The sequence below is a fragment of the Armigeres subalbatus genome, chromosome 2, assembly GCF_024139115.2.
Source record: "Armigeres subalbatus isolate Guangzhou_Male chromosome 2, GZ_Asu_2, whole genome shotgun sequence".
Lineage (NCBI taxonomy): Eukaryota > Metazoa > Arthropoda > Insecta > Diptera > Culicidae > Armigeres > Armigeres subalbatus.
Window position 1 is genome coordinate 241,816,176 of NC_085140.1, and position 1,153,433 is coordinate 242,969,608.

At 40.3% G+C, this 1,153,433-nt stretch overlaps 18 protein-coding genes and 5 long non-coding RNA genes across 53 annotated transcripts; 11 read left to right on the forward strand and 12 right to left on the reverse strand.

Annotated features, from left to right (window-relative positions):
- Window positions 1-22,639: 22,639 nt before the first annotated feature.
- On the reverse strand, window positions 22,640-50,587 carry LOC134211993 (uncharacterized). Its single transcript, XM_062689443.1, has 5 exons — window positions 50,380-50,587; window positions 50,005-50,319; window positions 23,715-24,073; window positions 23,369-23,654; window positions 22,640-23,296 (listed from the first exon to the last, which is right to left on the reverse strand). The coding sequence occupies exons 1-5, from the start codon at window positions 50,426-50,428 to the stop codon at window positions 22,962-22,964; spliced, it is 1,344 nt and encodes a 447-aa protein (XP_062545427.1). The 5' UTR covers window positions 50,429-50,587; the 3' UTR covers window positions 22,640-22,961.
- A 935-nt stretch (window positions 50,588-51,522) lies between these two features.
- Window positions 51,523-63,511, forward strand: LOC134216099 (uncharacterized). Its single transcript, XR_009980483.1, has 4 exons — window positions 51,523-51,604; window positions 51,705-52,037; window positions 62,901-63,368; window positions 63,428-63,511. It is a non-coding gene; the product is annotated as an uncharacterized LOC134216099 (long non-coding RNA).
- A 9,381-nt stretch (window positions 63,512-72,892) lies between these two features.
- LOC134211996 (WD repeat-containing protein 7) lies at window positions 72,893-109,984 on the reverse strand. Of its 5 annotated transcripts, XM_062689448.1 has the most exons (16): window positions 109,445-109,984; window positions 107,444-108,420; window positions 107,136-107,381; window positions 106,840-107,060; window positions 106,551-106,770; window positions 106,366-106,480; window positions 106,128-106,288; window positions 105,841-105,935; window positions 105,717-105,783; window positions 105,408-105,476; window positions 94,812-94,910; window positions 86,683-86,837; window positions 85,229-86,620; window positions 83,560-83,686; window positions 83,154-83,497; window positions 72,893-73,216 (listed from the first exon to the last, which is right to left on the reverse strand). In XM_062689448.1, exons 1-15 carry the CDS (start codon window positions 109,579-109,581, stop codon window positions 83,154-83,156), a joined length of 4,425 nt encoding a protein of 1,474 aa, XP_062545432.1. In that variant the 5' UTR covers window positions 109,582-109,984; the 3' UTR covers window positions 72,893-73,216. The 5 variants fall into 5 exon arrangements, with proteins under 5 accessions (XP_062545432.1, XP_062545431.1, XP_062545433.1 ...); XM_062689447.1 differs by lacking the exon at window positions 72,893-73,216 and having other exon boundaries at window positions 80,080-83,497; XM_062689449.1 differs by lacking the exons at window positions 72,893-73,216; window positions 105,408-105,476 and having other exon boundaries at window positions 80,080-83,497.
- Window positions 87,547-95,202, forward strand: LOC134211998 (uncharacterized). The gene is made up of 7 exons (XM_062689454.1): window positions 87,547-87,703; window positions 87,772-87,816; window positions 87,880-87,933; window positions 88,015-88,062; window positions 93,044-93,100; window positions 94,087-94,433; window positions 94,493-95,202. The coding sequence occupies exons 1-7, from the start codon at window positions 87,583-87,585 to the stop codon at window positions 94,679-94,681; spliced, it is 861 nt and encodes a 286-aa protein (XP_062545438.1). The 5' UTR covers window positions 87,547-87,582; the 3' UTR covers window positions 94,682-95,202.
- An 8,233-nt stretch (window positions 109,985-118,217) lies between the features above and the next one.
- LOC134212001 (ubiquitin-ribosomal protein eS31 fusion protein) lies at window positions 118,218-137,981 on the reverse strand. 2 transcript variants are annotated; one of them, XM_062689459.1, is made up of 3 exons: window positions 137,853-137,981; window positions 118,596-118,925; window positions 118,218-118,527 (listed from the first exon to the last, which is right to left on the reverse strand). In XM_062689459.1, the coding sequence occupies exons 2-3, from the start codon at window positions 118,914-118,916 to the stop codon at window positions 118,378-118,380; spliced, it is 471 nt and encodes a 156-aa protein (XP_062545443.1). In that variant the 5' UTR covers window positions 118,917-118,925; window positions 137,853-137,981; the 3' UTR covers window positions 118,218-118,377. The 2 variants fall into 2 exon arrangements, with proteins under 2 accessions (XP_062545443.1, XP_062545444.1); XM_062689460.1 differs by having other exon boundaries at window positions 137,740-137,866.
- On the reverse strand, window positions 124,092-137,963 carry LOC134211999 (ribosome biogenesis protein NSA2 homolog). Of its 4 annotated transcripts, none has more exons than XM_062689455.1 (2): window positions 137,853-137,963; window positions 124,092-125,041 (listed from the first exon to the last, which is right to left on the reverse strand). In XM_062689455.1, exon 2 carries the CDS (start codon window positions 125,003-125,005, stop codon window positions 124,226-124,228), a length of 780 nt encoding a protein of 259 aa, XP_062545439.1. In that variant the 5' UTR covers window positions 125,006-125,041; window positions 137,853-137,963; the 3' UTR covers window positions 124,092-124,225. The 4 variants fall into 4 exon arrangements, with proteins under 4 accessions (XP_062545439.1, XP_062545442.1, XP_062545441.1 ...); XM_062689458.1 differs by having other exon boundaries at window positions 137,740-137,857; XM_062689457.1 differs by lacking the exon at window positions 137,853-137,963 and adding an exon at window positions 137,440-137,702.
- Window positions 137,982-141,917: 3,936 nt separating the features above from the next.
- Window positions 141,918-144,829, reverse strand: LOC134216100 (uncharacterized). Its single transcript, XR_009980484.1, has 3 exons — window positions 144,700-144,829; window positions 142,160-142,348; window positions 141,918-142,097 (listed from the first exon to the last, which is right to left on the reverse strand). It is a non-coding gene; the product is annotated as an uncharacterized LOC134216100 (long non-coding RNA).
- A 207-nt stretch (window positions 144,830-145,036) lies between these two features.
- LOC134216101 (cyclin-K) lies at window positions 145,037-146,529 on the forward strand. The gene is made up of 2 exons (XM_062695102.1): window positions 145,037-145,988; window positions 146,122-146,529. Exons 1-2 carry the CDS (start codon window positions 145,134-145,136, stop codon window positions 146,410-146,412), a joined length of 1,146 nt encoding a protein of 381 aa, XP_062551086.1. The 5' UTR covers window positions 145,037-145,133; the 3' UTR covers window positions 146,413-146,529.
- Window positions 146,530-165,457: 18,928 nt separating this feature from the next.
- LOC134211994 (SH2/SH3 adapter protein NCK1) lies at window positions 165,458-233,217 on the forward strand. Its single transcript, XM_062689444.1, has 6 exons — window positions 165,458-165,965; window positions 220,035-220,574; window positions 220,646-220,969; window positions 221,306-221,642; window positions 221,703-222,027; window positions 226,056-233,217. The coding sequence occupies exons 2-6, from the start codon at window positions 220,553-220,555 to the stop codon at window positions 226,263-226,265; spliced, it is 1,218 nt and encodes a 405-aa protein (XP_062545428.1). The 5' UTR covers window positions 165,458-165,965; window positions 220,035-220,552; the 3' UTR covers window positions 226,266-233,217.
- LOC134216102 (uncharacterized) lies at window positions 195,100-198,734 on the forward strand. 2 transcript variants are annotated; one of them, XR_009980486.1, is made up of 3 exons: window positions 195,100-195,401; window positions 197,926-198,145; window positions 198,224-198,734. It is a non-coding gene; the product is annotated as an uncharacterized LOC134216102 (long non-coding RNA). The 2 variants fall into 2 exon arrangements; XR_009980485.1 differs by lacking the exon at window positions 195,100-195,401 and having other exon boundaries at window positions 197,865-198,145.
- Window positions 233,218-239,384: 6,167 nt separating the features above from the next.
- LOC134211995 (arrestin homolog) lies at window positions 239,385-242,961 on the reverse strand. The gene is made up of 4 exons (XM_062689445.1): window positions 242,681-242,961; window positions 240,301-241,111; window positions 240,109-240,238; window positions 239,385-240,030 (listed from the first exon to the last, which is right to left on the reverse strand). Exons 1-4 carry the CDS (start codon window positions 242,787-242,789, stop codon window positions 239,929-239,931), a joined length of 1,152 nt encoding a protein of 383 aa, XP_062545429.1. The 5' UTR covers window positions 242,790-242,961; the 3' UTR covers window positions 239,385-239,928.
- A 20,252-nt stretch (window positions 242,962-263,213) lies between these two features.
- LOC134209638 (uncharacterized) lies at window positions 263,214-356,993 on the reverse strand. Its single transcript, XM_062685631.1, has 13 exons — window positions 356,956-356,993; window positions 340,770-341,317; window positions 323,144-323,973; window positions 313,048-313,138; window positions 312,916-312,978; window positions 297,152-297,457; window positions 296,242-297,092; window positions 296,085-296,175; window positions 265,603-265,776; window positions 265,227-265,532; window positions 263,986-264,785; window positions 263,834-263,924; window positions 263,214-263,768 (listed from the first exon to the last, which is right to left on the reverse strand). The coding sequence occupies exons 2-13, from the start codon at window positions 341,202-341,204 to the stop codon at window positions 263,628-263,630; spliced, it is 4,179 nt and encodes a 1,392-aa protein (XP_062541615.1). The 5' UTR covers window positions 341,205-341,317; window positions 356,956-356,993; the 3' UTR covers window positions 263,214-263,627.
- Window positions 286,175-299,620, reverse strand: LOC134212002 (protein croquemort-like). 2 transcript variants are annotated; one of them, XM_062689462.1, is made up of 6 exons: window positions 299,534-299,620; window positions 297,519-297,658; window positions 297,152-297,457; window positions 296,242-297,092; window positions 296,085-296,175; window positions 286,175-286,418 (listed from the first exon to the last, which is right to left on the reverse strand). In XM_062689462.1, the coding sequence occupies exons 2-6, from the start codon at window positions 297,645-297,647 to the stop codon at window positions 286,305-286,307; spliced, it is 1,491 nt and encodes a 496-aa protein (XP_062545446.1). In that variant the 5' UTR covers window positions 297,648-297,658; window positions 299,534-299,620; the 3' UTR covers window positions 286,175-286,304. The 2 variants fall into 2 exon arrangements, with proteins under 2 accessions (XP_062545446.1, XP_062545445.1); XM_062689461.1 differs by lacking the exon at window positions 299,534-299,620 and having other exon boundaries at window positions 297,519-297,665.
- A 20,972-nt stretch (window positions 356,994-377,965) lies between the features above and the next one.
- LOC134212003 (ralBP1-associated Eps domain-containing protein 1) lies at window positions 377,966-422,115 on the reverse strand. 6 transcript variants are annotated; one of them, XM_062689467.1, is made up of 7 exons: window positions 421,872-422,115; window positions 420,251-420,564; window positions 395,358-396,160; window positions 394,658-395,303; window positions 379,980-380,148; window positions 379,257-379,912; window positions 377,966-379,148 (listed from the first exon to the last, which is right to left on the reverse strand). In XM_062689467.1, exons 2-7 carry the CDS (start codon window positions 420,398-420,400, stop codon window positions 378,609-378,611), a joined length of 2,964 nt encoding a protein of 987 aa, XP_062545451.1. In that variant the 5' UTR covers window positions 420,401-420,564; window positions 421,872-422,115; the 3' UTR covers window positions 377,966-378,608. The 6 variants fall into 6 exon arrangements, with proteins under 6 accessions (XP_062545451.1, XP_062545447.1, XP_062545448.1 ...); XM_062689463.1 differs by having other exon boundaries at window positions 421,801-422,115; XM_062689464.1 differs by having other exon boundaries at window positions 420,251-420,579; window positions 421,801-422,115.
- Window positions 422,116-428,522: 6,407 nt separating this feature from the next.
- LOC134212007 (serine/threonine-protein kinase RIO3) lies at window positions 428,523-542,944 on the forward strand. 4 transcript variants are annotated; one of them, XM_062689477.1, is made up of 4 exons: window positions 428,523-428,642; window positions 428,733-429,078; window positions 429,320-430,538; window positions 430,594-431,046. In XM_062689477.1, the coding sequence occupies exons 2-4, from the start codon at window positions 428,852-428,854 to the stop codon at window positions 430,927-430,929; spliced, it is 1,782 nt and encodes a 593-aa protein (XP_062545461.1). In that variant the 5' UTR covers window positions 428,523-428,642; window positions 428,733-428,851; the 3' UTR covers window positions 430,930-431,046. The 4 variants fall into 4 exon arrangements, with proteins under 4 accessions (XP_062545461.1, XP_062545464.1, XP_062545463.1 ...); XM_062689480.1 differs by lacking the exon at window positions 428,523-428,642 and adding an exon at window positions 542,930-542,944 and having other exon boundaries at window positions 428,649-429,078; window positions 430,594-430,956; XM_062689479.1 differs by lacking the exon at window positions 428,523-428,642 and adding an exon at window positions 436,947-437,080 and having other exon boundaries at window positions 428,649-429,078; window positions 430,594-430,956.
- LOC134212009 (nuclear pore complex protein Nup98-Nup96-like) lies at window positions 431,542-433,151 on the reverse strand. The gene is made up of 2 exons (XM_062689481.1): window positions 432,990-433,151; window positions 431,542-432,923 (listed from the first exon to the last, which is right to left on the reverse strand). The coding sequence occupies exons 1-2, from the start codon at window positions 433,064-433,066 to the stop codon at window positions 431,645-431,647; spliced, it is 1,356 nt and encodes a 451-aa protein (XP_062545465.1). The 5' UTR covers window positions 433,067-433,151; the 3' UTR covers window positions 431,542-431,644.
- On the forward strand, window positions 451,742-868,868 carry LOC134212005 (protein split ends). 7 transcript variants are annotated; one of them, XM_062689471.1, is made up of 13 exons: window positions 451,825-452,985; window positions 818,681-819,775; window positions 830,023-832,226; window positions 832,563-840,553; window positions 840,617-842,765; window positions 842,835-844,826; window positions 844,920-845,065; window positions 849,134-849,223; window positions 849,356-849,435; window positions 849,497-849,666; window positions 849,734-850,033; window positions 850,118-850,545; window positions 865,020-868,868. In XM_062689471.1, exons 1-13 carry the CDS (start codon window positions 452,903-452,905, stop codon window positions 865,305-865,307), a joined length of 17,016 nt encoding a protein of 5,671 aa, XP_062545455.1. In that variant the 5' UTR covers window positions 451,825-452,902; the 3' UTR covers window positions 865,308-868,868. The 7 variants fall into 7 exon arrangements, with proteins under 7 accessions (XP_062545453.1, XP_062545455.1, XP_062545457.1 ...); XM_062689473.1 differs by having other exon boundaries at window positions 832,563-838,280; window positions 838,350-842,765; XM_062689472.1 differs by having other exon boundaries at window positions 451,826-452,985; window positions 832,563-836,504; window positions 836,574-842,765.
- Window positions 868,869-876,448: 7,580 nt separating this feature from the next.
- On the forward strand, window positions 876,449-884,144 carry LOC134216103 (peptidyl-prolyl cis-trans isomerase, rhodopsin-specific isozyme). Of its 2 annotated transcripts, none has more exons than XM_062695103.1 (4): window positions 876,449-876,608; window positions 876,671-876,887; window positions 883,556-883,901; window positions 883,966-884,144. In XM_062695103.1, exons 1-4 carry the CDS (start codon window positions 876,564-876,566, stop codon window positions 884,066-884,068), a joined length of 711 nt encoding a protein of 236 aa, XP_062551087.1. In that variant the 5' UTR covers window positions 876,449-876,563; the 3' UTR covers window positions 884,069-884,144. The 2 variants fall into 2 exon arrangements, with proteins under 2 accessions (XP_062551087.1, XP_062551088.1); XM_062695104.1 differs by having other exon boundaries at window positions 876,671-876,879; window positions 883,554-883,901.
- A 9,201-nt stretch (window positions 884,145-893,345) lies between these two features.
- On the forward strand, window positions 893,346-894,315 carry LOC134216104 (large ribosomal subunit protein uL10m). The gene is made up of 2 exons (XM_062695105.1): window positions 893,346-893,458; window positions 893,517-894,315. The coding sequence occupies exons 1-2, from the start codon at window positions 893,437-893,439 to the stop codon at window positions 894,263-894,265; spliced, it is 771 nt and encodes a 256-aa protein (XP_062551089.1). The 5' UTR covers window positions 893,346-893,436; the 3' UTR covers window positions 894,266-894,315.
- An 866-nt stretch (window positions 894,316-895,181) lies between these two features.
- On the reverse strand, window positions 895,182-922,703 carry LOC134212010 (uncharacterized). Of its 6 annotated transcripts, none has more exons than XM_062689484.1 (5): window positions 922,339-922,703; window positions 913,043-913,102; window positions 911,947-912,544; window positions 895,681-896,102; window positions 895,182-895,621 (listed from the first exon to the last, which is right to left on the reverse strand). In XM_062689484.1, exons 2-5 carry the CDS (start codon window positions 913,084-913,086, stop codon window positions 895,420-895,422), a joined length of 1,266 nt encoding a protein of 421 aa, XP_062545468.1. In that variant the 5' UTR covers window positions 913,087-913,102; window positions 922,339-922,703; the 3' UTR covers window positions 895,182-895,419. The 6 variants fall into 6 exon arrangements, with proteins under 6 accessions (XP_062545468.1, XP_062545469.1, XP_062545470.1 ...); XM_062689485.1 differs by having other exon boundaries at window positions 895,182-895,618; window positions 922,339-922,700; XM_062689486.1 differs by lacking the exon at window positions 913,043-913,102 and having other exon boundaries at window positions 922,339-922,700.
- Window positions 922,704-973,704: 51,001 nt separating this feature from the next.
- Window positions 973,705-974,458, reverse strand: LOC134216105 (uncharacterized). Its single transcript, XR_009980487.1, has 3 exons — window positions 974,343-974,458; window positions 974,091-974,256; window positions 973,705-974,016 (listed from the first exon to the last, which is right to left on the reverse strand). It is a non-coding gene; the product is annotated as an uncharacterized LOC134216105 (long non-coding RNA).
- An 83,621-nt stretch (window positions 974,459-1,058,079) lies between these two features.
- Window positions 1,058,080-1,058,585, forward strand: LOC134216106 (uncharacterized). The gene is made up of 3 exons (XR_009980488.1): window positions 1,058,080-1,058,293; window positions 1,058,350-1,058,396; window positions 1,058,459-1,058,585. It is a non-coding gene; the product is annotated as an uncharacterized LOC134216106 (long non-coding RNA).
- Window positions 1,058,586-1,129,566: 70,981 nt separating this feature from the next.
- Window positions 1,129,567-1,131,172, forward strand: LOC134209639 (uncharacterized). Its single transcript, XM_062685632.1, has 2 exons — window positions 1,129,567-1,129,831; window positions 1,130,451-1,131,172. The coding sequence occupies exons 1-2, from the start codon at window positions 1,129,567-1,129,569 to the stop codon at window positions 1,131,170-1,131,172; spliced, it is 987 nt and encodes a 328-aa protein (XP_062541616.1).
- The last annotated feature ends 22,261 nt before the right edge of the window (window positions 1,131,173-1,153,433 follow it).

Consider the following 1,153,433-nt stretch of genomic DNA (forward strand, 5'->3'; position numbering starts at 1 on the left):
ACAAAAAGTAAAACAGGCAGAATTGATGATAGGACCCATCGGAATGTTCAGCGCGAAATTACCAAACAAACGGGCTCCCACTAATTGTCAAAGTAGATAAACGCGAGAAAATCAGCTGTTTCGATCTGTCTCATAAAATGCCTTATTGAGATTCTCAAGAGCTCCGCACATAACATACGTTTGCGTTGCGTTTGACAGTTTTCCCATTGGAAATGTGTCAAACGCAACGCAAACGTATGCTATGTGCGGGGCTCTTCACGTCCGAATGTGTGAGTGGCGATAAAAGGAAAACAAACACGCCTAGATGGTGCTACTCAGCAAAGTTTGGGTAAAATTGAGTATATTTCCATATATTTTTTGACTCCTTCGCAACCATCGTGATGACTCGATCAATTTTGAGGGTATGAGCAGAAGGAAAACAAACATGTATTTACACATGCCGATTTGCACATCAGTGTGCGAGCGTTAAACGTCACTCATCTCTATTGAGCAAGTCGCTTGAATTGAACGAGCCGGTGACAAGCGCGATGTCAACATCATCAATAGACATAGCCCGCTGTCATCATTGAAACGCAGTATGAAAAAAAATATAGCCCGGGACATCCTGGCTACGATCTGGCGATGGACTAAACAAGGATGTCAATAACCTGGAATTGAACGTCTAAACACCTTTATGCTACGTTTAGACAAGGCAAGTGAATTGAGCAAGTCGCTTGAATCGAATGCGAATGGAACGTGTAAATATAGATTTTAGGGCGACTTGCAGACAACCATGAAAAGACACGTCTGATCAGTTGAAGAGCTTATTTATTATTAATCAATATTTGATGAAGACGTTACCAAGTGAAAAGTGATAGCACAGTCAACAGCTCCTTCGATTGCTTTTAACACCCCCTCTTGTTGACTTGCTTGAAATATTACAATAAACCGATCCTTTTTCGTATTTCTTGAAATTTAGCTGAAGGCAAAGATTTGGTCAGCATATCTGCCTTCTGATCGTGTGTTGGCTCGTAATGGATCTTGATTTTTTCTTGTTTCACAGCATCACGGATAAAATGATATTTTACATCAATGTGCTTAACTCGTTTCGTTTCTTCGGTTTTGGACATAGCAATTGCACCTTGATTATCCTTCGAAATTGGTATTGAAAAGATTGTTTTAGTTGGCAGTAAATCGTTCAACAGCCCTCCCAACCAAATAGCTTCACTGGAACAGGCACTCATGGCCACATATTCTGCTTCTGTTGACGACATCGCAACGGACTGCTGCTTCTTCGATGACCAAATTACTGTATTTCCATAAACCTTTAGTAAATATCCTGAAACGCATTTTCTGTCTACTTCATCACTTGCATAATCAGCATCAGCAAAGGCATGAACAATAGGCTGATAGTTTCTTTTGTAGTATGTTAGTTTCATAGTTTTAGTTCCTTGCAAGTACCTCAAAACACGTTTTGCTTGTTGCCAATGTGGTTCGCCAGCTGCATCTTGAAATCGAGCCAAATATCCAACAATATAACATAAATCAGGTCTGGTTCCCATCATTATGTACATCAAACCACCAATTAACTCGCGGTATGGATTTTTGCTGTTACCTTCATATTTGTTTAACTGCAGGTTTGGTTCCGCTGGGGTTTTGACTGGGTTACACTGCTCCATTCCAAAACGTTGTAGAAGTTTATCAACTTGACCCGTTTGAGAAAGTGACAATGAACCTGCTGCTACATTACGCTCAACCTTGATGCCCAAGAAATGATGTACTTCGCCCATGTCAGCCATTTCGAATTCTTGTTTCAAATGAACGTTTCAAAAGACACACCTCTCCTGGAACTGCAGCTACCCCCTCTGGAACGGCCATGTAAACCTTCTCACGTAATTGGCCGTTTAAGAATGCTGTCCTGACATCCATTTGGAAAATTGATAAATCGAATTCATTAGCTAATGCCAGTAAAGTCCTAATCGTTGCAAGCTTTGCCACCGGAGCAAAAGTTTCTTCGTAGTCCAAGTGCTTTCGCTGCATGAATCCTTTCGCCACTAGCCTCGCTTTGTACCTCACAGGATTTCCATCTGCATCTGTTTTGATCTGTCCCATTTACATGGAACCAGTGAAACAGCATCAGGACATCTAACGAACTCCCTCGTGTTATTTTTCACAATAGACATCAATTCCTCCTCAACGGCACGTTTCCAATGAATTTGGTTTAAGTGACCTTCAATTTCCGAATATTTTGACGGAATCTGTGAATCGTTAACAGCAGCAGAAAAAACCTCGATAGGAAGAATCAAAATCATGCAACCAACCTGGTCTCCGGCACTCCCGACCACTAGACCTCGGAACATTCTCCTCTTGAGAGTTCCCATTTAATTGTGGTGGGAGTGCATCTTGTTCTTCCTCGGGTGCCGAGATATTTGCATCTACATATTCTTCGTCTGTAGGGACATCATTTTGCTGACCGTCTATCTCGTTCGTTACAATATTTACTACAGGAACACTTATTGGTTTTTGTTTCAATGTTGGAAATTCATCAGACACAGTTATTATAGATGGCCGCACATCATCTTCTTTGTATGGAAATGCTGATTCGTTGAACTTCACATCGCGGGCAACAAACATTTTTTGATTTTCACGATCCCATAGTCGATAACCGTTTGGAGCGTACCCTAACATTACACACCGTTGTCCTGTTGGATCGAGTTTTCCGCGTTTCTGCTTTGGAATCCAGGAGAATCCGAGGCAACCAAACACTCTTAGTTTACTAACATCAGGTTTCTGTCCATTCCAGTACTCCACAGGCGTGGCCAGATCTTTCAAAGCTTCACAAGGACTTCTGTTGGTTACGTATACTGAATTCAAAATAACTTCTCCCCAAAACGTCTTTGGAGCACCAGATGGTACTAACATAGCTCTTATCTTTTCTACTATAGTACGATTGAATCTTTCTGCTACCTCATTTAACTGAGGTGTGTATGCGACTGTGGACTCCACCTGTACTCCTTGTTTTTCATAAAAAAATAACTGATCATTTGAGAAATATTCGCTACCCAAATCACACCTCAGAGTTTCGATTTTCTTTCCAAATTTGGCAGTAACCATAGCTTCATACACTTTGAAATAATGGAAAACTTGATTCTTGTTACTCATCAGAAATACAACAGCGTAATGAGAAAAATCATCCATGAAACTAACAAAATATTTTTTATCGTCGTATGTAGGAGGTGTTATCTTTCCGCAAACATCCGTGTGAATTCTTTCTAAAGGTCGACTCGTCGCCGGTCTCGATCCATTAAACGGCAATCGCACCAACTTACTCTCCATACAGGGCTCGCAGAAAAATTCTTCACATTTTCTTAACGAATCTAGACCAACGACCATTGCAGATTTCTTCAGCTTTTCTAAGTTCTTGAATCCTAGATGTCCACACCTTTGGTGCCATAACGCAGTTTGACTTTCGTAATTCAATTTTGACATCAGAGCAGCATCTTTCTTTATTCTCTCCATGAATTACTGATCTTCCTGACACAGTGCCACCTTTTGTAGCCCACATGCGTTCACCATCCTTTGCGCAATCGATCTTCACAGGTTCTGGTAAGTCTTCAAGTACATCAAATAAATCTTTTTCATTGACCATATTCCGACTGGCACCGCTGTCTATAATCCACTCCAACTCGTTTTCAGTTCCCGCTTTCCCGCTTTCTGTCATCATCAGTGCAACTTCCCTATTAGTATCTCAGTTACATGTGCTCTGCCAGTTTTCTCAATCATTTTTGAACATTCGAATCGCCTATGTCCAAATTCTCCACATCCAAAACACTTTCCCGGAAACGCTCTATTTTTACCTCTGTACAATCCAGACCTTGCTTCACCATGACCGGTTCCATAGTCTTCGTCTCTTCCAATTCGCCGTGACTTGGCGGCCAAAACAGCTTCACTATGCCGCTCATGAACTTCTTCTTTTCCAGCTCTCTTTTGCTCCTCCGCCAATAATCTAGCTTTCACAACATCTATTTTAAGTTCTTCGTCTTTCAGATTTTCCAAAGCAGTTGTAACTGTATCATACACGGCAGGTAGTGTCATAAACAGCTGACTGATAACATCCTTTTCACACATCTCCGATCCTGCGTTCTTGAGTTGGCGAATAAGTTCAAAAATGCTCCTTCAACGATCCTCCTTCTGGCATCTTGAGATTATGTAGGCAACGTCGGATGAAATTCAAGGCAGCAAATCCGGTTTTCCCGAAGGTCCTCTTCAAACTTTCCCACATCTTTTTGGCCGAGTTCATATCCCGAACATGTTCTAGATGACTGTCAGCAATATAGGATACAATCAAGGCTTTGGCTTTTTCATCCCGCTCCTGGTAGCTTGCCTTTTCTTCCGCCGTAGCTTCATTTGATGGTGGTTCGTCAACGATCGCCTTTTTTACTCCATGCGCTGCCAATTGGGTTTCAACCCGGAATAGCCAGGTATCAAAACCCTCTCCAGAAAACTGCGTAATTCCTGCTTTCTGAGCTGTAGACGCCATTTCCACTTCTTTAATCGGAACAATATGCTGGGCCCACAACCTATAGATTTTAGGGCGACTTGCAGACAACCATGAAAAGACACGTCTGATCAGTTGAAGAGCTTGTTTATTAATAATCAATATTTGATGAAGACGTTACCAAGTGAAAAGTGATAGCACAGTCAACAGCTCCTTCGATTGCTTTTAACAGTAAACACCTTAATTAAATTCACTTGAACGAAAAGAAAGTTGAACATGTTCAACTTTGGGCAAGACAATTGAATTCAACTGAGTTGTTCAATTCGCTGGCCCTGCATAATGTTACGTTTTATCAGGGCAAGTGAATTAAAGTCAGTCAATCTAACTGCTTCATAAAGTTGTGCTGGGAAGCTGATGCTAATCCTTGGGGCAACGCTTATCGGGTCGTAACAGCAAGGATCAGGGGTCCAGTGATGCCAGCGTAAATGTGTCCGTACAAACTGAAGATCATCGTTGACGGTCTCTTCCCGCAGCATGATTCCACAGAGAACAGACATTGAGGCTCGAACAAAATTTCGAGCAAAACATGTGTAAAAAATCAAACCGAACCTCAACGCCATCGACGTCGACATTGCAACTCACAAATTCTGTTTCACATCACGATGGCGCTGGTGTACTCTTGTATGTAAAACGACACTAGCGCACAGCGGCATTTTTTGCTGATACTAGCGCTGATTTTGCACGGGATAACGGCGACATTCCAAAGTTATTTCAAAAGGAACAGTAAAAAGTTATCACAACATAGCGAGTGCAGCTTCAACGTCTGTTCTCTGTGATGATTCTACGATGTGGCCACCTACACCGTACGCAGATGAAGACGGAGTAACTATTGCAGGTATGCAAGTCTCTAACGACGAGGTATCATCAGTGGCGGAAGGCCTGAATATGAAGAAAGCTCCGGGTCCGAATGGAATTCCAAACGTGGCTCTTAAAGCTGCGATACTGGTGTTTCCAGATTTGTTCAGGAAGGTGAGGCAGAAATGCCTAGCGGATGGTAACTTTATAGGTGGAAGATCCAGAAACTAGTGCTGCTACCGAAACCAGGGAAACCTCCGCGGAATCCAGCCTCGTATAGGCCCATATGCCTGCTGGATACACTGGGTAAGCTTCTGGAAAGGATTATCCTTAATCGGGTGACGCAGTTCACGGAGGGCGAGGGTTTATCGGGAAAGCAGTTCCGAAAAGACAGATCGACGGTGGATGCAATGAGGACGGTCATTGGAGTTTCAGAGGGAGCGGTCAAGAAGAAGAGGCGCGGCAATCGATTCTGCCCTGTAGTGGCGATTGACGCCAAAAACGCTTTTAACAGTGCCATCTGGGAGGCCATTGCCACAGCGCTGCACGGTATGCGGGTCCCTGACTACTTGTGTAGAATCCTTAAGAGTTACTTCCAGAACCGAATTCTGGTTTACGAAACGAATTCGGGGCAGAAGTCGATTAGGGTTACGGCGGGAGTTCCTGCAAGGTTCCATACTAGGCCCAACGCTGTGGAACATTATGTACAACGGAGTTCTAAAACTGAAGTTGCCCAAAGGCGTGAAGATCTTCGGATTCGTGGACGATGTCGTCCTTACGATGACCGGAGAGTCTTTGGGAGAAGTAGAAATGCTGGTGGCGGAAACAACCAATGCAGTTGAAAACTGGATGAATGGAGTCAAGCTGCAGCTTGCTCACCACAAAACAGAAGAAATGCTGGTTAGCAACTGCCGAAGGATCTAGCGGATGCAGATTACCGGAGAGTCGTTGGGAGTAGTAGAAATGCTGTTGGCGGAAACAACCGATGAAGTTGAGAACTGGATGAATAGAGTCAAGCTGCAGCTTGCCCACCACAAAACAGAAAAAATGCTGATTAGTAACTCGATTAGCAACTGCCGAAGGATCCACCGGATGCAGATTACCGTAGGAGGGCACAACATACCGTCCGTGCGAGCTTTGACGCATCTACACACTAAGTTTTTATTTTTCCAGCTCGGCAAAATCGGACAACGCTGTATCTCAGTAATATTTTAAACCTGAACTTCAGCAAAAAAAAACGTTTATTCCTGATTATCAGCAAAATATTTTCCGAACCTCAGCAACAAAAACGTCACTTTTACTGAAATCTCGACAAAAATCATACTTGCTGAAACTCGGCGGTGCCCACCTCGGAAAAATAAACAAAAAATGCTGAGATCTCGGCGAAAAAAAAAATAAGTGTGTAGGAGTAATGATCGACGACCGGTCGAATTTCAACACCCATATCGACTATTCCTGGGAAAAGGCGGCTAAACTGGTTAGTACTTTGCAAGAATCATGCCGAACGTGGTGGTCCGAAAAGCAGCAGTAGACGTCTTCTGGATGCAGTATTATCCTCGATAGACTAACGCAAAATGAACTCCCCCAAGAAATTATGACGTTTGAGCGGGTCGCATAATGAACGCAAAATGAACTTTTGTTCGAGAAGACGACCCGCTCAAATGTCAAAATCCATCGGGTGAGTGAATTTGATGAACTCCTGCACAGGTCTATAGTGAGGTACGGAGTTCCAGCCTGGGAAGCTGCGCTCAAGACTAAACGTAATCGCAGAAAGTTGAACAGCGTGTTTTGCCTAATGGCCGTTCGAGTCGTGAGTGCGTACCGAACCATTTCGTCGGAGGCAGTTTGCGCACAGAGAACAGACGTTCATCTTCATTCGCGTGCTTGTGTAAAAATTTTACTGGTCATTTTAAAGTATGTCGTTATGTCCCCGTTGCGCGGTGCTAGTGTGCTGATAAATATGGTTAAAATTTGCCGTGTTTTACTTTTTAGCGCTAGTGTTCATTCTGAATTGCTCCTAGGTGGCAGCACTACATTGTTTATGAAGTGTATGCCAGCGCCATCACTTAGTTGAATTGAGTTTTTATGTCGGGCAGCCTGCGTTGGCGGCGCTGAGGTGCGATTTGAATCTTTACACACGTTTTTAACGAAATTTTGTTCGAGCATCCATGTCTGTTCTCTGTGGTTTGCGTTATCGCAGGGATGATTCCAATCTGCATAATCCTAGCAGAGGATATCGATTGTTACCAACAACGGAGAGATACCAGAAATGTTAGGAAGACTGGTGAGGTGAGACTGGACTCTATGGTGAAGCAGGAGTAGGATAATGCGGATAATGGAAGGTGGACCCACCAGCTCATCCCCAATGTGTCGACGTGGGTGAATAGGGAGGATGGAGAGGTGAACTTTCGCCTCACACAGTTCCGTCCGGACATGGCTGTTTCCGCTACTATCTGCATCGGTGTGGCCATGCGTCATCGCTATTTTGCCCGGCATGTATCAACATAGGCCTCCTTAGCCGTGCGGTAAGACGCGCGGCTACAAAGCAAGACCATGCTGAGGGTGGCCGGGTTCGATTCCCGGTGTCGGTCTAGGCAATTTTCGGATTGCAAATTGTCTCGACTTCCCTGGGCATAAAAGTATCATCGTGCTAGCCTCCATGATATACGAATGCAAAAATGGTAACCTGGCTTAGAAACCTCGCGGTAAATAACTGTGGAAGTGCTTAATGAACACTAAGCTGCGAGGCGGCTCTGTTCCAGTGAGGGGATGTAATGCCAATAAGAAGAAGAAGAAGTATCAACATAGAGGAGACTCCGGAACACGTGGTATTCAATTGCCCAAGGTTTGCGGAAGTATGTAGAGGAATGCCTGCCCTACGGGCGGACATCACAAAGCGAATGTGTAACGAAGAAGACACGTGGAATGCGGTAAACCAAGTCGTGACACAAATACTGTAGATGGAGAAGGGACCAGCAAATAAGCGTCAGTTCGGAGGAAAATCTAGCGCAGTGAGCAGTGTTTGGCCTCGGGTCGCCGGGGCGCCGGTGAACCGGAAGTCTTCTGCCAACCGGAACCGTCGGACCGATTTCGGCACTCGATCAGCTGAAGAAAGAAGAAGGAAGTGCCTCGGGTATGTAGGGCACCACCAGTGCGAACGTCATCCATTACCGGAACTGTAGAAAGTAGAAACACCTCTGCAAAGTTGGCGCAATGCGCGAAAGCGTCCCCTACGATAGCCGCCTGTAATCGGGGCACCATCAGTGCGGAAATTTCCTTCACCGGAACTGGTGAATCACCCTCGACGCCGGGGGAGTCAGGAGGATTCGAGTTAGTAAGTTTGTGGCACGACCACCGAGGGATCGAGTCAACGTAGCAGTGGATCTCGGCAAGCCAGTCGGAGAACTAGCCGAAGTGCGTGAGCACAGCACTCCCCAAAACTCCATTTTTTATAACAATCTTCAGCTACTGATCCGTCTGAAAACGTGAGGCAAGCACGATATTGGAGAAATCTCGCTGAAATTAAACAACCAGAAATACCAACTTTGAGATTAATGTCTCAAAGTTGGATCCCAGCTCGAAACTTGTTTTCGAAATTTACCCGAATTCTCAGAAGCATATTTCTGGGCCAATAAAAATGTTACAGTCTCTATTTGAACAACATAATATTTTGGCAAAAAAATCGATTTTCATAAATTCTTCAACACTGAAGTCTGTTTTTAAACAAAAATCGGGTAAATCTCAAAATCCATGCGAACCACGTCAATTTTTTTGTTTTAAAAAAATCGGAGTTCACTCTGCCCAAAAAAGGGGGTCTGTATTTTTATTGACCCTATACAATGTGAGCCACCCACCACGAGTTTCTATCGGTGGTGACGAAATCGAGGTGGTTGAAGAATTCGTGTACTTGGGCTCACTGGTGACCGCCGATAACGATACCAGCAGAGAAATTCGGAGACGCATAGTGGCTGGAAATCGTACGTACTTTGGACTCCGCAAGACGCTCCGATCGAATAGAGTTCGTCGCCGTACCAAACTGACTATCTACAAAACGCTTATAAGACCGGTAGTTCTCTACGGACACGAGACCTGGACGATGCTCGTGGAGGACCAACGCGCACTGGGAGTTTTCGAAAGGAAAGTGTTGCGTACCATCTATGGTGGGGTGCAGATGGCGGACGGTACGTGGAGGAGGCGAATGAACCACGAGTTGCATCAGCTGTTGGGAGAACCATCCATCGTTCACACCGCGGACTGCGGTGGGCCGGGCACGTATCCAGAATGTCGGACAGTAATCCGGTGAAAATGGTTCTCGACAACGATCCGACGGGAACAAGAAGGCGAGGTGCACAGCGGGCAAGGTGGATCGATCAGGTGGAGGACGACTTGCGGACCCTCCGCAGACTGCGTGGTTGGCAAAGTGCAGCCATGGACCGAGCTGAATGGAGAAGTCTTTTATGTGCAGCACAGGCCACCGCGTGAACTAACAAACCATTGCATTGTGCTCAATAAAATTACAACTTCAATTTAGTTACTAACCCGTAGAAAGTGACCCGCCAATAGATGCTTTGGCAACGTTTAAAGCAAAAAAAAAATCGTAAAATAGGTAATTGCACTCTCAGATATAAACATTGAGCTAACATATATAATTACTAACAGCTTTTAAGTTGCACCGGAGATGTTCTCATTTTGATGTGTTTCAAATATAGTTTAGGATGCAATCTTTTCACTCCTTCCCGCATAGCTGGAACAATTTTTACTGAACTTGGTATTTTGAAATATAACTTATAACAAAATCAGACCAATACAGTGTTTCTACTTCTTTTACTTTTTAAAAACATATTATTGTTATACACTTTTTGCGCTTCTACAGTTCTACACACTTTTTTATTTAAATTACTTTATTGGCCTTTCCTCGACATCCTAAAAATTGTACAGAGATGATGAATTTGAGATAATTTATAAACGGAAGTCATTCCACACATAAAAAGTGAAAGGAAAAGACATTAGCTGGTATTCAAATTTACAAGTAAACAATTTATGTACGCGAAATGTGACCCAACAACGATTGCACCCAACAATCATGAGAAAAGAAAGTAAGTATACACAAAACCGCGATGTCTTTGACTGGATCAATGGACCTGAACCTGATCCTCGTGTACTTACCTAGAATACTGGCGGAGAGGGCAATCGAACAAAAGTAGGTCAGTAAAACAGCCAACACTAGTTTCTTCATGTTTGATGTATGAAGATAATCACAGTTCGGAAATCTTATTGATTATTATTTTAAGCAACCGCACTAAAATTTGACCTTTTATCCGATTAACGTCGTGTTACGTTCGATCACAGAAGATGTTCTATTAACTAGGAAAGATAAACTTATTCGCGCACCGTCTGAAGCAGGACTGATTTCGGTCGATCGAATGGGAATGACTCAACGGTGCCAGGTGAAATTTTAATCACCCGAAAGAGAAAAGAGAGTCACTGGAACGAACTCCTTTATCTTGCGTTTGAATCACCGAAGAGAAAGAGCTGCACAGCGCAGCGCGGAACTATCATCAATAGCTTCGGACACACATAGGGCGCTGCGCGCGCGATTCACCCACCGCCTTCTATGATGATCAACTTCCACCATCGTCTATCTCCGTACGAGATTCAAGCGTGAACAATCGACAGATCGACATGCTGCAGGCAGTTACACGCGCGATCCTATATCCATCTGCATGAATTTGGCTCGTGGCTTCTGTTGGGTTTAATTTTACAATTGCGATATGTGCTTCAGTATAATAGACATGAGCAGCTTGGGTCATAAAAGCAACTAGTTTAGTTTTTTTTGCTAATTTCCACAAGAACTTATACCTATTGGAGTGGAGTTTGCAAGCTCGTGTCCTACCGATACAATATTCAGTTTGTTCAAATGAAAATATGTGTGCATAATGCTCAATTAAGTGATTTCATTACTTGATCAATTATTCGGTCGCATAACCGAAAAAAAATATTTCAAGAAATTATATCTCGATCTTGAGATATTTAAATTAATGAAGCAGACAACGAAAAAATGTCTTGCAACTATGGTCTAAACCAGCTAACATGGTATGATACTCTAAATAAAACATGAAGAAAGCGAAACTAATTTGAAAAATGTTTAAGTGTTATGACGAATTGAATGAACCTTTAATTATGATGAGCTTCTTCGCCTAGCCGGAGAGTTATAGAATTCCTTCAGAATTTGGGCCTCGATCTGAGCCATTATCAAGGTCGAGGTGTATTATTTTCTCTATGTTTGGTTTCGTTATTTTTATGGTTTAGCCAGTCAGTCCACACGCTCGCAGCACGTTGATGCAAACCAACAAGCAGTTAGCGTGTGATGTTGCATGGATACAAACATAATCAGGCAAAGCATGAATTAAAAGAGATTGACTAATTGAAGAACGAGGATGATTTAAACGTTGCAACATACTTTTGAAACAGGTTATCAGCAAATTAGTTTCATGACACCGAAATGATTTTTTCATCTCTGTCAAGTGCTGGGTCTCGTTCTTCAATTAGTCAAACTCCTTTAATTCATGCTTTGCCTGATTATATTTGTATCTGAACAGGACATTGCTCTAAATTTGAAATCGGCGACGTAAGAGCTAAATTTTGTTATTTTGCTATTTTGTTCCACACTTATGTCATAGATGTGAGGGCCTTATGAGGCCCAAATATCAACGCTGACCACTATCTTATGGTATATGGAAGATTCGCGCAAGGATGTTCAGCATCACCGTTTCAAGGCATGATAAAACCATGCGGATGAACATTTCGTTAATTTCGGACGACGACGCTGCAGAGCAATTCGCTCATAAGTTCGACGAACGAATCGAAGGACACTCAACTGGGATAAATAAAAATAAATAAATAAATAAAAAATATGTAGACAATCGGACAGAGAGGGCGCAAACAGAATCAGGATTGAGGATGATGTACAAACAGAGGAGCCACCAACGCTAGACGAAGTGCGAAAGGCTGTTCGAAAGCTAAAGGATGGTAAGGCCGCTTGGAGGGATGGAATCCCGGCAGAGCCTCGCCCGGAATTAAGCGCCATCCACAGAACACAAAAAGGCGTCGGGAGAGCGCAAACCAGGAAAGCGGGCCCACGAAAATAGCAAGCAAGGGAGTCCAAGTTTAGTCGATGATTTGCAGTGGAGGGTCGATGACGGTTACACCCACAGTGACCATTTGGCTATCCGGTAGTAATGAGGCAAGGAGAGAAAGTCGGGGACAACTCCTACAACCCGGGCTAGGAAGGTCGCCCACTTCGACGGTGGTACCTTCAGAGAGGCTATGCGACTGGAAGAAACCACGGAAAGTTTGAGCGGCGACGAACTGGTTGCGGTCTTGTCTCGAGCTGTGACGGGACTATGCCGAGGAAGGCACGACCACGGAACTGCAGGCCTCAGGTATACTGGTGGAGCGATCAAATTGCACCCTTTTGAGCAACCTGCCCTGGAGCGATTTCGCGGCTCTTTCGAAGAACGGTACGCGTTACAGCTCACATTGTAGCGCGCGTACAGCCCAGACCATGTAACAGCATCACGGACCTGTTAACACTCAATCTTATTTTGCTGAACACCCGGAGGCGGTATCACTTATGATTTAATTTGATTAAGTCACGTTCATTCTTGGAACTAACCAGTACCAGACAAATCGTTTCACGAACTAAGAACGGCCATGTACTACTACCCTTAATTTTGAGAAAAAGCTATTAATCTGTCTTACATCAATACATTCGGACCTGGTAAGTAATTAGGCCGCATTAATCCGTCAATTCCTTTAAGTTTCAACTTTACAATCATGCTTCCCCCGGAACCTAATTTTGGTTTCCCGGAAACTACTGAGAGCATCATATTGTAGCGTCTCGCAATTACTAATTGGCATAGTTTACGGTTAGAACTAGGGCAGTATCTAATCGCCTTCGATCCTCTAACTTTCGTTCTTGGTTGATGAAAGCATTCATGGCAAAGGCTTTCGCTTTTGTTAGTCTTACGATGGTCTACGAATTCCACTCCTCGCGTCGTAATATTCATGTCCCCTAATACTTCTGTTAATCATTACCTCTTGATCTGAATTACAAACCAATGATTATTAAGACCGAGGTCATATTTCATTATTCCATGCAAGATTATTCTCGGCCGTGGGATAGCCTGCTTAGAGCTCTCTAATTTGCTCAAGGTAATAGCAGCTTGGCTTGCGGAAAACACTGCACCCGATGAAAGGCATCAGAGCCATATTACACCGCTTTGTCGTCGCGCCAACAATCCAGTGACCTACTGCCGTAATTAGGAATAGCACTCGTGTTGGACAAGAATAAACTTTGAACCTTTTAACCGCAACAATTTTAATACACGTTAGTAAAGCTGGAATTACCGCGGCTGCCGGCACCAGACTTGCCGTCCACTTAATCCATGTTGAAGTATTTATGCTCAATTCATTGGTCTCATATTTTTATTTCTCATCACTACTTCCCCGTGCCGAGATTGGGTAATATACGCACATGCTGCCTTCCTTGGATGTGGTAGCCATTTCTCAGGCTCCCTTTCCGGAATCGAACCCTGATTCCCCGTTACCCGTAGCAAAATGGTAGTCCTCTGTACTACCATCAATAGTTGATAGGGCAGATGTTTGAAATATCCGTCGTCGGTGCGAGACCATACGATCAACAAAATTCTCCAGATTTCAACTCCAGCGTCACGGAGGACGGAGGTTCCGCGAGGAGTCCCTGCATTTGGTATGTATTACCTAGCTCTAGATTTTCCACAGCTATCCAAATTACTAGGTAAATTATCTTGTAAACTATAGCTGTTATACTGAGCCTTATGCGGTTTCACATTAAGGTCACTCCTGACGGAATCCAAGTTTCAAAGTGCTCGCGTTTTCGGAGGCACACCACTCGATACGGAAGCAAAGCACAACTGTCATTTTTATTATTTCACGCATGCTGCGACGCAGCAAAGCTAAATCAACAAAACCCTGATTAATCCACCTAGCGGTGATGGTGCCTTTCTCGTGCTACTAATACTTAAAAATCACATAGGAAAGGTCAAAAAAGCACTTTAGGGGGATAGATCGCATATTTTCTATCATTTTGCATGTTTTTGCATTAATTACTATGCATTCCCACCATTCTTGAAAAAAAAATTTTTTTTCGGTTTTGAAATTTTTTTTCCAAGGGGGGACCCTTGGGAAAAAACAATGATTTTTCAATAATTCCGAAACGCAATGTCCGATCAGGCTAATTTTCAATAGCAAACAATGGGACCGCATTCCCCGTCGAATGCAACTTGTTGCGAGTAAATCGGGTAATGCTAAGTTCCAAAAAGTGTGTCTACAAAATTTGTACACATACACACATACACACACACATACATACATACACACAAACAGACATCACCTCAATTCGTCGAGCTGAGTCGATTGGTATATAACACTATGGGTCTCCGAGCCTTCTATCAAAAGTTTGGTTTTGGAGTGAAATTATAGCCTTTACGTATACTTAGTATACGAGAAAGGCAAAAATGACAGTTGTGCGCCGCCTCCGTACCGAGTGGTGTGCCCCCGAAAACGCGAGCACTTTGAAACTTGGATTCCGTCAGGAGTGACCTTAAATCTGTTTGTACTTAGACAGTAGGGTGCCAATGAAAATCGACTTTTCGAATTTCAAAAACGGGTAGTGGCTCAATCGGACTTTCGTTAAGTGTTTGACCAAAGCGGTCGATATTCTTTATGTTTAATGTCTTATGTCGAATTCGTTTTTAAAAAGTTCCAACCTAGGTTGGAACCAGTTCCAACCTAAGTGCTGTCAAAGTGTTTTTTTATTCGCTTAGGTTGGAACTAGGTTCGCACTAGTTCCAACCCCGAAGCTGTCGGGTTCGCACTGTGTTGTTTCACGGTTTCGCACCGGGTTCACCAATACAACTGTACTACAACTGTCAAAACCACGTGGGTGGGTGGGACTGGGCGGAATAAACAAGCAGAAGGGAGAAACGAAACTATCTGTTAATTAAAATAAAATGCGCGTTGAAAATCTTTTTTCGAGGAATTTTGTGATATTTGTTATTGTAGTTTAAAATGAAATTAATCCGGTAATGTTGTCTAGATTCAGTTTTAAAAATAATTGTTAGGGAAGTTATGTATTCATAAGTTCATTCAGTTTTCCTCACAGATGATGTCCTAAATTAGGTCGGTGGATGGAATTATGTAGTTTGGGAATTCCCCTTGAAACCCGTTCACAAAATCCGCTAAAAATTGTCAGAAAAATATATTTGAGGAATACCAAATAGAATTATTTCTTATGCCTATTTCAGAATTTCTCTTGGTGCGTTTCAGAATTTTCTTCGGGAATTCTGCCAGAAATTACTTCAGAAATTCTTTCAATAATTCTTTCTTGAATTTTTGGCGATATCTTTCAAGAATTCCTCCATATTTTTTCCAAGGGAGGTGAATTCCTTTGAAAATTCCTCTAGGAATATCTTTGAATACTGTTCCAGGATTTTCTCTGGAAGTTGCTCCAGGAACTAATTTGGAAATTCCTACAATATAATTCCTTCAGGAAATCCTTCTAGAATACAGGAACTTACTCGAAGTATCCTTCAGGAATTGCTCCGCAAGTTTCGTACATAAATTCCCCCGGAAGTACCTTGAGCCATTCCTCCGGGAGATTCTTGAAAATTAAAAATGCACGGGGCCCAAAATCCGGCGGAAAATTTTCCCGAGGTGTGAGGCTACCTTTACCAGAAGAGGTAGCGAGGAGAAAAAATTAGCGAATCCTGGAGAATTTTTATTACATGCTTCTGAGTGTTCTCCGAAAAAAAAAACTTTTGCAGAAATAGATGAATTTACGGAAATACGGAAAATACGGAATTCTTGGTATAAAAATGTGCACGGGATTTTTGAATATAATTAAATAGGGGAACTGTTCCGATCTACATCTCACTGAACATATATTCATCTCAACGGGAAACAAAAAAATGCAGCACCAATTTCGTCGCCTCTTTTTGTCAACATTTGTGCTCACTGCTGAGAAAAATCCCAAAAATAATAAACAATCCAAATTCCTTTCCATTGCTTTGTTTTTGATGGGATGAATATCGGAGCCATGAAATGAATTCCAGGAGCAGTTTCCCTGTTTATATCCACTCAAAAGTAAATTCCACTATCCGCAAAAATCAGTTCACGCACTTAGGGTCGATTTCTTCACCTCCGCTTAACTTTTAAGCGGTGCTTACCCATACGCTTAAACCTGGTTTAAGCACTAAGCGGAGGTGAAGAAATCGGCCCTTAAACACATTTATTTATCATGATCTGATTAGTCAACGCCAACGCACTGCGACTGCCAGTGCACTGGATGTCCTGGATCATATGTTTCGAATCAAAACAAACACGATGCTACGCACACCAACATATCCAATGACAGATGGAACTGAAAATGTTTTTTTATTCAGGGTTCGGGTTGGCACTGACCCAGGTTTTAAATCGAATTCGACATTAGAAATGCATGAAACGTCGAGATCTTCCCGAAAAAAAGACTTTTTGGGACTTTTTGAAACTTTAAAAATTTCCGAAATCGTTTTTTTTTAAATGCCAGAGATCGAAAACACCTTTGCCTTTCCATATGATTGTTTGGAATATGGTAGTGTTAGTTTTATATGTGAATTTAATCAAATACGAATTAAAAAATCAGAAGGGTTATATACAAGATACGACTGCCCGACGTAAACTACGTAAAACAGATAATTAATTTGATTACCTATGTCACTGGTTTGAGCATGAGTAATTCAACAAGAGTAATTCAACGTCCTTTTGAATAAGTGCCCAAGTGTGTTCTGCACCGATCGCGCACCAATTACAGTTGACTCTCTACCAGAGTGTAAAATAATCGAAAGTTTTTGGTGAAGTCCACCTTTGTTCAATTGTCAGTTCACTTCCAGACACATTCATAGTCTGCTCTGGACAGTCAATATTCAGTTGAATATTAGTCATTGAATATTTATGCACATTTTACAAATTGATAAATTAACTGAAATCTAAACACGTTTCAAATGAGTAAAGTGATTTATCACACAGGACTGAATCCGATTTTCATCCGCAAGGCACTTTGAACGGTAAACATCAACATAAACAATGCTAATAATGTTTTTTTCTGTGCATAGTAAACGCATTCAGTGACAGTCGAATGAATGAGTTGGTGGAGTAGTCGTCTGACTATGTCATTCTATGTTTTGAATATTCATGCGATGTTTGTCAAAATTCGGACTGAAGTTGCTTCATGAAGATGAATATTTTAGGCTCTGCTCTCTACATCTCGATGTTCTATATCTTGATATCTCTCCCTATGTCGTAGTTTTCTCGGTCCCTACGAACTACATACATTTTTGCTTTCTACATCTCGTTACTGTTACGACACCTGGCAACACGGCGCTTTACAGTTACCGTTTGATAGCAACGAGCTTTTTTCCATCTACTACCCATTTAAATTTTCCTTCCAATCCTCGATCTTTCCTTATCTCGATGGTCCCTTCAATATCGCGACTGTACTTAACTTTTCGTACTACTATTTAGGTACTAACAAGTACGAGGCACTGAAGACGACCTTACTATTGAGGACAAAATACGTATCTGTTAAAGTTATCAAGTAGTGGAATTAAATGGGATAAACGATCGCGCGATTAACTTTTCGATCGCACACAGCAGAACAAAATAAAGCGAGTCTTGACTCTTGAGACTGTTCTTCACATCCAAATCATGTTCGATCGCGTACCAATATTCTTTTATTACCTATGTTACTGGTTTCGAACAAAATTGACGTAACTCAAAATATGAAAATAATTGGATGCGACAATTCGAATTCCCCAGTGGTGATGATGCCTTTCTTCGACTATTGTTCGATTTAGGGCCGATTTCTTCACCTCCGCTTAGCTTGAGCTTGAGCTTGAGCTTGATTGACTGCTCGTAGTTGCTACTCCATTATGACCAGATCAGCTGTTCTTGCACAGGGAACCAACAGATGTTTGCTTGGGACTAGCACACATCTTCAATGTACAAGTACTGGTGATCTCATTTGTTAGGTCATACTGGCGCCTGCCACGTCAGAATGCAAGTCAATGTAGGGAAGGGAGGAAATGATGATGCAATCACTCGCCCACTGCAAGCCGAATATACCTCCGCACTTGCCACGAGTTCGTGCGGAATTTGTTGGAATTTCTGGGTTAGGTTGGAGAGGCAGAGGTCCGTCTTGGTTAACGAGCTGCCAATGTGATAGATAGGAGAAGGTAACTAATGGAATTTCTAATTGGATGTAGAAAACGAGCTCTATAGTTCATTTCCAATTCTAGCAGATTACTGTTAGAATACTCAAGTTGATGAAGGTATAGGAATAGTAATGGAAACGGTATGGAAGTCCATTTCCAGTTCTAGCGATTGCTAGAACAGGCGAAATGAAGAGAAAGATACAAAGCAGGAGAATGGAACGGACCTGGGATTGAACCCACGACCTCCTGCGTATGAGGCAGAAGCAGTAGCCATATGACTACCTAGCCCGCTTTTGGGGCCGATTTCTTCACCTCCGCTTAGTGCATAAACCAGGTTTAAGCGTATGGGTAAGCACCGCTTAAGAGTTAAGCGGAGATGAAGATATTGGCCCTTAGGACCAATTTCTTCACCTCCGTTTGAGCGCTAAACCAGGTTAAGACGTATGGGCAAGTACCACTTAAGAGTTAAGCGGATGTAAAGAAATTGGCCCTTAGGGCCGTTTTCTTCACCTCCGCTTAACTCTTAAGCGGTGCTTACCCATACGTTTAAACCGGGTTTAAGCACTAAGCGGAGGTGAAGAAATCGGCCCTTAGAGTGGTTAATGCATCTCAAAGTTAATTGCCTAATAAATGGCGATTAAATGCTTTGAAGTGCTATTTTAAGGGGTGCTGCCCAAATGGTAAGATAACCTTGTTTACAGTTGATAATCAATTTTAATAAAACTTGTGAACTAGTGACGAGTTTCCGAGTCTATTGATATATAAATCTTAAAAACTCATTGAAAAATATATACGCTATTTACGTTTAAAATATCACATGATTTCATGACGGTCCACAATTTTGAAATATTGTACAATTTGTATCTCAGCCTTCCCCTTAGATGCAGTTCACGTCAAAATTGGCTTAACCGTCCTTTTCAAATGTTGGTCTATAATTGTCCTTAAACATAAAGCTGTTTATGCATTTAGAGGGATTACAATGAAAATTTGACGAATAATTATGTCCACCAGTTTAGGCTTTACAGAATTATTAGCAAGAATATTGCCCGTGTTAATAATCAATCACTAGTTGCTTACACGAACATCCCTAGCAACACAATCCAGACCAATTTGGTTGCAGCAACTCAAATGTAACTAAATTCGGTTGTATATGGTTTACTGTGACTTCTGTGGAACATGTGTGCTGCTCGGGATGTCCAGCAACTAAAGCACTTTTTCATAAACACTACTCTTTTGCTTCGACCACGGTCATTGCTTTGGTTCTTTTGTTCTACTTTTGATGCGAATCACCGCACAAATAGAGATGTCGTAAAATCTCGATAAATCGATTAGTAACCAATCGATTACTTTCAATTCTTGACGATTATTGAATCGATTCATCGTTGAGTAGTAATCGATTCAAAATTAATCGATTATCACAACAATGAATCGATTAATCGAAGTAATCGGCCGATTAATCGATTACTCTCAATTCTTGTCGACTATTGAATCGATTAATCGTTGGGAAGTAATCTATTCAAAATTGATCGTTTATCACAACGATTTATCGATTAATCGAAGTAATCGATTAATTTGCGACATCTCTACACAAAAGTCACAACAAACTGCACCAGACGGCGCTCGTAGCGAAACTCTGAAATTTTACTGGGTTTGTTTTTAAAGAATTGGAATTTTCAATGTTTTTACGTTGATAATCAATAATTCCAATGGGCCTAAAAAATTGCTGAAGGGTTTCCGATTCGATTGATAATAAAATCTCAAAAAGCCATCGAAAGATAAAGTTTGAAATCTCCCTTAATTTCGTGACGGTCTCGAATTTGGAAATTTTCATTTGTCACCCTGTATTCGAGTCTTCCCTTTAGACGTAGCACAGATAAACAGACGTCTCACTCAACACATGTTCCATCGTTCACCTTTTTAACGGTTGATTTAATTTTTTGTAGGTGGTCAATCGGCCACCGATGGCGCTTCCATCGATTTTGCTTGTGTTTGACGTTTACGCACTACCGCCATCTGCTTGCCGCTTGGCCACTCATCTTGATTTTAGCATTGGGCGACAATGTTTTCGTGACGATGGTTTTGATTACATTTTGTTCTGAGTGAGACGTCTGTTTCTCTGTGGACGTAGTTTACGTCAAAAAAATGCTGGCAAATTAATTCCACTGACCACATCACAGGCGTTATCGCTGGAACCGCCCTGATTGTCCGTTCTCCGTGACATCCAGAATGAAAATGACGCGCGCACACGAAACACGGGGCAAATATACACAGGAAATGGTCAGTGGATCAAAAGGCCCGTACCTTACTGCAATCTGATGTCCGTGTTGGAGATTTATGAACGGGATTGATTATTTCTGAATTTTTCACCCGATTTGGAAAGAAATAACATTTTCAATAATTTAACGTTGATAATCAATAGTATCAATAGAATTGGCAAATTGCTGAAGAGTTTCCGAATCGATTAATAAGCAAATGTCGAAAATTCATCGAAAGATAAAGACGCTATTAGCGTTTGAAATCTATCCTAATTTCGTGACGGTCTCGAATTTGGAAATTTCCGTTTCACACCCTGTATCTGAGTCTTCCCCTTAGACGTACTTACTTGATACTTGATGGGTTACAGCTCTTCGATGAACCTACGCCGAATGGAGTATCCTTCTCCACTGGACTCGATCCTGGGCCAATCGTTTCCAGTCGCCCTGAACATTGAGCGCCCTCAGGTCCTCTTCAACTGCAAAAAGACATCTTGTACGCGGCCTTCCACGAAGCCTGCAGCGTCTTCCTGGTTCACTACTAAATATTATCTTCGCTTGACGTTCTTCCGGCATACGAACATCGTGACCAGCCCACTGTAGTCTGCCGTGTTGAATAAGATTAATAATATCCAGTCCTTTATACACCTGGTACAACTCGTGATTCATGCGACACCGCCAGATACCGTTCTCCTGTTTACCGCCGAGTATTGTCCGCAGCACCTTGCGCTCAAACACTCCGAAAGCTCTTCGATCAGCCTCCTTTAACGTCCATGTTTCATGGCCGTATAAAGCCACCGGAAGAATCAGAGTAGTATACAGCGCGAGTTTTTTTTCATTTACTACGGGACTTAAGCTGGTTACGAAGTCCGTAATAAGCCCTATTTGCAGCTGCAATACGCCTTTTCACCTCGCGGGTAGCATCATTATCGCACGTCACTAATGTTCCAAAGTACACAAATTCTTCTACCACTTCAAATTTTTCACCATCCAGCATCCTTAGACGTAGTTTACGTCAAAACACCAATTGATTTACAAAAGCAGAACAATATAACTCGGATTGCGCAACCACTCTGTTTGCTAACACGATTAATCGCGTACTCAACACAGAACTTATTTCTCGGATTCCAGCTAAAGTTCTGCGTCCTATACGGAGCATGATCAATCAGGCACTAATTATTTTAGTTTCCAAACACCTCGAGCTCACAAAAGTTCTGTGTTCGATACTATACGATCCAACGAGCACTCCAATCAGTATTATTTCAAAGTATTATTTTGAAGAAGCCGAAACTGATTGAGAGGCGCATCTTTAAGCTTTGAATCTGTGTACGCCATTTGTCGAAGTCACATAAATCGTTCCCAATAGCAATAGAGTTGGAAGACATGCACTAAAAAGGAAACGGGTATACATACTACAAAAAGACACAATAGTTCACCCTGAACAAACAAACAGCCTAAAACTTGGAGATTTAACCAACCAGGGATTTGAGATATATCACTTTCGCTATAATGCTACCTGCAATCTAAATATCATTTGAAATTGCCAAAAATACATCGATAAAAGGTACCCATAAAGTATGTCACGTTATCAATGGAAATTAGTAGACCTTAAAGGCCTAATACGAAAAACGTGTTCATTAACGTAAAAATCGGAATTACCGGAAAAACGTAAAATCATTAACTATTGCGTGACGTACTTAACGAATCTTCCCAATGTCGAATGTAAAACGATTATTATTAACAGTGACTTAATCTTATATATAAAAATGAAATGGTCTGTGTTCGTATCCGCATAACTCGAAAACGGCTGGATAGATTTTCTTCATTCCTTCAGCGGAAACGTTCATTACCGTTTCCGATGGGTTTATATGATATTTCCTCATGCCAAAATTACGAGTAAGGTCGAGCAATACGTGAAAAACTAAAATCAAGATTCATATGGAAACTTTGCATGGGCAGTTCGGAACGCGCATTTTCGCCTACTATGCAGGACAACGTCTGCCGGGTCGACTAGTACTAAATAATATTCATTCCTTCAGTTACACCATCCGTACAAATACATTGATACAGGAAATAACGTTAAATAACTTATCCTTTCCGGAAACGTAGATCCAAAACTTCACCCCCTTCTAAATCCAAATCGATTGGAGTGGACTCCATCGTAATCGGATCACCATCAAAAGAGAGCTTTATGTCTCCCGGCTGGCATTTCAGTTCTTCGGCACATTTGATAATCAGAATCATCATTTTGTTATCCTTTCGAATTTGTACCTCCAGGGGCTTCTTCCAGCGGTCGGATTGCACTTTCAGTGTGATCTCGTTATCATTCTTTGGCTTCTTCGGGTAGACTGCTCCTCCGGCGGCAATGGGCCTTTTCTTCTTGGCAAAAACTTCAGCAAGTTGACCTTCGATGACGCGTCCAGCTGTAAATTTGAAAAGCTATAAACTGTCGAAAAAATTTCGTTGGGAAAACCCCAACCTTCACAACTATTTACTTATGAACTGCGATATTCGATACCCGATGGAATCTGGCGTGTCCTGCGGCTCTATTATGCGTTCATCTAAATCTAAAACCACGTGATTAGGATCAGCGCCAGCCTTTTCGGCCAGAGCGATTATCAAGTCCCCCATCTTTTGGAATTTTCTGTGGCTAATGCGCTCGATTTTACCTTCCCACTTGACCTTCAGTGAGACTTCATAATTTTCAGAATCAAACGACAGGTTGGCACTTCTGTTGGCAGATGAAGGTGCATCATTTTCCTCATCAGAATCCAGATTGACCTTAAAGGATAGAACAGGTCACATCGATTTTGTACTTGCTTAGCCAATAAATAGCCTTACAATTCCCGGAAGAATCAAAGCTGGGCTGTCCACTAAATTAATCAGTTCCGGTTGCTGTTGTCTCCGCGTACGTTGTATAGATTGACTTGAAGTAACATAATTAGGCACCATTTGCGAAGCCGAGGTTGAAGGAAGCGGAGCCATCAAATTTGAATTGACACATAAATTATAAAAAATTTCTTTCAGTGACTCAAAATCTCGTATAAATGCAGCTTGTTTGCCTCGGCTTAATTGTGATTTCCGTTTCAATATTGACTGAAAGCGTCTCTTCAAAGTGGAGAAATATCGCTTGTCCTGTTCAATAAAGGCAGGGTTGCTGAAGATCAAATTATACTGCTTTGTGACCTCCTTCAGTTGCTCTGAAATAAAACGAATTCGCATTAACTGATTTTGAGTAAGACTCCACGTAACACATTAAATTTTGTGTTAAAGGAATTTAATTGTCTGTCCAATATACAAAACCCGACTTAATCCATCTACAGTGAACGCAACCCTTCTTACACTTTTGAATGGTTGTGTGTGCCCAGTGCATATTACAATTTCTATGCATATGACCTTCAATTGAATGTAAAATAACTGATATTATCATGCTTTTAACGATTTCAAAATAAAATAATCCACCTACAGTGAACGCAACCCTTCTTACACTTTTGAATGGTTGTGTGTGCCCAGTGCATATTACAATTTCTATGCATATGACCTTCAATTGAATGTAAAATAACTGATATTATCATGCTTTTAACGATTTCAAAATAAAAACCTGACTTAATCCACCTACAGTGAACGCAACCCTTCTTACACTTTTGAATGGTTGTGTGTGCCCAGTGCATATTACAATTTCTATGCATATGACCTTCAATTGAATGTAAAATAACTGATATTATCATGCTTTTAACGATTTCAAAATAAAATAATCCACCTACAGTGAACGCAACCCTTCTTACACTTTTGAATGGTTGTGTGTGCCCAGTGCATATTACAATTTCTATGCATATGACCTTCAATTGAATGTAAAATAACTGATATTATCATGCTTTTAACGATTTCAAAATAAAAACCCGACTTAATCCACCTACAGTGAACGCAACCCTTCTTACACTTTTGAATGGTTGTGTGTGCCCAGTGCATATTACAATTTCTATGCATATGACCTTCAATTGAATGTAAAATAACTGATATTATCATGCTTTTAACGATTTCAAAATAAAATAATCCACCTACAGTGAACGCAACCCTTCTTACACTTTTGAATGGTTGTGTGTGCCCAGTGCATATTACAATTTCTATGCATATGACCTTCAATTGAATGTAAAATAACTGATATTATCATGCTTTTAACGATTTCAAAATAAAAAAAGGGATATTTCTGGAAATTTAACAATTTTTAAAAAATACAAAAAGACTGCATATTTGATTTGCCGCCTTAAATGGCAATATTACAGCTTCTGTTTAAGCCCAAAAGAGTTCAAATCGGGTCATAGACGGCTGAGATATTGGTGTGACAATTCTTCATTAGTAGTCTGAAAATATGTCTCATATTCGTATTTCACAGATATCTCTGAAACCAAATTTCCAATTGCAGAAAAAAATGAATGGGTCCAATGACAAAAACATAGCTTTCGTTTAAAGATAAAATCGCACAAATCGGTCCAAGGACGACTGAGATCTTGATGGGACATATTTTACCAATGTGTGAAGTTGATACGTCTAATGCTTTATGTTCGTATTTCAGAGATATCTCCGGAACCCAATGTCTAATTGCAAAAACAAAATACAATGGGTTCAATGGCAAAGTCATAGCTTTCTTTTAAAGATAAAATCATGCAAATTGGTTTACAGACGGCTGAGATATTCATGTGACATTATTTTGTTAGTTTTCTGAAAATGCACTTCATGTTCGTATTTCTCACATATCTCTGGAACCAAATGTCCGATTGCAAAAAAAATTGAACTCGTACAATGACAAAGTCATAGCTTTCGTTTAGTGTTAAAATCGTGCAAATCGGTACACGGACGGCTGAGATCTTGATGTGAGATTTTTGTAACGCACACACATACGCACACACGCACACACACACACACACACACATACATACATGTGCTCAGTTCGTCGAGCTGAGTTGATTGGTATATACGACTTGGGTCTCCGAGCCTCGGATAAAAAGTCGGTTTTTCAAGCGATCTTTATACCCTTCTTAGGGTGTAAGAAGGGTAAAAAGGGATATTTCTGGAAATTTAACAATTTTACAAAATACAAAAGACTGCAGATTTGATTTGCCGCCTTAAATGGCAATATTACAGCTTCTGTTTAAGCCCAAAAGAGTTCAAATCGGGTCATAGACGGCTGAGATATTGGTGTGACAATTCTTCATTAGTAGTCTGAAAATATGTCTCATATTCGTATTTCACAGATATCTCTGAAACCGAATTTCCAATTGCAGAAAAAAATGAATGGGTCCAATGACAAAAACATAGCTTTCGTTTAAAGATAAAATCGCACAAATCGGTCCAAGGACGACTGAGATCTTGATGGGACATATTTTACCAATGTGTGAAGTTGATACGTCTAATGCTTTATGTTCGTATTTCAGAGATATCTCCGGAACCCAATGTCTAATTGCAAAAACAAAATACAATGGGTTCAATGGCAAAGTCATAGCTTTCGTTTAAAGATAAAATCATGCAAATTGGTTTACAGACGGCTGAGATATTCATGTGACATTATTTTGTTAGTTTTCTGAAAATGCACTTCATGTTCGTATTTCTCACATATCTCTGGAACCAAATGTCCGATTGCAAAAAATTGAACTCGTACAATGACAAAGTCATAGCTTTCGTTTAGTGTTAAAATCGTGCAAATCGGTCCACGGACGGCTGAGATCTTGATGTGAGATTTTGTAACGCACACACATACGCACACACGCACACACGCACACACACACACACATACATACATGTGCTCAGTTCGTCGAGCTGAGTTGATTGGTATATACGACTTGGGTCTCCGAGCCTCGGATGAAAAGTCAGTTTTTCAAGCGATCTTTATACCCTTCTTAGGGTGTAAGAAGGGTAAAGGGATATTGCTGGAAATTTAACAATTTTTAAAAAATACAAAAAGACTGCAGATTTGATTTGCCGCCTTAAATGGCAATATTACAGCTTCTGTTTAAGCCCAAAAGAGTTCAAATCGGGTCATAGACGGCTGAGATATTGGTGTGACAATTCTTCATTAGTAGTCTGAAAATATGTCTCATATTCGTATTTCACAGATATCTCTGAAACCGAATTTCCAATTGCAGAAAATGACAAAAACATAGCTTTCGTTTAAAGATAAAATCGCACAAATCGGTCCAAGGACGACTGAGATCTTGATGGGACATATTTTACCAATGTGTGAAGTTGATACGTCTAATGCTTTATGTTCGTATTTCAGAGATATCTCCGGAACCCAATGTCTAATTGCAAAAACAAAATACAATGGGTTCAATGGCAAAGTCATAGCTTTCGTTTAAAGATAAAATCATGCAAATTGGTTTACAGACGGCTGAGATATTCATGTGACATTATTTTGTTAGTTTTCTGAAAATGCACTTCATGTTCGTATTTCTCACATATCTCTGGAACCAAATGTCCGATTGCAAAAAATTGAACTCGTACAATGACAAAGTCATAGCTTTCGTTTAGTGTTAAAATCGTGCAAATCGGTCCACGGACGGCTGAGATCTTGATGTGAGATTTTTGTAACGCACACACATACGCACACACGCACACACGCACACACACACACACATACATACATGTGCTCAGTTCGTCGAGCTGAGTTGATTGGTATATACGACTTGGGTCTCCGAGCCTCGGATAAAGTCGGTTTTTCAAGCGATCTTTATACCCTTCTTAGGGTGTAAGAAGGGTAAAAGGATATTTCTGGAAATTTAACAATTTTTACAAAATACAAAAGACTGCAGATTTGATTTGCCGCCTTAAATGGCAATATTACAGCTTCTGTTTAAGCCGAAAAGAGTTCAAATCGGGTCATAGACGGCTGAGATATTGGTGTGACAATTCTTCATTAGTAGTCTGAAAATATGTCTCATATTCGTATTTCACAGATATCTCTGAAACCGAATTTCCAATTGCAGAAAAAAATGAATGGGTCCAATGACAAAACATAGCTTTCGTTTAAAGATAAAATCGCACAAATCGGTCCAAGGACGACTGAGATCTTGATGGGACATATTTTACCAATGTGTGAAGTTGATACGTCTAATGCTTTATGTTCGTATTTCAGAGATATCTCCGGAACCCAATGTCTAATTGCAAAAACAAAATACAATGGGTTCAATGGCAAAGTCATAGCTTTCGTTTAAAGATAAAATCATGCAAATTGGTTTACAGACGGCTGAGATATTCATGTGACATTATTTTGTTAGTTTTCTGAAAATGCACTTCATGTTCGTATTTCTCACATATCTCTGGAACCAAATGTCCGATTGCAAAAAAAAATTGAACTCGTACAATGACAAAGTCATAGCTTTCGTTTAGTGTTAAAATCGTGCAAATCGGTACGCGGACGGCTGAGATCTTGATGTGAGATTTTTGTAACGCACACACATACGCACACACGCACACACGCACACACACACACATACATACATGTGCTCAGTTCGTCGAGCTGAGTTGATTGGTATATACGACTTGGGTCTCCGAGCCTCGGATAAAAAGTCGGTTTTCAAGCGATCTTTATACCCTTCTTAGGGTGTAAGAAGGGTAAAAAGGGATATTTCTGGAAATTTAACAATTTTTAAAAAATACAAAAAGACTGCAGATTTGATTTGCCGCCTTAAATGGCAATATTACAGCTTCTGTTTAAGCCCAAAAGAGTTCAAATCGGGTCATAGACGGCTGAGATATTGGTGTGACAATTCTTCATTAGTAGTCTGAAAATATGTCTCATATTCGTATTTCACAGATATCTCTGAAACCGAATTTCCAATTGCAGAAATGAATGGGTCCAATGACAAAAACATAGCTTTCGTTTAAAGATAAAATCGCACAAATCGGTCCAAGGACGACTGAGATCTTGATGGGACATATTTTACCAATGTGTGAAGTTGATACGTCTAATGCTTTATGTTCGTATTTCAGAGATATCTCCGGAACCCAATGTCTAATTGCAAAAACAAAATACAATGGGTTCAATGGCAAAGTCATAGCTTTCGTTTAAAGATAAAATCATGCAAATTGGTTTACAGACGGCTGAGATATTCATGTGACATTATTTTGTTAGTTTTCTGAAAATGCACTTCATGTTCGTATTTCTCACATATCTCTGGAACCAAATGTCCGATTGCAAAAAAATTGAACTCGTACAATGACAAAGTCATAGCTTTCGTTTAGTGTTAAAATCGTGCAAATCGGTCCACGGACGGCTGAGATCTTGATGTGAGATTTTTGTAACGCACACACATACGCACACACGCACACACGCACACACACACACACACATACATACATGTGCTCAGTTCGTCGAGCTGAGTTGATTGGTATATACGACTTGGGTCTCCGAGCCTCGGATGAAAAGTCGGTTTTTCAAGCGATCTTTATACCCTTCTTAGGGTGTAAGAAGGGTAAAAAGGGATATTTCTGGAAATTTAACAATTTTTACAAAATACAAAAAGACTGCAGATTTGATTTGCCGCCTTAAATGGCAATATTACAGCTTCTGTTTAAGCCCAAAAGAGTTCAAATCGGGTCATAGACGGCTGAGATATTGGTGTGACAATTCTTCATTAGTAGTCTGAAAATATGTCTCATATTCGTATTTCACAGATATCTCTGAAACCGAATTTCCAATTGCAGAAAAAATGAATGGGTCCAATGACAAAAACATAGCTTTCGTTTAAAGATAAAATCGCACAAATCGGTCCAAGGACGACTGAGATCTTGATGGGACATATTTTACCAATGTGTGAAGTTGATACGTCTAATGCTTTATGTTCGTATTTCAGAGATATCTCCGGAACCCAATGTCTAATTGCAAAAACAAAATACAATGGGTTCAATGGCAAAGTCATAGCTTTCGTTTAAAGATAAAATCATGCAAATTGGTTTACAGACGGCTGAGATATTCATGTGACATTATTTTGTTAGTTTTCTGAAAATGCACTTCATGTTCGTATTTCTCACATATCTCTGGAACCAAATGTCCGATTGCAAAAAAATTGAACTCGTACAATGACAAAGTCATAGCTTTCGTTTAGTGTTAAAATCGTGCAAATCGGTCCACGGACGGCTGAGATCTTGATGTGAGATTTTTGTAACGCACACACATACGCACACACGCACACACGCACACACACACACATACATACATGTGCTCAGTTCGTCGAGCTGAGTTGATTGGTATATACGACTTGGGTCTCCGAGCCTCGGATAAAAGTCGGTTTTCAAGCGATCTTTATACCCTTCTTAGGGTGTAAGAAGGGTAAAAGGGATATTTCTGGAAATTTAACAATTTTTACAAAATACAAAAGACTGCAGATTTGATTTGCCGCCTTAAATGGCAATATTACAGCTTCTGTTTAAGCCCAAAAGAGTTCAAATCGGGTCATTGACGGCTGAGATATTGGTGTGACAATTCTTCATTAGTAGTCTGAAAATATGTCTCATATTCGTATTTCACAGATATCTCTGAAACCGAATTTCCAATTGCAGAAAAAATGAATGGGTCCAATGACAAAAACATAGCTTTCGTTTAAAGATAAAATCGCACAAATCGGTCCAAGGACGACTGAGATCTTGATGGGACATATTTTACCAATGTGTGAAGTTGATACGTCTAATGCTTTATGTTCGTATTTCAGAGATATCTCCGGAACCCAATGTCTAATTGCAAAAACAAAATACAATGGGTTCAATGGCAAAGTCATAGCTTTCGTTTAAAGATAAAATCATGCAAATTGGTTTACAGACGGCTGAGATATTCATGTGACATTATTTTGTTAGTTTTCTGAAAATGCACTTCATGTTCGTATTTCTCACATATCTCTGGAACCAAATGTCCGATTGCAAAAAAATTGAACTCGTACAATGACAAAGTCATAGCTTTCGTTTAGTGCAAATCGGTCCACGGACGGCTGAGATCTTGATGTGAGATTTTTGTAACGCACACACATACGCACACACACACACACACACACACATACATACATGTGCTCAGTTCGTCGAGCTGAGTTGATTGGTATATACGACTTGGGTCTCGAGCCTCGGATAAAAGTCGGTTTTTCAAGCGATCTTTATACCCTTCTTAGGGTGTAAGAAGGGTAAAAGGATATTTCTGGAAATTTAACAATTTTTACAAAATACAAAAGACTGCAGATTTGATTTGCCGCCTTAAATGGCAATATTACAGCTTCTGTTTAAGCCCAAAAGAGTTCAAATCGGGTCATAGACGGCTGAGATATTGGTGTGACAATTCTTCATTAGTAGTCTGAAAATATGTCTCATATTCGTATTTCACAGATATCTCTGAAACCGAATTTCCAATTGCAGAAAAAATGAATGGGTCCAATGACAAAACATAGCTTTCGTTTAAAGATAAAATCGCACAAATCGGTCCAAGGACGACTGAGATCTTGATGGGACATATTTTACCAATGTGTGAAGTTGATACGTCTAATGCTTTATGTTCGTATTTCAGAGATATCTCCGGAACCCAATGTCTAATTGCAAAAACAAAATACAATGGGTTCAATGGCAAAGTCATAGCTTTCGTTTAAAGATAAAATCATGCAAATTGGTTTACAGACGGCTGAGATATTCATGTGACATTATTTTGTTAGTTTTCTGAAAATGCACTTCATGTTCGTATTTCTCACATATCTCTGGAACCAAATGTCCGATTGCAAAAAAATTGAACTCGTACAATGACAAAGTCATAGCTTTCGTTTAGTGTTAAAATCGTGCAAATCGGTCCACGGACGGCTGAGATCTTGATGTGAGATTTTTGTAACGCACACATACGCACACACGCACACACGCACACACACACACACATACATACATGTGCTCAGTTCGTCGAGCTGAGTTGATTGGTATATACGACTTGGGTCTCCGAGCCTCGGATGAAAAGTCGGTTTTCAAGCGATCTTTATACCCTTCTTAGGGTGTAAGAAGGGTAAAAGGATATTTCTGGAAATTTAACAATTTTAAAAAATACAAAAAGACTGCATATTTGATTTGCCGCCTTAAATGGCAATATTACAGCTTCTGTTTAAGCCCAAAGAGTTCAAATCGGGTCATAGACGGCTGAGATATTGGTGTGACAATTCTTCATTAGTAGTCTGAAAATATGTCTCATATTCGTATTTCACAGATATCTCTGAAACCAAATTTCCAATTGCAGAAAAAAATGAATGGGTCCAATGACAAAAACATAGCTTTCGTTTAAAGATAAAATCGCACAAATCGGTCCAAGGACGACTGAGATCTTGATGGGACATATTTTACCAATGTGTGAAGTTGATACGTCTAATGCTTTATGTTCGTATTTCAGAGATATCTCCGGAACCCAATGTCTAATTGCAAAAACAAAATACAATGGGTTCAATGGCAAAGTCATAGCTTTCTTTTAAAGATAAAATCATGCAAATTGGTTTACAGACGGCTGAGATATTCATGTGACATTATTTTGTTAGTTTTCTGAAAATGCACTTCATGTTCGTATTTCTCACATATCTCTGGAACCAAATGTCCGATTGCAAAAAAATTGAACTCGTACAATGACAAAGTCATAGCTTTCGTTTAGTGTTAAAATCGTGCAAATCGGTACGCGGACGGCTGAGATCTTGATGTGAGATTTTGTAACGCACACACATACGCACACACGCACACACACACACACACACATACATACATGTGCTCAGTTCGTCGAGCTGAGTTGATTGGTATATACGACTTGGGTCTCCGAGCCTCGGATAAAAGTCGGTTTTCAAGCGATCTTTATACCCTTCTTAGGGTGTAAGAAGGGTAAAAGGATATTTCTGGAAATTTAACAATTTTACAAAATACAAAAAGACTGCAGATTTGATTTGCCGCCTTAAATGGCAATATTACAGCTTCTGGTTAAGCCCAAAAGAGCTCAAATCGGGTCATAGACGGCTGAGATATTGGTGTGACAATTCTTCATTAGTAGTCTGAAAATAAGTCTCATATTCGTATTTCACAGATATCTCTGAAACCGAATATCCAGTTGCAGAAAAAATGAATGGGTCCAATGACAAAACATAGCTTTCGTTTAAAGATAAAATCGCACAAATCGGTCCAAGGACGACTGAGATCTTGATGGGACATATTTTACCAATGTGTGAAGTTGATACGTCTAATGCTTTATGTTCGTATTTCAGAGATATCTCCGGAACCCAATGTCTAATTGCAAAAACAAAATACAATGGGTTCAATGGCAAAGTCATAGCTTTCGTTTAAAGATAAAATCATGCAAATTGGTTTACAGACGGCTGAGATATTCATGTGACATTATTTTGTTAGTTTTCTGAAAATGCACTTCATGTTCGTATTTCTCACATATCTCTGGAACCAAATGTCCGATTGCAAAAAAATTGAACTCGTACAATGACAAAGTCATAGCTTTCGTTTAGTGTTAAAATAGAGCAAATCGGTCCACGGACGGCTGAGATCTTGATGTGAGATTTTGTAACGCACACACATACGCACACACGCACACACACACACACACACACACACACACATACATACATGTGCTCAGTTCGTCGAGCTGAGTTGATTGGTATATACGACTTGGGTCTCCGAGCCTCGGATAAAAAGTCGGGTTTTCAAGCGATCTTTATACCCTTCTTAGGGTGTAAGAAGGGTAAAAAGGGATATTTCTGGAAATTTAACAATTTTAAAAAATACAAAAAGACTGCAGATTTGATTTGCCGCCTTAAATGGCAATATTACAGCTTCTGTTTAAGCCCAAAAGAGTTCAAATCGGGTCATAGACGGCTGAGATATTGGTGTGACAATTCTTCATTAGTAGTCTGAAAATATGTCTCATATTCGTATTTCACAGATATCTCTGAAACCGAATTTCCAATTGCAGAAAAAAATGAATGGGTCCAATGACAAAAACATAGCTTTCGTTTAAAGATAAAATCGCACAAATCGGTCCAAGGACGACTGAGATCTTGATGGGACATATTTTACCAATGTGTGAAGTTGATACGTCTAATGCTTTATGTTCGTATTTCAGAGATATCTCCGGAACCCAATGTCTAATTGCAAAAACAAAATACAATGGGTTCAATGGCAAAGTCATAGCTTTCGTTTAAAGATAAAATCATGCAAATTGGTTTACAGACGGCTGAGATATTCATGTGACATTATTTTGTTAGTTTTCTGAAAATGCACTTCATGTTCGTATTTCTCACATATCTCTGGAACCAAATGTCCGATTGCAAAAAATTGAACTCGTACAATGACAAAGTCATAGCTTTCGTTTAGTGTTAAAATCGTGCAAATCGGTCCACGGACGGCTGAGATCTTGATGTGAGATTTTTGTAGCGCACACACATACGCACACACGCACACACACACACACACACACACACATACATGTGCTCAGTTCTTCGAGCTGAGTTGATTGGTATATACGACTTGGGTCTCCGAGCCTCGGATAAAAAGTCGGTCTTTCAAGCGATCTTTATACCCTTCTTAGGGTGTAAGAAGGATGAAAAGGGATATTTCTGGAAATTTAACAATTTTTAAAAAATACAAAAAAAAATGCAGATTTGATTTGCCGCCTTAAATGGCAATATTACAGCTTCTGTTTAAGCCCAAAAGAGTTCAAATCGGGTCATAGACGGCTGAGATATTGGTGTGACAATTCTTCATTAGTAGTCTGAAAATATGTCTCATATTCGTATTTCACAGATATCTCTGAAACCGAATTTCCAATTGCAGAAAAAAATGAATGGGTCCAATGACAAAAACATAGCTTTCGTTTAAAGATAAAATCGCACAAATCGGTCCAAGGACGACTGAGATCTTGATGGGACATATTTTACCAATGTGTGAAGTTGATACGTCTAATGCTTTATGTTCGTATTTCAGAGATATCTCCGGAACCCAATGTCTAATTGCAAAAACAAAATACAATGGGTTCAATGGCAAAGTCATAGCTTTCGTTTAAAGATAAAATCATGCAAATTGGTTTACAGACGGCTGAGATATTCATGTGACATTATTTTGTTAGTTTTCTGAAAATGCACTTCATGTTCGTATTTCTCACATATCTCTGGAACCAAATGTCCGATTGCAAAAAAATTGAACTCGTACAATGACAAAGTCATAGCTTTCGTTTAGTGTTAAAATCGTGCAAATCGGTCCACGGACGGCTGAGATCTTGATGTGAGATTTTGTAACGCACACACATACGCACACACGCACACACGCACACACACACACACATACATACATGTGCTCAGTTCGTCGAGCTGAGTTGATTGGTATATACGACTTGGGTCTCCGAGCCTCGGATAAAAAGTCGGTTTTTCAAGCGATCTTTATACCCTTCTTAGGGTGTAAGAAGGGTAAAAGGATATTTCTGGAAATTTAACAATTTTACAAAATACAAAAAGACTGCAGATTTGATTTGCCGCCTTAAATGGCAATATTACAGCTTCTGTTTAAGCCCAAAAGAGTTCAAATCAGGTCATAGACGGCTGAGATATTGGTGTGACAATTCTTCATTAGTAGTCTGAAAATATGTCTCATATTCGTATTTCACAGATATCTCTGAAACCGAATTTCCAATTGCAGAAAAAAATGAATGGGTCCAATGACAAAAACATAGCTTTCGTTTAAAGATAAAATCGCACAAATCGGTCCAAGGACGACTGAGATCTTGATGGGACATATTTTACCAATGTGTGAAGTTGATACGTCTAATGCTTTATGTTCGTATTTCAGAGATATCTCCGGAACCCAATGTCTAATTGCAAAAACAAAATACAATGGGTTCAATGGCAAAGTCATAGCTTTCGTTTAAAGATAAAATCATGCAAATTGGTTTACAGACGGCTGAGATATTCATGTGACATTATTTTGTTAGTTTTCTGAAAATGCACTTCATGTTCGTATTTCTCACATATCTCTGGAACCAAATGTCCGATTGCAAAAAAATTGAACTCGTACAATGACAAAGTCATAGCTTTCGTTTAGTGTTAAAATCGTGCAAATCGGTACGCGGACGGCTGAGATCTTGATGTGAGATTTTGTAACGCACACATACGCACACACGCACACACGCACACACACACACACATACATACATGTGCTCAGTTCGTCGAGCTGAGTTGATTGGTATATACGACTTGGGTCTCCGAGCCTCGGATAAAAGTCGGTTTTTCAAGCGATCTTTATACCCTTCTTAGGGTGTAAGAAGGGTAAAAGGATATTTCTGGAAATTTAACAATTTTACAAAATACAAAAGACTGCAGATTTGATTTGCCGCCTTAAATGGCAATATTACAGCTTCTGTTTAAGCCCAAAAGAGTTCAAATCAGGTCATAGACGGCTGAGATATTGGTGTGACAATTCTTCATTAGTAGTCTGAAAATATGTCTCATATTCGTATTTCACAGATATCTCTGAAACCGAATTTCCAATTGCAGAAAAAATGAATGGGTCCAATGACAAAAACATAGCTTTCGTTTAAAGATAAAATCGCACAAATCGGTCCAAGGACGACTGAGATCTTGATGGGACATATTTTACCAATGTGTGAAGTTGATACGTCTAATGCTTTATGTTCGTATTTCAGAGATATCTCCGGAACCCAATGTCTAATTGCAAAAACAAAATACAATGGGTTCAATGGCAAAGTCATAGCTTTCGTTTAAAGATAAAATCATGCAAATTGGTTTACAGACGGCTGAGATATTCATGTGACATTATTTTGTTAGTTTTCTGAAAATGCACTTCATGTTCGTATTTCTCACATATCTCTGGAACCAAATGTCCGATTGCAAAAAAAATTGAACTCGTACAATGACAAAGTCATAGCTTTCGTTTAGTGTTAAAATCGTGCAAATCGGTCCACGGACGGCTGAGATCTTGATGTGAGATTTTGTAACGCACACACATACGCACACACGCACACACGCACACACACACACACATACATACATGTGCTCAGTTCGTCGAGCTGAGTTGATTGGTATATACGACTTGGGTCTCCGAGCCTCGGATGAAAAGTCGGTTTTCAAGCGATCTTTATACCCTTCTTAGGGTGTAAGAAGGGTAAAAGGATATTTCTGGAAATTTAACATTTTTTAAAAAATACAAAAAGACTGCAGATTTGATTTGCCGCCTTAAATGGCAATATTACAGCTGCTGTTTAAGCCCAAAAGAGTTCAAATCGGGTCATAGACGGCTGAGATATTGGTGTGACATTTCTTCATTAGTAGTCTGAAAATATGTCTCATATTCGTATTTCACAGATATCTCTGAAACCGAATTTCCCATTGCAGAAAAAATGAATGGGTCCAATGACAAAAACATAGCTTTCGTTTAAAGATAAAATCGCACAAATCGGTCCAAGGACGACTGAGATCTTGATGGGACATATTTTACCAATGTGTGAAGTTGATACGTCTAATGCTTTATGTTCGTATTTCAGAGATATCTCCGGAACCCAATGTCTAATTGCAAAACAAAATACAATGGGTTCAATGGCAAAATCATAGCTTTCGTTTAAAGATAAAATCATGCAAATTGGTTTACAGACGGCTGAGATATTCATGTGACATTATTTTGTTAGTTTTCTGAAAATGCACTTCATGTTCGTATTTCTCACATATCTCTGGAACCAAATGTCCGATTGCAAAAAAAATGAACTCGTACAATGACAAAGTCATAGCTTTCGTTTAGTGTTAAAATCGTGCAAATCGGTCCACGGACGGCTGAGATCTTGATGTGAGATTTTTGTAACGCACACACATACGCACACACGCACACACGCACACACACACACACATACATACATGTGCTCAGTTCGTCGAGCTGAGTTGATTGGTATATACGACTTGGGTCTCCGAGCCTCGGATAAAAAGTCAGTTTTTCAAGCGATCTTTATACCCTTCTTAGGGTGTAAGAAGGGTAAAAGGATATTTCTGGAAATTTAACAATTTTACAAAATACAAAAAGACTGCAGATTTGATTTGCCGCCTTAAATGGCAATATTACAGCTTCTGTTTAAGCCCAAAAGAGTTCAAATCGGGTCATAGACGGCTGAGATATTGGTGTGACAATTCTTCATTAGTAGTCTGAAAATATGTCTCATATTCGTATTTCACAGATATCTCTGAAACCGAATTTCCAATTGCAGAAAAAATGAATGGGTCCAATGACAAAAACATAGCTTTCGTTTAAAGATAAAATCGCACAAATCGGTCCAAGGACGACTGAGATCTTGATGGGACATATTTTACCAATGTGTGAAGTTGATACGTCTAATGCTTTATGTTCGTATTTCAGAGATATCTCCGGAACCCAATGTCTAATTGCAAAAACAAAATACAATGGGTTCAATGGCAAAGTCATAGCTTTCGTTTAAAGATAAAATCATGCAAATTGGTTTACAGACGGCTGAGATATTCATGTGACATTATTTTGTTAGTTTTCTGAAAATGCACTTCATGTTCGTATTTCTCACATATCTCTGGAACCAAATGTCCGATTGCAAAAAAATTGAACTCGTACAATGACAAAGTCATAGCTTTCGTTTAGTGTTAAAATCGTGCAAATCGGTCCACGGACGGCTGAGATCTTGATGTGAGATTTTTGTAACGCACACACATACGCACACACGCACACACGCACACACACACACACATACATGTGCTCAGTTCGTCGAGCTGAGTTGATTGGTATATACGACTTGGGTCTCCGAGCCTCGGATAAAAAGTCGGTTTTTCAAGCGATCTTTATACCCTTCTTAGGGTGTAAGAAGGGTAAAAAAAGGATATTTCTGGAAATTTAACAATTTTTAAAAAATACAAAGAGACTGCAGATTTGATTTGCCGCCTTAAATGGCAATATTACAGCTTCTGTTTAAGCCCAAAAGAGTTCAAATCGGGTCATAGACGGCTGAGATATTGGTGTGACAATTCTTCATTAGTAGTCTGAAAATATGTCTCATATTCGTATTTCACAGATATCTCTGAAACCGAATTTCCAATTGCAGAAAAAAATGAATGGGTCCAATGACAAAAACATAGCTTTCGTTTAAAGATAAAATCGCACAAATCGGTCCAAGGACGACTGAGATCTTGATGGGACATATTTTACCAATGTGTGAAGTTGATACGTCTAATGCTTTATGTTCGTATTTCAGAGATATCTCCGGAACCCAATGTCTAATTGCAAAAACAAAATACAATGGGTTCAATGGCAAAGTCATAGCTTTCGTTTAAAGATAAAATCATGCAAATTGGTTTACAGACGGCTGAGATATTCATGTGACATTATTTTGTTAGTTTTCTGAAAATGCACTTCATGTTCGTATTTCTCACATATCTCTGGAACCAAATGTCCGATTGCAAAAAATTGAACTCGTACAATGACAAAGTCATAGCTTTCGTTTAGTGTTAAAATCGTGCAAATCGGTCCACGGACGGCTGAGATCTTGATGTGAGATTTTGTAACGCACACACATACGCACACACGCACACACGCACACACACACACATATATACATGTGCTCAGTTCGTCGAGCTGAGTTGATTGGTATATACGACTTGGGTCTCTGAGCCTCGGATAAAAAGTCGGTTTTTCAAGCGATCTTTATACCCTTCTTAGGATGTAAGAAGGGTAAAAATGATATTTCTGGAAATTTAACAATTTTTACAAAATACAAAAGACTGCAGATTTGATTTGCCGCCTTAAATGGCAGTATTACAGCTGCTGTGTGAGCCCAAAAGAGTGCAAATATGGTCATAGACGGCTAAGATAGTGGTGTAACAATTATTGATTAGTAGTCTGAAAATAGGTCTCATATTCGTAATTGACAGATATCGCTGAAGCCGAATTTCCAATTGCAGAAAAAATGAATGGGTCCAATGACAAAACATAGCTTTCGTTTAAAGATAAAATCGCACAAATCGGTCCAAGGACGACTGAGATCTTGATGGGACATATTTTACCAATGTGTGAAGTTGATACGTCTAATGCTTTATGTTCGTATTTCAGAGATATCTCCGGAACCCAATGTCTAATTGCAAAAACAAAATACAATGGGTTCAATGGCAAAGTCATAGCTTTCGTTTAAAGATAAAATCATGCAAATTGGTTTACAGACGGCTGAGATATTTATGTGACATTATTTTGTTAGTTTTCTGAAAATGCACTTCATGTTCGTATTTCTCACATATCTCTGGAACCAAATGTCCGATTGCAAAAAAAAAATTGAACTCGTACAATGACAAAGTCATAGCTTTCGTTTAGTGTTAAAATCGTGCAAATCGGTCCACGGACGGCTGAGATCTTGATGTGAGATTTTTGTAACGCACACACATACGCACACACGCACACACACACACATACATACATGTGCTCAGTTCGTCGAGCTGAGTTGATTGGTATATACGACTTGGGTCTCCGAGCCTCGGATAAAAAGTCGGTTTTTCAAGCGATCTTTATACCCTTCTTAGGGTGTAAGAAGGGTAAAAGGATATTTCTGGAAATTTAACAATTTTAAAAATACAAAAAGACTGCAGATTTGATTTGCCGCCTTAAATGGCAATATTACAGCTTCTGTTTAAGCCCAAAAGAGTTCAAATCGGGTCATAGACGGCTGAGATATTGGTGTGACAATTCTTCATTAGTAGTCTGAAAATATGTCTCATATTCGTATTTCACAGATATCTCTGAAACCAAATTTCCAATTGCAGAAAAAAATGAATGGGTCCAATGACAAAAACATAGCTTTCGTTTAAAGATAAAATCGCACAAATCGGTCCAAGGACGACTGAGATCTTGATGGGACATATTTTACCAATGTGTGAAGTTGATACGTCTAATGCTTTATGTTCGTATTTCAGAGATATCTCCGGAACCCAATGTCTAATTGCAAAAACAAAATACAATGGGTTCATTGGCGAAGTCATAGCTTTCTTTTAAAGATAAAATCATGCAAATTGGTTTACAGACGGCTGAGATATTCATGTGACATTATTTAGTTAGTTTTCTGAAAATGCACTTCATGTTCGTATTTCTCACATATCTCTGGAACCAAATGTCCGATTGCAAAAAAATTGAACTTGTACAATGACAAAGTCATAGCTTTCGTTTAGTGTTAAAATCGTGCAAATCGGTCCACGGACGGCTGAGATCTTGATGTGAGATTTTGTAACGCACACACATACGCACACACGCACACACGCACACACACACACACATACATACATGTGCTCAGTTCGTCGAGCTGAGTTGATTGGTATATACGACTTGGGTCTCCGAGCCTCGGATAAAAAGTCGGTTTTCAAGCGATCTTTATACCCTTCTTAGGGTGTAAGAAGGGTAAAAGGGATATTTCTGGAAATTTAACAATTTTTACAAAATACAAAAGACTGCAGATTTGATTTGCCGCCTTAAATGGCAATATTACAGCTTCTGTTTAAGCCCAAAGAGTTCAAATCGGGTCATAGACGGCTGAGATATTGGTGTGACAATTCTTCATTAGTAGTCTGAAAATATGTCTCATATTCGTATTTCACAGATATCTCTGAAACCGAATTTCCAATTGCAGAAAAAAATGAATGGGTCCAATGACAAAAACATAGCTTTCGTTTAAAGATAAAATCGCACAAATCGGTCCAAGGACGACTGAGATCTTGATGGGACATATTTTACCAATGTGTGAAGTTGATACGTCTAATGCTTTATGTTCGTATTTCAGAGATATCTCCGGAACCCAATGTCTAATTGCAAAAACAAAATACAATGGGTTCAATGGCAAAGTCATAGCTTTCGTTTAAAGATAAAATCATGCAAATTGGTTTACAGACGGCTGAGATATTCATGTGACATTATTTTGTTAGTTTTCTGAAAATGCACTTCATGTTCGTATTTCTCACATATCTCTGGAACCAAATGTCCGATTGCAAAAAATTGAACTCGTACAATGACAAAGTCATAGCTTTCGTTTAGTGTTAAAATCGTGCAAATCGGTCCACGGACGGCTGAGATCTTGATGTGAGATTTTTGTAACGCACACACATACGCACACACGCACACACACACACACACACATACATACATGTGCTCAGTTCGTCGAGCTGAGTTGATTGGTATATACGACTTGGTCTCCGAGCCTCGGATGAAAAGTCGGGTTTTCAAGCGATCTTTATACCCTTTTATGGTGTAAGAAGGGTAAAAAGGGATATTTCTGGAAATTTAACAATATTTAAAAAATACAAAAAGACTGCAGATTTGATTTGCCGCCTTAAATGGCAATATTACAGCTTCTGTTCAAGCCCAAAAGAGTTCAAATCGGGTCATAGACGGCTGAGATATTGGTGTGACAATTCTTCATTAGTAGTCTGAAAATATGTCTCATATTCGTATTTCACAGATATCTCTGAAACCGAATTTCCAATTGCAGAAAAAAAATGAATGGGTCCAATGACAAAAACATAGCTTTCGTTTGAAGATAAAATCGCACAAATCGGTCCAAGGACGACTGAGATCTTGATGGGACATATTTTACCAATGTGTGAAGTTGATACGTCTAATGCTTTATGTTCGTATTTCAGAGATATCTCCGGAACCCAATGTCTAATTGCAAAAACAAAATACAATGGGTTCAATGGCAAAGTCATAGCTTTCGTTTAAAGATAAAATCATGCAAATTGGTTTACAGACGGCTGAGATATTCATGTGACATTATTTTGTTAGTTTTCTGAAAATGCACTTCATGTTCGTATTTCTCACATATCTCTGGAACCAAATGTCCGATTGCAAAAAAATTGAACTCGTACAATGACAAAGTCATAGCTTTCGTTTAGTGTTAAAATCGTGCAAATCGGTCCACGGACGGCTGAGATCTTGATGTGAGATTTTTGTAACGCACACACATACGCACACACGCACACACGCACACACACACACACATACATACATGTGCTCAGTTCGTCGAGCTGAGTTGATTGGTATATACGACTTGGGTCTCCGAGCCTCAGATAAAAGTCAGTTTTTCAAGCGATCTTTATACCCTTCTTAGGGTGTAAGAAGGGTAAAAGGATATTTCTGGAAATTTAACAATTTTTAAAAAATACAAAAAGACTGCAGATTTGATTTGCCGCCTTAAATGGCAATATTACAGCTTCTGTTTAAGCCCAAAAGAGTTCAAATCGGGTCATAGACGGCTGAGATATTGGTGTGACAATTCTTCATTAGTAGTCTGAAAATATGTCTCATATTCGTATTTCACAGATATCTCTGAAACCGAATTTCCAATTGCAGAAAAAATGAATGGGTCCAATGACAAAAACATAGCTTTCGTTTAAAGATAAAATCGCACAAATCGGTCCAAGGACGACTGAGATCTTGATGGGACATATTTTACCAATGTGTGAAGTTGATACGTCTAATGCTTTATGTTCGTATTTCAGAGATATCTCCGGAACCCAATGTCTAATTGCAAAAACAAAATACAATGGGTTCAATGGCAAAAGTCATAGCTTTCGTTTAAAGATAAAATCATGCAAATTGGTTTACAGACGGCTGAGATATTCATGTGACATTATTTTGTTAGTTTTCTGAAAATGCACTTCATGTTCGTATTTCTCACATATCTCTGGAACCAAATGTCCGATTGCAAAAAAATTGAACTCGTACAATGACCAAGTCATAGCTTTCGTTTAGTGTTAAAATCGTGCAAACCGGTCCCCGGACGGCTGAGATCTTCAAGTGAGACTTTTGTCGAGCGCACACATACGCACACGCGCACACACACACACACTCTTACATAAATGTGCTCAGTCCGTCGAGCTGAGTTGATTGGTATATACGACTTGGGTCTCCGAGCCTCGGATAAAAGTCGGTTTTCAAGCGATCTTTATACCCTTCTTAGGGTGTAAGAAGGGTAAAAGGATATTTCTGGAAATTTAACAATTTTACAAAATACAAAAGACTGCAGATTTGATTTGCCGCCTTAAATGGCAATATTACAGCTTCTGTTTAAGCCCAAAAGAGTTCAAATCGGGTCATAGACGGCTGAGATATTGGTGTGACAATTCTTCATTAGTAGTCTGAAAATATGTCTCATATTCGTATTTCACAGATATCTCTGAAACCGAATTTCCAATTGCAGAAAAAAATGAATGGGTCCAATGACAAAACATAGCTTTCGTTTAAAGATAAAATCGCACAAATCGGTCCAAGGACGACTGAGATCTTGATGGGACATATTTTACCAATGTGTGAAGTTGATACGTCTAATGCTTTATGTTCGTATTTCAGAGATATCTCCGGAACCCAATGTCTAATTGCAAAAACAAAATACAATGGGTTCAATGGCAAAGTCATAGCTTTCGTTTAAAGATAAAATCATGCAAATTGGTTTACAGACGGCTGAGATATTCATGTGACATTATTTTGTTAGTTTTCTGAAAATGCACTTCATGTTCGTATTTCTCACATATCTCTGGAACCAAATGTCCGATTGCAAAAAAATTGAACTCGTACAATGACAAAGTCATAGCTTTCGTTTAGTGTTAAAATCGTGCAAATCGGTCCACGGACGGCTGAGATCTTTATGTGAGATTTTTGTAATGCACACACATGCGCACACACGCACACGCACACACACACACACATACATACATGTGCTCAGTTCGTCGAGCTGAGTTGATTGGTATATACGACTTGGGTCTCCGAGCCTCGGATGAAAAGTCGGTTTTCAAGCGATCTTTATACCCTTCTTAGGGTGTAAGAAGGGTAAAAGGATATTTCTGGAAATTTAACAATTTTTACAAAATACAAAAGACTGCAGATTTGATTTGCCGCCTTAAATGGCAATATTACAGCTTCTGTTTAAGCCCAAAGAGTTCAAATCGGGTCATAGACGGCTGAGATATTGGTGTGACAATTCTTCATTAGTAGTCTGAAAATATGTTTTATATTCGTATTTCACAGATATCTCTGAAACCGAATTTCCAATTGCAGAAAAAATGAATGGGTCCAATGACAAAAACATAGCTTTCGTTTAAAGATAAAATCGCACAAATCGGTCCAAGGACGACTGAGATCTTGATGGGACATATTTTACCAATGTGTGAAGTTGATACGTCTAATGCTTTATGTTCGTATTTCAGAGATATCTCCGGAACCCAATGTCTAATTGCAAAAACAAAATACAATGGGTTCAATGGCAAAGTCATAGCTTTCGTTTAAAGATAAAATCATGCAAATTGGTTTACAGACGGCTGAGATATTTATGTGACATTATTTTGTTAGTTTTCTGAAAATGCACTTCATGTTCGTATTTCTCACATATCTCTGGAACCAAATGTCCGATTGCAAAAAATTGAACTCGTACAATGACAAAGTCATAGCTTTCGTTTAGTGTTAAAATCGTGCAAATCGGTCCACGGACGGCTGAGATCTTGATGTGAGATTTTGTAACGCACACACATACGCACACACGCACACACGCACACACACACACACATACATACATGTGCTCAGTTCGTCGAGCTGAGTTGATTGGTATATACGACTTGGGTCTCCGAGCCTCGGATAAAAGTCGGTTTTTCAAGCGATCTTTATACCCTTCTTAGGGTGTAAGAAGGGTAAAAGGGATATTTCTGGAAATTTAACAATTTTTACAAAATACAAAAGACTGCAGATTTGATTTGCCGCCTTAAATGGCAATATTACAGCTTCTGTTTAAGCCCAAAAGAGTTCAAATCAGGTCATAGACGGCTGAGATATTGGTGTGACAATTCTTCATTAGTAGTCTGAAAATATGTCTCATATTCGTATTTCACAGATATCTCTGAAACCGAATTTCCAATTGCAGAAAAAAATGAATGGGTCCAATGACAAAAACATAGCTTTCGTTTAAAGATAAAATCGCACAAATCGGTCCAAGGACGACTGAGATCTTGATGGGACATATTTTACCAATGTGTGAAGTTGATACGTCTAATGCTTTATGTTCGTATTTCAGAGATATCTCCGGAACCCAATGTCTAATTGCAAAAACAAAATACAATGGGTTCAATGGCAAAGTCATAGCTTTCGTTTAAAGATAAAATCATGCAAATTGGTTTACAGACGGCTGAGATATTCATGTGACATTATTTTGTTAGTTTTCTGAAAATGCACTTCATGTTCGTATTTCTCACATATCTCTGGAACCAAATGTCCGATTGCAAAAAAAATTGAACTCGTACAATGACAAAGTCATAGCTTTCGTTTAGTGTTAAAATCGTGCAAATCGGTCCACGGACGGCTGAGATCTTGATGTGAGATTTTTGTAACGCACACACATACGCACACACGCACACACGCACACACACACACACATACATACATGTGCTCAGTTCGTCGAGCTGAGTTGATTGGTATATACGACTTGGGTCTCCGAGCCTCGGATGAAAAGTCGGTTTTTCAAGCGATCTTTATACCCTTCTTAGGGTGTAAGAAGGGTAAAAGGGATATTTCTGGAAATTTAACAATTTTTATAAAATACAAAAAGACTGCAGATTTGATTTGCCGCCTTAAATGGCAATATTACAGCTTCTGTTTAAGCCCAAAAGAGTTCAAATCGGGTCATAGACGGCTGAGATATTGGTGTGACAATTCTTTATTAGTAGTCTGAAAATATGTCTCATATTCGTATTTCACAGATATCTCTGAAACCGAATTTCCAATTGCAGAAAAAAATGAATGGGTCCAATGACAAAACATAGCTTTCGTTTAAAGATAAAATCGCACAAATCGGTCCAAGGACGACTGAGATCTTGATGGGACATATTTTACCAATGTGTGAAGTTGATACGTCTAATGCTTTATGTTCGTATTTCAGAGATATCTCCGGAACCCAATGTCTAATTGCAAAAACAAAATACAATGGGTTCAATGGCAAAGTCATAGCTTTCGTTTAAAGATAAAATCATGCAAATTGGTTTACAGACGGCTGAGATATTTATGTGACATTATTTTGTTAGTTTTCTGAAAATGCACTTCATGTTCGTATTTCTCACATATCTCTGGAACCAAATGTCCGATTGTAAATTGAACTCGTACAATGACAAAGTCATAGCTTTCGTTTAGTGTTAAAATCGTGCAAATCGGTCCACGGACGGCTGAGATCTTGATGTGAGATTTTGTAACGCACACACATACGCACACACGCACACACGCACACACACATACATACATGTGCTCAGTTCGTCGAGCTGAGTTGATTGGTATATACGACTTGGGTCTCGAGGTCGGTTTTTCAAGCGATCTTTATACCCTTCTTAGGGTGTAAGAAGGGTAAAAAGGGATATTTCTGGAAATTTAACAATTTTAAAAATACAAAAGACTGCATATTTGATTTGCCGCCTTGAATGGCAATAAGCTTCTGTTTAAGCCCAAAAGAGTTCAAATCGGGTCATAGACGGCTGAGATATTGGTGTGACAATTCTTCATTAGTAGTCTGAAAATATGTCTCATATGCGTATTTCACAGGTATCTCTGAAACCAAATTTCCGATTGCAGAAAAAAATTAATGGGTCCAATGACAAAAACATAGCTTTCGTTTAAAGATAAAATCGCACAAATCGGTCCAAGGACGACTGAGATCTTGATGGGACATATTTTACCAATGTGTGAAGTTGATACGTCTAATGCTTTATGTTCGTATTTCAGAGATATCTCCGGAACCCAATGTCTAATTGCAAAAACAAAATACAATGGGTTCAATGGCAAAGTCATAGCTTTCTTTTAAAGATAAAATCATGCAAATTGGTTTACAGACGGCTGAGATATTCATGTGACATTATTTTGTTAGTTTTCTGAAAATGCACTTCATGTTCGTATTTCTCACATATCTCTGGAACCAAATGTCCGATTGCAAAAAAAAATTGAACTCGTACAATGACAAAGTCATAGCTTTCGTTTAGTGTTAAAATCGTGCAAATCGGTACGCGGACGGCTGAGATCTTGATGTGAGATTTTTGTAACGCACACACATACGCACACACGCACACACGCACACACACACACACATACATACATGTGCTCAGTTCGTCGAGCTGAGTTGATTGGTATATACGACTTGGGTCTCCGAGCCTCGGATAAAAAGTCGGTTTTTCAAGCGATCTTTATACCCTTCTTAGGGTGTAAGAAGGGTAAAGGGATATTTCTGGAAATTTAACAATTTTTACAAAATACAAAAGACTGCAGATTTGATTTGCCGCCTTAAATGGCAATATTACAGCTTCTGTTTAAGCCCAAAAGAGTTCAAATCGGGTCATAGACGGCTGTGATATTGGTGTGACAATTCTTCATTAGTAGTCTGAAAATATGTCTCATATTCGTATTTCACAGATATCTCTGAAACCGAATTTCCAATTGCAGAAAAAATGAATGGGTCCAATGACAAAAACATAGCTTTCGTTTAAAGATAAAATCGCACAAATCGGTCCAAGGACGACTGAGATCTTGATGGGACATATTTTACCAATGTGTGAAGTTGATACGTCTAATGCTTTATGTTCGTATTTCAGAGATATCTCCGGAACCCAATGTCTAATTGCAAAAACAAAATACAATGGGTTCAATGGCAAAGTCATAGCTTTCGTTTAAAGATAAAATCATGCAAATTGGTTTACAGACGGCTGAGATATTCATGTGACATTATTTTGTTAGTTTTCTGAAAATGCACTTCATGTTCGTATTTCTCACATATCTCTGGAACCAAATGTCCGATTGCAAAAAAATTGAACTCGTACAATGACAAAGTCATAGCTTTCGTTTAGTGTTAAAATCGTGCAAATCGGTCCACGGACGGCTGAGATCTTGATGTGAGATTTTGTAACGCACACACATACACACGCACACACGCACACACACACACACATACATACATGTGCTCAGTTCGTCGAGCTGAGTTGATTGGTATATACGACTTGGGTCTCCGAGCCTCGGATAAAAAGTCGGTTTTCAAGCGATCTTTATACCCTTCTTAGGGTGTAAGAAGGGTAAAAGGATATTTCTGGAAATTTAACAATTTTACAAAATACAAAAGACTGCAGATTTGATTTGCCGCCTTAAATGGCAATATTACAGCTTCTGTTTAAGCCCAAAAGAGTTCAAATCAGGTCATAGACGGCTGAGATATTGGTGTGACAATTCTTCATTAGTAGTCTGAAAATATGTCTCATATTCGTATTTCACAGATATCTCTGAAACCGAATTTCCAATTGCAGAAAAAAATGAATGGGTCCAATGACAAAACATAGCTTTCGTTTAAAGATAAAATCGCACAAATCGGTCCAAGGACGACTGAGATCTTGATGGGACATATTTTACCAATGTGTGAAGTTGATACGTCTAATGCTTTATGTTCGTATTTCAGAGATATCTCCGGAACCCAATGTCTAATTGCAAAAACAAAATACAATGGGTTCAATGGCAAAGTCATAGCTTTCGTTTAAAGATAAAATCATGCAAATTGGTTTACAGACGGCTGAGATATTCATGTGACATTATTTTGTTAGTTTTCTGAAAATGCACTTCATGTTCGTATTTCTCACATATCTCTGGAACCAAATGTCCGATTGCAAAAAAAATTGAACTCGTACAATGACAAAGTCATAGCTTTCGTTTAGTGTTAAAATCGTGCAAATCGGTCCACGGACGGCTGAGATCTTGATGTGAGATTTTTGTAACGCACACACATACGCACACACGCACACACGCACACACACACATACATACATGTGCTCAGTTCGTCGAGCTGAGTTGATTGGTATATACGACTTGGGTCTCCGAGCCTCGGATAAAAGTCGGTTTTTCAAGCGATCTTTATACCCTTCTTAGGGTGTAAGAAGGGTAAAAAGGGCGATAACCCTGAATTGCTGGAACTATTTGGAAATATTATAAAACTTTCATCAAGGATGTTTTTGATCATTTAGTATTTTGGATTTGATAATATAGTAGTTTGTCAATAACTTTCCGGCGTACAATGCAGTAGCCAGTAGAAATCTCTTACCTTCCAGATCACCACCAGACATTTGAGAAGATCTATTACTCAACGACGAGTGTGAGCCACTGGAACTGGCTAGGCTTGATGAGGACGAGCTACTTGGTAGAACGTCTTCGTCGGCTGGTTCCACTGCGGCGTGAATGGACAGCCGTTTACTTCTACGGCGTACGACCGGCACCGTGGCTTTTATTTTTTCCGTTGCTCCTGTACCCCGCTTCTGCTTAATGGGTGGTGGAATCTCGTCTGGATCCGGTTGCTGATCCAGTAGATTTTGACCCTCAGCTTCCAGTTCCTCCTCGGCGAAATCAACGTCATCGGTCGCTGCGACGACACTCATCAGTGTTAAATAAAATATCATAGGCGAGGAACCTAGTAACTTACCATTCAAGTAGCTGTTCAAATTATCAAAAATATCATACGGAGCTGACATTTTTGATTTCTTTTATTATTATAGGAGTTAAATTTTAATATTTTTTTCCTATAGTTTACGGTTGGGAAAATCGCAGCGGTAAACTTCTTCACTTCACAAGCAAACATAAAACAGCGGCAAACAACAAAAAATTGACGTTCTCATCATCCGCGCACTGCAAACGCAAACAAACAAAGAGGGATTTGATATTTGGTCGAAAAAGAGAAACTCTTGTTGCATACACAGTTAAATTCGTCAACCCAAAATTAAATTCAATATTCACTATAGATAGTAGAATCTATAGATGAGCGAAAGCATGGCTGAGTCGTCTTTTTTGCCCGTGCACACGCGCATATGACGTCACAGCCCTTAACGTATCCATTGAAATCGTGACGTCATGCTCGTTTGGAGACACGTTTGACAGTTCGTTTGGAGACAGAGGATTTATCTTCGCTCATCTATATATTCCACTATCTATAATATTCACCTAACCCTTTCAGACCCAAGAAATATCGTTCAACGTCGATTACGTCCATCGTTTAACGGCATTTTCACCCCCCCCCCCTCTGTCACCGAGCCTGTCACAATCTGCCTGATTTTCATATACAATTTTATTTTGAAAAAAAGTTGATTTTTTTCATTTATTCGATAGAACGCCTGCTTCTGAGCCAGGACTTATTTTTTTCACACTCAAAGACCCTTAATTTGATGCACAGCAAAAAAAAATGTAAAGTGCATCGACGTAATTTGAACGATGTACCGATTTTCCGATGTGATAGCAAAATTTAGATACAAATTGACATCCATTTGAATGTGATATTACATCTCCTGGAAATTACAGTGGAACGGATTCACTTTTTGTCATTCTGTTACAGTTGTGTGATATTATAGTGTTGTTACATTTAATATGACACAGTAAAACATGCTACCAAGCGTGTCAGATATTGGTTTATGTTATTACGCAAATCGAGTGTAATATCACATTATAAATTATGTGCTTTTCTCACAACACTGCGTAATTTGTTATGACTGGCATGACTGGCAGCCTGGCAGGCTGGTGGCGTTTAGCAGCTGCCATCTTGGCAATTCGTTTTGTACTGTTTGGGGGGAAATCATTTTTAAAATCAAAATTACCTTGAAATTTGTCCTTCATCGCATCTAAATCGAATCCCATGCCATAGAGCAGAAAGAGAACTAGTAAGTATTAAGTATTTATTGCTAAAAAACGCCTAATTGAGAGATTTTCATACATTTTATCTAACAATATTTTTATCCCTTTTATTTTTTCTTTTTCTAGTGATTTTCGGTTCCATTCCAACATCGTTGAAGATTCCTCATTGCGGATGCTCGCTCCATGAAATTTACGCGACGTAGTAATAGTTGATAGGCGATAAGGCACTCCGCGGCCACTCTTCAGATTCAGGATTCGTTATCAAAATCATTACGTAACGAATCTAATGGTACCCTGCAGAGTCGACGTAGCTACTGTTCTGCCGAGGAATAAAGATATTGTGAACGGATCTCACAGGAGCTTCCTTGCAAATATGAGGGAAGCGATCTCGCAGCACATTCGTCGAATGTTCCTGTCAAGAGTAGGAACTGCAAATTAAGAAATCTGAATTGGAATGAGGTAAGTGAAAAATTAACTATCAGGGATATTATTGACCGAAGTGTTATCCGAGAGATGGAATGTATAATCAATTATTTTCAAAGAAATGCCGAAGGGAATCCTTCAGGACTGCCAATGAGAATTTTTGCCAATAATCCTTTTGCAAAGGCGATGGAAATCTTGGGACGATTTCAACGTGAATCTTTTTAGGATTCCAAAGAGATAATAAGTCCTTTAGGGATTGCAACGGGAAGGTATTAAAAATTTCGACGGAAATCCTTTAGGGATTCCGACGGGAATTCTTAAAGGATTGCGATGGGAATCCTATATCGATACCGACGGGAATCCTGCAGGGATGACGATGAGAATCATAAAGGATACCGAAGGGATTTGTCGAGCAGTTATATGGGACTCTTGGAAATTTCGACGGATTTACTTAAGGGATTTTGACGGGAATACTCTAGAAACTCCGATGCGACGGTAACACAAGTAACCAAATGTTCCTTTAAGAGTACATTTTCTGCTTAATCAGCTTGACTGAGCTGATTAGGCGAAAAACGTACTCTTAAAGGAACTTTTGGTTACTTGGGAAACGTTTAGATATTTTGACGGGAATTCTTCAGGGATGCAATTAAGAACTAGGGATTTTAAGGATTGGATTTAAGGATTCCTATGCAGAAATCTTTTGAAGTTTCTAAGAGAAGCCTTCAAAGGTTCCGACCAAAGCATTTTAGGGATTTCGACGAGAATTCTTTTGAGATTCCGGTGAGAATCCTTTAGGGATTCCGGCTAGAATACTTTGGGGACTCCGGCGAGAATCCTCTAGGTATTCCTACGGAAATCATTTCGGGATTCCGACGGGAATGCTTTAGAAATTCCGACGGGAATCCTTTAGGGGTTCCGAAGGGGAATCCTTTAGAGATTCCGAGGGGAATCCTTTAGGGATTCGAGGGGAATCCTTTAGGGATCCCGACAGGGAATCCTTTAGGGATTCCAACGGAATTCTTTAGATATTCCGACGGGAATCCTTTAGAGATTTCGACGAGAATTCTTTAGAGATTCCGACGGAAATCCTTGAAGATTCAAAGAGATTTTTATGATTTCTGACGGGTATCTTTCAGGGATTCCGATGTGAATCATTTAGGGATTCCGACGGAAATTCTTCACAGAATCCGACGGGAATCCTTTAGAGATTCCGACGGAAATCCTTCGACGATTCCAATGAGAATTCTTTAGGGTCTCCGACGGGTATCTTTCAGGGATTCCGACGGGTATCCTTCAGGGATTCTTACTAGAGTTCTTTAGAGATTCTGACGTCAATTTCATAGGAATTCCGACGTCATTCCTTCAAGGATTCCGGCGGAAATCCTTGAGGGAATTCAAAGGGAATGCTTCTGTGATTCCGACGGGTATCTTTCAGGGATCCCGACGGGAATCCTTCAGAGATTCCGACGGGAATCCTTTAGGGATACCGACAGGAATCCTTTAGGGATACCGACGGGAATCCTTCAGGGATTTCGACGGGAATCATTCAGGGATTTTGACGGGAATCCTTTAGGGATTCCGACAGGAATCCTTTAGGGACTCCGACGGGAATCCTTTAGAGATTCCGACGGGAATCCTTTAGGGATTCCGACGGGCATCCTTTAGGGATTCCGACGGGAATTCTTTAGAGATTCCGACGGGAATTCTTTAGAGATTCCGACGGAAATCCCTTGAAGATTCCGATGTGAATTATTTAGGGATTCCTACGGGAATTCTTTAGAGATTCCGACGAGAATTCTTCAGAGATTCCGACGGGAATCCTTTAGAGATTCCGACGGAAATCCTTCGACGATTCCAACGAGAATTATTTAGGGTCTCCGACGGGTATCTTTCAGGGATTCCGACGGGTATCCTTCAGGGATTCTTACTAGAGTTCTTTAGAGATTCTGACGTCAATTTCATAGGAATTCCGACGTCTTTCCTTCAAGGATTCCGGCGGAAATCCTTGAGGGAATTCAAAGGGAATCCTTCTGTGATTCCGACGGGTATCTTTCAGGGATCCCGACGGGAATCCTTCAGAGATTCCGACGGGAATCCTTTAGGGATACCGACAGGAATCCTTTAGGGATACCGACAGGAATCCTTTAGGGATACCGACGGGAATCCTTTAGGGATTTCGACGGGAATCATTCAGGGATTTTGACGGGAATCCTTTAGGGATTCCGACGGGAATCCTTTAGGGATTCCGACGGGAATCCTTTAGGGATTCCGACGGGAATCCTTTAGGGATTCCGAAGGCAATCCTTTAGGGACTCCGACGGGAATCCTTTAGGGATTCCGACGGGAATCCTTTAGGGATTCCGACGGGAATCCTTTAGGGATTCCGACGGGAATCCTTTAGGGATTCCGACGGGAATCCTTTAGGGATTCCGACGGGAATCCTTTAGGGATTCCGACAGAAATCCTTTAGGGATTCCGACGGAAATCCTTCGACGATTCTAACGAGTATTCTTTAGGGTTTCCGACGGGAATCCTTCAGGGATTCTTACGGGAATTCTTTAGAGATTCTGACGTCAATTTCATAGGAATTCCGACGGCATTCCTTCAAGGATTCCGGCGGAAATCCTTCTGGGATTCCGACGGGTATCTTTCAGGGATCCCGACGGGAATCCTTCAGGGATTCCGAGGGGAATCCTTAAGGGATACCAACGGGAATCCCTTAGGGATACCGACGGAAATCCTTCAGGGATTCCGAAGGGAATCCTTTAGGGATTCCGAAGGGAATCCTTTAGGGATTCCGAAGGGAATCCTTTAGGGATTCCGAAGGGAATCCTTTAGGGATTCGAAGGGAATCCTTTAGGGATTCGAAGGGAATCCTTTAGTGATTCGAAGGGAATCCTTTAAGGGATTCGAAGGAACTTTAGGGAGTTCGAAGGGAATCCTTTAGGATTCGAAGGGAATCCTTTAGGATTCGAAGGGAATCCTTTAGGGATTCGAAGGGAATCCTTTAGGATTCGAAGGAATCCTTTAGGGATTCGAAGGAATCCTTTAGGGATTCCGACGGGAATCCTTTAGGGATTCCGAAGGGAATCCTTTAGGGATTCCGAAGGGAATCCTTTAGGGATTCCGAAGGGAATCCTTTAGGGATTCCGAAGGGAATCCTTTAGGGATTCCGAAGGGAATCCTTTAGGGATTCCGAAGGGAATCCTTTAGGGATTCCGAAGGGAATCCTTTAGGGATTCCGACGGGAATCCTTTAGGGATTCCGACGGGAATCCTTTAGGGATTCCGACGGGAATCCTTTAGGGATTCCGACGGGAATCCTTTAGGGATTCCGACGGGAATCCTTTAGGGGAATCCTTTGGGTATTCCGACGGGAATCCTTTAGGGATTCGACAGGAATCCTTTAGGATTCCGACGGGAATCCTTTAGGGATTCCGACAGGAATCCTTTGAGGATTCCGACGGAATCCTTTAGGGATTCCTGACGGGAATCGCTTTAGGGATTCGACGGAATCCTTTAGGATTCCGACAGGAATCCTTTAGGATTCCGACAGGGAATCCTTTAGGGATTCCGACGGGAATCCTTTAGGAGTTCGACAGGGAATCCTTTAAGGGATTCCGACGGGAATCCTTTAGGGATTCGACGGGAATCCTTTAGGGATTCCGACGAGGAATCGCTTTGAGGATTCCGACGGGAATCCTTTAGGGATTCCGACGGGAATCCTTTAGGGATTCCGACGGGAATCCTTTAAAGGGATTCGAAGGGAATCGTTTAGGGATTCGACGGGAATCCTTTGAGGGATTCGACAAGGGAATCCTTTAGGGATTCCGACAGGAATCCTTTAGGATTCCGACGGGAATCCTTTAGGGATTCCTGACGGAATCCTTTAGGGATTCCGACAGGAATCCTTTAGGGATTCGACAGGAATCTTTGGGGATTCCGACGGGAATCCTTTAGGGATTCCGACGGGAATCCTTTAGGGATTCCGACGGGAATCCTTTAGGGATTCCGACGGGCATCCTGTAGGGATTCCGACGGGCATCCTTTAGGGATTCCGACGGGAATGCTTCAGGGATCCCGACGGGAATCCTTTAGGCATTCCGAGGGGAATCCTTTAGGGATTCCGAGGGGAATCCTTTAGGGATTCCGAGGGGAATCCTTTAGGGATTCCGAGGGGAATCCTTTAGGGATTCCGAGGGGAATCCTTTAGGAATTCCGAGGGGAATCCTTTAGGGATTCCGACGGGAAGGGAATCCTTTAGGAATTCCGAGGGGAATCCTTTAGGGATTCCGACGGGACGGGAATCCTTCAGGGATTCCGACGGGACGGGAATCCTTCAGGGATTCCGAGAGGAATCTTTTAGGGATTTCGAGGGGAATCCTTTAGGGATTCCGAGGGTAATCCTTTAGGGATTCCAAGGGGAATCCTTTAGGGATTCCGAGGGGAATCCCTTAGGGATTCCGAGGGGAATCCTTTCGGGATTCCGAGGAGAATCTCTTAGGGATTCGAGGGAATCCTTTCAGGATTCCGACGGTAATCCTTTAGAATTCCAACGGGAATCCTTTAGGGATTCAGACGAGAATGCTTTAGGGACTCGAACTGTAATCCTTTTGGGATCTCGACAGGAATCTTTCAGTAACCCTGATGGAAATCCATAAGAGATTTCGATGGAAGTTCTATAGGAATTTCGATGGAAATACTTTAGGAATTACAATCCCTAAATCCTTTAGCCATTCCAAATGGGAATCCTTTAGGGATTCCAATAGGAGTTTAGAGTTTTTCTCCTTTGGAGACTACAACATGAATACTCCTGGCGAGAATCCAATGGAAAAAGATAAGGATTTTCGAATAAAATCCTTTGGAGATTCCGACGGTTATTTTTCGGGAAAACGATTAAGACATTTCGGCGGAAATCCTCCATGGTTTCCGACGGGAATAATTGAAGATTCGACGAAATCACTTTAGGGAATCCAACAAGAATTCTCTAGGAATTGCAATGGAAATCTTTCAGGGATTCCGTCGAAAATTTTTAGGCGTTCCAACGGAAATGCTTTTATGGCTCCAACTGGAATCTTTTTTAGATTTCGACGGGAATCTTTCAGGGACTCCGATCGGAATCCTGTAGGGGCCTCAATAGGAATCTTTCAGAGATTCCAACTGGACAGCTTTAAGAATCCCGGCAGTAAAGGCTATAGCCTCACACCTCGAGAATTAGACAGCGGTTTTCCCCCATATATCCCTAAAGAATTTCCGTAAGAATCCCAAAAGGAAAACCCGTTGAAATAACTAAAGAATTCCCGTTGAATCATGGGGCCCTCCTTTGCCGTGCGATAAAACGCGTGGCTGCAAAGCAAGAACATGCTGAAGGTGGCTGGGTTCGATTCCCGGTGCCGGTCTAGGCAATTTTCGGATTGGAAATTGTCTCCACTTTCCTGTGCATAAAAGTATCATCGTGTTAGCCTCATGATATACGAATGCAAAAATGGTAACCTGGCTTAGAAACCTCGCAGTTAATAACTGTGGAAGTGCTTAATGAACACTAAGCTGCGAGGCGGCTCTATCCCAGTGTGGGGATGTAATCCCAACAAACAACGACAAGCTACAAATAAGCATCTAGGTTGAATTATTGTTTATTTGTGATCTTTGTAGCTGAATAAAATGGATGCTGAATAATTTGCTAGACAGATTTCATTTCAGTATTTAATCTAACTAATATTCGACATGGCCTATTTATTTGTTTACTACCTTTATTTGAAGTCGAACTTACGTTTTCGTTTTATCACATTTCAGCACATTGGGGAAGTTTAACAATGTACTGAACTAATGATTTTTAAAGTTCTCTGTTCGACTATGGTGTGATGCTCTGAAAGGGTGGTCGAATTGAGTTTGAATAGTAAGTTAATAAGGAGGCATTAGGCATCCTTCTTTACCTTTGTCCTTCTTAACCATTGGATTTCACATTTATCTGATCTATCGCACAGTGGGAAAATCATGCTTTTTCAGTTTGAGAGAAAATCTGGATTCTAGATCTTTTAATTTATAGAAAAATAATGATTTATTTTCAAGACATGCTTTTTTATTTTCGTGATTTATTAAACTGTCGGAGATTATAACGAACGAAACTGCTGGAGCAATAAAAAAAATCATGCATTCATGCGAAACTAAATTTACTAAAAGCCGGACATAACGCCGTTGAATAACATCGGAAAATTATTGAATCTTTGATGTGTTGAATCCCAATATTATCGCATGGATGTTGATCTTTATTGCTGCGAAATTGGAATAATCTTAGCATTTGACAATCAATTCGCAAACGATTATCAAGAGAATCTGAGGAAGGCCGAATATACAGTGAACGTTCGCTAATTGGGGTTTTTCTAGTTGGGGCGCTTTTAGTTGGGGTTCGCTAATTGGGGCGAAACCCAATTAAAATCAGCTAAACGTCAGAATGTGATGTCAAAAAACGCGTTGACGTTTTGTTTCCGTGTTTAGCAGGATCGATATTTTCTGGCGCGTTAAATTTTCTTTTGTTCAATGCCAAAAGTAAACAACATTGACGCTTGTCAAACCGCCTCAATTAGCGAACGGCATTCGCTAGTTGGGGTGAGGTCGTGCCCCAATTAGCGAACGATCACTGTACATTGATTTTATTTTCATAAATCCATAAATAGCATTAGGGACGGATTTTATTTTATCGTTTATCGACATTATTTTACGTATTTTTCCTAGTGTTGCGATGGTTATGACTGGCTGAACAATGGTTGAAATAAAAATCTTGTACAGTTATTAACAAACTGTAGTTTGACAGATCGACTTATTATTATGATTCATATTCAGCAATAAGATTATTTATGTTATGCACTGAGTGAGCCATATCTAACAAATCAAGGATGGCGCGGATGACAACGTTACCGGCGGATGATCAAATGACAGCAGTTCGAGACCCGATTTAGGAAAATTTTAAAATGGGATACATATATGAAAATAGCAATTGCTTCAAAATACGTTCATTGGAGATCTTACTGATGTTACCTTCTATGCGTTATTATTTTCGAAGAATTCACATGCAGCTGAATTGAGGCTTAGTAAAATGCTTATTAAAGGTTTAACGAATCAGTTAATAAAGTTGTTTTTCAAAATGAGATGTTGTAGTTGTATAACTTCGCCAAAATTGTGTGAACAAAGCTTGAACAGAAGTTGTGATAAGAAATAGTACAGACATTATTCAACACAGCGCTGAATTAAATCATCACACTGATGTTAGTTCAACTAGTGAATGTTTGTTGGGATGCCAGTAAGAAGATTCCCGTTAAAATCCCTGAACGATTCCCATCGGCATCCCTAAAGGATTCCCTTCGGAATCCCTGAAGGATTCCCTTCGGAATCCCTGAAGGATTCCCTTCGGAATCCCTGAAGGATTCCCTTCGGAATCCCTGAAGGGTTCTTTACGGAATCCCTGAAGGTTTCCCTTCGGAATCCCTGGAGGATTCCCTTCGGAATCCCTGGAGGATTCCCTTCGGAATCCCTGGAGGATTCCCTTCGGAATCCCTGGAGGATTCCCTTCGGAATCCTGAAAGTTCCTTCGGAATCCCTGAAGGATTCCTTCGGAATCTCTGAAGGATTCCCTTGGAATCTCTGAAGGATTCCTTCGAAATCTCTGAAGGATTCCTTCGGAATCCCTGAAGGATTCCCTTGGAATCCCTGAAGTTCCCTTCGGAATCCCTGAAGGATTCCTTCGGAATCCCTGAAGGATTCCTTCGAATCCCTGAAGGATTCTCTTCGGAATCCCTGAAGGATTCCCTTCGGAATCCCTGAAGGATTCCCTTCGGAATCCTGAAGGATTCCTTGGAATCCCTGAAGGATTCCTTCGGAATCCCTGAAGGATTCCCTTTGGAATCCCTGAAGGATTCCTTGGAATCCCTGAAGGATTCCTTCGGAATCCTGAAGGATTCCTTCGAATCCCTGAAGATTCCTTCAGATCTGAAGATTCCTCGAATCCGAAGGATTCCTTCGAATCCTGAAGGATTCCTTCGGAATCCTGAAGGTTCCTTCAGGAATCCTGAAGGATTCCTTCGGAATCCTGAAGGATTCCTTTGGAATCCTGAAGGATTCCTTGAATCCTGAAGGATTCCCTTCGGAATCCTGAAGGATTCCCTTCGGAATCCCTGAAGGATTCCTTCGGAATCCCTGAAGGATTCCTTCGGAATCCCTGAAGGATTCCTTGGAATCCTGAAGGATTCCTTGGAATCCTGAAGGATTCCCTTCGGAATCCCTGAAGGATTCCTTCGGAATCCCTGAAGGATTCCCTTCGGAATCCTGAAGGATTCCTTCGGAATCCCTGAAGGATTCCTTGGAATCCTGAAGGATTTCCTTCGGAATCCTGAAGGATTTCCTTCGGAATCCTGAAGGATTTCCTTGGAATCCCTGAAGGATTCCCTTCGGAATCCCTGAAGGATTCCTTCGAATCCTGAAGGATTCCCTTCGGAATCCCTGAAGGATTCCCTCTTCGGAATCCCTGAAGGATTCCTTGGAATCCTGAAGGATTCCTTCGGAATCCTGAAGGATTCCTTCGGAATCCCTGAAGGATTCCTTCGGAATCCTGAAAGGATTCCTTCGGAATCCCTGAAGGATTCCTTGGAATCCCTGAAGGATTCCTTCGGAATCCTGAAGGATTCCCTTCGGAATCCCTGAAGGATTCCTTCGGAATCCTGAAGGATTCCTTCGGAATCCCTGAAGGATTCCTTCGAACTCCCTGAAGGATTCCCTTCGAATCCTGAAGGATTCCTTCGGAATCCCTGAATGGATTCCTTGGAATCCTGAAGGATTCCTTCGGAATCCCTGAAGGATTCCTTCGGAATCCCTGAAGGATTCCCTTCGGAATCCCTGAAGGATTCCTTCGGAATCCCTGAAGGATTCCTTCGAATCCCTGAAGGATTCCTTCGGAATCCTGAAGGATTCCTTCGGAATCCCTGAAGGATTCCCTTGGAATCCTGAAAGTTCCTTCGGAATCCTGAAGGATTCCCTTCGGAATCCCTGAAGGATTCCTTCGGAATCCCTGAAGGATTCCTTCGGAATCCTGAAGGATTCCCTTCGGAATCCTGAAGGATTCCTTCGGAATCCCTGAAGGATTCCTTCGGAATCCCTGAAGGATTCCTTCGGAATCCCTGAAGGATTCCTTCGAATCTAAAGAATTCCCGTCGGAATCCCTAAAGGATTCCCGTCGAAATCCCTGAAGGATTCCCGTCGGAATCCCTAAAGGATTCCCGTCGGAATCCCTAAAGGATTCCCTTCGGAATCCCTAAAGGATTCCCTTCGGAATCCCTAAAGGATTCCCCTCGGAATACCTAAAGGATTCCCCTCGGAATACCTAAAGGATTCCCCTCGGAATACCTAAAGGATTCCCCTCGGAATACCTAAAGGATTCCCCTCGGAATACCTAAAGGATTCCCCTCGGAATACCTAAAGGATTCCCCTCGGAATCCTTTACTGCCAGGATTCTTAAAGCTGTCCAGTTGGAATCTCTGAAAGATTCCCATTGAGGCCCCTACAGGATTCCGATCGGAGTCCCTGAAAGATTCCCGTCGGAATCTAAAAGAGATTCCAGTTGGAGCCATAAAAGCATTTCCGTTGGAACGCCTAAAAATTTTCGACGAAATCCCTGAAAGATTTCCATTGCAATTCCAAGAGAATTCTTGTTGGATTCCCTAAAATGATTTCGTCGAAATTCTTCAATTATTCCCGTCGGAAACCATAGAGGATTTCCGCCGAAATGTCCTAATCGTTTTCGTCGTTTTCCCGAAAAATTCTCGTCGGAATCTCCAAAGGATTTTATTCGATAATCCTTATCTTTTCCCATTGGATTCTCACCAGGAGTATTCATGTTGAAATCTCCAAAGGATTTTCATCAGAATTTCTTAAAGGCTCTCGTCGAAAACTCTAAACTCCTATTAGAATCCCTAAAGGATTCTCATTTGAAATGCCTGAAGGATTTAGGGATTGTAATTTCTAAAGTATTTCCAACGAAATCTCTTAAGGATTTCCATCAGGGTTACTGAAAGATTCCTGTCGGGATCCCAGAAGGATTACAGTTCGAGTCCCTAAAGCATTCTCGTCGGAATCCCTAAAGGATTCCCGTCGGAATCCCTAAAGGATTTCCGTCGAAATCCCTAAAGGATTCCCGTCGGAATCCCTAAAGGATTCCCGTCGGAATCCCTACAGGGATCCCGCTGGAATCCCTCAAGGTTCCCCGTCGAAATACCTAAAATATTAGCGTTGAAATCCCCAAAAGATTACCGTCAGAATTTGAATTACCGTCTTTTGAATCCCTAAAGGACATCTGTTTGAATTCCTTAAGGTTCCCCGTCGGAATCCCTAGAAGATTACCGTCGGAATCACTGAAGTCTTACCGTGGAAATCCCTAAAGGATTCTCATTTGGTATGCTTAAATGATTTCCATCGGAATGCTCGTCGGATTCCCCAAATAACTATCGTCAGAAACCCTAAAGGGTTCCCGTGGAAGCATTCTTGGCAGAATCCCCCAAGGATTTTCGTCAAAATCCCTGAAGAACTCTCGTCGAACACCATAAAGGATCCCCGTTGGAATTCCATATGATTTTCTTCGGAACCTTTTAAGGACTCTCGTCGAAATCCCTTAAATACTCCCGTCGGAGTCCCTAAAGTATTTCCATTGGAATTCTTAGAGAACGGAACTCTTAAATAACAAGAGGATTTCGTTGGGAATGCAGGGAAGATTCCGATGAAAACCTCGGGAGGATTTCCTTTGGAATCCCTATAGGATTTCCTCACTGCGGAATCTCAGAATATCAGAAGGATGCCATTTGAAAAACAATAATCTTTTGAATTTTTGATAGTGAAGAGTATTCCCTATTTTTTTTAGGTAACTGACGGCTGAACGGTAACCTGCGAATTGCAAATTCGTTTGTTTTTGGCGGTCGAATCCAGAACGCCATTATTTCTTCGTAATCTATATAGTGTAGCTACGGTGTACCTATCTCTCACTATATTCCACGACTGGCCATCACTCCAAGTTCATCCATAGTACGCCAAGATGGAAGGTGTAAAATACATCGAGATTGTAACGAAAGAGGATGCATCTCCGTGAGATCCTGGATGTCTGCAAGAAATTAAGATGCAGGAAATCATTGAATCAGGCGGAACGGAGTGTCAATGATTCGCACTACGCCGGCCTCGACATCGGCTTTCTGGTTAGCCAAGGAAGTGGTTAGAAGTAGGCTTTTCAACTTTCGCCGTGCTGTCCTGGATCGGAACTGCGTGCCCTCGGAGATGTGACAGTATGCCACTAGTTCTTCTCATTAGCTTCTTTTCTACTTCGAATTGATCTCAGGTATAGTAAATATCTCATAGCAGAAATAGTTTACCTTCAATTAAACCACTTTTATTCAGGGTGCTAACAACAACTTCTGGCTGAGACCGGCCACTACGCTGGGCAATGATCCACTTGTTCAACACGGGCGACGTTCAACAAGGACACCTACTTTTGCGTGCGACGACGATGGTTAGAATCTGCCAAGAAGCCTCATCTGAAGCATGAGCACTGGGCACCGCTTTTGGTAGAATGCATAATTATTGTTTTTTCATGTTCCGTATTAGACTTGTTCCAATGAATAGGAATTAAAAGGAAAATAAAACAATATTATATTTTGGATTGAAAAATACTTGAGTTCATACAAGAAATGAAGAAAATTCAATTTAGCTTTACACCATGTACATCGCACTGTTTTACATCAAATTATTTTACATCCCTTCGATTACGTCATTTATTTTGTACGTCTGAATCAAAATTACATCGTACCTCTTCATTACACCAAAGGTACTCGAGTACATCAGGCAGTGTAATATTAAACAACCGATGGATTCAGTTAGTTGCAGTGGATTCGATGTAATATTCAAAAACTTTGTTTGCTGTGTGTTTAAAATCCATTTAAAACGTTTTTGGAAATTTGACTGCTTGGCAGTTAGCTCACAGGTTGACAGCTCGACCCATATTAAAATCAAGTTAGCGGTGTTCAATCCCCGAAATTATTAGGTTTTTCGAAATTGATTTGAATCTACACGTAAAAAAATTTTATGTTATATATTATTAAGATTTCTAATACTTTTTTGCCGAAACAGGCGCCTAATGATATGTATAAGAAAAAACTTATACATCGCATTAGCCACATACATTCCGAAACTTATACTTTTCATTAACTTATGAATGTTATTAGCTTTTTGATATGGGATCATTCATTAGGTGGCATAATAAAGAGTATAAGTATTTTCGAATGGTTTTTTGCCATAACATATAAGGTTATTTTTTTACGTGTAGGATAATAATAATTCTAATAATAATCTAGGATAATTCAAACACAATGTTTCGATACGTGGTAAACCATTTCAATTACATCCTTAAGTTCGGGATTTCAAATCTACTGCTACTAAATCGCTTTTTTCGTCACATTTATTAATGAGAATTACATCTCCTGTAAGGTCATCGACATTGGAAGACAATTTTGGAATATTCTAGGTCATCCAAACTGTTTTTTTCTGTCACATCGTAAGCTATCAAATTAATATTCAACGCAAGCAAAATTGCTTGTAATATAAACAGCAACTCATCTTTATCTTTCGTATGTTCAAAATCAACAATCACTCGTTCCAAGTGGGCTGAAAAAACATCCCATCTGAGAGCCATGTTTGGGGACAATGGGTCAACATTTTATCCATTTCGCTCGAGACTTTCAATGGTTTAAATGAAATATTGTCAAAACCAAAAGCTAGCCAGCTATGCTAAACCGCAGCATATTAGACCAAGGTTTGAGCCATATACCCTATCATTGCTATTCAGTATCAGTATTGAAAACTTCCCGAGACAGCTGTTCTTGTCCATGATTTCCCAGCTCTATACGTGTTCATATGCCACCTATATCTTCTTCTTCTTCTTCATTGGTGTTCACGCCCTCAGGGAGTGAATGAAAAACGATTTCAAAGTATGTTGCTCCGAACGATACTCAAAACTAAAATACACTCACATTATTACAATTGGGTTGTTGAGCAGAGAAAAATATGAGGTTTTTTATAGTTTAACATAAATAGCATGCTTTTTTGATCTCCAACATATTTTTATTTTGCTTGTAAACCTTTTATTTTCATTTTTGTAAAGCAAACAATAAGCCATTTTAATCGATAGAATGACACTAACATTCATAGAATGACAGTTGGCCCATGCAGCATAAGAACAAATTTTTAGTCCCATATAAATTTAAAATCCAAATTAAAAATTGTTCCGGGGCTCGAAAAATTCTGAAAAATTGAGGTTAGGCTCAGTTTTTTATGCAGATTCAGAATATGTAAAAACATATATACCCCTAAACAACCCAATTAGCATTACGTTACATTACAAACTACAGGCAAACGAACTTACAATCTAGTTTTCCTTCCGGCTACAAACAGACAAACATCTACCTCCGGGCTCGCGGCTACCTAATTAGCTAATTACATTGAACAAACTATCACAAACGTTCATACTGATACGATTCAAACTTAAACTCACAGTTGGCAACAGTAGTGGAACAAACACACCTACAATGACAACAATGAATATAATTCTACAAATCAATTATTTATTATTTATTCAGACTAAGGCCGAAGTGGCCTGTGCAGTATATAAGAGTCTTCTCCATTCGGCTCGGTCCATGGCTACACGTCGCCAACCACGCAGTCTACGGAGGGTCCGCAAGTCATCTTCCACCTGATCGATCCAACTTGCCCGCTGCGCACCTCGACTTCTTGTGCCCGTCGGATCATTGTCGAGAACCATTTTCACCGGGTTACTGTCCGACATTCTGGCTACGTGCCCGGCCCACCGCAGTCGTCCTATTTTTGCAGTGTAAACGATGGATGGTTCTCCCAGCAGCTCCCAATCATGATTCATTCGCCTCCTCCACGTACCGTTCGCCATCTGCACCCCACCATAGATGATACGCAGCACTTTCCTTTCGAAAACTCCAAGCGCGCGTTGGTCCTCCACGAGCATCGTCCAGGTCTCGTGTCCGTAGAGGACTATCGGTCTAATGAGCGTTTTGTGGATTAGATTGTTAATTTGGTACGGCGGCGAACTCTATTCAATCGGAGCGTCTTGCGGAGTCCAAAGTACGTACGATTTCCAGCCACTATGCGTCTCCGAATTTCTCTGCTGGTGTCATTTTCGGCAGTCACCAGTGAGCCCAAGTACAGTAGCCGTTCGATAACTGCAAAATGTTTACTTTTCAGTTAACGAATGCCGTTCGATAAATGCAACGCATTCTAGACGTCAAACGGTTGTCAATCGACGTCAGATGCAATAAAAATGCATCTAAATGTGCAGCGCAATGAGCTGTCATTAAGTTTGACATCAGTTTGAAGTTTAGCGGTCCGATAACTGCAAAACTGTTGCAACTATCGAATTGCAGTTAAAAAGCATTGGAGTTAAATGACTTGCAGTTATCGAACGTCTACTGTACACAAATTCTTCCAACACCTCGATTTCGTCACCACCGATGCCAACTCGCGGTGGGTGGCTCACATTGTCTTCTCTTGAACCTCTTCCTATCATGTACTTCGTCTTCGACGTGTTGATGACTAGTCCGATCCGCTTGGCTTCCTCTCTTCAGTCTGATGTAGGCTTCCTCCATCTTCTCAAAGTTACGTGCCATAATATCTATGTCGTCGGCGAAGCTAAATAGCTGGACGGACTTATTGAAAATTGTACCACTCGTGTTAATCCCTGCTCTTCGTATTACCCCTTCCAAAGCGATGTTGAATCGCAGACACGAAAGACCATCACCTTGCCGTAACCCTCTGCGGGTTTCGAAGGGTCTCGAGAATGCCCCTGAAACTCGAACTACGCACATCACCCGATCCATCGTCGCTTTGATCAACCGTGTCAGTTTATCCGGAAATCCGTGTTCGTGCATTAGCTGCCATAGCTGGTCCCGATCGTTTGTATCATATGCGGCTTTGAAGTCGATGAATAGATGATGTGTGGGCACGTTGTATTCGCGGCATTTCTGCAGTACTTGGCGAATGGCGAACACCTGATCCGTGGTGGAGCGTTCGCCCATAAAACCCGCCTGGTACTGCCCCACGAACTTCCTTGCAATTGGTGCTAGTCGACGGCATAAAATTTGGGAGAGTACCTTGTAGGCGGCGTTCAGCAATGTAATTGCGCGGTAGTTGCTACAATCCAGCTTATCGCCCTTTTTGTAGATGGGACACACGACACCTTCCATCCACTCCTGCGGCAAAACTTCCTCCTCCCAAATTTTGGTAATGACCCAGTGCAGCGCTCTAGCCAGTGCCTCACCACCGTGTTTAAATAGCTCTCCTGGTAGTTGGTCAACCCCAGGGGCAGTGTTGGTAAAATCACTCATAAATCTCAATCAACGAGTGCTCCCGTACGAACGAAATCGTTTGCGATTTTAAAGGAATGCATCACGCTTGAATTGTTCATGCTAAAACGCATCATTTCACTCATTTACCAAAAAATCATTTTGGTTTAAAAACGCATTTGAAATCAATTTGGGGGCAATTTATTGCTTATACATAAAAGAGTGTCTAATATTTTATGCGACAAACGTCAATTCTGTGTTTTTAACGAAGGAGAACAAAAGAAAACCTACGATGATTCAAATGGATGATTCAACTCATCCATGAGTTTTTAGGTGCTGAGTTGGGTGCGTTTCAACTCACGCTTGATTTGAATCATCCATGAGTTTTGAGATTTTGAGTTTTTACCAACACTGCCCAGGGGTTTTGTTGTTCTTCAGCCGGCCAATCTCCTCCTGGATTTTCTGGAGATCCGGAGCCGGTAAAATTATGTCCTGCGCGCGTACCCCCAGGTCCATCACCATACCGTCATCTTCGTCTGCCACATCGCCATTCAGGTGTTCTTCGTAGTGCTGTCGCCACCTTTGGATCACCTCACGCTCGTTTGTAAGAAGGTTCCCGTTTATGTCCTTAAGAGGTCCACACATAGGATACGTTTGCGTTGCGTTTGACACATTTCCCATGGGAAAACTGTCAAACGCAACGCAAACGTATCCTATGTGCGGGGCTCTTTACACATATCAGGCTGTGGCACGTGACCCTTACGTGAACGGTTTAACTTCTCATAGAACTTTCGTGTGTTATTAGCGCGGTACAGTTGCTCCGTCTCTTCACGGTCTCGATCTTCCTGCTGGCGCTTTTTCCTCCGGAAAATCGAGTTTTGTCTGTTCCGCGCCTGTTTATATCGTGCCTCGTTCGCCCTCGTGCGGTGTTGCAGCAATCTCGCCCATGCTACATTCTTCTCTTCTACTAACTGCTCACATTCGCCGTCATACCAGTCGTTCCTCTGATCCGGGGGCACCGTGCCAAGTGCAGCGGTTGCGGTGCTACCAATGGCGGATCGAATATCTCTCCAACCATCTTCAAGAGACGCTGCACCTAGCTGCTCTTCCGTTGGGAAGCCCTGCTGCTGCGCGTATTCTTAAGCTGGTCTACCGTCTTGTAGCCGCCCAATGTCCGACTTCGACGCGTGTTGACACCGTCGAGTTTTGAGCGCAGGCATACTGCAACGAGAACGAGGTAGTGGTCGGATTCAATATTCGCACTGCGGTAAGTGCGGACGTTCGTGATGTCGGAGAAGAATTTACCGTCGATTAGAACGTGGTCGATTTGGTTTTCCGTTTCTTGGTAAGGTGATCTCCATGTGCACAAATCAAACAATTATCATATTACAATATTACAACTTTCGATCACGAACAAATAACGATGGACGAAACACCATCTTCTGCCTCGGCAGTGCATAATAAACATTTAATTTGCTCGTCTCTCCCGCATACATCGTATCGCTTGCTGCTATGTGTTACTGTTATACTGCCGCTAACCGCAAGTCGACCACATCTGTTCTGTATATGGCGTCCATATCCAGATGTGCTCGACTTGCGGTTAGCGGCAGTATACTAAAGCAACAACACAACAAAGTGGAGCGCGTTCGCTGCTCCTACCTAATGCGTTCGCCTAGGTAACCCTTTGCGGCCCGCGGCAACAATTGACATTACATCTCCCCTGAGACATTGTCGCCTCGCAGCTTAGGGTCTGTCTCAATTGGATAATTAAACTGAAATTAAACTTAGAAGTGACATTTCCATAATTATCGAATAACCCTGCTCCCAGAGCAAGATTACTTTTGGCAGATATCGAATCATTTTCCATCGATGTCCTATTGGAATTGCTGGGTAGCACCAGCCACTCTTATAACGGGGTGATTTTTTAATTTTCGAACTGTCACTTTTAAGTTTAATTCTCCAAATGAGACAGACCCTTAGTATTAATTAAGTTTTCCATAGTTATTAACTGAAAGATTTCTAAGCCATGTTACCGGTTTTGAATTCGTATATCATGAGGCTAACATGATGATACTTTCATGGCTTCCCGAGAAAATTTCACGGCATTTGCCCCCCCCCCCTATCTTACACTTTTTGTATGAATCCTCTACAAATTCTATGAATCGTCATACATCTCGCAACCCCTCCCAGCTCAGCGTTGCGTAATTTATGGATGTTTCTTTTGATTAAAGGATTATCATTCAGAAATAGAAATTGATGAGTTAGTTCTGAAAATGCATTGCGAGAGTTCGTCTGGTGGCCGGTGCTGGGAATTTGGTTTCATCAGTACCCGCTAAGCTGCGGAGGACGACGGAGGTCCATCGTAGCTTAGTAGGGAAAGCACCTGTCTAGCGTACTGGGGTCGTGGGATCAAACCCCACCGAAGAGGCAGTTACCCTCCAATACCTTTTCCGAACTAAATCTATCACATGTTGTGCATAAGGTACCCCGGGGCAAGTGAAAATTCGGGGTAAGTGGGTACTATGGCTGCCGATCAATCGATAAAGGTTTTTAATGGTAACAATCTTCTAGAAAGATGAAGCAGGACTATCAACGAATACAGCCGACACCAAAATATTTGGAATTAAAACCATTTGAGGCACCACGCTAATGCTATTGCTTGGTCATGACTTTAAACTACCGGGAAAAGCTATTACTTTTATTTTAATTCAATGGATTTCCAACAGAATAGCCGTTTCTATATTTATCATTGATGTGGAAGGTAAATAGTTTGAGCAATGAAATAATTGTGTGACATCGAAAAAGATTTATAAGTTTTAATTAAAGCCAAAATTTACAATTTTCACTTGCCCTTTAGTTTTAACATACATGGGGCAAGTGGGACATATTTGAACAACAATTTTGATAGAGCAATTTTAACTGTTTTTAAATCGTTGTATAGTGTAAAAAAACTTCGACACTCATATATTATATGGATCTGAATAAGGTGCAGTTTGATATCGTTGGTTTCATTGTTAAATAGTATTGAACAGTTAGTTAACGGTTGGTTTTTTTTTTCATTCTGAAATTTTTTCATTCTAAATTTTTTTCTCCCGCATTAAAAAGAGCAATAGTTATAACTATGCGATATTTTCCGTTTACAGTGCAAATAATCTATTTGTTCTACGATAGGTCAACAGATTTTGTCTTGTGGGTTGTAATTTTCAAATTTCGCATCAAATTTACAGATTTTCAGATAAATAAAGTGCTCAACACATAAATTGACAATTTCGTTATATTACAAATTTGCAACACTGTGCATCGCCTGAACGAAAACGTTTCTTTTGAAGTACTGATTCATGTATTAATCTGTGTTCTAAACACAGAAACATTCACTCGAATGGTGAATAAAGATTTGCTTATCCTTTCCACCTAAAACTTTTGGTACAAAAGTAACCTAATGAAAAACAAGACAAGAGCCAATTAAACAGTAAATCGGCTGTTGTCTTGTGATCATATCTACTAAAATTATAATCGCTTCCTTGTAGCAAAAACAAAAATCCGAGAAGCAACAATCCTCCATTCATGTTCCAAAAATACTACGACTCAGATATATTATGAATATTATATATTCCTTTAATTAGTTTAGTTCGACAGTATAAAACAGAATAGGTCCCACTTGCCCCATTTGAAGGGGTTAGTGGGTCCTACAGGTATTTTTTTTTTCTTTTACTACCAATACTTTTTGTAAATGAATAAATGGCTTACAACACGTCTACACTTCAACAACGGAAGCATATAATGATGTATCCGTGGTTAATGTTGTGAAATATCTTGTTTTCTAAGTATGCGTTAACAATTTTGCTGAACTAGCGTTTTTTTAGGTCCCACTTGCCCCGGGGTACCTTATGCATAATCGAGTTTCATACATAGTAATTAATTTCCACTCTGGGTGGCTTAATACCCGGCATATAGGCAATTAACTTTGAATGTACTAAACTCGAGTGGCGATCTCTCTTCGCTTGTGTTGTTGGGTCGGGGTCTGACGACCAACTGGCACAACCTCACACAATCCTACTTCATTGAGCGCCGTTACTGATGAAGCAAGTGTGTAGGAGCCGGACAATACTAAATACTCATCCTACTTGGTTGGTATGTGTACAAAAATACATATGAAAGAGTTAGTTCTGAAAATGCATTGCGAGAGTTCGGCTGGTGGCCCGGTGCTGAGAATTTGGTTTCATTAGCGGAGGACGACGGAGGTCCTTCGTAGCTTAGTAGGGAAAGCACCTGTCTAGCGTACTGGGGTCGTGGGATCAAACCCCACCGGCGGTTACCCTCCAATACCTCTTCCGAACTAAATCTATCACATGCTGTGCATATGCATAATCGAGTTTCAGACATAGTAATTAGATGAAATTGTTTTTTCGGACTATGTTGAGGTGTAAAACAATACCAAATACAATTTTATTGTTTCACCTAAGTGCTTTGTTCGCTAAGTCCTTTATAATCGAGTTTATAATACCAAATTACTTATCTTTAAAAGGAAAAGTTGTGATAATTTTCGAATCTGTCCCTTTTTTCTTTGTTGTGGAAGAAGTCTTCTTTCGGCCGGATACGGATTTGACAACAGAACTTAAAGGTTCACATTCGTACTTTTGCCCCACCCGTTCCTGCGTACTTTTACCCCACAGCCCCAAAAAGTTATGTAGTTTATGGTTTTGACCTCTTGAAAACCAACCGAATTAATATTCTGCACCATAAAGTAGGTTATCGAAATGGTATAATGTTCACCTGATTAAACGTATATATGGTAATGGAATACTAGTTGCGAAAACACAATTATTTTTAGCAAAATGACCAGAAAATTAACTATCTCCATATATCAGTTCTTGTTTATTCAAATCGTTTACAATTACACACGAAAATAGTTGGTCAGAATACCTATCAAACTGATGCAATGCTGCTAGTTTATCGTTTTGTATAACTTCAAAATATCGAAAACGTACTCTTACCCCATGCGCACTCTTGCCCCACTCTACTCTGCAATAAAATCCGTTGTTGAACGGCCATAAACGAAGCCCGCTTCCCCCCAAACTCATTTAAATACTGCGGATGACAGACAATGCAAGTTGACTTGGGATATGATCGTTTTTCTTGTAGATGGGGCATACGACGCTTTCCTCCTACTCCTCCGATAGCTGTTCTGTTTCCAAGATTCTAGCTGTGCAGACAAGTGGTGAGATTATCCGGACCCATCTTTATTTATGTATGTAGTTCCAATACGCTAGACAGATATCGGGATTAATATATCAAAATACCAGTTGAAATACAAAAAAAAACTTTGACATAAATACCATAATAATGAACTGTTTAGTTACTTAACTTGGAACGTTAAAAAGTTCTGACATCAAAACTGTTCGTAGGCTCGGCATTGACGGCAGACACGCAGCTTTTTTCTCTTTTTCTCTTTCAAAGGTATTAATAACATGATTGTGATAAAGAAATATGTAATCTACAATTAGTTTGGTGAAGCATTGCTTTTTACTTCAACAGGTTTCTTTATTGGGTTTCCATATCAATATAACGTTTTTTTATTCATAACACATATATATTATTATTTTCAACTTTGGAACCACGGAACTGTTCAATTTTTAACCTCCTGTTCTCATATTAGAATTATTTCATAACAAGACAACAAAGCAACATTTGCCGTTGTTTTTACATTCTTCAGAAACAGAAAAACGTTATTAAAGTTAAATAACTTGCCATTACACTACTTAGAACTATTCCGTTCAACTCCACCTCTGGGTTGTAGGGTTGTAGCTTTACAGATACGTAATACCTAAAGGGTAAGAACGTCTTCAGTACTGCTATCTACTGCACTTAATTGCCTACCCATATGGATAAAGATCTGTCGTGACATTTGAACACAATGATCTGGTACTTATTCAAAACGACGTACTCAGGGGTCGCTTTTTACGCGTTTGTTAATTTTCTTGCTCTATCTCAATTGAATCGTCTATTTCAATACCTGATTTTCTTCGATTTTTCGTAGACTTTTGTAGAGAAATTGTAGATTTTTTGATAAATCCAAAAGCCAGAAATACTCAAATACTAACAGCGTAAGAAGCGACCCCAGTGTATGCAATTTTCTACATGATATTCAAACGTCTATTTACCGAATATACCCTGCACACCCACGCAAATCAACACAACAGACAGGGCAAGGCTTCGGCTAGTGACTTTTTTGGAAATTCGATGGGAAAAGAACCATATCATGCACTATGCTCCGGTAGGACTCAAACCTATGTTCCCCAGTATGCTAGACGGAGGTCCTTTGTGGCTTAGTTGGTATGAAGCACCCATCAACTGGACATGTACTGAGCATCGAATATTGTGCTTCCTCCAGAATTTAGGTATGACGCAGCTAGTTCAAACTGGGGTGGTCGCTGTGCACCTCGACTCGAAACGAGCAAACCATGCAAACTCTCATACGAAAGAGCTATCGAAAGGAGATGCACAATGAGGCCCCTGAACTCAATGAAAAAAGCCGAATTAGAGGAGTGTACCGAAACGTCTATCCAGAACATTTATTGTGTGCCTATGCTATTTTTTATCTCACGTTTGCAATCAAATATTAAGCATTTGCTAATCTACGGATTTCACCATATATAATTAAAACTAATCCAGGTCGACACACCTGCCATTCAAGTCAACAAAAATAAAACAATCACATGTTATTAGTCGTCCATCCGCAAGAATCGGCAAAGAAATGGGTCAAACCATAAATCGTTTCCTCTATAGTTCATTATTAGGAAGATCGAACGCGAATGTCGGTCGTTGCCTTTCTATGCGGCGACCTTCTCATTTATATTGTGAAAGCATCTTTTTTTTGTGGGATGTGAAATGAGAAAAACGTAGGAAATCAGCGATGTCAGATTTCCGCGAAGAAACGTGCGAAAGCCACAGAGTAGATGTACCAGCAGTTGCAATAAAATTTTAAAAATAACATATTTTCGCCGTCGTCAAAACATTTTATTTGCTAAATCGATTCCTTTATTTATTTAGTATCAGACTTTTCCAAAGAACCCATGTTTTATGACGTCACTAACTGTTTTTTAAAAAATTAAAAACAAAAAATCAAGTGCTGTATTTGTAATCACAAAATATCATACCTACATAATAAAACATATGAACGCTACTGATACAACTACCCTAACAGTATCGAATGTACATAATTACAAAAAAAAGATACTTGGTGCTCAACAAATCTAGCATGTTAAACATTTGTTTACGGACAACCTGCTTTTGCCGCCTCATCATTCAGGCAAGACTGTTTCGCACCGTCATTGATTTATTGGATACGGAGAAGGTTAATGAAGGAACGAGCTTAAAACTGGCAAGGCAATACTTAATGCAAGGGCCATCATTAAAACAATCCATAAATAAGAAAAGTACCGAATCGAACACCATTATTCAACTCATTTGAATGAAAGAAATTTAAACACATTTATTCCTGGAAAGGCAATTTCATTCAGCTGAGTTGCTCAATTATAAATCTCAACGTAGTACCTTTTTGCCTTTCTCGTACTACAAAGATGTACCGAAAGGCTATCATTTCACTCCGAAATCGAACTTTTTATAGAAGTCTCGGAGACCCATGATGTTATACACCAATCGACTCAGCTTGTCAAACTGAACAAATGTCTGTCAGTCCGTGTGAATGTGTGTGTATGTATCCTTGCCTAGTCGATCACTATTGAATATAATCATGATCGGTCATTGCGTTTCAAAGTTATAAAGAAAATGGTGTGTTGAAGCATATAAGCTTGGTTGGTTGATTTTTAACCAGCATTTGCAAGAGCCGTAATGTAGACAATTATTTATAATGTGTATCACACTATAGCGAAACCAAACGATTGAATCGTGAAGGACAAAAAACGATTGAAACGATTGAATCGTCACCGCTAGGTGGATTAATCTGTTTTTTTTCTCTATAAAACTAAATTCAATACTCTTATCCACTTTTCAACATGTGCTTCACAATTCAGAATTAGCACTCAATTGATATTGACGACGATTAATGAGATGCATAAACCTGTGCCAATCATAACAAGCCACGAAGACAAGTTTATCATAACATAATACAAGGAAAAAAACAGAATCTGAGAAGCAGACCTCACCGACAAGCCGTGATAAAACCACAAAATAAAACTCTTCGGTATCGCTCAATTGACATTTTGATTTTTTTATAGCACGGCTATGTAATACATATCATATAAAATACATCATCAGCACTGGTGCCTCACGCAATTGGAGCTTTCTTGATGGAATTTATCATGGAGTTAATAGTGCTGTCCAATGAGCAGCTCGAAGTAGCTCGTTTCACCACCGAACTCTGCGAACAGCTCTCCGTTTTCGCTCACTTCACCGATACCATGGCGTCCCATGATGCGCTCGTAGTTCGAGTTGTCGGATGCGATCGTCGCATTGGTCTTCTTCTTCATTGGCATTACATTCCCCACTGGGACATTGCCGCCTCGCATTGTTCATTAAGCACTTCCACAGTTATTAACTGCGAGGTTTCTAAGCCAAGTTACCTTATGGCTTATTGACAAATGACTTTTGGCCAAAACAACGGGAAAAGCCGATAGTTGTTTGGCCAAACAAACCATAAGGCCAAAAATGTCATTTTTTCCGAAACAGATGACTGGTTATTTTGGTCAAAAACATTGTTTGGCCGAATAGGTTATTTGGTCGAAATGGACAACGGATCATTTGGCTAAAAATGTTGTTTGTTCGAATGGTCGTTTGGCAAAAATGGCCATTTGGTCCAAGAGTCGACATTTTGTTCAGAAATTACCAATACAATACAAAGAATTTCTCGTCCGAAGAATTTCTTTTTTAAGTCCACATTTCGAACACGGAAACAAAAAACAGACTTAAGTACTCTCCATTTAATTCCACCAGTTAATTTTCGATATCTTTGCAGATACGTATTTCGACCACAACTGTGTGGTCGTCTTCAGTGTCTCGTACTTGACTCGACGAAGTCGAAGTCGAGTCAAGTACGAGACACTGAAGACGACCACACAGTTGTGGTCGAAATACGTATCTGCAAAGATATCGAAAATTAACTGGTGGAATTAAATGGAGAGTACTTAGACCAGTGGTGCTCAGCATTTTGTACGTTTTTTGCCTTAATTTGCTTGTCACACAATAAAAATGAGCTTTTACCTTACAAGTTAGTACTTGGACTAAAGCTTTCAAATATATCTATCTGCTGAAGGTAATAAAACGGATATTGGTGTCAAATTCACTCCGTACGAAACGATCAAAGCAAAACAAAAGTGCGGCCCGCGGGCCGCAGGGTAATTTTACTTTGATCAAGTCGTACGGAGTGACTTTAACACCAATATCCGTTTTATTACCCTCAGCTGATAGATATATTTGAAAGCTTTCGTCCAAGTACTAACTAGTAAGGTGAAAGCTCATTTTTATTGTGTGACAAGCAAATTAAGGCAAAAAACGCACAAAATGCTGAGCACCGCTGTCTTAGACGGTTGAATACATTCCACTAAAAGCTTTATATATTTTTCTGAACAAAAAACAATTTCCTGTGGTATTCAAAAAAAAAACTTGGAAATTCCAAAGAACTTTCCATAGCAATTCTGAATAATTTCCCGTCAAATTTTGGAACAATTTCCCCTGGAAATTCTGAAGAATCTCCTTTCGGAATTCCGAATTTCGAATAATTTCCCCTAGCATTTACAAGCAGTTTCATTTGGAAACTCCAAACAATTTCCATTGACAATTCCATAGATTTTTCTTTGAAAATTTCAAACAATTTTTCTTGGGAATTCCAAACTAATTTTAAAAATATTTCTGAAAAAAATCAAATGAATAATTTGGTAACTTAAGAACTTCCCTAGGAAGCTAATTTTTCCAGTAAAATTTAAAATATTCTCCCAGTTATATCTAAAAAATATCCCGAAAAAATGAAGAAAATGCCGATGACGATTTTTGGACCGGTGCACACCTCTAACTATGGTCCAGGATACTATAAAGTGCTTGTAGTTATTATTATTAATCCAGCCTCGTTACAGGATACAGATTTACGCGAAAAGATGCATTTTACACCAAAACTATATATTAAAAAAAAAGTTCTATTCGCCTTGATAGAGCTATGTGCATGAAAACACTGTATTTCGACATGGTGGAGATAGAAAGTATATTTTAAAATGCTTTTAAGACGTTTATATTAGTAATATACTGAAAACTTTTAAATACGTAGGGTTAGAAATTTGGAAAACTATATGTGTAGAGGCCTGAATAAGAGAAATGCGGATAGAAAATATGACTCTGCCAACCCCGCCAACACTTCTTAAACTTTAATAATATATTTATTATTCCTTTAGAATTGCAGTCTAATATCATTATTGAATATAAAGTTTGATTAAAAAGATTAATCTTTCAATCTTCTTCATCAAAGAACAACACATGGAAAGGAAGAATTGGTTTATGTGGATAAAATATCACAATCCGCTATTTTATGTGTCCACATCACATAACAATAGAATCCAATAAACAATGGAATTTCATTTCATAATCTATAAATGACTTGCATATATTATTGCAAACTAATGAAAAATACATTCAATTTTGTTTATTTAAAAATGGCATAAAATCGAATTTGGCCGTTTTCACTATTTGAGCCAACATTTTGACTGCTTGACAGGTCTCCTGCTCGACTGGCTGCTGTTTTTTGACGCTTCGATTGACGATTAAAGGTTGCATGAAGAAGAAGTCGAAGGATGATATTTGAAAAATATTTTAGTCAGCAAAATATTAATTTTTAGATTTAATTTTGTGTCAAATTTTGTACACTTTGACACACTGTGTATTGCCATCGGAAACAATGCAAACGCTGATTCAAGCCTTCTCACATACTGCAAAGCGGATAATTCGTACCTAGCGCGGGTATAAAAGAAGCCTCCATGCATCGAATCGGGGCTCAGTTCACTACAGTCGATGGGCGAAAGTCGACTATAAATCCAGATTGCTTTGAGAATAAGTCGTATGTGAAAAAAAGAGACTCTCTTTGTTCACTCTCTCTTTCGCTAAGAGATCGGCAAGTTTAGCATTTTCTGCTACATTTTCACTTTAGCAAGCTAGACAAAGTTATTGTCTTTAGATATCTGCCAAAAAATCCAACATAAATTTGTGTATAGCTTTGTAATAATCGAAAGAGAATGTAACCGAAGAGAGGCTCTCTTTTGCACATACGACCTATTCTCAAAGCACTCTAGAAATAAGCATCCCGGGACAAGCAGCAATAACCTTGGCTTTGGAGGAAGCCGTCGCCGGGATAGCAGCCAGCATCGTGCAGTTGCTGATGCGGCAAGCAGTCATCGTGGCTGCTGTAGGTAGAAGCCTACCCATCGCTGGTGCCTTGTGGATGGATAGTCAACGAGTGAACTATGCAGACCAGACGGACAGTGGTTCGCCAGCCCTTCCCCACCCCCCACCATCGATCAACGGTTAGGATTTGCAGTTGTTACTACAACCAACAATATAAGAGTTATTAAATAGTTTTTGCAACATGTGGTGACGATGTGGGCGAGTGATATCATACGCACCATGCAACCGAAAATCGACGTAAGTTAAGTGCGAATTAGGATCTGTCTCAATTGGATAATTAAACTGAAATTAAACTTAAAAGTGACATTTCAATAATTATCAAATAACCCTGGTCGCAGAGCAAGATTACTTTTGACAGATATCGAATCATTTTCCATCGATGTCCTATTGGAATTGCTGGGTAGCACCAGCCATTCTTATAACGGGATTATTTTTTAATTTTCGAACTGTCACTTTTAAGTTTAATTCTCCAAATGAGACAGAGCCTTAGAAGATGACGCTGTGTAATATTTGTGAATTTTACTCCGCAGCGCGAAGCGGTCGGTTTTTTTAGTTCGGAATTTGGATCCGAAGTGAAAGTGTAGGCTAGCTTTGTAAAATGTTGTGAGGAAGTTTGATTCGGTTAATAAATTTCGTAATTAGTTTGAAGTTTTGTTGACGAATCGTTTAGTGTTGAAAGTGAATATGATTGAGCAGATTCCGCAATAACGGTTTTCGGACCACGACGTGGCCGACTAGCAAGCTGGGCAAATTAAAATGAAACTTGGCAATTCCTTTCGAGGAATTGGCGCAAAAGCCAAGTTTTTAAGCGGAATTTGTTCGTCTTCACTATTTTGATAATTTTATGATGACTCCACCGGAATAAACCGTTACAGGGGAAGTATACGGGAAGTTTTCTAAAACTCTTCTCAAAAATTCTAGGAATAATTTAATTAAAAACGGTTAGCAGTACGGGGTTGGACTTTCCTTCTACTGCATAATAAACGCAATTTTTTGATTTCAAATTTTATTTTATGATTTCATACTTGATACACAGTATAAGAAAAGTCCAAACCCGTACTGCTTTCCGTTTTTAATTAAATTGCTTCTGGAATTTTTGAGAAAAGTTTTAAATAAATTTCCGTATGCTTCCCCGTGCAATATTTTTCAAATATCATCCTTCGACTTCCTCTTCTTCATGCAACCTTTAATCGCACATACCTATCCGCGCCCCATAAAACATCCTACCGGCGTTTCTCTTATTCAGGCCTCGTGTTGTCTCTCACGGAACTGTCACCGTGGAACACATCTATCTCTTTCCTTCCCGTTATTATGCTACGTTCAGACAAGGCAAGTGAATTGAGCAAGTCGCTTGAATCGAACGCGAACTGAACGTGTAAACACCTTAATTCAATTCACTTGAACGAAAAGAAAGTTGAACATGTTCAACTTTTGGCAAGTCAATTGAATTCAACTGAGTTGTTCAATTTACTTGCTCTGTCAAAACGTAGCATTACTCTTAGGAACCTTCAATGCACGCTACGAAACGAGCTATGTAGGTGGAATACAATTGTCATTCCCGTGGGAAGTCCTTCTTTTTTCTTTCTTCTTCTTCCTTTCTGCCTCTTTCTACCCTCCTCCTCTTTCTCCTTTTTTCTTTCTTCTGCCTTCTTCTTTTGTCTTCCATCCTTCTTTTTTCCTTATTGTTTACTTCTATTTATATTAGGAACGACCAGGGTAGATAACGAAAAATCCCTCTGTTTTGGCTTTTCTGGTCATAGAATTTATAAAGCGGAGTGATTCTACAACATCCGACGTTTCGACCCTTGGTTTGGGCCTTCTTTATATATTTATAAATTCTATGACCAGAAAAGCCAAAACAGAGGGATTGTTTACTTCCTTATTCTTTCTTCCTTCCTTCTTACTCGTTCTTCTTTCTTAATTCCTCCTCCTTCTTCCTCTTTTGTTCTTCTTTTTTAATTCTCCTTTCCTCCTCTTCCGTCTTTGTTCCTTCGTCTTTCATCCTTATTTCTTCATCTTTCATCTTTCTTCCTTCATTCTTCTCATTCTTCTTGCTTCATCCTTTTCTTCCTTCTTCTTCATCCGTCTTTCTTCTTACTTCTATCTTCTTGTACCTTTTGTTCCTTCGACCTTTTGTCCTTCCGACCTTCTGTTTCTTTCGAAGCTTTGCCCTTTCGACGTTTTGTGTTATCAAAATGGCCCATTTACTCGCAACAGGTTTTATTCGACGAGGAATACTGTCCCATTGTTCATTATTGAAAATTGGCAAAATTGGAATATGCGCTCAGAAGTTATGTCCAAAATACTATTTTTTATACACAAAACACGCGTAAAAATCTCACTAACTTACTCTTTTTGGTATATTTAATGCATGAAAAAGGCACCAGCACCGGTAGAAGGACGATCCAGGTTTTTTTAAAATAATAAATTGATGTTGGTAAGGAAAATTAAGACTGATACACCTAGCGGTGATTATGCCTTTCTCGATTGAATCGTTTGGTTTCGCCTATAGTGTGATATATAATTTTCTTTACAACTTCCGAACGCGATGACCGATGGGGATTATTTTCAATAGCTATTAACTAGATGTATGTATTTATCACTGCTTCTTTAAAAAAGTGTATCAATCATATTTTATTTACATTACACTGGATTCATGCACTTTTTCAAATGATAAACCCAATAAACTCGCGTTAAAATTCACTTTTAGGCTCGATGCCCACGTAGCGTCTTTTCAACTCTGCGTGCACACGGAGTTAAAAAGACGCAGGTGTGTATCGGAAAAAAGCGTTAACGCAGCGTCACCGCGCCGATGCACACCTGCGTTATTTTAACGCTGTGTGCACGCTGCGTTGAAAAGACGCTACGTGGGCATCGGGCCTTACTCATCGGTTTTCTAGCAGCCACTTGCGGCTCGATGCCCACGTAGCGTCTTTTGAACGCTGTGTGCACACTGCGTTAAAAGGACGCAGGTGTGCATCAGGGGCAGCAGGAACTATGACCAAAGGCTTGACGATCCCTCCTCAGACCATCTGCGAGTTGTGGTGTCTGCCTAGGATGTGGTGGGGTTAGACAGTGGGCTCTGTTAAACATATATAAAAAGTATCCGCAAGCAGGCTCCGCCAAAGCGACCGTGTGCCGCTCAAAGCGTAGAAGCCCAAGTCCTGGTGTTGGGCGGGACGCTAAAACAGACCTGATACGACGGCTCTCCGATGGGAAAAGCGGATGCCTGCAGCATTGAAAAAAAAAAAAACGCGACGTGGGCATCGGCCCTAAGTAGGCAGTCTGTGCAAGATATTTTTTCTTTTGCTCAAAGAAATAGTTTTCTGAATGGACTTACCTATTTTCGCACATTAGATGAACGGATAACAATCACACTATTTCAGCATTCATAATTAGATTCACAACTTTCATTAGTACCTATAATGGCGACTTGATTAACCAAAACTTTTTTGGACAATATTTGAAGCACCCGTTGCCAAAATACAGCTAACGATTTTTGTTTGGATCAGCACATTATAACTGTCTACCTTACGACTTTTTTATTTTATAATGAATTATAATGAACTAGTCGACCCGGCAGACGTTGTCCTGCATAGTAGGCGAAAATGCGCGTTGTGAACTGCCCATTCGAAATTTCCATACGAACCATAATTTTAGTTTTTTACGATTTACTCGATTTTACTGGTAATTTTTGCATGAGAAAATATCGTATAAACCCGTCGGAAACTATAACGAATATTTCTGCTGAAGGAATGATGAAAATCCATCCAGCCGTTATCGTGTTATGCGGATACGAACACAGACCATTTCATTTTTATTATATAGATAATGCACAAACCTTTCATGGGCTAAAAAGCATCCACCACTAGAGCTCAGGTTAGGAAAATTTGCCGAACATTAAGTCAATTTCGCTCGAAACTTTTGATGGCTTAAATAAGAGATTGTGCACAATTGTTGTTGTTTATGACAACTTGGCGTAATGACCAAAAGTAAGCCGTCTGGTGGCATAATTTTAGTTGAAGCTTCATTTTCAATATATGTACGAAGATTTACAACGATAAATGTGCTCAACCGCAGAATATTAGGGTTAAGGTTCGAGCAATATACTCTATTTCAAATAACATATCTGGTTCATTCCGTAGTCCATTCATTAGGAGTTTTGAACGGAAAGATCTGTGTGTGGAGAGAAGTGAAACTAAAAGAAATGTCACGCCTGATTACTTCTTTTGAGCCTTAATTCTTATGATTAACAACTAATATGGACTTATATGGACATATTACACAGAAGAGTGATTTCACATGACAGTAGACTATCTTTATATGCACAATACTGTTCAATAATCGAATTTGCTTACTTAAACGTTAAACCTAGTTTCGGACCCATCGGCCAACATCAGGGTAACAGTACGGTTGTTTATCCAGATCAGCTTGGCCAACCGCATCGGATTGAGCCTCGCTACGTCCGGAATCGGCGCAGTGGAGTACCCTTTGATGCACCGCGTCTGCGATTGTCCAAGCCCGAACATTCCGGTGCTTGTTTGCCAAAACGAGAGCCGGTTCTCTGCGCACGAATAGCTAACCAAGAACTTACCGTCGGGACTGAAGGCAAGGGCTGTTACCGGTTTCGTATGTGCCGGTATCATCTGACACTTGTTCTGCCGCAGCTCGTAGATGGCCAGGTGACCGTTGCTGGCGCCAACTGGAAAGCGATTGAACATTAATCATGATGCATGATGTTAATTATATTCAATGCAATCTTACCAGAAATTCTTCTCGACGCACTACAATGAGATACTTGATTGAACTTGCACATCGAAGGCGAGACTTCAGCGAGCCCTTTGTTCTTTAGATCACCCGAATCAACACAGTGAAGTGTTATGTCCATTACCTGTGTTTTGAGAATAAGACAAGACAATATAAAAATCAATAGAAGTTCATAAACGTAAAACAAAATCTATTGCGGTATTCGCGAAGTCGAAGCTAATTCTGCTCTTCCCTCTTATGGGAAATCCTATTGCTATCTGTCAGAGTTTGAGTGAAACATGGCCGCCATCTCCTCCTCTCTGTTGCTCTACTGTAAAAACCCATAAAAAATTGTCATTGGTTGTGTGAAGAATTTTGCTTCGACTTCGCGAATTCAGTGTCACCTTAAATTTTGCAAGGTAAATATGCCAAATATGCTCCATCGACCACGTGAGCAAAGTTAAGAATCCGCTGATAAATATCCGAATTATTTGCACTAGGCAACCGTGTGCTGCTCAAAACGGGGGTGGAAATTTGCTGGAAAGGACAGAAAGTGTGGAAAAGCGGGCATCGAGTAGCTACCTTCTAGTAAAGCTGTGGCACCACCATGGGAGCTAGAAACCGGAGTATTCGATAAACCATTCATCGGTCACAACTCGACAATCGAATGACAGGAAGAAGGAAGACAGAAAGAAGGAAGACAACAAGAAGGAAGAAAGAAGCAGGAAGAAAGAAAAAGAAAGACAGGAAGAAAAAAGAAGGAAGAAGGAAGACGCAAGAAAAAAAAAAGAAAGAAGGAAGTAGTAAGAAGGAAGAAGAAATAAGAGAGAAGAACGTAGGAAAAAAGAAGAAAAACAAAGAAAGAAGGAAGAAAGAAGAAGAAAAAAAAGGGAGAATTAAGAGAGAAGTATGAAGAAGGAAGAAGAAAGAAGGATGAATGAAGAAAGAGAAATGAAGAAGAAAGAGAAATTAATAAGAAAGAGAAATGAAGAAGAAAGAAGGCAGAAGGAAGAGCGAAGAAGGAAGCAGTAAGAAGGAAGAAGGAAGGAGAAATAAGAAAGAAGAAAAAAGGAAGAAAAGAAGAAGGAAGAAGGAAGAAAGAAAGAAGAAGGAAAAAGGGAAGAGAGAAGTATGAAGATGCAAGAAAGAAGAAGGTAGAAGGAAGAACGAAGAACGAAAAAGGAAGCGAAATAAGGATGGAGGAAGGAATTCTTAAGAAGGATGAACGAAGAAGGTAGATATAAGAAGGGCGAAAGAAGACGTATGAAGAATAGAATAATGAAAAAGGAGGAGGGAAGAATGCAGAAGTGATAAGGAAGAAGGAAAAAGGAATTATGAAAACGAAAGAAGGAAAAGGAAGAAGAAAGAAGGACCACTCGTAAACTGAGGTGAAATTTTTCAAATATTCGGGCAAAGGACCCGTTTGGCCAAATGGTGTTCGGCCAAACGGCATTCGGTCAAATTTCCTGACATCATCCGGTGAGTTCTAGACGGTAAGGTGCGCAACAAACAAGGTCGATCGATCAGGTGGAAGACGATTTGCGGACCCATCGTAGACTGTGTGTCTGGCGACGTGTACCCATAGGTCGAGCGGATAAGAGAACTCATTGTATACTGCACATGCCACTCCGGCTTTAGTTTGAATTGATAATATTCAACACAGAAACAAAATGTTGATTGTACTTACCTCTACCAGTAAATTGGCTATCTCCGTTTGCATCTTGTCGATCAGCATTTCAACGCACTGCAATATTTCCCGCTTGGCACGGTGTAACACGGACTGCGTGATCGGTACACTAATGGCCTGCGCATTCTGCTGCATGGTATTGTAACGGGCCACCTCGCGAGCCATTGTCGTGATGAACGCCGCCGGCCGTGCGGTAGCTATCAATCGCAAAGCATGCCGAGCCGTTCGACAAGCATCGGCTTGGGGTGTCAACGGGAGCTTGTAGTTCAAGCTGGGTATCAAACGATTGGAATCGCAGCACATCTCCAGCAAACCGAGAAGAACCTTACTAACGTCTATGTAAGGTTCCCACACAGTAAAGCCACGCCCAATCAAATCTATGGCAGCTCGGCGCAACGGTGTATAGGCTGGAAGCTTTTGCGAAGACGGAGCTAGCAAGAGATGTGTCAAAGCCATCGACGTCGACCGAGCAAGGTTGTTATTACCAATCCCGAATCCTTCTACAACAGAGCTCTTCCTGCGATTCTCGTTGTTTCGTTTGCCGTCTGACGAAGAAATATCTTGACCGAATTCCGCTCCTATTACACCTAGCAGAACGACTGCCGTCGTTTGCTTGCGTTTTAATTCAGCCAAGCTAGATGGTTTGCGTACTACTTCTTCCTCTTCTTCAGATTCCTCTTCTTGTGTCTCTAAAGGTGGACCCCCAGGAGTTGATACCGGTGAACCAGGATTCGATTGAGTTGATGCCTGTGTCTGCTGAACAATCGGCTCAGTGTGTGTATACATGGGGAGATACTGTGCCCAACTCTCAACTAGTTGCTTCCTACCTTTCTTGCCCATGCGTCCGAGTTCACCAAGCAGCAGCTGTTGAGCTGCTTCACGAATTTCTAAGCAGTGGTGTTGCCAACGACGGGCCATCATTTCCACTTGGGGCCGTTTGAAAGTGTTTGCATCGAGGGCGTCTATCTTCTCGGGCAACAGGAAACAGTGGTGAGTCGAGAGAAGGCTCCAACCTTGCTTGATTTGTGCTTGCTGTTGTGTGTACAGTTCCTCCTGCTCCTCGTCATTTGTCCAGGACGCCTTGGTGGACTGGCGGTGCAGCTTTCGATTTCGTTCTTGCTCAGGGATAAACGTTGCCATGTTCATGGACATTAGTGTGTTGGACATGGATATTAGCGCCAGCAGATGATTGGAGGTCAGAGTGGTGCTGAGTTCCCAGTGCAGCCTGGCCGTGAAAACATCTGTCAGATGCTGTTGACGCATTAGTTCTGCCGTTGAAGAAATCGCTTTTATCTGCTCGGCAGATATCTTAATATCGATATTATTCTGCCATGTTGGAAGCAACAGCGACATGTAGCCACCTTTAGACAACACACCAAACGACACCGGAATCTATTTTCAGTAACGATAAAAAAGGTCACAAGGGTAACACGAGGAACACATATACAACCTACCTTAGGCTTCAGAAGTCCAAGTTGCGTTTCGCAGACTTTGTCCAGATGGGGATCCAGCCCCCATGAATGCAACAGTGACAGTAATAGCTGAGCTACTTCCATAACGTGAGTGGCTTCCATCCTAGGAGCTATCTTCTTCGTAATATCGGATGCATCTACGAATACGTTTCAAAATTGCGGTTAGAAGCTTGATCAATCTTATGGAATTGTGTTCATTATTTCTACAAGGCTTATCGGATGCATCGTTAGAATGTAAGTAGTTCACGTCCAAACAGTTATCCTAGAACCTCAATTACCCGAAGCATTTGTTTAGAAGCGGTTTAATACAAAAGCACTCCAGAATAAAATTAGTTTAAATAAATTACAGCCTGAAAAATATCGACAATTACGACCAGTGATATCTTGTCGTACGGTGTAAGATATTTGGGCTTATTCTACGAGTCGAGTGACGTGAGGTGAGTCGATTTTAGCAATTCTCACGTGAGGTGACCATGTTATTCAAATGGGGCTATACGACTCTTCTCACGTCATTCGAGCAATCTCACGTCACTCCACTCGTAGAATAAGCCCAATTCCCATTTTAAAGCCGTTGAATATTTAGTAACAATGACCTAACTTAAATCTAATTTGTTATTAATTAAGTGGTGAATAATAAGAAGTCTTATTAACTCGACCTGCTACAACATATGTTGCATCATTTATTAACACTAAAGGTTTAATGATTGAACGATCAACCACCTGTTTAAGACATTGTTATTTGTTTAACGACAGTAAGACAAATTGCTTCAATAACTTAAGCAAACGATAATATTGATTATGTATGCAAGACTAGCTTCAAATCTTTGCCTCTTGTCTATATAATTCTCTGTTTCGGACTCCATCTGAGAATCATGTTTCAAAATGTGCAAATATAAGTACATAATCAATCTCTTTCTCCTCACTGTGTTAGGTGCTGACTCAAAAGGTGAAAACCTGTCAAAAATTCAGCGCGGTTTTGATCAGAAGCGGTCTGGAATCTCCTGTAAGTTAGCCGTATATTATATTTCGTTTCCATTGAACAAACCATTATATTCAAATCAATATTACCAGATGTGTTGATCGGCAGTTATTCATACCGAAATCAGGATAACAAGGGTAATAATTATGGTGTTATTTGACGTTAAACAATAAACTGTTTCAAATAAACTGTTTCTGCAGGAAATAATACGGGCAGGATTTTTGTACCTCCTCCTACTACATTTGGTGGAAAACGTGAGATATGAATTTTTAGAAATTTGAACTTATGTTCAATATTTATTAGGTATGTTGTAATACTCTATATATCGTTGATAGGTGTAACTGCATTATCCGGATCAGAGGGAAGTTCCGAAAACAGTTCATGTGAGTTTATCTATAATTAAGGTAATCATTATGTGAATTGGACTTTACCAGATTTTTATCTGGGTAATCCGGGACACTTTTTGTTCTTTATAATTTGTGATTTTATTTGCGATCCTGTGGGTTCATACAAACCTTGTTTTCAGGACAAAACATTACCTTCGATCTCCGAAAATTTTAACGGTTCTTCTTCTTCTTCTCATTGGCATTACATCCCCACACTGGGACAGAGCCGCCTCGCAGCTTAGTGTTCATTAAGCACTTCCACAGTTATTAACTGCGAGGTTTCTGAGCCAGGTTACCATTTTTGCATTCGTATATCATGAGGCTAGCACGATGATACTTTTATGCCCATGGAAGTCGAGACAATTTCCAATCCGAAAATTGTCTAGACCGGCACCGGGAATCGAACCCAGCCACCCTCAGCATGGTCTTGCTTTGTAGCCGCGTCTTACCGCACGGCTAAGGAGATAGTATGGGGACGAATAGTAGGCATCGTTAAAAACGGAAGCATTTTTTCTCGCGTGTGACATTTTGTCTTGTTTAAATTTTGAAAAATTGTTGGTGTACAAATATTAACTTCCGCGGGTAAGAATGGCCGAACCCCAATTTAACCTACACCCCCGAGGGAGACCATACGGTCATGACGGCGTCCGTTAGCCGATCGTGCTTTCTTCGGGTCAATGACGTACATCGTAATCGCTGACAATAGTGCTAAAGTCAAACATGATACCAGCTCACTGGTCGGTGGGAAACTGGTAACCAGTGTCGCCGGCATTGCTGGAGATCTTTCTGAATTATCACCTCTCGGAAGCGAAGCGCTGCCAAGCCTTTAAATTGTGGGTAAAGTAGTCAGCTGAGCAAAGGTAAGATACCTTAAGTTTGTTTGCCTTTGCCCTTACGTTTCCCAGACAATTACATTGTCCGCATTAAGGAAGAACATACGTTGCAGGGGCCCTCCTTAGCCGTGCGGTAAGATGCGCGGCTACAAAGCAAGACCATGCTGAGGGTGGCTGGGTTCGATTCCCAGTGCCGGTCTAGGCAATTTTCGGATTGGAAATTGTCTCGACTACCCTGGGCATAAAAGTATCATCGTGTTAGCCTCATGATATACGAATGCAGAAATGGTATCCTGGCTTAGAAACCTCGCAGTTAATAACTGTGGAAGTGCTTAATGAACACTAAGCTGCGAGGCGGCAATGTCCCAGTGTGGGGATGTAATGCCAATGAAGAAGAAGAAGAATGAAGAAGAAGAAGAATGAAGAAGAAGAACATTCGTTGCAGTGATATTCTTATATCTAATTGCCTAGGCCAAGAAATCTTCAAGATATTTTGAAAAGTTTTTATTGTTGAGAAAATTATTTTGAGCTTTTTAGTAGAATGTTTTCACTTGTCATAAGACGGGTTTGTACGGTCCCATTTAGTTCCGCCACTTGCTTGTGCCTTGACAGATGCGTGTTTCGGCCTCAACGGTGGGGTCGTCTTCGGTGTCTCGTACTTGACTCGACTCGACTCGAGTGCGAGCAGTGCGAGACACTGGGGACGGCCTTGCTGTTGGGGTCGGGGTACGTGTCTGTCGGGGTACGGTTGAGTGGTGGAATTGAGTGGGGTTGTGCAGACCCGTCTTATGACAGGTGAAGTTTTTATTGTTAAATTCAATAACTTATTATAATCAATATTTTCAGAATATGTATCGATTTTATTATACTTATCATATTCTTTACATTTGTTTCATTCCCATTCCCATGTCGAAAAACGAGTTCAAATGATCAAATATAGTTTGTTTAAATCATCAATGATCATAGTTTGTGTATAAGGTATAATAGTAAACATAATTTGGACAATTAGAGTGAAATCAGTAGTGATTCAGTTTCATTTGTTGATCAAAATCATTATCATATCAGGGGGGAAGGGGAATTTAATTTCTTTTTGCTCTTTTTTCGTTTCAGAGAGCGAGCAAAGGCGCTTAAACCTAGGCTATTAGCCAGGGCAAGGCTAATACCTTCGCCCCATCCGAGGAAAATCATTGGCAAGGATAATGGAGTGACATAAATTTCTCCCAACGTATTTCCACAAATTTTCTATCATTTGCTTATAATGATCCAATTCCTTGACATCTATGAGGGCGTCGGTGAGTCGCTGGCCTCTCGTTAAGTAGATGTCATATCATCATTTCCTTCCCTTTCCTAGTAACGGAGAAGATGGGCGTGGCCGGCAATGATAGCTTTCATGTTTTATCATTTTGGACCCCCAATTGGATTTCCATTGAATCCCAAATGGAAATCCATAAGCAATTGGGGTAAGAAAGGTAAAGAATATACATGACAACTATCAGTATGCAATCTACGAAATACTCCGTTACAACAACGCAACGCGTCTTACCGCACGGCTAAGGAGGGCCGTGCGATAAGACGGTACCCCATTCATATTAACGGAGTTCATTTTTTAATTTATAACTATTATAACTTCTGGTTACTCTATGAGCATCAGATGAACCGGTTTCTGGCTGCGCTGTTTGCTGTTTTGATTCTGCGTTCCATTTCAAGATATTCCATTTTTCTTTTCGCCAATCCACATGCTAAATGATGTTTGCAAGGAGTAATTCTCGCTGGACTTTTGATAGAAAAAACATACACCTGAGATTTATTGAAACAATGCACAATATAAGATAAGCTTTCCATCGATGTATTAATATTCAAAATCGGTGGTTGCGAACCTGGCAGAAAAATAGTTTTTAAAAAGAAATTCAAGATGGCGGCCAAATTCAATATGGCTGCTTCTATTTTTATTATTGCAAATTGAGGATACACTCTTCCTCTTTCCAACGATATGCTGATCTCTACAATCGGTTGAGAAATGTTGGAGTTATGATAATTTTGGTGAGTCAAGAATTGACAAAAATCGAGGGGTTCATTAAAACGACTTCGTGTATAACTAACGAGGGGTTCATCTTTCTGAAGAATTTAACTCGGATCATTAATATACTCGCCGAAAGCTTTCGAAAGAATATAAATTTAGACATTTTTAAGAACCTCGTGTAAATAGTGGCCCGGTTTCAGCGAGAATTACTCAAGGCGACTCCAGTAGGATTGGACGGCAGAATAGAGCTAAGAAACTATAGAGGAAGCTTGTCGCTGTCGTCAGTGGCGAAACATCTTTTGCTGGCAGGGATAAAGCACTAAATGCCAACGAAGGAAAAATCAGTACGTTTTGACAGATAGGTACCCAACATGTTTGAGGACGATAACAAAGGGAACCGCAGCGACAATCGTATCCTATAGTTTATTACCTCTATTGACGGCAGCCACAAAGGGGACCCAATTACAATGAGTGAAGCAAAAAACAATTCTTTTGACGATGCGTTAGGCATGGAGGTGGTAAACCCCTTTGCCAAGGGGGTTTTGGCGAGGTCTCTTCCCTGGAAGGGGGAGACCGGAGTGCCGGAGGCTGCAACTAGCAGCAACGGAGTCTCCCACAGTAATGTGATATAGCCCTATCAGCACGCCCGGGCCGGGCCGGGATGCGAGTGGTCGCCGAGCAACTCGATGATATTATCGTGTTCGCGAACGCAGGGCAGAACATCAGAAAGGAACTGAAACAGAACCTTCGGATGCTCCGCCAGGCTATTCGAGTCGCAAGACAATAACAGGATACGTTTATCAGACGGGTGGTGGGAAAAAAGGCTGGCAAAGGTGCCCAAACCGAAGCCTTCTCCTTCCTTGGGGTAGCGACTATGCCCCAAGAGGCGATTGATTTCGCCCTGACTGCCAATGAAGAAAAGACTGCGCCTAACCCGAAACGGCCCATGCAGCAATCCGGCGAAGGCGCTCAGAGCAAAGCCAAACGACGTATGACCATAAAGGCCAAACGTCGTCTGGACGGAGCAGATCGGGGTGCAGAGGAGCCCGAAGGGTGTCGACTCGAGAAGGTGAAGTCGCCGGGCCGCTAGAGGGTATTAGCCGGCCTGTGCCGGAACGCAGGCTAGTGGGACTGACAACAGGAAGCTGGCCCAAGAGGTCGTCACCCAAGGACGACGCCGAGGTGAGGTCGTTGGGGGCGGAAGTGACCCTCCAGTGCAAGCAACTGGACTAGATCACAAACGCGGACAACGTCGTCTCTGCCGTCAGAGACCAGTGCGGTACAGAGGTCGAGAGGACCTCTGTACGCCTAAGAGGCGGTCCATTTGGCAACCTACCTTAGGTTACCGGTTGCGACGGTAGTAGTCTTTCTCTGTTATTATTACAAAAATATATCAAGCTTACTTCTGATGTCTTGGCAGATATCTTAAGACAAAAGCTTTGTCTAGCGTGCTGAACGACAAATGTAGCAAAAATGCAAAACTAGCTAATATATTAGCGAAAGAGAGCGCGAACAAAGAGAGCCTCTCTTTTGCACATACGACCTATTCTCAAAGCAATCAAAAATTAACATTTTCATCGACGGATGCACACTCCACAAGCTTTACTCCGGTTGACTGACGAAGTAATCCAAATTCACGGATTTAGCCACTGTCTTGAAAATGCGCCTCCAATCTATTCCATGCTTCCTTCGCGGTCCTCGCTTGCTGCATCAGGCTGTAGTTAACAAGGCCTGGACTCATAATCTAACAGCTCTGTTTGCAACGAGTGTACAAACAACAACGATTTATTAAGCGAATAATAATTCATTATAGGTTTCTAACAATTTCAAAATTACATGTACATGGGACTAATAAAAACTTTTCTTCTTCACGGACTAACTGTCATACTATAAATACTAGCGTCTTGAAAAATATTATTAAATTTGTTTTCAAAAATGTAGATAGAAGGTTTACAAATGAAATAAAAATATATTAATATTGAGATTAGAAAAACGTGGTCTAGCTAGAACGTGGCTATGTGTTAAACTGTAAACAACTCAATATCAACAATTTGTGAGCTAAACAGCCTAATTGTCCGATTATAAACCATTAAAAATAATAAATATTTATTATTATTCATTGTAGCAAACACAATAATCAATTATATTCGAAATAAACCCTGGACACCGCCTATTGGCACAGGTAAGTTTGAATAGTTTTGAAAAACGAAAAGATACACGAACAGTAGAATGATTCAAATTTTGACTATTTTATTCTCTTATGCCTAAACAATGATATTTGCGGTTTTAATAATCTTCCTGAATTTAAAGCTAATTTGGTTGTTATTTTACTGAACACGCGCAGTTTGAAGTTTGTATGGTAATTGCTATAGAAATCGCCACTTGTAAAAACCCATTTCGTGAGGTGACCTATAAACTATTTTAATACAATCAACTCTTTGACTTCATAGAAAACTTCCTAAGCTGGAAGACAGTTGTTGTGGCGAAGCGATCTGACTTTTGTAAGCAAAGTTATGATTATGAAGAAACAAAAATGCCCATTATTGATATAATAATTGATGTTATTCTTATGCGTGTTAAATTGAATTTTACACGTTTCAGTATTTTCTAAATAACTTTTTTTTTGCAAGCATCAAATCGTTTCGCATCGCAACAAAGACGATATGTTCCCTTGCAGATTTTCCTATGCTGCCAACGCACTCACATATTTTTAGAACTTCATGAGCAACCTTGCGGAACGGGTTTCCACAAAATTACTGTTTTCAAAGCAATTTTCATACGCACTTCAAGCTGCACGTGATCAGTCAAATTACTTTCAAATTAGCTAAAATCTTAGGAGGATTATTAAAAGAGAAAATATTATCGCGAAAATGGTCATGAGATTACTGAAATATGATGGTATCGTGAAGCTGAAATCATACTACAGAAACAAAACTTGTCTTTCAGAATTAACATGTGAGTTTGAATAAGGCCGATAAGCGATAAGTAACAAAACATACAAGAATACATTCCTGAAATTTTATCATATTTAGCGATATTTCAATTGTCCACTAAACTGAAATATCATAATGTTAAAATATAGGTCTATTATGTTTATTATCTTGGATGGCTAAAATAATTTAAGCAAAATAATTGTTTTATATAAGAAATGTAAAATTTTCATTTCAGAAGCTCAATGTTCGAAATTTTTGGATGAAATCGCCCAGCTGAAGAAAACACTGCAAGAGCAGTCAGATTTAATAAAAAATCTAACACAGAAAAGCGATAAATCCGTAAAACAAACAACTGAGAAAGCTGTAATCAAAAAAGGTTCCAAGAAAACAACGCCAGACAAATTAGCCCATAAGGATGTGTACTTCAGTTCGCGAAAAACGTACGACGAGATGATCAAGCTGTTCGACAAAACCACATTAAACGGTCTCCACCCTAAGCTTCGAACAAATGCCGATTATTACCTTCATCATTTGAAAATGAATCTACTTGTGCTAACAAGCAATATTCAAGGCTTTTCTAAGGTGAAAAATTTGCTAGTTTACAAATAACGTAATCCAGATTTGTTTATTATTCCATACAGATAGAAGACTGCTTCAGCACGTTCCTGAGTAGAACCCAACAACTGCGCGAGTACATGGCATATTATTATGGTAGCTGCAAGGGCCACTATGAGCAAACGTGTAATAGGAATGCGCTGGTAACCTACCAGGATGGTTTACGTGAACTGGAATACATGATCGCCGAATGCATCCGTCAGCGAATCAACTAAAGTTCTATCATAATATGATGTATTGAACCAAAAAATGTCCACAAGACACGATAACAAATGAGGAATAACGAAAGATTGCGATGGTGGGTGCAGTAAATACGATGAGTTTAGGTGCAGTAACGAAACTTACCCTTACCCGTATCACCAACATTTTTTACCACACTGTCTAACTTGGCTTGCACCTTTGTTTGAACGTTCTCTGCACCTTCCTTCATTTTGGCAAGTATACCTGTATAGAAATTTTGGATAGTTATTTCACCTAGTGGAATTAGACACGTCTTCTTTCCATCGAAGCAAGCAAGCAATTACAATATATTTATTCTTAAAAACAGCTACATTGACAAACGTATCATCATGAGCTCATGCTGAAAAATAATACTATTTCATTCACAGTGAAAAAAAATTAAAACTAAAAGACAAATATTATCGATTTTTTTCATTGTTTTGGCGAAATGCTTGTGACAGTGATATATCCATAAATATTAAATATACAATAAATATACAACGAATAATGAAAATAACTGTTTCATCTTACAATGCTACCCTTAATTCTAAATCAATCGTTTCATATTATACATATTTTAATCTCTGGTGTTGTAGGAAGTGGCTTGACAATAACTTTTTTTTTAACTTAAACAAATCTTCTTCTCAATATTCGGAACGAAATTTTCTATTGAAATTTTCGTTGGAAACAAATTAAATTCAAAATACATCAAATAATGTAAAGAATTTTATGCGTTGCGTCATTTCACCCCTCAAGTGCATTTTAAACCATAATTCCCTACCCGAGCAGGAGCGACGACCTTGATAACAGAATTTGGTATGAAGTAGGTAAAATACCAAAAAATAATACCAAAAACTTATATGCAGAATACTTGAGGCATACCATGCTTAGGTATTTCAATACCAAACGAATAATAATTGGTTATGCATTTGGTATTTAATAACTAAGTTTGTTATGGCTTAAGTATTGTGCATATTAGTTTTTGGTATTATTCCTTTGGTATTTTACCTCTTATGCAGGGCTAGTTCATAACAGAGTATGGTATCAATAACAGAATTAGGTATTATTGAGCCAATTTCTCCTGCTCCGGCACCCATTCACCATTCGCCTTTCAATCAGTTCAACAATCGACTGTGCCAAACACAAATCAAATGGACCACGCATGCATGCTGTTCCTCGCCCGTTGATGGACTATACTGCCTGTAATCGCATAACTGTCCCATATGACTAGGAAATCCAGCAAAGATGGGACAAATATGCGATTATAGGCAGTATAAACTGTTTGAGGGCTGTGAAACTTTGCGGTGCTTGATTGAAAAACATGTGTTAACGTGCCATGCATGTGTTAACTCGAGATGCAACAGGGAAATGGAAGAAAACGAGATTTTCATGAATGCAGTAGCAAAATCGGTAGTGCGCAGAAGTCCCTTTACAGAACTTCATATTTCCATTTGACTTTTCATCACTTTTGAGTTTACTCAATGAATAGTACTCTCATAAATCATAATAAAAATTGCGACATTTTATGTTCATGAGTGCAAAATATACCAAGTCATGTGAGTCCCATATTTAATGTACCCGCATAATAGCCTTATTAAGAGTTAACATCTCCTGAATCACGAAACTAAACAATGTTTCGATCAAACTAAATCGTTTCACGATAATCTAAAGAATGCTGAACAACTCAGCAAAAATTCAACAAGATATGATGATGATTAAATTTTTTCGAAGATTTTTATGGATTGGAATGCGGTTTTGAACTTCATTGTCTTTTATCTCAGTATGCGAAAAGAATGGTATGAGACTGATATGCTAGTGAGGACAGTATACACAAAGCCATTCCTTGTCAAGCTACCATGCGTAAATGGTCAAGCAGTTTGACCAACATTGACTCCACCTCTCGTTTGTTCAAACATTCATCATCCATCGGGGGTCCCGTTGCGTAGTTGGCTAGACGTTCGCCTTATAAGCGAATGGTCTTGGGTTCGATTCCCAGCCCCTCGTTACCCTCGTTACCACGTTACCCGGATTAAATGGCAACCGAACAATGCAACGATTATTGGATACCCGACATGGACAAACGGACACAATGGACTCACGACAACAATAACGAATAATGGATATCTATAAATATATTCTGGGTGCGTCCTGTACAGGAGAATACCATAATAGATCTCGGCACAGTAGCGGTTAAGTAACACAGAGTGCCTACCAAATAAATAAAGGAATAAAAAAACTCAAAGGTTCAGCCCAATCGGGTTGTACGCAAAGGTGACGTTGAACTACGTAGCTGTATGTAATCTACAGGTTTTCGACTACCGGATTCCCCCGCTTATCCGGACCTCGCTAGTCCGACGACTCGTTAGTCCGGATCTCGATAATTCGGAACTTTTCGGATTAAAAAGTATCAACACCCATTTAAACACATTATGCTGTCAGTTTTCTAATTTGTGCTGTGATTTTGTTTTGGTTCATTTGTATGGATTTGACAGTCGGATTAACGAGAGAAACCTCGATAGTCCGGCCATACATTTGTCGGATCAGCGGGGGGATACTGTATTCTGTGCGATGAGATCAAAGCAAGCGTTTTTCAAGCCCAGTCTGAATCTACTTTCGATGTGATGTATATAATTTTTGGTCCAACATTTGAAAATGATTGTTGATTCATTGTTGACATTAAGTTGGTACTAATTAGGTTTATATTATTTTAAATGATAATCGATTACACAATTAGAAAAGCACAAGCCTGGCTGATAGTGTACAGCTGCAACCATCACCGACGCAAACTGCTACAGAGACTTAAGCCCCAAACGCAATAGGGGAAACTGGGGTAATATGCACCCCCGGGGCAAAACGACCCTTTGACGTTTTTGAGTACATTTTCGGCAGATTTTCATGAGTGTGCACAACAGGGCATGTAGTTCTTATCTCGAACTATGAGTCTAGCAGTAAACATTCTTGAAAAATTTTCTGGAACACCGCCAAAAAAAGCCAAAAGGTCGTTTTGCCCCGGGGGTGCATTTTACCCCAGTTTACCCTACAACGGAACGGCAACGGAAACGGAAAATTTGACAGTTAGCCCATATATTTTCTGTCAAATTTTCCGTTTCCGTCGCCGTTCCGTTGTATTGCGTTTGGGGCTTTACCACCCATCGCTAAGTCAGTCTAAGCCCCTGGTTGCTTATTACAGAAAAACCCATTGCTAAAGCTGGGCAGTCAACGGCGTTATTGATAATAATAATTATTCCTTCACGTGAATTGCGTCGGACTTAGCGTTTACTCCGACAGACACCTACGAATCATCAAAAACGAGCCAAACAAAGTTTACCAGAACCACCAGAACGCATTCACTGCAGCAGCGAAGAAGATTCCTAGCCCCTCTACTGCATCAACAGACGTAAGCAAGAAGCTATCGTCAAATGCCCCCAAGCTTTCCAAGGAAAACGCACGTTTAAGTTAGCATAAACAAACTGCACCAGCTAAAAGCCCTGTAATGGCGACATAAAAAAAAACTTTCAATGAATAACTAAAGAAATGCTGATAAATTACTAAGTTGAAAAGTAGGCCAAGTTCTAGTTGGAATGTAGTGCTATGGTAGAAGAAGCTTGCGATGCACTTACGAGATTGACTGATTTACCGAAACCAAATGCTAAACTGTTAGCAAGTTTTTAATAGTAAATATTATCATACATAGATATTGTAACACACTAGAGTCGGTTTTTACGCGGAAGATATGGGCCGCGTAAATTAAAACAACGTAAAAAACCGCGTAAATCCCAAAGTATGTCTGAAGGAACCGCGGAAATCCAGAAACTCGCGTGAATAAAAAATCGCATAAAAAACGATTCCTGTAAAAATAACCGCGTAACAAACGACTTCAGTGTACATCGGGTATGAAGCGTTGACTCTTCCTTGATCGAATGGTTTAAGAAAATTGAAAATCCATCGTATCGAGCAAAGTAAACAAATGCTTGTTGGTAAGGTGGAAGTATTGTTATCGCCTGATGATTATTATGGCGAACTAAAACTCATGAATTGAAATGTATTAGATTTGTTCTAGAAACAGCTTCAAAAAACTTCAATACACCCCCCAATAAAGTTGCAACAAGAAACTCACGTGTTTTCACTCTGTAGGTGACTTTGGTTATCGAATTAAAAAGCTTTTGAAGTGATCACTCCCGTGAAGTCACTTGAAGGGTTGAACAAAAATGAAAGTTTTCAACATAATAACAAGAGCATCGTTTAGAATAAGAGTAAGAAGATCCTCTTTGCGCAACTCTATATAATCGACTCTGGCTCAAACATGTTCGCCGAACCTTGACTCCAACCCCCCGAATACTTAAACCAAAATCAAATCGTTTTAATTTTTTCCAACCGAACCGCCAACTGCCAAATGGTTGTTCGAACAACTTCACACACGTTCAAACAAAGCAGCAATCGAAGCGTTTTCTTGGGGGTGGAGTCAATGTTCATCAAACTGCTTGACTGGTGTGTACTCTGCATAATAGTTGTTAATAATGTCGCCGGATCCTATAGTTAACAGCTGAGCAGAATAGATACGTTTGCGTATTAGTTTTCTCTAATATTTAAAATGTTTGTAATAGCATCTGCATCAATTGAATGCATCGAATTGTTCGAACTCGCTGGCTACCCACTTAGCTAGGATTTTCACACTATCGCTCCAGGTGAGAGAGCTTCCTGATGAATGGAAGATGTTGCACATGTTTCCCATTTACAAAAAAGGCGATAAAAGAAATGTACAACCGAGGCATCACATCCCTACACACTTAACCCATTTCACCGTATTCGGTAAATTTTACCGAAATCTCAACAACAGAACTGTTCGGTAATTTTTTTTACAGATTTTTTGTATTTTTTCCATTGCTCAACTGTCAAAATAACCGAAAATCAGTTAAATTTTTACCGAACAGTTCTGCTGTTGAGATTTCGGTAAAATTTTACCGAATTCGGCGATTTATTTTAAGTGTGTATGTTCTTGCTCCAAAGTATTCGAGATAATCATGAATGAGGTTTTATTCAGTACCAGTAAGGCTCTGTCTCATTTGGAGAATTAAACTTAAAAGTGACAGTTCAAAAATTAGCAAATAACCCAGTCATAAGAATGGCTGGTGCTACCCAGCAATTCCAATAAGACGTCGATGCAAAATGATTCGATATCTGTCAAATGTAATCTTGCTCTGCGAGCAGGGTTATTTGATAATTATTGAAATGTCACTTTTAAGTTTAATTTCAGTTTAATTCTCCAAATGAGACAGACCCTAAAGCGTACATCTCTACTGCACAGAACGACTTCTATCCAAAGCGATCTGTAGAAACGAATTTAATAGTTTGTTTCACTGTGTGTTCACCATGGACTCCGGTGGTCAAGTTGATGCAGTTTATACGGATTTGAAAGCAGCGTTCGACCGCGGAATATTGCTTGCAAAGTTAGAACAACTTGGAGTTAGTCGCTATCTAGTGTGCTGGTTCAAATCATATCTGTCAAACCGTTTGCTTTCTGTGAAAATCGGTTCTTCACAGTCTGAATACTTCTCCAATACTTCTGGTGTACCACAAGGAAGTAATCTGGGGCCTCTCTTGTATTTGGATTGTATGTTTATTTGCATGCTCCAATTATGTGCATAAAAATAAATTAAAAATCACAACATATCAGAGTTGCCCGCACAAACGCGTGTCTTGTAAATACACTAACAGTTTCTTTGCGCTACCTTTAGCTGGCACTCCTCAACAGCCACTATAAACAGCTCCATAGCTTGCAACTTCCGCAGGGGTGACAATTCCATGGCTATTAGAAGATCGGTGGCCGAGCTCCTTAACAGAGATTTCCCCAACCACGAACACAGGTTTACGGATTGGTCGGTCTCGGGCCGCGGAGTCGGCATTGGGGTAACCGGGACTGGTTTCACTGTGTCGGACAGCCTCCCGGATATGTGTGTGCAGCATATTTTCTTTGTGCAGCATCTCGTCCTTTCTGACTCTGCCAGTGACCTTTGCCTGGATTCCGGGGCACTGCGGAGTGCCTGGAAACATCACGGCAAATCTCCTTGCCGGAGTCGGATATATATCAGGGCCAGCGGTTTAGGACATCCGTGCCATTGGAAGACGTAAAAACCTGGATAAAGAAAGCCGTACGAGAAAACTGGGAAAGTTCCTGGTTTGCCACAACATCTGGATACCTTCGGAAAATTGAGGGGACCACATCCGCATTGACAGACCTATCCAACCTGAAAGAACAGCAAAACATTTCCCGGCTCTGAACCGGACACACTTCGATGGGAGCCCTTTTCATACAACCTGCGACGTCTGTGATGTTCGCAACACCGTTGAACATTATGTCTTTCGATGCCCCAAATATCAGGCTCTCAGGGATACCTACGGGATACCTGTTAGCATCAGGGATGCACTATCCGACGACGCTGCCAGCACCGCCGCCCTCATCTCATTCTTAAAAGATGGGGGCCTGTGCAATTAACAGTTTCAAGGGGCTTTTCGAGGTCAATCTTGGAAGTAAGCTCCCACAACACGAGGCTTTCGGGCATTCCTTGGTTACCCCAAGGCTATAAGTCCCCACCCCTCCAGTGACCGGGGTGCCCGGAAACCCCATCCCGGGTGCTAAGTCCCTCGCAACATAAACCACCAATTTCAACAAGGTCAGCTGGGGGGGCCTCGCACTTCCCCAATTCCATTACGGTCGCCTCATCAGCATAGCCAGTCTTTTACCGCAGCAATGCAAGAACGAATATGCTGCTGTCAAACCATTTCAGAGCTCTGAAGCTGATATCCAGCATTCTGATCTTATTTATTTCATTTTCCTGCGTTCTGCATACCTTAAATTACGTTCGGATACATTTGGATGACCAGAAGGAATAAAAGGCTCGCTACAATTGGGGTAAGTCTTCCGCCTCAAGCCGTTTCAATTATCTCCGGAGAGCAGCGCACTCAACGTCACTTGGACCTATATTATTACTACCAAGGATTATCTGGATCTTCCCGTAGTTGGATGTTTTAAACTTTATCGTTTGTTATGTTATGCCATAGTTTTCTTTTCATCGACCATTTTAAGTCATTAACCATTTCTATTCAAGTTTTAAAGCGTTAGTAAGAGGTTTTAAAATGTTCATATATTATGTTTATTTGTATTGAAATTCGTCAATGGAAGGTCCCACGATTGGACCTGCCCGCTCCCCCTGCTAAGTGCCCCTGGCCTTGGCATTCACGACGAGTGAAGAACCTAAAAATTTTAAAAATTCACATAAATCAAGAAAAAAAAAATGGTGGTGCTGATGTTGTTCTCAGGTTGCTCTTTTTCATGGGGATCTTTTTTAGTAGAAAAGTTGGGTCAGCCACGCGTGGCCAATCCACAACCGTGTTAGGACACGCTAGTCTGTATGGCCTAAGCGTATCGTGTTTCACGTTCGCAGTGCATCAATTCAGTCGTCGTGCTGCTCGATATTTTTTTCCTGTTCGGGTGTGCCCCTGCGACCAGTTATTAGATCTATTGTAGCAATACTCGTATCCTTGGGTCCGCGACGTTAGGCATAAGTACGCTAGCCATAAGGACGTTAGGCATAATTAAGGGGCTACAGCTCTTCGATGAACCTACGCCAAATGGAGTATCCTTCTCCACTGGACTCGATCCTGGGCCAATCGCTTCCAGTCGCCCTCAAGTCCTCTTCAACTGCAAAAAGCCATCTAGTACGTGGCCTTCCACGAAGCCTGCGGCCTTTTCCGGGTTATCTACTAAATATTATCTTCGCTTGCCGTTCTTCCGGCATACGAAAAACGTGACCAAACCACCGTAGTCTGCCGTGATGCATAAGCTTAACAATATCCAGCCCTTTATACACCTGGTACAATTCGTGATTCATGCGACGCCGCTAGATACCGTTTTTACCGCCGAGTATTGTCCGCAGCACCTTACGCTCAAACACTCCGAAAGCTCTCCGATCAGCCTCCTTTAACGTCCATGTTTCATGGCCGTATAAAGCCACCGGAAGAATCAGAGTAGTATACAGCGTGAGTTTTGTTTTCGTTTGCAGACTACGGGACTTAAGCTGGTTAAGAAGTCCGTAATAAGGGTAACATCATTATCGCAGGCATAAGTACGTTAGGCATAATGGACGTTTGGCATAATTCTGCCTTTTTTATGTCATAGTTTGTACTTATGCCTAACGGGGTATACCCCGTATCCTTAGTGTATAAGCGCATGTCGAATTACTCCATTCCTATTGAGAAGCCGTATCGGTTTCGATAAAGTTCATGTTTGGTTTTTGTCAAAAGCATAATGACACCTTTTTTCTTTCAGGCTAAGGTTGGAGTATTTGTTGTTTTAATTGGCTTTTTTCGGTGACAATTAAATCAAACAGCAATTTAGCGTTACGCGTTTCGGCTTACTACGCTTCAGCCATCATCAGACGCTACTAGCTGGCAACCTCCTAGCTGTTCAGTCAGACAAACATAACTTATGTTATAACTTATGATTTAATTGTCACCGAAAAAAGCCAATTAAAACAACAAATAAGTTTCCACGGTGATTAAACCCCAGTCAGTAAGGTTGGAGTAGTCTGTGCAGCGCATAAAAGTCTTCTCCCTTCACCTCAGTTCATGGCTACACGTTGCCAACCACGCAGCCTGCGGTGGGTCCGCAAATCGCCTTCTACCTGATCGATCCACCTTGCTCGCTGTGTATCTCGCCTGCTCGGTCCCGTCGGATCGTTGTCGAGAACCATTTCAACCGGTTTACTGTCCGAGATTCTGGCTACGTGCCCGGCCCACCGCTGTCTTCCGATTTTCGCGGTATGAACGATGGATGGTTCTCCCAACAGATGATGCAACTCGTGATTCATTCGCCTCCTCCACGTACCGTCCGCCATCTTCACCACACCATAGATGGCACGCAGCACTTTTCTTTCGAAATCTCCCAGTGCGCGTTGGTCCTCCACGAGTATCGTCCAGGTCTCGTGTCCGTAGAGAACTACCGGTCTGATAAGCGTTTTACGGCGAACTCCATTCAATCGTAGCGTTTTGCGGAGTGTAAAGTACGTACGATTTCCTGCCATGATACTTATCCGAATTTTTCTGCTCATTATCGGAGGTCACCAGTGAGCCCAAGTACACGAAATCGGCGAAACCAAATAACTGGATGAAATTCGTGAAAATCGTTCCACTCGTGTCGATCCCTGACCCCTACCCCCTTCAAAGCGATGTTGAATAACAGACACGAAAGACTATCACATTGCCGCAAAAGTTCGCATTTCACGACCTCTGGTCCTGTCTTTATATAAAAAAAGAACTTTTTATAGTAGTTCGGAGACTCATGATGTTATATACCAATCGACTCAACTCGTCGAACTGAACAAATGTCTGTCAGTCCGTGTTTATGTGTGCGTGTGCACACGAAAACCGCAAAACATTAGCCACTTTTTCATATAGTAATTCTCAACCGATTTTCTCGCAACAAGTTGCATTCGACTTGGGACAAGTTGGGACCCAGTTGATCACTATTGAATTTAATCACGATCGATCATTGCGTTCAAAAGTTATGTAGAAAATGGCATCGTCACCGTGAGGTGGATTAATCTGTTATGAAAACTCATATGTGAATATGTACGTTATGTGGAAGATATTGATTTGAAAAATGTATTGGAGGTAACCACTTTCCCTTCGATGGGACTCGAACCCATGACCCTACAATACGCTAGACTGGTGCTTTAATCAACTAAGCTACGAAGGACCTCCGTCGGCCTTCGCAACCTAGTGGCTACTGAATGAGCTCGAGATTCCCAAATCTTCCACATAACGTACATATTCACATATGAGTTTTCATAACATTGTAAATTAACGTCCAATTCGGGTGGTGCAATCCCCAGAAATAGGCAATTATCTTTGATTGAACTGATTAATCTGTTTTTTTTCCTTAGTTCAATCAACATAAATCCTAATCAAATTAATATCCATTGTTCAAATAAGAATTCGTAAAATTTTCATCATAAGACAGTAAAAAAAAACACTCATCATTCCAAGCCGATCGCAAGATTAGACGTTCAATTGTATGCTTTACTTTGTACATCTATTCTGATTCGATTCGATTTGTGATTCGATTTCATATATCATGCAAATTGAAGCTAAGAACTAAAGGATTTTGTTTGTAATGCATGTGAGTCAGGGATTGAACTTATCATTTCATTATCATTTAGTATTTAGCAAATAACTCATTCCAGAGGCGGAATTCCGAAAAGTGTTGTATGGCGGACTTCTAGCGCTGATTCCCCACTACAACTTTGTCTAAGGGCACATTGCTCTATGTCAAATATTAACAGCGTGAAACGCTAGGAACACTCAAAATACTAAATGATAATAAGTGTTATCATCATTTAGTATATAAAGTGATACTAGCGTTTCCCGCGGTGAATATTAGACATAGACCAATGCACCCTTAGACAAAGTTGTAGAGGGGAATCAGCGCAAGAAGTCCGCCATTCAACACTTTTCGGAATTCCGCCTCTGAAATGAGTTATTGGCTGAATACTAAATGATAATGAAATGATAAGTTCAATCCCTGATGTGAGTATAATAGTTAAATAAGATAAAGTACTAAGCAAAAGTAATCGATCGTAAGTTCATTAAATAGAAGCTATACTATGCTACAGCAAGGCTACAACTACATCATCAACACAATAAAATATGTCTTTTTCAACGAACCGTGTTTATCTTTCTCTTTCAGTATTTTTTCCATGTCACCAGCTTTATTCTTCACGCGACCGAGGAAATCTGAATCCAATTTTTGGCAATGATACACATCAATGTTTCGTCGAAATGTTTTGGTTTTTTATGTTTTTGGTTTGTGACATCATAGAAAAAGAAAAGAAAAAGTTTTCGAAAAAGTCATGATTAACACCAGTTCAACTTTCTCAGCGCGGAGATCCAAATAAATGTAATTTCCCTAGCTGGTTGATTAGTAAGGGGTTATTTACCAACAAAATTGCCCAAGCATTTGCAATTCAGACTCACCTGAAATTTTCTTGCCGGCTTCCGATGAATGTGAGTCGGTTCCAGCGGGAACGAGAAGTCCTTCCGCCTGTAAATTAAAGAATTGAGTTTGCCAAATCATCGTGAAGAAATTGAAATAAGTTACCTCCAGTGTGCTCGGGCTCATGGCAGCATATTCCTCGGCATGCAGCTCGAATATCAATCCTTCGATATCAAAGAATAAAATATGACTTTCAGCATCTGCAACATTGAATTAGTTTATTAGTTGATCAGTCATTAGAATGCGCTTAACGAATAATATTCTTTTAATAATATTCAGAGCCTCAGCCTAGTGTTTTTTTTTTTACAATTCCATGATTATAAACTATGAGGTTTTATGCCAAAGGCCATAATCAAGTAGTCCGTTTGTGCTGAACCATGAACTGTTCTTACCTTTAGGGTTAGTACGCAATCCTTGGATTATCAACGGACTGCTTCGGTTCTTCATCAGGAAATCCCCATGCTGATTATTATGCGCGTGCAGTTGCTGCAACTGATGAATACCACGCTGTGTGGCGTGGCGAATGGCGTTGAAGTTGCGATGACGAAGACCTCTTTGGTAATCGGGAAGGAAACAAGAGGCATCGGATCAGACAACTTTTACGAAATGTGTTTCCACAATGGTACATACCTGAAGAAGTGCACGGCAGGATTTGAAAGACCCATTTCCGATGTTGATCCACTGCTACTGCCCGTATCGCCTGTATTTTCGTCACAGGCATTCATCACTTCCTCCGCAATTATTCCTGTGTATATGCACAACACAGCATTATTTACAAAATTCCAACAAAAATATCCAATATCAGTTAGACATACCATGAAGAACTCTATCCAGATGTCCCGTTTCCATCTGCCACACGTACACGGTGCCATCCGAGCAACCCACAATCAGGAAGTCATCCAACGGACGCCACTTGATAGACACGACAGGAAACAGGTGTCGACTTGCGAGTGTCACGCACTTTCTTTCCTGAAGACTCAACAGTGTTACTGAATGGTCGGAGGCGACCGAGCAAATGCACTTCAGAATCCGTGGCTGAAAAGAAATTATTGTTCCACTGTTAGCAGTACAGACACAATGATGGCTGTGTGGCTTAAAACTTACGCTGCAAGTAGGTGGCGGTACCAGTAACTGAGTAATTTCGCCAGCATGGACACAGAATCGATGGAGCAGTTGTCCACTGTAGAGATCCCACAAACACACGGCAAAATCAACACCACCGGACACTAAATGAGACTTTTCGTAACGAGGATGTGCCAGTGAAGGACACAGCAAGCAGTTCACACGACCGCTGTGACCGTTCAGGATTTGATGACGAGGCCAGTCTATAAGAAGAGTTTGAGGAAAAAAAAAGTTATTATACTTTTTCATAGCAATAGCATAAACCTAACTGAACTTACCACTCAGTTCCTGGTGCTGCCCATATAACAAATGCAGCATCACGGTCTGTGTGGCCGGCACGATAATAATGCTGCCATCTTCGCGACCAACGACCAACCGGCTTTGCATGGGAAGATAGATGCTGGCCGTCAGCTTAATCATCGGTTCACTGCTGTTGCGGTACAACTGATCCAGAATGCCTACCGGTAGCGGATTCATCTTGTTCCATGCCTCTTCCAAGCTCGTGCAAAATGTCGATTCAAGTGCTGTAATAATACAAATTATTGTCATGCGAATCAATCCTAAACAGATGCAAGAAAAACCATACTCGAAGGAAGTCTCTTTTCATTCTGGATCACTTTGATTTGCTCCATCGATATATCCGGGACGGCCCAGATATTGATGTAGCCCTCGGAATCACCTCGCAGAAGATACTTTTGGATCTTTCCACCACGGTTCGATGTAACTAACTTTATAGTTGGTGGACAGGACAGGGGTTTCTCGCCCGTTTGTGAGAGTACGCAATACAAGAACGGAGAATCCTTGCCAATCGACGGACCATGAAAATCTTTATTGTCCGGAATGCTGTTTGCCGGTAGGCGATACATGTAGCCCTTCCCTTCATCAGACCACAGAATAACGCGATCGTTTGCCAGGAAATCACCTCCCATCCAGCGTTCACCAGATGGAGAGATTACGCTGCACAAAACGGTGAAATCGCCAGCATCGTAAATCTGCCAATACTTTGCGCACACAATCAAAACCGTACGTTGATTTTGCGAACAGCAGTTCATTGTAATGGCGTTCAGACATCGGATTTGCTTGGACTCATTCTCGTAGATCGGTTCAGAGTACTTGTTCTCATTTCCAATCAACGTCCAGACTTTGACGGTTCCCGTTGTGGTGATGGCCAGCACAACATCGTCCTTGCGCTTGGAGGGTCTCAAGACGTGCAGAGCCGATATCCAGTCTGGATTCACCTTAGAGCTTAGAGAGAACAACACTTCCAGGCTGAAAGGATCCATCACCATGATTTCCGCGTAGTATCCGTTGCAGAACAGTCGAATATCGTCGCAGTTAGCCATATGGTAAGCCTGGATGTTGGTATGCACCTGGGCCATCTTGATACTCTCGGTGCACTTGCCATCGACCAGGTCCCAGGTGCACATTTCGCCGTTCTCCGAAGAGCTCACCAGGAAGTTGTTGTCCTGTATGATGGATGCACGCGTCAGGCAAAGAACCGGTGCAGTATGGCCGACCAGCAGACATCGAGGTGTCATTTGCAGCGTTTCCGGATCGACTTGCCTGCAATGAGGAGCAGTTTGGATATGATCAATTTAAGATGCTGAATCCGATTGAATTCATTATAATTAAAGAGGTAATGATTACGTTTAGGATGAAGTATAGATAAAGTCTTTTCCAAAGTCCATATAACCTTTTTTCTTCGAGTTGAGTTTTTGATTTCGTCTTATGACTAGATGCATCATATTTATTAAGACATCTATTACCAAACTTATCAAAATCCCCAGAATAGCATAATTCCAGAACTAAAAGTGATCAAAAGACAGAATTTTGTCACATGGCAGAATTTTGTTTCTTTATTAAGTCTGCTATTGTCTAAGGACTAGATCGACGTCTTCCGGAAAATAATACGAAACGTTTCCGCAACTTCATTTCACAAATTGTAAAATTAATTTGTCTCCAAACGAATCATAATACACTGCTAAACAATCCAAAATGTATAATAAACTACTTTAGTCATTAGTCATTAGTGTTGTCCAGATTTAAGATAAGCTTTACTGATATATAACAGGCTTTTGGAAGATCAAGGGGAGAGAATGAGTCAAGCTCATGTGGAAAGTATAAAGGTCGAAAGTCAACTGCTGAATTAAATATCTTAATTATGTTTTTATTTAAGAACACTGAATTCGGCTGGTTCGAATTGGCTGATTCCGATGTTTCCTTTAACTCTTCTGACATAATGTGATGATATTTTGTTCATCATCTCGAGTACAACGCAAATAAAACTCTCATAAATAATTTTAAAGCTATATTGTCAAACCCTTTATCATTCCTCAATCAACTAATTTAAATTCTGATATTATTTTTTTTTTATCTTGACATACACAATTTAGTTCAATTATGGCCTCTTATCAATAATTCGCAATATATTCCTAATTCTACTGCAATCAACCTTATTTTACCCTTGACCTTATTACAATTAATAAATGAGATGTGTTGTAGTTACAAAATAATAAAACCTTAAATTTAATTTCCTTCCCCCATATTTATGGCGCAGTTTCTTAATAATCCTTTAAAAATAACTTACCACAAACAAATCTGGCCATCGTAACATCCAGTTGCAAGGATTTTCTGGTCTCGTGACAAAAACACACTCGAGACACAATGGGTGGGGGTGTTTGGCCCCCACAACACCACGGGAACTACCAAATTCGTACTGAGCATCGTAAAGGGTCACTTATTTTTTCTCTCAATCACTAATGCGCAACTATCATTGATATATATTTTAGATAAAAAGTGTCTGCGATAATGTTTCGAATTAACCGACCATTGTTTCTGTTCCAATTTTTTTTTGTCAGGCAATTCTCTCGGGAATGACGACTTTTCACTGTTATCGATCGGTTATTTACTTTCCAAATTTCCGCTCGGAATCAGCTATCTTTTTGGAGTTAATCACCTCTTTTCACTTCTGCGGAAATTCAACTTTACGGTGCACCATATTTCACAGCTGGAAAACCGCTAAGATTACTTATTTTCGCAAAAATGTTCAAGCTATAAGGATTTTCAATCAAAAATTTGCATCGCGACGAGCACTGATAAGATTTTTCATCTTTGACAGCTGATGATGATCCACTTCCAGGGTTGTATTCGCTGCGGCCGCTGCGGACGACGAATGCGAATAAGGGACTAGAAAGAACATGAAGAGAATGTAAACAAATACCAAGAGAACCCATGAAGCATAATATGATAGAGACTATTATATATCCATAGATAAGCGATTCGGTCATTTTATTTCAAATGCAGTGTGCACACGGTGCACATCATGGTCACAGAGATGGAGGCTCGAACAAAATTTCAAGCAAAACATGTGTTAACCGAGGTGTTAACAATCAAACCGAACCTCAACTCCACGATGTCGACATCACTCAGGAAAATCGACACATACTTTATGGCAAAAATCCATGTATTTTGAAATATGAATATCATTTGTCGGCACATTGGGTTGTTTAGCAAAGAAAAATATGAGGTTTTTTATAGTTTAACATAAAGAGCATGCTTTCCTGATCTCCAACATATTTTTATTTTGTTTGTAAATCTTTTATTTACATTTTTGTGCAGCAAACAATAAGCTATTTCAATCGATAGAATGACACTAACATTCATAGAATGACATTTGGCCCATGCAGCATATGAACAAATTTTTAGTCCCATACAAATTGGGTTGTTTAGGGGTATATATGTTTTTACATATTCTGAATCTGCATAAAAAACTGAGCCTAACCTCAATTTTTCAGAATTTTTGGAGCCCCGGAACTATTTTTAATTTGGATTTTAAATTTGTATGGGATGTTCTTATGCTGCATGGGCCAACTGTCAATGTATGAATGTTAGTGTCATTCTATCGATTGAAATGGCTTATTGTTTGCTGTATAAAAATGGTAATAAAAGGTTTACAAACAAAATAAAAATATGTTGGATATCAGAAAAGCATGCTCTTTATGTTAAACTATAAAAAACCTCATATTTTTCGCTGCTCAACAACCCAATTCTTGCTACTCTAATGACACGTCTTTACGATTCAAATTTGGGAGCCGGCACCGCCTTCGTTAGTAAATCTGCTACCTGGTGCTGACTGCCAACGTGCACCAAATCGATCATGTCCTCCTCGATCTTCTCACGCACGAAATGATGACGAATGTCAATGTGCTTACTGCGTGGTGAGTAACCGACTTCTCGCTCAGCAAGGTGGATCGCGCTCTTGTTGTCGCAAAAGATGGTGATCTTCTCGGCCACTCCAGATAACTCCTGTCGTAGTCCGCGCCACCAGATTGCTTCTTGTGCTGCTGCCGATACCGCCATGTATTCGGCTTCCGTCGTTGACAAGGCCACTGTAGACTGTCGTCGACAATTCCACGAAATCGGTCCGCCGGACTTCATGAAAACATATCCAGTGATAGACCGTCGCGTCTCGACGTCGTTACCCCAGTCCGCATCACTGAAGCCAGCAAAACGCTCATCTGCCTGCTTGCTATAGATAATCTTCATATCCTTCGTCCCTTTCAGATACCGCAAAATGCGCTTTGCAGCTGTCCAGTGGGGTTTGCCCGGATCGCTACAGAACTGGCTGACTGCATTCACGGCAAAGCTAATGTCCGGACGCGTGCCTTGCGCCAGGAACTGGAGACCTCCTACAAGCTCACGGAACGGAACTTTCTGCATCTGCTTACGTTCTTCCTCGCTGCCAGGACTCATCTGCTTTGTCAGCTTTTGGTTGTGGTCCGCCGGGGTTGCTACTGGATCACAGCCGTCCATGCCGAACCTCTCTAGTAACTGCTGAATGTAATGCTCCTGATCCAAACAAACAGTACCTTGCTGCCACGTCACCTGGATTCCAAGGACTTTGTTGGCCAATCCGAGATCCTTCATCAAAAACTTCGCCGTAAGCTGCTTCTTGAGATCGTCCACCCAGCGCTGGTTGTTGGAAAATATCAGGAGGTCGTCAACATACACCGCCACAATCAGGATCTGTCCATTCTCAATACGGTAGTAGACGCACGTGTCGAATTTAGATCGTGCCAGTCCGAACCGCTTCAGTTCGCCATCCAGTTTCTGGTTCCAAACCCTGCTGGCTTGCTTCAGTCCGTACAGCGCTTTCTTCAACTTAGACACTTCTCGGACTAGCGGGGTTGACAAAACCTTCTGGCTGCTCCATATAAATATCCTCCTCTCCCAGCTCACCTTGCAGAAACGCGGTCACTGCGTCCAACTGGTGAATCCTCAGGTTCAAACCGGCGGCTAACGACATCAAATAACGGATGGTAGCATACCGAACCACGGGCGAGTACGTCTCGTCCTCGTCATAGTCGACGCCCTTCACTTGGGAGTAGCCCTTGATCACCAGACGAGCCTTATACCTTTCAATGGATCCGTCGGGATTTGTCTTCACCTTATACACCCACTTGCAGCGGAGTGCTTTCCTTCCACCAGGCAGATCGGTGAGCTCCCATGTCTGATTCTTCAGCAACGCTCGGTACTCCTCCACCATTGCATCTTTCCAACGGCCGCTGTCCTCGCACGTTATCGCTTCCTGAAACGTCTCGGGCTCGACGCTCGCATCATCTGACGTACCGCAAAGCTGTGAAGTTTGGGAAGTACCGTGAGGAAGAATACTGAAGCCCATATGGAAATCTCGATACTTGCCTGGGGTTACGCGCTCCCTCACACTGCGCCTTACCAACTGTCGTGGGTCCTCTGTTTGTGGAGGGAGCGCAGCAGGTTGTAGGTCGGCATCGACCAGCATATCGTCGGCGTCTCTGAAGTCCTCGGATTCGGATTCACTAAGTTCTTCATCTCGCGCCTGCAATTCGTCCTCTTCACTGTTTACGACCTGTTCCTCTGCAACTTCCATTTCGTTCTGCACAACCATTTCGAAAGGTACTTCTTCCGTCGAGGGGCTCGCTTCGTTTCGAATAATCTGTTCTTCATCCAGAAATATTACGTCACGACTAACTGCTACATCTTGAGTCTTGAAATTGTACACCCTGTACGCTTTCGAATTTTCACTGTAGCCCATGAAGATGCCCCGCTCTGACTTGGCGTCCCATTTCCGTCTCTTCTCCTTGGGAACATGCATCATGACCTCGCTTCCAAAAATGCGCAGATGGGATAAGTCAGGACGCTTACCTGTGAACTTTTCCTCGGGAGTGACTGGTAGACCTTTTGTCGGTGAACGGTTGACGACGTAAGAAGCAGTGGCTACTGCTTCCGCCCAGAATCGCTTTTCCAGCCCGGCATCGAACATCATGCTTTTGGCGCGCTCCACCAACGTCCGGTTCATCCGCTCTGCCAGCCCATTCTGCTCCGGATTATACGGAACCGTAGTTTCGTGGTGAATTCCTGCTTAACGCAAGCACCGCCGCATCGCACGATTAACATACTCCTTGCCGTTATCCGTTCTGATCTGCTTAATCCTTTCTCCCGTCTGGTTCTCAGCATACGACTTGAAATCTTCAAACGCTTCTAACACATCCGTCTTCGATTTCAGAAAATAGACGAACGCCTTCCTGCTTGCATCGTCGATGAACGTCAGGATGTATCGGCTTCCTCCCAACGACGCTGTCTCCATTGGCCCACAGAGATCAGAATGAATCAGCTCGAGCAACTGACCAGCCCGGTGACCCTTCGCCTTAAACGGTTGCCGTTGGTGCTTGCCTTGGATACACGGAACGCATTTCAGGAATTTCCTTCTTCAAACTTCATTCCAGTCGCTATGGCTTCAAGTCGCTTCATGCCACCTGCCGAAAGATGTCCTAATCTTCGATGCCACAGTTGAAAACTGCTTCTCTCTCGTGCCACGTGCACTGACGGATTCTTGACCAGCTTCAGCTTATACAGGCCATCCGATTGCTTTCCCACTGCTACTACTTCCTTCGTGGGACTGACAACCTTGCAGGATTCTTTGTCGAACATGACCTGGTAACCGCTCTCACACATCTTGCTCACGGATAGTAGGTTCAATGCCAAATCTGGAACGCACAGGACATTCTTCATAGAGATTTCACACGACGTACCTCCTATGTCTGCTTCCAGATCGACGACACCCTTGGCGACGACGACCGCTACAGTACTATTTGCAACGTTGATGCTAGCCGACACGTTCTCCGCTTCTCTCAAGAGCTCCCTGTTCCGGCACAGATGCGTCGTTGCACCGGAATCGAAAATCCAATCGACATCGTCCTTCGCCGACTGGACTGCATTAAACGCCGCGAAAAATGCGGCATGACCGCTTGGCTTCCCACGAACTTCACGGTTGTCCTTCTTCTCGCTGGGTTTCCTCTGGCACTGTGATGCATAATGTCCCGATTTCTTGCACCGGAAACACTTCACCGCTGACTTATCCATCAATTTCGGCTCCGGTCTTGAATGACTATAGAACGCACCATCACCTGACTTGCAATCCTTACCGACTTTCACATCCTGCAGGATTTTCGCCTTGACAACGTCCGCCGTAAGCTTCATACCCGACGACTCTAATCCTAGAATCATCGGTTCGTACTGCTTCGGTAGACCCTTCATCAGCAAACTCGCTAGCCAAGTGTCGTCCACTTTGAATCCTACCTCCGAAAGATCACTGAAAACATTATACACGATCATGCAATTGGTTTTACATATGAATTTTCACTAGTTGAGTTGCATACTAAAATAACGTGTAATTCCAGTTCCTAATGTCAAAAATCAAAACGTTCGATACATTAGAACTACATGGAGAATAAGAAGGAAAAACACGTTAAATCTTTATGTATTGCTTTTGTGAAAAATGTCAAAATGGGTACCGTAGATTTTTCTACCAGCTCCAATATTTATACCAATTACAGTCATAATTAAAACACATTTTTTTTTAATCTTACTAGTGAAAACAACTTCTTATATTTATTAACATAAATTTGTTCAGAAGAGATACCACCGAACATTCAAATAATTTACCAGGCATATCATTTTTGCTGTTTAATCGACTATATGAAATGGTATCGGGTAGCGCGATCCAAATAGCTGCGAGCCGGCGAATGAATGACGAATCATAATCCTGTAATTTTATTTATGCTTCAAAAATAATTTCAGGAAAAAAAAGATTTTAAACTCACCTTCCTCCTCACTTCATTAGTAAACATGTTTTGTGTCCATATATAGGCAATTTTTTAGTCGGTTCAAACATTTCACAATGATTTTCAAACTCATTATTAAAAGTGTGTGAGAGTAAAACAAAATATTCCTCAAACTGCTTTGCAAAGGGTTTTAGTATACTAGACATGGAAAACGATGTTCCTTACACGTTGAATTGAACAGTATTGGCAAGTGGTGCCGATTAAAATTTGTTTCTGATGAGTTTAACGTGGATTGTTAGTAGAACTGACGAACGGCGAAACACGTTAGATACACGGGAAAATGCACATTGAGATCAACGTGGATAATTAGTGAAAATGGGGAGTGATAAAACACGTTAGATCCGCGTGAAAGGGAACATTAAGCAAACGTGTAGATTATTTTCAGTGTGGTGACTCGTCGTAAACAGCTCGTTCACGTACTCCTGAGTCGTCTGGCAAATGATGTCTTCATCGCGTTCAGCGCCGACCAGCCGAATTCCAGTCAGTCTCCTCAACAGGCCAATCTTCCGAGTTGAACCGCTATGTTCATAGGTATCACGCAGGTTATCCCAAGCTTCCTTTGCGGTTTTGGCGTTCCGCACTAACCCGTAGATCTTGGGATCGATGCTCAGACATATCGTGGCCAGGGCTTGCTCGGAAACTTCGTCGCTTACTGCCGGATCGTCCGCCGGCTGGTCCTTCACTGCGCACCACGTCCGTTCCTTAATCAGGATCATCTTGGTCGCGAAAGACCAGGAGCTGTAGTTCTCCGAACCACGTAGAGTTTCCCTTACCGGCAACGAAACTGAACTGCCCGGAACACGACCGCCAACGCTGCCTTGTCCTCTGGAACCGCCTTGAGATCCGTTTCCTTGATTCCTGGAGTTATCTTGAGGTCCGTTTGCATCTTCAGGATTCACCATTTTTCTTGATCTTGATGAAGACAACTTTTCTTCTTGAACCTTCCTCGCGTTGAAATTTTTTCCATACAAAGTCGTTTCCTTAGCAACTGCTAGGGCCCGTAACCTATTGGGACAATTGAATGAACACGTCTGCTTGGTTTGATATGATAGTAGAGACTGATTTATTAGCTAGACAATTAACGATGACATACTATGATCTATACGAAATTCGATGGTTACTGCGCCAATAAAACGAGAAATTCATCTTGATTTCCACAACTCCCACAATAAGTCCCTTTTAATTTCCACAAGAAAATTTTCTCAATTAATTTTCATAGAAAATTCTTTCGATAAGAAATTGAAATTGTGCTAGTGTTAAATGGATATTTCTCATAATTTTCAAGGTAAATTTTTGCAGGAAAATCTCCCTAAAAGAAATTCAGACCAAACTTGCTACACACTTTGGTTAAATTCTTGAATTCCTTTGATTATTCTTCCAGAAATATCTTTGGACATTCTTCCAGTGTTTTCTCTGCGAATTCCTCTATGAATTTCTTCAAAAAATCGTCCTGGTATTCTTTCTGTAATCCCTCCAGGATGTTGTCCGGAATTTCAGTAATTTTTCCGAAAAATCCTCCAGGAATTCATTTGGAAGATCCTCCAGAACTCCTTTGGTAGTTCCTTCACGAATTCCTTCAATAATTCTTCCAGGATTTTTTTTTCGAAAGTTTTCTCCGGGATTGCGGTGGAAGCTCCACCAGGGATTCCTCCGTAAGTTCCTCCTCTGGAAGATCCTTTAAAAAAGCTGCCGAATGACTCTTCAAGAATGCCTCAGGAAGTATACTATGAAATTTATCTGGTAACTCCAGGATTTCTTTCTGAAATTTCTGCAGCAATACCCCAAGAAGCTCCTCCAAGAATTCATCCAGAACTACCTCCAAGAATTTCTCCAGAAGTTTATTCAGGAATTCTACCGGAAATTGCTTCAGTAATTCCTCAGGAATATCCTTCAAAAATTAATCAGGAAAATCCTTCAGGTATTCCTCCAGAAAAAAACTTCGGAATTTATCCTGAAGTTTCTACAGGAATTCCTTCTTAAGTTCCTCCAAGAATTCCTCCGGAAGTTCCTTCTGAACTTTTTTCCGGAAGTTTCTTCAGTAAACCCTTTGGATGTTCCAACAGGAATTCCTCGGGAAATTTCTTAAGGAGACTTCAACAAGTAATTAAAAGCTCCATTCAGAAGAAATTAGTATAAGTTATAAGAAGCTCCATCAGGAATTTATCCGGAAGTTGATCTAGAAATTTTACCGGAAGTTCCTTCAGAAAATTCTCTGGATGTTTCTTCAAGTATTTCACAGTATATTTTGAATCCCAATAGGGTATTCTTTAAAAAGAAATTTGGAAGAATTCCACGTGAAAATTCAGTTTAAAAATCCGACTCAATACAAAATCCAGGGGAAACTCGTTATAAAAAAAAAATAATTTTAAATAATATTCTCTTGAATTCTAACCATTTGTATGTGAAAAAATTAACATTATTCCTCATCAGTAAAACAAGGAGATTATTGAATTTACAAACCTATTGGATTTTGAAATTTCTCGCTGATAATCATAATTTTAATATTGAAGACATTTTTAAACGACTATGAAGACCAGGCTTGTAAAATGTCATCTGCATGTCATTTGACTAATTTGTTCATAACTTTCTTCGGAAGCCAAATTTACTTCATAATTTTAGATGCACGCATAACGCTTGAGTAGTGCTATATTTTTGTCCAAAGGTACATTACTCTATAACATCTGAGGCTAGAGAGTGAAATCTATCCAAAATGACATGTGTCATTTGAATGACATTTTGCCTCCTAGGACTCAAATTAATTATCTACAGAAATCTCTTATTAGACAAAGTTGTAGACACATTTAAGCGCTATAAGTTCGTCATACTTGATAGTTGATAACTAACTACTGAACAAAGTTCTGGGAAAATTATGAAAAAGAATGCAAATGACATTTTACAACACTGATGAAGACATAAGGAAATATCATCTGGCATCCCTGGTAGTACTTTCCACTGACTCCGACAAGGTTCGAGTTCGTGATTGGTTGGCTGCCCCCGAGTCCAACGCGAAGTACTACTAATCTGTCATCAGTTTGAGGTTAGATACAGATGCTGCAGAACCTAATACTCACCACCGACAATCTTGCTATAATACCTCCTCCTGAAACATGCAATTTTAGAACAAAATGAAGATTTTCGACGAAAAATCTAGCTTTTATGGAGAGGTCATCAGATAAAAAATTTGAATTCAGCAACATGTTAGGTATCAATACGGAATGTGGAACCGTATCAATGTTTTATTGATGGATTTATTTGCCCCATTTTTTTAGATCCTTAGAAATTAGAAGATCCCTCCGAGCGAATCCACTGAATAACGCAAACACGCTCGGAAGGAGCAGGGTTGCCAGTTAGCTTTTTTTTACTTTTCCTCCTGCTTGGAATATACCAGAGTCAGATGGCATTTACCGCAGTAGTGACGATCTTCGTGGGCGGCCATGAAGACTCCGGCACCGCAGGTCTCGCTGGTGCACTCGCGACGCAGACGGTGGATCTTACCGTTTTCGTCGACCTACGGAAAAGGATAAAAGTAAATCACGTTAACTCACCGGAACTATCTGGATCAGAGAAGAACGTTACCTTGTAGTACTTGAGGACGGCGAGTTTGACCTTCTTCCTCTTGTGCTTGATCTTCTTGGGGGTGGAGTAATTCTTCTTCTTGCGCTTCTTGGCACCACCACGGAGACGCAGCACCAGATGAAGCGTCGACTCCTTCTGGATGTTGTAGTCAGACAGGGTGCGGCCATCTTCCAGCTGCTTGCCAGCGAAGATCAAACGCTGCTGATCTGGGGGGATTCCTTCCTTGTCCTGGATTTTGGCCTTGACATTCTCGATCGTATCGGACGGTTCGACCTCAAGGGTGATGGTCTTGCCCGTCAGGGTCTTGACGAAGATCTGCATCCTGGATGCCTGCGTATCGAAAAGAGGGATTTGTAGCAAACGTGCAAAGTTTTTGATTGCTTGTTTGTGCAGTTCTGTCAGACCTATACAATAAGTTATTTAGTCTACGAAGCGTCCACAAACGACGTAGCTTATTTGAGCTGGGAGGCCTTGCGATTTAGAGATGAAGCGTGTCGATAGGGGATTAAATGCTTATGCTTTTATCTACTTTTATCTTCTATTTGAACAATATGGCTCCGTTGAGCAAACATTTTGGATCATGAATGCATCGAATCTCATTTGGACAACCAACCAGGGATTGAACTTATCATTTCATTATCATTTAGTATTCAGCCAATAACTCATTCCAGAGGCGGAACTCCGAAAAGTGTTGTATGGCGGACTTCTAGCGCTATTTTTTCTTTACAACTTTGTATTGCTTTTCTCACCGAAGAATGGACTACCGTGCAAATTTATCGAAGTAACAAAACAAATGCTCACACGTCGAATTGTATAGAATTTAGCGAAAGCACAATCCAAAACATCATTCTTGCACCTTTTTTCAAACCCAAAAAAGCTCTTTCTTGCAGTAGAGACGTCATCCATATATGGAGAAACTGGTGGGAACATATTTTGGTGGGACAATATTTTCTGCATGGGAGTCGAACACGGGGCAAAATTTGCAATATCAGGGTACATTGTTCTATGTCTAATATTTACAGCGAAACGCTAGTATCATTTAATATAATAAATGATAATAACACTTATTATCATTTAGTATATGAGGTGATACTAGAGTTTCACGCTGTAAATATTAAACATAGAGCAATGTACCCTTAGACAAAGTTGTAAAGGGAAAATAGCGCAAGAAGTCCGCAATCAGGGAATCAATATTCGAGCAACGCCTCGAACAACAATATACTCTTTGTCATCAACAGAGTTTGTTACTGATAAACGCACTTCGCAACAAGCCTTTACCGGAACCCGAACCCAATATGACTAGGGTGACCATATGCAATTTTTCCAATGGAGGACAATTCTCCCGAATCGTAGCGAAAAAGGAGGACATTTTCGTTAAAAAGGAGGACATAAAAAATATCGATCGATTAAGAATATTATATTTGTTTGAAGTTTGCACACTAAAGTTTATTGGATGAAGATTTTGTAGGTCGAGGCAACCCAACAAACAATATCAATGCAAATAAGTGTACAAAATGGCATGTACATGCCTATATCGCCTCCCACTGGAACACTTATTTGCGAGCATATGCAACTTTGTTTTAGCTGGAAAACACGATATTTTCTTTTACTTTATTAACATTACATCTCCAGATGGAATATTATCATTAAATTGCATGTACCTTAGCTTCAACTTAGATTTTAGTTTCAACAATGAACAAATGCTGCATATTATTATGCTGGCATTTTCAGCATATTTGATTATTACATTGTCTTCGGCATTTACGTACAGACTGAAGCTTTGCATATCCACAGAATTTAACAAGTAAGGCTCATCATATACAATTCTGAGCATTAGATAGATCAATAGATCACTGAAAATATTTCATATTAGAAAGCATTAAACGCAAATGTGTGCAGCGTTCAATTTGCTAATGTTGTAGTATTGTTTATTAAAGAATAATTTCTACAGAAAATCCTATTAATTCAACTGTTTTCTCAAAATATCCAAAAAGGAGGACATTTCATTGCAAAAGGAGGACATCTGATTTTTATTGAAAAAGGAGGACATGTTCTCCTTTAGGATACCATATGGTCACCCTAAATATGACAAGAATAATTTCCATTGCATGCTCTGATATTTCCGAAAATACGATGCTATTTTCGTAGTCAGAGTTAGATTCTCGAATATTTTCATAAAAGCAAAAACTACGATAGCATAAAACCGAAATTTGCTGTAAAGATAATGCAAAATAATGGTATGAAAAATTAGCAACAAAATTGTTTTCTTTTTTGTTTCTGACAGAGATTTCCGGATCTTTGTCATTATTATCCCCGACAAAAACAAAGCTTTGTCGTTGATTCTCTTTTGTCGCTTGTTTCGCAAGCGCATCCAAGAAAAAAATATTCCCTGTCCGCAATACAACACTTTACGGAATTCCGCCTCTGGAATAAGTTATTGGCTAAATATATGATAATTAAATGATAATTTTCAATCCCTGTCACCAACTGTTGATCCTAAGCTCGAGAATAAGAACTTTGGTCATGCAGGATAAACTCTGGCTGCATTGTTTGTTCAATTGATTTAAAAAATACCTTCTATCGGGACCCCCTGATAATCACATTAACACATTTTAATTTAAATGATATTCATACCAACGGGGTTCAAATTAAAAACGGTCATATTACCGGGGGTCCACGGTACTTTGATTGAAAAGGATCCCTAATTGTCAGCCACGTTCGTGGCTGTACTAGGGAGTGAGTGCTAGTAATGGCCCCGTGCGTATAATGGACCCCCTGAACAAGAACCAAAGGTTAACGCTGGAATCAACGATTTCCTGCAAATTTCCATTGGATAAAGTTGCTTCACATATCAGGGTTGTTGATCCATGCAATTGTTTTGGCTTTGGATACTAAAATTAAGTTATATTAACTAATTTGTAAAAGTAAACACGTTAGAGGGTCCATTACTAGCACACAAAATGGAAATGGAACATGTAAATCAAATGAGGGGGGCCATAATACGTATGTAAACAAACTATATGTTGCGTATTATTATCAATTAACTATCAAATAACTTCTTCTTCTTCTATGGCTCTACATTCCAACTGGAACTTGGCCAAGCTTTTAAAATTAGTATTCTATTAGCATTTCCTCAGTTATTAATTGAAAGCTTTTCTATGCCCGCCATTGCATGAGTATGTATTTTGTGTGGCAAGTACAATGGATACACTATGCCCAGGGAATCGAGAATGTTTCCAACCCGAAAACACCCTAGACCGGACTGATAATCGAACTCGCCACCTCCGGATTGGCAATCCTACGCCTTTGTTCACAAGGCTACTGGAGACCCCATTGACATTGCATTCAATACTTATTGCTCATCTGTATTCAATAGAATCAAAGAGCGTCTGCTCTGAATGCGAAAAGTGAGATTTTTCCTTCTTTTAAATCACGCGATTACTCGGGATAATGCAAAATAGTTGATGATCCCTTCTTCAACAGTATGCCTTCTTCATTGTAAATATCAAGAAGTTCAGGTTGAAGTCCAGGTTTGACTTGCACAAAGAATATGAATATTGAAAATAAGATCATGTTTAGTGCGAAACAACCATTTTGCCAAATGAATTTATGCCATACAAAGTAGCCCCGTGTCCAACAATAGAAGGATTGTTTGCTGAAGAGCTGAAGAAGTGCTTGCTACCGTGTCGGAGGGTGAAAGGGAATAATTGAGATCGAAGACTTGGGAGACTTGACTATTCCGGAATTCACCCTGGACGCACTAAATAGAGATGGTTTTTGAAGTAAATGCTGGAAAGAGCTCCTAGTAAAGAACCATATATTTATTCTCATTGTTTTGCCTTTCTCGTACAATAAAGTTGTACCGAAAGGCTATCATTTCACTCCGAAAACGAACTTTTGATAGAAGCCTCTGAGACCCATATTGTTATAGGGGGAATGACGGCTTTGGCAGGTTTTGTTCTATTATTGGCAGGGGGGTTTTTTATGACTGATTATGCTCAAATTTGGCCTAAACATTCTTTGCATATCAAAGAATGTTGTGGCCACATTTCATAAAATTCGGTCGACAAAAACCCCCCTGCCAATAATAGAACAAAACCTGCCAAAGCCGTCTTTTCCCCTATACCAATCGACTCAGCTCGACAAACTGAGCACATGTCTGTCTGTCCGTGTGTATGTGTGTGCACAAAAGCTATAAAAACATTAGACAACTTTTCGTATAGTAATCCTTCACCGATTTTCTCGCAACAAGTTTTATTCGACAAAGCCTTGTTGATCACTATTGAATTTGATAACGATCGGTCATTGCGTTTAAAAGTTATGAAGAAAATGGTAAATTGGACCATATAAAGCCCATATAAGGTTGGTGTCTTGCGGTAAGACGCGCGGCTACAAAGCAAGACCATGCTGAGGGTGGCTGGGTTCGATTCCCGGTGCCGGTCTAGGCAATTTTCGGATTGGAAATTGTCTCGACTTCCCTGGGCATAAAAGTATCATCGTGTTAGCCTCATGATATACGGATGCAAAAATGGTAACCTGGCTTAGAAACCTCGGAGTTAATAACTGTGGAAGTGCTTAATGAACACTAAGCTAAGTGTGGGGATGTAATGCCAATAAGAAGAAGAAGAAGGTTGGTGTCTTAACTAAATGCGAGGAAGGCACCACCAACGGTAGGTGGATTAATCTGTTTTTTTTTAAATTTTCACCAAAAAACTTAATTGAACTTAATCAATTTCGAGTTGAGTTTCATATACAAATTAGTGTGAAGGGGGTTGCATCAAAATGCTATGATTAATAGGGAGGGAGTATCTGAATTTGTATTACGCTACGAAGGGGAAAGGGGATTAAAAATAGGCAAAAATATGCTACGTCATTTAAAGACGCTCCCCTATATGGGAATTGCTTCTGTTGGTGCAGGAGTTATAAGACCAATCTCTTTTTCATAGGAATTTATTTACCAAATGACTTAAACCTAACAAATTGAAGTTTTGTCCAATTGGACACATATCAAAACAACATTTTGTTTATGCTTTCAAGAAGCGTCGTAAACATGTATAAGTAATGTAAAATTACGATCAACTGCCATTATGATTTTCCATTAAAAAGTTAATCAATCTGACAGTTTGCAGTAAATATTCCTCACATAATTTTTCTAAAGCAATAAAATTTACGCGCCAGGATAAAAAAAAACTTTACTTGAGGAAATGTCGTGATTAAACTTCCAGATAAAATGTGAGTGTAATTATGCAAAGTTTATTGTGCACGTCTAAACGGAGAAAAGCATTTACCAATTTACATTTTATTTTCTATCTCTTTCTCTCTGATGTAGAATCTACACATTTATTAAAGTTCATCGAGATAGCTTAATCAATTGGACCACCATATTGAGACAATTTCGTTTCATTAAGACAAAACATATGAAACACTTACCTTCCGAGCAAAAAGCTATCCCATTATTGAATCACTTACATCCATCCCAATGAAAAGACGAAAAGCTATGTTATATAATGCAGTCCTTATATTTTTTAACACATCCATACACACTAATACGACGCAGCCTTACACACTAGAGCATACACTTAAGATGAGAACGAAAAAAATCAGGTCGATGGGCGCGAAATTCCTCGCAACTAAACTAACAGCACAGCGTTAATACATCCGTCGTTTTCCGGATTGTTCGTCACTTGGGCGTATTTACCCCAGACGACCTTACCGGACTGGGTCACCAGACCCAGCTCGGAGATGTTCACCTCGATCACAGTACCCTTCGTTATGACCCCCAGGCTGGTGTACATGGGCGAGGAAGGATTTTTCTTGACACCGATAATCGGCAGATGGAACGTCGCCTTCAGCTCTGGGTGGGTGACGTGAGCCTTGTTAAAACGCAGGGCCATCGGCCGGATAAACCTTTCGTACTTTGGCGGTTTCCGGGTGAAATTTTCCCCCACGTAGGTGACTTTCGTGACCATTCGCTTCCACGCTTTCCGCTTCGTTTTCCCGCTGCGAATGACCTTAAACACCTCGGAATCTGCCTGGGCGCGAACCTTCGGGATGGGCACGTCCCATTTGCCAGCTTTTTCCTTCCGTTTCTGCTTGATCATATTGGATAGCACCTTGGCGCTGGACTGCACACCACGATCCAACAGATACGCCGGAATGGCTCCATCTTCGACCTTTTCGGTGGTCTTCTTGACCTTTTTCTCTTCGTGTGCTTGGATTTTCTTCTTCATCTGGATCTTCTCGTTGCGTCGTTCTTTCTGGAACAGCTTGGCCTTGATGCCGCGCAGCTTTCTGGCCATGGCGGCCCGCTTCTTGGGCTCGCGAGCCTCCCGTTTCCGCTTGCGTTCCTCATAATCGAGCCGCCGGCCGTGCAGCTTGATATGGCGCTCAATGTACTCGTTCTGCGGCATTTTGGGGGCTGTGCAATGGTCCGGTCAGAGGCAGATCTACAATGGAATAATTGATGTTAGACATGGGGGTCGAAGTTAACGTGATTAGGTTTCACACAATGCGCACGAAGCAATCGGAATTACGGACGGATGGGAGCGAACGTTGAGCATTGTCTGATTTTTATTTGTAACTTGTCAAATATGTTATTGATACTCCATAGAAGTGGGACGCTCAATGACCGTCGACAAGTCGTTTTTTATCTGGGCCATGTATTTGACTAGGGTCGAGGAAAGTTTCGCAAGACCCCAGCTTCGATCAGGCCTATTTATTACACAATTGCATTCTTACATTTTGAGCATGATGAGATGATCATAGAAGCTAAATAATAATCTACAGACTACCGGTAACGTTTAGTAGATATCTTAGATATCGCGTGGACGTGTTTGGCCATAGCATGATATTTTTTTATTTAACAAATGTATTTAGTAGAACCGTAGGGGGATTGGTATATGTGTAACACTACACTGAGGATACTGGGTGTAAGATTTTCATACGACCAAACTTATGAGAATAATTCAAACGATTCATTGAAGCGTGTAGTGTAGTGTGATCACACGCCTTCTAATTACGACGTCCATGGTTCGAAACCAGGTTACATTTTTTTTCATAAGATTGTCGTATGAAACGCATTCCATGCAAATCGTATGAAAATCAATACATTTTCCTGTGGCGACATTTCAAAAGAGAATCGTATTGCAATTGGAATTTCTGAAAGAATTTTAGAAGGATTTTCTAAAAGAATATCCGATAAAATTCTAAAAGGAAAATCCGAAAAAGCTAAAAGAATTCCGTAAGAGAATTGGGTTGTTTAGCAAAGAAAAATATGAGTTTTTTATAGTTTAACATAAAGAGCATGCTTTGCTGATCTCCAACATCTTTTTATTTTGTTTGTAAACCTTTTATTTACATTTTTATACACACGCTCGTCCGGCTGAACTCAAAATTGGGTCGGTTTAACTCATATTCATAACTTCTTTTGAGACGTCAAACACTGAGTAAGCGAGATTTATTAATTTGAGTAACTGTCACTCAAATCAGAATAAAAAGGATAGAATACAAATTTGAGTTTACCAAGAAAATTTTAGAAAAATGGCGAAGTCCGAACATTTCACAAGTGAAAATCCATATTGGAGAAAATAAAGTTATTGAAAATACGTAAGTTGTGCCAACATTTATCAACATATTGCATGTTTTGCATAATTCTTGTATTATTCATTGCAGCCAGCTTCAGTTTAGGCCTCAGGTTATTTACTTATGTGCTTAAAATGAAGAGAAAGATTGGTCAAGTGAGGTGAGTTTCTCCATGTTTCATATTATAATGATTATAAGAATTTCTTCTTCTGAATTCTTATTTTTACAGTTAGTCTAGCGGCTTGAAGAATCTGGACGACTTCATCGGGAAAATCCGATGTCACTGGAGGACGCGGTCCAAGACCGATGAAGACTTGCCAGATCCTCAGCGCAAAACCCTGGTAATGCAGGATTGGAACCCGAAACATCCTCCTTATCTTCCCCGTAGCCTTCGAGAGTAAGAAGTACGAGTGAAGTATGGCCAGTTGGATAGCTCCGCAGACGCCGTGCTGAATTTCATTCGACATAATTATAATTGTTATTGCAACCGAGATTGTAACTATGTATGACCACTGTTGAGCATGTAAATAAAATGTTTTCAATTTCTATTTTTATTTTTTCGGTTTTTAAGAAAAAAAAAAATACTGGTTTGACAAACTCAATTTCATAAATATACGTTTTTATGAAAATGAGTAGATGTAACTCAAAATAAAATATCTGACAACGTGACTCAAAATTGAGTTCATGGCCTTGAACTCAATTTTGTCTTGAGCCAGTTTTTACGATTTTGAGTTAAACTGACCCAAATTTGAGTCGAGTCAGACGAGCGTGCAGCAAACAATAAGCCATTTTAATCGATAGAATAACACTAACATTCATACAATTACAGTTGGCCCATCACGCTCGTCCGGCTGAACTCAAATTTGGGTCGATTTAACTCAAATTCATAACTTCTTCTGAGACGTCAAACGCTGAGTAAACGAGATTTATGAATTTGGGTAACTGCCACTCAAAATAATATAAAAAAGCTAAATTGCAAAACTGAGTTCACTGAGAAAAAATGGCGAAATCCAAACCACATTCTAAACGCTTTATATGGGTGACAATCTTTAGTGGAAAAATAGTAATCAAAAGTACGTAAGTTTAGCCAACATTTGTCAGTATCTTTTATGTTTCTCATATTTTTCGTCATTATTTTCTGCAGGTTCAATTAATTATATATGCTTCTTCTTCAATGGCTCTACATTCCAACTGGAAATTGGCCTGCATTTCAACTTTGTGTTCTATTAGCATGTCCAGTTATTAATTTGCAAATATGGCTAGAAGCAGTCATCTCTGCTTATGCGGTAAGTTACTGACATGTTTCATATTCATTAAATAAATTAAAATAATTATTTCTTTTGATTTTGATCTGCAGAGTTATTTTGGAAATTTCCGTTTGGCGACTTAGAGAAATTTAAAGGAAATTTCTAGACTGAAAGACTTAATCGGGAAAACCCAGTGTTACTGGAGGACGTTGACTAAGACTGGTGCAGGCTTGCAAGATGTTCGGCGTGAATCCGTGACAATGCAGGACTGGAGCCTGAAATATCATCCTCAAAATTCTGCTAAATCGTTGCCGAGTTTCACTCGAAATCATTATAATATTCAATTTATGTATATGCATTAACTGTTAAACATGTAAATAAAACGTTTTTCATTTTTATTTTGTTTTATTCTGTTGTTTGATAAAAAATTAATAATGAAAAATTTTTTTTTTGGTTTGACGAACTCAATTTCATAAATATTCGATTTTATGAAATTGAGTAGATATAACTCAAAATAAAATATCTGACACCATGACTCAAAATTGAGTTCAAGGCCATGAACTCAATTTTGTCTTGAGCCAGTTTTTCCGATTTTGAGTTAAACTGACCCAAATTTGAGTTCAGCTGGGTGAGCGTGATGCAGCATAAGAACAAATTTTTAGTCCCATATGAATTTAAAATGCAAATTTAAAATAGTTCTGGGGCTCCAAAAATTCTGAAAAATTAGGGTTAGGCTCAGTTTTTTATGCAGTTTTAGAATATGTCAAAACATATATAGGGGTGATCGGGGCAATATGGGCCACCTAAGGAAATCGTTCTGAAAAGCGCTGAAAAGCTCAAAACAACATCGTTCAAATGTAGTTGACTTATACTAGGGAATGTTACATTTCATATTACGTCGATGAATGACGAAAAAAGCGTTTAGAAATTCTTGGAATGCACATTTGAAAATGTATTGATTTCAATGTGTGTTCCCGACTATACGGGGCAATATGAGCCACCATTTGGGGCAGTATGGGCCACCCATCCAAAACGTTTATTTAGGCGAAAAAAGTATCGTAATATGGGAGAATATTATATTCCTACAACAGTTGTGAGTATTTCATATCAAATAAAGTTAAAAAGCCACACAACATCGGACTGAACCGATTTTGCACTCTTTACAGTTTGCACAGCCACATTTCAAATGGTCAATAATCATTTTTTCTGTTTCGATCGCAGTAATGCGCTGTTGTAATTTTTCCGTAATGAACATTACATATGATAATATTCTTGTATTTGACTACTGAAATTTGAACTTTTTCGCATTTTAAGGCCTGATATCTTGCTCTGTGCAGGTATGCCCATATTGCCCCATAGAGACTGGTTTTGGGAAAAAAAGTTTTTTGATAAATTCAGATTTGTATCAATACAAACATGTGTGCACAATATTCAATTTTAATATATCTTTTGATTGTGGTGTATTTTTGACCTGTATTTTAATCTGTTTTGTGTCAAAACCTTATTTATAAACTTCAAATCTTATAATAATTTTGCCTATGCAGCGAAAATGTACATTTTCATTATTTTCATGTTTGAATTGAATTTTAATGCGGTTTTCACGTTGATGCGTATGTGGAGCATCCTCTTAAAGATCATAAAACTTTTACATGATAAAACTTGTCAATAAGCTTAAAATCAGGGTGGCTCATATTGCCCCGTATGTTCATATTGCCCCTACTGCCCCTACCCCTAAACAACCCAATTCTAGAAATGCACAGGGAAAAAAATCAAAATAAATAACTGAAGAAGTTTATGAAGGATTTCACTATTTTTTACAATTCCTGTTTTTCTTTAGAATTTATTTCAGAAATTCTTTTAAAATTATTTCAGTTGAAATTTCTTAAGGAAATTCTAAATGAATTTTCGTAGGAATTTTAAAAAGTGTTTTGGAATGAATTTGCAATTGGAATTTCTGAAAGAATTTTAGAAGGATTTTCTAAAGGAATATCCGATAAAATTCTAAAAGGAAAATCCAAAAAAAGTTAAAAGAATTCCGTAAGAGAATTCTAGAAATGTACAGGGAAGAAAATTCCAAATAAATAACTGAAGAAATTTATGAAGGATTTCATAAAGGAATTTTTCAATTTATCTCTAAATAATCTTGCCATCTTGCCTCAGTTCAATTCCGCCAGTGTTTAAGCCCACAATAAACAAATTCTTCTTCTATGCTTGGAAAAGAAAGTGAATTAAACGACAGAAAACCTTATGGGCTGGTTCTATTTCAGTTCACCCTTTAAGCATTACTTTACACATGTTAATCAAAAAATCCTAATTGTAAATAGTTTTGAAAAAAATTAATAGCAAATTTAGTAACCCAAGTAACCATTAGCACTATATTACGCCAAACCACCATATAGGGCTATTATACGGCTATTTAAAAACTTATAAGCATTAAAATAGCACTATATGGCCGATTTGGCGGAATCTAGTGCTTATTGGTTACTTGGGAATAGCAATCCCATGATGTTTTTTGACATTTCCCATCACTGCTCCGGAGTGGAAAAAATCCTGAATCGAACCAGGTCCATAATCATATATGCGACTCTGCGGGTATGTCTAGAAGTTGTGTACAACCAAGGATGTTTTCGTTCATTGAGTAGGGCCGGAGCTGATGTATATCCTTTTTTTATAGCTTGAGCTTGAGCTGACTGCTCGTAGTTGCTACTCCAATATGACCAGATCAGCTGTTCTAGCACAGGGAACCAACAGATGTTTGCTTGGGACTAGCACACATCTTCAATGTACAAGTACTGGTGATCTCATTTGTTAGGTCATACTGGCGCCTGCCACGTCAGAATGCAAGTCAATGTAGGGAAGGGGGAGGAAATGATTATGCAACCACTCACCACCCACTGCAAGCCGAATATACCTCTGCACTTGCCACGAGTTCATTCGGAATTTGTTGGAATTTTTGGGTTAGGTTCGAGAGGCAGAGGTACGTCTTGGTTAACGAGCTGCCAATGTGATAGATAGGAGAAGCCAACTGATGGCATTTCTAATTGAATGTAGGAAACGAGCTCTATCTATAGTTCATTTCCAATTCTAGCAGATTACTGTTAGAAAACTCATGTTAAAGGTATAGGAATAATAATGGAAATGGTATGGAAGTCCATTTCCAGTTCTAGCGATTGCTAGAACATGAGAAATATAGAGAAAGATACAAAGTAGGAGAATGGAACGGACCTGGGATTGAACCCACGACCTCCTGCTTATGAGGCAGAAGCAGTAGCCATATGACTACCAAGCCCGCTTTCACTGATGTATATCCTTTTTTTATACTGTAAAAATTCGTATACAGGAGTTTTTGGGTTGGGGTAGATAGATTCTTATGATGGTTTGAGACCCCTCCTCCCACTGGAAGGCTCCCATGCAAATGAAACACAAATTTCTCCCTAACTCTAAAACTAATTAAGCAAAAGAAACCACATTTGGCATTTGGAGGTTTTTGAAAACCTAGCAGCCAAGGTACCGGTACCAGAGCATAAAATATTCACTTTCATGAAGCACATTCACTTCGACTTTTGACATTCGTGTTTTGATTATTCAAAACATAGAATGACTTACTCAGTTTACTTCTTCATAAATTCATTCAATTGAGCCGAATATGAATATGTTTAGAAGTGAAGTGACAAAGAGGCCGATGGGCTTCATAAAAAAATAATCGATTATTTAAATCTCTCACCGGTACTATAAGTGTCAAACGGCCAAGTTATAGCCTATTGTGATTACGTCATTTATGATTATAAATATCATGATAAACAACAACCTGATGCCATCCCCATACATTCAATTTTCTTTCTCAGGTTTTTACACGATATTTATTACGATAAATAATCTAATCGTAATCTGAATAGGCTATTAAGCTTATACTAATGACACACTGATGGTATTCGTACCATGGTACAAGTTGTACCACAGGTGTGTCGCCTTGTACCATGCTGGTACAACGTGGAAAACCATGGTACAATATGTACTAGGGTATATAACCGTGGTATACCACGGTCCTTGTACCACCAGTGTGTCTTTAGTATTATTGAAGCATATTTTGGCAGAATAATTTCAATGGTTGCAGCGCCACTAGCGTTCTATTACTGCTTTACTGTAAAAACCTTCGGAAAATGCTTCGAATTTTCTTTTGAGATTCCTTGGGATTTTTTGGGAACTCATTCAGAAGAATCTTGAGGAAAACTTTAGAAAACAGCTGGAGGAGTTTTTCCGGATTGTTTACTTTTAAGAATTATTTGAAAAATCTTCGAGAATACCTTTAGAAACTCCTTTGAAAAAATCTATTCGGGATTCCTTCGGCTGTTCTTTCAAGAATTTCTTCAGCAAAAACTCTTCACAAATCACTATTTATTGAAGAAACCATACGTAAAATCGTCCGGAAATTCGTTTTGAAATTCTTCCGGGAATTCTTTTTGGTTTTTATTCTGGAAATTCCTCCAGAAATAATTTATAAAATTGCTAATCATTCTTATAGACACTCTCCTAGTGATTTTTTTGAAAAATTCCTTGGAAAACTGATCTCGAAATTCCTTCGGAAGTTCCTCCAGGAATTGCTTTGAAAAATCCTGACTAATTTAGTATTTTTTAATATATTCATAAAGAATTTCCGAGGGAATACTCAAAAGAATTTACAAAGTAATCCCTAATTGATTTCCCGAATAAATTCCTAGATATTACCAAGAATAGCTTCGGAAATTCTCCAGGAATTCTTTTGAAGAAGGCAAAAAGTTTTTTGCGGAATAACGATCCATTAACGTTTACTACATTTTCAATGAATTTGATTGGTATATTTTGAATTTCACTCATGATCACCGGGTATTGAAATTTCCCTGATTATGTCAGGAATTCCCTGATAATTCCAGGTATTTTCCAGGTGGGGAGAAATTCTCTGATAATTCCAGGTTTTCCAGGTAGTAGAAACCCTGAGTAAATAATGGTAGTAAACTGTAGTAAATGCTCAAGTTCGAATGTAGCATATCGGGACCGATTTGCGATTTAGGCGTAACTTATTTTGTAAACAAACATTGTTTGTTTGTTTTTTATCGAGCACCCTTCGCTGATCTTTAATCAGTGTGTTCGTCTCAACTACTTCCAATCGTCCTGGAAGTCAGCAAAAATTATTCTCATCTGGAAGCCAGGGAAGTATCCTCCTCTCCCAACGGTTATCTAAGTTGTTTGAAAAATCAATAACCGACACTTGACACTTGAGTCAGCCGAACAAAACAACATCTTGCACGAGAAACAGTTCGGTTTCCGTGCACCAGTTGACCCCCAGTTTACCAACTTCCTTAGATAGAACAAGTTTGGTCTTTAAAACCTCCGCCATGATCTAACTAGATGTATATATTATGTATATTAACTACAGTGTTGACCCGATTTGGTCTACCCCCGATTTTATCACGTTTTCGACCCGATTTTGTCACCCAAAAAAAAAATTGTCATTCTTTTTAATTTCGTAAATAATTCCACAAACAACATTGATTTTCATGAAATATCTTTCACCGCCTGCAGATCATTACGAACGACTTCTGAATACCTGGGAAATATTATGTAAGCAATTTTGACAAGAAATAAAGGGTACCGTTCACGAATTGGCAAGGCATAAAATGATTCATATTTGTGAAATGAATTTAAAAAATTGGAAATATTTTTTTCCGATTTTGTCACATATCCTGATTTATCACTCCAAAATTCAACAGGGGAGTGATAAAATCAGGATGTTACTGTATAACGTTATAATATACCCAGCTATCTGGTGAAAATCATCTTATTGACAATTAAAAAGTCTAGTCAAGTACGAGTCACTTACGACGACATTACTGTTGAGGTTGAAATACGTATCTGTAAAATAACAATCTAGCGGTGGACTTGGAATAATACTAATTCGTTTTATGCCAAGTGAACAATTGTTATCTTTCGCCCAGGACATTCCGGGTCTCAATCAGTGGAGTTAGTGCCAATGTGCACCATCGCCGCTGGCACTTCCAGAGGGCGGCATTCTGTCTTTGTTCGCAGATGACATATCTCTCGACTACAAAGTGATCAGAGCGCCAGTGGCAAAACTTCAAGCCTGTCGTATGTCCAGCTGTAAGATCTGTATCAAGGCGGTGAGGACTCAGTCATCATCCCCTCCATTCGAGATCCCTCAAACATGTTCCGCCTGAGAACTGTACAATCTCAATGGAACGATAGTCATTATAAGAGTCCTTGAAAAATAAGCTTGCAATCCACAATCAAATCATCCTCCCCGTTTTCTAATGCGGCATGACAATCTGGAAGATCTGCGCAAAAACTCATCATCTGAAACTAAATCGAGTTTAAAACAAGTTCCTGATGATGATCCTTAACATTCCTCCTGGGATACGCTGCGCCGGTTTACGTCGGTACTTTTTATGCAGACCTGACGAAAGATGGTGCAAGCAGTGATTATGACGATTAGCTCTGTGCAGGGTTTGCAGCAATCGCTCTCAATGGATAACGAATAACAGTAAAAGATATGCTCATGATGTACTTCATCTATAGGCACGTTCCAAAGAGAGTTCCTAATAACATTTCGCGACCTCCCTGGCAAGGATGTTATCGATCATTTAGTAATTTGTGTTCAATCATTTAGTAGTGTCAAAGAATCTGGTCTGCCATCTTCAATGCAGTTCAACGGTGAAACTGCGTCTACCCCATCGGAGCTCTGTGGACTATTCGCTGAAAAATTTGCCAGTGTCTTCAGCGATAAGCGTATTAGTGCTGACCAAGTCAGACTCGCAGCTAGCAACGTTCCATTAAGCAGCCAAACATTAGGCGTGTTAGATGTCGACGTTGACGCTATATCTAGGGCCGTCATATAAGCAGTTAACCCTTTATAAGGCAGACGAATCTAAACAATAAATTAACAAAAACAACAATAGGACACAATTTTGACATGGTATTAAACTCAAATGTATGTTTGTTATACATTAAACAGTTCAGAAACATTGAAAAATTGGTGGCAATATAGTTGCCACTGCCCGCCAAGCGGTAAAACATTGGTGGCAATATAGTTGCCACTGCCCACGAAGCGGGACAACATTGGTGGCAATATAGTTGCCACTGCCCGGCAAGCGGGAAAACAGGCAACAACAAAAATATAAAAAGATTTTTAAAAATTTGGTTTTACGTAGAACCAGTCAAATCAAAGTACGTTACATTTTTTGGTGAAGAGTGCTAGTCAGAAAACGCATTATAAGTGAAAAAATTTCGCGTTTTTCTCCCAAGGGCCCTTGGGAAAAACACAATTTCGTCAAAATCCAAAAACCAAATATACAGAAAGGCAAAGCTTTTTTCACGCTAATCACGTAGTAATCTAACACAGGAGATTCAAAATAATTGATATCAACGGGAAAAAATTTATCTTTGTCGTTTTTTTGACGAATTATAACTGAAAATCCTTCTTCCACTCGAAACTTACGATCTGTTCGTAAAAAAACTGTTCTCAAATTGACATTTCAATTTTTTTATGGCTCAAATTCATCTGGGGTGTTACTAGGAAGCAAATAAAGTCACTACATGTAAAATAATAAGTAGAGCTCTTGTTAATAAATAGAAAAACATATTATTTGTTGGTGGCAATATAGTTGCCACTGCCTTATAAAGGGTTAATAATGAAGTGAATTCAAGCCTTCTTATGTACCACATTGATCAAAATGCTCGAAACGGTGGGTGCAGTTGACCTCCACAAATGTCAAATCAGAGACTAACCCGCAGTCGAGCTGGCGGCCATTACCGCTTGCGGAAAACTGGATATTACGGCTCTTGCAAACGCAATATAGCGAATAAACCAACCAAACTTATATGGTTCAACACACCATTTGCTTCATAACTTTTCAACGCATTGAGCGATCGTGATTAAATTCAATAGTGATCAACTAGGGTTTGTCCAAGTCGAATGCAACTTGTTGCTAGAAAATCGGTGAGCAATTACTATATGAAAAAGTGGCTAATGTTTTTCGTATTTCGTGTGTACACACATACACACACGGACTAACAGACATTTGTTTAGTTCGACGAGCTGAGTCCATTGGTATGTAACATCATGGGTCTCCGCGACTTCTATAAAAAGTTCTATTTTGGAGTCAAACGATAGCCTTTCGTACTGTTGTACAAGGCAAAAAAGTACCTAAAATTAGGTACTTTTTTCCGTGTAATAAGCACATCTCTTCCATCTACTGACGAAATGATTGAAACTTGATGTAAGAATCTTGGCTTCAATACACTGAGGATACTGGTCGTAGGATTTTCATACGACCAAACTTATGCGAATGTTTCATTATAATTCAACTATGAAAAAATTAAGATCATATTTCAGTCAAATCTATCTTTTTAGTGGATATATCCAACAAGTGGATTCTTCGAAGCGTCGATAGGCGTGTAGTGTAAACACACACCTCTTAATCACGACGTCCATGGTTCGAAACCATAAGTTATTTTTTTTTAAACGAACTCAAAAATTTTCATGAGACTGTCGTATGACATGCATCCCATTAGTGAATCGTATGAAAATCGATACATTTTCTTGTGGCGAAATTTCAAAAGAGAATCATATGATGGTCTTACGTTCAGTATCCCTAGTGAAGGCATCTTTGTTAGGGACTATTTAGCAGAGTTCGTAAAAAACTCCTTTCAAGATAATATTTCAAGTTAGAAAATCAAGAAATGAAGAAATTCTGAAGAAATTGTTTTTTCTTAAAAAAAAACTACCTCCTACTTTTACGACCTTATTGTTGTATTTATGAATATTGAATCCTATAGAATTATTTTTCTTTGAATTTTCTTCTCGAAGAAATTGTGGTAAATTAGTCTTTTAATTTGTGATTTGATTAATAGAATAACTCTCATCAAATGCAATGATTTGATGAGTTTTTTTGTCTTTATTATCGACACTTTGATGAGAGTTAATTCGATTAATCATACCACAAAAAAGACTAACTTACTACAATTTCTTTGAAAAGAGAATTTAACAACAATTAATTCTAAAGGATTCAACATTCAGAATATACGTTTGCAAATTGCAAAAAAAAAACATAATTTCCATACCACGAACTGTATTAATTCCTAATAAAACTACTCTGCCCATAAATTCATAACAGTCCCAGGGACTGGGACCAGAAATAGGTAATGGGTATGGGCAGTACTTATCAGATACAAAAATATTGTTTTTTTGCCTTACTTGAACTGACAATTATTTTTATCTATAAGCTATAACGTGTAAAATACATTTTCTGAAGCTTTTGATTTCAAAATTATTAATTTCCTTTTTTACAAAGGAACCGATCCATCTTTGAACGGTAAATTGTCATCCCAATCATGCTCATAAGAATGCAATACGTAATTTTTGTGTGTACTTACGGTCAACCTTCGTCTGAAAGAATGATCTTTTAGGTTAGGATCGCTACAATGCTTTCGATTCGCTCCGCTCCAATCTATAACATACTCCTTTTTAAAGTTATTTATTGCTTTGTGTCTCAACGAATTGACGAAACCTAAAATGAAATCAATGTTACTCAAACAAGAAAACATTCCCACAGACTTTACACTGGATTTTGAGAGGGTTTATAATAGGAACACAGAATACAGAACAGTGAAGCAGTCGCTGAATCTTCAGAGGCACGATCGCCGCAAAGAAAACTAAAACCTGTTTCGTGTGGCCATGGCAGTTGCCTTCTTTGAACCGTCCATCAAACATTCGGTCGGGGTCTTGCCTGGCGCTTCCACCCATCAGTGAGAACCAACTCTGCACTAATAACAACACTCGTCGACTGTCTCATCGGTTCGCTTCAAAAAAGTCCAACACACCCGACACATTCGTTTTACAAAATTTTAGTTCTTTGGGGATCTGCTTCTGAATATTCGACGTGTTTCACTTAGCATAAAAAAGATACCCAATCAAATGAGAAAGTTTGGAATGTTTTCTTAGTTTTGATGATTGCAATACTCACCGCTTATGTGCCAAGAAAGTAAAGGGACAAAGAACAGAACTTCTAGAAACCGAATTTGACTGGGATTTTCGCGGAACACAATCAATTTTAATCGCTCTTTTTTATAAAAGATCCCCAACACATCATCGTATTCTTCACAGAACCCCAAGAAGCTTCACTTTTCTTATGAATTTCACCACCGTTCGAAACGTTTTCCCACTATCAGGCAGCCCCGATCCGTTTACATGTGCCTTGTTTACACCGCAAATTTTCAATCACCAAAATTCGGCTGAATTGCCCTGGATCCGTCTCGAGATTTACCTTTCCCGCAACGGAGCACCGTTTTCTTAAAACTTATCAACTTATATCCAGGTAAAAACTGCACAAACTCACAAAAATTCCGGAAAATTGCCGACAGCAACACCGAAACTCACCTTACTCTGACACCATTCACAAAGTAAAAGAAATAGGAAATGGTTGTGCAGCGCCTCCAGTGGCAAGACCCATCAAATGACGTCTACGAGCGGAAGTGACGGCAACTTCACGTTCGTCGATGCCCATGCAGTCATCAAGCGCAACGATGCCAGATTTCGATTTTCATAAATAGGTATCATTCGAGCAGTTGGCCAAAAGATATTTTAGTTATTGCCGATTTCACCAATTTTTGTCGGTTTCCTTGGTAACAAAACGCGCCGACCATTTTTTAGGCACTATCAAAATCGTCGCCAACATCTTTATTCTAAAATTATGTTAGTTTTATTAGAAAATAATGTCAAAATAATGTCAATTTTTCATTAAAAACAGGGCTCAATTTTGGGAAATAATGTGATTATTGAGTATATAAAATTTTGTTCACAGTTGATTTTACAGATCTTATGGCCATTTCTGCTGGCGACGATTTTGGCGATTTTTCAAATCGTCGCGGCCGATAAGGTGGGAAATTGATAATATTTATGTGTAGATTGTGATTTGCCCGCTTCTTTTCCTCACACCCACTCTCATTTCGAGTTGATCGATTTTTGTTACTGAAATTTACCCAATTATAACCCATTACTCGTTAGTCATATGTAAGCGTGTACACTAAATCGATTCCCGCCATGATTTGACGTCTATTTGTTTTCAGATTGAGCACTCACACACAAATATTATACACGGAAAATCAAACTTTTTTGAGTGTATTGAGTGTGAGAAAAAGATGACTGTGAGAAAAAAAATCTCGCAGAACTCTTATAAAGTGCAAAAAGCGCAATATTTACTAGATAAAGATTGTCGCTTCGGTTCCCTTTGTTCTGCTGTCCGAAACATGTGTGGTACATACCTGTCAAATCGTATGGATTTTCCTTCTTTGACATTTAGCTCCCCTATCCTCGCCAGCAAAAGATGTTCCGGACAGCGACGACAGCGACAATCTATATCTAGTAACTAAAATATCTTTTAGTTGGCCGGTCGCAATGCACGGTTAGATGACTTTACCCATTAATGGGTACTATGTTATTGTTGATATTATTCCCACCGAGAAAAATTCACCCATTTTCTTGAAAAAGCGCCACTACCCATTAAAATGGTTGTTAAGCAGAGAAAAATATGAGGTTTTTTATAGTTTAACATAAAGAGCATGCTTTTCTGATCTCCAACATATTTTTATTTTGCTTGTAAACCTTTTATTTTCATTTTTGTATAGCAAACAATACACGGTCGTTTACGAAAACCCATTAATGGGTGAAAAAACCCCCATTTTCGCTAGAAGTGTCTCTCCCCATTTAATGGGTAAATCCGATAGAGCGTCTTGACATCAGTGTTTGTACATCTAGTTTTCACTGGAAATAATGCATATGGCGTCTCATATCAAGATTTGCTATATCAAGTGATATAGCTCATAATCTGAACGTACTATTATTGTCGCGCTTATCTTTTTCTAGACTTTCGCGGCGGTCTTACTCTCGCAGGCTCGACTGCGAAGGTAGACGTCAAGATAGCCGCCGGGTTAAAAGATAGGGAAAATTTTCCCTCTCAAAACAAAACCACGTGCTTTTCGCCAAATGACAGCAGTACTCGATTGTATTAGTGAGAGGCAACCGGAGTCACTGAGTACATGGAGAGTGTTTATCATGACAAGTGCATACGGTGGGTAAGATTTTTATTGACTCTGTCGTGTTTAGTGACTGTTGCGATTACCTGAGAAGCAGCCAGCAGGACGCCGCAGTATTCTACACTGAGCTTATTTTCCATCTAAATTCTATGTGCAACGCACATAGGGTAAAGTGACCAATAGTGGACCCCCAACCAATAGTGGACCCTTTAGCCATTTTTGCATTATTACTGCACAATGTCAACATTTTGCTATGAAATTCTATCGGGAGAACCTACCTTACAGTCCTATGATTTGATTACATGCGTTGGAAATGCTATGGAAAGTCAAATTAGATGATTTTTTTTCAATTCTATAAAAAATAAACGCGAGAGTGTCCATTATAGGAATATTTTGGGGGGTCCATAATAGGGAAGAAGAACGTCCCGAAACGGGACATGAAAATCAAATGAAGTGTCGACTATAGGGAAGCAATTTCCTATTATGGACCCCCAGGGGGTCTACTATAGGGCGAATTCAGTTAGACATTAAAATGTAAATATCAACGAATAACGTCGTGTATTTGGGTGTTTTATGTATGTATCGTGAAGAGGGGATACAGAGCTTGTTGTTAGATATCAAGCAGAATTAAGATGTTAAAATTTTTTACTTCTTATGACAGGAAGAGCAAAATTCCGCTACTAGGGGGTCCACTATTGGGCATTTTACCCTATATTTTTGCAATCAAGCTTTGCAAATAATTTTTATTGGTCTTGCACCTAAAACTTGAAATTTTGGAACTGATTAATTTTATGTGCAGCGCACCCGTAAAATAAATGCACATACAATAGGATTTCATTGGCTTTCCCATTATATTTTAAATGCAGCTGCAAATGTTATTCGTGTGGCCTGCTTCATAAACCAAATGGAATATTTCTATTTTTGTTTGAATCATAAAATCAAATTTGAATAAAACCAACATAATATATTTATATTTGATATTGTTTATTGTCTCATAGGAAACGCATTATGATTGCGATGCTCAAAGTTCCCAGGTAACCATTAAGTACTTTAATAAGCCTTATATACACCATATAACAACATTTCAGTGCCTATAAGCTGTATATATGATTTCCAAGTGCTAATTAGCAATATAAACTTCAAGCAGTAAAAGAAGCCGTATATCGGTATATAACGCTTCGATATAATGCTCACCAGCCCTGTGGATACAAGCCGAATAAGGAAATTATTATTACCAATTTAGAGCTACTTTCTATGACGTTTTGGTAGAATCAATATCAACAACACCTAGAGATTCAATAATAAGAACAACCTGTCTCTTTTACTCGCACTAGAAATCTAGAAATCTTGTGTGAATCTGTCGTGTATGCTTTTCAATGGTATCTACATAACATGGAGAATGCCGGATAAATGTTTAATGGGCTGTGAATTTATTCTACGGCAATATTTATTAATCTTCACCTGGAAGATTCTTCTTGAATACAAAAAAGTTCCGTCTACTTATTTACAGATTGTTCCTTAGATTGTTATTGTTTCATTTTCAATGCTTTCTCGCCTATGTTATAGAGGCAGATGAAATCCTTCTGCTTTTTATCCCTTCCCAGCAATACATCTATTCAAATCCGTGATGGATCATATGGTAAACTGAGCGGCCAATCTAAACCAAAACCATCAAACACAGTTCGAGCGTTCAAGCCCGGAGTTAAATATAATTATCAAAAAAATCATCGATTCCCCAACGGGAAGAAAAAAGAAAGAACGCATTAAAATATAAACAAATATTTTCCATTTCATTTTTTTTCGTTCCCTTCCAACTCGTCTAAAAATTTTGACATTTTGGCATAGGCGTGGAAAAATAGGTAGGGGCAAGCACTATATCAGCCAAATAATTCGCCAAAAGCGGCTTTTGAGCAGCACTAAAGAATCTTTTAAGTCTTATAAGCACTGTTGACAGGGTTTTAATGCGACTATAGAGCCGAAATAAAGTCGATTTTAACGGCTTAATGGTTACTTGGGTTATTTGCTATGCAAACCGTTTTCATATATTGGCAATAGCAACAGTTCCAAACAGTATTGCTTTTTGCATTGAAACTTTTCGTTTCGTTACTGAAACCATTGACACTTGTCTTCAGCGACTGCTTCCGCGATAGAGCATTAGCACATTTTTTTCACTCATACATCTATATTGCTGTCAAAATGTGCATTTGACAATTAAATTTTCAGCTAAAAGCTCTATTTTTTGACACCGGTGCACTCACACAACCAATCGACATCAGTTGTCAAAAAATCAGGAGTACCAACTTGACCACTATCTTCTTGTCGCCGAGTTTGGCGCTGAGTGCTCGGCGCGGAAACCCAAAAGTGGGAATAAAATTTTGGGGCTTATGCGCAATAACAAAAGTTGCTTGCCTTCGTCGACAGGTTTAATTTGCAAATATCATCAAAAATAGACATTTTCTATCCGCACTCGCGCCTCGCAACGCGTTTTGTATTTGCCACCTTGAGAAGTTTGATGGTCCGTAAGCTTGGGTTGAACTCCTGCTTACGTAATTTGTGTATACGCCACTCATGGCTCACCTGTTCACAACACCTGCAAAACAATATAATTTAGAAACAAAATGAACGCCATCAACTATTATTGCTATAAAATACATAATCAATCGCCGCCTGCAAAGTTGCTACGGAAGTTATGGCGAAAAACGGTAATGAGTAATTCCCCGCTATTGATGACGGAACAACTCTTTTCCGCAGCCAGTGACTGTTGTCGATCTGCTGGTGGAAAATTCTGGCACACTCGCTGGCACAGCGGAAATTTTTCCGCGTTCGCGATGCGTCCCGGCTCTTCGTTCGTGAACACATCAATGGCAGGAAATCGTACGGATCTGGAAAAGAAAACTTATGAGAAGGAATTCTGTTTATAACAAATTGATTTTACTTACATTATTTAAGGCTGCCTCACACCTCGGGAAAATTTTCCAGCGGATTTTGAGCCCCGTGTATTTTAAATGGGGCCGGGATTTTGATTTTCCGTGTCCAAATTCCGAAAACATCGCATATGCAAAAATGCATGGGGAAAAAATCCGCGAATCAAATTCCCGAGGTGTGAGGCTACCTTTAGTAGCGAGAAGAATATTCCAGCGTACAGCCAACAGTCCACCATGTTGTAAAGAAAGAAAGTATTGTATTTATTGTTCGCTCTTGAATTTTATATGCTAGTTCTCAACTATGGATCATTGCACATAAAATTCATTGTTAGGTCAAGTAGAATACCTAGGTAACCATTAAGCACTTTAATAAGCCTTATATACACCATATAACAACATTTCAGTGCCTATAAGCTGTATATATGATTTCCAAGTGCTAATTGGGTTGTTGAGCAGAGAAAAATATGAGGTTTTTTATAGTTTAACATAAAGAGCAAGCTTTTCTGATCTCCAACATATTTTTATTTTGCTTGTAAACCTTTTATTTTAATTTTTGTATAGCAAACAATAAGCCATTTTAATCGATAGAATGACACTAACTTTCATAGAATGACAGTTGGCCCATGCAGCATAAGAACAAATTTTTAGTCCCATATAAATTTAAAATCCAAATTAAAAATTGTTCCGGGGCTCCAAAAATTCTGGAAAATTGAGGTTAGGCTCAGTTTTTTATGCAGATTCAGAATATGTAAAAACATATATACCCCTAAACAACCCAATTAGCAATATAAACTTCAAGCAGTAAAAGAAGCCGTATATCGGTATATAACGCTTCGATATAATGCTCACCAGCCCTGTGGATACAAGCCGAATAAGGAAATTATTATTACCAATTTAGAGCTATACTTTCTATGACGTTTTGGTAGAATCAATATCAACAACACCTAGAGATTCAATAATAAGAACAACCTGTCTCTTTTACTCGCACTAGAAATCTAGAAATCTTGTGTGAATCTGTCGGTATGCTTTTCAATGGTATCTACATAACATGGAGAATGCCGGATAAATGTTTAATGGGCTGTGAATTTATTCTACGGCAATATTTATTAATCTTCACCTGGAAGATTCTTCTTGAATACAAAAAAGTTCCGTCTACTTATTTACAGATTGTTCCTTAGATTGTTATTGTTTCATTTTCAATGCTTTCTCGCCTATGTTATAGAGGCAGATGAAATCCTTCTGCTTTTTGTCCCTTCCCAGCAATACATCTATTCACATCCGTGATGGATCATATGGTAAACTGAGCGGCCAATCTAAACCAAAACCATCAAACACAGTTCGAGCGTTCAAGCATGGAGTTAAATATAATTATCAAAAAAATCATCGATTCCCCAACGGGAAGAAAAAAGAAAGAACGCATTAAAATATAAACAAATATTTTCCATTTCATTTTTTTTCGTTCCCTTCCAACTCGTCTAAAAATTTTGACATTTTGGCATAGGCGTGGAAAAATAGGTACACTGACAAAAATCCAATCATATCCATTATGTGTGGCACACATAAATTTTGACTATAGCATTTCGCACATAACGGCTATGTGAATTCGCATAGCATATATGTGGAAACACACATAACCGTTATTAACTAATAACCTTTATGTGGATTCTCCCATAGCGAGTGGTTATTAACGCACACATAAAATTTATTTGTAAATTTCTTTAGATTTTTGCCAATAAAAATGTGTGGATTTTTATTAGTGTAGGGGCAAGCACTATATCAGCCAAATAATTGGGTTGTTTAGCTCAGAAAAATATCGAGTTTTTTGCAGTTTAATATAAAGAGCATGCTTTTCTGATCTCCGACATATTTTTATTTTGTTTGTAAACCTTTTATTTACACTTTTATACAGCAAACAATAAGCCATTTTAATCGATAGAATGACACTAACATTCATAGAATGACAGTTGGCCCATGCAGCATAAGAACAAATTTTCAGTTCCATATAAATTTAAAATGCAAATTAAAAATAGTTCCGGGGCTCCAAAAAATCTGAAAAATTGGGGTTAGGCTCAGTTTTTTATGCAGATTCAGAATATGTTAAAACATATATACCCCTAAACAACCCAATTCGCCAAAAGCGGCTTTTGAGCAGCACTAAAGAATCTTTTAAGTCTTATAAGCACTGTTGACAGGGTTTTAATGCGACTATAGAGCCGAAATAAAGTCGATTTTAACGGCTTAATGGTAACTTGGGTATAAATAAATTACCTTTATATTGTATATGATTAAGTATTAAATATCGTTGATGATTAATAAATTATGAATGCTGCACATAAATTCGCAATGAAGTCAGTCGAATCTATTTTATGTGATTCGCGCATATAAAATATAATGGTAGTTTGATCTCAGTGTATATTTTCTCGAGATGCATAATAAACTACCCATTAAACGCAAAGCTGTTTTCAGTGTAACGTCGAGCAGTTTGCGCTAATGCCCAAAAATGGATTTGCTAAACGTGCACAGCGTTTCGTAATTTGCGGATGACATCTTTTTACATCGTCGACTGCTGCAAGGGCCCGAACATGTTAAAAAAGAAACGTCAAAAAATGCAAATGTTTTGAATCAAATCAAGTGCTCGAGCTCGTATTTACAGTGCCGCTTATCGCGTTTAGTTTCCTTATTTTTCCGGTGGAACAGATAGCATGCCAAACTGGTATTACGAGAAAAAGGACCTCCGGAATACGCCTTCTATCCGAGATGGGATTGACTTCGAGACGGAGCGACGCTATCGGAAGGAGGGTGCCCGTTTCATTATGCAAACCGGGACATCAATGGGCTTGGGCCACAACACGGTGGCAACCGGCGTTGTCTATTTTCATCGATTTTATATGTTCCATTCCTTCAAGACCTTCCCTCGGTATGTGACCGCTTGTTGCTGCCTATTTCTGGCCGGTAAGGTGGAGGAGACTCCGAAGAAGTGCAAGGATATCATCAAAACTGCACGATCTATGCTGACCGATCAGAAGTTTGCATCCTTTGGAGATGATCCCAAGGAGGAAGTTATGACCCTGGAGCGGATACTGTTGCAAACGATCAAGTTTGACCTGCAGGTAGAGCATCCGTATTCCTTCCTGGTCAAGTACGCCAAATGCTTGAGAGGCGACAGCGCGAAGCTTCAGAAGATGGTTCAGATGGCTTGGAATTTTGTGAATGATTCTCTTAGTACAACCGTTTCGCTGCAGTGGGAACCGGAAATTATCGCCGTGGCGTTAATCTACCTCGCCAGCAAATTGAGCAAATTTACTGTAGCCGATTGGACCGGGAAGCAGCCTGAACATCTGAAGTGGTGGGACATGTTCGTGCAGGACGTAACAATGGAAATACTGGAGGACATTTGTCATCAGGTGCTGGATCTATACCAGCAGCCAAATCCCGAATCACCTCCAGATAGTCCGCCGCAGTTGCCTCCGAGCAAATCATCACCACCGATGAAACGCGCCAACATTTCGCCGGTATCGGGAAAAAGCTCGCCAAATATCAGTAATCCCCCACCGAAGGTAAGTTTTCCTACAAGATTTAAAAAGCCTTTTACCGCGGATTTCTTTTGTAATACTAAACGTAATAAAATGAAAAATTTAACTCAACTGTTTTTAATTATAAAATAAAACCATTCTCCTTCATTTTTTTCAGACATCGGTTCCTCCACCAACTGTTGAAATAGAAGCGAATCCCATACCAAAACACATCACCACGGATAATTCTTCTCACGGTGGGAGTTACGGCACCTTTCCCATCTATCCTTTGCATCAAGGGCCGCCACCAACGCAACCACCGCCCTACAACTCTACGGTACCTCCTCCTTCGGGGCCGATTCCCCCTCAACCCTGGCAGCATTACCAACATCCGCACTCAAACAGTGGATACTATCCACCGTCCGGTCCAACCGGGGGCGGTCGAAACAACTACTATCCGCCACAGTAAATTGAACGCATTGAGGTTGCTTGGGAAAGGGCAGCGTCGGGTTCTTAAAATTAATCGATTCTATTATGTAAGTATCTTTCATTATCGAATTCAAATTACACAAAAAGTTTGCAAAAACATACTGGTAGCTGCTTTGGAAAGAAAAATTCTTGCCTCAAGTCCAGCATGCAGAGAAAAGAGTGGAACAATTTAGTTTCATTGACTGGGCTAACATTAGCGACATGCGTTGCATAATGCAACGTACACACCAGTCAAGCAGTTCGACGAACATTGACTCCACCCCCAAGAAAACGCTTCGGTTGCTGCTTTGTTCGAACGTGTGTGAAGTTGTTCGAACAACCATTTGACAGTTGGCGGCTCTGTTGGAAAAAATTAAAACGGTTTGATTTTGGTTTGAGTTGGCGGGGGTGGAGTCAAGGTTCGCCGAACATGTTTGAGCATTTGTAGTGAAGTTGCACAAACCCCCATATATTTTTTGATGGTTGGTGCTCAAGTTGGCGCTTCGGTCGTTCGTGTGTGATATTGTTGGTCGAATAAATTGATTGTTCGTGTCGCTGTTGATAAAACTTGATGGATGTTTGAATAAACGAGAGGTGGAGTCAATGTTGGTCAAACTGTTTGACCGTGTGTACGTTCCATTATGCAACGTACACACCAGTCAAGCAGTTTGACGAACATTGACTCCACCCCCAAGAATCTAGCGTTTCGTGGGGTACCGAATTATAAGGAACAATCGGTGTTATTTGCAGGTTAAGTCATGTGTGAGCCTTTGCGGGACCGCAATTCTGGTAATTTTGTATATCATCTCGTCGTTACCAGTTAGCGGTGGTGGCTGGCCCAATTATTACTTCCGGTCTTTTACTATACTTAGTATAGTAATAGTCAAGCATTCGTTCTACATATTACTAATATGGGGGTAAGCGTGGTGAATTGTTATAGAATTTAAAAAGAAAACGAATGCTAAGACCAAGTGCCACTGGATGACTCCAAACGGGCCAGTATAATGTGGGGTAGTCAGGGTTTAACTAAATTAGCTAATAGTATAACTTATTTTCCCACGCACCAATTTCAGTATAATTTGTTTCTACGAATCACATTCCTAGAAGTTAGGTTTTCAGCATTACTTAGCGCAAGAGAGGGTTTAAACTCTGCGTTAAACTGAATTTTATTCGCCGATTCGGGGCGTTATCATGAGTGATCAGCACTCATGGAACACATTGTTTAACGCGAATGTCAGCCGGGTTCGATCAAAAGTGTAAGATTTAGTGTAATTAGTTTAATTATTTTTATTTTTAGGCATCAAACCTTAGGAGCATGTTTTCAGCGTCGCACAGCCCAGGAGAGGGTGTAAGCTCACAACGGTATAGTGTAGGCCGTCCTCGATTGGCTTCCTGTGGGTCGCATATAGTGGCTGTGCTCGCAGTTATGTGTTGAAAGCGGTTTCGGGGCAGTTAGGATTGAGTTTTAATATAAACAGATGTAGGATTGAACAAAGTTATAACCTTTAAGGTTCATATTGTGGAGACTATTGACAGCCAAAGCGTTGAGGATATGCTTTTAGTTAGCAACTGAATTAATTTATCCGATTTGGAATCCTAGATTGAATAGTAGGTATGTATATATGGACAATAATAGAAACTATATACAGTTATCAATTTATTAAGTATTGAGGATATGTTTTTGGTTAAGTTGAGTATCAGATGGGCATGTGTGATATCCATTAATAAGACAGAATTATTAGAACTGTATTTTTGTCTTTGTAGTATAATTAATTACTTACTAATGTTTTGCGGGCCGGCGAGTGAAAGCGGCCCAATTCTTTTATCTACCTCTTTCCAGACGACCAGTGATGAAGAAAATCTTATTGTTCCGGTATCATCAGTGGTATTCATATTCATAACAACCACCGTTAATACAGGAAGTCTGTGTTCACAACGTGATTACTTCAAGGACAATCCCAACATCTTCTGTGAATTTCAGATAAGTATTGCGTTTATATTTTAATTGCACTGAGCTCGTTCTAATCTGATCGATGAATGAATTTACTTGTCACTAACCTATTTCATTAGTAAATTTAAATATTCCGTAGATTAGAAAAGCAAGTGCATATATTTCTATTTTATGGCAACATATCACAGCGAAACGGACCCTTGGGAGCCTTAAGTAAGATCTCGGTCCGGTTGCATCTAAGGAGATCTTAGTGCAGTGCACACCGGACGTGTTGCCCAGTAGACGTATCGCTCAGCGGTATTTAAATACAACGCAGATAGGCTATGGTCAGAGGGTGCGTTGATATTATTAATTAATTGTTTATTCGTCTTCGATTGGATCGTACAGACTACTCTTATTCTATGTTCCTTATTCTAGATTTGAAACAATACTTGGACACATTAAAATCAAACAAATTACAAACATTATTAAAAGCTCTAAGGCAGGAGCTAAAGGGATTATTGTATCCGTACGTTGTTCGGTGGGTTGAGACAGCGAGTAAATCAGCGTGACGCAGGCTATGACTAGGTATGCTCAACTGTACATCCACGAGCAAGTCCGGACAGTCTATGTTACTACTGATGATGTCATACACTACAAGTCTTCTGAAGGTGAGTCGTCTTGTTGAGAGTAGTTCCAGGTTAATTAGCTGACATCGGGCTCTATAGTCAGGTAAGTGCATTGGATCGTTCCACGGTAGGTGCCGAAGTGCAAAACGGATGAACTGCTTTTGAACTCGTTCAATGCGAATCACTTGGGTCGTATGGTACGGCGTCCAAACAGGGGCAGCATATTCTAAAAATACTCCTCACAAGTGCACAGTACAGAGCTTTCAAGGTGTAAACATCGGTGAAATGAGCTGCATTCCTACGAATAAATCCAAAACTGCGAATGCCTTCGCCGTTATTGCAGAAATATGTTCGTTGAACCGCAATTTCGAGTCCATTGTAACGCCCAAGTCACGAATCGACGAAACACGCTCTAGTGCAGCATCGGCAAAAGTATAGCTGTACATTATTGGGGATATGATTCGGCAGAAGGTGATGACTTTACATTTCGCCACATTCACGCTCATTCCGTTTTCATCGCACCAACGGCGGAGTACGTCAATATCAGATTGAAGAGCAACACAATCCAGCAAAGAGTGTATTACTCTGAAAATTTTGAGGTCGTCAGCGTACAGAAGCTTTGCAGAGGTAAGGCAGTTGGTCAAGTCATTGATATACAGGATAAACAGTAAAGGTCCCAGCACGCTGCCCTGGGGCACACCGAGGTAATGCTGAAAGTCCTAGACCGTGAGGCATCAACACGAACGAAAGCCTTTCTGCCAGTCAGGTATGACATTATCCAATCTGCTATCCATTCAGGGAAACCCAAGTGCCGTAACTTTGCAACGGCATGTTGGTGAGGCACGGTGTCGAAAGCTTTCGAAAAATCTACGTATACGGAGTCCACCTGATTGCGCTTCTCGACTTCACGGAAGAGCGCATTAGAATAGCATAGCAGATTCGTTGTACTAGAGCGTTGAGGAAGAAAACCGTGCTGATGAATTGAAATGAGTGGTTTAACAGCAGATAACAAAACTTTATGAACTAATGATTCAAGAAGTTTTCCAACACAACAAAGAATGGAAACTCCACGGTAGTTATTAACTTTGCGCAAACTTCCAGATTTGTGAATTGGAATCATCGTTGCTGTTTTCCATAGTCCAGGAAACGTTTTTTCACTCAACGATCTGTTGAAAAGTAGTGTTAGTGGAGCCGCTAGTGATTCAGCACAGGCTTTCAGCAGGAAAGGTGTTAGGCCATCCACTCCGGCACCTTTTGAAGCATCTAAATCGCGAAGAGCTTTCAACACTTCTAGGTCGGAGAACAGGAAGGGCGCGAGGTCAATATCGTGCGGTAGAACATTCGAAAAACTACCTGGGTGAGTTTGCGGAGGATTCACATTGAACACACTCTGAAAAAGTTGGCGAAGAGGTTCGCTGCTTCATCAGATGTGGTAGCTGTAGTGTCGCCATAAACAACATTGTTCGGAACTTGATTAGCCGTCTTTTGCGATTTGATAAAGCTCCAAAACCTGGACGGATTATTTTTTAGATTTGATTGGAGGTCGTCCATATATCTTCGGTAACTGGCATCGAGGAGGTCGTTGTAAGAAGTTTCAACCTGATGGAGGGAAACTCTGTTCCCGTCAGTTTTGTTAGCGATGTACTGTTTGCGTAGCTTCCTCAATCTGTTTCGCAGGTTTCTGAGTTGAGCATTCCACCAAGGCTTGTTATTAACACCTCGATTAATGCGACGACGGCGAGGAGCTATAAGGTGCAATATTTCGTACAGCTTGTCGTAAAACAGCAGTACGTTAGCATCTACTGAGTGCCCATGGAAATGATGACTCCAATCAACCGCAGAAAGCTCTGTATTAAGTGAAGTAAAATCGCACCGCCGAAAGTCGTAATCCATGGGATCCGGTTCCTGGTCAGAATAACGTGGTATTAGGCAGCAGGTGTCGATATGTAACACTACCGGTGGATGGTGCTCGTCGATTGGTATGAGCGGCAGAACGGGCTGAGAGATGTCCATGTTGTCAGAAGCATTTGTGAAAACCAAGTCGAGCAGCCTATTGTTACGGTTAACGAAGGGGTTGATTTGCACCAAACCACATGTCGAAATGGCTTCGCTAAGGGAAATTTCTTGCTCGCTAGATGCGTTTCTTGTCAGATAGCCGTTGATGTCGTCATCGAAGATCCATTGAAGATGAGGGAGATTATAATCCCCAAGCAGCAGGAAAACGTCATTAACGGATGATTTATCAATTAAGCTTTGCACTGCCGTACAGTGGGTAGCATAAAGCTCGCAATCGGAATTCGGGCGAAGATAGATACCGAAAATATGTAGAGAGTTATGAGGAGTTTCAATGTGACTGCGACTTGTTCAAGCGCACAGCAGTCAGATAGGGACACTTCAGTACATTGCAATTCACGTTTGACTGCAACCAATACGCCACCGCCTCTAGAAAGACCACTGGTAAACTCGTTACGGTCGCAACGAAAAATGGAGTAGTCCGATGAAAGCTCCGAATTACAAATATCGGATTTGAGCCAAGTTTCTGATAGCACAACAACATCGTAATCGCAGGATGAGAGTCGTAACTTCAAAACGGTTGTCTTAGTACGCAGACCCCTGACGTTTTGATAGTAGACGCTCAGGTAGCGGGAATCACTTGCAGCGGCGTCCTCTGCTGTGACGATCCTGTTCACGCAGACCGATTACAAGATTACAAGATTACAAGATCTCGTCGTTACCAGTTAGCAAGAGAAGCACATAGACCAAATTACTTAATTCATTGCGGTCGGGGTCGCGATTAAGGATACTTAGTAGCATTTGTCAGCTAACAAGCATCATGGCATGTTCTAAATTTTGAATCGCAGCCATGCAAGTATTACATGCTCATTCATTTTATTATTAACATCAACAGACGACTTAGATCCTAATGATGGTTATCTTAATTATTACTAATGCAAGCCTCTTAATAAAAAAAACATAAATTATTGAACATGGCAGTGATAGATTAAAATTAAAACCTGGGGCAACCATGTTGAATGCCCGTTGTGCGTAATTCGTTTTTCGAAAAGATATCCTCAGCATTCCGTTATTTCGCAGTACCCTAACTAGGGCCTGGGTTAACGTTCAAGTTTACTGATTCCAGAAGTTCAGGGCAGTGAATTCTCCTTTGGAGCGTATCAGCAACGACCATTGCCCGTGCAATGTGCCTCCGTAGTTGTAGACTTTCAAGATTATTTAATTGACGACGACTGCAACGGCAACTGGATAACCGGAATGGATCTCGCCATGGAAGCAACCAAAGAGCGAAACGGATGAATCGGCAGATTCAATTCTAGCTTATCCGTTCTAGGATGCCAGACAGTATTCCAGCGTAGATCGAACCAGCATACAGTACAGTGACAAGCTACAAACATCGGCGAAGCCATTGGCTTGGCGATGCAAAAGATGAATCCCAATGTTCTACAGGCCTTCTCGATCACCGACCGTCAGAGCCGTAGCGTGGACTCCCAGCGCCCTTGGCAAAACCTTTATTGGGCGCCCCTCACTCTTGCAAATGTTCAAAACAAAGAGCGTGTTAAGAGCAGGGAGATTAAAAATTAACTTTTTTTGCGGATCTAATGAATTTTTGCTTTATGAACACCTAAAGCCTCTATAATCTGCATGTGTTCCAATTGGTAGAAAGTAAGGGTTATTAAAAGACCAGAACATTTCTAGAAATCCCCTGAAGTTCAACGCTTTTCTGAAAGATTCAATAAACCAATGCAAGTAAAAAAAACTAGATCCAGTAGAGTGTGGATTCTCGACAAAAAAGGATTTAATTAGGTCAATAAAATAGCTCTCAATTGAGCCAGTCCGTGGTTTGATTGCTATCGAACCTAGTCAAATCAAGAAGAACCCTTTTATGGAATGGATTGGATGACCTTTGAATGTATATTCTCATATTTAGCATACCATCATTTCAAATACTTATCCCCGTTAAAAGCTTTACCAGTTTATAAAGATTACACTGGATCAAATGCGATCGCATAATTTGTCTGCATAAAATGAGCTAATTTATCTAAAGTTCACACAAATTTCTTATCAGTACTTCCGAATATCTATTAGTCGCGAGCAAAAACTATACGTATTTGACTAACGCTTTTTTAGTCCACTCTGTGTTTCGCCTTTGCTTTATTTAAGTCCTTATCTAGGGCTCCTTCCCCAGAAGCTTGTTTCATGCTACTTTCCATTTGCATTTTCTGTTCCTTTCCTTTCCTTCCATTTCCTTTCCATCAAGTAAATTATGAGAAAGACATCCCCAAATTAGGGGAGCATGCTGACGATACCTGATACCTTGAAACGCTATGACCCCGGGAGTTCTTGCTGTCCCATAAACGGACTAGCCCAGACTCCAAGCTGCTGGTCTGGGGTGGGCCCAAAAGTCCTCTTTTTTGGGGGGATTTCGAATGGTGAGTAATCCGAGGATTACTGGCGAGGATAGGGGAGCTAAATGTCAAAGAAGGAAAATCCATACGACACATGTTTCGGACATCAGAACAAAGGGAACCGAAGCGACAATCTTTATCTAGTAACTAAAATATCTTTTGAGGTAACTGTCGTGACCCGGACGAGATTTCTAGTCTCGACCGTTCGTCGCAACAATTGGCCCTGACGAAAGCGAGAAAACAAAATGGGGGCCGGCTGATGCTTTTTTATTTCACCCAGCAAGGGATATATATCATATCATATCATATATATGACGTCAATTTTAAAATGCTTATTAAAGCGTTGAAACATATTTTAGCCTAAAATAGTTCACTTTTTTGGGTTAGAAATTTAATTTACTTTTATGTAGGTAACACGAAAGTTGAATTATTTTGATTAAAAAAACATGTGTAGATAAGGAGCCTAACATGTAGTTTTTCAAAATTCTAACCCTACGTATTTAAAAGCTTTCAACATATCACTGTTAATAACATTTTAAAAGCATTTTAAAATATACTTCCTATACTTCACCATGTCGAAAAACAGTGATTTCACGCACACGTCCGTCGCCGCTAGATGGCAACAGCGCGGCTGCGTCAAAGCGAATACTCAGCAAACTGATCCGCTCATACGCCTGTCACTGGCGAACAAAGCTCGTGTACTCTGCATCGAAGCTTAGAACCGGTGTTAGGGCGCAATCGTTAATGTGAACATTTTTATATTCGGTTAGTTACTGCAAATAAATTCATTTCGAGTCCCTATAATCAAGCAGGTATCTCAAGCATACCACATCGTTATATTGCTGCATGATTGAGTGTTTAATTTTGATAAAATATCGAAAACAAAAGTGTGCATAAAAATTGCCTCGCCATAACAAAAAGGTGGTAGAGAATTAACACTGTTGTTTACAGTTTAGAACCAAATCCAGATGTCGCACATGTTGGGGTAGGGATTCCGTGCTCCACCTTCTCCCCCTGGCTCTTCGCTTTTGACACGACCATTCGACATGTTTCAAAATAAGGTAGCTTGCTACCCATTCGAAAGAAGTACATACCAAAAGAGCGTATTCAAATTACAAAAATCAATATCACTATATCAATATCAAATCACTTTTTTTCGATACTTTATAGACCCGATCTTATCTACTACATTCTTCTCCACCTCTACTCTCCAGAAGTGTAATAAATGTATAATGACTTTAAAATTTCATATTGTTGATCCTTAAACAAATATTATCCACATCAAACTATCTTCTGACTACTTTTTATAGTCCAATAAATTGAAATTCAAAACTCCCTTCTCAATTCTTTAATAAGATTTAAAATGTAATACAATCAATCTACGGCCGTAGCCAAATCCAATTCAAGTCCAAGCTTACATATCTATCCAATTCGAAAGGAATGAAATATGCAAATCCAATTTAAATCCAATTTAATTCAATTCAGATCCAATCTAAATCCAATTCAAATCAAAACAAAATCCAATCGAAAATCGAATCCAAATTCAAATCCAAACGAATCTAATCCAAATTCATTCCATACCAAATCCAGTCCAAATACAATTCAAATCCGATACAAATCAAATCCAATCAAAAACCAATCCACATTAAATTCAAATTCAATCCAAATCCAATCCATTTCTAATCCCAAGCATAAACAAATCCAAATCAAATTCAATCCGAATTAAATCGACATCCAATCCAAAAACAATCCAAATAAAGTCCGATCGAAATCCAAATCCATACGAATCTAATCCAAATCCAATCCAAATTCAATCAAAATCCAATTCAAATCCATACGAATCTAATCTTAATCCAATCCTAATTCATTCCAAACCAAATCCAGTCCAAATACAATCCAAATCCGATACAAATCAGACCCAATCCACATTCAATTCAAATTCAGTCTAAATCCAATACCATTCCAATCGCAATCATATCCAAATCCAATCCAAATGCAATTCAAATTCAAACCGAATCAAATCCAAATCCAATTCAAACCCAATACCAATCCAATTCAAATCCAATCCAAATCCAATCCAAATCAAAACAAAATCCAATCCAATGCAAATCCAATCCAAATTCAAATCCATACGAATCTAATCCAAATTCATTCCACACCAAATCTAGTCCAAATACAATTCAAATCCGATACAAATCAAATCCAATCAAAAACCAATCCACATTAAATTCAAATTCAATCCAAATCCAATCCAATTCTAATCCCTAATCCCAAGGATTTGTTTATATCCAAATCAAATTCAATCCGAATTAAATTGAAATCCAATCCAAAATACAATCCAAATCCAATCCAAAATCCAATCCAAATCCAATCAAAGTTCGATCGAAATCCAAATCCATACGAATCTAATCCAAATTCAATCAAAATCTAATTCAAATCCATACGAATCTAATCTTAATCCAATCCTAATTCATTCCAAACCAAATCCAGTCCAAGACAATCCAAATCTGATACAAATCAAACCCAATCCACATTCAATTCAAATTCAGTCCAAATCCAATACCATTCTAATCCCAATCATATCCAAATCCAATCCAAATGCAATTCAAATTCAAACCGAATCAAATCTAAATCCAATTCAAACCCAATACCAATCCAATTCTAATCCGAATCAGATCAAATCCAATCGAAATCCGATCCAAATCCAATCTAATCCAGATCTAATGCAAATCCAATCCAATCCCAATCCAATCCAAATCCAATCTAGATCCAATCCAAATTCAATCCAATCCAAATCCAATCATAATTCAATACAAATCCAATTCAAATCTAATCCAAATCCAATTTAAATCCAATCCAAATTCAATCCAATCCAAATCCAATCCAAATCCAATCCAAATCCAATCCAAATCCAATCCAAATGCAATCTAAATCGAATCCAAATCCAATTCAAGTCAAATCTAAATCCAATAAAAACTCAATCCAAATCGAATTCAAATTAAGTTCAATATTCAAATGTAATCCAAATCTAGGAACTTTTTCCAAATAAGAGCTCTGCTCTGCAAACATAATACTTGAAACCAATTTCCAAAACCAATTCTTCCATGCAATCTTGAAATTTTATTTTAATGTTTTAGATTTGTATCAAACAAACAATCCAACTCGTCATCTTATTTTTATAAACATTTGTCTGTTTTTTTTGCTTATTTGCCATATTTTGCCTTTCTTTTACGCTTTGTTTTGTCGCCCGGCCTACTCCTCTGACCTTCCGTTAGGGAGCCTACCGGAAACGCTTGCCTTTTCCGTTATTTTGTTCTTTTTTATTGTGCCGTCTTTTTTGCACTTTTTTTCAACCGGCCTACTCCTCTGCTCTTCCGTCAGAGAGCCTACCGGAGACGCTAGCAATCTTCGATTTTTCTACTTATTGTGCCCACTTTTTTGCACATTTCAGTCTGCCGGCCTACTCCTCTGCCCTTCCGTCAGGGAGCCTACCGGAGACGCTAGCAATCTTTGATTTTTTTTTCTTCTTATTGTGCCTACTTTTTTTGCACCTCTTTGTCTCCCGGCCTACTCCTCTGCCCTTCCGTCAGGGAGCCTACCGGAGACGCTAGCATATTTACATTATGTTTTTCTCTATATTTACCTTGAATTTACTATAATTATTTGCTATTTCACTTTAAACTCATATTTCGGGAGCACCTACACAAACTTCAGAAAATACGGGACTACCGGCTGCGTTATTGTCGTGACCCGGACGAGATTTCTAGTCTCGACCGTTCGTCGCAACAATACTCAGCAAACTGATCCGCTCTTCGCTTTTGACACGACCATTCGACATGTTTCAAAATAAGGTAGCTTGCTACCCATTCGAAAGAAGTACATACCAAAAGAGCGTATTCAAATTACAAAAATCAATATCACTATATCAATATCAAATCACTTTTTTTCGATACTTTATAGACCTGATCTTATCTACTACAGTAACCACTTTCCCTTCTCTGGGACTCGAACACATGACCCTCAGTACGCTAGACTGGTGCTTTAACCAGCTAAGCTACAAAGGACCTCTGTCGACCTTCGCAACCTAGCGGCTACTGAACCCGAGCAGGAGCGACGACCTCGATAACAGAAATTGGTATGAGCTAGCCTTGCATAACAGGTAAAATACCAAAAAATAATACCAAAAACTTATATGCAGAATACTTGAGGCATAACATGCTTAGGTATTTCAATACCAAACGAATTATAATTGGTTATGCATTTGGTATTGAAATTCAATTTAATGACTGAGTATGTTATGGCTCAAGTATTGTGCATATTAGTTTTTGGTATTATTGCTTTGGTATTTTACCTCTTATGCAGGGCTACTTCATAACAGAGTATGGTATCTATAACAGAATTCGGTATTATTGAGCCAATTTCTCCTGCTCGGGAATTGGGTTATCAAGATAAAAAATTAAAACAAATCAAATGTAGACTTTTCACATACAATCAACGAAAAATTCAGAAAATCTACGACGAAGAACATTCCGCTTCAAGTTGAAGTCGAACATGCACGCCCGTTTCAAATCACTCAGAGACTGAGTGAAATTGTATTGCCGTCTCTTTTTTTCTCACGGAAATCTTACTCAATTTTCGTAAAAAGTGGAACTACTCAAATTTTGAGTAGTTCCACTTTTTACGATGGATAGATGGAATAATTTTCCTGTCCTCTTGTACCATGGTACAAGTACCACAGGTGTTTTTTTTTTTTTTTTTTTTCTTGAGCAAGGGTAAACGGAAATCTGCAACCAGACACCTGAGGAGGTATTCAGGTAGTGTGGGGATGGGTATGTCATGTAACTCTTACCCGACCCACTAAAACCAAAACCCTTTCGCCAGTCCGTACCCCCGGCCCGCAATTAAGCAATACATCAGGGGACTATTGAGAACGCTCACGCCTATGCTAACGCACTTGACGTCAATACACACAACATCGACTTCAAGGGTGGCTACCTCACCACCTGTCGATCGCAAGCTATGATAGTAACCTAGCGGTCCGTATCATAATCTCACGTTGGAAACGAGCACCCCGACAACAACCACCGCGCGCGAACCGCAATGACCTCTATATCTACATACTGAGGTCCCCGCAGCCCACCCGCGACATGTTGGTTGTCGGGGTGAGCAAAGTGTTCACTGCATCACAGGTGCCCTTACTGCACTCGTTGGTTTTGTTCAAGACGCCACCACCGCTGCAGTTTCGACATAATCTGTTGAGATGCTGTGTTCACCGCATTCCATATAGCTTCTTCCCGGCACATCCTCTCGACGAGGTTGTCCGGGGTTGTATCCATACCACTAATAAGCAGCATGGTATTGCGTTCTACCTCGAATCGCGGGCATGCGAACATCACATGCTCTGCCGATTCTACCTCACCTACACATTCAGGACACTCCGCAGAATCTGCGAAGCCAAACCTGTGTAGGAATTTCTTAAAGCAGCCATGTTCAGACAATACCTGTGTTAGGTGGAAGTTGACTTGACCATGCTTCCTATCAACCCAGTTGGACACATCTGGAATCAGTCTGTGGGTCCAACGACCTTTGACTGCGGTGTCCCATGCTCTTTGCCATTTGAGCAACGAAGCTGCTCTCTTGACACGTCGCACTTGCACCGAGTCCCTTTCGTTGTAGCACTCCACATCCTCCTCTAGGAGTGTGTCTATCGGCATCATTCCAGCTATAACGCACACCGCCTCATATGATATGGTGCGATATGCGCTCGCGACACGTAAGCACATCAGCCGGTGTACTCTGATCAATTTCTTTACATTGTACACGGCTTTTTAGTGCTACGGCCCATGCCGGCACGCCATAACGGATGATAGACAATGCTACGCCAGCTATCAGCCTACGCACTTGACTATGCACCGCCGATCTGTTGGACATCATTCGTGATAAAGATTTTATCGCCAATGAAGCCCGCTGACATGCATAATCGACGTGGCTCGTAAAATTGAGCTTATCATCGATCATCACGCCCAGATGCTTGAGAGACCTCACGGAGTTAACTGTGCAGGTCCCTACTCTTATCCTCGCCTGTTGCAACCCATGACGGTTATGCACTACCACGACTTCTGTCTTGTGATGTGCAAGGGACAACCGCCTCGAGTTGAGCCATTCCTCCACTCTGCCAATCGCGTATGAAGCCTTCAGTTCGACTTCGTCGAGAGTGTCACCTGCTACTTCTAGCATTACGTCATCCGCGAAGCCTTCTATCTTCACTCCGGCCGGAAGACTTAGGCGTAATACTCCATCGTACATAATATTCCACAGAACCGGTCCGAGGATCGATCCCTGTGGAACACCCGCGGACACTACGATCGACTTTTGACCGGCATCAGTGTCGTATAACAGCACCCTATTCTGAAAATAGCTTTTCAGTATCCTGCACAGGTAATCCGGAACTCTCAATCGGTGCAGGAGTCAGCAATTGCTGCCCAGCTAGCATTGTTGAACGCGTTTTTACATCGAGTGTAATCAACGCGCAGTACCTAATACCTCTTCTGTTTAGACCTCTCGCTATCTTGGCCGTATCCGTTACCGCTCGAATTGCTTCGATGGTAGAACGGCCCTTACGGAAGCCATACTGGTTGCTAGATAAGCCACCAGCACACTCTGTATAGGCCGACAATCTATTCAGCTTTCCAGCTGTGTCGAGTAGGCAAATTGGTCTGTATGCCGAAGGATCCCCGGCTGTTTGCCAGGCTTCGGTAATAGCACCAATTTCTGCCGTTTCCATCGATCTGGGAAGTTTCCTTCGTCCATGCATCTCTGGAGGCAGCTCCTGAACATATCTGGATTGGCAAGAATGGCGTGTTTAAGGGCCAGGTTTGGAATACCATCCGGCCTGGCGCCTTATTGAGCTTAAGTTTTCTTGCTGCTACGATAAGCTCTTCGTTAGTCACTAACGGTACCACGTCAACTGACTCGTACGGTGTAGCGGGCCAGTCCGATGGTTCATGTGTCGGAAACAGTCCCTCTACTATACTGGCTAACAGCTCTGGGGATCTTTCAGGAGGTGTGCTATTGGTCCTAGACATCACTATCCTGTATGCATCGCCCCACGGGGTGTCATTCGCCATCCTGCACAGCTGTTCGAAGCAGGCTCGCTTGCTACATTTAATCTCGTAGTTCAGGGCTCTGCTCGCTGTCCGGAATACCCTCGTCTATCGAGTCGCTCAGCGTCTGTTCTAGCACGTCGCAACCTTCTTTAGCTTTAAGACAGGTTCTACGAAGATCTGCAATCGTGTCAGACCACCAGTACACTGGTTGTCGATTTCCTGGGGGCTGGGTCTTCCTTGGCATCGCCACGTCGCAAGCACGTGTAAGTACTTCCGTCAGGTCGTTACCGCTTAGTCCTGTAGTCCTACTCTCCCAGCGCAGCGCCTCCACCAACAGCTCTTGATTGAACTGTGACGTGCGCCATCCGGGATCCGTTGCACCACCTCTTGTCGTCGTAGTTCTCCGGGTATACTCGACCATAAAACGTACTTCCTGATGGTCGCTAGAAGTATGACCCTCGTGGACCATCCATCTCGGTTCTTCAGTCCATCCTGCGCTGCAGAAGGTGACATCGATACATGAATCACCGCTCGGTCCTCTGAACGTTGGCACTTGACCTTCGTTCAGCAGAACTACGTTCAATACCGCTAGTGACTCTAACAGGATATGACCTCTAGCGTTAGTAAACCGGGAACCCCAGTCCACTGCCCACGCATTGAAGTCACCTGCTACAACTACTGGTTTAAGGCCAGTTAGCTTCGCCGCAAGAATATCAACTACCCTAGTGTACTGCTCTATACTCCATCTAGGAGGACAGTAGCAGCTACAAAAGTAAACACCGTTTACCTTTGCTATGACGAAACCCTCATCGTTAGGCGAAGATATTATCTTCTGGATGGGGTAGCGCCCACAAGTCCAGATTCCCACCATACCGGACTTGTCCGCAATCCAGCTGCCGTTTCCAGCAGGGATGCGGTATGGGTCAGACAGCAAGGCAACATCAGCTTTACACTCGATAACCGACTGTTGTAGCAGCAGCTGGGCCGCCTCGCAGTGGTTCAAGTTTAGCTGTGTTACTTGCATGTCTGGACCCTTCTAGAGGCCGGACAGGCTCTGCGCACCGGTGAGATGCCTGTTGTTTGCCCCCGTAGGACAGATCAGGCATCTCGGTGCAGCCTGGCAGGTGCGAGCCTGGTGGTTTTCGGCTCCGCACCTACGGCACAGCTTACTACGGTCAGGTCCCTTACAGTCATAGGACTTATGACAGTGGCCAAGGCACCTGTAGCAGGCCTGATTGGGTTGGCTTGTGCTCAGCGAGCACACCGACCAACCCACCTTCAGTTTTACCTTTTCCAGCACCTTCTTGGCCTCAGCCATAGGTACTTGGAATGAGGCAACCTGCATTCCCGCAAAGCCTTTGCGTAACCGAATCGCAGATTCCTGGATCTCTACATTACACTGATCCTTCAGTGCGTCTACCAGGTCTCCGGCTTCGGTTATTTCATCCATGCCCTTGCACTGGATGTTCAGGACTGGGCACAGGGCTCTAACCCTGTCACCCAGGACCTCTTCCGTCAACTTTTATACTCGGAACTCTTCCGAGTAGCATCCCGCTTCAGGACGAGAATCATCTCGCCTTTGCGCGTTCTTCGGATGCAGTTGACATCCCCTCCTAGACTAGAGAGCTTCTCGGTGCCTCTCATAGTCTTTAGGACTTCGGCGTAGCTTTTATCGTCAGCCTTGACAATGATCGCTTCACCTCTATCCTTCCGCTTGCCACTCCCACTAGAAGGCGCACCCTTTTCCTCACGGGCTCTACCCTTCTTGGCGGTGGCTGGATCCTTTCCCTTGGTCGCACTCCCTGCGACCTGCTGGCGGCTTCTTTTCGCCTTTTTAGGATTCACTACCTTTGTCCATGGTAGATCTTCCTCCCGGCGGTCCTCTGGTATCTTCCTAGGTGGAGGTACCATTTTCCTCTCGGTCTCCACTCGGACCTTTTCTGCGGTCCGTGCCGAGGCTTTATTAGCTACTTTCAGGTCCGCCTCCTGCGTGACCCTACTAAGCTTAGGAGTTGCTCCGCTGTTAGCCATACGCCGTTTAAGTTCTGCAGTCTGGCTCTCCGCCAGCTGCTTCCCTTCTGCAAGGAGCCGAATCTTCGATTCGGCCTCCTTCGAGGCCTTCTTGGCTTGGCTAACTGCCAATTCCTTTTCTTCAGTAAGAAGACGGATCTTGTGCTCCGCCTCCTTACTGGCTTCCAGCAAGGACTTCCACTCCGACTTCGCCTCCACGACTAGAGCGCAGAGGGTTAGTACGGCCTGTTTTAAGTCCTTACTATAATTCACTCGGTTGTCCAGGAAGGACATAATTACGTCCGAAACGTCCGTAATCACCTCCATCGTCTGACTCCATCCTCACCGTGGTTAGTCATCACCGAGTTAATGACTTTGGTCAGAGTGGGGCCGTCTATCTTAACATCCACCGGCACCTCTTCCGACCCACCACGTGCTCCGCCATCGCCTCCCCCCGGCGATCTTTGGGGTGACCGATCAAGGCCACTGCGCCTGGCGAAAGGGTTCTCCTTGTCGCCATTCGCCTCACCTCCTTCCTTCGTCGTTTTTGTAATTTTTAATGGGAAACTCATGTCTGTTGGGTCCCTCTTGCGGCTGCTGTCGAATCCTGTTGGTGTAGTCGCCTTCGCGATCCCATGGTTATCTATACATACCTTGCGGCATGCAGGGAGGCCATGCGAGGGTTGACACTTTCGTGTTCAGAGCCAGATCAGCGCTAGTCAGGAAGGAGCATCTGAGCCTACTCCCACTCAGCTACCAGCTGAGCCACAGGATTGTACCGCGTGCCACAAGGCCTGCCACGGTTTTAGGGGACGGAAGACAGCCTGGCCATTAGCCCATTCGCCGTTTCAGGTCGGTGTCACCCGGCCTTACTAAGAGAATAGAATAACCAGACTACCAGCCCTTGCGTTCACAATATCTCAATATCCAAAAACAAGACCAATAACATGCAACCAGTATACCATAATCAGGATCTTACTGGGATCAATCCTGATGTGCCAATGGCACTCCCTGGGCTTGTGCTTTTGAAGCGGCACACAGTCGCTTTGATAGAGTCTGCTTACGGGCACTTGTGGTTTTTTGGGAGGGATTTTAGCAGAGCCCACTGCTAAATCCCACCACGCCCTAGGCAGTTCTCCCTGACTCGCAGACAGCTGGGGAGGGGCCGTCAAGCCCTTGGACATGGTCCATGCTGTCCCTACTGTCCCTGCTGCCCCCAAGTACCACAGGTGTGTCCTTAGTATAAATGTACAGCGCAATGCAGCTGTCATTGAGTTTGACACCAGTTTGAAGTTTAGCGGTCCGATAACTGCAAAACTGTTGCAACTATCGAATTGCAGTTAAAAAGCATTGCAGTTAAATGACTTGCAGTTATCGAACGTCTACTGTATCTGTCTTTTCCTATTTTTATTTTTTTTCATTTTTTCTCATTTTGACTCACTGTGCAGAGATTCATATTAATATATATTAACATATATTGAAGTATGGTTGACTCATTCTTTATATAAATATGACTAAAATTGCAGTTTCAGTTTGGTACTGCTTGATGTTATAAAATTTATAGCTGTCAAAATAAAACTACAACTTGTGCCCGCAACGCACAGTTGTAAATTTGGTTTTATTTTTCCAAAACAAAACGAACTAACATTTTTCGCGGTAGTTTTCACCTCGCATACGAACAACAAGGAGTTTGTCTATCATCTAACACACGCAAACAGTATTAAATGAATTTGAAACTCAGTTTCATTCCAGTTTCAAATCAGCTCATATTTACAACAAACCAGTCGAGCAGTTGTAAATCAGTTTCAAAAAGTGCTCGAAAAATAAAATTACAACTCTGCGTTGCGAACTGGTAGTTTCAGTTTCAGTTTTATTTCCAAACACACCATACAAAACCCAACAGCATTGCGACCGGCCTAGTGTGTGTTTCAAAAAACAAAATATTTAGTTTGTACAAAGTAATTTTTATCACATATAATGTTACCATGAAAATGACCAACCACTGCTACAATACTTACATTTTAATCAATGTATTTCGACGTAAAAGCAGTAAATTTTGATTCTATGTTAAATATATTCAAAAAAGACTGAAAATAAGAAAAATGTTGTTTTTTTTTTATCTTCAAACCGTTGCAATTCAGAAACGGCTGCTTTTAGAAAAGAATTTGACGTATGCCTTTTCCATTGGAAATTTAACGTACTTTCATAAAATCGAGTTAATAAAAACGTAAAAATAATATTTCAACCAAGATATTGATTTGGAAAATGTATTGGAGGTAACTACTTTCCCTTCGATGGGACTCGAATCCATGACCCTATAGTACGCTAGACTGGTGCTTTAACCAACTAAGCTACGAAGGACCTCCGTCGGCCTTCGCAACCTAGCGGCTACTGAACGAGCTCGAGATTCCCAAACTTGACGCATAGTCGAATCGCTCGCAATCCATTTCTCAAGCCAATACTTCCACATGGGTATAGTATACGTTCACATTAGAGGAATGTCTGACTGGATCTGTTGAAAATCGTACCCCGGCTGTTACACCCGGCTCTCCGCATGACACCTTCTAGCGCAATGTTGAACAACAGGCTCGAAAGTCCATCACCTTGTCCATCCTTGTCTTTTGTTCTAGAAGCGGTACGTTTGGGACGAGGTTCCGGTGTCCGCAATTCTTTCGAGTATCCGGTATTAAAGACGGTCATATTACCGGGGGTCTACGGTATGCAGTGCACCCACAACCTGTATAGAGTGTAAGGGTTCCATTCATTGTAGGTGGATAAGTCGGTTTTTTTTTGTATTTATATGGAGTTTTTGGCACGTGCAATCGTCTGTGATGCACGAAACTTATGTTGGGAGTCACTGGTTTCTGTCATCAACGCTGTCAACGCACACCACCAAGCCGCCACCATCATCGCCGTCAGAATCATCATTTTATGGGTGAGTGAGGCGAAAAAGGAACCCAACCAAAAGTGAAGTTTTTCCTCGCTCGCCGTCAGTGTTTTTCGGGCTGCTGATATTTCGCGAGTTTGTGGCTGATTTTGATCGAAACGGGTCGCGAAAAGTGTGTGAATCGCGAAAGGGTGCATGCAATTACCGTAATCAAATACCGGCGTTTGCTGGTTTGTGGTTTTGGGCCAGAAAAAAGTGAATTTAAAATCCCCCAGTAGTGGCAATCCCCGCAGCGAAGTGAGAGAAAGGAAGAAAAAAAGGTTCGCAGAGCAGCTTTCGCATTGATTATAGCAGGCGGGGCGGTTCACAGTTGTGTGCGTGAGTGAGCAAATTTCCTGCGCATGAATACATCAGTGTTGGTGTGATTGGCTGAACACAATCGCAGCAGACATCGAAAGACACGCGAGCAGTGATATTAACCCTTGCGTGACAGTGGTGGTGATAGTGCTTCGGTAAATAAAACTTCATTTGGTGCAGCTGTGGTGTTGTTGCTGGAAGTTAATGGAAGAACGTAAGTTTTGTTGTTTTGATTTGAGTAAAACCCATAAAAATATTTTTTGTTTTTGAACTGACTAAATAGGCTCAGATTGTGCGATTCCAGTACTATTGTGATACAAGAGCAGAGATAAAAATCTGCTCTGGCGAAAACGAAAATCGATCGACAGTTTAGCGAATCAGTTTTGTTTAAATTTTTTTTTTTCATATGACATGGCAAGTTTTTTTTTATATGACATGATAATCACAGCGATCCTGATGTATAATGCACATCGTTTTTTTTTTAATTTTATGATTGATGTTCTTTCAAATTTTGATATTAGATGTTTCGTCACTTTTAAATACGTCGAAATCAGATCGAACTATCAAAAAATATGTGTACCTAACAAAACAATTGCGGTGTGTATCGTCAAACACGCACTGTTAAAGCCACCAATCTGCAGTGACTTATCTGCAGCCTACCGGTGAATGTATAATTTTATCATTTTTTACAGCGATGATAACTCTATTCAATTTTTTTGTAAAGAATGTTAAAATTACGTGCTATGATGTGAGGCGTGCTTTTCATATTACGTGTATTGATGCATTTCAGTTAAAAAAAACTACATATTAAATAATTTTAGTTTTATGTAAAATCGTTTAAAGAAAACGTTTACAAAACTTTCTCAGAAAGGTTTCTTGAATATTAATAATTTAAGGATAATTTTTCATAACGATCTATGTAACGAAAGTGAACGAAACAAAGTTTTTAATACAACTTGACAATCACATATTATAACCTATTCATAATAATTGATCATAATAAATATCGTGTTAGGTGGAGGAATGAAATTGAATGTTTGGGAATTGATTCAATCTTTTAACGAATCGACGTAGGGGAAGATTATCTATATTTTTTTTGTTTCATACAATTTGTATAGAAGTTCAAAAACATAATAATTTTCTGTGAATTTTCACATTTATTACAAACAACGTAACAATGATGATGATGATGATGATGATGATGATGGTCCCGCCACATACCCCTACAAAGGTTTGAGCTGGACGAGTTATCTTTAAGATAATTAAATAAGATCAATGTAATCGGTTTTGCAAACAAACGATCCGATTGTATATACAGATATAAAATCCAAAATAAAATTCCATACTGTACAGCAAAAATAAATTGGTAAAATGAACTAAAGAACTACACCTAGAATTTTTGTAATCAACAGTAGTGATACATGGAGCTCATCAAAAGCTAAACTTGTGAAACCTCTCGCACAGATTTCAAAAGCTCCGCCAAACATCGCGTTCTTTTCACAAACCAATATCGCTATCTAAAACTCACATGTATCTGAACATGGACATTAGGTTCGACAACCAAACATCAAAACTTGTGTAACCGCTCCGTCGATAACAAAAGTTTCGGAAGAACCGCGAGTACAAAATAATCTACTACTAATTCAAGAGCATGATTCAACAGTTCGAAATATGCAAGTTTTTAAATAAATTCAAAATCATTCATATTTGTAATCCGCGCGCGATGCTCAAACTTTTGTAGACTACACAAAGAAAGGTTCAAAAATAAACTACGTCAATAAATTAAAATCCATCATCATCATCGAGGCGAACGTTATAGCTTATTAATGCCTCAATAAATAATAAAAATAAAAAATGGTCCATAAAAATCATCCGTTGTTAAAAACTTCGTCAAGATACATGTGTTAACGGGTAAAAAATTGCCGGGTAGCTGTTCAAAAGGCAGCTTTGACGTGTGAAATACATTGTCTCTTAAACTGTGTTAGCGTGACTGCACGTTTGATGTGTGAAGGCATCGAATTGAAAACATTTATACCTTTAAAAACCCTGATTAATCCACCTAGCGGTGATGATGCCTTTCTCGCTCGTTCAAATGGGTTGACAAACATATTAGAAAAGTCTAATATAACACTAAATAGATCTTATTTTTCAAATTTGTTTATGGCAGCCCTTACTTTGTACCGTTAAATGCACAAAAACGATCCATAAATAACATCAGAATGTTCCATAAAACGCTACCTCAAATCCAAAAAATAGCTCAGGCTTATCCATAAAGAATAATTTTAAGATCCATAACTAAGCATAACTAAGCTAAAAAAAAAAATATATCAAATAATTGTAAAATAAGTATGTACCTTTAAACATGATCAAGAAAAACAATATCATTCCTGCTATTTTCCCATGAACGTATGACAAATGATCCATAAATGTTTGGAAAATTATTCATAGAAAACTCCTTTTGATACAAAAGTGTACAGTTTTGCGCAATTGTTATCGTGATTATGATCCATAACTTCGGTGATATGATCCGTAATTTTGGTCAATTGACAAACTTTTTCTGTTTTGAAGTCAGAATCCAGCTTAGGCTTCTGGCACCTTTTGAAATAGTATGATTCTTCATCATATAGATAAGAATTCATTTTTTGCTGATGAGCAGTTCCGTTTTTGTCAATGCCATTTAACCACTTTTCAATTAAGATTTACGATTTTGATCCGACTTAATAAAGTCTTAGAAGAATTCTACTAGGGTTGCTTTTCTTCATATAGAGAGCATTTCGGCATTTCTCAGCTTCTCCCACATAATCCGAGTGCTATTTGAAATCTTCAAACAGATATGTTGTCGCTATGAATGGGTTTCCAATTAATTGGTCTCGTGAAGTCCAAGATTTAGGATTCATGTATAGCATGAATTAATTAACTATCAAAAACACAGAAGGTATGCAAACGAAAAGGTACGATTATAGTTAGTTAAAATTTATAGAACATCAAAACCATTTACTAAAATAAATTGTTTTATTTTCAAACTAATTGTTAGCCCAGCCATGTTTTTATATACTGTGCCAATATGAATTATTTGCTGCAACGCCAGGAAGAATGCATTACAGTGAATTCAAATCAAATGTTGAAATTGATTCTGAAGTTGCTTCCATGCACACCAAAACATTATGAATATTAGGTGACATATCTGACATCTGACATTATGACACAAAAGCACATGACGTAAACTCAATCGTATATGTTTTTCAACGTCAGATGATTTAAATATGCCACGGAACCTAAACACAGCACAGGTGCGTTGCCGCACGAATGTACAAGCAACCGATGATCAGTGCAAATTGAGTATAACCTGTTATACTTCGATCATCACATATCCAAGAAGCGGAGAGAGCCTAGGGGTAACGCTTTAGGCTGTCACTCAGTGGGTCTATGTTCGATGCTCATTCTGACTCTCTTTTGTTTAATGTTAAATTTAAACATTTTTTAGTTAATACCAATAAATTTTATTCATTTTTTTTCCATAGCTCAATACCAAATTTTTAAAACGACTTATCTGCATTTTTTAAACAAAGATTAAAACATAGATTTGTCAAGTCTGAGAGACGAGAGCACTCCCATGCAATCCAACACCACCAACAGCTAGCCGAAGTATTTACCTATATGTTAGACACACAAGGATGTTATCGATCATTTAGTAATCTGCGTTCGATCATTTAGTAGTTTGTCTATAACTCATTCCAGAGGCTGAATTCCAAAATGTGTTATACGGTGGACTTCTGATGCGAAGGTTTTTCTATATATCTGCTTAATATATCGCTGCTTCAATTCCACCATTGAAGGAGTTACAGTGTTAGTTGCAGTGACTTATACCAAATGATAACAAAATTCCAATCATTCAGTATAAGCTACTGCTACTAGCTCTATAGCTCTATTACCAGTATAATTGAAACATCGAACTGTTAGGCAGAGTTGTAGATAAACCTTTGAATTAGCAGTCCACCATACTACACATTGGAAATCTAGCCTCTGGAATGTGTTATTGACAAACTACTAAATGATTGAACGCAGATTACTAAATGATCGAAAACATCCTTGTAGTGTAGATATGTAGCCTACATGGCTTTTAATCGAAATAATGAAACTTTCATGTTACCAATCTAAGAGAAAATTAAATTTCGAACCCGAAAAATCAAACTATTTTCGGCTAAAATGTGTTTTAACGTTTTAATTATCATTTTAAAATTGACGCCCTATATCCCTTGCCAAGTGAAATAAAAAAGCATCATCCGGCCCCCATTTTGTTTACTTATACTGACTAATAATAACTAATAAAAAAATAATGTTATTAACAGTATAAGTTGTTACAAGCTAGTGTTTCATCTCTGTTATTAATTAAATTAATACAATAAACTGTAGGACAGAGCTGTCGAAAAATATTCGCACCAGAAGTCCACCATAAAACACGTTTTGAAATTTAACCTCTGGAATGAGTCATCGAGAAACTAAATGATCGAATTTAGATTACTACATGATCCAAAACATGTTTGGATTGTAGAAAAGTTTGGATACATTTTCATTGACTTGCAAGAATGAAAAATTTTCTCCGAATCCTTCCGAAACTCATATTCTCCCACATAATCCCAGTGCTATTTGAAATCTTCAAACAGATATGTTGTCACTATATGAATGTTACAATTAATTGGTCTAGCGAAGTCCAAGATTTAGGACTCATGTATAGCATGAATTAATTAACTTTCAAAACCACACAGAAGGTATGCAAGCGAAAAGGTAGGAATAATACTAAATTAATATTTATAGAAAATCAAAACCATTTACTAAAATAATTTGTTTTATTTACAAACTAATTGTTTGACCATCCATGTTTTATATATACTGTGCCAATATGGATTGGATTGGTGGATTCAAATTAAATATTGAAATTGATGTTGCTTCCCTGCACACCAAAAACACTATGAATATTAGGTGACTTATCTGAATGAATTGACACAAAAGCACATGACGTAAACTCAATCGTATACGTTTTTCAACGTCAGATGATTCAGTGCAAAATTGCGTATAACCTGTTATACTTCGATCACCAATCTTTCAAGAAGTAAAGATAGCTGAGGGTAACGTTCTAGGCTCTCACTCCAGAGAGTCCTGTGATCAACGCTCGTTCGGCTCTATTCTTTTTTTTCAAAACATATTTTCTTGTATAATACCAATGAACTTTAAACAATTTTTATTTTCTATAACTCAATACCAAATTTTTAAAACGAATTCTCTGCGTTTGTAAACAAAGATTAGAACATCGATTCGTCAAATCTAAGAGGCGAGAGCACTCCCACGCAATCCAACACCACCAACAGATAGCCGAAGTCTACACCTTTATATCAGGCTACATATCTACACATGTTGTTTAATCGAAATAATTAGACTTTCGTGTTGCCAATCTAAAAGTGGCAGTGCGAGTTGGCTCTTGTTTCGGACGGCGGGACGATCGCGCGATTTGCCGAAATTTTGTGTTTTGCATTGCGCGGCCGGTAATAAAGTTAATTAGTGCAGTGCGTGTTGGCTCTTGTTTCGGACGGCGGAACGATCGCGCGGTTTGCCGAAATTTTGTGTTTTGCATTGCGCGGCCGGTAATAAAGTTAATTAGTGCAGTGCGAGTTGGCTCTTGTTTCGGACGGCGGAACGATCGCGCGATTTGCCGAAATTTTGAGTTTTGCATTGCGCGGCCGGTAATAAAGTTAATTAGTGCAGTGCGAGTTGGCTCTTGTTTCGGACGGCGGAACGATCGCGCGGTTTGCCGAAATTTTGTGTTTTGCATTGCGCGGCCGGTAATAAAGTTAATTAGTTCAGTGCGAGTTGGCTCTTGTTTCGGACGGCAGAACGATCACGCGATTTGCCGAAATTTTGTGTTTTGCATTGCGCGGTCGGTAATAAAGTTAATTAGTGCAGTGCGAGTTGGCTCTTGTTTCGGACGGCGGAACGATCGCGCGATTTGCCGAAATTTTGTGTTTTGTTTTGTTTTTCCTTAGGACGGTTCGTAAGTAAATTGATGAATATATTTTATTATTTTTACAGCATATACTGTTATTGACAAACGCTCTATATTGTCGAATAGAGCTCCCTATTATTCACCTTTCCCACTAACACAAATTTTCCTTCCTGAGACATCTATGAAGGTAGTATGGGTTCCTGGATCTTCACTAGTAGATGTTGAACTAACATTCCTTCCTTCCTTCCGTGATTGTAAGGACGTGGCCAGGTATACAACTGCTACTGTATAGGAAAAGGTACTAATCCCAAGTACCAATTTGCGACAATATACAGTAGATTGCTCAATTGAGCATTGTATAGCCACCCACGATTTGTACAATCACATATGCTATGCTATGCTATGCTTTCGTGTTGCCAATCTAAAAGTAAATTAAATTTCGAACCTGAAAAATCCAACTATTTTCGGTTAAAATGTGTTTTAACGTTTTAACAACCATTTTAAAATTGACGTCCTATATCCCTTGCCGGGTGAAATAAAAAGGCATCATCCGGCCCCCATTTTGTTTACTCGCTTTCGTCAGGGCCATGCGGTGTGTTGGTGATGCTTCCTTCTGCGATATTCATCCGACGGCAAGCGAATGAAGCGAATGCAGTGCCGTTCGCTCCCGCCGAAATGTGCTTGCATAGCGTCCTCACGCACATCAGCTGCGCTCCCATACGCTGATTGAACGCCGCTGATCGAACTCGTATGTAGGGTATGCGAGCGCATGATAGCAAAATAATAGAAAACATGGGCCTGATTACGTTTAGTAAAGAGAAACGTTATTAATTATTGAACACATTTCTTTTCGTTAAAGGTTACCCAAATAAACACTTATAAGGCGATCATGGCCTCAGTGGAGACAATGGGGTCTTAATAATATTGTTCATCATTGCATTACTTAACGTTTGCTTTACTTGAAGCGACACGTTGTAATTGTGCCATTATGAATATTAATTGAAAACAATAATTTCTCCAACAAATTGGCTTTCCTACCTATATACTGCCGCCGCAAGCGTAACTGTTCCATATTTTCTTCCATGCAAAATCAATATTGGACGATTATGCTTGCGACGGCAGTATAACTCATTTTACCTCCAAGAAATTTAGATTAATTATTAAGACGAAATGAATCCAATTTCATTTCTAGCAAATTCAAAGTTTGACTATTTGTTAATGCATTAAAACTATCAATTTCGAATTATCAAATATATATTTTCTTTCATTGATTCAATAATACTTCCAATATGGGCACTGTTACCCTAGCAGAGTGAACTCTGTGGCTTTGAAAAGAAATGCACACATACTAATTTGATAAATACTGTACGACTTCGGTTAACTCATACCATGTGTGTTCCGATAGTTTTGTGGTATGGCAAGCGCCTTCCACCCCAGAGGTCAGAAGTTCGAATCTAGGTGTATTCAGTTGAGAACATTTTGCTATTTTTTTTATTCGCAAAAACAGTTTTTTGGCCATAACTCCAGATTGCGATGAGCTATTGATCTAATTTTCAATAGCAAACAATGGGACTGAATTCCGCGTCGTCTGCAACTTGCGAGCAAATCGGACAATGGGAAGTTAAAAAAAGTGTGTCTACAAAATTTGTACACATACACACATACACACACACACACACATACATACATGGGGGCAGCAGGGACAGCAGGGACAGCATGATGTCCAAGGGCTTGACGACCCCTCCCCAGCTGTCTGCGAGTCAGGGAGAACTGCCTAGGGCGTGGTGGGATTTAGCCGTGGGCTCTGCTAAAATCCCTCCCAAAAAACCACAAGTGCCCGTAAGCGGACTCTATCAAAGCGACTGTGTGCCGCTTCAAAAGCACAAGCCCAGGGAGGAGTGCCAACTGGCATGTGGAGTGTCCCTACTTCGGTAGGGTAGTGCGTGAGCTGCTTCGGCAGGGAGTGAGTGATCTGTTTGTGCTGAGGCAGGAGTGTCATAGCGAGTCGCCGCCGCTATGGCCGCCTCGAAGCGCGGCCGGAGGCGCGGCGTGGAGGGCACGTGCGAAGGTATGAGTGGCGGGGGGTTGCTACCGCTATCGACACCTCGAGGCATGGCAGTGGAGTGTTAGAATAAGTTGTGGAGTGTACCTACTTCGGTAGGGTAGCGCGTGAGCTGCTTCGGCAGGGAGTGAGTGATCTGGTTGTGCTGAGGCAGGAGTGTCATAGCGTGTCTCCGCCGCTATTGTCACCTCAAAGCGCAGCAGAAGTCTGAGTATGGACTGCACATGCTGAGGCAGGAGTCGAGGTATCCCATCGACACCTCGAGGCATTGCAGTGGAGTGTTAGAGTGAGCACCTGAAAAGGGTCACATGGAGCGAATGGTCTTTGGAGAAGCTGCTTCGGCGGCAGGGTAGCAGTGGGTTGTACCCACACACCTACAGTTGTGCACATGTGGTGCATGGGGAGTGTCCCTGCTTCGGCAGGGTAGCGTATGGTCTGCTTCGGCAGTGGTGTGATTGATCTGCTCGTGCTGAGGCAGAGTGTCGTAGCGCAATATCTGTAGGCCCAGGCAGTTACCGCTATTGACACCTCGAGGCATGGCAGCGGAGCGTCCGGGAGAGCATCCAAGTAAGACTCAAATGGAGTGAATGGGGTGCGAGTCAGTCTCGCGTGGGACGAGTGCCTGTGTGAGCGATAATGAGTGAGTACGCTTAGTACTGCCGTCCCCCCAGAAGTAGTACTGCGAGGTAGTTCCTGGGGGAAACGATGGTGGAGCCCAAGGGAGTTTAGTCGGTATTACCGGTATGGTCGAGTCCGACACTCCAGTACACTTCCGTGTGGTAGTTTGGCAACTACAATGCACGTGTACTGGGTTAGTGTGTAAATGCATTCTTCCTTGTAAAAAAAAAAAAAAAAAAACATACAACATACATACACACATACAGACATCACCTCAATTCGTCGAGCTGAGTCGATCGGTATATAAAAATCGGCCCTCCGGGCCTCCTATCAAAATTTTGTTTTTGAAGCAATATTATAGCCTTTACGTACACTTAGTGTACGAGAAAGGCAAAACAAAGAGTTTTGTGAAGCGCCATACAGAAAATAGGGTGTTCTCACATTATCCGCGTGTCTAGTATTATAACTATGAATATCACTTCCTCTTTCAATTCGATCACTCAAATATCGAGGCAGTAAACCGTTTATTACTTTAAAAATGAACACCATAGTCAAGTACACTATTCTTTGCTTCACTGACAGCCATTGTAAGGCGTCCAACAGGAAAGTTGAGGAAGTGAATCTATCACATTTTAAAATCAAACGCATTATTTTATTTTGTAAGCGCTGCAATCTCGATATTTGTGTTTCGTTAGCCAAGAAAAGGATGGAAGGGCAAAAATCCAGATGAGGAGAGATGATTGATTTATACAAGAGTATTTTGCTACCAATAGTCAAATCGTGTTTTAATCGACAGAGCATTCCATACTTCTTGGCTATTTTCTTGATAACATTGTCAATATGTATGTCAAATTTTAGCTTGTCATCAATAATCACGCCAAGATATTTAATATCGCGAACGCGATCAATTGTCTCATCATCAATTTTAACAGAGACATCCTCATTTACTCGGGTTCGCGAAATTACCATGTATTTTGTTTTATTAATATTCAATTTCAATTGCTTGTATTTAAACCATCTACTTAGAGAGTGTAAATCCTCGTTCAAGCGTGAAACGGCATCTACTAAATTTTTAGCTGCAATGAATATCACGGTGTCATCAGCAAAAAGATTTATATCACAAAATTGTAAGACTCGTCGCATGTCATTTATATACATAATGAATAAAATAGGCCCTAATACACTTCCCTGTGGCACTCCTAGCGTGTTCTCCACGGGACTAGAAACAGAATCATTAAAAGCAGTCCTTTGAGATCTGTCAGACAAATAGCTTTCAAACCAATTGTATGCAGATCCCGAAATTCCAAAGCGCTTGATTGTGCTCAACAATAAGGGCCGAGAAATTGTCTCAAAAGCGCGTTTTAGATCCAAGAACACAGCAACAATCGTATCTTTACGCTCTACATTTTCCTTCCATTTAGCTATAACCAAGTTCAATGCGGTTTCACAAGAATGACCTTCTCGATATCCCGATTGTTCCGGTATCAGCAAGTTATTTCTATTCAAATACTCAAGCAGCTGGCCTTTTACTACAAGTTCCAAAATTTTCTCTAATGTGTGCAACATATTGATAGGACGAAACTCTTCGGCTTTAATCGTCCCAGCAACTTTTTGAATCGGAATCACTAGAGATTCCTTCCAAACTTGTGGCACGTGCCCAGTTCGTAAAGATTCATTTATAAGGTCCAGCAAGTTGTGTCCGATGACATTAAAGCAGTCTTGTATTACCTTGGCATTAACATTATCGACTCCAGCCGTTTTTCCAATTGAAAAGCAAATATTTTCAAGTTCTTCTAATGTTATTGGGTGAAATCCATCAAATCTACAATTAAAATTAATCGGCTGTTTTATTTCGTCAGGCTCATCAACTAACTCAATTGACTGGTTAATCAGTGAGACACTGTTGACGAAATATTGATTGAATTTATCTGCAATAACTTGTTCTGACTGTTCTAATGTGCCATCGAAGGTTATGGATCGCGGTTTGCTACTATTAGGTTTTAACAAGGATTTCAAAATTTTCCATAACTCTTTGCTGTTGTTTTGATGCTGATCAATTTTCCTCTGAATATATTCGCATCTCGTTTTTTTCAACATATGCGAATATTTATTACGCGCGACCTGATACCTTTTCCAATGAATAGCATTATTACTTCTACAAAGTTTCCTGTACAATTTGTCCCTTTTACGTTTGAATCGTAAAAGATCCAGATTGTACCAGCTGTTCGAGTTTTTCAGAGATACATATTTATGTTCTATTAGATTATTGGTACAGGTTTTCAAAACGTCAGTAAGAACAGCTGATTTTTGATCTAATGAACCGACGTTTGATTGAAAATCCACGTTTCTTGCGACAAGACCCGAGATAGCTTGTTTTGAATATTTTCTCCAGCACTTTAATTTGATAAGATCACTATTATTATCACTATTATCATCTACGTTAATTACTAGAGTTTCATGATCGGTTATTTTCAAATCTACATACAACTATATCTACATACTGCCGCAAAGCTCTCAAAACAAAGCAGTTTTTGCTGTAGTCAATTCAAAATTTACCAAAATGTCACTTACACCTCTTTGCTTCTAACCCCCTCACTTGCAGAGGTTTCTCCATCATCTTATTTATTACAAAAGGAAGCTTTTGAAAAGTATTTTACCGGCATGGAATATTAGATCTGCATAATGTAAATTTTGTACAAAATTTTGATGTTTCGCCTTACTTTAGGAGGTTTGAATCAACAATATTAAAATCAATCTAATGCATTCTAATTATGTGGAGATAGTCAAAATCAGCCATAATGTATATCTAACAAATATCAAATAATTGGGGTGTAAAATCAATTTCTGCATCCGGTAGATGTCGACCTTGTCCGGACAGTGAGATTTTTCATGTGACCTAATAGCCATTCTTTACACCTGTTTTGTTACACTATTGTGGCGTATCGTTTGCTGTGGTCTTCCATTCGATACAGGTGACAAGCGTTCTCGAATCACACTGACAACGAATCAGTGATCAGAGTAAATGTTTGGACATCTAAACGTTTGGACCTCGATAACATCTATTTGGTCGCATATTTCACCATTTAGGCGTCTCCATGTGCGCTTTCGGATATCATTTCGTGCAAATCAGGCCTTTGTCATTGGTATAGGAATAAAGGATCTCCAGGAAAAGTCCTCTTAGTCCTGGACCTTAGCTCCATAGGCTTCATCGAGGCAACATAGACATCGGTTGATAAAACCGTGATCTCTATTGATACACAATCTCACTGTCTTATAACAACACAGTATTCACTATTTACGTAAGAGTTGAATAATTATTGAATTTTATTGCGTTGAATAATCTGATTGGGTCTCCATATTTTTCGTAGATTGCGATTCCGCCGTCCGGCTACCAAGATATTTAAGGTTTTCTCACACTTAACTCATTTTACAGTATTCGGTATATTTTACCGAAATCTCAACAGCAGAACTGTTCGGTAATTATTTTACAGATGTTTTGTAATTTTTTCCATTGTTCAACTGTCAAAATCACCGAAAATCAGTAAAATTATTTACTGAACAGTTCTGCTGTTGAGATTTCGGTAAAATATTACCGAATTCGGCGATTTATTTTAAGTGTGATACCTTCTCTACTGCAGGGTGGCCACCGAAAACCGAGAAAAACCGGGAATTCAGGACATGTACCGGGAAAAAAGAAATTTTCGTCAAGTGTAGCTCAAAATTCTTGAAAGTTTTTAATGAAGCTAATAAAAAAAAATTACTCTTCAATATATTTACTCAGTCGCATTTAAAATAAATTATTTGATTTTAGTACATGGTATGTGTGAGGTAAAAAATAAATAAATCTTTCTTTCTCCACATTCCAATTTTTGTGTTGTTACTAGATCATTTTGATATTCATTTTGAGTGACATATCGGGACCGATTTGTGATTTGGGCGTAACTTATTTAGTAAACAAACATTGATTTAAAGATTCCGAACAATGCAAGTGCATTTTTTAAAAACTAATTCTCTTAGCTTATAGAGGAAAGCTCATTTTGTCGGATACATATCGTGGTTCTTCGGGAAATGCCTGCGTTAGCAGGAATTTACCTTCCAATGTTGGACATATCATTAATATTGTGTTATGAGACAAGCATAGAATTCTTTTGCTAGAACGTATTCAATTTTAAGTTATTCTTCTGATGTCAAAGCTCACCTTTAGACTTGATAATTCTTTTTTACAATTGCAGCAAAAAATTAATAAGGCGAATAAACTTTCAAACTTTTTAATAATAACGTTAAGATTTTATATTAATAGATAAAAAAAAGTTCTAGAAATTTGAAATGTAAAATCATCGTCACGGAAACATTACCGCCCAATGCTAAATGCACTGTAGGTGGACAAGCGGCAGCCCCGTGGCAAGAGATGCTACTCAGCGTAGCGAACATCTTCATGAATATGTCCAGCATACATTTTGAAAAGTACTTCTCCCGAATCGTTCCTTTATAAGCAACTGGATTTTATCCAAAATATTGTTGGTTACACTTTTTCAATTTGTTCAAAAATAATACCAGCTATTATGGGCATGAAAATATAATCCTTAAACATCTTTCAGCACACCATTTATTTCATTTCAATTTCACTAATGAATGTTGTTCGATTTGCATCCCCGGACCATTTCAACTGTGATGCTAAACACAGTATAAACAATAATAATATCTTTTGTTTGATTCGGAGCGGGAGAACAAGTTACGAAAAATGATTTCGGTAGCGCTTGATTTCACCAGTAGATTCCCTCCAATTCGTAAGTTTATTATATTTTATCATCAAATAACATAATTCCCAAGGTCAAAGATGTAAATTTTGCAAATTATTTTGAAAACAATTTTTAGATTTAACCAAAACAAATAGTAAACAAAACACATGATGTTTATTTTCGTACAATAACAACGGACGGTAATGAGCTACCGTCCGTGGACATGGTGGCTATTGTCAAACCCCTTGTGATAGTATAGGACGCCAGGGGGGTGACAAGCGGCAATCAGGTGGCGGTAGTGAACAAACGTCAAACACAAGCAAAACCGATGGAAGCGCCATCGGTGGCCGATCGACTACCTATAAAAGAGTGAATCCACCGTTAAAAAGATGAACAAACTTTGCAAAAAAGTTTTGCAGCTGAGAAAAGAATCAAATCAGTTGCTTCGATATAAAACTGACCTTCGATATAAAACACCTATTAAAAGTTTAAGTTTTTTAAGTTGAATAAAAAACAGGAAAGTTTGACAAAATTTATCGTAAAATGCCTGGTCACTACATGCGCAGTCCACACTCCGACATACTTCGAGGTGACAATATCGGTTACCAGGGTTTGAATCCAAAGGAGAATGAGAAAATCTCTCACTTATCATGCCTGTATAAACTCTCGATAGGTACCATACCGTGAGAGACGTTTTTCGGTAGCTGTTACGATAATGAACTTATTCGGGGGGCTATAACCTATGATAAATTTCTTTTAATAAGCCCTAATTGTGAGGGGAACCAGTTCTGATGATGCATTTCAACTTGTTTTACACAGCTGTGCGAAAAAATATGGTCCCCAATATGAAATGAGCTCTAACAACGCGTTTTATCAAACCCCATATGTGAGGGCCAGCTATCCGAATCAGTTTTTTTCCAACTTGTATACAAGTGCGATAGTTTTGTCACAGACAAACAGACGTAACAGCTTGAACATTTTTCTGAAAAATCCATCGCTCAATTCCTCTACCACCATCTTGTGAGCATGTTATATGAAACAATGTTTCGTATGACATTGTCACCAGAATGCGCTAGAGTCAAATGTCTAACTCGAAGGATTCCGACGCTAGCGCCTCTAGTTGTGAAACGCTCAATCAATCAAATTCAAATTGGTCGTTTAAGTAATGACTGATGGTATTTTCTATACTGCCGCTATCCGCGAGTCAGACTTATCTGGATATGGCGCCCATATACAGATAAGTCTGACTTGCGGTTAGCGGCAGTATAGTGTTACGTCTGTTTGTCTGTGGTTTTGTTTTCATTATGATTCGAAGCAAGGATGTTATCGATCATTTAGTAATCTACCTTCGATCATTTAGTAGTTTGTCAATAACTCATTCCAGAGGCTAAATTTCATAATGTGTTGTATGGTGGACTTCTAGCGCAAAGGTTTATCTACAACTCTCCCTAACAGTTCGTTGTTTGAATTTCACTAATAACGGAGCTATATCGCTAGTAGCAGTAACTTAGACTAAATGATTGCATATTTTGTTATCATTTAGTATGAATATAGCAACCAGCACCGTAACTCCTTTAATAGTGGACTTCGAACATCGGCCTGTTAAGAAGAGTTGTAGAAAAACCTTCGCACTAAAAGTCCACCATACAATACATTTTGAAATTAGGCCTCTGGAATGAGTTGAGCATGAGCATGATGACCGTGCATTTCGTAGTTGCTACTCCGTGATCGACCAGAACAATCGCAATTGCACAGGGAACCAATGGATGGAAGCATGGGATTTGCTCTCCAACCTCAATGTGCACAGTCCGAGAGCTCTGGTATTTTGGATAGTCGATAACGGCGATGACCACGTCCTCACGGTCATCGGGGATGGGAAGGAATTGATGATGCAGTCACTCGCCCACTGCAAGCCGAGAACACCTCTACACTCGCCACGAGTTCTTGGGGTTAAGGTTTCATGGCAGAGGTTCGTCTTGGTTAACGGGTTGCCAATGTGATAGTTATGAAAGGGTGGTGTAGTATTCTAATTGGATGCCAAAACGAACTTTTTCGCACATTTCAAATTCTAACAGTAACCTGCTAGAACTAATCAAGTTGTAGGTATAGGGATAGAAGTTGGAAACGGTATGAAGGCCCATTTCCAGTTCTAGCGATTGCTAGAACATGAGAAATATATGAAAAGATACAAAGTAGGAGGAATGAAACGGGCCTGGGATTGAACCCACGACCTCCTGCGTATGAGGCAGAAACAGTAGCCATATGACCACCAAGCCCGTTACATTTTGAAATTAGGCCTCTGGAATGAGTTATTGACAAACTACTAAATGATCGAACGCAGATTACTTAATGATCGATAACATCCTTGATTCGAAGAGGTTTTTGCCTCTCTTTTATCATTGTTCGTTATCTATTAGGAGCGATTTCTGCAATCCTCGTCGGTTACCTGCAGTACTACATTTCTACCTCGGCACAAGTAGATCACTCGCTTTACTGCCGAAACAACACACGTTGTATTCGATTAAGCAACTAAGAATTGTGTTTCTGTCCGACTTTGTCGTTCAAATAAAATGATCCAGAATCCTTTTTTTGGTTCATAAGCTTCTTTGGAGCAAGTAAAATAATAAGTGCAGAGGATTGTTTCCCAATTTTTACGAATAATTAGAAAAAACTCGTTTCTATTGATATAGAAAAATACGCATTCCAGTTCATACAAGAATTGCCTGGAGTATTGGTCTTGAGCTCCTTGAGAGCCGATAGCTTTTTTAAAATTGTTTATGCCGATTGTGGTCCACAGAATTGAATTGGATGAGCGTTCAAAAATGTTTCCTTTTCAGTTCAACCAAAAATTCCCTCGAGTTTAGGCCTGCACGCGTATCCAAACGGCTGTTATCCCTTTTTTGAATGGATAAGGCGCTTTGTAATCCGTAGAACTAAATTGGATATTCCCTCAAAAATTATTATTCCAAGTCTTTCGAGAATTTCCTTGAGTATATGCCCAATTGGCTGTTAGGTCTTTCCTAAAATGGTTCATTCTCTATGTGATCCATAAACCTAATCGATTTGGATAAGCCTTAAACAAGAAGTAAAATGATATTTGGGATCAAATGATCAACAACAGCATGTGGCATTGCGCGGCCGGTAATAAAGTTAATTAGTTCAGTGCGTGTTGGCTCTTGTTTCGGACGGTAGAACGATCGCGCGATTTGCCGAAATTTTGTGTTTCGCATTGTGCGACCGGTAATAAAGTTAATTGTTTCAGAACGATCGCGCGATTTGCCGAAATTTTGTGTTTTGCATTGCGCGGCCGGTAATAAAGTTAATTAGTTCAGTGCGTGTTGGCTCTTGTTTCGGACGTCAGAACGATCGGGCGATTTGCCGAAATTTTGTGTTTTGCATTGCGCGGCCGGTAATAAAGTTAATTAGTTCAGTGCGTGTTGGCTCTTGTTTCGGACGGCAGAACGATCGCGCGATTTGCCGAAATTTTGTGTTTTGTTTTGTTTTTCCCTTAGGACGGTTCGTAAGTAAATTGATGAATATATTTTATTATTTTTACAGCATATACTGTCATTGACAAACGCTCTATATTGTCGAATAGAGCTCCCTATTATTCACCTTTCCCACTAACACAAACTTTCCTTCCCGAGACATCTATGAAGGTAGTATGGGTTCCCTGCATCTTCACTAGTAGATGTTGAACTAACATTCCTTCCCTTCCTTCCGTGATTGTAAGGACGTGGCCAGGTGTACAACTGCTACTGTATAGGAAAAGGTACTAATCCCAAGTACCAATTTGCGACAATATACAGTAGATTGCTCAATTCAAGCTCTGTCTGGTGGGGGGGCGGGTGTCGCGGGGGAGGGTTCTCTTCGTCGACTTCCCCTCATTTGAATGGAGGTGACAGGCAGGGAATTTCTTTGCAGTTTGTTACCTCAGAATGCAAGTTCGCATTGTTTTCTTTCGTTCTGAAGTGATAAACCACAGAGAGATCTGCTGCTTGTCACTTTTGTTTAGGGGAGGGGGGGTCGACGGGGAGAGTCTTCTCTTGCGACATTCGCCCTTATTCCAGATGGAGCTTGAATTGAGCATTGTATAGCCACCCACGATTTGTACAATCACATATGCTATGCTATGCTATGCTATGCTATGCTAAATGATCAACAACAGCATGTTCATTTCCTGAAGGAGCAAAAAAACGTCGTTCATACTTGAAAGATAAACCGGCGAGATTATCACGCTTCCCGTAATAAAAACGCGCACTTTAGTTTAAGACATTCATCCGTTTCATTTATTTAGTTTACATCTAAACAGAAAACACTGAATCAACAATTTGACTCCACGATACACGGTTCGAGGCCGCGTCTGTCCATCCTCAAATGCGCCCCACGCTGGCCAAGTCGTTTTGTACCTGGTCAGCTGCGCTCCACGCTGTCTCGTACCTGCCGGATAGGAAGCAAACACCATCTTTGCAGTTCGCCGCCACACACTATCTTCTTGCACACTGCTAAAGTTGGTCATGTCCAAAGAGGACTACCGGTCTTATCAGCGTTTTGTACATGACACATTTGGTGCGGTGGTGAAACTTTTTTGACCCCAGTTTCTTCTGGAGCCCGTAGTAGGTTCGACTTCCACAGATGATGCGCCTTAGTATTTCACGACTAACGTTGTTGTCAGCCGTTAGCAAAGATCCGAGGTAGACGAATTCCTCGACCACCTCGAAGGTATCCCCGTCTATCGTAACACTGTCGTAAGCCGCCTTGGAATCGATAAACAGATGGTCCGTTGGGACCTGGTATTCACGGCATTTTTGAAGGATTTGCCGTACAGTAAAGATCTGGTCCGTTGTTGAGCGGCTGTCAACGAAGCCGGCTTGATAACTTCCCACGAACTCATTAACTATTGGTGATAGACGACGGAAGATGATCTGGGATATCAATTTGTAGGCGGCATTAAGGATGGTGATCGCTCGAAAATTCTCACACTCCAGCTTGTCGCCTTTCTTGTAGATGGGGCATATAACCCCTTCTTTGCACTCCTCTGGTAGCTGTTCAGTTTCCAGATTCTGGCAATCAGTTTGTGCAGGCAAGTGGCCAACTGTTCCGGGTCCATCTTGATGAGCTCAGCTCCGATACAATCCTTACACAGCTGTTTCATTGGTCTTTAGCTGTTGGATGGCATCCTTAACTTCCCTCAAGGTGGAGGCTGGTTGACTTCCATCGTCCGCTAAACTGACGTAGTCATATCATCTGTTGCCTTGACTTTCACTGGCGCTGAGAGTGCCATTTAAATGTTCCTCGTTGTGCTGCTTCCATCCTTATCCCTGCACATTTCGGCTCGCGGCACAAAGCCTTTGCAGGATGCGTTGAGCTTCTGATAGAACTTGTGTCTCCTCGCGTTCCGCTTATTCCAGGCGGCGTTTCTTCTCCTGAAAAAGGCGAGTCTGCTTTCTTTTAAGGCATATTGCACCGATTTTCGTTGTCGTGGATCGTGATCGTATTAGCAACATTGATTTCTGTAACACGATAATTCTTCGTTCTCTTTTTTCACGTTCGCACGCTTTAGTAACCGGTTACTCTGGTGAACAACAATGTCCCGAACTGTGTTGACGCCTTTGTTAGATTATGTAGTACTTTGCATGTTTTCGGAGTCTTGACGAAATCCCTTAGGTTTAAAAAAGTAATTTTTTATGGTATGGGTTCCAGCAAGGTCACTACCTCAGGGTCAGGCGAATCTCACGCGTCAATAGCGAGGCTTCGTTCTTGCTACAGATAAAACGGCCATCCAGAGCATGAAATTGAACAAAGTCCTTGGGGTCGATAGCATGACCCCATGACATCTACATTGGTTGTATCGTTTCTTTCGCAATATCTTGGGCATCGCAACTTTCTCGTTTGACCGCATGCATGATATCTCAGTGAAGGTGCCTGGAAAGCATGACTTCACTTTACACGATAACTTGCAAAGCATTATGTTGCTGTGTTTCCCTCTCAAAGTTCTTTGCAAAGTGATCCTAGCTCGGATTCATGCCGGAAGATCCTGCATGGCGCCTATTAGCACTTACAATTCTGGAACAGGTCAATTCCAAACGTATTAGGCTATCAATGGCTACGTAGAGGCTTTCGGCCGACTTAATTATGATAATATGTGGGGCGTCCTCAGACGCAAGGGTATTCCTGAGAAAATCATCAGTCTCATAGAAGAGGCACAGTATGGCTCCTATGGTCACGCATAGATGTATTCTATCATCGCTATTATTTTTCGAGGAGATTCTGGCAGTTTTAGTCGTAAACATCAATAAAACAAAAACGCTGGATGTAAACATGACGACCCTTTACAGCTTTACAGTAACCGGGCTTCTTCTTCTTCTTCAATGGCTCTACATTCCAAACTGGAAGTATTCCATAAACATTTTCTCAGTTATTAATTGAAAGTCTTCCTATGCTTACCATTGCATGAGTAGCAGCCGGCTAATTCGAGCCTGGTGGCTTCCCAACTAGCTCTCAAGCACCGAGTTTCATCCGCCGTGCCACCAAAGGCCGATGACAACTGGAATTCGGGAACGAAAGCGAGGCTGGGTCAGTCACACCTTACGTAGGAGTGCAAATGAAATCTGCAAACAAGCATCAGATTGGAATTCTGCAGAACTTCATTAATGTCTATTGTATAGCTTATGAAAACCGCCATACCCATATCGAGAAGTTTTGATTAATTGTTGTTTTCAATTTTAAAAAGCATTCTCATATGTTCTGTGTAAAGTATAAATCATCACTTATACAGTAAACTTCTCAATGAGTCGTTTTGAGCAACATTGCAAAATTACGGTAATGATTCTTCCCATAAACACCGTCTGTCACCATCTATCCTATCCCGACGATGCGGTATCCCATAGATTAGATACCGTGTTGCGTGTCCGTGTTCATGGCAGTGTTAGTGTTCACGGTGTTGTTGTCATGCTTTTTTTATTCCCATCAAGGGCTGGGGCGTATAACTTTCGTCCTTTCCATATGCATATTGTTGTGTTACCTATCTCCTAAGGCCAGTGCTGGTGTGAATTGCCTTTTCTGTGTGTTGTAAATATGTTGGACCTCCTCGTCGCATATGGGAAAAGACCGACTTACTTGTCTGTTTGGTGTTGCGGTACGTGTTTTCATTCTTTATTCCATATCGGAGGCTTTTGTTTTATTTCCGACAATCATCAGTCGAGCCCTCTCTACCAACGACAAGTGGATGGGGTGGAACATTTTCTCGTCAAGAAAACTTCCTGTTGTTGTACCTTGCTCTTATCCCAATTGTTACCAGGTACAGTAACAACAACAGTCAGCCAGTGAATGGAATAAGTTTGTTTTGCGCTTTTTGAAAAATGAAATTGGTTGATTCAGACCAGACACGATGTCAGTGACATATATCATGTGGCGTTTGCTAAAACTATTAACCAACCGAGCCGAAGCGGAAATTGAAGTATATCTTCCTACGCGTATGTTGCGGGGGAGTATTTTTTTTAAGACATCACTTTTGGTTTATTGCTCGAATCGTTTTGGTTGCCGCAAAGAGTTCACTCCACGTGCTTGCTTTATTTCGTTCGTTCATAGGTCTGGTCTTGCAAGCCATGGCTATTAATTCAATTGTATAGTTTCCCACGAGCTGACCCCGACCAAATTGCATTATGAATAAGAAATGCCTTGCTTTGGTTTTTTTCGTCTATAGTTCTGCGTTTTTGATTTTTAAGATATACTTTCGAACATTAGTGTTCCACTGTTTTAAAAACTTGTTTGATTGCGCTTTTGTTTTATTTCATATGCAAAGTAAATTGATAAAAGCGTACCACCTCAACGATAAGCCAGTACCATTGAGATCCGAGCGCGATATCGTTACAAGCGCTTGTAATTCCGCCATTCGTTCATTCATTGCATTTGTTTACCATTTGATAATTTATAATAAAACTCTTATCTCTACATAAATAATATTCTTGACTATCTATACATATTTTTAATCCATATTGAGCAGTTTCTTTTAAATTCGGTGATAGTTCTAACATCTTTAATAGTTCTAGGCAGCTGATTATATATTCTTATGCCACTATAATAAACTGATTTCTGCGTCGTTGTCATAGTAAACGGCACAACACGTAAATCATCTATTTGTCGGGTTCTATGTGTATGTATGTTATGTCCTTGAATTATTATGTTGGTCAAGTACTCAGGCAAAAGATTATTACTAAGTTTGTAACTCATTGTCAGTACAATAAATATGATTCGTTGTTTCACAGAGATTCATTGTAAGGTTTCTAACATGCATAGAATGGAGGTATATCTACTGCAATTAAGAATGTATCGTTACGAGGCGAACCGGTCCAGGGCCGAAAACCTCATTAATAAAGATATTAATAATATTAAGAATGTATCGCATGAACTTGTTCTGTAATCTTTGTAATCTAATTAAATTGATATCACTGGCTAAAAATAGCAGAGAAGAACAATAATCAATATGTGGAGCTACTAAGGGAAGATCCATTAATTACGTAACACATTTTCAACCCCCTCCCCCCTATTTCACACTTTTTGTATGAAACATCAAAAAATGTATTAGAAATAGTCACACTTTGCTCCACCCCCCTTCTAAGCGTTACGTAATTTATGGACGCCCCTAAGGTCTTGTACACAGAAAAATTTTACTCCAAAAAGTCAATTGACTCTTCAAACGAACTAACATGCCATATTTTATAGCTATTTTAACCACTTCGTCAATGTGTTCCTTAAATGTTTATCATCGATATGGACTCCAAGATATTTCAAAACTCTTACCCTTTCTATTTCAACTCCCTCAATATTGATTTTGAACTTTTATATAATTTAATTGCTTTCTATTACTTATTAACATCCATTTGGTATTTTGCACTTTCAGTTTAAGCTTTTTAATTTTCAACCACTTATTCAACCCTTGTATATCTTCATTCATTTTAGCCATTGCTATTTTAACATCCTTCTCTCCAATAAACATAACTGTATCATCGGCAAACAGATTGATATCACAGTGACGAATAGCTCCTTCCATATCATTAATCATATCCCTTACCGCGTTATACTGGGCTCTGGCGTGGTGGACCTCTTTTCCCGAGCAACTCGTGGGACCAAAATGGAAAACCAAGTCAATTCTTCAATTAGTGGTAGTAGTGTAGGCGACAACCCCTTCGCAAGAGGTGGGTTGTTCAGGTCTCCGCCTAGGAGGCCAGAGGCAATAGTCGGCAGCTCAGTGCGCAGCGCCAGCGTGGGGCACTCAACCTTCCTCTCGGCCATAAAAACGCCGGAAGGGGTTATTGACGGCCCATGGCTTGTGAAGGCGATGAACCGCAAACGCGATGGGCTTTCGGCCTTCGAGGTGGCGACGGAACAGCTGGACGCCATCATCGACTTTGCGTCATCGAAGCATAATATCAGCAAGGACCTCAAGAGGAGCTTGCAGAAACTTCGAAAGTCGATGCTGGACGCCAGGCTGGAGAGGGCGGTCAGGACGGCCAAGTGTAAACCCGTGAAATCGGTGGAGTCGAGGTCTACCCAGACTGAGGCCCAATGATTCGCGGACTCAGGCAAGGTCGAGTCAACCTAAGGCGTGCCCGCTAAGACGGCGGTGCCAAAGTCTACCCAGACTGAGGCTCAAGTATTTGCGGGTACGTCGGGGGTGACTACTCCAACGGAGCAGACACATAAACGGGGGAGACAGTCTCCAGGGATGAGCTCCCTGGGGCCGCTCCAAAACGCGGAGGTTACTACCCCGAGCAAGAGTAGTGGGGCTGGGAAGCTGAACCCCGGCCAGGTACCTCCAAAACCGGGGAGGAAGGACCTGGAAAGGTCCGTCCACTCCGGCAAGACGGGGGGAAGGGGGTACGGCCGGCTGAAAGTTCTCAGCCGCCCCAGACCAGGGAAATAGAGGAGGATGACGCCTCCTGGACCCTGGTCAAGAACAAGAGGAAACCGAAGACGTCAAGGGCCGAAAAGAAGGCCCAGGCGAATGAGGGTAGCATAAAGTCTAGGGTAGGCGCCAATCGCTCCAGGGGCGATGCCCTAGTCATCACGGCGGACGAGGCTAAGTACTCGGATGTTTTGAAGGCGATGAGGAGTGACGTCAAGCTCGGTGAACTCGGCGCCGACGTACGTCGAATAAGACGTACCCGGATGGGCGAGATGATACTCGAGCTGAAGCGGGGCGTCTCGCAAAAGGGCGCCGCCTACAAGAAGTTGGCGGAGGAGGTCCTAGGCGAGACGGTCAAGGTGAGGGCACTCACGACGGAGGTGAATCTAAGGGTTAAAGACCTGGACGAGATCACTGAAGTCGAAGAGCTCGTCACGGCACTGCGGCGACAGTGTGAAGTGGAGACGCCCACCGCAGCCGTTCGGCAACGGAAAAGTCCGGCAGGGACGCAGGTAGCATTGGTTCGGCTATCTGCAGCGGACGCCTCCAAGGTAGTCAAGTTAGGGAGCGTCAAGGTGGGATGGTCGGTATGCCCTGTGCGCATATACGAGCAACCTGAAGTTTGCTTCAAGTGCCTGGAACCGGGGCACAAGCAATGGGACTGCAAAGGCCCTGACAGAAGCAATCTCTGCCGACGCTGCGGATTGGAGGGACATAAGGCACAATGCTGCACGAACCCTCCCAATTGTTTGATTTGTTCCAGCAAAGCTGTGAACAGCAAGCACCCATGGGGGCTCGATGTGCCCGGCGTTTAAGCGTGCTGCAAAATCAAAGTGCAGGTAAAGCAGCTGGCTTGCTCGGCTTCGCCTGAGTGTTTGGTGTGCGCAGGTTTAGAGGAAACGGCGGAACACGTGTTTTCGTGTGCTCACGTTTTCGCGCAATGCGTGACCACATGCTTGCCACATGTGGTCTGGACACTACCCGGACAACCTAGTTCGGAGGATGTGTAAAGACGAAGTTGGCTGGAATGCCGTTGTATCGGCTATGGGCGAAATCGGCTCGGAGCTACACAGAAGGTGGCGCGTGGACTCAAGGATGGCTAGTTCAGGCGCAAATAAGAGGTGGTCAAGGGATCGGAGTCGGCTTCATGGGTCATACCAGTGGTCATGCTCTGTGGTCGAACTCGATCCTTTTATCGAACAAGTGGCCGCGCGAAGAACAACATGGTATCGTCGCTTTCGCGGCGTCGGTCAACCGGGCGGGTTCCGAGCCCGAGGACGGAAAGGGGTCCTCGTCAAGGCTGGGGCAGGCGTAGGCCTCGCGTCGGCAAGTCCCTCTGTGTGCTGGCGAATAGTCCCTATCGCAGAAAGGTCAATTTGGGGTGCACGCGGCATCATCATTCTTGATACCAGTCGTGCAGAGGGAAGCAGGCGCGAAGTCGACCCTGCCCACCTTCCGAGGACATAGGGCGTGGTAAGGCCACCTGGAAAGCCGGCAATGCGCTGGCACGATACCATGGTGTTCTTCTAAAAAGCGAGTCACGATGTTCGATGCTGCAAGGACACGCAGCTAACCTCGAGGGTGCGTCATGCACTGGCCCCCTTTGAAGCATTACTTTCTGGTTGTACCGAAGGGACGATGGGCAGCGGCAATGGAAACGGTTTAGCTGGTCGGGGATGCAGCCCTGTTTCCTCATTGGAGGTGGCCCCTAACCCAGCACTTCCTGATCAACCCAGGATGTCTGTTGAGCAGATTCCCCCTCCATTGTTTAGGAAGAAAAAAAAAAAAAAATATCATTAATGTATAAAATAAATAAAATTGGTCCCAGAACACTACCCTGGGGAACACCAAAGGGCACTGTTATGGATGACGATGTAGAATTCCCATACTGACATACTTGGCTCCTATCAGATAAATAAGATTCAAACCATTTAAGAACATTTCCTCCTATTCCATATTTCTTCATTGTTTTTAACATTACCGGCCGTGATATAGTTTCAAACGCTCTTTTTAGATCTAAATATAGTATTATTATAGTTTTTTTTTTTTAACTAATTTTATTTGCTAATTATCTAATACATGCATTCATCTCTTAGACTAGGTGTTCCGTGTTTTCTTAACACTATCATCCTTATTTGCTATGTTATATTTTTAGTTATTATTAATACATTTCAATTGCCTCTGGCAGTTAGAATGTTTCCTCTGGTTGAATTGAACCATGTAGGAATTACAATGTTTTCAACTTAAACTAATCTTAACCTATTTTATACTAAGGGTACAAGGAGTTAATCGTTGCAATAGAAGATTGCAACGATTTTTGTCTAAAATTGGAAATTATTTTGTTGGACATTTGTTGCAATGTCTCAATATTAGAAATTCTATGAAGTTCATTGGTACTATACCACGGAGGCAACTTCAGAATCTTTTTAGAATTTTATTTTGAATCCTCTGAAGTGCCTTCTTTCTGGTATTGCAGCAACTAGTCCATATTGGCACAGCATACAACATGGCAGGTCTAAAAATTTGTTTGTAAATCAAAAGTTTGTTCTTAAGACAAAGTTTTGATTTTCTGTTTATAAGTGGATATAGGCACTTAATATATTTGTTACATTTGGCTTGAAGGCCTTCAATGTGATTTTTAATCTAGCAGTTAGTTTTTGATCTAGCAGAAGTCCTAAATATTTAGCTTCGCTAGTCCAATTAATTGGAACCCCATTCATAGTGACAATATGTCTGCTAGAAGGTTTCAAATAAGAAGCTCTCGGCTTATGTGGGAAAATTATAAGCTGAGTTTTGGAAGCATTCGGGGAAATTTTCCATTTTTGCAAGTAAGTGGAGAAAATATCCAAACTTTTTGCAATCTACTACAAATGACACGAAGGCTTCGCCCTTTGGCTGAGAGACCTGTGTCATCTGCAAACAAAGATTTTGACACCCTGGTGGTAAATCAGGTAAGTCAGAAGTAAAAATGTTATACAAAATGGGCCCCAGTATGCTGCCTTGGGGAACACCAGCTCTTACAGGTAATCTATCAGATTTAGAATTCTGATAGTTTACCTGCAGTGAGCGATCTGATAAATAATTTTGGATCAGTTTAATAATGTACAGAGGAAAATTAAAATTCATCAATTTTACAATCAAACCTTCATGCCAAACACTGTCAAATGCTTTCTCTATATCAAGAAGAGCAACTCCAGTCGAATATCCTTCAGATTTGTTGAGCCGAATTAAGTTCGTAACTCTTATGGTGGTAAGCACCAACGAGGATAATACTCGATTTAATACGGATTTTCGAAAATCCGGTATTAAAGTTAGTACCTCGAACGGTAAGCTTCAAACTCGCATTAAGTGCGCAACCACTTTTCCCCTTGCAATGTAGTGAGAATGTGTGTGTATGAGAATGATGAAATCATAAATAATGAACGATGACTCTTGCTGTTGGTTTTGTTTTCTACTTCGTGAAAAATTGTTTTCAATTTGTTCAGAAAATCAAAAATCAATCAGCTTTTTCAGCAACTAAATATAATAGAAAATAATGTTTTCTATAAAGAAATCAGTTTTCCAGGATACCTCAACAATGATGGAAATGCATTTTTTGGAGACATTCACATTACGATTATGGCAAGGCTAGAGCAACTTGGACTTTCGAAAGAAACGGATCGGAAAATCGCGAAATTAGAGTGCTTTGTGAAATGGAAGGTTTTATTTAGGCAGAAATCAAAAACCGGAAATTGTGGAAATAGCTATAGGTGTAAAGAAATGCCAACGATATTTCTAGAAAAAGGCATGATGGGATTCTATCGACCTAACCAATTTCTGTGGATATCAGCGAAAACAGTCTCATGTTTCTTAGTAGAGCATCTTGGAGAAAAAGGAATTCCCCGAAAATTCTTTCCGAAACCCGAATAAAGGCTCCAACGATTCCGGTAGATGTTCTCTCTCGGAACCCTGGAAAGAGTTTTGAGACATCTTGAAGGTTTTTTCGGAATTCACTTGAAAACTACTGGAGGATTTATATTGGAATACCTGCTATTTGTTAAAATTCTGTTGGAAGCAATTCGCCCACAACTGTTGGACAAACAACCTTGGAATTTCTAAAGCACTTATCTCGTATTCTTACTTTTTTTAAAATGAATTCTCCTGGAATCCCAGAAGAGACTATCTTGGAGTTACAGAAAGGGATCCTGAAAAGATTTTTTTTTTGTAATTGCACTTGGAATAATCTAGAAATTTCATGAGGAATAATCTTGAAAGGAATTCTCTTGAAATTATAAGAGATCTTCATCTTCTATGGCTCTACATTCCTCAGTTATTAATTTAAAGCATTTCTATGCCCGCCATTGTATGAGTATGTAAATATCTTGTGTGGCAAGTACAATGGATGGCAGTTGAGAATGTTTCCCATCCGAAAACATCCTAAAATTTCTCCTGGATTTCCTGCTTGCATTTCTTCTATAATACACCCAAAGTTCTTACAGGAGTTCCTAGAACATCCCTCCCGCAGTTTCCTCAGGAATTCTTCAAAAAGTTTGGAGTTATGAAGTTACTATTAAAGTTCTTCTAAGAACTGAAGTTCCTATAAAAATCCGTCTCAAGTTTCTTCTGGAACTTTTCCAGGAATGGCTACTAGAGTTTCTCCAGGAGTTTCTTTTGGAGTTCCTCCATGAATTCCTGCATGAATTTTTCTTGGAGCTCCTCAAGGAATTCCTTCTGTATTTTCTTTCAATAAGCTACTCCGTGTAATCCTCCTGGAATTCCTTCTGCATTACCACCGGAAATACCTTTTTAGTAATTTCGTCCGGATTTCCTGAAGGAATTCAAGGAGGGATTCACGAAGGGATTCCAGTAGGAGTTCCTGGAAAAACTCCAGAAAGAACACCTGGAGGAACTTCAGACAAAATGATTGGAGTAGCCCCAGGAGGAATTTCTGGATGAACTTCAGAACGAATTTCTCATGAATTTCCAGGAGGAACTCCGGGATGGAACTACAGAAGTACTGAGGGAGCTACAGGTGGAGTACTGAAGGGAGCTACAGAAAGAGGATGGGAGTAATTCCTGAAGGACCTTATGGAGGATTAACTAGAGAAACTCGGAAAGATTTTTCTGGAGCAATTCCTGAAAGAACTACAGTAGACATTCCTGGAAAAACTATTTGGAACACCAGAGGAACTCCAGGAGGAATTCCTGGATGAACTCCAGAAAGAATTTCTAAAGGAACACCTGGATAAATTCCTTGAAGAACTCCAGGAGGAATTTCTTGAGAAACTCCAGAAGGAGTCCCTTGAGGAACTCCAGGAAGAATTCTTGGATAATCTTCAGGATGAATTCCTGAAGGAATTCCAAAAGAAATACATGGAGTAAGTCCAGAAGTAACTTCCGAAGGAGGAACTTCGAAGGAATTTCTGGTGGATCTTCAAGATATATAGTTTGAGGAACTCCAGAAATTTTTTTGGAGGAGCTCCAGCAAAACCACCTGAGAAACTCTGGAAGGAACTCCAAGTGGAATTTCAGGAGGAATTCCTTGATGGAGCTACAGGATGCATCCTGAAGTAAATCCAGTAGGAATTCCTGTCGGAACTTTAGGAGGAACCTAGAGGAACTTCAGAACAATCTTCCCGAGGAATTCCAGGAGGGTTTCTGAAAGAACTACAGAAGGAGTTCCTGGGAGAGCTCCAGATAGAACTACTGGAAAAAAATCACAAGAAATTCTTGAAAGAACTGCAGAAAAAAAACCTTGAAAGAGAAGGAGTTCCTTGAGGTACTCCAGGAGGAATTTTTTTAGCACTCCAAGAGGAACTTCAGGAGGAATTCCTGGAAGAATTCCATAATGGAGCTACAGAAAGAGCTACTGAATACATCCTGGAGAAAATCCAACAAAAAATCCTGTCGAAACTTGTAACCGTTCGGTTCCAATATATACTTGCTGGCTCCACCACAAGTCCTTTTTACCCATATTCCCCTCTAAATATGACCAATAAAAATAAACAATAATTCATCTCACTCTCATTGTGAACAAATGTCAACATGAAAGTGTATTGTGTAGATTTTGTTCACTCATACCACAAGATTGACATTTGATCGGATTCGAGCAGTTTGAGTTTTTTCTAAGAACGAGCACAACCTTATGTTGTCGTCATGCTCGCCCACAGATGGTGCCACAATACAACAGTGTGCGCAAACAGAAAAGCATTAACATAAATGCAAATGGCCAATTTTATGCGAAATGGCATTATAAAAGAAGGCCGATTTCAAAGGAACTCCTCTTTTCTGATTGTGATCCTCCAAAGTAATTGTAGTGCGCGCGTGTGTAGATTTTAATTTGTGAGGTATAATTGTTATAAATGCATATGCACACGATGCATAAACTTTGCAGCCTCCCGCGGAATGGTAGTCCGAAGCACTTTCTTCCCCCGTAAGAATATCCACAAGGCCACATGGAAATCACCTAATCAAGTAACGGAAAACCAAATCGACCACGTTCTAATCGACGGTAAATTCTTCTCCGACATCACGAACGTACGCACTTACTGCAGTGCGAATATTGAATCCGACCACTACCTCGTCGCAGTATGTCTGCGCTCAAAACTCTCGACGGTGATCAACACGCGTCGGAGTCGTCCGCCGCGGCTTAACATTGGGCGGCTACAAGACGGTAGACTAGCCCAAGACTACGCGCAGCAGCTGGAAGTGGCACTCCCAACGGAAGAGCAGCTAGGCGCAGCATCTCTTGAAGATGGCTGGAGAGATATTCGATCCGCCATTGGAAGCACCGCAACCGCTGCACTAGGCACGGTGGCTCCGGATCAGAAGAAACGACTGGTATGACGGCGAATGTGAGCAGTTAGTTGAGGAGAAGAATGCAGCATGGGCGAGATTGCTGCAACACCGCACGAGGGCGAACGAGGCACGATACAAACGGGCGCGGAACAGACAAAACTCGATTTTCCGGAGGAAAAAGCGCCAGCAGGAAGATCGAGACCGTGAAGAGACGGAGGAACTGTACCGCGCTAATAACGCACGAAAGTTCTATGAGAAGTTGAACCGTTCACGTAAGGGCCACGTGCCACAGCCCGATATGTGTAAGGACATAAACGGGAACCTTCTTACGAACGAGCGTGAGGTGATCCAAAGGTGGCGGCAGCACTACGAAGAGCACCTGAATGGCGATATGGCAGACAACGGTGGCGGTATGGTAATGAACCTAGGAGCACGCGCGCAGGACATGCGACTTCCGGCTCCGAATCTCCAGGAAATCCAGGAGGAGATCGGCCGGCTGAAAACAACAAAGCCCCTGGAGTTGACCAACTACCAGGAGAGCTGTTTAAACACGGTGGTGAAGCACTGGCTCGAGCGCTGCACTGGGTGATTACCAAGGTTTGGGAGGATGAGGTTCTGCCGCAGGAGTGGATGGAAGGTGTCGTGTGTCCCATCTACAAAAAGGGCGATAAGCTGGATTGTAGCAACTACCGCGCAATCACATTGCTGAACGCCGCCTACAAGGTACTCTCCCAAATCTTATGCCGTCGACTAACACCAATTGCAAGAGAGTTCGTGGGGCAGTACCAGGCGGGATTTATGGGTGAACGCTCTACCACAGACCAGGTGTTCGCCATACGTCAGGTATTGCAGAAATGCCGCGAATACAACGTGCCCACACATCATCTATTTATCGACTTCAAAGCCGCATATGATACAATCGATCGGGACCAGCTATGGCAGCTAATGCACGAAAACGGATTTCCGGATAAACTGATACGGTTGATCAAGGCGACGATGGATCGGGTGATGTGCGTAGTTCGAGTTTCAGGGCCACTCTCGAGTCCCTTCGAAACCCGTAGAGGGTTACGGCAAGGCGATGGTCTTTCGTGTCTGCTATTCAACATCGCTTTGGAGGGAGTAATACGAAGGGCAGGGATTGACACGAGTGGTACGATTTTCACGAAGTCCGTCCAGTTATTTGGTTTCGCCGACGACATTGATATCATGGCACGTAACTTTGAGAGGATGGAGGAAGCCTACATCAGACTGAAAAGCGAAGCTAAACGGATTGGACTAGTCATCAACACGTCGAAGACGAAGTACATGATAGGAAGAGGCTCAAGAGAGGTCAATGAGCCACCCACCACGAGTTTCTATCGGTGGTGACGAAATCGAGGTGGTTGAAGAATTCGTGTACTTGGGCTCACTGGTGACCGCCGATAACGATACCAGCAGAGAAATTCGGAGACGCATAGTGGCTGGAAATCGTACGTACTTTGGACTTCGCAAGACGCTTCGATCGAATAGAGTTCGCCGCCGTACCAAACTGACTATCTACAAAACGCTTATAAGACCGGTAGTTCTCTACGGACACGAGACCTGGACGATGCTCGTGGAGGACCAACGCGCACTGGGAGTCTTCGAAAGGAAAGTGTTGCGTACCATCTATGGTGGGTTGCAGATGGCGGACGGTACGTGGAGGAGGCGAATGAACCACGAGTTGCATCAGCTGTTGGGAGAACCATCCATCGTTCACACCGCGAAAATCGGAAGACTGCGGTGGGCCGGGCACGTAGCCAGAATGTCGGACAGTAATCCGGTAAAAATGGTTCTCGACAACGATCCGACGGGAACAAGAAGGCGAGGTGCACAGCGGGCAAGGTGGATCGATCAGGTGGAGGACGACTTGCGGACCCTCCGCAGACTGCGTGGTTGGCGAAGTGCAGCCATGAACCGAGCTGAATGGAGAAGTCTTTTATGTGCAGCACAGGCCACTCCGGCCTTAGTCTGATGATAAATAAAAATTGTTATAAATCCTCAAATATGGTGAAGTTTCTAATTCTTTGTGGTGTCTTTTCTCTAATAAATTAGGATCAGCTAGTGCAACAAAAAGCTGCAAAAATGCGTCTGATATTTGTTAGTTTTGTTAGTCCATTAAAAATATAATTGTTAAGTGTTAGTATGGTTAGTATTTGTTAATTTCTAAATCCAAAACCTAAGACTAATACACATTAAAATCTAGTAATATGATACGCAATAACGGACGAAACAAAAGAAGGCGTTAAAAGAGTGTTAAAAATCCAAGAAAAAGGTAATTATATACAAGAAAAGGAAAAAAGAGTGAGGTTAGGTGAAGTGACGTTACGGGGGACTAATTCTTGATGGCCAGGTCCATGACAAGGGGCCTTTTTCTTTATGTTCATTTCGAATTTCCTGTAGTGCAGTGGAGGTGATTTCCGGAAGATAGTGCGATTCACGGGCAAAGTATATTCCGACGCTACAGCCGCCGTTCAGTTCTGTGGGCACAGCCGTGGTCGCATTCTCACGTGGTCACGTGGATCGGCCCTGTTCATCGTCCGCTTGCATCAGGCCGCCATCTTCCAATGCCCGCCGAAATCCACATAGCCAAACCAGGATCGCTCGACGTTTCCGTCTTTCAACCATCGCCGCAGTCGATCGGCTGTTCCAATCGGGCCTCGATCCCTGATCGGCCAAGACAAGTCGTCATCGCCGCGTGCCGTCTATGACGATCAGCGATTTCCTCGATGCTATCCGCCATCACGATTTCCTCGAAGCCACCAAACTGTCAGCTACCACCACCAGGATCCGGATCCCAACGAAACAAACCAAGCAAGTACCCCTAATATGTGACGTCACTCAATAAATATGTAAAATGTAAACTCTTCAGGTAGCTGTTTATTAGAAAGAGCACCCCAGAGTAATAGGTCTTTCACCATAGTTGCTTTGCCTCGTTCTCCGGGTTCATAAAGGGACCATCAAGCCTCGACTTTCGTGGATCTTAAGTTAATTTAGTTTACTCCCCCCTTTTGTATAGTGTTCTGTTTGCCTGCCCTCCGTACAAGTGACCTCCGTGGGTAGAGGTTCATTATAAATTGACTCCTGCTCGAAAAGAACATTTGCCACTTGTATATGGTGTACGAAATGTGTCCAACGACCCTAAGATCCAATCCCCATGAGTTAGCGAGTTTCAAACTTCAGCAGAAATTCCTAGAGGAACTTCAGAACAATTTTCTTGAGAAACTCCAGGAGGATTCCTGGACGAACTTCAGAAGGAATTCCAGAGAAAACTCTAGGAAGAATTTCAGAAGGAATTCTTGGAAGATCTTCAGAAAGAATTGCTGGAAGAACTCCAGAATTAAATTGTGGAAGTTCGTCTAGGAAGAATTTTTTGGGGAAGCTTCAGAGGGAATTCTTTGAGAAACTTCAGAAGGAATTCCAGGCAGATTTTCTGAAGGAATTCCAGGAGGAGCTCGAAGGAATTCCTGGAGGAACTCCTGAAATAATTCCTGTAGGAACTCCAGGAGGAATTTCTTACAGGACTCCAAGAGGAATTCCTGGATGAACTTTCGAAAGAATTTTTGAAGAAACTCCAGGAGCAAATTCTTGAGGGACTGTAGGAGGAATTCCTGAATGCGTCTCAAAAGAAATTCCTGAAGGAACTTTAGGAAGAATTTCTTGAGGAAATCTAGAGAAATTTCTAAAGCAACTCCATTTGGAATTCCTCGATGAATTAGAGAAGAAATTGCTGAAGGAACTCTTGGAAGGTTTCTTGTGAATTTCCAGAAGGAATTGCTTGAGGAACTCCAGAAGTAATTTCTTGAAAATCTCTATTAGGAACTCGAGGGGGAATTCTTTGAGGAACTTCAGAAGATATTCTTAAAGGGACTACAGGAGGATTCCTTGCGGAACTTCAGAAGGAATTCTTCATGGAACTTCAGAAGGAATTTCTGGACGAACTGCAAAAGAAATTCCTGGTGAAGGAATTATTTAAGAAACTTGAGGAGGAATTTTAGAGAATCTCCTGGAGTAATTCCTGAAGGAACTTCAACAGGAATTCTTGGAAGAAATCCCAGAAGGAATTCCTGAAGGAACTCCAGGAAAAATTCTTGAAGCACTACTGGAGGAATTCCTGGAATTTTCCTGAGGAACTCGTTGATGAACTCAAGGGGGATTTTTTGAGGTACTCCAGAATGAGTTTCTTGTTGAACTCCAGGAAGAAATTCCTTGAGGAACCTCAGAATTTTCTTTTGAGGAACTCCTGTAGGAATTTCTCGAGGAACTCCAGGAAGAATTCTTTGAAGAACTTTATAAGGGATTCCTGGAATAACTTCAGAAGGAATGGAGTCAAGCTCCTGGAGGAACTTCAGAATGAAATCTTTGAAGAACTCCAGATTCAATTGTTTGGATGAACTCCAGAAGGAACTCCAGGAGGAATTTCTCGAAGAACTACTGGAGAAATTCCTGGAAAAGAAGAAATTCCTGAAGGAACTCCAGAAGGATTTTTTTGAAGAACTGCTGGAGAAATTACTGGATGACCTAGAAAAGAAATTTCTCGAGGATCTTCAAGAGAAATTCTTGAAGGAATTTCAAGAGGAATTTCTCGTGGAGCTCCAGAAGGTATTTCTTGAGGAACTCCACGAGGAATTTCTTGTAAAACTCCAGGAGAAATTTCATCAGGAACTCAAGGAGGAGTTCTTTGAGGAACTTCGAAAGGATTTCCTTGAATAACTTCAGAAGGAATTCCTGGTGGAGGTCGCAAAGGAATTTATGGAAGAACTCCTGGATAAATTCATTGTGGAACTTCAGGAAGAATTTATTTACTCCCGAAGGAATTACTGAACGAACTTCAGAAGAAACTCTTTGAGAAACTCCAGGAGGGATTTCTGAACGAACTTCAAGAGAAATTCCTTGAGGAACTCGAGAAGGAATTTCTTGAGGAACTTCAGATGGAATTCCTGGAAGAACTTCAGAAGGAATTCCTGGTGGAGCTCTCGAAGGAATTCTTGGAGATACTCCTTCATGAATTAATGGAGAAAGTTTAGGAGGAATTCCTTGAATAGCTTCAGAAGGATTTTTTGGAAAAACTCCAGGAGGAATTCCTTGAGGAACTTCTGGAAGAACTTTAGAAGGAATTCCTAGAAGAACTTCAGAAAAAAATACTAAAATAACTTCAGAAGGAATGGAGTGGAGCTCCCGAAGGAATTCCTGGAGGAACTTCAGTAGAAACTCCAGGAGGGATTTCTGAACGAACTTCAAGAGAAATTCTTTGAGGGACTCAAGGAGGAATTTCTTAAAGAACTTCATATGGAATTCCTGGTGGAGCTTTCGAAAGAATTCTTATAGATACTCCAGGTGGAATTTATTGTGGAACTCCAAGAAGGAATTCTAGGAGGAATTCCTTGAAGAGCTTCAAAAGGAATTTTTAGGGAACTTCAGGAGGAATTCCTTGAGGAACTTCCAAATGAATTACTGGAAGAACTTGAGAAGGAATTTCTAGTAGAACTTCAGAAGCAATTACTGGAAAAACTTCAGAAGGAATGGAGTGGAGCTCCCGAATGAATTCCTGCAGGAACTTCAGAAGAAACTCTTTGAGAAACGCCAGGAGGGAATCCTGAACGAACTTCAAGAGAAATTCCTTGAGGAACTCAAGGAGAAATTTCTTGAGGAACTTCAGATGGAATTACTGGAAGAACTTCAGACGGAATGGAGTGGAGCTCCCGAAGGAATTCCTGGAGGAACTTTAGAAGAAACTCTTTGAGGAACTGCAGGAGGAATCTCTTAACGAACTTCAGAAGAAATTCCTTGAGGAACTCATGGAGGAATTTCTTGAGGTATTTCAGAAGGAGGATCTTCAGAAGGAATGGAGTGGAGCTCCCGAATGAATTCCTAAATGAACTTCACAAGGAACTCTTTGGAGGAATTCCTGGAAGAACTCCAGAATTGATTTGTGGAAGTTCCATTAGGAAGGATTTTTTGGAGGAGCTCCAGGAGGAATTCATTGAGGAACTTCAAAAGGAATTTCAGGCGGAATTTCAGAAGGAGTATTTGGAGTAACCTGGAACCTGAATGAACTAAAGAAGGAATTCCTGAAGGAACTCCAGGAGAAAATTCTTGAGGGACTGTACGAGGAATGCCTGAATGCGTCCCAGAAGGAATTCCCAAAGGAACTCTAGTAGGAGTTTCTTCAGAAACTCCAGGATGAATTCTTGGAGAAACTCCTGGAGGAACTTCAGAAGGAATTCTTTGTGGAACTTCGGAAGGAATTCCTGGAAGAGCTTCAGAAGAAATTCCTGCTGAAGAAATTATTTGAGGAATTCTATGACGAATTCCTGAAGGAACTCTTTTAGAAACTCCTTGAGAAACTCTGGGAGAAAATCCAGAAGAAATTCCTGAAGAAACCCCAGGAGGAGCTTCTAGAGGAACTCCCGGAGAATTCTTGAGGGAATTTCAGAAGGAATTCTTAGAGGAATTCTTTGTTGAACTCCAGGAGGAATCCCTTGTGGAACTCCAGGAGGAATTCTAGGAAGAACTTCGGAAGGAATTCTCGAAGGAACTCCAGGAGAAATTTCTTGAAGGAATGCTGGACGAATTCCTGGATGAACTAAAGAAGAGATTTCTTGAGAAACTACAAGAGGAATTTCTGGAGGAACTTCAAGCAGAATTCATTGTGGAACTCCAGGAAGAATTCCTTGAGGACCTTCAGAATTTTTTAAGGAACTCCTGTAGGACTTTCTTGAAGAATTCCAGGAGGAATTCTTTGAGGAACTTCATAAGGAATTCCAGGAAGAACTTCAGAAGGAATCCTGAAAGAAGGAATGGAGTCAAGCTCCTGAAGGAATTCCTGGAGGAACTTCAGAAGAAATTCTTTGAAGAACTCCAGGTTCAATTCCTGGATGAACTCCAGAAAGAATTCCTAAAGGAACTCCAGGAGGAATTCCTGAAGGAACTCCAGGAGGAATTTCTCGAAGAACTGCTGGAGAAATTCCTGGATGAACTAAAGAAGAAATTCCTGAAGGAACTCCAGGAGGATTTTTTTGAAGAACTGGTGGAGTCATGGATTGTGGATTAAAGTCATGCTACTCTCATACAATAGTCCTGGCCTGTACCACTTATGAATTTTTGCGAAATGGTCAATGCTAATGCTAATATTCCTAAAGAAGTTTATACCAGAACTTCTGAAAGCATTTCTTTGAAAAATTTGGAAAATCCCTTATATAACTTTTTTGAGGGTTCCTAAAATAATATCTTGAGGATCCCCTCTTCGATTTTTTTGGAAATTCTGCTCACAAAATTGCTGGAATATCTACAAGAGAAATATCTGGAGATCATCCGGATGAATTAACGGAGAAGCTTCCAGGTTATTTTTTTTTCGTCCAGGTAATTCCAAAAATACTTCTTGGAATGCTTTATATTTCATCTGAATTTTTAAAATATCCCTCATGAGTTTGTCGACAATTTCTTAAAACTTTCAGGTAAATTTCAATTTTATAACAGCAATTCGCTAGCTTCAAATAATCCAAGAGTACCTATTTTGAAGAATCACTCGCAAACTACCTACCTACCTTACCTACCTAAACAATCTTTATTAAATTTTATATGTTCCATAGAAACTATCGGATCTGCTGTATCAATTCATGTGTTCAGTGCTGTTAGAAGATTTGAAGGAAATTGCGGAACGATGTCCAGCTGTGTCATCATTAAAATAGATTGGGGGAAAATATTTGTATCACATTATAAACCTTTGTTTTATTGTGTATAATTGTTGTTACATTTGTTCACCTGATTTTTTTTCCTCACCATACCTGTTCTGGTTCCGCTTCGAATATTGTATATGGTCCGAACACCTCCTACATTATCTTTATCCACTCGCATTAGCACTATGGCAGCTACCTGGGTCTGGCCGGAGTTCAATTTTGAACTGCATCAAGTATAATTTCATACTGGAATGATCTCCCGTAGGAACGGTATATTATCATATAGCCAGGACCGGGATCCAAACAGCTGACAGCGAGCTGTCTTCTCTCTCTCAGGTCATGACCGTCCTAATCAGGGGATCTGCGCATCGGTCATGACTGGCTTTCCATCGGATCTTTTGGATGGTCATTCGATCACTCATTCCTTCTCAGTGATGCAGTTGCCGTTGGCCAGGACCGGGATCCAAACAGCGGTCGTGACCGTCCTTTAATCAGGGGATCTGTGCACCGGTCATGACTGTCTTTCCGTCGGGTGATCACTCATTACCGTCACTCGTTTCTTCTCAGCGATACAGTTACCGTTGGCCAACGGGATCTTTTCCAAGTTTCCTTGTTGCTTGACGATACAAACCTGGGGGTAACTAGAACCAGGTCTCGACGAGGATTTGCCGGATTTTCACTTCCAAAAGTAGCTCGCAGATTTATTAAAAACTTTTGTTTTGATTTTACTGTCTGACGTTTCTAAGATGTGGAAAGAAGTGTGAAGAAGTGTGCGTGATATAAATTATACAGTACGCAGCCAATAAACTGAAATCTAGGATTATCTTTAATACTCCGAAATCGGCGTATTAAAGTTAATACCGGTATCAAAATCGAGGATAATACTGCTTGATGCTTATCAAAATCGAGGATAATACTCGATTGGCGTATTATCCTCGTTGGTGCTTACCGCCATTAATAACTGATGAGTGGTTGAATGCCCATGGCGGAAACCAAATTGCTCATCAGCAAAAATAGAATTGTCATTAATATGAACCATCATTCTATTTATTATAATCTTTTCAAACAGTTTGCTTATTGAAGAAAGCAAACTGATTGGGGGATAACTAGAAGCCCCGGCTTCTAAATTGGAACAACTTTGGCGTTTTTCCATTTATCTGGAAAGTATGCCAATTGAAAACATTTGTTAAATAAATTAACCAAAAAGGATAAAGAGCTCTCAGGAAGTTTTTTGATAAGTATGTAGAAAATACCATCATCACCCGGTGCTTTCATATTTTTAAATTTTCTAGTAATAGATCTCACTTCATCCAAATTAGTTCCCAACGAAGGGTCAAAAACATTATCTTGGTTGAGAATGTCTTCGAAGCTTCGTGTAACCTGATCCTCAATTGGACTAGTGAGACCTAGACTAAAATTATGGGCACTCTCGAACTGCTGAGCAAGTTTTGAGCCTTTTCGCCATTTGTTAATAGAATTTTATTTCCCTCTTTAAGCGCTGGAATTGGCTTTTGAGGTTTTTAAGAATTTTCGTTAATTTCCAAAATGGTTTCGAACTGGGATCCAACATCGAGACATTATTCTCAAAGTTGGTATTTCTCAGAATAGCGAAACGTTTTATAATTTCAATTTGCAAATCTCGCCAAATAACTTTCAACGCGGGATCGCGAGTTCTTTGGTATTGCCTTCGCCTCACATTTTAAGACGGATCAGTAGCTGAAGATCGTCGTCAATAATAATGGAGTTGAATTTAACTTCACATTTCGGAATTGCAATGCCTCTGGCTTCGACAATTAAATTTGTCAAAGATACGAGAGCATTATCAATATCACTTTTGGTATCGAGAGGAATATCAACATCAAAATTCCTATCGATATACGTTTTGAGAGAAATCCCAATCAGCTCTATGATAATTAAAAGTAGAGCTGATTGGATTATAAATGGCTTCTTGTGAGATTTCAAACGTCACAGGAAGGTGTTCAGAGTCAAAGTCAGCATGAGTTACCAATTGGCCACAAAGCTGACTAGAATCCGTTAAAACTAAATCAATTGTAGAAGGATTTCGACTGGAAGAAAAACAAGTAGGGCCTTTGGGATATTGAATAGTATAATATCCCGCAGAACAATCTTCAAATAAAATTTTGCCGTTGGAATTGCTTTGAGCATTATTCCATGAACGGTGTTTGGCATTGAAGTCACCAATTACGAAGAATTTTGATTTGTTGCGAGTCAGAATGAAGAAGATCAGCTTTCAACAAATTCTTTTGCTGCCCATTGCATTGAAAAGGCAAATAGGCTGCAATAATGGAAAATTGACCAAAATTTGTTTCAACAGAAACTCCCAAAGTTTCAAAAACTTTGGTTTCAAACGAAGAAAATAATTTATGTTTGATACGTCTATTAATGACAATGGCGACCCCACCACAGGCGCTGTCAAGACGATCATTTCTGTAGATAAAATAATTTGGATCTCTTTTAATGGAGAGTCCGGGCTTTAAATAAGTTTCTGTTATAATGGCAATATGCACATTATGAACTGTTAGGAAGTTGAATAATTCATCTTCCTTACCCTTTAGAGAGCGGGCATTCCAATTTAGAACTTTCACACAATTATTTAGATCCATTAAAACGGAGTCCGATAACAATTTTTTGTGTGTACTTTATACCAACCTGAACAGCTTCTGGTATGGTATTTGCTTTGAACATTGCATCAATCATGTGATGCAATTGTTCAGTTAAAAAATCAAAATCGAAGCAGTCATGCTACCTGAATCGGCAACATGACCATTATTTTCCGTTGGGACATGAGTATAAACCTCATTTTGAGAAGAGAAATTTTGTCTACCAGCAGCGATGTTTGCAAACGTAGGTACATTCGAAAAATTGGAATTTACTGAAGTGCTCGCTACCCGTTGACGAGCGGCAAAATTTGTTTGTGAATTGTAGTGGGTATGAATTGCTCGACCGGTAACTGGTTTCGAAATTTGAGCGTTTGTTCTACCCGTCGAATCTGGGATCCTATTGGAATTTTTCGTCATCAATTTTGCTCCGGAATTCAAAACTTTTTTGCGTGAAGGGCATTCCCAGAAATTGGATTTATGAATTGCCCCCACAATTGACACATTTTAATTTATTGGAATCTTCTCTCACAGGATATGCGTCCTTGGCGTGAGAGGTTCCACCACAAATCATGCATTTAGCATCCATGTGACAATGTTGACCCCTTCTGGCACTTACGGCACTGGGTGGGGTTTTGGAAATTTCCCCCAGGCCTGCGGAAATGTTCCCATGTAACACGGACATGAGACATAATACAGGCCTTTTCCAAACTTTTCATATTATTTAGTTCACTTTTGTTAAAATGAACTAAATAAAATTCTTGAGAAATGCCCTCTGGGAAGTACCAGAGTGGGATTTCTTTTCATCTTAATTACTTGGAGTGGTGAAAATCCAAGTAATTGAGAAATTTCAATTTAATCTCATCCAGTGATTTGTCATCACTGGGGAGACCTTTCAAGACGACTTTGAACAATCGCTCAGTTTTGTCGTCGTATGTGAAGAATTTATGGCGCTTCTCAGTTAAATACTGAAGAAGACGTTTGCGATCGTCAAAGGATCCCGGCAAAACGCGGCAGTCACCTACCCTGAAATGAAACCTTGATCCCCTGAAGGTTACTCAAAATTTCATTCCGGAAGCCAGAAAACTCGGCAACAGATACCACAATTGGCGGAATCCTTTTTTTTGCATGAATCGAATCACCTGGGCTAGAGGTATATTCGATTTGCTCAATTTCATCATTAATCAAATCGAACTGATTGCTCAGTTCGATTGGAGAAGAATTATTTCCGATATTAGAGTTAGAAGGAATATCTGAATTCTCCAGCTTCCTTCTATTTTTCCGCGCTTTGGCAGGACGGTCTTGAAACCTTGTTTCTTTTGAAGGAAGTGGAGAATTCAGAGACCCCCTCTTACTCTTGTTTTTATTAATGCTCATGGCTGAGCGTGGAGACGTGACCTTCTAAGAGGTTTTTTCCAGAACGGTGTCCCTGCAGGATTACCACCGCTTGTCGGAATTTTACTTCCGCAAACGGGTCCAACGTAAAACGAAGGCACGGGTCCTTGCAAAGATCGTAACGGGATCAGTGGGTACAAATAGCGCTAAGAAGCACCGTTGAAATTAAAATAGCTTCGGGTAGTATTAAAAACTTCCTTCCGCAAAGAGAGAAAGAACCGCACAGCACGAAAGCACGATGCGGTCTAGTATTATTATAGTCTTCTTTTCATCTAGTAGTCTATCACTGTCGTTTGGCATTCCACTTCTCAGTAGACATCTAGGATATGATGTGACAATTCAATTGAGACTGCCTTGTTGTTTTTTAAGTCGGTTGCTCTGACGAGGTGGTCGCCAGTGCAGCCAAAGTAATTTGGTACAAAATCTTCCAAATATCATGTATCAAAAGTTGATGTTTTTCTTTCCGTTCCATCCATATAGTATTTTGCTTAATATCAACTTTACAAACCTGCAACACGGCCAATCTAACAACAAGTAATCGATTGTCATTTTCAACCAATCAGCAACCGGTACGATTGTGACAGCAAATCGGTACGATTTTGACTGACTACTTGGCACATCTTATCTTAGGTAGACATGAAAGCGCATTTTTTGAGTAATTCTTGAGTCATTTTCAGTAAATTTAGAAGAATACTTAAAATTAATCTGAAGGGTTTCATGGTCGGAAATTTTATTGTTCTTATCACTAGACACGTGTAATTCATTATCATTGCAGAATATTAAATCGATTATAGTTTGTGCTCTAATGGTACGCTTTGTGATTTCCTTAACCCTCTGATCTAAACCAAAACTCAAATAAACCAAATCAAAACCTTGCATAACATTGCGAAGATTTCTACTGTCTTTGGTATTCTTTCAATTTAAATTGAAATCACCTGCTATGAAGTTCATTCCTCTGTCGTCCAAAATTTTCTCAAGCCAGCTTCGTTTTAAGTATTGCAACAGTTCTAGTTCATTTACGCTTGGTGAATGGTAGATCAACCCATACACTCCTGTTTTAAGTCCTTTGACTACATGAACCAATTAAGTCCACACGTTGAATTATCAATAACTCTATATTTCACTGAATCGTGAATATTCATGATTAACCCTCCCGTATGTCTTGAAGACGATAAGCAACACAGCATGTTATAATTTCACCCCCGGCAGCGGGGGTGCTTAGACATCGGCACTCAGCTAACAGGATTGCGTTGGTTGTTTCTAAATTTTCGCGACAGATATTCTTCAAGCGTGGAGTGTCTCGACTAGTCTGCTGAGATTGTTTTAAAATGTTTTTACCATGTTTCTAATAGCTAAAACTAAAAACGCGATGGATTGTAAAACTAAACAAATTGCTTATGGACTAAAAAATACCAGGCAGTCTGGAAGTTACAGTAAGGCTTTTTTCCTTCCTGATGGTCCCGTAGGAGTTTCTGAACTCCACCACCACCCCATACGCTTCATTTGACGATGAGAGGCTTACAAGACAGTTTATGATATTTGATATTTTTTTTCTGGTTATGTTTATTATCACTTTATTCGTCATTTCTTCTATCTCTGCTTAGCTCCCGCGTATGTCCATCAATCGTTATCTTTATATCAAAGTATTGCTTTTCATATAGTCTGTGCATTTTTGTCTGAATCTCATCTCATTTGTTTCCATTTTCATTTCGTCTGGTAGCATGTTAAATAGTCTAAATCTCGAGCAACATATGATTAGGGCCGAAAAACCAACAAAGCTGAACCGAGAAAAATGAGGTTCAAATTTTCTATGACTAATTCAATTCATTTATTGAAGTAGAAACTCATTTCATTGCCAAAACCATGTCAATACTATACGTAAATGGTTATATTATAACAGCTGATCAAGATTAATTGAAAAACCATTCGAAATCTACAAAATTTCAGCTAAAACAAAAATCGCGCCGTTTACTCGCATCACCGGCAACACGTCTGGTTTTTAAGCCGTTTGCTCAAAGCTACTAACACCATCGGATTTGTTTAGATTTGTTAGCCAGAGCAGTTCTGCTATGCGATATATCGAAAACCTAGTAAGAATATACATTTTAAAATAACTTGAAGCCGAAATTTCTAAATAAACAATATAAAGTGAACGGCCTAAAAACCAAAGCAAACATTCCGCATGGTAGTTAAGGGCGCCAACAAAGGACTTAAAAACCACAACGGTGCAAATGGTTCATGAGACGTTCACTCAAAATAGCAATTAATGTGTTTCTTAAGAGATATCAAGTACGGAGTTTTAACTAGCATGAAGAATAATTTACAAAGCAATCGTTCATGCCAGAAAATCAAAAATCATGGTTTTGGTTTATAAGCCGTAATCATATGTTACGCGAGAAATCCTTTAAAAAATAGCGAATTTTGAGTTCCTGCCATTGTTAATTTCGGTAAGCGAAAGTCATTTACTTCAACAAATCAACCTATTTTTAATCCTGAAGACAAAGATCAGTGTTCGTAGAGTGATTCTTTCTTCTACTGATATCAATTGCAAAATGTTTCTCATTAGCCTACTTGGAGTTGTCCTATTGCACCCTAAAATCAGACGTATCGTTCTATTTTGCACAGTCTGCATTCTATTTTGTTGTTGTTTAGAGGCTAACAATAGTATCGAGGGGCAATATTCAAAGTGCGGAACAATCAATGTTTTATATAACATAACTTTGTTTTCAAACAAATGACTAGCACCTTCTATCTAACTCCTGGATAATATCTGACTGTAAAAATATGGAAACAGACAGCTTTCTTCTATAATATCACAACGAAAAATTTGGCCAAGCATTTTGGTATCCCACTCCGCGATTGTGAAATCCATATCCAACAAGCTTGGGGCGCCCTATACGTTTGTTGACCTGCCGGGAAGGAAGAGGAAGAAAATCAGAACCAAGTGACATGAATTTGGATCAGTAGGTTGTTCAGGGGCGTCTCGTGAACTTTTGGTACACCTGTTCTACCAGCCTACTAAAAAATATGCATCAAGCTGAGTGGTTTAGAATGAAAGTTGTGTATTTAAACTAATATTGCAAACTTTTCTTGTACAACGTAACCAAACATTAGAAAAAAAAACAATTTAAATAGAAATTATTTACAAAACAATAAACAGCTTATTAATCTCTTTCGTTCCAAAAATGTTTTAAATTAAGATGCACTTAAAATTTAAAACTCTCCTAAGTCGTCCGGAATCTAACTTGGTAACAGTTGACGATAACTGGATATTGCTCAAAATAGAGATCTTTCATGAGATCACCATTCGGGTGCACAGGACCCATCGCCTCTAGCATTTAAAAACTCTCACATATTTTGTTGTTATGAAAGAAATGTTATTAACCATTATTAGTATCATCATTTGATGCAACCCCAGATTGAGTCCACTGAAATGTTTTCGTTTAGTTTTTCAAATTTAGTGAAAACTATGCCTTTTTCTCTATGTAGATTGATGTTGATAAAAAAATTAATAATTCAATTTTATAATATTTTATAATAATCAAATTTTGATGTCTCTTTTGAAAACTCAAACATTAATTTAATATTATTCTTGATGCTGAATTGTTTATGATGCATAATCATCAGGAGAAAAAAGAAAAACAAACCGTTCCCAATCATCAAAGTATGAACGAAAGCGTGCGCGGTGCGCCTTTCGGCAAAGCACAGCCCGACACTCCGACCGAGTCTAACCGAAGGTACGTCGCGTCGTTGATTGTTCTCGCAGCGCGTCGAACGGGTTGGACTCCTGCGCAACACAGCAGAACTTGCATCTAAACGTGGCAGCTTCGCATTCGAAAGAGCATAATGTGAGGAAACGAAGCATAAGCTGGCAACGGTCTCGCTGGTTCTCCGCGCGCGGAGAACGAGTGAGCATACCGTCAGGTCGCCATTCATCGTGGGTGCACCAATCACCGTGGGATTCAAAGTAATTTTCATTATGTTTACAACATAGAGTAGAGTGGGGCAAGAGTACGCACTTAGTTTTCAATCGATCATGTGGCCCTTATGAAGCAAGCTTCTGCATATCAAATCAGTGTCGATGATTCATATACTCTTCCTTTATGTTGCCCAGTGGAAAACATATTGAAATTATTAAGATTCGTTTTAGTAGAACCCTTATTGCAAGACAAGTGAAAACGCACTCTTACCCCACCGGTGGGGTAAAAGTGCGCATCGGGTGGGGTAAGAGTACGCATTTATCCAATCATGTGCTTTAAGTATATATTAACACAAATAAGAGTTAATAACATTTAATTGATGTTTGGTGAGCATACATTAGGGAATGTTTAAAGATAACGTAACTCTTAAAGGGGGAGGGGGTCCTAAAAATGTGCACTTGCATACGAAAAACCATTGTTTTTTTTTTTTTATATAAGGTACACTGGGGGAAGTGGAAAAGGAAAAATCGATAGTGCATGTTTGAATTAGTGTAAAACCAGTTTAAATGATCTAAATGCATTCCATCAAAATGGGCTATCAAAAACAGTCAATTTTGCACCAACTGTGCGGTAATTCACACCATTTTGGTCGCTTGAAATTTATGGAAATAGATTTTAAAATTAGGAGTTATTTTTCCACTTACCTTTGTGGGATGGGGTAAGTGGAAAACCCATGTTACCTTGACCTTCCATAGTGATGAGTAGCTACATATAACTAAAATCAATACGATAATTGCTCTGAGTATCTATTGTGGAATAATTTCATCATCTTAACGGAATAGATCCTCAAGGAATTTCCGTAATAGCTAGGGGAGGGCTGGTTTTTCCTTCTCGAACACTAAGTGTAGGTAAAATCTATATGTTCGCCCCAAAGATGAACTTTTTAAAGGGAAAATGGGACTTACAGGGTTATAAACTAATCAACTTATTTTAACGAATTGAGATGATGTCTGTATGTGTGTATTTGTATGTATGTGTGTGCGCAAAGCACGTACAACATTATCAGCTATTCTTAAGCTCTTGTCCTTAACCAATTTGTTCGCAAAAAAAATGCATTCAACGGCAAAACTTGTTATGAATAAAAATTAATGTGAATTATACAATATATTTACCTATCAGTGCTATTTTTAACTTCCTTATACATTTTTTTCATATGTAAAACATGTGAAAGGCATCAATACCGATAGGTGGATTAATCAGGCATTTTCTCATTTATATTAGTCCAATCACCACTGGAGTCACAATGATAACAAAGAAGGAACATATTAAGATTCACAGCTATCGAAATAAACCCTAGAGGGAAGAAAAAATTGCGTGAGAAGAACATTATCCACTTTCCCCACAGTGTTTGATACCTGGGGTAAGTGTAAAATCTTTGAATTATTTGCTTTCTTGGTACAAACCACTACCAATTGAATGGGATTAGTTTAAGTGTGTTGTAACGGTCACCTGAGATATAAATTCACTTGAAAAAAGGACAATTGGTTCAAATAAGAATTGATTTTATGAATGCAAAAATCAACTTTTCGCGAAACCTAAAATTACAGTTCAAGCGTTAACCGTGTTAGTGTATGTATTATACAAATTTCAACATAGTGTTAGTGTGAGCATCAAAGTATACTCTTGCATAATGTTATGATGTGGTAAAAACAGTAAAGTATGTACAATTCCAATTTTTCGAGTCGCTTTTTACACTTACCCCCTTTTTCCACTTCCCCCAGCGTACCTTCTACAAAAAACTACAGAGGTAAAACTATATATCAGGTTTCGTGTGGCGTATACAAAGGCATTTTCCTTAAAGAAAGTCCACCAATCACGTAACGTAAAATTTGGCTATTTCATAACCCCTCCCCTCTGTCTTACACTGTTTGTATGAATCCTCTAAAAATTATATGGATCTCCACACATCTCTCAACCCCTCCCAGCCAAACGTTGCGTAGTTTATGAATGTTTCTTTTGATTAAATGAAATTATCATTTAGATGAAATTGTGTTTTCGTACTACACACTTAACTCATTTCACCGTATTCGGTAAATTTTACCGAAATCTCAACAGCAGAACTGTTCGGTAATTTATTTTACAGATTTTTTGTAATTTTTTCCATTGCTCAACTGTCAAAATCACCGAAAATCGGTTAAATTATTTACCGAACAGTTCTGCTGTTGAGATTTCGCTAAAATTTTACCGAATTCGGCGATTTATTTCAAGTGTGTATGTTTGTAGGTGTACAACAAGTCCTAATACAATGTCATTATTTCGCTTCAGTGCTTTGTTCGCTAAATCCTTTCTAACATCGCATTACTTCAACTTATCCTAAAAACTTGTGATAATTTCGAATTATGTCCCTTTTTTCTTAGTTGTGGATCTTTACGCTTTGGAAGAACTCTTATTTCGGCCGGAGATACGGGTTTGACATCATAACTTGAAGATTCATATGCGTACTCTTACCCCAGCCGTTCCTGCGTACTTTTACCCCACAGTCCCAAAAATTATTCAAGTAATGGTTTTGACTTCTTGGAAAACCAACCGGATTGGTGTTCTGTACCATAAAGTACTCTATACAATAGGTTATCGAAATGGTATAATGTTCACCTGATTGAACGTATATATGGTAATGAAATACTAGTTGCGGAAACCCAATTATTTTTAGCAAAATTACCAAAAAGTTATCTAACTCCATATCTCCCTTGTTGTTTATTCAAATCGTTTACAATTACACATGATAATAGTTGGCCAGAATACCTGTCAAACTGATGCAGTGCTGCTAGTTTATCTTTTTTAATTACTTCAAAAAATCGAAAACGTACTCTTACCCCACGCGCACTCTTGCCCCACTCTACTCTATTGAAAAATACTTTATTTCCTCATCAGCACCATTAAAGTTCGAAAGAATCTTCTCCGAGTAATTACTGTGAAATATTACTGTTCCAACAGCTGTTTTGACGTTAGAGTTTGTTAACATCCTGCGGCTGTTTGATTCCACCTTTGTTTTCAACCATCAAGTATAATCTAAGCTCGCTCAATATCAGTGGAAAAAGTGAATGTTTTATTGTTCTTTAACTCTTAATATCCTTGCAATTGAAGTGTCAGATTTGTATTTTGATTTTAAATTAAGCCGAAAATGTTGGTAACACTACATTCTCCACCAAATAAAAATGCACGGCGAATTGATCCCCCAGAAAATAACTGTGTCCATTCACCGGCCATCGAAATCGTGAGTACTATGAATGATACCGCCATAATTTTGTACAGGTTGAGCAGAAGCAATGGTTTTCCGGGGATGACTTGTTGGTCATAAGAGTTATGTAACGCTAATGAACATTGATTTCTGCATCTGCAATATAATTGTTTTGATTGATTATGTCCTTTCTGTGTTACACTAAAACACATAAACTTCACATGGTTAAACTTAACTAAATGAAAAACACGAATAACATTTCAAAATCAATGTTTTAATTCATATTTTAATAGATTTAAAGGAAAAATTCTTATGCACGGTGAATAGGATACCCATATATATCACTGAAAAATTATCTACATCCATCTATCTTGTCAAAAAGCAATAGTTTCTGATTTCTATTCGAATGAAAACAATTATTTGAAGTTCGTGAAGGTGTTCAAGAGTATAATTTTCAATTGAAATTATTTAGAGAGCTCTAAGATTTGCTAAATTGCCTAAAATGCACGGTGAATGGCGACTTGACGGTACCAAGGAGGAAATTATTTTAAAACTTTTGTCATGGCACAAGTCTTTAAATTTGACTTCTGGCAGCGCTGCTGTTGGTTCTTTATTATGAATCGTACGACTGGCAAAAGCTTTCTATGTGATGTGGTGTGGTGTTATCCGTCGGAGAAACACATATTTTGCTGCAATATTTTGACTGTACGCCAAGCATGTGGCGTTCAGTTGATCTGTCTACGCAATATTTAGTTTCGTTAGATATTAAACCATCATTGGAAATAACACGTGAAACTTTGTTTAAAAATGTCACTGGGTAATAATTTGCCCTAATAATTAATTGCTAAGAAATGAATTGTAAGGACATTAAGTTTTCTACTTCTGAGATAAAAATGGTTACCTGTTCCATGAACAGGTAGAACATATGGACGAGGCGCCTCTGAGGTGGTTAATTTTATAAATCGCAGCAAACCCCAAAAGCCGCGTCGGCGTGAATTCCAAAATCCGCGTAAAATTATTCCCCAGTGTATACGGTTTCCGACCTCAACTATAAGGTAGGAACAGGTAAATCTCTCTGTGGCCTAATAATATTAAACCATACCATGCCATGCCGGACATCTCCCAATAACGGAAACTTCTCAAAACTACCCTTGCAGAGTAGTGTACAAATTGTTGTGTACATGTAGTGTACTGTCTGATGATAAATAAATAATGTAGTGTACTGTACATGTTGTACAAAAGAAAGCTATCGAGATGTTTTTTCCCTGTATGGAATATCAGATCTTATGTTGTAAACTTTGTTCAAAATCTAAAACTGAACAAAAATGCCAAAAATTTTCATGTTTGGCCTTACTTTAGAAGGTTTAAATCAACAATATTATAATCAAACGAATGCATTCTGAAAATGTGGAGATGTTCAATATTAAGCATATTTTAACTAACCATCAGAAAGATATACAATGCAACTGTGGTTCAAAATCAAGTTCTGTATCCGGCAGCTATCCCCCGGGTCAAATCAAATCAAATAAGCTAATATAACACATTTTAATATCTACAGCCTACCAAAGGAGAATGGGCAAAAATGTATGGACTGTGGGCCATCGGTGTACACAGATGACCCATACCTTAGTTGAAAGATCTCGAAAAAACAAGAAAAAGTGTCTATGGGGTCAAAGTTGTACATGCTGGGAGAAAAAAGTTATGAAGCGAGTAAAATGTCGTTATTCGAAGCTTTCCAGTTCCTTCACATAAACCTAGATGGCTTTAAACGGTCTAGTCTTGGTGACCTGCCTCTAGTGGAGTAATGAGGGAATTCCATAGAAAAGGTTAGACTACTGAATGGAGAAATGTACATGTTGCAAAGGGCATCACCACTTTCTGAAGAGGAGAGAGGCGAAGCTGTTCAGCGAACAGTTTCAACTTGCTTTGAAGAAGCTTGCCCTTTGCGTTCTGTAAAAACCTCAAGAGGAACCCCTTGGTGGAATTCCGATTTGGCTAAGCTAAGGAAGCAGTGTAGAAGGAGTTGGAACAGACGCCATTCAGCAGGGACGGATTCTTTCAAGTTGGCTCGCGAAGCGTACAAGAAGGCTCTACGATCTGCTGAACGATTCGGCTGGAAAAACCTTTGCGCAAATCCAAAAAGCAAAAAGATCCAAGGATTTCCAAGTTGGCGAAAGTCGCAAGCCAAATGGCGACTACACTTCTGATGAAGAATCGTTAGAGCACTTATTTGATACGCACTTCTCTGGATGTGTCGATATAACATCTTCGGATGATCCTGATGTCTTTTCATGTAGCTATGGATCTTGGTCTCAAGCACGTAGAATCATAACTACTGAATCGATTTAATGGGCACAGTTTTGCTCCCTACAAATCTCCAGGGGAGGATGGGATTTATTTCGTTCTACTTCGGAGAGGTTTTGAGCATATCAAACATGTTTTGAAAAAGCTTTTAGTATGCAGTTTTTCTGCTGGGTATATTCCCATATCCTGGCGGGATGTCACTGTAAAGTTTATCCCAAAAGGAGGACGTGCTTCGTATGAAGAAGCAAAGAGTAGACCCATCAGTCTGACCTCATTTCGACATTACGTCAAGCAGCGATTAGGAAATTAAGTGTCTACGGATGCCCTCAAGGGGGAGTTTTTATTTATTTTTAATTCTTTATTTAGGTGTTTTTCTCAAGGGGGAGTATTATCTTCACTTTTGTGGAATCTCGTTGCAGATACGCTATTGAGGTTACTCAATAATGGTGGTTTTCCTACCTATGGATTTACCGACGACTATCTAACATTGATAGTGGGTTTGTGCATTACTACCTTATTCGACCTGATGCAAAATGCTAATTAGGTAGTTGAAAGTGGGTGTCGCCAATATGGCCTTTCGGTCAATCCGAATAAAACATTTATTGTACTTTTCACGGAAAAACGCAACCGTAATGGTGTTCGTCCATTACATCTTTTTGGTTTTGAAATCAATGTAACACTGATCAAGTAAAGTATGTGGGTCTAATTTTGGATTCAAAGCTTTCCTGGACTCCTAACATTGAGTTCAGAATCAAAAAGGCGTGTATGGCTTTCGGCCAATGCCGACGAACCTTTGGTAAATCTTGGGGTCTTAAAACCAAATATATCAAATGGCTTTACATAACAGTTGTAGGACCCATTTTGGCTTATGGATGTCTTGTGTGGTGGCAAAAGGGAGAAGTGAGGACAATTCAGTCTAAATTAGGCCATCTTCAAAGGATGTGCCTAATGGCAATAACTGGTGCGTTCTCTTCAACTCCCATGGCTACTCTCGAAGTTCTCTTCGACGTGGCCCCACTACACATACATCTCAAACAAGAATCATTTTCTGTACTTATCGACTATGGGTACTCGGTTTTATGGAAGAGAATCCTGTAAACCGCACTTCTACACACACTTCGTTGTTACCGCTTATGGTTAACTGGGACAAAATTTTCCTTGCGCCAAGTGATCTCACACACGTTAGTAGTTTTCCTTATACTGCCGTGAAACGCATATTTGTCCCATATAAATAGGAAACCCAGCAAAGATGGGACAGATATGCGATTCACGGCAGTATAGGACATTTTCAATACAATTCCCCTCGCGGGATGAGTGGACATCTGGCTATTTGAAGAGAAGTATGTCGGACAGCATTGTTCGTTACATCTCCTCGAAGGTAGAGCAGGTGCAGGCGTCTATTCGCGTGAGCTGAGATTAGAACAGTCACACTCACTGGGTACATACTGCACTGTCTTTCAAGCGGAAATATTTGCCATCATGTGTGGAGTGCAATATGCACTGCAGCAACGCATTATGGGTAAAGTAATATCTTCTGTTCAGATAGCGAAGCAGCTATTAAAGCTCTCGCCTCGGCCAACTCAAGGTCGAAGTTAGTAATCGCACGTCGAATTCAAATTAAGGAACTAAATTTAGTTAATACTTTACACCTTATATGGTTACCTGGCCATTCTACCATAGCTGGGAACGAATTGGCTGATGAGTTAGCTCGTAATGGAGCATCACATGACTTTATTGGTCCTGAGCCAGCTATTCCAGTAGTCTCCGGTAGTAGCAAGCTATTTAGCTAATCTGTCTAAACATAATTGCAGTGTCTTTGTCAAGGCCTTGACAAATCACTGCCGACTGAACTATCACATGGCAAATATTCAACGTGTTGAATCATCTGTTTGTGATAGTTGAGAATCCGATTATGGAACTTCTTATTATCTAATATGTAACTGTCCAGTCTATGCACAATTCGGCTTCCAAATATTTGGCAAATACTTACTTAGTGAAATTGACTTCAGAAACCTGAACCTTCAGAGTATTTTGTTGTTCATAACCCGTTGTGGTAAGGAGCTATAAGCTCTTGTACGCTTATGCGTTGTATGCCCTCTTCAAGGGCCCTTTTCCAAACTTTCCCTTTGTTCTCCCATCCACATTCCTTTCCTTTTTATTCACTTCCTTTTCCGTCAGGTGTGTGATGAAAAAGGCTGTAAAGGCGATGGCACAAATCTCCAAAATTGAGGCGGACGTGCCCCTGGAGCCGACGTTCTGATACGAGGGCCTGTTAATCTAGCCCCTACACTTTTATTCAATTTTGATCCATCTGTAAAAAATATGACTGAGCCTAGTTGAATACTAGGTCCCCCTGATTCCCACTCAGTGTGATTGTCACATTGAATAGTCATTAAAAGTTGTATTTAGTGTTCATCCAGTCTTTATGATTAAATAATGCATTACAAGGCTAACTGGAGACCCCCATTTATTTAGACTATAACTTGGTAGTATGCAATTCCACCCTGTCGTCCATGGATAATGTTTTTTTTTTAGTAGATTTTTTTTAAATAGTCACGAAAAGAAAGCTGAATAGCTATATTTTCACCTAGTGAAAGTTTTAGCGATGCTTATTTTTTTGTCATAAAGGTCCCCTAACACACGTCTATTTTGCTCTTTTTTTTTAAATAAAAATCATTGTTCATAAGGCAATCCTTTGAAATTCAAACCGATTCCTTGTGGCAAATTTCCATAAGGCGTTGGAGTTCTCATGTTCATTCATTTACCTTAGTGTATGCCTTTGCCCATAGACTTATTCGCTATATCACATATTTTTGTGAAAGAGAAAAAGCGAGTTCTGGAGTACTCTGGAGTACTATATAGAAATTATGCCTTATATCGTGATTTTTTCACAACCTAATTTTGTTAGAAAGTAATTTTATTACCAGAAAGTAGATGTGTTCAAAAGTAATAAATAGGTATTAAATTGATTTTATATCATTAAAGTATTACCTTTCACTACCTTTTCCAGACCCTCCTTTTGAGCTGCCGTCCATGCCAAGGACATATTAAACAGAAACAATGGTATCACGAAGAAAATCGCATCGCGGTTCTGAAAGCGTCGTTCGTCATCAGCAGATATAAATCTTCAGCAACCATACTCATCCCGCGACCTTACCGTGAGGTTGGCTCTCTGTACCGACCTTCTTTCTGTCTACGTCTTCTCAGTCCGATTACGAACTGTTTTTCTTCCACTGGCGGCTATAGGTCGGTGAAGGAAGAAGATAAAAAGAAACAAATATCACGTGGCGGTAAGGATTCAGCTTGATACCGTGAGCACAACAGCTGAGACGATACCGCAGAGGAATAGGCGTGATAAGGCTTGTATTATCATCAACTATAGATATACAGCTTTGGCATTGGTTGTCGAATAGGAGCCAATATAGTCATTAGTTTGTAAGCGATTTAGCCCAATAAGGTGTCAGATCCGGTGGAGTGAGTTCTTACGCGAAGCCAAACACGTAGGTGCTGTAACATTTGTAATCTCCGATGGCAGGAAGCATCAAACAAGGTAATGGGATAAACTTATTATTGTATCATATGGTGTTGGCAATGCAGATGACTGTGCTTTTGTCATTTCAGAGGATGTTTGCTACGTCGTAGCTAAGTATGATTATGCTGCCCAGGGTGCTCAAGAGCTAGATCTAAGGAAAAACGAACGGTATCTGCTGCTGGACGATAGTAAGCACTGGTGGCGCGTCCAAAATTCCCACAATCAGTCAGGCTATGTGCCGAGCAATTATGTTAAGAAGGAAAAGAAATCGGTTTCACTCTTCGATAGTTTTAAAAAGAAGGTGAAAAAGGGCTCCTCGGGCAGCAAAACATTACCAAACTGTTCACCCTCACGGCAAGTTGATAGTCCCACGATGAGCCGGAGGTTACCGCCTGATCCCTCGGATGCTGTTGGTGAGTTGATCGAATTTCTTATTTTTTCATGAAGCTCCACTAATGAAATGGATAGCAATTATAGCTAAATTGATTACAAATACCTTTTTAATTCCTTGCATAAAATATATCTAAGCTATTATCGAAGCGGTTTCCCATTTCTGAGTAGTTTTCTAGTTTGGACATTTTCCGTCCTAGTTAATAAAGTCAAAGATACGCCATGGATAGTTGAATAGATTATTGAAATTGATAACACAATTTATGTTGAATTTTTCCTCATTTCAACTACCTACTTGTTATTTCAATTTTATTTTTCTTCCCTGTCTGGTTTCAAAATTCATTTGGTGGACCCAACAGCTTCCACCCCAATAGGAACTGCCATAGTAAAGTATAACTACCAAGCACAGCAGCAGGATGAACTATCGCTCATCAAAGGTACACGGATATTAATCCTAGAAAAGTCCAACGATGGTTGGTGGCGTGGCCAAAGCGGCTCCGCTACCGGCTGGTTTCCCAGCAACTATACGACAGAGGAAACCGAAGACGACACCGTACATACGTATGCGATGGCGGAGAATGTGCTAGATATTGTAGTCGCGTTATACTCATTCAACTCCAATAACGACACAGAGCTGTCTTTCGAAAAGGGAGATCGCCTGGAAATCCTAGAGCGGCCAGCAGCAGATCCTGAGTGGTAAGCAGTCAAAAGATAATGGATGGAATGTCTGTAAATACTTACTTCTCTATATTCCAGGTATAAAGCCCGCAACAACAACGGTCAGATCGGGCTGGTACCCCGGAATTATCTGCAAGAACTGTCCGAGTACTTGGCGCAACCCTATCGGGGTAACAACGGCAGCGGGCCGGACTCGCTAGATCGACGGCCGAACGACCAACAGTCAAACAACAACAATTCCAACTCCGCCAATAGTAATAATAACAATTCTCAGCAGCTGGATCGGCCCCCGCTGACGGGCAAAAGCTGGTACTACGGTGCTATAACTCGAAGTCAATGTGATACCGTACTGAACACGCACGGCCACGATGGTGATTATCTAATTCGAGATAGTGAAACGAATGTAAGTATAATTTTGTTGACTTTCACAGTGTTAATAACTCCCAGATTTGTAAAGCATTGTATCATGATATATTATGCATAAGGCTGACACGATGATATCCAATATTCCCAGGAAAGTCAAGACAATTTCCAACCCTAAACACCCTAGATCTGATTGGGAATCGCACCCAGCCACTCCCAGCATGGTCTTGTTTATCAGTCGCAATTCTTTCCGCCATGCTATCAAAAATATTAAACTTCAACAGTTTTCAAAAACTTCAACAGTTTCAAGCATATCCATTGGGCATCTCAGCGCCATCCAAATGTTCCTCGAAGTTCTGCTTCCACCTTTCGATCACAACACGCTTGTCCGTCAAGATGGTCCCATCTTTATCCCTGCACATTCTGACTCTTGGACGAAGTCTTTGCGGGATGCGTTGAGCTTCTGATAGAACTTGCGTGTTTCTTGAGAACGGCACAGCTGTTCCATCTCATCGCACTTCGTTTCTTCCAGGCGGCGTTTCTTCTCCAAGAAAAGGCGGCTTTGCTGTCTCCGCTTCCGTCTATAACGTTCCACGTTCTGCGGGGTACCTTGCTGCAGCGCGACCGCCCGCGCTGCGTCCGTCTCCTCCAGAATCTGTGTGCACTCTTCGTCGAGCCAATCGTTCCGTCGACTTCGTCTCACATACCCGACGTTGTTCTTCGCTGCGTCGTTAATGGCTGTATTCCAGCAGCCCTCAAGAGGGCCCAATCGAGCTTACCCTTCCGACCCTTCCGACAACGCTGGCTCGAGATGCAAGGCATATACAGTGAAGACATCAGGTTGTTTCAGTTGCTCTAGGTCGTACCGCGACGGTCGTTGGTACCGATTCTTGCTGATGACGGATAGTTTTCGGCGCAGTTCAACCATCACTAGATAGTGGTCACGATATGTTCTGACGTCGATAATGTCGGAGAAGTGCTGTCCATCAATCAGAACGTGGCTGATTTGTCACTCTGTCTGCAGTGGTGATCTCCAGGTGTACCGATACGGAAGGTTGTGTTGGAAGTAGGTGCTGCGAATGGCCACATTCTTAAAGGCGGTAAAATCAATTAGGCAGTGAGCGCCGAACTTCCCAATAGTCGGTCTAAACTTTTCCTCTTGGCCAACCTGAGCGTTCAAATCTCCTATGATGATTTTGACGTCGTGGCTTGGGCAGCTGTCGTACTCACGTTCCAGCTGCGCGTAGAATGCGTCCTTATCACCATCAGTGTTTCTGGAGTGTGGGCTATGGATGTTGATTATGCTGAAGTTGAAGAACCGGCCTTTGATCCTCAACCTCCACATTCTTTCATTGATCGGTCACCACCCGATCAAGCGCCTTTGCATATCGCTCATCACTATGAAAGCTGTTCCCAGCTCGTGTGTGTTGCCGCAGCTCTGGTAGATGGTATGATTAACTCTAAACGTTCGCACCATTGAACCCTTCCAACAAACCTCCTGCAGCGCAATGATGCCGAATCCACGGTCCTTGAGCACATCGTAGAGTATTCGTGTGCTCCCGATGAAGTTGAGAGATTTGCTGCAGTTCCACGAACCGAGTTTCCAATCGCTAGTCCCTTTTCGTCGCAGTGGTCTTCACTGATGGTTCCGGTCCGTACTCTCTTGTTGATTGTTCGTTGCGTGAGTTTTTTTAAAGGCTGGCTTGCAGGGCCTGACAGCAAACTCTCGCTGGTACTCGGCCGATGATCAGCCGCCCCTAACATGGAGAACAGACGCTGTTGTGAGTCGCTCCTAACATGGAGAATAGACGCTCAGTAAGATTTGCACCTCCGGAGTGGAGCAAACCCCCCCCTTTCCTGTCAGCATACGACCATAGTTCCCACCGGGGTTGGTTACCCGATCTTCCCTAAGGTTGCTCATATCCTGGCCAGCGCCATAGGAGTAGCTGGGTAAGAGGCTAAGGACCGCGAGATGGGGTCTATTTTATTCCTTCAAGTACGCGAAGTACCAATGGTACGCTTATCCCAGCATTTGCCAATCATCGTAAGAATATATGATTTCCATTTTCAGAAGTATGTATTTACCTGAAATAAGGCAAAAGAGTAGATGATTCGTTATTTAAAAGCACGCATTTGCCCGGAATAAGTCAAAAAAGGTAGATGACCGTTCCTTTAAAAGTACCCATCTGCCCGGAATAAGGCAAAAGAGTAGATGACTCCTACTTTAAAAGTACGCATTTACCCGGGATGAAGCAAAAGAGTAGATGATTCCTGCTTTAAAAGTATTTATTTCCCGGAAAAGGGCAAAAGAGTAGATGACTCCTTCTTTAAAAGTACACATTTTCCCGGAATAAGGGAAAAGAAGAGATGACTCCTTCTTTAAAAGTATGCATTTGCCCAGAATTAGGAAAACTGGGAGATGACTTTCTTCAAAAATATGCATTAGCCCGGAAAAAGGCAAAAGAGTAGAGGATCCCTTCTTCAAAAGTACCGTCGTCGGGGTGACAATGGGTCAAATGGGGGTGAGAATGGGTCACTGTTTTAAGTACTTAGAATGCTTGTAGGATAGATTGAATGTATCTGAGGGCAAGAAGACTAAAATATAAGAGACCTTTCTGAACGATTTTGCTATCCGACCTCCAGCTACCGGTGACGACCCATTCTCACCCCCCAGACCCATTGTCACCCCCGATGAAGGTACGCATTTGCCCAGAAATAGGTAAAACAGTAAATGACCCCTTCTTCAAAAGTACGCCTTTTTCCGGAAAGAGGCAGAAGGCTAGACGACCCATTTTTCAGAAGAACGCAAAGGCGAAGCGTATATGATTTCTTTTCTACGCATACGATCGGAATAAGACAAATAAGCTGATGATTTCATCTTTTAAAGCACACGATTTCTCCTTATAACGAGAAAGCATGCATAATAATTAATTATTTTAATTTGTATGCGAAATGGCCCTAAAATCATTATGACTATTTCTCTTTATTACGTAAAACGTTCGTTATGCCAAATGGTCTTTATACCAAATGGCCTCTGGCTATTCAACTTGTTATGCCAAATGGCATTATGCCAAACGGCATTATGCTTGAAAAAATAGGTTATGGTTCATTTTTACATGGCGATAAAACTCCGCCGGATGTTACTCATTTCACCCCGATGTAGAAGCATTTTTTTATTTGTGTAATTATTGTTGAAAAAAAATATTGGAAAATAATTAACCACTCGACTATATGATCAAAATACTATGCTATATGAATGCTATAAACTAACTACAAGTACAGTAAATGACGCCTAAAATGTTGTTTATGATGCACTACCTTTTTGCCTTTCTCGTACAACAAAGTTGTACCGAAAGGCTATCTTTTCACTCCGAATACGAACTTTTTATAGAAGCATCAGAGACCCATAGTGTTATATATCAATCGACTCAGCTCGACGAGCTGAGCACATGTCTGTCTGTCCGTGTGTATGTGTGTGTATGTGTGTGCACAAAAGCTAAGAAAAACATTAGAGAACTTTTTATATAGTAATCATCAACCGATTTTCTCGCAACAAGTTTCATTCGACAGGGGGCAAAGCCTAGTTGATCACTATTGAATTTGATAACGATCGGCCGTTGCGTTTAAAAGTTATAAAGAAAATGGTACATCGAACCATATTAGCACCATATAAGGTTGGTGTCTTGGCTAAATGCGAGAAAGGCAGTATCACTACTCAGTGAATTAAATTGGGTTTTTATAATAAATTGACCGTTCTTTGGAACGAAGCTTCGAAAGTCACTTTATTAGTTAAAAAAGGCAAAAAGAAAAAAAATGAGATAACTTTCTGAAATTGAGTAACAGGTAACAGGGTGAAAGTAATATAGTGTAAAATTTCACTTACAATAACTTGCACATTATCAATAACAATAAGCAGTTGGCCAAATTACCCAACTGGCGAAATTACTCCGACGTCCCCTACACAATATTTGGTTTCTGTTACAAGTTAAATGGTAGGAAAAAGTGTACTTTTAAACCATGCTAAAATTGTGTCTTTATTATAACTCTATTGGTTTTTCTTGTTTTCAGCTCGGCGATTACTCTGTGTCGCTGAAAGCACCGGGACGCAACAAGCACTTCCGCGTGCACGTGGAAGGCAACATGTACTGCATCGGACAGCGAAAATTCCACACACTAGATCAACTAGTGGACCACTACCAAAGAGCACCTATCTATACCAACAAGCAGGGTGAGAAACTGTACTTGGTACGACCCTTACCGAAAGCAAACGGTACCTAAAGGACCCTGCGCAGTTTGTTGGTAGTCAGGTAAGTGTGCGTTTTTTATGATTAGTTTATGAGAGACAAAAGGCGAAAATCCATACACAAATAACGCTAAGTTGAACAGAAAGGGACGTAAATTAAGACACGACAGTAATTGTAACATCCTTTGAAATGATATTTCATAAACAATCTTATATTGATAATTATTGTAATTATTTATTTATCAAAATCCTTTAAAAAGATAACACATAAAAAAGCAGAAAAAGTCACGGTTAGAGGATAATCTGATTACTAATTAGTGTAAAGTAGAAAGAAGACAGAAATTAATATACTCGAGGAGCATAATCAGAATCTAGTGACATGAAAAACGAAATCGAATGGATGTGAGAATTCTCGGCGAACGGTGTGAAACCACTATCCTTATAGTATATGCATTTACGCATCATGCTACTCCCAATTAATCTCCAAACCGAAGAAAGCTAGTGTTATCGCAGAAAAGAAAGGAAAATCCAGTCACAAATCAAGAAGAAGCCAGGGAACATCGTAACTACAGAGAGTTTATTTTATTGTCACACGATTCGAGTTAAAGTGTCTAGAAACGTCTCGGACTATTGAACACCCATAATTTTCTTAGGCATCAATCATCTTGCCTAAACGCAGTCGCAGTTCACTCGTTGGGTTATCTTTTAATAGAGCGCAGATTATACGAAGGTAAACGTGACATCAGTATACGGGGAATAGTTTCTTACTATGGGCAGCTCTAATCCAATTGCTTCAGAGTTTAAATTATCTACTGGAAATTTTTCACTAGATGTGTGTCCATATTTAATACCATCCAAACGGATTTTTGTTTATGAAATTTCCAATTTTTTACATAATCGATATATTCTTTTGTGACAACAACGTTAAGAGATTCTTTTTTTGTTTCGTGTGAATGTATAAATACACTTTCCGAAGTTATTCTGCTACTGGAAATAATTAAAAACAAGCATAACGGTGCAGCTTCCATATATAAATAACTACTTACATTAACTAGTACACATGAATGGAATATATAGAAGCATACACACGCAGAGTAACCCGAAAATATATATACCTATGGATATAAAACACAGAGTAAAGTCATTATCCGGCCAGAGCATTTGATAAGCTTAAATCCCATCGTCAATCTTTCAGCTGCATTTTTGAGCTACTGTATTTGTGCTGTATCGTTCGAATCCAATAGTAGGCAAATAATATTAGTCGAAATTTGTTATTTTTTATTTAAATTTTACTCTATTTTTTCGCTTTCTTTACAAATTTAAGTTTTACTTGATTGCTCTATGATACCTATATGAACTCAGGCGTGTCTACCACCGATTCAAAACATCACAGTTGTTTTTAGATTGAATCCGTTTTTATCGATTCGTTTTCTAAAATTTTCGATCACTTTGTGTGTTTTAGTTTCCATGTAAAAGTTGCGCTTGATGGATTATTTTTAGTCCTGCATACAAGATATTGCAATCGTTGTCATCGATTGTAATGAGGGTCATATTTTAACCACAAAAGATTCCAAAGTATGGTGCCATCGAAATAGAAAGCGTGATTTTGAGCGATTCAGTAATTGTATATGCTTAGATCTTAGTGTGTCTGTTCACTAAATCATGAACTAAAAAATTGTCAATGATTGTTATTTGCATTCGTTATTTAAGTAAGTTCTGTCAAGCAAAAGCGAAACACAAATGAACAATAATGGCGAACTGGCGAAGAGTGAATGACGATCAAAACATAACCAATTCTAATGTTCACTATATCTCAAATCAAACCACGGTGTGTACAGCATCATGATTCGGGGGATATGGATATGGCTTCATGATATTTTTTTAACTCTGATTGCGGAAGGCGCCGGTGCTGATGATGCAATTCAACTTGTTTTATACAGCTGTGTTTTATAACTTAGTCCCCAACGGCAAATAAAGCGCGAAAGAAGCGTAGCTTGTCGCAAGGGACTGCTTCTCTGATTCAGTTTGCTGCTCACTTGTATTAGGTTGCAGTAAACTTATTTCCTTATTTCGTGATTTATGCCTCTCTTTCATTGTCTATAACTATCAATTGAAAGCAAATTTTGCATAACTTTGTGGCTTTGGAGGACTTTTGTTTAATCTTTACTGGTTTCCAGTCACATAGTTTACCTTATAAGGAAAACATATGAAAAATGAATCTGTGTCAATATATTTTTTGAGACCAATGGACCATCAAATACATTTTTATACAAATACAAACTTTCGGTTCAAGTGCGATTGCGGTGCGGTGAAGAATAGTAGCCCCGAGAACCCGAGTAGAAGTTTATCAGAGCCCATTGTCAAACCCAACCACATTCACAGTTCACTCGCCCTAACTATACTGCCACTGACCGCATGTTTGTAACATTTGTATTTTGGTTGATTTTGTAAATCGTTTGTCAATCCTCCCCACAAACTCAATCATTTCCAGCTTACAACAGATACGCAAGATAGTAAAGCCTATTTTACTATTGTGGGTTTAGATGCAGTAAATTAAGCTAGCCTACTGAACGATTCACAGGCTTTTTACAAAATGAACAAAAATGCGAGTGTTACAAATATGCAATCATGGGCAGTATAGCTGATCGCGGAAGTACAACAGTGCCCAGTCTACACTATCAGCTAAGTATGCAACCTTTAACTGGCAGTTGATTGTCATCGGCAGACGCGTGAAAGCGTGTGTATTGGAACTTGTGAGGACCAGAACTATGTTGGGTGCCCCTTTTCGGAACTCGCCATTTCGTAGCCCAGATATTCGCAATTTCATTGTATTATCATTTTTGACTTTGTTTTTTTTTTATTGTTTCATTTATAGGTAATATTGTGAATGTATATGTTGTATATGTTTTCCAAAAGTCTAGAATAGAATACTTATCCGAAGTATGTTTCATTTGTTTTTCTCTGCAATTTGTTTTTGGCGTATCACGGAGCAGCCACTCGGATTGTAAATATTCGGCAATACTGATTAACCTTCCAAAACTCGCATCGTTGTAAAAAGTACAACATCTTTCAAAAAGCACGCTTCTTGTTCACAGGAGCGACGGGACTGCGTGAGTGATCCAGGACCATGCGAGTCCCGGAAGGTTTAAAATGGGGTTTATTAATTTATGGATTTTATTTAACAGCATCATTTTTAGACTATGAGCTTTATCACTTGATAAAGAGTATTTCGATATCAAAATTCACAAATCTTAATTTCATTATAACGATATTAAATGATGAAGCTTGTAATCTTAACAGGCTAGAAGTCGAATCACTCTCGGTGGCACGAATATGAAGTACGATGATGAGTACATTTTATGTATTAATACAACAAGTGATAAAAAATTTCCACGAGTTTCAAAACGAGGCGTTTGCCATAGTTTGAAATTTTTTTTTCTGATTCTGTTTCTAAAGCAGTTGGGGTTATCAGGTGGCAGGAAGTTCGTGTTCTTAAACCGCAGCGAAAGCGCATTTTGCCAACTCTGCTCCAGATATATGGTCGTCTTGAGTAGCCACTTAATACTAAAATTTTTGACATTAAACAGATTTATAATCTTACATAAAATTGTGTTTATGATTTAGGAGAACAGAGCATGAAAAACAATAATGATGAAATTATCGGCACTAACACATTAATCTATCTATTGAAACTGTGGAACGAAATTATTAGTATAATAAACCATACTAACAACTAAACAACGTAAATGGTAGTGGTAGTCGGAGAGAAGTGACTCGCTCGTATGGATGAGTAGAACAGAGCCGTAGCAACATCATATAGCGTAGAAACTAAAATGTGTGAAGTGAATGTAACGTATTGTACTACATAGTAAATCCACATAAGATTACAGGAAAACGAGCAAGAAAGTTTGTAAAATTTTTCGTGGTCGATTGCCTTCTTTTGTACACAGTGAATCTAATTCAATTGGAACAATTCAGAAGCATTTGTAATAGCAGAAGTAGAAGAGACTGTGAATGCAGACGAGGACAAAAACGAGTCACAATAAGGCTGATTCCGGAAAACAAATGTCATCCTTACAATAAATATTGAATACATTCTGCTCATGACATCATCAAACCATACAATAGGTTCAGAAAAATTGGAACGCCTTTGGGCTTCACTGGTCCTGGGCTTAGGGTTAGTCCATTTTACTCATAGTCCATAACAAGGAAAAAAGGCAAGCGCTATATTGCGATTTTTTAGCAGTGAGTACACTAAACTAAAATTTGGTTGGTATTTAATGTTTCAAATTATCAAAGCCTTTTTCTTGTTCAAACTAATAACCCTATCAAATCCAATGGCTGGCTACATCAGTGATCATTTTACTATAACATGTATTATGCAAAGAATACTTTTGATTATTTACTTCTAGTATGCTTCATACAGTTTTCAATACAATAAGTAAACTGATCTTATGGTCAACTATTACATAAGATGCCCTTTTAATATTTTGACAAGAAATTATATTGATTCTCCTATGATGGATATATTTATTTTGGGTTTTTGAAAATAAAATAAAACTTGGATGGATGTTAAGAATAGGATAGGAAACGCACAATTGGTGTGAAACGACAACGCTTTAGAAAATTATCTTGTTGGATGGCCAATACCTAATTATTTTTAGTGGAAACTAGATCTTCAGATTTTCTTAATTTTCCTTCGGTGTTATGAAAATCACACGATTTTTTTGTCTAGCATTAAACAAAAACTGCTTGATTGATTATTTCGAGTTAAATCATGTGATACAATGGCGTTGTACCTTCGGCGTTCCAATTATCTCTATTATATTAAAACTGATCATTGTACATGTAAAACCTACATTGTAAAGGCAACTAATTTACAACTGTTCATTGTATGTGTAGGAGTACTATTTTTTCTTAACAACGTCAAATTTTCATTCTATAATAGGTTATATTCGAGTTTCACCTTTTGAAGTTATCTGAAACGCTTTACTTAAAAAAAAACAATTAGTACGCTTACCTAAATCACATACGTTATGCCATCTTCGAGCTCGTTATTTCAACGTAACAAACTAATGAGATTGTACGAGCAGAATTATACCTATTCGATTTAATTTGTTCTTCTAAACACAAATCTTGTCGCATAATTTCTATCTCAATCAGACTACTACTGCACTGTTTAATGAAAAAACAAATTTCCATTCATGACTATTCTGCCCATGATCGCATATTTCTAACATTTGCATTTTGGTTGATTTTGTGAATCGTTTGTCAATCCTCCCCACATACTCAATCATTTCCATCGTACCACAGATAATCAAGATAGTAAAGCCTATTTTACTGTTGTGGGATTAGTTGCAGTAAATTGGGCTTTCTGAACGATTCACAGGCTTTCTACACAATGAATAGAATGCGAGTATTACAAATATGCGATCATGGGTATTATATGTTCTCATTCTTACTGTAATTATTTTATGTTTGTATGAGTTGCATTATATTGTGCATATGTGCTGTGCATATAAAAAAACAAAGAACCTTTATAGGGGAACGGTTCGGCACTTCATCTCATAGCTTCCATTTCCATCCCATCAAAAACAAAGCAATAAAAAGGAATTTGATTTGTTTTTTTATTTTTGTGATTTTTTCAGCAGTGAGCACGCATGTTAGCAAAAAGAAGCGACAAGATTGGTGCTGTATTTCTTTGTTTTTCGATGAGATGAATATATGTTCAGTGATATGGAAAACGGAACAGTTCCCTTATTTATAAAAAAAACATTTAGGGGATAGTGCACCAGTAGTTACGATGTAAATGTAATTGCATTATTCGATTTTTAGGTTTTCTGTACGCAACCTCGTCTCGAACATAGTTTTCACATATTAGTAAACGATATGGTATAACAAAACGTGATTTTGCTCAGCAGTACAATTCCCTCTAGAGGAATTGTCTGTCCTTGGATTGACTATCGTGCATCAGTATTTCGTTATGTTGCTAGTGCATGAAAGTATCGGACTTTGAACAATATTTTTTTTACTACACTGTAACTACTGGAACATTTTAATTCAACATCTATGAAATCCATTAATTATTTTTATCTTCTTTTGTTATCATTTTGCCCAATATTACATCGTTCAAACTTTAATAACTTTGTAAATCCATTTTATCATGTGAATATCATATTTAAAGTAAATTTTAAATCATACAAGAATTCGGCAAATCAATTGAATAGCCGTAAAAACAAACAGTATATTCAAATGAAACAAAAATTAGGAAAATACATCAAACTATACCAAATCGTAATTAGCATGTAAAAGTCGAATAATAAAAGCAGCATCAGTAATTAAATGGAATCAACAGTTCATGAAAGGAAACCCAGCGTACATGAATGAATATAAACATAAAATACATTTACATACAAAAAAAAATACAAATCACCGACAAAAGCATAGCGAGCAAACGAGAAAACAAAAAAAAAGAAGTTTTCATCAGTGTGAGCCAATAACCGAAATATGATATGCGTGGGGCTCCAAGAGGCAACAAAACGAATCTAACTAATAATCACACATTCGTTAAAGTGATACTACGCATCAGGATTAGGTCTGAGCGGTACCGGGCCGTTTGTATAGGGAAATCGTTTGTGACTGGACCGGACAGGAAAGCGAAACCGAAGGTCGCAGAAGGTGATTGTTTTGTAGGGAGGAAATCGGATCGATTCGAAGAAAGTGAAACTTTTCCGTTTCGTTTTTTGTAGGCGGATTTTTCTTTTGTGGCATATTTAACGAAGGAATTAGTAGATGCGAAAATAGGAGCGTATTGAATGAATTAATGTGTTGAGATACGCAGGAGGGGACGAACACAAGCGAGATAGGGGGAGTGGTTGAGCTTCTAATCAAGTAATAAGACAAACAAAATCATAGACCTTTGACGGATAAAGCGATTTGTGAATTAAACAAATATTAAAAGAATAGCTTTTATGCGTTTTTATTGGATTTTAAGTAGTATTGTTGCTATATTTCTGAGATGTACCGAAAGCCAAAAATCGTCCGATGTGCGGATTTCCATTCATTTCTTGTCTAAGTGCACGTAGTGCTTGCGTTCATGATCCATGATCCTTTTAGTTGACACAACCGGTCGATTACTACGAAATCCGTTCAGCTATTTGGTTTTGCAGGCGATATTGATATTATGGCACGTAACTTTGAAAAGATGACAGAACCCTACTAAATCAGATTGAAGAGTGAAACTAGGGATGATATCGTAAGCCTCCTACCACGAAGTTGAAGAGTTCATGTACTTGGGCTCAATGATGACCGCCGAAAACGATACCAGCAGAGAAATTCGGAGACGCATCATGGCAGGAATTCGTACGTACTTTGGACTCCGTTCGAATAGAGCTAGCCGCCATGACAAACTAACTATCTACAAACCGCTAATTTGACCGGTAGTCTTCTACGGACACGAGACCTGGACGATGCTCGTGGAGGATCAACGCGCACTTGGAGTTTTTGAAAAAAAGCGATGTATACCATTTATGGTGGGGCGCAGATGGCGGACGCGACGGTACGTGGTGGAGGTGAGTAAACCACGAGTTGCATCAGTAGTTGGGATAACCATCCATCGTTCAAATCGGACGACTGTGGTGGGCCGGGCACGTAGCCAGCATGTCGGATTTTAACCCAGTGGAAATAGTCGACAGCGATCCAACGGGCATGAGAAGGCGATGTGCGTAGCAAGCAAGATGGATTGATCAGATGGAAGACGATTTGCCGTCCGTTCGAAAACTTCGTGTTCATGAATGGCGATGTGCAGCCATGGACCGAGCTGTATGTAGACAACTTTTATGTACCGCCAGGCCACTCCGGTCTAAGTCTAAATCAATAAATGATTGGAAACGTTTGTCCAGCAGTTGATCAGTTGGGTCGGTATACATATATATGTGGCTGACCAGTGGAATCTTTCCGTTGTCTGCGAAAGAGTTTGTCCTCGTTCGCTTGGCCGTTCGCTGGTTCCTTCTCTAGAACCGCTGGATAAAAAATACAATAGAGTTGCAATAAAATATCATAAAAATATAATACATTTTATTGATGAACATTAAATTCTATTGTTTTTATATCATACCAATTAATGTGCCATATTGTTATTCAAATAGACGTACAATAAATTCTATTGCCATTAAAATTTCGGCAATAGAATTACAATAAATTCAATTGTAATGGCGAAAATTTGTTCGAGAAAAAATCGATTTATTTATTGTAAAGATACATAACAACCCCTATTTCCTATTGTAAAACTGCCATTTACAATAGGCTTTATGGTGGAAAACAATAGGCTTGAATGTAATTCTATTGTGAGCCACAATAGAGTTTAATGTAATTACTATTAATTTCAGCGTACTGTCACAATAATTTCTATTGTAATTCTTTTGGGATTTTTTATTAGGGCGATAATCGGCCACCGGCTGAAACGCTGGTTCTATTGGTTGGAACGCTCTATCGCGGTTCTTGCTTCTTCAGTCAAACGCATCCAGTCAAGTGCACAGTCAAATTACATCCAAAATTGCTAAAAATTTAGGAGGATTATTAAAATGGCAAATGCAATCGTTTAAGCATCGGGGGGCGAAAAAGTCAAAATTTGAATCACTTTAAGGACATAGTTGGAAGAGTACCACGATGGCAGCCAATATGGCACCGGACCTTCCACGGGCCAACCCCACACCTCCCGCACTCCTCTCCCACCAACAATCGAATGCATCGAACAGCATCGAACAAAAGTTTAATATTCAAATTACTAACCTGTTCACAGCATATTTCCTTACTTCCCGTGATAATGAACATGTTTCTTCAATGAATCCTATGTATTCCGGCTCGAATTGTAGCATAAATTAGCAGTTTCGTGCCAATTTAATAGCCGTTCGCGATTTGTTTGGTTCATCACTGCACTTCACTTCTTCTCAAAGGGCATTGGAAAAATCAAGTTTTTACTCACTTCTCCGCACATGAGCAGCCCGAAATGTTGATAGAATGCAAATTAAACACCACTTTTGAAATCAGTCACTTATTTGAACCGAAAACTTAGTATAAACTGCTAGATTTGCCCGAAAAAACGATTAAAATTGATCGCGGAGCGAATATAAACACCGCGGTGCACCGGCACCGGCAGCAGCAAACTAATAAGTAGGGCGGCTCAAAAATAATTTTGCTTCGCCACGCTCAGTTGATTATGATTTATAAATTGGGTGTCACCCAATGGTTTGGGCTGGTTTGAATAGGCTTACCGTGCGCAGGTCGTTTCAGGTTTGTATGACAGTTGATATGGCGAGGTTGAATTTAACATTATTCTGATTCTGGCACTCCGTCATTGGGCGATGGCGAGGGGGAAGACCATATGACGGGATGAAATATTTAAGAGCTTCAACTCCATAGACAATCCATATTGAATGGTCGTTCCAATAGTTGGGAGTCGATTTTAATCGAGGTTGCGATTCTTTCGCATGATCATTAGGCTTCTCAGAAGGCATCAGTGAAACGGGCAATTCAACAAAATACCCAGAATTTGTCTGTGATATCTATCGCACCAGGGGCAGATACTTCTAGTCTAGTCTAGTCTACACTATCGTACCAGGGGCAGATACTTCATACAAAAAGTGTGACATAAGGGTGTATAGTATAAAATACTATATTTGCGTTACGTAATCAATGGATCTTTCCTGCGGTGCGGTTTTCGTTCAGTGAAGTCTCTGGAATGTTGCTTTCAGCTATGTGGGTTCTCTTTTCGCCAGCGTTTGGAGGGAAAGCGCCGTAGTCAGTGTAATAAAAGGTTTAGTTTCCCATTCTAGTTTTCATACAAACTTGAACCGGCTTGCGCTCAACCAGTTTTTGTTCAAATCGGGACACTCGGAGCATGGGACGGAATCGAGCGAGCGTGATGGTGCTGGGTCATTTTTTGAACCACCCTACTAATATTCTTTGTTTTTATAAATGCGACACCAATACTACTACAGTATATGAAAGCTTTTACTGTACCAATACTATCAAAGCTTTGTTTTGGTCCTCAACCCACCTTCACCTTAATGTACATATATCACAAGCTACTGTTTTGACTCAAATTCCGAACATGACTTAGGGTAACAGTTCCGATAGTCGTAGGTGTTCCTATAGTTGCGGTAGTACGGTTCAGGGTTGTAAATATTCGGCAGCACTGGATGAAGGTGATGTTTTTTTATATCATTTTTTTATTTTCTTCCTGCTTTGAAATCGACCTCACATTCCCGGAGAGGCAGAAAAGTATACAACAGAACTCACATCACCCACAGCGCCGCGAAGATGAAATTTACCACAGCAAAATGTACACATTCACCCAGCAAATTGAAAAAAATCACCACGCGTTTAAATGGGCCACTCACAGTCATACGGCTAGGCGCGAACTGAGCAACATGTCAGAGCGACTTGTGAGTGGCTGAATGCGAAATTGAATGGTCGGAGTTGGAAATGATTTGGAAATGATCGGCTGCACCCAGTCGCACTCACCACGGCGGCGATGAAGGCGACAGCAGATTATACTGAGATCCATGTTTTTCACTGCATTGACTGTGAAATATTTCTACCCTGGTACGGTTTGCAGTGAATTTACAAATTAAACGCAGTAACCCACATCACTCATTTAAACTGGTAAAGTATCTTTAAAATACTTTATTTTTTCTTTCCCTTGCACCAATAGTTGCGGTAGTGTTCCAATAGTTGCGAATCCCGTATAAAACTTATGGGATTCGCAACTATAGGAACGCGAATAACAAAATACCGCAACTATTGGAACACTGTACCAATAATTGGAGGATTGATTTTAGGTAACAATAAAGGATTCTGATGAAATTATGACACGCTTTGAATAAAATAGAGATAATGAGCTTTCGGATGCACTCTTAAGGTAAGGGAAATGAAGTATGGATTAGGTGTTATGGAGAAATTAAAGTTGGAACGTGCTAAGTTCCTCCACTATTGGGTCTTTTGCCCTATATTCCGAACACATGCTTTTAAATGGCCATTTGGGCTCGTGTAATTCTCTCCGTGTAATTCTCTCCATAGAAGCATGCATTCGTTTGTCATCTTAATCCTCCGTATGGAAAACCGATGAAAGTTTAGGTTTTAGGACGCTAAAACGTCAGTGTTTAGAATATGAATCATGTTCGGGATTTGAGTCAAAACGGTATATGCCGAAAACATTTTAAAGAGAATTAATTTAGGTCTGGAGAAAGAGCAAGCCCTTGAATTTTTCCCGTCGCTAATCACATATTTGTGGATTACCTCACGTGTTTCGTAAAACCGTTAGGGTGAAGGTTGGTAGAGTACCTAAACCAAAATTTTAGTAGAATTGGTATAATAAAAACATGAATTTACTGCAGTAGTATTGGTGTCGTAATCATTAGGGGTAGCGGGGTAAAGTGGGTAACGGCTTGTTTTTCTCCTGTTTATGGATTTTACGTAATATTTTCCATGATACACACACCATAAATTAAGCATTTCATGCTCTCCGAGCTATTTCAAATAATGAAATATCTATTTAACAGCTAGATTTTAGCAAAATTCTGTGCACTTTCGCAAAATGCTAGTTTGATGTAATTTCAGCACTGTTGCACTTAAGCCATGAAAACTCTGAGTTAGTAGTTCTAAACCAAAATATCGTTCACATCGTTCATTTTGCTTGTTATGAAGCAGAACTGGTTGATGGAAGACAGTTCTTTAATTGTTTTTTCTTCGGTAAGGTATTATTTGAAAAACATGTAGCTATGGGGTAAATTGGTCATGTCACCTGTGCGTAAAGTGAGCATGTGTGACGATTCATACAAAATTTCCAGATGTTTTATACAAAAAGTGTTACATATGGGGGAGGGGGGTTAAAATTGTTCAATTTTTGCGTTATGTAATTAATGGATCTTCCCTTAGCCGATTTGGAAACAATCCAGAAAGCAACACCCCAGAGCATCAACTCAACGAAAACCACATCTTAATTAATCGTTCCAACCAATAACCATCAGTTTCCAGTCGATTCCAATCTATATCGTAGTTTTCGTGTATTTGGAGTATTTGGAGCAAAATGAGGTGAAGATCATCCATATCTCGCACAATGAGCTTGTTTTACAGCCAACATTGCGCAAATGGTCCCCACTCACATGTACGGATCCCAATGAGAACCAAATCAGATGTTTGTCTTCTTCTTCTTATTATTGGCATTACATCCCCACACTGGGACAGAGCCGCCTCGCAGCTTAGTGTTCATTAAGCACTTCCACAGTTATTAACTGTGAGGTTTCTAAGCCAAGTTACCTTTTTTGCATTCGTATATCATGAGGCTAACACGATGATACTTTTATACCCAAGGAAGTCGGGACAATTTCCAATCCGAAAATTGCCTAGACTGGCAGCGGGAATCGAACCCAGCCATTCTCAGCATGGTCTTGCTTTGTAGCCGCGCGTCTTTCATTTTCGGCGATTTTTCCTTTGTTCAACTGTCAAAACCACCGAAATTCTGTAAAATTATTCGTTCTGCTTCTGCTGTAAAATTATTCGAAAGCTTTCATGTTGTTCTGTTGATTGCGCTATTCAAATTAATTCATGAAAAAAATGTTACTTAGGTCCTTTTGAATATATCTTAGGGTCTTGTCTCATTTGGAGAATTAAACTTAAAAGTGACAGTTCGAAAATTAATAAATAAAAAATCACCCCGTTATAAGAATGCCTGGTGCTACCCAGCAATTCCAATAGGACATCGATGGAAAATGATTCGATATATGTCAAAAGTATTCTTGCTCTGCGAGCAGGGTTATTCGATAATTATTGAAATGTCACTTTTAAGTTTAATTTCATTTTAATTATCCAATTGAGACAGACCCTTAACAGCATGCGGGAACATCAGTGCGTGAAGTGTCGAAAATCATAATATTCGTTAACCTAACGAATAAAAATGGTGCACAAATCCGAACTGAGAAATGCTCTGTTGAATAATTTAGTATTTTGTGCTAATATAAGTTCGAAGAACTTCAATAAACCAAAATTTCATGATAAAAACTAACTTTTGCTCAAGTGTACCTATTGATATTTATTTTTAAATAAATGATCAAATGGAATAAACTGACAACATTTTGCAACATATTGTTAATTGAACTCCTGAATCCGGTGCTTATTATACAGTTTTTCTAAGTAAATTCTTTTTCGCAATTTTGTATTTGTCGAGATTTCGGAGAGATTTTTAAGGTACTTTCACAGACTTGTAAGATAATCTTGTAGGTATCCGTTCATTATGTGCATGAGTTTCCTCAAATGCTGAAGAAATGTGAGATTAAATAAATCAGTTTTTTTCCGATGGCCATCGTCGAATCATATTTTATTGTGTTTTACAATTTCTGAATCTGTTTAAAACTCTGTTTACTGCAAAAAATATTACATTATTGAAATAATTTAACAAATATTGTAGTGTTTTTGTGGTTGGAACTATTAAATCAAGCAAAAAATAAATAGCACTGGTGTGTTTGGCTGAATTATAAAACAAATGATGAAGGTTATAGTGGTTGGTGTTCAGGTATCGTTCGTTCGTTTTAGCGTTCTGGTTGTTTACTGCGTTCTAGCAGAGGTTGTAGTGTCCATATAGGATGTGATCGGCTTGGGCTAGGTTCCCTTTTCCTGTTTATTCAAACCAGCATGCTGAATTTAGTCAAAATCAACCGACGCTTGTTGGTCGATGGTATCCTGCCGGAAGGTTTCAACTTCGGCTTGGCTATCGGCATGGATGATTTTGGCCTTGCTACCAGGCTGCACAGAAAATAAGCAATATAAATTTATTAATTTGAAGCAATATTAAAAAAATATGACATATGGAATACATCTTACTTTAGGGTGCATAAGAACGAAAGGTAGCTCAGCAGAGACCTCTCCGCCAAGGGCACCAAGGAATAGTTTCACCTTCACAGCGTAGGACACGATGATACCGAAGGCGTCACGTTGATCCGGTTGAGCCAGCCTGTTTTAAAATTATTATTAGCCGATCTATTGATTTGGTTTTCGAGAATTCTAAATACTCACAGAGTAGTTGAAGCTAAGCATTGTTCATGGCGCTTAACTTGTCCATCTAGAGCAACGCCACGCCTTTGCCTGTTGGAAGCCAACAATGGAGTTAAGTACATAACCTTTTGAAGGCTAGATCCCGGCTGAATTGGGCAACCTTCACTAGTTTCCATTGAGGCCACTGTATTGCGATAGCTTCCGTTTTGGAACAGCACTACATCAACGCCTTGTTGGATCATGGCCTTAACCTTCTTAACCACCTTGTTCGAATTGTTACGGATGCAAATGTTAACGCCAATTCGTTCTCCATGCAGGTAGAGTTGCTTGTCTAACGTGACCTCCAACTCAAGTTCTCCAGGGCTCAGCATAAAGTCCTTGCGCACTACGGTGCACGGCTGCTGACCTTGCTTCGTCGGGGCAAATTGAATCTTGCGAATTCCCAAGGAGACCGTGCTGCGACGATGAGTTCGGTCAGTTTCGGACTCACCGGCAAAGATCTTCACGTAGTACGACACTCCGCACGGTTCTCCCTGGTCTTTTTCACCCTGCTGCAAAGTAATTGAAGATGGAGCATTCGGAGAAATGTTGAAGGTGAATGGGAACGCGTTTGGTCCCAGTTTCTTCAACAGACGGTCCTGTAGCTTAGTTTGTTCCTTTCCAGATTTCTCCGGCTGTGGGTAGATTTGCTCGGAAGCCAAATACAGTTCCTTCTGGAAATTCAATCCCATGACTTCATCTTCTTCGCGACCGTAACGGAAGCTACAGATGATTTGACCGAAGACCTTACGCTGATCACGAATATATTCATCATCCAAGACAACGATACCATCTGAAATATTGGGAAAGTTACATTGTTTCTTCGTCTTCGATTGGATCCTAAAGATACAACTTTTCGAAACCAGGATCAAAACAAACAAGCAAACTCTTCTCTCAAGTTGAATCAATAGGGGAACAAGGTCAGATTAATTTTCACCTAACACAGGTGTTGCATAACATTTTTGTTTCAGAAAGTTTTTGCAAAGGTTCGGATTTGCACAGTATGCTGCCTGCCCAGAGTGCCGGCTTGGTGGTCATATGGCTACTACTTCTGGCTCATACGCATTCCGTTCCAATCCTCTTACTTTGTATCTTTCCATATATTTCTCATGTTCTAGCAATCGCTAGAATGGGCTTTAATATCGTTTCCAACTTGTATCCTATACGATACCTCAAACTTGACTAGTTCTAGCAGTTTACTGTTAGAATTCGAAATGAATGAAAAAGCTCGTTTCTGCCTCCAATTAGAATATACCACCTTTTCATTAACTACCACGAGCCTCTGCAGTAAAACCCTAACCACCCGATTTCAAAGAAATTCCGCATAAATTCGTTCCGAGTGCAGAGGTAGTCTCGGCTTGCAGTGGGCGAGAGATTCCATCATCAACTCCTACCCAACTCCAAATTTTAAAATTACTGTAAAACTGAACATATTTTTGATTATTTAAATAAATATACACATAGATGTAATCTCGATGACGACAACGTGGTAGCTGTTTAGTAAGATAAAACGACCTATTATGGAGGGATTAAGCATCGTGTCAAACAAAAATTAATCTCAAAAATTCTTTAAAAATTACATGTTGGTTTTTTTTACATTCCGGTAGTCGAATAGGTTGCTCGTTAACTATAGATTCGTAAATATTACGTCAATTGTGCTAAACATATGTTTTATTTTTATCACAATAAAAACAAACTACCCCAATAATAGGACGCAGGTGCCTATCGTTGCGATATTTTTTCAAGGTCAGTCCTATTGTTGCGGTATTGTATGCAATTCTTATGGAAATCGATACCACAACAATAGGATCTTAGCACTACCGCAATGATAGTCTCAAAGGATTCAAATTTTTAATGAAACATGTTGATGTTTTATAATTTTGAACGGAATTTTGTCAAACAAAAGGTGTCCTAGTCGTTAATTCGATGAGTTTTAGCGTATCCACAATTGTTTTTAATGCTATTACATCCAGAATGGACTATTTGAACACTACCGCAACATAAGAACATACAACAACGATAGGACGTTTTACCCTATCGATATTTATATATTTTGAATGCTGATAGCCTCATAGCTTATAATATCAACTTTATAATTAAATGCTCTCAGCCAAAACAATGCTGAAATTGTGGAATTGTTTATCCTACTTTCGGTTTTTATAAAGTCACACAAAAAAGTCACAATTTCAATTGATTTCACTTTGTTGGCTTCATCCATAATCACTACAAGTCACATGTTACATATTTTCTCAGGTTTCCCAATCGTAATCGAGTGCCTGTGGGGTGCAATCCCGTTAATTCAATTATGTATCGTTTTCCCACTTCTTTATCCGTTTAGATAGGTGACGTTCGATATACACACCAATCGGTTCCACTCCTGCCACGTGATCGACGAAGTCACGTTTTCCCATATAGATTGTGACCTTGCCATTTGGGGAGCACTTCTTGAAGACTTTGAAGTTAAACACCATTTTCAAGTGGGTAGTTTTTAGCAGGTAAAAATTTATGTTACGTTTCAATATCACTTTTATTGGCACTGGCTTTAGTTTTCAAAAATGTAGTTATTTGCTTAGTTTGAATTATTGCTTTTCACTTCCTTCAGATTATCGATAAGACTGACAACCGTTGTTGAACGCAAACTGAAGCCTTCAGTCTAATTACGCCTACCTTTATACTATTTCCTGCTTTGCAATTTTCTCCGACGTAAACCATTTTTCTCACGTTGAGGAATGCTTCATCCAATTATTGTGACCGCGGTTCGGGTTGTCGTGCGTTGTCCTTTTGATTGTATTCGTTTTACATGTAAACAAGGCAAAAGGTGCATTTTGGTGAAAATATAAAGATAGCTGGTGGAATGTAATTAAATGACGTGATATTTTGTTGAAGCGTTTACACACTAAGAAATTATTCATAATAATATTATGTTGTTTTATGTGAAGCCAGGATGAACATGATACCAAATATGTACTTGGCTTAGTGATCTTCGGGCCGCTAATGTCGTATAAGAAATTTCGTGGGCTCAGACATCTGCCATGCAGTTTAAGATATCTCCCTATTTCACTTCATCACCCGTATCGTACTTATCACCCGTATCACCCGTTCGTATTTGTCTTTTGAATGAAAGTTAAGCGCTAAGAGACAGAACCTGGCTTTTGTGAAGGATTTACATACTATGATTATTATTGAACAATGACTGATCAAAAACATTACAAAGTTATAATTAACCATAAAACGGATCTAACACTGACGAAATCGAAATCTAAGGGTCTGTTAAAATATTACGTATCCCGAAAAATGTTTTTGAGAACCCTTCCGTAGTACCCCCGAAGCGTAACGTAGCATAGAAGATTTTTATATAAAAAATCCATTTTCGTGTAAAGACGCTGCAACGGAGTCAATGGTGTAGTCCAGCGTGACCCGGTACTAGTAGTCGATGCATTGGGTGACGACTTTCTAGTTCAGTCATCCTACGGAGAGTATCCAGCCTTCTTCCACAATGAATATCTTTACCCTGCCTTCGTGATTTCTGCTTAGCAGGTTCCTCATACTACCGGCCAGGACTTTAACCAGTGTTTTCTCTAGATGAACTAGACTTCGCCTTGCGCAAAGTCAAGGGCTAATCCACGGGACCAGATGAAATAGGATACCCAATGCTAAAAAGCGCTTGCCAACCGGTGAAAGATTCGCCTTCCTCGACGGCATCAACAGCGAGTGGCTTTCGGGTTCTCTCTAATAAATCGAAGTTCCCACAGAGTCCCAGGGAGAGGCTGGTCAACAGATTGCTTATGAATTTCTAGCAGAGAACCGACCATTCTGATAGCAGGAGACATGCCTTCCGCTCTGGGAGCGGTACCAACAGACTTCGTGTCCATAGACCAGATCCTTGGAGAACCATGAGGAGCTGGTTTCCCTTGATATATCTATGGCCTGTAACTCTTATCCTTGGCGGGCTGTCACACTCAACGGGACAACGTATGACAAACGGTTAGTTCACGAATTACTCGGCGTACTCGGGAAAGCACACTATCTCTAAAATCTACAAATTTGCACAAAGTGGACCGAAACAGGATGACCAAGAACTTCTTCCAAGACTAATTCAGAAAAACGCACCATTACTTTTAACATACATATATTCTAGTTAGCGATACATCAATCAAAAGGGAGCGTGTTATCGTTGCGGATTACCACAAAAGTTCAACTCAATGGACGCAGTGGTTCTACGCCCCAACAAAAAAAATCGTTGCGGCTTGTTGGAGCTCATGACATAAATGCAGGAGAAGAAAGATGGCATTTAGATGGTTATATTGGCTACTGTGAGTAATAAAGGTATGACGGGAAACGGGGTCCAAATTTCGACGTTCCGCGTACACACTGCCGGCAATGACGCGTCGGATATGAGGGTTTGACAAGCGGGAATCAACCCATCAGTCTTTGCCCAAACCCCTCACCTCCTCAGCTTTGGTCATTGCGGTCCGAAGCGTGTGGAGTGGCAACTGCGGTAAGCTTACCATCCACAAGTCTCGGCAATAGATCTTCCGGTAGCATTCCAGAGCTGCGACTTCTCTCGGTCGTTTGCCCTGGATTCCAATCCAGAATTCTTCAATACAAGATCTTTTTTTCCCACCCCCATTACTCCTCGATCATCGGTCTTTTTTACCTTTCTTTCTTTCCCATCATTCTCCTTTTAATGTCATTGACACAATATATTTGTCAGTTTATGAGTGAAGTGAGTTGTGAGATGTGAGTCGCCTTAAACAATTAGCCTGATATTTGAAATGCTAGTTTACAATGTGCGTAAATATCATTAATTAATGAATTCAACCAATTTTCGTTAAATTATATTTAAATAGGAAAATCCTATACCTCTAAAAATAGGTTCAACATCTAATTTAGTTCGACGCTCCGATCGAATAGAGTTCGCCGCATTTTTTTTTTTTTGTGCTTTATTAATGTGTATAGAGTTCGCCGCCGTACCAAACTGACTATCTACAAAACGCTTATAAGACCAGTAGTTCTCTACGGACACGAGACCTGGACGATGCTCGTGGAGGACCAACGCGCACTAGGAGTTTTTGAAAGGAAAGTGTTGCGTACCATCTATGGTGGGGTGCAGATGGCGGACGGTACGTGGAGGAGGCGAATGAACCACGAGTTGCATCAGCTGTTGGGAGAACCATCCATCGTTCACACCGCAAAAATCGGAAGACTGCGGTGGGCCGGGCACGTAGCCAGAATGTCGGACAGTAATCCGGTGAAAATAATTCTCGACAACGATCCGACGGGAACAAGAAGGCGAGGTGCACAGCGGGCAAGGTGGATCGATCAGGTAGAGGACGATTTGCGGACCCTCCGCAGACTGCGTGGTTGGCGAAGTGCAGCTATGGACCGAGCTGAATGGAGAAGACTTTTATGTGCAGCACAGGCCACTCCGGCCTTAGTCTGATAATAAATAAATAAATCTAATTTAGTTCTTGCGAGGAAAGGCGTAGGATTGCCTGGGTAGACACCTTTACGTGGTGTGTTACGGGGTAAGATCTACCACGGTTACATTGCCAGCTACAGGCAAATCCTGACCCAACGATTACCTTCCTCCTTATCCAACTCCGTGGTACTTATGAGGGTGTCGCTAAGTCGGTGGCCTCTCGTTAAGTAAGTACTACATCAACACTTCCTTCCTCTCCCTAGTTACGGTGAAGATGGGCGTGGCCAGGAGTAGTAGCCCTCATGCTTTTGTTATTTTTGTTAGACTGGAATCAAGGACCACTCCCCTTCTTGATTTTTGATAGCATTCTAGATAAGGATCTCAAAAGTAAAACATGAGTATCACTAGTGTCCAATCTACGAATTACACCGTAACAATGCTAATGCTAATGCTAATGGAAAGGCGTAGGATTGCAAATCCGGAGATGGTGAGTTTGATTCTTGGTCCGGTCAAGGATGTTTTCGGGTGGGAAACATGACTGCCTGAACATAGTGTACACAAGATACATACTCATGCAATGGCGGAAAAAGAAAAACAATTAATCACTTATCCGTTCGTCAAGCTTTTGGTGGCACTCAGTCGATACTACTTCCGCCGACAATCGTTGAATATTGTAACGCATCGTTCGCCGAGATCTTTCGTTCCATACAGTTGAGTGATCAGTCAATGTTCGGGCCTCTGAATGTCCGCACATCGATAACACTGATATGCCTGAAGTATTGTGCATATTATTTTTTGGTATTTCACCTCTTATGCAAGCCTAGTTCATAACAGAGTATGGTATCAATTACAAAATGAGGTATTATTGAGGTAATTTCTCCTGCTCGGGTTATTTCGTTTCCGGGTCGGTTGCCAAGAATAACGTTCTCTTCTTCTATCTCCATTTTTCGTGGTATTTGGGAGGCTTCAGTAAGCTACCTTACCGGGGTCGCGTTACCTACATCGTGCTGCTGGAGCTAGCATATTAGGTATAGCTGACACAATACAGCGTTTCGTTAATGAGTCGCTAGGTACCAGGCAGACGCTGTTTGAGCCCCACCTCCTGGTGAACATACCATCGAGGCGTATCTTTTCACTCTAGCTGATGTACGCAACCCTTAGCTGGCAGTCTTTTGACATCGGTCGACCCATGGAAGCATGAAATAAGAACGAGTGGGGACGAGAGCTACATATGTTGGGCGCTCCTTCCTTGATGTCAACCCACCAATTTGTAGCCCGATACTATCTCATATTCATTGGTAAATAAATAAATTCATAGAAATAAACGTAAAATTCAAACAAATTTTCAACTGTGTAAAACTACTACATAGTTCTACGTAGCGCATTGATGTATAACATTTTAAAATTCCTTCCACGTTGGCAGTGTCAAGAATTACATAGCAGATTATGACGCACTTGAAAAAACTGTTTTCTATAAACTGTAAGCTGCTTTGCGTTGGGCAATTACACAATTTGTACCTAAAGTTTGTTTGCCTACAATTGTCGTCATCTGAGGAAGCTACGGCTTTGTTCACCAGTTTTGTTTTAAATCTAATTCATTGAGTTTAACATGTCTATTACGACAGAGCTTACTTGCAGTAACTTTCAGTAATTTCCCTAGATGAGTCACCGTAGTTGTACCATTAGTTGTGGTTGGTGGAAAGATCTACAGTGGAATATATATGCTGCAGAGTTAAATTTATTTTTAAAGTTTGCTTGAAAAGCTATACATATTGAAAACAATATTTTTTCCTAATAAAATTGATTATTTCGCACCTATACACAATAGAACAGTCCCATATAAAGAAGTGGCCAAAACTACCAAAAGGCTCGATTTGGGCGTGTAAAATGTGATGAATACACAGTAGGGTGGTTCAAAAAATCGATTTTGCTCCACAGTGCTCATCCAATTCTTTACCATGTTCTGAGTGTCCTCTGAAAATTTGAGCTCATTTGGATTAAAACTGATTTAGCACAAGCCGTTTCAAGTTTGCATGCAAATTAGTATGGGGAAATTTATTTTTTCATTATACTGTTAATGACGTTCCCCCATTAGGCGCAGGTTAAAAGAAAACCTACATAGCAAAAGGGAATACTCAACAGCTTCCACCTAACGAAAATCGCATGTTGATTAATCACCCCAATAATTAGTAATCGATTTTAAGACAGGTTGCGAATCTTTAGTCATGATCGTTAAACTTCTTTGAGGGCATCACTGAAATGTGCAGTGCAACATAGTAGCCTGAATTTGTGTGTGCTATCTTTCGCGCCACGAGCAGCAATGTTGCCTGTTGATGGGTTATGCAATTAGCTCCAGAAAACTACGGTATAGATTAAATTCGATTACTAATTATTGGGGCGATTAATCAACTTGCGATTTTCGTTGGGTTAAAGGTGTTGAGTATTCCTTTAAGCTGTGTAGGTTTTCTTTTAACCTGCGCTTAATGGGGGAACGTCATTAACAGTATAATGAAAAAATAAATTTCTCCATACTAATTTGCATGCAAACTTGAAACGGTTTGTGCTAAATCAGTTTTTATCCAAATGAGCTCAAATTTTCAGAGGACACTCAGAACATGGCATAGAATCAGACGAGCACTGTGGAGCAAAATCGATTTTTTGAACCACCCTAATACACAGGTTATAACCTATATTTTTACAGTCAGAACGGTTTTTATTTTATAGATTTTTTAGGGAGGGGGCGGGGTGGTGTGCAAACTGGCCCTTCCTACGTTTTTTTTGGGAAAACAGGCAGCTTTGCCATATTTTAGTCTCAAAAGTAACATATTCATATATCGTTACAAAGCTCTTAAACAGATCTATGCAATAGGCTTGATAATGTAATAATAGCTCCGTTCAGAGTTTAGTTTTTATTGGTTTTGTAAAAGCATAGTTTACGCAATATTGAACGGACAAAACAGTTTGGTACCCCGCAATACCCCGCAGTAAAGCATTATGCACTACACTGTTGAACTCTTAAGCTTTGAGGACCATGAATAAAATTCTGCCCAAATTTTCCATTTTGTAAGATACATGAATTTGAAAAATTCTGAACTATGTGCTCAAAAGTTATGACCAAAATACATTTTTTATAATGCACGAGAAAGACAACATCACCGTTAGGAGGATTAATCAGGTTTTTTGGTAAACTTTTTTTTCAATTTTCATCTGAGTTACTCAATAATGCCACTTTAATTGAATTTGGCGACGAACACAATTTACATAACATTTTGAGGGTGAGGGTTATGTCTTAACGTTGCTCCTGAATAAAGAAAAAAAAATCACCTATCATATAAAAAGCGTTACGTAGTGAGAAGGAAAGGGGTGAAAATTTACAATTTTGACATTACGAATTATAGATTCAACCATAACATGTTAGATGAATAGTGTGAATAACTCCTTGCCACAATACCTTTTTATAATTATTTTAATGTAATATCAAATAAATAAAATTATATTTCGTTGATGCCACACTATGACGCTTCTACCTTCCTTTGTTATTTTAATTAGTTCTACTTAGTGAATTTCCAACACCAGAAGGTAATAGTGCTTTTTTATCATTTTAGGATATCTCTGTTGCAATTGTCTGTGACACGTATATACCGTTAAACCGGTACCGGTTGTAGAATATGATAAAAATTGATACTATGCCGATAACACTAGTCAACAGTATTTCACTACCTTCAACCATTTTCAATGTACTTACAAGATTTTTCTTCGCTGAATTCAGTCATTGTAACACGCCCAGTTTTTGAGAAAAACGTGTTTTAATTCACAAAACTACGTATTTTGTTTATAGAAATTAGGTTTCTTTGCTGTGCAAAGTTAAATTTTTGCTCCTCACTTATAAAAAAAAAAAGTTTGAATATCGTAGAATAGGCCTTGTAGAACGCATATGGTTTGTCGGATTTTATTTGGCACGTACATTTGTTTCACAAAAGTACGTATTTTCAAAGAAATTTGGTTTCTCTGCTCTGCAATATTAAATTTTTGGCTTCTCACTGACAATAAAGTTTGAATATCGTAGAATAGGTCTTGCAGAATACATATGGTTTGGATTTTCCTAGCTCGGTTTTTCGATTTGAGAATAATATTTGAATTTCATAGAATAGACCTTCTAGAATGCATGTGGATTGTTGGATTTTATTTGGCACGTACACTGCCCCTATTCGCATAAGCGTCCCATGGCAGTTTTCATCAACTTGAGAAATATGCCGTTGAATTTTTCAAACTTGTTTAACATGAAGAAATTCAAAAAAATCTAATAAATTGATAAAACCAGCAATCTATCTGAAAATTTGGCATAATATTCTTTATCCACAGACAAACAGACATAACACATTGAACATTTACTCATCAAATTCATCGTCGTTCAAACACTAACGACATCTGTTGATTTCAGTTAGTTGGGCAAATCACGAACCAGATGGCGGTAGTGAGCAAACGTCAAGCTCGAGCAAAAACGATGCGCGCGCCACGAGTGATCGATTGGCCAACAAATAATTATTTGAATTCACCAGTTAATCAGTGAACGATGGAAATTCGACGAGTGTTATGTCTGTTTGTCTGTGCTTTATCTGTATGCATTGCTATGGAACTATTAAATGGACCATAATTATATTTATTTTTTTCTGCAAAAGTGTATCAAAATCTGGAATGTGACTATTATGCAAATAAATAGCAAGATGGGACAACACAAATGGGTTTTGTTTTTCAAATTTATAGAACAAAGCCTATTATTTCATAAGTTTTTCTAAAAGATAAGTTCATTTTAAGCTTATTTCTGAAATGAAATCAAAATCTTCGAAAATCGACATGGGACTCTTATGCGAATCGCGGCAGTACATTGATTGTAAAAAACGGAATTAAATTCACAAAAGAAAGTATTTTCATAGAAACTTGGTTTCTCTGTTCGTCAAAGCTGAATTTCGGCTTTTCATTTTTGGATTAAAATTTGCATTTCATAGAATGGGCCTTGCAAAATGCATATGGGTTATTGAAATTTATTTTGCACATATCTTGTGCATTCATCAAAGCCCATCCTATAATATTCAAACTTTGTTCACACAGTGAGATGCTGATATTCAGCTTTTCAGAGAAGAGAAACCAAATTTCTTTTTAAATACGTACTTTTGTGAATTAAATTCCGTTTTCACAACAAATTTACGTGCCAAATAAAATCCAACAACCCATGTCTTTTCTAAGGCCCATTCTATGAAACGCAAATTATATTCTCCAAGTGAGAAGCCGAAATTCAGCTTTTCAGAGGAGCGAAATCAAATTTCTTTGAAAATACGTACTTTTGTGAATTAAATTTCGTTTTTCACAACAAATGTACGTGCCAAATAAAATCCAACAACCAATATGCGTTCTAAAAGGTTTTTTTCTATGAATTGCAAATTATATTCTCAAAGTGAGAAATTCAGCTTTGCAGAGGAGAAAAATCATTTTTCTATGGAAATAGGGGGAATGACGGCTTTGGCAGGTTTTGTTCTATGTTTTTTTTTATGACTGATTATGTTCAAATTTGGCCTAAACATTCTTTGCATGTCAAAGAATATTGTGGCAAAATTTCATAAAATTCGGCCGACAAAAACCCCCCTGCCAATAATAGAACAAAACCTGCCAAAGCCGTCTTTTCCCCTACGTACTTTTGTGAATTAAAATCTGTTTATCTCAAAAACTTAACGTGTTACAGAAAATCTGAATATGCATCTGAATTCAGCGTAAAAAAATGTATTGAGTACCGTCAACTGGGGGGAAGATGATCATTTTTAAGACAAAACATGCAATAACAATGTGTGTTTACATTTTAAATCGAAACAAATATTTTCAAAACAAGTACTGCTATATGTTGCAATAATCAACAACTTTAGTTTTCTGAAATGCATTCGCATTTATTAAAATAAATTAAATTATCACACATTTTTTGAGTAATCTGGTTTGGGGTGAAGTTGATCAAGACAGCTCTACTAAAATCATTATGACCTAGTAGTCAAAATACACTAGGTTATTTGTATGAATGTTGAATTTACTACGTAAAGAAGTCTACGAAGTCAATATTTGAAACGAAAATAGCGTCATTTATGACTATCTCTCTCTTTCTTCCACAAAATACATTTTCATGATTATAATCGAAAAACTCGGATTTCTACCTAGCGGTAACATTACTTGAACGGAGAATATTGTTGACTACCGTTTCATAAAAAAATTTGGCACTTTTGACTGACACATCAAATGATCATCTTCACCTCAATGATCATCTTCCCCCCAGTTGACGGTACATTGAAAATTGTTGAAGGGACAAAAAAAAGTTCAATTTTGTTTGATAGTGAATTGGTCATACCCCATTGAAGTCACAGTAATAATATTTTTCTTTTCTATCTACGTTTTTATGATGAATTCCACCATTTATTGCAGGATTCATAATTTTGGCCAAAAATACCTCCTTTTTTCTATTGTGCTATACTGCCGCTAACCGCAAGTCGAGCTCCATATACCGATGTGCTCGACTTGCGATTAGCGGCAGTATACTGGAGCTTTTGTGCCACTATCAACCGTACTGTCATAGCACCGCTATGAGATCCAAAGTTACCTTTGTCTACACTAACCAACCCCCCCACAACTTGACATTTGGCGTTAGTTTCGCGTACCCACTTGCAAATCGCAGATGGCGCTTCGAAACCTAAACAATGGGTCATCCTACACTGCCGCCACACTTTTCCTCCGTAGAAACCATGTTTTTTTGTTTCGTCATTTGTTGTCAACAAACAACGGACAGGAGCGTCATATGGATGGGGTGAATTGGTATTTGCAATTAATTAAAAGTTTCTGAACAAAACTTCCAATGCTTAAAATGTTGAAATTTGTTGCTTTGGAAAAAGAAATTTGTTTTATATATCGCACATTTAATTTTAGACTACAAGTTCCCACTGATCTATGCAGTTTTAATAGTTGAATCTAAGAAGTTAAATTTATTAGCTGTATAAATGATTATGTATTCTTTATCATACAGCTTCATAACTTGATTATCATAAAATGATAAGATGCGAGAATAAAGGAACTTGCGGTTGATTTAATACTACTATCATGACTAGGTAGTTTCTTTTTAAAACACACGTAATAATTCACATTTGGATCAGAACAAAATGTGATTTTTTCCGTAACGAAGGATAGTTTTGTAGAGTACATATTTGAATCGATGTGCCATTTTAATTAAACAAATAACTCCTACAGTTTATTTTCACTGCGCGTAATGATTTACGGTTTTAACGGGTTTGTTGACTGCAGAAAATCGTCGGTTCATATTCTTAAATTAACCCTCGGTACAATAATTTCAACTGCACCATCTTTTTGCGTGAGGGAAGTCGGGAAACTTTCCAACCCAAAATTTCATATTACGATAGCCTCACACCTCGCGAATTTGGTTTGCGATTTTTTTTTCGTGTATTTTACATATTATACGATGTTGGGCATGAATTATTTGAAATTGAGCGCGGTTAATCACTATCCCGGCTCCATTCAAAATACACGGGACAAGGGGACCAACATCTGGCGGAAAGTTTTCCCAAGGTGTAAGGCTACTTTAACCTCAAAGAAAGCCTCTCGTTAGCTTGAGCTTGAGCTTGATTGACTGCTCGTAGTTGCTACTCCATTATGACCAGATCAGCTGTTCTTGCACAGGGAACCAACAGATGTTTGCTTGGGACTAGCACACATCTTCAATGTACAAGTACTGGTGATCTCATTTGTTAGGTCATACTGGCGCCTGCCACGTCAGAATGCAAGTCAATGTAGGGAAAGGGGAGGAAATGATGATGCAATCACTCGCCCACTGCAAGCCGAATATACCTCTGCACTTGCCACGAGTTCATGCGGAATTTGTTGGAATTTATGGGTTAGGTTGGAGAGGCAGGGGTCCGTCTTGGTTAACGAGCTGCCAATGTGATAGATAGGAGAAGGTAACTGATGGAATTTCTAATTGGATGTAGGAAACGAGCTCTATAGTTCATTTCCAATTCTAGCAGATTACTGTTAGAATACTCAAGTTGGAGGTATAGCGTATAGGAATAGTAATGGAAACGGTATGGAAGTCCATTTCCAGTTCTAGCGATTGCTAGAACATGAGGAATAAAGAGAAAGATACAAAGTAGGAGAATGGAACGGACCTGGGATTTCACCCACGACCTCCTGCGTATGAGGCAGAAGCAGTAGCCATATGACTACCAAGCCCGCCCTCAAAGAAAGCCTCTCGTTAGTCCGACTAATTCAGATTTTTCCAGAATAAAAAGTACAAACACTCATTTAAATATATTATCTTGTCTGTTTTCAAATGGCTGTGGGTTTATTTTGGTTCATTTGTATGGATTTGACAATCGGATTAACTAGAGAAATATTTCGCGGGGGTTTACTATAAATTAAAAATAATAAGGATGAATGACCCATTTTGCGTTAGATTTTTATAAGCTACTAGCGAAAGAAACCCAGCTTTGCCCGGGTGTTGCAAATGTCACAATGTACTATTTGCAGCACCGCACTCTAGATCAATTTCCGTGCGTTTGTTTTGTTTTCCTCAACAGCTGACCCAAAATTGTATTCTAATGTTTTTTGTCCCATTTCCCCGTCAAATTTACCAACTTTTTATCTATACAAACCTTGCGGATCCCAAAACGAATCGATCAGGGTGAAAATCTTGCAAATCGGTCAACCCGTTCGCGAGTTAAATCGTCAGGAAGGAAGTCTCAACTTATTTTTATTATATAGACTAGTCGACCCGGCAGACGTTGTCCTGCATAGTAGGCGAAAATGCGCGTTCTGAACTACCCATGCAAAATGCCCATACGAATCTCAAATTTAGTTTTTCACGATTTACTCAACCTAACCGTGATTTTCGCATAAGGAAATATCATATAAACCCGTCGGAAAAGATAACAAAGGAATGAAGAAAATCCGTCCAGCCGTTTTCGAGTTATGCGGATAAGAACACAGACCATTTCATTTGTATATAGATAGATTTTGAAAAGCAACATCTCCCGTGCCCATTTATCCAATAACGTTGCTTTCCTCCTCTGTATTTCCAGCCCAGTTTACCCATTATTACTTCACATAACATATTCTATCTGCGAAATCCTTATAAATTTCCAAGTTATACGACATTTAAGCGCTACCGATGAAACCGCCATTTGATTTGTTTTGGCAATCGCTCCTTCAACCTTCAGTCGGTCATCTTAGAGTCATCAACTACCGCCACTTTCTTAATATTATTTTTAGTTCGGATTGATTTTTGGCACGGTATTTAGTACTGGACATTACCTTCCTTTTCGCTTTTTTCATAAAATGATTCAGATAATCACTAGTTTGACAGAACCAATTAAACTTATTAAACCAAAATCTCGGGGTACAGTTGGTATCGTACTACAGATGCCATGTTGTTCTCTGGTTGGTACCCCTATAAATACTTGTTTCGAATAATCCAGCAACAATCCACGTTGTAGTTTTATCTATATTTTAAGCACCCAGCCCCGTAATGCTTGAATATATACGAGCCAATACCAAAATAACTAATGAGTAATGCAATTGTGTTATAATAAATATTATAATAAATAATAAAAACAAAATTAGGTTTTTCTTTAACCTTTTACGCCATAATCGAGAAATGCTCGCGATATAAGTAAGTTTGACAGAACCACCTGAACCAATTTTTCGGGGTACACTGACAATGTACTGGAGACGTCAAGTTGCTCACGGGTTGACACTAACAGTGTATCCATAAATGCTGCAAGTATTTTTAATTGATAAGGATTATTATTAGCGAATTTACTCACAATGTACTTATCGTTTTTTATCATCTTTATAGTTCTCAAAGTCTAGTGGATTCATTAATACATCTAATATTGGTGTTACTTGCTTTTCACAAAAACAGCTAAAAGGGATTTTAATTTCTTCCGGCATTCGATTTTTTCAGTTTCTTGTAAATACAGCTAAAAAAAGAATTGAACTTGAACAAGAAAATAGAAGAATGATAAGCGAAAGAGTCCATGTCCTTGGAGAGGCATTAGCATTTCCTTCTGAAAACAGTCACGTGTTTTCGCCGTACTACGAATGTGAGACCGATTCATTTGTTTTACTTTCGGATCAATGTTGTTGTTTTTGGAACTGCATGTACTAAATGTATTATTTATGTTTCCTGTTGCAGGGAGTTCATAACACCACCTAAAACTATTTCAATTTCAATGGCACTTTCAGTACTTTTTCTTCTTCTTCTTATTGGCTTTACATCCCCCACTGGGACATTGCTGCCTTGCAGCTTAGTGTTCTCTAAGCACTTCCACAGTTGAGGTTTCTAAGCCGAGTTACCATTTTTGCATTCGTATATCATGAAGATGATATATTTGAATACAGGATGATACATTTGAATCATTTGTTTGAGAAACTTCTTAGGGGAAATGTTCCGATCTCCATCTCACTGTACATATATCCATCTCATCGCTAAACAAAGAAATACGGCACCAAATTCATCGCTTCTTCTTGTCAACATGCGTGCTCACTGTTGAAAAAAATCACAAAAATAATAAACAAACTAAATTCCTTACCATTGCTTTGTTTTTGATTATATGGAAATAGGAGCTATGAGATGAAGTGGCGAACCGCTCCCCTATATCCATTTAACACTATTTCGAGAAAACAATAAAAAACTGTTTTTGAACAAATTGGCATCGAATCTTTCGATTTCTTCGATACAGATCAATAGTTTTTGGCAAAACTCAACCCCGTACTGCTTTCCGTTTTTAATTAAATTGCTTCCAGAAATTTTGAGAAGAGTTTTAAAAAATTTCCCGTATGCTTACCCATGCAATTTTTTTCAATTATCATCCTTCGACTTCTTCTTCTTCATGCAACCTTTAATCGCCAATACAGGTGCGAGAAAACAGAATCGGATAGGCAGCCCCCACAGAAAAATGGCGATTCTCGCTTTGTTTTCGCTAATTTCGTGTTGGTTACTGCACATCTGTATAAAACAAGTTGAAATGCATCATCAGAGCCAGTGCTCCCCGCATTTGGAGCTTTCTAAAAGAAATTTATCATGGGGTAGGTTTAACATCCCGAATCAGTTCTCTATCATGACAGCTTGCGAAAAAGTTTCTCGCGGTATGCTACATATCGTATATGTACACAGAGATGATAAGTGAGAGACTTGCTCTTTCTTTTTAGGACTCAATCCCTGGACAAGGCGAATACATAGGTATATCGGGACAGATTTGCGATTTGAGCGTATCTTATTTTGTAAACAAACATTGTTTTATGGGTTCCGTAGAATGCAAGCGCTTTTCGTCAAAACTAATTTTCTTAACTGATAGAGAAAAGTAGAGGCCTGAATAAGAGAAACGCGAATAGGTATGTTCAAAAGATATTTTAGTTACTAGATAAAGATTGTCGTTTCGGTTCCCTTTGTTCTGCTGTCCGGAACATGTTGGGTACCAAGCTGTCAAATCGTATGGATTTTCCTTCTTTGACATTTAGCTCCCCTATCCTCGCCAGCAAAAGATGTTCCGGACAGCAACGACAGCGACAATCTTTATCTAGTAACTAAAATATCTTTTGTATGTTCCGCCAATCGAACCGTCAAAAAACAGCAGCCAATCGAGCAGGAGACCTGTCAAGCAGCCAAAATGTTGGCTCAAATACTGAAAACGGCCAAATTCGATTTTATGCCATTTTTCAATAAACAAGATTGAATGTATTTTACATTAGTTTGCAATAATATATGTTAGTCATTAATAGATTATGAAATGAAATTTCATTGTTTATTGTATTCTATTGTTATATGATGTGGACACATAAAATATCGGATTATGAGATTTTATCTACATAAAACATTTCTTCCTTTTCATGTGTCTTTCCTTGATGAAGAAGATTGAATGCAGTGTTGGCAGAGTCATATTTTCTATTCGCGTTTCTCTTATTCAGGCCTCTAGAGAAAAGCTTATCCTGTCGAATGCATCCCGTGGTTTTCCCAGGAAATACCTGCTTTAGCAGGAATCCATTGTCAGCATGGTCTTGCTTTATAAGCCGCGCATCTTACCGCTAGACTAAGGAGGGCCCCTTTCCTATATACGAACGAAGTGATTTAACGTCTTCATATAAAGATCGGGGGCTGCAGGGACTATGTCCAAGGGCTTGATGATCCCTTCCCAGGCCAGGGTTTGACAGTGGGCCCTGTTAAACTCCTATAAAAAGCTGCATGTATCCGCAAGTAGGCCCCACCAAAGCGATCGAGTGCCGCTCAAAGCGCACAAGCCCAAGTCCTGACACGACAAGACCTGACACGACGGCCCTCCGACGAGACAGGAGGTTTGTGCAGGCCCAATAAGCCACCTGTAAAACCAATAATTACGAGCAATATAAGAGATAATGCGACTCGATATAATCGGCAAAATTGTAGGAGACGAATAAAGGTTGTGCTACGCACCAATTTCAGGATAATTAGTTTCCACGAATCAAATTCTTTGAAAGTTAGGTTTTCAGCATTACTTAGAGAGGGTTTAAACTCTGCGTTACACTGCTTTTATTCCCCGATTCGGTGCGTTATCATGAATGATCAGCACTCATGAAACACATTGTTTAACATGGATGTCAGCCGGGATCGACCAAAAGTGTAAATAGTTAAATTATTTTTATATTTTAGGTATCAAATGTTCGGAGCATGTTTTCAGCGTCACACAACGCAGGAGAGGGTGTAGGCCGTCCCGATTCGGTGCGTTGCTGCACTGTTGGGTATGGTTGTCCCGCATCGTTCTTTGTGGTGCCGTTCCCGCAGCTATGGCGCTTTTACTTAGTGGCTCAGTGCGTGTTCGCTGGTTTTATTAATCGGTGCTGGTGCGGGGTTGGTGTGGTGTAGACGCGTGTTAGCTGATAACGATTTCTGTTTGCATTATGCTGGTGACGCGCTGGTGTTTTCGGATAGTTCTAGGGGTCGATGCGGCGTCCGGCGATGCTGGCGAGGCATTGGCGTGGTGTTGTATGTCGTCTGCTGATGGATATTTGCATTATGCTAGAGTCGTGCTAGTATTGTCGGTTGACGCATTGTTCGATAGAATTGTTTTATCGGTGGATACTTCTGGAGATCGTCAGGGCGGTGGAATGGACATCGCATGTGGTGGCTGCACTCGGGGCAGAGGTGTGGTCAAAGCGATTTCGGGGCAGTTAGGATTGAGTTTTAATATGAACAGATGTATGATTGAACAAGGATTCATATTGTGGAGACTAAAAAAAGCCAAGACGTCGAGGATAAGCTTTTAATTAGGAACTGAATTAATTTATCCGATTTGGAATAGATTGAATAGTAGGTATATATGGCCTCATATTTACCAATAATAGAAAACTAAATACAGATATCTTTTTATTAAGTATTGAAGATATGTTTATAGTTAAGTTAACAGCAGATGTGCATGTTTTATAACCATTAATAAGGCAGAATTATAACAATTTCGTATTTCGTACGTATTTCGTTTATATTTTAATTGCACTGAGATCGTTCTAATCTGATCGGTGAATGAATTGACTTGCCACATATTTAGACACATCGTGAATAATCAATATCATTAGTAAATTTAAATGTTCCTGTGGATTAGAAAAGCAAGACAATAAATAACTATTTTATGGCAACATATCACTGCGAAACGGGACCTTTCGGAGCCTTAAATAAGATCTCGGTCCGGTTGCATCTAAGGAGATCTTAGTGCAGTAGCCATCGAACGTGTTGCCCGGTAGACGTATTGCTCAGCGGTATTTACATCAACGCAGATAGGCTGTGGTCAGAGGGTGCGTTGATATTACAAGATTACGAAGACCTAGGCGACGAATAAAGGATCACGATCGGAAAATTGGAACATGGAACTGCAAGTCGCTAGGTTTCGCCGGTTGCGACAGGATAATCTACGATAAATTATATCCCCGCAACTTTGACGTCGTGGCGCTGCAAGCGATTTGCTGGACAGGGCAGAAATTGTGGAAAAGCGGGCATCGAGCGGCCACCTTCTATAAAAGCTGTGGCACCACCAGCGAGCTAGGAACATGCTTCATAGTGCTAAGCAAGATGCGCCAACGTGTGATTGGGTGGCAGTCAATCAACGCAAGGATGTGCCATCTAAGGATTAACCCTTAAATGCGCAATGTTGTTTTAAAACAACAAACCGAAAATACGTTTAATGTTAATAATTCCAATGGTTATTTACGTTAAAAATATTTCCGACGAATTCTAAAAAAATCGCCTTGCGCCTTTAAGGGTTAAAGGCCGTTTTTTAAACTAGTATAATCAACGTGCACTGTTCACACGAAGGGAGACACGATGACGAGAAAGAAGCGTTCTCCGATATCACGAAAGTCCGCACGTATCGCATATTCAATCAGACCACTACCGCGTTGCAGTATGCCTACGCTCAAAACTCTTGACGGTGTACAACACGCGTCGAAGTCGAACGCCGCGGCTTAATATTGTGCGGCTACAAGACGGTAGACTAGCCCAAGGATACGTGCAGCGTTTGAAAGTGGCAGTCCCAACGGAAGAGCAGCTAGGCGCAGCGTCTCTTGAAGATGGCTTGAGAGATATTGGATCCGCCATTGGAAACACCGCAACCGCTGCACTAGGCACGGTGCTTCCGGATCAGAAAAACGACTGGTATGACGACAATTGTAAGCAGTTAGTTGAGGAGAAGAATGGAGCATGGGCGAGATTGCTGCAACACTGTACGAGGCCGAACAAAGAACGATACAAACGGGCGCGGAACAGACAAAACTCGATTTTTAGGAGGAAAAAGTGTCAGCAGGAAGATCGAGACCGTGAAGAGACGAAGCAACTGTACCGCGCTAATAACGCACGAATGTTCTATGAGAAGTTAAACCGTTCACGTAAGGGCCACGTGCCACAGCCCGATATATGTGATGACATAAACGGGAACCTTTTTACAACGAGCGTGAGGTGATCCACAGGTGGCAGCAGCACTACGAACAGGACTTGAATGGCGATGTGGCAGACAACGGTGGCGTAATGAACCTGGGAGCAAGCGCGCAGCACATACGACATCCGGCTCCGAATCTTCAGGAAATCCAGGAGGACATCGGCCGGCTGAAAAACAACAAAGCCCCTGGAGTTGACCAACTACCAGGAGAGCTGTTTAAATACGCTTATGAGGCACTGGTTAGAGCGCTGCACTGGGTAATTATCAAGTTTTGGGAGCATGTGGTTCTGCCGCAGGAGTGGATGGAAGACGAAGTGTGTCCCATCTACGAAAAGTTCGATTGTAGCAACTACCGCGCAATCAGATTGTTGAACTCAGCCTGCAAGGTACTCTCCCAATTTTTTTCCGCCGACTAACACCAATTTATTTGTGGGTGAGAGCTCTACCATAGATCAAGTGTTCGCCGTACGTCAGGTATTGTAGAAATGCCGCGAATGCAACGTGCTCACACATAATCTATTTATCGACTTCAAAGCCGCATATAATACAATCGATCGGGACCAGCTATGGCAGCTAATGCACGAAAACGGATTTTTGGATAAACTGATGCGGTTAATCAAGGTGATGTGCGTAGTTCGAGTTTCAGGGGGATTCTCAAGTCCCTTCGAAACGCGCAGAGAGTTACGGCAAGGTGATGGTCTTTCGTGTCTGCTATTCAACATCGCTTTGGAAGCAGTAATACGAAGGGCACGGAATTGACACGAGTGGTACGATTTTCATGAAGTCCGTCCAGTTATTTGATTTCGCCGACGACGACATTGATATTATGGTACGTAACTTTGAGAGGATAGAGGAAGCCTACATCAGACTGAAAAGCGAAGCTAAAAAAATTGGCCTAGTTATCAACACGTCGAAGGCGAAGCACATGATAGGAAGAGCCTCAAGAGAGGACAACGTAAGCCACCCAACACGAGTTTGTATTGGTGGTGACGAAATCGAGGTGGTTGAAGAATTCGTGTACTTGGGCTCACTGGTGACCTCGATAACGATAGCAGCACAGAAATTCGGAGACGCATCATGGCAGGAAATCGTACGTACTTAGGACTCCGCAAAACGCTCCGATCGAATAGAGTTCGCCGCCGTACCAAACTGACTATCTACAAAACGCTTATTAGACCGGTAGTTCTCTACGGACACGAGACCTGAACGATGCTCGTGGAGGAGCAACGTGTACTGGGAGTTTTCGAAAGGAAAGGTACGTAGAGGAGGCGAATGAACCACGAATTGCATTAGCTGTTGGGAGAACCATCCATCATTCACCCCGTTAAAATTGGAAGACTGCGGAGGCCATGCAGCCATGGACCATTCTTAATGCAGAAGACTTCTATGCACTGTACAGGCCATTCCAGCCTTAGTCTGGTAATGAATAAATAATTGCATGCACAAACTGATTGTCAGAATCTAAGACAGCTTCGTTGACTGCCGCTCGACAACGGACTAGACCTTTACTGTACCTGTGGTTCAACATTGCGCTAGAAGGTGTCATGCAAATAGCCGGGCGTAACAGCCGGGAATTTTCAACAGATCCAGTATTTTTTTCTGTTTCGCGGATGACATAGTCGGCCGAACATTTGCAAAGGTGGCAGAACTGTACACTCGCCTAAAACGTGAAGCAATAAAAGTTGGACTGATGGTGGTGCATCGAAGACAAAGTATATGCTAGTGAGGGAACCGAGCGCGATAGCAGCGCTCGCCTGGGAAGCAGTGTTACGATAGACCGGGATAATTTCGAGGTAACTATTTTTGCATTCGTATATCATGAGGGTACTTTAACACGATGATACTTTTATGTGCAGGGATGTCGAGAAAATTTCCAACCTAAAAATTTCCTAGTAAGAGATGAATAATTCACCACGCCTATTGAATGAAAATGAATAACTAGTAGGGGGAGAAAAACTCTCTAATTATCCAGATTATCACCCTTATTCTTGTTTACGTACGAACGCGCTTTCGAACGAAAGCTGATGCGCATTCTCGTTTACGCCAGTAAAATCAAATGGGGAAACGGTTCGAACGAACTGCATTCGTTCTAAAGTTTCGTTCGTCCGTAAACAAGAATAGGGGTGTATGTTTACTTGTATATACACAAAATATGATCATTGATGATTCATACAATCTATATTTGATCATTCGAACACGGTTTTCGACAATGTCTCTGCAAGTGTCGTTTTGGGAAATATCCGTTATTGGCAGGTGTTTTCCGCTAGGAGATCTCCCCTATTATGCGAATTGGAGAGTAAAACTGTCGAAGACTCCAAAACGATTGGGTGAACCGTTTTTGAATTATTATTTTTTAATTGCTGAAGAATTTTTGTTTTCAGGGCAAAGTTAAACCAATTATGCAAATTGTCGTTTTAGTGGTGAAGATTGGTTATGCAAAACAAAAATTGCTCTGTACAGTTCATCAGTAAAAAATGTTTTTAGTTTAATCCATTATATATATTTTTTAAAACAGACCTAAAGTATTCGGTATCTAATTGTTTTACAATTTTCAAGCCTCTAATCGTAATTAATAATTGGCACTGTTGCTATCTACCTATCTCATTTGGTTCAGACTTAAAATCATTGTCAACTGGTCGTATTATATTAAATCTCTACATGTGTTATGTACAGTTACCAGTTCTCGCCAACCCCGAAATAATTAATGTAGTGAGCAAAATATGAGGCTGTAATTACGAGTTATGATTATCACTTTAAGGCACTTCACATCCCAGCAGGTGGATTAGTTGCTATTACGAATGCCCGCACATTTTCTATTAAATGTGAGATCACGTTACTGCTATGCCATTGCTGTGTCCACTGTCGAGCGTGATGGCTTCAACAGCGACTTCTCATCGCTGCAGTTCTTCGTACGGTACCTCGGCGCTCCACTTCCGGATGCACATGAATGCGAATATGCCTACCAGGATTGTTCCCGTCGTGCCAAGGAATATGGCGATGTAGATACCCAACGCTGGCAACACAAGAGCCATCTGAATAGAGAAAAAAAATGACAGAAATCCTTGCGATATTTGCAACATAGTGTAAAATTACAAACCTTAGCTTGACCCGCCAATTCAGGTGTGAGTGTTGCCCGTTGTGTAAACCACATCATTGGAACCATCATATTTGGCACTTTTTCATACATCCTACGGAAATAATATGATATTCGTATTGAGTTCTGAAAATCAAAATTCCCGATATTCTTACTTGATGCCCTTAATCGGCTGTAGATGCATGTTTATTTGCAACTGAGCACGAACATCCAACGGAATCCCAGTATGTGGTTCCATCGCAATGTAAAATTGGTGCTTAGATTTATTCGGACTCAACCCGCTAACGGCATCCAGATATGACTGATCTGCCAGATAAAAGTGAGGGTAGGAAACAAACGTTGGTGATCCGTATTTACAAGCTGATGCATTAAAAACTCCAGATTTAACATCTGGACAGTTATCGGAGTTGCACCAGCAGGCTGCTTCTGGAAACTTGGTTCCATTGTCGAACACTTGTTCATCGCCGACATATTTGCTGCCTTCCACTTCATGAATTGTAATCTGCTCTCCGTATTGCAACGTCAGCGTACGACAAACATCCGATGCAAAAATGGTGACGTTGGTCTTCAAGCTATGGCTAACAGGCCATAGCTCACCGGTGGTTCCTCTGACTTCACCACATTTCCCTCGATACATGCCCGTATTGCTTTCGCCGTTCCACAAGGTTAACATTCCGGTGTCCTCCAGCGAATCGGCTCCCGTTTTCATTGTGAATATTCCATCATAAGTGTCGCTCAGATTTCTATCTACAAACCAACCAAATTTGTCGAACGGTACTTGAACAGAAGACTGGTTGAGGGTTTTCAATAGGTCTAGCAATGGGTCGTCCAGCCCTTCGAATAGTAGACTGCGAACAGGTTTGCTTTTCCAAAACAAGGAACCGTCCATAGAGAGCATCACTTCCACCATTGCTTTGTAAAAGGATGATACATCTCGCATAAAATACGCTGCATTCTGAAATTAGAGGAAAGTGGTTGTTGCACAAGATTATATAATGTATGGCGTTGTTCTATATTTAGGTTTCGATAGGCTAAATACTGTGACTATACATATTTGGCCAAAGAATGTCATATACAGACTCATTCGATTTTGGCAACAAAACCATTCAGGTAGGCAATTTTTTTTCAATTATTTACCCATAAATTGCAAGAAAAAAACGTCTAGATTCTTGAATTTTTAAAGAATCGATTGGATTACAAAATCTACCATTCGATTTTTACAACATAAACCAGCCAGAATCGAATGGGGTCTGTATGCACTTTCTCAAACAAACGTTTCAAATGAATAATGAACGACAGATTGACCATTATCAGTAGCTAATTATAGCCTAGCGACCTCTCATGAAAAACATTACTCATCCTGTACAGTGTATACAGATAGATTGACTCAACTTACCAGCGAAACAACATTCAGATTAGTCACGGTATCATCGAGAGATCCTTTCGATAATGCAGGGTTAAAGTTCCACGTTCGCCGTTGGTTGAATGTCACCGTGCTGTTCCCGTTCCAAATCAGATTGACGCGATCGTGAACCTCGTGGAACACATACGGACCCATTTCTTGGAAGTGAGGCTTCACCGCCGGATACTTGAACAGATCCTGCGGGTTTGTCCAGTTGAACAGATAGATTTCCAAATACATCGGGATCGGTGTCCGGATCCAGTTCTGATAGTTAACAGATCCATTTTTGATCACTAGTTTCTGTCGGTAGGATAGAAGTTCATTAATTTCAACGATAGTTGCTGACGACTATTATGACTGCTTGACCTACCTCGCGTAACAGCTTAGAAGACATCGACGGCCATAATGTGCCCAAAACGATAGCAAAAAGAATCAGGAAAGCCGAACAACTAAAAGAAACCAGTTTCTTCTGCATGACTGAAAAACAAGAACACATTTTGGAGCTGGTTTGCGCTGTTTTACGCAGCAGATATGATTGTGATAACTAAGTGCTGCAACCCACTGCAACTACGACTGCGATGGTGTGCAGTTGATTAATTTCCTATCGTACGAATAAAGAAGACTGTCGATGTGCGCGCGTTTGTTCAAACGTTAAACTGCCAACGATACCACAGCATGGTGAAGAATTTCAGAATCAGGTTAGACGGAGCTAGTTGTACGTACTTTGGAGTGTTCTGCAATGAAATAAAATAGCAAGAGCGATTTCAGCAGATGCTTGAATGAATAATCACGATGAAATTGATGCGTTTTGGATGGCCTTCGTCACAGATTGTAAATGTTATATAGAAATAAATAATGTTTATGCCTTTGCGTTGATAAGGTTCAACCTTAGTGTAATTTGTTTAATGAAACTTCTGTATCGCAGGTCAGTTTGATTTATGATAATCTGGTTCATGAATAGCTTTCGATTCATGGATCATTGCAATGTACAGTTCTGTTGAATGCGGGAAAATATTTATTTTTAATTATATTGTCAGTGTGCATGACAAAATTGTAACAAAGTTTTCAAAAATGTATTGAGCTTTTGATTACAAAGTATTATGATAAGCAGTAAATGGTTTCAAAGAGATTTAAATAAAATCGGCATGGTATCCAAACGTAGACCATATTTTCACATTTTCAAAAAACCCCGCCCGTTAGTAGACTTTTATAGACTTATCCGAACCCCCCAAGAATCTCTCTTAATTATCCCAATGAATTTTCTTTCCATAGATTTTTCCTTGGAAATTTCAGAAAGCTTTCTTTAGAAATGCCAAAGAGTTTTCCGTTGAAATTGCAAATGATTGCCAGTGAAAATTTTGAAGAATTTCTTGTGATCAATATTTCCATAGAAGTTGCTGTGGAAATTTTCCCATAGATGCTCCAAAGAATTTTAAGTGGAAACACCGAAAAAAAATTCCAATAGGTTTTTTTTAGAAAACTTAGAAGAGTTTTCCTGCAGAATTTCCTGGGGAAATCCAGGATAGTTCTACGCCGAAATTCAGGCTATTACTTTAGTGAAATTTATCAGATAAATTTTTAGATTTTTGTAGAGTTGGATAATGAGGAAGGTAATCGTTGGGTCAGGATTTGCCTGTAGCTGGCTATGTAACCGTGGTAGATCTTACCCCGTAACACACCACGTAAAGGTGTCAACCCAGCATTACGGGTCATGGTTCTCTCAGCTCATGCTCTTGAAATATTACTATAAAAAGCACGTGGTTTCCAAGATGGCCGATTTGTGGCTTTGTTGTATAACCACCTCAAGAGAGCTTCAGCTTGTAGAAATTCAAAAGATTCTTCCGATTAGAGCATTAGTGATTAATCAACAGTTTTATCATTATTCAATAATCATAATAACCCAAAAATTATAATTTAAGGTGATTCAACAATCAGTCCTGTGGTGAATTTTAAATTCATCTCATGCTTTTCCCCTCCCATCTTCAATAGGTAAAATAAGACATAATACTTTTCATACAGTGCTGAAGTCGGAAACTCTCTATCCGGCCTAAACGTATACAACAGTGGGCATTACTGATAACAGATCTACTACAAGGACGACTCGACTGTCCTTCTCTTCTGGAACAAATTAACTACCACGTGCAACCCCGATCCCTTAGGAATAGTTCGATGTTCAGGGCTCCTATGCATCGAACGAACTACGGTATGTTCGTTGCTATCGGCGGTCTTCAAAGACTATTCAACAGAGTTGCATCTCTTTTTGATTTTAACTTGTCCCGTCAACTAATTCGCGAAAGGTCTTTTTTTAGGAATAGTTGATAATGATACTTGACCATATAATGTAATTTCGCATTTTGTAATTAATTATAAGTAAGCATCATTGGGGCCAATACAGCCTGTTGATGTATCATAATGTATCATAAAACAAATAAAAACAGTGGGGACAGTACAAAGAATCCCTCACTTCCTACAATAGAGAAAATCGTAGCTCTAAAAGCATAAGTTGGAGGCACACTTGTGAAAATATTGAAAGTACTCCAGTAGAAAGTCCTTGCTAAAGATCACACAATTGGTACTATTAAAAAAGATGACGGGTCTTTACCAAGACAACTTATGAAACATTAGAAGTAATGATGCAAACATCAATTCACATGAGGGCCAGAATGTATCTGTTACGCAAACTAGTTTAAATTGACCCAGGCGAAATATTCAACAAACGAATAAAGTCATTGGGATGAATGCACCAGGAGCAATGCTAGCATTCTAGCCAATGAAATATTTACTGAACAGAAAGTTGAATGGCCGATTGATTCATTTGAACCCTCCAGGTAGGGATGGAATTTTTTCTGTACTATTACAGAAAGAAAAAGTAATCTTAACATCCGGTCTAACTAATATTTTCTAATCGAGCTTAATATTAGGCTATATTCCGACTGCATGGTGGGGAGTGCGTGTCATATTTATTCCAAAAGCTAATAAGAAGGACAAATCATCCCCAACATCCTTCAGACCAATTAGCTTATCGCCCATTATACTAAACATAATAGAAAAACTATTGCGCAGATTCCGCCTTATTAGACTCCTGCGCGAAATTTATTTGCGTGAGTATTTTCCCCGTGTCATTCACACAAATGAAATTACACTGTTTGCTGTCTTTCGAGTAAACAAAAACACGCGTGTTCGATAAATAACAACAACAAAAAAACAATTACAAAGATAGTTTGAATGTATTGGCGTGCACGCTAAAAATTCGAAGCAAAACGAAGTTGCGCCAGAGTCTAAAAATTGCTGCAACGGGCAATAATAGATGAGCATATAAAATCATCTTATTTAACGCATACTCCTCTGAGCAAAAATCAGTTTGCATATCAGGAGGGTAAATCTTCAGTAACAGCGCTTCACAAGTTACTTACAAAGTTGGAAAGATCTTTTGAAGCAAAAGAAATTTCACTTGCAGCGTTCCTTGACATTGAAGAAGCATTCGATTACACATCTCACAGTTCAATGAAGAATGCTATGTTGAAACGAGGATTCGATGTATGCAATTTTGGCTAGATTGGCGAGATGTTATCAGTGTTATTAGTGTAAGAGCAGTAAAAGGGTGTCTTCAAGGAGGCGTACTATCACCTCTTTTGGTGTCTTATATCGTTGACGATCTTCTCAAACAACTGGAAGCTCGAGGCTTCGAAATAATCGGCTTCGCGGATAATATAGTTATATTGGTGAGAGAAAAATATGACTGTGTTTTTTCTAATCGAATGCAAATTGCTCTAAACTTCATTACTTTATGGTGTGAAAAAGAAGGATTAAACATAAATCCTTCAAAGGCCACATTAGTGGCGTTTACAAGGAGAAGAATTAATTCTTTTCCTACTTTGAAATTGAAAGGAGCAGATTTGAAACTTTCAAACTCACTCAAGCATCTTGGCGTTCGATTTGACAGTAAGCTGAATTGGAACTTACATCTTGAAGAAGCATTAAGCAAAGCTACAAATGCTTTATGGATAAGTAAGGCGACGTTCGGTGAAAAGTGGGGACTAAAGCCAAAAATGATTCAATGAATTTATACGGCGATTGTGAAACACAGAATATCATACGCCGCGTTAGTATGATGGCCAAAAACAAAAGAAAGGGTGGTACAGAAAAAGTTGGAAAAAGTTGTAGCTACTCTTTCAATAACTGGTGCGATGAGAAGCACGCCGAACACAGCACTAGACGCTTTGCTCCACGTGCTACCATTGGATCAATTTATTCAATTAGAAGCAGAGAAGAGTGCTTTGAAGATCAAAAGAGATTCAAACCTCTTCTAAGGTGACTTAACCATCTTAGTATTCTAAGCAAAATAAGTATCAACTCACTGATCACAAACAACGATGATTGGATGAGGAGAAGATACAACTTTTATCGATATTTTGATGTAATTAATCTTGAGTGAAGCATATGGACATTTGGTGGATCAAATCTTCGTTCAGAATCTATTGTGTTTTACACCGATGGTTCAAAGCTAAACAATCAAGTTAAAGCAGGCGTGACTGGCCCAGGGACGAATATTTCGATTCCCATGGGAAAGTGGCCAACTGTTTTTCAAGCTGAAGTTCAGGCTATTCTTAAATGCTCTAATTTATGCTTACGCTGAAGTTACAGGCATTCAAATATTTGCATAATGTCTGATAGTCAAGCAGCATTGAATGCTCTGAAATCAGCAAGATGCACATCTAAACTCGTTTGGGAATGCGTTCAGTCACTGCAAACCTTGGGTAGTCGTGACAAAGCGAACCTGTTTTGGGTTCCTGGTCATTGTGGCATTGAAGGCAATGAACGAGCTGATATGCTGGCAATACTTGGTTCATCTCGACAATTCATAGTTCCCGAACCATGTCGATTCTCGACGATTTTCATTTTCTTCCAGCAATAAGCTAAAAATGATCTCATATTTAAGAAAAACTGGTAAAATAATAGGCTTTGTTCTAGAAATTTGAAAATCAAAACTCACTTGTGTTACCCCATCTTGTTATTTATTCGCATAACAGTCACATTCCAGATTTTGGTAAACTTTTTCACAAAAAAAATAAATATAATTATGGTCCATTTTATAGTTCCATACCCAAGTAACAATTTTCATGCTTGTTAGATTTATTTAATTCTTATAGCGGATTTATGACGGCAGTCACCATGGCTAGTTGCTCAGATTTATTGACGATCTTACTGCTGTCAATAAACCTCTAATAAATCTGCTCGAAAAGCTTCAAACGTCAAATGCCGACTGGTCTTGTTAGCAGCTCTACAGTTGCAACGAAGAGCATGATGAGCCCAATTTTCAAAGCTTGATCAAAGCCATAATTTTGGGCCGTAATGTGGTCAAATGAATAACCCCAATAAGAATATTTACATTGCAAAGGGTTTATAACGGTGTTTAATAAGAGCAACATTTTTCTGATCGAAATCTATGATGGCCATATTGGAAATGGAGAACCATCTTCAAGTCAGTGAAATTTATTACTGGAATTTATGATTAGACGGTGTTTTCGCCGCAAAAGGCACGTTTTTGGTAAAAGATATAAAAAACAAACATATTTGGTTGTAATATCAATTAATTTAGTGAAGATTTACGTTATTGATGTAATAATAATTTTAAATTCATTGCCCAAAACTATACTATTTTGCGGGCGCGTAGTGCTTAATCTCATTTTTGCTCTAACTTTCACCATGAAATCGAGCGCGCACCTCATTTCCATGAAAGTACATTGGGAAAAAACTTGTATTATTTTGTAGTCATCCTCATCATGATTTTCATCAACACTTTTGTTTGTTATTATTTGTTTGCAAGATTTTGTTTCTCTTTTTAAAGCAACATTTTTAACAGCTGCCGCAGCCAAATTCCCTTTTTTGCGGGCGGTTTGAAACGGATTTTTATATACTCTTATAAGAGGTTTATAGTGGTAATCTAGAGAGGGCCATTTGGACATATCTTACTCTTATAGTGGTCATCAGAAGGTAATCCTGTAGTAATGGGTTTTATTGTCAGTTCTTGTAAGTCGATCTTGAAAACCATTCCTAGAGCGGAATAAAACTTGAAATGTTACTTGGGATAGCATACATTGCAGATACAGAATATTGTGCCAAATTTTCAGAAAGTTTGCTGGTTTTATTAATTTATTAGAATTTTTTGTATTTGTCCATGTAAAACGAATTTGAAAAATTCAACGGCGTATTACTCAAGTTGAAGAAAACTGACATGGGACGCTTATGCTTATGTACCAGTTGTGGCACTATTCTTAGTTTTGGTTCCAATTATGGAAAATCCAATTGTTTTCTTATGGGATTGGCCATAATGGGACCACTAGTGCCACAACTGGTGCAAAGGATGACCAAAAATAAGAAAAATCGTTTTTTACAATTATGGTTTGTTTGATTTGGAGAAAATTAAAGTTGTTATCGTGTCATATAAATATGGTTCACTGATCAGAAGCGTTTTGTGGTGATGTCCTGTACCACTGTGCCGTGTATAATGCACTAGTGCGACAACTGCTGCTATAGCCACGACTGGTACATCTACCTTATATTGTGTATCCGGAATAAATTTATACCGCTTTTTATACCGAAGTTGGATTTTTCTCCAGATACAGGCAACTTTCCCAACTTCGGAAGTAGTGCGCTGGATTCGCCTAAAGATGCGCTAAACAACGCATCAATTAGTTTGACAAATAAAACTTCGGAAGAAAGTTCGGTTCGGAAGTCCCGACTTCCGAATTCTAACTTGGTGCTACGCCGACAATATTATTTTACACAAACGGAAAAAATAATCTTTTTATATGATGTGTTGCTTTGCGGCTAAAAAAATTGTACCCTGTTGTGGGCTACTATTTAGAAATGGAAAAAAAATAAAATATAAATAAATAAAATACTCATGAATTGATGAAAAAAAAAACGTTTATATATTGAGCGATTCCAAGCAACTGCATCAAAATTTAACAAAATTTTTAATTCATGATTTTCTATTGAGTTAAAACTTTGCACAGTTTTTCAATTTCATCTAAATAGTCATTTTTCGATATCAAATCTTTTTATTGAGTCACGACTAACTTTTCAAAAGGGTGTATGTGAAAATGGTTCAAAAATATTCAAAGAGCTGCACAGCAAAAACGGAATGTTCGATTGTTATGATTTTTTCAGCAAAGTTAGACAACTAAATGGTGATTCTTAAAAAAATGTAAACCGTAAATTTTTTTTTTTTTTGCTTTAGGAAATATCATTTTTGTCACAAAAACTCAAATATCTCAAAACCCTATCGTTTTACGAACGTAATTTTTTTAGGGAAAACTGTCCATTATGTATATTAGCTATCTACCATAAAAATTTGATGATGGTAAACTAATTTGACATTTTGACATTTCAAACATTTCACAATTTTCACACATAGTAAACAAAAAAAAATTCCGTATATTTTTTTTCAAGAATCGCAGTTTGATGCTGATTTTATTGTTAAGGGCCTTGCGTGAGTTAAACAAGTTGTTTTTATGATATTCCTTATTTATGTATTCATCGATATTATGTATATTATATGTATAAATAAATCAAAATGAATTAACAGATCACAAAATAATCTTAGATTTGACATTTAATATCAGCACCAGAATATTTTTTTGCAGGGAATGATCGATGAGTCTCTCTACTCGATCTATCATATTATCCTAATTATTAAATTAAATGTGGCATTTACACAATGTTGTTATAGAAACTCTAAGAGTTTTGGGTTTGAATTTCGGTATGGGTTATGATATCATGAAAACAGTTTATTAATACTTATTTTTTATTTATTTTTCATTCAATTTTTTTTACAATATCGAACACTTTTGAATTATTATCAGCACAGTTTGAGTATAGTTTTGCTTTAATTTTATTTTCCGACAATGGAATGAAACAGTTAAATTTTTGGGTTCCTTGGATCGTTTTTGCATTATTATATTGCTCGCTGAGCTCTGAAGCCTTTATTTCGTACTCTTCAGTAGTAATAAAACAAAATGATAATTTGGTTAAATCTTTTTTTTCTACGATTCGCCCAATCAAAAAGTTCTTTCGCAGTTTTAATTGGATGCTCACGTTCTTTGGCTAAACTTGTTCGTGTGGCCATGCGCTATGATGGTACGGTGGCAAGGCTCTCAGCACTTGATACTTCTGGTAATTCCTCAGTTGTTGTCGGTACATCTGGCAATTCCTCAGTTGTTGTCGTTTTCGAACTTCCTGCGCTATGCTCAACCGATGATCAGATTGCTATTTTGTCAACCTTTAGACGACAGGACGTGCAAATGCGTAAATTTGTATTCAATGTGGACATTGGAGCATAACCAGTCGCTTTCAGTTTATCTATGGTGCTTTCGGTGAGATTTCGTAACGCTTTTGAACACTTTTTTCCATCAAACGGCCTACAACAGTTGAGAAAGCGGCTACTCATGTTGTTCGTTATATTCTTTATATTCTTTGCTCTTTTGTCAACGTTTAGACGACAGGACGTGCAAATGCGTAAATTTGTATTCAATGTGGACATTGGAGCATAACCAGTCGCTTTCAGTTTAGCTATGGTGCTTTCGGTGAGATTTCGTAACTCTTTTGAACACTTTTTTCCATCAAACGGCCTACAACAGTTGAGAAAGCGGCTACTCATGTTGTTCGCTATATTCCAATAAACAAAATCACTTTTAAGTTTTTACTGACTAGTTTGGTGTCATTTGCTTGACTGAACAAAAAAATTACCATAAGATGTTTAACAACCTTAGTGGTAGTAATTTTTTTGCTTTTTCGTGAGCATTGTCATGGTATGTACCTATCATGCATCTGTTGTTGTTGAAGATACCCGTTTCCTCCCGATCATAAAGTATATTCTCTAAGAGGTATATTTTTTGCAGGTAAACTATAGACGTATACGTGTATATAAATCTTTGATTTTGCAGCTTTTGTCCTAAAAATAACATTTCTGATATGTTTCTTATTATCAACAGGTTTCAAAACTATTAAAAGAATTTTTCGCCAGTCACGTACAATGACAATTATGACATTATCAATACTTTTGATCACAACACTGGATCGTGTCTAAGTTTCTTATAGATCAAGTTATAGATGCTATAAATAATTAAATCAAAATATCATGAAAACAACTTGTTTAAATCACGCAAAGCCCTTAACAATAAAATCTGCATCAAACTGCAATTCTCGAAATAACTTACACGAAAAAAAAAATTTTTTTTTGCTGCATGTGAAAATTGTGAAATGTTTGAAATGTCATAACTTTTTTGTTTATTAGTTTACCATCACCAAATTTTTATGGTAGATAGCCAATATAATGGACCGTTTTCCCTAAAAAAATACGTTCGTAAAAAGATAGGGTTTTGAGATAATTGAGTTTTTGTGACAAAAGGTTAAAGGTAAAAAAACTTTTTTTTACTGTGCACATTTTCTTATCATTTAGTTGTCTAACTTTGCTGAAAAAATCATAACAATCGAACATTCCGTTTTTGTTGTGCAGCTTTTTAAACATTTTTGAACCATTTTCACATACACCCTTTTGAAAAGTTAGCCGTGACTCAATATGAAGATTTGATATCGAAAAATGACGATTTAGATGAAATTGAAAAACTGTGCAAAGTTTAAGATATTTTCGAAATGGTCGCTCAGGATCGACTGGCATGCCTCCGTGGAATGCCATTGTAGAAGTCTTCAGTGGCAAACATTTTTGTTTTGTTCAGCAAATTTGCGCGACACCAGCATTTCACTGGAATTTGATAACACATAACAAAATACACTTAATGTTATATAGCTCATCATCCGAATGCGACATTGAATCAGCATTTTTATCCAATTTTAATATAGGCCGAATAATTGTATAAATGCTTAAAAGCCAATATCATAAAAAGAGTTACGAGAACTGGCTAAATCAGCAACATGAATCCATACTCCTGTGTTAACAAATAAATGGCAAAACCCATATTTTCATGCATTCAACCATGTACAATTTCGTTTGTTTCTTAGTGATGAACTTATTATAATAATAAAAAATCACTCAAATAAAGGAAAAAAATCGTTAGTTTTGCCAAGGATATTAATACTAAAGACACACTGGTGGTACAAGTACCACGGTTATATACCCTAGTACATATTGTACCATGGTTTTCCACGTTGTACCAGCATGGTACAAGGTGACTATAGATAGTAGAATCTATAGATGAGCGAAAGCATGGCTGAGTCAATTTTTTTGCCCGTGCACACGCGCATATGACGTCACAGCCCTTAACGTTTCCATTGAAATCGTGACGTCATGCTCGTTTGGAGACACGTTTGACAGTTCGTTTGGAGACAGAGGATTTATCTTCGCTCATCTATATATTCCACTATCTATAAAGGTGACACACTAGTGGTACAACTTGTACCATGGTACGAATACCACCAGTGTGCCATTGGCGCATTGATGTTGCATGAAGAAAAAGAAGTAGAAAGATGATAATCGAAAAAATCTCCATGGGAAACCATACGGAGAAGTTTTTAAAACTCTTCTCAAAAATTCTAAAGGCAATTTAATTAAAAACGGGGTTGGACTTTTCTTATACTATGTTTTAAGTATAATATTAGAAAATAAAATTTCGAATAGAAATATTGTGTTTATTATACAGTAGAAGAAAAGTCCAACCCCGTACTGCTTACCGTTTTTGATTAAATTGCTTCTAGAATTTTTGAGAAGAGTTTTAAAACCTTCTCCGTATGGTTCCCCGTGGAGATTTTTTCGATTATCATCTTTTTGCTTCTTCTTCTTCATGCAACATCAAAGCGCCAATTAGTATAAGACAGTCTGCGCCTTGACTTCACAACTTTGTATTCTTTGTCAGAATATAGGGTTTCTCACCCCATTCCCGGCCTAACATGCGCACGACTGCATTATTTAATGGATATTTATGACTAGGGGCAACTTTTCTGAATTTTGTGGGTCGTGTAATATTGCGATGGGGTTCACCTCTGCTTCAAAAATAGTTATTCTTGCTAAATACCGCTTGAAAAAGCTTTTATTTGATTTAAATTAACATGGTGCAGCACTCATTTCAGTCATAGGCGATTGCTTATCCGGCATACCCAAAATCTCCTCGGCATACGCAATATTTTACTCAATCTCTCAACATCTTACTCTCATTCTCTCTCTCGGGACGGTAGAAAATGCGACGTAAACAAAATATGCACGTTCCACGACAACAAGATGCCAGATGGTATTATTCATAATCATTTTTATTTGGTTGAGAAGATATATTTACTCATCCAAATTTCTTCCAAACACTTAAAAACAATAACTTTTCCACCTTTTGAAATCGAGAGAATTATAAATAACATGATAGCGTCAACGTATTAGACAGTTTTCCTATTAACGATGAAGGATTATCTTCATACTAAAATAAGACTTATGGCCTTTTGGCAGCACTGTACAGCTAGAAGTTCTTGGGCCGAGGTGATTTTTTGTTCGGTTTGTGGATACATTTTTAAATGTATTCCAATATGTTTATATAAAATCTAGTGATACGAACAATTACAAAAGATTGAAGTGCGTGAGTTTAGCATTATTGTGTGGTGATAAACTGCCTGAAGCAATGGTTGTATCGAGCACTGTGACGATTTTCAGGTAGGTGTTTATTTGATGATACCGTTTTGTAAAAGTGGAAAGAATCACTCCGGCTCAGTGGTGTTGCAACGAAGAGCAAAAGTTTGAAATCTACATTTTTATTTTCTATAATTGGATCGATTAGGAGTGAAATAAATGGTTGAAAAATATTGAGTATTGTGCGAAATAAATAGGAGACTTTTTTAAAATGATCAATCATAAACCTACGGCTACTAAACAGTATAAATCATTAGCTTTCTGTGCAGTGAGCCGGGAATGGGGTCCATAGGCCCAAGTAGTGATTTACCCTACCTGGAACATCGCCATCTGCTCGAGAACAATGTTTCTTAGTTTGTGGTGAAAAACATCTCTGACTCACTCCTCTTTTCTCTAGAATGAACATGGAAATAGAGATGTCGCAAATTAATCGATTACTTCGATTAATCGATTCATCGTTGTGATAATCGATTAATTTTGAATCGATTATTACCCAACGATTAATCGATTCAATAATCGAGAGGAATCGTGAGTAATCGATTAGTTACTAATCGATTAATCAGAATTTTACGACATCATAAGGATGTCGAAAATTAATTGATTATTTCGATTAATCGATTCATCGTTGTGATAATCGATTAATTTTGAATCGATTACTATACAATGATTAATCGATTCAATAATCGACAAGAATCAAGAGTAATCGATTAGTAACTAATCGATTAATCGGGATTTTACGACATCTCTACATGGAAAATAAACGAAAATCTGCTTTCTTGATTTTTTTTCGTTTCTTCATTTTTACCTCTTACTCAAATTCGCGATAATTTGTGGTGAGCAATTTCAATAAATTGTGTTTTGACGGGAGTAATAAGGCAAAGACAAAGGTGCTGTTTGAACGAGATGGCGCCACAACATTTAAAGTAAAATGAATTTCCTTGTATGGACAATTCATCCGTTCTCATTAACCACGCATCGCATCAATATGAAACCTAGGTCAAAAAGCAACAAATAATTTTTAGATTTTTTGTTCCCACGACTTGTTTTACAGTTCTAAACAATAAAAGAGATTTCATTGTACCTCCATACTAAATTCTAGCTGTATACTTTCAATTTCTTCAAGACTGTTCTCCACCTCGTGTGTGTGGAAGGAACATTGAAAGCTTACGATATCGAACAGCAGATGTCACTAGTGTATATGCAATATTACATTGATACAAACACGCAGCAACGCCTGATAATGGAAATATTGCAATTATACCATCAGGTGTAGTGGCTGTTGTTAAAATGTTTTGAAAGGGCTTCAAGCGGAATTTTTGCTAGAATGCAACTGACGACCTCCTATTAAAAAAGAACGATTCCAAGCATGGAAAATATGGAGATTGTAAGTAAAAATATGGTATAAATTTATCGTCTTATGAGTTTTTGCTTGTTTTTCATCGCTTTTGTTTCTTTTTCTTTTTCTCGTTCCAGAGAGCGAGTAATGGCGCTTAAACCTAGGCCTATTGTACACTGATGTACATAAGTATTCGTCATGTTTTCATATTAATCAATCTGAATTTATGCGAATACTTTTGCCCATCAGTGTATAAACTAGGGCACTAGACTAAAAACTGTGTCCCATCCCAAGACGTCGAGGACCCAAGGAGTGTACATTAATCTTCTTAGCAAAGTCACTCCCAACGATTCGTCAATCATCTTTCCCCCTGAATGTGAAACGGTTGTTACGGCTGTCCTCGTTTCATCCTTTCGTAGATTCAAAACTCTTCGTTGATCATGTTATTTCTTCTTCTTCTTACTAGCATTACATCCCTACACTGGGACAGAGCCGCCTCGCAGCTTAGTGTTCATTAAGCACTTCCACAGTTATTAACTGCGAGGTTTCTAAGCCAGGTTACCATTTTTGCATTCGTATATCATGAGGCTAGCACAATGATACTTTTATGCCCAGACCGGCACCGGGAATCGAACCCAGCCACCGCGCGTCTGGCATTTGTAGCCGCGCGTCTTACCGCACGGCTAAGGAGGGCCCACGATCATATTATCCAGCTTTTCGCGTACGGTAATGGCGGCTCTGTGGTTTTAGAAGTGTATCCGTCCCTGTACCTCTTTGACATCTGACTTGGGTTTGACATTTCGATTACCCTCTTCCCTCATCCTGGAACAGGAGGAAAACGGAATGTCAAACCCAAGCCAGATGTCAAAGAAGTACAGGGACGGATACACTTTTAAACCCATAGAGCCGCCATTATCGTGCGCGAAAAGCTGGATTCATTACTAAATAATCTGATTACCGGGGAGTTATGGATTGTCTCCCAAATTCAAGCCTGATGGGCCTGGCCGTTTTAATACTTGTGTCATATTTATGATCTGCTGCAAATATTTATGCAGACAAGAAAATGCTCGGAAATACAACCGACATTTCCAGGATGCTTTTCAATACTGGCTGTGCATGTGCTAAGACAAGACATAACAAAATACACTTAAATAATGTACTAGGGGAACTGTTCCGTTTTCCATCTCACTGTACATATATTCATCTCATCGCGAAACAAAGAAATTCCGCACCAATTTCGTTGCTTCTTTTTGCTAACATGCATGCTCACTGCTGAAAAAAATCCCAAAAATAATAAACAAACAAAATGCCTTTTCATTGCTTTGTTTTTCGTGAGACCAATATCGGAGCTATGAGATGAAGTCCAGGAGCAGTAACCCTAAATAATAAAGTATGACACTCGCCTCTTTCCAATGTTTTGCTTCAATTCATCGCACTTGAAAAATGACACAAAATGAAAACCATCAATCATAATTATAAGACCACCTTTTAGGTAGTTCGATCGATTGAGTCTTGAAATATTAGAATGATTACGCCGCGAAAATTCGAGGAATTTTCCGAGGGTTTCCGGAGAATTTCCAGATATAATTTCACTATGAAATTCCGAAGAATTTACTGAGGAAAATTCAAATAATTCGCCAAGGGAATTTTGATGAATCTTCCTAGGAAATTATGAATAATTTGAAGACCAAATTTCGAAGAATCGTGTAAAACCTAGTGTTAAGCCACCTAGCAGTGATGATGCTTTTCTCATGCATTATGGAAGAAACAATCGATCTAATTAATATACTTTCGCTATAAACCCATGTCGCACACAACGATCACATAGGGCTTGAGAAACGCTGCTATGGAACAACAAAACCTATTAAATAGCCAGTCGTCACAACTGGTGTATCTCCTTTACTCATATAGCAAACGTCTTACGCCACAGGTAATAATGCCATTCGACCTTGACGGGCGAGCAACAGAACCAAGGGTAGTTCGATGCATCGTTTCACTTTTTTTTGCACACATTTGAGTTTCAGCAGGTATATGGAATTCAACACTCAGATGCATCTATTTATCCATCGTATTTTAAAATGACGGCATTCTTAGAAGTTTTTGTTCAAGAAAATTGATCACTTCTGCTTGAAAAATTGTTTGCTTTGTCATTAACATTACAAACAAGGATGTTATCGATCATTTAGTAATCTTCAAATGTTCTATGAGTTTCACTTGCAGTTTTCGATACAATAACAAGCCTTTACACCCGGTGGATTATCATATTTCTTATCTTATCATTTTCACTGTCTGTTGATAACAAAGTTTTCAGTCCAACAAATCTATATTTTCTATCCCACAAATCAATATTTATCATAACGAAATCTTCAAATGTTCTATGAGTTTCACTTGCAGTTTTCGATACAATAACAAGCCTTTACACCCGGTGGATTATCATATTTCTTATCTTATCATTTTCACTGTCTGTTGATAACAAAGTTTTCAGTCCAACAAATCTATATTTTCTATCCCACAAACCGGTAGAGTTGCGCTACAGGGGTAACAGGGTAATCACCGTGGAATTCATTAATTTATTTTGATTGGCTTTTTTCGGTGACGTTAAAATAAAAAAAAAAACATTTTTACGTTACACGTTTTGGCTCACTTTTCTTCAGCCATCTACGATTCAGACTTGTCCAAAATATTTAATTTACCCTACGGTTCCTTTTCGGCACTAAAATGTTTTTTCCTTAACATGGGCATCTGATCCCCAGTTCTCACGAATGCTTTGCACTTGTTTCACCTTCTTATACCTATTGGATTCAAAAAACTTCTGAGTTCAATGTATGTATTGGCCAGGGCTACACAATGATTTGCATGATTGATGGCATTGCGTTTAATTTTCGTTGTCACAAATTGCATTATACACTTAAAGAACATGACTAAGAATGTTGAATGAGAATTTGTTAATGTACCAAGTTATTTCAAACCCCCAAAGAATGAAGCATGAGTTCTCAAGGGACTAGAAATGTAATAAATGTGCAATCAGTTCCTTATTACTCACATTCTAATCAAACCAACCCCTATTTTATATTGATTTAAATTTTTCGTTTATCACTAAACTCACACACGACTACGACCGTCTTTGAAGATGTTTACAGTTCGTTTGCTGTGAACGAAGTAGAAGGGCCTCGTCCGATCGTTTGCATCCGCTGCAGTGCGATATGCGCTGGCAATCTAGTACTGCACATTTAGCAACGACAGGACAGCTGTCATTTTGAATATTGAGTTTCTTTCTCTGTCCATGGTAGGGCGCTGCTGCGGAGCGATAGCATTTGAAGCATAAATGACGTAAAAGCACAAAGCACAGACATTGAAGCTATTCTTGCTATGTGTAAAACATGCCTATTTGTTTTGAAATAACTCGGCATATGTCGCAATTGTTCTTCTTCTTCTTATTGGCATTACATCCTCACACTGGGACAGAGGCGCCTCGCTGCTTAGTGTTCATTAAGCACTTCCACAGTTATTAACTGCGAGGTTTCTAAGACAGGTTACCATTTTTGCATTCGTATATCACGATGATACTTGTATGCCCAGGGAAGTCGAGACAATTTCTAATCCAAAAATTCCCTAGACAGACACCGGGAATCGAACCCAGCCACCCTCAGCATGGTCTTGCTTTGTAGTCACGCGTCTTACCGCACGGCTAAGGAGCAATTGGGTCATAAAGCCCTACCTCGTTTATGGTTGCAAACGATAGTGCATCGGTCAAGAATCTGGTAAAAGTCTAAATCAGTAAAAATAATATTTTTATTAAATTAATGACTTCTACGTAACTACACGATTTACAATGATATGGAAATGCTAATATCATCTTCCAAACTCAGACGTACATGTTTATGATAGAATTAGAGGCGAAAGTATAGAATTGATAGTTCAGTTAGGATACGGCAGGCATGAAGAATGTTTTTATAGAAGTCGATTTGAAAGCGAGCGGAGGGCAATATTTGTGATGGCACATATCACACGACCTTCCTTCTGCCAAAGGAACACTACAAAGTTTTTTTCAGTGTAGTTAACGATCGATTTAGTTAATAACCATTATGGCGACTGCTGAAGTATTGTGTATTCGTTTATCTGGTTTATAGAAATCGTTAATTAAAATGTTGAATTTTAATAAAGGAATAAAGCTTATTTTAAGATAAGTTTGTAGACTTAAGCTTCCGTTCGTGTTTGTAGAAATTGTGTTTAAGAATCATCTTCTTTACAGGTCAGCATCTGCTCAAAAAATATATCAGACCTATTTGGATCCCCTGTGACATTTGAAATATCCGGTAATTCTCCATCGTAGTGGAGCAAGACGGCTACGGAAACAATATGTTTGATGAACTAGCCCACATTTTCCAACAAATTTCTGCCACTCCCGCCATTCCACTGCATTGCATTGCATAATCGAGGCTATTGAGTTAAGTTAAAACTATGAATAGTGTGTATAAAAATAAGTGTTTTTTTATTGCTGATTATTATATGTGTCCAATATAAACAAGAATACCGAACCATTTAGCGTATAGATGCAAAATTTACAAAACCAGCTGCGTTTCACAATGATCTCCTATTCAAAACAACAAGGTGCTTATGACTTTCTAACGCATTTCAAAAAATGTTTTTAATATGGGCCTGGGGCAAAAAGCGAGAATGTTTGTGTAAAATGACTCAATTGTATGTAAAATAATGGTGAACGCGTTGTTGTTTGTTGTTACCCTTCTTACACCCTAAGAAGGGTATTAAGATCACTTGAAAAATCGACTTTTTATCCGAGGCCCGGAGACCCAAGTCACATATACCAATCAATTCAGCTCGACGAGCTGAGCACATGTATGTATCTGTGTGTGCACGTGTGCGTGTGTGTGCGTTACAAAAAAATCATATCAAGTTCTCAGCCATCTGTGAACCGATTTTGTCAATCGGGCATTTAGTTTCAGAGAGTGCATTTTCAGAAAACTAATAAAATAATGTCACATAATGATGTGTATGTGATCCGATTTGCACGCTTACATTTTTATACGAAAGCTATTTCTTCGCGATAAAACCCATTAATTTTTTTGGCAATCAGATGTTGAGTTCCAGAGATATCTGTGAAATACGAACATAAAGCATTAGACGTATTTTGTTCACAACACTGGCAAAATAATGTGACGTAATGATCTCAGCTGTCTGTTGTCGTTTTGCATAATTTTCTCTTTAAACGAAAGCAGTGGCTTTGTCATTGAACCACCAAATATTTTTTTTTTTGCAATCGGATTTTCGGTTTCAGAGATATCTGTGAATTACGAACATGAGGCATATTTTTAGAAAACTAATAAAATATTGCCACATCAATATCTCAGCCACAGGCCTGGTAGCGGGTCACTTTTTTCGGGCTAGTCACTAAAAAGTCTCTTTTTTTGACCTCAAGTCACTAAAGTCAACTATTTTGAAACTATTGACTAAGATTTTTTTTTATAAAGTGTTACATAAATCCATCGGAAGATGCTTTGTGCATGGTGGAAATGACATTACGGATCTTGGAAAAATGACTCTGAAACATCACCAGCCATTTAACTCGCTGCTCTTATTGGCATTTCACCAGTAGCTAATTGAAGGTGTTTTACTTCACAATTTATAAATTGGTATACAGTTATGCAAGCAAGAGACCTGTCGGTTTCGAATTTTTTTAGACTCAAACTTTATGCAGTATGGGAAGGTGGGGAGACTTGATTCCTTGGGAGACTTGATTCTCCTCTGTTTTACCAAGAACTAAACTGCCCATGATCGCATGTTTGTAACACTCGCATTTTGTTCCTGTCTCACTAAAAATTCCAAAAACATCCGTGAAACCTATGATAAATCGTAGAGTTCTCTGCATCTTTCTTAAGTAGGTGTTCAGCTAATCCAATGATCGTAATTTTCACTCATTCTCACGAGAAGAGAATGCTCATTCATGCAGATTTTCGCCGACAAATAATTCTCAGGAAAAAAAACAGGTTTGCCCTTATCACGGAATCCAAATTTCAAAGTACTGCCATTACGCCTGCTGCGACGCAGCCAATCTGAAATTATAAAAATGACAGTTGTGCATTGCTTCCATATCGAGTGGTGTGCCCTTGAAAACGCGAGTACTTTCAAATTTTGATTTCGTGAGGAGTGTCCTTAAGAGTGATAACCATATTTCGCTCACTTCCACTGGCGTAAAATTTGATTTGCTTGACGACTACTCATAGTTTTGAGTTGTCTTGCTTTTTATTGATTTTGATTAAATTTTCCGTGGGGTTAAAAGAGAGGGCAATAATTTTACTTAGTTTCTAAGTAGATAAAAGTTAGCAAGTACGATTTTCGTTTCTCTTCTGAGTTCGTTCTAAGAGAAAAGAGTGGTGAGCGAAAGATGTTTTCCGCCAAATTACGAAAAATATTCTCCTTCGACCCAAAAATATTTCGTCGAACTTGCAATTGAAATTGGAAGTCACTATTTGGTCACTTTTTCTGCAACTGAAAGTCACTATTTGCTCCCTTTTTTCATCAGCTTTGGTCACTAAAGTCACTATTTTGAGTGGCTTCGGTCGCTACCAGCCCTGTCCTATGGTTCGATTTGAACTCTTTCGGGCTCCAACGGTTGCAAACCATCGGGCTTGGTCAAGCATAGAAACCTTTTTTCTTATCCAAATAAAGGTCATATTTATGCATAGAAATTGTAATATGCACTGTACCCACAACGTTTCAAAAGTGTAAGAGTCTTAAGGGTCTTATTCACTGTAGGTGGATTAAGTCAGGTTTTCTTAATGGATTGAACGACAATTTTACGGATGAGATGAGGTGAAAGAATCGTAAATCACTAAATTTTGGTGAATATGAAGGATGAACGACATACTGTGGCTGGTTTGCTACGCGCCGCTGCCATCTTCAGGCGCTGATAATAGCCAGCATGAGTTAAACTCCTGAAGTTTGTGTGGCGAAAGACATCTAACGCGGGTTTTCTCAACAGTAGGAACTTTTCATGAAAAACTGTTTGGTACCGTAATCCGGGGGAACATTGACGATCAGCGGGGTAACATTGACCATAACAATCACCATTTTCAAGAAATGAATAAAATATTATTTCTTGTTATCACAATTACTTATTGTGAGTTAGGTATCTTAATCTTGACAAAATTTGCTGCTGAATGATATGACCTTCGGATAAATTTGCATTTTTTTTTCGCCAAAAATTTTAACAATTAAATCAACATTAATTTTTGAACTCACAGCCACATTAATTTTTGAACAATCGATGCAAATCACTTCAGCGTAAGAAATTTCAACTATAATTGCCTACCTTAAGGCGTTTGCATACGCTTTCTCTATAGATAAATGATTGATCAAAGTTACCCCAAATTGAAAAATAAAAAAACTCGACAAAAAACATTTTTAAAACAAGTTTAAAATTATCAAATAATAAAGAACAAAAGACTTAAACGTTCTACAAGAAGCAGTACTTATTTTAAAAATATGAAAAAAGCTATGATTTCACTTACAGGGGAAATATTTACAAAACAATTAAAAAAATGATCAATATTCCCCCGGATTACGGTAAATCGAACCTTGTTATTTAGCTCCATATATATTTATATATATGCGGGAAAGGCGGTATCACTGCTCGGTTGGGTTTTTCTTATATTTTTAAATCTTTTATCGCGTCGCGTCTACAGAAATTTACTACCCGTAAACAAACATGCTTCAATTTATAATCCTGAAGGTAATAAAGCTTTCAATGCGTTCGCGTGGATCAGTTATCTGAAATCAATTACAAATCCCCATATAAATAACATGGTGCAAGTAGAACACAAACATATAGATATAGCATCGACGGAAACAATTCCTTTATCTAAGCTTTTCACAATACTAATCTCATGCCGCTGTTGTTTACCATGCTGTGTATATGGAATTTAAAAATAGGGAAAGGTCATCTTATCTTTAACGCCATTTAGAGTGTAATATCGGTTTGTATTATTTAACAATGGCCTAGTTTTAAACCTAATAGTAATAGAGTGAGTTTTGGTGTCAATCGTAGAGACGTACGTAATATACTCGAAGCTAGTCCAGCTAGCTGCTTTTACTTATTCCACACGAACAGAGAGAAGTAGAGTGCCACTCCAAAAGCGATTACTCCAACACCAACTAGTACGAATGCAGTAATGTGACCAGCTGACCGCAGCGTTTCGATGTACTATCGGGATGATAAGGAAAAATAAAAGCAATTACAACCTATGCAATTTTAATTTTTTACATTGTTCTCTTCGATAAAACGTGGTTTGTAAGATTTTGTCCTTTGATTCGTTTTATGTGAACTCATTTTTGTATTTACAATTCTTGTCTCAGCCAAAAAAAATCAGAACTAATCAAACCCCATTCGTGCATTCCGGAAACAGACATCAGAATTATGTTAGTTACGGGCCCACCGCTCGCTTTTCCCTGTAGATAAAAAGACCTGTGTTTCGCGCTCGCGATGGCATCGGTCGCAGTCCCAGTCCCGATGACGGTGGTTGCTGCATCTATAGCGTTTCACCCGCAAGCTATAGAGTGGCTGTCATCGGCATCAGAAGCACTCCAGTAAAATTGTGTTGTAGTTAGTCATTGGAAAAGCACATTATAGAAAATAAATCGATTATTTTCAGGACCTCCATTTTACACAAGAGAAAATTGAGCTGAGGCGCATTTTATTCAAAGTTCAAGTCACAATCGCATGACGACAGCAGAAAGTTTCCTTCGCCAGCCGAATCAGAAGCGCGTCGGAGGGAGATGCTGCATAAATATCTTGAGAGAAAATTTCACTTGACTGCTACTGATGTCATCCATACAAATAAACTATTGCAGGGTTTCCTTCAGACGCGCGCTAGTGATTTTGCTATCGATGGAAACTTCCTGCCGTCACCAAACGATTATGATTGGCACTTTGAAAAAACATTTGTCTCGACTCAACCTTCGCTCGTTTCTATAAAGTTGTGGTTCTGAAGAGAACTGAATTCTCGCGCTTAGTTTCATAGGGGCGTAACTGTATTGATCGATTTCTCTTAATCGATTTTATATTTAGTTAATAACTCAATCGTTCCAAAAGCTACAACCATGATTATTGATTCTGATGCATGATACAATCATCCTTTATCACACCAAACCATTAAATCATCGATAAACTAGCGCAATTCGGTACAATAATAAAAAGAAAACATCGACGAAGAGAAATCGATCAATACAGTTAAGCCCCTATGAAACTAAGCGCGAGAATTATTTTTTATAATGCGCTTTTCCAATCACTAACAACAACAAAACCAAATTAGAATCTTGAGAGAAAATTTCACTTGACTTGACATTTTTGCAACATCTCCCTCCGACGCGCGCTCGTGGTTCTAATATGAACGGCAACTTTCTGCTGTCGCCAAGCGATTAATTCGCGCTTTGAAAAAAATAGTCTCGGATCAACCTTCCCTCTCATAGAATGGTGGTTCTGAAAAGAACCGAATAATTTCCAATAATGCGCCCATCGAATCACTATCAACAATCATTCAATAGTTTGGATTTGCAAGAAAATTATTGCTTGAGTACTATGGTACTTTGGACACCACCGTTGCAGAAATCTAGACAAACATTTGAAAAGGGCGTAACAGCCAAAATTTATTCCTTCTGATTCTTTGTCCACATATATAGCTTTATATGTAGACGAAGAATCAGAAGGAATAAATTTTGGCTGTTACGCCCTTTTCAAATGTTGGTCTAGAAATGTACTCCACCGCTGCTACGTCCACCACAGACGCCATCGTAGCGAAACATGCAACCGATAGCCCGACTGTTACGAGAAAATTTACTTGACTGCTGCTCATGCTGACAACGACGACCCACGCGTCGGTAGGAATAAAATTTCCTTTAGGCAACTCTCCTGCTGCTGATGCTGGGACAGTAGAGTGGCCCAGCCTAGTATGGGGAGAAAAAAGTCGTCGGATTCTACGGGGCACCCTCCAAGATTTTGCCTTAAGGTAAGATAATCATTCTCTGAAAATTTCAGCCTGATTGGTCATTGCATAAGCTGGCGCAATTGATTTGAAGTTAATATGGGGGTTTCAGTCGAAATATATGGGAAATCACACCTCTGTTACTATTTCGTACAGGAAATTGGATGGAAGAGGTCAATTGAGCCCAGATTTGCAGGAAATGAAGTTAACATGCCCATGAACAATTCGACATAAACTTCTTCTATTACTAAATAAACTTTAAATCAGTTTTTGGCTGATTTATTTGGAGTTGGGTTGAGCACTTTGAAATTCATTAATTGCCATGACAACATACGCATGCAATCAAAGGTGACTGCGATGCGTGGTTTCGCGCGCACTGAAACATAAGTAACTGTACGCGCGCCACAACCTTCGATTACATCCGCTTGTTTTCAAGGCAATTAATGAATTTCAAAGTGCTCAACCAAACTCCAAATAAATCAGCTAAAAACCATTGGTGTAACTACAGGGGGGCTAGGGGGGGCTATAGCCCCACCTAGGATCTGGCTAGTCCCCCTAGAAAATTGGTAACTTTGTATAAGTATTGCACATATCTAGTCCACTAATTATATACAGGGATAAATGCAGAGAAAGGATTATCTTCATTATCCAATCCCTCTCTTCGAAACACTACAGCAAGTTGAATCAATTCGCTCAAGTTTTTGAACTTCGAGCAATTGTTATAAGGCTTGCTCATGACAAAATCTGGACCCCTCAAAACACGTTATAACTCATGAAATACCAAAGGAAATACCTCATCAACAAATGAATTAAAAAATATATTATTTATTAGTATTACAAGTACTTAATGGATAATGGACAATTTCTTGAGATTTTCAAGTTTTTCCATGGTTTTGTGAGTAATTGTTATCTAAATCGAGTGTATGATCTTAACCTTCCTAACTAATACCAATCCTTAAAGCTGCAGCGCATTATTATCACTGTAGGATTCTTGAGAAATGTTCGGTAAAACTCTTAGATTTCAAGTAGAGGTAACTAAAAGTTGAATAAGAAAGAACTTTGTATTCTTTCGGATGGATTTTAGAAACTCTGCATACTAGGGTAAAATGCCCAATAGTGGACCCCCTAGTACCAAAATTTTGCTCTTCCTGGCATAAGGAGTGGAAATTTTCAAAATATTAATTTTGCGTGATATCTAATATCAAGCTCTGCATCTCCTCTTCACGATACATACATAAAACGCTCAAATACTCGACGTTATTCTTTAAAACTAACATTGTAAAGTCGGACTAAATTTGCCCTATAGTAGACCCCTTGGGGGTCCATAATAGGAAATTGTTTCCCTATAGTCGACACTTCATTTGATTTTCATGTTTCGTTTCGGGACGTTCTTCTTCCCTATTATGGACCCTCCAAAATATTCCTATAATGGACACTCTCGTGTTTATTTTTTATAGAATTGTAAAAAAATAACTATTTTTACTTTCCATAGCATTTCCAATGCATGTAATCAAATCATAGAACTGTAACGTAGGTTCTCCCGATGGAATTTCATAGCAAAATGTTTCCATTGTGCTGTAATAATGAAAAAATGTCTGGAGGGTCCACTATTGGTTGGGGGTCCACTATTGGGCACTTTACCCTATTTAATTCTCTAAACTCTTATTGTCGCTGCAGCAATGAAACCATTGAAAATGTCTCAGTAGGCGTGAAACAGACCTACTGAGAGAAAAGATGTGTTAAATGTTCCTATGTGTTAACAAATGCTCCTATAAGTTAATTTGTTGCAATTTTTTAACTAAATTGAAAATTAACGAACAATAAGTTGTATTGGGATGTAAAACTGGTTTTTTTAAAACCATCCTAGAAGTTATTCTAACAGAAAATAAAGGTCAGTTTGTTGTAGTCAGATCGCCGTTTGAAAGCTCGTAGGAATTGTCAAGCCACTGAAGTGAAAGCTGGCGAAAAGAGTTTGAATTACTAATATTTAATTTATAATCTGCTCTGGGGTCGAAGCAAATAAAAAAATCCTTTGAAAATCAGGATCGTGCTTCACATTCTATTTACGGCGATTCTATTTACACCTATGGTTTTTTGAACCTATCAAGAATTTTGGGAATCCTACGAGATTTCTAGATTGTTGAAACAGGGCTGAGCGTCGATGAACATCATTCGAAATATTTAAGTCGTCCATTGTTATCTGGTAGACCAACAATATACATCAGTTGAATCGAGCAACTTAACTTTAATTTTCTGTCTTATTTGTTGTAAATTAGAAAAGTTAAAAAAAAGTTAGCCCCCCCTAGAATTTTTCATTAGTTACGCCAATGAAAAACTAATTTAAAGTTTATTTAATCATAGTAGAATTTTATGTCGAGTTATTCATTGGCATGTTCCTGCAAATCTGGGCTCATTCGGGCTTTTCCATCCAATTTCCTGTACGAAATAGTAACAGAGGTGTTTTTCCCATATATTTCGACTGAACCCCCATATTAACTTCAAATCAATTGCGCCAGCTTATGCAATGACCGATCTGACTGAAATTTTCAGAGAATGATTTTCTTACCCAAAGGCAAAATCCTGGGGGTGCCCCGTAGAATCGGACGACTTTTTGTATCCTGGGCCAGTCTACTGGGACAGTTAGTAGCATTGACAGCTGAAATTTTCTTTTAAGATTTTGATTTGGTTTTGTTGCTGTTTTTGATTGGGAAGAAAATAGGGGAACGGTTCGGCACTTCATCCCATAGCTCATATTTCCATCCCATCAAAAACAAAGCGATGAAAAGAAATTTGGGTTGTTTCTTGTGATTTTTTCACTAGTTGCACGCTTGTTAGCAAAAGGAAGCGAAGAGATTGGTACTGTATTTATGTATTTATGTATGAGATGAATATATGTTCAGTGAGATGGAAAACGGAACAGTTCCCCTATATCGGTTCTTTTCAAGACCATCTTCCTATACAAAAGAAAGCTGATTCGATGGCAGAAAAGTTGATCGTAACGATGGTCTTACGTTGTCCAACGTTTAACTTGCGGTAGTGTCTTGTGCCAAGGGCCCCATACGCCTGTCACTGGCAAACAAAGCTCGTGTACTCTGCATCGAAGCTTAGAACCAGTGTTAGGGCGCAATCGTTAATGCGAACATTTTTATATTCGGTTAGTTACTGCAAATATTTAAATTCTTTTCCAAGTCTCTTTAATCAAGCAGGTATCTCAAGCAGGTCAATCAAGCTGGTATACCACTCCGTATATTACTGCATGATTGAGTGTTTAATTTTGATAAAATATCGAAAACAAAAGTGTGCATAAAAATTGCCTCGCCATAACAAAAATGGGGTAGAGAATTAACACTGTTGTTTACATTTTAGAACCAGCACATGTCGGGGTAGGGATTCAATGCTCCGTCTTCTCCCCCTGTCTTGTACTCTGGCTCTTACGGCAGCACGTAAACAAAGCTATGAACAGAATAACAAAACATGATATGGACTTGATTGATATAAGAGATAAAAGAACAGGCCACAATATAAAAAATTTGCACCGAAATATCATTTAAATATCATAAATATCAAGATATGCTATGGATAAGAACAAACTAATGGCACTTGATATCGATCACTTATTACAAATAACATATCTTGATATCCTCATGATATTTTAGTGCAAAATATTGATATTGTCCCCTGATCTTTTATCTCTTATATCAATCATGTCCATATCTCATTTTGCTATCTTATCAACATTTGATATTATTGAGCTATTTTCGTCTACTCGGGTGGGTGATGCTTTTTATGTCACCCAGCAAGGCATATAGGACGTCAATTTTAATATGCTTTTTAACTCGTTAAAACGCATTTTAGCCGAAAATGTTTGATTTTTCGAGTTAGAAGTTTAATTTACTGTTTAGATTACCAACACTAAAGTTGAATTATTTTGATAAAAAAGACATGTGTTGGTAGGTATAGCCTAACATGTAGTTTTCTAAAATACTATTAAATGTATGGTCCAATGCACCGAGTTCATCATTGACGTTTGAGCGGTGCGCTGTTTACAAAGAATGAAAACTTTTTCATTCATCGAGTTCATGCAAGTGTTCATTTTTAGTAAACAGCGCACCGCCCAAACGTCATTGTGTTCATTCGGCGCATTGCACCGTGTAGTATATCACCTTTTAAAAACGTGAAAATCCGTGTAGAAAAAGTTTTATGATTTCTCGACGAATCATGCAAAATGGAAAAACTGCTCACATTTTGTATGGGATTTTTTTTTACACGACCGTGTAAAAAAACATGTAAAAACAGAATCGGGTGTACAGTGATTTCATGCACACGTCCGTCTCCGCCAGATGGCAGCAGCGCGGCTTTGTCTAAAAAATTTAACTCAGTGGTAGGTAGTTTTCTCTCTCTCTCTCTCTCTCTCTCTCTCTCTCTCTCTCAATATTTTTCAACAATTTCAACTCCTAATTTATCCTAATTTATCTAATGTAGTCTCCGAACATTCCCTCTTCGTTGCTACACCACTGAGCCGAAATGAGTCTTTCCACTTTTACAAAATGGTATCATCATATAAACACCTACCTGGAAATCATCACAGTTCTAGATACAATCATTGCATGAACCTGTTAATCACCACACAATAATTCTAAACGTACGTACTTCAATTTGTTCTACTTGTTCGTAGCACTAGAACTTATATAAACATATTAGAATACATTAAAAAATGTATCCTCAAATTGAACAAAAATTCACCTCGGCCTATAAAACTTCTAGCCGCACCGTGCTACCTAAACGTCAGGAGTCTTTTTTGATATGAAAATAATTATTCATCGTTAAAAGGAAAACTGTCTAATACGTTGACGCCATCATGTTATTTATAATTCTCTCGATTTCAAAAAGTGAAATAAAATATAGTTTTTAAGTGTTTGGAAGGAATTTGGATAAGTGAAAATATCCTTTACATCAAACAAACATTGTTATGAATAATACCATCTAGCATCATGTTGTCGTAGAACGTGCATAGTTTTGTTTACGTCGCATTTTCTACCGTCCCGAGAGAGAATTAGAGTAAAACGTTGAGAGATTTAGTGAAATTTTGCTTAAGCCGGGAACTAGTTTGAAGTGCGCCGGAAATGCAATCGCTATGACTGAAAGGAGTGCTGCACCTCGTTAATTTAAATCGAATAAAAGCTTTTTCAAAGATTTTTAGCAAGAATAGCTATTTTTTAAGCAGAAGTGAACCCCATTGCAGTATCAAACGGCCCACAAAATTCAGGAAAAGTTGCTTCTTATCATAAATATTAATTAAATTATGCAGTAGTATGCATGTTAGGCCGGGAATGGAGTAAGAAACCCTACTAATAGAATACAGTTGAAAAGCAAGCCAAGTTCCAGTTGGAATGTAGAGGCAAGAAGAAGAACCATAAAGTGAGTTGTTTGGCGGTTCCGTGTGATCAATCGAACACCCGCGTCCTTTGAATGCATCTTCACTAATTTATTTATTCAGCGTCTTTTATTGCTTTATCTTCTAACCCAAGAGCAGTCACGTACCCTGAAATCACGTGAAGATCATGTTTTCATTACACGCGCGTAGCTGCTCTTGGGTTTAGCTATAATAAGTCATTGGCTACCCTTCTCCTCGGAATTCGTTTGTCTGTTCCGATGGTGGTATCGCCATCTGTTATTGTTTGATGGATGTCAAGATAAGGTCTTGACGTTTCAACAAGATACTGAAAGCTTTTGAGCTACCGTAAAGCTGACGAAGTTTAAGATATTCAAATTTATCTTGTAGGTGTTGATGACTGTAATTCTCGCTGAAAAGCGTGCGGCTGCATACAAACAGACGTAACATTTTTGCCTTTCTCGTACAACAAAGTTGTACTGAAAGGCTATATGATCAGTCCAAAAACGAATTTTTAATATGAGGCCGGGAGACCCATAGTGTTATATACCAATCGAATCAACTCGACGAACTGAGGTGATGTCTGTATGTGTGTGTATGTGTACAAAATTTGTAGACACACGTTTAGGAGCTAAGCATTGTCCGAATTACTCGCAAAAAGTTTCATTCGACGGGGAATCCTGTCCCATTTTTGCCAGATCGGACTATGGGATCAGAAGTTATTGCCAAAACAATATTTTTATGCGTAAAACACGCTAAAATTTTTTCATATTTCATTCATATTTATAGTCCTTTTTTTGCACGAGAATGGCATTAACATCGCTAGGTGGATTAATCAGGGTTATTTAACAATCGATTTCCCACGAAGATGCCGAAAACGGTGTAAGTAACCAGTGTACAGCCGATATGACATTTGTTGTTTTATGCAGATTGCTGAGAATAGATGACAGAAGTTTGTTTTTGGGGTTTACGCGCCTGTTGAAAGGTTTAAAGTCAAATAGTTTTGCTCTAGTGTATTTTTAGTGAAGATCCTCCTCATTATGTAGTGACTCATTTTTTTGGTTTACATACTAATTCAACGGTTTGTGTGTTTAGATATTCATAGAGATTTTTTTTGTAGCCATCTTAATAACTTTTCCTAACATTGACTATGATGCGTTGAAGGTGCTTAATGTCACTCCTGACGGAATCCAAGTTTCAAAGTGCTCGCGTTTTCGTGATACGGAGGCGTCGCACTTCTGTCATTTTTGTTGATTTAGCTTTGCTGCGTTGCAGCATGCGTGAAATATTAAAAATGACAGTTGTGCGTTGCTTCCGTATCGAGTGGTGTGCCCCCGAAAACGCGAGCACTTTGAAACTTGGATTCCGTCAGGAGTGACCTTAACTTGTTTCACACACAGCTATGCGAAGAAATGATCCCCAATGGCATTTGAGCCGAGAGCTAAGCGTTCTATCATAGCTTGGCGATGGGGCTACTGCTCCGCTTCTGTTTTTCGTACTTGTATTTAGGCGTGCAATAAACACATTTTCATGATAAGAAAATTATTTTGAGCTTTTTAGTGGAATGTCTTCACTTGTCATAAGACGAGTTAAAACAATCCCATTGAATTCCACCACTTAATTGTATCTTGACAGATACGTATTTCGACCTCAACAGTAAGGCCGTCTTCAGTGTCTCGTACTTGACTCGACTTGAGTCGAGTCAAGTACGAGAAACTGAAGACGGCCTTACTGTTGAGGTCGAAATACGTATCTGTCAAGATACAATTAAGTGGTGGAATTCAATGGGGTTGTATTAACTCGTCTTATGACATTTTCATGGCTTGCTGATTGCTGATTGAAGAAGGTTTATGCCTCTGGTTTATCGTCGTTCATTATCAGTTGAGAGCGAATTCTGGAATCCTTTGGTAAAGCACTATGAATACTGAGTGCTCTTGAAGTTGCTATGTTATCACAAACCTGTGTATCACCGTTGAAGACTTGATATTGACGCGAGTAATGCGTTGGAATGCTCCTAAGGGGTTTATAATAGCAGTACGGCAATTTCAATAGAGTAAAGTTAAGCTATGTTATTGAGAAAAATATATAATGTTTACACAAGTTTTAAAAACCCAAATTAATCCACCTAGCGTTTGGTTTAGCCGTAGTGTGATGCACATAATGAATAATTGCTTACATTACACCTCTTGCAAACGCTGTATAGAGAATCAACCAACCAAGCTTATATGGATTAACACACCATTTCCTTCATAACTTTTGAACGGATAGTGATTATATTCAATAGTCATCAACGAGAGTTCGTCCCCCGTAAAATGGCTAATGTTTTTCGGTTTTCGCGTGCACACATACACATACACACACATACACACGGACTGACAGACATTTGTTCAGTTTGACGAGCTGAGTCGATTGGATTTTAAAATTCTCGTTTTACATCCTGTATCTGAGTCTTTCCCTTAGACGTAGTTTACGCCAAATTATTAAAAATGAGCCTTACCTGTAAATCATCTATCACGTCTTGAGTGAGAACTACCCGTTGCTCCACCCAAAATGCAGGAATCACTATATCTGGAAGCCCCTGAGTTATACTGTAGAGATGTTATAAAAAACTTCATAAGAACAATCCAGAATATAGATGAATAAAAATAACTTACTCCAGTCCATAATCCTTTACATGGACGTTGTATTGAAGCCTTCCGCTGACAGTCATTGGAATGCCGGAGAAGGGATGCAGAGCATACCGGAACTGGTGCGCTTGAGGCATAGGGGTCAAACCTGTTACAGCATTCAAATAGCTCGGATCCGCCAGATAGAAGTGTGGAAAGCTAACTAACAGAGGGGCTCCGTATTTGCATTCTGACACATCCAATAATCCTGGTTTCAACACAGGGCATTCATCTTCGGCTGCTGTGCATTGGCACGCGGTTTCCGGGAAAGTATGACCGTTATCAAACACTCGTTCGTCACCAACCCAAACCTTTCCCTCTAGGTCATTAAGTACAAAATCTCCATCGTATCGCAGCGTTAACGCTTTGCACAAGTCCGTAATGAATAAGAAGAAGTCGCCGGGATTTCTTGTCTGTTCACTAGTCATCGGCGCGTTTACTGAACCAGTCGAACCCCGTACTTTCCCGCAGACGTCCCGGTAGTATGGCACCGTAGCTTCGCCGTTCCACGTTCGCATCTCCCCGGTATTGGTCCACGCATCAGTGCCTGTGCTCATACGAAATACTCCGTCATACTCTGCGCTTTTGTTGCGATCAATGAAGTATCCAAATCCATCCCAGGCTGGTAATTCCACAGTGTCTGGAAGAAGGCCTGGTGCATCAATAGTAATGTTTTGCAGTCCTTCCAGCAGTCTGTCCTCTACTCCATCAAAAAGGATTTCTTTTACCAGTACGTTTTTATACGTGACTCCATCAACAAGATCGTTATTATTGATCAAAGCATTTGCAAAAAATAGTAATACTGGATCATTAAGCTCAGCAACCGCTTTTCCAAAACTCTATCAGTATAAAACTACGTATTAGTTTGAAGCTTTGCTACAAATATATGGTCACTTACCATCAGAAATGTGTGTGGCGTTGTTACTCGGTCTGTGTAGAAATCGCCATTGGACTGCTCAGGAACATACTGCCAGGTTCGCTTCTGCATGAACGTGATTGTGTGATCGTTGTTGAAAGTGTGATTCACGCGTTCATGCACCTCACTGAACACATATGGCCCTCTTTGAACAAAGTTGGGGCGAACATTCGGATTGGTAACCTCCTCCGAGTTTGTCCAATCCCAATAGTAGATATCCATGAACATGGGTACGGATGAGTCTAACCAGTTTTCATACACCTCACTGCCTGGTTGCATCACAAATTCCTACGCCATTCGGTGGTCAACGTTTATTAAGATCAAGAACTTCAATAGAAGTCATACTAACCTGTCTCGCCACTGAATCGACGATCGCTGGCAGTCCGAAGCCAAAGAATGCTGCAAGACCAAAGATCAACACTACTCCCATAAAGGACCAGACCTTCTTGGCAGTATTGGAACAATTACAGCAACACATTTTTGCAATTTCTATGGTGGGTGGTGCGTACTAAATTAGAACAACGTTGCTCCGTCCAGTGCCAAAATGGATATGGCGTCTTATCCTCAGTGTAGCCAGAGGTAGCTAAGCACCATTACCCCCCGGCGGCACCACAGCAGTGCTGATAACGCAACAATCGAGGTATAATCCGATTTTAAATCTTGATATCTCTGTTTAGTCAAAGTGTTTATTTATTTATTCGCCTATCTACGTCACCAATAGGTACAAAAAATCTGTTATTCTGCAGTTCCATAATAAATAGCTCTGATTACATATATTGATGCGTGGGGTCAAAATCAATTCCATTGACGTGGGAAAGTTTGTGATATAAATCATCATTTTTATTGTATTCTTTCGATACAGTTTTATTGAATAATAGCAGCTTATCTTGCCATGTGCTAGCAGAGATTAGTGAAATTCTTCTTCACAAATATGGAGCATTCAACTGCATGGAAGAACAGAGCCTGCTCACAATTGATATAATACTTCGATTTAGTATGAGCATATGATGCAAACAGTAAATATTAAATTAATATTGATAATAATTATAATTTGTTTGCAAAGTAAGATTTACACAGCTAGATAAAATCAACCGACTCGAAGGTACTGTTTGCATCATATGCTCATACTAAATCGAAGGGAGCCACTATGGTGTAGTAAGATAACATTATGAAATTTCATCTTGCTTCATAGCTACTTTTTTCTCAATTTGCACTTTGAATGCTAATCGATTAGCTAATTCTTCCACGTGTCATTGGTACAGGAGAATAATGGTTCATCAAACACAACACAACTCAGGTTGTGATCAGTTGAGGTCGAAATACGAAGGTAGTAACTACAAGTGAGGAAAATTCCTGTAAAAAGTTCTTATGTCTAGATTGGTTACGGCAAAACTATATGCATACAAAGATGTTAATTTTAGGAAAGTCTTCACAGTCACATTGAAATCTGACTAAATATTTAAGTGCTATTATTTGATAATATTTTCGCTTCTAAAATTAAATTAAAATTTTGAATTTAATGGTGATAATTTGATAAAAGAATTCGTTCTTTATGAATCAAATAGTTTACTAAAAAAAACATATTTTCAGTGTATTTAATTTTTAAGGAGCGCTTCTACTTTGTCATGCCGAATTTTATGTCGTTTGTTCAAATTAGGACCAGATTTTCGAAAATCTATTCTCAACTCTCATTGTTCACCTGTGGTCGCGGTAATCAAAAAAAAAAATCATAGGTTTAGAATATTTTTTTTTAATTTAATGTTTCAGATCATTTTTAAAAAGTGGAAATTCCACAAGCAGAACACGTCGCCTTTAACGGCCGCCCTCATCTTTGGTTGTATTTGACCCTTAAACAAATTGTACATCATTCCTCTTCTTCTTCTTCGTTGGCATTACATCCCCAACTGGGACATTGCAGCCTCGCATCTTAGTGTTCATTAAGCACTTCCACAGTTATTAACTGCTAGGTTTCTAAGCCAAGTTACCATTCCTGCATTTGTATATCATGAGGCTAACACGATGATACTTTTATGCCCAGAGAAGTCGAGACAATTTCCAAACCAAAAATTGCCTAGACCGGAACTGGGAATCGAAAACAGCCACCCTCAGCATGGTTTTGCTTTGTAGCCGCGCATCTTACCGCACAGCTAAGGAGGGCCCTATAGTACATTATTATATTTTATTTTTAAATAACTGTGCAAAATATCAACGCATACCTTTCATTACAACGACAAAAAATCCACGGAAAAATAGATAAAAGTATTAAATATTGTATAATGTGTAACCCGAGCAACAAGTGTATCGAGAACTATAACATCCCCAACGATAACCTTATTATAATTTCCTAATTATACAATGCAATACCTGCCCTCGGAAAAAGTAAATTTTCGCACTAGTTGGATGAATGTCGATTCTGTAGAGACTGCCCCTGTTGCACCTCGCGATTGTCTTCCAAATACTGAACATCTGTACTTTGCCGTCCACTTTGACTGTCCTATCACGCAAAGCAGGCAACAACAATGAAGATTCTCTATCTTATCAGTCGAGATCAGATCATATAGGGCACTGCGATAAACCATTATATCATGTACATGCGATACGTTATCTCTTATTCTTCTAATTGTATTGTAATTCAATACCTCCGCCCATCGTTATCCTAATGGGTATGAAAGTAAATAGGATACACGTGTTATTGTTGCCTTTCTCTATAAGCTATAGGATTACTCCAAAACTGAACCTTTGGGGACACATAATGTTATATACCAACCGACTCAGCTCCACGAAATAAGGTGATTTCTGAATGTGTGTGTAAGTCGGTGGGTGTATAGAACCAAAGAAAAAACATTTAGCTACTTAGCATTCGACAGAAGATGAAGCCTAGTTGATCCCTATTAAACTTGTTAACAAGTGGCTATTATGTCCAAAAGTTAAAGATCGTCATTCAATCCCCTCCCCATCTAAACGTTACGTAATTTATGAATAGTGCATTTAATGTTTTAGATGGGCACGCTTGATGCTGCCCCGCACTGTGTTGGTCTACTTCATGTTTTCAACTTATGACTCAGACTGACCAGATAATTTTTACGAAAAAACCGAACAAATACACTTGTAACACGGGACATGTAAAATTTTGAAAAGTTCATTGCAGAATTGACAAATCGGGATATTAGGTATCAATATTTGACTAAATGTCAATCTATCAATTGAGTAACCGGCGTAATGATTCAGGGGATCAAGGTTTCATTTCAGATTGCTAGGAAGGGCGACATGGAAGCATGTCTGCTTCCGACTTTGATTTTCTAAATGAACAATTGCATCACATGATTGATGCAATGTTCAAAGCAAATACCAAAACTGAAGCAGTTCAGGTTGGTATCAAATTAACTCATATAATTGTAAAGGGTAAGCTTTAAAGGGTAAGGAAGGTGAATTATTCAACTTCCTATCAGTTCATGATGTGCACATTGCCATTATAACTGAAACCTGGTCTTTTCGTCAAAAGAGATCCAAATTATTTAATTAACGGAATGATCGTCTTGACAGGGCCTGTGGTGGGGTCGCCATTGTCATTAATAGACGTATCAAACATACATTATATTCTTCGTTTGAAACCAAAGTTTTCGAAACCTTGGGAGTTTCTGTTTAAACAAATTTTGGACAATTCTCTTTTATTGCTACCTACTTGCCTTTCCAGTGCAATGGGCAGCAAAGGAATTTGTTGAGAGCTGATCTTCAAATTCTAACTCGCAACAAATCCAAATTTTTCATAATTGGCGACTTCAATGCCAAACACCGTTCATGGAATAATGCTCAAAGCAATTCCAATGGTAAAATTTTATTTGAAGATTGTTCTGCGGGATATTATACTGTTCAATATCCCAATGGACCAACATGTTTTTCATCCACTCGAAATCCTTCTACAATTGATTTAGTTTTAACGGATTCAAGTCAGCTGTGTGGCCTTTGGTAACTCATGCTGACTTTGACTCTGATCACCTTCCTGTGACATTTGAAATCTCACAAGAAGCCATTTATAATCCAATCAGCTCTACTTTTAATTATCATAGAGCTGATTGGGATTTATATAAAACGTATATCGATAGGAATTTTGATGTTGATATTCCTCTCGATACCAAAAGTGATATTGATAATGCTCTCGTATCTTTGACAACTCTAATTGTCGAAGCCAGAGGCATTGCAATTCCTAAATGTGAAATTAAATTCAACTCCATTATTATTGACGATGATCTTCAGCTACTGATCCGTCTTAAAAATGTGAGGCGAAGGCAATACCAAAGAACCCGCGATCCCGCGTTGAAAGTTATTTGGCGTGATTTGCAAAATGAAATTAAAAAAACGTTTCGCTATTCTGAGAAATACCAACTTTGAGAATAATGTCTCGAAATTGGATCCCAGTCCGAAACCCTTTTGGGAATTTAAAAAAATTCTTAAAAAACATCAAAAGCCAATTCCAGCGTTTAAAGAGGGAAATAAAATTTTATTAACAAATAGCGAAAAGACTCAATGGCTTCTTCAATAAGCAAACTGTTTGAAAAGATTATTTTTAATAGGATGATGGTTCATATTAATGCTAATTCTATTTTTGCTGATGAGCAATTTGGTTTTCGCCATGGGCATTTAACCACCCATCAGTTATTAAGAGTTACGAATTTAATTCGGCTCAACAAATCTGAAGGATATTCGACTGGAGTTGCTCTTCTTGATATAGAGAAAGCATTTGACAGTGTTTGGCATGAAGGTTTGATTGTAAAACTGATGAATTTTAATTTTCCTCTGTCAGAATTCTAATTCTGATAGATTACCTGTAAGAGCTGGTGTCCGCCACAGCAGCATACTGGGGCCCATATTGTATAACATTTTTACTTCTGACTTACCTGATTCACCACCAGGGTGTCAAAAATCTTTGTTTGCAGATGACACGGGTCTTTCAGCCAAAGGGCGAAGCCTTCGTGTCATTTGTAGTAGATTGCAAAAAAGTTTGGATATTTTCTCGCAAGTAAAACTTGCGAAAATGGAAAATTTCCCCGAATGCTTCCAAAACTCAGTCTATAATTTTCCCACATAAGCCTTCTTATTTGAAACCTTCTAGGAGACATATTGTCACTATGAATGGGGTTCCAATTAACTGGTCTAGCGAAGCCAAATATTTAGGACTTCTGCTAGACCATAAATTAACTTTTAAAAATCACATTGAAGGCCTTCAAGCCAAATGTAACAAATATATTAAGATACCATATACCACTTATAAACAGAAAATCAAAACTTTGACTCAAGAACAAACTTTTGATTTACAAACAATTTTTTAGACCTGCCATGTTGTATGCTGTGCCAATATGGACTATTTGCTGCAATACCAGAAAGAAGGCACCTCAGAGAATTCAAAATAAAATTTTGAAAATGATTCTGAAGTGGCCTCCGTGGTATAGTACCAATGAACTTCATAGAATTTCTAATATTGATGATATTGAGACATTGCAACAAATGTCCAACAAAATAATTTCCAATTTTAGACAAAAATCGTTGCAATCTTCTATTGCAACAATCAACTCCTTGTCAGGGATTGAACTTATCATTTCATTATCATTCAGCCAATAATTCATTCCAGAGGCGGAATTCCAAAAAATGTTATATGGCGGACTTCTAGCGCTGATTCCCCTCTACCACTTTGTCTAAGGGTACATTGCTCTATGCATACCCGAACATAACGCATACCATAGAAAATCAGACTGTTTGGGCAGACATTTGGGGATCGAGTTTTTACCGAAAAAAACTCAGTTGGTTGTGTTTACTAGGAAGCGGTACCCTGCTCAACTGAAACTAAAGCTGTTGAATGATGACATCAACCAATCTTTATCTTCTAAATACCTTGGGGTCGTGTTTGATTCTAAATGTACCTGGAAACTCCATTCTGAATATTTGATAGAGAAATGCCGCAAAAGGATTCATTTTCTACGTTCTATCTCCGGAGCATGGTGATATGCCCGGAAGACCTCATCAAACTCTATAGAACAACTATTCTCTCTGTTTTAGAGTACCGTCAACTGGGGGGAAGATGATCATTTTTAAGACAAAATATGCAATAACAATGTGTGTTTACATTTTAAATCGAAACAAATATTTTCAAAACATGTACTGCTATACGTTGCAATAATCAACAACTTTAGTTTTCTGAAATGCGTTCGCATTTATTAAAATAAATTAAATTATCACACATTTTTTTTAGTAACCTTGTTTGGGATGAAGTTGATCAAAACAGCTCTACTAAAATCATTATGACCTAGTAGTCAAAATACACTAGGTTATTTGTATGAATGTTGAATTTAACTTCGATAAAATGCTTGAACTGTCTTGTCGTTCAAGATTCCTTAGAGTTTATCTCAACTACATATCAACAGATCTTTGTCTGCCGTGTTATAATCCACCTCGAATTCACTTCACCAACGACAATTCCTCCATTGAATACGACCTGTCCATGAATCATGCTATTCAAGGTATACCGGATCATCTTCGACAAATATCTATTCCCTCTCTTTATTCTGAAAAATGTGAGCATGTAAATTGCAATAACAGATTTTTCGACATTGTTGTTTCAAAAGAGCGAAAGTCGCAAACTTAAACATTGACTTCTTCTGCTGATTTCAAGAATATTAGAGACTTCTGGCGGTATTTTCTACATCCGTTCGATAGAAGGCGCGGAGCGCCATCAGTTCCAAGTGGTTGTTAGCTGGGAGCGATTCTAGTTGTTGAGGAATTAGCAGCAAAAGGCATTGTTTACGTTTGCGACATTGACCCTTATGAAACAACAGTGTAGATTTCACTGATGGTTCTCGCATTAACGGATCCACTGGCTTCGGTGTTTTCAATGTAAATGTAGTCTCAACCACCTTCCGAAAACTTCAGGAACCGTGTTCGGTTTATGTTGCTGAGCTGGCAGCAATTAACTTCGCTTTGGGGACAATTTCGAAACAGCCCGTAGACCATTATTTCATCTTCTCGGATAGTCTTAGTTCTATCGAGGCACTCCGGTCGATGAAACCTGTTAAGCACGCATCTTACTTTCTTACAAACATAAGAGAGCAGATGCGTGTTTTGGTCGAAAGACCATTCAAGATTACCTTTGTTTGGGTCCCATCTCACTACTAAATCTACGGCAATGAGAAGGCAGACTCGCTGGCAAAGGTGGGCGCACAGGAAGGTGAGGTTTATGATAGACAATTCTCGAGCAACGAGTTTTTCCCATTAGTCCGTCAGAGTACTCTTCAAAGTTGGCAAAGGAATTGGACACACAATGAACTCGGACGGTGGCTATTTTCCATAGTTCCAAAAGTTTCTGGGCGAGCGTGGTTCAGAGGTGAGGACTTAAGTCGAGGCTTCATTCGCGTGATGTACAGAATAAACCTTGTCGATAGCAACTTATGTAGGTGCGGAGCCGGTTACGATGACATCGATCATGTAGTTTGGTTCTGCTCGGAAAATTACGCCTCTAGAGAGCGACTATTGGATACCCTAGTGGCCCGAGGTAAACAACCCTTCAGGGAAATTCGAGGTGTTTTGGGGGATCGTGATGCGGTCTATATGGTTTTCTTTGTTCTTCTGATATTTAAATCTAATACCTTTTTTTTCTCTTTCTCCTATATTTTTTTTAAAGTCTCTGCTTTTCTGTTGCGTAGAGCTCCATAGTTCTGGCCACCCAGAAGATGCTGCCAGTCGAACCATCCCTCGAGCAATACGACACCCCACATCGTCCCTGACGCCAAATGACCGGATGAGCAGCTGCCATTCTTTGATTATGATGATTCTCTGATTTCCGAATCCCAATCCCCTTCCATCCTTGAACATTGTAAACCTAATCTCGAGTCACCACGAGTACGTTTGCTTCTACCCCTCTCTTACTAACTTCATAATAAAATTATATTGATTGTACATATCACAAAGAACCATGGCTCCGTAAAGTGTTATATACGCCTAAGCCTACCAAATAAACGAAATTGAAAAAAAAACTTATTGTCTATGTTCTTTAATTACGATCGTTTGCGTCGAGGTTTTTGTATCATTCAATCTGAATACACAAAATATATAAGTTACATATCCTCAAATCTGGGCTCTCCAGTAGCCTTGCGAGTAAAGGTGTAGGATTGCCAACCCGGAGATGGCGAGTTCGATTCTCGGTCCGGTCTAGGATGTTTTCGGGTTGAAAACTTTCTCGACACCCTGGGCATAGTGTATCCATTGTACTTGCCACACAAGATACATACGCATGCAATGACGGGCATAGAAAAGCTTTCAATTATTAACTGAGAAAATGCTAATAGAATACTGAAAAGCAGGCCAAGTTCCAGCTGGATTGTAGAGCCTTTGAAGTAGAAGAAGAAGAACCTCAAATCAACCAAAATAAAAAAAAATGTTTTTTTTTGTTATCCATTTTGCTAATAAAATTCAAAAGCAAAAATTACCTATTATTTGAAGTTCAGTGGGAATACTCATTAATGAGTAAATTGAGTTTACTCATTCAATGAGTTATGCCGCTTTTCTTCAAAATGGATACGAAAATACCCATTAATGGGAGCCCTCCTTAGCCGTGCGGTAAGATGCGCGGCTACAAAGCAAGACCATGCTGAGGGTGGCTGGGTTCTATTCCCGGTGACGGTTTCGGATTGGAAATTGCCTTGACTTCCCTGAGCTTAAAAGTATCATCGTGTTAGCCTTATGATATACACACTTAATTTTTTTTACCGGGATCTCAGCAAAATGTTGAACTTTTACCGAGATGCACACAGCCGTGCCCCAGTAAACATGTTTTTTTGCCGAGATCTCTGTCAAAATTGCTGAAAATCAGCAAATATTTTGCCGAAAATCAGCTAACAAATCGTAATTTTTGCTGAAATATCAGTTTTTATTTTGCTGGCGCACGGCTGTGCGGATTTTTGCCGAGCTGCAGAAATAAAAACTAAGTGTGTACGAATGCAGAAATGGTAGCTTGGCTTAGAACACTCGCAGTTAATAACTGTGGAAGTGCTTAATGAACACTAAGCTGCGAGGCGGCAATGTCCCTATGGGGGATGTAATACCAATGAAGAAGAGGAAGAAAAAGGGAACTTGAGAACTTCCGTGTGGACAGGTCCCCCCTTTTCCGATGTGAGACGATATGCATCGGACCCGGACCTTGCCCCGAATCTCTGCTCTGGCTACGGACAAGCGGATGCCTTTGTCCGCTGGTAATCACGGGTGGAGGAATACTAGCCCTGGGCCGTTGGCAGAATCTCCGCTCCAACAACGATCACGCACTGCGCTTTGTTAGTAGGAGAGTCAAGGCATCGCTGGCGGAGAAGGGATAGTCCGATTGTCGAGTACAACAAAGAAGCAAGGGTCGAAAAACCCGGTCGCGACAACTAGAAATCAACAAATGCTAGCCATGCACCAGAAACCAAGACATTCGGTTGTGATGCGCCCAAGTAGTAAACGTTGCGGACGGTAATAGGAGGTGTGTGTGTTATTTTCTTACAATCTAACTCACACCATACTGTGTGGAAGTGGCATTATGGATAAATTATTAATATAATCGAAAGAATCTTAGATCTTAGACACTTCCTGAATTCTTTTGTTTCTGTTGCGTATTTGATTATAATAATATGTAGATTCTCAAACAGGTAAGTCAATTATTTCGATATTATAAATTTTCGATCAAAAAATACTTTGTTCCAGATTGGCAGTTATAAGTTTCTCCGTTCCCTTGAGCTTTGGCGGCAGCTGAACAGTAAAATAAACTAAAAATAAACTGTATATATACATATTTGAAATGAGTATTTTTAATAAAAATATCTATCAACAAAAACATATATATTAAAAAGCCATGAAACTCTGAATGAAATATTTCAAAAAGAAAAACCTCAACCGTCTAAGACGAATTAAGTACTCTCCATTTAATTCCACCAGTTAACTTAAGACGGTTGAATACATTCCACTAAAAGCTAAGCTAATATATTTTTCTCAAGAAAAACCTTTTAATTTAAAAATATTGATGTTTGGATTAAACATAGATCTCTTGTAGAATCAATAATACTATTGTTATTGATTGAAACTTTCAAGAAAAGCTTTTAAAGCTTAAGCTTTCCAAGCTCCAATAAAAACAACAATACTGGATTGTTGAAACAACAATAATTCTTGTTACCGCCAAAACAATGTGAAATTCTTTTTGGATTCATGTAAGAAATTATTGTTTTTAAAATAGTTTTTTCAGCGTGTATTAACGTTCAAAATCTTACATGATTTCGTGACGGTCCTCAATTTTGAAGTTTTCCAAGCCATTTTCAAAACATTTGTTCTTAAGACAAAGTTCTAATTTTCTAATTAATAAGTGTCTAGAACACTTAAAATATTTGTTACATTGCCTTCAATGTGATTTTTGAAAGTAAATTTTTATTCTAGCCCAAGTACTAAACATTCAACTTCGCTAAACCAATTAATTGGAACACCGTTCATAGTGACACACTAGACTAGAAGACTCCACATAAGAAGCTCTCGGCCTATGTGGGAAAATTATAAACTGAGTTTTGGAAGCATTCGAATAAATCTTCCATTTTGGTAAGAGAGTGGGTAAAGTGTCCAAACTTTTCTACAATCTACCACAAATTGAACTAAAGCTCGTCCTTTGGCAAAAAGGCCCGTGTCATCTGCAAATATCTGTCTTGGAGACCAGCAGCTCTTACAGATAGATGAAATCTGTATAAATTGCGCCGATTTGGTAAAATGTGCCACCATACGAAAGCGGCTAAAGCCAATATGTAAACATAAAAGGGCCTGTTCAAATATTACGTTACGCGAAAAACGTTGTTTTTAAGAACCCCCCACCCCCTCGTAACAATCCGTAACAATTTTTAGAACCTCCCCCACCCCTATGCGTAACGCGTAACAAATACATTTTTTTAAAGGATCTTAATTTGAGTAGAATTTAAAGGACGGTGCAATAAATTATTATCTATTGTATATTTCATGCTTTTCCAAAGATAATGAATACTTTTTAATTTAAAAAAAAAATGTTTCTCTATGCAAATAACTTGTTACGCGTAACTAAAATCAAACAACCCCCCACCCCCTATTGCGTTACGTAATATTTGAACAGACCCAAAAAGTTTAAGATTGTATCAGAGACACGACCGCGAAATCAACGTAGAATTACGTATGAGAGTGCAGTGACTCAGAACAGTAATTATAGGTTTCTGGCCTTTAATCATTTTTCGAATTTGATTTTTAACATTTATCAATTTACACGCCAGATGACTAATAGCCGAAATGTAGGCAATAAACTGTATATAGCAAGTTTTCAACAGTGCCTGGCAAAAGTCAATTTTTCAGTAGTTTAACACCTTTATTCAATTGATTTTAATAGTTGTGCAAAATCTTAAAGAGTTTGTCGATCGATTGATGCAAAAATCATCAAAATTGGTTGGAAGATGGCTGAGTTATTAGCCCATACTTCCTGACCACTTTTCGTGACGGTCTCAAATTTGATTCTGAAGAATAACCCCCCTATATTTTCCCGAACGACGTATTCTACGTCAAAACCCAAATTTATCCTCAAGTGGTGATTATGCCTTTCTCGATTCAATATGTTAAATTCGAATTAATGTTGTAAATGCAATGCTAATTGGCTACATCTTGGCGGTTCAAAGATTTGATGCAACTCTACCACGCTGTTTAAAAATTACTCAATAATTGAGTATTTTTAAGCAATTATTATGAGAGTAATGGGTAGCGCCACGGCCAAAATGATTAATGATTCAATGTGTGAATGTAGCACGATAATACTTTTATGCCCAGGGAAGTCGATACAATTACCAATCCAAAAATTGCCTGGATCGGCGCCAGGAATCGAACCCTCAGCATGGTCTTGCTTTGTAGCCGCGCGTCTTACCGTCAATTACTTGCTTATTATTTTGCATAACCAGCTGGAACTCTGCCTCCTATCTGATATTAATTACAATGATTAGATGCTTATTTTCGACGCAGCGTACTTTGATGTTTTTAGTTTAGTAAGTGCGTCCGATACCACTCCTCTCTATATCGATCTGTGTTGTGAATCCTCTCAAAACTTTCACGTGTTGCAACTCCCAAAAAGCACACTTTTCCCATACCATATTTCAGATGAAATCTCGCTTAATTTTTCAAAAACACCTAAGTAACATTTCTTCATGAATTAATTTGAATAGCGCAATCAACAGAATAACATGAAAGCTTTTGATTGTACTAGTACTCAAAAGTTTTGAGTACTCAAACTAACTCATGAAAAAATGTTACTTCCTTTGTTAAATGTTAGGTCCTTTGGAAAGTTAGGCGAAAAATACTTTTTGCGAGCGGATTGTCTGAACTATAATAAGTGAATTAGACTAAAAACTACCCGCATAAAATTTAATAAATCTAAAATTTTACTTCCTCTGCCATATTTGCAAATAACTCATCAATTGTTGGTAAGGTACAGTGGGGCAAGTGGGTAAAGGAAATCGTATATTTCATGTTCATCAGGTCATAAAAGTTGAATATAATATTGAAAATAAACATATTTATGACATAACGAATCATCTATCCAATCTTTATATGCCTGTGAACAAGATCTTTGAAAAATACTTATAGGATACAAAATATTTGGGAAACAAAAAAAAATCAGTTCAATTTTCACTTGCCCATAAGTGGGGGTAGAGTAAAAAAATAAATTTTAAAGAGGATTTTCAATATAAGAACACATTTTCTGTTCATATATTTCAAACCAAATGATGATTATACTAGTGATAGAACATAACTGTGATATGTTGTGATGCTTTTGACACTTCTTGAAAGTCAAAGGGCACTAAACGTTACTCCATTAAATGATTTTTATGTTTTTATATTTTCTTTACTTGATTTTTTTGAGATCTAATATCTCATCTCCATTTGTGTCTAATACTACTTTCTATTTCAGGTTTATAGTAAGATAATGGACCTTGGCGATAATGCAGAGAAATTATCTTTGAAATATTCATCAAACCTGGAATCATATTGTGTTTCATTAACAATCCACTTATGATTTCAGTAGAAGAGTCTACATTAACAAATAAATAAATTTTATAAATTTCAACTAAATAAATCATAATTGTTGATATATTTGCAATAGTAGTGATTCTTGTATTTAAGCTATATAAATAACATTTTTTCACGAATTATTTATCAAACATGGATTATTTAAAACCAAGGATGTTAACGATCATTCAGTAATTTGCGTTCGATCATTTAGTAGTTTGTCAATAACACATTCCAGAAGCTGAATTTCAAAATATGTTGTATGGTGGACTTCTAGTGCGAAGGTTTTTATACAACTCTGTCTAATGGTTCATTGTTTGAATTCCACTAGTAACGGAGTTATAGCTAAAGTTTCAGTAACTTAGACTAAATGATAACAAATTCCAATCATTTAGTTTAAGTTACTGCAACTAGCGCTCAAACTCCGTTATTAGTTGAATTCTCATAATGAACCATTAGGCAAAGTTGTAGAAAAACCTTCGCACTAGAAGTCCACCATACAACATATTTTGAAATTTAGCTTCTGGAATGTGTTATTGACAAACTACTAAATGATCGAACGCAAATTACTGAATGGTCGTTATTTCCGATTTCACCAATTTGAAGAGTTATGTGTAGATTGTGATTTGCCCGCTTCTTTTTCTCACACTCACTCTCATCTCGGGTTGATCGATTTTTGTTACTGAAATTTACCCAATTATACCCATTACTCGTTAGTCACATGTAAGCGTGTACACTAAATCGATTCCCGCCATGATTTGACGTCTATTTGTTTTCTGATTGAGCACTCACACACAAATATTATACACGGAAAATCAAACTTTTTTGAGTGTATTGAGTGTGAGAAAAAGATGACTGTGAGAAAAAAAATCTCGCAGAACTCTTATAAAGTGCAAAAAGCGCAATAACATCCTTGTTTAAAACATTGACACGCTTGGCACTTTGGGTTCCTGATTTAGTATTACCACGAATCACTGTAATAACCAAAAGCCTTAGAATGAGTTCGAATTGGTATCATTTGTTTATATACGCTTAATAGAAATTATTTGTGTTTGGAAAAATAGAGAAATGCATTCAGTGTCGGAAAATTTTCACTTGCCCCACCCATGGTAAAAAACAGGCAAAGCAATAAAATATTTTTTTCAAAATTTTTGATGTTCATATCAATATTTTTCTGGCTGGAATTCAAAACTACAAAGAAAATCAACTTTTCAGTGCACTAATTGAATGTGTTATGGAAATCAACATAAAAAAATATTTGTATTTATTGACACGCAAAACAACTTGTGCAAAAGATAAACTTGAAAGGTTAATAAACTTTCACTCTCGCATGTTGAAATGGTTCATTATTCCATGTTTTACTTATTCAACGCATTGATTTGAATGGCCTTGTATGATTGTGAAGTGAAATTGAATAATTCTGTGCTTCATCAGTGAAATACTTGCGTTTTTTTCACTTACCCCATTTACCCACTTACCCCACTGTACCTTACCAATAAAAATACATTTTCGTATTTCAAAATAAACGAGATCGCTTACAAGGTTTATTAGTTCAAAATATGATAATACGCACAATTTGAGCGCAATGCCTCATGACTTAGAGGTATCGGTACCTTTCTTTTGCAAAAAATACTATTTAATATGAGTGAGCGTTTTAAGGCGTGCTTTAAACATAAAAAATAGCTGTCTAAAGTCATTTCACTAAAAGAGCTAAATATATTTTTCTAATAAAAAATAGTTCAATCAAAGTTAATTGCCTATATTTCGGGGGATTAAACCACCCGATTTGGACGTTAATTTACAATGTTATGAAAACTCATATGTGCGTTATGTGGAAGATATTGATTTGGAAAATGTATTGGAGGTAACCACTTTTCCCTCGATGGGACTCGAACCCATGACCCTACAGTACGCTAGACTGGTGCTTTAACCAACTAAGCTACGAAGGACCTCCGTCGGTCTTCGCAACCTAGCGGCTACTGAACGAGCTCGAGATTCCCAAATTGGACTTATAGTCAAATCACTCGCAATCCATTTCTCAAGCCATCACTTCCACATGTGTATAGTACACGTCCACATTAGAGGAGCGTGAGTATTTAGAATGTCTGGCGGCTGTACACATTCTTCATCAGCAACTGTACTGATCAAGTGAGGTTGTGTAAGCTATTAGCAAAAAATAGTATTTTTACCATAACTTTTAATCCCATTGTCCAATCTGACCAATTTTCAATAGCAAACAATGCAATGGAACAGGATTCCCCGTCGATTGGAACTTGTTGCGAGTGATTCGGCCAATGCAAAGGTCCAACAAGTGTGTCTACAAAATTGTGTACTATTCGTTGAGCTGAGTCGATTGGTATATAACACTCTGAGTCACCGACCCTTCTTCAAAAGTTAGGCTTTGGTGTGATCATATATCTTATACGTATACTTAGTATACGATAAAGGCAAAACAGATTCTGCGCGCACATTTAAATAAAATTTAGCTTACTATTATGTGTATGGAAGAGACAAATTTTTTTCGGAATTCGGAAGTTAATCAAGCTGAACAGCGACCTTTATATTTAGGTATTGAAAGCGTCTTGCCAGCAAGATAGTTTTTCTTCATAAAATAAAGCTTGGAGGCCCTATTTCCACACTTTCAGAGAGTAGTACAGAGATATTGCCAAACATACAACTCCGACAACGCCGATCCCTATGGCCACGTAGATTCCAATATATGGTAGATCAAGTACCAACTGAAATACAAGAAAGGAAATAAGATAACTATGTTTGTCAGTGCACAGCATATAAAAGTTCTGACTCACCCTCAAATCGCTGGCAAGATCCTCGTTGAGCTCAGCTGTTTGTCGGAACCATAGCACAGGAAGCATCACGTTCGGTATACCTTTCAGCAGGCTGCAAAGACAAATTATTTAAGGTTAAACTGATCTTTTCTTAAATTATTTACGTATTTCCAAAGATTAGAACTTCATCTGCCAATGTGAAGTCCATATGGCTGGTTCACCGTTAATTTTGATATGTTGTAGAGTAAGGGTACGGGTAAGGTAACACCAATAGTGGAGATAGTGGGGTTATAATGAGGTTTTTCATAATTATACACTCTACGATGGGTTTAGTTGATGCGTCGTGCTATTAATATGATGTTAATTGCAACTTATCCTTTTCGCTTAAAAACTATTGAAAACAATGATTTGCCTTCATAAAATCGATTCCTTGTACCAATAGTGGAGCGACTGTTCCAATAGTGGCGAGTCTCATAAGAAATCAATAAATAGTACCACTATGGAAACCAACATTAATTTTTACCACCACTAAAGGAACAGTAGGGGGTCCCGTTGCGTAGTTGACGTTCGCCTTACACGCGGATGATCATGGGCTCGATTCCCAGCCCCTCCACCAAACCCTCGTCAGTCACCAGATCCGCAGCCCATACTGTAAATACGCTACAAATATAATTCGCTATTTGCGCACCGAATTGCTATAACTGCTAGGAACGCGTCACTTGCGCTCACCGACTGCTGATGCCGGGTCGGACGAAGCCGGCCGGCGACATGGTTATCCTCGGCTTGCTCGCGATCGACTTGCGACAGATACCTCAAAAAATATTCCGAATGATTTTGTTTTACGAGTACTTTTTCACTTTGAAAAGTATTCTAGAATAGCCGGACAGTTATAAATACATGTTTTATTCCCGATAAGAAAATCTTTATAAAAATAAGTTTACAATTCCGTGAATTGCAAACACTTTTATTGTGCTCAGAAGATTCTACCCGGGATTTAGGTGAAACACTCAAGGAAACAGTTGAGAATCGATGATCAGCTGTGATGAAAATAAGAACAAGTGTCAAAACAAGCAAAAAGAAGCCGTCTTTGCAGGTCTCGTCTCAGCTCGGAGGCATTCCTCCAACGTTACCCGGAATAATGGAAAACTAAAAATAGATTCCGTGTGGATTCTGTACTTGTACAGCAGAATACCACAGTAGATATTGACACAGTAGCGGTTAAGTAACACAGAGTGCCTAATAAAAAAAGGAATAAAAAAGGAACAGTGTAGTGAGTGGTGCAAGCAATATTTTGCAAAGACAGCTGCAAATTTCGCACAATAATCGATTTTTTTAAATGTTCTACCGAATGTGGATTTTTGGCGTAGGACTTACGTCTTTCTTTACTATACTGGGTGTCATTGAGATTTTTGGAAATCGAGAGCGTTACGCTGGAAGGGAAGATTTCAAACGATACTAGCGCCTTTATCTTTCGATGGATTTTTAACATTTATATATCAATCGACTCGGACACTCTCCAGCAATATACCTATTTCATTGAAGCTTAATATTCTTAACGATAGACTATTGAAAAATTCAATTCTGGTCAAAGCCAGCAAAAATTGTATATGTAATCAATCCCGGGCATTCCTAACACGGACATCAGAATGCGGTATGTCACGGGCCTTCGTGTCTAGCGGAAGATTTTCTTCGTGTATAAAAGAAGCAGTGCCTGCCATGTGTGAGCCATTACAATTTGTGAAAGCAACGCGTTCTGACGTGCTTTTTGCTCGCGCATTGTTCGTTTCGTTCGTTCGTTCGCTGTGTTTGTTTACCTACACAGCATGCAGTCACCAGTAGTAGAACTGCCGGTGGGTCTGCGAATATGCATGAAAGAAGTGGGCGTATTTTTATGTTATTCTGTGCTTGATGATGGTCGGATGCAGTGATGTCGGTTGCGATGGATGCAACACTCTAACTTTCACTTACTCAGAGACTGAGTAAAATTGTACTGCTATCTCTTTTTTTTTCTCATGGAAATTTTACTCAGTTTCCGTCAAAAGCGGGACTACTCATAGCTATGAGTTGTCCTGCTTTTGGCGGAAACTGAGTAAAATTTCCGTGAGAAGAAAAGAGAGGGCAATACAATTTTACTCAAACACTGAGTAAGTGAAAGTTAGCGTGAATCGCCCATCGCATCACTCGGAGTTCATGGCTAGTGGCCGATGATGACTGAGGCAGCGAGGGCAGCGGTGGTGGATGAAGAAGAATAAAATTAGAGGGATTTGGTCTGCTCGTCCACGAAAAGTGATTTTCATAATCCACATGATCCCGGGATGGGTACGAGTCATGGCATATGACGGACCATATGTTAAGTTGTGCTTCGTATTAAACGACACGTACATTAAAACATGCTTATACTATAACAGTTCTGATTCCCAGCAAAAAAAAAATATTAAAATAATTACTTTTAATTATTTGCAGAAGGCATTAGCAATTAAAGATGCACAATCAGCAATAGTGTTAATATCCATTTTAGATTAGAAAGTTTCGCTGTATTATATGTAAATCTTTTAAAAAAGTCCGCAAAAAATAATTTCCAGAAGAATATTTAAATAAACTTCCGAGACGAGCCAGCCCAGGGCTGAAAGTCTTGCTAATAAAGACAAAAAAAAACTTTATCTTATTCTTTGTTTTTCATTTTCTGAGAAATTGTATTATTAAACTTGACGTAGACTCGGAGTTTGGAATCAAAACATGAAATAATTTTTTGTTGATGTATTAACAGTACCTCCTCTATTTTAGTAGGGTTACTGTTCCTTGACTTTCAACAGTAAGCACGCATGTTAGCAAAAAGAAACAACGAAATTGGTGCTGTATTTCTTTGTTTGGAAAACGGGACAGTTCCCCTAAAATAGCACATTTTTCCCAAGTTTGAAAATTTTATAAATAGAATTTTTAAACTTAAAAACCTTTAATCAATAAGAAATCTATAAATGCCCTACATTTGCTTGAGTAAACAAGGGCTTAATAGTTAGAAACAAAGCAATTCTAATTATGTATTTAATTATTAGTTTTATTTCCAGAAGTTTTGAATAAACGAATTGCTAATAATTCTACACAACATGGAAGTTGTCGTTTCCAATATCAATACTATAATCAAACTCCATAGATCCAAAAGTTAGAAGTTAAATGTAAATACGTTACGTTTATTCAAGTCCTACGTCTACTCGCGGTTATGTTGAAAACATTACCCATTGCTCGTTTTTTCAGCTCCCTGCAACCCTGGGAGAGTCGCAGAAGGTACATTCCAGGTTATGGAAATGCTCTTTATCATCAGATTTTTTGCTGTAATTACGGCTTATTAGCCAAAGGGAGGGTTTCATGGGCGAACGCTCCCCCACGGACCGTGTATTCACCATTTGCCAAGTATTGCAGAAATTACGAAATACAACGAATACAACGTGCCCACACGTCATCTATTCATCGACTTCAAAACCGCATATGATATAATTGATCGAGACCGGCTATGGCAGCTAATGCACGAACACGGATTTCCGGATAAACTGACACGGTTGATCAAGGCTACGATGGATCGGGTGATGTGCGTTATTCGAGTTTCAGGGGCATTCTCTTTGAAATGCGCGGAGGGTTATGGCAAGGTGATGGTCTTTCGTGTCTGCTATTCAACATCGCTTTGGAAGGGGTAATACCAATGAGAATAAATAGAAGGTGAGGAAGAAGAACAAATGAAAGTGTATTAGTGGACGATGAAAAATGCGATGGGCAGAGATTGACACAAGTGGTAAGATTTTAACGAGGTCCATTCAGCTATTTGGCTTCGCCGACGACACTGATATTATGCCACGTAACTTTGAGAAAAGAGGAAGCCTACATCAGACTAAAGATGGAAGCTAAGCGGATCGGATTATTCATCAACACGTCGAAGACGAAGTACATGATAGGAAGAGGTTCAAGAGAAGATAATGTGAGCCACCGCGAATTTGCATCGGTGATGACGAAATCGAGGTGGTAGAACGATCCGACGGACACAAGAAGGCGAGGTGCGCAGCTGGCAAGGTGGATCGATCAGGTGGAAGATGACTTGCGGACCCTCGGTAGACTGCTTGGTTGGCGACGTGTAGCTATGAACCGAGCCGAATTCAGAAGACTCTTACGTACTGTACAGGCCAGTTCGGCCTTGGTCTGAATAAATAAATAAATAGCCAAAGGTCTATGAGTCCATTTTTCTTTAATTAAGGTTAAAAGACTATTATTCTTCCATTTACTTCCACTATTAACTTTTTTATGTATCAACAAGCAGATACGTATTTCGTTTCCTACTTGGAAACTTCTTCAGTGTTTGTTATCGACTGAAGAAAAACATTGCTCATTAACTTTAAATATGGTGTGTAGGTAGAACTGCAGGTAAAAATTAGGGCATGTCGCTTGGACCGATTCGTCGTCGTCCCGTGGGTAGTAATCTAAACAGCCAGGTATATCCGTTTCCTTGATCTTTGTTAAGTAAGTTTATTTGTTTTTGTTTGTAAATTTCTAAGCTTTCCGCTACGTCAAGTTTCCAAGGATTTTGTATTTGTCTGAGAAGTGATATGTTGTCTTTAGTTAATTGATGATCTTCGTTAAATATATGTTCGGCTACTTTAGATTTGAAATGATAATGTATACCTTTTTCAGTGTCTTTGTTTGCTTTAGTTACTTCTGCCAAATGTTCTTTGAACCTCGTGTCTAGTGTTCGTTTTGTCTGTCCTATGTAGATTTTGTCACAGTGTGGGCATGATATTTTATAAACTCCAGATTTTCCTAATGTGTCAACGGGGTCTTTTGTGCTTCCAAGTAGTGTCTTCAGTTGGTTGTTCCTGCTACTGAAAACTAATTCGATACCAATTTTTCTAAATTTAGAGCGTAATGGTCTGGTTATATTATGGTCAAAATTAACGGATACTCGTCGCAATTCATTTGTTATTGGTGATAATGTATTTTTTTTTTTGTTAAATATCTTGGCTGTGCATATGCACACCATATGTTTCGAAATGGAAAAATTGATATGAAATTTGCGAAAAAGAATCCACGTGTTTTGGAGGAACTCGAACCCTCAACCTCCTACTCTCTTTATAGGCGTGATAACCCCTACACAACAAGACCACTTAAAGGTCACGTTTGCGGAAAAGCCATCAGAATCCGAGTACCAACCTCCACCGCGGTTAGCTCTCTTTTTTGCAAATTGAATATCTTTCGGATGCTTGATTTGCCCAATCTCCACATTTGCTTTACTGTTGTATATCCACAGCCAAGCGAGTGCACATTGTTTATTAAACGAGAGGATCGCACTCCATGCCCCCCAGCAACGGACTGGGCGGGACGGTATAGAATGCGAATTCAATCGCACTCTGCTGTGCCAAAGGCTTGCTTGGCTAAAGCATTTGATGAGTTTGATTGCCTTTACGTAAACGGTCGCGTGTACTCAGACGACTAATGACGGTGAAAGATCGACACTTGATTACAATTAATTGCATATTATTCGGCAACTCGGCCGTACGAAAACCATTTTTTTTTTGTTTTTGTTAAATATCTTGGCTGTGCATATGCACAGCATATGTTTCGAAATAGAAAATTGATATGAAATTTGCGAAAAAGAATCCACGTGTTTTGGACTCTCGGACTCGAACCCTCAACCCTACTCTCTAGATAGGCGTGATAACCCCTACAACACAACAAGACCACTTAAAGGTCACGTTTGCGGAAAAGCCATCAGAATCCGAGTACCAACCTCCACCGCGGTTAGCTCTCTTTTTGCAAATTGAATATCTTTCGGATGCTTGATTTGCCCAATCTCCACATTTGCTTTACTGTTGTATATCCACAGCCAAGCGAGTGCACATTGTTTATTAAACGAGAGGATCGCACTCCATGCCCCCCAGCAACGGACTGGGCGGGACGGTATAGAATGCGAATTCAATCGCACTCTGCTGTGCCAAAGGCTTGCTTGGCTAAAGCATTTGATGAGTTTGATTGCCTTTACGTAAACGGTCGCGTGTACTCAGACGACTAATGACGGTGAAAGACCGACACTTGATTACAATTAATTGCATATTATTCGGCAACTCGGCCGTACGAAAACCATTTTTTTGTTAAGGCTGGTACTCGGATTCTGATGGCTTTTCCGCAAACGTGACCTTTAAGTGGTCTTGTTGTGTAGGGGTTATCACGCCTATCTAGAGAGTAGGAGGTTGAGGGTTCGAGTCCCTCCAAAACACGTGGATTCTTTTTCGCAAATTTCATATCAATTTTTCCATTTCGAAACATATGCTGTGCATATGCACAGCCAAGATATTTAACAAAAAAATGGTTTTCGTACGGCCGAGTTGCCGAATAATATGCAATTAATGGTGATAATGTAGTTAATGATTTTCTGTACTGGGTTTTTCTATGTTTGTCTATAATAGCTTGAATAGTTCTAGTTGAGTATCCGTTTAGTCTAGCTGTTTCAAAAATGTAATTTAATTCTTTCTGTTTCCCTGTGACGCTAAGTGGAAAAGTCTCGAGTCTATGTATCATGTGTTGGAATGCGGCTGCTTTGTGTTGGTGTGAATGGTTTGAAGTGTTGGGTATAACTCTTTGTGTGTGTGGGTTTTCTGTAAATTTCAAAATTCATTTGGTTTGATTCTCTAACTATTAAAACATCCAAAAAGGGCAATTTTCCGTCTTTCTCTTGTTCACAAGTGAACTTGATATCCCTATGTGCACTGTTAATGGCTTCTAGGATTGATGGAAGTGCGTCTTTCCTAATGATGCTGAAGATATCATCTACATATCTCCACCATCGCTCAGGAATGGCCCCTTTTTCCTTCAAATCCTTTTCGAGATTAGCCATGAACAGTTCACATAAGAAAGGGGACAGAGGATTACCCATTGGTGTTCCTTTTGTCTGCTTGTAGTATTCTCCTCTGAAAGTAAAATAGTTCTCTTCTATGCAAAGTCTTGTTAATTTTAAATATGTGCGTACTTTTGTCTTCCAAGTTGCGTCTGATTTTTGTCTAAGTAACCAATCTTCCAACAAGACAATAGCTTCTTTTACGGGTACACTTGGGAACAGTGCAGCCACATCAAATGAAACCATTATCTCGTCTTCTTCAATATTTCCTGAGTTTTGCAATTTTTCAATAAACTGTTTTGTGTTTTGTACTTGTCTAGTGTCTGTTTGTGTATGTGTGTAGAGTGTTTGGAATTCTTTGACTAACCATTTTGCTATTTTGTGAGTTGGAGATCCTTCCGCAGATATTATTTCTCTGATTTCGTTTCCGGGTTTGTGAATTTTTGGTTGTCCTCTAATTCTAGGCAAAGTTGGGTTGGAAATTTTAAGTCGAGGCAAATTTTCAAATATGGGTTTACATTCTTTGATGGTTTTATCTACTTTTTTCACAATATCTGTCAAGGGATCTTTTCTTTGTTTTCTGTATGGACCATTGTTAAGTTTTTCTATCATAAGGTTATCGTAATTAATTATATAATAACCTTATGATAGAAAAACTTAACAATGGATTTGAAGGAAAAAGGGGCCATTCCTGAGCGATGGTGGAGATATGTAGATGATATCTTCAGCATCATTAGGAAAGACGCACTTCCATCAATCCTAGAAGCCATTAACAGTGCACATAGGGATATCAAGTTCACTTGTGAACAAGAGAAAGACCGAAAATTGCCCTTTTTGGATGTTTTAATAGTTAGAGAATCAAACCAAATGAATTTTGAAATTTACAGAAAACCCACACACACACACACAAAGAGTTATACCCAACACTTCAAACCATTCACACCAACACAAAGCAGCCGCATTCCAACACATGATACATAGACTGAGACTTTTCCACTTAGCGTCACAGGGAAACAGAAAGAATTAAATTACATTTTGAAACAGCTAGACTAAACGGATACTCAACTAGAACTATTCAAGCTATTATAGACAAACATAGAAAACCCAGTACAGAAAATCATTAACTACATTATCACCAATAACAAATGAATTGCGACGAGTATCCATTAATTTTGACCATAATATAACCAGACCATTACGCTCTAAATTTAGAAAATTGGTATCGAATTAGTTTTCAGTAGCAGGAACAACCAACTGAAGACACTACTTGGAAGCACAAAAGACCCTGTTGACACATTAGGAAAATCTGGAGTTTATAAAATATCATGCCCACACTGTGACAAAATCTACATAGGACAGACAAAACGAACACTAGACACGAGGTTCAAAAGAACATTTGGCAGAAGTAACTAAAGCAAACAAAGACACTGAAAAAGGTATACATTATCATTTCAAATCTAAAGTAGCCGAACATATATTTAACGAAGATCATCAATTAACTAAAGACAACATATCACTTCTCAGACAAATACAAAATCCTTGGAAACTTGACGTAGCGGAAAGCTTAGAAATTTACAAACAAAAACAAATAAACTTACTTAACAAAGATCAAGGAAACGGATATACCTGGCTGTTTAGATTACTACCCACGGGACGACGACGAATCGGTCCAAGCGACATGCCCTAATTTTTACCTGCAGTTCTACCTACACACCATATTTAAAGTTAATGAGCAATGTTTTTCTTCAGTCGATAACAAACACTGAAGAAGTTTCCAAGTAGGAAACGAAATACGTATCTGCTTGTTGATACATAAAAAAGTTAATAGTGGAAGTAAATGGAAGAATAATAGTCTTTTAACCTTGTAGCATTTCCCCTAAGACGCTCTAAAATAATTAATCATTTCTTTAATTAGGCAAACTACCATGAGATTATGTAGCGGAAGTCTTCATAGTCTGTTAGTGATTTTGGTTTGCGTGAACGAGCTGTCGTGGGCTAAGAATCGTCGAAACAGGGCTTTGTTTACGTTTGTTATATGTAAATTCGAGACGAAGACAAGAATAAATAAGTAGCTTTACTATACTTTATGTTGATAGAATACAAAGTAAGAAAGCAGCCAAGTTCTAATTGACACGTAGAGCCACGTAGCTATTAAAGAAAAAGAAACTCCGACGATTTTTCTCATATAAATAAAAATCATGAGCAAACTGTGATAGTAGCAAATTGTATAAAAATTAAAATTGATGTTTGCGGAAAAAAAACATGTATTATTCGAATCCAAATGAAACTGTTGATCAAAGCAATCCGCTTCTGTATGCATATACGCCCAACTAAATGTGGGCTCGATTGACAGAACAGGACAGAACTAATCGAACAAAAAGGAAGCGGTTTTGATACAAATTATTGATACATTGCCTAAGCATTACTAGAGCCACATATTCTTGCTGGACATACTAGTGAGTACACAGCTCATGGAATTTCAGATATTCGACGGATGTCTAAGGCATTCGCTCGGCAACGACATAAACTTGCGAAAATCTTGGAACGGTAGTACGACAATTCCCCGAAAACCAAACCCCGAGTCCAATTCCTTCGTAACAATTGTAAGTCTTAGTCAACAAAAAAAAAGTATTCACTGCACTGGTTGCAGGAAAGATTCTCACTCGAAGCATAATTCAAATCGTTCGCGTAATGTGCATATGCACATCGAGTTCATAACATTGTAAAAAATACAGTCGCCTCTCCACATCTCGATATTGAAGGGACCATCGAGATAGGGAGAGATCGAGGAAAGGAAGGAAAATTGAAATGGGTACTAGATTCAAAAAAGATCGTTGCTATGAAAAACGACAACAAAACAAATGTCGTTTCCTGTTGTTGATGTGTTTGTTATTGTCCAAAGATGGTCTAGTAGCCTAAAAATTTGACCATATCGACATAAGGAGAGTAATTCCTGAACAAAATATGATCGAACCCATCGAGATAGAGAGATATCGAGATAGGGAGATTATCGAGATGTAGAAAGCCCAAATGTGTGTAGATTGAAGGGTCTGAGGAAACCATCGACATAGGGAGAGATATCGAGATATAGAAAATCGAGATGTAGAGAGTCGACTGTAGCATACATCCATAGTCCATATGTCTTCTTGCAGATAGCCGGAAATATGTAATTAACGTTGATTGATTTTACGTATTTGTTCATTTAGAAAAGCAGTCGTTTCATTCGTTGTTTCGATATATACTTACGTTAAACCGTAATCTTCCACTTGAAGGTTGACCTGCAGTTGTGCCTTCACCATTAGTGGGACTCCTGTATAAGGTTCCAATGCCATAATAAACTCGTGCTCCGCCTTGCTCGGTGCCATACCTTCTACTGCATTTGCGTATGAATCATCCGCCAGGTAGAAATGAGGATATGAAATAGTTGCAGGAGCTCCAAATTTACATTGCGACACATCCATAGCACCTGTTTTCAATACCGGACACTCCTCTTGCTGAGCCGTACACTGGCAAATGGTTTCATTGTATCTATTGCCATTATCGAAGACGCGGTCATTGCCTCTCCATTTGAAACCGTCCACACCGAGCAGACTAAAATCTCCGTCATACTCCAGAGTCATTGCACTGCAGATATCGGATGAAAACACCGAAATGTTTGTATTCCTTCGTTCTTGAAACGGTGGCCATAGCTCCCCAGTACTACCAAATACCGCACCACATTCATCTCGATAGAATTCGGTCTGGTTGACTGCGTTCCAGAGCTGCATCATACCCATGTGCTGAAAGTCGTCCGTTCCTCTGCGGATAGTGAAATTTCCATCGTACGTTTCACTTTCGTTTCGTCCGTAGAACCAACCGAATTTGTCAAATGGTGGTAGATCGACCATGTCGCTCAATCCTGGATTCTTCTCAACAATATCAATTAAATTTGAAAGAAAGTAATCATCGTATCCATCGAATAGAATGTCCTTCACATGCACATTGTAGAATGGATTGTCGATAATGTTCGGGCTCAAGTTAATCATGCCATCGATGAAATCGAAATAAGGATTGTCCTGTAGCGTATATGCAACGGTCTAGAAAGAAAGAACAGAAAAATAATGTAACGCATGATATTCTGCGAAAATATGTGAAACATTCATATGGAGTTGGTTGGTCGATGCTTGGAATCGCTGTAGGACTGTCCAATTTTCCACGAGCGACAAAGGCCGCCAGCTTGCCTGCGGGTTAGTCTCTGATTTGACATTAGTGGAGGTCAAGTGCACCCACCGTTCCGAACATTTCGATAAATGTGGTATATAAGAAGGCTTGAATTCACTTCATCAGCACCTTCTTATATGCCACATTGGTCAGAATGCTCGGAGCGGTGGGTGCAGTTGACCTCCACGTGTGAGATGTGCCATTGCTAAGTATCATTATCCAATCGACAGCCTAGTTCGACTGACGTCTGAAGCGATAAAGTTCCAAAGTCATTTTGGAAAAAAAATAAGAATAGTTTGAGATTTTGTAAAACAGGGGAAGCGGTGAAGTTTGACCAGAACTCTAAGCCCTCCTAAACAAAACGCTTCCTACTTTCCCCGATGTCAGAAGTCAGGACCCTTTTTGCTTTGTGGTAATTTTTAACTTGAGCAATACTTGTATTTTCTTCGCATCGTGTCACGGAAAGAATAGTCACCAGGGGCCTCATTGCGCATCACCTTTCGACAGCTCTTTCGTATGACAGTTTGCATGGTGTGCTCATTTCGAGTCAAAATGCGCAATGCCACCCAGGTTCCGGCCACGAGTGCTAGACTTTAGTAGCGGCGCTTATACTATCACCCCTGTTCGAAAAGTTTCGTAGAAAGCCTGTTTCCGGTGGTTAGCGTTATGTTGCCAACAGTTTGTAACGAGCATGTCCGTTCTATTAAATGTTGTGTGTGTCATCCTCTATCCCTCACCCAGCTGGGAGTGTTGGCTAAGTAGTACTGCAAATAATTTGATCAAATCTCATGCTCCGTAATGGTGCCCTTTTTGTCATGAAGACTAGTACTGTTAAAAGGATTCACTCCTGAAGCAAGAAAGGTGTCTTCAGAACGTGCAGAGGATTGGGATGTACTACCTCTCCACAACAGGTGCAGCAAAACATCGCAAGGACGCCCTTATTCGCAATAACTACTCAGGGAGTAGAAGGTCGAGAAGAGCCACCGCTGCCATCTAAAGCGTGAACCGGATATCTGGGACTCCCACAATATCCGCGTCAATAGCAGCAAACGATGCCCTGTGCGTATTTAGTTTGGAATTTTGTACATATAAAGACATAAATATAAAATAACTGGAACATGCTCACCAAATCAATTCTTCCGGTTGCGTTTCTTACATTCCTACCGTCTACCTTTTCTCTACCATCGCATTGTTTTGAGGCAGCATTGCTCGGTGGTAGCTTCAGTGTGGTCCCGGCGGAGTTGAAAATTGAAAGATACTCCGGTTCAAGCGCAGCATCGCGACGATGAAGCACAAGTAGTGTTCGGCATCTTTCCTGAACGAGAAGGTTGGTTTCTGGTAGATGGATGCCACGACTGCTGCCGCCAAGGCAACCAAGGTTATCGAGGTGCAAACTTCGGTAGCACTTCCCTGAGCCATGTCTTCGATGGTCCAATTTGCTTAAGCGTTCTTTTCTTTCGTTTTATTTTATTGGAACAATTATGCTTTTTCACTATTGAAGCTTTGACTGACCACTGTTTGATGCAGGAATTACATTTGAGAGTTCACTCGAAAACGCGTTTGTATAAAAATCAGTAGGATGTTTTCCATATGCAAAAAAAAATCAGCCTAAAAAACGTCAACTTGCAAGGTGATGGTGATGGAATGTGTCATGCGGAGAGCCGGGTGTAATATCCGGGGTACGATTTTCAACAGATCCAATCAATTTATTTGTTTCGCGGATGACATGGTAATTTTCGGCCGAACATTTGCAAAGGTGGCAGAACCTGAAACGTGAAGCAACAAAATAGGACTGGAGATGAATGCATCGAAGACCTCCGCACTAAATGTGTCATGTACAAGACACTGGTAAGACCGGTAGTCCTCTACGGACATGAAACATGGACAATGCTCCAGGATAACTTGCAAGCACTCGGAGTATTCGAGAGACGGGTGCTTAGGACCATCTTTGCGGTGTACCAGAAGACGGTGTGTGGCGGCGAAGAATGAACCATGAGCTCGCCCAGCTCTACGGCGAACCCAGTATCCAAAAGGTTGCTAAAGACGGAAGGGTACGATGGGCAGGGCCTTCGGATTTCCGCTCAGGATTTCCCGAAGGTTATGATTACGAAGCTAATCAATAATGCACACCTTAATCCGAGGGAAGATTGACTTGGATCGATCACTTCGTTCTGGCTAGTGGAAGAGGCAGGAGTGATCGATTTTAAGTATCACGCTGTGTTGTGTATATGAAGGTTAATTCTTAACATACTTTTCATTTGAGCAGTTTTAACCAAGTCATTCCTTATTTAGTCAATTTAGTGCACCAAAAACCCAGTACAGCGTTGTTAAAGCTAGTTCATGCGTGTTTGATAATTGTGCAGGCAATTCGTTATTTAAAAGTTGTGTGCTTTTTCGTTTGTATGTTGTGAACATGTCGTCGAACGACACCATGTGCTTAATTAGGTTTGTGGCATTCTGGCAGTCCCTTCAGGGCAGCAGGGACTAAGCTCAAGGGCTTTACGACCCCTCCCCACGGCTTCTGCGAGTTAGGGGGCCTGCCTAGGACGTGGCGGGGTTTGGCAGTGGGCTCTGTTAGACCTCTACAAAATGCTACATGTGTCCGCAAGCAGGCCCCATCAAAGCGGCCGTGCGTCGCTCAAAGCGCACAAGAGCCCAGTGGGTGCCAATTGGCATGGGGAGTGTCCCTACTTCGGTAGGATAGTGCGTGTGCTGCTTCAGCAGAGAGCAAGTGATCTACTTTTGTTGAGGCAGGAGTGTCATAGTGCGTCACCACTATTGCCACCTCGAAGCACGACAGAAGTTTGAGTGTGGACTGCGCATGCTCAGGCAGGAGTAGCGTAGTATCGTTGATTGGTCCCTACATACCGCTATTGACACCTCGAGGCATGCCAGTGGAGTGTAGGGTGAGCACCCAAATAAGACTCACATGGGGCGAGTGACATTTGGAGCAGCTGTTTCGGCGGCAGGGTGGTAGTGGGTTGAATCCACACACCCACAGTGAGGCACATGTGGTGCACGGGGAGTGCACCTAAATACTTCGGTAACGTAGCGCGTGGTCTGCTTCGGCAGAAGAGTGAGTGATCGGCCTGTACTAAAGAAGGAGTGTCGTAGCGGGTAATTGCCACTCCGGGTCACTCCGTGACATGGCTGCAATTTGTGTATTGACTTCTCCAAAGCCAGAATCACCAACACTAATGTTACTGTGTAGGATGAATAGAATAAAAGTGGGTGGTAATCCAGTTGCAGCAAAACTATCACAAACACTTTGAGAGGAATACAGCGGAATCACGCACATTTTTATTTATTTGGAGAAGTCAATAGACAATAGACTACACATGCTGAGGTAGGAATGTCTTAGCGTAGTATCTGTTGGTCCAGTCAGTTACCGCTATTGATTCCTCGAGGCTACTACCATGGAGTGTTAGAATGAGCATCCAAGTAAGTCTCAAATGGTGTGAGTGCATGTGTGAATGAGTAAATTAAGTACAGCCTATCCTCCAGAAGTAATGCTGGAAAGCTGTCCCGGGGGGAAATTAGGGTTGGAGCCCAAGGAGGGTTTAGTGGGTGAGAGTCTCACACTCCAGTACACTACCATGTGGTAGTGTGGCAGCTACCTCGCGACTTGCTGGGTCAGTGCATAATGCATTACACCTTATATAAAAAATACTCCAAGCTACGATCGCTTCTGACCCCACCGCCACCGAAACATTCAAAGACGCGGTCGCGTGAAGAGCACAGACCGGAGGAGGAAAGATCATCAGCGTTACGCACATCAACGCAAGTCTCGGCCCACGGTGCGTTTCTTTGTGAAAGAACGGCCGTGGTGATTTCCGTAAAATCCCCTCCAAGCGTAAGCGATCAAATTTCGATTGGCTCCAAAACCCATCTTGCGACATATCAAACTTCATTATTTTGCTTGACTTTCAAAATCATGAAGTTTGTTACGTCACAAGATGAAATTCGGTACTAATCTAAATTTGTTTACTTCCTTGAGGGAACCAGGTTCCCAAGAACACTTCCGGTCGTGGTCAATGTGTCTAAAATCTCAAAAAATAATTCATGTATTCAATTTGTCTTTCAAAATCATGGAGGAATGGGTCGCAAGATGGGTTTCGGTGCTAATCGAAATTTGTCCGCTTCCCTGAGGGAACCAGGTTCCCGGGAACACTTCCGGATGTGGCCAATGTGTCCAAAACCTCTCAGAAACTCATCTATTGAGCTTGTCTTTTAAAATCATGGAGTTTGGCATACCGCAAGATAGGCTCCGGCGCTAATCGAAATTTGTTCGCTTCCCTGAGGGAACCAGGCTCCCGAGAACACTTCCGGACGTGGCCAATGTGTCCAAAATTTCTCAAAAATTCATCTATTGAGCTCGTCTTCCAAAATCATGGAGTTTGACATGTCGCAAGATGAGTTTTGGTGCTAGGCGGGATTTGTCCACTTTCTTGAGGGAACCAGGCTCCCGAGAAAATTTTCGGATGTGGCCAATGTGTCCAAAACCTCTCAAAAACCCATCTTTTGAGGTTGTCTTTAAAAATCATGGAGTTTGATGTGTCGCAAGATGAGTTTCGGTGCTAATCGAAATTTTGTCCACTTCCCTGAGGGAACCAGGCTCCCGGAAACACTTCCGAACGTGGCCAATGTGTCCAAAATCTCTCAAAAACTCATCTATTGAGCTTGTCTTTCAAAATCATGGAGTTTGATATGTCGCAAAATGGGTTTTGGTGCTAGGCAAGATTTGTCTACTCTCTTGAGCAAGGAATGTAATTGTCGCTGAAAAATGCAAAAAACAAGCGACAAAAGAGAATAGCGATAACTCTTTGTCCCAATCTACAGAGGATAAAGACATTGTTGCGTTCCATTTTATTTGCAACAAACATGGAGAGGTAATTGTTGTGAACTTTTCAAACTGCGATAACTAGTTTATTTTAGAAGTAAAACGCAAATCATGTCAACAGATGGTTAAGTTTATGTCTAATCTATGATAACTGATACTAATTTAACCAAAAACATCATCGGAAACCGACTACTTCTCAAAATGCGTGGCAGGCGGTAATTGTCCTATTCTGTTGCAGTTTGGGACAAACGCTTATTGCGAGTTGAGTTTGTCCCAACATTTACAAGAGAGGATAATGTCGTTGTCATTGGCAATGTTGCTATTTTACATTCCTTGCTCTTGAGGGAACCAGGTTCCCGGGAACACTTCCGGATGTGACCAATGTGTCCAAAACCTCTCAAAAACTCATCTATTGAGCTTGTTTTACAAAATCGTGGAGTTTGATATGTCGTAAGGTGGGTTTCGGTGCTAATCGAAAATTTTCCACTTCCTTGAGGGAATCAGGTTTCCGGGAACATTTCCGGATGTGGCCAATGTGTCCAAAATCCCTAAAAAAACATCTATTGAGCTTGTCTTTTAGAATCATGGAGTTTGGTGTGTTGCAAGATGGGTTTCGGTGCTAATCGAAATTTGTCCACTTCCTTGAGGGAACCAGGTTCGCGGGAACACTTCCGGATGTGGCCAATGTGTCCAAAACCTCTCAAGAACTTATCTATTGAGCTTGTCTTCCAAAATCATGGAGTTTGATATGTCGCAAGATGGGTTTCGGTGCTAATCGAAATTTGTCCGCTTCCCTGAGGGAACCAGGCTCCCGGGAGCACTTACGGACGAGGCCAATGTGTCCAAAACCTCTCAAAAAAACATGTGATGTGCGTGTCTTTCAAAATCATGGAGTTTGATATGTCGCAAGATAGGTTTCGGTGCTAATCAAAATTTGTCCACTTCCCTAAGGGAACCAGGCTCCCGAGAACACTTCCGAACGTGGCCACTGTGTCCAAAACCTCCCAAAAACCCATCTATTAGCATTGTCTTCCAAAACCATGAAGTTTGATATGTCGCAAGACTGGGTTGAGTCCACTTGAAAACTGTCCACCACCCCAGGGAACCAGGTTCCCGGAACATCCGGAACCATGTCCTGGTGATTCAAATGTATCAAAACTAACTTCTGATGCTGGTCAATGATGATTGACCACGTTTGCATCAGCATTCTGGTCACTTTCATTCATTTATCAATGGTTTTAAAAAAATGACTGCATCTGACCCAGGACCCCCCCTTAATAAATCCGGCCGGATTGGCACCATGTCAAATCAAGTCATGTACCAAAAATAGACATGATGACGCTTCTTCACTGAAAATTTCATGGCAATCGGACGAAAAATGAGCCTACACGGGTTATTTTGATTTTGATTTCTAGGTCAGACCGAAAGTGGTTAATAAAATTACGTCGCTCCATGTATTAAAATTGTATATGATTTCCAATCAATAACATAACACTCATGTTATTATGTTGTAATGTTTGATACTGCCTCCCTACTTTTGAACAAATATTTTCAGAATTCAAGAATTCTATTTCAAATTCAATTTTCAATACCATGGACGCAGTTGATCCTATTTGAAGGAAGCAGCATGACAGTATCAGCTACCAAAACTTTCACAGCTGCTAACCCAGCGTGAACAAACGCAGCCTCCAAATCGGCCATAGTTGGGCATTGTGATCACGTTTTCAATGGAAGCAAAGGAGGATAGAAAATGCAAAACTCTGGACAAACTAAGTTGGTGAGCATGTTCCAGTTCTGAAGCACTAAGAGAAACTACTATGTTTATGATGATTTACACTAAATACGCACAGGGCATCGTTTGCTGCTATTGCCGCGGATATTGTGGGAGTCCCAGATATCCGGTTCACGCTTTGGTTTGCAACGGTGGCTCTTCTTGACCTTCTTTTCCCTGAGCAGTTAGTACGAATAAGGGCCCCCTCTGAAGTTTTGCTGTACCTGTTATAAATAACTAGTACAGTCAACTTTCGCTCGTTGGCTAAACTCGTAGCCCATCTAGTGAAAAGACTTTCGTTAGTTGGGCTGAGATTTCATCTGTCAAATCAGCGAATGCAATAGAAGTTCAGAGCTGCCAACTGCGAAAAAGAAAAAAAAAACTGCCGTTGATGCCATAATTTGACGTCCACCTTCGTTTTAAGTGGGCTACAGCCCAACTAACGGCGCCCAACTAAATCGTAGCCCATCTAAAGATAGCCCAACGAGTGAAATTTGACTGTACATCCCATTCCCCACACTCCCTGAAGAAACATTTCTTGCTTCAGAAGTGAATCCTTTTTGTGGTACTAGTATTCGTAACAAAAAGGGCACCATTACGGAGCATGAGATTTGATCAAATTATTCGTAGTACTACTTGAACACCACCCCCAGCTGGGTGAGGGATAGAGGATGACGCACACACACACACGTATACATAAACAATTTAACAAAAATTCCGCGGAAAAAAATTTCGTTTCGTTTCGAAAAATTTCGAATTAAAAGACCTTCATTTCGTATCGTTTCGCGGTCTCGAAAATAAATCAATATTTCGTTTCGTTTAGAATCAACATAGACATTTTAAATTTCGTTTCGCCAAAAAAAAGTCTATTATCGCATACCCTTACTAGGCAGTAGAGTAGAGTAAAAGTATAGAGATAAAATACATGTATGCAATGAATGTAACTGAACATTTGTAGTGATATGTTATGTTTGTCAATGCAGGTGGCATATATGCAGGCGAGACGCCTTACGTAGAATATCTACCTCGAATAAATGCGATAATAAAGTTGATTAAATACTAGCAACCACGATTTCTCCCTATTCTCGCTATTCTCTTCTAGTTAGTTAGCTCTATTGTTTGTGGCCCGCGGCGTGTGAGAAAATAAATACCTCATAACCGGCCCGAAAGCTTCTCTATCTGGCTCGAGAAGCTCCTTCTTTTTATTTACCAATAAATGCTAGGTTATTACTAATTAAAGGAATTATTCTGGGCAAGCCCGGAGTCGAATAATGTAGCACGGGCCAGTTTTGCTGTTAATGAGATTTTTGCAATTCGAATGCTACATTACGTGAAAAAGCATCCTGGTTCTGAATCTAGCTGCTCACAATCGATGAAACTACTGAATGTTAAAAACAAAACACAGGTAGCTGTCTTAGTAAGGGAAGTTGTTGATCATCTTTAAATTACAGAGGAAATAGGAATTAGCGACTACCTCAGGTATAGACCTGAGGAAAGCTGTTCAGACCTGTATGAAAGAGCTTAAACTCTTCTTTGAAAACTTAAGGCCTTAAACTAAAGGAGCTCCGGCAATGACGGGAAAAAATGGGCGTTGTGATACTTGAAGATCAAAGCAATTTGCTTATTTTTTAATCGATTGGTAATCAGACACAAAAGCTAATTTGTGATATTTCTCAGTAAAAAAATATTTTTTTACCAAAAAAAAAGGTAATTTTTGCAAAAATGATTAATATTCGTGATGTAGCTACGCTCGTTATTGAGAAAATCTACTTCACCTACGCGAGTAAACTTAACGGTAATTACACTAGTCAACAGTGCACTATGGTCCAGGATACAGATTTACGCGGAAAGATGCATTTTACGCCAAAACTATATTTTTTAGAAAAAAACTGTTGTTCTACAAAATTGTTCGAAATAGTGAGGCCATCATTATGGTTCTACCGAAAAATAGGGTGGCCCATCATATAAAAAAAATTAGAAAATATTTTTTTCATTTCTCGAAATATTGACATGTTATGTTCTACAAAGTTGTAGCGTAGCTTATTCCAATCAATTTCGCTAAAAAAATTTTTTCTGTAGTTCTTAAGTTGGCTGATTTAGAGCAATTTTACCTAATTGGATTAGGGTGTACCTCACAAAAACAGTATTTTTGATCTACTTTTTTTGTTTTAGATTTCTCGAAAAAGTCGTGTTCAGGTGACTTTTAGAGCTCAAAAAAATGCAACTTTTGATGGGTAAATATGTTCAATATCTTTTTTCGATCAAAAGTTATAATCGTTTTTCTGTCAAAATTACATTTTTTTCATAAGTTGGTATCTCCGGTTAGGGCAGACCAAAAAAATATATTTACACGGCAATTGAAAGAAAAATTAATGCTCTTTATTATGTCAAAAAATTGGGGATATGTTATTTTTTTATCTCAAGTTTTATCAATTTTACTAAAATCATGTTTTTTCAAATAAATCAATATAACTCGCCAACGGAAGAAGATACAGACGATATTCTTATAGCAAAACACGCATTTTGAAAAGCCCCAAAAGTCTTCAGAAGGTGACATGCGTGAGAAATGAAAAATAAAAAATCTACAGCTTCAACACTTTTTATAAATTTTATCATTATCGTCGTATTGCAAGATTTACGAGAAAAGATGCATTTTCGGTCTGAAACATACTTTTAAGAAACAACATTTGTTCTACAAAGTTGTTCTGGATACTTGGGCCCTTATTATAGAGTTACTGAAAAATAGGGTGGGCCATTTTATAAAAATGTGAAATTTGATTTTCTTTTATTTTGCGGAAAATTGACATAAAATATTCCACAAAGTTGTAGCGCAGCTTTTTCCCATCAACTTTGCCATATAAACTTTTTATGTAGCTCTTAAGCTCACTTGTTTATAGTAATTTTACTAACCAAGATTAGGGTGTCCCTCAAAAAAGAATATTTATGATCTGCTCATTTCATTTTTTTATTTTTCACGGGTGTCACCTTCTGAAAACTTTTGAGGCTTTCCAAAACGCGTGTTTTGCTATAAGAATATCGTCCGTATCTTCTTCCGTTGTCGAGTTATATCAATTTATTTGAAAAAACATGATTTTAGTAAAATTGGTGAAACTTGAGAAAAAAAATAACATATCCCCAATTTTTTGACATATAAAGAATATTAATTTCTCTTTCAGATGCCGTGTGAATATATTTTTTGGTCTGCCCTAATCGGAGATATCAACTTATGAAAAAATGAAATTTTGACAGAAAACGATTATAACTTTGATCGGAAAAAGATATTGAGCGTATTTACCCATCAAAAGTTGCATTTTTGAGCTTCAAAAGTTACCTGAAGACGATTTTTTCGAGAAATGTAAAACAAAAAGGAGATAAAAATACTGTTTTTTTTCAGGTACACCCTAATCCAATTAGGTAAAATTGCTCTAAATCAACCGACAAGAAAAGCTGTTTTAGCAAAATTTATTGTAATGAGCTGTGCTACAACTTTGTAGAACATAACATGTCAGTATTCCGAGAAATAAAAAAAGAATTTTCTTATTTTTTTATATGGCCCATCAATTTTTGGTAAAACCTTAATAATGGCCTCACTATTTCGAACAATTTTGTTGAACAACAGTTTTTTCTAAAAAATATAGTTTTGGCGTAAAATTCATCTTTCCGCGTAAATCTGTATCCTGGACCATAGTGCAGTGTATTACTCCCTTCAACCATTCTCAGTGTACTTGAAAGATTTTTCTTCGCTGAATTCAGTCATGTATTCAGATTTTTTGTAACACGTCCAGTTTTTGAGAAAAACGAATTTAAATTCACAAAACTACGTATTCTTATGGGAATTTGGTTTCTCTGTTCTGTGAAGCTGGTTTTCGGCTTATAACTTTGAGAAAGAGGTTTGAATTATATAGAAGAAATTGTACAAGATCCAAGTAAGTTGTTGAATCTTATTTGACACGTTCATTTGTTGTGAAAACGGAATTTATTTCACAAAAGTACTTATTTTCAAAGAAATTTGGTTTCTCTCCTCTGCAAAGCTGAATTTCGGCTCCTTACTTTTAGAATAAAGATTGAATTTGGTGAAATGGGTCTTGTAGAATGCATGTGGGTTGTTGGATTTCATTCGGCACGTTCAATTGTTGTGAAAAACGGAATTAAATTCACAAAAGTACGTCTTTTCATAGAAATTGGATTATCTCCTCTGCAAAACTGAATTTCGGCTCCTCACTTTTAAAATAAAGTTTGAATTTTGTAGAATGGGCCTTGTAGAATGCATGTGGGTTGTTGGATTTCATTTGGCACCCACATTTGTTGTGAAAAACGAAATTTAATTCACAAAAGTACGTATTTTCAAAGGGATTTGCCTCCTCTCCTCTGCAAAACGGAATTTCGGCTCCTCACTTTAAGAATAAAGTCTGAATTTTGTAGAATGGGCCTTGTAGAATGTATGTAGGTAGTTGGATTTCATTTGGCACGTTCATTTGTTGTGAAAAACGGAATTTAATTCACAAAAGTACGTATTTCCAATGAAATTTGGTTTCTCTCCTCTGCAAAACGGAATTTCGGCTCCTCACTTTCAGAATAAAGTATGAATTTTGTACAATGGGCCTTGTAGAATACATGTGGGTTGTTGGATTTTATTTGGCACGATCATTTGTTGTGCAAAACGGAATTTAATTCACAAAAGTACGTTTTTTTATAGAAATTTGTTTTCTCTCCTCTACAAAGCTCCTCACTTTTAGAATAAAGTTTGAATTTTGTAGAATGGGCCTTGTAGAATGCATGTGGGTTGTTGGATTCCATTTGGCACCCACATTTGTTGTGAAAAATGAAATTTAATTCACAAAAGTACGTATTTTCAAAAGAATTTGCCTCCTCTCCTCTGCAAAACGGAATTTCGGCTCCTCACTTTCAGAATAAAGCTTGAATTTTGTAGAATGGGCCTTGTAGAATACATGTGTGTTGTTGGATTTCATTTGGCACGTTCATTTGTTGTGAAAAACGGAATTTCATTCACAGAAGTACGTATTTTCATAGAAAATTGGTTTCTCTCCTCTGCAAAACGGAATTCCGGCTCCTCAATTTCAGAATAAAGCTTGAATTTTGTAGAATGGGCCTTGCAGAATACATGTGGGTTGTTGGATTTCATTTGGCACGTTCAATTATTGTGAAAAACGGAATTGAATTCACAAAAGTACGTCTTTTCATAGAAATTTGTTTTCTCTCTACAAAGCCGAAATTCAGCTTTGCAAAGCACAGAATCCAAATTTCATTGGAAATACGTACTTTTGTGAATGAAATTCCGTTTTTAACAACAAATGTACGTGTCAAATAAAATCCAACAACCCACATGCATTCTACAAAATTCAGACTTTATTCTAAAAGTGAGGAGCCGAAATTCAGCTTTGCAGAGAAGAGAAACATAATTTCTGTGAAAAGACGTACTTTTGTGAATGAAATTCCGTTTTTCACAAAATATGTACGTGCCAAATAAAATCCAGCAAACCACATGCATTCTACAAGGCACATTCTACAAAATTTTAACTTTATTTTTAAAATGAGGAGCCGAAATTCAGCTTTGCAAAGCACAGAATCCAAATTTCATTGGAAATACGTACTTTTGTGAATGAAATTCCGTTTTTCATAACAAATGTACGTGCCAAATGAAATCCAACAACCCACATGCATTCTACAAGGCCCATTCTACAAAATTCAAACTTTATTTTAAAAGTGAGGAGCCGAAATTCAGCTTTGCAGAGGAGAGGAAGCAAATTCCTTTGAAAAGACGTACTTTTGTGAATGAAATTCCGTTTTTAACAAAAAATGTACGTGTCAAATAAAATCCAACAACCCACATGTATTCTACAAGGCCCATTCTACAAAATTCAAGCTTTATTCTGAAAGTGAGGAGCCAAAAATCCGTTTTGCAGAGGAGAGGAAGAAAATTCCTCTGAAAATACGTATTTTTGTGAATTAAATTCCGTTTTTCACAACAATTGAACGTGCCAAATGTTTACCCGTAATGCTGGGTAGACACATTTACGTGGTGTGTTACGGGATAAGATCTACCACGGTTACATTGCCAGCTACAGGCAAATCCTGACCCAACGATTACCTTCCTCATTATCCAACTCCGTGGTACTTATGAGGGTGTCGCTAAGTCGGTGGCCTCTCGTTAAGTAAGTACTACATCAACACTTCCTTCCTGGCCAGGAGTAGTAATCCTCATGCTTTTGTTATTTTTGTTTAAGACTGGAATCAAGGACCACTCCCCTTCTTGATTTCTGATAGCATTCTAGATAAGGATCTCAAAAGTAAAACATGAGTATCACTAGTGTCCAATCTACGAATTACACCGTAACAATGCTAATGCTAATGCTAATGCTACAATTGAACGTGCCAAATGAAATTCAGCAACCCACATGCATTCTACAAGGCCCATTCTACAAAATTCAAACTTTATTCTAAAAGTGAGGAGCCGAAATTCAGCTTTGCAGAGGAGAGGAAGCAAATTCCTTTGAAAAGACGTACTTTTGTGAATGAAATTCCGTTTTTCACAAAATATGTACGTGCCAAATGAAATCCAGCAACCCACATGCATTCTACAAGGCCCATTCTACAAAATTCAAACTTTATTTTAAAAGTGAGGAGCCGAAATTCAGCTTTGCAAAGCACAGAATCCAAATTTCATTGGAAATACGTACTTTTGTGAATGAAATTCCGTTTTTCACAACAAATGTACGTGCCAAATGAAATCCAACAACCCACATGCATTCTACAACACCCATTCTACAAAATTCAAACTTTATTCTAAAAGTGAGGAGCCAAAATTCAGCTTTGCAGGGGAGAGAAACCAAATTTCTATGAAAATACGTACTTTCTTGAATTAAAATGCGTTTTTCTCAAAAACTGGACGTGTTACAGAAAATCTGAATACGTACTTGAATTCAGCGTAAAAAAATCTATTGAGTACATTGAAAATGGTTGAAGGGAGCGAAAAAAAGTTCAATTTTGTTGGAAAGTGTTATAAATTATGTTGGGGGAAATGAAAGCAGAATATAGAGGTTTGCTGTGTGACAATGCGAGGTTCGTAGGCTAACCCGTGCGCGGTTAGATTCTATTCTCTTCGAAAGGAAATCATTATTTTTACAAAATAAAGCAAAACCAATGCCCAAGCTGCATGATCCTGAATGGATGAGCCTTTACAGTGAATGTCACCAAACATATCAATGGGTTTCACATAAGGCTGCAGGGATCAAGAAGTAAAACTTTTATTACCTAAAATGCAAAATTGAAACAATTTGGCATATTTGCTGGTACATACAGGGGTTAGACAAAAAGGTTAAGATAGGCAAAATTTTATCGAAGTTCAAAGCAGCATAACTTTGCGTAGAATGATCCGATTTTGATGAAACCGAGACGTTCGGACGCGGAAACTCTTCTAGTATACTGTCCCCATGCAAAACCTCAGATTGGCCATTGGGCACTGGAGATGTTCCGGGTTTTCCGAGGATATGTTAAAAATGCATTTTTTTTCTGCTTGTCGTCTTATCTGGCGTTTACTGCCATCATGTTTTATACTCTCCCTGGAAACTAGAACTAATAAGCTGACCAATGCTGGCTGCAGATCGAAAATTCGTTTGGTATACGCAAAGATATGGCCATTTTCGTAAAATCGGTACGGGATTGGCCATACACCCTGAACAAATGTCACTTCCGCGGAACACCCTGAACCTGTTATAAACTGTCCAGAGAGTCTTACAGTCACCATAATGTATCTTTAATAAAGATCCTATATTCATCGTCTTGGGAAAACATGAATTTTGAAACCCATATATGCATAGTTCCAGACGGTGCCAAAACCGGCCCCTCCTGGAAGGCCATTGGAACTTGCTATAAGGGTGGCAGTGGACACTATCATTCTGGAAATGTTTCTGTAATCATCGTCTCGCAAAGTCATGAACATAGATACCCATATTTGCATTATTCCGATCTGTTATCATTTCATCATGTTCCCGGAACCGTTTTTACGGAAATGGTCATATCTCTGCGTAGTTTTGATGGATTCTAGATCTACAGCCACCATTGGCCGGCATATTAGTTCTATTTTTTGGAGAAAGCATAAAACATGATGAAAGTAAACGTCACATAAAATGACAAGCAGCGAAAAAAATGCATTTTGAACATACCTTCGGAAAACCCGGAACATCTACGGTGGCCAAGGACCTATCTTAGGTTTTGCAAGGGGGCAGTATACTAGAAAAGCGTCCGGTTCTTATGGTCCTGATTTTATCAAAATCGGATTATTGTACGCAAAGTTATGATGATTTGAATTTCGACATAATTTTACCTATCTCAACCTTTTTGTCTAACCCCTGTATATGTGTAAACAACAGTTTATAGAAAATGAAAGTAATAAAAAGTAATTGTTTGTTTTCAAAACTCGATCATCGATTGTGAAATCAATATGCGTTGAGTATTAGGAAGAAGCGAACAATTCCATGTCCTGTTACGTAAAAAGAAAAGAAAAATAGGCACATAAAAAGGTTGCTCAAACGCAACCAAATCGTGTTTAGTTTTTTCATAAACAATTTTAGCCATTGTGTAAAACTAAATGCCATTCTGAAAAAAATAAATGTATTTTACTTTACTTTTATGATTTTTTTTGAAAATGTAAAAAAATATGTACCGAATATTTTCTGGCCCACCAGCAAGCGCGTATGCCAAACCTTAGGTTATGAGGAGTCTCATGTGTGCTGAAGTGAGGGCTGCCACCCCTGTTCAATATAGCGCTCCAGGGAGCGATTAGGAGAGCTGGTGTGTAAAGAAGCGGTACCGTTATCACAAGATCGCCTAGGGTAAGGTACCCTAAAATCACCCTCATCTCAGTTTTCGCCCACCTATTTTAAAATCTTCATTTCTCGTTGTTCTTCTTCTTCTTCTTATTGGCATTACATCCCAACACTGGGACAAAGCCGCCTCGCAGCCTCTCGTTGTTGAAAACAGTTAATGTTCAGGTTTTTCCATTCAATTGTTGAACAGTGAAAACTTGAACTTTCCCTGTTTTTAACAACTAGTTGATAGTTCACTAGAAAAGAAGATTTTAAAATAGGTGGGCGATTTCCAGGTGCTTTACGCCGTGCTCCTGGGGTTTTGTTAACAATATCGATATTATCGGGATTGATCGCCGTGCCATTGAAGGGGCTTTTGTGCCTTTTAAGAAGGAGACAACGAGGATTGGCGTCTTGATCAATACCAGCAAAACGAAGTACATGGTCGCTGGCAATCAATGTGAATTCATTAGTGGTGTATGGTAGCGAAGTAGTGCTGGATAGTGAAAAATTTGAAGTTGTCTAAGCATTTGTGTATCTTGGAACTCTAGTGACGTGCGATAATGATGTTACCCGCGAGGTGAAAAGGCGTGTTGCAGCTGCATAATAAAGCTTATCATGGACATCGTAACCAGCTTAAGTTTCGTAGTCTGCGAACGAGACGGTGGAATTATACTGTGCACGTTGTGTACGTTGTGTACGCCCCGTAGGAGCGCAATACTCGCAATAAAATACAGAGCGCAATACAAAACACACTCCATTGCGGCAGGTTCGTCGTTCGTATGAAGTAAAGGTTTACTTATAATATATAACATGAGACAATTATACGTTCTACGCATAATTGTCTCATGTTATCTTTGCTGAAAAAAAAACTCAAACTCGAGTCAATTTGTCCTACTGAAAACTCGATTTTTTTTAAAATCTTTATTAATGTGTTTTTAATCTACAGATTAAGTTCAACACCGAAAACTTGAAGTTGTCATTTGATGATATTGGATACTGAAAAACGTTTACATAAGTAGTAATCAATGCCCTGGAAAAGTGTTTGCTACGCTAATAACATTTCAATAATATTGGTCAAATTTTCAGATCCAATCTATTCTGAAATTAGTGAGACAAATTGTCTCGATTTTTCTTTTTTATTTCTTTTAGGGTAACATGGGACAATTATGCGTAGACCAGCAGTATAATAATAATAAACCATAGATCTCTATAGTTCAAATGGAATATGCTTACCAACAATATGGGATTGATGGTCACTACAGTATCTTTATCCAAATCTCCATTAGACAATTGCGGTTCATAATGCCAAAATCGCTTCTGGTAGAAAGTAAGCGTATCATCGCCATCATTCCAGTCAAGACCAACGCGTTCCTTTTTCTCCCGGAACGTGTACGGACCCAACTGCTCCAGATGAGGTTTGTACCCTTCGCTGAGATAATCTTCTGTGTTTGTCCAATTCCATAAGTACAATTCGAGGAAACTGTCAATCGGTGGATTCAGCCATGTGTCGTATATTTCCGTTCCCGGTGCAAACGTAAACTGCTTTCTAATTTCGTTGTCGACTACCGGTGACCACGCCACTCCAAGTGCAATCGCTATCGCACATATTAGAATCGATACACATAGAGACCACCACCGTTTGGCTTTGTTTGAACATCTGCTGCACATTCTGCAAATGTACTTTGTTATCTCAACGTTGCATCCACTCGAAATCCTATTTGCAGTTGCGTTTCAGAAGGCGATGTTACGCTACCGTTAAACTTCCTTTGTTCAAACGTAATCTGTAAATGATAAGTGGAAGTAATAAATTTCAAATTAGGCGATAAGATTTTGCTTTTTTTTTCTCTGGGAAACTTGTTGAACACAATAGCCGGTGATACGGGTGGTCTAGCCTAACTTGCTTGGCAATCATTCGGCAATACAAATGGTAATAACCCGTGATTGAGCTGCGTCGATGTCGATAATTCGATGTTTTAAAAGACGAATTGTGAGCATTTCTGTATAACAACCCATAATGCTGAACAACAATTTAGCCTGAGCAAACATCGATATTATCTGACCAAAGTTAAGTATAAGGTCTTTGATTGTACAATTTGACTTCATTCGTTGCTTCTATTTTTTTGCAATCGAACATTGAGCACGATGTCTCTATGGGAAAATATTATTTTTCAAAAATCAGTATCTCTTAAACACCCACCATGCGAAAGTATATGATCTCCTCTTTCATTTCGCAGCATGCATGAGCATGAGCATGAGCATGATTGACCGCCCACGGTTGCTACTCCGTTATTGCCAGGTCAGCTGTAATTACACAGAGAACCAACAGATGAAGTTTGGGACTAACATCATCTTCAATGTGTAAGAACTGGTGACCCAAAAATAAGCAATACCAGCGCCGGCCGTGTCCGAATGCAGGTCAATTGAGGAATGGGTAGGATAATGTTGACATGATTCTCGCTTTGATAGAAGCCGACGAGTCATCTGCACTTCCACGAGAAATCACTGGGATGTTGGATATATGGGGTAGGGAGTGTGGCAGGGTTCGTTTTGGTAAACGGTAAGCCGTGTATAGCGTGTAGTTTGATCGATAAAAACAAAACTAGTAATTTTAATTTAAGGCCGCACAAAGCAGAACAAAATTTCGGTGACCGGCTGATCGTTCTGCTTACCGCACAAAGCAGAACAAAGTTTCGATGACCGGCCGATCGTTCTGCTTCCTGAAGAAAACATGTCTGGACGCGATCTAAACTTTAACTTTCTAATTAATTTACTCACCCGCACTACGCAGAACAAAATTTCGGTGACCGGCCGATCTTTCTGCTTACCGCACAAAGCAGAACACAATTTTGATGACCGGCTGATCGTTCTGCTTAATGAAGAAAACAAGGACGCGATCTACGATCGTTCTACCATATTATTATATCTATGGTTCTACGTCCTACAAAACACGTACAAACCTGCACTGATTGTTTCACTTTCTTATTAATTTATCCACTCGCACAAAAAAAACCGGACATTTAGAAAACCGCGCGATCATTTTATGTCCAATACAAAGCACAAAAAACTGATTTTTTCATTTTCTTATAATTTTTCTCACCAGCACTGCAGAATCGGACATTTCGCTAACCGCGCGGTTGTTCTGCGTCCAACACGAAAAAGCTTGCACTTGTATAGAATGAAAAAAAAGCACGATGTCTTCTTTCATAAAATAGAAAATAACAGAAAAGAAAAGCTCTACTCACCTGGATTTCCAGAGCACAAATTGCTCTCCTACCAGTAACTCACCGTGATATATTTCTCCGGACAATAAAAAATAAATATTTAAATGGAAAAAAACAATAAAACTCCTCGGATTTGTTAAACAATGTTTTGAAAATCTTCAAAATTGCCCGAATCTTTTTTTTTTTGTGTTGCCCCCTAAAAATATTTTTTTTTGGCCAAAAAAAACCGAGGGGGGCGAATATTTGTATCGGCCTAAATTTAGTTTATCACAAACTTTTGATTAAAGTTAAAAGCGCTCAAATCGTTTCACAGACGGTTGAGATCTTGATAAGACCAATTTATTTGCTTTTGATAATTGATTCAACTAGTTTGCCTTAAATCACTATAATCTCCACAAGACTTTCAAAAATAGAAAAGAATGCTTAATTGCACATTATTCGTTGATTCGGTTCACAGAAACAATCATGCTTAAAAATTTGTAAAAAAAAATCACAGAAGAATTACGGTAAACCGAGTGCAATTTAAGGTTATTCAAAAAAAAAATAGATATAACGATCTCAACTTATGTACTGTACAATGTCTATGGAATAGTAACCGGAAGCAGAGACTTCTAGCGGCCTGTTCGTTGTGCTAAGTTTTCTGTGACGTAGCAGAGTGACGTAAGAGCAAGGATACCAGGGCATTGACTAAATGACTTTAGCGTGTTAAGATGGATCATGAATTGCATGGTCTCTACCTTACATAGTATCGTAATTCGACGCAATACTACTCGTTTTGTTCCAGTTCGAAACAGAAGTTGGATCAAATAGCCAACTCCTGCCTTCAACCCAGCGGAAAGAATTGTTTAGACTATCAAATTTTGAAATATGAGATCCATTGATTTTTCATAAGGTGGTTAATATGTGACTTACCTTATGGCGTTTAGGTGGAGAGGGAAAGATTTTGAGCACCTATTTTTACACCGTTACCTACTTCATCCATATCGATTATGTAGAGCTGAGTAATCACGGTACAGTCTTAAGAATTTCCAGGTCTTCAGGCTATTTGATCTGTTGAACAATCCTAAGCGTATATGATCTCCTCTTTCATATCGTGGACAAACTAAAATCTAGAACAATTTTTTTTCACTATGTTTGGTGCAAAACTCCATAGAAATATCTAATGATAGCCGATTTAACCCAAAAAATGTATGGAAAAATGACCCTCGATAGAACATTTTAAAAATGCGTTCCTAGGTTTTGGAAATTGTCTCGACCTCCCTGGGCATAAAAGTATCATCGTGTTAGCCTCATGATATAGGAATGCAAAAATGGTAACCTGGCTTAGAAACCTCGCAGTTAATAACTGTGGAAGTGCTTAATGAATACTAAGCTGCGAGGCAGCGCTGTCCCAGTGTGGGGATGTAATGCCAATAAGAAGAATTGATTTATTTTATGGAAATTTTGTATTTTTTCCGTGAAAATTTTTTGATTTGTTTATGGAAAATTCTTCTTTTCTAATTGCAATTTTTGCTTTAATTGCAATTAGAAATAAAGAATTTTCCATAAAGAAATTTAAAAACCCTGATTAATCCACCTAGAGGTGTTGGTGTCTTTCTCGTGTAAAAAAAATACTAAAAATATGAGTGAGTGTTTTTTAGCGTGTTTTGAGCATAGAAAATATTATTTTGGCCATAACTTCTGATCCCATAGTCCAATCTGACCAATTTTCAATAGCAAACAATGGGACAGGTCGAATGGAACTTGTTGCGAGTAATTCGACCAATGCTATAATATAAATACTTACTAGTTCCAATACTTATAAGTTCCAAAAGTAGGGGCCCTCCTTAGCCGTGCGGTAAGACGCGCGGCTACAAAGTAAGACCATGCTGAGGGTGGCTGGGTTCGATTCCCGGTGCCGGTCTAGACAATTTTCGGATTGGAAATTGTCTCGACTTCCCTGGGCATAAAAAGTATCATCGTGCTAGCCTCATGATATACGAATGCAAAAATGGTAACTTGGCTTAGAAACCTCGCAGTTAATAACTGTGGAAGTGCTTAATGAACACTAAGCTGTAAGGCGGGTCTGTCCCAGTGTGGGGATGTAATGGCAAAAAGAAGAAGAAGAAGAAGTTCCAAAACGTGTGCCTACAAAATTTTGTACACATACACACATACATGCACACACATACATGCACACACATACATGCACACACATACATACATACACAGCAGGGGCAGGCCTTAGGGGCAGCAGGGACTTTGTCCAAGGGCTCGACGACCCCTCCCCATGGCCACTGCGAGTTAGACCGGGACCATCGTCCCTAACCCCTAATCCCAAGGCGTCAAGCGACCCGTGCCGAGGGGATGCATGGCCAGGGTGGTGAAATAATAAGCTAGGCCTTTAACGGAGCCTGTGGGGTACCTGGGCACCCTCCACAGTAATTGTCCCTTGCCGCGTCATGCTGGGCTCTGGCGTGGTGGACCTCTTTTCCCGAGCAACTCGTGGGACCAAAATGGAAAACCAAGTCAATTCTTCAATTAGTGGTAGTAGTGTACCCTAGTAGCACACATGTATCACATAAGTTACATCAACTCATATGTGACCAGATTTGGTCACAATCAAGTTGCTGCAACCATTTTTGTCTGACTTGTGTTACTCGGGTAGGCGACAACCCCTTCGCAAGAGGTGGGTTGTTCAGGTCTCCGCCTAGGAGGCCAGAGGCAATAGTCGGCAGCTCAGTGCGCAGCGCCAGCGTGGGTCACTTAACCTTCCTCTCGGCTAATAAAACGCCAGTAGAGGTTATTGACGGCCCATGGCTTGTGGAGGCGATGAACCGCAAACGCGATGGGCTTTCAGCATTCGAGGTGGCGACGGAACAGCTGGACGCCATCATCGACTTTGCGTCATCGAAGCATAATATCAGTAAGGATCTCAAGAGGAGCTTGCAGAAACTTCGAAAGTCGATGTTGGACGCCAAGCTGGAAAGGGCGGTTGGGACGGCCAAGTGTAAACCCGTGAAATCGGTGGAGTCGAGGTCTACCCAGACTGAGGCCCAAGGATTCGAGGACTCGGGCAAGGTCGAATCGACCGAAGGCGTGCCAGCGAAGACGGTGGTACCAAAGTCTACCCAGACTGAGGCTCAAGTATTTGCGGGTACGTCGGGGGTGACTGCTCCAACGGAGCAGACACAAAAACGGGGGAGCCAGTCTCCAGGGGATGAGCTCCCTGGGGGCCGCTCAAAAACGCGGTGGGTTACCAACCCTGAACAAGGGTATCAGGTATCAGAACGTCGGCTCCAGGGGCACGTTCACCTCAATTCGGGAGATTTGTGCCATCGCCTTCACAGCCTTTCTCATCACGCACCTCACGGAAAAGGAAGTGAACAGAAAGGAAAGGAATATGGATGGGAGAAAAATGGGAAGTTTGGGAAAGGTACCCTTGAAGAGGGCATACAACGTATACAACACGTACAAAAGCTCATAGCTCCTTACCACAACGGGTTATGAACAACAGAATACTTTGAAGGTTCAGGTTTCTGTAGTCAATTTCACTTAGTAAGTGTTCACCAAATATTTGGAAACGCAGTTGCGCATAAACTGGGCAGTTACATATCAGATGATAAGAAGTTCCATAATCGGATTCACAACCATCACAGACAAAGGATTCAACACGTTGAATATTTGCCATGTGATAGTTGAGTCGGCAAAGACCTGTCAAGGCCTTGACTAAGACACTGCAATTCTGTTTAGACAGATTAGCTAAATAGTTAGCTACTAGCGAGATGGCTCTCGGATATACAATTTTGTTTGTCGACATGAATCCAAACTACTCCAATACCGTTTGTGCTGAGTGGAAGCCCAAGAGCTAGTCAAACGCTTCACCCAACACTTAGATATTGGAATAGCTGGCGCAGGACCAAAAAAGTCTTGTGATGCTCCAGTGCGAGCTGCGATTACTAACTTCGACCTTGAGTTGGCCGAAGCGAGGGCTTTGATAGCTGCTTGACTATCTGAACAGAAGTATATTACTTTGCCCATTATGTGTTTCTTCAGTGCGGATTGCACTTCACACATAATGGCAAATATTTCCGCTTGAAAGACAGTGTAGTGTCTACCCAGTGAGTGGGACTGTTCCAATCTTAGCTCACGCGAGTAGACACCTGTATCCGCTCTACCTTCGAAGAGGGAGCCGTCAGTATAACAAACAATGCTGTCCGACATACTTCTCTCCAAATAGCCAGATGTCCACTCATCCCGCGAGGGGAATTGTGTTGAAAATGTCCTATAAGGAAAACTACTAGCAAGTGTGAGATCACTTGGAGCAAGGACTGTTCTGTCCCAATCAACCATGAGTTGTAACAACGAAGTGTGTGTAGAACTGCGGTTTACAGGATTCTCTTCCATGAAACCGAGAACCCATAATCGGTAAGTACAAGCTTCTTGTTTGAGATGCATATGTAGTGGGACAACGTCGAGAAGAACCTCGAGAGCAGCCGTGGAGTCGAAGAGAACGCACCAGTCATTTCCATTAGTCACATCCTTTGAAGATGGTCTAATTTAGAATGAAATGTCCTCACTTCACCCTTTTGCCACCACACAAGACATCCATAAGCCAAAATTGGTCGTACAACTGTTGTGTAAATCCATTTGATATATTTAGGTTTAAGACTCCAAGTTTTACCAAAAGTTCGTCGGCATTGGCCGAAACCCATACACGCCTTTTTGACTCTGAGCTCAATGTTAGGAGTCCAGGAGAGCTGGGAATCAAGAATTAGTCCCACATACTTTACCTGATCCGTTACATTGATTTCAGAGTCAAAAAGATGTAATGGGCGAATACCATTACGGTTACGTTTTTCCGTGAAAAGTACAATAGATGTTTTATTCGGATTAACCGAAAGGCCATATTGGCGACACCAACTTTCGACTACCTGAAGAGCGTTTTGCATCAGGTCGAATAACGAATACACAAACCGACTATCAATATTAGATAGTCGTCGGCAAATCCATAGGTAGGAAAACCGCCATTATTGAGTAATCTCAATAGCGTATTTGCAACGCGGTTCCATAAAAGTGGAGATAATACTCCCCTTGGGGCAGCCACAGACACTTAATTTCCTAATCGCTGCTTGACGTAATGTCGAGTAGAAATGTCGGTTTTAAGCCAGCTGGTGAATCCATTTGGTAATTATATTAGGTAGCCCATGACAACGTGCGGCTTCCAATATTGCATCGAAAGATACGTTGTCAAAAGCAATATCTAAGAACGCACCCAAGCATGATTGTTTTTGAGCAAATGCTTTTTCGTAGACAACCTTGTGTAGGAGAGTCACGGTGGACTTTCCAGATTGGTAAGCATGTTGATTAGCATGACGAGGCATGTTTGTCAAACAGTAATCACGAATGTGATGATCGACAATGCGTTCTAAGCATTTCAGAAGCAATGAGGTCAGACTGATGGGTCTAAAACTCTTTGCTTCTTCATACGAAGCACGTCCTCCTTTTGGGATAAACTTTACAGTGACATCCCGCCAGGATATGGGAATATACCCAGTAGCAAAACTGCATACTAAAAGTTTTTTCAAAACATGTTTGATATGCTCAAAACCCTTCTGAAGAAGAACGGGATAGATCCCATCTTCCCCTGGAGATTTGTAAGGAGCAAAACTATTAAGAGCCCATTGAATCGATTCAGTAGTTATGATTCTACGAGCCTGAGCCCAAGACCCATAACTACATGAAAAGACATCAGGAACATCCGAAGATGCTATATCTACACATCCAGGGAAGTGTGTATCAAATAAGTGCTCTAACGCTTTTTCATCAGAAGAAGTGTAGTCGCCATTTGGCTTGCGAATTTCGCCAACTTGGAAATCCTTGGATCTCACAAGAATTTTATTCAATCGAGTGGCTTCACTCAAATTGAAAACATTTGAAAGGGCGGTCGGGACGGCCAAGTGTAAACCCGTGAAATCGGTGGAGTCGAGGTCTACCCAGACTGAGGCCCAAGGATTCGTGGACTCGGGCAAGGTCGAATCGACCGAAGGCGTGCCAGCGAAGACGGTGGTACCAAAGTCTACCCGGACTGAGGCTCAAGTATTTGCGGGTACGTCGGGGGTGACTGCTGCAACGGAGCAGACACAAAAACGGGGGAGCCAGTCTCCAGGGGATGAGCTCCCTGGGGGGCGCTCAAAAACGCGGAGGGTTACCAACCCTGAACGAGGGTAGTGGGGCTGGGAAGCTGAACCCCGGCCAGGTACCTCTAAAACCGGGGGAGGAAGGACCTGGAAAGGTATGTCCACCCAGGAAAGACGGTGGTAAGGGGTTAAGGCAGGCTGAGAGTTCTCAGCCGCACCAGACCAGGGAAATAGAGGGGGATGACGCCTCCTGGACCCTGGTCAAGAACAAGAGGAAACCGAAGACGCCAAGGGCCGAAAAGAAGGCCCAGGTGAATGAGGGTAGCAAGAAGTCTAGGGTAGGCGCCAATCGCTCCAGGGGCGATGCCCTAGTCATCACGGCGGACGAGGCTAAGTACTCGGACGTCTTGAAGGCGATGAGGAGTGACGTCAAGCTCGGTGAACTCGGCGCCGACGTACGTCGAATAAGACGTACCCGGATGGGCGAGATGATCCTCGAGCTGAAGCGAGGCGTCTCGCAAAAGGGCGCCGCCTACAAGAAGTTGGCGGAGGAAGTCCTAGGCGAGACGGTCAAGGTGAGATCACTCACGACGGAGGTGAATCTAAGGGTAAAAGACCTGGACGAGATCACCGAAGTCGAAGAGCTCGTCACGGCACTGCGGCGACAGTGTGAAGTGGAGACGCCCACCGCAGCCGTTCGGCTACGGAAAGGTCCGGTAGGGACGCAGGTAGCATTGGTTCGGCTATCTGCAGCAGACGCCTCCAAGGTAGTCAAGTTAGGGAGCGTCAAGGTGGGATGGTCGGTATGCCCTGTGGGCATATACGAGCAACCCGAAGTTTGCTTCAAGTGCCTGGAACCGGGGCACAAGCAATGGGACTGCAAAGGCCCTGACAGAAGCAACGCTGACGCCGACGCTGCGGATTGGAGGGACATTAGGCACAACGCTGCACGAACGCTCCCAATTGTTTGATTTGTTCCAGCAAAGCTGTGAATAGCAAGCACCCCATGGGGGGTTCGATGTGCCCGGCGTTTAAGCGTGCTGCAAAATCACAGTGCAGGTAACGCAGCTGGCTTGCTCGGCCTCGCCCGAGTGTTTGGTGTGCGCAGGTTTAGAGGAAACGGCGGAACATGTGTTGTTAGTGTGCTTACGTTTTCGCGCAATGCGTGACCACATGCTTGCCACATGTGGTCTGGACACTACTCCGGGCAACCTAGTTCGGAGGATGTGTAAAGATGAAGTTGGCTGGAACGCCGTTTTATCGGTTATCACCCAAATCGTCTCGGAGCTACACAGAAGGTGGCGCGTGGACTCAAGGATGGCTAGTTCAGGCGCAAATAAGAGGTGGTCCAAGGGATCGGAGTCGGCTTCATGGGTCATACCGGTGGTCATGCTCTGTGGTCGAACTCGATCCTTTTATCGAACAAGTGGCCGCGCGAAGAACAACATGGTATCGTCGCTTTCGCGGCGTCGGTCAACCGGGCGGGTTCCGAGCCCGAGGACGGAAAGGGGTCCTCGTCAACTATGGGATTGGCGGCAATGGAAACGGTTTAGCGGGTCGGGGATGTAGTCCTGCCTCCCTCGTTTGCTGTTGGAGGTGATCCCTAACCCCGCACTTCCTGGACAACCCAGGATGTCTGTTGAGCAGATTCGCCCTCCATTGCTTAGGAAGAAAAAAAAACATACATACATACAAACAGACATCACCTCAATTCGTCGAGCTGAGTAGATTGGTATATAACACTATGGGTCTCCGAACCTTCTATCAAAAGTTTGGTTTTGGAGTGATCATATAGCCTTTACGTATACTTAATATACGAGAAAGGCAAAAAGCTAATTTATTTTTGTTTTATGGAAAATTCTTGATTGTTTATGGAAATTTTGCTTTATTTGTGGAAATTTTATGTTCATTTATTGCTCATATCCTGATTTCTTGGCAATTTTCCTTTTTTTTCATGGAAAATTCCTATTTATAAAGGGTGAGTTTTTATTTTAGTCCTGTGTTTGTTTGTGATATTTTATTCCTTAATCGTAGAATGAAAACGGAAATTAATTCATATCAATTCATTCATTCAGTTATTTTGTATACCTTCTGATATAGGGTTGAAGAATATCAGATACGATTTGTGATCAACTGGATCCAGTACACCAAAACTATGGGTATTCTTTTTTTAGCGCTAGGCACAATTTAATAGAACTTCAACCATGTATTGAAAATAAAACTTAAAAATTGATTTAGATAAAAAATTACATTTTGTTTTAATGATGTCGACTGCTTTCGATGTACTTTTCGGTGATTTTTTTTGGCGTTTCAATCTGGTTTTTGAATGAAAAACAACTATAAATGTTTTCTTTCTCCAACGCTTCGATCCTTATTGGATCTTGGATTCGAAATTATTGTCGTTTTTTCGTCAAGTATAATTTTGTAACTTTTAACCGTCATTCCCTGTTTGGTGTTTCCCTTTTTTTTCGAAAAACTTTATAAAAATAAATTTGAAAATTCGGAATTCGGACCGCTAATTACTGTTGTTGCGCAATTTTTCAAAATCCTTGAGAACAGGGTTAATAAGGATTGAAACGTTGAAGAAAGTATGTTTTCATTCAAAAACCAGACTGAAACGCCAAACAAATCACCGAAAAGTAAAAAAAATCATTGGAATACAGCATTTTGATTCAGTCGTTAATGTGTAGAAACTTGAAAGCACAACTTCACAGAGAGATCGAAGTAGGTCGTAATAGAAGTTGGAAGCAAAAATTTCTTCATGCGCCATTTTTCCGTCTTTTCAAAGAAAATTAAAAAATCCAGTTTGATGATTCCACTTAGAGTACCTTTAGAAATGCTGCGAGAACATCAACAACAGCATCAACAGTCAGAAAGATTAAAAGTTCTGGTGGCAAGAATTCCACGGTGACGACGACGACGAAGATGGCGGTGGCATTACCTAATTCCGGGACAATGGAATGGTGTCTCCAAAGCAAAAAGCGGTGCCAAGGATGAAAGCAACCACAGTACAATGTGTATCAACCAACGTGTAGGAAACGTCATCATCGACGAGGTCAACCGAAGAACCGGGTAGTTGTTTATATCCTCAATTCATGCTAACATGCAGTCAATCTTACCTTCGCTGCGGACGGCAATCACCGTAGAGATACTAGTGGCAGTGCAAGTTGTCCTGCAAGCAATGATTTCGCTTAGGATTGTTCAACAGATCAAATAGCCTGAAGACCTGGAAATTCTTAAGACTGTACCGTGATTACTCAGCTCTACATAATCGATATGGATGAAGTAGGTAACGGTGTAAAAATAGGTGCTCAAAATCTTTCCCGCTCCACCTAAACGCCATAAGGTAAGTCACATATTAACCACCTTATGAAAAATCAATGGATCTCATATTTCAAAATTTGATAGTCTAAACAATTCTTTCCGCTGGGTTGAAGGCAGGAGTTGGCTATTTGATCCAACTTCTGTTTCGAACTGGAACAAAACGAGTAGTATTGCGTCGAATTACGATACTATTGTCGAATTCGTTTTTAAACCTGGGTCAGTGCCAACCCGAACCCTGAATAAAAAAACATTTTCAGTTCCATCTGTCATTGGATATGTTGGTGTGCGTAGCATCGTGTTTGTTTTTATTCGAAACATATGATCCAGATGATCGCGGACATCCAGTGCACTGGCCGTTGGCCTTGACTAATCAGATCATGATAAATAAATAAATATGTTCAAGTGCGTGAACTGATTTTTGCGGATAGTGGAATTTACTTTTGGGCGGATATAAATAGGGGAACTGCTCCTGGAATTCATCTCATGGCTCCGATATTTATCCCATCAATAGCAAAGCAATGGAAAGGAATTTGGATTGTTGTGATTTTTTTTTCAGCAGTGAGCACGCATGTTGACAAAAAGAGGCGACGAAATTGGTGCTGTATTTCTTTGTTTCCCGATGAGATGAGTATATTTATGTTCAGTGAGATGGAGATCGGAAAAGTTCCCCTATTTAATTATATTCAATAATCCCGTGCACATTTTTATACCAAGAATTCCGTATGGAATTCATGTAAAAGAGATTTTCTATTTTACAAAAAATCATCTATTTCCACAAAATTTTTTTTTGGAGAACACTCAGAAGCATGAAATGAAAATTCTCCAGGATTCGCTATTTTTTTCCTCGCTACCTCTCCTGATAAAGGTAGCCTCACACCTCAGGAAAATTTTCCGCCGGATTTCGGGCCCCGTGCATTTTCAATTTTCAAGAATCTCCCGGAATTTAAGTACGAAACTTGCGGAGCAATTCCTGAAGCAAACTTCGAGTAAGTTCCTGTACTCCAGAAGGATTCCCTGAAGGATTCCCTGAGGGATTTATTATTTATTTCAAAATTAATTCCTGAAGCAACTTCCAGAGAAAATCCTGGAACAGTATTCAAAGATATGCCTAGAAGAATTTCCAAAGGAATTCATCTCGAAAGGATCCCTTGGAAAACATATGGAGGAATGCCTGAAAATTCAAGAAAAAATAGCTGAAAGAATGTCTGAAGTAATTTCTACACTGACAAAAATCCAATCATATCCATTATGTGTGGCACACATAAATTTTGACTATAGCATTTCCCACATAACGGCTATTTGAATTCGCATAGCATATATGTGGAAACACACATAACCGTTATTAACTAATAACCTTTATGCGGATTTTCCTATAGCGGGTGGTTATTAACGCACACATAATTGTGAATTGTGAATTTCTTTAGATTTTTGCCAATAAAAATGTGTGGATTTTTATTAGTGTAGCAGAATTTCTGAAGTAAATTCTGAAACGCACGAAAGAGTTTTTGGGAGAATTTCAAAAGAAATTCTGCATAAGAAAGAATTCTATTCGGTATTCCTCAATTATATTTTTCTGACAATTCCTAGCGGATTTTGTGAACGGGTTTCAAGGGGAATTCCCAAACTACATAATTCCATCCACCGACCTAATTTAGGACACAAAATGTGTGGAAAACCTGAATGAACTTATGAATACATAACTTCCCTAACAATTATTTTTAAAACTGAATCTAGACAACAGTACTGGATTAATTTAATTTAAAACTACAATTACAAATATCACAAAATTCCCAAAAAAAAATTTTTTCAATGCGCATTTTATTTTAATAAACAGACAGTTTCGTTTCTCCCTTCTGCTTGTTTATTCCGCCCAGTCCCACCCACCCACGTGGTTTTGACAGTTGAAGTACATTTGTATTGGTGAACCCGGTGCGAAACCGTGAAACAACACAGTGCGAACCCGACAGCTTTGGGGTTGGAACTAGTGCGAACCTAGTTCCAACCTGAGCGAATAAAAAAACACTTTGACAGCACTTAGGTTGGAACTGGTTCCAACCTAGGTTGGAACTTTTTAAAAACGAATTCGACATATGTAAGGTAGAGACCATGCAATTCATGATCCATCTTAACACGCTAAAGTCATTTAGTCAATGCCCTGGTATCCTTGCTCTTACGTCACTCTGCTACGTCACAGAAAACTTAGCACAACGAACAGGCCGCTAGAAGTCTCTGCTTCCGGTTACTATTCCATAGACATTGTACAGTACACAAGTTGAGATCGTTATATCTTTTTTTTTAATAACCTTAAATTGCACTCGGTTTACCGTAATTCTTCTGTGACTTTTTTTTTACAAATTATTAAACATGATTGTTTCTGTGAACCGAATCAATGAATAATGTGCAATTAAGCATTCTTTTTTATTTTTGAAAGTCTTGTGGAGTTTATAGTGATTTAAGGCAAATTAGTTGAATCAATTATCAAAAGCAAATAAATTGGTCTTATCAAGATCTCAACCGTCTGTGAAACGATTTGAGCGCTTTTAACTTTAAACAAAAGTTTGTGATAAACTCAATTTAGGCCGATACAAATATTCGCCCCCCTCGGTTTTTTTTGGCCAAAAAAACATATTTTGAGGGGGCAACACAAAAAAAAAAGATTCGGGCAATTTTGAAGATTTTCAAAACATTGTTTAACAAATCCGACGAGTTTTATTGTTTTTTTTTTCATTTAAATATTTATTTTTTATTGTCCGGAGAAATATATCACGGTGAGTTACTGGTAGGAGAGCAATTTGTGCTCTGGAAATCCAGGTGAGTAGAGCTTTTCTTTTCTGTTATTTTCTATTTTATGAAAGAAGACATCGTGCTTTTTTTTCATTCTATACAAGTGCAAGCTTTTTCGTGTTGGACGCAGAACAACCGCGCGGTTAGCGAAATGTCCGATTCTGCAGTGCTGGTGAGAAAAATTATAAGAAAATGAAACAATCAGTTTTTTGTGCTTTGTATTGGACATAAAATGATCGCGCGATTTTCTAAATGTCCGGTTTTTTTGTGCGAGTGGATAAATTAATAAGAAAGTGAAACAATCAGTGCAGGTTTGTACGTGTTTTGTAGGACGTAGAACCATAGATATAATAATATGGTAGAACGATCGTAGATCGCGTCCTTGTTTTCTTCATTAAGCAGAACGATCAGCCGGTCATCAAAATTGTGTTCTGCTTTGTGCGGTAAGCAGAAAGATCGGCCGGTCACCGAAATTTTGTTCTGCGTAGTGCGGGTGAGTAAATTAATTAGAAAGTTAAAGTTTAGATCGCGTCCAGACATGTTTTCTTCAGGAAGCAGAACGATCGGCCGGTCATCGAAACTTTGTTCTGCTTTGTGCGGTAAGCAGAACGATCAGCCGGTCACCGAAATTTTGTTCTGCTTTGTGCGGCCTTAAATTAAAATTACTAGTTTTGTTTTTATCGATCAAACTACACGCTATACACGGCATACCGTTTACCAAAACGAACCCTGCCACACCCCCTATCCCATATATCCAACATCCCAGTGATTTCTCGTGGAAGTGCAGATGACTCGTCGGCTTCTATCAAAGCGAGAATCATGTCAACATTATCCTACCCATTCCTCAATTGACCTGCATTCGGACACGGCCGGCGCTGGTATTGCTTATTTTTGGGTCACCAGTTCTTACACATTGAAGATGATGTTAGTCCCAAACTTCATCTGTTGGTTCTCTGTGTAATTACAGCTGACCTGGCAATAACGGAGTAGCAACCGTGGGCGGTCAATCATGCTCATGCTCATGCTCATGCAAACTTGAAAGCACAACTTCACATGAACATAATTGGATTTCGAATCTGTAGCTCAATCATCCGGTGCTAACGCAGGTCATCTTCTTCTTCTTCTATATAATAAAAATGAAATGGTCTGTGTTCGTATCCGCATAACTCGAAAACGGCTGGATGGATTTTCTTCATTTCTGCAGCAGATTTATTCGTTATAGTTTCCGACGGGTTTATATGATATGTCTTTGTGCAAAAATCAGTAGCAAGGTTGAGTAAGATGCGAAATAAGATAAATATGGGAATGTCGCATGGGCAATCCACAACGCACATTTTCGCCTACTATGCAGGACAACGTCTGCTGGGTCGACTAGTTGGTAATAGATATCTATGAGCAAAAGTAGATATGGATCGGGACATACTCGGCATTGAAGTTGGTAAGAAATCTACGCGTCCAGCACTTTTAACACACTTGGACATCGCAACAAAAGATGACCCCAAGGTACACCTTTGGCAACCATTCGCCACGCATTACATGATGCTCGTTCATCCCCCATTTTACTACAATTTATTAAATATTTACAAACATCTTAAAACAAATCACATTCTTCTTTGAAGACATTTGAATTACACAACTAGCTTAACAAACACGATTCAATTCAATACAAATCAAACCATTTTAAATCCGAAAGGTTATACAGTCAAACCTCCATGAGTCGATATTGAAGGGACCATCGACTCATGGAAATATCGAGATGTGGAATAGGAAATCTTTGGAAAGCTCTTTGGAGGGACCATCACAGTAACCCAGAAAATATTTTTTGATATGGAATAATTTGCTTCCTTGAGTCGATATCGAGTCATAGAACATCGACTCATGGAGGTTTGACTGTAGTTCTTTCATTATTTCACTCAATACACTTAATATTATTTGTGAACCAAAATGATCCAATTCAATGCAATTTCCTACCTGTTGGATTACAATTCAGCAAGTGCACTTTCGTCTGGTTCTCACTCATCAATGTTTGTAGTGCTGAAAAAAAAACAGCTTCCTACTTCAGGACAAGTTGCCAAGAGACTAATTATCAAACCTTATTCGATTTTTGCCAAAAAGTTCACGTCTGCTACTCCACTACAATCTGTACGATAAGAAACGAATGGGTTAATCAAACTTATCAAACACCTTTGGTATAATACCCTGTAATCCATATCGCTTAATACACCACTCAAGAATTTCATGGGTTTCGTCGGTTTGAAGTGGTTTTATTTTGTGCTATACAGGGTAACGACAGCTGCTCTGAGCAGAGATCCTACTTCAGCCTCAGAACTTCTGATGTGTACAATCACCGAATTATCTTCACTATTGGGGATCAGGCGATTCCACAACATTTGCCACTTCGAACCACTGGCGGAGCCAGAGGTCTGGTAATGGTGACGTGTACCATCAATTTTAGCGTAATCGGTTCACTGATAATTTGGCGTCAGTAGTAGGAACTATAATTGGAGGGATTAATCAGTTTAGGCGATTTATCAGATAAAAAGTTGTTAGGCGATAACGTTGTTGTCAATATTACGAAATTCCAATTGTATTTGATACACACTTATTCTTTTTTTACGGACTACCTAAACTTTCGATCGAATGCGATTCATTCGAATTATTTCCCCATTTGATTTTGCTGGCGTAAACGAGAATGCGCATAAACTTCTGATCGAAACCATGTTCGTACGTAAACAAGAATACGGGTGATAGTATTGTAATTATTTAGCAAGCTGCGTTATGGGAACATCGTGCCACTCAGGTGCACCAATTGCAGTCAGACAACGTGGACGACCCAAATTGAAGGGTGAAGAGTTTGTCCATTATAAATAACCCGCGAACGCGTGGCGCGCTATCTTTTCTTTAGCAGCTTTGGACAATTACTGGTGGTGCTGTATTGCGTTAGTATTATCAATAAAAGTTTTTTAGAATGTTATGAAAACTCATATGTGAATATGTACGTTATGTGGAAGATATTGATTTGGAAAATGTATTGGAGGTAACCACTTTCCCTTCGATGGGACTCGAACCCATGACCCTACAGTACGCTAGACTGGTGCTTTTAACCAACTAAGCTACGAAGGACCTCCGTCGGGACCCATCGAAGGGAAAGTGGTTACCTCCAATACCACATAACGTACATATTCACATATGAGTTTTCATAACATTGTACATTAACGTCCAAGTCGGGTGATTTAATCCCCGGAAATAGGCAATTAACTTTGATTGAATTGTGTTTTTAGAGTTACTAAGTTTTTTTTAAAAAGTGAATTCATATCACGATTCCCATAAGTGGTGTCAGAAGTGGGATCGTGAGGTGTTTAAAAAGTGGTAAAAATCTGCAACAACGTGAACATCAAACACCTCGGATGTGGATATAATTTACGTGAGTAACTCATTTTTATTATCTTTTATAAAATAATTCGGTAAACAATGCCAGAGACCAGACAGTCAGAGATTGAGGCGCTGAAGGCTGAAATTGATCAGCTCAAGGCATTGATGACATCGGGAAATAGTAGTAAATTTACTATCCCCGATCCCATCAAGAACCTATCGGAGTTCTCCGGTAGTAAAAAGAAACTTTCAAGCTAGCTACGGCAAATTGACGGGCTCTATGAAATGTTCAAGATAAAGGGGGCCAACGACCAGCCCGATTCACTAAGCTCTATGTATATTAGAGGGATTAAAAATTAAATCAGAGGGGACACCCGCGCGATTGTATGCGCAAATGGCGATCCTGATACCAGACTAAAATCTAACTTGAATTCCAATCCCATCACAGGAAAAGAAATCATAGATATTTTAACCGTTACTCGATACCTCGACAATATCGGGGAACCTTTATCCGCTATCATTGGATTATCTAAGCCTGAAACATTAGAAGATGCATACGAGTCAGTGTGTATCAATCAGAACGCAGAAATTAGATCCAGACCCACGAAATCTCGATTCAACAAATTTCCCAACAAAAACAACGTTAGTAGCTCCCCTAAAGAGCATACAAATTCAAAACCACCATATAGGAAAAAATTCGAGACGCATTTTAATTAAAAACGATAAGCAGTACGGGGTTGGACTTTTCGATTATCATCTTTCTGCTTCTTCTTCTTTATGCAACATCAAAGCGCCAATAAGGAAAAAATCGCAATTTTCTGCACTGTTTATTTAAAAGAAAGTTCGCCCAAATTTCAACCCTACTGATGTTGATGTTTTCCGAACTGGTGAAAACTGTCCATGTTTTTTTTTTGTCTAAGTATTAATTTAAAATCAGGATTTTTCATTAGGGGAGAATAGGGTAAAATAGTCATTTAAAAATTAACGTAAAAAAACATCATTTTTTTGTGAGTTCTAGCAAAAAATACATAAGTTTAAAAACATTATTTCTTCTTCCTTTCAATTCAACTATATGTTTGGTCTCAATAGATACGTATATCCTTCGCTGATCGATATTAGATAGCAACTATTTGCAGGACAATTTTCAACAGAAGTAAAATAGGCCCGAAATAAGTGCCTTAAGCGTCAGCACGTCGCAAACTAAAACAAAAATGAACGGATTCGAGGAAAATGCTTGTTGATATTTTTTTAATAAGCTACAATAGTGCTGTCCAATGAGCAGCTCGAAGTTGTTCCCGTCCTGCTTGTTCTTTTTTGTCAACAAATGGGCATGAGCAGGACAGAAACTTCGAGCTACTTCAAGCTCTCATTGGACAGCACTAATTACTGTGGGTACTGGTACTGATGTTGCTTTTGCAGCTATGCAAAAAAAACAATTATTCCTAACGGCAAGTGAGCAATTTCGTAGCGTTTAAATATAGCTTGTTGAAATCAAATTCAACTCCATTACTACTGACGACGATGTTCAGCTACCGATCCGTTTTAAAAATGTGAGGCGAAGGCGATGCCAAAGAACTTACTAATCCCAAGTACCAATTTGCGACAAAATACAGTAGATTGCTCAATGGAGCATTGTATAGCCACCCACGATTTGTACAATCACATATGCTATGCTATGCTATGCGAAGGCGATACCAAAGAACTCGCGATCCCGCGTTGAAAGTTATTTGGTGAGATTTGCAAAGTTAAAAACCCAACTTAATTCATCGAGTAATGCTACTGCCTTTCTCATATTTAGTCAAGACACCAACCTTATATGGCGCTTGTATGGCTCGATATACCATTTTCTTTATAATTTTGAACTGCAATGGTCGATCGTTATCAAATTCAATAGTGATCAACTAGGCTTTGCCCTCTGTCGAATAAAACTAGTTGTGAGAAAATCGGTTAAGGATTACTATATGAAAAGTTGTCTAATATTTTTCTTAGCTTTTGTGCACACACTATAGCACGCCTTAGCGGCTATGGGGTCTCTCGACCTTGAATCCGTAAACGAGCGGCTTAAGCGCCACCTCAATCAACATTGAGGGCCGCCCGTCTGTTTTTGTGCCCGGCAAGAATCCAAACCTCAGGGCAGGTTTCTTGAAAGAATTCAGTGGATGAGAAACGCACTAGCAAACCCGAACGGTTATGAAGTACTTCCGTTCTTTTTCGGCGAGATGACCGTCCCACGCGTAAATTTACGATGGCTAGAGATCGTCGTTCGGTTAGTCACTGTAGCTCAAATTATCATCATTGGCAGAACCAACCTTCACAATTCTCCCTTCTCGCTTTAAGAACGGAAGAGGAGGGACTGATTATCCCTACCAGTCCAACTAGGAGTAAAAATCACAAAATACGACGAAAAAACACTAACCGAACGACATCAAAAACCTTTAGTACCTAGACATTACAAACTCGTTGCATTTGAATGGAGAACATTTATTTTTGTAGGGCAAAACGGCAACGATTAACAAGCATGCTTTTATTTAAATTTACAAACTTATCCTAGGATCATTTCACTTCCTCTTTTCCTTTCCTTTCTCTCTACTTTATCTTGTCTGTCTACTTCATGTGTGCGGTATTTATAATTTTAGCTAGCTTTTATGTGTGTGTGTCAATTCATTTACGCATGCGCATTTCTACTCACGGTACCGTGGATGTTTTCTGGTGCTCTGCTTTACCGACCTTTCTTGATGTGGCTCGCTGTCGAAATGGTATTGCGGCAACTCCACCAAGTGACCGCGAGGTTCGCGACCCGGCGAACGGACTGTTCGATGATGGTTGGTCTTGCGGAGGAACGGTTACCAACGCGTGTCGTTGGACGCTGCGGATCGCAATGGCGATCGATGGCTGCTACACAATAGCGGACGGATAGCGGGGTTCGGACAATAACGATGGTCGAACAATACAGTGTCTCGTGGAACGCGCCACCGAAGATGGCAACAAAATGGATTCCGTGGGCAGCCGGAATGACTGCTCGGCTACGGACGAAATGATTCGTTTTGAAGGTGGCCGGCGTGGCCAAGACGGACGCAATGGTGACGGTGCGGTCCCTTTCCGGTTCACGGACCAAAAGCCGCAACTCGGAGAGTTTTCAACGAGAGCGCGTGGATCGACGAAAACGGTGGCCGAGAGAGTTGGGCGATGCGGTCGATATCCAGAGGTCGGTAGAGGCGTCGGTTCGAATCTCGTTTTCAAAACTGGCAATAAGAAGCCGTCAAACGGCTGTTTGATGCGTATAAGCACACATTTTGGAACACACATATTTAACAAATTACCTTCTATTTCTAGGATACTCGCACAAAATACTAACGAACCGCACAACACTCTTTAACTGGACTTTAGCCTAACGGAAAGGAATAAACGTAAAATCTAAAACACCAAAGACTTCTAATGTCGTTTTAACATACCACAACAGATTCACGATACTAGAGACTAAAAAACTCGCACTCCCGGATCTTTCCACGGTCTCGGTTGAAATGATCCAGTGTGGTCCCAAATTGCCTCAGATAGGTCGTGAGGTTGTTCGAATCGTGTCCGGGGTTGTTGAACCTTCCCAAAGGCCATCAACCTTCCCGATCTAAATCTTTAGCCATCATAAACCTACGAATGAAACTGCCATCTCATTCCCTCATAACGTATCGGATCTGAAAGGGTTCTCATCCTTCTGAACCCTCTTAAGTCCCGCACCTTGGTTTAGACGGTCGTGGAAGTTCACGAAGCGACCTGTGAAGCTTTGGCGGTGTTCATCTTAGATGAACTTGAACATCCACTCTTTGAATAAACGTTTACGTGGAACATTTAACACTTGTGAACTTGTCAGGTGTCGAATTGGTATCTATATTGAATAATTTATACACAAAAAGATCTAATGAACATTGAACCATAACATGAATACAAGATTAACATAACAAGAACCAAAACAATTTAAATTAATTCATATCTATTTCATTCATTTACCGTAATCATCTATTATAGTTCTATTTACATATTAACAAAAGCCATCATGCTACATCATCCCTTACTAAAGGTACGAAAATGGAATTCTTCTGAAACTAGAAAAGATTCCAAACAAATTTTTGTAGGGGTAATTCCCTAAACGACAATGATCAATACGGAACCCAGTACTGGTTAGCAATCACTCATATTCTTACTCACATTCATACACAAATAAACAAGACTAAAGAGCTACTGCCGTGTGAAATGAAGAACATTCTAACGGAGTAAAAGGGACAAAGAAAATTTCCTCTACTCCAATTATCAATTTGAATTACGACAAAATTTTCATAAACAATTTAAACTTTAATTAGTGGATCCTGAACCGTAATCTACTCCAAAAATTAATCCCGAAAAACTTGATCATATTGATTCTCCACAAACATAAACTATGGATCAGTTATTGTTGACTCAGAAATGTATCCAAGAACTTGTACGCTACACCTTTCTATTCATAACACAATTTTGAGCACGGAACCAGCCAGAAGTGATTTTCCGACCATGCGTTCCATGCTTCATAATCGATATTCCATCATAAAAATTTTTTTCGAAACATTATGAGGCACACACAATACGCAAACGCCTCAATCATCCACCACTATCACACCCAGGGTAAGCCGCGGTACTCACACCCGTTACTCATGCACTCAATGTAATCAAAATGTAAACAACGGTTGAGGTGATACATTTCGTGATCGAAATTTGTTTGCCAAATTGTGGATGTCGGTAGCTATATTTCACGGAAAGTAGTGAATTACTGTGTCGTCGATGTTTGTTTCTAAATAGAACAATCTTCGGGGATCGTGGGAGGGTTTTCTTGTATATTTTAGATAACCTTGCTGCATTCTAAAACCACCTACTATTGAAGAACTTTCCAATAAGATTCTACCTTACCGGAGCAAAGCTGATGTAAACAATGCAATGTTCTGCTTGGGATAGATGTAACATGAACGATGATAAGGAAGAACACGAGCTATTTACAAGTTGAGGAATAGAAGGATAACTAACGGATGAGAAGAATGGTATAGAAGAACGATAAACACAGGCATAATTCTAATTAGAAATCGTGAGTTGATTAGAATAATTCTAATCTTACTCCTACCCGATCAAGAATGCATAACAAAATTATAACAAGGGGAGTTATTTATTTCAGAAAAATAATGTAACACAATGTGTTATAAAATTGGCTGGTTAGTTGTTAAAATAACAAAAATTATATCAAAATTCCCTCTAGTCGTAACATAATTATATCAGAGGTTGTTACCTTCATTTCAACATTATAACAACTGTTGATATGATTATGAGGTACAAAAATCTACTTTCATAGTAATTGCCTACATCACGTATAAAAATGTGGTACGCTACAACGCCGGATTTCCATCCATAATGTAGGCAATTAACTTTGTACTAGCTATTAACATCGAACATTGAGTCAAGTTATACTGGAGGTGATTACCTCCGCTTTTTTCCAATACCAAAAAATGTAGGCAATTATTTTGTGTAAATATACATAACTAATGTTGTTATAATTTTGATATTAAATAAAACTGGCCGAAGACACATTTTTATCGAATTATCTAATTATAACACACGTTGTTTTAAATAACAGCCATTGATAGAATTGAGTTATAATTTTGTTATGTATTCCTGATCGGGTAAGCACTAAACTAGATTTAACGTAGGTTTCGCGTAACTAATCACTAATATTTACATTATTTACCATGGGGAGTTGCATTACAGCTAGCTAAATGGAAGTTTATGCCCTTTTCGGTGTTTTCGAGGAAGTTTGTCTGAATTCCGTAGTTGCTTCAATTCAAGTTACATAGCTTGTGAAAGATTTTGTGAGAGGGGATTCCATTGAAGTTTTGAGGTGCCAAAATTCGTTAATGAACTCTAAAGAATTGGATCGTTGCTATGCTCTTTCCTGTCTCATAGAAACCACTACTCATATATGGAAGTCATCGTTCGGCTCCCTTTATGCTTTGTCAATGTACTACTATACTCAGGTCATCGCCAAACTCCTTAATTTGCTCATGATCTCTACTACTACTGGCTTGGAATCATCGTTTAGCTCCCCAATTGATCAGTGTATCGATAAAAATCTCCACTCTCACTCAAATTAGGCTCGAATCCCTACGGCATGATGGTATTTTTTGAAGTCTAGTTAGTAGTGTTACATGTTTACATAGCTTTCTGATTGTTTTCTTAGGACGGATGCATTTTTTTTGAGATGTGTACCATAGAAGATGCCCTGGCGTTTTCCCGTTTGCTCGTAGCAGTGTTGTCGAAGCTGTCACCCGACTACGGCGAGTACGTATTTGGGTACAAACTTTGCGCAAAACCCTTTTGCCTTGTCGAACTGCTCAAAGGTTCTTTTTTAGACGATTTCTCCAACCTCATACAACGGACAATCCAGGTTCGAGCGTAGGTTGTACGCTTTTTTAGGCCGTTCGTACGCCTTGAACAGATTTTCCCTGACTTCTTCGTACAGTTTCAGTTTTCTTCGCTGAGCCTCATCCTGGAAAGTGGCCGGTGTTGTATGGTCTCGCATTCTTTGATATTCCTTTCCGTTGAATATCATTTCCCGACCGAACACTACAAAATACGGAGAATATTTGGTCGAATTATGTACAGCGGTGCGGATGGGACAAGCATTTTTTTGTAGATTATCCGCCCAATCCTTGTGTTGCTTGATTGTGGCTCTTTTTGCAGTGGAGATTACTCTATTGACACGTTCCGTGTTATTCACCTGCGGGTGATAGGCAGGTGTGAGCCAATGGTTGATGTTGTGCTCCGCCAGTAATTCACAAAACGGTTTTGAGGTAAATTGCGTACCATTATCCGTAAGGATTACCTCCGAAACGCCGAACAAGAAGAATATCATATTCTTCATGGTTGAGTTCATGAACATGTTCAGGAACATGCCTTCGCCTCGCGAAACAGTTGGATTAGCACGAATTTGCTAAAAACGTCGGTCGCCACCAGCAAGCACGTGTGTCGACCTCTCCCCGACGGTGGTAGAGGGACGACGTAGTCCAACGTGATAAATTGCCATGGGAATTCGGCAAACTCCTTCTTCATTCCCATCGGAGGTGTAACGTTTATGTTTACGGCCTTCGAGGTCTGACATTTTAGGCATTCTCTGCACAGGTTCTTCACATTTTTTGCCATCCCTGGCCAAAACCAACGACGCTTGAGACTGTGAAGGGTTTTCTCAGCTCCAAAGTGTGCAACTTCGTGTTCTTTCAGCATGATGTCTCTACGCTCTTCCTCTCGCGGATACATTTTCCATTGGAAACGCGGATCCTCGTTGCGGTTTGCACTTTTCACTAACCGGAAGATTGTATCGTCCGCAATCCGATAATCTGGAAACTTGGCTGGATCTGATCGAATCTTCTCCATTAGCTCGTCGTAGTCGTCTTGGGTACCTGTCCCCAGAAGGTTGATCGACCTTGACAGACAGTGTGCGGTGATATTCGTCGCTCCCTTACGGTACTCAAGTTGGATGTCGTGTGACTGGATCTTAAGAGCCCATCTTAGAAGCTTCGAGTTTCCGGACTCTACTCCGATGGTGAAGAGCCACAAAAGACTTCTTGCAACTGTGATCACCTTGAACCGTGTTCCTTCTACGTAATTGCGAAAGTTTTCTATCGCCAGTAACACCCCAAGGCATTCCTTCTCCACACTTGAGTATGCTCGCTGTGTTCTGCTCAATTTCCTACTGAAGTACGCTATTACTCGGCGCTCGCCTTCCAACTCCTGGATCAACGCCGCTCCCACTGCTGTGTCGGACGCATCACTCTCAATCGTGAATGGCCTTGCAAAGTCTGGGTTCGCTAGTATGGGCGCTGAAGTAAGCACAGACTTCAGCTCCGTCAAGGCTTGTTCCGCTTCTTCAGTCCACACGAACTTTTTCTTGGACTTCTTAAGAAGATCGGTTATGGGGACTACAACCTTGCTGTATTCTTTTATAAAACGCTGATAAAATCCAGCAAGGCCTAGCAGTCTTCTTACATCTTTCACGTTCCGCGGTCTGGCATAGTCCAAAATTGGGGATATCCGGGACCCATCGATGGAAATCCCTTGGTCGGTTAAAAGATACCCAAGGTAGCGTATCTTTTTCCTACAAAACCGTGACTTCTCGATAGAAACTGTCAAATTTGCATTCCGTAGTCTCTCCGCCACGATCCTCAACAGGCGGAAATGTTCCTCAAGACTTCTTGTGGCAATGACAACATCGTCCAAGTATACAAATACTGACGGCATCAGATCGAATCCGATCACCTTGTCCATATGTACTGTACTTGTCACCTTGTACATATCGTAAACGGTACATTTGTCACACCAAATGGACACACCTTAAACCGGATAAGCCCTTTTGGTGTCCGAAAGGCCGTATAATTCCTGTTTTCCTCTTTGAGCGGTATCTAAAAATACGCATCCTTGAAATCAATGATCGAAAAGTACCTGGCGTGTTCTAATCGCTGGAAAATCTCGAGCATGTTGCGAATAGGGTACGTATCTTTACCGTCATTCTGTTGATTTTGCGCGAATCCAAGCAAACTCGAATTTTCCCATTGGACTTTCTTACCGGTACCAAAGCATTCGCCTACTCACTATAACATTCTTCAATGACGTCCAAGTCTTTGAAGCGTTGAATTTCAGCGTCTATTTCCTTCTAAATCGTTGGTGAGCACCGGTACACGGCTTGTTTCTTCGGTTTAGCACCTTCTTTAAGAAGAATCTCATGTTCGATAAGCTTCGTTCGACCGAGTTTCCCAGAACTAGTGATTTCAAACGATTCAATAACTTTCAGCAATTCCTCTTTCTCATCCTGAATTAAGTCGTGTTCAATTTCCAGCGACTCGACCGTAGGTTCCGTACTTTCGGGTATTTCGAACGTTGGAACATCTAGGGTCGTATCCGCACCCACAGACGGTATTGTCGGAAGTTGACCAATCGGTTCCAGGGTGAAGGTGATTGACTCGCTCGGTCTATCAAATTCTCCGATCTGTTCCGGTCCAGCGCCTAGATCAGCCATTGGCCTGATGCCAAAACTTTTCCAGAAGTTACATCCGAGAATCGCTTTTGAAATTTCTGGAACTACCACAGTCGGTACTACCCTGGTGACATTTTTGTACGTGTACGGTATATTGAGGTATCCAAGGCAGCGATACTCCGTATTATCTGCCGTGCATACCCTGAGCTTTGTAGGTTGAAGTTGTAGACCATACTTCTCAGATAAATCTAACGAGTTGATCACGCTAATTCCGGCACCGGAGTCTAGTAGAGCGACTAGCTCGGTGTTGAAGACATTAACCCGTAAATAAGGACATTTCCGTGTTTGAATTTTTATCGTGTATTCGATTAATTGGGTCAAAGTTAGTTTTTGGTTTGGGAATCAGTTTTGGCGAGGAATGACCGGATCCCCAGACGTGCACTCCTTTACTGGTTTCCCTGGTTCCTGTCAAATCTTGGCTGTCTTGGTGCCGCACATTTTGGACAAGAACGAATCGTTCTTCCGAGATTTCCACAGCCGTATCAGAATACCGCTTTCGTTTACTTACAGTCCCTCCAATTGTGCCCAATCTTCCTGCAATTCCAACAGACATTCTGCTCTGGTCTGGACGTACTTCCTTCACCGGTATTCCTATTCATCGGCCTCATATTTCGGTTATCTGTCGTTGCTCTGACGATGTCTATTTCCTCGGGATCATCGCTCGCATACTCCGAAAGACTGTAATCAACGTGGTGTATGTTCCGTTGATTTCGTATTTCCGACGAGTACTGTAAACTAGGATCCACTGCATCAATCCCGTGATTTAGTCTAGTCAAGTGATCCAAATCCTGAACGTGGATCGTGGCGATCTTCGAGCGATAGTGGTGTCTCATGTTATCCCACACGACTTCGAATTTGCGCCGCCTCGACAAAGGTTCCGATAACATTTTGTTCAGCCGTTCAATCTCTGACACAAATGCATCAAAAGACTCCCCCCTCAATTGTTTGCGCTCTTGAATTTTCAGCCTGATGCCCTGATCCTGATTGGGATTCCCGAAGCGATAACGTATCCTATGCTCAAAATCTCTCCAGTCTATAAAATCGTCTACGTACGTAAAGAACCAATCTGATGCTGGACCCTCCAGAATTAGATGGATGTCTCTTAGTAGATTCCTATCGGACACACCTTCTCGGACTGCGATCTTTTTTAATTTGTATAGAAAATTCTCTACTGACACTGACTTACTGTCTCCGGAAAAGGAGAGCTTCCAATGCTCAATCCTTCTATGCTGACGTAGGCCCCTGTTGCCTTGGTCCCCGTACCAGTCTGAACTGCTTATACCTCCTGCATATGCCCGCTCGTACTCTCTACGCGGTCCTTGGTGCGTGCTCCTGTTCCGGTAGTAAGGGCCGCTAACTCCGTGGTAGTCTTCAGAATCGCTACTGTTGCCATCGCTACATGTTGTCTTCAGAATCGCTACCATTGCCTGGAACCGTCCTGGCTGTTACGTTCACGCTCTGTATTTCCGCGCCTTGCTTCTGGGTAGCGCACTGTTTGATTAACGTACGTCCTATCAGTTGATTCGTAAGCCTCCAGATTGTCCTTTTGCTTGGTCTGTTCTAGTCGCGCTTCGAGCTTTGCCAGACGATCCAGCAACTCTTCGTAAGATGGCAGAACTAACGGTTTTGTACCCGTTTCCTGCTGTTTGTTCCCTGTTTTGTTATTCATCTCTTTCGGTATTGCCCCAGCGGACTTTAACCTGTTCGGCTCCCGTTTGTCTCCAGTAGTTCCTAATGGTTTCTCCGACTTGTTACTGTCCAGCTCAGTCCCCCCAGCTGCCAGTTCTAGCTTCTCCTCGACTTCCACGCCTTCCGGTGCTTGTAAGGATTTGGGTGCCTTCTCTATTGTGTCCATGATTGTTTCCAGCAGCTCTCGCCGCCAGGCTTCTCCTTCTTCGGACCCAGGCTCCCCTCTAAGTACCCTATGGTAATAGTGCTTCAACCGTGGAATCAACCTCCCATCTGGTTTTTCCAGGAGACCTTTGTCAGTTGATCTACCTGGCTCCTAATCAGGTCCACTTCCTGTTCGAATGGACAAAGTGGTCGGTACCGTCTTTTTTCTTGTTGATCTTCCTTGAAAAGCCTCCTAAGTAACCGAAGTTTTGACGACAAATCTTTCCCTTTATCGACATCCTGTTTCCTAAGCAACAATTCATAATCAACCTCCTCCTGCGTTAGGTGGTCCGCGTACGGATTTGTAATGACCATTGTGTTTAGAAAAGGGTTTAGTTTATGGTAAATCAATTCAATAATTTTATAGTTCAGTTCACTAGATTCAAAATTTGAAAATTGCAAATTTGTTCACTTAACTCTAAAACCTTACATACTAGAATTCATGCAAAATGTGTTTATGTGTAGGTAATAGAGTAATGATTCAACACTGTATAGTTTTAACACTCAGAACGCATATACAAACGAAGAAAAAATAATTAATATATGTACAATTTCGTGCTCTTTTGCACTAATTCCAAATAAATTCAATTGCAAAATTCCCAAATTTTTAAGAAAATTCCGAAAAGCCTTTTAAACGTTGGGCGCCAAGTTATAGCACGCCTTAGCGGCTATGGGGTCTCTCGACCTTGAATCCGTAAACGAGTGGCTTAAGCGCCACCTCAATCAACATTGAGGGCCGCCCGTCTGTTTTTGTGCCCGGCAAGAATCCAAACCTCAGGGCAGGTTTCTTGAAAGAATTCAGTGGATGAGAAACGCACTAGCAAACCCGAACGGTTATGAAGTACTTCCGTTCTTTTTCGGCGAGATGACCGTCCCACGCGTAAATTTACGATGGCTAGAGATCGTCGTTCGGTTAGTCACTGTAGTTCTAATTACATCATTGGCAGAATCAACCTTCACAAATCTGCCTTCTCGCTTTAAGAACGAAAGAAGAGGGACTGAGTTTTTCTAGCAGTTCAACTAGGAGTAAAAAATCACAAAATACGACAAAAACTCTAACCGAACGACATCAAAAACCTTCAGTATCTAGACATTACGAAACTCGTTGCACTTGTATGAAAAAACATACATTTTTGTAGGGCAAAACAACAACGATTAACAAGCATGCTTTTATTTAAATTTACAAACTTATCCTAGGATCATTTCACTTCCTCTTTTCCTTTCCTTTCTCTCTACTTTTCTTGTCTGTCTACTTCATATGTGCGGTATTTCTAATTTTAGCTAGCTATCATGTGTGTGTGTCAATTCATTTACGCATGCGCATTTCTACTCACGGTACCGTGGATGTTTTCTGGTGCTCTGCTTTACCGACCTTTCTTGATGTGGCTCGCTGTCGAAATGGTATTGCGGCAACTCCACCAAGTGACCGCGAGGTTCGCGACCCGGCGAACGGACTGTTCGATGATGGTTGGTCTTGCGGAGGAACGGTTACCAACGCGTGTCGTTGGACGCTGCGGATCGCAATGGCGATCGATGGCTGCTACACAATAGCGGACGGATGGCGGGGTTCGGACAATAACGATGGTCGAACAATACAGCGTCTCGTGGAACGCGCCACCGAAGATGGCAACAAAATGGATTCCGTGGGCAGCCGGAATGACTGCTCGGCTACGGACGAAATGATTCGTTTTGAAGGTGGCCGGCGTGGCCAAGACGGACGCAATGGTGACGGTGCGGATCCTTTCCGGTTCACGGACCAAAAGCCGCAACTCGGAGAGTTTTCAACGAGAGCGCGTGGATCGACGAAAACGGTGGCCGAGAGGGTTGGGCGATGCGGTCGATATCCAGAGGTCGGTAGAGGCGTCGGTTCGAATCTCGTTCTCAAAAACTGGCAATAAGAAGCCGTCAAACGGCTGTTTGACGCGTATAAGCACACACATTTTGGAACACACATATTTCACAAATTACCTTCTATTTCTAGGATGCTCGCACAAAAATACTAACGAACCGCACAACACTCTTTAACTGGAATTTAGCCTAACGGAAAGTAATAAACGTAATATCTAAAACACCAAGGATTTTTAATGTCGTTTTAACATACCACAGCAGATTCACGATACTAAGAGACTTAAAACTCGCATTCTCGGATCTTTCCATGGTCTCGATTGAAAAGATCCAGTGTGGTCCCAAATTGCATCAGCTAGGTTGTTCGAATCGTGTGCGGGGTTGTTGAACCTTCCCAAAGGCCATCAACCTTCCCGATCTTTTGCCATTATAAACATACGAATGGAAACTGTTATCTCATTCCCTCATAACCTATCGGAGCTGAAAGGGTCATCCTTCTAAACCCTCTTAAGTCCCACCCCTTGGTTTGGACGGTCGTGGAAGTTCACGAAGCGACCTGTGAAGCTTTGGCGGTGTTCATCTTAGATGAACTTGAATGTTCATTCTTTGAATGAACTTTCACGTTAAACATTTAACAATATATGCTTTGAGTGAACTTGTCAGATGTCGAATTGGTATCTATATTGAATAATGCATACAAAGGATCTAATGAATATTGAACCATAACATAAATACAAGATTTACATAACAAGAACCAAAACAATTTAAATTAATTAATATCAATTTCATTCATTTACCGTAATCATCTATTATAGTTCTATTTACATATTAACAAAAGCCATCATGCTACAACACATACACACGGACAGATAGACATGTGCTCAGTTCGTTGAGCTGAGTCGATTGGTATATAACACTATAAGTCTCCGGGCCGTCTATAGGAAGTTCGTTCTTGGAGTGAAATGATAGCCTTTCGGTACAACTTTGTTGTACGAGAAAGGCTTCCAATTCAGCAAAAATAGCTTGATCAATGCAAATTTGTTGAAGTTTCACGATCCAAACAAACCGCTTGTTGTTGTATCAGATGCCAGTTCATGTGGGTTAGATGGAGTTTTAGCTCACGATATAAATTGGCTGGAAAGGCCTATATGCTTCATATCATTTTCCTTAAATTCAGCACAAAAACGATATCCAATTATTCATTTAGGAGCATTGGCTTTAGTGTGCACTGTGAAGAAAATTCACAAATTTCTGTTTGGACAAAAGTTGAAGGTGTACACCGATCACAATCCGTTGGTTGGAATCTTCGGGAAATCTGGAAACAATTGGTTGTACGTAGCTAGGCTCCAGAGGTACACTTCCAACTATCAATATAAACATAATATTTTTATTCGAAATTTTATTTTGTAATTTTACATTTAAAACACAGTATAAGAAAAGTTCAACCCCGTACTGCTTACCGCTTTTAATTAAATTGCTTTTAGAATTTTTGAGAAGAGTTTCGATTATCATCTTTCTGCTTCTTCTTCTTCTTCGTGCAACATCAAAGCGCCAATAAAGTCACGATCGTACACGAAGGGGGTCGGGAAATGACGTGTTTCCGGTTGTGTCCGAGCCCACCATCCTTGATCTGAGGATTCACGGACTCGATCATTTCGTCCGTGATCAGCTAATGAGTTGGAAGTGTCCGCGTTTGCTAGTAATTATTTCAATTGTTCGAAAGTATGTGTTACTGTGACTTTAAATGTAATTAGTTAATTAATAATTGTTCGTTCCTTAGCAATTAGGCAGAAAGTGTGCGTAAAGATTTTGTGTGCGATAGTAGGCGAAGAAAACCTTGCGAAGGTAAAGTTTGTTGCTCTAAAATGTGCTAAATGTGACTGTGCTCATGTGTTTTGTGTAGCCAGATTGGCTTGATTTTCCCGCCCGCAGATTCTTTTCGCACCCAAGCGCGACGCTTCTCCCCAACGGACGGAAAATCCCCGACAACCGTCAACTGGTCGGAAGCGGACCGATCCGTCACCATATTAGTCCGAGGGAAGGCCAGGGGACCTCCACGTGGACGAGATCCACCAGCCGGTCCGTCAAACCGCCGGCAAGCAACCGCCATCGTGCAGCGCTTCATTAAGAAGCAATCACCGGCCGCCAACAAGACAGGAGCGTCGACCCCACCGGCAGGTCATCGACTGGGTCAGGTTAAGTAAAACCCACAACAAACCGGTGACTCACCAAAACTATTTTGATCGGAGTGCGGCGTCCGAGGTGGGCGCCGCGGAGGAAAGTTTTTTGTGCCAGTCGTAGATTGATGACCCAAATGTGCTTCTATAGCCGAACAATTTTTCGCAAGTCGGAAATCCTCCGACGACCGCTTGGGTCCGCCATCACGGAGCCGTGAAATTCGTGCGTGAGCTCGTTTTGCCACCACCGAAAATTATCGTCGAGTAGCAGGAGCGCAAAGAGCCTGCCGATGATGAGAGGCGCACTCCCACTTAGAGTGTATTAGGTTCTGGTGAGCTCTCATCGACTTTTTGAGTGTATGGTGTGGCTGTACGGTATAGAGGGAAGATAGGGTGGACTCAATTTGGCACTTTTCGTTGTTGCTGGCTGGACCGATCCATAAATCCTTATCGGGAAAATTAAAATGGACTCGCCTTGAGAGAGTCTCATTCTGGCAAATTAAATTGGGCCGTGGTCTCCCTTGTGGAGTGGCGCTTAAGCCATGTGTTTTTGGTACGGATCGCTCCGTGCCGGCTACAACTCTTGCATGCAAACCTTCTCGGCATGGTAAAAATGAAGCAGCTAGCGCGACAAACAGTTTTTTGGTCAGGAACTATCTAAGACATCGAGAACTTCGTTAAGACATGTGAAGCCTACTAAACCTGGCCACAGCAAATGGATTCCGATGACTTCTTCCAATTTAGAAGGAAAAACGTTTTTGTTCATCGTCGACAGCTACTCTAAATGAGTGAAAGTAGAGGTCATGCTTTATGTAACGGACGTTGAACGAGTGATCAATTCGCTAATGACCTTGATTAGAAGGTTTGGTGTTCCCGATGTCATGGTTACGGACGGTGACATACCTTTCAACTAAGAAATGTCTTTGTTCTTGGAGGAACATGGAGTGACGAGGCGGCAAGGACTATGTCCAAGGGCTTGACGATCTCTCCCCAAGCCATCTGCGAGTAGTGGTGCCTGCATAGGACGTGGTGGGGTTTGACAGTGGACTCTGTTAAACTTCTATAAAAAGCTTCATGTATCCGTAAGTAGGCACCGCCTATACGACCGTGTGCCGCTCAAAGCGCACAAGCCCAAGTCCTGGTGTTAGGTGGGACGCTAAACAGACCTGACACGACGGCCCTATAAGCCGCCTTTAAAAACAATTACGAACGATATACAAGATAATACGACTCGATACAATCGGCGACGAATAAAGGATCACGATTGAATGCTTGGAACATGGAACTGCAAGTCGCTAGGTTTCGCAGGTTGGGACAGGACAATCCACGATGAATTACATCCCCACAACTACGACCTCGTAGCGCTGCAGAAAATCTACTGGACAGGACAGAAAGTGTGGAAAATCGGGCTTCGAGCGGCTACCTTATATCAAAGCTGTGGCATCACCAACGAGCTGGGAACCAGCTTCATAGTGCTGGGCAAGATACGCAAACGTGCGATTGGGTGGCAGCCAATCAACGCAAGGATGTGTAAGCTGAGGATAAAAGGCCGTTTTTCAACTATAGAATCATCAACGTGCACTGCCCACACGAAGGGAGACCCGACGACGAGAAAGAAGCGTTCTATGCACAGCTGGAGCAGACATACGATAGATGTCCACTGCGGGACGTCAAAATCGTCATCGGCGACATGAACGCTCAGGTAGGAAGGGAGGAAATGTATAGACCGGTCATATGACCGGATAGTCTACACACCGTATCGAACGACAACGGCCAACGATGCATAAACTTTGCAGCCTCCCGAGAAATGGTAGTCCGAAGCATTTTCTTACCCCGCAAGAATACCCAAAAGGCCGCGTGGAAATCACCTAATCAAGAAACGGAAAACCAAATCGACCACGTTCTGATCGAACGTACGCACTTACCGCAGTGCGAATATTGAATCTGACCACTACCTCGTTGCAGTATGTCTGCGCTCAAAACCCTCGACGATGTACAATATGCGTCGAAGTCGTCGACGCAGCTGGAAATGGCACTCCCAACGGAAGAGCTGCTAGGCGCAGCTTCTCTTGAAGAAGGCTGAAAGATATTCGATCCGCCATTGGAAGCACCGCAACCGCTGCACTAGGCACGGTACCCCCGGATCAAAGAAACAACTGGTGTGACGGTGAATGTGTGCAGTTAGTGAAAGAGAAGAATGTAACATGGGCGAGATTGCTGCAACACCGCACGAGGGCGAACGAAGCACGATACAAACGGGCGCGGAACAGACAAAACTCGATTTTTCGGAGAAAAAAGCGCCAGCAGGAAGATGGAGACCGTGAAGAGACTGAGCAACTGTACCGAGCTTATAACGCACGAAGGTTTCTATGAGAAGTTCACATAAGAGCCACGTGCCACAGCCCGATATGCGTAAGGATATAAACGGGAACCATCTTACGAACGAGCGTGAGGTGATCCAAAGGTGGCGGCCGCACTATGAAGACCACCTGAATGGGGATGTAGCAGACAACGGTGGCGGTATGGTAATGAACCTAGGAGCACGCGCGCAGGACATACGACTTCCGGCTCCGAATCTCCTGGAAATCCAAGAGGAGATCGGCCGGCTAAAAACAAAAAAGCCCCTGGGGATTACATTACGATTTCCGTAATGTTGGATAGACACCTTTACGTGCTGCATTACGGAGTAGGTTCTACCGCACTGTGCTCTTTTTCTTACTATTCTTGTTGATACTTATGAGTGATGATCGGAAGAGTATGGAACGAATATAATTTGCTTTTAGATGACCCATCCTTTGCTCCTTTTAGATGGAGTAAATTAGAAAAACGTAACTCAAGCTTAGGTTGGTTTCGAAGCCGACGACATTAATCTCCAAGCTCCAGAGCGCTCATTAATTAGGAATGGAGCGGATACGAATTTGGTGGATCCGCTGACCCCTCTGACTAATTAGAGCTCTGTGTAAAGGTGAGATTCCGAAATGCCAAACGCAATGAAATAAGATCTCAGAAATCAGTACGAAAACGAATTCGCAGCTCATAAGAAGAAGCAAAAATATGTTGGAACTTCAGTACCGATGCATGGTACTACTATTTTAAATTACTATTTCACACAGATACCTACTAGGAAAATAATCATTTCCTTGGGTAGTGAGCAACTTCTCAATATTGACGGTTTAAAAGTGTTTATTGATTCATCAAATAATTTACTCCACAATTATTTAGATTTAAAATAGGTGATATCCAATGTCTACATTAAATAATTTGAAGGCAATGGTAGATTTGTATTCGGATGAAGAATACTCTACCTTAATATAAGAAACTGTAAAGGAATTTTTGGAAATATTTACGTTAATAGTCTGTGGAAAGTATCGCAGAAATGATATCGTACTCTTATGTGACTATTGGTGAAGAAAATGGCCTAATACCGCGACAATTGTTTTGATAAATTAAAGTGCATAAACAACAACTTGAAATGCCATTTAAATACCCAGCTTATATTTTATAGCTGAAAAAATGGGCTCAATGGAATAATAGAAGCAAACATTCAAAGCTGCATATGATACAATCGATCAGGTGATGTGCGTAGTTCGAGTTTCAGGGGCATTCTCGAGTCCCTTAGAAACGCGCAAAAGGTTACGGCAAAGTGATGGTATTTGTGTCTGCTACTCAATATCGCTTTGGAGGGAGTAATACAAAGGGCAGGAATTGGCATGAGTGGTACAATTTAAACGAAGTCCGTCTAGTGATTTGATTTCGCCGACGACATAGATATTATGTCGCGTAGCTTTGAGAAGATGGAGGAAAAGTACATGCTGGGAAGAGGCTCAATAGAGGTCAATGTAAGCCACCCACCACGAGTTTCTATTGGTGATGACGATATCGAGGTGGTTGTAGAGTTCGTGTACTTGGGCTCACTGGTGATCTTCGATAACGATACCAGCAGAGAAATTCAAAGACGCATCATGGCAGGAAATCGTACGTTCTTTGGACTTCGCAACTTTTTGGAGTTCGCCGCCGTACCAAACTGACTATCTACAAAACGCTTATTAGACCGGTAGTTCTCTACGGACACGAAACCTGGACGATGCTCGAGGAGGACCGCTTTAGAAAGGAAAGTGCTGGTACCATCTATGGTGGAGTGTAGATGCCGGACGTGCAGGAGGCGAATGAACCACGAGTTGCATCAGTTGTTAGGAAAACCACATTCACACCGCGAAAATCGGAAGACTGCGGTGTGCCGGGCACGTAGCCAGAATGTCTTACAGAAATTCGGTGAAAAAATAGCGATAACGATCCGACGGGAACAAGAAAGCGAGGTGCACAGAGAGCAAGTTGGATCGATCAAGTGGAGGACGATTTTCGAACCCTCCGTTTACTTCTTGGTTGGCGACGTGCTGAATGGAGAAGACTTTTATGCACTGCACTGGCCACTCCGGCCTTATACAGGAAAAAGCTGCTTGATATATTTTGAAATTTTCCACCGACGAATTCTTTGATAGGACATGCTTTTTGTATTGCGGTGGGTCATCTATGGAATACTTTGCTACCGAATATGAACAAAGGAAATCGGATATTCAAAGTATCATACTTAAAACAGTTTCCAGTGGTACAAGCATTGTTCTGTATTTTTATATCCTATTTTGTGTACAAACAGATCAACCAATTATTTGACATCGGACAAAATGCGTAGGATCGAGCGTACAGGTTTCATAAGATTCATTGAAACAGATTATACATGCTTTAATATATATACTCATAAAATTTAATATGTATATATCTTCGTGTCTTAAATATAATCAGATATAAAACAAATATTTTCACACAATAAAACACATTGTCTATGAGTCCCCGTTCAGTTACATGCACATTGTGACACGTATCCAGCTTTGTAGTTCTTCATTTTCTCTCATCTTACCCTACGTGAACGACTTTTAGCCCAGTTTTGTTACGATAGTCGATTTTAAAAATCTTGTTGCCATCTTTCTCTACAATAGTTTTATTTGTCTTTACTAACAATGATTAAAAGTTTCCTGTTTTCGAGTTGTACGGATCGCGCGTTTGATTTTATTCTCTACGAAGCGAAGGATATTATCATTAGAGGGGAGCATCAAACATTGTGTGTCGTGTGTATCTCAAGTAGGGAACCACAGCGCATGATCAATGGATATAATTACACCACTTTGAGTTTTCATACTTTCGGCTTAGTACCTAATCAACAACTATTAACGATGAAGCTGTTCTCAAGTGAGATGATTCACAGAAGATGCAGCCCCGCCATTCGCTGTCTGCTGCTGTTGACCGCTGTTGGCAATACTGCTGGCACCAAGATTCTGTTCCTGCAGTTCAATCTTTATCCGGATATCCTCGCGCTTCTGTTGGATCTGTAGTAGCTCCTCACTGAGGTCGCTGCATATCCTCAACAGAAGAAGGTTCTGTTCCTTCAGGTGCTTCAAAACATCAGGGCCGTTGGTCACTTCGCTGTTTTTGAATCGCACTTGCCGCAGGTTGTCGCTGAGTGCCGAGATACGTTTCTCGTAATCCAGCGAAGAAGATTCGACGCTTCGCGATGCCACCAACGGCGGGGGTTGTGGAGGCGATTCTGATCCTCGAGAGTGCGACTGCTGCTGGGGTTTGCGGTACACTTCGAAAGCACTCGGGCCACTAACAATAAACCAAGAGCTGGACAGGCTGCCACGAGGGGTTGTATGCTGGGGTGGTGCCGTAGTCATATTGCCACTGGCGTCCAAATGGATGGTTGTAACGTTGCCTTCCGCGGAAACCTGTAAATTATTCGGCCATGGAGGAATTGTCATTAGCTCAAAAATGCAAATAGGACATCGGATTCCACAAATTAAAATAACACACAATATAACAATTCAGATACCAACCTTTCTTTCGTCCGCAGAGGGCGCATTTGGAAAGTGTGCAAAGTCTGCGAACCCGGGTGCTGCAGGATGTTCAGCGGTTGGCGTAACACGCGGTGGCACTTCCGGCGGCGGTGGCATGCGCATTTGATCCTCTATCTGCTGCTTGGTGGCGTTGTTCATCTTCAACTTGTTCAGATCTAGACTACTGCTGCGCGTGTGTCGATGCTGCGATGGGCGTGGCGGTGGCAACGGTGGAGGAGGTTGGTCTTTTTTACTGGCACTGTTTGCAACGGTACTGACAACCACTGTATGGCCGGCCGTACTGTTGATGACACTGTTGAACGTTGCTGTATCGAGGGATGTCGCCATTGAATCTACACCAGCGGCGGTACCACCGGACGATGAAGTAACGCTGGGTTCCCGCTGAGGCGGGGGAGGGATGGCTCCGACACCCTTCGAGGGAGGCTTCTTCGGCTGGGGTCGCTGAATCGCTCTTAGATCACTACTCGTTAGTGAATCTCGTTGATTTGGATGCGCTACCGGCTGCGGTAGTTGCTGCACAATTTGCGCTTGTAGCTGCTTTGGACTGGAGTCATCCCGTTGCACTATAAGAATGCCGCCACTCCCGACAGTCACATCACTGAAGACTAGATTACTATTGTCAGCTGCTTCTGCGCCTGGAAAATTGGAAACCAAATAAGTTACTAAAATGGACCGGAATCACCAGAGGCCGTATGAGCTCACCAACGGGAGTAACGCGTAATGGTACGGGGTGTAGAATTTGAGGGTCGGACACTATTGCCTGCGTTGTACGCTGCATATCGAAGTTGACCGGTTTAGGTCCTGGACTAGACACGTTAGAAGTAGGAGATTCGGTGAATTTGGTCCACTCTTTGCTAGCCGAATTCCAATCCTGCGGAAAGAAGCGGGTTATTTAGTTGAATATCATAAAACTAAGTACAAAATTGTTCAGGAAAACAAGACGACTCAATAGTTGTATAACCTGCTAATAGAGATAAAATAAAAAAACAATCGCTGCCTGGGTCTGTCGAAAAAGAGCATAATTTTCCTGCATAGAGTTTCAAAAGGAAGTCATATGGTACGTTGGGAGTAGCAAACCATGTTCATAATAAGTTGCAATATCATCTGAGCACAGGATATTATCTTTGCCTCTGCAAAGATATTATCCCAAATCAAAGAGCACTCTGAAAAGATATTATCATTTGAGCGTTAGATGATGATCCCGATAGCCAGAGCAGTTCGGGGTTTCGAAGGTGTTGCTACAACAAAAGCTGTGAAAAAAATTTTCTCCATGACGAACATTGCACTTTGTTTACTGAGCGGATAGATAACTAAGATCGATATCCCATCATTTCATCAGTATCTTTGCTCAAAAGATCGAATGATGGGATGGTTTGCAATGCCTGAATAGCCTTATTTCGCTCTGGCTCTGGAAACAGCCATCGGAAGCATGTAATCCAACAAGGCTCCCAGGGTTCGATAGCATTTCAGCAGAGATGCTCAAAGCTGACCTCATGCAATCTGCGCAAATGTTTCATCAACTTCTGCAATAGGTATCTGGGAAACCGCGACTTTTTTCCGGCCGACTGGATACGTCTGGGCGTCAAGGTCCCAAAAAAGGGATCTGCCTGTGAGCGACAATTGGCGGGGCATCATGTTGTTTTCAAAGTTTTGTGGAAAGTTATCCTAAATCGGATACAGGTGAGATTGGATACAGGAGAAGAAGTGATGAACTTCTAACACTGAAAAAAAAAAACACTACAGAAAAAACGAGCAATGGGTAATGTTTTCAACATAACCGCGAGTAGACGTAGGACTTGTTTAAACGTAACGTATTTACATTTAACTTCTTACTTTTGCATCTATGGAGTTTGATTATAGGTATTGATATTGGAAACGACTACTTCCATGCTTTGTAGAATTATTAGCAATTTGTTTATTCAAAACCTCTGGAAATAAAACTAATAACTAAATACATACTTAGGATTGCTTTGTTTCTAACTATTAAGCCATTATTTACTCAAGCAAATGAAGGTCATTTATATATTTTTCATTAATGATAGTATTTGAAGTTTAAAAAATCTATTTATAAAATTTTCAGACCTGTGCAAAATGTGCTGTTTTAGGGGAACTGTCCCGTTTTCAAACAAAGAAATACAGCACCAATTTCGTTGCTTCTTTTTGGTAACATGCGTGCTTACTGCTGAAAAAATTCACAGCAATAAGAAACAATAAATTAATGATTTCGTGTGTGTTACTTCTACGTGAAATTAAACGATTTACAATGATATGGAAATGCTAATATGTATCATCTTCCAAACTTGGACGTACATGTTCATGATAGAATTAGAGGCGAAAGTATAGAATTGATAGTTCCGTTAGGATACGGCAGGCATGAAGAATGTTTTTTATAGAAGTCGATTTGAAAGCGAGCGGAGGGCAATATTTGTGATGGCACATATCACACGACCTTCCTTCTGCCAAGCTCCCGTATGAAGGGGGAGGGAAGAATATCAGTGTGGAAGCTGATATATCTCCACTGGCAAAAGGAAGGTGGTTTGACTTGCTCATATGCCATCGCGTGCCTTTAAGATACATAATATGTCCAAATTTCTCACATCAACTATTTTGGATAAATAATCGGCGTTGCATACCATTCTTTGGCAAAATCTTCTCATCAAACCGACACAGAAATCAAATCTACCTCGAACAAGAATCATCAAGAATCAAATTCAGGAAGTATCTGTCCGGTCACGAAATATTAGCCTCGACAGTGGCAACCTTCCCACTGAAGGACTGCCTGAAATGAACCACAAGTTGGCTCAGCAGGGGATGTAGACTGTATCTCACCCTTCCACTGAAGAGCCTTCTAATCCAAAACGATAGCAACTGAAGGAGAACATTATTTTTAACTCTTATGCTACGTTTAGACAAGGCAAGTGAATTGAGCAAGTCGCTTGAATCTAACGCAAATTAAACGTGTAAACACCTTAATTCAATTCACTTGAACGAAAAGAAAGTTGAACATGTTCAACTTTTGGCAAGTCAATTGAATTCAACTGAGTTGTTCAATTCACTTGTCCTGTAAAATGTAGCATTAGAGCCTGAAAAAAGGCTGTTTGCTTCGGCTAAGTGCAAAAAGTAAGAAAACGATCTTTTCAACAACCGCGAATTTCTAGTGTTGGTATAAAGACTGAATGCTCTGCGAGCGAATGCACTTTTCTTTTATACCTTATTTTGAATCTTCTCTGCTTCCCAATTGATGGGCCAATCAGCTAGTGTCTTGTATCCCGCTTCTTTGTCAGCCAAAGCGTCATCATCATCAACGCGTTCGAGAAGAGCTTTTCCTTTTTACGCTTGTTGCTCGCTGCTGGCGTCTATTTCCTAACGGGACTTTTTGCTAGATACAGGCCAATAAGCCGGGCAAGCGAGCTTAGAATTGCAGTTCAGGTGGGAAGTACGTGTTCTATTATGCTCTATTATTGGCTCTCTGAAGAACCATTTGTTTTTTGGACATACATGCTGCATCATGTGGCTTTTCTTCAGCCTGTCTCGGCTCAGCACCGATGCCGGCCGGTCTCGGCTCGACTCTGCTGCTGCTGCCGGTATCTGCTCAGCATTGCTGCTTTGTCGGGTCTGTAGGGTGGACTGCTGATGTACTGGCTAGGTTTCGGCTGATGATGGTCGCTTCGATAGTGTCGAGCCGAAAAGTCGGTGCAGACTTCATTCCCTGCTAAAAGGTGTGAGTGCTGTTCAATCGATGATGCAGTTGCTTCGCTTGTCCCGGTCAGAATAAAGCAAAAAATCGCGTTGCGCTACTTTATGGCTTCTCGGCAGACCCAGCGGCTGCTCATTCGCTGGTGTCTGCACCAATCAGAACGTGGTAATGGAATGATGCAATAATTATGCGGTACCCATATTTATAGGTTCCCTTGATCTCAATGTTTTTCATTGAAAACAGTTTCATGCCTGTTGAAACAAGTTTTTCGGGTCTTATCAAGCATGGACATGAAAGGCATACTTGAAATCTGTCGATAGAGGGGCTTACCGCAGAAATTCGTCCGTTGAGACGAACGCTATTAACGTTTAAAATCTTTCAACACAGCGTAACGCGGTCGATTTGAATATTTTGAAATGACACCCGGTATAGTAAAGAGAGACGTAAGTCCTACGTCAAAAGGCTTCAAGTATGTATATTTCCGATTCTGCGGGCTAGTTACAATAATTTATTCATTGCTGTGGTATCAATTGACTTTTTAGACGGTATATATGGAAAACAATAAAAATCACCTTCGCAGACCGCATCGTGCTTTCGTGCTGTGCTTAGGAAGTTTTTAATACTACCCGAAGCTATTTTAATTTCAACGGTGCTTCTTAGCGCTATTTGTACCCACTGATCCCGTTACGATCTTTGCAAGGACCCGTGCCTTCGTTTACGTTGGACCCGTTTGCGGAAGTAAAATTCCGACAAGCGGTGGTAATCCTGCAGGGACACCGTTCTGGGAAAAAAACCTCTTAGAAGGTCACGTCTCCACGCTCAGCCATGAGCATTAATAAAAACAAGAGGAAGGGGGAGTCTCTGAATTCTCCACTTCCTTCAAAGAAACAAGGTTTCAAGACCGTCCTGCCAAAGCGCGGAAAAAATAGAAGGAAGCTGGAGAATTCAGATATTCCTTCTAACTCTAATATCGGAAATAATTTTTCTCCAATCGAACTGAGCAATCAGTTCGATTTGATTAATGATGAAATTGAGCAAATCGAATATACCTCTAGCCCAGGTGATTCGATTCATGCGAAAAAGCAAAGGATTCCGCCAATTGTGGTATTTGTTGCTGAGTTTACTGGCTTCCGGAATGAGATTTTGAGTAACCTTCAGGGGATCAAGGTTTCATTTCAGATTGCTAGGAAGGGTGACTGCCGCGTTTTGCCGGGATCCTTTGACGATCGCAAACGTCTTCTTCAGTATTTAACTGAGAAGCGCCATAAATTCTTCACATACGACGACAAAACTGAGCGATTGTTCAAAGTCGTCTTGAAAGGTCTCCCCAGTGATGATAAATCACTGGATGAGATTAAAATTGAAATTTCTCAATTACTTGGATTTTCACCAGTCCAAGTAATTAAAATGAAAAAGAAATCCCACTCTGGTACTTCCCAGAGGGGCATTTCTCAAGAATTTTATTTAGTTCATTTTAACAAAAGTGAACTAAATAATATGAAAGTTTGGAAAAGGCCTGTATTATGTCTCATGTCCGTGTTACATGGGAACATTTCCGCAGGCCGGGGGGAAATTTCCAAAACCTCACCCAGTGCCGTAAGTGCCAAAAGTGGGGTCATGGAACCAAACATTGTCACATGGATGCTAAATGCATGATTTGCGCTGGAACCTCTTACGCCACGGACGCATGTCCTGTGACAGAAGATCCTCATAAATTTCCATGTGCCAATTGTGGAGGCAATCATAAATCCAATTTCTGGGAATGCCCTTCCCGCAACAAAGTTTTGAATTCCCGTGCGAGATGGGTGACGGGCACTTTCAATCGGATCCCAGTTTCGGCGGGTAGAAATTTTTCAAACGCTCAAATTTCAAAACCAGTTACCGGTCGAGCAATTCATACCCACCACAATTCACAAACAAATTTTGCCGCTCGTCAACGGGTAGCAAGCACTTCAGTAAATTCCAATTTTTCGAATGTACCTACGTATGCAAACATCGCTGCTGGTAGACAAAATTTCTCTTCTCAAAATGAGGTTTATACCCATGTCCCAACGGAAAATAACGGTCATGTTGTTGATACAGGTAGCATGACTGCTTCCGATTTTGATTTTTAACTGAACAATTGCATCACATGATTGATGCAATGTTCAAAGCAAATACCATTCCTGAAGCTGTTCAGGTTGGTATAAAGTACACACAAAAAATTGTTATCGGACTCCGTTTCAATGGATCCAAATAATTGTGTGAAAGTTCTAAATTGGAATGCCCGCTCTTTAAAGGGCAAGGGAGATGAATTTTTCAACTTCCTATCAGTTCATAATGTGTACATTGTCATTATAACTGAAACGTATTTAAAACCAGGACTCTCCATTTAAAGAGGTCCAAATTATATTATTTACAGAAATGATCGTCTTGACAGCGCCTGTGGTGGGGTAGCCATTGTCATTAATAGACGTATCAAACATAAATTATATTCTACATTTTAAACCAAAGTTTTGAAACCTTGGGAGTTTCTGTTGAGACAAATTTTGGACAATTTTCCTTCATTGCAGCCTATTTGCCTTTTCAATGCAATGGGCAGCAAAAGAATTTGTTGAAAGCAGATCTTCAAATTCTGACTCGCAACAAATCAAAATTCTTCGTTATTGGTGACTTCAATGCCAAACACCGTTCATGGAAAAATGCTCAAAGCAATTCCAACGGCAAAATTTTATTTGATAATTGTTCTGCGGGATATTATACAGTTCAATATCCCAATGGACCAACTTGTTTTTCTTCCAGCCGAAATCCTTCTACAATTGATTTAGTTTTAACGGATTCAAGTCAGCTTTGTGGCCAATTGGTAACTTGTGGCCAGGCTGGTTTTACACCTTCCTGTGACATTTGAAATCTCACCAATCCAATCAGCTCTACTTTTAATTATCATAGAGCTGATTGGGATTTATATAAAACATATATCGATAGGAATTTTGATGTTAATATTCCTTTGGATACCAAAAGTGATATTGACAATGCGCTCGTATCTTTGACAAATTTAATTGTCGAAGCCAGAGGCATTGTAATTCCTAAATGTGAAATTAAATTCAACTCCATTATTATTGACGACAATCTTCAGCTACTGATCCGTCTTAGAATGTGAGGCGAAGGCAATACCGAAGAACTCGTGATCCCACGTTGAAAGTTATTTGGCAAAATTTGCAAAATGAAATTAAAAAAAGTTTCGCTATTCGGAGATATACCAACTTTGAGAATAATGTCTCGAAGTTGGACCCCAGTTCGAAACCCTTTTGGAAATTAACGAAAATTCTTAAAAAACCTCAAAAGCCAATTCCAGCGCTTAAAGAGGGAAATAAAATTTTATTAACAAATGGCGAAAAGGCTCAAAAACTTGCTCAGCAGTTCGAGAGTGCCCATAATTTTAGTCTAGGTCTCACTAGTCCAATTGAAGATCAGGTTACACGAAGCTTCGAAGACATTCTCAACCAAGATAATGTTTTTGACCCTTCGTTGGGAACTAATTTGGATGAAGTGAGATCTATTACTAGAAAATTTAAAAATATGAAAGCCCCGGGTGATGATGGTATTTTCTACATACTTATCAAAAAACTTCCTGAGAGCTCTTTATCCTTTTTGGTAAATTTATTTAACAAATGTTTTCAATTGGCATACTTTCCAGATAAATGGAAAAACGCCAAAGTTGTTCCAATTTTGAAGCCGGACAAAAATCCAGCTGAGGCTTCTAGTTATCGCCCAATCCAATCAGTTTGCTTTCTTCAATAAGCAAACTGTTTGAAAAGATTATTTTAAATAGAATGATGGTTCATATTAATGACAATTCTATTTTTGCTGATGAGCAATTTGGTTTTCGCCATGGGCATTCAACCACTCATCAGTTATTAAGAGTTACGAACTTAATTCGGCTCAACAAATCTGAAGGATATTCGACTGGAGTTGCTCTTCTTGATATAGAGAAAGCATTTGACAGTGTTTGGCATGAAGGTTTGATTGTAAAATTGATGAATTTTAATTTTCCTCTGTACATTATTAAACTGATCCAAAATTATTTATCAGATCGTTTCACTGCAGGTAAACTATCAGAATTCTAAATCTGATAGATTACCTGTAAGAGCTGGTGTTCCCAAGGCAGCATACTGGGGCCCATTTTGTATAACATTTTTACTTCTGACTTACCTGATTTACCACCAGGGTGTCAAAATCTTTGTTCGCAGATGACACAGGTCTCTCAGCCAAAGGGCATAGCCTTCGTGTCATTTGTAGTAGATTGCAAAAAGTTTGGATATTTTCTCCACTTACTTGCAAAATGGAAAATTTCCTGAATGCTTCCAAAACTCAGTTTATAATTTTCCCACATAAGCCGAGAGCTTCTTATTTGAAACCTTCTAGCAGACATATTGTCACTATGAATGGGGTTCCAATTAATTGGTCTAGCGAAGCTAAATATTTAGGACTTCTGCTAGATCAAAAATTAACTTAACTCAAGCCAAATGTAACAAATATATTAAGTGTCTATATCCACTTATAAACAGAAAATCAAAACTTTGTCTTAAGAACAAACTTTTGATTTACAAACAAATTTTTAGACCTGCCATGTTGTATGCTGTGCCAATATGGACTGGTTGCTGCGTTACCAGAAAGAAGGCACTTCAGAGAATTCAAAATAAAATTTGAAAATGATTCTGAAGTTGCCTCCGTGGTATAGTACCAATGAACTTTATAGAATTTCTAATATTGAGACATTGCAACAAATGTCCAACAAAATAATTTCCAATTTTAGACAAAAATCGTTGCAATCTTCTATTGCAACGATTAGCTCCTTGTATCCTTAGTATAAATTAGGTTAAGTTTAGTTTAAGTAGAAAACATTGTAATTCCTACATGGTTCAATTCAACCAGAGGAAATATTCTAACTGCCAGAGGCAATTGAAATGTATTAATAATAACTAAAAATGTAACATAGCAAATAAGGATGATAGTGTTAAGAAAACACGGAACACCTAGTCTAAGAGATGAATGCATGTATTAGATAATTAGCAAATAAAATAAGTAAAAAAAAAAAAAAAAATCACCTTTCTCGAAAAATCACCGATAAAATATTTTTAAACACCCTGTGCACTGTACCTTATTTCTAGTGGCCTTGCCTAACTTTCTGTGAAAATATATTCAGTGGTACATGAAACTTCGATAATAATGATGTGTCCACAGACCAAGTTCGCGCTCTCGCCATGAAACGCCTTGCGTCAGATGACATTCAAGTAATTCGACTGGTTGCAAAAGGAAGGGATATAAATACTTTGTCGTTTGTCTCGTTCAAAGTCGGTATGAACCTGGACCTGAAGTCCAAGGCTCTATCGACTTCTACGTGGCCGAGAGGAGTAGTTTATCGGGAGTTCACCGACAACAGATCCGGAGCAAATTTTTGGCGACCAGGACCTGCTGCAGTATGCGACGATCCATTGAGCACATCAATGGACGAAGTTATATTGATGGAATAAGTGATATGATAGATGGCTTCAGCTCTGCTCCGGGACGCACACTTGTCACTACCCTCAAGAAAGTTCCTATCCCCCTCATCCTAGTCGCACTTTTCTCGCCAGAGGCCAGGAGTCGTCCCGAACCATCGTTTGAGTTGGGAGACGAGATCTTTCGAACACCTGCAAGCAAATATTGTTCATCACCGAGCATTTCGTACCCTGATTTTCCAACGTTTCCAGCGTTTCAGCTAAATTCCAGTCTTTGCATTCAGTCAACAAGATACTACAAAACGATGTACGCGTTCCAGGACGCACAAGTGCCACAAGCATAGAGGAAGCCCCTAATCCACTCAACATAGTCGTGCCCTTTCTGCCTACGATCATCAGCCGTCCTGGTCCTGTGTTTGAGATTGGAAACGGGGGCTTCCGCACTCCTCTTTCTGGCAAGTATCAACCATCAATGAACGCTTTTCTGTCTGAAAGTTCTCCGGTTTTTAGTGAAGCCATGGATGATTCCACTCTCCCGTCCGAACTGCCGTTTAACTACACATCTAGGATCCAAATAATCAACCGTTCACCGGGATGCACGCCTGCTAGCTCAATGGAAGCCCTCAATCCGCTCATTGCAGTCGAGCCACTCCAGCCAGCGCTCCGCAGTCATCCCGGTCCTGTAATTGAGTCTGGCACGGAGGGCTTCCAAACCGTTATTGCAGGCAAGTACAATATCGTCCAGAACAATTCTCTTCCGGTAACATATGTTACTTCCAGTATCCAGCCAGTAGACGCTGATTCCAACCCCGAGCAGCCTGCCATATCATCCAACGTATCTAACAATTGCCTGCCGGTCAGAGGATCCATTTCGTCTGGTGAATTACCTGCTCATGCCTTGCGCATCTACTACCAGAATGTGCGCGGCCTCCGTACTAAGGTGGACTCTTTCTTTCTGGCTGCTAGTGAATGTGACTACGACGTAATTGTTTTGACGGAAACTTGGCTAGACGAACACATCCTCGGCATACAGCTATTCGGTCCTAAGTTTGCTGTTTACCGTACAGATCGTAATTCAGCTAACAGTACTAAGTCTCGCGGAGGAGGAGTCTTGATAGCAGTCTCAACACGCTATAATAGCTACGTTGACTTTATATTGACAAGCATTGCATTGGAGCAGTTATGGATTAGAATTTCTACGGCCGATCGATTGGTTAGCATAGGAGGTAGATATCTCCAGACCGGCGTAGCGCGGGACCACATGAACTCTTTTAGCTCTATTAGTTCCAACCTGGATCACAATGACTTTGTCGTGCAACTAGGAGGCTATAATCAACCGAACTTGGAATGGGTTGCGTTGAAAGACGGGTTTCTGCATGTAAATCCTCAATCTGTTTTGTCCACCAGTAGCTCCGCATTGGTCGATGGTTTTTCGTTCAATTGCTTGACTCAACTTAATGGAGTGGCTAACAGAAATGGTCGATTTCTGGATCTCGTCCTCGCCAACGATGCAGCTAAATCTACTTGCACCGTTTCCGAAGCCATCGAACCTCTCATCTACCTGGATGCTGACCATCCCGCTCTGGACATAGTCGTCAACCTTCCGGGCCTGTTTACGTTTGACGATGCTTCTGACGTGTATGATAGTATTTGTGATGCTATCTCATGTATTGACTGGTCACCCATCGAGATTGACGGCTGTGTAGATGATGCTGTTAATTATTTCACTCGCCAAATTCATCGTATAATTGCGGAGCACGTGCCCCTGTGTCGCCCGAAGCCTAAACCTCCCTGGTCGAACAGTCGTCTGCGTCAGCTAAAGCGAAGTAGGGCAAAAGCATTGCGACAGTACTGCAAGAATCGCACGCTGATTACGAAGCAGGAGTTCAACCGTTCCAGTACTGCATATCGTGTATACAATCGATTCCTTTATCGTCGTTACGTGCTTCGAACACAATCATCACTCCGTAGAAACCCCAAACGTTTTTGGTCGTTTGTTAACTCCAAACGAAAGGAAGTTGGTCTGCCTTCGTGCTTGCATCTGGGTGAAGAAATCGCCAGTTCTGAGCTGGAAAAATTTATTCGTTCGACATTTCCTAAGTACGTTCAATGCCACCAGGGCCACCGCCGATCAAATAACTGTTGCAAATCAATTCACGCCTAGAAATGTTTTAGATTTACATGCGTTTATAATCGATGAGCAGACCGTTCTGTCAGCCATCAGAAAATTGAAAAGCTCGTACACTGCCGGCCCGGATGGTATTCCGTCTTCTGTGCTCAAGAATTGTTCGAACTCGCTGGCTACCCACTTAGCTAGGATTTTCACACTGTCGCTCCAGGAGGGAAAGTTTCCTGATGAATGGAAGATGTCGCACATGTTGCCTTTTTACAAAAAAGGCTACAAAAGTAATTTACAAAATTACCGAGGCATAACATCCTTATGTTCTTGCTCCAAAGTATTCGAGATAATCATGAATGACGTTTTATTCAGTGCCAGTAAAGCGTACATCTCTACTGCACAGCACGGCTTCTATCCAAAGCGATCTGTAGAAACGAATTTAATAGAGTTTGTTTCGCTGTGTGTTCGCACCATGGACTCCGGTGGTCAAGTTGATGCAGTTTATACGGATTTGAAAGCAGCGTTCGACCGCGTCGACCATGGAATATTGCTTGCAAAGTTAGAACAACTTGGAGTTAGTCGCCATCTAGTGTGCTGGTTCAAATCATATCTGTCGAACTGATTGCTTTCTGTGAAAATCGGTTCTTCACAGTCTGAATACTTCTCCAATACTTCTGGTGTACCACAAGGAAGTAATCTGGGGCCTCTCTTGTTCACGCTGTTTATCAACGAACTCTCCCGACTTCTACCTCCTGGTTGTCGTTTGTTTTATGCGGATGATGTTAAAATGTTTAAGATTATCAACAGCATCGAGGATTGTGAAGAACTGCAATCGCATGTGGATAGAATGGCGAACTGGTGTTCTGCTAATCTCCTGACGCTCAGTATTCAAAATGTAATGCCATTTCCTATTATCGGAAACACAAGCCGATAGTTTTGACTATTGTATCTCTGTTACTACCCTCGAAAGAGTGAATAGGATTAAGGATTTAGGAGTCACACTGGATCAAGACATGACATTCAAGCCGCTCTATAACGACATCATCCCAAAAGCTAATCAGCAACTCGGATTCATTTTCAAACTATCTGGAACCTCATTGCCTTCCTCAATGACTTCCGGGATCCTCATTGCCTAAAATCTCTGTACTGCTCTTTAGTTCGTTCTATCCTTTTGTGCTATAGTTTGGAGCCCTTATCATAGCGTCTGGATCTCAAGGCTAGAAACCGTGCAGCGTAGATTCGTGCGTTATGCACTTCGGCACCTTCCATGGAGGGATCCCGTTCATCTTCCCGCATATGAGGATCGATGTAGACTACTTGGTATTGACACTCTTCAAATGAGAAGGAATAGATCGCAGGTTGCCTTCGTGGCCAAAATCGTGACTGGTGAAATTGACTCTCCGGAACTTCTCATGAGGTTAAATCTTTATGCTCCGGAACGAACAATGCGTCAACGAGATTTCCTGCATCTTTCTCCGCGTAATCGAATGTATGGCATGAATGAACCTTTCCGTGCTGCTGCGGCCGCTTTTAACAATATTTATAGGCTATTTGATTTTAACTTACCATTGACCACTTTTTTAAGAAGATTGTAATCGTTTAATGTATATTTGTTTAAATTTACTATATTCATTAAGACTACCAAATGTCAGATGAATCAATACAATAAACATAAACATAAACATAATCCATTTATTTACACCGTGCGCGTCACAGACAGCCTGACAGCATAGGCTCAAACGGACCTATCTACACCTACAGCCTTCGATAAGATTAAACCAGGAGGGTGAAACGCCTGTCATCTGCGGTACAATGGCGCTCTACCCAACATCGTTTTTGGTACTTCGGTTTTTGGTACCCGAAATCTGGGTGGTATACCCCAATTCAGCTGCTCATTTTGGGTGATAGGCTCGTACGTAGTTAGTGCTAATTACCGGCAATTACCTTTTCCTAACGAAAACTTGCGATTTGTTGAGATTTATTGTGCTTTTTTGTTTGAATAGCTATTTTATGTCGAAAAATGGTACTTCGATGCCTCCGAAGCTTTGTTATCATGAATTAAACGAGATAAAAACAAAAACATTGTGCGCCATATATTGAATGAATGATGGATAGGCCAATCAGCCACCTCTTCAGTCCCCTGGATTAAACCACTCATTAGCAATTGCAAAACTAAGTGAAGAACTACTGATCCCTGTCTCAAAATTCACAAAAATGAAGCCTAAAAAATAGCAAAACTGGACCGATTTAGAGTCATCTGACAGTAGCTACCTATTGGGGAATGCACTTCTAAAAGTTTTCACGCAACATCTGGTATAGCACAAGGGAGGTCATATTGGATCACAGATCTTCTTGATTCATTTCAACGATACCGATGATCAGGTGCAGAATTACAGCTATTTTATATTTTGTTCCAAAGCTCTACCCTTTATTCCTTTCAAGCTATACTGCCGCGATTCGCATAAGAGTCCCTTGTCGATTTTTGACGATTTCCAGAAATAGGCTTAAAATACTCACATCTTTAAGAAAAACTAATCAAATAATTGGCTTTGTTCTAGAAATTTGAAAATCAAAATCCACTTTCCAGATTTTGATACACTTTTGAACAAAAAATAAATATAATTAAACCATTTAATAGTTCCATAGCGACGTATGCAAATAAAGAATATTATGCCAAATTTTCAGAAAGATTGCAGGTTTTATCAATTTATTAGAATTTTTTGTATTTCTCCATGTAAAACGAGTTTGAAAAATTCAACGGCATATTACTCAAGTTCATGAAAATTGACATGGGACGCTTATGCGAATAGGGGGTGTATGGAGCCTCATCAAACTGTGCAACTTCCAACATTCATCGATTGTTTCAACAACAAACAACAATATTTGTTACTATGTCTGAAACTCGATTATGCATACGAACAACATGTGATAGATTTAGTTCGGAAAAGGTATTGGAGGGTAACTACTCTCTTCGGTGGGGTTTGATCCCACGAAACCAGTTCGCTAGACAGGTGCTTCCCGTACAATATTTGCCCCATCATTTATTTAATTTCACTACACTGTTTTTGCCTTTCACGGGCAACAAAGTTTTTGTAATTATTGTTGGGTCTAAATAGAAAAAAATATATTGATTTCAGGCATTGCAATATCATCTGAGCACATGATATCATCTTTACTTGTGCAAAGATATTATCCCTAATCAAAGAGCACTCTGGAAAGATATTATCATTTGAGCATTTGATGATGATCCTGATAGCCAGCACGGTTCGGGGTTTGTTCACGTTGCGAGGGCGTTACTACAACAAAAGCAGTGAAAAAAATTTTCTCCATGGCAAACATTGCACTTTGTTTACTGAGCAGAAAGATATCTAATGTCGTTTTCGTTTTTGAGGTGTAGCGACACCATTTAGTGCAGCATTTTGCACGGCAAAAACGAACGTTTTGGGTGCAGTTGGGTTTGTTTGTTATGGATACCTGTTGGATACCATAAAAAGAAAACAATTACAACGTGAAAAACTTGAAAACAAACTACACTACATGGCACACTCTGATTTTTTCTGGTGCTACACTGCTTGTTTCAGTGCAAGAAAAATGCTACACTGGTGTAGCACGAAAATCAAAAACGAACATTTTCGGTGGAAATGTGTAGCACGAGTGTAGTTATGCCGCAAAAACGAAAACGACATAAGATCGATATCCCACCATATCATCAGCATCTTTGCTGAGAAGATCGAATGATGGGATAAATTGCAATGCCTGATTGATTTACTTACAATTAAAAATTTAACTTTTGTTTTTGTTTTTAGTCCATTTCAATTATATCAAATAGCTTCTATTCTAAAACTTTTATCAAAAGTGATTCCTTCTTATTAAAGTCCTCAAAAACATGGGAATGAAAGGGTTGAATGCTAATACAATGAAGGCTAATTAACATATGTTTCAACACAGTCACCAGAATCGAATAGCTTGATATCTAGAGCAAATTTATATAAATAAATATTATTTTATGCTCTTTTCTTGACACTTTTTTAGTACTGCCAATCAATGCATTTTTTATTATGCATATTACCAAAAACATACATACCTTATTATTACTTAAAGCATTAGGAGGCGTAGCCGGAAGTTCGTTCGAGGGCTTCTGCTTGGGCTGATTGTTTGGAGGTGACACCAAGCTCGTAGGCGTCTTTCTTCCGCTAGCCATGTTGATTATCTTCGAGCTGCCTGTTGTAGAAGTTACCGTCGGTGGACTATCCGTTCCGCCGACTGAGACCAATGTTGTGTTATTACTAGAAGACTGATGAGCCAGCTTCAGAGGTTCAGGGTGAGAAATAATACGCTGATAATCCTTGGCCTCCGGGTTCGCTCTACTCTGACTATCTGTGTTATCGTCGCTTTCCAAGTGCAACAAATCAGCTTCCTCCGGATCCGTTCTGTCCTTGTCCGTTCCCGTCGTACTCCCCGTGCTAACACCTCCGGCTGATCCACCACTGAGCTGATTTTGCAGTGCTCCACTTCCTCCGCTACCGGTAAATAAAGAATTTTGCAACAGCGTGGGCATCAAGCAAGGTGGAAGCGTGGCTGGAACCGGGATATTGTTCCGCCGTAGGACAACCAAGTGCATAGCCGCCGTAAATTCTGCTAGGTTCAGAGCTCCGTCACGCGTCACGTCACACATTTGCCAAATGTGACGAAGCTCTTCAATTGGAATGCGGGATTTTTCGAAAAATACTCTGAAATAACAATAAATTAAATTTAGATTAAGGCAACTATAAACGAAACATTACCTGGCTACTTGTCCACTGACCAACCCGTGAACATCGGGCTGTATAGTACGAAACTGCTTCAAATAGTACTCTTTCTGCGTTTGCGAAATCTGGTAAAAATACTCCAGATCGACTTCTTGATCCTCATCACTGCTGTGTCGATCGGAAGACTCCTCTTCCGTTCCCAATAGCTGCCGTTGTTCCTCGCAGACCAGCCCCTGCCAGAGGTTCTGGTTTGCCCAAGGCCTTTCCGCCACACTGTTAGTTGGCGTTGGACTATCACTAGCAGTGCTCCATGCTTCGGGAGATCCGCCGACGCCACTGCTATTTCCGCCGACGGCTCCTCTTGACGTTTTGCTTCCACCATGGCTTTTTGCTCCACCACCCGCATGGTGTCGTTCGGCTGATCGCAACATGGAATCATCGTTAGGTTCCACTTCGGAATCGGTGCTCGGTTGATCCGAGTTGGTCATATCACCACTGTTCGAGGCCGCATCCACTCGCTCTCGAGAGCTACCGCTGCTGGCGGCCGTCAACTCGATAAGATCCCTACTATTTTTTACTTCCTTGTATCCGTTTCGCTCGGTCATGGCACTGGAAGAGTTTATTATATCGGTTGAAGATGCACCTCCGATCGAAGGGGGAAGTCCGGTCGGTGAGTCTATCCAACTAAATTGTGGTAGTGGGAGGTTCATTGTAGACGTTAGTATCTCCTCCCGGAGAGGTACCGACGCTTGATAGGCCGCTATTAGCTTTAGGCATCCGTAGAACTGTTGTCGGGATAGATGAAGCGCAGTTTGTGGAATCCCAACTAGGGAAGTTATCTGGAAATAAGAGAAGAACAATGATACGTTTATTATTTAGGAAAACTCAAAACGAATTCTTGTCAATCATTCATAACAGTAAATGTACTGTGCAGCAACCATTGCCAGCCAGTGAACTCGCAAGGAATTAATCCAGTGCCTAATTTGAACATTGAACTACCCCTTGTTTAGAGACCACCCAAGTTGAGGGTCATTTCTTAATTCGTTCATGTCTGTTCATCCACTCATGTGGAGTGTCCTAGGACTCCTAGGTTACAAGTTCATGATTCATTAGGTTCATCGACGGCAGCTCATAAGATAAATGAGTTCACGAGTTGATTCTGGCGCCAAATGCAAAGTCGTTAGCCAAAAGACCATGTGCGAGTCCGGCCATCGACCTGGGTTCACGTATCATTGGCCCCAGCTCCATTGATAATATTTGGGTTGGGAAGCGAGATAGAAGATTTGGCTCCAAATGGTAGGGGCACGAAAGGGTCTTACGAATGATAAAAGGGTTTGTGCTCGGAATAACGATTTCTGATGTTTGATTTTTGATGTTTTTGATATTGATTTTGCGTAATTTCATGATCTGAAATCCCGCGCATTGATCTGAGGATCTTATAACTTGATTCTTTCACTTCGATCTGGTCTGTGGAAGAGACGAGTGCGGTCAAATTCAGTCCCGTGCCGTGGTAGTAAAGTTCAGTTGTGAACCTAAAGCAAACGTGAAAACTTTTTGATTTATCCTAATTAGATTTTCTCTTCCCATTTCCCTCAAAAATAGAAAGGCAGAATAGTAATAGTGCCTAAGTGCGTGCGAGAGTTAGAATAGTGCGTATGAGTGCGTTTATTTTGGATGCGACAGTTAAGACCTGTGACATAAGTGCGTTCAATGTGCAAGAGTTAATCCGTCCGTATGACGGCCTATTCAATCCCGCGACAGATCTGTGGCAAGTGTTGCGAAGCTCGTCACTCCACCATCATCGTCAGCGACCGTCAGCCCACTCGTTTCCCTTCAAGTCATTTGGGAAAACTTGAACCCTTTCCTTAAGGGTCTCACAGGTCGGACAATCCAGAATCGCGGTAGATGGTCTCCCTTGGGAGTGGCGCTTAAGCCATTTTTACTCGAACCCGGGAAATCTGTGGAAGTGCTGAATGATCACTTGGCAGCGAGGCGCCAATGTCCAAGTAGTGGGGGATGTAATAGCAATAAGAAGAAGAAGATGATGACCAGCCACCAGGAGGGTAGAGGCCAGTAAATGGAGCTGATCACGAACATTTTGGACGTGATCATGTCCCTTCTGGATAACCGCGGGAAATATAGCAGGGATCGAAAAGTGTCTATGATGATCCTCTGCAACATCGTTATAGAGGCAAATCATGAATGGAGGTCCCTGCTGGAGGCCAGTAAGGAAGCGGAATGAAAGGTCCCCCTACTTACTAAGGAGAAGGATTTGGTAGTGAGCCAGGCTACGGAAGCCAGGAAGGAGGCCGAATTGAAGATTCGGCTCCTTACTGAGGTAAAACAGGTGCAACTTCTAAGCTTAGTAAGGTCGGGTTGAAAGCCGATCAGAAAGGAGCTTTACCAAGCCAGTACCACCAGAGAGGAAGGATACGGCCAACCGTCGGGAGAAGATCATGAAAACGGCTGACTTTAAGGAACGTCGGATGCAAGTGATCACTTTTATTTGAATGAGAAAATTTCTCAAAAAAATTGCCAAAAACTATTTCAATATTTTTACAGATGTCCAAAATATTCTGGAGTTCTGGTAAATGCTTAATTACGCCTCATGATATACGAATGCAAAAATGGTAACTTGGCTTAGAAACCTCGCAGTTAATAACTGTGGAAGTGCTTAATGAACACTACGCTGCGAGGTGGCTCTGTCCCAGTGTGGGGATGTAATGCCAATAAGAAGAAGAAGAAGAAATCCTATAGCAACTCATGGTCCATACAGGCATCAGAGGCCATGCGCGTGATTTATGATTTTGAGTAGAACTGACCGATAAAGCCGATAAACAAATCATTCATTACAATCACGTTTGGAAAATCTGTTAAATCTCATTCATTCATTTCATTTATTTAGTTAACATCTAAACAGATAACACTGAATCAACAATTTGACGCCACTTCCCGGCCCGACTTCCACAGATGATGCGCCTTCGTATTTCACGACTAACGTTGTTGTCAGCCGTTAGCAAGGATCCGAGGTAGACGAATTCCTCGACCACCTCGAAGGTATCCCCGTCTATCGTAACACTGCTTCCCAGGCGGGCCCTGTCGCGCTCGGTTCCGCCCACAATCATGTACTTTGTCTTTGACGCATTCACTACCAGTCTAACTTTTGTTGCTTCACGTTTCAGGCGGGTGTACAGTTCTGCCACCTTTGCAAATGTTCGGCCGACAATGTCCATGTCCTCCGCGAAGCAAATTAATTGACTGGATCTGTTGAAAATCGTACCCCGGCTGTTACACCCGGCTCTCCGCATGACACCTTCTAGCGCAATGTTGAACAACAGGCACGAAAGTCCATCACCTTGTCTTAGTCCCCGGCGCGATTCGAACGAACTGGAGTGTTCGCCCGAAATCTTCACACAGTTTTGCACACCATCCACCGTTGCTCTGATCAGTCTGGTAAGCTTCCCAGGGAAGCTGTTCTCGTCCATAATTTTCCATAGCTCTACGCGGTCTATACTTTCGTATGCCGCCTTGAAATCAACGAACAGATGGTGCGTTGGGACCTGGTATTCACGGCATTTTTGAAGGATTTGCCGTACAGTAAAGATTTGGTCCGTTGTCGAGCGGCCGTCAACGAAGCCGGCTTGATAACTTCCCACAAACTCGTTCACTAATGGTGACAGGCGACGGAAGATGATCTGGGATATCACTTTGTAGGCTGCATTAAGGATGGTGATCGCTCGAAAGTTCTCACACTCCAGTTTGTCGCCTTTCTTGTAGATGGGGCATATAACCCCTTCCTTCCACTCCTCCGGTAGCTGTTCGGTTTCCCAGATTCTGACTATCAGTTTGTGCAGGCAAGTGGCCAGCTTTTCCGGGCCCATCTTGATGAGCTCAGCTCCGATACCATCCTTACCAGCGGCTTTGTTGGTCTTTAGCTGTTGAATGGCATCCTTAACTTCCCTCAAGGTGGGGGCTGGTTGGCTTCCATCGTCCGCTGAACTGACGTAGTCATCTCCTCCGCTGCCTTGACTTTCACTGCCTGTACTCTCAGCGCCATTCAGATGTTCCTCGTAGTGCTGCTTCCACCTTTCGATCACCACACGTTCGTCCGTCAAGATGCTCCCATCCTTATCCCGGCACATTTCGGCTCGCGGCACGAAGCCTTTGCGGGATGCGTTGAGCTTCTGATAGAACTTGCGTGTATCTTGAGAACGGCACAGCTGTTCCATCTCCTCGCACTCCGCTTCTTCCAGGCGGCGTTTCTTCTAGTGAAAAAGGCGGGTCTGCTGTCTCCGCTTCCGTCTATAACGTTCCACGTTCTGCCGGGTACCTTGCTGCAGCGCGACCGCCCGCGCTGCGTCCTTCTCCTCCAGAATCTGTCTGCATTCTTCGTCGAACCAATCGTTCCGTTGACTTCGACCCATATACCCGACATTGTTCTCCGCTGCGTCGTTAATGGCTGCTTTGACTGTATTCCAGCAGTCCTCAAGAGGGGCCCCATCTAGCTCACCCTCTTCCGGCAACGCAGCCTCGAGATGCTGCGCGTATGCAGTGGCGACATCAGGTTGCTTCAGTCGCTCTAGGTTGTACCGCGGCGGTCGTCGGTACCGAACATTGTTGATGACGGATAGTTTTGGGCGCAGTTTAACCATCACCAGATAGTGGTCAGAGTCGATGTTAGCGCCACGGTATATCCTGACGTCGATAATGTCGGAGAAGTGTCGTCCATCAATCAGAACGTGGTCGATTTGTGATTCTGTCTGCAGTGGTGATCTCCAGGTGTACCGATACGGGAGGCTGTGTTGGAAGTAGGTGCTGCGAATGGCCATGTTCTTGGAGGCGGCGAAATCAATTAGTCGTAGGCCGTTTTCGTTCGTCAGCCGATGAGCGCTGAACTTTCCAATAGTCGGTCTAAACTCCTCCTCTTGGCCAACCTGAGCGTTCAAATCTCCTATGATGATTTTGACGTCGTGGCTTGGGCAGCTGTCGTACTCACGTTCCAGATGCGCGTAGAATGCGTCCTTATCATCATCAGTGCTTCCGGAGTGTGGGCTATGGACGTTGATTATGCTGAAGTTGAAGAACCGGCCTTTGATCCTCAACCTGCACATTCTTTCATTGATCAGCCACCACCCGATCACGCGCCTTTGCATATCGCCCATCACTCTGAAAGCTGTTCCCAGCTCGTGTGTGTTGCCGCAGCTCTGGTTGATGGTATGATTACCTCTAAACGTTCGCACCATTGATCCCTTCCAATAAACCTCCTGCAGCGCTACAATGCCGAATCCACGGTCCTTGAGCACATCGGCGAGTATGCGTATGCTCCCGATGAAGTTAAGAGATTTGCAGTTCCACGAACCGAGTTTCCAATCGCTAGTCCCTTTTCGTCGCAGTGGTCTTCACTGATGGTTCCGGTCCGTACTCTCTTGTTGATTGTTCGTTGCTTATGATTTTTAAAGGCTGGCTTGCAGGGCCTGACACCAAACCCCCTAAATTTCGGGAGGACCATTCCTCCTTATTTCCGGTGGACCATGGTGCACAGTTTCACTTAGAGTCCCTCGCTGGCACTCGGACGATGATCAGCCGCCCCTAACATGGAGAACAGACGCTGTTGTGAGCCGATCATGACATGGAGAACAGACGCTCGATAAGATTTGCACCTCCGGAGAGGAGCAGACCCCCCCTTACCTGTCAGCATACGACCATAGTTCCCACCGGAGTTGGTTACCCGATCTTCCCTAAGGTTACTCGTATCCTGGCCAGCGCCACGAGGAGGTAGGGATAGGAGTTGCTGGGTAAGAGGTTAAGCACCGCGAGATGGGGTCTGTTTTATTCCTTCAGGTACGCGAAGTACCAATGGTACGCTTTACCCAGCATTTGTTGAGCCCTGTTAAATCTATTATTTAGTTTTTTTTGGAAAAGATGTTGAATTTTGATACACATAGTTAAGTTTGCCATATTAACCCTTAAATACGCAATGTTGCTTTAAAACAACAAACCGAAAATACGTTTAATGTTAATGATTTCAATGGTTATTTACGTTAAAAATATTTCCAACGATTTCTAAAGAAATGTGTTAAGGGTTAAGGTGTTTTTATGAGATATTGCTGTTCGATCACGAACGGCAGGCATCGTCGTAGCTGCTGCTTGATCGAAACAGTACAGCGTGTGTGCTTGCTATTGAATTGTTTTCTTGTTCTCTGTTCTCGCGGTCGCGCCAACTGCTAGCGTTATGTGCGTAGCAGTTGGCGCGCTGTAAGTCCAATTAGAATTTGAATTTGAATGTTTGTGCACACGTCCCCAATAGTTGTAACATTATTATATAATTGTCCTGCCGTACTAAGAGTCGCCTATAAAAGGCGACTCCTGAAACCATGTGATGTACAGTTTCGTTATCGTAACCTCCGAGCTTGCTCGCTGCCTCTCGGAGGTAATATATCATCATTTAAAAGTCACAGCAGTTGTACTTCATTCGTCTGGATCCTGGAAAGATAAACACAACGTAGGGTCGTCCCACCCTGGACGAAACAATTGCGAAAAAAGATTTGGCTGCCGGTGGGACTTGAACCCAATTATACACCAGCTGCCCTTGCGAGAAGTTGTTCCATAACCAGCTAATAACGACGGGATATCAGTCAATTCCCCGTATCATCGAATCTGCTTTGGCAACGTTTCACACCCTTTTCTCTCTATTTTATTATTAGGATATATCGAAATCGGTAGTTCCAGGTTCTTCAAATCACTCAGAAGTTTAGATTAGTTGGTCTACCAAGTCAGCAGCGCTCGACACACCAATAGCAACCTTTGGTTGGCAACAAGCCCTTATAAGCAATGTGCATGATTTACGATTTGAGTATGTCCAAATCAGGGCAGCATGGACCATGTCCAAGGCATTTGACGATACCTCCCCAGGTCAACTGAAGTTGTGGTGCCTGCCTAGGATCCCCGAGCAACACACTTGTCACATAAGAGTTGCAGCAACCAAATCAGTCAGATTTGTGCTAATAGGGTCTGGTTGGGTTTGACAGTGGGCTCTGTTAAACTTTTAATAAAAGCTGCTTGTATCCAAGTGTCACGATCAGGGTTTGCAGAAATCGCTCTCAATAGAAAACGAACAACGATAAGAAAAAGCAAAAAAAATATTCCGAATCATAACAAGCCATGAAAACAAATTTATCAAACTTGTATACAAGTGCGAAAAAAATCGGATAGGGAGCCCCCACCAAGAAGTGAAGAATCTCGGTTTGTTCTCGCTCATTTTGTGTTGGGGACCGCACAGCCGTGTAGACCGAGTTGAAATGCATCACCAGAACCAGTGCTCCCCGCGTTTGGAGCTATTTAATAGAAATTTATCATTGGGTATAGCTTCCCGAATCAGTTCTTTATCATGACAGCTTGTGACAGCTGTATGCTACATATCGTATAGTAGGACGGAGCAAGATGAGCATCCTGCGAATGATATTTAATACCTTCTCAGCAAGCATACTTCTCTATAGTACAATACAACAGTTCTTTTCTGTTGCGTCTCATCTCTCATGCTCATCTAACATCTAGACTAGAACGCGAACTTCAAAAAGAACGGTAATCCCGACTAAGACTAAGACTCTGTTTTTGATTTTTTCAAATACACTAAGGGGCAAGAAGCCCTTCCAGAAATCATTTTTTCGAACTGAAATATATTAGAGCATCAATATTCACAAAAAAAAATGCCTTCAATGAGCATCAGTTCAAAATTTCAGAAAATTTGATAGTGTACATTACTCAACATATTCATCGCAATGTAAATCATATTTGTAAGTTGTACAACAAAATTTGAGTATTTCGTGTATTATTTGATTGTTTCAAAAAGGGGTGCTCATCTTGCCCCTTTTTTGATAAATTATTCAAATCTTTATAAGCATGGTCCAACATTTTACTGTGAATCTCTCCCCTCGGTTATGTGATCTTGTGCATGTGATCCAACGGACATCGGCTTCATTCTCGATAATTTTTACTAATAGATAGAAAATAGGCGTGATGAAGTTGCTGCAATAGCTGCTTCCAAGGCAAATAAAAGTTGTAAAATAGAACACATTTTACTGTGAATGTTTTAAATGGCTCTAAAATATTCTTTGAAGACAAATAATATGTTTAGTTGATCAAGATTTTCATTAAAAATGTTCATGTTTTAAAAACTTTATTTTCTAATGCTAATTTCTTATAAAAAAATCAAGTTTTCGCCAACTAACTTTTGCTAATTCATCTGTTTTTCAGAATCATTTTATTTTTATAATATTCTTTAAGCGTCAAGTCTTTTGTTGGACTATAGTTTAACAGTGTGCGGGGTTATTTAGAGAGAAAAAACGTAATAGTGGTAAAATTGTGGGGTGCACTTCTTGCCCCAAGTGGTGATCTTGCCCCGTCCACGTATATGTATACATGTAAGAACATTGTGAATTCACGTTTATAATTTAATGAATGTTTCATTGCTAAGCATGTTTCACGCTCTTGTTGCAACGACTTTCGTTCGCTCTTGGTAACCGAAGAGATCCCTGATAAGCTCTCGCGATAAATAGTAGTGAGTTCCACGCTGATCTCATTACGGATACGGGAGGCAATTATTTTTGTTAGAAAAAGATGGACAAAGTAAAAAAATATATATGAAATGAACTCAAATTGTCCTTATACGAAATTAAATGAAGAGAGAATTGAAAATTATTCAGGCTTCAAGGCCAGACATGCTTTGTTTGACTTCAGAAGAGCTAGCGAGGGTTTTTTGATTTTATTAGAATGTGGACCATGTCGGCATGTTGAATAGTGTTGTAGTGCGCCAGATTAAAAAACGTTCTAAAAAGTCGTGGATAAAAGTTATTAGATTATATTATAACTCGCAGAGAGTAGTGATTTTGCAAATTAGGTAAAACAAAAACCCAAAATTATAATTCGCAATTTGTAATTATAAAAAAAACAATTACAGCCTAGGATCGAATTGTACCTATGGTATAGTTAAAGCGAGTAAAATTTGTGAATAACCGAAGATTGAATTGGGTAAGGTTTTATTTGCTAAATTCTGGTGCACTTTGTAAAGTATTCTGACCGTTGAACAGATATCACCCACCGTTCAACGAGGCTGTTTGTTTAGGAGTGACGGAATCACCTTAACCTGGGCACGCAATAGAGGAGGAGAAACCAGCCCTGTGAAGCTTTTTCCAGCGTCCACACTTTTGTACCATCCAGCCCGTGGCCCACCGTTCACCTTGCCGGTGTTATCGCCAAACTGTCCACATTTGTCAACCAAGCCAACCACCCCGCTCGCCACAACGTGAAAGCTCGACCCACGTGCAACCGTTTGTTCGACGTGTCCCCGTGTGTAGGCAACGGTTAACACCTTTATCGTCGCAAGAACACTGAGCCAAATATCCATACGGCAGTGGTGTGAACACCAGGCAGAGTGAATTTGTTGCGGATCGTTTTTCTACGCATCAGCACGACGGGGTCCATGTGTACTAGCGGCCGATAGCCGATCGGGTCAGTTGCAGCCCCCCCCCCTGGGGAACGGATTGGTCACCGGCCACAAAGAACGGCCAGCGTCGGAGACTTCTGGAAAGGCAGGAACGCAGTAAGCAAATTCCCACCATAATCAGGTCAGAAAGTTAGGTAATAAGCTCGAAGAGTAATTATAAATTATAAAAGCGTGACGTCACCATTAGATTAGGATTAGAACATGAATACACGTAGACAGTACTTTGTGATCCTAAACTAGTTGCACATTATTTAATTTGTTGAGTTTGATGCTTTCACATTGGGTGATCGTGTTTTAGTCGTGGTTTTTCTGATAGTTTAAATAGTTTTGATTTCTTTTCGGATTTTGGTTCGTATATTCAGTTAACTATTAGAGTTCAACTTGCCCTTTGCATTATTAACCCGCCTTGGAGAGAGCCTCAAGCCGGGCCTCTAGATCAGCATCAGCAGTCTCTCCAACCCGAGAGTGGCGCTTAAGCTGTTGTATGCTAAGAGCTTGCAACATTCGTTTCATACAGAGATGAAAAGAAAAAGACTTTTTCCTTCTCGTTTGGATTTAGTCCCTGGTCAGGATACAAACGGGCGCGGAACAGACAAAACTTTATTTTTCGAAGAAAAAAGCGCCAGCAGGACGATTGAAACTGTGAAGAGACACAGCCTGACATAGGTAAGGACATAAACGGAAATCTTCCTACGGACGAGCGTGAGGTGATCCAAAGGTGGCGGCAGCACTATGAAGAGCACATGAGTGGCGATGTGGCAGGAAACGAGGGCTGTATGGTGACGAGCCTGGAAACACGCGTTCTGGGTATACGTTTTCCGACTCCGGATCTCCAGGAAATCCAGGAGGAGATCGACTGGCTGAAAAAAGCAAAGCCCTGGGGTTGACCAACTACCAGGAGAGCTACTGAAACACTGTGTTGAGGCACTGGCGAGAGCGTTACACTGTGTAATAACCAAGGTATGGATTGGAGGTGTCGTATGTTCCATCTACAAAAAGAGCAATAAGTTGGATTTTAGCCTCTACCGCGAAAGCACATTGCTGAACACCGCCTACAAGGCACTCTCCCTCCCAAATTTTATTTCGTCGACTAACACCAATTGCAAGAGAGTTCGTGGGGCAGTATCAGGCAGGGTTCATGAGATGGCGCTCTACTACAGACCAGTTGTTCGCCTTAGCAGAAATGCCGCGAATACAACGTGCTAAAACATTATCTATTCATCGACTTCAAAGCCGCATATGATCCATTCGATCGGGATCAGCTATGGCAGCTAATGCACCAAAACTTGTTTCCAGATAAACTGATACGGTTGATCAAGGCGAAGATGGATCGGGTGATGGGCGTAGTTCGAGTTTCAGGGGCATTCTCGAGTCCCTTTCAAACGCGCAGAGAGTTACGGCAAGATGGTGGTCTTTCGTGCCTGATATTCAACATCGCTTTGGAGGGAGTAATACGAAGGGCAGGGATTGGCACGAGTAGTAGGATTGCTATGAAGTCCGTTCAGCTATTTGGTTTCGATCGGTGGTGACGAAATCGAGGAGGTTGAAGAATTCCTGTACTTGGTCTCCCTGATACCATCAGAAACATTCGGCGACACATTGTGACCAGAACCAGAATGTCGGACAATAATCCGGTGAAAATGGTTTGTCAATAGCGATCCGACACGGGCACAAGAAGGCTAGGTGCGCGGCGAGCAAGGTGGATCGATCAGGTGGATGACGATTTGTGAACCCTCCGCAGACTACGTGGCTGGCGACATGTAGCCATGGACCGAGTTGAATGGAGAAAACTTGTATGTACTGCACAGACCACTTCGGCCTTAGTCTGAGTAAAAAAATATTAATATGTCCAAATTGGATGTTCCGATTTATTCTAATTGTTTTGGAGTTCAAACGGCTTTGAAGTCGACGAAGAGATGATGTGAAGGCTATTTTGTTGTTGTTATATTATTATATAATATCTGGCGCGGCAAACACGTATGGTTGATAATAGAGCCTAGTACTGCCCCACGAACTCTCTTGCAATTGATGTTAGTCGACGGCATAAAGTACCTTCTACTCTACTTCTACTCTCTTGCAATTGATGTTAGTCGACGACATAGAGTACTTTCTAAGCGGCGTTCAGCAATGTGATTGCATGAAACGCAAACAACTCTGAATTAGTCTCCTCCTTTTATGCCGAATCGGGTAGGCTGATGCTGACTATTTGGTTAGCGGTCCTGATCATTTTTGCCTTTCTCGTATACTAAGTATACGTAAAGGCTATATAATCGCTTCAAAAACAAACTTTTTATAGAAGACCACCCATAGTGTTAAAAACCGATCGACTCGACCGATCGCAAAAGTGTCACTCATTTTTTGAGCACTTATCCTCAACCGATTTGCTTGCATTCGATGCAGAGTACTGTTACATTGTTTCCTATTGAAAATTGGCCAAATCGGACCATGGGCTCAAAAGTAATGACCAAAATACTATTTTTTATAATGCACGAGAAAGGCAGCATCTTAGCTAGGTAGATTAATCAGGGTTTTTAACTAGACACTGCATCCAGCCTGACCTGGGCCTCAAACGGTCGATGGAACACAGAGACATGATACGCTGTCCAATGCTAATATGTCTGTTAATTTGCTTTCATGAGCCGATATCGAAACATAGAACATCGTCTCATGGAGGACTGTGTGGCTAAATCGGATGGTCTAAGTTCTGCGAATCATTCTGGAGTTCAGACAAATTTGTCAATCAAGTTAAGCAGGCAATAAGCAATAACCATCGTGCAATAGTAATAGTTTTTGAACCTAGCCTGGTTGACTTGGAACACCAATTGGTCTGAACTTCAGAATGAATTGGAGAATTTGGGGTATCCGGTTTGGACATACCTAAAGCATTATCCGCCCGTTAGGAAATGATGAGCAGCAGCATTGGACTTCAGAACGATCCAGTAAACTAAGAACATCCGATTTAAACACATCTTAATCGTAAATCATGCGCATGGCATCTAAGGACCCCATGTGGCCACAATGCGTGCCTAGTTGACTAGCTGACGTGCCTGAGTTGAGCAATTGATCTAAAGCTGAACCCCAGAATGACATGGAGAACATGGACACATTAAAATAATGAATCATGCATTTGTATCTGCTAGAGGAATGATATTCGGAAGCGTGATCGATTTTCCTTAACCCTTTCCTGCCCACGACTTTTTTCGAACATTTACATAAGAAGGAATCATAGCTAAAATTAGTGGAAAATGAAAAAAAAAAAGTTTTTGATTGTAAATCAATTGATTGATTTCAATAGTTTAACAATTTGATTATGTTTGCATTCTAATGGAACCATAAATATGTGCCAAATATGGATTTTTGTTGTTGAAACAATTCGATGAAGGTTAGAAGCTGCAAAATTGGATGGTGCTCGGCAGAAACCATGGGCGGGAGAGGGTTAGTAATGAATTGTCATCCTGTCAAGCTTCAATTTCAGTACGGTCATTTTCAGTACAAAACAATACCTTTCAAAGGAAAACTTTAAAGGCAGTAACAGTAATTCACTAGCTATTATGTGCGTATGATCCGTTTAGTCAGCTTCAATTATTCATTGATATTCACTATCATGATTTCGCATTCCATTATAATACGTCCGGTCGCTGATGTAGGGACGCATAATCACAATGATGGAATGGAAGGGCAATCTATTTGGAGATATTTCACGCTATCTACCTCAATTTATTGGTTCACCTTTACTACATGATGCGTGACACTGCTGCCGTTGTTTGCTCGATATATCTTTTCCATCCTCCTGCACCAGAGATGTCCATTTGTAACAAAACGGTCGCCAGATAGGGGATAGTGGTCAGTGTTGGCGGAAAAACATGCTTGCTTTATAACATTTCTTTAGTTTCAACACCTCTTGAACCCTTGGTTTTCATGATTTCTAGAAAATATTTTTAAGGTACAAATTGTTCCACATAATCTAACTTGAAATTGATCTCTCCTAAAGCACCAGAGCAGTCTCTCTGCGTCACAGTGATAGCAAAAATATCACATCAGTGGAAGAAAAAAAGCTGCAATAACAATAGATAAACATAGTAAACGGCAGATGATTCTTTGTGCACCAAATACCTACCAACAGATAGGTGGCGCAACTTTTGCATCATCGCCGGACGTGGCTTGCAAAAAAAAATAACAACGCTCGGACGTAAAAAAGGTCGCAACATTGACCCACCCTACCTTTCTCCTGCGATTTCCTTTGCCGTCTTGTCGTTGGTCATCGCCGAACTGCTTCTGGCGTTTGACTGCATCAGCTGCTTCCCATTTAGTCATAGAAGTGCGAGACGAGATAGTGCGAATGACCAAAAGCTCTCGTCGCGTACCCGGTTTGTTTGGTATGGCATAATCAGAGCTGCTACGAGGCTTCCTCTTTCATCACACCACAGAAGTGCGAGCGTCAAAACAAGGGGGAGTGAATGTACGCAGGAAATGATCCTCATCATATAGCTGTTAGAAGTAGCATCGTTTCCTACGTATACCAACTAAGAGTGATATCTAAATCGATTTTCCTTCGTTGCGATGACTAAATATCCAATATGTGAATGGTGTGTCTATGCGTTAGATGAGCATGATTATAGCTGCTCTAATGAGTTGTATAACTCTTTCAAAGATTGAAATTTCAGTTTTAAGCATGCCCGTTTTCTATCCTTTTTGTTAACCAAGTGTAAGTGTATGATAGGATCACTCCTGAAGAAACTGATGGTAGGAAAGTCGTCGAAAATAGTGACTTTGATAGTGCCATGCTGATAAAACAGTAGTGACGAATCAGTGTCATAAAGCTGTACAGTGACAAAAGCAGTGGGTAGATCACTTTTAAGCCGTGTGTTACGAAGTTAGATCTGGCAAACCAAACCCTAGCCCTAGCTGAATCCATATTTCGAGCTAGCACAATAACTTGCGGTAATTCAAGGATTCATCGTATTTAGTTCTCGAGCATAATAAATCCCACTTTACCGGGCAAGGGGCTACGAAATGGTGAGTTGACATCCGGGAAAGGGCGTCTAACATAGCTCTGGTCCTAACATCACATCAACTTCTGACATCAACTAGAGTGAGAGGGTGCGTCCTGTGGGGTCTGCCTAGGATGTTGTGGAGTTCGACAGTGGGCTCTGTTGAACTTCTATAAAAAGCTGCATGTGTCCCCAAGCAGGCCCTATCAAAGCGACCGTGTGCCGCGCAAAGCGCACTAGCCTAGTCCTGGTGTTGGGTGGGACTTTAAACAAATGTTGACCCGACTGATCGAGCGTCTGTTCACCAAGGAGGTGCGGCTCCAACAGCGTCTATTCTGGCATCCAGCGGCTGATGAAATGCTATTCCCCGGAAGCTATACCTAAGATGGCAGCCCCATCCCGGTGAATAGGGAACCTTGGGCCAACAACCTACTGTTCCCGAAACATCAATTTGTTCGAGAATCCGATAATGAAATAATACGGACTGATTTTACGGCGACGACTCTTAGCGCGAAACAAAGGACACGAATAGGAACATGGAACGTTTTAACCCTAGCCCAGCAGGGTAAATTGGTACAACTTGCCAATGAGGCACGCCGCATGAAGCTTGAGATCCTGGGACTGAGTGAAGTCCGTTGGCCAAACTTTGGAGAACACAGAACGCCGTCGGGACAAGTTCTGCTATACTCTGGTTTACGAGGTGAACACGCTCCCCGGCATCGCGGAGTTGGCTTCCTACTAAGCGCTCAGGCACACTCTGCGCTTATGAAGTGGGAACCTATAAGTGAAAGGATAATCGTTGCCAGATTTAGAACACGGGTCCGAAACCTTACTATAATCCGATGTTATGCGCCAACGGATGCTGCCGATCTGCAAGACAAAGAGAACTTCTACAGTCAACTCAATGCCGTTGTAGATAGAATTCCGAAGGGTGATATCAAGATCTGTTTGGGCGACTTCAATGCGAAGTTCGGATCCGACAACTCGAACCATGAGCGCATTATGGGACGCCATGGTCTCGGAGAAATGAGCGAAAACGGACAGCTGTTCGCAGAATTTTGTGGTAATAACGACATGGTGATCGGGGGATCGCTTTTCCCTCATCGACCGGTTCACAAGGTCACGTGGGTTTCCCGTGACGGCTTTACAGAAAATCAAATCGACCACATCTGCATCAGCCGAAAATGGAAACGGAGCCTTCTTGATGTACGAAATAAACGTAGTGCCGATATCGCGTCTGATCATCACCTCCTCATCGGCAAAATACGCCTGCGCATTGCGCGGATTCGTCGACAGGAGGAAAGAGTTGGACGACGATTCAACACACGCCGACTGGAAGATGCCACGGTGAAACGGTCCTTCGTTGAAGAACTGGAGACGCGTGCTGCAGATATTCCGGAAGGTGGCAGCGTGGAAGACCAATGAACCGCCATCAAGAATGCCTTCATCGCCACCAGCAAGAACAATCTGGGCGAACTGCGCACCCAGAGAAAACAATGGATCACCGATGAGACCTGGAGGAATATAGAGGAGCGAAGAGAAGCCAAAGCCGCGATAGAGCGATCGAATCGAAAACCAGAGGAGCCAAAGTCTTAGGAGGATGTAAAACGCTCATGTCGACGGAACAAGCGAGCGTGGCCAGACTCTCTGGCCGACGAAGGTGAGAGAGCCGCAGCAACCGGGAACATTCGCCTCCTTTACGATATATCACGACGCTTAAGCGGGGCGATGATGAATGCAACGATGCCTGTGAAAGACGCGAATGATCAGTTATTGACCGACCCATCTGACCAGCTGAGACGCTGGTTCGAGCACTTCGAACAACTTTTTCAAGTGCCAGCCAGGCCATCACCACCTCGGCATGATCAGCCTAGGATCCGACGTATAACACGCGTCAATACCGAAGCTCCATCACTGCTAGAGATTCAAACAGCCATTCAAAGCATGAAATCGAATAAAGCCCCAGGGGTCGACCGCATATCAGCCGAGATGCTCAAAGCTGACCCCATGACATCCGCTCAACTACTGCATCGTTTATTTCGTAATATCTGGGACACCGCAACTTTCCCGGTCGACTGGATGCAAGGTATCTTAGTGAAGGTGCCCAAAAAGGGTGACCTGACTGTATGCGATAACTGGCGAGGCATTATGTTGCTGTGTAGCGTTCTCAAAGTTCTGTGCAAAATTATTTCAGCCCGGATGCAGGAGAAGATCGATGCGACTCTCCGGCGACAGCAGGCCGGATTCCGTGCTGGAAGATCCTGTGTGGACCATATTGTCACGCTCCGCATCATTCTGGAGCAGGTGAACGAATTCCAAGAGTCCCTTTACTTGGTATTCATTGACTACGAAAAAGCTTTCGACCGTCTCAATCACGAGAAAATGTGGGGCGCCCTGAGACGCAAGGGGGTTCCTGAGAAAAACAGTACGAGGGCTTCTCGTGTAGAGTGCTGCACAATGGGGTCTTGTCCGACCCTATCCGGGTCGTAGCTGGTGTGAAGCAAGAATGTATTCAGTTGAAAACTGCAAGCAGTACATCAAAGTGCGTGTACATATGTAATTTCTCAAACAAACGAAATTTTTTCACAGATTCAGGATTCAGAATATATGAAAAGCCCATTTTGGCCAAAAATGTCACAAATGCAGTTTCTCAAACAAACGGTTCAATTTGTGGAGCATGGGATTCGCTGTCCAACGTTAATCTGCTCATTTTGATAGCTCTAGAATTTTGAATGGTCAATTACGGCGTTGAGAGTTGCTGATGAAGAATGTGTGCAGCCGCCAGACATTCTAAATACTCACGCTCCTCTAATGTGAACGTGTACTATACACATGTGGAAGTGTTGGCTTGACCAATGGATTGCAAGTGATTTGACTATGCGTCCAATATGGGAATCTCGAGCTCATTCAGTCGCCGCTAGGTTGCGAAGGCCGATGGAGGTCCTTCGTAGCTTTTCTTCACTTTCGGTCAAACGACAGGTAGGGCCATTTGACCGATAGACAATTTTATTTAGTTGTTTGGCCGAAATGGTCGTTTGTCAGAGAGGCCAACGATTGGATATTGTGGATCAAATGACATTTTCGACCAAATGGCCCTTTCTATCAACCAACCATTTTGGCCGACCGACATTTTCGGCCTTATAACCTTTTCGGCCAAACGACCATTTCAAACAAACGACGTGTTAGAGAAAACGCTTTATCGGCCAAATTATCAATTCGGCCTTATGTCGCTTTGGCCAAATGCAGTTTTTGACCAAACTGTTTTCCGTTGCATAACAGTTTTACCCAAACGTTCATTTCGGTCAAATACAATTCGGCTTAATAATTTTCAACTTAACTCGGCCAAACGGCTTTCGCCAAATGATTTTCGGACAAACGACCCTTCCTCTTTTTTTATGAAGGTTTACTGGCGGGACTCTAAATAGAGTAGAAACCCTTGCACCAGGCCTTTTATGATACCGTAACATAATTCCATTCGAAGCAGTTTGCCAGCCGTACGCGGAACATGTCGTCCAAGAAGACGCTGTTGCAACTGAATCAGAGGGATTTACGTTCATAAATAGTCGGAGAGGTCTCATGCTAACTAACATCGTAATAGTTTAAAGTCATTTTTGTCATTTCGACATAGTTGTTTCATAAGGGCCGAAGTCGCAAATGTAAACAAATCGAGTTTATGTCATAGATCGAACGTTCTGGAAATGTACTATATGTAGCATATTCAAAATGGTACAAAAAATTGTTTTTTCGCTGAAAAAACAGAAAAACACAGGGCGATATTACATTTCCGTTGGAATTTTTTTCTTGATGCGATTGCGGCCCGTTTTCTCCATGGCAGCAAAACGGCTAAACTGTGTTTCATTTTTGCATTATGACACTTCGTTCTTGCATCAAAAACACATGTGAGCAAAAAGACTAAACGGTAATTTGAAAACAAAACGGGGCGATGCAAACAGGCGATATTGACAAATAGGTTGACAGCCGGGCGTGGAATTTGGGCGAAAAGGATGTTGTGAAAAACATTATGGCGCATTTCTGAAGGGCGCAAGTGTACACTGTTTGGCTTCAATTATTAGATATTGATGTATTTCATGCATATTATTAAACTTTAAAATACCATCTACTTTTCGAATTATAATTGAAAACATGTCATGGAACATTCGAACCCATTTTTCTCCATTCGAGCTTATTGCAACATTGGCCGTTATGAAACAACTGTGTCGATTTTTTGTCAGAGTCAAATAATTTAGCCAGTTTTTATGCTATTTATAAGTCTATTGTCATTGTACGGGCTCAAAATCGACCGAAGCAGTTTATCCGACTGACATGGAACATGTTGCCCAATGCTTCATCGTAGAAACTGAGCCGGAAGTTGTTTTATCAAGTGTAAGAAAGTGTTCAATCCCCGATTTATAAAAAATTACAAGTTAACCCTTTCCCGACCACGACTTTTTCAAATATTTCAATAGGAAGGAATCATCTTTGAGAAAAATGCTAGAACAAAAGTTATTTGGCATAGCCAAAATTAGTGGAAAACGAAAAAAAAGTTTTTGATTGTAAATCAATAGTTAATTGATTGTTTTCAATAGTTTCACTATTTGTGCTCAAAATTGATTATATTTGCAGTCTAATGGAACCATAAAGATGTGTCAAATATTCCTTTTTGTTGTTGAAACAATTCGATGAAGGTTAGAAGGTGCAAAATTCGATGGTGCTCCACAGACACCATGGGCGGGAGAGGGTTAATAACTTTTGAAGCAGTTTTCCAGCCGTACAAGGATCATGTCGTCCATTAAGACACTGTTGAACTGGCTCAAAAGACATTACATTTTCAACTGTAATAGATACTCTCTCCCATTATCTCATTCCTAATCATATAGATTTTTTTTTAATCTTTCGTTTATTTTGGAGGCTCAATTGCTGAATTATATAGATTGATCTGTACGATGTCATTCTTGTCTTTATGGTCAGAAGGTATGAAGTATTCGTTCCTTGAATTGCTTTGTTTGACTAAGTCATTGGTTCATCCTGTGTCAATACTATCAAATACAATGTAAGTTATTGTGAGAGAGTGCTTTATAATCCCGTCGTACATACGTAAATGCATAGTATTGTAAAAGTCTTGTAAAAAGTGGAAACTGTTCGTGCATTTAGTCTATTTTATTGTTATTCCTTTGTCAAGGTAGTCAAAGACTATTATTATGTTCTAAGAAGTAGCTTAATCGTTTCCAAACTAACTGTCATTATCTATAATGTACTAATGATCAGTTATGAGTCAACTGTAGGATTCACTTTTCGGTGGTAAAGTAAAGCTTCATCACGCCTATTCCCTACTTTTAGTAAAATTCTTGTGGTATTCTTTATTATTGCTCTACGAAGTGAGGCATAACAAAATAAAACTGGCACCACGTTCCTAGTTTTGAAAAAACTTCTACTCAGTGAATCCAGCAGTCGATTCCCTACGAATGTCTTGGATACTTTGTTTTTCAATAAATGCCTAGCTAGCTAAATGTAAGCGTGGCTACGACTCATCGCCACAGGAAACGCATCAGAAAAGTATTGCCGAAAAGAAGAGAACTCACATTATTATCACTGATGAAAAAGGGCTCTGCCTGACTGCACTACCATTCAAGGCTCCAAGACACGAGATCCGTTGGATCACATGCAAATGCCGTAAATTAGTGCGTCAATGCCAGATATGTAATGCGGCACCAAACAAAAATAGTCCACGACAGGATATGTCTTTGGTTTCCATATCAGTGCTAAAGGCGTAAGCCGACCCACCGCGGCAAGGTAACATATCCGAGGGGAAGGATTTTCGGACAAACGACCCTTCCTCTTTTTTTAAATAATTTTCCATTGAATTTCCGAGGATTTTTTTATGGACAATTCAAAATATTCCCTGTACAAAGAAATTCCTTCTAAAATCTGATTATTTTCGTTGTAATACCGAACGGTTGTGATTTAAATGTAATTTAAAAAAAACTCACCTAGAGTTGTGCATAATTTCGGTTTAAATTTTGCAAAAATTCAGCGTGGAAATTCCGAAGAATTTTGAATTTCCTATGAAAATTTCGAATAATTTGCCGTTGAAGCTCAATTTTTATGTTGATGTCCTCATTTTGAACAATCTCCCGCGGAAAATTTGAGGAGTTCATTTCATTTCATTTATTCAGACTAAGGCCGAAGTGGCCTGTGCGGTATATAAGGGTCCGCAAGTCATCTTTCACCTGTTCGATCCACCTTGCCCGCTGCGCACCTCGCCTTCTTGTGCCCGTCGGATCGTTGTCGAGAACCATTTTGACCTACATTCTGGCTACGTGCCCGGCCCATCGCAGCCGTCCGATTTTCGCGGTGTGAACGATGGATGGTTCTCCCAACAGCTGATGCAACTCGTGGTTCATTCGCCTACTCCACGTACTGTCCGCCATCTGCACCCCACCATAGATGGTACGCAGCACTTTCCTTTCGAAAACTCCAAGTGCGCGTTGGTCCTCCACGAGCATCGTCCAGGTCTCGTGTCCGTAGAGGACTACCGGTCTAATGAGCGTTTCGTAGATTGTCAGTTTGGTACGGCGGCGAACTCTATTCGATCGGAGCGTCTTGCGGAGTCCAATGTACGTACGATTTCCAGCCACTATGTGTCTCCGAATTTCTCTGCTGGTATCATTTTCGGCAGTCACAGTACAAAAATTCTTCTACCACCTCGATTTCGTCACCACCGATGCAAACTCGCGGTGGGTGGCTCACATTGTCTTCTCTTGAACCTCTTCCTATCATGTACTTCAGACTCTATAAAAGCTTCTTCTGGAGTTCCGCCAGGATCTCATTTAGGACCATTACTTTTCATATTATTTGTGAATGATCTCCCCTTCGTTCTTAATAAATTGAAAGTCTTAATTTACGCAGATGACATGAAACTGTTTTTAAAAATTAAAACTGCCGAGGACATCGTAACATTCAAAGCCGGAATACTGATATTCCACACATGGTGTAACAAAAGCCTTCTACAAATAAATATCAAAAAGTGCAATTTAATAACCTTTAGTAGAAAACGAAACGTACCTAGCGTAAATATCAGTTTTGACAATCAAAGTGTAGGAAGGTGTGATAGAGTAAGAGACCTGGGAGTAATATTGGATTCAAAACTCACTTTCACTGATCATTATAACACTATTGTAAGCAAAGCCAATAACATGTTAAGTTTCATAAAACGATTTTGTTACAATTTACAGGACCCAACTGGTGGAATTAAATGGACAGTACTTAATTCGTCTTAGACGGTTTAATACATTCCACTAAAAGAGCTTAATATATTTTTCTGATGATCGGTTTTTAAACATGGATAAGATTGACTATCTCCACATAATTAGGATCGATCGATTTTTATATTGTTCATTAAAATCTTCTGAAGTAAGGTGAATTGACCTGAACAATAGTTTATAACTACCAGGTTTACGTTATTACTAATACATTACAATTACAATTACCAAAATTTTGAGCAAAGTTTTTTAATCACAAGTTTTGAACAAAACGCCTCATTCTAGGTATCTTTTTGGCTGATGCCAAGAATGTGCTTGTCCAAGCTGAAGTTGGGTCGGTCCGAATGCCCAGTAGGCATAAATGAACAACCTCAGGCCGGCTTCAAGTGCTTCGATTTTGGCCATAAGCCGTTCCGAAGGTGTGGAGCTGATGGTCACAAAACTCACACCTGCCAGGCCAGGCCCACCCATCCGGTGGGCAGGCCTAGCGTACGTGCGCATTAACGGAACCCGCTCGTAGAGGTGTGCGCCGGTCCGAAAATCGGCGGCGCGGCGTTTGTCAGAATTTTGGTCGGCGGTGGCGGCGTTTTCGGCGTCACGCCGAAAGTCTTTTAGCCGGCGTTTTACGATAATTTTTTTGCATTTTTATGGTATGGTGATGGACCTGGGGGAACGCGCGCAGGACATAATTCTACCGGCTCCGGATCTCCAAGAAATCCAGGAGGAGATTGGCCGGCTGAAGAATAACAAAGCCCCTGGGGTTGACCAACTACCAGGAGAGCTATTTAAACACGGTGGTGAGGCACTGGCTAGAACGCTGCACTGGGTCATTACCAAGATGTGGGAGGAGGAAGTTTTGCCGCAGGAGTGGATGGAAGGTGTCGTGTGTCCCATCTACAAAAAGGGCGATAAGCTGGATTGTATCAACTACAATCACATTGCTGAACGCCGTCTACAAGGTACTCTCCTAAATTTTATGCTGTCGGCTAGCACCAATAGCAAGAGAGTTCGTGTGGCAGTACCAGGCGGGTTTTATGGGCGAACGCTCCACCACAGACCAGGTGTTCGCCATTCGCCAGATACTGCAGAAATGCCGCAAATACAACGTGCCCACACATCATCTATACATCGACTTCAAAGCCGCATATGATACAATCGATCGGGACCAGCTATGGCAGCTAATGCATAAACACGGATTTCCGGATAAACTGACACGGTTGATCAAAGCGACGATGGATCGGGTGATGTGCGTAGTTCGAGTTTCAGGGACATTCTTGAGTCCCTTCGAAACGCGCAGAGGATTACGGCAAGGTGATGGTCTTTCGTGTCTGCTATTCAACATCGCTTTGGAAGGGGCAATACGAAGAGCAGGGATTAACACGAGTGGTACAATTTTCAATAAGACCGTCCAGCTATTTGGCTTCGCCGACGACATAGATATTATGGCACGTAACTTTGAGAAGATGGAGGAAGCCTACATCAGACTTAAGAGGGAAGCCAAGCGGATCGAACTAGTCATCAACACGTCGAAGACGAAGTTTATTTATTTATTGTCGTCAATCAATTTTGTAGACCTAGTGACATTGGTAGCCTTAACTAATAATAGTTCTTTGAAATATTATATAATGTTCTTATGTTCTATTAGAGTGCCATTAACTTAAGATACGTGTAAAGAAGTGTTTTAGTTGCATTTTTGACATAGTTAAATCAATATTATTACAATATTTATTAAAAGTGAGCATCATCTGATTCAAAGGTCCATATTTGGCATAGTTTGTTCGATGATAGTTTACGGAGAATATTTGTCGATATCGCAGTTGTCGTGACGGTATATAAAAGTTCAGTTCTGATAATAGCTGTGGGGAGTCAATTCTTTGGGAGACAATATTGTTTATAAAAGATACCATGACAACTTCACGACACAATTTCAGTCTTTGAATATCAATAAGCTTGCTACATATATTGGCAATGTAAATACGGCCCAACTTTACTTGCGAAGTGCATAAAACATAAATTGTTTTTGGACTGACTCTATTCTATCTGCATGTGTAGTTGAGAAAGGGGACCAAACTATGCTACAATATTCTAAAATTGGCCTTACGTAAGCAGTATATAATGTCTTTATGGTGTATGGGTCCTGGAAATTGTAACAAAATCGTTTTATGAAACTTAACATGTTATTGGCTTTGCTTACAATAGTGTTATAATGATCAGTGAAAGTGAGTTTTGAATCCAATATTACTCCCAGGTCTCTTACTCTATCACACCTTCCTACACTTTGATTGTCAAAACTGATATTTACGCTAGGTACGTTTCGTTTTCTACTAAAGGTTATTAAATTGCACTTTTGATATTTATTTGTAGAAGGCTTTTGTTACACCATGTGTGGAATATCAGTATTTCGGCTTTGAATGTTACGATGTCCTTGGCAGTTTTAATTTTTAAAACAGTTTCATGTCATCTGCGTAAATTAAGACTTTCAATTTATTAAGAACGAAGGGAGATCATTCACAAATAATATGAAAAGTAATGGTCCTAAATGAGATCCTTGCGGAACTCCAGAAGAAGCTTTTATAGAGTCTGATGTTTTGTTTTGAATCTAACTATTTGAACACGACCGGTTAAATACGAGTCAAGCCATTGAAGAAGTTTAGGTTGAATTCCCATCTTCTGCAATTTGAACAGAAGCATGGGTCAACGCGATCAAATGCTTTGCTGAAATCTGTGTACAAAGCTTCTACATAATGACCCCCATACATAGCTTCTAAAGAATAATTAACAAATTCTGTTAGATTTGTGGCTGACCTTTGTAAAAGCCGTGCTGCATAGAAGTGATTCGATTTTTAATTTGAACGAACATTTTTTCATTAACAATTGCTTCGAACAATTTAGGTATACACGATATAAGGGCAATACCGCGGTAGTTACGGACGTTTGATTTTGCACCCGATTGAAATAATGGAACTAGAAATGAATTTCTCCATGTTTTAGGGAAACATCCAGATTCCAGCGACTTGTTGAAAATCCAGAACAATGGGGATGTGAGTTCAATCCATTTTGAGTGAAGCGCGGTCGTAAGAAACACCAACTATGTGTTGTATATGTGCTTAAGCATAAGTACAAATATTATCACGATCGGTTTTATCGGTTTTCTATTATTATCCAAGTAATACCTACCTTGTTAATAACTTCATTGGATAGATTGGCAGATCGGAAGAGTGATGTCGCCTTCAGAGCTGGGATCTTCCCGCTGCCATCCGACGACTCGCTGCAGATCTTGAACAGGTCATTGTAATAACGCAGCTCTGCCTCCGATAGCTCATCCATCGCCACCAAACAAACTCAACAGCCCCAGACAAGCGCTAATTGCACACAAACACAGCGTTTTTTTTTTACAGCAACTTGCAGAATAAACACTTGCCTATTTTTATTCCCTCTTGGCACACGAGAGCTCTTTCACGCTTTAACTAGGATGTAGACACAGCTCCTTTCTGCAGAATGGTTTACTTTACACTCGTTTATCTTCTTTTCGATGCTGTTTTCCTCAATTGATTTCAGCAGCGGATGCCAGATTTACCGATATGGATTAAATAACTGATTTTGGTACATACATTAAATATATGCCAATTTTACCATTCAAGATCGATGTGGATTTCGGAAGAATGCTCGTTTTAGGTAGGATTTATATAAATCTTCAAACATTTTGAATATTTTAAAGTAACGTCAAGCCTCAAACCACAAAGATTTATGTTCATAGATATTTTTGATGGAATGCTACGCTTTTCGTTAGTGGAAATCAAACCAAAGACTTTAGTACGAAATACCTTTTCTTACAGGCCTTACAATCAAAATTAGAGGCCTTAAAATGAAAAAATGCAAAAAAATGAGAAATATTAAATGAAAAAGAAGATAGGAAATAAGGAAGAACTTTGCTGTGGGAGAAACAACATAAGGTGAAAACAAAAAAATAAATTTAAGAAACATATGATATAATAAAATTTTGTAATTTATAATTTTATTCATTCAGTTTTACGTGATCCTGTAGGTAGAGACCTTATTTTCAGGGCAAGGAAATAAAAACATGTTTCTTCAATTTATTTTTCTATTTGCGCCTTTCTTAGCTTGGTAGGATACGCGGCTACAAAGTAAGACCGTGGCTACACCCTAGGAAATTTTCGAGTTGAAAATTCTCTCGACTTCCCTGGGCATAAAGTATCATCCTGTTGATATACAAATGCAAAAATGGTAACTTGGCTTAGAAACCTCGCAGTTAATAACAGCGGAAGTGCTGGATAAACACTAAGCTGCGAAGCGGCAATATCCCAGTGGCGGATGTAATGCCAATAAGATGATATAAAAACAATTGGAATCGAGCAAGGAGAAATCTATCAGTATATTCGAATGTACCTAATTATATTGTAAACGGTTGCTTCCTTAACCCGATATAAAGTATGTATATACTAAATGATTATCGTTATAAACGATTATCGATAATAAACAATATTATGACAATTTATTTTAAGTGAACTGCTTTTGTTTTCCTCATTGAAGTCAACAGGCATCAGTAAATCTGGCATCACTGGGAGGGGGAGCTGCAGTTCAGCCACCAGCATCCGAAGGAAACACCTTTTTCCCTTTTTTTACATTGCACAAGTTGCTACATTCTAATTATTATTCGGGATATTGTCTCCTCAGCATGGTTACGCTAATGAACTAAGGATGCACACCTATTTTTAGCACGATAATCCGTTTGATGATACAGCTGCTGCTGTCTTCTGCGGCAGAACACAATTTTCACCTCAAAACATTCACAAGGGCTTGCCACTTTTTCGTATTGATTGCGAAACGCACTTCAAAGCGTACTTTCGACACAATCTTCATCCACTAACTGTTCGCTAGAGCTTGGCGATCATCTTTATACAATTTTGACACTGATATTTCCGATAATCGGACCAAACGACGACGATATTCAACGCACCATCCGCGACGAAAATCCGAGAGACTGCAGTCGAATGAAAATGCCTGACTTGTAGCCGCAGAGATGAAAATGAAAAAGAAAACTCTTGCCTTCTTGATGATGATTGCGCACCGAAGACTGATGATGACACATTTTGACAGATAAGTTCGAAAGTAATGATTCTCGTTAAACATTTGAAAAGGTCTCCATTGCATCATGACGTCATAATATCAAGGGACTGAAGCAGGAGAACAAGCAGGAGACTGAAGAGAAGGCTAATACGCCTACCCACCATTCATTCAATATGGCGTACATGTTTTTGTTTTAATTTCGTTTGATTTATGATAATAAAACTGTATCGACGAGCTATTTTTCGACATAAAGAAGCCATACACGGTAACCGCAAAATACTATTTTTATGAGTATATTTTACGCAATTTCAGGTTTATACTGTATACGTCACAAAATGGCTTCTTTTTACTTCGCAATAGGGAGTAGAAAATATGCATTTTCATAAGTTTGCCATCAACCTAAAAATGCAGGCTATAGACATCCCTATCTAACTTCCTTAGCCCAAAAATAGCCACCATGTCCCGGGCACAGTGTGCAGATAGACCGCTGTCAGTTGCATGAGATGTCAACAATATCGTCAACAACACCAATGATTGTAGCTTGATAATTGAAAATATCCACAACAATAAAAGAGCAGGATTTATTTTTAAATTCTATTCAAGCTTTTCACGATGAAAAAAAAGACAAATTGTTGTTCTCCATGAAAGTAAAATCAAAATTGATCATGTAGATAAGTTTTGAATCAATTAAACTCATTAGTCATATTTAATTAATATTCCCGATTAAAGTTGAATATTGAAGAAAGCTGAATTTGGATGTTTTATGATGTTGAGCTTTTTTAGATTTGACGTACGTTGCTCGGCGTTGGTGTTGGTGTTGGCTACACTAAACATGAGCTCTTAGCATAGGGCTGTAAAAATGCGTAAAAAAAAGTATCAACCGTTTTCTCTTCGTGTGCCTGCTATTTTGCATTTGTGTTACAAAAACATTTTAATAAGGAAAAATTTGAGAATTCTTTAGCTTTCGGGTAAGAATTATTATTTTGAATATAAAATTTCCCTTGTTTTTGATAGATTACCGAAGCATTAATAGGTTTTATGTGTCCTGTGACCGGCTGTTCAACTTACATTCCAGGTTATGTGCATTAATTGAAAGTCCGTATCAAGCAGTTTCACAGCTTAACATAAATAAGGATTCCGGTTCCTTACGGAGTACCGGCTGTGAATCATTCCTACGTGCTCCAAGCGTTTAATACACTTGCCAAAACTGCAGCCACGATCGGACGTTGATAAATCCTTCACATCCGGAAGACAAAGATTTGGAATTCGAAGACAACGTTGTTGCCGAGGTTGTTACAACTCAATTTGAAAAAATCACAAATACGACTTATTTTAACTATTGTTAATAAAATATACAATATAAACTTGTTTTGTTTCCTTTTACTGAAAAAAAATTAGCATTTTCGCTGAGCCAATCCAATATTTGTTTACCAAAAATGCGTAAATTTCACTCCTGAGCATATTTCATGAAGGGATTAAAAGTACGCAATTTTTGACATAGAGCTTGAATGCGCATTATTGAGTAAAAGAGTTTTACCCATTTATTGGGTAGTCCCAGTTAGTCACCGAAATGCGTATTTTGTACTAATTATTGGGTATTTTGCGGTTACCGTGTACAAACACAAAAGCCTCGATGTAAATATCTCAACCATGTTGAGGTGAACCGGTCAAGGGCCGAAAACCTCATTAATAAAGACAATAAAAAAAATATATATATATATATATATATATATATATATATACCTCAACCAATTGCTAGTTTCCGGCAGGAGACCGATAATTAGCACTAACTGCGTATGAACCAATCACCCTAAATGAGCGCTGAATTCGGGTATACTATCCAGAAACTGTGTATACCAAAAACAGAAGTACCAAAAATGATATTGGGTAGAGTGCCATTGTACCGCGGAGACAGGCGTTTCACCCTACTGACCATGACGTCATTTCGACATAGTTGTTTCATAAGGGCCGAAGTCGCAAATGTAAACAAATCGAGTTTATGTCATAGATCGAACCTCCTGGAAATGTACTATATGTAGCATATTCAAAATGGTACAAAATGTTGTTTTTTGCTGTAAAAACAGAAAAATACAGAAGGGCGATAATACATTTCCGTTTAGTGCGATTGTGCCCCGTTTTCTCCATGGCAGCAAAAGGGCTAAACTGTGTTTCATTTTTGCATTATGACACTTCGTTCTTGCATCAAAAACACATGTTAGCAAAAGGGCGGTGCCACCCACTTACCCGCATTGAAGCGGAGCTGGTCCTCCAGACGGCTCCTACGCTACGATCACCAGCGACGGTGACACCCGCTTACTCGGATCGAAGGGTAGCTTGTCCTCCAGACGGCTCCCATGCTTCGATTACCAGGGGCGGTACCACCCGCTTGCCTGGATCGAAGCGGAGCTGGTCCTCCAAGAGGATCCCACGCTCTGCCAAATAGAGCGGAGCTGTCGCTTCTCGTTGCTGTGTACCGTTTTCAAAGTTATATGCAAAATTATCCTTGCCCAGATTCAAGAGAAGATCAATGCGACTCTCCGGCAGCAGCAGGTCGGATTCCGTGCCGGAAGATCCTGTGTGGACCATATTATCACGCTCCGCATCATTCTGGAGCAGGTCAACGAATTTCAAGAGTCCCTTTACTTGGTATTCATTGACTACGAAAAACCTTTCGACGGTCTCAATCACGAGAATATGTGGGGCACCCTGAGACGCAAGGGGGTTCCTGAGAAAAGCATCGGCCTCATCGAAGCACAGTACGAGGCCTTTTCGTGTAGAGTGCTGCACAGTGGGATCCTGTCCGACCCTATCCTGGTCGTAGCTGGTGTGAGGCAAGCAAGGGGTGTCTCACATAGATTGAATTGAATTTATTTGCTAAAAATTAACCAAGCAACCGAAGCGACTTTATTTCGATATAAATCGAAAATATTTAGAATCAAAAGTTGGTTTTAGCAACGCAGCGATTTTATCACCTGTCAGTGATTGTCAAAATATGACTAGCACAGAGTTACAGGAATTTGTGAAGTTGTTATGAATACCGATGGAAAGATCAGGAAAGTGCTACGTGCTATCCGGGCTAAACATTGTTTTGCAGAATACGTGAATTCTGTCTGGCCATAGCACAGGCGTCCTCACCTGTAACCCAGATCCCAAAAAAAATGAAATGCTTTATGTACTGTGTATTATTTGTAGCAATTTCGTCCAATCCCTGATACGTTGCTGCATTTAGATTTTATCTGCTGCTGCCCCACACAATTATTTTGCTAATACACATCAGAATAGAAGCACCGGTGCATTATTACCTAGTGCATTCGGCTTCGGGGTAGGTGGATAAATTAAATCATTACATGAAACATATCAGAAACCCCCGCTTTGACTCGTATTTTGAAGTCTGGACAGAAGACTTCCACCACACTATCTACTTATCACAATTTACACTACTCGCAGATCGAATTGAACCGGAGACGAACGATTGCCGATCCTTGATTGATCCGTTAACGAAATCTGTTTTAGCAGTAGCAGTAGTTTAAAAAATGAAATCTAATATTCAAATATTTCTACACATGAGCTACGTCAGAGATCAATCACGGATACTTTCGGAAACGAGGAAACCATGCGAATTACCATACAAAAATGCTGCCAAATATGAATGGACAATGAGGCCAAAGAATATGAAAGTTGTGTTTAATATCACATTTACGGCAGCCGCATTTGCGAAACCGTAGATTGAGTATAGTTTCAGTAGGATTTTCTCATTAATCATCAAAGCTAGAGATAGTATCGTCCGGAAGAATACTTCAACATCCAAAACCTAAAATTAGAATACAGTTTGTTATTTATTTAAATAAATAATAAAGGTTATTTCAGATCTCATGCTCAAACTTAATTGTTGATAGAAAAATAAACAAAATAAACAAGTCGATTGATGTCATTGGTAACATGTGAAATCCACGTTTGCTTGGATTACAATTACAGTTCAGTGTCGCAGAAGGTGTGTTGCAAGTTTGATTAAATCGTACCATTTCATAAAAAATCATTACAAATCGACTTTATTTCGATTGAAATTCGCTGCCTTCGATAGCTGTGAGACACCCCTTGGAGGCAAGGATGTATTCTATCACCGTTACTGTTCCTCATCGAAATCGAGGAGATTCTGGTAGATGCGATTGACCGTGTACTAAACCGCGGGCTGTTATGGCAGCCTATAACCATGGAGCACCTAAAAGACTTCGAATTGGCTAATGACGTTGCACTCCTCGCGCAACTGCGCTCTAATATGCAGAGTAAGCTCAACGACCTTGCCGAGCGCTCCTCCTCGGCAGGTTTAGTCATCAACGTCAACAAAACCAAATCGTTGGATGTAAACACGGTGACTCCTTCCAGTTTCACAGTAGCCGGGCAACCAGTGGAGAATGTTGAAAGCTTCCAATATCTTGGTAGCTAAATGGCGTCAGACGGCGGTACCAAGATCGACATAGGTGCACGGATCAAAAAAGCAAGGGCTGCCTTTGCGAGTTTAAGAAATATCTGGAAAAACAGGCAGATAAGTGAACGCACCAAAATACGAATTTTCAACTGAACGTGAAATCTGTGCTGTTATACACTAGCGAACATGGTGTGTATCAGTAGAAAACACTCAACGACTGCAGGCGTTCCTCAACAGATACCGGTGGTCTTGCCCGCAAGTTTATCTTTTCTTCTTCTTCTTCTTCTTATTGGCATTACATTCCCACACTGGGACAGAGCCGCCTCGCAGCTTAGTGTTCATTTAGCACTTCCACAGTTATTAACTGCGAGGTTTCTAAGCCAGGTTACCATTTTTGCATTCGTATATCATGAGGCTAGCACGATGATACTTCTATGCCCATGGAAGTCGAGACAATTTCCAATCCGAAAATTGCCTAGACCGGCACCGGGAATCGAACCCAGCCACCCTCAGCATGGTCTTGCTTTGTAGCCGTGCGTCTTACCGCACGGCTAAGGAGGGCCCCTGTTTATCTTTTCTGTCGTTCTTTTAAAAATTATTTGTTTTGGAAATTCATCTTGGATCCCTCCGGGAGTTCCCCAGCAATATTTGTGTTCTTTTAATAATCTTTAGCAGTTCTCCCAGAATAGTTTTAGGATTTCTTCCAGATTCTCTCGGGATTATTTTTATTGGAAATGCCCTGTAATTTTATTGTGGTTTCCTTTCAAAACTCTCCCGATTCTTTCGGATGTTGTTACATTTTTTTTTCTCCGAGACATCCTTCAGAGAAAAAAAACTGTGGAAGCATTCCTGCTGGATTTTGTCGAGAGATTCTTGTGCGAAATTTCTGGAGGAATTTATTCGACTGCAAGTATAAATCCCCGAAAGAAATTTCCAGGAGGATGGAAGTCCAGAAGGAATAACAATGAAAAAATTAACTACGACGGGTCGCCAGCTAGCCTTGCGATCAAAAGCGTAGAATTGCTCTCCGGAGATTGCGAGTTGTATTCCCGATTCGGTCAAGGATGCTTTCGAGTAGGCTCCTTGGGCATACAGTCGCGATTCGCTGGTTGGGCCACGATCTCGGCCCAACTAACGAATTCGGTTTTTTAGTTGGGCCAACTGACAGCCATTTGAACACGTGTATTTCGACTTGAACATCACAAATGATGTCCAGTGACGCCCAATCCCGTTTTCCGTGTTTACATTGAATTTTGACGTACGGTTGCTTTTTAGTTGGGCCATGACCCAACCAGCGGAGGCCCAACTAAAAAGTGACCCAAGTATTAAAATCCCAACCAGCGAATTCCGACTGTAGTTGTCAGTTGTCACACAAAATACATACGCATGCAATGGCTTCAAATAATTACAGTCGCGATTCGCTGGTTGGGCCACGACCTTGACCCAACTAACGAATTCGGTTTTTTAGTTGGTCCAACTGACACCCATTTGAGCACGTGTATTTCGACTTGAACATCACAAATGATGTCCAGTGACGCCCAATCCCGTTTTCCGTGTTTACATTGAATTTTGACGTACAGATGCTTTTTAGTTGGGTCATGACCCAACCAGCGGAGGCCCAACTAAAAAGTGACCCAAGTATTAAAGTCCCAACCAGCGAATCCCGACTGTAATAATTGATGAAATGCTAATAGAATACTAAGTTCAGCAGCTAGCCAAGTTCCAGTTGAAGTGTAGAGCCATTGAAGCAGATGATGATTACTTTTAGCAACGCCCGGTGAGAACTCAATATGCTTACGAAGTCGCTATACCTAAAACAAAAACCACCGATGGAAAGATGGGGTGCTATCCTAAAATAGCACTCGGGAGGGAGCGCTATTTAAATATAAATAATGAGAATAGCGATGACGACTCCCGTGGAGGTGCTCTAATACGTCCTAATGATAATGAGCGCCAGAAATGCGTGAATTTTAATCAAAGTTCAACCCTGACGGAACTTCGAAAAATTCGAACAACGTCAAAGACGTCAAATTACTCCTTTTTGTGCAATCGATGGTGCGTGTTTTTTTGTTGACGGCCTCGTCATTTCTTTATTTTGAAATCAATTTAAGGAATTTCATAACATTTTTATACCTTTATTCCTAGTGGTCACAGTTATCGACGAGCAGTCTCGTGTGTCCGTTCTTTTTAGTGTTCAAGTGGAAACCTACCCACCTTAAACTAACTTAAAGCCATTCACTCCCATAAAGAAAAATAATACAGAAATGTCTTCACCGTGGGGAACAGTCGCATCGGTCGAGGCCGTAAACCTACAGGAAATTATGTCCGAGGAGTTTGCTCGCGAACTCCAGAAAGAGGAAGGATGGAAGAACCATCCAGAAAGGGCTGCCCAGATAGAAATGGTGCATCCAAAGGAAACGATAAAGCGAAAGGATTTTGAGCCTACGGCAGGATGTTCCAGGGCAATTGATCCAGGTGTGCTTGAAGAAAGGTAAATTTGCTATTGACAGAATATGAAACGTTTGATGTTACCATTTAGTATAAATCAGTAATATAAAGATATTTTTTTATACTGATGAGCGTTGGGGTTAGATTTTATCAAGATGCTATCAACACGAATGATGAACAATCAAAAATAGAAATCTAGGGTTGAAAAAACGAGCCAGCCTCGGGCTGAAAGTCTCTTTAATAAAGATTAAATTTTAAAAAAGTATATGTTTAATCACTTTCAGTGGAGGAGCTTCTGGAGGATTCGCAGAGGAAGTCATTCCGGAAGACGTTCTTCGCGCTATCGAAGAAGCGGATCAGAAGCAGCTGGACTCTGATGTGGCCATTGCGAAGCTGCTACAGGCTCAGTTCGACTGTGAGTACGACGAAGAGCTGAAGCGTGTGGAAGATCATCGGAACAAGAATTCTACAGTGAAGATATCGTTGAAGAACTATCGAATGGTACCGGAGGAGCTGGTTTACGAAGAAGCCAAGGAAATTCCTGTTGATCCGAAAGCTGTTTGGGATCGATTCGAAACGAATGAAAAAGAAGAGAAATCAATCCCTAAGATCGGGTACAAGCTTAACGATGATGGTGAAATAGTCACAAAGCATAATCAGGATATTTCGGGAAGGAAGAACGCCTGCAAGGTAATGTCGTTTCCTCCGGAGTTTTCTACCGGAGATGGTGCGGGCTTTGACATGAAACTATCCAACAAAGTGTTCAATGAGTTGAAAACTCACTCGAAAAAGGCTAGCAAGAAGCAACACAAAGCTCAAGACAGAAAAGAAAACATTGCGACCGCGGAAATGGGATTGGATGAGCCCACTCGTTTGATTCTCTACAAGTGGATCAACAATCAGCTGTTGGAGTCTATCGATGGAATAATCTCGACTGGCAAAGAAGCCGTCATTTTGCATGCCGAAACGGATCCGATGAATCCGAACTTGGAGGAAGGAAAATCTCATCCAAAGGAAGTGGCCATAAAGATCTTCAGTACAACATTGAACGAATTCAAGCAACGAGATCGATATATAAAGGACGACTTCCGGTTTTCGGGGAGGTTTTCGAAGCAGAATGCCAAAGTGGTCATCAACATGTGGGCAGAAAAGGAGCTACATAATCTGAATCGAATGAAAAAGCATGGTATCCGGTGTCCAGAAATTGTCGCGCTCAAAAAGAATATCCTGGTGATGTCCTTCATTGGGGAGAACATGATTCCGGCGCCGAAGCTAAAGGAGGCCATCCTGTCGGAAGCGCAGTTAATTTGTGCCTACGAGGAGATGGTCGAGATCATGTACAAACTGTACAACGAAGCTCGACTGGTGCATGCCGACATGTCCGAGTATAACATCCTGTGGTTCGACGAACAGTGCTGGATCATCGATGTGGCGCAATCGGTGGAACCGGGTCATCCCGGTGCGTTGGAATTTTTGATGCGAGATTGTGACAACATCAGTGCGGTTAGTATCTTGATCTGTCTTTGTACGAATTGTTCCTCAAATTCTGTTCCTTTAGTTTTTCACAAAACGCGGCGTTAGTGGGGTCAAAAGTAAGGAGGAACTTTTCTTTCACATTACCGGAATGGATCCATTGACCCATAATGCGACGATCTTGGAGCGTATTCATATGAAGGGCGATCCGCCACACAAGGTCAACGGAATCGACGACGACACACCGGATCACTTGAAACCGATGGAGTATCCGTTCGATTTTGCGTGGAAAGTGGTTAACCATAAAAGTAACAAAAAGAATAGCATGGTGAGGGTCATAGAAGAATCACAAGTCGGGAGTTCAACAGAAGGGAACGGCGATTTTGAAGGTGGTCTACCGACGGAACGAATAGCTGCCTAATGCTCGTGGGTTGGACTCAAATAGAAGGTAATTTTGCAGATTGATGCTATTTATTAACGACTAATGCGAATGTTCCTTGACGTACATGCTTTGGGTATAAAAAAATATTTAGTCGGAGGTTATCGGCGAACTGCATGGAAAGAAATTCCTTTCGGCTTTATTTCTCATATGGGTAGATCTATTCGTAAAAACTGTAGGAATGCTTGATGAATGCAAAACCAGGAGCCATATTGTCTTTTCTCTTCACTCTGACGTAGGATTCCACTCCTCAATGTTACATTCATAACCCGCGTTCCAAAGAGGCTTTAGAGCGTTCCTGAAACTCACAAGTCACAACTACTCATGTCACCCGTCATCCATCATCACCATGTCTAATCGTGCTAGTTTATGTGGAGATCCTGCTTCGCCTATTAACTACCATAGCTTGTCGGTCACTTGTGCCGTAATGTTGGTTGGTTATTTGATTGTATCACACCAAGGCGAAATCAAACGATTGAAGCGAGACAAGCATCATCACCGCTAGGTGGATTTATCAGGGGTTTTTTTATACATCACCAGAAAATGCACTTTTGTATGTCGAGTCCAATGGATTCAATAAAGACGTATTGTGGGTCATTTTATGATCCTCATAGTTTTGTATTTGAAACCAATTCAGAAATCAAAGCTCTTTGAGCCTTTAAACCAAATACTTATTTTTTAAAATGTAACTCACAGCTCAAAAACATAGCTCCTTGGGTGGAGGTACCGTTGGGATCTTTCCTAGCTCAAAACGATCCGCATTGAACGCATCCAGCTGTTCTTTGGTCAGATCTTCGACGCGGCTGTAAACGGTGGCCGATTGACTGACCATCACGTTTGCGGCACCATGCTGCGGTGTTCCTCCGAACACGCCGGCCGTCGCCGTTCCGAACGGCAATTGTGCGGTAGCGGCCATGGTTTCCGGTTGAGCTGCTTGAGGCGCCGGTAGGAACAAACTCTGCGTTGGGGTTTGTTGCTGGACAGATTGTCCGAATGGTGATTGGGTGGTCACTGGCTGGGCGTTAAATGCCGAAGCGAAGAGATTTTGCTGTGGCTGGGTTGTTGTCGCGGCAGCGAATGGTGGAGCGCTGGTAAACGGATTAGTGGCAGCAGGAGCTGGCACTGCAGCGAATGGTGATCCTGGGGGTTGAGCTTGCGATTGTGCTGCGGCGAACAGATTCTGTCCCTGAGTCTGTTGCCCAAATGGCTGAGCGAATAAATTGCCGGAACTAGCAGCAGCAGATCCGGCAGTGCCTCCAAAGATTGAACCCCCAGTCGCAGGCTGTGCTTGACCTACCGAAGCAAACAATGGTTGAGCACTTCCTCCAAAAACTGCGGGTCCACCAAACACACTACTAGCAGGCTGCTGTTGAACTAATGCCGATGCTCCAAAGATATTGGATGACGCAGTCGTAGTTTGGGCAGGTTTTGCAAAAATATTGCCTCCCATTGCGCTGGTCGTTCCCCCGGCTCCAAATATGTTGTTCGTGGACTGATTTGGCGCTGCTCCAAAAATGTTGCTACCTGCATTTCCTCCCGTACCGAATCCTGCACCAGTATTTCCAAACCCTCCAGCCCCATTGGTTCCCCCACCAAAAATGTTCGCCGTGGAAGCAACACCTCCTCCCCCTACAGGCGCCGCTGCAAATGGGTTCGCTTGAGTATGGGCCGAGGGGGGCTTCGAGGAATCGTCCTGCTGATTGTAAATTTCAATTAATATGCCCATTATGTCGCGGTTGGTAGTCGAGAGCCACTGCATTTTTTGCTTGGCTTCATTGATCATCTGCATCAGTTGCATCTGATAGTTGGGAATGTTGTTTTGCATCTTCGCCTCCAGATACATCATTCGAATCTCCTCGAAACTGACATCCTCGATAAAGTTTGGGACACAGTTTCTCTCCTTGAACGGGCCAAAACATGACAATGGCCACTGATTTCCCTTGAGGGTGACATCGATCTCAGATTTGATGACGGCTCTGAATAGCAAGTTAATCGATAAGAATAAATTGTTTGGAAATTGATCTTTTCGAAGCTATACTCACGGTAGATCGATGTGATCGTTATTGCATTTAGAGCCAAACCGACAATTATTATTGAGGAAATAAGTACAAATTACCATTTTGCTTACAAAAAAATTACGCTGGCAAAAAATATAACAAACTGATGATGGATGTGCGGATGTTTTGACAGTTTCACTTTGGGGCAAAAAAACAAAATAATTAGGGGACATGCATAAAGTACTAAGATGGATCAAGATAAGGCTGGTTTAGAGTAAAATCAGCAGTGATTCAAATCGTTCGGGGCTGTCAGTTTGAATATAGGCTCCGTCAGACGTTGCAAGCAAATCACTCGTGCGAGCGAATGATTTCTGAGAGCACTCGCAATTGCAGTCACACGTAGCAGTTTTTTACTTTAAGCAAATGACAGATTTACTCTCATGCAAATATAAACAAAAACGAAAAACTTGTTTTTCGGCCACAAAATCTAATTTCATTCCTATTTTTGCAGTGCAACAATGCCACCTGAAAACGTTTTCACTTTTGTGAGCGTAAAATTTGCTAGTGCTGCACTAGCAAGCGCAATTTCGTTTCTGCGAGTTGAAATTTTTTAAAGCATTCAGTACACTGTTTGTCTAATCGACAAATATTTGTCATAGCTGTAGGATCCCAGTAGCCATTGCTATATGAAGATCTATGACTAAATATGATTGTCAATAAATTAATTATTATTATCCAAACTACCAAGCGATCAAGACGTGTTTTCTCTCCTACATTATGGCGACGAGGATCAATTGGAAAATTTATTTCGGAGCGATGGCTTGGCCAATGGTAGATATTCATAATGATGTTTGCTGTCGGAAAAAAAACGGACCACAATGTTTTCCTGAGAGGAAAGGATACTTGGTACTCTGAGAAAGATTTCTCGTTGCATTTTGACACTACTCTTAGGAATGAAGTACTCTTTAAGAAATAATGCTCTTTTTGGGGAACCCGGAGTCAGTGGTCAAGTCTATGAGACTGTAATATGAATGAAATCTCAGAGTACAAGTGTGAAACCTCTTCACTGAATGTTTCGAATAAAATGCGAGATTGATAAAATCTCACGGGCCATGGTTGTAGGAGAGTGGTTGTGATCGTTGAAGTTGAAGAGGTCGGTTATTGATACTCTTATTTCAATGAGCCCTTCCTAAACCGATGGTAACACTCTGTGCAAGATACCAAGAAAGGTTGAGCAGGAGGAAAACCCGAAAATCGTAAACAAAACTTGTGTGGGTAGCTCCGTTGCATAATGATAATAATTTACATCTACCGTTTCCTATCCTCGGTGGCATTTAACATTCCAAAACATTCCTAAAATAGGTGAACCATCTTATACCGCCGTTTGTCGAAGATGCAGAAGGCTCGACTGCATTACGGTGGGAGAAATGGCGAGAGCATTTCGATGCGTATTTGATGTGGAAGGATGTCGATGACCACGAAGAAAAATTCAAATCCTTGATGTTATTCGGTGGTCCTGATGTCCGCAAAATAATATCAAAAATTCAAATTGATGAAGACCATGTTTTGGGAAATCGATATCAAATAGCGACGCGAATGCTCGACGAATATTTTGTCCCACGAATGTCGAAAGCGTATGAAAGGCAGAAGTTTCGTCAAATGCTACCGAGCTCAAACGAGAAACTTGACACTTTTATTATTCGACTGAAAAAACAAGCGACCTACTGTGATTTTGGTGACCAAACTGATAACATGCTAGTAGACCAGGTGATTGCTACAACGAAAAATATACAACTTCGACGTAAATTTCTGGAAAAAGATTATACGCTCGATCAGGTGCTAACCTTAGGGCGCACACACGAGTCTGTTGATCTGCAACTTGCTGCCTGGGATACCGCAACGAAATCGAAAATGGAACCTGCTGAACTCAAAACTGATCCTATTAATGAATCCATTCTTAGAGTCAACACCGGAAGAAAGTTTCATGCTCGTACAAGATGCACCCGATGTGACAACCAACACTCATCAAGCGATCCGACCTGTCCAGCGAAGATGCAGAAATGTCGAAGCTGTGGAGTAGTTGGACACTTTGCACGATGTTGTTTCCTAAAGAAGAAAAAGGCGAGGCCAACCGAAAACGCGGAAATCCCCAAGAAAAAACGATTCGTCCGTGATGTACATGAAACTGTCCCAGAAAATAATGAAGATGATGTTTTCGACCTATTCCATCTTGGCGGTAAACTAACAGCTAAAATCGATGTTGGAGGAGTACCTGTGGCGTTTGTAATCGACACTGGTGTCGATGAAGATATTCTGAGTGAAGAGGATTGGCGTATCCTGAAAAACGTTGAATTCGAATTATCTGGAGAATATCGTATTATTTGTTTTGCATCAAAAACTTTAACAACTACTGAACAAAAGTATGCGCAAACCGAACGCGAAGCCCTAGCTCTCGTATGGGCATGCGAAAAGTTCCATTATTATCTATACGGAAAATATTTTTGGTTGGTCACCGACCATAAGCCATTGATTGCCATTTTTGAAGAAAGATTGAAGCCTTCGTCACGAATTGAAAGGTGGAAGCTTCGGTTGATGGCTTATGATTACAAAGTCATGTATCGTCCTGGTAAAACAATATAGCAGATCCATTGTCTCGGTTGTGTAAATCCATTCCAGACAGAGGAAATTGTTTCGATGAGGAATCGGAGAGAATCATCAGAGCTGTAGCTACCGATTCGTGCCCGATTTCAATAACTGTCGATGACATAATCGCTGCCACAAAAATGGACATAGAACTGCAAGAACTAATTAAATGGTTACCATTTCCACCGCGACGATGGCCCAAGACTTTACATAGATATAGGAAGATAAGTGATGGTCTAACTAGCGACGGTAGCTTACTTCTGAAGGACCAAAGAATCGTGATACCAAGGATTTTGCAGAACCGTATTTTACAGCTTGCACATAACCCTCACTTGGGTGCATCATCTATGAAACGAAGATTGAGATCAAAAGTATGGTGGACTCGCATGGATCAAATGGTAGATAGCTTTGTTCAAGACTGTACAGAATGTGTATTAGTGTCAGAGCCAAACACTGAACCAATATCAAGGATAGAAGTACCTAACAGGGCATGGGAAAAGGTAGCAGTTGATTTCACTGAAGTTATAGACGGACTGCATCTTCTAGTAATCACGGATTATTTTTCAATATATCTTGAAACAGTAATCGTCACATCAATGACAGCAAAGAATACAGTGACTAAACTGCGTGAAGTTTTTGCAAGATTCGGTTACCCTGAAAAACTTGTTTGTGACAATGGACAGCCATTTTCTTCAGAAGAATTCTCAAAATTTTGTCGCTTGAACGGGATAACCATAAACCACACGGTACCATATGCCCCATTCCAAAATGGATTAGTTGAAAGGCAAAACCGCACATTACTCAAAACAATTCGGATCAGTGTCACAAGGGGTCGAAACTGGAGAACAGACTTACAAGATTTCTTACACGCCTATCGTGCTACACCACACATAATTACGAACTATTCACCATCTGAACTTATGTTCGGCTGGAATATACGTGACAAAATACCAGGAAATCAGAGAAAAGTAAACGTTAATCAAGCAATGGAAAATGATAGATTAGCCAAGGAAAAGGGAAGAAATTACACAAATAAGAAACGACGGGCTAAGATGTCAAACATTGATGTTGGGGACACAGTTGTTGTCAAAAACTCAGTCAAAAAGAACAAACTAACACATACATTCAATCCTCAGCAGTATTTGGTTACAAAAAGAGAAGGAACAAGATTGCATCTGCAGAATACAGATACCGGAGTAATCTGTGACCTCTCATGTCAACCATGCGACGAAAATTATTTATCAGAATCCTCTTCTTAATCAAAACTCCTGACTCAGAATTTTCTCCAAAATGGTATCTCAATTGAATCTATCATATCTTTTAAATTTAAAGAAATATTATTAATACGATCTATTGCAGATGGTCTAGATGTCGAAATCACAGCCACACCTCAATCAAACAAGGAGCAACAAAAGAACCGGACAGCAAATCGGAAACGATCTAGTGAAGCTCTAATAACAGAAGTGCAGAGAGCAACTGGAAGAATAAAATGGAAACCAGCTCATTTAGACGATTATAAACTATATAAATTAAATTCAAACTAAATAATTATAATAAATATTAAGTAATGAAAAAAGGGAGAGAATGTAGGATCCCAGTAGCCATTGCTATATGAAGATCTATGACTAAATATGATTGTCAATAAATTAATTATTATTATCCAAACTACCAAGCGATCAAGACGTGTTTTCTCTCCTACAATAGCATGTTTTAACAAAATTTGACGTTTGCTGATTATTTGACATGTGCCAGTACACGGTGAGCAAATATTTGAATATAACTTATTTGTCAAACATTATATTTGAAAATTTTGTTTGATTATTTGTCAAATGTTATTCAAAAGACAGTACATTGTTTGTCGTCAAACTCACATTAGACATTGTTGTTTTGCTGTGGTTGTAATTCAATACATAATATGTAATATGATAAATTTTAAACTATTCTGAATATGGAATAGATGGCATCTTCAGTTGCGGCCATTTTTGCCTGTATAGCTATTTGCTGATGGAGGGTGAGGACGAATTCCAACCATACAGCAGAGTTTGGGTTCATGACAGTGTCGAGAAACAGACGCCGAATTTTTGCAAGAGCTACGCAGCAATCAACCTAAATTGTACAAGAACTTCGTCACTACCTTTTAAGTTTATTTAAGTTATCCAGAAGCAGGACACGAGTATGAGAAAATCAATATCTCTAGCAGAAAGATTAACACTGACTATGAGATTTTGCGCTACCGACAGACAGACGACAATCTTCAGAATTGTTCCAGAGGGTTGCCGGGCCATATACAAGGTCCTTGAGGAACTTCTATAATCTCTTTTGAAAATGAATGCTCTAGAATCTCACTGTTTTGTTAATGCACATTTAAAAAAACTCACCACCCTATCAAGGAGGATTACATACGACTTTTTTCTCATGAACAGTTCTTTCTAATTTTATTTTCTAGTAGCAGATCCGATGAACTTCGTTTCGCCTAAAATTGATTCATTCTCTAATTAGTTCTGATTCATTTGTATGAGAGCCCCCGTTTCCATGAGGGGCAGGGATTTCAAACCACCTCATAAACATATCTTCTCTTCCAAAACCTCCACATGTCAGATTTGGTTCTATTTGCTTCATTAATTCTCGAGTTACGATGAAATTTGTGTTTCATTTGCATGGGAACCCCTCTTGACAAAGAGGGAAGGGATCTCAAGCCATGTTAAGAACCTTCCCCGGCCCCAAATACCTATGCATCAAATTTTCACGCCGGTCGGTTCAGTAGTTTCCGAGTCTATAAGGGTCAGACAGACAGAAATTCATTTTTATGTATATAGATTTTATTGCCCCATATTTGCTGGGATTCCCTTGGTCTATGTTCCTCTATGGTCGTTCAATGTTCCCCGAACATTTGGGTCCCCAGGTCCGATTAAACCACATGTTATTAAATTAAATTTTCAAGGAGCCGTCTACGAAATATCAGTGGACCTGAACTATTTGAAGAATCGTGAAACTCCCCCAACTGCATTGAGGATAATCCGCACATATTAATCGTAGAAAATCCATAAATTTTTATTCCAAGATTTATTTATCCCCGAACACACTTGAAACAAATAGGACAATGTTATTTTTCCTGAATTGTTTTGATGGCTAGACCAACATTTGAAAAGGGCGTAACAGCCAAAATTTATTCTCTCTGATTCTTCGTCCACATATAAAGCTTTATATGGAGACGAAGAATCAGAAGGAATAAATTTTGGCTGTTACGCCCTTTTCAAATGTTGGTCTAGATAGATAAGTTCAAGTTTAAAATTATTTGTAAGTATTTGCAACTCAACATCGTTGAAGAGTTGCAAACATCATCAAATATTTGAAGTTTTGACAGTACACTATTTGTCATTTCTGCAAATATTTGTTTTGCGCAGTGTTGCAAATATTTGATAAACGAATATTTGACAAGTCAGTACACACAAAACAAATATATTTGTTGAAATTTAGTAAATATTTGTCAATTAGACAAACAGTGTACTGAATGCTTAACGCTTAGCAGTCACACATTGCAAGCGAGCGTTTGCTTACCAGTTGTCATTTGTGTGCATGCAATCACTTTCAGTATAGTCAGACAGGCAAATTTTTGACAGTTGTCGTTTTCTGCGAGTAAAGTGCTCGTTGCGAGTGATTTGCTTGCAACGTCTGAGGGCACCTATCTGATATCTGATATAGATATTGAATCTGAAACTTTTTACTTTTTAAGCTTTTAACTATAGGCGAGGGAGTATTTTTTATGCTTTTTGTGGAATGCGAATGGAATTGGAAATGAGTAAAAAAAAAATTCCATTCAAAGAAAAGAAAATTTCCATGAACAGCAATCAGTCAATTGATGGATATCAAAAGTTATACAGACTCGGTTTGGCGTTTCAGGCAAGTATGTTATATTTTTAAATGTTTCAGATATCAGATCATTTACATTGTTATTCTGTTATCAGGAATCGTGACTTCAGAACTTCGAACGCATATCTTCTTCATATTGTCAGCCAAACACAGTGGGCAATAGAAAATGTTTATTGCCGATTCAGAGTTTCTTCTGAACTGCTTGGCCATTCGAGACCTTACCGCTTTATTGCTGATCAAATACCGGAATCTCGACCGGAACATCATGACGCTGTTCAGCACCAACCAATCTCCTTAAAATCGGAGAGTTCATTAGAATCATCTGGGAGTCGTTCCAGCCGAATCCATTTTGACCACAGATGAAAACAGCCAAGGACACCAAGTTAAGTATTGGTTAAAGTGCAGTACCCAAAGAAATTTGAGAACAACGTCAACAATAAATGCTACCGCCGTGATCTTCGCAAATCTGCTCCCGGACGTATCAGTGCGGCCGCAACAACCTGGCGCAATGAAGCAAAGCCAGACACCAACATTATTGGAAGCTGTTTAGTGCTTAAGTCCCCAAGAAATATAAATATCTTCTCTTCTATATACATAAACATGAATTTCTGTCTGTCTGACCCTTATAGACTCGGAAACTACTGAACCGATCGGCGTGAAAATTTGTATGCAGAGGTTTTTTGGGCTGGGGAAGGTTCTTAAGATGGTTTGAGACCCCTCCCTTCTTTGGAGAGGGGGGCTCCCATACAAATGAACCAGTAATTTCTGCATAACTCGAGAATTAATCAGACAATAAATCAATTTTAGACGAAACAAAGTTCGTCGGGTCTGCTAGTAAAAAAAAAATAAAACTACTTCTTAATGTATGGCTGCCTTGTGTTCTTATTAAAATAAATTAAATTCCGAAAACATACCAATTTTTAAAAGCAAACTTATGCATGGAACTTTATGGGCCAAACACAATTGATACGTTTGCGTGCGTTTTGACAGTTTTGCCATGGGAAAACTGTCAAAACGCACGCAAACGTATTCATTGTGTTTGGCCCATTAGGAGTAAAAAGTACCCATTTCCATTCTGTTCCCAGAGTTAAAAATTACTCCTTTTTACCCTTCTTACATCCTAAGAAGGGTATAAAGATCGCTTGAAAAACCGACTTTTTATCTGAGGCTCGGAGACCCAAGTCGTATATACCAATCAACTCAGCTCGACGAACTGAGCACATGTATGTATGTATGTCTGTGTGTGTGTGTGCGTTACAAAAATCTCACATCAAGATCTCAGCCGTCCGTGGACCGATTTGCACGATTTTAACACTAAACGAAAGCTATGACTTCTGCATTGTACAAGTTCAATTTTTTTTTGCAATCGGATATTTGGTTCCAGAGATATGTGAGAAATACGAACATGAAGTGTATTCTCAGAAAACTAACAAAATACTGTCACATGAATATCTCAGTCGTCTGTAAACCAATTTGCATGATTTTATCTTTAAACGAAAGCTATGACTTTGCCATTGAACCCATTATATTTTGTTTTTGCAATTAAACATTGGGTTCCGGAGATATCTCTGAAATACGAACATAAAGCATTAGACGTATCAACTTCACACATTGGTAAAATATGTCCCATCTGTTTTATCTATGCAATTATAGGATCTTTCGTCGGAAAATAATAAGAACTACCGTTCAAGTTCATAGTCTAAAAGGAACTGTTTATTCAACCGTATATCACGAAAGCAGAGCCCTGCTTCAAGCTAAACTGTAACTCTTCTCTGAGCACCCAATCAGTGGGTTGCGTCGGTTTAACCGAACGCCTAGTTACTACATCATCAAGATCTCAGTCGTCCTTGGACCGATTTGTGCGATTTTATCTTTAAACGAAAGCTATGTTTTTGTCATTGGACCCATTAATTTTTTTTCTGCAATCGGAAATTCGGTTTCAGAGATATCTGTGAAATACGAATATGAGACATATTTTCAGACTACTAATGAAGAATTGTCACACCAATATCTCAGCCGTCTATGACCCGATTTGAACTCTTTTGGGCTTAAACAGAAGCTGTAATATTGCATTTAAGGCGGCAAATCAAATCTGCAGTCTTTTTGTATTTTTTAAAAATTGTTAAATTTCCAGAAATATCCCTTTTTACTCTTCTTACATCCTAAGAAGGGTATAAAGATCGCTTGAAAAACCGACTTTTTATCTGAGGCTCGGAGACCCAAGTCGTATATACCAATCAACTCAGCTCGACGAACTGAGCACATGTATGTATGTTTTTTTTTCTCCCTAAACAATGGAGGGGGAATCTGCTCAACAGACATCCTGGGTTGACCAGGAAGTGCGGGGTTAGGGATCACCGAGGGAGGCAGGACTACATTCCCGACCTGCTAAACCGTTTCCATTGCCGCCAAGCCCATAGTCCCTTCGGTACAACCAGAAAGTAATGCTTCAAAGGGGGGCCAGTGCACAACGCACCATCGAGGTTAGCAGGCATGACGCACCCTCGAGGTTAGCTGCGTGTCCTTGCAGCATCGAACATCATGACTCGCTTTTTTAGAAGAACACCATGGTATCGTGCCAGCGCATTGCCGGCTTTCCAGGTGGCCTTACCACGCCCTATGTCCTCGGAAGGTGGGAAGGGTCGACTTCGCGCCTGCTTCCCTCTGTACGACTGGTATCAAGAATGATGATGCCGCGTGCACCCCAAATTGACCTTTCTGCGATAGGGCCTATTCGCCAGCACACAGAGGGACTTGCCGACGCGGTGCCTACGCCTGCCCCAGCCTTGACGAGTACGCCTTTCCGTCCTCGGGCTCGGAACCCGCCCGGTTGACCAACGCCGCGAAAGCGACGATACCATGTTGTTCTTCGCGCGGCCACTTGTTCGGTAAAAGGATCGAGTTCGACCACAGAGCATGACCACCGGTATGACCCATGAAGCCGACTCCGATCCCTTGGACCACCTCTTATTTGCGCCTGAACTAGCCATCCTTGAGTCCACGCGCCACCTTCTATGTAGCTCCGAGGCGATTTGGGCGATAGCCGATAAAACGGCGTTCCAGCCAACTTCAGCTTTACACATCCTCCGAACTAGGTTGTCCGGAGTAGTGTCCAGACCACATGTGGCAAGCATGTGGTCACGCATTGCGCGAAAACGTGAGCACACGAACAACACGTGTTCCGCCGTTTCCTCTAAACCTGCGCACACCAAACACTCGGGCGAGGCCGAGCAAGCCAGCTGCGTTACCTGTATTTTGATTTTGCAGCACGCTTAAACGCCGGGCACGTCGAACCCCCCATGGGGTGCTTGCTGTTCACAGCTTTGCTGGAACAAATCAAACAATTGGGAGGGTTCGTGCAGCATTGTGCCTTATGTCCCTCTAATCCGCAGCGTCGGCGGAGATTGCTTCTGTCAGGACCTTTGCAGTCCCATTGCTTGTGCCCCGGTTCCAGGCACTTGAAGCAAACTTCGGGTTGCTCGTATATGCGCACAGGGCATACCGACCATCCCACTTTGACGCTCCCTAACTTGACTACCTTGGAGGCGTCCGCTGCAGATAGCCGAACCAATGCTACCTGCGTCCCTGCCGGACCTTTCCGTAGCCGAACGGCTGCGGTGGGCGTCTCCACTTCACACTGTCGCCGCAGTGCCGTGACGAGCTCTTCGACTTCGGTGATCTCGTCCAGGTCTTTAACCCTTAGATTCACCTCCGTCGTGAGTGCCCTCACCTTGACCGTCTCGCCTAGGACCTCCTCCGCCAACTTCTTGTAGGCGGCGCCCTTTTGCGAGACGCCCCGCTTCAGCTCGAGTATCATCTCGCCCATCCGGGTACGTCTTATTCGACGTACGTCGACGCCGAGTTCACCGAGCTTGACGTCACTCCTCATCGCCTTCAAAACATCCGAGTACTTAGCCTCGTCCGCCGTGATGACTAGGGCATCGCCCCTGGAGCGATTGGCGCCTACCCTAGACTTCTTGCTACCCTCATTCGCCTGGGCCTTCTTTTCGGCCCTTGACGTCTTCGGTTTCCTCTTGTTCTTGACCAGGGTCCAGGAGGCGTTACCCCCTCTATTTCCCTGGTCTGGTACGGCTGAGAACTTTCAGTCTGCCGTAACCCCTTATCACCGTCTTTCCTGTGTGGACGGACCTTTCCAGGTCCTTCCTCCCCCTGTTTTGGAGGTACCTGACCGGGGTTCAGCTTCCCAGCCCCACTACCCATGTTCGGGGTGGTAACTCTCCGCGTTTTGGAGCGGCCCCCAGGGAGCTCATCCCCTGGAGACTGTCTCCCCCGTTTTTGTGTCTGCTCCGTTGGAGCAGTCACCCCCGACGTACCCGCAAATACTTGAGCCTCAGTCTGGGTAGACTTTGGCACCACCGTCTTCGCTGGCACGCCTTCGGTCGATTCGACCTTGCCCGAGTCCGCGAATCCTTGGGCCTCAGTCTGGGTAGACCTCGACTCCACCGATTTCACGGGTTTACACTTGGCCGTCCCGACCGCCCTCTCCAGCTTGGCGTCCAGCATCGACTTTCGAAGTTTCTGCAAGCTCCTCTTGAGGTCCTTGCTGATATTATGCTTCGATGACGCAAAGTCGATGATGGCGTCCAGCTGTTCCGTCGCCACCTCGAAGGCCGAAAGCCCATCGCGTTTGCGGTTCATCGCCTCCACAAGCCATGGGCCGTCAATAACCCCTACCGGCGTTTTTATAGCCGAGAGGAAGGTTGAGTGACCCACGCTGGCGCTGCGCACTGAGCTGCCGACTATTGCCTCTGGCCTCCTAGGCGGAGACCTGAACAACCCACCTCTTGCGAAGGGGTTGTCGCCTACACTACTACCACTAATTGAAGAATTGACTTGGTTTTCCATTTTGGTCCCACGTAAGGGACAATTACTGTGGAGGGTGCCCAGGTACCCCACAGGCTCCGTTAAAGGCCTAGCTAATTATTTCACCCCCCTGGCCATGCATCCCCTCGGCACGGGTCGCTTGACGCCTTGGGATTAGGGGTTAGGGACGATGGTCCCGGTCTAACTCGCAGTGGCCATGGGGAGGGGTCGTCAAGCCCTTGGACAAAGTCCCTGCTGCCCCCTGTGTGTGTGTGTGCGTGTGTGCGTATGTGTGTGCGTTACAAAAATCTCACATCAAGATCTCAGCCGTCCGTGGACCGATTTGCACGATTTTAATACTAAACGAAAGCTATGACTTTGACATTGTACAAGTTCAATTTTTTTTGCAATCGGACATTTGGTTCCAGAGATATGTGAGAAATACGAACATGAAGTGTATTTTCAGAAAACTAACAAAATACTGTCACATGAATATCTCAGCCGTCTGTAAACCAATTTGCATGATTTTATCTTTAAACGAAAGCTATGGCTTTGCCATTGAACCCATTGTATTTTGTTTTTGCAATTAAACATTGGGTTCCGGAGATATCTCTGAAATACGAACATAAAGCATTAGACGTATCAACTTCACACATTGGTAAAATATGTCCCATCAAGATCTCAGTCGTCCTTGGACCGATTTGTGCGATTTTATCTTTAAACGAAAGCTATGTTTTTGTCATTGGACCCATTAATTTTTTTCTGCAATCGGAAATTCGGTTTCAGTTATATCTGTGAAATACAAATATGAGACATATTTTCAGACTACTAATGAAGAATTGTCACACCAATATCTCAGCCGTCTATGACCCGATTTGAACTCTTTTGGGCTTAAACAGAAGCTGTAATATTGCCATTTAAGGCGGCAAATCAAATCTGCAGTCATTTTGTATTTTTTAAAAATTGTTAAATTTCCAAAAATATCCCTTTTTACCCTTCTTACATCCTAAGAAGGGTATAAAGATCGCTTGAAAAACCGACTTTTTATCCGAGACTCGAAGGACCAAGTCATATATACCAATCAACTCAGCTCGACGAACTGAGCATGTGTATGTATGTGTGTGTGTTTGTGCGTGTGTGCGTGTGTGCGTTACAAAAAAATGTCACATCTAAATCTCAGCCGTCTGCATGATTTGCATGATTTTATCTTTAAACGAAAGATATACCTTTGCCCTTGAACGCATTGAATTTTTTTACGAACATTAAGTGCATTTCCAGAAAACTAACAAAATAATGTCACATAATGATCTCAGCCGTCTGTGATCCGATTTGCACGCTTTCATTTTTATACGAAAGCTATGGCTTCGTGATAGAACCAATTAATTTTTTTTGGAATCAGATGTTGGGTTCCAGAGATATCTGTGAAATACGAACATGAGGCATATTTTTAGAAAACATAAAAAAATGCCAAATCAATATCTCAGCCATCTATGGTTCGATTTGAACTCGTTCGGGTTTCAACGGTTGCAAATCATCGGGCTTGGTTGCAAATCAAATCTGCAGCCTTTGTGTATTGTTATTGAAAATTTTAAAAAAATTCAAAGGTATCCCTTTTTCCTCTTTATTGAAATCGATAAAAAATTATCATTAGTGTTTTCTTAGCTTATTTCGCTTTTTATTTATATACGACTTTCACACTTGCTGCTGATATCTCTGAAATCCGAAAAAAATTTACCAACTGATTCGAACATTTTTTCGAGCATTAAACTTCGTTTATTTGTTATCCAATCAAAGTTCATGTTTATGCATAGAAATTGTAATATGCAGTGCACCCATAACCTTTCAAAAGTGTAAGAAGGGTTCCATTCACTGTAGGTGGATTAAGTCGGGTTTTACTTGTAAAAAAGGAGTAAAAAGTATGCCGATTTTGACGTATGAGCAGTATACTCCAAAATGAGTAAAGGAAATTTACTCCTTTTAGGCGTAGTTCCACTTTTCCACGATTATGCGTACTTTATAGTCCTAAAAGAGTATATTCTGGTTACCGTGTAGGAATGCAACTAAAAACTAAAAAGCACTCGTTACGAATTTTCACGAGATTCAGCAGCCGATTGGAGCATGAATGTATGTAAACAATCATAAAGTCATGTAGAGTCTAGCGCATTTGTGCGCCCTCCTGCAGCGTGAAAGATAAATTCGAAGAGCGGGAAATGTTTGATAGCCAAGTAACTGCAAAATAATTTTGTTTATGGGAGTAATTTCAAAATATCCCTCTACTCGCTTGAGCGTAGAAAAGCGGCTCTATCCGCAGCACCCAGATCTGAAACATTATTTTTCCCAACAGCTGTTCTAGATTCAGTTTTTATACCAGTCAACCGTAAAAAAAAATAAAACTGGTATAAGACGATCCCCACCGATGTGTATCCAAATGAGTGTCTAGTATAGGAACGAAATGCGTTCATATTTTATTTATGCACTTGTTCTCGCACCGGTTGTTTCTATCAAGGTTGTTGAAATGCAATCATGCTTCGCACCAGTGGTGAATATCCGGTTGCTATTGAGGCAAACACGGAAATAAATAAAATCAGGAAAAAAATATTATTTATTTTCAAATCTTTCAGAACGCGCTCCAACTTTTGTAATATTAATATGTGCGTAATGCATTTTGTGATTATCACATTAGCTAGACACACATCTGCTAGGTGGCGCTAGCTTATATGCAATAATTTAGTGAGGTGGATATCTCGAGATCTATAAAACTTAGAAAGATTTTGTCTCCTACAAAGTTGTTCGGGTAGCCATAACATTTATGATGGAGACTAGTTTAGTTTGGAATTCATACGCATAGCGGCGCTAGTGTATGAGAAATTACCTGTTAGGTTAAATATTTCTGAATCCGTTAGAGTTGAAAAGTGGCCATCTTCTACAAAGTTATCCGAATTATCTGTTAGGTTGGTTATTATGTAAGATTTAAAAGGGTAGTCAAACCAGAAGTTTTGTTTGAAACCGCAATAGTCGTTGGCGCTCGAGTTGAGTCGAATCGAGTCAAGTACGAGACACTGAAGATGGCCTTACTGTAGAAGTCGAAATAAGTATCTGTCAAAGGTACAACCAAGTGGTGGAATTAAATGGAATTGTACGAACTCGTCTTATGGCAAGTAAAGGGGCTCCCACAATGATGAGCGCAGCAGCGCGTTTTGACGGTTAACCCATGCATTTTTCTGCCAAAACCTGCCGCTGCGCTCACCATTGTGGATGGGCCATAGCTTTGTAGAATACGGCAATATTCTGAAAATTCCAGATTTGAGATATTTAACCTATCAGTTTATTTCTTATACACTAGCGCCGCTAAGCGATTGTGTTTAAAACTAAACTTGCTTGCATCATGACGGTTTTCACCACCCGAACAACTTTGTGGAATACGGCAATATTCTAAAAAATTCAGTTTTCGAAATATCTAACCTAGCATAATGGTTTTGACCACCCGAACAACTTTGTAGAAGGCGGCAGTATTCTAAAAATTACATATTTTGAGATACCTGACCTATCGGGTTATTTCCAATACACTAGTGCCGCCAAGCGTTTGTATTATTAACTAAACTTGCTCGTCATGATGGTTTTAATCTTGGTTTTAATCATCCGAACAACTTTGCAGAAGACGGCAATATTCTTAAGATTTCAACTATCGAAATATCTAACCTTTTAAATTATTTCCAATTCACTAGCGCCGCCAAGCGGTTGTATTTCAAATTAAACTTGTTTTCGTCATGATGGTTTTGACCTCCCGAATAACTTTGTAGAAGACGCCAATATTCTAAAAATTCCAGATTTCGAGTAACTAACCTATCAGGTTATTTCATATGCACTAGCGCCGCCAATCAGTTGAAATCCAAACTAAACTGACCTCCATCACAATGGTTTTGATGATGAATAACCGAAGAGTTTTTCAGAAGGCGGCACATTTTTTATTTATGCGTTACTCTTTATTTCCGTGTGATGGTTTGGCAACGGTTGGAGCGGGTCGCCAAATTTGCCAACTCGCTATTCACCGAAGGTTGCATTTACATTTCCCAAACCCGTTTACCAACGACCGGTGCGAGTTCGCGTCATGATAGAGGTTGCTATTTTGGCTTTATTTACGCACTGGTGGGGATCGTCTTAGATGAAATTGAAAAACTGTGCAAAGTTTCAGATATTTTCGAAATGGTCGCTCAGGATCGACTGGCATGCCTCCGTGGAATGCCTCATAACATATAAGGTTATTTTTTTACGTGTATATTAATGAAAAACGATTTTTATCGGGTAGTAAATAAAAGTCCTGTGATTTGCTCCGATAAATATTAGCGGATTATCTTCAGTGTATAAGAACATCCGCTTTCCGTGTACGGTAATTCATTCAAAGGCACTCAAACCCAACATCATGGTGTTGGAAAAGTATTGTATTCAATGAAAATATGTTAATCAGACCCTAAGAAATAGATTGATGGTGTGAGCGCGAACCAAAAATATTGACGTAAATGTTGAGGGAAATCAGAAAAGTTTGATATTCTTTTCAATATTTCCCCTCATCACCCCCCGCAGTTTGCCCACAGGAGTCAATGACGGTTGAGTGTGTGCGTGTTTTGTGGGTTACACCATATTATTCGCATTAGTTCAAGAAAAATTTAAAATTTGTAAATAACAATGTAAACATTTTGCTATGAAATTCAATCGGGAGAACCTATATACCTTACAGTCCTGGGCCCTCCTTAGCCGTGCGGTAAGACGCGCGGCTACAAAGCAAGACCATGCTGAGGGTGGCTGGGTTCGTTTCCCGGTGCCAGTCTAGGCAATTTTCGGATTGGACTTCCATGGGCATAAAAGTATCATCGTGTTTGCCTCATGATATACGAATACAAAAATGGTAACTTCGCTTAGAAACCTCGCAGTTAATAACTGTGGAAGTGCTTAAGTGAACACTAAGCTGCGAGGCGGCTCTGTCCCAGTGTGGGGATGTAATGGCAATAATAAGAAGAAAAACCTTACAGTCCTATGATTTGATTACATGCATTGAAAATGCTATGGAAAGTTAAATTAGATGATTTTTTACAATTCTGTAAAAAATAAACACGAGAGTGTACATTATAGGAATATTTTGGGGGTCCAAAATAAGGAAGAAGAACGTCCCGAAACGGAACAGAAAAATCATGTATGCCCGCATAATTACAAACTGTACATGGATATTTTCACGTGCGGTCGACAACAGTATCCTTTACTGTTGGCAACTGTAAATGAACGATCTCATATAAAGTTTTAAAAGTTTGTGGTACGGTTATTTGACAAATAACAATATGTTGAATGGGTTGTTAAGTTATGTCACCATAAAAAATCGTCTGTTTTCGCGTGCAAAATTTTTGCTCAACAGTATGATAAAATGTTGACATATAATGCAGGAAATAAAGAACATTTTAGAGACAGCATGTTATATGTTGACTTTTAGTGATGATGTCGAGCAGTTATGGTTGAATCGATCGAAAAGTATTCGATAACCGCAACGTAAACTGTGAAGCTATATCTTACATCGTAATAATGATTCTGACCATATAACATGTTGTTTTTTATTATGCGGGTGGGGATTTTCCACCAGCGAATTTTTTTATCTACCTAATCACCCCACGAAAAAATTCACAAACAATCAAAGAAAATTCAGGTGGTATTTCAAAAGCGAGAAATTAATAAATACCAATTGTGTAAAAAACATATTGGGTGTATGTCTTGGCTAAATGCTTGAGAGGCAGTATCACTACTTGGTGAATACATTTGGCTCTCTATATTCTTCCTAGAGCTAGACCTGCTTTTATTTGTTATGTTATAATTCTCACAGTTAAAAATGCCCACTATTGCTTGAATTTGTATTGTATTAAGAGCATGCTGAAACACTATGACCAGAGTGCTTAAATTGTCTGAACCGACAGGACCGTTTTAGGATTGACATTTGTACGTCTTCACTTAAAGCATCGATTGATTATAATATCAATAACCTATTCAGATTACGAGAATTTACCAAGTATTTGTCGTAATATCATATGAAATGAAAATAAGATAAGTAATCTTTGACATCAAGATACTTTTTTTATTACTTTATTTTTGTAAATTCTGATACAGGGATCAGTTCTTCACTTACGACATCAAGATACTCTTTGTCATGTCATTAAGCTCGTAATCTAAATAGGCTGTAAGTCCGATAAAGCCAATCAAACATAATCTCTTGGTAAATAATCGATTAGTTTTCTCATAATAAATCAAACTCATGTGAAGCAAAAAAAAATCTATAAGCTTATAATGTGTCTCGTTTAATGAATTCAAGAGAATCACACTCGTTCTTTAGTGGGATAGATATGGCACTCAATCTTGTTCACTTGCGTCGTCATTCATTCAAAATGGCCGACAATCGCGTGCGTAACGGATCTCACCGTGCGCCGGTAGTGGTGCGACATCCATAACCGAATGTAAAAACGATGATGGTTTCTTCTCGTGTTCGTTTCGTCTTCGCCTTTCTCCTCGGCAGCACATTCATCAGTTGTGTTCGTCGGCGAAAACCGTTTCCCGTGTGCGCGCGTTCAGTCAGTTTCAGGAACGCGATGAGTAGACATCGATGTAACGAACGCGTTGTCGCTGTTTCCACATCTGAACAAACATCATCATCAGCAGATTTTCTACCTAGCCGCGGATCAATCCAAGTGATAAGAGTGAAGGAGAAAGAGCGATACGCGGTGCCGTCGAGCTCTTCTCGAGTCTAGAAAAAAACACTGAGCCAAAAAGAAAAGGAAGAGGCACCGAGGGAGTTTGGTGTGGAGAAAAAGTACAGGAAGAAATTCAATAAAAAGAGTGTCTCTTTCGCCGTTTGAAAATCATGGAAAAGTGCTGAAATTCGAGCCGAAAGTTTAAAGAAGTGTAATTATCGTGAAATTAATGGTTTTATTTGAAATTGTGGATTATCGCCGGAACGGTGATAACCTTTAACGCGCTTGGGAGGCAGAACGGATGATCCAGAAAGTCACCCAAAATTGGATTAAAAGCCTATTTCCGGTTCGCGAATTCAATCCGCTGTGTTAAAAAAATGGAATTAGTCAACTAACAACGGCTTCTTTTGGGAAAAGTGAACTATGAACCTTGCCTGATTGCATTGCCTTGCGGTTCTGCAGAAAATTTAATTTTCTTGGTCGGGATCGCATCCCGAGCAAAAATGGTGATCAGGCATAAGAACAAATTTTGTCAAGTGATAAGTGTTTTCAGTGCAATGAAAATGTTTTAAATTTTTATTTCTAGGATTGCATAAAGCAAATTGTTACAGATACGAATTGTTAAGTGTGTTGAATCTACTATTGAAGCAAATTTACGATAAATCGAGGCAAATGTGTAAGAGAATTTGATTAAAAGGAGTTAAAGGTAATTTGCTCACGTCGAGATAAAAAAAATCAGTGAAAAATTTCATCTTCATTGTCAACATCTAAAAAAAAGTTGTTAATTTTCACCTGAAGCGTTCTTCGTGTTCGTCGAGTTTTCGTTGGAAATATCTCTTGTAAATAATTCCCCCTTCGATTCGGCGATTTAAGGAGATTGTCGTATATCCGGGTATAGGAAGTGACTTGTCATGTACGGCTGATACGAGCAAAAGGAGCCCCTGCCCAGCTAAAAGCTCACCTATCCTGTTTTGGACGGATCCAGCATTCGCATTTGGAAGAGTAAAGCGTGAACCCAAGTCAAGCGTTCCCCCTTTCCAAGGGGATGGGATCCGGAGGGGTTACGGTCTACGGTAGACCACTCCTTGGTTCCGTAGTATGATCGGCAAGTTTCCCAGGGGAGGAAGTGTCCGTTTTTTGTGAACAAGTGCTCCGCACCATAGTTGGAAGGGGCCCTTTGAGTGGCTTCTGGGGGAGAAAGTTAAGAGTTTTGTCCCCCCAGAAAGGAATAGGAAAGGGGTTAATACAAAGGTTGTGCAAACGCAGAATGTGCTGGAAGTCCGGATTTTCGACGACGTCCGGAATACGAGAATAATTTTCTAGCTGGAAGAGATCGTTCTCCGGAACTTCTCTTCTGTTCTTTTTCTTCTCGGGTAAAGTGCATATTTGGAGTGTGTTCTTGTCATAATTGGTGCAGTGTTTCGCGGTGCAGCATACGGGGTCCAACTAGACGGAATTCGGCGTCTACTCCGTGCGATACTTATCGTGGTCCGGAAGTAGGATGTAACAGTCTGCCAAACATCGCCGTGTGTTACTTCTTAATCGTTCGCAGATTCTGATCGAAGAGTTCCAGCTCTAATCAGACTCGGGTACGGTCGAGCGTTTTTAGGTTCCGCGCCTCGTAACCGTGTGATCGTGATCGTCCGATCCAAGAAGAATCGTGCCCCTGCTTTTTCAGTGAGAATTCGGTGGATCGCGCGCTGTTTTCGGGTAAGTGTGTCTCCAATTTCCCTCCTCAATCCGTGTCCCCGTTCAGTGCACGCAAAAGTATGAAGGAGTGGTGCAGGTTTTGAGCCGGAGAGCAATCGAAAGCAGAAGATTTGGGGTAATTAGTCAAGCGTCAAGGGTTGACGGCCCCCAGACCGGAAAAAGTCGCCTCCATGAAGCACCTGAGGCACAATGGTACGCGAGACTCGACATCTTTGGGTTGGAAACTTGCCCGAAACGGTACGAGAGGACAGGATACGAGAGCATTTTAAAAGGTAAGTTTTAATGCCAGTGGTTAAGTTTCGTGTCATTTTTCGCTTGAAGCGTTTTCGTAATAGTCAACCATCCTAATAAGCCTTTTTGGGACCAAGTATTATATTTATTAGGAAATTATTCATTTTATTTAAAAAGTATTTAGATTTTTACTAAAAACACGTTGAATATACTTTATTGATTTCCAGAACTGTATTTTCAAAAAATATATCAACATTTACTTTTAATCACAGAATTAACAAAAACATGTTCTGACAATGATATTTTTGCGGTATACTTACGAGGACTGTCATTCGCTCATTTATATTTGATATTTTCAAAATTATCAACATCAAATTTATGCATAATACAAACCACATAACAATAATTCTACTTTGTAAAGAATTGGCAAGTTTACTTAAATCCTAATCAGCAAATTATGTTATGATAAGTAGCAAGCATTTTTAGTTTGCTTGCTTCGTAATAATACATTCAAATTATCACAAACGAATCCATTTTGTGTAACTCACAGTTCGGAGGAATCTCTTCTATACTCTCAACTGAAACGTTGTCACGAAGTTGACGTAAATCCATTAAACCCCTAAATTCCCTGATCCAAACCCGATTACCATAAATTGTAATGTGACGGCAATGTTTCGCTGTCATAATCTCGTTGCCGAACTGACTTGCGACTTGGCCGGCAGTTGACAGCAAAATGAAGGCTTCGAGTCGGCGAAGCAAGTTTGATTCCACTTGCCAGGAAATTGCTACTCAACTGAACCACAGATCTCGGAACGAAACTCGTTATCATCGCAGCGTCATCTTGTTAGGATCTTATTGCCGTCATTCGGTTGGGGTTTAACTTTTAAATTGCACACCACCGCACCACAATCGGACGAATTTAGGCGCAGATAGTGCGCGAACTGGCCGGACCCAGCCAGCAGGTCGTTGATTGCGCGTTTCTAACGAGCTGCGGGTGAAGGGGTTCCCGGTGAGGTGCGATGGTAAAGACGATGGTGCGCGTACTGCATTGTATGCAGTAATGAGCTCCGAGCATCCTCCCTAGCCAAGGTCACGGGGGTTGACGGTACTGAAGATAATATTCATCTGTGTATCATATCACATTTGGAGCACTTCAGTGCGCCTCTAACGATTCACAGTGGATCGGCTGCTTTGCAGACTGAGCCCCTGATCGTATGTCCCGGCATACTTATCAGGTATAGCTCTTTACATGGAGGATCCGCTAGGGCTCATTAGCACTCTCAGGGTCATTTTCAGGAAATTAATCAATTTCTCGTCAACTGGAAGTAGCGAAGCCAACGCGTGGCCATAGGTAGGATAGGATAGGTTGTAATATAGATTGAAATTGAGAAGTCTACTTTGTATTTTAGAGACATTCAATTTTCAGAATGTTTTCAATTGGGAGTGGAGAACTATTTAGACTTATCAGGATTTACATCAGGTTGAAAAATTCAAAATAGTAATGTCATAACAAACCAGAAATCAGCCAAGAAAAACGTAGGATTAAAAAAATAGATAGATCACAAAATGAAATAATAATATTGAACATTTTAGATTCAGTAATTAAACAGAATTTTATTTTTTTAAATTTTTGTTTCAGAAATGGTTTAGAGCAGCCAAGGTAGAAGTTTACTGTACTATTGGATAGAAAAATATTAAATTGAAAATCTGAGATAGAAGAGAGACAGAAGAAAAAAGTGGAGGTTGAGATTATAAAAGAGAAAAAGAGATTGATAAAAGGAGAAATCAGATATTGATAGATAGAAGAAGGACATAGCAATTTGTAGTTTTATACATACTGTATCTAACAATGACTAAAACACTAATAAGACAAAGTTATAAAAGACCTTTATGTTGAAACAAAACAGACAGACAACCGACAACAACACAATGACAATAACAGATCTAAAATATAGAAGACAAGTTGTGTTTACATTAATTATACAACTCACAATAATAGAAATGACTATCCAACGAGTAGTACATATTTTTAATGATGTTATTCATATAAATCAATGCTTCATAATCGTAAAATTCATTCATTTAGCTAGGAAATAGACGCAATGAAGCATTACCATACCATTGATAACTGAATCTTGGACCAGACTTTAAAGACTTGAATTTTGAAGAGCGGAATAGAACATGACCATTTGACTACTGAAATTTATATCAGACAGTACTGTAAAGGACATGACGCCATAATCTTGATCAACCGCCAAAATAATGGAAGCTCTCAGATTAATATGTCGATTTATTGCAATAGTACTTAAATTAATTTATTGTATATTTACGATACCATTTAAATTATTCCATGTTGAAACAAAGTCCACTAGTATGATCCCATCACATTACATCAAAGTGTTATGGCTCGGCTGCGGTGGTGGGCGCGGTGACGCGTTTTGACAGAGAATACAGAATTAGTGTCAAGATGCGCCGTTGCGTTAATCGCTGTAGAACGGCCTTTACTTGGAGATGGCATCAGTACCACCCGTTGTCAACATAGACTACTATTCGGTATTGAATGTCGGCTCCAAGAAAACATTAAATCAACTTTACATGTTAATTATTCGGAAAACATTCATGCGCGTGATGAGCTTTCATTATTATTATTATTTGTTTTAAACTGACAGACTGCGGGAAGGAAATGTATCGGTATGATCACAATACGAACCCAGACCGCAGTGACCTAGTGAGCAACATAGCTTGAGTCGTCTGCTAGTATTGTGTATCACATGGAGAGCCCAGTCGAGATACCAGTCTATTAAGACTACAACTGGTCAACTCCCGGAAAAAAAAAAAAAAAAGTAATGAGCTCCGAGCATCCTACGACGGAGGTAAATTGGATTAGCAGCGATTTGGCTCGGGATTATTCCTGGCATGGAATTTCTCATTTAGCTTCATTATTACGTCGGTAGGAAGCGTAACAATTGTGACGGGTTATCCTGTGCAGTGGTGGAAGCCACTGGAGTGAGGTTTCTAACGAATGGATAACCTCTAGAAAGTCATATTCAAGTCATAAATATTTCGCATGTTCTTAAATGTATCAACAGTCTGTACTTTCAATTCAATTGAAGAGATGTATTCGAAAGAACATTAGTTGGAAGAAATGTAATTTGATATAAATGTTTTATGAAAATTTTACAAAATTATTCGGAGAATCAGAGACAATAAATTCTGTTCTGATACAGAAGCTTAAACACATTGTTGTATCCGAATCAAAATGTATTGAATGAATTATATTCATGTTTATCTGTTCTTCGAATGTTTCGGACAAGAAAATTTCTTTATTTTAGTTCCACTGTGTTTAAAAAGAGCATATTATTTATTTTACAATCGATCACTACGTTATTTAATTTGCTTAATTCTTTAGTAACCGCCATTATGTTTAGCAAACATTAATTCTGTTCGTAACCGAACAATCTCATGTTGAGTCGATTCAATTTTCATAAAGGACACGTCCGCCACCCGGCACTCTGAACTTTTTTTTTATTATGCAAGGCGTCATTGTGATCCGAGGCCAATTCATCTCGGTCGCTCTCGGGGTGCTGTGAATAATCTTCCGAATCTCATTGCAGGCGAGACCTACAAACTATGGTAATTTGTCGCGCCATCACGCAATCCAATCCGGATTTACAATTCTAACGATTGCTGTCCGTTCCCCGCTCGGCAGCGCTCATCCGGTTGATGTCTGTCCGCAGTCGATCTTCCCTGCGTGCGAAGCAAAAACCTAGACATTGGTGCGGTGGGATTTTAGTATTTATTCGGAATTGGGGATGCTGAGCTGATGAATTAAAGACGAGTTCGTGACATCGTTTTCGGACGACCGACGACACGACCAAAGGCACACTCATCTAATTACTTTTTGCGACAACTATGATGAATTGAATTCTTTGCCACAGTTCTTTGACTATATCTTGGAGTTTTGTTAAAAAACATTTCTCATGAGAAGGCAAAGCAAAAAGTTGTTGGAACCGAAATTGTCCTTTCTCGTCCACCTAATGATGTTAGAGACGATGTCCACCGGCAAACTGCACAACACATAGTCAGCAGATAATTACAGAAAAATAAGCAGTGCAGCGAAGTGGCTCAGAAAAATGACACTGCGTCAACACAAAAGGTATCGATGTTTCACCCAATAACTCCGTTAATGAGTCCAAACAGACACGACGGCGAAGAGTTCGTCACCCTGAACAACGGCTAACGAGGCCTGTCACCAACGACGAGATCAGTGTCAGTTGTTTGGCGTTCAAAGAAAATCTATCCGATGGGGTTTCACCCAACATAGATGAACTGGCATTCGCATCCAACGCGAGATACGAGGGGGCACTTGGATGACGACGATAGTGACGGTGTGTGGTTTTTCGGGCCCCATAAAATGTATTGACGACGAGCATGTATCTATTTTATCGATATTATGTCATCTTATCGCTTGGAGCGCTATTTTGGGGTAAACAACTTTCCAATCAGATGGATGTTAGTCACCCACTTGCATTGGTTTCCAGTGCGTAGAAAGGGTTGGAGGGACATGACAACACTAGCTCACGATATCATGTTGGGTTGGCAGAGCACTTTATTTCGTACTGGAACTGGGAGACTTTTAGTACGCTTGTTCAACCTTTCTCACGGATGAAGAATCGATATAGAATCGTCATGTAGTTTACCATACATAGTGCGACGACAGAACTGTTTTGACTTCGTTTGTTTGAAATAACTAGAATTATTTATGTATGTTGATTATTCTTTAAATATTCAAAACAAATTGATTGCCCTTGCTGAAAAATATTTTGGATATTTAATCCAAGAGAAGATCCATAAAGCACGTCACGCAAACACACGGACAAAAAATCTCAAAACTGAAGACGAAAAAAAACTTAAATTTTCTTTAACTCTTTTAAATCTATGCTAAACAATAAACAAATCAAAGTAATAGGTTTACCGTTAACCTAATGGCATACCGATGCCCAGTTGGGCTTGAATAGCAATCCAATTTAGGGTTCAGGATGATAACCCAGAAGAGCTATAGTTTGCTGCTTACGTTCACTATTTCCATTGCTGAATAGCAAAGGTCTTGTAAATGCCAAGGAGTATGACACTGGGCTCACTTTTTATGTGGTTTATTTTTTCGTTGATTAATGGCTTTGGACACAAATTCCCAAAAATTGTTCTGTTAATTTCCCTGAAATTTCTCTATGAATTCATCAGGAAGTTCCCTCCGAGAATTCCTGTGAAAACTAACATAGAAATTCCTCCAGAAGTTTCTCAGGATTTCCTTAGGAGATTTCCACAGAAATTAATCAGTAAATTTCTCTAGGAATTCCCTCGGGAATACGTTCAGAATTTCCTTTGGGAATTTCTCCAGGAACTCTCCTTCGGAATTTTTTTTTCCTCCCAAATTTCCTCCAGGTATTCGTTTTTGAATTACCACGGGATTTCCTCAGAAAACTAACCATTAACCCTCTACAACCCAAATATTTATTTTCTAGCAACACAAATGTTTCATTCGCGATTTCACCTTTTGATTTTTTAGAATTTTGTTTTTAGAGTTTCCCCTAAAAAAAAAAAAATCTCGGATATATTCATATATTTTTTTAAAATTTTCACTGACTTATGCAATTATAAATTTTTAGGGTTATTTTTTTAATTTTCTGTGTAAGAAATTGGTTAAATATTTAAGAGCGTATCATTCATCACTACGGCCTTCTACTGAATAAGGTTAGTTGTTAAATAATAATCAACTACGCATATTTCACTCATCAAAAATATACGAGCAAAAAAACATAGAAACAAAATTTTACACAATTTAAATTTGAATTCCTTCAAAAAAAATCTCCAGGATTTTTTTTCAGTAATTCCCTCTGGAATTTCCCTCCATGAGTACATCCAGCACTTCCTCCAATTTCTTCAACATTTCCCTCGGAATTTCTTCCTAAAATTCCTCCAGATTTTTTTCAAGCAATTGCAGTGAGCATTTTTGAAAGAGCTCCTGGATGAATTACTGGAGCATTTCGTGAAGGATGTCCTTAATAATGAATCCATCGAGATTTTGTTTTTGTGGATTCCTGAAGAAATTTTTGGAGGTACCCGTAATGCTGGGTAGACACCTTTACGTGGTGTGTTACGGGGTAAGATCTACCACGGTTACATTGCCAGCTACAGGCAAATCCTGACCCAACGAATACCTTCCTCATTATCCAACTCCGTGGTACTTATGAGGTTGTCGCTAAGTCGGTGGCCTCTCGTTAAGTAAGTACTACATCAACACTTCCTTCCTCTCCCTAGTTACGGTGAAGATGGGCGTGGCCAGGAGTAGTAATCCTCATGCTTTTGTTATTTTTGTTTAAGACTGGAATCAAGGACCACTCCCCTTCTTGATTTCTGATAGCATTCTAGATAAGGATCTCAAAAGTAAAACATGAGTATCACTAGTGTCCAATCTACGAATTACACCGTAACAATGCTAATGCTGATGCTAATGCTAATTCCTGAAGAAATTTTTGGAGGAATTCTCGACGGAAAGAACTTCTCGATGGAATTCTTGGCTGAGCAGCAAAAAAAAAATTGATTGATTTGATTTTGAAAATTGGAATTTCTGAACTGATTTCGGGAAAAAAAATCTATCTGATTCCAGACAAAAATGCTGAAACGATTTTTAGTAGGTAAGAGTTTGCAAACGCGATCTAAGAGCAATTCTTGAAATTTCTGAAGAACTATTCCTATCGTTTTAAACTAAATGGCGTGTCATGCGAGTAGAACATCAGCCAATGATTCTGATTCTAAGATGTTATCTGCAGTGATAATACATGTTGTATAATTGTAAGTAATTGTTCAATGAGCTTGCGGAAATATATGTAAAAATATCAATGTCCAACAGGGATGATAATGTCGTAAAATTTACAAAAACTGTACTACAAAAATGCTTTTTTTTTAAGTGAACGAACTCCATTAGTTTCTACGTCGCAGTAGTGTTTCATAGTCATCAGTGTAGTTAAAAAAAATCAAAGTCCTGGACAATTTTCGTTCCGCGGAGCGCCAATTCATTTTTGACGGTGGCAGCGGCGGCGCACATGTCTTATTATTGATTGATTGAAGATGTAGATCTAACTTGAGATTTGGAGTGGCTAGACGATGTTCCGATAGTACTCATGTCAATATCAAGAAACGGGTTCTGCTCCGGCAGCCATTGTTTTAATAGAAAATGGAACAGTTGATTTATTGGTTCTTTTTCCTTTTGAGGTCCTTTACAGGATCGTCTAATACTAAGGACATACAGTGTGATTCGTACAGTGCCAAGGCCAATTACCAAAACGCATGGAGAAAAAATTGTATGGTACAGTTGCATCAGGTGTCTGTCTAAGATTTAAGTGAGCTCAACAATACTCTGACGAAATGTGGATTGATCGCTTGCATCCACTGGTTTGGATTGCAATAATATGTTTTTATTTAACTATTGATTCATTGAACCAAAATTTTATCATTTCACAATTTTCAATTAATTTTTTCCATTATCAACTTATCACTTAGAATTATTCGATTTGATAGCAACCCGATGCATACGACATGGAATGCCGTTCATTTTTTTGCTTCTGGAAATTAGCCCGAAAAAAGAGCTATTTCTTACTTGCTAATGTGCTTCTTTCATTACATTCGAAAATACACGAGAAAGGCACCATCGCCACCAGGTGAAAAAAAATCTTGGATTTTTCCATTCACAATCTTGGCTGTACACGTTTCTCGATGCATGCTGTTAGTTAGCAAGTATTGTGTTCATTTTTCATTCCGTTACTTTGGACGCATCGACAAGAACTTGCCCTTAGGGGTTTCATTTGTATGGAAGGGGAGGGGTCTCGAATCAGAAGTTTCCAAGTCTATAAGGATCGGACAGACAAAATATTCGGCAAACTGCCTGAAGGTTCTTCTTAACCGTAGCTCGTACGATGGTGTCTTGCCCTCAACATTGTGTTGTTACAAAGCTGTTAGTTTAGGATGAGCTTTAAGTTTAATGAGCTCAAGAAAAACCCGTGAAACAATCCTTTGGGATAGACGAGCCAACAATCCTATTCGAAAGTAAAAAAAAAAAAAATTAGGTTGTATATTGGTAGAGAATATTTAAATCTTCAAAATCCATTGAAAGATGAAGGACTTATTAATGTTGAAAGGAAAAAATAGTCGCTAATTTTCGGGTACCAGTACGAGCTTCCAGTCAAGAGTGGAAACCGTCCGTGATCTTGGAGTGACTCTTGATCGCGCTCTCATATTCAACGAGCATATTAACCGGATTGTACAGGGAGGTCTGCACCTGTTTGTTTTATTGAGAAGGTTTGGAAGGGATCTGGACGATCCGTATGCAATACTGTCTGTGTACGTTGGACTCGTTAGGTTGAAACTGGAATATGCCAGTGTTGTCTGGAGACCACAATACGCTGGTCAAATTCAACGACTGGAAGGTGTCCAAAAAAAGTTTGTAAGGTTCGCTCTTCGGAATCTTCCGTGGACAGGAGAAGAAATGCCATGCTATCAAGACCTCTGTGGCTTGGTCAATCTGGATACGATATTTACGCGTCACAAGATAGCAGATATTGTGTTCTTTACTAATATCATGACTGTCATGGCTGTCAAGGTTGATCAGGCAACAGCGGCTCTCGTAGCTTGGTTGCCGGAAAGGGTCACTCCAGGACAGTCTCTGAAGTGTGAACCGAAGATCATGATCTCTTTTCAGCACGTTGGAAACAAACCTGTTGGAATAGGAAGCTGGAAAAAGTGAGATTTTGCTCAAAAGGAAACACTTCTTCTGAGAGGGCGCGTACAAACTTGGTATAGAACAAACTGCAGGTATCGTGTGAGTAACTTGGCTTGCAAATCTCGCAGTTAACAATTGTGGAAGTGCGTAGAGAACACTAATCTGCGATGGTGCAATGTCCAAGTGCGGGGTATAATGCCAATAAGAATAAGAAAAAGAAGCGTATTTTTAGTTGGGGAAGAGGGTCGGCTTTGGGTAGCTTTCGGTGCGCCTCTGTCTAGCTTTTGACAGATAACAAATGCTGTCATTTGACAACCTTCATTTGTTTGCTAAAGTAACATGATATTTTGAGCTTAATATCAAACCAAATGGGCATCTCTACTTTGAACTAAAAACAAATCATTTTTGTTACTAGAATAACAACACAAAAGTTTTTTTTTTACCTTTTTCAAAGTGTCATGAATTAAAGTGATTTAATTGAAAAAGTGAGTGCATATTTATGCAGTAAATTTAATCTATTTCGAGGTTCAATAACGATTTCCATAAGAATTTTATCGCGATTTTTTTCTTCGCATTTCAAAAATGGCTGCGAAATTCGATTGTGGGCACCCTTAGTTTATTGACAAATCAATCAATATCGCTGAAGTTGTCCCCTAACTTATTTTCAATGACGTTTTTATGTAGTTTTTATTATTATTTATATAAAATTGAATCAAGTAATGAGTTTAATTTATATTTTTGTGTTTTGAGCATGTCACACACACTTTTTAGAACTAGGCGATAACCTATTTGCTTGCAACAAGTTGCATTCGACGGGAAATTCTGTCCCATTGTTTTCTATTGAAAATTGGTCAGATAGGACGATGGGATCACAATTTACGGACATTTTTTATAATGAATGAAAAAGGCACTATTACCGCTAGAGTGATGAATCAGGGATTTTTTACTGTGTGTGATGCATATAAACTGCCCATGATCGTATATTTGTAACACTCGCATTTTTGTTCATTTTGTAAAAATCCTTTGAATCGTCCAGAAAGCTCAATTTACTACATCTAATCCCACAACAGTGAAATAGGCTCTACTATCTTGCTTATCTGTGGTAAGCTGGAAATGTTTGAGTTTGTGGGGAGGATGGACAAACGATTTAGAAAATCAACCAAAATGCAAATGTTACAAATATGCGATCATGGGCAGTAAATTAATGCAATAAACGTAAATCAATGGAAAAAATGAAATCCATTTACCTAAAGTGCAATTTTAGACATGTCTTACGTGATTGTTTTCAATATCCTTCCTAACGCACGAGAAAAGCATCATCACTGCGAGGTGGAATGATCTGAGTTTTTAGTGCCTTCTGGCTATTAGAATAAAACAAATATTCCTTTTCATACAAAATTTAAATGGTTTTCATTATTTATTTATTCTTTTTAGCCGAGTTTTCAAGGGTGCCCACAACCGAATCACAGGATTGAAATGTACAAAAATGTCAAATTTGCGAAATTGTCAATAAAATTTTCTAAATTGATGAAATCAATATAATTTATTCGCTAGTAGTAGGGTTATTCATCTAGCTTTCGATTGGTATACAAATGTCGGCACAAGATCAACTAGGGCCAAAGTTATGGACCAAAGACAAAAGATTGCCCACAATCGAACCTCTTCCCTTATCGAAAAAAGGAGTCAACACAAAAGAATGGTTCTGTCTCAATGGTCATTTTATCCTCGACATAACAGTCCTCGTCATAGAAGTATTTCTTCCAACATGCTTTTTGTCATGATCATGAAGAACTCATTGTAGTTTATCAATATCCCATAGGATCCAATATCCTATAAGGATTTTTAGGATTATATAGCAAAAAATTATAAAATAGAGCGGTTCTACGCAAAATCGTCCATAAAATGCTGACATTTGATACGAGCCCCTTGGATTTGAACGAAATTTTGCAAACGTGTTCAGTATAACATGATACATATTATGAAGAAAAAGTTGTTAATTTTGGAAAAATATTGTAAGAAATAATGGTAAGGTAATGATCCATGAGAAAACATATAAATATGTTTTCTCAATAGCATGTTTTAGAAGATTTCGGAACCAACATTTCAAAAGAGCGAAACTGCTTTTGTAAACAATAGCTTCTCCCTAATTTGGTCTAATTTGAGCCCGCCCACGCAATCCAACACCACTGATGGAAGCAGCGAGCTCTCTTTTTTCATTAAATGGCGCTGGATTGCGTTGATGAGCAATAATTGGTCCACCAGCGACGGGAGAGGCTTTTGTTTCGCCTTTTTGAAATGATGTTGCCGATTTTGATTTTTTCAATTTTTGTTGTTCGAAAACATTTTCAATGTTTTCCGTATCGTTTGTATGTCAAAGAAAAAGTGGTTGGCGTATTAGTATGTGCTGAAGCAAAAGAGTTTTTTTTCGATGTTGCATCTCTAATAACCTATAAAGTTTTCAACCACTCATAAAATTAAATACAAAATATCTCGAAAACGGTTACTTAGGGAGTTCGTTGATTTGGGCATTTCGTAGAATAATATAGCAATGTTCAGTATTTTTTGAACAATAATTGATTTATTGAAAAATTTCTGGATGTTGATATTAGGAAAACTTTTTTTCTCATTTTGACCATAGCCTCTGAAACATTTTAATGCTTTATTAAAATGATAATGCAAGGTGTTGACTAGTTGAGGAAAAAATTCAGTAAGGGAAAACCAGGAAATGTTGATTTGGAAAGTAAGGGAATTTCGATTAAGATCAGGGAATAAATCACAAAATCTAATGTTGAAAATTAATAGTGAATTAACTATCACTACAAATACAAAATACTTTAAGTTCTAGCTGGAAACTGTAGCGAATCTTTCATTAATTCGCATATAATATTCGTGCATTATTTCTGTAAGACCTACAAAAGTTACTTAGTCAATATAAGGTACACTGGGGGAAGTGGAAAAAGGGAGTAAGTGTAAAAATCGACTCGAAAAATTGGAATTGTACATACTTCACAGTTTTTACCACATCATAACATTATGCAAGAATGTACTTTGATGCTCATACTAATACTATGTTGAAATTTGTATAATACATACACTAACACGGTTAACGCTTGAACTGTAATTTAAGGTTTCACGAAAAGTTGATTTTTGCATTCATAAAATCAATTCTTATTTGCACCGATTGACCCTTTTTCAAGTGAATTCATATCACAGGTTACTATTACAATACAATTAAACTAATCCCATTCAATTTGTAGTGGTTTGTTCCATGAAAGCAAATAATTCAAAGATTTTACACTTACCCCTGGTATCAAACACTGCGGGGGAAGTGGATAATGCTCTAATAACGCAATTTTTTTCTACCCTCCAGGGTTTATTTCGATAGCTGTGAATTTTAATATGTTCCTTTTTTGTTATCATTGTGATTCCAGTGGTGATTGGACTAATATAAATGAGAAAATGCCTGAATCATCCACCTATCGGTATTGATGCCTTTCACATGTTTTACATATGAAAAAAAATGTATAAAAAAGTTAAAAATAGCACTGATAGATAAATATATTCTATAATTCACATTCATTTTTATTCATAACAAGTATCACCGTTGAATGCAATTTTTTTGCGAACAAATTGGTTAAGGACAAGTGCTTAAGAATAGCTGACAATTTTGAACATGCTTTGCGCACACACACACATACAAATACGCATATACAGACATCATCTCAATTCGTTAAACTAAGTTGATTAGTTTATAACCCTGTAAGTCCCATTTTTCCTATAAAAAGTTCATCTTTGGGGCGAACATATAGATTTTACGTTCACTTAGTGTTCGACAATGCAAAACCAGCCCTCCCTAGCTATTACGAGAATTTCTTTGAGTATCTATTCCGTTAAGGTAATGAAATCATTCCACAAAAGATACTCAGAGCAATTATTGTATTGATTTTAGTTATATGTAACTACTCATCACAATTTAAGATCAAGGTAAAATGGGTTTTCCACTTACCCCATCCCACTGGGTTAAGTGGAAAAACAACTCCTTATTTTTAAATCTCTTTCCACAAATTTCAAGCGACCAAAATGGTATGAATTACCGCACAGTTGGTGCTAAATTGACTGTTTTTGATAGCCCATTTTGATTGAACCCATTTAGATCATTTAAACTGGTTTTACACTAATTCAAACATGCACTATCGATTTTTCCTTTTCCACTTCCCCCAGTGTACCTTACTCAAAGAATTACAGAACAAATTGTTATTGAAGTCTCAAAATCTTGAGAATGGTCTGGCGAATAAAAGCATTTCTATATAACAATAGCCTTCCCATAATTATAATTAGGTATTATGCTTGATTTGTGATATCTTTCTATATGCATCAAAGTTATTTGAATCTTCCTAAAAATACTTCTGATATTAATCAAACAATTTCATCAAAAAATCTTCTAAGTGTTGCTTGAGAATTTTGTTCAAAAGTTATTCCAGGGAAGGTCCTTGAAGAACAGTTTCCTCGCCAATGTATTTTAGAGATGATTCTTCTTTCGCAACAATTACCACATTTTGGGACTGATTTGCCATTTGGGCGTAACTTTTTTTGTAAACAAACATTGCTTTATCGATTCCGTAGAATGCAAACATTATACTCCAAAACTAATTCCCTTATCTGATAGAGGAAAGCCTATTCTGTCGGATACATACGGTGGTTTTCTCAGAAAAGCTTGCTTTAGCAGGAATTTGCCTTCCAATGCACAGTGTTTTATTTCGTCATTTTCACGATCGAAATACCAAAACTCGAAAAGTGTTTATTTTGGATAAAGGCTTTGTTCACAGAAGTTTCAAGATATTTGGGAGTCATCTTTCGATAAAAACAGTTTGATGATTAATCCCTCTAAAAGTGAGTTGAGAAAATTATTTTTCCACCAGAATGAGATAGACACGTAGTGTCTTCCGCAAAGTTGTAGCAAATGTAAATACGAGCAACTTTGCTGAACATCTCGAGTTTCTATCTCTTATATATAACAAACTTAAGAGGTTTTATGTAAAATCCCCTTTTAAATCTAATTTTTCATTCTAACCCTTTCCAATGATGTTTGCCATTTTCCGTCTCTTCTAAAAGTTGTGAAACAAGCCAAGCTACATGTTTTTGCTGAACATTTTAACATTCCATCTCACATACAACAAAAGTTATCTTTCAAATATTCACATTTTTGAATGTATTTCCACTTGTAATTACTCCCTTAATTGCAAAAAGTCGCAAATTTCTTCACGATATACTGAAAATCGAATATTTCATCTTTCTACTGACATTGAAAACTTTTGTCTACAAGAGTCTTCTCGAATGCTGTGTTAAAAACTTGAAACCCTATGAAAAATCATAATACTTGAATAACTTTGGTTTCATAAGAGATAGAAAGTTACAATGTTCAGCAAACACATGTAATTTTGCTGGTTTGACAACTTTGTAGAGAAGGCTGAAAATGTAAAAAATCATTAGAGTTAATTTAAGTCAATATAATGATTTGAAGGGGATTTCAACATAAACCATGTTAAGTTTGTTGTATCAAAAATATAGAAACTCAGCTTCATCGCCGCATTTGTTTTCAATAGCATTTGTTATAACGTCCATTTCCCAGAAATGCAAAGTATTTTGTTTAAATATGTAGTTCGAAAGGAAAAGTTGTTTCCAAATTTAACTGAATTTGTATTCGTTGTTCTCTTTGTCATCGCATTCACACTTTCACTAAAATAGTTAAGTATCTTCTGTGAGCAACTTCCTTCGACTTCCTGGCCAACTTCGGGCTTTTGATATAACGGGATCCAACGAACTCAGTGACTGTAAATGTATCAGCATGTAGATTGCAAGTAAGCACGCGCCGGTGGTACTTTTCCAAAATCATATTTGTTGTAGAAAAAAAAGTTAAGCATTCAATGATGATCGCATTCAATCGAGAAGACTCTTGTCGACAAAAGTTTTCAATGTTAGTAGAAAGATGAAATTGGCGAGTTTCAGCATATCGTGAAGAAATTTCCGACTTTTTGCAATTAAGAAAGTAATTACAAGTGGTGAGTTCAGTGGGTGATCTCTCTTGTTCCGGACAGCAGAACGATCGCGCGATCGGTCGAATTATTGTGTTCTGCATTGCGCGGCCGGTAATAAAATTAATCAGTTCAGTGCAAGTTCTATCATGTTTCGGACAGCAGAACGATCGCGCGGTCGGTCGAATTATTGTGTTCTGCATTGCGCGGCCGGTAATAAAATTAATCAGTTCAGTGCGTGTTCTATCATGTTTCGGACAGCAGAACGATCGCGCGGTCGGCCGAATTATTGTGTTCTGCATTGCGCGGCTGGTAATAAAATTAATCAGTTCAGTGCGTGTTCTATCATGTTTCGGACAGCAGAACGATCGCGCGGTCGGTCGAATTATTGTGTTCTGCATTGCGCGGCCGTCATATGGCTACTGCTTCTGCCTCATACGCAGGAGGTCGTGGGTTCAATCCCAGGTCCGTTCCATTCTCCTACTCTGTATCTTTCTCTTTATTTCTCATGTTCTAGCAATCGCTAGAACTGGAAATGGATTCCATACCGTTTCCATTACTATTCCTATACCTTCAACTTGAGTATTCTATCAGTAATCTGCTAGAATTGGAAATGAACTATATAGCTCGTTTCCTACATCCAATTAGAAATTCCATCAGTTACCTTCTCCTATCTATCACATTGGCAGCTCGTTAACCAAGACGGACCTCTGCCTCTCCAACCTAACCCAGAAATTCCAACAAATTCCGCATGAACTCGTGGCAAGTGCAGAGGTATATTCGGCTTGCAGTGGGCGAGTGATTGCATCATCATTTCCTCCCCCTTCCCTATATTGACTTGCATTCTGACGTGGCAGGCGCCAGTATGACCTTACAAATGAGATCACCAGTACTTGTACATTGAAGATGGGTGCTAGTCCCAAGCAAACATCTGTTGGTTCCCTGTGCAAGAACAGCTGATCTGGTCATAATGGAGTAGCAACTACGAGCAGTCAATCAAGCTCAAGCTCAAGCTCAAGCTTAAGAAAGTAATTACAAGTGGAAATACCTCTAAAAATATGTTTAATTTAAAGATAACTTTAACGGATTTCCTAACAAATTTTGCAAAGAAAATCAAACATTTTCCCACGAATTCTTTAACAAATTTATTTAGAACTTCCTCTAATATATTCAAAAGTTTTTAAAAACATTGTTGTTGAAAAACATTTGCCATCGTGTCTAAAGTGGTTGAACTATTTAATAATGTTGGAATTTCAAGATGATTTGATAAACGACGAAATATTGATTAAATAAATGGAAAAAAATATAGCCACCCCAGCCTTCGAGGCCAGCTAATAAATTATTTCTCGGTCTAGCCGTAAGTTCACAGTTCTTCAAACCCAATATTTTTCGTGATTTTTTCCTGTAGGATCATTGTTTCATTGAAAACGAAGACAAAAATCAAACGGCCTTAGTGTACTTTAACAAAAATAATAAAACTACTCAAGTAACCGGAAGTGTTTAAATAAGCCGAACTTGCGACTATAATGCTATCACACTCCGTGATTATTTTGAAGCCTATAAACACCACTGTGAGTTAAAAAGAATTTTTAGTCGAAAGTATCCCAGAAAAACAATAGAGGTTCCTCGGCGACAAGCTAAAAAAGCTATATTGAGCGCCGAATGAGATAAACTCTATCATGGTTTTATGAATCACTTATCTTTGATAAATACATTCCATGAAAACACAAAAAGTTTAATTCTAGAGTCTTCTTCTTCTTCTTTTTATATGGCTTTATATTAGCACTGGACTTTGGCTTTTAGTATTTTGGTAAATTTTGGGTTGACAAAAACAGACTTTTTTTTAAATTTTCACTTTTTTAATTCATTTCACGAATATAAATCAGTTTATCCATCGGAAATCCAAAATGCGTGAAAGGTACCCATTTCGATTTTTTTTCAATTTTTCGATGAACCGCCCTTTTATTTGGTTCTATTTGATGCCCTGATTCTCTGTACAAAATTTTAGCCAAATCGGTCAACGTTTGGGCGGTGCTAAATTCGTTGGAAGATTATATGGGAAAATGTATGCAGAAAAATCCAAAAACAGTGATTTGCAGTTCGACGGCACAATTTACGATGAAAAACTATGATACTCATTTAGATCTTGAAGAATTTAATACAGAATGTTATGCTGAAAATCGCGAGAAGATTTGTGTTTGCCCGGTAAAGTTATTAGCATTTCTCTGAAGTGGAGTTTGGGCAAATTTCGTTTCTTTTACCATTGAAAAGAAATAAATTCATCCATACAGCACTCCAGCAAAATGCCAATATCTTTGCCTAACAAACTCTAATCTTCTCGAGGTTTTCAGCATAACATTCCGTATTTGATTCTACAAGAACTGAACGAGTATCATAGTTCTTAATCGTAAATTGTGCCGTCGAACTGTAAATCACTGTTTTTGGATGTTTCTGCATACATTTTCCCATATAATCTTCTAAAGATTTTAACAGCGCCGAAACGTTGACCGATTTGGCTGAAATTTTGTCGAGAGTATCAGGGTATTAAATAGAACCGAATAAGAGAGCGGCCCATCAAAAAATTTGGAAAATTGTTTTTTGAGCCACCTTATTGGGTATAATTGGATAAAACGCTTGTCAAAATATTATCCTCCGCGTAAAAATCGACTCCAGTGTACTTGGTTTCTAAACCATTTATTGTCCCAGCTTATTACCATAATCTTTCTTATTCTGAATATACTTAAAAGGAACGCTGAGATACACCTTATTGTCAATATTTTTCTGTTCTAAAGATAAACAAAGATAAACAATAAAACAAATTAAGGTAATGTGGACATTTCGACAATTCAAGTATTTAATACTAAGAATTCATTCGATTTTTTTAAATGCTGAACTATAATTTGCCAGATTGACTATAAAAAATAAGTGATCACGCATTATTCAAAATATAAAAATAAAAAATCTCATTTGAGCCTAGGACGAATTAAAAGCAATCAGACTGAACGGTTGGTTATAAAACGAAGCTAATCTTTTCCGAATTGAAGTTCCCACACTTCCGAACATTCTTCCGCCACAACCTTGAAGGGATTTAAAAAAAGGATTCCCCACAAAGGGACGCAAATTCCAGCACATGTTTCGAAACTCTGCTTGTGGCAGCATATTCCCTCGAGTGTGAAACACTCATCATCAACTCGAAACCAAACTCGTTGAAACGAATGGAAGCAAAATCAAAGAAATCCTTCAGGGTTCTTGAATCCCCGCTTGGTCGCAGAGTGCTGCTTCGTCGTCGCTCGCCGTAGTGGTATTGGTGGCAAAATGTTTAATTCCCTGGTTGTTTTTCCCAATTCGAATCTCGGGACCATCGCACGATCTTTCTTCCATCCAACCATCCATTTCGGTATTCGGACTTTATCATCGTAACCAGCAGAACCGTGGCCACTTATTTTCCAGCAGCAGCAGCGAGTCGGCGTTGGTATTCGTGAGACTACTTTTATCGTGGTCCGGGAAGAAGAAAAAACCAAAAGAAGTTCCATCATGCTGCTGCTGAAGAACACTCTGCGCTTTCGCTGTGCCTTGCTCTGGATCGCATAATAAAAATCCAGCAATAACAATACTAATAACAATAATAGTAGCAATACCATCGCGAGGAACTCTACCGGCGCGGGGTGTTTCAAGGGGAATCATCATCATCGTCGTCGTCTTGCGGAATAAGCAGGAGATGGAAGAAGGTCTCGGGGAAAGAAGACCAAGAAGAGTCTCAAGAGTTGATGTATAACGTCGGAAGAAAGAAGAGGATTAGCACTGGTGGTGTACGGATGCGGGGGTGTGGGGGGAAGGGCGAGGAAGGCATACGAAAGCCAAACATGCCGAATGGGAATAATAAGAACGATGCAGTAGGTATATAACCACGTACAATTTCGAATGGTGATGATGGGGCAAAAAAGAGCTAAAGAGAGAACGGAAAAGCAGAGTTGCCATACGGGCACAGTATTCTGTATTCTGAATGAATTGTTTCCGGGGTCCCAACCTCAGCACATTGTTCATGAAAAGCAATCTTATTATACCAAATAAACCGTTTGTGACACAGAAACATATATGCATATGTGACATTTTTGACCAAAATGGCAAAAAAATCGACTGTCATTTTATTTTATTGTAAGATCTTTAAAAAAAAATCCAGTGACTGTGAATAGTAAGTTGTGGTGGACCAAGCACAATGGATTCCTGTGAATATCGAAAAGTGCCGGGACAGTACGTTGGATGGTACCCCATTACCATCGCGCAACCAATCTCCGGGAAGGACACATCTGGAGAGTTCATACTACGGCAATGGCTAGTTTCCGTGTTTCATGTAGAGCAATGGAATAGAGGCTGAAACGTACAGCAAGTTTTCAAGATTACATCCGCGTCTACGATAAGGTGTTATTTGACAGAAAGTATGGAGTTTTTAAAAAATTTATAATTTCGTCGTAATCTGGATGTACGAATTGCATTTTTCACCATGGAACCGATAAACAGAGCACAAGCTATTCAATTATAATGTCTTAAGGGGTCGTACACTAATTACGTAAGCACTTACGTTTCATATAAATAAAAATTGATTTGTTTGGGAAAAATCTTACATGGGGGAGGGGGGTTCAAAAACCCAGAAAAAATGCTTACGTAATTAGTGTATGGCCCCTAAGACGTAGTAGCACTTCAATATATTATTATACATTTCAGTTTCAAACATTACTGTACGATTATATATGCTTTTTTCTATTGAATGTACGATTTTTTTTTGCGTTCAAACTTTGTCGTTCCCTGTGGAATCCGTTAATTCTTTTAGGGGTCCGGTTTTAGATGATGATGTCTGAATGAAAGTTCTGTAAGTTGTGTCATTTCTGCTTTAGCGACAAGAAAATGTGCTATTATGTTTGCCTTTATAATAAAATGGTTGAGAACCGTAAGAAGTGTTTTCTAATAATGAATTCTTAGAGAACTATATCCAGTTGGCAACTTCATTTTCCTGAACTTAATATTTCCAACACAATGTTGAAAACCTTACTACGCAAATTCCGAATAGGCAAATATAGGCCCTTTAGGCAAATTGAGCCAAAAGCATATCTAAATGTCATCATCTGAATGCCAAAACCGGAAATTTTCTTAACCCTTAAAGACCCGGACGAACGGATTTTTTTTTTCAAATGGCTCGCATTTAGCACCTGATCGTCGAAATATCTCGCGATATCTTTTGTGTTCAACGGGAATAAATATATGTTCTTCCTATAATTTTAACATCAGCTCAATATTCTAGACGCTTAAAGCCTGAAATTTATCAAATCAACCATCAAACCATCTCGAAAATATTTGTAAAGATTTCTGGTCAATTCCGATGGTTTCACCATTTGAGTAGGGTAGGATTGACTGAATTCAGTACCGGATTTGGGGGTCACAATCGTAAAGTATAGGCTATATCTCTGCAACTACGATTTGTGCAAGAGTTCTATGCTATGCTATGCTATCATATCTGATAAGTTGATAAGTTTCAAGTTTACATCAAGATACCACATTCAATTTTCCATTATCACATACACACTTAGCATATGTTGTAAAACAATCATCAACACCTCACCTGTTCGACAAAAAATCACCTTCTAATAGAACGTTTTTTGAGTCAATTTGCGTTACTAATATTCATCACACACCAAAATACAGTACCTCTTATAATCTACGCAAATCATCGCACATTTGTTCAGAACCAGCATAGGATTATAAACATTCAAAGTTTTACTGAAATGTTCATCTGTCTATTAATGGATTCTTATAGAATTTTTGTTTTTTTTTGCTTTTGTATTTTTCTTCAAATATGAAAAGCATTATAGTTCAGAAATCTGAAAATCTTGCTATTTAATGTCTACAATATTTTAATAACGAAAATGTTATTAGACATTTAGAATCTTAGTGTTAACATATTTTGTACAATAGAAACTTAGTAATGCATGAATCACTTGTTTGAGAAACTGCATATATCCTTTCTACACAATTCCTAGAAAACGACAAAAAATTGTTTTTGAACAAATTGGCACCGAATCAGTAGTTGTTGGCAATACTAAATGCCCTGGTACACTTTCAGTTCGGAAATGGCAAGCAGTGCTCCATAATCTCCGTAATCTTCAAAGTGCGTGTGGTAGTTTTTCAATCAAACGAAAAAAAAAATCATACATTTCCGAACTAAGTTTTTTTTTAGGTTTTTTTTTTGCCGGAATACGTTATTTTGGACGAGGCTTCAGAATATATAAAAATCTCATTTTGCCCAAAAAGAAAAAAAAAGAAAAATCTTTTAGAAAAAAAAGTTCGTTGTACGAGAAAGGCAAAAAAGTCAGAATACATATTCATATTAATCAAAACAATTATGTTATTATATATGATACTGCCATCCGTCTTTTTATTTCATCTTTTTAGAAATCATGAAGTCTATTTCTCGAACTTTGACCCAGAATGAAGCATATTCCCCGATCTAAACCAGAACATCTCTTGAAGAGCTATTGGTTTCCTATCTCTGAAGGAATAAATCTAAAACTAGCTGGCGTTGAAGAGAGGTCCTTTCTCGTCCAGGACATGGAATTGAAACTTGGTGAGAGAATTCCATTATATAAATTTATTTACCAAATTATGTTGAAACTATATGATTATATGCCATAAAAGGGCACCTGATTGAAGCGATTTGGGTAGGAAGAGTGAATCGCCAACTTCCTACTGTTAACATCTCGTGGATAAAGGGCGGGCTCTTCTCCCCATCTATTGGGTCAATCTGGGAAACGAGTGCTAGATTATAATATTGTATGTACGAACTTTCTTCTGGAAGGAGATTCTTTATACATCCGTGGATTCGCATAAGTGTTCTGCTTATGGAACCACCCCACCCATTTTGGCCCTTCATACAGGAGTCTGATGAAATACAAACAGTAGCATAATCATGATCGAATCGTTTGTCAGATATGGCCAGTGCTATCGGCAGGTGCCTTGCTACAATAGATGGTAGTATCATCATCATCATCATCATCATGTGACATTTTTGACCAAAATGAGATTTTTACATATTCTGAATTCTGGCAAGAAATACGAAACAAAAATTTGTCTTCGGAAATGTATGATTTTTTTTGTTTGTTTGTGAAACTACGTATGTACACGCATCTTGAATAGCAATTATGGAATGCTGCTTATATTGCTTATATAAAATTTTGTTGGGAAGCTTATGTTTACTCGAAATTCGAGACTGCTTAGAAACCTCGCAGTTGATAACTGTGAAAGTGCTTAATGAACATTAAGTTGCAAGGCAACTCTGTCCCAGTGTGGGGATGTAATGCCAAAAAGAAGAAGAAGAAGAAGAAAAGTGTCCTCTCAATAAACTGAACAGTCCTTAGTAATGGTAATCCGAGTGTTTGTGGAAAAAAATAAAAGCCATTGCCAAATAAAATAGGACATATCCTACAACCTGTCCCATTGTTTCCTATTAAAAATTGAATAGATCTCATGGGATCAAAATATATTGCCAAAATACCATTACGGTTAGGTGGAATAATAAGGGTTTTTCCAATTACGTTGTAATTTATCTTCATTACTGTAAAAAACCATAGAGATTAGAAGCAAAACAATTTGCATTCCGAGTATTCAACTGGGTAAATCCTAGAACAACTCTAGCAGCACAATTCAGACTGATTTCGTTGCAGCGATTCGGTCGCATACGATTTATAGAAACTGATGTACAACATGTGTGCTACTCGGGAAACTAATTTCAACTTCTCGACTTCTGCCAAACGCTTCTCTTGTATGTTTTTCCTATCTCGTATACTAAGTATACGTAAAGGCTATATGATCACTCCAAAACCAAACTTTTAATAGAAGGCTCAGAGACCCATAGTTATATATACCAATCGATGAATTGAGGTGATATCTGTCTGTGTGTATGTGTACAAATTAGCATTGAAAATTTTTCAGGTTCCATTCGACGGGGATTTTTTGTCCCATTGTTTACTATTAAAAATTGGCTTAGAGGTTATGGCCAAAACCTCATTTTTATACACAAAACACGCTAAAAAAACTAACTCAATTTTATTTGGTGTATCTAATGCACGAGAAAGGCACCAACACCGCTAGATGGATTCATCATGTTTTTTTTTCAATGTTTCGAAAATTTAAAACTATTAAAGAAAACCAACTAAATTTAAATTTGGCAACCCAGCCGAGAAGTTGTGGACCTATCGAAGAAGGCTACGACGAAGAAAATGGACATAACCTAACCTCGCCTCCTTGATTGCCTGTTTGCTATTGTTATTATTGTTCCTGCTGCTGTCTTCCTCTGCTACAACACAGCACGTACAGAAATGTGTGTATAATAAAAAAGTTTCCCTACCCTTCGTTCCCCCTTTCCCCGGGGGGTTCGCCGCCCCCTTTCGCCCCCGCAAAACCTCATAAAACGTTTTTGTTTCATTCAACTTTATCTATCCCGCACACGTCACCGTCCATCCATCCATCCATCCGTGTGTACAACAGCAACGGCACACTACGGAGCATTCTCTCTCGCTCTGGCCGCCTGGTGCGCGACTCCGGGTAGAAACTTTTCCATTGCGGCTGGCTGACTGACAAGCTCTGGCCCCCTATTGTACGACGGGTGGTGTGTTGGTGTGCGGTGGCGATGATGGCACTACGGGAGACAGTGCCAACCAACCAACACATAGGCACCCGGGCCGCGCTTTCGAGGTTTGAGCTCATCCGGAATCCGTAGGTGCTTCGTTGCGAACGCAACGGTGACGGTGTGGTCCTATTGGATCGGATCGGCCGCCGCGGTAGCAGGTGCAGAGTTGCCAGATTTACGCGGGGCCTGACCCGGTGCGGTGCGTTGACTGCGGGAATGGGACCAGCAGCGACAGAGAGCGGTAGGAGAGGCTACGTCGAGGTGGACTGGGGATTTCTAGTTAAACATTCATTATAAGACGAGCTTCCATCAGCTGAAGAGGTTGTACACGACGGTGTTTTTTTTTCTTTTCTTCATGATGAAGACGACGACGACCGTTCCGGGCGAGATAAAAAGAAAAGAGGTTGTCTGATTCCGGAGCTGGGGAACAGGGTGCACTAGTTCGATAATAGTGGCTCATAATGGTCTGACAACGACCGACGATGTTGCCGCTAGAGACCTGATCGGTCCAGTCGGTGCAGTGCCTCCTCGGTGGAGCTTCGCATAAGTGAAAGATTGGTATGAAATAAGATAAATTGTGCTCAAATATTCCAGACAGCGAACGGTTGGGTTCCTCGGAGCTCGGTAAATTGAGATTGATCCTGATGGGGATATATCTTTGACTTGGTGTATTATTACGTTCTTTCGTATAACGAGAGTTGACGAACATATGCATACAATTTTACAAAATCTATAATTTGAGCAAAAGATTGAATGTGTGCTGAAGTACATCATGCCTTTAAAAAAAATTAACATGAATTATAATGTATCTAAAAATATATTTAACAAATAACTGCATTTGCTGAGCCAAAAATAGAACTATCTATTTCCTACGTTTGTTTACTTCGTGTTATGTTTTTTGAGGTAAAATTGGCCTTTTTTCAATATTTCAAGATTTTTGTTTTTTTTTCTCAAAATTGTATGTATGTATATTGGTTTTTAGATTTGTTTTATTGATCCAGCTAAATTCAATCATTCACACACAGTCTTCGTAACATGGTGGTATAAAATAGCTCCGTAATGAGTACACTGAGTATAAAAAATAGCTACCAGCTTTATCCACCATAGAAAATTTATAGTCATTATCTGACGTTTCTAGCATGAAGCTGATTTCTAGCAAAAATGGACAGAAAGCATCGGGAGAAACCGTCTTTGGAAGGGGTTTTATAAATCAATTTGGCCCTTATATTCCTCACGATATAACGTCTCCTCCATCAAACTTGCGTATATTTTTTATAAAGAAATTCACGTGATATTTAATCTAGGTTTTCGAATTGCTGGACGAATTCTTGAAAGAAAATTACCTCCCGAGAAATTTCTGGACAAGAAATTTTTGAAGCGATTCCAGGGGGATTTCCGGAGAAAGAAATTAAAGATGCTTCCGAAAAAATCCCGGAACATTTTCTCGAGAAAAATTTCTGGAGGAATTTTCAACCGAATTGCTGGAGGAATTTCAGAAGAAGTTTCTGGAGGAAGCTCTGAAGGAACTCCCGATGCCATATCTGGGGAGCATTCCGGAGGAATATCTGAGGGAATACGAGAAAGATTTTCTTGATGAATTGCCAGAGCAATTTTCAGACCAACTTTTGGATGAATTTTCGAGGAAATTCTAGTGAAATTCCTGGAGAAATGTTTGGGGGACGTTCTGGAGAAATTTCTGAAAGATAGAATAAATTTCCTGAAGAAAATTCCTGATAAATTCTTAGAGTGATTTCTGGAGGAATTCCTAGAGATGTTACCGAAAGAATTTTTATGAAATTTTAACTGCGTAAGAGGCAAGAATAATGGCAGCAAATACTCGCATCATGGCAGGAAATCGTGCGTACTTTGGACTCCGCAAAACGCTCCGATCGAATAGAGTTCGCCGCCGTAACAAACTGACTATCTACAAAACGCTCATCAGACCGGTAGTCCTCTACTGACACGAGACCTGGACAATACTCGTGGAGGATCAACGCGCACTTTGAGTTTACGAGAGGAAAGTGTGGCCTACTATCTATTGCGGGGTCAAAGACGGTACATGGAGGAGGCGAATGAATTACGAGTTTCAACAGCTGTGGGCAGAACCATCCATCGTTCACACCGCAAAAATCGGAAGACTGCGGTGAGAGTCTGAGCTCTGAGAAATAAATAAATAATAAATACTCCTTTATGCGTGTCATGAAATTTCTATTAATAACAAACAGTTCTAATACGGTAGAATAGAAGTTCCTCAAAGAATATGCAAAGATTTGACAAAGTGTTGGACAAGAGAATTTAAAGGACACAAGAAGTGTCGTGTAGCACCTTTCATGTCTAGATCGTTTCTTTTCAATATACGGCTTTAAAAGATGCAGATAATTTTACGAGCCAAGTAAACAAAAGATATTTTTATATTTTTTGATTGTTTTTTTTGTTAATGACACTCAATTCACTGTGACACCTTCACATTTTCAGCTTTCCTTGACACAGTTTATGGCTGATTAAATGTGATTTTATGGTCTTTAACAATATTTTGAAAACATTTTGTGTTAGTATATGGTCAAGGGGACGGAAAATAGCACAAAATATTGAAATATATAAAGTCAAGACACCCATGAATGCTGCTGGATGCTACCAATCAATGCCGCTCAGAATTAGTGACCAATGCTATAAAAGAGAGCAAAAAATGACTTTTATCTGCAGAAAAAGTGACAAATAGTGGCTTTCGATGACGAAAGTGACTTTTAATATGAAGTAAGTTACTATATACAATTGGAAATGTTCGAAGGTTCGGGGGTAAATCTGCCAATTAAAATAAAAGTTTACCCGGAATTTGCAAATTCTGCTTAAGAATTGTAAGTATTTCATCTCATCGGTTGCATAATGGCACAACCTTGCTATAAATATCGAATGCTGTTTGCTGTTCCAGGCGTTTTGACAAACAATATTATTTACTTTCTGTAGAGAACAAAGGAAAATTACAACCCCCTAAAATGTATCAAGCCCGCCATAAGCGAATTTAAGATCTAAGCTATTTTGATATCAAATTTTGATGTTTAGTTGCTTTCAAATTGGGTTCACCCGTAATTAGCGAGTCCCCCTTATATAAAGAAATCTCAATTTGTGAATGTCTGCTGTATCGCACACTTGAAAACATTTTTAAGCCTAGTATTATTTGTCACAAAATTCCATTATAGATCTCAAAAGTTTCGCACGCCAATCAAAATTCTAATATTTTAAGCAAAAAAATCATAACGTTTGATTTCAAAGTTGTACGTTATATCGAAGCATTAAGTAATTAATCCTTAATTTACACTACTTAAATGTTGAACCATCATGTACTTTATGGGCGATTTTTTTATATAAGGCTCAGCTAGCAGTGTGAATTATCTTTTCTTGTGAACAATTCCTACAAAGATACTAAGAAAAATGACGTGAAGAATTGAATTCTTCATTTCATATCTATATAAAGCACAGGAAATAAGAGTCTAAGAAGCACAGGAAACGCAAGGCTTGCTTTTCGATGCACCGTTTGCATATTCATTTATTGAGTATCCGCGATCTTTAGTGGATTTAAACTAGTGCACGATGGGGCACGTGACTCGCCAAATTGAATATTTTCTCTGAAATTTAATTATATACGCCAACATTATTCTGAAAAATAAAATCTGATGTCACGCCAATTTTGTTCGCAATTTCTGATGGAATTTCTAGAGAAGTTCCTGAATAAAAGTCTGGAGAAATGTAAGATTTTTTTCATCGGAAATTCCTTCGATATTTTTTTCAGAGATTCCTTTAGGAATTCTTTTCTTCAATAAAACCATACAAAATATCTGATTTCTATCCGATATTTTGTTTGATGTATTCTTCCAGAAATTTTAATACTTCCTTGAAGGTATTTCCAACAGAGTTTTTAAAGGAATTTTTTATGTAATTTTCAACGAAATAGTCAAAGATTTCCTAAAGGGATTTCCCAATAAATTCCAAATGGTATTTCCAAACTATTTTCCAAAGGAATTCCTAAAAAAAATTAAAGAATTCTCCGAAGAATTTTCCGTTGGTATTACAGAAAAACATTCTAAAGGAATTTCCTCAGAAATGCATAAAGAAATTCTGGAAATTCTGAAGAAAATTCCAGAGGAATTTCCAATGAAGTTTCTGAAAGAGTTGCTGAAAAAACTGAGGAATATCCTAAGTAATTTCCTGCAGAAAATTCTTAAAGATTTGCTGGAGAAAGTTCTAAATGAATTTATGGAAAAAAAATTCTTTAAAAATTCTGATTTTTTTTATTTTTTTCCTGTCCTGTCGTTTCCCTTCAGTGTCTCGTACTTGACTCGACCTCAAGTCGACCTTACAGTTGAGGTCGAAATACGTATTTGTAAAAGTAATACAAAGTGGTGAAATCAAATGGAATTGTGCCAAACTCGTCTTATGACAGTGAAAACATTCCACTAAAAAAGAGCTAAATAATTTTCTTGTTTATTTTTTTATTTTTATTAACGTCTTTTTCATATTCAGAAATTCAGTTCAACGATAACAGGAATTTCTGAAAGGATTTCTGAAGAAATTTCTTGAGGTATTTGTGAAAGAATCTCCATAGGGATTTCCGGTGGCATTCCTAAAGGAACTGTTAAATTAATTCCCAAAAAAAATCTTAAGCAACTTCCGAAGAAGTTCTTACGCGAATTTTCAAATCCTTAATACCTTTTTGAAGGAATTTCAGAACGAATCCCCAAAGGAATTTTCCAAGTAGTATCTAATAGAATTACCAAAATATTTTCCGTAGATATTTCTAAAGGAGTTTCGGAAGGTATTTCCGGAGAAAGTTTAAAAGGAATTCAATAATATATTTCAAAATGAATGATTCGAAGAATTTCCGAAATCCAGGATGAAGTTTTGAATTTCGAAGGAACACCTGAGGTAGATTCTGAAGTAATTCTTAATTCATTCTTTCAATTTTCGAAGAAACATGAGTTTTATATTTATTTCCGAAGTTGTTTCCGGAGAATTTTTTAAAGAAATCCCTGGTGGAATTTCTGAAGGAAATCTTGAAGCAATGCCCAAAGAAATTCTTGGAGAAATCTAAGAAAGTCGGAAGTTCCTTCAGGAGTTAAATTTAAAAATCCTTCAGGAATTTGTAATTATCGAGTAAGTATGTCCAACGCTACGCTGAGAATCCCTGAACCAATGGCCTTAGGGTCGGCACGATCCCTTCAAGCAACTTGGGACAGGGAACTCTCGCAATCAAATGCAGAAAAAACCACAGAGCTTCACTTTGCGACACTTTCTTCACTTTTGTCTTCCCTCTCTCATAAAGCTAGTTGACCTGTCTTTAGAGTCCCTCTGCCTGGCAGCACTGCTCCACTCCATTTCTTTCCATTTCTCTTCTTCCTTCCTTCCTTCTGTGGCCGACGACCCGGCAGCGAGCAACTCTGTTCGCTGTAGGCTTACTCGTAGTATCGCCGGGGTGGCTTGGGGATCTTTCTCGCTCCTTGCTTCGTTGCAACTCGACCAATAAGAAGGCCGATCGACTATCGGCAGAAACAATGCCGGATTAGGCCGACTACGGAACCAGGGAATGACAGCGGTTCTTGCTGGGGGTTTCAACCCAAAAACAGTGGGATTGTCTTCAACGCCTTCTCCTGTTCCACACACTTTCTTCTCTACACACTACTTCTCTACTTCCAACTTTGGTAACTTTGTAACATCCGTTCGCTTCGAAATACTTTGGAATAGTGACCGCATCCCAGGGTTATGACCTCCTTTTCCAGGTCAATCACCTCGTCTCATAGTATCGACCCTTTAACGCCACCCCTTAATGGCTGCTTAACGAAGGAGCTTCTGGCCCCTCTGGTGTTGGGTTGGAGGACTATGGTGAGTGGTTGGATGCGGTCTTATAGAGTGGTGGAGGCTAATCATGTCCTGTTCTACTGCAATTGCTATTAGCAATTAAAAGTACTAAGAAAACCTACACTACACGAGTTTTACCTTTACGAGTTTTTTGGAAGCTCCTTCAGGAATTTCCTCAAGGATTAATTTGATTTGATGATTAGACTATATTTATTTTGAAAATTTCTAAGTATTGAATAAAGCGAATATCGGTCTTTTATTTTTTATGTCTCGTATATGAAAAATATATCAAAAAAAAAATCTCATTACGAATTGATCGCATACGAAATTAATATTGCATTATCAAATAGCGATGTAATTTTTAAAATTTCGATTCAAAAATAGACTTAGCATTTTTTTGTATAAAAAAAACTGAAAAACGGATCTGCCGTTCGCCATAATAGCACATTTAGAATCTCGATTCATTTTTGCACGATGCGTCAGTTACATAACTATTGAATGAAATATCATTGCTCGGATACACTTAGGGTCAATTTCTTCACCTCCGCTTAGGCCTTAAACCATGTTTAAACGTATGGGTAAGCACCGCTTAAGAGTTAAGCGAAGGTGAAGAAATCGGCCCTTAGCGTTATATTTTTGCCTTACTCGTACACTAAGTACGAGTAAAGGCTTGTTGGAATTATGAAATAATGAGCAGAAGGGCTTTGACACGGGTAGCCTGGTCACTTTTGACTAGCTTACAATTGTGAAACAACCAAGAAGGCTCGCACCTTTCCGTGGTGGGATTTGTTCCTAGCCGGTATTTATATCTGTCGATACAGCACTCTAAGCTATGGAAGCAGACGAGTGCCATCAGCCACGCATCTCGAATACTCGTCAAGATTCCATAGCTGGATCGAGAGAAGTCAAACCAACAAATCACATTTTCAACTAAGTTTTGTAACCCGCAGATGTCACAAACAATAGGGAAGGTGCTACCGTCGAAATTATTTGAAAATCGGGTCTGGCCGATGCGGAGGCGGAAGATGACTTGCTGGTCCTTAAGACTAAGCATGTCATTCAGGGGGGCAGTTGCTGCTTCGACCGTGGCTCTCCCAATCTTGGCTGACGGTCTTCTTGATTCAGAATTAAACGTAAGCCATGGGAACCGATGTTGTGAAACGCCGGCCTTGATGACCGACTATCCAGCCAAAATGTCTGCAGTAAGGCACTGAAGGTTGTCGACTGTCGTTCGCAATCGTCGACTATTGTTCGATCCAGCTGAAGGTTGTTGGCTGTTGTTCGCAACCGAAAATAACATGGATTTCGGTTGATCGCTTTGCAGCGCAACTATAACACTGGCGTAACTCAGGACTAGGACCGGTTTGTCGAAGGGAGTAGTGGCGGCAATAATTTCGGATTTTTAAATTAGGCATTTAGATCGATCTCCGTAGAGTTTTCGTGTTGTCCCCTCTTTTAAAGTGCCTCGCAATGGAGTTGTTTATGTTGGCAGTAGATAAGAGCCAGCTCTTCACTCCACTCTATGCCAATGAACCCTAGCTACACAGTGGAAGACTGTCGCCGGTCATCGTGTGCTGAATTTGGTCAGCTTAAACATGAATCATGTGGCGGAAGCGGATGCGACGTGCTAGACAAGTCAACTCTAGTCCATAAAGTAGTGTGCTGTCAATCAACGGTTGATCGGTTTGGATCGCTTTAAAATTTGGGATAAATGAAAGTCCTCGATCGATGGTGACGCCGAGGATTTTGATAGGTTTCAGGTTTTTGATTCGGCTGCCCATAGAACACATCCACATGGACACTTTCTGGTCGACATGATGAGGCCGACCGACGAAGTCCACCGATTAACTGCATTTGGGTTCAAATACGCGTTCCCGCCGGAGTGTCTCCGACCTCGACGACCCCAAGCAGGGTTTTATCCCAATAGACGAAGATGTAGATGTTCTTGGGGAAGCCAACCATAAACAGGGTCGCCGCTAGAATAGATCCCTGCGGTACTTCAGTCTCCTTTGGATAGGTCTTGGAGGTAGAGTTGTTAATAAAGAGCCGGGAGAGGACCGGCGGGTGAGGGAGTTATGAACAAATGCAAGGATATTACCAGTGTTGGTAGAATCATGCTCAAATCTCGATCATCGAAGCCTTCGGGCGATGACATACTGACGCCTTGAGTGATGCGGAGCGCGTCCAAGAAAAAAATATTTTGTCTTGAACGCGTTCGCGCACGCACTAGCGTGAGTATGTCATCGGCCTTACGCGAGAGATAACTCATTTTCGCTCATTCGCCGAAAAATGATTTTACCCCTAGAAGACGCAAAAACCCCATCGAAGCGTATTTTATGTTAACGCATGGATTTATTATTCATTGTTTCAAGCAAAGAAAGCTGATTCGATGAAATCAAAGAAGAACAAGAAGTAGAAATAGAAGTAGAAGTAGAAAGAACAAGAAGTAGAGGGAATCAAAATCTTCCGTCAAAGCCTCAAGCTTTAACGCTGTCTATGATTAACCAACCTTTTGGCGACCTTTGATATACAGCAGGTCAGCAAGATGTATGCATGCATTCTTTTTTATTTTTATTTAAAAAGGTAACGGAAATCTGCAACCAGACACCTGGGGAGGCGAACTCAGATAGTGTAAGGTTGGGTTCACTACACTATTCTCGACCCACTAAAACCAACTTCTTCTCCAGTCAGGTTCCCGGCCCGAGGATTATCCGAGTTTCACGCAGTAGGTTGTGATTGGCCGTTATTGAAAACTGGCCCGATCGGCCTTTGGGTTCCAAAATTATTGACAAAACATTGTTTTTTTTCCCAAGGATCATCCCCATTTGATGTTTTCTCAAAAATCGAAGAAAAAATATTTTTAGAGAATGTTGCAATGCATTTCGTTGAACGCAAATAGATATGAATTGATGGAAATAGTAGATTTTTTATATAGACTGTACCAGAAATTATAGACACACTAAAAAATAGTAGGCAAATTGAAATGCATGTAATGTTTTCTGAAATTTTTGATGCATCCTTTAGATAATATCCATATAATAAATGTGATGTTATTTTTCTGAATATTTTGCGAAAATATTCCGAAAATCAAGTGTGCTTATACTTTCTGGAACAGTCTATGCGCGAGAAAGGCATTAGCAACGCTATATGAATAAATATGGTAAAGTTTCTAGAGCAAACATTTTTGTCAAACCTAAAAATAGTGTATATTGTAAAAAAAATTGTAAATCAATTGTTACTTGCTTGTTATTATATAATTATGTAAGTAGTCTTGAAACTATGCAGAGAACAGTGTTTTGGTATTGAACTTCCGTAAATCTTTCGATAGGCTTTTTTGGCCTAGCGGTAGGATGCGCAACTACACACACAACCATGCTTAAAATAGCTACAAATTTATAACGTACTGTGAGGCGACAATTACCCAGTAGAGAATATATTGTCAGCCAAGAAGAAATATTTTGAGTTGTTTTGGAATTTTAGTAAGCATGATGTAACAGGTGTAATGTTTGGTAGAACGTGGAAGATACAGCACATGGTCAAGTACGAGACGCTGAAGACGGTATTACTGTTGAGGTGAAAATACGTATCTGTAAAGTTACAATCAAGTGGTAGAATCAAATGGAATAGTCCTAACTCGTCTTATGACAAGTGACAGAACATAGATTGAGATACAAAGTAGGAAAGGATCGAGCCATGTATTGGACCTATCACGTTCTGCTTGTAAGGCAAAAACGATAACCATTAGACCATCAAGCCTGTTTTTCTGAAAAGTAATTTAAAATCTTTTCATCCAAGGCGATTTTCATTTATTAGTTATGATTAGCTGATTTGCACGATTTTCATTCAAGATATTTATTGGAAGCGAAACAACCACTAAGGACTTTCCACGATCGCGCTGATTATGTGATTTAGTCAGGAATTGTAAACTTCGTCAATCCACTGACAACGCCTCAATGGATGAAAGAAACGACTTTGTGTATACAAATCGAACCGAAATGTAAACTACAGTCGCGAATACCTAAGCTGAGTGGCAGAAAGACTATTGAATTTATTATGACGAATACACTCTGCGAGCTGAGCTCTTTCTGAAGTGAATTAAAACAAAAAAGAATACACCGAAATGGTCCTCCCTTTGCTTGGACTTCGTTCCCAGCCGCGCCACGAGCTCTCCAATCAGGGGCCCTATATGGGGTCACTGAGGAAGGGCACTATGGATGGATCGGTGGATGGATGGATGGGATTCACCATCCCACCGCCACCAGGGAAAAGCAATCGTCGTCGATGGGTCACACAACGGTGGAATGACGACCAAGAGCAAGACCAAGACGACGAGGACAGAGATGGGAGCCAGCAGCAGCGACGAAACGGAAAAGTAAGCAAAAGCCGCTGCCAACTCTCGCATCAACATCATCAGCAGCAGCACCAGCCGAGAAATGTTTATATCATAATGGTCGCGCGAGCACAAACACCCCGATAATGTATTGTGTATGTAATACCGCTCTTCTCATACACATTCATAGCCTGGTGCTTGCTACTGCCTTCGCCAGTCATGGCTTGAAACCAGCTTCAATTAAAATCAATAGACTAACCTTACGGGAAACGTCGGTCCGCCTGGTAGTCTCTCTTTCTCTGTATGCTACATAGGAGAAGTATTTTTTCGCTTTTTCCTTTCCGCACACTCTTCTTTGGTCGGTTTTCGTTCGTTCAGTGCAGTGCTCTCCAACAGCAGCAACAGCAATAACAACAACAACGATAACAGCAGTCACCGCCAACTATAGAGTGTAGTACTTTTCAGGCCAGCAACCAGTTCACAGCTCCTCTAGCGCTAGACCAACACATGCGTTGCCCCCTCATCGGCATGGTCAGCGCGCTCTGCATCCCGTTTGCACTTGTTGGTCCGGGCGATGCCGTACTGCTCTCGCTTCTGTGCCGAGCTACGAGCGAGATTCTTGAATGACCAAGAAGGTAAAATCCATAGTAAGTGTTTTTGTGGGCGATGTTGCCAGACAAACTGGTTCGATCTGCAACTGAGGCCATAGGATCGACTGTGCGTTGTAAATATTATGGAGTACATATAATTGGATAAAATTGTTCACAGTTATACATTTTAGTCCTAATGGGACTTGGTGTATCTTTCAACTTTCTTACTAGCATTTCCACAGTAATTTATTTATTGCTTTCTATGCCTACCAACGCATGGATAAATTGCGTTTATAGAATGTTTTCCAGATCCTAGACAGGAACGAGAATCTCCAGATTGGCGTTCTAACGCTTTTTCTTGCAAAGGGAGATGAAAATCGAACGCCGTTTCTGATTCTCCTGAGTTCTTCTTCCTCTTCTATGGCTCTACATTCCAACTAAAATTTGGCCTGCATTTCAATTTAGTGTTCTATTAGCAATTCCACGGTTATTGAAAGCTTTCTTTGCCCGCCAATGTATGTATCTTGTGTGGCAAGTACAATGGATACTACATCCTAGGCCGGACCGAGAATCAAACTCACCATCTCCGGATTGACAATCCATTGCACGCAATGCTAACTGGAGATTCTCCCGATTTACATTTTTCATAAGGATCGCCGATCGAATCATAGGATTTATCTAAATACGATTGCTAAGATTCGGTGAGAAATTTCCAGTTTTATAATTGCATCATTTATTATATGAATCTCTGTGCATAAGGGATTGTCTATTCTGGACCCGATACATGTTGATCTTTTGCCATAAATTACAATTTGTGTTTCTGGACATTGTTGACTTGAGGTTGGTCACGTCCACTCGCCCCTGTACGTTGATATATTTTGCTGTTTCGCACACATCTTTGCTGGCTGGCAACACTGCCACTTGGCAAATACCTTTTGCTTTGGTTGTCTCTGCTGCTACTCTACAGCAAGCAATGTTCGAATCGAGCCAAACCGACAGACGTCATGGCTTTGCGGCCGACGAACGAACGAACGACCAGCAGAGCAGCAAAAAACCAACAGCAAAAACAACACCGACGTTCACGTAGATGTAGTCGCGCGCCAACTCATTGCATGCTGAGCCGAGGTGGAATGACTGAAAGGTTTTCACAATTTTTCGAAACCACGGTGGACCGAATGCGATGGCGATATAAATATTTCCCAAAACCAACATCGAAGTGGCCGCGCTGCCGTGGTGTGTCGGTTTGTCGGTCCGTGTGTTTGCTTGCTTGGGTTATTCAACGGAGTTTCGTTTCGTTTGGCTGCCTCTCTTGTGTGCATAGCCTGGCAGCAGCAGCCAGCAGTAAGCTATAGCACAGACTACTGCGATGTGGTGGTGTGTTGCGCGATTTGCGTTGCTGCTGGTGTGCGTCATGTTTTGCTTGCTCTGCTCTGCTGCTGTTCGTCGTGGTTTCTCGCTCCGACTAACAGTACTCGCTCAGGGCGGCCCGTAGGAACGAACGAGATGGCACGATCCGATGAGGAGCGCTGATACAAATAAAATCCAACACGGCCCGACTAACCTTACGGGAAACGTCGGTCCGCATTATTACGTTTTTTTTTATTCAATTATTTATCGATTTTCAACTCCAAAATTAGTAAAATTGTATAATTTCAATATTCCCACTAGCCATTTTAGGCAAAGAGAGAAGTAAAAGAGGAATAATTAAGCATGATGGATGCGGAGGAATAGTTTTCGGATTAGGCCGCGCTGCTAAAAACGGGGGTTTCCCTCATTTTTCCTGTCTTTTTGCCGGGTTCGTTTCCATGGTTCGCGCGCCTCTGCTCGGTGCAGCGAACATCGCAGGGGCAGACACACGGGGACGGGGATCGAGTACTACCGAAAGCCAGAACACAGCGCAACGATTCCGTCAGGGCAGGCGCGGGGGTGTCGGAGAAACAACGGAAAGGGTTGGTGGTAGTGAGCGAGCGAGGCCAGCAACCCCCGGGGATGACGATGGATGCTGGTGTTTGTTGTTCTACGTCCTCTCCCTCCCTTGTGCGCTGTTGTGTTTTCTGGCGGCTCTGCTGTTCGTTGTTCGGATTTCTTCGGGGGAAGAAAAATGATGATGGAAGACCCTTGTGCGACTTCCGGAACGAATGGACGGAATTCCTTGACAAGTGCAATACAGCAGCCACCAACAAGTCCCTGGTGATGGTTTCCTTTGGGTTCATAATAATAATAATAATAATAATATTGAAACTCTTTGCTTGGGATTCGACTTTAACGTATTTTGTGACACTTTGATCCAATCGTGAGTTTTAGAGACAAGTCAAACTTTTTTTTAAAACAACTATTCAAATATTTATGAGAAATTTTATGACTCTTTTAAACCTATTATAAATACTATACAAGAATTATAAACCTTTTTCCAAATATAACTTTCTAAAAATTGAAGTTAAAATGTTATCGTTACAGCCTTTAAAATTCATTCTGTTTTAATTTTCTCGCATTTGTTTGTATACCATTCAACAGCTTTTCCATTAAAAATCTGAATTCCTAAGGATTCATCAACTAATTTATTATCCTTAATGCTATTAATGATCCCATTCACTATTCCAAAAGTTGCTTTTTAATCGTTCATTTATTTTACAGGCTCAAGTGTCGTAAAGCATTACGGAGCCGAATGCATTGTTTTGGTTTGATACAAGCTCAAGCTGCATTAGCTTATAATGAAATGTTAGTTTGATAAATCGAGGCATTCGCGTTTGTATAGAGTTTATATTACAGTAGGAATGGAAAATACGTGAATTTTGAAGATGTAGATACAATTTTGCGATGTTTTTTATCTGTACCGAAACAAACAGTTTTGTGAGAGACAACAAAAAGAGGAAAAATAATTAGTAGTAGTAAGTTGAAAAACGAATTAACTACGTTTCGATGATTTTTATTTAATAAGAACAGACGGGCAAAAATCATGTCTTCGAAAGCAAATTAAATGTTACTTTGGAACATCTCTGAGCCGACGTTCGTTAGACCTTTACAATTCAGTTTTTTTTATTATAATTGAATTAATTTGCTCACTATAATCTGTTTGTATGTCAAATTTTAAGCAATTTAATGCTCTCGATGTATAAGAAGACATCTAAGCAGGTTTTTACAGTGCTGTGATGCATCCGGAGCTTACTTAAGCAACAATGTAAGAGCGTCAATCTACCGATTTATAATCCTTCTCCCCATCGGTAGATATAAATACTGATTGTGCGCGGGAAAATATCTAACAATAGTCAAATCTCATAGACGAAAAAAATACAATTCGCTGTGTTGCTACGGTGGGAACGTGCTGGAATTTATTTTCGCTCATGTCTCTTGTCTCAGATGCCTTCTTCGTTGTCTTTGCTCGTCGGAATTGAGCACTCGGCGGCGATGACGACACCATGCAAAACTTCCGGTTTATCTCTTAATCTATCGGAGAATAATTAACCCAGAGGAGAATTAGGGGTGGGAATGACTGGCATAATTTATTCATTTACCTACAGAGGCACACGTCATCCGAATTGTCCGATCAATCGTTCAGTCATTATTGCAAGGTCAATCGAATCAGTTTCGTGTGTTCTAACTAAGAACTGCACGGGCGGAGATCACAACGTGTGACTCAGCTTCTCAAAAATATACCTTTCAAAGCAGATAATTATCTGTTCGAATCAATTCAGCTATTGAAATGATCACGCTGTACAGAAGTAAGTTAAATACGATAAAAATAGCTATCTATATCTTTAAATAGCTACAAATTTACAGAATTTCCACAGAACAATCCTCCAAAATTTCTTATGAGTTTTCAAGTGAATTTCTTAGAAATGTTCAGGCTTTTTTTGAGTTTCCACCGTAAAATTTATTTTTAATTGTCATGAGACGATTTTCCGGCAATTTGAAGGAAAATTCTTCCATAATTTAACAGAGAGGGATATTTTTGGAATTTCCAAGGAGCAAAAATTCACTATTTCCAAGACATAATTCAGATTTTCCATGGGAAGTTCTTTATCACATCTATGGAGTTTTTTTTTCGAAATTGATAAGAGACACCCTCGAATAAAAAATTCAACGTTTCCGAAGATTTTTTACTAAATTTCGACAAGAAATTGTATGAAATTCTCACAAAAATCTACAAAAAACGAATTTTCACGGAAACTACTGAATTTCCACAAGAAATATTTTGGAACTTTCACGTATTTTTCTTTTCAAACTTATCACGTAAAATAGTGTCGTTTTATTTTTTACTAGCAGACCCGACAAGCTTCGTTTCGCCTAAAATTGATTTATTCTTTGTTTAGTTCTCGAGTTTTGCAGAAATTTCTGGTTCATTTGTATCGGAGCCCCCCTTTCCAAAGAGGAGAGGGGTTCGAAGCATTTTAAAAACCTTTCCCGGCCCCACAATCTTCTGCATACAAATTTTCACAGTTTCGGTTCAGCAGTTTCCTAGTCTATAAGGGTCAGGTCTATAAGGGGCCCTCCTTAGCCGTGCGGTAAGACGCGCGGCTACAAAGCAAGACCATGCTGAGGGTGGCTGGGTTCGATTCCCGGTGCCGGTCTAGGCAATTTTCGGATTGGAAATTGTCTCGACTTCCCTGGGCATAAAAGTATCATCGTGCTAGACTCGTGATATACGAATGCAAAGTGGTAACCTGGCTTAGAAACCTCGCAGTTAATAACTGTGGTAGTGCTTAATGAACACTAAGTTGCGAGGCGGCTTGTCCCAGTGTGGGGATGTAATGCCAATAAGAAGAAGAAGAAGAAGAAGAAGGGTCAGGCAGACAGAAATTCATTTTTATGTATATAGATTTCTTTAGGAATGTTCTATGACGAAATTCAGACGGTATCTCTATTTAGTTGGATTAACCGGGGCTTTCTCATAATCGCTTCATATAGCTGTAACGAATTTCCAATAGGTTTATCCGCAGATACACTTATAAATTAGTTTTCGAAACTTTCGAACAACTTTCGTTATCCTACTGTAATGAGAATCTGTATCATGCAGGACAATTCCATTGTCTCCCGATAATACCCCAGCAATATTGATACAGTCTCTGCTGGTAGCAGCTGGTTTGTTTCGCAGTGGAGCTTAAAACTTTAAGTTCTGCAACGGGAATGGCCACTTTAGGATTGAAAAATAATTGCAGTGCAGTGTTTCGCCAGGCACTTTACGGTAGACAACAACAACATAAAAGACGCAATCGTGCTTATGGCCAATGCTCAGCACCGCAGTTATTTTTTTATGAACGATAGGGGAATCATTTCAATGATTTATTCAGTGGGTGAGGACCAATTGTTTTTCTGGCATTTGTGCATTAAGCAAACGCTTATTAAACGATTTTGTTGTCGGACGATTGTAGGAAATAATGCCCAGCTCGTTACCTGCAATGTTTGTTTTTTTTTTAAGGAAATAAAAGATAAACTTTTATTCTTACGCCAGTATGATATGTCGATATACCAGCAAAATGTTTTTTTTATCGTTATTAGTTTTTAGAAATTAACGCTTAAGCTTATTAAATTTTCTAGAAATGTAAAAAAGTTGGATACCAATAGTTTTATGTACCAATCAACTTTTCATACAGTAATCTTTAACCGGTTTTCTCGCAACAAGTTGCATTCGACAGGGGGCAAATCCTAGTTGATCACTATTTAATTTGACAACAATCGACCACTGCGTCTCAAAGTTATAAAGAAACTGGAACATCTTACCTTCTAAAACCATATAATTGCAGCATTGTCTTGGCTAAATTCGAAAACGGCTGTATCACTAATCGGTGAATTATGTTTTTAGTAAAGAAAAATCCATAAGATGATTTGAAAGCTCTTACAGTAGATTTTGTGGTTATTGTTTAATGATTTATCAGCGATTCCTTTCACGAATCAGTGCAGAGAAATCCTTCAGGAATTCTTCTACATTCATCTTCCTCCCAGACATGTTTTTTCTATCAGATTTTTTCATGAATTTCCTTTCAAAACCCTACTTAAGCTTTTTCACAGGAAATGTTTTTTTTTCCAAATTTGTCCATGACGTTTGAGGCCCAAAAGCTCCTCCAAAACATCCTCTTAAAGGTCTTCTAGGAGCTTCGTGTGCTTAGTTGAAAATAAGTTGGTTTGTCAGAGTTAAATACATTTTTGTATATATTTCAATATTTGTTTCTATAAATAATTAGTAATTGTAGATCAAACTTTATTATCAGAAATCGATGCAGAGAATTTATCCACAAAATCCTTCCACACCTTCTCTAAAAACTTGCCCAAGGAACTCTTGATTCCCAAGTTTTGTTTTTAGAAATCAAAATTGAAATAACTCGTGTGGACTCATTTTATGTCTGAATTCTATGAAATCTCGCTTTACTTTTCCAAAAAATCTAAGTATGTACTGAAATATCTCGATTGCAATATTTAAAATAATTCATGGAAAAATGTTACTTAGGTCATTTTGAAAAAATCAGCGAGAAATGCTCAGAGAAGAAGGTTCATCATGTCTTTTTTTGGTACATGACTTAATATGACCATGGTGTCAATACGGTCGGATTTATTAAGTGTGGGGCCCTTGGTCAGGTAAGGCCAAAAACGGGCCATTTTTTTTAAACCATCGATAAATTAGATAAATTATCGAGAGTGTCCATAATGTTAATGCAAACGTGCTCAATCATTATTAACCAATGGCAGACGTCAGTTTTGATTCCCGATGTTCCGCAAACCCGATTCCCTAGGGTAGCGAACGTTTTTCAATTGGTATAAAGCCCAACCTTACGACATATCAAATTTTATTATTTTAAAAGACAAGCTCAATAGATAAGTTTTTGAGAGTTTTTGGATAAAATGGCTTCGTCCGGAAGTGTTCCCTGAAGCCTGGTTCTTTCCCTGGTGGTGGTCCACTGGTCTCCACTGGAGAAAACTTTAAAAAAAACTCTATAGTACTACCTGTGTAGATTTTTCCCACCAGCAAAATTCGTTAGAAATGGTTAAAAAAAATTATGAAGGGTTTTATTTTGATAAGGTTGTAATGCGATTACAGCAGAATTTTTCGGTGGAATTCTCTGGGGATAGAACATTTTAAGAAGAGATGAAAAATATTTGCATAATGTATGAAGGAAAAATTTAAGTGGAACAAAGTTTATGTACGTGATTTGCAGGACAATACAGAAGACATTTCTTGTCAAAATTCTAGATTAACTATTTTTATTATTCTGTTAGAAATTTCATAAAAATTTCTTAAACAAAATTTAGTAATTACATTGGTAAAAAAATCAATGGACGGGGCTTACAGCTTCGTGGTTTCTCTGCCAGTGTCAGCTCCTCCAACCGGTATAGAACCGGATATCTGAAAATCGATTTTGATTAGACACCCTGCGTTCTGTTCCGTCGTTTTCTATTCAGATATTTCTTAAACTTGATGTGAGGCCCCTTTGAGGAACCGTTATTCATACCCTTCCAGAAATAATTTCAAATGGTTACATCGACTCTCGAAGGCGCGCCCTTTTAATCATTTTCGGTTCAACAAAAAGATGATACAGTGCTGATTTTGCACATCGGTACTGAAGCTTCTCCTTATGAGGTTCAGAGATCTGATTTCACTGAGTTTGGAATTTCGGAATCTTATCCACTTCAAGAATGTTTGTGTCATTATATTGACTGTAAAAACAAGAATAAAAATACGAATTTGCCAGCGGTCTTTAAGTTCCTCTATTCTATCCGCCGAATTGAAGAAAAATCAATATTTTAACCTAATTATATTCCTCCAATCAGTTCCAATAGAGCATTCTTATATTGATACTTTTTGCTTTCGTATAACAGATAACCGAAAGTTTAAAGTTTCGTTGTAACTTTTTGGCTTTTTTTTTTTTGTAAATAGAGTTTGCCCTGGAGAGTGACTATGTTTTGGGGGATTATGACCCTTAAGAGTAATATGTCCTACAAAAGACAAGCTAGGATTTTTTATAAATCATCATATATTTTCCATCGACTATATGTACATGATCCGTACATTATCTCTTCCGCCCAACATTTCCTATTCTATAATTTGTTTAATGTAGTATGATCACTGTGTTAAATTCATTTGTACTCACTGTGTTAAATTCATTTGTTATAGCAATGCAATAACTGGAAATAAATAAAATACTTGTTTTTACACTATCGCCATCGGGGGTGACAATGGGTCTGGGTTGTAGGTCCGTACTGATTAGTATAATAGAAGTTGCATAATTACATGGTTAATCCCGATCTATGCTTCTGATTACCTCACCCAACTAACAGAGCTTCCTTCCCGTGGTAACTGTGGAGATGCAGAGGTATTCTCGGGCTCTAGTAGCAACAATAACTGAACATTAACATTCCCTTCCTTTCCAACTGGCTGTAAGAACATTTGCGTGCTGTTGAAACGTGCACATCTATAATATTGGGTAAATCCCAACTACAGATATCATTCGATTTTGGCAACAAAACTATTCGATTTTGCCAAAACCTTTTTTTTTAATTTTTGAAACTGCTTATTAGACTGGCCCAGCTTAGTATGGGGAGAAAAAAATGTTGTCGAATTCCACGGGGCATCTCCCAGGATTGTGTCTTTGGGTGAGAAAATCAATCTCTCAAAATTTCAGCTCAATTGCTTGTTGCATAAGCTGGCGCATTTGATTTGAAGTTTGTATGGAGATTTCAGTCAAAATGTATAGGAAAATAAACCTCCGTCACTCATCCGAGCTGGAAATTGGTTCTAATTGCTCGATTGAGCTCAGAATTGCCACTTTTTGTTTCCAGGGCCAGTCTACCGCTTATATACCACGCAGACCCACAAACCGACATAAAAAAATCGTAAAAAAATGCATAAAAATTTATTTAAACAAAAACTAAAATTTAAATTTAAAATTCTTGATAAAATATTGTTTAGACCCCGAAAGCGACGTAAAAAAATCGCGTGAAAAAAGTTTTTAGTGTGAACGCTTAGATTTCAAAATTCGCGTAAAAAAAAAGTCACCGTAAAAAATAGTGAAGATAAGTGAAGTATCATGAGAAAACAAAAACCATCCGATTTTGACAATCCCCTGGCAATGATAATGAAGCGATGTGTAATACATAGAAATGCATGAATCGTCGAGATCTGGTGTTGACTTATCGTTTCATGCATTTGTAAGACATTTGGTAGAAAACAATGGTCTAAGACGAGTTAAGTAACTCCATTTAATTCCACCAATTATTTCGATATCTTTGCAGATACGCATTTCGACCGCAACTGTGTGGTCGTCTTCAGTGTCTCGTTCTCGTACTTGACTCCACTTTAATAAAAAAAAGAGCTTAACATATTTTTTCTAAAAAACAATGTCCCAAAAATTATCTAAGTCCCAGAAAGTAAATTTTTCTAAAAAAAAAATTCTGGGTTGCACCAGATCTCGACGTTTCATGCATTTCTAAGACATTTGGCATCAAAAAAATCGGTTTTGGATTTTTCCTGTACCGTGTACCGTCGTGTTTCAAAATAGTCAAACTTTGACCGCTTTGGTCAAACACTTAACGAAGTCCGAATGAGCTGAAATTTTGCATAGGGACTTCTTTTCGAGGAGATGAAACTTTTGAGCACTACCCGTTTTTGTAGTTCGATGGTCAAATTTTTCCCATACATTCCATTGGCACCCCAAGTGTATTGAGTGCAGTAGAAAACACTGAGTTGGACTTAGAAGATTGATTCAAATTTAGACTGATTCGTTTTGCCGCCTGAATCTTTCTGTCGAATCCTCACTCACCACTCAATTGCGATTGCGAATGTAAACAAACCTCGCTTAACTTTTCAAAAGGACCTAAGTAACATTTTTTTCATGAATTAATTTGAATACTGCAACCAATAGCTTTCATGTTGTTCTGTTGATTGCGCTATTTAAATTAATTCATGAAAAAAATGTTACTTAGGTCCTTTTGAAAAGTTAAGCGAGAATTGTTTGTTGATTGCACTATTAAAATCAATTCATGAAAAAATGTTACTTAGGTCCTTTTGAAAAGTTTTATGTTTGAGCTACATTTATTATGTGCTTCAAATCAGTGACGTCGCGTAACCACAATTTTTACCTGTGCACTGATACGAAACATGAAAATTTTGATATTTCTAAAGCCCAAACGGAAAATAAAATTATCAGAGTCGTTTAAACTATTCAAAATCTAGTTATTCTATACACAGGGTTGTTACGACTACGCGGATTTTGCGATTTTCGCGGATTTGGCGCGAATTTACATAACGATTTTAGGACTTCGCGCGGATTTGGCGCGGATTTAGTTTAAGGTGAATATTGAGCAAATAAACTGCTGAATCTAATGACGTTTATTTGAAAATTAGTCTAGATTGGCTTTATTTTCGTTAGCAAATCTCGGGTACTTATTCAAAAGGACGTATGTGATTCTGTAAACAAAGATTCAAACGTCGATCTGTCCGATCTGATGGCACTCCCACGCAAACCAACATCACCAACAGGTAGCCGAAGCCTCTCTCTATCTGTCTATGGTGATGGTTTGCGTGGGAGGGCAATCAGATCGGACAACTCGACGTCTGAATCTTTGTTTACAAAATCACATACGTCCCTTTGAATAAGTACCCGAGAAATGTTCTTGAGAACAAAATTAACGTTTGAAGTATATTACTCACATTTCGCATATTAACAAGCCATGTTTGAATTCCATGATTACACTCTGGAGCATAATCAAACAAATGTTATAAGAGGGACGAAATTTGTTTTCATTTTTAAAATATTCTGAAACATGACGCATACAAAACATGTCTATTGAGGACATGAACAACCGTTTTTTTGTCCCGGCAATTTCGTCATAATTCCGAGATATTTGTCAGTTTCTGATTGATTATTAATATTCATTTTACAATGAACCACAAACCATGATATATGATATCATTTGTCGAAAGTGTTTTCGTCAGAAATTCTCATATGTGTAGTGTTGATCATAAAACGATCATAGCATTGCTTTCATAGCATTCATCTAGATCGAATAAGGGTTTTACAACAATAGAAATAAAACAAAAATAATTTTCAATTTTATGCAGGTGCTTTATTTTAATAAGTGCTTTCGCAGAAATTCGTTTTTAAAAGATATTTCTGAAAAAAAAATCGCAATATTTTCTGCTGCATTTTTTAACAAAACTTTTTTGAAATATTTTAGAAGAATTTCCACGAAAATTCTTGGAGACACTTAAGACGGCCTCACAGTTGAGGTCGAAATACGTATCTGCAAAGATAACAAAACGTAGTGGAATAAAATGGAAAGTACTAAACTCGTCTTAGACGTTTGAATTCATTCCACTAAAAAGAACGGAACTCTCGGAAATTTTAGCTGAAGTTCTAGTATTAAACGACACAGTAATAAACGACACTGCCAAAAAATGCGAATAAATTGGCGCTGAAAATGTCAATTGTCGAAATTTACTGCATGAGAAATTTGTCACCTGTCAAACTTCCGAATATTATCCTCTGAAATTTTCGAATCAACTTACGCTTTATTCAGAGTGGCAAATCAACGGAGCTCGAGCAACTGCATTAGATTTTGTATTAAGGCCGATACAAGTATTTTAAAACAATTATGTCTCCCCCCTCAGATTTTTTTGAAAATAATATTCTCAGGGGGCAACAAAATAAAATTCGGACAATTTTGAGAATTTTCAAAACATTCTTTAACAAATCCTATAGGATTTTTTTAAAAATTTTTTCATTTTAATATTTATTTTTTATTAATCCTCCCCCCCCCCCTTGACTATCCGGAGACCAATAGGACATGATGTTAATTAAATATTTGTAACGGCCTTGTTTCTTGATACAAGTTCAAATAATTGTTATACAAATGTTTTGTTGATTAAACGAAGTTGTATGGTTTAATTCCTTTAAAACGCAAGTTTGTTTTATGATCAAACATTACAACAACGTGGCTTAATTTATTACTTGAGAAGAAACTGCGGTTACGGCAGATTTTTTGTTAATTGCCAAGTTTATCCATAATCAATTATGTTCAAATCTCGCCTGAACATTCCTGACACACTGATAAAAACGAAACTAAACATGCCAAAACCATCATCTCATCTTGACATAGTTTTGGCTGTTTAGTTCTTGTTCACTTATTCTCAATACTTTCAGTGGTAAAATGGGCCATCTAGAAGGGTTGTTATATTAACTGTGATTTTCCTAATCCTCGAACTCGAGAAGAAGGCTTTCAGTAAATTGTGGTAACAAAAATTGATATTTAACGTGTATTTGCTTTAAATTTAATTTTGGGTCGCACGGATTTTTCTCGGGATGGATTTCATGTCGCGCGGAAATGGCGCCGATTTTATTTAAGTCGGCGCGGATTTGGCGCGGAAAATATTTCAGGATCTCCGTAACAACCCTGTATACATTTTCGCACAAAAAATCCTTAAATTTAAGTCCAGTGCACAGGTAGATTGAGGTTAGGGAAACGCCACTGCTTCAAATATAAATAATGACATGAAAAGTGATAGATGTAGTCGAATCTATCACTTTTCAGGATTCGTTCACGGACTGGCTGGGTATGTGAAGACTAGATAAGACTATCAGGTCCTTTTGAAAAGTTAAGCGAGAAATACTCGACTATGCATCATTTGCTATATGTGGGAGAAATTCGTTGATGAATTTTGTCTGTTTGTTTTTAGCATGATTCGCTACTAACTGAAGCCAAAAAACGAACAATCAAAATTGAAAATATTGGAAGGGTTCGTGTAATACTGCTCCGAATACAATCTTCTTCTTCTTCTTATTGGCATTACACCCCCATACTGGGACAGAGCCGCCTCGCAGCTTAGTATTCATTAAGTACTTCCACAGTTATTAACTGCGAGGTTTCTAAGCCAAAATACCATTTTTGCATTCGTATATCATGAGGCTAACACGATGATACTTTTATGCCCAGGGAAGTCGAGACAATTTCCAATCCGAAAATTGCCTAGACCGGCACCGGGAATCGAACCCAGCAATCCTCAGCATGGTCTTGCTTTGTAGCCGCGCGTCTTACCGCACGGCTAACGAGGGCCTCCGAATACAATAGTGGTCCTAAAAAGGACCGATTTATATCCAACTTTCAATTCGGTAATAGCGGCCACTCAATAGATTCTGTCTGGCGAGAAAATGTGACTTGAGAGCTGCTTCCATCGATTATGGGCACTCGATAATTTATATTTATACAAGACCTGGTTTTATACAAGACCAGACCCAACTTTGAGCTTGAGCTTGAGCTTGATTGACTGCTGGATGTAGGAAACGAGCTTATTTCATTTCCAATTCTAGCAGATTACTGTTAGAATACTCAAGTTGAAGGTATAGGAATAGGAATAGTAATGGAAACGGTATGGAAGTCCATTTCCAGTTCTAGCGATTGCTAGAACATGAGAAATATAGAGAAAGATACAAAGTAGGATAATGGAACGGGCCTGGGATCAAACCCACGACCTCCTGCGTGTGAGGCAGAAGCAGTAGCCATATGACTACCAAGCCCGCTACAAAACCAGACCCAACTTTTTGCTGTCAAAAATTCATCTTGTTTTATTACATTTGTCGATTATTTGACTTAATTGAAGTATACTTTTCCAGAGTCACCACATCTGTTGTCGCATCTAACTCTAAAAAAAACGAATGCAAAAAATCAAAGAAGTTTTTAGTGGAATTCAAACAACAAACTGTTAGGCAGAGAAGTCCGCCATACAACACATTTTGAAGTTCAGCTTCTAGTTAGAATGAGTTACTGGCAAACTACTAAATGATCGAACCCAGATTACTAAATGGTCGAAAACATCCTTGACTGCAATATGCACCGGCTTGCTAAAGTAGCTGATGGCAGCATTTTTTTCCAAATGTTTCAATAAAACCAAACGCAATCCAAATTTAAATCTCGCTTAACTTTTCAAAAGGACCTATGTAAGTAACATTTTTTTCATGAATTAATTTAAATAGCGCAATCAACAGAAAAACATGAAAGCTTTCGATTGCAGTACTCAAATTAATTCATGAAAAAAAATGTTACTTAGGTCCTTTTGAAAAGTTAAGCGAGAAATGTTTCAAAATAAATTTTAAAACCTAGAAAGCAAGCCGGTTAGTGTACCCCCAGAGTGTGATACTGGACTGCAGCTGATGTCAAACTGTCATCAAATTCTTTCCCATGCAGTATGCAATGTCTCCGAAAACGGAGAAACCCCCTAAAAAAAGGAGAAGCCCCACAATTTTTTTCCCAAACGTGACTCCAGAGAAATTGCGGTTTCGGTGGCTGCTGGCGTGTTTTGAACTTTCTTTCTTTCGCCACCATAATGACATGCATAGAGTAGTGAGCCCCAGCCAGGGCGGTCTAATGGCTTCTGCCCCGGCGAAGCGGTTCCAAAATCCAAATTAGTCTGTTTGCCGGATCGGACGATGACATCAGCTACAACAGTGCTTTAGTCCTTGCGCCAGCTGCGCCGCCGGTTCCACCTCCCGCCCCAAAGTAGGTAATCCGCCGTCCGTGAACCGAAGCATCATGCTACAGCAGCGGTATTTTTACCGCATTCGGGAATTCCGCAGCTGTTTGCTATTAATCTACATTTAATAATCTTTTTTTTATAACGAACCGTTGGGCGATGAAAAAAAACATTAAACTGTTTTACCGCACCTGCATAACTCCCACAACGGTTCAACAGGGATAGAACTTGTTAAGGTATACCAGGGAAAGTTAAAATGGTCTAGAGGAAAGTAGAACCGCTTGTTTTCAGAGTGTTACTTGCTTCAACTACGGGAACAATGAATTTATAACGCATTCCAATATATGGGAAACAAAATTAATTGATTATCACTCACTAGACAGGTGAAGAACTGATCCATGTATCAAAATTCAAAAAAAAAAGGAAAACAAGAAGAATGATTATCACCTGAAAAACTTCATGATTCAACTTTTGCCCCGGTGTGCCTCACCTGTTATAAAACTGCTGGAAAGTTTACATTCTGGCCTTCGCCGGCATCGTCCCCGTCAGTCATTCGGAGCCAGTTTCGGAGAAAATTTCCGGTGACGTGTCGATGCGCACAATTTACTGCCAATTTTGGGGCGGTGATATCATAAAAATCAGAAGCGAATCAGCGGATGTAGATAGGGTATACTGGGGGTAAATGCTACTGCTAATAATGATTCTTCAATTTGGGAGGCATTATTTCATCTTTATTTTATTAGCCGAAATTGATTGAAATTGAAATTAAAGCTTCTGCAATTCGTAACTGATCTTTTCTAACCTTACCCCGGTTTACCTTAACGAAATAGATCTAGTTAACAGCTAGCGCACTACAATGTGCATACGGAGATTTAAAGCTTCTGTTGGCAAGGGTAGATTGAATTGTTCACGAGGCGATTGATTGGAAGGTTATATGTTTGGCATTTTACCTGATTAGCCAAAATTACTGTGTCCCATAGTTTCTATTTTGCGCTATATTTTATAATGGAAGCAGAGGTAAAAAAACTGGAGTTACAAGAAGCGTTCCTAAATTTCGTAAACTACAACCATTACACGATACCCAAATAATCAAACGCACTCTTCAATGGTTGTAAAATGTCAGTTTTCATCGAATTCTTAACTTTAACTGCAAATATTATATTCACTTCAGTGTTTATTTAGCACTAAGATGCGATACGAGTAGGATTCAAAGGCAATAAAGAAGAGTTAATGTTATAACGGGTGTTAAACTTTATCTTTCTTCAATGACAAATAGACCAACATCTCTTGTCCATTCGTTTCCTCTGTACCGCAAGAATTCTAATTTCAGAGTATTTGATGGTATCCTCGATGATGTCAGAGGGAACCGAAGTGACCGTTGTTTTTGTTTGTTATTCTACCAGCGATTCTCAATTGTCAACATGTTCTCAACTCATGTTGTGTTCAATATATTTATGTTTAAAAAAAAACTGGAATGTATTTGCATCCAATTTGTGTGTGTTACGCACTGTAGAGACATGTGTTTCGAAGTACCAGCAACAATGGAAATTGAACGAATGAAATAGTTGATAAACTCTGCCCTGCAGAATCGTTAGCATACAGTCTTATTTTAAAACTTCAAGACCAGACCAACGATGTCTTACGATGCACACTCCCATCCAGCCAGAATGGGGGAGGAATGAACATATACTTCTTGGTACCGGATACCACCAGCGAGAAGCGCCCAAGAGCCAACTATTGTCGGAAACCACAATTAGTGACTACGGCACAAGAGTGGCCCTTACGATTCTTATTGGGCACAGCACCATGGTCCAAACCGGAGCAAGAAAGAACGAGACAGAGACGGACAACAGGGCGAGAATCAGATTCCGGTATTTATTTAGAAAATTAAGATAAAATTTATTACTCATACATGTGTTCCATGGTGCCGCTGCTGCTGGTGCAGCATCAGCAGGGGATTTTCAATGGACGACCGGCCGTCCTTTAGGTTTGTGGTTCTGAATCGCCTTCGAGTCAGCCGTCTGCCTGTGGGGACTCCGATAAGAAAGCTCTCTTTTGTGTTGTTTTTGTCTTGTCGGAAATAAGAAAAAACTGTGGGGTGAGATTAGGGGGAATGCAATTTATTCGAGTGGACCGATCCCGGACTTGGGTCGGAGAAGTGGCGATTGTAATTCAGTAAAATTGGTGATCATTGGATGACTACGGGCAGAGATGCTGAGGCGATTAGTGAGTTTAGTTGAAATGGGGTGCATTTTTGGAATTAATTTAACCAATTAGACTGAAGTTAGTTAACGGATGTTCCTTCATCGAAGCGAAGTTTGTTGTTGGTCAAATCAGTGGAGCGTATAAGGCGAAACAGCGAAATCAACAGCAATCTGATGGCCTAGTTCGGAGCCAAATAGTGAACTTTGCGACACTCCTACCTACGTGACTAAACGAATAACCTTATCAAAGGGCATTCCTAACGCTTCGCCACACAACATTAGGCGTCACTAAAATTAATGCGTCTAAAATTAGCGGCTGTAGCATAAAGCAACTATCTGTAGCAACAACAACAGTCAAACTTGTTTATCTTTTTCAAGCTGATGGGCATTAATTTTCCATTAGACACTGTTGTTTTGGTTTTTTTTCTGACGCGATTGTTTAACTGAGATGTCGTCACTGAAAGAATTTCATCATAAAGACGTTGAAGGCTGATGCGTACTGCGAAAACACTCGCGAATGTTTCAAAATATTCATTAAGTGTAAAATTCACGTTTAATAAAACCGCGTGATTTCCAAAGTCCAATTGTCCAAAACCAATTGGATTGGATTTAACGCGAAAGATACACGCGTTTATAAAACGAAACCGCTTGAAAACTTGCGTTAATAAAAAAAATCATCCGCTTTTAAAACGACTCCTATGTTGTTTGTTTTTAATAGCTAAATAAATTAGAAAAAGCGAGCTTTTCATAATAACATCATAGCTCAGATTCTTTGCAGTCAATTAGATTAAATATTGGGGAGTAAGAACTGGTTAAAAATCTTATCCTACGTGATTTTTTTTACATGGCCCCAAGATAACCAAGCAATAATAAATAATCTAAAATGGTTTTTAATAATTTTCTTTTTGTCTTTTTTTCAGGTAATTCAAGCAACTATTTCATTCTAAATGTGTCATAGAATACGTATTTAACTGTAAGTATAATTGAAATTTGTCGAATTTTATATAATTAGTTTAATCATATTTGAACAAGTGTTACTTCACACTTGTTTAAATATGAGTAAACGAATGAATGTTGAATATCTTTCTGTTTTGTTCATATTAAATAGTTTGTGTATCCAATTTGCAGAAAAAAATGCTTTAGATTCAGAGTTTTTTTCTAAACTCTTAAAGGCGCAGTGTTGTTTTAAAGCAACATATCGAAAATACGTCTAATGTTAAAAAAAATCATGCTACCTATGACAAAAATATTTCAAAAAGTCAATGACAATAGTAGTGTTCAAACATTACTAAGACGTTGTTAGATCTGGTAAAAATACATTAACAAATTTGTTTATTTTGGTAGCACAGTAAAATGATTCTTACGTAAGCAACGGGTCTGTTTATAGATTTTTCATTTGAAAATACTACTCTGATTGCATAATCACTAGCGTCTGTATGTAAAACAAAAGTATCATTGTAATTCGATTTTAGTAATAAGGTGTCTGAAGTCAGAAAGTTGTTCAATTTTGTAAATGCTTGCTGGCATTCGTTGGTCCAATTGAAATTTTTCGTTTTTCATAACCAAATCAGCTATTCTTGGTACGAAATGGTTGTCATCTCTTTCTACTCTTTAAGTGATGAACTTTGTACCATCTTAAAAATCACTTTAATAAAGATATATAAAAAAAAAAAAAAGTTGTCATCTCTTGAGTTACTATAATATTGTTTGTTACGGTATGGATTCCGGTTCCAAAAATTTCAATTCATTTTGTGTTTCCATCTGCATCCAAGTCTTTTTTGGGATACACAAGACCGAGGCATTCCAAGGACTTTTACTCGGTCTGATAATCCCCTGATGCGTGATTTCCTCTATCTCTTTGTTGATTTGAATTTTGGTTTTATGACAAAATCGGCATTACCGTTTGTTAATTGGAACATTTATTGTAGTCTCAATCTCATGGACAGCTGCGTTGTTTACTGATCCCCTAGGAGAAAAACACATCTTGGTAATTCGCCATAATTTGTTTCATTGAGCTTTCGGGTTCATCATTCGCGTATCACTAGCTTGAATTACCAACAATAACATAATAGAGGATTCCTTAAACAATGCCAACAGCCAAAGGCCAACAGTCAAGAAAAAAGTTAATAGTTTTTTGATCTTCTCAGATTAGAAAATAAATAGAAGAGTCCACCGGAAAGTATTAAGTTTGAGTACTTTCAAGGATTTAAATAATTTGATTGCTATCTCAAAACTTATCAGCCGCCTTTCGCCTAGCATGTAAAGCCACTCGTCACGGTCTGTATGTTGTTGGATGCGATACGCAGGGTCCAGGTTGATGGGAGTCATCTTACTGGCAAAAAAATAAAAAAAAGTATTTTAGGAACCCTTCACACTTAAATTATTTTGCCGACCTCAGCTAAATTTTCGCCAAGATTCCAACAGCCGAGATCTCGGTAATTTTTTTTTACCGAAATTCGGTAATTCTTTTACCGAAATTTCGTCATAATTCTACCGAAATTCGGCAAAGTTGACTTTTTACCGAGATCTCGGTAACGATTACCGATGACTCGGTAAAGTTTACTGAAATCTGTTTTTTGTTCGTAGTACAGGATTTTGTTTTTCCAATTAGCACTCAGAGAGGCGAGAGGTGATGAGATTTGGATTCACAAAGTAAGTTGCAAAGACCGACGGAGTTGCTCTTAGTTGGAAAAAGCACCAGTCTTGCGCACCTAGGGTCGTGAATTAAACCCCCACCGAGAGAAAGTGGTTAACTCCAAAATATTTGTCAAATTAAATATTTCACATGCTGTACATACGCACCTCGAGTTTTCAAAACATTAATGTCCTTATCTGATAACCCGACAAGGATACTTGATACTCGGGAAATAGGCAATCTTCTTTAATTGTAACGATATTGAAGAGAAGCATGGATCTCGCACAATCGTTACGAACCGGGATTCATCCGCCAATTTGATAGACCCGGAAAATAACCAGAATTTATCCAGTTTCGCTCTACAACCAAACAAAAAACTACTTATCTAACTTCTTGTCGTTTGTTTAAAATACATTTTTGGTTACTATTTGGATTTTGTTTAAATCCTAGGAATTTAAACCACGCCGTTTAGATGAGTTGTATTAATTTTAATTTATATTTTATGTAGAATTTTTTCATACGGACTTTTGTAAACTCGGAAATTCTACATCAGTAGTTGAGAAACTTCTCGATTTTCATTTGTTCATCAATATTTTAGGAATTTAATCACTTCAAAACCACAAAAATCAGAATTTGTGAAATTCCAGAATATTTATTGGATGGCGAGCAGTTGTTGTTCTTCCAATAAAAAAATCAATTTCGAATGATGAGATCCGTTTTACAAGAAGTGAAACACCTCTTTTCGATCTTCACTTTTGCTTCCCAATTTTTAAATATCAATAATTCCTTAATGTTATTTGAGGAAAAAAATTAAATGCAATATCGCGAACTCCTTAAAAAATATGATAAAAAACTTCGTAAGAAGTGTTTTAAATTTCCAGAATTTTCAGGAATTCCGAAGCAATGTCGGGATGAAGAAATTGTCTGCGTAATTCAGCGATAAACTTTTTTATACAATCTCAGACATTTAATAACAATAACTCTTTTCGGTATTAAACTTCAGAACTCTTGAAAGGAGGCTTCCGGGCCTCTTGAAAGGAGGCTTTCGAGCTGTTTGGAAGGAAACTTTCAACCCTTTTTTAGCTTTTCGGAAAAATCCGTCATGCCTCTCAAATAAAGGCCCCCAAGCCTTCTAGGTTCTAGATTTTAATCACTTTACGTTTTATCCCACAGTCCTTCATACACTGTGCTGGTTGTAGTGGCAAGATTTAATAGGTTCTGATTCACTGATCACCATACATATTATGTACAATACAAAGTTTTGGAATAAAAAATATAGGTACCCCGTAAGGCCAGCGAAGGTACCCCCAGGGGTACATGTACCCCAGGTGGAGAACCGCTGCCGTAGGGGAAAATGGGAGACTTGATCTTACTTGATCTTCCAATTTTAACGTAGTTTTGCTCTAGCCTATTTTTTAGTATAGATCCTCTAGACAAAGATCTATTTTTTTGGTTTAATCATCGTATTTATTTCGCAGGACGGTTTGTGTGTTTTAAATCATCCACAATTTTTTTAGGGATTTCGCAAAATTTAAACAATTTCTCCTAACAATGACCAAATGCTTTCATAAATATGCTAAATGATCTGTACTGATTAAAATATGAAACAATGTATCGCAATTTTAGGATTTTAGGATTTTGAGCTGTTGTTTCAATATGGGGGACACTTTTCAAGCAAAGTCTTACACAATAATGAGGGCAAATAAAAACATATATTGATATCGACAACTAATCAAAATATAATTTGTTTTCAAATTTTGGTCTCCGTGATTGATTACTTGTTTTGATTTCAGTTTGCTGTTTAATTTCTAAGTTATATGAACTGATTTCAAACTAATTACTTATTTTGTTATCTAAAACTATCATCAAATTCAGTTTTCAATTTGTTTTCATTGACAGCAGAAATAATTTTCAATTTGATGTCACAGTAAGATTTTTCTGCAGTAGATTTTGTTATTTTAACCGTTAAAACGACCTAATGGATATCAACCCAAGTAATCAAAATCAGCGATTCATCAACATGAAAACTAGTTTTTGATTTGATCTCACGCTTTGCTCGGGTTTATTACCCATACAAACATTTGGGGAAAAATAAAAAAAAATCTCAGGTGTCTAACTGTTCGTAGATTTGAAAGATTTGATTGGACGAGTATCTTGGTCTTTGTCCCTTCCCCCAAACTTACTGTAAATAATAATGATATCAATTGTAAATATCAAAAAGAATCTCGGCTCCGTTAAATGTTATACACGCCTGAGCCTGTCAAATAAATGCAATATGTAAAAAAGGCGTGCGTTGTTGAATTCCATAAACAAAAAGTGTTCATGAATACGCACAGTAAGTTGGAAAATCTGCATAGGGGGAATGACGGATTTGGCAGGTTTTGTTCTATTATTGTCAGGAGTTTTTTGTTGACCGAATTTTATGAAATTTGGTCACAATATTTTTTGATATGCAATGAATGTTTAGGCCAAATTTGAGAATAATTTGTTATAGAAAACCCCCCTGATAATAAAAGAACAAAACCTGTCAGAGCCATAATTTTCCCTATTTTGAAGGAAAAATATTTAAACAATTAGAGAGCTTTCTAGTTTTATGAAATCATATTGGAGAGGGGAACGTCTCATTTGGCATAAAGAACATTTGGTGTTTCGGACATTCGGCAGAATTGAGAACAGCGACAAACGTGAGAGTTATTTGACATTACTGACATATGGCATATTTTTTTATGTTCATAACATTAGTTACTAGAATGAGTGGTGATGAAAAAATCCGGAATGGTAAATATAACACAGCTCAATAATAATATCAAAAAGACACAATCCTTTCGAAGAAAGCATGCATTACCCGAGTATGAAGCAATGATAAATGTTATCTCTCCATTTGAAATAAAGCATCCATTGGGATGCGTTTGCCCTGGTTAAGGCAATGTTGAATGTGATCCCTTCGTTAGAAGTAGGCAATGGTTGATGTAATCCCTTCTTTAAAAGTAGGCGCTTGTTTGAATTAAAGCAATGGTGGATGTGATCCCTTCTTTAAACATAAGCGCTTGCCCGGATTAAGGAAATGGTGGATGTGATCTTTTGTTCAAAATAAAAAAGCGTTTGCCCGACATAAGGCAATGGTGAATATCACCCCTTCTTTAAAAGTAGGCGCTCGCGCGGATTAAAACAATGGTGGATGTGATCACTTATTTAAAAGAAGGTGCTTGCCCGGAAAAAGGCGATGGTGAATGTGATCCCTTCTTTAATAGTAGACGCTTGCCTGTATTAAGACAATGGAGGATGTGGTTCCTTCTTTAAAATTAAGGTGTGTGCTTGGCATGCAATTTACTTTTTAAAAGTAGGCGCTTGCTCGGATTAAGGCAATGGTGGATGGGATCTTTTCCTCAAAATAAAAAGGCGTTTGCCCGGCATAAGGCGATGGTGAATATGACCCCACCCCCTGCTTTAATTAATGAATGGTGGATGTAATCACTTATTTAAAAGTAGACGCTTGCCCGGATTAAGGTCACTCCTGACAGAATCCAAGTTTCAAAGTGCTCACATGCTGCGACGCAGCAAAGCTGAATCAACAAAAATGACAGTTGTCCGCCGCCTCCGTATCGAGTGGTGTGCCCCCGAAAACGCGAGCACTTTGAAACATGGATTCTGTCAGGAGTGACCTTAAGGCGATGATGGATGTGATTCCTTCTATAAAAGTAGGCGCTTGCTTGAATTACAATAATTGTGGATGTGATTTCCTTTTTAAATGAAGGCACATGGCATAATGCGATAGTGGATGTGACTCTCTTGAAAACAAGGTGTTCACCCGCATTAAGACAATACAATGGTGGATGTTATCTCTCCATTAAAACTAGGCGCTTATTCGGATTAAGGCAAAGGAGGATGTGATCATTCCTTCAAAAGCAGGCACTTGCACGGATTAGGGCAATGGAAGATAAAATTCCCGGTTTGCCCGGATTAAGGCAATGGTGGATGAGATACCTTCTCCAAAGGTAAGCATTTGCCTGCAATGAGGCAATGGTGAATTTAATCCCTTTTTCAAAAGTAAAAGTGATTCCTTTTATGGAAATAGAAGTTTGTCTAGAATACGGCAATGGTAGATATTATTCGTCCTTTGCATGTAGGCGTTTTCCTGGAAGAAGGTGGTGGATTTAATCCCGGTGGTTGGCCCGGGATACGGCAATGGTGGATGTGACTCTTTCTTTGAAAGTAGCCGTTTGCCCAGAATGAGACAATCTTGGATTAATTCCATTCTTCAAAAGTAGGTGTTTGACCAGAATCAAGTGTATATATTTTTGGCTGTGATACATCAGAAATACGAGAAAAAAAGGGGATCAAGTCTCCCCAGTCTCCTCTACGTGTTTGATAATATTGGTAATATCATTTACCGGATGTTCTAGTCCTCCAACTTATTCTGGAGAGCAGGATATATCAAAATTGCAATTCATTCGCACGGCCTACAAGGACTTACCATATTACTAGTCCTTGTAGACCGTGCGAATGAATCGCAATTTTGATATGTCCTGCTCTCCAGAATAAGTTGGAGGACTAGAACATCCGGCTTAGACTTATCTACATCGTAAATCATAAACATGGCCTATGGTACCTGTTTTCCTCTTTGAAAAACGAAAGGAACAGATTAAAAACTTTCAAACACAGTCAAGCATCTTGGAGTTAGACCTGACAGTAAGATGCATTGGAACTTGCATCACGAAGAAGCACTTAGCTAAGCTACAAATGCTTTATGGATAAGTAAGGCGATTTAAAAATGGGGATTGAAGCCAATGGATTTATTTGGCGATTGTGAAAACCAGAAGGGTGGTGCAGAAGAACTTAAAAAAAAACACTTCAAAGATTAGCTACTTTTTCTATAACTGGTGCATGGAGAAGCAGTGTTTTGAAGATCAGAAGAGCTAAAGACCTATGACCTAAAAGCACATCTTAGAATTCTAAACAAAATAAGTAGGGACACGGCAGGTATTTTCTTCTGTTCGTCATAGTCTCGAAAACCAATAAAAGAGACGCTTTTTGTAAAACTCATACGTACCAAATCGTAAGCTCAGGAGAAACGTTCTGCTATAGTGGAGTTCTAGCAAATGTACGTTGCTTTCGTTGGTTTTAGCCCCTATGACGATGGACGGAAATACCTGCCGTGTCCCTATAACTCACTGATCGCAACCAATGATGACCAGATGAGGAAAAGATACATCTCGTATCGATGTTTTGATGTAACTAATCTTGATACTTCGCTCAATGGACAAATAGTGGACCATACATTCGCTCAGGATAAATTGTATTTTACACCGATGGTTCAAAGGGCCCAGGGACAAATATTTCGATTTCCATGGGCAAGTGACCAACTGTTCTCCAAGCTGAAGTTCAGGCTATTCTGCAATGCTTTGATGTATTTTTACGCCGAAATTACAGGCATTCAAATATTTGCACGATTTCTGACAGTCAAGCAGCTTTTAATGCTTTGAAATCAGCAACATGTTCCTGGTTTGTGGCATTGGAGGCAACGAACAAGCCGATATGCTGGCAAGACTTAGTGCATCTCGATATTCATAGGCCCCGAACCCTTTTTGTGGTTTATCTGCGTGTTCTCTTAGAATAGAACCAAAATCTTAGAAACATCTAAAAATAGAGGACATTTGGAAAAACACCTTAATTGCGAGGCAGTCAAAACTGTTCATTACACCTAACGTATTTACTACTCGCAAAATTCTAGATCTTTCAAAATAGGTTCTTAGCATATACAGAAGTTAGGCAAAAAGTTTGAGGTAGGCAAAATTTTCTGGAAATTCAAATCAGCATAACTTTGCAAAGAATAATCCGATGTTGATAAAACCGGGACCATAATGTCCCCACCCTAAACCTCAGATTGGCCATTGGTCACCGGAGATGTTCCGAATTTTCCGAGGATATGTAAAAAATGCATTTTTTGAGGAATATTCAATACGATTTGTGATCAATGAAAACTGCTAATTGAAAGCTTGAGCAGAAAAATGGGTAATTTTTTGTTGGCGCTTGATCCGCTTTGGCAAAATCCCGACAGTATAAAAGTGGCCAACTGTCGGTCAATCTGAAGTCAGTTCCAGAAAATATATGAGCAGCTTACGATTATTTTGAGTATGCAAATTTGGCAGGAAAATTCTTGAGATATTGCTAAGTTAAATCCAGTTCAATATTACCGGAGCACCTTAACTGTGAGTTTTGGAGCTCTTTAAAAAGTAGTAAGTCAATATGCAGGAAAAGGGTTTGAATCCAAAAGAAAATTACAAAGTCTCTCACTTATGATAAGTTATCGTCTCTGTATAGTGGTATACATATAGGATATGTAGCATACCGCGAGAGACTTTTTTCGCAATCTGTCATGATGAAGAACTGATTCGGGAGGCTATACCGCATGATAAATTTCTTTGAAAAAGCTCCAAACGCGGGGAGCACTGGTTCTGATGATAACTTGTTCTACACAGCTGTGCGGTCCGCAACAAAACATGAGCGAAAATCATCACTTCGGTGTGGGGGTTGCCTATCCGATTTCTCGCACTTGTATACAAGTTTGATAAATTTGTTATCATGGCTTATTATGATTCGGAACAGTTTTTACCTTTCTTTCATCGTTGTTAGTTATCTATTAATAACGTTTTCTGCAAACCCTGTGCCGAAACATAGCTTTCCGCGAAATTGGAGAAGTCAAAACAATCAAAATTACTTTGGACAAGAAAGATCAAATATATTCTACAGTAAAACCTCCATGAGTCGATATTGAAGGGACCATCGACTCATCGAAATATCGAGATGTGGAATTGAAAATTCTTGGAAAGCTGTTTGAAGGAACCATCACAGCAACCCAAAAAATATTTTTTTATCATGGCATAATTTCAGAGGGGGGACAACGGATTTTTTTCATATGGAGTTTGGCAAGTATGACAGTACCCTCTTTTTTGGCGCATAAATTTATACTCCAATGTCAAAATGCTCATATACTATTATAAATTGTGGTGGTATTTGTAAAAATTTGTATTGTTTACCGTTTTTACAAGAGAGAGTGGTGTCGGAAGCACATACTAAATTAAAGATCGCAACGAACAAAAATACACCAAACCCGTAAATATGTAGTGTTTTACTTTATTCCTTACGCGAAATATGCAGATAAATAATTATGTTGGTAGAAGAAACTATGTGGTGAGCAGAAACAGTTGTTTCTTGCATTATCCAAACTTTGTGCGTTTCAGAACATTCTCACTCACTGCAGTGTTTATTTTTCATAGATACGGCTTGGTGTTAGTGCCGTCGGCATTCGCTCGATTGGTGGCAACAAAAATTTGACAGCTTAGCACCCGCCTGCATAATTTGCTTCCATGAGTCGATATCGAGTCATAGAACATCGACTCATGGAGGTTTGACTGTAATTGTTTGTTATTGAAGAATAGTGTAAGCCACTCATTGCAAAACTCGAACTTGTGATGGAAACATAATCTTTTTCCTACTTGTTTCATTTTTTATTGAACATATTAAAACCAAAACTTTTTTGCTTGCTTTTCGCTCTCTATATAGCAAATTTAGTAATTTATTATAAAATTCCAATCGAAATGGTGAAAGATTGCAAAATTCGCTTCACCATCCCCACGACTTCAGCGTCTAAAACCATGTCGATGTGCGGAAAAACCTTATATCCAGAAAATTTACGCCCGAAAGTAATTGTACCATGTCGAGAGCGGGATAACACATGAGTGAGCAGGAACGGAACGGATTGTTTTTTTTTGTACTGTGAGCGCTATTCTGTTTTTGCTACGTAGAATCTGGCGTAGTAGTTTCATGCATAACAAAACCCATGCCAGCGCAGGAAAGGCGAAAAAAAAACAGTCAGCCGAAAAATTATCGGTGCGTAAAATTCAAAACTTTTTTTAGGCTACCAGCAACCATTCTTTGCCGTGTTGTATATGATGATGCCGGTTGGTGAATGTTGTTGTTGTTTGGTTGGTTGGCTTGGATATGTGGTACAACCCTTTCCAACCGGAGAGCGGTCGATGGCTCTGGCGGTGTTCTGTGATGCGTTGTGGTGAATGTTATTCTCTGCCTGCCGTGCAATGTGTTCTGTCGGTAGTCTGCTGCTGCACAAGCCGAGGACGAAGAAAATGCTGGAATAGAAAAAGTTCAGCACTGTAAGCACTGACTTTACGGAATTGGAAAGGCGTCGAAATTCTGAGAAAGTTGGAGGATACGAATATTAAATTTGATATGTGATGTGTCCAGACAGATTCTTGGCTCGAGCAAATATTTTATTACTATTAGTCATGGACTATTTTTTCAATCCCGCTATTGTTATTGATCTGCTTGGCATTTTGATAGTTACTGCATAAATAAAATAAATAACAATAATGAAATCCTGTTTTAATTTTGATCCTTTAAAAATTCCCGGAGAAGGCCACCAGTGACTGCTAGGGGATTCGCTCCAGTATGTTTTTCTTCTACACGTCGAGAACTGAGGTAACCAATCTCCGCAAGAAACGACATACACACAAAGGCCAGACCTCTTGGGTCGACCCAAGAATAATAGGTTCTGTGCCAAAAGGAGAAGCATTTTGGCTCCCGGAAACCAGCTTTTGCGGTTACGTGCTAGCAGCTTCGGTAGACTGTTTTGTCATCGAGCGACACTGACGCCATGGGTTATGCATGCATGAAGGCTCCCGAGACTGCGTTTCGTACTACGCCTCGGATCAAGGGTGGAAAGGTGTTCACATCTATTGCGTAAATAAGTATTCTGACGTCTCCCCGGTAGTTTATTGCATAACATTTGCGTGCACTTATGCTGCTGAGGCATGCCATTTCGAACGAGTTTGGTTGTCACATAATTCTCAAATCTTTGCTATCGGTTAGTGAATTAATCCTGCTTTGAGATTTGAAGGTCTATGGAAAGTTGTGCAATACTGTGGCAATCAGACTTGCTGTTGGCTGCAGCCCACACACGTGCACTCGTACGCAGTCACTCATCCGTCATTAATATAATGGGTGTAATTTTCCTAGGCACTGTAATTACGGCTTCAAATTGGATCATAAATTGTGTCACCGCACATGTCTGCTTTCCGTTGGAATGCTGGCTACACTCGTTTCCTGAACTCTCTCTCGGAACGATGATTAAGCAATTGTTGGCAAGTTCATATCTGTCTTTCTGATATGGAAGGAAATGATTGTGATGACGATAGTGATCGAGTATCCAACAATGGTATCCTACAATGTGTTCAGCGTTACACAATAATAATAGTCTATGTTACTAAAATTCAGAATAAGTTGGGAGAAATTGCAGGAAAAGTGTTTCTTCTGTTACTTCTTGAGGAATCTATAGAATTATTTAAGGCAGAATATAATTCGTAAGTTTGTGAAGCACTAGTTCAGTTTTGTGAAGCACTGTGTCAAGTTTCAAAAATGTAACAATGCATTTGTCACCAACATAACTAACTATCTGCATCATCCTCCACGACTTTCATATTTTTAAATAGTGTTGAAATAGTTTTGCAATTAAAGCATAATCTCGACTTGCCACAAAATAAGTTAGTAGATACTATTCTATTTAATTTCACCACTTTGTAACTTTTATAGATATTTATTTCGACATCAACTGTAAGGTCATCTTCAGAGTCTCGTACTTGGCTCGACTCTTGAAATCTTTCATATGAATACTATTTAACCAAAAATACTTAAAATGAACATTTCTCCTGAGAAAGTTCACAAAATGGACCGAAACGTAGGATACAAAAATTACAGAATTTTGATGTTGTCAGGACACCTTCTGCTAAACAAATCTACAAAAATATGGAAACCATGGAATGTAGAACCAAAACCAGTTATCCCATAAAATATTTAAACCATTTGTGCTTAGCATTCATTTAAACATAGTTCAATTGATTGAAAAGAATCTAAAGTTGATCATATCTTACTGCATCAAGTAAGGTAGAGAACTTATGCGGAACAAGTCCGAAGGTTGGCACCGATCCGCCTCATCTACGGAGGCAACCAGAAAATCAAGTCAAATGGTGGGTTGATAATGCGTAGTACGGTGTTTCCATCGAGCAAGGCAGCATGTAGGCACTTCAGAGATGGACGAGTAATATGAAACCTGCCGCTGACTCAGTTTTTTTCCGTTTGGTTCTCTGTGGGACCGACGACGCGACGTCGTCGACCAATGTTCATTTGCACGGCGACATAGCCAGCGCAGACTTTGGATCAGATGTTTCGAATTTCACAATTCTTTCGTTTGCGAAGATGATTCCCACCGGGTGAAGAGCAGACGACCGAAGGCGAATAAATCAGACACAGTCTCCAAGTCGTGTACACTGCGTTGGTGAAAATTGTAGACACGCGGAACTTCGAATGGCGTTCCGAGAATGAGCACGAACCGATCTCAATGGCGCTCAAACGAAAACTGGTGTGAACCGGTCAGTTGGGAATGCAGTTAAGATAATAAGTAATCCGATTCTTCGTTATGGGGTTATTCGATCAATTTTCATGGGGTAAACAAATTCATTTTATCTTTACAAACAAGTCAGTCTGATTTATGTTTGGGACCTGTCGTATTTTGCGGCCCGTGATTCGCGACAAATGCGACGTTTTAAATAATTTAAAAAAACGATGATCGTTTATTGCAGGATGTCCTTGCCTTGAATCCCAGCAAAACAATTGTGGTTAAAAAAAGTGCAACACACCTGTTTTAATTGCGTTATTCATCACATTCTAATCCACCTGCCCACTGCCACCAACAACCCGCAGTAGTTTCCTACCGTTTTGTCGAAACTGCGCTTTGTTCTACGCCACACCAACAGTGAGTATCGAAGGGGCATGTAATTTGCGACCGCACAATGTTGCAAAATGGCAAATTCGTGTTTACATTTGCGCCACACTATTTCACGTCATAAAATACAGCGACTTCGTGTGGCGTCTATTAGATCGCAACCGTTTCAGATTTGTAGATAGTTTGTACGTGTGCGACGTGTACTACTTGGCCCCTGTTGGCATTCGACGACGAGCGGAGAAGAGATGCATTCGAGTTGGTTTCTGAGAATTCCGAATTAGAATCCACCACCCTCGTTTGGGACAGAAGGATTTACATATTCCGGCCCTGGAGACGACCACGGTGCGGTGACGGTGAGATTCAAATTGTGCTGACTCGACTGATTGCACGCTGCCCCACACCACAAGAGAAGGAAATCGACACTGGAGTGCGTGTGTTCCCGTTTCGGGATCGGGTCCGGTCGGTCGGTCGGTTGATCGGAGACGGCTCGAGCAAATTTACTGCAATCAACGTTCGAGTTGACTGATTACGACAATATGCTGGAAACAAGACCCGCAGGGAGCTGGTGATAGCAGCAGCAGCAGCAGTGGGGATTGTGTGGAAATAGTTACATGCACGTCTAACTCTCAAGAAACTCGTACCTACTGTGGTGGAGGTTGATTTGATACTGGGTCCTGGAGCTGTGGGATGTGCGGGGCTGCTGATACACGTGTAGCCAATGCGTCTCCAGCGGGCACCGCAGGCTTCCGATTTGTTGTGTCTGTCATTTCGCTGGGCGAGCCACTCGTGTCAAACGGTGGTGATTCGTTACGAGGAATGTCGATATTCGGTGGGTCGCCAAAGACAACTGGGCGGTTGCATTGATAGATACAATTCTGTCGGTGTGGTTAATGTCATTGCTGTGTCTAATTTTTCGAGTGTCCTACGAAAGGCTAAAATACAAGGCTGAATACTTATACGGCTGAACTCAAAAGGCTGAAATCTCGAAAGGCTGAAAATCTCAAAAAGCTGAAAATATCTGAAGGCTTAAATTGATGGATGCAATGAATCCCAACTAGGGTTTGCAAAAATAGCTCTCAATGGATAACGAACAACGATAAAAGGAAGGCAAACTGTTCCGAATCATAACAAGTCATAACAACAAATTTATCAAACTTAATACAAGTGCGAAAAAAACAGAATCGGATAGGCAGCCCCCAAATAGAAGTGATGATGCTCGCATTGTTCTCGCCTATTTAGTGTTGGGAACCGTACAGCTGTATAGAACAAGTTGAAATGCATTATCAGAACCAGTGCTCCCCACGTTTCGAGCTTTCTATAAGACATTTATCATGGGGTATACTGCCGTCATACGCATATTTGTCCCATGTTATGCGTATAACGGAATTATGCCCTCCCAAATCAGTTCTTTATATGTATGCAGCACATCGTATATGTATACAGAGATGATCAGTGAGAGACTTTCTTATTCCCTTTTTGGATTCAATCCCTGATCTCAACCGTACGATAGGGTATAAAAAATAAAGAATAAGGAATTAAAAACAGGAAAAGAGGAAGAAAGAAAGAAAACAGAAGAATAAAGGAAGAAGCAGTAAGAAAGAAAGAAGTAGGAAAAAAATAGGAGAAATATGGAAGAAAGAAGAGGGAAGAATGAACAGAGAATAAACAAGGAATTTGAAGGGGGAAGAAGGAAGTAAAATGTTGGAAGAAGGAACAGGAAAGAAGGCAGAAATTACAAAGAAAGTAGTTGGAAGACGGAATAAGGAAGAAAAAATAGAAGAATGGAGTAATAAGAAACAAGAAGGTAGAAGGAAAAGGGAAAAGAAAGAAGGAATAAATAAGGAATAAGGATGAAGGTAGAAGAAGAAAAAGGAAAATGGGAAGAAAGAGGAAAAAAACAAAAAAAAAGTTAAAAGACAGAATGAAAAAGGAATAAAGAAGAAGAAGGAAGAACCAAGAAGAAGGAAGAAGATAGATGGAAGACAGAAGGTAGAAGAAAGGAAGATGGAAGAAGGAAGAAAGAAGGAGGAATAAGGAAGACAGAACAAGAGAGAAGGCAGTAGAAAGACGATATAAGAAAGAGAAGCAAAGGAAGAAAGAAGTAAAAAAGGAATAAGGATAATAGAAGAAGGAACAAGGAAGAAGGAACGACGAAGAAATAAGAGGGAAGAAGAAAGAAGATAAAATGAAAAAAAGAATATAAAAGGAAAAAAGAAGGAAGAAAAGAGTACGAAGAATAAAAAAATATAGAAGTAATTTCGGCAAGAATTGAAAACCAAATACAAGAATCAAAAACAATAAATAGTCTTGTTCCTTTCTATGCTATCTCCAAATTTCTTGTGCTGAACGGACAAAAAAAGAAAACTTTGTATCCAAATCAAAAGACAACAAGGAGTTGCAAGAAGAATTCTGTTTATTTCTGTTTGAGGCCTGGTAGTGGGTCACTTTTTTCGGGTTAGTCACTAAAAAGTCTCTTTTTTCGGTCTCAAGTCACTAAAGTCACTTTTTCTCGACAACAAAGTCATTATTTTCAACTATTTTGAAACTAGATTTCGTTGAGAGCATTTTCGCGGAATGGAATAAAGAAGTTGAAAAATTAAAAATTTTATTCGTCGGAAGATGCTTTATTCATGACGGATATATCATATATGAAAAAACGGATTTAGAAAAAAATGAACACTCACTAGTACTTTTTGGCCCAAAAGCTGTTCGCAACTTCTTGGTGACTCCAAATTCGATATGAATGTCGGTGTTCTTATTAGATTTTCAACAGCAATTAATTGAAGGGGTTTGGTGGAACAGTATATTATTGAAAATCAATCATACACAATTTTAGATACATTTCCTGACAATTTAGCATCCGAAACTGCATAAACTTTGGATTATTCTTTCAAGAAAATTGTTAATTTTTAACGTTTTTATTATTTTGAGTTGTTTCAACAGTTGGTAACTCAAACTTTTATTATTGTCTTTATTAACGAGACTTTTGCCGGCTAAGTGGCTCATCTCGTATCTCAAATTTCTCGTTAAGGCTTTTTGAAACCTAAACAAATTCGTTACGTTTCGACATTGTTCTTAAGTTTCAGATTTATAAACTTTATGAGCCAAATTAAATCTATGTCGTTAAATCATTTAAATAAATTTCTATCATAAAAAGTGCCATTTTAACACACAAGCGAAGATTTCCCGAATAAGTTAGAACCCATATTAAACATTATTGCATCTTATTCTGTATGACTTAACTCAAAGTTGTGTTTTTCACCACTGGAGTGGAAAATACAAAAATAAACATAAAAATGAATGAAATAAAACAAACTTGTCGAGTTCCACTTTAGTCACAATTGTCAATTCCATTTAATCCCATCACTTTGTAAACTTTGATCAGTGTGTCTCATACTTGACTCGACTTGAAAGACTCAATGCGTCATTACCGTCATTACTGCTCAGGTCAAAGTACGTATACTTGTAGAGATTGCAAAGTAATAGAATTAAATAATTGTGAAGACATTCCACTAAATAAGCAAACATATCTCTTTTCATCAGTTTTGTTGAATAATGTTTTGGCAATTCATCACTTTTGAGGAATTTATTGCTACTTCAAATTGAAATTTTCGATTAAAATATATTAGAGGAAGACTTTTTTTTAACATTATTTATACCGGCCTTATTAACTTCATATAAAAGTCAGTTTTTGTCACTGCAAATAAAATAAAAAGTCACTATTTGGTCCCTTTTTCTGCAGCTGAAAGTCACTATTTTTGATTTTTTTCACATAATGTCCTACGGATAAGGGGGGTCCCGTAACGTAGTTGGCTACACGTTCGCCTTACAAGCGAATGGTCATGGGTTCGAGTCCCAGCCCCTCCACCAAAACCCTCGTCAGTCGCCGGATGCGCAGCCTATGCGGTGGCGTATTAGGGTGCGCGCCTTACCGACACGGCTTCCTGATGACGACTGACAACTTGTTCTTCTCGGTGGCATTCCTCCAACGTTACCCGGATAAATGGCAACCGAACAAGGCAATGATCATTGGGTAGACGACATGGACAAAACGGACACAATGGATTCACGATGAGATGGACCAACGACAACAACAATGAATAATGGAAAAATCTAAAAATAGATTCTGTGTGGATTCTGGCTGCAGAATACCACAGTAGATCTCGGCCCAGTAGCGGTTAACTAACACAGAGTGCCGACCAAATAAAGAAATGAATAAAAAAATGTCCTACGGATCTTGAAATCTACATGGGCAACATCTGTTTTGCAGATTGATGATATTTGAGGCAGCAAAATCTTCTAAAAGCACAAAATTAACACTGTCTATCAATCCATAACTTTAATTGTATCGAAAAAACCAAAAAACATCGAAATCGATCAAAGAAAAATTTAACCCTTAAAGGCGCAAGGCGATTTTTTGTAGAAATCGTCGAAAATATTGTTAACGTAAATAATAATTAAAATCATTAACAATAAACGTATTTTCGGTTTGTTGTTTTAAAACAACATTGCGCATTTAAGGGTTAAGGCATTTTACAAACGTAAACATGGAATAAGGCTTTTTGGGAGAGAGAATTTTTCTCTCCGTTTGTGTTTTATTTACGAAAATAGACAGAACGACTGAAAATGTAAAAAAATGGGGTAAAGAAATCGGATAGAAAACGTGATTAAATCGGAGGTAGACAAAATTGGCGAGTGACAAAATCGGATCAACACTGTATTAGAAAATAACACATTATAGGCCCAATCGGAAATATTTTTTTCCTAATTAATTCAATCGAGAATACGAAGCATTTTAAAAGATTAGGAGCTAGGGTAACCAACTTGATTTGGACCCCTACACATTTTGGACCCTCCTGGCGACATTTTTCTGATTTCTGAACTAAAACAATGCCGCTGCTAATTCTCCCATTGGCTTCAGGAAATTAACATTGTTCAGCATCTATTTCACTGATTTCCCGTTCGAAAAAACGATATTTAGATGAAATTTCGAGGAAATTTGTTTGTTCAACAAGGCGAGCGTTGCAATGCGTTACGCTTAAATGTATACATCACTGAAAATCTCAGAACGTACACAATAAGTTTTTGTCGAAATTGTGAATTTAAAAAGCAGGAATCTTCTTATTGATGCATGCCAATCGAAAGATAAGACTTGGCTTCGAATCAATTGACCAGGGTAAATTAGAAATTCGACTTTGAAGACACTAAATTGGGGGTGTCCAAAATGTGTACATTTGGGGGTTCAAAATATGTTGCGCTGTCCAAAACGAAGAATATTTTTATTTCAGAAAATGGCAAATATCACTGATTTATCAATAACTGAAGCTCATTCCGAATTTCTATTTCATAAGTAAGACTTTCATCTTTGAAATGGTATCATTTTCGCCCATATCGATATAATAAATAGATATAAACATTTATTGGGATGCACTTCCTCTAGGGGTCCAAAATAGGACAGTTACCCTATTAGAGGATGCTATCAAAGGGTATTAAAATGGGATTTGTTTAGGCTTATCTATTGTAGGCCCTTATCTATTGTTAAGCAAGATTTGAGTATTTCGAATGCCTACACCTACTATCGTGAAATTTGTAATCTCTAAATTTCAATTCTGATGTACCGCAAAAAATATGCTCCAAGCAGGTAATTCGTTAAAATATTTCTTTTTCGACTTGAAAGAATTGTACTGAGCGCATTGCCATGGTTTGCCATTTTATCAGCCAAGCCTTCTGGGAACCGGAAAACCCTGAATCTTGTATGATGTGATGTCCAATAAATTTATTTCCTTTCATGTTCAAAGAGTCCAAAGAAACGCATTGAACCATGAATTCAATTATGTTTCCTTTTTGGGTGTTAGCAATGCTATCGCCCTGGCACCTGTTATGTTGAAATTGGCATTCACAAGGCAAGGAATTTCTCTTTCTCGTGGTACACGAACATACTGGTCTCTTAGAAACAGCATTTCTTTCTTTGGTTCCTAGTGTTCACTTGACAGGGGGTATTTTTTTTCAGAATGGACATCAACATTATTAACTGGCACAAAAAGCCTTGGTTACTTCATCAATTCAATCCAAATGTCACGTGAATAAGGTTAGAAGAATTCGAATTCTTGGGACCACCTTCCATAGCTGTACGATGAAATGCAGAGCTACACTGAAAACCAAAACTACCCAATAATGGGTTGTGTTCACTCAGAAACGTTGTTTGGGCCAATAACTCAATTTTGAGTAAAATGACTTTTAGGACTAAGTAATTTTCATTTAATTACTTTACTTACTTTCTTTACTTTAATTACTTTAATCACATGCCAAAACTAAAACACGTGGATGTTGGTTGCCATTCTTACTTCCTCCTTAAATCGTTTGAAAATGCTTTCATCAAGAATGCTTGAAGGCAATTTGCAGACTGGTAGCAGATTTTCAATCATGTTAGGAAATTGCAATTGTTGTTAGAAGCAAGCCGTGCGATGTCAAATCCTTGAGCTCTCATAGTAATCAATGATGAAGTGCCCTGTTTTTATTACTGAGTTCTATATGAATTTTCTTATTCTAGTTAAAAAAATTCATAACAATCTTTAGGTAAACGTAATAAAGAAGTAATCAGTTTTTAATACCTAACCTTCAACGAAAAATACACAAAATATTCCAGTAACAAAAGTTTGAATCAACACTTGCGTACCCGATTTTGTTTCTCTTCAATCCTAAGTTAAAGCATTGTTTTTCTCAGCCAACTCTTAATTGGAAATAAATTTCGCTTATCATAGCAGACAATCTCTTTGAAATTTATCAAGAAATGTTTTTAGATAATTTATAAAATAAATTTAAATAGGGGGAATGACGGCTTTGGCAGGTTTTGTTCTATTATTGGCAGGGGGTTTTTTTATGACTGACTAGGCTCAAATTTGGCCTAAATATTCTTTGCATATCAAAGAATATTGTGGCCAAATTTCATAAAATTTGGTCGACAAAAACCCCCCTGCCAATAATAGAACAAAACCTGCCAAAGCCAAGCCGTCTTTCCCCCTATTTAAAATATTTCTCACACAGAGGCGCCTCGTCTATACGTTCTACCTGTTCATGGAACAGGTAACCATTTTTAGTTTAGAAGTAGGAAATTAATTTCTTGGCAATTAATTATTAGGACAAATAATTTACTCAGTAAAATTATTTAAACAAAGGTCCACGTAATATTTCCAATGACGGTTTAACATCTAATGCAACAAAATATTGCGTAGGCAGAAGTCAACGCCACATACTTGGCGTACAGTCAAATTGCAGCTAAATATGTGTTTCTCCGGCACACCACACCAGATCACATAGAAAGCTTTTCCCAGTTGTACGATTTATAATGAAGAACTTATAGCTGCGCTGCCAGAAGTCAAATTTAATGTTTTGCGCCATGACAAATGGTTTGAAATGATTTCCTTCTTGGTATACTCACTCGTTCTCCGCGCCCAGAGAACCAGCGTGAGCGTTGCCAGCTTTCTCCGTTTCTTCGCATCATTCTCTTTCGCATGCGAAGCAAACACGTTTAGATGCAAGATCTGCTATGCAGCGCAGGAGTCCAACCCGTTCGACGCGCTGCGACGATCAACGACGCGACGTACTTTCGGTTAGACTCGGTCGAAGTGTCGGGCTGTGCTTCACCGAAAGGCGCGCGCACGCTTTCGTTCTCATATCATACTTCGATGATTGGGAACAGTTTGTTTTTCTTTTTTCTCCTGATGAATATGCATCAAAAACAATATTAAATTAATGTTTGATTTTTCAAAAGAGACATCAAATAATGCTTTTCTACGAATACTCAGAATCAATAAATATAATATTATCAATAAGAAAACTAAATTCACTAAATTTGAAAAATTAAATAACTGGAAAACATTCTAAATGTGACTCATTGGTCGTCACAAATCTGGGGTCGCATCAAACAATTATACTAATAATGGTTAATAACATTTCTTTCATAGCAACAAAATATGTAAGAGTTTAAATATTAGCGGCGATAAGTCCCGTGTACCCCGAATGGCGGAAAAGCCGATTTGAAAGATCTCTTAAATTTCGGACGACTTGCGAGAGTTTAAAATTTTATGTGTTGAGTTGTACAAGAAAAGATTGTAATATTAGATTAAACGCACAACTTTCATTCGAAACCACTCAGCTTGATACATTTTTTTTAGCAGGGTGGTAGAACAGGTGTACCAAAAGTCCACGAGACGCCCCTGTTCTCACATTTGAATTAGGCTCTAAATACTGAACTGAAATGTTTGCTTCTCAGTACCTCTCTCCAATGATTTGAAGCACAAAGGAAACGAATTTTGCAAAACCCAACCGACAAAAGTTATGAAATTCAAATTATCCAACGATCATTTTGGTGTAATAAAAAGTATATGTAACGGCATATAAAGGAAAGTCTTTTTATTTCAACCAAGTTTTCCAAATTCCATTCAAAAATTGCCGTTTTGGGAGAGCAGCCAACAACATATTTTCTCGTGACGAGAAGGAGCGATGAGTGCGAGCAATTTTGTATCTAGCGTGACACTAGAAAAAAAAGCGCATTCACATTTGCAAACACGAAGTTACCAAATATTCAAACATAGGAAAGTGACGAGACAAATAAGACAAAAAAGACATATTAGGAAAATTAAGCAAATAATTATTTCCTGATATTTCTTCAGCTATATTTCTGGATATTCCTCCAGGAGTTCCTCCAGATATTCCTTCGAATATTCCTCCAGTAATTCGTCCGGATATTCCTCCAGGAGTGCCTCCGGATATGCCGCCAGGAGTTCCGCTGGAAATTCTTCCAGCTATTCCTCCAGGAATGCCTCTAAAATTTTTTCCAGATATTCCTCTAAGTATTCCTTTGAATACTCATCCAGAGACTCCTCTGAATTTTCTACTAGTGATTCCTCTGGATATTCCTTCAGAAATTCCTCCGAGTATTCTTCCATTTTTTTTTCGGATATTCGTCCAAAAATTCTTTCGGAAATTCCTCCAGGAATTTTTCCAGGTATTTCACCAGGAATCCTACCAGGAATTTTTCTTAAAGATTTTTTTTCCAGATATTCGTACAAAATTAATCCGGATATTCGTCCTAGAATTCCTCCGGACATTCGTCCAAGGGTTTCTCCGGATATTCCTCCAGTAATTTCTTAGGATATTCCTCCAGGAATGCCTCCGTATATTTCTATAGGAATTCCACTGAATATTCTCTAGGAATCCTTGAGGAACATCCAAAGGAATAAGTGGAGGAAAATCTGGAAGAATTCTTTGGGGAACGCATTCTTGGATGAAAATCCGGGAGAATTCTTGGCGAAATATCTGGAGAAATTGCTGAAGAATTATCCGGAGGAACTCCTGAAGACATATTCGGATGAATTTCTGAATAAATATTAAGAGAATGGAATTCCTGAAGATATATCCGGAGGAATTCTTGGGGGAATATTTGAAGGACCTCCTGGAGAAATATTTGGAGGAATTCCTGGGTGAATATGCAGAGGAATTCCTGAAAAAGTATCTGCGAGAATTCCTGAGGAAATATCCGCAGGAATTCCTGAACTAATGTCCGGATGAATTCCTGGAGGAACATTCGGAGGATGTTCTAAAGTCTAAACTTCCTTTAGAAGATTTTTTGAAGGAATCCGGAGAAATTCTGGCGAAACATACGGAGGAATTGGTCTTATTTGAAATATTTGTCGTTTTTGTCGTATTTGTATTATTTATGATATTTGTCTTATTTCTATTTTTTTTTTCTTATTTGTCTTATTTATCTTTTGTATTTCACATCCTTGCTTCACCAGCACACTCGATTCCTGCTTATTTGTGACCTTCGTACAATAAATCTTTTATGATATTTTCCAATGTTGTTCCAGAAAACGCACATCTTTTTATATTCCTAAATCAGATGGAGTTTGTTTATTTTAATCTCGTCAATTCTGCGCTGCGCTCTCGCCAATCCTCTGTACGACTGATAAATTACTTTCCTATTGTGGCTAGGCCAGTCCCTTTTGTTCAGCGTTTACTGCAAATTATCAAGCAATTGTGCACTGAATGATGAAATAATTTTAACGACACTGACAGCTTCATTCTGGCGGGCTGAATCGTGCGATTTTCTCTCTAAGAGCAGGGTTGTTACGACTACGCGGATTTCGCGATTTTCGTGGATTTCGCGGTTTTCGCGGATGTGGCGCGGATTTACATAACGATTTGTGAAGACTTCGCGCGGATTTGTCGCAGATTTAGTTTTAGGTGATAATTAACTAAAAAAAAAATCTGTGTGCAATAAATGGAGCTTCCTTTCTATAGTAAAATAATGTTGAGAATAAACTTTACGTTTGAAGTCCATACTTCCACAACTTTTCGGACATTTCCAAGTCCTTATTGAATGTTATGCATTACACTTTTGTTCAATTGTTCAACAAGTATTATAAGAGGATGCCCGTCACTTTTGGTCATTGATGTCTAAAATCTATTTTCCAAAGTTTCTTCTCTTAGGGTAAAATCAGTAGTAATTCAAATTGTTCGAGGCTGTCAGTTTAAATATGAATCTGAGACATTCATTTTCCCAGCAGCTGTTCTAGATTCATTTTTTTTACCAGCCAACTGCCAAAAACATAAGACTGGTATAACGTTGAGTTTTATTTTCTGCAGATTTGAGCCACGAATGAATCACAAATTCAAATATTGTTCAATTATTTTGGTGTATGAATGCGTCATTTTATCTACGGATCAATCCACTTTGCAATTACGGCGCCTTTCTTGGTGCCAACATAATGATTTCATTTAATAGAAAATTTGAAAAACATGAATAGAACACTGCTGGGGAAACCAGCGAGTTTGTTCTATTTGGCTCCAGATTCAAACTAGAATAGTGGTCGAAAATTTGGAATGAAACTGAATCACTCCTTATTTCACTCTTATAGTATTGAAGGTATTATATTGCTTCCATAACATTTCTCTAGAATGAATCAGATAATATACAACAAACCCAAACGTAAACATTGACTTTTTCCGCTGATTCCACGAAGATTAGAGCCTGCTCACGGTATTTTCCACTTCTATTCTGTAGAAGTCGCAGAGCTCTACCAGTTCCCAGTGATAGTTAGCAGAGCATTTGCGAGAAAAGTCAAAGTTTACGTTTGCGATTTTCGCCGTTATGAAACAACCATTTCGAAATGTTCTTTGATTTGATGCAGATGTCTCATTATAATAAGTTTTTTGCAGTGATCGAAGAGGAAATTTGTTCAGCAATTGAAAGATATTTTCGGAAAAAAAATCCACAGGACTTGTTAAGAAATGTTTGCGTTATTTTCGGATAACTATTATATAAGTTTTTCCTTCGAAATTCCAGCCGAAAAATTACGAAGGAATTTCTTCAAGGATTCTATGAGTAAATTTAATAAATAAACTTCCACAGCTTGAAGAGGATTTCTGCAGAATTTTGCTATGATAAATTGTAACCTTTTTTGGAGAGATGTATAGAGAAATTTTCACGGTAATTCCTGTAGCGATAACAGCACACAAAATTTAAAAATTCCACCTTGAATTAGGAAAAAAATTGATTTTTAGTAGGAATTGATCAAAAACTGTCTTCAGGAATTTCCAAAGCCATTTATTAAGAAATCTCCACATACATTTCCAAAGGAATTTGTGCAGGGACTTCTGGAGCAGTTTTCTCATGAATTTACATGGCAATTTCCTCCGAAATTCCTAAAGCTATTACAGCAGGAATGCCTGTAAAAATTTCGCAGAAATTCCGCTTTGAATTTACGGGAGAATTCCCGGAAGTTTTTCTGTTTTTACTAACGTTTTTATGTAAACAAATCCGAAGCGATTTCAACAGGAATTCATGGATGGATTCTCGCATGTATTGTCGTAAAAAATCCTGCGGATTATTCTGGATAAATTCCTCCAGATTGAATTTCTCCTCCTCCAGATTGAATTTATGAAAAAGTATACGAATGAATTTTTGCATAAATTTTCGGAGGATCTAGCGCAGCGATTTCCAGACAAACTTCGACAGGAATCCCGGAGAAAATTTGTGCAGAGATTTCCAATGAAATTCAAGAAATACTGCTACATTTTTCAGTAGAATTTCTGTAAACAACCCTTAGAGAAATTTCTGCAAAAAATCTTGTTGGACTTTCCGCATGGCAACTTTCTTCAGAAGAGTTTTATGTTTTAGAAAATAGAACATTCAATGAAACCTGAACAAGTATGCTAGATTTTAAATTATTTCTATTTGGATATGAATTCAGATAATTTTTACTCGGAAGTTTTGTTCAAAAACGAATTTACATGATCTTTTTAACTAATCTCTACGCAACCCAAGTAGCACATTTCTATCGAATCTGGTTACAGCAACTTGATTGTGGCCCAATTCGGTCGAATATCAGTTACGGTAACCGACCTGAAATATGTGTGCTACTAGGGAAGTTTGTGTTATGAACAAAAATTACAACAAAATTGCAACCATCCTGCTTCTATAAAACGGTGAATATAGAAATTGTTTAACTTCTTAATTTTGGTTTACTTTGCCTTGCGACTTCTATTGGTGAATAAGACCATCTAGAAGGGTTGTAATACAAACCGCGATATTTTTTTTTCAATTTGATACAAACATGTATGAAGTGATTCATATTAAAAAATGAATAATATTGTATAATACGCACTTCAAAAGAAAACGTTCAAAAATTGGGATAATTGTGATACATTATAAAAAAATGATATTTCGCGCGTATTTGGCGACTCAGAGCGCGGATTTGGCGCGGATCGAATTTCATGAATTTCATGATTTGGCGCGGAAAATATTTCAGGATCCCCGGAACAACCCTGTAAAAGAGATCCTCCACGTACTTTTTTTTAACAGAAAACCCTTCCCTCAGACCTTAAGATTTGAGCGGTGAGGGTGATGTAATGTCAAAAAAGTTGAAAAAGGCGACTTCATAAAAGGAATCACCAAAAACCATTTACTGTTTTTTAACACAGTATTCATAAATATTCAGTACTAGCATACCCGACGAACTTCGTTTCGCCTAAAATTGATTTGTTCTCTGATCAGTTCTCGAATGTTGCAGAAATTTCTGGGGGGAGCCCTCCACTCCGAAGGTGAGACGTTGGAAGGGTCTTGAACCATCTTAAGAACCTTCCCCGGCCCCAAAAACCTCTGCTTGCAATTTTTTTTCACGCTAATCGGTTCAGTAGTTTTTGAGTCCATAAGGGTCAGACAGACAGAAATTCATTTTTATGTATATAGATTTATTAACTTTCTAACACTTAATACGCTTAACACTTTAGATGGAATACTTTGACTATTTTTTTTGTAATTTTTAATTGTTCAGATTTTGATATTAATGGCGATAATAATGCATGTTCAAATTTGGTTTAACCTTCCGGAACTCGCACCGTTGTAAAAAATACAAACCTTCGTAAAAAGCACACTTGTCGTTCACAAGAGCGACGGGACTGCGTGAGTGATCCAGGACCATGCAAGTCCCGGAAGGTTAAAGTTAATTTTTCAAAATTCTACACATTCATAAATTAAGTATTTTTTTTTGTTCTTACGTGTTTTTGCTCGTATACCTAAAAAATATCTAAAAAATAACCCTTTAAAAAATTTGAAATTACAATAAGTCAGCATTGAATAAGAATATTCAAACTCTAAATGTGTTGAAAATCAAAAATCAAGAAATTGTTTTATTGGATGAAAAACTCGAAAAAAAAAAATTTAAAAAAAATCAAAATGTGAAATTGATGAAATCGCGAATTAAAAATTTTGATTCCCCAAAACGTGTTCAGATCGATATTAGCAAGCAAAATAGAGATTTTGAGCGGAACCAAAAAATTGGGCTGTAGAGGGTTAAAATTAGCATAACCTATGGATTATTTATTTGTGTTCAGATTTTAGTAACATTTTCGTAACTATCAGAACTCTTCTACCCAAAACTGATTAATATTCAAGACATCTTATTTGGCTGGTTGTCAGAAAACCGAAAACAATGAGATCATTGTAATACGAGATGTAAAATACCAGCTATTCCTAGAAACCCACTAATCCTACTCGCCTTCAAGGTTGTCTCCAGTAAGCTCAGGTTGTTCATTCAGCAACCAACGCATCAATCATAACGACACATTTCGTTAGCAGTTCTGACTAGGCATGAAGTAATTTCTAGCAATTCGTTCGATTGCTGACGGAGTCACAAACCAGTTCTTCCACAGTCAACCGAGCCCGCCAAGGGTGTTGTACTGTGCGGTGGCGTCTCCTCGCAGAAACTCGACAACATTTGCACAGTCAAACGGATGACAACGTGCCAAATCCGGTTCGCCTTTCGGTCGGTCCGCGTAGATCATGTCCATTACTTAGCGAATGGTTTTCCATACACTAAACTGTGAAATGATGCGTGGGGGACAGCTCTGGCTGGCCGCGGTTTGACCCAATAATAATGATCGTAAAGTATGCTCTTTGCGCCGCAGTGCCAGACAACAACTGGATGAGGCATAGATAGGCAGGCAGGCACTCGATTGTCGCCGAACTCATTTTCGTTGGCGCTGATGGTGTTATTCTTGTTGAGTGGCTCGTGTGGTGCTATTAGAGACAGGCGTATGATGCTGTTAACTAGAGTTAACTCAATTGTCTGCTGCAGGCTCTCGACGCCTCCTCATCGAGTTGTCACGTTGCGGGGGCGGCTGCCAGACTGAGTTATGACGGTTTGGGATGTGGGATATTGCTTTTTTTCTGTTCAATTTATGGCACTGGTACGCTATGCAGGATTTGAAGGTTGGAATTTTAGTGTTTGATGCTGCATATTCTTGAACACATATATTCTAGCCTGCGTAGGTTTTGATAAAGATCTCTGGAGTCCTGATTCAAGATCAAGTAGGAGTTGGGCAAGTAAATGATACGCTCACATATATCTTTTTAGTGACGCGTAATGTGTCTCAGTCCAAAGTGATAAAAAAAACAAAAAAAGTTTAATTGTATGTCAGGCATCTGATTCTTCTTTTCATTGGCATTACATCCCCACACTGGGACAGAGCCGCCTCGCAGCTTAGTGTTCATAAAGCACTTCCTCAGTTATTAACTACGAGGTTTCTAAGCCAGGTTACCATTTTTGCATTCGTATATCATGAGGCTAGCACGATGATACTTTTATGCCCAGGGAAGTCGAGACAATTTCCAATCCGAAAATTGCCTATACCGGCACCGGGAATCGAACCCAGCCACCCTCAGCATGGTCTTGCTTTGTAGCCGCGCGTCTTACCGCACGGTCAAGGAGGGCTCCAAGCATCTGATATTACCTTGATAATAGAAATTTTTTTTTACTAATGTGGTATATTTCCGAAAAATCCAACAGAGAATTACAAGAAAAGTTTTTATCAATGATCAAAGCGATAAATGTTCCTACAATTATATTCAAATGCGAGACAGTAAAAACACGAAGCAGACACCACACAAAATCGATCATTACGAGAAAACGCAACGAATGCCAATTTACATAACAAAGCGCACATAAAAAAGTTCGTGGAATTTCGTGGTGGCAAGGACCAAACCAGCAACCCCAAGAGCAGAACTTTCTCTCAACAACCCAAACAGTACACACCTGCCCGGCCGACTGTAGTGCTATTATTAAGGCCTCGACATCAGCCGCGTTAGCGTCTGTTCGTCGACATCGACTTGTCTGGAAGGGATAAATAACAATTCCACCAATCTACCGGGACACACCTTGGCGTGTTGTAGCTCGGTTGGTATCTCGAAGATTATCTTCTCGGGTCCGGATGTGCCAGCGAGAGTTTTTTTTCCCTACCGCCATAATGCGGTACCTTCGAAGGTAACTAAGGCAAAACAAGATACCAATCGATATTATGCATGTGGCGCTTCGGAAAGGAATAGGATTTATCTTCCGGAGCCCCCGAAAAAGGTTTTTTTTATGTTTACATATTTACAGCATCGGAGCGGAGACGAAGTCTGCTGGTTCTCAGTAGTTGCTAGAATTGCAAATTGGTGTACATTTTTCACCGTTTCTTTGGAACGGGAAGCGAGAATCAACTGAACTGAAGCAAGCCCAACCACCGAGTCGGTGGCCGGTGAGTAACATCAACCAGGTTGATGTATTTCCTTGAATATTTTAACAATTACCGCAGCGCACGAGTGGTTGGTCTCCTTCCCGGGAACGACCAGCCTGCTCTTCTTCCTGTCCCGAGAAGCAGAGCGACGCTGATGGCGTGCTTCTAGGAATTCGGGAAAGCAACGTCCATGAATAAATTATACGAAACCCATTATTACACCTGTTTACTTCGATCCGAACGGGACGGGACTTGAGCTTACAATGCAGCACAGTTTAATTTCGATGGAATTCTCTGGATGTGGTAATTGGTTTTAGAATTCAGATAAGGTACGGCTCAATTTTCGCTTTATTGTCTGATGCATTTATTGAAGTTATAGAAGTTATAAGATTCCTATACAGGCATAACTTTTTTTTCGTTAAATATTCTGAAGAATTTTAGTTAAAATTTGAATATTTTTGATCATGGCACATGCGTGTGGTGCTTCATATGCTACGTAATAATTTCACATCTGATCAATTGTGAGCTTATAACGAATTTAGTAACAAAACTTTAAAAATCAGCGTGTCATAAATGTTTGGCAGTCTTACGTGACACAAAGTATACTATTTCTTTAAACAATTCAAGACACATTTGAAACACCTGATTACATACTTCAAGAACATTATCAGCAATGATCGAAATTGTATAGGTATGGATGTATAGATGATTTACATAGAAAGCAGAATAGTTATCCACTTAATTGAACAATTATTATGTCCCCATACATTAATTCACCTAATAGACCAGAGAATATTTCCCCGAGGAGTAAATTGATTTTTCCCATAAGAATAGTGTTTCTTAAAAAAATCAGTTTATTTTTTTAAATACAGTTTACAGTAAGTTTAGCTCCCATCTATCTACTTGTCGGCGACAAACATTTTTTTGAAAAAAATAGCAGCGTTACTAAAATGAGGACCAAAATTGTGTTGAAAAATTTTTTTCAAATTTTGTTATTTTTTCAGTTACTTAATTGCTTGATATAATAGTTATAGTATATGCCCAGGAGTTCCTACAAACAATCATCCCTGGATTCAACTAGAGATTCAATCAGGAGTTCCTCAAGTTCTTCCAGGTATTTCTCCGGAAGTTCCCCTAGGAATTCCTCTGAAAGTTCCTCCAGGAATTCCTTCAGAAATTCCTCCGGAAGTTTCTCCAGAAATTCCTCTGAAAGTTCCTTCAGAAATTCCTCCGGAAGTTCCTCAAAAAATATGACTAGGATTCATAGCAGTTACTTCGGAAATTCCTCCAAACATTCATCTTAAATTATTTTCAAGTATTTTTCCGTTAATTCTTTCAAATAAACCCAAGAAATTCCATTATTTCCTCGGTAATTTCTTCAGCAATTCACTTAGGAATTTCCTTAGAAATATCCACATCGCCATTATCAAAGCTTCCACCAGAAAATGATTCAGAAACTCCGACATTCTCTTCCCAAGATCCAGATTTCCCAGAAATTCCTCCATGATTTGTCCCAAAAATTCCGTCATGAATTTCCCCGAAAATTACTTCAAGAATTCCTCCAGAATTTCCTTTATAAGTTCCCTCGAAAATTTCGAATATAAGATACAATCGGCGGAGTAAATGGACTGTTTGGATCACACCTCACTAAGAGAATAGGCACAAATGTTTATCATACACTTTATTTCTTCACTTATTCTGAAGTACACTTCATATGAAGGGACCTCATTAATAAAGAAAAAAAATGTACTTCACTATTGATCGTTTGCTGGGTCTTCCCGAGGAATTCTTCAAGGAACTTTCGGAGTAATTTCTCAAGAAACTTCTGGAAAAATTCCTCAAGGAACTTCCGGGAGGATTCCTGAAGAAACTTCTGAAAGAATTTCCGAAGGAACATACAGAGGAGTTGCTGAAGGAACTTCCACAGGAAATGCTGAACGAACTTCGGGAGGAATTCCTCAAAGATCTTCCCTTAAGGTCTGAGGGAAGGGTTTTTCGTTAAAAAAGCACGTGGTAGCACTCTCTGAGAGAGAAAATTGCCCAATTCAGCCCGCCAGAATGACGCAGTTAGTGTCGCCAAAATTATTTCATCATTATGCAGTTTACAATTGCTTTAGAATTTGCCGTGAAAGGAGATCAAAAGGAATTGGCAACAAGAAATTTACCATTCGGCGGGTGGTTGTGGTTTGGCGAGAGAACAGCAGCAGCGCCGATCAATCACGCAATGAGGAGATCGAAATAAACAAATTCCAGCTGGTTTTGGAAAATGAAAACATGAGCCGTTTCTAGAACAATATAATAACAGTGGTACTGGTGTAAATAAGACAAATAAAACAAATCTAAACCAACATTTAAAAAGGGGGGTGACAGCCAAAACTTATTCCTTCTGATTCCTCCGGAAGTTTCTCCAGGAATTTCTCTGGAAGTTTCTTCAGGAATTCCTCCGTAAGTTCCTCCGGAAGTTCCTACAGGAATTCCTCCGGAAGTTCCTCCAGGAAGGTCCTCCGGAAGTTCCTCCAGGAAGGTCCTCCGGAAGTTCCTCCAGGAAGGTCCTCCGGAAGTTCCTCCAGGAAGGTCCTCCGGAAGTTTCTCCAGGAAGGTCCTCCGGAAGTTCCTCCAGGAAGGTCCTCCGGAAGTTTCTCCAGGAAGGTCCTCCGGAAGCTCCTCCAGGTAGGTCCTCCGGAAGCTCCTCTAGGAAGGTCCTCCGGAAGTTCCTCCAGGAATTCCTCTGGAAGTTCTCCGAAAGTTCTCCGAGGAATTCATCCAGAAGTTCATCCAGGAATTCTTCCGGAAGTTCTTCCAGGAATTCCTCCGGAAGTTCCTCCAGGAATTCCTCCTGAAGTTCCTTCCGGCAATTCCTCCTGAAGTTCCTCCAGGAATTCATCCTGAAGTTCCTCCAGGAATTCCATCGGAAAATCCTCCAGAAATTCCATCGGATATTCCTCCAGGAATTCCTCCGGAAGCTCCTCCAGGAATTCATCCGGAAATTCCTCCAAGAATTCCTCCGGAAATTCCTCCAGGAATTCCTCCGAATATTCATCCAGGAATTCCTCCGGAAATTCCTCCAGGAATTTTTCTGGAAATTCCTCCAGGAATTCCTTCGGAAATTTTTCCAGGAATTCCTTCGAAAATTCCTCCAGGAATTCCTCCGGAAATTCCTCCATGAATTCCGTCAGGAATTCCTTCAGGAATTTCTCCGGAAATTCGTCCGGAAATTCCTCCAGAAATTCCTCCGGAAATTCCTCCAGGAATTCGTCCGGAAATTCCTCCAGGAATACCTCCGGAAGGTCCGCCAGGAATTTCTCCGGAAGGTCCTCCAGGAATACCTTCGGAAATTCCTCCAGGAATTCCTTCGGAAATTCCTCCAGGAATACCTTCGGAAATTCCTCCAGGAATTCGTTCGAAAGTTCCTTCAGGAATTCTTTGGGAAATTCCTTTAGAAATTCCTTCGGAAATTCCTCTAGGAATTCCTTCTGAAATTCCTCCAGGAATTCCTTCGGAAATTCCTCCAGGAATTCCTTCGGAAATTCCTCCAGGAGTTCCTTCGGAACTTACTCCAGGACTTCCTTCGGAAATTCCTCCAGGAATTCCTTCGGAAATTCCTCCAGGAGTTTCTTCGAAAATTCCTCCAGGAATTCTTTTGGAAATTCCTTTAGGAATTCCTTCGGAAATTCCTCCAGGGATTCCTTCGCAAATTCCTCCAGGAATTCCTTCGGAAATTCCTCCAGGGATTCCTTCGGAAATTCCTCCAAGGAATTCCTTCGGAAATTCCTCCAGGAATTCCTTCGGAAATTCCTCCAGGGATTCCTTCGGAAATTCCTCCAGGAATTACTTCGGAAATTCCTCCTGGAGTTCCTTCGGAAATTCTTCCAGGAACAAGAAGTTCCTACGAAAGTTCCATTGAGAAATTCCTCCGGAAGCTCCTTAAAGAATTCCTCCGAAAGCTCCTCTCGGAATTGATCCGGAAGCTCCTCCAGGAATTCCTCTGGAAGTTCCTCCAGGAATTCCTCCGGGAGTTACTCAAGGAATTCTTCCGGAAGTTGCTTCAGGATTTCCTCTGGAAGTTCCTCCAGGAATTCCTCCGGAAGCTCCTCCAGGAATTCGTCCGGAGGAATTCCTAGAAGATTTTCCGGAGGAATTCCTGAAGGAACTTTCGGAGGAATTCCTAGAGGTACTTCCAGAGGAACTTCCGGAGGAATTCCTGGAGAAACTTCCGACGGAATTACCTGAAGAAACTTCCGAAGGAATTCCTGGAGGAATTTCTAAAAGGAATTCCTGGAAGAATTCCTCCGGAAGTTCTTCCAGGAATTCCTCCGGAAGTTCCTACAGGAATTCCTCCGGAAGTTCTTCCAGGAATTCCTCCAGAGGTTCTTCTAAGATTTCCTCCTGAAGTTTCTCCAGGAATTTCTCCTGAAGTTCCTCCAGGAAATTCTTCGGAAATTTCTCCAGGAATTCCTTCGGAAATTCCTCCAGGATTTACTTCGGAAATTCCTCCAGAAATTGCTTCGGAAATTCCTCCAGGAATCCCTTCGGAAGTTCCTCCAGGAAATTCTTTCGGAAGTTTCTCCAAGAAATTCTTTCGGAAGTTCCTCCAGGAGTTCTTCTAGGAGGAACTTCCGGAGCAATCCCTGGAGGAACTTCCGGAGGAATTCCTGGAGAAACTTCCGGAGGAATCCGTGAAGGAACTTCCGGAGGAATTCCTGGAGGAGCTTCCGGATCAATTGGAATTCCTTGAGATTCCTGGTCACATATACTTTTTATTACATCGAAATGATCGTTGAAAATTTTTAAAACTTTTGTCAGTGGGGTTTTGCAAAATTCGGTTCCTTCAGTGCCTCAAATCATCGGAGAGAAGTACTGAGAAGCGAAAATTTTAGTTGTACAATAGTTTAGTATTTAGAGCTTAATTCAAATTTGAGAAATAGTAGGTCCACAAAATTTTCTAGGAACATTCCCTGATAAATTCCAAAGAGATTGTCAGTTGGGATAAGCGAAATTTCAATTTCCGAGTTATAGACATTTTAGTATAAAAATAGCGCTCTACCGCGAGAGAGCTTCCCTCAGACCTTGAGAACACTCATCACGGAATCCAAATGTCAAAGTACTCGCGTTTTCAGGGGCACACCACCCGATAAGGAAGTAACGCACAACTGTCATTTTCATTATTTTACGCATGCTGCGACGCAGCAAAGCTGTAATTATTAAAATGATAGTTTTACGTTGCTTCCGTATCGAGTGGTGTGCCCCTGAAAACGCGAGTACTTTGGAATTTAGATTCCGTGAAGAGTGTCCTTAAGGAACTTTAGGAGAAATCCCTCAAGAAACTTCCGAAGGAATTCCTCAAGGAACTTTCTGAGGAATTTCTCAAGAAACTTCCGGAGGAATTCCTTAAAGAACTTCCGAAGGAATTGCTCAAGGAACTTCCGGGGGAATTGCTGAAGAAACTTCCAAAAGAATTCCCGAAGGCACTTCCGGAGGAATTCCTGAAGGAACTTCCATGGGAAATTCTTAACGAACTTCTGGAGGAATTCCTGAACGAACTTCCGGAGAAATTCCTGAAAGAAACTCCGGAGGAATACCATACGAAATTCTTGGTGGAAAAATGTGCACCGCCATCACCAGATAGTGGTCAGAGTCGATGTTAGCGCCGCGATATGTCCTGACGTCGATAATGTCGGAGAAGGGCCGTCCTTCAATCAGAAAGTGGTCGATTTGCGATTCTGACTGCAGTGGTGATCTCCAGGTGTGCCGATACGAAAGGCTGTTCTGGAAGTAGGTGCTGACATATTCTAGGAGGCAGCAAAATCAATTTTAGTTCGTCAGCCGGTGGACGCTGAACTTATATATAATCGGCATACACTCCTGTCCAACCTGAGCGTTCATAATAATTTAAACTGCGTGGTTTGGACAGCTGTCGTACTCACTTTCGAACTGCACGTAGAATGCGTTCAAATCATCAGCTACCGGTGGTGATAGTGCCGTTTCTCTGCACGACAGATCTTCTAATCGCCTCCTCGAGTGCAATGTTGAACAATAAATTCGAAAGTGCATCACCCTGGTTCGATCCGTCTAAGGTTACAAACGAGGTTGACACTTCGTCTGCAATCCGAATAGTATTTGATTTCGAACCATCAAGCGTTACACGTATCAGTCTAATAATTTTCGCCGGAAAACCATGTTCAGACATTATCTGCCACAGCTCTTTTATTTTCACTGAATCGTACGCTGCTTTGAAATCAATGAACAGATGGTGGATCTGTAAGTAATCCTGGAATTTATCAAAGATCATCTGCAAGCTGAACATCTGATCCGTCGTTGATAGGCCCATGCGAAAACCTGCCTGGTATTCGCCGTCGAAGGACTACTCAAACAGTCTCAGTCTGTTGGAAAAATACGCTTCAGTTTAGAAGGCAGTTTAGAAGTAAAAAGTTATTTATCCTCCCATATTTTTTGAATAGTGTGGTCGATCATTTGATGCAGGTCACTTCCGAGTTTGAGAAGCTCGGCCGAGGCCTTATCCTTCCCGGCAGCTTTACTGTTTTGCAGCTCATTTAGGGCAAGCTTAACCTCATTCCACGCTAAAGCGTTGACCATCGCCGACTATGTCCGTCCTGTTCTTTAATACACCTTTCACCGTTCAACAAATCTTCGAAGTGCTCCTTCCAACTGGCTGCCACCATAGTCCTGTCTGTCAGCAAATTCAACTCTCGGTCATTGCACATGGCGGGCACTGGCGCAGTCTTATGCCGTGCGCCATTGGGAGTTGCATAAAACCACTGCATATTGTTTCTATCCATGTTAGTTCGCTTGCGCTTCAGCTATCATACACTTTCCGTGGTGGATTCGTTTCTCTTCTGCCCCATTGCTACAGTGGTAGCATTTTTCTCGTCTGGAATTCACTGGCACACCGTTGGCGTTGCTGTGCAGTGCCGAACACTTCGTAAAATAACAATATGATCAATGCTGATTATTCACTTATCACCAAACAGAGGTCGTAAATGGGGTTTTTCGATGGTAGCAGGTGAAATTCGGTAGTCCAAAATTAAATTGAACATGACTGGTTGAAGTATTTTCACCATTTTATGTTTATTAAACATTTAATTCCTATAGAATAAACTTTGCTCTTTTTAACAACGTAGAAATAAATCGCTTAGTGTTGCAAAAAAAAATGTCACTAATCATAGCTGAATTGCGGTGCGTCCTAGTATTTTCCACAGACAGACGATTTCCCTCGAGGTAAACATGTTATTATTCCGATGAAAATAAATTCAAATGCGAAGGAGTCTATCAACAACGAACGGTTGGAAGTTCACCCATATCGACCAATCGCGCTTCGAATGCCATTTGAAATCCCATAAATGGATCCTAAAGAGCATCGATTGCAGTTTATGCGCCGGTTTTCTTCGCCACTATCCCGCACGGCCAGAGCCGCGGGACATCCACATCGTGACTCCACACCGCGATCGTCCATCCGTCCGCGCGGTCGCCGTTCGTAAACAATTTTCGTTAAATGTAGCGTCGTAAATATGGGACAAACCTATGAGACGGCGCCCGTCGCCAGGAGGGCCGAGCTCGTGAACTATCGACGATGAATCGACGACCGCTTGAAGAGCAAAGTTCAGATTTAGTTGCATGGGGTCTTGCTGCAGTTGGGAAGCCTCTTCCCAGGAAAGCTGAGTCGCGTCGTTCCGCCGCCAACTGGTGACGCGACATGGCTTCTTGATGTTTGCTTTGTTCGTGAATGAGCTCCAGTAGCCCCGGGGTCCAACCCATACTCAATCGTGAGACACTCCATGCTGGTGTAATATCGGAATCTAACATTTACCAGAAACTAACACTTTGTTGTTCGTTTTTTTTTTTCATTCGAAGAACAACTCACTGCATGGTGCAAATCACGATGTGGAGCTAATTTTGGGTCCGCAAATCGCAGGTAATACACGATTGCCTTGTCGCTCGGAGGTAGAAACTCCACGGAGATGGCTTTGTTTCCTAGTTTTAGACCACATCGTGACTACTTTCTTTTTATTTTTCTTATACTAAAGAATGGATGAGTTTTCGTGTACATAATATTTCTTGGTCAACGCACGCAGTTTGCTACTCTAGTTTCTGGATTGATGATTTGATTATAACTCAATAACAGCGCCGTCCAGTATGGACAACTTGCACAACAAGATACATATCTCAATATGCAAGTAAGGTGGATTAGTAAGCGCCAGATGTCATTGACTCCACTGGTCGCCCGTTTGTACCCTTTACAGGTTTACACTTACCACCCGAAGCGCTTTACAGTAAGCCCCTAAAACTCCCGTTGGGACTTCATTTTTCAACAGTGCCTCCCCCCCTACCGCCAAAATGATCATCGAATTCGTCAGTTGGGGGTAAATTCGAGTCGTTAATGAAGGCACTCTAAAACTCTTCAGAACTGGGGGCAATCGTCACGCAATGGGTTCATCTAGCGCGAAACCAGTTACCGCAGGGCAGTGATTACGAACGAATACGTGGTTTGATTGTATGATTCCAACGTCCCGATACCGACTTGACGATGATTAATTAGTTGCGATTGCCATTTTGGTGGCATTTTTGCGTAATTTGAGCGAGATACCATAAACGATTTATCCAGGTGGACAGCCGTAGATAAATGATGTATTTTAGTTCAGTCAAAACGATCTGCAAAAAAGACTGATTCATTCGACATGTGGCAATATCAGATTAGCTTCCTCGTCGTCGGTGCACCAATGACCCGGATATTGGCTATCGATCGACCTGCCCATCCCCTTCTTCATCATTCCACGGAAGTGCAATTTTCCTCTTGAACAAATAAATTATTTTCCACTTCAGAAAGAGATAATTGCATTCAATAATAAATTATTTCCCTCATTGTGAACCCCGTCTCCCGATTCGTTGTGCAGTTTTCAGCTAGCAAGCAACCAACCTTTCTGCAACTGCGGAGCCATAATCGGTGGTGGGCTCGATGATTTTTCCGAATGGTTTGTGCGGGGCTCTAATCGGGCACATTAGATCTATTGCGCGTTGTGTTTTTTTTTGTTGCCTCGTGTGTTCACATTCTGCCGGCATCCAGTCGGCTGACTGCCTGACTATGCACTGCGACGGGAGAGGAGAATGTGCCCATTAAAAATAAATTCTCGATACAGGAAAAATTCCCGCAGTCGTAAATAATTAAATTTTTATCGATTTTGCTTTTGTTGCTGCTGTCCAACGAGCGACGTCGGCATGTTTAGTTCAGTTGCTGACTGATTGGGCTGTTAGTTCGGTGGGATGATGTCGCAATTGCAATGGAAGGGACCTGTTGGTTTGGTAGGGCCGGTCGGATCTAGGCACACCCGCTAGGCTTCGTATTTTGTAAACAATTCAGGCTTATTTGCTCAATCGGCGGAATTGTTCGCCGCATGTGTGTAGGCAGTTTTGTTGAGCAATGTGGGGTGGATAAATCGTGGGTGAAGCATTTGTTTCGTAAAAAAACTGTTCCATGAAATTTGTTCAACTTCTTTTAGGTTAATTCAAATATCGACAATGTTTATTTATGACCACCAACTTATCTAGTTTTTTTTTCTCTCTTTTCAGGTAACTCAAATTTTAATATTATACGGCTTCGGTTATTTGTAAGTAAATACAATATATATCCCTAACCACTTTTCTCGGGGTTTGTCCATAAGACTGAAGGAAATTATCTGTATTCTGTTCATATCGAAAATATAACAATCGACCCCAATCGTGTTTAGTTAACCTTTGCGTCCCAACCTATTATGCGCCACCAAGTTTTGGTGATGCTCTAACTCATTTAATTTTTGACGAATTTGTTTGAAACATCTAGACTTAAACAGAAATTATCATAGCTTGAGAGGGTTAATCGATGGACCGTGTCGGTTCAACAGCTCCGGATGTATACAAAATCTCCATAGGGTCTATCGGGTGACCACCTAGGCCCGTATCTTGACGAAAACGTATCGTCGATGCACCAGAACGAATTTGGAAGCATTATGGCCAGTTTTGGGCAAACTGTAATCGGTTCTAGGGCTGTAGCTGGGGACATATACCAAAATACTTTCAAATGAATCATGAGCCATATAAACCTACGACGTTTTTTTGCGAAGACATTGTATTTAAATTTGTAGAAGTTCTAAGAATTTTCCAAGGAAATTCTGAAGAACCAGTGAAACTTTTCATATAATTTCCCGGTTGGTATCCCAAAAAATCCAGTTGAAACTCCAGACAACTTTTCGTGAAATACAATTTGTTTCTGCTTTGTGCAGGCGAGTAAATTAATTAGAAAGTAAAGCTTTCAGTGCGCGTTTGCTCGCGTTTTATATTGGACGCAGAACAATCGCGCGATCATCGTCATGTTTGATTATCCTTAGTGCGATCGATAAATCGATTAATTATTGCGTGTACATAATAATGTTTAAAAAGCTCTGAGGGTCTTTTCAGTGTGAATCCAGACACAAAGATACCTATTAGGGTGGTTCAAAAAATCGATTTTGCTCCACAGTACTCATCTGATTCTTTACCATGTTCTGAGTGTCCTCTGAAAATTTGAGCTCATTTGGATTAAAACTGATTTAGCACAAGCCATTTCAAGTTGGCATGCAAATTAGTATAAGAAAATGTTTTTTTTTATTATACTGTTAATGACGCTTCCCCATCAAGCGCATGTTAAAAGAGAACCTACATAGCAAAAAGGAATACTCAACAGCTTTCACTCAGTGAAAACCGCATCTCAATTAATCGTTCCAATAATTAGTAATCGAAATTAATCTATACCGTGGTTCTCTGGAACTAATTGCATAACTCATCAACAGGCAACATTGCTGCTCGTGGCGCGAAAGATAGCACACACAAATTCAGGCTACTATGTTGCACTGCACATTTCAGTGATGCCCTCAAAGAAGTTTAACGATCATGACTAATTCGCAACCTGTCTTAAAATTGATTACTAATTATTGGAACCATTAATCAACATGCGGTTTTCGTTGGGTGAAAGCTGTTGAGTATCCCTTTTAGCTATGTAGGTTTTCTTTTAACCTGCGCTTAATGAGGAAACGTCATTAACAGTATAATTAAAAAATAAATTTCCCCATACTAATTTGCATGCAAACTTGAAACGGCTTGTGCTAAATCAGTTTTAATCCAAGTGAGCTCAAATTTTCGCAGGACGTTCAGAGCATGATACAGAATCAGATGAGCACTGTGGAGCAAAATCGATTTTTTGAACCACCCTAATAGCTATCCATTAACAAATGTTCCTTCTGATTTTTGTGGAGACGCATAGGTAAACATGGTGTCTTAATAGCAAAATTCACCCAACAATGATCCTCCCTTTTTCCTGATTGTCTGTAAGGACGTGGCCGGTGCCGTCATTGGTCTTTGTATTTATTGAGTTTCTGAAACTTGCACAATGAGAGTTATTGGCTAATCGCAGTCAGCCGTTCAATTGATTCACTGTACTATTTCGCTGATTCCCGAGCAGACGAAAATAGCTCAGTAATATCAAATCTTGATTAGATAGCAAAATGAGTAATGGTGCAATTTTTTATATTGTTGCTTGTTAATTTATCTCTTATATCAATCAAGTCCATATCATGTTTTGTTAATTCTGTTCATGGCCTCTGTCCGGGTTCTGGTCAATCACGGAGTAGCAATCATAGATATGTACAGTCAGTCAATGCTAAGCTAAACTAAGATAATTTTTTGAACATAGAATGGCCGTTTGGTCGAAAGCCATTTGGCTATTGGCCACAAGACCAACAGTTGTTTGGCCGAAAATGTGTCATTTGGCTGAACAAATTACTAGGCCAGCGTATACCCCGTCAGGCATAAAAAACCCAAAGAATAGTCCACGACATTAAGAAGGAAGAATTATGCCCATCGTCCGTTATTATCGCGGACCCATCTGGCCGGAAGTGATTTGACCGAAATGGACATACAACTGATAATGACGTTTGATCAAACAGGTCATTTGCCCTAAAAAATCGGGATATTGTCGCATCGCAGCTTAGTGTTCATTAAGCTCTTCATTTCTTTATTGCTTTATCTGGTAACTATATTCATCTGACTGTTGTCTGCATGAATTAAAAAATAATCTATATGCACTATATGATCTTTTCAATCTGGACATAAAACAATTAGAAGACACATCAAAATCGTGGAGTTCCTCGACAGCCGTGAATGTACGAATCATTGAAGTCATCGGCTCATGGTATCCAAAACCAGTTCGGTGAAACCTCGGTTGCAATAGACAACCACTTCGTAGCATTCTTGGTGCAACTCGGATATGCAATAATGATAACAGCCTAGAACAATCAATTTCTTCGTTCAAGAGCTTTGAAATGAAGACTGCTTGCTGCATTCTTCGGCGTCGATCCAGCATATCTAGTTGAAGCAAGCCACAGCGATCAGAATATGGTGGAAGGTTGTATGGATCACGCCAGGGTATATTTCGCAATGCTATCCTGATGAACTTACGTTGCACACTCTCCATTCTCAAACTCCATGTTACCTGATAAGGCATCCAAACTAATACGGCATTTTCCAAAATTGGACGTACTGAAGAGCAGTACAGAGCTTTCAAGCAATGAGGATCGGTGAAGTTTTTTGAGATTTTTGAGATGAACCCCAATTGACGATTGGCCTGAGAGATCACATTAGACCGATGCAAGTTAAATGTAAGCTTGTGATCGAGCAACACTCCCAAATCGCTGAATCTATCCGTTCTCTTCAAGGGAAAATCATTAATCGCATAATCATACAATATTGGCCTAGTGATTCGAAAGTAAGACATCACTATACACTTTGGAACGCTCACTGTCAACTTATTTCTGCGACACCAATCGACGAATATGTCCAGCAAAGTTTGCAGACGAATACAATCCTCGATGGTTTGAACAATTCAAATCATCAGCATAGGTAAGCTTACAGGCTGGACCAAGCAGTAGTAACACGTCGTTGAAAAACAGGAGAAAAAGAAGTGGTCCTAGGTTACTTCCTTGGGGCACACCCGAAGAGTTGGTTAAGCATGAGGATGTGCAGGCATCAATTTTAACTCGCAGCATTCTTCCTGACAGACATGAGTATAACCAATTTGACAATCTATTAGAGGCTCCAAGCTTCTTAAGCTTTGCAATCAAAATATCATGATTGATTGAATCAAATGCAGCTGCGAGATCCGTGTAAATAACGTCCACTTGGTATCCGCCTTCTAGCTGTTCAAAACAGGTCGTAGTGAAGTCTAGCAGATTTGTAGTTACAGAACGTCCAGGCATGAAACCATGTTGATCAGTATCTTCCACAGTTATTAACTGCAGGGGCAGCAGGGACTTTGTCCAAGGGCTTGACGACCCCTCCCCATGGCCACTGCGAGTTAGACCGGGACCATCGTCCCTAACCCCTAATCCCAAGGCGTCAAGCGACCCGTGCTGAGAGGGGCCAGGGGGTGAAATAATAAGCTAGGCCTTTAACGGAGCCTGTGGGGTACCTGGGCACCCTCCACAGTAATTGTCCCTTACCGCGTTATGCTGGGCTCTGGCGTGGTGGACCTCTTTTCCCGAGCAACTCGTGGGACCAAAATGGAAAACCAAGTCAATTCTTCAATTAGTGGTAGTAGTGTAGGCGACAACCCCTTCGCAAGAGGTGGGTTGTTCAGGTCTCCGCCTAGGAGGCCAGAGGCAATAGTCGGCAGCTCAGTGCGCAGCGCCCGCGTGGGTCACTCAACCTTCCTCTCGGCTATAAAAACGCCGGAAGGGGTTATTGACGGCCCATGGCTTGTGAAGGCGATGAACCGCAAACGCGATGGGCTTTCGGCCTTCGAGGTGGCGACGGAACAGCTGGACGCCATCATCGACTTTGCGTCATCGAAGCATAATATCAGCAAGGACCTCAAGGGAGCTTGCAGAAACTTCGAAAGTCGATGCTGGATTCCAAGCTGGAGAGGGCGGTCGGGACGGCCAAGTGTAAACCCGTGAAATCGGTGGAGTCGAGGTCTACCCAGACTGAGGCCCAAGGATTCGCGGACTCGGGCAAGGTCGAGTCGACCGAAGGCGTGCCAGCTAAGACGGTGGTGCCAAAGTCTACCCAGACTGAGGCTCAAGTATTTGCGGGTACGTCAGGGGTGACTACTCCAACGGAGCAGACACAAAAACGGGGAGACAGTCTCCAGGGATGAGCTCCTGGGGCCGCTCCAAAACGCGGAGGGTTACTACCCCGAACAAGGGTAGTGGGGCTGGGAAGCTGAACCCCGGTCAGGTACCTCCAAAACCGGGGAGGAAGGACCTGGAAAGGTCCGTCCACTCAGGCAAGACGGTGGTAAGGGGTTACGGCAGGCTGAAAGTTCTCAGCCGCACCAGACCAGGGAAATAGAGGGGAATGACGCCTCCTGGACCCTGGTCAAGAACAAGAGGAAACCGAAGACGTCAAGGGCCGAAAAGAAGGCCCAGGCGAATGAGGGTAGCAAGAAGTCTAGGGTAGACGCCAATCGCTCCAGGGGCGATGCCCTAGTCATCACGGCGGACGAGGCTAAGTACTCGGATGTTTTGAAGGCGATGAGGAGTGACGTCAAGCTCGGTGAACTCGGCGCCGACGTACGTCGAATAAGACGTACCCGGATGGGCGAGATGATACTCGAGCTGAAGCGGGGCGTCTCGCAAAAGGGCGCCGCCTACAAGAAGTTGGCGGAGGAGGTCCTAGGCGAGACGGTCAAGGTGAGGCCACTCACGACGGAGGTGAATCTAAGGGTTAAAGACCTGGACGAGATCACTGAAGTCGAAGAGCTCGTCACGGCACTGCGGCGACAGTGTGAAGTGGAGACACCCACCGCAGCCGTTCGGCTACGGAAAGGTCCGGCAGGGACGCAGGTAGCATTGGTTCGGCTATCTGCAGCGGACGTCTCCAAGGTAGTCAAGTTAGGGAGCGTCAAGGTGGGATGGTCGGTATGTCCTGTGCGCATATACGAGCAACCCGAAGTTTGCTTCAAGTGCCTGGAACCGGGGCACAAGCAATGGGACTGCAAAGGCCCTGACAGAAGCAATCTCTGCCGACGCTGCGGATTGGAGGGACATAAGGCACAATGCTGCACGAACCCTCCCAATTGTTTGATTTGTTCCAGCAAAGCTGTGAACAGCAAGCACCCCATGGGGGGCTCGATGTGCCCGGCGTTTAAGCGTGCTGCAAAATCAAAGTGCAGGTAAAGCAGCTGGCTTGCTCGGCTTCGCCAAAGTGTTTGGTGTGCGCAGGTTTAGAGGAAACGGCGGAACACGTGTTGTTCGTGTGCCCACGTTTTCGCGCAATGCGTGACCACATGCTTGCCACATGTGGTCTGGACACTACCCCGGACAACCTAGTTCGGAGGATGTGTAAAGATGAAGTTGGCTGGAACGCCGTTTTATCGGCTATCGTCCAAATCGTCTCGAAGCTACACAGAAGGTGGCGCGTGGACTCGTGGAATGGCTAGTTCAGGCGCAAATAAGAGGTGGTTCGGAGTCGGCTTCATGGGTCATACCGGTGCCCTGTGGTCGAACTCGATCCTTTTATCGAACAAGTGGCCGCGCGAAGAACAACATGGTATCGTCGCTTTCGCGGCATCGGTCAACCAGACGGGTACCGACCCCGAGGACGGAAAGGGGTCCTCGTCAAGGCTGGGGCAGGCGTAAGCACCGCGTCGACAAGTCCCTCTGTGTGTTGGCGAATAGGCCCTATCGCAGAGAGGTCAATTTGGCGTGCACGCGGCATCATTATTCTTGATACCAGTCGTGCAGAGGGAAGCAGGCGCGAAGTCGACCCTGCCCACCTTCCGAAGACATAGGGCGTGGTAAGGCCACCTGGAAAGCCGGCAATGCGCTGGCACGATACCATGGTGTTCTTCTAAAAAAGCGAGTCACGATGTTCGATGCTGCAAGGACACGCAGCTAACCTCGAGGGTGCGTCATGCACTGGCCCCCCTTTGAAGCATTACTTTCTGGTTGTACCGAAGTGACGATGGGCTTGGCGGCAATGGAAACGGTTTAGCTGGTCGGGGATGCAGTCCTGCCTCCCTCATTGGAGGTGGCCCCTAACCCAGCACTTCCTGGTCAACCCAGGATGTCTGTTGAGCAGATTCCCCCTCCATTGTTTAGGAAGAAAAAAAAAAACAGTTATTAACTGCAAGGTTTCTAAGCCAAGTTACCATTTTTGCATTTGTATATCATGTCATGTGGCTAAAACAATGATACTTTTATGCCCAGGGAAGTCGAGACAATTTCCAACCGAATATTTCCTAGACCGAACCGAGAACCCAGCCACGCTCATCATACCGCACGGCTAAGGGCCGAAAAGGCCGTTGGCTCGAAATGGTCATTTGGCAGAAAGGACCATTTGGCTGAAAATTTAATTTAGCCGAAATGAATATACGCGCCAAAAGTGTCGCTCGGCAGAACTGATCCTTTGGCCGAAATGGTGGTTGGTCGACTTTTTTGACCATATCACCTGTTCAGCAAATGACATTTGCGACCACCGACTGTGTGGGCTAAAGGACCAATTCGGCCGAACGACATTTTAGACCGCAGGACCTCTTCGGCAAAACGACATGTTCGGGCTAACGAATTTGGCAGTTTGCCTTAACATGTCGTTTTGCCAAAGAAAATGGTCGACGCCAGTGATGATGTTTTGTTCGCTTAAACTGTTTTCGATCTTATAACCGTATCGGCCAAACGTATAATTGGACAAAATGGAATTCGGCTGAATTACTTTCGGTTTAACGTGTTATTCGGCTTAGTAGCATTCGGTAAAATGGCTTTACGTTCTAATTTGGAACAATTTCCCATGAAAATCCTAAAAAAGAATTTACCATGGAAAGGTGTGCGCCACCGCGCCACGCCTCCACCGAAATTTTGTATCGACTAAGAAAAACTTCGAGTGTAAATTTCGAAGGATTTCCCGCTGAAATCCGAAAAATAAATCTCGTTGAAATAGAATTTTTGAATGGAGAAGAGTAGTTTGGCAGAAAGCCATTTTGCCGAAGGCCACATCCCAACAAACATTGGAGGTGAATAAGGCGCTTATAAGACCGAAAATAGTCCTCTATAGCTTATATAGCTAACATTGGTAAGGCTGACAGTTGTTTGGCCTAATATGTCGTTTGACCAAACGGCTGAAGCTCATCTAGTCTATAATTATTTTGCCGACAATGTCATTTTGTCAACAGAACGGCTGAGAAAAAAATCAGCTCAATTGGCCGAAATGGTCGTGTGGCACAAAGAATCATTTGGCCGAAACGGGCATTGCGCCGGAAGTGCCGTTCAGCAGAATTGGTTACTTTGCCAAAAAAAAAGCCGTTCAGCCGAAAATGCCATTTGGCCGATGTGGTTGTTTTGCAAAAAAAACATTTTCGGTCCAAATGGTTCTTTCTACCAAACATCATTTTCGGCCAAATGATCTATTCGATCAAATGACTTTTTCGACCAAACGATCATTGCGGCCAAATGAACTGTTGGGGGAAAGAACTTTTTCGGTCAAATTACCAGTTCGGCCGAATGTGCCTTTCGGCTGTTTGTCGCTTTTGGTCAAATGTCATGTACGGTCAAATAATTTTCGACCTAATACCATTGTTCGCGCCCAAAAGCGAACGTGATTGAATGTTTGTACCAAGTTACCTATCCTAAAATTGATCACCCAAAATCCCGCATCCCATCCTACTAACCCCGAGTCGACCGCGAGTGTTTCGGTCCCCTTCCTACTAACAACAATGCTTTGAAAATGAACACGCACTCTTCATCCAAACGGCAATTGAGGGGGTTAAAAGAGGGGTGTAAGTGACATTTTGGTCAATTTTGAGTTGACTACAGCGGAAAATGCTTTGCTTTTAGAGCTTTGCTGCAATATGTTGATATAGTTTGTGCGTTGTTTGTCAAAAACGTGAACATTTACAGAAAATTAGTAATTTTTTGAATTTTCATACGATTTGTATGGAACGAACAAATATTGAAAAACTTTGCACTCATTTTTTTTGTCACTTTGCGTTTGACCCGCTCAGTTGAAAGCTTGCATGCTTGGCCTGCGAAGTCCCGTTAGCAAAAGGATCCGTTATGAAGTTGACGGCATCAGCAATGAAAAATAAGAAGAAGGCTAAGGGCAATGACATACTGACGCGTCGAGCGATGCGGAGCGCGTTCAAGCACTCGTAAAGCAGAATCAAGAGGAATTCTTTTGTCTTGGATGCGTTCGCGACAGCAATGATGACTTGGCAATATGACGCACGCTGATTGGCTGACCAATTGGGAAGAACATTGCATTCAATGACATGTATTAAAGAAATGTGCATTCGCTCGCAGAGCATTTAGTTTGTTGTGAACTATCACGAAGAATATGTTTTAAATCGAAACCGCTTTCTTTCTCAAACAGCCCTTTCAAGGCTACAAAAGATAAGGAATAATTTCTTGGTCGCTATCGTACGGACTCGAAGGCCCTTCAGCCGAAGGGCATTGACTACAGTCCACGTCCCCTAGGCTTGTCCAGGCAATACTTCAGTGCGAAGGTTGCCGCTGTCTAGGTCAATGACGCCGAATGACTTTCGGCCAAACGACAGGTAGGGTTATATGGCCGAAAGCCACAAAGCCTAAAGGTGTTTGGTCCAATATATCATTTGGCCAAACAAACTATTAGGCCAAAACCCATCTGGCTGACAATTTTATTTTATTTAGCCCAAATGAACATACGGCTGAAAATGTCGTTCGGCTGACTGGCCATTTGGCCGAAATGGCCGATTGGCAGAAATGCCATTTGGCCAAACGGTGGATATTTTTGATCATATTACACGTTCAGTAATCATCATTTGGCCGTTCCGCCAAACAGCCATTTCGGCCAAACTACTTTTTCGACCTTATAACCTATTCAGCCAAACGATTAATTCAGCTAAACGACGTGTTAGGGTCCTTTTTCGACCATATTACCAATTCGACCATATTACCAAAATTCTGACAAACGCCGCCACCGCTGATTTTCGGACTCGCACACTCATCTAGGAAAGTGCAGAATTTTTTTTTTGCGAAGATTACAAATAATTTTCTATATGTACAGAATAATAGCAGAATAATAGCAGCGGAGACAGTTTTTCTTTCAAAATGCCCCGATGATTGATTTGGCTCAAATTTTGGCAGTGGACTACAAATGAATAATTTGTTTGAGAAACTGCCTATATCTATTTTACACAGTTTCGAGAAAACATCAAAAACCTATTTTTTAACAAGATGGCACCGAATCTTTCGATTTTTTCGATACAGATTAATAGTTTTAGCACACACTGGGGCACTTCCAGTGCAAAAACTGTAATCAGTAGGGGAAACTGGACACACATGATCCCCACTTTTTGTTTAGGATATTTCTCGATGTAACATGCATAGATTTGCACGCTTTTTGATGGACTTGATAAAGAATTTAATTAGTTATTCAAAAACGTCATTGGAAGTAATAATTTGTTCATGAAAGTTACCAAAAAATCGATTTTGCCGAGAGATAGAAAATTTGGTATTTTCAAAACTTGCGGGAGACTTGATCCCCATATAGGGGGAAATTGATCCCTTCATGAGCTGAACATGTTTAGGTTCTTCCAAGTCTAATGAAAGGTCAAATTGGTCTATTCTCAAATCCTAACAATTATTCATAGTCTGTCGTAATAGCAGTCGTGCGAAAATGAAATATTGTTGGTATAAAGCAAGGCAAGTATTTTGGTGCTCGAATAGAGTAATAGTGACAGATAGAATGTCGGCTATAGCAACAAAGTTGGCATGGTGATGATGATTTATCTGCAAACCATTCACTCCACTGAAAGACAGTGGTCATATCATGACAACCATGATGTTCCCAAGAGGATCTCTTCTGAAAATTGGCCACACTGCAAATGCCATGGCCAATGGTAAATATCCCTGAGTGCCTGTTTTGGGACCCACGAAAAAAGTCTGTGATACATCGAGATCGGCAGACTACTACCAATACCAAAACCGTGATCATACCAGGATGCTGACTTCATACATCAATATGGCCCTGTCACTCATCCTTTAAACATCATATTTTCTGTAGTGCGTCTTATTACTACACAAATGCGATTTCTCTTAAACGACTGACCAAAAGTTGTTGAATGAGCCTATTATTAAAAATTCTTTAGGAAGATTTACAAGTAAATGGTGATTATAGGCAAACTTGCCCTAGTTGCAACGGAAAGAATTGAATACTAGAACGAACAATACTGATTTTAAGCCCAGTGATTTGTTGAGTATTTTCAAAGCTTAATTTATACTCGTTTTCATTGAAAATAATGTTGAAATGCATTTGATAAAACTAATCAAAACTAAGTATGTTCAACTACACTTTGTTCTGGTTAATGAAATAAGGCTATTGAGACATACAAATTGTGCGTGTATTGCCTGATTGAGAAAAATTCAAGAGAAATAGAAATTATTTATACTGTTTAACTAGAAAAGAATTTTAACAGATCAATTTAGTTACATACAATACAATAACATGCGATGGTATACAAGAAACGCCTTAATATATGCAATATCGGGATCAAGTGTGTCCAAACTGTGGGGGATCAAATGTGTCCATGTTGAGTATTTATCTTATTTCGTTTATTGTATTAAATTGAAATAAGCAATAGTTAATACAATGAATTTATTCAATTCTACAATAATAAAACTTTGTCCAGTAAAAAATTGACACGTTTTGGTTGGACACATTCAAAGTTATTAAACTTTTCTCCTTTGAAGAAAAAAAGGATTGAGAATGCTTAAATAATAAAACCTCTCTAAAACCCATATACATAAAGTAACTAATATCAAATGTTACTCAGATTCAATAATCCATCTAACGGATCCTTTTGCACATATCAGTGGTATAAAAATGTGATTAGTTTTCGAGAAAACAGGGGGGGATCATGTGTCCCCGGGGATCACGTGTGTCCAGTTTCCCCTACTCAATAATTGCTCTTCAAAGTGCGTGGACATATGTAGTTTCTCAAACAAACGAAAACAATTTCATACATTCCAGAACATTTTTTTCAGTTTATTTTTTCCAGAATACGTATTCTTGTACAAGGATTCAGAATATATAAAAATCTCATTTTGGCCAAAAATGCAGTTTCTCAAACAAACGGTTCAAATATGTTGAAGTTTTCATATGTTTAGTACCGTCGTCGGGGGTGACAATGGGCCAAATGGGGGTGAGAATGGGTCACTGTTTCAACTACTTTGACTGCTTGTAAAATAGATTGAATGTATCTAAGGGCAAGAAGACTAAAACATAAGAGACCTTTTTAAACGATTTTGCTCTACGACCTCCAGACTGCCGGTGAGAGCGATGACCCATTCTCACCCATACCCATTGTCACCCCCGATGCATCGATGCACACCGCGATGGCGGTATCATTTTTTTCTAACTACTCGTTAAAAAATTACAAAAAAGTTCAAATTATTATTAGCTTCCCTTTCAAATTAAAAATAATTTCTCGAGAAAATTTCAAAGAATGGTTAATAAAAACTTAAAACAATTTCTCTTGGAAAATCCGAAAATAATATTCCAAACGAATATTTTAAGGAACGTTTATTATATTTTTCCGGCGAAATAAAAAGTTAATGTTTTGAAAATATCACGAAAAAAAATATCATTTAAAAACGAACGCAATGGAAAAATTATCACGCCGCCACCGATATAATGGCTTTCGAAGTGACGCCATAAAAGCCGCTGCTACCAACCAAAACTATGACCGAAGCTATTTCTTCTCCGAAAGTGTACATCGACAAGGACAGATGGTGATCACCTCCAAGAAACAGAAAACTAAATCGACCTTCTTCATCTTATTGATATTACATCTCCCACTGGGACATTGCCGCCTTACAGCTTGGGGCTCATGAGCAGACAATGTAATCCACCAAACACTTTGTATCGGTGGTAATGACATCGAGGTGGTTGAAGAATTCGTGCACTTAGGCTCACTGGTGACCTCTGATAACGATACCAGCAGAGTAATTCGTAGACGCATCGTGTCAGGAAATCGCAAGATCCTCCGATCGAATAGAATTCGCCGCCGCCGTGCCTGACTATCTACAAAATGCTTATTAGACCAGTGGTTCTCTAACGATACGAGACCTGGGACGATGTTCTTGGAAGACCAAAGTGCACTTGGCGTTTTTCGAAATCGGCGTGTAGCCAGAATGTCGGACAGTAACCCGGTGAAAATGGTTCTCGGAAATGAACCGACGGGCACAATAATGCGAGGTGCATAGCGAGGAAAGTGCGGACCCTGCGCAGACTGTGTGATTGGCGACATGCAACCATGTACCGAGCTGAATGGAGACGACTTTTATGCACTGCACAGGCCACTCCGGCCTTAGTTTGTGAAAGTTTCTGCTACTTTACTATTACGGAACATCGAACTTGTGCTGGGTGGTGAAAAACAGTAGCCCCCACGCGGAAGCTGTCAGAAGTCCACCTTGACGTAAGTCTAACATGACCATTTTGTATGAATTGAGATTGTGGTCGTTACCCCTTTTTATTTTGCTCATTTTATACTCGCTCCGAGATTCTGGAGATGCAGTATTAAGTGAGTATATTTCCGTTTCCTCGCATGACCTCATTTCGATTGACGTCAAAGGCAACAGTCTTCGAGATGAGATCAATCCACAAGACAACAATCTCCACTTGCATCGTTGCAGAGAGAAAAAATCGGCCCTGTTGACGAATATTTGCCCACATTTCCACACATAAAAGGGACCCACCTCGCAGGACCACGGTAACCAGCTCCAAGAAGAAATAACTTCGCTGCGTTAATGACTTATAATTTTGCGCGTGCCTGTTTCCAGTCAGAACGGAAAACCGAAACCGCCATTCAACGTGACGGGGGACGACATGGGCGCGAAATATGGAACACACGAGCCTCACGACGATGGAACCTTGCCGCGGTGCTACGGGGAGTCGTCTCCGTCCGTCGTAATCGGGCGGCCATGTGAGTGCTGCCGACTTTCTTCCCTAATTGGCTTTATAGTTTGTCGTGTTCAACGTCGGGCGGCCATTTGTTATTCAACACAATTTCCAGAGGTTTGTTCTCGAGAGGTTGATCGGAATTAGAGGCAGTATGTGCTCGGCACGTAAAAGGGTACACACAATTGGATAATAAAAGTCGCTAAATTGGACCCGAGCGTGCAGGAACGTGTTGATGTGCGGTTATAAATAGGTGGCCCAAATTGGGATCAATACAAAAAATCGCCACTCGGTGATTAATGAGTAATTGTGTTAAGAAGGAGACGAATACTTTTCTGGAAATCAAACGAGTTGAAACCTTGGAAACACTAAGTTCTGAAACTTCGTTGACAGCATCTTCTTTTTTCCAACAAATTGTTGTCTGTTACTAAAAGTCTGCTGTCTAAACATATATGCATATAAATCAAGTTAATTCAGTTACCAACGAATACGGATGCGGACACACTTTCGGATAAAGAATAGGAATATCTGCACTCTGCAATTTGGTCGATTTATTGTTATGGATTCAGTTTACACAATGTACGAAAGGAACGTACACACTAAAATTTTATCTGAATTTCCAGTTTCATCCGGACGTAAAATTTAAGGCACATATCATCACCGAAAACTTATGCACCCTTCGCAGACCTAAATTATATGACGAAACAAACGACCGATAACGTAGATAGTTACCTTCATCGGACGGAAAGGCAGCAGTAATAAACTTTTCAAAGATAAGGTACCACGTTTGCTGCCTGTTGGCAATTTCGTAAAATTACTTCTGAATGTGACGACTACCAGCACAGCCCTTCCACCAGCCGCCTAGTCATCATTTATCGCGGAGTCATTGGTTGGTTTGGTGTCCAACGGATAAGCGGTTTCCCCTTCTCTAATAACCCTTATCTGAGACCACATTGGCGAGAACACATTTTACGACCGGTACAGGGACAGCAGTTAAAGAAATCCTTCCCCATCCGAACCGTTGGTTGGAGGGGGCAACTGTTTCCGACATTAAGCTTCCGCTGGCTTCTGGTGGTGATTGACAAACCACCTAGCGCTGGAAGACAAAGATCTTCTCCGTTGGTCAAATAAGGCCACACATGGGAAGACGAGCCACCCATTGCAGCCCCACCGGCGGCGTGGTCCGGAAGGGTTTTTCCTAATTTTTATGGCCCTGTTTGGTGGTCGTAAAAATCAGGCCTCCGGGAGTTTTTGGTTGGCTCCCTACTGCTGCAAATGATGTCATTTACGAAATGGGCTGCTCCGCGGGTGAATTTAATGGGCCCTCCACCAGTTCGGTTGCTTTCCGATTTATGATCTTTTTGTTTTCTTTCCATCTAATAGATGTAGAGTACGAAATACTGGTCCTTGTCTGTACGAGCAGACAACCAAGACAATATTGTATGAACATTATCTAAAGAAAGTGTTATGATTGATCAAAAATTTAACAATTCTCGCTTAACTTTTCAAAAGGCCCTAAGTAACATTTTTCATGAATTAATTTGAGTACTGCAATGATTGCGCTATTCAAATTAGTTCATGATAAAAATGTTCCTTAGGACCTTTTGAAAAGTTAAACGAGAATTGTCTTTTCCACTACACCATCGAAGTAAGAATAACGTCAGGTGTGGATCGTTTGAAGATGAATCTCGAATCAGTCAAAAATGACCTGATTTTTCAAACATTGAAAGTTGATTGTATACATTTTCAATCCAGATACTATCGATATCATCCGCAAAGCCCAAAAGCATATGCGATCAACTCTTCTAATTGTTTTCTTAAGCGCTATAGTGAACAGTAAATTCGAGAGAACATAGCCCTGCCTTAAGGATGTAGAAGTCTCACCCGCAACCCTTGCACTTGATGTCGATCTGTCCAACTTTCATTGAGTCAGCCGTAGAGTCAGAAAATCATGTTATAGCTAAATATGCCACAATCCATGGCGTTTCACTGAATCATACATTGTTTTGAAATCCCGATGATTTATCTGCAAATTGTACTCCCAAAATTTATCGAGGATTTGTTTCAAGGTATTTTTTTCATTATTAATTTTATATACATAAAAATGAGTTTCTGTCTGTCTGACCCTTATAGACTCGGAAACTACTGAGTTTTTGGGGCCGGGAAGGTTCTTATGATGGTTTGAAACTCCTTCCCTCTTTGAAAAGGGGGGCTCCCATACAAATGAAACACCATTTTCTTCATAACTCGAGAATTAATCAAGGAATGAATCACATACAGTGGTTGGTTTCCTACCCGCCACTGCCGTATCCAAGCGCTAACGTATATGTAAAAATAGCCCGCATGAATTAACCACCTGAAGTTTGTATGGCGAAAGACATCTAACGCAGGTTTTCTCAACAGCAGGAGCTTATCACAAAAATCTATTTGGTACCAGTTATGTAGGAAGGTGTTTGCTATTACGCCTACCAAATATGTTTTTGAATAAGGTGATTATTTTCGAGATAATAAACTTTAGATGCCTTTCGCCATACTGATTTCCGAAAGTTAACTCCTAGTGTGCTGCTCAAAGTAGGCGATTCATTGGAATCAAATCTGGCATGTGGAGGTTTTGGAAGAGAAGATATGTGGCTGTGGTGGTTCGAAACCCCTCCCCCTTCTGGAAAGGGGGCCGCCCATACAAATGAAACAAAAATTTCGGCATAGCTCGAGAACTAATCAGAGAATAAATCAATTTTAGGTGAAACGAAGTTCGTCGGGTCTGCTAGTTTAGAATAAAAAAATTAAAGTTTGAAATTTTTAAACAAATTAGAGATTTGAAAATTAAAAAAAAAATCAAAAACAAAAATAATAATTTTTAACGTTTTGAAGTTAACAATTTTAAAAGTTTTAAAATTGTACAATCAAACATTCTAGAATTAAAATTAAAAAAAAATCTAAATTTAAAATTTTAATCTAAAAAAAAATTAAATTAGGAAAACTGGAATTTTTTAAAATTAAATTTGAAATTTTAAAATTCAGATTATTTTTTTTTTAATTTAAATCCTATTAATATCAAAATTGTTAAATGTTTAGGAACAAAATTTAAAACTTCAATGGCTTAAAAATAAAAATGTCAATATGTACTAAACAACTTACGAATGCAAGAAAATCAAAAATTCAAAAAAATGAGGTTTCAAAACTCACCTCATATCAGCTTAGAGAATAAAAATTTCAAAATTCATATAAAATTTGGAAGAATTTTTCAACTTAAATTTTGAAATTGATAAATAATTATTAGGAATAAAAAATTCAAAACTTTGAAAATTGGGGAGCTTTAAAATAAAAAAAATCAAATTCAAAAGATTTCAAAATTTTTAAATTTCACCAAGAAAATTTTTATAAATTTAAAACTTCAAAGTTTAGGGATTTTAGGAATTTGAAAATAAAAAAAAATACCACAATTAATTGCTTATTATTCTGCAACTCGGCCGTATGAAAATCATTTTTTGCCTTTTCTCGTACAACAAAGTTGTCCCGAAGGCTATATGATTGCTAAAAAAAACTTTTGATAGAAAGCCCAGAGATCCATAGTGTTATATACCGATCTCCTCTGCTCGACGAACTGAGGTGATGTCTGTATGTGTGTATGTACGTGTGTAAGTGTGTATGTATGTGTTTGTGTGCAAATTTTGTAACTTAGCATTATCCGATTTACTCGCAACAAGCATTCGACGGGGAATACGGTTCCATTGTTTGCTATTCAAAATTGGCTCGATCGAACATTGCATTTCGGAATTATTGAAAAAATCATCGTTTTTTTTCAAAAAATCATCGTTTTTACCATTTTTTTTCGAAAATGGTGGTAATGCATTTTATCAATGCAAAAACATGCGAAATGATCGAGAAATGCGATCTATTCCCCTTTTTGACTTTTCTAATGTGATTTTCTCAATATGTTTTATAATGCACGAGAAAGGCATCATCACTGCTAGGTGAATTAATCTGTATTTTTTTTTTGGTAAATATCTTGACTGCGCATATGCCCGGCTTATGTTTCGAAGTGGTCGAATTGATATGAAATTTGCGAAAAAGAATCCACGTGTCTTATAGGGACTCGAACCCTCTATCTCCTACTCTCTAGATAGGCGTGATAACCCCTTCATAACAAGTCCACTTGAAGGTCACGTTTGCAAAAAACCCATCAGAATCCGAGTACCAACCTCCTCTGCGGTTAGCTCTTTTCTTGCAAATTGAGTTTCATTCGGATGCTTCATTTGTCCAATTGCAAATGCAAAAAAAAATAAAATCTTAAGTATTTACCATTCCAAAGTTTTAAAATTTTAAAACTCAAAAGTATAAAAGTATAAACATTTTGAATTTTAAGAATTAAAATTAAAAAATAAATTTGAAATTGAAAAAAAATTAAATAAAAATAAATTGAAGAAAAAACGCTTTTTGAAATATTTTAAATATGAAAATTGAGAGTTTCTAAACGTAAAGTTTTCAAATAATGTACAATTATTTAAAAATGGAGTTTTCAAAAATTTAGGGATCTAAAACTTTAAAACGATTTAAAATGATAATAACTAAAAAAAATCAAAACTTAATGATTATAAAAATTTTAAGTTAACGAACTTAATTTTTAAATCTCCATTTATTTCGAAAAATCAAAACATGAAAATTAGGGATTTAAAAACCATCAAATTTAAAAATTTAATAAATTAAAACATCTTAAATCCGAAAATAGCTCAGTTAAAAGTCTTAAAATAGAAAAAAAATAAATTAAAATTCTGAAAAAATAAAAATAAAATTCTGAGAAAATAAAAATAAAATTAGGATGCATTAATTAATAAAGCTTTTAAATTTAAAATCATATTCTAACATTTTAAAATTTAAAAAATAGAGATATCTAAAACTTTGGAAAGTGCGGAAAATTCTGAAAAATAAAATTCTGAAAAATAAAAATAAAATTCTGAAAAATCAAAATAAAATTCTGAAAAAAATAGGCTGCATTAATTAATAAAGCTTTTGAATTTAAAATCTTGTTCTAAAATTTTAAAATTTTAAAAATAGAGAGATCTAAAACTTTGGAAATTGCGGAAGATATCAAAATTAAAAATTCGAAAGCTTGAAATTTAAAAATGCAATAACTTAATTGTCAAAATCTAGAGATTGGAGACTTTAAAATTTAAAATTGCAGAGACTGATTTTTTTTTTAAATTCTGAAATTTATTGTCCTAATTAAATTTTCAAACGTTATAAATTTTAGGAATTTCAAATTTCAATATCCTAAAATACTGTAGTTTCAAAATTTAATTGGAATGTTTTACTTTTAATTTATATTTTTTATTTTCAATTTAAATATTGTTTTTGAATTTTTTTATTATCTTGAATTTATTTTTTAATTTTTAATTATGGTTTCAATTTATAATTTTTAGTTTTCTAATCTCTATCTTTAATGTATTTTTTTAAATTTATATTTTTAGTTTACAGTTTACATATTATTATCCAAGTTTCATTCAATTGTTTGCCTTTCTCGTATACAAAGTATACGTAAAGGCTATAGAATCACTCCAAGCCGAACTTTTGATAGAAAGCTCGGAGACCCATATTGTTATATTCCAATCGACTCAGCTCGACGAATTGAGGTGATATCTGTATGTGTGTATGTAGGTGTGTGTACAAAAATGTGAGACACACTTTTTGGTACTTAGCATTATCCGATTTGCTCGCAGCAAGTTGCAATCGACGTGGATTGCGGTCTAGTTGTTTCCTATTGAAAATCGGTCATTGCGTTCCAAATTTATTTAAAAAAAAACATTGTTTTTGGCCAAGGGTCCTCTCTTGTGAAAAAAAATTTAAAAACGAAATATTTTTTTTTTCAAACAGCAATGCATTCAAATGACCGCAAATGGATATGAATTGATGGAATAAGTAAAATCTATCCTCCTAAAGTGCTATTTCGAACTCCCTTTTTTTTCTAAATTTTATTATTGCGCAAGAAAGGCATCACCGTGGCGCTAGGTGGATTAAGTCGGGTTTTTAATGTTTCAAAAATTGTCTCTGATACTATGTCTCAAAAATGTTAACATATCAATGCTCAATGGTACCAATCGGCAAATTACCTTCCTGTCACTTTGTGGCCCCCGCAAAATATTTTGTTGGATGATTTAACTTTGAACTTTTTGTTATGGAACATGTTGAAACAGCCCTGCTAATGGGTGCACTACTGTGTGGGTATTTTGAACCTGGAATATGATCTTCTCCAGAAAGCCGTTCCAAAGTTATTTCTTCCGACAGCTCAGTTTTGTTCAATGTAGATTTAAACAACAGATAGATCGTTCGATGTAAAAGTTTTTTTCAAAAGTGGCCATTTTATTGACCATATTTTCTCTTGACTGTATGTAGTTATAGCCGGAGCGTTTTGTAGGACTTGTCTTTGTGTATTCAACAACCAAAATCGTATTAAAAATGCAACAATTCTAATTGTCGGATAAAATGATTATTGATATCTAATCAACTGGTTCAGTTGTTACTTTGTGTACAAAACAACTTAAAGAATCGCGAGTTACCATTTCCTTAATTAACGTTCGGAACTTGTTTGCTTGATGGACTGGAATAGATTATTAGGGGAAGGTGGGTAGACTTGATCCCCGGGGAGACTTGATCACCCCCTGTTTTAGCGAGAACTAAAGTAGTTTTGTTCTAGCGTGTTTTTTAGTATAGATCCTCTAAACAAATGACCTTTATGTGGTGAGTTATTTTTTGGATTGACAACCTTATTTATTCTGCAGGGCGGTTTGTATGTTTTGACCTTCCCAAAGATTGTTTTATTGGACACGTAAAATTTGAACAACTTTTCATAACAATGACCAAATGCTTTCGTTTTTTCACAGCACAAAGCCATAAATATGCTTAATGATCTGTACTGATGAAAATGTCATCATTCCATAAAAGTTTTAGGATATTTGGATTTGAAGTTATTGCCTCAATATGGGGACACTTGATCCCCCATTAGTCACTCATACAAAAATTTGTCGAAAAAATTCAAGAAAATATAATTCTGCATGCAAGCTTCTAATTTTTTGTAGATTTGATAGATTTGATGAAGTATTGGCAGGAAAAATATTTATTGCATAGATATCATAAAAAGGGGATCAAGTCTCCCCAAATTTTAAATTTGCATGTGCTGTTGAATTCAACAACAAAAATCGTTCATGTATACGCACAGCAATTCGAAAATTCTGCGTATTTTGAAGAAAAAATATTTTTAAAATCTGAGAGCACCTTTCTAATTTTATCAAAGCAAGTTCTTGGAGAGGGATCAATTTCCCCCGAATATTTAAAAAGTCGATTTTTGACAGCACTCCAAAAAATCGATTGTGTTTCAATAACAACAATAATTTAAGGACTGTCATACATCAGTAAAGTTAAGTACTATATGTCTCAGAGAGTCTGTGTGGAAATCGCGTATGTTTATTTATTTTTGGCTGTGATACATCGGAAATCAGAAAAGGGGATCAAGTCTACACAGTCTCCCCTATATTATACAATTTTTTTCTTCATAATTATGTCAGTCTGCGCGTTACCAGCGCTAACCAAGACTGTTTGGATTCAACATTCCATCTTACTGATGTGAGTGAATCCAACCGTATGGATGAGTACTCTGCGAATATCGAATCTATTCGATTGGAAGAACTTCAGCCAACGAACGTAATGCTGACTCGGCATCACAGTCAGCACTAGAGAAACTCTCGGGTCCACTTGAGCCTCGAATGTGGATTTTCATTTTGCACTCGGTTTTCGACTGAAAAGCTTCAAAAACTTTTATTTATCAGTTTCTACTCCCAGACCCACGTTGCCCGATCCACTTCAGATTAATTAATATATTTTCCCATTTCTCTATTTTTTTGTTTCTAGGTAAGCCAGTTTTATGCATCATATCTATCAGAGCCGGTAGGGGGACGACGATGCGATTGTGTGCTGCTTGCATTTTGTCTGTTTTTTTTTTGTTTCAACTGGGCGTACAACTGAATCCGGATCCCACCATCGTTATCGTCGGCAAACAAACAAACAACCCAACCAACCAACAGTGGATACACAAAAAAAGTTCGATCAGTTTGTAAGTCAATATTTCATTTGGTGGGATACGGGAACCTTGCTAGCTGGGATTTGGTTCTATGTAGGTTTTTTAACGAGTTCTCCACATTCATTTATCTATTTTCCACACATGCACTTCAATTAGGGATCCCAAACGATGTTTGCTTTTAATTATTTTGATTTCGCTTACCGGGAGGTGTATCCATTCATCCATGTTGCAGTTGTTGTTGTTGTTGCCGCTGCTGCTGATGGAAATGTGTGTGCAAATATATGTGATGGTACTCTTGTTTGCACGGTGGGATGATTAATTGAATTTGTTTACTTGTCCTACACATTGTCACAATGTATAAAATTACGGGTAGCAAATTTATGCAGAAATTCAACAAGAATCTAGTTAACAGCACAAAGTGGATAATTTTGTTTTTGTCAACAATACTGAATATGAATATTTTTAGAAAAATAATTAATGGGAACCAACCAGATAACCAATCTGAGAAAACATTTTATCTCCATTGGAATTATAACGAAATCGTCGTTGATGGTTCTAAAGAATACAAATACAAGACAACCATTCCACGTAATTTATGAACCTTATTTTCTTTTTTGTCTACAAAGGATTGTCAAAAAAATTATCTTTGGGTTTATTTACAAATGATAAGAAACACAAAAATATCAAAATCTTTCGCAAATCATTCTGTTTTATATTTGACCTTTGTCTGATCAATCATTGTGTAAAGTACAAGATCAGCAGAAAGCACGCTTGTTTTACTCAACACAGGTAACTTGGCATGAGTGATTCAAAACCATGCGATTCCCGGGGGATAAAAAATAACTACCGTCGTGCGGGGCTTCTTTTGATTCCGGGGGCTACTTTGGATTTTAGATTTTTTGAAAAAAATAAACGGAAAAAATAACAAATTTGAAACAGAAAGTTGCCATCCAACTATCAACAATACACTTGATTGGTGATAATGATAATTTTATTGTAATTTTCGTTGTAATTTTTGTTTCAAAATGTCCAAAGTAGTCCCTGATTTGTCAAAAGAAGCCCCGCACGACGGTAATATTCACTTTTTTTTCAGGAGGTTTGGAATTTGGTTCTGGATATCTCGGGGTAAATAACATATTGTACTCTCGCAAACGTAATAGTAACTTCTATGTTTGGGTTCTAAAAAAATTAACGCCCATAGTTTAGACAAAGTTCATTGTACGTTTACACAATTACCATGGTTTTTGGCACATTGGAATGCAAAATCATTATCCCTATGGCTCATACCGATTTTTCGCTGCTTGTTATAACCACATCTACCAAAGCTTATTCAAGTAAAAAAACTTATCCGCCAACGGTATAAAAGAAGTCAATGACTTCTCGCAATTCAAACCAAAATCAGGAAGCAAATAATCAAAAAGAAGAACGTCTTTGTTGCGTCTTTCTCTCTGCTCCGAACATCTATCAATCTATCAGACAGGAATCGGAAAGCTTTCCACACGATTTCAGCTGAAAATTTACACCACCCTCCGAGAAAGCGGTTTCAGTCTATTCTTCTTCGTAGAAATTACCTCACCTTGCGCATCGGTGGATCGTTCTCTTCTTTCTTTTCTTTCCGCATAAGATTCCCGAGAATGAGTTCTCGGCGCGATTCCTAATATTAAACCGTATCGAAGGCAAGCCCACTTCCACCACCTACACACGATCACGACGAGTGCATTGCATACCACACCGACCGCACTGCAGAGAAAGCTCGAAACTTCCCGCGAAGCACATGTAAATTGCGCGCCGGGTTTGGAATTTATTGCGCTCCAATTCAATGAATAACCCGTTACTGTACCGGGGCGGCGGGGTAGGTACCTGTGCGATACGGCGAATGTGTTAAGTTTTTGCGTTCTTCAAAGCCCAACACCATGGAGCGTTGATGTTCTGCTTTGTACAGTTTTGTCAGACACAGACTGAATAGTTTGGTGAACGGCAAAAGGTGCACAAAGCGTGCTCTGGAGAGTGTTGTAGTTCTACGAGGCGAGGAGGCTCCGGTTGCATTGCGGGATATTTGTTTAACATTGCGCATTAGCACATATTTAGTCGACGTGATGTCAATTGAGATTCGATTCCCGGAAATAGAAATCCGCTTTGTGGGCTATTAAACTGGGAAAATGTTTGAAAATTGAAACCGGAAAACGGTTTAGTCAATGTTCGTTTTAACAATTCGCGATTACTCCGATTTATATTTTTTTCAAACCCAAAATTAAAAGATTTTTCTAAAGCTTTTTTATTAACGTTCTTGCGACGAAACTGCTAAACGTGGGTTTAGCTTTTAATTGGTTTCTAAAATTTGCCTAAAAGAGATCACGTGTCCCGCTGAGAACCGAACCAACAATCTCCTACCCTCATAATTAAAATCCCTTCAATACGCTTGAGCTTCAGTACGTTTGTAGGGCCCCCTTTAGCCGTGCGGTAAGATAGGCGGCTACAAAGCAAGACCACGCTGAGGGTGGCTGGGTTCGATTCCCGATGCCGGTCTAGACAATTTTCGGATTAGAAATTGTCTCGACTTCCTTGGGCATAAAAGTATCATCGTGTTAGCCTCATGATATACGAATGCAGAAATGGTAACTCGGCTTAGAAACTTCGCAGTTAATAACTGGAGAAGTGCTAAACCTAGGTCTTCGTTCCGATTCGCGAATTAAAATCAAATTAAACTTAAAAGTGACAGTTCGGAAACTATGAAATCCCCCACTCATAAGAATGGCTGGTGCTAACCAGCAAGACCAACAAAATATCTATCAAAAATGAAGCAACATCTGTCAAAAGTAATCTTGCTCTACTATTTTTGACCTGTCATTTTTAAGTTCAATTTGAGTTTAATTCACGAATCGGACCAAAGCCTGCAAGGCGGCTCTGTTTCAGTGTGATGATGGATGATGAATTTCTCGGAAGAATTCCTGGATGAACGTCCGGAGGAATTCACGGAAGAACATCCGAAGGAACTTTTAGAGGAATTCCCGGAGGATTGCTGAAGAATTCCCGGAGGAACTTCTGGAGGACTTCCCGGATGAAACTCCGGAAGACCTTTTGAAGGAACTGCCGGAGAAATTCCCGGAGGAACTTTCGGAGGAATTACCGGAGGAACTTTCGGAGGATTTCCCGGAGGAACTTTCGTAGGAATGCACGGAGGAACTTTCGGAAGAATGCCCGGAGGGGTTTCCGGAGGAATTCCAGGAAGAATTTCTGGAGAAACTTCCAAAGGAATTCTCGGAGGAACTTCTGGAGGAATTCCCAGAGGAGATTCCTGAGGAATTCCCGAAGGAACTTTCGGAGAAATTCTTGAAGCAACTTCCAAAGGAATTCCCGGAGCAAGTTCCGATGGAATTTTCGGAGCAACTTCGGGAGGAATTCCCATAGGAACTTCTGTAGGAACCTCCTCAAGAATTCCGGAGGAACTTCTGGAGAAACTTCCGGGGGAATTTTCGGAGGAACTTCTGAAGCGATTTCTGGAGGAACATTTGGAGTTATTCCTGGAAGAATTCCTGTAAGAATTTTTGGGAGAAATATCCGGAGGAATTCCCATATGAACTTCCGGAGGAATTCCCAGATGAACTTCCAGAGAAATTCTCGGAACAATTTCGGGAGGCACCGAAAGAATTTCTGGAGGAATTCCCGGAGGAACATTCGGAAGAATTCCCGGAGGAATCCGAAGGAATTCCCAGAGGAACTTCCGGAGGAATTCCCGGAGGAACTTCCGGAGGAATTCCCGGAGGAACTTCCGGAGGAATTCCCGGAGGAACTTCCGGAGGAATTCCCGGAGGAATTCCCGGAGGAACTTCCGGAGGAATTCCCGGAGGAACTTCCGGAGGAATTCCCGGAGGAACTTCCGGAGGAATTCCCGGAGGAACTTCCGGAGGAACTTCCGGAGGAATTCCCGGAGGAACTTCCGGAGGAACTTCCGGAGGAATTCCCGGAGGAACTTCCGGAGGAATTCCCGGAGGAACTTCCGGAGGAATTCCCGGAGGAACTTCCGGAGGAATTCCCGGAGGAACTTCCGGAGGAATTCCCGGAGGAACTTCCGGAGGAATTCCCATAGGAACTTTCGGAGGAATACCCAGAGGAACTTCCGGAGGAATTCCCAGAGGAACTTCCGGAGGAATTCCCAGAGAAACTTCCGGAGGAACTCCCAGAGGAACTTCCGGAGGAATTCCTGGAGGAGCTTTCGGAGAAATTCCAGGAAGAACTTTCGGAGAAATTCCCGGAGGAACTTTCGGAGAAATTCCCGGGGGAATTTCCGTAGTAATTCGAGAAGGAACTTCAGGAGTAATTCCCGGAGGAACTACCGGAGAAATTCCCGGAGTAATTCCCGCAGGAACTACCGTAGAAATTCCCGGAGGAATTTCCTGAGGAATTCCCCGAGAAACTTCCGGAGAAATTCCCGGAGGTACTTGCGGAGGAACTTTCGGAGGAATTCCCGGAGGAACTTTCGGAGGAATTGCCGGAGGAACTTTTGAAGGAATTGCTAGAGGAACTTCCGAAGGAATTGCCGGAGGAACTTCCGAAGGAATTGCCGGAGGAACTTCCGAAGGAATTCCCGGAGGAACTTCCGAAGGAATTGCCGGAGGAACTTCCGAAGGAATTGCCGGAGGAACTTCCGAAGGAATTCCCGGAGGAACTTCCGAAGGAATTCCCGAAGGAACTTCCGGAGGAACTTTTGGAGGAATTCCAGGAGGTACTTCCGGGGGAATTCCCGTAGGAACTTCAGGAGGAATTCCGCGGGAAATTCCGGAGGAACTTCCGTAGGAATTCTCGGAGGAACTTCCATAGGAAATCTCGGAGGAATTTCCGTAGGAATTCTCGGAGGAACTTCCGGAGAAATTCCCTGAGGAACTTCCGGAGAAATTCCCGGAGGAACTTCCGGAGAAATTCCTGGAGGAGCTTCCCGGGGAGCAATTTCAAAAAAGTTTCGGTAAAATTGACGAATTTTCTGAAGAATTACTCGTGGCGATTCTGAAGCATTTCCCGAGTAAATTTCAAAATAATTCGCAAGGAAATTCTGAAGCATTTGAATCTTTTTTGAACCTTTGAATTCCTGACAAAACGAACTTGGTCTTCTATGATTTAACACCGACCATTTAAATGCAAAAATAATTTACGCAAGAATATTTAAGCTCAATTTATCTGGCTGGATGTTTTCCAAGTAATGGTCCTCGAGAAATAGTTGAGTGAGATCATCTATGCATTACTATGCAACCCAGTTCCGTTATGAGATCCAGTAAGATTCATGTAAGTAAGCACCGCTTTTTAAGCAAGCGTAGGTGATGAAATCACCCCTAAGGATGGACTTCCATAAATAAGCATGTGATCTTGAGGGAATTTACCCACTGAAACCAGTATTTATTCCATAGTTTTTCAATCTACATACGACATTTTTAATAAGTTTATTACCTTACCATCACATTAAAGATACTTTTATCGAAGATTCAAATCGACAAATTAGACATGATTCACTGAAGTAGAAAATCAAAGTCGTCTGAAACCGATTCAGCATCTCTTTATTGCTTTGGTTGCCTTAGCCATCATCGTCGTCAAACGACCCAAGGATGACCAATCAACATCCGTCCGTTCCGAGCCCGAGAGATCTGCTGTGGTAGAGAGTGCGTGATTGTCACAAACCATCGCCGCTATAATTAGTTCCGCAAACAAACTAGGATTGCAGAAGCAACCGTTGGTACACTCTGTTTTATCTATCTATCTTCTAAGTGGTCCCTGGCGGTGAACCATCGCACATCGGTTTCGCGTGTGTCACACATTCCGAGTAATCGCGTCCGAGGGGAATTGCTCTGCACGCGATTCTTGGAATAGCGCAAAAAACAACAACATTAAACAAGTGATGAACAAGCAAAACAACTCGACAGGCCATGGGTACCACTTCTCCGCTACCGCTGCTGGCTACTTTGCTATCATACCACGAAATAATTGTGGCAGCTGAGGCAGGAGGACGCAACATTGTTGTTGCTCGGCAATGACTGATTGCAAACAAAAAATACGAAATCGAAAACGGAGCCAACCGACCAACAACCGGAGGGCAGCAGCAGCATGTTTTCTTACTGCAAGTCATGTTTGTCAATCAACCGGAGGAAATTGAATTCCTATACAGAAGTCGGTTTGAGGCTGGCGCGCCTTCAAAGGCAGAGGGAAATCGCCAAGGAAGTATGCTCTTCCTTATTATTGAAATGGAACAAAAGGCAGCAGAGCAGATATTGCTAACAAAAGAGGTGCAACACCCCGAAGTCAGAGTTGAACTGTTGGGCACTGCCTTCAATTATCTGGGTTTTCACCAGCAGTGCCTTTTGCTGGTCCCTGAGGCGCTGATGATGATGCAAAACTGCAGATGCGAAATCGGCAGCAGAATTAACTTCCCACGTAGGAAGTTATAATTACAAATATAGAAAACGGTGAGTGGAAACTTTAAATAAATATGTAAATTACATAAATTTCGTGAACGTATCAATGCTTCGTATATTAAAAACGAATTTGCGTTACTATAGTCCAATATGTTATTTGATTGCAATGTTTTCTCAACTTTATTTTAAATTTTGAGACATATTCCAATTTTGTTTAGCGTATTCAAATTAAACGTTGCGTTGGACAGATACGTTCCAACTTGATGATGAGACCAGAAACAGACAAAAAAATACGTGTACAATATCATTGTAATGTTGCTTCCAGCAATATATTACAAAGCGGTACTTAGTACAGCAAGTAGATTTCTTTGCTTCAATCTATTTTATTTTCAAATTTCTGTAAAATACATTCATTTTCTTTTTGAGCCTATGCCACTGTGCCACTGAGCTACAATCAAATGGCCCGGATTCAATATAAAAGTAGATGAAAATATGGCTTAGCCTTCGAAAGATTGTTTTTTATTCAATCTAGAAATAGTTTGACAGATATTATGATAGTTAATACAAATATAAAAGTGGCATCGCGTGACCTCTCTTCATATCTGTTCAAATAAAATGATCAGAGTCGATTAAGCTAATCAAAATCTACTTATTCCATGCAAATAAGCATAAATTTCGTAAATTTGAATTGAGGGTTAAGGAGTCGCCACTGAAATATAGTAATTTTAATACCTTGTAGATAAAAAGTCGTAAAAATAAAGTTTACCCATTCTAAACAAACCAACAACAAGAATTTGGATGCTGTTCTCTCGTATTGTTCTAAGCCTAACAAACTGTTTCGACCAAATAAGCTATTTGTGGTAAAGTAATACCCAATTAAAAACTTTTCGACAAAAAAGTATGATAGGTTCTCAAACTTTGTAGCCAAAAGCGACATCCAACTGGCAGTAATCACGGCTGTCTTCGCGGAACTCTTCGAGCGATCAACCACACAGCCCACCAAACAAACAAAACGGCAGTTTCCTTCGCGTTCAGTCAGTCGGTTCAGTATCAGATCAGTACCTACCTCTGCTCAGCTCAGCCAGCAGAGCAATGTATCGAGCGCCGACGAGTGCGACGTTGCCGTGTTTCCCATCGCACACCGCTACACAACACAACAACGGCCCTCGGCTCACTGATTCGCATACGATGGTGTGCTGCTACGTGCGCCCCTCTTGTTGATGATGTGTGCGGCAGGGCAGGAGGAGGAGAGGACGGAAGAAAACCGACTTTGCTCATATACGACGGACCAGCCAGTCTCGGGTGGCATCTCGCTCGCACCAACGCTCGAAACGTCCCGTCCCGTTTCCGCCAACGCAAAAACGGAGCAAAACTCTGAAAAGTGCTGTTTTTTTCCTGGCTGCGAGCAGCAACGCAGAAACCCAGTTAACAACAACACATTGAACCAACATTGCAATGCGCCGCAATCGGATGTCGTCGTCGTTGCTCCAAAAAAAACCTCTTCGAGTCGAGTCAGCAAAAATGTTGTCAGCGTGAATCGGAGAGCCGCGTTTTCCGTAATCTACATGAGGTATCTATCTGTTTGCAAGGCAGACTGTCCCAGAAATAGGAATGTAAATAATTCTTTAAAAATTATATCTTTTATAGATAAGGATATTTAGTGAACAATTTATCTCGAAATATTTTTTAATTTTTTTTCGAACGCGTTCAAGTTTATAAAGGAAATTCAACAGTTTAATCAAAATCTATGGGATGCGCTGTTTGTTTAGCATTACAGGCTGCAGTTAAGTTTAGGGAATTTCCAAATTTGCTTATTTTTTCGACTTTCCCAATTACATAATTTGTGCTGGTTAGCCACATGTTATACAAATAATAAATCGTAACTCTATCAGCTCGGAAACAGTGCGAATTATATATTTCTGTTTTGAACTATCTTCTCTGAATCCCGAAGATATGTCCATTAAGGATCTCCGAAGAATCACTGTTCTTAGTTGTTCTATAAAGTTCAGATTGTTTCTCCGAATTCATTGAATCAAATATGCTGGAAAATAAAACAAGCTTGAAATTCCCGAACACATTTTGCTCATGTCCTACAAAGTAGGGACAGTCTAATCTATAATGTGTAATCACTAGACCCATCCGCAAGTTACCGATGGCTGTTGACGGGCGTTCCACAGCAACATGTGCGTAGTTCCGTTAGGAAAGGAGTATGTTGTCCATTGGCAGTAATAGGTACTGATAACGTTCCCAGAATGGTAAACATATGGGCCGCCTGCGCCTACCTTCGAACAAACACGCCACATTTTACAACTGCAACAGTTATCTCCCGATGAAATAATGAAACCCAAAAAAAACCTTCGAGGAAGGTTGGGAAATTTAGGAACGTTAACCAAATTTAATGCGCTGTTGTAAACAACGGCACGGATCGGATGGCGGGAAACGTATGTTTTCATCCCTATTTTTACGGCTGACTGTTTGTTGTGTATTTTTGGCCAATGTCGACAGACCATGCGCCCGCTTTCGGATTTTCACCTATCCTAGAGGATGATGTGTGTCACATGGTGGTGCTGCTAAACGCTCACCGACAACGTGCGCTGTATGGGGAAGAGCTCTTTAAAATGTATAGCTCTTTCGCAGTACGGTTCGATGGTTTGTCCATCGACCGACAGCAGATGTCCAATGTCAACTTTTAAAACGTGGCGCTTGTAGCTGCTGTGACGGGCGATGAAATTTGACCATCGGCTGAAGGTTTCTCGGAACTGGTGAGGAATTTGGAAACTTACCTGTCCTTGAGGGCTTCCTAGAAAAGAGGTTGTTGAACGAAAATATAAGAAATCCTAACGTGCAAATTTATGACAAATGTTCAGCTTCTGATTAATAATACTTATGGTGCTTATTCCCCTAAAATGTATATTCTTTTTCTGATTTCGGGCTTAGTTATTGGATTTTCTATATACATTTTCCTCTGGTTGGACGTGGAAAACTTTCTTTGGTTATTTTTTTGGATTCCTTAGATTTTATTAGTTGATTTTTTGATTTACCATACCAATAACGAAACAATTATTAAGTTTCACTAAAGTTTTTTATAAAATTGTACGGTCCACCTTTTTATCTATTCTGAACCCTGATTTGATTTGTGTCCACTTCATATATTATGGTTAAAGCTGATATGTGGATAATATTACGTTAATAAGTAAATAAGATAATGTAAATAAGTAGAACCCGTTAGGGAAGGAAATCATGAGGATCCGTTAAGAAATGAACGACTTATTAGTCTCCAAAACCTATAATTTTTTCGCGAGGGTCTCATTCTTACCAAATTCTGCATTGTATCCCCATTACCGTATCGAAAATAAAGACATAGTCCTACGTCAAAATCTCCTCAAAAATATCCGAATTTGCCAAAAATAAAATTCCTCCAAAAATAATATTTTTCCGAAAATAACAATACCCTGAAAAATGACATTTGTTTTATTTCGGGCAAACATTTCGTTTATTCGAAAATAACGTTTCTCACATTTGCCAAGAATAACATTTGCCAGAAAATAACATTACCTAAAAAAAATGGCGAAAATTACATTTCCTGAAAATATTAAATAATTTCTCCAGAAAATAATGATTGCGGAAGGTACGAATACCGCTAGGGGGTCGTACACTGATTACGTAAGCATTTTTCCTTGGTTCTCGAACCCAACTCACTCCTCCCTCCTTTGTGAGATTGTTGTTGTTGTTGAGGAGAGTAAGAAAATTGCAGACCCCCTTCCCCCATAAGTGCCCACGTAATAAGTGTATGGTTTGTCACTATGTGGAATAATTTGGGTTTTTTGTAATCAAGGATCTTGAAATTTAGACGTTGGAAAAGGCTTTATCATTATCAAATGAGGGGGTTAATCGGGTGTGGGGAGGTCTAATCAAACAAAGTTTTAGCATTTTCACTAATATCCGACGTTACGTTGATTTTGGGGGAAAATTTTCAAATGAGATTATCAAATTTGGGGTAGGACCAAATTTCTTGCTAATGAAAACCGTTTTTTTTATTTGGTGCGAACTTTTTCCATCATCTGAAAAAGTCTCAAAAACTTTCTCAAAGTTTGATAACATGAGATCTGTACAACAAAGGTTTCTATTAGTTTTTGCCTTTCTCGTATACTAAGTATACGTAAAGGCTATAATTTCACTCCAAAACCAAACTTTTGATAGAAGGCTCGGAGACCCATAGTGTTATATACCAATCGACTCAGCTCGACGAATTGAGGTGATGTCTGTCTGTGTGTATGTATGTATGTGTGTGTGTATGTGTGTATGTGTACAAATTTTGTAGACACACTTTTTGGAACTTATCATTACCCGATTTACTCGCAACAAGTTGCATTCGACGGGGAATGCGGTCCCATTGTTTGCTATTGAAAATTGGCCCGATCGGACATTGCATTTCGGAATTATTGAAAAATCATTGTTTTTTCCCAAGGGTCCCCCCTTGGAAAAAAAAATTCAAAACCGAAAAAATTTTTTTTTTTTTTCAAGAATGGTGGGAATGCATAGTAATTAATGCAAAAACATGCAAAATGATAGAAAATATGCGATCTATCCCCATAAAGTGCTTTTTTTACCTTTCCTATGTGATTTTTCCAGTACATTTTACGATGCACGAGAAAGGCATCATCGCCGCTAGGTGGATTAATCTGGGTTTTTTTTTCTTAAGTCGCGTGTACCTTGATGTTTGTTTTTCCTTAAAAGTAACTGTACTAGGGTTTTTTTTATTAAGATGTGGATTTGGTTCAAAGGTCTCAGATTTTCGGAAAACTTGTTGCTAAAAAATGGCAATGGCGGAACAAGAAGGACCAAATTTTAAAAATCTGATCGGAACAAAAAATAAGAATATGATAGAAAAATATTGATATATTAAGAATATGCTTCTGAACTATAATACATCCCCATTTGAGAGGCTTAAAGGACTTTTTTCCTAAAAGCTAAGAAGCTCCGTGGCAAAAAGCTTTATAGCCCCTCTCAAAGCGGCCCCAAAGCCTCCTTTCAGCCTCCTTTTAAGAGCCTCGGTAAACTCCTTTCAAAAGGCTCGGAAGCCTCCTTTCAAGAGGCTCGGAAGCCTTCTTTCAAAAGGCTCAGAAGCCTCCTTTCAAGAGGCTCGGAAGCTTCCTTTCAAGTGGCTTGGAAGCCTCCATTTAAGAGGCTCGGAAACCTCCTTTCAAGAGGCTCGAAAGCCTCCTTTCAAGCGGCTCGGAAGCCTCCTTTCAAGAGGCTCGGAAGCCTCCTTTTAAGAGGCTCGGAAGCCTCCTTTCAAGAGGCTCGGAAATCTTCATTTGAGAGGCTCGGAAGCCTCCTTCAAGGGGCTTATAAACTTCCTTTCAAGAGGCTATGAAACCTTCTATCAAGAGGCTTTAAAGCCTTCTTTCAAGGGGCTTGGAAGCCTTCTTTCAAGAGGCTCAGGAAGCCTCCTTTCAAGAGACTCAGAGCCTCCTTTCAAGAGGCTCAGGAAGCCTCCTTTCAAGAGGCTCAGGAAGCCTCCTTTCAAGAGGCTCAGAAGCCTCCTTTCAAGAGGCTCAGAAGCCTCCTTTCAAGAGGCTCAGGCCTCCTTTCAAGAGGCTCAGGCCTCCTTTCAAGAGGCTCAGAAGCCTCCTTTCAAGAGGCTCCAGGAAGCCTCCTTTCAAGAGGCTCGGAAGCCTCCTTTCAAGAGGCTCAGGAAGCCTCCTTTCAAGAGGCTCAGAAGCCTCCTTTCAAGAGGCTCGGAAGCCTCCTTTCAAGAGGCCTCAGAAGCCTCATTTCAAGAGGCTCAGAAGCCTCCTTTCAAGAGGCTCAGAAGCCTCCTTTCAAGAGGCTCAGAAGCCTCCTTTCAAGAGGCTCAGAAGCCTCCTTTCAAGAGGCTCAGAAGCCTCCTTTCAAGAGGCCTCAAAGCCTCCTTTCAAGAGGCTCAGAAGCCTCCTTTCAAGAGGCTCGGAAGCCTCCTTTCAAGAGGCTGGAAGCCTCCTTTCAAGAGGCTCAGAAGCCTCCTTTCAAGAGGCTCAGGCCTCCTTTCAAGAGGCTCGGAAGCCTCCTTTCAAGAGGCTCAGGCCGCCTTTCAAGAGGCTCAGGCCTCCTTTCAAGAGGCTCAGGAAGCCTCCTTTCAAGAGGCTCAGAGCCTCCTTTCAAGAGGCTCAGAAGCCTCCTTTCAAGAGGCTCAGAAGCCTCCTTTCAAGAGGCTCAGGCCTCCTTTCAAGAGGCTCAGAAGCCTCCTTTCAAGAGGCTCAGAAGCCTCCTTTCAAGAGGCTCAGAAGCCTCCTTTCAAGAGGCTCAGAAGCCTCCTTTCAAGAGGCTCAGAAGCCTGCTTTCAAAAGGTTCGTAAGCCTCATTTCAAATGGCTCGTAAGCCTCCTTTCAAAAGGCTCGGAAGCCTCCTTTCAAGGGGCTCAGAAGCCTCTTTCAAGTGGCTCAGAAGCCTCCATTCAAAAAGTTGGAAGCCTCATTTCAAGAGGCTCAGGAAGCCTCATTTCAAGAGGCTCAGAAGCCTCCATTCAAGAGATTCGGAAGCGTCCTTACAAGAGATTCGGAAGCCTCCTTTCAAGAGGCTACGAAAGCCTCCTTTCAAGAGGCTACAAAAGCCTCCTTTCAAGAGGCTACGAAAACCTCCTTTCAAGAGGCTACGAAAGCCTCCTTTCAAGAGGCTACGAAAGCCTCCTTTCAAGAGGCTACGAAAGCCTCCTTTCAAGAGGCTCAGAAGCCTCCTTTTTCAAGAGGCTCAGAAGCCTCCTTTCAAGAGGCTCAGAAGCCTCCTTTTTCAAGAGGCTCGGGAGCCTCCTTTTTCAAGAGGCTCGGAAGCCTCCTTTCAAGAGGCTCGGAAGCCTCCTTTCAAGAGGCTCAAGTCTCCTTTCAAGAGGCTCAGGAAGCCTCCTTTCAAGAGGCTCAGGAAGCCTCCTTTCAAGAGGCTCAGGCCTCCTTTCAAGAGGCTCAGAGCCTCCTTTCAAGAGGCTCAGGAAGCCTCCTTTCAAGAGGCTCAGAAGCCTCCTTTCAAGAGGCTCAGAAGCCTCCTTTCAAGAGGCTTGAAGCCTCCTTTCAAGAGGCTTGGAAGCCTCCTTTCAAAGGCTCAGAAGCCTCCTTTCAAAGGCTCAGGCCTCCTTTCAAGAGGCTCGGAAGCCTCCTTTCAAGAGGCTCAGAAGCCTCCTTTCAAGAGGCTCAGAGCCTCCTTTCAAGAGGCCTCAGAAGCCTCCTTTCAAGAGGCTCAGAAGCCTCCTTTCAAGAGGCTCAGAGCCTCCTTTCAAGAGGCTCAGAAGCCTCCTTTCAAGAGGCTCGGAAGCCTCCTTTCAAGAGGCTCGGAAGCCTCCTTTCAAGAGGCTCGGAAGCCTCCTTTCAAGAGGCTCGGAAGCCTCCTTTCAAGAGCGTGCGACGCCTCCTTTCAAGAGGCTCAGGATCCTCCTTTCAAGAGGCTCGGAAGCCTCCTTTCAAGAGGCTCGGAAGCCTCCTTTCAAGAGGCTCGGAAGCCTCCTTTCAAGAGGCTCGGAAGCCTCCTTTCAAGAGGCTCGGAAGCCTCCTTTCAAGAGGCTCGGAAGCCTCCTTTCAAGAGGCTCGGAAGCCGCCTTTCAAGAGGCTCGGAAGCCTCCTTTCAAGAGGCTCGGAAGCCTCCTTTCAAGAGGCTCGGAAGCCTCCTTTCAAGAGGCTCGGAAGCCTCCTTTCAAGAGGCTCGGATCTTCAAAGTCCTGTAGGAAGCTCAACATAATTTGAATTGGAAAGTTTCACGAAAAACCACAAATTGTAAACAATTGTTGGGTAGAACTATGTGAATAATGGAGAGCCACATATCCCGTTAGCTTTCAGGATCGTAAATATTAGTTACACTTATTTTTATTAGGGCGTTAAAAAAGAAGGTTCCTCAATGAACGCAAAAGTTCGAAGGGGTACCTCCCAAGAAAAAGGTTGAGAATCGCTGGTCTACACAAACTGATTGTTGTCCACGCGAACGGGAACGACTTTAGCAATCTCAAACTTTTGCATCAACTGTGTTTCCGAACGAATTTCTAAAGAAATTTTCAAAGGAACTCCTGAAGGAGTTTCCAAAGGAATTTTTTGAAATATTTCCGAGGAAATTGCTAAAACGATTTCTAATGGATTTTACAGAGGAATTCCCAAATGATTTCCTGCAGGAATTTTCGTAAGAAGTTCTGAAGGAATACCCGAAGAAATTCCCAAACACACATATTTTCGGAACAATGCCTTAAGAAGTTTGCTAAAGTTTCTTTTAAGAAACTACTGAATTAAAATCCAAAGGAATTCGTAAAGAATCCCCGACGAAATTTCTAAAGGAATTCCAGTAATTTTTTTTTTCAAATGGGGCCATTTGGGCAGAACCCCCTATTCCCGTCCACAACGTTCATTACTCGAACGCATTACAACCGAGTTAATTGTTTTTTAGTACATGATTAGTTTCTGTCGACATCTAGTTATGTATAAAAAATCAAGCCATTTGGTTGGAACGCGGTCGAGTTATTAACGTTGCGGACGGGAATAGGGGGTGCTGCCCAAATGGTCCCGCTCCCTATTTAGCGTAGGTATTTCCGAGGAATTTTTTCAAGATTTTTTTGAATGAGTCTCTAGAGGAATTTCCAAAGAAATTCGTAAAGGAATTTTCTAAGGAATTCCGTGTGAAATGTTTTCTTAAGTTTTCGTAAAGATATTTCCGAATGAAATCCTAGAGGAAGTTCCAAAGTAATTCTTGAAGGAAATTCCGAAGTAATTCTCAGAATTCTCCTTTTAAAGAAATTTCTGAATACACCATCGATTCGAAGGAATCCCTGGAAGAAGTTTCGAATATTTTCGAATACCTGAAGGGATTTTCAACTGAATGACAATTTGACAATTTCTGAATGACAAAGCAATTTCTGAATGAACTTGTGAAAGAACTCCTAAAAGAATTTCTATAAAATAATTTACGTGAAAAACGGAAAATCTACGGAAAAATCAGGGAATTTTATTCTTGCAGAAATGCAAGGGAACTGTTCCATTCCCCATCTCACGGTAAACAATTCATTTCATCTCTAAATAAAAGAAAACTTCAATGTTGCATATCAGTTATTAAATTCGATTTAATTCACACCGTATTATGCGCAAGTCATATGAACTTTAATAAAGACTTAAACTCACTTGTTCTTTAAAACCATTGACTTTAAGATCCAAATCCAAAATGAAAACCCTATCTAAAATTGTTGACACACTTACTAAGATTGATACAAATAGGTATTTTTTTAAAATTTTGTAGAAACAATTTAAGAACAATAGCAGGCTCGGAAAGCCATAGTGTTATATACCAATCGACTCAGCTCAACGAATTGAGGTGAAGTCTGTATGTGTGTATTTACAGAAAATATGAAACACACTTTTTGATACTTGGCATTATCTAATTTGCTCGTAACAGGTTGCATTCAACTCGTGTGCCGTCTAGTTTTCGCTATTGAAAAATTACCCGATTATTAAGAAAAACATTTTTTTCTCCCTTTTTCCCAGGGACCTTGGAAAAAATCAAAATCGATTTTTTTTTCAAAAACTATTGCAGTACATTCAAATGAACGCAAATAAATGTGAAATCTTCCTGCCTAAAGTGACCTCTCTTATGCGTTTTTATCATCACATGATATAATACACGAGACATCATCACCGCTATGTGGATTTTTCAGAGTTTTTAAACATTTAATGCCAAGTTTGCTTTATTTTACCAATAAACACAGCAGCACAAACTTATCTCTTTTAATAATCAGTTAATCGAAATAAGAACCAGATAAACAATCCTTTCAACAACAATTCTTTCTTTCTTCAACAACAAACAATCATTTGTTAGAATAAATATGTAACCGACCGATCCAATTTTAATTCTTCAATGCATCTAGCGAGGAAAGGAAGCGGTCAGATACTCGACGTTGGCGGTGTAAAACGGAGCTCAATTTCGCCAGAAGATGGTAAAAATGGTTTCCTAAATTCAAAAGATCAAAGGATACTAGCCATTTCTCGTTAGTTTTTATTCACTGCAAATATCACCGAAACTTGATTCTATTCTAATATGTTCGAGGTTCTGCAAAACCCCACCAAGCGTCTTCTCGACTAGTCTGTGATATATTGTTCGTAAATGGAAAACGAACATATATTCATATCTACCTATTTGATATGAGGCATCTTTAGATACTAGATTGAGAAACATCTGGTGCGATAACTTTGTTGCCCAAAAGATTATTTTTATTATTGCTTGGTGCGATTTTGCTGAACCCCGACCATATAGCTTATGAAATCTTAAACGTAAATTGCGAGTACTAGCTTTTTGTTCTACAAATGTATTGTATGGCTTCCGATGCTGTTTTCGTATAAATTACTGGAAGTCGTTTCTGGATTCAACTAGATCTTAACAAGGAATACACGTCAATCCAACAAAGCAATTTTTAAATAAATTCCCCACCACTTTTTCCATTCCAAATTTACATTATTCATGATACTTTGTCATGGCGAACCACACGAGCAATCGTCGTATAAGGCAATCATCGAGATAATCTAACGCGTTCCGCGAAGATGATGGCCCGACCAAGACGCCCCCCGTTCTCGGCTGCAAACTCCTTCAGCTCTAGCGTGTGTGGAGATCGCTCCGGCTAGATAGCTGAACGACTATACACACCTAGAACGAACCTGGTGAGGCAAAACACTCCCCACTCGTGGACTCCCGGCGCGTAGAACCCAGCATCAGGTTTTTCCAGTTTCTATACACTCTTCCACTCATTTCGATACCATCTTCTCTATTATGGCCAGAGCTTCTTCGATCATGATCTTGACTTTTGTTGTTTGCACTATTCTGTTGCCATACTCCTCGCCTATCATATCTGCTGTTGCTGAGCTACTAATGCTGCGGTCGGTAATCAAACTCAATTGGTTACCGCACCCAGGATGGTTCCCTCCCTTCCGAAACAGGTTTTAAAGTGGACACAGACCCGAACTCCCAACGCCCCTCTCCCCGATGATGATCACCAACAACGATCCTTCTTCGATTGTAATCTTCTTCTCGTTTATCACAGCTACTCGAAAAAAAAATCTCGACTGGCCATTTAAGTGTTCCTCGGAAGCAACGGGCAGCAGCAGCAATACACGTTTAACAACGAACGTTCGTTCGTACATTTCTACGACCAGCTCTAGACGCTCTGAAATCTGATATGTAATTAGAAAGGAATAATCACTATCGTTTCCCCACTACGTCGGACGTCGGCTGTTGTACAGGTTGTGGAAGTTATTGAGTCGGAGCTGGAACGAAGAGGGAAAAAACCTCTTTGTTTCACATTGTTGGCCTCAGCAGCCGCGAACCGAACCTGTTTGCAAGTTGAATCGCCTGCACCAGCACCAATAGCAGCAGCAGTAGAGCTCTAGTAGCATCAGGTTTACACACCGCAACCTGAACTTGCTGAAATTACATGCTGTAGTAACAACTAGGTTGCGTTGTACCGGCACGGGAGATCTGGTCCAGGCTTTTTTTTCTGGTGATATTATTTGCATCCTAGGAAGGGTTTAACAATCGTGAATCAAATATACACACTCATGTTTTCTTGCTGCAGATTGGAAAAATCCTCCAACCTGTGTACTCAGAAAAGTTGAATGCTTAAAACTGAAATTGAAAATGACGTTCATTAGTAACAAATTATAAAGTTTATACAACAAATTATGTGTTGTATCACACCAATAAAACGTCACATTGAGAGCTGGTTGTGAAATTCTTTTTAAAAGTTCAAAAATTGATTAACAAATAAGTGCATAGACTTTTCAACAGTGGCATCTATAGTAATTCGACTTTGCTGAACTTGTTAAGTAAATGTCTGTATGTATGTGATGCAATTTATAAATAATTCTTTTTTCAGTCATATTTAAACTTCATTTTATTTTTGTCGTTCGTAAATTCGAATCACATATAAATAATTGCATTAATTGTTTCTTAAATTGAATGTAATGTTCTTGACCACAAGAAGGATTCAGCTTGCCATAGGTGAACACATTCTGATTTTTATTGATCGGATTCAATGTTTTTTTTCTGTATCCTCTACGTCCCGCAGCAATAAATCCCTGTGCATTCTTCCGTTGTTGTTGCGTCGTCGCCGCAAAAGTTTCTGCTCCAACAAAACCAGACGCTAGTGCTAATAGATAGAGTGGAGTTTAGTTTTTTTCTTCGCTCTTTTGCTGTTTGTTGCGGTCATTATTGACGACTTGTTCTACAAGAGCGGTTTTATCTGGTCGGCAAAATCTCGCCAGTCGCTGGAGCTTTCTTTGGAGACGTAATTACTATGCTATCCCGCTGAGCCTGTTCTCGAAGCATTATACATAGGTTCGGTGGAGCAAGTGTGTGCTGGTAATTGGTGTTCCGCTGGCAGGGGAGTGAAATATGTGGTCGTTCTGCGTGTGTTCCACAGACGGAATATGTGGTAACGTTTCTCGGAAAACAATACAAGGGTGTATGTATGAAGTATGGATTTTTTTTTGCTTTTTTCAAGTCTTATAAGGCAAGCGGATTATTCTTCAGTTAGTTACAAAGAGCCTTTATATCGCATTCGCTGTCGACTCGAAGAGCTCTTAAACCTAATTCTCAATAACGCTTCGTCCATTAGTCATCAATTGGTTAAGTTGAGATGCAGTTTTATTACTTCGCAAATGTTTTCCACCTGGGAAACCCTCGATCCCAAGATTCTAACAAAATTACGTTTATAAATATTTTGAAAAAAAAAAACTTAATCGCAATTCCAGCAAAATCTTGTTCAAGATAAACTTAACTAATAAAATTTAAAATGTTTGAATTGAATCCAGTTCAATTCAAACTAAGATCTTTCACAAGTCACAAGGGCAGTATCCAACAATTCATCCCGAACATTTTTTTATTTTCCCCAAATTCGAGCTTAGTTTTTTCTTTCTTTCATAAATTTTTCTCACAGTGAAGAAAATAGTTACCAGTTTATATTTTTCCCGATCTTGGAGAAAATTTCCTTGCATTTTATCAACAGATTTTGTTTCTACAATGATTTTCATGATTTTTCAAAGATATGGCTTATACGGCACTATACATCCTAAAATAAAAAAGATAAAAGCTCAAGTTCTAATTTTAAAAACATTTCAAATTGCATCACTTTGAACTACTCGTCAAAAATTAGTCTATCAACCGATTGTCATGAAATTTTCAGGGACTGAAATACAATATGTAAGCTTTGACTACGTATAACTGTTTCACTGTAATTTTGAGTACATCCAAATGCTGAATGCTAGATTCTCCAATAAAGCAGTCTTTTGATGCTGACGCCTCTCTCTGGTAAATCCAGCCTAGATTGACTGGTATGCTTTTCAAGCAGCACAGCAACGTTTTTCTGTACTCCAAAAACGGTATCTTTTTTCACTAAAGATCGGTTGCTTCGTTGCAAGAGGATTAGAAGCATCCTTCTACGCTTCTCGGAAGCCTTCTTACAAGCAGGCCGAAGGCCTCCTTTCAAGATGCTTGGAAGCATCTTGGATACTTCAGAAGCCTCCTTTCAAGTGGTTACGTTGCCACCTTTCAAGAGGCTCGTAAACCTCCTTTCAAGTGGTTAGATTCTTCTTCTTCTATTGGCATTACATCCCCACACTGGGACAGAGCCGCCTCGCAGCTTAGTGTTCATTAAGCACTTCCACAGTTATCAACTGCGAGGTTTCTAAGCCAGGTTACCATTTTTGCATTCGTATATCATGAGGCTAGCACGATGTCGAGACAATTACCAATCCGAAAATTGCCTAGACCGGCACCGGGAATCGAACCCAGCCACCCTCAGCATGGTCTTGCTTTGTAGCCGCGCGTCTTACCGCACGGCTAAGGAGGGCCGGTTAGATTGCCTCCTTTTAAAAGGCTCGGAAGCCTCCTTCCAAGAGGATCAGAAGCCTCCTTTCAAGAGGCTCGGAAGCCTCCTTTCAAGAGGCTCGGAAGCCTCCTTTCAAGAGGCTCAGAAGCCTCCTTTCAAGAGGGCTCAGAGCCTCCTTTCAAGAGGCTCAGAGCCTCCTTTCTCAAGAGGCTCAGAAGCCTCCTTTCAAGAGGCTCGGAAGCCTCCTTTCAAGAGGCTCGGAAGCCTCCTTTCAAGAGGCTCAGGAAGCCTCCTTTCAAGAGGCTCGGAAGCCTCCTTTCAAGAGGCTCTGGAAGCCTCCTTTCAAGAGCTCAGAGCCTCCTTTCAAGAGGCTCAAGCCTCCTTTCAAGAGGCTCGGGAAGCCTCCTTTCAAGAGGCTCAGAAGCCTCCTTTCAAGAGGCTCAGGAAGCCTCCTTTCAAGAGGCTCAGGCCTCCTTTCAAGAGGCTCAGAAGCCTCCTTTCAAGAGGCTCAGAAGCCTCCTTTCAAGAGGCTCAAGCCTCCTTTCAAGAGAGCTCAGGAAGCCTCCTTTCAAGAGGCCTGGAAGCCTCCCTTTCAAGAGGCTCAGGAAGCCTCCTTTCAAGAGGCTCAGGAAGCCTCCTTTCAAGAGGCCTGAAGCCTCCTTTCAAGAGGCTCAGAAGCCTCCTTTCAAGAGGCTCAGAAGCCTCCTTTCAAGAGGCTCAGAAGCCTCCTTTCAAGAGGCCTCAGCCTCATTTCAAGAGGCTCAGAAGCCTCATTTCAAGAGGCTCAGAAGCCTCCTTTCAAAAGGGTCGGAAGCCTCCTTTCAAGAGGCCTGGAAGCCTCCATTCAAGAGGCTCAGGCCTCCATTCAAGAGGCTCAGAAGCCTCCCTTTCGAGAGGCCTCGGAAGCCTCCTTTCGAGAGGCCTCAGAGCCTCCTTTCGAGAGGCCTGGAAGCCTCCTTTCGATAGGCTCAGAAGCCTCCTTTCGAGAGGCTCAAGCCTCCTTCAAGAGGCTCAGAAGCCTCCTTTCAAGAGGCTCGGAAGCCTCTTTCTAAAAGGCTCGGGAGCTTCCTTTCAAGAGGCTCGGAAGCCTCCTTTCAAGAGGCTCGGAAGCCTCCTTTCAAGAGGCTCAAAATCCTCCTTTCAAAAGGCTCTTGAGCTTTTTTCCAAGAGGCTCGGAAGCCTCCTTTCAAGAGGCTCAGAAGCCTCCTTTCAGTAGGCTAAGAAGCCTCCTTTCAGTAGGCTAAGAAGCCTCCTTTCAGTAGGCTCAGAAGCCTCCTTTCAAGAGGCTCAAAATCCTCCTTTCAAAAGGCTCTTAAGCTTTTTTTCCAAGAGGCTCGGTAGACTCCTTTCAAGAGGCTCGGAAGCCTTTTATCAAAAGGTTAGGAAGCCTCCTTTCAAGTGGTTAGGTTGCCTCTTTTCAAGAATCTCGGAAGCCTCCTTTCTAGATCCTTTCAAGAGATCCTCAAAAGTCCCCTTTCAAGAGGTTCGGAAGGCTCCTTTCAAGAGGATCTGAAGCATCTATCCAAGAGACTCGGAAGGCTCCGTTTAAGATGCTCGGAAACCTGTGCCGTGATCTACCGTGGTACTGTGCCTCACAGAGTCCACACAGAATCTATTTTTAGATGTTCATAATTCGTTATCGTTGTCGTTGCCAGTCCATCTGGAGGAATGCCTCCGAGAAGAACATTTTTGTCAGTCGTCATCAGGCAGCCGTGTCGGTTAGGCGCGTTCCCCAAAACGCCACCGTATGGACTGCGCTTCTGGCGACAGACGGGGGTTTTGGTGGAGGGGCTGGGAATCAAACCCATGACCATTCGCTTATAAGGCGCACGTGTATAGCCAACTACGCTACGGGACCCCCTTTTCTAAAGTTTTTGTAAAGATATTTCTGGATGAAATCCTGGGGAAAGTTCCAAAGCAATTCTTAGAATTCCCTTTTTGAAGATATTACTGAATTTATCCTTTTCGATTCAAAGGAATTCCCGGAAAAAAATTCGAAGAAAGTCTTGGAGGAATTTTTTATTTGATGGTTGGAGCAATTTCTTGATGAACTTGTGAAGGATTTTCGTTAAAAATTTTTTAAGTAACTTACGAGAAAAAATGTTATGATGCTTTTTTACAATTTTTACTTATTTGAATTGATTATTTTGCTGCAAAAATTCATATATGACACGTTTGCTTTTACCTTTTACCTTTACATTAATGTACAGCTTCTGGAAAATCAGGAAATTTGGTTTTACCAGATGAGTAGACACCCTGTTAGAGATTACAAAGTTGAAAACTTTAAAATTTGGAAAAACGAAAAAATTGAAAGTCTACAAAAAATAACAGTTAGAAAAATTAAAACCCAAAAAAATCAAAATATTAAGTTTGTGATTATAAAAAATTAGGATAGAAAAAAAACCTTTGAAGTATAGGAGTTTTCAAATTCAGAAGGCCTAAACATTTGGGACAAAAAAAATACTTACAGGTGTGAAATTTATAATTTAAAAATCAAAAAAAATTAAAATTCACAATTTCTAATTTTTGAAAATAAAAAATTTAAGGAATTAAAAATCCAAAAAATTCAAGGATCAATTTTTAAATTTGAAGTTCAACGTTCAAAAAATCTATATACATAAAAATGAGTTTCTGTGTGTCTGAACCTAATAGACTCGGAAACTACTGAACCAATCGGCGTAGAAATTTGTATGCAGAGGTTTATGGGGTCGTGGAAGGTTCTTAAGATGTTTCGAAACCCCTCCCCGCTTTGTAAAGGAGGGCTCCCATACAAATAAAACATTAATTTCTACATAACTCGAGAAATAATCAAGCAAATTGAACCAAATCTGGCATATGGAGGTTTTGAAAGGGAAGATATGCTTCTGGAAAGGGGGCTCGCATATAAATGAAACAGAAATTTCTGCATAACTCGAGAGCTAATCAGAGAATAAATTAATTTTAGACGAAACGAAGTTCGTCGGGTCTGCTAGTTAAAAATAAATGTCTTTAACATTTAAAAATTTGTAAATATAAAGGTTGAGAGTCTAAAAATTACAAGATTTTGTTTTGAGATTCTTGAAGTACTATAAAAAAAATGAAAACCTTAAAATGACCAAATTAATTTTTTTCTTATCCTTTTGAAAAAAAAAAATTAATCCTGAAATTTAGAAATTTGGAAATTTAAAAAATTTTAAACTTAAAAAATATGCTTAAAATTTCTATAATTTGATAGTTTAGATTATTTAAAAAAAATAGTTTTAAATACTTAAGGCCTTGAAAATTTAAAAAAAAATGTGAAACAGTATAAAAGTTTAAAAAAACAGTTAAAAAAGTTTGAAAGTTTCAAAAATTATTAATAAATTTGAAGATTTGAAAGTTTAAAAAAATCAGTGAATAAAAATTAGATTTAAAAATTTGAAATTCAAGGTTGTAAAATCTAATAATATAAAATCTTAGACAATTTAAGGACTCAGAATATCAAAGGATATAAAGACACAAAATCAAAAAAAATGCGACATAAAAAATTATAACTCAAAAATTAATTTATCTATTTTTTATTTCACGATTCAAAATCCTAGATATATAAATTTTGAAATGTTTAAAAACTACATGTTTGAAAAAGTTTTAAAAATTTTGTCTGGGTCTCTTTTTAGGGTCGCAACCAGTGTTGGTAGAATCATGCTCAAATCTCACTCACCGAAGCCTCATGCGCGAGCTGACTCACTTGCAATTCGGCATAGAGAGCATCGCGCATGAGTTTTTCACGCAGATTCGCATCGTGTTTCGCTCATTCGCTGAAAAATGGTTTCGCTCCAAAAAGTGTCAAAACCCAATCGAAGCGTATTTTATGTTTACGTATGGATTTATTGTCTATTGTTTTGAGCAAAGAAAGTTATTCCGATGAATTTTACGAAGAAGAATACAAAAAATCACGCAATGCAAATCGCGAGTCGGATCATGGAAGATTCTCTGGGCCATGAGTGGTGTGAGGTTTGCATCGCGCTTGATTTGAATCGTGGATGAGATTTGAGAATTTGAGTTTTTACCAACACTGGACTCACAATAAATGAATAAATGTATATGTAATAAAGTATCACGAAAAACAAAAACAATTTGATTTTGGCAACATAAAAGTTCCGAAAGTGTTGCCTAAATCGAATAGGATTTGTATTGATAAAACAACTTATAATTTAAATATCTTAAAATTAAGTTGACATTTTTATCAGTGCAGACTTTTTGTATTCTTAAGGCTTTGTACTGTGAAAAATAGCATCGGTTGGTCAATGTTAGTCCAAGTAACTACATTGTTCATTCGTCCAGAGGATCTATACTAAACAATACGATAATGCAAAACTACAAAACTACGTTCTCGTTAAAACGGGAGGTGATGAAATCTGCCAAGAGATCAAGTCTCATCACATTCGCTATCTTTTTTTTTTAAACTTTATTAGAGTGATTTTTAAGATGTTACAAAGTTCATCACTTACAATCGCTATCTAATGGATGTTCTTGTTCTTTAAAGTGTTTAATTCTATGTTGAATAGATCTATTCACCATTTTCAAAAGTATTCCAGATTCAAAGTGCCACCCCTCTATTTTAATGAGTACCAAAAATGGAGTCTCCCGACCAATTTTCAGCCAAAACCATGGAGATTTAGATGTGTATCAAATGAGTTTTGTGATTTTTCATACTTTTTCATAGTCTGAATGCATCAATTTTACTCCACATAATAGAAGCATTAGTCGTTAATAGCTTCTTTAGACTATTATCTACCACTTTATTAGGATGTTATAGCACTCTATTATTATATGACTTTTCAGCTGATGAAACGCCTAAAAACCAGTAAAAATTAAAATGAAAAAGCCTAAAACAATCACAAATCTCGTTTCATGCTCCTCTAAATCTCCATGGATTTGGCTGAAAATTAGTCAGGAGACTCCATTTAAGATACTAATTGAAATAGAGGACTTTGAATTCAAGGAGTGGTAACCCTATGTATTTTAATGTCCGAAGAATGCTTGTTTCATTTCTTTATTGCGAAAAAATTCAGAGTACATACTGTACCCTAATGCTTTTGGAATTGATCCCTTAAAAATTTTCTGGAAATTGTCCACTATCAGCATTCTTACACTTATCTGGTAATCCTGATGGAGGGTGTCTTCAAATGGTACAACCGACCAGCACTGATGCCAAATGTGTCACCCGTGCGTTGCCCATGTGCAGAGCCCACTCATCTATTCCGATTGGAGAACTGCGGACACCATTCCTCAAGTTGAAGACTATCAGCTACCAGCCAGCATCAGCAGCCTCTCAACCGAACACTGCCGGTTCCCGGGTCTGACGGTGATGGGGATCTTAAATGAGCCAATTATTCGCAAAAAGGAGCAAAGTAAAAACGGAAAATCTTTTCCGCACACCACCATGTTGGGCCATGGATGGATGGATGGATGGCTGGGAAACTGAGGGCCTCCACACTGACTGCTTGCTGCTGCCGCTGCTATCATCATTATTGCTGCGCAGTGCTGCAATGTGTGTTTGTTATCTCCTCCTGGCCACAGCAGCACCAAACTGAGTACAGAGTACATGAACTAAATAGCTCGGCTGGGCCGTCATCGTCGTAACACCATCATCATCGTTTCAATCCGGGACTTTGGGGTTTTGAGAGTTACTTCGCAAAATAAAAAAAAAGGAAACAGAAGGAAGTAAGATTCTGTGGACCAGCAAGAAACCAGCGAAAAAGCAAAACTTGTTTTGCGTTGATTTTTACAACTTTTACGAAACCACGTTGGAGCGAACGAGAGGCGCCCGCGAAACCGCATTTAATTGGGTCGTTCCGTCTCGCTTGCTCCTGTGTGGAGTTTTTTTTATTCGGTTTTGTGCACGCTGCTGTCTGATGACTCTTTTGTTTTCTCTATAAATTGACGACTGTTTGCACTCGCTGCGAATGTGGTGCCTTTGTTGCTATTGTTGATGGAGCTGCTGCCTGCCTGCCTGGTGCTATTGCTTGGTATTTTTATTTGTAAAAATATAAATAATTCAACGTCGTTGCCGTTGTTTCTCCGATTGGCCATGGGAGCGAAAGAGACGCACCGAGACCGAATGCCGTGAATTTCGTTGCCATATGAGAAAGCAGTGTGTCTCCCTCTGGCCAACGGCGTACGGAAAAGTGTTTCGCTGAGCTCAGCAGCGGCAGCAGCATTAGCCACGATTCAATAGTGGAAAATGCGGCAACGTTGCGCACATCCTACAACCAACGTCATCATCGGCATCAACAACAAAAACAACAAGAACCAGTTCATGAGCACCTCGTCGCTGCCCCTGGTCGCTGGCCTGGTGCCTGGCGGTGATAGTTGAGTGAGTGTCGAGAGGAAAAGAAGAAGAAATGAAAATATTTCATCAAACGAACGGAATAAGATCAGTGCCAAGAAGGAAAAAAAAGTTCCATCAGCACAGCACACACTAACTGCTGTCACTCACACCAATCAGCGTAATCTTCCCAACCGATCCCACAAGCAACAATAACGATCTACGTACTCCACAAAGAGCCTGCTCACTGACTGCTATTTCGACCGAGCGTTCGAGTGGAGTCAATCGAATGTTAGTCGGCGCAGCCCGGCCAGTCAGTGTGGGTCGTCCGTCGTCTGATGAACACCCAGCAACCAGCTCCTCTACTTACTAGTCTCTGCTAGGAGTTCTGAATAAACGAAACCACTAACAAGCGCTGAACGAATGTAATAAGATGTCTACTCACTCGCTGCTGCTGCTACTGAGCTGAGTGCGAAGCCATACGGTTCGCCTTCTGTTACGTGACAAGCAAAGGTTGCAGTTTTTGGCGCTTTTAGCGGAATGAGACATCCATTCGTCGTCGTTGCTATGTTTACAATGGTCGTCGTCGTCCTCGTTGACGTTGCTTATTGCGAACGTGCCTTAGCTGGTGGCACTGGCAAAGATGGGAAGTTACATATTTCATATCCACTTGGTCGTTTCTACTTCACGACATTACGTCCAAACTTCGACGGGGCCTTATTTCAACTCTGTGAGAGGTTTCACAGAATGATTTTTTTTTCACTCTCTTGCACAGGAATTAACTTCAAAGTGAAATAAAAAAATCATTTGTCATCTCTATACATTCTTCTGACATACATCACTTTATCTATTTACTTATTTCATCGTCTCGAATGTTAAAAACACTTCCACAGACTTATTCTTATGCTAAGTTTCTAATCCTATTCTTAAACATTACAAGAGGTTAACTATCGTGAACTTCTACAAGAATGATCAATGAATAGTATTCATTTTTATTTAGCACTAGCAGACCCGACAAACTTTGTTTCGCCTAAAATTGATTTATTCTCTGATTAGTTCTCGAGCTATGCAGGCATTTCTGTTTCATTTGTATGGGAGCCCCCCCCTCCCCCTGTCTAGAAGGGGAGGGATTTCGAACCACCACAGAAACATATCTTCCCTTCCAAAACCTCTGCATAAAAAATTTCACGCCAATCGGTTCAGTAGTTTCCAAGTCTATAAGGTTCAGACAGACAGAAATTCATTTTTATGTATATAGATTATTTAAATAAAACAATTTGAAAATTAAATTTTGCTCTGCTATAAGCGTGATTATATTGGGAAGCGAGAAGTTTGAATTTTATCTAACTGTTATCGTCTGATAGTGAATTTAGCAATCTCTCCTTTTGTAAATAATGAAAATGCCTTTTAGTCTTATAAGCTTTGCCAGCTTCAGCATAATCAATTTTTTAATGTTTATTTCACATTTACTAAAGGGTTACATTTTTTGGAATAATCTCGACAAAAATTTCAATTTTATGCTTCGCCGGATTGATAAATCATTTAAAAAATATCAATATCAATATCAATGAAAGGTATTTCTTTGAATTTCCAATCTTCAAATTCTATTAATCCTCGCAAATTCGAAAAAATCACCGATTTTATTCTGAAATGCCGAACTTTTTATTGATTTCCACGTAGAAGTATTTTGCATTTAGGAAAATTCTTCGAAATTTTATCGAGAAATTCTTGGGACATCCTCGGTGAATTATTTGGAAAACTTGTCATAAGACGAGTTCGTACAATCCGATTCAATTCCACCACTTAATTGTACCTTGACAGATACGTATTTCGACCTCAACAGTAAGGTCGTCTTCCGTGTCTTGTACTTCACTCGACTTTCCACTAAAAAGCTCAAAATAGTTTTCACTATTTGGGAAATTTTATGGAACTTAATCAAGAAATTCTTTGGAATTTCCTCCACAAATTCTTCGGGATTTCTTCCTTCGGAAAATCCTTTGGAACTTCCTCGTAAAGTTCTTCGGAATTGTTTCAAGAAATTGTTTGGAAATTTTTCTCAAAATTCTTTACTATTTCTTCGAAACGTTATTTGGAATTTCATCGAAAATTTCTTCATAATTTCCTCGGAAAATGCTTTGAAATTCCATTGGAAGATTCTTTTTAAAAAACTTGGGAAATTCTATAACGTTTTCTCGGAAAATTCTTTGACATTTTCTCCAGAAATTCCTTGGATTTTCCTCTGGATTTTTTTTTCGGAATTTCCTCGAAAAAAAATTGGAATTTCGTCAAAAATTTCATTGTAGTTTTCTCTGAGAATTTTCTTCTAAAAATACTTTGTTTTGTTGTATTTTCCTCGAGAAATTTTTTCGGCATTTCCTCCGTAATTTTCTCGGAAAATTATTTAAAATTTCTTTGAGGAACTATAATTTACACGGATTTTATTTTTAATTTCTTCACATTTTATTTAGCAATTTTCTCGGGAAAATCTTTTCAATTTACTTGGGAGATATTTCCGAATTTCCTAAAAAATTCTTCGGATTTCCTCGAAAAATTGCTCGGATTTTATATTATTCTTTATTTTTTTAAGATTTTATTTGTTTTTTTTTTTCAGGAAATTCTTTGAAGGATTCTCGGAAAATTCCGAAGTTTCCTCTGGAACCTCTTTGGAATTATCTCGAGAAATTCTCCGAAATTTCGTCTGAAAATTTTTCGCAATTTGCCAACAAATTCTTTCAAATTACCTCGGAAAGTTTTCTCGAGTATTTTTTTGGTAAATTATTCAGAATTTTTTTCCGAAAATATGCAATGCATATTTTTTTGATCTGAAAATTTTCCAGCACTTCCAATTTCCTCGGAAAATTGTTTGAAATTTCCTTGAAAAAAGGATTTAATAAGAAAAACAAACATCAATTTTCCCCTGATGAAGACACCATTCTGGTATCGAAACGTTGGCCAAAAACTCAATTTGCGAAGACTGTTTAGCTGTGTTAAGTTGAATATTGGATAATTCTTTAGAATTTTCTCAGAAAATTATTTGATACATATTTTCACAGAAAATTTATCGAAATTTGTCGCAGTTTCATTAACAAGTTCTTTATAATTTCCTCGTGAAATTCTTTGATATTTCGCCGGGAATATTTTTGAGTTTTCTTGAGAATTTCATCGGGAGTTTGGGAATTTCATTTGGAGTTTTCTCTCGAAATTCTTCGGAATTTCTTCACACTTTGCACGGAATTTTTTTTACAGAAATCCCTTTCAGAATTTTCCGAAATTTCCTCGAGATTTTTTTTCGGAATTTTCTTGAGAATTGCATCGGGAAATTCTTCGAAGTTTTCTCGAGAAAATCTACATATTTTTTCCACTGGAAATTTTCCACCACTTCCTCAGGAAATTATTCGAATTTTTGTTGAGAAATTCTTTGGAGTTTCCTCGGGAAATTTTTCGAAAATTATCTAGAATTTTCTCGGGTAATTTTCGAGTTTCACCGAAAAACTCACTTTCCTCTAGAAAATAATGGGTTTTCTGGATCTATTACGGATTTTTTTTTTGGAAAATTATTCAGAATTTCTTCAGGAAATGCTTCGGAGTTTACTCGGAAAAATCTTTGTTATTTGGAAGTTTTCTGAAGATCCTTTGGATTTTTTTTAATTTCTCTCGATTTTTTTTGTAACACCAATTCCTTAAATTTAAATCTAGTGCATAGATTGAGGTTAAGGAAACGCTACTGGTAACAGGATTTAATAGGAAAAATAAACATTATTTTTCCCTGATGAAGACACCATCCTGGTATCGAAACGTTGGACAAAAACTATTAATTATTGAAGACTACATAGCCGTGTTAAGTTAAGTCTTGGAAAATTCTTTGGAATTTTCTCAGGAAATTATTTGATATTTCCTCGGATAATTCTTCGAAAATTTCCCCAGGATTTTTTTTTATGAGTTTTCTTGGAAATTTCATCTGGAGTTTGGAGCTTGGGAATTTCATTTGGAGTCTTCTCGTGAAATTTTTCGAAATTTCTTCAGAATGTGCACGGAATTTTTTGACAGAAATTCGTTTCGAAATTTTCCGAAATTTCCTCGAGATTTTTTTTCAGAATTTGTTTGGGAAATTCTTTGGATTTTTTTAGAAAAATTCTTCGAAATTTCTTTTTTAGGAATTTCCTCGGAGAAATATTTGGACTTTCTTCTGAAAATTTTCCGAAACTAGCCCGTGACATTTTTTGGAATTTGCTCAGGAAATTCTTCTTTGGAAGTTTCTCGACAATGATTTCTGGATTTTCCTCGGAAAATTATTCCACTTGGAATTCTTTGGCATTTCCATAGGGAGCTCTTTCAGAGTTTCCTCAAAAAGTTCTCTTCACGATCTTTGAAATTTCTTCAGAAAATTCTTTAGAATTTTCTTGGAAAATTCTTTGGAATTTTCTCGGATTTTTTTTTTAATTCTCCGTAATTGAATTGATTTGTTTTGCCTTTCTCGTACACTAAGTGTACGTAAAGGCTATAATATTGCTTCAAAAACAAAATTTTGATAGGAGGCCCGGAGGGCCGATTTTTATATACCGATCGACTCAGCTCGACGAATTGAGGTGATGTCTGTATGTGTGTATGTATGTATGTGTGTGTGTGTGTATGTGTGTATGTGTACAAATTTTGTAGACACACTTTTTGGAACTTAGCATTATCCGATTTACTCGCAACAAGTTGCATTCGACGGGGAATGCGGTCCCATTGTTTGCTATTGAAAATTGGCTCGATCGGACATTGCATTTCGGAATTATTAAAAAATAATTGTTTTTTCCCAAGGGTCCCTCCTTGAAAAAAAAAATCAAAACCAAAAAAAAAATTCCTAATATGGTGGCGATGCATTTTAACTAATGCAAAAACATGCAAAATTATCGAAAAAATGTGATCTATTCTCTTAAAGAGCTTTTTTTGACCTTTCTAATGTGATTCTTTCAATATATTTTATAATGCACGAGAAAGGCATCATCACTGCTAGGTGAATTAATCTGGTTTTTTTTTGTAATTCTTGGAGATTCCTCCTGATATTTTTTTCAGATTATTCTTTTAATTTTTTTCGTAAAGTTCTTCAAACTTTCGTTCTTTGGATTTCCTTTGGGAAATTCTCCGGAGTTGTTTTATGTTCGAGAATTTTTTCCTCTGGAAATTCCTTAGATTTTTTCAGAAAATTCTTTGAGGAGTTCTTCGGAATTGGAATTGTTTTTTAATTCCTTAGGGAAATTCTTCGGAGTTTTTTGGAGAAGTTTTTCGTAATTTTTCTTGGCCATAACTTATTAGACTATAATTTGATCTGGCATATTTTCAATAGAAATCAATGGGACAGGATTCCCCGTCGAAGATAATCATTTAACTTTGTTCATTCTCGTACACAAAAGTGTAAAAAATATATTTTTAAATTGTAAACTCTGCCTAAACAAAAATATTTTCTTTCTCTTTGCAGGTATTGTACAATTTTTCCAACATTCCATTGGTAGAGGTATCTAATTAATCGTAAGTTCATTAATTATTCGCCAACAAGAAAAAATCGTTCAGTTTCAAATAACAAAATGAATGTATTGAATATACAATCCATATCCCACTGGATCCTCTTCGCGACTTCTTCGGAAACAAACTGTTTGGAAATCCGAGCCTCGTTACCGATCGCGCTTTCAGCCGTTGCCAGCAATTTTATGTTCCCAGAGTTTGCTCCCCGTTCCGACGGGTGCTCCGAGCGGAACCCATACGATAGTCGCACATAATTTTTACCGGCGATAGCCTACTTAACAAAAAGACCTCCAAATGCTCCAGTTTTAGTTATGGCGAAGAAACTTGATCTTTCAAACGAACGCACCACCAGAAGCCGAGCAACCTACCAACAAACAACACTTGTGTCAAATCTTGTTGGTTTTACTTTTCTTTGCTCTGAGTGGTTCGTTCTGTTCTCCGTCGTAGCATTATCGTTGTTGTCTTGATGACATTTAGAAAGGTTTGACTATCAAAGTTGAAGGAAAGAACTGGAATTGGACCGACTTGTTTGAAACGGTAGCTTTAATACCACCAGACCAAGTTTATTTGGTTATTTGTTGAATCTGATTATTCAGTGGGGAAGCAAAAGATGTTGATGGTGGCTGGTTTTGAATCTCGGAAGACGACGTTACTGCTGAGGTCAAAATACACACCTGGGAGGATGCCGTATAAAGAAATTCCACTAAGCGATTTAAAAAAATTATTTTCCATTCAAAGCTTTTTGTTGGACTGTCTTTAGATCTACTCCAAAACAATCGTCCTAAGCATAATTGAAGGTTAGCGTCACATTTATCCATTTAGGTGGATCAGTTAAAATGCGCACAAAACATTCGACACGAACCTTGTTTCCCACTCCAAGCCATTGTTAGTGGCAAGGCTTCGGTGGCAGATATGGTTACGAAACGACTCCAACCAGCCGAGATTAAATTCACTTGAACGGAAGATCAGGTTTCCCTCGGTCGACAAAAACGACATCGACACTGAATTCGCACAGCAAAAATTTTCCATCATCTGAGATTTTGATTTTTTTTTTGTCTTCTTCGTGTCGTCAAGGAGCAGAAACCGGCCACTTTTTTGCGCCATAAATTTACCCATGTTTAATCTGTTTACATTCGGGCCACGATCGTCCGCCGCGTGATCGGTTTTTTTTTCTTTCTCCCATCTGGTTTGTGCGGAGCGGACCAACGATTGTCCCTCGATCGATGAGTGGTGGCGGTTCGCGCGCAGGATGAAAACATTTCGAAATTATGCCGCGTTTTCTTCGCGGTCTTTGCTCGAATATCATCATCACACATCATACTTCGCACCCCATCGGAGGATACTCCGGCCTGAAGCTGAAACCGCCTCGATCAGGCATCGGCGGCGCAACGAAGGGGAAAAGAAGCAGCGAAACTGGTACAGAAATAAAGTCTTAAAAACAAAAACCGGTTTTTAATTCGACGATATTTTGCGTTGATTTGCTTCGGTCGGGCCTTTCGCGCGGTTAAACACGATATCCATCTACGCCGCGCACTCATCGGTGTCCCAACTCCGAGTGTCTTTGTCTGGTCTTCCTCGCGGCCACCACGGACCGAACCGAAAGATCACACGACGACGGGATGCTCTCCGTCCGTGTCCATCCGCATATTAAATGGGGAGCGTGACTCGCCACAATATTCATGTCGCTGGCAGCCAGCGTAGTTCTTCGGGCGAGTGAAGCGAATCGAAAAACGACGGCCTCCGCCGACGACGAACACGTCTCGGACTCCCTGATCCGGAAGAATTGGCCGTTTGTCGTGATATACCAAGACGATCATCTGACGGCCACGGATGATCGGTCGGTTGGTGCGCGCCATTTAGGCCGGGCTTTGGTGAAGTACCGGTGGAGCTGGAGTTGTAGGCTTCTTCAATTGCGTTTTCGTGGCCGGAATAGTTTGCCGTGAATGATGGATTAGTTAGGCGAGAATAGTACTTAAAATGCAATCTCTGTTGTTCTTGTTATTAGAGTCGATATTTCGGCATGAACAAAATTGTATCTTAATTCTAAGTTTAGATAAAAATTATACCTGAGATTAGCTGAAAGTAATTTTTTTTTGGCGCTTAACAGATTTGAATAAAAAATCGTCAAAAAAGCAAATGTTACAAATATACAATTGTCTTCGTGTTGTCACCAAATTTTAATCAGTTTTGGTGCAATTGATGAATTTGTATTTAGATGGTTTAATGCTATAGAAAATTTACATTATCTCAGAACTATCTTTGCGTATTTCAAGAGTCAAGAAATTGTAAGTTTCAAAATCGCATAGAACTTCGTTGTTTCTTTTCGGAACGCCTGAACGCATTTTAGAATCTCTGCATCTGTTTTAGATATATGAAATGTCTTGGAATTTACTTCTTGACCAATAACTTATCGAGGTATTATTATTTTCATCTATTAATTTGTTTCATTTAACTATTCAATCAAGTTGAAGCGTTCAAAATTTAGAAATTTGTTGATAATCCAAATTCACTTTTGCCTTATCATCTATCATTCACAATCTAAATACCTATCATTTGACATGTAATATGAGGCGGCCGTCTGGTTCGACATTGTCTAGCAAAAAAATACATCATGAACACTGCAGACAGATAACTTTAGGTCAAATGGCGTGCGCTGTTGAGAAAATATTGTTAGCCATTTTCTTCTTGAATAACAGTGCTCAGTGGGTATGCGTCTTTTAAGAGCTAGTCAGACAATTGCTCGCCGATTATGCTCGAGGCTGTCTGATTACACCTCACAAATTACCTACCCTGGTTAAATAGGCTGCTTCACACCGAAGTTTGGTCAATTGTCCATTGTGTTGCCAATTATAATCAAAAATTTGTCTGAACAATTTGGATTTGGTTGACCATGTTTATGCACTGAACATATTCAAATACACTGGATTCTGTTTTTACACGATTTACATTTTCTCAATTTTGCACTCATCCTAAATGTTTAAGGCATATTAATTACCATGTAATTTTTCTTTGAATTATTTGAGATTTTTTTTTAAACATGTTGCAAAGACTTGGTGACAAATTGAAGTCACACGATCAAAATTACGAGCGAAAAAAATCTTGTAAAACAGAATCCGTTCTAACGTCAAAACGTTCTAACTGGAACTTGGCCTGCTTTTAACCTTAGTGTTCTATTAGCATTCCTGTTATGAATGGAAAGCTTGTCTATGTCTGCCACTGCACTGCATGAGTATGTATTGTGTGGAAAGCACAATGGATACGTTATGTCCAAGGAGTCGCAAATGTTTCCCACAGGAAAACATTCTAGACCGGACCGAAAATCTAACGTGACATCTGCGAATTGGCGATCCTATGTTTTTGTTCGCAAGGCTAACTGGAAACACTGGCACTGGCTAGCAGAAAACTACATCATAAACACTGTAGAGTGTAGACAGATCACTTTTGGACAATGGCGTGCGCCGTTGAAAAAATGTTGTTAGCCTTTTTCGTTTTGAATAGCTCAGTGGGTATGTATTTTTAAAGAACTAGTCAGACAATTGCTCGCAGATTATGCTCGAGGCTATCTGATTACACCTCACAAATCAAATTACCTACCCTGGTTAAATAGGCTGCTTCACAACATGGTCATTTGTCTATCTATTTTTGCGAACATTGAAAAAATGTCAGAAACTTTCTCTGGCAATTAAAAAATAGTCACAACGTAGAACAAATGCCACATCGCCATTCAGGTGTTCTTCGTAGTGCTGCCGCCACCTTTGGATCACCTCACGCTCGTCGTAAGAAGGTTCCCGTTTATGTCGCCGCATATCAGGCTCAGGCATGCACGTGGCCCTTACGTGAACGGTTTAACTTCTCGCCTAGAACTTTCGTGTGTTATTAGCGCGGTACAGTTCCTCCGTTTCTTCACGGTCTCGATCTTCCTGCTGGCGCTTTTTTCACTCCGGAAATCGAGAGTTTTGTCTGTTCCGCGCCTGTTTAGATCGTGCCTCGTTCGCCCTCGTGCGGTGTTGCAGCAATCTCGCCCATGCTGCATTCTTATCTTACTCTAACTGCTCACATTCGCCGTCCTTACCAGTCGTTTCTCTGATCCGGGGGCACCGTGCATGCAGCGGCGTTGCGGTGCTACCAATGGCGGATCGAATATCTCCCAGCCATCTTCAAGAGACGCTGCGCCTAGCTGCTCTTCCGTTGGAAGTGCTACTTCCAGCTGCTGCGCGTATTCTTGGGCGACTAGTCTACTGCATCTTGTAGCCGCCCAATGTTAAGCCGCGGCGGACGACTCCGACGCGTGTTGTACACCGTCGAGAGTTTTGAAAGCAGGTATACTGCAACGAGGTAGTGGTCGGATTCAATATTTGCACTGCGGTAAGTGCGGACGTTCGTGATGTCGGAGAAGACTTTACCGTCGATAAGAACGTGGTCGATTTGGTTTTCCGTTTCTTGGTTAGGTGATCTCCCTTCTGTGGCCTTGTGGATATTTTTTGCGGGGAAAGAAGGTGCCCGGACTACACCGCGGGAGGCTGCGAAGTTTATGCATCGTTGGCCGTTGTCATTCGATACGGTGTGCAGACTATCCGGTCCGATGACCGGTCTATACATTTTCCTCCCTTCCTACCTGTGCGTTCATGTCACCGATGACGATTTTAACGTCCCGCAGTGGGCATCCATCGTATGTCTGCTCCAGCTGTGCGTAGAACGCTTCTTTCTCGTCGTCAGGTCTCCCCTTCGTGTGGGCAGTGCACGTTGATGATGCTATAGTTGAAGAAACGGCCTTTAATCTCAGGCACATCCTGCGTTGATTGGCTGCCACCCAATCACGCGTTGGCGCATCTTACCCAGCACTATGAAGCCGGTTCCCAGCTCGTTGGTGGTGCCACAGCTTTAGTAGAAGGTAGCCGCTCGATGCCCGCTTTTCCACACTTTCTGTTCTGTCCAGCAGATCTCCTGCAGCGCCACGACGTCGAAGTTGCGGGGATGTAATTCATCGTAGATCATCCTGTCGCAACCTGCGAAACCTAGCGACTTGCAATCCCATGTTCCAAGCAAAATTTGAAGATAATTTTAAAAAATCATCGAGAAAATATTCTCTTCCTGCACTTCCTTGCATTTTAGTGTTCTTAAGCGGTTAATAACGCAAGGTTTGAAGATGTGTTGTCATTTTGGCATTCGTATATCCCCAGGAGAGTCGAGACAATTTCCAGCCCGGAAATTCCCTGGAACGACCGAGTATCGAACTCAGCCACCCTCACCATAAAGAGTGCGATGAAAATGTTTTGGACTCGCTCAATCCGTAAGTTTCACGTTACGTCGTTCGGCGCCCAAACAACAGAAGCCTTTTCCAGAATTGGTCGCATTTAGAAAACTGGACAAACTTTCTGGAAAAAAATCAAAAACAAACAAAAAATGAAGATTTTTGATTATAAGTTATAAAATTTTAAGAATTTCGCGTCAAAGTTTTAATAAAATTACCAATTTGAAAAACTGCCAAAAAGTCGAAATGTATTTCGTTTAAAATTAAGGAAATAATCGAAAATTTTAAACTGTTCACCGAGAACAGAAGCAAATTTGTCAAAAATTCGACGGAAGTTTTTCAGCATATTTTTGACAGGCACATTTTTTTTCAATCGCCTTTTTTTTCAATTTATTTTTAAAGATTTAATTTTCTGTTTTTCGAATTTTTAATTTCATCAATTCCAAATTTAAAAAAAAACTTCAAACTTTGTCGAAAATTAAAATAAAAATATCACGAAATTTCCTTCAATTGTGTAAATTAATTATTATTATTATATCTTTATTAGAGAGTCTCGCAGCCCTTGAATCGTCTCTGTATGACATTTTTGTTAAAACTTATTTCAGTTAAAAAAAAACAGCTGCAAATTTCACAAGTTTTGTTTAAAACTTTGTGTTTCGTTAGAAATTTTTAGAACTTCGTCAAACATTTTTAACAACCACGTTATCGCAAATTATGTTGAAAATTCGCCAAAAAATTGAACAAAAACTTCAGCTAAAATGAAATAAAAATTTCACATATTAAACATCGAAAATCCCATCGCAAATTATAAAATATTATGAACATTGTGAGAAATTCCATTAGAAAATTTAAATACATGCACTATTGAATGTCAATCAAAAATACTAAATAATGTATCCTTTGTCGAATTTACCGCCTTTCTCGCATTTAACGAAGACGCCAACCTTTTTGGTTTGGTGCATCATTTTCATCATAACTTTTAAACTCAATAGACTTTACCACCTTTCGAATGTAATTTGTTGCGAGAAAATCGGTTGAGGTGGATTACTATATGAAAAGTTGGCTACAATTTTTTTCATGCACACACACATACATACATACACACATGCAGACATCATATTAATTCGTCGCGCTGATTCTACTGGTATATAACACTATGGGTATGCGAGTTTACAAAAAGTACGTTTTCGGGGTGAAATGATAGCCTTTCGGTGCAACTTTGGCAAATGCTTCCAAGCCACTTGAAAGGGGGGTTTTGAAGCTCTTGGAATTAAGTTTCCGAGCCTCTTGAAAGGCGGATTTTGAGCATTTTGAAAAGCGGCTTTGGAGCCTCTTGAAAGAAGGAAAGGACACTTCGGAGCATTTTGGAACTTTTGAACTGCATGGAAGTAGGCTTTCGATCCACTTGAAAGGGGGTTTTCGAGCCTCTTAAATGAAAGCTTCCGAGCTCCTTGCAAGGTAGATACGGAGTATCTTGAAAAGCGGCTTCCGAGACTCTTGAAAGAAGATTTCCAACCCTTTTAATAGGAGGATTCCGAGCCTCTTGAAACGTGGCTTTGGAGCCTCTTGAAATGAGACTTTGGAGCCTTTTAAGAGGCGACTTCGGAGCCTCTTGGAACTTTCGAGCTGCATAGAAGCAGGCTTACGAGACACTTAAAAGGAGGTTTCCGAGCCTCATAAGGCGGATTAGGAGCATTTGAGCCTTTTGAAAGGAGGCTTTCGAGCCTCTTAAAAGGAGGCTTCCAATCTTCTTGAAAGGAAGCTTCCGAACCTCTTGAAAGAAGGCTTCGGAGCCTTTCGAAAAGAGACTTCAGAGCATTTAAAAACTTTCGATCTGCATGGAAGTAGACTTTCAAGACACTTAAATGTAGGTTTCCGAGCCTCTGAAAAGCCTCCTCTTGAAAGGCGGATTCGAAGCATCTTGAAAGGTGGCCTTGTAGCCTCTTGAAAGAAGGCTTCGGAGCCTTTTGGAACTTTCGAGCTGCATAGAAGTAGGCTTTGGAGACACTTTGAAGGAGGTTTCCAAGTCTCTAGAAGAAGAAGCTACTGTACTTTTCAAAAAAGGGCCTCCACGCCTCTCAAATGGAGGCTTTCGAAAGTTTAGATTCTAGATTTTTGTTCAGAAGCATATTTTCAACATGTTATTAAAATATTATTCATAAACTTTCTCAAAAAAATGAAAAAATTCAACAAAAATAATTTTTATGAAATTATCCCCCCCTCTAAAAAAAATTCATAATAAAATTTATAAATTTTCCAATTTTTTCCAGAGATTTTTTAAAATTGTTTTTTGCAATTCCTGATCATAATACTGATCAGTTGGGGTTTGAGTGACAAAACGGCCTACTTTCCCATACCAATGGCATGGGTGCTTCAATGAACATTATGCAACCCTTGCATAAAATCCATTAAAGCACTCATTTGGGTGCTATAATGAACAACCAGTATTAGAACAATAGTTACATGACCACATTTAGCTAAATTGGCTTGGGTGAGTGATCAAATAGTGTATTCTCTGTATCACGTAATAAATCAAATCTCGCGTGATTTTTGAAAACGTCGTAAGTCCAAAAGAGAGGCTCTCTTTGTTTACTTTCTCTTTCGATTATTACAAAGCCATACTAACATTCACATTGGATTTTCCACTACCGATCTGAAGAAAATAGCTTTGTCTAGTGTGCTGAGGTGAAAATATTGCAACAAATTTTAAACAAGCCTTTAGATATTAGCAAAAAGAGAGCGTAATAAAGAGAGTCTCTCATTTGAGACTTACGACGTTTTTCAAAAATCACGCGAGAAATAATTTAATGGACATGACATCAAATTCTACAAAGGCAGGTTTATCTATCGCCTTACGGTCTGTCGAGCACACAATGGAGCACGATAACATGGAATCTGTTTGTTTTCTGCAGCAACATGATTTTTTGGCAAGATTGGTCATGTTAGGTGAATAAATTTGTACCATTTAGGTACAGATTTATCATATTTAAGCCCATTTCTCGTCATTGCAAAAAAAATAGCGTGTGCAACTTGTTGCAAAACTCGATTTTGAAATGATAATTTTTTTATGTTCTTGAAGGTTTTTTATTTTTTTGTTGACATTTTCAATGAGATTTTTAAAACACATTTTTTACCATTTTTCTCCAAACTTTCATTATTTTCAACTTTTTTTTAAATAATTTGCAAAACTGCGCACGTTTTTTTATTTTGCCACAAAACCTATTTTTATTTCATTTTTTTTTCTGAATGGTTAAATATTTAAAAAAAGCGCTTCGTCTTCAGATTTAGAGAAAAACTTGTCGAAAATAAAAAAAAATATCGCAAATGTCTTTGAAATGTTTAATTTGTATCACAACTTTTAGTAATCCAGTGCAAAACAATATTCGAAAAATTATAAAAAGGTAACCCTAATTTTTAATTTTGGTAAAAATAAAAAAATTCAAAGAAAATTTTGAAATTTCTATTTTATTAATCCACCTAGCGGCGATGTTGCCTTTCTTGTGCATCATAAAATTTATTTAAAAAATCACATTAGAAAGGTCAAAAAAGCACTTTAGGGGAATAGATCGCATGTTTTCTATCATTTTGCATGTTTTTACATTAATTAATGCGCATTGACACCAACCTTGAATTTTTTTTTAGATTTTGAAATTTGTTTTTCCAAGGGAGACCCTTGGGAAAAAACAATGATTTTTAAATAATTCCGAAATGCAATGTCCGATCGCGTTTATTTTCAATAGCAAACAATGGGACCGCATTCCCCGTCGAATGCAACTTGTTGCGAGTAAAAGTTTTACAAAGTGTGTGTCCAAAATTAGTACACATACACACACACACATACAGACATCATCTCGGTTCGTCGAGCTGAGTCGATCGGTATATAACAATATGGTTCTCCGGGCCTTCAATCAAAAGTTGTTTTTTGGAGTAATAGTATAGCCTTTCGGTACAACTTTGTTGTACGAAAAAGGCAAAAATACAAAAATTTGTTCGAAGTTTCGCTAAAAATGGATCAATACCAGGAAAAATTTAAGAAAAGAACCGGTTAAATGAATATGTTTGCTAAAATTTTACAAAATTTTTGACAAAAAAAAATCTAACGCATTTTAATTGCTAGTTATTAGCAAATTATAATTATTGTAAAATTTCATAAACTTCGTTAAAAAAATCGTGACGAAATACCAATAATTGAATGAAATACCCTTTATAACAAAAAATATCTTTGTCGAATATATCAACAATTTAATAAAAAATAAAATTAAAAAAGAGCAGACAGTTTTACTACTGCTAAATTTTCACTGGAAACAAAAGCAATGTCGACAAACTCCGAAAAAAATTGACAATTCTTCATATGCTAATTTTATAACATTTTGGCCGCAAGTTATAAAAGATGATTTTTATAACAGTTTCTTTTTCAATGTCGCAAACTAAATTTTCGAAGAAATTTTAGAAAAAAAAATGTTGACGGAAATTTAAATAAAATGTCACAAACTTTTACTTTTATTTTTCCACTAGCAGACCCGACGAATTTCGTTTCGCCTAAAGTAGATTTATTCTCGGATTAGTACTCGAGTTATGCAGAAATTTCGGTTCATTTGGAGGGGTTTCGTACTACCACAGAAACATATCTTCCCTTCCAAATCATCCACAATGCAGGTTTGGTTCCATTTGCTTAATTAATTTTCAAGGTATGAAGAAACATCTGCATACAAATTTTTACAAAGATCGGTTCAGTAGTTTCCGAGTCTATAAAGGTCAGACAGACAGAAATTCATTTGTATGTATATAGAAGAAGAAGATTTCGTATATAATTTCAAAACGATTGATGAAATTTTACGAATATATCGTTATAATATTTAAAGTATTACTGACACTGAGTGAATATTTGGCATGGTAGAAAAAACAAAAGGGGAAACGCTTTCAATATTCAGTTAAATTGACTTACAATGGCACGAGGTGTAAATGGCACAATGTTTCGGCAAAGCTGGTGGCAAAATTGTTAAATACTGTTTCATTTAATTTTAATTTGGTTGCTTCATCATGGCTTCTTTAATGGCTCTACATTCCAACTGGAACTTGGTCTGCTTTCCAACTTAGTATTCTATTAGCATTTCCTCAGTTATTAATTGGAAGCTTTTCTATGCCCGCTATTGCATAAGTATGTATCTTGTGTAGCAAAAACAATGGATACACTATGCCCAAGGGTGTCGAGAAAGTTTTCAACCCGAAAACATCCTACACCGGACCGAGAATCGAACTCGCCATCTCCGGATTAGCAATCCCACGCCTTTGCTCGCAAGGCTACATGAGACCAAAGGTCTGCCACAGCTTGAATAATTCTAGTAGTGACTGATATCTCAGTAGAAAAAAAACTAAGTGAGTAGAGCGCTCGTTCTGTGCACATTGGGGATGGAAATTAATTCCCATGCTTCTTCCATTGGTTCCCTGTGCTATTTTACGATTCACGGTGTCTTTGTCCAAAAAGATTTATTTTCAAAAAATCAGTACCTCTGAAACAACTACTACACGATAGTATAGGCTTTCCTCTTTCAGGTAAATGCAATTATAAAATGTTCCATCGGGGGTCATTTGTCCATGCATTTATGGTGGAGGTGAGTTTGGTGGTGAATAGGATTTATATTTCTAGGAACTTTTTTGAAACTTTTTGAAACGGCTGATACTCTTTGTATTCAGCACATTTTGTTCAACTGACGTAACTATCAGATAGATTGGAATCAACTCTTTTTGTTGGGCACATTGGTTGACGAGGATCGCCTTTCCAGAATCCAAGGTCGAAATCAATTATAAAAATCCCTAGATTTTATATGCTCCAAAAATACCGAAACAAATCGACACCGTGCGATTGTTCTGGGTTCCGGTCAATCGGGAAGCAACTACGAAGTGTACGGACATCATGCTCATACTTAAGTCAAATTTGACCAAAATGTCACCTACACCTCACTTTTATAATGACTTGTGTACTTAATATTATCACTCTTAGCTTCTGACATATATCCTTCGAAATCATGGAAGCTAATTATAAACATTCATCATTTAATTGTATGATAGGTATAATAAACTGGTCGCTTGATGTTCTACATTATAAGTAACATTGATGTAGTGTGTTTATTCTGAGAATTCAGCCTGTTCTATAATAGCAAATTAGAATTTCGAACCATGTTTCTTCTCATGAATCAGCATCATTAAACTCAACGAACGTATCACAATCATATACCGATACCCCCCAGCCAACAGCCTTTATTCATTGATTAGATAATTGGGCGCGGAATTTTGAGCAGTAATTTTAAACATACCAAACACGAAACAAACATTGCAGCAGCTCTCGGGCTCCTTCCTCTTAAGTATTCGCCCCCATGTGTAGGAATAATCGCGCCATTCTCGAGTGGACCGGTAACCAACCACCACCGGAGTAGCGCCTAGAAAAAGGTCGTTCACATCATCATAACGAACCGAACCGATACGCACCTGTACTCGTTTGCCCGCTGTATTTTTTTTCGGTTGTTTACTGCCTCTTTTTCTTCCACCAACCATCATCATCACCACCACCAGCCAAGCCACAAACATCTGACAACGTGTTGGGCCCAAGAGCAGGCAAAACCTCTCGGAAAGCAAAACCATGTTCGGGATCTTTAGTTGAGGTCTATACCAAACCGCACTAATAGACAGACCACACCAATGACCAAACTAGATGGGCAAAGAAACGGACTGAGTGAATTACTCGCCGCCAGCATCGGTTTCCTGTTCAGAACAAGATCGGTTGTATGCGAAAACGTACTTTTGGCGGTCTGATGAATGCTTGGTACAATACCGACCTGTCGGTCGCGTTTGGTTGTTCAGAACATTGATTGAGCGAAGATCACGACGGAAGCCGCGGCGGTATCAAATTCTATCTACTGAGATTTATAAAAAATCCAATTTCAAAGAAGCTTAATGAAAGGTAATTGGGTACAATCAGTTTTTTTTGTGATTGCGCCTTTTTCATTAGTTCGCCTGTTCGAGATGAGATTAGTTCTCTAGAACGATTGAGCTATGTAAATCGATTGATCAAGTACAGCGTTGCTTGATGAGTTCTCTAGAAGTATTGCGTTGCGTTGTCGTCAATTTAATCAATTTGTTAAAATAAGCGCCAGATTATACTTCTTGTGTCATCACTCTCTTTTTGCTTCAATTGAATGTGTTTTTATGGATGTCTTTACTAATGTAAAATATTTTCAGCAATTCCATCAAAGTATAGAAAGCTAATCAAAAGGCGGGTATATTACTAATGATTGAAAACATGATACATACTTAGAAACGGTTAGAAGAGTTGTTTTTTTTTCGACCACGCTTTCAGTAACTTTAATTGAAAAGCAGATCCACCTACCAAATTTATTTATTACATCCAACAATTTACTACTTAGGAAAGTAGTCTGCTATTGTAGGCCAGCATTTGGGGGGTCAATTGTAAAGATACTTTGGGAGAGATTAACCAGTTCAGTGGCCTGCATCCATCGGTTTTACGGAGCCCCCATTCGATGGAGACGGGATGGAACGGTTCCATTTTAAACTGTTGCTTATTCCACCTTTCGACTCCGTGATCATTTTGGCAGTGATGATTGTAGGCCTCGTAAACCAGTGTTTGCTCGCTTCCCGCTCTCACCTCAATCTTCACAGACATCATCCATTAGCATAATTAAACTTTTCATCATAAAACGGAGCGGTCGTTGAACTTTCGCGCTCGCAAGACGCAATCTCCTTTCTTTTCCTACTCCAGTTTTGGTCGTCTTTCTCTTCCTTGCCGTGTGTGTTTGTCTATTCGTTTACTTTCCCACTTTACACACCAACACAGGCCACAAATCTTTGGCGGTTCGGCGTACGTTCGATCTTACCTCAGCAACAGCGATCGCAGTCCTCGCCGAGAGTAGAGCTTTGCGCGCTAAAAATGCAAAAACCCACCACGAGTGGTCAACTGCAGTAATACCTGATTTGTACAAAACGAACTCGCGCGTATTTGTTATTTAGTACGGCGAGAAAATGATCAAATAACACACAGCCAATCAGTCGCGTACACACTCGGCGCAGTGTACTTCAGAGGTAGGTGGTAGACGTTTGCGACGCCTAACACAAAGTTGTAGAGAAGGGAAAATAACTGCAAAACATCAACACACAACACTGCACAACAAAGGGAATTACGAAATGAAGAAAATTGGGTTTATTCAAAGAAATAACTTGATTTCACCATAAAACCAGCCATCGCCGTTCGCGGCAACTCGCTAAGCAGTCAGTGTGGGGCTTCGATCGAGTTGAGCATTGGCCGTGTCTTGTTGTGGTTGATGCCTTAGGTGGTGGCGATCATGGTTATCTCGATTACCACCATCACCGTGCGTCTTCGTCCAGCATATCACATCTCACAACACATCGCTTCGTAGAAATGGTTAACGACTTTTTTTTGGGTTTTGCTTGTTGCGAACATGACTCACTTTTTAATTGACATGATATATTGCGATCGCTTGTTTATACCCCAACTAGGTGATCCCAACCCAATATATTGGCTTGATCGTTTTAAATTAAATCAAAGCTTAAAATATTAATGGCATCTATGAATGTTTTAAGATCGAATGATGTAATTGTGTTTGCAAAATAAGCAACAAATGTGACCCCGACCCGCGACTTTTGCTTATCCTTACCTATCCAATGTGATGTACAAAATTTAACGTTCAATTTTATTTGAATCCAAAACAATAATCGAATGCTGGTACAGATCATGTACAAATGGTAGTTTTTAATCTGTTTCTTAAAACAAAACATTTGAAACTAATTGGTGATTCTGTTCTGGGGCTGTAGTTCATTTCGAGGCCGATTTGTCCCTCAATAGAAGGGAGCAACCCAAAAGCAATGAAGAATGGGGTGACAATGAAGAGACAGTAATGAACCATTTTGTTGAATATAACCAGGAGATCGTGGATTCAATCGAGCTTGGGTTCTTTTTCCTACTTTGTATCTCAATCTTAGTGCTTTATGTGTTTCACGTTCTACCAAAACGATTCCTACTGTTATACCTTTCACAAAACCGCCCGATGCACCTATGAGAGATCTTCAAGTTCTCTACATCTTTCTTAAGTAGGTGCCCAACTAACCATCCCTCTCCTTCCTCAGCATTCGCAAGAACGAGGCCATAATAGATCTCGATTTTTTTTAAAGGGGTTTGTCTCCAAGAGATGGCGATTAGTCCCAAATCAGTATCTATGGTAATGGATGGAAGTGATGTTACCTTCGACCTTCATATTATAATAATCTAGTAGGCTTATACCACCTACGAATTTGCGCGAACTGTTTAGTGCTAATGCTAAATGACACATATTTTTGAAGATTATCTCATTCAAGGGCGTAGCCAAGGGGGGGGCAGGGGGGGGGGGGGTCCCCCCCAAATTGTGGAAAGATTGAACGGGTACTGAAATGAATTCCCTCAAACATGTGCACTTTACGATCCAATCATATACAGAAATAGGTGGTTGAAATTCAAAAGATTCCCAAAACTTATTAGGGCATCCAGGATCCATAATATATGAAAGTTCAATACAACTCGAAACATTTCGGGCTCAAAAATTCTCCTTGAAATCCTTCTAGAAGCTCCCCTGGGAACTTCTGAATTCCTCCAGAAAGTTATCCACAAATTCCTCTGAAAATCGTTCGATAATCCTTCTCATGTAATTGTAATTCCTTATCTAGAAACCCCCCACCAATTTTTTTTTAGGAAATTCACGAGGAAATTCCTTGAATATTTCTTTTCTTCTCTCCAAGATTTACTTCTAGATATTTCTTCGGCTATTCTCTCTTCAGGAATAATCCGGCATTTCCTTCAGGCATGCATTCGAGAGTTCCGTCAAGAATACATACGGAATTTCTTCCCAAAATTCTACCAGAAGTTTCTTCAAAAATTTATGACGGAAATCCTCCGATTTAGCATAATTTCACTTGTAAATCTATAAGAAATTCCTTCGGAAATTCTTCTAGGAACTTCTCCGGGAATTCCTCTCGGAACTCTTCCTTTAATTCCTCCGGGATTACTTCAAGGAATTTTTCCGGGAATACCTCCAAACATTCAATAGCGAAATCATTTAGCATTCCAATCTGGAATTCTTTTCGCAATTACTTCAGAATATCCTTCAAGAAATCCTCTAGAAATATCTTCATGAATTTCTCCTGAAATTCTTACAGGTATTTTTTCGAGAGTTTCTTCAGGTACTTCTCCAGGAACTCCTTCAGGAATTTTCCCGGGAGGTTTTCCGCGGAAGTGTACTAGAATTCCTTCCGGACTTCACTCGGAATTTACTCGGATATCTGCCAAGAGTTCTTCCAGAAATTTCTTCGGAACAATCCGCAGGAATTTTCTTCAGCAATTCATCTGGGAATACTTTCAGGATTTCATCTGGCAATTTCTGCATTAATTCCTCTTGGTATTTTTCTGGGAATTCACCCAGATATTTTTTCGGAAATTCCTTAGGAACTTCTCTAAGAATTATTTCAGGACTTCCATGTGGGAATTCCTCTGGAAGTGCGTGTGGGAGTTCCTCCGGGAGTTCTTCCAGGAGTTTTTCCAAGAAATTCTTCGGTAATACCTCCAGGAACCTTACAGGGAATTCCTGGACGATATTTGGCAGGAATTTCAGTTCCTTCAGAAATATTTTTTCTCTTCCTCTTGGGTATTCCACCGGATGTTCATCTGAAGTTCCACCAATAGTTTCTTCGGGAATTCAATCAGGCTTTCTTCCAGGAATTCATTTAGCATTTCTTTAGGCGTTCAAGACGAATTAAGTACTGTCCATTTAATTCCACCAGTTAATTTTCGTTATCTTTGCAGATACGTATTTCGACCACAACTGTGTGGTCGTCTTCAGTGTCTCGTACTTGACTCGACAAGTCGTCTGAAGACAGAGTCAAGTACGAGACACTGAAGACGACCACACAGTTGTGGTCGAAATACGTATCTGCAAAGATAACGAAAATTAACTGGTGGAATTAAATGGACAGTACTTAATTCGTCTTAGACGGTTGAATACATTCCACTAAATGAGCTTAATATATTTTTCTGATTTCTTTAGGCATTTATCTACAAATTCCTTCAGAAGTTCCTCAGAGAATTTCTCTGGGAGTTTTTACGGGAATTCCTCCGGGAGGTTCTTTTAAGAATTCTTCCAGGAGTTCCTCCTGGAATTCTTACGGAAGTTCCTTTGGGAGTTCATCCTAGAATTCTTACGAGAGTTCCTCCAGGATTTCCTCCGGAAATTCTTCCTGTAGTTCTTTAATAAATTCCTCCAGAAGTTCCACCGGCAGTTCCTCCGAGAATTCCTGTTATAATTTCTCCGGAAATTCCTATAGAAAATCCCCCTGGAGTTCCTCCGGGAGTTCCTTTTCAGAGAAACACCCGGAGAAACTGCCGGTGAAACTCCCGGAGGGATTCTCGTAGAAACTGCTGGTGGATCTCCCGGAGGAATTCCCGAAGGCTGAGCTCCCGTAAGAACTCCCGGAGGAATTTCAGGAGGAACTCCTAGAAGAATTCCTAGAGGACCTCCCGGATGAGCTCCCAGAGAAACTATCGGAAGAACTTCGGAAGGAATTTCCAGCTTAATTTCTTAAGAAAGCCTGAATGATTTCCTGAAAAAAAAGCTTGAATAATTTCCTGGAATAGCTTCTGGTGGAACTCCCGGAGGAATTTCCGGAGAAACTCCCGGATGAATTGCTGGTGGAATTCCCGGAGGAACTCTCGAAGGAATTTTCTGGAAGAATTTCTGAAGAATCTCCCGGGAGAATCGGAGGAGCTTCTGGTGGAAAATCTATATAAATTCCTAAAGAAGCCGATATTCCCGGAAGAATTTTCAGAGGAACTGCCGATAGAACTACCGGAATAATTCTCGAAGGAAATCCTAGAGAAATTGGAAATGCCGGTGGAACTGCTGGAAGAATTCCAGGAGGAATTTTCGGAGAAACTCCTGGAGGATCTCCCAGTGGAAATCTTGAAGTTTCCACCGGATTTTTTTTCAGAATTTCATTGCGAATTAATCTAGGAATTCCTCCGAAAATTCCATTGTTGATTTCATTTTCGGTATAATTTCTGTATAAATTTCCGGTGGAATTCCTGGAGAAATTCTCATCAGAAATTCAGTTCAGAAATTTTCACAAGAAATTATTCGAAACAATTCACGGAAAATTTTATGGAATTTACACAAGAAATTCGAAAATTTTTCGTGAAATTCTCAGGAATGTTTACTGGCAATTCTGCGGAATTTCCACAAAATATTCTTATTCTTAAAAATTATGGGAAACAGCACGAAATTATTTGAATTATTGCAGGGAATTCTGCAGAACTTATAAAGAAGTTCGTGAAGATTTTCTTGGAGTAAATAATGGTGGAATTTTCGGATCAATTCCCGGTAAAATTTATGGTGGAATTCCTGAAGACACTGCCGAATAAGTTGCTGGAGGCATTCCTAAAGAATCCCTGATAGAATTTCGGATAGAATGCAATCGTCGAAGGAATTGCTGGAGGAATTTATAATAAATATTATTTCAGAGAGGATTTGTTTAGAAATTCAGATGTATGGATCTAGTTTTCTTAAACTTATGGAAGAATGCAGGATTTTTATAATAATTGTTATAGCCGATTTTAAATTCTTTCTGAATACTAAGTTCGTTAATATTTTTCTCACTTTATTTAAAAATATCTGATGAGCAATAAATCACGCATTTTTAAATCCATTATTGTTTTAATCATTATTGTTTCGATTTGGTTTGGATTTGGTTTCATGTGTTAATATTCATGTTTTTTCATAAAACTACTACAAAACTACGATTTAGAAGACCAAAAAAGTTGCCCCCCCCCCCCTTCTCGAAATCCTGGCTACGCCCATGATTTCATTGGTTTCATTTTCACGATATTCGCATTTTGTTTGGTTTTTTTTGTAGTTCTTAAATTTGCAATGTTTTGATTGACAATAGTTTTTTCAGCACAACACTGGTGCAATGCATATAACGTGTCATTTTCGCCAAAAAATAGGCCCACCCTGAATGCCGACCATTATTCTTTTCCAGAGAAGGATAAGCCTTCTAAAACTTTCTGGCAGACAACGGGAAATAATCTGAACCTTAGGCGAGGTGCGCAGCGAACAATGTGGATCGATCAGGTTGAAAACGATTTCGTTTTGCACAATTGACAATTTTGGTTTTTATAAATATCCTTGTTGTTTGAACGTTTGGATTCGTCAGATTTCGTCAAATTTAACAGTTTTGCAGAATCGATGAAGAATTGCAACGAATTTGAATATGTTTTTTTTTTAATTTGTCAAATTTAAACGTTTCCCTTAATTTTGACACTTCCCAATTAGTCAATTTTGAATGCTTTTTCCGATTTTTTTTTAAATTTGTTAATATTGAACATAAGTCTCTCAAATTTGATCAGCTTTTTTTAAATCTCTTCTTTCCTCAAGTTCGTCAAATTTTAAATTTTTCTTTTGAGAAGAGTTAAATTTGATTTTTTTCTTCAATTTTTGATATTTAGAGCTAAAAGAGCTAAAAATGTTTTTTAAATGAAATCCTAAATTTGTCAAATTCAAGCATTTTTTCCTTAAATTTGTCAAATTGAAAGGTTTCTCGAAAATCTGTAACCTTTAAAAAAAATTCTCAAATTTTCAACGTTTTTCTCAAATTTAGACTTTATTCTAAAAATTTTCAAATGTATGCGATTTCTTAATTTTAACCTTTTTTATTATCAAATATGTGAAATTTGAACGTTTTACTCAATTTTGTCAAAGTTGAACTCTTTAATTCGTTTTTACACGTTTTTCTTAAAATTCATTAAACTGAGTGTTTATCTTAAATTGGTCAATCTTAAACCTTTTTTCTCTCGTTATTTTATTATTTATTTTTTTTGTTCTCAAATTTATTATATCTGAAGGCTTTTCTCATTTTTTAAAATTTTAGTGTTTCTTTCAATTTTTAAAATTTTGACCTGTTTTGTTAACATCGTTAATTTTTTCAAATGTTTTTTTTTTCATGTTTCCAAATTTCACCTTTTTCTCAATGTTATATTCAGCGGTTCTCAACCTGGGGTACATGTACCCCTGGGGGTACCTTCGCTGGCCCTAGGGGGTACCTCGGACAAAAATGCGTAATGGCGGACATATTACAATTTCAATCAAAATTCATTGATTAAGTTTTGATAATTGTGTATTTTCTATTTCAAACATTTATATTGTACATAATATGTAATGCGATCAATAAATCCCAATTGACACAACCAGCACAATGTATGAAGGGCTGCGGAACAAAAGATCAAACGAACAAAACGTCGAATGAACAAAATGATTTTTTTTTTCACTAAAACTCGGTTGCTTCGTTGCAAGAGGATTAGAAGCATCCTTTTACGCCTCTCGGAAGCCTTCTTCCAAGTAGCTCGAAGGCTTCCTTTCAAGAGGCTCGGAAGCCTCCTTTCAAGTCGTTAGGCTGCCTTCTTTCAAGATGTTCGGAAGCCTCCTTTCAAGAGGTTCGGAAGCCTCCTTTCAAGAGGCTCGGAAGCCTCCTTTCAAGAGGCTCGGAAGCCTCCTTTCAAGAGGCTCGGAAGCCTCCTTTCAAGAGGTTCGGAAGCCTCCTTTCAAGAGGCTCAGGCTCGGAAGCCTCCTTTCAAGAGGCTCAGGCCTCCTTTCAAGAGGCTCAGAAGCCTCCTTTCAAGAGGCTCAGGAAGCCTCCTTTCAAGAGCTCAGGAAGCCTCCTTCCAAGAGGCTCAGAAGCCTCCTCTCCAAGAGGCTCAGAAGCCTCCTTTCAAGAGGCTCAGGAAGCCTCCTTTCAAGAGGCTCAGGAAGCCTCCTTTCAAGAGGCTCAGAAGCCTCCTTTCAAGAGGCTCAGAAGCCTCCTTTCAAGAGCTCAAGCCTCCTTTCAAGAGGCTCAGAAGCCTCCTTTCAAGAGGCTCAGGCCTCCTTTTAAGAGGCTTGGAAGTCTCTTCTCAAGAGGCTCAGAAGCCTCCTCTCAAGAGGCTCAGCCTCCTCTCAAGAGGCTCAGAAGCCTCCTCTCAAGAGGCTCAGAAGCCTCCTCTCAAGAGGCTCAGGAAGCCTCCTCTCAAGAGGCTCAGAAGCCTCCTCTCAAGAGCTCAGAAGCCTCCTCTCAAGAGGCTCAGGCCTCCTCTCAAGAGGCTCAGAAGCCTCCTCTCAAGAGGCTCGGAAGCCTCCTCTCAAGAGGCTCGAAGCCTCCTCTCAAGAGGCTCAGGCCTCCTCTCAAGAGGCTCAGAAGCCTCCTCTCAAGAGGCTCAGGCCTCCTCTCAAGAGGCTCAGGCCTCCTCTCAAGAGGCTCAGAAGCCTCCTCTCAAGAGGCTCAGGAAGCCTCCTCTCAAGAGGTTCAGGCCTCCTCTCAAGAGGCTCAGAAGCCTCCTCTCAAGAGGCTCAGAGCCTCCTCTCAAGAGGCTCAGAAGCCTCCTCTCCAAGAGGCTCGAAGCCTCCTCCTCAAGAGGCTCAGGAAGCCTCCTCTCAAGAGGCTCAGGCTCCTCTCAAGAGGCTCAAGCCTCCTCTCAAGAGGCTCAGGCCTCCTCTCTCAAGAGGCTCAGGAAGCCTCCTCTCAAGAGGGTCAGGCCTCCTCTCAAGAGGCTCAGAAGCCTCCTCTCAAGAGGCTCAGAAGCCTCCTCTCAAAAGGCTCAAGCCTCCTCTCAAGAGGCTCAGAGCCTCCTCTCAAGAGGCTCAGGCCTCCTTCTTTCAAGAGGCTCAGAGCCTCCTTCTTTCACGAGGCTCGGAGGCCTCCTTCTTTCAAGAGGCTCGGAGGCCTCCTTCTTTCAAGAGGCTCGGAAGCCTCCTTCTTTCAAGAGGCTCGGAAGCCTCCTTCTTTCAAGAGGCTCGGAAGCCTCCTTCTTTCAAGAGGCTCGGAAGCCTCCTTCTTTCAAGAGGCTCGGAAGCCTCCTTCTTTCAAGAGGCTCGGAAGCCTCCTTCTTTCAGAGGCTCAGGCCTCCTCTCAAGAGGCTCAGAAGCCTCCTCTCTCAAGAGGCTCGGAAGCCTCCTCTCAAGAGGCTCAAAAGCCTCCTCTCAAGAGGCTCGGAAGCCTCCTCTCAAGAGGCTCGGAAGCCTCCTCTCAAGAGGCTCGGAAGCCTCCTCTCAAGAGGCTCGGAAGCCTCCTCTCAAGAGGCTCGGAAGCCTCCTCTCAAGAGGCTCGGAAGCCTCCTTTCAAGAAGCTCAAAAGCCTCCTTTTCTAGAGACTCAAAAACCTCCTTTCAAGATGCTCGGAAGCCTTCTTTCAAGAGGCTCAAAAGCCTCCTTTCAAGAGGCTCTGAAGCCTTTTTACAAGAGGATCGGAAGGCTCCTTTCGAGAGGATCGGAAGCCTCCTTTCGAGAGGCTCGGAAGCCTCTTTTCGAGAGGTTCGGAAGCCTCCTTTCAAGTGGTTAGGTTGCCTTCTTTCAAGAGGTTCGTAAGCCTTCTATCAAGAGACTCGGAAGCCTTGCTTCAGGAAGCTCAGAATTCTTCTATCAATAGGTTTGGAAGCATACTATCAAGAGGCTCAGAAGCGTTTTTTCAAGATGCAACGGAAGCTTCCTTTTGAGTGACTCGAAAATCGCCTTCAAGAGGCTCGGAAGCCCCTCTACAAGAGGCTCAGAAGCCTCTAATAAAGAGGCGCAGTAGCCTACTCTAAAGGGACTCAAAAGCTTAAAGGAGCTGCCCTTCAAAAGGGCTCGGAATTATGTTTTCAAGAGGATTGTAAGCCTACTTTTGAGAGGGGGTACCTCCAATCATGCAAAAGTTCGAAGGGGTACCTCTCAATAAAAAGGTTGAAACGCATGTGCTATGTGGGTTCGATTCCCGCCCCTGTAAGGAGGAAACTTTTCGTGATCGAAAAATTCTCCACTGGTCCACTGGGTGTTTTGTGTCCTGTCCGTTGTCTAATGCTAGATGTTTAATGTTCAGTCTGTACGACCTCTGGTCGAAGACGGTGTTCCTGTCTTTTAAAATAAAATTAGTCAAATTTAAACTTAAACTTTTTCATTAAATTTAAGCTGTTTAATTAAATTTATTTAAATTGAATTTAAAAATAAAATTTAAAATTAAAACTTAAACGTTTTTCACATATTTGTAAATGAACATTTTTTTCCCTAAATTGTCGTTTTTCAACTTTATTTCTCAAATTAGTCATATTTTTCCGATTTGCCTTATTCTCGTATACTATGTGAACGTTCACTCGAAAAACCTACTCGTTTTAGGAGGCCTGGAGATCTGTAGTGTTATATACCAATCGACTCAGCTCGATGAACTGAGATGATGTCAGTCTGTGCGTGTGTATGTATGTGCGAAGAAAAATTCAATCATTTTTTAGGAATTTATCCTTAACCTTAACAAGGTGCATCCGACGGGGACGGGGAATCCTGTCCCATTCAGTTCAATCAAAGTTAATTGCCTATTTCCGGGGATTAAACCACCCGACTTGGACGTTAATTTACAATGTTATGGAAACTCATATGTGAATATGTACGTTATGTGGAAGATATTGATTTGTGTATTGGAGGTAACCACTTTCCCTTCGATGGGACTCGAACCCATGACCCTACAGTACGCTAGACTGGTGCTTTAATCAACTAAGCTACGAAGGACCTCCGTCGGCCTTCGCAACCTAGCGGCTACTGAACGAGCTCGAGATTCCCAAATTGGTATTGGACGCATAGTCAAATCACTCGCAATCCATTTCTCAAGCCAACACTACCACATGTGTATAGTACACGTTCACATTAGAGGAGCGTGAGTATTTAGAATGTCTGGCGGCTGTACACATTCTTCATCAGCAACTGTACTGATCAAGTGAGGTTGTGTAAGCATTTGCCAGTCGGTCGTCAAGCTCAGACCCGACCGCATTGCGTAGGCAAGAGCACGCAACTCAGGTTCAGTTCAATCAAAGTTAATTGCCTATTTCCGGGGATTTTTCCGGATTCTCGAGCTCGTTCAGTAGCCGCTAGGTTGCGAAGGCCGACGGAGGTCCTTCGTAGCTTAGTTGGTTAAAGCACCAGTCTAGCGTACTGTAGGGTCATGGGTTCGAGTCCCATCGAAGGGAAAGTGGTTACCTCCAATACATTTTTCGAATCAATATCTTCCACATAACGTACATATTCACATATGCCTGTCCCATTGTTTCTTATCGAAAATTGGCTAGATCGCACTAAGTGTTCAAAAGATATGGTCAAAATACTATCTTTCATATGCACGAGCACGAGAAGGGCATAAACACCGCAAGGTCGATTAATCAGAGTTTTTTCTTCAAATTTTGATGTTTTTCTAAAATTTGCCAAATTTTTCAAACCCTTTGAAATTTATCCGTTTTTTTCTGAACTTTGTCAAATTTGAACTGTTTCCTCAAACTATTTCAAAATTTTGGAAATTTTTTTTCTTCTAAAATTTGATAAATTAATTGTTAGTTTTTAACTTTATTGTTCTCAAATTTGTCATATTTTAACGTTTTTAAAACGTTTTTGAACATTTCCCAATTTTTTTTTTGAAACCTGTAAAATTTTTCAAATTCAATATTTTAAAAATTTAATTAATTTAATTTGACAAATAAAACCGTTTTTCTTGAATTTATTTAATTCAACTGTGTGACCAACCACTTTTGGGTCACAATTATATATTTGGTGGCAAGGCCAGTTAGTGGTTTAGCCCTGTTAAATTGTTATTTATGTTTTGTGCCGTCTTGAAAAATTAAATGTCTAAATGTGAAATAAATGTATGTCTCCACTTCCGTAGTATTTGAGTGATGTTTATTTTGCGTTTAGTAGTCTTCTGGTTGATGTCTCTATTGTTTATAAATATTTTGTTTTCATTTGTGTTTACTCCGACCGTAGTTTACTAGATTTATTCATTTATATTTCCATTTATTTACTTATTTATTTATTTATTTATTTATTTACTTATTTATTTATTTAATTATTTGTCTAGATGTTTTATTTACATTCCATATTTATTTCATAGTTTATTTATTTATTTTTCAATTTACTCGGAAACAAGTGTTAGGGACTTTTCATTTGTAAGGCTAAGCATGCAGCCAGTTTTGTCGGAGTAAACGACTAGAGTAGAATAGGGCATCAACCATATTATTAAGTCTTCGTATGTCACCTGTCATCGTTCGTCGATCATCGTGCCGTCACATCATCGTCGTCCTCGTCATCCACCATCTTAAGAAAATATGCAAAGTCATGAGGAGAAGGATATAAAAAGGCTCAACTGACTAAGAAAGCTCTCTTGTATTATTATTCGCCCGGAGGAGTGACGGTAGTGTGTCCGCGGTATAGGACGTTACAAAACCTAACCGCAAAGTTCCGCGAAAGTTAGTGGTGTTAAAACGAAAAACTACCTAACTAAAACCTGTTTAAATCTAACAAACTAAAAGGACATTAAACAGTGAATAAAACCAAAACTAAAAATTACAAAACACGTTAAAATCAAGACTACGGTCTGCTACCAAAGTGGAATTCGTGTTCAGAGGACGAATGTTGTAAGCCCGCTTGTCCGATTCCACTGGTGAATGTTGTGCATGCGCGTTTCGGTACCACTCCCCGGGCAAGGAACATCGGCCTACGCTATAATGGCCAAAGTGACACACGAACATTAATAGTTCCCTCGTTAAGTGTGGGAACAGTGAAGAACTAATCAAGAAAGAAAGAAGAACAAGAGGAAGAAGAAGAAGAAGGTGAAGAAAGAAGAAGAGGAGGAAGAAGAAGGAAGCCCAAGTGAACGAGAAGGACGCTACTACGACGATGGAGTTGCTGCAAGTCGACCACCTCAACGAACGGCCGCAACGGTGAGCTCAAAAAAAAAAAAAGAAAAGTAAAAGAAAAACGAAAATTAAAACGGATCCTTAATTTAAAACTTAAATAGTTAATTTATTTATTCTGTATGGCCGCTAAGCCCTGACTGTCCTCGTTTTGTAAATCTTGTTTCCGCCATTTTGTTGTAAATAGTCCGCCTTGCCACCAATTATAGAGCCAGCACAGGTAAGATTATCCGGGAGAACCATTATTAAAACGACCCTGAAAAGGTGTGTTGCAAACCCCTGGCCTTATGGGGCTCCCATGACAGGGGTTTCCACCACACTTTGTGCAACGAAGCACTTAATTAAAATTTATTAAAGATAATTAGTATCAACTGTTTTTCTGTCAAATTTTAAAAAATCTGGAGTTAGTCGAATTTGAACTTTTTCCTCAAATTTGTCAAATGTGAACGTTTTTCTGAAATTGAACTTTTTTTCATATGTCTTAAATTCGAACGTTTTTATTTTATTAAACTCGTCATATTTGATCGTTATCTTCATATTTTATCGTTTCTTTCAAATTTAATAAATTCGAACGTCTTTCTCAAATTCATAAAATTTAACAAACTGTAACAAATCATGAATAGTGATCTCCTCACAATAGCACGTTCGAAATAAGGACAATTGCTTGTTAAGGAACAACATTTTTGTTAGTGTTTAGAAATCAGGAAATGCGGGGAAAAGTCGGGAATTTTGATAAATCTTGCGAGTGTGGGCAATTTATGTTCAACTTTAGACTTTTTTCAAAGATTTCAATAGGAAGGAATCACTTTTGTTGATTGTTTTGAATAGTTATGGTTATAAATAGTTATATTTGTACTCAAAATTGATTATATTTGCAGTTCATAAATATGTACCAAATAGTGGGTGTGGCCAGGAGTAGTAATCCTCATGCTTTTGTTATTTTTGTTTAAGACTGGAATCAAGGACCACTCCCCTTCTTGATTTCTGATAGCATTCTAGATAAGGATCTCAAAAGTAAAACATGAGTTACACTAGTGTCCAATCTACGAATTACACCGGAACAATGCTAATGCTAATGCTAGTGCCGACAGGTTTCGCATCAAACCATGAATGATGAGCACACCTAGGGCTCATAGGGAACATCTTCGAAAACTGTAATGTAAAGACTTAAATATATTTTTGCAATTCCTGATCATAATATCTGGTTTACAGTTCGTCTTTAAGTGATAAAACGGCCTACTTTTCCATACCAACGAAATAAGTGCAACTCAAATGGGTTGCATAATATTCATTATAACACTCATTTGGGTGCTATAATGAAAAACCAACATCAGAACAGTAATTACATGACTATATTTTGCTGAATTAGCTTGGGTGAGTGCTCAAATAGTGTATCCTATGTGCCCCGTAATAAATTAAATAGTTTGGTGGACATGACATCAAAAAAATCTAAGGCAAGTACATCTATCGCTTCAAGGCTTATCGAACTATGCAATGTGGCACTGTAACATGGAATATGATTGTTCTCCGCAGCAACATAATTTATTGGCAAGAATGATCATGTGGAGTAAATTAGACTGTACAATTTTGGTACAAATTTATCAAATTAAAGTCCATTTTTTCTCATTGCAAAAAATAGCGTGTGCAACTCGTTGCAAAACTCGATTTTTTCAGCACTCGTAGTATTTATTCAACTCGGCAAGCCTCGTTGGATAAACGTACAACTCGTGCTGAAAAAATCATGTTTTTGCAACTTGTTGCACAAACTACTATTTCGACACACCTTGACATTTGCATTCTACTCGCATATTATGAGCCTGCCTTACGTATAGAATGCGGAAAGGTCGTTCCATCTTAAGGTCGTCGACATTCACCTCGTCTCGAGCCGTAATCAGTAGTACAAATGACACCTCTCTGTCTGTTGAATTAGGTTAGAACCATAACCCGAACATTGGAAGCGAATAGAAAACAAATAATTTTTTTTTGTTTAAGTTTTAGTGTAGATGTTACAATTGCCAATTAGGATTGATTTTTATTGAAAAAATAAATTGAAAACATTTCTACTTATCGCTTCAAAAATAAGCAAATGGTGGTATTAAACCATGTTATATTTTCCATATTTAACCTTCAGATTCTATGACCATCAACTTTGATAATCAAAATCAGCGATCCAACATCATAAAAAAAAGTTTTCAATTTGTTCTCAAACTTAACTCTGAAACATCTATCAGATAGATGATAATAGGTCGAGTCAAGAAGTGATCCTGTCTCAGCGGCCACTGCACTGTTTTGCTCCTCCGTAGGCAAATGAGTAGAACATATGTGTCCCTCTATGATGTGCGATTGTTGATTGTTGGTACCGGTACGTTACTGCCGTGGTCTCGTGTATATTACACAAACGAAGTAATTAGCAATGCACAAAAGGTTCCGTACCGCTAATTGGACGTAATTGAAGTCAGATGTCTGGGTGTAGAGCGTGAGAACTATTTTTCTTCGTTTACATCTGTTGAGCGTACAAATGAATTTGCTGTAAAAGGGAGTGATTGGTAATGGCTCTCGGTGCATAGATTAGCAATTCTAACAAATGAGTATTACGATTCAAGGCGAATTATTCCTAATGAGTAAGAACATTACGTATAACGTAACCTGTGATATAATTTATTAACCTCGCTTTTCCTTTTTGAGACTCTGGTTTCTAGTCAATGTTTGTATTATTCACGAACAATCGTTCTCCATTGAAATTCAAATGAGCTTCTTTTGACTGTGAATACTAACAATTTACATTTCTTTCCTTTCTGTTTCCTTTCCAGGTGAGCTTCGTTCTACCATTGGGAATTCTCAGCTGAAAAATATGTTTGTCACTTCTGGTTACGCAAGCGCTAAGAAAAAAGGGGTAAGGCAAATAAAACCAAAGATGATCGACTTTCGGTCTACATCGATTGAAATACGGTGAGCAGATCATCGTGACAGGTGTGCGCGCCTCGATCCCACTTCGTAGAGAGGACTGCCAGCTTTGAGCACCGCAGGTGGTGCGAAATTTTGTGCTAAATTTATTCCACCTCGTTGGTCGATTAGAATAAATCGACACTGCCGCATAAAGATGATCGCTGTTCATCCATTCGTTGTGGGAAATGATTCATACCAATCGGTTATGTGGCGGAAAGAATCTTTGATTTTGAATTGCATCATCTCAGTTTATATTAAAATTATCTGCTTAGAATGTAGAATAGGAAAAAGAATGCGACTTTGTTACTTTTCCGGTTCCACATGACATGACTTCTATATTCATCATATAAATGAATTTATCGCAAATTTATATCTTACTATTTTAGCTTTTTCTGAAATTAGTAAACATTTTCTTTTTCACGGGGAGATTAATTTGTTTCATTGAGACGGGAAATGGAACAGTTCTCTTTAACAGTTTGTTCAGTAACTCAGATTTGTTTTACGAAAAAAAAAATTACTTCTATCAATTAACTAATCTTTGGCAGAAAGTACTGTGCTCCCTGCTTAACTGAAAAAAAAAACTTCATTTGACGAAATAGTTTGTATAGGGTCGGTGTACCAATTGTCGCCATACATAAGAGCAACTATTTTTAAAAAAATAAGTAAAAGGCATGTGGGTGGACTTTATATATCAAGCGAAAGGTTTTACTTCCTGCTCCTTAGAACAGCTGTGAAAACCACAATAAAATTTGTTATTATGTTCAAAATTGTTTAATCCATAATAGGAACGCATGCACCAGTTGTGGCACTATTCTTAATTCTGGTTCCTTATTTGGCAAATCCCATTGTTTTCTTATGGGACTGGCGTTAAAAATTAGGCAAAATCATTTTTTACAATTATGCTTTGCTTGTTTTGGAGGAAATCAAAGGTGTTATCGTATCATATGAATATGCTTTATCGATATGAACTTGGTTCGCGGTGATTTGATTGGTCATTTGGCATATAAAGCACTAGTGCGACAACTGGTGCTATAGCCACAACTGGTACACCTAGCCTATAATGCTAATCGAACAATACAATTCAGTTCAGTCGACTAGAACAAAAGTTACGAAAATTTATTGAAAGTAGATTAAAAAAAGTCTTGGGTCTTAATAATGAATGTATGGAACTGGTAAATCATTAATCATATCTCTGCACCACATTTATGAATGAACGGGACCAATCCTCTGCTGGCCGAATTCACGGACGGAGGAAATTGTGTGCCCTACATAATACCATACCCGGAAATTGTGTTTTCCTGCTAATTTATGCAAATTGAAATGTCGTCGACTTATTGGCCTTTGGCGGTGGTTTCCTCTTTGATGTTTTCCGCGGAGATAATTGAATCGCGTGATGATGGTAATCACATCTTTGACGATTATTTTGCCGCCTAATCGAAAACGGGTTCATAGGATGTTTCATGATGATGAATGATAATTCAAATATGTAGTATGAATTTTGAATTTTTACAGTTTCTTCAGAGTTTATAAATTATCAGTAGATCGCTTTTTGAAAGAATTTTTAGTAGGCTCTCCTATACGCGTTGTCTTTTATCAGAACTTTTTTGATCTTGGGGAAATGTAACTGTAAATGTAATTTCTCTTTGAAGATTTTCTAGCATGTACGTCCAACGAAATTTACTGAGTTGAAGAAAATTAATGATAATCATAAAAAAAATTTGAGTGCCGGAGACATCCAGTTTTACAGCGGTGATTAATTCTGTTTCATTCTACTCTTATTTTTGTTGCATTCATTTTGTTTAAAATGTTGCAATTATTTTTAGATTATGTTCCCAATATTTCCGCAAAATTCCTCTGAAACTGCACTAGAAATCCGTCCAAATTTTCACAGTTTCTTTGAATTCTCACAGACATTTTTTCTGCATTTAAAACAGAAAATCCCTCCGCATTTTCAAAAGAAAGCCTTCAGAATTTCAAAATTCTTTGAAATTTCCACTGGAAAATTCATTGGAATTTATACCGAAATTTCTTCGAAGTTTCAACGAGAAGTTCTTCGGTATTTCATAAAGAAGTTCTTTGAGATTTACTCAGGAAAACCATCAAAATTTGGCTTCGTAATTTAAACAAATGTTCACAGGAAGTTCTTCGAAATTTTCACCCAGTATTCTTCGGAATTTCTACGGATCATTCTTTAGAACTTTCACGGTAAATTCTTCGGTATTTCCATGCTAAATTTTTTACAACTTTGTTTAGCTTTTTTAGCTCTTAAGCTCACTGAAGACGGCTTCGCAGTTAAGGTCCAAATACGTATCTGTACAGAAAGATGATTTTTTTTAGTTTTCACGAGAAATTTTTGGAAATTTACACGGATTTTTTTTCAGAATCTCAACGGAAAATTCTCCGGAATCCACACAAAAAAAAAAATTCTCACAAAAAAATTGCTCGGATTTTCCGCTGGATATTTATCCAATTTATTACAGGAAATTTTTCAGATTTTCAACGAAAAAATTGGACTTTTCCATGGAAATTCTTTTGATTTTCCCCGAGGAATTCTACTTATTATCGCTTCAGACATTCCACTTGAAATTTTTCAAATTTCTCAGAGACTTCGCAGACGGAGGCTTTTCGAAGACTCGATTTTTTTTGATTTTCCATGTCTTTGTATTTTTCAAGGAAAATAGTCACGAGAAATTCTTTAAATTTCCCATAGATTTATCAGCGCGGAGTTTTTTTTTGCGGATTTTTACGGGATTTTTTTATATTCACGAAAATTTATGTATATTTCTCACGAAGAATTTTCGAATTTTACACGGACAATCCTTCTGATCCTCTGTGCATTTTGAATCATGGAAAATTTTCTCAGAAAATTCTACGGATTTTCCACGGGAGTTTTTTTTTTTTGATTTTCTAAGGGAATTTTGTTTTTGTTTTTCCACGGAAGAGTTTCTCAGTCAAATTGATCGGATTCTTCACGGTGAACTTTTTGAAATTTTCTCGGAAAATTCTACGGATTTTCCACGAAATTTTTTTAAATTTGCCTAGGAAAATTCTTTTGTTTTTCTTTGGAAAATTTGTTGGATTCACCATGGTATTTTTTTTAAAATTTTCCTTGAGAAATTCTTTGGATTTCCCTCTGATTTTTTTTTGGTTTTCGACGAGAATGTTTTCAAATTTTCCCAAGCAAATTCTTCAGATTTTTCACGGTTAAATTTTTGAAATTTTCTCGGAATTGTACGGATTTTCCGAGGGAAATCATTTGGATATTTTACGAAAAATTCTTTGGATTTTTCCAGGATTTTTCACGGAAATTGTTTCAAATTTTCTTAGAGAAATTCTACGGATTTTCCACAAAAACTTTTTGAATTTTGCAAGTAAAATTATTTGGATTTTGCTTGGAAATTTCTTTGGAAAGCGGGAAAGCTTTTAAACTTTCTCAGGCAAATTCTTCGGATTTTTCACAATTTTTTTTTGAAATCTTCTCGGAAAATCATACGGATTTTCCACGGGAAATGCTGTGGATTTTCCACGGATTTTTATTTTATTTTTTTTTCTACGGGAAAGTTTTCAAACTTTTTCAGTTAAATTCTTCGGATTTTAGACTTATTTTTTTTAAATTTTCTTGGAGAATTCTATGGATTTTTCACGGAAACTTGAATTTTCCACGGGAAGTTCTTTGGATATACTCGGGGTTCTTACTTTTCGTTTCGATGAGACGAAATCAAGCCTTTTTCTGGTCGGAGGAGAATCTTCTTTCGGAGTATGTAGTGAAAAACATTTTCCTTTCACCCATCTTTTCTCCAGAGCGAAACTAGAAGATAAGCGAAAATCGTGCCTAATCGACGGATTTCTTTTTTTCGTTTCATCACTTTTACGCTTCACTCACCTTTCTCGAAAGTTTTTGGTAAGCAATTGCAAAAGATCGCAATGAGATTCGAACCTAGAACATCAACAAAAATGGGGGTGAGATGCGGTCACTATAGCCATACCACCATATCGACTGCATGTAGGGATTAGGTTATTTGTTCCATAAAGGCTCTTTTTGCAATTGGTGATGGCACGAGAAAGAAAGAAGGAGTAAGAAAACGAGCAACTTAACTTTTCGTGGCACTGGTAGAGAAGGAGAAATGGTAATCTCTCATCAGACTGTTTTCTTTTCTCGCATACTAATTTCTCGGCGAAAATCAGCGTAAGGGAGCATTCTCTGCTCGTGAGAATGAGTGAAAATTACGATCCCTGGATATAATACGAAAAATTCTGTGGATTTTTCACAGGATTTTTTTTATTTTTTCACGGGAATATAGGGAAGTTTTAATTTTCTTAGGGAAATTCTTCAGGTTTTCCTTGGGAAGTTCTTTGTATTTTCCACGGGAAATTCTTCAGATTTCTCATTGATTTTTTTTGGTTTTCCATGAAAAAGTTATCAAATTTTCTCAGGCGAATTCTTCAGATTTTTCACGGTGTATTTTTTTAATTTTTCTCGCAGGATTTTCCACGAAAAATTCTTTGGATATTCTACGAAAATTTTTTTGGATTTTTCATAGGATTTTTTTATGATTTTTCACGGGAATTGTTTCAAATTTTCTCAGGAAAATTCTTCACAAAAAAATCTTTGGATTTTCCACGGGAAATTCTTTGGATATCCCACTGGATTTTTTTTTGGTTTTCGACGAGAAAGTTTTCCAATTTTTTCAAGCAGATTTTTCACGGTTAAATTTTCGATTTTTTCTCGGAAAATTGTACGGACTTTCCACGGGAAATTCTGTGGATATTCTACGAAATTTACAGGAAAATTTTCTGATTTTTCACAGGAATTGTTTCGAATTTTCTTAGGGAAATTCTTTGGATTTTTCATGGTATTTTTTTTTTAATTTCCTCGGAATATTCTACGGATTTTCCACGAAAACTTTTGGAATTTTCCTTGGAAAATTCTTTGGGGTTTTCTTGTAAAATTCTTTTAATTTTCTACGGAAATTCTTTAGATTGCCCATGGGAAAGCTTTTAAAATTTCTCAGGCAAATTCTTCGAATTTTTACCGTTTTTTTATTTTCATTTTTCTACGGATTTTCCACGGGAAATTCTTTGAATTTTCGACGGATTTTTTTTTTCTACGGGAAAGTTTTTAAACTATCTTAGTCAAATTCTTCGGATTTTGTACTGTATTTTGTTTTTAAATTTTCTTGAAGAATTCTAAAGATTCTCCACGTAAACTTTTTTGAATCATGGGAAATTCTTTGGATTTCCCTTGAGGCACTCTTTGGGTTTCTTGGAAATTCCACAAGAAAATCGATGTGTTTTCATCTGAAAATTTTTCAGATTTTCACGGGAATTTGTTCTAGTTTTCTTGTGAGAATTCTTCGGGTTCTTCATGGGGAAATTTTCTGATTTTTCGCGAGATTTTTATCGATTTTTCTTAGGAAAATTCTCCAGATTCTTCATTGTAATTTTTTTTGAAATTTCCTAAGAAAATTCTACGTATTTTGAGTTATGGGAAATTCTTTCTCAGGCAAATTCATCGGATTTTTCACGATAATTTTTTTTGTAATTTTTTCTACGGATTCTACGGATTTTTCAAGTTTTTTTTTAGATTTTCCACTGGATTTTTTTTTGTTTTTCCACGGAAGAGTTTTTAAATTTTCTCAGTCAAATTGGTCGGATTTTTCACGGTAAAATTCTTGAAATTTTCTTGGAAAATTCTACTGATTTTTCTCGGAATCTTCAATTTTCCACCAAATCTCTTATTCCACGAATTTTTTTTCGAATATTCCACAGGAATTCCTTCGGATTTTTCATGGGATCTTTTTTTGGGTTTTCCACAAGAAAGTTTTCAAATTTTCTCAAGCAAATTCTTCTTTTTTTTTAATTTTCTCGGGAAATCGTACGGATTTTCCGCGGGAAATTCTATGGATTTTTCACAGGAATTTTTTTATGATTTTTCACGGGAATTGTTTAAAATTTTCTCAGGAAAATTCTTCAGATTTTCTCTAGGAAATTCTTTGGAATGTCCACAAAAATATCTTTGCATTCTCCCTAGAAAATTCTTTAAATTTTCCACGGGAAGTTCTTTGGATTTCCCTGTGTATTTTTTTTTTGGTTTTTGACAAGAAAATTTTCAAATTTTCTCAAGAAAATTCTTCAGATTTTCCACTGTTAAATTTTTGAAATTTTCTCGGAAAATTGTGCGAATTTTCCATGGAATTTTTTTGGATTGTCCACAAGAAATTTTTCTAATTTTTCACGGGAAATGTTTCTAATTTTCTTAGGGAAATTCTTCGGATTTTTCATGGTGAACTTTTTTAAATTTCCTACGGATTTTCCATGATTTTTTTTTGAATTTGCATGGGAAATTCTTTGGATTTTCCTTGGAAAGTTCTTTGGATTTCCTTGGAAAATTCTTTGGATTTTCTACGGAAAATTCTTTGGATTGTCTACGGAAAATTCTTTAGATTCACAACGGGAAAGCTTATGAACTTTCTCAGGCAAATTCTTCGGATTTTTCACGGTGAATTTTTTGAATTTTTTTCTACGGATTTTCCACGGGAAAATCTTTGGATCTCAGGCAAATTCTTCGGATTTTTCACAGTATTTTTTTTGTAAATTTTCTCGGAAAATTATACGGATTTTTTTTGTTTTTTCACGGAAGAGTTTTAAAATTTTCTCAGTCAAATTGGTCGGTAAAAAATTTTCACGCTAAAATTCTTGATTTTTTTTTGGGAAATTCTACGGATTTTCCTCGGAAACTTCAATTTTCCACCAAAAATTCAAAATAGCAGTTGTGGTGAAAAGGTCGATCTATCTTAAAGATAAAACGTTACAAGTAGTCGCCCGACCCCTTCCTATTCTTTATAGCGTAGCCTATTGGGTCAAATAGGGAAAAAGTGGGTAAAACCAACACCTTAAGCAACTTTACAGTTTCCCAATCTATGAAGCAATTCTTCGGTCTAGAAATTTCATACAAGCATACTTTGGCTCTTCATGCAACAGCCCATAAGGTCTCAGGACATTATTTCTAGATAGAATTTCATTTATGATGAAAACGCGAACAGTCCATCTTCCAGCCCAACCAATTGGGGTGCAGGTAAGATCGACACCACGCGAGGATAGAACCGACACATCAAGTCGTTATGGAATCGAACATCAGAACAAATCTAAATGATTTTACAACATAATTTAAAATGTTTAACAACATTCATTTTGATATTTGTGTATGAAATTCATGTTAAGGGGTCACTCATAAACGATGGTTGAACAAAATTTTATATTTTAAATCATCACCTCATATCATAATTTATTTAGTTTCTTTAGTTGATTGGGTGGACAATATATAGAGTATAAGAATGTTAGTGACAAATTTACTAACTACTGTAAATATTGACCTACATTTAAATTTCACTTATTTTAAAAAGTTCTTTATAACGGCGATTTAAATAAATGCGTATGATGCAGTTATGACAAGAAATGAAAATGACTAGTTCCGTAGGTGACAAGCTACATGTTTACAGGGGTAAAAATGGATCACGAAAGAACAACAGTAGAGAACGGATTGAATATATCTAAGAGCAAAATAAGCCTTAAAATACGCTATTGTTATTCGACCTACAAGTTTTCATTAATCAATATTACACCCTCTAGACATATTGTCATGCCCAATTGCCCAATGATGATATGGTATGTAATCAGTCTATGTCTATGATTAAGTTATATTCCCCGGCGCCTCGTTTTCCAATACTTAAATTGTATAATGCGAATGATGAATCTAATAAAAGAGAGATATTTCGTGATTCGATAGCAGGTGTCAAATTTAACCCAACTGATAACATAATAATGATGAGATACATGTTAGAAAAGTTAACTATTTTTCCACAACATACACAAAATGATGTTCAATTATGGATCAGAGATGGATTAAATACTGAAAATCAACAAATTATTGTCGGAAAAGCTTATAAACCGATGTTAAAATTTTACATAACTCTTCTCCTTGATGGTGATCAATGCTAATTGTCTGTTTATTATGACTCTTACACGTCTCCGCCAGATACAAAATTACTAGAAATACAAGAAAACAAACGTTTATTCAAAGTGTGTTAAAATTCTGTCCGATAATCACTTGAAATCAGAGATTTGAAGTGGTGTCGCTCTTACCCGGAGTGTCGGTTTTACCCATAATTCCCCTACTCCAAAATTTGTATACATTTGACATCCCTCCGCTCCCATCTAGTTGTATTATGTTATGTCCCTATTTTAGCAATCACTCGACCATTAGCTATACTGAGCGAATAACCAGAGCACTTGTTATGAAGTTAAAAAGTGCACTCATCTCTTACATAAAGTATCTCACCGAAAGGAAGAAATTTGTTAACGCTGCCAAGACACATGTTATCGTCTTTCTATGTCGCAACTTGAACCGCCTCAAACCCACTGTGAAGATCAAAGTACATACTCGGTATTGAAGTGGAATGGTCGAATGATGTTCGATACCTCGAACTCCTAACAAAACAAGACACTGTTTTTGACGTAGGACTATGTCTGTGTTTTCTATATTGGGGTACACTTTACGATTGCGAAAATTGGGGACCGTCACGAAAATATGATAGACTTTAAACTTTAATATCTAAGACGTTTCTCGATGGATTTTTAATTATTTTGGACCATTCGATCAAGGATGAGTCAACGTTTCTTCGTATTTATTTGAAAATATTGATTTTTAACTATTTATTATCGATAATTAATAAAAAGTTTAGAAATAGGTCAACCAACGTATCACGTACATGCATCACTAGCACAGACATAAAAAATCAATCACTTGCGGGTTTGGATCTAATCCTCAGTGTTGAACAAGGTTTCACGCAGAGCAGACGCATCAAAGCAATCGCTGCGGCGCTAATAACATTTTCAAAGGAAATCTATCGCATTGGTGGTGGTGCTCGATTTGTTGCTGCAGATCATTCAACCTCAACAAACCAGAATTTCATATGAAGAAAAGGTTGACCATAAAAATAGCACTGTGGCGACCCCGCACCGCCAGTGCCGATGCTGAAAATTTATTACAAATTGTGGTGTCAGCTAGTTGGAAAGAAGCATTGCGAAAAGAAAAATTGGTTCTTCTCAGGACCAACATTTTATGAAAAGAAAGAGTTAATTGCGGGTTTGGCGTGGTAGTTTGGTTGCTGTTAGTGATTCCATCCATTGAAATTTACTACATCATCTCCCTCCGAAGCGCTATCAAATTCGCTATTTACGATTGAGCTTTGCACTTTGAAGAAAGTTTATTTCGAATAGTCGGATTACCCTTCTTTTTATAAAATGGTGGCTTTTGTATAATATCAATGAAGACGCCACCTTCGCTCAGACAGACAGATGCCAAGAGGTTTTGTAATATGAAGAAACTTCGTCTTGAGTCAAATTTCTGTTGTAATTCCTCGCAACAATACACATCTTAGATAACCAACATCTCATAACCAAATTCAGAATCTTGCAAAAAAAAATTCATGGGATTTTCAGAATCTGTCATTCTCTGAACGGTCCGTTGTCTGCGTAATCCCGATCAAAATGGCTCGCGCGCGTCGAAAAGCAGCGTTTTTATATCTAATGAAGTAATTCCATTAGTCCCGCCCCTTCGTTAATCGTTATGAGTGCACATTATATTTACACCTATATCAGATCGCAAAGGGGCGGAGCAAACGGGCTTAATTTATTGAATATAAGAAAGCTGCATTCCAGCGCGCGCGAGCCATTTTGATCGGGATTTCGCTGAGAACGATTGAACAAGATTTTACGCAGGGGGCGGAGACGAGCCAGCCTCGCGCTGAAAGTCTCCCTAATAATGGCACAAAAAAAAAGATTTTACGCAGAGCGGACGCAGCGGAGCGAACACAGCAACACGAAGGCGCTCTGGTAGCATTTTCAAAGGAAAATCATCGAATTGGTGGTGGAAATCTGCGTTGGTGGTCGTCATTCAACCTCAACAACAAATAAAAATCTTGTCAGGAAATTCCATTTGACTGCTACTGACGCCATCCATTTGAACAAACTCATTGCATCATCTCCCTCCGACGCTTGCTTGCGGTTGTGCTACCAAAGGGCAACTTTCTGTCGTCGCCAATCGATGGTAACCCGGAAAAAATCGATATCATTTCTAATGACTAACAAAACAAAACCAAAGAATCTTTTGCCAGAAAATTTCACTTTCCGTCGACGACGGCCATATCGATGAAGACGCCACCTTAGTGAAAAATGTCGTTTAGCTGCCTTAGTTTTTCAAATGGCTCATTATTAAAAACAATAAATCTTTCCAAAATCGACACTGTCGTTTAAACAGCCGAACAGTCTGTTTGTCTGGGTAAACAATTTTCCCAACGGTCAAAACCTCTTCTTGGATAAATAGTTTAAGTCCTGAAAAGGGCTGTTTGTAATTTATTCTTGAAGTCCCGCTCACTTTGTCACCAGCGCTATAGAAAACGATGCTTGTACGCTTCCATCGCGGGCGGAAGTCGAACGTTGCAAATTAATATATTTGTGTTTGGTTTCGCGCCACCTCCGATTCTGGTTATTTTTCCTTTATTCCGGCCATTTTTGAGCATAATGTCTTCTAGGATTCTGATGATATCCACTGAAAGATAGACGAGTGGCTTCAGTGGCGATGCGGCCGATGAGTCGTCCCTTTTCCACGGCTGGTTCATCCAACTGGGAGCTACTTTCAGTTTCTTGATTCGGTTGACCTCCGAGCAGTTTGCACAATGCTAATAAATTGACACAAATTATGATGAAAAATACCCTCCATTTCGTATAGCTACGTAGTCCTACGTCACCTTTGCGTACAACCCGATTGGGCTGCACCTTTGAGTTTTTAGACAACACATTGACGACCTTACTACCAAATGCAATCGATGTTCAAAAATATCCATCACCAAAAAAGATCGCAGTGTACAAACAGGTGATTTAGCCTGGAATATGACTCCCCTGTATGACGTGGGTGTGCACCGATTCATTTTATTTGAGAATGATTCTGAGGAGACTCCCAATACTGAGCTCAATCGGCTAGTTCGGCTCGACTCAATTGTAATCCGAATCAACAGTTTTGAAACACGACATCGCAAAATGAATTAAAACACGAGATTATTTGGTCTCACAATCGGAATTTTACGACGTGGAGGTCAAATGTGTTCAATCCAATTACATATTTTATAGGCAAATGAAGTCTACTTGTTAATTTGCTCATTCGCTAATTCGTCAACTCGTTAGTATGCTGATTCGTTAATTTCCGTAAATTACCTATTTTGTCAAGATTGACGATTGATTCGTTAGTTGATTAATTCATCATTTCATCATCATATATTGATACGGTTGGTTCGATTCGATTTCCGCCCTTTTTTCACGAAAATCAGCAATTATTTGAAACCGATAATTTAGTCAACTACTTCAAATGATAGAACTCAACTGAAGGATAAAGGTAGAAGGGAGTTTTCGTCTCATACCTTTCCCCCCAAAGAGTTCTCAACTCTATTAACTTTGCCAGTCTTGTTCCAACCAGCACTTACATCCAGCATCGACTGTATCAGAGTGGGATGTGGGGACCATAATTACACTTCATTAACAAGGAAGCGGCTCCTTTACTATTTCAATCAGAAGAATTGCTAATTATGATGGTTGGGCGTCGGAGCGCTACGCCAGTAGTGCTACGAAGGGACACAAAGTCCCAACGAGATGATTAATCTCTTTCATCCCCCACTGGCTGCGGAAAGACTTCTACGCCAGAATGGCGCTAATGAGGTACGTCCTACGGGTACCGTTCGCGCGGGGACTCCTAGTGGGGTTGAAATTGATTTTAAAGACAGCGCGTCACGATTCCAAAAGTTACTCCCGCCCGAGAAATTGTACGTTATGCAAAAAGTTTCGTCATCTCACCGAAGCGCGCCCGCGTTCGTTCCACGAACGAAACGAAATTTACGTAATGTCATTGCTGCCAATCAGCATCATTCGTCGCCGTCGTGGTCGTGTCAAAAGTTCATCAAACTCTCTAAGCTTGCTTCATCAGGTTGTTCGTAAATATGTTTACACATCTATCCAACCGTCTGCCGGTGGCTGCAGAGCGCCGTTGTTGTTATTATTATTGGACTGGGACAGTGTGACTGTAAATTTAATTTTGCGTCGATTTGGTATTTTTGCTCTCTATCTCTGTTACACTCGTTTTGATTTGGATTTGGCGCTGTATCGTTTTTTACTACCGCGTGGTTTATTTTTGTAGCACCGTGACAGCGGATTTTTTTTTCTCGATACTAACAGCCCCTAATAATTACGTGGCAATTTACGTAAGCATTTTCTTGTCCTCACAAACAAGTGAATTAGAAATGCGTTGCTCATCGACATATTTGTAGGTCAATTAAAAATAATTCTGGATGCCACAGTGTGGGTGGATTGTTTTTATCTTATGCTCCAGTAGAAAATTGGGATACGTTCGATATGGCCTTGCTATAAGTAAATAAGTGTGGAATCCAAGATCATTTTCAACGGAATCTCGTTCGCAAATGAAAATATTTATATAATGAATCATCACCGTCATATATATCTTGTGTATACATTTTAAGCAAGTTGTATTGTTTGATAAAAATATTGAACCTAAAATTTCAAAATAGATTTGCAAAACAATTTGAACATGCAAATCTTGAGGGAACCGTCAGAACGCAGGAAGAGCCCCTGCTCATATTAAGTGAATTTTAGCGATAATAATTCGACTTATTCGTGACGAACTCTTCCTGTCACATCTGAGCTCGAACCACTCAAATGTTTCGAACCGAAAGATCAAAAGAATCAATAATGATGTCAACTATGGATTATCCCTTCGTCATCGAATTGACACACAACTGCAGCACAAGTACCTGTCAATTGCAACTACAATTTCTTTCCAATTTGTTCATGCCCTCTTCAAAGCATTCCGGCACAAAAGCGCAACATTCCCACGTCCATCGACCAACACAAGAGGACATACGGCACCAAACCAGCGAGCAGTTGGCTGTAACACAGGGCACCTTAACAAACTACGAACGCGGTTGCACTGAGTACCCGAGGGCGGGAGTTTTCCATCCATCCCATTGAATTGCAATGCTTTGTGCAGCGCTGCTGAATGAACGCCCCCTTCGGAAGCATCGTCGTAGCAGCAGGAATAAATATGCGAGCATTCTGCTGCGATTTGCATTTTTACTTCAAAACTTCAAACTGCTGACTCGGCGGGCAGTCAACGGTAAAATTACAGAGACAACTGCTGCCGTCGCTCGTTGGCTCCGATTGGGAGCTGTTCGCGATGTACCGCTTCTGCTTTTGCTTCTGCACTTGCGACGAACGTGTGTGCAGCAGTAGGTCACAGACACACATTTTTGCTGTAGTGATGCAGCAGCAGCAGCGGATGGTGCAAGTGCAACTGCAGGACCAGTTGACATGCCAAGTCTGTTCACTGCTCGCTGCTCCTTGCGTCTACTCAGCTGGGGATACGTTAATACGGTTGAAAAAAGCATCGTCATCTATCTGCTGCTGTTCGGTCGGTATTGTTGTCGCCGTCATCATTAGTCGATGACGGTGATGGGAATTGTCGGCTGTCAAGTGTTGTGTATCGAGTGGAACGGTATGGCTCTTCACCGAAATTATTACTCGATGGTTGCACCTTTCCTGCGTGTGTCAAGTTTTCTTTTTCGTGGACTGCGCACTTCCATTCGATACGGATGATGACGATGAAAAGCAAATGTGCAATTCTAGAAAATTGCTTCATCAGATGATTGCAGCATCACAAAAAGGCTATTACTTGGACATGAATGGGGGAGTTACATAGAGTTCATCATTTGACACTTAACTCATCCTTAGACACTAGTCTGAGTGGAAATTCAAAGTGGGTTGAACATTCGGAATTGCTGTTCGTTTACTTATGCTGCACTAACCTCCCTTTATTTTATCTTCAATGGCAAGCATCCCACAACTGGGAGATTGTCGTTTTACACATTTTATTATACTGAGCTCTTAATTATTAACATATCGGAAAATAATGACGATAAACCATAAGAACAGTAGCGAGTCGCTTCTGCTCTGTAAACAGCTTTTTTTTTCAATTCAGGTCATTTACTTATCACATTTCTTTACATAAGAATATCGTTAGTTTCCACTATTTTGGAATTTAATTCAAATTAACTCCAATATTGTCGAAAAGTAATAATATGTAATAGGTTTGAAGTTGCTATCGGCCTCTGGAGACAATTATAAAGCTCGATTTTTGAGAACTAATTGTGAGGCCACCATGCTCAAATTATGTACCGCAAACATCGGTTGATGAACACTTGCAGCCGTTAAGTGTTATCTGTTTTCACTAACGTATAACAGCACAGATGTTACGTTGGAAATTAAAATTGAGATTTGTTTGCGTTGACTACCTGTTAGTTATTTAAAATTTTCCTTAAGGGTAATTTAACCCCAAATTTGGGGTTCTTTTTTTTACTAAACAAGTAAGGTTTGGAGATCCGATGTAATTTTGAAATTAAACAAATTTGGGATTTTTTTTTACAAATTACGTGTGAGTAAGAGATGTGTTTCTTTTTCTTGCAAAATGTCAATTTTGAAATCAACTTCGTTTCTAGACTCGCTGTGCATAGTGTATCTATTGTACTCGCCACTGAAGATACATACTCATGCATGATGGGCAAAGAAAAGTTTTCAATTAATAACTGAGGAAATGCTTAAAGAATATTAAAATTGTTTGCCTTTCTCGTATATTAAGTATACGGAAAAGCTATAGGACTGCTCCAAAACCATACTTTTGATAGAAAGCTCGGAAACTCAGCTCGACGCATTAAGGTGATGTCTGTATATGTGTGTGTACAAATGTGTGAGGCACATTTTTGAGTACTTAGCATCCGATTTGCTCGCAACAAGTTGCATCATCCAGTCCCATTGTTTGCTATTGGAAATTGATCAGATCGGCCATTGCGTTCCGGAGTTATTTGACAAAACATTGTTTTTTTGCCTTTCTCGTACAACAAAATTGTACCGAAAGGCTATCATTTCACTACGAAAACGAACTTTTTATAGAATCCTCGGAGACTCATGGTGTTATATACCAATCGACTCAGCCTGACGTGCTGAGCAAATGTCTGTCTGTCCGTGCGTATGTATGTGTGTATGTGTGTGCACAAAATCTTGAAAAAAACATTAGACAACTTTTCGTATGGTAATCCTTAACCGATTTTCTCGCAACAAGTTTTATTCGACAGGGTACAAAGCCTTGTTGATCACTATTGAATTTGATAACGATCGATCATTGCGTTTAAAAGTTATGAAAAAAATGGTACATCGAACCATATAAGCCCCATATAAGGTTGAGGCTGTGCACAAACCACGTAGATCAGAGGCTGTGCACAAACCACGTAGTACACTTTCGTAGCCTTTTAAAAACCCCTCTCCCTCCTTGAAGTCTACGTAGACTTTTTCAAAATAAAAAAAAGCTACATTACGAAATCACGTTTTTTTTAGCTTTATTAGAGTGATTTTTAAGTTATATACAAAGTTCATCACTTGCTCAATCAAATCCGTTTTATTCTAAAAATATAGCAACAAAAATCAAATTTTAAACAGAAAAAAATCACCCAACAAAACAAAAATTAATTTGATACAGAATCAAATTAAACAAAAACCATAATCGAATTAATCCTCTGTCTGTCCACAAAAGTTCAACTCAATGGAAGAAGTAGTTCTACGCCACAACAAAAAAATCTTCTGTGCACGACTGCTGAAACCAGATCTCGGAGGTCAACTAATGGAATTTCCGGTAGATTCGATTCCTCCTAGAGATTTGCGCCACGTCGCCGATATTTTTGCATTGGCGCGCCGCTGTTTAATATCTGAAACGCCACTGACGTATAACTTTCCACGCCGGTTCAAATTTGTAGAAATCCAAAGAATTTTAAAATTCCGAGTAAATTTCCGTGAAAATTTAAAACATTTTTCAGAGGTAATTTTAGAAACTCTGTGGAGATTGCGTTTTTTTCCCGTGGAATATAAGAATAATCTCCCATGCAAAATTTGAGCAGTTTTTGGATTGGATTTGAATCAGAATTGGATTTGATTTTGATAAGATTTGGATTTTATTAGGATTGAACTTGGATATTAATTGGATTTGGATTTGATTTGAATGGGATTCGGATTGAATTTGGATTAGATTTGATTTAGATTGGTTTTGAATTGGATTTAGATTGAATTTGGATTGGATTTGAATTGGACTTGGATTGGATTTTAATTAGATTTGGATTTGAATTGGATTTGGATTTAAATTGGAATTGATTTTGATTGGATTGGATTTAAATTAGACTTCAATTTTAATTAGATTTGGATATAAATTTGATTTCAATTTGATTTGGATTTGGTTTTGATTGGATTTGAACTGGATATGGGTTAGATTTGAATTAGATTTGGATTTGAATCGCTTTTAGATTGGAATTAGATTGAATCTGAATCGCATTGGAAATAGATTGAATTTGAATTGGATTTGAATTAGATTTTCATTTGACTTAGATTTGGATATGATTTTGATTGGATTTGAATTGGATTTGGATCGGATTTGGATTGGATTAAAATTGGATTTGGATTGGATTAGGATTGGATTTGGATTGGAGTTGGATATGAATTAGATTTGGATTAGATTCGGATTGGATTTAATTAGACTTCGATTTGAATTGGATTTGGATTTGAATTGGATTTAAATTAGATTTGGATTTGATTTGAACTGGATTTGGGTTAGATTTGAATTAGATTTGGATTTGAATCGGTATTTTATGAAATTAGATTTAATTTGAATTGGATTGGAATTAGATTGAATTTGAATTAGATTTCCATTTGACTTAGATTGGATATGATTTTGATTGGATTTGAATTGGATTTGGATTAGATTAGGATTGGATTTGAATTGCATTTGGATTAGATTAGAATTGGAGTTGGAAAAGAATTAGATTTGGATTGGATTCAGATTAGATTCGGATTTGATTTTGATTTGATTTGAATTGGATTTGGATTGGAGTTGGATATAAATTAGATTTGGATTAGATTTGAATAAGATTTGGATTTGATTTTGATTGGATTTGAATTAGACTTCGATTTGAGTTGGATTTGGTTTGAATTTGGATTGGATTTGAATTGGATTTTAATTAGATAATGATTTGAATTGGATTTTAATTAGATTTGGATTCGATTTTGATTGGATTTGAACTGGATTTCGGTTAGATTTGAATTAGATTTGGATTTGAATCGCTTTTGGATTGGAATTAGATTAAACTTGAATTGGATTTGAATTAGAATTTCATTTGACTTAGATTGGATATGGTTGTGATTGGATTTGAATTAGATTTGGATTAGATTAGGATTGGAGTTGGAAATGAATTAGATTTGGATTGGATTCGGATTGGATTTGAATAAGATTTGGATTTGATTTTGATTGAATTTGAATTGGATTTGGATTGGATTGGATTGGGATTGGAGTTAGATATAAATTAGATTTGGATTAGATTTGATTAAGTTTTAGTTGGATATGAATTAGATTTGGATAAGTTTAGGATTGGATTTGAATTGGATTTGGATTAGGTTAGAATTTTTGTTGGAAAAGAATTAGATTTGGATTGGATTCGGATTGGATTTGGATCAGATTCGGATTTGATTTTGATCTGAATTGGATTTGGATTGGATTAAGATAGGAGTTGGATATGAATTAGATTTGAATTAGATTCAGATTAGATTTGAATAAGATTTGGATTTGATTTTGAATGAATTTGAATTTTATTAGGATTAAATTTGAGTATGAATTGGATTTGGATTTGATTTGAATAGGATTTGTATTAAATTTGGATTAAATTTGATTGAGATTGGTTGGGTTTAGATTGAATTTGGAATGGATTTGATTTACGCTTCGATGTGAGTTGGATTTGGTTTGAATTTGGATTGTATTTCAATTAGATTTGGATTTGAATCGGATTTGGATTTCGATTGAATTTGAACTGGATTTTGATTAAATTTGAATTAGATTTGGATTTGAATCGCTTTTGGATTGGAATTAGATTGAATTTGAATTGGATTTGAATTAGATTTTCATTTGACTGAGATTTGGATATGATTTTGATTGGATTTGAATTGGATTTGGATTGGAGTTGGAAATGAATTATATTAGGATTGGATTTGGATTGGATTTAAATTAGATTCGGATTTGATTTTGATTGGATTTAGATTGGTTTTGGATTGGATTAGGATTGGATTCAATCTCGATTTCCATTGTATTTGGATTGGAATCAAATTGAATATGAATTAGATTTGGATTGAATTTGGATTAGATTTGAAATAGATTTGGATTTTATTTTTATTGGATTTGAAATGGATTTGGATTTGGATTGCTTTTGCTTTTGATTTGATTTGAATTTTATTAGAATTGGATGTGGATTTTGATTTGAATTGGATTTAGATTGAATTTGGAATAGATTTTATTTGGATTGGTTTTGAATTGGACTTTAATTGAATTTGGATTGGATTTGAATTGAATTTGGTTTGGATTTGAATAAGATTTGGACTTGACTTGAATTTGAATTAGAATTGGATTTGATTTTGATTGGATTTGAATTAGTATCGGATTGGATTTAGATTGAATTTGAATTGAATTTGATTAAAATTTGGATTTGAGTTTGATTGGATTTGAATCGGATTAGGATTGGAGTTGGATATGAATTAGATTTGGACTGGATTTGGATTGGATTTGGATTAGATTTGAATTTTATTTTTATTGGATCTGGATTGAATTTTGGTTGGATTTGAAATGGATTTAAACTGGCAGTGCATTGTATTTTGATTGGATTAAGATTTGATTAGATTTCGATTGAATTCAAATTGAATTTGGATTTGATTTGGATTAGTTCTGGATTTGATATGGGTATAGATTTGAATTGTATTGGACTTCATTCTATTTGACCAAATATCGTATAACAAAAGAAGGCCATTGACCTCCTAACGTTTATTGTTCTCTAATCATTCAAACATTACTTAGATCCTAATCTAAAAGCTGGTGTAGATTTGTGTGACAACATAATGACAAAAGTATGAAGCAAGATTTTTCTTGCGCGACTCATCAGTGATTAGCCCACGACCCCCCTGGGAGTCGTGACCCACATTTTGGGAACCCATGCTCTAGCTAGAGGAATGCTCGGTATTTTTGCCTTTCTCGTATACAAAGTATACGTAAAGGCTATATGTTCGCTCCAAAAACGAACTTTTTATAGGAGTCCCGGAGACCCATAGTGTTATATACCGATCGACTCAGCTCGACAAATTGAGGTGATGTCTGTGTGTGCGTGTGTGTGTATGTGTGTGCGCAAAATAATCTCATTCATTTTTCAGGCACTTATCCTTAACCGATTTGCTCGCAGCATTCGACGCGGAATCTTGTCCCATTGTTTCGTATTGAAAATTGGCCCAATCGGACTATGGGCTTCGGAATTATGGCCAAAATATATTTTTTATAAGAAAAATTCCCACTCTCTTTTTAGGCACTTACTCTTAGCTGATTTACTCGCAACAATTTTCATTTGACGTAGAATCTTGTCCAATTGTTTCGTATTGAAAATTGGACAGATCGGACTATGGGTTTCGAAGTTATGGCCAGAATTCATTTTTTTACATAAACATACAAAATTCTTACTCATTTTTCAGGCACTTATCTTTAACGGATTTGCTCGCAACAAGTTCGACGCGGAATCCTGTCCCATTATTTCGTATTGAAAATTGGCGGAATCGGACTATGGGCTCAGAAGTTATGATCAAAAACATTTTTTTCATCAAAAGTGCGTAGAAATTACTCACTCGAAAATAAAAACGAGAAAAGGCACCATCACCGCTAGGTGGATTAATCTGGGTTTTTTGGATAGACAACCGTTTTTATTCTGCAGAACAGTTTGTCTATTTTGACCCTGTCTCATTTGGAGAATTAAACTTAAAAATGACAGTTCGAAAATTTGCGAATAACCCGGTAATAAGAATGGCTGGTGCTGCCCAGCAATTTCATTAAGACATCGATGCAAAATGATTCGATATCTGTCAAAATTAATCTTGCTCTGCGAGCAGGGTTATTTGATAATTATTGAAATGTCACTTCTAAGTTTAACTTCAGTTTAATTCTCCAAATGAGACAGACCCTTAAAGTTTTTTTAGTGGCCACCCACAATTTGAATAACTTCTCATAACAATGACCAAATGCTATCAAAAATTAAAAATTTGTTCTGAGGCGGCTATTTTTTTGTAGATTTAGCAGATTTGACGAAGGGTTGGTTCAAAAAATATTTATTTAGTAGATATAGAAAAGGAATCGAGTCTCCCCAGCTCCTAAGATTACATGTGATGTCGAATTCTAAGACATAAATCATTCATGATACGCATAGTAATCTGCTTATTTTGTAGAAAAAGTATTTGAAAAATCAGAGAGAAATTGCGAAGATGTTGCCGAGGAAATTCCCAAGCATTTCTTGGGGAATTTATCGATGAACTTACGAGGATATTTCGAATAATTTCCTCAAGAAATTTCAAAGAACTTCCGGAGGAAGCTTTAAAGAATTTGCCAAACACATGTCAAAAGAAATTTGCCGAGAATATAAAAAAAATCCCCAGGAAATTCCGAAGAAATTTCTGAATTTGCCTAAGAATGTTCCTTTGAAATCCATAAGAATTTACCATGGATATTCTAACGAAAAAATAATTCCGAGGTAATTTTTAGAACTTGCCAAAGAATTTTATGAGGAAATCCCGAACAAATTGTCGAGGGTATTTTGATGACAGAATCTGCCGAAAAGATTCCAAAAACAACGTCGAGAAATTTCCGAAGAATTTGCCGAGAAAATCTGGGGAATCTGGGTGATTTGACATAACGACATAACGGTCATTTAACATATGAACCGCGCAACTAAAGAGTAGGTCTTTTGGCAGAAAGGACAATTGGCATAATTTGAAACTGTGACAGAGAAATATACAATAATCCGTGCATAAATAATCCGTATTAAATTACGGGGTCATGATATTGATATTGAATTGGCATCACACTTTATTTTAGTTTATTGGTTTCATATCTAAATTCCTTACCACCACCCGAATGACTTGATTTTTTGTAATTCAATAGAAATTTACATATGCTAACAATGTACCAAGTAATTCTGTAATCGATTTGATGGGACCGAATTATAAACATTGAGGACGGGAATATAAATGCTGTCTACATAGATCTTCTGCCTAAATAATTTAATATTAATAACATTAGTAGATAGCATCAAAAAAGGATGTTTTGTTCAATCTACTTGGTATATTAGTTTTCTCAAACGTCAAACAAGAACATGATTTACTTCTTTGCGAAAAAGATATCTGCCTCGCCTGTATTATCTTTGCTGGACAGTGAAACGGGCATCCATCCCCTTTTGTACACGAATGATTTATGCGATCCACTATCTGACCCCCATGATGATGGTCGTTTTCGTTACACTTTCCTTGGAGCTATCGTCGTTCTATTTATAACGAACCCCTCACTAGGCAAACATCCTCCGTTCGATCGGCCGAGCCGTTCCAGCAGCCCTGCCACCTGTCTGTGACCGCATAACCGTACGGCGAGGTCAGGACGGAATTGATTCTGGCTAGCTGCAGAGCTAGAAGATGTGCGTTACCGGTAAGAAACCATCAAGTTGAATTTATGATACCATTTCTGTTGCCCCGTTTCGCATACTCCGGGCTCTGTCTCTCGCCCTTAATGGGTCTGAGTGCTTTCAAATTTTAATCCCATCTTATCCAGGAATGCTGCCCCGGGCCCCCGCACATGTGTGACGTGCTGCGGAGAGAAAAATGTTGGCTCAGAGGGGTGGTGTCTTGCATTTGAATAGGAAAACCACAGAATGAGAACGGATTTACACTTAATCCTTTGTGGTTCGGATCCGAACGCCATTATCTTCGAAAGGAGAGATACAGTAGTGTAGGGAACGATAGACACAGATGATTGATTGCATCATTCGGCGATGCGTTCCTATATTTCTGGGATTATTTCTGCACCACAGTGCGGAATCCTAGACTGAACCTGATATGGACTAGCATTGTGTTGCATCATCATCATCATAGTTTTGCGTTTGCCAACGGGTTTCATCCCCCTAAAGGGAGCTGCTGGTGATGATATTGGAGCGCCCAGTCGCAAATTCGACTGACGTTGCCGCTTTTCGACATAAAACAGCCATTATCTTCGATCCAGCTGTTTTTACGCACAGTCAAATGGGACTAACTTTTCGCCTGGTTTGATGACTGATTTGACTTGGGGCGTCAGTAAAATTCAAATTTTAGTACTTTATTTTAGTATTTTAGTACCCTAGGGAGTTTTTTTTTATCCGCGCCATATTAGTATTGGAACTTTTTTTGCCTGATGGGAAAGACGACGCAAGCTTTTTTATATTTACAATATTTATTATTTCAGCCTTGAAAATGGCAAAGTTTTTTTTTCACATAGATTAAAATAACGATTCAAACATTTTCGATCCCTTTTCTGTTTTATGATTTTGTTGTGTTATTCATCTAATTCAATGTATCATTCTCACCAAATCCCAATAAATTTGACTAATGAAACTTGTGCCGTATATTGGAGAAATACTCCAATCCACTCGGTACACAGTTGCAAGCTCGTGAATTCGTAAATTCTTCGGGATCTCGCGGGTTTTTGCTTGAAACTTGGTCTACAAATTCTTCGAAGATTCCCATATTTCTTGAAATTTTTACCGCAAATACTTAAGAATTTGGAATCGCCGTAGAAATTTCATTAAATTTTCCATGGAAAATTCAAAGAATTTCTTGTGAAAATGCCGAAGAATTTTCCGTAGGAAGTTTGAAGATTTTCCCGTGGAAATTACGAAGAAATCAACAATTTTTTGAAGAATTTCCTGAGAAAATTACGAAGAATTTTCTGTAAAGATTACAAAGATCTTCCCGAGAAAATTCAAAAGAATTTCCCATGAAACTACAAAAAAAATCTCAATGCAATTCCAAAGAATCTCATGGAAATTTTTTCGTGGAATATCCGAAGATTTTCTTGTGACAATGCTGAAGAATTTTACAGAGGATGTCTGAAGAATTTTTCGTGAAAATTCAGAAGAATTTGTTTATTTGTTTATTTGTTTATTTGAAAAAATATTTCAACGAACCTTTGTGGTCTTATTGAAATCTTACTTACTATCTAATTTCAATGACATTGAACATAATCTGAAGTTTAACCATAGCACATTTATAGCTCACAATACATCAGAGAAAACCACATAAAAGTTTTTAAAGCCACATGAACATTACAACATCATATACTAATACTAAACCATCTTAAAATATAACGATTACAATACAACATTCTGATCTTTTTGATTACGGTTTTAGGGTCTCCACACAACACGCCGGTTTTCAAATTCACGATACTTAATACCTGTTGGCCATGTACTAGGCTTCATTGCTAGGGTTTTGAATTTCAAATTCAAAACAATTTTGAATGAAACAAAATCTAATTCTTCGTTTGCTCTTCCTCTCGGCACAAGTTTCTTAACATTCAATGGACTCACATTACTGTCAAGACCTAAACAATCACATACAAGCCGAGATACATCGTTTTCAGTGGTATGATAATCAATATTCGTTAGGTATAGAGAAAAATTTTGATCTACACATTCTTCTGGAGAAGCAATAGGTAAGGCAATATAAGAATTGGTTACTGTAGACTCATTATTCTTTGTCCCGTCAAATAAAATATCGTTTCGAGTGGATATATTAGGGTCGAATGGATCCTCCTGAACGTGCTTTTGCGGTGCAATAGTGGCGAGCACTTGAATAATTTCTGCTACCTTTGATTCCAAATTGGCAATGTCTTTTTCCATAGCGGACGGTTGATTAGAGCAGCAGTCGATGTTTGCTTGATCTTCAGTGTGAGCATCCCGTGTTGAACAAAAATCCGCCAAACAGTCATCACACATCCAGAGTATGTTTTTCGAAAACAGAGCAGCAACAGTTGTATCGGATAGGCCCACACAGGCAGCGTGGTATCGTTGTGCGCACTTGCCCTCACATATAGTATAGCGCTCCTTCTTGCGATCAATACTATGGCAGCATTTGTTGCACTGCATTTCGTCGGTCACTCAAACAATTAGGTAGCTGGCTGCTGATCAATGGTAGATGAAAATAAACTGGGATTTCTTCGACAACTCGACTTCTTTGAATGGAGGAGGACTTTCATAGATTTTTTCATGATAAATAATCAAAACATATCAGGCCTGGTAGCGGGTCAGTTTTTCTCGCAAAATTCACAATTTTCAACTATTTTAGGGCCCTGAACCCAGGTTTGATCAGAATCCAGATTCAGTAAAGTACATCGTGCTAGTACGAAAAAAATAAATAAAAAAAATGTGAAGCTGTATGTACACGTCAAATTTCGTTTAATATTGAAATGATGGATTCACCAAAAATAACGCTCACAACTTATTCGTACCTGTAAATGCCAGTGCTTTTCAGCTGTGGTTTGTTGGAGAGGTTCTATGGCACTATTTATGAATTTTATATTGTAAGGTAAGCAGAAGGGCTCCAGAGGGTCTAGAATTAAGTTCACAAGGTTAACTGTAAATCTTTTTCGCACACTTTCAAATTCCATAGCGTAAATTGAACAATTTAGATTGGATCTTTTCAATTCTAAATGAACTTCGTGGTATTAATCAATAGTGAGCGGGGAATTGATAAAATTTTCATTAAAACCTTCAAAATTAACTTGTTTGTCAGTTGTTTTAAGTAAAAAAATATCTTCGATCTGCCGTAAGAGAAACAGAGAACAGAGAAATGGAAAACATGCATGTTGTAAAATGGCTGTTACGTTACTTTTCCAGATTACGGCAGCGATCCTCTCATAATATGTTTTTTTTTTTATATTGTTTGTACATGGAGCATAAGAAAATATGGAGCTCACTCTCTTCACGACATCCGCTCCGATTACATTTGACATTATTTCAAAATACAATTGCTTAAACTTCAAAACCCAGTCAAAAGAAAATTTAACGGTTTTGTATTTTTTTATTTGAGTTACCATTTAGTATTCCGAAGAAGGTTTGGAAGCCAGAACAAATTATTCAAGTTAAAATGATTCTTCCAGTCTCCTGCAAGAATCTATGCTATGCTTAATACTAGGAACTAGGAATTAATTAAATATTAATTGTCTATCACAGCAGTTCTCAACCTTTTTCTTGGGAGGTACCCCTTCGTACTTTTGCATTCATTTTCATCGCCGTTCTTCCGCGAAATTAAGCGTCATTTTATTATTCCGTGAAAGTTTTCAGTTCAAATTAAGTTCATAAATCAAGCTTCTTAGGCTTCTAAGCCTTTTGAAAGGATGCATTTGAGCCGATTGGGAGGTCTTAGCCGTATAGAAGGAGGATTCTGAGCGAGGTTCCCAAACCTCTTGAAAGAGGGCTCCCGAACCTCAGGAAAGGAGGCTGCCAAACCTATTGAAAGGAGGCTTTTAAAGCGTCTCGAAAGAATGCTTTCGAGCCTCTCCAAAGAAAGGAAGGAGGCTTATGAGCCTCTTGGAAGGAGGCTTCCGAGCCTCTTGGAAGGAGGCTTCCGAGCCTCTTGGAAGGAGGCTTCCGAGCCTCTTGGAAGGAGGCTTCCGAGCCTCTTGGAAGGGGGCTTCGGAGCCTCTTGGAAGGAGGCTTCTGAGCCTCTTGAAAGGAGGCTTCTGAGTTTCTTGAAAGGGAGGCTTCTGAGCTCTTGAAAGGAGGCTCTGAGCCTCTTGAAAGGAGGCTTCTGAGCCTCTTTGAAAGGAGGCCTGAGCCTCTTGAAAGGAGGCTTGAGGCCTCTTGAAAGGAGGCCTGAGCCTTTGAAAGGAGAGGCTTCTGAGCCTCTTGAAAGGAGGCTTCTGAGCCTCTTGAAAGGAGGCTCTGAGCCTCTTGAAAGGGAGGCTCTGAGCCTCTTGAAAGGAGGCTTGAGCCTCTTGAAAGGAGGCCTGAGCCTCTTGAAAGGAGGCTTCTGAGCCTCTCTTGAAAGGAGGCTCTGAGCCTCTTGAAAGGAGGCTCTGAGCCTCTTGAAAGGAGGCTTCCTGTCTCTTGAAAGGAGGCTTCCCAGTCTCTTGAAAGGAGGCTTCCAGCCTCTTGAAAGGAGGCTTCCCAGCCTCTTGAAAGGAGGCTCTGAGCCTCTTGAAGGAGGCTTCTGGAGCTCTCTTGAAAGGAGGCCTGAGCCTCTTGAAAGGAGGCTTCCGAGCCTCTTGAAAGGAGGCCTGAGGCCTCTTGAAAGGAGGCTTCCGAGCCTCTTGAAAGGAGGCTTCCGAGCCTCTTGAAAGGAGGCTTCCGAGCCTCTTGAAAGGAGGCAGCTGCTGGAGCCAGCGTAGGTACCCCCAGGGCTACATATACCCCAGGTGGAGAACCGCTGGATCATATAACGTGTCCTTATATACAAAGCTGTTATAAAAAAAAAATAACTCAAAATAACATTATCCTCCTAAATGCTGTTGAACTTAGTTCAAACAAATTGTTTCAATTATAAACATTATGTTGTAACTCACTACCTAGTTAATAACTTTAAATTTTTGACATTTTTATACAACTGAAAGCAACGTCAATGGAAAAATCATTTTAAATCTAATTCATCGAAAACATGCGCCCGAGAAAACTGATTTAAAGAAAAGCAACTCGCGTTGATTTTTCATGCGAAGTCACCTGGTTTCACTCATTTACAGGGTTTTTTCCGTCAACCTTGATCACCAAAGTCACTATTTAGACTAACTACGAACAATTTCCCGAGGAAATTCCGGAAAATTACAAATGGCAATTGCAAATAATTTCTCATGGTATTTCCAAAGACCTTTTCGTGGTAATTCGAAAAAAATATGCCGTGGGAATTGTAAAGAATTTTTCGAAGAAATTTGAAAGATTTTTTTCCGTAGAAAATATGAAGATTTTCTTGCAAAAATGTCAAAGAGTTTTCCGCAAGAATTCTGAAGAATTTTCCGCTTTAATTCCGAAAAAATGCTAAGAATTTCCCAAGGAACTTTCTTACAATTTCTCGTAGAATTTCCCCAAAAAATTACGAAGGTTTTCCAGTGAAATTTTTAAATAATTTTCAATAGTAATTTCGAAGAATTTTCCAAAAATTCCAAAGATTTTCTAAAAATGCCGAAGAATTATCAAGAGAACACTGAAGAATTATTTCCCGTGGAAATTTCGAAAAATTTCCAGAGGAAACTTCGAAGAGATTCCCTTGATATTCCCGAATTTACCGAGGAAATTCCGAAGAATTTCCCGAGGAAATTCAAAAGAATTTTCCAAGAAAATTCCAAAAAAAATTCCCGTGGAATTTCCGACAATTTTTCCGTGGAAATTTTGAAGAATTTCCAGTGGATATTCCGAAGAATTTCCCTTGGAAATTGCAAAGAATTTTCCTTTGAAATTACAATTTTTCAATGGAAATTCCGAAGAAACAAAATTCTATTAAAATTCCAAAGATTTTTTCGAGGAAATTTTCAAAAAATAAAAATACCTCGTGTACATTCCGAAGAATTTTCTGTTAAAATTCCAATAATTTTTTGGTGGAAGTTCCTTAGATTTTTCCATAAAAAATGGGATTCCTTAGAAAACCTAAAGAATCTCCCAAAAGAAAAAATTACCTTGCAAATTTCGGACAATTTTTCGAAGAATTTCCCTAGAAAATTCCAAAGGATTTCTCGAAGTAATTCCGAAGAATTTCCCGTGGTGAACGGGCTTGGTAGTCATATGGCTACTGCTTCTGCCTCATACGCAGGAGGTCATGGGTTCAATCCCAGGTCCGTTCCATTCTTCTACTTTGTATCTTTCTCAATATTTCTCATGTTCTAGCAATCGCTAGAAATGGAAATGGACTTCCATACCGTTTCCATTTCAATGCTATACTCAACTTGACTATTCTAGTAGTAGCTGCTAGAATTGGAAATGAACGTAAAAGCTCGTTTCCTGCATCCAATTATAAATTCTATCAGTTGCTTTCTCCTATCTGTCACATGGCAGCTCGTGAACCAAGCCGAACCTCTGCCTCTCAAACGTAACCCAAAAAATCCAAAAAAATCCGCATGAACTCGTGGCAAGTGCAGAGGTATACTCGGCTTACAGTGGGCGAGTGATTGCATCATTTCCTTCCCTTTCCCTACATTGACTTGCATTCTGACGTGGCAGGCGCCAGTGTGACCTAACAAATGAGATCACCAGTACTTGTACATTGCAGATGAATGCTAGTCCCAAGCAAACATCTGTTGATTCTCTGTGCAAGAACAGCTGATCTGGTCATAATGGAGTAGCAACTACGGGCAGTCAATCAAGCTCAAGTAATTCCGAAGAATTTCCTGTGGATTTTCCTGAGGAAATTGCAAAGAATTTCTCGTTGGAATCCCAAAGAATTTTCCGCGGAAATTCTAAAAATTGCCTGAAAATTCTAAGGAATTTCCACAGGAAAATTTTCAAGAGTAAATCTTTGCAATTTCTTCGGAAAATTCTTTGGAATGAATCGCCTGCTTTGAGCGTGCTTACAGCGGCACACGATGAGTTAACTTTCTGAAATCAGTAGAAAAAGAAAAAATATTTGGTAGGCGTAGTAGCGGACCCTCCTTAGCCGTGCGGTAAGATGCGCGGCTACAAAGCAAGACCATGCTGAGGGTGGCTGGGTTCGATTCCTGGTGCCGGTCTAGACAATTTTCGGATTGGAAATTGTCTCGACTTCCCTGGGCATAAAAGTATCATCGTGTTAGCCTCATGATATACGAATGCAGAAATGGTAACTTGGCTTAGAAACCTCGCAGTTAATAACTGTGGAAGTGCTTAATGAACACGAGCTGCGAGGCGGCAATGTCCCAGTGAGGGATGTAATGCCAACGAAGAGAAGAAGAAGAGAAGAGTAGCGGACACCATCCTTCATAACCGGTACCAAATAGTTTTTCACGAAAAGTTCCTAATTTTGAGAAAAGCCGCGTTAGATGTCTTTCGCCATACAAATTTCTGGCGGTTAACTCTTGCTTCTTCAATTGCTTCTTCAATTCTTCGAGAAAATGTCCGAAATTTACATGGGAAATTATTATTCCCTTTTGAAATTATCCGAAATTTCCACAAAATTTCTTCGGAATATTCACCTAAAATTATTCAGATTTTTTACGGGATTTCTCTTATGAAAATTTCTACGAAAAAATCTTCCAATTTTTTACAGAATTTTGTTTCTTCTGAATTTCCACGAGAAATTCTTCAAGATTTCCACGGGAAAATCTTTGGAATTTTCTGGGGAAATTCTTCGGAACTTCCACGGGAATTTCTTCGAAGTTTCATCGGGAAATTTTTCGAAATTTTCCCAAAAAAATCTTCAAGAAATTGTACGAAATTTTCGGAAACTTTGGCATTTTTACAAAAAAAAAATCGAAATTCTGTAAAATTGCCATTGGAAATTCTTTAAAATTTCCACTTTCGTAATTTTCTTGGGAAATCCTAGGAGAAGTTGTACGAAGTTATCTTGCAAAAATTCTTTGGATTTTTCTTGGGAAAGTCTAGCGGAAAGCTTTTAGATATTTTCACAAGAAAATCTTCATATTTTCTACGAAACAATATTTGAAATTTCTTAGAAATATTGCTTACATCTTCCACAGGAAATTCTTCGGAAATACCATGGAAAATTATTTGTTTCCCGTGGAAATTCTGAATACTTTCCCGTGGAACCTTCGAAGAAATTTCCGCAGAAATAAAAAAAAAATTGGTGGAATTCCATAAAAAAGGAGTAAAATACAAACAATTTCCCGAGGAAATTCTAAAGAATATTAATAATTTCCCGTGGAAATTCAGAGCGTTTTATGTGTTTCATGTTTCCGTTTTGACAAATTCAAAACACTATTATTAAATTGTACAGAACTTAAAAGTAAATTATTGAATTGGTTCACCAATCGATAACACTATTTTTATTTCTTTTAACTTTCAGTTTCAATTAATTTTCTTTATCTTTTGATGCTTTCTTGTTTTTTTCACGGCAAATTTATTTTACTGTCGAAAAAGGAAACACCCAGCACGAGCTCAGACTACGGTGCAGATTATTTGACCGTTCGTTCTACCCTCCAGGACATTTTGCGGCTTTGTGGCGGCCCGGTGTGGTTGAACAGAAGGGGCATTTTGCCTAGACTGGGTGGCTCCATCAATCACCCGGCTGCCTGCAAGCACTATAATAATGACGAGGTTTCAGTGTAAACACGAACACAAATTCACCCGCGGTACCATCACCGTTCCATCCTCAGTTTGTGCTGGCTAGATGCAAAGTTAGAGTTATAATTCCGAATTCGGATGACAACAACTGAAGAACTCATGCCAACTCGGGAGCATCGAGAGTGTCCTTCAGGCCGGTTGATATAATCAATATTGACAGTTCGTGGTTCGTATCGTGTGATGTGCCATGCCGTTGTTTGCCGCTGCGAAGCCCAGCCCTGCTGCAGACGGGGCACCACCTACGTACAGCTACAGTCAGTGTGCGCTTTGTGGGGCCCGTGGAAAGTTTGTGTCACGTTTCCGTTGGGCGATGATGGAACACCCAGGTCGTCTTGGTGGAACGAAAAATCAATAAATGGAAAATGTGTGCTGTTGTAGGTACCTACGCTGCGCTGCCTGGCTGATCGAGAGCCATTCGATAGGAAATGCTCGGTCACGTTCGACCTTTGGTGATGCATATGCTTGCTCGTAAGGGAGTGGCTGTTTCCCCTGTTTCCGGGCAAGGCTGAAATGAATTCCTAACGAAGGTCAATAGTTACAGTTACAGTCCTGTTGGATTCGGATTGAATTCCCACTGCATGAAAGTAACCTCGCAGCTGTTTTCCCATTTCACTGCATGTCGGTATGATTAGTCGTTTATAATCAGCACTTGTAACGATTCGCTGTGGCTCAACAATGCGCTTCTGTAATTGTGTGCAGCCATACAATGAACCGCTGCCATTAACTTGATGTCCCTCAGGATATGCGACGCAGAATGCCCATCACTTGTCCTTTTCCAGTTTTATGACGATTCTGTTCGAATAGTAGCTCCCTTGACCGTAAGTGAAACCTGTCACAGTGGTGGCGACGGCCACGGCATTGTGGAGCACTTCGCTTGAGTTGAGCTTCTTCTGATAGGGAGAATCCTCAAAACGTCTTTCCGGTCGTCGGCCGGTCGTGTTGATGAGTCTTTCTTTGCCAAACGGAAGGGATAGAGAATATCCTGTCAGTCAGTATGGTTGCTGCTGCTGTTGGCACGACCGTTTCCAGGATATAAGTACTGGACATCAGTTTGTTCATTTTGATGGAAACGGAAGTTTCATTTCTGTCGCAGGGAAAAGTTTTCTTCGACTTTGCTATGGCGACACAAAATGAGGGAGACATTGTGAGTAGTCCCGTTATAAGTCGCTACGCTTGTTATATAATAGCATATTAAATCATTCATCAGTAGAATACATGTTCTGTTCTGTTGTGCATCGTAAAACATTAAATTCGAGTGATTCAGAAGTTGATATATGAAATTTATGATGATTGGAGTCTTCAACTACGAGTATAATAAAACTTGATATTCAAAACATGAAAATAGCTTGTTCAACCCCTTTTCTACAGCCTAGTTGTTCAAAAAACTAATGCTTCTCTTTTATTTTCATTTCAGGTAAGACCGACAGCATAGTAAAATAACTAGTATCGATTATAGGTTTGTATTAAATGCATTTTGAATATGAATAGTTCATCACATTTTGATAATGACAATAAATACATTAGTTGAATAGTGAGAACAATGCGGAAGACTCTTAGATAGTCGGTGGAATTGTATTGGATAATTTAGAACCGAAAAATAAAACTTTATTGTAGAATTCTTTAATCTTCAAAGAATGTGAATTGCAAAACATTCTGAAAATCTTTAACAACAACCGTTTTTTGTTATTCAATTTTATAGTTGTTCAGAGCAAAACCTCTAGCTCCGTTGATAATTCCAAGAACGAAACAATCGATTCCACTTTTCATGGAACCAACCAACACAACTCCACAATCACAGACACCGATCATGATCGTTCCTTAAGCCGTTGTCGTGCACGGTGGGGTCGCACTTTGCGCTCCACCATCCACAGTGCTGCTTGTCGGTGTTGTGGTGCGATGACTCATGGATTGTTGCTTTTCATTCTTCGCGGTCGGGTCCGCTGCTTTTCCCCGCCCTGCCCATTCGCTCTGTTTCGCGCTCGTGTGTATAACATCAAAAAGCAACAATTGCACTATGTGCAAAGTACCTTATTCATGGTTGCCGCTTTCTGCTGTCGATGATGTAGGTGTGTGCAATATTTTTCGCGAATTTCTCGCCGCATTTGTTACGAATGTTGCCGGGCGAGGGAGCGGTACACAACCTCGGCAACCAGGCGGCGACGTCGGCGGTCGGAACGTCCATTGCAGTGATAGGCGACAGAACTGCAGCATTCGGGTGTCTGGCAATGATGCCGACGCGTATCTATCTGAAGGGAGAACGATCCACTTGTTCTAGCAATTCTTTGTTAACAATTAAACCATAGAGGAAGATTGTCACTGTCGAGCTTTTGAATAAGGAGTCATATTTGTGGGGGTCAAACTTAGTTTTGAGAAAAATGGGTGCAAACTTTTTCAATATTTTTTCGTTCCATACAAATTGTATGGAAGTTCAGAAAATATTAATTTTCTGTTAATTTTCATATTTTTTACAAGTAACGTCCAAACTATATAAACATATTGCCGCAAAGCTCTAAAACTAAAGCATTTTTCGCTATAGTCAACTTAAATTTGGCCAAAATGTCACTTACACCCCTCTGCTTCTAACCCCCTCATTTGTTTTTGTCTCGCAGTTACCAGTTCTGAGCAAAATTATACTTTTGTTTGTCCTTTATCGAGCAGATGCGTACTTGAAAAAAAAAATATTTTTTTATCTTTCTTGTAAAACAAAGTTGTACCAAATGGCAATCATTTTAATTCAGAAATAAAATTTTTATAGATGATCCATTAGTGTTAAATACCACAATGGACTCTGTTTGTAAAATTAGGTAAATATCTGTCAAAGCGACCGCAGACGAATGATGTGTCTTTATCTTAATCCAAATAATCTTTCAACCGACATAATGAGCGATTTAGTAGAAGAGGTCATACCCTCTCTTGATACGAACATTATTTTAAGCTTTTAGTAGTGGAATGTATTCACTTGTCGTTAGGCGAGTTTGCACACTGTTGAAGTCGAAATACGTATCTGTCAAAAGTACAATAAAGTAGTGGAATTAAATGGAACAGAGCATATCCTTTTTTGCTTTATACCAGGAAAATGCATCCTTAAAAAAAGAAACTTGACTAATGCCAAACAAAATCGCGATTTCCATGGGAAACCCTGTCGAATTTCTACGCGATATTATTCCAAATGTCCACGCAAAATTCTTCCGAATCTCCACGAGAAATTTTTCCGATATTTATTGAAATATTCTTTCAAATTACTAACCTAAATCCTAACTCACATACATGAAATTTAGAGGTTTAATACAAAGAGTGTGACGAAGGTTGGAAATCCCTAATTTTTCTTGACGTATTTTATGGATCTTCCCCTAGAAACATTCCTCCGAATTGCCTCGTGAAATTCTGCCATATTTTCTCTAAAAAATCTTTTAAATTTTCCCGGGAATTGTTTTCGAATTTCCTTTTTTCATTGGAGATTCTTCCGATATTCCATGAGACATTTTCTTTCTTCCTTCTTTTCTTTCTTGGGTTTTTTTTACTATACTACGAAATTTCTTCCATAACTTTTCATATTTTTGCCTTTCCTCGTATACAAAGTATACGTAAAGGCTATATGTTCATTGCTGTTCCAAAAACGAATCCTTTTATAGGAGATCCGGAGGGATTAGGAAAGACAAAAAAGGTCTGAATGGACAAAACGTCGAAAAGAATAGGGTCGAAGGGACAAATGGGTCGAAAAAGGACAAAAAGGGTCGAAAGTGACAAAATGTCGAAAAAGGACAAAAGGTTTAGAACGGTACAAAAAGTTAAAAACAACAAAACTTAAAAAAGCAGGTCAGAAAGGGACAAAAAGGTCGACAAGACAATGTGAAACGAAGAGAATCCAATCTCTGCACTTCACTGAGTCTGGAGCCTTTCAGGGACTCCGAAACTACAGAACCGGATTGACGTGGAAATTTTAGTAGCGCACAAGTTTTTGGGGTCGTGGAAGGTTCTTAAGATGGTTCGTTGAGTCCCTCCCCTTTGGAAAGAGGGCTCCTATACAAATGAAACCAATTTCATAACTCAGAGATTTAATTCAAGGATAATAAATCAATTTTAGGCGAAACAAAGTTCGTCGGGTCTGCTAGTAATTAAATAAAATTCAATCAGTGAGTACAAATCTCAATAGAGATGTGAGCAAGCGCACATCAAATACAATACCGGCGTGTATTATCTGTCGGTTTGCATTTCATAATGCGCGCCTGCGTTAAATGTAAAAAATAATTGTTGCAAATAGGGAAAAATAAAAAAGCCATTTTTTCCAACTGTGTAGGCCACTCTGTCTCTGCACAATACAAACTTTTTTAAATCAACTTTTTATTTATTTGTAACAGAACTATCTAAATATTTGATGGCAGATTGTTTCATGGTAATTACTTCCTTCTTTTGAAAAAATTGCTCATGGCCTTTTTCTCAACTCCTTATAGATGAGATTAGTGTGTTAGGTTCTGCTTGAAGTTAAACGCATTACTTCATACAAACCTCCTTTGAATACAATTCCAACTTGTTATCAACTTATTTCTAAATCGACCGTTTTTTCCCTTTCAACATTTTTGTCCTTTTTGACCTTCTGTCCCTTCTGACCTTCGTCCCTTCTGACCTTCTGTCCCTTTCGACCTTCTGTCCTTTCGACCTTTTAGTCCTTTTTCGACTTTTTGTCTCATTCGACCTTTTGTGGCTTTCGACCTTTTGTCCTTTCGACCTTCTGTCCGTTTCTGACGTTTTGTCTTTGTACCTTTTTGTTCTTTCAAACTTTGTCTTTTCGACCTTTTTGTCCTTTCGACCTTCTGTCATAGATTCGGCCCGGAGACTTATAGTGTTATATACCGATCTACTCAGCTCGATGAATTGAGGTGATTTCTGTGTGTGTGGGTATTTTTTTTCTTCTTAAGCAATGGAGGGGAATCTGTCAACAGACATCCTGGGTTGTCCAGGAAGTGTGGGGTTAGGGACCACTCCAACAGCAAACGAGGGAGGCAGGACTACTAGTACTTCCTGACCTGTTAAACCGTTTCCATTGCCTTATGGGCTTGCGGCATCCCTTCGGTACTACCAGAAAGTAATGCTTCAAAGGGGGGCCCCTCGAGGTTAGCTGCGTGTTCTTGCATCATCGAACATCGTGATTCGCTTTTTTAGAAGAACACCATTGTACCCTTGGACCTTGGTGAACCCTTGGACCACCTCTTATTTGCGCCTGAACTAGCTATTGGCCTCGAGTCCACGCGCCACCTTCTATGTAGCGCCGAGACGATTTGGACGAGAGCCGACGGCGAGACGGCGTTCCAGCCAACTTCATCTTTTACACATCCTCCGAACTAGGTTGTCCGTAGTGTCCAGACCACATGTGGCAAGCATGTGGTCACGCATTGTGCGAAAACGTGGGAAAACGAACAACACGTGTTCCGCCGTTTTATCTAAACCTGCGCACACTGGACCGGTGTAGATACTGTCTAAAGCAACCATGGCCTGTAAGGACCTGGGTCAGGTGGAAAGTGATTTCGATGGAGTCTCTGACCCACGTGCCTATCTCCGGTATCAACCGTGTCCATCTGCCCTTAGTGGAACTGTCCCACGCACGCCGCCATTTGACCATTGAGGCCAACCTGACAGTCCCATGGATGCCTTCTCGTGCCGCGCATTTCGAAGCACTTCATGTCTTCACCGATAACGATGTCAATAGGGCATCAAACCGGTGATGACGCAAAGTACATCGTGCGACACGGTACGGTACGCGCTAGCAACTTTTAGGCACATGAGTCTATACGTACTTTCTAACTTCGTTCTGTAGCAGTTAATGCGTAGGGCCGTGCCCCAAGCTGCCCCCATACCTCAGTATACGACACTAGCCAGAAGCTTGCGCTTGCTGGCATAAACCGCAGAGCTATTGGACATCATACTGGACAATGGCACTATAGCTGTGGAGGCACGCTTGCAGGCGTAATTGACGTGGCTACCAAAGGTAAGCTTATCGTCGATCATTACCCCCAAGAGATTGATGGAGCGTTCAGTTGCTCGCCGTTATCACCGCTTGTTGTTCGATTTTCTGGACAGCCAACAACAACCACCCCCAGTCTTATGGTGAGCCAGTTCTAACTTCCTGAACTCATCCACTCCTCCATAATTGCGATCGAGTGGGCTGCAGTCAGCTTAACCTCTTCGATCGATTCGCCGTAGACCTCCAGCGTAATATCGTCAGCAAAGCATCAAGACACCACAACCTCAAGACACCGTCGTACATGACGTTCCATAACACCGGACCCAGTATAGAACCTTGCGGAACCCCTGAGGTTTTGTCAACGCACTTCAGCCCCGCCTCCGTGTCGTATACCAGTTTTCGATTCTGGAAGTAACTTTCGAGAATCTTGTACAGATCTGTCTGTGTGTGTGTTTTTTTTTTCTCTCCCTAAACAATGGAGGGGGAATCTGCTCAACAGACATCCTGGATTGACCAGGAAGTGCGGGGTTAGGGATCACCGAGGGAGGCAGGACTACATCCACGATCCGCTAAACCATTTCCATTGCCGCCAAGCCCATCGTCCCTTTGGTACAACCAGAAAGTAATGCTTCAAAGGGGCCAGTGCACAACACACCCTCGAGGTTAGCTGCGTGTCCTTGCACCACCGAACATCGTAACTCGCTTTAAAAGAGCACCATGGTATCGTGCCAGCGCGTTGCTGGCTTTCCAGGTGGCCTTACCACGCCCTATGTTCCCCGGAAGGTGGAAGGGTCGACTTTGCGCCTGCTTCCCTCTGCACGACTGGTATCAAAAATGATGATGCTGCGTGCACCCCAAATTGACCTTTCTGCGATAGGGCCTATTCGCCAGCACACAGAGGGACTTGCCGACGCAGTGCCTACGCCTGGCCCCAGCCTTGACGAGGACCCCTTTCCGTCCTCGAGCTCGGAACCCGCCCGGTTGACCGACGCCGCAAAAGCGACGATACCATGTTGTTCTTCGCGCGGCCACTTGTATGGTAAAAGGATCGCGTTCGACCACAGAGCATGACCACTGGTATGACCCATGAAGCTGACCTGATCCCTTGACCACCTCTTATTTGCGCCTGAACTAGCCATCCTTGAGTCCACGCGCCACCTTCTATGCAGCTCCGAGACGATTTGGGCGATAGCCGATAAAACGGCGTTCCAGCCAACTTCATCTTTACACATCCTCCTAACTAGGTTGTCTGTAGTGTCCAGACCACATGTGGCAAGCATGTGGTCACGCATTGCGCGAAAAACGTGAGCACACGAACAACACGTGTTCCGCCGTTTTATCTAAACCTGCGCATACCAAACACTCGGGCGAGGCCGAGCAAGCCAGCTGGGTTACCTGCATTTTGATTTTGCAGCACGCTTAAACGCTGGGCACATCGAACCCCCCATGGGTGCTTGCTGTTCACAGCTTTGCTGGAAAAATCAAACAATTGGGAGGGTTCGCAGCATTGTGCCTTATGTCCCTCTAATCCGCAGCGTCGGCAGAGATTGCTTCTGTCAGGGCCTTTGCAGTCGCATTGCTTGTGCCCCGGTTCCAGGCACTTGAAGCAAACTTCGAGTTGCTCGTATATGCCCACAGGGCAAACCGACCATCCCACCTTGACGCTCCCTAACTTACCTACCTTGAAGGCGTCCGCTGCAGATAGCCGAACCAATGCTACCTGCGTCCCTGCCGGACCTTTCTGTAACCGAACGGTTGCGGTGGGCGTCTCCACTTCACAGTGTCGCCGCATTACCGTGACGAGCTCTTCGACTTCGGTGATCTCCAGGTCTTTAACCCTTAGATTCACCTCCGTCGTGAGTGCCCTCACCTTGACCGTCTCGCCTAGGACTCTTCCGCCAACTTCTTGTAGGCGGGGCCCTTTGCGAGACGCCCTGCTTCAGCTCGAGGATCATCTGCCCATCCGGGTACGTCTTTATTCGACGTACGTCGGCGCCGAGTTCACCGAGCTTTGACGTCACTCCTCATCGCTCTTCAAGACGTCCGAGTACTTAGCCCTCGTCTGCCGTGATGACTAGGGGCATCGCCCCTGGAGTGATTGGCGCCTACCCTAGACTTCTTGTTCCTCATTCGCCTGGGCCTTCTTTTCGGCCCTTGACGTCTTCGGTTTCCTGTTCTTGACCAGGGTCCAGGAGGCGTCATCTCCTCTATTTCCTGGTCTGGTGCGGCTGAGAACTTTCAGCCTGCCGTAACCCCTTGCCACCGTCTTCTTCCTGGAGTGGATGGACCTTTCCAGGTCCTGGTCCAGGTTTTGGAGGTACCTGGCCGGGGTTCAGCTTCCCGGCCCCACTACCCTTGTTCGGGGTAGTAACCCTCCGTGTTTTGGAGCGGCCCCCGGAAGCTCATCCCCTGAGACTGTCTCCTGTTTTTGTGTCTGCTCTGTTGGAACAGTCACCTCCCTGACGTACCTGCAAAATACTTGAGCCTCAGTCTGGGTAGACTTTGGCACCACTGTCCTCGCTGGCACGCCTTCGGTCGATTCGACTTGCCTGAGTCCGCGAATCCGGGCCCCAGTCTGGGTAGACCTCGACTCCACCGATTTCACGGGTTTACACTTGGCTGTCCTGACTGCCCTCTCCAGCTTGGCGTCCAGCATCAGACTTTCGAAGTTTCTGCAAGCTCCTCTTGAGGTCCTTGTTGATATTATGCTTCGATGGACGCAAAGTCGATGATGGCGTCCAGCTGTTCCGTCGCCACCTCGAAGGCTGAAAGCCCATCGCGTTTGCGGTTCATCGCCCACAAGCCATGGGCCGTCAATAACCCCTACCGGCGTTTTTCTAGCCGAGAGGAAGGTTGAGGACTCCACGCTGGCGCTGCGCACTGAGCTGCCGACTATTGCCTCTGGCCTCCTAGGTGGAGACCTGAACAACACACCTCTTGTGAAGGGGTTGTCGCCTACACTACTACCACACTAATTGAAGAAATTGACTTGGTTTTCCATTTTGGTCCCACGAGTTGCCTTCGGAAAGAGGTCCACCACGCCAGAGCCCAGCATGACGCGGTAAGGGACAATTACTGTGGAGGGTGCCCAGGCACCTACAGGCTCCGTTAGAAGGCCTAGCTTATTATTTCACCCTCTGGCCAAGCATCCCTCGGCACGGGTCGCTTGACGCCTTGGGATTAGGGGTTAGGGACGATGGTCCAGGTCTAACTCGCAGTGGCCATGGGGAGGGGTCGTCAAGGCCTTGGACAAAGTCCCTGCTGTCCCTGCTGCTGCTGTCTGTGTGTGTGTGTGTGTGTGTGTGTATGTGTGTGAGTACGTGTGTGCGCAAACTCATCTCACTTATTTTTTAGGCACTTAACCTTAACCGATTTACTCGCAACAAGTTGCATTCGACACGGAATCATACCCCCATCGGACTATGGATTCAAAAGCATTCAACGCGGAATCCTATCCCATTGTTTGTATTAAAAATTGGCCCAATCGGACTATGGGCTCAAAGGACATCTCAAATTTTCATTGAAATAAATTTCTTGAGAAATTCTACTTCACTTCAATGAGACATTTCTATGGGAAATTCTTATTATTTTCCATGAAAAAATAACTGATTCGTTAATCAGCCCCTCTTTTGGAAACCCTTCCGTTACCAACCCCTCTATTGAAAATAGAAATCTTTTTTTTCGCAACTATTACCAAAAGAAGCAGAATTTATTCACGTTTCAAGAGCTTAATGGTTTCCCACGGTGTGCCACTTGGTGCCGGGCTTTTAGCTTTTGGTGATTTTCCAGAACGCATACATTATTTTAGGTATTTTTAATGGAAACGACGCATAAACTGTTCCAAATTTCATCGGTCTAAAATATGGCCTGTATTCCGGATTGCGCACGTTCTGCCGGAACCTGTTAGTGTTACAGGGTTACTTAACGGAAATAAGCGAATACCATCATGCGACATACCAAACTTTACGATTACATATGTTATAGCAATCTAAGCAGGGTTTGCAGAAATCGCTCTCAATAGATAAAGGACAACGATAAAAGAGAGGCAAAAACTGTTCCGAATTAGAACAAGTCTTGATAACAAATTTATCAAACTTGTATACGAGTCCGAAAAAACAGAATCGGATAGGCAGCCCCCACAGAAAAATGGTGATTCTCGCTTTGTTTTCGCTCCTTTCGTGTTGGTTACTGCACAGCTGTGTAGAACAAGTTGAAATGCATCATCAGAGCCAGTGCTTTCTAAAAGAAATATATCATGGGGTATAGCATCCCGAATCAGTTCTCTATCATGACAGCTTGCGAAAACAGTCTCTCGCGGTATGCTACATATCGTATATGTATACAGAGATGATAAGTGAGAGACTTGTGCTTTCTCTTTAGGATTCAATCCCTGAATCTAAGATACTTTACTTTGCGCCGTTGAATGTGCAAAAACGATGCATAAAAAATGAAAAACGATTCGTAAATAACATGTGAATGTTCCATAAAACGCTACCATAAATCTATAAAATAGTTCGGGAGATACCATAAAGAACAATTTTATGATCCATAACTAAGCTAAAATTTGGCAATTAATAGGAAAATATGTTCCTTTAACATGATCAAGAAAAACAATAAAATTCTTACCATTTTCCCATGTATGACAATCGATCCATAAATCCATAAAGTGAAAAATGATCCATAAAAAACTATATTTTAATCCATAAAATTTCAAATTTGCGCAATTTTGTTCGTGATGATGATCCACAATTTTGTTTTGTTTTTTTTGTGCAAAGAAGCTGAAACAATGGTAGATCATTTGCTTATTTATGCCGAACAATCGACTTCAATTAGGCATTGTACAAAATTATTACGCCAGATTTAGGCTTTTGTAAATGTGAATAGAAAAACAAGCAGTGAATTTTAAATTCACCACCGGCTTCATTGTACAGTCGCTTCTCTACATATCGATATTAAAGGGACCATCACGATAAGGAGAGATCGAGGAATGGAAGCAATACTAGATCGTAAAAAGCGCCCTAATAGGCCCGAGATAGGGAGGTTATCGAGATGCAGAAAGCACAAATGTATGTAGATTGAATGGACCAAGAAAACCATCGACTATCGCTTGGAAAAATTTGGGCTTGTAAGGGTTTGTGAATATATAATGAATATTGTGGAGTGTCTTCACTTGTCATGAGACGAGTTAGTACTTGATTGTAACTTTTCAGGCACACATTTTGAACACCAGTAAGCTGTATTCAAGGTTTCGTATTTCTCGGGTTTTGTAGTTTTTTTCATATTCTTAAACCAATGTATATTTGTAAAAGTAATATATTCACTACTACTATCGCCCTCAGTATTTATTTAAGTTGCATTATGTTGTGTTTTTTACACATTTCACATTAAACAGCACCAGAGAATGCGATTATTTGCACAAAACTCAACGGAATATCGCAGAGTCAACAAACGTATATGGGAAAGGCATCATCATTATCGTAATCGCCATGCAGCACCACCGTGCGTGTACAAAGTGTGACAATTCAAGCAAAAAGAGAAAACGTCAAACAAATCCGTCGGGGCCATCAAATAAACAAACAAAAAATCGTTACCACAGTGAGAGAAACGCAGCGGTAAAAAAAACTACGCAGATTAACCATCCAGCATCCTGCATCAGCAGACACACCGAGCGAAAGAGTTCACTGAACTCTTCGGCTCAGACGACGCAGATGAATGGCTAAAATACAACAAACCGTGTACTGAAGTGTGTCAGTCACGAAAGCAGCTGAACGGTCCAAAGAAGGAGAGACAGAATGTAAACAAAGCTGCGATTAAAGGTGCTTATTTTGGACTCGTCTTCAGCTGACGACGTCGTTGGATAAGCGTTTGTTTGCGTTTGTGGGGATCCAGGGTTTGCATTATGCAAAATCTGTCAATATGTCCGAGCTCGGAGCCGGTGCTTTTTTCCCACTCGTTGGCATAACACGTTGGACATAAAACGTACGCTTTATCGGACGCAGGATTGAGTTGAACGATTGTGTACAAAAAATATATCGATCGTTGTAAAGAGGCTGAGACGTCAATAACCGTTTCGAAGGGACCTTGGATGAACAGATGGTACTCGGCGAATTTCTCCGCCACCATCGGCTGCCACATCAACTGATCGGTATTTATTTCTTCGATGAAAATCGTTTCTCGATTAGATATGAGTTCACTAGTACTCTCGGAAACCATTGGAACGGAAGATGCATCTGATATGATGACGAGCAACTTGAACGACAACTGCACCGAGAAGAACATGTTGAAGTTATTTACTGCTATTTGTGCACATATTTGTACGAGTGATCGTTTTTGTAAACGGCGTACACGATCCCGATGGGAGAGGCACAGTTATTTATTTTCTTTGCATTTTTGAATAACCCCTTCCAATATTGGAAATAAATATCAACTTTTATTTAATGGTTTGCCACACATTTTAAACTTACTTTAATAAATTAATTATAAAATATTTGATAATAATATTCATAAATGTCGTAACTATCAATAAAACTAGTAAATGTCAACAAAGGAACCCGACTAGAAGGTCATATCAAAATTATATCATCATATGTTATTATGTTATACAAACTTTTTATAACAAAATTTGTTTGAAACATGGTGCAGGATGTTGTTAAAATATCCAAATTTCTATCAAAAAATTACACTATCTAAATAAAAAACTATCAAATTTTGTTACAATTTTATCATAAAATAACATATTTAGTTAGAAATTTATAACAGAATTAGATACAAAATATATTGTTTACTGTGCAGATACAGGTCGTGATAGGTCTCCAGATTGTGATCAACATTCAGAAATATTAGTTTTTTTTTCTACACAAGAATATTTTTCAAAAACATGAAACTGAGAACATTACAAATTAGACAACTTTTTTCAAATTATATCAGCGTTTGTAATATCTATGGCAGGAGACTTTGCTACATCTATTTTAATTGCCTACTGTTGGGCAATTCGGTATTAACCATTTTTTAAATCTTATTATGTTAAAATCCTGTTACAACATTTGAAAGATAATGGATACTAAGAACAAGATTGTATCAAAATAAGTTATGAAGATCACCATATGTTAAAGTTGTGTTAAGTTTCAGTTATGCTCTTCTAGTCGGGAAGGTATGCCTCGACCGATCAGTTGAAGTAAGGAATCGTAGCTGATCTGGTCATGCCATGTTTTTGAACAATATTGTGGCTTCTTTCGTGTGATTTATTTATTTATTTAACATCGACTAAGGCCGGAGGGCTCTGTGCTGCACATAAAAGACTTCCATTCAGCTCGGTTCATGGCTGCACTGCCAACCACGCGGTCTGCGGGGGGTCCTCAAGGCGTCCTCCACGGGATCGGTCCACCTTGCCCGCGGTGCACCTCGCCTTCTTGTTCCTGTCGGATCGTTGTCGAGAACCATTTTCACCGGATTACTGTCCGACATTCTGGCTACGTGCCCGGCCCACCGCAGTTCTTCCGATTTCGCGGTGTGAACGATGGATGGTTCTCCCAACAGCTGATGCAACCTGTGGTTCATTCGCCTTCTCTACAAACCGCCCGCCATCTGCAACCCACTATAGATGGTACGCAACACTTTTTTTTCGAAAACCCCCGTTGCGCGTTGTTCCTCCACGTGCATCGTCAAGGTCCTGTGTCGGTAGAGAACTACCGGTCTTATAAGCGTTTTGTAGATAGTCAGTTTGGTACGGCGGCGAACTTTATTCGATCGGAGCGTCTTGCGGAGTCCAAAGTACGTACGATTTCCAGCCACTATGCGTCTCCGAATTTCTCTGCTGGTATCGTTATCGGCGGTCACCAGTGAACCCAAGTACACGAATTCTTCAAGCACCTTGATTTCGTCACCACTGATTAGGGTGGTCTAACCGGTAGTACCGAAACCGGTAATACCGGTATTACCGGTCAATTTTGAGTACCGAAAATACCGGTATTAGTGACGGAAAATACCGGTATTTTCGGTATTTAAAATTTTGCTGTCAGTATAAAAAATCTCGAATAGTTTTCAGCAACATGTATCAGCTAAAGTCTCAAACACTAACAACAATTGAATGCGCGCATGAATGAACCTTTGCAAAAGTAAGCATCATTGAAGACGTTCACGCTTCAGTAGAAATCGATCACCATCGTTATTAATTATACGTGATGCTGCGTTCTCTTTGGTACCTGTCAAATTGGCAATGACTTTTTTCTTTGTGAAAAAGGTATGTGTTGAGAACCGTTTTGACTCAAATTCCGAACACTCGCTTTGATATGGCCGTTTTGGCTTTAATCGTGTAATTATTTCCATAGAATCTTGAATACGTTTGTAATCTTGATCCTGAGTGGGGAAAACCGATGAAAATGTTAGTTTGAGGGCGCTAAAACGCCAGTGTTCGAAATCATGTTCGGGATTTGAGTCAAAACGGTAGCTCTCTAACGGAGAACACTTGTGAAAAATGATTTGCTGCATAAATATGTCCGTTCTGAATTCGCTGATACCAACCAAGACATGATGGAATATCATGTTATCCATGCTCAAACAGTTCTATGAGCTGAGGGTACATTAAAACTCTGATTAATTTGAAGCTACAATCCAAATTCAATTTCAGTGATGATGATTTTTGGCGGTAAGTGAATTACTGCTCGAACTTGCTTCGTTGATGTGAAACTGCTCTGCTGTGAGTTCTGCACTCTTTATGAAGTTGACGTGGCGCTCCATTTTATATTGGAGCAATTTTTCAAACCAGGTCACAGAAATGGCAGTCAACTTATTCTATGCTCTCAACGAACGAATCCAAGGGAGACGATGAGAATACGTCGATCTACTGCTTTTTTTAATAATCCTGCCGTAAAGCTATTGATCAGAAACAATTTGGCCATTTTCTTCAAGACATCCAGAACTACTTTGAGTAAGCAAACGGATGTGATCTTGAAGCATCTAATTATTCCTGATGTGAACGTTGAAGCTGAGACAACGAAGAAGATATCTCTATGATTGTTTTTCCTGGTTTATCGGCTAAAGAACAACTCATGATAAGACTGCAACTGTAAAACTGTAAAACACTTGCGTTTAATACACTGACGCCAAGATCTTTGCAAGCAATCCGTAAAGAATTCTTCTACAGTTGCCTCTCCACATCTCGATATTTAAGGGACCATCGAGATAAGGAGAGATCGAGGAATGGAAGGAAAATTTAAGCAGATACAAGATCAAAAGCTTGTTGTTATGAAAACGAGAACAAAACAAATGTCATCCCTTCTTTAATGTGTTTGTTTTCGTTTTAAGTCGGTTCAAAAGCTTCAGAAATTTGAATAAATATATTGACATAGAGAGAAAGATTTCTGTACCTACAAAATATAACCAGAGCATATCGAGATAGGGAGGTTATCGAGATGTAGAAAGCACAATGTATGGAGATCAAAGGGACAGAGAAAATCATCGACATAGGAAGAGATATCGAGATATAGAACATCGAGATGTAGGGAGTCGATTGTACTATGATTGAGGGCAAGCCTCTCGGAATTCAACAATAAAAGCATTTTTTCAAGGGTACCATTCCAAACTGAGTTATGCATAACTGTCATTTTTATTATTCCAGCTTTGCTGCGTCGCAGCATGCCTAAATTTAAAATAATAAAAATGACAGTTGTGAGTGGCTTCCGTTTTGAATGGGCTTCTTCCAAACGCGATTGCATTTAGTTTTGATTTCGGAGGCTTGTCCTCAAGAGTACTTAGACAACTCGTCTAACTTCTTCGTTGATGCGGATTGGGAAATAAATCACACAGTATGTTATGTCTACTTGAATTTTCTTTTTCCAGCCCAACAAGCAATGACTTTGACATTTAAAGTTTTTCATAAAATACTGTTTTCACCCAAAAGTCAGAATAAAAAGATTTTTAACATTTCTGTAATTTTTACAAATACCGGTATTTTACCGGTATTACCGGTATTGATTCCACCAAATACCGAAAACCGGTATTTGTCAAAAATGGCCAATACCGACCACCCTACCACCGATAGAAACTTGTGGTGGGTGGCTCACATTGGCCTCTCTTGAGCCTCTTCCTATCATGTACTTTTTCTTCGACGTGTTGACGACTAGTCCAATCCATTTAGCTTTGCTTTTCAGTCTGATGTAGGCTTCCTCCATCCTCTCAAAGTTACGTGCCATGATATCAATGTCGTCGGCGAAACCAAATAAATGGACGGACTTCAGAAAATCGTACCACTTGTATTAATCCCTCGCCCTTATTACTCCCCTCCAAAGCGGTGTTGAATAGCAGGCACGAAATACCATCACCTTGTTGTAACCCCATGCGTTTCGAAGGGACTCGAGAATGCCCTGAAACTCGAACTACGCACATCACCCGATCCATCGTCGCCTTGATCAACCGTATCAGTTTATCCAGAAAGCCGTTCTCGTGCATTAGCTGCCATAGCTGGTCCTGATCGATTGTATCATATACGGCTTTGAAGTCGATAAATAGATAATGTGCATGTTGTATTCGCGGCATTTCTGCAATACCTGACGTACGGTGAACACCTGGTCTGTGGTAGAGCGTTCAGCCATAAATCCCACCTGGTACTGCCCCACGAACTCTTTTGCGACTGTTGTTAGTCGGCGGCATGATTTATATAGACGCCTTAAAAGTATATGAAAAAGGTAAAAAATGTATTTGATTTTCTTTATGACTTTTTCTGTACTCAAAATTCAATTTCAGCCACTGTGAATAGCGATGTTATGGCTATAACTCAATAACGAATTTACTGATCTGCCTAATTTCCATTAGAAAAAATATATTGGTATGTGACTCTCTTATCCAAATTCCGATCATTTATTTAACGTTAAGCGTAAAACTACAGTTATGCAGTAATTCAGATGTATATATGAGGTTAAAAAGTAAATAAAATAATAGGCACAGAACAAATATTGGCATTTCGGGGGGGGACCATCGTAGCACGTTCCAGTGATACTTGTGTGCTGTGTATCCACAATGAATCAACAAACAAGTCTTTCCTAAGTTTTGCGAAGACTCGATTATTTGGTTTGTATGCGCCAACTTCCTTTCCCGCTACAACTCGTCATACGTCAACTGTCAGTGAGCCCTCATTTGTGTTTGCTGATTTCGACTCGACTCGACGTGCAATGGAGGGAGAATCAGCATTCGCTCTTAGGTCCCCATGGAAGCGAGATTTGTGCAAATAATGTTCCGTACGACGTATTTATTTTACAGATTCACCTGTCAAGATACGACCACCAGCAGGTTGTTTTTGCCTTCATTATATTTTTTCGCTACATGCTACCTTTTTTCGTTAGCACTGACTGTTAATGTGGTGTTGCTATGAAATTCACATTCTGCCTATATGGTAACGAAGGACAACGGAGCGCAGGTCTCATGTGTGTCACCCGCTGTGGACTTAATTCATGTGTGCAGGGAAGCAGAAACGAGTGAGAGGGCATACACACCCAGTTTGCCTTTACAGCTGAGCTTAGGATCAGGTGTTTTCAATGAGGTTGTGTATCCTTATAATAGCAGCCAGCTAGCGGTAACATCTGTTTTACTTGCATTTTGAAAAAAAAAGATGTTAGAAAACTAGATTTTATTGCTAATTGGGAGGTCGGACTAGAAGCGAAATGTCGTTCAATTCACGTAACCGTTTTCGTATCAACCGAAACAATGGATTTTCAAATTTCAGGTCATTAACAAAAGTGTCAAAAACTGTTCGGTAGCTAGACCGTTTTCACTATAACTTCTGCTGGTAGCGGCCCTTCACTATATCTTTTTCCTACCTCATCCCTAACCAATTAAACCATTAGTCAGCCCCAGAGTAGCGCGCGGCACAATACCTAACGGATTCCGCCGTTGTTGATCACTACGCTGCGCCGCCGCTTGGCAATTACCACCGCAAACTCGATAAGATCCATTTCGCGCGCATCGGAGCACCTCGGCGCGGCTCGGCAACAAATAATATCAAACTTAAATTCCATTCCGCCCACCCCACCTGTGCAATCCGTTAACTAGTCGCAGCATATTCCCGGAGAATTTAGATTACTCATTTGCCTAACTCGGTTAGTTGCTGAGACAGAGAGTCAGTCTAGTGCTTCCCACCAGCAGCGGTGCATAACCATTGTTTGCTGTCTACAACATCGTAATAAGTAAGCGTTAGGGGCGCGGGCGGGTGTCCATAATGTGCATCAACCCCTTCCCTTCCCCGCACATCATTCCCAGAGCATACGGTGATGAAAAGTAAACCAGCAATTTACGGTGTGTCTTCTTTGCCGCGGGCTGCGATTTAAACCACCGTACTCCGAAGCCGAAGAGAAATGTAGCGTTATTGCACCGTCGTCGTCGTCGTCGTCGTTTCAGTTTAATCGTGGTGCAGCCTCGCTCGGTGCCGTTAGCTCACTGGGTCAACTCCCCGCTGCTGCCCCTTCAAGGCGGTCCCATTGTTGCGACTGGGGTCCGTCCTGCGAGAAACATCACCAAAACAATTGTCGAGTTGCGAACGAGTTCGGAAAAATACGCGGGATGTAACTGTTAGGGCTTCTCGTTCTGTAAAGAAGCTCTAGCTCTATCGCCGTTGCGTTGGCAACACAAGTTAGGGCTCGTTAGCTGTGTAGGAGGAGCGGAGTTAACATTTTCGTTTGTTTACTGTTTCACACAAATTTGCCTTTTAAATCGAGTTCAATTGGTATCAAATAAATCCATGTGCTCATGTGCATGAAGTAGATCAGCTGTTTATTAGAAGAAGAAAACACATCTACCGAATATATTATTCTAATTAAATGCATTAGAAATACTCTGTTACAACTGTAACACAGTTGTTTTAGTGAATCTATTTTTTTTTCGGAATAAAACATTTTTGTCTGTCAACTCTGTCCTGACTTTATTAAAAAAAATGTCAACTTATCGCTTTTATTAACATTAAAACATTTCCTTATTGACCGCTTTCTATGCCAGCAACGGCATGATTTAATATATTGTGTAGCTTCGTAGACACAGTCATTGAGCCTAGAAAGTCAGGAATGTTTTCCAACCAGGTACTACTTCAATTGGATCATGGAATCAAATTAAAATTCAAAACAAATTTTTTTGGACGTATTATTTAGCCTACTAAATACTAAAATAATAAACGTTTTACAGAAGAATAAATTTCCAATATTTGTGAGTCCAACGAATTGGTGTGATTCCTTTCGTTGCACTAATAGTTAGTTAGTTTAGTTTTATTGTTAAACACCACGAAACATGTGTGTTTTTTATTTATTTGTTTTGAAATATTTATAAATCTCACTACTGCTACTACTACTACTACTCAATCTTTGTTAGTCAATATGTACTGGTTTTTAAAAGCAGAGATCAAGAAATTACTCTCGCCGAAGTAATCCGTTTGCTGCTTCATGAAAAGATAACCCAGAAATAAGAAGGGTTGTTTACAAGACATGTCCGGAAGGTAGGTTGAACAACGTAAGGCCATCGTTTCGATTGATCTTTCTGCCGTCGCCAAGCGATTGTATTTTCCAGAAATTTCTTCTCGGAACAGCTTCATTTTGTAATAGAATGATGGTTTTGGGAAGAATGGATTTATTTTCAAAAAATGCGTCCCTACGCAATACCACGGAGCAGGGACGGAAACGGCAGGATTTGACAATCATTTGACCATTTTTATTTTTTATATCACATCGTGTTGTTTTCGCTGAATTCCGCTTGGAGCTTGAGAGCGACAAAACCAAAATCGCCTTTCGAATCACTAACAACAACCACTCAATAGTTGCATTTGAATGAAAATTATAGCTTAAGAACTTCTTCCAGTGGAAATAAAATTTCCTTCAGTAACTCCGCCGATGCTGGGACCGCTCTGATTTGTTGGACAGGTTGGGTGCACATTTCGGAATATCGTCGAACCAGATGATCAACAGGACTCGGTTTTCAGAATCGCGAGGTGGATGTTGAGTAATATCGCTTCATCTTATTCGACGAATCAACGAATGCTTCTTGTTGCCATCGAAATAGTCCCTTGTGCTTGGATTTGTTTGAAAATACCTGCGAGCAAATCCATGATTTTCTTGTAAGCCAAATGAATCTTTCCGTGACAACTCTCAAACCAGGTCAAGAGCTCAACCGGCTTAGCTGTGCTTTGACTGATTAAAACAATATTTTCGTTTGTTTCACTGGTCTAGAGCTTCGACGTGTTTATGCTTATTGATCGTATTTTCCCGCGGATTGTCAAGGGTCAACATTGTAAACATTGCAATAAAAACAAAACAACTGACCATTATCCTCGTGTTGTAATACACCCTTAGGGTACTGTTTTACACGGTCTGCACAAGACATGCTCACTGCTTTCATTTGTCAAAAATATGTTTCGAGATCATACGCTTTGCAAATCGAAGAATCAAATGCAAACTCTTACAAAGGCGACAAATTTACTGAATTTCGGGGAAATTATTAAATTTCACGGATTTCGCGAATTTCCAGTACTGCTACACTCTACACCAGAGTCCCACGGTCTGTGCAAATGGATCAGGATCGTTTCATTTCATTTTCATTTATTTAGTTAACATCTAAACAGATAACACTGAATCAACAATTTGACGCCACAATACACGGTTCGAGGCCGCATCTCTCCATCATCGGATAAGCCCCACGCTCGCCAAGTCGTTTTGCACCTGGTCTCGCCCATCTTGCTCGCTGCGCTCCACGCCGTCTCGTACCTGCCGGATCGGAAGCGAACACCATCTTTTCAGGGTTGCTGTCCGGCATTCTTGCAACATGTCCTGCCCATCGAACCCATCCAGCTTTATCAACCTTCTGGATGCTGGGTTCGCTGTATAGTTGGGCGAACTCGTGATTTATCCTTCGTCACCACACACCGTCCTCTTGCACACCGCCAAAGATGGTCCTAAGCACCCGTCTCTCGAATACCTGAGTGCTTGCAAGTCCTCCTCGAGCATTGTCCATGTTTCATGTCCGTAGAGATCAACCGGTCTTATAAGCGTCTTTGTACATGACACATTTGCGTGCGGTGGCGAATCTTTTTCGACCGCAGTTTCTTCTGGAGCCCGTAGTAGGCCCGACTTCCACAGATGATGCGCCTTCGTATTTTCACGACTAACGTTGTTGTCAGCTGTTAGCAAGGATCCGAGGTAGACGAATTCCTCGACCACCTCGAAGGTATCCCCTGTTCATCGTAACACTGCTTTCTAGGCTGGCCCTGGCGCGCTCGGTTCCGCCCACAAGCATGTACTTTGTCTTTGACGCTTTCACCACCAGTTCAACTTTTGTTGCTTCACGTTTCAGGCGGGTGTACAGTTCTGCCACCTTTGCAAATGTTCGGCCGACAATGTCCATGTCATCCGCGAAGCAAATAAATTGATTGGATCTGTATAAAATCGTACCCCGGCGGTTACACCCGGCTCTCCGCATGACACCTTCTAGCGCAATGTTGAACAACAGGCACGAAAGTCCATCACCTTGTCTTAGTCCTCGGCGCAATTTGATCGAACTGGAGTGTTCGCCAGAAATCTTTACACAGTTTTGCACACCATCCACCGTTGTATTGATCAGTCTGATAAGCTTCCCAGGGAAGCTGTTCTCGTCCATAATTTTCCATAGCTCTACGCGGTCTATACTGTCGTATGCCGCCTTGAAATCAACGAACAGATGGTGCGTTGGGACCTGGTATTCACGGTATTTTTGAAGGATTTGCCGTACAGTAAAGATCTGGTCCGTTGTCGAGCGGCCGTCAACGAAGCCGGCTTGATAACTTGCCAAGAACTCATTTACTAATGGTGACAGACGACGGAAGATGATCTGGGATATCACTTTGTAGGCGGCATTAAGGATGGTGATCGCTCGAAAGTTCTCACATTCCAGCTAGTCGCCTTTCTTGTAGATGGGGCATATAACCCCTTCCTTCCACTCCTCCGGTAGCTGTTCAGTTTCCAGATTCTGACTATCAGCTTGTGCAGGCAAGCAGCTTTTCCGGGCCCATCTTGATGAGCTCAGCCCGATACCATCCTTACCAGCTGCTTTATTGGTCTTTAGCTGCTGAATGGCATCCTTAACTTCCCTCAAGGTGGGGGTTGGTTGGCTTCCATCGTCCGCTGAACTGACGTAGTCATCTCCTCCGCTGCCTTGACTTTCACTGCCTGTACTCTCCGCGCCATTCAGATGTTCATCGTAGTGCTGCTTCCACCTTTCGATCACCACACGTTCGTCCGTCAAGATGCTTTCATCCTTATCCCGGCACATTTCGGCTCGCGGCACGAAGCCTTTGCGGGATGCGTTGAGCTTCTGATAGAACTTGCGTGTATTCTTGAGAACGGCACAGTTGTTCCATCTCTCGTACTCCGGCTTCTTCCAGGCGGCGTTTCTTCTCCTGAAAAAGGCGGGTCTGTTGTCTCCGCTTCCGTCTATAACGTTCCACGTTCTGCTGGTACTTTGCTGCAGCGCGACCAGTGCGCTGCTGCGTCCTTCTCCTCCAGAATCTGTCTGCACTTTTCGTCGAACCAATCGTTCCGTCGACTTTCGACCCATATACCTGACGTTGTTCTCCACTGCGTCGTTAATGGCTGCTGTGACAGGATCGCTTATTCTATTCGATAAACTTTAAAGATCATTTCATGTGGATAGTTTTTGGCCGAATTCTTTCGTCATAATTCAGACAATTTGCTTGCAAAAAAGTATTTCATCTGAAACATGGTATAGGAAAAGCGTTTTTTTATTCGGGAAGTTGCAACACGTAAGAGTTTCAAGAGGATCAGTGAATGTAAAAACAACATTGCCAATGGCAACAACATTGTCCTGTAAATGTTGAGACAAACAAAACTCGCAATAAGCGTTTGTTCCAAACTGCAACAGAATAGGACAATGATCGCCTGCCACGACTTTAAAGAAGTAGTAGAAGAAGCGTCGCTCCACGAGAGAGCAGGTGTTTTGATTTTCTGCTTTTGTTTACATGCTGCCTTTCGTCTAAGACGAACGTACTGTCCATTTAATTCCACCAGCTAACTGGTGGAATTAAATGGACAGTACTTCATTTGTCTTAGACGGTTGAAAACATTCCACTAAAAGAGCTATATATATTTTTCTGATGCTGCCTTTGTTCAACGTAGCAAAATTGCAACCCAGTTGGCAATCCATCTTTATCTTCATATGTTCGAAATCAACAACCACTTCAGCTCATATTGAGAAAATTTTCCCATTTTTTCCATATTGATCGACCTGTTTTGTGGCCGAAATAAGAAATTGTGGGTAATTATCGTTGTTTTTAATCACTTGATGCAATAACCAAAATTAGGTTAGAGTCTAATATATGCTGGATGCATTAACAATAAATATGCTGAACCGCAGCATAATATGGTAAGGTTTGAGACATACATCCCAATAGTTTAGAATTGAAATCTAACATAATATCTTTTGGGATTGTTAATAATACAATTATTAATTTGATGTGTGTCATCTTTCTTTTATCTGTTTCATGTGTTCAAGCAATTAAATTAAATCAAATTCTTAGTTTCTTTTCTTTATTAATTATATGCTTTTGTTTATTTTGCTTATATTTTGTGCTTCTTTAAAAGGATGCTCAATCCACTAGGATAGCGGTTCTCAACCTGGGGTACATGTACCCTTGAGAATACCTTCGCCCAGGGACTACCTCGAACAAAAATGCGTAATGACGGATGTATTACAATATCACAAAAATATATTGATAAATCTTTGAATAAGGGCTTTTTTTCCGTAAAGCACTGAAGGTGTTACAGGAAGCTTGGAAGCCTCCTTTGAAGAGATATGGAAGCCCTTCCTCCTTTCAAAAAGATCGGAAGCCTCCTTTCAAGAGGCTCGGAAGCCTTCTTTCAAGAGGCTCGGAAGCCTCCTTTCAAGAGGCTCGGAAGCCTCCTTTCAAGAGGCCTCGAAGCCTTCAAGAGGCCCGAAGCCTCCCCTCTCAAGCGGTCTGGAAAGCCCTCCTGCAAGAGGCCCTGTGCAAGCCTCCTTTCAAGAGGCCCAAGTCCCTTCAAGAGGCCCAAGTCCCTTCAAGAGGCCCGAAGCCTCCTTCAAGAGGCTCAAGCCCTTCAAGAGGCCTGGAAGCCTCCTTTCAAGAGGCTCAAGCCTCCTTCAAGAGGCCAGCCTCCTTCAAGAGGCCTCGGAAGCCTCCCTTCAAGAGGCCCGGCCTCCTCTTCAAGAGGCCCAGCCCTCCCTTCAAGAGGCCCAAGCCTCCTTCAAGAGGCCTGGAAGCCTCCTTCAAGAGGCCCAGCCCCCTTCAAGAGGCCCAAGCCTCCCTTCAAGAGGCCCAGCCTCCTTCAAGAGGCCCAGCCTCCTTCAAGAGGCCTCAGCCTCCTTTCAAGAGGCTCCGGAAGCCTCCTTTCAAGAGGCCTGGAAGCCTCCTTCAAGCCCTTCAAGAGGCCTGGAAGCCTCCTTCAAGAGGCCTGGAAGCCTCCTTCAAGAGGCCTGGAAGCCTCCTTCAAGAGGCCTCAGCCTCCTTCAAGAGGCCCGGAAGCCTCCTTCAAGAGGCCTGGAAGCCTCCCTTCAAGAGGCCTGGAAGCCCCACTTCAAGAGGCCTGGAAGCCTCCTTCAAGAGGCCCAGCCTGCTTCAAGATGCCTCGGAAGCCTCCTTCAAGAGGCCTGGAAGCCCTTTCAAGAGGCCTGGAAGCCTCTTCAAGAGGCCTGAGGCCTCCTTCAAGAGGCCTGGAAGCCTTCAAGAGGCCTCGAAGCCTCCTTCAAGAGGCCCGGCCTCCTTCAAGAGGCCTGGAAGCCCCTTCAAGAGGCCTGGAAGCCCTCCTTCAAGAGGCTCAAGCCTCCTTCAAGAGGCTCAGCCCTCCTTCAAGAGGCCTGGAAGCCTCCTTTCAAGAGGCCTGGAAGCCTCTTCAAGAGGCCTGGAAGCTTCCTTTCAAGAGGCTCGGAAGCCTTCTTCCAAGAGGCTCTGGAAGCCTCCTTCAAGAGGCTCGAAGCCTCTTCCAAGAGGTCTGGAAGCCTCTTCCAAAAGGCTCGGAAGCTTCTTTCCAAGAGGCCTGGAAGCCGCTTTCCCAAGAGGCCTGGAAGCTTCTTCCAAGAATCTCGGAAGCCTCTTTCCAAGAGGCCCTGAAGGCTCTCTTCTCTAAAAGGCTCCGCTGGAAGTCTCCTCTTCAAGAGGCCTTGAAGCCTCCTTTCAAGAGGGGCCTCGGAAGCCTCCTTTCAAGAGGCCTGGAAACCTCTTTCCAAGGCAGGCTTGGAAGCCTCCTTTCAAGAGGCTCAGGAGCATCCTGTCAAGAGGCTCGGAATCATCTCTCCAAGAGGCCTGAAGCCTTATTCTGAAGTGGGTCCTGAAGCCCTCCTCCTTCAGAGAGAGGCTCTGGAAGCCTCTTCAAGATGCTTGAAGCCTCCTTTCAAGATGCCTGGAACCCTCCTTTTAAGAGGCCTCAGCCTCCTTTCAAGAGGCTCAGGAGCATCCTGTCAAGAGGCTCGGAAACCTCTCTCCAAGAGGCTCGGAAGCCTTTTTTGAAGAGGCCCTGAAGCCTCCTTTCAAAAGGCTCGGAAGTCTCCTTTCAAGATGCGCGGAAGCATCCTGTCAAGAGGCTCGGGAGCATCCTGTCAAGAGGCTCGGGAGCATCCTGTCAAGAGGCTCGGAAGCTTCTCTCCCAGTGGCTCGGAACCCTCCTTTTTAAAGATTCGGCAGCTCCCTAGGGTCACTTGGCTGGGAATCCTACTTTTAGGAGGCTTGGAAGCTTCCTTTTCTTAGAGTTTCTGAAAGTCTCCTATAAAGAGGCAGAGAATCCTACTTAGGTGGCTTGGAAACTTCTTTTCAAGTGGTACGGAACTCTCCAAAAGTCTTGTGGGAAGCTTGATGTATAAAATTAATTTGAAATGAAAGTTTCATGGAATAACTAGAAAGATTTTAGAGATCCATATAGTCCTTTTCTTTTAAGGTTAAAGAAAAGAATCCTGCCACATGGTCTAAAATGTCAAATTTAGGAAAATTATTACTAGATCAAATGACACGTGGAAGCACTATTGTGTAATAGTATCAAATATTCCTCATTCGGATCCTAATTAATATGTTTATTCTCTCGTGTTCAGACATTATTCGAGCAAATTGCACCAATAACAAATTTCTGCAGATGTTATAACTAAATGATGGTACTGTGGATTTCGTCGGTCCGTTTTTTGAACCAACCACCTAAAGGGCTCCATTATGAATAATGCGTCTATAGTTACTCGATTATATTCGCACATTCTTCCTTTTCCATTGCAAACACATAAGAAAACGTGCCCTAATGAGGCGCAATTGCGGCACTACGTAGTAATAGTTTGTTGTACACGTGCTGTTGAGTGTTGTCGATGTTGGGAATACTTATATTTGTACACACCTAACTTATTACGTGTAGTACATACTTTTGCAAAACGATCTCGGCAGACGGACACTTGAATTTCAAGTCAGTATATTATTTGTTTAGTCGCGTAGACTCTTATCACTGCCACTTAAACATGTAACTGGGTGACACACCGCCGTGATGTCATTAATATTATACTAAGGGCTACACGATGACCTCGTCTATGGCTAGAGTTTCAGATCGATGATGGAAGATAAATGACATGTTATATTTAGTATTAAATTATTTCCCAAGCTTGTTCAAGTGAATAATAAATCAAAACCATGTAAAATACCATTGCTTTGGTAGTATGTGAATCAAAACAAAACCGTTTGTGTGACGAAATCGATGTAGTATGTTAGTTGAGCACTATTAAAATATTTAGCTCGTTTTTGCCTAATGAGCTCTTTTTCATAGTTGAACCTCGTAAGAATCTACAGTAACAAACTAGGTCTATCATTCAATTGTCAGCATTTTTAATTGCTATGCTTTGTAATTAAATTTCTAATACTGATTTTCTTCTTTTCTCTCAACAGGTAATTTCATTGTTTTGGTAATCTACCGTAAGTACAAACCTTTTCCTTTTTCACACACTGTGCTAGCGTGTGAGTGGCTGCAAATCACCTCCTCCCTGAAAAAAAGTCTCTTTATCGCTGGCAAACAGACTCTTTCCGATTTTCTCCGGGCTACTGAAGTCTTGATAGGACCTATTTTTCACACCTGTCGCCGCCGTCGCCACCACTAGCTGTCCATCATCATACAGTCCATCGCTTTCCTCTTACTACTGACACCTGGTAAAAACAAAACTCCAAATACCACCTACCCGTGGTATCGAGAATGGTGTGGCCTATCGACATCCGTTTCTTTCACAATAATCCGGGCGATAGGGTTTGGGAATTGCTTAGGGATCCGCAGAGACACCCGAATAATAAAGACTCGGCAAGCGCGCGCTGGTTTGTGGTTGTTGGGGAGCTTGTGGTTATGGAAACTAGTTCCTGCGCAAGATTTCACGAGGCTACCCCATCACCGCGTTTGTTAATAAAATAATCAAAGGACGAACTGTCTTCTGAACAACATGCTTTTATTTCCCACCCATCAATCATCTGTAAAATTCATCTTCACATCACGTCCATCTCATTCGTTGCTCTTAATCACCATTTTATTATTTTATGGATTAATCTCGTTTTTAATTTTTTTTTCTAAAAACAGCTAAATCGTTCTTGGTTGTGAAGTTGATATGATTAACTCATTTAATGGAAGGTAGGTCGTATTGATCCCAATTCTAGGCCGGTTTGTATTTCATATCGAATTATTCTGTAGTTTACGTGCCTGCTTTTGATGAAAGAGGCGTAAATGCCACACGAAAAACGTGCGTAAAGGATTTGTTGATTTAATGCAATTTTACATTACTTCATATGCGTAAAATTGCATTTTTATAGTTTAGCTCCTATTTTGAAAGCTCTGAAATTTTACAAACAGTCCTGAATTACGATCAGTAATGGTCAACTTCTTTAAACCTTTCTCTACACTTCTGTAGCATACAAGTTTCGGTGGTGATAAAACGAAGAAAAAAAACTAAGTGGAGGTGTAGTGGTGCGTGTATGTACTTCATTGCAAAGTCGAGGGAACAAAGAAACAGTAGGAAAGGCTTAGAAAAAGGCATTGATGATGAAGCGGACGGACCGTTCCAAGTGTGCGCATTATTCCTCACCTGTTCCGGGGTAGTCACCCACCCAGACGGGGCAAATCCTATGTACTTCCGGCATCCGGAGCGCTTGAGTTTTTGAATCCTTTCCATAGAAATCGTGTGGTCCAGATCCGTTTTAGACGTTAAGAAAGTTGTAACTAAAATGGCATTGTACCTCTACTTCCAATCTTCATCTTATGCTATCTTTCCTTCCACCATAGTGGATCTTTTTTCCTTTCTTCTGTAGATCTGCGCGATACTTCTTCGGTGCTTTTATATTTCATGTGTAGTAAACTTCCGCTTTCGGGATGGATCTATTGTTCTTTGCTTTGTGCGGTGCTCTGGGGGTGAGGATAACAGCACGGTTAGCAAAATTATTAATGAGCTTTTGTCATATTATTGAAGATGTCTCCGAAACGATGTCATTGTTTGCCTTCTTCTTGTAGAGAATGCTTCCGCTATTAGAATGGCTTTGAAAAGTAGAAACACGTTCCGAGAAACAGCGGTCGGAAGTAGATGTAGCATGATACACGTTGTTTTTGGGTTTGTTTATACGATAGTAAGGTTATGGAAGTAAAGGGCATCTGTATATAATTGGACTAACAATAAAATAAATTGTACTCCGTAGTCCGTAGATTACTACTCCGTCTACTCCGTAGATTATTTTGATCAATTTTTTTCGAGCTGTTTGCCGAAATTTCTTAAATGTCTTTTCTATGATATACGCAAGTGAATTTTTATTATTTTAAATTGAGTCGCAATTTTCATGCATATATGTGGATCTGCTGAAATGAATGCAATATTCAATCGGGACTTTCGCATTGTTATTTTTAATCGAAATGAAATCAAAACGCGTCAGCTTTTTAAAGTTGAATTTACTTTAATTGAACATCGATTATTAATTCGGTTGCTGGATATATTACACGTTGTTGAATTTCCTTTTCTGTCAAATGTTTACGGTTGATTAGGTTTATACATCTACGGGAAATTCTCATGATTTTCCACGGAAAATTCCTTTGAATTACTGCTGCAGAAATTTCTTCGCCTTTTCTGGCTTGGAAGATTATTTGATATATCTGAGGGAAATTCTTTTACTTCCTTGGAAAAATCCTTCAAATTTCTCCGAAAATTACTTCAAATTTGCCTTCAGTAAATTCCTTTCGAATTTTCTTCAGAAATTCCTCTCAAAGAAAAATTTTACTCTAGCCTTCTAGTTTTGGCGGGAATCTGATTGGCACTTTGGTGAGAAGAAAAGAGACGAAATTACAATTCTTTTCAGTCACTGAGTAGATGCAAGTTTGCGTGTGTTGAATTTCTATGTTCCTTCGAATTACCTCGGGGAAGTTTCTCACTTTCCTCGGAAAATTTCTTTGCTTTTCTCGGAAAATTCTTCCGAATTTCTTTCGATTCTTTATCGAGAAATTCTTTCGATTTTCCCTCGGGAAATTTCTTCGAATTTCGTCGGGAAATTCCTTTCAATTGTCCCTGGAAATTCCTTCGAATTTCTCCGGGAAATTCCATCGTGTTTCCCCGGGAAATTACTTCGAATTTCCTCGGGAAATTACTTCGAGTTTGCTCGAGAACTTTCTTCGTATTTTCTCGAGAAATTCCTTTGGAATTCCTAGGAAAATTCATCCGAATGTATTTGGGAAATTCTTGGAAATTTCTCGGGAAATATCTTCGAATTTTCTAAAAAAATTCTTTCGAATTTTCTCTGGAAATTCCTCCGAGTGCTTCTTTTCGATTCTCTTATCGAGAAATTCTTTTCGATTTTTCCTCGGAAATTTTCCTTCTGAATTTCCTCGGAGCTCTTCGAATTTTCTCGGGAAATTCGATCGCATTTCCACATGGAAATTCTATCGTATTTCATCGGGAAATTCCTTCGAATTTACCTTCCGGGAAATTCCTTCGAATTCTTTCTTTTTCGAAATTCCTTCGAATTTCCTTGGGAAATTCCTTCTGAATCTCGAAAATTCCTTCGAATTTCCTTTTCGGAAATTCAGTCGAATTTCCTAGGGAAATTCCTTCTGAATTCCTCGAAATTCCTTCGAATTTTTTCGGGAAATTCCTTCGAATTTCCTCGGAAATTTCTTCGACTTTCCTCAGGAAATTCCTTCGAATTTCCTCGGAGATTCCTTCGAATTTCTCGAAATCTTTCATCTCGAAAATTCCTTCGAATTTCTCGAAATTCCTCATGAATTCTCGAAATTTCTTCGAATTTCCTGAAAATTCCTTCGAATTTCCTCGAAATTCCCGCGAATTTCCTTGAAATTCCTTCGAATCTCCTCTGCAAATTCCTTCGAATTTTCTCGGAACATTCTTTCGAATTTCCTCGGGAAGTTCCCCCGAATTTCCTCTGGAAATTCCTTCTGAATCTCCTCGAAATTCTTCTTCCGAATTTCCTCGAAATTCCTTCGAATTTCAGAACCCTTCGAATTTCGGGAAATTCCTCTCGAACTCCTCGGAAATTCCTTCGAATCTCCTCAGGAAACTCCTTCGAACTTCCTCGGGAATTCCTTCCGATTTCCTCGGGAAATTCCTTCGAATTTCCTCGTGAAATTCTTTCGAATTCCCTCGGGAAATTCTTTCGAATTTCCTCGGAAATTCCTTCGAATTTCCTCGAAATTTCTTCGAATTTCCTCGAAATTTTCTTCGAATTTCCTCGAAATTTCCTTCGAACTTCCTCGGAAATTCTTCGAATTTCCTCAGGAAATTCTTTCGAATTCCTCGGAAATTCCTTCGAATTTCCTCGAAATTCCTTCGAATTTCCTCGGAAATTCCTTCGAATTTCCTCGAAATTCCTTCAACTTCTCAGGAAATTCCTTCGAATTCCTCGAAATTCCTTCGAACTTCTCGGAAATTCCTTCTAATTTCCTCGAAATTCCTTCTGAATTTCCTTGGAAATTCCTTCGAATTCCTCGAAATTCTTCTCGAATTTCCTCGGGAAATTCCTTCGAATTTCCTCGGGAAATTTCTTCGAATTTCCTCGAAAATTCTTTCCCGAATTTCCTCGAAATTCCTTCGAATTCCTCAGGAGATTCCTTCGAATTCCTCGAAAATTCCTTCGAATCTTCCTCGGAAAATTCCTTCGAATTTCCTCGAAAATTCCTTCGAATTTCCTCAGGAAATTCCTTCGAATTTCGCAGGTAATTCCTTCGAATTTCAAAATTCCTTCGAATTTCCTCGGAGCTTCCTTCGAATTTTCTCGGAAATTCCTTCGAATTTCCTCGGGATATTTCTTCGAATTTCCTTGAAATTTCTTCGAATTTCCTCGGAAATTCCTTCGAATTTCCTCGGAAATTCCTTTCGAATTTCCTCGAAATTCTTCGACTTTCTCGGAAATTCCTTCGAATTTCCTCGGAAATTCCTTTGAATTTCCTCGAAATTTCTTTTGAATTTCCTCTGGAAATTCCTTTGACTTCCTCGGAAATTCCTTTGAATTTCCTCGAAATTCCTTTGAATTTCCCCGGAAAATTTCTTTGAATTTCCCAGGAAAATTTCTTCGAATTTCCTCGGGAAATTCTTTCTGAATTTCCTCAGGAAATTCCTCTGAATTTTCCTCGAAACCTCCTTCAAATTTCCTTGGGAAATCTCTTCGAATTTCCTCAGGAGATTACTTTGGATATTCCTTCGAACTTCCTCAAGAATTCCTTCGAATGTTCTCGGCAAATTCCTCTCGAATTCTTCTTCGGCAAATTTCTTTGAATTGCCTCGGAAAATTCTTCTAAATTTCCTTAGGAAATCTTTCTTCGAAATTTCCTCAGGAAATTCCTTCGAATTTCCTCGGAAATTGCACTTCAAATTTCGTCGGAAGTTTCCTCGAGAAACTCCTTCGAATTTCCTCGGGAAATTCCTTCCAATTTCTTCGAGAAATTCCTTCCAATTTCCTCGGAAAATTCCTACCAGTTTCCTCGGAAAATTCCTTCCAATTTCCTCGGAAAATTCCTTCGAATTTCCTCAGGAAATTCCTTCAAATTTCGTCGGAAATTTCCTCGAGAAACTCCTTCGAATCTGATCGAAAAATCTGATTAAGATTTTCGTGGAGAAGAAAAGAGACGGAAATACAATTCTTTTCAGACACTGAGTAGATGCAAGTTTGCGTGTTGAATTCCTTTGTTCCTTCGAATTACCTCGGGAAATTTCTTGGAATTTCCTCGGGAAATTTCGTCAAACTTTCTCGGAAAATTCCTTCGAATTTCTTTCGATTCTCATCGGAAAATTCTTTCGATTTTCCTCGGGAAATTCCTCTTGAACATCCTCGGAGCTTCCTTCGAATTTTCTCGGGAAATTCCATCGAATTTTCTCGGAAAATTCTTTCAAATTTCCTCGGGAAATTCCATCGCATTTCCACGGGAAATTCCATCGCATTTCCACGAGAAATTCTTTCGAATTTCCTCGGGAAATTCCTAAATTTCCTCGAAATTTCGTTCGAATTTCCTCGGAAAATTCCTTCTGAATTTCCTCAGGGAATTCCTTCAAATTCCTCGAAATTCCTTCAAATTTCCTCAGAAATTTCCTTCGAATTCCCTCGGGAAATTCCCTTCGAATTCTCTCGAAATTCCTTCGAATTCTCTTGAAATTCCTTCGAATTTCCTCAGGAGCTTCTTCGAATATCCTCAGGAAATTTCTTCGAATTTCTTTGGGAAATTCCTTCGACTTTTCTCGAATGAATCCTTCGAATTTCCTCGGAAATTCCTTCGAATTTCGAATACTGACTTCCTCGAAATTCCTTCTGAATTTCCTCGAAATTCCTTCGAATTTCCTCGGAAATTCCTTCGAATTTCTCGGAAATCATTCGAATTTCGGGAAATCACTTCACTAAATTTACTCGAATTAAACGCTTCGAATTTTGAATTCCTTCACTTCGAAATTCTTCGAATTTCCTCGGAAATCACTTCGAATTTCCTCGAAATTCCTTCGAATTTCCTCGAAATTCCTTCGAATTTCCTCAGGAAATTCCTTCGAATTTCTTCTGCAATTCCTTCTGAATTTCCTCGAAATTCCTTTTGAATTGGGAAATTCCTTCTGAATTCCTCGGAAATTCCTTCTGAATTTCCTCAAAAGTTCCTTCGTATTTCCTCGAAATTCCTTCGAATTTCTCGAGTCTCCTTAGAATTTCATCGAAATTCCTTCGAATTTCTTCGGGAAATTTCTTCGAATTTCGTCGGGAAATTCCTTCGAGTTTCGCCGGGAAATTCCTTCGAGTTTCCTCGGAAATTCCTTCGAGTTTCCTCGGAAATTCCTTGGAATTTCACTCGAAATTCCTTTAGAATTTCCTCGGGAAATTCTTTCGAATTCCTTTTCTGAATTTTCGGGAAACTCCTTCGAATTTCCTCAGGAGATTCCTTCGAATCTCCTCGGAAATTCCTTCGAATTTCCTCGGGAGATTTTTCGGATATTCCTTTAAATTTCCTCGGCTATAAATTCGAATTTCTTCGGCAAATTTCTTTGCATTGTTCGGAAAATTCTTCTGAATTTCCTTAGGAAATTCCTTCGAAATTTCCTCGAAATTCCTAAATCTCCTCGAAATTCTTCCAAATTTCTGTCGGAAGTTTTCCTCGAGAAACCTTCTGAATTTCGGGAAATTCCTTCCAATTTCTTCGGGAAATTCCTTCCAACTTCCTCGGAAAATTCCTTCGAATTTCCCCTCAGGTAATTCCTTCTAATTTCGTCGGAAATTTCCTCGAGAAACTCCTTCGAATTTCCTCAGGAAATTTCTTTTCGAATTTCCTCGGCAAATTCCTTCGTTGAATTTCTTTGGCAAATTTTCCTTTTCAATTTCTTAGGCAAATTTCTTTGAATTGCTCCTCGGAAAATCTTCGAAATTTCCTTAGGAAATTCCTTCGGATTTTCTCAGAAATTCCTTCTGAATTTCCTTGAGAAATTTCTTCGTATTGTCCTGGAAATTCCTTCCAATTTCTTTCGAAATTCCTTCCAATTTCCTCGGGGCCCCTTTCAATTTCCTCCGGAAATTCCTTCCACTTTCCTCGGAAAATTCCTTCCAATTTCCTCAGAAAATTCGTTCGAATTTCCTCAGGAAATTCCTCCAAATTTCCTTAGGAAGTTCCTTCGAATTTCCTCGGGAAATTCCTTCCAATTTCCTTAGGAAATTTCTTCCGATTTCCTCGGGAAATTCCTTCCGATTTCCCCGGGAAATTCTTTCTAATTTCCCCGGGAAATTCCTTTTAATTTCCTCAAAGAATTCCTTCCAATTTCCTCGGAAATTCTTTCAATTTCCCTGTACCCTTCTTATTTCATTGGAAAATTTCGAATTTCCCTATAAAATCCTCTTCCAATTTCCTCGAAATTCCTTCGAATTTCCTTTGAAATTCCTTCGAATTTCCTCAGGAAATTCCTTTAATTTCCTCGAAATTCTTTCTAAATTCCTCAGGAAATGCTCTTCCGATTTCCTCGAAAATTCCTTCGAATTTCCTCAGGAAATTCCTCCAAATTCTCGTCGGGAAATTCCTTCTGAACTTCCTCAGAAAATTCCTTGGAAAATTCTTCCGCCTTTCCTGATAAGACTCTTGAATTTTCAAATTAATTCATTTCCTAAAGTCATTCAAAAGATTCTCGAAAAAACAATCCTGTGTCTTTGCTCGCGGAACACCTCTTAGAATTCAAAATATCTCTTGATGAAATTTACCTTTTGGTATACCATATCGCAATTATCATTTGACCCGTAATGTTGGGTAGATAATCTTTAACGTGGTGTGTTACGGAGGTAAGATCCACCACGGTCATATTTTAAGCTACAGCGCAAATCCTGACCCAACGATTACTTTCAGCTGATTATCCAACTCCGTGGTACTTATGAGGGTAAAGTCGCTAAGTCGGTGGCCTCTCGTTAAGTAAGAACTGATCAACACTTCCTTCCTCTCCCTAGTTACGGAGAAGATGGGCGTGTAACAGGAGTATTAATCATCATGATTTTGTTATTTTTGTTTAAGACTGGAATCATGGACCACTCCCTTCTTGATTTCTGATAGCATTCTACATTCAACATGAGTATCACTAGTGTCCAATCTACGAATTACACCGTAACAATGCTAATGCTAATGCTACCATATCGCAATTATCATTGAACACCACAATTTTCTATTGAAATATTTGTTCTGTTTCACACGGTAAAATAAATAACTGTGTAGACATTTTTCCAATCTAGCATAGATCAGAAGGAAAAGTGGATCGCGTTTCCAGCTTCTTCCAATCACGAAAAATTTTTAATTGAACTTTCTAAACATCGTATGCACCGGCCGTAATTGCGATTCGTTTTGCTCTCTAGTCGTCACCGATATAGGGTTGGCAGTCGTTGATCGGATTGCGACTTCCGATGGCCTGCCGCCACCACAATTGACAGGCGCACACTTCAATCACGCTTCGATGTGGACCATCACCGTTAGCCATCATCTTGTTGTAGGTCCTTTGGCTTTGCATGGTACACGTCCGACGACGGGGACGGCTAAGCACCCATTAGCCCTGCAGAACCACCACGTAATACTCTTCATACATATTGCATTAGGCTCTTTGAATGTAGTGGGTACACGGTCGGGTACAGAACTGCATAAGCCGAAAAGTCGTGATTTGTAAAAACTTTTAATTGGGGATTCCTCACGAAATGCGCCGCTTCTGCCAGAAGTACTGTGACTGCATCCTCGGATAAGGCGAATTGATCTGGATGACGAACACGGGGTGTTGTATGCAGCTCTAGCTTTTCCACGTATACTTTTCCAAATGCTACGCCACGTAGAGCGTACTAGCCATCAAAGGTAGTACTTTCCAATCGAATGCACGACCGTAATCAGTTTCTAACGAGTTTAGAGAAACATGGGTCCAGCCTTAAAACAACAATAATGTGGCTCTTTCTAGCTAAGCTTCCCAAATGTCAGAGGCAGTACTGTGTTGTGGAGAAAGGTCAAACCCTTTGGGATGAGAGGAACAGGTCACCAAAATAAAGAAGCTTTACTTGCAAATCGATGAAAGCACCATTGTTATCATAAAGATGTCACCCATGGCTTTATCAGGCTCATGGTTCGTCTTATGACACCACCAGCAGAGGAATACGTAATCCTTCTGAAAATTTGTTCTAGATGATGAGAGGATTAATTTATCCAGCTTTGCTGGATGCAGCAGTCCTGATTCGGAGGAGCTAAGATTAGCGCACTCTGGCATAATGTTAATTTGCATGCTATGCTCATTACATTAATCCTTTCCGGGAGATGCGTTGGAACACGAGCGAGTCAGGCTCCACTCCTGAGGGTATTACGTTACGTAATTTAGAGAGTCCATTATGTGTCGACTTTCGCTGCGGCAGTGTCTGACTTGATGCTGGTCACATTATGATTGTGTTGCGCTTGTGTGCCAGTGCCCGTGGAGTGTGCCCTTCCCCGTAGGCGCTCTGACAGGGGGGTCAAAGTGCACAACTAATGGCTTTAAAATTGTCAGCGTTGTCAGGATGCACCATCATGGCATCAGGAAGGGATCCTCTTCGGTTTTCATATAGCACCCATTTCTCTATGGTAATGCAGTGGTTACATGACCCCTGAGAGAAAGGCAGCATAGTTCTAACTTAAACCAGTTCACATTAGATGTTGTTTGCGCTGATAGTGAAGTCATGCCTTGGATTAAGTCGTAACCGGTCACATATGGTCGGGAGAAACGAGTGAGATATTCGGTCACGGTTACGATTATTTTAAATATCTATGTTGATGATTATCCTAAAAGTCATGCGATTAACACTACATACATAGAAATACATATACAATCGAAATAAATGTCAAAAGTAAAGGCTCTGAAAAGAAAGCATCAAATTATTTTAATTCGTATGTATATGTGAAAGATCCACAATATAGTCTTGCTATTCATGAAATGGCTTAATACCGTCGAGTGAATTCTTTTCACTAAAAGGCTACTTCGGATTATAATTTTTGTAATCGATCATCACATAAATTATCTTTTGCTGGCAATAATTCGTATCGACCAAATCGCCGTACAATGCTGTGATATATTTGACAATAAAACAAAATTAGGCCGATTCACTGAAATTATATTCCTGCATTACAACCTCCCTTTTCCAATTTCATCTTATGCAACGACAGTCAATGAAATTCCATTTCAATTATCATATAAAATCAACTTTATCCACACCCTGGATCCATCAAAACTGACTGCTGTTAATCGGGATTTCAGGCTTAAACAGTTTACCTAACCAACCTGCATGTCTCGTGTAGTCATAAATCCGACTGCTGCTTCGTATTCCGTACGAGCTTCGGGGTCTGTGGATGTGGCCTGGTCGTTGTCAATCTGCACAATTTACGTCCTTTACTTTTCACGCGCACAGCGCACAATCAGTCTGTCAATTATCTTCACTTACAATTGGAAAATTGAAATACTTCTTCGATCGATTTCCGATGCACCATCACCAAATAAAGGGAGCGGTGGTGCTTACGAACGAGACGATGTGGTGAAGCGCCAGGTTCGACGATACTCTGCGCTGCAACATTTATTGTGTCAGCAGTCACAGTTGCTGTTGTTCGGAACTAGCGAGCAACTAACGGTTCGATGCATGCCGCGCCGCCGCGCCTCCTGCTGATGGATTGCTGCTGCAGGCTGGTGCAATTTCAAAGGGCTGATTTGTGTAGGCTGGTAATTGATTTGGTTGAATCAAGAACATTCTCGCCAGTCAGCCACAGAGAGCGCCTGTTACACGACGACGGGCACACCTCCGAAGTGGACTTTTCATCAGCCGGACGTGGTGAACTGGATTTGTGATCCGCCGAGAACTGGATCTGCTAGCCGGGACGGGACTTCACCTGAATGCGGGTAATCGGAATTATTGGCCTTGATTTGACGAAACATGCGAAGTCGTCATTATAATTGTGCATTAAGCCCCCAGTGTTGAGGGAGGTTTGTTCCTCGCAGTAGATGTGAACCAGAAGCATCTGTTCGCATTTAGTTTTCGTTGCGTGGGAATCATTCGAATCTATTCTGATGAGAAACATGTATTGATTCGCACGTAGGTATCGAGCACATTCGGTGCGATGATATGCTTTTGTGCATGACGCTTTATAAGGTTGCTCTGAAGGTTCTGGTAACCTAATAAATACGTTTGCTTTGTAAGACATCTAGTTGATTCTTATACATGGTTCAATATACATACGTTCAGGTTTTTGATGATTTTTTATAGTCAGTGCAACCACACCTCAATTCAAAATTATAAATTTTGCTTAGGAAAATTATTTTGAGCTTTTCAGTGGGAATGTCTTCACTTGCCATAAGATTTATTTAAAGAATCCTATTTGATTCCACCACCAAATGGGATTGTACAAACTCGTCTTATTATTTTCATGTTTAAATTATAGAAAAGAATGTGTATTGGCGCGTAACTAGCGCAGGCCACCTTACATTTTTAAGGATGTCACAATTAGGTTTCCTAATATGATTCCGTTTTTCGTATTTAAACTCTAATGTTGATATAGTGCACGCATGCTTATGATAGATGAATCCAAGTAAAAATAAGAAAATGCAACCGATGTTGTAACCTTTGACAGATCTCACGATTCAGCATTAGAAGATCATTTTAAAATGCTTATAATAAATTCTAGACAAAAAGTAATTAAAACTGATTGGTGTACGATACAAAAAAAGTTGTGAAGTGAATATTTGGAAGTTAATTTTAATATTTTATATTTTTTCGGGAAAAATCTATTCATAGTATTGTCATGTAGCAATTAACTTTAAAATTCGAAAATGGGACTTCCGAACCGAACTTTTCTCCAGAGTTTTATCTGTCTAACCAATTCTTAAACTAAAACTACTCTGGGGTTGGGAAAGTTGCCTGTATCTCGAGAGTCACCAACTTTGGTATAAAAAGCTTTTCAAAACATTGTTTTATTACACACTTTCATCCAATTTTTTAAATCCTGTGTCGAAAAATAACTTTCAACAAATCCTCAGTAACTTTCTAACTCCAATTTTTATTCTTCAATTCATGGAGAAATACATTTTCGTGAGATATCATGCAATTGTTATTCTTTCGGGATATGACGTTTCGTTTCGAATTAAAATTGGTTGGTTGAACATTTTTCTTCTTACATTACATCGCGCCGCTTAGTGTTCATTATGCACTTCTACAGTTTTTACTCGAATTTTGAGGTAAAAATAAATACGTTACTTTGTTGCTTCATAATTTATGATCAGTAAGCAGTGTAGGAAATAGCCACTTTCTTATTTCTATCTCTTATTCCTTCCCTACTTTTAATCGATGCTATAATTCATTTATGTTGAGGTGAGGTCGGTTATAAAAAGCGGTTTTCATGATAAAAGTTGGTATTTTAAATCATTGTTTAACCTCCAATAGTTGGTATAAGCGTAGCCAGGATTTTGAGAAGTAAATAACTTTTTGGTCTTCTAAATCGTAGTTTTATGGTAGTTGAGCAAAACACACATGAACATTAACACATGCAACCAAAACGAAAAACAATAATGATTAAAATAATAATGGATTTAAAATGCGTGATTTATTGCTCATCAGATATTCAAAACAGAATTCCCTGCAATAATTCAAATAATTTCGTGTTGTTTCCCATAATTTCAAAGAATAATACTATTCCGTGGAAATTCCGCAGAATCGTTAAAAAATATTGCTGAATTTCTTGTGTAAATTCCATAAAATTTTCCAGAATTGTTTTCGAATAATTTCAGAAAAATTTCAAAGAATTTCTCCAGGAATTCCACCGGAAATTCATACAGAAATTATATCGAAAATGTAATCAACAATGGAATTTTCGGAGGAATTCCTTAGATTAATTAAATGAAATTCTTGAAAGAATTCCTGTGGAAACTTCAAGATTTCCACTGGAGATCCTCCAGGAGTTTCTCTGAGAATTCCTCCTGGAATTCTTCCAGGAGTTCCTCCGGCATTTCCACCAAGAATTTCTCTAAGATTTCCTCAGAGAATTATTCCGGTAGTTCTATCGGCAGTTCCTCTGAAAATTCTTCCGGGAATTTCGGCAGAATTAAATTTATTTAGGCTTCTTCTGAAATTAAGCTTGGAAATTCCTTCCGAAAGCTCTGTCAGAAGCTCCTCCGAGAATTTCTCTGCGAGCTCCCCAGGAAATTCTCCGGAAAGTCCTCTGATGATGATGATGGTCCAGCTACAAACCCCAACAAGATTTCAGCTAGACGAGATTAGTCTATAAGATGAATTCTCTTTACTCTGAGAATGCTTCTGGTAGGCTCTCTCTGGGGTTCTTTTGGAAATTCTCCTTGGAGATTCTTCAGAAATTCTTCCAGAAAAATTCCTTCGAGAGTTCCTCCTGGAATTCCACCAGCAATTCACATCTGGAGTTTCTCCGGAAATTCTCCCGGGAGTTCCACCAGAAGCTATTCCAGGAAATTGTTTCGGCTTTTTCAGGAAATCATTTAGGCATTTTCAGAAATTAAGCTTGAAATTCCTCCTGAAGTTCTTCCTGATAGTTTCTCTGGGAGCTCAGTCTCGGGGAGGCCCTCTAGGAATTCTTCTAGGAGTTCTTCCCTGAGACTCCTCCGGGAGTTCTTACGTGGAGATTCCATGGGAGCTCCTCCTTGCAGTTCCTTCTGGAATTCCTCCTGGGAGATTCACTAGCAGTTTCTACGAGAATCCCTCCTGGAGCTTTCACCAAGCAGTTTCTCCGGGTGTTTCTTCGAAAGGAACTCCCAGAGTAATTTCCGGAGGAACTCCCAGTGATTTTCTGTAGTACTTTCCGGAGAAATTATCATTGGGGAGTAACTCTCGGAGGAACTGCCGGTGAAACTTCTGGAGTACTTTATTGAAGAACTACAGGAAGAATTTCCGGAGGAATCCTGGAGGAACTCCTCGTAAGAATTCTAGGATGAACTCCCAAAGGAACTTCTGTAAGAATTCCAGGAGGAGCTCTTGGAAGAATTCTTAAAATAACCTCCAGGAGAAATTCCCAAGAACTCCCAGAGAAATTCTCCTGAGGAACTTCTGGAGGAATTTGTAGATAAAATGCCTAAAGAAATGCTAAATGAATTCCTGGAAAAATCCTGATTGAATTCCTGAAGGAACTACTGGTGGAACTTCAGAGGAACATCCGGTGGAATAATTCTAGAGGAAGAAAAAAATATTTCTGAAGGAACTCCTGAAAATCCCATTTCAGAAATTCTTGTCAAATATAGTCCAAGAATTCTCTGTAAAGTTCCTGGAGGTATTACTGGAGAATGTCTTAGAAAAACTCCTTGAAGAACTTCCGGAGTGAATTCTGCTACATGGAAGTCCTGAAATAGTTCTTAGAGAAGTTCCTAAAGGAATTTTACGAAAAAATATGTGAAGGAATACCATGAGGCCCACGCAGAAATTCCCAGACGAAATCCGGCGCATTCCTCAGATGAATTGCTGAAGAAAATCCCTGCGGATTATTCCAAAGAAATTTCTGGAAGAACTCTTACAGATATCTGGAGTGAATTCCGAGTGAAATCCGGAAGGAATTCTAGCATACTTCCATGGAAAATTTCTGGAGAAATTCCTGATGGAATTCTTGGAGAAGTACCTGAAGGTGTTCCCGAAAAATACCTGTAAGAATTTCTTGGGAAATATTTGGACGAATTCCAGGAGATATTCATGAAGATATTTCTAGAGGATTTCTTGAAGGATATTCTGAAGTAATTATGAAAAAGAATTCCAGATTTGAATGTTAGATGATTTTGCTATTGAATGTTTGGAGGTATTCCTGGAAAATTTCCTGGAAGTAATCCGGAGGAATTGAAGGAAGAGTTCCATGAGGAATGCCTGGAGAAGTTCCTTTGAAGAATTTCCGAAGGAATTTCTTATAGATTTACAAGTGAAGGATTTTCGAACGATTTTCAGTGGAATTTGTGGATAACTTCTTCTGGAGGAATTCAGAAGTTCCCCAGGGGAGTTTTCTAGAAGGATTTCTATGAGAATTTTTTGAGCCCGAAATGTTCTGAGTTGTTTTGAACTTTCATATATTATGGATCCTGGATTCCCTAATACAATTTGGGAATCTTTTGAATTTCAACCACCTATTTCTGTATATGATTGGATCGTAGCGTGCACATATTTGAGGGAATTTACTTCAGTACCCAGCTCAATCTTTCTGACACCTTAGGGGGCACCGGCACCCCCTCGTCTCCTTGGCTACGCCCTTGTACCTCGTAATTCGGGGAAACTTTGATCGCCAAGGTTAATATCATTGATCTGTTTAACCATTTTCAAGAAATGAAAATATATTTATTTTCTGTTAATATATTAATGTTATTATGTTTAATGTGTGTTAGGTATATTAGTTCAGACTAGATTTGCTGCTAAATGGTTCGCCAGAATTTAAATAACGAAATCAAAATAATTTTTCAACTTACAGCTATGTTTCGGAAAAATAACTCAAAAACAAATAATATAATAAAAAATAGAAGTTCGTAGTTATTCGTTAGTTATAGTTATTTTCTTGGTTGATCCAAATTATTTGTTCCAAAATTCATATTTTTATTGCTAAGAAAAGTAAATTCTAACGAAGTCTGATTTTTTTGAGGATGAGCTTATATAACACATAAAAAATCACAAAAATAAAAAACACTAGCTTATATTGGCCATCTTGACAATATGATTTCAGTGTGTGAACTAATCATTATGCGATTTGTCAAAACCATTGTGTTAGTCCAATATTTACGTTGCACATATGTAAAAATATATACAAATAGATAGAAAAACGGATCAAAGTGAATGAAATAACAGAATGTGGTGGGTAGTCGTTCTATTTTGGACCCCTAGAAGAAGTGCTTACCTATATCTGATTATATGTATCAAAAGGCATGTTTGATATAGGCGAAAATCAAACCATCTCATAGATAGAAAGTCTCATTTATGAAACGAATTTGAAATTGGCATCAAGTGTTGATAAATAAAGTAGACACCTCTATCTTTCTGAAATCAAAATATTCTTTTGTTTGTCCAAGGGCATATTTTGGACACCCACAATTTAGTTATAGAAATAGCAGCGATATTGATTTCAGTTCAGAAATCAAGAAAATGTAGCCAGGAGGGTCCAAAATGTGTAGGGGTCCAAATCAAGTTGGTTATCCTATAATTCAAAAATATTATTATCACTTTTCATTTACAACAACTCAATAATTTTTCAAGATTATGATCGAAACGAATGATGATCAAAGTTACCCCAAATCAAAAAACTTAGCTAAATTTTTTTTAAAACAAGTTACAAGTTACTATGGATTACGGCGCCTATTCTTCAATTAATTTCATATAACCGCGTACCACTTTAATCCTTCTTCAATGGGACTTACTAAAAACATTTGAAAACTGCCGTAAATAATAATGTAAAGACGAGTTGAAGTCGAAGAGCTCGTGCAGGTAATACAGCTCCTTTTTTATAATTTTATTAAAATGTTTTTTAATTCTAGATTGGGTTCAGCATCGATTGCAGCTCCTTGACGTCAACAGGTTCGGGCCATGGACAGATCTTCTGACACGTTTCTATGCGTCGAGCCTCTTTGTCAAAGATTCCGCTCAGGACAAGATGGGTGGCGAATTCATCTTTCCTAACAATATTTAGGCAACAGATACTTTCCTTCTTTGCTCAAGGGTTTCAAGGTTCTCAACAATGATTTCCTTATCGTGGCAAATTCGATTCGAGTATTGAGTATCTAGATGCACCGTAAAGCGACATCTGTGTTGCATGGTGGGTCACGACAATCTTTTATGATTTTGAAAATAAACTGTAAACGATTGTGATATCGCTGTAGTGTATACAAAACGAGATCACTGGAATCACGTTAGTTTTGGAAACACGAGTGAGAGTCTGATTTGTGATTAAATAATCAGAAGGTAAAAAGTCCTTTGCCATTTTATAGCTTTGTTAAGTGAGTGTTGAGCAAATTTCTCCCTTCTGATCCTAAATTTATTGTAAGGACGTGTCCTGCATCGTTATTGATCTTGAAATAAAGAAACTCAAAAGTATATACTGCAGAGAATAGCTTCCTAAACCCAAGAAGATTGTTCAATTCATTGAGCTGTGAATATTGGTTGTTTCTCGGCCAATCAAAACTAGCAGTTAGCAGTCGTACAGTCAATCAATCTTAGCTAAGTTAAGTTGAATTTTAGGATGGCTTTAATCAATGCTACACCAGTTGGATACCCAATCTTAATTTTACGAATTCTGATAAAAGTTGTAGCCAGGTCATATGTAAGACGCACCTTTCTTCATACAATCGGAGGTCAGTCAACTGCTGCTGCTCCGACTTGATCTCGTCCAAATAAACAATGCGATACCCCATTTTGTTCCAACTGTGGTATGACATTAAAGTAATTTAAGCAGTTCCAGTTAGGTGCATGCTCAAGTTGGGCCATACCACACCGCAATGTTCTGCTCAGTTTCACGATATCTTGCTCGTATTGAACGCGATATTTATTTATCACGACGTCACACGCGCACCCATTGTCTGTCCTGTTATTATTAATAGGCTCATTTCGTTGTCGTGCTGTTGCGCTAGGGGTTAGGGGGTTGAAAGTTCCCAGCGTCGTTGGGGATGGTCGTCTGCCCTTCAAGTAAGTTCTACCGTACTTGAAGCCCGCGACTATATAAAGCGGTTTGGCTCTGCTGGCTGGAAATCGAGAGAGATCGGATGACATTTCACAGTGATTCGCCATAGACGCGGCAAGTGCGCGAATAGGGAGGGCTTCCAATGACAATTGAAACATGATCTGCAAATTGAATTCAAATAGGGTCGATGCTGGTGGAGCGTAAACTTTCGTGCTGGGCGTGGAGTTAGTCATTTCTTAATGTGAGATTTATGGATTTATTTATAGAAGTTCGTTCGATGTGGAAGTTTCCTCAACTCTTCGGCTTTGAGTAAAATGTTAATTGCTGAAATAATGGCTGTCGATTACGGTGACGGTATGTCGATGACAGGCAAGAATGCAGTGTGGGAAATAGGTAAATGCTATTTCGATTTTGGCGTCATAAGACATTGTTACATAACAAGAACATTCAGTAGGCATATCTGCTTCCTGGAAGCCTCTTGCCATTAATCTTACAAGGCATCAGATTCGATTCAAGTATCAACACCCGGATCTCAGCATATTTCGATTAACTGGACTGCCGCTACTAGATAGATCGAAAGCTACGGTATCTGTTAACAAGCATTAGCTGACGGCAATAGTTTAAATGAAGAGCACAATCGCCCTACTAAAAATCAAGATTTGCCCAATTACGCCCATTTGATTTTTTTTTCCTAGTAATACCTGCAATAAGATTTTGAAAAGCATTTCTTTTACAGGTCAGTCAACTGTTCATCCAACATAAATATTGGTCGTGATATCTGTGATAGAAAATTTACTTCAAATTGAAGTACATTTCTGGAAATTACGTCATCGAATTGTAAAAGCTTTTCCCTATGTAGTTTGTTCAGCTCGATTGCAGCTAGGTCCTTAAGTTGATAAGTCAGTGACTGCAGCTGGAAACATTATTACCAAAAACCAGAACTATGCTCCCTCTAAACTTCGATCCACTGAAATGCTATACAACCATGTCACCCAGCTCGAAAGTTCAATATTCGTCCACACCTCTTCGGGTTGGTTGAAACCTATAATGCAGCGATAAAATCCAACGCACACCTTTCAAAAGTGTGGGTTTGTTGCACGCTTTCGTTACTTTGTTTTCAAAAGTTCCATCCACGTTCACGCTTATTAATGAGCGGAACGAACAACGGCTACGCAGAACGGCAGGCATTTTGAGCTGCACGTGCGCCTGAATCATATCGCAACACCAGCTGCCAGTGGCAGCAGCCATCCAGCGCCTGTACTTGAATCCTGGCGGCCGAAGTCGTCTGGGAGCGAACATCTTATCCAGCGCAAACAAAAATAGTCGCTGCTGCTCGTTCGGTGCATGTTTCTGGTACTGGCAGGAAGTTCCGGTGCAGGTCCCCATCGGGCTTCTTCCATTATCTGGCATTTTGATAATGACAATAAATACATTACTGTAATATGAGAATAATGCGGAAGACTCTAGATAGTCGGAATTGTATTGGATAATTTAGAACGAAAATAAAACTTTATTGTAGAATTCTTTAATCTTGAAAGAATGTGAATTGCAAAACATTCAAATCTTCAACTACAACCGTTTTTTGTTAATTTTATAGTTGTTCAGAGCAAAACCCTCTAGCTCGTGATAATTCCAAGAACAGAAACAATCGATTCATTCTTTATGGAACCAACCAACACAACTGCACAATCACAGAACCGATCATGATCTCCTTAAGCCGTTGTCGTGCACGGTGGGTGCACTTTGCGCTCCACCATCCAAAGCGCTTTGTCGGTGTCGGTGCGGTGGTGCGATGACTCATGGATTGTTGCTTTTCATTCTTCGGGTCGGTCGCTGCTTTTCCCGCCCCCATTCGCTCTGTTTTGCGCTCGTACATATGTATAACATCAAAAGCAACAATTGCACTATGCAAAGTAACTTATTATGGTTGCCGCTTTCTGCTGTCGATGATGTATGTGCAATATTTTTTGAATTCTCGCCGCATTTGTTACGAATGTTGCCGGGCGAGGGAGGTACAACCTCGGCAACCAGGCGGCGACGTCGGCGGTCGGAACGTCATTGCATTGATAGGCGAGAATTGTATCGGGTGTCTGGAAATGATGCCGACGCGTATCTATCTGAAGGAGAACGATCCACTTGTTCTAAATTCTTTGTTAACAATTAAACCATAGAGGAAGATTGTCACGTCGAGCTTTTAAATAAGGAGTCTATGGGAAACGCAAAGGGATGTAATGACAAAACTTAGTTTTGAGAAAATGAGTGCAAACTTTTCAATATTTTTCGTTCTTTAAATTGTAGGTTCGAAAATATTATTTCTGTTAATTTTCATATATTTTTACAAGTAACGTCAAACTATATAAACATATTGCCGCAAAGCTCTAAAACTAAAGCATTTTTCGCTATAGTCAATTAAATTTGGCCAAAATATCACTTACAACCCTCTGCTTCTAACCCCCTCATTTGTGTTTGTCTCGTAGTTACCAGTTCTGAGCAAAATTATACTTTTGTTTGTCCTTTATCGAGCAAATGCGTGCTTGAATCATATTTTTTTTTTATTTTGCTTGTAAAACAAAGTTAATTAAATGGCTCATTTAATTGTATAAAATTTTATGGATGATCCAAGTTATAAACCACATGGACTTGCTTAAAATTAGGTAAATATCTTTCAAAGCGACCGCAGACGAATGATGTATCTTTATCTTAATCCAAATAATCCCCAACGACATAATACTGAATTAGTAGAAGAGATCATATCCTCTTGATAGGAAAATTATTTTAAGCTTTTAGTAGTGGAATGTATACACTTGTCATTAGCGAGTTTGCACACTGTTGAAGTCGGAATACGTATCTGTCAAAAGTACAATAAAGTAGTGGAATTAAATGGAAAGAGCATATCCTTTTTGCTTTATACCAGGCAAATGCATCCTTTAAAATAAAAACTTGACTAATGCCAGACAAAATCGCGATTTCCATGGAAACTGTCAAATTTCTACGATTTTATTCCAAATGTTCACCAAAATCCTTCTGAATTCCAGGAGAAATTTTTCCGATATTTATTGAAATATTCTTCCAATTAACCTAAATCCTAACTCACATACATGAAATTTAGATGTAATACAAGAGTGTGACGAAGATGGAAATCCTAATTTTTCTTGACGTATTTTATGGATCTTCCTAGAAACATTCCTCCGAATTGCCTCGTGAAATTCTGCCATATTTTCTCTAAAATCTTTAAATTTTCCGGGAATTGTTTCGAATTCTTTTTCTCATTGAGATTCTTCCGATATTCCATGAGACATTTTTCTTGGTTTTTTTTACACGAAATTTCTTTCAACTTTTCATATTTTTGCCTTTCTCATACAAAGTATACGTAAAGGTATATGTTCGCCCAAAAACGAACTTTTGGAGATCGGGGGATTAGGGAAAGGTCGAAAGACAAAAGGTCGAATGGACAAAACGTCGAAAGAATAGGGTCGAAGGGACAAATGGTCGAAAAGGACAAAAGGTCGAAAGGACAAAATGTCGAAAAGGACAAAAGGTCGAACGGTACAAAAGTTAAAAAAAAACAAAACTTAAAAAAAGCAGGTCGAAAGGGACAAAAGGTCGACAAGACAATGAAACGAAGAGAATCAATCTCGCACCAGAGTCTGAGCCTTAGACTCCGAAACTACAGAACCGATTGACGTGGAAATTTAGGCACAAGTTTTTGGGGTCGTGGAAGGTTCTTAATGTTCGAGTCCTCCCCTTTGGAAAGAGGGTCTATACAAATGAAACCAATTTCTTCATAACTCGAGATTTAATCACATAATAAATCAATTTTAGGCGAAAGTTCGTCGGGTCTGCTAGTTTTAAATTCAATCAGTGAGTAACTAATAGATGGAGCAGCGCACATCAAATACAATGCGTGTATTATTGTCGTACATTTCAATGGCCTGCGGTTAAATAGTATTTAAAATAGGGAAAAATAAAAAGCATTTTTTCCAACTGTGTAGGCCACTCTGTCTCGCACAATACAAACTTTAAATCAACTTTTTTTATTTGTAAAGAACTATCTAAATATTTATAAGATTGTTTCATAGGTAATTACTCCTTCTGAAATTCATTCTTCAACTTTAGATGAGATTAGTGTGTTAGTTCTGCTTGAAGTTAAACGCATTTCAAACTCCTTTGAATACACCCAACTTGTTATCAACTTATTCTAAATCGACGTTTTTCCCTTTCAACATTTTGTCCTTTTGACCTTCTGTCCCTTCGACCTTCTGTCCTTTCGACCTTCTGTCCTTTCGACCTTTAGTCCTTTTCGACTTTTTGTCTCATTCGACCTTTTGTGGCTTTCGACCTTTTGTCCTTTCGACCTTCTGTCCGTTTCGACGTTTTGTCTTTTGTACCTTTTGTTCTTTCAAACTTTTGTCTTTTCGACCTTTTGTCCTTTCGACCTTCTGTCATAGATTCGGCCCGGAGACTTATAGTGTTATATACCGATCTACTCAGCTCGACGAATTGAGGTGATGTCTGTGTGTGTGTGCGTATTTTTTTCTTCCTAAACAATGGAGAGGGGAATCTGCTCAACAGACATCCTGGGTTGTCCAGGAAGTGGGGTTAGGGACCACCTCCAACAGCAAACGAGGGAGGCAGGACTATCTAGTACTTCCGACCCGTTAAACGTTTCCATTGCCCAGGGTTCGGCATCCTTCGGTACTACCAGAAAGTAATGCTCAAAGGGGCCCTCGAGGTTAGCTGCGTGTTCTTGCATCATCGAACATCGTGATTCGCTTTTTAGAAGAACATTATTTGACCTTGTGAACTTGACCACCTCTCTTATTTGCCTGAATAGTTTCCTGAGTCCACGGCCACCTTATGTAGCGCCGAGACGATTTGGACGGAGCCGACGGCGAGACGGCGTTCCAGCCAACTTCATCTTTACACATCCTCCGAACTAGGTTGTCCGGGGTAGTGTCCAGACCACATGGGCTAAGCTGTGGTCCACGCATGTGCGAAAACGTGGAAACGAACAACACGTGTTCCGCCGTTTTATCTAAACCTGCGCACACTGGACCGGTGTAGATACCTACAAGCACCATGGCCTGTGGACCTGGGTCAGGTGGAAAGGTGATTTCTGATGGAGTCTCTTGACCCACGTGCCTATCTCCGGTATCAACCATGTGTCCATCTGCCCTTAGTGGAACTGTCCACGCACGCTGCCATTTTGACCATTGAGGCAACCTGAAGTCCTCGGATGCCTCGCCGCGCGCATTTCGAAGCACTCTATGTCTTCACCGATAACGATGTAATAGGCATCAAACCGGTGATGACGCAAAGTACATCGTGCGACACGGTACGGTACGCGCTAGCAACTTTAGGCACATGAGTCCGTACTTTCTAACTTCGTTCTGTAGCAGACGCGTAGGGCCGTCCCCAAGCGCCCCCATACCTCAGTATACGACACTAGCTGAAAGCTTGCGCTTGCTGGCATAAACCGCAGAGCTATTGGACATCCATCTGGACAATGGCACTATAGCTGTGGAGACGTTGCAGGGTAATTGATGGGTACCAAAGGTGGCTTATCGTCGATCATTACCCCAAGAGATTGATGGAGCGTTCAGTTGCTCGCCGTTATCACCGTTGTTGTTCCGATTTTCGGTGAACAACAACCACCCCAGTCTTATGGTGAGCCAGTTCTAACTTCCTGAACTCATCTCACCTCCATAATTGCGATCGAGTGGGCTGCAGTCAGCTTAACCTCTTCGATCGATTCGCCGTAGACCTCCAGCGTAATATCGTCAGCAAAGCATCCGACACCAAACCTCAAGACACCGTCGTACATGACGTTCCATAACACCGGACCCAGTATAGAACCTTCAGGAACCCCTGAGGTTTGTCAACGCACTTCAGCCCCGCCTCAACGTGTCGTATACCAGTTTTCGATTCTGGAAGAACTTTCGAGAATCTTGTACAGATCTGTCGTGTGTGTTTTTTTTCTCTCCCTAAACAATGGAGGGGAATCTGCTCAACAGACATCCTGGATTGACCAGGAAGTGCGTTGGGATCACGAGGGAGGCAGGACTACATCCTCGACCGCTAAACCATTTCCATTCCGCCAAGCCCATAGTCCCTTTAGCAACCAGAAAGTAATGCTTCAAAGGGGCCAGTGCACAACACACTCGAGGTTAGCTGCGTGTCCTTGCAGCACCGAACATCGTAACTCGCTTTTAAAAGAGCACCATGGTATCTGCCAGCGCGTGGTTGGCTTTCCAGGTGGCCTTACACGCCCCTAGTTCCGGATGGGAAGGGCTGACTTTGCCTGCTTCCCTCTACGACTGGTATCAAAATGAGTGCGCACCCCAAATTGACTCCTTTCTGCGATAGGGCCTATCTGCCAGCACACAGAGGGACTTGCCGACGCAGTGCCTACGCCTCCCCAGCATGACGAGGACCCCTTTCCGTCCTCGAGCTCGGAACCCGCCCGGTTGACCGACGCCGAAAGCGACGATACCAGTTGTTCTTCGCGCGGCCACTTGTACTGGTAAAGATCGCCAGTCGCCCAGAGCATGACCACTGGTGACCCATAAGCGACCGATCCTTGACCACCTCTTATTTGCGCTCGAACTAGCCATCCGAGTCCACGCGCACCTTCTATGCAGCCTGAGACGATTTGATAGCCGAAAAACGGCGTTCAGCCAACTTCATCTTTACACATCCTCTAACTAGGTGTCGGGTAGTGTCCAGACCACATGTGGGTACAGTGGTCACGCATATGCGAAACGTGAGCACAGAACAAGCTGTCGCCGTTTTATCTAAACTGCGCACACCAAACACTCGGGCGAGGAGCAAGCCAGCTACGTTACCTGCATTTTGATTTTGCAGCACGCTTAAACGCGCACATCGAACCCCCATGGGGTGCTTGCTGTTCACAGCTTTGCTGGAAAAATCAAACAATTGGGAGGGTTCGTGCAGCATTTGCCTTTATGTCCCTCTAATCCGCAGCGTGGCAGATTGCTTCTGTCAGGCCTTTGCAGTCGCATTGTTTGTGCCCGGTTGCACTTGAAGCAAACTTCGGGTTGCTCGTATATGCCAGGGCAGCTGACCATCCCACCTTGACGCTCCTAACTGACACCTTTGAGGCGTCCGCTGCAGATAGCCGAACCAATGCCTACCTGCCCCTGCCGGACCTTTCCGTATCCGAACGGCTGCGGTGGGCGTCTCCACTTCACACGTCGCCGCAGTGCCGTGACGAGCTCTCGACTTGGATCTCGTCCAGGTCTTTAACCCTAGATTCACCTCCGTCGTGAGTGCCCTCACCTTGACCGTCTCGCCAGGACTTCTTCCGCAACTCTTGTAGGCGGGGCCCTTTTAGACGCCCCGTCTTACCGGAGGATCATCTCGCCCATCCGGGTACGTCTTATCGACGTACGTCGGCGCCGAGTTCACCGAGCTTGACGTCACTCATCGCCTTCAAGACGTCCGAGTACTTAGCCTCGTCGCTGTGATGACTAGGGCATCGCCCCTGGGTGATTGGCGCCCACCCCAGACTTCTTGTTCCCTCATTCGCCTGGGCCTTCTTTCGGCCTTGACGTCTTCGGTTCTCTTGTTCTGACCAGGGTCCAGGAGCGTCATCTCCTCATTTCCTGGTCTGGTGGCTGGAACTTTCAGCCTGCCGTAACCCCTGCCATCTCTTCCTGAGTGGATGGACCTTTCCAGGTCCTGTCCAGGTTTGGAGGTACCTGGCCGGGTTCAGCTTCCAGCCCCACTACCCTTGTTCGGGGTAGTAACCCTCCGCGTTTTGGGAGCGGCCAGGAAGCTCATCCCTGAATTGTCTCCCCGTTTTTGTGTCTGCTCTGTTAGGAACAGTCACCCCCTGACGTACTCCAGCAAATACTTGAGCCTCAGTCTGGGTGAATTTGAACCACTCGTCCTCGCTGGCACGCCTTTCGGTCGATTCGACTCTTGCTCCGAGTCCACGAACCGGAGCCCAGTCTGAGACTCGACTCCACTGATTTCACGGGTTTTCAGCTAGTCCCGACCGCCCTCCAGCGGCGTCCAGTCATCGACTTCGAAGTTTCTGCAAGCTCCTCTTTGGAGGTCCCATTATGCTCGATGACGCAAGTCGATGATATGTCCAGCGTTCCGCCCACCTCGAAGGCCGAAAGCCCATCGCGTTTGCGTTCATCGCCCCTACGTCATGGGCGTCCAACCCCTACCGGCGTTTTTCCAGGCTGATGAAGGCTGATGGACTCCACGCTGGTGCTGCGCACTGAGCTGCCGATTTGAACAGCATTCCTCGGCACACGGGTCGCTTGACGCCTTGGGATTAGGGTTAGGGGGATGATGGTCCAGGTCTAACTGCAGTGGCCATGGGGAGGGATCGTCAAGGCCTTGGACAAAGTCCCTGCTGTCCCTGCTGCTGCTGTCGTGTGTGTGTGTGTGTGTGTGTATGTGTGTGAGCAGTGTGGCAAACTCTATCTCACTTATTTTTAGGCACTTAACCTTAACTGATTTACTCGCAACAAGTTGCATTCGACACGGAATCATACCCCATCGGACTATGGATTCAAAAGCATTCAACGGAACAACTTACCCATTGTTTCATTAAAATTATCACTGACCATGGGCTACCAAGGACATCTCAAATTTTCATTGAAATAAATTTCTTGAGAAATTCAATCACTCTAGAGACATTTCTATGGGAAATTTATTATTTCCATGAAAAAATAACTGATTCGTTAATCAACCCCTCTTTTGGAAACCATTCCGTTACCAACCCCTCTTTTGAAAATAGAAATCTGTTTTGTCTTTCAACTTTTTTCACTATTACCAAAAGAAGCAGAATTTATTCACGTTTCAAGAGTTAATGGTTTCCCAGGTGCACTTGGCCGGGCTTAGCTTTGGTGATTTTCCAGAACGCATACATTATTTAGATATTTTAATGGAAACGACGCATAAACTGTCAAATCATCGGTTCTAAAAATGGCCTGTATTCCGGATTGCACGTTCCGCCGGAACTGTAGTGTTACAGGGTTACTTAACGGAAAAAATCATATGCGACATACCAAACTTTACGTTACATATGTATAGCAATCTGCAGGGTTTGCAGAAATCGCTTCAATAGATAAAGGACAACGATAAAAGAGGCAAAAACTGTTCAAATCATATCAAGTCTTGATAACAAATTTATCAAACTTGTATACAAGTGAAAAAAACAGAATCGGATAGGAGCCCTTACAGAAAAATGGATTCTCGCTTTGTTGTCGGTCCTTTCGTGTTGGTTAGCACAGCTGTGTAGAACAAGTTGAAATGCATCATCAGAGCCAGTACTTCTCGCATTTGGAGCTTTCTAAAGAAATAGACGGGTATAGATCCTGAATCAGTTCTCTATCATGAATTGCGAAATAGTCTCTCGCAGCGGTATTAATATCGTATATGTATACAGAGATGATAAGTGAGGACTTGTTCTTTCTCTTTAGGATCTAATCCCTGAATCTAAGGTATCTTTGATCAGCTCTTCTTTGCACCTCGATTGAAAAACGATATAAAAAATGAAAAACGATTCGTAAAAACATGTGAATGTTCCATAAAAGCTACCATAAATCCAAAATACTCAGAAGATACAAAGAATAATTTTATGATCCATAACTAGTAAAATTTGGCAATTAATAGGAAAATATGTTCCTTGAAAGATCAAGAAAAACAATAAAATTATAACCATTTTCCCATGAATGTGTAACAAACGATCCATAAATCCATAAAGTGAAAAATGATCCATAAAAAAACTATATTTTAATCCATAAAATTTCAAATTTCGCAATTTTGTTCGTGATGATGATCCACAATTTTGTTTTTTGTTTTTTTTTTGCAAAGAAGCCTGAACATGGTGGATCATTTGTCATTTATGCCGAAATAACTGACTTCATAGGCATTGTACAAAATTTTACGCCAGATTTAGGCTTTTGTAAATGTGATAGAAAACAAGCAGTGAATTTTAAATTCACCACCGTTCATTGTAGTCGCTTCTCTACATATCGATATTAAAGGGACCATCACGATAAGGAGAGATCGAATGGAAGCAATACTAGATCGTAAAGCGCCTAAGCCCGAGATAGGAGGTTATCGAGATGTGAAAGCACAAATTATGTAGATTGAATGACCAAGAAAACCATCGACTATCGCTTTGAAAAAATTTGGGCTTGTAAGGGTTTGTGAATATACAATGAATATTGTGGAGTGTCTTCACTTGTCATGAGACGAGTTAGTACTTGATTGTAACTTTTCAGGCACATATTTTGAACAACAGTAAAGCTGTATTCAAGGTTTCGTATTTCTCGGGTTTTGTAGTTTTTTTCATATTCTTAAACCAATGTAAAGTATTTTTAAAAGTAATATTTTCACTACTACTATCGCCTCAGTATTTATTCAGTTGCATTATGTTGTGTTTTTCACATTTCACATTAAACAGCACAGAGAATGCGATTGTTTGCACAAAACTCAACGGATATCGCAGAGTCACTAAAACGTATATGGGAAAGGCATCATCATTCACATCGCCATGTCAGCACCACCGTGCGTGTACAAATGTGACAATTGCAAAAAGAGAAAACGTCAAACAAATCCGTCGGGCCATCAATAAATAAACAAAAAATCGTTACCAGTGAGAGAAACGAGGGTAAAAAAACTACGCAGATTAACATCCAGCATCCTGCATCAGGACACACAGAGTTCATGAACTCTTCGCTCAGACGACGTAGATGAATGGCTAAATACAACAAACCGTGTACTGAAGTGTACTACGAAAGCAGCTGAACGGTCCAAGAAGAGAGACAGAATGTAAACAAAGCAGCGATTAAGGTGCTTATTTTGGACTCGTCTTCCATGACGACGTCGTTGGATAAGCGTTTTTTGCGTTTCTGTGGGGATCCAGGGTTTGTCATTATGCAAAATCTGTCAATATGTCCGAGCTTGAAGGGTGCTTTTTTTCCCACTCGTTGGCATAACACGTTGGAATAAAACAACGCTTTATAGGGATATTTTATCGGATCGGAGATTGGTATGACATTGTAAAAAAATATATCGATCGTTGTAAAGAGGCTGAGACGTCAATAACCGTTTCGGACCTTGATGAACAGATGGTACCTGAATTTCCTGCCACCATCGCCGCCACATCAACTGATCGGATATATTCTTCGATGAAAATCTCGATTAGATATGAGTTCAATAGTACTCCTGGAAACCATTGAACGGAAGATGCATCCATGATATGAGCAATCGAAGACAAACACAACTGGAGAAGAACAAGAAGTAGTTGACGTTATTTACACAGTTGTAATGAGTGATCGTTTCTGCAAACGGCGTACACGATCCCGATGGAGAGGCATAGTTATTTATTTTTCTTTGCATTTTGAATAACCTTCCAATATTGGAAATAAATATCAACTTTATTTAATGGTTTGCCACACATTTTAAATTTACTTTTAATAAATTAATATAATATATTTGATAATAATATTCATAAAGTCGTAACAATCAATAAAACTAGTAAATGTCAACAAAGGACCTCGACTAGAAGGTCATATCAAAATTATATCATCATATGTTATTATGTTATACAAAATTTTTATAACAAAATTTGTTAGAAACATGGTGCAGGATGTTGTTAAAATATCTAAATTTCTATCAAAATTACACTATCTCAAAAAAAACTATCAATTTTGTTACAATTTTATCATAAAAATAACATATTAGTTAGAAATTATAAATAATTGTACAAAATATATTGTTTACTGTGCAATCAGGCTCATAGGGTCTCGATTGTGATCAACATTCAAAATTAGTTTTTTTTTACACAAGAATATTTTTCAAAACATGAAACTGAGAACATTACAAATTAGACAACTTTTTCAAATTATATCAGCGTTTGAATATCTATGGCAGGAGACTTTACACATCTATTAATTGCCATGTTGTGGCAATTGGTATTAACTATTTTTAAATCTTATTATTTAAAACTCCTGTTACGAAAGATAATGAATACTAAGAACAAGATTGTATCAAAATAAGTTAAAGATCACCATATGTTAAAATTGTGTTAAGTTTCAGTTATGCTCTTCTAGTCGGAAGGTATGCCTCGAACCGATCAGTTGAGTAAGGAATCGTAGCTGATTCAGCTGCTGCCAGTGTTAATAATATTGTGGCCTCTTTCGTAGATTTATTTATTTATTTAACATCAGACTAAGGCCGGAGTGGCCTGTGCTGCACATAAAGACTCTCCATTCAGCTCGTTCATGGCTGCACTCGCCAACCACGCAGTCTGCGGAGGGTCCGCAAGTCGTCCTCCACCTGATCGTCCAACTTGCTCTGTGCACCTCGCCTTCTTGTTCTCCGTCGGATCGTTGTCGAGAACCATTTTCACGGATTACTGTCCGACATTCTGGCTACGTGCCCGGCCCACCGAGTTCTCCGATTTTCGCGGTGTGAACGATGGATGGTTCTCCCAACAGTGATGCAACTGTGGTTCATTCGCCTCCTCCACGTACGTCGCCATCTGCACCACTATAGATGGTACGCAACACTTTTTTCGAAACTCCCATTGCGCGTTGGTCACTCCACGAGCATCGTCAGATCCCGTGTCCGTGAAACTACCGGTCTTATAAGCGGTAGATAGTCATGTTTGTACGGCGGCGAACTTATTCGATCGGGCGTCTTGGAGTCAAAGTACGTAGATTTCAGCCACTTGCGTCTCCGAATTTCTCTGCTGGTATCGTTATCTGGCATCACTGAACCCAAGTACAGAATTCTTCAACCACCTCGATTTCGTCATTAGGGTGGTCTAACCGGAGTACTGAAACCGGAATACGGATTACGAGTCAATTTTATGAAAATACCGGTATTAGTAAAAAAAATACCGGTATTTTCGGTATTTAAAATTTAGCTGTCAGTATAAAAAATCTCGAATAGTTTACAGCAACATGTATCAGCTAAAGACTCATACACTAACAACAATTGAATGCGCGTCGAATGACCCTTGTAAAGTAAGCATCTTTGAAGACGTTCACGCTTCAGTAGAAATCGATCATCATCGTCATTAATCATATGATGCTTCGTTCTCATGGCATTCGTCAAATTGCCAATGACTTTTTTTCTTTGTGAAAAGGTATGTGTTGAGAACCGTTTTGACTCAAATTCCGAACACTCGCTTTGATAAAGGCCGTTTGGCTTTAATCGTGTATATTTCCATAGAATCTTCAATACGTTTGTAATCTGATCCTGATTGGGGAAAAACGATGAAAATGTTATTTGAGGGCGCTAAACGCCATCAGTGTTAGAAATCATGTTCGGGATTTCAGTCAAACGGTAGCCTTCTAACGGAGAACACTTGTGAAAATGATTTGCTGCATAAATATGTCCGTTCTGAATCTCGCTGATACCAACTAAGACATGATGGAATATCATGTTATCCATGCTCAAACAGTTCTAAGGTGAGGGAACATTAAAAACTCTGATTAATTTGAAGCTTGCAATCCAAATTCAATTTCAGTGATGATGATTTTTGGGAAGTGAATTACTGTTCGAACTTACTGTTGATGTGAAACTGCCTGCTGTGAGTTCTGACTCTTCTTATGAAGTTGACGTGGCGCTCCATTTTATATTGGAGCAATTTTCAACCAGGTCACAGAAATGGCAGTCAACTTATTCTATGCTCTCAACGAACGAATCCAAGGGAGACGATGAGAATACGTCGATCTACTGCTTTTTAATAATCACGCGTAAAGTCATTGATCAGAAACAATTTGGCTATTCTTCAAGACATCAAACCTTTTGATTAAGCGCGATGTGATCTTAAAGCATCTAATTATTCCTGATGTAAACGAAGCTGAGACAACGAAGAAATATCTCATGATTGTTTTCCTGGTTTATCGGCTAAAGAACAATCTCATGATAAGACTGCAACTGTAAAACGTAAAACATCTTGCTTACTACACTGACGCCAAAAGATCTTTGCAAGCAATCCGTAAAGAATTTTCTTTAGTTGCCTCTCCATCTGATATTTAAGGACCACGAGATAAGGGAGATCGAGGAATGGAAGGAAAATTTAAGCGATACAAGATCAAAAGTTGTTGTCTATGAAAACGAGAACAAAACAAATGTCATCCCTCTTTAATGTGTTTGTTTTCGTTTTTAGTCATTCAAAAGCTAGAAATTTGAATATATTGACAAGATAGAAAGATTTCTTACAAAATATGACCAGAACATATCGATAGGGAGGTTATCGAGACTAGAAAGCACAATGTATGGAGATCAAAGGGACAGAGAAAACCATCGACATAGAGAGATATCGAGATATAGAACATCAAGATGTAGGGAGTCGACTTATTATGATAGGGCCTCCGGAATTCAACAATAAAAGCATCTTTTCAAAGTACCCATTCTGAAATGTGGTTGACCAGATAACTGTCATTTTATTATTTGCGCTTCTGCAGCATGTGTAAAATAATAAAAGATAGATGGAGGGTTTCCGTTTGAATGGCTTCTCTCCAAACGCGATTGCATTTAGTTTTGATTCGGAGTTTGTCCTTAAGAGTATGACAACTCCGTCTAATCTGGTTGATGCGGATTGGGAAAAAATCACACAGTATGTTGTCTACTTGAATTTTCTTTTTCCCAGCCCAACAAGCAGATCTTTGACATTAAAAGTTTTATAAAATACTGTTTTCACCTAAAAGTTAGAATAAAAAGATTTTTAACATTTCTGATTTACAAACCGGTATTTTTTACTTGGTACACTGGTTGATTCCACCAAATACCGAAAACTGGTATTTGTCAAAATGGTAATACCGACCAATTCTCCACCGATAGAAACTTGTGGTGGCTCCATATTGACCTCTCTTGAGCCTCTTCTACATGTACTTGTCTTCGACGTGGAACTAGTCAATCCCTTTTGCTTTTCAGTCTGATGTAGCCTCCATCTTCCCAAAGCTGTGCCGCGATATCAATGTCGTGCGAAACCAAATAACTGGACGGACTTCGTGAAAATCGTACCACTTGTATTAATCCCCGCCCTTATTACTCTCCAAAGCGATGTTGAATAGCAGACACGAAAGACCATCATTGCGTAACCTCTACGCGTTTCGAAGGGACCTGAGAATGCCCTGAAACTCGAACTACGCACATCACCCGATCCATCGTCGCCTTGATCAACCGTATCAGTTTATCCGGAAATCCGCTTTTCGTGCATTAGCTGCCATAGCTGGTCCCGATCGATCGTATCATATGCGGCTTTGAAGTCGATCAAATAGATGATGTGTACGTTGTATTCGCGGCATTTCGCAATACCTGACGTATGAGAACACCTTGTCTGTGGTAGAGCGTTCACCCTATAAATCCCACCTGGTACCGCCCCAATGAACCTCTTTAATTGGTGTTAGTCGACGGCATGATTTAGATGCCTTAAAAGTCATGGAAAAGGTGAAAAATTATTCGACTTTCTTTATGACATTTTCTGTACCCAAAATGCAATTTCAGCCATCAGAATAGCGATGTATGGCTATAACTCAATAATGAATTTACTGATGTAATCAATTCCATTAGAAAAAAAGTATTGGTATAGCTGACTCTTTATCCAAAGTCCGATCATTTATTTATTGTTAAGCGAAACACAAGTTGCAGTAATTCGATGTATATATGAGGTTAAAAAGTAAAAGGGTACAGAACAAATATTGCACTGGGGGACTATCGTAGCACGTCCAGTGAGACTGTGCGTGTATCCACAATTGATTACACAAGTCTTTCCTAAGTTTTATGCGACGACTGATTATTTGCTTGTATGTTAACTTCCTTTCCCACTAACTCGTCATACGTCAACCGTCAGTGAGCCCTCATTTAGTTTTGGATTTCGACTCGACTCGACGGGCTGGAGGGAGAATCAGCATTCGCTCTTAGGTCCCCATGGAAGGAGATTTGTGCAAAATGTTCCGCATGACGTATTTATTTCAAGATTCACCTGTCAAGATGACCACCAGCAGGTTGTTTTTGTTTCATTATATTTTTTTCGCTACATGCTACCTTTTTTGTTAGCACTGACTGTTAATGTGCTGTGAAATTCACATTCTGCCTATATGGGAACGAAGGACAACGAGTCGCAGGTCCTATGTGTGTCACCTCCGTGGACTTAATCGTTATGCAGGAAGCAGAAACGAGTGAGAGGGCATCACACCCAGTTTGCCTTTAGAAGTGAGCTTAGGGATCAGGTGTTTTACCGAGGTTGTGTATCCTTATAATAGCAGCCATAGCGGTAACATCTGTTTTACTTATCTTGAAAAAAAAGATGTTAGAAAACTAGATTTTACTTAATTGGGAGGTTGACTAGAAGAAATGTCGTTCAATTCACGTAACCGTTTTTTATCAACGAAACAATGGATTTTCAAATTTCAGGTCATTAACAAAAAGTCAAAAACTGTTCAGCTAGACCGTTTTCACTATAACTTGCTGGTAGCGGCTTCACTATATCTTTCTCTACCTCATCCTAACCAATTAAACCATTAGTCAGCCCCAGAGTAGGCGGCAGGCTACCTAACGGATTCCGCCGTTGTTGATCACTACGCTGCGCTGCTGCATAAAATTACCACCGCAAACTCGATAAGATCCATTTCGCGCGATCGGAGCACGCGGCGGCTCGGCAACAAATAATATCAAACTCCATTCCGCCCACCCCACCTGTGCAATCCGTTAACTAGTCGCAGCATATTCCCGGAGAATTTGATTACTCATTTGCCTAACTCGGTTGTTAGACAGAGGAGTCAGTCCAGTGCTTCCCACCAGCAGCGGTGCATAACCATTGTTTGCTGTTCACAAACTGCGTACGCGTTAGGGGCGCGGCGGTGTCCATAATGCATCAACCCCTTCCTTCCCGCATCACCCCAGAGCATACGGTGATGAAAAGTAAACCAGCACCTTACGGTGTGTCTTCTTGCCGCGGGCTGATTTAAACCACCGTACCCGAGAGCAGAAATGTGCGTTACTGTCGTCGTCGTCGTCGTCGTTTCAGTTAATCGTGGTGCAGCGCCTCGCGGTGCCGTTAGCTCACTGGTCAACTCCCCCGCTGCTGCCCTTCATGGTCCCATTGTTGCGACTGGGGTCCGTCCTGCGAGAAACATCACAAAACAATTGTCGAGTTGTGGAACGAGATCTGAAAATAAGCGGGATGTAAGCTGTGCTTCGTTCTGTAAAGAAGCTCTAGCTCATCGCCGTGCGTTGGCAACATACGTTAGGGCTCAGAGTGTAGGAGGAGCGGAGTTACATTGTTCGTTTCGTTTCGCACAAATTTGCCTTTTAAATCGAGTTCATAGTATCAATAAATCCATGTGCTCATGTGCATGAAATAGATCAGCTGTTTATTAGAAGAAAAAAACATATCTACCGAATATATTATTCTAATTAAATCCATTAGAAATACTCTGTTACAACTGTAACACAGTGGTTTTGATTATTTTTTCCGGAATAAAACATTTTTCTGTCATACGACAGTTTTGATTTTTTGTTTTGCCTGACTTATTAAAAAATGTCAACTTTTTCGCTTTTATTAAAATTCTAAAATTCTCTATTGACGCTTTTATGCCGCAACGGCATGATTTAATATATTGTATTCGTAGACACAGTCATTGAGCCCAGAAAGTCAGGAATGTTTTTTCAACCAGGTACTACTTCAATTGATCATGGAATCAAATTAAATTCAAAACAATTTTTTGACGTATTATTTAGCCTACTAAATAATCAAAATAATAAACGGCTTACAGAAGAATGAATTTCCTAATATTTGTGAGTCCAACGAATTGGTATGATTCTTTCGTTGCACTATGTTAGTTAGCTAGCTTTATTTAGTTGTTAAACACCACAAACATGTGTGTTTTTATTTATTTGTTTGAAATATTTATAACCATCACTGACTACTTACTACTACTACTCAATCTTTGTTAGTCAATATGTACTGGTTTTAAAAGCAGAGATCAAGAACGGCTCTGCCGAAGTAACTCCTGGTTTTCAAGTGAAAAGATAACCCAGAAATAAGAAGGGTTGTTTACAAGACATGATCCGGAAGAAATGTAACAACGAGGCCATCGTTCTCGATTTGACTTCTGCCGTTGAAGCGATTGGTGTGATTTTCAAAATTTCTTCTCGGAACAGCTTCATTTTTGCAATGAATGAGTGAAGCTGAAGAATGATTTTTTTCAAAAACTCCCTCACGCAATACCACGGAGCAGGGACGAGACGTGATTTGAAAATCATTTGACCATTTTATTTTTATATCACATCGTGTTGTGTTTCGCTGAATTCGCTTTTGAGTCTTGTATGACAAACCAAATCCCTATCTGATACTAACAACAACCCTGCAAAAGTTGCATTTGGATGAAAACATTAGCTTAGAACTCTTCCAGTGAATGAAATTTCCTTCATCACTCCGCCATGTGGCTCGCTGAGTTTGTTGGACGGGTTAGCATCATTTCGAGAATATCGATCAACCAGATGATCCAACAGACTCGGTTTCAGAACTCGCGAGGTGGATGATTGAGTAACATTGCCTTCATTCATCTGATGAATCAACGAATGCTTTTTGCTCCGAAAATGAATCTCCTTGTGCTGGATTTGTTTTGAAATACATGCGCAACATCCATGATTTTCTTTGTAAGCCAAATGAATCTTTCCGTGATGTCACTCATCAAACCAGGTCAAGAGCGCTCAACCGGCTTAGCTAAGCTTTGAATCGACAAAACAAATGGTTTCGTTTGTTTCACTGTCTGGAAGCTTCGACGTTTTTATGCTTATTGATCGTATTTTCCCGCGGATTATCCAAGGGTCAACTACAAACATTGCAATAAAAACAAAAACAACTGACCATTATCCTCTGTGTTGTAATACACCCTTAGGTAGTGCTTTTACGAAGTTGCACAAGACATGCTCTGCTTTCATTTGTCAAAACTGCTTTCGAGGATCACTGCTTGCAAATTCAAAGAATCAAATGCAACTCTTTACAAAGAGTCAAATTTACAATTGGAAATGTATAAATTTCGGATTATAATTAGTTAGCTGCTAACTCTACACCAGAGTCCCACGTCTCATGCAAATGGATCAGGAATCGCTTTACTTCATTTCATTTATTTAGTTAATACTCAAACAGATAACAATGAATCAACAATTTGACGCCACAAACACGGTTCGAGGCCGCATCTCTCCATCATACAGCCCCACGCTCGCCAAGTCGTTTTGCACCTGGTCTGCCTATCTTGCTCCGCCGCGCTCCACGCCGTCTCGTACCTGCCGGATCGGAAGCGAACACCATCTTTCAGGGTTGCTGTCCGGCATTCTTGCAACATTGTCCCGCCCATCGTACCTTCTCGGCTTTAGTACCTTTCTGATATCTGGTTCGCTGTAGAGTTGGGCGAGCTGGCGGTTCATCTTTCTGCACACACCGTCTTCTTTGCACACCGCCAAAGATGGTCCGGACCTGCTCTCTCGAATACCTGAGTGCTGAAGTCCTCGAGCATTGTCCATGTTTCATGTCTGTAGAGATCAACCGTCTTATAAGCGTCTTTGTACATGACACATTTGGTGCAGTGGGAATCTTTTTGACCAAGCTTTCTTCTGGAGCCCAAAGTAGGCCCGACTTCCACAGATGATGCGCCTTCGTATTTACGACTAACGTTGTTGTCAGCGTTAGAAGGATCCAAGAGGTAGAGAATTCCTCGACCACCTGAAGGTATCCCCGTCTATCAATAACTGCTTTCCAGGCGCCCTGGCGCCTGTTCAGTTCTGACAAGCGTACTGGTGTCTTGACGCATTCACCACCAGTTCAACTTTGTTGCTTCACGTTTCAGGCGGGTAAGTACAGTTCTGACCACCTTTGCAAATGTTCGGCCGAACTAATGTCCATGTCATCGCAGAAGCAAATAAGATTGACTGGATCTGTGAAAATCGTACCTCGGCTGTTATACCCCGGCTTCTCCGCGCGACCCTTCTAGCGCAATGTTGAAACAACAGGCACGAAAGTCCATCACTGATCTTGGTCCTTGGCGCGATTCAGACGAACTGGAGTGTTCCGCCTGAAATCTTACACAGTTTTGCACCATCCAATCAGTTCTATTTGAGTCGGTGGTAAGCTTCCAGGTGCTTTCTTGTCTAACTTTTCCTCAGCCTTCGCGGCATTTCACTTGTCGTGCAGCCGCCTTGAAATAACGAACAGATGGTGCGTTGGACCTGTAGTATTCACGGCATTTTGAAGAATTCGGCTGTGACAAAGATCTGGTCCGTTGTCGAGCGGCCGTCAGAAGCCAGCTTGATAACTTCCCATGAACTCGTTTCATTAATGGTGACAGACGACGGGAGATGATCTGGATATCACTTGTAGGCGGCGTGGGATGGTGATCGCTCAAGTTACACACCCAGTTTGTCGCCTTCTTGTAGATGGGAGGCATATAACCCTTCCTCCAGCCTCCTCCGGTACGTTCGGTTTCCAGATTCTGACTATCGTATGCAGGGCAAGGCCAGCTTTTCCGGGCCCTTGTCAATCTGGTTTCTTACAGGCTTGTTATCTTCTACTCTTGTGCTATGGCATTCCGTTAATTCCAACTTCCCTCAAGGTGAGGGTTACGGTGCTCCACGTCCGCTGAACTGACGTAGTCATCTCCTCCGCTGCCTGCACGCTTTCACTCGCTGCACTCTCCGCCATTCAGATGTTCATCGTAGTACTGCTTCCACCTTTCGATCACCACGTTCGTCCGTCAAGATGCTTCATCCTTATCCGAGCAGAGTTTCGCTCGCGCACGAAGCCTTGCAGGATGCGTTGAGCTTCTGATGGAACTTATTGTATCACTTCAGAACAGCTGGTACATTCCGTTCTCCTCGTACTCCGCTTCTTCCAGGCGAGCGTTTCTTCTCCTGAAAAGGCGGGTCTTACTGTCTCCGCTTCGCGTCTGTAACGTTCCACGTTCTGCCGGGTACTTTGCTGAGCGCGACCGCCCGCGCTGATCCTTCTACCTCCAGAATCTGGTCTGCATCTTCGATCGAACCAATCGTTCCGTCGAGCTTCGACCCATAACGCGTTGCTCTCCACTGCTCGTTAGCGGCTGCTGTGACAGAATCGTTTCATTCTATTGAAAACTTGAATGATCATTTCATGCGAGAAGTGTTAGCCTAATTTCTTCACTCATAATTCAGACATTTTGCTTGCAAAAAAGTATTTCATCTGGAAACATTGTATAGGAAAGACGTTTTTATTCAGAGTTGCAACACATGGAGTTTCAAGAGGATTCGTAGTCAAATATACATGCCAATGTGAACAACTTGTGTCCTGTAAATGCTTAGAGACAAACAAACTTCGCAATAAGCGTTTGTTCCAAACTGCAAGCAGAATAGACAATGATCGCCTGCCGACTTTAAAGAAGTAGTAGAAGAAGCGTCACTCCACGGAGACAGTGTTTTGATTTTCTTGTTTTGTTTACATAGCTGCTTTCGTCTAAGACGAAATAGACTGTTCCATCTAATTCCACCAGTTAATTAGCTAGGTGGAATTAAATGGAGTTTTAATTCATCTTAGACGGATTGAATTTCCATTCCATAAAGAGCTATATATATTTTCTGATGCTGCCTTTGTTCAAGTAGGGTAAAATTTCAACCCTAGTTGCAATCCATCTTTTCTTCATATGTTGAAATCAACAACCACTTCAGCCTATAGGCACAGAAGAATTTTCCATTTTTCCATAGCTTGATCGACCTGTTTTGTGGCCGAAATAAGGAAATGTATGGGTAATTATCGTTGTTTTCAATCACTTGATGCAATAACCAAATGGTCAGTTGAGCTCAATAGTGCTGGATGCATAATAACAATATGCTGAATGCAGCATAATATGGTAAGGTTTAGACATACATCCCAATAGTTTAGAATTGAAATCTAATATGATCTTTGGATTAGTTAATATAACTTAATTATTAATTTGATGTATGTGTCATCTTTCTTTTGATCGTTCTATGTATTCAAGACAATTAAATTAAATCAAATTCTTAGTTCCTCTTTTTTTCTTTTATTAATTATACTGTTTTGATTTATTTTGCTTATATTTTGCTTCTTTAAAAAGGATGCTCAATCCACTAGGGATAGGTTCTCAACCTCAAATATGTACCCTTGAGAATACCTTCACTAGGGACTACCTGAACAAAAATGCGTAATACGGATGTATTACAATATCACAAAAATATATTGATAAATCTTTAGTAATAGGGCTTTTTCCTTAAAGCTACTGTAGCTGCAGTTACAGGAAGCGCCTCCTTTGAAGAGATATGAAGCCCTTCCTCCTTTCAAAAGATCGGAAGCCTCCTTCAAGAGGCTCGGAAAGCCTCCTTCAAGAGGCTCAGAGCCTCCTTTCAAGAGGCCTGAAGCCTCCTTTCAAGAGGCCTGGAAGCCTTCAAGAGGCCCGAAGCTCCTCTGCTCTCCTGCAAGAGGCCCGCAAGCCTCCCTTCAAGAGGCCCAGCCCTTCTCAAGAGGCCACAGCTCCCTTCAAGAGGCCTCAGCCCTTCAAGAGCCCAGCCTCCTTTCAAGAGGCTCGGGCCTCCTTCAAGAGGCCCAGCCTCCTTTCAAGAGGCCAGCTCCCTTCAAGAGGCCTGGAAGCCTCCCTTCAAGAGGGCCCGGCCTCCCTCTTCAAGAGGCTCCCAGCTCCCCTTCAAGAGGCTGCCTCCTTCAGAGGGCCTGGAAGCCTCCTTTCAAGAGGCCCGAAGCCTCCTTCAAGAGGCCCCAGCCTCCCTTCAAGAGGCCCAGTCCCTTCAAGAGGCCCAGCTCCTTCAAGAGCCAGCCCCTTCAGGCTCGAAGCCCTTTCAAGAGGCCCTGGAAGCCTCCTTCAAGAGGCCTGGAAGCCTCCTTCAAGAGGCCTGAAGCCTTCAAGAGGCCTCAGAAGCCTCCTTTCAAGAGGCCCAGCCTCCTTCAAGAGGCTGGCTCCTTCAAGAGGGTCCGGAAGTCCTTCAAGAGGCCGAAGCCCATTCAAGAGGCCTGGCCCCTTCAAGAGGCCCAGCCTGCTTCGAGCCTCAGCCTCCTTCAAGAGGCCCGCCTCCCTTTCAAGAGGCCAGCCCCTTCAAGAGGCTCCGGGCCCCTTCAAGAGGCCTGGAAGCCCTTCAAGAGGCTCGGTCCTCAGAGGCGCTCCTTCAGAGGCCCGGAAGCCCTTCAAGAGAGCCTCGAGAGCCCTCCTTCAAGAGGCCTCGCCTCCTTCAAGAGGCCTCAGCCTTCAAGAGGCCTGAAGCCGCTCTCAGGCGCCTGCTTCAAGAGGCCTGGAAGCCCTTCAAGAGGCTCAGCCTCTTCCAAGAGGCCTCTGAAGCCTCCTTCAAGAGGCCGCTCGTCGGAAGCCTTCCAAGCGGCTCTTTCCAAGAGGCCCACCAGCTTTCTCCAAGCGAACTTCTCAGACTGGAAGCCTCTTTCCAAGAAGGCCCTGAAGGCTCCTTTCAAAAGGCTCAAGTCTCCTTTCAAGAGGCCTGCAAGCCTCCTTTCAAGAGGGAACCAAGCCTCCTTCAAGAAAGCCTAACCTACCCTTTCCAAGGAGCTTGGAAGCCTCCTTTCAGAAGGCTCAGAGGCATCCTGTCAAGAGCTCGGATATCTCTCAAGAGCCTAACCTATGAATGTCAAGCTCCCTTTAAGCTGGCTCAAGATGCAAGCTCCTCAAATGCTCTTAAACAAGCTCACAAATACGACTCTTTAGGCGCTCTAAGGCCCCTTTCAAGAGGCTCAGAGCTCCAATGAGCCCTGTGAAGGCTCAAACTTCTCAAGAGGACCGAAGCCTTTTTGAAGAGCCCTGAACCTCCTTTTCGTGCAAAGGCTCAAGTCTCCTTTCAAGATGCGCAGAGCATCCTGTCAAAGGAGCTCCAGGAGCATCCTGTCCAAGAGAGCCGGAGCATCTATCAAGAGGCTCGAGCTTCCTCTCCCAGTTGGCTCGAACCCTCCTTTTAAGTTCGGCAGTCCCCTATCGCTGGCTGGGAATCCTACTTTGAGCTTCGAGCTTCCTTCTTAGAGTTTCGAAGTGCCACTACTAAGAGATGAACTCCTATTAGGTGGTTGGAAACTTTTTCAAGTGTGGACTGAGGACTCCAAAAGTCTTGTGGGGCTTGATGTGTAAAATTAATTTGAAAGAGAAAGTCATCGGAATAACGAAAGAATTTTAAGAGATCCATATAGTCCTTTTCTTTTTAAGGTTAAAGAAAAAGAATCCTGCCACATGGTCTAAAATGTCAAATTTAGGAAAATTATTACTAGATCAAATGACATTGAACCATTGTGCTTAATTATCAAATATCCATCGGATCATAATTAATGTTTATCTCGTTTATGACTGTCGAGATTGCCCATCAAATTTCTGTCAATGTTATACACTTATTAATGGTACTTGATTTCGTCGGTCCTTGTGAGACCGACCACCTGAAGGCCCATTACGTAATGGTCTCATGTACTGATATATTCACATCCATCCATGCAAAGAAAACGTGCCCTAATGAGGCAATTGCGGCACTACGTAATAGTTTATTGTACACATGCTGTTGATGGCGGTCGATGTTGAGGAATACTTATATTGTACATCCCCAACTTTACGTAGTATACTTTTCAAAACGATCCGGCAGATGACACTAATTATCAAGCACGATATTATTTGTTTATGTCGTGTAGCTTATCCTGCCATCTAAAACTGTAACAGGTGACACAGCCATGTGATGTCATTAATATTATACTAGGGTACATGCTCGTCTATGGCTAGAGTTTCAAGTCAATGACAGTAATGACTGTTATATTAGTTTCAAATATTCCCAAGCTTGTTCAATGAATAATAAATCTAACCATAATACTGTTTTGGTAGTATGCGAATCAAACAAAACCGTTTGTGTGACCGAAATCGATGTAGTATGATTAGGTTGAGCATATTAAAATATTTAGCTGTTTTTCCCTTGGTTTTTTCATAGTTGAACCTGTAAGAATCTACAGTACAAACTAGGTCTATCATTCAATTGTCAGCATTTTAATTGCTATGCTTCTGATCAATAATACTGATTTTCTTTCCTCAAGCAGGTAATTTCATTGTTCTCTGCCAAGCTTCCAGTAATACGAGACTTTACCTTTTTTCACACCTGTGCTACCGGTCGAGTGTAAGTGCAATTTCACCATTCTTCTCCCTGAAATCTTTACATCATCAGGGTAGATACTTCCGTTTTCCGGAGCTACTGAAGTCTTGATAGGACCTGCTTTTCACACCCTCGTCCGCCGTCGCCACCACTGCTGTCCATAATATGTCGCTATCGCCTTTCTACTTACTACAGCCTGTAAAACAAACCATCCAGTACTGCATCCGAGAATGGTGCTGGGCCATCGACATCCGTTTCTTTCATAATAATCCGGCGATAGGTTTGAGGAATTCGTTAGGATCCGCAGAGACACCTGAATAATAAAGACTGCAAGTGCGGCCTAAGCGGTTTGTGGGGGAGCTTGTGGTTATAAGGAAACAAACGTCTCGCAAGATTTCACGGGCTACCCCATCACCGTTGTTAATAAAATAATCAAAGGACGAACTGTCTCTGAAACATGTTTTATTTCCACCATCAATCATCTGTAAAATCATCCCCATCACGTCCATTCATCGTCGTCATCACCTTATTTTTGCAATAAATCTCGTTTTTAATTTTTTTCTAAAACAAGCAAATCGTTCTTGGTTGTGAGTTGTATGATTCTTCCATGGAAGGTATCCTATTGATCCCGATTCCCAGGGGTTTGTATTTCAGATCATCAGATTATTCAGTTTACTGCTCTGCTTTTGATGAAAGATAAATGCCACACGAAAAACGTGCGTAAAAAGGATTTAGCCATTTCAATGTCAATTTTAGATACTCATATTAAAATTGCATTATAGTTTATTCTATTTAGAAAGCTCAAGAATTTATAAACAGTCCTGAATTACGATCAGTAAGGTAACTAACTTTCATCTACACTTCTGTACATACAAGTTTCGGTGGTGATAAACGAAGAAAAAAACTAATGTGAGTGTATTGGGGAAGTCGTGTATGTACGTTCAGGTACAAGTCGAGGGAACAAAAACATAGGAAAGCATAGGTATGGGCATTGATGATGGCGGAGTGACCAGTTCGAAGTGTGCGCTATCAGGGGGTAGTCACCTACCCAGACGGGCAAATCCTATGACTTTGCATTCTGAGCGCTTTACAGTTTTGCACCTTCCATGAAATCGTGTGGTCCAGATCCGTTTTAGACGTTAAGAAAGTTGTAACGGTAGTACGGCTCATACTTCCTACTTATTATCTCTTCCTTCCTACCTAATGGATCTTTTTCCCTTTACTGTGACATACGCGATACTCTCTTCGGTGCTTTTTATTTCATGTGTAGTAAATCCTTGCTTTCGGGATGATTCTATTGTTCTTTGCTTTGTGCGGTGTCTCTGGGGGTGAGGATAACAGCAGGTTAGCAAATTATTAATGAGCTTTTTATTATTGAAGATGTTCGAAACGAGCTGCATTGTTTAGCCTTCTGTAGAGGAATGCTTCACTGTTGGAACAAGGTGCAGTAGAAACACGTCTCGAGAACGAGCTGGTCGGAATGAGTCAGTGATACACTTGTTTTTAGGTTTGTTTATAATAGAGGTTATTGGAAGTAAGGGCATCGTATATAATTGGATCTATAATAAATAAATTGTACTCCGTAGTCCGGTGATTACTACCTATCCTCCAATATGATATTTACAACTTTTTTTTCGACTGTTGCCGAAATTTCTTAAATGTCTTTTCTATGATATGCAATTTTATTATTTTAAATTGAGATCGCATTTTTCATGCAATATGGATGCCGAAAGGAAATGACAATATTCAATCGAAATCGCAATACTATTATTTTTAATCGAAATGAAATCAAAACGCGTCACTTTTTAAAAGTTGAATTTACTTTAATTGAACATCGATTATTAATTGGTTGTGGAGATTTCACGTTGTTGATTTCCTTTCGCATGTTTACGGTTGATTAGGTTTATACATCTACGGAAATTCTCATGTTTTCACGGAAAGTTCCTTTGAATTACGCAGAAATTTCTTCGCCTTTATAGCGGAAGATTATTATGATATCTGAGGGAAATTCTTTTAATCTTGAACAAGCATCATTCATTTCATCCGAAAAATTACTTCAAATTTGCTCGTAAATTCTTTCGATTTACGAAATTCTCCAAAGAAAATTTACTCAGCCTCTCTAGTTTGGCGGGAACTAAGTTAGGATTTGTGAGAAGAAAAGAGACGGAAATATCATTTACTTTTCAGTCACTAAGGTTAGATGCAAGTTGTTTGAATTTCCTATCCTTCAATTCCTCGGGATTTTCACTTCTCGAAATTCTCGATTCTTCAGCTTTCTCGAAAATTCTTCCAATTTCTTTCGATTCTTTCATCGCAGAGGAATACTCATTTTCCTCGGAAATTCTCTGATTTCGTCGGGAGTTCTTTCAATGCCCTTGATTTCGGAATTCCGAAACTAGAATGTTTCGAAATATAATTCGAATTTTCAAAATTCGAGTTGCATGACGTAGAACTTTCGTATTTTACTAGGAAATTCCTTTGGAATCGCAGAAATTTATCTCAGGAATTCTTAAGGAATGTTATCGGAAATATTTGAATTTCTCAAAAATTCTTCGAATTTTCTCTGGAAATTCCTCGAGTGCTTCTCTTTCGATTCTCATCGAGAATGTCTTTCGATTTTCCTCAGAAATTCCTTAGAATTTCCTCAGGAGAACTCCTTCGAATTTTCTCAGGAACGATTCAGCATTTCCATAGAAATTCCATCGTATTTCATCGGGAAATTCACTTCGAATTTACTCCAGGAAATTCTTCCGAATTTCTTTCGAGAATTCCTTCAATTTCATGGAGACCTTCTGAATTTCTCGGAAAATTCCTTCGAATTTCCTCGAAATTCAGTCGAATTTCCTAGAAATCCTTCGAATTCCTCGAAATTCTTCAATTTTTCGGGAAATTCCCCTTCTCAGGAAATTCCTCGAAATTTCTCAGGACATTCCTCGAAATTTTTCAGAGATTCCTTCAATTCTCGGAAATTCTTGCTGAATTTCGAAAATTCCTTCGAATTTCTCGGAAATTCCACCCAATTCCTGAGAATTCTCTCCTCTGGAAATTCTTGCCTACTCGGAAATTCTTCGAATTTCTCGAAAAAGTTTCCTTCGAATTCTCCGGGAAATTCCTCGTCAATTTCGAGGCCTTCCCAATTTCCTTCGGAATTCCTCAGACTAATATTCTTCCGATTCCTCGGAAATTCCTTCCGAACTTCAGAATTCCTTCGCAATTCTCGGGAAATTCCTCTAATTCCTCGAAATTCGACTCCTCAAACTGCCTTGAACTCTCAGGAAATTCCTTCCTGAATTTCCTCTGAAATTCTTTCCAATTTCCTCAGTGAAATTCTTCAATTCTCTTCGGTAAATTCTCTCGAATTCTCCAGGCCGAAATTCCTTCGAATTCCTCGAATATTCCTTCAATTCTCAGGAAATTTTTTCCAATTCTCGGGAAATTCACCGAACTTCTCGATTCCTTCAATTCCTCGGAAGTTCTTCGAATTTCCTCGAAATCTTCAATTCCTCGAAATTCTTCGAATTTTCAGAAATTCTTCAACTCTCGAAATTCTTCATTCATTAACTTAGGAAATTCTTCTAATTTCAGGAATATTCTGATTTCAAATATCTTCAGAATTCTTCGAAATTCTCCTCAGAGTTCGCAATCTCGATTCCTCCGACTAGGAAATTCCCATTCTCAGACCTTCAATTTCCTCATCTGGGAAATTTCTTCGAATTTCCTCGAAGAATCCTTTCCGAATTTTCGGAAAATTCCTTCGAATCCTCAGAGAATTCCATTTGAAATTCCTCAGAATTCCTTCGGAATTCTTCTTCGAAGAATTCCTTCAATTCTCGGAAATTCCTTTAAATTTCGACTCATGCAATTCCTCTTCACTGATTTTCTCGGAAATTCTTCAATTTCCTCGGAATTCCTTCAATTTCCTTAGGAAATTCTTCGAATTTCCTCAGGAAATTCCTTCAATTCTCGAAATTCCTTTCAATTTCTCCGGAAATTTTCCTTCGGAATTCTCCTCAGAAACTTTCCTCGGGAAATTCTTTGAATTTCTCGAAATTCTTTGGAATTTCCTCTGGAAATTTGCTCTCTGAATTCCTTCGAATTCTTTAATTCCTCAGAAATTTCCTTGAATTTCCCGGAAAATTTCTTTGAATTTCCCAGGAAAATTTCTTCGAATTTCCTCAGAAATTTTTCGAATTTCCTCAGAAATTCCTCTGAATTTTCCTCGGAAACCTCCTTCAAATTTCCTTGGGAAATCTCTTCGAATTTCCTGGAATTTTTCGATATTCTCTTTCGAATCTTCCTCAAAGAATTCCTGCAAATTCCTCTCGAACTTCAATTTCTTCAGCAAATTCTTTGAATTGCCTGGAAAATTCTTCTAAATTTCCTTAGAAACTTCCTTCGAAATTTCCTCGGAAATTCCTTCGAATTTCTCGAAATTCACTCTTCTAATGGAAGTTCTCGAAACTCCTCGCAATTTCCTCAGAAATTCCTTCAATTCTTTCGAGAAATTCTTCCAATTTCTCGAAAATTCCTACCAGTTTCCTCAGAGAATTCCCTTCCAATTTCCTCAGAAAATTCCTTCTGAATTTCCTCAGGAAATTCTTCATTTGTCGGAAATTTCCTCGAGAAACTCCTTCGAATCTGATCGAAAAATCTGATTAAGATTTTCGATGAGAAGAAAAGAGACGAAATACAATTCTTTTCAGTCACTGAGTAGATAAGTTACGTGTTGAATTCCTATGTTCCTTCGAATTACCTCGGAAATTTCTTGAGTTTCTCGAAAATTTCTTCAAGCTTTCTCGGAAAATTCTTCCGAATTTCTTTCGATTTCATCGAGAAATTCTTTCGATTTTCTCTCAGGAAGTTCCTCTTCGAATATCCTCGAGCGCTTCGCTTGGAAATTCTGCTCGGAATCGTTTCCTCGGAAAATTCTTTCAAATTTCCTCGGAAATTCCATCGCATTCCACTGGAAATTCCATCGCATTTCATCAGAAATTCCTTCGAATTCTCGGAATTCATTCCCAAATTTCATCGAATTTCCTGGAATGTCGAATTCCTCGGAAATCTTCAATTTCCTCGAAATTCCTTTGCAATTCTCGGGAATTCATTCATTCGAATTTCCTCTCATGGAAATTTCCTTCGGTCCCTCGGAAATTCCTTCAATTCTCTCAGGAAATTCCTTCGAATTCCTTCCTTGAATTTCACCTTCAATATCCTCGAGACTTCCTTCGAATTCCTTCAGGAATTTTGCTTCATGAATTTCGACTTTTCGGGAAATTCCTTTAATTTTCGAAGCCCTATCCTGATCATTCCTCCAGGAAATTTTCTAGAATTTTCCTCGAAATCTTCGATCCTCAGGAAATTCCTTCGGAATTTCATCGGAAATTCCTTCAATTTGGAATCTAGTTTCGAAGCACTTCAACTCTCGAAATCTTCATTCCTGAAATTTCACTTCAATTACCTCAGGAATATGTTTAGAAATTCCTTCCATCCTCGGAAATTCCTTCCAGATTTCCTATCAGGAAATCCTTCGAATTTCTTCAGTATCCTTCGAATTTCCTCGAGAATTCCATTTCTGAGAAACCTTGAGCGGAAATTCTTCTGAATTCTCGAAAAGTTCTTCATGATTTCCTCAAAAGTTCTATGGCAGAGTCATTCTCAGGAATTCTTCGAATTTCTTCGAATTTCCAATTTCACGAATTCCTTCGAAATTTTCGAATTTCAATTTCTGAATTTCCTCGAGGAAATTCCTTCAGTTTCGCCAAATCGAGTGGAAATTTGAGTTCCTTTGGAATTTCCTGGAAATTCCTTTGAATTTCCTCGAAATTCTTCGAATTCCTTTTCAATTTTCGGGAATCCTCAATTTCCTCAGGATATTCCTTCGATCTTCCTCGGAAATTCCTTCGAATTCCTCGGAATTTTTTCGGATATTCCTTTAAATTTCGCTTCGCAAATTCTTCCAATTTCTTCGCAAATTTCTTTGCATTGTCAGGAAAATTCTTCTAAATTTCCTTAGGAAATTCTCATGCGAAATTTCCTCGAAATTCTTAATCTTCCTCAGAAATTCTTCAAATTTCTGTCGAGTTTTCCTCGAGAAATCCTTCTGAATTTCGCTCAAAATTCTTCCAATTCTTGGAAATTCCTTCGAATTACTTCTCAGGAAGATCCTTCGAATTTCTCCTCAGGTATTCCTTCTAATTTCGTCGAAATTTCCTCGAGAAACCCTTCTTCAGAATTTCTTTCTCAGAATTTCCTCGCAATTCCTTCGTGCAATTTCTCTTGGCAATTTCCTTTTCAAATTCATTGAATTTTGAGATTGCTTGCCTCGGAAAATCTTCATAGAATTTCATGGAATTCCTTCCATTTCTCAAAATCCTTCAATTTTCAGGAGAAGATTTCTTCGTATTGATCCGGAGAATTCTTCCCAATTTCTTTCGGAAATCTTCAGCAATTTCCTCGGGCCAATCCTTTCAATTTCCCGAAATTCTCCTTGGAAGAATTTTCTTTCCTCGAATTGTTCGCTCTGAATATTCCTCCAAATTTCTTAGGAAGTTCCTCAATTTCTCTTGGGAAATTCTTCCAATTTCCTTAGAAATTTACCGATTCTCAGGAAATTCCTTCCGATTCCCAGGAAATTTTTATACATTCCTCGGAGAAATCTTTTAATTTCCTCAAAGAATTCTTCCAATTTCCTCGAAATTCTTTCAATTCCCGTACATCCTTCTTATTCATTGGAAAATTTCGAATTTCCCTTAAAAATCCCTTCCAATTTCAAATTCTCGGAAATTTCCTTCGAAATTCTTCGGAATTCTTCAATTTCTCGGAAATTCCTTTTGAATTCCTGAGAAATTCTTTTAAATTCCTCAAATGCTCTTCCGATTTCTCGGAAAATTCCTTCGAATTTCCTCAGAAATTCCTCCAAATCTCGTCGGGAAATTCCTTCGAACTTCCTCGAAAATTCTGGAAATTCTTCCCTTTCTGATAAAGACTCTTGAATTTTCAAATTAATTCATTTTCTAAAGTCATTCAAAAGATTTCGAAAAAACAATCCTGATGTCTTTGCTCGGAACACATCTAGAATTCAAATATCTCTTGATGAAATTTATTTTGGTATACCATATCGCAATTATCATTTGACCCGTAATGTTGGTAGATAACTCCTTAACGTGGTGATTTTACGGAGGTACCAATCTGGTTCATTACTTCTTTGAAGCCAATCCTGACCTGCAACATTTTTCAGCTGCATATCCAACTCCGTGTACTTATGAGGGTAGTCGCTAAGTCGGTGCACCTCGTTAAGTAAGATACTATCAACACTTCCTTCCTCTCCTAGTTACCGAGAAGATGGGTGTCAGGAGTATTAATCATCATGATTTTGTTATTTTTGTTTAGACTGAATCATGACCACTCCCCTTCTTCGATTTCATAGCATTTACATTCAACATGAGTATACTAGCTGTCCAATCTACGAATTACTAGCCTAACAAGTGTAATGTCTAATGCTACCATATCACCAATTATCATTGAACACCACAATTTTCTATTGAAATATTTGTTTCTGTTTCACATGCGGTAAAATAAATAACTTGTAGACATTTTTCCAACTAGGCATAGATCAGAAGAAAAGTGGATCGCCCTTCCAGACTTCTTCCAATCACGAAAAATTTTTAATTGAACTTTCACCATCGTATGCACCGCCGTAATTGCGATTCGTTGCTCTCTAGTGTGCACAATAGGGTTGGCAGTCCGCGATCGGATTCAGACTTCTGTTGTGACTGCCGCCACCACACATACAGGCGCACACTTCAATCACGCTTTCGATGTGACATCACCGAGCATCATCTTGTTGTAGGTCCTGGCTTTGCATGGTACACGTCCGACGACGGGACGGCTGGACTAACCCACGCCCTGCAGAACCACCACATTACTCTTCATACATATTGCATTAGGCTCTTTCGAAGGGTGGGTACTACGGTCGGTACAAGAACTGCATAGCGAAAAGTCGTGATTTGTAAAACTTTAATTGGGATTCCTCCACGAATGCGCCGCTTTGCCAGAATGTACTGTGACTGTCATCACTCGGATGGTGTAATTGATCTGGATGACGAACACGGGGTGTTGTATGCAGCCTAGTTTCACGATGACATTTCAAGCTACCCACGTAGAGCGTACTAGCCATCAAAGGTAGTCATCAATCGAATGCAACTAACAGTTCCCTAACGAGTTTAGAGAAACATGGGTCCGGCCTTAAAACAACAATAATGTGACGCTCTTTCTAGTAAGCTTCCACCAATGTCAGAGGCAGTACTTGTGTTGTGGAAAAGGTCAAACCCTTGTAGGATGAGAAGGAAGAAAGCGTGCAGCTCAATCAATAAAGAAGTTTACTTGCAAATCGGAAGCTACCATTGTTATCATAAAATGTCACCCGGGCTTAGTCAGGCTCATGTTAAATCTTATGACACCACCAGCAGAGAATACGATGCTTTAGAAAATTTGCTCCCAGATGATAGAGGATTAATTTACACTAGCTTTGCTGATGCAGCAGTCCTGATTCGGAGGAAGCTAAGATCAGGTCACTCTGGCACAAGTTAATATTGCATGCTATGCTCATTACATTAATCTTTCCGGGGATGCGTTGAACACAGCGGAGTCAGGCTCCACCTCGAGGGTATTACGTTACGTGAATTTAGAGAAGTCCATTATGTGTGTCGACTTTCGCTGCGCAGTGTCTGACTTGATGCCGGTCACATATATGATTGTGTTGCGGCTATGTCCAGTGCCCGTGAGTGTGCCCTTCCCCGGAAGCGTCGACAGGGGGGCAAAGTGCACAACTAATGGCTTATTGGATCACGTGTAGATGCGCCATCATGGCATCAGGAGGATCTCTTCGGTTTCATATAACCATTTCTCTAGGTATGCAGTAGTTAGCATGCCTGATCGGAAAGGCAGTCATAATTCAAACCAGTTCACATTAGATGTTGTTTATGCCGATGTGACAGTTCTCTGGATTTCGTAACCGGTCACTATGGTGCGTGGAACGAGTGAGATATTCGGTCAAAGGCTTACGATTATTTTACGATATCTATGTGATGATTATCCAAAAGCTGATTCTACTAATTACATGTAGAAATACTATACAATCGAATAAATGTCAAAAGTAAAGGCTCTGAAAAGAAGGGTAGCTATCAATTATTTTAATTGCGTATGTATATGTGAAAGATCACAATATAGTCTTGCTATTGCAGAGTAAATGGCTTTAATACCGTCGAGTGAATTCTTTTTCACTAAAGTTACCGGATTATAATTTTGTAATCGATCATCACAATTATCTTTGCTGGCAATAATTGTATCGACCAAATCGTACACAATGCTGTGATATATTTGACATAAAACAAATTAGCCGATTCACTGAAATTATATTCCTGCATTACAACCTCCCTTTTCCTCATCTTATGCAACGACGTCAATGAAATTCCATTTCAATTATCTATAAAATCAACTTATCCACACCCTGGATCCATCAAAACTGACTGCTGTTAATCGATTTCAGGCTTAAACAGTTTACCTAACCAACCTGCATGTCTCTGTAGTCATAAATGACTGCTGTTCTCGTATTCCGTACGAGCTTGGGGTCTGTGGATGTGGCCTGTCGTTGCAATCTGCACAATTTACGTCCTTACTTTTCACGCCGCACAGGCACAATCAGTCTGTCAATTATCTTCACTTACAATTGAAAATTGAAATATTCTTCGATCGATTTCCGATGCACCATCACCAAATAAAGGAGCGTGGTGCTCGAACGAGACGATGTGGTGATAGCGCAGGTTCGACGATCTCTGCGCTGCAACATTTATTGTGTCAGCAGTCACAGTTGTTGTTCGGAACTGCGAGCAACTAACGGTTCGATGCATGCCCGCCGCGCGCCTCCTGCTGATGGATTGCTGCTGCAGGTGGTGCAATTTACAAGGGCTGACTTTGTAGGCTGGTAATTGATTTGTTGGAATCAAGAAATTCTCGCAGCGCACAGAGCGCCTGTTACACGACGACGGGCACACCTCCGAAGGGACTTTTCTCGCTCGGACGTGGTGAACTGGATTTGCTGATCCGCCGAGAACTGGATCTGCTAGCCGGGACGGGACTTCACCTGAAGCGGGTAATCGAATTATTGGCCTGATTTGACGAAACATGAATGTCATTAGTAATTGTGCATTGCCCCCAAGTGTTAGGGAGGTTTGTTCCTCGCAGAGAGTGAACCAGAAGCATCTGTTCGCATTTAGTTCGTTGCGGGAATCATTCGAATCATTTGATGAGAAACATGTATTGATTCGACGTATATCGAGCACATTCGGTTGCGATGAGTTGCTTGTGATGACGCTTTATGTGTTGAAGGTTCTGGTAACCTAATAAATACGTTTGCTTTGTAGACATCTAGTGATTCTTATACATTCAATATACAAGCAGGTTTTTAGGACGATGTTTTTATGTCATGTAACAGCACCTCAATTCAAAATTATATAATTTTGCATTAGAAAAGGTTTTTGATTTCAGTGGAATGTACTTCTTCCATAAGATCAGTTTAACACAATCCTCATTGATTACCACACAATGGGATTGTACAAACTCGTCTTATTATATGTTTAAATTAGAAAGAATGTGTATTGGCGGTAACTATGCAGGCCACCTACATTTTTAAGATGACGACATTGGGTTTCCCACGTACGATTCCGTTTTTCGTATTTAAACTTAATGTTGATATAGTGCACATGCATGATAGAATGAATCCAAGTAAAAAATAAGAAAAAATGAACCGATGTTGTAACTGACAGATCTCACGATTCAGCATTAGAAGATCATTTTAAAATGCTTATAATAAATTCTAGACAACAAGTAATTAAAACTGATTGGTGTACGATACAAAAAAGTTTGAAGAATATTTGAGGTTAATTTTAATTTTATATTTTTTCTGGAAAATCTATTCATAGTATTGTCATGTAGCAATTAACTTAAAATTCGAAAATGGGACTTCCGAACCGAACTTTCCAAAGTTTTATCTGTCAAACCAATTCTTAAACTAAAACTACTTGGGTTGGGAAAGTTGCCTGTATTCGAGATACCAACTTTGTATAAAAGCTTTCAAAACATTGTTTTGTTACACTTTCATCCACATTTTTTAAATCCTGTGTCGAAAATAACTTTCAACAAATCCTCTAGCTTTCTAACTCCAATTTTTTTCTTCAATTCAAGGAGAAATACATTTTCGTGAGATATCATGTTATTCTTTCGGGATATGACGTTTCGTTTCAGATTAAAATTGGTTGTTGCATTTTCTTCTTACTTACATCGCGCCGCTTAGTGTTCATTATGCACTTCTACAGTTTTTACTCGAATTTGGGTAAAAATAAATACGTTACTTGCTGCTCATATTTATGATCAGTAAGCAGTGTAGGAAATAGCCACTTTCTTATTTCTATTCTTATTCTCCCTACTTTTAATGATGCTACTAATTCATTTATGTTGAGGTGAGGTCGTAAAAAAGCGTTTTCATGATAAAAGTTGTATTTTAAATCATTGTTTAACTAATAGTTGGTATAAGCGTAGCCAGGATTTGAGAAGAAGGGGCAACTTTTTGGTCTTCTAAATCGTATTTTATGGTAGTTAAAAACACATGAACATTAAACATGCAACCAACGAAAAACAATAATGATTAAACAATAATGGATTTAAAATGCGTGATTTGTTGCTCATCAGATATTCAAAACAGAATTCCCTGCAATAATTCAAATAATTTCGTTGCTATTCCCATATCAAAGAATATACTATTGTGGAAATCCAGAAGTCGATTAAAAAATATTGACCTAATTTCTTGTGTAAATTCCTAAAATTTTCAAATTTTTGAATAATTTCTGGAATAAATTTCAAAGAAATTTCTCAGAATTCCACCGAAATTTACAGAAATTATATGAATATCAACAATGGAATTTTCCGAGGAATTCCTAGATTAATTCGCAATGAAATTCTTGAAAGAATTCTTGGAAATCAAGATTTCCACTAGATCCTCCAGAGTTTCTCCGAGAATTCTCCTGAATTTCAGGAGTTTCCGCATTTCACCAGAATTTCTAAGATTTCCTCATGAGAATTATTCCGGTAGTTCTATCGGCAGTTCCTCTGAAAATTCTTGAATTTCAGAATTGGAATTTATTTAGGCTTCTTCGAAATTAAGCTGGAAATTCTTCGAAGCTCAGAAGCTCCTCCGAGAATCTCTGCGAGCTCCTCAGGAAATTCTCCGAAAGTCCTCTGATGATGATGATGGTCCAGCTACAAACCCAACAGATTTCAGCTAGACGAGATTGTCTATAAGATGAATTCTCTTTTTCGAGAATGCTCTGGTCTCTCTCAGGGGTTTTTGGAAATTCTCCGGAGATTCTTCGAAATTCTTCAGAAAAATTCCTTCGAGAGTTCCTCCGGAATTCACCTGCAATTCCATCAGGAGTTTCTCCGGAAATTCTCCCGGAGTTCCACAGAAGCTATTCCAGGAAATTATTTAGGCTTTTTCAGGAAATCATTTAGGCATTTTTCAGAAATTAAGCTGAAATTCCTCCTGAAGTTCTTCCGATAGTTTCTGGGAGCTCATCTCGGGAGGTCCTCTAGGAATTCTTCAGAGTTCTTCCTCTGAGATCTCCGGAGTTCTTACGGGAGATCCATGGGAGCTCTCCTGCAGTTCCTTCTAGGAATTCCTCAGGAGATTCACTAGCAGTTTCTACGAGAATCCTCCTGAGTTTTCCTGGCAGTTTCTCCGGGTGTTTCTTCTGAAAGGAACTCCCAGAGTAATTTCCGGAGGAACTCCTAGATTTCTGTATGGAGAAATTATCAGGAGAATTCTCGGAGGAACTGCCGGTGAAACTTCTGGAGTATATTGAAGAACTACAGGAAGAATTTCCGGAGGAATCCTGGAGGAACTCTCGTAAGAATTCTAGGATGAACTCCCAAAGGACTTTGTGGAATTCAGGAGGAGCTCCTGGAAGAATTTAAAATAACTCAGGAGAAATTCCATGAGATCTCCCAGAGAAATTCTCCTGAGGAACTTCTGGAGGAATTTGTAGATAAAATCCAAAGAAATGCTAATGAACGTTCCTGGAAAATCATTGAATTCCAGAAGGAACTACTGGTGGAACTTCAGAGGAACATCCGGTGGAATAATTCCCTAGAGGAAGAAAAAAATATTCTGAAGGAACTTGAAAATCCCATTTCCCGTAATCTATGTCAAATATAGTCCAAGAATTCCTGTAAAGTTCCTGGAGGTATACTGAGAATGTCTTAGAAAAACTCCTGGAAGAACTTCCGGAGGAATTCCTCGGAAGTCCTGAAATAGTTCTTAGAGAAGTTCCTAAAGATTTACGAAAATATGAAGGAATACCATGAGCACTGCAGAAATTCCCAGAAATCCTGAAAGTATTCCTCAGATGAATTGCTGAAGAAAATCCCTCGATTATTCGAAGAAATTTCTGGAAGAACTCTTAGCAGATATCGAGTGAATTCGAGTGAAATTCGAGGAATTACATACCCATGGAAAATCTCGGAGAAATTCCTGAGGAATTTTGGAGAAGTACCTGAATGAAATCCCGAAAATACCTGTAAGAATTTCTTGGGAAATATTTGACGAATTCCAGGAGATATTCATGAAGATATTTCTAAGTTTCTTGAAGGATATTCTGAAGTAATTATCGAAAAGAATTCCAGATTTGAATGCTAGATGATTTGCTATTGAATGTTTGAGGTATTCCGAAAATTTCCTGAAGTAATCCCGGGAATTAAGGAAGAGTTCATGAGGAATCTGAGAAGTTCTTTGAAGAATTTCCGAAGAATTTCTTATAGATTTACAAGTGAAGATTTTGAACGATTTTCAGTGGAATTGTGGATACTTCTTCTGGAGAATTCAGAAGTTCAGGAGTTTCTGAAGGATTTCATGAGAATTTTGAGCCGGAAATGTTCTGGTTGATTTTGAACTCATATATTATGGATCCTGGATTCTAATACAATTTGGAACTTTGAATTTCAACCACCTATTTCTATATGATTGGATCGTAGGTACATATTTGAGGAATTACTCAGTACCCAGTCAATCTTTCGACACATTTTAGGGGCACCGGCACCCCTCCTCCTTGGCTACGCCCTTGTACGTAATTCAAACTGTGCAAGGTATATCTTGATCTGTTTAACCATTTCAAGAAATGAAAATATATTTATTTTCTGTTAATATATTTAATGTTATTATGTTATTAATGTGTGTTAGTATATTAGTTCAGACTAATAGATTTGCTAAATGGTTCGCCAGAATTTAAATAACGAAATCAAAATAATTTTTCAACTTGCAAGTTTCGGAAAATAACTCAAAACAAATAATATAATAAAAAATAGAGTTCGTAGTTATTCGTTATAGTTGTTTTCTTGGTTGATCCAAATATTTGTTCCAAAATTCATATTTTTATTGCTAAGAAAGAATTCTAACGAAGTCTGATTTTTTTGAGGATGAGCTTATAAAACACATAAAAAATCACAAAATAAAAAAAAACATTTATATTGGCCATCTGACAACATGATTTCATGTGTGAACTAATTATGCGATTTGTCAAAACCATTTGTCTAGTCCAATATTTACGTTGCACATATGTAAAAATATATAAAATAGATAGAAAAACGGATAAAGTGAATGAAATAAAATGTGTGGGTAGTGATTTATTTGGACCCCTAGAAGTGCTTACCATATCTGATTATATGTATCAAAAGGCATGTTTTGATATAGGCGAAATCAAACATCTCTAATAGAAAGTTCATTTATGAACGAATTTGAAATTGGCATCAAGTGTTGATAAATAAATAGACACTCATCTTTCTGAAATCAAAATATTCTTTGTTTGTCCAAGGGCATATTTTGGACACCCACAATTTAGTTAGAAATACAGCGACATTGATTTCAGTTCAGAAATCAAGAAAATGTCGCCAGGAGGGTCAAAATGTGTAGGTCCAAATCAAGTTGGTTGTCCTATAATTCAAATATATTATAACTTTTCATTAACAACTCAATTTGATAGACGTTTTCGCTTTTTCTCATTTACTTTTCAGATTATGATCAAAACGAATGATGATCAAGTACCCCAAATCAAAACTTGTAAAAAATTTTAAAAACAAGTTACAAGTTACATGGATTACAGCGCCTATTCTTCAATTAATTTCTTAACCGCGTACCACTCTTAATCCTTATTCAATGGGACTTACTAAAAACATTTGAACGCCGTAAATAATAATGTAAAGACGAGTTGAAGTCGAAGAGCTCGTGCAATCAGCCCTTTTTTATTCTTTATTAAATGTTTTTTAATTCTAGATTGAGTTCAACGCCGAGTTGACAACTCCTTGACGTCAACAGGTTCGGGAATTCTTTGAGAAAATGTCCGAAATTCGCATGTTTTTTTTCGAAATTTCTACGGAATCCCCTAGATTTTTTGCGGAATTTTTTTTCAGAATTTCCACAAAAAAAAAACATTGGAATCGCAACAAAAATTCTTCGGAATATTCACGGCAAGTTCTTCAGATTTTTTACGGGATTTTTCTTATGAAAATTTATTCCGAATTTTAACAGAATTTTGTTGATTCGACTTTCTACGAAAAATCCTACAAAATTTTCACGAAAAATTTTTTTTTTTCAAATTTCTAAACTTCGAAGAAATTTCCGTAGAAATATCCCCGTAGATAATTGCGAATTTGTCGTGAAAAAAATCTGAATAATTCTCGGAAATTTTCGACATTTTATTGTTTTTTTCCCTTTTACTTTTTTTGAGTGTAACGAAATGACTATATGTTCACTCCAAAAATGAATTTTGATGGCTCTCTTTATTCAATAGATTTTTGGAGGAAATTCAGAGACGTTTCCCGTGGAAATTCAGAGGGTTTTATGTGTTTTATGTTTCCGTTTTGACAAATTCAAAACACTATATTATTAAATTGTACAGAACTTATAAGTAAATTATTGAATTGGTTCAACAATCGATAACACTGTTTTGATTTTGTCAAGTTTCAGTTTCAATTAATTTTCTTTATCTTTTGATACTTTCACGTTTCTATTTTTCATGGCAAATTTATTTTACTGTCGAAAAAGGAAACACCCAGCACGAGCCCAGTGTACGGTGCTGATTATTTGACCGTTCGTTCTACCCTCCAGGACATTTTGCGGCTTTGTGGCGGTCCGGCCCGGCGCGGTGTGGTTGAATAGAAGGGGCATTTTGCCTAGACTGGGTGGCTCCATCAATCACCCGGCTGCCTGCAAGCACTATAATAATGACAAGGTTTCAGTGTAAACACGAACACAAATTCACCCGCGATACCATCACCGTCCCATCTTCAGCTTGTGCTGACTGGATGCAAAGTTAGAGTTATAATTCCGAATTCGGATGACAACAACTGAAGAACTCATGCCAACTCGGGAGCATCGAGAGTGTCCTTCAGGCCGGTTGATATAATCAATATTGACAGTTCGTGGTTCGTATCGTGTGATGTGCCATGCCGTTGTTTGCCGCTGCGAAGCCCAGCCCTGCTGCAGACGGGGCACTACCTACGTACAGCTACAGTCAGTGTGCGCTTTGTGGGGCCCGTGGAAAGTTTGTGTCACGTTTCCGTTGGGCGATGATGGAACACCCAGGTCGTCTTGGTGGAACGAAAAATCAATAAATGGAAAATGTGTGCTGTTGTAGGTACCTACGCTGCGCTGCCTGGCTGATCGAGAGCCATTCGATAGGAATGCTCGGTCACGTTCGACCTTTGGTGATGCATATGCTTGCTCGTAAGGGAGTGGCTGTTTCCCTGTTTCCGGGCAAGGTTGAAATGAATTCCTAACGAAGTTCAATAGTTACAGTTACATTTCTGATGGATTCCGATTGAATTCCCACTGCATGAAAGTAACCTCGCAGCTGTTTTCCCATTTCACTGCATGTCGGTATGATTAGTCGTTTATAATCAGCACTTGTAACGATTCGCTGTGGCTCAACAATGCGCTTCTGTAATTGTGTGCAGCCATACAATGAACCGCTGCCATTAACTTGATGTCCTCAGGATATGCGACGCAGAATGCCCATCACTTGTCCTTTTCCAGTTTTATGACGATTCTGTTCGAATAGTAGCTCCCTTGACCGTAAGTGAAACATGTCACAGTGGTGACGACGGCCACGGCATTGTGGAGCACTTCGCTTGAGTTGAGCTTCTTCTGATAGGGAGAATCCTCAAAACGTCTTTCCGGTCGTCGGCCGGTCGTGTTGATGAGTCTTTCTTTGCCAAACGGAAGGGATAGAGAATATCCTGTCAGTCAGTATGGTTGCTGCTGCTGTTGGCACGACCGTTTCCAGGGATATAAGTACTGGACATCAGTTTGTTCATTTTGATGGAAACGGAAGTTTCATTTCTGTCGCAGGGAAAAGTTTTCTTCGACTTTGCTATGGCGACACAAAATGAGGGAGACATTGTGAGTAGTCCCGTTATAAGTCGCTACGCTTGTTATATAATAGCATATTAAATCATTCATCAGTAGAATACATGTTCTGTTCTGTTGTGCATCGTAAAACATTAAATTCGAGTGATTCAGAAGTTGAAATATGAAATTTATGATGATTGGAGTCTTTAATTATAAGCTTCAACTACGAGTATAATAAAACTTGATATTCAAAACATGAAAATAGCTTGTTCAAACCCTTTTCTACAGCCTAGTTGTTCAAAAAACTAATGCTTCTCTTTTCTTTTCATTTCAGGTAAGACCGACAGCATAGTAAAATAACTAGTATCGATTATAGGTTTGTATTAAATGCATTTTGAATATGAATAGTTCATCACATTTTGATAATGACAATAAATACATTACTTTAATAGTGAGAACAATGCGGAAGACTCTTAGATAGTCGGTGGAATTGTATTGGATAATTTAGAACCGAAAAATAAAACTTTATTGTAGAATTCTTTAATCTTGAAAGAATGTGAATTGCAAAACATTCTGAAAATCTTCAACTACAACCGTTTTTTTGTTATTCAATTTTATAGTTGTTCAGGAGCAAAAACCTCTAGCTCCGTTGATAATTCCAAGAACGAAACAATCGATTCCACTTTTCATGGAACCAACCAACACAACTCCACAATCACAGACACCGATCATGATCGTTCCTTAAGCCGTTGTCGTGCACGGTGGGGTCGCACTTTGCGCTCCACCATCCACAGTGCTGCTTGTCGGTGTCGGTGCGGTGGTGCGATGACTCATGGATTGTTGCTTTTCATTCTTCGCGGTCGGGTCCGCTGCTTTTCCCCGCCCTGCCCATTCGCTCTGTTTTGCGCTCGTACATATGTATAACATCAAAAAGCAACAATTGCACTATGTGCAAAGTACCTTATTCATGGTTGCCGCTTTCTGCTGTCGATGATGTAGGTGTGTGCAATATTTTTCGCGAATTTCTCGCCGCATTTGTTACGAATGTTGCCGGGCGAGGGAGCGGTACACAACCTCGGCAACCAGGCGGCGACGTCGGCGGTCGGAACGTCCATTGCATTGATAGGCGACAGAATTGCAGCATTCGGGTGTCTGGAAATGATGCCGACGCGTATCTATCTGAAGGGAGAACGATCCACTTGTTCTAACAATTCTTTGTTAACAATTAAACCATAGAGGAAGATTGTCACTGTCGAGCTTTTGAATAAGGAGTCATATTTGTGGGGGTCAAACGCAAAGGGATGTAAGTGACAAAAACTTAGTTTTGAGAAAAATGGGTGCAAACTTTTTCAATATTTTTTCGTTCCATACAAATTGTATGGAAGTTCAGAAAATACAAATTTTCTGTTAATTTTCATATTTTTTACAAGTAACGTCCAAACTTTATGAACATATTGCCGCAAAGCTCTAAAACTAAAGTATTTTTCGCTATAGTCAACTTAAATTTGGCCAAAATGTCACTTACACTCCTCTGCTTCAAACCCTATCATTTGGTTTTGTCTCGCAGTAACCAGTTCTGAGCATAATTATACTTTTGTTGGTCCTTTATCGAGCAGATGCGTGCTTGAATCAAGTATTTATTTTATCTTTCTTGTAAAACAAAGTTGTACCAAATGGCAATCATTTTAATTCAGAAATAAAATTTTTATGGATGATCCATTAGTGTTATACACCACAATGGACTCTGTTTGTAAAATTAGGTAAATATCTGTCAAAGCGACCGCAGACGAATGATGTATCCAAATAATCCTTCAACCGACATAATGATCGAATTAATAGAAGAGATCATATCCTCTCTTGATAAGAACATTATTTTAAGCTTTTAGTAGTGGAATGTATTCACTTGTCATTAGGCGAGTTTGCACACTGTTGAAGTCGAAATACGTATCTGTCAAAAGTACAATAAAGTAGTGGAATTAAATGGAACAGAGCATATCCTTTTTTGCATCCTTAAAAATAAAAAAAAACTTGGCTAATGCCAGACAAAATCGCGATTTCCATGGGAAACTTTTTCAAATTTCTACGCGATTTCATTCCAAATGTTCACGCAAAATTCTTCCGAATCTCCAAGAGAAATTTTTCCGATATTTATCGAAATATTCTTACAAATTACTAACCTAAATTTCATGTATGTGAGCATGAAATTTAGAGGTTTAATACAAAAAGTGTGACGAAGATGGGAGTGGGGGGTTGAAAATCCCTATTTTTTCTTGACGTATTTTATGGATCTTCCCCAAGGAACATTCCTCCGAATTGCCTCGTGTAATTCTGCCATATTTTCTCTAGAAATTCTTTTAAATTTTCCCGGGAATTGTTTTCGAATTTCCTTTTTCTCATTGGAGATTCTTCCGATATTCCATGAGACATTTTTTCTTGGGTTTTTTTTTACTTACACGAAATTTCTTCCAACTTTTCATATTTTTGCCTTTCTCGTATACAAAGTATACGTAAAGGCTATATGTTCGCTCCAAAAACGAACTTTTTATAGGAGGCCCAGAGGGGCTAGGGACAAAAGGTCGAAAGACAAAAGGTCGAATGAACAAAACGTCGAAAGAAAAAGGTCGAAGGGACAAATGGTCGAAAGGACAAAATGTCGAAAAGGACAAAACGTCGAACGGTACAACAGGTTGAAAAAAAAACTTAAAAAAGCAGGTCGAAAGGGACAAAAGGTCGACAAGCCAATAAAACAGTGAGAATCAATCTCGCACCAGAGTCTGAGCCTTAGACTCCGAAACTACAGAACCGATTGACGTGGAAATTTGTATGCACAAGTTTTTGGGGTCGTGGAAGGTTCTTAAGATGGTTCGAGTCCCCTCCCCCCTTTGGAAAGGGGGCTCCCATACAAATGAAACCAATTTCTTCATAACTCGAGAATTAATCAGATAATAAATCAATTTTAGGCGAAACAAAGTTCGTCGGGTTTGCTAGTAATTAAATAAAATTCAATCAGTGAGTACAACTAATAGATGGAGCAAGCGCACATCAAATACACCGGCGTGTATTAATCGTCGGTACATTTCAATGCGCGTGCCTGCGTTAAATGTTAATTGTTAAAAATAGGGAAAAATAAAAAAGCATTTTTTTTACAAACGGCGTAGGCCACTGTCTCGCACAATACAAGCTTTAAATCAACTTTTTTTTATTTGTAACAGAACTATCTAAATATTTATAAGATTGTTTCATGGTAATTACTCCTTCTTTGAAAATTGCTCATTCTTCAACTTTAGATGAGATTAGTGTGTTAGTTCTGCTTGAAGTTAAACGCATTTCACAAACTCCTTTGGAATACACCCAACTTGTTATCAACTTGTTCTTGATCGACCGTTTTTTCCCTTTCAACATTTTGTCCTTTTTGACCTTCTGTCCCCTTCGACCTTCTGTCCCTTTCGACCTTCTGTCCCTTTCGACCTTTAGTCCTTTTCGACTTTTTGTCTCATTCGACCTTTTGTGGCTTTCGACCTTTTGTCCTTTCGACCTTCTGTCCCTTTCGACGTTTTGTCTTTTCGACCTTTTGTCCTTTCGAACTTTTGTCTTTTCGACCTTTCGACCTTTTGTCATAGATTCGGCCCGGAGACTTATAGTGTTATATACCGATCTACTCAGCTCGACGAATTGAGGTGATGTCTGTGTGTGTGTGCGTATTTTTTTTTCTTCTTAAGCAATGGAGGGAGAATCTGCTCAACAAACATCCTGGGTTGTCCAGGAAGTGCGGGGTTAGGGACCACCTCCAACAGCAAACGAGGGAGGCAGGACTACTAGTACTTCCCCGACCCGTTAAACCGTTTCCATTGCCTATGGGCTTCGCGGCATCCCTTCGGTACTACCAGAAAGTAATGCTTCAAAGGGGGGCCCCTCGAGGTTAGCTGCGTGTCCTTGCAGCATCGAACATCGTGATTCGCTTTTTTAGAAGAACACCATGGTACCCTTGGACCTTCGTGAACCCTTGGACCACCTCTTATTTGCGCCTGAACTAGCCATTCCTCGAGTCCACGCGCGCCTTCTATGTAGCGCCGAGACGATTTGGACGAGAGCCGATAAAACGGCGTTCCAGCCAACATCATCTTTACACATCCTCCGGACTAGGTTGTCCGGGGTAGTGTTCAGACCACGTGTATCAAGCATGTAGTCACGCATTGTGCGAAAACGTGGGCACACGAACAACACGTGTTCTGCCGTTTTATCTAAACCTGCGCACACTGGACCGGTGTAGATACTGTCTAAAAGCAACCATGGCCTGTAAGGACCTGGGTCAGGTGGAAAGTGATTTCCCGATGGAGTCTCTTTAATTCCACGTGTCGTCTCTGGTATCAACTTATGTGTCCATCTGCTCTTAGTGGAACTGTCTCACGCACGCTGCCATTTGACCATTGAGGCTAACCTGATAGTCCTGATGGATGCTTCTCGTGCTGCGTATTTTGAAGTACTCTATGTCTTCACCGATAACGATGTCAATAGGCATCAAACTGGTGATGACGCAAAGTACATCGTGCGAAACGGCACGCCGCCGCGCTAGCAACTTTTAGGCACATGAGCCTATACGTACTTTCTAACTTCGCCCTGTAGCAGTTAACGCGTAGGGCCGTGCCCAAATTCTGGGCCGTTCTATACCTCAGTATAATGATCTAGCTTAGTTTGCGCTTGCTGGCATAAACCGCAGAGCTATTGGACATCATACTGGACAATGGCACCATAGCTGTGGAGGCATGCCGTGGAAGCGTAATTGACATGGTTTCCAAAGGTAAAGCCATTGTCGATCATCATCCCCCAAGAGGATTGATGGAGTGTTCAGTTTGCCTGCTCGCTTATCAATTGCCGTCTTTGATTGCATTGTTAACAACCACCATTTCAGTCTTATATGAGCCAGTTCTAACTTCCTGGAACTCATCCACTCCTCCATAATTGCGATCGAGTACAGTCAGCTTAACCCTCTTCGATCGATTCGCCGCAGACCTGCAAGTAATACCGTCAGCAAAGCATCAAGACACCACAACTCTCTAAGACACCGTCAGTACATGACGTTCCATAACACCAACCCAGTATAGAACCTTGCGGCACATCCCCGAGGTTTTGCCAACGCACTTCAGCCCCGCCTCCGTATGTCGTGGTTTGCCGGATTCTGGAAGTAACTTTCGAGTAACTCGTACAGATCTGTCTGTGTGTGTTTTTTTTCTCTCCCTAAACAATGGAGGGGAATTCACTGCTCAACAGACATCCTGGATTGACCAGGAAGCGCGGGGTTAGGGGATCACCGAGGAGGCAGGACCACATCCCCTGACCCGTTAAACCATTTACATTGCCGCCAAGCCCATAGTCCCTTTGGTAAGCAACCAGAAAATAATGCTTCGTGGGGGCCAGTGCACAATAATTCCTCGAGGTTAGCTGCGTGTCCTTGCGGCACCGAACATCGTAACTCGCCGCTTTTAAAAGAGTACCATGGTATCGTTGCGCGTTGCTGGCTTTCCAGGTGGTTTACCACGCCTTATGTTCTCGGAAGGTGGGAAGGGTAACATCGCGCCCGCCTCCCTCTGCAATGACTGGTATCGTAATGATGATGCCGCGTGAATCCCAAATTAACTTTTCTGCTTTACAGGCCTATTCGCCAGCACATAGAGGGACTTGAGACGCAGTGCCTACGCCTACCCCAGCATTGACGAGGACCTCTTTCTGTCCTCGAGCTCGGAACCTGCCTGGCTGACCGACGTCGCAAAAAGCGACGATACCATGTTGTTCTTCGCGCGGCCACTTGCACGGTAAAAGGATCGCGTTCGACCACAGAGTGCCATCATCACTGGTACGACCCATGAAGCTGACTCCGATCCCTTGGACCACTTCTTACTGGTGCCTGAACTAGCCATCCGGAGTCCACGCGCCACCTTCTATGTTCTGAGACGACTTATGCGAGAGCCGATAAAACGGCGTTCCGGCCAACTTCATCTGCACATCCTCCCAATCAGGTTGTCCGGGGTAGTGTCCAGACCACATGTGGTGCATGTGGTCGCGCATTTAAAACGTGAGCACACGAACAACACGTGTTCCGCCGTTTTATCTAAACCTGCGCATCAAACACTCGGGCGAGGCTGAGCAAGCCAGCTGCGTTACCTGCATTTTGATTTTGCAGCATCGCTTAAACGCCGGGCACATCGAAATTTCTATGGGGTGCTTGTTGTTCACAGCTTTGCTGGAAAAAATCAAACAATTGGAAGGGTTCGTGCAGCAAATGTCCCTCTAATCCGTGTGTCGGCAGAGATTGTGTCTGCCAGGGCCTTTGCAGTCGCATTGTTTGTGCCCTGGTTCCAGGCACTTGAAGCAAAACTTCAGGTTGTTCGTATACGCTCACAGGGCATACCACCATCCTACCTTGACGCTCCCTTAACTCATCTACCTTTGAGGCGTCCACTGCAGATAGCCGAACCAATGCTACTCTGCGTCCCTGCTGGACCTTTCCGTATCTGAACGGTTGCGGTGGGCGTCTCCCACTTCACACTTCGTCGCCGCAGTGCCGTGACGATGGTCTTCTGACTTCGGTGATCTCGTCCAGGTTCTTTAACCCTTTTCAGATTCACCTCCGTCGTGAGTGTTCTCACCTTGACCGTCTTGCTTAGGACTTCTTCCTGCCAACTTCTTGTAGTGCCTTTTATGAGACGCTTTTCCTGCTTCAGTTTACTCATCTCGCCCATCCGCACGTCTTATCTGACGTACGTTGTGAGTTCACTGAGCTTGACGTCACCTCATTTGCTTTCTGACATCTGAGTACTTGGTTTCGTCTGTCAGATGATCTAGGGCACCTGCCCTGGAGTGATTATGCCTACTTAGACTTCTTGTTCCCTCAGTCTGCCTGGGCTTCTTTCTTTTCGTGGCCCTTCCTTGACGTCTTCGGTTTCCTCTTGTTCTTGACCAGGGTCCATATGCGTCATCTCCCTCTATTCCTTTGGTCTGGTGCGGCTGAGAACTTTCAGCCTGCTGTAACCTCTGCCACTGTCTTTCCTGAGTGGATGGACTTTTCCAGGTCCTATCCAGATTTTGGAAATACCTTGCCGGGGTTCAGGCTTCCCAGCCCCACTCACCTTTGTTCGGGGTAGTAACCCTCCTGTTTTGGAGCGGCCTGTAGCTCATCCCCTGGAGACTGTCTCCTGTTTTGTGTAGTTCGTTTCGCCAACACCTCCGACGTACCCGCAAATACTTGAGCCTCAGTCTCGGTAGACTTTTGGCACCACTGTCCTCACAGGCACGCCTTCGGTCGATTCGACCTCGTTCGAGTCTGCGAATCCTTGGGCCTCAGCCTGGGTAGACCTCGACCCCACCTGATTTCACGGGGTTTACACTTGGCCGTCCCGAAGGCCCTCTCAAGTTTGTTCCAGCATCGACTTTCGAAGTTTCTGCAAGCTCCTCTTGAGGTCCTTGCTGATATTATGCTTCGATGACGGTAAAGTCGATGATGGCGTCCAGCTGTTCCGTCGCCACCTCGAAGCGCCGAAAGTCAATCGCGTTTGCGGTTCACCGCCTCCACAAGCCATGTTGCGTCAATAACTCCCGCCGGCGTTTTTCTAGCCGAGAGGAAGGTTGAGTGACCCACGCTGGCGCTAAAATTGAGCTGCCGATCATTGCTCTCTGGCCTCCTAGGCGGAGACCCAAACAACACACCCCCTAAGCGAAGGGCGTTGTCGCCTACACTACTACCACTAACTGAAGAATTGACTTGGTTTTCCATTTTGGTCCCACGAGTTGCACGGGTAAGAGGTCCACCACGCCGATATCGCAGCATGACGCGGTAAGGGACAATTACCGCACGAGGGTGCCCAGGCATTCCCAAACAGGCTCCAGCAAAGGCCTGAAGAATATTTCACCCTCACAAGCATCCCCTCAATGGGTCGCTTGACGCCTTGGGATTAGGGGTTAGGGACGATGGTCCAGGTCTAACCTGCAGTGGCTATGGGGAGGGGTCGTCAAGGCCTTGGACAAAGTCCCTTGCTGTCCCTGCTGCTGCTGTCTGTGTGTGTGTGTGTGTGTATGTGTGGAGTGTACGTTTGTGCAAACTCATCTCTACTTATTTTTTAGGCACTTAACCTTAACTGATTTACTCGCAACAAGTTAATTCGATGCACTTGAATCATACCTACATCGGACCATGGATTCATGCCATCAACGCGGAATCCTATCCCATTGTTTCGTATTGAAAATTGGCCCAATCGGACTATGGGCTCAAAGGACATCTCAAATTTTCATTAAAATAAATTTCTTGAGAAATTCAACTTCACTTCAATGAGACATTTCTTTATGGGAAATTCTTATTATTTTCCATGAAAAATAACTGATCTTGCTAATCAGCCCTCTTTGGAAACCCTTCCGTTACCAACCCCTCTATTGAAAATAGAAATCTGTTTTGTCTTTCAACTTTTTTTTCGCAACTATTGCTGCTACTAAAGAAGCAGAATTTATTCATGTTTCAAGAGCTTACTGGTTTCCTCACGGTGTGCCACTTGGTGCTGGGCTTTTAGCTTTTGGTGATTTTCCAGAATTCATACATTATTTTAGATATTTTAGTTGAATGACGACGCATAAACTGTTCCAAATTTCATCGGTCTAAAATATGGCCTGTATTCCGGATTTCTCATCGTTCTGCCGGAACCTGTTAGTGTTACAGGGTTAATTAACGGAAATAAGTTATCATCACTATGACATACCAAACTTTACGATTACATATGCAGCACCCTAAGCAGGCTTTGCAGAAATCGCTCTCAATAGATAAAGGACAACGATAAAAGAGAGGCAAAACTGTTCCAAATCATATATCGTCTTGATATCAAATTTATCAAACTTGTATACAAGTGCGAAAAAAACAGAATCGGATAGTGTTCCACAGAAAAATGGCAGGATTCTCGCTTTGTTGTTTCATCTTTCGTGTTGGTTACTGCACAGCTGTGTAGAAATAAGCTTTGAAATGCATCATCAGAGCCAGTACTTCTTTTGCATTTGGAGCTTTCTAAAAGAAATATATCATGGGGTATAGCATCCCGAATCAGTTCTCTATCAGCGATAGCTTGCGAAAACAGTCTCTCGCGGTATGCTATTACTCGTATATGTATGTTGAGATGATAAGTGATGACTTGTTCTTTCTCTTTAGGATTCAATCCCTGAATCTAAGGTATCTTTGGATGTTCTTTATTTCAAATTGTTGAATGTGCAAAACGATGCATAAAAAATGAAAAACGATTCGTAGATAACATGTGAATGTTCCACAAAAAGCTACCATAAATCCATAAAATAGTTCAGAAGATACCATAAAGGTCAATTTTATGATCCATAACTAAGCTTGTACCTGGCAATTAATAGGAAAATATGTTCCTTGAAAGATCAAGAAAAACACTAAAATTATTACCATTTTCCAGTTGAATGTGTAACAAATCATCCATAAATCCATAAAGTAAAAAATGATCCATAAAAAACTATATTTTAATTCATAAAATTTCAAATTTGCGAAAAATTTACCGTGATGATGATCCACAATTTATTTTTGTTTTTTTTAAAAGAAGTTGTGTTAATGGTGGATCATTTGCTTATTTATGCTTATCAATCGACTTCAATTAGGCATTGTACAAAATTATTACGCCAGATTTAGGCTTTTGTAAATGTGAATAGAAAAACAAGCAGTGAACTTTAAATTCACCACCGGCTTCATTGTACAGTCGCTTCTCTACAGTCGATATTGAAGGGACCATCGTTGATAAGGAGAGATCGAGATACTGAAGCATGACTAGATCGTAAAAAACGCCCTAAGCCTGAGGAGTATAGAGGTGCAGGCAAGACGAGATGTAGAAAGCACAACGTATGTAGATTGAATGGACCAAGAAAACCATCGACTATCGCCAGAAAACGGCTTGTAAGGGTTTCAGAATATACAAACAATATTGTGGAGTGTCTTCACTGGTTGCGAGACGAGTTAGTACTTGATTGTAACTTTTCAGGCATGTATTTTAAACAACAGTAAAGCTGTATTCAAGGTTTCGTATTTCTCGGTTTTGTGGTTTTTTTCATATTCTTAAACCAATGTAAAGCATTTGTAAAAGTAACATTTTCACTACGCCATTCGCTCTCAGCATTTATTCTGTTGCATTATGTTGTATTTTTCACATTTCATAATAAACAGCACCAGAGAATGCGATTGTTTTACAAAACTCAATTTGAATATCTAGAGTCAATAAATGTATATGGAAAGTACCATCATTATCGTAATCGCTATGTAACACCAAAATAAAAAAGTGTGATAATTCAAGCAAAAGAGAACGTCAAATAAACCTGTTAGGGCCATCAAATACCAACAACAAACAAAAAATCGTTACTTACAGTGAGAGAAACGCAGCGGTAAAAAAACTACGTGATTAACCATCCAAATCCTGCATCAGCAGACACACAAGAGTCTACGAAACCCTTCGGCTCTGACGACGCAGACAATGCCAAAGGATAACAAAACCGTGTACTGAAGTGCGTCAGTCACGAAAGCAGCTGGAACGGTCCAAAGTATGAGAGATGAATGTAAACAAAGCAGCGATTAAAGGTGCTTATTTTGGACTCAATTTCAGCTGACGACGCTGCTGGATGTCGTTTGGTTGCGTTTCAGGGGATCCAGGGTTTGTATTATGCAAAATCTGTCAATATGTCCGAGCTCGAAGCTGCGCTTTTTTCCCACTCGTTGGCATAATACGCCGGACATAAAACGTACGCTTTTATAGGGATATTTTATCGGACGGAGGATTGAGTTGAACGATTGTGTAAAAACATACCGATCGTTGTAAAGAGGCTGAGACGTCACAACCGCCTTCGAAGGGCTCCTGGATGAACAGATGGTACTCGGCGAATTTCTCCGCCACCATCGGCTGCTGCTACATCAACTGATCGGGGTATTTATTTTTCTTCGATGAAAATCGTTTCTCGGATTAGATATGAGTTCACTAGTACTCTCGGAAACCATTGGAACGGAAGACGCATCTGATATGATGACGAGCAACTTGAATGACAACTGCACCGAGAAGAACATGTTGAAGTTATTTATCATTATTTGTGCACATATTTGTATTGTTGATCGTTTCTGCAAATTATGTACACGATCCTGATGGTAGAGGCACAGTTATTTATTTTTCTTTTATTTTGAATAACCCTTCCAATATTGGAAATAAATATCAACTTTTATTTATTTATTTGCTGTTATACATTTTAAATTTACTTTAATAAATAAATGGTAAGGTATTTGGATAATGTTATCTGCTAAACAAGTCGTAATAACTAATAAAACTAGTAAATGTCAACAAAGGAACCTGACTAGAATGTCATATGAAAATTATATCATCATATGTTATTATGTTATATAAAATTTTTATAACAAAATTTGTTAGAAATATGGTGCAGGATGTTGTTAAAACATTTCAATTTCTATCAAAATTACACTACTCTAAATAAAAAACTATCAAATTTTGTTACAATTTTATCATAAAAATAATATATATTAGTTAGAAATTTATAACAGAATTAGATACAAAATATATTGTTTACTGTGCAGATACAGGTCGTGATAGGTCTCCAGATTGTGTGACTTCAACATTCTTAGAAATATTAGCTTTTTTTCTACACAAGAATATTTTTCAAAACATGAAACTGGAGAAGTTTCATTACAAATTAGACAACTTTTTCAAATGAGTATCAGCGTTTGTAATATTCATGGCAGGAGACTCTTGTTAGATTTTATTTTAATTGCCTACTGTTGGGTAATCTGGTATTAACTCATTTTTAAATCTTATTAAAATAAAATCCTGTTACAACATTTGAAAGATAATGAATACTAAGAACAAGATTGTATCAAAATAAGTTATAAAGATCACCATATGTTAAAATTGTGTTAAGTTTCAGTTATGCTCTTCTAGTCGGGAAGGTATGCCTCGACCGATCAGTTGAAGTAAGGAATCGTAGCTGATCTGGTCATGCCATGTTTTTTAACAATATTGTGGCCTCTTTCGTATGATTTATTTATTTATTTAACATCAGACTAAGGCCGGAGTGGCCTGTGCTGCACATAAAAGATTTCTCCATTTCAGCTCGGTTCATGGCTGCACTTCGCCAACTATTTAGTTCAGGTGGAGGGTCCGTGTCATCCTCCACCTGATCGGTTCAATTTTGCCTGCCAGTGCACCTCGCCTTCTTGTTCCTGTCGGATCGTTGTCGAGAACCATTTTCACCGGATTACTGTCCGACATTCTGGCTGCTGTGCCCGGCCCCTCCACCGCAGTCTTCCGATTTTCGTGGTGTGAACGATGGATGGTTCTCCCAACAGCCGATGCAACTCGTGGTTCATTCGCCTGCCTCCACGTACCGTCCGCCATCTGCACCCCACTCATAGATGGTACGCAACACTTTTTTCGAAAACTCCCATTGCGCGTTGGTCCTCAATGAGCATCGTTCCAACCTGTGTCCGTAGAGTAGCCACTGGTCTTATAAGTGTTTTGTAGATAGTCAGTTATATTTATGGCGGCGAACTTTATTCGATCGGAGCGTCTTGCGGATTCCAAAGTACGTACGATTTCCAGCCACTATGCGCGTCTCCGAATTTCTACAGGTATCGTTATTTATGGTCACCAGTGAACTCAAGTACACGAATTTCTCTTCAATACTCCGATTTCGTCACCACTGATTAGGTAGTGGTCTAACCTGGTAATTGAAACTGGTAATACCTTTGGTATTACTGGTCAATTTTAAAATTGGAAAATACTTATATTAGTAACAAAAAATAATGGTATTTTCGGTATTTAAAATTTAGCTGTCAGTATAAAAATCTTGAACAGTTTTCAGCAACATGTATCAGCTAAAGAATCAAACATCAACAATAATTGAATGCAAAAGGAATGACCTTTTGTAAAAGTAAGTATCTTTTAAGATGTCTACGGGTTTAGTAGAAATCTCGATCATCACTGGCCATTAATCATAATGTGATGCTTCGTTCTCTATGGCATCTGTCAAAATTGCCAATGACTTTTTTTCTTTGTGAAAAGGTATGTGTTGAGAACTGTTTTGACTCAAATTCCGAACACTCGCTTTGATAAGGCTGTTTTGGCTTTAATCGTGTAATTATTTCCATAGAATCTTCAATACGTTTGTAATCTTGATCCTTGATTGGGGAAAACTGATGAAATGTAGTTAGTTTGAGGTTGCTAAAACGCCATCAGTGTTAGAAATCATGTTCGGGATTTCAGTCAAAACGGTAGCTCTCTAACGGAGAACACTTCAGAAAAATGATTTGCTGCATAAACATGTCCGTTCTGAACTCGCTGATACCAACTAAGACATGATGGAACATCATGTTATCCATGCTCAAACAGTTCTATGAGCTGAGGGGTACATTAAAAACTCTGATTAATTTGAAGCCATAATCTAAATTCAATTTCAGTGATGATGATTTTTGGCGGTAAAGTGGAATATCGCTCGAACTTGCTCAAGCTGATGTGAAACTGCTCTGCTGTGAGTTCTGCACTCTTTATGAAGTTGACGTGGCGCTCCATTTTATATTGGAGCAATTTTTCAAACCAGGTCACAGAAATGGCAGTCAACTTATTCTATGCTCTCAACGAACGAATCTATGGGAGATGATGAGAATACGTCGATCTACTGCTTTTTTAATAATCCTGCTGTAAAGCTTACATGATCAGAAACACCTTGGCCATATTTTCTCTTCAAGACATCCAGAACTACTTTGATTAAGCAAGTTTATGTGATCTTAAAGCATCTAATTAATTCCATGTAAACGCGAAGCTGTTGAGACAACGAAGAAGATATCTCTATGATTGTTTTTCCTGGTTTATCGGCTAAAAGAACAACCTATGATAAGACTGCAACTGTAAAACTGTAAAACACTTGTGTTTAATACACTGACGCCAAGATCTTTGTGCTAAATCCGTAAAGAATTCTTCTATAGTTGTTTCCCCATATCTCGATATTTAAGGGACCATCGAGAAAGGGAGAGATCGAGGAATGGAAGGAAAATTTCAGCAGATACAAGATCAAAAGTTTGTTGTTATGAAAAATGAACAAAACAACAACATCCCTTCTTTTAATGTGTTTGTTTTCGTTTTAAGTCGGTCTAAAAGCCTAGAAATTTGAATATATTGACATAGAGAGAAAGATTTCTGTACCTACAAAATATGACCAGAACATATCGAGATAGGGAGGTTATCGAGATGTAGAAAGCACAATGTATGGAGATCAAAGGGACAGAGAAAACCATCGACATAGGAAGAGATACTGAGACATAGAACATCGAGATGGTGGGAGTCGACTGAAATATGATTGAGGGCAAGTTCTCGGAATTCAACAATAAAAGTTATTCTTCAGTGGGTACTTATTCTAAATTGGAGTTGATGCATAATCTGGCCATTTTTATTATTCCAGCTTTGCTGCGTCGCAGCATGCAAAATAATGCACGACAGCGTGAGAGGATTTCTGTTTTGAATGGGCTTCTCTCCAAACGCGATTGCATTTAGTTTTGGATTTCGGGAGGCTTTTGTCCTTAAGAGTACTTGACAACTCGTCTAACTTCGGTTGATGCGGATTGGGAAATAAATCACACAGTATGTTACACTACTTGAATTTCTTTTTCCTAGCCTTAAATGCTAATGACTTTGACATTAAAAGTTTTAGTCAAATACTGTTTTCACCTAAAAGTTAGAATAAAAAGATTTTTAACATTTCTGTAATTTTTACAAATACTGGTATTTCACTGGTATTACTGGTATTGATTCCACCAAATACTGAAAACCGGTATTTGTCAAAAATGGCCAATACCGACCACCCTACCAATTGATAGAAACTTGTGGTGGCGGCTCAGATTGACCTCTCTTGAGCCTCTTCCCTATCATGTACTTTGTCTTCGACGTGTTGATGACTAGTCAACTCTTTTAGCTTCGCTGTTCAGATGGTGTGCTTCCTCCATCCTCTCAAAGTTACGCGCCATGATATCAATGTCGCTGGCGAAAACCCAACAACTGGACGGACTTCTGTGAAAATCGTACCACTTGTATTAATCCCTGCCCTTATTACTCTCTCCAAAGCGATGTTGAATAGCAGAAACGAAAGACCATCACCTTGCCACCTTACCATCTGCGCGTTTCGAAGGGACTCGAGAATGCCCCTGAAACTCGAACTACGCACATCACCAGATCCATCGTCGCCTTGATCAACCGTATCAGTTTATCCGAAAATCCGTTTTCGTGCATTAGCTGCGATAGCTGGTCCTGATCGATTTGCATTGCATAGGTGCCTTTGAAGTCGATACAACAGATGACGTGTGGGTACGTTGTATTCGCGGCATTTCTGTAATACCTGACGTATGGCGAACACCTGGTCTGTAGGTAGAGCGTTCACCCATAAATCCCACCTGGTACTGCCCTCACGAACTCTCTTGCAATTGGTGTTAGTCGACGGCATGATTTATATAGGACGCCTTAAAAGTACATAGAGAAAAAGGTGAAAAATGTATTCGACTTTCGCATGACTTTTTCTGTACTCAAAATTCAATTTCAGCCACTGTGAATAGCGATGTTATGGCTATAACTCAATAACGAATTTACTGATCTGCCTAATTTCCATTAGAAAAAATATATTGATATGTGACTCTCTTATCCAAATTCCGATCATTTATTTATTTAACTAGCGTAAAACTACAGTTACATACGATAATTCAGATGTATGAGCATATATAGAGGTTAAAAAGTAAAGAAAAATAATGCAGGTACTAGAACAAATATTGTATCAAAATTTCGGGAGGACCATCGTAGCATATCGTCCGTCCAGGATTCAACGAGACTTTACATGTGTGCTGCATCCACAATGATTCAACTTCAAACAAGTCTTTCCTAAGTTTTGCGACGACTCGATTTTGTTATTTGGTTTGTATGCGCCAACTTCGCTTTTCTGCCGCTACAACTCGTCATACGTCAACTGTCAGTGGAAGCCCTCATTTGTGTTTGCTGATTTCTGACTCGACTCGACGCATTACCACAATGGAGGGAGAATCAGCATTCGCTCTTAGGTCCCCTATGGAAGCAGAGATTTGGCTGCAAAATAATGTTTCCTTACGACGTATTTATTTTACAGATTCACCTGTCAAAGATACGACCAACAGCAGGTTGTTTTTTGCCTCTCATTATATTTTTCGCTTTACATGCTACCTTTTTCGTTAGCACTGACTGTTAATGTGGTGTTGCTATGAAATTCAAGCATTCTGCCTATATGGTAACGAAGAAGGACAACGGATGCAGGTCTCATAATATTAATCACCCGCTGTGGACTTTCTTAGAATTCATGTGTGTGCAGGGAAGCAGAAACGGAGCGAGAGGGCATACACACTTCAGTTTGCCGGTTTTATATTTGGAAAAGCTTAGGACTCAGGTGTTTTCAATGAGGTTGATGTGTATCCTTTATAACTAGCAGCCAGCTAGCGGTAACATCTGTTTTACTTGCATTTTTGAAAAAAAGATGTTAGAAAACTAGATTTTATTGCTACAATTGGGAGGTCGGACTATTCGAAGCAGAAATGTCACGTTCAATTCATACGTAACCGTTTTCGTATCAACTGAAAACAATGGATTTTCAAATTTCAGGTCATTAACAAAAGTGTCCAAAAACTGTTCGGTAGCTAGACCGTTTTCACTATAACTTCTGCTGGTAGTAGCGGCCACTTCACTATATCTTTTTCCCTACCTCATCCCTAACCAATTGGGTAAACCATTAGTCAGCCCCCAGAGTAGTTACAAGTGGTACAATACTGGCACCTGATTCACGCCGTTGTTGATCCACTACCGCTGCGCCGCCGTTGGCAACAATTAACACCGCAAACTCGATAAGATCCATTTCGCGCAGCATCGTGGAGCACCTCGGCGCGGCTCGCTGGCAACAAATAATATCAAAACTTAAATTCCCATTCCGCCCACTCCCACCTGTGCAATCCGGCCTTAACTATCGCAGCATATTCCCGGAGTAATTTAGATTACTCATTTGCCTAACTCTGCGGTTAGCAGTTATGCTGAGAGACAAGAGAGTCAGTCTAGTTAACGCTTCCCCACCAGCAGCGGTGCATAACCATTGTTTGCTGTCTACCCAACATCGTAATAAGTAAGCGTTAGGGCGCGGGCGGGTGTCCATATAATGTGCATCAACCCCTTCCTTCCCCGCACATCATTCCTCAGAGCATACGGTGATGAAAAAGTAAACCAGCAATTACGGTGTGTCTTCTTTGCCGCGGGAACTGCGATTTAAACCACCGTACTCGAAAGCCGAAGAGAAATGTAGCGTTATTGCACCGTCGTCGTCGTCGTCGTCGTTTCAGTTTAATCGTGGTGCAGCCTCGCTCGGTGCCGTTAGCTCACTGGGTCAACTCCCCGCTGCTGCCCCTTCAAGGCGGTCCCATTGTTGCGACTGGGGTTCCAGTCCTATGAGAAGCATCACCAAAACAATTGTCGAGTTGCCGAACGAGGTTCTTCGGAAAAATACGCGGGATGTAACCTGTTAGGGCCTTCTCGTTCTCTAGAAGAAGCTCTAGCTCTATCGCGCCGTTTGCGTTAAGTAGCAACCTGGAGTTAGGGCTCGTTAAGCTGTGTAGGAGGATGGGATTTAACATTTTCGTTTGTTTACTGTTTCACACAAATTTGCCTTTTAAATCGAGTTCAATTGGTATCAAATAAATCCACTTCATGCTCATGTGCATGAAATAGATCAGCCGTTTATTAGGAAGAAAAACATATCTACCGAATATATTATTCTAATTAAATCCATTAGAAATACTCTGTTACAACTGTAACACAGTGGTTTTAGTGAATCTATTTTTTTCCGGAATAAAACATTTTTGTCTGTCACATGACAGTTTTGATTTTTTTTTGTTTTGCCTGACTTTATTAAAAAAAATGTCAACTTTTCGCTTTTATTAAAATTTAAAAATTTCCTTATTGACCGCTTTTTATGCCAGCAACGGCATGATTTAATATATTAATGTAGCTCTCGTAGACACAGTCATTGAGTTTCCAGAAAGTCAGGGAATGTTTTTCAACCAGGTACACTAACTTTCAATTGGATCATGGAATCAAATTAAAAATTCAAAACAAATTTTTTGGACGTATTATTTAGCCTACTAAATACTAAAATAATAAACGTTCTTACAGAAGAATAAATTTCCAATATTTGTGAGTCCAACGAACTGGTGTGGATTCCTTTCGTTGCACCTTAATATGTTAGTTAGTTTAGTTTTATTGTTAAACACTGCACGAAACATGTGTGTTTTTTTATTTATTTGTTTTTGAAATATTTATAAATCTTACTACTGCTACTACTACTTACTACTAATCTTTTGTTAGTCAATACGGATTTTTGTTTTTACGATTTACATTTTCTCAATTTTCCCTCATCCTAAATGACTGTACATATTAATTGTATGTGATTTTTCTTGATTTATTCTGGGATTTTTTGAAACATATTTTGCGAAAAGTTTGGTAAATTAAGTCGATCAAAACACGAGCGAAAAAAAATCGTGTAAAAACAAAATCCTGTGTACTGGTTTTTAAAAGCAGAGATCAAGAAATTACTCTCGCCGAAGTAATCCGTTTGCTGCTTCTGCATGAAAAGATAACCCAGAAATAAGAATGGGTTTGTTTTATAAGACATGTCCGGAAGGTAGGTTGAACAACGTAAGGCCATCGTTTCGATTAATGATCTTTCACAATGCCGTCGCCAAGCGATTGTATTTTCCAGAAATTTCTTCTCGAAACAGCTTCATTTTTGTAATAGAATGATGGTTTTTGGGAAGAATGGATTTATTTTCCAAAAATGCGTCCCTACGCAATTACCACGGAGCAGGGACGGAAACGGCAGGATTTGAAAATCATTTGACCATTTTTATTTTTTATATATCCACATCAGTATTTGTTTTCGCTGAATTCCGCTTGGAGCTTGAGAGCGACAAAACCAAAATCGCCTTTCGAATCACTAACAACAACCACTCAATAGTTGCATTTGAATGAAAATTATAGCTTAAGAACTTCTTCCAGTGGAAATAAAATTTCCTTCAGTAACTCCGCCGATGCTGGGACCGCTCTGATTTGTTGGACAGGGTTGGGTGCACATTTCAGAATATCGTCGAACCAGATGATCCAACAGGACTCGGTTTTCAGAATCGCGAGGTGGATGTTGAGTAATATCGCTTCATCTGTCTGACGAATCAACGAATGCCTTGTTGCCATCGAAATAGTCCCTTGTGCTTGGATTTGTTTGAAAATCACCTGCGAGCAAATCCATGATTTTCTTGTAAGCTTTCAAATGAATCTTTCTCCGTGACAACTCTCAGAACCAGGTCCAAGAGCTCCAACCGGCTTAGCTGTGCTTTGACTGATTAAAATAATATTTTCGTTTGTTTCACTGGTCTAGAGCTGACGTGTTTATGCTTATTGATCGTATGTTTCCTCATATGGATTGTCAAAAGGGTCAACATTGTAAACATTGCAATAAAAACAAAACAGAACTGACCATTATCTCTCGTGTTTGTAATACACCCTTAAGGGTACTGTTTTACACAGTCTGTACAAGACATACTTCACTGCTTTCATTTGTCAAAATATGTTTCGAGATCATACGCTTTGCAAATCGAAGAATCAAATGCAAACTCTTACAAAGGCGACAAATTTACTGAATTTCGGGGAAATTATTAAATTTCACGGATTTCGCGAATTTCCAGTACTGCTACACTCTACACCAGAGTCCCACGGTCTGTGCAAATGGATCAGGATCGCTTCATTTCATTTCTCATTTATTTAGTTAACATCTAAACAGATAACACTAGTCAACAATTTGACGCCACAATGCACGGTTCGAGGCCGCATCTTCCATCATCGGATAAGCCCGCACGCTCGCCAAGTCGTTTTGCACCTGGTCTGCACCCATCTTGCTCGCTTCTGCGCTCCACGCCGTCTCGTACCTGCCGGATCAGGAAGCGAACTTACCATCTTTTCAGGGTTGCTGTCCGGCATTCTTGTAGCATGTCCTGCCCATCGTAATGCCCTTCCGGCTTTAGCTACCTTCCTGGATACTGGAGTTCGCCGGTAGAGGTTGGGGCGAGCTCATGGTTCAATTTTCTTCGCCGCCACACACCGTCGACTTCTTTGCACACCGCCAAAGATGGTCCCTAAGCACCTGTCTCTCTCCGAATACTCCTGAGTGCTTTGGCAAGTCCTTCCTCGAGCATTGTCCATGTTTCATGTCCGTAGAGATCAACCGGTCTTACTAAGCGTCTTGTATATGACACATTTGGTGCGGCGGTAGCCGAGATCTTTTTGACCGCAGATTTCCTTCTGGAGCCCGTAGTAGGCCCGACTTCCCACAGATGATGCGCCTTCGTGTTTGCACGACTAACGTTGTTGTCGGCCGTTAGCAAGGATCCGAGGTGAGACGAATTCCTCCGACCACCTCGAGAGGTATCCCCGTCTATCGTTAACACTGCTTTCCAGGCGGGCCCTGGCGCGCTCCGGTTCCGCTCCTACAAGCATGTACTTTGTCTTTGACGCATTCACCACCAGTTCAACTTTTGTTGCGTTTCACGTTTCAGGCGGGTGTACAGATTCTGCCACGCTTTTGCAAGTATTCGGCCGACAATGTCCATGTCATCCGCGAAGCAAATAAATTGACTGGATCTGTTGAAAATCGTTGCCCCTGGCTGTTACACCCAGGCTCGCATGACACTGGCTGTCTAGCGCAATGTTGAACAACAGGCACGAAAGTCCATCACCTTGTCTTTAGTCCTTGGCGCGATTCGAACGAACTGGGAGTGTTCGCCCGGGAAATCTTTACACAGTTTTGCACACCATCCACCGTTCCTTTGAGTCAGTCTGGTAAGGTGACTTCCCAGGGAAGCTGTTCTTGTCCATAATTTTCCATGGCTCTTCGCGGTCTCTATGCTGTCGTATGCCGCCTTGAAATCAACGAACAGATGGTGCGTTGGGACCAGTACCTGGTGATTCACGGCATTTTTGGGAAGGATTTGCCGTACAGTAAAGATCTGGTCCGTTGTCGAGCGGCCGTCAACGAAGCCGGCTTGATAACTTCCACGAACTCGTTTACTAATGGTGAGCAGACGACGGAAGATGATCCTGGGATATCACTTTGTAGGCGGCATTAAGGATGGTGATCGCTCGAAAGTTCTCACCTCCAGTTTGTCGCCTTTCTTGTAGATGGGGCATATAACCCCTTCCTTCCACTCCTCCGGTAGCTGTTCGGTTTCCCAGATCCTGACTATCAGCTTGTGCAGGCAAGTGGCCAGCTTTTCCGGGCCCATCTTGATGAGCTCAGCTCCGATACCATCCTTACCAGCTGCTTTATTGGTCTTTGGCTGTTGAATGGCATCCTTAACTGCCCGCAAGGTGGGGGTTGGTTGGCTTCCATCGTCCGCTGAACTGACGTAGTCATCTCCTCCGCTGCCTTGACTTTCACTGCATGTACTCTCCGCGCCATTCAGATGTTCATCGTAGTGCTGCTTCCACCTTTCGCTCACCACATGTTCGTCCGTCAAGATGCTTTCATCCTTATCCCGGCACATTTCTGGCTCGCGGCACGAAGCCTTTGCGGGATGCGTTGAGCTTCTGATAGAACTTGCGTGTATCTTTGAGAACGGCACAGCGCAGCTGTTCCATCTCCTCATACTCCGCTTCTTCCAGGCGGCGTTTCTTCTCCTGAACAAAAGCGGGTCTGTTGTCTCCGCTTCCGTCTATAACGTTCCACGTTCTGCCGGGTACGTTTGCTGCAGCGTGACCGCGCTGCGTCCTTCTCCTCCAGAATCTGTCTGCACTCTTCGTCGAACCAATCGTTCCGTCGACTTCGACCCATATACCCGACGTTGTTCTCCGCTGCGTCGTTAATGGCTGCTGTGACAGGATCGCTTATTCTATTCGAAAAACTTGAATGATCATTTCATGCGGATAGTTGTTAGCCTAATTCTTTCATCATAATTCAGACATTTTGCTTGCAAAAAGTATTTCATCTGAAACATTGTATAGGAAAAGCGTTTTTTTATTCGGGAAGTTGCAACACGTAAGAGTTTCAAGAGGATCAGTGAATGTAAAAACAACATTGCCAATGGCAACAACATTGTCCTGTAAATGTTGAGACAAACAAAACTCGCAATAAGCGTTTGTTCCAAACTGCAACAGAATAGGACAATGATCGCCTGCCACGACTTTAAAGAAGTAGTAGAAGAAGCGTCGCTCCACGAGAGCAGGTGTTTTGATTTTCTGCTTTTGTTTACATGCTGCCTTTCGTCTAAGATTTAGTAAGTACTGTCCATTTAATTCCACCAGTTAATTAACTGGTGGAATTAAATGGACAGTACTTAATTCGTCTTAGACGGTTGAATACATTCCACTAAAAGAGCTATATATATTTTTCTGATGCTGCCTTTGTTCAACGTAAGTAAAATTGCAACCTAGTTGGCAATCCATCTTTATCTTTCATATGTTCGAAATCAACAACCACTTCAGCTCATATTGAGAAAATTTTCCCATTTTTTTCCATATTGATCGACTCGTTTTGTGGCCGAAATAAGAAATTGTGGGCAATTATCGTTGTTTTTAACTACTTGATGCAATAACCAAAATTAGGTTAGAGCTCCAATATATGCTGATGCACAACAATAAATATGCTGAACCGCAGCATAATATGGTAAGGTTTGAGACATACATCCCAATAGTTTAGAATTGAAATCTAACATAATATCTTTTTTGGGATGGTTAATAACACAATTATTAATTTGATGTGTGTCATCTTTCTTTTTTATCTGTTTCATGTGTTCAAGCAATTAAATTAAATCAAATTCTTAGTTTCTTTTTTTCTTTATTAATTATATGCTTTTGTTTATTTTGCTTATATTTTGTGCTTCTTTAAAAGGATGCTCAATCCACTAGGATAGCGGTTCTCAACCTGGGGTACATGTACCCTTGAGAATACCTTCGCCCAGGGACTACCTCGAACAAAAATGCGTAATGACGGATGTATTACAATATCACAAAAATATATTGATAAATCTTTGAATAAGGGCTTTTTTTCCGTAAAGCACTGTAGCTGCGTTACAGGAAGCTTGGAAGCCTCCTTTGAAGAGATATGGAAGCCCTTCCTCCTTTCAAAAAGATCGGAAGCCTCCTTTCAAGAGGCTCGGAAGCCTTCTTTCAAGAGGCTCGGAAGCCTCCTTTCAAGAGGCTCCAGAAGCCTCCTTTCAAGAGAGCCCTTCAAGAGGCCTGGAAGCCTCCTTTCAAGAGGCCTCAAGCCTCCCTTCAAGAGGCCTCCTTTCAAGAGGCTCAGCCTCCCTTCAAGAGGCCTGGAAGCCTCCTTCAAGAGGCTCCTCAAGAAGCCAGTCCTTCAAGAGGCCCGGAAGCCTCCTTCAAGAGGCCCAGGCCTCCTTCAAGAGGCTCGGAAGCCTCCTTCAAGAGGCTCAGCCTCCCTTTCAAGAGGCCCAGAAGCCTCCCTTTCAAGAGGCTCGGAAGCCTCCTTTCAAGAGGCTCCAGAAGCCTCCTCAGGCAAGAGGCTCAGAAGCCTCCTTTCAAGAGGCCTGCCTCAAGAGGCCTCAGCCCTCCTTCAAGAGGCCCGGAAGCCTTTCAAGAGGCTCAGCCTCCTTTCAAGAGGCTCAGAGCTCCTCTTCAAGAGGCTCAAGCCTCCTTTCAAGAGGCCCCAGAAGCCTCCTTTCAAGAGGCCTGGAAGCCTCCTTTCAAGAGGCCTGGAAGCCTCCTCAAGAGGCTCCAGGAAGCCTCCTTTCAAGAGGCCTGGAAGCCTCCTTCAAGAGGCCTCAGCCTCCTTCAAGAGGCCTGGAAGCCTCCTTCAAGAGGCCTCAGAAGCCTCCCTTCAAGAGGCCTCAAGCCTCCTTTCAAGAGCTCCAGGAAGCCTCCTTTCAAGAGGCTCAGCCTCCTTTCAAGAGGCCCGGAAGCCTGCTTTCAAGAGGCTCAGCTCCCTTCAAGAGGCCCAGCCTCTTCAAGAGGCTCAGCCTCCTTTCAAGAGGCCTGGAAGCCTCCTTTCAAGAGGCCTGGAAGCCTCCTTTCAAGAGGCTCGGAAGCCTCCTTCAAGAGGCCTGGAAGCCTCCTTTCAAGAGGCTCAAGCCTCCTTTCAAGAGGCCTGGAAGCCTTCTTTCAAGAGGCCTGGAAGCTTTTCAAGAGGTTCGGAAGCATTCTTCCAAGAGGCTCGGAAGCCTCCTTTCAAGAGGCTCAGCCCTCTTTCCAAGAGGTTCGGAAGCCTCTTTCCAAAAGGCTCGGAAGCTTCTTTCCAAGAGGCTCGGAAGCCGCTTTCCAAGAGGCTCGGAAGCTTCTCTCCAAGAATCTCGGAAGCCTCTTTCCAAGAGGCCCTGAAGGCTCCTTTCAAAAGGCTCGGAAGTCTCCTTTCAAGAGGCTCGGAAGCCTCCTTTCAAGAGGCTCGGAAGCCTCCTTTCAAGAGGCTCGGAAATCTCTTTCCAAGAGGCTTGGAAGCCTCCTTTCAAGAGGCTCAGGAGCATCCTGTCAAGAGGCTCGGAATCCTCTCTCCAAGAGGCTCGGAAGCCTTTTTTGAAGAGGTCCTGAAGCCTCCTTTCAAGAGGCTCGGAAGCCTCCTTTCAAGATGCTCGGAAGCCTCCTTTCAAGATGCTCGGAACCCTCCTTTTAAGAGGCTCGGAAGCCTCCTTTCAAGAGGCTCAGGAGCATCCTGTCAAGAGGCTCGGAAACCTCTCTCCAAGAGGCTCGGAAGCCTTTTTTGAAGAGGCCCTGAAGCCTCCTTTCAAGAGGCTCGGAAGCATCCTGTCAAGAGGCTCGGAAGCCTCCTTTCAAGAGGCTCGGAAGCATCCTTTCAAGAGGCTCGGGAGCATCCTGTCAAGAGGCTCGGAAGCCTCTCTCCAAGAGGCTTGGAACCCTCCTTTTTAAAGATTCGGAAGTTCCCTATCACTTGGCTGGGAATCCTACTTTTAGGAGGCTTGGAAGCTTCCTTCCTAGAGTTTCGTAAGTCTCCTATAAAGAGGCTGAGAATCCTACTTTCAGGTGGCTTGGAAACTTCCTTTCAAGTGGCTCGGAACTCTCCAAAAGTCTTGTGGGAAGCTTGATGTATAAAATTAATTTGAAATGAAAGTTTCACGGAATAACGAAAGATTTTTAGAGAGCCATATAGTCCTTTTCTTTTTAAGGTTAAAGAAAAGAATCCTGCCACATGGTCTAAAAATGTCAAATTTAGGAAAATTATTACTAGATCAAATGACACGTGGAAGCCTATCGTGTAATAGTATCAAATATTCCTCATTCGGATCCTAATTAATATGTTTACTCTCGTGTTCAGACATGTCGAGCAAATTGCACCAATAACAAATTTCTGCAGATGTTATAACTAAATGATGGTACTGTGATTTCGTCGGTCCTTGTTGAACCAACCACCTAAAGGGCTCCATTATGAATAATGTCTATAGCACTGATTCCACATTCTTCCTTTTCCATTGCAAACATAAGAAAACGTGCCCTAATGAGGCGCAATTGCGGCACTACGTAGAATAGTTTATTGTACCACGTGCCGTTGAGTGTTGTCGATGTTGGGAATACTTATATTTGTACACACCCAACTTTACGTAGTACATACTTTGCAAAACGATCCGGCAGACGGACACTCGAATTTCAAGGCCGCATATTATTTGTTTAGTCGCGTAGACCTTATCACTGCCACTAAACATGTAACTGGGTGACACACCGCCGTGATGTCATTAATATTATACTATACACGATGACCTCGTCTATGGCTAGAGTTTCAGATCGATGATGGAAGATAAATGACATGTTATATTTATATTAAATTATTTCAAGCTTGTTCAAGTGAATAATAAATCAAAACAATATGAAATAACATTGCTTTGGTAGTATGTGAATCAAAACAAAACCGTTTGTGTGACGAAATCGATGTAGTATGTTAGTTGAGCACTATTAAAATATTTAGCTCGTTTTTGCCTAATGAGCTCTTTTTCATAGTTGAACTCATAAGAATCTACAGTAACAAACTAGGTCTATCATTCAATTGTCAGCATTTTTAATTGCTATGCTTTGTAACTAAATTCTAATACTGATTTTTCTTCTCTTCTCTCAACAGGTAATTTCATTGCTCTTGGTAACTACCGTAAGTACAAACCTTTTCCCCCTTTTTTCACACCTGTGCCAGCGTGTGAGTGTGTTTTCGCAAATCACCTCCTCCCCGAAAAGTCTCTTTATCGCTGGCAAACGACTCTTTCCGATTTTCCGGCTACTGAAGTCTTGATAGGACCTATTTTTCACACCCGTCGCCGCCGTCGCCACCACTAGCTGTCCATCATCATAAGTCCATCGCTTTCCTCTTACTACTGACACCTGTAAAAACAAAACTCCAAATACCTACCCGTATCGAGAATGGTGTGGCCATCGACATCCGTTTCTTCACAATAATCCGGGCGATAGGTTTGGGAACAGTTCAGGATCCGCAGAGACACCTGAATAATAAAGACTCAAGTGCGCGCTGGCTTGTGGTTGTGGGGAGCTTGTGGTTAGCGGAAACTAGCGTCTTGCGCAAGATTTCACGAGGCTACCCCCATCACCGTTTGTTAATAAAATAATCAAAGGACGAACTGGTTCTCTGAACAACATGTTTATTTCCCACCCATCAATCACTGTAAAATCATCTCACATCACGTCCATCTCATCTGCTCATCACCATTTTTATTTTATGATTAATCTCGTTTTAATTTTTTTTCTCTAAAACAAAGCAAATCGTTCTTGGTTGTGAAGTTGATATGATTAACTCCACGGAAGGTATCGTATTGATCCCAATTCTAGGCCGGTTTGTATTTCAGACATCGAATTATTCAGTTTACGTTCATGCTTTGATGAAAGATAAATGCCACACGAAAAACGTGCGTAAAGGATTTGCCATTTCCAATGCAATTTTACATTACTTCATATGTAAAATTGCATTTTTATAGTTTATTCTATTTTGAAAGCTCTGAAATTTACAAACAGTCCCGAATTACGATCAGTACGGTAACTTTAAACCTTCTCTACACTTCTGTACATACAAGTTTCGGTGGTGATAAAACGAAGAAAAAAAACTAAGTGAGGTGTTTGTGTGGTGCGTGTATGTGTGTTTCATTGTACAAAGTCGAGGAACAAAGAACATAGGAAGCATAGAAAAGGGCATGATGATGAAGTGGACGGACCGTTCCAAGTGTGCGCATTATCTCACCCGGGGGTAGTCACCTACCCAGACGGGGCAAATCCTATGTACTTCCGCATCCGAGCGCTTTGAGTTTTTGCATCCTTTCCATGAAATCGTGTGGTCCAGATCCGTTTTAGACGTTAAGAAAGGTAACTAAATGGCATTGTACCTCTACTCTACTTCATCTTATGCTATCCTTCCTTCTACCATAGTGGATCTTTTTCCCTTTCTCTGTAGACTGCGCGATACTTCTCTTCGGTGCTTTTATATTTCATGTGTAGTAAACTTCCGCTTTCGGGGATGATCTATTGTTCTTTTGCTTTGTGCGGTGCTCTCTGGGGGTGAGGATAACAGCACGGTTAGCAAATTATTAATGAGCTTTCTTGTCATATTATTGAAGATGTTCCGAAACGATGTCATTGTTTGCCTTCTTCTTGTAGAGAATGCTTTCCCATATTAGAATACGGAAAGTAGAAACACGTTCCGAGAAACAGCGGTCGGAAGCAGATGTAGTACGATACACGTTGTTTTTGGGTTTGTTTATAATGATAGCAGGTTATGAAGTAAAGGCATCTGTATATATAATTGGACTAACAAGAAAATAAATTGTACTCCGTAGTCCGGGATCAAATTCATAAATACAGTGATTATTTTGATCAATCAATTTTTTCCGAGCTGTTTGCCGAAATTTCATAAATGTCTTTTCTATGATATACGCAAGTGAATTTTTATTATTTTAAATTGAAATGCATTTTCATGCACATATGTGGATCAAGGAAATGAATGCAATATTCAATCGATCGTACTGTTATTTTTAATCGAAATGAAATCAAAACGCGTCAGCTTTTAAAGTTGAATCTACTTTAATTGAACATCGATTGTTAATTCGGTTGTTGGGATTACACGTTGTTGAATTTCCTTTTTTGTCAAATGTTTACGGTTGATTAGTTTATACATCTACGGGAAATTCCTACGATTTTCCACGGAAAATTCCTTTGAATTACCGCAAGAAATTTCTTCGCCTTTTCACGGAAGATTATTCGATATATCTGCGGGAAATTCTTTTGAATTTCCTTGGGAAAATCCTTCAAATTTCTCCGAAAAATTACTTCAAATTTGCTCAGTAAATTCCTTCGAATTTTCTCGTGAAATTCCTCCTCAAAGAAAATTTACTCAGCTCTCTCAGTTTTGGCGGAATCTGATTAAGATTTTCGTGAGAAGAAAAGAGACGGAAATACAATTCTTTTCAGTCACTGAGTAGATGCAAGTTTGCGTGTTGAATTCCTATGTTCCTTCGAATTACCTCGGGAAATTTCTTGGAATTTCCTCGAAAATTTCTTCGCTTTCTCGGAAAATTCTTCCGAATTTCTTTCGATTCTCATCGAGAAATTCTTTCGATTTTCCTCGGGAAATTCCTTTGAATTTCGTCGGGAAATTCCTTTCAATTGTCCCTGGAAATTCCTTCGAATTTCTCCGGGAAATTCCATCGTGTTTCCCCGGGAAATTACTTCGAATTTCCTCGGGAAATTACTTCGAGTTTGCTCGCGAACTTTCTTCGTATTTTATCGAAAAATTCCTTTGGGGGAAATTCTTGGAAATTCCTCGGGAAATATCTTCGAATTTTCTCGGGAAATTTCTTCGAGTTTTCTCAAAAAATTCCTTCGAATTTCCTCTGGAAATTCCTCCGAATTTATTTCGATTCTCATCGAGAAATTCTTTCGATTTTCCTCGGGAAATTCCTTCGAATTTCCTCGGGAGCTTCCTTCGAATTTTCTCGGGAAATTCCATCGAATTTCCATGGGAAATTCCATCGTATTTCATCGGGAAATTCCTTCGAATTTACTCGGGAAATTCTTCGAATTTCTTCGAAATTCCTTCGAATTTCCTTGGGAAATTCCTTCGAATTTCCTCGGAAAATTCCTTCGAATTTCCTCGGGAAATTCAGTCGAATTTCCTAGGGAAATTCCTTCGAATTCCCTCGGGAAATTCCTTCGAATTTTTTCGGGAAATTCCTTCGAATTTCCTCGGGAAATTCCTTCGAATTTCCTCGGGAAATTCCTTCGAATTTCCTCGGGAGATTCCTTCGAATTTCCTCGGGAAATTCCTTCGAATTTCCTCGGAAAATTCCTTCGAATTTCCTCGGGAAATTCCCGCGAATTTCCTCGGGAAATTCCTTCGAATTTCCTCTGGAAATTCCTTCGAATTTTCTCGGGAAATTCCTTCGAATTTCCTCGGGAAATTCCTTCGAATTTCCTCGGGAAATTCCTTCGAATTTCCTCGAAATTCCTTCGAATTCCTCGGAAATTCTTCTGAATTTCCTCGTGAAATTCCTTCGAATTTCCTCGAAATTCCTTCGAATTTCTCGAAATTCCTTCGAATTTCCTCGGAAATTCCTTCGAATTTCCTCGAAATTCCTTCGAATTTCCTCGGGAAATTCCTTCGAATTCCTGAATTTCTCGAAATTCTTTCGAATTTCCTCGAAATTCCTTCGAATTCCTCGAAATTCCTTCGAATTTCCTCGGGAAATTCCTTCGAATTTCCTCGGAAATTCCTTCGAATTTCCTCGGAAATTCTTTCAATTTCCTGAAATTCTTTCGAATTTCCTCGAAATTCCTTCGAATTTCCTCGGAAATTCCTTCGAATTCCTCGAAATTCCTTCGAATTTCCTCGAAATTCCTTCGAATTTCCTCAGGAAATTCCTTCGAATTCCTCGAAATTCCTTCGAATTTCCTCGAAATTCCTTCGAATTCCTCGGAAATTCCTTCGAATTTCCTCGAAATTCCTTCGAATTTCCTCGAAATTCTTCGAATTTCCTCGGGAAATTCCTTCGAATTTCCTCGAAATTCCTTCGAATTCCTCGGAAAATTCCTCGAATTTCCTCGAAATTCCTTCGAATTCCTCGGGAAATTCCTTCGAATTTCCTCGGGAAATTCCTTCGAATTTCCTCTGGAAATTCCTTCGAATTTCCTCTGGAAATTCCTTCGAATTTCCTCGGGAAATTCCTTCGAATTTCTTCGGGTAATTCCTTCGAATTTCCTCGGCAAATTCCTTCAAATTTCCTCGGCAAATTCCTTCGAATTTTTCCTCGAAATTCCTTCGAATTTCCTCGGGAAATTCCTTCGAATTTCTCGAAATTCCTTCGAATTTCCTCGGAAATTCCTTCGAATTTCCTCGGAAATTCCTTCGAATTTCCTCGAAATTCCTTCGAATTTCTCGAAATTCCTTCGAATTTCCTCGAAATTCCTTTGAATTCCTCGAAATTCCTTTGAATTTCCTCTGGAAATTCCTCTTGAATTTCCTCGGAAATTCCTTTGAATTTCCTCGAAATTCCTTTGAATTTCTGAAAATTTCTTTGAATTTCCTAGGAAAATTTCTTCGAATTTCCTCGGGAAATTCTTTCGAATTTCCTCAGGAAATTCCTTCGAATTTTCTCGGGAAACTCCTTCAAATTTCCTTGGGAAATTCCTTCGAATTTCCTCGGGAGATTTCTTCGGATATTCCTTCGAATTTCCTCGGCAAATTCCTTCGAATTTCCTCGGCAAATTCCTTCGAATTTCTTCGGCAAATTTCTTTGAATTGCCTCGGGAAATTCCTTCAAATTTCGTCGGAAGTTTCCTCGAGAAACTCCTTCCAATTTCCTCGGAAAATTCCTACAAATTTCGTCGAAAATTTCCCTCGAGAAACTCCTTCGAATTTCCTCGGGAAATTCCTTCGAATTTCCTCGGGAAATTCCTTCCAATTTCCTCGGAAAATTCCTTCCAATTTCTTCGGAAAATTCCTTCGAATTTCCTCAGGAAATTCCTTCAAATTTCGTCGGAAATTTCCTCGAGAAACTCCTTCGAATCTGATCGAAAAAATCTGATTAAGATTTTCGTGAGAAGAAAAGAGACGGAAATACAATTCTTTTCAGTCACTGAGTAGATGCAAGTTTGCGTGTTGAATTCCTATGTTCCTTCGAATTACCTCGGGAAATTTCTTGGAATTTCCTCGGAAAATTTCTTCAAGCTTTCTCGGAAAATTCTTCCGAATTTCTTTCGATTCTCATCGAGAAATTCTTTCGATTTTCCTCGGGAAATTCCTTCGAATATCCTCGGGAGCTTCCTTCGAATTTTCTCGGGAAATTCCTTCGAATTTCCTCGGAAAATTCTTTCAAATTTCCTCGGGAAATTCCATCGCATTTCCACGGGAAATTCCATCGCATTTCATCGGGAAATTCCTTCGAATTTCCTCGGGAAATTCCTTCGAATTTCCTCGGAAATTTCCGTCGAATTTCCTCGGAAAATTCCGTCGAATTTCCTCGGGAAATTCCTTCAATTTCCTCAGGAAATTCCTTCAAATTTCCTCGAAATTCCTTCAAATTTCCTCGAAATTCCTTCGAATTCCTCGGGAAATTCCTTCGAATTCTCTCGAAATTCCTTCGAATTCCCTCTTGAAATTCCTTCGAATTTCCTCGAGCTTCCTTCGAATATCCTCGAAATTTCTTCGAATTTCCTTGGGAAATTCCTTCGAATTTTCTCGAAATTCCTTCGAATTTCGAAATTCTTCGAATTTCCTCGGAAATTCCTTCGAATTTCCTCGAAATCACTTCGAATTTCCTCGAAATTCCTTCGAATTTCCTCGGAAATTCCTTCGAATTCCTCGGGAAATTCCTTCGAATTTCCTCGAAATCACTTCGAATTTCCTCGAAATCACTTCGAATTTCCTCGAAATCACTTCGAATTTCCTCGAAATCACTTCGAATTTCCTCGGAAATTCCTTCGAATTTCCTCGAAATTCCTTCGAATTTCCTCGGAAATTCCTTCGAATTTCTTCAGGTAATTCCTTCGAATTTCCTCGAAATTCCTTTGAATTTCCTCGAAATTCCTTCGAATTTCCTCGGGAAATTCCTTCGAATTCCTCAAAAGTTCCTTCGTATTTCCTCGAAATTCCTTCGAATTTCTCGAAATTCCTTAGAATTTCCTCGAAATTCCTTCGAATTTCTTCGGAAATTTCTTCGAATTTCGTCGAAATTCCTTCGAGTTTCCTCGAAATTCCTTCGAGTTTCCTCAGGAAATTCCTTCGAGTTTCCTCGGGAAATTCCTTTGAATTTCCTCGAAATTCCTTTAGAATTTCCTCGAAATTCTTTCGAATTCTTTCGAATTTCCTCGGGAAATTCCTTCGAATTTCCTCGGGAAACTCCTTCGAATATCCTCGTGAAATTCCTTCGAATTTCCTCGGGAGATTTTTTCGGATATTCCTTTAAATTTCCTCGGCAAATTCCTTCGAATTTCTTCGGCAAATTTCTTTGAATTGCCTCGGAAAATTCTTCTAAATTTCCTTAGGAAATTCCTTCGAAATTTCCTCGGGAAATTCCTTCGAATTTCCTCGGGAAATTCCTTCAAATTTCGTCGGAAGTTTCCTCGAGAAACTCCTTCGAATTTCCTCGGGAAATTCCTTCCAATTTCCTCGGGAAATTCCTTCCAATTTCCTCGGAAAATTCCTTCGAATTTCCTCAGGAAATTCCTTCTAATTTCGTCGGAAATTTCCTCGAGAAACTCCTTCGAATTTCCTCGGGAAATTTCTTCGAATTTCCTCGGCAAATTCCTTCGAATTTCCTCGGCAAATTCCTTCGAATTTCTTAGGCAAATTTCTTTGAATTGCCTCGGAAAAATCTTCTAAATTTCCTTAGGAAATTCCTTCGGATTTCCTCAGGAAACTCCTTCGAATTTCCTTGAGAAATTTCTTCGTATTATCCCGGGAAATTCCTTCCAATTTCTTCGGGAAATTCCTTCCAATTTCCTCGGGAAATTCCTTCTAATATCCTCCGGAAATTCCTTCCAATTTCCTCTGGAAATTCCTTCCAATTTCCTCAGAAAATTCCTTCGAATTTCCTCAGGAAATTCCTTCCAATTTCCCTGAGAAGTTTCTTCCGATTTCCTCGGGAAATTCCTTCCGATTTCCCCGGGAAATTCTTTCTAATTTCCCCGGGAAATTCTTTATAATTTCCTCGGGAAATTCCTTTCAATTTCCTCAAAGAATTCCTTCCAATTTCCTCGGGAAATTCCTTTCAATTTCCCCGGGAAATTCCTTCTTATTTCATTGGAAAATTTCTTCTAATTTCCCTGGTAAAATCCTTCCAATTTCCTCGGGAAATTCCTTCGAATTTCCTCGGGAAATTCCTTCGAATTTCCTCGGGAAATTCCTTTGAATTTCCTCGGGAAATTCCTTCAAATTTCCTCGGGAAATGCCTTCCGATTTCCTCGGAAAATTCCTTCGAATTTCCTCAGGAAATTCCTCCAAATTTCGTCGGGAAATTCCTTCGAACTTCCTCGGGAAATTCCTTGGAAAATTTCTTCCGTATTTCCTGATAAGACTCTTGAATTTTCAAATTAATTCATTTCCTAAAGTCATTCAAAAGATTCTCAAAAAAACAATCCTATGTCTTTGCTCGCGGAACAATCTCTTAGAATTCAAAATATGTCTTGATGAAATTTACCTTTTGGTATACCATATCGCAATTATCATTTGACCCGTAATGCTGGGTAGACACCTTAACGTGGTGTGTTACGGAGTAAGATCTACCACGGTTACATTGCTAGCTACAGGCAAATCCTGACCCAACGATTACCTTCCTCATTATCCAACTCCGTGGTACTTATGAGGGTGTCGCTAAGTCGGTGGCCTCTCGTTAAGTAAGTACTACATCAACACTTCCTTCCTCTCCCTAGTTACGGAGAAGATGGGCGTGGCCAGGAGTATTAATCATCATGATTTTGTTATTTTTGTTTAAGACTGGAATCAAGGACCACTCCCCTTCTTGATTTCTGATAGCATTCTACATTCAACATGAGTATCACTAGTGTCCAATCTACGAATTACACCCACCGTAACAATGCTAATGCTACCATATCGCAATTATCATTGAACACCACAATTTTCTATTGAAATATCTGTTCTGTTTCACATTTGCAAAATAAACAACTGTGTAGACATTTTTCCAATCTAGCATAGATCAGATGGAAAAGTGGATCACGTTTCCAGCTTCTTCCAATCACGAAAAATTTTAATTGAACTTAAACATCGTATGCACCGGCCGTAATTGCGATTCGCCTTGCTCTCTAGTCGTCACCGACATAGGGTTGGCAGCCGTCGATCGATTTATGACTTCTGATGGCCTGCCGCCACCACACTGACAGGCGCACACTTCAATCACGTTTCGATGTGGACCATCACAGTCATCATCTTGTTGTAGGTCCTTTGGCTTTGCAGCTACACGTCCGACGACGGGGACGGCTAAGCACCTATTGTGCCCTGCAGAACCACCACGTACCTTCATACATATTGCATTAGGCTTCGAATGCAGTGGGTATACGGTCGGGTACAGAACTGCCCCCGATCATGCAACTGCATAAGCCGAAAAGTCGTGATTTGTGCAAACTTTTAATTAGATTCCTTACGAAATGCGCCGCTTCTGCTGGTGCTACTGCGACTGCATCCTCGGATGTTGTACATTGATCTTTGATGACGAACACGGGGTGTTGTATGCAGCTCTAGGTTTTCCACGGGGCACAATTTTCCAAATGCTACCACGTAGAGCGTACTAGCCATCAAAGGTAGCAATTTCCAATCGAATGCACGACCGTAAAGAGCGCCTAACGAGTTTAGAGAAACATGGGTCTGCGCCTTAAAACAACAATAATGTGGCTCTTTCTAGCTAAGCTTCCTAAATGTCAGAGGCAGTACTGTGTTGTGGAGAAAGGTCAAACCCTTTGGGATGAGAGTGTAGTTCGCCCGTGGCTGCTCGTGCAATAAAGAAGCTTTACTTGCAAATCGATGAAAGCACTATTGTTATCATAAACACACGTCACCCGGGCTTTGTCGAGCTCATGGTTCGTCTTATGACACCACCAGCAGAGGAATACGTAACTTTCCAAGAAAATTTGCTCCCCAGATGATGAGGATTAATTTAGAACTAGCTTTGCTGATGCAGCAGTCCTGATTCGGAGGAGCTAAGACGAAGGCACTCGGGCAAGCGAATTATTAATTGCATGCTATGCTCATTACATTAATCCTTTCCGAGATGCGTTGGAACACGAACGAGTCAGGCTCCACTCCGGAGGGTATTACGTTACGTAATTTAGAGAGTCCATTATGTGTCGACTTTCGCTGCGGCAGTGTCTGACTTGATGCCGGTCACATTATGATTGTGTTGCGCGGCCAGTACCAGTGCCCGTGGAGTGCTCCTCCCCGTAGGCGCTCTGACAGGGGGGCCAAAGTGCACAACTAATGGCTTGGCATCACGCTGTCAGGATGCACCATCATGGCATCAGGACGGGCTCCTCTTCGGTTTTCATATAGCACCATTTCTCTATGGTTGCAGTGGTTGCTGCTGATTCTGGAGATAGGCAGCATAGTTCAACCTAAACCGTTCACATTAGATGTTGTTTATGCCGATGGTGAAGTCATTTCTGGATTAAGTCGTAACCGGTCAAATATGGTCGTGAGAAATGAATGAGATATTCGGTTCAATATGAGCTTACGATTATTTTGCAATATCTATGTTGATGACTATCCTAAAATCTATGCGATTACTAATTAACACATAGAAATACATATACAATCGAAATAAATGTCAAAAGTAAAGGCTCTGAAAAAGGGTAGTTTTCAATTATTTTAATTCGTATGTATATGTGAAAGATCCATAATTAAGTCTTGCTATTCATGAAATGGCTTAATACCGTCGAGTGAATTCTTTTTACTAAAATGCTACTTCGGATTATAATTTTTGTAATCGTTCATCACATAAATTATCTTTTGCTGGCAATAATTCGTATCGACCAAATCTCCGAACAATGCTGTGATATATTTGACACAAAACAAAATTAGGCCGATTCACTGAAATTATATTCCCGCATTACAACCTCCCTTTCCACTCCCATCTTATGCAACGACAGTCAATGAAATTCCATTTCAATTATCATAAAATCAAATTTATCCACACCCTGGATCCATCAAAAACTGACTGCTGTTAATCGATTTTAGGCTTAAACAGTTTACCTAACCAACCTGCATGTCTCGTGTAGTCATAAATCCGACTGCCGTTTCGTATTCCGTACGAGCGTCGGGGTCTGTGGATGTGGCCTGGTCGTTGTCAATCTGCGCAATTTACGTCCCTACCTTTCACGCGCACAGCGCACAATCAGTCTGTCAATTATCTTCACTTACAATTGGAAAATTGAAATATTCTTCGATCGATTGCCGATGCACCATCACCAAATAAAGGGAGCGGTGGTGCTTACGAACGAGACGATGTGTTATTGCACTGACGATGCTCTGCGCTGCAACATTTATTGTGTCAGCAGTCACAGTTGTTGTTCGGAACTAGCGAGCAACTAACGGTTCGATGCATGCCGCGCCGCGCCTCCTGCTGATGGATTGCTGCTGCAGGTTGGTGCAATTCCTACGGGCTGACTTGTGTAGGCTGGTAATTGATTTGTTGGAATCGCAGAAATATTCTCACAGTCAGTCACAGAGAGCGCCTGTTACACGACGACGGGCACACCTTCGAAGCGGACTTTTTCGTCGTCGACGTGGTGAACTGGATTTGTGATCCGCCGAGAACTGGATCTGCTAGCCGGGACGGGACTTCACCTGAACGCGGGTAATCTAGAATTATTGGCCTTGATTTGACGAACGATATGAAATGTCATTATAATTGTGCATTAAGCCCCCAGTGTTGAGGAGGTTTGTTCCTCGCAGCAGATGTGAACCAGAAGCATCTGTTCGCATTTAGTTTTCGTTGCGTGGGAATCATTCGAATCGGCTTCTGATGAGAACATGGGACGGATTCTAATACCGAGCACATTCGGTGCGATGAGTTGCTTTTGTGTATGACGCTTTATAAGGTTTGAAGGTTCTGGTAACCTAATAAATACGTTTGCTGTGGGTGACACCAGCTGATTCTTATATACGCGTCTAACATATGTTCAGGACGACGATTTTTTATAGTCAGTTAAACTACACCTCAATTCAAAATTATAATTTTCATTAGGAAAATTATTTTGAGCTTTTCAGTGGAATGTCTTCACTTGCCATAAGACGAGTTTGTACAATCCCATTTGATTCCACCACTAAATGGGATTGTACAAACTCGTCTTATTATTTTCATGTTTAAATTATAGAAAAGAAGGTGTATTGGCGCGTAACTTGCGCAGGCCACCAACATTTTAAGGACAATAATTAGGATTCCCTGCATTACAATTCCGTTTTCCGTATTTAAACTTTAATGTTGACAGTGCACGCATGGCGATAGATGAATCCAAGTAAAAATAAGAAAAAGGCAACCGATGTTGTAACCTTTGACAGATCTCACGATTCAGCATTAGAAGATCATTTTAAAATGCTTATAATAAATTCTAGACAAAAAGTAATTAAAACTGGTTGGTGTACGATACAAAAAAAGTTTTGAAGTAAATATTTGGAGGTTAATTTTATTATTTTATATTTTTTCGGGAAAAATCTATCTATAGTATTGTCGGCGTAGCACCAACTTAAAATTCGGAAGTCGGGACTTCCGAACCGAACTTTGTTCCGAAGTTTTATCTGTCAAACTAATACTTAAACTAAAACTACTTCCGAAGTTGGGAAAGTTGCCTGTATCTGGAGAAAAAAACCAACTTTGGTATAAAAAGCTTTCTAACATTGTTTTATTACACACTTTCATCCACTTTTTTAAATCCTGTGTCGAAAAATAACTTTTTAACAAATCCTCATAACTTTCTATCTACTGATCCAATTTTTATTCTTCAATTCAAGGAGAAATACATTTTTTGTGAGATATCATGCAATTATTCTTTCGGGATATGACGTTTCGTTTCGAATTAAATTGGTTGGTTGAACATTTTTCTTCTTGTCATTACATCGCGCCGCTTAGTGTTCATTATGCACTTCTACAGTTTTTACTCGAATTTTGAGGTAAAAAATAAATACGTTACTTTGCTGCTTCATAATTTATGATCAGTAAGCAGTGTAGGAAATAGCCACTTTCTTATTTCTATCTCTTATTCCTTCCCTACTTTTAATCGATGCTATAATTCATTTACGTTGAGGTGAGGTCGTATAAAAAGCTATTTTCATGAGCAAAAGTTGTTATTTTAAATCATTGTTTAACCCCCAATAGTTGGCATGGGCGTAGCCAGGATTTCGAGAAGGGGGGCCAACTTTTTTGGTCTTCTAAATCGTAGTTTTATGGTAGTTTTATAAAAACACATGAATATTAACACATGAAACCAAAACGAAACAATAATGATTAAAACAATAATGGATTTAAAAATGCGTGATTTATTGCTCATCAGATATTCAAAACAGAATTCCCTGCAATAATTCAAATAATTTCGTGCTGTTTCCCATAATTTTAAAGAATAATAATATTCCGTGGAAATTCCGCAGAATTGCCAGTAAACATTGCTGAATTTCTTGTGTAAATTCCATAAAATTTTCCGTGAATTGTTTCGAATAATTTCTTGTGAAAATTTCAAAGAATTTCTCCAGGAATTCCACCGGAAATTCATACAGAAATTATATCGAAAATGCAATCAACAATGGAATTTTCGGAGGAATTCCTAGATTAATTCGCAATGAAATTCTGAAAGAATTCCGGTGGAAACTTCAAGATTTCCACTAGGAGATCCTCCAGGAGTTTCTCCGAGAATTCCTCCTGGAATTCTTCCAGGAGTTCCACCGGCATTTCCACCAAGAATTTCTCTAAGATTTCCTTCGAGAATTATTCCGGTAGTTCTATCGGCAGTTCCTCTGAAAATTCTTCCGGGAATTTCGGCAGAATTGGAATTTATTTAGGCTTCTTCAGAAATTAAGCTGGAAATTCCTTCCGAAGCTCCACCAGAAGCTCCTCCGAGAATTTCTCTGCGAGCTCCTCAGGAAATTCTCCGGGAGGTCCTCTGATGATGATGATGGTCCAGCTACAAACCCCAACAAGATTTCAGCTAGACGAGATTAGTCTATAAGATGAATTCTCTTGTTTCCGAGAATGCTTCTGGTAGTTTCCCCGGGGTTCCTTTGGAAATTCTCCCGGGAGATTCTTCAGAAATTCTTCCAGAAAATTCCTTCGAGAGTTCCTCCGGGAATTCCACCAGCAATTCATCCGGGAGTTTCTCCGGAAATTCCTCCGGGAGTTCCACCAGAAGCTATTCCAGGAAATTATTTAGGCTTTTTTCAGGAAATCATTTAGGCTTTCTTCAGAAATTAAGCTGGAAATTCCTCCCGAAGTTCTTCCGATAGTTTCTCTGGGAGCTCATCCGGGAGGTCCTCTAGGAATTCTTCTAGGAGTTCTTCCTGAGATTCCTCCGGGAGTTCTTACGGGAGATCTTACGGGAGCTCCTCCGGCAGTTCCTTCGGGAATTCCTCCGGGAGATTCACCAGCAGTTTCTACGAGAATCCCTCCGGGAGTTTCACCGGCAGTTTCTCCGGGTGTTTCTCTGAAAAGGAACTCCCAGAGTAATTTCCGGAGGAACTCCCGGGGGATTTTCTGTAGGAATTTCCGGAGAAATTATCAGAGGAATTCTCGGAGGAACTGCCGGTGAAACTTCTGGAGTAATTTATTGAAGAACTACAGGAAGAATTTCCGGAGGAATCCTGGAGGAACTCTCGTAAGAATTCTAGGATGAACTCCCAAAGGAACTTCCGTAAGAATTCCAGGAGGAGCTCCTGGAAGAATTCTTAAAAGAACCTCCAGGAGGAATTCCCGTAAGAACTCCCAGAGAAATTCTCCGAGGAACTTCTGGAGGAATTTGTAGATAAATGCCTAAAGAAATGCTAAATGAATTCCTGGAAAAAATCCTGATTGAATTCCCGAAGGAACTACTGGTGGAACTTCAGAGGAACATCCGGTGGAATACCCTAGAGGAAGAAAAAAAATATTTCTGAAGGAACTTCCGAAATCCCATTTCCCGTGAAATTCCTGTCAAATATAGTCCAAGAATTCCCTGTAAAGTTCCTGGAGGTATTACCGGAGAATGTCTTAGAAAAACTCCTGGAAGAACTTCCGGAGGAATTCCCACATGGAAGTCCTGAAATAATTCTTAGAGAAGTTCCTAAAGGAATTTCCGAAAAAATATCTGAAGGAATACCATGAGAAATTAATGCAGAAATTCCCAGATGAAATCCTGAAAGTATTCCCAGATGAATTGCTGAAGAAAATCCCTGCGGATTATTCCGAAGAAATTTCTGGAAGAACTCTTGGCAGATATCCGAGTGAATTCCGAGTGAAATCCGGAAGGAATTCTAGTACACTTCCGCGGAAAATCTCCCGGAGAAATTCCTGAAGGAATTTTTGGAGAAGTACCTGAAGAAACTCCCGAAAAAATACCTGTAAGAATTTCTGGGGAAATACTTGGACGAATTCCAGGAGATATTCATGAAGATATTTCTAGAGGATTTCTTGAAGGATATTCTGAAGTAATTGCGAAAAGAATTCCAGATTTGAATGCTAGATGATTTCGCTATTGAATGTTTGGAGGTATTCCCGGAAAATTTCCTGGAAGTAATCCCGGAGGAATTAAAGGAAGAGTTCCGCGAGGAATGCCCGGAGAAGTTCCTAGAAGAATTTCCGAAGGAATTTCTTATAGATTTACAAGTGAAGGATTTTCGAACGATTTTCAGAGGAATTTGTGGATAACTTTCCGGAGGAATTCAGAAGTTCCCAGGGGAGCTTCTAGAAGGATTTCAAGGAGAATTTTTGAGCCCGAAATGTTTCGAGTTGTTTTGAACTTTCATATATTATGGATCCTGGATTCCCTAATAAGATTTGGGAATCTTTTGAATTTCAACCACCTATTTCTGTATATGATTGGATCGTAAAGTGCACATGTTTGAGGGAATTCATTTCAGTACCCGTTCAATCTTTCCACAATTTAGGGGGGCAACGGCACCCCCCTGCCCCCCCTTGGCTACGCCCTTGTACCGTAATCCGGGGAAACTTTGATCGCCGGGTTAACATTGATCGGTTTAACCATTTTCAAGAAATGAAAAAAATATTTATTTTCTGTTAATATATTAATAATAATATACTTAATGTGTGTTAGGTATATTAGTCTAGACTAGATTTGCTGCTAAATGGTTCGCCAGAATTTAAATAACGAAAACAAAATAATTTTTCAACTTACAGCAAGTTTCGGAAAAATAACTCAAAACAAATAATATAATAAAAAATAGAAGTTCGTAGTTATTCGTTAGTTATAGTTATTTTCTTGGTTGATCCAAATTGTTCGAAAATTCATATTTTTATTGCTAAGAAAAGTAAATTCTAACGAAGTCTGATTTTTTCGAGGATGAACTTATAAAACACAAAAAAAAATCACAAAAATAAAAAAAAAAACAATTTATATTGGCCATCTCAGACAACATGATTTCAGTGTAAACTAATCATTATGCGATTTGTCAAAACCATTGTGCTAGTCCAATATTTACGTTGCACATATGGTAAAAATATATTAAAATAGATTAAAAAAACGGATTAAAGTGAATGAAATGTATGAAATGTAGGGTAAATGTTCTATTTTGGACCCCTAGAAGAAGTGCTTACCGATATCTGATTATATGTATCAAAAGGCATGTTTGATATAGGCGAAAATCATACCATCTCATAGATGAAAGTCTCATTTATGAAACAAATTTGAAATTGGCATCAAGTGTTGATAAATAGCTGACAATTCTATCTTTCTGAAATCAAAATATTCTTTGTTTGTCCAAGGGCATATTTTGGACACCCACAATTTAGTTAGGGGGAAATAGCAGCGACATTGATTTCAGTTCAGAAATCAAGAAAATGTCGCCAGGAGGGTCCAAAATGTGTAGGGGTCCAAATCAAGTTGGTTATCCTATAATTCAAAAATATTATTATAACTTTTCATTTACAACAACTCAATTTGATAGACGTTTTTCATGCTTTTCTCATTATAATTTTTCAAGATTATGATCGAAACGAATGATGATCAAAGCTACCCTAAGTCAAAAAACTTGTAAACAAAATTTAAAAAAACAAGTTACAAGTTACTACGGATTACGGCGCCTATTCTTCAATTAATTTCATATAACCGCGTACCACTTTAATCCTTCTTCAATGGGACTTACTAAAAACATTTGAGCACTGCTGCAAATAATAATGCAAAGACGAGTTGAAGTCGAAGAGCTCGTGCAGTTCATTGCAGCTCCTTTTTTTATACATTATTAAAGTGTTTTTTTAATTCTAGATTAAGTTCAACATCGATTGCAGCTCCTTGACGTCAATATAATCGGGCCATGTAATACATCTTCGACGTTTCTGGCGTCAAGTCTCTTTGTCAAAGATTCCGCTCAGGACAAGATGGGTGGCGAATCTGTCTTTCCTAACAATATATAGGCAACAGATACTTTCCTTCTTTGCTCAAGGGTTTCAAGGTTCTCAACAATGATTTCCTTATCGTGGCAAATTCGATTCGAGTATTGACGTCACTGATGCACTGTAAAGCGACCAAAGGCATGGTGGGTCACGACAATCTTTGGTAATTTTGAAAATAAACCGGGGCAAACGATTGTGATATCGCTGTAGTGTATACAAAACGAGATCACCGAAATCACGAGTTTTGGAAACACGAGTGAGAGTCTGATTTGTGATTAAATAATCGTAGTTGCAAAAAGTCCTTTGCCACTTATAGCTATGAGTGTCGAGCTAATTTCTCCCTTCTGATCCCAAATTTATTGTAAGGACGTGTCCCGCATCGTTATTGATCTTGAAATAAAGAAACTCCAAAGCATATACTGTGAGAATAGCTTCCTAAACCCAAGAAGATTGTTCAATTGTTGAGCTGTGAATATTGGTTGTTTCTCGGCCAATCAAGACTAGCAATTACGAAATGTACAGTCAATCAATCTTAGCTAAGTTAAGCTGAATTTTAAGATGGCTTTAATCAATGCTACACCAGTTGGATACCCAATCTTAATTTTATGAATTTTGACAAAAGTTGCAGCTAGGTCATATGCAAGACGCACCTTCTTCATACAATCGGAGGTCAACAACTGCTGCTGCTCCGATTTGATCTCAACTAAACAAACAATGAATACCCTACTTTGTTCCAACTGTGGTATGACATTAAAGTAATTTAAGTTAGTTCCAGTTGGGTGCCTGCTCTCTCGTGCGGGCCATACCGCACCACAAGTAATGTTCTGCTCAGCTTCACGATTGCTCGCCATTGAACGCGATATTTATTTATCACGACGTCACACGCGCACCCATTGCCCGTCCCGTTATTATTAATAGGCTGGCTTCGTTGTCGTGCTGTTGCGCTAGGTTAGGGAAGGAAAAAGTCTCCAGCGCCGCCGGGGATGGTCGTCTGCCCCCAAGTAAGTTCTACCTACTTGAAGCCCGCGACTATATAAAGTTGGGTTTGGCTCTGCTGGCTGAAATCGAGAGAGATCGGATGACATTTCACAGTGATTCGCCATAGATGCGGCAAGTGCGCGAACAGGGAGGGCTTCCAATGACAATTGAAACATGATCTGCAATTCGAATTCAAATAGGGTCGATGCTGGAGGAGCGTAAACTTTCGTGCTGGGCGTGGGAGTTAGTCATTTCTTAATGTGAGATTTATGGATTTATTTATAGAAGTCTGTTCGATGTAGAAGTTTCCTCTACTCTTCGGCCGTGAGTAAATGTTAATTGTTGAAATAATGGCTGTCGATTACGGTGACTTGCATGTCGATGACAGGCAAGAATGCAGTGTGTGGGAAATACAATGCCATTTCGATTTTGGTCATAAGACATTGTTACATAACAAGACCATAAATATAGGCATATCAGTTTCCTGGGAGTCTCTTTTTACTGTTGGTCTTGCGAAGGCATCAGATTCGATCTGGTATCAACACCCGGACCTCAGCATATTTCGATTAACTGACTTTACTACTAGATAGATCGAAAGCTATTATATCTGTTGGTCACATTAGTTGACGAAAATAGTTTAAATGAAGAGCACAATCGCCCTTCTAAAAATCAAGATTTAAATCAATTACGCCTATTTGTATTTTTTTCCCTAGTATTGTTCTGCAATAGATTTTGAAAAGCATTTCCTTTTACAGGTCAGTCAACTGTTCAACCAACATCAATATCGATTTGTCGTAATATCTGTGATGAAAATTTACTTCAAATTGAATTCAAATTTCTGGAAATTACGTCATCCAATTGTAAAAGCTTTTTCCTATGTATGTAGTTTGTTCAGCTCGATTGCAGCTAAGTCCTTAAGCTGATAAGTTTGTGACTGCAGCTGGAAACATTATTACCAAAAAACCGAACTATGCTCTCCCCAAACTTCGATCCACTAAAATTTACACAACCATGTCACCCAGCTCGAAAGTTCAATACCCGTCCACACCCTTCGGGTTGGTTGAAACTTATAATGCAGCGATAAAATCCACCCACACTCTTCAAAAGTGTGGGTTTGCTGCACGCTTTCGTTACTTTTGCGCCAAAGTTCCATCCATTGTTCACGACACGATGGAACGAACAACGGCTACGCGAACGGCAGGCACTTTGAGCTGCACGTGCGCCTGAATCATCGCAACACCAGCAGTCAGTGGCAGCAGCCATCCAGCGCCTGTAATTGAATCCTGGCGGGGTCGGGTCGTCCGGGAGCGGAACATCACATCCAGCGCAAACAAAAATAATGCTGCTGCTCGTTCGGTGCATGTTTCTGGCACTGGCAGGAAGTTCCGGTGCAGGTCCCCCATCGGGCTTCTTCCATCGCCTGCTTTCATGTCACGGGACGAACGAGCATGGCATGGATGGCGAAACGTGCAGCCACAGCACCATCCACAAGGCTCCAACCACGACCGAATGGAATGCCAACCACCCAGATGGGTCGTGTGCACACGAGTGAGAAAAGGAGAGAGCTGGGAATTTCCAATGAGTAACGGCAGGGTAAATGGGCTAAAAATAATAACAAAGTCTCAACTTCGGGTTGGTGGTGTTTGTGGTGACTGGCGGTCTCTCCGGCGATGGCCCCAAGGGAAAAGGGACGTTATCCGAACGTTGCACCCTACAACGCAGGGTCTCCAGCACATCGAAAGACTTTTGGCTTTCGCTTCCTGAAATGTTTTCGGGAGCGCCCACACAAAGGGCGACTGGCTCGGTTGTATGAGTGACGACATTTGTGAGCCGTGAGTGTGCGCAAACGATGCCATCGCACCCCGAAAGCACTCCCGAACTGCCTCCAGTCAGTCAGATGTGTCTTTGTACTGTCGCCGTGGTGAAAGGACTCCCCATGTATCCCAGTCCAGTCAGTCCAGCAGTAGTGTAGCCACCCGAAATTTGGAGCTTGCGCAATTTTGGCGGACCAGCCTTGGGTTCTGCCACAAACACACACACATTCAATGGGATTTGTTTTTGTGATGCACCTACGCACAGTTGTAAGTTCTGTTACAACATGGTATCTAGAATAGATTGGTGCTAGGGTTTGTGGTAAGATTGGTTTGATGTAATTTTCATGTGTAGCGATGAAATGTATGATATTTGAAATAAATAATATTGGCATTTCAATAAAGGCGTCAATATTGTCAATAAGAACCAAATCATCTTAGAACTTATTTGTCCCCTGAAGTGCTGGATGTTATTTACATTATTTCACTTCTTCAATTCACACAGAATTTTTGACCATTGTTAGAATCGTAGATATAACCAAATGCTACATAAAATCAAATTGTTTCGCATATTAAACATTCTATAATGGGATACGTAACTTGTTCAAGATTTTAGAGCGAAATTTGTATTATCAACTAGCTCACTCGCATAGCAGGCAAGAATGTGCCTGTGTAAAACTTCTCTTTCGACCTGATATCGTTCCCAACAATTCAATCTCAGACATAATTTGTGCAAAAACACTTACGACCGTTTCAAAACACGGACGTATTTCTAACAATCCCAAAAATAATTTCAATTTTAAAAGTCCCAAAAAGCCATTTGTTTTTCAATTTTTTTTTCGAGATACAGTGTCAACCCGATTTTGTCACTCTCCGATTTTGTCTACCCCCGATTTTATCACGTTTTCGACCCGATTTTTTTATCACGTTTTCGATCTGATTTTTTCAACCCAAAAATTTTTGAAAATTATAGTCTTTTTTATTTTTGCAAATAATACCGCAAAAAATAATGATTTTCATGAACTTTCACCACCTGTAGTTTTTTTATAAATCATTTATAAGTACCTGTCAAGGATTTTTAAGGCTTTTCGACAGGAAATAACGGATACCGTTCACGTATTTTACCTTTCCAAAGCATAAACGATAAACTTATTGAATTAAAAAATTGAAAATATTTTTATTCCGATTTTGTCACATTCCCTATTCTTCTTCTTCTTATTGGCATTACATCCCCATACTGGGACAGAGCCGCCTCACAGCTTAGTGTTCATTAAGCACTTCCACAGTTAATAACTGCGAGGTTCCTAAGCCAAGTTACCATTTTTGCATTTGTATATCATGAGGCTAACACGATAATACTTTTATGCCCATGGAAGTCAAGACAATTTCCAATCCGAAAATTGCCTAGACCGGCACCGGGAATCGAACCCAGCCACCCTCAGCATGGTCTAGCTTTGTAGCCGCGCATCTTACCGCACGGTTAAGGAGGGCCCCCCACATTCCCTATTTTATCTCCCCAAAATTCACCAAGCGGGTGATAAAATCGGGATATTACTGTAACGCCAGATCTTGACGTTTCAACCCATTTAACATCAAACAAAAATTTTCGATAGAAAACTAGTCTCCAAAATTTTCCAAAAAGGTCTCCAGAAAGTCCCAAAAAGTCAATTTTTTTAAAAGATTTTTTTTCCGTGGTAACACCAGATCTCGACGTTTCATGGATTTCTAAGACATTTGGCATCAAAAACAAAAATTTCAATTTCGGTCCCAAGTAATTTGTCCCAGTCCCAAAAAGTAATTTGTTTTTTGTTTTTTTTTTTCGAGATAGTGTTAGATCTTGACGTTTCATGCATTTCTAAGACATTTGGCATCAAAAATAAAAATTCGATTTCGAAATTTTCCTGTACAACCCCCTTGGGAAATTTTCGTGTTTCAAAAAAGTCAAACTTTGACCGCTTTGGTCAAACACTTAACGAAGTCCGATTGAGCTGAAATTTTGCATAGAGACTTTTTTCGAGGAGATGAAACTTTTCAGCACTACCCATTTTTTGAAATTCTAAAAGTCGATTTTCATTGGCACCCTAATGTTTATATTTTAGAAGCTTTCAAATGTTTGATCAATGATGGAGCCTATCAAGTCTGCACAGTCTAATGGGCAAGTTAGGTTTCAAAAGAAGAAGAAGACATTCGATTCGTATAAAGTGTGAAATCCATCCAATTCTAGTTCTGTGATCAATTATTGATTAATTTTAAACTGTGTTCCATAATAGAAAAACAATCGGTCTGAAATAGTACTCAATAATGCGTTTCCACCAAATCAGGTGAATCAGCAACATTTTCCATAAATCTCGGGTACTTATTCAAAAGGACGTATGTGATTTTGTAAACAAAGATTCGAACGTCGATTTGTCCAATCTGATAGCACTCCCACGCAAACCATCACCACAGGCAGATAGGGGAAGCCTTCGGCTACCTGTTGGTGGTGTTGGTTTGCGTGGGAGTGCCATCAGATTGGACAAATCGACGTTTGAATCTTTGTTTACAAAATCACATACGTCCCTTTGAATAAGTACCCGAGAAATATGCCTTTCGTCTACTTTTCGGAAGGTAACAGAAGTTCCCAAACGTAGGCAAATTTATTATACCCAGCCATTGCTCGAAGACTTGCAGGGACCTAACATAGTTCCACTCCGGTTGAGGTAATGTGGATAGAAAAAATTGCCATCGAATTTAAAAAAAAAAACGATATTGCTCTCAAGTTTCATTACCCCAAAATATGACCCCATGCAAAATTTGATCTCAATTGGACATGATTTAGGGGTGCCTAAAATTCATCAAAGTTTTGAAATTTTTGCCCATGAAAATTTACCCAGGACCAAAGGAAAAGTCGAAAATCGAATTTTTGTTTTTGATGCCAAATGACTCAAAAATGCATGAAACGTCGAGATCTGACGCTATTATAAAAAAAAAATGTTTTTTTCTCTTAGAACATTTTTGGGACTTGGATTGGTTTTCAGATGATGCAAGTTTTTTTCATCGAATTTTAACAACGGACGATACGCAAACGTTTTCGTAGCCAAAAATATCCCCCTATGCAAAATTTGAGCTAAATCGGACATGATTTAGGGGTGCTCAAAATTAATCAAAACTTTTTTTCTCACAAGGGGGAAATTTTGTTTTTGTTTTTTGATGCCAAAGGACTCAAAATGCATGAAACTTATTAATTTAGAATTAATTTTTTGATAAAAAATCGCCTGTTTTGAGACTTTGAAAAAATTTCTTAAGTCGAAAACAATTTTTCATCGAATTTAAAAACCGGACGTTACGCAAACATTTCCTAAGCCCTAAAATATGCCCCGGACATGATTTAGGGGTGCTCAAAATCTTGCTTTCAAAATTTTGAATTTTTTGTAATTTTAAAAACTTTTGAGATTCAAATTATCAGATCTATCAATTATCAGATTGCTAGGCAATGTTTATTACACTGGGGTTTATTTCTACGCAGTCCTGCATGAATTCAAAACACAACGTGTAAAGAGCAAGTTACAAAAAAAATCAAAATTTTTATAGCGAGATTTTGAGCACCCCTAAATCATGTCCGATAAAGCTCAAATTTTGCATAGGGGCATATTTTAGGGCTTAGGAAATGTTTGCGTAACGTCCGTAATTCGATGTTTTCGCCATAAGATTTTTTTTTGAAGTCCCAAAACAGCCGATTTTTTTCAAACAAAATAAAAATCTCAAAGTTTCATGCATTTTCCTTGGCATCAAAAAACATAAAATTATTTCCCCCTTGTGAGAAAAAATAAAGTTTTTAATAATTTTGAGCACCCCTAAATTATGTCCGGGGCATATTTTAGGGCTCAGGAAATGTTTGCGTAACGTCCGGTTTTTAAATTCGATGAAAAATTGTTTTCGCCATAAGAAATTTTTTCAAAGTCCCAAAACAGGCGATTTTTTATCAAAAAAATAATTCTCAAAGTTTCATGCATTTTGAGTCCTTTGGCATCAAAAAACAAAAAAAAATCCCCCTTGTGAGAAAAATCATGTCCGATTTAGCTCAATGTTTGCGTAGTCCCAAAAATATTCTAGGAAGAAAAATCGATTTTTTCTCATTTTTTTTTTTTGAAATAGCGTTAGATCTCGACGTTGCATGCATTTTTAAGTCATTTGGCATCAAAAACAAAAATTTGATTTTTGACTTTTCCTTTGGTCCCCTATTGGGAAAATTTTCATGGGTAAAAATTTCAAATCTTTGATGAATTTTAGGCACCTCTAAATCATGTCCTATTGAGCTCAAATTTTGCATGGGGTCATATTTTTGAATAATAAAACTTGTGAGGAATGTCGTTTTTTGAAATTCGAAAATGTAATTTTCATTGGCATCCTAGTGAACAGTAACTAACTTTAACCACAACCACATCTCGAAACCAAATCATATTCGTTATTGGACGAATCATCCTGGTACTGTTTTCAACCTGTATTAGAATCGGGTGATAAATTCTAAAATGATTCTACTTTCCAATCGAAAGGAAAACAATATAGGTCGTTGTTGTGTGTATGGAATCGAGAAAAGAAACTTTTCCAAGACAGCAAATTCCGTTCCATCATAATCTAGGATTATGTTTCAATTCAGTGTATTTTTCCAAAAAAAACTCGAATTCACAAAACTCAGAAAGCATTCTCATCTCACCCTCTGAACGATGCCCTCCTGGCACTGTCTCGGTTCGTGAAGATGCTACATTCGAAACATTCCACTCTCGATGCATAAAATCAATGTATTGTGCTTGCTTCTTCCTTTGATCGTGCAGCAATTAGGATGTTCGGTGCATCGAAATTATAACCTCACTGCGGGTTATAAACGAAGCGTTTGTTTATTTTTTAACGAATTTTCCAAGGCCTGGCCAAAAGGCAAAGTGTGGTGAATTCGATAGTGCATCACCCTGCTTCAACAATCTAAAATCAGAAACGAGGTTGTCACATTATCTGCAATCCGAATACGAATATTTCATTTCAACCAATTTCGACCCATCGCCCAATCAGTTTCGACGGAAAACCATGTTCAGATATTACAGATATTATCCGTCACAGCACATTTCTTTTTACTTGATCGTAAGCTGCTTTGAAATCGATGAACATATGAAGAGGGTGTATGTAAGTTGAACTTTCGGAATTTATCGAAGATCATCTGCAGGATAAACGTCTCATCAGTCTTTGATCAACGCTCTCGAAAACCTGCCTAGTATTCGTCACCGAAAGACTCCTCAAGTGATCTCAGTCTGTAGAGCAGAATACGCGACAGGGTTTTGTAGACCGAATTCAGAAAGGTGAACCCTCGGTACAGTCGTGATTCGCTGATTGGGATTTTAATACTTAGGCCACTATTTAGTTGGTCCCCCGCTGGTTGGGCTACGACCCAACTAAAAAGCAACCATACGTCAAAATGCAATGTAAACACTGAAAATGGGATTTGGCGTCACAGGACATCATTTGTGATGTTCAAGTCGAAATGCACGTTTAAACAAGTCAGTTGACCCAACTTAAAAACGAATAATTCGTTAGTTGGGTCGATGTTGTGGCTCAATCAGCGAATCGCGACTGTATTTAATATTGGCACACTCTAATCTGCGCCCTTTCTTATAGGTAAAGTATATGAAGTCATTCAACCAACCACTTCATTTCAGTTTGCGAATCTTGACCGATATCTTGTACTTTCAAGCAGCTTTGCTGTTTTTCGATACATTTAGGACTAACTTGACCACGTCTAGTGTTAGTGATTCCACAGTTATGAAAACGAACTTCATAAATTGCAAATAGCTTGACGAATATAAAGCAATACCTCATATTTTCTACGAAACAATGACAAATTGAAACTGATCTACAAGCTGATCCATTATACAATAATGGCTAAACTATATAAGCGTTTGAATTCACTGTTAGCTCGTATGACATTGAAGGGCAATGTCAAACCTTCCACTTCCTTTCCTTTTGGAATTTTCTTGAATTTTCATCAATTTTTCGGACAACGTTCTGAAAAATCTCGTTTAACTTTTCAAAAGGACCTAAGTAACATTTTTTTCATGAATCAATTTGAATAGCGCAATCAATAGAAAAACAAAAAGCTATTGATTGCAGTATTCAAATTAATTCATGAAAAAATGATACTTAGGTCCTTTTGAAAAGTTAAGCGAGAAATGTTTGTATCTGATTTTGAATCAATTTCAGCGCGGATGTGGATTGAGAAGCCACGATTTTTGAAAAAAAAATTGCAATAATCCTGTAAGAAAAACGGAATATGGTATTGACAAAGATTTAAGAAATATGGAAAAAATCACAAGAAAACCATTTTAAGTCACGAAAGTGTAACTGTAAATGTTCCTGTGATATGACAACATCAAAATCGCAGCCCGCTTCAAACCGAACCAATTGAACTCGCAACGAAATCTTAAATCCGCTCTCCAGCCTTAATCCTCCGCCCGAATAAACGCGCCCAAATTGAAGCACCAATGGCGTTGGTATGTCAGTCGCCGGAATTCGTCATTCCCGCATCGCGTCTGTTTCGAATATCATTCTTATTTATTTCTCCGGTGGACCGAATGGATGGAATCGCATAAAGCTGGATTATGAATAAGTATTAACCAAAATGACGTTCCTCGATTTATTTTTTCTGTCTGACGTTCATATAACGACGAACGATTTATTCCATCGCAAAGCTTTAATCAGGATTATTATTTGTTTCGTCGGAGTACGGTTAGTGCTAGGATGAATAAAAAATGCTACTACTGTCGTTGATGTAATTGTATCGATTGGGTGCACACATACCCATATATACCCATCAATTTGGGACCATGACTAGCAGCAGAAATTCAATTTCATACAGAAGAAGATTACGGACCGATTGACGTGCATTATGGAGGTCGTCCAACAAACCAACCACCCCGATGTATATCGAATGGCGGTTCAATATGTTTGCAGAAAGGGCGTCCTCCGGCACGTCGACGATCCTTTTCCTTTGATAAGATGCAGGACTAATGGTGCCGTTTCCCCAAAGGACAGCAGCAGTAGCAGCAGGATTGACGGATAATGTATGCGTGACCTGTGCTTTAGTACCACTCTGTGCTGCTGCCGTTTTGGGATTCCGCTTGGAACCGGAAATTACAATCAAACGGTATCAATCGAGCAGAAACGGGTCGCGCGTAATTCCAGTTGATTACGCCCTAGTGTGGTGCATTGTCGTCTGATTAGAATGGAAGATAGACGCAGAATGGCAAGGGTTATCGATGGCAACAAATTGAATCGGTTTAGAACTTTCATGATGGCGCGGATTTATATATATATATATATATTTTTTTTTGCACAAATTTCAAATTATTTTTGAGAAATAGTGAATTATTGAATCGCTGAATGATATATTTTAAATTGCTTATTTTCTTATTTTTAGAACTTCTAACTATCAACAATTTCATAATCTGAAGTAAATCGCTTCCAGTGAACTCTCAGCCAAACTTCTCTCATTTCAAGCTGAAATATGCGGAAATTATATATACGGATGAAAAACTTATAAGTTTCGGACATATTTTATTCTTTATCTATACGCTAAAGGAAATCCCACCAGGATATTCCAAAATAACAAAAACACTATCTTTCCATAATCATGATTCACCGCCCAAGAAAACAACAACAATCACCGTAAAGAAGACGATGCCTTGGCAAACAGGGTTGTGTTCTTACTCCAACTCTTCCCGAAGAAGGAGAAAAAGAAAACCTTAATCATAAATAGCCATTTTTACGACTTTTGATTACATTACGTATGACATGTTTATTTCCTGGCGCAATGTTTCCTTCGCCTCGGCTACGCGAAAACAATCCCCGTTCCCTCGCTTCCGCTGGTTCTCTGCGCGATAACTCAAGAACGTTCCCCAAGTGGTGGGACTGCGGCCTCTCTGCATCGTCGTTGCCCTCGTCGGGCCATTCTTGGCGCATCGTATTACAATATTCCACTATAGGTGCGACAACAACACACGGGAGCATATATTCCCCGAACCATCAGGACATTATCCTGTGCTGAGTCGGGATTCAAAAATTCGTACAAAGTAATACCACCATCGCGCACTCAAATTACAGGATCCCGTACTTTGTATCCCAACAGAAACAGTGTCTTCTTCCAAGGCGGTCACTGGCATGGGTCGGTGGGTTGTTGGTTCGACACACCAACACCAGCGTGATATGAACTCGGAACTCACCCTTCTATGGGTGGGACACTCACCGACACGCACACACCCAGGAGCGGAAAATTCCAGAGCAACGAACGACAATGTGTCCGGGAAAACAGGTCGCCATCCCAATACCAACACGTTCTCGCTCGTCCCCAGCTTCGGGGGACACCTTCTTGGCGGCGGAACGGATGGGGGCAAGGAACGTTTTATTTACGTCCCGGGAAATGTGTCCCGTTCTGTTTTTGTCACCATGCTCCTCATGTATGGAATCTTTCGTGAGGGTGGTTGGGAGGGGGAGCATCCGCAATGGGAGTTTGTGCGGGATTTTTATTCGGTTCAATAAGCATGATTCGTTTGGATGTCTAATGGTGCTCCATTTACTTGGTAACGGTCCTGGGTGTCCCTAGGCGGGATGTTTGGCTTTGGTTCGTTGTGTAGCAAAATTATCCTGGCTCTGAATCCGGTGCCTCTGCAGAATGGAAACGGGAATTCTTAGAATGGGTAGATGTCAATTACTGAAACTGTCTGTCGCTATGGCATCGGAGCTGATAATGACCAGACGTTTTGGCTAGAATAGACTTTACGTAGAATTTGGGATTAGTATCGTTTTGTCTAATTTCTTAGTGCCTTGGAAATGATGTTTGTTACTGAGATACTTGGAAACTTGAATACTTTGAAGCATGTTTTTTTTTTCAGCAAATATTTTTATGATTACCATAATTATTGAGTGAGTATTAAATTTACGTAACTGGTGAAATCGTTCGGTTTATTTCGGGCTATTTTTTGGAAAACATATCCAGAGCTTATATTCTTACTTGGCACTGTTAAACACCCTACCAGCGGATGCCATACAATTTTTGAAAACGTGGATTTGTACATTACTATTATGTATAATATATTATATACCCAGCTTCCTGCCTAGCCTTTATACAGAACTGTGAAAATTGTTTTTGTTTGTAATTATTATGCAACCAGTACCTTTAGAATCGTAGTGTTTACTTGTTTGGATCTCCAAATTGACCATAATGAAGCAACACCTTCGAACGGTTATTCAAGCTGAAAGCTAAGAAACTAAACACCCTTTCCATTTACCCAACCGATAGTCAGCCATTCTTCATATATCAACTGAGCTGTCCAACTGAAATTACACAAAATAAAATAATGGGAGCTTCCTATCCATATCTCTGGGCAGCCAGAGGTAGCGCATGTTGATAGGATTGTGTTTACCCAGGAAGAAGCCATGATTGGTGAGCCTTTGCCATCCAAACCAATCCCCCAGTCTGGGCGGTGGTAGTGGACACTAAACCTGGTTGGCTGGCTGGACCTCTTCCAATAATCTGCTCCCTGGTGTCGCAACTTCGCCGGTAGCGATGTGCAAAACTCTTTCCACCCGCAGACCGGTTAACTAAATTACGTAAATGGTAATTTATCAATTTTTCCACATTCATTAGTGGACGACGACGACGACAACGCCGATGATGGTACGGGTGGGTCCAGATTATGGGCAAATACCGATGACGCCGATCGGCTTAGAGGTCACTTGGGTGGAGGAGCGTACATTGTTTATCGTTCGGACCAGTAGCGGCAGCTCGCACACATTTGGGAATTAATTTTACGCCCTTGGCGATCTACTGTTTGCCACCGATTGGCTATACAATGTGTGTCCCGGAAAATTCTATCAGATCGGGCAAATGAAATTAATTTACGGCGGATTATGAATCATGGTTTGGGGTTGCTGCTGTCTGGCAACAAGCATTTCGATAGGATATTTGAAGGATGGAATGGCCACAAACCACATATGAATAAGTGCCAAGTAGTTAGTGCTAAGCCATTTTTGCTGAAGAGTTTTTGATGCAAATTTATGAAAACAGAACCAAAATATAACAAATAATATAAAACCTTTTTTTGGTTTTTATGAAAATTTTTAAAAAAAATCAAAATTATCGAACTATTAAAAACTAAATCTTTGAAATTAAAAAAAATACATTTATGAAAAATATAAGGAAACAATAAAAATACTCCAATGAAAATTAATAAAACGTTGCTATTTTTTCAAAAAGATTTTTAGAGAGAAACTTGTATTTTTAACCCTTTTGTTACCGACAGGGTACCCGGGTACCTTTTTCGTTTTCAAGTGAAATTTTTTTATGGTTCTAAACATCGCAGGAAATTGAAACTCCGTGACATCTTCAAACTCGGCAAAATTAAGGTTTGGGTGGTACGAAAATGAAAATCCAGTAAGGGGGGGCTTGGGGAGGGACTTCTGAATATTTTTACCCCGTAACGTACCGACAGGGTACCCGGGTACCCACGATTTGGTATGACCATTACTTCGTCAGTTTCAATCGATTTGGACGATTCCGTTTGCTATGGATTAAGAAATTCATCCTCCATCCGAGCCATGTCACATAGGACCGATCCGGATTACCTGGTTACCGGAGTTCCGGATTTGCTAGACCATGTCTCAAAAATGGAGAAGTTGATCTTATACATAGAATCCAAATGATGATTTCTTGTATCCTGAGTTACCAGTTTCGCCGAAAATTCGAGGATTATGACTTCCCAACGTATTAGGACCACGTGATCATATGGACTCGGAACGGACATCCCGGAAAAGGTTCCCGTGGGCCCTATAGTGGCCGCAAATTCATTCCTGGCAATATGGGTATCAAAATTCTTGAAATTGTGTCGGGAACATGTTATTCATATAGTTGAAACCATAGGATGGATATGAACCGGAATGGTCATTCTGGAACAGGTTCCCGGAGGGCCCGAAAGGCCCGTAGTGGCCAAAAATTGTTCCGGAAACACGTTCTCCATGTAGTTGAGACCATAGGATGGATATGAACCGGAATGGTCATTCTGGAACAGGTTCCCGGAGGGCCCGGAAGGCCCGTAGTGGCCAAAAACACATTTAGAATAAACCCAAGCTATATGGGTATCAAAATTCTTGGAATTGTTCCGGAAACATATTTTCCATGTAGTTGAGACCATAGGATGGATATGAACCGGAACGGTAATTCTGGAACAGGTTCCCGGAGGGCCCGAAAGGCCCGTAGTGGCCAAAAACTCATTTAGAATAAACCCTAGCTATATGGGCATCAACATTCTTGGAATTATTCCGGAAACATATTTTCCATGTAGTTAAGACCATAGGATGGATATCAACCGGAACGGTCATTCTGTAATAGGTTCCCGGAGGGCCTGTAGGGGCCAAAAACAAATTTAGAATAAAGCCTGGCAATTCCGGAAACATGTTTTCCATGTACTTGAGACCATAGATTGGATATGACCCGGAACGGTCATTCTGGAACAGGTTCCCGGAGGGCCTAAAGTGACCATTAATTCATTTGGTAGAAACCCTGGCAATATGAGTATCAATATTCTTGGAATTGTTCCGGAAAAATGTTTTTCAAGTAGTTGAGACCATAGGATGGATATCAACCGGAATGGTCATTCTGGAAAAGGTTCCCGGAGCGCCTACAGTGACCATAAATTCATTTGGGAGAATCCCTGGCAATATGAGTATCAAAATTCTTGGAATTGTTCTGGAAACATATTTTCCATGTAGTTAAGACCATAGGATGGATATCAACCGGAACGGTCATTCTGGAATAGGTTCCCGGAGGGTCTGTAGGGGCCAAACACAAATTTAGAATAAAGCCTGGCAATATGGGTATCAAAATTCTTGGAATTGTTCCAGAAACATGTTTTTCATGTAGTTGAGACCATAGGATGGATATGAACCGGAATGGTCATTCTGGAACAGGTTCCCGGAGGGCCCGAAGGGCCCGTAGTGGCCAAAAACTCATTTAGAATAAACCCTAGCTATATGGGCATCAAAATTCTTGGAATTGTTCCGGAAACATATTTTCCATGTAGTTGAGACCATAGGATGGATATCAACCGGAACGGTCATTCTGGAATAGGTTCCCGGAGGGTCCAAACACAAATTTAGAAGCCTGGCAATATGGGTATCAAAATTCTTGGAATTGCTCCGGAAACATGTTTTCCATGAACTTGAGACCATAGATTGGATATGACCCGGAACGGTCATTCTGGAACAGGTTTCCGGAGGGCTCGTAGGGGCCAAAAACTCATTTATAATAAACCCTGGCAATATGGGTATCAAAACTCTTGGAATTGTTTCGGAAATATGTAAAGTTGAAACCATAGGATGGATATCAACAGTCATCCTAGAACAAGTTCCCGAAAGGCCTTTAGTGGCCACAAACTCATTTAGAAGACACACTGGCATCAAAATTCTTGGAATATTTTCGGAAACATGTTTTTCCAAGAAGATGGGACTGATGTTTGGTCATCAGGCTGAATGGCTGTTAGGCCGAATGGTTATTGGGTCGAATGAGAAGTGAGGAGTGAATAGTGAGAAGTGAGCAGTGAGAAGTGGAAAGAAAAAAGTGAAAAGTGAAATGAGAGAAATGAGAAGAGAGAAGAGAGAAGCGAAAAGTTAACAGTGTTGACCCGATTTTGTCACTCCCAGATTTTATCTACCTCCAACTTTACCACATTTTCGACCCGATTTTATCACGTCCCGCTTTTGTCACGTTTTGACCCATTTTGTCACAACAAAAAAAATATTGAAAATTTTAGTCGTTCTTTTTATTTTTGTAAATTATTCAGCAAACACCGAGTACCTGTCAAGAATTTTTAAGTCTTTTTGACAAGAAATAACGGAAAAAGAAGATCGCAAATGTTTCTTCTAACTGAGGGTCTCCTCGGAAACCTGTTTGAGCATGACCGGTCCATTGTAAAACCATCTTATAGCATAATAACCCAAAAGATCATGCTTCCGAGACAATTTCATGAATTTTGATACCCACATTGCCAGGGTTTCTTCAAAATAAGTTTGTGGCCACTTTAGGCCCCACGGGAACCTGTTCACGGATGACCGGCCCGTTGTCAAACCATCTTATGGTCCAATTATTTATCAGATCATGCTTCCAAAACAATTTCATGAATTTTGATACCCATATTGCTAGGGTTTCTTCGAAATGAGTTTGTGGCCACTTTAGGCCCCACGGGAACCTATTCCAAGATGACCGGTTCGTTGTCAAACCATCCTATGGTCCAATTACTTATCAGATCATGCTTCCGAAACAATTTCATGAATTTTGATACCCACATTGCCAGGGTTTCTTCAGAATGAGTTTGTGGCCACTTTAGGTTCTCTGTAACATGGATCGAATAGCGGGTAAGTTCCTGCATCCGTAGCAACCAAAATCGTCAAAATCAGTGAAAAACTGACAATGTTATGATCATTTTAAGTCCGTGGGTACCCGGGTACCCTGCCGGTAACGTAAGGGTGTTTTTTTTTGTCGGTAACAAAAGGGTTAAATATTGTATGTAAAATATTTTCAATTTCCAATACAAATTTTCAATCCTTGTGTTTTTATAAGTCACTTGCAGACCCGTCGAAGTTCAGCTTATAATTTACATTTTTTTCTGTTTTCATAATTTGAGTTTTGACGTTTGGTCTGCGATTCGATTTCATTTGGTCCTTCCGAAACCTCTTGCTCGAGTGAAACGATGAAATATTCTGTATGGGAGCCTCTCCCATTTTGAGCCATCATGAGAACTTTTGCCGGCTCCAAAAACTTCTGCATATACATTTTTACGCCGATCGGTTCAGTAGATTCTGCGTCCATAAGGGTCAGACAGACAGAAATTCATTTTTATGTATATAGATTTGCTCCGACCCTAATTTTTATTGCCGGTTTTAAATTTCGTAATAAATTCCGATTCTCCATGGGGCGTTTTATTGAAGACGTAAACATTCTTATTCGAGTAGTCAAACCACCCCGAAAATAGATCACCAAACGTACCGATAACGCTCCAACTAGAGTGTTTTAGGCGCCAGCTGACCCCTTTCCGCCTTTTTTTCGTTTCCAACTTCAACTCGTTGCGCTTCATTCTGCTCTAACTCTCAACTTGACGGCCACTGAGCACGTTGTTTCGAATGACTGCTGCACCGCGCGCGCACCTCTCTTTAGTTCACCATCACCGGCTTCGCCAATCACCAAGTCCAATGCTCACTCATATGTGATCTATCTACAATGTGCCTCAATAAAAGTTGCCAATGATTATAATCAGGTTTCACATCACCTACTTCTGTTTACAACCTACTAAACTGGCACCATTTTTTTTACAATTTTGTTTAGAGACTTTACAAAACATTTTTTTGAAAGGCCTTAAAATGTTGAGTCTTGATTTAATTTTTGCATAAAAACCTTGCAGAATGGTTAGGTTTTCATACGTTTCTCATCATCATTTTTTTTCTCTGTGTGACGTCGTGGTTTCAAATAGATTCCGCAAAGTTCGTTATAGAATTATGTACAGTATTTTTGGAAAAAAAAAATAATAAAATTGAATAAAACATGCTGTTGTACAGATCTTCTGTTATTCATTTACGCCATTCTGCAAACATTGTTTGACTTACCTCAAATTCAAGAGTCAAGAAATTTCTAATTTTCTGCTGGTGCACGCTGTACTTGCAGCAAAGCGCAGTAGGGTTTCTAGATCATAGGTAAACAAACTCGCTGAAGGTAATCCGCAGCAAAGCGCTCGCAATCCATTTGGCCGCTGCTGCCTGCCGCCTTGCTGGGGTTTACTCGGGGGCCGGGGTTGTTTGCGCTGGGCATTGCTGTTGTACACCTTGTTTTGGCGATTTTTCCTTCGTCGACACGCGCGTTATATCGAGTGTCCTAACATTAGCGTGCATAAACCATGCGGTAGAGAAAAAAAACGCACCATCAACTAACATCTAGGTGATATGTAGTTAGCAAATGGACACCAACACCTAATCGGGACCACAAACGGACTGGCGCGGCGGCGGTGGGGTACAAAGCGTATTCGATGGTGGAATTGGCGGTATGGCTCACGTAGGAGACTATTTTTGAAGTCGTCTGCCACACCGCGCCAACGCCGACAGCCAGCCGTCATCGTCTCCGCCGTGAATCGTCAATCGACGTTTTAGTCCTCCACTTATGAGGGAGGGGTACGCACCGCGCGAAACCGCTTTCCAATTTTCACAATCGAAAACCACAGCAAAACGTGCCATCCGGCCGAAAAATCGAAACTTGCGTCATCCATCGGATACGGTTCGGTTTCGCCACCGCCTTCAGCCACTACAGGGACAGCATCGGCGGGGATCTCGAAACATGTGTGTGAACACTATACCGAATCTAGAGACACGAAGTGTTAGGAAAGCTACTGCCCTTGCCATTAATGTCAGCAGCGTTCTAATCGAAGATTGAGATGCGGTTTCGACGCAAACGGATCGAAAAAAATATCTTGGGGAAGATGTTATGCTAACGCCTTAAGGCTTAAGCGATGGGGAACGCTTCTAAATATTTGCGATGCAGAATATTCACCTTAAAAAAAATTTAAACCTAGAATTGATTTGCTGATATTTTACTGAAACTTTTTTTTTAAGTTTTGCTGTGACTCAGCAATCCTTTGCTGTATTTCTTAGAACTTTGAAATTTGAGAAAAAAAAATCTCCGGTTGTTGCAAACAAATATAAGTGCGTTTATTTCCCCACGCGTTTAGTATGTCATCGACCACGAAGTTAGATAGATAGTGGTGTTGAGTGATCTTACATCGATTTGAATCACTAACGAGCGTCTCTCAGTTTTGTTGATTGGATTCATGGGAAATTGGGAATAACATTGCGATATAATTTATCATGAGTGACGAGTGAGCTATATGGTTGGATTTCCAGTCTGATGCAAGGATGCTTTTACTTCTGGATTAGCTAACCACGTGTAACAATTTTGCAAAACTAGATCAAGTTCATCTATTTTGAGGATTTTTTTTATGTATTTCAGGGTGTTTCATAAACATAATATCTATGAAGATCGGCAGTGATGAAGATGTATCTATATTTTACTATAGTACAGAGGATTTAAAAAAAAAATGCGGAAATCCAGTAATCGATTTGTAACACTTAGTTACGTCGTCAACCATGCAGTCTATGGAGGGTCCACAAATTATCCGTGGCATCACTATCGAATACCATTTTTACCAGGCTATTGTCTGACATTCTGGCGAAATTTCCGTCCCACCGCAGTCATCTAATTCTTGTGAAACGAGTGATGCATGGTTCCCACTGTTTCCCGTGAATAATTTAAAAAAACGAAGAATTTTCCTTGAAAATTCCAAAGCGTTTTCCATAGATATTTCAAAGAATTAATTTTAATGAATTTCTCGAAGATATTTTTTTGAATTTCCCAAAGATAATCTCAAAGAATTTCCCGTGGATTTTTCCGATGTAATCCCAAAGAGTTTCCTGTGGAAATTCTAAAAAAAATCCGTAGAAATTCCTAGAAATTTTTCTTGCATATTTCGATGAACTTTCCGTGGAAATTACAATAAATTTTGAATAATTTCATGTCATTTGCCTCACTTATGTGAGGTTGTCCATCTGATCATCAAATGGTAGGCAGCATTTATGTTTATTACTTTCTACAGAAAAAATGAACCCATCAAGTTTCTTTATTTGGATAAACATCTCAAACTCATTCACTTAAATGCTTCTTGAGCACCCTAGCCTGGTCAGATTCCTTTCGACTTCCTTTATTTGTTTTCTGAAGCCTCTGGGTATCTACTGCGAGATTCTGCTTTAATCCATCGCTTTCTTACTGATTCCGTCGCGCTCTTTCGTAAAATGTGGCCGGCCAACCTCCATTTAGGTACGCTATCAAATTTTTGTTGATATCGGTTTTTGTTGGCATCGTCTACCGAGCTCAGCACACGTTGAAGTTTCTGTGTGATCTCTGCTGATACACACCAAGTATCATTGGCTTATATCAACACAGATTTCAAGGAAGAGTTGAATATTCGAATTTTAATGCGGTTGTGGCTAATTGTTTATTCTTCTGACAGAACATTGATCTAATGAATAAAACCTTATTAACCAGTCCACCTATCCTAAATAAACCGCCGGATGAAGGATACCAAGGGAAGATTGAAGTCGAATTCATTGTACACAATGTTGAACGATTCAGCCATTGCACGGATCGGTTCGTATGAGTACTGTTGCGAGTTTCGAGAGATGAAAAACTACGTGGTCTCATTACTCTTTCCGGTACATAGCGATTGAACGGACGAATTTCTAGACAGTCGATTGTCTGATTAGATCTCCAATTTTTGCCTTTCTCGTGAACTAAGTATACATAAGGGAAGGGCTATAGGATTACTCCAAAATCGAACTTTTTATAGATCGCTCTGAGAGCAATAATGTTATATACCAATCGACTTAGCTCGACGATTTGAGGGGGTGTCCGTCTGTGTGTATGTCTGTATGTGTGTGTACAAAAATGTGAGACACACTTTTCTGTACTTAATCTTATCCGATTTGCTTGCAACAGATTGCTTTCGATCTTAGTTTTCACTATTAAAAATTGCCCCAATCGCGCATCGCGTCCGGAGTTATTAAAAAACTGCTTTTTCTCCTTTTTTCAAATTAAAAAAAAAAGAAAATTAAAAAAAAAATCAAGCTGCTGCGCAAATAAATGTGAATTGATGAAAATAGCTGAATATGTCTTCCTTAAGTGCAATTTTGACATCCCTTATGTGCTTTTATCTTTACATTTTATAATACACGAGAACGGCACCATCACTGCTAGGTGGATTATTCTGCGTTTTTTCATGGTTCAGACAATCAAAAGATTTTTTTGAGTCAATGAATACCAAATACAGGGCTGTTACAACAGACTCGGATTTCGCAATTTTTGCGGGTTTGGTGCGGATTTGCTCTTCCAGTCGCGAAAATCGGGGTTCTTTCAAATGTTGTCGCGAATGTCGCGGATTTATATTTACACTCCCTGGTAAATAAATTTAAATTGTTAATGGTTTTTTAGATGATTGTATGAGAAGTAAGCAAAACTTTGGGATCCACACACATTATATCGGAATAAAATTTTAATTACCGCATGATTGTTGGTTGTAATCAACACGATATTTGATAGAGCGTTGACCTGGAAAAATTGATCATATTGTAATTCTGGATTTCCGGGGCGTCGAATTATGTTTAGCTAGACTTTTTTTTTTAATATTTTTGTTAGTGGTTCAAACGAATGTTGTTGCGAAAATCGCGGATTATTTTTACACTTAGGAGAGCGAAACTTTGTCTATTTCGCTCCCCAAGGGTGTCTGGGTCAAATGCATTGAAATTCGCACCAGAGATCGCCGGAACTGAGCTAATTATCATGCTAGTTGTCAAACGTAAGAATGCTGTTTGTTATCAATTCTGTCCATTCGTTCGATTGAGCGATAGAGAGGCTCGTCATCTTTCCGACCTTTCTGCTTCACAGTGAATCCTACTACTACAGGCTGCTCATTGCGACTATTCGCTATCTTGTCCTTTGTACGGTCGTAGCTTAATTACCATCATAGCTTAGTTATGTATTTTTTCGGTTCAAAACGTTTCTGCAAAATTTCTCGTTTCTTCGTTTGCTCGTGCTTAAGCACATTACAGAAATAGAGACTCCATGGGAAATTGTTTGCAAATCCAACGATCCAACGATGTAGTACCTCCGACTGAGTACTTGTTTGTTCATAGCGAGCAGCTCCTGTATTCCTTTCTGCTCCAATATGAGCTGCACAGGGATAAAAACACTTCACTTCGTGGACAGTAGGGTGGCTCAAATTAGTATGGAAAACCCTTTTTCTATTTTTTTTGATGGGCCGCCCTTATTCGGTTTTATTTAATGCCCTGATGCTCTGGACAAAATTTTAGCCAAATCGGTCAACGTTTGGCCGGTGCTATCATGGTTCTTGATCGTAAATAATGTCGTCCAACTGCAATTCACTGTTTTTGGATGTTACTGCATACATTTTTGCATATAAACTTCCAACGAGTTTAGCACCGGCCAAACGTTGACCGATTTGGCTGAAATTTTATCCAGAGCATCAGGGCATCAAATAAAACCGAATAAGAGGGCGGCCTCTCTAGAGAATCAGTTTAGAAAGTTAAGTTTTCAAGGAATCTGTTCCTCTGGGTTTCCGAATATTTTAATAAATTTTAAGTTATTGCTCTTCAAGATTATCATCAATCAAATTAAGATTTACGCGTGACTTAACATAACCAATTTGTAATTTACGCGTGACCATATCTGAACATTCTACTTAGAACACATCGCTTCGGTGTCAGTTCGAGTCTGTAGAATCTATACAAGAGGCTTTCAGTTTGGTTCCATCATTAGTTTAAAGTCGCGAACTGTTCTTTCCACGCTCGATGGAAGTTCATTTAATTGGAGCAGGCCTTGAAACCCATCAATTGACTCCCCAATAATATTTAGGTATTTTAATGGTTTTATGGAAGTCTTGTAGAGAAAATAAATGTTACCAAGACTGTTATAAAACTAGGCTGGGAAATAGCCATCAAGAATCTCTGCTGAATTTTAATGTCAGTTTCGCTTGATAATTGCGTACGTGGATGTATAGCTTATTTAGACTACGAGTTTTAGCATTTGATAAAATACTGTACCTTGATCAAGGATTGAATCCAACGAGAATGGAAAAGTCTCTCACTTATCATCTCTATATACATATCATGGTGTGTTTGTCCAAACAGGGTTATTTTCATAAAATCAGTATCTCTAAAACACTCACTACACGGAAGTATAGGTTTTCCTCTTTCATTTTTCTATACATTGGGGGGGGGGGTTAAATCGACTATCATTTGAGATTTCTATGGAATTTGCGCCAAAAATAGTGAAAAAAATAAACATTTTAGAACATTTTAGTTTACCCACTATAAGAAAAAGGAGAGCATCTACTTTCACGTGGTGGGTGTTTCAGAGATACTGATTTCTGAAAAATAATGTTTCCCCATAGACACACTGTGATATACGATATGTAGCATACCGTGATAGACATTTTTCGCAAACTGTCCTGGTAAAAAACTGGGAGGGTAAACCTCATGACAAATTACTTTTAAAAAGCTCCAAACAGCTGTGCGGACCCCAATGCAAAATGAGAGAAAACAAAGCGAGAATCATCACTTCTCTGTTGGGGGCTACATATCCAATTCTGATTTTTTCGCACTTGTATACAAATTTGATAAATTTAAAAGACTATTTATTCTTCCATTTACTTCCACTATTCACTACAAAAGTGAATAGTGGAAGTAAATGGAAGAATAATAGTCTTTTAACCTTGTAGCATTTCCCCTAAGACGCTCTAAAATAATTAATCTTCTTCTTCTTCTTCATTGGCATTACATCTCCCACTGGGACATTGCCGCCTCACAGCTTAGTGTTCTCTAAGCACTTCCACAGTTATTAACTGCGAGGTTTCTAAGCCAAGTTACCATTTTTGCATTCGTATATCATGAGGCTAACACGATGATACTTTATGCCCAGGGAAGTCGAGACAATTTCCAATCCAAAAATAATTAATCATTAATAAATTTGTTATTACGGCTTATTATGATTCGGAACAGTTTTTCCCTTTCTTTTATCGTTGTTCGTTATCTATTGAGAGCGATTTATGCAAAACGTGATCTTGATATAAAACGTCATGTTATTTACACGCAGTGAAATTAAAATCTAAGAGCTTTAACATCAAAATACTATTTATCAAGTGATGAAGCCTGTAACTCGACTAGTCTAGTATTAATGCAAGGACCCATTTATTTATAAACCAGGAAATTAGTTCTGCTTTGCCATTCAATAGATTAAGGAATAAGCCGGAGTGAATGCGACGGCGCGATGTGATGCAACGCGACAGTGCAATTTGACAGTTTATTGATAATAATTTTTATTCTTTTACGTGAGTCACGTCCCGTCGCGTCGCATGTCGCGTTTACTCTGGTCGACACCTTATACGGCATAATTTATTTAATTTTTCTATTGATCAATGTATCGATAAATTGAAAGCCAAAAGTATAGAAATATTGCAATAAAATGTGTTTAGGTGTGATAAGGATTTTGCAGTCGAGGATTTCATTTTGTTAGTCGCGGATTTCGCGGATTGGAATTTGCTCAGTTCGTAACAGTCCTGACAGGCCTGGGAATTGTCGCGTTTGTCAGTGACACCTGACAAGATACATAAAAACATGGTCAGTCAAAAAAAAATTGTCAACTTTCAGTTTTCTGTCGCACGACTGGATCCCCACGACCAGATGACAACTTTTTCCAATCGCGACAATTTGCTTATGTTGTATGTCGTGTACTGCACACATCTGCGACAAAAGTATGACAAGGCATACACTTTCGGCTCTGTGCACGACACAACATTGGTCCCGAAAGTAAGTTATGTCGCATCTTCTGGTTGTCTTCTCGTGGAGTAGCAATAGCAGCGGACAGATTTAAAATATCATACCGAAAAGAGCACTTTATAATTAATCATTTCTTTGTTCTCTTGACAGATTTTCTGTTGAGAAATAAGAAAATTTATTCAACTTTTTTTATTTTGCATAGAGAAAGATCCCCCAGTGTCGAATAGCTGAGCCATTTAACGCAACGCAAGTTTGCTCGCTTTTAACGCGGGTTGTGGAATTTTCGCGCTTTCCAAGTTGGTTTTGGATTTATTTGTTCACGCGGTTTTTAAAAAGATTGGAGGATACGTGTAAACGAAACAGGGATTTTGTCGTTTTTACGCGTTTTTTGTGATTTGCGCGGTTTTGACTTGCGCAGTACAATCGTTCGGGTAAATATCGACTTCAGTGGATTATGACTGGTACACCGTTTGTAGCAATTGCCTGGTGGACGTTTTTTTAACTGCAATACTTTATATATAAGAGAAATACGGAATTTTCTTCATGCGTATAACCTATATTGGGGGCAATCAGGGAACATTCTTCGATAAATTTATGATTGATTGGAATCACTGCACGTTATTTTGGGCGGAGTATTAAATTTTAATCGTTCTGCACGGGCACTGTTGTGGGGGCCGTAGACTAATTACGTAAGCATTTTTCTGTGTTTTTCGAAACCCCCTCCTTCCATGTGAGATTTTTTTCACACATTCTTTTTTATTTATATGGATCGTAAGAAAATAATAGTACTCCCCCCATAAGTGCCTACGTCATAAGTGTATGACTATGAAGCGCTCATGCGGGCTTGTTCATGCTATGAGCGAGCTATGTTTTTTTTGGTTCGTGTTGTTCAAAATACGACAGCTTGTGTGCTCGAGTGTTAATGGTCCACTTAGAATATTTCCTGTTATAGATCATTACAAACCATTCGTGATTTTTTACTCATGAATTTATGTTATGGTAATTTATTCAGTCACCAAAAAAAAACAATTATCTTCAAAATAAATTAATTCTTTGCCTTTACAGCTTGATGGTCGCATTTTTTTTTATATATTCGTAGACTGAACTACGAGGTTTGAGATAATGTTTATATATTTCAAATATAACAAACTAAATGTTCAACAGCATTGAATAACGAGTAAAGCGCTGGACTAGGTAAAATCATCAAAATTCGAAACATTATAGTCGTTTTTATAATGAGCTAGGCTTCAACTGCTGTAAAATTCAGAAACCACACCGTTTCAGCGGTTTCCCAGCATATTATCGTCAATTCATAATGACAACATTTTGCTGACAACGACAACAATTTTTGTCGCGACAGAATTCGAAGGTGACATGACGAACTTTTTTGTCAATAACCATGACAACTAGTTTTGTCCGTATGGTATGTGCAAAACTTTTGTCGTGTTGCAAAGCGTCACGCGACAAATATATCGTAACAAAATAAGTATGTGACAAGTTTAAAAATGTCTTGTCGGAGAGGGAGACCAGTAGTGTGCTGTATCGGGTTGTCGTTGGTTAGGTTGTGTTGTCAAGTTTGAGGTGACTGTTTTTTCTTTGGTTTTGTCGCATGGTTTTTCTGTGTGAAGGTGACAAATCCCAGGCCTGAGTCCTGAATACAACGACTTTAGGAATGGGATCGTGTCCATTATCTCCTGTATCCGAGTCAAGCTAACTTTACACAGAACTTTGAGAACAATGCACGTCAGATCCCTTCTTGAGACCTTCACTAAGATGCAATCCCAGATATTGCAAAATAGACTGACGCAACATTTGTGTTGTTAGCATGAGTCAACTTTGCGTATCTATGCTGTTGCGTGATTGGCGCTTTGATGTTGCACGAAGAAGAAGAAGCAGAAAGATGATAAGGCAAGATCCATAAAGTACGTCACGCAAAAATCGGCGATTTTCGACCCCCCCTCCCCCCTTCGTCACACTTTTTGTATTAAACCTCTAAAATTTTTGTATGAGTCGTCACGCTGCTCGGAACCCCCCCTCCCCCCTAGGAGCGTGACGTACTTTGTGGATGGCCCCTAATTGAAAAAAAATATAAGAAAAGTCCAACTCCGTACTGCTTACCGTTTTTAATTAAATTGCTCTCAAAGCTTCGTACAAAGTGGACAGAACATTCAAGTACCTTTGACACTCAGTACCAAAATACCGCGATAGTTTTCGGCATTAAGCAAACTTCTCTTCTTATGGATTCGGGCTTGGCTACCACTTCTGCCTTATACGCAAGAGGTCGTGGGTTGAATCCCAGGCCCTTTCCATTCCTCCTACTTTGTGTCTTTCCATATATTTCTCATGTTCTAGCAATCGCTAGAACTGGAAATGGGCTTTCATATCGTTTCCATCTTCTATCCCTTTACATACAACTTGATTAGTTCTAGCAGGTATCAGGTATCGGGACGTTGGCTCCAGGGGCTCGTTCACCTCAATTTGGGAGATTTGTGCCAGATTCCAATAAAATTCCGCATGAACTCGAGTGCAGAGTTCAGAGGTGTTCTCGGCTTGCAGTGGAAAGATTGCAGCAGTGCAGAGTGATTGCATCATCAATTTCTTCCCATCCCAGATAGACCGTGAGCACGTGGCCAGCGCCGTTATCGACCATTTAAAATACTAGAACTTTCGGATTGTTCACATTAAGGTTGAAGAGCAAATCCCATGCATCCATCCATTAATTACCTGTGAAGTTGCGATTGTTCTGGTCAATCACGGATTAGCAGCTACGAAGTGCACGGTCATCATGCTCTGCGACTGCTGCTTGAGCAAACTTCTCTTCTTATGGATTGGTATGATTACTGCCAGCTTTCATAATTTGAGGAATTCTCCACTAGACAAGGATAGGTACAAGATAATTGACGCTATGGCGTGATCCGGACTTTGGTGGAGTCCAAAGTAACGAACCGCTGGCAAACCTCATTGATGGAGTGATAATGGGCAGCGTCACGTCATATTGGGTAATTCTGTCAAGTACTTCATATCCAACTGATGGTGGAGCACGATTACTAACGTCTTTGAAAAATTCTTTTACAAGATTTGCAAATTCTTCGGAAGATTCGGCAAGAATGAGTGACTACAAACTGCTGAACTGCATGTCCTCGAAGTCATCATCTGGAGGTGCTGATGCAAATTGGAGAACCGTGAATTTTGATTAAAAACAAGTACAAATTACACAACAGAGGCTTCAGTTTCAGAGGAAGCGTTGATTGACAATATCTCGCGATGATTGCGGCAATGTACGCTACGTAACGCCACGGCAGGTGCTGCAAATTGAAGTCGCCGAGGTGGACTAGGAATCGTTACTGGAGCAGGTAATGTTACACAGAAGAATGCTGCTCGTAAACCGCTGGATCCGAATTGGGTCTAACATAAGCACGGCAGATATAAGCATCAGTTTTCGTTGTTAGTTCGATGCGAACAGTTATCTGATCCAGGCCAGCCTCGAGAAAAATCGGAACTGAAGGCATTCAAATACTCGACAATCTGAATTCGAGAAGTCAAATGACGAAATATAACTTTCAAAAACATTCAAAACTTCAGTACTTTAAACTTGGATCTTCTGATATCCTAAGCATTCATGTTGAGCATTCTTCGTACATGTTGACTATGATGCCCTAACGGTTATATATGTTATTCTTTGAGTATCTTGAATTGGAACAGAATTTCTCATTCCATTTTAATTTTTTTCAGAAATGCATTTTTTTATATTAAGCTGAAACCAAATTTAGTACACATATCAACCTACTGAGCATAAGTTACAGAATAAAGACCGATCGAACTATTCGTGACTAACGATCAACCGCTCAAGGTTCCACTCGCGGGTAAAGTGATCGACGGAGGGTGCCAAAGTCCATCAAGTGAGCGATCCTATTGAGATCAACGATCCATTAGAAGTGTAAGTGATTGCCGCTCAGACACTTGACCGATGAGAGCATCATTATGGTATTTTTACCCGTTCGTCCTCGACTTGGTTAGAGTTCATGTTCTATGCAACCCGCCGCCATTTGTGACTACATATGCATACCAAGGTACGTACCTAGCATCTAGGTGAGGTGCATTAGAAACACCGCGAGTCGAGTCTCCGAACGGCGGGGGAGGGCGAAGCTGGGGCTGGGTTAGTGCTGCAAATCGATCAATTACGACCGAAGACGATGGCGACGACGACAACACATTTGTAGCTTATATGGCCGTATGCCTCTATGCTAATTGAATGCACCGAGTATGTTGTCGCAGTGCATTTCGATTTGGTGCTGCAGCAACACAATAATCGTCCACAAAAGAATGGGGTGGCGTATGTATGTGCCTGCAAACTGCAAAGTAACGTTTCACTTGCCGGTGCGGTGCGGCTCGACTTGGCTATAGCTCGGTCGACGAAACTCGAAACCTACATTTGGAACGGAACGGAAAATCACGTGCGGCTGCCGCTTCAGCAGCAGCATTACATACGTACCTACATGACGTTCGGCTCGTTAAGTGTCTGTAAATATATAAATTAGAAACGTCTTTTTTCCCCCTGAAGCACCCTTTCGGAAATTACGTAACGATTTAAGGAGGGGGACATCTGTCAAATCACCTTTATTTGTACGTAAAATTTGAAACCTCATGCAAAGGGGTTAAAAATCCATTTATTTTGAGCGTTACGCCAATTGTGGATGGCACCGAACCTAGTCACCGCTTGATGGGTTGTTTGTTGTTATTCGCTGCTGTGTCTAACAACGCGCGCACCCATATAGGCAGAATGCAATTCGCGAGCGCGTTCGACGAGGAGGACCTTGACAACTTTCGAGAACGATGAACCCTGGCCAGGGCAGCCAGCCAGGCATAGAGACGGAGCGTGATGGAGAGACAGCCATCATCGAACCGAGCCCCCTTACCTAGCAAGGGGAATTGTGGGGCCCAAACACACCGCATCGTGAATGTGATTGAGCCCCGGGCCCCGGGTGCAATGAGTAATACATGTAGGACCCGCGACGCGCTTATCTGATTGACACGTCTCCCCGGTGGAAAAGCTTTAATTTGATATTGAATTTTAAACGCATTCTAGTTTTGTTTTTTTTCGTAACTCAGCAAGAGCCGATCGTTGCGGCTAGATGTCCTCCTTTCTGGTTGAAGCCTATTGAATATGGATGACGATTCGGCTGTGAATAATATTTCTGTCTGATCGGTGGGTTTGGAATCGACGAGTCAAAGTTATGCAACGAAGGAAAACACTTCAATTAACAATATTGTTGATATCCGAGCAGCACTAGTCAAACAAAAATGGTTGCATCAACTTGATTGTGATGTGACTGAATCAATGATGATAGTAATAATGATTATTGAAATTACTTATATGACAACAAAATATATGAGAGTTTAATTGCTAGTGGCTACGGGTCCTGTGCAACCCGAATGGTGGAAATAAGGGCCGACTTGAAAAAAAAACCATCATGGGCAATGTAAATCCTTACTATTTGAAATGTTTATTTTAACATTTGGTTGAGTTGTACCCCTCCTTAGCCTAGCGGTAAGATGCGCGGCTATAAATCAAGACCATGCTGAGGGTGGATGGGTTCGATTACCGGTGACAGTCTAGGAAATTTTCGGTTTGGAAATTGTCTCGACTTCCCTGGGCATAAAAGTATCATTGTGTTAGCCTCATGATATACGAATGCAAAAATGGTAACTTGGCTTAGTAACCTCGCAGTTAATAACCGTGGAAGTGCTTAATGAACACTAAGCTGCGAGGCGGCTCTATCCCAGTGTGGGGATGTAATGCCAGTAAGAAGCAGAAGAAGTTGTGACCGATAATGAAACTTTTTTTTCATGATTTCATCAATTTCTTGGTTCCTATTGGTTCCTGTTTCCACGGACCAGGCCATTGGGCCAAATGACGATTTGGCCGAATTAGAAATGACACGTGAGAAGCGAGAAGTGTAAAGTGAAAGTTTTTTTTTCTTTTTCCTTATTCTATCGTCTCTCTTTATTTTTGTCTCTTCTTACCTCTTTATCTTTTCTGTCTTATTTTTAAAAAATGTTATTCCTTCTTCCCTTTTATTTATCCCTTCTTTTGTCGTTCTTCTTACTTCTTTTTCTCGCTTCTTCATTTTTACGGTTTCTGCCTTCTTTTTCCTTCTTCCTTTCTGCTTATTCCATCACATTTTTTCTTCTTCCTCTTTCCTTCTTCCTCCATCCTTTCTCCGTCTTTCGACTTCCTTCGTCTTTTTTCTTCATTCTTCCTTCTTTCCTCTCATTACTTACTTCTTCTCCCTTCATCCTTCTTTTTCTTCTTTCTTCTTATTTCCTACTTCCTTCTTACTTTTTCCTTCTCCCCTCTCCCTTCTCCCTTTTTCCTTCTTCCTTGTTCATTCTTTTATTTTTCCGCTTATCTTTTTTCTTCTCGCTTTTTCCTTTTTTCCCTCTTCCTGCTACTTCCTTCTTCCTTGTACAGCACCAATGTCGTCGCTTCTCTTTGCTAATATGCGTGCTCACTGCTAAAATAAATCACAAAAATAAGAACCAAATCAAGTTCCTTTTCATTGCTTTGTTTTTTTTTATGGTATGGACATGGAAACTAGGAGATGTAATGCCGAACAGTTCCCCTATTTACCTACAAAAATAATTGAAAATCTGTTTGAACTTAAGACTATTTTTCGACGCATTTTAAAGATGCTGTCATACCACAAAAAAAAGATGCTGTCGCAGAGCAGTGATGGGCAGAAGCTATGAAACTCATGTGATGTGATAAAAAGTTGTTAATTCATTTCGATCGAAACCAAATGAATTGGTTTGAGGAGAAACTATCCAGAACCCCAACTAATAATATCCATTCACATCAAAGCACCAATCTCAACAACAAGGCAACTGAACTGTCAACTTTTTTATATTTTATTTTTGCTACGACGCAACCAGCTTTATAATTAAAATATAAACTTCGTTAACTAAAGATAGAGCTACCAAATGGAATAATTTTGGCTATTGTAGCCGTCCTCTTCGAAATCAGAAAAATGTGCCCTGTTTGCAATGATCTGAAAAAAAACCAGTGCGTCATTCTCTGCATGCAAAATTTTAATGGTATATCATCATTGCAAAGGATGCATTTTTTTTGTTTTCAGTAATCCTCTACAGGGGTTAGACAAAAAGATTGAGATAGGCCAAATTTGGTCGAAATTTCAATCAGCATAACTTTGCGTAGAATAATCCGATTTTGATGAAACCGCGACCATCGACCATTCCCATCCAAAATTTCAGATCAGTCCTTGTTCACCGAAGATGTTCCGGGTTTTTCGAGGGCGCATTTTTCGTCTGCTTGTCATTTTTGCGTCGTTTACTTCCATTATGTTTTATGCTTTCTCCAGAAACTAGATCTAATATGTCGACCATTGCTGGCTGTAGATCAGGGACTGAACTTATTATTTCATTATCATTTAGTATTCAGCCAGTAACTCATTCCAGAGGCGGAATTCCAAAAAGTGTTGTATGGCGGACTTCTAGTGCTGATTCCCCTCTACTAGGGTACTAAGGGTCTAAGAGTACATTGCTCTATGTCTAATATTAACAGCGTGAAACGCTAGGATCACTCAATATACTAAATGATAATAATTATCATTTAGTATATCAAATGATTCTAGTGTTTCCCGCGGTGAATATTAGACATAGAGCAATGTACCCTTAGACAAAGTTGTAGAGGGGAATCAGCACTAGAAGTCCGCCACAAATACCTTTTTGGAATTCCGCCTCTGGAATGAGTTATTGGCTGAATACTAAATGATAATAAAATGTACCCGTAATGCTGGGTAGACACCTTTACGTGGTGTGTTACGGGGTAAGATCTACCACGGTTACATTGTCAGCTACAGGCAAATCCTGACCCAACGAATACCTTCCGCATTATCCAACTCCGTGGTATTTATGAGGGTGTCGCTAAGTCGGTGGCCTCTCGTTAAGTAAGTACTACATCAACACTTCCTTCCTCTCCCTAGTTACGGTGAAGATGGGCGTGGCCAGGAGTAGTAATCCTCATGCTTTTGTTATTTTTGTTTAAGACTGGAATCAAGGACCACTCCCCTTCTTGATTTCTGATAGCATTCTAGATAAGGATCTCAAAAGTAAAACATGAGTATCACTAGTGTCCAATCTACGAATTACACCGTAACAATGCTAATGCTAATGCTAATGCTAATGAATACTAAATGATAATAAAATGTTAAGTTCAATCCCTGCTGCAGATAAAAAAATCCAGCTGGTATATGCAGAAATATGGCCATTTCCGTGAAAACGGTCGGATATTGGCCGTACACCCTAACATAAAAAAATTGCTCCAATTATTCAAAAATACTCTACGTGATTCGAATAAAAAGACAGGCCAACTAGAACGAGTGCAATGGTTAAAAAGCAAATCCGTTGGATATTCGATAAGTAGTGATAAGTTGGATTTGGTTTTATGTCCTAAAGCTGTTCAGTTGTTCACCAGCTTGCGCGAGGGTACGCATTCCAAACCCATCTGACGGTTTTGCTAATTAGGGACCTATACATCGATGGATTTAGGCAGCTAATTTTTTTTTCATTGTTAAAATTGTTAGTAAAACATTATTTGATTGGAGAAGGATATCCTTTCTTTGAAATGAACCAAATCCAAATTGGTTCCGAGTTTGATTTCTCCATGCCAATCCAGAGTTGAAATTTTCTTGTTTCGAATAGGTCCAAAAGCGATTTTGATCATCGAACATCTCACTCCAACTGATCCATCTAGGTTAAATAGTGGTTCCAAACCACCAAATAAGATTTTATTGATCCAACTAAGTTTAGTAGTGCGAAAAATAAATCCGTTAAAATTTCAAGAGTTTCCTATGAACTTTTTTATATTTGGCAATCCATACTGCTTCGGCTCTGTTTTCAAATCATTATTTGGTCATAGTTTGATAGTATTCAAAGATGTTATAAATAAGTTTCTTAAACCCGTAGTCGTTTCAAAAAATATTGTTCAGAGAAATATTATCGAATAGAATGCGAAAATAAAGTAATTTATCGATATGGCTCGTCATGCTTCTTATCATATTATCGTAAGAAATGCAGTTAAAAGACTAACATTCAGATGTGTGGAGTAAAAATCAGACATTCCAATAGATATTTTGTCGCTTATAAATATAATATTGTAAATTCTTATTTTATCGTTTTTGATTTTGTTCTTCCTGATCAAATAATCAACATAAATATCTAAAAATGAAATAGTCAACATAAACTGGAATAATTTCTTCACACAACTTTTATGTTCCCCCTTAGAATTAGTTGACGTATGATACTCAATTTTTCACAGAATCTATGGATAGCAATTGTGACAAATTCGGGGAATTTTGTATACATAATTGTTTACCATCTTAATAATCATATATAAAAACTATACGAACAATAAAAAATCGATGTCTAAAGCTGCAACACAACTTTGTGTATGAATCGAACACAATAGAAGTACATCTGTAGTTGCTTCAAGGCGTCTATAATAACCTAGGTGTAACTGTAAATAATTGCATGCGTCGTTCGCCGTTGATCGACATTTTGTTAGCTGTTATCAATCATACAACAGAAGTTGCGTAAAGGTGTTGGGGCATTCAGCCGCCGAAGTATCTCCACTGCAAAACAATACTAACCCAGGACTAACCAGGACCTCAGTACTGCTACCGCATTCGAACTAACCCAGCGCATCACTGGAGCTTGGCTATAACTCTCACTAACCGAACAACCAATATCAAAATCAGCCCCCCCTCTCCCTGCTGTTGGAAAACCTCGTCCTTTTTCGTAGCCCCCTCTCAAAGATTCTGTTCTCTTTTGTTTTTTTAGTTTACACAAATATTATTTTTACCACTAATCAAAGGCGAATCCATCCTAATAGTAAATTTTTCTATATCTCTCTCTCCCTTTCTCTCCACCCACAGATATGGCAGAGTTCAAAGTGTTAGAATTATCACCTCTCAGGCGTACAATCCCACCTCCTTTCTCGACTCAGCATCATCGTCCAAGGAGCACCATCTGCACGGCGACGGCAGCAGCAGCAGCACCCACAACGGACCCAACCTGCTCGACATCATCGACGGTTCGGCAGCAGCGACTGCCTCCATTCAGGCTGCGGCGTCCTCTTCTACTTCCTCCACTGCTCCCGTGTCCTCTTCTGCGTCCTCTAGTACGTCATCGTCTACACCTGCTGCAGGATCAGCGGGCGACTTCAGCTCTATCAATAGCACTAGTAGTAGTAACAATAGTGGTAGTCATAAGAACATTCCTCCTAGCTTATTGGGTAATTGCGGCGGCGGCAGTGGCAATGGGCTGGTCATCAGTGTTTGTGCGACGATTGCCTTCATGGACATCAAGTCTGCGTCAAAGGCGCACACCGCCGAGCACAAGTTCGACGACCGCATACTGACCACGGAATACTACGAACCATCGCTACTGACGATGCCCCCCACCGTGGCCCCATCAACCTTGAGCGGCGGCAGCGTCAACAATTGTAGTACAACGACCCTTGGTGATAGTAATTGTAATAGCGCATCTAGTACTACAATGCCGAAGCATGGCAGCGGCGGTAACAGCACTGGTGTGAGCGGTGCTGGAAACAGTATTCAGTATCCTTGTCCACCGTCGTCGGGCGTAGGCTTCCATCCGTCGATGGGACAGTCTGCTGGCGGCGCCGGTGGCTGTCCCAACGGTAGTATTAGTAAATGTGAATCTTCCGGCGGTAAACTGCTAGGGCTTAGCGATGAACACGGCTCGTTCTACGAGTGTAGCAATGGCAATAGTACCAGTAGTAGTGGCAGCAGTAGTAGTAGGGCGGCCAGCTTCAACCGTTTACAGGGTGGCGACGAGCAGCACAATGTCCGGCGGATGTCCTCCGGTTCCAGCGGTGGCGGCGGTGTTTATTCTAGGGATCTTTTGGAGGGCAGTGGCGGTAATGTTGCTGCAGGCAGCGGTCGTGGCCGCCAGCGGGACCGTCCACACTTCCGTAACGGGCCATACTCGACGATGGCGGCGGAGAGGTGAGTGTGTTGCTTCTTGATTTAACCATCCCAGTAATAACTTCTTTCGAACCCAACTACCGTGTATCCCCCTTTTTTCCACGTGAGAATTTCTTCCTCCAAGTATACTACTTTTGTTCGTTTTCAGACCACAAATGCCGATCTCTGTTTCTCTTTGGTTTCGAAGCGCTAATGAAAACTAGTAGAGAAAATCCTCTGAATGGAAGTACTTTCTGAGTTTGAAGACGTTTACGAATATTTGTTGGTAGTATCTTGGAATGAAATAATTTGTTTTTCCTTTGTTTTCACTAGATTTGATTTTGGATAATTTTCTTTTGTTTTATTTCCTTTACAGTTGTCCTTAGGTTCCTCCAGAACAAATCTGCTGTGCTTGAACTTATGCCGTAAATTATTAGAAGTACTAGATTTTTGATGTAGTAGATTTTAGCATTATAGCTGTAGGTAGTGTTCATTAGCAGTAACAATGCGAAAGCTTTATTGTAGCTGTTACGGTATGCTTCAATTGACTTATTAAGAGAGGATTATCAGCAATGTGCTTTTTTACAAAAATCTAAAATCGTCCTACACAAAAGTACATTTTTAGGTAATAAACAAAGTTTTATAGCGGTTTAATGGATCACCATTTCTTCTATATGACTGTTGTACAACTTTTTTCAAGTTACTCGACGAATGATTCGCGCGGATGTACAACGATAATCCTCTGTGCCTATTTTAGCATTAGTTAACATACCATTTTAGTTATAAGTTCAATAATTCTCATTGTTATTTTCAGCCGTTTTGAAGTTAATAAATCTACTTTTTGCATACTGGCAACGATCTTTATTTGAGAGTAAACATAAATAAAACCTAAAGAAACCGTTTAACATTAAACTAAAGGGAGAATAATGGACTTCGCATCCCACGCTTGACGATTGAAAAAGTGCATCCACATCCTCAACGTTGGCGCAGTGCACTTCAATCATTCTTATCTCTTCCCGTGCATACGCTTTTTTTTCTCCCTTTCTCGGCGGTATATTTACGGTCGGGGCTTACGCTGCCTTTGCATCCTCGCGAATGCTGACCCACATAAATTTTCAGTTCTCGGAAGAAGAAAATAAAAAAACGGCAATGATTGTGATGGCAGCAGTTCCCAGCAGTGTAAACAGAATTGCATACGGAGTGCATCATTAATTCAGGGGAAGATTTGGAACAAGAGCCATGTGTGAGAGGAACCCGCGAAGGATACAATCGAAAGAAGTGAAACTAGAAATGGAAGGAAATGGCAGCTTCCTTTCGCATAGCCTTGTTTTCCTTTATGTAGTAGAATGTTGTGTCGTGTGTTGTATGGATGTGTGTTCGTAATTGCATGAAGTTCATTTGTAATTTATGTATCGATGTGTGTCAATTTCATGCATGTTCATCAGATTCGAGTTGGAAAAAGTCAAAATAGTTGCAGACGTTAATATTTAATTGAAGGTTTTATTCTAGAAATTCCAAAGAAATCATTAAACAAAAAACCGCCATGGACACTTATAATAATTTGGATGAAATTAATATTTATTTTGAATATCTTAGCCAACAACAAATTGAATTCAAATATCATTTTGGTCACATGCAAAGTTATAACACCATGTTTAATTTTCATTTTTGTTCAATTTTAAAGTTCAGTTTTAAATGACCCAATTTAAAACGATTGAAACTTGTATTGATTTTCTTTGAAAATCGAAGCAATCCCATGAGAAATTTTTTAGAAAACATTATAATATTTTTTTTGTATGAGACCCAAGAAAACTATATAATCACGAGAATTTCCTTACCCTGTTGATGGAGCTGTATTAAAAGCTTATACATTAAAAACTGATAGTTGGCAAGAAAGACATGAATCAAAGTATCATTCAAGCTTCTGAAAAATTCTAAAAGTGATAGTTCAGTTTTATTCATCGGTGCAGAAATTTGTTTACCTTCATCGAGTTTGTCAGAATATCTTGAAGATTAGTTCTGTTCTACAATTTTATTTGTACTAAATCCATTCTATCTAATCATTGCACTTATTTACCAAAAATTGCAGATGTTGAAACTTAAATAATTGCAATCAGACAAAAATTCAAATTAATAGCGGGATGTTCCAAAAAGCATAAAAAACTATACTGAGCTCCCGTTTTCGTTGTTGCAACTTGTTTTTTTTTCTCATATTTTGGCAAGATGCTCTATCTGTGCCATTAATCTCTAGATCTAGACGTTTTCGGAGTTTTCACCGGATTTGTTTACAATCGGATCTCGACTTATTTGCGATATTTTGATGCGTCGCTTGTAACAATTTTATTGATCTATCATTTATGTTTTTTCTAGGTGAATTACAAAAAAAAACAATTTGTCCAAAAAAAATATTTATCCAAACATCGAATTTTTATATTTCCCTAATTTTACGCCAAACATGCGAAACATTTCATATCGTAAAACGGTTGGGTATAATCTTTACCGCGCTATTGATGCTACGATGTATAACGCTTCTACCTCATAGGATAATTTTAATTATAATTTGGGCTATAATCTTGCCACAAAACCATAAGAATTTTGTTTAGGGATAATAGGGAGGTATTCAAATAAAAACGTAGTACACAAATGACATTTCACAAGTTCTGAATAATTTTAAATTTTTTTCAGTAATGATTTGGCAGTCGTTTTGACAGATATAAAACAATAGAATACAGAATTCTCCTTTAATTTTTTTTATTTGCATTTTTTTATAATTTCGTAAAGCCTAAAGATCGAAGTTGTTAATTTCAATGCAATTGAGTTCTATCGTCCTAGTCGGATGTGACGAAAAAACGTCATTACTATTCAAAAAGTAGATTATCGAGAAAAACAACTACATATAGCAACAATCAGCTAACAATACGGCTATTAGGCCGATCAATCAATCAAATAGGTCATTTGGGCGAATGGTCACTACGCCGATTTTTTTTTTAAATAATTTAAGGCAATTTAAATAACTTTTCGAGTCTGAACTATTTCTGGCAAATATAGAGTTTGTTAATTATTGCATACTAGTTTATTTGTGGACGCAGTAGCGCCCGTGACAAGTGTTTTTTTTTTTAAAGTTTTCAAAGTCTGTTGTCTGTGATTTTTTTCATCAAATGCTGTATCTGGTTGTCTAAGGTTGTCACTGGTTTTGTTTTCTGCATCTGATAGTAAAAAAGAATTGAAGTGTCAAATATTTTATTTTTTGTGAGAATTTCCCCGCGTGCTGCGTCTGGTTGGCTAGTCACCGGACAGACAAACAGGGCTATTATATTTATGATGATGATTATAAATCTACAAAGTGATTGTACATGTTTGTATATCCGTTGGTTTCTTCGGGAGGTTAAACTCCCGTTTTTTGGTCATTAGACCGAATGAGAAGTCAGTTCTTTGTTTTTTTTTTCTTCTTCTTCTTCTTTCCTATATCTTCTTTTCTTTCCTCTTTTTTCATATTTCTCATGTCCCACGTCTTACTTTTTATTTCCCCGTTTTCACTTCACAGATATCACTTCTCACTTCCGCTTTCTCACTACTCACATTTTGCATCTCACTTCACAGTTCTCACTTCTCACTTCCGCTTTCTCACTACTCACATCTTGCATCTCACTTTTTATTTCTCACTTCTCACTCACTTTTTACTTTTCACTTTTCACTTACTTCTCACTACTCTCTACACTTTACACTTCTCATTTGGTCTAATGACCATTCGGTTTAATGACCATTCGGTCTAATGACCATTCGGTCTAATGATCTACGACATTATCCCTCTCTAGTCGAACGGTTCTCTCAATTGACTGAAAAACGTTTAACTGGTTGTAAATTGTAGTCCTGTCCTGTGTTCTGTAAATTGTCGTCCGTATCACATATCAGAAGGAAACTGATTTATCGTTCTTTACTTAGCAAAAAGACATGAACAGCAGTCTCTTCGAAATCATTCTGATTCTCCTTAGTAGCCCTTATGATGGCAAGAACGTTTATCGTGAAATATTCACTTTGAAGCCGCTTCCATGAGATAGAAAGTTTTGATAACGTGATTACGGAAAAGAAAGCATTTAGGGTCGATATGCAGTTCTCGTCTGATTTTTTAAAACGTCGTTTGTCCAAAACAGAAGCTCTCTTTGTTTACTTTCTCTTTTGATACCATACTAACAATTATATCGGATTTTTAGGCAAAGATCTAAAAATAGCTTTGTCTAGTGAAAATATTGCAACAAATGCACAACTTACCTAGGGGAACTGCTCCTTGATTTCATACCATGTACCCAAATCAATGTCATTCGAAAACAAAGAATTGTCGCGCAAATTGTTTTATTTCTCATTTTTGTGATTTTTTTCAGCATTGAGTACGCCGGATAACAACAAAACACTACACAAATTGAGTCTAAATTGCCTGTTTTGCGAATGTTATTGATATAGGATCATGTTATTAATAATGGAACAGATACCCTAGATGTTAGCAAAAGAGAGCGTACTGAAAAAGAGTCTCTCATTTGGACATACGATGTTTTCAAATATCATGCTAGAATTAATCTTATGATGAAATCATTATTCACTACATGTTTTTTCTTCACATTATCAAATTTTAAATTTTATTTGTCTAATTCTTGTTGTTTTGTTATATAGGGTAGACAACCATTTGGGCAGCACCCCCCGTCAGGAACGTTTATTACTCGAGCACATTACAACCGAATTACTTGTTTTTTAGTACGTGGTTAGTTTCCGTCGATATCTAGTGATGTACAAACAATCAAGTCATTTGGTTGGAACGCGGTCAAGTTATTAAGGGGGAATAAGGGGTGCTACCCAAATGGTCCCGCTCCCTATTCATCTTAATTTTCTGGACCAACGAGGACAATGATTCACGGATGCAGTCTCGCCCGTGTTGGATATAACAAGCGAGCTCTTTCAATTTTGCTCAATTTGCTCGTTTTCCTATGACATCTGATTCCCACGGTAAATTGTGTTCTTTGTTTTAATTTTTTAACGTTTAATAGATGGTAGCAGGACATTAATCTCTTCCAATTGTTACCAGTCATGAAACAACAGACGTAGGGATGGAAGGAAGAATATAGAAAAAAAAATTGAGACCAGACATCAAATTTCTGATAAAGTACGATTTCAACGTTATTATATATTTTGACAGCGAATTTTACTGTTATTCATCGCTGCACCTTTACCACTTTTTAGTTCATCGGTTCATATCGTTGGATATCAAAACATCGTTGGATATTTTGCGGTTTGTTTACATCCCAAAAATTAAAATTTTGAAACTGTCTAAGAAATTATTTGAACGAATGTTACAAGAAACGACATTTGGCTTCCAATTCAAAGAGCCATAATATAGATCTTATTTACGAACACATTAACCGCAGTTGACGTTTTATGTTTGCATTTAGGTAAATAAGATGAATATGAAAATGGTGTAAAGTGGGAAATAATTCCCCTATATGCAAGTAATAATCGCATGAAAATTTCAAGGCATATAATGTTAATGCAATTTAGCTGCTTACAATCATCACTCCATTGTGGGCTATAGTGGTTAAGTTATCTGGGCAAATTTGTAACATCATCATTTCTTAAGGTTCGATTCCAGATTAAGCAAATAAATAAGAAAAATGTAAGAGCAAACTTCTGAAGAGCTTATTTTTTGTTTTTGTTTTGTGTTTTAACTTTTGATTAATTTAAAATTATTCTTAAAATCGCTATCGACGATTGATATGAAAACCTTTAAAGATCTATATGAAGAAGTTTGAAGAAAATTGAAGAAATGGTTGGTGGGGATACTTCAGCATTGGCAAAACTTGCCGTCAAACATCTGTTTACTGTATTATGGTAGTGTGTATGGCCTATGTTCGTTTTATAGGTGGGTAAACGGAAATCTGCAAACAGACCACAAGAAGAGGCTCAGGTAGTGTGGGGATGGAAAGCCTTAACTGATCTTACCCGACCCACAAAAAAACAAATCCATTACACAAGTCCAGATATCCCTGGCCCACAATCAAGCAATTCTGCAGGGAAGGGGGTCTATCGAGAAGGCCCCCTCTTTTGTTAATGCAACAACGCACAATAGTCGACTGCATCTGTTGTTGTTGTTGTTGTTGATCAATACGCCACCAACATCGCAGCATCTTTGATATGATCTGTCGCGCTGCTGTATTTGCCGCATTTCAAATGACCATGTCCCCACATATCTATGAAGTTGTCTGGGGTCGTATCCATACCTCTCGATTTTGGGCTAATGCGCTTTTGACCCTAGACAGCACAACCCTATATGCATTTCGCCAGCGTCCTGTATAGGTTTCCAAAGCAAGCTGCTTTACTACGCTTTATCTCATAGTTCACATTGCTACTGGTCGCCTTGAAGATCTTCACTCAGGTCTGAAACATGATAATCTCCCAACAAGGGGCAACCAACTCTAAACTTTGCGAAAATACTACTGATTGTCCCGCAATAGTATTTCATGGTATTTCTAGTATCCATGATTTTCGTCAAACAACGATACGGTTGCTAGTTCGGTTGTTATGGCGTTTGCTGGTTAGTTAATGAAACACAGTGCTTCCCCGTTTTGAAAACATTTGTTTTCTACCTCCTACAGATTCTAGAAAAGACTAGAACTACATTTTATATTTCCAATGCCGTGAAACCAAAACAGGAGTCCAAAAGATTGTTCCAAAAGTATTGGTAATAGAAATAGTTGTTCAGGGATTTTTTTTAGAAATTCTAAAGAGACTGAAATTATGTGTTGCATAAAACGGGGTGCACTGTATTCACTGGGTGGCGTCGTTTTCATGCTTTCCCAACCAGGGCTCTTCGATCAATTCACCGTTGATATGATGTAGTTTTTCGCTAGTATTTGTTATTATTTCTGGATACTGTCGAATGTTTAGAGTTAGTTGCCCCTTGTCTCCCAACGTTTTTGAGTAGTTGTGGTCGAACTGCGATTTCGTCCATCCCTGGTTGACAGTGTTTATCCGCCGTATTATTCCGGTAGGGGTATAGTCAATACAGAAGCGAGCATCTTGATGATCTTCTTATTGGCATTTCATCCCTTACTGGGACAAAGCCGCAACACAGCTTAATTTCTAAACCAAGTTTTCATTTCTGCATGAGGCTATCACGATGAGACTTTTATGTCCAGAGAAGTCGAGAAAATTTCGAACTCAAAAATATCCTAGACCGGAACGGGAATCGAACCCAGCATGAAGCACCTCGGGGCGGCCTGACAGGTGTGAGCTTTGTAGTCTATAGTACAACACCTCTGGCAGAGCTTACTACGGTCAGGTCCTTTGGAAGTATAATATGACTTATGACCGTGGCCGAAGCACTTGTAGCAGGCCTGAGGTAGTTGGTGTATGGCTCACCTTCAACTTGCCCAGCATCTTTTTGGCTTCCACCAGACGTATCTGGAATGAGACTATCTGTGTGCCCGCGTAGCTCATTCGTAACCGAATCGCAGTGTTATGTATCTCGACTTCACACTGATCTTTCAATGTATCGATTAGGTCACCAGCTTCAGTTATTTCATTTAAGCCCTTACATCGGATATCTGAAACTGGGCATAGGCGTCTGACACCCACGAATCCCATGATCCAGTACGTATTTAGTCAATTTTTTGTACGCAAAGCTCTTCTGTGCAGCATCCTGCCTCAGGACGAAAATCATCTCGCCCTTCTGCATCCTACGGATGTAGTTGATATCTTTTCCTAGACCAGAGAGTGTTTGCTCTCCTCTTAGACACTTCGAGACACCCGCGCGTCTACGATAGTAGCCTCGCCTCTGAATTTTGGCTTGCCGCGATTTTTAGAAGACGCATGTTTACTTCTACGAGCTCCATCTTTCTTTGTCGCAGCTATCTCCTCTGCCGCCTGTTGTACTGATACATTTAACGCATTTGAGTCGGCAACCTGACAACCTTACTCTCTTTCTCACAAATAAAGGCCATGTCGCAGCAGCTGCACAACTTGGCTTACCGACTACTCCTTCTATTCAGTAAGGAGGTGTATCAAGTATCAAGCGTTCCGTCTCCTTACTGGACTTCAGGAGGGACTTCCACCCCTGCCTAGCCACTGCAGCTAGCTCGCAGGAACAGCACGACGAGTTAGGGATCTTCTAAGAAAAAAATAAAAAAAAGGAGAAAAAGAGAAAACATGACAAATATTAAAAGAATACATAAACAAATAATAAACAAAAACAGCAAATGTCATTTCCTGTCACGTGCAGTACTGGAATTTCTCAATTTCAATGAGAAATGTGACACGATGTTGACATTTCTATCACTTTCACTCTCTATAAAAATATGAAGAATGGAAGGCATTCTACAAACATCTCATCATTTTTTATTTCGTGATACCGTTGTGACAAGAGTGTACAATACATATCTGCTTTATCGTTGTTTTTGTTTCTACTTACAACTCGGGATTTGTTCAAAATTATTGTTCTTTATATGAAATTATTCAAAAAAATTGAAATTTTTATTTAGAAAAACAATTCAGAGTGCTTTTTATACGAAAACAATCACGGTTTAATTAGCGCTTTGATGTTGTATGAAAAAGAAGAAGCAGAAAGATGATAATCGCAAAAATCTCCACGGGAAAGCATACTAAGAAGTTTTTAAAACTCTTTTCATACAATCTAAAAGCAATTTAACTAAAAACGGTAATCTAAAAGCGTGTAATCTGAATATAAGCTATTACGCTAAAATCTAGTCCTGCGTTTCCTTTGGAACGTAGTCAAAGGTTAGAGTCTAAGAAAACCATAATTCTAGGGAAAGATTCTTTGATATTTTTCAATAATCACCACGGAGTGATCACCCCTTATGATTTTTTGATGGCACATTATATTTACTATGTGAATTTTTGGACATTGACAGCTCGCAGTGTTCATTCAGCACTTCCACAGTTATTAACAGCGAGGCATCTAAACCAAGTTACCATTTTTGCATTTGTATATGTATTACGAGGATATCAATGTAGAAAAAGTTTGCAAATCTATGAGAACGTTGGAAAACGATCACAAACATTGCTATTATTTTGCAAGGAACGCAAGATAGATATATTTGAAATTTGTTTTGGAAACACTAACGAAACTTATTTTCCTAAACAATGCCAGGCAAAAAGTTTCATAATAAAACATTAAAAGCAAAAAAAACCATCAGAGATTTCAAAACTTCTTGATTTCAACATTGAATATATCAGTTAGTGTATGAACTAAATCTCAAATGCGTATGGAACTTTTAAATTTTTTGTTTTAATTTCAAACTTTGTCGGATCTGATGTTACTAAGCGGAATAGCTATTTCTGATTTGTCGCCTTTCGTCGGATGTTGGATAAGTCTGCTAAGGAACGAACTAACTATTGAGAAATAGCTACATAACGCTTCTGGGAAACATAGCTGTTTAAAAACAATATTGGGGAGAACTTATAAAAAAAATAGAATTATAACAAAATCAAAATTACTCATGATGATATTGACCAGTTTATTAAAATTTGTATTCAGTAGTTCTAATATTTGATTAATTTTACCACGATTTGTATTGTACGACAGCAATATTAAAACCATAATTATAATGAAAATTTCCAAAGAAAAGTTATCATGCATGCATCCGTTACGCGATGAGTTCTAATCCACACACTCTCTGTATCTGTAGTACGTTAGCCTGTTTATTGTTCACTGCTTGGATTGCATTTTCAAACTTATTTTTTAACAATAGCCTTTTGTTCGTTTGCCTTTACTCTCAGAGTACCTGCGATTGCGTAACAGCTTTCGTTCTCTTTTCGTTTGTACTGTACGACGCCTGACGGTAGATAAAACTGTTGGTCTTCCATTCAAAGATTTGCACTCGTCCAGTACACGGGAGCGATCCGTCGATTATGTTGTCTATGAATCGTTTTGTTTACTATGTTTGTTACAGTTATTGGTTTTTCTGTCACTATTGTTTCCATCCGTGATTTGTCGCGCCGCGTTTTTACGTTGTCTATGGATTCGAATGTCAGCTGTCTTTCATTTGTTTTTCGATTACAATTTACGAATACTCCTGAAGAACGCCTCCATAAAAATCATTCGTTCATACCTTCGCAAAAATCATCCCCACCTAGAAAAAAAACACCGCATTACTAATGAAAGCTTTTATCTTCTCTCCCTCTTCTTCTGATACCACTATCAATCGTCAACAACCACAACAACTTCACCAACGCCACTACATCGCGATCACTATCACAATTCGCCGGTTCGCCCTTCGATCGATCAGAGCGAACCCGATAAGTCACCATCGTCTGTCGTCCAGCAGCTGGTACAATAGCGCCAACAGCAGCAACACCGGAAGCGGCGACAACCTCTCGGTCTCGCAACAACAACAACCGCTGAGCGCGGCCCCGCTGACGCCGACTCGCAACGTGTACAGCGCGGTTGTTCAGCCCGACCATCCCAACCAGCCGTCGACGTCATCCTGCGCATCAAACCCCCCACTACCTGTGGCGCCACCCTCCGCCGGTGGTGCAACGTCGACCCTCAACGCCACCAGTAGCACTAACAGCTATGAGCAAAGCTTTCTCGTGAAGAAGAAGCACAACTCGCGCTCTTCGGACTCGGGATCGCCGCAGCCCCAGTCGCACTTCCACCATCAGCCGCAGCACCATTCTTCGCGGAACACCTCTCCGATCTCGTCCACCCATCACGCCACCCCTCACCACCAGCATCATCATCATCATCCGGGCGGTGGACCCCTGCATAACCATATCGGTCATTCCTCGCAGCAGCAGCATACGCACAATAGCCGGAGTGATCGGTCCAACTCGAGGTCTCGGTCTCGATCGCCCAGCAGCTCCTGCTCGTCTACCCACAGTACAACTACCAGCCAGTCGAACGAGACTTGCTCGACGACACGCAGTCCGGCTATCCTAGCGCAAGGGGCAGCCCTCAGCAGCAGCGGTGGTCCATTGTTCGGTAGTTGTCGAGAAGGGCGATCCGATCGACTAGACCGGGATCCGGGTGTGCGGGGAGCATTACAATCGGCCGTTACAGTTAGCAACAATAATGGTGGAGCCAGCTCGGGTGCAAGCAACAGCAGCGGTTCCGGTGGCGGTAGCCTAAACTGCCACTCAGATGACAACCGGCCACTGGCGATTTGCGTTCGAAATCTACCCGCTCGTTCGTCCGATACCTCGCTGAAGGATGGCCTATTCCATGAGTACAAGAAACATGGCAAAGTGACGTGGGTGAAGGTCGTTGGCCAGAGTACCGATCGTTATGCGCTTGTTTGCTTTAAAAAGCCCGAGGATGTTGAGAAGGCTCTGGAAGTGTCCCACGATAAGCTGTTTTTCGGCTGCAAGATTGAAGTAGCCCCCTACCAGGGATACGACGTTGACGATAACGAGTTTCGACCGTACGAGGCGGAGCTGGACGAGTACCATCCCAAGTCCACCCGAACTCTGTTCATCGGCAACCTCGAGAAGGACATCACGGCCAGTGAGCTGCGGAAGCATTTCGACTGTTTCGGCGAAATCATAGAGATCGACATCAAGAAGCAAGGTGTTAGTGCGTATGCGTTTTGCCAATATTCGGACATTATCAGTGTAGTGAAAGCCATGCGTAAAATGGACGGTGAACATTTGGGCAGCAATCGAATCAAGCTCGGGTTTGGTAAGTCGATGCCCACGAATTGTGTATGGATTGATGGAATCGCAGACGCAGTCGGTGAAGGCTATCTGAGATCCCAGTTTGACCTGTTTGGGGCCGTGTCCCAAGTGACGATAGACCGTGAGCGAAAACTGGCGTTAGTGTTCTTCGAGCAAGTTCAATGTGCACAAGCAGCGGTGAAAGAAATGCGCGGAGCGACGCTTCGAGGACGCAAGCTACAAGTGGACTTTGCTTCGCGCGAGTGCCAGGATGCATTTTTCGATAAGTTAGATAAACAATCGTGCGCGTCGTTTGGTTCGCCGCGATTCGAATCGGGTGTGGGTGGGCGGTTCAGTGGCAATCGGTACGTGGAGAATCCCGGTCGTAGCAGAGCTACCTCCTTCAGCCGGCCCGGCAATCCGTTAAGTCATAGTGGAGCCGTATCCCCGCGGCTTGATCCGTCGCCAGTGTCGTCGAGTCGCGGTGGTGGTTCCGCCAGTTCTCGATCTCGTATCGTTCGGTACTCGAACGATGAATACTATCAGGATGGTACGAACGCTCACGGAAGTGGTAGCGAACGGCGGTTCCGAAACTACGATGAGTACAGTCAAGGATCGGCCGCCAGTTCGCACGAGGATGTATACGAGTTACACGACGGTTACAGCGGCGGCAGCCACGTGAGGAGTAGTGCTCACGATCGGCTGCAGCCGTCGTCCACGTCGGACTCGCCACCCCCAACCGTGACATCCAGCGGTCTGTCCTCGTCGATCCAGTCTCGGCTGGGCGAAGTGGAACCAACCGTTGGACTAAGTAGGAAGCGAAGCGAGAAAAGTCCAGGTAAGTGCTCTTTGATCAAGCTTTAGCGAGAGTTTAATAAGAATCATAAAACATAATCATTCCTTTGCGAAAAGATAGATACGATCGATACACAAAATCTTCAATTATCTGCCCGGAATAACTTCAAAATGCCTTATTTAGATTGCCTTATTGAATTGTTATTGTCATCATTAATTGGCGGCTTTTTTAACAGAGCATCACTCGCACAATCGGGCTGCCTAATATTACCTCGACATACAACAAATCATAATTTTCAACACCATAAACTTCAAATTATAAAAAAGCTCTACTTAATACCTTATTTTTTCCGCCTTCCCCAATCCGAAAATTTTTCAGGTGATATACGATATTTACAAAAAGAAAGAGTACATATTTTAGAACAATTAGAAGAATGCCCGTCCAGTGGTGATGAGTTAGTGAGCCCAAAGAAACGTATCAAATACAACCCAGATGCTCACCCCGGCAGTGATCCATCTGATCATCATCATCATCCCCATTATTCTTCGGTGGCCAATCCGGCGGCAGTGGCTGGTGATCCGACGAGTGGTTCGAGCTCTGACCCTGTGATGCCGTCATCCGCGCCCGGCCGGGGCTGCGTCGGGGCCGTCAGCAGCGGCGAACATCACCACTACAATAGCAGTAGCAGTAGTAACAATAGTAACCATTACAACAATCACCACCATCACCACCACCACAACAGTGCGGACAGTGGTGGTCTGCAGCCCGGATTCTCCACTTCTTCCTCGGCGTCGCACCACCGGAAGTGCGTTGAGGTGCGGCGACTTTCGGACTGCAACCTGCAGCAATCAAAATCGTTATCAAGCCAATCAACGCCTTCATCTATGCATAGTAACAATAATAGCAGAAGACCGTCCACTGACAACGCGTCATTGCATCAAAGACATGGTAGCAGTAGCAGTAATAGTTCTTCCAGTTTACAACAATCACACCTAGATAGCGGGCATCTATATTCCCATTCGTTAAACAAGCGGCGGAAAACGATCCTTAACAGTGACAACAGTATGACTGTCATAGCGAGTGCAGGATCGACGTCGGTGTCGTCCAACGAACACCACCACTCGTCGCGAGGTCGGGGACACCAATTACACTCGTTACATTCGCACGAAGCAAGCGGAGGTGAAAGCGCCGATGGTTCCCGACCTGGAACACCCCTCTGCGATGAGCGACCCGAAAACCTTCCACCAAGTGAACCCAGACGAATACCCACGAGTCGGTCGTACAATCAGGAACCGCTGAGTTTACCGTTGCCACGGTTTGCGATACAGTTCCTGCAGCAGTACCGGTTGCAGAATCAACCAAGTCAACCGTCGTCGTCGGTACCTGCACCTTCATCACATTCATCATCCAACCAAGCCCTGCCAAGCTCTTCGCTACATCAATCTACGTTATCGTCGACGTCGTCTTCGTTGTCGAACTCTTCATCGACGTTACCTTGCGTGACTGTCGCATCGTCTTCGACCTCGTCGCTATCAACGCAACAGCAGAGCGCTCTAAGTTCTTTGCACGTCGCATCGTCCAGTGGTGCTATTAGTGGTCCTTCACTCTCGTCTAATTCTAGTCTACTAAACAACACTCTGTCGAGTCCACCGCTAACGCACCCTACTAAACTATCCCTGCTGATACCACCGAATACGGGCTCGAGCAGTAGTGCCACATCAGGCAATACTCCGGCCACTGCGAGCACAGCCAGCAGCATGGAGCACGGCAATCAGGCACCAGCCAGTCCGCTGCGAGCCCCCTCCGTTAGTTCGAATTCTAGTGACTCCGAAGGTGGTCCATCCAACTCGCCATCATTGGAGGAACGAATCAACCGGTTGGATGAAATGTACGAAAAATGGTCCGGAAACAGCCAAAGTCGGATCAACAATGCCCCCGTTGTTGAACCACACCATTTCAACGAACGACACCACAACCACCATTTGTACCACCACAACCATGCCAGTACAGCCGGAGGCAGTCTTAATCAATCGCCGCTCTCAAACGTGTCATCCTCTTCTACGTCCTCATTTCGACATAGATTCCTGGAGCTTGACGTGCATGAAGTCCCTCCGTCTGACATAGTGAAATCGGTTCTTTCGCGCAAATCGATTTTCGACGAAGATCTCAAACGGTTAGAAAACATCAGCGACAAATACGAACCGGGAATGTTCACGAGTTATACGAAAAACCCTGCGAATTTCAGTGCTGTAAGTGCCACTAGCTCGGCCGCTGCGTCCCCGGTCAACACGGTCCTGGCATCGCAATCCCCGCTACATGCACTGAAGGCACAAACACCGCCAGCTCCTAACCTACAACGACTTGGCAGTTGTAGTACCTCTGGATCTCCAATGAACAGTCCTCAGCCATACAATAGCCCAAATCCGTCTGTGAAATCTGGTTTGCAGTATCCGTTCCCAAGTCATCCACCGTCAATGCCATCGGTAGCTGTTCCTAGTTCTACATCCTTGACAGTATCCGTGACGCTGTCTACTGCAGCAAGTACGCTCACTTCTATCGCCGGCAGTACTAACAGCGGGACGATATCATCGTCTTCCGTTCTCGGCAGCAGTTCGCTTCCTGCTTCAGCTTCCTCCTCTCCTGCGCATAGCACAATATCATCCGCCCCCGGAACGTGTGCCACGCCAAGCAGCTTACCCAGTACTACTGCATCGCTAAACACACTCTGCTCAACGGCCTCATCCCTGAGCTACAGCAGTTCGGCTACCCTAGCAAATAAACCAAAGACCAATATTTTAAATAAAAGTATTAGTTTAACGGAAAAATCAAGTACAAATATTAGTAGTAACAACAATAATAATTTAACGAGTAATAGTAGTAATCTAGCGAGTACTAGAGGTAGCAGTAGAACTAGCGTAAACGAATCATCTGCATTGGTAGCAAGTACTACAGCCACTGCAACGACAACGAGCATACCAACACCGAAAGTATCCTCAGCAATTTCTTCTTCTTCTTCGTCATCGTCATCTGAGAAAGCGACGCCGCCAACGGGTGTCGCAGCTTCCACCACGGAAGGTACCGCACTCGAAGCTTCAACGAGTGCTTTTACCTCTTCCAACAACACCTCCAAAGCCACTGCAGTTACGACAGCTCCACCTGGTAGTACAAATTCCGGTACAGTTAGATCCAACAGTATACCGTCGTTATCAACGAGTACTTCCGCAGAAGGAGTACAGCAGCAGCATTCCAATAGTTCTAGCACTAACTACGGTATGGACAACAGTTGTGGTATCGATAAGGAGGAGAAGCCTAATAACAATAGCAGCGGTAGCAAACACCACAAAGACCGGCGGAAACTTTCGACGGCTTCCTCTTGCTCGACCAGTTCGACGGGATCAAGTACGCCAACTACCTCCTCAAATGTTCCTTCATTGCCCGATTCGAAAACGGGCACCGCGCATTCCGCAGATGACGATCAATCTCAACAACAGGTGATGAGCGGGAAGCATAGCAAACCCAGCAAGTCTAACAACCATCATGGCCACAGTCATAGCCATGGGCACGGTCATAGGCATTCTAGTGACAGCACCAGCAGCTCTAGCAGCTCGGCGTCAATCAAAAATCACTACAAGAGTGGGTCCGATGACTTGAATGAGTTTGACCGCCTGAAGCGAGAGATACCAGTGAACACGATCAACTCGCGAACCAATTCGTCCAGTCGCAAAGACAAAGAGCGCCAAGAACGTGAAGAGAAGGAACGGAGGCTTGAAGAAGAGAGAATACAAAAGGAGAAAGAAGAAATGCGTCGTGCTCAAGAGCTGAAGGAAAAAGAACTAGAGGAACAACGGCGAAGAGAAAGGGAACTTGAAGAACAACGGCGGAGAGAGAAGGAACTGGAAGACCAGCGCCGTAGAGAAAAGGAACTGGAGGAACAAAAGAGAAAGGAAAAAGAAGAAAGCGAGCGCAGGGAGCAAGAGGAGCGTGAACGACAACTTCAACGTGAACTGGAGCTTGAGAAGGAACGACAGCTACAAAAAGAGCGCGAAGAGTTGGAAAAAGCCGAACGTGAAAAATGGCAGAAGGAAGAATCCGCCACAATGGTAAAAGAATCATCAAAAGATGAATTTGAGTCGTGTGACGGTTTTTCGAATAATCACGGCAAGGAGCGTCTCGACCGAGTGAATTCCACAGACAGCCACCACGCTTCGAAGCGTCGTCACAGCTCTCAGGATAGCAACGATTCTGTGCCCGAGGATGTTAACACTACGAAGAAGCACAAACACAACAACATTGGCGATCGTCGTGATTCGGGTAAAGAGGGTAAGCGAGAAAAACACCACAAAAGTCATAGCCGGAGCGATAAATCAACAAGATCTAAATCATCCTCAGGTTCATCGACCTCTTCGGAAAAACCGCACTCCCTCATGAATGCTTTATGCAGTGTAGGGAAACACGACAACCATGACGAGAAACAAAAATTTCTATTGGAAGAACGACGCAAGGAGATTTCATTCTCTGGCGATGGCGATTCTCTGCCACTAAGCCACCACCACAAGAAGAAGGATCGTTATCACGAAAAGCATAAGTCCAAGAAAGATCGGGATGCTTCCAGAGACAAAGAAAACACGCAAAACTCCAATTACCCAATGGCAGCTTTTGTCGACCACCGTTCAACCAGCGACGAAGATGAACACATTCGTCTACAGCACAGGGCGGAACACAAAAGCTCCAAGGATTACAACAGGCGATTTCACACGGAGAGTGGTGAAGAGTACAAGAAATACGACAGAAAGCTTAGTCGAGCCGAATCTTCCGCTGATGAAGAAGGTAGGAAGAAGAAAAATCGCACCAACAACAGTCGAACGAAGACCACCAACAGCTCGGATACGGATGATTCGGATGAACCCAAAAAGCATTCGATCTTCGATATCCCCGATGATGGCCCCAACATTTCAATGTACGATAAGGTGAAGGCACGCTCCTGCAAGAACATGCAGCGACAGGAGGAAGAGAAGAAAATCAAAGCCAAGTTTTCGAAGTTGAAGCAAAGCCGGGCTAAACGCGAGGGCAAAAACCGTTCAAAGAGTTGGGACGAAGATTCCGACACGGATGGCATGAACTCCGATACAACCATCAACAGCAAGTACAACCATAAGGATCATTTGAATAAGAGTGGCACAATCACCACATCGGACGACGATGACCATCTGCCGTCCACGCCCAGAATGAGACGACCCAAGGAACCGCTTGCGACGGATTCAGATGAGGAGAACAACCGAATTCGTTCCAACCGTGATCGATTGAATGATCTCTGCGATGACGAAAGTTCCGATGGAGAGCTCACACGTAAACGAGTACCCTCCACGCCTCGCCGGAGCTCCAATGAAAAGAACATGTCAAGGAAGAGCTCACGGTCAACCAGAATACAATCAGAAACTGATTCCGATGAAAATCATGACAGCGAGAGAGAAAAACCCGCTACACCTAATTGTGACAGTAAACACAAGATTTCGGCGGTCAAGGTAGATCACGTCACCATCAAGCAGGAAATAAAAAGCGAAGAAGATACGCAGGAGGAAATAAGAAAACTGGAAATCAAGGTAGAAACGAGAGTACAACCTCCATCTGCTTTGGTGACGAGTGATGTATCCGAAGACGAAGATGTCAGCAAACCTGTAATCAAATCAGAACTAATTCCTAGCACTATGATCAAGAGAGAACCCGTTGATGAAGGGTTCAGCAAGAACCGATTTGGTGATGTGTCATCCGAAGGGGAACCGAACATGATAACGGTGGCCAATGCTGAGATAGAAAATACGGTTAACAGTGCTGTTGACCAGTTAATGTATGGGCACTCGGAGGGCAAGAAGAGACACAAGAAGAAGCAGAAGCGACACAAGAATGTCGAAGGTTCGGAGTCGGAAGTGAAGAGTGAAAAAGAACATTCACCACATGACGAAGGTGGTTCCACAAATGCTATGTTCGACGAGCTGAAAAAATCCTCTGACGATCAGGTTTACATCAGTTCGAAGAAGAAGCATGGCGGTAAAAAGGAAAAGAGGCGAGATCGGTCGAAGGAAGATCACGAAAAGTCTGGTAAGTCTAAAAAGTCGAAAAACAAACACAAGGACTCGAACAAGGTAACTGATCCCATGTCAAACACAGTGAAACGCGAAGAAAAGATTGAAGACATCTTTGGACCAATATCGGATGAAGACTCACCGCATTCGTCAGTTGAAACCGAAGTGTCGATAAAACAAGAGACAACTGATGCTAAAGCTGAGGATCTCGCTAGACCAGAGGAACAGCATACCGAATGTGAGCCAGCAACGGAGAAAGAGAAAACTAAAGAAGAGTCCAGGAAGAAAAAGGAGAAAAAGCGTCGCGAACGCGAAAAACTTCGGGCTACGATAACGATGAAAGAAGAAGAAAATAGTGTGGATCTGGATGAAGCAGGCCGAGCCCTTGAAGCACAGCTCATGAGTGATTCGGACCAAAAAGCCGAAGATGCTTCACCAACTTCAACGGCAACGAACAGTGGAAAACGCTCCTCCGTAGATGTGATGGATGTATTCCGATTCACTGACGGAGATGATAGTATGGAGACGTCGTTCACTGAGAAGAAGGAATCCGATCATGGCCGCAAAGAGAAGAAGAAGAAAAAGAAAAGAGGTAAAGATGAAAAGCACAAACATCATCATGGTAGTAGCAACAATCATACCAACCTTCCTACAACAACACCCATCACGCCAACAGTGAATAAGCTGTCTTTGGACATAATATCCGCCCAACAAGAGGATAGTAAACACAGCATCAGTAAACCATCGCCTAGCTTACCATGTCTGCTTGATGAGGGTTCTCCGGCAACTAACAGTAGGCAACCCGCTCAACCAATGTACGCCTCAACGCCATCCAGGCAGCTTTTGTCGCCAACTCCGTCTGGTCATGAACTGGCCAGCTCAACACCAACCAAAGAAGAAGTGGAACCACAGTCGGTCGGTACTAAGGAAGAAAATTCACAATTAAAACCTGTTGATTCTTCGCAGTTGAAACGGAAACCCGACAAGCTGATCCCTGGGTTCGGCACTGAAATCGACGAACAGTTGCACGAAAAGGCGGTTCTCTCAATTTCCGGTGAATTTATCACTGAAATGGTGAAGAAAGATGACGTCAAGAACCCGGATCCAGTTGAATCGCTGAAGAGCAAACCGGAAGAAGTTAAACTAGAAGAGAAGTCGAGGGTAGTGATATCTCAAGAAGAGACCGAAGACGCAGTTGCTGCCCTTCTTGGCGAAAGTTTTGGAACGTCGAACGCCCAAGACTTTTCAATAGATTATTCCGTGGATCCAGCTGAAGAATCTTCGTCGCAACTAGTTTCCGATTCACCTCAAATCCCTGAGGAGGATAACGAAGAAATTAAGAAAGCCATTCTTAGCTTGAACACTGAAGGTCTGGACATGAAACCAGACACTCCAACATCCGAACACGACCTACAAATTGACACTGATACTGATGATCAGGGTGATGAGGAGCACCCGGCAAGTTTGCTACGGTTTGACAATCCACCGAAAACTCCAGATGTTGATCTGAGTCAAATTGGTAAGCCCTTGTCAGATACGTTAAACAGCACTACTTCAGCGCCAAATTCGGCAAAGAAGGAGGATAAAATGGAGATTCCGGACACACCTGGCAAAAATGTTCAGATACTGGACGAATTACCACCAGCGACCACTTCTCAAAGTGCACCAGTATCAACAGTCATTGCTACGACATCTACCACCTCAGCATCAATCGCCAGCATTGCGTCAACTGTTGTAACCACCAGTGTAACAAGCGCCACCAAGCTACTAGCAGTTACGCAAGCACCAACCGTGGTACATAACCCGAAACCGTTGACACCAACAACTGCAGCAGGAGTGTTGGATACTCATACGAAGGTAATCAGCACAGTACCTCCGGCTTCTAAGCAAGTCGCGGTTACGAGCTCGCCGATTTTGCCAGTCCAGAGCAAACCAACACAAATTGTACCCCCGAAAACTACAATTGTTAGTCAACCAACAATGGCTGGTGGTTTACCGCAGATTCGACAGCAGTTGATAATGCAGGCACCGCCTACGATTACCATCCCTGAACAGCATATTATGTACCAACCGATTGATGCGATGATGTCTCCCAGAGGTCCAACCGGAAATGATCCCAGAATGCAATCGCCAAAAATGCAACAACAACCACATTCTCCATTTTCACGAACGGCGTCCCCAACTGCAACTAGTCCAAATATGCTGAGGCCACAGTTGATAGCACAGAATCGTCATCCTTCTCCGCTGAGCCCAGTGGTTGGAGCTCATCAGATGGTTATCCATCCACCAGTGAGTCATATTGTGGTTTCATCGCCAAATCCATCCACACAGTTTATTCCGAAACCTTCACAGATTGGCAGTCCTGCTCCCCGTTTCCCTGTGGTAACTAGCCATGTTAAAATGCCGATTTCTTCCCAAAAACCAAACGAGCCATTGCCGTTAGCAAAACAGACCATAACCACATTTGCAAATATGGGCATGGCTCCCGGAACGCGTGTTGTCACGACAGTGCCTTGCACAACATCCATGCCGGCACTTGGCAACGAAAACCCTTCGATCTCAAACATTGGAACAAAACCGGCGGTCAGTTCAGCACCGATACCTGTCTCAACCACTTATGTCATTCACCCTGCCACAAAACCACTGGAATCTGTTCAGAAGGTGTCTCCAGGTACCCCTACAAAAGCAATAATCCACCAGCAACCGGTGTACCTCCAGCATCCCATCAAGCAGTTTGTGCCGCAACATCCTGCTCCGATGCAACCGCACATGGGAATGGGTCAACAACCCAACCGTCTGCTACAACCCGTATCTGCGTCAGCAACTAACGTAATCGTTACCAAATCTCAGGATCCAAAGCCTCTGAACACGATTTCAACCATTACTTCAAATCCGAACCATCTAATGGGATCTACAAGTTCCAGTTCGCCAATGGACACGCCTCTGTCTGTTGCGAAGCTTAATGCTGAGAAACTAGTGGAACCTTCCAAGGACAAGATGCCTTCTCCTGAAGATAAAGGGCGGGTCCAACCGACGAGTCAAGCAAATGCAATTCCACTACCGCCTGCCGTTAAGCTCGAAGCTCCAACATCTGTTGACGAATCTGCGCGTTCTTTGCTTACTGAAGAAAATGTCGCCAAAATACCCGACAACTCAGGTTCGGCAAACATACTGGATATTGATCAAGAGGACCAGGAAGCGGACTCCAAGGAAGATAGTGATTACTGGTCTTCCAAGGATACTATAATTGATTCTGTGATCAAGAAGGTCGATGCGCTCTGCTCTGAGGACGACATCTCGGAAGGCGGTTCTGAAATCAACAAAGATGAATGGAACAAATTGGATGACAAAGCAAAGGTGGCTGAACAAGTGACAATTCCACCAGTTATTTCAGTCCCATCGGGAGCTAAAGCATTTGAAGCACCCAAAGTGGAAGAAAAGAAGATTGAACCAATCACTTTGCCCAGTACCATTCCGTCTACTATACCTGTTCCTAATCCCACAATGCCGGTGCCAGCCACGGTACAAGCAACGCCAACTGTCTTGGAACCTTGTCCTTCGGCACCTGAAGAAGATGAAGCTCAAACAGGATCGATTGAAACCACACCTCCCTCCCGAGGAGGAAAGCGCGGAGGAAGACGAGGCGGAAGAAAAACATCTGAAAGTGTTTCAACGCCAGTCAAACCAGAGGTTCAGGAAAAACTGCCTGAAGTTGATGCGTCTACACCGTCTAAACGCGGTGGAAAGGCAGGTTCTAAGCGAGGAAGAGGTGGCGCAAGAGGAGGTACTGCCAGAGGTGGGGCATCAAACGTTCAAACTGCGGCAATGCCAGGCGGAAAAGGTAAACATCCGAACTCGGGATCGGACGTCTATGAATTTCATGATGATTCTGGCGAGGAAGTTGCTGGAAGCGATAAACAACAAGTGGATGGATCACGCCCAAGGTTGATTCTTACGATCAAGAACCAGGGAACAACTGCAACCCCAACACCAGGCACCATCACTGCTCCGGTTGTCGTGACTGCTGCGCCGGTCGTGCATCCTACTTTAACAACTGTTGGTACCATCAGCACTCCGTCTGCACAATTACAACCAACGACGTCTTGTCCAGCCTCTCAACCGCCATTAGAATCCCAAAGTATCCCAGCACCCGCTGCAGATATTGGAAAGGAGGAGTTCATACACCCCACGTCAGGAAATACTCGCAAATCACGTCGTTTGTTGGAGAAAGATGGTCGCACCACTGTGGATGATATCATAGACGACGTCATCCGTAACGGTCCGTCATCGTGTTCAATGCCAAGCGCACCTGCTCAAGTATCTTCTCAACCACCGCTGATCCTTCAGCAGTTTCAATCACAACAAGTGGTCAATCAGGCCGGTCAGATTATTTCATCAGCACAAACCCATGTGCAGTTGCCGCCGCAACCGATGGCCCCGGGCGATCTTTCCGGTCCATTGGGAAGAAGGAACACAAGGCACAATACTGGCCCTGCTAATGGTAGGTGTATTTAGTATGTAGCTTATAGAGATCATATTCTAGCAACTATTTTTTTAATAATATTTTCAGCAATGGGTCCCGATGCACGCAAGTCACCGCGTGCTGGTCGTAAAGGTAAGGATCGTAAGATATCGGAAACATCCAACGATAGTAATGACGAACGTGCATTGAGCCTTACAAGGCAAATCCATTCGGATGGTAAAGCTGACGAGACAGCTGTTCCTGGAACATTATCTGCAACAACACCGATTACTCCGAGCGTTCCGGTAACTCGGCCAAATGAGATGGCTTCGTTGGCAGACAAATCAAAGGAGAAGTCCAAATCTGCTGACGACGTCAAGATGGAGCTCGACCCAGCCACCGGTGAGCTTACAGTAACTCGACACGGAAAAGACGGTCAGTTTTTGAATATGCCGAATGCTCCTCAACCGCTTAAGAAAGTCATAGCAGCGGCTGCGAATGCGGCTCAAAGTGCAATCGATCATCACAAATCATCCCCTACACAACCGGTTTCTGCGTCGGCCTCGCCGATCCCCAACAAAACACCGATACTAGGATTAGCAGCTCCACCTGGCATGACGAGGGTTCCTACGCCGAACACTACTGTTAATCCACATCCTACTCAACAAATGGAAGTTCAGAAGATGTCTTCAGCTGCATTGGCCAAACAGACCACCCCGTTGACAATGCCTTCTCAAACTACTAACATTACGGCGCCTACTGTAGTCGTACCATCGCCGCATGCTAGTACTGCCACTGTACTCATCCAGCACTCTTTGGGTCCTGGAATGCAGCAACCTCCAACAGTCCTGCAGCAGAATGTTCCAAAGCCGCACTCATTGAAGGCACATGTACTTGGCTCACAGCAGATCATTAGTCAGCAAGCTCCGCCTGGGAAATCAGTTTACCCGCCATCAACGCAATCTCAACCACAGATCGTATACAAGTCGGTCATTCCTCCACAAGCAGGATCTGTTTCGGGGGCAATACACACCACAACTGGAAAGCAGATACACCCCAGCACCAGCATGAAATTGCCTCCTCAGGGAATACCACCGCAAGGCATGGCTCAGCATCCCGCACAACAGCAGATTATCATTCAAAATCCGATGCCACAGCAACAAATGACAATCAACAAGCATACGATCATCAACAAAGTTGGGCCACCACCGCAACCGGGTCATCCCTCAGCTATACATCATCCACCCGGTAGTGGAAACCTTCTGATCAATATTCCTCCCAATCTTCATCAAATGGGAAACATTCCTATGTCTCCGAGAATGCCTCACCAGGTTGTTATTACCAACCCCAAAGGCCAGCCGGGACAGATACAGTCTCAACAACCACATTCCCCGCAAGTCGTTCACAAACAGGGCAACCAACTTCCGCCGCTGAATCAGTCGGGTCCACAAGGAGCTCCGCAACAAATCATCATTCACAGCAACAAAGCACCACCTGGGCATCATCAGATCCCCGCTGGATACACGGTGTTGCAAAGTGGTGGCAAAATTATCCACCAGGGTCCGGTACAGCTTGGACATGGTCAACCAGGACAACAACAACAGCCAGGTGTGCTTGGAAAACAACAACCGCAAACCATCCAAATTTCCACTGCAAGTGGAGTTCCGATCCAATATCAGCAACCCATCATGAGTCAGGCTACAGTGGTACATAAAACTGTAACAACGGTTCATGGTGGTCAACACATCAAAATACAACAGCACAAGGTTGGGCCAGAAACCGTTGCTCACATGCATGTCGTTGGAAAGCATTCTACAGGGCCTGTGGGCTCTAAGATTACGCTTCAGCAGCAACAGCAGCAGCAACCAGTTGGATTGGTCAAACCGAATCACATCAGTTCATCCGGGCCCGTTCCGGGGGTCAGTGGCAACCAGCAACAACAGAACGCTCCTCCACCCTCACCATCGCAGCTGGTGACAATTCAGCAAGGCAAAGGAGTATCTCCTCACTTGCATGCCCAGCCGCAGATACTAACCGGTGCCGTCGCAAGTCCTCCGCTGAAGCAACCTCACCTGCAGAGCCAACAGCCGATTGTAACGGGTAGGTTGAAATTTAATTACTTCCCACTAGCGAATATGAAGATGCAACCAAAATATTCGATACTAATGTTTGTTCGTTTCATCTTCTCAACAGGTGCGAGCAGCTCTCGCGTAGCTGTGCCATCGATCAGTCCACAGGGACAACCAGGTCAACAGCCGCCACCGCCCGCATCTCATATGCGGCACGTGCAACAATCTGGCGGCCACATTGTACCTTCGCAGGCCTATGAATCCAACCAGGTGAGTGTTGACCCTGCTCGATTTCTACTTTTCTATGAAAAAAATATATTAAGCTCTTTTTAGTGGAATGTATTAAACCGTCTAAGACGAATTAAGTACTGTCCATTTAATTCCACCAGTTAATTTTCGTTATCTTTGCAGATACGTATTTCGACCACAACTGTGTGGTCGTCTTCAGTGTCTTGTACTTGACTCGACTTGAAGAAAACAATCGCAACTTACACTATTTATACTACGCTAGGTACCTAATCTAATCTTATTTGCCTACTTTATTTACCTATACAGTAAATTACTTTATTGTTTAGGTAGAAACTTGAAGAGCCAAGAGCTGCCGTTTCCCTGATCCTTATTCAACAGCGTTGTTTGTACCTGTCGGTGGATTTCCAAACTCTCAGCAACATCGAGTTTCCATGGGGAAGAGACATTTCTTAAGATTTTAATATTTGATGCCGTAATTGGGTGATTTTCCTTATACACATGCTCTGCTACCTTAGATCTAAATTCGTAATGTAATCCCTTATCGTTTTCTCTTTTCGCCTTACTCACTTCCGCCATATGTTCCTTGAACCTTATATCTAATGATCTTTTTGTTTGGCCTACATAGATTTTTTCACATTGGGAACAACTTATCTTATAAACGCCTGCCTTATTCAACATTTCTACTTTATCCTTCGTTGAACCCAATAGAGACTTGAGTTGGTTGCTTCTACTGGAGAATACTAGATCGATGCCGAATTTCCTTAGTCGAGGGCGTAGCTGGTTGGTGATGTGCTTATCATATGGGACCGAAACTCTTTTCAGCGGCTCCTCTATCGGTGTCAGCGTTGTATGTCCATTTCGTCGTAGGGTCCTTTCCTTCTTGTTGATGATCGCTCGTATAGTCCTCTCCTGGTATCCGTTGATCTTCGCTGTTTCCAAGATGTATTGTAGTTCCTTCGTTTTTCCTTCTTCGCTCAGGGGTATCGTCTGCATCCTGTGGATCATGTGATGAAATGCTGCCATTTTATGTTGGTACGAATGGTTCGATGTATATGGGATGACTCTCATGGTGTTCGTGGGCTTCCTGTAGATTTCGAGGCTCAATGTTGTATTTGCTTCTCTGATGACTAGTAAATCCAAGAAAGGTAGTTTACCTTCTTTTTCCTCTTCGAAGGTAAATTTGATGTCCTTATGCACGTTGTTTATCGCTTCCAAAATCCTGGGTTGATCCTTTCGGTTGATGATGCTGAAAATGTCGTCGACGTATCTCCACCACTTCTGGGGTAGTATTCCTTGTTCTTGTAGGTTGTTCTCCAGATTCGCCATGAACAGCTCGCACAAAAACGGTGATAGCGGATTTCCCATCGGTGCTCCTTTCGTCTGTTTGTAGTAGTTGCCACGAAATGTGAAGTAGTTCTCCGTCATGCATAGCCTTGCCAGATTTAGGTACATCTTCACCTTTCCTCGCCATGTTGTTTCCGTCCTTTGTGTTAGCAGCCAATCCTCTAGAAGATTCAGAGCATCTTTCACTGGAACGCTAGGGAACAATGCCGCTACGTCGAATGATACCATTATATCCTCTTCTTCGATGTGTCCTGATTCCAACAGCTTCTGGGCGAACTCCTGGGTGTTGATGACTGACCTGCTAGGGAATGGTTTCGGCATACTTTGGAACTCCTTTACCAACCATTTGGCTATGTTTTGGGTAGGGGAACCCAGTGATAAACTATTTTGAAGCAACAGGATCAAAATACAGCGAGGAACATCGTCGCAGACGCCATCAAAGAAGGACGGCACGGGACAACGAACCATGACGAAAGGAGGATTCTAAAGGAGCTTAAGGAAAAACCAGTATACTACGTAAAGGCCGATAAGGGAAACGCAGTAGTGGTAATGGATAAAGAGGACTACGACGAACAGATGACGACGAAAATCAACGGAGGACCTTATAGACATTTGAGAGTGGATCCGCTACCAGGATTAATACGACTCACGGACAAAACAATAAAGGAGTGTAAGGCGATCATCGGAGAAGCCCGAGTAAAGACAGTAAACCCGGTTCTACCTAGGATTAAAGGACTACCAAAAATCCATAAACCCGGCAAGGAGATGCGAGAGATAGTTTCATCACTGGGTTCCCCTACCCAAAACATAGCCAAATGGTTGGTAAAGGAGTTCCAAAGTATGCCGAAACCATTCCCTAGCAGGTCAGTCATCAACACCCAGGAGTTCGCCCAGAAGCTGTTGGAATCAGGACACATCGAAGAAGAGGATATAATGGTATCATTCGACGTAGCGGCATTGTTCCCTAGCGTTCCAGTGAAAGATGCTCTGAATCTTCTAGAGGATTGGCTGCTAACACAAAGGACGGAAACAACATGGCGAGGAAAGGTGAAGATGTACCTAAATCTGGCAAGGCTATGCATGACGGAGAACTACTTCACATTTCGTGGCAACTACTACAAACAGACGAAAGGAGCACCGATGGAAATCCGCTATCACCGTTTTGTGCGAGCTGTTCATGGCGAATCTGGAGAACAACCTACAAGAACAAGGAATACTACCCCAGAAGTGGTGGAGATACGTCGACGACATTTTCAGCATCATCAACCGAAAGGATCAACCCAGGATTTTGGAAGCGATAAACAACGTGCATAAGGACATCAAATTTACCTTCGAAGAGGAAAAAGAAGGTAAACTACCTTTCTTGGATCTACTAGTCATCAGAGAAGCAAATACAACATTGAGCCTCGAAATCTACAGGAAGCCCACGAACACCATGAGAGTCATCCCATATACATCGAACCATTCGTACCAACATAAAATGGCAGCATTTCATCACATGATCCACAGGATGCAGACGATACCCCTGAGCGAAGAAGGAAAAACGAAGGAACTACAATACATCTTGGAAACAGCGAAGATCAACGGATACCAGGAGAGGACTATACGAGCGATCATCAACAAGAAGGAAAGGACCCTACGACGAAATGGACATACAACGCTGACACCGATAGAGGAGCCGCTGAAAAGAGTTTCGGTCCCATATGATAAGCACATCACCAACCAGCTACGCCCTCGACTAAGGAAATTCGGCATCGATCTAGTATTCTCCAGTAGAAGCAACCAACTCAAGTCTCTATTGGGTTCAACGAAGGATAAAGTAGAAATGTTGAATAAGGCAGGCGTTTATAAGATAAGTTGTTCCCAATGTGAAAAAATCTATGTAGGCCAAACAAAAAGATCATTAGATATAAGGTTCAAGGAACATATGGCGGAAGTGAGTAAGGCGAAAAGAGAAAACGATAAGGGATTACATTACGAATTTAGATCTAAGGTAGCAGAGCATGTGTATAAGGAAAATCACCCAATTACGGCATCAAATATTAAAATCTTAAGAAATGTCTCTTCCCATGGAAACTCGATGTTGCTGAGAGTTTGGAAATCCACCGACAGGTACAAACAACGCTGTTGAATAAGGATCAGGGAAACGGCAGCTCTTGGCTCTTCAAGTTTCTACCTAAACAATAAAGTAATTTACTGTATAGGTAAATAAAGTAGGCAAATAAGATTAGATTAGGTACCTAGCGTAGTATAAATAGTGTAAGTTGCGATTGTTTTCTTCAAGTCGAGTCAAGTACAAGACACTGAAGACGACCACACAGTTGTGGTCGAAATACGTATCTGCAAAGATAACGAAAATTAACTGGTGGAATTAAATGGACAGTACTTAATTCGTCTTAGACGGTACTTTTCTATATTGATCAAAAATTCTTGTTGTTTTACAAGTTTAAGCGGGTAGCCAAATGTAAAACAAACACAAGTGAATCTATATTGTAAAAATACAGAACAATTTTAAGATTTGTTATCAATCGAGAGCTGATGAAATTTGTCATCGTTATGAAACATAAACAAAACATTTTCTGACTTATATAAATTTTTATTTGTTATTTTTTATTCATGCAATCCATTATCCAAAAAAAAAAAATCGTTCCAAATGAACATAACTAAAATTCATTTCAAATCTCTTTAATGCTTCGTAACGGATTATCGTCGCTGTGCTGTTCTGTTTCTAAACATGTGATACAGCACGGAGATTTGGTGGCGGGATTTATCGCTCGGGGACAAAGTCCTCCGCCGGCCCATCAGCAGCAAATGTCGCCAATCACACCGGTAGTAGTACGCACATTCATAATATTTCAATGTTTTAGTTTTGTTTTGATCATCTCTTCCGGTTGTTGAATTTGACTTCTTTATGTGCTGTGATGATGAGTTTTGTGTTCAATCTAATGGAAATTTCTATCCTTACAGAACGACCCAACCTTCCGCGGCGGAATGTCTCGGGAGTATGCCAAGTATATGTACGGCAGAGGAAACATCCACATACCAAGGTTTGTAATAAGCATTTGGTTCTATCTAGGACAGTTACTGATTATTGTCTTCTTCGAGCAGCAGGTCACCGATGTTGCCCGGTTCCGTGGATCAGCGTGAGTTGTCCGAAATGGAAGAAAGTGTGGCAGCGAGTCCGCCTCTCGAGTTGCGTCGCCCAGCGAGTGGTCCACGTGTCCAGACGACGACTGCTGTTCCGAGCAGTTTGCAGAGTCCTGGCGATCGTTCGACAGGTAAAATCCACACACACATGTTTTTGTGTCAGATCATACATAATTTTTTTTCTATTCCCATCCTCAGATTCACCACAAGTGGCGCAAGTGTATATTGCAAGCGCTCGTGTTCCACACAATTACACGGATTCACTTACCCGCTTTTACGACCCGGCAGCAGGACCGAACGCCCCTCCGCGGGCGTTAAGTGCTGAACCACCGCCGGCACATCGCCCACACAATTTGATCAATACCGGAGCAGGATTCCCTCCGGGATCTTACCCTGGAACTCCTAGTCAGACTCCACCTCCGGCATCGCCAGCTAATCTGGCTCCACAGCCACAATCCCAACAGCAGCAGCAACAGCGTGACCGTGTCTCTTTGACAGGTAGTTACAATCGTCCCCAATACAGTTTGTACCGGCAATCAGACGACGATCAACTGATCGATTGTTTTGATCCTTCCCTATTAGGTCACGCAGCGGTCGCTCCGGTATCCGGTGCTCCGTTGCCCGCCCATAGTGGAAGCTTGCCGGTTCCACTGAGCCAACAGCAAACTCAACAACAACAGCAACAGGCTGCTGCTGGCCGAAATTTGCAGGCAGCGACACCACCAATTGGAGGAGCCGCTACTGCCCCAATGCCGTCTGCTGGTCCTTCCGCACCGGCACAGAGTGATTCGCTGGAGGCACTACTTCAGCGCTATCCGGTCATGTGGCAAGGACTGCTGGCACTGAAGAACGACCAGGCAGCCGTTCAGATGCACTTTGTGCATGGCAATCCGGGTGTGGCGGGCAGCTCGTTGCCCAGCAACAGCGACGGCACGACGCCTCCACTACGGATCGCTCAACGGATGCGCCTTGAGCCGGCGCAAATCGATGGTGTCGCACGGAAGATGCAAGTAAGTATATTTTTGAAAAGTTTCGTTTAGAGTATGAGAAACAACAAAGCAATATTTAGAGTCGAGCACAATGGAAATGTTTGGCAAATATCAAGCTCAAGCAAGCCCTCAGTAGTCTATCGTGTCAACCACACTAAAACCCCTGATAGTTCTATACAGTTCGATGGGATTTCTGATCTTCTCGCATTATTTCGCATTGCCGTTCTTCAGCTTTTGGCTAGCTTTTCTCACTCGGATTAGCATATCCAGGCTGTTCGATTGGTACTTACCTGATACTTGATGCGCTACAGATCCTTCTCGATAAGCCTACGCCGAATAGAGTATCCTTCTGGACTTAATCCTGGTCCAATCGCTTTCAATGCACCTGAACATTTAGTGCCCTCAGGTCTTCTTCAACTGCAAAAAGTAATTGTGTACGCGGCCTTCCATGAAGTGGAGACCAGTGGAGAACTTTTCGTTTTACGGGGGCGGGAATCGAACCCACACTCCACAGCATATGCGTCTAGACGATTGACGTCGCAAATGCACGGCCACGAAGCCCACATAATGGACTGCTTCGTTGCACACCAACCCTGCTACTCGCTCCTAATTGAAAAGTAAATTTGAGATTGCTTCGCCCTGCTTCAATCCATCTAAGGTTACAAATGATGTCGAAATCTTACGCTTGATTTAGATTCATCCGACGTTACACAAATCAGCCGTATTAGTTTCGCTGGAAAACCATGTTCTAACATAATTTGCCATAATTCGTTTCATTTCACTGAAACCTGCGCTACTTTGAAATCAATAAACAGAAGTTGTGTCTACAATCTGTCGGTCCCGGATTTCATCAAGGATTTGTCTCAGGCTAAACATTTGATCCGTCTTAGATCGACCCTCACGAAAACCTACCTACCGTCAACGAAGGACTTTTCAAATCTCAATGATTTGAGAAGAACCAGGGAAATGATTTTGTACGTTTTTCGTCGGTAATTGGAGCACTCCACAATTCGATTGGTCACAGGTTTCATATAGGGGTAGTAGGGGCAATATGAACATACGGGGCAATATGAGCCACCCTCATTTTGAGCTTATTGACAAGTTTTATCATGTAAAAGTTATATGATCTTTAAAAGGATGCTACACATATGCATCAACGTGAAAACCGCATTAAAATTCAATTCAAACATGAAAATACACTTGAAAATGTAAATTTTCGCTGCATAGGCAAAATTATTATAAGATTTGAAGTTTATAAATAAGGTTTTGACACAAAATTGATTAAAATACAGGTCAAAAATACACCACAATCAAAAGATATATTAAAATTGAGTATTGTACACACATGTTTGTATTGATACAAATCTGAATTTATCATAAAACTTTTTTTTCCCAAAACCAGTCTCTATGGGGCAATATGGGCATACCTGCACAGAGCAAGATATCAGGCCTTAAAATACAAACAAGTTCAAATTTCAGTAGTCAAATACAAGAATATTATCATATATGTAAGATTCATTACGGAAAAATTACAACAGCGCATTACTGCGATTGAAACAGAAAAAATGACCATTGGCCAATTGAAATGTGGCTGTTCAAACGGTGAAGAGTGGCAAATCGGTTCAGTCCGCTGTTGTGCGGTTTTTTTATTTTATTTGGTATGGAATACTCACAACCAGTGTTGTAAAATGTCATTCGCATTTGTTTGTATAATTTTCCCAGAACTTTTTACAGAAGGTAGCTATCAATTCATGATGTATGACAAACTTATAGCGCTTAAATGTGCCTACAACTTTGTCTAACGAGACATTGCTGTAAATATGTAATCTGGGGCGTGGGAGGCAAAATGTCATTCAAATGACATTATGTCAAATGACACGTGACATTTTGGAGAGTTTTCACTCTACAGCCTCAGATGTTATATTTAGAGCAATGTACCCTTGGACAAAAATATAGCCCTACTCAATCGTTATGAGTACATCTAAAATTATGGAATAAATTTGGCTTCTAAAGAAAGTTATGAACAAATTAGTCAAATGACATGCAGGTGACATTTTACAAGCCTGCTCACAACTGTTGTAGGAATATTATATTCTTCCATATTACGATACTTTTTTCGCCTAAATAAACGTTTTGGATGGGTGGCCCATACTGCCCCAAATGGTGGCTCATATTGCCCCGTATAGTCGGGAACACACTTTGATATCAATACATTTTCAAAAGTGCATTCCAACAATTTCCAAACGCATTTTTCGTCATTCATCGACGTTATATGAAAGGTAACATTCTCTAGTATAAGTCAACTACATTTGAACGATGTTTTTTGAGCTTTTCAGCGCTTTTCGGAACGATTTCCTTAGGTGGCCCATATTGCCCCGATCACCCCTAATCAGGTTGAAGCTTTTCCAACACATTTTGTGTAGCCAGCATTATATGACAGCCATTGTACAATGAAATAACAAATTTGGATGCGTTACATGATGGGATTTTCATATAAAGCAGCCGAACCAAAAGAAATGGTATCCTAGAAACGAAAATTCCTCTGGTCCTAATTATTAGTTAATGCCGTAGTCGAACAATTCTATCATCCAATGTGTCTGCTTGCTTCATATAAAATTAAAGCCAGACAACTACAAACGTGATTATTCCCAAATCTTTTCCTTAGCACACATGCCAAAAAACATTTCTCGGAATGCCTCATTTATCAGATTAGTCATGAAGCGATTGGCAAGTGATTGGCACTGATTGGCAAGTGTGCAAGATTTGCAGCGGTGCACATCGGACCGTAATGGCCTTCCTATCAGTCGTGCCGCGAGTGCAAACGCATACACCACACGTTGTTCCATGATAATGAGATACCCAATTACGATACAAAAAGCAACGTTTCCTGTTGAAGTAGTGGTAAGCCTAGCACTGGTTCCATCTGAGCTGATTTAACCAACGTCGCAGAGGAATCCTTCCACGGACCTACCCGTATCTAACACCTGCTTGTCTAACTTGGCCTTGTCATGAAAGACTGTATTGCTGCCCACTAGTAGTTGTGTCGTTGTTTAGTAAGAATAATCAAACCTATTCATGTCACGTCATTCTGGACAGTAACCAGATTAATTTTGTGACCAAAAAGTTTGCCAACTGTTTGTGTCTGCTCAAGAAATCAGCCAATTTTACCCGTTTCCTGTTATTAACGCCTTGCGTACCTTAGCCCGTAATAGGGCAAATTAAAGCTTCGATCCCGAGTATCCAGCAATTCCCGAGTATCCAGCAACATTCCCGATGGATAAGGTAGCTAAGGTAGACTTGTGGGTCTGCGCTGAGCTGTTCTTTGATATTTTGAAACTAAATCAGTTGAGCAAACAAGCTTCCGATATTGTGAGACCCTGCTGTCTTCGGTTTACGAGACCAGCCCCATGAAACCCTGAATAACAACAGCATGTGGTGGGACTGCCCTGAATATCTCCACAGGGTAGTCTACGAATTCGACGCAGCCAAGCACATTTCGGACGATCAGGGTGTTATTGCCAGCCCGATGGTAGATAATGAACCCTTCCATTTTCTTTTGACAAATTGCAGTAACTTCCAGATGATTCAACGCATCATGGGCTATGTTCTGCAATTAGTTTTTAACTGTCGGAAACTCTGTCGTCTCTAACTACCGTTTTGGTTGAGAACGAAGTTGTGCTGAACTCTTGACCACTGACCACTGACCATCTCACCGCTGGCCGCTGGTGATCACACCGACTCATTATATTATTAAAATTAGACGAACGCTCACTGTTGCAGCCGAACCTTCTCTGGAAAACGCCACGGCCAACCGTTTGACGCGTGGGCCGCATTATAATGGTTTACCCCGGTGATGATGGCCTAGTCCGAACTGTTGACGTGCTGGTAGGAGGAACGATCTTTCGTCGCCCCATCAACAAGATTTTCGTGCCACCCATCGAAGACAATGCGGTTACGGCGAAGTAAGTTCGTATGTTCCGTCTCCCGACAGACGCCGGATGGCGAGACGAACAAGCGTAATAATTGGTTTCGCATGTCGCTTCACATTCGCATTTGAATTCGTCTCGATATACTGAACCCACAGTTCGTTCTTGAAGACGCAGAAGTTACGACGCATTTTACTCGCACCCCGCAGCTAAAATATCATTATCTTAGGTGGAAAAGAATTACTAGAGATTAACCTCTATTGTAGTGTGTCCCCCGTTGCCCAAGGTAATCATCAAATCTTGTAACAATCCGGGTGGTGTTCACACATATCATTCGTCCGTCACCCGCTCAAATGGCCCGCTAACTGTACTTAGAAAATGGCCCCTCAAACAATAGCAACATGCCACCCGCATCAATACGCCACCAATGCTCTGAATATTCAGAAGACTGCGCGAACCGGAATCTGTACGATTATTTTTGAAAAGAAAAAAACATCTGCATTGCCATGTGAAGTTAACCACACATTTGGTATCAGTCTTCACAGTCATGCTGCGAATTAAAGATGACAACATTTAGGTATAACAGGGTACAACTACCTGTGTGCAAAGTTTCTCTAAGTTGCGCGGCGCCTTTAGCGCCCTGGCCCAACCGCTCCCACATCACTAGGGGACTTCTAGAGGCTCTAATCAAACTTGACGTGATTCTCGCCAATATAGGAATGGTGTGGAGTCGATCATTGACGTTACGTTCTATAGTTCTGGATTGACCAGCGACATGAACTGTAGAGATGACGAAGTTCACATAAAGCAACGGTTTGGAAGACCGTCGTAAGGTCAGCCAAAGCGTGCACAGCGATACTTGGATCAATACCCAGAGAGAAAACCTCTTCGCATCCCTTAAGCTGCATGAGGTGATGTACTAACTGTCGTCGTGCATTTGACGCATTTATGCCGCGGAAAGGGTCACCGAGAAAAGGTAAACCACTAATTTACTGGTGGAATATGGCCATTGCAAGTCTGCAGACAACTTAGACTAGGCTAGGGCCGTACGCCGTAAGAGCGACCATCTAGAGGGGCAATCTCGAACGTTGCACTGATGGCCGCATGCAATGATGCTATCTCATGTATTGACTGGTGGTCACCCATCGAACTTGACGTCAGTATAGATGATACTGTTATTTTTTTCACTCATCAAGTTCGTCGTATAATTGAGGAGCCAGTGCCCCTGTGATATCTGAAGCCTACGTCTCCCGGGTCGAACAGTCGTCTGCGTCGGCTAAAGCGAAGTAGGGTAAAGCATTGCGACAGTACTGCAAGAATCGCACGCTGATTACGAAGCAGGAGTTTAACCGTTCCATTACTGCATATCGTGTATACAATCGATTCCTTTATCGTCGTTACGTGCTTCGAACGCAATTATCACACCGTAAAAATCCCAAAAGTTTTTGGTCGTTTGTTATTTCCAAACGAAAGCAAGTAGGTCTGGATTCGTGCTTACATTTTGAAGAAGAAATCGCCAGTTCAGAGCTGGAAAAGTGTAATTTGTTCGTTCGACATTTCCTAAGTACCTTCAATGCCATCAGGGCCACCGCCGATCAAATAGCGATCAAATCAGTTCACACCAAGAAATGCTTTAAATTTACATGCGTTTATAATCGATGAGCAGATCGTTCTGTCAGTCATAAGAAAATTGAAAAGCTCGTACACTGCCGGCCCGGATGGTATTCCGTCATCTGTGCTCAAGAATTGTCCGAACTCACTGGCTCACGGCCAGGATTTTCACACTGTTGCTCCAGGAGCGAAAGTTTCCTGATGAATTGAAGATATTGGACATGTTTCCTGTTTGCTCGTTTGCCTTAAAAGAAGGAGGCATTTACTCTCCCTCCTTATTCCGGGCAGATGCGTGCTTTTAAAGAAGGAAGCATTCACTCTTGCCTTATTCCGGAGAAGCGGATGCTTTAACTGAAGGTGCCATTTACTCTGTCGCATTAGTTCGGGCAAATGCGTGCTTTAAAAGGAGGAGGCATTCACTGTTTCGCATTATTCTGGGCAAGCACGTGTTTTTTTTTTTTTTTTTTTTTTTTTTTTTTAGAGGGGTGAAGGCAAATCTGCATACAGACACCTTAAATTATCACTCAGGGGGTGGGGTTGGCGCGGGTGGCCGAAGGGCCGACCGCCCGGCCCCCTAAACCCCCCCAAGCAACAGAAGGTTACTTGAGTTACCCTCTCTTCTAATGCACAATTCCCCAGGACTACCTTTCAGTATTACTTCTGTGGGAAAAGCAGTACTAAAAGTACTCCTCCCAAAACAACACCTTTCACAGTGCCTCTCTTCGATGTTTTGTCATACGTCTGAGCCCTTTGGCTCCCTTATTGGTGCCAGCAAGCACACAAAAGCGTGGGCCCTTAAGCCCTTTACTTTTTTTTTTCCTTGTGCCATTCAGCAACGCATCTACTTTCCTTTTTATTTTTAGAGCCATTTAGCTCTCAACGTGCTCGCAAGCTACTCAGATAGTCCCCCGGCGGCGGATCTACCCTACTCCGACGGGGAGTCCCCCGGCGGCGGAAGCTCCCCCGATACCGACGACCCGCATTCGTGGATGGCTGTTACATTACCAACACTACACATTCACCTGGTATGCATGTTCATAGATCCGCTCAAGTCCTACGCACATTCTCACTTCAACGGGTGACCGGACGAGTGCCGAGGTCAGGCCAAAGATTCCGGGTGGAGATAGCTTCCGGTTCAGTGGTGCCCCGACGACCCGAAGCAGGTGCATTCACGCGGCACGATCTACTCAACTGGTCCCCGGCGGTGGACCTAGCCTACTCCGATTAACCGATTTCCCATGAACTGCGCCTTTCAGCTTCTTACTTAACCGATGAGCCATTCAGCTCTCACCTTGGTCGCGGACTACTCGGATAGTCCCCGGCGGTGGATCAATCCTACTCCGACAGGGAGTTCCCCGACGTCGGAAGCTCCCCCGTAACCGACGACCCGTCTCAACGGGTGACCGGGCGAGTGCCGAGGTCAATCCAAAGATTCCGGGTGGGGATAACTTCCAGTTCAATGGTGCCCCGACGACCCGAAGCCGGTACATTCGCACGCCACGGTCTACTCAGCTGATCCCCGGCGGTGGACCTAGCCTACTCCGATAACCGAGTTTCATTTGCCTTGAGCCATTCAGCTCTCACCTTATTCATTGAGCCATTTAGGCTCCCGCCTCGGTCGCGATCGCGAACGACTCGGATAGTCCCCGACGGCGGATCTAACCTACTCCGACGAGAAGTTCCCCGAAAGCGGGAGCTCCTCCGAACCCGGCCGTTTCGCCACGTTCTGCGGCTACGCGCTCGCCGCAAGCTGAATACAGTTGCGACGCTGTCGTTCCCATCCATTATCGACATATATATTCACGACTTCCACGACTCATGGTCCGCTATTCGTAACGGCTGCCTGCTGCTGCTCTATGCGCCAACTTCGTTGCAGGATGTCGGCTATCCTGGACGTCGCTCTTGCAACCGCTCTCCACTGTTCTGGGTTCTGGCACATTTTTATGACGATGTTATCGGTGTTGGTGTCCGTTCCGCATGCCCCAACATCGCACTCCTCTCCGTTTCGAACCGAGGACATGTGAACAGGATGTGTTCAGCCGTTTCTGTCACGTCTGGGCATTGCGGACAGGTGGGAGAAGCCGCGTGACCAAACCTGTGTAGGTACCACTTGAAGCATCCATGGCCTGTTAAGAACTGGGTCAAGCCAAAGTTTAGCTCCCCATGAGGTCTGCTAATCCATGCCGACACACTTGGGACTAAGCGATGGGTCCACCTTCCCTTAGGCGAGTTGTCCCACTCTCTGCCATTTGGCTACCGTTGCTGCCTTTATATTCCTTCGAGCGTTATCGGTGCCCCTGAGGGCGTAGCACTCCTCGTCTTCCTCTACCACCAGTTTGATAGGCATCATGCCCGCGAGTACACATGCCGCTTCGCGAGATACGGTGCGATATGCGCTGATAACTCTCAGGCACATTAGCCTATGAGTACTCTCCAGCTTTCGCACGTTGCAGTTTACGCTCAACGCTGACACCCAAGCTGGTCCTCCGTATCGTAGTATTGAAACCGCCACGCTTGCCAGCAGCTTGCGCTTGCTGGAGCACACCCTAGAGTTGTTCGCCATCATCCTCGATAGTGCCGCTATCGCCGTCGACGCGCGCTGGCAGGCGTAGTCGACATGACTTTAAAGCTCAACTTATCGTCGAGCATCACCCCAATTGTTTCAGAGATCTCTTGGAGGTGATGTCGCAGCCGCCGACTCTAATTGTCGCCTCCTGAACCGATTTCCGATTGTTAACGACTATCATCTCCGTTTTATGATGCGCCAACTGTAGCTTCTTGCTGCGCAACCATTCCTCCACTAGGCTGATCGAATAGGCTGCAGTCAATTCGACCTCTTCGACGGATTCTCCGTACACGGTCATGGTTACGTCATCGGCGAATCCCACTAACTTGACTCCTGGCGGGAGCTTCAACCGCAGCACGCCATCGTACATCACGTTCCACAGCAATGGACCCAAAATTGATCCCTGTGGGACACCTGCCGTGATGGGGGCGGTAGCCATGCCTTCGTCTGTCTCGTAGATCAATAATCGATTCTGAAAGTAGCTTCCCAGAATCTTATACAGCCCTACCGGTACTCCCAGCCGAAGCAACGAGTTCGCGATCTCCATCCAGCACGCACTGTTGAATGCATTCCGCACGTCGAGTGTTATTACTGCGCAGTAACGTATACCGCGCCGCTTGCATTCGATGGCGACCTTTGCAGTGTCAACCACCGAATTAATGGCACCCAGAGTAGACCTTCCTCTCCGAAAGCCGAATTGCTCGCTCGATAATCCTCCTACCTCCTCGACGTACGGCGACAGTCTGTTCAGGATCAACTTCTCCAGTAGCTTCCCTACCGTGTCTATTAGACATTGGTCTGTACGCTGAGGGTCTCTTGGTGGTTTGCCAGGTTTCGGTAACAGGACCAAACGCTGTCTCTTCCATATATCCGGGAATGTCCTCTCGTCCAGACACTTCTGCATGGCCAACCTAAACATGTTCGGGTTAGTCGTTATGGCTGCCTTCAATGCCATATTCGGGATCCCGTCCGGACCAGGTGCTTTACTCGGGTCGAGGGACTTTGCCACCGTCAATATCTCTTCTACCGTCACCCTCTCCACCGCTTCATCATTTGCTACCCTCGCTGCTGGCGGCCAGTGGGTTGGGCCGTGGTGCGGGAATAGTGCCTCGATTATAGTCTTCAGCCTCGTTGGACATCGCTCGGGAGGAGCCAGTGCTCCTCTTGTTTTGGCCATCACCACCCGATAGGCGTCTCCCCATGGGTTCGAGTTGGCGCTCTGGCACAGTCTGTCGAAGCAGGCTTTCTTGCTTTCTTTGATGGCCTTGTTTAGAGCCAGTCTCGCTGCTTTGAATTGCTCGATGCGTTCCTCCCTCACTTCCACCAAGCGTGTCCTTTGCGTTTTTCTTCTAGCCCGGAGACAGGCTGCTCGAAGGGCTGCAATTTCATCGCTCCACCAGTATACCTGTGGCCTGCAGTTCCGTGGTCGCACCTTCCTCGGCATGGTCGCGTCACAAGCTCGAGACAGGACCGCACGTGTTTTAAAAGGTGTAATTTACCCCCCCACCTTATTCCGGACATATGCGTGCTTTAAAAGAGGGAGAAATTCATTCTTTTACATTATTCCGGCCAAGCGCGTGCTTTAAAAGAAGGAAGTATTCACTTTTTCGCATTATTTTGGGCAATTGCGTGCTGTAAAAAAATGAAGCATTCATTCTCTCGCATTATTCTGGGCAAGTACGCTTTACAAGAAGGCGACATTTTGCTCTCCCATCGTATTCCGGACAAGTGCATAATTTGACAGTAATTTACTCTCTTGCCTTGTCCCGGCCCCGGGCAAGTGCGTGTATTGTATTTAGCGCATTAACATTATTTGTTGCTGAAGATAAATATATCAGTTCCATAGACAGGACCTGTATTAAAGAAAAAGAAATAATTGCTTATACTGAAAGTCACATCACGTTTTCACAAATTTCTCGTGAAGGTTGTGAAGCCAGATTTGCTTTCATTCTCTCCGCTGGTCTCTGGCGGTGGCTCCTTCGCATTATCCCGAGTGCTCCCGGATCAAATATTAGGATAATTGTTAGCATATGCAAAAGTAATAATTAAAATTAGAGCCTAATATATTTATATGCACTTGTCATAAGACGAGTTTGTACCATCTCAGTCATAGTAGTAGGCTTCGCTGATGATGTCACGCTTGCGTTGTATGGCAATTTATTAAGGAGGTCGAGCAAACCGCATTCCACTCTATCAAATTAGTGAACCAAAGATTGGATGTGCTCCAGGAAGCTAGAACTGACACAGCGCAAGACCTAGTATATTGTCGTCAAAATAACTTCTTCTTCTTCTTATTGGCATTACATCCCCACACTGGGACAGAGCCGCCTCGCAGCTTAGTGTTCATTAAGCACTTCCACAGTTATTAACTACGAGGAGGTTTCTAAGCCAAGTTACCATTTTTGCATTCGTATATCATGAGGCTAACACGATCATACTTTTATGCCCAGGGAAGTCGAGACAATTTCCAATCCGAAAATTGTCTAGACTGGCACCGGGAATCGAACCCAGCCACCCTCAGCATGGTCTTACTTTGTAGCCGCGCGTCTTACCGCACGGCTAAGGAGGGCCCCAAACTACACTACAGGTACTAAATACGTCATGGCTCTGTCCCGAATGACGGCCAACCTCCTCGACGGAGTGTTTGAGTGAACATAGATTCTGGTGAATGATTTGTTTATCGGCTTTATCGGTCATTTCTACTCAAAGTATGAGGGAGTAGATAATCGAAAGATAATTGAAAATCATTAGATTGAAAGCCATTCGCTAGGGCGCGAACAAGTATGAAGCGATAGAGGGTGAAAGGGAGAAAGGAAGACCATCTATTGAACAGCACACAATCGAAGCGTGAATCTTCTTGCCTAACGCCCTGGTTGTGGACGGCTTGGTTAGTGGTATGGAAACCACCGTGCCAAGACAGGCAAAAAGATCCAGGCAACGATCTCCCCATGTGCTGTTCTGTTTTACATCTAGTTCTATCGATCGGCAGGTTTATGCGGAATTCGCACTACCACTCATGGAGATATGTCCATATCGTGACGTGTTCTTCCAATCACCTGATTTCGATCTTATTGGATAGAACCCCATTTTTTGTTATTAGCCAAATTTTCATAATTGAAACAGATTTTATTATCCTTTGAAAGAAAGAAGAAGAAAGAAAGAAGAAGAAGATGGATGTTGATTTAAGTGGACACATAAAAAGTCTGTCGAATTGTCAGATCGATCATATTGATTTTTCTGGATTACCGAAATGCCGAGAGCTATTTATTTTATTGCTTAGAACTTTTGTGCTGCAAATTGCGGTATTACAATTATGATTACTTGCGCTGCATAGACGGTCTACGATAAAGTCAAATCAAACGCAGTAATATTCACAACTGCAACTACCGGGACGGAACTTATAGCTGATCGAAGCTGTCTTTATTTAGGTGTTTTGAAAGTTATAATTTTGGGTTCAACGCCATTGCGGAAAGGAATTAGAAGGATTTAGCAATTTTAATTAAGAGGAAGACCAGAAGGACCGTCACATTAAAATGATTGTAAGGATAAAATTTGGTAGAAAAAACAACACAAAAACACTAATAAACTAGACAAAAATTGCGATGATAGGGTCCGACGGCTCCGGCTTCTCCCTGAGGACTGGAATTGTGGGGCTCCTGCCGCTTTGTATAGCTTTTTTTTCCTAAGGGTGGTGCAAATATGGTTCTGTGTATCTGTTCTCCGGTGGTATGTTAACTTGCTGCTGAAGCTGAAAGATTAATGTCTAGGTTAGGAATGCCACATTTTGACCATTCTCGCCAATATTATCTCCCAAACAGAAAATCTTTGTGGATTGTTCGACCTTTCTTTTTGTGAGAAAGGATCAGATTGCCTTTCAATGCAATGGGGCGATATTCAGAAATCCGAATATCGTCGGTCGAACGAGAGGTTTTTTTTAAATTGTCCGACCATCAGTTGCGTCTAGTTTTGTACCATGCTCAATGACTATTGCAGGCATCTCATTCAAACCATTCAGTATTCATCCTTTGTTCTATTATGCATTCCAATAGCTTTTTGGTAGGCTAGTTTTTGTTCCATTACCTTCGCTTCAAAATTCCTCGCTGTTCTTATATCCATTGAGAGTTCGTTCGTGATTACTCAATTGCAGCAAACTGTCTGACTGAACTCGAGCCTTGAGACTCCAAGCCCGTGGTGCTCAGCACTTTGGGCGTTTTTTCCTCAATTTGCTTCTCACACAATAAAAATAAGTTTTACCCATACAAATTAGCACTTGGTCTAAAGCTTTCAATCAAATATATCTTTCTGCTGATGGTAATAAACTGGATATTGGTGTTAAATTCACTCCGTACGAAACGACCAAGGTGCGGCCCGCGGGCCGCAGTGTAATTTTACTTTGATCAAGTTGTACGGAGTGATTTCAATACCAATATTCGTTTTAATACCTTCAGCTGATAGATATATTTGAAAGCTTTCGTGCAAGTACTAACTTGTTAGAAGAAAGCTCTTTTTCATTGTGTAACAAGCAAATAAATGGGAAAAACGCCCAAAATGCTGAGCACCACTGCTCCAAACGAATCCTACGATGGATAGGATATACCACGATATACGACGTTGTAATGCTCACTATAGATGGCAAAACGGCATCGTAAACGCGGCCTACCATGAAGCTTACGGCCTCTTCTGGGATGTCTACTGCATGTTATCTTCGCTTGACGCTCTTCCGTGAAATGAACAACGTGTCGAGACTGCCGTGTTGTATAAGCTTAGCAATACCCATCCATTACCTTCCTGTCCACATCTGGTTTCATTTTGCCTGAGTGCTTTTAAATCAGATTCGTCAGGCTTCGCTTGGACCTCTGCAGAGTTCTGTAGAGAATCGCTTGCTTAAAAAAAATGGTCTTATATTATTTCCTAACTGGCGGATTTATGGAAGTACACAATGCAATGACTGATCAATAAATAGCTTGACGGATTATTGATGCGTCCAAGCCCTTTTAAAACGATAGTAGAGATTAGAAGAATACTATATAGCGTACTAAAAATCAAGGATGTTAACGATCATTCAATAATTTGCGTTCGATCATTTAGTAGTTTGGCAATAACACATTCCAGAAGCTGAATTTCAAAATATGTTGTATGGTGGACTTCTAGTACGAAGGGTTTTCTTCAACTTTGTCTAATGGTTCGTTATTAGAATTTAATTAATAACGGAGTTATAGCGCTAGTAGCAGTAACTTAAACTAAATGATTGGAATTTTGTTATCATTTAGTCTAAGTTACTGAAACTATAGCTATAACTCCGTTACTAGTGGAATTCAAACAATGAACCATTAGGCAGAGTTGTAGAAAAACATTCGCACTAGAAGTCCACCATACAACATATTTTGAAATTCAGCTTCTGGAATGTGTTATTGACAAACTACTAAATGATCGAACGCAAATTACTGAATGATCGTTAGCATCCTTGCTAAAAATATAATTCAAATATAGCCATGCATCTAACTGGTATTTACCTATGACAACAGACTGCCATCTGCACAACTTACTTAGAAAGAAATGCAATGATACAACATCGATTCAAATGGGGGGTTTCCCGGCAACATTAAACATTTAATTACTTCCGGGCATAGTTAAACGCTGCACATATATTTTCTGTGGCTCATGATATGGTTAAAGCGTTAAAACTGCATAGTTTAGATATTACATAAATTAGTGAATGTTCTTTCTTTTTGTTTTCTATTGACGAATGCCAATAGATTAAAAGCAAAAATATTGAAAAATTTAAATTTATAAAACTTGTAATTATAAGTAAGAAACCATATTTTTGTTTGTCGCGGATTTGTTTTTACAGTCGCGGTTTTCAATTTGCTAGTCGCGGATTTCGCGGATTGGAATTCGACTAGTTTGTAACAGCCCTGTGAATGCATATTGCATATGCATCTGCATATTTTCAATCAAGCCCAAGTCCTGGTGTTAGGTGGGACACTAAACCGATCTGACACGACGACCCTCCGACTAGACAGGAAGTTTGCGCAGCCTTTAAAACTAATAATTACGAACGATATAAAAGATAATACGACTCTATACAATCGGAAACGACCTAGGCGACGAATATTTTCAATCGAAGTTCTTTCTACGCGATCTCATAAAATTATATTATTCTACAGTTAGGCTGACTTGATTTTTGTAGATTTTCTATGACTATGAAACCGAAAAATTTAAACAAATGGCTAAGTTATCCAGATTGGAAAATAAAAATTGTTGTTTACAGCTGTATAGATAAACTAAAACATTGTCTTCATCAACCATTTTTACATGTGTACTCAAATTCCATCTAGGTGCATTTTTCCATAAATAATCCTTTTTTTTTCTAATTCCCAACCCCCACACAGATGGACCAAGAGCACTGTATGCTTCTGGCGTTGCCGTGCGGTCGCGACCGGATGGATGTGCTCCAGCAGCAGAACAACCTGCAGACCGGCTTCATCACCTACCTACAGCAGAAGCAGGCCGCCGGCATCGTGAACATTGCCGCGCCGGGCAGTTCGCAGGCGGCCTACGTCGTACACATCTTCCCTTCGTGCGAGTTCGCGAACGAGAACCTGGCACGGATCGCGCCGGACCTGATGCACCGTGTGGCCAACATCCAGTACCTGTTGATAGTGATTGCCACCGTGTAGGAAGGAGACGCCGCGGATGAGGTGCGGTGAGTACGATCCCAAACTTGTGACAAAGTACCCCTCGAATTTTGACGACGCAAATCGAAACAGCACCAGCAGGAAAGTGGTGCGTTCGATGGAAGAGGATGCGAATTGATCTCATTAAGATTATAATACGGAAACATATTTTAGTGGTAAGCTACTACCAGCTAGAGGAAGGAAGCGCGGGAGAGATTAAAGGGAAATTAGGGAATCGCCGTCACGACAACCCGTTAGTGCAGTGATAGGACGATAGGGTTTTAAAAAAGCAGAATAGGAAACACGTGTTGAAAAGAAGGTTACTTATAGAGAGTTTGTGAGACAGGATTAGAAAAAGGAGAGTAGAACGTTGGAAGATAAGTTGTTGAGTAATATGGTAAGATATGAGTAAAAAAGCGGTACACTATAGAAAGCTATAATTAAGTGGTTGAATATTCTTAACAGAACTACAGAGAAAAAGGCAGAATTTGCAAAGGGTTGGAGCTGCGCAGCTTAAGTTGTACGTAGTTCCTTTCGATGTTACGCGTGAAAATAATGGCGTAAATCGTGGCGTGAAGATGGAAGAAGAAGTTGAAGGAAGTTTATGTGACAACTGTGATTTTGATCATAATTTTTAAGTATTATGAACTCTTTATAATGTAAGCCACCGTGAAGCAAAAATAATAAAAAAATAAAAAGAAGAAATCCACATCGGACATGAGGCGACTTGTTGAATAATTACGAGAAACCGCTGCTGAGTCCTACTCTTGGTTTGGCAGTGCTTCATTTGGAGTAACGATCCAAATACATCGGAGGTGTTCAATATAATTAGGATCGGTAACATTTTGGCACAGAAAATCAAAAACAGAAGTCTAATGACTTCTCGTCTTGGCTAGAAAATTATTGTTGTCAATTTGTTCGAGGGTTGCAGTATTTTTTTGTTCAGCAAGTCATGGAATAACGATCTTGGTTTCGTATAGAAATATTTTCTTACGTCGGTCCTGGAACCCACAGAAATTAGAATATAGAATACAGTTTAGAATACATTTTCGTATTTCCCAACAGCTTTTTTGTCAAATCATTAAACTGCATTTGGGGGTTCTTGCTAATTTGTTACCCACGATGTTCTTATCCTAATTATTTTGAGTACCGCCATACATCGGAGGATGGAAAACTGAAACTGAAAGAGATTTTTTGTACATGCTGGTAAAATGAGTTCAGGAGGAGAGTTCTGGTTCTCCGCTTCCTCTTCTCATTAATTCTAATTTATTGAATCATTGTTTTCTTTTTTTTTCTGTTGACAGGTGTGTAATATAGGTTCTTTTTAGTTTTTGTCTTTATTCCTGATAAAGGAAACGATTTGTACGATATATCGAAGCGCGCAGAGTGGAGCTGTCGTAAACTATTTATATTATGTAAATACAATAGAGCGAAAGTAATTGTTGAAGCTTAAATATTAGATTTACTCTGATAGTGTGTAACTGATGACGATGATGAAGAAGAAAAAGAAGAAGAATAATTAATGAGGTTATAAAATGTATAAAATCAATATTTCATATAAGCTAACTGTAAACGATTCAAGGTAGGTCTCATAAACTGTTTCTAAGGAACGATAATGTTTGCATAAATCGTGCAACATTGCTGTCAAATAAAGGAAAAAGAAAATCTAGGCAATAAGTTCCCTACGATTGAAGTTATTGTTTTATTTTTAAAGGAAATAACTTAAGGCTAGTACTACGTGCAGTTCACACACACACACCCCATTTGTGTAAATATAATCTTAATACATGGCGTTGCAGAAAAAAACATAAACGTCAGAACATAATGCTGTTTTAGAAGTCTACAGTGATAAGAACCTAAACCACAGAATATTACGCAGAATTCTTGTTTGTACATAGATTACTGAAAATGATACAAACCCAACAATCACCTGCACAGGATTGCAAACCGATATGTGTTGCGGTGATGACAAAGTGACACAACATGAGTGCAAATATTTTGCCACAGTCATTCGTTCTATCGATTCATTTTTCTCCTGAATGAAAACCTAGTTTTGTGATGCCGCCAGTTGACGCTGCCACACATAATAACATACATACATACGTTCATATAAACATACTAGCCTGGGTCATCATTTGTATGAAATGAGGAAACATGCAAATTTGCATTCTCATTTGGAAGTTCCTAATAAATGTGCTAAATATTGGAAGATATCAGTTGTTTTCCGGATTATCACATTGTTTTTAATTTTGGATCTAAAGTAGTAATGATTTCCATAAAATAATAATAGAGTAACATTTTAAAATCAATGTCAACAAAAAACAAAGTTTCATGTTGAAAATGTCTCTCATACTAAATTCTATTCAAATTATTGTTCAATACGAAAATCTGTAAAATTGACTAACATTCCCAAAAATAATTGTCCAATTATTGAGAACTTCAAATGGGATCAAAATTGCCATATTCAAATCCGATCTATTTGACCCATCCTAGTGCATACAAACCATACACACGTGTCCTGCCCATGGTTGTGAACCGCGCCTATTTGCAGATAAGTTTTACTCCTTATTAGCAGCGTTGCACAATTGGTTAATGTGCGGGAGGAGTTTCAGGCAGCTTTTGTAACGTTTCTTTGTAACGTCTTGTCAATGTTTTGTTGTTCGGCACGTGACCCCACACTACTTCACGTGCCGAAATGCTTGAAGGGCGCACTGTTCTACAAACGGAAATAAAAAAAACGCATAATGTTTCGATTCGTATATTTGTGTCATTTGAAATTCGTAGCGCAAAAGATAAATTGCTCATTAGATTGGTAGAAATGCCGGTATTTTCACTTCCACCGTTGTGAAGAACTAAAAATAAATAAACTCAATGCAACCCGTAGCAGAGAAACCTAATTCTGAAAACGCGTTGTAAGATAGAAAAGCAACTCTATTTAGATAGCAAAATTATATGTTTGTGTACTGAATGTGAGACCCACACATGAAAACGAACAATGACTTATAAAAGAAAACAGCAAGCTTACCCAAATTGAAATAGCGCGTCAGTGGGAACGTCCCTAGCTGCACTCTTTCCCTATGGAACAGGCACTGTGGCCGAAAAAAAGGAAAGAAATATTCATCAAAAATAAAAAAAAACACACATCTATTGTTATAAATGAGACGATTAAAACAACCATAAAAAAATTAACCAATAATCAATTGAAGAAACCATCGAAGCAGCAGCGTTGAATGCAAAAACACACACATACACAAAACTTTAATAGTAGTCGCGCGGGAGGAAATGCACTACCACCCGCACGCGGTAGAACACAACACAGAGTAACTCTACACGTTAGGACAAAAATAATGGGGAAAAAACACAAAAAACGCAAAATAAAACTACTACAATTATGAAAAATAAACAAACGAAAAAAAGTGGAAAATGAAAAAAGTTAAAACATTAATATTAATATTAACTGATTGTGATCATAATGAAAGAATAAATTGTACCTTTCTTGTATATTTTGTACATATTGATTACGATTAATGATTAAAATTGCAAGGAATAAAATATTTAAAAAAAGTTGCAGGATATTTTTATTATTGTTCTTCGAAACCCACAAAACACCATCTCAGCATCTGGTCCTATGAAAGGCGAAAACGCAAAAGGCTGAATTATTCATGACTGAAATCTTGAAAGGCTGAAAGAATCAAAAGGCTGAAATGTATCAGAAGGTCGAAATTGAATTGATGCAATGAATCTCAACCGTACGATGGAGTACAAGTTGAGTAACCACTGTGAATAGTGAATAATGAATAAAGAATAAGGAATTGAAAATAAAAAAAGAACAAAACTGATAAACACTAATAAAAAATACGATACTAATAAAAAATAGAAATTGAAGAATAAAAAAAATAAAGGTAGAAGAAAAAAGGAAGAAGATAATAGGAACAAGGAAGAAAGAAGGAATAAGGAAAAAGAAAGAAAGAAAAAGGAAGAACGAAAGACCTTTTTTTTCTTCAAGGGAAATGGTTTAGGTAGTGTACGTCCCTCGTCAGAGATTATGCCTGATATTGAAGGCTTTGTACAGTGGTGTATTTGGCGAAAATCGTGAACTTTTTTTACCACTAGGGTTTTATTAATGAATTATTGCCAGTGGCTGATTTTATAGCCGCCACTTCCACATCCAGGCGCTATCGTATATTCGCAAATAGCCAGCATAAGTTAACCGCCAGAAATTTTTATGGCGAAAAACATCTAACGTGGGTTTCCTCAAAATTAGGAACTTTTGATGAAAAACTACTTGGTACCGGTTATGTAGGAAGGTGTCCGCTACTACGCGTACCAAATATTTTTTCGATAAAGGTGCTTAATTTTGAGAAATCGAACCTTAGATGCCTTTCGCCATACTGATTTCAGGGAGTTAACTCCTAGTAAGCACGCTTGAAGTAGGCGATTCATTGGCATCAGTGTCTTTGTGAATAAATTTTACAAAAATATGGCGCATCGAGTGGCGAAAAGTTGTAGTTCCAATTTTTGCCACAGGTGGCGCTGCAATATGTAACTTCTTTAGTAAACGGTAGCAAACCAGTCACTGCTTGTGTTTCATTGCTAAGTGTATTATGTTAGGATGTTAACTTATCCATTCTCCCGCGCAGCGAATGACGTCAGATTTGCATTGTGTAAAATGATTGGATGAAAAGAGAAGATAAATAGCTTCACACTGCACTTCTTTCGACATTAACATTTGACAGCATGGCATGCAGTGTATTGAAATCTCTTCTTCTTCTTCATTGACATTACATACCCCACTGGGACATTGCCGCCTCGCAGCTTAGTGTCCATTTAGCACTTCCACAGTTATTAACTGCGAGGTTTCTAAGCCAAGTTACCATTTCAAGCGTGGCTCTTCAAACGAAGCATGAATTAGTTTCTCCATGTTATTTTGTTCCTTGTGTTTCGTACACTTTCACTGTTTTAGAACAGCAGTACATCGTACAGCTAAAAAACTAGCATATTTGCTTTAACATACAAAATTTTACATTGTGCTTCACTTCAGCGAAGCTTTTTTCTCTTCAGGACTAATTCGATACTTTGAACACAGGATTTTGCAGAATGAATATGCTTATCCAATGGCTGAAATTTCGTCATTTTGCATAAAGTCGCATTTTTGGAGGGAGAAGGGTTGCGTTTTCATCATATCCCATTCATATTTCCCATGTCCTACTCCATCCTAACCTTCTTCTCTTTTCATCAGGTAAATTTTTCAATTGGAAGGCAAAATTTTCAATTGGAAGGAAATGCGCAGCCCGAGCCAACTTTATGTTGCTCTGTTCAACAGAAGGAAGGAAGAAGGAAGACGGAAGAAAAAAGAAAGTTGGAAAAAGGAATAAGGAAGAAGAAGAAGAAGAAGGATCAGGGGAGAAGGAAGAAATAATTAAGAAGGTAGTTGGAAAACGGAAGAGTGAAAAAGAAAAATGGAAGGAAAGATTGGGGCCCTCCTTAGCCGTGCGGTAAGACGCGCGACTACAAAGCAAGACCATGCTGAGGGTGGCTGGGTTCGATTCCCGGTGCCGGTCTAGGCAATTTTCGGATTGGAAACTGTCTCGACTTCCCTGGGCATAAAAGTATCATCGTGCTAGCCTCATGATATACGAATGCGAAAATGGTAACCTGGCTTAGAAACCTCGCAGTTAATAACTGTGGAAGTGCTTAATGAAGACTAAGCTGCGAGGCGGCTCTGTCCCAGTGTAGGGATGCATTGCCAATAAGAAGAAGAAGTGTGATGTTCTCATGATCAGAATGTGCGTAGCAAGCCCCATGTTTTGATAATCATAGGGGCGTAACTGCATTGATCGATTTTTTCGTCGATGTTTTCTTTTTATTAATGTGGCCGTTAGCAATAGTGTTCCGAAGATTATATTGTTTGGTGTGATAAAGGTTGATTCCATCTTGCACCTTGCAATGTAGCTTTTGATTAGCGGCAGGGTAGCATCTATACAGATCGAGAAAATGTTGCCTAGAAACAATTTCAGCGATTTATGTTGCATAAAAGTTAGCCCACAGAACAGGCTGATCGATGTTTGAATAATGGTTGAAATAATGCTGAAAGCATAATTTTTAAGCTTATGTGCTAAAAGCGGGGCTACCCCGTTTGGCATAAAGTCATTTGGCATAAAGCCGTTTGGCATAAAGTCGTTTGGCATAATGGTCATTTGGCATAATAGTCGTTTGGCATAATGGTCGTTTGGCATAACGCAATGAAAATGATCTTATTTTCGATATTCATATTCTTTACGCAACTTAAAGCTGGACTTCCACATAGACTTCTTGATATTGACAATAAAGAAGGCGCATGCTTTCAAAAAAGGCATCATCGACTCTTTTGCATTATTCCGAGCAATCGCGTAATATAAAAGAAAGGATGATCTCCCTTTTTGCATTGCACCGAGCAAATGCTCCCTTCAAAGGAAGGCATCATCAACCAATTGCGTATATTAAAAGAAGGAATCATCCCCCCTTTTGCATTGCTCCAAACAAACGCGTGCTTTAAAAGAAGGCATCATCAACTCTTTTTCACCATCCTGAGCAATCGCGTAATATAGAAAAATAATTATCTCTCCTTTCGCATTGCATTAAGCAAACGCGTGCTTTAAAAGAAGGCATCATCAACACATTCGCATTATCCCGAGCAATTGCGTAAATTAAAAGCAGGAATGATCTCCTTCCTTTTTGCATTGCACCAGACAAATGCGAGCTTTAAAAGAAGGCAGCATCATTTCTTTTTTTGCATTATCGCGAACAATCGCGTAATTTAAAAGAAGGAATGAACTTTATTTTTGCATTGCATCAGCCCTTTTTTGTTATCCCGAGCTATTGCGTAATTTAAAAGAAGGAGTATCTTCCCCTTTCGCATTTCACCGAGCAAACGCGTGGTATAAAATAAAGGCTATATCACGTATTTCGTCTATCTCAAGCAACCGTTTGATTTAACAAAAATTCAATAAAATAGAATTGCCTTTACTTACACTTTTTGGGGAATAATACGTTCTGAGGAATGGTCTCTTAGTAAATATATTCTGGGAAAAAGATTCAAATGGTACGGTTTTCGACAGACAGTTTTCTGGGAAATTGCAAAGAATCTAAATCTTTGATAAGAACATCAATTATTAAAGTGTAGTCATCTAAACTGAAAGAATGTACAAATGAAGGGAAAAATCATTTTAATTATAACTTACATAAATGCCAATAACAACTTTTCTGAAAGAATTGTAATTTTTCTGAGTATACACTCGATTCTTTTTTACACGGGGGATGCGTTCCGTGTTAAAAAAAAATTTCAGTTCAAAATTTGAAAATACGTGTAAAAAAAGTTTTATGATTTCTCGAGGAATCATGCAAAATGGAGCAACTTGGTAAAAATTTGGCATGGGATTTTTTTTTTACACGGCCGTGTAAAAACACAATCGGGTGTGTTTTTAATCAATTATGCCAAACGACCATTATGCCAAACGGCTATTATGCCAAACGACTATTATGCCAAATTAGTTTATGCCAAACGACTTTATGCCAAACGGCGTACCCCCGCTAAAAGCAGCATGTAGGTCTCTTTCTAACGTTTATACAGCATGAATCTGAAGATAGCGTTAGTAAAACAACTTATAGATTATGCGAAGAAGCACATCCATAATTTTCTTTGATAGTTACATATGTCAAAGTGACGGTGATGACAGAGAAGCGGCCATTGAATCAGGAGGAGATCAGGAGTTCGAATCTAGTGAAAATTGATGTTTCAGTTTTCACAAAAAAAAAACATTAAATAAACTCCGAAATTTACTGTCTTCTCAAATAATATTTAATCAAATTGAATTCAGTGGCTGTGTATAAAACTTATTTAACAGATTCAAAAAATCTGAATAAGTGCATTGAAGCGAATTATATTACTAAATGGTTTAGTAAAGATTGAGAAAAACCGAAATTAATCCCCCAGTGGTGATTATGCCTTTCTCGATTCAATGTGTTGAAATCGAATGAATGAATTATTGGCAGTGGTTGATTTTCTACCCGCCGCTGTCTCATTCAGGCGCTATAGTATACGCGCAAAATAGCCAGCATGAGTTAACCACCAGAAATTTGTATGGCGAAAGACATCTAACGCGGGTTTTCTCAAAATTAGGAACTTTTAATGAAAAACTATTTGGTACCGGTTATGAAGGATGGTGTCCGCTACTACGCCTACCAAATATTTTTTTGATTAGGGTGCTTAATTTTGAGAAATCGAACCTTAGATGCCTTTCACCATACTGATTTCAGAAAGTTAACTCCTAGTGTGCCGCTGTAAGCACGTTCAAAGCAGGCGATTCATTAGTATGGTAAATGCCACGTAAATTGCCTACATTTTGGCGGTTAAATGCTTTGATGCGATTTTATCACGCTGCTTGAGAATTACTCAACTATGAGGGTAATGGATTGCGTCACGGCTAAATTGATTAACGATTCCAAGTATATTTGATATAAATAAAAATAGAAATATTATTCAAACCGCATGATTTAATAGCAAACAAAAACAATAGTTTCTCCGTCGAATGAAACTATTCATTCATTTATTTAGTTAACATCTAAACAGATAACACTGAATCAAAAATTTGACGCCACAATGCACGGTTCGAGGCCGCATCTCTCCATCCTCGGATACGCCCCACGCTCGCCAAGTCGTTTTGCACCTGGTCTGCCCATCTCGCTCGCTGCGCTCCACGCCGTCTCGTACCTGCCGGATCGGAAGCGAACACCATCTTTGCAGGGTTGCTGTCCGGCATTCTTGCAACATGTCCTGCCCATCGTACCCTTCCGGCTTTAGCTACCTTCTGGATACTGGGTTCGCCGTAGAGTTGGTTCATTCTTCGCCGCCACACACCGTCTTCTTGCACACCGCCAAAGATGGTCCTAAGCACCCGTCTCTCGAATACTCCGAGTGCTTGCAAGTCCTCCTCGAGCATTGTCCATGTTTCATGTCCGTAGAGGACAACCGGTCTTATAAGCGTCTTGTACATGACACATTTGGTGCGGTGAATAGTAGACGACGGAAGATGATCTGGGATATCACTTTGTAGGCGGCATTAAGGATGGTGATCGCTCGAAAGTTCTCACACTCCAGTTTGTCGCCTTTCTTGTAGATGGGGCATATTACCCCTTCCTTCCACTCCTCCGGTAGCTGTTCGGTTTCCCAGATTCTGACTATCAGTTTGTGCAGGCAAGTGGCCAGCTTTTCCTGGCCCATCTTGATGAGCTCAGCTCCGATACCATCCTTACCAGCTGCTTTATTGGTCTTTAGCTGTTGAATGGCATCCTTAACTTCCGTCAAGGTGGGGGCTGGTTGGCTTCCATCGTCCGCTGAACTGACGTAGTCATCTCCTCCGCTGCCTTGACTTTCACTGCCTGTACTCTCAGCGCCATTCAGATGTTCCTCGTAGTGCTGCTTCCACTTTTCGATCACCACACGTTCGTCCGTCAAGATACTCCCATCCTTATCCCGGCACATTTCGGCTCGCGGCACGAAGCCTTTGCGGGATGCGTTGAGCTTCTGATAGAACTTGCGTGTATCTTGAGAACGGCACAGCTGTTCCATCTCCTCGCACTCCGCTTCTTCCAGGCGGCGTTTCTTCTCCTGGAAAAGGCGGGTCTGCTGTCTCCGCTTCCGTCTATAACGTTCCACGTTCTGCCGGGTACCTTGCTGCAGCGCGACCGCCCGCGCTGCGTCCTTCTCCTCCAGAATCTGTCTGCACTCTTCGTCGAACCAATCGTTCCGTCGACTTCGACCCATATACCCGACGTTGTTCTCCGCTGCGTTGTTAATGGCTGTCGAATGAAACTAGTTGCACTCGAATTGGTCAAGTCCTTCTATATGAAACGTGTTTAACAAAAAAAAAATCCAGGTGCTACACACATACACACACACACATTGGTGAAGAATCTCCTGAACTTACTATCTGAAACGAATGAGTTATAACAAAGAGGATTGGTCAGAGGTGTTCTTGAACATTCTGAAACTTGGGTTCAACAATTAATAATCAAATACAAAACAATTTTGTTGCCAAAATTTGAATGCAGCGCGATTTAGATAACTCCTGAATTGTTTATAATAAACCAAAACTGTGTCATTTTTACTATTTTGTTTGAAAATTATGCAACTTCTTTGACTTTCTCGTGCAACGAAGCTGAGCTGAAAGGCTGTATTCTCCACACAACACGTTTGTCTATGGTAAATGAATGTAAAACATATTATGTCGGTTTTTGCTCTGAACTTATATATTTGTCATATTGCCACTGCTTCTGTCTCATACGCGAAGATCGTGGGTTCAATCCCAGTTCGTTCCATTCTTCTACTTTGTATTTTTCTCTATATTGCTCATCCTCTAGCTGTCGCTAGAACTGGAAATGGACCTCCATACCGTTTCCATTTCTATCATATACCTTCAAATTGACTATTCTAGCAATAACTGCTAAAATTGGAAATGAACGAAAAAAGTACCTCTTATTAGATATTCAATCAATTGCTTTCTCATATCTTTCACATTGGCAGCTCGTTAACCATGTTGAGCCTCTGTCCCTTGAACCTAACCCAAAAAAATCCAATAAATCTCCTACAATGGCTTGAATTCTGGCATGGCAGGCGCCAGTGTGACCTTATAAATGAGATCACGAGTACTTGTACATTAAAGATGAGTGCTAGTCCCAAGCAAACATCTGTTGGTTCTCTATGCAAGAACAGCTGGTCATAAATGGAATAGCAACTACGGTAGTCAATCAAGCTCAAGCTATCTTGGTACCTCAAATTCCCAACCATTTTCCGATTTACTCGTTGTCCCCCAGTTCAGCGATCTCCTTGCTTGTTCATGCTATGGAATCAGTTTCAGAACGAAAACAAAACAGTGAATTAATCCAAATTGATTCAAAAAAGAACGACAGTATCCACAAATAGGTGAATGAATTGTTTTTTTTTTTCAATCTAACGAAACTCACATCACAAATTGCAGCATTACTAGTCAGTGCGTATAAGCGGAAGGAACAAGCATTCGTGAAAAATCAATACGATTCCCAAAGTTCTATGGCTTCCTTATAGTCGCTGCTATAGCTCAGAATACGGCCAGGAACATTCACATTATGTGTAGCTTCAGTTAGTATGTTCTGAATCGTCAACGCTACATGCGTTTTAACCACATTTGTCTAGCTGTTTAGATCTCATCATTGTGAACCGTAAAGTATCATCCGATAGACAAGATGTGGTGGAATACGGTTTGCGTCGTCCTGACTCTCATCGCAAGTGTACGCTGAAAACTGCGAATGTAATAACGGGAAAAATACTGACACCTTCAAATGTTTTTCAGACCCACTCGGCTACTTTCACGGTTACTTCCCAGGTGTTTATGGATGTATCAATCAACGGGAAGGAGGAAGGTCGCGTCATTATAGGAATGTTTGGCGAAGAAGCTCCGAAAACGGTGGACAATTTTCGACATATTTGCATACATGGAATAGACGGTATTTCGTACAAGGGCAGTCGGTTTCATCGAGTGATCAACAAGTTTATGGTTCAAGGAAAGTGTAGGACTCTAAGATATATTGACTTTTGTTTGAAATAACTTTCGGGGAACTCGCGCTAAATATCTTAGGATAATGCACCAGGCAGTAATCGCCATTACCTGGTGGTTGCGGCTGTCATTACCGATTTCGTTCAATCAAAAATAATTGCCTATATTCCGGGTATTAAACCACCCGACTTGGACATTAATTTACAATGTTCTGGAAACTCATATGTGAATATGTACATTATGTGGAAGATATTGATTTGAAAAATGTATTGGATGTAATCACTTTCCCTTCGATGGGACTCGAACTCACTGAGGGTCGAACCTCGATTTGCTGAGTGTATCTTCTAGCGCACTTACCTCGATTTCGGATAGCAATATCGAAAGAGACATGGTTGTAAACAATTTATAAGATACATATATAGTATTGGGCCCTCCTTAGCCGTGCGGTAAGATGCGCGGCTGTATAGCAAGAACATGCTGAGGGGGTGGCTGGGTTCGATTCCCGGTGCCGGTCTAGGCAATTTTCGGTTTGGAAATTGTCTCGACTTCCCTGGGCATAAAAGTATCATCGCTGCCTTACACCAGGTATGACCGAAATGGGATCGAATAAGACCTCGCCAAGAAGTCCGGCAAGAGTGTCTGCCCACGGTTGCTTGTCTCGTCGACATGAGCGCATCACTTCCATCTCCAGAACCGAGTTTCATTGACATGCTGACCTTCTGGTTTTTAATCGCTTTATCGCGGCTATGGTTTTCCTTCGCTGCTACCGTACCCGTTACGTTGGGATAAAGATACTCTGTAGTAGTGTGTAACGGTGTAAATCTGGTCATATTATCAGGCTCGGTTTAATACTGAAGCTGACAATATGACGTTCCGCCACTCTTCTCTTCTTCTTCATTGGCATTACATCCCCCACTGGGACATTGCCGCCTCGCAGCTTAGTGTTCATTTAGCACTTCCACAGTTATTAACTGCGAGGTTTCTAAGCCAAGTTACCATTTCTGCATTCGTATATCATGAGGCTAACACGATGATACTTTTATGCCCAAGGAAGTCGAGACGATTTCCAATCCGAAAATTGTCTAGACCTGCACCGGGAATCGAACCCAGCCACCCTCAGCATGGTCTTGCTTTGTAGCCGCGCATCTTACCGCACGGCTAAGAAGGGCCCTCGACGTTCCGCCACGGGAGCGCTGAAAAGCGCATTGAGACTGATGCCAGTTCTTAATTACGGTTCTGGCAGCGCGCGTTAATGGACTTTACTTTGGTTATTGCTTTATTTTGGATGCGAGGGCTGGCATTCGAGACATTCTAATCTAATATGTCTTCCGCCCTTAAAACCATGGCAGGCCTTGTAGCATGCCGTCCAATCCTGTCACACAGTTTTGCCAACTGGGTGGGAGTCTGACTTTGAACACGCAAGTGTTAACCCTCGCATGGCCTCCCTGCTACCTCGGCAAGCATAGATAACCATGAGATTACGAAGGCGACTACTTCAGTTAGATTCGACGACAGCTGCAACGGGGACCCAATCGCTATGCCATTTTATCACTACAAAAAATCAAGTGAAGTTTTAGACAACAAGGTGGATCCTTTTGTCAAACGAAGTGACTTTAATCGGTCGCCCCATACGTCGCCAGGGATAGGCGACAGAGAGGAGCGTGGTAACACATAACATATTTGTAACTCGGGTAGCAAAAGTTGTACCCTTAGAGTAAAATCAGCAGTGATTCAAATCGTTCGGGGCTGTCAGTTTGAATATGAATCTGAAACATTAATTTCCACAGCAGCTGTTCTAGATTCAGTTTTTATACCAGTCAACTGTCAAAAAAATAAAACTGGTATAACGCTCCGTTCTATTTTCTGCAGATTTGAACCACGATTGAATCACGAGATTCAAATATTTTTCAATTGTTTTGGTGTATGGATGCGTCATTTTATCTACGGATCAATCCACTTTGCAATTCCGGCGCCTTTCTTGGCAGTAACATAATGATTTCAATTAATTGAAAATTTGAAAAACATGAATAGAACACTGCTGGGGAAACCAGCGAGTTTGTTCTATTTTGCTTCAGATTCAAACTAGAATAGTGGTCGAAAATTTAGAATGAAACTGAATCACTCCTGATTTCACCCACTTTTTATTTGTTATACGGAACATCGAAACGTCAGAAGATAGTATAACAGTATTTATCTAACAAGGGGTCACGCGACTTATATTGTATATCTGAATACGATTCGCGTTGGAATTATACAAAAGATTTTCCCTAGTGGCGTTGGGTGCTTAGGAGCTGATATTTTATTTTTTTATGATTAATTGGAGACTGGGGTAAACAATATTAAATTAGAAAATAAAGGAGTTGAAGGTATGTAACTGATTTAATATTGTATTGATATTGATTCGACAAACTCGAACAAAATGCATTCTTACGCCGCGCTCGGGCTGTTAACCAGTAGATAAACGATGAATTTGTTTGGTGTTTGGTTGAAATATTTTTTTTATTCGAAAAGCATATCAAATGCTCATTCATTGTCATGAGCATATTTATTAACCGCATTTCTCAAACACTTCCCATGTGTGGCGTCTCTCCCAGTGGTGTGGCATCGTTTGGGTGCGTTGACTTTTTTTTCTAACATGTATGTAACCGACTTTTTGTCTTTCAAAAGTCTTCTACACTATGTTTCCTTAAACTATCAATAACAACAAGTAGAGTTTCATTTATCGGATTATTTTGAAGAAATATCGATTTTTAAAAAAGTGATGCCTCACCTAGATTTACCCTCAGTTAAATGTTCAATGCACAGTTTTGGTGTTTTCTGTTTCCTTTTTACATGTCGTTGAAGTTGCTCTACTTTTGGTAAAGAATGTTCGGAATACTATCAACCAAAAAGCAATGTTCGAATAATGAATGCCATGAAAAGAGATGACATTAATATCGTACATCGTAACAACCTATTCAGATTACGTGCTTCATGGCATGATAAGGATTATCTTGATTTAAATGTTGAATCATCTCATTTTCATTTTATATGATATCCAAATTGGAAACACCTCACAGTTGCGATGCTCTCCTGCATTATGATAAGCGAGCTTGCTCTCGTACGATTGAAAATTTATAATGTTGCTTCTAATCTATCTTTTTTGTGATTATTGCGCATCGTCGACAAACATTGGTGTATCCCTCGTCATCCTTTCGAAAAAACCGAAGACTGCGTTTATAAAGATTCGTTCCCAATGTAGAACAGTTCTAAGGAATACAGTGCCCGTTCGATTATTGCAAAATATTTACATTGCATTTAACGAATGGCATTCGATTATTGCAACAACTGACAGATACCAAATCGAACGTCAAAAAAGCGAAGGGGCATATCAATGTTTATTTTTATCAGTGCCCATCAAAGTGGTTTAAACGAATCGACGGATTGCAGGTATGTAAATAATAGATTGCATAATTCCTTAATGATTTACGATTTCTTAGGTTTAGATAGCAAAAATGGTAAACGATCAGCAACAATAAGATGTGGTTCACTTTCAGCTCATTTGAAAATGGATGCAAACAACAAAGCATCCGGCACTGTTTCACTCGGAACAACGGCATCCGGAACAGCCTCGAATCATGTGTCCGGCGCAGCTTCGGCCCCAGTTCACCAAGAAAATGTTGTTGTGATAATATTGAATGGTTTCAATAAAAAGTGCAATGCGCCGTTTAATAAAAAATAACATATGTTTCTATATTTCTTTAATTTAGGGGTCATTTTTGTATCGGAAAAGGTATACATACATATGTACTTTGTATATATCTTATACATATCATTGTACATATCTAATTGAAGTAAAGGCTAATCTAATAATAAGCTAATAATTGAAGTAAAGTGTTAAAAGTTTACCTTGAAGTTATGGCATTGCTACAATTATAGCTTACAACATTACCGGATATACAATACTATTGGTATACTTAATTAGTTGATTTTTGTATCTATTTTTGATGTTTTTTGTGGTTATTAATGCAAATTTTCATAGAAATAAAAAATGATGTTTTTTCAACTAGCTTTTAAATTCTTTTATGCATTACCATTGGAAAGCCCCCCGCTTAAAATGACAGACCGATATTTTGACATCTGAAAGTGACGGTTATCTGCTTTTTAATTGCAACACGTTGCAATAATCGAACTTGCAATTAAAAAGCGTTGCAATAATCGGTCTTGCAATAATCGAACGGGCACTGTATACTTTTCTACTGGGTGCTGCGGATAGAGCCGTTTTTCTGCGCTCAAGCGAGTAGAGGGATATTTTGAAATCACTACCATAAACAAAATTATATTGCAGTTACTTGGATGTCAAACATTTCCCGCTCTTCGAATTTCTCTTTCCATGCTGCATGAGGACGCACAAATGCTGTAGACTCTACATGACTTTACGGTTGTTTACATACATTCCTGCTCCAATCAGCTGCTGAATCTCGTGAAATTTCGTAACGAGTGCTTTTTATCTGCATTCCTGCTAATTTTCCACTCGAAATATAATGTGAAAATATTAGTTACAAAAAATACAAAACTCAAACAAAGTTTATTTTTATTTTTTCCACAAATAATAACAATACTTCTCAATATAAGATCAGAAGCGAACATAACCTCAATCTTCAATGTTTGGCTCCGGCACAATAGAAAAGTTTGGCTTCAGTTTGACAACCAAATCGATTCTATTCGCACCACCCAGCTTTTCTACATGTGTTGAATAAAATCTACATTTTTACCATGCTGACTTAAAAATATTATATCAATTTCAGAGGAATTTTATGTTCGTATTATAAATAAGATAAAATGGATAAAAGACGAACATTTCATCAAAAATCGCCAGGATACAGAAGTTTACTCTACAAATAAATCAAATTAGATTTCATCAAATATAAATTGGTTAGTAACAGCATAGGAGAGACCTGCTTTTGGACGCAATCCGTCATTTTTAAAAACTATGTAAAAAATTGATGATAGAAAAATAAATATCATTATACTTCGGCTACAGATCTTGCTCTTTGTAGTCTTGGAAAAAGGTGTTATAATTTTCTGATCATATGGTATAAGCGATAAGCCAGATCGCTGATCGAAATTTTGAGTGGACGGCTCGGTCTTTGTTTTGGTAAATTTGCATGTAAACCATCATCATTTCGTCATCATCATCATCAATTCATTCCATTTTCGCAAATGTTCCTTGTAAAACGTAAATATTAGTGTTAGGTCTCCTGTCATATGAGCTTTCTATAAAATAGCTTATTTGTTTACACTTGAAAATGACAGAACGATGTTCCCGTTCCCAATTATAACAGTTTTGGCTCATCAAAAGGGGGTCAAATTTTGGATTGTATTTTGTTCAAAGATCCACTTATGTTATGTGGTGGTAAGGTAGAGGGAGTGCCAGTTGAGATCAAAAGGATGGCGCCACTCTGACCAAGGTCATTAACGAGGCTATGATCAGTCACCAAGGGGGCGGAGGCCAGAAAATGGAGCTGATCACGAACATCCTTTATGGATAACCGCGGGAAATACAGCAGGGATCTAAAGATGACTGTACTTACTGAGGAGGAGTTGGCCGTTAGCCAGGCTACGGAGGCCAGGAAGGAGACCGAATTGAAGATTCGGCTCCTTACTGAGAAAAAACAACTGGACGAAGATTCATGACTGTTACCGGTACAACTTCTAAGCTCAGTAATGTCGGGTTGGAAGCCGATCAGAAAAGAGCTAGGGCCAAGCCAGTACCAGATGTGATGAGACCCATGAGAAGCGATGAAAAACTCGTTGGCATGGGTAAGTGTGGTGGAAGGGTGAGATGATTCTCGTCCTGAAGTGGGATGCGGCCCAGAAGAGTACTACGTATAAAAAGTTGGCAGAAGAGGTGCTGGGTGCACCCAAATATCTACGTCAAACCCACCACGTCTTAGGCAAGCCCCGCAGGTCGAGCCCTCTCACTCTGCTGATTTCAGAGGGATAACAGTGCTCACTGCTCAGGCTACACTATCAGCTAAGTAAAGTACCCAAGTAACCATAAGCTCCTTTAAGAGTACGTTTTTCGCTTAAGCAGCTCAGTGAAGCTGATTAAGCGAAAAACGTACTCTTAAAGGAACTTTTGGTAACTTGGGTATGCAACCCTTAACTGGTGGTCAATTGTCATCGGAAGACCCGTGGAAGCGTGAGTATTGGAACTTTTCAGGACCAGAGCTATGATCCCGAGCCGCACAAGTCAGACATAAATGGCTATAGCAACTTTATTGTGAATAAATCTGATCACATATAAGTCGCAATAAACTACATGTAACATGTGTGCTGTCCAGATTACGCGCTTCTTCCTGGATGTCAACTCACCATTCTGAATATGAACTGCACTGAAAGTTTGAAAATGTAAGAGCTGTCTTTAATGCTCACAGTGAACATGTTTAAAACTGTTGTGATTGTAGTTCCTAATAAGTAATGAAGCATTTAGCTTTGTAGTTGCTTGAAAGATTATTCAGACTACAAACTCTATCAATTAATAAAGAATATCTTGATGTTAAACTTCATACATCTAATTTTTGCTCTAATAATAATTCAGGTTTCTTTTTATGCATTAACAACTTTCCTTAAGATTACCTGGAGCATGTTTTTATTGGATGATCACCTTTGAATTCCGAGCATTTCCTTATCCCGCAGGTGGTGACATCGTTTCCGGCGATGGGCACGGATCAGTCAGTATCTATGGGAAATATTTCGAAGACGAGAATCTGCACATCAATCACAGTAGTTCCGGCTTCATAGCGATGGCCAACCGGGGTCCCAACACCAATGGGTGCCAGTTCTACATAACCACTGTGCCTGCTCCGTGGCTCAACGGGAAGCACACCATTTTTGGGAAGGTTTTGGACGGCCACGGTGTGGTACACAAGGTAGAACAGCAGAAGACCGACACGGACGACTACCCAGTGCCAACGATTATCATCGAGGATTGTGGTGATCATCCGATGGGGGATCCTTTCACCGTTTCTGACGATCCATATGAGTGAGTAGAAAATTGTTTTAAGATAATTTAAAGTTTAGTTTATGATGTTTTTCGTTTCTTTTAGCCTGTGGGCCTGGATAAAAGCGGCATATGTTCCTCTCGGGATGAGTTTCTCAATTCTTGCCTTTTTCCAGTACATTATCAGAAAGCTGGATATCTATACCTAAGCAAACACATTTTAAAACTTAATTTTGATTTAAGAATTATTTTTTAAAATAAATTTTGAATTAAATTTTTTCTCAAGTACATATCTTTTACCTTAATAAATTAAAGCGAACGATTATTGCTTTCGTTCATTTCATTCATTATTGGCAGTGGCTGATTTTCTACTCGCCGCAGCCACATCCAGGCGCTATAGTATATGCACAAAATAGCCAGCAAGAGTTAACTGCCAGAAATTTGTATGGCGAAAGACATCTAACGCTGGTTTTCTCAAAATTAGGAACTTTTAATGAAAAACTATTTGGTACCGGTTATGAAGGATGGTGTCCGCTACTACGCCTACCAAATATTTTTTCGATTAAAGTGCTTAATTTTGAGAAATCGAACCTTAGATGCCTTTCGCCATACTGATTTCAGAAAATTAAATCCTAGTGTGCCGCTGTAAGCACGCTCAAAGCAGTCGATTCATTGGTTAATACTATTCAATCTCGATATATTTTCTAATGAATGTCCTGCGCTTGTCCAAGATACATCATTTACCCTACTTTGAACTAGAACTGTAGTTTAATTTTTTTGTTGATTTGAAATGTTTAAAAGTGATATTATATGTGCTTAAATTTAATAATACTTTTTCTTATTGGCATTACATCAACCACTCTGACATATGCCGCCTCGGAAGTCGGAGCTTAATGTTTATTTAGCACTTGCACAGTTATTAACTGCGAGGTTTCTAGTCCAGTGGCAGTGACTGATTTTCTACCCACCGCTGCCATATCCAGGCGCTATAGTATATGCGCAAAATAGCCAGCATGAGTTAACCGCCAGAAATTTGTATGGCGAAAGACATCTAACGCGGGTTTTCTCAAAATTAGGAACTTTTCACGAAAAACTATTTGGTACCGGTTATGAAGGATGGTGTCCACTACAACGCCTACCAAATATTTTTTCGATTAAGGCAGCGGTTCTCAACCTTTTTCTTGAGAGGTACCCCTTCAAACTTTTGCATTAATGAATCGCCTGCTTTGGGCGTAATTACAGCGGCACACTAGGAGTTAACTTTCTGAAATCAGTATGGCGAAAGGCATCGAAGGTTCGATTTCTCAAAATTAAGCACCTTCATCGAAACAATATTTGGTAGGCGCAGTAGCGGACACCTTCCTACATAACCGGTACCAAATAGTTTTTCATGAAAAGTTCCTAATTTTGAGAAAACCAGCGTTAGATGTCTTTCGCCATACAAATTTCTGGCGGTTAACTCTTGCTGGCTATTTTGTGCATATACTAGAGCGCCTGGATGTGGCTGCGGCGGGTAGAAAATCAGCCACTGCCAATAATTCATTGAGGTACCCCCTATGATTTTTTGCTGTATATAAAAATAATCGTTACTCTTCAAGTATATGAGAAATAGACCTGAAAACTAACGGAATATATGGCTCTTCATAAACTTTTCTGAAATTTTCATTTTTTTAATCTTCCCCATTAAAATTAAGTTCTTACATCGAGGGACTGACTGTAGCGACCGTTTTGACTATTGAAGGCTTCCGAGCATATTGAAAGGAGGCTTCCGAGTCTTTTGGAAGTAGGATTCCGCGCCTCTTCCGAGAGAACCTTCCAAGCCTCTTGAAGATAGGCTTCCGAGTCTCTTGAAAGGCGACTTTCGAGCCTTAAAAGGAGGCGTCCGAGCAACTTGAAAGAAGGCCTCTGAGCTGCTTTAAGGTATGCTTTCAAGCCTTTTGAGAAAATAATTCCGAGCCCCTTGAAGAGAGGGTTTCGAGCCTTTCGAAAGAATGCTTCTACCCCATCAAGGGAGGCTTCCGAGCGTTTTGAAAGTAGGCTTCCGAGCCGCTTGGAATGAGGCTTTCGAGCCTCTTGAAAGGAGGTTTTCGAGCCTCTTGAAAGGAGGCTTCCGAACCTCTTGAAAAGAGGCTTCCGAATCTCTTGAAAGGAGGTTTCCGAGCCTCTTGAAAAAAGGCTTCCGAGCCTCTTGAAATGTGGCTTCCGCACCTCTTAAAAGGAGGCTTTTGAGCCTCTTGAAAGGAGGCTTCCGAGCCTCTTGAAAGGAGGCTTCCGAGCCTCTTGAAAAAGGCTTCTGAGCCTCTTTAAAAAGGCTTCCGAGCCTCTTGAAAGGAGGCTTCCGAGCCTCATGAAAGGAGGGTTCCGAGCCTCATGAAAGGAGGGTTCCGAGCCTTTTGAAAGGAGGCTTCCGAGCCTCTTGAAAGGAGGCTTCCGAGCCTCTTGAAAGGAGGCTTCCGAGCCTCTTGAAAGGAGGCTTCCGAGCCTCTTGAAAGCAGAGGCTTCCGAGCCTCTTGAAAGGATGTAACGCGGTGCGGATTTTTTGGAATAATTTTATTGGATTTGCTTAAAGCTTCAGACGTTTTTATTTTTTTAAGCAAAATCATTTGTAAATATATTATGAAATTAGATTATTATTTTTAATTAATAAATAGCTTTGACGTTTTTATCCTTTTAAGTAAAATATCATTGAAATGAGTTGAAACTTAATTATTAGTAATAAATTATTTTTGTTTTGTTGTTGTAATTATTAGATTATTTTAATTTAATTAGCTTTGGACGTTTTCTCTTTTAAGCAAAATAATGCTTGAATTCGTCAAGTCGGCTTGACGATTCACCGTCCAAAGCGAGACCATAATATTATTAGTATTTGCCCGACTATTTGACTGTCTTGGGTGAGGAAATATTTCGAGCGGTTTGCGTCTCGGCTAAGCAAAGTGGTATACTGTTTCAGTGAGTGCAGTAATGGCTCCTGAAACTAGATAGCTCTTTTTCAACCATTTGCTCGATCCTGGGAAGGCGCCAAATTGATATCGCCATTTGAATCTGTGTACATAACCAGTAATTGTCCTTCAAGGTTTCTTGAAGGTAGAAATCCTTAAGCTCGTTCATTTTCGCTCGCACTAGAGGAAGAGAAGTATCGCGGTTTCCAAGTTCCGAAGAATTTAAAGTATTTCTACAAAAGTGAAACGTGTTCCTTCAAAGTTTGCAGAAGGTAATAATTGAGAACAGTGGTGTAAAGTGAAGTGCTTGAAGCAAAATCTTTTGGTGTCTTCCAGATAGCTGCTTATTTCGGTCAGTGCGCCTGACACTTTCGCGATTCTCTCCATTTGTCGGAGTAGATATTGAGACAGAAAAAGGTAATTCTAATTTATGACTAATTTTGCACACGACTAACGTTCGCCATTCGCGTTGGACTTCCAGCGCGTAGGCGCTTTTTTTGTACGGGCTGGAATTTTGTGACGACCAGCGGAGTCGAATTGGGGTTCCATCTATTTTGCTGTGGATCGCGGTGCGACCAAAATTGAGCTTGGGTGTCCGCTAAGGCCCGCCTTTCGGGGTAGTTAAACGGAGGGGAGTGCAGTTCGTGAGATAGTCGAGCGAAATTCACCCGACAATCGCCAAAAACTGTCGATAAGACCACCATTACGTTACACCCCCCTGGTGGTCAGGTGTCGAGAGCGCGGTTCCCGTAGGTCACCAATGAATTATTGGCAGTAGCTGATTTTCTACCCGCCGCAGCCACATCCAGGCGCTATAGTATATGCACAAAATAGCCAGCAAGAGTTAACCGCCAGAAATTTGTATGGCGAAAGACATCTAACGCTGGTTTTCTCAAAATTAGGAACTTTTCATGAAAAACTATTTGGTACCGGTTATGAGGGATGGTGTCCGCTTCTACGCCTACCAAATATTTTTTCGATTAAAGTGCTTAATTCGGAGAAATCGAACCTTAGATGCCTTTCGCCATACTGATTTCAGAAAGTTAACTCCTAGTGTGCCGCTGTAAGCACGCTCAAAGCAGTCGATTCATTATCGTACGCAGAACCGAACCCGAACCGAGAATTAGTAGCTTTCTTTTAGTCCTCGCCCGGTGAATCGGAAAGGTACGTGAAGCCGGGTCGTAAGGGAAAGTGGGCTACTAGTTCGAGGGAACGGTTATTCCGGACGCTCTCGGGAAGTTAAAATCGGAAGTTTTCCGTCCAGCCGCCACTCCCTCCGCACCTTTAGTTCGGCCATTTTCACCCAAGCTCACGCCGCCATCGTGTGGAGCATCGAACGCCCACTGGCCAGTCGCCGGTACTACGACGCCATCGCGACAACTGCGTCACCAGCAACGAACCTTCGTCTTCGGCACGTCGCCGGAAGAACCTTCGTCTTCGGCACACCGCCGGAAAAACCCTTCGTCTTCGACGTCCCGCCGGAAAACATCGTCATCGGCACTCTGCTGGAAAGCCCTCCGTCTTCGGCACCCGCCAGAACCCGTCATCGCTACCCGAAATCCTGCGCAGGTACGTGGAAACTTGAATAATCATGGCCATGAATTAGTTTCCCCCTAGCTAGTACAAAACCCCGTCCAACCCGAATGAAGTCGTATGAATAAATTTGTTGAATTTGAAGCTCTGAGAGTCAATTGATTTTGTTTCGGCAGTTCCGTGAGAACCTGCTGTTCTTTTTAACGTTTCCGTTATTTCGTTGGTAGATTGCATCTCAGACTTCGATTCCTCTTTTGATTTTGCGTTTATTGTTGAGCGAGCTTAAGTGATTACAAGAGTAATCAGGGCAAGGGATTTTAGGGTGGTTTTCCAGGTAACAGCGGGTGATTTTGAAAATTCAGCCAGCAACCGTTCGAGGATTTCCCCTGTCTCAAAAATAGTCGGGCAAGTCAACAGACTGGTGGTCTCTCGTACGCGAGAGTGGCGCTAAAGCCACCAAAGTTTAAATAATTCCCTCAGACGATTTGCGAACGGTTACAAGGAGGCTTCCAAGCTTCTTGAAAGGAGGCTTCCGACCCTCTTAAAAGGAGGCTTCCGAGCCTCTTGAAAAGAGGCTTCCGAGTCTCTTGAAAGGAGGTTTCCGAGCCTCTTGAAAAAAGTCTTCCGAGCATCTTAAAAGGAGGCTTCCGGGCCTCTTGAAAGGAGGCTTCCAAGCTTCTTGAAAGGAGGCTTCCGAGCCTCTTGAAAGGAGGCTTCCGAGCCTCTTGAAAGGAGGCTTCCGAGCCTCTTAGAAGGAGGCTTCCGAGCCTCTTGAAAGAAGGCTTCCGAGGCTTTCAAATTTGTAGACTCTAGATTACATTCTGTTTTAGCCTGGTAGATTTCATAGAAGATTTTTAAAATTTGTTCATTCGAGGTTTTGCCCTTTTGATGTTTTTGTCTCACAACCCTTCATCCATTGTACTGGTTGTGGAGGTCAGGATGCAATAGGTCATGATCTACTGATCGCCATGGATATTATGTACAAGACAAAGTTTAAAAATAAAAATAAAATACAAAATTGTCAAAACATTATCAATAAGTTTTGATTAAAATTGTAATTCATCCGCCATTAAGCATTTCGTTCGAGGTACCCCCTGGGCTCGGCGAAGGTACTCCCAGGGGTACATGTACCCCAGGTTGAGAACCGCTGGATTAAGGTGTTTAATATTGAGAAATCGAACCTTATAGCCTATTCAGATTGGGCTATTTATGACTTTGTTAAGGAGAGGGTATCCAATTATTACGAGGTGTTCAGACTGCAGCAAGATAATATATCTTGACGTTTCCATGTTTCCTCATTTGCACGCTAATCTGGGTTGAATTCAAGGAGAGTTTTAAAATTTAATTTGCGAAATCAAGCATTTGTGTGGTGACAATCGAACATTTTTTTCTGAACAAAGTTTCTACGAAAAAAAATATTTAAAAAAATATAAAAAGGGATTTTCGAAGAATATTTGAAGCTCTCATTAAGGATAATGAGCGAAGCTACATTCATTAGTTGGGTGCGCCGTTCTTCGGGGAATCAGACTATTCCTCAATTTATTTTTAAGTTTAAAAAGTATTTTGATTCTGTACTATGATCGAACGGAGATTTGATAGAAAAATTTAGATACTTTTGGGAATTCTCACAAATAAATAAAAAAAGGACGATTGGACCAATTTTCAAGAAATATTATCGAACTAAAATGTATTTCCACCAATATCTCCATGTATGAAGGGCAACTCAGCAATTTAATTTTTTTTCCAAAATGGAAACTGAACCATTGCGTTCTACTCGACAATCAATGATACAGCTTCTAACAAAATCGAATCGTGTGAATGTGATATAATTTAAACTGGATTTTGGATGAATTAATGTATTACCAATCCATGTTTTATTTAAGGTTATTCTACTTTATATATACATCCCATTCAAATCGTACAGTTGTCCCACGTGAAAAATGTTGAAATCCAAAGTATATTAAGCCATTCAAGGAGCAGAATTGAAACAATTTATGAAATCATGTTTATTCATCAAATATATTTGTTTTACAACCATTCCTACGTTTTAAATTGTCTTCCGCGTTGGCCCTTGAACTTTGAAAATTTATTCGATTTGTTCTATTAAATCTAGGTTTAAGTTAAATACTTCATGTTAATTCTAGAGAGCATCTGTTTTTTAAACAATTCATGTTGAATAAGTGGAGAATAAATAATTATCATCATTATTTTTCATCATATAAAATGCTTTCCACAAAACCAACCAAACCAATCCGAGTCTTCAGCGCTCAGAAGATTTCCATCTAACATGCATTCGACCCTGCTGCGACAGAAAGAGCATGACTGTCAACTACGAAACGAAATGAAAACAGAGAGAATTTTCTCTCTGGCCAAGAGAGCGTGACGCTTGTCAGTTTTGTTTTGTTGAATTTCTCCCTGCATCCCAGTTAGAACGAAAGCTCTCTCGTAATAATTGTTCGTAATAAATTCTTTTTAGCGGGTATCTTTTGACAGCGCAAAATGTATGGAATATTACGTAAATAATGACATCATAAAGCGTATTTACCCTGAAACGCCAATTATTATGTCATTAATGGTGTAATCTGAATAGGCTATTAGATGCCTTTCGCCATACTGATTTCAGAAAGTTAACTCCTAGTGTGCCGCTGTAAGCACGCTCAAAGCAGGCGATTCATTTTCTTCCAATAGCCCTCTCCATCCCCATTGGTGTTGGTGCTGTGTTTACAAAATTTTCCTTTGTTTACTGTTAGAACTGTCATAATTTTCTTGTTTGCTGTTAGAAAACAACAAACAATGCGTGGAAACACTAAGAAAAATATCGCAAATTTGAACTAGACATCAGGTGAAAATGATAATTTTCATTTTGATTCAGTGTGCAGCATAAAAAAATCACTCTGTGATAGTGTTGGTAAAATCTGCTTGGAGACCTCAATGAATCAGATACAGTGGTTGGTTTCCTACCCGCCGCTGTCGTATCCAGGCGTCACCAGATGCGCAAATAGCCAACATCTGGGTTGTGCGGATAGAATCAATTTGGTTGTCAAACTGAAGCCAAAATTTTCTATTGTGCCGGAGCCAAACATTGAAGATTGTGGTTATGTTCGTTTTAGATCTTATATTGAGAAATATTGTTATTATTTGGGGAAAAATAGAAATAAACTTAGTTTTGCATTTTTTGTAACAAATATATTCACATTATATTTCGAGTGGATAATTATTTATTAGGAATGCAACTAAAAAGCACTCGGAACGAGATTTCACGAGATTCAGCAGCTGATTGGAGCAGGAATACAGTAAACGTTCGCTAATTGGGGTTTTTCTAGTTGGGGCGCTTTTTAGTTGGGGGTTCGCTAATGAATTATTGGCAGTGGCTGATTTTCTACCCGCCGCTGTCACATCCAGGCGCTATAGTATATGCGCAAAATAGCCAGCAAGAGTTAACCGCCAGAAATTTGTACGGCGAAAGTCATCTAACGCGAGTTTTCTCAAAATAAGAAACTTTTCATAAAAAACTATTTGGTACCGATTATGTAGGAAGGTGTCCGCTACCATGCCTACCAAATATTTTTTTGATGAAAGTGCTTAATTTTGAGAAATCGAACCTTAGATGCATTTCGCCATACTGATTTCAGAAAGTTAACTCCTAGTGTGCCGCTGTAAGCACGCTCAAAGCAGGCCATTCATTGGGGCGAAACCCAATTAAAAAGCAGCCAAACGTCAGAATGTGATGTCAAAAACGCGTTGACGTTTTGTTTCCGTGTTTGGCGGGATCGATATTTTCTGGCGCGTAAAATTTTCCTTTGTTCAACGCAAAAAGTAAACAACATTGACGCTTGTCAAAACGCCTCAATTAGCGAACGGCATTCGCTAGTTGGGGTGAGGTCGTGCCCCAATTAGCGAACGATCACTGTATACGGAAACCACCGTAAAGGCATGTAGAGTCTCGCGCATTCGTGCGCCTTCATGTTGCAATCATTCTTTCTCAAAGTGAATCACATACATTGGTTGGTTTCCTACCCGCAACTGCCGAATCCAGGCGCTAACGTATATGTAAAAATAGCCAGCATGAGTGAACCACCTGAAAATTGTATGGCGGAAGACATCTTACGCAGGTTTTCTCAACAGCACGAAAATCTATTTGGTACCAGTTATGTATGAAGGTGTCTGCTACTACGCCTACCAAATATGTTTTCGATTAAGGTGCTTAATTTTGAGAAATCGAACCTTTGATGCCTTTCGCCAAATGATATTTTATTGCGATTCTTTTCTAAAATTAGCATACTGGCTCACCAGTTACGCGCCGGGTCCCATGCGCCGAGTTGTGCGCCATGCAAAAAGTAAATAAACCAATGTCAAATAGATGTGAGCTTTCGGTAAGCTTTTCCACATTCGCTTGTAAGGTATGTAGCATATTGGCGTCCCTTTACGAAAAGATATTTTTAAGTGAAATTGTTCGAGGTTTAGTAGTTTTTTGCTTTTCTTTCGCCTGTGTTGCGTTCGGTATATTGTTTAAGTGGATATTAGTAGTGCAATTATGTTTAATTTGTGATGTAATATTCTACACTTAAATTGAGTAAAGTACCATAATATGACACAATACCTTAGCGGCGCACAACTAAGCGAGGCAGAGGTGAATGAGCAAAATGCTATAATATCTCGAGTTACCAGATAAAGATTTGCGCTTCGGTTCCCTTTGTTCTGCTGTCTGAAACATGTGTGGTACCTAACTGTTCAATCGTATATGTATTTTTCCTTCATTGACATCTAGAACTCCTATCCTTGCCAGCAAAAAATGTTCCGGACAGTGACGACAGCGACAATCTTTATCTGATAACTAAAATATCTTTTCTTTCGCCATAAACTGATTTCAGAAGGTTAACTCCTGGTGTGCCGCTGTAAGCACGTAAGAAAGCACGATTCATTCATTGTTTTCCAAAAGTATTCTCGGTACACCCTAATCACGAATCAGCGCCCCTGTAGGTCGGTATTGAAAATACAGTTTGACGTTTTTTTCTCGTGTTCTTCGGCGTGCATTTGTTTTGCTCGTATGATTCGCTCACTGTCGATGGTGGTGTTTTACGCAAGAGTTTCACATTTTGTAAATCATGTCTAACTTTCTGCAAAAAGGTAAGTAAATCATCAGAATTTATTAAATCAAACGCTGCTAATGTACTCCTCGCACTAGCTTTGCTACAATCTTGGCCACCACTGGTCAGTTTTAAGCGTTTTCGCGGAAAAATCAACATCCAAAGACCACGGCAGCCGCACTACGAAAGGGCTCGTGTTATCGAACTGGTAAAGCCGGTTTACAAACAACCGGATTTTAATGCTCCCTGCCAGGATGCCGGACAGTCCAAAATCAACCAAAAAGTCGTAAATCCCTACGAAAAGATTATTGCCCGCGAAGTGCGCAACTGGTTGGACCACAGTAAAATGGTTGCCTTCATTCATTCGAACTCCATCAGGCAGGAGGATTTCTTCAAAGCTCAAGTCGCTCTACACCGACATCAAATAAGCGTAAAAAGCTACGGAAAGTCTATCATCCAACAAGCGGTCGAAGGAACCAAATATGAAGCTATTCAGTCGTTATTCAACGTCAAAACTGTCATCATTTTTTGTCCAGATGAATCCAAAATCCGGCAGCTATTGGCCGTGCTCAAGAAGACACCTCAGTTTGTGCTGATGGCCGGGATCATCCAGGGCCAATTCCTCAGCAAGGAGGAATTTATCGGTTTCGCTTCGTTGCCGGATCTAACGACTGCACGGGCACAGTTGGCCGCAGTGCTGGAGAGCGCGGGGGCCAAGATTGTTAGTGACCTGGAGTGTCACCAGAATCAATTGGTTAACGTGTTGGAGTCTTACGTACGGCATGAGAATGAAAAATCTGGTGCCAGTTCCGGGGAGAGCGATGAAACTGAAGGGAGTAAAGCGTGATCCAAAGGTGAGTGTGGGAAATAGTGTAATAAAATGGATTTAAACTGAAAGAGGTCCTTTCTAGCGAGTAGGTAGAAAGAAATCCATTATTTACAAAAGGAGAGTAATAGCCATAGTTTAATTACGATAAATGATATCGTGAATCAGTGGCGTAGCCAGAAAATCGGTATGAAGGGGTTTAAATAGCAAATTAAAGTGCATTTTTTTCAATTTTTTGCATCATCTACAATAAAGATAAATTTGTACCTAGATGTAAAAATACTTGAACAGGATGATTGATTTCTGATTTGTGTTGCTAAGAAGCCCTCCGGTTGATCTGCGGATCGATATGAAGATTTGTGTCAATGCGATCATTAAGTAGTCGATTCATTGTTATTATTGTTATTGCGACTTTTAACCTGAGACTGGATTGTCTTATGTCGTGAAAGATTGCTACATACGTACCTACTATAGCCAATACTGCAATTTCTCATTTTCGATGAGAGATGTCACGCGATGTTAACATATCTGCCCCTTTCAATATCTATAGAAACGCGAAGAATAAAAGGCATGCCACAAAAATCTAAAAAAAATCCTGTCGGGGCATGACAGTGTGTAATATCCGCTTTGTTTTTGTGTTTATTACCACTTCCAACTCGGCAAATTAAAGGAATATGATTAATTTATTGAAAAGACATTATTCTTTGCATAATATCTATTAAAATAATTGAGAAATTTTCATTTTAAAATAAATCGCAACATCCTTTCATGACTGCCTTTCATGCAAATTGATCAAACAACCCACGATTCTTTTATTTGGATAGAAACAGGCGCTTTGCTCTGTCTTATGACGATCACGATCTTTTACAGTACTGACTACAGCAAAATACAAAATGGTATATGGCCGGGAAAAGTGAGGTAAGAAAAATAAGAATGATTTTGAACTTCTTAGCTACATATATTTCTGATCTATTTTATCTATCGTAAACTACTTCAGTCACACATAAAATACGTCATTCAAATTCTAGAAAGCATCATATCGTTAGGCATGGCATTGTAAAAGCTAATTGTCATATACACATAACTATTTATAATGTCTCTAAGCTTGTTCAGGAATGCTATCGCCGTTTGTTCTAATCCTACGCGTGGACTTTTCCGCAGTCCACCCTCCCGTTTCATGTGTAGAACTTCATCCGGAAATTGTTCGCCAGTCGCGTCAACGCTTCCGCTGCATCGATTTCGTCTTTTTGATGCACTGCAAACCCTCCGGATTCATCGAGTTCTTGCGGGGGCTGGGAGGTGGACCGGTGGTGCTCTGACTGGTCCAGCGGTTGATATGAATTTGAGTGACATCGTTTTTTCGATGAGGACGGTCTTCTAGAAGGAAGCAAGTGATTAGAGATGGCATTGTGTGAGCTTACGTTGAAATCTGCTACCCAGGTTGATCCCAATCGATGTAGTTGTTTTTCGATGGCGTGAACTTGGCGGTGCTTTCGAGCCATTTCGAGAGTGATGGAGGGCCTCGAGGTTCGCAGCCGCTCGTTTGACTGACGGGGGTTATGTTGAGCTGTGATTGAACTGCTAACGCTTGGAACGGATTGGGACCCATCGGATATTCGTTAGTTGGAGGTTCCTGTTCCGCTGGGTCGATTTCACCAAGATCGCGCAGATATTTTTCCATGATGCTATTTTTGTATTTACTCGTACTTCTTTGGTTAATCGAGGGAGACACCGTCGTGCTTGGCGTAAGGTAGATAGTGCCGTTCTCCGCTCGATACGCATGGGGAAAGTTAGCCGCTATGATGGAACCAGAGTTGCAATGGAAGTCTGGAGGACATTCCCCGGTAGTTGACGTCACCTAAGATGAAGATGCATATTTGTAAAAAGATTCATGTTAGTGTTGAAGTGTTGATATTGAATGTTTTGTTTTAACTTTATTTATGTGTTTTTTTTTAATCTAGATATTGAATGTGTTGTGTTAAGTTAAACTAATCAAACCACTGCACATTACGTAGTTTTGGAGTCAATTTAAGATTATTGGGTGCGACTTAAAGTATCTAAATCCCAAATCTTCTAATGCTCAATTGTGTTACCTTTCTACGCATACTTGTCTCATGTAGTTCAAATAAAAGCTTGATCCTTCAAATCATTTATCATGTTTTTATCTAAAAAATATGTTTTAGATTAGCGGTTCTCAATATTTTTCTTGTGTGATACCCCTTTTTATTTTTGCATCAATTGAGGTGCTCCATTGGAGGAGGAGCTTTCCAAGCCTCTTGAAAGTAGGCTTTCGCGTCTCTTAAAAAAAGAGGCTTTAAGAGAGGCTTACGAGCCTCTTGAAAGGCAGCTTTTGAGCCACTTAAAAGCATCTTGAAATGTGCCTTAAGTAGTAATTTTAAAATCCTTTTAGAATGTTGTTAACAGTGATATGTTAAAAACTTTTAAATACATAGGGTTAGAATTTTAAAAAACTACATGTTAGGCTCCTTATCTACACATGGTTTTTTTTTATAAAAAAAACAACTTTATTGGATTTGGATTGGATTAGATTTACATTCGATTCGGATTCGAATGAATTATTGGCAGTGGCTGATTTGCTACTCGCCGCTTCCACTTCCAGGCGCTATCGTATATGCGCAAATAGCCAGCGTAAGTTAACCGCAAGAAATTTGTATGGCGAAAGACATCTAACGCGGGTTTTCTCAAAATTAGGAACTTTTCATGAAAAACTATTTGGTACCGATTATGTAGGAAGGTGTCCGCACTACGCCTACCAAATATTTTTTCGATGAAGGTGCCTAATTTTGAGAAATCGAACCTTAGATGCCTTTCGCCATACTGATTTCAGAAAGTTAACTCCTAATGTGCCGCTGTAATTACGCTCAAACCAGGCGATTCATTTGAGTTGGATTCGGATTGGATTAAGTTTGGTTTTGGATTGGATTTACCTTCGATTTGGATTTTAATTTTAAATGGTTTTCGATTGGATTTGGATTTGATTTGGATTATATTTGTTTTTGATTTGATTTTGATTTGATTTATATCTCCCGCTTTGAGTGTGCTTACAGCGGCACACTAGGAGTTAACTTTCTGGAATCAGTATGTCGAAAGGCATCTAAGGTTCGATTTCTCAAAATTAAGCACTTTGATCAAAAAAATATTTGGTAGGCGTAGTAGCGGACACCATCCTTCATAACCGGTACCAAATATTTTTTCACGAAAACTTCCTAATTTTGAGAAAACCCGCGTTAGATGTCTTTCGCCATACAAATTTCTGGCGGTTAACTCATGCTGGCTATTTGCGCATATACGATAGCGCCTGGATGTGGAAGCGGCGAGTAGAAAATCAGCCACTGCCAATAATTCATTGTAAATGAATCGCCTGCTTTGAGCGTGCTTACAGCGGCACACTAGGAGTTAACTTTTGGAAATCAGTATGGCGAAAGGCATCTAATGTTAAATATTTCGAAATTAAGCACCTTTATCGAAAAAATATTTGGTAGGCGTAGTAGCGGACACTTTCCTACATAACCGGTACCAAATAGTTTTTCATGAAAAGTTCCTACTGTTGAGAAAAACTGCGTTAGATGTCTTTCGCCATACAAACTTCTGTCGATTAACTCTTGCCGGCTATTTGCGCATATACGATAGCGCCTGGATGTGGTGGCGGCGGGTAGAAAATCAGCCACTGCCAATAATTCATTTTGAACAACTTCCCTTCTCACTGCGTAACGCTTTTTATATGATAGATGATTTTTTTTAATGAATCGCCTGCTTTGAGCGTGCTTACAGCGGCACACGAGGAGTTAACTTTCTGAAATCAGTATGGCGAAATACATCTAAGGTTCGATTTCTCAAGATTAAGCACCTTCATCGAAAAAAAAATGGTGGGCGTAGTAGCGAACACCATCATTCATAATCGGTACCAAATAGTTTTTCATGAAAAGTTCCTAATTTTGAGAAAAGCCGCGTTAGATGTCTTTCGCCATACAAATTTCTGGCGGTTAACTCTTGCTGGCTATTTGGGCATATACGATAGCGCCTGGATGTGGAAGCGGCGGGTAGAAAATCAGCCACTGCCAATAATTCATTATGCACAACGTTAAGGCATAATCCTCCCTCTTAAAATGTTATGTAAATTGTGTTCGGCACCAAATTCAATTAAAGTGGCATTATTGAGTAACTCAGATTAAAATTGAATAATAAGAATTTTACCAAAACACCTGATTAATCCTCCTAGCGGTAATGTTGTCTTTCTCGTACATTATAAGAAAATGTATTTTGGCCATAACTTTTGAGCCCATAGTCCGCTCCAGCCTATTTTTAATAGGGAATGGAACAACGTTCTCTGACGAATGAAACTTGTTGCGAGTAAATCGGTTTAGAGTAGGTGCCTAAAAAAAATTAAGATCATTTTTGCTCACACACATACAGATATTCACACACACACGTACACACAGACATCACCTCAGACAGAATTAAACACTATAAGTGTTTGGGCTTTTTTAAACGCTTTTAGAGCGATCATATAGCTTCTACGTATACTAAGTACACGAGAAAGGCAAAAATGGGCAATTCTCAAAATTAATTTATCTTACAAAATGGTGAATTTGGGCAGAATTTTATTCATGGTCCTCAAAGCTTAAGAGTTCAATAGTGAAGTGCATGATGTTTTACTGCGGGGTATTGCGGGGTACCAAACTGTTTTGTTCGTTCAATATCGCGTAAAATATGCTTTTACAAAACTACTAAAAACTAAATTCTGGACGGAGCTATTATTACATTATCAAGTCAATTGCATAGATCTGTTCAAGAGCTTTGTAACGATATATAATTATGTTACTTTTGAGACGAAAACATGGGAAAGCTGTCCGTTTTCCCAAAAAAACGTAAAAATATCATTTCTAGGAGGGGCTAGTTTGAACGCCCCCCACCCCTCCATAAAAAATCTAAAAAATAAAAACCGTCCTGATTATAAAAATATAGTTTATAAGCTGTGTATTCATCACATTTTACTCGCCCAAATCGAAAATTGGCCTTTTGGTAGTTTTGGCCACACCTTTATATGGGGCCTATTGTGGAATGGAGAGAATGTCAAAAATGTTCCACAAGCACCTGGTATCAGGTATCAGAACGTCGGCTCCAGGGGCACGTTCACCTCAATTTGAGAGATTTGTGCCATCGCCTTCACAGCCTTTTTCATCACACACCTGACGGAAAAGGAAGTGAACAAAAAGGAAAGGAATGTGGATGGGAGAACAAAGGGAGTGTTTGGAGGGCATACAACGCATAAGCATATAAGAGCTTATAGCTCCTTACCACAACGGGTTATGAACAACAAAATACTCTGAAGGTTCAGGTTTCTGAAGTCAATTTCACTAAGTAAGTGTTTACCAAATATTTGGAAGCGCAATTGTGCATAGACTGGGCAGTTACATATTAGATGATAAGAAGTTCCATAATCGGATTCACAACTATCACAAACAGATGATTCAACGCGTTGAATATTTGCCATGTGATAGTTCAGTCGGCAGTGACCTGTCAAGGCCTTGACTAAGACACTGCAATTCTGTTTAGACAGATTAGCTAAATAGCTTGCTACTACCGGAGATGGCTCCCGGATGTACAATTTTGTTTGATGACATGAATCCAGACTACTCCAATGCCATTTGTGCTGAGTGACAGTCACCCAACACTTGGATATTGGAATAGCTGGCTCAGGACCAATAAAGTCATGCGATGCTCCATTACGAGCTAACTCATCAGCCAATTCGTTTCCAGCTATGGAAGAATGGCCAGGTACTCATATAAGGTGTAAAGTATTTACTGAATTCAGTTCCTCAATTTGAGTTCGACATGCGATTACTAACTTCGACCTTGAGTTGGCCGAGGCGAGAGCTTTAATAGCTGCTTGGCTATTTGAACAGAAGTATATTACTTTGCCCATAATGCGTTGCTGCAGTGCAGATTGCACTCCACACATGATGGCAAATATTTCCGCTTGAAAGACAGTGCAGTGTGTACCCAGTGAGTGTGACTGTTCCAATCTCAGCTCACGCGAATAGACTCCTGCACCTGTTCTACCTTCGAGGAGGGAGCCGTCAGTGTAACAAACAATGCTGTCCGACATACTTCTCTCCAAATAGCCAGATGTCCACTCATCCCGCGAGGGGAATTGTGTTGAAAATGTCCTATAAGGAAAACTACTAACTTGTGTGAGATCACTTGGAGCAAGGAAAATTTTGTCCCAATTAACCATAAGCGGTAACAACGAAGTGTGTGTAGAACTGCGGTTTACAGGATTCTCTTCCATAAAACCGAGTACGCATAGTCGGTAAGTACAAGAAAATGCTTCTTGTTTGAGATGTATGTGTAGTGGGGCCACGTCGAAAAGAACTTCGAGAGCAGCCGTGGGAGTTGAAGAGAACGCACCAGTCATTGCCATTAGGCACATCCTTTGAAGATGGCCTAATTTAGACTGAATTGTCCTCACTTCCCCCTTTTGCCACCACACAAGACATCCATAAGCCAAAATTGGTCGTACAACTGCACTATGGTCCAGGATACAGATTTACGCGGAAAGATGCATTTTATGCCAAAACTATATTTTTTAGAAAAAACTATTGTTCTACAAAATTGTTCGAAATAGTAAGGCCATCATTATGGTGCAACCAAAAAATAGAGTGGCCCATCATATAAAAAAAATTAGAAAATATTTTTTTATTTTTTGGAATATTGACATGTTATGTTCTACAAAGTTGTAGCGCGGCTTAATCCAATCAATTTTGCTAAAAAAACTTTTTCTGTAGCTCTTAAGTTGGCTGATTTAGAGCAATTTTACCTAATTGGATTAGGGTGTACCTCACAAAAACAGTATTTTTGATATACTTTTTTTGTTTTAGATTTCTCGAAAAAGTCGTCTTTAGGTGACTTTTAGAGCTCAAAAAATGCAACTTTTCATGGGTAAATATGTTCAATATCTTCTACCGATCAAAAGTTATAATCGTATTTCCGTCAAAATTACATTTTTTTCATTAGTTGATATCTCCGGTTAGGGCAGACCAAAAAAATATGTTGACACATCATTTGAAAGAGAAATTCATATTCCTTATAATGTCAAAAAATTAGAGATATGTTATTTTTTTATCTCAAATTTTACCAATTTTACTAAAATCATGTATTTTCAAATAAATTGATATAACTCGACAATGGAAGAAGATACAGACGATATTCTTATAGCAAAACACGCGTTTTGGAAAGCCCTGAAAGTCTTCAGAAGGTGACATTTGTGAGAAATGAAAAATAAAAAATCTACAGCTTTATCCCTTTTTATCAGTTTTATCATTATCATCGTATTGCAAGATTTACGAGAAAAGATGCATTTTCGGCCTAAAGCATACTTTTCAGAAAAAAAATTGTTCTACAAAGTTGTTCTGGATACTCGGGCCCTTATTATAGAGTTACCGAAAAATAGGGTGGGCCATTTTATAAAAATGTGAATTTTTTTTTATTATTTTGCGGAATATGGACATAAAATGTTCTACAAAGTTGTAGCGCAGCTTTTTCCAATCAACTTTGCTATATAAACTTTTTATGTAGCTCTTAAGCTCACTTGTTTAGAGTAATTTTACTTACCAGAATTAGGGTGTCCCTCAAAAAACAATATTTATGATCTGCTCATTTTATATTTTATTTTTCACGGATGTCACCTTCTGAAGACTTTTGGGGCTTTCCAAACCGCGTGTTTTGCTATAAGAATATCGTCTGTATCTTCTTCCATTGTCGAGTTATATCAATTTATTTGATTAAAACATGATTTTAGTAAAAATTGTTAAACTTGAGATAAAAAAATAACATATCCCCAATTTTTTGACATAATGAGGAATATGATTTTCTCTTTCAAATGCCGTGTGAATATATTTGTTTGGTCTGCCCTAACCGGAGATATCAACTTATGAAAAAAAATGTAATTTTGACAGAAAAACGATCATAACTTTTAATCGGTAGAAGATATTGAGCATATTTACCCATCAAAAGTTGCATTTTTTTAGCTCTAAAAGTCACCTGAAGACGACTTTTTTGAGAAATCCAAAACAAAACGGACGAATACCATTACGATTACGTTTTTCCGTGAAAAGAACAATAGATGTTTTATTCGGATTGACCGAAAGGCCATATTGGCGACACCAACTTTCAACTACCTGAAGAGCATTTTGCATCAGGTCGAATAAGGTAGTAATGCACAAACCCACTATCAATGTAAGATAGTCGTCGGCAAATCCATAGGTGGGAAAACCGCCATTATTGAGTAACCTCAATAGCGTATCTGCAACGAGATTCCACAAAAGTGGAGATAATACTCCCCCTTGAGGGCATCCGCAGACACTTAATTTCCTAATCGCTGCTTGACGTAATGTCGAGTAGAGATGTCGGTTTTTAAGCATCTGTTGAATCCATTATGTAATAATATTAGGTAGCCCATGACAACGTGCGGCTTCCAATATTGCATCGAAAGACACGTTGTCGAAAGCACCTTCAATATCTAAGAAAGCACCCAAGCACGATTGCTTTTGAGCGAATGCTTTCTCGATATCGTACACAACCTTGTGTAGAAGAGTCACGGTGGACTTTCCAGATTGGTAAGCATGTTGATTAACATGAAGAGGCATGTTTGCCAAACAGTAATCACGAATGTGATGATCGATAATACGTTCTAAGCATTTCAGAAGAAATGAGGTCAGACTGATGGGTCTAAAACTCTTTGCTTCTTCATACGAAGCACGTCCTCCTTTTGGGATAAACTTTACAGTGACATCCCGCCAGGATATGGGAATATACCCAGTAGCAAAACTGCATACTAAAAGCTTTTTCAAAACATGTTTGATATGTTCAAAACCTCTCTGAAGTAGAAGATAAATCCCATCCTCCCCTGGAGATTTGTAGGGAGCAAAACTGTTAAGTGCCCATTGAATCGATTCAGTAGTTATGATTCTACGTGCTTGAGCCCAAGACCCATAGCTACATGAAAAGACATCAGGATCATCCGAAGATGTTATATCGACACATCCAGGGAAGTGCGTATCAAATAAGTGCTCTAACGATTCTTCATCAGAAGAAGTGTAGTCGCCATTTGGCTTGCGAATTTCGCCAACTTGGAAATCCTTGGATCTCGCATGAATTTTATTCAATCGACACTCAAATTGGAAACATTTGCACAAAGGTTTTTCCAGCCGGATCGTTCAGCAGATCGTAGAGCCTTCTTGTAAGGTTTGCGAGCCAACTTGAAAGAATCCGTCCCTGCTGAATGGCGTCTGTTCCAACTCCTTCTGCACTGCTTCCTTAGCTTAGCCAAATCGGAATTCCACCACCAAGGGGTTCCTTTTGAGGTTTTTACAGAACGTAAAGGGCAAGCTTCTTCGAAAGCTTTCACGATGTGCAACGTTGTAGTATCAACTGCATCATCCAAGTCGGTAGGAGTTTCTATAGGTAGATATCCATGAAATTTGGTAGAGAGCAACTCTGTGTAAAGATCCCAGTTTGTTGAACGGGGATTTCTAAAACGCAAGGTCTGCGAAGTAACATTCAAATGATCAAAGTAGATGTAGCGATGGTCAGATATCGATTCCTCATCTGACACATGCCAATTCGTCAATTCGTGACTGATTCTATTGGAGCAAAGGGTTATGTCTAACACTTCTGCTCTATTAGATACCATAAAGGTTGGGCGATTGCCTATGTTAAGTAAACTAAGTTCGGTACTACTTAAGTATTCCATCAAGCTGGAGCCTCTCAGATTGATATCAAAGCTACCCCAGATGATGTGATGAGCATTAGTATCACTGCCGACAATTAGCGGAAGGCCTTTTGAAGTGCAATATATGACAACTCGTTTGAAAGCATCCGTAGGGGATGGTTCATCATGTGGTAAATAAACCGAACAATAGACGTATTTCCTGACGGGGGTTCCGCCAGTTGCATCAATTGTGACAGCACATACATCTCTGGTTGTTAGTTCAGAGATAAGTGTAGCAACAATAGCATTGTTAACAAGCACACATGCACGCGGCATTGATCGAGAGTTTGCCATTTCTTTACTGAAAGCAGCAAAAACCGGGTTCACTAGGTTACCTAGGTAGAAGCTACCCTTGCGAAAATAGGGTTCCTGCACCAAAGCCACTTGGGATTTGCCATTTTGCATGAGTCTACAAAGATTAATCGTTGCTGTTCTTTTATGCTGAAGATTGATTTGAGCTATCTTAACTGAAGCCATTGCAAATTAAGATAATGCACTCCACAACTTCAGCATTAATATGAACAGCAACGATGAAACAAATTTGGTATCTTATCAAGAAAGTCGAAGACGAAACACAGAGTACAATGTGTATAACGCATAAAGCGAATCCATATAGGTGACAATTTGTTGAAAAACTAAATAAAAACATGCTCATAATCCCACCCTTATTTAACCTCAAGTTGAGATTGAATAAGAGTAGCCGATTATTTCGAAGAAACAAAATGTCAACTACGCCATAGCTCCGGTTAGCGCAGTAAGGGCTAGATACTGTGAAGGGTGCCCTGGTGCTTCACAGGCTCCGTTAGCGGTTAGGTTCTATTTAGACCCCCCTAACCATTCATTCGTAGGCACGGTAAGCATAAAGCCGCATCACACCAAGAATTTGGGGTCACCTGTATGGTGGACTTCTACCACCGGAACAGGCAATCCGTAGCGTTATTCTTAGCCAGATAATTAAAATGTTCCACAAGCACCTGAAAAGGAAGTTCTGACATCACAGCCTTTTAGTTCTTCTCTTTCGGATTCGGACAAAAGTTCGCCCTCTAATTTTATGTGCCCCAAACAGAATGCGATTTCCAAAGGATTGGAAGTAATTAGTTCCGAGATTTCCAGCCTGCTGATTAGAGAGCGAAATGACATGCTTTCGAATATACAAAAAATATGCTGTTTTATCTAATCAATCATAGCAAAACGCTGAATAAAGTCCTAGAGACGAGACGAGCCAGCCTCGGTCTCGATTATAACGAATAAAAAAAAGTCCTAGAGAAGAAATCAGATCAGCAGCGCCAAAAACAAGCAGATTAAACAGGGAGAAGATTCTTGAGCAAGATTTTGAAACAAAGCCTCACCTTGCCATGCGTCTGAATATGCGGCCTGACAAAGGACGACCTCCGATTGCAAATGTTCAGAGAAAAAGACGTTAATCGATCTGGCCCAGCATGGAGCATCAGCTGCTGAGAGGCGAAGGTAAGAATTTAAGTATTGAAAAATCGTTTAAAACAATACCTAATAGCATTCCATAAAATCAATTCATCAGAAGAAATTTTAATATATTTCAGCTTTCTTTTTGTATTTTCAATTTGTATAATTGCATATACACTTATGTCACTGTGTATGATGTATAAAACAATAGTGGGTGGTACTCCAGTTGCAGCAAAAATATCACAAGCACTTTGAGAGGAATATACAGGCATACCTCGATAGTACGTACCCTCGATAGTGCGTACCCTCGATTGTACGTACATTTTACCTCGATAGTACGTACACAAAAAATTTTTTTTTTTTTCGTTCAATTATCTTTACGATTTTAGTAAAAATTTGAATATGCTTTGATCATGGCATATGCGGGGGTCCTTCATATGTTACGCAATAATTTCACAACTGATTTAAACACCATCGTGAGCCTATAAGGAATTCAGTAGCAAAACTTTGAAAAAGCCAGGTTGTCATAAATGTTTGCCAGTCTTACGTAACACATATTATACTATCATTTTAAACAATGAATCGCCTACTTCAAGCGTGCTTACAGCGGCACACTAGGAGTTAACTTTCTAAAATCAGTATGGCGAAAGGCATCTAAGGTTCGATTTCTCAAAATTAAGCACCTTAATCGAAAAAATATTTGGTAGGCGTAGTAGCGGACACCATCCTTCATAACCGGTACCAAATAGTTTTTCATGAAAAGTTCCTAATTTTGAGAATACCCGCGTTAGATGTCTTTCACCATACAAATTTCTGGCGGTTAACTCTTGCTGGCTATTTGCGCATATACGATAGCGCCTGGATGTGGAAGCGGCGGGTAGAAAATCAGCCACTGCCAATAATTCATTGAAGGAACATCTGAAACAGCTGAGCGATGCGGAGCGCGTCCAAGCCCTCATAAAGCAGAATATCAGCAAGAGGAATTCTTTTGTCTTGAACGCGTTCGCACACGCACTCGTGTGAGTATGTCATCGGCATAAGAGTGTTACCAGCAATAAATGAAATATTATGGGTGTGATTGTCTTAGAAAGCAGATTAGCTATCCACTTAATTGAACAATTATTATGTTTATGAATGATTTTATCTATCAAGGAAATTAGTTTCAGTTCTAGAACCCTTCCTCATGCATTAGTTCACCTGATAGATCAGAAAATATTTCCCCGAAGAGTAAATTAATTTCATCATGGGAATGGTAATTCATAAAATAGAATTATCGGCAAGATATTTTACTGTTTAGTTTAGTTTACATTAAGTTTAGTTCCATTCTATCCACTTGTCGGTAACAAATTTTTTCTTGAGAAACAAATTAGCAGCGTTACTAAAATGAGGAAAATTGTTGGTGGAAAATATCCTCTGAGACGTCTTACTGAGAATTCCGAAGAAGTTTATCATGGAACAGTAGTTTCTCCCAAGGGTTCTACTGGGATACCTTGGTAGTTTGGTCGAAAATTCCATACATGATTTAACTTGATATTCTATCTAGACCTGTGCGCCTATTGAAATGGCGTGATAGATCATTTTCAGCCAGTGCCAGTGGCGTGGTGGTGATTGGCGGCGGCGTGAGTCAGCGTGAATCAATTTCGTGTATTACAAGTTTTCCGGAATTTATCTGGATGTTCCTCCAGGAATTCCTCCGGATGTTTCTCTGGGAATTCCTACCGGAGTTTTTCCCGGTATTTCTCTGAAAGTTCCTACAGGAGTTCCTCCGGAATTCCTCCCGACATCCATCTTAAATTATAGCCAAATATTTCTCCGTTAATCCTTCCAAATTTACCGTCCATTATTTTCGCGGTAATTTCTTCAGCAATTCATTTAGGAATTCTCTTAGAAATTTTCACATCCCCTTTCCCAGAACTTCCACCAGAAAATCATTCAGAAATTTCCATGTAAACTCCTCCGGACATTCTCTCTGGAGTTACTTAATTACTTCGAGGTCTTTCCGGATTTTCTTCAGAAACTCACGTGGAAGCCCTTGATACTCACGCCCCAGAAATTCCTCCGAGAACTCTCCCGGAAAATTGTTCCCGTTTCTTTTCTTCGGGAATTCTCTTGGAAACTCCTTGCAAAATTAAATTTCGCCAAAACCAGTGCTGGAAATATTCGCTTCACGAGTAAGAAAAGAGTGTAATTGGGCCTACCAGAAATGCCATACTCGCGCGAACCTACTTCCTGCATTGCTTGCTTTGTTCGCGAGTACGGGCTGAGCAAAGACAAAAAGCAGGGCAGTATTTTTTTCGCGAGTAAAAATCACCATCGCGAGTATTTGTGGTTACTTCGAACAAAATGGATAAATTTCACCTCACATAAACACAGTAACAATGAACAAATGTGTTCTTGCTTGAACATCCATGAGAATTACACAGATAAAAATATGTTGTAATTTTAAATGTATTTTCATGCACATATTTGGAGCATGCAAATAAACGCAAAATTCAATCGATATTAGTGTTCTTCCAAATCAAAATGAATTTAAACTGTGCTTGCTTGTAAAATCCAATCAAATTCAATTGAGTATCTAATGTTTATTCGTTTGTTGGGACCAGCTGCAGTTTTACACGTCGTTGAATTTTCAAAATTATTTGCTGTGTATGTTCCGATGATGGTTTATGACATTTTGTAAATTAACCCGAATGACTCGCGAAGCTCCACGAACATTTTTCGGGTTCGCTTTTCTGTTTTCTCTGCGAGTAGTAGGTAGGCAAGAAAAGGCAAAACAAGTGTTCGCGAGTATTTTGCATGCTATGAGTTTTGTGAACAAGGTTCACAGATATCCACCACTGGTCAAAACTCTTTCGGAATTACCTACAAAAATTCCCCTTGAAATTCCTCTGGAAGGAATTTGCAGCAATATCTTAAAACAATAACCCCGATAATTATTCCAGAAATTCCTCCATGTATTCTTCCAAAAAATCCGCCAATAATTTCCCCGGAAATTACTTCAAGAACTTCTTCAGAAATCTATTTTAAAGTTCCCCCGAAAAGTTCTTCAAAAATTATCCGGTAATTCGTTTCGGAATTACCACAGACTTTTCTCAAATAATTCTGCAGAAAATTCCTTCAATAACTGCTCCGGGAAGTTCCTTTTTCAGAATGAATAGGAGTATCCGAAAGGATTTCCTGAAGAATTTCTTAAAGTAATTTTTGAAAAAAAAATCGCGATTTATTTCTTGGTTTGAGTTTGAGTTTCGAAAAATCTTGATGGATTCACCTATGGATTTCCTGGATATATTCTTGAAAAAAAAAAAACCTAGAAGAATATCTGAAACAAATCTAGGAGAAATTTGAAAATAGGAAGATTTTTGAATGAATTTCCTAAGGAATTTTCAGAGGAAAATATGTATGAATGCCAAAACAAATAACAAATAAAGTCTTGAAATAATTTCAAACTAAAAAACGAAAAAAATTCTAGTATAATTTCAGAGGGTGTTCATGTAGTAATTCCTTAGTTTCCTGAAGAACAAACACACATTTTCGGAAAAAAAAGAATCTTTATGTTTGGCCGAGAATGTATTGAATAGTGGCTATGTTGCCAAAAATTATCCCACATCGCACTTTTTGTTGTTATCTTTATACTCATATTAGTGTAATGTACGTCTGTATATAATCACGAATCATAATGAAGGTTCCTTCAAATCAACGCGATGCGTTTGTTGCTATAGCTGACAGTTTGTCGCTTTGGTAAGGAAGCGTCAATAGAGCCAATAAAATCGCAACGACAGTGACAGCGCAGGACAACCTTAAAGCTTTTCATTTACATAAAATCTATAGGTGGATTCCATAAAACACGTCACGTAAAAATGTTGTGATCAACTACTTTTTGTAGTAACATGCATAATTATGCATGATCTGCCCATGATCACATAGTTGACGTACAAGCCAAAATGACCAAAACACACTTTTTTGCGGATATGGATTCTTCGTACGATTATACATATGCTCCATGAAAAAATATTCATGTTTTGTTCGGAAACATTCGAGTTATGGCGATAATTGTTTTTGGAAAAATGGTCATTTGATCGCATGAGTTGACGTACCTCCATTACCTGCTGCAATACGGAGCAAAAACCTGTCTCACATTTTTTCGACATTCACAAGCCACTAATTAAGCACAACAGAGGTTTTCGTTTTACTTTGTCATATTTCAGGACTACTTCAAGATTTGGGCGTAACTGATTTTGTAATAAAAAAATTAATATGCAAGTTCCTGCTAATGCAAGCATTTCTTGTGGAAAAAAGTTTTGATTTAAGACAATCGCGATCATTCAAAAGGAAGTTTAATATAAAAGAAGAATGAAAATCCATTAATTATGTAACGTAATGATTATCCATTTGTGTCACACTTTTTTTAGAAGCATATCATAATTGTGTATGGGAAATCACACTTATCTAAATCCCCATTCCTCCTCTAAAGTGTAGTAATTTAAGGGTATTTTCTAAAAGTGCTTATCAGAACCAAAATCTAGCTTCGTTTTTGCGTGGCAGGAGAGGTCTGCCATTGAGGAATTAACACATAAGAATTACTGCGTGTTAAATGGCTTTTTATTTGTACCTCAGCTTGATAATATTGGTATGTATATTTCAAGCACATTTACCCGGAAGGATCCTAATATATTCCTAATATAGAACTGAATTATAAAACATGATATGGAGGACTTTGATGTAAGATTCGAAAGAGCAGGCAAGAATATCAACAAAAAAATGCACCGAAGTGTTATTTAAGTGTTATGTATAAAAACAAACTGAAAGCTCGAGATATTAATTACTTCTTCCAAGTACCGCTGATAGCCTCATTATATTTCAGAGCAAATTTGGATATTGTCGTCTGATATTTTGTGCTTTGATATCCTACATATAAATCAGGCCCATATCTCATTTCGCAATATAATCACGATTGATTTACTTCTAATCCTCGTCTACTCGAGTATTTTAAAATAGGGATTGGAACCATGTTTGCTTTAAATTTGGTTGGAACGAGGGCTTTGGCCAATACATGAAAACGGTAACTGCTTGCACACTTGTTACAGAACCATTCTAATGCTGTAATAGTGCAAAAATCCCCGTACGGTACTGATTAAATTCTTTGCAACACGAACTCTTCCACACATAATTTTATCTTTACCACATAATTTTAATTTTCACGGAAAGAGCTATCCGAAAAACCTTTCCCGGAAACTCGAACTTTTCAAAAGATTTCCCTTCTTCAATCAATAAATCGTTGGAACTAACTACAATTATTCTTTAGCGCTATATAACCACACATAGTAGCCTGGTTTTTACGCCATGTTATGGGAACAAACATTTCACAAAACGTTTGTTTGATCGCATAAACTGTCGTATGCATATTTTGACCACTTCAATCAAAGGAATAATAATTAATTCCCCGCGGCCTTAAAATAACTACTAATATTGTTCATTTAGACAGATTAGCTCATGTATTTTGTTGATTGATATGATGATTTGGGTAAAATTATTAAAAATGCGTTTTCCCAACATCGATGGTGCTGGTTGTTACGTCAACTATGAAATCATGGGCAGTGTGTAACATATGTAATGTAACATAACGTCACGAATATCACGTAATTTATGGCTGTTCCGAAGCATTAACATACAATATTTCATAAAAACAATAGTCTAACATTTACAAGGACGATAAGTTTGCGCAATGCTATATGTAGGCACCATTTCAAGAAAAATCTGAGTCATGTTGGTCCGTTGTGTACTATATCAAATATAAATTTGCTTAGAATACAGAGCCTTCTATCGAAATTTTGGCTTCCGATCAGTTTTACAAACATTACACCGCTCCCAAATAAATAGAAAGGCAAAAAAAAAATTTTTTTTGTTCGGAATTTTTTTGCTTCGATAGTACGTACGCTTCGATAGTACGTACACTAAAATTACGGAGGTGTACGTACTATCGAGGTATGCCTGTAACGGAATCACGCGCACTTTTATTATTTTATTATTGGATTCAAAAAGTGCTATCAGTCAAATTCTAAGATGTCAGATCGACGTTTAAATCTTTGACTACAAAAGCAGATATGTAAATCGTTTTGAAAGTTCGGTACTAAAGTGCAGTTTTAGCTAGCCACCCTATAACCAGAGACCGGCGGTGTGAAAAACTGTCGAAATGGCAACGTATGAAAATGCATGACATGGGGAAAATAATACTGGCATCACTTGAACTTTTTGCTTGCTTCTTATGGATGCAAAAAGTAAACAAGTCGAATTGGAACCGCTTTTGACGGTTCGATTGGAAACAAGATGCCGTCTTCACCGATCTCTAATTTTAGTATTTCTAGTTTTAGCATAACATTCAATTATATCAAACATCTAGAGAGCGAGTTCTACTCATTATCTTTTTAATGAATTGAAAACCGGACATGAGACTACAGGGATTTGTACATATATCAATGTTCTAACAAACCTGAAAGCACTGCGCCTGTCCAGGCAGGCCAAACACGGCATTGTAGTTCTTGGGAGTGTAGCACTGCTCAACGAACATATTTCCCGGATAACCTTCACCAGGCCTTTCGTCGTCGGATGTATCACTATTTCGACTCTCCATATATTTCATGTAGTTTATAAAACCTTTGCTGTTGTTATTGTTGCTGTGGTTGTTGTTACCGTACGTCGGATACGATCGTTTGGAAAAGCCACCCGGCGGAGGCGATCGCGACCCTTGCGAATCGTCACCATTTTCGCCCCAAATGCTATCCTCCGAGCAAATGCTGAACTGTTCCACGTTTCCCTTCGCATTGGTGTTGTAATTTTTGATCAAATTGCCCCAGGTCTTCTTCACGGGATCGTTGCCGGAGTTCTTGAGCTTACGACGCCAGTTTGCGAACCAGTTGCAGATTTGCGTGTAGGTGAGACCCGTTTCGTACGCCAGTTGCTTTTTCTCGTCCCGGTTCGGATAGGGATTTTCGCGCCGCCGAACCAGCCAATCCTTGAGCATGCGTTTGATTTCCGGCGTAAAGAGCCGCTTGATTGGCCGGTGGATGTCACCAGGTGGCCACACTTTCCTGTGGAAGCGGAACAACAACAAAAGTGAAACGATCAACAGGACGCCAGATTGTAATGTGTTAATGGTAGTTCAACAAACTCAACGACAAACAAACAGCAGATAGCAGTTTAGTGGCAGTATCACGTTTCAGAGCAACCTGTTTTGTGTGCGCTCGTATGAAGCTACTGATCGTTTGGATGATGAAGAGTGAATTTCACGCCATCAGCAGTGGCGACTTTGTTAGTGGGTGTGATCGTGAAATGATCACGCATGCGCCGCGAGAAAACATCAATGTTTTTTGTCGTGTTTTTCGTCCCAATACAATCAAGCTCGGCAAAAACAGATTTGTTAGGAGAGAAACACACGAAAATAACATGAAACATGTTGGATTTGATGATTGTTTCTAAATTTAAATCAGGGCAACAAATGTAGATACGGTACGTTAGTGTCGGAGGGTGTTGCAGCAAAACAAGGGCAGCGCAGCGGAGACTCAGGGCTCTCCTTCATTCGAACTAACCTACTTCGTTTGCGGTTTCTCACGGGGCGGGATGATTTTTCCATAGCTTATATAAAGTTTCTGTAAGTGCAGTTTTGTTTGTGGGAGAAGTAGAAAATTTGACGATGAGTATGTAATGTTTGGACAATAAATTATCTAATATTTTTTCTCATCATCCATGTTGAACAATCAAATGTTTTTCTGAGGTATTTATAGCGTTTTCAAAATTGTACGTTATCGACTGCTGCTGCTAATGAATGTGTGACGAAAAGACGAGCACAGCAGATCGTTTTGGTATAGTCATACTAAAGAAAACACGAAATAAGTTGTTTTCACAAATATAAACGATCGACAATGGCATGCTTAGGAGTTGAGTTCTAAAGTCAATTTTAAAGTCTGACTTTGAAAATCGTATTGGTTTGAAAACTTGATATGCATATGCGGGTGCACAGCATGTGAAATATTTAATTCGAGAAATGTATTAACCTATTGGTAGGCTGACCAGATCATTTCGGTGAAAAAGCGGGGCAAACGCGCTTGCAAAACGAGACATTGCATTAAGTTAGTTGTTGGAAAATACTAAACTACTAATATTTCACTCCTCAAAGGGTCACGGACAAGAACACGAAGGAACAACAAATTTTACATCTCTCAATATTCAAAAAATGAATTTTGAAATTTTATTTTAGTCTACTAAAAAATGTAAAAAAAACTTCTTTAATTCTGAACAATTGAAAATAACAAACAATAGTCAAAGTACCCTGCCTAAGGCCGGTTTTAGACATTAGATGGCCAAGGGCCAATTTCTTCACCTCCGCTTAACTCTTAAGCGTTGCTTACCCATACGATTAAACCTAGTTTAGTGTCTAAGCGAGGGTGAAGAAATCGACCCTAAGAAAAATAGTTTTAAGAAAAAATGTCAAAAGACAAGACTTGTCCACACAGCAAATAGTTTAGAATATTCAACGATGTGTAAAACAGTAAAACTATAACCTAGACAAACGAATAAACATTAGATACTCAATTAAATTAGATTGAGTTTTACAAGCAAGCATAGTTTCTGCCTACCAAGTTACTAATTCCGTTCAAACCATTGATGAAATTGGCCAAATTTAAATGCCTCCGGAATAAGAAGAAACAAACACTAGTTGCGTAATGTGCGTAATAAGATGAACGTGAATACAAAAATACAAAATACAAAACGGCATACACACTTAAAATTCGAAATTTCAATATTGCCGGGATCTCGGCAATAATTTCGACGAATCTCGATAAAAATTCATCGGTAATCGTTACCGAGATCTCGGTAAAAAGTCAACTTTGCGGAATTTTGGTATAATTATGACGAAATTTTAGTAAAAGAATTACCTAATTTCGGTAAAAAATACCAAGATTTCTGCAAAATAATCTAAGTGTGAAATCTTCTTCTTCTTCTTACTGGCATTACATCCCCATACTGGGACAGAGCCGCCCCGCAGCTTAGTTTCATTAAGCATTCGTATATCATGAGGCTAGCGCGATGATACTTTTATGCCCAGGGAAATCGAGACAATTTCCAATCCGAAAATTGCCTAGACCGGCGCCGGGAATCGAACCCAGCCACCCTCAGCATGGTCTTGCTTTGTAGCCGCGCGTCTTACCGCACGGCTAAGGAGGGCTCCTTGTGTGTAGCATTCTTTTGAAAGCAACACTAATAACATAACATCTCTCTTTTGATGGATTTCGTCCACATTCTTCATTGAGAGATGAGCCAGCCGAGGGCTGAAAATCTCTCTAATGAAGACACACACAAAAGAACACTTACTATGTATTTGATTTTAGATTTCTGCCTCAAATATTGAATTTGTTTGAATAATATTTTGGAGCTCTTTGGAGGACTCAATGAAAAAACGGGACAAATTGAGAATTTTTTAGATTACGACGGAACAGCACAATAAGGTCCAAAAAACGGGACTGTCCAGTTAAATACGGTACGTATGGTTAGCCTACCAATTGGCGGAGTTAGGCACTTTCCTTCGGCGGAGTTTAATACTGTCAAAAAGTGTTCCCTGTGTTCAGGAATTCCTAACTCGTGGTTGTCTATGTTTCAAATGTACTACATATATGTATACATTCTTGTAACATAAATTTGTGTTCAATACTAGCGAAAAATAACGAGCAAAAACCAAGGCAACGAATAAAGGATCACGATCACGAAGCTTAGAACATGGAACTGCAAGTTGCTAGGTTTCGCAGGTCGCGACAGGATGATCTACGATGAATCACATCTCCGCAACTTCGACTTCGTGGCGCTATAGGAGACTTGCTGGACAGGACAGAAAGTGTGGAAAACCGGGCATCTTAATTCTTCTACCAAAGCTGTGGCACCACCAACGAACTGGGAACCGGCTTCATAGTGCTGGCTGGGCAAGATGCGCCAACGTGTGATTTGGTGGCAGCCAATCAACGCAAGGATGTTCAAGCTGAGGACAAAGGGCCGTTTCTTCAACTATAGTATCATTAACGTGCACTGCCCACATGAAGAGAGACCCGACGACGAGAAAGAAGCGTTCTACGCACAGCTGGACGATGGTTGCCCACTGCGGGACGTCAAAATCGTCATCGGCGACATGAACGCACAGGTAGGAAGGGAGCAAATGTATAGACCGGTCATCGGACCGGATAGTCTGCACACCATATCGAAAAATAATATAATGACGGCCAACGATGCATAAACTTCTTTCCTTGCAAAAATATCCACATAGAGATCACCTAACCAAGGAACGGAAAACTAAATCGACCACGTTCTAATCGACGATTAATTCTTCTCCGACATCACGAACGTCTGCGCTTACCGCAGTGCGAATATTGAATTTGACCACTACCTCGTTGCAGTATGCCTGCGCTCAAAACTCTCGACGGTATACAACACGCGTCGAAGTCGAACGCCGAGGTTTAACATTAAACTGAGCAGCAAGGCACAGCGTCTCTTGAAGATGGTTGGAGAGATATTCGATCCGCCATTGGTAGCACCGCAGCAACCGCTGCACTTGGCACGGTGCTCTCGGATTAGAGAAACGACTGGTATGACGGCGAATGTGAGCAGTTAGTTGAAGAATAGAATGCAGGATGCATTGCTGCAACACCGCACGAGGACAAACGAGGCACGATATAAACGGGCGCGGAACAGACAAAACTTGATTTTTCGCAGGAAAAAGCGCCAGCAGGAAGATCGAGACCGTGAAGACGGAGCAACTGTACCGCGCTAATAACGAACGAAAGTTCTATGAGATGTTGAACCGCTTACGTAAGGGCCACGTGCTACAGCCTGATATGTGTAAGGACATGAACGGGAACCTTTTTATGAACGAGCGTGAGGTGATCCAAAGGTCGCGGCAGCACTACGAAGAACACCTGAATGGCGATGTGATAGACGAAGATGGCGGTATGGTGATGAACCTGAGAGAATGCGCCCAGGACATAATTTTACCGGCTCCGGATCTCCAGGAAATCCAGGAAGATTTACAATGTTGTGAAAACTCATATGTGAATATGTACATTATGTGGAAGATACTGATTTGGAAAATGTATTGGAGGTAACCACTTTCCCTTCGACAGGACCCATGATCCTACAGTACGCTAGACTGGTGCTTTAACCAACTAACCAATCCAGGAGGAGATTGGCCTGCTGACAGGGAATCAATATTCGAGCAAAGCCTAACAATATACCCTTTGTCGTCAACAGAGTTTGTTACTGACAAACGCACCTCGCAACAAGCTTTTATCAGAACCTAAACACAATATGACAAGAATCATTTGCCGTGCATGCTCTGATATTTCCGAGAATACGATGCTAATTTTGTAATCATAGTTAGATTCTCGAATATTTCCATAAAAGCAGAAACTATGATAGCAAAAACACGAAATTAGCTGTAGAGATAATGCAAAATAACAGGATGAAAAGTTAGCAACAATATTGTCTTCTTTTTTGTTACTGACAAAAATTTTCGGATCATTGTCATTATTATCTCCGACAAAAACAAAGCTTTGTCATTGGTTCTCTTTTGTCGCTTGTTGCGCTTGCGCATTGAAGAAAAATTTATTCCCTGCCTGCTGAAAACAACAAAGCCCCTGGGGTTGACCGACTACCAGGAGAGCTATTTAAACATGGGAGTGAGGCACTGGTTAGAGCGCTGCACTGGGTAATTACCAAGGTTTGGGAGGATGAAGCTCTGACGCAGGAGTGGATGGAAGATGTCGTGTGTCCCATCTACAAAAAGGGGGAATGAGCTGGATTGTAGGAACTACCGCGTAATCACATTGCTGAATGCCGCCTTTAATTTTCCGCCCAAATTTTATGCCGCCGACAAACACCAATTGCAAGAGAGTTCGTGGGGCTGTGCCAGGTGCCAGGGTGAACGCTCTACCACAGATCAGGTGTTTGCCGTACGTCAGGTATTGCAGAAATGCCGCGAATACAACGTGCCCACACATCATCTATTTATCGACTTCAAAGCCGCATATGATACAATCGATCGGGACCAGCTATGGCAGCTAACGCACGAAAACGAATTTCCGGATAAACTGACACGGTTGATCAAAGCGACGATGGATCGGGTGATGTGCGTAGTTCGAGCTTCAGGAGCATTTTCGAGTCCCTTTGAAATGCGCAGATGGTTACGGCAAGGTAATGGTCTTTCGTGTCTGCTATTCAATAGGCTGACCAGATCATTTCGGTGAAAAAACGGGACAAACGCGTTTGCAAAACGGGAATCAGGCAAAAACACGAAGGAATAGAAAACTACGCATCTCTCAATATAAAACCCAGATTAATCCACCTAGCGGTGATGATGCCTTTCTCGTGCGGTAAAAAAATAGTATTTTGGGCGAGATTTTGGGCATTATTCCTGAGCCCATCGTCCGATCCGGCCAATTTTCAATAGGAAATAATGAAACAAGATTCTGCGTCGAATGCAACCTGTTGCGAGGAAATCGGTTTAGGGTAAGTGCATTAAAAGTGAGCTAGACTTTTTTACGCGCTTTTTTATGAGAAAAAGTATTTTGGCCATAACTTCCAAGCCCATTGTTCGATCCGGCCAATTTTCAATAGGAAACAATGGGACAGAATACTGCGTCAAATGCAACCTGTTGCGAAGAAATCGGTCAAGGGTAAGTACAAAAAAAGTGAGCTATACTTTGTGCTCTTTTGATGCGCACACACACACCCACACGCGCACACACACAGACATCACCTTAATTCGTCGAGCTGAGTTGATTGGTATATAACACTAGAGGTTTTCGAGCCTTCTATAAAAAGTTTGTTTTTGGAGCGAACATATAGCCTTTACGTATACTTTGTATACGAGAAAGGCAAAAAAAAAAAATGGTAGTTTTAGACATGCATTAAAATTTTGTTATTGACCAATATCAAAAGCTTTTCGAATTCTAAACATTTGAAAATAACAAACAATAGTCCAAGACCAATCTAATCAATTCACAGTCCTTTTTGATCGAAATTGATTTTCAATGACGCTAAAAGTAGCCTCACACTTCGGGAATCTTGTCAATTGATTTTGTTCCCATGTGCTCCCAAAAAAGCAGGACTCATGCAATTTCGTCGCGGAAAGATAAAAAATCCTGGCCAATTTATAGGCTGGTTTATAGCTCGGATTCTCGGAGATTTCCGCCGGATTATATTTCAAATCGAGCCGAATTTCTAATTTTTCATAACGGAATCCCATAAATCTCGTCCACACACACGCAAGCAAAATTTGCAGACAAGTTTCTGATGTGTGGACTAGCCTTAAAGTACGTGGAGACCTTAGATCTAGCCCATAATTCGACCAAATTTTCCCTAGGTTTGAAACTGCCTTAAACTTGATTTTGTTCAGTTGATTTATTATAAATTATATTTTTCATGCCGTCGTTTTTTTACAGTGGATGATTTCGAAATAATCAGAATTATTCAGAAAGACTTTGCATGATTCGAAAAGAAACAAATTATTGAACAATAGGGTAAATGACCCAATAGTGGAGGAACTAAGCACAGAAGCTATAATTTATTTCGCTTACCTAAATTGTGCATTCGAAAGCTCCTCTTTTATATTTTTAGTAGAAAGTATTCCGATGGCAGCAGCTCCTGTCATTATTACCTAAAATTAATCCTCCAATTATTGGTGCAATGTTCCAATAGTTGCGATATTTTCTAATTCGTGTTCCTATAGTTGCGAATCCCATTGTTTTCATACGGGACTCGCAACTATGGGAACACTACCGCAACTTTTGGTACAAGGCAGAGAATAAATTACAGTATTTCAGTGATATTTTACCGATTTTTTAGTAAATCCAAAACAGTTTTCAACTCTTTCACTTAATGACAGGTCAACTAATTGATAAACAATGTGGGTTGCTGCGTTATTTGCGTATATTTGATAAAAACTACACTACCGCGACTATAGGAACACCCACGACTATCGGATCAATTACCCTAGTACCTACTTCGGAAGATTTACAAACAGAATAACGTCAAATAAACTTAACCTGAAAATTAGAATGTCTGTCCCTGCGCTTCACGTTGAGGCGTGACCTGATTTTAAGGAAATACATACTTGTCTACCAGATTACTAACTTCGTTTAATCCACTGATGAAATTGGTCAAGGCATTAAACTCCGGAATAAGCAGAAAATATCATTGTTGTGTTAAAAACCTCCCGGAGAAACTGTTGTCATTAACTGTTAAAATCGTTAAGAAAAGTCGATCAATGGAAAATACAAAACGGCATAGATAGCAATCTCATCTCAAACTTTTTTCTGGGTTTCGTCCACTTTCTTTTTTAAGGATGAGCCAGCCGAGAGCTGTATATTTCTCTAATAGGGACACAAAAAACTTTCTATGTATGATCAATGCAGAATCAATGAAAAAACGGGACAAATTGAGAATTTTTCAGATTACGACGGGACAGCACAAAAAGGTCTAAAAAACGGGACTGTCCCGTTAAATACGGTACGTATGGTCAGCCTAGCTATTCAACATCGCTTTGGAAGGGATAATACGAAGAGCAGAGATTCACACGAGTGGTACAATTTTCAATAAGTCCGTCCAGCTATTTGGCTTCGCCGACGACATAGATATTATGGAACGTAGCTTTGAGAAGATGGAGGCTTCATCAGAGGCTAAGCAGATCGGACTAGTCATCAACACGTAGAAGACAAAGTACATTATAGGAAGAGGTTTAAGAGAAGACAATGTGAGCCACCCACCGCGAGTTTGCATCGGTGGTGACGAAATCGAAGTTGATTGAAGAATTTGTGTAATTGGGCTCACTGGTAACTGCCGGAAATGATACCAGCAGAGAAATTCGGAGACGCATAGTGGCTGAAAATCGTACGTACTTCGGACTCCGCAAGACGCTCCGATCGAACAGAGTTGGCCGCCGTACCAAACTGACAATCTACAAAACGCTCATTAGACCGGTAGTCCTCTACGGACACGAGACCTTGATGATGCTCGTGGAGGACCAACGCGCACATGGGGCTTTCGAAAAGAAAGTGCTGGGTACCATCTATGGTGGAGTGCAGATGGCGGACGGTATGTGGAGGAGGCGAAAGAACCACGAGTTGCATGAGCTGCTGGGAGAACCATCCATCGTTCACACCGCGAAAATCGGACGACTGCGGTGGGCCGGGCACGTAGCCAGAATGTTGGACAGTAACCCGGTTAAAATGGTTCTCGACAACAATCCGACGTGCACAAGAAGGCGAGGTGCGCAGCGGGCAAGGTGGATCGATCAGATGGAAGATGACTTGCGGCCCCTCCGTAGACTGCGTGGTTGGCGACGTGTAGCCATGGACCGAGCCGATTGGAGAAGACTCTTATATACCGCACAGGCTACTTCGGCCTTAGTCTGAATAAATAATAATAACTAGCGAAAAATACTCAGCTGTGCCCGGGTGTGTTGCAAATGTCATATGGTCGGGGTTCAGCCAAAACGCACCAAGCGCCAACGAAAAATTAATGATTTTTCTGCTCAAACTTTCGTTTAGCAGATTTAATTGATCGTAAGTCGTATCGGATATCCCTCAATCCCATAACTGAGGATATCCTACTGCAAATATACGTTTAAAGTGATATGAAACTATTTCCGTTGTCCTTTTACAAGCAAAATATCACAAGTCAGTCGAAAAGCCGCTTGGTGCAGTTTGGCTGAACCCCGACCATATAAGTACTGAATTATTTGCAGCACCGCACTAGATCAATTTCCGTGCTATTGTTTTTTTTTTCCACAACCACTAATCCAAAGTTGTATTTCATCGATTTGTTACCTTTCCCCGTCAAATTCACCAGCTTTTAGTATATACAAACCTCACGGAAGTCAAGACGCCGACGAATTGATTAGTGGGAAGTTTTTGCAAATCGGTCAACCGGATCTTGAGCTAAATCGTCAGGAAGGGAATTCAAACTCATGGATATATTACATAATATGATTTATATATCTATGTAAATAAAAATTCATATAGATATATAAATCATATTATATATTATTTCCAGTATTCTGCCTCATACATTTGGTTCAGAGAGGTGACAAACCCTTTACTGTGCACATCTATGTGTAAAACATCCTCCCAAACGATATTCAAGCGCGAGCATTCGCTGACGTGAATAGAGTCCACTGGCCATTAGAATCAGTTTTCTTATTTTACTCGCGTAAATCTGATTTGCTGTTTCGCAAAATTTGAAAATAAAACAGGCATAAAAAACTGAGGAAAACACCCATCGCCCGCTCGATGGCCACTCGTTGGTCGGTATTCAGGCTGCAAAACACGAAACATCACTTTTTCTTGTCGCCGTTTCACCTATCTCTGGTCTGGTGTATAGTCTTGTAAGCAAACGACGAAGTGTTGACGGTGGCGGCGGGTGGATATAGATAGAATCATTGCCACCATCGTCATCGGTGGCCGTTTTTCTTGTCTTCTTGAAATGACCGCCATCTTTGATAGGCAAAAATTTTCACTATCACTTGAGATCCAGACTCAGTCACTGGAGACAGGAGGAACTTCGTAGTTGTATTCCTATTTAAGACCCATAACCATAACTGATAAGTTGCCGAAATCCACTTGAAATTCGGGACATTCCTTTGCTACAAAGTTTACGCAATCGAACAGTCCGAGGTGAAAACATGATCGTGCTAACGCACTGTTACTCAATAGATTCTTCTGTTTTCTCCACCAAATATGCTGACGATATCGGTGCAGCTTGCCTCTGTTCTATTACTGGCCGCGGGTGGAGTTGACATGATGTTGTAACACTTGATGACCGACTATTTTTAAATCTTTCGTACCTGGAAAATGAACTTTTCGTATTCCTCTGTTTTGTCACAACTAGCAAATATCAACTTTTTTTTATTTTTCTAATTATATCGAGCTTATTCACGTATCACTTTAAATTAGGATGATAATCAATATCTCCACACGTATTCTTTTCACTATCAAAGAAAATTCCTTTTCTAAACCGAGAGTTTCTTCACGGTGTTGTCACCTTTCGTCACTGAGTTCAAACTGTGAATGATCGTCACCGAGCGCAGAGTAGTGGTCTCTCGGTTTGGCACAGCAGCGTGAGGCGAATGTGTCTTCAGCGTCACTGAGAGTCAGTGGACACAACCTCCGTGTCCAACAGCTCCCGATCATGCACTGATCGTGATGATTGTGATCGTGACACGGTCGTTTGAGTTTGTGTATGTATGTTTTTTGGCCAATGATGGCAGCTGTCTAGCGCCAGAATGTTGAGAAGTTGTTTGTATCAGCAAGCAAGGTATCTATAGTCATTGAGGCACTGATGACTGTGGTCAGCTGTTAAGAGTGATTGCGTGAGAATTCAGAGCAAATGATCACGAAGTGAGAGAATTGATTCTATTAGTACATAAATTTCTTAGATTGATTCAGTTTAGTTTTCTCTGTTTTGCTCTGTAATACGTAATACGTTCTATATTTTGCCAATTAGAAAATGGTTCACAATATTCAGATTACGAGCTGTATTACTTGATATTTTTTTCTTCTTCTATATACATCAAAATGAATTTCTGTCTTTCTGACCCTTATAGACTCGAAAACTACTTTTCGGGCCGGGGAAGGTTCTTAAGCTGGTTCATGATCCCTTCCCCCCTGTGGAAAGGGGGGCTCCTATACAAACGAAGCAAAATTTTTGCATAACTCGGAACTGATCAAGCGAATGAAATCGAATTTGGTTGATATATGATGGTTCGAGACCCCTCCCTGCTCCCCCCTTCTTTTCTGCATGAAAAAGAAGTTTTGCGAGTATTTAAAAGGAACTAAATCTTTGGCGAACGATTTGACGGGATAAGTTATTAAAAAATAATTATAATATTATAAAATAAAAAAAAAAGATGCAGCTCTGTTGAATAGTGTTTCAAGACCACCGATAGCACCGAACATATCGTACTTTGTTGTGTGCATAGGAACCATAAACATCGAGTGTGCAGCTTACCCAGGTTGTTCTCACTTGTTTCGATAAAGGCATTCTTGATGGCCGTCCACTGCTCTTCTACGCTGCCACCTTCCGGAACATCCGCTGCCCGAGTCCAAGTTCTTCAATGAACGATGTCATCACAGCTGGATATTCTAGTCGGCGTGTGTTGGATCGCCGTCCGAGTCTCTCCTCCCGCCGCTGAATCCGTGCAATGCGTAATCGGATCACGCCAATTGGAAGGTGATGGTCAGACGCGATGTCAGCGCTGCGTTTATTCCGCACATCAAGAAGACTTCGTCTCCATTTTCGGCTGATGCAGATGTGGTCGAATTGATTTTCAGTTTGTCCATCACGAGAGACCCACGTGGGGAAAGAGCGATCCTCCAATCGCTATGTCGTTATTGCCACATAATTCTGCCAACAGCTCACCGTTTTCACTCATTTCTCCAAGACCATGACGTGCCATGACATGCTCATAGGGGGCCGTCAAGAAACCACGTGGTCATATAGGGGGGGGAGGGGGGGTTTGGAAAATGACCACGATAAGCCACATGGGGGGGGGGGTGTTGCTCTCGAACCACGTGGTTTTTTTTTTAACACGAAAATTTTTGGTAAATAACAATAGCGGTGTAAAAAATACAAATCATCAAAATTTAATGATTTAATCATTAAACGCAAAGCGCATCTTAGGGCCGATGTCCACGTAGTGTCTTTTCAATTCAGTGTTAAAATGAATTTAGCATTAAGCATCGAGAAAACCCGGTAACGCAGCGTCGGTCGCAACGCCGATGCATATCTGAGTTATTTGGCCAACTTAGCTTTAGATCCTATTTCCATAAAAAAAAATAAACGAAAAAGCAGGTTGCGTTTCAGTCTCAATTTTCACAAAAAAAAATTGGGAAAGAAAAATGAAAAAATATTTTCTAAAAATTCCGCCGCAGATGGTTTTTGACATCACGCCGCCGACACTTTTGCATCAGCGGACTACAGCTACAATTTTGAAAACTGTTCATGTTTTTACAATAATTCAAGAAAAATCTTCAAAAGAATGTCTTGTGGATATTCAGGAAAAATCCAGTAAAAAAATTCCTGTAAAACTTTGATCTTACTTCATACAATCCTGATAAAGTGCTAGCATTCAGAATGTTTTTGAACAATTCTCTCTGGAAAATTTTGCTACAAATTGGTCATGAAAAAAAAACTAAATATCGCCAGTGTAAATGCCGAAAAAATTCCATGTGAATTCTGTCTGAAAATTCAAAACAGTCTCGTGGGAAATACATATAATTTTGGTGGAAACAAATGTTCATATTTTCATATTTTTTTACATTCTAATGAATTTCTTCGACAAGTTCTTCCGAATCTTCACCAGAAATTCTATTTCATTTCCAAAATAAGTTTTAGAGCATTTTAGGAGTGCACTTCAAAATGTTTAGTCTCCAGTTAGCCTTACGAGCAAAGGCATAGGATTGCCAATCCGGAGATGACGAGTTCGATTCTCGTTCCTGTCTAGGATGTTTTCGGGTGTCAAACATTGTCGACACCCTAGGTATAATGTATCCTTCGTACTTGCTACACAAGATATATAATCGTACAATTGCTGGCATTTAAAACTTTCAATTTATAACTGAGGAAATGCTAATAGAATAAACTAAGTTGAAAAGCAGACCAACTTCCAGTTGGAATATGGAGCCATAGAAGAAGAAGAAGACTTCTAAATTTTTCAAGAAAAAATCTTCTGAATTTTCATGAGAAATTAAATAGCCAATTGCACGCTCTTTGTGAGTTCTATCACATTTTTTAAATTTTCCAAATATTTTTTTTATTTGAGGCATTATTTAGAATTTCCACGGAAGAGTCTATGGATTATCTTCAAAAAATACTTTGGATTTTCAAAGAATAAATCTTTAGAATTCTCAAGGTTCGTTTTTTTTAATTTGCACCATAAATTCTTCCAAAATTTCATGGGAAATTCATTCTTCTTCGGAAAGTCATTTTGATTTCTTTGTAGGTTCAGCTCAACATTGCTTTAAATCTTTACCATGCAAAAAAACACAAGAAATGATTTAAAAATTTTAAGGAATTTTCACATCAGAAAATCTTTAAAATTTTGATTTAATTTTCTAAGGAATTCCTATTGGAATTGCTTCTAAAGTACAACCTTCACAAGTACTACAAAAGTGCAATTTTTTTCGTTATTTCCACTTGGAAAAACATCGAAATATCCTCGGGAAATTCATTATTGGTGTTTTAGAAAATGCTTTTTAAATTCATAAAAGGGTCTTAGAACTAAGAAGAGTCCGGCGATATGAAAAAAAGTGGCAGTGTTCCAGAAAAAACACTCCAATTCCTAAAACAATCTAGGGTAATAAATAGTGTTATAATAACGATTGAAATTGAATTCCAAAACAAATCTCAACCCTTTCAGGCCGGATGGCTTTATATGCCCAGCGTTTTAGATTGGCTATTAAATCACAAAGAGAGCTAGACCACCATTTTCTTCAGTAAAATTGTTCATCTAGATATTGGTTTTACAGAAAAAATATGGGAGCTCAAATTTGACTGACCCTGAAAACTCAGTTATCCGAAACTTTGGGAAGATTTCGATTCTAAGAGCATGCAAATGAAGTTGAAATGTTTGGATCATTCTGAACACTCAGATAAGATGGGTCATCCTGAACGTTAAGCCAGTGATTGCTCTCAAGTTCAGCCCACGACTTCTCAGGTGATCAATCATGACATTTGTAATGTCCTCATCATCGGTAAGTACCCAATCCGATGAAATAAGCATATGATCCTAATTTCCATTAACATGAGATCTAAGAGACAAGGTACCCAAAATTATCTTGAGTCAACATCAAGCTGCACAATGACTATGCCTTTTTGTAGGGCCTTAGAAGCACTGGGTTCACGGACTTGAATGAATAGAAGTTCAAACATTACGACTTCCAGGACGTTTTTAAAACCTAAAAGTTTTGTATAACCTAAGTCGAGTCAAGTACGAACCACTGAAGACGACCTTACTGTTGAGGTCGAAATACGTATCTGTCAAGGTACAATCAAGTGGTGGAATTAAATGGGAAGGTACAAACTCGTCTTATGACAAGTAAAGACATTCCATTAAAAAGCTCAACATAAGTTTTTTAACTAAAAAGTCTGTAGTAGCTTGTACAAATAACAATTGCCATATCAACCCAATGGACCTAATGAGATATTATATCATACATCATTCATAATTTGGTTAATTGGATAAATCGAATGATCCGAACTCCAAAATGATAATTGATCTATAATACATTCATTCTTCTATGAGTCCACCATTGACTGAAGCATATTCGAGATATGGAATAGAAGTTCCTTGGGAAATTATTCGAAAGACATCAGAGTGAACGAAAAATTTGTTTAGTATGGCATCATTGGATTCCACGAGTCAATATCAAAATAAAATTTCAATGAAGAATTAGAAATTTTGAGAGATGAGCCAGCTCTAGAATATTTATTAGAGAAAAAAGAGAATCTTCGAAATAATGAAAAGTTATAATTTCCATGCTGGGTTTTAGTTTGATTTTGAATCAGTTGAAATTGTCCATCTTCAAAATTGATCGGATTAACCATATGTTTTAGTTACATAGGTTTTTTTTTTAATTTTTGTGCTTGAAAAAAAAAAACCACGTGGTCAAAGGGGGGGGGAGGGGGGGTCTGCCAAATGACCACGATAGACCACATGGGGGGAGGGGGGGGTTGAAAATCTTCAAAAATATGACCACGTGGTTTCTGGATGGCCCCTAGTCCGTGTTGTCGAAACCGATCTTCGTATTGAAGTCGCCCATGTAGCTCTTCATGTCACCTTTCGAAACTTTATCCACGACGGCATTCAGTTCACTGTAGAAATTCTCCTTGTCCTGTAACTCGGCAACATCGCCCAACAAACAATTTTAGTTGAATAACTAGACCAACATTTGAAAAGGGCGTAACAGCCAAAATTTATTCCTTCTGATTCTTTGTCTCCAAATATAGCTTTATATGTAGACGAAGAATCAGAAGGAATAAATTTTGGCTGTTACGCCCTTTTCAAATGTTGGTCTAGATAAGCTGGCTTTCTAGCTGAAGAAGAATATTTTTGGTTCAATAAGCGCTTTTACCGCTAATAATATTAGCTTCAAATGTTTGTTGGGCGGTCGATGTATAACATTGGATTGTCGTACACCGGGATGGAGCTGCCATCTTAAATTTAGCTATCGGGAAAAAGCACTTCATACTCAGCTGCTGAATGCCAGAACATACGCTGTTGGAGTTGCACTCCCTGTTTGAACAGACGCTCGATAAGTTGGGTCAAATTTGTTTAAAGTCCCACCCTACACCAGGCTTTGAGCGGCACTGTAACCTGCCAAATTGCTTACATTAGAAATTTATCTAAATTTACTATACATAATTAATTATTCATAAAATTCTACTTACTATGTAACCTGCTATGCCGTTCCATTGTAAATATATGTAAATATTCTTCTCTTATTTTTTATTATTATTTTCATTAAAACTAGAATTACGAGATTATAATTTGCTCGAAATCAAAACTAAAATAACTCGAAAACAAAAATTGAGAAATATAAAGGAATAGAAATTGGAATAAAATATATCAATATCGAAAAAATGCCTTATCCATAATCCTTGAGCATCCCCATCCACCACACCGTTTTCCATGAATTGCCACAGTGCTCGGCCATTGTCATCGTCCATCTCTATACCACGAAAGCGGAACCCCTTAAAAGGGACTATTCTCGAATAAAAATGTTGTGCCGCGAATTTAATCGGAAAAAACTACTTTTTCGGGAACAAAGTGTCAGTGTTGCGCCGGAGTGAAAAGACAGCCGCTCCGCGTCTGAAACTGCGGCGTGTTCTGTCACCGACAACGTGCCCAACTCGAGAAGTGAAAGTGTGACGCCGGATAGTGAAGCCAGCAGCTCCGCGTCTGCAACCGAATCGGTTTGTTCGGCCATCGACAACGTGTCCAACCCGAGAAGAGAAAGGGTGACGCCGGATTGTGAAGCCAGCAGCTCCGTGTCTGCAACAGGACTGGTTTGTGCGAGTATCGTCAACGTGTCCAACCCGAGACGTGTAAGTGTGAATCCAGATTGAACAGCCAGCATCTCCGCAGCTGAAATCGAACCGTCTTGCCTGACCATCGATAACGTGTCCAACCTGAAATGCCCAGCTCCCCGCCAACCTAAGCAGAATCGGCCCCGTGTAGTGGAGACTGCATCCGCCTAGTGAACGAATTGGTCCATCGGAGGCCCGAATCTCGACCCAGCTCATTGGTTGACTTATGGCATAGAGTAGAGTGGGGCAAGAGTACGCACTTAGTTTTCAATCGATCATGTGGCCCATATAAAGGCTACCTTACACCTCGGGAAAATTTTTCGACGGAATTTAGTCCCCATGTATTTTAAAAGGGGCCGGGATTTTTATTTTCCGTGCCCAAATTCCGAAAATATCGCATATGCAAAAATACATGGGGAAAAAATCCGCGGACCAAATTCCCGAGGTGTGAGGCTACCTTAAAGCAAGCTTCTGCATATGAAATCAATGTCGATGATTCATATGCTTTTCTTATATGTTACACACTCAAAATAAATCGCCGAATTCGGTAAAATTTTACCGAAATCTCAACAGCAGAACTGTTCGGTAATTTATTTTACAGATTTTTTGTAATTTTTTCCATTGTTCAACTGTCAAAATCACCGAAAATCAGTTGAATTATTTACCGAACAGTTCTGCTGTTGAGATTTCGGTAAAAATTACCGAATACGGTGAAATGAGTTAAGTGTGTACCCAGCGGAAAAAATATTGAAATTATTGAGATTCGTTTTAGTAGAACCTTTATTGCAAGACAAGTGAAAAACGCACTCTTACCCCACCGGTGGGGTAGTGCGCATCGGGTGGGGTAAGAGTACGCAATTATCCAATCATGTATTTTAAGTATATATTAACACAAATAAGAGTTAATAACATTTAATTGATGTTTAATAAAGATTTATTAGGGAATGTTTAAAGATTACGTAACTCTTAAAGAGCGAGGGGGTCCTAGAAATATGCACTTTCATACGAAAAAACATTGTTACTACCAAAACTACAGAGGTAAAAATATATCAGGTGTCGCGTGGCGTAAACAAAGGAATTTTCCTTTTGTATGAATCCGCTAAAAAAATATATGGATCGTCATACATCTCGCAACCCCTCCCAGCTAAGCGTTGCGTAATTTATGGATGTTTCTTTTGATTAAATGAAATTATCATTTAGATGGAATTTTGTTTTCGCACTATGTTTAGGTGTACAATAAGTCCTAATATATTTTCATTATTTCGCTTCAGTTCTTTGTTCGCTAAGTCCTTTATAACACCAAATTACTTCAACATATCCTTAAACCTTGTAATAATTTTCGATTTCTGTCTCTTTTTACTTAGTTGTGGATCTTTACGCTTTGGAAGTAGTCTTATTTCGGCCGTAGATACGGGTTAGACATCAGAACTTGAAGATTCACATGCGTACTCTTGCCCCACCCGTTACTGCGCACTTTTACCCCACAGTCCCAAAATTTATTCAAGTAATGGTTTTCACTTCTTGGAAAATCAACCGGATTGGTGTTCTGTACCATAAAGTACTCTATATAATAGGTTATCGAAATGGTATAATGTTCACCTGATTGAACGTATATATGGTTATGAAATACTAGTTGCGGAAACCCAATTATTTTTAGCAAAATGACCAAAAAGTTATCTAACTCCATATCTCCCTTGTTGTTTATTCAAATCGTTTACAATTACACATGATAATAGTTGGCCAGAATACCTGTCAATCTGATGCAATGCTGCTAGTTTATCTTTTTTAATTACTTCAAAAAATCGAAAACGTACTCTTACCCACGCGCACTCTTGCCCCACTCTACTCTATTGTGCCTGCCGAACGAATAAGAAAACCTCAAGCTCGACCCTCTGCTCTGACCCCAGCGTTCTAACCACCCGATGCCAGCATTTGTGAAGTGTGGAACCGCCATCTATGCGCCTATGATGAAAGGGTTCGATTCTTGTGGCATCTCGTGTGGCATCCAGATAGCAGGAAACGACGGTAACAGCAAAGGTGTGTAGATCCCTCCATTTCCTTTTTACACCCCCCCCCCTTTGTATTATACAATGGAAACATGGACCATGCCAATTAAAAGAACTATAGAATGAGAACTATTTTATTTTCTTTATCGAGCTATTAGCCCTGATTAAACGTAACTATAATCTTTTTATCGGTTGCTCCACCTTGATTTTTATTCAAGGAAAGTCCTTCCGCTAATAATTATATTCTTTCTGGAGCTCTTATTAATTATACGGCCCTGTGTCCCAGGACATAATCCTGGAAGAGGACAATAGGTGTCCTGGTCAATAAAATAGTCTTACAACTATTTACATAAACTATTACCTACTATTGCTCTAAAATATTAAAACTAAAAATGAACTAGAAAGTAATGGATTTAGAATCGATTAAAACTACAAAAAAAACATAAAATAAAAATTGGAAATATCCCTGAATCCACCTAATCCCTTTCGAACATACACCGTACGTCGCCTATGCGCGACCCCCTGAAAGCCACAGTTGTTTGCAACTGTCATCTCTATCGGCCCAGCCACCGAAGGAGCCGAAACGATGGAACGAAAAAAAAACAGATAAAACTGTTTGTCATCGGACGAACAAACTCTCTTCCAGGTGAACCGCCAGAGAAACCACCTCGTAGTCCGCGTAATTTAAAGTTTTTTTTTGGCCCTACAGGGACCGTTGTAAAAAGTTTGTGAGTGAGCTGAGTAAGCTGTGCATCGAAAGAAGAAAAAACCGGTGAGCCACTTGTATTCGCCTGGCCCGCTTAGTGATCGATCGGAAGCCGCCCAGAACGCCCCGTGTGTGAAACCTGTTTGCCGGAGTACCAATAAGCGTGTGATTGTGTTGAGTGAACGAAGCAAGAATACCCCACCGTCGCAGTAACCCCTACCATCTGGCCCAGTTGTCGTCGCTAGGAGAAAGTCAAGCCTTCGTCGGAGATTAGGCCTGGGCCTACCGACCTACACTACTGGAAACCACCAGGCTGTAACGCTGCCGGACCGAGGCTAAGCTGTCACAATTTCCTGGAACGCCGAATCGACGAAGCGATGGACGGTCGTATCACCAATCATCGGCAACTCTCCATCCTTTTTTTACGATGGGGAATGCATTTACACACTAACCCAGCACCCGTGCATTGTAGTTGCCAAACTACCACACGGAAGTGTGCTGGAGTGTCGGACTCGACCGTACCAGTAATACCGACTAAACTCCCTTGGGCTCCGCCATCGTTTCCTTCAGGAACTACCCCCCAGTACTACTTCTGGGGGATGGGAGTACTTAACGTACTCGCTCATTCTCGCTCACACAGGCACCCGTCCCATGCGAGTCTTACTTGGGTGCTCGCTCTATCGCACCATCTAACACACACTACATGCTCTATCGCACCCTGTGAGTCTGACTTGCATGCTCACCTCTATCATGCCATGTGGGTCTGACCAGCGAGCCTGCTTCGAACAGCTGTGCAGGATGGCGAATGACACCCCGTGGGGCGATGCATACAGGATAGTGATGTCTAGGACCAATAGCACACCTCCTGAAAGATCCCCAGAGCTGTTAGCCTGTTAGCCAGTATAGTAGAGGGACTGTTTCCGACACATGAACCATCGGACTGGCCCGCTACATCGTACGAGTCAGTCGACGTGGTACCGCTAGTGACTAACGAAGAGCTTATCGTAGCCGCAAGAAAACTTAAGCTCAATAAGGCGCCAGGCCCGGATGGTATTCCAAACCTGGCCCTTAAACACGCCATTCTTGCCAATCCAGATATGTTCAGGAGCTGCCTCCAGAGATGCATGGACGAAGGAAACTTCCCAGATCGATGGAAACGGCAGAAATTGGTGCTATTACCGAAGCCTGGCAAACAGCCGGGGATCCTTCGGCATACAGACCAATTTGCCTACTCGACACAGCTGGAAAGCTGCTAGAGAGGGTCATTCTGAATAGATTGTCGGCTTATACAGAGTGTGCTGGTGGCTTATCTAGCAACCAGTATGGCTTCCGTAAGGGCCGTTCTACCATCGAAGCAATTCGAGCGGTAACGGATACGGCCAAGATAGCGAGAGGTTTAAACAGAAGAGGTATTAGGTACTGCGCGTTGATTACACTCGATGTAAAAACGCGTTTAACAATGCCAGCTGGGCAGCAATTGCTGACTCCCTGCACCGATTGAGAGTTCTGGATTACCTGTGCAGGATACTGAAAAGCTATTTTCAGAATAGGGTGCTGTTATACGACACTGATGCCGGTCGAAAGTCGATCGTAGTGTCAGCGGGTGTTCCACAGGGATCGATCCTCGGACCGGTTCTGTGGAATATTATGTACGATGGAGTATTACGCCTAAGTCTCCCGGCCGGAGTGAAGATAGAAGGCTTCGCGGATGACGTAATGCTAGAAGTAGCAGGTGACACTCTCGACGAAGTTAGATTGAAGGCTTCATACGCGATTGGCAGAGTGGAGGAATGGCTCAACTCGAGACGGTTATGCACACCACAAGACGGAAGTCGTGGTAGTGCATAACCGTCATGGGTTGCAACAGGCTAGGATAAGAGTAGGGACCTGCACAGTTAACTCCGTGAGGTCTCTCAAGCATCTGGGCGTGATGATCGATGATAAGCTCAATTTTACGAGCCACGTCGATTATGCATGTCAGCGGGCTTCATTGGCGATAAAATCTTTATCACGAATGATGTCCAACAGATCGGCGGTGCATAGTCAAGTGCGTAGGCTGATAGCTGGCGTAGCATTGTCTATCATCCGTTATGGCGTGCCGGCATGGGCCGTAGCACTAAAAGCCGAGTACAATGTAAAGAAATTGATCAGAGTACACCGGCTGATGTGCTTACGTGTCGCGAGCGCATATCGCACCATATCATATGAGGCGGTGTGCGTTATAGCTGGAATGATGCCGATCGACACACTCCTAGAGGAGGATGTGGAGTGCTACAACGAAAGGGACTCGGTGCAAGTGCGACGTGTCAAGAGAGCAGCTTCGTTGCTCAAATGGCAAAGAGCATGGGACACCGCAGTCAAAGGTCGTTGGACCCACAGACTGATTCCAGATGTGTCCAACTGGGTCGATAGGAAGCATGGTCAAGTCAACTTCCACCTAACACAGGTGTTGTCTGAACATGGCTGCTTTAAGAAATTCCTACACAGGTTTGGCTTCGCAGATTCTGCGGAGTGTCCTGAATGTGTAGGTGAGGTAGAATCGGCAGAGCATGTGATGTTCGCATGCCCGCGATTCGAGGTAGAACGCAATACCATGCTGCTTATTAGTGGTATGGATACAACCCCGGACAACCTCGTCGAGAGGATGTGCCGGGAAGAAGCTATATGGAATGCGGTGAACACAGCATCTCAACAGATCATGTCGAAACTGCAGCGGTGGTGGCGTCTTGAACAAAACCAACGAGTGCAGTAAGGGCACCTGTGATGCAGTGAACACCTTGCTCACCCCGACAACCAACATGTCGCGGGTGGGCTGCGGGGACCTCAGTATGTAGATATAGAGGTCATTGCGGTTCACGCGCGGTGGTTGTTGTCGGGGTGCTCGTCTCCAACGTGAGTTTATGATACGGACCGTTAGGTTACTATCATAGCTTGCGATCGACGGGTGGTGAGGTAGCCACCCTTGAAGTCGATGTTGTGTGTATTGACGTCAAGTGCGTTAGCATAGGCGTGAGCGTTCTCAATAGTCCCCCCCTGATGTATTGCTTAATTGCGGGCCGAGGGTACGGACTGGCGAAAGGGTTTTGGTTTTAGTGGGTCGGGTAAGAGTTACATGACATACCCATCCCCACACTACCTGAGTACCTCCTCAGGTGTCTGGTTGCAGATTTCCGTTTACCCTTGCTCAAGAAAAAAAAAAAAAAAAAAAAAAATGTGGGTCTGACCAGAGTGTATGTAATTAAGAGTGGCGACATGTGCCGCATTTGACAGGTCTCATGCTCGTTTGGAACACGATTTTGTATGGGAATGACAGATGAATTTTGTTCCAATTTTGACAGTGTCGCCACTCTTAATTACATACACTCTGGGTCTGACTTGTATGCTCACCCAAACACCTGATACACGCTCATGCACTCCATGCTTGCACTCGCGCTAACGCTCCTGTGAGTCAGACTTGTGTGAAGAAACTCTCCATCCTGCCGGAGCCTATCTGGCCACCATCTTTATGAGAATGAAATAATTGAATCCATGACCTGAATACAAAATGTAAATCTAACCCATATCATTATTTAGCCCATTATTTCAAAGTGCATTTCCATTCCACCATCTCCACCCTTGTTCATTTCACTTTGGCTTGATTTTATTGGGAAGCATTTCCACCCTCCCTCCGATTTCTCCCAAGAGCTAGCGATTATACGACCCTGAGGTCACGATAAGGGCAGACGAAAGTCCCCAGAAAAAGTTTCTCTAACAGCACACGCTTTGATAGGACCTGCTTGTGGATACTTGTAGCTTTTTATAGAAGTTCAATAGAGCCTACTGTCAAACCCCACCACATCCTAGGCAAGTCCCCAGATCGCACCCTCTCCGTGATACAAAATCGTGGTAGATTGCTGACATTGTCCTCTCTTGAGCCTCTTCCTATCATGTACTTCGTCTTCGAGAAGTATTGTTGACTCGTTCGATCCGCTTTGCTTTCCTCTTCAGTCTGAACAAGGTTTCTTCCTCTTTACGTGTCGTAATATCAATGTCGTAGGCGAAACCAAATAAATGCACGGAATTCGTGAAAATCGTACCACTCGTGTAAATTCGTGCCCTTCGTATTATTCCTTCCACGGCGTTGTTGAATAGCAGGCACGAAAGACCATCACTTTGCCGTCGAAACTCCTTTGCCACTGAAACTCGAACTACGCACATCACCCTATCCATCGTCGCTTTTATCCACCTAACAGCTTATCAGGATACGCGTTTATCCGTATTCGTGCATTAGCTGCCATAGAAGGTCCTGATCGATTGTGTCATATGCGGCTTTGAAGTCGATGAATAGATGATGTGTGGCACGTTGTATTCGCGGCATTTCTGCAATACCTGACCACCTGACCTGTGGCTCCCTGGTCCGTGATAGAGCATTCGCCCATAAATCCCGCCTGGTACTGCCCCACAAACTCTCTTGCAATTGATGTTATTCGGTGGCATACCATTTGTTACTACAATGCAGCTTATCGTCCTTTTTGTAGATGGGACACACGACACCTTCCATCCACTCCTGCGGCAAAACCTCCTCCTCCTCCTCCAAAATCTTGAGAATTACCCAGCGCAGCAAGTGCCGCACCACCGACCGTATTTAAACAGCTCTTCTGGTAGTTGCTCAACCCTAGGCTTTGTTGTATTTCAGCTGGCCGATCTCCTCCTGGATTTTCTGGAGATCCGGAGCCGGAAGACGTATGTCCTGTACGCGTGCTTTCAGGTTCATTACCATACCGCCACCGTTGTCTGCTACAACGCCATTCAAGTGCTCTTCGTAGTGCTGCCGCCATCTTCGGATCACTTCACGCTCGTTTGTAAGAAGGTTCCCTTGTATGGCCTTATATATATCAGGCTGAGGCACGTGGTCCTTACGGTTCAACTTCTTATAGAACTTTCGTGAGCTATTAGCGCGGTGCAGTTGCTCCGTCTCTTCACGGTCTCGACCTCGGTCTCGATCTACCTGCTGGTGCTTTTTCCTACGGAAAATCGAGTTGTTTCTGTTCCGTGCCCGTTCGTATCGTGCCACTTCCAGGTGTTGAGCGTAGTCTGGGGCTAGTCTACCGTACTGTAAGCGCCCAATGTTTAACCGCGGCGAACGACTTCGATGCGTGTTGTGCACCTTCGAGAGTGTTGAGCGCAGACATACTGCGATAAGTGCGGATGTTCGTGATGTCGGAAAGAATTTACCGTCAATTAGAACGAGTTTGATTTGGTTTTCCGTTTCTTGGTTTGGTGAGCTCCATTTGGTCTTGTGGATATTCTTGCGGGGGAATAACGTGCTTCGGACTGAATTGGTCGGGGTTCAGCCAAACCGCACCAAGCGGCTTTTCGACTGACTTGTGACATTTTGTTCGTACAAGAACAACGGAAATAGTTTCATATCAATTTAAGCATATGTACATTTGCAGTAGGATATCCTCAGTTATGGGGTTGAGGGATATTCCATGCGATTTGCGATCAATTAAATCTGCTAAAGGAAAGTTTGAGCAGAAAAATCAGTAATTTTTCGATGGCGGTGTGATTTGGTTGAACCCCGACCAATTGTAGTGGAAAGCTGCAAAGTATATGCAACTAGTATGGGACATGAACGTCTTAATTAGTCTTTGGTATATATACACCGTTGGCCGTTGTCGTTCGATACGGTATGCATACTATCCGACCTATACATTTCCTCCCTGTCTACCTGAGCGTTTATTCTCGTTCCCAGCTCGATCGAGGTGCCACAGCCTTGGTCGAAGGTAGCCGCTCGATGCCAATTTATCCACACTTTCTGTCTTGTCCAGCAGATTTCCTGCAGCGGTATATAATTCCACGTAGATTATCTTGTCGCAACCTGCGAAACCTAGCGGCTTGCAGTTCCATATTTCAAGCATCCAATCAGGATCCTTTATTGGTCGCCTAGGACGTTGCCGCTTGTATCGAGTAGTATTATTTCTCATGTCGTTCGTAATTATTGGTTTTACAGGCGGTTTATTGGACCTACGCAAACCTTATGTTTCGTCGGAGAACCGTCGTGTCAGATTTGTCTAGTGTCTCACCTAACACCAGAACTTGGGCTTGTGCGCTTTGAGCGGCACACGGTCGCTTTAGCGGAGACTGCTTGCGGATACATGCAGCTTTTTTAAGAAGTTCAACAGAGCCCATTGTCAAAACCCACCCCATCCTAGGCAAGCACTACAACTCGCAGTTGGCCTGCGGAGGGATCGTCAAGCCCGTTGACATCAGATGAAAACACAATAACCCAACTGTCTAAGAATTGCGCGAAATGAAAACACGCACAAGTGTAAATGCTATTTCTAGCTTAATTTTTCAAAAGGTCCTAAGTAACATTTTTTTCATGATTTAATCTGAATAACGCAATCAACGTATTTCATGTTAATCTGTTGATTGCAATACTCAAATTAAATCATGAAAAAAATGTTACTTAGGACCTTTTGAAAAGTTAAGCGAGATTTGTTTCTTTTACGTAAGCAGATAGGGCCAAGGCAGGTATTTCCGTCCATCGTCATAGGGGCTAAAACCATCGAAAGCAACGTCCATTTGCTAGAACTCCATTATAGCAAAACGTATCTCCTGAGCTTACAATTTGATACGGATGAGTTTGTCAAAAAAGTGTCTCTTTTATTGGTTTTCGAGACTATGACGAAAAGACGAAAATGCCTGCCTTAACCCTAATGTTTTGACGTAGAACTACGTCTGTCTTTTCTATATTGGGGTACACTTTACGATTGCAAAAAATTAAAAAACGTCACGAAAATATGATAGACTTTGAACGTTAATATCTCAGCCGTTTCTCGATGGATTTTCAATTTTCTTGGACCATTCGATCAAGGAAGAGTCAACGCTTCATACCCGATGTACACTGAAGTCGTTTGTTACGCGGTTATTTTTACAGGAATCGTTTTTTATGCGATTTTTTATTCACGCGAGTTTCAGGCTTTCCGCATTCCTTCAGACATACTTTGGGATTTACGCGGTTTTTTACGTTGTTTTAATTCACGCGGCCCATATCTTCCGCGTAAAAACCGGCTCTAGTGTGTTACAATATCTATGTTTGATAATATATTTACTATTAAAAACTTGCTAACAGTTCAGCACTTGGTTTCGGTGAATCAGTCAATCTCGTAAGTGCATCGCAAGCTTCTTCTTCCATAGCACTACATTCCAACTAGAACTTGGCCTGCTTTTCAACTTAGTAATTAATCAGCATTTCTTTAGTTATTCATTGAATTTTTTTTATGTCCGCCATTGCAGGGCTTTTAACTGGTGCAGTTCGTTTATGCTAACTTAAACGTGCGTTTTCCTTGGAAAGCTTGGGGGCATTTGACGATAGCTTCTTGCTTACGTCTGTTGATGCAGTAGAGGGGCTAGGAATCTTCTTCGCTGCTGCAGTGAATGCATTCTGATAAACTTTCTTTGGCTCGTGTTTGCTGATTCGTAGGTGTCTGCCGGACTAAACGCTAAGTCCGACGCAATTCACGTGAAGGAATAATTATTATTATCAATAACGCCGTTGACAGCCCAGCTTTCGCAAGAGGTTTTTCTGTAATGAGCCACCAGGGGCTTATACTGACTTAGCGATGGGTGGTAAGTCTCTGTAGCAGTTTGCATCGGTGATGGTTGCAGCTGTACACTATCAGCCAGGCTGGTGCTTTTCAAATCGATTATTATTTAAAATAATATAAACCTAATTAATACCAATTTAATGTCAACAATGAAGTTCAATCGGATGTTTGGCATTGTTACCAATGCTTCGAACCGAGATACAATTATCGAACGATTCTTACTCTCTAGCGAGTTTTTATCAACTGGTAATTTGGATATGTGAACGCTTGAGAGTGTTGTTCATCCTCGATAATTTGAAAATTTTATTTTTATCTTCATTTTCAAATGTTGGTCAAAAATTATATACATCACATCGAAAACAGATTCAGGCTGGGCTTGAAAAACGCTTGCTTTGGTCTCATCGCACAGAATAGTCGAAAACCTGTAGATTACATACAGCTACGTCGTTCAACGTCACCTTTGCGTACAACCCGATTGGGCTGAACCTTTGAGTTTTTTTTTGCAAATAGCTAAAGCGGTTGGTGGATATTAGTTCTGATTCATCATACATGACAGGAAAGATACATTTTTATTCATTTCTTTATTTGGTAGGCACTCTGTGTTGTTTAACCGCTACTGTGTCATCAATAGGGTGGCTCAAAAAACACTTTTTCAAATTTTTCGATGGGCCGCCCTCTTATTCGGTTCTATTTGATGCCCTGATGCACTGGCAAAAATTTCAGCCAAATCGGTCAACGTTTGGGTAGTGCTAAACTCGTTGGAAGTTTATATGGAAAAATGTATGCAGAAACATCCAAAAACAGTGATTTGCAGTTGGACGGTACAATTTACGATCAAGAACCGTGATACTCATTCAGTTCTTGTAAAATAAAATACAGAATGTTATGCTGAAAACCGCGAGAAGATTAGAGTTTATTACGCAAAGATATTAGCATTTTACTGGAGTGTTGTAGGGGTGAATTTATTTCTTTTCAAAGGTAAAAGAAACGAAATTTGCTCGAACCCCACTGCAGATAAATGCTTATAACTTAGCCGGGCAAACTCTAATCTTCTCGCGGTTTTCTGCATAACATTCTGTATTAAATTCTCTAAGATCTGAATGAGTATCATAGTTCTTCATCGTAAGTTGTGTAGTATAGCTGCAATTCACTGTTTTTGGATGTTTCTGCATACATTTTTCCATATAAACTTCCAACGAGTTTAGCACCGCCCAAACGTTGACCGATTTGGCTGAAATTTTGTCCTGAGCATCAGGGCATCAAATAGAACCGAATAAGAGGGCGGCCCATCAAAAAAATTGAACAAAGTTTTTCCCATACTAATTTGAGCCACCCTAGTCATCATCTTCTGTGGTATTCTGCTGTACAGAATCTAGGTTCAATAGACATTAGGGTGGTTCAAAAAATCGATTTTGCTCCACAGTGCTCATCTGATTCTTTACCATGTTCTGAGTGTCCTCTGAAAATTTTGGCTCATTTGGATTAAAACTGATTTAGCACAAGCCGTTTCAAGTTTACATGCAAAATAGTATGGGGAAATTTATTTTTTCATTATACTGGTTATGACGCTTCCCCATCAAGCGCAGGTTAAAAGAAGACCTACATAGCTAAAAGGGACACTCAACAGCTTTCACCCAACGAAAACCGCATGTTGATTAATCGTCCCAATAATTAGTAATCGATTTTAAGACAGGTTGCGAATCTTTAGTCATGATCGTTAAACTTCTTTGAGGGCATCACTGAAACGTGCAGTGCAACATAGTAGCCTGAATTTGTGTGTGCTATCTTTCGCGCCACGAGCAGCAATGTTGCCTGTTGATGAGTTATGCAATTAGCTCCAGAAAACCACGGTATAGATTAAATTCGATTACTAATTATTGGAACGATTAATTAAGACGCGGTTTTCACTGAGTGAAAGTTGTTGAGTATTCCTTTTACCTATGTAGGTTTTCTTTTAACATGCGCTTGATGGGGAAGCGTCATTAACAGTATAATGAAAAAATAAACTTCCCCATACTAATTTGCATGCAAACTTGCAACGGCTTGTGCTAAATCAGTTTTAATCCAAATGAGCTCAAATTTTCAGAGGACACTCAGAACATGGTAAAGAATCAGATGAGCACTGTGGAGCAAAATCGATTTTTTGAACCACCCTAATAGACATATTGGTCCATATCGTAAACAATTGCTCGTTGCATTGTTAGGTTACCCTCGATACGGGTACGTTAGAGGAATACCTCCGCGAAGAGCAATTTGTCAGTCGTTGTCGGGCAGCCGTGTCGGTAAGACGCGTTCTCCAAAATGCCACCGTTTGGGCTGCACCTCCGGCGACTGACAAGGGCTGGGAATTGAACCGATGACCTTCCGCTCATAAAGCGAACGTGTAGCAAACTACGCTACGGACCCCAAAAAATACAATTCTAATATTGTAGGTCTTAAACGAAATCTTTGACGTTCCTTGACTTTCCAGATTTTTCCAGGTTTCCAGTTACCGCCATCGGGGGTGACAATGGGTCATCGCTCTCACCGGAAGCCTGGAGGTCGTAGAGTAAAATCGTTCAAAAAGGTCTCTTATATTTTAGTCTTCTTGCCCTCAGATACATTAAATCCATTCTACAAGCATTCTAAGTAGTTGAAACAGTGAACCATTCTCACCCCCATTTGACCCATTGTCACCCCCGATGACGGCAGTCGACATTCTCCTGGAGGAAATCAACTTTAGACAAAAAATATTATTTTCGGTTGTGAAGGGTTTAGAAAAACAGAATCTTCGATACTACCTTCATAGTCCCTGTGTTGATCTGAGGTTTGAGAAGTGGGTTGAATGCTCGACTGGGTCTATGAGGGCGGACGCAGTACCAAATTGAGTACAATATTCATAGTAGATTGAGCATTCGTCTGAGGTGACGAGGACGGACGCAGCATATTCTAAGCTTCTTTTCTTCTCTTCTCTTCAAGAAATATAACCAGAAAAGTATTTTTGTAAGAATGTCTTGAATATGAAAATCATCCCGGAACAACTGGTTAGTCGTCGACTAGCCGCGACCTCCCATGACCACAGGTCTGGAGGCAACACAAATTATGTGCAGATTTTTCATCTTCCGTCAGAAAGGATTCCGACTTGTGATGAAAAATGCGGAAAGATCAAACATACTGAACGTGAACAGTTTCCAACAGAATATCAGCTCGATATGCTCACTGTGGTTCGTGGCATGTACATAGAGCTGGAAAAGACAAATTCGTATATTTTTACTTCAGCAATATGAAGGAAAGGAGATCCAGGAAGTAATCATAAGAGTTTCATTTGCAATAATAAGCAGAAGAAATTAGAGCAGCCACCATGATAGATCGAGTTGTGCCTGGCAGCAGCAAACGAATAGTCCAACAAATTGAACAGAGTAGAAATAGTGACAACCTTTCGTCGATACGAAGAGCGCAACCTTCATAATAAACATTGCATTATTCCAAACGCGTCGCCGGCGAAGATAAGAAACGCTTCGTATGAATGGATGTAGAGGGGAAACGAACGACGGCTACTGATAGCAAAAGACGAGATTAGGATAGCAATAGTAATGAATTTAAATGTAGATGACATGGAATTTCACTTTGAAAACTAATTTGCAATATTTATATAATATATAAACACATTCGAATTTTCAGCTCTGCAAAGTATTTTGCTACACGATTGAGTCTTATAAATAACTTGAATCAATAAAAAATCTAATTATTATTGCCTTAAGGACATCAGCATCTTTAAAAAGAATGCATATCTCATCACCATTCGCAGCAGTGATTATATAATGAAGTAACAAAACCATGAAGTCAATAATAAACAATCAGACCTATCTGAGAATGGCAGAAACATGCCATAGTGGGCCTGTGCTGAACAATATTCTCGAATCGGAAGCATACCGTATGGAGTAAGTAGTATGTATGTATGACTGGCACTGCAAAATGGTATATTTCTAAGCTATGACGATTCAGTTGCATAAACACACTGGAACTCTATGGACAATTATTCCTCACAATGCTGCACTTGTATCTTCGAAGGACTGAATAACGTTTTCAGAAATTTTGAAGATGATTATATGAGAATCTATTTGGAATACGCTAAAGTAAGGAACATCTAAGGAATCCTGCATCGCTACCATTTATAAGGATAGACTAATACCAGCATTATATAGCAGAACCAGAGATTTCTGTTAAATGACGAAGAACTGAATTTCAAAGGAGGAATTTAATGCATGGCTTTGTCCGTCTCTGCGCCCTGCACCATACGTTCTGCGGCATCCATTCATGTTGGACGCACTTTGGTTGCGTTGGAGAGGCCACTCCGCGACGTTTGATGTTCCAACAAGGTTCGAAAAAAGAGCAGAAAGACAAAGCGCTATGCCAGCAGTTCCGTAATCGCAACACGTGTTGGTTGTGCTGCAGTTAGCTGGAGTGTGGAACGTGAGCTTGTTTGTATGTCCCACACCGATGTGTATGAAGGTGTGATAACAGTTGCAGCAGCACAACATTTCTGAATGGAAGATAGGAACGAATGGTTGGGTTTCAACATCAGCTGAAGCGTGTCACGTTCCTATATGGCAGTCAGGAGCGTGTGAGCCAGTGAGACAGTGAAGTGGACCGGTTTCAGAAGTGGTGGTTTTCCGTTGTAGCATTTCCCGCGGAGGTTCCAAGCGGATGCGGGCCTTCGAGGATGGACCTGACGGGTAGTAGTAGTAAAATTCTTCTTTATTTAAAACATGTTTTGTTCTACAATCATTTTTATACATGTACAGTGATCGGCCGGCTTGGCCCTTCAACTTCAATTTCAAATATTGTTATTATTATTATTATTATGCTATTACTTAATTTTTAAAATATAATGTATCATGACGGCCTTTAGGAGGCGCTGGTGTGTTTTTTAAAATTTGATAACCTAACTACTATGTACACTAATATTTACAATAAAAAAATTTGATAACCTAGATTGGAACTAGCGCCCTAATTGGTGCCTGAACCGAATGCAAGCAACGGACCCTAAACTTTTCTTTACACTCACCAAAGCGTTCATGTAAGGTTTTTATTCCGGCCAGACGGTGGACCTCGGATGTTCTTGTCCTGGGAGGGGTGTTGAGGATCATCCTCAGGAATTTGTTTTGGACCCGTTGAAGTTTGAGGTGGTGGGTTTTAGCGCAGCTCTCCCAGACCGGCATGCCATATTCGATCACAGGGAGGATGATTTGCTTGTAGACAGCAAGCTTATTTTTCAGGGACAATGAAGACCGGCGGTTGATCAAAGGGTACAGTAGTTTCAACAAGACGTTACACTTTGTCACCGTTTTGTCAACCTGTTGCCTGAAAATAAGCTTGCTGTCGGTCTCATTGGCCCATTCCACAGTCGTGCCATTGAGGATGATTTTACAGTCCCCAGGCGGAACAAGTTTAGGGGATTTGGAGTGGGGGAAATGATGACCTGGGTCTTCGCCGCGTTGATACAGATCTTCCAGCTGGTGAGGTACTCTGTCAGGGCATCCAGGCCTCGTTGGAGTTTTGCCACTAGCGCTCTGATCACTCTACCGTTGTAGACGATGGATGTGTCATCTGCGAACAGAGACAGAATGCCGCCTTCTGGAGGTTCTGGCATGTCGGAGGTGAACAGATTGAAAAGCAGGGGCCTGAGGCTACTGCCCTGGGGAACGCCTGCGACGATGTTGTGCGCATTGGAACTCGCTCCGCTGATTGAGACCCGGAATGTCCTTGCCGACAGGTAATTGTTGATGATTTTCACCAGGTAGCTGGGAAGATTGTAGCGTTGTAGTTTGTACACCAGGCCATCATGCCATACATTGTCAAATGCCTTCTCGACATCGAGTAAGGCCATGGCGGATGTTTTCGAGACAAACTTGTTCCGTCTGAGGACGTGGGTAACTCGGGTCAGTTGGTGTACAGTTGACCGACCGCGTCGGAAACCAAACTGTTCCTCGAGCAAGATGTTGAGATTTTCGGCAGACTCAAGTAACCGATGATGAATAGCTTTTTCGAATAGCTTGGATAACCCTGAGAGAAGGCTGATGGGTCGATAACTTTTGGGGGAGGAAGGATCCTTCCCAGGCTTCCGGATGGGGATGACTTTCGCTGACTTCCAGGACGATGGGAAGTAGCTAAGCCGGAGACAATGATTAAAGATCAGCGAGAGGTGCTCAAAGAACGGAGCACTCATGTGTTTGAGCTCGAGATTCAGGATGCTGTCGAAGCCTGGAGCCTTCATGTTCTTCGACGATTTGATATAGGCCGTCAATTCGTCAGCTGAGATCTCCAACTCCTCCGAGAAGTCGTTGGGAATCAAATGGATGTTGTTAGCATGCTCGTTGACGGCTGCTTCGTGTGGACTGACGATGTTCTGTCCAAGATTGTGTGAGCTGACGAAGTGACGACCTATTTCAGCGACCTTCTCTGCAGGAGTTATCAAGCGATCCTTAGAGCCATTATTGTTTAGTGGGATCAAAGGTGGAATGGGCCGAGGCTTGGATTTTAGAATTTTGGTCATTTTCCAGAACGGCTTAGCATAATCTGGGAGAGTGCGGATCTTATTCGAGAAGTCGTTATTTTTGAGGTCCACCATTCTGGCCTTGATAATTTTGTGATTCGATTGCAGCGTGCCTTAAGCTCAGGCAGTCCAGTACGCTGAAACTGCCTGCGAGTGACATTCCGCAATCGAATCAAATCTTTGGTGAGTGTATCGATGTTTAAGGAGTTGCTTACCTGCCGAGCCGTCGGTACGTGTTGCTCTCGGGCCGCCATGATCGCCTCCTCGATAGCGCACAGCTGGCGGTCGATACTTTCCGGCGTCTCCGGACGCACCTCGTAGTCGACGGTGTTATCGACGCACTGCTGGAAACGCTGCCAGTTCACTCGGTGGTAGTTCCGCCGTAACTGCTGGTGCCGATTGACCGAGGAGCCCAGTTCCGCCACCACCGGATAGTGATCCGAACTGAGCTCCTGGTATACAACCGGCTGCGAGACGTGGTCACTCAGGTTTGTTACGTAGAGATCGAGCGTTGCGTGGGCACCGGACCGACTCAGCCGAGTGGGGGAATCCGGGCTCAGGATCGTGTAGTGGCCTTCCTCCATGTCGTTGCTCCAGATGGTGCCGTTTCGATTGTCGCGACTGTTGCCCCAGGCTTGATGTTTGGCATTCAAGTCGCCGGCAATGATATACTGGCCTTGCCTCCGCGTCAGCTTGACGATGTCCCTCCGAAGGGCAGCCGATGATTCATCGCCGGCTTTGGCTTGCGTTGGACAGTACGCCGCGATGAGCGCGATTGTGCCGACCGAAGTGGTGATTTCGACACCGATGGCCTCGATGACACTGAGCTGGAAGCTTGGAAGCAGACGACAGTTGATGTTGTAGCGAAGAGCGATGGCCACACCACCTCCCTGGTCGGCCGGTCGAGTCGCACGATGCGGAAGTCCGGGATGTTGATGTTCACCTCCGGTTTTAGGTGCGTTTCGGTGATGAACGCCACGTCTATTTCCTTCTCCTCAAGGAAATCCTTCAGCTCGATTGTTTTGCTCTTTAGCGAGCAAGCGTTCCAGTTGACCAGGCCCAGGCTAGCAGCCATTTTCAATGATGAACATGCCAAGTGTGAAGACCTGGTCGAATCGGGTTTTGCAGCCGCGCAGTCGAGTGGCGAGCTGCGCGAAGATCGGCATCAGTTGCTCCGGAGTGTACAGCGGGGCAGATTCTTCCGGTGGGACGGCTTCGTTCTCCGACTGCCGACGGAACCCAGGAGGAGGAAGCGGGGGCCATTCGCTGGTGGATGGTACCGACGATGCTGGAGCTTGGACCGATGCAGCTGCCGCTGCCAGTCGCTTGTGCGGCTGTAGCGGTGGGAGTATTGGAATCACACGACGGGGAGCCGGGATAGCTGGAAAGTTCACCTCGTTGATTACAGGAACACGGTTCTTCTTCGGAATGGTCCTGGTGGAAGCCTTCTTCCGGATTTCCAGGAACTCGGCTCGCTTTGGGCAGCCCTTTGTGGTGGCCCGATGTTTGTCGCCACAGTTGGCGCACTTGGGATCGGCCACCTCCATTTTGTCGCACTCGTCAGTCGGATGGGGTTCGCCACACTTGTTGCAGCGCGGCTTCATGCGGCAGTTCCTGGTGCCGTGCCCGAAATTGAAGCAGTTGGTGCATTGCGTGACATCGCGGTGCACTGGCCGATATCGCTCCCAGTCAACGACGGTGTAATTTATAACGCCAACCAGCTTCAGGTCCTTCCAGGTAGTGGAGCCGTGCTCCAGATGGATCAGGTAAAGCTGGTCGCGATATTTCCTCGCCTTGTCGTGACGAGCGATCTTGTGGACGGCTACTGGCTTCAGTCCGCAACTTTCAAGCTCTGCTTGGAGCTCTTCCTCCTTCATGTCGTGAAGTCCTCGCAGCAAAGCCTTGAGCGGCTTCGTGCCGGGGTGGTCATGAGTGTAGTACTCATACTTGTGGACCTCGAGGAACTCCACGACGGATTGATGATGGTCCCTGTTCGCCGGCATCACTTTCACGCCCTCGCTGCAGAGCCGAAAAGTACATTTCAGCCCCTTAGCGATCAGCTGGCGAATTTTGGGCGTAAATCCGGCGGATCGCCCTTCACAAACACGGGCGGGCACTTCTCCTTCCGCTCCGGTTGCACCTGCGGCAGCTGCGATTGCTGCTTCTTCCTCTTTTTCGGCGGATTGCCGGCGTCATCAAGCGGCAACGGCGAGAACACGTTGCTCTGCAAAAGCTGCTTGGAGGGGTACCCGCGCCTCCAAGAGCAGTGCGCTTAGGCACTTTTCCAGCGACCGAATCGGCCACCGAGTCTCCCATGACGGGTCCGGGAGAAAATAACGCCAACGCGACAAGCGAAAACGTAAACAGCGAAAGAACGAGAAAAAACACTTCGAAAAAAAGCGCGAGCAAAAAACACGTCCGTACGTGTTGCTGTCTCGAACTGGAATTTTGGACCTGACGGGTGAGATACGTCGTGTGTGGACTTCAGCGGACTAGTTGCGGTAGTGAAACACGACCACATTAAGAAAAGCGGAGAAGATTACGCCATCAACAACAAGTCACATAATAACAGGAACGCAGCATCGCAGAGCGGCGTGTCTCGTTCATTTTGTGAGCGCGATTGTACGGCGGCCAAGCTTGGAATAAGTTGTTTCGGTCGATAACGCTTTTCACCAATCAGTGAGGAGAAATATGAGCTGCCTCGTCAGTTTGCGACGAGCAAGTGAACATTTTACCAGGAACCCATCGTCGGTGAGAAGCGCTTTCGTGTCATGTTGCCAATATTTTTCGTTCACTTTCCATGCGGCAACGATTCGACTAGTCGCAATCGGTTCACACTCGAACAAAATCCCCATAAGTGATGAGAGAGCGTAAAATGTTTGTTGTTCGTATAGGAAGGATTTGTTACGAAAAGCATCGGGAGCGCAGACCCGCAGCGGGATATTCGTATTGACGTTTCCTGTCGTCGACCGATTTTGAATGCACGCGTTTTCTTCGATAAGCGCTCTCTGAAACAACATCGTCGGACAAACATCGATTTCCGAACGCCGAGATTGGTCGTTCTAGGTTCCTTTTAGTAACGAGAGCGAATGGCTACGAAGAGTTAGCCACCAGGAAGTGTGAGTGAGTGCATCCGCGGCTTCCCGGGTAAATTCTAGTGTGATCAATTTCAATTTTGCAGTCGAACAGGTCTGCATGCTGTGGTGAGTGTGGTTTGAATTCTTTCACCTTATTGCGGGTGCATGAGTCTCTCTCGCTGTTGGTCCCAGTACGTTCGCTACCAAGTTGAGGTTACAAGCAGTAGATTACTTTCAAAACTTTTTCTTTGTCATTAGGGGTGCAGACCAACCGGAGGGAAACATCGGTGCGCGTCTGTCTCAATGAACAAGATTTGTGCCATTTCTGATCATGTTCTTTTTATTATTAGCAGAAAGACATGCGTGAAGGTAGGTGCAATAGCCAAAATCGAATTGGAATAAGGGGAATGGTACGAGCGCATATAGTTGGGCTGGGACGTTTGTTTCCGATAAAAAATCAGAAGAGACAACTAATTTCCAACGGAAAATAACGGTCATGCTGCTGATTCAGGTAAATGTTTTGACCCTTCCGTCGGAAGTGTCTATAATTTCACTTTGTATGCGGATTAATCTATCAAAAAATCTCTCGAATTATGAAATGAAATGTATGGTATGTGAAACAAACAACTTTATGATATGGAAATATGCTTATTTTCCTGATTTGTTTCAAAGAAACAATTGATTTCATCTCTTATAAGGTAGACGAATCGAAACAATAAATTAACAAAAACAACAATAAGACACAATGTTTACATGGTATTAAACTCAAATGTATGTTTGTTATACATTAAACAGTTCAGAAATATTGAATAATTGATGGCAATATAGTTGACACTGCCTTGCAAGCGGGAATACAGGCAACAACAAAAATAAATAAAAGAAACCTGAATAATCCACCTAGCGGTGATGGCGCCTTTCTCGTGCATTATAAAAATAGTTTTTGGCCATTACTCTTGAGCCCATAGTCTGATCTGGCCAATTTTCAATAGGAAACAATGGGAGAGTATTCTGCGTCGAATGCAACTTGTTGCGAGTAAATCGGTTAAGGATAGAGTAGAACATGGGGACCTTATGAAACAAGCTTCAGCATATCAAATCAATGTCAACGATTCGTTTACTCTTCCTTTATGTTACCCAGTGGAACAAATAATGGAATTAATTAAATTCGTTTAAGCAGAACCCTTATTGCAAGACACCTACAAAACGCAAAACACACCGGAGGGGTAAGAGTGCGCATTGGGTGGGGTAAGAGTACGCACTTTTCCAATTATGTGTTTCAAGTATTTATTAACACAAATAAGATCTTATAACATTTAATTGATGTCATTTAAAGTCGAGTCAAGTACGAGACACTGAAGACGGCCTTACTGTTGAGGTCGAAATACGTATCCGTCAAGATACAATTAAGTGGTGCAATTCAATGGGATTGTATAAACTCGTCTTATGGCAAGTGAAGACATTCCACTAAAAAGCTCAAAATAATTTTCTTTTCATTTAATTGATGTTTACTGGAAGTATATTATGGAATGTTTAAAGATTACGTAACTCTGAAATAGGGAGGGGGTCCTAGAAATGTGAACTTTCATACGAAAAAAACATTGTGTTTTTTTAAATACAAAAAAAACTATGGAGGTAAAAATATTGCAGGTTACGCGTGTCGTAAACAAAGGAATTTTCCTTAAAGAAAGTCCACCAATCATGTAACGTAAAATTTGGCTAATTCATCACCCCTCCCCCCTATCTTACCATTTTTGTATGAATCCTGTGAAAAATTGCGTGGATCGTCGTGCATCTCGCAAACAATCCCCCACAGGGAAACCATTGCGTAATTTATGGATGTTATTTTTAATAAAATGAAATAATCATTTAGATAAAATTGTGTATTCAGACTATGTTTAAATGTAAAACAATACATAATACAATTTAATGATTTCGCTTCAGCGCTTTGTTCGCTAAGTCGCTTCTAACACCAAATGACCTCAGCTTATCCTTGGAAGGAGAACTTATTTTATAATTTTCGATTTCTCTCCCTTTCATCATTCTTGTGGATTAGGGTGGCTCAAATTAGTATGGGAAAAACTTTTTTCAATTTTTTGATGGGCCGCCCTCTTATTCGGTTCTATTTGATGGCCTGATGCTCTGGGCAAAATTTCAGACAAATCGGTCAACGTTTGGGCAGTGCTAAACTCGTTGGAAGTTTATATGCAAAAATGTATGCAGAAACATCCAAAAACAGTGAATTACAGTTGGACGGCACAACTTATGATGAAGAACTATGATACTCATTCAGATCTTGTAGAATTTAATACAGAATGTTATGCAGAAAACCGCGAGAAGATTAGAGTTTGCCCGGCTATGTTATTAACATTTCTCTGAAGGGGGGTTTGAGCAAATTTCGTTTCTTTTACCTTTGAAAAGAAATAAATTCACCCTTACAACGCTCCAGTAAAATGCTAATATCTTTGCCTAATAAACTGTTTTTGGATGTTTCTGCATAAATTTTTCTATCCAGTTTTCCGCGAGCGGTAATAGCCGCCAGCTTGCCTGCAGGTTAGTATCTGATTTGACATTTCTGGAGGTCAACTGCACCCACCGCTCCGCGCATTCTGACCAATGTGGCATGAAAGAAGGTGCTGATTAAGTGAATTCAAGCCTTTTCATATACCACATTGATCAAAATGCTCGAACGGTGGGTGCAGTTGACCTTCAGAAATGTCAAATCAGAGACTAACCCGCAGGCAAGCTGGCGGCCATTACCACTCGCGGAAAACTGGATATAAACTTCCAACAAGTTTAGCACCGCCCAAACGTTGACCGATTTGGCTGAAATTTTGCCCAGAGCATCAGGGCATCAAATAAAACCGAATAAGAGGGCGGCCCATCAAAAAATTGAAAAAGTGGTTTTTGAGCCACCCTATTGTGGATCTTTATGCTTCGGAAGTAGTCTTAAAGATTCATATGCGTACTCTTGCCCCACACGTTCCTACGTACTTTTACCCCACAGCTCCAAAATTTATACAGTTAATGGTTTCAACCTCTTGGAAAACCAACGCTATTGATATCCTGCACCATAAAGTACGCTATACAATAGGTTATCGAAATGGTATAATGTTCACCTGATTGAACGTGTATATGGTAAAGGAATACTACACTGCCAAAAATATCTATCTTCTATCTATATAATAAAAATTAAATGGTCTGTATTCGTATCCGCATAACTCGAAAACGGCTGGATGGATTTTCTTCATTTCTTCAGCAGATATGTTTGTTATCGTTTCCGATGGGTTTATATGATATTTCCTCATGTAAAAATCGCGATTGGGGTTTAGTAAATCATAAAAACTAAAATAAAGATTTGTATGGAAATTTCGCTTGAGCAGTTTAGAACGCGCAATTTCGCCTACTATGCAGGACAACGTCTGCCGGGTCGACTAGTATAAGATATATGTGTTACCGTTATAAATTTTTGCAATAGCTCCACCCTAATATAATCGATATAGAACCACACATAAATTACATAATTGCTGATACGAGACCACACATAAAGTTTATTTGGATATATATTTTATTAGTAGTTCGCGTGAAGAATGGTTATGTGTGCGCTGATATACATCATAAGTTAAATCTATGGATTTTTGCCAATAAACATGTGTGGATTTTTAGTAGTGTAGCTGCGGAAATACAATTATTTTTAGCAAAATGACCAAAAAATCATTTTACTTCATATCTCTCTTGTTGTTTATTCAAATCGTTTACAATTACACATGATAATAGTTGGTCAGAATACCTGTCAAACTGATGCAGTGCTGCTAGTTTATCTTTTATTATAACCTCAAAAAATCAAAAACGTACTCCTACCCCACGCGCACTCTTGCCCCACTCTACTCTACGTGCTCGAAACCTAGCGCGAAGGATCGTTCATTCGTGCATTAACTGCTTCCGTTGCCGCCCTCGCATTACGGAACAAACCATGGGCGACTTACCAGTCGAACGTGTCTTGCCTATGATGCCCTTCTTGAGTACCGAAGTAGATTTGTGTGGGCATGTTTACTATCGCCATCCCGATCGTAAATCCAAGCCAATCAAGGCGTTTGTCGCCTTGTTTGTTTGCCTATCGATAAAGGCAGTTCATATAGAGCTCGTTGGGCACCTTTCAACGGGGTCGTTCCTAGCTGCCCTCCGACGTTTTGTGGCTCGAAGAGGGAAACCTAAACTGATCCAGTGCGATAGCGCAAAGAATTTTCTCGGAGCGTCTCGGGAATTGGCAGAACTAGCTAGGCAATTTTGAAGTCAGGAGCAGCAATCCAGTATTTCCTGAGCATGTGCCGAAGCCGGCATAAGTTTCAAATTTATCCCTCCCCGCTCCCCGAACTTGGGTGGCTTGTGGGAGGCGGGCATCAAATCTCTGAAGATCCACCTCAAAGCCACACTGGGAAACGTCGTTTTGACTGCTGAGCAACTAACCACACTTTTGACCCAGATCGAGAGTTGCATGAACTCGCGACCTCTAACCCCACTATCAGCGGACCCAGAAGACCTGGATGTCCCAACACCAGGGTATTTTTTGATACACCGACCGCTAACAGCAATTGTGGAACCTTCGCTGGAAGATGTACCTCCGAATTGACTCGACAAATGGCAAGAAGTCCAGAGTTTCTCCGCAGACTTTGGAAGCGCTGGGCCACAGAATATCTGTCCGGTCTGCAGCCTAGACCCAAATGGACCCGCGAGAAGGACAACATCGTTATCGAAACTCTAGTTCTGGTGAAAGAAAACGGACTTCCACCCCTCAAATGGCGCTACGGCAGAGTGACCCACATCTTCAGGGGAGATGACGGGAGCATTCGCGTCGTCGTAGTGAAGACGAAGGACGGAGAGTACCGGCGCGCGATTTCCAAAATCTGCGTGCTGCCGATAGATCACCCATCGTCGCTCGTACACCAAGAGCCCGCTGATGACATCTCTCTTCCATCGCAGTGCCTGCGCTGCGCAACAACCGGGGGCCTACGGTCCTCCGGTCCATGTAAGTCTTGTTTGTTTAATGAATATTCAAAAGGCTCAAGGATTTTTTGTCTCCCATCATGACCGGCCGCTGGACGAGTGCCACTATCCGTGGGCACGGGCGCTACAACCCACAACCATAGCGCTGGACATTCGATTGACGATGACGGAAGGAAGGAAGGAAGGACGAACGACGCAGACCAGGGCGACGAACGAATACCCTGATGCATCAGTCATTTACCAAGAGCCAGCCGCTGATCGAGCAAGGTCGTCAGCCGAAATAGTGTTTATCAACAGCTGATCGTAAGATCGACAACTTACTTACTTACTTACTTATGGATCCTGTACACCTCCGGTGGTGCAAAGGGCCGACTAGAAAGATCTCCATCCTGAGCGTTGCCCGGCTATCGTTCTAACCTGTTGCCAGGTTAGATTTCGGTCGACTTCTTTTATTTCTTTATTGAGGCTTCGCCGCCATGAGCCTCTGGGTCTGCCTCTGCTGCGATGTCCCGCTGGGTTCCAGTGTAATGCTTGTTTACAGATTTCGTTTCCGCCCCTACGTAGAGTGTGGCCGACCCAGCCCCACTTCCGATCCCGAATTTCTGTTGCTATTGGCCTCTGGTGACAACGACGATGGAGCTCGTTGTTTGAGATCCAGTTGTGAGGCCACCAGGCCCGAATTATATACCGCAGACGCAAGTATCTGTTAATGAACACCTGCAGCCGTTGAGTGTTCTCCACTGATACACACCATGTTTCGCTAGCGTATAACAGCACAGATTTCACGTTAGAGTTGAAAATTCGTATTTTGGTAGATCGACAACGTCCAGTGTATATGAAAACCGATTAGTCATGTGTTGAAGCCGATTGTTACTGTATTAGTGTAGATCTCCGATCCCTGTCCCGGTCACCTTAGGGTAGATAGATCAAAAACTAGTTTTTAACGGTGGCCGGCATATGTTAAGTAATTAGTTGATTGAGACACCCTAATGATATTAGATACATGATCAACAGTTGAGATTTTTTCCCCACACCATTCCGATCACTTACCTACACCACAGGTAGATATTAATCGGCAAAAGCTCCCTAGAATGTTCGTTTCTCTACACACGATCTCTGTACTGATCCTACACCTAGATATAAGACAGCAAGAATCTCGCAATAGTCAGTCGATTATAAACTCTACCCGAGCAGCACAAGTCAGGCACAATCGGTTGCAGCAACTTCTTCGTGACTAAATCTGGTCACATACTAGTTGCAGTAACCTAAGTGGAACATGTGTGCTGCTAGGGTAGTCCAAATCGCATCTACCGTGTTATGTTATTATAATCAAGTGAGCAATAAATCGCAGTTCGTAATCAAACCCCAGTTCACCGCGGTAAAGTGTTTGTCGAAATTCCGAACAATACATACGGTTCGTGGCTACCTCCCTCCATCCTCGTTTGCAAACCATACTCTCTAACGCTCTAACTTTCACCTACTCAGTGACTGAGTAAAATTGTATTGCCGTCTCTCTTCTTCCCACGGAAATTTTACTCAATTTTCGTCAAAAGAAGTATTACTCATAGTTTTGAGTTGTCCTGCTTTTGACGGAAATTGAATAAAATTTCCGTGGGAAGAAGAGAGACGGCAATACAATTTTACTCAGTCACTGAGTAGGTGAAAGTTAGCCTGTACTCGCCAAGTCTTGGCCCACGTCTTCTTGTGCCAGCCGAATTCGAGGTGAACACCAGCGTTGAAGGGTTGTGGTCCGGCATTCTTGCCACATGCGCTGCCCAAGGTATCCTTTCAGCTTTCACCATTGCGTGGATGCTGGGTTCGCCGTAGAGCTGTGCGAGTTCGTGGTTCAGTACTTAATACAATACTTCATATATTTTAAATACAAACAATTGGTCATTTTTAACAAGTTTAATTCTTATTTTTCAATAGAACTTATATATAAACACAAAATCAACAGTCTAATAAAACGTAAAATCATTCAATAACAACGTCAAATGTACCTACTCTTCGAATAGAACCTTGTAAAAAGGAAGGTCGTGTAGTTTTATATCGTCACCAAAATTGCCCTTCACTGGCTTTAAAAAAACTACTTCTATATAAAATTTCTTCATGCCCTGGGGGCCGTCCAGAAACCACGTTGTCATATATAGGGGGGGGGGGGGGATTTGGAAAATGACCACGATAAGCCACATGGGGGGATGGGGGTGTTGCTCTCGAACCACGTGGTTTTTTTTACACGAAAAGCTTTTGGTGAATAACAATAGCGGTGTGAAAAATACAAATCATTAAAATTTAATGATTTAATCATTAAACGCAAAACGCATCTTAGGGCCGATGCCCACGTACCGTCTTTTCAACTCAGCATTTAAAAGACGTAGGTTTGCATCGAGAAAAACCGGTTACGCAGCGTCGGTCGCAACACCGATGCATATCTGCGTCATTTGACCAACTTAGCCTTAGATCCTATTTCCATAAAAAATAAACGAAAAAAAGTTGCGATTCCGTCTCAATTTCCTCAAAAAAAATTTGGGAAAGAAAAATGAAAAAATATATTTTTTTAAATTCCGCCGGAGATGGTTTTTGGCATCACGCCGCCGACACTTTTGCATCAGTGGACTGCATCTACAATTTTGAAAACTGTTCATGTTTTTACAACAATCCAAGAAAAATCTTCAAAAGAATTTCTTGTGGATATTTAGGGAAAATCCAGTAAATAAATTTCCTGTAAAAACTTTGACCTTACTTCATACAATCCTGATAAAGTGCTAGCATTCAGAATGTTTTTTGAACAATTCTCTCTGGAAAATTTTGCTTGGTGTTTCAGATAAACTTTTTTCGATTTTCTACTGGAAAATCTTAGGAATTTCCATCGGAAATATTTTGGCATATTACGAACAATTTCTTTTGAAAATTAAAAAAAACTGCTGAAATTTTCTAAGAATTTCTTTTGAAAAACGAAAAAAAATCCATTGGAAATTTAGAAGAATTTCCTTTGAAGATTCATTAAAGTTGCCCAGGATTTTGAAAAAAATCTTTAGAGATTCTGTAAAAAAGTAAGCTGGATTTTTTTCTAATTTATACTGGAAATTCTTCGGAATTTGATGATATTATTTCGGATCCTTCTACGGATTCTTCAAGTTCTTCAAAATTTCTACCGAACATTTTTCGGAACTCTTCCACAGAATTTCGAAAAATAAAGTCGTTGATATACTGAAAATTTTTCCGTGGAGACTCCGAAGAATTTCTTCTCAATATTCTGAAGGGTTTCCCTTGCAACTCCAGAATAATTATTCTTGAAAATTAGGAAGATCTTGGAATTTAAATCCAAGCAATAAATGTAGGCAATAATTTAGGATTAAGAAGTCTAGTTTTTATGATATTGAATAATTAGGATAATTGATCGAAAAATTTAATAATGCACCTAATTAGAACATTTAGGTGCATTATTAAATTTTTCGATCAATAATGCACAAAATTCTACTAGTGCGTATGAAAAAGGTTATGACATAGAGAAGCTTGCATTTAAAAAATCAACATGACATTCTAAATTCTAGATTCCTGCTGTCCTGCAATATGAAAAAAAGTGACAGTGTTCCAAAAAAAAAAAAACACTCCAATTCCTAAAACAATCTAGGTTAAAAAAATAGTGGTATAATAACGATTGAAATTGAATTCCAAAACAAATCTCAACCCTTTCAGGACGGATGGGTCATATATGCCCAGCATTTTAGATTGTCTATTAAATCACAAAGAAGAGCTAGGCCACCATTTTCTTCAGTAAAATTGTTCATCTACATATTGGCTTTACAGAAAAAAATATGGGAGCTCAAATTTGACTGACCCTGAAAACTCAGATATCCGAAACCTTGGGAAGATTTAGATTCTAAGAGCATGCAAATGAAGTTGAAATGTTTGAATCATTCTGAACACTCAGAAAAGATGGGTCATCCTGAACGTTAAGCCAGTGATTAATATTCAGGAATACGAGATGCTCAAGGTACTCCAAAATGCTCTCAAGTTCAGCCCACGACTTCTCGGGTGATCAATCAAGACATTTGCAATGTCATCATTATCTTCATCATCATGTCCCAATCCGATGCAATAAGCATATGATCGTTATTTCCATTAACATGAGATCCAAGAGACAAGGTACCCACAATTATCTTGAGTCAACATCAAGTTACACAATGACTATGAGGTTTGTTCGCAAACTTATTTTGTAGGGCCTTAGAAGCACTGGGTTCACGGACTTGAATGATTAAGTAGTTCAAACATTACGACTTCCAGGACGTTTTTTAAAACCTAAAGGTTTTGTATAACCTAAGTCGAGTCAAGTACGAAACATTGAAGACGACCTTACTGTTGAGGTCGAAATACGTATCTGTCAAGGTACAATCAAGTGGTGGAATTAAATGGGAAGGTACAAACTCGTCTTATGACAAGTAAAGACATTCCATTAAAAAGCTCAAAATAATTTTCCTAACTAAAAAGCCTGTAGTAGCTTGTACAAATAATAATTGTCATATCAACCCAAAGGACCTAATGGGATATTACATCATACATCATTCATAATTTGGTTAATTGGATAAATCGAATGATCCGAACTCATAAATGATAATTGATCTATAATACATTCATTCCTCTATGAGTCACTTATGAAAGGACCATTGACTGAAGCATATTCGAGATGTGGAATAGAAGTTCCTTGGGAAATTTTTCAAGAGACAACAGAGTGACCGAGAAAATATTTTTAGTATGGCATCATTGGATTCCACGAGTCAATATCAAAATAAAATTTCAATGAAGAATTAGAAATTTTGAGAGATGAGCCAGCTCTAGATTGAAAATCTATTTATTAGAGAAAAAATCAAGCTCTATCTGGAATAAGGGCGAATGTCGCAAGAGAGGATTCTCTTCGTCAACTTCCTCTCTTTTAAATAAAAGTGACAAGCAGCTGATTCCTTTGTGGTTTATCACCTCAGAACAATAGAAAACAATGCGAACTTGCATTCTGAGGTGATGAACTGCAAAGAAATCCTCTGCTTGTCACTTTTTATTCAAATGAGGGAAGTCGACGAAGAGAATTCTCTCTTGCGACATTCGCCCTTTTACCAGATAGAGCTTGAAATAGAAATTTTCCATAATAGAATAGGAAATTGCCAATAAATAAATCAGGGTATAAGTATTAAATAATCATAGAATTACTACAAATAATACAAAATTTCCATAAACAGTTGAAATTTTTCCACAAAACAATAATAAATTAGCACTTGTAAAGGCAAATAGCAGAATTGCAATTATGTATTTAAAAAAAATCACCAATAAAGAAATTGAAAAATATAGGGATATTTTGGAAAATTTCTAAGCCATTACAAATTTTGTATCCTCCTGATGCATCGAAGGTATGCGAGTTCTAGATATCCCAATACCTGATACACATTACAACATGATAACATCATCAACATTTTCAAATTTATGAATATTTATAATTTCCATGCTGGGTTTAGTTTGATTTTGAATCAGTTGAAATTGTCCAATTTCAAAATTGTTCGGAATAACCATATGTTTTAGTTACATAGGGTTTTTTTTTTAATTTTTGTACTTGAAAAACTCAAAGGTGCAGCCCAATCGGGTTGTACGCAAAGGTGACGTTGAACTACGTAGCTGTACACGGAGAAAAAAAAAATTGGTAAAAACAACCAAACTTTAGTTTGCTTCAACCAACTTTTCAGGTTGATTTATGCCTAAACAAATATCCAGTTTGATTTAACCATACAAGATAGTTGAAACAAACTAAAACCACACTTTGATATTTTGTCACAGATCTTGGCAAATTCAACAAACATTTAGTTGAAACAACCAAAATGTTGGTTGTTTCGATTTGACAGATGTTTAAACAAACTAAATCGATGGTTGTTTTTAACTGAAATCTTAGCTTGAATCAAACAAATTTTGGCTTGAAATAACGAACATTTTTGTTTGAACTTACCAATCTGTTTGTTTGTTGTTACCCAAAGAAAGCCCGTACCACCTCTCACCCCTTACCCATTCCCTTCGAAATATATATTTTTTTGAAATAAAACACTGAATTGTGCATTTTTCAAATTGTTTTCGAAACCTAAGCTACTTTGACTATGGTTCTCACGTATTCATCTTGACTTTGACAACATCAAACTGGAATCATCGCACGCCTTTACTACTCGACTGGCCAGGCAGCATCTGAATGTGTAGATCCGATAAAAAAAATTAAAATGCGTTATATTCGCAACTAAATTGAAACACATTTTCATAGTTAATACAAACCTCATCATTTATGTAGTCATCCATGCAAGCGTATCCCTTTTCGGTGTTCTGGCTTAATAGCAAAACCGAGCAAAACTGAAGAGATAAGTATCCGTCTGATGGTGTCGATAAGTTTTACCGGGCATTTAGTTTTCGCGGGCTTGAGTCCTTGTGAAAATTACGCGCATTATTTGGCTAAATACAATCAAATTACATATTCATACCTTTTGCACCGGTGCGGAAGTATTCTGCCGACCAAAATTTAGAAAAAAATAACTCACGGATATAAAAACTGTAACGATTGTAATCAACACAATGTTGGCGAACGTAAAGCGCGAAGCTGCATGTTAACTGACAGCAGGTACAAACAAACTATTTTTTGGGTTTGTTTTAAGCTAGTTCTAAGGTTGGTATACGTACAAATAAAAAATTAGTTTGTTTTAACCAATCATTACGTTGATTCAACCCAAAACCATAATTTAAATTATTTATTATTGTATTGCTGGTAGCGAACTGAATTTTGGTTGAATCAAACTAATGTCTGTTAGAAGAAAACTGGTTTCTTAGTTTGAAACAAACAATATTTGTTTTAAAACAAGGTTATTATGGAAATTGAAACTAAGTCTTTAAAAACTTTGTATTGACCGTATTCGTACACTGGAATCAATCCCTTATCGACTTCAAAATAAACAAAATTTTAGGTTGAATATCAAACATATCTTCGGTTGTTTCAAACTGTCAGCATTTCTGTCCGTGAATGCAATGTACAGGTTTTCGACTTTTCTGTTCGATGAGACCAAAGCAAGCCTTTTTAAAGCCCAGGGTGAATCTGTTTTCGTTGTTTATCTTGTGCTGCTGAGATTGAGTGAACATTACGAACCCTGGTGATCTGAGACGAGACCTGCAAAGAGGAAAAAATGTAACTTCAGCTGCTGCCAGTCAACTGCTGTCACGAACTGTCAGGTGCAACCAGCAGCTTTTTGAGTGAAAGTATTGGTATCTCAAATAAAATATTCCACATCATTTTTGTTTTACCAAGACTTTTTTACTTTAACGAGTATTCCAAACCTTCCGTTTAGCTTGTTAATAATCAGTAATAAAGCTGTGTTTTGTTCCCGGTATAAAAATCCTTATGAAAATGAATTAACTATTTCGTGAATTGGATACACTTTTATTGTGCTCAGAAGGGTCCACCTGGGGCTTAGGTGAAACAGTCAAGTAAACAGTTGAAACTATAGACACTATAGGTTCCATAGACGAGCGCAGGAACGGTTGGCCCATTTCGATTAAGTGTGTTTTTCCACTTTTTCACAGTGTACCACGTGAATTTGACGTCACACGCTCCGTTGCTTGGATTGCAATCGTGACGTCATGCTCGTTTGGCTACACTAACTGACAGTTCGTTTGGCTACACTCGCCTTCGCCTCAGCTCGTCTATGGAACCTATAGTGTCTATAGTTGAAACTCGATGGTCAACTGTGATGAAAAGAAGAACAAGTGTCAAAACAAGAGAAAAGAAGCAGCGTCTTTGCAGGTCTCGTCTCAGCTGGTGATGTATAAACATTTTTAGACCAACATTTGAAAAGGGTGATAAAAATAATATTTTCAAATAATCGAGGCTGAACAACACTCTCAAGCCATCACTTATCCAAATTCTTCTTCTTTTTCTTCTTCATATTGGCATTACATCTTCACAATGGGAGAGAGCCGCCTCGCAGCTTAGTGTCCATTAAGCACTTCCACAGTTTTTAACTGCGAGGTTTCTAAGCCAAGTTACCATTTTTGCATTCGTATATCATGAGGGTAACACGATGATACTTTAATGTCCAGGGAAGTCGAGACAATTTCTAATTCGAAAATTACATAGACCGGCACCGGGAATCGAACCCAGCCACCCTCAGCATGGTCTTGCTTTGTAGCCGCGCGTCTTACCGCACGGCTAAGGAGGGCCCCACTTATCCAAATTATGAATTGATAAAAACTCGCTAGAAAGTAAGAATCGTTCGATAATTGTATCTCGAAGCAATGGTAAATGCTACTTTTGAACTTGTTTTCCTACGTAACATCAAAACACGCAATGCCAAACATTCAATTGAACGTAATTGTTGACATTAAATTGGTATTAGTCATTTTGGGTTTATTATCAATTGATTCCAAAATTTGAACATGTTATCACCTACTTTGGCACCGCAAACTGGAAGAGAGATTAAGTACCAACCACTAGATCAGTCTAACCCCCGGTGGCTGATTACAGAAAAGCCCATAGTGAAACCTGGGCTGTCAATGGCGTTCGGTGGTCATCTTATGGAGAAAGTCAGAGTAGACGCGACAAAGAAGTTTGACAGTTTATTGATAATAATTATTATTTCTTCATGTGAGTTGCGTCGATCTTTGCGTATACTCCGGCAGATACATAGGAATCAGCAAATATTTAGGGAAACATTATCGACACCGTGGTCACAATGTATCGATTGTATTGTCACAAAAGATATATACTAATGCAATGACGCACATAGAAAACTTTCAGTTAATAATCAAATAAATGCTTAAAGAAAAAAGTTGAAAAGCAGGCCAAGTTCAAGTTGGAATGTAGTGCTATGGAAGAAGAAGCTTGCGATGCACTTACGAGATTGACTGATTCACCGAAACCGATTGCTCAACTGTTAGCAAGTTTGGAATTGTAAATATTATCATACATAAATATTGTAATACACTGGAGTCGGGTTTTACGCGGAGGATATGGGTCGCGTTAATTAAAATAACGTAAGAAAAGGGGTAAATCCCAAAATATGTCTAAGCAAACCGCGGAAATCCCAAAATCCGAGTGAAAAATAAAATCGCCTAAAAAGAGATTCGTGTACAAAAAACCGCGTAAAAAACGACTTTAGTGTACATCGGGTATGAAGCGTTGACTCTTCCTTGATCGAATGGTCCAAGAAAATTGAAAATCCATCCAGAAACGGCTGATCAAAGTCTATCATATTTTCGTGACGTTTTTCGATTTTTTGCAATCGTAAAGTGTACCCCAATATAGAAAAGACAGACGTAGTTCTACGTCAAAAAAACCACGAGGTCAAAGGGAGGGGGGGGATGGGGGTCTGCCAAATGACCACGATAGACCACATGGGGGGAGGGGGGGTTGAAAATCTTCAAAAATATGACCACGTGGTTTCTGGATGGCCCCCTGCCGTATTCCAACAGAACTATCACTTTCGCCACATCAAAATGTACGTCTAAATTTCGGAGTATGACATATTAGCATTTCCATATCATTGTAAATAATATTAATAAAATAATAAAATTCGGGCAGCAGGGACTATGTCCAAGGGCTTGACGACCCCTCCCCAGCCGTCTGTGAGTCAGGGGGTTCTGCCTAGGAGGTGGTGGGGTTAACAGGGGGCGCTGTTAATTCCCTCCCAAAAACCACATATCCGCAAGCAAACCTTATCAAGCGACCGTGTGCCGCTTAAAGCATACAAGCCCCTAACCCCGAATCCCAAGGTGTCAGGCGACCCGTGCCGAAGGGATGAATGGCCTGGGGTGAAACAATTAGCCAGGGCGTTAACGGAGCCTGTGGAGGTTCCACAGAGTGAGGGCTGCTTCGGCGGCAAGCGGGTGGCAGTGGGTGGTACCCACACACCCCCAAGACGTGCACCTGTGGTGCAAGCGAATGGGAGTTGGGGTATTACTCGTAATACCCCACAGAGTGAGGGACTGAGTGTATGGGTGAGCACACAAGTAAGTCTCGCATGGTACGCATGGTCGGTAGTGTTAGAATGACTGAAGTCTGGTGAGGCCTGGCAGGAGTGTCGGGGGCAGATACCTCTGCGGCACCTCAGAAGTAGGGGACACGAAAGTCTCGCTGCGTCTGGCAGGAGTGTCGGGGGTTGATGCTTCTGCGGCACCTCAGAAATCGGAGACATGTAAGGTAGTGGTGTGACCCCGTCCCAGGATGGGGAGACCACCACATTGGCTGAGGACTACCTGGGCTTGAAACGTCAATGGGTGGGTGCTACCGGCATAGTACCTTATGGAGTCCTATTGACAGTATCAAAGCCCGGGTAGGTGAGTGTTAGGCACGCTTGACGTGCCGGGTGTTCCACGCCCAAACGATGCACAGGAGGTGCACAGAGTGGATAAAAATGGGAGATGGGGGTATTACAACCCCCACTGTGTGAGTGACTGAATGTCAAAGAGAGTGGTGCACAAGTGGTGCAAGCGATTGGGACTGAATGTATGAGCGAGCACACAAGTTAGACTCGCATGGTACGTATGGTCAGAGTGGCTGCTTAGGCAGTAGTGTGATCCGGCTGTCAGGGACGGAATGAGTGAAGTCTCGCTAGGCCTGGCAGGAGTGTCGGGGGCAGATACCTCTGCGGCACCTCAGAAGTAGGGGACACGAAAGTCTCTGCTATGACTGGCAGGAGTGTCAGGGGGTTGATGCCTCTGCGGCACCTCAGAAATAGGAGACATGAAAGGGTCTGCCTCAGTAGCTGAGGTAGGAGCGGCATAGGAGCCACCAACCTAGGGTCGCCTCCGGCTTGGTAGACAAGTGGTGCCACCCTGTTGCAGGATGGGGTGAACACCACACTGAGTGAGGACTGCCTATGCTGTGAGATGGCGGCATGGGGTACCCCCTGCAGGGTACCTGTTGTACCCTTGCAGTCATTCAAGCGGCATAGGTAGGTGAGTGTTGGGGCACATGTGGTGCCAGTGTGTCTTGTGCAAATGTGTTGCATGGGGAGTGTCGAAGAGTTGAGGCGCATACGTGCACTTGTGTACGTCATGGAGGGGGCGCAATGCCCAATAGTCATCCCCCGAAGTATTGCTTAATTGCGGGCCGGGGGAATGACTGGAGAGGAAGGAGTTGGTTTTAGTGGGTCGGGAGTGGTGATCCCATCCCACACTACCTGGGTACGCCTCCCAGGTGTCTGTTTGCAGATTTCCATTACCTTCGTTAAAAAAAAAAAAAAAAAAAAAAAAAAAAAAAAATATCATTGTAAATTTATCGTTTTACTAAATTTAGACTTTTTACTAATTTTATTTATTTTTACTAAAATACAAAAGAAACAGTCGTCACACAAACAGTATTGTAAATAAAATAAGTTAGAAAAAGTTCTAAACCCTTTGATACGACAGAGTTCAATAGTTCGCGAATAACCCTAATTCTCCCACCTGGCAGGATAGGTCCGTCACCGTCGTCTCGGTAAAGCAGCTCGCATTTTCTCGCACACATACGAGTGCGGGTGCGACTCTAGCCTACCCACAAAATTTTACATTTAGAGACAAGTCCGCAGCCGGACCAGGAGTTGAACCAATCGACTTCGTTTTCCCATTTTGCCGCCGATCTGCGCAGCCGGTTCCGGTCCTAATGCGGAATGGCAACTGTTTTTTGCATTTTTATTCGGAGAGCATAGCGGCCAGCTGGTGATATCGGTTTGCAACGGAAATGTGGTTGCGACATTTAGAACTCGTAGACGGAAAATAAATTTAATACTGTACCAGGGAAGCATCCGCCAGAGCAGGCGTTAGACAGGGACGGTAACCTAGATTTTTAGTGGCAAGCACGTCGTCACACGCAGATCATTTCGTCGGAGTTTCTCTACAACAATATCGACAGGGTTGCCTCAAAATGACGTCAAAATCGGGACAATGGGACGAATTGTATTGGGTCAGCAGGCAGCTGAATAGGTCTTGTATTGTGATATGAATAATGTAAAAATAGACCTTCATTCTATTTTTACTCCAAGCGCGCGCACTCCGTTAAACGAGCTGTGCTTACTCGCTCTATCTGGTACGATAGGGGAAGAGGACCGTTTCTGCGATGATGAACGGAATAAAAGTGAAACAAATATCTGCCTGTATGAGTAGGAGACCAGACCAGACCGAAGGAAGTTCACCTAAATTTAGGACACACAACGGAGTTTCTGCATCCATATTACCGATATTTGAACCAGGAGAGCATGGCGGTGAGAAGACAAGTGGATCGTTGATAACCGTCCATTGGGAACGGCCATGCAGCGGTGGCTCCATCTTTATTAGTTTCAATGCTAAAACATTTAAACAAGAGTGAATCATGTAAAGATTGTAAATGGTTGATTTTGAAAGTGGCAGCCGAAACGCTTGAGGAAATTGAGGAAGGAAATTGTACCGGTTTTGGCCATGTTCCTAATTTGGCCAATTTTGCAAATAACTCCAAAAATAAAGCAATTCGCGAGGGTTTTATTAGTTCCATCTAAAGATATATCCCTCACGATTCAAAGCTGCTTTCAACTGATCGATTATTTTGGAAAAATATGTATTTTCCAGGGTTGGCCAAATTAGGTACTAAGTTGGCCAAAACCGGTGCACTTCCCCTATATATATACTAGTCGACCCGGCAGACGTTGTCCTGCATAGTAGGCGAAAATGCGCGTTGTTAACTGCCCATACGAAATTCTCATACAAATCTTCATTTTAGCATTACATATTTTAAAATCTGTACAAAATATTAATATTAATTGATATTTTGATACATTTTGAACATGTACCACCTACCACATATCTTGGATAAGTCTGATCTTCTTCAATCAAGGTAGGGTAGAATACGGCATTGGCAGGGTGCGACAGTTGTTGGCACCCTCAACAATATTTGCATTTTCCAGCAAACATACACTATTTATGAACATAGTTTTGATTCAATCACACAATTTCAAGTCTAAGCTTTCATTTGAATAAGTTGTTTGTGTAAAAGTAGCGAGATTTGATGAGTTAATCACCGAAACAAATTTGCACCTTCGAAATCCTTGCCATTATTGCATTGCCAAAGAAAGCAGCGCACGAATAGCAAACTGTTACTTACTTTTTTGGATTGCCTGTTTCTCCTCTTTATTGCGTTTGACACGACAAGTAAGTACGTACACTACTTTTTACACTTTATCACCACTTGATTATTACCACAAAGAGCAAATTTATGCAATATTTGCTCTATGTTTCATTAAATAAAATCGGGACTGTTCGTTTTCTTTGACAGCAGCACACTTCGGAATAGAGCGAGAGAATGTGTTTGTGAGCATATCAAACACACGCTAAAAAGATACCACGCACATTTCTATGTGATTTGATTTTAGCAAAAATACGAACAAAATATCCGGCGATTGCATTTATTTAAAAAAAAGTGTTAAAATACAAATGTTTCTATTCGGATTTTTACGCAGATCATGGATTTTATTAAAAGTGATAGCAACACCGTAGTGTTTTAACCCTTATGTGGCTGACAGGACCGCTTTCCTTTTGCAACTTCAATACTTTCCAAGCTCATCAAAAAAATTATAATCATTCCTACATAGCGCATTTCAACCATAAATAATTGCCTACTTTTAGGGTATTATCTCTTATTCTACTGTGAAACGTAGTGTAAGAACGGGGTGGCTCCAGCGGCTGGATAGGACAGTGCTGTCCATTATTCAACATATGAAGACTCACGAGGTGGAATATATTGTTAATATACTATACTACCAGAACCGACGAGCTTCGTTTTACCTAAAATTGATTAAATATATATTTTTTACATTATTTAAAAGACGTTAAGTATTCGAAATTTGCAAATTTTGGATTCCATTTTTTAGATTAATTTTCGATTAAAGCAGAAATGTGTACTTCATTTGTATGAGAGTCCCTCTTCCAGAAGAGGAGGGGTCTAATATCATCATAAGAATCTTCATCGTTCCCTAAAACCTCTACATACACATGTTCATGCCGTTTCGTAGTCTATAAGGGCAGACAGACAAATATTTATTCTTATGTGTATGGATTTGATTTCACGTAGTTTACGTCAAGCGGTCGTGTCTTGTACACAACCACCATGATTTTTTTTTTTATGAAACAAACATATTATGTAAGGACCGCAAATAGCAAGTTGTATATTTGAAACAGGTTGATAGACTTTTGCTTAGGCGTGTAGACTCTAAGGCATTACAAAAGATAAAAGATGTAAATCTTGACAGCGGACAAAAAGCATATAAGTTCCCTTCTCCTAAATGGCAAACATTATTCAAATAGGTTGAAAATGGTAAAAGTAATGAAAATGTCAATATCTGGGTACACGGGTACCCTATCTGCCATTCACGTCTGATTTTTGTTGGCTTCATAAGGGTTAAATTTGTTTTACAATGTGTTTAAATGCTTTTGCCTATCTGTCTACATGACATAAAATTGATGCCAAGGCTAAAAATTAATGTTTTGTGTTAAGCCAGTTTTGATAAACAATAAAGTTTGTTCCAAAATTGAGTGAAGCGAGATGAGCGTGCGGCCGATTAATATGAATGAATTTTACTGGAGGATATAAACAACCAGCATTTGGCACCAATACATTACCAGTTTTTCACTTCCATGTCTAGTTGCTAAAGGGAGCAAATCCATTGCTGATAATAGAAATGGCTATGCCAATAGAAGAAACGTTGACCTGTTACTTTATAATAAATTTACTGAGTTTGTGGTAAAAGCTGTTATATTTAGTGAACACCAATCATCAAAGAAAGAGCATACAAATGTATACCAGTTAAGCTGTACCTGTGTTTTAGTGTAATTATTAATTATATTTATCATTCAATTTGGCGAATGTCTTAGACTGCCAAGAATAGGTATTTTCCCCTACATTTAATACAATAATATGGTTTAAAATTGTCATCCTTTTCCACCTCGTTTTATTTTCCAATGAGTGTCCTGATGCGCTTAATTTATCTACTTCTACTAACTACCTCTACATTCTCTCATTTTGACAAGTATCAATTCCGCTAGCGTATCAGCACTGTTCAGCATAGAGCATTTCACCATAAAATGTTGCTTATTTACATTACGTACCAAAGCGATAGAGCCAACCCACTTTTAGAATCGCCATGTCGAACATATTTTGTTAGCTGAATCTTCTAAAAGATATTTTAGTTACTAGATAAAGATTGTCGCTGTCGTCGCTGTCCGGAACATCTTTTGCTGGCGAGGATAGGGGAGCTAAATGTCAAAGAAGGAAAATCCATACGATTTGACAGGTATGTACCACACATGTTTCGGAGAGCAGAACAAAGGGAACAGTAGCGACAATCTTTATCTAGTAACTAAAATATCTTTTAATCTTCTCGTTCCATAGTTTAGAAAAAATGTCACTCATTTTTAAAACGCTCCATCGTTGTTATCAGAAAGGTGCACCATGATAATGAGACTGTAAAACGAGAGTGAAAGTCTTCGCAACGCGAAAATGCTGCCGAAGTGGTTGCATCTTGACAATCTGGTGTGAAGGAAATAAATTTCGTTAAATAATGTGGATGGGTAAAGAAGCGCCACTTTCGAAGCGCGTGGCAGCAAAACGTGGCCGTCGGGCCGGTTCCATCGCTACCGAAAGGATTTTACCAGCGTGGCGCGCGTCATTTCACAGGAACCCAGCGTTCGTCGGAGGTAGCTCGACTCGTCGCTTCAGCTTTGACCGCATGCCGGTTGGCGGCGGCGCTCTCGCGCGCATATGTTTGAATTTTGCCCGCGCACCGTCGTTGATGTTCAACGGTTGGACGCATGGGAACGACTGGTACATAGGCAATGGCGCTGTACCGCATAAAAGGAGGTAGAATAATCATAGCGCCCGGTGCGTTTTTGAGGGGAAGCAACATTTACTGTGGTGTTAGTACATGAAGATAGCGATTGTAAGAAAGAGCGAGCTAATATATTCGAAATATGGTTTTCTCGCTCTGCTAGTCGAATTGGAATAGCATTCGTTGAATGTTATGAATGAAAGGAGATGCAAATTGCAAACACGTGATTTTCCTTTGAATTTCATGAAAGCACCTTACTTATTACAAATTTATGGATCGAATTTTGTCAAAACCGGGTGTATCAATAAGAACAGTCAAATCTGCTCAAACATTTCGCCAACTCTGCTTTTATAAATCACAGAAATTAATCTCAAGAGTATGTTTATGAGAACAATGATAACAAAGTCCAGCTATTAAATCAATTTTAGCTTAAGGCATTTCGCAGCTCCATCCTTTAGGGCCGATGTCCACGTAGCGGTTTTTCAAGCTACGTTGACGCAGCGTTACTCGGCGTTGAATCAGGCTGGGAATGCACACGACAAGCGGTAATTTGCCGCAAAACTTCTACCGTCAAACCTATCTGTCACGCCAAATGTCATCCGCCTGCCAGCTGTTGTCAGTCTGTCATTTTCCATACTCTTCCAATATGAATCGAGTTCTCGATTCACATAAAGACTTCAAACGTGAAATATTTAAAGTATTACAAATATAATAATTTAATTTTGATTTGTATGAATTCATTCATATTCAGCTTAAGCTCATCGACCCCAAACAAGATTTAGAGGGTAATGCTATTCAAAACATTTCATGAGCTTTCACATACCTATATGATGACAAACTAGAGAAAGTAACTCAGTTTTATTCCAAAATAAAAAAAAGTTCCATTAATGCTATTTAGTAGACAGTAGAAAAATCAACTCACTGTTGTGTGTGTGTGTGTGTGTGAGTCATCCTCTACCCCTCACCCGGCTGGGGGTGTTGGTCAAGTAGTACTACGAATAATTTGATCAGATCTCATGCTCCGTAATGGTGCCCTTTTTGTTACGAAGACTAGTACTACAAAAAGGATTCACTTCTGAAACAAGGCAAGTTTCTTAAGTGAGTGTAGGGAATGGGATGTACTAGTTGTTCATAACAGGTACAGCAAAACTTCACAAGGACGCCCTTATTCGTACTAGCTACTCAGGGAATAGAAGGTCAAGAAGAGCCACCGTTGCTAGCTAAAGCTTGAACCGGATACCTGGGACTCCCACAATATCCGCGGCAATAGAAGCAAACGATGCCCTGTACGTATTTAGTGACAGTAGAAAAATCAACTCACTGTTGATTTAAAAGTCGCCCATTACTTTTATAATGTAAAGTTTGAACTTTCGAAATTAATAAGGCATTTTATGAGACAGATCAAAACAGCTGTTTTTCTCGTGTTTATCTACTTTGACAATTAGTGGGAGCCCGTTTGTTTGGTAATTTCACGCCGAACATTCCGATGGGTCCCATCATCAATTCTGCCTGATTTACTTTTCGTCTACCAGGGTTTTAGAACATAGTTTTTCATATGATTCTTAAAATGTATCGTTAGATAATTCATACCATTGCATTCTAAGCATTAAATGCTGAAGAAAACACGAATGAAAAGTAAAACGTTACAAACATTATTTTGTGTTCGGACCTAACGGAATGTTCACGCAGAATCATACCAAAACAAAACATTACTAGAGTGCTTTGAGAATAGGTCGTAATTGCGAAAGAGAGTTTCTCTTTGCTTCCTTTCTCTTTCGATTATTACAGATCTATACTACACTTTACTCCATGTTTCTTGGCAGATGACTAAAGATAATAGCTTTGTCTAGCGTTCTGAAGTGAAAATGTACCAAAATATGCAAAACTAGTTTATATATTAGCAAAAGAGAGCGTGACCAAAGAGAGCCTCTCTTCTGCACATACGACCTATTCTCAAAGCAATCTAGATTAGAAGTAAATAAACGGGCCACCGCGAACGTCTCATAAAATGCCTTATTGTAGAGCTGTGAAATTGAAATCGTGCCACACAATCCGATTGTTTAAAAAACACGTTTTCAATACAGAGACAGAAATTTGGCATTTCTTTGCTTAATTTCAATATATTTTCTACAATCATATTAAATAAATATGATTACAATTTCATAATGCTGTTCATTCTTTATTTCCAACTTAAATTTATTACTTCATAGGGGGTGATTAATCTTGAATAATAGTGGAACCAGGCATTCAATTGCAGGGTTGTTACGGAGATCCTGAAATATTTTCCGCGCCAAATCCGCGCCGACTAAAATCAAATCCGCGCCATTTCCGCGCGACATGAAGTCCATTCCGCGCCAAATCCGCGCGATCCAAATCTAAATTGTAAGCAAATACACGTTAAATGTCAATTTTTGTATAACAATTTATTGAGCATCTTCTCTAAAAGTTCTTTTTTTACAATTATTACTGATTTTAAATATGATTTAAAACTGCAACATATGTTTGTATCAAAATGCTAATAGGACTAATAAACCAGCAGTAAATATTACAACCCTTCTAAATGGCCTTATTCGCCACTAGAAGTACTGAATCTAAGGGAACAAGAACTAAACAGTCAAAACTATTTGCATAAGCGCCGCTTTTTGGATTAGATGATGGCTTTGGCATGATTTGTTCCGTTATTATCAGTTTTTGTTGATAGAACTTTATAAAATTCTGCACAAGGTACGTTTATTACAAATGAATGTTAAGGCCAGATTTGATCATAATTGATTAAAGATAAACGTGCCAAATATTGAAATATCTGGCAAAACCGCAATTTTCTTTAAAGTAATTAATTAGGCAGCCTTGTTGTAGTTATTGATCACAAGACAAACTTGCTTAGATATTAAGGAATTAGACAATGAAGCTCCGTTTTTAAACAAAACTTCTGTGAAACAAATATTTGAATTCATATCAAGAAACAAATAATACAAAATCTAACATAGTTGCTCAAGCTCCGTTGATTTTTAAGTCAGAATCAAGCGTAAATTCCTTCAAAAATTCCAGAGGAATATTTTTAGAAATTTCAGAAGAAATTTCTTTGGAAATACGGCAGAATAATTTGCGTAAAGTCCAACGAAAATTAGTCCGTTATTTCTCCTTCAATTCTTGTAACAAGCTTTTCTAAAAATTCACGCAGTTTTTTTTTACCATTTTTACTGGAATTTCATTTAAAAACTCCGAGAACTCCTGTAGAAATTCATTTTTCTTGCGCCGATTCATCCCAAAGATTTCTGCGGGTCATCCTCCGGAAATTTTCATGGGAATGTTTGCCGAATTCCAACTGCCTTTGGATCTGCTGAAGTGCAGAAGTTGCTCCAAATTGTCTGTGAAAATTCTTCCGAGAACATCTGTGGGAATTTCTCCGAGTAAATTCCCCTGGGAAATTATTTTGTAATTCATTTGGGAATTTTGTCGTGAGTTCAAGTAAATTCTCCACAAATAACCTGCGGAATATCTTCAGAGCTTACTTGCAGAAATCCCTTCATGAATTCCTACGGAAATCGCTTTAGAAATTCTTGCAGAAATTGATTAGTGGCTTCCTGCGGAAAAACTCCCGATTCAATTTTTGAGCACTTATTAAAGAAATATCTGTGACCATCGCTATAACTCTTTTGTAAATTCAAGACGGCATTCTTTTCGATTTTCTATAGTCATTCCTGCGGTCACCGCTCCAGGAACCTCCTATATATATAATCTTTATAATTTTCGGGTATGATGTGCTGAGTGGTTCATCGTAAAAGAAACCACCAATCAGAAACTGACAAATATCTTGGAATTACGAAGAAATTGACAAGATGAAAATGGGTGCTCATGTCCTTCATTAGACATGGTTTATGTGCGTCGTGTTTTAGAATGGATTAAAATGACAACAAGTGGCGTATCTCTCCTCATAACATTTGTTTAAATGATGCTTGAGAGTGTAATGCATGCCATTAAATAAGGGCTTGGACATATCCAAAAAATAATGTTAATAAACTTGAAACGTAAATTTGTTCTCAACAACATTTGGTAATGAAAATAAAGCCCATCTAGATAGGCATAAAAGTTTTTATGATAAAACTAATTTTCAAATAAACTTCCTTAGATTTTTTCTTAGAAATTTTCACCTAAAACTAAATCCGCGCCAAATCCGCGCGAAACCCTAAAAACGTTATGTAAATCCGCGCCAAATCCGCGAAAACCGCGAAATCCGCGAAAATCGCGAAATTCGCGTAGTCGTAACAACCCTGCAATTGTTCTTGTCTTGAATAGGGCATCTGTTGCGTTTCGGGGACGATTTTTTGTTCCATTTATCGGCTAAATTGGCATTTTGTTCCGGAATAAAAATTTATTAAATATGTTGGTCAGATACAGCAGCCGCACCTATTAATTAGGTACCCAAGATTCTCCTCAAAAAGCATCACAAGCGGTTATTGTGCAATCTGAATGCCAAACGAAGGGGAAGTCGTCATTATCATTGCAATTTTCACTCCACTGCAACGATCGCCGACCTCAGTAGCATTGGCCATAACACTAGAAGAGCCGCATTGATCCCGGACTCTTACTTTGGCTCGCCACCATCTCATCATCTGGTCTCGTTTCTTTTTGCAATTGCCATCCACATTATTTGACGACATCCTTCCATTAACATTTCTAAAAACATGCATGTATGTACATCTATCAGCAATAGAAAAGCTAAGATATAGGAACATCGGTATCAAACTTACATTTAATATTTCTTCCCATGGCGGAACTGGTATCACCTGCCTTGGTGTAGGGGGTCCCGCGGAATGCACTTTGTTGGTTGAATTTTGCCTGCTCCGTCATTCAGTCCAAAACTGTCACTACACTATTGCGCACATATTTCCGCTGACTTTGACTATATCCACCAGCCTGGAATGGTTGCTTGTCAGTTCTTTCCAAAGCTGTTTTGATCGCGACTGGTACTAACATAACACAGAAACAAAAGAAACACTTACCGCTAGTATATTACAATTTCTATTATTTAAAGAAGCTAGATTTGAAAAGTATTGCAATTTGCAAATTAATTTGCGAAACCAAAATTCACCAATTTGCGAAGTATTTTTGTTTGTTTTGATTTTGCTCTGACTCATTCTTTCATCACAGATTTTCCCATTAGAAATCTTGTTGGAAAGAAAAAGAATAGAGAAATGTCAAAAAAATACTCGCGTGCACGCTGCGTTCCTGTGGGGAATTGCGGCGACTTTGCGGTAACGCTCGCCGCAAATGAGACGCGTGTTGACGCCGTGTTAACGCAAGTGCGTGTGCATGATTCTATTTGATGTTGGGTACTTTCTACGCGCAATTGCGTTGACGCTGCGTGCACGCAAATTCAAAACCGCTACGTGGACATCGGCCCTAAGTCAGAAAAATATAGAAAATAATTTAGAAACAACGTGTTTTACTTGTGCCCTGCCTTGTTACGCCGACCCTAAGGGCCGATGTCTACGTAGCGGTTTTTTACGCTGCGTGCACGCCGCGTTCACGCAAGGTACCCAGCATCAAATGGAGCAATGCACACGTAAACGTGTGCACGACTACATTTGATGCTGGGTACCTTGCGTGGACGCGACGTGCACGCAGCTTGAAAAAAACGCTACGTGGACATCGGCCCTAAGAGTCCCATGCCCTGGCCCAAGTCCTTCTGACCCGCTCAGTAATAAGAGTGCTTTGAGAATAGGTCGTATGTGCAAAAGAGAGCCTCTCTTCGGTTCCATTCTCTTTCGATTATTACAAAGCTATACACAAATTTACGTGGGATTTTTTGGCAGATAGGGGGAATGACGGCTTTGGCAGGTTTTGTTCTATTATTGTCAGGGGGGTTTTTTATGACTGATTATGCTCAAATTTGGCCTAAACATGCTTTGCATATCAAAGAATATTGTGGCCAAATTTCATAAAATTTGGTCGACAAAAACCCCCCTGCCAATAATAGAACAAAAACTGCCAAAGCCGTCTTTTCCCCTATCTAAAGACAATAGCTTTGTCTAGCGTGCTGAAGTGAAAATGTAGCAGAAAATGCTGAACTTGCCGATCTATTAGCGAAAGAGAGCGTAAACAAAGAGAGTCTCTCTTTTGCACATACGACCTATTCTCAAAGCAATCTAGACTATCAGAAAAATATGTCTAAACAGAAGTCACGAATCAATCTCGTTTCAGAAAAAACAATGTTGGGGTTGTATACAAGACACGACCGCTCGACGTAAACTACGTAAAACCAATTATCTTCTTCTTCTTCAATGGCTCTACATTCCAACTGGCCGGCTTTTCAACTTAGTATCCTACTAGCATTTCCTCCAGTTATTTATTGAAAGCTTTTCTATGTCCGACATTGCATGAGTATGTATCTTGTGAGGCAAGTACAATGGATACACTATGCACAGTGTGTCGAGAATGTTTCCCACCCGAAAACATCCTAGACCGGACCGAGAATCAAACTCGCCATCTCCGGATTGGCAATCCAACGCCTTTGCGCGTAAGGCAGACAAACTATTATATATATGATTCTCATTTGCCGTGAAGCCTTACGGAGCCGGGATCAAGTTCAACAATACATTTCTTGATTCTTATACATAGTGTTAGTTTGGGGGAACCGAAAGACTACTTGCGGTTTGGTCGAGGTTAGGGAATACAATAATACAGTAGGGAAGGATTTCAGGGTACTTAAGTAGTTACTATGCTGATGTTCACAAAGTTGACATTCTTCGTGATGTTTCATATCAAACAACCTTTTTTTAGGAGACAACGAGAGGAAGACATTTTATTTATTTATTACCAAACTAAGGCCGGAGCGGCCTGTGCAGTGCATAAAAGTTTTCTTCATACAGCTCGGTCCATGGCTACACGTCGCCAACCATGCAGTCTGCGGAGGGTCCGCAAATCGTCTTCCACTTGATCGATCCACCTAGCACACTGTGCACCTCGTCTTCTTGTTTCCGTCGGATCGTTGTCGAGAACCATTTTAACCGGGTTACTGTCCGACATTCTGGCTACGTGCCCGGCCCGACGCAGTCATCCGATTTTCGCGGTGTGAACGATGGATGGTTCTCCCAGCAGCTCATGCAACTCTTGGTTCATTCGCCTCCTCCACATACCGCCCTCCATCTGCACCCCACCATAGATGGTACGTAGCACTTTCCTTTCGAAAACTCCAAGTGCGCGTTGGTCCTCCACGAGCATCGTCCAGGTCTCGTGTCCGTAAAGGACTACCGGTCTAATGAGTTTTGTAGATTGTCAGTTTGGTACGGCAGTGAACTCTATTCGATCCAGCGCAGCGTCTTGCGGAGTCCAAAATACGTACGATTTCCAGCCAATATGCGTCTCCGAATTTCTCTGCTGGTATCATTTTCGGCAGTCACCAGTGAGCCCAAGTACACAAATTCTTCTACCACCTCGATTTCGTCACCACCGATGCAAACTCGCGGTGGGTGGCTCACATTGTTTTCTCGTGAACCTCTTCCTACTTATCATGTACCTTGTAGGCGGCGCTCAGCAATGTTATTGCGCGATAGTTGCTACAATCCAGCTTATCGCCCTTTTTGTACATGGGACACACGACACCTTCCATCCACTCCTGCGACAAAACTTCCTTCTCCCAAATTTTGGTAATCACCTCTATTGTGGCCAAACCGAAAATTGCCTAGACTGGCACCGGGAATCTAATCTGACTCAGCATGGTCTTGCTTTATAGCCACGCATCTTACCGCTAGGCAAAGGAGGGCCTCAATTAGAGTTACCAAATCGAAAAAAAAATCTGCCGCACATCTATTTTATAATCAAGATTTTTCTTGTTTTAGGTTGTAATTGGTTTTAGGCATTTTCGCTCCTTGTGAAACCTGTCCTAAATCTATTAAGAATGGCTAGCCTCAATCATGATTTCAGATATTATAACAAAAATTGTAATGAGGCTTTTGTGTGTTTTGTTCTGCAAAAATGTTCGAAGATGTCATAATTGTTATAATTTGTAATTATTTCCATTGGTTTGGAAGCTATAATGAAAATTTGGCTCCCGAAAAGAATATAAAGGGTCGCACTGATGTAGTGGGGCCTAGCGGTAAGATGCGCGGCTATCAAGCAAGACCATGCTGAGGGTGGCTGGGTTCGATTCCCGGTGCCGATCTAGACACTTTTTGGTTTGGAAATTGTCTCGACTTCCCTGGGCATAAAAGTATCATCATGTTAGCCTCATAAATACGATTACAAAAATGGTAACTTGGCTTAGAAACTTCGCGATTAATAACTGTTGAAGTGCTGAATGAACACTAAGTAGCGAGGCGGCAATGTCCCAGTGGGGGATGTAATGCCAATAAGAAGCACTGATGTGTTGCAATGTTACAATTGATGAGGATCTTTCCTGCCGCCACAAGCATAACTGTCCCATATTGATATACATAAAATCCACATCAATATGGGACAGTCATGCTTTTGGCGGCAGCTTCTGTTAATGTTAAAAATTTCGAAAATAAAGTTCTAAAAGACGATCCCATTCGTCGGTAGGTTGGCTTAGAGAGAGCTGAGATGTTTTCGCTACGCTTTTTCGCCTCAATGGCTTTTGTGTTGCACTGGCCGCTCCTAACGAATGATGCCGACAGAAGGACCGGCTGCTGATGATCAGCCCAATTGCAGAATGGACGAAACGAAAATATTTCGCTTTCGCGAAGACGCACCAGACCGAGGGCTCTTGATGGAGTGCACATCTGTTTAATTTGCATAAAGTAATAAAGCCCGAGAAATTGCCATATTAAAAATAAGTTAAATTTTGGTGTTTTTGCATACTCTCATCCATTCCGTGGTCCACGGTCGGGGCACCGTACAGTCAGTGAAAACCATCGGGACCTAAAATTGTAGCCGGAGAAGTCGTAAATCTCCGAACAAGATGCGTTGGTAATTCGTTTTAATGAGAGATTCACCCGTGGCGAAGCCTTTTGCCTGGAAGTGTGGACTGATGACTGAGCGATTTTTATTCCTTGCGATCGTTTTTCAACTTAATTACGTAGCGTTACCATGTCGTGGTATTTAGGATGCGGAAACTCTGCCAGGTGATCATTGCGTAACTCATACTTCATCCAAATGTTGTACGACAGACGTTATCCTGCATAATGATCGAGAATGTATGTACGTTATGTGAACTGTCCATGCAAAATTTTCATTCTTTCAAAATGTTAATTGTTCACGATTTTCATATGAGAATTATATTACTATTAGTTGCTTTACTTCGGTGATTTTTCTAAAGTTTTACGTTAAGTGATGAACATGTTCTAGATTATAACTAACAAAGCTGCTGAGTTTTCAAGTTATGAGGATGCGAACACAAACTAATTAATTTTGCAAAGAAAATAGTATTTCGACTACAACTTCTGAGCCCGTAGTCCGATCTTGCCAATTTTCAATAGGAATCCAAATTGTTACGAGCAAATCGGTTAAGGATAAATGCCAAAAACATGTGTGAGTTTTTTATGCACAGACATACAGTCGATTGGTATACAGTAATATTCCGATTTTATCACCCCCCTGGTGATAAAACAGGGTATGTGACAAAATTGGAAAAAAAATTATTTCCAATTTTTTAATTCATTCCACAACTATGAATCATTTTATGCCTTGGAAAGGCCAAATGCGTGAACGGTACCCGTTATTTCTTGTCGAAATTGCTTACAGAATATTTCCCAGGTACTTAGAAGTCGTTCGTAATAAACTACAGGCGGTGAAAGTTATTTCATGAAAATCAATGTTGTTTTTGGTATTATTTACGAAAATAAAAATAATAATTTTTTTTTTTGGGGTGACAAAATCGGGTCGAAAACGTGATAAAATCGGGGGTAGACAAAATCGGGTCAACACTGTATAGGTTGGAAGGTGGTTGCTGAAGAAGAAAGGGCCCCAGATTCAGTTTAGCCAGCTATTAAGAAAGTGGGAAGAGAATAACGAGTGAAGCCAAATAAAAGTGTAAAAAGTGACAAAGATAATTAGGTTTTCTTTAATTACGAGTGCAAAGATTCCCTGTCCCGCGAAAACTATCAAGTGTGTACCGACCCTGAGGCAGTTGATTCGGGGAGTCTCGGAAGTACTCCTGGCTGGCCAGATCGGCAATTACACTCTGGCGCCCAACGAGGAGCGATGTCAGAAATTTTGAAGTGTTATTCCGAAACAGCAGGATAGAATGCAGAACGGCGATGCTACCAACGTGACGTCCATTCCTAAAATGAGGGAATTTGGTAAACGATTTGATTCGATTAACTGGCAACTACACGCCAGGAAAGAGAATACGTTTAGTAGTGGCAAAAAGGTTTTGATTTCTCTGTTGCCGAGTAGGAGTGTAAAAATTTAAAAAAAATAGTTTAGTGGAGTCAATGCGGTGCGAAACAATTTCATTGACAAATGAGATCATGGCAAACTCACGACGATTTTTCAATGATTAGATATCTATAAGTATATATTGCACCTCGTACGACGGAAGTGGGAATGTTGTCCAAGAGTGTGGTAGATTTGAGAACTTTCAATATCACACCAGAGATGGTTGTAAAAGCGATTAAGAAACTGAAGTGTTCCTATTCCCCCGGACCGGATGGCTTACCCGCAGTTGTTTTATGTCGCTGTATCGATGCTTTGGCCAGTCCGTTAAGTGAGATTTTCAACCAATCCTTCGAGCAAGCTAAGTTCCCTGACATTTGGAAGCAGTCGTACATGTGCCCAATTTTTAAGGATGGAGATCGCCGAAATGTTTCAAATTATCGTGGGATCACAAGCCTGTCTGCATCATCGAAGCTTTTTGAGATCATTGTGAGTGGCGCTATACTAGAATGTGCCAAAAATTATATCTCTTTTGATCAACATGGTTTCATGCCTGGCAGATCTGTGACATCGAATCTGCTCATTTTTACTTCTAAATGTATTGCCAGCATGGAGATCAAAGCACAAATGGATGTTATCTACACGGATTTGAAAGCAGCGTTTGACAAAATTGATCATGTTATTCTTCTCTGCAAGTTATCTCGCCTCGGTATCTCTCCACAACTAGTTTCATGGCTAAACTCATACCTTTCTGGAAGATCTCTACGAGTGAAGTTAGAAAACAACGTGTCATCGGAGTTCTCGAACAAATCCGGAGTTCCCCAAGGAAGTACTTTAGGACCTCTGTTGTTTACAATATTTTTCAACGACATCGCACTTCTGTTGGGAACAGGTTTCAAGTTGGTTTACGCAGATGACTTGAAACTGTACCTTCTTATAAGATCCATCGAAGATTGTTTTGCTTACAAAGCCGCCTTCAACAGTTTGTAGAGTGGTGCCAGAATAACAAACTTGTCATCAACGTTGCGAAATGCCAAGTCATCACGTTTCATAGAATTTCGAATCCTATTCGGTTTGATTATAACATTGGCGGAGAAACTCTAGCAAGGGTTACACAAGTGCATGACTTAGGCGTACTTTTGGATTCGAAGCTGGAGTTCAATCTACAACGCACAAAAATAATTTCGAAAGCCACCAGGCAACTTGGTTTCGTCATGAAAATAGCCAAAGACTTCAATGACCCACATTGTCTTAAAGCGCTGTATTGTTCACTCGTTCGCCCTATTCTCGAGAATGCATCAGTGGTTTGGTTTCCTCATCAAATTGCGTGGTGCCTTAGAATCGAACGTATTCAGAAGCGGTTTATTCGTGCAGCTCTGCGGAGTTTACCTTGGCGGGACCAAGCCAACTTACCTCCATATCCTGAGAGGTGCCGGTTACTAGGGTTGGACACGTTAGAACGCAGGAGAAAAATTCAGCAAGCATTGTTGGTTGCTAAGTTGATCAATGGAGAGATAGATGCCCCCGAACTGCTTTCAATGATAGCTTTCCGGATACCTAACAGAACATTGCGAAGTACTACCCTGCTGGTGCAAAGATTCCATAGAAACCTGTTTGGATTCAACGAACCGATATCCGCATGTGTTAGGACCTTCTCGTTAGTTGAGGACCTCTTTGAATTCGACGAGTCATCTAGCCGTTTCTCCGAAAGAATAAAAAGATCGAGCATACTTTAAGTTTTATGTAGTAGCCTCTAAGATGTTTTTACTGTTTGAATTATGTTTTCTGTAAGAATATTGTATTGTTTTAAAGTGATTATTGTTTACCCCACCCTTTCTGTCCATGTAGACTTTAAGATCCGATGGACATTATGCATAAATAAAAAAAGAAAAAAAAAGAAAAAAGATGCACCCAATAGCTGAATAACTAATAACTTTCAGTATGCGATGTATATTTTTGCCTTTCTCGTACACTAAGTGTACGTAAAGGCTATAATACTGCTTCAAAAACAAAATTTCGATAGGAGGCGATTTTTATATACCAATCGACTCAGCTCGACGAATAGTGGTGATGTCTGTATCTGTGTATGAATGTATGTGTGTTTTTTTTTTCTTCCAAAGCAATGGAGGGAGAATCTTCTCAACAGGCATCCTGCGTTGACCAGGAAGTGCGGGGTTAGGGATCACCGAGGGAGGCAGGACTACATCCCCGACCCGCTAAACCGTTTCCATTGCCGCCAAGCCCATAGTCCCTTCGGTACAACCAGAAAGTAATGCTTCAAAGGGGGGCCAATGCACAACGCACCATCGAGGTTAACTGCGTGTCCTTGCAGCACTGAATATCGTAACTCGCTTTTTTAGAAGAACACCATGGTATCGTGCCAGCGCGTTGCCGGCTTTCCAGGTGGCCTTACCACGCCCTATGTCCTCGGAAGGTGGGAAGGGTCGACTTCGCGCCTGCTTCCCTCTGCACGACTGGTATCAAGAATGATGATGCCGCGTGCACCCCAAATTGACCTTTCTGCGATAGGGCCTATTCGCCAGCACACAGAGGGACTTGCCGACGCGGTGCCTACGCCTGCCCCAGCCTTGACGAGGACCCCTTTCCGTCCTTGGGCTCGGAACCTGCCCGGTTGACCAACGCCGCGAAAGCGACGATATCATGTTGTTCTTCGCGCGGCCACTTGTTCGATAGAAGGATCGAGTTCGACCACACAGCATGACCACCGGTATGACCCATCCCTTGGACCACCACTTATTTGCGCCTGAACTAGCCATCCTTGAGTCCACGCGCCACCTTCTGTGTAGCTCCGAGACGATTTGGGCGATAGCCGATAAAACGGCGTTCCAGCCAACTTCATCTTTACACATCCTCCGAACTAGGTTGTCCGGGGTAGTGTCCAGACCACATGTGGCAAGCATGTGGTAACGCATTGCGCGAAAACGTGAGCACACGAACAACACGTGTTCCGCCGTTTCCTCTAAACTTGCGCACACCAAACACTCGGGCGAGGCCGAGCAAGCCAGCTACGTTACCTGCACTGTGATTTTGCAGCACGCTTAAACGCCGGGCACATCGAACCCCCCATGGGCGTTTTTCTAGTCGAGAGGAAGGTTGAGTGACCCACGCTGGCGTTGCGCACTGAGCTGCCGACTATTGCCTCTGGCCTCATAGGCGGAGACCTGAACAACCCACCTCTTACGAAGGGGTTGTCGCCTACACTACTACCACTAATTGAAGAATTGACTTGGTTTTCCATTTTGGTCCCACGAGTTGCTCGGAGAAAGAGGTCCACCACGCCAGAGCCCAGCATGACGCGGTAAGGGACAATTACTGTGGAGGGTGCCCAGGTACCCCACAGGCTCCGTTAAAGGCCTAGCTTATTATTTCAACCCCCTGGCCATGCATCCCCTCGGCACGGGTCGCTTGACGCCTTGGGATTAGGGGTTAGGGACGATGGTCTCGGTCTAACTCGCAGTGGCCATGGGGAGGGGTCGTCAAGCCCTTGGACAAAGTCCCTGCAGCCTCTCTGTATCTGTGTATGAATGTATGTGTGTGTATCTGTGTATGTGTACACATTTTGTAGACACACTTTTTTGAACTTCCCATTGTCCGATTTTTGATCCCATTGTCCGAAGTTTCATTCGACGTGGAATGCAGTTGCATTTTGATTTGTTTTGCCGTTTCCGTGGCGAATGTTTTCCTCTATAGTTCCGTGTAAACACCCGTCATTGTGTAGCTCAAATTATTTTCTGTGCGCAACTGCTCCTGATCTGTTCGAGGCAGCATCCGGGTAAGTTTTAATAATTTGCTAACATATTTTAAGTTGGATTTGTGATTACAATCTTTCTGTCGTACATCTTCCTTGAAATCGTCGGCGATATACTGACGAATTTCGCGCCAACTCGACCAGCGGTTGGCAGCACCATCTCAGAATCGAATGAAACTTGGTGGGCATAAAGATATTGTATTTTTTAACCACTCTGCATACTTAGTTTTTCAAAAATTGTCAAGAGTAACATTTGATGAGGGCCTAATTTTTTTTCATTGTTTTTAAAAAAATCGAGGTAACTCTAAAGTGACAAGACCTACAAAAACCCAGATTAATCCACCTACAGTGAGATTTTGACCCTTCCTTAGTTATAAGTTCCAGACTCCAGTATTTAAAACGAGATAAAACTACTCAGCTTCCCACGGCGATTTACCATGAAAGTGACAAAATAATTGCCTATCCAAAGGCGGATGTCATGGGATGAGTGACAACTCAACGAATGATGACGCACTGTACTTCATGCTGCCTATCTATAAGGCGCACCTCGGATTGAATGACGATTGTGACATGGTTAGTAACTATCGAAACGCTGGTTGCATATCAAGACAAAATTTTCAAAACGACTTGTCTGCTTTTGTAAACAAAGATTCAAACGACGATTTGACGAATCTGATTGCTCTCCCACGCAAACCAACACCACCAATAGGTAGACGAAGGTTCCATTTGGATTGGAATTGAACTAGTCTTGAATTGGACTTAGATTGGATTTGGATTGGACTTGGATTGAATTTGAATGGGATTTTGAATTGAATTTCTATTGGATATGAGTTAAATTTGGACTGTGTTTAGATTGAATTTGTAATTTGGTTTGGATTGAATTTGGATTTACTTTTATTGACTTAGGATTTTTTTTTATTTGGAGCTTATTTTAATTGGAATGGACAGAACTTGGATTGGATTTCAATTGGATTGGTATTGGGTTCCAATTAAAATTAAATTGGATTGAAATTGTTTTCTGTCTATTGACAAATTTTGAGTCAGATGGTAGTGTGGCGCATTCTTTCCACAGGAGTGTTGCATTGTATTCATTTGGTCAATGGGTCTAGAAAAAACTCGAATACGACAGATCCCTACCAGCTCGATCATAAAAAGGTTGAGCTGCCGTTGAATGTAACAACTGGGCATGTGTTAGAATACTTGCCGTACTACCGGTCACCTTGTGCAGGTAATTCCATGAAAAACCTTTGTAGCCTGGAGGGATATAGGAAATATGAAGCCGGGTTTGTAAATCCCGTGAACGGAGAAATGATCAATAATAATTATGTAGTGATCGCGAAAGTAAACAAATCATTCTTGGAAAGAATAAAATACGTTTTAGTATAACGATTGATTTTCTAGGTGTTTCATTCCATGAAATTAAGGAACTCTTTGTTGAAGCCATGGGCCAGCCATTGATAAATTAGGATTGCACACTGTGACTTTGTGGTGGCTTTAGCGAAACATGCTCTCATGTGAGTGCAGTTCTATATTATTTAGCCAATCTCCATGCAATCTCCATCGATCGAAGGGTAATTTTATGATTATTGTTTTTAATAAATTGTATAATATCTCAAACATATATTTATTAGGTAACTGTGACAGACCTCCCTACCTACTGGAAGCAGCCATCAAAACGGATTCGGGAAGATTTATACAACAATGTTGAGAATATCGGTTACGGCAAGCAAAAAATGGTTGTACGACGCACCTTCTTCCCGTTCCAGGGACGAATCACTTTTGAAGGTTCTCATGTCGAATGGATCGAACTTATTAGTTCTTCATTAAATGTGTGATGGTGAAAATTTTTTGTCGCAGTCAATGCGAAACTCGTACGATTCCTGACGACATATTTACCAACAAGAACACTCTTCTTCAGAATAATTTCGAAGTTGAGCATGAATCAAAAACGCTTCAAGAGCTACGGGATGTAGCGATTACAAAGCTATTTCGATTAAACATTGAAGACATTAGGGGAATTGAAAAATTAACACGATCACAATATCAGTCGGAATTGTGGCACTGGGTAAGAATCAGTAGGATTTCATCTTCCATCATGAAACATTTAGTATGCGCATCTAACGAATTTCCATCCCCAAAACTAACTACTCCGAAAGCAATATGGCACCCTTGTTTGAGAACGTTTGATACCCCGGCATTGACATGTGGAAGAAAAAACGAGCCAGTAGCACGACAAAGAACTTATAAAATTATGGAAACATAACCACGAGGAAGGAATCATTTCAGCCTGTGAAATTTTCCTGGGCGCTGATTATCCATTTCTTGCTGCATCTCCAGACGCAATTGGGTCTTGCCGGTGTTGTGGTAAATTTACAGTGGAGATAAAATGCCCATTTCGGCTGAGTCATACTCAGTCGGATCGGCAATTGACTATCGAAGACTTAACCAGTAAGCCAAATTCATTTGTAAGATTAACAAATAGAATAATTGAACAGGTTCAAGAACATGAGTATTATTATCAAATTCAAGCTCAAATTCACCTAACTAGTTCAGATTTCGGGTTATTCATGATTTGGAGCAAAGCAGAAACAAACATCATCAAAATTACCAAAAATGAAAATTTATGGAGGACATGCTTAGAAAGATGCCGTCTATATTTTTATACAATCGTTATGCCTGAGCTTTTGGGCAACTACTATACAAACAAGAATAATAATACTCGAAATGAAATTGAAAAACAATCAATAAATGTAAGAAAATAGATTTACAGATGTTGCAAATAAAGAGTAATGCAGTTAAAAAAGCTCAAATTATTTAATCATTTCTGCTAAAAAAATTATGAACGCAGAAAATAATCCGAAACATGCTTAACAGAGCGAAACAGTGGGTCTCGACTATACATTTGATTCAGAATAATTCTACGATAGACTGGTATTGTATTCTAAATATGTTACAGCATTCACAGGAGATCTGCGATACTTAAAAAAACCTTGGAATCTGCATGCTCAACAGAGCAACACAGGGTGCCTGTACCATACCTTTGATTCAGAATTCCTCCAGGACTTCCTTCGGAAGTTCCTCCGGAAGTTCCTCCAGGAATTCCTCCGGAAGTTCCTCTAGGAATTCCTCCGGAAGTTTCTCCCTTGCCGAAGAAGCGGCGATATTCGCATACTCTCACTTACGACGCCTGAGTGGAAAAAGGATGAATCCGAGAATGCCATTGAAAGAGGGAACATATCAGTTACTCTCCGATCTAACTGATCAGGCGAAACGTCGAGCAACTTTTCAGCTGACGACCCGAGTCTCATCACTGCATAAATTGAAGCACCCATCCCAAGCAAAAGAATAACATGTTTTACTATTAATATGAATGACTAAATATCAAAATCTGAATAGCAAAAAAAAAAAAAATAAAAAAAAATAAACAACAGACATTGTTTAAGTATAGCTATTTTAAAAGACACATGCTGCCGTTTAATAGCAAATCAGTAGCGAAAAATTGCAAAAAAAACAAGATATATCGCCTAGCAGTGACGATGCATTTCTCGATTCAATCCCTTAGTCATGCCTTAGTGTGATACACATAATAAATAATTGCCTAAATTACGGCTCTTGCAAACGCTGTAAGGCAAATCAACCACCAACCATACATGCATGTTCAATCATGGTTTAACACACCATTTTCTTCATAACTTTTGAACGCAATGACCGATCATGATACTATTCAATATGAATCAACTAGGGTCTCCCGCGTCGAATGCAACTTGATGCGAGGAAATCGGTAAAGAATTACTATATGAAAATGTTTTATTGCTAAACTATATAATTTAACATTTTCCTATTACACTGGATTCTGTTTTTGCACGATTTACTTTGTCTCAATTTTGCACTCATCCTAAATGTATAACGCATATTAATTACCATGTGATTTTTCTTTGAATGATTTACGATTTTTTGAAACATGTTGCAAAGACTTGGTAAATTGAAGTAACACGATCAAAATTACGAGCGAAAAAAAATCGTGTAAAAACAGAAACCTGTGTATAATTAAATTAGTTGTTGGGATGCTATTTTATGTCATTCACGAATAACATAAAATAACAAAACCTGACATCACAGCAAAATTTGTTATTATTATGTTATTAAAGTGTTATTCACCTCTACCCGGAATTCGATGCATTAATTCCGCGGTCGTTTTCATATCAGCAGAGATGTTTGAAGGCGAACTAACGAAATGCTCAAAGACGGCTTATTTTTACGACAAGCATTTATTTGTGCCAAAAATTATAGGGAGAAATCTTTGAATCGTCAAATGTGTCTTAATGTTACTTATAACATGAACTTTTTAAATTTTCCAAAATTGTCATTTGTGAATTGGAACTTTTCTTTTGAGCAGTCGAGTGCTAATTAATATTAAAATTTAAATATATTTTTGCTTTTCGAATCCTATTTTATCGAATTTATTGCGCCTTTCATGTATAATTTTACAACCCAGCACAGAATAAATGAAACTACAATCATAATTCGGCTTAGCGTTGCAAATTATTTACAATCCTGAACAAAAGTGTAAATAAGTATGAGAATGAATGCCAAAGTCTGTCTCTGCTTTGTTGTCCGACTAAAAATGAGACTTGCAAAATACCTCTGGGCGCTAGTTAGCATCCTGCCTTTCCCTAACGACGATTGCATTTGGCAGTTGGTCTTGGCTTTTGGCCGCCAGCTCACATTCCCGAGCAACACTTTAGAGAACGAACAGATGCGTTTCGTCTGGGCTTGAAATGAGCCGTGCTTAAACAAATATGAGAGACGATGCCTGTTGCTGATACATTGTAGGTAAAGCGAGATAGCACTCAGCGTTCAATGCAGGAATAGTTAAGGGAATAGTTGTTAAAGTTTTCTCCTGATGCATTATATTCAATTTTGATGCATTTTATACTTTTCCAAAAAATAGATTTGGTGTCGTTATCAGAAATGACTTAAAAATGTTAAGTTTTAGTTTTGCAATTTAACATTATGCAATATATTTAATAAACCCTTGGAATGTTTGGTAGAAGTTTTAATTCACAATAACAGGATCTCATTTTTTCTTAGATTTTTTAGTACAATTTCAGGCCAACTTGTCAATAAACAATTCTAATTGTCTCCAATCAATTTATTTGCCTATAGTAAAAAAGAAGCATTGTGTACCAATAATGGTTTTTGTAGTTTTGTTCATCGAAACATATTTCCAGCCCAGTGTGCAGTAGCATTGTCGACAGCATGATTGGAAATCAGCGCAAAAAGCCAGTTATGAGTAATGACTTTCGCACAGAGGAAACTACATAGTACTGAAAATAAAGTCACAGACAAACAAACGTTACACTAAAGTAATTACCATCGATCATGATCTCAACGATCAATTTGAATTTGATTGATCACAACTAAATAATGCGAGCGTCGTAATCCTTCGAGTTTGACATTTTGCTCCAGCATCTTATGGTGTCAATGTCATACGAAACATTGTTTCTTGTAATATGTTCGCAAGGTGGTGTTAGAGAAGTTGAGCGATGGATTTTTCAGAAAAATGTTCAAGCTGGTTCGTCTGTTTGTTTGTGATAAAGTGTTATTCGTGTATAGTGTACACGTACAATGTCGGGTGTCAATTACGCCCACGATTATGCAACACGTACTGTTGCGGCGACATTCATGACGACGGGTGACGAATCGTTCGGCTCCTATTAGTAGCTTGTCATCGTCCTATTTTTACTCGCGGGAACCCATAACCGAGCCAAACCGGGGAAGGTGAGATTTTTCACCGCTGTCATTAGTCCACTTTCAACAGATGATCACAAGTGGGAGGCCAAAGTAGGATGCCCCGATTCACGATACGCTGTCATGGGTGGACATTCCTGTATGGATCCGATGACAGCTGTTGCAGAGCGCTTGGATTATGGGTCATGTAAAGTAAGACATCGGGAAGTTAATTTTCATTTGCTTTTGTTATGCACCAGGCAGTGACAGTGTTTTGTAAGGGGCAACATTTTAACGCTCGACATAAATATTTATTTGGAGTGTAAATTTACAGGGATCGAATCCGGTGACAAGAAACGGTTAATTATAATGACTACCTACTTGTATTCCATGCAAATAATTTGGACTGAATCAGAACAAATTTCAATTGAGGTTATAACTAGAATTACTAGAATAAGATATCGGCGAATACTCCATCTTGTTTCCAATCGAGCTGTAAAAAGCGGTTCCAATTCGACTTGTTCACATTTTGCATCCATAAGTAGCAAGCAAAAAGGTCAAGTGCTACCAGTATTATTTTCACGATTTCATGCATTTTCATACGTTGCCAATTCGACAGTTTTTCACTCCATCGGTTTCAAATAGTTTTGTATGTTCGTCTGGCCTCAAGGCTGTAACAAAGAGAAACAGACAAAACATGTTCCATTGTTCATCTTTTTAACGGTGGATTCAATGTTTTGTTGGTGTTTGATTGGCCACCGATGGTGCTTAAATCGGATTTGCCTGTGTTTGACGTTTGCACACTACCGTCATCTGGTTGCATTTAGCACTGGGCGATTATGTTTCCATGACGATGATTTTGATTGCATTTTGTTCTAAGTGGGACATCTATTTCTATGTATCTGTAATTTAAGTCAAAAAACCAATTATTGATGGAAGGCTCAAAGAAACATAAGACATATAATCTAAACTAACGCAATGTGCCACTTGGTTTCCGATGAACTGAAACATCTACGAATAAAAATGTAAAAATATACGTTTTCTCATGCTAATTTCCATAATTTCCATGCAAACGCGGAATCAATTGGGGCCAAATTCTGCACAGTGATTAGGGACTCAGGATGGTTTCAAAAAAGCATTCCCAAGTAACATTTTTTTTTTTTTTTTTTTTTTATGCGACCCTCCACTCTCCCCCACACCAAAAGGCTCTACGATTGAGCCTCCTGGAAATGGACGCATCTATGTTCTCAGCAAATTGGCAACACAAAAAAAAACTAACAATTAGACTAATTGCTGAGAACTAAAATTAACAAAAATAATAAGGGCAGTGGAGCAAAAGGACATGAATTTTGAAACATTTCAAGTTTTATTCAGCTCTAAGAATGGTTTTCAAGATCAATTTATAAGATCTTACAATAAAACCGAATAATACACGACAACCTTATGCTGACCACTATAAGAGTAAGATATTGCCAAGTGGCCCTCTCCAGATAACCACTATAAACCACGCGCCGGCAATATAACGTAGTTCAGAGAAATAAAACAAATATATTTATTACCACAACGTCTAGAATGTCCACTAAATCGATTAGTACTTTTGGCCAAATTATTATTAAATAAAATTATTTATCACAAAAAGTATGATACGCGGTAAAAATGTCGTTAAATCATGAATTTCAGTGATATATTTCATTGACTGCGAAATGCTTCCCCATTTTCAATATGGCCATCATGGAATTTGATCAGAAAAATTTTGCTTTTATTAAACACCTTCATAAACTCTTCGCAATGCAAATATGTTTATGGGGGTAATTCATTTGACCACATTATGACCAAAAATTGAAATCTTAAACACAACCATAGATCTATTCATATGGTGCATAGGCATTTGACGTTTGAAGCTTTTTTCAACAGATTTATGAGAGCTTTATTGATAGCAATAAGAGCGTCAATAAAACTGAGCAATTAGCTTGGTGATTGCTGCCATAAGTTCGCAATAAGAATTAGATAAATCCAAGAAGCATGGAAATTGTAACTTGGGATTGATTTGAAAAAGTGACCATGACGGTGTAGTATACTCGATTACGTTGGAAACCGGAATACGGGACTAGCGAAGTTAGATTTTTCTCGCAATCCGTACGTTAAACCTAACTTCGCTAGTGCCGCGCTAGTCTAATTAGGGCCTAATTAGACTAGCGCACTACTAGCGAAGTTAGGTACCGATTCAATACGAATGGGTCATATATGACCCAAGACGAAAATCAGCTGTCAAAAATCAGTTTTAAGAGATAGAGCCTTGCTTTCTTCAGCAAAAATGTTCAAAATTAACTGTTCCATCCAGGAAAAATATTGCCCAGGTCAGGTTATGGTCACTAGGATGATCTAGAGCATCCAAACTATCCTTGAGTTCTAATTTCGATGTTCTAAGGAATCAACACCATTTTTTACCACATTGTGATTGAATAATTGAAACTGAAATGCTTTATGATAATATCCCGCGCCTGTCCAGCAGTATAAGAGATCTTTTCCAATATCTACGATACTCCAAACAGTTCTTGAACTGAGATCTTCATATTCAAATCGGTCAACAGAAAGATCTACGATGTCCCCACTATTTTTATGAGTTGGGACAGCTCCACGGTTCTTCATTACACCATTACAGACACACCACAGAATTCGTTCGACATCTACGACACTCCAAACTCTCCTTGAGATCAGATCTTAATATTCAAATCGAACAACATGAAGATCTTCGATGTCCCCACTAGTTTTATGAGGTGGAATAGCTCCGCGATACCTCGTAACACCATTACAGGCACACCAGAGTTCGTTCGACATCTACGGCACTCCAAACTATCCTTGAGTACAGGTCTTAATATTCAAATCAACCAACATGAAGATCTTCGATGTCCCCACTAGTTTTATGAATTGGAATAGCTCCAGGATACCTCGCAACACAATTACAGACACACCACAGAATTCGTTCGACATCTTCGACACTCCAAACTCTCCTTGAGATCAGATCTTAATATTCAATTCGAACAACATGAAGATCTTCAATATCCCCACTAGTTTTATGAGGTGGAATAGCTCCGCGATACCTCGTAACACCATTAGAGGCACACCAGAGTTCGTTCGACATCTACGACACTCCAAACTATCCTTGAGTACAGGTCTTAATATTCAAATCGATCAACATAAAGTGCTTCGATGTCACCACTAGTTTTATGGGTTGGAATAGCTCCACGGGATTTCGTTACACCATTATAAACACATCACAGAATTTGTTCGACATCTACGAAACCCCAAACTGTATTTGAGCGCAGATCTTAATATTCAAATCGATCATCATGAAGATCTTCTATGTCTAAACTATTTTTACGAGATGGAATAGCTCCACGGAACTTCGGTACACAATTAGATATACACCACAGAATGCGTTGACCATGTATGACACTCCAAACTCCAAACAAGCTCAGATCCCTATTTTCAAATCGATCAACTAGAAGATCTTTGATGTCCCCACTATTTTTATGAGTTGGAATAGCTCCATGAGACTTCATTACACCATTATAAATACATAACAAAATTCGTTGAACATCTATTATTATCCAAACTATCCATGAGTACAGATCAGGATATTCAAAACGATCAACATAGAGATCTTGGATGTCTCAACTATTTTTATGAGTTGTAATAGCTCCACGGGATTTGGTTACACTATGAAAGACCCGCCACAGAATTCGCTCGACATGTACGACACTCCAAACTGTCTTTGAGCTCAGATCCCAATATTCAAATCGATCAACACGAAGATCTTTGAGGTCCCCACTATTTCTATGAGTGGAAATAGCTCCACGGGACTTCGATACACCATTATAGACACATTACAGAACTCGTTGAACATCTACGACACTCCAAACTGTCCATGAGTACAGATCTCAATACTCAAATCGATCAACATGAAGATCTACGTCATCCCATCTATTTTTATGAGTTGGAATAGCTCTACGGGACTTCGTTACACCATTATAGACACATTATAGAATTCGTTGAACATGTACGACAATACAAATTGTCCATGAGTTCAATTCTTTATATTCAAATCGATTAACAATAAGATGTACGATGGTCTAGCATGAATTTACCGCCAAAAAATTGTATGGTGAAGAACATCTAGGGAAAATCGACATAGTACGTCATACGGAACAATTACCATTTTCAACACCCCTCTCCCCTTCGCCACTTCTTGTAATGAACCTCTAGTTTTTTTTTATTATTCGTCATGCACTTTGTGAATAACCACCTTACACAAATTTCATCAATAATGAGAGCAATTTTCGAAAAAAAAAATTTGGGGTTGTATACAAGACACGACCGCTCGACGTAAACTACGTAAAACCAAATATAGTACACTTAACCTATTATTCCGCTCTCTATATAGAGAAGGGACTATCCCATCGACACTACTATCCAGCTTTAGCAGCATATCCCACTCTGTGAGGGAGCAGGAACCACACTGTCTATCAGCTGGGCCACCCCAGTTCAACAATTGATAATACCCTAAAAGTAGGCAATTACCAAGGATTGGAACGCGGTGCATATGAGATGCATGATGCAAGAAAGAACTAAAATTTTCAATAGTTTAGCGTTGACACACAAAAGTTTCAATACTACTGGCAAATTGGTGGAGAGTTTGCGAATCGATTGATATATAAATATTCGAAATCCATTGAAAGATAAAGGACCTATTAATGTTACAAATCTTACATGATTTCGTGACGGTCCCCAATTTTGAAATTTTCATTTTACACCCTGTATCCGAGTCTTCCCCTTAGACGTAGTTTACGTCAAAATAATGACCTGTTACCTGTTAGTCTACTAAATATTTTTTCGATGATGTACACTGCTTTCAAAAAGTTTACTCCTAGTGTGCTGTATGTTTGCAGCAGTGCACCAGAGTTTAACCTGTCGATTCGAAAGTTTTACTGAAGCGCCTTCTGTTGACGATCTCGCAGAATCACATGAAATGATTGCTGTTAAAAACATCTCGTAGTTGGGATTTACCAAGCATCTCGACTGCAATATATTTATCCATGTATAATCAAATAATAACATTTAAGTAAACATAACCATACAAATTGGTCTTCAATTGACTCGATAGCGGCGCACTTAGATAGATTTTATAGATTGTTGTAGGATAACTGTAATTAGTTTTAAGATTATTTCAACTTCTTTTAAGGTGTGTCTGGTTCTAACTTGGTACAGCTCTACGTTCAATGTGAATATGTATATTAGTCACATAAAGTTTGTCCCACGTTATGTCTATGCTCTCTTGTATGTTCCTGTTTAGATAATAGTTAAGTCTTATTTATAAGTAAATACATTAAGCAAATATTAGGTTTACCAGTTCAAATAGAAATACATAAGTATAAAGAGAAACAGTATAATTCAATAGTTAACTTCTTCCAATAAATTCCTAATAATTCGCACTAATCACCACTCATGAAAACGTTTGCCAATCTACTCCTTTTTGACATCTCCTGTATGTCAGCTTGACATGACACTTGAGCTGCCTTAATAATACAAAGGGTCTATCGCTCGACGCAACACCCCACCCCGTAATACCTAATATTCAATTAGTGTTACTTTCCTCTTGTATGTCGAGTAATGCTACTTTTGTTGAAGCCCTTTGAAGCACACCTGTATCTGTCTTTACATCTACTTTCCTAACTTGACCGTCAGTCGCAGCATATGCTTTTACAACTCGTCCACGTAGCCATCCATTTCGAACATTTTCGTCTACAATGATGACCAAGTCGCCAACTTTTAGAGGACGCACCTCAGTAAACCATTTCGTTCTTCGAGCGATGGTCGGCAGGTACGCTTTAATCCACGTCTTCCAAAACTGATCCAAGAGATTGTTAAGGAGTTTCCAATTCAACTTCACCGAAACGGGATTCTCTGTAGGTATTTGGGGAGCATTATTGGCTCCGCTTGAGTCCATTAATAAGAAACTGTTTGGTGTCAAACTTCCTGGTTAGGATCATCAAGTGGAACAAATGTCAATGGGTGTGAATTCACAATCATTTCCGCTTCCATGAGAAAGGTAGTAAACTCTTCGTCGTCGAATTTATCTCGATGACATAACGATTTGAAAGCCTCTTTTACGGAGCGAACCTTTCGCTCCCACACTCCCCCCATGTGGGGAGCTGAAGAAGGGGTAAAATTCCACTTTGTATCGGCATTTGTGAATGTGGAACTAACCGCTCTGTTGATAGTTTTAATCTCTTCCGCCAATTCTCTTGCAGCGCCTCTGAAATTTGTGCCATTATCCCTAAAGATTTCTCGCGGTGAGCCTCGTCGTGCTATGAAGCGCCGAATAGCCATCTTACAGGACTCTGTCGACAAGGAATGCACCACCTCCAGATGAACTGCCCTTATCGTGAGGCACGTGAAAAGTGCCACCCACCTTTTGACGTTTGTGCGTCCCCTCTTGACAATCATTGGCCCAAAGTAGTCCAATCCGACGAAAGAAAACGGGCGTACATAAGGTTGCACTCGTGGTTGAGGTAACGCTGCCATTTTCGGATTACGTGGGGCCGCATGGAACACACGACACCATATGCATCGTTTAACCACCTTCCTGACGACAGCTCGCAGCTTTGGTATATAATATCTCTGCCGTAACTCGTTTACTATGATCTCTATATTGGCATGTCCGAATCGTTGGTGAGCAACACTAGCAAATCTGTTACGTGGCTCTGCTTTGGCAAAACAATAGGATTCCGAAAGTTGAAAGCATAGTACCGTGCGGGACCGAAATCCGTCCACCTCATGAGATATCAATAAATTAAAGGAGGTTAAAAGTAATTAATGTAGGAATAATTAGTCTTATCCTGTTCAGATATTTGACAGTAAGCTTTTAGGGCATAGAATTGGAAAGAAGGTTTTGAAATTAAAACAACAAAAATCAAAAACAAATCCCACCCACCAAACGCGGAGTTTGGTCCGCCATTTTGTTTTCCGGTATAGCATAATTGCACCAAAAGTAACTGTGTTTTAATTGCTAATTGCAAATCATTACATAAGATAAGCGGAATAAAAATCGAAGGAATCGCTTCTCAAGATGCGTATCGAACTATTTACAGTGGTACTTTAGTCAATCAGACTGTTTCAATTTAAATATTTAGTTAAGAAATAGCTGTACGGATTTTGATCCGTTGATTCGAAATCCGTCCACGGTGGACGGATTTCGAGTCAGGAGTAGTTGATTTAATTAATTATTTTATCATGTTTTTCGTAGTTTTCAATGAGTAAATGTGAAACACTTCAAAAGTAGAAGCATTCATGCGCCTGTGTCAATGAGAAACGTTTTATTTACATTCGATTCCTATTTTCTAATGACTTTTTCATATACTAAGGTGCTTAAGTGTACGGATTTCGATGCCCCACGGTATGCCGCTTCAGGATCGATACGGCTGCTCATTCGGAGTATTCCATCGTTATCGATGAAAAGGGACAGTTTAGATAAAGAGCTGGATTTTCCTAAATGAACTCGCTTATTCACTGATAAAGGTGGATTCATCTTCAAAATGGCAATCTCATCCGAAAATTCTTGCGCCTGAACCATTTTCCACATACTATTTTCAGCCGCTTGATAGTCATCTTGAGTCAATAATACCTTGCCTTCAGTTGTTGGTGTTCTTGATTTGAGTGCACAACATCGCCGAAAATGATGAAGATACGCTAATCTCTTCTGCAGCACTTTCAATTGAGAGAACGCTGGAAAATCCAGTATTACATCCAGGGGTTTCTCATGATGTATGTTGACTGCCTTAAACTCCTCAGGTGGATCTATCATGCTTGATTGTTTGATGGCCCATTCGGTTTCTGGCTGAAGAAGAAATTCGGGTCCACAGTACCACTCACTGTCCGAATCGAAGTAAGGTCCATTGTTCCATTTTGTTGTCTTGTCGGCAATATTCCTTTTTGTAGCAATCCAGTACCATTCATTTAATTCGCTTTCTGTGAGTATTTCGGAGACCCGCAGCGCCACATATTGCCGATACTTCCGCGGATCGGCCCGTAGCCAAGATAAAACGGTCGTTGAATCGGTCCAAAGGAAGCGTTTCGTGATTTGCAGCGAGTGGTTTTGTTCAATTGTCTTCATGAGTCGAACACCGACCACACCAGCATTTAATTCACATCGTGGTACAGACAGTGGTTTTAAGGGTGTTACTTTTGTCTTCGCTGCTACTATAGCGCATCTCGGGATTCCTTGATCAACGATGCGGAAATAGGCAACAGCTCCATATGCCTGATCACCTGCGTCCACAAATACATGAAGTTGCAACGAATCATAGCTGGATGGAATATAATTTGGAAAATAACAACGAGGAATTGTTACGTTTTTTAGTTGTGGTGTTAATGAAACCCATCGTTGCCAGTTCAAATAATCCTTATTGGTGATAGGTTCATCCCATTTCACATTTGAACGCCAAATACCTTGAAGGAGCAGTGGGTCAAAAAAGTTCATAACTACCCTTAGGACCTGTCGTTTGGTGGGCACGATTTGACCGGATAGAAGAGGAATAAGGTCTTCTCGGAACTGGGCTGAAAACACAAATGTGTCACTTTCGGTCGTCCAAGACATTCCCAGAACCCGTTCCATAGGTGTGGATTTCTCTGCAGAAAAATTTCTGACCATTAGCGGATGCGTTTTCTCCCCAATTCGTTGCAAAATTTCCTGGGAATTTGATTGCCAATTCCTGAGTTCAAATCCAGCTTTAAGGTTCATCGCCCGAACATTCAGTGATTATTGATCGATAATATCACGGCTGTTTAAGAAGTCATCAACATACGTGTTATTAACTATAGCATCCGCTGCTTCAGGACAGCTGTTTCTGTGCTCAGATGCGTTTAAGTTTTTCACATATTGTGCCGAACATGGTGAACAGCACGCCCCAAATGTTGCTACATCTAGTACATATACTGTCGCTGGTTGAAGAGGATTTTGGCGATACAAAAACCGTTGAACTTGTCGATCGTCTTGCTTGATGATGAGCTGATGGAACATCTGACGAATATCGGCGGACACAGCATACTGCCGTTGACGGAACTGACATAGAACGGCTAAAAGAGGTGTCAGTAAATCAGGCCCGGGTAACAGGAGCGAATTCATTCCGTGCCGATAGTTCGAACGAGCCAGACGTGTGTGCTGTGTCTCATCGCGGATTGTGTTCGGTAGTGCGAGTCTATTGTGTGGTGCCTACCTACCTACCATTCCTCGAGCATGACGACACGCCACATCGTCACTGACGCCAAATGCCCGGATGAGAAGCTGAAATTTCCTTATCCCAAATCCTAAGCCCCGTCCATCCCTAAACATTGTAAACTAACCTCGAGTCACCACGAGTACGCTGGCTTCTTCCCCTCTCTTATTAACTGTATAATAAAATGATATTGATTGTATATATCACAAAGAACCATGGCTCCGTAAAGTGTTATACACGCCTGAGCCTACCAAATAAACGAACTTGGAAAAAAAAAACAGGAGCGAATTCAAGGAAATTCCGTTCACTGCAGCGGCCGCATCCCATACCACGCGAATTTTGTTAGGTTTACGAGGATTTCGAACTACGCCTAATGGTAAGTACCAGATACGCTTTGAATTTGTCTTTTCAAGCTCCCTTTCCGTCGCTATATGCGCATAACCTAGCTGCAAATATTCAGCAATTAGATCATCAACTTGCTTCTTCAACTCTGGTTCCTTCTGCAGCTTCCTTTCTAGGCATAGCAGACGCTTTTTGGCCATATGATAGTTGTCCGGCATTTCGATGTCGTCACTGCTCCAAAGTAAGCCAGTTTCAAATTTGCCTGATGGTGTGCGTCGGGTTGTCTCCTGCAAAATTCGTCTGGCACGCGTATCCTCCGCTGACTCTAATACTGGTCCATTCACCCCTAGATTGTCCATCGTGAAGTATCTTTTAACTAGTTCGTGTAGATTATCGTCTTGCGAGCAGCCACATGAATGAATCATGAGATTGACGGGTTTTTTGATGCTTTGAGCACCGCCAAATATGGTCCACCCGAGTGGCGTCTTGGTTGCTACAGGTTCTCCTGTTCGCCTCTCTCGACGGGCCAGCGTCAGAATCAAATTGGCGTTATTCGCCCCAATGAGAATTCGTGGAACGGCATCGTGGTAGCTTCGGATTGGTAAGCCTTTTAGGTATGGGAACTGGCTGGACAGTTGCTTGAAATCCACACTCTGACGAGGAAGGTCCAATTTTTTCACGGTGCGTACGTCGAACATATTGTACTGAGGTCCTCCTGTCATACTTGAAATACTCAAGCTGACCCGCTGCGAAGAAGCTTCTTTCCTGGTCACATTCCCGGTCCATTGTAGACATAAAGGAATATTATCACCAACGAGGCCTAGTTCATCAGCCAAATCTTCTTCCAACAACGTATGGCTCGATCCGTCATCTAAAAATACTTAGGTTTTAATCGTTTTCCCAGCCCCATACAGTGTTGCTGGGAGTATTTTAAACAACGTTGATCCAAGAGATGAATGATGAGTGGAGACCAGAGCTGACGGTTCCGTTGCACATTTTATGTTGTCTGCATGTAACATCCTATGATGCATCTCAGTACATCCGTCCAATCCGCAAGGCTGCTTTGTTCGGCAAGGCCATTTCCCATGACCGACCAAACACCGTCTACACAGTTTTCGTTCACCCACAAGAGCACATCTTTCTGAGACTGATGAACACTTGAACCGATGACAATCACGTAGCTTATGCCCCATCCGATCGCACATTGCACATGGCTTGGCGTCTACACTTGGAGGATGCGTTGTATCCAATACTGAAGGTTCCTCCGAATTATGAGCGTTGATGAAACTTGGCCTATCTTTTCTCCTTGGCTGCATTTCTTCTACCTGGTGCATTTCCGTCGGCAGCGATACTTGACACGCGGCTGATCTCATCGTAGATACAAAGTTGCTAAATGCCTTTAGCGAAATATCTCCACTTGATCGAGAATGCAATCCCCAATCCAGTCTCAAATTAGGTGGAAGTTTGTATACTAACTCCGAAAGCAACATCGGGTTTGATAGATGTGCCTGTAAGCCAGCCGCTTCGATGTATGTAACAAGATTACTGACCTCGCGTCCGAAGGTGATGAGTGTGTCCAGTTTATTGATGTTGGGATGGGGCGCACTTCTTACTTTCGTCAATAAACGGTGTACCAGCTGATCTGGTCGGCCGCATTCGTCTCTTAAGGTTGCAATTACATTCGGTACGGCAGCCGGCAATGTGAGGATGCTTTGTACTTTGACTCGAGCGCTTCCAATGAGGGCTTTCTGAAGCCTAGCCAAATTCTCATCAGGCTGTATGCCGCATAATTGAGTTGTCGTCTCGAAAGCTTGCAGAAACATTGGCCATTCCAAGGGGTCACCAGAAAATTTCGGTAGTTCCCTAGGCACTACTTGCCTCGCAGCAAGCTGCTGAGGACTGATTGTAGCTACCGTTTCCAACGGTGAAGCTATTTGCACTGACGGATTTTGTTGACCAACATGTTGTGATTCCATTCGTTGTAACAAACTCGACCGATCCCTTTCCTGCTGGTATTGGTTCACCTCTCCATTAGTATGGTCGGCAAATCGTTGACCACAACATATGTCTTGATGATTGGTATGATTTGAATGTCGTGATGGTGCAAGTGATCGGTGGTCACTCATATGTCCATTGCACTCACTTGACGTAGTTCTGCGGTCGACGTGAATATTGGAGTGGATTGAAGAGTATGCGGAACTGTTTTAGGAATAGCTCCAGTTCGCGGGGTAATTACTGGTTTGGACAATGTTTCAGTTAACGATAGGCCGCCTACGGCTTCCTCTAACGACTGGTTTTGATCTGCTACCCATTCATGCAATGATTTGCGACGGCTGTCGGAGACGTCCGAATATTTACTGCTGACTGTATCAGCTGTTTCTCCCTCGATTGGATTTTGGATAAGGTAAGCGCGTTCTCTTTCTGCATTTTTTATTTGGATATGATCCTCAAGTGCTTTTGCTTCGGCAAGCTGCAGTAGACGAAGACGAGCGTTAGAGCTTGTCGATTTGAATGACCTCAGTGATTTTCGGCATTCGGTGCAGTTAAGGCAGATCCATGATCTCTCACTTATTGAGGGTTTCACACCAGCACAGTTGAAGTGCCACCAGTTGTTACACTGGTCGCATGCCACCATGTTATCCACATGAATGGGACGATCGCATCCTTTACAGCCCTGTGGGGATCCCGATACGGATGTCTTGGTATCTTTCCCGCTCATCTTATGCGCCACAATTTTCGAGTTTGTTAAAAACTTCTCGTAGTTGGGATTTACCAAGCAACTCGACTGCAATATATTTATCCATGTAATCAAATAATAACATTTAAGTAAACATAACCTTACAAATTGGTCTTCAATTGACTCGATAGCAGCGCACTTAGATAGATTTTATAGATTGTTGTAGGATGACTGTAACTAATTTTAAGATTATTTCAACTTCTTTTAAGGTGTGTCTGGTCCTAACTTACAGCTCTACGTTCAATGTGAATATGTATTTTAGTCACATATAGTTTGTCCCACGTTATGTCTATGCTCTCTTGTTTGTTCCTGTTTAGATAATAGTTAAGTCTTATTTATAAGTAAATTCATTAAGCAAATATTAGGTTTACCAGTTCAAATAGAAATACATAAGTATAAAGAGAAACAGTATAATTCAATAGTTAACTTCTTCCAATAAATTCCTAATAATTCGCACTAATCACCACTCATGAAAACGTTTGCCAATCTACTCCTTTTTGACATCTCCTGTATGTCAGCTTGACATGACACTTGAGCTGCCTTAATAATACAAAGGGTCTATTGCTCGACGCAACAATTGCAGAGGAACTGAGAGAGAGATTTTGACGTAAACTACGTCTAAGGGGAAGACTCGGATACAGGGTGTAAAATGAAAATTTCAAAATTGGGAACCGTCACGAAATCATGTAAGATTTATAACATTTATAGGTCCTTTATCTTTCAATGGATTTTAAAGATTTATATATCAACCGATTCGCAAACTCTCCACCAATTTGCCAGTAGTATTGGAATTATCAATTATCAATTTTGATTATCAACGCTAAACTATTAAAATTTTTAGTTTTTTCATGCATCAGGCATCCCTTATACAGAGCATTCCAATCCTTGGTAATTGCCTACTTTTAAGGTATTATTAATTATTGAACTAGGGTGTATAAATAGGGTGGCCCAGCTGCTAGACTACTCCCTCACAGAGTGCGAGATGCTGCTAAAGGTGGGTAGTAGTGTCTTTGGGATGGTTTCTTCTCTTCTATATAGAGCGGAATAATTGGTTCAGTGTTTTACGTAGTTTACGTCGAGCGGTCGTGTCTTGTATACAACCCCAAATTTTTTTTAGCTACATGTTTTAGCTATTACATTTAATTCATTTTGGGATAAGTATGTGATATTATTCAAACGTAAATTACTTTACTCTTACATATAAATGTTAGTCTTAGTAACATCCACTTCCGTGCAATACTGAAACCAATTATATTGTCGATTGAATGTGTTGCGAGCTTTATTCAGTTCTTGGTACGCAATCCTCATTTATTGGTTAGACTGTCATCTCATGATACCCCTTGGTGGTTTCAATACGTATAGAAATGGTAAACACTTTGGTAAACATATCGTATAAAATATATAATATGTATAATAAGTATGAAATAAGTAAGTATGAGAGTACCAACGCCTTCAGGGTGCAACTTACTCTAATTCTTATCGACTATGGAGTAGCAATAATTCACATGTATAGCCCAGCCAGTCATCAAGAGACGCCGTGGTACCCGTAGACCAAGCTTTATTCTATAACACTATAGACGATAAAAGGAACGAAAAAATTGTGGATGCGATGTTTGTGATCACAATAACACGTTTTTTTTTCGTACGTACGTATTGTGTACGTAATGATGTCCATTTGAGCAATTCCAACTAACAAGATTTTTATATAATGGTGTAATGATGTTCTCCAACTAACAAACAAGCTTCAGAATCCATGAATCACTCTGTTGGTCTTTTAGACTTCTAATATCTGAACTCATGTATGGCGCCGTAAATATTCCGGGAATGTTATGATTTGTATATACTGGTATATTGATGTCCCATGGGGTTTCTACAACTGACATACACGCTCAGGATCCTATGATTCACTCTGTTGGCCTCGTAGACCTCCAATATCTGAACTCAAAAATTGTTTGGAGTACCGTAGATATTCTTGGAATGTTTCAATTTTCATATACTGGTGTAATGATGTCTCATGGGGTTTTTACAACCAACACATAAGCTGAGTTGCCTTTGAATCACTCTGTTGGTCTTGTAGACCCCCAAGATCTGAATTCAAGAATGATTTAGAGTATCGTAGATACTCTGGGAATATTGTATTTTGTATATACTGGTGTAATGATGTTCCATGGGGCTTCTCGAACTAACACACAAGCTCGGAAATCAATGAATCACTCGGTTGGTTTTGAAGACCTCCAGCATCTGAACTCAAGAATGATTTGGATTACCCCAGGAACTCTGGGAATGCTGTGATTTGCATATTCTGTTGTAGTGATGTCCCAAGGGGTTGCTCCAACTAACGTACAAGCTCAGGACCCTATGAATCACTATGTTGGTTGTAGAACTTCAAGATCTGAACTCAAGAAAGGTTTGGAGTACCGTAGCTATTCTGGGAGGGCAGCAGGGACTATGTCCAAGGGCTTGACGATCCCTCCCCAGGCCATCTGCGAGTTGTGGCGCCTGCCTAGGATGTGGTGGGGTTTGACAGTGGGCCCTGTTAAACTTCTATAAAAAGCTGCATGTATCCGCAAGTAGGCTCCGCCAAAGCGACCGTGTGCCGCTCAAAGCGCACAAGCCCAAGTCCTGGTGGTAGGTGGGACGCTAAACAGCCCTGACACGACGGCCCTCCGACGAGACAGGAGGTTTGCGCAGGCCCAATAAGCCGCCTTTAAAAACAACTATTACAAACGACATAGAAGATAATACGACTCGATACAATCGGCAACGACCTAGGCGACGAATAAAGGATCACGATTGGAAGCTTGGAACATGGAACTGTAAGTCGCTAGGCTTCGCAGGTTGCGACAGGATAATCTACGATGAATTACATCCCCGCAACTTCGATGTCGTAGCGCTGCAGGAAATCTGCTGGACAGGACAGAAAGTGTGGAAAAGCGGGCATCGAGCGGCTACCTTCTACCAAAGCTGTGGCACCACCAACGAGCTGGGAACCTGCTTCATAGTGCTGGGAAAGATGCGCCAACGCGTGATTGGGTGGCAGCCAATCAACGCAAGGATGTGCAAGCTGAGGATAAAAGGCCGTTTCTTCAACTATAGCATCATCAACGTGCACTGCCCACACGAAGGGAGATCCGACGACGAGAAAGAAGCGTTCTATGCGCAGCTGGAGCAGACATACGATGGATGCCCACTGCGGGACGTCAAAATCGTCATCGGTGACATGAACGCTCAGGTAGGAAGGATGGAAATGCATAGACCGGTCATCGGACCGGATAGTCTGCATACCGTATCGAACGACAACGGCCAACGATGCATAAACTTTGCAGCCTCCCGCGGAATGGTAGTCCGAAGCACTTTCTTCCCCCGCAAGAATATCCACAAGGCCACATGGAAATCACCTAATCAAGTAACGGAAAACCAAATCGACCACGTTTTAATCGACGGTAAATTCTTCTCCGACATCACGAACGTACGCACTTACCGCAGTGCGAATATTGAATCCGACCACTACCTCGTCGCAGTATGTCTGCGCTCAAAACTCTCGACGGTGATCAACACGCGTCGGAGTCGTCCGCCGCGGCTAAACATTGGGCGGCTGCAAGACAGTAGACTAGCCCAAGACTACGCGCAGCAGCTGGAAGTGGCACTCCCAACGGAAGAGCAGCTAGGCGCAGCATCTCTTGAAGATGGCTGGAGAGATATTCGATCCGCCATTGAAGCACCGCAAACCGCTGCACTAGGCACGGTGGCCACGGATCAGAGAAACGACTGGTATGACGGCGAATGTGAGCAGTTAGTTGAGGAGAAGAATGCAGCATGGGCGAGATTGCTGCAACACCGCACGAGGGCGAACGAGGCACGATACAAACGGGCGCGGAACAGACAAAACTCGATTTTCCGGAGGAAAAAGCGCCAGCAGGAAGATCGAGACCGTGAAGAGACGGAGGAACTGTACCGCGCTAATAACGCACGAAAGTTCTATGAGAAGTTGAACCGTTCACGTAAGGGCCACGTGCCACAGCCCGATATGTGTAAGGACATAAACGGGAACCTTCTTACGAACGAGCGTGAGGTGATCCAAAGGTGGCGGCAGCACTACGAAGAGCACCTGAATGGCGATATGGCAGACGACGGTGGCGGTATGGTAATGAACCTAGGAGCACGCGCGCAGGACATGCGACTTCCGGCTCCGAATCTCCAGGAAATCCAGGAGGAGATCGGCCGGCTGAAAATAACAAAGCCCTGGAGTTGACCAACTACCAGGAGAGCTGTTTAAACACGGTGGTGAAGCACTGGCTAGAGCGCTGCACTGGGTGATTACCAAGGTTTGGGAGGATGAGGTTCTGCCGCAGGAGTGGATGGAAGGTGTCGTGTGTCCCATCTACAAAAAGGGCGATAAGCTGGATTGTAGCAACTACCGCGCAATCACATTGCTGAACGCCGCCTACAAGGTACTCTCCCAAATTTTATGCCGTCGACTAACACCAATTGCAAGAGAGTTCGTGGGGCAGTACCAGGCGGGATTTATGGGTGAACGCTCTACCACAGACCAGGTGTTCGCCATACGTCAGGTATTGCAGAAATGCCGCGAATACAACGTGCCCACACATCATCTGTTTATCGACTTCAGAGCCGCATATGATACAATCGATCGGGACCAGCTATGGCAGCTAATGCACGAAAACGGATTTCCGGATAAACTGATACGGTTGATCAAGGCGACGATGGATCGGGTGATGTGCGTAGTTCGAGTTTCAGGGGCATTCTCGAGTCCCTTCGAAACCCGTAGAGGGTTACGGCAAGGTGATGGTCTTTCGTGTCTGCTATTCAACATCGCTTTGGAGGAGTAATACGAAGGGCAGGGATTGACACGAGTGGTACGATTTTCACGAAGTCCGTCCAGTTATTTGGTTTCGCTGACGACATTGATATCATGGCACGTAACTTTGAGAGGATGGAGGAAGCCTACATCAGACTGAAAAGCGAAGCTAAACGGATTGGACTAGTCATCAACACGTCGAAGACGAAGTACATGATAGGAAGAGGCTCAAGAGAGGTCAATGTGAGCCGCCCACCACGAGTTTCTATCGGTGGTGACGAAATCGAGGTGGTTGAAGAATTCGTGTACTTGGGCTCACTGGTGACCGCCGATAACGATACCAGCAGAGAAATTCGGAGACGCATAGTGGCTGGAAATCGTACGTACTTTGGACTCCGCAAGACGCTCCGATCGAATAGAGTTCGCCGCCGTACCAAACTGACTATCTACAAAACGCTTATAAGACCGGTAGTTCTCTACGGACACGAGACCTGGACGATGCTCGTGGAGGACCAACGCGCACTGGGAGTTTTCGAAAGGAAAGTGTTGCGTACCATCTATGGTGGGGTGCAGATGGCGGACGGTACGTGGAGGAGGCGAATGAACCACGAGTTGCATCAGCTGTTGGGAGAACCATCCATCGTTCACACCGCGAAAATCGGAAGACTGCGGTGGGCCGGGCACGTAGCCAGAATGTCGGACAGTAATCCGGTGAAAATGGTTCTCGACAACGATCCGACGGGAACAAGAAGGCGAGGTGCACAGCGGGCAAGGTGGATCGATCAGGTGGAGGACGACTTGCGGACCCTCCGCAGACTGCGTGGCTGGCGAAGTGCAGCCATGGACCGAGCTGAATGGAGAAGTCTTTTATGTGCAGCACAGGCCACTCCGGCCTTAGTCTGATTATAAATAAATAAAAAGCTATTCTGGGAATGTGGATGTTTTTTTTTAATATATTGACATAATCACGTCCCATGGGGTTTTTACAACTAACACACAAGCTCAGGAACCTATAAATCACTCTGTTGGTCTTGTAGGCCTCCAAGATCTGAACTCAAGAATTGTTTGGAGTACCGTAGATATTCTGGGAGTCTTGTATTTTGTATATACTGCTGTAATAATGTTCCATAGGGCTCCTCCAACTATTACACAAGCCCGAGAACCTTTGAATTGCTTTGTTGATCTTGTAGACCTCCAAGATCTGAACTCAAGAATAGTTTATGTTTTGGTAACACTGCGATTTGATAAAAAATAGTTTAATTATGTCTCAAGTAGCAATGCCAACTTCAAATTAGGATTGAGGCCCCGTAAAACGCTTTGTTGATTATGTAGATCATCAAGATCTGAACTCAAGGAAGGTTTGGAAGCCCTAGAAGATCTCAAAAAAAATATTTTACCCCATATTTCTACTTTTTCATGGTTTGCATACGTTTTTGAAGCAGAATGTCCAAAATTTATGTTGAAAAACGGCGAAAAAAAATCCGTATTGAATCGGTTAACGTACGGATTGCGAGAAAAATCCAACTTCGATAGTCCTCCATTTCGGTTTTCAACTTGACTAGCGATATATTGCAGGTAAGTAGATAAATACCATAAATTTAGTGATCTTAGTGCAGTCTTTGGATGCATAAGTAAGGAAGCCATATCCACTGCTATTAGCGGACTTGGTACTAAGTGCACATGGCCTCTGCAACCATTTGTTCCAGTTACTCCATTGTGACTTTGAGTGTTGAAACGTCGTTACGTGTACATCGACCCTTACTGGGAAACCAAATTGTATGTCGCGAGACGTTGTTCTCGGATGAATCAGTAAAATAACATTTCGGTGAAAATAAAAATAACACTTTTTCACAGATGTTTTCTCGCTTGGTTTCAAGCACAGCAGAAATAGAACACAACAAGTAGCCGACTGGTGCGTCGGAAATTAAGACGAAAACAATTTGGGATAAATTATGGGGAATACTAGGATGGTATGGGGACAATTGTGTAGTTCGATAACCAATGCTGGGCTTAAAATTATTAATCATTGTTTTTTCCATCAAAATTGTTTGATTTTATTATATTTACTACTTATATTTTGTTAATGGTATTTATAGTGATGTTTCTTTAGAGTGCAGCTTTCAAAAGATATGACGGAAGCGCTCTACCAAATTGCACAGTATTGTGTCCTAACTAATTAAAACAATATGCATAAACTTTTAGGTTCAGGCCATAGCACCTCAGAATTTGATAAAACATATTTATTGCGAAGTAAGTTATTTCTACATGGATATTTTGCATTTTAAATTGTTAACTTTCTACTCTATTGGGATTTTTCGAAATTGTTGAGATTTTCTGAATTTTAAGATTTTCCCGCCATCTGAGAGGAACTCCTCAGCAGAATTTCCTAGACAATCGCTCAAATTGTTTTGGGAAACAGAGAGGAAAAGTGGGCTAAGGTGATACACCGTGATGTACGTATCTTTTGCGGCTGACCTTTCGAGGGGAAACGTCGCATGCAGTCGTGGTTTCACGCTGCAAAAATATGGCTACCGTGGTTGCAGAAATAAACATAAACCATTTGCAGCAGACAAATAAATATTTTGTATATAGTTTCAATTCGAGGAGTGAAATTTTGGCACGACGAAGAGACTGTAGGATGTCATCGATGGTGACACTTTCTTTATCCCGCCGAGGAACCAGACAGAGGAAAGCAGTGCAAAAATGTCGGGTTTCGTGTAAACACGGTGGGTTATTATTTTCTCATTTGGGTGGCATTAATAAATTTTAATCGTTAACGACAGAATAAGTAATGGGACCCGTGCTAGACAGACATATGTGGCAGGAGAATGACTTTCTTGCGTTTCGGGGAACACGATAGCGACAAATTGCACCAAATGGGAACGAAATGGTTCATTTCGCGCAAGATTTTGCCCATGGGGTCATTGGTGCTGAATAATGAAATCTGGTTGAGGCGAAGATTTACATGATCGTGAAATTTTAGCGATATGGATTCCGCATGTGATTTCGTCCGCTAATTGGCATTAAAGACTCGAAATCAATGACATCTACCTTTCTCGTTCACAATCGGTCGGAGGATTGCGCAATTATATCTGACCCATTTTTAGACATTTATTCCAACCGATCTTGTGCACAATTTGGAAAATGATCCTTAAATCTAAGGATTTCAACTATAAGTGAGCTTGTTGTAGTGCATTCCCATCGATAGTTAACATATGATGGTGGACGGAGGGTTATGTCATGTGTATTATGGGAAAAATATGTACCAGTTGAGGAATGTAATGCTAGTAATAGAAATAGTTTTACAGTCACTCTCAAAATTGAGCGTACAGTATGGATTAGTTGACTACATTCAAAGGAAATTAAATGGTTAGCTCGGTTGTTTTTAATGCATTTCAATATTCATCCCTTCCTTCAATGTATGCGTACATAAAATTGTTGAATTTTTTTCCCTAAAGTTCATTTATTTGAAAATAATCTCAAAATACGCCTATTAGATGTGACAAAATTGAGCGTACAGCGAATTTTTCTCTATAAAATTTCTTATTATAAACACGATTAATGTATTTTAATATTGTTTTTTCATGATTATATTTATAATAATAAACATCCGCTACTGAAACATTCAATGTTTTGAAATTAAACCATGTTTTGGTCAAAATGGCGAACAAATGAGAGGTAAGAACATTGCTATTTAACAATTCATTGCCTGTGGGCAAAATAAATGCTTTAATTTGTATGTTTTACCGGCATTGTATCTTATATATGATAGATAATCGAAATCGAGCGAGACATACGATTAATTTGTCAAAATTCAGTCGGTAAATGATGAAAACAGATGTAAACATACAGAGAAAACGACAAATGTTAGGAATGACATAATTAAAATTTAGTATGTCTTTAACTTAAATTGGTTTTAAAGCTCGATTATTGTCTCAGGTCTATCATTAAGAGTAATATTATTGAATCCAATCATTCACAGTCAAATTCTTAAAGTACAAGGTGCATGTTAAGGTACCGAACATAAAAAACAGCTTTTCAATCCCGTAGCGCACTTCTGATTGAATATTGAAAATATAGCTTAAAATCGTAATTTCATAATTAAATTTGGATTGAACTCCACGGTCTGTTACCATAAGGGATACAATTGGATGATTTCCATGTGACGAGTAAAAATAAACTTTTTTAAGAGTTCGGCAGCTTATTTAATGATATCTTGGTGAATTAAAATGATTCAACCAAATTTGTTCCTACAGTAACTGAGTCTTCAAATATAAAATGACATCTTATAATGCATCCGTGTGCTGCTCTTTTAATAATATTATTATTAATGAGTGTCCTGAGCCTATAAGCTACCTATACATCGACTTTTAAATAAAGTTATACTTAATTTGAAATATGCCGTTCCCAAAATTTGTCGTTTTCTTTGTATGTTTCCATCTGTTTTCATCATTTACCGACTGAATTTTCCCAAGTTTATCGTATATCTCGCTCGATTTCGATTATCTATCATATGTAAGACACGATGCCGGTAAAATCCATATCTTAAAACATCTATTTTCCCCAGCAGCATTGAATTGTTAAAAAGCATCGTTTATACATCTTACTTGTTCACCATTTTGATTAAAACATGGTTTAATTTCAAAATATTGAATGTTTAAGTAGCAGATGTTTATTATTATAAATATAATCATGAAAAAACAATATTAAAATACATTAATCGTGTTTATAATAAGAAATTTTATAGAAAAACATTAGCTGTACGCTCAATTTTGTCACATCTAATAGGTGTATTTTAAGATTATTTTCAAATAAATGAACTTTAGAGAAAAAATTTCAACCATTTTATGTACGCATACATTGAAGGAAGGGATGGATATTGAAATGCATTAAAAACAACCGAGCCAACAACTAAATTTCCTTTGGAATTTTCGAATATATTCATCTAATCTATGCTGTACGCTCAATTTTGAGAGTGACTGTACGTGCCCTTTTTGAGCGATTCCAAGCAACAGCATCAAAATTTAAGAAAATTTTTAATTCATGATTTTCTATTGAGTTGAAACTTTGCACAGTTTTTCAATTTCATCTAAATCGTCATTTTTCGATATCAAATCTTCATATTGAGTCACGACTAACTTTTCAAAAGGGTGTATGTGAAAATGGTTCAAAAATATTTAAAAAGCTGCACAGCAAAAACGGAATGTTCGATTGTTATGATTTTTTCAGCAAAGTTAGACAACTAAATGGTAATTCTTAAGAAAATGTGCACAGTAAAAAAAAAATTTTTTTGCCTTTAAAAATATCATTTTTGTCACAAAAACTCAAATATCTCAAAACCCTATCTTTTTTCGAACGTAATTTTTTTAGGGAAAACGGTCCATTATATTAGCTATCTACCATAAAAATTTGGTGATGGTAAACTAATAAACAAAAAAGTTATGACATTTCAAACATTTCACAATTTTCACATTTAGTAAACAAAAAAAAATTTCCGTTTATTTTTTTTTTCAAGAATCGCAGTTTGATGCTGATTTTATTGTTAAGGGCCTTGCGTGAGTTCAACAAGTTGTTTGTATGATATTCCATATTTATGTAATCATCGATATTATGTATATTATATGTATAAATATTATATGTATAAATAAATAAAAATGAATTAATATTATCCTAAGTATTAAATTAAATGTGGCAGTTACACAATGTTGTTATAGAAACTCTAAGAGTTTTGGGTTTGAATTTTGGTATGGGTTATGATATCATGAAAACAGTTTATTAATACTTATTTTTTATTTATTTTATTCAAATTTTTAAAATATCGAACACTTTTGAATTATTATCAGCACAGTTTGAGTATAGTTTTGCTTTAATTTTATTTTCCGACAATGGAATGAAACAGTGAAATTTTTGGGTTCCTTGGATCGTTTTCGCGTTATTAAATTGCTCGCTGAGCTCTGAAGCCTTTATTTCGTACTCTTCAGTAGTAGTAAAACAAAATGATAATTTGGTTAAATCTTTTTCTTTTCTACGATTTGCCCAATCAAAAAGTTCTTTCGCAGTTTTAATTGGATGCTCACGTTCTTTGGCTAAACTTGCTCTTGTGGCCATGCGCTTTATTGTTCCTCCAATAGCATCACAAGGACCTTTGCCATGTGATGTAGCAAAAAAATGCCATTCTGCATCAATTCCGTACATTGATTTAAATTGACATAGGCTCGAAAAATTTTTGTACTGCGACGCTGCTCCATCAGACATGAAATATATCTTTTTGACTTCTTTATGCTTATCAACGCGTAAAAAGTTAATCATTTTTTCAATGAACAAGTTTACGGATACTGAATCGTGTCTTAAATCTTCGGAAATTATAATAAAACTTAAGTGTTCAATTTGCGTACTTCCATTAAAATAAATAACGAATGGATGAATTGTAGCTTGTTGTACGTTCCAGTGATGGGACTGCACTTCATCTTGCAATACAAAGCTGTAATTTTCAGAAAACTCACAAATGACTAAAAATTCACCATCTTGTAATGCATTTTCCGTATTGTTTAAAAAGCTTCATTGTTCTGTTTTAATGAAATCGTGAGGGATTAACCTTTCTAATTTCAAGCAAAATATGACACAAACTCATCTACAGGTTTTACAATAGTTTCTATGTCACACCTATCCGTGGTCACCCATTGCTCAAATGATAACTGATCAATATATTTTTCTTCAAACTCAGCGAATAAAGTATTTTCCAATGATGAAGAATCTGGACAATCCGAACAAGATCGTAGATAGCAATTTGATGTTGTATTTTCACACAAAAGACTACCAGTTAACATTTTAATATCCTTTGTTAAATTGATTCTTTTCAAACTATGTAAAATAAGATTAATATTCTCATGGGTTGTGCACACACACACATTATGTGTTCCTGAATTGGAAAGAAGCTTACATTGCCTTGGCCGAAGGCTTGCAAATGAGGAAAACCTATTTTAATATTATCGTGAATTTCCTTGAAGCGTGTGTACGCTTCTTTCAAAGTCGTCATCATTAATCGTTTTTGGATTGCTTGACGCTTTCCATCTTTTTACTGATACATAATCTTTTGACCAGGCATAGCTCGACTTACTTCATCATCTTCAAAATATTGAACTACTATTTCTTTTGTCTCATCTGTTAATGCAGTACTAGACCTAGTATTTTTGGTTGAAAGACAGTTATTCTTCAATTGTTTTGCCTCTTTTACTGTATTTCTATTGGTTTTGAACTCATCAATGGCATCCTGAATAGACCACGAACTTGGCAGCATCGACAAAATCAATAATTTTTCTTTCCTTGTCGTGGCTGCATTCGAGAACCTTTCCTTCATATTTATAATTATCTCATCGTAGTCTGTATTTTCCACATCAGCAGGTCCTAATTTGAAGAGGTTTCTTCGTACAGCTTCGTTTATTTCACGGTATTTTTTCTCCGGGTAATAAACGTAGTCCATCTTACTCCATTTAATCGGAGTCACTTTTATCCCAGCTATGCCCTCGTTAAAGCGTTCGATGTTGACCTTTTGGATACACTCATCTTCCGATTGATTTGTTGAAACAGATTTCGCTGATGGTACGGTGGCAAGGCTCTCAGCACTTAATACTTCTGGTAATTCCTCAGTTGTTGTCGATACATCTGGCAATTCCTCAGTTGCTGTCGTTTTCGAACTTCCTGCGCTCTGCTCAACCGATGATATACAGATTGCTCTTTTGTCAACGTTTAGACGGCAGGACGTGCAAATGCGTAAATTTGTATTCAATGTGGACATTGGAGCATAACCAGTCGCTTTCAGTTTATCTATGGTGCTTTCGGTGAGATTTCGTAACTCTTTTGAACACTTTTTTCCATCAAACGGCCTACAACAGTTGAGAAAGCGGCTACTCATGTTGTTCGTAATATTTCAATAAACAAAATCACTTTTAAGTTTTTACTGACTAGTTTGGTGTCATTTGTTTGACTGAAGAAAAAATTACTATAAGATCTTTAACAACCTTAGTAGTAGTAATTTTTTGCTTTTTCGTGAGCATTGTCATGGTATGTACCTATCATGCATTTGTTGTTGTTGAAGATACCCGTTTCCTCCCGATCATAAAGTCTATTCTCTAAGAGGTATATTTTTGCAGGTAAACTATAGACGTACACGTGTATATAAATCTTTGATTTTGCAGCTTTTGTCTTAAAAATAACATTTCTGATATGTTTCTATCAACGTTATTATCAACAGGTTTCAACACTATTAAAAGAATTTTTCGCCAGTCACGTGCAATGAAAATTATGACACTATCAATACTTTTGATCACAACACTGGATCGTGTCTAAGTTTCTTATAGATGCTATGAATAATTAAATCAAAATATCATGAAAACAACTTGTTTAAATCACGTCCCTTAACAATAAAATCTGCATCAAACTGCAATTCTCGAAATAACTTACACAGAAAAAAAAAGTGAACCAATTTATGTGAACGGAACTCATTATATTTTCGTGAAGATCGATCGAAAATCTGCTGAATCTAGACCAAGAACAACTTGCAGCAGACAACGGTATTCGCACCAAATAGCCACCGACAGTAATCACTTAATTTAATCGTTGTGAAACACGTTCTAGCATGTCTGTATCTGCTCCTCAGCTGTCTCGACGTCGCTCAACGATTTGCCAGATGAGAAGTAAAACATTCGTTCACCTTCGTTTCGCATACGCCCGATGATTAATTTAAGATCTCGCATTTTTTTTCATCCCATTATTGCACCGAATTGGTCTTTAATTACCTTCGCACGTACTCCCGCCCGGTCGCAGACTGCGATGCCCAAGCTGCAGCCGTTTAAAATGTTGCATTAATGCGCTAAATCTGCTCCTCCCACTTGGCAACTCGAGACAGCACTTCGCATGTTCAGACAGGATGCACTCGCTTTCGGTACTTGCTAAAATAGCAATTAATTTCTAAAAACGAACCGCGAAGAAATGGCGACTCGACCAGACGCACAGGAAGTTGTTGTTGTTTTGTCGTAGACGTCTGTCTGGGACTTTGATGTGGTTTGAATGGTTGTTTTGTACCATCCAAATGGGAGATCAGATGAGATTTTTACTAGTTCTGAGTTAGGATCGGATAAACCGTTGTTTGGTAGTGCCAATTTGACTCGATGAAATAAATATTCAATTGTTGAAAAAATAAATTGTTTGATTGTAGAGTAAAAACTTAAATTTCGCTGCTTCTACGGAACAGCACACGATAAGAAAAGGCAGCTTTTTTGTTTTCATTTAATTATTTATTAGTTCTTTAGAGTAGGGCCAGAGTGACCTCTGCAGTATAATTGTCTCCTGTAAGTTCAGTCCATGGCTGCACGTCGCCAACCACGCAGTCTACGAAGAGTGCACAAATCGTCTTCCACCTGAGCAGGGTTTGCAGAAATCGCTCTCAATAGATAACGAACAACGATAAAATAGAGGCAAACACTGTTCCGAATCATAACGACTAAAGAGCCATGATAACAAATTTATCAAAGTTGTATACAAGTGCGAAAAAACAGAATAGGATAGGGTAAATGATGTATCTTGGACAAGCGCAGGACATTCATTAGAAAATATATCGAGATTGAATAGTATAAAACAATTGCAAACCACAAGGTTCATCCAAATATATAACCTATGATTAGTCTTGTGTCTCCATTGCCCAATTTTTGAGTAAATTGCGTTTACTAGGTGTAAACTGTGATATACTGCGAACTGAAATATTTTCTTTTTGGACATCAAATATATAATTTCGACATGGAAAATGCATATATTTTGGACAGAGTCATTTTCTCCAAATTTAAAAATGGCCACCTACAGATCTCAATGGTATGACTTATCTACACGTATCCACATTCATTTAAATGCATTTATTTGCTTAACTGACGAAGATTAAACCAGAAAAACATTGTTTCACAATCTTATCGATATCATTGAAAACAGCCTGAAAGTTGGCAATTAATGGTTCATCCATGTACTGTACATGGGGTGACCCATAAATGTCTGATGCATAAAAACATAACTTCATTTTGGTCACTCCTTTCTCATCCGTCTCAAGTTCATGTTAAGCGATTGGAATATGTTAGTATCTCAATTACAATCAAACTTTGGCCGCAGGACCTCAAGATTGCCGTTTGAACCAATTTAAACGTGTTTCAGGTGCATGTTACGAAGAGTCCTATAATACATGTTCTCCTGCATACTGCCATCCAGCAGGCATTTTGGTAGAAAGCTTTACATTTTAGATAATTTTAAAGACAAATAATAGTTGATTTGTGAATTCTAATCAGGAGCCGCTAGAGTTGAGGTAAAAGTATGCAATGATCATACTTTCGATAAAAATTTTCCTACACATTATCTAAAATTGATCGAAGAAGCTCAGGCTTGTCCAAAATATGTACATGTCCAAAATATATCATTTACCCTAGGCAGCCCCCACGGAAAAATGGTGATTCAGAATCAGTTCTCTATCATGACAGCTTGCGAAAAAAGTCTCTCGCGGTTTGCTACATATCGTATATGTATACTAGAGTGGGGCGTCATGGTCATTTTTTCAAATCAATGGTTTTTCGAAGCCATTCTGGGTCCTGAACAACTGTGCAGAATTTGGGACCGATTGGTTGCTTCCTCGCTTCCCGCATCACGTTTGAAGTTTGTATGGAAATTAATATATGGGAAAGCGTATATTTTTGCATTTCTACTATAGAGGTTTCAGTTCATCTTAAACCAAGTGGCACATTGCATTAAAGTATAACCCAAAGGATGCCAAAAAACTTTGCTGAAGAAGGCACGTTGCTGGAACGTCCACGAAAAAAGTTATGACGCTTCGAATGTTCAAACCATATGCAAAAAATCGTTTATTCTGCCAGCACTGCCGAACTACGATTTAACTCAGTGTTATTTCAAAATAATTGATCTTATAGGGCTTTAGAGCTAATGGGAGCTATCCGGAATCATTTCACAAAGAAAAAAAATCCGACAAGAAAGAAGATGGGTTTTGCCCTTCGATAACCATAGGTCGCCCGGTAGTGCTGGCAGAAACATTGATTTCTTGCATATGGTTTGAACAATAAATTTTCAAAACGTAATAACATTTTTTGTAGAACTTCCAGCTACATACCTTCTTCGGCAAAGTCTTTCGGAATCTTTCAGACTATATGCTAACGTATTGAGTCACGTGATTGATGATAAATTGGAGCCGCTAATAGCAAAAATGTAAAAAAGTACGTTTTCCCATACTCATCTCTATGTAAATTTAAAACGCGATGCGGCGTTCGAGGTCGCAACCAATCGAGCCCATATTTTGCACAACTGATTGGGGTCCCAAAACGATTCAGAAAATTCTTGATCTCACTTGATCGGACGAAGTTTGCGTTTTTCCATACAACTGCGCCCCACTCTAATGTATACAGAGATGATAAGTGAGAGACTTGTTCATTCTCTTTAGGATTCAATCCCTGCACCTGAGCGATCCAACTTGCACGTCACTGGCGGCGCCAGCTATTGTTTATTAATGAGGCACCACTTTGCGCAAGAACATTAGTCTATTAGAACAATAGTGTGATTGCATCGTGTAGTGCCCCACCTTTGTCTCCGCGTCTTCTTATACCCGTCGGATAGCTATAGCTATCGAGAACCATTTTCACCGGGTTATTGTCCCACATTCCTGCTACTTGCCCGGCCCACCGCAGCCGTCCGATTTTTGCGGTGTGTGCTCCCAACAATGGCCGATAATAGTCATCGTCACAGCACGAAATGCCACAGTAGTGACGAGTTGTAGTGTTTTTATTGCCACTCGAGGCATCGTCGATGACGCGCACGGCGTAAGCTTTCGTTGTGCAACCAAATCGTCATGACGACATTGAAGAACGAAGACTTCATACCATTATTCTTCAAGATTTTTGTTAATCGTTTGTAATGATGAATTTTAGGTAACATATAAAGGCGTTATAAATGCTATCCATACATTTATGTTACCAAAGTTCCTACTATTTGTTTATTTGACACGCTATTATGTTTTTACCCATCCGTCTATAACAGCTGTTTTCAACCTTTTTCTTGAGAGGTACCCCTTCTAACTTTTGCGTTCATTGAGGTACCACCTATTTATTTTTTTGCTGTAAATGAAAGCAAGCGTACATAAGATATATGAAAAACGGACCTGAAATCTAACGGGATATAAGGCTGAAATCTAACGGGATATAAGGCTCTCCATGACGTTGGCTAACATTTTCATTATTCCGTGAAAATTACAATTCAAAGTAAATTTATGCGTCAAGCTTCCTACAACACTTTTTTGACTACTTGAGGCTTTCGATCCACTTAAAGGGAGGCTTCCGAGTATCTCGAAGGCAGGCTTCATAGCACCTTGAAAGGCGGCTTCCGAGCATCTTGAAGAGAGGCTTCAGAGCCTCTTGAAAGGCGGCTTTCGAGCCTCTTAAAAGGAGGCTTCTGAGCCTCTTGAAAGCACTCCTCGAAACCTCTTGAAAGAAGAATTCCGAGCCTCTAGCTTACGAACCATTTGGAATGAGGCTTACGAGCCTCTTGAAAGGACCCTTCCAAGCCTATTAAAAGTAGGCTACCGCATCTTTTGAAAAGAGACCACTTGAAAGGAGGGTCCTAAGCCTCTTGAAAGTACGCTACCATATTTCTTGGAAGAAGCTTCTTGATGGGAAGCTTTCGAGCCTCTTGAAAAGAGGCTTCTGAGCCACTGGAAGCAGTAGTATGGAGTAGTCTCCCGAGCCTCCTGGAAGCAGTATTCCGAGCCTATTCAAAGGATCCTTCCAAGCCTCTTGAAAGTAGCCAACAGTGCTTTTTGAAAAAGGCTTCCGAGCCTCTTGAAAGGCGGCTTCCGTGCCACTTAAAAAGAGGCATCTGAGCATCTTGAAAGAATGCCTCTGAGCCTCTTGAAAGCCTCTTCAAAGAAGAATTTCGAGCCTCTTGAAGCGAGGCTTCCGAGCCTCTTGATAGGATGCTGCTGAGCCTTTTGATAGGAAGCTACTGAGCCTCTTTCAAGTAGGCTTCCACGCCGCTTGAAAAGAGGCTTTCAAGTCTTTCGAGGCTGCTTTCGAGTTACTTCTAAGCATCTGGAAGTGAGGCTTACGAGCCTCTTGAAAGGAAGCCTACGAGCCTCTTGAATGGAGGCTACTGCGCCTCTTGAAAGGAGACTTACGAGCCTCTTGAAAGGAAGCTTACAAACCTCTTGAAAGAGGATTCCGAGCCTTTTGAGGAGGCTTTTGAGAAGCGTAGAAGGACGCTTCCAATTCTCTTGCAATGAGCTTTTCGGATAAAGCCTTCATGCCTCTCACACGGAGGCTTTCGTACCTTCAGACTCTAGATTTTAACTCAGAAGCATGTTGTTGACATATTATTCAATATTTTGTTTCGATTGCATTGAAGCTATTCATCAACGTTTTGTCCTTTTGATATATTATCGCATAGCCATACACTGTGCTGGTTTTGAAGGGCAGGAGTCAATAATGTTTGATTTACTGATCGTCATACATATTTTGTACAAGACAATGCTTTGAAATTAAAAATTTACACAATTATCATAAATGTGTCAATAAGTTTTGTTTTCCAGCCATTACGCATTTTTGTCCGAGGTACCCCCTGGGACCAACGAAGGTACCCCCAGGGGTACATGTACCCCAGGATGAGAATCACTGGTCTATAATGACGTGCAATTAATTATGTGAAGAAGTGACGACAGAAATCATCATAACTTTTGGTTGCGCGACTAACTTCGTGCTAGGCATGCGGTGCGAAGAAACCGAATAGGTGTTGCGGCGTGCAATGTTATGACGAAGACTTTATTTTTTTCGCTTTCTTTATACGACGAGAATGACTGTTGTCAGCCCTGGAGTCCCAACAGCTGGTGCAACGCGTGGTTCATTCGCCTCCTCTATGTACCGTCTTCCATCTGCATATCGTCATAGATAGTACGCAACATTATATTTTATAAAACTTCATTTGTACCACCAACCTTCGGAAGCTCCAAGTGAGCGATGGTCTTCCATGAGCATTGTCCAGGTTTCGTGTCCGTAGAGGACTACCGGTTTAATAAGCGCTTTGAAGTTCGATACGGCAGCGAATCCTTTTAGGAGTCCAAAGTACATACTCTGCCAGCTGTGCCTCTGAAATTCTCTGCTGGTATTGTTTTCGGAGGTCACCTGTGAACCCAAGTACATAGGGTACGAGCAGCATTTTTTATTACCAGGTTTAGGCCGGAGTGGCCTGTGCTGCACATAAAAGTCTTCTCAAGTTGTCGAGAACCATTTTCACCGGATTACTGTCCGACATTCTGGCTACGTGTCCAGCTCACCGCTGTCTTCTGATTTTCGCGGTGTGAGTGAACGATGGATGGTTCTCCCAACAGCTGATGTAACCGCACGTACCGTCCGCAATCTGCACCCCACCATAGATGGTACGCAACACTTTCCTTTCGAAAACTCCCAGTGCGCGTTGGTCCTCCACGAACATCGTCCAGGTCTCGTGTCCGTAGAGAACTACAAGTCTAATAAGCGTTTTGTAGATCGTCAGTTTGGTACGGCGGCGATCTCTATTCGATCGGAGCGTCATGCGGCGTCCAAAGTACGTACGATTTCCAGCCACTATGCGTCTTCGAATTTCTCTGCTGGTATCGTTATCGGCGGTCACCAGTGATCCCAAGTACACGAATTCTTCAACCACCTCGATTTCGTCACCACCGATTGAAACTCGTGGTGGGTGGCTTACATTGACCTCTCTTGAGCCTCTTCCTATCATGTACTTCGCCTTCGACGTGTTGATGACTAGTCCAATCCGTTTAGTATCGCTTTTCAGTCTGGTGTAGGCTTCCTCCATCCTCTCATAGTTACGTGCCATGATATCAATGTCGTCGGCGAAACCAAATAACTAGACGGACTTCGTGAAAATCGTACCACTCGTGTCAACCCCTGTTCTTCGTATTACTCCCTCCAAAACGATGTTGAATAGCAGACACGAAAGACCATCACCTTGTCGTAACCCTCTACGCGTTTCGAAGGGACTCGAGAATGCCCCTGAAACTCGAACTACGCACATCACCCGATCCATCGTCGCCTTGATCAACCGTATCAGTTTATCCGGAAATCCGTTTTCGTGCATTAGCTGCCATAGCTGGTCCCGATCGATTGTATCATATGCGGCTTTGAAGTCGATAAATAGATGATGTGTGGGCACGTTGTATTCGCGGCATTTCTGCAGTACCTGACATATGGCGAACACCGGGTCTGTAATAGAGCGTTCACTCATAAATCCCACCTGGTACTGCACCACGAACTCTCTAGCAATTGGTGTTAGTCGACGGCATACAATTTGGGAGAGTACCTTGCTGTATTCTTCTCCTCAACTAACTGCTCACATTCGCCGTCATACCAGTCGTTTCTCTGATCCGGAGCCACCGTGCCTAGTGCAGCGGTTGCGGTGCTTGCAATGGCGGATCGAGTATCTCTCCAGCCGTCTTCAAGAGATGCTGTGCCAGCTGCTCTTCCGTTGGGAGTGCCACTTCCAGCTGCTGCGCGTAGTCTTGGGCTAGTCTACTGTATTGTAACCGCTCAATATTTAGCCGCGGCGGACAACTCCGACGCGAGTTGTACACCGTCGAGAGTGTTGAGCGCAGACATACTGCAACGAGGTAGTGGTCGGATTCAATATTCGTACTGCGGTAAGTGCGTACGTTCGTGATGTCGAAGAAGAATTTACCGTCGGTTAGAACTTGGTCGATTTGGTTTTCCGTTACTTGATTAGGTGATTTCCATGTGGCCTTGTGGATATTCTTGCGGGGGAAGAAAGTGCTTCGGAATAACATTCCGCGGGAGCCTGCAAAGTTTATGCATCGTTGGCCGTTGTCGTTCGATACGGTATGCAGACTATCCGGTCTGATGACCGGTCTATACATTTCCTCCCTTCCTACCTGAGCGTTCATGTCACCGATGACGATTTTGACGTCCCGCAGTGGGCATCCATCGTATGCCTGCTCCAGCTGTGCATAGAACGCTTCTTTCTCGTCGTCGGGTCTCCCTTCGTGTGGGCAGTGCACGTTGATGATGCTATAGTTGAAGAAACGGTCTTTTATCCTCAGCTTGCACATCCTTGCGTTGATTGGCTGCCACCCAATTACGCGTTGGCGCATCTTTCCTAGCACTATGAAGCCGGTTCCCAGCTCGTTGGTGGTGCCACAGCTTTGGTAGAAGGTAGCTGCTCGATGCCCGCTTTTCCGCACTTTCTGTCCTGTCCAGCAGATTTCCTGCAGCGCTACGACGTCGAAGTTGCGGGGATGTAATTCATCGTAGATTATCCTGTCGCAACCTGCGAAGCCTAGCGACTTGCAGCTCCATGTTCCAAGCTCCCAATCGTGATCCTTCATTCGTCGCGACGCGTCGCCTAGGTCGTTGCCGATTGTATCGAGTAGTATTATTTTCTATGTCTTCCGTAATGGTTGTTTTGAAGGCGTCTTATTGGGCCTGCGAAAACCTTCTGTCTTGTCGGAGGGCCGTCGTGTCAGGGCTGTTTAGCGTCCCACCTAACACCAGGACTTGGGCTTGTTCGCTTTGAGCGGCACACGGTCGCTTTGGCGGAACCTACTTGCGGATACATGCAGCTTTTTATAGAGGTTTTTCAGGGCCCACTGTCAAACCCCTTCACATCCTAGGCAGGCGCCACAACTCGCAGGTGGCCTGGGGAGGGATCGTCAAGCTCTTGGACATAGTCCCTGCTGCCCCTGCCCCAGATGAAATTAATTAATTTTAATTCATTCAAATAGGCCCTCCTCAGCCGTGCGGTAAGCCGCGCGGCTACAAAGCAAGACCATGCTGGAGGTGGCTGGGTTAGATTCCCGGTGCCGGTCTAGGCAATTTTCGGATTGGAAATTGCCTCGACTTTCCCTGGGCATAAAAGTATCATCGTGCCTCATGATATGCAGAAAATAACAGTGGAAGTGCTTAATAAACACTAAGCTGCGAGGCGGCTCTGTCCCAGTTTGGGGATATAATGCCAATAAGAAGAAGAAGAATTCATTCAAATACCATTTTTGGATCTTGCCGGAGAGTTAGGATCTTGTTTTCTGAGAAGTTACGCGAAGTGAAATCCCTATCGTCAATATATTGCAAGTCATTAACCTAAAGTACTATACCTTCTTGGAGTCTCCAGTTAGCCTTGTGAGCAAAGGCGTAGGATTGCCAATCCGGAGATGGCGAATTCGATTCCCGGTCCGGTCTTTGATGTTTTCGGGTGGGAAACATTCTTGATTCTCTGGGCATAGGGTATCAATTGTACTTGCTACAAGATACATACTCAAGCAATTGGCGGGCATAGAAAAGCTTTCAATTAATAACTGTGAAAACGCTAATAGCACAGTTGAAAAGTAGGTCAAGTTCCAGTTGGAATGTTATGCCATTGAAGAAGAAGACTATACCTTTTCCAAGGAATCGCTCACACATGTAAGTGATAGAAATATTGGCTCTTTTTATGACAAGAGCAGTTCCATCTGTTCAAACCTTCATTCACAGTGCCTTCTATTTGCCGGTTGGTTTCCTCTGCGGTTTTATGTGTTCAATAAAGTAAGCACAACTCGTTCCGTGATGCGTCCTACTATTCTTGGTTCTGGCTGTATTCTAACAGAAGCATGTGTTTATTTATTCAGCTCGGCTGAAAGCATGTGGTGTGTCTTGAAATAAGTGCCTTTGGACAATTCAATTCAAGAAATGAAGATGTTATTAATGAATGATGCTGTTATACCAAATCGAACCGGACGGCGGTATAAGCAGTGACACAATTGATGTCCTCAACCATATGGGCACCATCTAAAAGGCCCAATACAATTTCATGTTTTAATTTCTTTCCGCTTGGGTCAAAATGCGAAATTAATGCGATCTTAAATTTATTTTTATCTAGATTCAGTCCTGTGATCAACAGAAACCCGCACGATAAAGGCGTGACAAAATTCTTTCCAGGCATTACGTCCTGTTGGACGTTGCCATGCGGTGTAGCTTTCCATCCCGGAGCTCGCCATTTGGATGGAGCTAAGCGCGCGCGTGCATTGCGCCAGCCGCCGCTAAAAAGTGAATCTTTCACATTATCAGAATGTCGCTTCGTATTAATTTCGATTGGCCGGCCCGTTGTTAGCACCCCGAAGGGCTACTCTTACGCGTCAGAAGTGCTGTGGTATGAAAGCGAAATGAGAAATTTGCAGGAAAAGGTGTTTCAAACGATCATCTCCACCGTATAGGTTCGAATAGGCGCTGAAGGCGACAAGGCAACGGGAGACAATTTCGTTTTCAATGTGCACTCCATCAAACAACCTTGCGATATAGCATTACCCGGCCTAATTGTGTGACGTGCCCTGACCGTGACCGTGGCTCCATGGTTCGTTTTCGGTCGCTCGTGGCCATGCAGCAAGGTATGAAATAATTGATAAATGAACCCTTCGTGCGCCGTAATTACACGATACTCGCAAATGGAGCTCAAGCTGGTGCGATCACTTGCAGTATCCGTGGGTTATCAACTGTCTTATATCTTTAGCTGCAAATGGGAACTTGTGCGTCTTTCAACGAACAACATCTGTAATAACTCTGGAGTATCTAGCAGGTGGACAATAATCAATCAATTTTCGTCCACTTCTGTAATTTGGTTTGCTTGCATAGCAAAAGATCTGTTTAACAACATTGTGGGTGCATCGATAACGTCTTTATTGCTGTGCCAGTATCATTGGTGAATATTATTTTTATACTGAAAACTAGGTGTTTGTCGGGGTATCCAGTAGCTTTGCCGTAGGCGTAGGATGGCCAATTCGAGTTCGATTCTCTGTCCGGTCCAGCATGTTTGCGGGTTGGGAACATTCTCGACTCCCTGCGCATAGTGTATCCATTGTACTTGCCACACAAGATACATACTCATACAATGTTAGGCATAGAAAAGTTTTCAATTAAGGCTCTATAAACCGTAATCAATCCGATAATGACGATGATTTATTCAAATCCGCACTAATACTAATGCACTTTTGAAAGAAATTTAATATTTTGGGGCTATTTACCGACTTACCCGCCATCATAATATATTCATGGCATTTCCATATTAATTTTTCACTTATTGAAACTAGCAATTACTAAGGAATTGCTGGAAAAACGCTGAAAACTGCCTTTTTCCTAGGCCGACATTCGTATGTTCATCGAACGCATACTTACGTTCGAACGTTCGGATCAAACACATACACATCCACTTGATTTTTCACTTTGATTTTTTCCCATTGTTTTCGTGATTTTATCTTTCCTAAAACTATTCACTAACTTAGTTTCACATTTTCTTTAATCCTGGACACTAATTGATTCACTTCACGTTCAAAAGCTGTCGAAAACTGCTGTCCAAAAATCGAAGTGAGAGACAAATTTGACGACCGTATTGTGAATGTAATAAAATGCGGAAGACTCAAATTCACTAGCGCAATAAGTGAAATGGTGAGTACAAAATCTACGCGATGCAACTTCATTCAATCCGAACAATACAACGTATACGCCAGCCAACACGCAAACAAAGGTGTGTATACACAAGAAAATAATCATCTCTTCACCGTTGCCAGATTTATTTATTGGTTTGTCGGATTGAACAAATAAACCAGAAATAAATATTTAAACATGTTATGTAAGCTTCTATTACATTCCAAGTGGTGTATACAAATTTTTAAACCGATAAATATCCATATATTTGGTACACCGTGAACATGTGTTATGATATAAAGTAAATATTTCGTCAAGTCTGGCAACATTATGTGTCAGCTGGCATATTTTTAACACCCCATTTCCACCCACCTCAGTTGTAAACAAAATTTATTTATCACTGCTGCACTTTTTTGTGCCAATTGCATCACTATTACAAACAAGCGATACAGTCATTAATTTTCAAAACATTGTGATGGAGTCTTGAGCCTTAATGAAATGAGGAAATTAGGAAATGCATTTCCAGCCAGAGAATGCATGATTTTATGACAATCATGCATGAATTCCATGCACAGATTGCATTAAGCTTAGGCCCATGCACAGATTGCATTAAGTCAATATAGCAAGCCATTGCATTAGGTCTCTGGTCACGAGAAAAAATCAGAAGGGTTGTGTGCAAGACACGACCGCCCGACGTAAACTACGAAAAACCTTTTGGTGCAATGATAATAACCAATTATTTTCAATAGTCCAATTTGTTTTCAATAATACGCATTTCCAATCAGTCATAACAAAAAATCCAAAGTCAGAATGTTGCGAACTTTATTTTTCGACGCAATCATATTCAATTCTGCGCACTTTGTCGGAGAGCAATAAACGTTGCAATAAATTTATTCGCATTGAATTTTGATCAATACATCATACATACAGAAAACATACGATGATTCAACTCATCCATGAGTTTTTAGGTGCTGAAATGCCACGCGCGCGCGGTAGAGCAGTTTTCTTATAATCAATAAAGATGGCTCATTAGTCCCGCCTCTTTGTTGTCCGGTATGACTGCAAATATTAGGTAACCGTCACACACTCACCAAAGGGGCGTGGCTACAGGTTCAACTTTATTGATTACAAGAAAGCAGCTCTTCCGCGCGCGCGAGCCATTTCGTTCGAGATGTCGCGGAGAGCAGACCGTGGCATCACCTTTGGCATCGGCGGAGCTCCTACCAGAAATTTTATTCCCGGCGATGGTGTGTCGTCATTAACATAAGCAGCGCTCAGTTTAATTTTTCTTGTATGAAGTAGGAGGAATGACGGCTTTTGCAGGTTTTGTTCTATTTTTGCTTTGGGGGGTTTGTTGACCTAATTTTATAAAATTTGGCCACAATATTCTTTTATATGCAAAGAATGTTTAGGCCAAATTTGAGCATAATTAGTTACAGAAAACCCCCTGACAATAATAGAACAAAACCTGCCAAAGCCGTAATTTCCCCTACTAACGATTGGCTACCATCAATGAAAGTAGCTCTTAAGTCACAACTTGAGGGGAGATGAATTTTGATCAAAGTAAAACATAATTGCTTGGTGATGGCAGATTGTTTTCCGTCGGTAGTAGAATCACGAGAGCACGATTCAGAGAAAGGCATAATTTAGTAGATAGTCATCCATGAGAATACATTTTTGCAGCTTCTCCGTTTGACGAGCGCTCGTGATTCTACATACATACAGAAAACATACGATGATTCAACTCATCCATGAGTTTCTAGGTGCTGAGTTGGGCTTGATTTGAATCGTCCATGAGTTTTCACCACAACAGACCAAACCACAGGCGTTATCGCTGGAACCGCGCTGGTCCGTTTTCCGTGACATCCAGGATGAAAATGTCGCGCACACACGAAACATGGGGATTTTTATACACAGGAAAACAAAGCAGTGGATCAAAAGGCCCGTACCTTACTGCAATCTGATGTCCGTGTTGGGGTTTATGAACGGAATTGAATTTATCACCCGTTTTGGAAAGAAAATAAATTTTTCAATAATTCAAAGTTGATAATCAATAGTATCAATAGAATTGGCAAATTGCTGGAGAGTTTCCGAATCTATTGATAAGCAAATCTCGAAAATCCATCGAAAGATAAAGACGCTATTAGCGTTTGAAATCTATCCTAATTTCGTGACGGTCTCGAATTTGGAAATTTCGGTTTTACACCCTGTATCTGAGTCTTCCCCTTATACGTAGTTTACGTCAAAAAAAAAATGCTGGCAAATTAATTCTTTTGTGTAAAATGGTAATTCTGAAAAATCATTATCTTGATAGAAAATTTCACTTGGGAACAACTGACGCCATCCATACGAATACATATTTGCAGCACCTAAGACGCGCGCCCGTAATTGTGCTGCTGGAATAACAAAACCGAATAAGAATTTCACTGCCACTGAAGCCATCTCCCTCCGATGCGCGCTCGTGATTCTGCTACAGACGGCAGGCAACTTTATGGCGTCGCCAAGCGGTTAATTTTCACTTTGAATAAAATTCGCCTCACCTCAATCTTCCTTTGTGTAGAATGGTGGCCCTGAGAAGAACCGATTGTCGACGACGACCACATGATCCACGACACGAGCTGGAATTCGCTCAGCTGGAACTCAACTCTGGGAGCGATGCTGAGACCGCTCTCCACGACATTTCAAATGAAATGCCACGCGCGCGCGGGAGAGCAGCTTTCTTATAATCAATAAAGATGGCTCATTAGTCCCGCCTCTTTGTTGTCCGGTATGACTGCAAATATTGTGTAACCGTCACACACTCACCAAAGAGGCGTGGCTACAGGTTCAACTTTATTGATTACAAGAAATAAGCTATTCCGCGCGCGCGAAGCATTTCGTTCGAGATATCGCGGAGAGCAAACCGTGATACCACCTTCGGCATCGGCGGAGCTCCTACCGAAAATTTTATTCCCGGCGATGGTGTGGGTCGCGCGGTCGTCGTCATTAACATTGGCAGCGCTCAGATTAAATTTTCTTGTATGAAGTAGGAGGAATGACGGCTTTGGCAGGTTTTGTTTTATTTATTGTCGGGGCGGTTTTTGTTGACCAAATTTTATGAAATTTTGCCACAATATTCTTTGATAGGCAAAAAATGTTTAGGCCAAATTTGAGCATAATTAGTTGGAAAATATATTAAGCTCGTTTAGTGGAATGTATTAAACCGTCTAAGACGAATTAAGTACTGTCCATTTAATTCCACCTTAACTGGTGGAATTAAATGGACAGTACTTAATTCGTCTTAGACGGCATAGTTAGTTACTGAAAACCCCTGACAATAATAGAACAAAACATGCCAAAGTCGTTATTTCCCTACTAACGATTGGCTACCATCAATGAAAGTAGCTCTTAAGTCATAACTTGAGGCGAGATGAATTTTGATCAAAGTAAAACTTAATTGCTTGGTGATAGCAGATTGTTTTCCGTCGGTAGTAGAATCACGAGAGCACGATTCAGAGAAAGACTTATAATTTTGGTAGATAGTCATCCATGCGAAAACATTTTTGCAGCTTCTCCGTATGACGCGCGCTCGTGATTGTACATACATACAGAAAACATACGATGATTCAACTCATCCATGAGTTTTTAGGTGCTGAAATGCCACGCGCGCGCGGGAGAGCTGTTTTCTTATAATCAATAAAGATGGCTCATTAGTTCCGCCTCTTTGTTCTCCGGTATCACTGCAAATATTGTGTAACCGTCACACACTCACCAAAGGGGCGTGGCTACAGGTTCAACTTTATTGATTACAAGAAAGCAGTTCTTCCGCGCGCGCGAGCCATTTCGTTCGTGATGTCGCGGAGAGCAGACCGTGGCACCACCTTCGGCATCGGCGGAGCTCCTACCAGAAATTTTATTCCCGGCGATGGTGTGGGTCGCGCTGTCGTCGTCATCAACATTAGCAGCGCTCAGATTAAATTTTCTTGTCTGAAATAGAGGGAATAACGGCTTTGGCAGGTTTTGTTCTATTATTGTCAGGGGGGTTTTTGACCAAATTTTATGAAATTTGGCCACAATATTCTTTGATATGCTATGATATGATATGATATTTGATATGAAGTACTAACGATCGGCTACCATCAATGAAAGTGGCTCTAAGGTGACTCGGGGAGGCACTACACACCGTGTAATTTTTCCTATCTTTTGTCTTTTTCTAACATTGTCACCTCGTAATTTTGGAGTGGCGCATTTCGGTTTTCAGTTGTTTGATATAACTGTAAATGTATCAGCATGTAGATTGCGAGTAAGCACGCGCCGGTAATACTTTTTCAAAATCATGTTTGTTGTAGAAAAAATAAGCATTAATGATAATCAATAGTATCAATAGAATTGGCAAATTGCTGAAGGGTTTTCGAATCGATTGATAAGCAAATGTCGAAAATCCATCGAAAGATAAAGACGCTATTAGCGTTTGAAATCTATCCTAATTTTTGTGACAGTCTCGAATTCGGAAATTTCCGTTTTAAAACCTGTATCTGAGTCTTCTCTTAGACGAAGTTTACGTCAAAAAATCTGTAGCAAACATCAATACGCCATACAATTTTCTTCAGTCATAATGCGAATCAATTGTTTGCATGGTCTCCTTCCGATACTTGCTTGGGATTCAACTACCGACGTTAGCGTTGCGCTTTGAAATCTCGGAACCGATTTCTTTATCAATCATCAACAGGAAAAATAAAAAATTAGAGTCTCGCGGGAAAATTTCATGTTTAGCCGACAACATCCAAATCGTTGCAAACGCCACATTAGTGAATAAATTGCTGTAGCAACCTTCCGATGACAGCCTATGCTCGGACCGGCACTAATGCTATGATTACGGTACCGATTATGAAACAAATAATTATGCTTTGTTCTATGAAGAAAGTTCGTCTAATATTCTATCACTAAAATCACTAAAATCATATAACTCCGAATTACGCTTGAAAATTTCACCGAAGAATTTTCCAGTTCCTAACGGTTGCACTTTAAGAAAATTATTTCAACTTAACCTTCCTCCCAAATATAATGATGGTCCTGAAAAGAACCGATTAATTGCCACTTTTGTGCCTTATTAACAGCAGCCACTGGGCTGCGCGACCGCCTTCCGATGATTCGGCTCAACGAACGCCGTCGATTGCCAGATCCGCCGAAGATGGAACACGGATAAAATGATGTGCTGCTGCTTCCACGACCGCCACCATCACCGACCGAAAAAAATTCATCCGCTGAGACAGCCGTTGTCACTGGGACCGCTTCTGGACGCCCTGGTCCGCTCGCCGTGACATCCAGAATGAAAATGACGCGCGCACGCGAAACACGGGGCTTTTGACGTAGGATTACAGTAGTAGTAGTAAAATTCTTCTTTATTGTTTCATTTTCTGTTCTACAATTATTTTTTATATGTACAGTGCTCGGCCGGCTTGGCCCTCCAACTTCAATTTTAAATTTTTATGTTTACATTGTTATTTAAGTGTTAATATGATATATCATGACGGCCTTTAGGAGGCGCTGGTGTGTTTTTTTAAATTTGATAACCTAACTACTATGTACACTAATATTTACAATAAGAAATTTGATAACCTAGATTGGAACTAGCGCCCTAATTGGAGCCTGATCCGAATGCAAGCAACGGACCCTAAACTTTTCTTTACACTCACCAAAGCGTTCATGTAAGGTTTTTATTCCGGCCAGACGGTGGACCTCGGATGTTCTTGTCCTGGGAGGGGTGTTGAGGATCATCCTCAGGAATTTGTTTTGGACCCGTTGAAGTTTGAGGTGGTGGGTTTTAGCGCAGCTCTCCCAGACCGGCATGCCATATTCGATCACAGGGAGGATGATTTGCTTGTAGACAGCAAACTTATTTTTCAGGGACAATGACGACCGGCGGTTGATCAAAGGGTACAGTAGTTTCAACAAGACGTTACACTTTGTCACCGTTTTGTCAACCTGTTGCCTGAAAATAAGCTTGCTGTCGAGGGTCAAGCCAAGGTAGCCGGCCTCATTGGCCCATTCCACAGTCGTGCCATTGAGGATGATTTTACAGTCCCCAGGCGGAACAAGTTTAGGGGATTTGGAGTGGGGAAAATGATGACCTGGGTCTTCGCCGCGTTGATACAGATCTTCCAGCTGGTGAGGTACTCTGTCAGGGCATCCAGGCCTCGTTGGAGTTTTGCCACTAGCGCTCTGATCACTCTACCGTTGTAGACGATGGATGTGTCATCTGCGAACAGAGACAGAATGCCGCCTTCTGCAGGTTCTGGCATGTCGGAGGTGAACAGATTGAAAAGCAGGGGCCGAGGATACTGCCCTGGGGAACGCCTGCGACGATGTTGTGCGCATTGGAACTCGCTCCGCTGATTGAGACCCGGAATGTCCTTGCCGACAGGTAATTGTTGATGATTTTCACTAGGTAGCTGGGAAGATTGTAGCGTTGTAGTTTGTACACCAGGCCATCATGCCATACATTGTCAAATGCCTTCTCGACATCGAGTAAGGCCATGGCGGATGTTTTCGAGACAAACTTGTTCCGTCTGAGGACGTTGGTAACTCGGGTCAGTTGGTGTACAGTTGACCGACCGCGTCGGAAACCAAACTATTCCTCGAGCAAGATGTTGAGATTTTCGGCAGACTCAAGTAACCGATGATGAATAGCTTTTTCGAATAGCTTGGATAACCCTGAGAGAAGGCTGATGGGTCGATAACTTTTGGGGGAGGAAGGATCCTTCCTAGGCTTCCGGATGGGGATGACTTTCGCTGACTTCCAGGACGATGGGAAGTAGCTAAGCCGGAGACACTGATTAAAGATCAGCGAGAGGTGCTCAAAGAACGGAGCACTCATGTGTTTGAGCTCGAGATTCAGGATGCTGTCGAAGCCTGGGGCCTTCATATTCTTCGATGATTTGATATAGGCCGTCAATTCGTCAGCTGAGATCTCCAACTCCTCCGAGAAGTCGTTGGGAATCAAATGGATGTTGTTAGCATGCTCGTTGACGGCTGCTTCGTGTGGACTGACGATGTTCTGCCCAAGATTGTGTGAGCTGACGAAGTGACGACCTATTTCAGCGACCTTCTCTGCAGGAGTTATCAAGCGATCCTTAGAGCCATTATTGTCTAGTGGGATCAAAGGTGGAATGGGCCGAGGCTTGGATTTTAGAATTTTGGTCATTTTCCAGAACGGCTTAGCATAATCTGGGAGAGTGCGGATCTTATTCGAGAAGTCGTTATTTTGAGGTCCACCATTCTGGCCTTGATAATTTTTGTGATTCGATTGCAGCGTGTTTTAAGCTCAGGCAGTCCAGTACGCTGAAACTGCCTGCGAGTGACATTCCGCAATCGAATCAAATCTTTGGTGAGTGTATCGATGTTTAAGGAGTTGCTTACCTGCCGAGCCGTCGGTACGTGTTGCTCTCGGGCCGCCGTGATCACCTCCTCGATAGCGCACAGCTGGCGGTCGATACTTTCCGGCGTCTCCGGACGCACCTCGTAGTCGACGGTGTCATCGACGCACTGCTGGAAACGCTGCCAGTTCACTCGGTGGTAGTTCCGCCGTAACTGCTGGTGTCGATTGACCGAGGAGCCCAGTTCCGCCACCACCGGATAGTGATCCGAACTGAGCTCCTGGTATACAACCGGCTGCGAGACGTGGTCACCAGGTTTGTTACGTAGAGGTCGAGCGTTGCGTGGGCACCGGACCGACTCAGCCGAGTGGGGAATCCGGGCTCAGGATCGTAGTGGCCTTCCTCCATGTCGTTGCTCCAGATGGTGCCGTTTCGATTGCCGCGACTGTTGCCCCAGGCTTGATGTTTGGCATTCAAGTTGCCGGCAATGACATACTGGCCTTGCCTCCGCGTCAGCTTGACGATGTTCCTCCGAAGGGCAGCCGATGATCCATCGCCGGCTTTGGCTTGCGTTGGACAGTACGCCGCGATGAGCGCGATTGTGCCGACCGAAGTGGTGATTTCGACACCGATGGCCTCGATGACACTGAGCTGGAAGCTTGGAAGCAGACGACAGTTGATGTTGTAGCGAAGAGCGATGGCCACACCACCTCCCCTGGTCGGCCGGTCGAGTCGCACGATGCGGAAGTCCGGGATGTTGATGTTCACCTCCGGTTTTAGGTGCGTTTCGGTGATGAACGCCACGTCTATTTCCTTCTCCTCAAGGAAATCCTTCAGCTCGATTGTTTTGCTCTTTAGCGAGCAAGCGTTCCAGTTGACCAGGCCCACCCTAGCAGCCATTTTCAATGATGAACATGCCAAGTGTGAAGACCTGGTCGAATCGGTTTTGCAGCCGCGCAGTCGAGTGGCGAGCTGCGCGAAGATCGGCATCAGTTGCTCCGGAGTGTACAGCGGGGCAGATTCTTCCGGTGGGACGGCTTCGTTCTCCGACTGCCGACGGAACCCAGGAGGAGGAAGCGGGGCCATTCGCTGGTGGATGGTGCCGACGATGCTGGAGCTTGGACCGATGCAGCTGCCGCTGCCAGTCGCTTGTGCGGCTGTAGCGGTGGGGAGTATTGGAATCACACGACGGGGAGCCGGGATAGCTGGAAAGTTCACCTCGTTGATTACAGGAACACGGTTCTTCTTCGGAATGGTCCTGGTGGAAGCCTTCTTCCGGATTTCCAGGAACTCGGCTCGCTTTGGGCAGCCCTTTGTGGTGGCCCGATGTTTGTCGCCACAGTTGGCGCACTTGGGATCGACCACCTCCATTTTGTCGCACTCGTCAGTCGGATGGGGTTCGCCACACTTGTTGCAGCGCGGCTTCATGCGGCAGTTCCTGGTGCCGTGCCCGAAATTGAAGCAGTTTGTGCATTGCGTGACATCGCGGTGCACTGGCCGATATCGCTCCCAGTCAACGACGGTGTAATTTATAACGCCAACCAGCTTCAGGTCCTTCCAGGTAGTGGAGCCGTGCTCCAGATGGATCAGGTAAAGCTGGTCGCGATATTTCCTCGCCTTGTCGTGACGAGCGATCTTGTGGACGGCTACTGGCTTCAGTCCGCAACTTTCAAGCTCTGCTCCTTCATGTCGTGAAGTCCTCGCAGCAAAGCCTTGAGCGGCTTCGTGCCGGGGTGGTCATGAGTGTAGTACTCATACTTGTGGACCTCGAGGAACTCCACGACGGATTGTTGATGGTCCCTGTTGGCCGGCATCACTTTCACGCCCTCGCTGCAGAGCCGAAAGGTACATTTCAGCCCCTTAGCGATCAGCTGGCAAGTTTTTGGGCGTAAATCCGGCGGATCGCCCTTCACAAACACGGGCGGGCACTTCTCCTTCCGCTCCGGTTGCACCTGTGGCAGCTTGCGATTGCTGCTTCTTCCTCTTTTTCGGCGGATTGCCGGCGTCATCAAGCGGCAACGGCGAGAACACGTTGCTCTGCAAAAGCTGCTTGGAGGGGTTACCCGCGCCTCCAAGAGCAGTGCGCTTAGGCACTTTTCCAGCGACCGAATCGGCCACCGAGTCTCCCATGACGGGTCCGGGAGAAAATAACGCCAACGCGACAAGCGAAAACGTCAACAGCGAAAGAACGAGAAAAAACACTTCGAAAAAATGCGCGAGCAAAAAACACGTCCGTACGTGATCGATCGGATCCTGTCGTTCGATGAGATGACGTAGGATTACGTCTTTCCGGAACATTTTATACTCAGGGAAAACGAAGCAGTGGATCAAAAGGCCCGTACCTTACTGCAATCTGATGTCCGTGTTGGGGATTTATGAACGGAATTGAATTTTTCACCCGATTTGGAAAGAAACAACATTTTCAATAGTTTAACGTTGATAATCAATAGTATCAATATAATTGGCAAATTGCTGAAGAGTTTCTGAATCGATTGATAAGCAAATGTCGAAAATCCATCGAAAGATAAAGACGCTATTAGCGTTTGAAATCTATCCTAATTTCGTGACGGTCTCGAATTTGGAAATTTCGGTTTTACACCCTGTATCTGAGTCTTCCCCTTAGACGTAGTTTACGTCAAAAAAACTAGGTTTGTGTTTGTGTCTACATAGAATCTATTTTTAAACTTCCGTTGAGGAACGAATTCTTTATACAGATTGTATAACATTTCACCGAAAACTATTTCGCGGAATTCATTTTCGCGGTTGACCATTTCGCGGAGTAACATTTGGCGGTTTGTAACTTTTCGTGGTACGACATTTGGCGGTTTGTACCTTTTCGCCGAATGACTTTTGGCGGAATGTAACATTTCGCGGAATGCACCATTTCGCGGAATATTAATAATAATAGCTTTGTTCATTCAGCATTCCCACAATTGTTGCGAGGTTTGAAAGCCAAGTTAGCATTTTTTTTTAATTCCTTAAACACGAGATTAACACGTTGAAACTTCTATACCAAAAAATTTTTTTTCGATGAATTTCCAATACCGGGCCAGAAGTTGAACCCAGCCTCCTTCACCATAGTCTTGCTTGGCAGCCACGCATCTTCCTGCACGGCTAAGGAAGGCCTCCCAGAATATTTAGAAGTAATTTTGTTAAGAAAATTATTTTGAGCTTTTAAGTGGAATGTCTTTATTTGTCATAAGACGAGTTTGTATAATCCCATTGAATTCCACCACTTAATTGTATCTTGACAGATACATATTTCGACCTCAACAGTAAGGCCGTCTTCAGTGTCTCGTAGTCGAGTCAAGTACGAGACACTGAAGACGGCCTTACTGTTAAGGTCGAAATACGTATCTGTCAAGATACAATTAAGTGGTGGAATTCAATGGGATTATACAAACTCGTCTTATGACAAGTGATTTAGAAGTAGTTTTCAAAATTTCAATTGCCCTTTATACCGGGCAGATACATCCATTTAAAGGAGACGTTACCCATCCTTTCACCTTATACTGGGTAGACGCGTTCATTTAAATAAGGCATTATCAACTCCTTTCGCCTTATACCAGGCAGATGCATCCATTTAAAGAAGGCGTTACCCCTGCCTTTTCCTTATACCGGGTAGACGCGTTCTTTTATAGAAGGCATTATCAATTCCATTCACCTTATACCGAGCAGATGCATCCTTTTAAAGAAGGCGTTACAACTCTCTTCGCCTCATACCGGGAAGACGTGTTCTTTGAAAGAAAACATTATCAACTCCTTTCGTCTTATACCGGGCAAATGCATCCATTTAAAGAAGGCGTTACCCCTCCCTTCGCCTTATACCGGGCAGACGCGTTCTTTTAAAGAAGGCATTATCAACTCCTTTCGCCTTATACCGGGCAGATGCATCCATTCAAAGAAGGCGTTACTCCTCCCTTCGCCTTATATCGGAAAGACGTATTCTTTGAAAGAAGACATTAGCAACTCCTTTCGCCTTTTACCAGGCAGTAGATATGGTTGGGTTTCAGGTTTTGAAACCCGCACCCCGAATCGAACCCGAACCCGATGGGTCAATTCCGAGTACGGGTTTACGAATGCAAAAATTCTCGGGTTCGGGTTTGCATTAAATCGAAGAAAAAAATAGCCCGGATTTCATGTAATTAATCGTGTAAGAAATCATTTAATATTTGAATGATAATTATTCTAACTGAATTCCGCCAAACGGCATTTCGCGGAATGATTTTCGGTGAAAAGGTACATTTCGCGAAATGTCTTTCGGAAAAAAGGTTCATTCCGCGAAATGTGTTTCGGAAAGTTGATACATTCCGTGGAATGTCGTACCGCGAAAAAAATTCCGCGGAATGTTTTTCGGCGAAATAGTATACAACCCTTTATACATACTTCGCCAACCTTATTTGCTTACAAAAAAATTTAAAACTTTAAGGCGAAATTTGCATAATTTGTAAATCTCTAAATTGCATGATATGACATCAAACTGTGTACCGTAATCCGGGAACATTGATCAGCGGGGTAACATTCAGTTTCACCACTTTCAAGAAATGAATAAAATATTATTTCCTATTATCACAAATACTTATTGTTAGGGAATATCCATAAAGTACGTCACGCAAAAATGGCGATTTTCAACCCCCCCTCCCCCCTTCGTCACGTTTTTTGTAACAAACCCCTAAAATTTTTGTATGGATCGTCACGCTGCTCAGAACCCCCCCTCCCCCCTAGAGGCGTGACGTACTTTGTGGACGGCTCCTTAGTAATGTATCATAATCTTGACTGAATTTGCTGCTGAATGATATAAACTTCGGATAAATTTGCATTTATTTTTCGACAAAATTTGAAAAATAAAATAAACTTAATTTTTGAACGCACAGGAGGCTGTCAAAAAGCACCCAAAACAAGTACCTATAATAACAAAAAATAAGCTGGTACCTATAGTTATGTGATAAGCAATCTTATTTTCTTGGTTAATCCATAGTTTTTGTTTTGAAATTTTGTTACATATTGTTGAAAAATAGATGTTTTGCTCGAAACAATCAATGCACATCGCTTCAGCGTAAGAGATTCCAACCACAGGCCGGACTCGATTACCCGGAGTGTTGAAAAAAATGTCACTTCGGATAATCGAACCCTCCGGATAATCGAGCCATTTTTTGTTGTTGCTGAAAATTTAACTTTTGCTCAAATAATCTTTATTTTGGCTATATAACATCTAACAAAATATCCCGTTGGTACGTTCATGGATTCTGACTATCGTTAGAGGTCAGCGCCGATCCGAAAATCGTCGGCAGCAACGTTTGTCATAATTTTGGTCGGCGATGGCTTGGCGTTTTTTTTATTACGTTCGTAACGTGAAGTATTTTTTTCAGGATATTTTAAGACATTACGGGAGAATCCTTTTAATTTCCCTGAAAGAATCTAATGAGCTATCCCAGAAGATTCTTCCAAGTTTTTCGAATTTTCAACAGAAATTGCTTTAAAGTTTTCACGTGAATTTCTTTGAAATTTTTACAGGAAATTGTTTAAGAGTTTGCCTATGCTTTGAATTCAACAGAATTTCCTTGTCTTTTTTTTAAAGTCTCACAAAAACTGTGTTTCCAACGGAATTTCAACTGGATTTTTTCCGGAATTTCTTTGGATTTCTACGTGAAATTCCTTATGTTGTCTATTAGTAATTCTTCAGGAATTCTACGAGAAAATTTTCAAAAGACGAAGGTTAAAAGTCATTTGACCGAATACCACATGGCCGAATAATACGTTAAGCCGAAAGCTATCTAGCCGAATTTGTCATTTGTCCGATACGGTTATTATGTGGCAAATGGTTTGGTGGTACGACCAAACTAGTCATTTAGCCGAAAAAGCCGTCGTGTTATATTTGAATGCAGTGGTGGTCGTGGGGTCCAAGGCTCGGAATTCACGTTCTCCAGATCTGGGCCATCGGACTTCTTGAATAGCAGCCACGTTCACTCCAACCTTCTGCAGTTCGCGAGCCAGAAGGCTCACTCGTCCAGGTTCATTTAGAGTCCTGACATTCCAGGTACCGAGTTTCCAATCATAGTCCTTATTTCGTTGCCGGGTCGGTTGCCAAAAATAACGTTCTCTTTTTTTTAATCTCCATTTTTCGTGGTATATGAGAGGCTTCAGTAAGCTACCTTACCGGGGTCGCGTTACCTACATCGCGCTGGTGGGGCTGCCACCTTAGGTATAGCTGACGCGACACAGCATTTCGTTGATCAGCCGCTGGGTACCAGGCAGACGCTGTTTGAGCCGCACCTTCTGGTGAACAGACGCTCGAGGCGTACCTTCTCACTCTAGCTGATGTCAGAAGGACAACAGTGCCCAGGCTGCACTACCAGCTAAGTACAACCCTTAGCTTTTGTCATCGGACGCCCCGTGGATGCGTGAGATGGGAACTTGAGGGGACCAGAGCTCTTTTTTGCGCTCCTTCCTTGATGTCAACCCACCATTTTGCAGCCCAGTTGAATAAGTAGTACTGCGAATAATTTGATCAAATCTCATGCTCTGTGATAGTGCCCTTTTTGTTATGAAGACTAGTACTAGAAAAAGGAAACACTTCTGAAGCAAGGAGGTGTTTTCAGAATGTGCAGGGAATGGGGATGTACCAAATGTTCACAACAGGTGCAGCAAAACATTGCAAGGACGCCCTTATTCACACTAACTACTCAGGGAGTAGAAGACCGAGAAGAGCCACCGCTGCCTACTAAAGCGTGAACCGGATATCTGGGACTCCCACAATATCCGCGGCAATAGCAGCAAACGATGCCCTTATTTAAAGTTTTCGCCAGGAATAGTTAATTCCCAACAACTAGCACCAACTACGTACCAGCCAATCATCCGAAATGAGCAGCTGAATGAATTATTGGCAGTGGCTGATTTTCTACCCGCCGCAGCCACATCCAGGCGCTATAGTATATGCACAAAATAGCCAGCAAGAGTTAACCGCCAGAAATTTGTATGGCGAAATACATCTAACGCTGGTTTTCTTAAAATTAGGAACTTTTCATGAAAAACTATTTGGTACCGGTTATGAGGGATGGTGTCCGCTACTACGCCTACCAAATATTTTTTCGATTAAAGTGCTTAACTTCGAGAAATCGAACCTTAGATGCCTTTCGCCATACTGATTTCAGAAAGTTAACTCCTAGTGTGCCGCTGTAAGCACGCTCAAAGCAGTCGATTCATTAGGGTATACCACCCAGCAAGCAGAGATGCATCCTGAACAGAATATGCGCAAAAACGATCATGATAACTAAGGTTCCTTAGATTTGGAAGTATGCAAAGACATACGAGCATGCTTGATTTCAATTCGTTAGATGTCCATGTAGAGCGATTCCAAGCAACAGCATCAAAATTTAAGAAAATTTTTAATTCATGATTTTCTATTGAGTTGAAACTTTGCACAGTTTTTCAATTTCATCTAAATCGTCATTTTTCGATATCAAATCTTCATATTGAGTCACGACTAACTTTTCAAAAGGGTGTATGTGAAAATGGTTCAAAAATATTTAAAAAGCTGCACAGCAAAAACGGAATGTTCGATTGTTATGATTTTTTCAGCAAAGTTAGACATCTAAATGGTGATTCTTAAGAAAATGCGCACAGTGAAAAAAAAATTTTTTTTGCCTTTAAAAATATCATTTTTGTCACAAAAACTCAAATATCTCAAAACCCTATCTTTTTTCGAACGTAATTTTTTTAGGGAAAACGGTCCATTATATTAGCTATCTACCATAAAAATTTGGTGATGGTAAACTAATAAACAAAAAAGTTATGACATTTCAAACATTTCACAATTTTCACATATAGTAAACAAAAAAAATTTCCGTGTATTTTTTTTTTCAAGAATCGCAGTTTGATGCTGATTTTATTGTTAAGGGCCTTGCGTGAGTTAAACAAGTTGTTTGTATGATATTCCATATTTATGTATTCATCGATATTATGTATATTATATGTATAAATATTATATGTATAAATAAATAAATAAAAATGAATTAATATTATCCTAAGTATTAAATTAAATGTGGCAGTTACACAATGTTGTTATAGAAACTCTAAGAGTTTTGGGTTTGAATTTTGGTATGGGTTATGATATCATGAAAACAGTTTATTAATACTTATTTTTATTTATTTTATTCAAATTTTTAAAATATCGAACATTTTTGAATTATTATCAGCACAGTTTGAGTATAGTTTTGCTTTAATTTTATTTTCCGACAATGGAATGAAACAGTGAAATTTTTGGGTTCCTTGGATCGTTTTCGCGTTATTAAATTGCTCGCTGAGCTCTGAAGCCTTTATTTCGTACTCTTCAGTAGTAGTAAAACAAAATGATAATTTGGTTAAATCTTTTCTTTTCTACGATTTGCCCAATCAAAAAGTTCTTTCGCAGTTTTAATTGGATGCTCACGTTCTTTTGGCTAAACTTGCTCTTGTGGCCATGCGCTTTATTGTTCCTCCAATAGCATCACAAGGACCTTTGCCATGTGATGTAGCAAAAATGCCATTCTGCATCAATTCCGTACATTGATTTAAATTGACATAGGCTCGAAAAATTCTTACGATTTTTGTACTGCGACGCTGCTCCATCAGACATGAAATATATCTTTTGACTTCTTTATGCTTATCAACGCGTAAAAAGTTAATCATTTTTTCAATGAACAAGTTTACGGATACTGAATCGTGTCTTAAATCTTCGGAAATTATAATAAAACTTAAGTGTTCAATTTGCGTACTTCCATTAAAATAAATAACGAATGGATGAATTGTAGCTTGTTGTACGTTCCAGTGATGGGACTGCACTTCATCTTGCAATACAAAGCTGTAATTTTCAGAAAATCACAAATGACTAAAAATTCACCATTTTGTAATGCATTTTCGTATTTTTAAAAAGCTGGATTGTTCTGTTTTAATGAAATCGTGAGGATTAAACTTTCTAATTTCAAGCAAAATATGACACAAACTCATCTACAGGTTTTACAATAGTTTCTATGTCACACCTATCCGTGGTCACCCATTGCTCAAATGATAACTGATCAATATATTTTTCTTCAAACTCAGCGAATAAAGTATTTTCCAATGATGAAGAATCTGGACAATCCGAACAAGATCGTAGATAGCAATTTGATGTTGTATTTTCACACAAAAGACTACCAGTTAACATTTTAATATCCTTTGTTAAATTGATTCTTTTCAAACTATGTAAAATAAGATTAATATTCTCATGGGTTGTGCACACACACATTATGTGTTCCTGAATTGGAAAGAAGCTTACATTGCCTTGGCCGAAGGCTTGCAAATGAGGAAAAACCTATTTTAATATTATCGTGAATTTCCTTGAAGCGTGTGTACGCTTCTTTCAAAGTCGTCATCATTAATCGTTTTTGGATTGCTTGACGCTTTCCATCTTTTTTACTGATACATAATCTTTTTGACCAGGCATAGCTCGACTTACTTCATCATCTTCAAAATATTGAACTACTATTTCTTTTGTCTCATCTGTTAATGCAGTACTAGACCTAGTATTTTGGTTGAAAGACAGTTATTCTTCAATTGTTTTGCCTCTTTTACTGTATTTCTATTGGTTTTGAACTCATCAATGGCATCCTGAATAGACCACGAACTTGGCAGCATCGACAAAATCAATAATTTTTCTTTCCTTGTCGTGGCTGCATTCGAGAACCTTTCCTTCATATTTATAATTATCTCATCGTAGTCTGTATTTTCCACATCAGCAGGTCCTAATTTGAAGAGGTTTCTTCGTACAGCTTCGTTTATTTCACGGTATTTTTCTCCGGTAATAAACGTAGTCCATCTTACTCCATTTAATCGGAGTCACTTTTATCCCAGCTATGCCCTCGTTAAAGCGTTCGATGTTGACCTTTTGGATACACTCATCTTCCGATTGATTTGTTGAAACAGATTTCGCTGATGGTACGGTGGCAAGGCTCTCAGCACTTAATACTTCTGGTAATTCCTCAGTTGTTGTCGATACATCTGGCAATTCCTCAGTTGCTGTCGTTTTCGAACTTCCTGCGCTCTGCTCAACCGATGATATACAGATTGCTCCTTTGTCAACGTTTAGACGGCAGGACGTGCAAATGCGTAAATTTGTATTCAATGTGGACATTGGAGCATAACCAGTCGCTTTCAGTTTATCTATGGTGCTTTCGGTGAGATTTCGTAACTCTTTTGAACACTTTTTTCCATCAAACGGCCTACAACAGTTGAGAAAACGCGGCTACTCATGTTGTTCGTAATATTTCAATAAACAAAATCACTTTTAAGTTTTTACTGACTAGTTTGGTGTCATTTGCTTGACTGAAGAAAAAATTACTATAAGATCTTTAACAACCTTAGTAGTAGTAATTTTTTGCTTTTCGTGAGCATTGTCATGGTATGTACCTATCATGCATTTGTTGTTGTTGAAGATACCTGTTTCCTCCCGATCATAAAGTCTATTCTCTAAGAGGTATATTTTTGCAGGTAAACTATAGACGTACACGTGTATATAAATCTTTGATTTTGCAGCTTTTGTCTTAAAATAACATTTCTGATATGTTTCTATCAACGTTATTATCAACAGGTTTCAACACTATTAAAAGAATTTTTCGCCAGTCACGTGCAATGAAAATTATGACACTATCAATACTTTTGATCACAACACTGGATCGTGTCTAAGTTTCTTATAGATGCTATGAATAATTAAATCAAAATATCATGAAAACAACTTGTTTAAATCACGTCCCTTAACAATAAAATCTGCATCAAACTGCAATTCTCGAAATAACTTACACAGAAAAAAAAATTTTTTTACTAAATGTGAAAATTGTGAAATGTCATAACTTTTTTGTTTATTAGTTTACCATCACCAAATTTTTATGGTAGATAGCTAATATAATGGACCGTTTTCCCTAAAAAAATTACTTTCGAAAAAAGATAGGGTTTTGAGATATTTGAGTTTTTGTGACAAAAATGATATTTTTAAAGGCAAAAAAAATTTTTTTTTACTGTGCACATTTTCTTAAGAATCACCATTTAGTTGTCTAACTTTGCTGAAAAAATCATAACAATCGAACATTCCGTTTTTGCTGTGCAGCTTTTTAAATATTTTTGAACCATTTTCACATACACCCTTTTGAAAAGTTAGTCGTGACTCAATATGAAGATTTGATATCGAAAAATGACGATTTAGATGAAATTGAAAAACTGTGCAGAGTTTCAAATATTTTCGAAATGGTCGCTCAGGATCGACTGACATGCCCCCGTGGAATGCCTCTGTATTCTATTAATAGTGAGAGAACCAAAAACAGAAGTGCCAAAAAGGATGTCGAGTAGATTGCCATTGTACCGCGGATGACAGGCGTTTCACCATCCTGGTTCAGGCGAAAAACGATTTGCGATGTGCATCTATGGATCGAGCAGAATGAAGAAACATTTTAGGCACCGCAAAAACTTCTTTGACCTTAGGGCCAATTTCTTCACCTTCGCTTAACTCTTAAAATGTGCTTACCCATACGCTTAAACATGGTTTAAGGCTTATGTGGAGGCGAAGAAATCAACCCTTATTCTGATAAAACAATATATTTACGTAGGGGAAATTATGGCTTTGGCAGGTTTTGATCAATTATTGTTAAAGTATTTTTTACGACCTTATCCTTAACCAGAAGATTATTTGTATGTTGAAGATGTATGTGGTCCAATTTCAAAATGTTTGAATACTTGAAAACCTCTGCCGATAATAAAGTTAAAGCCGTCATTTCCCCCCTGTTCTAGGAGTTCTGTTAAAAAACAGTAATACCTTGCCTTGTCTGATTGGAACCAATCCATCATTGAACGCCGAACAAGTGTGGAGAGATCGTATCATCCAATATGAATATGTAATTCTTAAGCAGAGATGATGCAAACTAGCCTGAACAAGGATACACTTCCATCGAGCACAGAAGAAGAGGCTAATTTGTTGTTGAGTAATGATTATGATCACTTGACTGCCAAACGTGCTACCATTGTCGCCACGGTGGACCTCAACTAACCATAACCTTCAACGTTGCGACAGGAGGGAAATTTATGGAACAATATAAATTTGGATGCTCCGTTCTGGAACATGGTAAGTGTTTTAAACGATCGGGCTCACTGAGCAGGTGAAATCGCGAAAATTGATTCTTCCATCCGGGAGAATCGATTTTACGACGATTGAAACACTTTTACTGAAATGATTACGATAATATTTAGGGCCAAGCCATGTTGCGCAAGTTGATATGATTTTTGGGCGTCGGACCTTCAGAAGCTCAATCCGTTTGGCAGCGAACTCCAAACGTGATCTTTCGCCCCGTCCGACGGATGTCATTATCGTTTCGGCCATCGCATCAGTATTGATCAACGTCTTGCGTGTTTTGCCCAATAGAAGCAGAGCATCGCTGTTCTCAATGCTCGTCGTCGAAATATCACCTGCAGCCATGAAATTCCATCAAAATGGATCATTTTAAAAGTCGCATCCGCAGTACGGGGAAGAAGAAGGGGATTTTTGCATGTGCTTCGGAGTTCAACCTTAGCATAGGAATTACATTAAAATTAATGCATTAGTCACTCCATCCGTTTTGAACGAGACGGCTTTTTCGCATATCATTCCACTCGAGAGATTTCTTCTTCTCTGGGTGCGCTAATTTGCCACTTCTCATATTAAAACATCACAACATTTGCATTTTTACTCCGTGGAACCGTTTTGAGGAGGTTCGTAATGTCGGACGGCAAAATCATGTTTAGGGAATGCATTTTTCAAATTTTCAGTCCCATGCTTTGGAATTAGACTGCAACGGAAGGGAAGAGACAGACATCACTGAATGAGTTTTGATACGCTAAATTCTTGTTCATACCCACTGGCAGTTTGCCATTTACAGGACCAGCAGCCGGCAGATGCTTCCAGATGATGGAATAAATTGTTTATTGTGAGATGGGCAGTTTCGGATGCTGCTGCTGTCTATGCCCTGATGCCGGTAGGCATTTGAACCGAACGATCAATTAGATGGAATATGCGGTATAAATTATTGTTTAGGATGCAGAACATATTTGGATTTTTTTTGCCTACAAGAACTTGGTGATGAAAAAAATCACCTCGTCTAATTCTAATTGATAGGTGTTGAGAATCAATCCAGCTTTCCTCCAGTGGTGTTATATCTTAGTTTCACTCATACTAGCTTTGTATTATACTCACTCTTATCATGTATATATTAAATCTAATTTATGCGAATTTAGCTTAAAACTATCTACTAAATTTGATCTGGGTTAGGGAGCAATCTGAAGAAAAGTAAATAAAGTCAAAACTGGCTAAAAATAAACTGAGTTCCATCGGATCCTTCTATCTGGCAAAGAATAATGGAAACAATACTGCAAGGAATAGAGCGATTTCCTGAGGAATCCTTGGGCTGTAAAACGTTTGTTGACATTAAGGAAGGAGCGTCCAATACAGCTTTGGTATCCACAAGTTCCTATCTCACGCTTCTGGGAGTTGACTGATGACAAAAGACTGCCAGTTAAAAGTTGCGTACTTAGATGGTAGGCAGCCTGGACACTGTTGTCCTTCCGATATCAGCTAGAGTGAGAAGGTGCGTTTCGAGCGTTTGTTCACCAGGATGAGCAGCTCAAGCAGCGTCTGTCTGGTATCCCGCGGTTGACTAATGGATCGATTTATCGCGTCAACTTTACCTAAGGTGGCAGCACTACCAGTGTGGTTTACGAATCGCAACCCCGGTAAGGTATGCACTGAAGCCTTTCAAATACTACGAAACATGGAGACGGAAAAAGATAGAACGTCATTACTGATTAGGTACCCCGGGGCAAGTGGGACCTAAAAATACGCTAGTTCGGCAAAATTATTAACGCATACACCCGATTCTTTTTTTACACGGGGGATGCGTTCTGTGTAAAAAAGTTTTCAGTTCAAAATTTGAAAACCCGTGTAAAAAAAGTTTTATGATTTCTCGACGAATCATGCAACATGGAGCAATTTTGACAAAATTTTGTATGGGATTTTTTTTATACGGCCGTGTAAAAAAAAATCCGTGTAAATACAGAATCGAGTGTACTTAGAAAACAAGTTATTTCAGAACATTAACCACTGATACATCATTATATGCTTCCATTGTTGAAGTGTAGAGGTGTTGGAAGCCATTTATTCAATTACAAAAATATTGATAGTGCAAGAAATAAATTTACCTTCAGGATCCACTTACCCCTTCAAACGGGGCAAGTGGGCTTATTTCCTCTAATATTGAGCTGGAGTATTTTGAGTGACTTATTTGTTGAAACATATCGTTTTATTAACCAATCTTCAATACATTCATATACAATATTACAAGCCATTTAGCAAAATTATATTAAAAACACAAAACTGTACCACAAGTTTTTTCTAACGACGTTTTGGGGCTGGTCCACCCTCTGGGGATGAAGAAATTCCCCGAACAAGACGTCGTTGGGATGACTTTCTGATTTTTTCCAAATCCACTACACTACGGATTACTTCGACCTTTGCTGACTCATTTTTCTTCATCAGAATTGCGCCGTTGCGCCCAGCCCAAACAAACTTGAAGTCCAACTGTTCCTGTACGACCCGCGCTTCTTTCAGCAACCTGATACCAAAGCCAGTTAGCTCATCACGTAAAACAACTGCCCTTGCAGTATCAGTAAAAGTTGAATCAATTTGTGGCAGGGATAGCTTACCATGATTCTTCTTTTTGTCGAACAACTCTTCCTTAACCGTTTCACTATTGAATGTTACTTTTAAAGGAACTTGATTCGTATCATTGTTGTTATATTTTATCAGACGTCGTGCCTCTAATACCGACCCCGTCTCCAGCTCACACCCCATAGCAGCGGCAACATTGCGCACAATTTGTTTTGGATCTTCATTCTTCCTCATCGGGATGCCGAGAAGAACAGCATTCTTCGATATTGCCATTCGGTTGATTTTATCAAAATCAGTCTCCAGAGTGTTCATCCTGCTATTCAGTGAGTCGTCCATCTGATATAACGTGGAAACGTGGGACTTCAGTGTTCCATACTCTGCCTTCAGCGTAGTAACCTCTGTGAGTAGATCATCCAACTTTGAGGAAACGAAATTTTGGAATTTCTCGATGTCTGCAATGGTTGTTTTCAATCCCTGCAACTCCGTTTTTGTTTCCCTCACTTCTGTCAACACCGTTTGCAGTTCTCGCAGTACCTGAGACTCAGTGGAAGCAATGCTCATCTCTCTGTGGTGAAATTCTTGGCAATCAAGCGAACAGAAATATGGTCGTTCTCGTATCTTCCGTACCGCATTTCCGATAATGTTTTTGCACTTTAGATGCTCACATTTGTGGCAGTAAATGCATTCTATCAGTTTCTTTTTGTCATTCTCATCTTTTCCGCAGGATACGCAAATACAAGCAATATCAGACATCATGAGAGTGTACAGAATGTCGCACAATGCACACTATCACTGTATCGTCAGACAGTTACGCTACAAGTATCCACCGAAATATTTCACGTCGCACTATTTCACGCGAAGTAAAATGTGAAACAAACGGCAACACTGTTGGGTATAAGTGCGAAATCTATTCAACCCTTAAATTAAATGCAAATTTCCAAGTGTTTTAAACTCTTAAAATAAAAAGGTCTGTGCTAGACTAGTTGTACTACGTAGCTAGATTCTAAAGAAAATAAAATTGTGCGAAATAATAACGTATAAACGCGAAAACACGATCAGAAAGAATCTCGCAGAATTCTTATAGCAACGGATAATAGCTATTACGTTCATTGTTTCGATATCACTTCGCGTGAAATAGACGTGAAATATTTCGGTGGATACTTGTAGCGTAACTGCCTGACGATACAGTGATAGTGTGCATTGTGCGACATTCTGTACACTCTCATGATGTCTGATATTGCTTGTATTTGCGTATCCTGCGGAAAAGATGAGAATGACAAAAAGAAACTAATAGAATGCATTTACTGCCACAAATGTGAGCATCTAAAATGCAAAAAACATTATCGGAAATGCGGTACGGAAGATACGAGAACGACCATATTTCTGTTCGCTTGATTGCCAAGAATTTCACCACAGAGAGATGAGCATTGCTTCCACTGAGTCTCAGGTACTGCGAGAACTGAAAATGGTGTTGACAGAAGTGAGGGAAACAAAAACGGAGTTGCAGGGATTGAAAACAACCATTGCAGACATCGAGAAATTCCAAAATTTCGTTTCCTCAAAGTTGGATGATCTACTCACAGAGGTTACTAAGCTGAAGGTTATTTAAGGTTATTTATTTATTTCGTCAAACATAATGTAGACTACATTAAAAAACTTATAACTATGTTCTATTGTAACTAATGTTCCTAAAATATTTTCTTAGGCTCATACGAGGCATGGCTAAATCAATTGCTTCACAATACTGATTGTAAACAGACATCATTTGATTCATTGGACTAAATTTTGCATAATTTGTTCGATGATGACAGGTGGCAAACAAGTTTCGATTTCTCAATTGCCGAGTAGGAGTGTAAAAATTTAAACAAGACAATAGTTTGGTGGAATCAATGCGGTGCGAAACAATATCATTCACAAATGAGATCATGGCAAATTCACGACGCTTTTTAATGATTGGATATCTATAAGCATACATCGCGCCTCGTACGACGGAAGTGGGAATGTTGTCCACCCTAATTTGCGTAAGGCATATAAAAGGAATTGCTTTTGAATTGATTCTATTCGATCATCATGTGATTTCATATACGGAGACCATACAATGCTACAATATTCTATAATTGATCTGACATACGCAACGTACAAAGTTTTAATTGTATAAGGATCTTGAAAGTTATAACTAAATCTTTTAATAAAACTGAGCATATTTGTTGCTCTATGGATAATAGTGTTGTAGTGGTCAGTAAAGGTTAGCTTAGCATCTAAGATTACACCCAAATCTCTAACCCTTTCACATTTTTGTACTGGTTGATTTCCTAGAGTTACAGTTATCGATGGTGTGCTCCGTTTTCTACTGAAAGTGATCAAATTACATTTCTTGACATTAAGTTGTAGTAAGCTTTTGTTACACCAGTTATCAAATATGCGTATTTCGTTCAAGTAGATGTCATTGTCAACAGTATTTTTGATTTCCATAAATAGTTTCATATCGTCCGCATAAATAAGGATTTTAAGATGCTTAAGAATGAGTGATATATCGTTTACAAACAATATGAATAGAAGAGGTCCTATATGCGAGCCTTGGGGAACTCCAGATGTTACATTGACTGGAAGCGACTGTTTCCCTTCAAATCGTACTATTTGTTGGCGGTCAGTTAAATACGATTTAATCCATTTAAGGAGTCTCATCTCAATTCCCAATTTCTCAAGCTTGAAAATCATCATAGGAATATCGAGTCTATCAAATGCTTTGCTAAAGTCTGTGTAAAGCGCCTCAACATGACTACCTTTGTCCATAGCATTCAATGAGTAATTTACAAATTCTAAAAGATTGGTTGTAGTCGAACGTCCTTTAAAGAACCCGTGTTGTGCATCTGTTATTATATGTTTTATTTGGTTGAACATCCTTCTATTGATGATTGATTCAAAAGTTTAGGAATACATGAAATAATGGCCACTCCACGATAATTTCTAATATCAGATTTTTTCCCTGATTTAAAAATTGGTATTAGAAAAGACTTCTTCCATTCTTTTGGAAAGCTACTGGTTTCTAAAGATAACTTGAATAACCAAAATAAAGGTGTCGTAAATTCGCTTGCCAACTTTTTCAAAAACATAGGTGGAATTCCATCTGGTCCGAAACCTTTGAGACATCTAAATTCTGTAGAGCTGCCAAAATCTCCGTTGCATTAATTTGGTTTACACCAACACTGCTTAAATAGTCAGGAAAATGTGAAAAATATTCATAATCACGATCACTTTCGGAAAATTCGGTATATGTCTCTTGAAAAAGGTTGCAAAAGAGTACAAATTTCATCAGCATTATCTCCTAATTTTTCATCTAAAGTCATTTTCGATGGAAAATTGCTGGATTTTAGCTTGGTTTTGGCATACTTGAAAAAGTTTTTTGGACATGATTTGATTTCATTTTCGGTTTTAGCATTATACTCCTTAAGAGCCGAAGACATGGCTAAACTAAGTTGATCGCAAATATTCAAATAGTTTTCTAAATTTTCTTGACTTGTGTATTGTTTATAAAGTTTATGAGCCTTTTGCTTTCGGTTTTTCAAATTTTTGATTTGTTTGTTGAACCATATTGGGTTTTTTGAGTTATAATTGCGACGTTTCCTCACGAATGGTACTTCAGGCAGAGTATGGAACACTGAAGTCCCACGTTTCCACGTTATATCAGATGGACGACTCACTGAATAGCAGGATGAACACTCTGGAGACTGATTTTGATAAAATCAACCGAATGGCAATATCGAAGAATGCTGTTCTTCTCGGCATCCCGATGAGGAAGAATGAAGATCCAAAACAAATTGTGCGCAATGTTGCCGCTGCTATGGGGTGTGAGCTGGAGATGGGGTCGGTATTAGAGGCACGACGTCTGATAAAATATAACAACAATGATACGAATCAAGTTCCTTTAAAAGTAACATTCAATAGTGAAACGGTTAAGGAAGAGTTGTTCGACAAAAAGAAGAATCATGGTAAGCTATCCCTGCCACAAATTGATTCAACTTTTACTGATACTGCAAGGGCAGTTGTTTTACGTGATGAGCTAACTGGCTTTGGTATCAGGTTGCTGAAAGAAGCGCGGGTCGTACAGGAACAGTTGGACTTCAAGTTTGTTTGGGCTGGGCGCAACGGCGCAATTCTGATGAAGAAAAATGAGTCAGCAAAGGTCGAAGTAATCCGTAGTGTAGTGGATTTGGAAAAAATCAGAAAGTCATCCCAACGACGTCTTGTTCGGGGAATTTCTTCATCCCCAGAGGGTGGACCAGCCCCAAAACGTCGTTAGAAAAAACTTGTGGTACAGTTTTGTGTTTTTTAATATAATTTTGCTAAATGGCTTGTAATATTGTATATGAATGTATTGAAGATTGGTTAATAAAACGATATGTTTCAACAAATAAGTCACTCAAAATACTCCAGCTCAATATTAGAGGAATAAATAGGCTGACCAGATCATTTCGGTGAAAAAACGGGACAAACGCGTTTGCAAAACGGGAATCAGGCAAAAACACGAAGGAATAGAAAATTACGCATCTCTCAATATAAAACCCAGATTAATCCACCTAGCGGTGATGATGCCTTTCTCGTGCGGTAAAAAAATAGTATTTTGGGCAAGATTTTGGGCATTATTCCTGAGCCCATCGTCCGATCCGGCCAATTTTCAATAGGAAATAATGAAACAAGATTCTGCGTCGAATGCAACCTGTTGCGAGGAAATCGGTTTAGGGTAAGTGCATTAAAAGTGAGCTAGACTTTTTTACGCGCTTTTTTATGAGAAAAAGTATTTTGGCCATAACTTCCAAGCCCATTGTTCGATCCGGCCAATTTTCAATAGGAAACAATGGGACAGAATACTGCGTCAAATGCAACCTGTTGCGAAATATCGGTCAAGGATAAGTACAAAAAAAGTGAGCTAGACTTTGTGCTTTTTTGATGCGCACACACACACCCACACGCGCACACACACAGACATCACCTTAATTCGTCGAGCTGAGTTGATTGGTATATAACACTATGGGTTTTCGAGCCTTCTATAAAAAGTTTGTTTTTGGAGTGAACATATAGTCTTTACGTATGCTTTGTATACGAGAAAGGCAAAAAAAAATATTTGGTAATTTTTAAGCTACTCTTAGACATGCATTAAAATTTTGTTATTGACAAATATCAAAAGCTTTTCGAATTCTAAACATTTGAAAATAACAAACAATAGTCTAAGACCAATCTAATCAATTCACAGTCCTTTTTGATCGAAATTGATTTTCAATGACGCTAAAAGTAGCCTCACACTTCGGGAATCTTGTCAATTGATTTTGTTCCCATGTGCTTGAGCTTGAGCTTGAGCTTGATTGACTGCTCGTAGTTGCTACTCCATTATGACCAGATCAGCTGTTCTTGCACAGGGAACCAACAGATGTTTGCTTGGAACTAGCACACATCTTCAATGTACAAGTACTGGTGATCTCATTTGTCAGGTCATACTGGCGCCTGCCACGTCAGAATGCAAGTCAATGTAGGGAAGGGGAGGAAATGATGATGCGATCACTCGCCCACTGCAAGCCGAATATACCTCTGCACTTGCCACGAGTTCATGCGGAATTTGTTGGAATTTCTGGGTTAGGTTGGAGAGGCAGAGGTCCGTTTTGGTTAACGAGCTGCCAATGTGATAGATAGGAGAAGGTAACTGATGGAATTTCTAATTGGATGTAGGAAACGAGCTCTATAGTTCATTTCCAATTCTAGCAGATTACTGTTAGAATACTCAAGTTGAAGGTATAGGAATAAAAATGGAAACGGTATGAAAGTCCATTTCCAGTTCTAGCGATTGCTAGAACATGAGAAATATAGAGGAAGATACAAAGTAGGAGAATGGAACGGACCTGGGATTGAACCCACGACCTCCTGCGTATGAGGCAGAAGCAGTAGCCATATGACTACCAAGCCCGCTTTCAATTGATTTTGTTCCCATGTGCTCCCAAAAAAGCAGGACTCATGCAATTTCGTCGCGGAAAGATAAAAAATCCTGGCCAATTTATAGGCTGGTTTATAGCTCGGATTCTCGGAGATTTCCGCCGGATTATATTTCAAATCGAGCCGAATTTCTAATTTTTCATAAAGGAATCCCATAAATCTCGTCCACACACACGCAAGCAAAATTTGCAGACAAGTTCCTGATGTGTGGACTAGCCTTAAAGTACGTGGAGACCTTAGATCTAGCCCATAATTCGACCAAATTTTCCCTAGGTTTGAAACTGCCTTAAACTCGATTTTGTTCAGTTGATTTATTATAAATTATATTTTTCATGCCTTCGTTTTTTTACAGTGGATGATTTCGAAATAATCAGAATTATTCAGAAACACTTTGCATGATTCGAAAAGAAACAAATTATTGAACAATACCTAGTACCTACTTCGGAAGATTTACAAACAGAATAACGTCAAATAAACTTAACCTGAAAATTAGAATGTCTGTCCCTGCGCTTCACGTTGAGGCGTGACCTGATTTTAAGGAAATACATACTTGTCTACCAGATTACTAACTTCGTTTAATCCACTGATGAAATTGGTCAAGGCATTAAACTCCGGAATAAGCAGAAAATATCATTGTTGTGTTAAAAATCTCCCGGAGAAACTGTTGTCATTAACTGTTAAAAACGTTAAGAAAAGTCGATCGAGACCTGGCTCAAAGAGGACTGTGTTGGTTTGTACAACATTGAAGGCTATCGAGGAACATTTTCATGCAGATCGAGCTCAAGTGGTGGATTAGCATTTTATGTTCGTGATGATATGAGTACGGAAATTGATTTGAGTGAAGTTAGTGACGGTTTTCATCATATTCGATGTCGTGTTAGCACTTATGGAACACCAATACATATTCATGGAATATACAGACCGCCAAATTACGAAGCAAGAAAATGTCTTTTAGAAATAGAGAGCTGGCCAGTGTACCTAACGATTGTGACTGTATCCTTGTAGGTGATATAAACATTCCTGTTAATATTCAGTCTAATAACATTGTACGTGAATATACGCGACTTTTATCCTCTTACAATGTAGTTGTAACGAATACAGAACCAACAAGGCCTGTAAGCGGAAATGTGTTAGATCATATAGCTTGCTCTAGTGCTATTGTATCTGATGTTGTGAATGAAACTGTTATTGTCGACCTTAGTGATCATTCTTTAATACTTTCTTCAATCAATGTCGAGTGTGAAAAGTCTCAAATGATACTTCACAAAGAAATTGTTAATCATGCTCGATTGAGTGATATGTTCATTCAGTTAATGAACCGCATGCCTCTGAACCTATCAGCAAACAATAAAATCATGTACATTACTGACTCTTACAATTCGTGCTTAAAACATAGCTCCAAATCTATATCAATCAAAACGAAGGTAAAGGGACATTGTCCCTGGATGTCAATGGACATTTGGTACTTGATTAAGCAAAAAAACAAATTGCTAAAAAAGAAGCGGCATAGGCTGCACGATGAGCGGATAGCAGGATTATTAGAACACGTGTCAAAATTACTTAGCAAGAAGAAAATTCAACACAAAAAAGAGTATTACAATAGACTAATGCGGAAAGGGGATCAAAAATCGGCATGGAATGTGATTAATGATGTTTTAAGCAGAAAGTCGAAGCACAGTAATACATATGAAATAGAAATAGAAGGCCGTTTAGTCAACAATACGGTTGAAGTTTGTAGCATATTTAATGATTACTTTAGTAGTATAGGGGACAATCTAGCATCAGCGATTAGGAAAGATCATACCTAGTATACATCCAATGAACTTGTTACAATACCAACAGAATTCAATGTATTTAAATCCTACTACAAGGAATGAAATCATACAAATAATTCATAATTTGGATGCAAAAAAAATCTGCTGGTCATGACAATATTCCAGTATCTTTCGTTAAACTTCATTTTAACATGTTTGCATCGATTATTGTCGAAATATTCAATGAAATCATTATAACGGGTCAATACCCTGAATCTTTGAAAATAGCCAAAGTAATTCCCGTGTTTAAATCTGGAGACCGTAAGAACTTGAACAACTACCGCCCTATTTCCACACTGTCCGTCATTGATAAGATAATTGAAAAACTGTTAGTAGTTAGGTTGATGGAATATTTGACACGCTACAATATCTTGTTTGAGCATCAATACGGTTTCAGAGAGGGGTCAAGTACCTTGACGGCTTCGTGTGATCTGGTTGATCAAATCTATGATGCATTAGATCATCGGCTTTATGGAGGGGTTATGTTTATTGACTTGAAGAAGGCATTTGACACCGTCGACCACGCTTTGCTCGTTTCGAAACTAGAAGGTTATGGCATAAGGGGACCAGCTGGACTATTGCTTGAGAATTATCTAAAGGACAGAAAACAATTTATATCAATTGGCAAACATAAATCTACAATGCAGTTCATTCGCACAGGAGTTCCTCAAGGCAGCAACTTGGGTCCTATCTTATTCCTGCTCTTTATTAACGATTTGGCAAAGCTACCCTTGTCCGGAAAACTACGACTGTTTGCCGATGATACCAGCATTTTCTACAAAGGATCGGACTGTGGTGTAATATTGCAAGATATTCAACAAGAAACCTCACTACTTCTTGATTACTTCAATTCGAACGTTCTATCTATGAACCTGAAGAAAACTAAGTACATGTTGATTCATTCTTCGAGGAGGCAAATTCCAGCTCACGATCCTGTCGTAATACAAGGGCAAGTATTAGATGAAGTATCAGAGTACACTTTCCTAGGTCTTATAATTGACTCCACAATGAGTTGGAAACCCCATGTTGAGATGCTCAAAAATAAAATCGGGTCTCTATGTGGGATTATGAAGAAAATTTCCGCTTTCTTACCACCTGTTTGCTTAAAAAATATCTATTTTTCATTGGTTCACTCTAGACTCTCGTATCTCGTCTCAAACTGGGGAAATTCAAATAAATCACAACTGAGAGAATTACAAGTTATTCAAAACAGATGACTCAAATTAATTCTTAAAAAACCCTTTTTGTATCCCACAAATATATTGTACAGTGACAAATCACACTCTGTTTTACCAATTAAGGCTTTGTATGAGTTTCAAATAATGATGCAGATGCATAAAATTGCAACTAACCAGCCCCTACACCACAATTACAGTCTATCAATACTGCAGACAATCAGAGCATCTCGGCAGCAGGGAAACTTCATTCTTCCAAGACCTCGATCAGAATTTGGTCGATAAAGAATAACATATTATGGTAGTAAACTATATAACACCTTGCCTTTAACGATAAAAAGATTTCGAGCCTGCAATTTGTTCAAACATAAATTAAACGAATACTTTAAAGATAAAATTAATCACTTTCTCATATAGGTAAATACTCAATTAATCCGTTAACCTTATTTTTTCTTTCATCACACAATAATACGTGGAATCTATCAACATCAACCGGTGGCGATGTGTCGCATAGCACTATCCAGTATTTTGCGCTCGGTAATGGCGGCGTGAGTTCCATTCAATTTGACATTCAAGAGGTAGAAAACATTGGAACTCATCACGTATGCCTTGATCGTTTATTTCTTTGTCGTCAACAAACAAATGTCAACTATTTTCTTTGCCGGTTTACAGAAACAAGTTTTCTAATATCACTTAAATTAAAAAAAAAACAAATTTACTAATATTAATGTTTCATTATATTTTTAGATTTCCTACTGGATATATTGCAAAATGCCGAAAACCAGAAATGACTAGCTATGTCCTTTTATTGCCTGGATAGACAAAATAATAATTGCTTCCAGTTATATTACCAGGTGTTGATGCTCCAATAAAATGCTAACTCTTACGCTAGGTTGGATTGTTAGGAATATGCTAGCTATGCTATGGAACATGCGTTTCAGATACTGGGAGCATGGGAACAAAATTACTTTAAATTTGCTGAAAATCAACTTATTCTGCGTGAAATTGTTTATCGAACAAGTTTGTTTGATGAAGCAAGTAATTATTATAATTACAAAAGGTCTGATATAGATGATCAAACATAACTAAACTATCCAGCTTTTTACGCTAGCCATAAATTAACAAGGGGTGAATCGAATTTGACATATGCTGTGAACTTATTTTAAAATAGTATCTTGGTAGCCATGAACTACTTACTGATCTGCCAATTTAAAGTAAACATCAAAATATGTTCTGAAATTCGAGTGCATTAATTCATGTGCACTTTGTGGAATTATTCACATTTAGCTTGTTTTTAGTTACAAATCTAATATAATTCTTTTTAGGATTTTGGCTAAACGTACAGAACACATCGACTGTCTCTCAAAATTCTCCTGAGAATCAGAACAATTTGGAAAGAACAGATCTTAGTCTAGGATCTATTCGATCGGCTCACGGTATACGACTTCACATGATTGCATATTCAACGATCTGAATAAACACTTTTTTACAGGCTACCGGAGGATCGTTGTTATCGGATAGCTCACTCTGTATATTCGCGTGAGAAGCCTTCAGCTTGATAAATCGTATTGAATAACTGAATTTATGTGACTTCTAGATAGTATGTGATAGCCGATAACATTGGGAAATCAAAGTGTCAGATCGTTTCGCAATGGTTGCGCCAAATACAATGCTACCAGAGCAAGGAACTTTTCCAATTCGATGCGGAAGTAATCTGTGCGCGGCGACGGGATATAGTTGTCTTTGTTCGAATCACAAATCTTAAAACCTTAAGAAACGAAAGAGATCCTTTAAAAGTTATGCCCGCGAGATTATTATCCGCATGTCATATCTCTCTTGGCTATGCTTGTCTAGCTTTTTTTATCGTGAATTAATAATTATTACTTTTCTCGTAGATATTGTATTACTTAAAATTTTATTATGTACTGGTTTTAAATAGAGGTTGTTTGCAATGCTTTTTTCATTATTCATAAGGAACCGAATGATCAGAAAGAATAATATTTTAAGCTCTTTTTTAGCTTTTAGACGGTTGAACCGAATGATGTCTACTGATTGATAGCTAAACTATAATAATTCAATAAGGGGGTATATAAGAACTTATAAGGGTTTAATTACAATTTATATTTGAATTATCTTGTGACCACAAATTGATTATGAATAACGTCTGCTGGAATCTGTTTCAGACCGAAGTAACATTTAACATAACATTTGTACTAGATTTCTACAGGCTCCAGTCTTTTCGGGTATCAGATAAACTAGGAAATCATCAGGAAAAATAGCTTTGCACAAATAATACGGTGCTGGGAAGGTAAACCATGAAAACGCAATTGCGTACCCCAGAAGCGTGGTGAACATACATTAGCTTATTGTCTTCGCACCTAGAAGAAGCAAACATAGAAATACATATATTATTAGGGAAACAAATAATTTAATAATCAAACCATGTTTCAAAGCGTTTCGGTGTTCGGTGAATTTCAAACAAAATAATGACATTTGTTTTCACTGAATTTGTTTAATAATCACAGATTGCTAAGATTAATTTATAAAAATTATGGTGGACACAGCATACGTCAAAAGGGGTGATTCAACGCTTTATGGCACTAGCGCGTAAAAAGCTGGATTATATTATTAGGTACTCTATTTCGATGTAGTTCTAGCATAGATATAATAATCAAGATGTTGTGGTCAGAGCAAATTAGTACTTATTTTATGGTTCCATGTACTAATATTTCGGTACCCAGTAAAATAAAGCAACGCTTCAACAAAAATTTGAATTGTTCTAATTCTCTACTGTTGTCAAGGTTATCATCCTGACTGTTTATTTATTATTTTCCTATGGTTTGCGGCTGTTCTACGATAATTTTAATTTCCTTCAACATTAATATTTTTATTTTTTTTTTAGATCAACGCTTAAAACTGTGGAATTTATTCCAATGTCTAAAAGGTTGAGGAATTGAATCGATAGGTGATTGGCCAAGCCTTCGGGGATTTTCTTCCGGGCGGAAATCGAGAAAAGCGTTCTCCATCATTTGTAAGGGGCAGTTGGTTTCTCAACGTCAACTACTTAAACACCACTTTCAAAAAGGAAGGTTGCAGATGCACAATCCGTCTCCGGCCAGAGACTCTTGCATAAAGGCGAGTGTTAGGCTTGATACTCTGGAACACTCAGCTTCTTCAATCTAAAAGAAACCCTGAAAGAATTCGAAACCAAACAACACCATGCAGAACGTTCTATCGTTTGCGTTGAATTCTACCCAAAGTAGGATAAGGGAGCGATGGTGCTGACCTACACGTGCCATGTCGCTTAGCAGACTATGTTTGGCCCGAAGGGAGCAGCGAGTTTGCGTTGTGAGCGACGGTGGCAATCTACCTGTCGGATCGCGACGATGCCTTGCCGCCGGTGGATTGGCTCAATATAGGCTGCGTGCTGGTGAGCCTCAGGTTCAATCGGGACGTCGTTGATGGCCTGACGGGCCGTAACGATGGTAGCGGTGGAATTCACGTTCGTGTGGATCGGACGATGGCAATTCTCCTGATTCTCGCACTATCGAAAGATGGGAGGCAGCCACTGGCTCGTCGCCGGAGCGGCACACTCTTCGAGTCGGTTCCGGGGGTGGTTTCGTAAGGCGAGAACAACGCAACGGATTTTCCCACCCAATCGTGCTCCTAAAAGATGGTTTACCATAGGTGACGGTATTTTCAAGAATAATACCCACGTCAACTCGGGTTTGTTACCTGCTTGACGTGAACAATTAGCCAACAGGTTAACTTGTTACCAAAGACATAATGTTATCTGGTTTATCCTAGATCAAGATTTGGTTTAATCGGAAGGATTTGGAATTCACCGACACAGGGCGATCTAGTAGCATAACGATCAAGATCAACTTATAACAATAGTGGCCTATTGTTTAAAATCACGTGGCAGTTATCTTCGAGGTTAGACAATAAATCACAGCTTCGACCTGGGAATCCCACAGAGCCACGCATTTGCACACTTAAACCACCTTAAACTCTACTCGAGTATTTAGCAGCTCTTAAGCTAGGCCTAATCCTCATTCTAGTTGGAAAATAGTTAACCCTCTCCCGCCCATGTTGTCTGTAGAGCACCATCAAATGTTGCATCTTCTAACCTTCATCGAATTGTTTCAACAACAAAAAGCAGTATTTGGAACATCTTTATGATTCCATTTGACTGTAAATATAATCAATTTTAAGTACAAATAGTTAAATTATTGAAAACAGTCAAATAAGTACTGATTTTAAATCGAAAACTTTTTTTTTCGTTTTTTACTAATTTTAGCTATTCGCTGGCGGCTAATTCGGTTTTGTATTGAATTGATAATATTGATGTAACAGATCGGTCGACAAACACCTGAGATATGGACATTTCTATGAAATCCGTGAAACCGGTTCTGAACATAAGGCCATTGTAAAATATTTTTCAATTTTACCAATATGGGTTTCAAACTTCACGATTCTCAAAGGCCATAATACACCCAGTTTTTTTACGCGATTAGAATTCATTAATTTCTCGGTTAACTTGAACTTTCACAGCTTTTAAAATACCCCCTGAATTTTCTATGATTTTTTTGTGGGGTTAACTTATTGGTTCATTGACGCTAAAGGTCTTAAACGACTAAAACCAAACCGTGTAAAAAAACAGATTAATCCACCTAGCATTGGTGGTGCCTTTCTCGCATTTAGTTGAGACACCAACATTATATGGGCTTACATGGTTCGATGTACCATTTTCTTCATTACTTTTAAACGCAATGACCGATCGTTTTCAAATTCAAAAGTGATCAAAAAGACTTTTCCCCATGTCGAATAAAACTTGTTGCGAGAAAATCGGTTAAGGATTACTACGCGAAAAGTTGTCTAATGTTTTTTAAGCTTTTGTGCACACACATACATACATTTGGAAGTTATCCTCGACTCCCAACTCACGTACAAGCTGCACATCTCATATGTCGTGGACAAGGCTTCCAGAGCGTTAGGATTTATCTTTCGCACTACAAAGGACTTTTCCGATATTTATTGTCTGAAGTCCTTGTACTCCTCGCTGGTACGTTCTATATTGGAATACGGCTCCGCAGTTTGGAACCCGAACTATAACAACGGTTCCGACAGAATTGAATCGGTGCAACGCCGATTTTTACGTTTCGCACTACGTAAACTTCCATGGAGGGATCCCGCCTTCCAAGCTATGAATCGCGATGTCAGTTGATAAATTTGGAACCGCTTCGACACCGTAGGGAGACAACTCGAGCTCTTCTGATTGCTGACATCTTGCAAGGCCGAATTGACTGTAGCTCTATCCTGAATCAAATTAGCATCAACGTCCGTCCCAGAGCACTTCGAATCAGCGCAATGCTAAGAATGCCTTTCAGCCGAACTAACTACAGCATGCATGGTGCTATCAGCGGGCTGCAGAGAAACTTCAATCGTGTCTCAGCTTTGTTTGACTTCAACATTCCCCGACAGACGCTTCTTCTTCTTCTTATTGGCATTACATCCCCACACTGGGACAGAGCCGCCTCGCAGCTTATACTATCGACAGACATATGATTTCCGCGCAATGATTTTCGTATCACGCTGTACGCGTACAGTGACAAGATGACACACATCTTTTCGTTCTATCGTTGTATCTATTTGACAGCTTGTTTTGAAACTGATTCTAAAGCTTTTCAAAACTATATTTTTCATCAAAATATATAGAAATCATAAACTGTTACTATAGTTTTTATGAGTATTACACAATATTTATCCATATTTTTTGAATAAATTGGGAATTCGCGTCAGCAGTTCATTCATCGACATGAAAACGTCATTCTTCGTATAGGTATTTTAGCAGAAATATGCGAGTTCTTGCAAACATTCCGCAGGGCAATTATTTCTGCGGACGTTAATCACTCTATTCTATGGTTTGGGGTGATTTCAGTGCAAACGGCACTGATCTTTTAATTCATTTGAACATTTTGAAGGATAAAGCCAGCACCGTTCAATTGGGTCATAGATCCTGTAACAGGTTTATTCGGACACGGAACTCCGGGTTTTTCAAACACTTATTTTCTTCGCGCTGACTACCGTTTATTTCTGCACTCCACTTTTACCTCCACGAGATCCTCCCCTCCTCTCCTCCCTCCCTCTCCAAACACTACAGATCCAATTTTGAATTTGTCCAACACAACGGTACAAAACTTTCGTCCCATCTAAAAAAGTAGATTCTGACTAATGACAAATCCAAGAGCCCGCGCCCTTTCCAATCCTTAAATTTTTAAATTGGAATGACCAATTAAAACCCATAGGATCCTTGCACGAAATGTTCGAAATCACACGATACAGAACTCAAACCATTGAATATCATGCTTAAGTGACGGTAGATCAATAGGAAGACATCTTCAGAGCGTAATTGTAGCAAATAAGGGAAGATCCATAAAGTACGTCACGCAAAAGTTGGTGATTTTTGACCCCCCCTCCCCCCTTCGTCACACTTTTTGTATTAAACCTCTAAAATTTTTGTATGAGTCGTCACGCTGCTTGGAACCCCCCCTCCCCCCTAGGAGCGTGACGTACTTTGTGGACGGCCCCTAATGGGGTTACGAATAATTAATTTGCCAATGTTGTGAAAAATATCATCCGGAATTGTAAAAAAAACGAATTTTACTCAGCTGACTGAAAAACTGCAAATGTTTGTTTTTATTTCATATGTCAAACGGCGTATTTGACATTTCAAAACAACAAATTATGTTCTGTTTCGTACAATACAACGGTCGCAGGGCAGGGTACGGAAATCATCGTGCTATCGTGATACCAGCGTGATTCTGGGTGACAGACATATGATTTTATGCTGTACAGTGATATTGGTATCATATATGTGTCACAAGTATTAGTGTTCATTAAGCACTTCCACAGTTATTAACTGCGAGGTTTCTAAGCCAAGTTACCATTTTTGCATTCGTATATCATGAGGCTAACACGATGATACTTTTATGCCCAGGGAAGTCGAAACAATTTCCAATCCGAAAATTGTCTAGACCGGCACCGGGAATCGAACCCAGCCACCCTCAGCATGGTATTGCTTTGTAGCCGCGCGTCTTACCGCACGGCTAAGGAGGACCCGACAGACGCTGCGCCGCCGTTTCTACCAGTTCTTTTCAGCACAGTAGACTACGTAAAGACTGATATGTTTTTGTAAAATGTTTTACTTTTAGTTTTGTTTTATATTCGCCCAAATATTTTTTTTATCGCACCATCATTGGGCCAAATTAGTCTGTTGATGTAGCAACAATAAATATACGTTTATACACACGGACAGACATACATGTGCTCAGTTCGTCAAGCTGAGTCGATTGGTATATAACACTATGGGTCTCAGAGGCTTCTATAAAAAGTTCGTTATCGGAGTGAAATGATAGCCTTTCGGTACAACTTCGTTGTACGAGAAAGGCAAAAACCTGGGAGTAATGCAAATATAGTTGGTATAGGGATGAATGGTCTTAATGCACCCATGAGTATGAATAGTTAAAATTGTATACACTGCATTTCGGTGCGAATGTTTCCATTAACAATTGTTTGAGAGGTGGTGGCGGCAGTCATATCTTAAAAGTATGATAAGGAAAGTCATATAAATTTCTCGAAAATCTTTTTCTAAATTTTCTTTGGATATACCTTTGGGAAATGCTTCTCTTATTTACTGAACTTTTTTCTCTACAGTTCCACGGAAAATTTATCTAAATTTATTTGAAGCTTCACAAATTTTGTTTTATAATTTAACCGAATATTTTTTTTTAATTTAAAGAAACACGTGTTTGCATTTCCACAGAATATTCATTTGAATTTCCTAGTGAAACGTTTTTCATCTTTCACAAAAAAATCTCTCGAGTTCGCACCAAAATAGGTTCCAAATTTTCAAGGAAATTTTGTAGGAATTCCCAAGGGAATTTTTAATTATAAATCTTTATTAGAGAGACATGCAGCACTCGGCTGGCTCATCTCTGGAACACCAATGAAATTTATTAAAATTCCAATGGCAGTGAATTGAAGTATCAAAAGAATGAAGATACATTTCGGAGGTCGATTCCTAACATCTCCAAAAAAAAATCTTCCGAACATGTAAAAAAAACTCCTTTAATTTTCCACAAAATTTTCTTTGAAATATCAGGAATTTTTGTTTTGAATTTCGGAAGAATTTGTCATGGAAATTCACAAGAATTCAATGTGGGTGGATAGAAGAACAGCGAGGACAGATTTTTCGTTTGTATAACTATATTTGTTTCGGGATTTCGGGAAGAAACTATCGTTACATAGAAATTAGTATTTTTTGTCTCCAGGCAAATTCAATGGAATTTCCCTTCGAACTTCAGAAAAAAAAATTCTTCGATGATTCAGTAGTGTTTTCTTTAGAATTGCATTACATATACATAAAGTTTCTGATTCGACGGATGTGTTGCAGTACATGTGTTAGAAGCTCCCAATCCCGTGGTCGAAGTATGTCGAAGGTTTTTTGATGAAGGAGTAGTTGCACAAGCATATTTTCTTTATTTTCTTATCTTTCGATGTAGCTTTTAGAAACGCATGGGCTCTCGGGATGGAGTTCCCGCTGAAGAAGAGTGAAACTGTTGTACAAAGGTTGCCAAATAGTTCTGAGCGATTGGCTGCGCGATCGATTGACGTTTTATGTGCCTTCAAAGCAATTCGAAATACCTCAATTTGTGTTGGAATATCTTGCGGAAAAGTCTATCACGGAGCAGACCAGAAGAGTTTATTCTGTTGAGTGACGGCTACTCCAACCTAAGAGAATGGGAAGTTTTTCAATGCCGGTGTTGCCACAAGAGAATGCAACTGGGCTAGTAGTATGTAATGTTAAAATGATCGCTGCAGGTCTACATTGTCTACGGTCTACATCTTGAATGTCATCGTCGTGACGAAGCACATTATGAAATATCGCGAGAAAGTCGTAATTACTAGAACATTTATGTTATTATTGGAACATTATTGCAACTGTGAATCTGAAATTGTAATCTGAAAGGTAGTGAATTATTAGCTAAGCGAGGTGCAAATCTTTAGATGTAGAATCAATTATTACATTTATGTCACGTCCACAGTTCCTTACTAAGCATATTCAAAGTTGATTCTGGAACCATAGAACTATGTATAAAGGTCACTGAAATGTAAGTTCAACCGATATAATCTAGGTACACTGTCTCATACCCTTTGTATCATTTTAGTTTTGAAGCGTTTAATAAACTGCTGTCAGATTTCAGAAACTTTTTCTTGTGCGGAATCTACAGCTGGTAAAGACGCTTTATCCCGCAAAAAAGGTTGGCACATTTTGAGCGGACTTTGTTGATTGTCTAGGGTTTTGCAGCTTGGAAAAACTCGTGTGTCATTATCGATTCCAACTACACCAGATTCTCCCTGGAATGAGACTAGTTTAATGCTAATATAATGTTCATCGTTAGGCAAACCCGTATCGCCGGCGATTCGTGCAAAAACGTTGTACTCTGATTATCCATGCTGATGTAAGTAGCTCAACAATCGCATTCCATGATCGGTCAAAACCTCCAGTTGGCGTCTTTTCAAAGATCTATGAATTCCGGTGTGTGAATCGGATCTTCGGAATTGTCAACCGTAATCGTTTATATGACGGGAAATTTCTCAGAGAGCCCGGGAAACTGCCCACTACACACCGCTTCTGCATCGGTATATGCCTCCACCGGCTATTAATTTTGTAGTTTGTTTTAGTTTGGAAAGACAATCAACGAAAATGTTGCTATGACAGCAGTACTAAAAAAAATCTGAAGGGGGCATTAATAGATTACGTACTGAAGCGACGCTTCCATGTCTGGGTACCGAAGACCGTTCAGAGCATGCGAAACTGGAACCACGAAAAAATCACCAGTTTCATATTGATTGTTGGTTCTAGTACAAGCTCGCCGCAAAAAAATCGTACATGGGGGATAGAGTTGTCGAAAACCCCAAACAAAAATCCTTACGTAATTAGAGTATTTTTATGATGTAATAACGTTAAACACTTCAACGTTCGATTCGAGTACATACCAGATTCATTAAAATGAACTTTCCAATTAGCGAAAATTTAAGTACATAATTATTATATTTATTTCATATTCCTTCAATATTATAAGATAGATGCATTATTTCAGGCGCTTTTCCTATGTATCTTTTACAGCCCGTCAAACTGGTATCTGAAACGGGAGCTATGCATATTCCTAACAATCCAACCTAACGTAAGAGTAAGCATTTTATTGGAGCATCATCACCTGGTAATAGAACTTGAATCAATCGTTATCCAGTCAGTAAAAGGACATAGCTAGTCATTTCTGGTTTTCCTTCTTTTATCCTGCAGGAAATCTAAAAATATAATGAAACAATAATATTAGTAAATTTGATTTTTTTGAATTTAAGTGATAATAGAAAACTTGTTTCTGTAAACCGGTAAAGAAAATAGATGACATTTCTCGCGCTTAGTTTCATAGGGGCGTAATTGTATTGATCGATTTCTCTTCATCGATGTTTTCTTTTTATTATTGTACCGAATTGACATAGTTTGCCGATAATTTAATGGTTTGGTGTGCTAAAGGATGATTGTAACTTGCACCAGAATTAAGAATCACGGTTGTAGCTTTTGAAACAATTGAGTTTTTAACAAAATATAAAATCGATTAAGAGAAATCGATCAATACAGTTACGCCCCTATGAAACTAAGCGCGAGATTTGTTTGTTGACTACATAAAATAAACGATCAAGGCATACGTGATGAGTTCCATTGTTTTCTACCTCTTGAATGTCAAATTGAAAGGAACTCACGCCGCCATTACCGAGCGCAAAATACTGGATAGAGATCATCGAGCTCGACGAATAACATCCTCCATTTATATTATACTTAAATTGATCAACGAATTAACTTTGTTTTTTTTATTGGATTATATTATAGTGAAAGCATAGTGTTACAAATACTTTGAATAATAATACTTAATTTTTGTTTTGTTCTTGGAATAGATAAGCATACGGTATAAACACCTCCTTCAAAGAGCAATTTGCTCACTGGATGGTGTACATGAATTAAAGAATATGAAAACCATGTAAACTTCAGATCCAAAACTTGTATACGTTTAATAAAGCTATAATTGAATTGGAAAAAAAAAAATTTTGATCCAACCACACAATTTCAAGTCTAGGCTTTCATTTGAATAAATTGTTTGTGTAAAAGTAGCAACATTTGAAGAATTAATAACCGAAACAAATGTGCACCTGCGAAATCCTTGACATTATTGCATCGCCCAAGAAAGCAGCACACAACTAGCAAACTTTTACTTACTTTTTTGGATAACCTGTTTCTCCTCATTATTGTGTATTGTGTATTGTATATTCATATTTCAAGACAAAATTTTCAAAACGACTTATATGCTTTTGTAAACAAAGATTCAAACGAAGATTTAACGAATCTGATAGCTCTCCCACGCAAACCAACACCATCAACAGGTAGCGGAATCATTCATGATTCCGCTACCTGTTGATGGTGTTGGTTTGCGTGGGAGAGCTATCAGATTCGTCAAATCGTCGTTTGAATCTTTGTTTACAAAAGCAGATAAGTCGTTTTGAAAATTTTGTCTTGATTTCACTAAAAAAACCGGGACTTATCGATTTCTTGAGCAGCAGCACACTTCGGAATAGAGCGAGAGAATGTGTTTTTGAGCATATCAAACACACGCTAAAAAGATACCACGCACAATTAAATGTGATTTGATTGAAGCGAAACTACGAATAAGATATCCGGCGTTGGCATTTATTTTAAAATTGTGTTAAAATACTAATGCTTCTATTCAGATTTTTACGCAGACCATGAATTATATCACAAGTTATAGCGTAGTAGCGTTCTACTTATGTGGCCGACAGGGTACCCGTATTCCTTTTGGAACTTCAAGTGGTGATATATCAATATCAATTTATACAGCTGGAAGCTGAAACTCGGTGACATCAGAGAACTCGACGAAATAAAGCATCTATGAGAAAATTACGTGGATACTATAAGGAGTACGTGGGGTGAGTTTTCTAATTTTTTATTACCACGTGGGTTGCTGACATTGATTTTTTAATAACTTTAACAATTTTCAACCGATCTAGACAATTTTGACAACAGGAACTCATATACTTTTTGTCCACTGTCAACGTTCATGGCTTTTATCCACGGTTATAGATAAAAAAAACATCTGAATTATGCCCTTAGAGTCTACACGCGTAACCAAAAGTCTATCTACTAGTTTCAAATATACAACTGGGCAATCCAATAAAACTCTGGCCACAGTCATTAGTGGTTATTTGGGTGGTTACGCATTAGGAGCTGTTATTAGATAGAAATGGATTAAACCGGAATCTAACCGGACTCTAGTAACACAATTCGGATCGATTTAGTTTCAGCAACTCTCATGTTACTGGATTTGGTCGCATATAAGTCACAGTAACTGGTATGTGAGTGCTACTCGGTCAAGACTAGATACTTTCAAGAAGTAAGATGTGAGATGCAAAATGTTGGAATTAAAAATTGAGAATCTAATCCTTATTCTTCCCTTTCATCTGTTCCTTAATTGTTTCCGTTTTCCAATATACTTGTTTTTTCTTTCTACTTATTTCGTTCTTATTTTACACATCTTCTTTCTTCCTTTTACTATATTTCTCCTTCCTTCTTGCGTCTTGATTTTTCCTTCTTCTTTTTCCTCCTTCCTTCATCCCTTCCCATCAATTTTTCTTCTTCCTTTTTTCCTTCTTTTTGTTTTATGTCTCACCTCAGCCTCACCCTCAACATATTGCTTTTCACTCCCCAATTGTCAAATCTCTTACTTCTTTTTTTAACTACGCACTTCGTACTTCTCACTTCACACCTACTGTATTTTACTTCTCACCATTCATTTTTGACTTCCCATTTCTTACTTATAGCTACTTTAAACATCTCATTGCTAACTTTGCATTAATTATTGCTCACATCTCACAACTCAGTTTTACTTCTCATTTCTCAGTGCTCCTTTCTCACTTCTTGCTTTTCACCTCTCTCTGTACTCACTTCGAACATCTCATTTATCGCTTCTCATATGATTTTCTAGAAGCATTAAAGTTTTTGAAAATTCTACGACATTACTGGATTTGTTCTTTCGGTGCATAGCTAGGATGAAGTGCAGTTATCGATAATGCTAATAAATATTTTTTACGTTGGCCACATTTGAGGAAGGTTAAACTATGTTTCAACTCATATGTTGGACAAAATTCCGCCTAACTGCGTTGCTGTGATACATTGATTTGAACAGACTTCTACTATTACTGTCTCATTAGAAATGTGGGATCTTAAATTGAGATAACTGGGAAAAGGATATACACAGTGGAAACTAGGGATCCTATATTAAGAGATGTGCGAATACTTTTCCAGACGATTTAGCAACGCTGTTACTTTCGTAAACAAACACTGCCAGCACTTGCCGCAGTGAAAAATGTTTAGGCTTGCACATAACTTTACATTCGAAGACACTTTTTGATTATTTTGTCTATCCTCTAGCAGTGCATTTTCGCTAAAATTAAAGAGCAATACGAATGAACACGATATAAGGCATCAACTAGACTACTTTTACTTACGAAAGCAAAACAAATTGTTTATTCGATAAAACATTTCATAAAATCTATTTCACCAAAATAGCAATCCCTTTCGATTTTCAACAATAACGATGTTCATTTGGCTCAGATTTTGACAGTTCTCAATGCTCGATTGGCTCAAGATGGCCGCTTTCGCATATCTCTGAATGTAGGATCCCTAGTGGAAACTATACAAGTCTCACACACCTAAAAATAATCATGTAATTTTAGGTGCTGTGACAACGATATATTCGAGCGTCACTTTTGTCGTAAAATTAGGTGATAATTTAATTTTACATCACAACTATATTGACGAAAAAATTGAAGGATCAGAACGAGGACCGAACATAAGCCCGCCGAGTGAGAGCCCAACACGTAATTACTCAGCTATCTTCGTCTCTTGATAGAGAGGTGATCGAAGTAAAGCATGTACCACGATTTGCACTGAACAAGTATTTCACTGCATCGGACATCGACTGCCAGACCGTTAGGTGCGTCGCATCGGGTGCTGTGTTTGGGTTTCATGACATGTAATTTTAAATCATGTAACATTGAAAAATATGCGATTCAGTTTATGTCATGTGGTTTTGTGTCATTTTATTCACGTACGTCACCTGTAATATTCATATTTTTTTGGTGTGCAGTTTGAACTTAAGACTACGTTCTCAAGAAGAAATGGCAATCATTAGATTTATTATCCCTTTTTTACAGTAATGTACAAATCGGTGTCTGTATCATAGTGCAGCTTAAAGATTCCTGAACAAAAAAAAAAAAAAAAAAACAAAACAAAACAAAAAATCAACCGTGTGGTTTCGTAGCTTTTTCTGAGCTACCCGCCTAAAATCCAAAGTCACGTTTCTAATATTACCTGCATTAGGATCAATGTTATGAAGAAAAACGCAGCTGTTCGAACAATGATATTAAAACATTACAGTACGAAAAAAAAAGTATGCCGTCCGTGTCTAAATGCAAGCAAGTGCAGCAAAATGCATGATGCACGAAAGCCTTCAATTACCGACAACGATGAAGTGTGCGCGCGTCGACGGGGACGTCCTTCCGGAAAAATGGTTCATGCCTTACCCTTTATGAAGCAGATGACTGAGCTGGGGCAGTTGCAAGCCCAGCATTTTTTTCCGACTCTAATTGCAACTAACTGAAGAAACCCAAAATATTAAGATATAATAATATGGTATTGAATGTTGGCAGATGATACAAATTTTACGCATTGTATTCCTACGAAAAGATGCCCCATTAGAAGGTACGTAGATGTATTAACAGCTGGTTTTCTTCCTTTCATGATCCAACGGTTGGCCCCACGAGTTTTTGATGGACATAGCCATGTTTTATTTACTGGAAGGTGATCTATTAGAATTTTAGAAACTGACATCGGAAGTCTGTTTATTATCGAGCACACTTCAGTAGCGTGTGGTATTTTTCAAACACAAATCCACATAAAAAGTAATGGAGGAAGCTTGCCTAGCGATAAAAAACTCCAAAGAAATATCTTGCTACCCCCTCGAACACAAGGAGGAAGTTTCAGTTTCATTACCCAAATAACTTCCAAACACCTTTTCTTTTGATGACTGCAGCCTAACAGAGTCGAAAAAACAAGCAGCTCGTGTTGCAATCAACTGCTTCCTTCCTGTCTTTTTCTCAAACAACGTCGTCACCGCGAGTCTTCCAGCCCGCGTCGATGGAGGGAAAAAAATCGAAGAAACAGAACCAACAGGAAGATAAACCAAAACTGCCACCACCCCGTCTTGGGCATGGGACGTTCCACGGAGTCACACGCGCGCACCTCATTTCTCTGCCAGGCGCATGTGACATCTGTTTTCTTCCCTTCTGCACCGTAAAGTTATTAATTTATACTTTTGGCCTTTTTATTTGGCTTGTCGTACTTTTTTACGGGTCGTATCCTATTGGAACGATGACGATGCGATGGCTAATCGCGCCACAGTGCCACCTTGCGCGGCGGCAGCCAAATGCTAATCGATTATCGGGGGGAAATAGGCGAATAGGGCATCTGTTCCATTGTTAACAACATGATAGAGTCGTATTCACAAACAGGTGGGTCTGACACAATTCTTGCTATTTTTTCTGATCATTTCCTTTATGTTTGAGCTTGCTCCATATAAGCTTAAATGATTTTATCAACAGGAAACTAAACTGGTTGATGTGATGTTGGGCAGATCCATGTAGGTGAGGATGAATATCCTTTTCGAATATCATGGATAACCCTGAGAAAAAAATTGAAGGGACAATAGGAAGGATCCTTACCAGGCTTCTGGTGCAAATGGGGAAAACTTTTGCTGATTTTCAGGACAATGGAAAGTTCCTGAGTCGGTTCAGTTCTTTTAAACATCGAAAAAAATACTTTAAAATCAATTTCCTAAAAAAATCGAATGAAAACAGTATACATACAGCTAGTGTTTTTGAGATATAGCGGTTTTAAGATTAAATATATTGTACATTGAAGAAAATATCAAAAATGACTGAGAATTTTTTGACATCAGTTTATATTGGTGAAAAGAGGAAGCAACTGTACAGCAACAGCGCTAATAACGCACGAAAGTTCTACGAGAAATTGAATCGTTCACGTAAGGGCAACGTGCCATAGTCTGACATGTGTAGAGACTTAAACGGGAAACTTCTTACGAACGAGCGTCCGAAGCTAGCGGCAGCACTAAGAAGAGCACCTAAATGGCGAGGTGGCGGTCAACACAGGACATAAGTTTTCCAGCTCCGAATCTCCAGGAAATGCAGGAGGATATTGGCCGGCTGAAAATAACAAACCCACTGGGGTTGATCAACTACCAGGATGACTACTTAAACACGGTGGTGGCTAACGCGCTGCACTGGGTGTCAATATGGTAGCCGTAGTTCGATTGCCCTGGAAGAATCTGCTACGCTTCATACGAGATGTACCGCCCTAGGGCCGGAAGTCTCGTACATAAAGATAATAGTACCGTTAAACGGGGTGACTTGCAACACTTGGGTTTTCCACAAGTTTTTGTTTTTTTTACAATAAAAATATACCCAAACATTGACCTATGTCATCACGCATCCCTAGTTTACATTGTATTTGTTGTGCCTAGTTGGTATTTAGGTGAAAATATAGCTCACTGTTGTTTTTTGTATTATTTTGTGAAACTGTTTCGTTAATTGAAAGTCGAACGTCGTAAATCGTAAGTTCGTGTAGCAAACTGAAAATAATTTCACCAAAATCGATCCCCTCTCCAGTTACAGTACCTAATTAGGTATGTAATTCCGTAAAAACTATAAAATAAGAAAATTGTTTGTTTTTGAAAAATCAACTTTTTTGAAATTTGTCCCCCTGCGGGTTGACTTGCAACAGCTGATACACGATAGTTTTATTTTTTGAAAACTGCTGATTCAGTTTTGAAACATTTTTTCTTTCAAAGTAAAATTGATTTTATGTTACAGCCTGCCTAGGATGTGGCGACTCGATACAATCGGCAACGACCTAGGCGACGAATAAAGGATCACGATTGGAAGCTTGGAACATGGAACTGCAAATCGCTAGGCTTCGCAGGTTGCGACAGGATAATCTACGATGAATTACATCCCCGCAACAACGATCTGCTGGACAGGACAGAAAGTGTGGAAAAGCGGGCATCGAGCGGCTACCTTCTACCAAAGCTGTGGCACCACCAACGAGCTGGGAACCGGCTTCATAGTGCTGGAAAAGATGCGCCAATGCGTGATTGGGTGGCAGCCAATCAACGCAAGGATGTGCAAGCTGAGGATAAAAGGCTGTTTCTTCAACTACAGCATCATCAACGTGCACTGCCCACACGAAGGGAGATCCGACGACGAGAAAGAAGCGTGGAGAGAAGCGAGGATGGAGGATGCCTATATCAGACTGAAAAGCGAAGCTAAACGGATTGGACTAGTCATCAACACGTCGAAGACGAAGTACATGATAGGCAGAGGTTCAAGAGAAGACAATGTGAGCCACCCACCGCGAGTTTGCATCGGTGGTGACGAAATCGAGGTGGTAGAAGAATTTGTGTACTTGGGCTCACTGGTGACTGCCGAAAATGACACCAGCAGAGAAATTCGGAGACGCATAGTGGCTGGAAATCGTACGTACTTTGGACTCCGCAAGACGCTCCGATCGAATAGAGTTCGCCGCCGTACCAAACTGACAATCTACAAAACGCTAATTAGACCGGTAGTCCTCTACGGACACGAGACCTGGACGATGCTCGTGGAGGACCAACGCGCACTTGGAGTTTTCGAAAGGAAAGTGCTGCGTACCATCTATGGTGGGGTGCAGATGGCGGACGGTACGTGGAGGAGGCGAATGAACCACGAATTGCATCAGCTGTTGGGAGAACCATCCATCGTTCACACTGCGAAAATCGGACGACTGCGATGGGCCGGGCACGTAGCCAGAATGTCGGACAGTAACCCGGTGAAAATGGTTCTCGACAACGATCCGACGGGCACAAGAAGGCGAGGTGCGCAGCGGGCAAGGTGGATCGATCAGGTGGAAGATGACTTGCGGACCCTCCGTAGACTGCGTGGTTGGCGACGTGTAGCCATGGACCGAGCCGAATGGAGAAGACTCTTATATACCGCACAGGCCACTTCGGCCTTAGTCTGAATAAATAATAATAATAATAATAGTGGCTGGAAATCGTACGTACTTTGGACTCCGTAAGACGCTCCGATCGAATAGAGTTCGCCGCCGTACCAAACTGACTATCTACAAAACGCTTATAAGACCGGTAGTTCTCTACGGACACGAGACCTGGACGATGCTCGTGGAGGACCAACGCGCACTGGGAGTTTTTGAAAGGAAAGTGTTGCGTACCAGCTATGGTGGGGTGCAGATGGCGGACGGTACATGGAGGAGGCGAATGAACCACGAATTGCATCAGCTGTTGGGAGAACCATTCATCGTTCACACCGCGAAAATCGGAAGACTGCGGTGGGCCGGGCACGTAGCCAGAATGTCGGACAGTAATCCGGTGAAAATGGTTCTCGACAACGATCCGATGGGAACAAGAAGGCGAGGTGCACAGCGGGCAAGGTGGATCGATCAGGTGGAGGACGATTTGCGGACCCTCCGCAGACTGCGTGGTTGGCGAAGTGCAGCCATGGACCGAGCTGAATGGAGGAGACTTTTATGTGCAGCACAGGCCACTCCGGCCTTAGCCTGATAATAAATAAATAAATGTTACAGTATGCCTTCACCACGCAGCGAAACTACAAGAAACCTGCAGGAAGTCACATCCCGAATAAAAAAGTCCAATAGAATTACAATAGAAATTATTGTAACAATACGATAAATTAAATTGTGATTACAATAAACTCTATTGTTGTTCACAATAGAATAACAATTAAGAATATTGTTTTCCACCATAAATCCTATTGTAAATGGCAGTTTTACAATAAAAAATAGGGGTTGTTAGTTACCGTAACAATAAAAGAATCATTTTTTTCCCGAATATTTTTTTCCATTACAATAGAATTTATTGTAATTTTATTGTCAACATGTTTCTGTCAATAGATTTCATTGTACGTTTATTGGAACAACAATAAGGCAATTTAATTGGTACAATAGAAGAACAATACAATTGAATGTTCATCAATAAAATGAATTTTAATTTTATGATATTTTAATGTAATTCTATTGTAGTTTCTATTAGTGATGTATACTAATTTTTCAAAGAAAACTTTGATGAAGGCAGCGGTAGAAGTTAAAAACAAATGGTTTATCCGGGAAGCTGGTTGGCGGTACGATTTGTCCCTAACAACAATTTTACATTATCCTTATACAGAAAACAGTAAAACTAAGACTTACGGTGGTCAAACAGTGTTGAATCCCCAAGAAGATCCAACACTTGTGGATGTTTTACTGCTTGCTGCGGAAATGCCTTTTCAAAATAATGATCTTAACATAATCGTGGTAATTTGGATAACGGAGTAAGAAAGGAAAATCGTCGTGTGACGGTGCACACCATTCTTAAACCGACATAAAGCATACCTACCCATAGCCGTGCGGTAAGATTCGCGGCTACAAAGCAAGACCATGCTGAGGGTGGCTGGGTTCGATTCCCGGTGCCGGTCTAGGCAATTTTCGGATTGGAAATTGTCTCGACTTCCCTGGGCATAACGGTATCATCGTGTTAGCCTCATGATATACGAATGCAAGTATGGTAACTTGGCTAGAAACCTCGCAGTCTATAACTGTGGAAGGGCTTAATGTATGCTTTAATGAACACTAAGCTGCGAGGCGGCTCTGTCTCAGTGTGTAATGCCGTAATGCCAAGAAGAAGAAGAAGAAGAAGAAGAAGAAGAAGAAGAAGAAGAAGGAGAAGAAGAAGAAGAAGAAGAAGAAGAAGAAGAAGAAGAAGAAGAAGAATAAGAATAAGAAGAAGAAGAAGAAGAAGAAGAAGAAGAGGAAAAAGAAGAAGAAGAAGAAGAAGAAGAAGAAGAAGTTAGCATCTACAAATGTTGTGCCCCTAACGCTGTAGAAGCTTACAGGCGTATATCTCCGTGCAATGAAGTTCCTGAACGCCATTATGCAGGAACTTGTCGTTAAGGAGTGAGGTACCTCGATATGGACGGCCCTTATCGCCAAACAAGTCAGTAGAACCCCCCATCTTTTTTCGACCCTCCGACCCACAGTTACCTCTATTGGACCAAAATAATCGGCCCCCACGTGCGAGAGCGGCCTCGCGTATGCGGACAATCTAGCCACTAGATCGGGCATCGCTGACGGTTGAGGGACAGCCTCACGATTTTTGCACCACTGATAGTTTCTTCGAATCTCGGCAAGTGTTTGTCTCAGACGGAACATGCTGTATTTCTAACGAACTTCGTTGACTGTGATCTCATAGTTTCGGTGGAGGTAACATAACAGGGTTCTTCGCGTCGTTGTGGAGATACGTGAACACATCGGTTCTACCTTTCATCTGCAGTACGTCTGAGGAGGCCTTCCTTAGCCGTGCGGTAAGACGCGCGGCTACAAAGCAAGACCATGCTGAGGGTGGCTGGGTTCGATTCCCGGTGCCGGTCTAGGCAATTTTCGGATTGGAAATTGTCTCGACTTCCCTGGGCATAAAAGTATCATCGTGATAGCCTCATGATATACGAATGCAAAAATGGTAACTTGGCTTAGAAACCTCGCAGTTAATAACTGTGGAAGTGCAGAATGAACACTAAGCTGCGAGGCGGCTCTGTCCCAGTGTGGGGATGTAATGCCAGTAAGAAGAAGAAGAACGTCTGAGTCATCCGCGAATGGGCTTAGCTTGTAGAGAGGATTTGCCTTTGGGAATCGTTTCCCCGTTGCTTCTTCAGTCACCACCACTGCAGCCTCATTCTGGTATACGTCACGTTGCGCCTGCCGATAATGGTGTGCTTCCGCACATAAATCAAGGAATCTCGTCAGTCGGTTTATTGCAGCATATGTTTCACGATGAGAGACTCGATAAACATAACAGCTAAAAAACTGCCAAACCAGCTTCGACAGTTTAGAGAATGGTAGCCCGAAAACAGATGACAGTTTCAAAAGTACGTCCGTCGCTCGCGCTGCTGAATCCAACTCGTAGCATATGTCAACATAATACACGTAGAAAGGACCGTCAATGGACTATGATTCGGTTAAAAGGGTTTAGTTACCGAAATAACGCTTCAGTATCTTTATTACTAGCCCACGTGCATGTTACAGAAAATTATTTTTAGTACGATGATGTCAACCAAAGATGCTTATGTTAAATGTAAAAAATCAGGGTATACTACGCGCTGGCCTCTGTATGTAAAACAAGTAATTTAAAGCGTCTATTAAATCTATGGTGGATGAAATTTTTTTTCTACGAGCTACGTCTGTTTGTCTATGATAATACTATTCTGTGATACAGTTAAATTACTTACCAGTTGAAAGCCGTATGCTTGTTTGTAGTGCCTGTAGGTTTTGATGATTTTTACAGTTGATTTTCTATTTGACAGCAACCGCTTACGTGAAGTGAAGCTTGCATTCCATTTGTCAAGTACTGTGGACTATGGACTATTATTCAAAGCAAGCCATTCTTCAGCTTCTCTTTACAATTTGTCAACGGTTTCTTCGCCGGATTCATCAGGTTTGAGCTTTTTCAAGTGCGCTTCTTCTCTCACGTCGTTTCTTCTTCTCTTCTGTTTCAAATTGCCTATTTTATTGACAATTTTCCTACCGATGTTACGACGATCGCCTCCTTGTGGGATGAAATAATTTTCCTAGAATTGATAAGAACAATATGTTTAGTTAAATATAACAATCTTTTCTATTACCTACAACATATTGCATTATGTCAACACATTTTTCTTCAATATTTGTTTCCTTTACATATTGTAAATGGTGCTGGATGGTGAAAACTTTGAAGTGGTAGAAGAATTTGTGTATCTTGGAACATTAGTGACGTGCGATAATGATGTTACCCGCGAGGTGAAAAGGCGTATTGCAGCTGCAAATAGGGCTTATTACGGACTTCGTAACCAGCTTAAGTCCCGTAGTCTGCAAACGAAAACAAAACTCGCGCTGTATACTACTCTGATTCTTCCGGTGGCTTTATGCGGCCATGAGACATGGACGTTAAAGGAGGCTGATCGGAGAGCCCTCGGAGTGTTTGAGCATAAGGTGCTGCGGACAATACTCGGCGGTAAACAGGAGAACGGTATCTGGCGGCGTCGCATGAATCACGAATTGTACCAGGTGTATAAAGGGCTGGATATTATTAAGCTTATACAACACGGCAGACTACGGTTGGCTGGTCACGATGTTCGTATGCCGGAAGAACGTCAAGCGAAGATAATATTTAGTAGAGAACCCGGAAGAGGCCGCAGGCTTCGTGGAAGGCCGCGTACACGATGGCTTTTTGCAGTTGAAGAGGACCTGAGGACGCTCAATGTTCAGGGCGACTGAAAGCGATTGGCCCCGGATCGAGTCCAGTGGAGAAGGATACTCCATTCGGCGTAGGTTCATCGAAGAGCTGAAGCCCATAAAGTATCAAGTAAGTACATATTGTAAATAGAATATCAACATCGTATTTTTCGATTAAATTCGATGGATTTCGAAAAAAATATGTTTAATCAAATAAATATTGCTATCATTGATTGTTCTAGTGCTCTTATTTTATTTTGATGGTCTAATGCACTTATTTTTGGTCTTTTTAAAGTTTGCACAATAGATTTACTTACCTCACGTTCTGACTTGAAGAGGGTAGTGATAGCCAATGTATATTTCTGCAGAATATCGGCACGAAGGGAACTCGTAGACGCCAGATGGTACTTCGCAATGATTCCGGCTAAGGCCAATTGTTTTGCCTCGCTCAGTTCACCCAAGGTGGATCTTTGAATTATATCCTTTCCTTCCTCAGTGCTGAGAAGAAGCTCACTCAACAATTTGACAGAGAAATCCGTGGAACTTGTAAAAGCTTCGTTGTTTATTTTATTACGAAACGAAATTAAAAAACCCAAATTTATCCCCCAGTGGTGATTATGCCTTTCTCGATTCAATGTGTTGAATTCGAATTAGTATGGTAAATGCAACGTAAATTGCCTACATTTAGGCGGTTAATAGCTTTGATGCGATTATATCACGCTGCTTAAAAATAACTCAACTATGAGAGTAATGGATTGCGTCACGGCGAAATTGATTAATGATTTAAAATGTGCATGTACACAGCGTATTTGATAAAAGAAAAATAGAAATATTATTCAAACCGCATGAGATATTAGCAAACAACAACAATAGTGTCCAACTAGGAAAGTTTCTCCGTCGAATGAAACTAGTTGCACTCGAATCGGTCAAGTCCTTCTATATGAAACGTGTTTAACAATAAAAAAATTCCCGGGGCTACACACATACATACACACACACACACAGTCAGATATGTGCTCAGTTTTTCGAGCTGAGTCGATTGCTATATAACACTATGGGTCTCCGAGCCTTCTATCAAAATTTGGCTTTTGGAGTGAAATTATAGCCTTCTGGTACAACTTGTTGTACGAGAAAGGCAAAAAATAATCTGCACTCTGAAATAAATTTAAACTAAATAGATTAGAAGTCATACTAAATGACTATTCGCCTGGTTGACCCCGGCTAAGTTTAACTGCCAACAAAACAAGCTTAGTATAACTTTTATTTATGTGGCAAAAGTATAATGTGGAAAGATGTTTTAGATGGATTCTGCATCAGATAATGTTGTTTTGTTTGGGCTTTGCTCATTAATAAATTTCTAGAATAAGTAAAAGATTGAAATTTTATTAGATTAAAAGCATAAAATACATAACATAACATACGTAACATTCTTAAATCTACATTCTGTCAATAAATATCGGATTGCCTGGAATCAATATGGTTGGATTAACCTCGGGATCATCTTTTGTGGTGAGACTGCTGCCGCGATTGCTGCATCTGCCTAAAATTTTCGAAATGGTCCCAGCCTGTACTCGAATAAATCATCATGGTCAGCATGTTGCCTAGAAATAATATTTATTTCAGTTGTTACAAGCTCCATTACAGTTGTTTTAATATGTTCATCGTACTCACCTTTCTCTGAGCAAATGTTCCGAACAACACCAAAATGGTCCCCTTGTTCGTCGATATGTCCGAATGATTCCGATAACAAGGGATTCAGCGGAGCTTAAAATATGGATTTCCAGTTCCAAGCAATCTTTTACGGAAGAATATCTTGGGTATTTCTTTAATTTATTCAGACACACTTTTAAAAGAAACTTCACGTGATTTTTTTTGACAGGTAATCACTGAATACTAATGAAGTTTAATTTTGCAATATTCATGCATAGTATAACTTTTAATGCTTCGTGGTATATAGTTTATTCTATCGTTCGTTTAAACGTCGTATATAAATAAAATGATTAAAACTTATACTATTTTAGTTTTTTCTCGTTTCTGAGTGTGGGATAAGTGTTTACTATAGTATTTAAAACCCCAAACACCATGCAACGAAACGGCGACGGCAGTGAAATTTGATTCCATTAACTGGTCAAATGTTTAAGACAATAGTACTATCAGATTGCGCATATCACTAATAAATTACAAATTACCTGTACAAACGATCATGCCAATGAATGGTGACTTGTACACTCTATTTCTTAAATTACACTCGCGCAGTGTCGTTGGGGAATTCACTATTTATTATTTGAACCGGACGGATACGGGAAAATCTTAACCAGGAACTAAAGTGTTTTTTGTTTTTGTTTTTTTTTAGATTCTCTTATCTCACCATATTGCACTGAACAAAAATATGCCCATATGTTTGAAAGAATTTTGATCAAATTCATTGTGAGCAAGTTGTTGAATTGAACGCTTTTTTCACAATATGTAGCTACTGTTAATTATAAAAGTAAACTATCTATAATCGCATATCTCAAGCTCTATCTTGAATAAGGGCGAATGTCGCAAGAGGATTCTCTTCGTCGATTTCCCCTCATTTGAATAAAAGTGACAAGCAGCAAATTTCTTTATGTTTTATCACCTCAGAACGATAGAAAACAATGCAAACTTGCATTCAGTGATAAACTGCAAAGAAATCCTCTGCTCGCCACTTTTATTCAATAGAGCTTGATCTGTCCCAGCTTTGCTGAGTTTTCTATTTTTATTTATATTTAGAAAAAAAGTGTGTTTATAGGCAATTAAAATGATCGATTCGCTACAAATCAAGTGTTATACGTGATTCACTTACCTAATACATATAAACAAAACATATGAACATAAACATACTACAATATCGTGGTCGCTTTCCTATAAATTACTACTAAGCATTGTGACAATTGACTTACCCAATTCACATGTAGGAACAATTGCATGACTTCTCGAAGTAGAGGGCTTGGGAGTACTGCTCGTTGGAGTAGTCGAGTTAGCAACCCAACCGTCGAACTGTTGTAGAAGGCAGAAGATCCGGTAATTTGTGTTGTTAATGCTGTTCCTGATTGGTGGCTACTGGGAAGATCTTCGGAAGATGAGTCCAAAACATTGTTCACGCTATGTTGACAATATGTGCTTCTAGTTGTTTCCGGATTTTGTTCTGTGTGATTTGTACAGCCGACAGGAACCACGACACTAGTTTGCGCAACTACCACTGTTCCTGCGAGGTTTGTTTTATTATCAGTAGGATCTTTGGGAGATAAACATCCAGAATTTATGTCCACTGGTATCTCGGGCACGACTATCTCTGCTTTGTAGTCGGAAGACAAGGAGGACTCATCAGGTGCCTCGATTGGCTGGCACGCGCTTTTTTCAGGAAAGTGGGTCGGAATACTTATTGCGGCATCTGATGTTAGAAGTAAATGCTGGGGATTGCCTTTCGTTGCTCCTCCTAATAAATTGAGGATAGCTGATTTCTGAATATGTTATACAAAACCAGCCGATTAACAAATTAATTATGGTTTTTTTAAAAGTATTTTACTCACATTTCGTTTGCGCCAAGATGTTATTATTCCGAAAATGTATTCAATTTCCCAGTCTACATCGGATTGGGACAAGTACTCTTCCAACTCCTCGGCAGAAATCTTAATCAGTTCAAACGGTCCGATTCCGCAAGCTGGAATGATATTATTTCGGAAATTAGTTTTAAAATTACTCAATCTGGTAATCCAAACGTACATTGAACATTTCTAGCACGCTTTCCCGAAAATTTAAATCGTCTAGTCAGTCTGCTACAGAAGCCACTGCCGCCATCTTGAACGCAAGAAAAACACATAATTTTATTTACCGTAAATTCCAATAAATTTTACCCAAAATTCACGTAACTTTAACCTGACATTCAGATGAAGTTCGTGACAGCTGTTGACTGGCAGTAGATGAAGTTACATGTTTTCCTCTTTGCAAGTCCCGTCCCAGCAATAAACCACCACAGGGATGTACTTCTTATCCACAGCGCTTACAAATTTGCTTCCAGGAGTGTTATAAAGCCTTTTTCTCTGTATCTCGATTCAATTTAATCGAAAGCTTCACTTCGTAGATCGCATTACAATTTCGTAGATTATTGTCAATCACTGCAAAATATTGTATCTTCATATTGAAACTAGCATTATTTTACAAGTAATCATGCCACTCAATTCACAACCCCGCAGGAACCATGGGCCACGATTAAGCACGAAAGTGAAAACTCTCCATTCGTGCTAGCGCTGATAGCTCGCATGATTCTCAAGTTCCTTCTGCTCGCTCGTTACATTTCTCAGCAGCGCTCGTGTTATGCACTTTATGTCGCTCGCTAACATTCAATTTGACGATCATTTGCCGATGGTCGTCGTCATCATCGGCAAATGAGATACACCTGTGGCGGAAAGTTGCACCCGTCGAGGAACATACCGCGCTGCGTGGTATTCATTGACGCTCTGCCACAAGGTGGATCGTACACCGGCCCTCTCTAACGAAACGACACTCGAAACTGCTCCAGAACATAATCATAAAGGTGTACATTTGTGCGATCGTTGTTCTTTTTTTTCGGAAATACACAACACACCCATCAGGCTAGAATATGAGGTCGAACGCAGCAGGATATCAGCGAACGAACAACGATTGACGATCGAAAGGAACCGAAAGTCATCAAATTAGTTGATGAACAACGTCCGCCCAGAACACGATGATGATGATGACGGCACTGATGAGCTGACCACGCTGCTGCTGACTGGCTTCCTTTGCTCAACTGAAGCCCAAGGTGCGATGGTTCCGATAAGCAAAGCTGGTTCGCCAGTGAAAAGATAAGCATCAGTGATAATCGGAATTTCTGCTACCTCAGGTGGATTTTTTGATGTACGAGTTTGTTAGATGGTATTCACAGTTGGGATAATTAATTTTGAGCAATAACCCAATGCGTAACCGCAACCATTTTAGTGTTTCGCCTTTCTTGTGCACCACGGACGACCTTCTCTTGGGATCTTCCATAGCTTTGCGGTAAAATGTGCGTTTGCAAAACAAGCAATGCCAAGGCAGCTGGGTTCGTATCCTCATGCTGTGTAGGAAAATTATCTCTAATCTTGGAGCAATTATAGAACAATATATTTGTAATTGTGATTTATGTGCCGATTTGCCTAATTACTTCACACATGCTTTTGAATTCAAATAAAAACGTCACATGGGCAATAAAAAACTAAGCAAAATAGCAACTTTTGATGCTTTTTCCTTGTATGTGCTATTTCCATGAGAAACATTTCTGAATTTCCAAGGGAAAATCATTTGCATTTCTATGGATGATTTTTTTTTAATTTCAAGGAAATTCTTCTGAATTTCTTTGGAAAATGTATCTAAACCTCCACATCAACAAAAATTTCAGCATATCAATGGAAAATTATTCTGGATTGAGAAATCTGAATTTACGTTAGAAATAATTCGAAATTTCTTCATTTTTACAGAACATTCTTCTGAGCTCAACGGAAAATTATTTCTAACTAGTTGACCCGGCAGACGTTGTCCTGCATAGTAGGCGAAAATGCGCGTTGCAAACTGCCCAATCCTTATTTTAGTTTTTCACGATTTACACAACTTTACTAATAATTTTTGACTGGGGAAATATCATATAAACCCGTCGGAAACGATAACGGACATATTTGCTGAAGGAATGGAGAAAATCCATCCAGCCGTTTTCGAGTTATGAGGATACGAACACAGACCATTTCATTTTTATTATATAGAAGAAAGAATAGAAGATAGACTAGTTGCCCCGGCAGACGTTGTAGTGCATAGTAGGCGTAAATGCGCGTTACGGACTAACCTAGCAGAATTTCCATACAAATCTTAATTTTAGTTTTTCTACTCGTGATTACCGTATGAGGAAATATGCTATAAAAATAAATGATTGTATGACATTTGCCAGAACGATTTTTGCCAGAAACCCATTTGCCAGAATGGGCTATATGCCAGAAAGCCTTTCCCCAGAGTAGACCATTTGCCAGAATGTAATTTGCCAGAATGTACCATTCCCCAGAAATAGTAAAACTGGAAATTCCAATTATTATTGATGGCTAAAGAATAGAAAAAAATATATAAAGAAGGTAATTTTGCACTATTTGGTGGATTTGGCATTATTTTGTGATGAAGGGATTTGCGCTATAATTACCCGAGTAGCACACTTGTCATATACCAGTCACTGTAACTTATATGTAACCAAATCCAGTCATATTGGAGTTGCTGCAACAAAATCGATCGGAATTGTGCTACTTGGGTAATTTTCATAAAAGGAATTATTCAACATATTAGACAATTTTCAGAAAGATGGATACTATTTATCAAAAAAAATCATATTTGTCTAATACCAAACAAAATATTTACGAATGGATGACATATTTCTTCGCCTCATTCCACACGCAGACTTCTTTTCAAAATTAAATCATATCTGCAATTGAATAATATCAGTTTAAGTCATACTAGACGCCATTTGCTTTCATTGAAGAAGTTATATCTACAAGTCTAGGCAAAATGTCTATTTCTAAAGAAGGAATCATATCCACAATTGACATATTCAAACACGGACACGGGCAACCACCTACGTCAGCGGTTCTCAACCTTTTTCTTGAAAGGTACCCCTTCGAACTTTTGCATTATTTGAGGTACCCCCACATGAAAAAGGCTTCCGCGTCTCTTGATAAGAGGCTCCTGAGCCTCTCGTAAAAAGGCTTCTGATCCTCTTGAATGGCGGCTTTCAAGCAACTTAAAAAGATGGTTTACATTGCATCTTGAAAGGACGCTTCTGAGATTCTTAAAAAAAAAACTTCCAAGCATCTTGAAAGGAGAATTGTAAGTTTCTTGAAGCGATGCTTTCTAACCAGTTGAAAGTAGGCTTTCTTGAGCCTAGTAGGCTTCCGAGCCTCTTGAAAGGAGCTTTCCGAGACTTATGAAAGGAACCTTCCGAGCCTCTTGAATAGAGCCTTCCGAGCTTTTTGAAAGAAGGCTTCCAACCCTTTCAAAAGGAGGCTTGCGATCCTCTTGAAAGTTGGCTGCCGGGCCTCTTGAAAAAGGCTTCCGAGCCCTTTTGAAAGGAGGCTTCCGAGCCTCTTGAAAGGAGGCTTCCGTGCCTCTTGAGAGGAGGCCTTCGAGCCTCTTGAGAAGAGGCTTCCGAGCCTATTGAAAGGAGACTTCCGAGTCTCTTGAGAGGAGGCTTCCAAGCCTCTTGAGAGGAGGCTTCCAAGCCTCTTGAGAGGAGGCTTCTGAGCCTCTTTAAAGGAGGCTTCCGAGCCTCTTTAGAGGAGGCTTCCGAGACTCTTGAGAGGACGCTTCCAAACCTCTGGAAGGAAGCTTCCAAGCCTCTTGAAAGGAGGCCTTTGAGCTGCTTGGAAGAAGACTTCCAAGAAGCGTAGAAGGATGCTTCTAATCCTCTTGCAACCAAGCAACCGAGCTTATCTAAAAAACAAGCTTTCATGCCTCTTAAACGAAGGCTTCCAATCTTTCAGATCCTAGATTTTAGTGATTAATTATGCAGGGAAATGTTACACGGTTAAACGACTATTTTCTTCCTTTTACTTCCACTAATTAATTTTTAGGTGTCAAACAGATACGCATTTCGTCCTCCACTTAAGGACTTTATCGACTTCGATAACAAAACACTGAAGAAGTTTTCAAGTGGAGGATAAAATACTGTTTGATACGTTAACGAAAATTAACTAGTGGAAGTAAAAGGAAGAAAATAGTCGTTTAGCCTAGATTTTAGCTCAAAAGAATATTCTTAACATAATATTTATCATGTTATTTCGATCAGTTAGATTGCATAGAAGATTTTATTTTTTAATTTATTCATTTGACGTTTTATCCGTTTGATCTTTTGTTCCACAACCCTTCATACATTGTGATGGTTGTGGAAATGATGATTCAATTGGCTTTAGTTTACTGATCGCCTTGCACATTGTGTATAAGACAAAGCTTTGTAATAAAAAAATTACAATTATCGAAACTGTATTAATGAGTTTTGATTGGAATTGTAAAACGTCCGCCATTACGCATTTTTGTCCGAGGTACCCCCTAGAGCCAGCGAAGGTACCCCCAGGGGTACATGTACCCCAGGTTGAGAACCGCTGACTTACGTTTAAAGAAGGGATAACATCTTCTTCTTCATTGGCATTACATCCCCACTGGGACATAGCCGCCTCACTGCTTAGTGTTCATTTAGTACTTCCACAGTTATTAACCGTGAAGTTTCTAAGTCAAGTTACCATTTTTGCATTCGTATATCATGAGGCTAACACGATGATACTTTTATGCCCAGGGAAGTCCAGACAATTTCCAAACCGAAAATTGCCTAGACCGGCACCGGGAATCGAACCCAGTCACCCTCAGCATGGTCTTGCTTTATAACCGAGCATCTTATCGCTAGGCTAAGGAGGACACCGGGATAACATCTATCCTTGCCTTAATCGGAGCAAGCACCTTATTTTAAGAAATGGATCATATCCACCATTGCTTCATTTCTGACAAACGCCTATTTTCTAAGAAGGGATCACATCCACTTTTGCTTTATTTTGGACAAGCGCCTACTTTTAAAGAAGGAATCACATCCACCATTGCTTCATTTGAGGCAAACGCCTACTTTTAAAGAAGGGACCACATCCACCATTGCCTTAATCCGAGCAAGCACCTTCTTTTAAAGAATGAATTACATGCACAATTACCCTTATCCGGAAAAGCGCCTTCTTTTGAAGACGGGATCATATCGACCATTGCCCTCATCCTGGCAAACACCTATTTTTAAAGAAGGGTTCACATCCACCATTGCGTTAATCATGGCAAACACCTATTTTAAATAAGGGTTCACATCAACCATTGCCTTAATCGGGGCAAGCACCTAATTTCAAAGAAGGTATCACATTAACCATTGCCTTAATTCGAACAAGCGCCTTCTTTTGAAGAAGGGATCATATCCACCATTGTTTTAATTTTGGCAATCGCCTATTTTCAAAGAAGGGTTCACATCCACCGTTTCCTTAATCCCGGCAAGCGCCTGCTTTTAAAGAAGGGATCACATCCACCATTGCCATAATCCGGGCAAGCGCCTACTTTTAAAGAAGGAATTACATCAACCATTGCGTTGATTTGGGCAAACGCTTATTTTTAAAGAAGGATTCACATCTACCATTGCCTTAATCCGGGCAAACACCTATTTGAAAGAAAGGATCACATCCGCCATTTTTGCCTTAATCCAGGCAAGCTGTTATACTCGGCTTATGTATGCATACGTCTTATGTACAGATTAGTTATTTTCAATTCTATTATCGACCGGTGCGGTGTTTTATTCCTCAGTAGAAAACAACTATACAACAACAACAAAGCAAAATTATAAAAAAATGTCCCTTATTCCAAATGACCCTCTCTTTTAACGCTGTTCATAGTTATGCCTATTCATGGCGTTAAGAATTATTGCGCATACTGGGCAAACGCGCGTATGGCAAATTAAAGACGACCAATTCTGGGGAATGGTGCATTCTGGGGAATGGTACATTCTGGCGAATGGCTTTCTGGGGAATGGTGCATTCTGGCAAACGACTTTCTGGGGAATGGTCCATTCTGGCAAATTGATTCTGGCAAAAGGCCTTCTGGCAAATGACTTTCTGGCGAATGTCATACAACCAAATAAATATGCCCGTCGGAAACTATAACGAACGTTTCTGCTGAAGGAATGAAGCAAATCCATCCAGCCATTTTCGAGTAAGATATTCAGTTTGCAAAAAAGAGGTGGAGGTTGGTACTTGGATTCTGAGGGCTTTTCCGTAAACGTGACCTTTAAGTGGTCATGTTGTGTAGGGGTTATCACGCCTATCTAGAGAGTAGGAGGTTGAGGGTTCGAGTCCCTCCAGGAAACGTGGGCAAATTTCATATCAATTTGTCCATTTCGAAACATGTTCTGTGCATTTCGTACGGCCGAGTTGCCGAATAATATGCAATTAATTATCCAGGGCTTCCAAAAAAAATGGACCTTCACGAAAAGTTTTTCGATATCTCGAGGGAGACACTTCTGAACTTCCACAGAAAATTCTTCTGAATTTCTAGTTAAAATCATCTGAGTTTCTAATGCCAAATTTCCACAAGAATTTCCTCTGAATTTTTACAAGCGGAGCAAAGCAAGCAAAATAAAGCTTAAAAAAAAAGAAATTGCATTCGATTTTATTATCATTTAAAACTGCCACTTTATGGCCCGACTTAAATTTGAACTCACTCACAAAATTGAGTTTCCCACACCAAAGTAAAAAAAAACATTTGGCCAAATAAGTAATATGCCATATGCACATCATCTGTTCGTTGCGTCTGGGTATCTTTAAACACACAAAAAGACAACAATAAATAACGCTAAAACACCATCTACCACTGGAGAACCGTTCTGTCTTAATCCAATTATCACCCCCCTTCGACAAGTCGAAAGAACCAAAAGACAAAGCGCAGCAGTACCGCTTCCGATGCGGCAGCAGCCTTCTGTTCAACATTCAGCGGACAAATCTGTTGCGAGTGAGTACACATTTCGTCGGCAATTTGCTTCAAACAGGGGAAATAATCGATCGCATCGCATCTTGCATTGCATCGCCATGGGATCGCATTACTGTTGCAGCCGCCCGCCCGGTTGTTACGTGCGCGCTCGTTGTTGGGGGAGAGCGTCTTCTGTTTTCCCAATCACGTCTAGTGGAAAACCCTTCCAGTCGTGACCCTTTTTCCTGTTTCTTACTGTGTTCAAAGAAAAACATCTGTTAGATATTTCACTCTCATCGTGATCATCATCATCATTGCCATCGCCATCGTGGTCGTCTGTGGTGGTGGCGGCGACGGCGGCATCATCCTTCTCTCCCACAGACTTCATGGGTATGATGCACTTAGAGGAAGACGCTATTTTTGAACGCCACAGCCGAAATCAAGTCAGCGCATCTCTCGGTTTTCCTGTTTATGCTATAGGCCAGAGCGCAAACATCATCGTGGTGCTTTACCCCCTTTAAATTCAAATCATGCAATGTTTCGTACCATTCCCGTTCAAATTAGGACTCTGGCTGCCATATGTGTCATGTTGTGGCGCAAAGCGAAAGAAAGACATTCATCTTCCGACATCCCGACGGCTTCGGTGGCGGCGGCTTTCCGTTTCTGGGAGGTTTATGTGGCCACAGCGGATGGAAGATGCATTTGTGAGAACAATACTCTGTAACTATGTGCAACTTGCAACTGAATGGAAAAGTATTCATTTCTAGGAATAGTGGAAAAGGAGAATCACTGGAAAATTATTTGGATGGTATTAGGTGTTGATGAACTTGCAGTCATATTTCCAAATTGCAAAGGATAGTCGTGGACTTCAGTCGCTTTTCCCATTTCATTTAAAAAAATAATAAAGTGGCGCAGTTTCTGTACAGACTCTTCGAGAAACATTCAATTTAACTAATGCTTGAAATATTTGATGGGAATTGATCCCTCTCCAAGTATAATGTTTAATAGGTAAAAGAATAAAGGTGCAAATTGATTTTTGAAATCCGGAATATCAGCAAAAAATTGCCATTTCTGAAATTTCATCTTAGAGCGGCGGGTTTTTTTTTCGAAACTTATTGCTATCGAACCCTGAGTATGGAATTGATGTTTTGACCAAACACGGACAATTGTGGCTACCGGGGTGTCCCCTGGAAGATCCGGAACATCCGTAAAATTAGTCAATTCGAAAATGTCATCGTGGATCGGGTTCGGGTTGTTTAAGAATCTATCGTTATCGAGCCGAGCGCAAAAATCGGACGCCGACATGGATAATCGATTCTGCGGAGGAGCGGTGGTTACAGCCAACTTCCTTCAAAATCGACTTCCTTCTCGCTTAATCTCCGGTGTGCCGGACGATTTACTTACTTTACTTATGGATCCTGTACACCTCCGGTGGTGCAAAGGGCCGACTTGAAAGATCTCCATCCTGAGCGATGCCCGGCTATCGCTTTAACCTGTTGCCAGGTTAGATTTCGGTCGACTTCTTTTATTTCTTTATTGAGGCTTCTCCGCCATGAGCCTCTGGGTCTGCCTCTGCTGCGATGTCCCGCTGGGTTCCAGTCTAATGCTTGCTTACAGATTTCGTTTCCGCCCCTACGTAGAGTGTGGCCGACCCAGCCCCACTTCCGATCCCGAATTTCTGTTGTTATCGGCCTCTGGTGACAACGACGATGGAGCTCGTTGTTTGAGATCCAGTTGTGAGGCCACCAGGCCCGAATAATATACCGCAGGCATCTGTTAATGAACTAACAAGATATTGGAAGCTTTCAACATTCTCCACTAGTTGCCCGGCTACTGTGAAACTGGAAGGAGTCACCGTGTTTACATCCAACGATTTGGTTTTGTTGACGTTGATGACTAAACCTGCCGAGGAGGAGCGATCGGCAAGGTCGTTGAGCTTACTCTGCATATCAGAGCGCCGTTGCGCGAGTAGTGCAACGTCATCCGCCAATTCGAAGTCGTTTAGGTGCTCCATGGTTATAGGCTGCCATAACAGCCCGCGGTTTGGTTCACGGTCAATCGCATCTACCAGAATCTCATCGATTACGATGAGGAACAGTAACGGTGATAGAATACATCCTTGCCTCACACCACCCGAGCACAAATAAATAACTATTTGATAACCAATTCTGTTATCCGGTTATCGGACATATTGATAACTGAACTTGTTATCATTTTGGCTGACTTAACAGCCAACATAACAAAAATGATACCAGAATTTTATTCGTGAAATAACTACATGAAAACAAATTAAGTTATCACTGATACCAAATTGATAACACATTTTGTTATACATGTTATTTACTCAAATAACTAATTTAGCTATTATTTAGTTATCAGCCATCACTGTTTTATCGACCAAAATAGTTGAATCTTCTTTGCCGACTTCGTTACGCATTGAAAAAAAATGTTGCCATTCACTGGGATTCGTACTCGAATCGAGTGATTGCACGGCGTCGTCTCTAGGCACTCACCCAATTACGCTTTCTTGAGGAGCAGAAGAGAAGAGCAATACGCTTTCTACAATCTTGCATTTACTGAAAACTATTTATAATCAAATCATGATGCCATATGACCATTGTACAGAGTTGAGAGCAGAATAACTTATTAATAACAAACTTTATTATCTAGTTATATTGATAACTAGAATTGTTATCATTTTGGTTGAATTACCCGTCAACATAACAAAAATGATAAACGAATTTAATTCAAAATAGCGAACCAGCAATCAATTAGAATAAATACGGTTTATTGTACTGTTATTGATTTTTTCCAGTATAATAGGTTTATAAATAATAGGCCAAATAATAGGCTTAGGTTAGTTTCTCTCTCTAATTGTCAATCATTAGGTTACTAGCAGCGCCATGCTGTAGATCGATTTCGGTTCTAGTTTTATTCTAACTAAACCACAACCTTGTAATTCGCAGTGAAACGTTGCATGTTTTCATATGCATATATAAACAGCAACACTGCTGATCCCAGCAATAATTAATCCGTGAAAAATTTTGCCATTTGGCGAATCCAAGGGTCGGGGTCGACAGTTTTCGGGAGCTCCTAAATGTACGAAAAAGGTTGATTTTGGTACATACGGTTATGTGAGGGCCCGGGGTCATGACTCAAGGCCCCCCCCTCTTTCTCAATCCGGCCATGAGTGAATCCTTTCGCTAGTCAAATCAACCTCAAGTAGTTTTTATTTATATAAAGTCAAATCTATCAGTTCAGTCAATGTTCTATGACTGAATTCCTTCTGCAGATAAGTTTTCATCGTTTCTGGCGGGTGTATATGATATTTGCTCATGCGAAAATCACGAGTAAGGTTGAGTAAATTGTGGAAAACTAAAATTAGGATTCGTATGGGTACGTGCATTTTAACCTACAATGTCTGCCAGGTTTGCCGGGTCGACTAGTTAAAACATATTTTTTGGGTTACTGTGACAAAACACCTTCCAAAGGATTTTCTATTTCACATCTCAATATTCACCGTCCTTTCAACATCGACTATTGAAGGTTTGGGTGTAGATGATCTAGCTCTGGTTTGTCTTTTGCGTCCAAACCTAGGTTTAAACTGTCAATAGTTGAGCCCATTTCTAGATCGACTAAAGTGCGAGCATGATTGTTTTCTCCACAACAGACCAGATCGTTGCAATTTCTTGATTATCCGACATTTCCAGTTAAAATTTCCGCTTCTCCATATATATATAAGCACTGTGGATCCCAAGATGAATTATGTTGCGGTTAGCTTGGCGGTTAGTCAAGATTATTCACCGTTCCTGAATGAGCACATGCCCTTGGATCATATGTTCCGGGAGCTGCAAGGCCATTTTAAGTACTTAATAAACTTCAACGCTTAATTGGTTCTCAGATACATATTTCATTATTCAACGACACCTGAAATGAAAGTAAAGTTAATAAGCATAGCATAAAACAAATAAGAAAATTTCAACTCTTGTGTAAATCCCTTTGTTGACAGAGAAATAAACAAATCAATAGATATCGAGGGTAACGGGGAAAATCACTCTCTGCTTAGACGAAGAGGTAGTATGTTGGCAAGGGTAGAATGCTTAGCCCCATTTCGGAACGACGCGAAATTTAGAAGAAAATTTGTATTGATAATAAAATTTGTTATTATTCAGTTATTAGTTAATCACATGATTGATAACTAAATATCAAAATGATAATAAGGATAACTAATCGTGTTATCAGTTTGAAATCATTTCAGTTATCTGCCTTTGCTCGGGCAGCTACGACCCGGATAGGGTCGGACAGGACCCCATTGTGCAGCACTCTACACGAAAAGGCCTCGTACTGTGCTTCGATGAGGCCGATGATTTTCTCAGGAACCCCCTTGCGTCTCAGGGCGCCCCACATATTCTCGTGATTGAGACGGTCGAAAGCTTTTTCGTAGTCAATGAATACCAAGTAAAGGGACTCTTGGAATTCGTTGACCTGCTCCAAAATGATGCGGAGCGTGACAATATGGTCCACACAGGATCTTCCGGCAGGGAATCCGGCTTGCTGCCGCCGGAGAGTCGCATCGATCTTCTCCTGAATCCGGGCTAGGATAATTTTGCATAGAACTTTGAGAACGGTACAAAGCAACATAATGCCTCGCCAGTTATCGCATACAGTCAGGTCACCCTTTTTGGGCACCTTCACTAAGATACCTTGCATCCAGTCGACCGGGAAAGTTGCGGTGTCCCAGATATTACGAAATAAACGATGCAGTAGTTGAGCGGATGTCATGGGGTCAGCTTTGAGCATCTCGGCTGATATGCGGTCGACCCCTGGGGCTTTATTCGATTTCATGCTTTGGATGGCTGTTTGAATCTCTAGCAGTGATGGAGCTTCGGTATTGACACGTGTTATACGTCGGATCCTAGGCAGATCATGCCGAGGTGGTGATGGCCTGGTTGGCACTTGAAAAGTTGTTCGAAGTGCTCGAACCAGCGTTTCAGCTGGTCAGTTGGGTCGGTCAATAACTGATCATTCGCGTCTTTCACAGGCATCGTTGCATTCATCTTCGCCCCGCTTAAGCGTCGTGAGATATCGTAGAGGAGGCGAATGTCCCCGGTTGCGGCGGCTCTCTCCTTCGTCGGCCAGAGAGTCTGCCCACGCTCGCTTGTCCCGTCGACATGAGCGTTTTACTTCCTTCTCAAGAGCCGCGTATCGTTGACGGGCTAAGACTTTGGCTCCTCTGGTTTTCGATCGCTCTATCGCGGCTTTGGCTTCTCTTCGCTCCTCTATCTTCCTCCAGGTCTCATCGGTGATCCATTGTTTTCTCTGGGTGCGTAGTTCGCCCAGATTGTTCTCGCTGGTGGTGATGAAGGCATTCTTGATGGCGGTCCATTGGTCTTCCACGCTGCCACCTTCCGGAATATCTGCAGCACGCGTCTCCAGTTCTTCAACGAAGGACCGTTTCACCGTGGCATCTTCCAGTCGGCGTGTGTTGAATCGTCGTCCAACTCTTTCCTCCTGCCGACGAATGCGCGCAATGCGCAGGCGTATTTCGCCGATGAGGAGGTGATGATCAGACGCGATATCGGCACTACGTTTATTCCGTACATCAAGAAGGCTCCGTTTCCATTTTCGGCTGATGCAGATGTGGTCGATTTGATTTTCTGTAAAGCCGTCACGGGAGACCCACGTGACCTTGTGAACCGGTCGATGAGGGAAGAGCGATCCCCCGATCACCATGTCGTTATTACCACAAAATTCTGCGAACAGCTCTCCGTTTTCGCTCATTTCTCCGAGACCATGGCGTCCCATAATGCGCTCATGGTTCGAGTTGTCGGATCCGATCTTCGCATTGAAGTCGCCCAAACAGATCTTGATATCACCCTTCGGAATTCTATCTACGACGGCATTGAGTTGACTGTAGAAGTTCTCTTTGTCTTGCAGATCGGCAGCATCGGTTGGCGCATAACATTGGATTATAGTAAGGTTTCGGGCCCGTGTTCTAAATCTGGCAACGATTATCCTTTCACATATAGGTTCCCACTTCATAAGCGCAGAGTGTGCCTGAGCGCTTAGTAGGAAGCCAACTCCGCGATGCCGGGGAGCGTGTTCACCTCGTAAACCAGAGTATAGCAGAACTTGTCCCGACGGCGTTCTGTGTTCTCCAAAGTTTGGCCAACGGACTTCACTCAGTCCCAGGATCTCAAGCTTCATGAGGCGTGCCTCATTGGCAAGTTGTGCCAATTTACCCTGCTGGGCTAGGGTTAAAACGTTCCATGTTCCTATTCGTGTCCGTTGTTTCGCGCTAAGAGTCGTCGCCGTAAAATCAGTCCTTATTCTTTCATTATCGGATTCTCGAACAAATTGATGTTTCGGGAACAGTAGGTTGTTGGCCCAAGGTTCCCTATCCACCGGGATGGGGCTGCCATCTTAGGTATAGCTTCCGGGGAATAGCATTTCATACTCAGCCGCTGGATGCCAGAACAGACGCTGTTGGAGCCGCACCTCCTTGGTGGACAGACGCTCGATCAGTCGGGTCAAATTTGTTTAAAGTCCCACCCAACACCAGGACTAGGCTAGTGCGCTTTGAGCGGCACACGGTCGCTTTGATAGGGCCTGCTTGGGGACACATGCAGCTTTTATAGAAGTTCAACAGAGCCCACTGTCGAACCCCACCACATCCTAGGCAGACCCCACAGTACGCACCCTCTCACTCTAGCTGATGTCAGAAGGACAACAGTGCCCAGGCTGCACTACCAGCTAAGTACGCAACCCTTAGCTGGCGGTCAATTGTCATCGGAAGACCCGTGGAAGCGTGAGTATTGGAACTTGTGAGGACCAGAGCTATGTTAGGCGCCCCTTCCCGGATGTCAACTCACCATTTCGCAGCCCTGTGCCGGACGATGGTATTGTAAGAAACCCAAGCTGGGGCATGTACACCGATTCAGAGTGGATGTATTCTGCCATGTGCCTAATAAAAAGCGCGCAAAGCTGGACAGCAAAGCAGTAAAGCTCAAGTTCGTTGAATACAGTGATGTTTCGAAAGCGTATTGTTTGCTGGATACGAGACAACGATGAATGAAAGGTGGATGAAGAGCTACCGAATAAAGATCAACCTGCCCATCCAAATGTATACCTTCCCGACAGAAAGCGTGCTGTTGGCAGAAAATGGATTTTTAAGATAAAACGGGACCAGAACGGAGAAGTAATTCGGTTCAAGGCCCGGTTGGTAGCTCAGGATTTCAGTCTACGCTATGGAACCATCGGTGCCGGTCAGTCAAACTACGCTCCGGACCCTGATGACTGCGGCGAAATGAAAAACAATTGTCAAGCAGTACGATGTGAAGGCGGCCTTTTTCCATGGCAACCTTGAGGAGATTTTTATGAGACATAAGACAACCCAACAATGGTCCGTGTGTGGGTCACAACATCAATTCTATACTCAAGGTTCGACAATAAATGATTCTAAAAAAATTCTGCCGCTCAAAGAAGAAATTTTGAATTGAAGGCTCGTCAACAATTGGAATTAAAAAAATTTCCATGCTCTACGAATTGACCATTTTACGGACGCTCCGGATCTTCCAGGGGACCACCCAGTTAAAGATGGTCGGGTTTCACATTTTGCAAACCCAAACCCGACCCGAACCCGATTCATAAATTCCTTTCAACCCGAACTCGAAATGAGAAATCTTATCAAACTTGAACCCGATCCGAACCCGAATTAACTCAAATATTAAACCCGAGCTGAACAAGAACTATTTTTTGCCGGAAAAATTAAATTAGATATTTTATACTTTTCTTTACATCAACATGGATGTAGGCCCAAATAACGAAAAGCCTCAAATTAACCAAAAACGAATTAAAAAAATATTCGGTATTTTATTCTTCAAACCCGTACCCACATCCGTCTCTGTACTCAGTGTGTGGTCAAAACAGAATTTCCATACTCAGTGTTCGACAACAATTGGATTTAATAAAAAATCCCAGCGCTCCTGGATATTGGAAGTGGAAACCAGAAGAGTTGAAAGCAACAGTGTTGTACAACAACACTACACACAATACAACTTGGTTGTACAACATTTGACTCCGCCCACCAGAATTCTGAACCAAATCAAACGGTTTTGATTTCATCCCACGAATTTTACAACTATGAAATCATCTGTCCAATAGTCGTACAACTTGCCCCCAGTCGGTCCGACTTTACTCCGACCGAAACAAGTTTGCTGGGGGCGGAGTCAAAATTGTACAATATGTCGGAGCGTGTGTGGGGTCCCACAAATGACGGAGATGGTAGGGACCCGTTGGATTGTTGAATCGTAATAGCAGTTACGTAATACCAGTGGGAATTCTTCCGAACATTCAAACCGATCTAAAATTCATCCATTCGAATTAAATATAGCTTCCACGCCACCGACTGATACAGGAAGCTTCCAACTAAATGTTGACGGTGCCTGTCCAAATAGCTGCGCAATCAAGTTCAAAAAATCTACTCGCTTGTTACCGTTCTTAAAATATTTCAAATTATGCAAAAAAGGTTTTGAAAACAAAAGAAAACTTTGACAACTATTCAATCGAATAACAAGTTTTTTTCCCGTCTTGCTGGGCGCATTTATAAAATCTTTTAATGAACGTCTCACTACTCTCTTATCATTTCTTACTGCTTACTGTAAAAAGTGAAAAAAATGAGAAGTGAGTAGTAAGACTTGGAAAAGTGGGAAGTGCGAAGTGAAAAGTGAGACGTCTCACTACTCATTTCTTACTTTGTACAGTGAGAAGTGAGAAATGAGGAGTGTGAATTGAAACGTTTCACTTCTCACTCCCCATTTCTCACTTCTCACTGTGTGGTCAAATGTCATATTCGGCCAAATGTCCTATTCAGCCAAATGTCCTATTCGGACAAATATCTTATTCGGTCTGTCTTATTCGGTCAAATGTCTTATTCGGCCAAATGACCTTTTCGGCCAAATGACCTATTCGACCAAATGACCTATTCGGCTGGATGACCCGTTCGGTCAAATGACTTTCGGCCAGATGGGTTTCGGCCTAATGGTTTGTTCAGCCTAGTGGCATTCGGCCAAATGGTTTTCGGTCGAATAGGTTTCGCTTATGATTAATGACTGAAGCTATATTGGACGCTCCTTCCCAGATGTTCTCTGACCATTTCGTAGCCCTGTATTAATCAAATGATGTAATCGGCCAAGTGACCTGTTTAGCCATGGGACATTTTCGGCCAAATGACCTGTTCGGCGAAACGATATTTTCGGCCAAATGACCCGTTCAACTGGAGGACTTTTTCGGTCAAACGGCATTTTCGGCTAAATGATCTGTTCCGCCAAACCTCTCTTTTGGCATTATAACAGTATAGGGCAGCGGTTCTCATCCTTTATCTTAAGAGGTAACCCTTCGAGCTTTTACATTCATTGAAGTACCCCTATATTTTTTTTCGCAGTAAATGAAAATAAGCCTAACTCATAAGTAGGGAAAACGGCATTCCGGAAAGTTGTCTGAAATTTTTGCTACTCGGTGAAGCTTTCCAATTCAAAATGAGTTTATACATAATTTGAGGACTTTTTGATGTTTCCGAGCCTCTTAAAAAGAGGCCTCCGAGCCTCTTAAGAGGATGCTTCCTAGCCTTTTGAGAGGCTCTTAGAAGGTGGCTTTTGTGCATTTTGCAAAGAGGCTTCCAAGCCTTTTCAAAGGACGCTTCTGAGCATTTTGCAAAAACTTTTTGCTTCTAAGCCTCTTGAATTGAGGCTTCCAAACCTCTTGAAAGTAGGCTTCCGAGCCTCTTGAAAGAAGGCTTCCGAGTTTCCTGATAGGCGGCCTTCGAGCCTCTTGAAAGGAGGCTTTCGAGCCTCTTGAAAGGAGGCTTCCGAGCCTCTTGAAAGGAGGCTTCCGAGCCTCTTGAAAGGAGGCTTCCGAGTCTCTTGAAAGGAGGCTTCCGAGTCTCTTGAAAGGAGGCTTCCGACCCTTTTGAAAGGAGGCTTCCGAGCCTCTTGAAAGGAGGCTTCTGAGCCTCTTGAAAGGAGGCTTCCGAGCCTCTTGAAAGGAGGCTTCCGAGCCTCTTGAAAGGAGCCTTCCGAGCCTCTTGAAAGGAGGCTTCCGAGCCTCTTGAAAGGAGGCTTCCGAGCCTCTTGAAAGGAGGCTTCCGAGCCTCTTGAAAGGAGGCTCCAGTGCCTTTTGGAAGGAGGTTCCAATGCCTTTTGGAAGGAGGCTTCCAAGCCTTTTGAAAGGAGCGTTTCGAATCTTTTCAAAGGAAACTTTGGAGCCAATCGGAAAGGAAGCTTACGAGCTGAATGGAAGGAGGCTTCCAAGTCTTTTGCCACAGGGCTATTTAGCTTTTCGAGATAAAAAACCGTCGTACCTCTCTCCGAGCTCTTAGGTTCTAGATTTTAATCACTCCACATTTTGCCCCACAGCCCTATATCCACTGTGCTGGTTGTAATGGCAGAATTTTATAGCTTTTGATTTGCTGATCGCCATACATACTATTAACGGTACAAAGTTTTGGAATTAAAAATTATGCAAATTTCAAAAGTTACACAACTTTATGAATATGTATTTAATGGAATCCGCCATTACGCATTTTTGTCCGAGGTACCCCTGGAGCCAACGAAGATACCCCCAGGGGTACATGTACCCCAGGTTGAGAACCACTGGTTTAGGGTAAACGCTGAATTCGACCAAATAGAATTCGGCTTGATGACTTTCGGCCTAACGTGTTATTCCGGTAAGTGGCATACCAAATGACTTTCAGCAGAATGGCTTTCAGTCAAATGACCCTAAAATGAGCATGTCATAAAAAACGTTGCGTCCTTGTTACGCTTTGGTTACGATAAGTTTCGTGTGTAAGAAAGTAACAAAGTCCTGACGAACTGTATCAGCTGATGCATCAGCTTCGTATCTATGCTGCGTTGACCCAGATTAACCTATTTATCAACACCACATCACCTCGACTGGTCCCAGCTCTATAGCGCTAATGCCTAGGGCCGGTCGCAATGCTGTTGCGTTTTGTATGGAGATTGGAGAGATTAGAAGTCAATCTAGAACTGAAACTATCAATCCGCAAAGCAGAGTAGCAGTTCTATTTTTCGAGCACTTTTGGAAACTGATTTGCAACTGCTCGACAGTTTTTTTTATTATAATGGCCTGCTTTGAAACCGGAATGTAACTGAGTTTTAAATGTATTCAATTGCGTTTCTGTGTTGCAGATGATAACTTATTGTTATTCATTTATCACTGCGGGCACCAAGCATTGCGACCAGCCTAACGCCAATTGAATTAGTGAAATGCGAAGTTTCGTCATTTGAAGTGCAATAACAACTTTGTCCGAATTGTAATCAAGCATATCCACACAATAACTCATATGCATCATCCATACCGTATCTAAAAATTCGTTCATCGTAAAACTAGACCATGAACATATGCACATTGGTGATGGATATTTCCAAAACTATCGTCACGCAGCGTGGTTTACAGATGAGCCGCGGCATCTTCTCTGCGGTGACGCTACACGGACGACGTTGGCACGTGTCTATCAAAGCGAGCGGGTGGTTCCCTGGTCGGCCGAAAGCCATAAATGTCTTGTTTGATCGCTGTTCCTCGACAGGCCAAGAAAACAGTTAACAAAACATCCAACATGCCAATGATGGATGTGCCTGTTTCCGTTTGTACTTACTCGTCGGAGATATCCACTGCACACACGTGGCGTGCTTGCTTTTCATTTCCCCGAGCACGGAGGATGGGTTCGAAAGTGGCGGATGCACGGTTGGAAGGGAATCTATTCTGGAATGGGAAGTGAGACATTGGTTGCACGTAGGTGATTGTGTAATAAATGTAACGACAGATATCTGGTATTACATCCTCTGTTTGTCGTCAATACGTCAAGGCTATAAATATATTATAGTTTGTGGGAGAAAGTCATGTAAATACATTTACCTCCTCATTTGTCATAGGTATCGTGAAGAAAAAAAGTCGCTTTAAAGAACCGGAACTGGAACAGTTATTAGCTTTCGTAAACAACTAATCTGCGACAAAGATGGGAAAAAGGAATTATGTTAAACCCTGGTTACCAGTAATCCGTCAGGAAACGTTTAGAACGAAAACTTTATTTCAAAAATATGCATTTGATAGTAAATTTCTGTCTCCGCAATGAAATAAGGTACCAGTCAAAACGATTAATGCAAGAGATGGCGTTTTTTCAGTGGTAGTAAAATCGAAATTTCATCACTATAAAACTACTAATCAGTGCAAACTAAGTGCAGGAGATAATCTTTTTACCTCATACTTCATTCCTTATCACTACTTTCTTCTAAAACACTTCCATTTTCCATGAATTTGCAAAATACTTGATTTTCCCATACATTTTATCGATTTCCAACTACCATTCTTCCATGAGCTCATGGTGGAAAATGCAGGGGGAGAAGGCGGAGCACTGAATCCCTACCCCAACATGTGCGACATCTGGATTTGGTTCTAAACTGTAAACAACAGTGTTAATTCTCTACCACCTTTTTGTTATGGCGAGGCAATTTTTATGCACACTTTTGTTTTCGATATTTTATCAAAATTAAACACTCAATCAGGCAGCAATATAACGATGTGGTATGCTTGAGATACCTGCTTGATTATAGGGACTCTAAAAAGAATTTATTTGCAGTAACTAACCGAATATAAAAATGTTCACATTAACGATTGCGCCCTAACACCGGTTCTAAGCTTCGATGCAGAGTACACGAGCTTTGTTCGCCAGTGACAGGCGTATGAGGCCCTTGGGAAAATGTGAAAATCTCAGAACATAGAGTAGCAGGCTAAACAACACAGATTGAAACGCCGGTATCGCCACTCAGTAACGAGTACCGTAAACATGGTGCACGGAAGGTTGTTGTCTACACTTTTTACGGCTGCTGCACCCTGGAAGTAAATGTCATCGAAGTAAACAGTCAGTCCCTTATAGACCAGTGCATGATGACGTAGGTTGACAGATCACAGAGCTTTTTCTCCGGGACTTAGCCTTCGGCGTAGCTTCCGATAAAATTGTTTCGTCATTTTATTCGCATGTAGATGTCCTTTGCGATTGATTTCATGCTGAATGCAAAGAATAACACTTAAATATTCGGATCACAGCAATTTTAAACTAAAAATATGAATTTTTATTTTCCCTTCATCGATTTTTCTTCTAACACCTTGTAAACAAGCTCTGTGAACTGTCAAAATAAGTGAGGTTATGTTAGAGTTTGCATTGGTCTATTGCAGATTTTTATATTTAAGTTTGAGTTCTATATTATCAATGCAATGGTGTTCATCAACAACATCAACAATTTTATACTATATTTGCTCCATTTAGGTAAATGAGTAAAATTGTGAGCAAATTAACCGTTCCATTTGCTTTATGCATAATTTACCATGAAACATCTCACACTAACCCCTTTCTGTGCTGCAGCTTTCCCCGACTGCTGGAAGGGAAAGCAATTCTGTATTAATTGAAACTCCAAATACCATTTTCATTCCCAGGTGATGAAATTTTGCAACGTAGGATGCCACTGTCAGGCTTAATTGTAACCTACTGCACTGAACCAGGCATCGGAAAAGCAAACCACCATCAGCAGGTTGTTCGACCACCACCGTATTTTTTCCTGGACTTTGGTAACATCTTGAACATTAGCAAAGGGTCATCTTAAGGATCGCCCGTTTTTTTTCGGTGGCGGCAGCATTTTTTCCCACTGACACTCTTCCTAAGCCGCATGGCATGTTTAATTCTTTCACCGTCCCTCGCCCCTCTCCCATGGCCTCGGATCAAGATCAAGGCGCATCGGAGCATAAAATTTCTCCCCGTGCGCTTGCCGTTTTTTTATGTTATTGAACTGTTGTTCTGTCTTCCACTTTCTTTCTCCATATGTGCAAACGGAATTGGCCATTCGGAAGGCCGTCTGCTTTCGTTCATGGCTCATCAACAACAAACGGCAGAATGTGGTGCACATGTGGCTCTGGCTGCTTGTTTTATTTTTCCTGATCCTGAAAGGGCATGCAAGTCCCTTGGTTGGTAGTAATGCTCTGCCAGTAATAAAAAGAATAAAAATATTAAAGGATCTTTGAAGATTTTGACAGATTTGTTTCTATTATTGGCAGTGGTTCTCTAGGAATTTTAATACTTAAGAGTATCTAATCTAGAAATGGGCCAGCCAAGGACTGCAAGTCTAATGAAGGCATAAAAATAATCTAATCTAATCAACAGATTTTTTTTGCTTTTGGAAAGTCATGAACACTGGCGGTGCCAGAGTTCTGGTAATGGTGGGGCACCAGCATTTTTGACGTAATTGGTTCATTTATAATTTGGCGTCAGTAGTAAGAACTATTAGCCGTGCGGTAAGACGCGCGGTTACAAAGCAAGACCATGCTGAGGGTGGCTGGGTTCGATTCCCGGTGCCGGTCTAGGCAATTTTCGGATTGGAAATTGTCTCGATTTTCCTGGGCATAAAAGTATCCTCGTGCTAGCCTCATGATATACGAATGCAAAAATGGTAACTTGGCTTAGAAACCTCGCAGTTCATAACTGTGGAAGTGCTTAATGAACACTAAGCTGCGAGGCGGCTCTGTCCCAGTGTGGGGATGTAATACCAATAAGAAGAAGAAGAAGTAAGGACTATTAATGGAGGCGTTATCGCTTAACTTTTCAAAAGGACCTAAGTAACATTTTTTTGAATATTTTGGACCTAAGTAACATATTTGAATATTGCAATCAACAGACCAATATGAAAGCATCTGATTACAGTACTCAAACTAATTAATGAAAAATTGCGACATTTTAGGAGGATTTCTAGCAGGCAAGCAAACAAAATTCATCGGATGTTTTCAAAAATTCTTTGGGAATGACTTCTGACATTTTTTCGTAAATATCTTTAATTATTCTTAAAGATGGTCCTCCGGAAATTTAGAGGGTGTCACGCCTTGCAAGCCAGCCTTTAAAAAACTCACGCAACGAATAATCAACAAGAGAGTACGGACCGGAACAATCGGCGAAGACCACTGCGACGAAAAGGGACTAGCGATTGGAAACTCAGTTCGTGGAACTGTAAATCTGTCAGCTTCATCGGGAGCACACCCATACTCGCCGATGTGCTCAAGGACCGTGGATTCAGCATCGTAGCATTTATTTATTACCAGAATAAGGTCAGAGTGGCCTGTGCAGTACACAAAAGACCATTTTCACCGGATTACTGTCCGACATTCTGGCTACGTGCCCGGCCCACCGCAGTCTTCCGATTTTCACGGTGTGAACGATGGATGGTTCTCCCAACAGCTGATGCAACTCGTGGTTCATTCGCCTCCTCCACGTACCGTCCGCCATCTGCACCTCACCATAGATATTAGATAGTGCTGCCACTTTCCTTTCGAAAACTCCCAGTGCGCGTTGGTCCTCCACGAGTATCGTCCAGGTCTCGTGTCCGTTGAGAACTACCCTTCTAATAAGCGTTTTGTTGATAGTCAGTTTGGTACAGCGGCGAATTCTATTCGATTGGAGCGTTTTGCGGAGTTCAAAGTACGTACGATCTCCTACCATGATGCGTCTCCGAATTTCTCTGATGATATCGTTATCGGAGGTCACCAGTGAGCCCAAGTACACGAGTTCTTCAACCACTTCGATTTCGTCACCACCAGTACAAACTCGTGGTGGGTGGCTTACGTTGTCCTCTCTTGAGCCTCTTCGTCTTCGACGTGTTGATGACTAGTCCAATCCGTTTAGCTTCGCTTTGTCTGATGTAGGCTTCCTCTATCCTCTCAAAGTTACGTGCCATCATATCAATGTCTTCGGCGAAACCAAATAACTGGACGGACTTCGTGAAAATCGTACCACTCGTGTCAATCCCTGCCCTTCGTACTCCCTCGAAAGCGATGTTGAATAGCAGACAGGAAAGACCTTGCCGTAACCTTCGGCACGCTTCGAAGGGACTCGAGAATGCCCCTGAAACTCGAACTACGCACATCACCCGATCCATCGTCGTCTTGATCAACCGTATCAGTTTATCCGGAAATCCGTTTTCGTGCATTAGCTGCCATAGCTGGTCCCAATCATTTGTATCATATGCGGCTTTGAAGTCGATAAATAGATGATGTGTGAGCACGTTGTATTCGCAGCATTTCTGCAATACCTGACGTACGGCGAACACCTGATCTGTGGTGGAGTGTTCACCCATAAATTCCACCTGGTACTGCCCACGAACTCTCTTGCAATTGGTGTTAGTCGGCAGCAATGCGCGGTAGTTGCTACAATTAAGCTTAACGCTTTTTTTGCAGATGGGACATACGACACCTTCCATCCACTCCTGCGGCAGAGCCTTTTTTAACCCTTATGCGGCCAACAAAAAAAAAAACACACGTCGAGGGCCGACAGGGTACCCGTGTTCCACTAAATTGATATTTTCATAACTTCAACAATTTTCAACCGATTTGGATAATTTTGACAGTTTTGGAAACAGAAATTCATATACTTTTTGCCTATTGTCAAAGTTTACAGCATATGCCCATGGTTATACAAGAAATCTTTGAAGTAAGGCTTAAGAGTCTACACGCGTAACCAAAGGCCATTCAGCCAGTTTCAAATATGCTACAAGCTCTTTGCGCTTCTTAGAATTGAAGGTGTTTACAGTATATGCTTCGGGTAATGCAAAAATCCCTAAAATGAAGTCTTAGTCATCCGAGAAATCCCTGGAGTAAAGCCTAAAGATCTACTCGCGTAACCAAAGGCCTATTATGCAAATTCAAACACGGTACATGCTCTTTGTGGTACTTAGCATAGAATGCGTTCACAGTATATGTTCCGAGTCATCCAAGAAATCTCTGGAGTAAGGCCTTAAGGTCTACACTCGTAACCAGTCTATGGACTTGTCTTAAAAGTGGTACATGCTCTTTGCGCATCTTGAAATCAAATGTGATCACTACATATGTTCTGCGCAATCGAAGAAATCTCTCGGATAAGTCCTCTGGCGCCTTCATTGCATATGTTCATGGTCATCCAAGAAAACCCTGGAAAAGGCCTTCAGGACTTCAGCCTTCAGAACTTCACGCGTAACTTCAGTGGGGTTTGATCCCACGAAACCAGTACGCTAGACAGGTGTTTTCTCTACTAAGCTACGAAGGACCTCCGTCGTCCTCCGCAGCTTAGCGGGTACTGATGAAACCAAATTTACAGCACCGGGCATGTAGCCGAACTCTCGCAATACATTCTCAGAACTAACTCTATCATATATGTTTTTGTAGAATGCCAACCAAGTAGGATGAGTATTTAGTATCCTGTTATGGCTCCTACACACTTACTTCATTACCAATGGCGCTCGATGAAGTAGGGTTGTGTAAGATTGTGCCAGTTGGTCGTCAGACCCCAACCCGACCACATAAGCGAAGAGAGATCGCCTTTCGAATTCAGTACATTCAAAGTTAATTGCCTATGTTCCGGGTATTGAGCCACCCGAAGTGAAAATTAATTACTATGTCTGAAACTCGATTTTGCATGTGCACAACATGTGATAGATTAAGATCGGAAAGGGTATTGGAGGAAAACCGCTGCCTTCCGTCCCTCCCAGTTGTTCTTCAATAACTGCCTCGATTACGAAGATTGATCCGAACTACATGAAATACAAACATATACCAAGAAGGGGTCACGCAACTTGTTTATTCTTCGATAAACGCCTCCATTACGGAGATTGTTCCGAAGTTCTTGACTGTATGGAGTTCGTAGACAACCTGGAACTCACGACAACAACAAGAACTACATGAAAAACAAACATATGCCAGGAAGGGTTCACAAAACATGTTCATTCTTCAATAACTGCCTCCATTACGGAGGTTGATCCATCGACCTTGAATCTATGAAGTTTGTAGACTACCTAGAGCCCACGACAACAACCAGTACTACTTGGAATACAAACATATGTCAAGAAGGGGTCACACCACTTATTTATTCTTCGATAACTGCCTCGATTACGGAGATTGATTCGAAGACCTTGACTGTATGGAGTTCGTAGACTACCTGGAACTCACCACAACAAGAACTACTTAGAATACAAACATGTACCAAGAAAGGGTCACGCAACTTGTTTATTCTTCGTTAACTGCCTCCATTACGGAGATTGATCCGAAGACCTTGAATGTATGGAGTTCGTAGACTACCTGGAATCAATGACAGCAACAAGAACTACTTGAAATGTAAACATGTTTTAAGAAAAGATCATTGGATGACCTGGAACATATACTGTGAAAGCATTACATGCTAAGCACCATAAAGAGCATGTACCGTTTTTGAATTTACACGATAGACCTTTGGTTACGTTAGCAGACCATAAGATCTTATTCCAGGGATTTTTCGGATGACTTAGGCCTTACTTCAGGGTTTTTTGGAGACCCAGAATATATATTGTGAACACCGACTATTCTAAGAAGCGCAATGAGCATGTAATATATTTGAAACTAGTTGATAGTCCTTCGGTTACGTGTGTAGACTCTTAAGCCTTACTTCAAAGATTTCTTGTATAACCATGGACTAAAGCTGTAAAGCTTGACAATGCGCAAAAGGTATATGAGCTTCTGTTTCCAAAACTGTCAAAATTATCTAAATCGGTTGAAAATTGTAGAAGTTATGAAAATATCAATTTATGGGATCACGGGTACCCTGTCGGCCATCCACGTGGTAAAAAAAATTAGATGTCCCTCCCCACGTCCCTCCTCACTGTATCAACGTGATTTTCTCACAGATGCTACATTTTATGGAGTTCTTAGATGTCACCAAGTTTCAGCTTCCAGCTATAAAAATTCACTGAAATATCACCACTTGAATTTGAAAAAGGACCACGGGTACCCCGTCGGCCGCATAAGGGTTAAATTCTTCAAGATCTGAATGACTATCATGGCTCTTGAGCGTAAATGGTGCCGTCCAACTGCAAATCACTGTTTTTGGATGTTTCTGCATACATTTTTTCATATAAACTTCCAACGAGTTTAGCACCGCCCAAACGTTGACCGATTTGGCTGAAATTTTGTCCATAGCATTTTTATTTATTATCAGAGCATTTTTATTTATTTATTATTATTTGGTGGCCCAAGTACACAAATTCTTCTACCACCTCGATTTCGTCACCGCCGATGCCAACTCGCGGTGGGTGGCTCACATTGTCTTCTCTTGAACCTCTTCCTATCATGTACTTCGTCTTCGACGTGTTGATGACTAGGCCCTCTTCAGTCTGATGTAGGCTTCCTCCATCTTCTCAAAGTTACGTGCCATAATATCTATGTCGTCGGTGAAGCCAAATAGCTGGACGGACTTATTGAAAATTGTACCACTCGTGTTAATCCCTGCTCTTCGTATTACCCCTTCCAAAGCGATGTTGAATAGCAAACACGAAAGACCATCACCTTGCCGTAACCCTCTGCGGGTTTCGAAGGGACTCGAGAAAGCCCCTGAAACTCGAACTGCGCACATCACCCGATCCATCGTCGCTTTGATCAACCGTATCAGTTTATCCGGAAATCCGTTTTCGTGCATTAGCTGCCATAGCTGTTCTTGATCAATTGTATCATATGCGGCTTTGAAATCGATGAATAGATGATGTGTGGGCACGTTGTATTCGTGGCATTTCTGCAGTACTTGGCGAATGGCGAACACCTGGTCCGTGGTGGAGCGTTCGCCCATAAAACCCGCCTGGTACTGCCCCACGAACTCCCTTGCAATTGGTGCTAGTCGACGGCATAAAATTTGGGAGAGTACCTTGTAGGCGGCGTTCAGCAATGAGATTGCGCGGTAGTTGCTACAATCGAGCTTAGCGCCCTTTTTGTAGATGGGGCACACGACACCTTCCATCCACTCCTGCGGCAAAACTTCCTCCACCCAAATCTTGGTAATGACCCAGTGCAGCGCTCTAGCCGGTGTTACGGGACTAAATTAATCGTATTTGCAGGATAAACCCGAATATCTACGAATCCCCGTTTAGTGATTATGATATTATAGTCACGGAAGAACCCTTTCTATTTGTTGAAGCTCGCAACATTGGAGTAAAAAAGAAAATAATATGAATCGTATAAAATAAGGCATACTGCAGTGGGGAAAAATATATAAAGCTATTTTAGGGTTTGATACTGCAGTGGTCAAATTCATATTCAACCGAGAACCGGATGAAGCCGGTAACTGTATGGAAGGCTACGATCGGGATGTCTGCACGTCATAGAATCAGCCATGTATCCATCAAGGTATCAATGCAGATAGGGTATCTGTTCCCATATTAATAACAGCCCGTATATTAATCCCAACCGTCGATAAACCAAATAAAAAATCAATTTATTTACAATTTCTCACATCGTATGTACACAATAATGGATGGAACACATTATTGAATGTTTGGAATATTATTCAAGATATTGTTTAAGTAATGCTTTAATTCACAAGAATCAAATTATTAAAAGATAAAATTAGAAAGCTCTTTTATTTTCATTTCTCTACCTATGAACTGATGATTTGATGCACTGCTCGATTGCTACTAGCAGATTCACCTGTTTTCACGACGTTGTTTTCCACTCAATTTCAAGCTAAAACAATTGTATCCCTTCAAAATTCACTTCACAGCACATCACACTTTCACTTTGAATATAATTATATTTTAAAAACTAACTAACTAATAGTTTGATATAGGTTTATTTCGAACAACGTCTAAATTATCCTTGTTCGTATTCCAAACTGTTTACATGGCTTGCAGTACTCTAAAGGGTTGCCGACCTAGATTTTTATTTCAAAGCGCTTGAATGAACTTTCACTGTGAAATTCAACTCTTATATTTGTAAAATAAATTATATCGAAAAGTTAAGTTATGACAAACCCAAAATTGAACTGATAAAATGGAAATCTGCATCAAAAACAGCAATTTTGTAACTATATTTCAACTCAAATACAAAACATTGAAGAATTCGGCATCACTGCAATCATATCGTTACGTATACACACAAGTAATAGTGTGCGTATTTTATGTTGGAAACAGTAGGGGAGGAGGTTCGCTTGTGGGCACCCTTTTGTGTTTGGTCCATAACTTTGGCCCTGGTTGATTTTATGTCGACATTTGCATAGCAATCGAAAGCTAAACTTATAACCTTACTACTAGCAAAGAAATTAATATGATTTCATCGATTTAGAAAAAAATATTGACAATTTAGAAAATTTGACATTTTCATTTCGTGGTTCGGTTGTGGGCACCCTTGAAAACTTAGCTAAAAATAAAGAAGCATGAATAAAAACCACCCAGATTTAATGACAAGGAATAGTTTATTCATTCTAAAAGCCAGGAAATGCTAAAAAACACTCAAATCAATTCACCTAGCAGTGATGATGCCTCCCTCGGTGCATTAAGGAGGATGTTGAAAAAAATCACATAAGAAAGGTCTAAAATAGCACTTTAGGTAAATGGGTTTTAATTTTTCATTGATTTACGTTTTATTGGTATGCATCACAGTCAAAAAAATCATGATTAATCACCCTAGCGGCAATAGTGCCTTTCTCGTTCATTTCAAAAAATAATATTTTGGCCATAAATTTTGATCCCATCCCTATCATGCCGATCTGACCAATTTTCAATAGGAAACAATGGGAAAGCATTCCCCGTCGAATGCAACTTGTTGCAAGCAAATCGGTCAACGCTTTGTTCCAAAAAGTTTGTGTATAATGACTAGACATGCCCAAAGAACAAAAATATTAAATAAACTCATTATTTCGAACAATTATGTCAAACTAGTTATAAAAACTGCCTTAACACGTTATTAAAAATAAGTTAAGGGACAAGTAAAACGATATTGAATGATTTATCAATAAAATGAGGGTGCCCATAACCGAACCACGGTGCCCCGGTAGACCGTTATTATAAAATAAAAATGTCCATCAAAACCAAGTACAGGGCTCGATTCCTGTGGTAATTATGCACCTCTGGACCAATTTTTAAAAAAATCCCTAGGAGGAATCTCGAGAAATCTTGATTTGAAGTTTTTAATTAAGAAATTTCAAAAGAATCTATATTTAAACTCAATAATATCCCCAAAATACCTTCAAAGCCGTCCAAAAAGTGGTCCAAGTTGTTTTCAACCAGTTTGCATTTGTTGCCTTTATTACAATTATAAATTTTTACAACTGATTAAGCTCACCAAACTGACTTAGGTATGTTTTTTTGTATGGCTTAAAGCCGTCTATCTTCAAACATTCTACCTCTCGTTTAGAACCATTCATGAATTTACGTGCAGGCTGCAGATTCTTTGTTGAATGCCATTCAGATTGTTCATTCAGATCAGTATTGTTTTTATTGTATTCACAAATGTATTCGAGCATCAGAAGTAAAGATTGGAGTACGGAAAAAAATGATGAAAAAACCAACAGCTAAAAGATTTGTTTAAAGTAGTGTAGTTGTTTAGCATTATATAACAGGTTAGATCTTCGTCAGATGCTGTAACAATTGAATTGACGGAGCTTTATCATATTCTGAAATTTCCCCGCAAAAGGATCATCGGACTGATAATGACTCCAAAGATGAAGGTAAGGAAAACCTACGATTTTCAAGAGTGAGCTAGGCAAGATCTAGAGAACCAAGGAAAACATCAGGAAAAATGCACAAGAGAAAGAAAAAAATTTACAAGCTTTGTGCATATTCTTTTGGGTTTTCGGCTACGACTAAGATAAAATATTCAATTTTTGAACTTTTAAAAACACTTCAATAAAGAAACAAAATGAACCTTTGCTTATCTCCGTCACTACACATCTAGTTCGGAATTGTTAATACGATTTGAAAGTTGCTCGAGAAGCGCCATGTTGAGTAAATTTATGGGTGAACCAAGTACAGATGAGGCATCAACAAATAGCATAGAGTTCACTAGAATCCCGATCTTTCGAATTACGTCATTACTCTGCTTGAACATTAACAATTTTCTAATTAATATTTCAATCAGCAGGTTCTGAATGATTTCAAAAAAGTGTACGCAAGAAAACTTGAAACTCGAGCATGGTTTTGAGGAAGCAATTGATGGCTTTGCTAACAGCTGGAAAAAGCCGCAGCTTCCATTCACGTCAAAGTACCATATCTTGAATTATCATGTTTCAGAGTTCTGTAGAGGTACTGCAATAGGTTTTGGCTTACATATCAAACATGCTTTTTCTAGTCCGTTGATTAGAACTTTGACGAGATTTGGCAGCAAAGATCGGTTAATAAGTGCTGTGATCGAGTATAACAGCTTCTAACTACGATTATTCTACACGAACTCTGGTCTTATTTCTCTCCATTATGAACATAAACATTAAATTAAAATAATTTTTCCTTTCATTCTATTAAACATTGAAAGCAACACTTATACTAAACTCGAGCAAGTTACCCATACAAAAACATACTTAAGTCAGTTTGGTAAGATTAGTCAGTTGTAAATATTTATAGTTCTAATAACGGCAACGCGTGCTTAGGACCATCTTTGGCGTTGAGCAAGAGAATGGTGTGTGGCGGCGAAGGATGAAACAAGAGCTCGCCCAGCTCTACGGTGAAACCAGTACCCAGAAGGTAGCTAAAGCTGGAAGGGTACGATGGGCAGGGCATATTTCAAGAATGCCGGACAGCAACCCTCCAAAGTTGGTGGTTACTTCCGACCGGCAGGTACAAGAAGAATTGAAGGACATCTATCTAGGTGGATTAATCAGGGTTTTTGGTGATATTTTTGGATTCTTATATGGATTCTTTTGAAATTCATAATTTTAAACTTCAAATCAAGATTTCTCGAGATTCCTCCTAGGGATTTTTTTAAAAATTGGTCCAGAGGTGCATAATTACCACAGGAATCGAGCCCTGTACTTGGTTTTGATGGACATTTTTATTTTATAATAACGGTCTACCGGGGCACCGTGCGAACCAATAAAGGTGCCCACAACCGAATTTCGCAGCCTTTTTGGAACGAGAAGAAAAAAATTCGCGCTAAAATTTTGATGGCAATCGACATTGGGCCTCAAAATAGATTAAATTTACTGTGTAAATACGCATTAGAACTCAATTTTGAATTAAATCCTTTAATTTATGACACTTTGAAAAAGGCAAAAAAACTTTCGTGTTGTTTTTCTTGTACGAAAAATTTATTTGTTTCTAGTTCAAAGTAGAGATGCCCATCCGGTTTGATATTGAGCACAAAACATCATGCTATTATAGCAAACAAATGACGGTTGTCAGAATGACAGCATCTCTTATCTGTCAAAAGATACATAGGGGTGCCCATAACCGAACGGTGCCCACAACCGAACCTCCTCCCCTATTATTGATATAGGTACAGGCATAGGATTAATTGTTTTTTAATGTTATTGAAATAGGTGCATTGCGGTGATGATGTTTTTAACGCAGAACTTTTTCAGACTATAGGTGGATTGATCAAGGATTTATCTCCGGCCGATGGTTGATTTCCAGGATCATCTGTTGCCGTACAGTTGGCGAGATAATATGTGGTTGTTACAGCATTAAAAATTAACTGTGTTACCCAACCATCTTCTGCTAGCCCAAGTTTATATCATTCAGGAACCGCAGTGCAATGAACTGTTTCCTTTTTTTCTTGCCATGATACAATACTTAATGAAAACGTGCGTAAAGCGGCAATTACTACAATGCTTAATTCTCATTTTCAGGTGCCCATCCTGGATCCATCAGCGCGACGAAATTCGTTCATTCCGAAGAAAACGGCGATAATATTCGATCATTTCTATGGCAATAATTATCATGACATTGCCATGATCATTTTAGCACCGGGTGGGAAACAGATGCTCGATTATTTGCAATGAATATTCAACGGATCGCCGGAGACTGAACACATGAAAGTGCACCGATGATGAGGACGATCAGCTGTTCATCGGCCGACAGCAACACACTGCATCGCGTTTGATCGACGACGCGACGCGACGAAGACGGTTGGGGGCCTTCGCGAGTCTCCCGGACCAGACAGGTTTTCGGTTTTCGGAATGATTGATGAGCAAAACACCAAACTTTACGACCAGAAAACACCAAACGATAAAGATGACCGTGATAAAAGTTGAGTAAAAGCCAATGATGAAAATTGATGGTTTTGATAATTTGCATAATTGATTGATTTCTTATTACTTATCGATTAAAGAAGAGTATTCGACGGATGCACTTTTTGCACTGAGAATGATTTGCGTGGTATGTTAAATGTGAACTGTCCGAGTCTATAATTTCGCGATATTTTGGACTACTTTAGCAACAGTTAGGATTTTATTAATTAGGTACTTCATAGTCGTGTTATAATGAAAGTGAATGCTTTTTTCAGGTACTAATCCTTCTTAATAATCAATAATTTTTCAAGAGCATGAAAGATTTGCTTCTTTGTTCTAAACAATCGACTTTATCTTCAGCACTAAAACATTATTTTGGTAGATTTGGTCTTTTGGAAATAGCAGTACATAAGCAAGTTCTCGAAATTCACCACGGTATTAATTGTATAATCACATTGAAATATGATGCGTAGACGAAATCATAGAGAACTACTGATCCTGTTTTAAAAGTTATATAGCGAGATTGGAAACGGCGTAGGGCCATTTTTATATAAAGGTCATTGGGCCGGCGGTGGCGGCGTGAACGTGCGTGAAGAATTCCAAGATGTGAAAAAAAAATCACTCCGCAAGGTATATGATACTTTTTATGAATATTAGAACTTTTTGTACAATTGCTAGCTACAGTCAGACTGATAAGGTGAACATCCTAATAGCTATAGCTTGTATCTCCACAGCAAAAGTTTTCAGTGCATCCTCCACTAGGATATTGCCTATGATATGCACATAAGTTCATTGGAAAGTAATTGGGATATAAATCCAGAAATTCGTTTGGAAATTCCTCAAAAATTCGAAAAAGGAATTCTAAGAATTAATTTAGAATTTCCCTAATGAATTTCTTCAGAACTTCCTCCAAGAATTATTCCCTTGAAAATTTATCCGGGCATTTCTTCGGAAATTCGTTCCAAAATTTCTCCAAAAGTTCCTTCAGGAATTTCCTTGCAAATTACTTTGTGGATTGCTTCGGAAATTCCTTTACGGAGTCTTTTGGAAATTTCTTCAGAAATTCATTCGAAAACTTTTTAGCAATTCCTTTAAGAATTCCTTGGAAAATACACATGGAAAATCTATTTCAATCCCAATTCCCTTCACGAGAAAACCTTCGATATTTAATTCAGATTTTTTTTAGAAATTCCTTCAGGAATTTCTTTAAGAAATCTATATACATAAAAATGAATTTCTGTCTGTCTGAACCTTATAGACTCGGAAACTACTGAACCGAACGGCGTGAAAATTAGTATGCATAGGTTTTTAGGGCCGGGTAAGGTTCTTAAGATGGTTCGCCCCGTTTTTGAAATGGGGGCTCCCATACAAATGAAACACCAATTTCTTCATAACTTGGGAATTAATCAAGCAAATGAAACCAAATCTGACATGTGGACGGTTTTGAAGGGAAGATATGTTTCTGTGATGGTTCGAAACCCCTCCTCCTTCTGAAAACGGGGGCTCCCATGTCAATGAAACATAATTGTCTACATAACTCGAGAACTCATCAGAGGATAAACTGAGGATAAATCAATTTTAGGCGAAACGAAGTTCGTCGGGTTTGCTAGTTTCTAATAAAAATTCTTCCAGAAAATCCTCAAAGAATTTCTTTTGAAACTCTAGGAAGGTATTTTTGGTATTCTTTCGAAATTTCCCTCTGGAATTTATTTAGAACTTTCTCCAGGATTTTTTTTTCCGAATTTTCTATTAGAATTCCTTCGGACATTTCTCCTGGAATTCTTTTAGCAACTTTTCCAGAAATTCCAGCAGATCCAGCAGATTTTTTTCTAATTGCTCTAGAATTCTTTCGGGAATCTCTTCTGAAATTCTTTTGGGAAATCTTCGGAAATTTTGTTTGTAAATTATTTTATTTTTATAAACCGTTGTTTGAGTGCTTTTTTCAATTCCTTTAAAAAATCCTTCAAAATAGAATTCGTTCCGATTTTTTCCTGCAAGAATTTTGCTTAACTCTTCAAAAGGACCTAAGTAACATTTTTTTCATGAATTAATTTTAATAGCGCAATCTACAGAAAAACATGACAGCTTTTGATTGTACTCAAATTAATTCAAGAAAAAACGAACAGTGGGTAATGTCTGTGACATAACCGCTTAGTGGACGTAGGACTTGACTTGACCATGCCTTTAAGATACATAATATGTCCAAATTTCTCACATCAACTATTTTGGATAAATAATCGGCGTTGCATACCATTCCTTGGTAAAATATTCTCATCAAACCGTCACAGAAATCCGGAAGTATCTGTCCGGTCACGGAATATTAGTCTCGACAGTGGCAACCTTCCCACTGAAGGACTGCCTGAAATAAGCCACAAGTTTGCCCAGCAGGGGATGTAGGGCCTCCTAATCCGTGCGATAGTGACTGAAGGAGAACATTATTTTTAACTCTTAGAGCCTTAAAAAAGGCTGTTTGCTACGGCTAAGTCCAAAAAGTAAGAAAACGATCCTTTCAAATAACCGCGAATTTCTAGTAGTGGTATAAAAAAGACTGAATGCTCTGCGAGCGAATGCACTTTTCTTTTATACCTTATTTTGAATCTTCTCTACTTCCCAATTGGTGGGCCAATCAGCCAGTGTCTTGTATCCCGCTTCTTTGTCAGCCAAAGCGTCATCATCATCAACGCGTTCTTTTTACGCTTGTTGCTCGCTGCTGGCGTCTATTTTCTAACGGGACTTTTCACTTGATACAGGCCAATAAGCCGGGCAAGCGAGCTTAGAATGAATTATTGGCAGTGGCTGATTTTCTACCCGCCGCTTCCACATCCAGGCGCTATCGTATATGCCCAAATAGCCAGCAAGAGTTACCCGCCAGAAATTTGTATGTCGAAAGACATCTAACGCGGCTTTTCTCAACATTAGGAACTTTTCCTGAAGAACTATTTGGTACCGGTTATGAAGGATGGTGTCCGCTACTACGCCTACCAAATATTTTTGCGATGAAGGTGCTTAATTTTGAGAAATCGAACCTTAGATGCCTTTCGCCATACTGATTTCAGAAAGTTAACTCCTCGTGTGCCGCTGTAAGCACGCTCAAAGCAGGCGATTCATTGCAGTTCAGGTGAGAAGTACGTGTTCTTTTCTGAGACAATATTGTTAGTAGTAGAAGGAAGGAAACACCCAGACATGGGATTTCGGGTGATAAGATTTAGAATTGGTAACATGGGACGATCATTCAGTAACGTTCGCTTTGTGTGCGATCAGTATCAAACAATGTTTATCTAGATATTTCTTGATCAATGCCAAAAATCCAACATTTGATGAAAAATCGATTGATAGTTTATTAATCAGTACATTCAAAGTTAATTGCCTATATGCCGGGTATTAAGCCACCCGGAGTGGAAATTAATTACTATGTCTGAAACTTGATTATGCATATGTACAACATGTGATAGATTTAGTTCGGAAAAGGTATTGGAGGGTAACCGCCCCTTCGGTGGGGTTTGATCCCACGACCCCAGTTCGCATGACAGGTGCTTTCCCTACTAAGCTACGAAGGACCTCCGTCGTCCACCGCAGCTTAGCGGGTACTGATGAAACCAAATTCCCAGCACCAGGTACCAGCCGATCTCTCGCAATACATTTTCAGAACTAACTCTCTCAAATGTATTTTTGTACACAATGTCAACCAAGTAGGATGAGTATTTAATATTGTCCGGCTCCTACACACTTGCTTCATCAGCAACGGCGCTCAATGAAGTAGGGTTGTGTGAGGTTGTGCCAGTTTGGTCGTCAGATCCCAACACGACCACACAAGCGAAGAGAGATCGCCACTCGAGATCAGTACATTCAAAGTTAATTGCCTATATGCCGGGTATTAAGCCACCCGGAGTGGAAATTAATTACTATGTCTGAAACTTGATTATGCATAATGTACAACATGTGATAGATTTAGTTCGGAAAAGGTATTGGAGGGTAACCGCCCCTTCGGTGGGGTTTGATCCCACGACCCCAGTTCGCATGACAGGTGCTTTCCCTACTAAGCTACGAAGGACCTCCGTCGTCCACCGCAGCTTAGCGGGTACTGATGAAACCAAATTCCCAGCACCAGGTACCAGCCGATCTCTCGCAATACATTTTCAGAACTAACTCTCTCAAATGTATTTTTGTACACAATGTCAACCAAGTAGGATGAGTATTTAAAGTTTATTAATGTTTGAGCTGTTATCGGTGTTTTTTTTAAATCTAAATATCCAAATATTATGTGAGTGATTTGGACATCTTATGTTTTTTTTAGGCATGGTCCAGCGAAGTCCTTCGTCCTATTCGCGGTTAAATCAGAAAAATTATCCACTGTTAGTTTTGACGCTATTTATGAAAATCACGCATAAAATTTTATCACTAGAATATTGGATTTGGCACCCAAGTACAATTTCTATCCCGAAGGGTATTGAAAGCTTTGATATTGAACTCTATTATTGGCTCTCTGAAGAACCGTTTGTTTTTTGGACATACATGCTGCATCATGTGGCTTTTCTTCAGCCTGTCTCAGCTCATCACCGATGCTGGCCGGTCTCGGCTCGACTCTGCTGCTGCTGCCGGTATCTGCTCAGCATTGCTGCTTTGTCGGGTCTGTAGAGTGGACTGCTGCAGTACTGGCTAGGTTTCGGCTGATGATGGTGGCTTCGATGGTGTCGAGGCGAAAAAGCGGTCGGTGCAGACTTCATTCCCTGCTAAAAGGTGTAAGTGCTGCTCAATCGATGATGCGGTTGCTTCGCTTGTCCCGGCCAGAATGAAAGGAAAAAATCGCGTTGCGCTATTTTATGGCTTCTCGGCAGACCCAGCGGCTGCTCATTCGCTGGTTTCTGCACCAATGAGAACGTGGTAATGGAATGATGCAAGAATTATGCGGTACCCATATTTATAGGTTCCCTTGATCTCAATGTTTTTCATTAAAAACAGTTTCATGCCTATTGAAACAAGTTTTTCGGGTCTTACCAAGCATGGACATGAAAGGCATACTTGAAATCTGTCGATTGAGGGGCTTACCGCAGAAATTCGTCCATTGAGACGAACGCTATTAACGTTTAAAATCTTTCAACACAGCGTAACGCGGTCGATTTGAATATTTTGGAATGACACCCGGTATAGTAAAGAGAGACGTAAGTCCTACGTCAAAAATGTTACTAAGGTCCTTTCGAAAAGTTAAGCGAGAAATCCCTGAATGAATGTCCAAATTAATTCCTGGTAGCTTTTCTAAAGAGATTTCCAAAGGAACTTTTAAAGGAATTGCCGACATTCTAAAATTTCTTAAAGTTTCCACCAAGAGTTCTTTCGGAATTTTCTCCAGGGATTCCTTCCGAAAATCCCCCAGAAATTACTATGTGAATGAATTCAGAAATGGCTAAAGACTCTAAAAATGTTCTTCAGGTATTCCTTCAAAATTTCCTCCAGGACTTCCTTCGTACATTTTTCAGAAAAACCAAGAAATTTCTTCGGGAATTGTTTATCAATAAAAACGAAACAATTCTGGCGTGATTGAAGGAAATGTTAAATTTGATGGGTCACATGTCCCATCGTGCTTTAGCTCCAGAAGCCAAGTTACCATTTTTGCATTCGCATATCACTAGGCTATCACAATGATACTCCATACCCAGAAAGTCTAGAAAAATATTATCAGACTGGGAACCCAAATCCAACACTCATAGTGTTGACTTGTAGCCGCGTATATAAGAACTAGACCAATTAAGATATGTAACATTCGAATCTTTAAAAAAAATGATAAACCACCCAATGCGACCAGAACGTGGTTATTCCGCATGAAGTTACATATAAGATTAGAAGTTCATCGTTTCTCTCGTTGATTTGTAGGTCTGTAGCTAAAAAGTTCATGGATGACTCAACATTTAACACGCCAATGTACAGTGATAACCGTGATCGTCAGCTTTTTCGGTATGAAGTCGTGTTTTAAATGGCATGTTCAGTAAGCGGCATAGTATGGAATTGCAAATGCTGGGTAAAGCGTACCACTGGTACTTCCGTACTTGAAGGAATAAAATAGACCCCATCTCGCGTTCCTTAGCCTCATACCCATCAACTCCTATCCCTACCTCCCCGTGGTGCTGGCCGGAATACGAGCAACCTTAGGGAAGATCGGGTAACCAACCCCGGTGTGAACTCGGCTCACAACAGCGTCTGTTCTCCATGTTAGGGTCGGCTGATCATCGTCCGAGTGCCAGCGAGCGACTCTAAGTGAAACTGTGCACCATGGTCCACCGGGCATAAGGAGGAACGGTCCTCCGGAAATTTAGGGGATTTGGTGTCAGGCCCTGCAAGCCAGCCTTTAAAAAAACATAAGCAACAAACAATCAACAAGAGAGTACGGAACGGAACCATCGACGAAGACCACTGCGACGAAAAGGAACTAGCGATTGGAAACTCGGTTCGTGGAATTGCAAATCTCTCAACTTCATCGGGAGCACACGCATACTCGCCGATGTGCTCAAGGACCGTGGATTCGGCATCGTAGCGCTGCAGGATGTTTGTTGGAAGGGATCAATGGTGCGAACGTTTAGAGGTAATCATACCATCTACCAGAGCTGCGGCAACACACACGAGCTGCAAACACCTTTCATAGAGATAGGCGATATGCAAAGGCGCGTGATCGGGTGGTGGCAGATGAATGAAAGAATGTGCAGGTTGAGGATCAAAGGCCGGTTCTTCAACTTCAGCATAATCAACGTCCATAGCCCACACTCCGGAAGCACTGATGATGATAAGGAGGCATTCTACGCGCAGCTGGAACGTGAGTACGACAGCTGCCCAAGCCACGACGTCAAAACCAGCATAGGAGATTTGAACGATCAGGTAGGCCAAGAGGAGGAGTTTAGACCGACTATTGGGAAATTCAGCGCTCACCGGCTGACGAACGAAAACGGCCTACGACTAATTGATTTTGCCGCCTCCAAGAATATGGCCATTTGCGGCACTTCTCCGACATTATCGACGTCAGGATATATCGTGGCGCTAAAATCGAATCTGACCACTATCTGGTGATGGTTAAACCAACAGTTAAACTGCGCCCAAAACTATCCGTCATCAACTATGTTCGGTACCGACGACCGCCGCGGTACGACCTAGAGCGACTGAAGCAACCTGATGTCGCCACTGCATACGCGCAGTATCTCGAGGCAGCGTTGCCGGAAGAGGGTGAGCTCGATGGGGCCCCTCTTGAGGACTGCTGGAATACAGTCCAAGCAGCCATTAACGACGCAGCGGAGAACAACGTCGGGTATATGGGACGAAGTCGACGGATTGATTGGTTCGACGAAGAGTGCAGACAGATTCTGGAGGAGAAGGACGCAGCGCAGGCGGTCGCGCTGCAGCAAGGTACCCGTCTTTTTCAGAAGAAGAAACGCCGCCTGGAAGAATCGGAGTGCGAGGAGATGGAACAGCTGTGCTGTTCTCAAGAAACACGCAAGTTTTATAAGAATCTCAACGCATCCCGCAAAGGCTTCGTGCCGCGAGCCGAAATGTGCAGGGATAAGGATGGGAGCATCTTAACGGACGAACGTGTTGCTGCATTAACTCTTAGCGTACCAGTTATTAGAACCATAATAGTATGAGTAATATTAGCATTAGAGAAATTATTCAGTAGACGATAGTATCGAAATATGACACATAGGTCGTCTGCTTGCAAGCACATCAGATGGAGAAAATTATCTTGCTCACGCATCGACTGTACTCACCACTTCCGATTCATCATCAACTGCGAAGCTATAGAACACTACGGCAGTACGGAGTGAACAGTGCCTAAAGGCGCATACGTGTTACTTGCTGTGTGTCTCATCGTCGAACCTATTCAAAATCGGTGATTGCAACGATTGAAATGGTAAGAGTAGACATTACCATGCTCGAGTACTCTCCTGAATGAGAATGTTTCCATTTTAATAGGTCTTGAGCGACAACACCCTAAATCTCCTTCAACATCGGTATACGCTTTAGTGGCTGAACTTCGTCTCACTAGTAATTAGTGCGCAGGTTAAAGCAAATCACCTACACGTGTTATCAGGTATACAACTATTCAACCATTGGGATTAAGCAAGGTGATAATTTGTGAATTATCGAATTAGACACGCACATTCTATCTATACCGGTCAGCGATCTGTCGACGTTCACACACCACACAGGGAGAAATTCAGCAGAAGGTTAGTTGACGCGGTTGCATGGCACATCCATCCGAATTGACCTTGATTCAACCTTGCAGTGCAGACGGGCCGCAGGTACACGCACCGGAGGCAATATTGGGAGAGAGACACTGACTACACGTTAGCGAGCACCAAGGCCTTCCACAACAGAAGTAAGTCGGTACATAAAGCAAATAATTAGGTTCGATGCCTAATCGATTTGTGCCATTAGGGCCTTTGTTCGGGACAACAACAACGCATTATAACCATCTCCGCCCGAGAGCAGTGAATTATCGGTGATTGAGTCAACGAGAGATCGACGGCATTGGTGTCCGGGCGATCGGTGACCGCACTGTTGCTTAAGGAAAGCTAGGCTCAACCAGGCAACGCCTTTTTTCGTCAACGTCTCTACGCAACATAAGACAGGGAGGCTTCGAGTGGCAAAGCGCAAGCGGACGACGTGTGTTAGTGCAAGCAAAAGTGAGATGGGCCCATCGTGAGTAGTCACTTGAGCATTGTAGTAGAAATAGGAACGATAATCAAAAGCATGCTATCGTAGAAATCAGACTAAGTAGGAGAATAAAAACATGAGTTTTGTTAAGGTGATCATATGTTTGGATGGCGTATTTCTTGGTCTAACGACATTTCCCTTTGAGCTAGTCTTAAGACAGCACAGTGTGGTGATCGAAAGGTGGAAGCAGCACTACGAGGAACATTTGAATGGCGCTGAGAGTACAGGCAGTGATAGTCAAGGCAGCGGAGGAGATGACTACGTCAGTTCAGCGGACGATGGAAGCCAACCAGCCCCCACCTTGAGGGAAGTTAAGGATGCCATCGAAGCTGGGCTTATCAAGATGGGCCCGGAAAAGCTAGCCACTAGCCTGCACAAACTGATAGTCAGAATCTGGGAAACCGAACAGCTACCGGAGGAATGGAAGGAAGGGGTTATTTATAGGGCAAAATAGTAGAATCCATAGATGAGCGAAAGCATAGCTGAGTCGATTTTTTTTACCGTGCACGCGCGCATATGACGTCATAGAACTTAACATTTCCATTGAAATCGTGACGTCATGCTCGTTTGGAGACACGTTTGACAGTTCGCTTGAAGAGAGAGCATTTATCTTCGCTCATCTATATATTCCACTATCTATAATTTTCCCCATCTACAAGAAAGGCGACAAGCTGGAGTGTGAGAGCTTTCGAGCAATTATCATCCTTAATGCCGCCTACAAAGTGATATCCCAGATCATCTTCCGACGTCTGTCACCATTAGTGAATGAGTTCGTGGGAAGTTATCAAGCCGGCTTCGTTGACGGCCGCTCGACAACGGACCAGATCTTTACTGTACGGCAAGTCCTTCAAAAATGCCGTGAATACCATGAATACCGTGAATACCAAACGCACCATATGTTCGTTGATTTCAAGGGGGCATACAACAGTATAGATCGCGTAGAGCTATGGAAAATTATGGACAAGAACAGCTTTCCTGGGAAGCTTACCAGACTGATCAAAGCAACGGTGGATGGTGTGCAAAACTGTGTGAAGATTTCGGGCGAACACTCCAGTTCGTTCGAATCGCGCCGGGGACTAAGACAAGGTGATGGACGAAAGTCTTAGTGCCTTACAACATTGCGCTAGAAGGTGTCATGCGGAGAGCCGGGTGTAACAGCCGGGGTACGATTTTTCAACAGATCCAGTCAATTTATTTGTTTCGCGGATGACATGGACATTGTCGGCCGAACATTTGCAAAGGTGGCAGAACTGTACACCCGCCTGAAACGTGAAGCAACAAAAGTTGGACTGGTGGTGAATGCGTCAAAGACAAAGTACATGCTTGTGGGCGGAACCGAGCGCGACAGGGCCCGCCTGGGAAGCAGTGTTACGATAGACGGGGATACCTTCGAGGTGGTCGAGGAATTCGTCTACCTTGGATCCTTGTTAACGGCTGATAACAATGTTAGTCGTGAAATACGAAGGCGCATCATCAGTGGAAGTCAGGTCTACTACGGGCTCCAGAAGAAACTGCGGTCAAAAAAGATTCGCCACTTCACCAAATGTGTCATGTACAAGACGCTAATAAGAACGGTTGTCCTCTACGGTCATGAAACATGGACAATGCTTGAAACTTCTCTCTCTTTTACGTCAATAAGATTTGACATTCATTCAGGGTCGTATTTCCAATTAGAATGTAATCCCTTCCCAATACTCACTCTGAGGAACTCACTGATCCACAGGAATTCAACGGAAAACGAAACGCGTACCCGTGTTGAAAACCCGGGTAAAAGAAACTATGAATTAAAGCTTTTCCTAATAGTGGTCTCAAAAGCCGTCTGAAGAAAAATAATTTCTGACCGATCTAAGAAGGAAAAGGCCTGGTGGCTTCTTCTTTTCGAGCCCGGGGAACGGAAACAATGCAGGTGAAAAGTTTAACACTTAATGGATGCGCTCGAATAAATAATTTTGCCTACCACAGTTTTACAAATGAACATAATATTGGTTTTATTAACCTATCGGGCCCTAAGGACGTCACTATTACTAGGGTATACTTGCGGTGGCGATATCGTGGTGGTGGTGGCGGCGGCGACCTTGTAGTGAAGGTGGCGGCGTTCGTGTTGATGGCGGCGACCTTGTAGTGAAGGCGGCGGCGTTCGTGGCGGCGACCTTGTAGTAAAGGCGATGGAGTTCGTGGCGGCTACCTTGTACGGAAGGTGGCGGCGTTCGTTATGGTGGCGGCGTTCGAGTACCGACGACGGCGGCGTTCCTATTGGTGACGACGATCGTGTTGGTGACGGCTACCTTGCATTGAAGGCGGCGGTGTTCTTGTTGGTGACGGCTGCCTTGCACTGAAGGCGGCGTTCGTGGCGGTTGGCGGCGTTCTAGTGCCGAAGGCGGCGTTCGTGTTGGTAACGGCTACCTTGCACTGAAGGCGGCGGCGTTCGTGACGGATGGCGGCGTTCCAGTGCCGAAGGCGGCGTTCTAGTGCTGAGGCGGCGTTCTAGTGCCGAAGGCGGCGTTCGTGTTGGTAACGGCTACCTTGCACTGAAGGCGGCGGCGTTCGTGGCGAATGGCGGCGTTCCAGTGCCGAAGGCGGCGTTCTAGTGCTGAGGCGGCGTTCGTAGCTGAAGGCGACGTTCGGCGTTATTTGGTGTGTCCGGCGGATTGTCGCCAGGGAGAACGATGAACTTTCTTCCAAAATCCCCGATTTACGATGGCGGATGATCGAAGGCGACCCCGGATGGATTAATACCAAGCAAAATGGCGTCAGATATTCTCCTCCACCCTCGAGGAAGCTTGATGATTCTGTCGTCCTGCCTTTTCTATCGACCCTAGACGAGGTTTAGGATTATGCAGGTGCGCGTATTCCGGACGACGAACTATCCCTCGAGCTTCCTGTGGGGGGAAACGGAATGGTTCCCGAAAGAATCCCAAAAGAAGAAAAAAGGCCCGATGTCGGACCTGCCACATCGAATAATTACCCTGTTGTGACGTCCTTTTATTCTTTCTTTACACGTTTTATTTCTATTTGTTCTATTTACCTTTTTCTTTGGGTATATCTAGTTATTTAACGATTTTTTCCGTTTTTTCGTTGGCACACACTGTTGTACGTACTAATTGGAGAACAATAGGAACACATTTTTATTTCTAACAAAAGAGCTATTATAATAATTTTTGCACACTAACCGGACTAACTTTTCGTAGTTAGCACTGACCGTACTATTAGTTATAGTTACTTTTATAGCTTTCGAATATTATCTATAACGAGACACAAATTAATTATTAAAATTTTCACTAAATTGGCTATTCGATTTCTAACCAAAAATTTTAAATTATTAGACACGTCGCGCACTGCTTCCTTGAAAGGTCGAACAGAAAAGAATTTTCTCCTTCTTCGGCTGAGATATATATATATATATTTTTTAAGGAAAAGATCGAGGGCAGACATCTTGAAAACCGATGTTTGACATTTACAACTCACCTCCTATACCTTAATTCATATTCTCTTGAATGTATGCTCGGTAGCGTTACATGGGTATCACAAAATTGTGATAGGGGCAAGCGTTTGTTTTTGTTGTAGTTCAAACCGCTGACAACAAATATCCAATGCGAATGGATTGAGAAAGAGAACGTGAGAGCCTCACAGAACCGTGAGAGCCGCCGCTCACTTTACAATCTAATTGGTACACGCATAAAAAATACTATTTATGTTTTGTGGTGGAGCCAACAAAAGGAATGATTGTAACGATCGGTTACATGCTTGAGGAGGACTTGCAAGCACCCGGAGTATTCAAGAGACGGGTGCTTAGGACCATCTTTGGCGTTGTACAAGAAGACGGTGTGTGGCGGCGAAGAATGAACCACGAGCTCGACCAGCTCGACGGCGATCCACAGTATCCACACGCAAAATAAAGCGTTCCCGAATTCGTGAACCAGCGAAAATACACCGTGATTTAATTCATGGATTCGGGAACACCAGTCACGTTTTCCAGAACGTTCCAGAAAACGTGACTTTGTTCCCGAATTCGTGACTGTTGTTCACGAAAAAATACACCGTGAACTTGTTAGTTCACGAATTCATGAACGCTTTTTTGCGTGCAGAAGGTATCTAAAGCCGGAAAGGTACGATGGGCAGGACATGTTGCAAGAATGCCGGACAGCAACCATGCAAAAATGGTGTTCGCTTCCAATCCGGCAGGTACGAGACGGCGTTGAGCGCAGCGAGCGAGGTGGGCAGGCCAGGTGCAAAACGACTTGGCGAGCGTGGGGCGCATTCGAGGATGGAGAGATGCGGCCTCGAACCGTGTATTGTGGCGTCAAATTGTTGATTCAGTGCTTGAATTGTAATGATCTAGTGTACCTTGTCTATCATACGCAAATAATCCATCGCAGCATTCAGCAATATGCCGATAGTGATCTGATAGGGATTTAGATAAATTTGCACATTCTTTATCCACTGATCTTCCCGCTTTACGAGTTAAAGCCGAGAGATTGAGAAACAATCAAATCAGTCACACACCATACCTTGAATAAAGTGCTCATATCACTCGAACCTCGTTGTAGTAAATTCTACGGAGTGCAATAAAGGTCGTTTCGTTTCTAACTCTAATCAAGACCACTGATTCCCCATTTCGAAAGACCCTCATCGCGGTAGCATAAAGAATCTGGTCCTTCAAACCGGATGAGGGAACTGTCGGGAACAGTGTTTGCGATTCGCGGTCGATTCGTTGTTAATTTCGTGAAAAAGGAACAAGTGGACATAAGTGAAAGTGACTGAAACATATGAATGTTCAAAGACGCGTGGACAAAGTGACGAATTGAACGTATTCCACGGACATGTACAAAAGTGGATCGAGAAAAGAAACTCTGTTCAATTACTATAAACTGTGAAATCAACAGAAAGTGTTGTATGGTGCGAATATTAAAATTAATTCGCCTCGAACAAAGTGATAGTGAAACCACATTGCCTCCACGCTGGATCCAGGCACAGTATAGCAGCACCGGCATACCTATTGTGCTATTCATCGTTCCATCTTATTGTCGTCGTCGTTGGCGTGGCTTGAGTTTGGAAGCGTGGCTTGGCTTGGGTTCTCTCTATGCCCCAACGGAGACTGTAAGTACACTTGCATGTGACCTGAGTGGCAAGAAATACTAAAAATAAGTTCAGATCACTGACTTATTGAATTTTTCGCAATATTGCATGACTCGAGTGGTTTCAGGAAGTGAGCATTTTTCGGGAAAATTTAGGTGCAGATTGGCAATTAGGTCGGCACGAGTGTCAAACGCAGTTTATTTGGGTTGTTCTGGTGTTGTTAGGCGGAAAAGATGACTTCCGAACTAAAACGACTCGTTAAACAGGAGCGGTTTTGTGTTGATTCCCTCAACAATCTTGACCAGAATATTAAGAAGTACAATGAGGATTCTGATATTCCCATGCTTGCAGGGTGGCAAGACTATTTGGAGGAAATCTATAGCGAGTTTAAAAGAGTCAGGTTAGAGTTGGAATTATCCGAGGAATTTCAAAAAGCACTAGGACAATCACTGAAATTAGAAAAGGATTCAACTGAACAATTGGATCTAACAATTAGGGCCACACGTGCTGAAATCGAGCTCACATATTTGAAAGTCAAAGGTTTTCTCAAATCCAAATCATCCGGAAAACTGGAGCACACTTCTTGTGTTCATGCTCAGTTCCAAACTCGACCCAGTCACCATGCGTCAATTGATTTCCTGAGAAGCCACGGTTTAATTCTGCAATCGGTAACAACCTCGAAGCCTCGACCATTTGACCCTTCTCGTTCAACTCCAACATATCGCAATATCCCCTCCAAGTCAGCCTCGGCTCATTCAGCCTTTTCGTCACAACCGCACAAAATGTGTGCCTTTTGTAAGCAGTCTTCACATTCACCTTTCCATTGTGAAGTCTTTCGGAAAATGACACCTACCGAGCGGTTCGATGTTACGAAGAAGAACGCATTGTGTATTAACTGTCTTTCGCCATCCCATCAACTGAAGAACTGTTCGAGTGGAGCCTGTCGTGTGTGCAACCAAAAACATCATACGATGCTGCATCAAAGAACCAACCCATCATCCAGCCAACAAGCCCACACCCAATCATCGAAGTTATCGTCGTCGTCTGGTTCGCAGTCATCCTCTTCGCCTTCCGTTCACATAAACCACTCGCAGTCCTCTCATGCAAGTAAGCTCTCCACTTCGTCGAATGAGACCCAAGCCCGTCGACCATCGAGCAACATCATCGCGTTCCATCAACTGTGCTGCTCTCAACAGCCCTGATGAAGATTTTCACCAGGCGGGTCAATCGTTGTGGGCGCGTGCTCTTTTGGATTCCGGTTCTCAACTCAATGTTGTAACGGAGCAGCTTGTCCAGAAGCTGAAGCTGAAACGGACGAAAGATTTTCTACCAATCAGCGGAGTCGGACTTTCTTCAACATCTTCCAAATATTCGGTCGTCGCCCGCATTCAGTCTCATCACGCTGATTTTGAGACCAATTGGCGATTCCATGTTCTTCCAAAAATCACGATGGAGTTACCAAATCAAGCGGTGGATGTTTTAAGTCTTCCATTTCCATCGGACATCGTGTTAGCAGATCCATCCTTCGGACAACCAGGACCAATCGACTTAATCTTCGGCGCAGAAAACTTCTTCGATTTGTTACGAGAAGGACAAATAAAAATAGGACCTAATCAGCCCAGCTTGCAGAACACAGCGTTATGATGGGTGGTGTCAGGAAAAGTCAAGTCAGGAATTCCATAATCTTCCATTGTAAACATCGCTTACTCCACTTCTACCATCGAAGAACAATTGGCACGATTCTGGGAGATTGAGTCGTGTCACTCAAGCAGCACATTATCGTTAGAAGAAGCAGCATGTGAGCAGCATTTTGCTCGAAACACAGTTCAGGATTCTACCGGACGGTTCATCGTTACTCTGCCAAAGAGAGAATCAGAATTCGCAAGGCTTGGTAGCTCGAAAGTCATAGCCACTCGTAGGTTCCTATCCTTGGAACGCCGACTCAATGCCGATCCACAGCTAAAACAAGCATACACAGCGTTTATCAATGAGTATGAGCAGTTGGGACATATGAAGCTGATAGATAATCCAGATCCACGCCATCCAGCGTACTATCTCCCACACCACTGCGTCGTTCGACCAGATAGCACCACCACGAAGTTGAGAGTGGTGTTCGATGCATCCTGTTCGACTGACACCGGAATGTCTTTGAATGATGCCCTCATGGTTGATCCGCAAGTGCAAGATGACCTAGTTTCGATAATACTGCGGTTTCGCATCCCTCAATTCGCTGTCATTTCTGACATCGAAAAAATGTATAGGCAAATTGGGATGAACTCTGTCGATCAGCAACTCCAGCTTATTCTTTGGAGTGATTCGCCCTCCGAAACAATGCGAACCTATCAACTCACAACTGTGACATACGGAACGTCTTCGGCTCCATATCTCGCCACGAAACTCTCGCCGGAATTGGATCAGAAAGCCATCCTGCAGCCGCAGTTGCCATAAGAAAAGACTTCTACATGGACGATCTGCTCACTGGTGCCAACAGTTTAGAAGAAGGCCAGGAACTGGTCCAACAATTAAACCAGCTGACGAATTCTGCTGGACTACAACTTCGAAAGTGGGCGTCTAACAATCCTCAGATCTTTCAAGTCGTTCCTGATCTCATGAAGGATGAACGTACTCTTTTCGAACTCGAGCCCGCCTCTCCGGTAAAGACACTGGGTCTACACTGGAATACTAGCACTGATGAATTCTGTTTCGAAGTGCCAAAGCACAGTAACTCCTTCCCAATCACGAAACGTATCGTACTTTCGGATATCGCACGGCTTTTTGACCCTCTGGGACTTGTTGGTCCAATTGTAGTGCAAGCAAAGCTGTTCATGCAAGAGTTGTGGAGAGAAGGTAGAACATGGGACGATGAACTGAATGAGTGTGCTCAACGTCGTTGGATGGAATTTCGTGACAACCTTCAGGACATTGCAAGCATAAGTATTCCTCGTTGGGTCCTCTCTACTCCCACTGCAATCTCTGTAGAATTGCAAGGGTTTTGTGATGCGTCCATTCGTGCATATGGTGCATGCATTTATGTCAGGATACTCGCTTCGAACGGAGAAATTTTCGTGAACCTTCTAACCGCAAAATCCAAGGTTGCGCCACTTGGAAACTCGAAGAGAAATCCATCTATAACGTTGCCAAGGCTCGAACTTTCTGCAGCATTGCTTCTTAGCCATCTGATCGAAAAGGTTGAATCCAGCGTAGATCTGCACGCTAAACATTTCTTTTGGACTGATTCGACTATAGTCTACCACTGGCTTTCTTCAAGCCCTTCAAGGAAAACTTTCGTAGCTAATCGGGTGTCAGAGATCCAACAGATCACTGCAAATGGAATCTGGGCGCACGTACCCGGGTTAGAAAACCCAGCGGACGTAATATCTCGCGGAATGCCTCCGAATGAATTGAAGGATTTCGCCCCGTGGTGGAACGGTCCAGATTGGCTTCGACAACCATCTCGGTTTTGGTCATCGCTCACCTCTCCAGTGGAGGAAAACTTTTCATCGGATCAACTAGAAGAACGTACCGTTGTTCTACCAGCTCTAGTGCGGAAAACGAACGAATTGTTCTCGCTTTATTCGTCGTTCACTAGATTAACAAGGATTGTAGCTTTAATCCTTAGATTTCGGTTTAACTCTAACCCTGTTAACCGTACTGAGCGATGCACGGGACTCTTATCAACAGAAGAACTAGCTGAAAGTACAGAAAAACTGTTTAGGATTGCTCAAGAAGAGCGATTTTCTCAAGACATCGCCGATGTAATTCGCGATGGACAGGTAAAAAAGAGTTCAAGATTGAAAACGCTTTCGCCACGGTTTGCTAATGGTATATTGCGTGTTGGTGGCCGGTTAAGGGACGCACCGGCCCCGTTTAATCAACGACATCCCATGATACTGCCGGACAAACATCCGCTAACTGATCGAATTCTGAACTTCTATCATCTCAACAATCTTCACGCTGGACCTCAACTGATAACTGCAGCTGTGCGGGAACGATTCTGGCCACTTCGTATCCGTGATCAAGCACGGCAAGTGGTGCACTCGTGTATAAGATGTTTCCGCTGCAAACCCGAAGTTATGGAACAGCTGATGGGAGAATTGCCATTAGAGCGTGTCACCCCAACACTGCCCTTCCTCCGTTCTGGGGTCGACTACTGTGGGCCCTTCTACTGCCGTTCAAGTAGGAAAGGAGCACCAATCAAGTGTTATGTCACCATTTTTGTCTGTATGGTGACAAAGGCAGTTCACGTCGAATGTGTTGCAGATTTGTCCACCAGTTCATTTATCGCTGCATTAAGACGTTTCGTGGGTCACAACTTATCGAGTGCGATAACGCACTAAACTTTAGAGGAGCTAAACGAGAACTAGATGAACTTGTCCGTCTCTTTGGATCACAACATCATCAGCATCTCGTAACAAGCAGTTGCGCTGAAGACGGGATTGCTTTCAAGTTCATACCGCCAAGATCTCCTAACTTTGGCGGACTCTGGGAGGCGGCTGTTAAGTCGCTCAAGAATCATCTTCGAAGTACTTTGGGCAATATTATGCTAACACAGGACGAATTGCTAACCCTGCTCATTCAAGCTGAAGCCTGTCTCAACTCTCGCCCCCTAACACAGGTTACTGCAGACCCCAATGATCTGGAGGTGCTCACTCCTGGGCATTTCCTAGTCCATCGTCCACTCATCGCGGTGCCTGAGCCAAGCCTGGCTGAAGTACCGATCAATCGGCTAGATAGGTATCAACAGACACAATAATACCTCCGTCGAATCTGGAAGCAGTGGCAGTCTGATTATCTTTCCGGACTGCAACCTCGAACCCGGTGGACACAGCAACGTGACAATATCAAGGTGGGCACGATGGTTCTATTGAAGGACGACAACCTTCCACCGCTCAAGTGGAGACTAGGACGAGTGACGCAGGTATTCCGAGGGGACGACGAGTACATTCGAGTGGTAACGGTCCGTACACGAGACGGTGAATTTCGACGCGCCATTACGAAGATCTGCGTTTTACCCATTCAGCAGCCTGGCGGTGATCCCACCGCTGACGTACTTAATGGAAATTAGTACTCTCCCATCGATCGCAGTATTTTCAACTGCGCAACACTGGGGGGTCGCAAGACCTCCCATCCATGTAAGTCTATATTAATCAACGTTATATAAAAAACTAATGGAATGTTTCATCCTCCATATTCGCCTGCGATGACGACGTCTGCTGCTATGACGAGCAACGAGTTATCCGCTAATCAACGATCTGATGCTGCATCCAATTGCATCCATTATATGTCGGAGAGACTTTTGGTTCTGCAACAGGAAAGGATCAAGAGAAGCTAGCTCAGCTTGTACTCGAATACAACACTTCTCGGGAAGATGTCATGTCGCTGCCAATAACCACTGGTTCATCCCTCGACGCACAACTACGTTCAGTAGTTTGGTGCCAACGATCATCGTCCGTAAAAGAACCCGTGGAGGCCGGTAGCCTCCAAGCCAGTTAAGTTTTGTTTTTATTATCAAATATTGTTGAAAAAGCCGCCTATGTTTTGTTCCAGAGAATGACCAGCCGACGACGATGTCCTCGCGAGGAGAAACGTGATCGAAGCAGTCTCAACAACACACACTAAGCCAAGCACGGTACAGGTCGTTCCGAAAACGCACGTGGCTGTCGACGACGATTATACGATCAGTAGTAAACAACCCGACAAGAAGCCCAGACAACAGACGGAGTTAGACGCAGCAGCTCACTAGGACACTTAACGACACGCGAACCATCGTACATCAGTGACAACTGTGAAGCGAACATATCTAAAGTGAATTCCGAAGATAAAATTATGACTTGTTCTTATTAATATCCATACTAAGTTATTGTTAGGTTAACGAACATTGAATTATTATCGGTAGATTAAGATAGGAGTTAAAAACCCGCCTTTTTAACGGTGGCCGGTATGTTCACGCATAACGTGAATTTATGTGCCAGCCTAACTGCTTGAATTGTAATGATCTAGTGTACCTTGTCTATCATACGCAAATAATCCATCGCAGCATTCAGCAATATGCCGATAGTGATCTGATAGGGATTTAGATAAATTTGCACATTCTTTATCCACTGATCTTCCCGCTTTACGAGTTAAAGCCGAGAGATTGAGAAACAATCAAATCAGTCACACACCATACCTTGAATAAAGTGGTCATATCACTCGAACCTCGTTGTAGTAAATTCTACGGAGTGCAATAAAGGTCGTTTCGTTTCTAACTCTAATCAAGACCACTGATTCCCCATTTCGAAAGACCCTCATCGCGGTAACAAGTGTTATCTGTGTTAGATGTAAACTAAATGAATGAACATAAATGAATGAATGTTCAGTAAGTATGTTGCATACATCAAGGAGTATCATTTGAGAAAATTTTATTTTTAATTAATCATCTAAAAGTGAGACAGAATTTTTTTTTCAAAATTTGTTGAAACAAAATGGTGTCCTTGGGAAAGTTGTCAGAAATAATGTACAGAAGAAGACACTACGGGTCTATCTTTTGAAACGAATAAAATATAACTCAATTTTAGATAATAGGTCATTCAACCCTTTAAAAACTGGTATACAATGAATATCTTTGAATGGTCGAACATAAAAATACCCATAAAATACCAATAACCCATCAAACGAATTAACATTCAATATTCAATTAAATTTGACTGAATTTTACTAGCAAGCACTGTTTAAGTTTATTTCGACTTAACAGAACAGTGAGATCGATTGAATATTGCGTTTATTTGCATGCTCCAAATACATGCATGAAAATACATTTAAAATCACAACATATTTTTATCTGTGTACAAAATCTTATAAGCAGGAGGTCGTGGGTTCAATTCCAGGCTTGTCCTTTCCTACTTTGTATTTATATCTTAGTTCTTTCTGTGTTTCACGTTCTGCCAAAATGATTCCTACTGTTATAACATTCCACACAATCCCAAAACCTCCCGTGGCACCTATGAGAGGTCGTAGAGTTCTCAGCATTCGCAAGGACGTGGCCAGGACAAATATTGACTTTTGAAGTGCATTGCTTCTATCCAAGAGGTAGTGATTAGTCCCAAATCATTATCTGTGGTAACGGATGAAAGTGATGCTACTCTCGTACAATAATATTGACTTGTACAACCTACGAATTTGTGCGAATTACTCAACGCTAATGATAATGTGCAATGTGGGTAAAATTGACAATGATAACGAATCTGCTAAAGGTATAATAGCTATTTAATTAATGTCGGTTGAAGTGAACCGTGCATAAGAGTGTGATTGATATTTGATAGATACGAGACCCTTCTGTACATCAATCGCCATTAGTATTAAGAATTATCTTACAGGATTTACATATCGATGCACTGGACATACTAGGGCAGACTAAATCAAAAGATTTCGCAACCGACACAGTGAGGCGACACGTCACTGGCAAATCCAGTGTCATTTTGCCATAACTAATTTCTGAAAATAAAAGTGTTTCACCATATCCAATAGTCCCAGCGAATTTACACTCCCGTCACCGTTCGTCCTCATGATGGCGGGAGATGACATCTCGCTCACGTCTGTTCAGATTCCAAGTTACCAGAAACAAACATCCACCAGACAGATGAGTATCAAATTTCAAAACATGGCCAATAACGCAAAGATGAAAATAGCGTTTGGACGGAGGCGGGAAAAAATGAACCGACTCCTATAACCGAGGTGCAAAGGCGAAATGCTTCAACATATTTTCCGCGCCCGAGTTGAGTCCGGAAAGTGCGACAGAAGTGACAAAAGTGACACGTTTTTCGACCAACCGCGACACATCCGAGAAATTCCTTGACCGAACGACTTTTGCTCCGCGCAGAACTGTACGAGCGCGGCCTTATGGAACGATTCTTTATCGCCAGGAATTTGGACACCCCATAATAAAAAAGTATATTATATTAATTTTTAAATAACCTTTAAGAAAGTTGCAATAAAAATCATGATATAGCTGGACAGGTAATTTTTGTATGTAATTGCTACAAAACCACAACAGTGGTTAGCTATATTCAATTGTACTTTGAATTTAGCTTCTTCTGACAATGAATAAGATTCCCACCATGGGAAATTTTCAGAAACGTATACATTTATTTATTTTTGATCAGACTAAATAACTGCCGCCAGCTTCGCCGCAATGGTCTTCGTAGGCAGTTGACGATAGTTAGTTGGCACGAATTTTGCACCAATTATCAGCGGATTGCGATCGACTGTCGATTTCTATGGGCCGCGTCCCTGTTCCAAAAGGCGGTGATAAAAAATGATCGAATTCCGTGGCGTTTCAAGGAGCGGTGTCAGAATTTCGCACCGATGTGGAACGCAAAATGCGCCTAGACGCGTATCGCTGGGTTTCGATCTTTGGGCACAGACATTCGATCCAGATTTTCAATCTTTCGGTTTGAGTCAGACGTACAAAAACAAGCGCTCCTGCGAATGAAACAGGAATTCCAAATTAAGGTATTGTTTCGATGCAAGTTACACATTTTTTTTTCGTTATTTCCATCTTACCATGAGATCTTTAATTTTGGCAGGCAGATGAAAATGGCCGAAATTATTATTTTTACTGCACTTGAAATGGATTGGCAATATGTGATATGAGCTCATCAAGATCCAAATGCAATTCAAGCTGTTCATTAATTTCGTTGAACAGATCTCAATGAATTCAGCAGATGTCAGTGCACTTGCATCTTTCATCGGTGCATTCCACAGCAATTGCCATCCAAAACACGTGCAGCTCATCTTCCGGAGTCGTGAAAATGGTGCAAACCTTGCTCGTTATGCAGTTCAAGAAACTATTAATATTTACCCTAGTCGCAGCGCATCCATTGAGCAGCTGGCATGGCGCCGCGCCGGTTTGATGGAGCCGGCCTACACATTTTGGTACTGGCCTGTTGGTTGGGACTGAGCAGTTTTTGCGATGCTTGGAGAACTATCATCACAAATTACTGAGGCTGGAGGTAATAAGCCCTAAGCATTTCAGCGTCAATTTCATATTGAAAGCGATGTGATATTGAGTGCCTAAGCCCCTTACGCGACTTTTAAATTCAAGTTTCAGCATGGTTGTAGTCAGTATAGCTTAATAAATTTTCATTTTGTTTGATAAATCCTTGTGTTAGCTGCGTGCGGGTGGGTAAAACAGGCATTTTTTGGAAATTAAATGATAAACATTGAATGCAGCAATTGACAAAATGTATACACAGAGTAAATGTAACTAAAACGTGTCATTTAGAGAAACTATGTAAAATTGATGCAATGTCAATCGTAAGAACAATTGCATAAAAACGCAATCAAATGCGATATCGAAGTTTTTCTGAATCGTTTTGGGATTCAGAAAAATGTTTACAAAAGGATAGGATGAAATTCGTGCTAGGGAGCTTAGAAATTGGGAAAATAAAAGGAAAGCCCGACTGTCCCGAGATTATCTTCGGGATGTCCGTAAAGCCGTTTGGGTTAGATGTGCCTGTATTACCCCCATATTTAAGGAAATAGACAAAGCAAGTGATGCTGGCTGCATCATTCGAAAGAGCGTTCCAGATGTTTTAAGGTATCCTGGAACACTGAATTTTGGGCAACGGCACACGTAATATTCCACAGTATTGTGGAGTCCAAAAACGTCACAAATTATCTGGAAGAGGCTCCCGCAAAAGTTGTGCGAGAGCAGCGTGTGTTAGGTTCAGAGCCGAAAGATGATTTGCTGGTCCTTTGAGTTGCTTAGGTTCATCCAGACCGACGTTTTTTATTTATTTATTGTCAGACTAAGGCCGGAGTGGCCTGTGCTGAACATAAAAGTCTTCTCCGCTCAGCTCGGTCCATGGCTGCACTTCGCCAACCACGCAGTCTGCGGAGGGTCCGCAAATCGTCCTCCACCTGATCGATCCACCTTGCCCGCTGTGCACCTCGCCTTCTTGTTCCCATCGGATCGTTGTCGAGAACCATTTTCACCGGATTACTGTCCGATATTCTGGCTACGTGCCCGGCCCACCGCAGTCGTCCGATTTTCGCGGTGTGAACGATGGATGGTTCTCCCAACAGCTGATGCAACTCGTGGTTCATTCGCCTCCTCCACATACCGTCCGCCATCTGCACCCCACCATAGATGGTACGCAACACTTTCCTTTCGAAAACTCCCAGTGCGCGTTGGTCCTCCACGAGCATCGTCCAGGTCTCGTGTCCGTAGAGAACTACCGGTCTTATGAGCGTTTTGTAGATAGTCAGTTTGGTACGGCGGCGAACTCTATTCGATCGGAGCGTCTTACGGAGTCCAAAGTACGTACGATTTCCAGCCACTATGCGCCTCCGAATTTCTCTGCTGGTATCGTTATCGGCGGTCACCAGTGAGCCCAAGTACACGAATTCTTCAACCACCTGGATTTTGTCACCACCGATAGAAACTCGTGCTGGGTGGCTCACATTGTCTTCTCTTGAGCCTCTTCCTATCATGTACTTCGTCTTCGACGTGTAGATGACTAGTCCAATCCGTTTAGCTTCGCTTTTCAGTCTGATGTAGGCTTCCTCCATCCTCTCAAAGTTACGTGTCATGATATCAATGTTGTCGGCGAAACCAAATAACTGGACGGACTTCGTGAAAATCGTACCACTCATGTCAATCCCTGCCCTTCGTATTACTCCCTCCAAAGCGATGTTGAATAGCAGACACGAAAGACCATCACCTTGCCGTAACCCTCTACGCGTTTCAAAGTGACTCGAGAATGCCCCTGAAACTCGAACTACGCGCATCACCCGATCCATCGTCGCCTTGATCAATCGTATCAGTTTATCCGGAAATCCGTTTTCGTGCATTAGCTGCCATAGCTGGTCCCGATCGATTGTATCATATGCGGCTTTGAAGTCGATAAATAGATGATGTGTGGGCACGTTGTATTCTTGGCATTTCTGCAATACCTGACGTATGGCGAACACCTGGTCTGTGGTAGAGCGATTGCAATTGGTGTTAGTCGGTGGCATAAAATTTGGGAGAGTACCTTGTAGACGGCGTTCAGCAATGTGATTGCGCGGTAGTTGCTACAATCCAGCTTATCGCCCTTTTTGTAGATGGGACATACGACACCTTCCATCCACTCCTGCGGCAGAACCTCATCCTCCCAAACCTTGGTAATCACCCAGTGCAGCGCTCTAGCTAGTGCCTCACCACCATGTGAAGCGAACTCCTTTTTTAGGATGTTTGTTCACGCACAAATGAAGTATGAAGCGTTCTAAGCCGACGGCGCGGCACTGGTTTTTCGGTTTTTCTAGTTCAAACACTCAACTACGGTTAGAATAAAACTTTATTATTTATGTATTACTTGTTTGTACAATTATAAACTTCTTTTACATTTTAGCACTTATTTATTACAATTATTACAATTAACACTTTTCGTATGATTATAAACTCAAATATTTTCCTTTTTACAAACTTTGCACTATTTCCCGTATGACAATGTCTTTCCCAGAGATACTAACACTTTTTGTTTATCGATACTTATTCTGAGACTCTAACACCGTTTTTCGACTTTACCGCGACGGACTTTTTAACTGTTCACTTATGTTTTTTTTTCACACAGTTAATAAATTTCAACTTAGATCTCGATTCGTGCACTAGTCACGAGTGTCGAGGTGTCTAAGGGACAACCCTGATTCAATTGGAGTGTTCGGTAGGCCGGCTAGGGAAACTTAGAAAGCGCCGAATTCCAATAAAGGTGCTGCTGAATATTTGGGACTGACCACGAGCTTGGAAAATCACACGGTATTTATAGTCAATCCGAGTTCTGAATTTCATAATGATTTCATGAATTGCATCAGACTGGACTTTGGACCCCACGAAAGGTTCAAGAATCCTTAAATAACGTAACCATCTTCCTCATCCCACATTTAGCAATTTAGACTGTGTGGTTTTAATTTTAACTTCGTAAATATCCTCAATTTTGAGGTTCCATTCATTACTCAACTTTGCATTCTTTATGTATGCTCCTTGAAGTTCTTTTGCCCGAAATGCTTCATCAGCTTATTTGAAAAATCCATAAATTCCGAAACAACTTTCTTTTTATTCCAAATGCTTACAATAGTTATTTAACTTCTTGTCATAGATTAGCTAATTCAGCCTTAATATTGGACTTCCATACTTTACGAAACTTTGCCCCCTTTTTTGGATGTCCCCTTTGAAATTCTCTTGGAAAAATTCTGTTCTCTTTCCACTCTCTAAAACTCTCTTATTTCGAGCATACATTCAAGTGGCTACTTCAATTTACTAATGTATTAATTCGTATATTTTTTTGTATAAAATGAGTATATCTAAGTCCTGCCCCTTTCTTTACACCTAAACTTGAACACTACTGTCTCACAAGTCCCAAATGTTTCATAATGCATGATACTACTAAACCAACGGAGTTGTGAAAACCTTCACTTAAAATCTGTATTCGAACCCAGCATGGGTTCTTTGTAAAACAACGCACTATACCGCCGAGCTATTAACAGCTACCGCTTGTATTACACTTTGATTTTAAGTGTACTCTTAAAAATCAATCAATCAATATTTTTCTTTTTCTTTCAACTGGGCTTTGAATTAAATTCCCCTTTCCCTAAAGAATTATTACCCCTTCGGGTCGGCTCTTTCTTTTCCGAACCACTCAGACCCCAATATCAATATTTGCTTTCAAGTTTATATTGGTAAGAACAAAATCATGTTCTCTCTGTTTTTCATACTGGGCAACAAACCCTTTTATATCAATACACCTGTATACGTGTATGTAGATTCAATGAAGACTCTTATTGTCTCTATCATTTTGGCTAAGTTATAATTCCGCGCTCCTCACCCAAACAGTGTCCTATACATATGCGCCAATGCATCATCATCAATGACGATCGCGGCTATGTGCCGCTATATCGTACACTGTCCAATATGTGAGCACGTTTGAACATGTCAATCCACCGCGCTCCAGTTAAGTAAATCTGACTAAGCTGTTTTCGACGGTTTCGCCAAACCGTGATAAGGGTATGCGATATTTCACATAACAGTATTTAAAATTGTTTTAGGAAGGTGTCGGCACATAAGGCTGTGCACGTGTTTAAACAGCTCTCCTAGTAGTTGGTCAACTCCAGGGGCTTTGTTGTTTTTCAGCCGGCCGATTTCCTCCTGGATTTCCTGGAGATTCGGGGCCGGAAGTCGTCTGTCCTGCGCGCGTCTTCTTAGGCTCAACACTATACCGCCACCGTTGCCTGCCATATCGCCATTCAGGTGCTCTTCGTAGTGCTGCCGCCACCTTTGGATCACCTCACGCTCGTTTGTAAGAAGGTTCCCGTTTATGTACTTACACATATCGGGCAGAGGCACGTGGCCCTTACGTGAACGTTAAACCGTTCTCATAGAACTTTCGTGCGTTATTAGCGCGGTCCAGCTCCTCCTCTCTTCACGGTCTAGATCTTCCTGCTGGCGCTTTTTCCTCCGAAAAATCGAGTTTTGTCTGTTCCGTGCCCGTTTGTATCGTGCCTCGTTCGCTCTCGTGCGGTGTTGCAGCAATCTCGCCCATGCTGCATTCTTCTCCTCAACTAACTGCTCACATTCGCCATCTACCAGTCGTTTATCTGATCCGGGGGCACCGTGCCAATTGCAGCGGTTGCGGTGCTACCAATGGCGGATCGAATATCTCTCCAGCCATCTTCAAGAGACGCTGCGCCTAGCTGGGAGGTTGGGAGTGCCACTTCCAGCTGCTGCTCGTAGTCTTGGGCTAGTCTACCGTCTTGTAGCCGCCCAATGTTTAGCCGCGGCGGACGACTCCGACCGTACGACTTGATCACCGTCGAGAGTTTTGAGCGCAGGCATACTGCAACGAGGTAGTGGTCGGATTCAATATTCGCACTGCGGTAAGTGCGTACGCTCGTGATGTCGGAGAAGAATTTACCGTCGATTAGAATGTGGTCGATTTGGTTTTTCGTTACTTGATTAAGTGATTTCCATGTGGCCTTGTGGATATTCTTGCGGGGGAAGAAAGTGCTTCGGACTACCATTCCGCGGGAGGCTGCAAAGTTTATGCATCGTTGGCCGTTGTCGTCCGATACGGTATGCAGACTATCCGGTCCGATGACCGGTCTATACATTTCCTCCCTTCCTACCTGAGCGTTCATGTCACCGATGACGATTTTGACGTCCCGCAGTGGGCATCCATCGTATGTCTGCTCCAGCTGCGCATAGAACGCTTCTTTCTCGTCGTCGGATCTCCCTCCGTGTGGGCAGTGCACGTTGATGATGCTATAGTTGAAGAAACGGCCTTTTATCATCAGCTTGCACATCCTTGCGTTGATTGGCTGCCACCCAATCACGCGTTGGCGCATCTTTCCCAGCACTATGGAGCCGGTTCCCAGCTCGTTGGTGGTGCCACAGCTTTGGTAGAAGGTAGCCGCTCGATGCCCGCTTTTCCATACTTTCTGTCCTGTTCAGCAGATTTCCTGCAGCGCTACGACATCGAAGTTGCGGGGATGTAATTCATCGTAGATTATCCTGTCGCAACCTGCGAAGCCTAGCAACTTGCAGTTCCATGTTCCAAGCTTCCAATCGTGATCCTTTATTCGTCGCCTAGGTCGTTGCCGATTGTATCGAGTCGTATTATTTTCTATGTCGTTCGTAATAGTTGTTTTTAAAGGCGGCTTATTGGGCCTGCGCAAACCTCCTGTCTCGTCGGAGGGCCGTCGTGTCAGGGCTGTTTAGCGTCCCACCTAACACCAGGACTTGGGCTTGTGCGCTTTGAGCGGCACATGGTCGCTTTGGCGGAGCCTACTTGCGGATTCATGCAGCTTTTTATAGAGGTTTAACAGGGCCCACTGTCAAACCCCACCACATCCTAGGCAGGCCTGGGGAGGGATCGTCAAGCCCTTGGATATAGTCCCTGCTGCCCCTAATCCAGGCCGACGTGTTCCCCATGATTTTCCGCAGCTCTTCAGAAGTGGAGGCTCTCCTACTGATCCACAGGGACGATTGACGCAAATCGCCTTGATTTCTGATTCCGGAATAGTGGTCAGTCCTGGTGCAGCTAGGCACTCCGCAGTGTCCCGGGATCCAAGTAAAGGTCGTATTCGGGAGTGTGTTTGCTACAATGTCAGGGGTATTTATGCGTTTCGCTCTGGAGGGCGGCGATAACACAGGCACAGTCGGATAGATCAAGGACGGGCAGGTGGTGATGGTCAAAGCCGCAGCAGCTTTGGCCGAGAAATTGGCACAGAAGTCTGGGAGACTATCCGAAATAGGCATGTTGGCCCCGATGCTTACTCCAAAGCCTGAAACGGACCCATCCGTATACCTGTGTCCATGATTGTTGAATTCTCTGCTTAAAAGCTCGGTTACCAACCTTCTCAAAGCCACTGAGTTGACACTCCTTCGGAAGTTGTGTGCTATGGAACTGTTTATGTTGATTAGTGCTGCCGATCGATACCGAGGGATTGAATGAAAAACAGTGGATTCGAGACCGCGGAAGCCTATATACGTCGTCGCAAGCTCCCGTTAATAAGTCGTTCTCCCTAAACCGCACCAGTTGTGTTGGGCAGAGATATTGTCGCAGCAGTAAAAAGGAACCGACAGTCATTGGTGTCCCGAGACTATCCCCCAGGCATCACGTGGAAGACAAGTTCTTCAAGAAAAGCATCCGGAAGGCCTTGGCAAGGATTCAAGAGTCGAGGTGGTGGTTGCGAGCTCTAGGCTGGTGGCCGACAGGTCCTTTCGTTATTGTCGAGCCACACGTGGCGAGTGAGTGGCAACGGAAGTTGTGGTGAGTTCCAGCGGGACCGCTCTAGGGACGTCACCTTCAATTTGGCGCTTAAACCAACGTCTTGCCTTACTTCGTCAACAACATCCTACCCAGGGCGAAGGTGATCCCAGCGAAGAAACTTCATCCACAGTCGACGGTGATCCCAAACCACATCACGAGGATCGTACGTAAGCCAGCCCTTTTGGGACCTCGTAAATTATCGCCATGAATTCCGGATGCCAAGCTAGGATACCAGCAAACAGCCGATACGATAGTGTGGGTAAATACGCAGCCTTGATTCCGACCCCTGGGAAAACGGTGCCTCATCATGCCTCCAATCAGCAGCCTGTAGTTGTGAAGGTATGTTCCCGTCCGAAATCTTCTCGCATGCATTATATGGTCCCCAACGATTGCAGCACGGCCGCAACACATCCCTTTTCCCTCCAATCCTTTCCGTATCCTTTCTTCTTAATGCTAATTAAATAAAAAAAATGAATCTTTCATAGTTTTTGTTTTTAAAACTGAGCCTTAGGTGCATGCTTGTTAAGACACCGTAACCTTATTGAGACTCTGTGGCCGTCTTTCAACTCATACGTTCGACCCGCTTCCGCGTCGTTCGAGCCGCATTTTTCGTCTAGCCTCTGTTTACGCAGAATATGTACTTCATAAAATGTAAGTAGCGACTAGCCCAGGGCTACTTTCATCTCGGGTCGGTCCCTAACATGCTGGAGAAGACTCGCAATCGAAGCGGACTATAACAAACAGAAAGGCTCCGTAACGTTCGGATGGCCATTCTTCTAGCTTTAACCGCCCGATGCGTTTCCTCCAACCACCAGCGTTTCGTTCTGCCCGGGTGCTGGTTTGCGGGATGCAGGATACGACGGCATCAAGAACGGTTTGGGTGAAGTCGGAAAGGATCGTGGGCGTGTTTCGTTCAAATACGCGTCGAAGGTAGAGGTCATATGCCTCCCAATCAGCGGTATCTAAGCGCCACGGTGACCGAAATTGGAAAGTGGAATAAGTATGCAGACGCTTCCCTCTTGATAGCGGAAAGAATAGACTCACTGGCAGCGGTTACGTTAATGGCAGTGCAGTGGTCGAATGAGCGAACTGGAGCTGAAGGTCCGCAGTCTCGTCATCTACTGGTTGGTGCCGTTTATATTCCGCCTGATAGTGGCCACGATGTGGAACTCTTTGATGAACATGTAGCCTCCGTTCGTGAGCTATGCGACAATGCGTCCTTCGATGACCATGTGTTGATTTGCGGGGAATATAACCAGCCCCGTCTACAGTGGATTCTGAATGCTGATGATAACGTGCTGATAGCTGACACTTTGTCTGTTCCTGCATCAAGTGCTGCACTGCTTGAAAGAGTTGAGATGGCTGCACTGCAACAAGGTGCAGACGATAGGCCAGGTCTGGATTTTGGCAAGGTGGATTATGAGTTGTTCTGCGGCAATCTTCAAAATGTTAAATGGGACTGTTTAAATGCGAGTCAGAATGTAAATGAAATGGCGATCAAATTCTGTTTCATCGTTCAACAATGGTTGCAAGTAAATGTTCCTCAGCGGCGCCCAAAGTCTCCTGCTTGGAGTACCTCGTTACTAAGAAAGTTGAAAAGGGAAAGAAATGCCAGTCAGCGAAAGCATCGTGCGCAACGGACTCTCGAGAGCAAACTCCGTTTCCAACGTGTTAGTAATATTTACCGCAGCTTGAATTCGGAATTATAACCAAACCAATCTCAAACGTAACCCCAAAAGCTTGTGAAAGTTCGTTAACAGTAAAAGGAAAAACTCATCTATTCCAAAGAATGTGGTGTATGACAACGCTGAAGCGAAAACATCTGCGGAATGTTGTGAGCTCTTCGCTAGATTTTTTGAATCCGTATTCAATCAAAGCTCTGCTATCGATGCCGAAGCTGAATTCGCTTTGCTAGACGTTCCTTTGGACTTGATTAGCCTAACAACATTCGTGGTCACCCCCGCAATGGTCATCGCAGCCGCCAAGAAGCAGAAAAGCTCTCTGTCTCCGGGTCCAGATGGGATTCCACCTGTTTTATTCTGTCGCTGTTCCACTGTTTTTGTCGAGCCTCTCGTTTCTATTTTCTCCCGCTCACTGGATGATGGCGTCTTTCCGGAGATTTGGAAGCAATCCCATATGTTTCCTGTCTTCAAAAATGGTGACAGAAGGGAAGTCAGAAACTACAGGGGGATAACTAGCTTATCAGCTGCGTCCAAGCTATTCGAAATAATCGTTAGAGAGGTGATTCTTAGTAAATCGAAGAATTACATCTCAGCAGATCAGCACGGTTTTATGCCAGGAAGGACGGTCACTACGAACTTGCTAGTTTCTACTAACACCTGCGTGAATGCCATGGAAAGCAAGGCTCAAGTAGATGTTATCTACACCGACGTAAAAGTAGCCTATGATAAAATCGACCACAGCATGCTGCTGACCCAAGGGGCAAGTAACTCTAAACTTTGCGATAATATCACTCATTGTCTCGAAATAGTGTTTCCTGATATTTATAGTATCCACGATTTTCGTCAAACAATGAAACGGTTGCTAGCTCGGTTGTTATGGCATTTGTTAAGTTGATGTTGATGAAACACAGTGCTCCCGCGTATAGGAAACACCTAATTTCTACCTTTTACAGATTCTAGAAAACTTTAAAACCGCATTTTTTGTTTCTAATACCATCAAACTAAAACGTGGGCCCCAAAGGTTGCTCAAAAAGTAATAGAAACAGTTGTTAGTGATTTTTTAAGAATTTAAAGGAGACTGAAACCATGTGTTTCCTAAAACTGGGCGGACTGTATCGACTTGGTGGCGTTGTGTTTCATCATGAAACTTTCATGCTTTCCCAACCAGGGCTCTTCGATCAGTTTACCGTACATACGACGTAGTTTTTCGCTAGTATTTGTTAGGGGAAGTGCACCGGTTTTGGCCAACTTAGTGCCTATTTTGGCCAACACTGAAAAATACATATTTTTCCAAAATAATCGATCAGTTAAAAGCAGCGTTGAATCGTGAGGGATACATCTCTTGTTGGAACTAATAAAACCCTCCCGAATTGCTTTATTTTTGGAGTTACTCGCAAAATTGGAACAAAATAGGAACATGGCCAAAACCGGTACAGTTCCCCTAGTATTTTTGGATACTGTCGAAAGTTTAGAGTTAGTTGCCCCTTGTGCTGACCAAACTTTTTCGTCTCGGTAGCTCCACAAAGTTTTCATCATGGTTGAGCTCTTACCTAACTGGAAGGAAACTACGAGTGAAAATTGATTCCTGTGTTTCATCGTCCTTCTGCAGTTCTTCTAATGTACCCCAGGAAAGCAACTTGGGACCATTGTTGTTCACGTTATTCTTCGACGATGTCGCTGCAAAACTTGGACTGGATTGCAAAATCATTTATGCTGGACATCTTTGTTGCCTGGTTTCATCGGAACCGACTTTTTATTAATGTTCCGAAATGTTCCGTGATGACGTTCCATCGATTGAAGGAGCCAATATTGTTCGTTTACCGGATAGATGGCACGATACTTGAAAGAGTTGAGATGGTTTCCGATTTTGGAGTTAGGCTGGATCCAAAGCTGACATTCAACTCTCATTATACTGCGATAATTTCCAAAGCAAATCGTCAGCTTGGCTTTATTGCTAAAATTGCCAAAGATTTTACCGATCCATATTGCTTCAAGTCTCTGTACTGTGTGCTTGTACGACCTATCCTTAAGACCGCTTCTATTATGTGGACGCCAAATGATGTATCGTGGTCCCTAAGGATTGAACGTGTTAATTCGGATGGCATTACGAAGTTTGCCTTGGCGTGATCCAATGAATCTTCCAGCATATCCTGATCGCTGTAAACTGCTTGGTATGGACACCCTAGAAAGAAGAAGAAGAGTACAGCAGGCAACATTCGTTGCCAAGGTACTGAACAACGAAATTGATTCTCCACAACTGCTTGCTCTACTGGACTTCCGCGCAATTCAACGTCTTCTCCGGCAACGATCATTGCTACAGGACCGAATCCATCGAACAGCATTCGGCTACAATGAGCCGCTATCGTCGATCTACGATTTCGATCAAACAACCACTCGCTTCAAAAATAAGATTTGTCGTTCGTCATTGTTGTAGGAGTAAATGTTCGTGTGGCATTGCAAAAAATGTATGTTTTTTTTTCATTAAGACATTGTAGTCAGATAAATAAATAAATAAATAAATGGAAGACAGGAGAAGGATAATCTTCGATTATATAGCTTACCTTTCTTATGTTGGTCGGTTATGACTGCCGCAGTGTAAATAGACGTTTAGCATGCTAACTGGGAAACTACCTCGGAGATCTCTCTGACAAATGGGAGGTCTTCATCGTATTGGAGTACGTTGAACGGGTCATCCCGAAGGACCCCTATCGCTACGGAATACCGGATGTTTGAACCTACCTTAATATCCATGGAGTCAAGTGCGACCCGATTGTCCTACTGTATGCCACTGATCCACGGCGGGCTGTTGTGAGTTAACAGTCAACTATGTAAGAAGGTTATTCCAGAAGCCGTTGATGTTCCACTGGAGACATAAATTGATCTCCAGCGAATGTGTGGTGCAAGGGGAGGAATAAGTATGCTACCTTAAATCCTGGCTGGTATTGAAATGGCATCCCCTGAATGTTACCAGAGGGGTGCTGTGATCGACGGGAGATTCATGTGCGGTGTTATTTTATTTTTATTTTTGTTTTATTTTATTTAGTAGGAACTAAATGAAAATGATGGAAGTTGTAAGATTTTCAACCCAGGTTGGATTGCCTGGGACGCCAAGGACGCTTTGTCTGTGGGGACGTATTGCCCGGGTTGGTGTACCCAGGTGTTACCTCTTGAAAAAAGCTTTCGGGGTTTCCAGGACGGCTAGCGATACTCACAGCGTCGGACGGATAGTTGATCTGTATGGCTGACATGTTGCTCCTCGAAGTCTTGACTCCCACGTGGTTCGTCAGGAAAAACTAAGCGTCCCGAGTACGCCTAACGGGAAACGCTTGATTTTCTTGGAATACCGTACCGTGGTTGTTTTTTCGTCCGACACCGTCCTCAGATGCCGTGGTCGATTCAAAGGACTGTACGGATCAATCAGCGGTTTAGATGTTGAATGTGGGGTGGTTGGGTGCTTGTTGAAGAAATGGTTAAGTCTTGCCGAGAGGTACGCCATCCTTTTTGTTGGTTACAAGCTGGGTTTTTTAGCCTTTCTGAGGTCTGAGGTTCTGAGAATTGAGCGATGTGTTAGTAAAGCTTCGTTTAGGGGTAGTGGAAACGCTAAAAATAACTCGGATGTTGGAGCGAGTAGTTTTAGCCGTAGTTACTAGGCCTTCGTTCGAAGCCTTCGGTTGTGGTTAATAAAAGAAGCCCTGACCTGGGAAGATCTCGGGGGGAGGATGATCTTTGGAGAATCATTGTTGATAGCCGCATCACATGGAGGAATACTTCAATCAATGGCGCATGATTTTAGGAGAAGTAAAAAAAAAATGACAGATCATATCATGTTGAGAGAATGTTATTGAATATATACTCACTTCCAACTTAACTTTAGTCTTGTGATTTTAGGATTACGATTTCTTTCGTGCGACTGAAAGATGTTGAAAATTTCAACAATTTGTGCGCTGATTCGGCCGTCTGAAGGTAATGAAACAAGTTTATATACCAAAACATAAACTTGAAATATGAATTTTTTACTCTCGTTCAAAAAACTGTATTACTTGGGATCAACGTTCCTCGAACAAACGAACAACGAACAAACGACAGACGCAGCTATGGATCTTGCACCGAGCTTTGCTGTGGCCGAAAGACCAACATTAGGGAAACAATATTCGAGCAACGCCTAACAATATACACTTTGTCGTCAACAGAGTTTGTTACTGACAAACGCACCTAGCGACAAACCTTTATCAGAACCCGAACCCAATAGGACAAGAATCATTTGCCTTGCATGCTCTGATATTTCCGAGAATACGATGCTAATTTAGTAATCATTGTTCGATTCTCGAATATTTCCATAAAAGTAGAAACTATGATAGCATAAAACCGAATTTTGCTCTAGAAATAATGCAAATAACGGGATGAAAAGTTAGCAACAAGATTGCCTTCTTTTTTGTTGCTGACTAAAAATTTCGAATCTTTGTCATTATTATCTCCGACAAAAACAAAGCTTTGTCGTTGGTTCTCTTTTGTCGCTTGTTTTGCAAGCGCATTTCAGAAAAATTGATTCCCTGACCAACATCCAAAAACATTGTATCGGAGAAGGGTAGTAGCACAGACAAACAGACGTAACACTGATAAAATTCCCATCGACCGTAAGCTCAACGGCACGCGCATCGCATACTCTTATTTTTGATATCTCACACTAGCGCCTTCTGTTGACTTTGTCGAACCAAACTTTATTTTATGCAATATGCACTGGGCACCTCAAGAAACCAAAGAAGACGTACTCTGCTCTTGAGGTCTCACGGATAGTCAGGACGAGGAGGGGAATGTTCACCCTTTCGTCGCCTACTTTTTTTAGTGATGCGGTCTAGGGTCCACGTCCCTATAGGGCCACTAATACTGGGAGGGTATACCTGGTCCAGTATGATTTCCATCGATTTTCCTAGGAGTGTTTGTAAAATGAAGGTTTTGAAAGTTCTTACGTTCACACAACCACTAAAGGTATCTCAAATAATTCAAATTACATCTTATTAACAAACTGAAATGAATCTATTTTGCTTTTGTTTAGAATATACACTCGGAAGTCGACAAGCCATCATCCATTTTCCCACCGAATCTACTCACCTGAACCGTATCTAGGGCCAAAAAATCATTCAAATAATAAGCAATCATCTTGACCCGTGATCTCCAACTTAACCTGGATGAAGAAAATAAAGCCCAGATTAATCCACCCAGCGCTAGTAGTGATTTCTCCATTCATTTGGATGGATACTTAAAACATGTAATACAAGTTTTAGAATCTTATCCACATTTATTAAGCCAAGTTATAATTTTTGCATTCGTATATCAATCGGCTAACACGATGATATTTTTAACCGAAAATTGCCTAGACCGGCAGCGGGAATCGAACCCAGCCACCCTCAGCATGGTCTTACTTTATAGCCTTCTTACCGCTAGGTTAATGAGGGCCCCTCATCCGTACCAAATCTAAAGCCCAGGAGAAACGTTTTGCTATAGTGGAGTTTTAGCAAATGGACGTTGCTTTCGTTGGTCTTAGCCCCTACGACCATGGACGGAAATACCTGCCGTGTCGCTATTCATTGTTATACCTTGTAGCTAACGCAACATACTTCTACTTTGACTACTACTACTACCAACGCTCTAATATACAACCAAAAATTTCCTTAGACGGAATTCCACCGTATATTGATTTTAATATTTTCTCGCATTAATAAAATTGAGTCAATTGACATATATGATATCTGATATTGCAGGTCTTCTCTCAAAATACGTTCTGGGAGTGATTTTACAGCCATTCGGTACACCCTGGCGCACGAGAATGGCAAGAACATAAACGCAAGGTGATTATCTCAATCATCGATCGTTTTGATCTCTTTGATGTATATTCATGCCCTAAGTGAGGCGAGGCGCATGGTTTTTGAAACAGATCTCTTCACATAGTAATTAGGGATGTTGAATAAAAAAGTATTGAAAATTCAAAAATTTTCAATAATCTAATTAATGGTACAATAAGTTTTGAATCGTGCGTACAAATTTCCGCTTTTAAGACTAAAAAAGTTTTTTTTTCAAATTGATCATACCTATCGACCGGTTTCACTTGTGTTCTTAAATGAAACCAAACTTCACGCAGCAACGAACCTTTCGGGTCGAGATCGGATCCTGTCGCCGACCGCCACTCGTGCTCCAATCTGGCCGACTAAGAGACCCAGCCGCATCAGCAGCCGGTCAATTATTGAAATTGCACAAATGGTGTGGGAACCGAGGGCCCCAAGTGGAGCAACTTCACTAAACGTAGATTAGGTTGCTTGACCCTCGGCGAGATGAGGACGCTATTGGGCAAATTCTGAATTAAATCCCAGCCAGTTTCGTAAGGTATCGGTGCTGGTGGGAATTGGTGCTGTTCCGGAGAAGAACTTAATGCAACCACGCAATCGTTCTGCGCTTTTTTTTATGATGGTCATATCAGACTTGGAGAGCTTGAAATTGAAGATAAATTATCGTGACACCCCCGAGCAGTATCGACTTTCCGAGCGAGTTAATTCTGATTTTTGAGAACATCCTGTGGCAAAGCGATGGCGTTTAAATTATTCGTTTCTTCATGTTATGTATTCTTTTTGAATCATTGGGGTTACTTATACACTATTGCATTAAACATTGATACCTGAGCAATCAATGGTGACTATGCCAATTTCGTTGGGTCTGCTAACTGCTTTTTTCGGATATTTTGTTATCCTTAATTGATTCCTTCGTAATAAGTTACATTGAAAATCCTATTGATCGTTGTTGAATTGCTAACGATCGGCCATTGTGTTAATTTGGGTTTTTAAGACTAGAATTGATTTTCGATTAGAGATCAGACTACATGTAAAGAGGAAACCGTATAAGTTATGGCAAAAATCCATTCAAAAATATAAAAGCAATTCATCATGCCACCTATTGAATGATCTCATATTGAGAAACGAATAAAGTTCATAAGCTAATGAAAAGTATAAGCTTGGGAATGCCTGTGGCTAATGCAATGTATAAGTTTTTTCTTATACATATTTTTATTTGTCTTCATTAGAGATACTTGCAGTCCTAAGCTGGCTCGTCTCTAGGTCTTATACATATTATTGAGTCCCTGCTGTGGCAAAAAAAGTATTAGAAATATTAATAATAAACAACAATGATTTTTTTACGTGTAACGGGTAAATTTTATCGAATATTTTAAAATAATTTTGGAGCGTGAGTGTATGT

Bases quoted from the DNA above. Each gene is read 5' to 3' on its own strand.
- LOC134211993 (XM_062689443.1), bottom strand. From the start codon at position 50,428: ATGTCAGCTCCGTATGATATTTTTGATAATTTGAACAGCTACTTGAAT. The intron at 50,320-50,379 runs GTAAGTTACTAG...GTGTCGTCGCAG, and splicing joins TTTGAACAGCTACTTGAATG to CGACCGATGACGTTGATTTC. The intron at 24,074-50,004 runs GTAAGAGATTTC...GTTTTATTTCAG, and splicing joins GTCTGGTGGTGATCTGGAAG to AGCAACTGAAGGAGGTCACA.
- LOC134211998 (XM_062689454.1), top strand. From the start codon at position 87,583: ATGTGCAAATATAAGTACATAATCAATCTCTTTCTCCTCACTGTGTTA. The intron at 87,934-88,014 runs GTGAGATATGAA...TATCGTTGATAG, and splicing joins TACTACATTTGGTGGAAAAC to GTGTAACTGCATTATCCGGA. The intron at 94,434-94,492 runs GTGAAAAATTTG...TATTCCATACAG, and splicing joins ATATTCAAGGCTTTTCTAAG to ATAGAAGACTGCTTCAGCAC.
- LOC134211996 (XM_062689448.1), bottom strand. From the start codon at position 109,581: ATGCTCAGTACGAATTTGGTAGTTCCCGTGGTGTTGTGGGGGCCAAAC. The intron at 86,621-86,682 runs GTAGGTTGTATA...TACTGAAAATAG, and splicing joins TTGGACTTCTGAAGCCTAAG to ATTCCGGTGTCGTTTGGTGT. The intron at 83,498-83,559 runs GTAAGATTGCAT...ATCGCTTTCCAG, and splicing joins TGCGTCGAGAAGAATTTCTG to TTGGCGCCAGCAACGGTCAC.
- LOC134212001 (XM_062689459.1), bottom strand. From the start codon at position 118,916: ATGCAGATCTTCGTCAAGACCCTGACGGGCAAGACCATCACCCTTGAG. The intron at 118,528-118,595 runs GTAACGTTCTTC...CCTTTTCCGTAG, and splicing joins CCGTCCTCAAGTACTACAAG to GTCGACGAAAACGGTAAGAT.
- LOC134211999 (XM_062689455.1), bottom strand. From the start codon at position 125,005: ATGCCGCAGAACGAGTACATTGAGCGCCATATCAAGCTGCACGGCCGG.
- LOC134216101 (XM_062695102.1), top strand. From the start codon at position 145,134: ATGCCAAACTGGTATTACGAGAAAAAGGACCTCCGGAATACGCCTTCT. The intron at 145,989-146,121 runs GTAAGTTTTCCT...CATTTTTTTCAG, and splicing joins TCAGTAATCCCCCACCGAAG to ACATCGGTTCCTCCACCAAC.
- LOC134211994 (XM_062689444.1), top strand. From the start codon at position 220,553: ATGGCAGGAAGCATCAAACAAG. The intron at 220,970-221,305 runs GTGAGTTGATCG...TGGACCCAACAG, and splicing joins TGATCCCTCGGATGCTGTTG to CTTCCACCCCAATAGGAACT. The intron at 221,643-221,702 runs GTAAGCAGTCAA...TCTATATTCCAG, and splicing joins CCAGCAGCAGATCCTGAGTG to GTATAAAGCCCGCAACAACA.
- LOC134211995 (XM_062689445.1), bottom strand. From the start codon at position 242,789: ATGGTGTTTAACTTCAAAGTCTTCAAGAAGTGCTCCCCAAATGGCAAG. The intron at 240,239-240,300 runs GTGAGTATTTAG...ATTTTAAAACAG, and splicing joins TGCTTAGCTTCAACTACTCT to GCTGGCTCAACCGGATCAAC. The intron at 240,031-240,108 runs GTAAGATGTATT...TTTTCTGTGCAG, and splicing joins TCGTTCTTATGCACCCTAAA to CCTGGTAGCAAGGCCAAAAT.
- LOC134212002 (XM_062689462.1), bottom strand. From the start codon at position 297,647: ATGTGTTGCTGTAATTGTTCCAATACTGCCAAGAAGGTCTGGTCCTTT. The intron at 297,458-297,518 runs GTTAGTATGACT...CGAATGGCGTAG, and splicing joins TCGATTCAGTGGCGAGACAG to GAATTTGTGATGCAACCAGG. The intron at 286,419-296,084 runs GTAAGGCTCATT...TCATCCCGATAG, and splicing joins ACGTGATAGATGATTTACAG to TACATCGAAACGCTGCGGTC.
- LOC134209638 (XM_062685631.1), bottom strand. From the start codon at position 341,204: ATGTGCAGCAGATGTTCAAACAAAGCCAAACGGTGGTGGTCTCTATGT. The intron at 323,974-340,769 runs GTAAGCATATTC...CTTTCTTTCTAG, and splicing joins CCATCAATCCCATATTGTTG to ACCGTTGCATATACGCTACA. The intron at 265,777-296,084 runs GTAAGGCTCATT...TGCAGCACTTAG, and splicing joins ACGTGATAGATGATTTACAG to TTATCACAATCATATCTGCT.
- LOC134212003 (XM_062689467.1), bottom strand. From the start codon at position 420,400: ATGGATGAGCTATCGGAGGCAGAGCTGCGTTATTACAATGACCTGTTC. The intron at 395,304-395,357 runs GTAATGTTTCGT...TTGTTATTTCAG, and splicing joins GTCAGTGGACAAGTAGCCAG to AGTATTTTTCGAAAAATCCC. The intron at 379,913-379,979 runs GTGAGCTCATAC...CCAATTTTCCAG, and splicing joins ATTACGCGTTACTCCCGTTG to GCGCAGAAGCAGCTGACAAT.
- LOC134212007 (XM_062689477.1), top strand. From the start codon at position 428,852: ATGTCTTCACCGTGGGGAACAGTCGCATCGGTCGAGGCCGTAAACCTA. The intron at 429,079-429,319 runs GTAAATTTGCTA...AATCACTTTCAG, and splicing joins CCAGGTGTGCTTGAAGAAAG to TGGAGGAGCTTCTGGAGGAT. The intron at 430,539-430,593 runs GTTAGTATCTTG...CTGTTCCTTTAG, and splicing joins ATTGTGACAACATCAGTGCG to TTTTTCACAAAACGCGGCGT.
- LOC134212009 (XM_062689481.1), bottom strand. From the start codon at position 433,066: ATGGTAATTTGTACTTATTTCCTCAATAATAATTGTCGGTTTGGCTCT. The intron at 432,924-432,989 runs GTGAGTATAGCT...CTTGCTATTCAG, and splicing joins AACGATCACATCGATCTACC to AGCCGTCATCAAATCTGAGA.
- LOC134212005 (XM_062689469.1), top strand. From the start codon at position 452,903: ATGGTACGCGAGACTCGACATCTTTGGGTTGGAAACTTGCCCGAAACG. The intron at 842,766-842,834 runs GTAGGTGTATTT...TAATATTTTCAG, and splicing joins CAATACTGGCCCTGCTAATG to CAATGGGTCCCGATGCACGC. The intron at 850,546-865,019 runs GTAAGTATATTT...ACCCCCACACAG, and splicing joins GTGTCGCACGGAAGATGCAA to ATGGACCAAGAGCACTGTAT.
- LOC134216103 (XM_062695103.1), top strand. From the start codon at position 876,564: ATGTGGTGGAATACGGTTTGCGTCGTCCTGACTCTCATCGCAAGT. The intron at 876,609-876,670 runs GTACGCTGAAAA...AATGTTTTTCAG, and splicing joins TCCTGACTCTCATCGCAAGT to ACCCACTCGGCTACTTTCAC. The intron at 876,888-883,555 runs GTAGGACTCTAA...CTTATCCCGCAG, and splicing joins GTTTATGGTTCAAGGAAAGT to GTGGTGACATCGTTTCCGGC.
- LOC134216104 (XM_062695105.1), top strand. From the start codon at position 893,437: ATGTCTAACTTTCTGCAAAAAG. The intron at 893,459-893,516 runs GTAAGTAAATCA...TCCTCGCACTAG, and splicing joins GTCTAACTTTCTGCAAAAAG to CTTTGCTACAATCTTGGCCA.
- LOC134212010 (XM_062689482.1), bottom strand. From the start codon at position 919,146: ATGACAGGAGCTGCTGCCATCGGAATACTTTCTACTAAAAATATAAAA. The intron at 912,545-919,072 runs GTAAGCGAAATA...CCGCTTCCACAG, and splicing joins CTTTCGAATGCACAATTTAG to GAAAGTGTGGCCACCTGGTG. The intron at 895,622-895,680 runs GTAGCAGATTTC...GCTTCCTTCTAG, and splicing joins ATCGATTGGGATCAACCTGG to AAGACCGTCCTCATCGAAAA.
- LOC134209639 (XM_062685632.1), top strand. From the start codon at position 1,129,567: ATGACACCTACCGAGCGGTTCGATGTTACGAAGAAGAACGCATTGTGT. The intron at 1,129,832-1,130,450 runs GTAAGCTCTCCA...CTACCATCGAAG, and splicing joins CTCGCAGTCCTCTCATGCAA to AACAATTGGCACGATTCTGG.